Source organism: Bicyclus anynana, chromosome 23 (genome assembly GCF_947172395.1).
Source record: "Bicyclus anynana chromosome 23, ilBicAnyn1.1, whole genome shotgun sequence".
In the NCBI taxonomy this organism is placed as follows: Eukaryota; Metazoa; Arthropoda; class Insecta; order Lepidoptera; family Nymphalidae; genus Bicyclus; species Bicyclus anynana.
Genome location: NC_069105.1, coordinates 3,962,982 through 5,000,481, shown reverse-complemented (window position 1 = coordinate 5,000,481; position 1,037,500 = coordinate 3,962,982). Strand labels below are relative to the sequence as shown.

Genomic DNA, 1,037,500 nt, shown 5'->3' with positions numbered 1-1,037,500 from the left:
TAACCTAACCTAACCTAACCTAACCTAACCTAACCTAACCTAACCTAACCTAACCTAACCTAACCTAACCTAACCTAACCTAACCTAACCTAACCTAACCTAACCTAACCTAACCTAACCTAACCTAACCTAACCTAACCTAACCTAACCTAACCTAACCTAACCTAACCTAACCTAACCTAACCTAACCTAACCTAACCTAACCTAACCTAACCTAACCTAACCTAACCTAACCTAACCTAACCTAACCTAACCTAACCTAACCTAACCTAACCTAACCTAACCTAACCTAACCTAACCTAACCTAACCTAACCTAACCTAACCTAACCTAACCTAACCTAACCTAACCTAACCTAACCTAACCTAACCTAACCTAACCTAACCTAACCTAACCTAACCTAACCTAACCTAACCTAACCTAACCTAACCTAACCTAACCTAACCTAACCTAACCTAACCTAACCTAACCTAACCTAACCTAACCTAACCTAACCTAACCTAACCTAACCTAACCTAACCTAACCTAACCTAACCTAACCTAACCTAACCTAACCTAACCTAACCTAACCTAACCTAACCTAACCTAACCTAACCTAACCTAACCTAACCTAACCTAACCTAACCTAACCTAACCTAACCTAACCTAACCTAACCTAACCTAACCTAACCTAACCTAACCTAACCTAACCTAACCTAACCTAACCTAACCTAACCTAACCTAACCTAACCTAACCTAACCTAACCTAACCTAACCTAACCTAACCTAACCTAACCTAACCTAACCTAACCTAACCTAACCTAACCTAACCTAACCTAACCTAACCTAACCTAACCTAACCTAACCTAACCTAACCTAACCTAACCTAACCTAACCTAACCTAACCTAACCTAACCTAACCTAACCTAACCTAACCTAACCTAACCTAACCTAACCTAACCTAACCTAACCTAACCTAACCTAACCTAACCTAACCTAACCTAACCTAACCTAACCTAACCTAACCTAACCTAACCTAACCTAACCTAACCTAACCTAACCTAACCTAACCTAACCTAACCTAACCTAACCTAACCTAACCTAACCTAACCTAACCTAACCTAACCTAACCTAACCTAACCTAACCTAACCTAACCTAACCTAACCTAACCTAACCTAACCTAACCTAACCTAACCTAACCTAACCTAACCTAACCTAACCTAACCTAACCTAACCTAACCTAACCTAACCTAACCTAACCTAACCTAACCTAACCTAACCTAACCTAACCTAACCTAACCTAACCTAACCTAACCTAACCTAACCTAACCTAACCTAACCTAACCTAACCTAACCTAACCTAACCTAACCTAACCTAACCTAACCTAACCTAACCTAACCTAACCTAACCTAACCTAACCTAACCTAACCTAACCTAACCTAACCTAACCTAACCTAACCTAACCTAACCTAACCTAACCTAACCTAACCTAACCTAACCTAACCTAACCTAACCTAACCTAACCTAACCTAACCTAACCTAACCTAACCTAACCTAACCTAACCTAACCTAACCTAACCTAACCTAACCTAACCTAACCTAACCTAACCTAACCTAACCTAACCTAACCTAACCTAACCTAACCTAACCTAACCTAACCTAACCTAACCTAACCTAACCTAACCTAACCTAACCTAACCTAACCTAACCTAACCTAACCTAACCTAACCTAACCTAACCTAACCTAACCTAACCTAACCTAACCTAACCTAACCTAACCTAACCTAACCTAACCTAACCTAACCTAACCTAACCTAACCTAACCTAACCTAACCTAACCTAACCTAACCTAACCTAACCTAACCTAACCTAACCTAACCTAACCTAACCTAACCTAACCTAACCTAACCTAACCTAACCTAACCTAACCTAACCTAACCTAACCTAACCTAACCTAACCTAACCTAACCTAACCTAACCTAACCTAACCTAACCTAACCTAACCTAACCTAACCTAACCTAACCTAACCTAACCTAACCTAACCTAACCTAACCTAACCTAACCTAACCTAACCTAACCTAACCTAACCTAACCTAACCTAACCTAACCTAACCTAACCTAACCTAACCTAACCTAACCTAACCTAACCTAACCTAACCTAACCTAACCTAACCTAACCTAACCTAACCTAACCTAACCTAACCTAACCTAACCTAACCTAACCTAACCTAACCTAACCTAACCTAACCTAACCTAACCTAACCTAACCTAACCTAACCTAACCTAACCATTGGTTTCTGTACCTTTCAGGTTCCGGGTTTTTCGCTTTTATCGTACCGATTTCGTCTCAAGTAGCTACGCCGCGCCGTTTGCGCGATCGTTCCTTGGTCTTTTCACGGTTTGCGAGCGTTTTGACGGCTAACCCAGATCGAAGAGTCGGCCTTTCTTGTGATATTTCATCACATTTAAGTCCGATCGTTTTGATCTTGGTGTTGGGCTGTGGCGCTCGTCGGCCCGCGTCTAACGCGCCCCCAAACTCGGCAATCGCTCCGGTGGTTCCCGAGATATTCGGCAAAAACTCGATTTTTCATATTGAAAAAGTGCACCTAAGCCCTCGAAAACCGTAATATACCATTGGTTTCTGTACCTTTCAGGTTCCGGGTTTTTCGCTTTTATCGTACCGATTTCGTCTCAAGTAGCTACGCCGCGCCGTTTGCGCGATCGTTCCTTGGTCTTTTCACGGTTTGCGAGCGTTTTGACGGCTAACCCAGATCGAAGAGTCGGCCTTTCTTGTGATATTTCATCACATTTAAGTCCGATCGTTTTGATCTTGGTGTTGGGCTGTGGCGCTCGTCGGCCCGCGTCTAACGCGCCCCCAAACTCGGCAATCGCTCCGGTGGTTCCCGAGATATTCGGCAAAAACTCGATTTTTCATATTGAAAAAGTGCACCTAAGCCCTCGAAAACCGTAATATACCATTGGTTTCTGTACCTTTCAGGTTCCGGGTTTTTCGCTTTTATCGTACCGATTTCGTCTCAAGTAGCTACGCCGCGCCGTTTGCGCGATCGTTCCTTGGTCTTTTCACGGTTTGCGAGCGTTTTGACGGCTAACCCAGATCGAAGAGTCGGCCTTTCTTGTGATATTTCATCACATTTAAGTCCGATCGTTTTGATCTTGGTGTTGGGCTGTGGCGCTCGTCGGCCCGCGTCTAACGCGCCCCCAAACTCGGCAATCGCTCCGGTGGTTCCCGAGATATTCGGCAAAAACTCGATTTTTCATATTGAAAAAGTGCACCTTAGCCCTCGAAAACCGTAATATACCATTGGTTTCTGTACCTTTCAGGTTCCGGGTTTTTCGCTTTTATCGTACCGATTTCGTCTCAAGTAGCTACGCCGCGCCGTTTGCGCGATCGTTCCTTGGTCTTTTCACGGTTTGCGAGCGTTTTGACGGCTAACCCAGATCGAAGAGTCGGCCTTTCTTGTGATATTTCATCACATTTAAGTCCGATCGTTTTGATCTTGGTGTTGGGCTGTGGCGCTCGTCGGCCCGCGTCTAACGCGCCCCCAAACTCGGCAATCGCTCCGGTGGTTCCCGAGATATTCGGCAAAAACTCGATTTTTCATATTGAAAAAGTGCACCTAAGCCCTCGAAAACCGTAATATACCATTGGTTTCTGTACCTTTCAGGTTCCGGGTTTTTCGCTTTTATCGTACCGATTTCGTCTCAAGTAGCTACGCCGCGCCGTTTGCGCGATCGTTCCTTGGTCTTTTCACGGTTTGCGAGCGTTTTGACGGCTAACCCAGATCGAAGAGTCGGCCTTTCTTGTGATATTTCATCACATTTAAGTCCGATCGTTTTGATCTTGGTGTTGGGCTGTGGCGCTCGTCGGCCCGCGTCTAACGCGCCCCCAAACTCGGCAATCGCTCCGGTGGTTCCCGAGATATTCGGCAAAAACTCGATTTTTCATATTGAAAAAGTGCACCTTAGCCCTCGAAAACCGTAATATACCATTGGTTTCTGTACCTTTCAGGTTCCGGGTTTTTCGCTTTTATCGTACCGATTTCGTCTCAAGTAGCTACGCCGCGCCGTTTGCGCGATCGTTCCTTGGTCTTTTCACGGTTTGCGAGCGTTTTGACGGCTAACCCAGATCGAAGAGTCGGCCTTTCTTGTGATATTTCATCACATTTAAGTCCGATCGTTTTGATCTTGGTGTTGGGCTGTGGCGCTCGTCGGCCCGCGTCTAACGCGCCCCCAAACTCGGCAATCGCTCCGGTGGTTCCCGAGATATTCGGCAAAAACTCGATTTCCGGGCCCTCCCGCCCGCCCTTATCTCTTATATGAGGGTGTAGGACATGAGCAATACCATAAAGAAAACCGTTTTTCTATAACATTTTTATTCCTTTATTATAATAGTATAGTCTTTTAGCTCATAATGTCGTCATCCGATGGCAATACTAATCTACCCCCCACCCCATCACCAGCTGCAGTAGCTGTGACTAATACAGAACTGCCTGCAAATGAAACCAGCACCTCTTCTGTGGCCCCTATATGCGAGACGGGGGTCACCGCTTCCCTGCCATCATCAGGCGCTCCACGTCGTGTGCTACGTGTCCCTCCCACACATCTGCCCCCTGACCTCCCGGCGACGGCGGCTGAGGTGAAAGATCTAGCCTCCTTGTCGAGAGTAGTGACGCTGCTCTCTATGATCACCATAAAAGCGACTCAGGAGGGCAAAAGCGTCACTGCCTCTAACAAGAGATTGATCATTGCGGCAGCTGCGGAGACACAGAAAGCGATGAATGCCTTCGAACGCCTTGCTCCCGCCGTCATGGCAGCAACAGAGACCGCCTCGAGTGATTCCACGTCTGCAGCCTTCGTTGCCGACGTTTCAATGCCGAATGGCACATCCAACTCACCCGAGGAGCTCAGGTCGGAGCTCACTACCTGCATTAGCGAGGTCAGGAAGTTGCGTGCTGAACTTAGTACAGCCGGCTCGATTCTCTCTTCGGGTTCAAAGGTGTCTTATGCACAGATGGCTGGCCGACCTGCGTACAAGAGTGCGGGCATCCGACCTTCACCAAGAGCTACGGTCGCTGCAACGCCTTCGCCGCCACCGCCTCTGATATCTTCGAGACCGGCACTCTTAATAACGACGAAGACTCCTGTTGGTACGCGACAAGAAACTGTAGAGGCCTTCCGAAAAAGTATCAGCTTCCGGGAAGCGAAATATGCTCCTGCTAAAGTGGCTCCTCTGTCTAAAAATAAGCTCAGAGTCGAATTTGACTCCCACCAGGACTGTGAAGATGCCCTTAGACGTCTGCAAAACTCACCTGCAGCACAGGTCACAGCGGAACATGTTAAGAAACTAAAGCCTATGTTCATACTCAAAGGCATTTCCAGCGACATGCCCGCGGAAGACCTGGTGGAAGTCATTTTGGGCCAAAATATGGAATTGGATAAGTTTACCGAACAGGACTTGACATTGAAGTTCAAAAGGAACAACAACAGAAACTCGAAACTGTACAATGCCGTTTTCGTTACCAGTCCGCAGTTGTTCAGAACTGTGGTGCAAATAGGAAGGCTACGTGTCGACCATCAACGCGTGCATGCAGAAGAGTTTTCTCCATTCCTGCAGTGTCACTCTTGTCTTCAATTTGGGCATACCAGCAAGAGGTGTACAGCTGAACTAAAACCCTGCGCTTACTGCGCTTCTGTTTCCCACGGCGATGACAGTCGTTGCCCGGCACAAGAGATCGATGGCCAGGGAGGCAACGCTGTGAAATGCTATAACTGCGAGAAAAACAACTCAAAATTCAATTTGACTAATAGCACCAATCATAAAGCTACATCTTTATCATGTCCCATACTACAAACAATGAAGAAGCGAACAGACAACAGAATCGATTATGGATCAGCGTAACTTAGTTAAATTATTACAGTGCAATATTAATCGGTCAAAAAATAGTCTACTGGAGTTTGTTCGCTACTTTATTTCAGGCGAACATTCAATAGCACTTGTGTCTGAGCCATATGTTGGCTCCATCAATTTAGTCAAAAATATCCCCGGAATCCGCATTTATCAGTTCCCTAGTCCCGCGGGCAGGGTCAAAGCCTGCATCTTTGTCAAAGAGGGAGTAAATTATTTCACAACCTTGGGTTTCTCGCAGTTTTCCTCAACCAACTTAGCCGTGATACAGCTCCGCGTCGGTTTTTCGACAATGTTTTTAGCTTCAGTGTATTTAGAACCTGACAACGACAGCTGCGGAACACTTGATCAGCTTGACGACTTTCTAGGTAGCATCGGGGACTCTCGTTGTGTCGTGGGGGGTGACTTCAATGGTTGGCACCCAATCTGGGGCAGCGAGAGGGCTAATGCTCGCGGAAACGTTGTCACCGACATGGCTTTTGGACGCGACTACTACTTTTGCAACACGGGTCACGTCCCAACTTTCGAAACTGTAACGCATGGTCAGTACTGCTCTACAATCATTGACCTGACAATGGCCTCGGCATCAGCTTTTGATTTGGTCTCTGACTGGAAGGTCAATCTTGAGGCCTGCCAAACTTCACCACACAACGCGATAGATTTTTCTTTAGATATATCTGGCGATAAGCATTGTGGTGTAGCAGATAATACTTCAACTTACAGGTACAAAAGCCGCAAGGCTAACTGGGCTAGCTTCAAGGCTGAACTTCATACTATCATGACAACATCTGATATTCTTGATACTGAGATATCAAACCTTACCGCAGAAGAGTTAGAGCTCTTTATTGGCAGAATAACAGAGACTATCCATGCTGCTTGTCTGGTTTCCATGCCGGTTAAGAGATCAGGCGGCCGTTCAAAACCTCCTTGGTGGACTGACCAGTTAGAATTGCGCAAAACCGAAGTCATTGAACTTCACCACAAACTTCATGCTGCAAAACGTAGAAACTCCGATGAAGTAGGTCAAATCGCCGAAGATCTTTTAAATTTACGTAAACTCTATGCGCAAGAACTGAGGGAAGCTTCAACATCAGACTTTCGTGAATTTTGTAATCTTCAGACAAGAGAAAATGTGTGGACACTTACTAATAGACTTTTGAAAGACACGAATCCACGACGCCCTCCAACTACTTTTAAGGTAGGAAACGACCACACCACTGATGCTTGACAGACCGCCAAAATATTACTGGACAACTTCTATCCCGACGACACTCCCGACAGCTCTACTCAGCACTCGTACTTGAGAAGTCACGAGCATGATAAACCTGACTCTTCTGACGAGCCTCCTTTCGCTGTCCAGGAGGTGTTGGAATTGCTAAAAACAATGAATCCGAAGAAGGCGCCTGGTATGGATGGCCTGACTTCAGATATATGCACACAGTTCTCTCTTGCATACCCCAAAGTCATAACAGATATCGCCAACAGATGCTTACAGTTGCAGCACTTTCCTCGGCAGTGGAAACAGGCTTATGTCAAAATCATTCCCAAGCCTGGCAAAACGGATTACACCGCTCTCGCTTCTCACAGACCGATTGGACTTATACCAGTTTTTGGAAAAATGCTGGAGAAGCTTTTTATTAAGAGGGTGACATTTGTTTCTGCCAGGGACGGTAAACTAAATAACCGACAGTTCGGTTTCAAGGATCAGACTAACACCACAGCAGCAATAACTACAGCTCTTGATGTCATCCGATCAGCTAAGCTGAGGCACGAATATGTGATAGCCGTTTCGCTTGACATCAAAGCGGCATTTGATAACGCTTGGTGGCCCGCTCTGTTTGCTGGACTTAGGCGTATCGGTTGTGCGAAAAACATATTCGGCTTAATAAAGAGCTATGTTCAGGATCGAGAAGTCGTTCTAGACTATGCGAATGAGCGTGTCACCAAGGCACTGTCTAAGGGCTGCATACAGGGCTCTGCCTGTGGTCCCACTATGTGGAATATTGTCTTGGATGAACTTCTTGAGATGTCTCTGCCAGACGGTTGTCACATCCAAGCATTTGCAGACGATGTTTTGCTCGTTACCCACAACAGTAGCGTCTATGACCTTCAGGAGATGACAAATAATGCGCTACAAAAAATTGTTGAATGGGGAGAGAGTGTTAAGTTAACATTTAGCCCCTCCAAGACTCAACTTATAGCATTCACACCTAAAGCCAAGGAGGCTGTCATCAAAATAGAAAGCTTACGTCTACCTTTTGTTAACGAAATCAAGCTCTTGGGGGTCATGGTTGATGAGAAACTACTGTTTAACAGCCACGTTGAATATATCATCAAAAAGGCCACGCGCATATTCAGCAGACTATGTCTCTACTCTAGACCCACTTGGGGTGCACATCCAGAAAACGTGAAGACCATCTACTTACACGTAATAGAGCCTATTGTCACATATGCTGCTGGCGTATGGGGACAGGCAGCTCTGAAGGAGGGAATTCAACGTAGGCTGCTGGGCATGCAGCGTGGCTTTGCCATCAAAATAACTCGAGCATTCAAGACGATTTCCACTACAGCAGCTATTGCATTAGCAGGACTCACCCCTCTCGATCTAAAGGTCAGAGAGGTACATTCTCTAGAACAAATCAGACTCACAGGGATTACACAACTATTACCTGATGATATAATGCTTGAACGACCAACACCATCACATCAGCTTTTACATCCTTCTAGAAGAGTCTCTCTCGCTCATCTGGACCCTTCTGTACTTACTTCGCAACACTCTTTATCAGAACACACACCTGAATCTATTAATATCTAGTTGGAGGACTCGTCGGTTGGAGCTGCTTTTGTCGTCTACAGACTTGACCGACAGGTTGCCACCAAGAAATTCAAACTTCACTCCTCTTGTTCGGTCTTTCAAGCAGAACTATTTGCAATTTATAAATCCTGTTCGTGGGCTCACTCTGAATATCCAAACTCACATCTTTCCATATTCACCGATTCACAAGCCGCTTTAAAAGCATTACAAGATCGCAGTAACACTAATCCGTTAGTTTCCAAAACACACAAGCTCATACAGGCACGCTCAAACCCTACACACATCACCTGGGTCAAGGGCCACGTTGGTATCGAGGGAAATGAGGCGGCCGATTCTGCTGCGAAACATGCGGCTACTCTGCACTCGGCTCCTTCATATAGTCTCTTCCCCATTAGTTATGTAAAACAAAAACTACGCACAGAACATCACAGGATCTGGCAATCACGTTATGAGACCTCTTCACAAGGCAGACATACAATCGCACTATTACCGAAACTGACTGACATCACCAAGCTCCGTAAAATGATAAAGACATCTTTTCATCTTACACAGTTTCTTACTGGTCATAGTTATTGCAAAGATTACTTATACCGTTTTAAAATCACAGAAGATAACCTCTGTCCTTGTGACGGACTTACCGTACAAACATTCCAACATCTACTAGAAGACTGCCCTAGATTCTTTGCAAAACGATTGGATCATATATTTTTGTGCGAAAATGTCAAAGTTTCGCCTTTTAACATTCTTGACTTGACTCGAAAAGTTTCAGCTATTGAATCGTTTGACCAGTTTGTACAACACGTTGTTGCAAATCTCAAATCATTTAATGGTACCTAATGTTTAAATTATATATAAAAATACAAAATTTCTACTTAAACTTAATATTTAGAGTATTTATATGGCTATGTATTTATAAAAATTATTTATTTATTTATATTATATATTCGTAATACGCACTTGTATTAAAAGAAACACTTTTGATCGAACAATGTATCAAATAGCACTGTCCGAATCAAAAGTCAATTCAGCTCTCGACTCTAAAATGCCTTTTGTAAATAAATATTATCACGCAACTGTTAACCAACATATTTTAATAAAAAAAAAAAAAAAAAAAAAAAAAAAAAAAAAAAAAAAAAAAAAAAAAAAAACCTAACCTAACCCAACCCAACCCAACCCAACCCAACCCAACCCAACCCAACCCAACCCAACCCAACCCAACCCAACCCAACCCAACCCAACCCAACCCAACCCAACCCAACCCAACCCAACCCAACCCAACCCAACCCAACCCAACCCAACCCAACCCAACCCAACCCAACCCAACCCAACCCAACCCAACCCAACCCAACCCAACCCAACCCAACCCAACCCAACCCAACCCAACCCAACCCAACCCAACCCAACCCAACCCAACCCAACCCAACCCAACCCAACCCAACCCAACCCAACCCAACCCAACCCAACCCAACCCAACCCAACCCAACCCAACCCAACCCAACCCAACCCAACCCAACCCAACCCAACCCAACCCAACCCAACCCAACCCAACCCAACCCAACCCAACCCAACCCAACCCAACCCAACCCAACCCAACCCAACCCAACCCAACCCAACCCAACCCAACCCAACCCAACCCAACCCAACCCAACCCAACCCAACCCAACCCAACCCAACCCAACCCAACCCAACCCAACCCAACCCAACCCAACCCAACCCAACCCAACCCAACCCAACCCAACCCAACCCAACCCAACCCAACCCAACCCAACCCAACCCAACCCAACCCAACCCAACCCAACCCAACCCAACCCAACCCAACCCAACCCAACCCAACCCAACCCAACCCAACCCAACCCAACCCAACCCAACCCAACCCAACCCAACCCAACCCAACCCAACCCAACCCAACCCAACCCAACCCAACCCAACCCAACCCAACCCAACCCAACCCAACCCAACCCAACCCAACCCAACCCAACCCAACCCAACCCAACCCAACCCAACCCAACCCAACCCAACCCAACCCAACCCAACCCAACCCAACCCAACCCAACCCAACCCAACCCAACCCAACCCAACCCAACCCAACCCAACCCAACCCAACCCAACCCAACCCAACCCAACCCAACCCAACCCAACCCAACCCAACCCAACCCAACCCAACCCAACCCAACCCAACCCAACCCAACCCAACCCAACCCAACCCAACCCAACCCAACCCAACCCAACCCAACCCAACCCAACCCAACCCAACCCAACCCAACCCAACCCAACCCAACCCAACCCAACCCAACCCAACCCAACCCAACCCAACCCAACCCAACCCAACCCAACCCAACCCAACCCAACCCAACCCAACCCAACCCAACCCAACCCAACCCAACCCAACCCAACCCAACCCAACCCAACCCAACCCAACCCAACCCAACCCAACCCAACCCAACCCAACCCAACCCAACCCAACCCAACCCAACCCAACCCAACCCAACCCAACCCAACCCAACCCAACCCAACCCAACCCAACCCAACCCAACCCAACCCAACCCAACCCAACCCAACCCAACCCAACCCAACCCAACCCAACCCAACCCAACCCAACCCAACCCAACCCAACCCAACCCAACCCAACCCAACCCAACCCAACCCAACCCAACCCAACCCAACCCAACCCAACCCAACCCAACCCAACCCAACCCAACCCAACCCAACCCAACCCAACCCAACCCAACCCAACCCAACCCAACCCAACCCAACCCAACCCAACCCAACCCAACCCAACCCAACCCAACCCAACCCAACCCAACCCAACCCAACCCAACCCAACCCAACCCAACCCAACCCAACCCAACCCAACCCAACCCAACCCAACCCAACCCAACCCAACCCAACCCAACCCAACCCAACCCAACCCAACCCAACTTATGAAATTCAAACCAGCGTATTCTGAGAGCGCGGTTGTACGTAACTTTCAATTCTACGCCATATTCAAAGACTCTTTTCGCTTGAGGTGAGTTCGAAATTCTTTCGTTACAAAGTCGAAGAAGCTGAAAAGTCTAAAATTACGAAATTCAAACTAGCGTATTCTGAGAGCGCGGTTGTACGTAACTTTCAATTCTACATCATATTCAAAGACTCTTTTCGCTTGAGGTGAGTTCGAAATTGTTTCGGTACAAAGTCGAAGAAGTTGAAAAGTCTAAAATTATGAAATTCAAACTAGCGTATTCTGAGAGCGCGGTTGTACGTAACTTTCAATTCTACACCATATTCAAAGACTCTTTTCGCTTGAGGTGAGTTCGATATTTTTTCGGTACAAAGTCGAAGAAGTTGAAAAGTCTAAAATTACGAAATTCAAACCAGCGTATTCTGAGAGCGCGGTTGTACGTAACTTTCAATTCTACGCCATATTCAAAGACTCTTTTCGCTTGAGGTGAGTTCGATATTTTTTCGGTACAAAGTCGAAGAAGCTGAAAAGTCTAAAATTTTGAAATTCAAACTAGCGTATTCTGAGAGCGCGGTTGTACGTAACTTTCGATTCTACATCATATTCAAAGACTCTTTTCGCTTGAGGTGAGTTCGAAATTGTTTCGGTACAAAGTCGAAGAAGTTGAAAAGTCTAAAATTATGAAATTCAAACTAGCGTATTCTGAGAGCGCGGTTGTACGTAACTTTCAATTCTACGTTATATTCAAAGACTCTTTTCGCTTGAGGTGAGTTCGATATTTTTTCGGTACAAAGTTGAAGAAGTTGAAAAGTCTAAAATAATAAAATTCAAACTAGCGTATTCTGAGAGCACGGTTGTACGTAACTCTCAATTCTACGCCATATTCAAAGACTCTTTTCGCTTGAGGTGAGTTCGATATTTTTTCGGTACAAAGTCGAAGAAGCTGAAAAGTCTAAAATTTTGAAATTCAAACTAGCGTATTCTGAGAGCGCGGTTGTACGTAACTTTCGATTCTACATCATATTCAAAGACTCTTTTCGCTTGAGGTGAGTTCGAAATTCTTTCGGTACAAAGTCGAAGAAGTTGAAAAGTCTAAAATTATGAAATTCAAACTAGCGTATTCTGAGAGCGCGGTTGTACGTAACTTTCAATTCTACACCATATTCAAAGACTCTTTTCGCTTGAGGTGAGTTCGATATTTTTTCGGTACAAAGTCGAAGAAGTTGAAAAGTCTAAAATTATGAAATTCAAACTAGCGTATTCTGAGAGCGCGGTTGTACGTAACTTTCAATTCTACACCATATTCAAAGACTCTTTTCGCTTGAGGTGAGTTCGATATTTTTTCGGTACAAAGTCGAAGAAGTTGAAAAGTCTAAAATTATGAAATTCAAACCAGCGTATTCTGAGAGCGCGGTTGTACGTAACTTTCAATTCTACGCCATATTCAAAGACTCTTTTCGCTTGAGGTGAGTTCGATATTTTTTCGGTACAAAGTCGAAGAAGTTGAAAAGTCTAAAATTATGAAATTCAAACTAGCGTATTCTGAGAGCGCGGTTGTACGTAACTTTCAATTCTACGCCATATTCAAAGACTCTTTTCGCTTGAGGTGAGTTCGATATTTCTTCGGTACAAAGTCGAAGAAGTTGAAAAGTCTAAAATTATGAAATTCAAACCAGCGTATTCTGAGAGCGCGGTTGTACGTAACTTTCAATTCTACGCCATATTCAAAGACTCTTTTCGCTTGAGGTGAGTTCGATATTTTTTCGGTACAAAGTCGAAGAAGTTGAAAAGTCTAAAATTATGAAATTCAAACCAGCGTATTCTGAGAGCGCGGTTGTACGTAACTTTCAATTCTACGCCATATTCAAAGACTCTTTTCGCTTGAGGTGAGTTCGATATTTTTTCGGTACAAAGTAGAAGAAGTTGAAAAGTCTAAAATTATGAAATTCAAACTAGCGTATTCTGAGAGCGCGGTTGTACGTAACTTTCAATTCTACACCATATTCAAAGACTCTTTTCGCTTGAGGTGAGTTCGATATTTTTTCGGTACAAAGTCGAAGAAGTTGAAAAGTCTAAAATTATGAAATTCAAACCAGCGTATTCTGAGAGCGCGGTTGTACGTAACTTTCAATTCTACACCATATTCAAAGACTTTTTTCGCTTGAGGTGAGTTCGATATTTTTTCGGTACAAAGTCGAAGAAGTTGAAAAGTCTAAAATTATGAAATTCAAACTAGCGTATTCTGAGAGCGCGGTTGTACGTAACTTTCAATTCTACACCATATTCAAAGACTCTTTTCGCTTGAGGTGAGTTCGATATTTTTTCGGTACAAAGTCGAAGAAGCTGAAAAGTCTAAAATTTTGAAATTCAAACTAGCGTATTCTGAGAGCGCGGTTGTACGTAACTTTCAATTCTACGCCATATTCAAAGACTCTTTTCGCTTGAGGTGAGTTCGATATTTTTTCAGTACAAAGTCGAAGAAGCTGAAAAGTCTAAAATTACGAAATTCAAACTAGCGTATTCTGAGAGCGCGGTTGTACGTAACTTTCAATTCTACACCATATTCAAAGACTCTTTTCGCTTGAGGTGAGTTCGAAATTCTTTAGGTACAAAGTCGAAGAAGTTGAAAAGTCTAAAATTATGAAATTCAAACTAGCGTATTCTGAGAGCGCGGTTGTACGTAACTTTCAATTCTACACCATATTCAAAGACTCTTTTCGCTTGAGGTGAGTTCGATATTTTTTCGGTACAAAGTCGAAGAAGCTGAAAAGTCTAAAATTTTGAAATTCAAACTAGCGTATTCTGAGAGCGCGGTTGTACGTAACTTTCAATTCTACGCCATATTCAAAGACTCTTTTCGCTTGAGGTGAGTTCGATATTTTTTCGGTACAAAGTCGAAGAAGCTGAAAAGTCTAAAATTATGAAATTCAATCTAGCGTATTCTGAGAGCGCGGTTGTACGTAACTCTCAATTCTACGCCATATTCAAAGACTCTTTTCGCTTGAGGTGAGTTCGATATTTTTTCGGTACAAAGTCGAAGAAGTTGAAAAGTCTAAAATAATAAAATTCAAACTAGCGTATTGTGAGAGCGCGGTTGTACGTAACTTTCGATTCTACATCATATTCAAAGACTCTTTTCGCTTGAGGTGAGTTCGAAATTCTTTCGGTACAAAGTCGAAGAAGTTGAAAAGTCTAAAATTATGAAATTCAAACTAGCGTATTCTGAGAGCGCGGTTGTACGTAACTTTCAATTCTACACCATATTCAAAGACTCTTTTCGCTTGAGGTGAGTTCGAAATTCTTTCGGTACAAAGTCGAAGAAGTTGAAAAGTCTAAAATTATGAAATTCAAACTAGCGTATTCTGAGAGCGCGGTTGTACGTAACTTTCAATTCTACACCATATTCAAAGACTCTTTTCGCTTGAGGTGAGTTCGATATTTTTTCGGTACAAAGTCGAAGAAGCTGAAAAGTCTAAAATTTTGAAATTCAAACTAGCGTATTTTGAGAGCGCGGTTGTACGTAACTCTCGATTCTACATCATATTCAAAGACTCTTTTCGCTTGAGGTGAGTTCGAAATTCTTTCGGTACAAAGTCGAAGAAGTTGAAAAGTCTAAAATTATGAAATTCAAACTAGCGTATTCTGAGAGCGCGGTTGTACGTAACTTTCAATTCTACACCATATTCAAAGACTCTTTTCGCTTGAGGTGAGTTCGATATTTTTTCGGTACAAAGTCGAAGAAGCTGAAAAGTCTAAAATTACGAAATTCAAACTAGCGTATTCTGAGAGCGCGGTTGTACGTAACTTTCAATTCTACACCATATTCAAAGACTCTTTTCGCTTGAGGTGAGTTCGATATTTTTTCGGTACAAAGTCGAAGAAGTTGAAAAGTCTAAAATTATGAAATTCAAACTAGCGTATTGTGAGAGCGCGGTTGTACGTAACTTTCGATTCTACATCATATTCAAAGACTCTTTTCGCTTGAGGTGAGTTCGAAATTCTTTCGGTACAAAGTCGAAGAAGTTGAAAAGTCTAAAATTATGAAATTCAAACTAGCGTATTCTGAGAGCGCGGTTGTACGTAACTTTCAATTCTACACCATATTCAAAGACTCTTTTCGCTTGAGGTGAGTTCGAAATTCTTTCGGTACAAAGTCGAAGAAGTTGAAAAGTCTAAAATTATGAAATTCAAACTAGCGTATTCTGAGAGCGCGGTTGTACGTAACTTTCAATTCTACACCATATTCAAAGACTCTTTTCGCTTGAGGTGAGTTCGATATTTTTTCGGTACAAAGTCGAAGAAGCTGAAAAGTCTAAAATTTTGAAATTCAAACTAGCGTATTTTGAGAGCGCGGTTGTACGTAACTTTCGATTCTACATCATATTCAAAGACTCTTTTCGCTTGAGGTGAGTTCGAAATTCTTTCGGTACAAAGTCGAAGAAGTTGAAAAGTCTAAAATTATGAAATTCAAACTAGCGTATTCTGAGAGCGCGGTTGTACGTAACTTTCAATTCTACACCATATTCAAAGACTCTTTTCGCTTGAGGTGAGTTCGATATTTTTTCGGTACAAAGTCGAAGAAGCTGAAAAGTCTAAAATTACGAAATTCAAACTAGCGTATTCTGAGAGCGCGGTTGTACGTAACTTTCAATTCTACACCATATTCAAAGACTCTTTTCGCTTGAGGTGAGTTCGATATTTTTTCGGTACAAAGTCGAAGAAGTTGAAAAGTCTAAAATTATGAAATTCAAACTAGCGTATTCTGAGAGCGCGGTTGTACGTAACTTTCAATTCTACACCATATTCAAAGACTCTTTTCGCTTGAGGTGAGTTCGAAATTGTTTCGGTACAAAGTCGAAGAAGTTGAAAAGTCTAAAATTATGAAATTCAAACTAGCGTATTCTGAGAGCGCGGTTGTACGTAACTTTCAATTCTACACCATATTCAAAGACTCTTTTCGCTTGAGGTGAGTTCGATATTTTTTCGGTACAAAGTCGAAGAAGTTGAAAAGTCTAAAATTATGAAATTCAAACCAGCGTATTCTGAGAGCGCGGTTGTACGTAACTTTCGATTTTACATCATATTCAAAGACTCTTTTCGCTTGAGGTGAGTTCGATATTTTTTCGGTACAAAGTCGAAGAAGTTGAAAAGTCTAAATTTACGAAATTCAAACTAGCGTATTCTGAGAGCACGGTTGTACGTAACTTTCAATTCTACGCCATATTCAAAGACTCTTTTCGCTTGAGGTGAGTTCGATATTTTTTCGGCACAAAGTCGAAGAAGATGAAAAGTCTAAAATTATGAAATTCAAACCAGCGTATTCTGAGAGCGCGGTTGTACGTAACTTTCAATTCTACACCATATTCAAAGACTCTTTTCGCTTGAGGTGAGTTCGATATTTTTTCGGTACAAAGTCGAAGAAGCTGAAAAGTCTAAAATTTTGAAATTCAAACTAGCGTATTCTGAGAGCGCGGTTGTACGTAACTTTCGATTCTACACCATATTCAAAGACTCTTTTCGCTTGAGGTGAGTTCGATATTTTTTCGGTACAAAGTCGAAGAAGTTGAAAAGTCTAAAATTATGAAATTCAAACCAGCGTATTCTGAGAGCGCGGTTGTACGTAACTTTCAATTCTACACCATATTCAAAGACTCTTTTCGCTTGAGGTGAGTTCGATATTTTTTCGGTACAAAGTCGAAGAAGCTGAAAAGTCTAAAATTTTGAAATTCAAACTAGCGTATTCTGAGAGCGCGGTTGTACGTAACTTTCGATTCTACACCATATTCAAAGACTCTTTTCGCTTGAGGTGAGTTCGATATTTTTTCAGTACAAAGTCGAAGAAGTTGAAAAGTCTAAAATTTTGAAATTCAAACTAGCGTATTCTGAGAGCGCGGTTGTACGTAACTCTCAATTCTACGCCATATTCAAAGACTCTTTTCGCTTGAGGTGAGTCCGATATTTTTTCGGTACAAAGTCGAAGAAGTTGAAAAGTCTAAAATTATGAAATTCAAACTAGCGTATTCTGAGAGCACGGTTGTACGTAACTTTCAATTCTACGCCATATTCAAAGACTCTTTTCGCTTGAGGTGAGTTCGATATTTTTTCGGTACAAAGTCGAAGAAGTTGAAAAGTCTAAAATTATGAAATTCAAACTAGCGTATTCTGAGAGCGCGGTTGTACGTAACTTTCAATTCTACACCATATTCAAAGACTCTTTTCGCTTGAGGTGAGTTCGATATTTTTTCGGTACAAAGTCGAAGAAGTTGAAAAGTCTAAAATTTTGAAATTCAAACTAGCGTATTCTGAGAGCGCGGTTGTACGTAACTCTCAATTCTACGACATATTCAAAGACTCTTTTCGCTTGAGGTGAGTTCGATATTTTTTCGGTACAAAGTCGAAGAAGTTGAAAAGTCTAAAATTATGAAATTCAAACTAGCGTATTCTGAGAGCGCGGTTGTACGTAACTTTCAATTCTACACCATATTCAAAGACTCTTTTCGCTTGAGGTGAGTTCGATATTTTTTCGGTACAAAGTCGAAGAAGTTGAAAAGTCTAAAATTATGAAATTCAAACTAGCGTATTCTGAGAGCGCGGTTGTACGTAACTTTCAATTCTACACCATATTCAAAGACTCTTTTCGCTTGAGGTGAGTTCGATATTTTTTCGGTACAAAGTCGAAGAAGCTGAAAAGTCTAAAATTATGAAATTCAAACTAGCGTATTCTGAGAGCGCGGTTGTACGTAACTTTCAATTCTACACCATATTCAAAGACTCTTTTCGCTTGAGGTGAGTTCGATATTTTTTCGGTACAAAGTCGAAGAAGTTGAAAAGTCTAAAATTATGAAATTCAAACTAGCGTATTCTGAGAGCGCGGTTGTACGTAACTTTCAATTCTACACCATATTCAAAGACTCTTTTCGCTTGAGGTGAGTTCGATATTTTTTCGGTACAAAGTCGAAGAAGTTGAAAAGTCTAAAATTATGAAATTCAAACCAGCGTATTCTGAGAGCGCGGTTGTACGTAACTTTCAATTCTACGCCATATTCAAAGACTCTTTTCGCTTGAGGTGAGTTCGATATTTTTTCGGTACAAAGTCGAAGAAGTTGAAAAGTCTAAAATTATGAAATTCAAACTAGCGTATTCTGAGAGCGCGGTTGTACGTAACTTTCAATTCTACGCCATATTCAAAGACTCTTTTCGCTTGAGGTGAGTTCGATATTTCTTCGGTACAAAGTCGAAGAAGTTGAAAAGTCTAAAATTATGAAATTCAAACCAGCGTATTCTGAGAGCGCGGTTGTACGTAACTTTCAATTCTACGCCATATTCAAAGACTCTTTTCGCTTGAGGTGAGTTCGATATTTTTTCGGTACAAAGTCGAAGAAGTTGAAAAGTCTAAAATTATGAAATTCAAACCAGCGTATTCTGAGAGCGCGGTTGTACGTAACTTTCAATTCTACGCCATATTCAAAGACTCTTTTCGCTTGAGGTGAGTTCGATATTTTTTCGGTACAAAGTAGAAGAAGTTGAAAAGTCTAAAATTATGAAATTCAAACTAGCGTATTCTGAGAGCGCGGTTGTACGTAACTTTCAATTCTACACCATATTCAAAGACTCTTTTCGCTTGAGGTGAGTTCGATATTTTTTCGGTACAAAGTCGAAGAAGTTGAAAAGTCTAAAATTATGAAATTCAAACCAGCGTATTCTGAGAGCGTGGTTGTACGTAACTTTCAATTCTACACCATATTCAAAGACTTTTTTCGCTTGAGGTGAGTTCGATATTTTTTCGGTACAAAGTCGAAGAAGTTGAAAAGTCTAAAATTATGAAATTCAAACTAGCGTATTCTGAGAGCGCGGTTGTACGTAACTTTCAATTCTACACCATATTCAAAGACTCTTTTCGCTTGAGGTGAGTTCGATATTTTTTCGGTACAAAGTCGAAGAAGCTGAAAAGTCTAAAATTTTGAAATTCAAACTAGCGTATTCTGAGAGCGCGGTTGTACGTAACTTTCAATTCTACGCCATATTCAAAGACTCTTTTCGCTTGAGGTGAGTTCGATATTTTTTCGGTACAAAGTCGAAGAAGCTGAAAAGTCTAAAATTACGAAATTCAAACTAGCGTATTCTGAGAGCGCGGTTGTACGTAACTTTCAATTCTACACCATATTCAAAGACTCTTTTCGCTTGAGGTGAGTTCGAAATTCTTTCGGTACAAAGTCGAAGAAGTTGAAAAGTCTAAAATTATGAAATTCAAACTAGCGTATTCTGAGAGCGCGGTTGTACGTAACTTTCAATTCTACACCATATTCAAAGACTCTTTTCGCTTGAGGTGAGTTCGATATTTTTTCGGTACAAAGTCGAAGAAGCTGAAAAGTCTAAAATTATGAAATTCAAACTAGCGTATTCTGAGAGCGCGGTTGTACGTAACTTTCAATTCTACGCCATATTCAAAGACTCTTTTCGCTTGAGGTGAGTTCGATATTTTTTCGGTACAAAGTCGAAGAAGCTGAAAAGTCTAAAATTATGAAATTCAATCTAGCGTATTCTGAGAGCGCGGTTGTACGTAACTCTCAATTCTACGCCATATTCAAAGACTCTTTTCGCTTGAGGTGAGTTCGATATTTTTTCGGTACAAAGTCGAAGAAGTTGAAAAGTCTAAAATTTTGAAATTCAAACTAGCGTATTTTGAGAGCGCGGTTGTACGTAACTTTCGATTCTACATCATATTCAAAGACTCTTTTCGCTTGAGGTGAGTTCGAAATTCTTTCGGTACAAAGTCGAAGAAGTTGAAAAGTCTAAAATTATGAAATTCAAACTAGCGTATTCTGAGAGCGCGGTTGTACGTAACTTTCAATTCTACACCATATTCAAAGACTCTTTTCGCTTGAGGTGAGTTCGAAATTCTTTCGGTACAAAGTCGAAGAAGTTGAAAAGTCTAAAATTATGAAATTCAAACTAGCGTATTCTGAGAGCGCGGTTGTACGTAACTTTCAATTCTACACCATATTCAAAGACTCTTTTCGCTTGAGGTGAGTTCGATATTTTTTCGGTACAAAGTCGAAGAAGCTGAAAAGTCTAAAATTTTGAAATTCAAACTAGCGTATTTTGAGAGCGCGGTTGTACGTAACTTTCGATTCTACATCATATTCAAAGACTCTTTTCGCTTGAGGTGAGTTCGAAATTCTTTCGGTACAAAGTCGAAGAAGTTGAAAAGTCTAAAATTATGAAATTCAAACTAGCGTATTCTGAGAGCGCGGTTGTACGTAACTTTCAATTCTACACCATATTCAAAGACTCTTTTCGCTTGAGGTGAGTTCGAAATTCTTTCGGTACAAAGTCGAAGAAGTTGAAAAGTCTAAAATTATGAAATTCAAACTAGCGTATTCTGAGAGCGCGGTTGTACGTAACTTTCAATTCTACACCATATTCAAAGACTCTTTTCGCTTGAGGTGAGTTCGATATTTTTTCGGTACAAAGTCGAAGAAGTTGAAAAGTCTAAAATTATGAAATTCAAACCAGCGTATTCTGAGAGCGCGGTTGTACGTAACTTTCGATTTTACATCATATTCAAAGACTCTTTTCGCTTGAGGTGAGTTCGATATTTTTTCGGTACAAAGTCGAAGAAGTTGAAAAGTCTAAATTTACGAAATTCAAACTAGCGTATTCTGAGAGCACGGTTGTACGTAACTTTCAATTCTACGCCATATTCAAAGACTCTTTTCGCTTGAGGTGAGTTCGATATTTTTTCGGCACAAAGTCGAAGAAGATGAAAAGTCTAAAATTACGAAATTCAAACTAGCGTATTCTGAGAGCACGGTTGTACGTAACTTTCAATTCTACACCATATTCAAAGACTCTTTTCGCTTGAGGTGAGTTCGATATTTTTTCGGTACAAAGTCGAAGAAGCTGAAAAGTCTAAAATTTTGAAATTCAAACTAGCGTATTCTGAGAGCGCGGTTGTACGTAACTCTCAATTCTACGCCATATTCAAAGACTCTTTTCGCTTGAGGTGAGTTCGATATTTTTTCGGTACAAAGTCGAAGAAGTTGAAAAGTCTAAAATTATGAAATTCAAACTAGCGTATTCTGAGAGCGCGGTTGTACGTAACTTTCAATTCTACACCATATTCAAAGACTCTTTTCGCTTGAGGTGAGTTCGATATTTTTTCGGTACAAAGTCGAAGAAGCTGAAAAGTCTAAAATTTTGAAATTCAAACTAGCGTATTCTGAGAGCGCGGTTGTACGTAACTTTCGATTTTACATCATATTCAAAGACTCTTTTCGCTTGAGGTGAGTTCGAAATTCTTTCGGTACAAAGTCGAAGAAGTTGAAAAGTCTAAAATTATGAAATTCAAACTAGCGTATTCTGAGAGCGCGGTTGTACGTAACTTTCAATTCTACACCATATTCAAAGACTCTTTTCGCTTGAGGTGAGTTCGATATTTTTTCGGTACAAAGTCGAAGAAGTTGAAAGTTACGTACAACCGCGCTCTCAGAATACGCTAGTTTGAATTTCATAATTTTAGACTTTTCAACTTCTTCGACTTTGTACCGAAAGAATTTCGAACTCACCTCAAGCGAAAAGAGTCTTTGAATATGATGTAGAATCGAAAGTTACGTACAACCGCGCTCTCAGAATACCCTAGTTTGAATTTCAAAATTTTAGACTTTTCAGCTTCTTCGACTTTGTACCGAAAAAATATCGAACTCACCTCAAGCGAAAAGAGTCTTTGAATATGGTGTAGAATCGAAAGTTACGTACAACCGCGCTCTCAGAATACGCTAGTTTGAATTTCATAATTTTAGACTTTTCAACTTCTTCGACTTTGTACCGAAAAAATATCGAACTCACCTCAAGCGAAAAGAGTCTTTGAATATGGCGTAGAATTGAGAGTTACGTACAACCGCGCTCTCAGAATACGCTAGTTTGAATTTCAAAATTTTAGACTTTTCAGCTTCTTCGACTTTGTACCGAAAAAATATCGAACTCACCTCAAGCGAAAAGAGTCTTTGAATATGGTGTAGAATTGAAAGTTACGTACAACCGTGCTCTCAGAATACGCTAGTTTGAATTTCGTAATTTTAGACTTTTCATCTTCTTCGACTTTGTGCCGAAAAAATATCGAACTCACCTCAAGCGAAAAGAGTCTTTGAATATGGCGTAGAATTGAAAGTTACGTACAACCGTGCTCTCAGAATACGCTAGTTTGAATTTCGTAATTTTAGACTTTTCAACTTCTTCGACTTTGTACCGAAAAAATATCGAACTCACCTCAAGCGAAAAGAGTCTTTGAATATGGTGTAGAATTGAAAGTTACGTACAACCGCGCTCTCAGAATACGCTAGTTTGAATTTCATAATTTTAGACTTTTCAACTTCTTCGACTTTGTACCGAAAGAATTTCGAACTCACCTCAAGCGAAAAGAGTCTTTGAATATGATGTAGAATCGAAAGTTACGTACAACCGCGCTCTCAGAATACGCTAGTTTGAATTTCAAAATTTTAGACTTTTCAACTTCTTCGACTTTGTACCGAAAAAATATCGAACTCACCTCAAGCGAAAAGAGTCTTTGAATATGGTGTAGAGTTGAAAGTTACGTACAACCGCGCTCTCAGAATACGCTAGTTTGAATTTCATAATTTTAGACTTTTCAACTTCTTCGACTTTGTACCGAAAAAATATCGAACTCACCTCAAGCGAAAAGAGTCTTTGAATATGGCGTAGAATTGAGAGTTACGTACAACCGCGCTCTCAGAATACGCTAGTTTGAATTTCAAAATTTTAGACTTTTCAACTTCTTCGACTTTGTACCGAAAAAATATCGAACTCACCTCAAGCGAAAAGAGTCTTTGAATATGGTGTAGAATTGAAAGTTACGTACAACCGCGCTCTCAGAATACGCTGGTTTGAATTTCAAAATTTTAGACTTTTCAACTTCTTCGACTTTGTACCGAAAGAATTTCGAACTCACCTCAAGCGAAAAGTGTCTTTGAATATGATGTAGAATCGAAAGTTACGTACAACCGCGCTCTCAGAATACGCTAGTTTGAATTTCAAAATTTTAGACTTTTCAGCTTCTTCGACTTTGTACCGAAAAAATATCGAACTCACCTCAAGCGAAAAGAGTCTTTGAATATGGTGTAGAATTGAAAGTTACGTACAACCGCGCTCTCAAAATACGCTAGTTTGAATTTCGTAATTTTAGACTTTTCAGCTTCTTCGACTTTGTACCGAAAAAATATCGAACTCACCTCAAGCGAAAAGAGTCTTTGAATATGGCGTAGAATTGAAAGTTACGTACAACCGCGCTCTCAGAATACGCTAGTTTGAATTTCAAAATTTTAGACTTTTCAACTTCTTCGACTTTGTACCGAAAAAATATCGAACTCACCTCAAGCGAAAAGAGTCTTTGAATATGGCGTAGAATTGAAAGTTACGTACAACCGCGCTCTCAGAATACGCTGGTTTGAATTTCATAATTTTAGACTTTTCAACTTCTTCGACTTTGTACCGAAAAAATATCGAACTCACCTCAAGCGAAAAGAGTCTTTGAATATGGCGTAGAATTGAAAGTTACGTACAACCGCGCTCTCAGAATACACTAGTTTGAATTTCATAATTTTAGACTTTTCAACTTCTTCGACTTTGTACCGAAAAAATATCGAACTCACCTCAAGCGAAAAGAGTCTTTGAATATGGCGTAGAATTAAAAGTTACGTACAACCGTGCTCTCAGAATACGCTAGTTTGAATTTCGTAATTTTAGACTTTTCAACTTCTTCGACTTTGTACCGAAAAAATATCGAACTCACCTCAAGCGAAAAGAGTCTTTGAATATAACGTAGAATTGAAAGTTACGTACAACCGCGCTCTCAGAATACGCTAGTTTGAATTTCGTAATTTTAGACTTTTCAGCTTCTTCGACTTTGTACCGAAAAAATATCGAACTCACCTCAAGCGAAAAGAGTCTTTGAATATGGCGTAGAATTGAAAGTTACGTACAACCGCGCTCTCAGAATACGCTAGTTTGAATTTCAAAATTTTAGACTTTTCAGCTTCTTCGACTTTGTACCGAAAAAATATCGAACTCACCTCAAGCGAAAAGAGTCTTTGAATATGGTGTAGAATTGAAAGTTACGTACAACCGCGCTCTCAGAATACGCTAGTTTGAATTTCATAATTTTAGACTTTTCAACTTCTTCGACTTTGTACCGAAAAAATATCGAACTCACCTCAAGCGAAAAGAGTCTTTGAATATAACGTAGAATTGAAAGTTACGTACAACCGCGCTCTCAGAATACGCTAGTTTGAATTTCGTAATTTTAGACTTTTCAACTTCTTCGACTTTGTACCGAAAAAATATCGAACTCACCTCAAGCGAAAAGAGTCTTTGAATATGGTGTAGAATTGAAAGTTACGTACAACCGCGCTCTCAGAATACGCTGGTTTGAATTTCAAAATTTTAGACTTTTCAACTTCTTCGACTTTGTACCGAAAAAATATCGAACTCACCTCAAGCGAAAAGAGTCTTTGAATATGGTGTAGAATTGAAAGTTACGTACAACCGCGCTCTCAGAATACGCTAGTTTGAATTTCATAATTTTAGACTTTTCAACTTCTTCGACTTTGTACCGAAAGAATATACACCATATTCAAAGACTCTTTTCGCTTGAGGTGAGTTCGATATTTTTTCGGTACAAAGTCGAAGAAGTTGAAAAGTCTAAAATTATGAAATTCAAACTAGCGTATTCTGAGAGCGCGGTTGTACGTAACTTTCAATTCTACACCATATTCAAAGACTCTTTTCGCTTGAGGTGAGTTCGATATTTTTTCGGTACAAAGTCGAAGAAGTTGAAAAGTCTAAAATTTTGAAATTCAAACTAGCGTATTCTGAGAGCGCGGTTGTACGTAACTTTCAATTCTACGTTATGTTCAAAGTTTCTTTTCGCTTGAGGTGAGTTCGATATTTTTTCGGTACAAAGTCGAAGAAGTTGAAAAGTCTAAAATTACGAAATTCAAACTAGCGTATTCTGAGAGCACGGTTGTACGTAACTTTCAATTCTACGCCATATTCAAAGACTCTTTTCGCTTGAGGTGAGTTCGATATTTTTTCGGTACAAAGTCGAAGAAGTTGAAAAGTCTAAAATTATGAAATTCAAACCAGCGTATTCTGAGAGCGCGGTTGTACGTAACTTTCAATTCTACACCATATTCAAAGACTCTTTTCGCTTGAGGTGAGTTCGATATTTTTTCGGTACAAAGTCGAAGAAGTTGAAAAGTCCAAAATTACGAAATTCAAACTAGCGTATTCTGAGAGCACGGTTGTACGTAACTTTCAATTCTACACCATATTCAAAGACTCTTTTCGCTTGAGGTGAGTTCGATATTTTTTCGGTACAAAGTCGAAGAAGCTGAAAAGTCTAAAATTTTGAAATTCAAACTAGCGTATTCTGAGAGCGCGGTTGTACGTAACTTTCGATTCTACACCATATTCAAAGACTCTTTTCGCTTGAGGTGAGTTCGATATTTTTTCGGTACAAAGTCGAAGAAGTTGAAAAGTCTAAAATTACGAAATTCAAACTAGCGTATTCTGAGAGCACGGTTGTACGTAACTTTCAATTCTACGCCATATTCAAAGACTCTTTTCGCTTGAGGTGAGTTCGATATTTTTTCGGTACAAAGTCGAAGAAGTTGAAAAGTCTAAAATTATGAAATTCAAACTAGCGTATTCTGAGAGCGCGGTTGTACGTAACTTTCAATTCTACACCATATTCAAAGACTCTTTTCGCTTGAGGTGAGTTCGATATTTTTTCGGTACAAAGTCGAAGAAGTTGAAAAGTCTAAAATTATGAAATTCAAACTAGCGTATTCTGAGAGCGCGGTTGTACGTAACTTTCAATTCTACACCATATTCAAAGACTCTTTTCGCTTGAGGTGAGTTCGATATTTTTTCGGTACAAAGTCGAAGAAGTTGAAAAGTCTAAAATAATGAAATTCAAACCAGCGTATTCTGAGAGCGCGGTTGTACGTAACTTTCAATTCTACGCCATATTCAAAGACTCTTTTCGCTTGAGGTGAGTTCGATATTTTTTCGGTACAAAGTCGAAGAAGTTGAAAAGTCTAAAATTATGAAATTCAAACTATCGTATTCTGAGAGCGCGGTTGTACGTAACTTTCGATTCTACACCATATTCAAAGACTCTTTTCGCTTGAGGTGAGTTCGATATTTTTTCGGTACAAAGTCGAAGAAGCTGAAAAGTCTAAAATTTTGAAATTCAAACTAGCGTATTCTGAGAGCGCGGTTGTACGTAACTTTCGATTCTACACCATATTCAAAGACTCTTTTCGCTTGAGGTGAGTTCGATATTTTTTCAGTACAAAGTCGAAGAAGTTGAAAAGTCTAAAATTTTGAAATTCAAACTAGCGTATTCTGAGAGCGCGGTTGTACGTAACTCTCAATTCTACGCCATATTCAAAGACTCTTTTCGCTTGAGGTGAGTTCGATATTTTTTCGGTACAAAGTCGAAGAATATTGGATAGAAGCAGGCGTTACTTTGCGGAAGTTCATCATGATTATATAATGATTTATTTATTTTGCTATCATCCGCGAAAATTCGGCGAACCCATGCGACAACGTCACCCAGGTCCGACAAAATACTCTCTACGTACGTTTCACCCCGAAACCGGAGCATCCTCAGGAGATGTTGACTCTACAACGTGCAATCAAAGACTCTTTTCGCTTGAGGTGAGTTCGATATTTTTTCGGTACAAAGTCGAAGAAGCTGAAAAGTCTAAAATTTTGAAATTCAAACTAGCGTATTCTGAGAGCGCGGTTATACGTAACTTTCGATTCTACATCGTATTCAAAGACTCTTTTCGCTTGAGGTGAGTTCGAAATTCTTTCGGTACAAAGTCGAAGAAGTTGAAAAGTCTAAAATTATGAAATTAAAACTAGCGTATTCTGAGAGCGCGGTTGTACGTAACTTTCGATTCTACACCATATTCAAAGACTCTTTTCGCTTGAGGTGAGTTCGAAATTCTTTCGGTACAAAGTCGAAGAAGTTGAAAAGTCTAAAATTATGAAATTCAAACTAGCGTATTCTGAGAGCGCGGTTGTACGTAACTTTCAATTCTACACCATATTCAAAGACTCTTTTCGCTTGAGGTGAGTTCGATATTTTTTCGGTACAAAGTCGAAGAAGTTGAAAAGTCTAAAATTTTGAAATTCAAACTAGCGTATTCTGAGAGCGCGGTTGTACGTAACTCTCAATTCTACGCCATATTCAAAGACTCTTTTCGCTTGAGGTGAGTTCGATATTTTTTCGGTACAAAGTCGAAGAAGTTGAAAAGTCTAAAATTATGAAATTCAAACTAGCGTATTCTGAGAGCGCGGTTGTACGTAACTTTCAATTCTACACCATATTCAAAGACTCTTTTCGCTTGAGGTGAGTTCGATATTTTTTCGGTACAAAGTCGAAGAAGCTGAAAAGTCTAAAATTTTGAAATTCAAACTAGCGTATTCTGAGAGCGCGGTTGTACGTAACTTTCAATTCTACGTTATATTCAAAGACTCTTTTCGCTTGAGGTGAGTTCGATATTTTTTCGGTACAAAGTCGAAGAAGTTGAAAAGTCTAAAATTACGAAATTCAAACTAGCGTATTCTGAGAGCACGGTTGTACGTAACTTTCAATTCTACGCCATATTCAAAGACTCTTTTCGCTTGAGGTGAGTTCGATATTTTTTCGGTACAAAGTCGAAGAAGTTGAAAAGTCTAAAATTATGAAATTCAAACCAGCGTATTCTGAGAGCGCGGTTGTACGTAACTTTCAATTCTACGCCATATTCAAAGACTCTTTTCGCTTGAGGTGAGTTCGATATTTTTTCGGTACAAAGTCGAAGAAGTTGAAAAGTCTAAAATTATGAAATTCAAACTAGCGTATTCTGAGAGCGCGGTTGTACGTAACTTTCAATTCTACGCCATATTCAAAGACTCTTTTCGCTTGAGGTGAGTTCGATATTTTTTCGGTACAAAGTCGAAGAAGTTGAAAAGTCTAAAATTTTGAAATTAAAACTAGCATATTCTGAGAGCGCGGTTGTACGTAACTTTCAATTCTACACCATATTCAAAGACTCTTTTCGCTTGAGGTGAGTTCGATATTTTTTCGGTACAAAGTCGAAGAAGCTGAAAAGTCTAAAATTTTGAAATTCAAACTAGCGTATTCTGAGAGCGCGGTTGTACGTAACTTTCAATTCTACGCCATATTCAAAGACTCTTTTCGCTTGAGGTGAGTTCGATATTTTTTCGGTACAAAGTCGAAGAAGCTGAAAAGTCTAAAAATACGAAATTCAAACTAGCGTATTCTGAGAGCGCGGTTGTACGTAACTTTCAATTCTACACCATATTCAAAGACTCTTTTCGCTTGAGGTGAGTTCGATATTTTTTCAGTACAAAGTCGAAGAAGTTGAAAAGTCTAAAATTTTGAAATTCAAACTAGCGTATTCTGAGAGCGTGGTTGTACGTAACTCTCAATTCTACGCCATATTCAAAGACTCTTTTCGCTTGAGGTGAGTTCGATATTTTTTCGGTACAAAGTCGAAGAAGTTGAAAAGTCTAAAATTATGAAATTCAAACTAGCGTATTCTGAGAGCACGGTTGTACGTAACTTTCGATTCTACACCATATTCAAAGACTCTTTTCGCTTGAGGTGAGTTCGATATTTTTTCGGTACAAAGTCGAAGAAGCTGAAAAGTCTAAAATTTTGAAATTCAAACTAGCGTATTCTGAGAGCGCGGTTGTACGTAACTTTCAATTCTACGCCATATTCAAAGACTCTTTTCGCTTGAGGTGAGTTCGATATTTTTTCGGTACAAAGTCGAAGAAGCTGAAAAGTCTAAAATTATGTAATTCAAACTAGCGTATTCTGAGAGCGCAGTTGTACGTAACTTTCAATTCTACAGCATATTCAAAGACTCTTTTCGCTTGAGGTGAGTTCGATATTTTTTCGGTACAAAGTCGAAGAAGTTGAAAAGTCTAAAATAATGAAATTCAAACTAGCGTATTCTGAGAGCGCGGTTGTACGTAACTCTCAATTCTACGCCATATTCAAAGACTCTTTTCGCTTGAGGTGAGTTCGATATTTTTTCGGTACAAAGTGGAAGAAGTTGAAAAGTCTAAAATTATGAAATTCAAACTAGCGTATTCTGAGAGCGCGGTTGTACGTAACTTTCAATTCTACACCATATTCAAAGACTCTTTTCGCTTGAGGTGAGTTCGATATTTTTTCGGTACAAAGTCGAAGAAGTTGAAAAGTCTAAAATTATGAAATTCAAACTAGCGTATTCTGAGAGCGCGGTTGTACGTAACTTTCAATTCTACACCATATTCAAAGACTCTTTTCGCTTGAGGTGAGTTCGAAATTGTTTCGGTACAAAGTCGAAGAAGCTGAAAAGTCTAAAATTTTGAAATTCAAACTAGCGTATTCTGAGAGCGCGGTTGTACGTAACTTTCGATTCTACATCATATTCAAAGACTCTTTTCGCTTGAGGTGAGTTCGAAATTGTTTCGGTACAAAGTCGAAGAAGTTGAAAAGTCTAAAATTATGAAATTCAAACTAGCGTATTCTGAGAGCGCGGTTGTACGTAACTCTCAATTCTACGCCATATTCAAAGACTCTTTTCGCTTGAGGTGAGTTCGATATTTTTTCGGTACAAAGTCGAAGAAGCTGAAAAGTCTTAAATTATGAAATTCAAACTAGCGTATTCTGAGAGCGCGGTTGTACGTAACTTTCAATTCTACACCATATTCAAAGACTGTTTTCGCTTGAGGTGAGTTCGAAATTATTTCGGTACAACCCAACCCAACCCAACCCAACCCAACCCAACCAACCCAACCATCAATTTTTTTCGGTACAAATTCGAAGTAGTAGAAAAGTCTTAAATTATGAAATTCAAACTAGCGTATTCTGAGAGCGCGGTTGTACGTAACTTTCAATTCTACATCATATTCAAAGATTCTTTTCGCTTGAGGTGAGTTCGAAATTTTTTCGGTACAAAGTCAAAGAAGTATCGCCGTGGAGGTTTGATATTTGGTATATTGATATAAGGCGATGTTGATTAGTATGTATATTTATTATTTCACTGATAATAATAATTGTAAAAGGATATAAAATAAAAGCTTAACAAATAGATGATGCGATGTGGAATGGAGAACTGGTAAAGGTGTAATGAATAGGTGAAACAATATATCCACGCATGCGCGTGCGAGGGAATTCTAAATATGAAATGAATCTGGAATGTGAATGTAGATGAAGATGTAGATGGCCTGACCTAAAGTGGGCGAACGAAAGAGTTCGTTCGCCACACCACCGCCCTACGGAGAAAAAAAAAAAATAATAATAAATATAAAAGAAATAGTAGAGCAGGACTCGTCCAGCCACGGCTTTAAAGGCGTGGAGTCGACGAGCAGCGTAGAGCGCGCCGGGCGGCGTGATGAGCGCACCGGGCGGCATGATGTCAGCGTGGCGGCGCGGAGAGTGCCCCGGGCAGCGATGAGCGCGAGCCAGGCGGCGCACCCTGCGCGCAGGGCCATGACATCAGATGTGCAGTTGGGCGTCGCGCGTGAGCAAGCGACGCGGAGACAGCGCGCCTGGCAGCGGTATGCGCGAGCCAGTGGCGCGGATAGTGCGCAGTGCGCCAAGACACCAGTGCTGCAGTGCCGCGCATAATGAGCAGACGGCAAGGGGGCAGCAGGCGCGGCGGCGCGTGGTCGGCGCCGAACCGCGCCGTGTGCCAAAAAAAATCAGCACTGGGGCGCTGCACAAGTTGAGAAGAGGCGGCGAGGCAGGCCGGGCGCCATGTCACCAGCGCTGGGTTGCCGCGCAAGAAAGGCAAACGGCGAGTGAGGGCGGCGCAGCGACGTGTGGACGGCGTCGAAGTGCACCGGATCCTGAATCAGCGCTGGGGCGCAACATTTATGGACGATTTTTCTTGATTGAATTTGAACATTTCTTGTGTTTTCAGCATTATTTTTTTCACTGTTTTGAAATCTTGAATATATTTTTTCTGACCAAACGGTTGCTATGTTACGATTTTTCTTTTGTTGCGTGGCGTGTTCCATTTTCGGTGGTCACCAATATCGCCGTTGAGGTTTTATGTTAGTATATAGATATTAAGATGACGATTTTATTGCTATGTATATTTATTCACTGAACTTATTATAACAATATTATAACGATAGAAAATAAAAGGTTAGCAAATAGATGAAGTGGTGTTGAATGGAGGACTGGTAAAGATGTAATGAATGGGCGAAACAATATATCCACGCATGCGCGGTCGAGGGAATTCTAAATATGAAATGAATTTGGAATGTGAATGTAAATGGAGATGTAGATGGCCTAACCTAAAGTGGGCGAACGAAAGAGTTCGTTCGCCACACCACCGCCCTACGGAGAAAAAAAAAATAAACATAAAAGAAATAGTAAATGCACTAGAAGAGCAGGACTCGTCCAGCCACGGCTTTAAAGGCGTGGAGTCGACGAGCAGCGTAGAGCGCGCCGGGCGGCGTGATGAGCGCACCGGGCGGCATGATGTCAGCGTGGCGGCGCGGAGAGTGCCCCGGGCAGTGATGTGCGCCAGCCAGGCGGCGCAGCGACGCGTGGACGGCGTCGAAGTGCACCGGATCCTGAATCAGCGCTGGGGCGCAACATTTATGGACGATTTTTCTTGATTGAATTTGAACATTTTTTGTGTTTTCAGCATTATTTTTTCACTGTATTGAAGTCTTGAATATATTTTTTCTGACACAAACGGTTGCTATGTTACGATTTTTCTTTTGATGCGTTGCGTGTTCAGATCACGTCGGGGTCACCAATATCGCCATTGAGGTTTTATGTTAGTATATTGATATAAGGCGATGTTGATTAGTATGTATATTTATTATTTCACTGATAATAATAATTGTAAAAGGATATAAAATAAAAGCTTAACAAATAGATGATGCGATGTGGAATGGAGAACTGGTAAAGGTGTAATGAATAGGTGAAACAATATATCCACGCATGCGCGTGCGAGGGAATTCTAAATATGAAATGAATCTGGAATGTGAATGTAGATGAAGATGTAGATGGCCTGACCTAAAGTGGGCGAACGAAAGAGTTCGTTCGCCACAGAAGTAGAAAAGTCTTAAATTATGAAATTCAAACTAGCGTATTCTGAGAGCGCGGTTGTACGTAACTTTCAATTCTACACCATATTCAAAGACTGTTTTCGCTTGAGGTGAGTTCGAAATTATTTCGGTACAACCCAACCCAACCCAACCCAACCCAACCCAACCAACCCAACCATCAATTTTTTTCGGTACAAATTCGAAGTAGTAGAAAAGTCTTAAATTATGAAATTCAAACTAGCGTATTCTGAGAGCGCGGTTGTACGTAACTTTCAATTCTACACCATATTCAAAGACTGTTTTCGCTTGAGGTGAGTTCGAAATTATTTCGGTACAAATTCGAAGTAGTAGAAAAGTCTTAAATTATGAAATTCAAACTAGCGTATTCTGAGAGCGCGGTTGTACGTAACTTTCAATTCTACACCATATTCAAAGATTCTTTTCGCTTGAGGTGAGTTCGAAATTTTTTCGGTACAAAGTCAAAGAAGTAGAAAAGTCTTAAATTATGAAATTCAAACTAGCGTATTCTGAGAGCGCGGTTGTACGTAACTTTCAATTCTACACCATATTCAAAGACTGTTTTCGCTTGAGGTGAGTTCGAAATTATTTCGGTACAACCCAACCCAACCCAACCCAACCCAACCCAACCCAACCCAACCCAACCCAACCAACCCAACCATCAATTTTTTTCGGTACAAATTCGAAGTAGTAGAAAAGTCTTAAATTATGAAATTCAAGCTAGCGTATTCTGAGAGCGCGGTTGTACGTAACTTTCAATTCTACATCATATTCAAAGATTCTTTTCGCTTGAGGTGAGTTCGAAATTTTTTCGGTACAAAGTCAAAGAAGTAGAAAAGTCTTAAATTATGAAATTCAAACTAGCGTATTCTGAGAGCGCGGTTGTACGTAACTTTCAATTCTACATCATATTCAAAGACTCTTTTCGCTTGAGGTGAGTTCGATATTTTTTCGGTACAAATTCGAAGTGGTAGAAAAGTCTTAAATTATGAAATTCAAACTAGCGTATTCTGAGAGCGCGGTTGTACGTTACTTTCAATTCCACATCATAATCAAAGACTCTTTTCGCTTGAGGTAAGTTCGAAATTTTTCCGGTACAAAGTCGAAGTAGAAGAGAAGTCTTAAATTATGAAATTCAAACTAGCGTATTCTGAGAGCGCGGTTGTACGTAACATTCAATTCTACACCATATTCAAAGACTGTTTTCGCTTGAGGTGAGCACTGTGCAACGGTGGCTTAGACAAGAAGTTATGCAAAGATTTTAAATTAATATTTTGGAACAGAACGCCAGGGCAAGTAACATTGAAATACAATGTCTCCCTGAGAGCAAAAACGAAAATCTTATGGATATAGTTAAAAACCTAAATGTTGCAGTTGGAGTTGATGTTAAGGAAGAACAAGTTTTACACTTTACACGTATCGCAAAGAAAAACAAAGATAGTTCCAGGCCTAGATCTATAATTGTTCAATACAACTCTCAATTAACACGTGACAAAGTTTTAGCTGCGGTACCTAAATTTAATAAAAAAGCATCTGAGAAACTGAACTCATCTCACCTTGGCCTTTCCGGTGAGAATAGGCCAGTTTTCATAACGGAACACCTGTCTGGCTTTAACAAAGAGCTTCATGCAGCTACACGTGTTAAAGCTAAGGAAAAGGGTTACAATTTTACATGGATTAGAAATGGGAGAATTTTTGTAAGAAAAAATTTTAACTCTGAATATCGCATAATACGTGATTTTGAATCGCTTTCTAATATTGTATAACTTAGTTACCTAATAGTTAGGATTTTTTGCATGTATTGGTTGTTAAACTTTGAAATACGATTCGTTGCATGTGTATTATCAAAATGTTCGGGGATTGCGCACTAAAACTGCTAGTTTTTATAGGGCAATAATGAGTTCTAATTATGATATAATAGTACTGTCAGAAACCTGGCTTAAAGACTACATTTTAAGCTCTGAATTGTTTGATAAGCGTTACTCGATTTATCGTAGAGATAGAAGTGATACAGTGAACTGTAAAAAAGAAGGAGGTGGAGTACTTATAGCTGTTAATAATACCATTAAATCTAAAAGGCTTAATCATTTTGAAAGTAATAATGAAGATCTCTGGGTATCAGTAGAACTACAAGGTAAAATAATTATTAATTTATGTGCTATATATATATAATTAAGAACGTTCTGGAAGCATTTATAGATTCCTATAACATCATTAAGGATAGATTAGAAGGTTACACTTGTATTGTTGGTGATTTTAATATGAGTTTTCTCGACTGGAATTTACAAAATAGCTCTTTCAAAAACTACAGTTCTCTACCCGCGCAAATACTCAATGACTTTATCGCAGTCAATAATCTTCGCCAAGCCAATATGGTGACAAATCATAAGGGTAAAATTCTTGATCTCGTCCTCACTGATATACTAGATTGCTCGGTGATAGAATCTGACTCTCCACTATGTAAAATCGATGAATACCTCCACTGGAAATAAGTTTGGCGTTTCCGGCTATCGAAATGCTAAAAAGTAATCCTAGTATACAAAAATAGGTAGAGTAGGTAGTTCATATCCAGCGACTATGTCTTACGGAGATATCACAACATCCGACGGAAAAGAATTCTGTAGAATGTTTGCTTCATACTTTGCATCTGCATATAAAGAGGATTTACAATATGAACCGTTTAAGGGTTATAACATTAGTAAAGATTATTTTGAGTGTGTTTCTAGGTACAGTGATTCCTTTTCATTGGTAGCTTTTACACAAAAAGACGTGTTGGAAAAGCTTCAGAATATTAATACCTCAAAAGGGACTGGGCCAGACATTGTTTCACCACATTTTGTTTTTAAATGTGCGCAAAGTCTATCAAAGCCTCTTACATTAATATATAATGCTTCACTTGCGACTGGGGAATTTCCTACACTGTGGAAAATTGCAAAAGTTGTCCCAGTATACAAGAATGACAGTAATGCAAATGTTTCTAACTATAGACCCATATCGTTGCTTTCCATCTTTGCAAAAGTTTTCGAAGCCTTACTGTGTCCATATATTAGGAGCCATTTCCAAAAATATCTCAGTGAGTATCAGCATGGATTTGTTAAAGCAAGGTCAACTACTACAAATCTAGTAGGGTTTATTGAGACTTTGACAGCTGCAATTGATAAACATAAACAGATTGACGCTGTGTATGTGGACTGTGTTAAAAAACATTTACTTAGTCGAGGTTACTACACTATTGATGAGTTCCTTAACGACAAAGGTGCTTGGAGGCCATTGGATCAGCTTCCACCTTCACACAGGAAATAAAACTATAAGAAATCGTAATTTAATTGTTATCAAATGTAAATTGTAATACTGTATGACTTTTTCAAAAGAGCAACTGTTGAGTTTCTTGCCGGTATCTTCTCAGCAGAACCTGCCTTCCGAACCGGTGGTAGAATCTTTACAAATAGTCAACTAACGTGTCAAAAGTGCTTGTAAACTGAGCCTACTTGAAATAAATGAATTTTGAATTTTGACTTCAGTAAGGCCTTTGATTCTGTGTCTCATAATGTTTTGTTGTACAAATTAGCTGTATATGGCATCTCAGGTCCATTGCTGCAATGGTTTAAATCATACCTCTCTAATCGTACATTTTTTGTAGTCGTTGGTGGCTATCAGTCTACTAGGGAATTAATAAAATCCGGAGTACCTCAAGGGTCACACTTGGGCCCTATTCTTTTTAATATTTTTATCAATGACATTACAAATTGTTTTATACATTCAACGCCGTTTATGTATGCTGATGACCTAAAAATGATTCGTATTAAATATAATAATTAATAACATGGAAGATACTAAATTCTTGCAAAGCGATATAAATAGAATGCTTCAATGGTGTTTTGAAAACAATTTAGATTTAAATATAAAAAAATGTTCACATATTAAATTCTCAAGAAAAACCAATGTCATACCTTCGAAGTATTCTTTAGGTAAAAACTACCTTACTGAAGTGAGTATGGTCAGAGACCTGGGCGTGCTTATAGACCAAAAGTTAACTTTTATTCCCCATATTGACAACATTATTAATAGAGCATCAAGAGTTTTGGGATTTGTGATACGGAATGGAAAAGAATTTTCGAAAAGCAAAACAAAAGTACTTTTATATAAATCATTAGTCCTAAGTATTTTGGAGTATTGCAGTACTGTTTGGCGTCCACATTATTCTACACATATGCTTAGGATTGAGCGGGTACAAAAGCGATTCCTTGGACATCTTTCGTTTTCAGTCGGTAAAGCTAAAATGTTAAGAAGCTATGATGACCGTCTCAACCTTTTTAACATGGATTCTTTAGAAACTCGAAGGAAAAAGCTTGACCTTGTATTTCTGTATAAAATATTAAATCATAAAATAGACTGTTCCTCTCTCTTAAATTTTTTAACTTAAAAATTCCTAAAAAACGAAGACGAAATGCTTTTCTGGCTTTTCCACATCGATCTACAGTTATTGGGGCTAACTCACCAATCCCAAGGTTGTGCAAATTATACAATCAGCTGAGTGTCACTGATATTTATATTGGCTCTTTAGCCAAATTCCGTAAATCGGTAAATTTAGAATTAAGTAATAAGTAATCTGATTTCTGTTGTATAGTTCAAATAATTTATATATATATATTGTTTTTTTAACCATTCTGTATTTTAGATTAAGTATCCTAATAGTTTAGAATAGTTGTTTTAGGTATAGAAATTAAATTGTATTAAATTAGTAAATTGTGTATTTCCGCACCAGTCATGATTTAAAATATTAATATTGTAAATAAATTTTAGCCTTTGGTTTATACAGTTGCATGGGGTGTTTACCTATAAATAGATTTGCATTTTATCTTTCTGCTCCTTGCATTTATGTTTAATAATTGTATTATTTGTATGTCTGTTGGTAGACCAAATAAAGAGAAAAAAAAAAAAAAGAAAAATACTCCTTTACGAACGCTCCTGATGGATGCGGTTCGCATAATATGTGACTGTCAACATGCTGATTCGATAACCAGGAGAAATTTTCTCTAGTTCGGTAAAAAAAAAAAAAAAAGGATGTTGTAGAAACAGTTGCAAAACATCAAAGTTGTCAGTTGTATAAGTTACTTTTTGGATAGTTTAATTTACCTGAAACCCTGAAATCCGCTAAGCTAAAATCAGGAGCCAAATTAATACAAATCACGCTATCGCGGGTCCAATTCTTCAAAAAACTGGAAGAATCCGGGACCGAATCGCAGGCAGCTGGTACCTCAGACTCCGAAGACGAAGAAGCCTGCAACCACCTCGTTGCGCAGTCGGTCAAGTACCTCGTCAAAGCAGTCACAGCATCAGCAGCGGAGATCATGCCACACTCGTCGCTAGATACGTAGGGTAAAGCTGGCTGGTCGTCTTTCCTCATTTTACAATGAGTGGTCCATGATCGCCAATGATTCATTGGTACTGTCTTACATTAAGGGTTATAAAAATCCTTTTACAAGTCCTGTTACCCAATCAATGTTACCTGCGGTTCGTAAATATTCAAAAACCAAAAAAAAAAAAAAAAAACTTACTTCCAGGAATCTATTCATTGTAGTAAATCATTATATTATCTCTAGGAGCTATTTCGGCGTGTAAACATAAATTTTAATCGCCGATTTTTCTGATACCCAACGAGAAGATGTGTTTTATCACAGTAGATATATTACAAGCAGTAGTTGGACTTCATACTAAAGGTGGAAACGCGAGCTATACCTACGCAGCTCGTACGTGGGGTGATCGTGGGGTGAAGACCGTTGCGACTGTGCCGCGGTGACGAACGCTGTGTATTGGATTTTTTGATTATGACGACTAGGAAAAAAGTTATTATTTTTATAAAGTTTGATTAATATTTTGTATTCTAAAGGCATAATTTAATAAATATATATATATATATATATATATATAAATAAATGCTTAAATGATAAAATTGTGTAAATAGGTAAATGACGTAAACGTTAATATAATATTATTAAATAATTATTTTATACTTTTTCATTTAGGTTGTTTTCTTTGGTTATTATGTAATACATAGATTTAAATCTTATGACATGTATGTTTTGTATACCTTTTTTTAAGGTAATAAAGAAGTTACGTAAAGAAGTTGTTTGAATTTAACAACATTATTGTGTTGCTCATACTTTAATGTATTTGAATAAAAAAAGTAAAGAGCCAGCTGATATCAATATACCTATCCAGATTTTTTTATTAAACTACTAGCGAACCCGGTCAATCTCAATTTGTTTTTTGTAGTTCCTTCCCTACATGCCAAGTCAGGGTCAATTTTTTATCGTCTATTCTATAGTGTGGGGGTATCGTTATCGGTATTTTTGTACATTACATAAGGGGTTAAAGTGCTAACATAATCTACGGAACCCTACACTGCGCGTGGCCCGACACGCACTTGACCGATTTTTTATTATTTGGTCACCTAGTGTGGTGGTAATTGATAGATGGCATCACCAAAATAAATATATGAAGGTCCTTCAAGATCATTGATTAGTATCAGCCTTATTTAAATCTACCAATAAAAAAACAACACGCATTTTATTGATCACTTCCTATTTTACTACAATTTACAAAGTATTTTATTTGTTTATTTAAAAAAAAGTATATTTACAATCACATAACTAAATGGAAACACAAAGTTGGCAAATGTAATTAAAATGCTGGAGGCAGGCAGCCCTATCACATGTTTACGGAGCGCGCGGCTGTAGGTATTTATTTCAAAAATATGGCCGAGTTATTATACTGCTTGTAATATATCTACTGTGGTTTTATACTTATCTTATAATCATTAAAACTTCACACTTTAAGTTGGAAGATTTAAGAACTGCACTTCAAAGGACTGCTACTTGAGTTTGGACTTAAAAGACTCATACTTTTTAATTAATGTTCATTGTTCATACAGATGATAGAAAATGATCTAAGATGACATATTAGATTTTAATTTGAGGACCACGATACTTATGAATATAATGTTTACCTTTTGGGTTAAACGCAGCTCCTTTCGTGTTCACGAAAGTCATGAAGCCTGTTGTAAAATTATTTCCAATGTGTGGTTATTTATGAACTATTTATTTGGACGATATGATGCTTATTGGCCAGAATCATTACGAATGTGACAAGAACTTTAATATAACTTTAATAAATAATTAAAAAAAAAAAAAAACCACTATACTTCTTGAAGCTTTGGGGTTTTTTATAAACATATAAACAAGGAGAAAACTAATCCTAATCTTTCAAACAAAATGCAAGTTTTTAGGATACATCTTAGACTCGAAAAAATTTCAGGTTTCTTTACAAGAACACAAAATCATTTTGTCCTTGAAGCGTTGTAAAATCAGAGATTTTGCCAGTTTTAAGGGTCTTTTAGTATCAACTTCTCCAGTAGTTGAATGTGGCTGGTTTTATATACCAAGCTTTTCTAACGATGCAAGTACTTCAATTTGGAAGATACACAAAATTATGAACATTTCATGAACGTTCCAGATAACTTAAAATCAGATTTAGAATGGTGGTCTTGAAAAATCAAAGTTCAGACTGGAATTTTTTTCTGATGACTCAACAACGGGGTGGGGAAGAACATGTGGGGACCAAAAGGCTAGTGGCCCATGGAGTGCAGATGAACGCAGCCGCCATACTAACTTTATAAAACTTATCGCGGCATTCATAGGACTAAACATGTTTGCCAATATCTATCGGATTGCCAAATCTTACTTCGCATTGAGAATACCCCAGCTATTTCCTACGTTAACCGTATGGGAGGAATTCAGTTTCCCCATTTAACAGAAACTGCTAAACAGCTTTGGCAATGATGCGAACATCGCACCCTGTTTGTTTTCGCTAGGTATATTTGTTTCTCGCAAAATGGTTTCGCAGATCCAGGAGTCCACAGCTTCTGATTACGTATTTACGTTCATATCTAGAGTTCTATGGACCCAGATGCGTATGAAATTAACGCATTTACAGTTTCTTGGTCATTTGTTTTACTTTTATGCGTTTACCAGGGATTGCCATGATATTAAAATCACTGCGAAAAATTATTTCAGATAAGGCTGGTTGATATAATGGTTGTACAAAGGTGGCCCACACAACCCCCCTTAAAAAAAAAATAAAATAAAATAAAAAAAAAAACAATCCAATCCCTTACTATTATATTTTAGAATTTAAACTATCGTGAGTGTTATTCATATTAATTGATTATGAAACACGGCTAAAACTCACGTTACTATTAAAGGCAAATGAAAACTTAATTTTATCTAATAACACATGCGCTCGCATATTACCCTGGTGACAGGAGTATTATCTGGGCGGCGATGCTGATGAAAGAATTTCCTTTATTATTTTTGGACATCATACTTGGTTCGCTCTCGGAAAACTCATAGTAAACAGTATGAAGGGTGCTACAAAAATCGGTTCAGTTATTGAAAAAAGAATAACTTGAAGTTATGCGAACCATCAATACCATATATTATTAGTTTTTTAACGCAATTGTTCAATGAGGGTGCACAATATGGTACTTTGGCTTCTTAGCTTAAAATTCAAAAATAAAATGTCTAATAACGATCTACTGAAACGTTTCTTCAAGGTTGTGTTTCAAGACCTTCTCTACCAATATGTAATCAAACTTGGGACCCCTCTGTGGTTTTGAATTATTTGGCAAAATGGTATCCCAATAAAAATTTATCCCTAGAAAAAATAGAGTACAAATTTTATCTATGTTATATTGAGAACATTGAATATAATAATTAAATGAATTGAATAGAATAATTAAAATAACCGATTTATTAAAAATATCAAAGTTTGGAACAACACAGCCCTTATTGATTTTATAATGAGCGTCCAGAAATTTGTGCTGGAAAAGCTCTCCTCGCATAATATCTCAAAATAAAAAAAATGCAATAAGAACGTTTTCTCAAAATAAGAAAATCGCTAAATATAATTAAAATAGCCTACGTGTAAATTAAAAAAAAAAAAAAAAAACAATTAAGCTTGTCGGAACTTAGACTTTGTGTAGAAGGATTAAAAATACTTAAGCGGAAAAGGCTTAAGCGGAACTGATATTTCATCGGTCACTGCGCATAGCATCAGGCATGCTGCCACATTTGCTGCTTACAGGCTGGAGGAATATAGACCTTATTAGAAAGACTGCAGGTTGGAGCTCTAGCTCTCAAATTTTTGCTAAGTTTTATAATAGGCCGATCATTCCGGAAACAAACAGTAAAGCAATTATGTATAATTCCACGACAAAGTACGCTGCTTTAAGTTTATTATATAAAACTAATACATAATCATAGGCCAAAAGAAAGTAATATAAAACTTATTGTGGTGCGTCCACTAAAATATGCTGTTAAATCACTTAAGAAATGTGATTAAAATCCTATATGAATCTACACTATTGTGTCCATGGTTTTACTGGTTCATATTTTACGAGTGATATCTCTAAAAGTCTACATGTGTCTCTTTGCTAATCTCGAGGAAGAAGCCTGAGTATAATTAGAGATTAAACGAACTTACCTGTAAGTGAAGTTCTATCCTAATTATGCGAAGGCTTCTTCCGAAGAGATTAGCAACCCACCCACCCTTTCCTTTCAAGTCTATAACCCTATTAATCGTAAAATATGGAAGGTTAACGGGAACATCTCTAAACTAAATGACAAACCTTTCGAGCGCGGGACTGAGATAAACAAAAGTACCCTTTAAAAAAAATTAAAAATAAAAACCAACGATTACTCTCAAAATAGTGTGAAATGGCTTGCGCTGCGCGTTACTACATGTGTCTCTTTGCTAATCTCTTCGGAAGAAGCCTTCGCATAATTAGGGTAGAACTTCACTTACAGGTAAGTTCGTTTAATCTCTAATTATGAAATTCAAACTAGCGTATTCTGAGAGCGCGGTTGTATGTAACTTTCAATTCTACGCCGTATTCAAAGACTCTTTTCGCTTGAGGTAAGTTCGAAATTTTTTCGGTACAAAGTCGAAGTAGTAGAAAAGTCTTAAATTATGAACGATGAACGAATTATGAAACGACGAACGAAAGATTTTAAGAACTGACGCTGGATCGTACCTATAGTAAGGCATCTCAAAATCGATAAGGCCATACTGGAAAGCAAGCTGTTGGTAGATTATGTTGGCTACTTGATTGTGTCTATGCAAGTATTCGCAGTTAGCAAGGTGAGGACACCCGGACACAATATGCCTGAGGGACTCCCTAGGACGATGACACGCTCGACAGATGTCTAGAGTGCCATCTTTCATAATATGACTTCGGTAGTTTCTCGTCTTTATAACTTCGTCCATAATTGTACAGACAAACCCCTCGGTTGCCCCAAAGAGGTCACCGAATTTCAATCAAGATACAGATGTAATTTGATCTATATCCGGCCCAGTAAGGGCCTTGTCCATGCAACTCCTTGCTCTTCAATATTGCTACACGATCTTACTCATTACTATAGGCTTCTTGGCCAAGGAATAGCGGGGTAAGGCCCGTGAGTATACATCAGGATACTGGAGGACATCCCGATACATACTCACATTCAACTTGAGAAAATGATCTCTGAGATTGCACACCTCACGATTGTGGAGGTTCTTGGCGTTCAAGAAACCACACACACACCTTTCGTGGGCGGTACAACCTCATTACTGATAAACGGTGGTGATGCATCCGGTATGACGTCAGCAGTTTGCGGACTTTACAGTCCAGGGAATCCAGTTCTGCTTGAGTTCACTTTATAATGCCAAAAATGTTTTTATGAGTAAAGGTATGACCCAGCTGTTGAAGGCACGCATCTTGTTACCGCGCGATAGAAGACTTTTTAGAACTTTTATCAGACGGCCAAAGAAGCGTTATATAGCTAGCTGTTTCATACTCCCTGCCTCAATACCAAGTGCTTCTGTCATTCCAAGGTACTTATAGTTCTCGCCTTCACGGAGTAATTTGAGAAAAACAGTTACGTAATTGTTGTTAATGTTAAATCTATACTTATAATAAATCTGTAGAGAGGTCAATTCTGTACATGAAATATATTTCCAAAATAACTATCAGGGGGTGATTAGTGATCGATACTGATGCCAAAAATGCAATCAGTAAAATTTTTGTCTGTCTGTCTGTCTGTCTGTCTGTCTGTCTGTCTGTCTGTCTGTATGTTCTTTATAGAAACAAAAACTACTGGACAGATTTTAACGAAACTTGGTATAATTCTACATACTCCTGGGCAGGTTATAGTATACTTTTCATTACGCTACGATCAATAGGAGCAGAGCAGTGAAGAGAAATGTTGAGAAAACGGGAGAAGTTACTCAATTTTTTAAGCTTCCGTCGCGTGTACAGCCTTAATGGTTAAAGCTACATAGAAATCATGTATGACGGAAATGTTCTCCTTAAAATTATCTATAAAAACACAACTGCATATATATGTCTATCTTTTATGGTTGACTCACAATAACACGTGTAACTCCCAATAGCTTAGCAGTTCGGAGCTTTCTAATTATATTTGTCTATTCTTATGTTTATAACACTCATCACTCATCCCTAACTAAAAAAGTTAACATTATTACCTATTCAATAAAAAAAAATCATAAAAATCGGTAAAGAAACACCAAAGTTATAAAAGAAATACGCTAAGCCATCGCGCGTGAATACTAATTCATGCTCGACGCGACTCGCGGGGGGGGGGGGGGGGGGGGAGAATAAATAAAGAAGTGCAGCCTTAATGAGTAGGGTAGGGGTAGTGTAGGGGTAGGGTAGGGGTAGTGTAGGGTAGGGGTAGGGCAGGGGTAGGGTAGGGTAGGGGTAGGGTAGGAGTAGGGTAGAGGTAGGTTAGGGTAGGGTAGAATAGGGGTAGTTGAAAGTTTACAACGACTTTCACGCGGACGAAGTCGCGGGCGTCCGCTAGTTTTGAAATATAAATGATGAATAAAGTTCCTTATACTTTTGTATATGGATGTCAAGGAGACGCGTGAAGCTTATTAAGATATTTTTTATGGTTTTCACCGGTTTCACTACGCTGCTTGTAAATATTCATTCTGGGTCATTATTTATTTTGTGGGTAGAATATCAATTATTATCCAGTAAATAAAATATCAAAGAATTATCAAAATCGGATCACTCGGTAAAAGTTATGCGCGGTACGTATAAATAAAATATATACGCGTCTAATGGAGAACCTACGAGAGATGCGTCCGTCCCTGCGCCCGCCGCCGCCGCCCGCCAGTCTGCGCCGGGCCGCCGCCGCGTGTTGTCGTGCGTCTGTGTCGTGTGTCGTGCGTCGTGTGTCGTGCGTCGTGCGTCGTGCGTCGTGCGTCGTGTGCGTCACGTTCGTCACATACGCGAGTGGTCGTCGCGCCGCGCTCGCACAGTGGACGGTTCAGTGCGCGCGAGCGATGCGGGCGCTGCGGCGGCGCGCGTGAGGCATGGCGGCGGCGCTGTTGGCGCTGCTGGTGCCGCTGCTGGCGCTGCTGGCACCGGGCGCGCTGGCGTGCGCGGAGGCGGGCGCGCGCCTGCCGTGCCGCGCCGCGCGCCTGCAGCTCCTGCCGCCGCTGCACGAGCGCCTGCTGGCCGTGTGAGTACTGCACGCACTTTACATCATTGTTATTGTTATACAATATTCATAATTAATATAGGAGAGGGAATCTGGAGCTTAGACCCACCACGCTGCTCCAATGTCAACGACAATAGCCGGTAGCCATGGCTCAGCGTGTTCTATGAGGGACGGGAACCCTGACATAACCCGGCTGGGAAATTTACTTCTGAAAACATTCTAAGAAAGAAAAGTATCTCATTATATCTCCAATATTCCAATTTGAATGATTAAAAAAAATAACCCGACTGCCTAATTTGCTCTGTATTTTATATAGCGAGAAATAAATAACTTTTTACTAACTGTAGGTTTTTTTTAATATGGCCATGATTTTGAAATCCGATTGACGAGCCCTTGAATTTGATATTTATTTGATATGGCAATATTCGAAAAAAGGTTTTTTTTTACCTTGAGTCTATAGCGTCTCACAGTGGTCGTGTGTGTTAAGACGAATCTAATGATATCTTAATTATGTAAATCCGTTTAGCGGTTTGGAAGACGTCAGGTAATAAAGAATATTGCACACTGGTACATACAATACATACAAGATACGCGCGAAAGACATTACCCCTCTTGCATTCGGGTAATAATATGAAAAGATGTGCGACAAAAGTCCAGCGGACGGGGATCGATCCCGCGACCTCTCGGCGCAGAGTCCTCCCTGGACTTGCACTCGCGGCTACCCTAGCCGACGCCCGCGGCTCCGCCCGCAACTAATTCTGACTTTGGGTGAGATTTTCTCGACAAACACGTTTACGTACCAAATTTAATATACCCTTATCTTTGTACCAAAATTAATCTAAATCGGTTTAGTAACGGTTTACTTTAGTTTTAAACAAAAAAATGTTTATTACCTACTACGAGTACCCCTAAATTAACCGTGAAAGTGAAAAACTGTCCGTTAAATACTTCCTCTCCGTTGGTAGTGAGATACCCGCATTACCCCGTTAAATACAAAATTACAATTAAATGTAATTAATATTCATAAATACTATTTTTCATGAATAGGTATTATTAATAAGGAATAGATCACACTACTAGTAAACACGTTCATAAGTTAATAATTATATTAGGCCAATTACCACCCAATTATACTATCCGTCTAGCCACAGAGTAAGTAACGATTAACTTTGATGCTTGTATAAACGAGCCAGACAGGCTAAAGATCCATACATATCACAACTGTGTGTCAGTTGTCGGGATCGAACCCACGGCCTCGGGTGCAGCAGGGTACTCGCACTGCGCCGCTGCGCCTGACGCGCACTGACTGGTGCTGACACGCGGGAGCGCGTTGAACTCTTCTCTATCGACATTATCGATGCGATCCAAATGATAATAATTGTAATTACAATTATATAATTTGTGTAATATATAAGTTGCTGTATATTATATTACAGAGTAGGTATTATTGTCCTGAATTTTATAACTTAAAACAATACTTGAATAGATTGTTTTCCAAAAAAAATATTATAATTTATAATCATATTAAATAATTAAATATAATTAATTTACTTATTAATTTTATTACTTATCTCCCGCTGCGGGACATTTGAGTGCCCAAGCAACCGGTGGTCAGGGCTCCAGAGTGAAGAGTGCCTCCTCACAATACGCGTCGTCTCAAGAATCACTGATAAAGGCTATTATTATTATTATCTATGAAATTTCCCGGTACAAAATAATTGTCTCTTCAACAACAACCGAGCCTCGAGCCGTCGGCTTCCGGCACTGGGCCTCGGCCGACAGCTCGACTCGGTAGCAGGCGGACCGAGGGAGCATCGCCACCAATTCCTCTACGGCCGTTTGTTACTGACAATTTTTCAAAAATAACTTAGTAGCTTGACCCAGGATTCGAATCGGGGAAAAAACGTTATATAAGCTAGTGGACCAACGAGTCAGTGAATGATAAATATTGTTTATTTGCTTTGTCATATAAAAAGAAAATCTGAATGAGATGTATTGAATAGCGCACGTCATTGAGCGCACATTACCATTCACTGAACACGAAGGGGAGCCGTCCGCTGCTAGTCACATCGTCCTATCCATTGCGTGGTATACTATTCCTTGTTCCTACGCTCTGAAGTTTTCATAACCTGGTATCCCTGTTAGCTACCAGAATCAAGAATTTTCGTAAATAAAAAAGTTGAGCGAAGTTATCTTCGCTCAACTTCGCTACTCACGGAAAACTAAACCATCATCATCATTCAACCCATATTCGGCTCACTGCTGAACTCGAGTCTCCTCTCAGAACGAGAGGCGTTAGGCCAGTAGTGCATCACGCTGGCCCTATGCGGATTGGCAAACTTTACACACGCAAACAATTGAGAAAATTCTCTGGTATGCAGGTTTCCTCACTTTGTTTTTATTCACCGTATGAGACACGTGATATTTAATTTCTTAAAATGATCAAAGTTGGACGTGCATGCCCCGCATTCGAACCCACACCCTCTGGAATCGGAGGCAGAGGTCATATTGGTGATTAGTGATCGATACTGATGCCAAAAATTAGCCAATCAGTAAATTTTTTGTCTATCTGTCTATCTGTCTGTATGTTCGTTATAGAAACAAAGACTACACTACGGATTTTAACGATACTTGGCACAATTACTCTTCACACTCCTGGGCAGGTTATAGTATACTTTTCATCACTCTACGATGAAAAGGAGCAGAGCAGTGAAGGGAAATGTTGGGAAAACAGGAGAAGTTCTTCCATTTTTACAGCGATATTAAGTGTAAGGGCTGGATTAAAGAGGTCTAAAGGCAGACGAAGTCACGGGCGTGCGCTGGTATCTTCAGTAAAATGTTATGTACTTCTGCGCTGCGGAACCCTGCGGGCGTTAAACACCCACGGCGAAGTGGCCGTGACGCGCCGATGATGGATGACGGCAATAACGCGCCGCGCTCGTTATCTCACCCTCACCCTCCAGCACCCGCGCACCCACACCCTCGCACCCTGGCACCCACACCGCGCACACACCCCGCGCCGCCCGCGAGCGACGACCTGTGCCGTCTGCGGACGAGCGGACGCGGCGCCGGGCGGATACTCCGCGTCCATAATACTCTAATTGAAAAACGCATTGCTTTTTCCCGAATAGGCGCCACACAGTATTTATTTTCGAGCATTTCAACTTCAAGCCTGTTAGTTTATAGCACCTTTGAAAAGTTACTTTAGTAAGGTTCCACTGTTTCGAGAATACGGAGTTTCTAATCATGAAGGCAATTTTGTTTTTGCCGCGTCGCATGAAGAAACATGTGACTGAGAGCCCCGTATGGGGAACACACTTACGATACAGAGACGAATATGTTATCACTAGCGAACGCTAGCGACTTCGTCCGCGTGGAATTTGGTTTTTCACAAATCCCTCGGGAACCATGGATTTTTCCGGGATGACAAGCCTATGTATTAATCCACAGTAAAATCTATTTCCATTCCAAATTTCAGCCAAATTAATTCAGAAGTTGCGGCGCAAGAAATACCAAACAAACATCCATAGTCATTCGAAATTCCATCTAAATGAAAACACCATTCTCACGGGTATGTCGACCATTCATAAAGTGCAAGCTATACACAAAATATACCTACTGACTTTGTAGAACTGAGATACCGATATACATGACCTTACAGGACCTTTGAAACAGTTTACCCTACGATCCACTATTGCTCTCGCATCTCTCAAACTGACTATTATCATTTGTTCCGAGCATTGGACAATTTGCGCAACAAAGTCAGTGATCTCCCTGCATGCGCTAGATAACGCCTGTTGAAATTGTATCTTGTGCTGCTCTCCAGATATTTTTGCATGGGGTACTAATATACTATTGTCCTAATGGGAACCTTGCGTAGATTAAGGCCTTTTTAAAGTACACGTTTCAAAGGTCCAGACTTACGATCGTCTAAGTAAGCGTATTTTATGTATTCTGGGGAATATACTCGTATTAGAAATCATATTCCCGTCGCCAAATGAGTAGTTTTTTAAAGGTTTGTCACGATTCCAGGTGTTTGGTTTAAGGGGACATAGTTTTTCAAATTTTACCCAAGTCTAATAACCATATTTTAGTCAAAAATATTCATAGACTATTGGGGGTCTTGACCTGCTACCTCCCAAAGTAAACGCAATCTAAACTTCATAGTCGCACACCGTACCCATGATAGGAGCAGGGGGAAAACTATTAGTTTTTAACAAATGTCGAATGTTTTGCCATCACAGGATATGAATCAATCTTATCCTGTATTGTTCTGAGAGCCAGGAGTGACTCGGTGTGTTGTTGCAGCGACGTGTCGCACAACAACATCAGCGCGCTGCCGCCCGACGCGCTGCTGGGCGCCGCCGCGCTGCGCGACCTCAACCTGTCCGCCAACCGCCTGCAGGCCGTGCCGCCCGGCGCGCTGAGCAGCGCGTCCCTCGCGCGGCTCTGGCTGGACGGCTGCGCGCTCGCCCGCCTGCCGGCGCTGCGCCTGCCGCGCCTGCACTACCTGTGAGTACTGCTCTACTGTACTGTACTGTACTGTGTGCTGTACAATGTTGGAAGGGATCGTCAGAGAAGAGGCGGGACCGGTGTACTACCAGGATCTCGTTAGCTCGGCGGTCAACTTCGGCAAGCTACGGGAGTTCGCGCATCGGTGGCACGCGAGGCGGAGCGCTCTGGACCGTTGACCACCGGTCGAAGGTGATGCATGGACCGCGGCGGGCAAGCGGATCTCAACGTCGTGTGTCGTCCAGCCCCAGAAGGGGGAGAGTGAGTATCAAGGGACAAGGAGCGAAAAGAGAAAATAACTTGTAGGGAGTCAAGAAGGCGTCCCGGGAACACGCAAAGAGCAAGTACCGGGCTCGCCCTCCCTCGATTCGGCCCAAATTACCGAGAGGTTGAAAGGGCCATGGGAGGTGGTGGGTTGCCCCTTTGGTTGTACTGTACTGTACTGTGCCGACCGCCTGCAGGCCGTGCCGCCTGGCGCGCTGAGCAGCGCGTCCCTCGCGCGGCTGTAACTGACCCTACTTAAAAGCCCTAAGACGCACTGTTTGTGAAATTTCTTCTAGGCAGGCACTGAAAAGATGTCGCAAAGCTTCTCGAACACTGCCCAGTCGTTGCATTTGATGGTACACTGATTTTCGGAGCTGCTTGTGCTTTAAGTTAGCATGACCTAGATATTCGAGTAACGTCTACAATTTCGAGTGCAAAGTTTACAACTATAACAGGGTGGAGCGTTACATGAGCATTACACGAAAGTTTGATTTAAGTTTATTTTAAGGCCCACATGGTGATAAACTCTGCCAAGGTCATCGAGGTACTAATGTCATCCAGAGTATCTGGCTCTGCTTTGACGACCACATCGTCAGCGAATCGCATTTGAGTGATGTATTCGCTATAGATGTTAATGCCAAATCCGTTCCAATCCAGAAGCTCAAAGACGTCTTCCGATGCGGCAGTAAGTAGCTCCATAGCTTCATAGAAATCATATCTCACTGTCGCACTCCTCACTGCATCGGAATCTGCCCCGTAACATGTTTCTGTATACGATTCGATATCTCTACCGTGTACTACCCATATAATGGTTTCTAAAGTACCTGGATCCTGTCAGTGAGTGAGCGGCCCTGCGGGTGCGTGGCGTGTGCCGTGGGTCGTGGCGAAGCCCCGTCCTGCGCGCGACGCTAACCGTGATGAATGAGCGCACCCGCCCTCCCCTCCCGCCCGCACGCTCCGCGGGAGACTTCACAAATTGAATTACTTCGCGTGGAAAAAAATACAATTAATCAGAGCTTAAAGTGATGCCGCACAGAACCGCGCGCCCCGTCGACACATCGCAGCTCCAGAAGTACGCTTCATCATTAACAACTCATATTCGACTCATTGTTGAGCACGAGACTCCTCTCAAAATGAAAGGAATTAGGCTAATAGTCCATCAAGCTGGCCCAATGCGGATTGGCAGACTTCACACACGTAGAGGTGTGCATTATACTCGTAATGAGTACGTTCGTTACTGCTGCGGCCATGCTCACAGCGGCTCACAGCATTGCTATGCTTATAGCGACCGACGCACCGTTGCTGTGTCGGCCTCGACAACACAGTCTCCGCTGCAATACCAAGCGACACCCTGCGGTGTGTTGCTCTGTACATAAGCGATGAATTTCCATTTGCCACCAGGTGAATTATCTTTTAATTCAGACTCCTTGAACTATTGAATCCTTTATTTAGTTTTCGATAGATATATTTTGTAAGACTATTTTACTATATTTTATTTATTTTATCTAAGTATACTAATATTATAAAGCTGAAGAGTTTGTTGCTTTGTTTAAACGAGCCAATCTCATAGTCCGATTTGAAAAATTCTTTTAGTGTTAGATAGCCCATTTATCGAGGAAGGCTATAGGCCTTATATTATCCTCGTTTTCCACGGGAACGGGAACCACGCGGGTGAGACTGCACGGCGTCAGCTAGCATTCATAATAATTTTCCATTAGGATTGCCTACAGCAGCAATGGCAACAACTAACAATAAAAGTGATCAAAAATAAAATAATTGAAAGGAGTGGTTCTTTTGAAGCGATCACACGTACTCAGTACAAAAGAAGCTACTTACAGCCGACGCTTGGGATACAGTGACGACTTGACAAAGTGAAAATGTATACAAAAGTATTAAGGGCCTCCCAGACATACCCGACTTAGTTTTTTTTTCATGCGGCGTCCGCGACTTCATCTGCTTGAACTTTAGTTTTTCACAAATCCCTCAGGAACCATGGATTTTTCCGGGATGAAAAGTCCGTGTTAATCAAGAGTAAAATTTATTTCCATTCCAAATTTCAGCCAAACCGATTCAGTAGTTGTGGCGTTAAAGAGTAACAAACATCCAAACAAACATTCATACAAACTTTTGCGTTTATAATATTAGTAGTATAGGCTTGCTAGTTAGAGTGCGCTTACCTAGAAGACGTTCACTCTTGCTTTGAAGGTGTTAAGTATCAGGAAACAAACGTCGGAACGGCATTCTAAATTTTTGGTGTACGAATCAGAACTGTAGAGGCTGTCGTTTCGTTGTTGTTGCCTGGACATCCAATGTATGCCACCGGTGGCGACGTCTTGCTGTTCTGTGGAAAGAAGAAGGAGGAACTAGATGGCGGATTTAGTCGGCCAACTTATAATTATTGTATATCTGCGGGAGCTCGTTGTGGAGCGGCGCCGCGACGGCTGCGACGCGACTTGTTTTCCTCCGCGCTACAGCTTCCGGTACACATCTGACACTTCCCACGTAATGAGTCGCTGGGACCATGCAATATCGCGACTACGGCAGTGCGTACATATGTGCCGGACTCCACAGGGGTGTGCTCTGACTTTAGATCGAATACAAGGTCAGGCTATGAAATATTGACTTTTTTTTACCGAAAAATTCGAGGGTGAGTTTCTCTCGGGTCAGAAGTTATTTGCCAGCATCAGAGCTGGCATCACTTCTTGTTTGGATTTGGAATCGCTTCGCGACTCGGCCGATTTGCTCTGTAATAAGCCAGTAGAAGATTTTCATTGATGCTATATAAGTAGTGACAAACGGTCGTCGTGCGCAGGTCGGCGGAGCGCAACTCGCTGTCGGAGCTGGCGGCGGGCGCGCTGGCGGACGTGCGCGCGCTGCGTGACCTGCGCCTGGCGCACAACGCGCTGGCGCAGGTGCCGGCCGCGCTGCGCGACACGCCGCGCCTCCGGACGCTGTGAGTACGCGGCCGCGGCCGAACACACCCAGCAGCACACGACACACTGGCCACTCGACTCGCACTTAGTAGTAGTGGTGGTAGTAAGTCAAAGTTTCAGTTAAAGTAGTCAGTGTAAAACTTATTTTTTGGCAAATTTGTATACAAATTATAAATACAATTTGTTTGCAAATACATTTTCCGCGTCTCTCACCACTCTCTGCTCCACTTCGCTCGCACTCCACAACTCTCAACACTGTAACAAAACTCAAACGATTGAACCGAGCCGCCCCGAGCGGGTGTGTGTACATGAGCTCAGGGCGCGGACAGGGTCTGCAGCCGGAACCAGTCCGTGAACTTGTCGTGCAGTTCGCGCGCGTGTCATACTAAATGATACAATCAGTAGATTGATACATACTTCACGAGTACCTCTACTACACTATTTATTCAACACTCCTATATATGTATTGTACAATTTGGTTTTTTATAATATCAATTTTTTATCGTACAATTGAGACATAATTTATATTTTATGATTATTTTATTTACGGATAAAATATTTTTGGTTTTATAGTGGACTCGTAATACCTTTTTCCAAACCAAATAAAAATTAAAAAAATACTTCTTATATCAGTCTAAAGGATGGCGTTTTTGAAATCTTTTTCACTTTATTTGCTTGGAAAAATTGCTTATATTCATCGTTATAGCAAGCTAAAGTTACTTTTACCACAGATAGCATTGCTTTTACTACCTAGACAGCCAAAGTAACTTTTTAAAATGTAAATTACTCACTCGTAATATTATGTTGCAAGCTCAATTGCAGGTGGTATTAACATCAATTATTTGTGTTATTGTAGTGGGGAGGTATCAGTGTTACTTTAAACAACAGGGTATTTGATGACTTGAGCTCAGTTGTTTGTTAGGCAGCGTAGACATCGTCACGCTGTCAAGGTCACAAGTCCTAGGACCTGTCACGTCACAGTTATTCACGGGATTCACTGGTAACATTGTTAATTGGTTAAGATCTTATTAAATAAGAGACAAATGTCGGTGGTCGTTGCAGGTTTTGAGTCTTTTTGTTAGGTAGCACAATCAGGAGTTCCTCAGGTTACGTTCGTCGGACCTATACTTTTCAATATTTTTATTAATTTTTATTACTGTTCATTGCTTTTCTAACCGTGAATTGCTACTTTAGGCAGATGATTTAAAAACATTTAAAACGATAAATTTGGAAAGCGTACAATTCTTCAGCAGGAACACTTGGATAGGTTGACTAAATGGTGTCTTACAAACAATAGGATTTGAATGATGAGAAATGTGACTGTGTTTCCGTTGATAGTAGACTTCTGTTGCAGCAACCTGTCGGGCAACCAGCTGACGGCGCTGGCGAGCTCGTCGCTGCCGCCGCTGCCGGCGCTGCACACGCTGTGAGTACCGGCTGCTCACGCCTACTGCTCTGTCCAACGTCTATGTGCTGTTGCAGCAACCTGTCGGGCAACCAGCTGACGGCGCTGGCGAGCTCGTCGCTGCCGCCGCTGCCGGCGCTGCACACGCTGTGAGTACCGGCTGCTCACGCCTACTGCTCTGTCCAACGTCTATGTGCTGTTGCAGCAACCTGTCGGGCAACCAGCTGACGGCGCTGGCGAGCTCGTCGCTGCCGCCGCTGCCGGCGCTGCACACGCTGTGAGTACCGGCTGCTCACGCCTACTGCTCTGTCCAACGTCTATGTGCTGTTGCAGCAACCTGTCGGGCAACCAGCTGACGGCGCTGGCGAGCTCGTCGCTGCCGCCGCTGCCGGCGCTGCACACGCTGTGAGTACCGGCTGCTCACGCCTACTGCTCTGTCCAACGTCTATGTGCTGTTGCAGCAACCTGTCGGGCAACCAGCTGACGGCGCTGGCGAGCTCGTCGCTGCCGCCGCTGCCGGCGCTGCACACGCTGTGAGTACCGGCTGCTCACGCCTACTGCTCTGTCCAACGTCTATGTGCTGTTGCTACAGACTACAGAATCCGTCTATTGTGACTCCGCTTATACTGACTGACCTTATGACGTAATTACACAATTAAGTTTGGTTTCATATAAAAATATTTGAATCAATCAATCAATTAATCAAAAATCATTTATTTCAAGTAGGCTCAGTTTACAAGCACTTTTGACACGTCAGTTGACTATTTGTAAAGACTCTACCACCGGTTCGGAAGGCAGGTTCTGCTGAGAAGATACCGGCAAGAAACTCAACAGTTGCTCTTTTGAAAAAGTCATACAGTATTATAATTTACATTTGATAACAATTAAAATTTCTTATAGTTTTATTTCCTGTGTGAAGGTGGAAGCTGATCCAATGGCCTCCAAGCGCTTTTATCTTTAAGGAACTCATCAATGTTGTAGTAACCTCGACTAAGTAAATGTTTTTTAACACATTGCTTAAAGCTATGCATTGGCAGGTCCATCACAGTCTTGGGGATCTTGTTATAGAAGAGTACACCCAAACCTACAAAAGATTTTTTTACTCTTTGGAGACGATATGCAGAAATAACTAACTTATACATGCCCGTGTCTAGTACGACGTGGGTTTAAATCTCCTTTTCGTTTGTACAAATTAATATTTTGTCTTACATAGACTATACTGTTATATATATATTGACAGGCTACTGTTAGTATACCTATTTGTTTAAACTTTTGACGAAGGGACTCGCGTGATTTTAACTGATATATTGCTCGAATTGCTCTTTTTTGAAGTACAAATATAGATTGTATATCGGCAGCCTTGCCCCACAATAAAATACCGTAAGACATTACGCTGTGAAAGTACGCAAAATAAACAAGTCTAGCTGTATCAACATCAGTGAACTGTCTTATTTTTCTCACTGCAAATGCCGCTGAGCTAAGTTTACCAGACAGTTTTTCTATATGAGCACCCCACTGAAGTTTACAATCCAAGGTCACTCCCAGGAAAACTGTGGAACTCTCCATTTCCAGTGTTTCACCATCGATCATTATAGACTTATCTAATTTTATTACATTTGGCAATGAAAACTCAATACATTTAGTTTTCTTGGCATTTAAAAGTAGATTATTTGCAGTGAACCAATGCGACACATGCGACATGGCACGGTTTACGTCGTCAGAGTTGTCTTTATTTCTGTCGGACTTAAAAATTAAGAATGTGTCATCAGCAAACAGTACAATCTCACATATGCCGCTGACATGGAATGGTAAATCGTTTATGTACACTAAGAATAAAAAAGGACCCAGAATTGAACCCTGTGGGACGCCCATTTTGGTAGTGGAACCGTGCGACTTTATATCATTTATGCATACCTTTTGTGTTCTATCACTGAGATAAAAGGCAATGAGATCGAGCGCAAAACTTTTGATGCCATAGTGGCTTAACTTGAGTAAAAGAGTGTTATGGTCAACACAATCGAACGACTTGGACAGATCACAGAACACACCAATAGCATTCTTAGAACTTTCCCATGCTTCATAAATATGTTTTAAGAGTTTAGCCCCTGCATCAGTTGTATTGCGACCTTTTGTAAAACTATACTGTTCAGGATGAAAAAAGTTATTGAAATTAAAATGACATAAAAGTTGATTTTATATGAGTTTTTCAAAGATCTTGCTAAGTGTTGGCAATATTGTAATCGGTCTACAATTATTAAGATCTGATTTGTCTCCTGATTTAAAAAGTGGTATCAATTTGCCATGCTTCATTAGGTTCGGAAAAATACCTAAGTCCACACATTCATTAAAAATAATGGCTAAGTGGGGAGCAATGACATCAATTATATTAGATATTACTTTCACTGACATGCCCCACAGATCTCCGGTTCTTTTTAATTCTAACAAATTGAAAGATTTTTTAATGTCTGATACAGTTATATGGTGAAATTCAAAAAGATCGTTGCACTCTTTAACATTGCCTCTTAATAGTCTCTGGGCTTCCGTAGCAGACGAATCCAGTGAATCAGTTAACAAGATAGGAACATTCTGGAAAAAATCTTCAAAGGCATTAACAACCTCGTTATCAGTGTTTACCTTTTTGTCATTGACAATTAATTCAAAACTCGTATCACGCGGTTTGATTTTTCCTGATTCTCTATTAATTATATGAAACAAAACATAATATATTTTGTCCGTTATGTTTATAGTGGCCGACGTGATTCTTTACACCTTTAGCAATGATCGTTGATGCGGCACGTGACTTGTTTAGTATTGAGTAAGTGACAGGTGAACGTCACACTTCTCAACGTTGTAAAGCATTTACGATTGAGAGAGATGTAACAATATGCACTTTACGAAATGAAGAATCAAACTTATTTAATATGGGATGTTTCTCTATTAATATTAACATTTACCTAAAAAACGAAGTTTGTTTAATTAATTTGTATGACGTGTGATTAGCGTGATGTATTTGTCAGTTTCCTTCATTGTCATTATAAACGTATTCCACTGCATTCCTGATCCATGCGTGATCAATCGCCATGCGTATGTAGTGTATACCCTAACCGCGGTGAAATTGAACGCGGTGGCTCTATCGGAGGCATTCATTGTAATGGCAACTATCGGTCGGTGCCGCCCGACCTCGGCGGGCGGGGTGGGCGGGGGCGGGCGGCGCCGGCTGCTGCGGAGGCTCCCACGCGGGAGGATTTACTGCCTCTCGGCCTCTCGGAGTGGAGGATTACGACGTAACCAGCATTTACTGCTCGGTGCCGGTGCGTCGTACGTGGGACCATGGCCTCGTCTGATGTTATGGTGGCCGTGCACACTCGACGAGAGCCTCTCGCCGAGAGTCTCGACCGAAGGATTCTCGGCGACAGCACGCCCTGCACACACTCGTCTTAGCCAACTGTACTGCAAATATCCAAAACAATGGACGTAGACTGAATAGAGGCAATATATAAAATATAGATAAATAGTCACAACTGAATCCCGCTTCTTTTTTAACTCAGCTACAGGAATGTCAATTTGTTCGCTTATTCGCTCCCGAGCGTCATGTACAGTTTGCTTATCCTTGTGTTAGTTTTAAAACAGCTTCCCCTTGGTGACACTCCAAAAATTCTAATTCGCGTTCATCAGACCACATAGCGAAACACGTTTACTCATAACGAACGAGTGTGCACATGCTCGTTTCTCGTTTTCCTCGCGAGACCTAACGAGACGCTTTGGCTCTGGTGCTAAAAACCGAGACGCGGCCGAGACAGACCCAGGCGAGAACAACAATAAGAGCGTGAGACCAGACGAGATCACCACGCACATACTAGCTCTCGGCCCGTCTCGGGCTGTCTCGTCGAGTGTGTACAGCCGCCATAACGATATGCGGCTGGCTGACACGAATACGAATTACTTTGTTCTAATTGATCTAAAACAGTGTAGGTAGATGTGTAGCTAATGGGTATTTATTTTATTAATGAAGATAATACTTAAATAGGCTAAACTTATTATAAAAATAAAATATAAGGAAATATCATTATAACTACAACTACAAAATTAAAATAAATTACAATTAAAACTAATACCTAAAAATACAAAATTTGCCGCCCTTGGTAAATTTTGGCCAAAATTTGCGTGATGGGAATGGTGCCCATCACGCAGGCAGCATTCCCGCGTTGAATTGCGAAAAATTGTAGCTAATTATTTATTATATTAAAGTGCAATAACTAATTTTAGTAACGTTACACGATACTCTACACGATACTCTACACGATACTCTACACGATACTCCTCCACGCATGAGTCCAACATTTCAGCATTGCGCTAATAACGACAAAGATGCTTAGAGGCAGTCGGATATGCTTTCATTCATACATAGGAAATTAAAAATTAAATATACCCATAAATTATAATAATAACTTATTATTTTACACATTTTAGAATACATCAACTACCAAGTTTGATCCCGACTCCATTTAGCTTTCAAAGCGACATTAGAATTAACAAACAAACTTGATGTCTCAAGAGTGCTCGTATACTAAGCGTACTCGAAATATGACAAATTCGGAACAATAGTGCACATAATCCTCCTGCGACCACAACATGTGCGAGGGGCGCTGCGGCCCGCGAGGCTGGCGCGGCGAAGGTGAGCGGGCGCCGACGCTATATCGGGCGACGCCGCGGCGACCGGCTCCGACCTTCGCTGCGCTGGAATTATTTATTTAGTTTGTCGAACTATTCTATTACAATATTGATTATGAGCATTGCCTATTCATACTCGTACGAGTGTGTAGAGCGTGCGCTTGTGTGACGTGTCCGTGCGCGTGGGTACTAACGCACGTTGAAACGAGCTGTAGCGTTATTTTATAACGATGTTCTTATAACTCGACAGTTTCTTAAATTTGTCCCCATCACTGTCGTGTTAGAGAGAGATATAGAGACGAAATAGAGATACACCGTCGAGGTTTAAAAACACTGTCGTTACAGAACAGCGGCACAGGAACGGGCCGCCTGCTCTGCGATTTCAGGCGGCCCGTTATATTTCTATCAATGTCCACACAGTATCGGCGCTGTGTCGACGTAGTATCGGCTTAATGTCAGCACAGTGTAAGCATAGTATCGGCATAATATCGGCACAGTGTCGACGTGGTGTCGGCGTAATGTCGGCACAGTGTCGACGCCTTCGCCGACAGCCGTGTCGCGGGTTGTTTATCTTACTGATAGTGATAGCTCTTCGCGCCGGCCGCGGAGTGACTTGTTCAATTACAACCATGTAATTAACCAGACTCGTTCATAATCTGTGAAATTAGACTAGATGGAAATCCACTTCTCTCCGCAGACACTATACAGATTGTTCCTACAGTGCCGCAACTTTGTTTGTGTGTAGTCACCGTGTTTATTCGCGAATATTCTTCAGGTTTTATGTTACAACTTTCATCATAATAAATTTTTTTTTTAAAAAAAGACAACCGACTTCAAAACCTAAAAACGTACCCACTAAACTAAAAAGCGAAAAATAACATCATAATATGTTCTACCTGCTGATCAGTGTGAAGGCGGTGCTAAGCCGGTGATGTATTAATTCAAGCCATGTTATAGATTTAGATTTTGCAGACAATGTTGTTTCATGTGGTCCTGTCAGAAATGGCTTAAATTAAGACAACACCGGCTAAGCACCGACTTCACACTGATCAACAGGTAGAACATATTATGATGTTATTTTCCGCTTTTTAGTTTAGTGGGTACGTTTTTAGGTTTTAAAGTCGGTTAGCTTTTTTTTTTAAAATTTTATTATTTTTCCATTTTTAGTGTCGAATTTCATCTCAAACGAATACATCAGACCCCTAGTGACAGTCACAACCCATCTTGGTACAAAATTCTCAGCAATACAAATTAATCAAGCCCAAGCACAAGGTAGCTACCGTAAACCGTTAAGGGGTTCCCTTAATTGACCTTGGTCTTCATCATCAGACCCCTAATAACAGACACAACTCGTCTAGGTAGAAAGTTCTCAGCAATACGAATTAATCAAGGCCAAACACAAGGTAGTTTCTGTAAACTGTTAAGGAGTTCCCTTAATTGTCCTTGGTCTTCATCACCAAACCCCTAAATGACAGTCACAACCTATCTATGTGGAAAGTTCTCATTAATACAAATTAATCAAGCCCAAACACAAGGTAACTAAAGCTGTAAATCGCCGAGGAGTTCCCTCGTCAGTTTTATGGCTCCATCATCAGATCGATTTTAAACCTTCATGAAATTGTAGTGCTTAAAAGTACTTAATGGAAAAGTTTACGAACACACTAGACATCCATATAATTTTCGAAAGTTCCCCTCAATTTCTCCAGGATTCCATCATCAGATCTTCACATGATGGCAATGGGACCAAATGGGGACTATACCGTTTCAAACAAAAAAAGAATTTTTGAAATCGGTCCAGGCGTCTTTGAGTAATCGGTGTACATACATAAAAAAAAAAAAATACCGACTGAATTGAGAACCTCCTCCTTTTTGAAGTCGGTTAAAAATCCATCCATAAACTCTAATATATAAATAAGATATTGTTGATGTCATTGTCGGCGAATCTAATAAATATTAATAAGTATCAACAAAATATAACACCTCTGTGCAACTATCTACTTGATAGAGTTCCGTGCAGTTTGCAGTCTCTCAGAGCTGACGTCACTACGTACTAGTCGTACTGGACTCTGGTAGTCTCCTGCGAGTCTCGCCGCGACACAACAACAGCACAGACACAGCACACAGTGTACATGTTACCGTTAAATTGTAAAATACGTTAGCTTATAATCTCACTCGCGATATTGTAATCTGTCGATATGTTGTGAACTGAACATACTGATTACAATTTAACGTGTTATTTTTCGGTATATTATAATCTATTGAAGTGAAACCGTTACACACACTATCGTAATCCTATCGCTAACTTCCTGCGCTATACAGATATTCTAAACGCGCCAGCGAGCGGAGATAGATAAATCTTTCCATTAGTAGTACATTCAAATGACGAGTACCTACTGTTGTAGGGGATCCGAACACAAGACCTTTACCGACCTGATAACCACTGACCTGAAAAGTTTTTTTTATTTCAAATTGAAAGAATCAATTAATATATTGCCATTGTCTACACGTAGTGTTCAGTAGGTAGTGCTCAGTGTTAGCATCTCAAGATTGGCCTACTTCATGTTTATAAAAACGCTTACAAACCGAAAGAAATTAAATTTATTTTAATAAATATAATAAAACGTGCGTTGGAAGTAGTATATTTCTCACTCACATCAAAGTCTGCGATGGCATATCTTATGGATTATTTACGTAGAAGATACCCGTTTTATCTTCTGAACAATAATAGTCATATTCAATTGTACATTGAAAATTAGTTAGCACCACTGCTAACTTTCATTGTACAATTAATAATAATGAAATATGTGCTAGTTGTAAAGAATAAAGATCCTTTTAGTAGTTCTCGCGCTCACGGACGAAGTCGCGGGCATGCGTTAGTGAAGGTTATTATAATAATATTTGTTGACAAATCTTAACCCAAACGTCGAATTCAATAACATCTCAAGATAGTTTACAGAAAAATATCTCTCCAGAGGAGAACAAACAAAGAAACTTGTCGAACTATCCAATAAAGCTTTCAGCAGTCGCTGAAAAATATACGCCCCCCCCCCCCCCCACACATGCCCGGTGACGTCACGCCCGACACTCGCGCCGCGCCGCGTCTACGCCCGCCTTTTTTGACGTGATTGCTAAATGATATTGTGAATATAATTTCACTTGAAAAAGCGTAGACTGATCCTTTGAATTTGATTTGATTTATTTGATTTTCTTCAATTCTTTAAATAAAAGAAGTCGTGTCGTCCGGAGACCCTCGTCACCAACTAGTTCGTAGTGACATCTAATTCGTTCGCTCTCTGTGAGCGTCACATTACACTCATCATCTCGGAAACAGTAGTACCCATCACATCGAGCCGTGCTGTATGTAGTTTTAACCGACTTCCAAAGAATGTATGAAATTCATTACTCAATTGCAACGCACAGTAATCGTAATCGCCTCGGGACAAACTCTCCATTGAGACGATACGGAGACAACTCGCAATCCCTTTCCGAGTCGATACTGAGCCATGTCCCTCAGCCGGAAAGTGCTCAGATCTCGGGCTCTCTGCGCGGTGCTGCGTCTGCTGTTAGCTGGCTGTGAATAATTAGTTTGATGATGTTATTCTCTGAGACACGCCAAGTTCAGCTGATCCTTTTAGACAGCACCGTTATAATATAAACGATCTTCACTCGTCCGTTTATTGGATGAAAAGTGATATGTATCAGTGTGTTGCCTAAAAACTCCTGACCAACTATTTATATATTTTTTTATTTATATCTGAGTAATACTTTGGCCTACAGCTTTTTAGATAACCTACTTTACGTAACTTTTATATATTTAGCGTATCCAGAAAGAAAAATAAAATTAAAGAGTTTCAATAATAATGTAAGTGCTTCTATATATTCCAAAAGCTGACGGATATAAAAACGTTATCGGCGGCGCGACTTTAAATGTCTCAGATTTAATTTTGGCTTTTTATTGCCCTCTCCCGCGGTGTGACGGCGGGACACTCTCATATAGCGCTAAGTATACGGTTATGAGCGCGCCGTATATTGAACACGTGCCCACGTGGGTCGGCTTCACGCACTGATCGCTACCGTGAACATTCCACCGGTCACTGGTCATCGGGCCAATCGCTGACTCGGTGGTTTTCAATAGTTGCAGGTTTCAAAGACACTAACACCAGAATGTTTGGTCGTACTATACTTACAGTGTGATGTCAGTGTCAGTGTGTGCATACATTTACAAATGACACATTAGTTTAATTTTTAAGGTTTCGTAGCCAAAGGGTAAAACGCAACTCTATTGCAATGACTCTGCGTCCGTCGGTCACCAGGCTGTATTCTCATTAAGCGTCATAGTTAGACATTTGAAATTTAGATTTCACAGGTAATATAGTTTCGTTGCCGCTATAACAACAAATACTAAAAAACAGAATACAATGAAAATTTAAGGGGTTCCCATACAACAAACGTATTTGCCATATTTATAGATAAACGTACGGAACCCTCTGAGCTCGAGTCCGACTCGCTTTTGATAGGATTTATTGCTGACGCAGCCGTGCGACGGCACACCGCGCGTGACGTCAGCACGCATCCAGCCGCGAACAAAACATCCCTCGTGACTTTTCCTTATCTTCCCCTCAGTGGGCTTTCCAATTAAATTGATACGGTAATTTGTATCGCCGCAGACGGCCCGCCGCCCCCGCCCCCGCACGCATCTCCACAACAAACACAAGGTCGTTGACCCGCGTCTAGTGGAGCCTTCTTTGTTTACTCGTCGATACTCCTTTCGTGGAATATGATATTCGTAGTTTTTCGTCAGGCGAATTGAAGGCAAACAATTAACGAACAAGTTGATAGCAAATATTGGCGCGAGCGAAGCGCTCTACAAACAAAAGTTAGGAGTCGCAAACGAACGCAGGTATACGGAGATTGCTCATCTCAAGCAATGTATCCTGCGCCACTAGTGTGTGACAGGAGACTTCCACGCGGAGGATGGCATACATTTGGAATACAACACAATTTTACCTTTGCGAGGCTCCGAGAGAGGACAAAGTTGTATATATCTTATGTGAGGTTAAACCGCTTCGTAACGTAACGCGTTATGGCAACACTCTGTCTGGCTGCCCTTACTCTCACGAAGACGACAGCGTTTTTGACGTTTGGAAAAATTTGAAAAAATACATGATTTTTAAATTAACTTTTAATAATTAATATTGATGTATGTACATAACTCGGACCCTTATGCCATGTGCTACACGAAATTAATATTGTTTACATTAAATTTGAGCCGTGATAGCCCAGTGGATATGACCTCTGCCTTCGATTCCGGAGGGTGTGGGTTCGAATCCGGTCAGGGGCGTGCACCTCCAACTTTTCAGTTGTGTGCATTTTAAGGAAATAAATATCACGTGTCTCTAACGGTGAAGGAAAACATCGTGAGGAAACCGGCATACCAGAGAATTTTCTTAATTCTCCGCGTGTGTACAGTCTGCCAATCCGCATTGGGCCAGCGTGGTGGACTATTGGCCTAACCCCTCTCATTCTGAGAGGAGACTCGAGCTCAGCAGTGAGCCGAATATGGGTTGATAACGACGACATTAAATTTGATATGAGTCAACCACCCTATCGTACCCCAGAGCTCTCTGTAGATTGCCATAGCACTAATCGTACCAACTGCGCTGCGGTAGAGATGAACGAATGAAATGTGTCCAACAAATGTTGAATCTTTCAAAACAAATATGCCTATTTAACTTTGACTGCGGAAATAAGCGGATTTCTTTGATACAAACATCAACATCAATAACTATTTATTTTGTGTTTAGACACTTACATCATCATTATCAGCCGACAGACGTCCACAGCTGGACATAGGCCTCTTGCATGCATCCAGCGGCTACCTGCAACGCAACCCGCTTGACGTCTTTTTTTGAATTGCCAATTGAAAAATTTTCTTTGGCAATTCTATGATATTGCTAATTATCTGATAACCAGTGAAAGGCCTCTCTTCTCGTGGGAACGGCTATCGGCCGTGATATACAAACGAGCACCCACGCGACGACGTTGTGGTAATACTCGTGCATACTAGTACAACCATCACTAATTACTAACATAGGTACAATATAACTATTTATGTTAACAACTTATACGCTTGCTTGATGTGCGCACCTATGGAACAATGTGATAGTCAGATCGCCATATTGTATAAAAGCTGAGAATGTGTGAGCTCACACTCCTACCCTCAGAATACAGTGGTTTTCTGTATTCTGAGCTCCTACCACACGTAAGTACGGTGCAAGTGTGGAATAGGACCGTGATGAGTTTCAGTCAGATCCTCAAATCGTTATTGTTTCGGACATGTTCTATATGATATCTTGAAATATTATTTTCTCAGTCGTCAGACGCATGGCTTCTTGGTTACCTTTCGCTAAATATCCTTGAAAATCGTACGTTACTGGTGTATGGATTTTTATTATTGTATGTCGAGGAAAATATAACAAAAATACGCTTTATTCTGAGAGTCTGGAGCCGTTCCCCACAACAACCACGGTTTGAACTCCACACCTGCCTACAGTATTTAAATAAAGAAAGAGCATGCTAGTATCTGACTATTATAGACCCTCGTTCTACTATTTGGTCTCGTCCTCGTACTTAGTTCTATTGAGTGAAAAGAAAGAAAGTGTACAGTTGTCGGGCGTCGCTATCTGTTGTCCGATGAGTCCCGGCCGGTGTCCCGAGCTCCCAATCTTACATCTGACGCAACCCTTCTCAGGCGTCGCGCCGGCTGTGATATATGACCGCCGCCCCCGCGACCGCACGTAGGGTTGCCAACCTGAAAGATTCAATAAAAATTAATTGATCAAAAATGAGTTTTTTAACCGACTTCAAAAAAAAGAGAAGGCCCTAAATTCGACGCGTATGTTTTTTTTTAATGTTTGTTACCTGATAACTTCTTCACTTATTAATAAATGTTTAAAGCCTTTTCTTGTGTGAAAAACATTCGTACAGATCGGTCTTCTTTAATTTTCATGAAAATCGGTTCAGTAATATCGTGTTAAAATAAAAATAACTGAAATAAGTCAACGAAATTGCCCATACTGGGGCGCTTTCGGCACGCACTACAAACGTACAAATAAAATCAGATTTTATTTGTACTCGTAACAAACTAGTTGACACCGCGCGGTTTCGCCCGCATGGTTCCCGGTTCAGTAGGAATATGAGGATAAAATATAGCTTATAGCCTTCCTCAATCAATGGGCACACACACATCACACTGAAAGAATTTTTCAAATAGGACCAGTAATTCTTTAGATTGTACGCGTTCAAGCAAACAAACAAACTCTTCAGCTTTATAATATTAGCATAGATAAATGTTTTTTTGCTTATTCCATAAAATACTATATTTTTTCAAGTTTACATCATTTATAACTATATTCTCTGTAGCTTAATCTGAAATCTTTCTGCAACTAATGTTGGCAACCCTAACCGTACGTCAACCCCGGCCCCTGGGTTAATAAGACAAGTCCTTCATCCCGGCGTGCCGCACAGCGTGCCGCGTGCAGCGTGCAGCGTGCCGCGTGCAACGTGCCGCGCGCCGCGTACAGCGTGCCGCGTGCCGCGTGCACTGAGTGCAAGTGGCGACCTTCAGCGACTATTAGAAGTGCGTGCGAATGTAGGACGCGGCTTTGATACACATTTTATCATTGCAATGATATGATCAGCGCGCCCGGAGACTGCGCGCCCGGAGACTGCGCGCCCGGAGACTGCGCGCCCGGAGACTGCGCGACATACCTACGCGAGCGTCCAGTCACCGGTCAGATGTTGTACTGTTGGCTCTTCTACTGTAACCGCGACCAGAAAGACTAATCTAATGACTCTACATTTTTACTTTAAACTCGCCTCATCATCATCATCAACTTTTGAACAGGAGAGGGAACTGGAGCTTGGTCCCATATTGCGGGTTGTGTTGTGTTGTTGTGGTTTTTACTAACAACAATGTAATTAATGATAGCCAATCCGCATTGATTCAGCGTGGTGGACTAACCCCTCTCATTCTGAGAGGAGACTCATGCTCAACAGTGAGCCGAATATGGGTTGTTGATGATGATGATGAATTAATGACAGAAATGAAACCTCAGTAGCTCCACGGGCAATGGACTGAACTCACTGGTTCCAAATGAATCCACCCGTCGGAAACGATTCACAGAAGCCATCGGCTCTGTTGTCTTCTGCACTTATGATATGAGAAAATGAACTGTACCATTAGTACCATTTATTTTAAAAGAACAACTGCTGAGTTTGTCGGTAGAATCTGCTTTTTGTGCCGGCAGTCGATCACTAACTCACTAATCACTGACATACGACTTTTAAAAAGTGCTTTAAAATTACGTGCTTGAAATAAATTAATTTAAATTTATTTATTTATCATTCTCAAGTAGTCCAACCTCGTAATGTGGGTGACTACTCCATTAGATAGTCCCAAAGAATCAGGTACCATACATACATACATTCATTCAACAAAACATAATTTTAGAAACCAGATAAAAATAGTTTGCACCATGTGGAGCCCAGTGGGGGGTGTGAGAGGCTTGCGCCCGCACGAGCCCCTCGTCTACAGCGCGAGTGACCCCTCGACTCATAAAATCAATTCCCAATCGTCTCCGCACGGAAAGTATTTGTTTTTCCTTTTATTAAAGTTGGTGACGGTTTGCGAAGTTTCTTCCCACGAGAAACACAAATCTTACTCTATCACAGTCATAACAGGGTCGTGGCCACACGGCGCTCCGAATTACTTCAAGCTCGATTCTGAAATCACGAGATTACTTATAGACAAAGTTGCCATTCGTCTGGGGATCCCCTGATTTGGTAATAGTTTAAAGACAACATCTCTACTGAAAAGTTTTTCAATACAAATCATATTGTGATCACCAAAATGTGCTCATGCCACCGAATAACATAGAAAAAAGAAAAGTTTTTTTTTTATTGAGAAAGAATACAATAGGAAACTTAAGCTAACGTATCCTAATAACTATACAAATTATGGCCACGTGGAATGGTGGCAAAAATACTGACTGCATTTCCGCGCTGGACAGCCAGGCTGATCCTTTGCACAAAATGAGCCAGCCCTTATCACCAGTCGAGGCAACTAGCCGCGGTGAAATGATTCGGTGAATTTTGTTTTAATTATTATTAAAATGTAGAGGTGAGCAACAATACAATTAAATTGTTCAATATACAGTAATTATTTAGCGGCAACCCAGACGAGTACTAAGTACAGTTTGCCTCCGACCGCTGACTAGTCGTTGTGTGGAAAACCTCAAGTGCCTGTAACCTCGCTGGCAAATTATCGAATTCGTGATATTATTAGACGGCAGAAGAATAGTCGTTTAAAAGTAACTACGTATTAAATCCCAAGACAAGACGTAGCAAACTTTGTGCTTGACATTCGTTTCATGACATTATAAATGTAATAAAATGAGGCTGCATGTAAAATGTAAAGGCTCGGCCACACTGGCGCGTGCTAATTAGTTGTCTGCACACAGCGATGTGGCGGCGCCTCTGTCGCCTGCTCACAACTGAACTGCTGCAACTTTGCGCTGCGTCGCGAACTATACTTCTCAAAGCTGCGATTGTATAAACACTCCCTTGTATAAACCGTGAGTGCTGGTGACCACTTGTGACCTTGTGTGTTTGTTGTGCAGGATCCTGAAGCGGAACCGCATCACGCACATCGAGGAGCGCGCATTCCTGCACACACCCGCGCTGCGCGTCCTGTGAGTACACACACAGTCGTTTCACGATCGTTTTGGAGATTAGTGTAAACAGAACGACAGACGAAATTAAAAAAAAATACAAGTAAAATAGTAACTTATAGTAATAAGGCTATTGTTTCATTTTATATGTGTATTTTTCTTAAATAAAGATTATTATTATTATTACTTTTAAGTGTATACAGTGTGCAAATAATCTTTCAGTTTAATGATATAATAATTTGTCAACTCGAATTATGAGTTTGTCAAATGCGGGATTTGTTTTAAGTGCGACTAATTTCTGTATATTAGCACATTCAAACAAACAGATATATTAACAGTTTTATTCTAGAGAATAGCTGACGCCGCACGGTGTTACCCACGTGGTTCCCGTTCCCGTAATAACCTTCCTTGATAAATGGGCTATCTAACACTGAAACGATTTCTAAAATCGGACCAGTAGTTCCTGAGAGCGCGTTCAAGCAAACTAACAAACAAACTCGTCAGCTTTATAATATTATTATAGATGAGAACATTTAAATAAACTAACCAACTCTTCAGTTTTATTATATTGGAAAGGATTATATCGCAGCGAATGTAGTAGAGGAGCGGCTGCGGACTCCTCGCCGCACAGATCGTTAGGTCACGTGGTCGTCGACACGCGTGACCTGGCCGACCTAGGCCCGCGGGCGGCCGAGGCCCGAGGCCCGGCGGCGAGGCCCGAGGCCGCGGCCCCACGCCGGCCTCGCGCGGAGAGCTCTCCGTTCTATTTCTGTCGGCCGATGCAAACAGCCCGGGAGCGTTGAACTGCAGATAGCGCGCGGAATGCTAACGTTAGCATTTCAGAAATAACTACTTTGATGTATTTATATTGAGATTACATTTATTTTAATAGTTCGCAGCTCTATCGCCGCCCCGCCGCCCCGCCGACAGCGAGCTGTTCAACACTAGCTTTTTATGCGTTTCTTAGCGCCGCACTCATGTTGGCCAAATGCTACATTTATTCTGCCTTTTTGACAACCATGGCTACATGTATAAAGGAGTAACGCACCGATTGGGATAAGTCGTAATTCAAACTTCATATTGTAATTCAAGTGTAGGACTAGCGGTAACTTATTGCGAAAGCTAGCTTTACCAAAATATTTAGTAACTGCTGTCCGAAATCTTTATCATCAGCCTATTAAGAAGAAGATTTGGAACCTAAACTTACCACGCGGGTCCAAAGTGGGTTAGCGCAATTACAATGATAATGTTTGCCGCTGTAGCGATCATGACGATGCAGTTGGCCCGTTCACTATTTGGTCTTTATCATCAATTTATTAAAATAAACACCAAGTCAATTGACAAGTGCTAGTGAAAGAGAAAATTATATAGAGTCGTAATTCGAACAAAATTAAAGAAAAATTTAATTACCCAATGCTCTAGTCTCTGAGAGTACACCGCTGCTTCTGATTTGAAAGTTTAGAATAACTAAATTAATAATAAAATATTTATCCTATGTTTAAAATATATCCATACTAATGCGAGAGTAAATTTGTCTGTCTGTCTTTTTGTCACCATTTCACGGCCACGTCGATTATTAGTATTTAGATGAATTTTATTTAGTATAGAGATAACTATTTCGGATTCATATCTAGTGTTAACTTAGTAGATCGATGATGCTAGTTGACAAATTGAGATTGTATGTAAAAATGTCATCCGGCTGGTGGATAGCTTATCGTAGGATGACATTTTGTCAATTGATTTGTTGTTTATTTTAAGAGGTTGATAATAAACACGTGTAGCATCACCCGCCCACCTCCGGACTGCTGCTGGGAAGTAGCAGAAATAAAAGCTGAACAAATGCTCAATAGATGCAAACGGTCCGAAGACTAGAATTTGGGATCTTAAGATGCGAAGCAAACAATCCCAAGATTAATTGATTAAATCGAATGACCGCGTCGTGAACATTAATCATGTCAAGTGTCAACGCACAGACACCGCCCGCCGCTGTAGACATACATGTGAAAGTTGAAGCTGTCGGTAGTCCGGTTGTATCTCAATGAATTATTTGGAAACAGGACATAACAATTACTCGTTTTCACAGTCAGGTACACACATAAACATCGGCGCCAAGCGCCAAGTGCCGATATTTCGTTGCAAAAAGTCCGTCGGAATGTAACTTTTAATTAGTTATATATCGGAGCCGATAACGAGATGAAGCAAACTTTCTACTCGATAAAAACTTGTGCCGTGACTTACGAGTGTGTGTGTGTATGTGCGCTGCAATGTACGCACTCGCCTCCATGAAGGCTGATAGTACAGGAAATCTAGAAAAAATCGTATAAGATTTGTAAAAGAATCACATGACGCGAGATTTTTTTACCATCGGTAGGGAGCAACCCAACAAGCTTAACTTGAGTAGGTACATCGACCAGTTTGTCGATGATCTTCGGAATGTGGATGCGTCTAATATTCCCTCCACCTACCTTCCGTATTTAAAGTCGTACGATAGTACTTCAATAACATTAATTGTAGATGAGAATGTCTTCTACATTTTTTGTCAAATGAACTTTAATGTAAAACTCATAGTTTAGGAGAAAAACGCAATCCAAAAACTTTTTGAGTTTCTGAGCTACTCCAAGGTCGACGTACTCAAGTTAAGCTTGTTGGGTTGCTCCCTACGGATAGTTTAAAAATATCGAGTCATGTAATTCTTTTAGTCATATTTTCTGGATTTTCTGTACTATGAAAGCTTGTCAGATGTTCCTACTAAAGATTAGAGTGATTAGTAAGTAATCTATACTGAAGAGTATGTTTGTTTGTTTGTTTGGTTGAACGCGCTAATAACAGGAACTACTGGTCCGATTGGAAAAATTCTTTCAGTGTGATATAGCTAATTTATCGAGGAAGGTTATAGACTATAAATTATCCCCGTATCCTTACGAGAACGGGAACTACGCAAGTGGAACCGCGCGGCGTCAGCTAGTTAGACATAAACTTATAAAATAGGCAGACACAACAACAAAATCAGCCGGCGTAGTCTGTTAAAGTGGCTGCACTGAGTTACAGTTTAGAAGTGACGTGTCTGACTACCCGCGCCCTCGACATGTCGTGTGGACACTTTCAGTCTCCTTCAACTACCACACGTTCATTTCTTAACGTTCATTACACATTACATTGCATTAATCATTATTAAAATATCATCAAGAAATCTACCAATAATACAAGCTGTATTAAACATCAGTTGTGACATGTTACGAAATTCACCGCAGCGGCTGGAAACTGCATCAGAATGCACGGCCGCACCACATCCGTCCGTCTAGAACAGAGCTCCGAACATGATTGATCGCTTGCAATCGAGCGCCGCGCTCGCTCCGCCGCGATCGTGGCACCGCCCTCACAGCGAGCAATGAACACACAACATCATCCATCTCAATGTGCTCGTGTATCCGCTGCACGACGCTATCTCGTGTAATACATCGCGTTTATTGCGAGTGTAGCAAGTGCTCAGAAGTAAACATTCAGAAATGAAGCGAGGACAGGACAATAGAGACGCTTCCACTGATGACGTAGTGCACACACACACACTCAGTGGTGAACATTACTGACGCGCCACAATGGAAGGATTTAATGAATAAACTCGTTAACTTCAACAAAGCAAAGTACGGCTATTGCACGCCATTGCATACATATGAATGGTTTGTGTTCGACGATGTAGCTGAGTATTTCTGTTATCACATGTTTTAAAATCTGCACACCACGCTAGTACATATTTTTACTGTGTCCACTAGATTACAAAATTTAGTAATTCTTTTATAATAAACTGCCACGTGAAACCACAGGCATGTCCCTCAATAAGTCTAAAAGTATTTATTTAATGCAAGGTTATAGAAAAGTGGTGTTATCGTGTAAATGACTATAAAAGACAAAATGGCTTGGAAATGAAATGTATTACACGACTGGCTATTTATAATAACTTTTGTTAAATGGTGATAAACTGAAAAAGAAAAAACCTGGCTTAGTTCGTTTTAGGCTCTTCTCGAACAAGGTTACAAGGGTACCAAATGTACCCTTGTAACTTTAATTTTGAGTTTTCGACTAATTATTATCACTATTGTAATTTTGTTACCTTACGTTTCGAAAGTGCTTGTAAATTATTAAGCCTAATTGAAACAAATTAATTTCGAGTATTGATCTTTGAGGCCTGTAGTAGGTACAGATGAGCGCTTCTGATCAATCAATGTATCCCGGCTGAAGCTTCTGACAATCTGAGGGTATTGTCGTTATTGTGGGATGCGTCTCGGTAATATCAGCAAATAAAGGAATCGCACTAATTTTATAAAGGCGAAATTTGTGGGTGTGTGTAACGTGTAAGTATGTTTGTTCCTCCTTCACGCTGCGGCTTGCAAACCGATTTGACTGAAATAGGGAATGGAAATAGATTTTACTCTGGATTAACACATAAGCTACTTTTTATCCTGGAAAAAACACGGTTCCCATGATATACAGGACATTTATGATATACAGGATTTCATGCGAACGTAGTCGCGGACGTGTGTAATGTATGCAAAATATGTACCTGAGTAGGTACGAGAGAGTCGGCTAACAATAGGCATAGAAGCTTTATTTGCACAATATATTGCAGGCAAAATATTTTACGTATGTAACATAACATTTTTCAATTAAACGTCTTCAGAAGAATGGATGTTGACAGATTCACAGACCGACGGACATCTGACCCTATTTCCGATTGTACCTTTTGTGGCACGGATACTACGACAGTAGGTATTTGTTGGAGTCGCACAGTTTATCCATACTAATATTATAAAGCTGAAGAGTTTGTTTGATGGAACGCGTTAATCTCAGGAACTACTGGTCTGATTTGAAAAATTCTTTCAGTGTTAGATAGCCCATTTATCGAGGAAGGCAATAGGCTTTAGACTATCCCCGTATTCCAACGGGAACGGGAACCACGCGGGTGAAACCGCGCGGCGTCAGCTGGTATCTTATAACTGCGCTACTAAGCACAGTTCGAACAACTTCAACAAGTAACCGCCTCAAAAGGGTATCAAAAGCTCCTCGGTGCCCATGCTAATGTACCCACGCACACACACACCGTGCGGAGCACTCGGCGCTAATCGCTGACACAGACAGCCCCCTCCCCCCTCCCCCCGTCGCCCGACGGAAGCTGTCACCTGCGGGGGCACGCGTGTGTCCCCACACTATCGGCACACTTGACCCTTGCAAAGCAAACGATAATCGATACGTTGAGATTTAGATTAACTAAAATTACCATTATTAAGTCACTAACTTTTTTAATCAAAGAATACTTAGATAAAGTTGGAATAAGCTCACACGATGTCTCCAATGGTACACGTATCTACCTGATACAAGTTCGGATGTCTCAACTGTAACACTTTCATTATGGAAACAAAAAGTGAGGCCAAGTGTGAGATAAACTCATGCACGAAGCGCTTGCCATTATCTACAGGTACAACATAAAATTGAAAATTTTGAAAAACCCCTGAATGCCTTGAAATTATTAATTACTCTCTCGATTAAGTCATTAATATTCTTTTTCAGTGCGCTTTCATTTGAAACCCCACTCGAGTATATTTGCAGACATTCGGTGGTCCTTCCCCACTTTCAACCATCAGAACTTTTAAGCACCTCCCGATTTTTATCAGACATGCCTAAAACACTCGCCTGTAAGTCACCTTTAATACAAAATAAAACTAATTTGAAATCGCTTCATCCGTTCGGGAGCTGTGGTGTCAGACAGACTGACAGACAGACAGACATGTCAAACTTTTAACACCCCTCTTCTTCGTCAGCCTGAATCATTGAAACGATTTCAGTACACAACATTAACGAACAATATAAATACACACAAACATTTCCTTCTATCGACCTTACCGACCCGGACAATTAAGTGCGCCCTAGTGACTTCGAATGGAGACGTCGGCTAAGGTTTAGGAGCCCCTCAACTGGCGGCTCGCAGTAATCTGCAAACGTCGCGTGTCCGCCGCGCATTCCGACCCTCGCCCTCCGCATTATCGCCGTGACGGAAGACTCGTACAGAGTCGAGCTCCATTACTGTAACTGCTCAACTGTCCTCACTATCTTCATCGCCATCAGCCCTTATGTAACGCCCCCCTACGAACCTCCCTCCTTTTACGAGTAGAGAAGGGTATAGCTTACATATTACTCTGCTCCAATACAAGTCGGCGAACTTAGGATGACAATGATGACTCTACAGATCCCTGATACAGGACTTCGTGATCCCCGAGCTTAATAACGAGGCAGCTGAGTAGTAATCTTCGCCTTAATAGTAGGTAATCATTCTATTCCATGAATTTTTATTAATCAGGGCCAAATCGCGAAATGAACCCTATGGCTTTTTAGCCAATCGTACGAATACCGATAGGGGGCATCACCGATCATAGACAATTATATGCTCTATGAGATCATTGGTATTCAGGCGTCGCAGCCGATGTTGTAGAGGAGTCATTACTGGCGAGAGCTCTCGGTTGACTGGAGCCCGCGCCGGGAGCTCACAGCCGAGGCGGGATTAGACAACGGCACGCTCATTTGTACGCCTTTAATTACGTCTGACGAGGGTGAAGGGTCCGCCGCCGACCAGTGAAGGAGTGCACGCATTCATTCGTGTCCGCGCAGGCCTTTAATCCTTTAATTAAAACGCAGAACGCACTCGGTTTATTTGTCGCACTTTGTCTGCGTGGAATAAAGGTTTCGTCTTGTTTACACTCTAGCTATTTAAATACATGTAAAAGATCAGCATACGCAATAAACGTCAAGTTTTCGTTAAATTCAAAAAACTGATATAGGCACCTAAGTAGTTCCGTGAATATCGTTAACTAATCCACAAATCCCATTTCACCAAAAATCAATCAATATTGAATTACTAAAATAAAGTATAAATTGACTACATTGACCTTACGTTTGAGTAGAATACTAAGCATTTTTGAGATAGATACTACGAGTATGCGATTTCCAAACTAAATTTAAGACTAACCATTGCTAAAATTATAACTATCTATTAAGTGGCGAATGTATATAAAATTGATGGTCCGTAATGACAAATATTTATGGATCCAATGAGCTTTGTTTTTTCGGCATTGGAGAGAAAAATTATAAAAAGTGCTACCGAGTTTACCCAAAATAAATTAAAAATCTTAATTAAAAATAGTTATTAAAATCACGCAAATATTGTACGGATCCGGTCGAAGCTAAACTGCTAAACGGTTTTTCTTCTTTACATATTCGCTTAAAATATATTTACGCGTACGTAGCGAAGAACCTTGGACCGATCTTGAAGTCGATTACAACCAGGACGCAGTAGTTGACGAAATCTTTACATCGAAAGCGATCCATTGACCTTCCATGTTTTAGAATTTCGCAAATTTTGGCGCTTTATCCTCCTCGCGTCCTCTCTCACACGCCGGCGGCGACCTCGCCGCGAGCGCTGGCGCTCGGCCGCAGCTCACACGATGTTCTGTTGCAGACGGCTCGAAGACAACCTGCTCGGCGAGTTGCCGCCCGCCATTCATCTGCTGCCGATGCTCGAAGACTTGTAAGTGCCGAACGAGTGCTGTGAAACTGCAGCCTTGAACTCGATTGTGAAACATGACCGACCTTTTCGCATTCAATAACTGCCCGATGTATCGCGAGCTACATGTCCTCTTACTCGAACACTTCCCGCGATTTGTCATTGCAACGCCAACTCGCAACTGTAATATGTGACGTCACGAACGTAGCAGTTGTACTGTGTGCCACTTCATGTCAACCTTTGAGAACATGGTGAAAATCCATTCAATGGTTTTGTATTTAGATGCGATGACGAGCAGAGCGATAAAAGAAAATCTATTACGTATTCAAGTAAACCAGTATTTTCTTTTACAGTAATGTAAATTCATGCTGTTGAGTTTTCTTAAATTTGAAATGACTTCTATGGACTATGATGGTTGAAAAACGCACCATAGCTAACAAAAAATCTGTCTCGTCATCGTCTCGTGGTTTTTTTTTTATTATTCTTTACAAGTCAGCCCTTGACTACAATCACACCTGATGGTAAGTGATGATACAGTCTAAAGATGGAAGCGGGCTAACTTGTTAGGAGGAGGATGAAAATCCAATCGGTTACTCTAAGGACGAGGCCAATCATAAAGGTCATAAATATGACTGACCAATTAAAAGGGCCCTAAAACATTACCCCGAGGGACTCCTTCTTCACCAACTGTTTAACGGACGACCATTCACGACTTTTGTATTATAATTTTTAATGGAACTCAGTATTTTGCGTGCTTCATTCTGAATTCTATCCTGACAGAGTAGTGATTGTCTGATCAACTTCTCACGTTCCAACGCACAATAATCGGAAGCCTCCAACAAGCCACAATGAACGCCAAGCACGTTCTTCTCCTCTCTAACTGACCGGATGTCGTTTTATCGCCGAACATCAGGTCGCTTCCAGAGAGTGAAGATGTCGCTTGTCGCCGTCTGTCGCGCAATAAGTTGTCTTGGCTACATCGCGTGTGTCGCAGGTCGCTGGCGAACAACCGAGTGGAGCGCGTGGAGCCCGGCCTGCAGGCGTGCGCGCGCCTCACGCGCCTGGAGCTGCGCGCCAACCCGCTGTCGCAGCTGCACCCCGCCGCGCTCACGCAGCTGCCCCGCCTCGCCACGCTGTGAGTGTCTCTCACCGTCGGCCGAGCGCCGCACGCCAACCCGCTGTCGCAGCTGCACCCCGCCGCGCTCACGCAGCTGCCCCGCCTCGCCACGCTGTGAGTGTCTCTCACCGTCGGCCGAGCGCCGCACGCCAACCCGCTGTCGCAGCTGCACCCCGCCGCGCTCACGCAGCTGCCCCGCCTCGCCACGCTGTGAGTGTCTCTCACCGTCGGCCGAGCGCCGCACGCCAACCCGCTGTCGCAGCTGCACCCCGCCGCGCTCACGCAGCTGCCCCGCCTCGCCACGCTGTGAGTGTCTCTCACCGTCGGCCGAGCGCCGCACGCCAACCCCCTGTCGCAGCTGCACCCCGCCGCGCTCACGCAGCTGCCCCGCCTCGCCACGCTGTGAGTGTCTCTCACCGTCGGCCGAGCGCCGCACGCCAACCCGCTGTCGCAGCTGCACCCCGCCGCGCTCACGCAGCTGCCCCGCCTCGCCACGCTGTGAGTGTCTCTCACCGTCGGCCGAGCGCCGCACGCCAACCCGCTGTCGCAGCTGCACCGTGATCAACAATGCTAAGCAGTATTCAGAGTCTTGTCGCTTGCGGTGCAAAAACTGCACAGTTAGATTTCTGAACTATTGACAGTGATCCTACGTACGGAGCCCTCGTTGGGCAAGTCCGAGTAGCGCTTGTCCGGTCTTTTCCTCGGTATTGCCAAATATAGAAGTCCATATGTCGCATAATGATTGAATGCACCGCAAGCCACGCGCGCGTACGTAGCTTGCGCAAGGCGCCGACCGGTCGCGCGGGTGCTGCTGCGGGAGCGAGTGCAGTGACGCAACGCGTGCGTGCGGTTCGATCGCTCGCTGCAGCGGCCGCTGACTCAGCGGAACGAGGTCAGCACGGGGGGGGACACACACAGACACCGCCGGCTCTCAACAAGGATACTTGCGAGCAGCCACAGCTATCTTCAAACGAGAAATATTTTACTCTAAACGGAAAACTTTATTAGGTCATTCTTCGTATTTGTGCTTCGACCTCACGACACTGGGACACTCGGTGCACGTCGTATGCGGAACACTACACGCTAACACACACACACGGACGCCCGCGACTCTGGTCGCGTGTCATTTTGTGTTATACAAATGCCACAGGAATTGCACTACTCCAGGATCAAAACTAGCCTATGTTCTGCTTCAGTACAATTCAACTCTGTACGAAACTACATCCTTGGTTTGTGCTTCGGTTCATTATTTAGCCCTGAAAAGCTGACTGATTGACAGACTTACTTTTGCTGTTTTAATATTAGCACCTATTGTATATACATGTTCGAATTCAACGGTGCTGCTTATGTATTTCCAAACAATCCTGAAATGTATTTAAAGCGCGCGCCGCGTGTACGCCGCCGCGTGCGTGACGTCCGGCATACGATGACAGCTACTCGTAAGTATTGATTAAGTGTTTTCACTGAATCGTTTATTTTCAATTACCAGAATTCGTCGTTTAGTTTAAATAAACTAGATCACTTAAAGTTTATAACGATTATCTGTAACAATAATCTCAAAAAAGTTTAAAGAAAAGTTTTTGACGCAACTGTATCTCTGTCTGTCTGTTCGTAATAAATTCGAAAACTACTGAACATATTTTCATGTAGTTTTCACTAATACCGTGTAATGTTTCATGACGAAGGTGCATGTTATAATAATGAATAAGTCAACGTTTTGTGTATCTGCATTGTTTCAAATATGATTAGTTGTCGGAAGAATCTGCCTAGAATTTTTCATTAAAAAACTACCTAACCCCTCGATAATAAAACAATACATTCCGCTTTTAAACAAAGATACCGCGCGAGTATCGGTGCGAGCGTCCTACTAGTTATTTTTTTTTCTGATTGTGTAAGTGCCGACCTCAGCGGCGTCACCGGCGACCCATCCTGATGGGGCCCGAAGGCAGAAGCAGAGTAGATGGGCGGAACGACTCTCTAAGGGCGCTTATAGGGCCGCTCGGGAAGGGTGTTTTGGCCTGAGTGTATCAGTCCGAGATTTTGAGTTAAAAAGCCCACGTCTGGGTGACGTCAGATATCAGGGACCTCGTCTTCGCCGGCGAAGACGCTGTGTAGCTCGTGTTTGTGTTGCCTGGGAAGCATTGTCGTTCGTTATGTCATCGTCAGGATCGTAAAGGACGTTAACGTTACTTTTTCTGTGGGCATACGAAAGTGGAAGGCACGATTTGTTGCTAAAAATGGAAAATTGAATAATTTAATAAAAACATAAAACCTAGTAGTTACTAGAGTACCTACAATTGTACGCAAGCAGACGTGCTTGTGCACTTGTTGAACGCCTGTGCTGTGTTCCCGCAGCGTGCTGTCGGAGTGCCGCGAGCTGGGCGGCGTGCCGGCGCTGAACGGCTCGCTGCGTCTGCGCACGCTGCGCCTGGACCGAGCGCGCCTCACGCACGCGCCGCCCGACCTGTGCACGCACGCGCCGCAGCTGCGCGCGCTGTGAGTACCGCACGCACACACGCACGCGCCGCCGGACCGAGCGCGCCTCACGCACGCGCCGCCCGACCTGTGCACGCACGCGCCGCAGCTGCGCGCGCTGTGAGTACCGCACGCACACACGCACGCGCCGCCCGAACCGAGCGCGCCTCACGCACGCGCCGCCCGACCTGTGCACGCGCCGCAGCTGCGCGCGCTGTGAGTACCGCACGCACACACGCACGCGCCGCCGGACCTGTGCACGCACGCGCCGCAGCTGCGCGCGCTGTGAGTACCGCACGCACACACGCACGCGCCGCCGGACCGAGCGCGCCTCACGCACGCGCCGCCCGACCTGTGCGCGCGCTGTGAGTACCGCACGCACACACGCACGCGCCGCCGGACCGAGCGCGCCTCACGCACGCGCCGCCCGACCTGTGCGCGCGCTGTGAGTACCGCACGCACACACGCACGCGCCGCCGGACCGAGCGCGCCTCACGCACGCGCCGCCCGACCTGTGCACGCACGCGCCGCAGCTGCGCGCGCTGTGAGTACCGCACGCACACACGCACGCGCCGCCAGACCGAGCGCGCCTCACGCACGCGCCGCCCGACCTGTGCACGCACGCGCCGCAGCTGCGCGCGCTGTGTTCGTCCGCATTCACCAGAACCCCAGGTGAGTGCCATATAAGGATCGTTCTCTTTTATGCTATCCGCTTCTCTTTTAATCTTGCCAGTGTTTTGCCGGAGCGCCCGGGGGGAGTGACTTGGATGATAGTTTCAGATACGGATAGGTGTAAGGGTAAGCCTCTCTCTATTCTAGTAAGTACAATACTCGTCAGTATAAAGTAGATGTAGGTGGTTTAGCCTGTTCGTTGTCTAACAGTTAACTTGGCTTTTGCAGAAGATATTCTTTAACTGTGAAACAGGATTTAAAACCGACGCATTCTCCAAGACTTAAGTTATACAGATTTCTGTTTTAAACCAGTCTTTCTGATATCTGACCATTTATAGGATGTGTGCCAACATTTCAACTGTACGTATGTCCCGCAGCGACCTGCGCTCCAACCAGCTGCGCAGCGTGCCCGAGTTGCGCAACTGCTCCGAGCTGCGCGTGCTGTGAGTATGAGCCGTGGTGGTGGGGGGGGGGGGAGTGAGCGCAGGCGCAGCAGTAACCGCGTGGCTGTTGCAGCGAGCTGTCGGACAACCAGCTGGAGGCGCTGGACGCGGGCGCGCTGCGCGGGCTGCGACGCCTGCACGACCTGCTGCTGGCGCGCAACCGCCTGCGCCGCCTGCCCGCCGACGCCTTCCGCCACACGCCGCAGCTGCAGCTGCTGTGAGTGTCATCACGCTGATCACTGTGCACGAGTCTTCTCTCAAAATGGTTAGGCTAATATAGTCCACCACGCTGCCCCGATGCGGATTGGCAGACTTCTCACACACAGATTATTATAAAGGAAATTCGATGTTTAATTACTTTAAACGCCACCAGTATCGTACCAATATTACTCTGGTATGAGCTGCTGACGAAATTTCAGATATCTTTTAATTATTGACACATTCATGCCTGAGAATTCCCAAGGAGGGGTTACGTCGTTTAAAATCACAAGCAAATAAATAATTCAAGAGTAAAATTAAAAGTTCATTATTTTTAGGTTATGAGATAAGGCAAAGGGGATGATGATGAAATCCTCGTACTTTACTGTACTTTTTGTAAAACCGTCGAATAGTCGTTTTTGTAGGGGGAAAATCCTGGATGCACACACCATCCACCATCAGAGGGATCCATGGACATCCGTTTGGGTAGTGCCGGACTCCTACCGGCTAAAAATCCCTCCTACCTCCAAAAAATGCTTTATTTTTCCTGTGTAGCTTTTGTCCAAATAGCGAATAGCTTGTCACTAGTACTCTTCTTCAGGGCCTCCTCTGGGTGAACGCGTCTCGTCACCGTTACTCGTCGCCAAACATTATTGCGCAAATACCGGTGCATACGGAATGCCTACTGGTTTCACATAGGTAAATGCAAACTTGTATTGAAAGTATTTAAAAAAATTACGTTACAGAGATCTCGAGGACAACCAGATTGAGCACATCGACATGGAAACCTTCGTGCCAATCTCCAAGCTGGAGGATCTGTGAGTCTCATGTCAATTTATTTTACTATCCTTTTTTTTGTTATACCAGTATTTTGAAAATTCTTTTATCACTAGAAAGCTATGTTATTTGTGATTGTCATAGACTTTATTTTATCCTCATATTCTTGCGGGAACGGGCACCACGGGGCTTCAGCTAGCTGTACAATATAATCTTAGTGAAACATACAATATATGCAATGAGTTATCGCAGTAACGTGGGCAACAACCGCTTCCCCGTGCTCCCTGCCGCCGGCCTGCAGCGCCTGCTGCACCTCAAGGCGCACAACAACCCCGCGCTGCGCCGCTTCCACCCGCCGGAGCTGTTCCCCAGGATACAGGTACAGCCGCCCGCTGCGCCCGACATCCTGCGGCCCATACAACAGGGCTCTACACAGTTCGGATGCCGTCGTCGATACAGGATCAGCTGTATATACTCGTGAATTTACAAAAGGCCTATGTCCTGCAGTGGGCATCCATCGGCTTATATGATGATGATGACTGATGAGGACGAAAAAGTATCTCTTCAGACGAGAAGGTGAGTTTTATGAATGGTTTGCGTAGGTGCATGAGTGCATACAATGTAACTCTTGTCTTAAAAGGTCTCCGGTGACCCGGGCTCCGAGGACACACAAACCAAAAGTCGCGTCAGCTCCAAACATATGTACATCACAAATTACCAAGTTCTGTACGAAAACCACGCGGTTAATGCAAGTGTCACCGATATGCGGTTCTCCAATATCGCGTTTTCCATTGAATTCTTTGCGTGCGCCAACACCGACCTCGAGATTATAGTATACTAAATATCTTTTATTAAAAATTTTAATAAAAAAAATTCAACCGACTTCCAATTCAAAAATTAACCTAAACTAAAAAGCAAAAAATAACATCTTACCTATGTGCTACCTTCTGATCAGTTTGAAGGCGGTGCCAAGCCAGTGATGTTTTAATTTAAGCCGTTTAAATTACAAAATTTCTGTGGTTCTTTCAGAAACGGCTTTAATTAAAACATGACACTGATTGGCACCGCCTTCAAACTGATCAGAAGGTAGCACATAGGTAATATGTTATTTTTTGCTTTTTAGTTTAGGTTAATTTTTGAATTGGAAGTCGGTTGAATTTTTTTTATTAAAATTTTTATTTTTTAATTTTTAGTGTTAGCACACCTACAGAGTGTGAACAAAAATTAATAAGCAATTAGTTGAAACGTTATTTTTTTATAATAAGTATCTAAGTCCTACAATCCCAATTTTAAAAATACTACCTTAACTCGTGTACAAAATTTTACTCCCCCTTTATCCACACGTAATATGAATATTCAGAAAAACATGAAAGGTGACTGTCCTCCGTTTTCATCACCAGACCCCTTATGCAGTCACAATCCACATGGTTGGAAAGTTCTCATCAATATAAAATTTATCAAGTCCAAACACAAGGTAGCTACTGTGAACCGTCGAGGAGTTCCCTTAACTCTCCTTCATCTTCGTCACCAGACCCCTAATACAGTCACAACCTATCCAGGTGGAAAGTTCTCATCAATACAAAATTATCAAGTCAAAACACAAGGTAGCTACTGTGAACCGTCGAGGAGTTCCCTTAACTATCCTTCGTCTTCATCACCAGACCCCTAATACAGTCACAACCCACCTAGGTGGAAAGTTCTCATCAATACAAATTTATCAAGTCCAAACACAAGGTAGCTACTGTGAACCGTAGAGGAGTTGTCTTAACTGTCCTTCGTCTTCATCATCAGACCCTTAATACAGTCACAACCCTAGGTGGAAAGTTCTCATCAATACAAATAAATCAAGCCCAAACAAAGGGTACCTGCTGTAAATCGTTGACGAGTTCCATCGTCTGTGTTTTGGCTCCATCATCAGACCAACTCCAGACCTTCATAAAATTGTAGTGGTTTAAAATACCTTATGGAAACACTAACAAACGCACTAGCCGTCCCTACAATTTTCAAAAGATCCCCTCGATTTCTCCAGGATGCCATCATCAGATCCTGACATGAAAAAAATGGGACCACCCTGGAATCAAACCCTTCAAAACAAAAAAAGAATTTTCAAAATCGGTCCACAAATGACGGAATTATCGCTGGACATACATAAAAAAAAAAAAAAAAAAAAAAACATACATACAGTCGAACGTAGAACCTCCTCCTTTTTGGAAGTCGGTTAAAAATATAGTACAGTGTAGTCTTTCTACAAAGTCCTGTTGTCAGTAGTCTCTTTTTCGGGCTCACCCTATTCTGAGAACACTCCTACGTTACTTGCCGTTACCAACGATCGCTCCACCGTCGCCGTTCACGAGTGTGGTCCTCGTCCCAGGGTACACAATCACAGATACAAGTTGACAGGACACCGATAACAGCGCGTATCATCGTAGAAATGGATTGCGTGCGATATGAGCGAACGATGCCCGCGATAGCAGACCCCGTGAGGGGGAAGGTCGAGCGGCGAGCGGTGGGGTCGCATCCGCGAAGGGTCATTTTTTTCAATCAATATCTTCGGTCGCAGATCGAGATTATGATAAAACGCGCCGCGTGCCTCGGGTTTGTTTAACCTTTCTGAATCCTCAATGTATTTCCAGTTTCATCTAAATATTCAATGCATTCATTCATTGTATGTTTAGTGTTTCATTGCATTGTCCTCTTAGACTGTATTGTCGTACAGTAACGTTTTGATTTTGGTTTTGAAATTATAACCATAATAATAATGGTACTCAGTGAAAAAGTTAGAAGGTTAACTTACAAAAATTGCGCCTGTTTATGCCACACAAAACGTATATTTCGATACAAGCCTTGGGCTTGACAATGTTGGTTCCAATTTGTAGGGGTTCGTTTATGCTGACGTAGGTAACCATTGTATAGCGGAAAGCGCGCACACGTCAGACTTGCCGCGGCTCGCGCTGTTTACTACATCGCGCTAGTCACTGACTGCTGGCCCTCCGCAGACGTTGGTGCTGTCGTACGCGTACCACTGCTGCGAGTTCCTGCCGCTGATGGAGGGCGCGGCGGAGGCGGGCGCGGAGGCGGGCGCGGGCGCGGACGACGAGCACTTCAGCGACCTGGTGCTGCTGCCGCCCGCGCACGTGGACCTGGCGGCCTGGGCCAACGCCACCGACGTGTGGCCGCACTACCTGAACGCCACGGGCGCGTGGGGCGCGGCCGAGCTGCGGGCGGGCGGGAGGGGCCGCGTGCGCTGCGCGCCGCTGCCGGGCCCCTTCCTGCCGTGCGAGGACCTGTTCGACTGGTGGACGCTGCGCTGCGGCGTGTGGGCCGTGTTCCTGCTGGCGCTGCTGGGCAACGGCACCGTGGTGTTCGTGCTGCTGTTCAGCCGCTCGCGCATCGACGTGCCGCGCTTCCTCGTCACCAACCTGGCGGCCGCCGACTTCTGCATGGGCGCGTACCTGGGGCTGCTGGCCGTGGTGGACGCCGGCACGCTGGGCGAGTTCCGCGCGCACGCCGTGGCGTGGCAGATGTCGGGCGGCTGCCGCCTGGCCGGCTTCCTGGGCGTGCTGTCCAGCGAGCTGAGCGTGTTCACGCTGGCCGTCATCACGCTGGAGCGCAACTACGCCATCACGCACGCCATGCACCTCAACAAGCGCCTGTCGCTGCGCCGCGCCGCCGCCGTCATGGCGGCCGGCTGGGCCTTCGCGCTGACGGCGGCGGCGCTGCCGCTGCTAGGCGTGTCGGACTACCGCAAGTTCGCCGTGTGCCTGCCCTTCGAGACGGGCTCGCCCGCGGCGCTCGGCTACGTGGCGGCGCTGCTGGCGGCCAACGGGCTGGCCTTCCTCGTGCTGCTGGGCTGCTACCTCAAGATGTACTGCGCCATCCGCGGCTCGCAGGCCTGGAACACCAACGACTCGCGCATCGCCAAGCGCATGGCGCTGCTGGTGTTCACCGACTTCCTGTGCTGGTCGCCCGTGGCCTTCTGCGCGCTGACGGCGGCGCTGGGCGCGCGCCTGGTGTCGCTGGAGCAGGCCAAGGTGTTCACGGTGTTCGTGCTGCCGCTCAACTCGTGCTGCAACCCCTTCCTCTACGCCATCCTCACCAAGCAGTTCAAGAAGGACTGCGCGCTCGTGTGCAAGGCCATCGAGGAGTCGCGCGTCACGCGCGGCATCGGCCGCTGCCGCCACTCGTCCAACTTCAGCAACCGCCAGACGCCCGCCAACACCAGCAGCCTCGCCGAGCGCTCCGAGCGCGCGCCCTGCGCCTGCCGCCGCCTGCTGCCCGCGCCCGCGCCCGCGCCCGGCGGCGAGCGCCTGCTGCGCTGGCTGCGCGCCGTGGGCCGCCGCCCGCCCGCGCCGCCCGCGCCGCCCGCGCCGCCCGCGCCGCGCCGCGCCGGCTCCGTCAGCTCGTCCGTGGAGTTTTCGTCGTCGCGCTCCGACTCGTGGCGCGCCGGCCGCCCGGCGCCGCGCCGCGCCGCGTCGTGGCTGGTGGCGCGCAAGACGTCGCAGGACTCCAACCTGTCGTCGTCGCGCAACGACTCGTCGGGCTCCAACGCCACGGCGTCCACCGGCACGTGGCGCACGTCGCGCTCGGCCGGCGGCGCGCGCCCGCGCCTCACGCGCCAGCCCGCCGTGCAGGCCGAGGAGCCGCCGCCGTCGCCGGGCGCGCGCCTGCTGCACACCATCCCGTCGGCCGCCGAGCCCGACGCGCCCGACGCGCCCCCCGCGCCCCACGCGCCGCACGCGCCCCCCGTCCACTAGTTCCGCACAGTATTACGCGCCGCAGGAGGACTCGATGTACTTATTTATTTAGACAAATTTACAGGCTACCGTGTCGCCGCCGGCGCTGAAGCAGTATTCGATTGTAGATATATATACTCGTTAAATAATATTACTGTATCGCTAAGACTCCCGATACGATAGATCACCTTTAGTCTGTAAGCTAGATTTTATATGAAAGAGTTTATACCGCAGCCGCCCGCCGCCGCCGGCCGAGACCGGCCGAGGCTCATCAAATAAATCGATAATATAATCTTATGACAATAAAAGTAGGTGTTGAAGTTAACGGTTTTTACTGAATGTAGTTGTCTGTCGGGAAACGTGTTCAGGGGCCCGCCGCCGGCGCTCCGTCAGTGTTTGCTCAGTTTATCTTTCCTGCCTCTTTACCCGACTGAGGATGTTGTTTTAGACATTCGTTAACAATTCGTAAGAAATTTACGAATTGTTACAAACAATTCCCTTGCTGACATCTCAGACAAAGTGAACTACTAAAACGATAATTCTGTCTCCGTGACCGAAGGTAGCTCGTCAGTGGTGAAGCGTTGGGTAATCTCATATTTTTTTATTTTTAACTAAAACAAATCAGCGCCGGACTATCGCACCTAGTGTTCCTAAAGACTCGAACCCTTTAGCCCTGAAGAGAGAACTCGGAGTCTTTTTTAGGGCTCGCCGAATGGAGAGAGAGATTATTAAAAAAAAGACACCATTTTGAAATTTCGTATTCATGCAGTATATATAGCATATTGAAGGGGTGCATAGAAAGCTTAGTCCGCCATATTGAATTTAGAGTGACGTCACATTACTTTTCGAGTTACTCTCAGCAAGCCTTTTCAAAAAGCTAGTCCTAGATTAGGGCTCCAAGTTCTAAGAACGAAGACTCGTTGATAGAATTACTCGAAGACTCGAAGCTAAAGAGCTATTTGGTCTTTTAGCTCTCAAGGGGCCTAAAAACAAGCAGAGGTTTAAAAAAGAGCTAAAGGACTCGAGGTTTTTGGATCACTAATCGAACCTTATGCTAAATCATTTAGCATACGGTGTAATCGAAAATGGTACTATCTTGAACATCCGTGAACGGGATGGAGTCTCTGAGACGTTGACCGCCGGATAGGCAGTAACATGTATATCCGCCGGATAGGCAGTAACATGTATATAGCGACAGACTGAAACCGATTCAGAATTCACTTGAGCTAAGAATCCAACCCAGGACCTCTAAGCTTTTGAGTACATTCCTAACTGCGAGAAGTCGTCGAGATCAAACATATCTATGTATGATCGATTGTTTACACTGCCATGACCAAACTCCCGCCCCCCCCCCCCACCCCCTGCTCGCCGGGTCTGAAGTGGGGATTATGGAGCCTGATGCGGCTTCAGTCCTGGGCCTGGTTGTAGTGACGATGAAACAGATTAAAAATACAGTAACGATTTTATAAAAATATAATCGATATAATAACAAACATCGATTTTAAAATTTATCATGCAGGTAGGCATATTTTAATACAATATAAAATATATTGATAATGATTTTATTTAATTGAATACAACATCCGATGCACGACTTTTGAAAACGTACTTTGAACTCTGTCGCATTAATTTAATTCAGTATTGAACTGATTCTGTGATGTTTTTAATTTGGAAATTTAAAAAAATAACTTTTTATATAGTTTAAAAAAATAACTATATATATATATAATATTATCGTTACAATCAGGCCCAGAAATCCCAGTCTTCTTTAAGTACCTACATGTAAAGCTCATTTGATAGATAAGTAGGTATCTATGTTTAAGTTTTAGATGATTTATAGATATATATTATATAAATAATTTATTGATAGAGCAAAAATAAGTATTTTTGCATTAAATAAGAAGAATACAAGGTTTCATTAAGGAATATGCATGTGGCTATGACCAGTATACTCATGGTTACGGCCATACACGTAACAAGTAGGCAGACACGGTCTCCGGACCGAGCGCCTTGCGCCTATAGTCTTGATATCTCGCAGCAAGATACCGTCTGCCTATTTACTGCGTCTATGATTACAGCCATAAAACAATATATTTTTAAATCTTGGGTACTTGGTTTAAATTACGAAACCTACTAAAAATGTGTCAAATGTTTTTGTGAGCAAATAATAATACTCGGTTTTTAACTTTTATCAACTTAGCAAAGTTTGTAATGTTACAAATTGATAAAAAAAATAATAAACTACGTGCATATTCCTTAGTTATTTTGATAATTTAATGGCCTAAATATGTATATAGGTAAATATGATGTACCTAAATATTGTGTAATTAAGTACTGAACAACAAAATGATTTTGTATATTATGATGTTATGTAATGTTGCGCTGCGGTGACTATTTATTGATGAATGAAGTGTGATTTATTTATTTTAATAAATTAAACAAGTTTATAATAACATATCTGTTTATTTACATCACATCTTATACAACAAGTAAGTACCAAACAACAGAGAATGTGCGAGCGTTTGACACTAACTACTCGCAGTAACAACACAACAACACAACAACGACAACAACAACAACAGATTATAATATTACACATCATTATCCATTATCAACCCATATTCGGCTCACTGCTGAGCTCGACTCTCCTCTCAGAATGAGAGTGGTTAGGTCCACAACGCTGGCCCAATGCGCATTGGTAGACTTCACACACGCAGAGAATTAAGAAAATTCTTAACTAAAATTTTCTGGTTTTCTTACGATGTTTTCCTTCACCGTTTGAGACACGTGATATTTAATTTCTTAAAATGTACACAACTGCAAAGTTGGAGGTGCATGCCCCGGAACGTTCGAATCCGCTGCCTCCGATTCCGGAGGTTAGTTGATAGCCTTACCATCAACAATCCGGGCTTTTCATATTAGCATGTTTCAAACAAAGGTATTTATTGCAGTTTTGCGATTTTTTTATAATAAATAATAGCGCTAGCGACCAGATATTTTACTATTGTTCTATTTTGCTAAAGACTTGGGCCCATCTAACTAACATATTTTGGCGGGCCTTAGTTTTATGATTTTGGATTAAGATGTACTTTACTTTGAACTTGTCGTCGGAGTTGCGAATTCATAATATTAGGTAAAAACCTGGAGCTAATTTTCGTGTTCGGATTGATTTTAAGGCACATACTATTTATATGTTAAACTTGTTACTCTATAAAAAACATTGCAGGCCACTGAAACACATTGTAGGTATTTATGCTTCACACATCTCGCACATTTTGTCTAGTAACATCTCCTCCTTTATACATATAAATTCAGTTAATTATTTTTTCAGGGTTTCTATTAGTCACCTACCTCTTCGTCATTTTCTTCCTCAGTATTTTATATTTTCTGCCGTGAATTTACGAAATGATCTTCCTAACTTTAATTGTTGTCTCGATAAACGGAATCAGAACTTTCTTCTTCCCAGACTGCTCTGATTAGCTTTTTATTAAAACTTAGGTATATCAAATATTACCAATAACATGACAAAACTTGTCAAAATACACAATAAAAATAACGCAAACACTAAAAAAATATGAAAATCATTTTCTGATACAAAAAGTTGCACCTATACCCGGTCTCACGGACCGGTATGTACCAATTGCACCCACACGTGGAGCTAGCACAAACGCGCGGTGTGCACTAAAACGAAGTACTTAAGCAATACATCCAGCAGCTAGCAATAATCTAGACTCGCCAGTGTTTCTAGGAGAAAAAATGTGAATAAAAATGTGTTTTGTCGGTCTCACAGACCAACGCGCGGAAGAAAGGAAGGTTAATACAAAAAAAAAAGAGACTCAGTTGTCGAAAAAACAAGCTTCTCCAGAACTTTAGATAGGAATGGCAAAATTGAAATAGGCTGGAAGTCACACTCCATGATGTGCAGGACTCGTTTATTTAGGATTAATTTTTAGATAGGAATATAATAGGATTTAGATAGGAATAATTTGTGCGCTCTTCCATGCTACAAGGAATTCGCTAGTAGAAATGGAGTAGTTGAAGATATGGGTCAAGACAAGGCCAGTAATGTCAAGGACGGGAATGATCATGTTACAATTTCTATAATATTAGTAGTATGATACGAATATGGGGATCTCTAATATAATTTTTATAAAAATAATGCGAAAAAAAAGATGTCAATAAATAGGTGAAAGCTAGCTACAGCCTTAGCACAGGAACAGATCGCCTGTGGCACCTGGCTTGTGGCGTTCAGTGCGTGCGGTCTCACACGCGAGCGGACGGACGCCAGCTCTGAGCGTCCGACACCTACACAATAAAATCAACGACAATCAAGTTAAGACAAACACCGCTGCTCAGCTTCGAGACGACTACGCTCCGCCGGCGGGCGCGATGCAGCCGGTCGCTGGCGCGCTCAGGAGGGGCCGGCGGCCGGGCGCGGCGCCGCCTCGTCCGGCTCGCGCAGCAGCGCGCGGCGCGCCCGGCGCCGGCGGCTCTCGGCGAACTGCGCGCCGAGCCGCTCGTCGAGCACGTCGGGCCGGCGCCGGCGCTCGTCGGGCGCGGCGACGCTGGGCGCGCTCGCAGCGCACTCCTCGCCCGCCGCCTCCTCGTCCACCTCCTGCAACGAGACTCATTGAGTCCGTTGAGAACAACCGTCTCCCGTCCCCGGCTGCGCCCGCACGCTCGTACCTTGATCTCGGCGAAGGTGACGGGCGCGGTGCGGTGGCGCAGGCGCAGGCCCGTGCGCCGCCGCCGGCCGCGCTCCAGCGCCGACGCCGCCGCCGGGTACACGGCGTCCCTGCCGCCCGCCTCGCTGCCGACAGCCACGACATTATACATTGATGCGTTTGTGTATGTGACCTAGACATGTTCTGTTGTGTGACGTAGATATCTGCGTACATTATTATATATCGATGTTTACGCACCTATACAATCAATAAATTCGGAGTGTCGGTCGGTTATTTCGAGACGATGAGTGTAAAATGTTTACATGAGCCTGAACAGAGCAAGAACTGCAGTTGCAGCAGCTGCATGAGACGTTCGTCACGCAGTTAGATCGAGCTCCCAAACACCAGGTACAGCCGACTGCAGTCGCCCGACTTGCTCGTGAGGAATCAACCGACACTGCGTAGAGCACCTTGATACATCAGTACGGACCGTGTACGTGTGCCCCGCCCATTGTAGTCCATAAGACTATATTTCGACTCCGTCAACAGATTTGCGTCGGTCACTTTGCTCTGCAGATCTCGTCATTTCTGATTCCCTCACGTAGAGAGAGCATCATCAGGTTGATTTGGCTATGTTGAGTGATAGTAGTTCAATTCACTCTCAGGCTACACATTCACATGGAGAAATTTACGTTTCAGGAAGTGCAGTCTGAACTGAGACAGTGTCGATTACTAACTCTATGTTTACCCGTGCATAAGACGAAATTTTATAAACATTCTTTCGTTGTGCAAGCCGTTAAGTTATGGAATGCTCTCCCTTTAAACATACGGCAATCAAAGACACTGGACATTTTTAAAAATGCCGTAAAGACTCATTATCTGGTGCAGTAAAGAAATTGAACTATATGCTATGCACTGCTGTGATAAATTAAATTCATTATGTTTGAATGAATCTAGTCATTGTGATAATTGTTTAGTGTATAACTGTAAACAACATTTATATTTTATTGACGACTTTTACAGTAATATTGTAAATATTTTACAAACTAGCGCTAAGAAGAGCGCCGCTACTCCGAAAGGTGCACTGAAGAAGCCCAAAAAAGTATTTGGTTGGAACTATCACGTGAGGGACAGTTATGAGACAGCTAAATTCTATTACGGGTGGTGGAGTTCATATGGCAAGCCAAGTTCAGGTGAACTTCATGACAATATGTTAGAAAGTCGTAAGATATTTAAAAATAAATTGAAGTGGTGTCAAAATAACGAAGAGAAAATAAAACTAGATGCGATGGCAATGCACAGGTCCGATAAAAACTTTGTAAAATTTTGGCGAACTACAAAATCTTTAAACCATAAAACGAGTGTTCCTCTTAGTGTGGAAGGTGTTAATGATAGAATAAAAATTGCAGAGTTATTTTCACACCACTTCAAGGTCAACCCCTTACCAGCTCGTACTACATGTATGCCTACTACAAAACCTATAGATAATACTGACAAGGTTTGTTATACTGCTGATGACGTGGCTACTGTGGTTCATCAAATGAAAAAAGGCAAATCTCCAGGATTTGACGGATTAAGTTTAGAGCATATAATTTATGCTGGATATCCTATATTTCAGACTCTGGCTACTTTTTTTAATGCCTGCTTAAATTTTGGTTATTTGCCTAAAGAGCTTATGAATACCGTGGTAGTTCCAATATCAAAAATAAAAACAGGTGATCTTTCCAGTCTTAAAAACTATAGACCGAGTTCTTTAGGGACTGTTTTAGGAAAAATACTGGAAAGGTTGTTACATCCAACCCTAAAACGTAGCATTAAAATAAGTGATGCACAGTTTGGTTTCCGTCCTGGTCTCTCGACGGATTCAGCGATTTTCAGCTTAAAAGCAACCGTAGACTACTATGTGAGACGAGATACATCGGTTTACGCGTGTTTCCTCGATTTGAGTCGTGCCTTCGATCTCGTAAATTATAATTTACTGTGGGAGAAATTACACGATTCGAACGTTCCTGTGAAAACGGTGAATCTGTTGAGATATTGGTATGGAAACCAAACAAACAGTGTGAGATGGGGCGACGCGACATCTAGCGAATACAAGCTAAAATGCGGTGTACGCCAAGGAGGGCTGACCTCTCCTGACCTCTTCAGCCTGTATGTGAATGATCTGATCGAGGAACTGAGAAGAGCCAAGGTGGGTTGTCATATCGGGCCCACCTGCATGAATAATTTTAGCTATGCGGACGATATGGTTCTTCTCAGTCCCTCAATCAGTGGACTTCGTAAACTAGTTGCAATCTGCGAACGTTACGCCTTAGATCATGGCTTAAAATATAACGTCAAGAAAACAGTTACGATGGTGTTCCGTGCAGGCAGAGGTCCAGAGAGGATCCCTGGGGTGTTCCTTGAAGGAAATTTACTTGAAAGGGTTGAGCGGTTCAGATATCTCGGACACGTTGTGACTGAGGATCTCAATGACAATGAAGATATAGAGAGGGAGCGACGTGCTCTGTCTGTCAGATGCAACATGCTCGCACGTCGGTTTGCAAAGTGCAGCGAACAGGTCAAAGTGACATTGTTTAGAGCATACTGTCTATGCTTCTACTCATGTCAACTTTGGACCAAGTACACCAGACGCGCAATCAACAACATCAGGGTACAATACAATGATGCGTATCGTATCCTGATGAAGTTGCCGCGGTACTGCAGCGCGTCGGGCATGTTCGCGATGGCCAGAGTACCGGACTTCTTCGCGATCATCCGATCGCGAATCGCAAATTTTTGGTACCGTTTGCGATCCTCAAAAAATGAGATTCTCACCACGCTGGCTGAGTGTCTGGACTGCTCAATCTATAAACATTGGCTTTCAGTGCACCAAGAGCCTAATAGAAAGTAGCAGAACATACGAATATGTACCTATACTAGTTAGACAATTAAATTAGTGTAATGTCAATTTTAATTACTATTTTTGCTATTTTTGTATTGTTAATATTATTGTTTGTTTTACACTGGGTTTTTACCTTTAAATAAACTATTATTATTATTATTATTATTATTATTATTAAAGACCATCGGTATATATTATTTCTTTTCAATATAAGGTATTTATTAGTATATTTTGATATGTATTTTATTCATTATTGTAGGTATTTGTGTAATATTGTTTATGTATTAGGATGTAAATTATTTGTATGTATGTGTATTACTAATACTATGGTTATTTTTGTTTTACGCCACCTGCTGATGTCCTTAAGTTTTCCTAAACCGAAGGTTGCCTGGAAGAAATCGCTACTTAGCGATAAGGCCGACTTTTGTATGCTGATCTCTTCCTAATTTGTTTTTTATTTCACTTGTTTTTGTCTTTGTGGTGTGCAAATAAAGTATATTTATCTTTATCTTTACACATTTCATTGCATGCCGGGGTTTAATGACCGGTCTAGACCGCCTCTTGGATGGCATATCAACCCGATGGTTGCACATAGCATGGCTCTGTCCAATTGGCTCAACACATAACCAAATATGTGTGTTTGCCATTAAATATGTGTAGATCGCTTACCTCATGTTGTAGAGCAGCTACAAGCCGCAGCACCCGCCGCCAGCGCCCCTCAGTTCCGTAGCGCGGCTGACGCACCGCCGCCGGGGCCACTTCTGGTGTTCAAATATTCGTGCGATAAATTAATAAAATGTTTGACGAGAAGTTTGTTTACTTTACAAGTACGTAGGCGCGGTTGCGAAGTCGGCGATGAACTCTAATTTTTCATGAGAAATCTGCACGTTTCGGTGTGTGACCGCGCTCGTGGCGCGCTGCCAGCGCCGCCCGCCCGCGCCCCGCGCCGCGCCCCGCCGCGGAGTGCGAATCGACGATAAACATAAACAAACGCGGCCGCGGCCTATTGTTGCGCGGTGGCCTTCGGGAGCTGTATCGAGCCACCTCGCGCCGTCACTTGCAAGGTTTACCGTTGTTTCGACTTACTGCAACCGGAAACCTGTTTTAATCCTATCCCTAAATAAGTAGGTACCTATGCAGGCACTCCTGTATTCATTGATATCCTCGGAAACAGTACTTAAAATAGAAGTTCAACCGTCTTCAACAAAGTAAAAGTTTAAGGTACAAAGTAGAGCAATGTAACAAGCGTAATTCTTTAATATGTAGTAGGGGAGCCCGGGACGCAAAATTTGCAGTTACTACAGCGTCATTGAATCGATTAGATTTGATAGACTAGATGACAGAAAGAATAAACGGTTATATACTTTTTTCGGTTTCAGCGGTGGGGAAAAAACAGACTTTAAACACAATTTTTATTACTTTGGCTTACTGAAATCAATTTTTTAACTTTGGAACCCTCCCATTTCATTACGTTACGCTCAAATCGTCAGATTTTCGAAATGCACACCTTTTAAATTAATGGTCTAAGCCTTTTAACTATCAACTCACCTACCTTATCTTAATCTGACGTGCTAGTTAAGTATTTCTGAAGTTAGTTTTTTTGTTTGGTTGCCGTAAACGTACCTACCCACCAACATTAAGGGCTCATACTTGGTGGAGGTACTCAACAACGTGCAAGGTATACTCCCATATGTTCATCTGACGCCCTCGAGTAACTGCAAAAATCCCCTCTTCGGCTTCTCTACTATAAGTAGCAGTGGCGAAGCTTGGAATTTTGACAGAGGTAAGCCGTCCCAAAAAATATATGCTCCGGTTCCTCATACATCCATATTCCATACATAGTCATCAAACATTTTTCAAGATTTTACTTTACGATTTTGTTCATGCTAACCAGGGAATTAGTAAACCACGGATGCTGAGTGTGGTGGTGTCACACAGCATCCGTGGTCTATTAATTCTGGTTCCGCAAATCCGCAGTCCACAAGGAACCCTTAGAGTTTCGTCATGTCCGTCTGTCCGCGGCTTAGCGCATCTGTGGTGCTTGTAGACGTGGACGGAGTTTACTCTCTGTCTACGTATTAATTCTGTTTGTCAGTTGTCACTGTCAGTGTCAAATTGTCAATGTCAATTGTCAAGTAATTGATGACTGATTGACGTGTGTACTGTAAAGTGTAAACTGTGAAGAAATTAGAAAATAAAAATAAATAAACTATTTCTCCTAATATCATTACACTTTAAAAATTTAATTACTTGTAAACCGTCATATTATAGAAACGAAATGAGTTATATGCTGGGACATTTACACAATGGCTGGCAAGTGGATCAGGCCATACTCTCCGAAGAAGACAGAGTTGTGGTACGTATACTTCTTTTTCTCCTATCTCAAATAAGCAGATTCTTCGACGTTTAGGTGGTCGCAAGACGATCTGAATTCTTCAAACCTTTTTAACAGGCCAGAGTTTGGCTGCAATCACGCCAGAGGGTTAGCAAAGATGCAGCCTGCGGCGGGACGCCCTTGCATTTATTTATTTACTGTTTATGATAATCAAACAATAGAATATAAAAGTAGATCAAAAAGTATTTAACCCACATAAATATCATTATAGGTCATAAGATTTGGCCACGACTGGGACCCTACCTGTATGAAGATGGACGAAGTATTGTACAGTATTGCTGAGAAAGTTAAGAATTTTGCAGTCATATATTTGGTGGATATCACAGAAGTTCCTGATTTCAATAAAATGTAAGTTAAACTCTTTTGTTAGCAAAGTAAAAGGTACAGCTGCACAGGGGCCGATCCAGCAATTTTGCCACTCTGGACAAAGATAAATTTTGCTGCCCTTTTACATACATCAAAAATACTTTTTTGAGCCTAGTTTGTTATGTAAAAATACTAAACTAGTTGAAAAAAATAAAATAAGTCTGCTAGGGAATAAGTCAATTTTGCAATTCTGCTCGGGGCAAATGCTCAGCATGTCCCCCCAGGATTGGGCCTGCATCTGCACCACATCTGACCAGCACAGTTCTGGTTTTAATGGAAATACTAAATAGGTAAAAGAATGGTTATAAGATATAGCCTATGTTACTTACAGATAAGTTTTTATGGAGCTGATGCTGAGCTGCTTGCAATAGCTTAAAGTGGAACGTTCATTTATTTACTCATTTAGATCTGAATGAATATAATTATTTTGATTGTTAAAATCACTAGCTTCTAACTAATTGGCAAACTTTGACATCACAGAATGGTATAATTCAAATTCTTGTTTCCACCATGAGCTGAGTGGCCTGTCCTGTTGCAGGTACGAGCTGTACGATCCGTGCACCGTCATGTTCTTCTTCCGCAACAAGCACATCATGATTGACCTCGGCACCGGCAACAACAACAAGATCAACTGGCCGCTGGAGGACAAGCAGGAGATGATCGACATCATTGAGACGGTGTACCGCGGCGCGCGCAAGGGCCGCGGTCTGGTCGTGTCGCCTAAAGACTACTCCACCAAATACAGATATTGAGTCTGTTCTGCCAGCTCACTTGCATTGTTGATGGGTAAACTGGAAATGCTGCCCAAGACAAATCTGCTCAGTGTTCTGTGTGGAAAAGAACTCAAACTCATATACAAATACTTGTAACACAGAGGGAAGTGTCTAAGGAGATGTCATTGATTTATATTTATCCTGGTATAAGTCTCAAGTTCCTTTGTTGATAGAAATAACATTATTATACAAGAAGTGAATTTTCTTAACTAGAATGAACTGTTTTAGTTATCTGCATAAGCTACAGCGCATCAGTTGATCTCTTTGACTGACAGACAAAACTTTCAATATCTATAAATAAAATTGTAAAATACTATGTATTATAGAATTAAGAATAGGCCTTATGATTATTATAAATAAGTCTCAATGTACTGTAAATATTTCTGTATTAAGTTTTATGTTTCATGAATAAATGTGATTGACATTACAATAAGTTTATATTAGTTACTAGCCGGCGCCCACAACTTGCTTGGAAAACAATCTTTTTTCTCAATTCCTGTGAAAACCGTTTCTGGGATAAAATCCTTCAGTGAAAGTCCTATTGAAATTGAGAGATTATCTTGTTAACCAAAAATCGTACAGGTTTGTTTTTGTTTTAAGTATATCATCCAAATAACTAAGCACAAGAGAAAACATGGTGTATTTGGATATTACAATCATTTAGTCTTTAGTGCTAGAGATGCAGAACTAACCTACAGTATTGCTAAGATTTCATTGAATTCCATGATGTTGAGTTTTCTATAGCCTATCAATGTGTCGACCTCTCGGTACTTGGTAGTCGTGTTCTATCTCAACACAGATACTGACTACTGACCACTCACCTCCCTACTGGCAAACAATTTGGTGTTCCAGTACAATACTGTCCAATTGTCAGAGGTATGGGTAACATAAAATTGTACCTATTTCAAGTAAACCTTCTTCAGACTTCTAGACTGCATTGTTACTTGTCATCAGATGAGACCGCAGTCAAGATCTAACTTGTCATTGAAAAAAATATTATCAATTCTCACAATAAATGACACACAATCCGATCTCACATAATATATCACATAATAACACACAATCCAATCTCACTATATACACGGTGGTCGGGAGTATTTCTCATAACTCATGGGTTGTATCAAAGTGGGTTATATTCTTTACCGAAAATTAATAAAATGTTCAAGGAATATGTATTCTATAATTAATATTTTCGGGGTAAAATTATAATGCTTATACCCATCCTTATAATTATGATGTAGCCAAGTTTTATTTTTACGTAAGATAGTAGCACCGAAAGATCAACGGACCCTAAGAGATGAACGTTTTTGATAAAATCCCGAAAATAAAATAAATTACGTTACTTACGCGTGTGCATAAAAATAAAGATATGTTTTCTCGCAACACAAAGCAATATTTCACTATACGTGTGCATAAAAACATCGCCAGTTGTGAGTCGCCCGCGCTCGTGGACGACTCACAACGGGCGGAACGTGATCGCTTCCCGGAAAAAATTTACGTTGGAAACCTACTTAAGGTAAGCGTCTTTAAATTTTAGATTAGATACCCTATTCTGAACCACGAAATATCCACAGATTTTATTCGTTCAAGTAATGGTACTTATGGTTTATGTTTAATTATCTTGGAATAAACTAGCTGATGACTGCTACTTCGTCTGCGTGAATTTTGTTTTCACGGGTTTCAGTTGACCAAAACGCTTAAACATTCATATTTTGGTGCCACTATCCTATAAAATGCAAGGATAAAGGCGTGTGTTACATGAATAGTCGGAATTATTTGAATTACTTTGCATGAAAAAATGAAAGTTAAAAAAAATTAGTTATGCAGTTTGGCTCCTATAAGTGGACTCGTCAACTCCTGGAAGTTATGGGGAATACCCTGACACCGAGCACCCTGTATAACATAATCCGATCATAATAATGACTTGTCAATTTGAACACGGATAAACGTGTTTTTATAGGGATTTTTTTTGGCATAGAAATAAAAATCGTTCAAGTCATTCATCACTTTACTTCAGATCTCGTACAACTAAACAGGCTCCAGTGCCGCCGTTGGTTCAAAAGTAATAATTTGTTACAAAAAAGATTTCACTGTAAGACTAACTGCAGAGTACTTGCACTCGACTCAGCGACACCGTCGGGTTCCTGCAGGAGCTCCTCGCTATACCGACCTTCAAATGGACTAGACTGCACTCTTAATATTAAAATGCGACTCTTACACTATAACCTCGTTATATTCAACATGTACCGCGGGCGGCGCCGGGACATTCGCGGCGCCGTGACATATTACTGACTTCTTTCGGTCAAATATTTTATCGCACTTTTGTTCTTCAATCTTTCTATACTGTTGTTCTTTAAGTTTACATTCATGTGTGAGTCGCGCATCGACGTGTAGCAGCACGTGCACGCCGCCGCGTCGTGTGACGCATCAGTCGCGGCGCTCGTCGGGCGCGGGCGCGGACGCGGAGGCGGGGGCGGGCGCGGCGCGCCAGTCGTTGGGCGCGGGCGCCCAGATGGAGGCGAGCGAGCGGAAGGGGTCGTAGGCGCGCGGCTCGAGCGGTGGCGGCGGCGGCGCGGGCGCGGGCGCGGGCGCCGCGAAGCCGGGCGGCGGGCGCAGGGGCGCGGCGGGCCAGGCGCCCCACGCGCCCCACACGTCGGCGCGCGCCGGCAGCCACGCCAGCTTGTCGGCCGCCGAGCCGTTGAAGTAGAAGAGCGAGTTGTCGGGCGCGCGCTCGGGCTCGCGGCGCCGCACGTCGGAGCCGATGGGCGCCAGCGGCGCGGGCGCGCGCGCCGCCACCACCGAGCTCCACGAGGCCCAGGGCCGCACGGCGCCGCGCTCGCCCGGCGGCGGCGCGCTGGGCGCGGGCGAGCGCGGCGGCGGCGTGGGCGGCGGCCGCCGCTTGCCCGGCCGCTCCTGCACACGACAACTCACTTTACTGCGGCTGGCGGGCGGCTCCAGTGACAACATGTCACTGCTATCAAATGTACAATTTTCTGCCGATTTCAAATGTTAATGTTAATTCAATCCAAAACACTGGACGAACTGTTTCAGATGTTTCGTCATATCAACGTGTGACGAGTCGGAGGCGCGAGCTCGTAGCGAACTTTTGCAAATGCAAAAACAGTCGCTGAAGTACTCGAACACGTCAAATTGTAATCTGATGACAATTATCATACTGATAATTCTACTCGATGTCCCAATCATAGCAACTGAATTATAAATATTATTTGAAGGAATTTTCTTACACCAAAGAAGCGTTCTTTCACTAGCTGTTTCATATTCGCTGCCTCAATACCGAGTGCTTTTTTCATTCCAAGGTATTTATAAGTCTCACCTTCACTGAGAATGTCAGTTTCGGTAGGAACTATTCTATCTTGTCATTGCTAAAGGTTTGAGTAATCTTCAGCAATGACACCAGGTCTGAACGCTTTGATGCATACAGTTTAAGTTCATCCATGTAAGTGAGATATGAGCTCACCATCCCTGTAAGTACTGAGAGAATTAAGAGCTAGGCAAAATCATAGAGTGCTCAAACTATCACCCTGAAAAATACCTCGCTTAATCCCCATCAATTCAGTCAATTCAGAACAGAACAGTGCCCGGGTGATGAAGGACTGTCATCCACTGTCTCACACATGACTCAAGAATAGAGCATAGTGTTGTATCAATCTTGTACAATCGTATGAGCTCCATGAGATATGAGTGAGGCACTGAATCATAGGCCTTCATATAGTCTATCCACTAATGCTCAGTATGCTCATTTTAAGAGTATGACCATCATATTCTTAAAATAAAAATTAAGCCGGTAAACCATCGCATGACATCAAATGTTATCGGCCCATAAGAAAGAAAGAAAGAGTAATATTTTTATCTCGCTTCTGGAAAGATTAACTTCAATTCTGAATGAAAATAATCTGATTCTTATTTTGTGCAAACTCAAATCTGTGCCACTCAGTTACATACCACTTCTCTCTTCCTCTCCGTCTGATGGAATTTTTCAAGTGAAAGAAAAAGACACAACATCTTTGTTCTTCAATATTAGCGCTGGTGTGCCGCAGGGATCCCTCGTTGGGCCTGCTGCGCACGTGTGTACCTTGCGCACGTGGTGGCGGGCGGGCGCGCTGCGGCGGCCCGAGTCGCTGCGCGTGCGCTCGGCGCGGCGCGGCGCGTCGGCGGCCGGCCGCGGCTCGGGCGGCGGCGTGGCGGCCGGCGGCGGCGCGGCGGCCGGCGGCGCGGCGCGGCGCGTCTGCTCCGCCGGCGCCTCGTCGTCGGGCGGGTCGGGCTCCACGTCGCCGCCGTACGGCTCGTCGTCGCGCTCGTCGGCCGGCGTCGACGCGTCGGAGGCGGACGACGCCGCGTCGGAGGCGGCGGGCGCGGCGAGCGGCGCGCGCTCCTCGTCCTCGTCGCTGGAGCGGGACGAGTCGCCGCCGTCGCCGCCGCGCCGCAGCACCTCGGCGCGCCAGCGCTCGAAGGCGCGGCGCTCGGCGCGCGGGTCGAGCGCGGGCAGCGCGGGCAGCGCGCGGCGCGGCGCGCGGCGGCGGCGGGCGGCGGCGCGCGCGGGCGGCGGCGCGGGCGCGGCGGGTTCGGCGAGCGCGCGCAGGTCGAGCGGCGCGCGCGGCGCGGCGGGCGGGCGGGCGGCGCGCGCGCGCCGCAGCAGGCGCTCGGCGTCCAGCGCGGCGGCGGCCAGCGCGCAGGCGAGCGCGGCGCAGGCGACGGCGACGCCGAGGCCGCGCAGCAGCCCGTCCCAGGGCGGGCGCGGCGCGGCGGCGGCGCACTGCGCCAGCACGCGCGCGGGCACGGTGGCCAGCAGGCGGAAGTGCGCGGGGCCCGCGTCGCCGAGCAGCGCGAGCGTGGCGGTGGCGCGCGCCAGCGTGTAGTCGGGCGCGAAGGAGACGTGCAGCGGCAGCGAGGCGTTGGGCGCCAGACGCAGCGGCTCGCAGGGGCGCAGCGCGAAGCCGCGCGCGGCGCAGGCGGCGCCCGCCACGCGCCAGTGCGCCAGCGTGACGGGCACGCGGCCGGTGTTGCGCGCCAGCAGCCGGCGCACGGCTGCGCCCGCGCCGCCCCACAGGCACTCCTTCACCTGCAGCGTCAGGGGCGCGTGTGACTGAACCAGTGGTACGGTACTAGTGTACAGTACAGTATAGTATAATCATTAATCGTGCGAATTTTCTGACAGATGCTTAATGTCACTTTGTTTATGTAAAAAATAGTGCCTCAGATCATTCACTCTCAAAGAAGAATTTTGAACAGAAATTTCTATCATAACGCTTAGTGAAAGACGGTTGAAAGAAAAATTTTGTAAATGATGTAATTGACCAATTCTTTACCTATTTGCCCTGGTGCCCTAGTGCCCTAGTGGTCTCTGAGAGTACCACTACTTCCGATTTGAAAATTTAGAGTATCTAATGAAATTTATAATAAAATTCTAAGAATAAAATATTTATTGGACAAAAAAAGTCTTACAGTTGTAATTTAGTTACAAAATCCTCATCCATCCTCATAAACTTGGCGTTTTTGGGAGGATGGCGGGTTCACTAGTGTGCTAATTATTACCTAGCAGCGGACCCTGTCAAGCTTCGCTTTGACTCATTCCCTACCCCTATCTTATTCTAATACCACCCTACACCTCCCCTACTCTTACCCTACCCCTATTTTATTTGTCTCAGTTATTAGTCAAATTAAATAAGGTCTTAGAATAATTTTATTTTCATCACTGTGACTCAAAATAGGTTTTACGTTTATTATTAAACCATAAACTGAGAAATTTCTTATTCTTCTTTATTAAAATTATTTACTAATTTGGTTCATTCATTGAGTGAATCATGATCGTTCACTTTGTCACATCACTATTTTTGATTCAATAAAAAATTGTATCACAGGAAACTTCAAAAGAGATCGCAGAATTCATTATTCGACTAGGTATAGTACATTAGTACGGTAGGCGCTACATGTTTACGGTAGGCGCTACATGTTTACGGTAGGCGCTACATGTTTACGGTAGGCGCTACATGTTTACGGTAGGCGCTACATGTTTACGGTAGGCGCTACATGTTTACGGTAGGCGCTTTACCACAGAGCGTGCAGTGGCGTTGACGAATTATTATCGATTGCTTTGCTTTAGATAAATAATAGTAAAATAACAAATCTTATACGAGTATAATAATAGTGTTTTTTAGTTTTTTAAACTATTTTAACATTTAGACTCGAGTCTTATTTTAGGGCTTAATGTTTTGTAGTCATAATGTAGACCATCCATTTCGTTTCAAAATTGATGTTTGTGCAAAGCATGAATGGCGAAAACAGATTTTGAAGGAAAAATTTAAATAGGCCACAATTTTGAAATTTCTTATATTTGCACTTGTTTGTTTCAACATCCATATATAGGCATTGCATGAATGGCGAAAATAGATTCTGAACTCAAAATTTAAAAAAAAGGCCGCCATTTTGTAATTTCTTAACTGCATCGATTTCGTTCAAAATTGACATTTGAGCATTGCATGAATGGCAAAAAATGCCACCATTTTGTAATTTCTTATTACTGCATCTGTTACGTATATACAACGTGTAAGGTAAATAGTAGAACATCAATCAATCAATCAATCTATTTATTTCTTTGCAGATACATGCATTACTTATACAGGTGGTCGGTAGATGTAGATGGTAAATGTATCTTGCCAATTAGGCTTGTAAATTATTTATTAAGTATTTAATGATTCAAAAGACAATTTCACCATTTAAAATTTACAATTAAAATATGTACGAAAATAACAATAATATCAACTTAAATACTCATTTACACTGTGAATGCCTGTTGAGTTAGGTATTTATACAGTGTGTTATAGGAAATACTGTCCGGCCCTTAAGGGTGGACTTAGGTATCGTGTATACATTATTTTGCAAAAAATGCAAAATTATAAAAACTTACATGGCAACACAAAACTTGAGATAGGTTAATTATTAGTAGGCATTACTACAGAATAAAAACGCCGCCATCAATGTTTTGTGCTGCGATTACACGTTTCTATTCAAAGCGGTATTGAATGGGCAAGTAAACACACAAGTACACACAACAAGGTGATGGGTTTGTCAAGGTGCTTTATCATCTTGTGCTATGTACAAGCATGCATGCGTGCTTGCATAACTGGCGTGTTGTGATGTGTGTAAACACGAAAAGTTAATTTACGCAGATGGACGATGGCAGATGAATTAATGGTTAGTGGATCATTTTCCACATTCTCCACTCCTTGAACATACATTACACCAGAAACTATCCCTTTTACTCTGGAACACAGTAATAGCTCTGTCGTAAATAGATCTACTACTACTAATTTAAGTCTGCATTTTGGGCGAGTGGCGCAAGCAAACTAAACACAGCATTACAGACATCGCAATTGTCGGCGGCGGCGCGGCGTTTCAAAGACAGTGGGCGCCGAAAACGATGGTACCTACTACCTACCCTTTACGATATGCGGCGCGGCATTGTCAAAAGGCTTTAAATTTTGCCGACTTTTGTGACACAGGTGTGTAGGTAGGAGGTAATAATCTAGATATACGTACCATAATTGATAGTACAGTGTTGTCACTTTTTAAATTTTCCAAGTTTTGGGACAATTTATGTTTAAAATTAGAAACTTCATTATCACGATAAAAATGCTTAATTATTGAATAATATTTTTTTAAATATTTTTTCTGTTTATAATATTATAATGCTTACACGCACATTTTAGATCGGACGGTATTTTTAAAACACACTGTATAAATTATTTTTAAAGCAATTTATATTCTTTTCTTTCCTAATTTCTTTTGGTAACTTATTATAAATTCTTACTGCCGCAATGAATAAACTATTATGGTACAGAGTAGTTTTATGTTGTTCGCATCTAAATTTATCATTGTCGCGTTTATTTTCATAAGGTATAAATATTTTTTTGTTATTAACTACAAACATGACTACTTCATAAATATATAATGATGGTACCGTTAATATTTTTAATTTTATGAAGAACGGTTTACAACTGTCTTGTTGACATAATTTACAAATTGCTCTGATGCATCATTTTTGCGCTATCAATAAACTATTGTTATTAACATTATTTCCCCAGTACATGATACCGTACCGTAGTATAGACACTACACAACCATGGTATGCAGTCATTAGAACATCATGGTTTACCTTTTTTGATAACATGTATAAACTATACGACGCCTGATTAGCTCGTTTAGAAACATACTCAATGTGATCTTTCCATGTCAAATTTTTATCTATTTGTAGACCAAGAAATTTTGTTACATTGGTATTGTCAATTTTATTATTTATGTAATTAATATCTATGTCCACTTTATTTTTATTGCTTCTTATATTTTCAAATGTCATTAATTTAGTTTTATTAAAATTTAATGTTAGATTATTTGATGTCAGCCATTGTTTTATATCAAATAAACTATTATTTATTTTATGTTCATGATTTTATCTTTATTTGTATATATTACTGTAAAGTCATCAGCAAACAAAATCATAGGGTTATTGGTTGATTTTGGCATATCATTAATATAAACTAAGAAGAGTAGGGGGCCTAGTATGCTACCTTGGGGAATTCCGTGCGTAGGTGACTTGACTCAGATTGGTATTTCTTTTCAATTTTGGTTTTTATACAAATTCTATCTATTTGCGTTATCTGATTTCTGCCGATAAGATAGCTTTTTATCAGATTCAGGACTATGCCCCTAATACCAAGGTTATTAAGTTTACAAAGTAATACATTGTGATCTACAAAGTCTAATGCTTTTGTAAGATCCATGTATAATGCCGATACTATTAGTTTATTGTCCATAGCTTTCATAACTTTCTGAAGTAGATTAAAAATGGCTAAGTTAATACTTTTTTTCTTCCTGAAACCAAACTGTACTTCTGATAACTTATTGTATTATTCATATATCATATATAATTTTCTCAATTATCTTTGAAAAAATAGGTATTAAAGCTATGGGTCTATAAAATGTCATGTTTTCTTTATCCTCTTTTTTGAATAATGGTTTGATGACTGATATCTTTAATTTTTGAGGGAACACACCTTTTTCAAAACAAAAATTAATTAAATATGATAGCACAGGGGAAATTAACTTGGTACAGCCAAAATCAAATTTAAAGATGCACAGTACTGGCCCGCACAAAATGTGCATAAAAATATATATAAAAAAAAAATATATATATATAATAAATTACCGCAAAACATTAAGAAAAAGGAAAACATTAATGAGTTTTTATTAACATTAAAAAACTTTTTGCTTGAAAAAGTATATTATAAAATTAATGATTTTTTGACCGAAAAACGATAAATCCGCCTCTCTACTTATCTTATCTTATGTTATGTTAAGTTAAGTTAAGTTTTACTTTGTAGTTACAACACCCTCACAGGGTTCCATTTGTAATAATTATGAAATTTTATTTATGACATGTGGAAATGTAACTTAAATGAATAAATAAATAAATAAATAAATAAATAAATAAATTATTGTTGCAGTGTTTTTTATTACTTTTGTGCATATATCGTCATAGCCTGTGCTATTAGTGTTCTTTAATCGTTTTATAATTTTTATAATATCTTCTGGAATTATAGGCCTCAGGAATAAAGATTGAACACTATTAGCTTGTAACGTATGGTTGTATTTACAACTAGAGGACTTTGATTGGCTTACGTAATGGTCATTAAATGCTTCGGCTATCTCAGTTGGATCAGTAATTGTTTTACCGTTTGTTCTAATTTGTCTAATATTTTCTTTAGGAAAGTTAATTTTATTGTTATTTATTAGATTCCATATTGTTGTGTCAGATTCTTTTGTCACCATTTAAATGAACCTTTCTGATCATCTAAAATTCCCTATGTAGAATTGTCATTATCAATGTCAGAATGAAAGTTGTCCATTGTGTTGGGAATTGAGAAATATTCGTTGTTTACATTTAATTTAATTTGCGTACAGGTCCAAATTCAACTGAGGTGTATTTAGTACGGAACTGACCTCGAGCGTGAAGGGCGCCTCGGAGCCGGGCCGGCGCCCCGACAGCTCGAAGCTGGGGTGCTCGCCCTCGCCCAGCAGCGGCACCGCCTCCAGCACCGTGAGGTTGTTGCGCAGGTACAGCGCGGCGGCGAACGCGCCCGCGGCCGGCGGCGCGAACTCCACGCTCAGCTCCAGCTCCGCGCGCGGCGCCAGCAGCAGCGTCAGCGCGTCCGCCGCCGACTCGTTCCACGGCGCCGCCGCGCCGCGCGTCACGCGCCAGCCCGCCAGCCGGAACGCGTCGGGCGCGTCCGCCGCGTCCGCCGGCGCCGCCTCGCCGCCCGCGCGCTCCGGCAGCTCGGCGCGCGGCGCCAGCAGCGCCTGCAGCAGCACGGGCGCGTGCGCGGCGCTGCGCAGCGCCAGGCGCAGCGTGGCGGCGCGCCCCACGGCGGCCAGCGGCGCGCGGCCCGCGCCCGGCGCCGCCAGCCGCGGCCACGCCAGCGCCAGCTCGACGGGCGCCGGCACGTGCAGCGCCTCGCTGGTGTGCAGCAGCAGCGACACGTTGCGCGCGAGCGCGGCGCGCTGGCGCTCGAACAGCTGCAGGCGCGCGCGCAGCAGCTGCAGGTCGGCGGGCAGCGCGTCGCGCGGGCGGGCGGCGCGCCGCAGCCAGGCCGCGCCGTCGGCGCTGTGCAGCGGCAGACCGCAGTAGCAGGCGGGCTCGCAGCGCCGCTCGGGCGCGTGCCGCACGCGCGCCACTCGCGAGCGCCCGCCGCGCACCCAGCCGTACTCGGCGCCGTCCCAGCTGCCACAGAGCAGATGGCGTGTGATTGGTCAATTTACAAAATAAAAAGAATTTTGGCCAATAGAGAGTTTGTGAAAAATTATTGATTTTTGTCATGGCATGTTCCCACGTTTCTGAGGCTATTTTTTGAAAGCTAAGTATTTTATACTTAATATATTTGTTGTAATGTATTTTATTATGTGTGGTGTGCCCCAGGGAAGCTGCTTGTCACCCGTCTGCTACAGCAGATACACGGACGACATCCCAGTTGCGAACGGCGCCATGTTCGCGCTGTACGCCGACGACGCTGCAATTATCACCACATCGCTGTCGGGCCCACACGCGGCGGTTAAAATGCAGCGCGCACTGGACGCACTTCCCCATTGGCTGGAGACTTGGAGACTCAAGGTCAACGTGGTGAAGAAGCCGTGCGAAACTGGGCGTCTACAAGGCGTACATCCGCACGCGCCTCACTTACGCAGCCCCGGCGTGGTACGCTTTGGTTAGGGAGTCACAATTATCTCTGCCCCACGTTTCGTACGGAACGTGGTGATCTCCAGGGACCTACAAATGGAAAGCCTAGCTGACCATGTTCGCCGCCTGAGTATCTCAATGTTCGCTCGCGCTGACGGAGCGCGATCCCAGCACCTACGAGCATCGCGCCATACCATCGGCGACCGCCGGACTCACGAGGATTGCCACGAGACCTGATCTCCTGAACACACCGGACACGACCACTTCCTCACTGCTGGCTGATGGGCGCTAGCCGGATCTGACGAACCCGGATCAGACACCACGGACCTAAATAGGCCCCACCCAGCGCCCCGCCTGTCGTTGCAGGCGGCGTTGAAGTCCACAGAGAGGGGCCAACGCCCCGATCACTGTTACCCCGTGACCCGTGAGGGTTACCGAGGAAGACCCGGTCGTGGTTCATGCTATTTTGATTAGTCTTGAAGTTGCGTGCCACGATTCTTTGGCCTATATTTAGACCAAAGAATTAGTATTACCATACAACTGCCAGCCTTCTGGACACTTTACCAATGATCGTCGATTCGGACGAATTCTACGACCCCTGAGTCTTTAGATATAATTTAAATTTAGCATATTTTCTTTTTAATTTTTATAATACGTAGTTATAGATAGGTACGTTGTTTTAATATTATTGTAAAATTTTATAAAATTTAAATACACTAAAAGTTACAATAATTAAATATAAGTCTTGAAGTTAAAACTTTAATGAACTATCCATTTCAAGGTATTAATTATCATTTATATTGTATTTGTAATTAATCTATATTTTAAAAGAACAATTGTTGAGTTTTTTTGCTGTTCTTCTCAACAAGAGACTGCACTTTCCGAACTGGTGGTAGTCACTAAAATTAAAAGTAATATTTTTCAAATAAAGTAATAAATGATTTAATTTGATTACGATTCTATTTTATTTTTAAAATACCTTGATAACAAGTAAAACTTAAATAATCTATACTAATATTATAAAGCTGAAGAGTTTGTTTGTTTGATAACGCGCTAATCTCAGGAATTATTGGTCCGATTTGAAAAACTTTCAGTGATAGATAGCCCATTTATCATGGAAGGCTATAGGCTATATGATATTTTTAAAAAAATTAGGGATCCTTCCTGAAACTCCAATAAAGTAACCCAAGAATTGATTACATGTCGTGCGCTGCAAAAGCTATTGATGTTAGAATAACGTAATGTACTACAACTTTGCAGAACACATTATTTTCTACAAAAAAATGTCGCGACAGCATATCTCTATCTTCTATATTTTAGCAGATAGAGTGCCTTTTGTACTTTAACAAATTAATTATATCATATACTAGTCATTATTTACACAACTGAACTTATATCCTTATCAAAATGAATTACTTAATAATCAAGAGAATATTATAGAGAAAAAATTTGCAGTAAACAATATGTTAATTAGTCATATAGTTTTGGAGATAATACAAAATTTGTAAAAGACGAAAAATTGCCGCTATAAGACGCCCCGCGGTTTCACCCACATAGCTCCTGTTCCCGTAAGAACACGGAGTAAAAAAAGTCGGTTGTGTCGATCCAGAGATAGCCCCCTACAACTACAGACTTTAAATCTTACAATCACACTAATATTATAAAGTTTTTCAATATTTTAAAAACTGCTCACAAAAACTAAAGAAATAAAAAAGAGTATTTTTTATTGGTCGAGTACAGCGGTGTGCACTCACGCGAAGCTGAGCGCGGGGTCGGCGTGCGGCGGCGCCAGCTCCAGGCTCGTCACGCGCATCGGCACGTCCATGGTGCTGTCGGCCAGCAGGTCGGCGGCGGCGGCGGCGTACGGCGCGGCGGGCGGCAGCCGCAGCGGCAGCAGGCGCACGCCGCCCGGCCGCACGCGCAGCAGCAGCTCGGCGCGCCCGCGCGCCAGCGGCGTGTCCAGCCGCAGCTCGCCGCGCAGCTCGCCCGCGCGCGCCGGCGCCACCACCGTCAGCACGGCCTGCGCCGCGCCGCCCGGCGGCACGCACTCGGCGTCCGCGCGCGCGAAGCTGGCCGCGCCGGCCGGCAGGCGCGCCTCCAGCGCCGCCACGCACAGCGGCACGGGCGCCGGGTTGCGCAGGCGCACGCGCACGCGCCGCGTGGCCGACGCGCCCAGCGCGCCCAGCTGCAGGCGCGCCGCCGACGCGTGCGCCCACTCCCACTCGAACAGCAGGCGCCCGCTGAAGGCGCGCAGCGGCACGCGGTAGTGGGCGCGCTCCGTGAGCACCTCCAGCGCCGCGTCCAGCGCCAGCTCGGGCGCCGCCGGCCCGCGCAGGCGCACGCGCGCCAGCGCCGCCGCCTCGCCCGCGCGCAGCGTGAGCGGCGCCAGCGCCTCCAGCGCCACGAGCGGCTCGGCGGCGGGCGGCAGGCGCACGGCCAGCACGCGCAGCGGCGCCGCGAACTCGTTGTGCGCGCGCAGCTCGAGCGGCGGCGCGCGCTCGCTGAGCAGGTGCAGCTGCGGCGGCTCGAAGCGCAGCGCGCCGGGCAGCAGGCGCACGCTGAAGGGCACGAGCGCGCGCCCGAGCTGCACGCAGCCGGCGCACCACGCCTCGGCCGCGCCCGCGCCCACGCCCGCGCCCGCCCACAGCTCGGCGACTGCACACGGCGGCATTTCATGTATCACACGATGCAGTTTAAAAAGTCAAACGAGGTTTTTCATTTGATGTGTCGCATGACGCAGTTTGAAATTTTTTGAAGTGAAACTGCGCTTGAGGGTAAAATTTTTACAGATGTAACGTCACGCTGGTATGCATCGGAAGTGTCAAAAATGAAAGAGAGAGCGATCGAAACCGATTGAGAGAGAGTAAGACAGGGCGAACGTAGCATGAAGCAACTAGCCGTGGAGTGAGAGTAGGGAGCGAGCGAGTGAGAACGATTGAGAGAATGATTAAAGAAATAAATTGAAAAAATTATATTTATAATTTACACTAGCGGACGCCCGCGACTTCGTCGGCGTAAATTTGGATGTCAACTTTACTACTACCTCTACTCTACCCTACCCTACCCTACCACTACCCCAACCCTACCCAACCCCTACATCTACCCTACCCCTACCCTACCCTACCCCTACCCCTACCCTACCCCTACCCTACCCCAAACCTAATCCTACCCTACCCCTACCATACCTACACCCTACCCCCATCCTACCCCTACCCCCATCCTACCCTCCCCGTACCCTATCCCTTTCCTACCCCTATTCCACCCGTACCCCTATCTCACGCCTATCCTACCCCTACCCTACCACTTCTCTATCCTACCCGTACCTCTACTCTACCACTACCCTACCTCTACCCCTACCTTACCACTACCCTAAACCCGGCCCTAAACCTACCCTACCCCTACACTACCCCTACCCTTCCCTACCCGTACCCTACCCTACCCTGTAACTTCTCTATCTTATTCCTACCCTTAGCAAAATCGGTCCAGTCCTTCGAGAGTGGTGGTATGACCAAGAAAAATAGAGACTTCTATGCTAATAATATAAAGAGATAAAGTTCGTGTGGTTGTAGGAGGTAATCTCTGGATCTACTGGATCGATTTGGAAAATTGTTTTACCAATAGAAAGCTACGTTATTTTCGAGTGTCATAGGCTATGTTTGATCCCCATATTCACACGGGAACGGGAACTACGTAAATTAAAGCGCCGGGCGTCATATAGCGGAATTTCTGCGTCTTTTAGAAATTTTGTATTATCTCCGAAACTATTTAAGTAATTAACATACTGTGAAGGGCAAATCTTATCTCCATAATATCCTTGTGATTATTAAATAATTTATTTTAATAAGGATTAAAGTTTAGTTGTATAAATAATGACGTAAACCTAAGTATATAAAATTAATAATTTTTAAAACACAAAAGGTACTATATCTGCTAATATATAGAAGATAGATATATGGTGTCGCGGACTTTTTTGTAGAACTTTTAAAGATACATAAAGTCTCCATACATTAATTTAAATTTTACACAATAGTTAAGGCAGCGCATGCTGCAGTCTGTTTAAGAGGATTTACGGTCCGACCTGTATGACAAAAACTGTGATAACTCGGCTAATATATATGATACCAATATAAAATATAGCCTATAACACTCCCCGATAATATAGCATTCTACTGGTGAAAGAATTTTTAAAATCGGACCAGTAGTTCCGAAGATTACCCCATTTAAAAAATGTGACAAACTTACAAACTTACAAACTTTACCTCTTTATAATATTAGTATAGATTATGTTTTAACACTTTTTATATTTTAATGACAATGGGGATGATGACTAAATTCAAAATTCAAAATTCATTTATTTCAAGTAGGCTCAGTTTACAAGCACTTTTGACACGTCAGTTGACTATTTGTAAAGATTCTACCACCGGTTCGGAAGGCAGGTTCTGCTGAGAAGATACCGGCAAGAAACTCAACAGTTGCTCTTTTGAAAAAGTCATACAGTATTATAATTTACATTTGATAACAATTAAATTACAATTTCTTATAGTTTTATTTCCTGTGTGAAGGTGGAAGCTAATCCAATGGCCTCCAAGCACCTTTGTCGTTAAGGAACTCATCGATAGTGTAGTAACCTCGACTAAGTAAATGTTTTTTAACACATTGCTTAAAGTTGTGCATTGGCAAGTCCATCACAGTCTTGGGGATCTTGTTATAGAAGAGTACACCCAAACCAACAAAAGATTTTTTAACTCTTTGGAGACAATATGCAGAAATAACTAACTTATGCCCGTGTCTAGTAAGACGTGGGTTTAGATCTCCTTTTCGTTTGTACAAATTAATATTTTGTCTCACATAAACTATACTGTTATATATATACTGACAGGCTACTGTTAAAATGCCTATTGCTTTAAACTTTTGACGAAGGGACTCGCGTGATTTTGGTTGATATATTGCTCGATTGCTCTTTTTTGAAGTACAAATATAGAATGTATATCAGCAGCCTTGCCCCACAACAAAATACCGTAAGACATTACGCTGTGAAAGTACGCAAAATAAACAAGTCTAGCTGTATCAACATCAGTAAACTGTCTTATTTTTCTCACTGCAAAAGCAGCTGAGCTGAGTTTACCTGACAGTTTTTCTATATGAGCACCCCACTGAAGTTTAGAATCCAAGGTCACTCCCAGGAAAACTGTAGAATTCTCTATTTCTAGTGTTTCACCATTGATCATTACAGACTTATCTAATTTTATAACATTTGGTAATGAAAACTCAATACATTTAGTTTTCTTTGCATTTAAAAGTAAGTTGTTAACAGTGAACCAATGCGACACATGCGATATGGCACGGTTTACATCGTCGGAATTATCTTTACTTCTGTCACTCTTAAAAATTAGGGATGTGTCGTCAGCAAACAGTACTATCTCACAGATATATATGGTGTGGTAAATCGTTTATGTACACTAGGAATAGGAAAGGACCCAGAATTGAACCCTGTGGGACACCCATTGTGTTAGAAAAACGCGAGACTTTGAATCATTTATGCATGCATACCTTTTGTGTTCTATCACTAAGACAAGAGGCGATGAGGACTAGGTTTGAATATATTGATTTTTACAGATGTAACGTCACACCGGTATGCAACGGAAGTGTCGAAAAAGAGAGAGAGAGCGATTGAGAGAGAGTAAGACAGGGCGAACGTAGCATGAAGCAACTAGCCGTAGAGTGAGAGTAGGGAGCGAGCGAGTGAGAAAGATTGAAACAATAATTAAAGAAATAAATTGAAAAAATAAAATTTATAATTTACATTAATTTTCAACACTTTTTATATTTTAATGACAATTAAATTCCTAACCTATCTTCCTTTTTCCCTTCCTCTTAGTCTCGGAAATCTAAAGTTTGGATTTATATAAACAAGATTTATAAATTAGTTCGCCAAAGAAGTTTCACCTCTGACATGTGTGCACAGTACGTACGCATTTATTTTCATATATTAAAATTTTACCTATTCGCGTATAGTGAGATTATTTGGGCTCCGTTTTTGTACTACGTACGTTTGAAACCCTAAAAACGACGAAAATTGACCATTCCTCTCTTTTCTCCGAAACTACTGAATCTAAATTATCTTTAACTGATGTGGTAAATCATTCAATATTGTGCCGACCAACTTGCATATTATTACGAGTATAAAAAATATTCATCAAAACTAATGTTAAGTTTTGTTAAATACTGTACTGTAAAAATAATTTTAGGTTTAGCTTTAGATAATATTTAACGAAAAAAACGAAACTATAAATATGATATCCACCGTAAGCACCGGACATTTGTAATTTGTATCATATTATGTGGCTGACATTTTGTCAATTGATTTGTTTTTTTTTAATTTGATGGGTTGATAATAAATACCAAAATAGGAAATAGGTCCACAGTAGCTGAAAGTACATGAAGAAGCTACGAGTAGTGAGCGTGACTCACAATCAAGCGTGAGCTCCGCCGCCGGCACGAAGTCCTGGTGCGGCGCCAGCGCCGACCGCAGCAGCGCCAGCCGCGCGCCCGCCGCGCCGCCGCCTGCACACACAGCGCTGTAGCGCACACTCTCATCGACACGTTCGCACACTGCACACAGCTGCACCGTACGCACCGTTGGCGCGCGCGGCCGGCGGCGCCGCGCACGGGGCAGGCGGCGCGTCGCGCCAGCAGCCCGCGTCGCTCACGCCGCCCTCCAGCGGCACCTCGGCGCCGCCGCTGTTGGCCAGCTCCAGCCGCACGCTGAGCGCCGCGTCGCGCGAGCCGTGCGCGCGCAGGCGCACGTGCGGCGGGCGCGCGTGCTCGCCGGCGGGCACGGCGCGCGCCTCCACCGCCAGCAGCAGCCCGCCGCCGGGCACGTCGGCGCGCACGCGCACGTAGGCGGTGAGCGGCTGCGCGTGCGGCGGCGGCGCCACGCGCAGGTGCACCAGCGTGCGCGTCTCGTGCGGCGGCACGCGCCAGGCGTCGGCGGCGGCGGCGGCGGCGGGCAGGCGCAGCTGCAGCCAGGCGGCGGACGAGTACACCTCGCGCACCTGCAGCGGCGCCGCGGCCGGGTTGTGCAGCGCCAGCGCGGGCTCGGCGCGCGCGCCCAGCGGCACGCGCAGGCCCAGCAGCGGCCACACGCCGTAGGCGCTGGCCACGCCCACGGCCGACACGCGGTACTCGGCCACGCCCAGCGACGTGTGCACGTAGAGCAGGGCGCGCACGGGCCCCTCGCGCCGCCCCAGGTACACCACGGTGAACGACGTGTTGCCGCCGGGCGCCAGCGTCTGCGCACGACCACGTCATCGTATCGGATCATCGCAAAAACAAAATACCACAGCCACTTGATATAATAAATGGCGAAGTCACGATCGTTTTGTTAAAATAATTGTTCGATAATTCCAACAACGAAAATACATTATTTAATTCCAAAACGATTTGTATTTCCGTTAAAGCCGTGTAACGAAACAGGAATACAAAACGTACATGAAAACATTTATTTATTTATATAGCATTCATACAACCTTTCTTGATGACCACGTGTACTTGTTTACCAACACACAAATTAAAAAAAAAAAAACATACATACAGCCGAACGTAGAACCTCCTCCTTTTTGGAAGTCGGTTAAAAATGAGGGTATAAATCACTAGTCATACCTAATAATAATTATAATTAATTCATTCTTAAATTACTGAAAATAATTTGATTTCTAACATTTTATAAACAAACCATACATAATTTAAATTAAATAAGTTATGACATTTGTTTTCTACTTTCATTTCTAATTTGTTTGTTGGTAAACAGTACTCATCAAGAAAGGCTGTAGTATACACCTACTAATACATTGGTTGTCTAAATTTTAAAAGTGAAACCCTGTCAGGAGGGGACATTTCTATTATTTGATATACCTACCTATTACATTTCAGGTAAAATTTAAATTATATTGATTTAAAGAGTAGACATATCTAGAATTACATGAAATGTTTTGAATATTTTAAATTTACATGTCAAGAACAATAATAATATGAATAAAATAAAAATTTAATTTAATGTTAATAATGAATTTCAGGAATTGAAGAACGTCGGCTTATTGAAGTCTATTAAGTGTAGCCTAAGAAGTCGTGTCAAAGTTCTTCTTCTTTTAGGATTCCTTTCGGATTTTTTTTGTAAATAATTAATGACCTAAGGGCTATTAATTACATTGAAGTAGCAAGAGCACCAGCTGAGAAGCGTCGATGCGGCGACGATGCGGCGGCGATGCGGCGCAGGGCGGCTGCGGCGAGGACGAGCGGCGCCGACGCAGGAAAAGTTCGAGCTTGTCTGCGCGACAGACAAAATGCGAACGTTTCCCGCGCCCGCGCGCTCTGGCGCTTCTCTCTTCTTATGCTTCCGACGACTGGCGACTTTTTACAATCTTCCTTTGACGCTACTTATAGAAAATGCATGCATAGGCGTATACAGGGGGGCGTAGTATATAGATCTGTGCCCACCAGGATTTTTGGCTAGCGATATGAAATTATATTATGATACTTTTAACAGACTTGATGTCGGGGGCCAGGCCCAGCCTAGGAAATAATCCTAGATACGTCAATGCATGCATGCATATTTAACAATAATTAAACACTTCTATGCTTATTGCTTACTGACATCTGCTGAAATATACGTGCGAAAGTACATGTTTGAAATAAGTACGATAAACGAAAGAAAAATCCAACATTGGAGTAAACTCCTTTTTTCGATTGTATATGTTACCGTTAAATTGTAAAATACGTTAGTTTATAATCTCACTCGTGATAATATTATAATCTGCCGTCATATTGTAAACTGAAAATACTGATTACAATTAAACGTGTTATTTTTCGGTATATTATAATCGGAAGTGAAACCGTTGAATCGGTCAATCAGAATAAATTTACCATAGAATTACAAAAATATTACATCGGGCATAATAAAAATAGTAAAAAAATACAATGGACATGGACAAATCAAATAAAAAAGAAAAAAGAAAGAAAATGCGTTTTCTAATTTTTTTGAACACTTAATTTTAAACACTGTTCTTCCATTAGTAAAATGTTATTATTGTTAATTATAAGTATAATTTAGTCAAATATAAAGTTGGGTTAGAACATGACAATTCGGGTCATGTTCTAACGTCTGAATATGACGGCAGATATATAATATCAAGAGTGAGATTATAAACTAAAGTATTTTACAATCTAACGGTGACATAATATTTAGGTATCTGTGGACTCCTCGGTGGAACCTTAGCAGTGACACAGGAGTTTCAGCGAGCTCTACTCTCTGGCTCTGTTGAGAGCCCAGAGCTAACGGCCCGACGGCAAGGTATCTCTAGCGAAACCGGATGGCGGTGTCGTGGGAACTCATGGCCAGTATATAAATGACAAGTGCAACTGTCACTGAAATGTTAATTTACTAGTAAAATGATGAAATGAAACTTTCGCTTTTATAGTATTAGTATTAATAGTATTCAGTATGTGTTTGTAGTATTTTGACAGTGTAGAAGCCGTGCGAGCGAGTCAACACACGTATCATTGTTATCGTGGTCAGTGGTCAGTGGTCAGTGGTCAGTGACGCCGAGCGCCGTGACGCGCCGATTACGATAACGACTTAACGTAATCGCACAAGCTGTTGACTAACGATTTACATCATAACGATAACTCTGAACTATGAACAGTTCAAATCTACATACTTCAAATACTTACGAAATATATATTAATAAACCATTGTTTTTACAATATTGCAATGCAGAATAATAAACATTAAACATAGTTTGGCACAACGTAAATGCAATAAGATGCGGCTCTCACAAAGATTACCAATACCATATGTTTACTGTGCCAATACAGTAAAACCTCGATTTTCCGGATTGCCAACGCAACTTAGTAATGTAATAGTAAAAAAATTACACATTCGGATTACGTGAAGCGTCTAATGTGTTATGTATAACGCAGACAGAGAATCAAACCGAATATATAGCACCCATAGCATTTTCTCTAAAAAGAAAACAATGTATGTGTGGACTCTGTACCAGAAACAATACGGACCGATTCGATTTGTCAGATTCGCCAAAGGGTCAACTGGCTCCCTAATATTCCTGGTTTACATCTGATAGTATCAGCGCTGTACTTGATCAATATTGTAGTTAGAGGGTAGAACTGTCTTGATTGATAGAGTGGATGATGAGTTGACGAGTAATACAGACGAATGGAAAAGATTGACATATTTTTCCGACCCCACTTAAGTGGGATAAAGGTAAGGAGATGATGATGATAATGAAGGTAGAACTGTATTAGCAAGTTAAGCGGTCGTTCCGGTAATGATCAATAGTGTTACTTTGTGTATCTGCCATCCTTGACAAGTAAAGCTTAGAACCTGCTCTGAGGCTACGGCTTCTCCGTTATCAGAAGTAACATTTAGTCTGCTCCGCCGACATGTACAAAATAAACGGTATATTGGTTAATAAAACTTACAACGGCACTCCAATAATTTGTCTAATTGTTGCTCTGTCCTAATTACTATAATTATTTCAATTAGTTTCATTTTGACAGGTATCCTCAGGGTAAACGTCTAAAAAGGTAGAAAGTGAAAAAAAAATTACAGAAAAGGGAGGATCCCTTTTTTACTAAATGGTAATAATATACGAGTAGAGCAGGGTTGTCCAAACCAAATACAATCTAGGAAAATAAATCCTGAAGGAAAAACGGTGATGAGTGATGAATCTAAAATTCGTCACTCATCACCATTTTTCGACTTATTACTTTTAAATTACAATTGTACAATTTGGTCGGCTCTCATACAGACTTGTCAACCTACAACAATTGTAAGCTGACCATGATTATACCATATTAAAACAATTACGAAAATATTTAAAAATTAAAGAAAGAAAGCTTATATAAAATTTAAAACTCGTAAACCTAAACAAAATCACTACAGCAACATTCTCGCCCTAACATAAATAAGTCACAGATCATAATAAATATTGTTTTTTTAGAGAGATAAAATGCAATACAGCAATACAACTTACAGTAGGTACTTGTACAATTTCATGTTAATGATGCAATCTAGAATGGAAGTGGGATAACTTGTTATAGGAGTAGGATGAAAAACCACACCCCTTTCGACTTCTACACATCGTACCGGAACGCTAAATCGCTTGGCGGTACATCTGTGTCGGTAGGGTTTTAACAAGCCAGACTTGAACCAATTAAAAAACCTCAATCGGCCCAGCCAGGAATCGAACCCAGGATCTCCGTACAGTAAATGCAGCGCGCACAAAAAAGTGGAAGTCGGCAAGGATCAAAGCAATGTGCTAGGAATGTGCAAACCAATAGTCCAGCGGGCGGGGACCGAACCCACGACCTCTCAGCTCCAGTCTGGCTCCTCTACCACTGAGTTATTGAGGCATTGTAGTGAGCCTCAGCGCCGCCGCGACAGAGGCGTCTGCGACCGTCTCGCCTTAAGGAGGCCGCACAAACTTGTAATTTGTGTTATATTTGCAATTCTTGTCAATAACTTACAGCCCACGCTCGTGACATTACACAGTGCCCGCTCGCGCTCAGCGACACTTATCCTATCCTATTGTGAGCAACAATGTGTGGCGCTGCCAGTCGCCAGTGGCGTACCTTGGAGTCAAAGAAGGAGGCGTGGAAGTCGGGCGTGGTGCCCGCCACGGAGGCGAGGTGCAGCGTGGCGTTGGCGCGGTTGGTGACGGTGACGACGCGCGCGTGCGCCTGCCCCAGCGCCGCGCGCCCGAAGCGCAGCGCCCGCGGCCAGGCGCGCACGCCCTCGCCCTCGTCCTCCGCCTCCTCGCCCGCCTCCTCGTCCGCCTCCTCGCCCTCCGCCTCCAGCCCGGACTCCCATTCCTGCGACACAAGGCGATCGTGTACCAAGCAAGCCCGCTACTATAAGGTGAGATAGCAGTAAAAGGCCAAGTTGTCATTCAATATATTTTTTTTTAAATTGCTTACATTTTATAGATTTAATATATATAAATGTGTAGAGACACGTACATAATACAATACTCGTATTCTGTGACATAACATGCATTGTTACTGTTACAGTTCCAAAATCATAAATCCTTGGTTATTCAAGGACTCAGTAAAATTGAATATTTTTTTACAATGTTACTCTCCTGGATCGAGGAAGCAGCTGAAAATCCGCATGGTCCAGCACTTTGCATTGCTACCTTGTCAAGGTCGTGCCAAACATGACAGAGTGGTGTTTGATGCTTCTACTACTTTAGTTTGATGTTCAATTGTCCAGCTGGTTGAAGCATCAGACCCTACAACATTGCTTACTTAGGCCTTGTGGTGGTGTGGTACAGATAGAGATCCACCATGTGTAGAAAATATCATCCCTTGCATGTAGGGAAGGAACCCCAAAAAAGAAAATATTTTTAAAATTTTCTAGGGCTATAGAACCCCAAAAAAGGCCCTAAATCAGCAAATATCTACATACTCCAAATAAAAGAGTGTGCAGCACTAATTGTCAGTTGTGACCTAAATCCCGGTGGATCCTTCTCGTACCCAGCTCAACAACCAAGATAATCTAAATAAAAAATAAAATACAATTATATAATATCTTTACAGTGTTTGTATTAATCAAAATTGCATGTAAAGAAAAATTTAACCGTTTCTGAAAATAGCTGAATTGTAACAGGGTCACAGGCTAGTTAATAAGACATCCTTAGCTGAGAGAGTGTGTAGGTATAAAATTATTGAAATACCTGGAATGTGATGCCTTCTACCAGGGAATCATGGATTGACACACCTGTGGGCAAAACATTTATAACATTAGTTCCTTTATCAATACACAAACATTTAGACTTTAAACAGACATTTATTTGGCCAGGACATGGAGACCTTCGTGACTATATCTGAGTGATACATACTGCTGAATAATTAAAGAGTGAGCCCGACTCACTCATTGAGGTATCTTTACAAAGGGCATTGAATACTATTGTATGGGACCCTTTGATTAAACTTTTTAGTGGCCACTCATGGCCAAACCATTGCTGATCAAAGTACAACATTGAATAATCAATCATAAACATTTCACCCTAAAGTTTTAAACATTAGCACAAAATGATCACCCAAAGTAATATTGGGGCTGAGATGTATGACCTCAAAGTCATAGTGAAAGTACTGATTGTTACATTTTTCAACTTGAGATATTGTAGCCCTGATACACTGCAGTGTTACAGTTCATAAGTGGCTGAAGATTTTTACCCAATGCTGTTTGAAGGTACTTCATTACATACTTGTATTATGTACTTCATTAAATATGAAATAAAGAATATATTTTAATGAAGAAGTTACAAATGTCTATACTAAAGCCACACTGTGCACCGTTTACCAACAAACAAATTCAAAATGAGGGTAGAAATTGCTAATCACTTAACACCTAATAATAAAATTATAATTAACTTGCTTAATGAAAATAAATTTGATTAATAAACTTAAGATAATTAGATATAGTTAATATATATTGAATAAAATTTTATGAAAAATCAAAACATAATTTAATATGAATAAGTTATAAAATAACATGCATTTTCTACCTTCATTTCTAATTTGTTTGTTGATAAACAGTGCACATTGAGTTTGGCTTTATTAATATAGTTTTAGATTTTTCCCTATACTTGTAGTTTTACACTATATTATTTGCCAAATTTTGTAATTCTGGATCAACGAAAAGTTTCCTTTGAATTTTGATCCCCTAAAGTGAAAAATGGAAATTAATGTTTTTTCAACCATAACGGCCATGTCTTTTTTCAGTTAATAGAGAAGTTTATTTTTTAACAAATTACTGTAGACCTGAGTAAACTTTCCCAAGATAAGGGTATTGACAGACAACAAGGGTTCAGATTTTATATTTGAAGTACCTTCAAAAAAGTGAAAAAGATTCAATTAGCTGAGAAATTAATATCAAGATAATATTTTGTTTTCCATATTTTGGTGCGACCAAGAGAGCAATAGACAAAATGTGCAATGACAACAGAGTTGTCCCACTCACTTGTCCAAACCCAATGACTTTTTTGTCACAATGCAATTAAAGAGATAGTGGTATTGTCAGTGCCATTGGCTTAAATGTATCTATTTATCTGCACATGAGATGTTGTTGGCCACATGTCTGAACTACAGACCAGAATAGTATACAACTAGACAACAAATTTTGATCCTACAAATTAGCTGGTGTTTTCCAGTGTCCCCATTGGCACTCTGTGTTAACAATAAATTAAACTTCCTTAACTTAACATAAAAAAATGTCCTTAGTCTATCTATTTATGTATCTAGATAAGAGTATAGGCGTGCTGTCTTGGTAAAATCTCTTACCAGCAATATTGTATAATTTTTGGCGTAGGTACCTAATACTGAATACTGATAATGTGTAAACTGTTTCTCATATAACATTATAGTGTACCAAAATGTTGCAAACAACACTTGAGAAGTCGATACCAATAAATGCTTCAAAATATCCCAAATATGCGCAGTTTCGCTACAGCCGCGTCCTATGACATCTCTCGGCGACCCGGCGGCCGGCGCCGCGTGCGGGTGCCCGTCGACCGGTGCCGCCCCGCGCCTGCCCTCGCACGGACCGCCACCAACACCCGCGACGGAAATATCCGCACTTCCAACGGAAAAATAAAAACGACAAATAAGTCCGGCCCCGAACAAAAATAACACACTGCCGAGAGACATGCCAAATATTTGTATTCCCCCATTACGATGCACGATATAAATAGTAAATATATTATATTTTTTACACATTTGTCACACCAGAAACGAACACAACAGCAGGAAATAAATTATACAAAAATCGATTTTACCATGGCTCTCTCCCCGAGCTGTCAGCTTAGTTTTCAGAGATAAATCCAACAAAGTCAGTAGAAAAACGTAACACCTTAATATATTTCGATACATTTTTCACGGAATATTTCCAAACTGGTTAATCACATTTCAATGAAAATATTATTAAACTATCGTAACACTCAACACTACTTTCCATTCACTAATCCTGAAAATCAGTAATCACAATTCACGATTCACGAATAGTGCCAAAGAGTAAAAAGATCACTACGTTTGCCTTTGCTTGGCAAATACCAGTGTTACCAACTCTCCAAAATATTTATCCCTAAAGTGTGTGTCAAAACCCCTTAATTATTGAGTTGTCCCCCTAAAAATAAAAATTCATAATAATTTAGAAATAATATGCTGAAATATGTTTAAAAACTCTATATTTAATACAGACGAAATATTACGTCTTTATCTGAAGATTCAACTTACTGAATAAATTTAACAATTTTTTTATTCGATGAAAATTGCCGCCAGTTGCCTCAGAGTGCTTGTAGAATAACGTATTATATGTCGTTATAAGTCGCTAGGTCAAGAAAGAAATATTAAAATTATCATTAATTTAAAAATATTAAAGAGTCAAAAAATCCCTGAAAATACCCCTAAAAATTTCAGACCCCTAGAAAAATCCCATTTCACTTATTTGCCCCCTAAATCTGGGGGGAAAACCCCTAAGTTGGGAACCCTGGCAAATACCTAGCTTTGCTTTGCTTTGCTTTGCAACTTGCGCATAGATTATACTGGGAACTTGCGTGCACGAGACGAAACATATATCCAGACACAGAATCCAGCCACCATAGAATCGTAGATAGACAGCTGCACAGACGACAAATGACCGATAACACCAAGGAACATATTTATTACACTGCACCATTGACTGTCTAAGCGATGTGCGAATCGATTCTTTTTAGTAATCGTTTTTATTACAAATTTGATATAATTATGGTTGAAATACTTACAAATGGAACGTTACTTCATCTTTTACTAAATTACAAGTTTTTGGCCGTTTTTATGCCATTCAACTACACAAATCGGCATTTTTAGGAAGCTCTTTACACGACAAACTTTTTACAACAATGAAACATCGATTCTATAGCAACGGTTTTTAACGCGTTAGATCATTGATTCTTGATCTTTGACAGAGGGGTAACGGTTTACGAGGCAGGTCCTTTCTTTTCAATGGTCTAAGTTTGGCGTTGACTTGATGTAATAAATATCGGATTGAAATCGGCATTATAATATACCTAATGAGCTGCTGAATAATCTGTGATTAGTGATTACTGTCATAGAGCTTCATTTGACGTTTGTGGTCATAAAGTACACCACTCTGATTGTATTTTATGGACTATGAAGTTCAGACGAATTATAGAAGGACCAGCTGTACCGCACTCATAGTCACAAACAAAATTGTATGTCAATTTCTGAGGAAAATGAGCTTAGATTTTATATACAGTGTGTTTTAAAAATACCGTCCGATCCAAAATGTGCGTGTAAGCATTATAATATTATAAACAGAAAAAATATTTAAAAAAATATTATTCAATAATTAAGCATTTTTATCGTGATAATAAAGTTTCTAATTTTAAACATAAATTGTCCCAAAACTTGGAAAATTTAAAAAGTGACAACACTGTACTATCAATTATGGTACGTATATCTAGATTATTACCTCCTACCTACACACCTGTGGCACAAAAGTCGGCAAAATTTAAAGCCTTTTGACAATACCGCGTCGCATATCGTAAAGGGTAGGTAGTAGGTACCAACGTTTTTGGCGCCCACTGTCTTTGAAACGCCGCGCCGCCGCTGACAATTGCGATGTCTGTAATGCTGTGTTTAGTTTGCTTGCGCCACTCGCCCAAAATGCAGACTTAAATTAGTAGTAGTAGATCTATTTGCGACAGAGCTATTACTGTGTTCCAGAGTAAAAGGGATAGTTTCTGGTGTAATGTATGTTCAAGGAGTGGAAAATGTGGAAAATGATCCACTAACCATTAATTTATCTGCCATCGTCCATCTGCGTAAATTAACTTTTCGTGTTTACACACATCATAATACGCCAGTTATGCAAGCAAGCATGCATGCTGCTTGTACATAGCACAAGATGATAAAGCACCTTGACAAACCCATCACCTTGTTGTGTGTACTTGTGTGTTTACTTGCCCATTCAATACCGCTTTGAATAGAAACGTGTAAACGCAGCACAAAACATAGATTGCGGCGTTTTTATTTTGTAGTAATGCCTACTAATAATTAACCTATCTCAACTTTTGTGTTGCCATGTAAGTTTTTATAATTTTGCATTTTTTTATGTTAATTTCGTGCAGGGAAAAAAATGTTTTTCTTTAAAAATAAGGACTGCATAAAAATAATGTATACACGATAACTAAGTACACCCTTAAGGGCCGGACGGTATTTCCTATAACACACTGTATATCTTTTACTAAACTAGAAATTTTTGCCCGTTTTTTACACAATTCAATTACACAAAAAGCTATTTTTGCGGAGCTCTTTAACCGACGAACACGATTACAACTATTTAACATCGATTCTATAGAGACAGTTTTTATAATCGCATTAGATCATTGATCATATACTTTGACAAAAAAGTAACGTCTAGCGAAGCAGGTCCTGTACAATAATTGGTCTGAGACTATGAAGTACACTGTGCTGCGCTGCGGTAATATCCATAGACAATATACTATATCTGGTAATCTATAAATATCTAAATTTTAATCTGTGACAAATATGTTCCTTCCTTGTCTGTGACTGTGGTTTTTGTTATGATTGAAAGCAATATTTTCATGAAAAAATAAAATTAGTTTACAGCTTCAATTCAAATAGCTACGAACTGTACCGAATTAATCAGCAGTGTTTATAGTTTATTCAAATCAAAGGTCTTAACTTCTCTCTTGCGGCCTGCAAGGAAAGGACTAGCGACGAGCAATGGAGGGTAGTGGTAAGTTCTGACGAACCATTAGTGGAGATTTCTGTCACTGATGATTATGAGTCGTGTATGTTGAGCATTCTGCTTTGAAATATAACATGGTTCCTACATTTTAATAATAGAATAAATATCCCTCGTCTGATGAGGTCCATTATAGTGCCAGGCCTACCTCCTACCTACTTCTAGGAGATGGGTCAGGTGATTTGGAGTTAGAACCCTCAATTGGATGGAAAAGGATAGCGGATGCTATTACCCGAAAGATTAATGGCATAACTTATAAGTATCTTACTTCTACACATTTTAATTAATAATTATTATTTAAAATGTGTAGACGTAGCATCCGCCATCCTTTTCCATTCATCTCTCTCCTCCGTCAGGCTCATTACCTACTGGCCAACCTGGCTCATCAATTTCCTGGTAACTCATGTTTTTATAGGTCTCCCTACTTTTCTTTTACTTAGTGGTTGTTTCTAAAATGTAGTTTATTTGGTCTGTTTATGTTTGCCTACAAAGGTGGCCTGCCCATCTCCACTTTGTGCATGAACTTATGAGATTGGTTTTCTTCTATATATTTATACTATTACTTTATTTGCTTTTTTTAGTTTCAAGATGCTCCTTTTCTTTACACATTTTGTGGTGATCAGTTTGTGTCTTGAGCTTGTGTTGTAAACCCATGTTTGGCAGACTAAGGTTAAGCAAAGCGGAATACTAGTCCCCTTTACAACCATTTTGAAGTTGTTAGTGTAATTGCCCTTGAGGAGTTCTTTGTGCCCAAAACTTTTTCCATGAAATATTAGATCTTCTATCCACCTCTGCCTCATTGTTATCCTTATTAGGAGAAATTTGCTTTCCCAAATAAATGTAGTTCTTGACATAATCTTTTACCTTATTTTCTATTTCTATTGGTTTTGAGTGGTGGTTGGTCATTATTGGTCACACTCAGCATCTTTGTCATTTCTTAAAGTTCTGAATGCGAATCTTTGGTGACTAAAGAATTGGTCTGTGATCCAGATTCACTCCTTTTTTTCAGATTAATGTTTGGAATACATTTTATAGTATTGCAATAAATAGTTTTGGTATTAGTGGGCCACCTTGTCTGACACCTATACCTAACCTTGTATTGCTATTTTTTCGCCCTTGATTCTAGTTTGCTTCTACTAGTTGTATTTGAGTAAATATTTTTAATGATGTTGATATATAGTATTATTTATATCACATGTTTATAATGCTTTCCAAATCAAGCTGTGGTAGATGTTGTCAAAGGCTTTGAAGTAGTCAATAAAGCTAATACATATAGTGATAATAAAGTGTTTGTTATAATTTATCAGTTAGGGATATATGCATAACTGTAGGAGTAAATATATTTGTGGCAGGAAAAGGTTAAATAACTTAACACACACGACACAATGTTTCTTCAAGACACTGTATTAATTAAAAAAAACAAAATCACACTTAGTCAAGAACAGACTCACTCGCTCGCGCGTGCCTACTGAGCAGCACGTTTTTACGCGGCGCTCAACGTACTGCGCGCCAACAGTGGCGCCCTCAACTAAACTTATTTATGACACGAAGTTCGCGCCAATAGTGGCGCCTTCAACAAAGCTTATTCACGACACTCCCTCCCTTTGTTGATTTACTTTATCTAAACAAGTTTAATATTAATTTTTCCAACAATCACTTAAACTAATTTTGATTTTAATCAACTTAAAATGAACTTTGTATTTGACTTAACTTAAATTGTAATCACTTTTGAATTTGACTTGATTATTGATTCTTAGTTTGTAATTTGTGTTGATTTACTTTATCTAAACAAGTTTAATATTAATTTTTCCAACAATCACTTAAACTAATTTTGATTTTAATCAACTTAAAATGAACTTTGTATTTGACTTAACTTAAATTGTAATCACATTTGAATTTGACTTGATTATTGATTCTTAGTTTGTAATTTGAGTTTGAAACTTCGATTCTGTCTGTAATTATCGTTTACATGTTGTTAAGTTACAGCTGTCCTGAAATCAAAAATCGGCATTGGTTTTCCTCTGAAATTTGTCTTGTTAAATTTATATTTAAGTGCAAACATAAATAAGTGCTTTAACAATTTTCTAAATCTGTTTTCTTTACATAAAGTTCATTCTTTATTTTAGAAGTGCCTTATTAATTAGTCCATGGCTGAGATCTTGTTTCTCAAGTATGTGTGCGACTTTTGAGGCAAGGGTTTAGTCATTATATCTGCCAGATTTTCTTCTGTTGAAATCCAGAGTACTTTGACCTTTTTCTCATCCACACATTGCTTCACAAAGTCGCCATGAGTATCTGCCATGTGTTTTCTGTTCCCTGTTTTCTCTCTGAGTTCCAACTCTTTTTGAATGTCCCTAATTTTCTGATCGAATGTCTTGAGTTTGTGACTTCCATCCATCTCTGTGCAGTCTCTGGCTGACCTGTTATCACACCAGATCGTTGCTGGATACAATGTTTTTCCTATTATGTATCTCACAGATTTATCCAGTGATATGAGCTCTTGGCTAGCATCACTCATTGCTAAATATTCTGCCTGGCAAGTGGATAGTGTGACATACGATTGCTTATGACTTCTCCAAGCAATTACATCTCCGAATAGCTTTATCACATATCCACCAGTGGATGTTGAATCTTGGCAGTCTCTGAATGAAGCGTCTGTAAATGCTTCTAGGTTTTCTGATGTGGATTTGTATTTCAATCCCAGGCTGGTTGTTCCTCTCAGGTATCTAAAAATTCTTTTGACATCATTCCAGTCATCCTCTGTTGGGTTCAGTTGTTTTCTTGCAAGATAATTCACTGCGTATGCTATGTCAGGTCTTGTAGCATTTGCTAGGTACATCAAGCTACCAATCGCTTCTCTATAAGGTACTCTTTTTGTTTCAGTGCTTTCTTGTAAACTTTCCGAGTCTGGTTTTTGTCTCTTGTTTCTGTTATCCACCTGGCGAGTTACCATTGGTGTACTTTGTGGTTTGCAATCTTTCATGTTGAAATTTTCTAGCACTTTCTCCGTGTATGCAGCTTGATGGATTATTATGTGCTTTTCTTCTCTGTTTCTCTGAATTGTCATTCCTAGGAAATTTTTCGGTTCACCTAGATCTTTCATCTGGAAAGCTTTACTCAGGTGAGTTTTGATTTGTTGCATTTTCTCTGGACAGTTGCTTATTATCAACATGTCATCTACATATAAGACAACTGTTGCTACTTTACCATTTTGTCTCCATGTAAATAGACATGGATCATGTAAATCGTTTTCCAGACCCAATGATCTCATTTCTTCTGAGAATCTTATGTTCCACTTCTTTGGACTTATCTTCAGACCATACAAAGATCTTTTCAATTTGCATACTTTGTATTTTCTAGTTTTCTCTGAATTTTCTAAGCCAAGTGGAATTTCCATATGAACTTCTTCTTCTAATTCTCCATACAGAAATGCAGTCTTCACATCCATTTGGCACATATCCAAATCTTCTTTGTTAACAACAGATATTACTGCTCTGATTAAAGATAATCTAGAGACTGGTGCATATGTTTCTTTCAATCCGTATACATTTTTGTCTTTGAATCCTCTGATCACCAGTCTGGCTTTGAATTTAGATTTTCCATCTTCCTCTACTTTTCGTTTGAATACCCACTTTGAATCGATTATGTTTGGCTTCTTTCCATCTTGAGTCTCTTTTGGTCTATCGACTATATTCCACACCTGGTTTTCTCTCATCGATTCTAGTTCCTCGTTTATTGCTTGTATCCATGATTCTTTGTCTTCTGAATTCATTGCCTCTTCATATGTAGTTGGATCTTTATGTATGTTTGCGAGTAGAATATGACCAAACTCATCTTTTTGTTCTTCTTGTGATCCCAGGACACTTGTGTATCTTGCAAAACTTGTGTCTGTAACTTTCTTTGATCTACTTCTTGTCATTGGTCCTTCATTTAGTTGCTCTTTTTTGTTTGTTTGTTTCTCTGGAGATTTCACTTCTGTTTTTCTTTCATGTAGATTTTGAGATGTTTTTGGTCTAATAGGTTTTATGGGTTCACCCAATTTCTTCTCTGATTTTTCGGTGACTTCTGAGTTATTTTGTTTTGCAAGTTCGTTGTGCTTCTGTTTTTCTGAATCAGATTTCTTAGGCCTTCCTCGCCTTCGAGGTTTGTCTCTTTGATCTCTGAAGTATCTTCTTCTTTGGAATGGAATTCTATCATCGCATACTTCGTGTTTTTCTCATCTGGCTTGTTTTTGTACACATCCTTGTACACCAACTTCTCTATGAATTTTACGTGTCTAGATTCCAGGAATTTTCTAGAACTCGGGTGCCATAGAATGTAACCAGTTGATGTATGTCCTACCAAAACTGTTTTCAAAGCTGTGTTGCTGAATTTCGTTTCTGCTTTTGGCAGTTTCATGTATGCAATGCATCCAAACCTCCTTAACTCTTCTAGGTGACATCTGCTATTCGGTGAAAGTTTCAACAGTGGAACCTCATAATCGATTGATTTGTGTGGTGTGATATTGTAAGAATGAACTGCTGCTTCGACTGCGAACTCCCACATTGTGTTTGACAGTCCAGAATCACACATCATTGCTCTGGTTTTTTGCTCGATTGTTTTGTTGAATCTTTCAGCTACTCCGTTAAGTTCTGGTGTGTATGGTGGTCCATAATTTGGTTCTATATTTTCCTTTTTCATAACCTCTGCAAATTTTCCACCCGTGTACTCGGTACCACGATCTGATCTGATGTAACATACTTTCTCATTTGAACCTAGATGATTCCTTGTAGTTGTCAGATATTTCTCTAATGCTTCACCTGATTCGTTTTTTGTTTTTAAGCAGTATATTTTTGCATATCGAGAATAATCATCGACGAATGTTATGATATACCTTTTTTGTCCTGGCCACGAGTTTGGTTTTATCACACCCATTATATCTGTATGTATAATTTCCATTGGCCTCTGTGCTCTTCTTCTATATTCTTTGAAAGGTAACTTTTCCATTTTTGACAAAATACATTGTTCACACTCTTTAATTGAGTCGTCGAATTTGACATGTTTTAATCTTTCCTCTTTCTTTTGCAGCATTCTGAGGTAATTTAAAGACGCATGACCTAATCTTTTGTGCCACAACATACCGTCACTCAGAGACTCATTAGATTGTGGGTTCGTTGGTGCAAATTCCGTTGCCATTTGCAAAAGGTTTTTTATATCTTCAGGATCTTCTCCATTCAGTACTTTTCGTGGTAAATTACCTGCCTCTTTTACTGTATACGTTTTCTCTAAATCAATCGTCTCCGAATTAACCTTCTCTGAATTGATATCCTCTGAGTTTGAATCAATGAGCTTTTCTGGTTTCTCCCTCCCAATCATAGGCACAAATGTCTCGTCTTGTCCGGAATTTTCCTTAACTCCCTCCGAATTGTTTGAATTCAAGCTTTCATTGTTTGCCTGTGATTGTTCGAGTGGCTCATTGAATTCAGCAATGCAAGCTGTACAACTATACTCGTTGTACTCATTTGATTCTGAACTTGAATTTTCAAAACCGTTTTCGACTTCAAATTTTACAACCCAATTTGGTTTTTGATATTGTCCGCTGAATATTGTTTTCTTATTATCTTTGTCGTACACTCTGAATATTTTGTCATTTAAAAATATACAAAACCCTGCATCTACAAGTTTGCGTAAAGATAACAAATTCTCTGAAACATTCTTTGCAGCAATAACATTGACTAGTTTAATAACTTTATTTTGTGCTACATTGCTTTTGAAAGTCAGATTGCCAGTACCATCTATCGCAATGTCAGCCCATTTATTTTTGTTTGCACTTTTGATAATTCCATTTTTCGAGACTTTAAAATCAGTTAAAATAAAGCTCTTGTTTACTATGTGCTCTGTAGCACCAGAGTCTGCAATAAATTCAACTTGTAATTTCTTACCTTGTTGTTTATCATAGACTGAATCGTTCTCTGTATATTCTTCTTCTTGGTGGGTAGTGTCTCCCTCTTCATATTCAGCTCTCCGTGCCGCATATTGATGTCTTGAACCTCTTCCTGTACCTCTATCTCTTGGCTGACCTCTGCCTCTGAAATTTTGGCCCCTGAATTGGTACGAGCCACTGCCACTTTGTATCAACCTTGGCCTCTTGACGTGAGGTGCACTGGGTTCATCTTCTCTGTCGAATCTTCTTTTGAAATTGTTCCACTGTGGATGCTCAACCTTGGAGGGACACTGATCTCCTCTATGATCAGTCACTCTGTTGCAATAATAGCAAAACCATTGGTTTGTCCTTATCAAAGGACATTGCTGTTTCCAGTGCCCAGGGCTGTTGCACCTGTGACACTTGTTTTGTTTTGGTATTTTGACACGAGATACTGATGGAGTCGACTCTGAATTATCATGACTTTCTTCATCTTCCTGAATTCTTTGTATACTTTTCCTCAGTTGTTCCATAGTCATCTCCTTTCCTGTGGTTGCTATGACCGCTGAGTCAGTGCGCCTCACTTCTGGCATTTCTACATTGTAAAGTTTGGTTCTTATGGAAGTTGGGGTCGACATCACCTCACCCTTTCTGCTGTCTCTTAGTTTGCGTAAAATCTCTGTGGGTTCTGTCATTCCAAGAATCTTTTTGTGGTATTCTTCATCAATATGGCTTATTATAATATCTTTAACAAAGTTCTTTTGCAAGGCTAATTCAACCCCTGTCAATCCTACTGGCCCTGGCAGGCTGGAATCAATCAGATACATCAGCTGATAACTCGTTAGTTCAGTCCTGAGACAGTCCAACCAAACCTCATAACTTGATTTGGAAGTTAGTTTATATGTCCTCTGAATTTTGGGTATCAACTGCATGGTGGTGTTTGCAAAGGTTTGACCGGCTGGCATCTCTTTGATTTGTCCAGCTTTTTGTACTTCAATATTCTTCAGTTTCTGTCGTTCTGCTTCCAGAACTCTCTTGTGTGCCAAGTTGATATTATCAACTGCACTTTTTATAAGACGTTCTGTTTCCTTGTCGACATGACTGAGAGACAAAACTTCATTGGCTGACTTCTGAGCTGAAACCAATGATCTCTGAAGATCCATTGTGTTGTTCGCATCGTTGCTCTGAATCTCGTTATCATTGACCCCACTCTGAATTATTTCTGATGGTGTTATGGCAGGTTCTGTGAAAATTTTCTCTGTATTAGTACCTGGGTTTATCTCTGAAAATTGTCAGATCTGACCATTCACTCTTAAATATCAAAAGTTTGTTATTGAATTCCAACTGATTCAATCATTCAAATATTCGACCTCTGAATTGTTTTCACAGTGCTCTGATTTTAATTAATAAACAAATTTATAATGGCAAACATGATTTTAATTTAAAGATTAAAAGTCTCACCTTCACCAGATGAATTCTTTTCTATCTCAGTTCTAGTCCTTATGTACTCTTCATATTCCAAAACTTGTGCGTCAAGCTCTCCAAAGACCTCTGAATTGTTCGCCATCTGATCCAGGTTTGGAAAACAGGCTTAATTAATTTTTTTTTTTTTTTAATGATTAATCTCTGAATTTTTCTAACTCTCTAAAACTTAGTTGTACCAGGTAAATTTCTCCATTTGCAACTCATTAAGCAATGTTTATTGCTACTGAACCATAAAAAATCAATTAGTTATAATTCGGAACAGGAAATTAAAATCACTCGATTTGCTATCTACACATGCACACCACTCACTTAGAATTGATTTTGGGAGTTACCCACAAGAATCAGTCAGTTGCGCACGCACATGTGTAGGGCAGAATGTAAGATCCTTCAAATTTCCCTAGTCAATTAACTAGACTCCACTTAACTTAAGTTTCATCCAGTCACTGACCCCAGAACAAAATTTGTTTATTTAAATATTTTTGTTTAAACAATCATTTAAATCACATTTAATTAAACTCTGAATTTCATTTTATGAAAAAGAAATATTTCTTTGGCCAGCAACCGAAGTCTATCTACAAGGTAGATTAGAGTAAGGTACCAAACTTCAGAAAATAATTCTACTAATATTTTGAATTTAAGTTTCACTTCAAGTTGAAAAGTAAAAAAAATATAGTCGGTCATAAATTTTAAAGTTAATTAGAATTTATCCACTTAAACATTGAAATCAAAGTTAAAAATTAAGAACTTTTAATTACTACTGTAATAATAATTGTTAATCAAAAGAATTTTAAACTCTGAAAAATATCAAGTCAAAAAAAATTAAACAATAGAAAATATTTAATCTTCACTCTGAAATCTACCAAACACTTTATTGTACAAACATCTTCTCTGAATTGTCTCTGAATTTTTGTTTAATAAAAACATATGATTGCTTATTTACAAGTATGCCGGAGATTGATCATCAACTTGTAATGGGATCAAAAGCGCATCACATACTAGAACATTCAAACCAAACAAACAAAACAAAATTCATCATATTAGAACAAACTCCCTCCGTCTTTTTCAAAAATTATTTACAACAATGTAAAATTTTTTTTTTTTTTTTTATAATTCATTACTATTGTGCAATCAGCTGCAACAGCTTTAAGCAAATTGCTTGTGGGTACTACATGGCATGTGTAGCTGACCTTCCATTGAAGGCCATGCTAATTTATTTTATTTGTTAATTTTTTGTATTTCATTTGTACATTTGTACATTCTTATTATTTTGATTTTTTTTTTTTTTTTACAGGAGATCCCATATGTAGGCGCGCTTTAGCCTTCTAACATCTATTGGATGACCGAGGGCAGTAGCAAGTTTATTTTCATGGGTGTTTATGCGATTTTTATAGCACATTGATCTGAGTTCAACCTCTTCTTTTACTGTTTTTATGTCAAGATACTCATGTAGTTCCGATATCTTAGTGAACCATGGAGCATTTGTGATGGTTTTTAAAACTTTATTCTGAAATCTTTGTAATATTTCCAAGTTTGAGTTTTTGGCTGTGCCCCACAGTTCAATGCCGTAGGTCCACACTGGTTTTATTACTGTTTTATAAATGAGCAATTTATTACTGAGTGAGACATGCGAATGCCTTCCCATAAGCCAGTTAAGTTTTCTGAAGGTTTGATTTAGTTCATCGCGTTTTTTTACTATATGCGTTCTCCATGTTTGTTTTTTGTCTAGGTGTATCCCAAGATATTTTGCGGTGTCACTATGGGGGATAATATCAAGTCCCAGTTTAACAGGAGTACATTCGTCCATTCGCAAGGTAAATGTCACATGTGTTGACTTCGTGGAACTAGCTTTGATACGCCATTTAATCATCCATGAATTTATCTTGTTCAGGTGTACTTGTAGAATATTTGAAGCCATATTTGCGTCTTTGTTATTACACAATACAGCTGTATCATCAGCAAAGGTATTTTTTCAAATACCTTGGACAATGTTGGTAGTAGGCTTATTGGTCTATAAGATGTGACTAGATGCGGTGGCTTCCCAGGTTTCGGTATCATAATAATTTCCGAAATTTTCCAAATAGACGGGTAGTGGGATGTTCTCAAGATGCCATTAAAAAGCTGAGTCACAAAGACAATCGCTTTTCTTGGAAGTTGTAGTAAGACCTCTGCCGTTATTAAACAGAATCCTGGAGCTTTGTGAAGTTCAAGTTCTTTTATTACTCTCCAGACCTCTCTGGGGGTGCAGCTTTTTATTGGTAAGCTTAGTTGAAGGTCGCTATCCAGAAAGTCTGCGACTTCTCTATCAGTGTCTGGGTCGCCGTTATTTGAAGTAAAAACTTCACTTAGAAACTTGGCAAAGGCTTCCGCACGTTCATTATCTTTCCTGGCCCATGTACCATTATCTAGTTTTAGTGGGTGTTTTATGATTACAGGCGAAGCTTTGTTAGTCTTTACGGCTCTATACAATGAATATTCATTGTTTTTCGAAGCAGACAGATTAATCAGTTTATGTTTCAATGTGTCATTTTCTACGTCTTTTAAATATGATGTAAGTTCCGCTGCTGCCAGGTTTAGCGCCTTTTTGTCCAACGGATGACGACTAGTATGCCAAACTCTTCTGAGCCTCCTTTTCTCTAGTACCTTATTTTTGATATCCATGGGTAAGTTGTTACTACCTGGCGTGTATCTTATATCCGGTGTAGAAATCCATGCTGCAGTTTGTATCATGTTTGTTATGGTTTCTGCTGCTTCATCAATGTCGTCATTCGTTTTGAGTGGAACTTTTAGCGATAGATTAGTATCAATATATTTTCTGAATGCTGACCAATCAGTTTGTTTGTTGTATAGACATTCTTTGGCGGGTCTTGAAATTATTGATGTACTAACCGTACTTAGTACTGGTGTATGGTCTGAGCAACTATCATAGAAACTATCTATACTTATATACAAGTTTGATAGCCCTTTATATATATAGAAGTCTAAGAGGTCCGGTAATTTGTTGGGATCTGTAGGCCAGTAAGTTGGTTCACCTGTACTTAAAATACTGAGGTTATTTTTGATTATACTTGAATTAAGTTCTCTGCCTCGAGGTAGAGTTAGTCGTGATCCCCATTGCACGTTTTTGGCATTCCAGTCACCACCACAGATGTATCTATTTCCAAGCGTTTTAAAATATTCTGTGAAGTGAGTTTCCTTTGGGTTTGGTTTTGGGGGGCAGTAAACAGCTGAGAGAGTAAGTGACCCATGATTATCGTACAATACAATGGTTGTAGCTTGTAAGTGAGGTGTTTTGTAGTCTTCAAGGATATCATGTTTCAAAGCTTTCCTTACAATTACTGCTGTTCCAGCATGGGCAGTTCCATCAGGATGGGGTGTTGTGTATGTTATATAGTCTTTTATAGCAAAATTGTGGTTGGTAGTAAGATGAGATTCTGACACCAGTAGTACGTCTATTTTGTGGATTTTCAATAGTAGTTCGACGTCACTCTTATGTCCAATCAGACCATTAACATTCCATGTTGCCAATCTTAGAGTAGCCATTAGATTATCTTTTGTATTACTATGGTCAATAAGTTCATCATTATTGACATTTGGTCTATCAATTTATCTAGCTTTTCAGCTTGTTTTGTGAGTAGTATTTCTAGCTTAGATTCTGTTGTAGTTTCATCTTTGTTCTGAATTTTAGCGACTTCTGCATATGTCCTAGTATTAAACTGGCTTGAGGAGTGTTGTCTAGTATATGCGTGTTCCTTCTCCTTTGATGCGAAGGGTCTATCTAATTTTTGTATATTTTCTTGTTTTCCAGTGCTTTGTTGTTGGTCTTTATCCTCTGTTTGTTTTCTTGGTTTTATATAGTCTTTTCGTGAAGTATTTCTTTTTCTTTTGTTGATTTCTACATAAACTTCACAGCCTTTGTAGTTTGCTGGGTGATTACTAAAATGTAAAATTTAAATTTTAAAAAGTCAAATCAAATTTAAACTAAAACGTGATAAAGTTCTCTGCGCGCCAAGACGCAAGGCTTCCCGGCACAGCAGTGAACAACAACAAAGAACGTGCGCGGAGGGAAAATTTGTATGACACCGCAAGTGCGAGCGTGCTACGTCATCGACGAACAGTTGACTCATTTCAGATCGTTTTAAATTTTGAACAAATTTTTTAACGACTTACCACTTGTTCTCCTCTGAATCCTGGTGAAAAGATTCTAATATCCAGTACTCGGAAAAGCCGGTTCGAAAACACACTCACAGGTTCAACTTAACCTCTTTGAACACCATGTCCTTTCCGTACCACTTCAACCACGGACTGCTACCATGTAGGAGTAAATATATTTGTGGCAGGAAAAGGTTAAATAACTTAACACACACGACACAATGTTTCTTCAAGACACTGTATTAATTAAAAAAAACAAAATCACACTTAGTCAAGAACAGACTCACTCGCTCGCGCGTGCCTACTGAGCAGCACGTTTTTACGCGGCGCTCAACGAACTGCGCGCCAACAGTGGCGCCCTCAACTAAACTTATTTATGACACGAAGTTCGCGCCAATAGTGGCGCCTTCAACAAAGCTTATTCACGACAATAACTTCAAAAAATGCTGTTGTTTGATATGGTAAGGTCGCATTGTCGAGGTGAGAATGAGAACTAAGCAAATTGTTGGTATGTTGGTAAATGGTATGGTATTTATGTTAAATATTAAGAATATTTTCAATTCAAACGTTTATTTTTATTTCTCAAAGTAAAACAAAACATTACAATCAGTTTTTTGGAGTACATAAGAATAATCTTGAATTTTTATGGCTGTTTTGTAAAATACTGATAGTTTGTTATATAAATGATAGTGATGTTATAGATAGTGTACCATTAATTTTAAAATTAAATATTACCTATACAACTTATGATACAGTTAAAATATATAAATGAATAAAATAGTTTATTTCAGGAACATCAATCGGTAAGAAATAATTAAATGCTAGTGAAACAGTGTTCCAAAGTTTTGGTCTGTGATAGCGTGCTGCCGTGCACGGTATAGGTGTTACAAACGTACGGTTGACGCGGGTATAAGAAGGTTAAAAAGGGCCATCACAATTTTTTTATTGATTGTATGCCAAAGTATTGTGTTGCTGTCATAATTTAACATGTTCTCATGTTAGTAGATTCTGCGGAAGAAGAAGCGCTGCGGGCCGATGTGATGGTGGAGGCCAACAATGATGCAGAGGAGCAGCAGTTTGACATTGCCTTGGCTGCTTCACATTCTGTTAGTATCGTTCTGCTGACTGACTGAGTATATTGTAATAGCTCTTTACATGCTGTGTTCCGCGCGTGCAGTACATGGGACCCTCGCTGGAGACGGGCAGCGGGCGCGGGCGCGCGCGCGTGGAGGCGGGCTGGGAGGGCCGCGTGCCGGTCATGGCGCACCACGGCATCGTGTTCCCCGGCGAGACCGTGCCCATGCTGTTCACGGAGGACGTCGACATCCTGTCGGAGGCCATCCAGCAGGACAAGCTGTTCGGGCTGCTGTGCCCCGACGAGGGCGGCGCGGCGCTGTCGGGCTACGGCGTGCTGTGCGAGGTGTACGAGGTGCTGGCGGCGCCCGCGGGCGTGCAGCGGCGCTCGCCGTCGCCGCCACTCGTGTCGTTCAAGGCGCGCGCCACGCACCGCTTCCGCTGCCGCCAGCTGCCGCGCCGCGCGCTCACCGCGCACGCCTTCGACCGCCTGCGCTTCATGGACGTGCGCGTGCTGCCCGACGTGCGCCTGGCCGACCCGCTGCGCGCCGCGCGCCTCGCCGCGCTCGACCCGCTGCGCGCCGAGGACGAGCGGTGAGTGGCGTCTGTACACATATATGTATATGCAGAGGTTTGGCGATACCTTTGCGACTGCCTGACGAGAGCCAAGTGACATGAACTTTGACTTGTCAGCATTTAGCACTAACTGATTATTAATCTCTCAGTTTGCTATATTTTCCAAGTCATCGTTAAGTCTACTAACGGCACCACTATAATCATCAGGTTTATAAGAAATATACAGTTGAGTGTTGTCTGCAAACATATGATAATTTGAGTTATTAATACTGTCTATTATGTCTGCAGTATATATAAAGAAAAGTAAGGGACCTAAGATAGAGCCTCGTGGGACTCCTCGAGACAAAAGTTTAGGTTCTGAGGTAGCTATCCATCCCGTGGAATCACGCAATCCAACGTATTGAGTACGCTGAGACAGATAGCTTGCAAACCGACTGATGGATATTGAGAACCCGTAAAATGAAAGTTTTGCTAATAATAAGGAAATATTAATTGTATCGAATGCTCGAGAAAAATCTAACAAAATTAACACCGTTATTTCACCTTTGTCTTGTGATGAATATCTTCGGTATAGTGTCGGGTCAACTCGGCTCTAGGGTCTTTGGCCAAATTGTCAACAAGCTGTTGAGTAGTCGTGTATAACCGTCCGCAGAATTTCTAGACCTTACTTAAAATCTCGGGCCTTGAAGAAATCAGATTACCGTGTTCGTCAGCTGCCTCTGTCCAATAGACAGATCTCTGGCGAAAACTTTTGAGCCTCGATTGTTTTCGATCGCATTTTTAATACGCTCGTTATTGAAGTTTCGCAAGTCACTAGTTTGTGACTTAGAGATCTGTCTATTGATTCCTCGGTATTTTGACGCATCTGCTGACCAAGGGATATATGGATTCATTTTTATAATATATAGATTATAGATTAATAAAGTAATTGTCAGGGCGGTACGGCTGCGCAGAATGGACGCGGCGCTGACGCCGTGGCCGCTCTTCGTGTACGAGATCTTCGACTTCCGCCGCATGCGCCGCACCATCCGCGACTACTTCAAGACCCTGGGGATAGGTATGATCCCATTCAAGTGTTGGGACGTCTCGGAACATCGGGTTAAGATGCGCAATGCGAAATTGTAGTCGCGGACCCGCAGTCGCTTCGCGCGTTTTGTATTCACACTCACACCTTCACAATTGTCACAATTGTATGTACCTAAGACAATAATGGCCTAAGGGCTGAAACCTGCTACTTTCGAAAGCTACTATTGTCCAAACTCCATCATCGGGCACCGCACTTACCTATGATAAGCTCAGCTGACCGTCAGCTAGTCTATTCTCCTGCCGTATGAGCAGTAGGCTAACTTTCAGTCACAGAGACCGACAGGCTCTATAACTACGAGAATGTGGACGGCGATCGCGCGACCGTGATGTTTGAAGGTGCACTCTCAGCCCGTCGGCGGCGCGCGGCGCTGGGACGCGAACACTCTCCAAACACAGAAGAACTTTCAGGAGTTACCTTGTCGAAAGCAGTTGCGACGATTTCAGCACATTCGACATTTGCCCAGTGCACTTTGAAGCCATCTTCGATTTTTTTTGTAATTGCCTTTGTAGCCACATGTATACCGTGCCATTGTACTTTCTGAAAACGTTAAATAAATAGTAAGGCGGAGGACCGATCGCTACGTAACGTTCCGCAGACGACGTCCCCGAGGACGCCGTGACGCTGTCGCACTGGACCGCGTCCAACCTGGCGCTGACGCCGCGCGACCGCCTGGCGCTGTTCGTGGTGGACGACGCGCTGCTGCGCCTGCACATGGAAGTGGGGTTCATCATGGAGGTATGTTCCTCTGAAGTCACTCTGCGACCGCACGTCCAACCCTTTTCTTCCCCACCACAGACAATTCACGTGCAAATGTCAAACAAACCTTAATCAATCGAAAGTAATTAGCATATCAATTGAGCAAAACGTTTTTGTGCAGAAAAGCGTGTTGTGCTGCGCGGCGTGCGAGGTGGAGATCGCGCGCCGCGAGCAGATCTTCGCCATGTCCACCGAGGGCGTGCACTCCAACTACATCAACTTGGGTACGACACGACACCACACGACACGATACGATACACAAATATTCGCGTTACTCAAATACTCGTATAGTTCCTTCCTAAATCCGCAGTATTAGTTTCGGTGTTATGCCTTTCGGGGATTCGAATGAAACATCGAGAACATACGATACTCTGTTTTAGAATTTAAACTATCGTGAGTGTTATTCATATTCATTGATTATGAAACACGGCTAAAACTCACGTGATATTATTTTGGAATATGTCCGACTAGTTTCGAACCCATACGGGGCCCTTAGTCATGAGCTGGTTCTTGCAACGCGGTACGATCCAAACTGCGAAGATGCGCGCACGTTTGAGAGGCTGAGTGGTGGGGAGTGAAGGTTCCGTTACACTCTCTGAAGGTTTATTAATGTCATCTTCATTAGACTCGTCTTCTTGTAAGCAAACCGAACTAACGCTATCTTGTTCCAAGTTTGTTGTATGTGACAATGAAAGAAAAAGCGGTTTCCACGCTGTGGGCAGCAATCATCCAAGATCCCGATTAAAGTTCGGGTGACAACTAATTTATATTCCACGTATCTTACGAGGTACTAGAAACTCTTCCCTTGACAATACAGAAGCCTTATCAAAACGGATATAATGAGTCGTACCCGAAGCTTGAACATGCTCGGCTATTGCTGAATCATCCGTGTCCACATTCTTCATACTACGTATATGTTCTTTCACTCTTGTCGTCAGTTTTGGCTGTGTTTCATAATCAATTAATATACAATATTCCGTATTGATTAATATTGAACACAACTATATACAATCACTTATTGTAATTCGCGTACGCGTTCATGGCATGTGCTTCCTTCCTGGACGCAGGAGATCATCACCGAGGTGGAGAACCTCTCCCCGTGACCTATTGCTGTGGGCACGAAAAAGCGACTTCTAGTGAAGTAATCGTTCAACAGTCATTGGACGATAACAATCAGTTTACCCACGGAATGCCAGGCGCGTTCCTCTTATTATAAATCATACTATCTAGAGTAAAATGTCATTTTACTTCCGATCTACATTGTGCTTATCTTGTGTGACGACAACCTGAATGATAAACAATAAATCAGCGACCGACTCACACCGAGTCAGAGCTGGTTCGCAGTTCTTTCGGAAGACAATGACTTATCTGTCCGACGTAGTCTGCGCCGACAGCTGGTGACGTAACGAATGTTCGCTGGTCTCGGGAGTGGCGGATTCATCGCTGAGTGAGTGCTGAGTGCGCCAGGCCCGCCGCTACATAACATCTGCTACCCTGGTAACCCGCGCCCAAAGATGACGGGGCTCAGTTTATATACGGTGCGATGACTCATCCGTCCGTGTCGGTAGTGTGTGTCGGTAGCTGAGTCTGCAATGGAATGATGGCGGAGTCTTTGTTGAGCTTACGGATTCTATCGTACACTCGATTACAGGCTGTTGCGTTACGCAATTACGCAACGATTTCTGTCAGCTCACTATGGTAAGCCGGATAAAAAAACTTCATTTTCGTAACGTGTGTTATTGTCACTGTAATACATACGTCACGTGTTCCATTTGTTGTGATCTACGAGTACATACACAGCCGTGACTGATTGACACGTGTCACGCTTTGCGCAGGCGGGTTCGTGCACGACGTGGTCACGGTGTCGTCCGTCCGCAACACGCGCCTGAGCGGTGCGCCGTCGGCCGAGTACTCGTGGTTCCCCGGCTACGAGTGGACCGTCGCCGTGTGCGCCATGTGCCACGCGCACGTCGGCTGGAGGTACGTGTGGACCGGCGCCCGAGCGGTGCGCCGTCGGCCGAGTACTCGTGGTTCCCCGGCTACGAGTGGACCGTCGCCGTGTGCGCCATGTGCCACGCGCACGTCGGCTGGAGGTACGTGTGGACCGGCGCCCGAGCGGTGCGCCGTCGGCCGAGTACTCGTGGTTCCCCGGCTACGAGTGGACCGTCGCCGTGTGCGCCATGTGCCACGCGCACGTCGGCTGGAGGTACGTGTGGACCGGCGCCCGAGCGGTGCGCCGTCGGCCGAGTACTCGTGGTTCCCCGGCTACGAGTGGACCGTCGCCGTGTGCGCCATGTGCCACGCGCACGTCGGCTGGAGGTACGTGTGGACCGGCGCCCGAGCGGTGCGCCGTCGGCCGAGTACTCGTGGTTCCCCGGCTACGAGTGGACCGTCGCCGTGTGCGCCATGTGCCACGCGCACGTCGGCTGGAGGTACGTGTGGACCGGCGCCCGAGCGGTGCGCCGTCGGCCGAGTACTCGTGGTTCCCCGGCTACGAGTGGACCGTCGCCGTGTGCGCCATGTGCCACGCGCACGTCGGCTGGAGGTACGTGTGGACCGGCGCCCGAGCGGTGCGCCGTCGGCCGAGTACTCGTGGTTCCCCGGCTACGAGTGGACCGTCGCCGTGTGCGCCATGTGCCACGCGCACGTCGGCTGGAGGTACGTGTGGACCGGCGCCCGAGCGGTGCGCCGTCGGCCGAGTACTCGTGGTTCCCCGGCTACGAGTGGACCGCGAGTACCTACTCGGCAATAATATCTGTCTGCGCCCACTGGGCTCCGACTCTTCACGCTGCGGTGACGGTGATTCTCCAACAAGACTCTGTCAGTCCAACCGCCTCACTGTCCCCTCCCGCGCAGGTTCGAGGCGTGCAGACGCAACCTGCGGCCGCAGCAGTTCTACGGGCTGTGCCGCAACGCCGTGCACCCGCGCTTCTCGCCCGCGCGCGCCGCGCCCCCCGGCGCCCAGCGCCCCCCGCGCCCCCCGCGCCACCACTTGGACCCGGACCTGCTCATCGTGGAGTACTTCGTCTCGGAGCTTGGGCGGTACGCAGCGCGCCACGCACCGGACCGCGCACCGGACGGCGCACCGAACCTCGCACCGGACCTCGCATCGGACCACGCACCAGATGACGCACCAGACGACTCATCAGACCACTCGCCGCCAGACTCCCCGCCAGCACAGTAGCCGTTGCTTCGAACAACGCGCGGCGGAAACGTGACGTAATAGGTGATCTTGCATTGATTGTGAAATGAATGATGTTCTAACTTATCTGCCGACGTCCTCGTCGTAGCAGTTTGCGTGCGAGCGCGACTCCACCGGAGCCGCATGCGGTGCCGCTTCGTGCCGCTCGCTGCAGCAGCAGACGAGTGGTCGGAAGCGTCGGCACGCATGCCGCGACCCGGTTGTGAGTGACGTAACCAACACTGTGCACAGAGAAAAGACTGGTTGTTACGTTTCAAGGATATTTGATATAAATTTTGGAAATATAAGATGGTAATCTTGAACCCACCAGCGACCCTCAGTGGGTCGGTAAAGTCGAATGTTGAGAGATATGGTCCATTTCGGACCAGGTTTTTAATTTTATATGTTTATTAAGATAAAAAAGTACGGATTCTTTTTTGAACAAAATAAGTTAATACGCACTAAATAATATGTAAGAGATAATGCATTGCATGCAGCCCCGAGTTTTTGAAGTGTTATAAAAAGGCAAGTGCAGGAATCCTTCCAATGTGCAGTTCTACGCTTGTAACACAACGTATGAATTCTGAAAGAAATCTTCGACGTCATATTGCTAGAATGTAATAAAAAGTGAATTCGTATATTTGAATAATCCAAAATAGTTTCAATATTTATGGTATATTAGTTCAATGGATGTACAAAGATCAAGGCTACACACAATTTTGGACCATCTGCCTTAACATTAAAAAATGTGCTGGGAGTGTGGTCTCTTCTATTCTATAGTTATAATAAAAACCGTAACAGGTCAAAATAAAAATAAAATTTTGTTGACCGGGCGTCACCAATATATATGTATACCCAAATTTAACAATTTTTGTAATTAAAACCCTCTCGCCTCTCCTTCCGATGAGCGGAAACTATGCCAAAACAGACAGACCGACAACAACTTTAACACATGTTACTACTTGTGTAGTGTGTTTTCCTTCGTTGTTGCCTTTGCACTACGTTTACTATGTTTTCTACTACTTTCATTGTTATTGTTTTTTGTCCAATAAAGTATAAATAAATAAAATAAATCTTCTATTAGGTATGTTGTCCCAAGTAAATTTTGTCAATTTTATTCAGTGTAGTTTATCGATTTGATCGATATCGATGTACGCTCCTGTTACATCAGTATGTGCTCTGATGTGCCTCTACTGGAGAAGCGGTAGGTATTTGAGAGGTATACTTCTGAAGATACAATGACTATACGAGTGATTGATTATTATATTACAATGCGCACCACTCATTGTAATCTATGACATGAACTTAGCGAGTGTTTGACTTTAGAGAAGTGTAACATTCTATGCGCGACATACGACAAGTATCGCAATAAAAAATATTACTTATTTTATAAATAAATTTCTATTACATATATTATTGTTTTGTTTCAATAATAATACATTTTGCAAAGCAAGAGCTTGTGTAGACCTTTTTCATAATATACCCAAAGCCGAGCGTTTGCCAGTCCATGCTCTGTAGGTAGGACGACTTCCGTGGCGCAGTGGTATGCGCGGTGGATTTACAAGACGGAGGTCCTGTGTTCGATCTCCGGCTAGGCCGATTGAGGTTTTCTTAATTGGTCCAGGTCTAACTGGTGGGAGGCTTCGGCGGCAACGACGTACCGCTAAGCAATTTTAGCGTTCCGGTACGATGCCGTGTAGAAACCGAAAGGGGTGTGGATTTTCATCCTCCTCTTTAACAAGTCCATATTTGATTGCAACATCACTTACCATCAGATGAAAGTGTAGTCAAGGGGTAACCGGCTAACTTGTAAAAAATAAAAAAAAAGAATAGTCTGTGAAGTTTTGGACCATGGTGACTTTAGGAGGTATGACCATCACATACTCTTATACCATTTAACCTTTACCTTGTTATGCCTTGACAAGTGTTTGGATAATTGGTTAGTCAGAGAGATAGTCAATGATGAATGAATTAATGAACCGATTTTAATGATATTTAGCACGTGATAAGTCAAGGTGTGATTGAATGTGTAAGTTTTATGAAAATGGTACCTATACAGACACAAAGTAAAACAATCACACAATTCTTAAAATTTGAAAAATTTGAAATTAATAGGGTTTGTAAATAAAGATCAAAACCTAACAACGCTGATTTTTCTGCTGTTATTAAAAAACAAAATTGTTATGTAAATATTTTATTGCCTGTACAGTATATTGCCTTAAATAAACAGCCACATGCCGAGGTACAGTGCAGCAGTGCCAGCTACCTGCTCCGCAGCAGTAGGATGGGGAAGTTCTCTGTCACCAAGTAGTCGTCTTCAAACACTACCGCAATATTCAGTTCGAACTCTGAAAATAATTTTTAAGGGCATAACTGGGTAGAAGAGGAAATCAAAGATAGCATTTACTTTATAATAAACTTACAATATAATATTCGAAAAGACATTACACAACACATAGCAACCATATAGAATAGACTTCAAAATTTAAATAGGTTCGAACATTACAATACTTAGACACATTAAAAATAAAAGGTTGTAATGAAACCTCCTTTAACAATAATATAAATAAATATTTTCAATACTAGTAATATAAAAGCGAAAATATGTGTCTATTACAACTATTATAGATTGGCAAGTTCGTTGATATTCCCGTGATATGCGGGCGACATGGGGAGAAAGACTGCGAGGGTGTGAAGTCGTGCGCGCGGGGCAGATGGTAGGACTGCGCGGGTCATCGCTACCCCCTTCCCGACCCGCACGGACCATCAGGAGTGTTACGTACGAATTTGCGAAGCTATAGCTATAGCTTGTAAAATTAGAACTAATTCATTTTTATCTTCCTACCCTCACTTTACTTTATCTCATACAAAGTGAAAAACTGTAACTAAGCTTAACTAATTTAACTACAATGATAAACGGGAGCTAGCAGAGAAACGCTAGGACTACTGTAGGCACTCTCCGCTCACTCACCGATCTTGAAGTGCGGCGTGGCGGTGGTGGGGCAGGTGAAGAGGCGCGGCAGCACCATGTGCAGCGGGATGTCTCGCCCGCGGCACACGTCGCCCTCGCCCACCTGGATGTTCTGGATCTCCGTGGCTGCGGACGGGGCACACGGTCACTCGGGGCCCTACTGTAGTCAACATATGGGACCCGTGAACTCCGCGAAGGTACGCGGAGTGAGCGGTGAAACTTTCCCTCCCTCGAAGGAAAGTTTCTGACGATCTTCCGCAAAAGGAGCGGATGACTAATGCGTCCGACGTAGTCTGCGCCGAAAGCTGGCTTCTGGAACTTTCGCTGAGTTCAGGTGTGGCGGAGTCTTTGCTTAGCTTAGCTTACTTTCCGTTAAAAACAATTTATTTTACCATCTTTGGAGTAACCTTCAGCGCAGCCGCACGTCTCCAGCCGCACCAGCTGCAGCTCGATGGACTTGATCGGTGCCGCGCACTCGTCCACGCGGATCTACGCACAAAAACAGATAATTCATTCATTTTATTAATAAATGGAGTACAGCCGGAACTTGGTCAGAGGTAGTGCGAGCTCACCTTGCCCGTGAGCGGCGCGTCCAGTGCGCACACGGTGGAGTCCAGCTCGGCGTACAGCTGGAACTTCGGCATGTTGGCGCGCGCGCCGGAGCCGCCGCCCGCCGCGCGCAGTGTCGCGGGGGTGATCTCGCAGCGGACGGGCTTGGCGGGCGCGCGCTCTTGCTGCACACATACACATCGGTCACATGCTGGACATAAATAAGCCTCTTATATGGACCTCCTATGAACATGACCGGCCCTGAGCTGCTTGTGACTAACTCTTTACAAAAATTATTCATCGGCCCACCTAGTGGGTAGCCAACCTATACTACAGCCTTTCTTGATGAGTACTGTTTACCAACAAACAAATTAAAAATGAGGGTATGAATCACTAGTCATTTCACACCTAATAATAATTATAATTAACTTGTCCTTACATTAATGAAAATAAATTTGATTAATAAGCTTATAACAATTAGATGTGGTTAATATATTTTATATAACATTTTATAAACAAACCATGATTAATTTTAAATAAATGAAATGTGTTTCCTACCTTCATTTCTAATTTATTTGTTGGTAAACTGTACTGTTTTTTACAAATCCAGCGAGAATTATGGATTTTTTGGAGATAAAGAGTAGCTTGTATTCTGCTCCAAGGCTCCATATTGATAAACTTAAGGAGGCCCAGCATGTAATATTTTACAGAAAAAAATGATAACAAAATCCTATATCAAAATCCATAGATATAATTAGATTCCAGTTGTATATTTTTTGAGGTTTGTGTTTATTGCTGGAATCCTGCATTTTATAGATTAAGTATAATGATGATGCAAATGTCAATGAAACTGAAATCAAACAAGTCCAAAACTGATATTATTATTTCATAAATGACATTAATTAGGGCATTGTATCGGTTTATTAATCAAATATGGGCTCAGCAATATATGAGAAATGGTCGGCCTCCTTTCATCTAAAACTGTTTAGCTGTGAAAAGATAACAGACAGATTTACTTCTGCATTTATAATATAAGTGTGGAAAAGGAGTGGCAGACAGTAACTCACAGGCCTGTACTGCACGAAGAACTGGCAGCTGGTGTGGAGCGGCTTGTTGAGGAAGGATCTCTTCATGCCGCACTTGAGTGTGTAGAGCACGTTCACGAACACGCCGTGGTATGTCTCCAGCAGTGCGGGGCCGTGCGGGCGCGGCGTGAGAGGCAGCTCAAAGGGAATCTCTGTGACTCCCACCGGGATCTTCCCAGCTGCTGCTAACTCTATTGTTGTGTTTATTAGGTTTATGGGCTGAAAGTAACAAAATTATTTATAGTCAAAATTGGTTATAACAACATTGAAGGGACCATTTACTACAAATGCTTGATTTTGAGTTAGAAAACAATTTTAAAAGAAATTGTGGTCAAAACATTTATGGTTCATATTTTATAAAATAGGTTGAAAATATTTCAAATCCTTTTGCTATACAGCAATAAGTTTACAGTGGTAGCGATCAGCAAACACAACAGTGAGCGTCTCACCCGAATGTTGTTGGAGAAAGCGTCGAAGATGCCAGTGTTCTTTGTGCTGAGCTGCAGGTTGACAGAGCCCTCCATACTGAGCGTGAGGCCTTCGTGCCGCAGGTCTGCCGTCGTGTCCACCACCACCACACCAGCAATAGTTTCCTTTCAACACAGATTTAATGTGACGAATACTGACAAAATGTGAATACTAGCTTGGTGTTTTGGTACAGGTACAACATTGTACAGGGATTAAAACAAAATTCATACTTACTCCTTCATGGTAAACTTTGCTTGCCCTTTTAAGAGTTATGGTAAGACTAGCCGACATCTCTATCTTTTCGTTCTTCTAGACACTCTTAACTTATTTTTAATAATACTTCATATTAATTCTCTAAACTCCAAAGTTATTTCGAAAACTATTAAAAACTTGATACTGGATATTGGCATTGATAATAAATAAATGATATTACGAGAATAATTAGCTCTTTTCCATCTTAAAAACGCTAATAATATTAAAATGAGGCTTTATTGCACAGCAATAGCATTATTATTTTCAATTATTTATTTGATTTATATACAATGTTTTGACAAATAATTTTGACACATCTTTTCTTTTTGATTTAATTAAACTGCTTTTAGGCCCGGCCAAGGAACATATTTACTCAGGAGCCCGGCTATGAGATCTAGCCCAATCTAGCCCTTTCAATTTTCAAATATTTTTTTTATAGCATCACAGATTATGGTTAATTTTAGCCAGTATCAGCCACAGAATAACGGCAGCACTTAGATACATAGATAATAGCGACAGCATGATTGTGTCGGAAAATTTCACTTGCTTGCAGGTTGGAGCGTGTGAAGAGTTTTAAATTCGATGTTAATGCGATGTTAATGTTGGTATGACTGACAGTTAACAAATTTTTTCAAAATTAAAATTTGACAGTTGTTTAACAATGCCCGCTTGTGGCGGTTGTATGTAAATTGCATTGTATCACATTTTATGATTTTTATTTATTTTGTAACGACTATAAATATTCAATCGTGCGAAACTATTTTTATACGATTTCTTTTTTATTTTGCACTGGTGTGATTTCTAGTGTAGTGAAATATAAGTTGAGATCGGTTCGTTGAGGTGATGTCGACGATAGGTTTACCCCGAATGGATCGATATCGGTGACTCGGAGTTCGCTTTTTATTTGCGTCACCGAAGGGTGGTCGAAGATGGAGAAGTCGGCACGACCACGGACGGCTCTGAACGAGTGTGTCAAGGTGGTGGTGCGATGCAGGCCGCTCTCGAGCAGGGAGAAAAACGAGGGCTTCGACGAGGTGAGCGCTTGTTTTGACTCTGTTGCTATCGGGTCCAGCCTTCAGCGCACCGGGCTGCGCAGAGCTGGTGCGTCGACTGGTGCTCCTTCCGTCGCTGGAGCCCGGTCCACTGGCAACGTACTAGTAATTTTTACTTTAATCTAATTCCGTTCAAGTTTATTTTTATCGCACCGCGCTCCCGCGAATTATTCGCCACTTTATAACGAGTTTCCTGTAAAACATTGTTTCGCAATTAAGTGCAAGGAAGGATAAAATTAGGTGAAGTTCTGAATTACTATTAAATTACTGACTAAGTAAAGCATTCGCTTTTCGGTCGTGATTCACGCGAGTGGGAGCTGTGGCGGCGAGTAATACTTCGTGAATTATTTGAAACGCCCTTGCGCTTCCAGTGCGTGTGCATTATTAATTACTGTAGCCTCTTTTGTGTACAAACAGTGATTGATTGATTTTTCAATTAATCAAGCTTGTATTTAGTTATCATACACTGAACTATACTGAGCGGTAGGTATGAAGGAAATACTCATACATAAAAATAAATTTTGTTGAATTGCTGTTTTTCAGAATGAAACATAAAATAATGTCAACCAACCTGGCTTTAAAGCAGCAGTAAAAAGATATTTTCTTGACAAGATTTTTTAAACAAAATGTTGAATTGCAGTCACAAAAAAATGTAGACAGTAGAATTTTTAATAAAAACAATAAATATTTTTTAAAATTGCAAACTTAAGTGCAAGTCCTTGAAATACCAGATTATAATTCAGTTACTCAATTAAGCAGAACTGTACTTGAATATATTACATACAAATCAGGTATAGTATGCAGCATACATCTGCTTTCCAAAATCATTTCTGAATTAGGTATATGGTATTTGTTTTCCATACTACATATTGATGGTATAGAAAACAAATCCCACAAGGGTTATCATAAGAGTTTAGTATGTTGCGATATCAGAGTTAGAAGTTACAACATATCGTATAGGTCTGTTGATATTGCACTATATGTAAAGTTTGAATCACAGTAAAGCTGAAAGTGAAACAGTGAGGAGTTTGACAACAGCTTGACTGTGTTGCTTCAGTGAATCATGAATACATGATACACTAAGATAGGCGCTATGCTATGCACTTGTGAGATAAGAATGTACCATAAAATGTGCCTACTTTAAATGAAACTTGTGGTTTAATTATTATAAATGAACAGAAACTGATTGTCTGTATGCATTAAATAAAGTTAGCAAAAAATGTGGGTAATACTTGTAAGAACAGTATTATAAAATTGTTGTCTGTCTGTATGAACATTTTTTTATATAAGTATAACAGGCAGGTTGACTTTAGACTAAGCATTATGGTACAAATTTCGTAAATATATTAATTAACTATATACATATATTCAATTATTTATTATGATATGTGTGCCTGTTTTGTTTTCATGTATGAACTATTTTACTCTAATGCTCTATTCAAATCGTTCAGTATGAAAATTTAATTCATAAATCTTACACACAAACTTTCACATATACTTAAAGTAGGCACATAATAAAAAAGTGGGTATAACATCATAAAGTAAGATATTATCTGAAGTACTGATAAAAGTATAGATTAGTGTAAATTGCATCATCGAAAGTGTCACATTATAATCTTTAAAGCAAACAATATAAACAAATTAATTCATGGATATATGGATACATACATTTTCATAGCTATCATTTATTTGCCCAATGTTTAAAATTTTAAACTAACTGTCCTGTACCATTCCTCAATTTGTTTGAAACTGGCGGACGCACGCGACTTCGTGCGCGTGAAACTAGATGTAAACTTTAAACCCCTATTTCACCACCTTCTATTCATATTTTTGCATATGAATTAAATTCAATTATTTTGCTGGTGGCACACATACCAATATTTACAAATGTAACTCGAAAAATGAAGGAGTTTCCATACAAACTTTCAATCCCTATTTCACCCCCTTCTGATTTAATTTTCGCGACAAAAAGAATCCTGTAACATTCTTCGTATTATGGTCTCTAATAGTGCCAACATTGATTTAAAATCATTATCAGTCATCTTTGCCTGTGTACACAGGAGTACAGGGATACAATATAGCTTATATGGTCATAAAAGATAACATAGGCTTATATATTTTTCGACGGCCTATGTGGCGCAGTGGTATGCGCGGTGGATTTACAAGACTGAGGTCCCGCTCCTGGGTTCGATCCCCGGTGTCCCCCCGAATCCCCCAGAATCCCCTGGGCCGATTGAGGTTTTCTGGTGGTGGGAGGCTTCGGCAGTGGCTGGTTACCACCCTACCGACAAAGACGTACCGCCGAGCGATTTAGCGTTCCGGTACGATGTCGTGTAGAAACCGAAAGGGGGTGTGGATTTTCATCCTCCTCCTAACAAGTTAGTCCGCTTCCATCTTAGAGTGCATCACCACTTATTGTAATCAAGGGCTAACTTGTAAAGAATAAAAAAAAATAATAATGGTATGAATGTTTCATATCGCTCCATTACTTTCAAAGCCTATTTATTTAATGCAATCGAACTAACAATTAGTACTTAATATAGATAAAATTATAATGTAGGTAAATAAATCAAAAACATTAATAGAAATGTGTAATCTACCCACTTTGCTACCCTACAAATAAAATTTCGTTGATGCAATAAAAGATTTTGCTTGATGCTGCATAATACATGCATGCATGATGCTATTATCAACGCAGACTTTGTAGTTTTCACAGCGTTTATGCGCTGCAATCAATCTCATTTTGACACATTTTTTTTTCCTTTTTTCTAAATATCATCCACATCCCGTTACTGTAGGAATATGAGGATAAAATTTAACCTGTGTTACACGCTGATAATGAAGCTTAACATTGTTTCCGGTCCGCGGCATCACGCGTCTCAAGCGCTGAAGGAAAAACATCGTGAGGAAACCTGTATAGGTGCATTTTCTTAATTCTCTATGTGTGTGAAGTCTGCCAATCCGCATTGTATACCAGCGTGGTGAACTAAGGCCTGATGGCTCTTATTCTGACAGGAGACTTGTGATCAACAGTGAGTCGAATATAGATTGTTAATGGTGAATAATACTAGACAATGCCTGCGATAATATTAATCCAGAGTACCTATGATCTAACTCTAATATTCCAAATTTCAGGGAAATAGGTTCTGTAGTCGCGGCGGTAGTAACAAACATACTTACACGAAACCTTTCGCCTTTATAATATTAGTAGGATAATACGTATGACTGGATATTTATGTAGTGTTCATTTGTGTATTTTCCTGTGCAATAATATAAGCCAATTTGTGGAAGTCGGTCAAGAAGTGATCTCGGCGCGCGCAAGTAGCCCCGAGAGTACGAGTACCCGTATTGTCCATACCGGGCCGGCCCGTATTTAGGCATACTGCCATAGATCCTCGCCCGCCGCACGCACTGCACAACGCACAACGCATTGCTGCGTGCTTGTGTCCACATACATTACTATCAATTCATGCCGACGTATTTTATCCATTTCTGTATTATGTGAGAGCAAACGACTACCTCGTGGAAAAGCAATAGTCAATTATCAACCAAGATCAGCGAGACCGCTCCCTTTCGTTGAGTTGGGATGAAGGAGATTAAGGCTCTACTCCGCCGCTATTGGTTGACATTTTGTCCATTTCTCTTCACGTGCAATGTGTCGTTGCTGCATAGCTACTGATCTACCGGTCATGTGGTCGCCAGATGGTGCAAAAACTTATCCTATCTTTTATTTATAACTAGCGGGCGCTGTCGAATTCAGTTTTTCACAAATCCCGCGGTAACCATCGATTTTTCCGGGATGAAAAGTAGCCTACGTGTTAATCCAGAGTAAAATCATTCCAAATTTCAGTAGCCGCAGCGCTTATGAGGAACAAACATACTTACACACTTACACAAACACAAACATTCGCCTTTAATGTATTAGTGTGATTATTATAATTATCACCCTATTTAACGCCTACTACTCCCTGAAAGTACTGGGCCAAGCCTCCTTATAGGAGATATGTGGAGCTTAGACCTGTCACGCCAGGCGAAAAAATCAGTTTCTCTTCCCACCTCCAAGCTGAGAATTTACACTGAAACTTAAAAGAAAGAAAAATCAATGTCTCACAGCCCAATCCAAGATTCGAACCTTGGACCTCGTGATCCGCGCGCCACTTTATCACACATACATTGCTATCATTGCTATCAAAGAATGCCGTGAGATTTGTCCATTTGTGATCGACCGCTCATGTGGGTGACAGATGGTGCAAAAACTGCAGACCTTTTATACCTATTGGCTCGATTTCAAACGATAAAATTGTAATTGATTTCAAACTCCACAATAGCTAATACGTGTTAAAGCGCCGTTTAAACGCAGATGGTCACGGGTTCGATCCCCGTCAATTGGAATAATCCTTAGTAAACTTGTTGTTTACGACTTATTTGAGGGCAAGAGGAATTTAGGCTATTTTAATTTTTTAACGTTGTTTATTTCTGTGAAAAACATGAAACAACCATTCATGAGTTTTCAAAAAATGTCCTAAAACTCAGGCTTTGTTAGATATAAATAAATTACCGGGTGGTTAGGGTAGGCTAGGACCGGAAATGGGCATTCCCTTTTAAAAAGATAGATATAAGTAAACGTTTTGGCAGACTTAGCCCAGGCCACAGCAGATGAAATACTCGAACGTCAGTCGAAAGCGAAGGCCGCGCGACCTTGTAGCGTCGTAACTCGTAGATTTAGCGGTGAAACTCGGAGGCTGATCATCGCGCAATCATATAGCATTACCCGATTCGCAACACTACACCGCGCCGCGTGCTGCAATCCTCGCGCTCGCCGCTGACTCAGCTATTGTCTCCCTTGTATTGCTGTTGGCCGAATTCTGGCAGCATTGTCAGCCTGTTATAACGCCCCCCCCCCCACTACAGAGCTAGAGGGGATATGGAGCTGGAGACACCACGCTGCTTCAATGCGGGTTGGGTTGGCGGACTTAGGGTGTTAAATTCATTAACTACTATCGGATGTTAGTAGAATAATTACAGGGTGTGCAGCACCACCAATTTAACTGCAATTTCGACGGAATCCGTGGCGCAGTGGTATATGTGCAGTGGATTTACGAGACGGAGGGCCTGGGTTCGATTCCTGGCTGAGCCGATTGAGGCTTTTTTCTTAATTGGTCTTACCGCCCTATCGGCAAAGACGTACCGCCAAGCGATTTAGCGATATGGTACGATGTCCTGTGGAAACCGTAAAAAAGATGCGTTCTTTCTTGAAGTCAAACATTTCACAGTAGAGTCCTTTTCATGAAAGAAGACCCGCGGCTAAAACCTGAACTAAAATTGACAGCATAACACAAGCGCCGGGTCTGGGGAACTTCTTTCATGAAAAGGACTTTACAAAAGCGAGTCAAATGAGTATAACGACTGACTCATTACACACAAAAAACAGATAAACACATCCCGCCCCGACTCCGCTCGCGTGATGGGGTCAACGACCCCTCAATTGGTTCGACCGACACTCATTGCCGTTCATCTGCTCTGTATCATATCGAGGGGGTCCGAAAATCGTTTTGTTGACGCCGAGATTCCGACTGTAGTTCTTGTTCATCACTATCAACCCACAAAATTTCGGCTCATTGTTTAGCACGAGTCTCCTCATAAGACGGGTTAGGCCAATAGTCCAATAAGAAAATTCTCTGGTATCCAGATTTCTTCCGATGTTTTTCCTTCACCGTTTGATTATCAACCCATATTCAGCTCACTGCTGAGCTTGAGTCTCCTCTCAGAATGAGAGGGGTTAGACCAATAGTCCACCACGCTGGCCCAATGCGGATTGGCAGACTTCACACACGCAGAGAATTAAGAATATTATCTGATGTGCAGGTTTCCTCACGATGTTTTCCTTCACCGTTTGAGACACGTGATATTTAATTTCTTAAAACGCACACAGCTGAAAAGTTGGAGGTGCATGCCCAGGACCGGATTCGAACCTATGCCCTCCGGAATCGGAGGCAGAGGTCATATACACTGGGCTAGAACGTCTCGGCTATTCTCATACCTACATTATATTAGCTGTTTGTTTGTTTGAACGCGATAATCTCAGGAACTTCTGATTCTAATAGAATTATTTTTCGTGTTGGATCGTCCATTTATCGAAGGAAGCTAATACGGGTTTGAGTCCTTACTATAATAAATCATGTACAAATTAGTCAGTTGATCTATTTAATTTGGCTTTAAGTCACTCACAGAAACATGTACACACGTGGACACCTATTTGGTGAAACAGACAAAAACTTTGAAAAATTCATAATAAATAATAAGTAAATAAATGAAATAAAATATTTTAAGTAAGGATTTTAGTTATATTGTTCCTTCTTTTAAAATGTTGATATTTACATTTCAATGCACATACACTTGGTTTCATGTTTTGTTTTTTTTTATTCTTGTTAAGTCAACCCTTGACTACAATCCTGCAGGAGGATGAAAATCCACACCCCTTTCGGTTTCTACTCGACTTCGTACCGGAACGCTAAATCTCTTGGCGTAACGCCATTGCCGATAAGCACTGGTGGTAACCAACTAGCCACGGCCAAAGCCTCCCACCAGTCGGTCCTGGACCAATTAAGAAAACCTCAATCGGCCCAGCCGGGGATCAAACCCAGGACCTCCGTCATGTAAATCCACCGCGCATGCGACTGGGCCACGGAGGCCGTCATAATAATGTTAACATCTACATTAATGTAATATACAGGGTGCTCGGGAGCGTTCCCCATAACTTCACGAGTCCACATACAGGAGCCGAACTGCATAACTAATATTTTTTTAACTGAAAAAATTGAAACTTTTTATGTTTTCATACAAAGTAATTCAAATAATCCCGACTATCCATGCAACACACGCCTTTATCCATCCTTGCATTTTAAAATACGTAAAACTTGGCTACGTCATAATTATAAGGATGCGTAAAAGGGACACATTTTAAGATTTATTAACAAAAGAAATTAATCCCGAAAATATTGATTTTAGAACAAATGTTCCTTGAACATTTTTAATTAATTTTTGGTAAAGAATATAAATAACCCCAGAGTTATGTGAAATACTTCCGAGCATCCTGTATATATGGCTGAACTAGCTCTTACAATTATTGTTTAACCTTTTGTTTAAAAAGCACCTTTAACTATTGAGTATGTAGTCATATCACGTGACACAATCGGTGAACGAAAACATCGTGAGGAAACCTGCATACCAGAGAATTTTCTTAATTCTGTGCGTATGTAAAGTCTGCTGATCCGCATTGGGCCAGCGTGGTGGACTATTGGTCTAACCCCTCTCATTTTGAGAGGAGACTCGAGCTCAGCAGTTAGCCGAATATGGGTTGATAACGAACGATGTAGTTATATCGTGCTCGTGCCCATATAGAAAATCCTGCCGTGGGTAAGATGACGCACGTTCTGTTGATGTACGTAAATTGTATAATGAGCGTAACATTTGCATACACGGCGCCGCGCTATCGCTGCACGCTGCACGCATGGTGCGATGTGTTGATAGTGGGCACGCGCCGCCAGCCCGCTCTATGGACGCTCTAATTGTTGGCCGTTATGCCAGCTACACACGATCAAGTTTACTGTCAAATCTGCAGGACGCTTAGGGATGGTGGAAGTGGAATAAGTGTCTAAATTGTACGCGTATTTTGATAGTTTTTTCACTGACCTCAAACTTGATTATGTATATTCATATTATATATAATTTATTTTATACGCTCGAGATAGGTTTTACTCTTATAATATTAACTTAGCATTTTTACAATCTTTACAATAAACGCCTGCGCGCATTACTAAAAAACACATGATCGTTACCTATTACAAAATTTCAGCCTTCGCTACTGGATACAACTGTAATCGTAGTGTGTTGGTCGCGATGTGCATGTCATGCATATCTGAGTGTCTAGGCATAAGATTTGTACAAATGCCAGCTGTGTGCTTTGGATACCTCATATCTGTGTAAATGTATTAATGTTTTGGGTATTTCTATTGTGTGCAATAGGGGAAGAAGCGAGAGAAGTCGCGGCCGGAGCAGAAGTGGTACGAGCGACTGTCGGCCAAGTCGTCGGACAGTAAGAGTGGGGACGCCCCCCTACAGGTGTGGTGTACACGACACGGTCGGCTGCACTAACGGCGGGCGCGGGACGGACACCTAACCCCACATTTCGATGTGTATTACTCGAACGACATTCAGTAGTATGACAGATTCTTGGCTTTTCACAGGACACCAATTTTGTATAAATGTGCATGTAGTATACCTAATAGTTACCTGTCCAAAAACAATGGCTTAAACAAAATAATTAAACTATGATATCTGGTCGTATCACTATTTTTTGATCATAGCTAAGCAAAATGCTAAGTGCTATAAAATACGTAATTTTTTCAAAAAACCCGGTCGAGTAATATACACAGAAATGTCTACCATTTAAAATTTTAATATCTGCCTAATTAGTAGTAAGAGCCACTAAACTTTAGAAAATAACAGTTGTATATAAAAACATTTTGGAAGGAGTATTTTTTTGCATAAACGGTAAATGTTGTATCATTGACGAGGGGATCTACACATCTCGGAATTCTCCCGGTATGATTACACCATAATTATGTACAATAAATTTTGTTGTCATCGAAATAATCATGTTAGATGCAGGTGAATTAAAATAAATAATAGAAGTCTATTGAAAAATTTATGTTAGTTAGTTGTACATACTAAAAACTGCAGTCGCTATTCTAAATTGGCGCCATTTTTAATGCATTTCCTAGTTAAATGTCGCCATTCGCACGCTTCGTTACAAATAAGTAAATGCGAAATTTTTACATAATACACAGTACCGGCCACTATGTGTGTTTGTTTTATGTTCACAGCTAAATAAACTATTTAAATTTGCACAAATTGAACAGAGTTAAAATAATACTTGGAATAATTATTAAGGTCGGTAATTTGGTGCGAGGGATTTATACTCGTAAAAGACCGGAATAATGGGTTCCGTAAACCGCAGTTACTTTTAGGATATTTGTAAACATGTGAAGCGAAGGTCAAGCGAAAAGCGCAGCGGTCAAATGGTGCGCAAATTCGTGCAAATTATTTATGTTTTTACGTTTCTTATTGATTGGACACGGACAACGAATTTGTACGTCATTCGCGGACGTAGGGAAACTTAGAGGTACTCGTCAATTAACCTTGGATATACGACTAATATACTGAAATAGAAAAACGAATTTTTAAAAGATTAAGCCTCAGTAGCCACGGCTAAGGGGCCGGACTCAATGAGAGAAGTCATGGAATCGATCCCCGTCTCCCCCGGACATACATAAAAAAAACATATATATAGCCGAACGTAGAACTTTCTGCTTTTTGAAAGTCGGTTAAAAAGATACGGCAAACAACAATTAAAAAAAAAATACGTAGGAACTATGAACCCCGTAGATTCGAAAATATTCGGGCACACCCTGATAACTTGAATGTAGCCGTTTTTCTATTTTAGTATATTATACGAACACGCACGATAGTTTAAGTTGTAAACTAACCTTACGAGTAATTATTTCTAACGAGTAGGTAACATGGTGTTGGATAACAAAATGTTTTCTGTAAGTACTCATAAAAATATCACTTGGTTTTTTTAGTATTTTAATGATGTCATTTAAGTATATTATATTATTAGAAATTGTTAATTCAAAATTGTATACATATATTTGTAATTAACTGTAACATAATGGTGTTTTGTTTGTAGGTAACAGTGACAAAATAGAGATTTTATAAATTAGTCTGTTTATACAAACGAAGCGTTTCACTAATTACCGTTCGTCATAGATCCGAGCGGGCGCTTAATCGATGTTTATTCACGCTCCGTGGAGATGTCGATCATGCGACAAATCGATTATACCTAGGGTTGTCATCGGTCCAGCTTTTGCCGAATGGCTTAGTTTAGAAGGCGCCCGGGTAGCGTCCAGGTGGGCTTTCATTTGAATCGAAAATTACAGGTATATATTGGGGTATTGAAACGATGCAGTTTGTGCACAATCTATATTTAAACTAAACTTTATGCTCCTACTGTGCAAACTGTATAGTTTGTTTACTCCTCGAGACTTCAATATTGTAAAGAATAATTACTTATCTGGTGTTAGATATTAAACGCACTAGCTATGTGTAGAGAATAAATAGATTTTCATGAAATAATAGACCAGGCAGTGCGCCTCGCGCACCGCACCGCGATCGTCTGGCTCTCTGTGTTTTAGGGGTAAATAAAATAGAAATTTAAAATATTCTAAAACTATGTAACTATAGAGATGACGAAAAAATTATAGCTTTATCCTGCATCGGTCAGTTTAAATAAAATATGTCCAGCAATAAGAAAGAACGATTTGAGAGATGACAACCCTACATGTTGTATACCTCGCCGCATCACACTGCGCGCGAACCGGCTGCTACCGTGTACGAGTAGGTATAGTACCTACCGCGCGGTGTTATCACAATTGCCATTTAATATCGATGTATTGTAATCGATAGTCGTGCAGATAATCTGTTATGTTTCAATGCAGAACTGATTAAACAATACCTTTTATAAGACGCTGTACAGACAAAACAATTTTGGTTTTGTAATATTTTTTCGAATGTGACTGTACCTTTTGCCTGTAAGAATGCCTATGCTATAGGCAAATACCAAACATGATCTCTCGCAAAGAGACGCAAGAACTGTTCTGATCAACTCTACTTTAAATCGGTAAGAGGACTCTTCTTCTACCGATTTAAAGCCCGTTGAGACCGTTCATTAATAAGCGCAGTCAACCTCATCAAGAATTTGTGATATGGAAGTCTACATAGTACAGCCCTCTATTATTCCATCTTTGCAAAGTTCTTTGTTTTCCTAACTTGTCTCTGGTGATGGCAGAAAATGTATATGTATAACATATTTAAATAATTTCCATACTAACATAATTTTAATTTATCGTCTGTAAATAGCTCAGACCTATACCTAATTCCTCTATGGTAAATAGTCTAACTCGGTGATGGGGTTTTAATATAAGTCTGAATGTTTAGTGTATTTTTTATAATTTTTGTATTTTATTTCAGAAAATAATAAATTTAGGTACTTAATAAATGCATCCATGACTTTGCAATTTTTTTTCACAATTTTACCAATGTCGTTCAACAATATCGCAACAAGTTTTCGAACAAAATGTCACATAATATGTTGTAAATTGTCTCGTTATCACAAGAATCTGGGTTCGAATCCTGGTGTTGGCTAAGAAACACTGAGTTTTTCTTGCTTCCAAGAAATTTTCATTGCAAACTATCAGCCAAGAGCCGGAGAGCACCTTGAAGCTTCACCGTCGGTCCAGGTCGTTGTCAGAAATATCTGACCATGATCGCTAACGCATTAGAGAAGCGTGGTGGTTCCATATCCCTCTCTTATAAGGAGGGAGGTCTAGAATAGGATGATAATGGCGGTGTGGTGTGCACAGGTGGTGAAGGTGTGGGCGGAGCGCGGCGCGGTGCAGGTGCACAACCCCAAGGGGCAGGACAAGCTGTTCACGTACGACGCCGCCTACGACTGCACGGCCGACACGCAGACCATCTACGATGAGATGGTGAGTATGAGTTATGTCGAGTGAAGGTTTGGCCGTCGGCGTGCAGGTGCACAATCCGTATGGTAACCCACAATAACAGTAATGTCCAAACGGCGTACCTGTACATAATTTAATTCGATTGAGTATGAGTACTCAGAAACTTAGTTTAACTGAGTAACGGTTCTCAATCTAGCGAGTTGCTGTTTACAATAATTATTAAGCGTGTGATGTCGTCAATATTTATCCATAAAGTTAGAACGAACATGTAGTATATCATCGTCATCAGTATGAGACGATGGACTGCTACATATAGGCCTCCTTTAAGGACTTCCACACGACACGGTTTTGAGCCGCTTGATATTTCCCTTCATCGAGCAGGTGCGCGAGTACTACGAGTGGGTGTGTCATGCGGGCGATGATAAGAAACTTTCATTACACGTTGGCAAACCTCGGACAGTTGCAATACTAACTAGCAAAACTGCAGATTGGTATCCCAGTACGTCAATTATGCACTCATGAGCATAATTATTTAATTAAAATACAAAATTTAAATATAAAACACTGACCAAAAATAACCATTAACAATGTTCTAATAAATGTAGGTGGTAATAACCAGCGGTCAGGCGTGACGCTCTCGCGGCGTAAGGGTTCCGTATCGCAGTTTTCACAATCAACCTTCAGAAAAAATACATTCTGATGAACTCTGATCTACAATTTCGTAACCTAGTGAAGTGATTTATGAAGAATAAATTATTTGAATAAAAGTATAAATCATTTGAATCATTCACGTAAATGTCCGAGATTTGGTTGGTATGATTTCAACTTTTCTTAATATTCGGATAAAAATCCTAATGGACTCAGAGTAGAGCTATAGGAGTCGACTCATCATCAACGCAAGTGATGCGTTGCGTACAATCAAATATATACGTGATGTGACGTCACCGCGACACAATCTGCGGTGCTACGCATGTGTCTATGATGCTCACTTCTTTGATTTTTTTAAGCCATATTATTACCAATATCCCCGATCCCTGAAAGACTGTATTACTCGTACGGTAGGACTAGGAGTGAGTAAAGACAATTGTTTATAATCGGGCGGAGATCGAACCCATGACCTCTCGAGTGTTTATGCTAAACATAACAACATACAGATACAATAATGTAATAGATGAAAATGCAGGTCCCAAGGAACTGTCTAACGGAACCTTAAAAACATGAATCGGCCCATGAAGATCAAGGTCGTTAGTCTTACACAAATGATTCGTTTAGCGGTCATTGCATGTGTACACACTACATCATACATTAACTACGAGTATAATAAATCGAGCCGGGCTTCACTGAAACTTTGACAACGACTTAGCGGCACACGGTCACAAGTACAACGTCATTCAAAGTTTCAGTGTGTCAATGAATACTTGTTCATTGTAGGCTCAAAATATCTAGAACAATGGTCGCTCGGTGCTTATTGTTCTGTGGGTGCAATAGGATGTCCAGTTCGTAACTAAAGGCACTGAATAGTAGATACAAGCTACGGGGAACAATTTTTTGTATTTGCAATAGTTGACAGTCCTAACATACACCTGTAGGCCTGTGATGCCCACTCCGTCATATCTCGAGACGAGAGAAAGAGAAATGTCGACCAATAACGGCGCAATCGAATATATCAGCCTCTTTCGTCGCGTTGGGACGTCCTTCTTGCGTTTTGGGATATGCTTGGTGCGCATCATAACCTTGATGTTAAGTGAGAATCCAACGCCGACAACCAGAACATTCGTAGGGTGCACTCGTTAGGAACAGATCCTACTATGTGAACTGCTCTGCAGAGCATAGGATGTGATCTCAGTGGCGTCACCCTCGCTAAGGTCACTTTAAGGAGCCTACGGCACTTACACATTGAGAAAAAAACTGCATAGATGTCAAGCTTCAGGTGCCCGTAATTACATCGGCAAATAAATAAACTTTGTAATAAGTTCAAAACCTTTATGTATGTCGATTTATTTCTCATCTAATTCTATTTAGTGGAATCGAATATTTGAAGAATATTGTGAAGTCTCCAGCAACAACAAGCGAGGCTGTTTAACAACAAGGAATATAATTTTATGCCGTGACATATTATAACCATCAGCAGTAATGCGTATCTCTAGTTGAGCAAAAATATTGGTAAAAAATAATTTGTAAACAATGTACCGCTGGTGGGTTAGGTTAGTTTTGGGTGACTCGGCGCGATAGGTACCACATTGAAAACAAAATATAAAAGTAATCGTAGATATGAAATATGCTTTCAAATAGACCAGATGCCATCAGTCCAACGGACACACAATAATTTTAGAACCAATGAGACCATTCGAAAGGCTAAAAGTCACTCAGCGGGCGATGGAGTGAGTTATGCTTGTAGTTTCTGTGTCTGATTGAATCAGAAATGAGGAGATACGCAGAAAAGCAAAAGACGCTCACATAGCTCAGTGAGCCGCGAACGGTGGCAACGGGCAGAGTACCTAGTTCGAAGAGCCGATGGATCCCAAAGTGCTGGAATGGAATTTGGCATACCAAGGTGCTAGAATAGCGACCTGCAGTGTTCGCACAACAAAAGTGTAGAATGCCCTACAATTTAAATACCTTCAAGGCAAAAGTGAATAGGCAACTTGTAGACAAGCACAACTTAGACCCCATTACTGCTTTCCATTAGGCGTGATTATAGTTGTAGGCGTGAAAAATATTCTTAAACTCATGCATAATGATGTAATTGTAACTTGAGAAAAAAAGGTTCAATTTGGCAATGATCGTGACACAGCAGGTGGCAGTAAGGCAGCCTACACAGGAACACCAAAACGAAACATCCGCGTCGCGGCTTCGGGCGGGCCTTGACGCCGGCGAAGGTTCCTCGCCGAGCCGCGTGACTCAGCGCGGGGGCGGGGGTGTCAGAACACGGCCTTACTCTGTGCCTTCCGACTCTACACTCATTGTTCTTTTCAAAACAATCATGGTTCTGTTTTGTGTGAGCGATTAACTCGTGTTAGCTGTAAGTGATGATGTAGATAGTCTTTATTGCACACAAAATTAGAAGTAATTGCTTGTTAACATAAACAGATATCAACTCGTTTATTAGAAGTAAAGCTACGAGTTCTGCCGCCATGCAGCATTGCTGAGCTCCGGTCTGAAGGGTGACCGATTGACAGGCACATGAGGTTAACGTTTAGACTCAGATTGATGGGTACAAGGCAGCCCTTTGTAGCATGCCGTTGAGAAATCCCACATTGTTTTCACAGATTCCTTATGCAAGTCAACAAATCGACAATATCTCTTATTCTCAACTAGTGGACGCCTGCAACTTCGTCCGCAGGAAATACAATTTTTCACAAATTCCTCGGGAACCATTTTCCGGGATAACGAGTGGCCTATATATTGGTCAATAATCTGCGGTATATTCCAGTAAAAGTCCCATTAAACCAGTTTAGCCGTTCAGAGTTTAGCTCGATTAAACCAGTCCCATTTAACAGAGTTTAGCTCGACCAAACAGACAAAAATTTAAAAGTCCCTGTTTTAGTATCCTAAGCTTTTTAGGAAACGCAGTTATTTTGAAAGCATGGACAGACGATTCGATTTTATTTATATATATATAATTATGCAAATGTATGTATGTATTGTGTATTGATAACAATAACTCAATACTCCTAACTGCTACAAAAAGGGAGAAGAATATTCACATGCGTAACTACACGAGCCCACGTGGGCTTGTGGGAAAAAACCAGGTAGTTCCAGCCCACGTGGCAGTCACTGGACTGTGAACGTGTTAAAACTGCCGCGCACGAGGCAATGCTGTAAAGCTCGGAACATGGAAAATGTTTGTTTGTAGAGTTTAATTGCCTTTTGTTCTATAACAAAAGGTTGGCACTCGCCGCGCCGGCACGCGCCGCCGCGCTCCGTCATCGTCAATGAATGGGAATAAACACACACACGGCTTAACATAGAACCTTCTTTTTGTATGTCGGTTAAAAACTGAAAACCATTTGACTGGTGAGCCCTTGACGAGTAATGCAAAAAACGTCCTAAACAACATGAAACAAGAAAATAAAAAAACATACATACCAGCCGAACTTAAAACCTCCTCCTTTTTGGAAGTCGGTTAAAAATGCTTTCATCTTAAAGATCGACCGATCTTAAAGATTTCTGTGTCTATAAATATAAAAGTAGCTTATGTGCTACACGAGACTATAACAATTTATCGCATATATCTTATTGCATTTATATTAGATCTGTTTATCATTTAGCCGTAATCGAATACAACAAAAATCCTGGCTAAAACAACAGTCAATGATAATGTTTTCCATGGGGAAAAGAATTTTTGAAATCAGACATACAGACTTTCGCAATTTGTAATATTAGTATGGATATTGCATGACTGCAACGTCTCTAACTTCCACTAACACAACATCAGGGGACATCGCAGTCAAGCGTGAACTTGTTGAATAAATAAACAAAAACAATTGCGTGTTCTTCCGTACTCGTTTAGTTGTGTCAATTGCAACAATCGCGCAAATTTGTGCAGCTTGGCTGTTCCGCCGCGTACAAGGCTGCGCGTGACGTCACAGTGTACACAGCGGCGCTGTGGGAGCCTCGTAGTAGGGGAGACAAGAGATTCACTCGAGGATACCTTGAACCAAAGGATACCTTGCGTGTTGTTGACAACCTCTACCGAGTATGAGCCCTTACGTACACGTACCTAAACGTACCCACCAATATGGTACATTTAGGGCAACTCGGCAATCAAACAAAAAACTTCGAAAACACAAAACCCGTCAGATACACAACATATAAAATAGTTAATAAAATAGTTAATTAAAAAATGTGTATTTCGACAATCTGACGATTGAAACGTAACTTAAGAGAATTAGGGTTACAAAGTCTTCCTTTCTTTAAATATTTCATTTAAGGTGGTCTGGAGGAGATCGCTTTTAGCGATAAGACCGCCTTTGCGCATCTTACTTTTCTATTTTTTTTTTCTTCTCTTATTTTTATTGTATGTTATTTGTGTGCAATAAAGAATTAAAATAAAATAATAATAAATAAAGTATTACAAAATTTTGTACATATTGATTTTAAAATCTGTTGTTTTTAGTAAGCGGAAATAGTAGTAACCATTTATTTTTCCAATTAAATCAAAGAAGGTGCTCACGACGCTCAAGTAACTCCACATTTGTCATCACGTCCCCGTCCACCGGCCCATCAGCACGCTCCACTGCACTTGCTCTACATTCGGTCAGCTCACACTCGCGAAGGTCGCGCGGTCGCAGGCCCGGAGGTCGGCGGTGACAAGTGCATTCTCCAAAATATATTTTTTTTGATTATTATTTTATTTATTTACAAGGGTTTTTTTTAAATAATATATCTGCTATCTACCTATCTGCCTACTTACATGGACTACCTAAAGCTACCTTATATTAACTATTATTTTTTTTTATTAATTAACTCGTGTGATTATTAAACTTATTGTACTCTCAAGAGTATTGTCAGTACGAAACTTGTTTATTTTTACGGTATTGTTTTGTACGATTACGTTACGTTTGGGTACGGTTCTTTAAATATGGTATTGGTCACTACTTCCCTCTTCGAGGCTGAACTATTAACAAGTTTGTGATATTTAACAAAACAAAAGACGCCTCACTGGACTATTCGGGGCATGTTCTAAACAAGAATAAATCAATAAAAAGAATGTAAGTTTTCCTAGTTCCCATAAATTTTGTAATCTCCTAGAACAACTGCTTTTCGGGGAACGAAGTATGTGGCGATTGCGCCAGTGATAGCTATAAACTGGTCGTAAAGTTGTCCAGCTGGCGCGCGCGCAGCCGTGCGACTGTTTGCAGCCGCTGCTTGCACACAAGTGAAGTGATGAAGTGAACGTGAAGTGCTCCACGTGCAGTAAAGTGCGAGATATTTCAGGCCAATGTTGTTGCGTTGCGTTGCTCTTCATGTTGTCTGTACGCGCGCTCTTGAACCAGTGCCGCTGTTGTTAGTAAACGTACGCGGAGCTCGACAGTCCACTCGTGGACAGTTGTCATTTATGGTCGCTCCACACTTAAACGCGCGGCATAAACGCAGCGTGATGTGCAGAATGCTCCACATTTGCAGTCTTAGTAAAGTTTCACAGTAACGGCCACAGGTTTTGAAGCATTGGAGTTGATGTACCTATCTATCGTCGGTGAAATAAAAAAAATACGTTAAAAAAGCTTGCCTGTCAATCTCGGTGTACGACTCCAAAACATGAGTCGCTACAGTTTTTCGTCGTATGTGACGCTCTAGTATGGAGACTAAAACATTTTCATGTTCAATCCGCTTCACGGTCCCATAATCCGGTCATCAAAAACCTACAAAAGTCGTTGAACAATGAAATCGCGGAAAATATGATCATGTCATTAAATAATTACAACACATGAAGTAGATAAACCGTTAAGGACTTCCCTTGACTTTCCGTCGTTTTCATCACCAGACGCCTAATGACAGTCCCAACTCATCTAGGTGGACAGTTGTCATCAATACAAATATTAGTCAAGCCCAAACACAAGATAACTGCTGTAAATCGTTGAGGAGTTCCCTCGTCTGTGTATTGACCCTTCGTATTTATTATTATTAGAGCGATTTCAGACTTTCATGGAATTGTAGTTCTATAAAACGAAAAAAGTAACCAACACATTAGTCACTTCTATAATTTTTTAAAGTTCCTCTCAATTTCTCCAGGGCCCCATCAGATTCTGGCATGATGACTTTGAAACCACATGGACAGTACACCTTTTAAATAACAAAAAAAAATCCAAATCGCTTTAGGCGTCTTCAAGTAATCGGTGTACACTGTGCATACATAAAAACATACCAATTAACTTTCTTCTTAATTCATTCTTTTTGAAATCTGATAATAACAACTCTCAATGTACTGACTTTTGTCCGTCCAGAAATCCATGATATCCGATGATATGGTGCTGCAGGCAGGCTTACCTTATCTTTGGGACAACGGGTAGTCCAGACAGGCATGTGATATTATAAGACGGTGTCGTCGGCAGGTGCGGCCGCTGGTGGCGTCGGTGCTGGACGGCTTCAACGGCTGCGTGTTCGCGTACGGGCAGACGGGCACGGGCAAGACGCACACCATGCAGGGCACGCCGGAGCACGAGGGCGTCGTGCCGCGCGCCTTCCGCCACATCTGGGCGCACATCGAGAACACGGCCTCGCCCGACGTCACGCACCTCGTGTCGTGCTCCTACGTGGAGCTGTACCTGGAGGAGGTGCGCGACCTGCTCTCCAAGGACTCCAAGAAGCTCACCATCAGGGGGCAGGTGAGCCGGCTTCTGTCTCCGTCAGTGTTACCACAAGACGCACACGATCGAAACTAATTGTATCGTTACGGGTAGTTAACTAGTGACTGTCAACATAGCTTATCATTATTTTTCAGCTGTGATTTTTTATTTACTGTAGGGTTTTTAAGGCAAACTGTGCAGCAACGACGACCATAGAAGTTCTAACCGAGCCCGAGCTTTTTGAGAATGTCATCTGTGAGAACCGGGTCTTGACTCAGAAGACTTAGGTAACTCTCAGATGGATATCTCATATTCGACAGCAAAGAGCTTGCATTAAATTGCACTGAAAGTTTAGGCAGCGTAAACAGCTTCGCTTGCTCACAAAATATTTGGGCACTTGGAAATGTAACCGCAAAAGTAAATCTCACACATAAGGTTCAGCAAACATGCGGGCGTTATCCACTTCCTCGTCCTCGTCAGACGCAAACAGTGACACAGCGTCCCCCGCCCCGCGCCCCGCGCCCCGTGTCCTCGTCCGCGTAAGCCGAGGATGCTGTTTGCTGAGGCTGCACCGAGCTGCGACTGATTGTGCTCTAGTAACCACGTACTGATGTCGCGTGAGACACTCCTGATACGTTTACTCGTTTTCCTACAAATTGTTTTATCAGATACATTTTTCATGGCACATTACGTTGCCAAGCTTCTCCTATAGCAAAGGGGATTTGGAGCTTGGACTAATTACACTTCTCCAACGAGAATTGGCATACTTAAGGTGCTAATGTTTTGATTGGTGATCACTAACACGTTAATGATGACTGGGCTTAATACTTTTACTGAGATGTTACTGACAATTTCTCAACTGTAGGAAAATTTAAGACCAACCTCAATAGTTTAAGACCAACCCAAGACTAGTACTGGTAATTGCGTAAGCGTACCACTGGACCAATGAGCAGCTGCCAATAAAGTCGTTAAAAAAAACAAGTGTTCTTTAAAGTTTATCAGTAGCTCCACAACTAGCCTTACTACTGACTATTAAAAAATTTGTTTGACATAATTACATACTTCGAAGAACATCTTCAGGTTATTTATTTGAATTGATCGCCTGACAACATAGAGCAAACATTAATCTGAATTAATGTTTTCAAAGCTTGGTTACGTTGGTTACGTTGGTTACGTTGGTTACGTGAGCCGAGTGTGACATAATGTTTGCGCGCGAAAAACATAAACACACCATTGTCACACTCAGCAGTGGAGGACGCGACGAGTTTGTAAATACTAGCTCAACTACCTTGCTAAATAGACAATTCAATATTAAACCTCGCATATACTATAAAATGAACCGAATAACGTTTTACGTTTCTATAAATCCGTATAGTCATCGTCACCACCATCTTTATTTAATGACCCATGTTTCTCTTATTATAGGAAAGGGTTATACGAGTATAAGATTAATTACCATCCTTTATAGCTAGATATAATAAATACACATTTATAAGGTTTCTTAACATCTTTAATATAGGAGTGAATTCTGAATTGGCATCTTTTAGGCAAGCGCGCTCCAACTTAGGCCGCATTACTACTTTCCATCAGTCAAGCGGGAGTTAATTATAGGAAATGCTAAGGAACTTGGCATCCTTACATTGTTTGTGCCTCGGACTATCCCGAACGTCAATCTTACCCTCAGACCAACTACTTTCTACAGGATCTGCCTCGCTAGAGGTTACCCCTCTGTCAAAACTATATGATCATGATTTAACGTGTTCATACAAAATATATCTATAGAATCGATGTTGCATTTTGTTAAAATTACACATATTACGATTTAAAATTCGAGTTTACCTTGCCCTCTCAAAAAACGATTGACTATTTTGTTGGTGAATTTGAGTGCGATACAAGAATAGAAGATAATTGGTTTGAGATCTTACCGTAGGTTATGGGACTCTAGAGTATACTGCATAAACTAATACGTAAAGGGAAACCTTGCCTTTATTAATCAACACCAATTTTCTTAAACTCGTATTTTTTACCAAAAGCTTATTATACACTGTTTACTTAGATGTATAATATGAAGCTATTCCTGGCAACAATTCATGTTTCACGTGATTTCTAGCAATTGGTGATTTGCCAATTCCACTCAAAATTAAGAATATGATCTGACGAGCTGGAGTGACGCTATCAACGGTTATAGATCGTGGGCTTCCAATTGCGTCAATGATGACCATAATGATATACTTAATCATGATTTTTACAATTTCATCTTAGGCTGCAAGTAGGCTTTCTCCGGGGATGCAGACATCCACGTCACTTCTGCCCACGCATCTCTGATCTGTAAGAAAAGATCTGTAGTTCATTTATTCATCATCAGCCTAATGTACTAATGGCCGCCTAGAAATCGTCTTGAGTTTTAAGACCGAGTAGAATTATATGCTTCCGTCTTATTTTTCCATTGGAAAAATCTCGTTTAACTATCTTTAGCGCCAAATTCTATATCTATTCTATATGCAAAGCTTCAAACAAGTATCAGATATGAGTCAGAAAAGCTGGAACAGCAATCCAGTATTTAGCAATGCATAAAAGACATTTACGAGACAATGACGAAAAATAGTTAATGTATGTACAGGTTTCACCATCTGCTGGTTTTTTCAAATAAAAGTTTTGATAAATGGAGTATAAGTTTAGTTTAAAAGGGATTAGTTAGCTAGAGTTCGTTCCCCCTTATATGTCATTACAAGGAAATTTTCCATTTATCGATCTAATAAAACACGTATTCTTAACAACGCTTATCGCGGCTTATTTGGTAAATGTACTGTCGGGTGCTAATATGGATTGTAGCACTGTAGCACTGTAATATCATATTCATAACAATCGATTTTACTATATTGTTGAAGGTTCATAGTTGAATGGTTAAGGAGTTGAATGAAAAGAAACGACTATTCCCATAGTTGTTGAAATAAATGTTTAATTCAGTAAAAGAATTTTTGTTATAACTTAATTCAGCATTTTTTGATGCAATTCATGATAGTACAAAGGTAGGTAGGTACTTCAACATATTATTTACTTTTAATTGATAATTTATTGTTAAAATCTTGCATGTCAGAAATAGTCGGATATGCGAAAATTATTTTTCCTTAAGCTAAATATTGGAAAAGTCTGAAGTTTTAGTGAGTTATTGTAGAAACGAGGAAATTGTGTATGAATAAGCAATACTAATACAATTCATACGGGGGACTATTACCTACTAAAGCTAAAATTATAACTTCGTGGCAACGAAAATTTGTAATGTACAATCAAAACAGACTATTTAAATACGGTATAGATGTATGATACGACACGATATTAGAGATTAAAATATATTTAGTAGGGATTATGTTGTTCGCGCTATATCTTAATATTATTTTACTACGCTTTGATAAATAAATCCATATCAAGGATAAAGGCGACATTGCTCAATAAGACAATTATACAATTTATTTTTTGTATTGACATCTTTCATCATCATCATCAATATCAGCCGATGGCCTACGACCTACGTCCACTGCTGGACATAGGCCTCTTGCATGGACTTCCAAACAAAACGGTCTCGAGCCGCCAGCATCCAGCCGCTGGACGCTGGATTGATATCTTTACATATTTAAAATTTTAATGGTTTATCGTGTAGAGCTCTCCCTTGTTGTAGTTGGTTATGGAGCTTTGACCCACCACCCAGTTATAATTTCGGTTGGCGGGTTTAGGGTGATAAATTAGAAATCTGTAACGATCTCTTATAAATGTCAATTATAAATGATCGAGACTGACAGCTCAACGTGTTCTCCGAGGGTACTGGGCAGAGAGGTTGCTGGTCCAACAAAAATCTAAACCCAAATTGATTTATTTCAAGTAGACTTAGTTTATAATCACTTTTGAAACGTCAAGTTTGACTATTTGTATAGGAAGGCAGGTTCTGCTGCGAAGAGCTTGTAAGAAACTAAAGAGTTGTTCTCTCGCAAGAAACTCTCACGGATACCATCCACTTCCCAAATTCGAGCTGAAAATTTCTTGAAAGACAGAAACGCTCAATATTTCATAGCCCAGGACTCATATCCTAGATCTCGTGATCCGATGTCACAGGCTAACCACTGTACCAGCGAGGCAGATACAATATAATCCACCAAATAGAATAATCTGGCGATCCAATGTTACACTGCTCGTAGGCAGTCGGTTTCATTAGTGTAAATTCCTAATGATTGCATTATACATTGGTTTGATTCCACCAATTGTGCCGCCGAGCCGCAGTACTGGCGCGCGGCCAACTCACTCGATTGTTAATCGAATTTGGCATTGCATTTTTTATTCTTTTAGTAATGGAGGTACGGATAGTAGTTTCATTCATAATGTTTATCATCGTTATCAGTGTTTATTAATGTTCCACTGTTGGGAGGGATTGAAACTTAGAACCATCAGCGTGGGCTGTAATGCGTGTTGGTGGGTTAAGGTTGAAGACGTTGATGGTGTATCCATGATGATGGGGTTGAATGGTGTTACATACGCCCCTATTCCTTGGTGAACACACTTTAACAAAGCAAAGCAGAGTATAAGTACCATATTATATCAGCTTCCCTTAACATACTAGTAGTTGTTACGGTATTAAAGATGTTACGCGTAGTTTATCAGATTTTGACGGCCTCCGTGGCGCAGTGGTATGCGCGGTGGATTTACAAAACGGAGGTCCTGGGTTCGATCCCCGGCTGGGCACATTGAGATTTTCTTAATTTGTCCAGGTCTGGCTGGTGGGCCAAGCGATTTAGCGTTCCGGTACGATGCCGTGTAGAAACCGAAAGGGGTGTGGATTTTCATCCTCCTCCTAACAAGTTAGCCCGCTTCCATCTTAGACTGCATCATCACTTACCATCAGGTGAGATTGTAGTCAAGGGCTAACTTGTAAAGAATAAAAAAAAAAAAAAAAGATTAATCGAATCCGAAGCTATTGATCCGCAGCTGAACAATGAATACATTATTAAATTGAAAAAAAATATTAAAAAGTATTAATGTGAACAAACGTGACTATTCAAGCAATATTTTATATTGGTTGTTAATATTTAATGTTAGGTTTTAAAGTTAGGTCAACGCCAAGCATTTAACATCCTATTATGGGCTTTAGTTTTCCTGCCACGTGTTAACAGTGCGAACAAACTGATTTCAAACACAATGTTAGTACATGTTGTAGTCACTTTTCGCAGTCAGTGGTCATTATATTATTGAATTTATGACCTGTCGAAGCGCGGCTAAAACTGCGTCAACGCACATCTAGGGTTGTCAGGCGTTTACGTAAAAATGGACGTGGATTTTTGGATGCGTGTTCAGGGAAATAAGACTATACGCGGTCTTTCCGGCTATTAATAGATTTTGATTGAAATGGAAAAATGTATAAATCATAATAATGAAAACTTAGACTAAAATAACTTATGAATGAAAATAACGATACGATTTTCGCTCTCGGGTTCAAAAGCATCCAAATAGAGTAGGGTTGAACTTTTGAGGTTATTCGCTACTAATGTATACTAATATTATAAAGAGGTAAAATTTGTGGTATTGTAGGTACATCTCTGGATCTACTAAACCGATTTTGGAAATTCTTGAATTTCTAGAAAGCCACGTAATTTGTGAGTGTCATAGGCTATATTTTAGCCTATGACACTCACAAATTCCCGTTTTCTTACGATAACAGGAATTACGCGGGCTAAACCGCAGAGAGTCGCGGTCGACTAGTTAAAAATACATTACAGTTTGATTAATTTATTTATTACAGAGTGATTAACTTACGTATGTTATATTTGGCATTTGATGTTAAACGTCTACTTTCCTGTTGTGACTGCATACCTTAGATACATAGATGTCAAAGCTGCATACGATATATCGGTTTGTGTGTTTGTAGGCGCGCTTAACGCTCTTCGTTGTGTCTCTGTATTGGACTTCGATCGCCCTCAAAACTCCATAGTCCAACCCTGTTGCAAAATATTCATGGTGAAATAGTTTTAGCGGACGTCTACTAACTATAAACTACCTCCCTGCCAAATTTCTTATTTGTACGTCAGACGTAAGACGAGAGAATCATCTCCAATATCAGATTATCAGATTATTATCCAAGGATAATAATAGATAATCTGATACTTACGGATATTTCTTTGTACCGAGCTGGCAAGTGGCAACCCTGACAATAATTGTTTGGTAAACACACAACCGCGAACAGCTCACAATGTCACACGTTTACTCATTATATTGGTTTTAAATACGTACAATTCTTGTTCCTATATCTTGTAATGACTATGTGTTATTTATAACAGGGAGGTGTTAGTTTAGATTTCCTAGACAGCTCAATTTAGGAGTTTATTTTTCTTATGGCTAAAATTTGTATTGTATCTAATATAAACAAATTAACAATAAATCTTAAAAACAAAAATTACGCATTTTTATCGACTTATGCAATTATAATTATTTATTTATTTTATTTGTGCAGTATTATAAATAAATCTGCTGAATCCCTTAGTTTCACACCACTTGTCCAGTTGAGTCGATATGATAACGTCGAAATGTGTTTTGATGCACTGGTTGGGTGTTAGGTTTATTTTCGTTACGTAATTTCTTGATTCGGTTTCCACAATTAAAGCCCGCGATAAAAGCTATGCAATAGCTTAAAAAAATACATAATTGCAAAATAGATAAAGAAAGATTTAAAATCTATCCTTGTGGTACAATTTCCAGAAGTCATGTCAGTTTTCAAAAGCTTTAAAGTTTAGAAGGATGGTGATGATATGTCTTATTTACACTCGCCATGAATATTATAATAAATAATTCCGGCCGAATACAATTATTGAAATTACAAGAAAATCTTGTTAAATAAATAAAATTAAGTACTCATTATCAAGAGCCATTGTTGTTAAGACTATTGTTGTCTGAACTTACAGTTTTAATCTATTTTTGTTCCTTTCAACGGAATCAGTTTCACTTTTTATAGTGGAAATAAACCAAATCGATTTCTAGAAAATGTAAGGTCATTTCAGATTATTTCACTGAATCCGAACAATTTCGGTCGCCATGTTGCCTGAAACGAACATTCTACACTAAAGAGCTTGCTCACTTTGTCATGGACCGATGAGACTATAGTCTTGCATATGTTTTTTGTGTTTTAGTCTGTAACAATTCCCATTACAACGGCTACTCGTCGTCACTTCTATCGATATTTTGTAGTAGTAGTAGTAGTAGAGAGTCGCTGTAAACGAATTTGCCGTCACGATTAATCGTGACGATTCACAAGTCGCTCTTACCTTGTGAATCGTTCCACTTGTTAATTGTTAAAATCGGATGAAATGTTACCTGCGTCACCCGGACCACAATAGCAAACAAATGTGCAATAAATACATACATACATACATTGCTAAATTCATCCTTCTGGCTTCATCTTGGTTGTGTAAAAATACGCTTCTATAGCTTGGCAAATTCGTTGACGACACTCCCATGATATGCGGGCGACGGGGAGGGAAGAAATACGTGGGGTAGAGGCTGGAAGTGGGATATATTAGTTGTGAGTTTATCTGTCATCGCTAACCGCCTCCCGGCCCTCGCGGACCATCGCGAGTGTTATGAACGAATTTGCCAAGCTATAAACAGAAAATTCTTTTTTTATTTGATCGCAAAGCTATGTATTTCATAACAGCATTAGATGATTTTAGTTTAAAACAATATTTCGTGGCTGTTTAGTGTTCACCCACACACACACATGCAAATCTCGCAATAACAATAATAGTTATACAATCGCAATGCTCTTTGTAGTGGTACTTACATAATTACCTTAAACCAAACAGCGGCACATATTTGCGAGTGCAATTATCTTACATGTGAAGGATCTCCATGCATGCCGGTTGAGTGCGGACTGTCCTAATTAATAATAATTATATTAATGTCGGTTGTATTTTAATAATGTTTGTCTATTTGTCAGGAATATTTCTTTTTATAGAACTAGCGGGGACCTCGGAGAAAAATCGGTTTTAACTTTGTACTACTAAAGGCAGCCGTCGGATTGATAATTATATATCGGTAAATTCGTGCGATCCGTATGCTGTTGATCAGTGGACGCACTTGCATGACTTTCTATACAAAAAATACTACAATCCGCTTTATGCGATGCGTCCGATACGTACGATGCAGGTCTGTGGACGCTTACCATAACACGTACTTTTAATGAAGCGGTAGCTAAGTAGCTTTTAAGTATGTCTAAAATACGTGTTGTGTACGTATGTGTTAATATCAAAACAAACTTACAAGCAGAATATGCTTTTATCTTTGAAATGCTTTTGTTTTGTATTTTATATAAAAATCATTCGTCCGGAATAACATCAAACACTAAATGGCGTTTCGCCTTTCAGGTTACAGTTATTCTAAAAAGAAATACGAGTTTTTATTGAAATTGTGCACAAAGTTGTAAGTGAACGATCTCGGAGTACGTGACTACATTATATTGTTGGTCATTTCCATGTCACCAGAGCGCCTTCTCTTCGCGTTTGTGAGGAAAAAGGGAAGCTCTTCAAATTATAAAAGGTTTTTTTGATGACCCACTGACAATGAGCATTTCTTATGAATGCAAGATATGATAGCTAACTCGAAGCTCAAGGTTTGCTTTATCTCTTCGTTGGTAGGCGTACTTATGAACCGAAATATATGAATGCGGTGACAGATGTACTTGTATATATGTACGTATGTATCTGCTAATAAATACATTGATTGGTTGACGTTTGGGATTCTGGACAGTGTAGATTGTCCTGTTCTGAAAGAACACTTGCAAAAGCGCTTACAGAAAGGAAACTGTAGATTGTGCTTGTTCTGAAGGATGTATCAATCGCATTTAATTAAAATTGGAAAAATATTTTTTGTCACCAGGCTTTATCTCATGAACCTTGATATTTTAAACAGTTAATATTTTCACAGATGATGTATTTCTGACAAAAACAAACAAATAGATACTTAAAACAGAATAAAATACATATTTAATTCCATTTAATTCGAGCTTCCAATTCGCACTTGGCCGGTTATTCCTTTCTTCCGTCCATAAGTTTGCAATCTAAATAAGTCGAAAGGAATTATCCTTAGTTTAACTAAACGATGGCTAACTCGATAATAAGCGAAACGCAGCGTGCGGCGGCTGCGAAAGCGTAGTTTAACTATGAGTAACATTTATTTATAATTAACCGCCAATGTTTTTCATTAAGTAGTTGCACTTAAGATCACTTCTCCTGATCCGATTGCGGCTGTATCTTTGCTATACACTTTAATAAGAGTTGTAGCCACTTTTATGGGAAGAAAAGAAGCTTTAACCATGAACACTATTTATTGAAAGTAGGCTGATCAGGACTCTGAAAAGCATTAATTTAAATAACGCGTACTATTTTCAGGAAATTAAATTCCATAAGTTTTCAGTTGAAGGAAATACGGTGAAGGAAAAAGATCGTGAGGAAACCTGCATACCTGAGAGTTTTCTTAATTCTCTGCGTGTGTGAAGTTTGCCAATCTGCATTAGGCCAGCGTGCTGGTGCTGCTATTGGACTTATTCTGAGAGGAGTCGCGATCAGTAGTGAGCCGAATATGGGTTGATAATGATGATGATGAATATAATTTATGCAGACTACAGATCCCGTACAAAAATTATACAAATGATACAGAGCTGAAAATTGGTCATAAATAAGGACAACTAAGAAGAATTCATGAGGCCAATTTTTCAAAAAAAACCTAATCAGTTACATTATTAGTACAGGTAGGTAATTCGTATTCCTTTGACATAAAATTCACACATTAACTGACAGACGACAGTTTTAAATATGGATTTGATACTGACTTGACGCATCTCATCAAATTATGATAATAATAATGATATTTGACAATGACATCTCATTCATTGATTGACATTGACAGTACGCGTTTGCAAAGACAACTGATTATCAGTGAAATACGCATCAAAGAGGATATATAAATAACGACGATCGATGTGAAAATAATGAAATCAGCTTATTATCCCTGTTGCAGAATATTATTTCGGCTAAGATTCTAATGGAGTAATCTAGTAAAATATACAAGATTTTTAGTACATTTTTCATTTCTGTATCACAAAAATGTGGGCCCAATTTTGGACATATCCATTTAGTACAAAAAACTGTACACTGTACAGTCCTCAGTTTTGCCTACACAGGAACGTTTTAACTAAACAGTTCAATTGTACAGTTAAACTGCAGGTCTGTAGCCTGCATCGGTATGTAGCGTGTACGAAATTCAACGCAAAAAATGTAAAATGTAAAACCGCAGAAATCGTCATGTTTTGAGGTCGATTAAATAAGTGTTGGCAATGTGACGCAATAATCTAAGTGCCTATGATGGTAATGTTTAGTGCGCGGTGACAACACATTCGCGACGTCTTTTGTATCGGGCAATAGCGAGAAAATCTAGAGAATTAGATGGATATTGGTAATTTTGTGCTAATTATCTAGCGCTATGAGATGAGATGATGATATTACATTGTCCCGTCCGCTAGTTTATTTTCTCTTTTTTCTTATGTCACCCAGACGTGGATCACAAGCATCAAGGCGTCAAACTGATCTCAGCCGACAGACAAACCGACGGTCACAAAGTCTAAAATCTTAACAATAGACATCCTTAGTGATAAGTTCATTCTTCCTACGTTCTATTTCTCAAGAACGACTCTGCATAGCGTCTGCGCTCGATATACTGCCGGTGACACTGCTGCGAATACTGCCCATTAGAGACCCTACAGCAAATACATAATCAAGAATAATATTGTTCAGTTTTTGATGAGTAACGTCAAGAAGCTGAGCTTCAGAAGCACTACGCGCAGCGTGTGGTAACTTGGTGCCCCTCGTAAGATTGTGCAACGTTGATGCAGCGCTGCGTCGGTACCAGTACGTCAATGTTACGGTTGCGAACTCATGTAATTCCGCCCCACATTATTGGTGTGATGTGGAAATGTCTCTGCTCTAGTGGTTAGCTTGGTCAGCTACACGCTGTAAGGTTGAGGGTTCGATTTTTAAATTACACCAATGAAAAAGAAGCTATTATTGAGTTTTGTGTATTTCAAGAAATTTTCAGTAGCAACTTAGAGTTATTAAGACTACGAATTACGATGTGCTAATATTAATTCGAGTAGGGATTTCATTAGATACTACTAGCAGACGCCCTCGGCGTGGCGTATAACTCCGTTTTCTTTAAAAGATCAGGATTTTCAAACAAATTTCGTATGTTTAATTCAAGTGCCAATTATTATTACCGCGTTGAGAAGGCTGTTATCATTCAATTGATATCAAGTTCTATCATAATTCAATTGAAAACTTACTTTCTCAAGAAATGAGGCATGGAAGTTTCACTTACTGGTAATTCTACTTGAGTTTTTTAGCCGATTTCCCGCAACCGAAGCTCGATGTGCAACTATAGTTGTAAGTGGTACTGGCGCTTACAACTACTTTTACTGACTGGTGCTACTTTGTTCCGAGTTTCCTGCTGCCAAGTGCCAGTGTAACAAGTATGCGACTCGTTGTCGACGACATTCGATGAATGTTTAATAGAATACTTAGTATTTCTAAGGTCTAATTACGCATTTATTTATATAGGAAGTTGTATTTTTTATCAGGAATAAATAATTAATCAAGTACGTCTGTATCGTTCCCCTTGAGGCTCATGTTTGAGGCAAGCGCAACCTGAATGATATTCGCCATTTGCGTCATTTACATCATTTGCGTTGATTCGTGTACTATTAAAAGATAGAATAAGTATACGCGAATGGCGAATAAAAAACAAATAAACAATAATAAATGGGATCTTTCTAACTCTACATTGATCTGGTAAAACTCTACAAACGCTCGTGGTAATCAATCTATTGACTCCGGGAGAGCCCAGAAAGTCAGAGATAATTTAAAGAAATAAAATCTATAAAGATTATTTCGCCACTAAGTATTTTTTACATGACCTCTAGTCGACCAGCTTCTTAAATAGAAACGCTGGTTGTCCAGTTGCGATCGGGTTTGTCCATATTTTTTTCTATTTAAAATAAAAAAAAAACAAGATGACAGATCAGTAGGTACTCACTCGTTTAAAAAAATGTTTTATCGTCTAATTAATTGTGCTGATTATCTGTTAATGATTTCTGTTACTACTTATCTCACAAGCCATGCCGATTGCGACACACAATCAGTTTTATCGGACGTCAAGCCGTTTAGCGCTGCAGGCAATTAACCTCACAAGATTACTTGATCGTAAGTAGCTGACATTATGTAAACCACATGTAGGTAAACTTAACTCAATTTACACTAGATGTTTATTCATTCGTCATTAACCTAACAAGGTAAAATGTAAAGTTGATTCCTTATTTAGTACGTAAATATAAACCAATGAGGAGCGCGAGGCCGAGATCAGCTCGCGTCAGAACGGATGTGGTGTGCAACTACTAAACTGAATGTATAAAAGCTTAAACTATGTCAGCCTCTGCTCAAAGGTTGGTATGAATTTGGGACCATGGTGACTCCAGGTAGTTGGGTAGATTTTAAAGGTCTCTCAATTGTCCAAGTGTAAAGTTCTTTTTTTATATTTTCTTCAGAAAAATAAGGATGATTTCGCAAATTATCCCGAAAAAATATAATCTTGAAAGATCATAATTCTGGAACTTGGAAACCAAACACATCGCGGTCCATAGTTCTTAACTGCATAGTATGGGAACGTAGTAAAGTAGCAGCGTTGGCATTGGCTGAAGAATTTGCAGCATTGATAAAATGGCGCAGGCGTTACGTTATGCTAATATCCAATATATAAATTCGTGTACATGATCTTTTACAGCAAAATCTTGTTTAAGGATAGAAAGTTGAAATCTGTTTACTTCAAATAACAACAAGTGCGATGAAATTTGAGTTATATTTTATTGAAAAGAACAGTCTAGAACAGTTTTTGAAGGTTGATTTTCGCATGTGTGTTACCTCAAACACGATAGGCCCTTAGCCAGGATCAGTGTAACGAATGTCCTTTCAAATAATGAAAGTGAAAGCTTAGGAAAAGGTAGTATGTATATGTCGGTCAAGGAAACTTTTCTCTGATGCAGGAGTTGAACGGCTTCTACATCCCCGAGATGACGTCGGTGGTGTGCAAGTCTGCGGCGGAGATGGTGCGGGCCATGCGCGCCGGCAACCGCAACCGCGCGGCCGGCCGCACCGACATGAACGAGCACTCGTCGCGCAGCCACGCCGTGTTCCTCGTCACCGTGGAGACGGCGCACCGCGACACCAACCGCATCCGGTGAGTGTCCGCAACCGCGCGGCCGGCCGCACCGACATGAACGAGCACTCGTCGCGCAGCCACGCCGTGTTCCTCGTCACCGTGGAGACGGCGCACCGCGACACCAACCGCATCCGGTGAGTGTCCGCAACCGCGCGGCCGGCCGCACCGACATGAACGAGCACTCGTCGCGCAGCCACGCCGTGTTCCTCGTCACCGTGGAGACGGCGCACCGCGACACCAACCGCATCCGGTGAGTGACTGGCGATAGCAACCGCGCGGCCGGCCGCACCACTCACCTTGGTGAGTGCGGCTTACACTGACTGCTGTACCCGAAGCTAAAACCAAAATGGTTCGTGCGCCGCAGTTATAAATTAAATATAGAATAAGTATAACTTCACTACAGTTCGCAATGCATTTGATGCAAGTGCAAAACTTCATAAATATGTTGATCCCAAAGAAAGAGTGGAAACCCCTTCCGACCTTTCTGTTTGCTGCCATCTACAGTGGCAAAAGTCATGAGTAAATAGACTTACTTTAGAATAGCTTTCTAGGTAAGCGCGTCCCATTTTAGACTGATCATTATTTTTCATCCGCCATGATTGTAATCAAACGAAACTATGGGGTTGAAGGTCGTTGGATAAGAAATAATAGTCAAGTTACAGTTTATCAGGTATATTGAAAGTCCCAATGATTATAAGTATAAAAAACATTAGCAAGCTATTGGTGTTTTCTGTAATTTGTCCAAAGCATTCGATTGTGTTGACTATAAAATTATTACTTAACTTAAGGCATCAAAAAGGTTTCAGTAAGTGATGAGACTCAAAATGTATGCATTCAAGTCATAATATGCAAAATTGGTGTGCCACAGGGTTCAATGCCCAAATAGTCTTTTTGAAAAGAAATTAGCTACCGTGAGTACATTTCAATCACGAGAGCATTATCCGATGATACACTCCACAAAGTAATTAACGCTGAATCGTTCATTAGAGGCGTGCTCGTTGGAGCGTTGTCCGCAGTGAGCGAGCCTATGTCGCACGCAATATTACTCATCTTTTGTCCTACGTGCATTGTCCTACCGGCCAGTCTAGTACTATAGCTGGTCTAAAGGTTGGAGTTGTGACCTAAATCTTTGTTTAAACAACATGGATATTCTTGTGACTCATTGACAATCTTCATCTAGCTACAATATCTACCATTTCTTAGAAACAATTAATCATTCAAGATGAGAGATTAGAACTATCAAGTAATAGCAATCTCTAAGTTGCTGTAGTTAACGTTCATCAAAGTTTAATTGGCAAAAATCATTCATTAGTTTAAGGAATGATACAACGTTTCCGAGTAAGACCTATTCATTTATCTTGTAAGATGTTTATTTAGTGAAAACCTATAACCTTTCATTAGTTCACTATAGTCCATCCATGGATTTTTGTCAACCTTCCATTAGTTGTCTAATGTTTTTAAATAAATCTATAATTTTCAAAGATTTTTATTAAAAAAGTATCTAATGTCCCTACTCGTAGTAAACATGAATCCATTAGTGGTGCAAGATGTTCTAGTAAATCCACTATTCATGCGAATACAAAGTATCGCAGTATCGACTCCGCTATCGACAGTCGGTTGTCACGTTCATTTATACACATTTCAAATCGAACTGCATCAATCGTGCAAACCATTTGTGAACCCTTTTGTTCATCGGATTCCCGTAAAGATAACCGCTTGTCATGTTTGAACTGTGACCCAGTTTACGGTGAACGAGAAATAATTGAGACACGCGCGACCTATACCGGGCACGTTCCGATCAAAAATTAGCTAAATCGATTGAAATTATATTGAATTTATTTACGTTGTTTTCATAAAAATGTAGATAAACAAACAATTATTATGGAACGCGCATCCTTTGCTTTATAACTTATATATTTAATATAAGTTTGTAATTCAATAACGAATCTATATTTGATATCCTGATATTATACTCGTAATTAAAAAGATTATAATATAACAAGAGAAATTCATAAGACTGTCTACCAGATACACAGTCTGTCAGCGGCTAGTATATTTGTCTGGTTACTCAAGGGACTTCTTGACCAAGAAACTGCCAGCTTTGTTAAAAAGATCTTATACATATATCAGTTGTAGAATTGTAGGTAGAACCAGCCGTCGGAACCAGTAGTAGACACAGCAACACAAAACAAACTTGATGTTTTACATGTCCTTAAAAACTAAGACTTACTAGAAATAAATGAATGTCAATTTGAATTTGAAAGGGCCGCAAAGTCAGCAACCTCGTACGTTATCATTCAAATGAACACCATTTCATTTTCTACGGGCCCTCTTTCAACTATTCATCTGTATTGAACGGGGTACGTTCCACAAAGCGCCGGAACGCAAACAGAGCGGCTGTGCTGTCATTAATAACAAAGGCTTCTACAAAGTTTATGTAATCTTTTGTTCTTAATGCGGAAAACTGAAAATAATAATCCTTTGCACGTGATTTGCTTACGTTTCCTTCGTTGGTGTATTTTACTCAGCCATTTAGATAATGAGCCGTTACTCAGCCATTTAGATACTACACCTCGCGTTATGATAACCTAAAATATTACTACGAGTTTACTGATTACTGTTACATAAAATCGTTCAATATGTAAACTGAAGAATGCGAAATACTATGCAATTAATTATTTAAATTTTAAAATATCATACAATTTTTTCATTTATCGTTGTTGTTTAAGTTGTTTAAGTAACTCGTATTCAAAAAGACAATTTAGAACACTGAAAGCATTACCGTTCCGTATTCTATATCGGAAGATTTTCTGTCAATCCGCCAAAAAAATTACCTGATTATAATTATTGTATCAACCGTTCTGGTTCCGATAATAATCATTTCAGTTAATAGTCTTATAGCAAAGCCTTCGACCAACACCATAAGAAGCTTTTGCTTGATTGTCGGATCGAGATTTGAGGATCGGATACAGAATGCAGTGATTCTTGATGGCGCCTATTGTAAGGAAGTTTCTTATTCTAGAGCCCTGACCAATGACCACCGCCGGAAGTCTCGAAAAGGGATGGTTTGATATTTTTCATAATAATGAGTTAGTATGTGTTAAAAATGTGTAAATAAATAAACGAGAGAAAAAAAATACTCCGAAATTGGTTTATAACTTTCCAAAAAAATTACTTGTTTAGAATCAAATACTTGGCAGACTTTACCCAACATTAAGGCAGTGCTTAGTTAGCGCCGCTCCGGCAGTGTAACCCGCGGGACGAGACACGAAAGTCGATAGGAACTCTTGCTGAAGGCGAAGGCGCATGTGTGGGAATTATTTTATAGTAACATTCTCAGTTCGGGAATCAGATCACCTTGATCAGACTTAGACAACTCATTCAAGTAATTAAGACAGTGATCGAATTGTAGGCAGTTGACGTTGCGTGACACCAAATATTCATAACTTAAAAAGTTAAAGACGATCAATCTCGCAGCTAATAAACTCTGTCCGAAATTTGTTATCATGAATATTGTTGTTGTTGTTTTCAGTTGTTAGCAAATCAATGAGCTGTTTGTTTAGCTGGAGTTAGTGTTTGACTACAACACCAAAGGAATGCCAACAACATTCCAAAGATCCGTGCCTTGGAATCTTTCGTAAAAAGGATGTTACTTAATAATACTAAAAAAAACGCGTTTTTAAATCTGTGAAATCAATTGAAAAAGTTCCTTCTAACCGAATGTAAAATTATGATTGATGAACAGTGAATGACACGGCATAGAGTCATTGCGTTGAATCTTAATGAACTATTAGGGTTATAACTCATTATCCTTGGGATCCTAGTGGAGTGTGCGGTGCGAGTGGGCGGCAGGCGGCGGCCAGTCCCGCGGTCGCCACACGCTGTTGAGTGGTGACTCACCGCAGCCTCCTCGCTCGGCGGCGCCAGCGGGACTCGCAAATCGCAATGTTTCCGCGACCTTCGAGTTATTTGTACGTGCTTTTGACGCAGTACGCACTCTTTAATGTCCTTGAGTTGTTCCAAATCTTCAGAGAATATAGCAGATAACAACTGAGAAGTACCAAACTGTTCATTTCTGAAAAAGCTATAGTTAAAGTTTAAAGTGTAAACAATTAAACATGTACTGGACGGATTGGCAGACGGATCCACATTCCTGGACGAGGTAAACTTTTGTTTATAAAATGTCAAAGATTTACCTATGTGTATGCTTTACTTAATAAATGACATGTATATGTGATAGCAGATATCCTATTGGTTTAGAATAATTGTTTGACCAAAGTTTCGTTGATTTTTTTACGAAAGACCACCTCAATTCATATAGGCTTTGGGAAGAGTAACAACTATTTAAGACATTTAACAATTTCCGATGGCCTGATAGCATAATATCGACGTTTCCACCATTGTGAAAAGTGTGCCACCCTCGGCCTTGCCCTTGGTCAGCCCATGCTTGACCCAGCTCGCCCCCTGGCGCGCCGCCGTGACGTCACCGCCGGCGCGGTCAGCCAATCGCTCGCAGGACGTGCTCACAGCTAAACACATTAATGTAATGAGGTTTCAGTGTCAGATGCTCGAAAGATCTGAATGTTGAGGTTAACTCACTAATTATCTCACAAGGTTTCAAACTATGATGATTCAGAGTTATCTGATGATTTTTAACATAATTCATATTCTATTCAGTTAATTATATCACACATTTGGTGTTTAATGTTTTTGATGCGCGAAAAGAATAACATTTAAGACTTTGTTCAATATCAAAAGTAATGAGGTGATTAGAGTTTCAAACGGGCATAGTTAGTTAGTGGTACCTACTCGCAAAATTGTTCTATTTACGGCCCATCTATATAATTGAAGCTCACTCAATATTGGCATATTTCCTGGGTTGATGAGGTAATGATTCCATATAGAGCAGGTAGAGAGTTGCATTTTCCCCGATCCAGATAATAATTATTGGATGTGACAGTTGACTTGCTCTTTCCACACACGTTGGCCAAATGTTGTCGAATATGTTGGCTGCCATGTAGTGCGTGTGTTTAACAACCACAATGTCCGCCGCAATGTTGGCCAGCATTGGCAGACTCCAACACAATACAGCCAACGTGAACAACCGACACCAACATTAGTTTTAATAAAAACTCTAAATGATGGAATGACGCCGGTCATAAAGTGCATCCGACAATAACTATATCCTCAAAAGCTGTTACTGTCGGTCTGAATTTGAGGATCCGTGTACGTGCTTTGATAGTAGCTGCAATAAGTAACCTAGTTTCCTAGGCCTAGTAGCTAGGCCAAAGAAACCAATAATAATTTAGCAGAAAGAGAAGCAGTTACCTTTTTTGAAATCAAACACCAATCTTCTTTTTAATTTTGTTCGAACAATACCTTGTGTACTCTTATCTGCAATGGACACCGTTTGTCCGTCCCGTTTTTGTGATAATAATAGAGGTTAGAGTAGTTTACTAAAAGTAGGTTAATTGTGGTTGGGTGACCTTACGAGTTAGGTACTAGTTACCATTGGCATTGCAGATGTTGGAGATAAGGTTTAAGGATAAAAAAATACTTGGTGCATAAATAGAAATCTTGAAAACAATATGGATGTATTCTCATTCGTTCAAAATAAAATTATAATATTATCGACACTTGAGTTTCTGTCTGCGTTTCTGTCGTGTCGTGTCGTTTGTTTCTGTCGTGCGTAAGGACTAATTTCATAACCCGCAATTTAAAAATGTCATCCTACTCATTTCATCCGTATGCAAAAAATTATGGAAGTTGATGTGTTATGTAAAATATGTCTATGTATGTAGTCAGTATATTTATAGTTTTATGTATGTAGTAGGTTAGGTATAATTTCGTTCACTGTTAATTATTTAAATATTACATTATATATATTATATTTACTCTAATATTATAAAGAAGAAAGATTTACATTTTTGTAATTTTTTAAATTTTTTCACTAATAGAGTTTAAAGCTACTGTATCAGGGAGTACCATAAGCTATAATCTGGTAAGTTCGTTGATGACACTCCCATGATATGCGGGCGACGGGGGGAAAGACTGTGCGGATGTGAAATCGTGCGAGCGGGGAAGTGAGGTGCATCAGTCGTGGGTTATTCATTCATCGCTACACGCCCCTTGGACCGTGTCGCGCGGACCATCGGGAGTGTTACGAACGAACTTGCCAAGCTATAGATTTTAATTTTTCAAATCAATCGCGGTAATCGTTTCAAGGGTGGCGTGCGCCGCTTGCGGTCGGAGGCTGCGCGAACTTGTAAGGCGTTCGCGGCTTGCGGCGGGGCCGGAGGCCGCGCATCTGTGTCACTGTGTCAGTCTGTTGCGTCGTTACGTCGTTACGCCGTTACGCGTAACTCCACAGTATGGGCCTGTTTCGATGCGGAACACTACACTTACAATCATAACATGTCTATAGCTATTTTCTAATACTAAATACTTTTTTAAAATGAAAATTTGTTTCTTAGTGACTATGTATGTCACAAAAAGCAAAGTAATTTTATAATTTCCTAACTTCACTGAGTATTCCTAACTGCCCAAACTCGTGTGACATTTCTGTTCGTCACCGGCTTTATTGCTAAGTCTATAAATACAAAATCAGATGTTTATATTATTATTTATATTAATATTTAGTAGATATCTTTAAAGTGGTGATTCAGGCCCTTAGGCAGCCAATGAGGCGTGCTCCAGCGAGCAAGTGTTCAGTACCGGTGGAAAGTGTTTGCCCGAGCGTGAAGGCTGCAGTTTTTCGTGAAGCCCGCAGAGCTGCGGCGACACGTCGTTTTGTTGTCTTACGTTTATTTCGACGCTGCGGTATCGAGAACTTTCTGTATATTTGCTATTTTGTGTACGAATACAAATGATGGAACCGAAGGGATTTGAATCTTCGTATTTTTGGGGATCTTTTCGAGTGGAGCCACTTACTGGCTCCACTCGAAAGATCGAAGATCCCAGCCAGGTACTCCTCAACAGTCACAGTCTTGTGAAATGTACTCGTAGACTTGACACGATTCATTTCAAAAAATTATTATTACAAGCACTTTTGAAATGAATATTGTAATAATAATTTATTACATTAAATAATTATTTATTTGCCCCTTTGTCCTTCTGGATGGGGAGGCTTATCCTTTGAGCTAAATAAGGTTTAATATAATTTGCTTAAATCAGTCGTCTACATTTTGTCGACACGAACCATTGAAATCAATGTTATGGAGAGTATACGATTTTATAACTAAAATAAATGCCTGAAAATCTTCAAAGACCAATTCATAAATTAATTAAGTAGATATAATTAAAAAAAAAAAAAAAAAAAACATACATACAGCCGAACGTAGAACCTCCTCCTTTTTGGAAGTCGGTTAAAAATAATAACGTAATAGTGTAACGAGGCGAGCGCTGCGCGGCGCGACTATAATGGTCTCGCGTGCAAGTCATTTCTTTGATCGTAAACTTATAAACAAGTTAAAGCAATAAATCCACTGACTCACCTGTAGAGTGTAGACAGTGTAGAGCTGTAGGGTGCTTTTCCACAAGAGATATATATGCTGCGAAGATATGAAATCTACGCTACGAACATATGTGACCGTTTCCACCAATGCTAAGCTATGTAGCTGTGCGAGAAAGATACGCAGCTCGAGCTACGAGTATACGAGTAGAGCGGCATAACGCATGCTATATCTACAGCCGTGCGGCATACCACGCATCCATACCACGCATCCATACCACGCATCCATACCACGCATCCATACCACGCATCCATACCACGCATCCTTTCATATAAAAAGCACATCTTAGTTGAATTAGTTTCCACCAGTGCTAAACTATGTCCAACGAATGTGATTGATGGCGTAGCATATCTCTGGTGGAAAAGCACCCTTACAGTTGCTACAGCGACCGAACGACGCGGCGCAAAAATCTCTGCATACATAAGTTACAAAAGTAGAATGATCTGCAATTTATTCCTTATCTAAACCTATCTTAATTTTATTAAACCTTGCAGAAATACGAATACAAAAAAATATTTATTAAAAATTACTCAGTTGATTTTAAAATGCTATGAATTGTGATTAAAAAATAAACGAATATTTTTAAACGTGACAAATTATCCGTTTCCCCTGCAAATAGTACCTACGCGTTAGGAGTGGGTACGAAAATAGCCGAAAATCGAACCCAATGACCTTGCAGCTATTGAGGCTAATGCAGGTAGAAACCTACACATGGCAAGAAGGTAGTATAAAGTTCTGATTTAACATTTAGCCGCGTCACGTGTCAGTGGCTCGATTTCTTTGCCCCCAAGTGTATAAAAACAACAAAGGTAGCGACGTCCATAACAGTGCCGTAAACATTTGGACCTTAACGTAGTACGTCGCTGAAGCTCTTTATCATGCACGTTACGGCGCCCGGTACTCCGTCACAGATACTTTGTTTTGTAATCTTTATTAGCTCTCTGCTACTGAACATTACACTGAGGGTGTACACTTTCCACTAGGTGTGTGCTACCTGTGTGAGAATCATATTAAATTCGTTTAATTCAAGTAGGTTTCCTAGTAGGATGCATTGCCTACATCATTATGTTGCTTTAATGACCCACTTAAGGCCAGGGTGGTCAGGCTTCCTTACAGGAAAGTTCATATGGGCGTTATATTATATTTATACCCTTTTTGCTTACCTGAACGTGCTCTCCCGAGGTAGGGGTAGGGTAGGGTAGGGGTAGTTAAAAGTTTACATCGAGTTTCACGCGGAGGAAGTCTCGGGCGTCCGCTAGTTGATAGTAAAATAAACAACATAATATGACAATAGAGTTTTTATCGAAATAATAATAATAATACACTATCTACGTTATCATGACCTTAAGATAATTGCCCGTTCGTCCGTCCGCGTCGCCAAATCGCCGCAACCGATAGCTGTCGCACGCTGTTCTAACACAATTATCATAATTAGATAATACAATCAAATGATATTATGTTTATCAGAATAGATACGTACCTAAATGGAAAAAAATATGCTAATTTTTTTCTAAAATCTTAAAAAAAAATAAATTTGTTTTAGTTCAGTATTTAGTTCAACATGTCGTGAAGACAAAATAAATAATAAGCGGCCAAACCGGAGACATCACTCTCTCATTCGTCTCAGATAGAACAATATTCCCAGTTATTGGTCGGCCATTGGTCGACAATGTCATTTGCTTTCACGAGATGCGAGCTAAAAGCTCAATGTTTCACAGTTTGACCCAGATTGCCAAATCAAATCAAAATTCATTTATTACAAGTAGGTTTAGTTTACAACTTTTGAAACGTCAGTTAACTATTTGTAAAGACTACTACCACCGGTTCGGAAGATGGGTTCTGCTGAGAAGAAACGGCAAGAAATTCAATAGTTGCTCTTATAAGATCGTCATTCTTTACTATGTTTGTTATAATTACTATAATATTTATACCATTTTTCCAACCTAGGTTTTCTTATTTGGAAGTCATATATTTTGTTAACAACTGCCACCTATGAGGCAGCTATAAATCTGAAAAGGTCAGATATATTACTGTCAATAGCGTGGGGAGAAAATGACCGCTGGTGCGGCCGCTACGCGCTGGGCGTCCCGTGGGCGCGCCCTAGCGTTAGCGTAGTGCCCACGTCACACTACGGCGCCCACGATACCGTCACGCTGCACATGAGATGACGTAACAATAACACTTCTTAACAAAATTGTTAATACATATCTAATTGTATTCAATTAATTTGACTTGCTTCTTAATGATGGTAATTCTGAATGTTTTTTTTTAATTGGTCGTGTAGTTTTTCAGTTAAGTCCAAACGACCATCAAATAAATTTTTACCTCTATAAAATATATTTTATAGAGGTAAAAATTTACACGCGCCGGCGACCTTAATCGTCAATACAAAGTTCAATTAAATATTAACAGTCGATATTCGCAAAGCAGTAGACCCTGATACCTTTGTTAAATAATCGTTTTATTGGGTAACGGATATAAAATTACTTATTATTTTTATTCGAATGTATTTACTTTAAAATCCGATAATAACGACATTGATATACATATGACCTTCGTTACCTCCAGCCTCAATACACGGACCACCAGATTGTAAGTAGCCGTACCGCGCAGGCCAATCGCTCGGGTGATTCTACAAAACGCTGTCCTGTGCCGACTGACCACAGACCCTTTACAACGAAATATGAAAAGCTGTTTGTCACCCCAATCAGCGTTTGAATCTGGGTGTGGAGAGAGATTTGGGTCAGGACCACAACACGTATCGTTACTCAGTCTATGAAAAGATATTTTATTGTAAAAATAGGTCTTTACAATAAGTACTGGGACTTGGGAGCTAGGACATAACCATAACTCGCGCCTTTTTGGACATCACAGTTGTAGACAGCGTAAGTTGCAAAAAGTGTAACTTAACAAAAATTATAAGCGAAAATTGATAACCTTTATAGCAATTTACTCGGAAAATCTTGACAGGAAACAGCACCTCAAAATCTATGATTCACAAGTAAGTTTAGTTTCGCTAGTCACACTCACACGTTCAAGTAAAAGTGTCGCCTTTAACGGGTGCCTTAAGGAGGATCTCGTCATCAGCTGCTGTGCGTTTTCGCCGGTGAAGCCCAGGGTATCGATTACTGATTGTAGTACTGAAATGTATGCGCTAGTAATGATAACAAATATCTAAACAATGATACTAAAGTGAAACAGCATTCCGGATGTTCACCGGAACGCGCGCGGTGCACGCGGCGGCGAGTGATTCAACAAGTGCGTTCTGCTCTGAATGTGGCCCGAACACCAATGTCAGTGATTTCCTTCGACCTCGGCCCCACGGCTCCACGCAGAGGGGTGGGACCCTATACATGGATATGCTCCTGTACTGTATCTCGCATTAGCTAATAGCCATAACTATTTAATTTCATTGCTCTAATATCGAGTATATTTAGGACATTTATTGAAAGAACATATCGAGCCTCTACACGCAACCACTGCTTGATCATTTCTTCTCAGAACCTAATGTGTGGACTGTGGTTGTGGCGCACGTTGGGATTTTTCTTTATTTACTCGGTAGACGTAACACTATTATTGACGAGTTATAGTTTATCATCATCGCCGTCAGATCATCCGACAGACGTTTTCTGCTTGAGATTGTACCTTTTGTAGGTGCTTCCTAACATTACCATTGTACGTACTCGCTAGATACGTATCTACCAGTTTACTGATGCGATGTATTTGGTTTCCAGCGTGGGCAAGCTGAACCTGGTGGACCTGGCGGGCAGCGAGCGGCAGCGCAAGACGGGCGCAGGCGGCGAGCGCCTGCGCGAGGCGGCGCGCATCAACCAGGCGCTCTCCTCGCTCGGCAACGTCATCTCCGCGCTCGCCGAGAACAGCCCGCACGTGCCCTACAGGTGCCCGCCTCCCCCCTCCCGCCGTCCGGCGCCTCCCGCTCCCACTCACTGACGCGCCGCGTGTTGCAGAGACTCGAAGCTGACGCGCATCCTGCAGGACTCGCTGGGCGGCAACAGCAAGACCATCATGATCGCCAACATCGGGCCCGCCTGCTACAACTACGACGAGACCATCACCACGCTGCGGTACGCGCACCGCGCCAAGGGTGCGTCGCCCGCCTACTGTACACTATGCTGCACACATGACGCGAGTGATGACGAGTGTCGTTCGTGTTGCAGCGATCAAGAACAAGCCGGTGCGCAACGAGGATCCCAAGGACGCCAAGCTGCGCGAGTACCAGGCGGAGATCGAGCGCCTGCGCACGCTCATCGAGGCGCGCCGCGCGCACGAGCGCCGCAAGCGAGCGCCGCGCGCGCGCCCGCAGCCGCACGAGCGTACGTACCAATCACGCGCGCACTCTTCCTCCAGGAGTGTATTCAGAAACGATGTTTCAGTCTCTCTAACACGTTACTACAGATGTGATGATGACATGTGCAGTGTGCAGTGTCTGCCATCGACATTGCGCATGTGCAGTTCGCCGTAGTAAAGGTGACCCGTAGATATGTATGATCATTATTAGTACCAAACGACCTGTCCCTCAATATCATTGTCAGTCATTGTGTTACGGTTTAGATTTTGTGTATTGAGTCAATGACGGAATGTGTAAAGAAACTTCGTTGCACTGACTGCCTGAGCTCGTGGTCACAACCGTAGTGCCGGCTTGAGTGCTGTGTGCCTCGTGGGAGTTTTCAATGTTTCATATTGTTACTATCGCGTTAACGTAAACTCGAATTTATATGAAATTGTTCCTTATAAATTCGCGTTTACGATAACGATCGTCACAATATCAAACTGCCACTAGGCCCTCTGCTCGCTTTCACTCAGTAGTACTACCGTTATTTATTAAAAATACTGATTAAATTTATAATTAAAAAATATTTCATGTGTCTATCATGATAAATAAAGGAATATTCTCGTCGACAATTGTTTGCGTAACGCTTCCTTTGTACTGTAACCTGATACAATATCGCGGATCGAGTTATTTCCCTACCGATCCACATTACGAGTAATGTCTCAGTGCCAACACGACTGTACGACTTTAAGACAAGTAATTGGAATTTTTTAAATGTTTTTAAAATAACCAACTATTATTTCCACAGCCGAGGAAGAAACCGAGAGCTTAGAAAGCGAACACATACTCGCCGAATCCACGATAGAACAAGAGAAAACCAAGACTGAAGTACTGGAGCATCAAATCAAATCTCTGGAGGAGAGGCTGGTGCAGGGCGGCGGGGGGAAAGACCTCATCAACGACCTGAACGAGAGCCAGATCATCCTGGAGCAGAGGAACATGGAGATCGCGGAGAGGAAGAAGCGGGAGGTGGAGATGCAGCAGAAGATCGACCTGGAGGAGGAGACCACCACCATCGTCACCAACACGTTCGCGACGCTGCAGCAGGAGGTGGACCACAAGACGGCCAGGTCACTTGAGAACTGCTTTTTTTTGTTCTGTTTAAGTCTGTTATGCCGTTGGACTAACATGATTTTGTAACAACTGAGAGTTTGTCAGTCAGTCCACGCTCCAACCGTGAGTAATGTTTACAGCTGATTGTGGTGACTTTTTAGGAAGGTGCTCGCAAAAGTGGTTCTGATTTTCAAACGTTTAAGATTGTTAACCTAATGTTTTTGTATGTTTTTTGAGATAATATGAAAAAAAGATGAGCTTTAGGGACATGATTTCTCATTATTTAGTATTTCGAGTCCAAGAGAAAGTTTATTAAAGTTAAGCTTTATATTTTGGTATTAGATAAATCTGATAAAATTGATACTGTTTTTAAGGTTTGCTTTCACTAATGGGTTCTCGTTGAACTCGATGTACATATATGTTGTGGTGTTGTGGTGGTGTGTGTCACTGTACCCGTGCGTGTGCGTGCGCAGGCTCAAGAAGTGCCTGTCGAAGTACGCGTGCCTGCGCGAGGAGGCGGTGGAGCAGCGCGAGGCGCACGACGCGGAGCGGCGCGAGCACGAGGCGCTGCAGGCGGCGCTCATCGGCGAGCTGCGGCGCCGCCTGCTGCTGGCCGACAGCTTCGTGCCCGAGGCGGGCCGCGCCACCGTGCTGCGCCTGCGCTACAACGACGACTGCGACGCGTGGGAGCTGCCCGAGCACGCCGCCGAGCCGCTGCGCGCGCGCCCGCTGGCGCACCCCGCCGCGCGCCGCCCCGCCGCCGCCTGCGCGCTGCCCGCCGCCGCCGCGCCGCGCCGCCGCGCGCACGCGCTGCTGGACCTGCGCCCGCTGCCGCTGCCGCCCACCGCGCGCCGCCACGTGCCGCCCGCGCCGCCGCCGCCCGCGCGCGCCAAGGTGCCTGCCCTCAGTGTCTTTGAAGTAAAACCTCATCACGCACGCTCGACTTGAGGAGGATCTTGGTGAAACTTGGGAAAATTGTAATCGGGCGATACGTGCTGCCATCTACGCTACGGGCGTAGTGAAATAATGTTTGATAAGTTAAACTACCAGTAGATGGCGTTCTTAGACAACTTTGAAACTATCCCTTTTTATACAAGAACCTGTTGCGATGCAGTTATGACTGAGGCTCATAGATGGCGCTTTGTTATTTGTCCTGACTGGGAAGGTATAATGAATAAACGATTAAAACACACATCCCGATGTTTCCAGGCGGTGGAGCCGGCGCCAGTGGCGGTGAAGAAGGAGCTCCCCGCCGAGCGCCGCGTGAGCGCGCGCCCCCGCGCCCCCTCCGCGCACCACCGCCTCGGCACCGCCGGCGTGCGGTAGGCCTGCGCCCCCACTCACTCACTCACTGAGCCGTGCCAGGAGTCGCTCACGTGCAGTCAGTGGAGAGCTCACGCCGAGTGCACACCGAAGGGCGCATTCGCTGACGCGTGAGAGCAGTCGAAACAATTTAACCGCGAAAATTGAGAAACACATTGTATCTGTTCGATTGGATCATATTAAATTCGAACAAATAACAAATGAAATACCAACTCAACGTTTTGCATCTGCAAAAATTATAATGATACAATAATGTCGCCATCATTCCGATCTTGCAGTTCATATAAGTATGACCCTCGGCATGACATTGACAACAACATATTCCAAGTATAACGTTAAAGTAAAATCGACCGCGTGTCTTGAGTTTTAAAGTCGGTACTTTATGTACTACTGTTTTTTCATTTTACCAGCGCTCCCTATGAGAGTGTGAACAAACCTAAAAGCTTGAAGGTTGATTTTACTCTTAATTTTAATGATTCGTTAATTGGCTACAGACTACAGTAACAGTATCCGGTCAATTTCTATAGCTTCTTCGGAACATTCAATCAAAAAGTTTTAAACATTCTATAAATAAACTTAATGTAGATAATTTTACTTGAGAGGCGTCTGTTTGCGTCCCAAAACGACTGTCATGTGAGAAGGGGCGGCGCACACGGCGCGAGTCGTCGCTTCAGTACATTTTGTATGAACAATCTAGAGTTACTATGAAGTACCGTCCCCGTGTGCGCTTACCTCACTGCACCTTAATAGTACCTAATAAATATAACTATACTATATAATAACTAATACAATCGTTGTCCATAGAAGAAATAATGTTATAAAGTTGTGAATTACCAGCGAAGTGACGCTTTGTTACTGCATAGCCCAATATCAGTTAACAAGTCTTAGGGTCATAGCACATATTGACTGGGAAATGTTAGGGAGGGGTGAGAGGGGTGAATCCGCTCGAAGAGACGAGCCATAAGCTTATCCCGAGGCGAGGCGATTACGTTACGATTGCCATTATAGCTTATCAAGTTGATGACACTCCCATGATATGCGGGCGACGGGGAGAGGATTGCGCTGGTGTGAAGTCGTGCGCGCGGGGCATCGCTACCCCCTCCCGGCCCGCGCGGACCATCGGGAGTGTTACGAACGAATTTGCCAAGCTATAGTGTGCGTTAAGTAAGGAGTTTCAAACAAAGAATACTGGATGGGTGGATCTGATCCCTTTCCGAACTTATGTGTGCTGTGACTTTTATTTTGCAGCGTACATTAAAGCGTTGTCCAAAGCACGGATGTATGGACAGTTACCTTTACGTGCGCTGTAAATGACCTGTCTGGTGTATTGTCAGACATGTCAAGTTACAATTTCATTTGGCAAGTTGCATATTAGCGACTAAATGCAAGTTGTAGTGCTAAACTGTGTCTGAAGACCGACAGTCTTCGTGTTCATTTACTACCGCCGAGAGTCGTCTGCAGTCGGCGACGCCGTCGCCTGCCGCCGAGACGTCGCCGACTGCAGTCGCCGGTAGCAGCTGCCGCTCGTGTAAATGAACCTTTAGTTTTCGGCGCATTGAATGTGTATTATGATATTTTTATACGCCTGGAGGTATTCTATAAGTGCGATCGCTTGATTCGCTTCCGCACGCTGCGCCGGCCCTTGATGTTTGTGACGTCAGGTTGATTGTATCAATATGACGTCACAATGTAATGTTTTATACAAATTCGTGTTCAGGCAGACACGAAATTCCCGGCTCAGCATTGCTGCGCTGTATATAGACGATGTTATATTTATTGTACACGAATGTGTAAATAGTACCTCTATAATAATATGTTTCTCGGTCGAAATATCGTCGACAGCTACATACGACTAATGTTATAGTAATTATGAAGAATAATGCGAAAACTTTTATACTTATATAAAAAAGAAATCTGGTATTCCGCATTTGTTTGGAGAAACCATAAAGAAAGATACGCATATTGTCGTGGTGCGACGTGCGCTGGCGACAGGCGCATGATCTCAGTATTAAAATTAATTAAATAAATAAAAAAAAATTAATGCGCAGATGTGAAAACGTATGAACAGGTCGCGCGACGATTTATGAGCGCTCGCCCTATGTGCGTAGAAAGTAATTTTGCTTTGCTTAATAACTTAGATTCAAATATATTTGTTACAAGTTTCAAAAGCTCTTAACTAAACTAAACTAGTTTGCAAGGGTTTTTGATAAGTCTGCCTTTAATGCCTCTAGTACAGATTTGGAAGGCAGATCCTACTGGAAAAAGTCGGCTATAAAATCAGTAATTTGCTTTTCCGAATCATCACCATCAAGACTTAGATTAGTACTTCTTTTTCCTATGTGAAGATGGAAGCCACTCTAATTCCCTCCAAGCATCTTTTTATTGAGAAATTCATCAATCGTATAGTATGGATGTGATAAATATGGATTATTTTTATACTTGTGCGTTCATAAATCGTCTCACGAACCTTTGTTACGAGTATGTTACGCACGGTAAAGTTTAGTAGCAGTATTCGTTTTTAATTATAATTTTACAATCGACAGTTACACATGTACGAATCGGTACTCAAATGTGTGAATCGGTTTGTGAATTAAAAACACCATCAGTCGCGGCGACACGACAGTCGCGTCGCGTTGTATAAATATACGATAAAATCGCATGAATCTATCGTGTAATTTAGATACAGATTTATTTATTAATAATTACAATAAACGACAACAGATGGGCTTAATAATATTTCTAGGGTTATTTGTTGTTTTTACATGTGGCTTTTACGTATTAATGTAACGACATTATTTACGCAATGATATCGTTTTATTTCTTTCGGCAGACAGTTTGACAATAGTTTTGAGTGCTTTTGTTTGTATAAATTTAAGGAACAGCAGAGCAATAACGCACTGTTAAATTATTCTGAGTGATACGAGGTGGCCTTAGAAATTTACAGAAAAATCATTGTTTAGCAGGCACTTAAAGACAAATCATGATTTATAAGAACAAACACAATATATTAACACAAATAATTATACACTTCTTACTAACACTAGACCCCACGTCAAACTGTTTTCCAAAAGTATAATATCTATACAGCGCGGACGCGACAGTCGCGTCGGTCGCGGCTGATGAAACACTACTTATTTGAATTTCTATATTACACTTGTGTTGGCAATGTTTTTTATTCGAATTTTCATTTGGTTTTAGTCAATTTAGGTTGTCATTTGTTTTTGTATGATTATTATATTTTTACCGTTGTTGTTTGTAGTAAATTTTATTTTGGCTTCATTCGCCGTCCGGCTGAAGCTCGTGATATTATGTTAGATAGTGTGAGAGTGTGTGGGAGGCGCTGCTTGTGTGCCGCTCGAGGGGAACTGTTGACAGTTGATGCTGTCTTAGGGTCGCCGTCCACCTAACGATTTACTTATTTGTATGGTCTGTAGGTTTGCACTCGACTATTCACGTCAGTTGAGGTTTAAGATGTGACGCGCTTCATTATAATTCTATTCACTCCTGCTAGGAAACACATATGCTGACGAGCAGCTCTTCAGTTGTTCAGATATGTAACGTTTTATTCCATGATATTTTCGTTATTTCTTTTAAAAGACAAAGTAAATATTTTAAAGTTAGGATCGCTATCTGTCGAGTTGCCCCTCGGCGGCGGCGCAGCGCCCACGTGCGACTGTCGCAGCGCCCACGTGCGACTGTCGCGAGTGTGTGTCGAGTCCAAATCGTGATGAAGTGTTCAAATGTGTTACCAAAGATGGAAACTGTCCATTCCACGCCGCAGTGTTAAAGTTAGCGCCCATGTTCCTGTACCCGTACTCGTAACTCCATTATTGGTACTTGTTGTTATGTTTTTATTTCCAAGACACGGTTTCTAGTCAATGATTCTTTACAAATAAATATGTAAATAAATATTTTATCGTAGGTATTTAAAAGTAAATAGACATAGTGTATAAGTAGGGCTTACGTTCGCACAACGCCGCTCGAGATACGAGACTACTGTGCCGATTGTGCTGTGCACTCTCGCTGACAAGTGACCACCGCACGCTGACACTTGCAGTGGTTGCATGGTTCATTCAGGAGTCGTTCACAACACAATTGGCACTACATTGGCCCCGACTATACGTAAAGTTACAAAAAATTCCAGATTTATTTATTTTATTCGATCAAATGGCGAAGCCTTATGTTTGTATGTAAATTATAAATGAAATAAACACAAGTATTGTACTGTAACTAAGTGTTGATGTTTATGAATCGATCGGCTTCACACGCAGACAGTGCAGACAGTGCCGACAGTGCCGACAGTGCCGACAGTGCCGACGGTGCCGACGGTGTCATGTGATATGTATTTTGGAATCCGCTAGTCAGCTGTGCCGCGTACACGCTTATACTCACTAAATAAACATTTTTAATTTTTTACTTTTGTTTTATTTTGTTCCTAAACATTCCGCAGGTTATTAAATGCAGGGGCTAGCTAACACCGTATCAGCTGTATTAATGATACGGGGCCCTCGGACTACAGAGGCCCCTTACGTGTGATAGCAAAAAATAGTAGAATGTACTCCATAATCTCACTTAATCTGATATCTCCCGGGGAAAAGAACTGCAGTTTTCACTTTAAAAAATAAAAAAGCAAAAAAACATTTTTTTCCCAGGTTAAGCGTGCGCCAATATTTCCAAGGGTAATAAACGCCGTAAAAGTTGGAAACATTCTACATAATATGAAGTCACTGTCATATTATTATAACCGAGCATTTTTGTTTCTTATGAGAGAAATCTTTAACCTTCATTTGGGCGCCGCAACAAATTTTGATATAAGGCCCAGCGGGACACGCTACGCCACTGATTAAATGTGTCACTACAATGAAAGTTGCTGAAGAATAGAATATAACTAAAATTCAATACAATACAATGTATATTTACACAGGCAACAAGCGAACGAAAGCGTGGCGTGTCTGAATAAAATGATATGCTTAAAAAGCTACTGAAATTATTATGTCAAAGCAATTTGGTTGAAACCATTAATAGAAGTGTAGTTTCTTTGAATACTGATGAAATTTCTCTTAAATTTCTAGTATCTTAGTAGGTAGTTTTTTGTTTTTCATTATGGCTTTGCAGTTAGTTTAATTAGCTAGTCCACAAGTAATATTTTTTTATTATATAATTGCCCTATTAGCCCGAATTAGACAAGTCCATCGTCAGGTCCTGGTCAAGTCATGAAGACGTAGGCAGCTTACCAGAACTTTTTTTCATCGAGAAAGACTAATTAGTATCACTTAAAACTCTTTTTTAACCTCCGCTTAACTTGTGCGGCTTTACAGAACAAAATGCATTGTACTTTAATTCAATAAAACTCTAAAATGCAGCAAATCAATGAAAATAGTGATGATACATGTGATTCAAAATCCTACAATTTTCTCGCCAAAACACCGTACATCTAGTTAGTTATTTACCAAGTAATACGTATTAAATATTATTCTGTGCCAAATACGCTTCGTATGTAATTTGAAGTTCCCTCCAACAGCTGGAATTAATTTTTATGGTGGTATCACTGTATGTCAAACGAAATCTATAAAGGTGCGTGTAAACATCCGAATCATAATTAAGTCCAATTCATTATACATCAGTTTCCAAAACATTGTTTTTAAATTACTGCTATTATTCAAAACATATTCATACTTATTTTTTATTATGACACGAATATTTTGCATTCGTACACAGACATAATATTCAGATAATATCATCACCCTTTATCACGTCTGTGCACGGCTTAAATAAGATGCGTTCAGAAATGCCAGATTTAAAATTCAAACTGGTAATCGTTCAAAACTCTAATTTAAACGCTTTTCTTTATTTAAATAATATTATTCTTACCTTTGTATAAACATTTTAACAACGGACTTGATTTTAACAACAAATTAACAATTTTAGTTTTGGTGTTAATAAAGTTTAGTGTAAGGTTTATATTTACTATTTTTGAACGAATAGTCGTAGTAGTGTAGCACCGGTTATCGATATTATTACTAAACTAGTAAACAACCGCTACTTTTAACTACTAGATTATTTTATTTTTAATTCAGATTTTACTGATAGTATCCTGCCTTAGGAAATGGTCACTAGTCAACAGACAAACCTTTAAAAGTGCTTGTAAAATAAGCCTACTTAAAATAAATTTATTATTTTTATCCTATTTATTTTATTATGTTTCTCAAAATAAAATATAATTCTTTGAATTTGTCATGTACCAATACCAACAATAATATATTTCATTAAACGCAATGCTAATACACAATCAAGTAAATGATTTACTATTACTAACTATTTACTATTCTTTAATATTATTTTTTTATCGTATTTTTAAATTAATTAAAAATAAAATAAAAAGAATAAATTATTTATTCAATTTACTAATATATGTTATTTTATTACAAATTAAAAGACCATCGACTTAAAACATAGATAATAATACATACAACAAAAACGTGATACACATCACTAGACGTGTAACGGCCGTTCATTTCAAAAGTTTGGGCGCTTTGTTTCGGTTTGCAAAATGTAAAGTTCACGAAAGAAAATCATTAAAACGTCGTAATGTCGGAAAAATTAAAGGATTATCAAGTTCTCGACGTGTTTTGCGGCGGCACGCTGTACAAAGTGCGGCACAAGGTCACGAACAGCATTTTCGCGTGGAAGGCGTACGATTGCTCCGCGTTCTCCGATGAACAAATACAAAACGTCGACAATGAAGTGAAAACATTGAGCGAGGCGTTATCTGGCAACTTCCTGCGGTACTACGACACGATACTGCACGGCCCGACCAAAACGCTTTACTTTGTTCTCGAATACATTTCTTGGCAGAGCGTACAGGAATTAATCGCACTATGCAAGGCCACCGACAAGCATTTCACAGAGGAATTTATATGGTACGCGTTGCTGGAGCTCGCGCGCGCCTTTAAGGCCGCAGAAGAGTTTAACTTCGTCACCCTGAAGAAATGCGTCGCTCCGCAGGCGATCTTCGTGGGGCCGAGCGGCGAACTGCGCGTCAACTGCTTCGAGCTCTCCGCGGAGGCGGAGGACGCGGCCGGGCCGATGCAGCAAGTCGGGGAGCTGATCCGCACCCTCTGCTACCTGCCCGGCGCGACTGACGACAAGATCCGGGAGTTCCAGTACAGCGACGACCTCCACGACGTGATAGACTTCCTCACCGATGCCAAGAGCGACTATTTGCGGGCCGACGTCGTGATCTACCACCCCACAGTGCTGGCCAACACAGGCGCCCTGTCCAAGTCTTGTCGCTTCTCCAATGTACTCGCCTCCAGGGAAACTACGATTTTAACTTCTGAAGCTAACAAGTGTGATTCAGAGAAAGCTGTCGAGCGGCGGAGGACCATAGAGCCCCCACCGAGGTCTCGCGCTCCCCTGGACAGTCCCATCTACTGCAACATCTCCCCTAAACAGAAAATCAACAATTACATAGAGGAGAGTGACTCTCCGTGGCAGCCTGTGTCTCCCACAGTGGCAGCTTTAGCCCTGGAGCTGCCTGGCTATGTGCCTCGCAGCAGAAGACCTTACAGCGAGGCACTAGAGAGATACAATGGGCCACAGAAGGTGTCCGAGGAGACTCTCAGCCATCAGTGGATGTCTCGCCTCATAGCTCTCAGAGAAAGGGAGGAATCTCTAAACAGAAGGGAAAGAAACTTGATCGCTAAAGAGATAATGAACAGTCCAAGTGTAGATATAGTATCTCTAGAAGATTCTTCTGTAGAGGACGGCAGCTTGAAAACCAATGGGATCACTCTTCCTGAAGTGCTCGGGCAAGCGGGTGAGCAGATACACCCCTGGGTGTCGCGGCGGCGCCACAGACGGACCAGCTCCGTGCGCATGAGGGCACGGAGGAAGAGCTACGCCTACGAGGACCTGGACAGCTCCCTGTCAGCAGACAACGGGGACGGCAGCTTGATTATAACTGCTGCCAAAATTACCACTGAGAACATGCCACGCAGAAACATCTTTCCTCAAGTGGCTGCTAAGAAAGTGCATTTTACTTCCAACAACCCATTTGTGGAGAGTGATGACAGTGTGACATTAACTTTTTATGAGTTGGAGAAAGTTCACAGTGACAGCAAAGTGACCAACAGTGAGGACAAGCCAGTGAGAGACATCAGCAAGTTCAAATACTTGAACTTGGAGAAGCCAACCTCGGAGAAGAGATCTGCTCTGCAGTGCAGTCAGTCCTCACCTTCTAAACAAGCCAAAATAACAGGTAAAGTGTTCACTGATATCACAAATAAGAACTCGAGGCAGACTCCTTCCAAAGCCAAGTCTTCCAACAGCTTGAGAAAATCTATGATATGCACACGGAGCCAATGGAGTGATGATCCTCAAGTCAGCAAGAGTCACTGTGCTGCACCAGCCAGTGCCATTGGTAATTCCCTTCACCACCAAACTCCTAAAGCTCCACCAGAAGTTAAAAAATCTAAAAGAATGTCTCTCTTGCCCTTTAAAACTCCATTCAAGTTCAAAACTTCTACAAAAGTTTAATTACTGTTGCTATATAACTATTATTGTATTTACTTGTATACAATGAATGTGGTTCTTATGAAGATTTAATTGTAGTTTATTTTTTAATAATATTAATGAAAATTGTGTCATATTTCAAATAAGTTTTAAATGGTTGTGGATTTTTGTGCTTCATTATTTTTATTCTAGAGACTAGTTATAATGTTTTGCAGTTCCGGCATATTGTGGAACAAACAAATTATTATATTATGATTTTAAGTTTATTTTCTGTACATAAGACAAGAAATACGGACAAAACCCACCCAAACTGTAGTGATTAGTAAATATTGAATATTGTTTCAGCAATATTATATTTGTATATTATATGACTTACAAAATCAAAATGTTTGAGATTGATATATGTGCTATAGTAGATATTGTATTTTATTATTGTTTAGGTGAAAAAAGAAATGTCTTTCATATGAATTAACAATTTAGTCGTTAGTCTTCCAAGCTTCTTTTATTATTTTTACAAACTTAAATATAAATTGATGTCAAAATCAAATACTTGATTATATAGATATAAGTTTAAATAATTAAGAATTCTTTATTATATTTTTAATATCAACCTATGTTTAATGTAAATTTGAAGAATGTATCTTTATAAATTTATATTATAAAAAAAAATTATAAAATGTCAAGGGTTTTAATAAAAACAATAGTAAATGGTTAAGGTAAACAGCAGTTTTATTTCAACATAACACAAGGTATATTTTATGGTTGGCAGTTGTTTTAAACATTCATTTCTTCTTGTTGAGAGCCTTGTCAGCTCCGTCTACAAACTTCTTGGGCAATCCATACTTTTCTATGAGCAGTTTGGCCACAAGATGTGTCTGGAAGAAATAAACGGCATGTTTAAAAACTTAAATTGAGTAGATTATGAGACAGAAAAGCATGAGTACAATTTTTTTTAGGTTGTTAGCAAAGTTTAAAGTTGCTGTAAAATTTTTGTTAATAAGGCTATGAAAGTGGCAATTGCCAATAGTTCTAATGCACAGAGTAAGCCATATGAAGTTATGACCTAACAAATAAAGTAACTATAATTGGCCCTGTGTTAAGTTTATATGCTGTAGAAGTGGGTGTGAGACCTGTATACCCAAGATTTCTAACCTGCTTGAAGACCTTGACTTAAGCTGAGTGTGGAGTTTGGAGTAAGTACTGTAGGAAATAATAGTCTGCGACGGATATGACGTCACACGATCTCGTGTTGGCTCGTGCCGACGCTAAGTGGCGTGACTTGTTTCCGTAAAGATTAGGGAGTTAGAGAGGGGTAGCAATCGGTTGGCGGGAACAACTTGCGATATAAGGCGCTCGTTGTAAGGTCGGCTTCAGTATGATCGTGGCGTTCATGCCGTCCACATTTCTTCTTGTGTAATTCTTTATCTGTTACTTGGGATAGGCGGGAGAGTGACTTGAGTGGAAAAGGGGAGTGTTAGTCAATTATCAAAGACGTCTTTAACCCTACACACAACAATTACAAGTTCGTGACTCCACTCCAGGTCATTCTCTGCCATTCTAGGGTCTTATTTTGGTTACAGTTTGATTTGTTAATTTAGTTGTCTTGACAAATGTTGTGAATCATAACCTTTGCTCGACACTGGTTTTCTTATTTTTGTAATCCACTTTCGAGTCTGCTAAAAGTACTGTATTAGAGCAGGCACTCAAAGCTGCTCTAGTACAATCCTACCAAGTTTGGCTGGGTGGGGAAAACAATTCATGGTTTCTTCATGAGTGTTGACGAATGATTTCCTGAACTGTACACCTGGATTATAACTACAGAGTTCTGCTCCTATTGTTTCTCTCTGCCACACGATAGAGTGGTCTTTTCCATAGGCCAGAGCTTGGCTACAATCAAGCCTAATGGTAAACAATGATGCTGCCTATGGTGGAATGTGCTTGCCTCGAATATACCTATTAAATCCATAGCTTGCAGTGTGGCACAAAAATAATCAAACACTTCATACAAGGGACATCAATTAAAGTATAAATGCACATTGCGGAACCTTCTAATACAGGTCTACTACTTATAAGAAGGTTCTAGCTCTTTATTAATGTAATTGATAACTGAATAAAATATTGGATTTAGATTACTGCGATGCCTGGCAGTTCAAATAAAAAAGTGAAGGAGGAACTTAATGTTTGTTCCAAGGAGTGTCACCTGGTCCCCCTGCAGCATGAGCTGGTCGGCGCGCGCCGCCGCGCTGCGCGTGACGCCGCACGCCGCGCCCGCCAGCAGCTGGCACGCGTGCGCCAGCGGCCGCAGGCTGAACCCGAACGCCTCCAAGTTCGACACCAGCGTCACCTGCGGGGCGTGGGGCATTATACTTTACTTTATATACTTTGCGACTTGTAGTGGTAGTATTTTATGACGTCTTGGATGTTAAGGAGTTGCTAAGAATTACCAATGGGTCAGGCTGAAGTCCGAAAAGGTGGTGGAATGACGACCCTACACTTTTGGGCAACCTTTCCACAACACACACTAAAAAAACAATATTACTGGTGCCGCAGGTAGTCATTTATCCTCACAGCCGCCGTCAGCTTCTCCAACTTCATCATTTATTTATTTATTTATTTATTCGGAAGCCAACGTTGTATACAAAAAACTTATGACTAATTCAACATAACATGCATTAAAAAGTAATATGCAACATTGTACACCCCACTTACAGGCTAACTCAACATGAGTTTATTATAATACAATTCTTAATTTACCATCAAAAAAAAAAGAAACAAAAACTAAATCTACCTACCACTAAAAATAAAAAAAAGAAACTAAAAGAAAGAAAGAAAAAAAAAAGTAACTACAACAATAATAATGGGAATTAACAATAAGAAATTACATTTAAAACAAAAACAGAATGCATTTAAAGTACATTATTCTTCGACATATGTTTTTTAACTTTACTTTTAAAAGAATTAGAACCGCTATTGAAAATATCCAGATTTGCCATTTTAAAAATATATACATACGATATATATACGATCTCACTATTCTTTCAATAGGAGCATTTCTCCCCAGATTAGTTTTTGTGATTCTTGGCCTAAAAGTTAGTTTATTTTTAATGTGAGATCTAGCATTTTTGTTCGGCACAGCAAGTTTTACCCTATTCAGCAACTCTGAGTTGTCTATTTTAAAATTAACAATTTTGTGCAAAAAACAATGGTCTATCAAATCTCTACGGTTAGATAGTGAAGCCGTTTTATAAAATTTTAAGAGATCATTATACTTGGTTCTTTCCTTCAATATTTTATCTTTAAATGCTAAATGTCGAAAAACTTTTTTTGTACTCTTTCAATTCTATCCTTATGTACCTACTTGATAATACGGATTCCATGCTACTGAACAGTATTTAAGTCTACTTCTGATCATTGTATTAAATAAGGCTAATTTTGTTGATGAATTTTTAAATTCTTTTGTATTTCTAATAATAAAACCTAATAACTTGAGAGATTTCTCTACCAAACTATCTATGTGTGGTATGAAGCTCAATTTATTATCTAATGTAATCCCAAGATCTTTTATAATTTTAACATCTTCCAATATATTTCCATTTATACTGTAATTGAACTTGAAATTCTTAACCTTACGACTGAAAGTAATACTGAAACATTTTAAATGATTTAATTTTATATTATTATTATAACACCAATTAGAAAGTCTATCTAAATCTTTTTGCATGTTTTTAGAATCATTCATGTCTTTTATTTTCGTATAAATTTTGAGGTCATCAGCGTACAGCTGAAATTGGCAATATTGAAAACAAGTTATAATATCATTGATAAATATTCCAAATAATGTAGGCCCAAGGTTAGAACCCTGTGGCACTCCAGAAGTAGCAATAAATGTTTTTGATTGATAGCCTCCAATAACAACATTTTTTTCACGATTCATTAGATATGATTCCATCCAATTGATAACATTTCCACAAACACCATAACCGATGAGCTTTTTTATCAATATACAGTGATCAACAACGTCAAACTCTTTAGAAAAATCTGTATAAACACAATCAAGTTGATCAGTATTATCTAGTGCTTCAGTAATGTCATCTATAAATAATGTTAAATTTGATATAGTCAAATCATCGCCTGGTACCCTCGACATAATCTCCTGGTATACAATGAAGCACACCTTCTTGTTCCCGCTGCGCGTGACCACCTGCATGGTGACGGGCTCGAGCCGGCTCTTGCTGAGCCGCACGCTGCCGTCGCTGAAGCGCATCTCGGTGCTGGGCGTCATGCGCGCCAGCACGTACGCCGTCAGCTCCTCCCACCTCATCGTCTCCTGGTAACGGGGATTGATGTTGTTATCAATTTAGATTTAACTAGATTTAATTAAACAATCATTTTACTAATTTAATAATAATAGAGGTTCCATGAGCGAGCGAGCTTTGCTTGGGGTTTCTTTGCGAGATCGAATCAGGAATGAGGAGATCTGTAGACGAACCAAAGTCACTAACATAGCTCAGCTTCAGCACGAAGCCGAAGTGGCAATGGGCAGGCCACATAGTTCGAAAAGCCGATAGTCGTTGGGGCCCCAAGCTGCTGGAATGGCGACCCAGCAATGGAAAGCGCAATGTTGGTCGACCCTCCCACTAGATGGACATACATCAAAGGGATTGCAGGGATTCGCTTGATGCTGGCGGTTCGAGCCCGTTGTGTTTAAAAGTTAAGAGGCCTATGTCCAGCAGTGGACGTCCATATGCTGTAAATGAAGAGGTTCGATAAATTAGGGTTTACCTATACTTTGTGTACCATACAGAACTGGTACATGTTTGTGTTGCGGTAGTTGCTTAGAGATTAGAATGCAAAGTCGTAGTGTGCATAGCGAAGTGTAGATTTTGTTAATTGGCCATATGGCTCTGAGTTCTAGCCCTTTAAGTCAGTCTTTAATGCACGAAAGCTGCCTTCGCCTGGTTACCTGCGGCTGCCTGCCCACGGCGCCGGCCAGCAGCGCGTCGAGCGTGACCGCACCGCGCGCCGCCAGCCCGCGCGCCGACACGTGCGCGACTAGTGCTTGCCGCACGTCCGCAGCCGACAGCGCCGTGCCCTTCCTGACAGACCATAGACACATCATACATTACATCAGGTTTTCTTTTAGTTTATGCACGAGGGACAGGCAAAGGTTTAACCATACAGCCTGTTCATCTGAGCTCACTGAACTACACAGCGCTCACATTATGGCTTTAGAGCAACGTGACCAGCTTCAGGGCTCAGACAGTTTATACTTTCAACCAGTGCATACATACTATTAAGCTCTGGTCATCATTTGATAAGTTTCAATTCACAGTGTTGTATGCATTGCATCCTATAGTTTACGAAAGTCTCTATGAAAATGTCTGTAATCTATTATATTTCTGTGCTATGTTACAGTCACGTCAAAATCGAATATCGTTCGAAATGCCAATTTTAGTAGTCCAGCCATAGGCAAGGAAAAAGACAAGTTATTGGCACGTACAGTTTGACAAGTCGTGACTCACTTGTTGGGCGCCAGCAGCGGGAGCACGGCGGCGGTGACGCAGTACAGCTCGCGCACCTGCGGGGGCACGTACTCGCGCTCGTCCGCGTGCTCGGCGCGCGCACGGGCCACGGGCCGGTGCGCGCGCAGCAGCGGGTGCGCCGCGTTCACGGCCACGAGCGCGTCCACGCCCTTGTCCAGCTCGCGCACCTCGAGCAGGCCTTCCTTGAACAACACGTGCCGTGAGACACGGTGCACCTGGCCATTCTACAATCGTGACCACTTCGACAATTTAAAAATACAAGGGAATGACATTCACTAGCGACAGATCACGTAATCGAGATGTCCATCGGATCTGTCATTCCCATACATTTTGTTAGTTTTGAAGCGTCAGCGTTTGTCGAAAGAGAATCGACGTGCCATATAGCTGAGGCCCCTGATTAGGTAAAGGACTTCCACTTTTTATATATTTTGTCAAATGCTTAGTTTAATGTAAGCTGTACACATTAAGGGGGTAATCTCATCATATCAAACTCTTTTGTGTTCTAAACAGACAGCAGGTTGATTTCTTTAGAGGAAAAATCAAGATAAACATTACCCTCTGCATGGCTTCTAGGAACTTCCCCATCTTCTTATAACTAGACTTCTTCACTTCTAGAGTCCTGTCGTCTGGACAGAAGGGCATCAGGTGGTTTCTGAAATGTGACATCACTTCTGTGGAAAAGTTGAGAATTTCTAACACATTTACTTCATACCTAGTAAATTCAATTTTAAGTTTTCGGTTTTACTTATCACCACAACAACATAGCCTGACGTTTTGAAAGAAATCATCAACTATAAATGAATTTTGAATTTCATTTTCAATTCAAATTATTTAACTTACTTGTACAATAAATTAGTTTTAAGCGGCAGCTCGATTTGCTTGCCCTGCGTCTTGAGGAAGGACAGCAGGCACCACCGAAGCAGCCCGTCCATGTCACTCGGCACCTGCTCCTCTGACTCCGAACAATCTAGAAAACAAATAATGTAGATACACCATGTTACACCGTACAGCTTGTTCAATCAATGTAGTTATTGTACTTTTTAACTGACAAACCAAGGGAGGGTTTATCAGTTTATGACATTTATTGACGCGTCGGCCGATTTGCTCAATTTTTTTTTTCTTTACAAGTTAGCCCTTGAATACACCTTATGGTAAGTGATGATATAGTCTAAGATGCAAGCGGGCGGGCGGGCTAACTTGTTAGGAGGAGGATGAATAATCCACACCCCTTTCAGTTTCTACACGGCATCATACTAGAATGCCAAATCGCTTAACGGTATATCTTTGCCAGTATGGTGGTAACTAGCCATGGCTGAAGCCTCCCACCAGCCAAAAACATTTGTCTGAGTCACATTTGTTTGCAAGATTTATCTTTGATGATAAGTCTGCAGACAAATCTGACTGTGAATGCTACGGCTTGTAGTTTAGTATGTAACAAGGCTGTGCGTGTATGTGTCTGTCAATTTGCCGACGAGGTTCAGCACTGAAAATTTGGCACTCATGTAATGACCGATTTGTGGGGCACAAGGCTCATGTTGAGTGGCAGGCCTTAACTACTGTAATAAAAGCACTATACCTGTGGCACCAGATTCATTTAACTGTTCCACAATATCCTCATCAATGAGTGTCTCTGCTGTGGGGTTGGGTGCGTCTGCCCCCAGAGACTCGTCAGCGATGACGGCGGGCTCGTTGGCTGCAGGCGCAGGGGGCTCCTTCACCAGGCTCGGCCACTCTTCTTTGATTGGTTGGATGTTGAGCTGCGAGAGAAGAGTATGCCATGACAGGACATGTACTCCTACGAATATCAGCAGTATTATACTATTTATATACTCCTAGCCAAAGCTTGTCAGTTGCGACTTAGTTCGAGTTAATTAATGTTTTTATAAATCCCATGAACCATGAATTTTTACAGGATAACTAATTGTAGGTATGTGGAACTACCTATACATGGAAGATGTTTCTACAAAATGTGTGGCAGTAAAAGCTATGATTAAACAATTTGTGGAGCAATACATATCAGATTCAGACATCCAAGCTCTTACAAGCTAAATCATGCTCCTTTCAATCTTATGTAAACTGAATTTTGTGATGAAAATAATAAATTCATTTGGAAAATACACATCACATAGTAATAAATAATTAAATAATTCAGTTTACTAAGTGCAATTCTAAAAGTATCTTTACGCTGACTGTAAAACCTAATATAAGCATGTTGTTTTTAATAAGACACATCATTGATTATCAGTCCAATAATTTCATATTTCATAAAATCAGGTAAGGTTTTGTATGGTATCAAATATTTTTTTTTTGTTCCATGTATGGTACAATCAGTCAAAAAGACTATCAGCAGATGGGTTTCAGGTTTGATGTTGGTATGTGATATGAGTATCCCCCACTAGAGACATTTGTATTGTTGTTAAAACTGGACTATTACACATCCAGGTCCAAGATTCTTTTTCTTGTCAGGCGTTTAAGAAGTCTGGTATAGTGAGCTGAGCTGCCAGTGGATTGGTATGGTGTTAAAATCAGTGTTTATAAGTCCTGCTACACTGTTGCTACACTTTCACTGTTTTGATACACAGATACTCATGGATCTCGCTATTTTTAATGAAGCGTGGTGCATTGCACATTTGCTTGAGTATGTTGTCCTCAGCTCCTTCAATTAATGAGATGCTGTAACAAGTCACAAGCGGAACCCCAGAGCTGTATTCCATATGGTTTCAATGGGATTTTGTAGATTAGAAGTTTGTTGTCCAGTGATAGTTATGAGTTTCTCGAAAGCAACCAGTGCAATCCCTTGTACTTCAGTTTTAATTCCTCCTTTTTCACTTCAATATGTTGTCTCCAGGTCATCTTTCAATCTAGGTGCATACCCAGATATCTAACACAATTAGTGTGGGGTAGTTGTTTGTTACCAAGCACAACTGGAGGACAATCACCAGTTCTCAATGTGATGTGGTGTGATTTTGAGGCACTAGCTTGAATTTTCCATCTGTCCAACCATCTCTGGGTTTTTTGTAGACTTTTTTGTAAGATCTCTGATGCTTCTATAGGATTTTCGTGAGGGGCTAGTAATGCTGTGTTGTCAGCAAAAGTTGCTGATACTCCAGGGGTTTGTGGTAGATCAGAAGTAATGGTATGGTATCAAATATAACTAACAAATAAATTGTACCTGATTAAGGTCCACCGCCAAGGTATCAGCCAAGTCACTGTATGACGCAGGAGCTAGCTTGGGTCGGTCAATCTTGGAGAACTTCTCCTCTTTACACAGTTGGTCACCATACACATGCAGGGTCTCTAGGCACACTCCCCTGTAAATGTTGGCACAATTATTAATAAAAGAGTGATATTAACCTAATACTTAGTAATTTATTGCATAATAGTGAAGTCTATTCATTGCAGAGTTTGCTTCACTTACATGTAACTGCAAAATAAGTTGAGTAGTTTTCAAGATTATCCAACCAGAGAGTAAAATAAACTAATATAAACTATAAATAAAAAGGTTTTTATATACTGTTGCCCTAAATTTTTGGTTATATTTTTTATTTATAGTACAAATACTAGATTTTTTTTGCAATTTTCCCAAGAGAGGATGTCAAAATTTATCTTAAAAACTGATGATGCAAAAACTAAATATTCAATTTTAATAACCTTTATGAATGAGTTTTTAAACTAAAGGCTAGTTTAGGTTCTGAAACATGATTCATCAACATCTTAAATTTCTGTTGTTTCATATATTGATTATATTTAATAAAGATACTCACATAGGAGCCCTGACAAGATCAGCAGAAGACATCATGGCGCGGCCGATGACTCCTGCCGCAGCATTATCACTTGTACATGCAGCCACCACTGCGCCGCGTCGGAACTGGGGGAAGCTTCCCTCTGTCACCACTCCAGGTGCATATAGAGGTGCTCCACCTTGTATCTGTAACATTTACAGCAGTGCTCAACATTTATACAAGTGAAAGGCTCTTAGCCTGCCTGCCACTGAGTCCTCTTTGCAGAGCTTGCTTGGAGAATGTGATACAGACACATGTCCGTATTAGATGCAAGAGAATGTTTATGAGGGAGATGAGAGTCAAGAGCATAAACCATGTCACATGATACATGTACATGTCGATTTCTTTGAATATTTAACAAGAAATAGAAAGTATATCAGCTACAAAACCCAAATGTATGTGAATGATAATCACATATATTTGGTTTTTGTTTACATCACATACATCACTAGATATAAACCATTAAAAATTCTTGAAGGTTTTGACAGCCTCCATGGTGCTGCACCGTGCGTGGTATGCATGGTGGATTAATAAGACGGAGGTCCTGGGTTTGATCGTCGGCTGGGCCAATTGAAGTTTTCTCAATTGGTCCAGGTCTAACTGGTGGGAGGCTTTGGCCTTGGCTAGTTACCACCCTACCCACAAAGACATACCACCAAGCAATTTAGCTTTCCGATATGATGTAGTGTAGAAACCGAAAGGGGTGCAGATTTTCATCCTCCTCCAAAGTTACAAACAAGTTAGCCGCTTCCATCTTATCATCACTTACCATCAGGTGAGATTTTAGTCAAAGGACAAGTTAGTTAAAAAAAAAAGGTTTGTATTGAGAGTCTCAATTACCTTGCTCAGGACCAAAGTGTGTATCATAATAGTGGGCACTAGATCGGGCACTCGCCACAGCGCGCACACGGTGGGCACGAGCCTGTCGCACACTTCGACCATCATGGGCACTCCGTCGACCACGTAAACGCTCACTGTGTCTCCGGAGTGAAGCACCACTTTCATGCAACTAGTGGCCGACTTCGTGGGCACCAACTCCTTCACTTTCTCGTCCGTGGCCACTGGAAACTCGCTCTGTATCCGTTGGCTCAGACATTTCCTACGAACAATATTAATAACAACTTGATTTAGTGCGAAAATCCTGTAAATATCTTATTGATAATACGTCACGTCAGTAACTCACTTTTCTGTATTTTTCAAAGTTTTGTTAGATTTTAACTTGTATGGTTTGGCGAACATAATTACTAGATAATTTTATCTTAAGTTTTAAACTAAAACTAATAGCTTTTACACTGATTGTAATCATTAAAATCTAAAGGGTAATAATAATCTGCACGGCGTTATGACAAACTGCATCAAAACAAACAGCTGTGTATTGTCATTGTCAATGTCAAAGTTTCAGTAATGTCAACATCAAAACCACAGGTAATAGAAAAAATTGCAATCAAAGGTGCATCCAAAGAAAAATTTATTGTTTTTTGTTGTAATCAAACAGCTTTAGTTGGAAAAGAGCTAGCAAGAATAATAGCCTGAGCGGCCAGACCTAGGTTGCAAGAGTCAGACCCTCAATATACCAAGTAATTTTTAATTTATATGAAAAATCAATGCATGTCCGAAGGTGATAGTCTTGATTTGATTTTATTTAAAAAAAAGGGAGGTCAAACTATTAAACTCAGAACATACAAGAAGACTCCCGTACGACGTACAGTATACCTTACGATTGTATACTTAGGTACGTCAGACCAAAGATTACAGTGTTGCGCCAGACCCCAGAGGCTATGTTATGGACTTCCATAGGCATGTGCCTCAGTAATAGTTAGTGGTTAACTGGCAATCTTTTAGACGTTTGTTGTAACTGATTATCGCATAGCTGAAAAGTTGAAAACAGCATTTTGTAATCTACCATCTTCTCCCGTAGGTTAAACCTCAGAATTTGTGTCATTAACAACCCATATTCTGATTACTGTTGAGCACGAGTCTCCTCTCAGAGTAAGTAGGGTTAAGCTAATAGTCCACCACGCTGGTCCAATGTGGATTGGCAGACATCGCACACGTAGAGAATTAAGAAAATTCTCAGGTGGGCAGGTTTCCTCACGATAGTTTTCCTTCACCGTTTGAGACACAAACGTTTATTATATAAAAATCACTTGAAACCCTGAGAAGTCTGGACTAAGTATTTATTACCTACCTAACTTGGCTCAGTAGACTAATTTGGATTCTAGGTAGTACATGAGTAAAATAAAACTGCGTACAAATCTAGAAATTAAAATGCAATGAGTGATTAAGGATCTAGGTACACCTGTCCTAGACGTACCTAACTGCGACGTTACCACCCACATTATCGGACGATAGCCAGTGAGATGATATTTATTCTAGAGTTCGAACTAATAAAATACACTTGCCTACTATAACTTAAATAAAAACTGACACTCGCAAGAAAGACAGTAATTTTTTATGTTGTTTTATTTTATATACCAAGTAAAGTTACTTTTTGTCCACACAGTCTCTATTTATTCTTATTGTAAATGCGAAACTCGAAATTATCACACATCAGGCTTTTTTCATGGTTTTCACGTCTGAGCCGATTTTGATGAATTTTAGTAGAAAGAAAGAGTATCCCTGGCAAAGAGCAGAGGCTTCTTTGCGTCTGTTAGTACGTAATATCTTCTCAATGTCTAAAATAATAAGTAGTAAAGTAAACAAACCCACGCCTCCCCCGCGCACAGCTCGGAACGCATCACCGCATCAAGTATGTAATCATGTGACAAGCGTTTAATGCGTTTTACTTTAATATTTTTCCGACATATTTTACATAAGTAGATTGTATATATCTATTACTTAGACTCCACTAAAAGTTGGCGCTATTCGCGAATAAATAACAGAATTATGCAGAACTGTATTAGGTAGCAGCAAATGACTAGAATGATGCGACGGTTGGCATAGTTGGTATAGCGTTAAAACCATGAAATCATTTTCTTTCTTTTCACAAATGGCCCACATGATAGTAATATTATTTAATTAATAGGTTTTATTATTTGATTATAGGTTAGGTAATATTATTTAATTATAGGTCTGTCTACTCGGGGCTTAGATGTTCCGTATATTCCTGTTATAATCAGCAATCCTTCGGATCGGACCACGACAACCCTAGTAGCCGACAATAACAAGCATATAGATACCTACAGTCGGAATAGTTCAAGAAGTCAATTGGTAGTACCTTGTGCCATACTCGTACCTGTCGACTTCTTTGATGTAGTAATACGAGGAATAAACGATCGAAATTTTTGGTCTGATATAAGGTTCTAAACATAGCTTTATAATTTAAAAGAAAAATACGTATTTGTATATGTACGTACGTGTAGCTCTGTCCTACTGCCCTCTTCACATGCGGAGCGATGTAAAGACAAGTAAGGCAGCAGGTAATAAGAAATTCTCAAGCGTTCGCGAGGGTCAAGTGGCCCCAGCACACCCCCGGGCGACGCGGAGGTTTCTCTCTAAACTTTTCAGCCTTTGAGGGATTGAAAGGTGTGAAAATGGAAAATGTTTTGTAATATTTTAAACATTGCTTTATGAATGTTTGCTATAACTTTCAGTGTTTGCTTCACAGAACATACGAGAGTAGGTTTAAAAGAAGCACAATATTAAATTAAACTTACACTTTAAAAACGAAGTTTTCATGAACTCATTTTTCTTATAGTTTTTTTATTGATTGCAGTTATACATATAAAAGAACTTTCTTAGATTAAGGGACTTCGTTAAATTCCACAGGAAAAATGGATTATTTCAGATTAAAAAGTAGTAAGTATAGGTAATTTGTACAATAATCTTTGTCTTCTAGCTCCGAGTGAAAGTCGCATTTAAATCGATTACGCTGTTTCAAAGATTATAGCCCGGAAAAACGGAGAGACAGACAGAAATAAAAAAATGTTCGTTTTTTGTTTTGTAGTGAATGACTATACTAACTTTAGAAAACACGTCTTTGACATTAACAACACACAATATTATTTGCCCTTAGAGAGTCGTTCTGTCCTTCTACTCTGCTTCTGCCTTCGGGCCCCATCAGGCGATGCTTCTGCGCTCGCCCAAACCCCCCGGTGACGCCGCTGAGGTCCCATATGGACCTACGGCACTATCATAAAAAAGAAAAAAACACAATATTATGTTTATTTTACATTAGATGTCATGATCCAGGTTAACCACTAAAACGACAAGGCAGACACATTCTAATATAATACCACTTGTGATTACCTACGTAAAAAATAGTAGATTGTTATACAAGGGGCTAAAAAGACCCATTATATACGAGGTATTTTTAGAAACCGAGTTTATAATGGGTTTAGCCCCACGTGTTACACTCTGCTTTTCACTACGATTGCGAGAAAATAAAATAGTTTAGTACAATATTCAATGATTTATTTTAATTGAATATTAAATGTACAAAGTCTACAATTTTGGATATTAAGGGAGATGCTTTTACCCGGTAACATAATTTCCGACTACTTTGAAGATGAATAATGAATATGTGAGGTAAACGTGGGAGATAATAGTTTAAAAAACTCTTTCGTAAGTGAATCCATTCGTTGTTGTTTTCTTCACTTATTAAATTTTTCGTAGGTATCGTAGGTAAGTATTTAAGTAAATGCGTCTCGACTTTGATGGTAACAGATTGAAAATTTCATCCATCTCCAAATTAGGATCACCATTCTTACTAGACGTGTCTTCGTCTTCGACAATAACAATTATTGTTGAAAAATATGTAAGTTACGGTCACAAATTTACAAAAAAATCAAGTGTGTATTAACTATTATTCACGCCAATTGTTTTTTAAATTCTCGCTTTTTAATTTTATTTTTTTCACATGAGAAAAAGGCAAAGGTATTACACCGTAAAGGATGTCCCATGTCTTCAAATCTCGCTCTATTCGCAACTCAATAAAAATTAAATAAAAAAATAAACGCATTTCACAGACAAGAACGCTGTATTTCATTCCAATTTAAAGTTTTTTATTTATTTTTCAAAACAATCAGGGCCTTACCTATAATGATTCTATTTTCGAATAAAACCTCCTCCGTTTTATAGTAGGCTAGTACTTGGCTAGTACTCGTAAGTAACAGACAAGAATTAAAAAAACAAAATTACTTTAGCCCCTAGAGGCTAATATGCTTGTTTAGCCCCGCTGTGGAGTGGTAATATGACAGTGTTTTTGAGCAAGAGTAGTGAAAAAATATTTTTGCTGTTAATACTTTCTCAAAATGTCGACTTTAAAACCAAAAACAAAATCCACGCCTGTAAAAGTTTTAAGTAAATGTTTCAACTTCACATAAAAGCTATCGCGGTATTTATTTCTGCCGGCGTTGCAGAGTCATGAGAAATTTCGCATTTATTTTGTTTTCGCACAAACAACGAACGGAGTCCAACTTCCATTACTTTTTGTTCTTTTTGTGAGACTTCAGAGAGCAATATGACTGAAGAGCCCCTTACTATATCGCAGTAAAATGTTGCTAAAACACCAACGAACCTACACTGACTTTAGAATTCAACTTTTGAGTATGAATAAAGCTGAAACTTCTTACTTTTTAGATACAATACAAAAGTACCAAGTACTTTAGATACGAAAGAGGTTATTGGTCTTTAATTTTATTTAGGTTCTAGCGAAGGATTGACATTAACCTAGTGTCGGACTACTGGGTACTAGATATTTTTGTAATTTTGATGAAATATTAAAATATTACTTTTATATTTGGACACTAGAAACTCCTTTAAAACCTCCTATCTTCCAAATCCTGACAAACAACATACTTTCTGCTTTTATAAAGAGATATCGCAGGCTCTTAGACCGTTTATGTAAATCTCACCATTTATTGCAATAAATTATTATTTTACATTATCGTAATGGAGTTTGACTCGTATATGGGCTGAACAAAGCACATGTAGTCATGTGAATTAACTATTGACAGCGCGGGTAGACTGCAATGCGGGACTCCGAGAGGCTGCGTCACGCGTAGGGTTGTCGACTGCAAATCCATGCCACCGCCGTGTCATATCAATCAATCAATCAATCTTTAATTTGCTTACGACATATGGACAAGATTATCTGTCAATCAAATTAATCACTCATTTATTTATTGATGACAACAATTAAAATGTAGATGCAATGTTTTGCCTTTAAACGACAAAATGGCATATTAATTAAACGTTCCTACTGTTGTAGTGGTGAAGTTTAAATGTAGTATAACTTAATATAACAGTGTCCATCCGGGGAAGTATTATTTGTGCTAAAAATCAGCACCTCTGTCTTTCGATCTGGAAGTCTAAAAGCTCAGTCCGGAGGCCCGTATTGATACGGTATTATTGATACAGCGGTAGCTACGCCCCTGTATGTGAGTCTGGTTATAATCGATGGTTTTCCACCATCAGCTAGAACATCTACTTGATCCGTCAATTATAATAACAAAAACTTGGCAGTGACAACCCTAGCCGACTTTCGCAGTCAATTCCGTGCGCGGGAATATTGCTCGTGCGGGATTAGCTCGCTCGCGAGATGGAGTGGCTCTTGATGTCTGATGGACATGCTCACATGCCCTACTGGACATGTCTATCTTGATTTAGGGATAGACATGTCCAGATGAACATGTCAATCCAGACATTAAAGACTCATTTGATATTTAATTGTTAGTGTGGTCAACATCTTGAAAAACTTAAATATCTATACAATTCATAAAAGCGAAAGGTCTCACTCATTAAGAAATATTGAAAATGTTTCAAATAGAAAGTTAAAATTATTAAGGGATAGTCAGTTCATAGTTAGTAAGTGATCTGCTGAGAACGGATTTTGCGACAGGACTTGATATGAATGTCAAAGGGCGGAAGAAGTAGCGGGCGTCCGTTAATTAATCATATAGGATAGGTTTTATTAATATAGGTAACGAATGAACTATTGCCTAAAATATTTTGAGGAGTTTTAGCAGTTTTTTATGTGATCGGGGGGCTAATTACCTACACCTGTTGTGTGTGTAGGGTGCAGCAGGGTGCAGGCGGGGGTGTGTCGGTTCTGGCCACACTTCCGGTGCGCCCTCGTGGCGGCCACACCTGTTGGTGTAATGGTAGGGCCACATCAGCAGACACGTCGATTGACACGACATTCATTTACCTTGGAATTGGAATAGGCGTCAAATTATCTTAATATTACTGTGGGAAAATTATATTGATAAAATGACAATTGATTAAATATATTTAACCTAACATTTTTACGTACCTATTGTAGGACCGTGGAAATCCCTTCAAAGGCCTATGTCCTTGACCAGTACCGTAATTTATTTAGCTGATAAAATCAACGCGTAATTTTTCAGCACATGATAATTTGCACTGAAAGTAGGGATTTTTATAATTTGTACAAAAATCAATATTAAAAACCGTAAAATTTCGGCTCACATACATATATTGCGTTATTTTAGTACGCCTTGATGTCAGCTATAACCCTGTAGAATATGTACTACCTAATATTTAGAGGACACCTTAGATAAACACAAACAGTGAATTAAAATTAATTAGGTATAGCAGCGCTAGTCTGGCCGCAGCACTATCGGGCCAGTCTGCAGGTTATGCAAGCCATTATAACGATTGCTACAAAAAGTCGTTCATACCAACACTCGTATGTACCTACACTACACGATAATTACAGCTATTTCGTCATTCATTGTCGCAATTTAACACAGGATAGCTTTATACTAACTGGTTTATTCGAGTGCAATCCATTCCGGATAGATATCCTTAATCCGACATTGTTACGACTAGGCAATAAGTAGGCTATAATTATTATCTAAGTAAAAAAGTAGAGAGCCGTGATAGCCCATTGGAAATATGACCTCTGCCTTCGATTCCGGAGGGTGAGGGTTCGAATCCGGCCCAGTGCTTGCACGTCCAACTTTTCAGTTGTGTGCATTTTAAGAAATTAAATATCACGTGTCTCAAACGGTGAAGGAAAACATCGTGAGGAAACCTGCATACCAGAGAATTTTCTTAATTCTCTGCGTGTGTGAAGTCTGCCAATCCGCATTGGGCCAGCGTGGTAGTCTATTGGCCTAACCCTTCTCATTCTGAGAGGAGACTCGAGCTCAGCAGTGAGCCGAATATGGGTTGATAACGATGTAAAAAAATCGAAAACTTTATGTAGGGGTGTAAGGGTGCGGCTAGCACTAGTCAGCCTACTCAATTGCCAACGTCACCTGTTCGAGGTTTAACACCTTGTAGACTGACCAAAGAAGCTCTGGCGCCTGACAAATGGCAGAGAATACAAAAAAGATTTTGTAAATGGCACGGACACAACAACGCGAAAAATCTAGCCCTGCAATGTGTCTGCGTGACCAAAACCTCCTGCGCTGCAGTTGTTATGGATCATGCGTTTGTTTTTGATTATAGAGATTAGAGACACTCAGCGCGCGATGGAGTAAGGCCCAAGCTGTACTCGGAATATCTCGATGAGAAAAAAGAATGTTTTCTTCGTAACATTGTAATAATGAAATAATAAAATATGTGAAACAAGCAACAGTTATGAAATAAAGAAATGAAAAAACACTTCATACGTCAGAGTCGAGCGAAAGTAACGTTGAACAAAAGAGATAAAACAATAACTGCGTCGCACATTTGGATAATTACTATGTGAACATGCGCATGCTGCATGCACGCCTCAATACGCGAACATTTGGTTGTATCGAGTTGACCGACTGCGAGAGCAGAGGTTTTGTTTTGCGCAGCTTCCGCTCCCACGCCGCCACTGTTACTGGAATTGAAGACGCAGTTATAACTGAACTAATAAATAATTTAAATGTGGTCGGTCTACATGGCTTCACTAATTAGATTAGATTTAGATTATGAGGGCTTAAGTTCGATGCTATCTTTGAAATATCATAAGATTTTCTTATTTCTAAGAAAATAAACGTGTCTCGGAGAAAAATTTAAGCCATCTCAGCATTAATCATTGATTCTGTGAATCAATCATTATTTCCCTAAGCCCACCAACTTACATTGGAGTGTGGTGTATCTAAGCTGCATATACCTACCTTCTTCTATAGCAAAAGGAAGCAGGCCTGTAGGGGGCACAGAGAACAGAACAGGCTCATAATGATCTATATTTCTACAATAAAAACTAACTAACTAAAAGAGTATAAATCGATCTATCTGTCTGTAATTTTTATAAAATTTTGTAGATGTTTTTCAATTAGCCTGATCCGTTCGCGTTAATCTTTTGTTCGAAGACCGAATATTTATAAATATGGCATAACTGGATTAAGCAAAATTAACATAATAAATGTTCCTTCAAGACACGCCGTAAGGAAAAGTAATTTAAAAATAGGGTACCTCGAATGATAGTCGCGATAAAGCCTCCCATTGGCAGTAATCTGACAAATCAGAAAAGAGTGCGTAATTTGTAAATAAGTATAGAACCTCTTCTTAATTAATCTCCACTCATACAGATATAACATCATTGTGACACCAAATTTTATGCTCCAGACAATAGCGGCTAAAGACTAAAGTATCAAATAGTTGAAGACAAAAACAACTCACGTTAAGGAGCTCACACACGACGTTTTGCGTGTGGTGCGGTGTAGTGTTACACGGTCGGACGCAATGTGCCCAATCTTGCTCTAATCTGCCGACAATGTCTCTTCAGTTGATTAGGTGCTTCCTCTTTGATGCTTTCACAGTTCACCAGTGATGAATGCCGTAGAAATATTATGGGAACTTATAAAGATACTTTATTAATTCAATCGGTCAAGCGGTTCTTCATTATCATTTTTTGTAACAAATGAATTCAGGGGTAGGGTAGGGGTAGAGTAGGGGAAGGGTAGAGATAAAGAAGAAGTGTACAAAAGTCAAAGCGAAGCTTGACCGGGTCCGCTAGTATTATTAAAAGTTTTATTTTTTTACATTAGCAATCATCATACAACACACGATCAGTCTTATCGGACGTCATGCCGTTAGCGCTACGCTACAGGTATGTGGGCTTATTGGATAGTGGGTGGCTAGCATTAGGGTGATACTGTTTCTCTATCAGATGATCATGATCGGGACCGACGGCTTAACGTGCTCTCCGAGGCACGGGGATGTAACGCTACCAACTTCCTAACTCTGGACAGAGAATGTAACTTAACTCTGGACTCGACTCTGGATCCGAAGACAGATATCGAATTGTGATAAAGCTAAGTTATGTAGTTCTGTATGGATCAAAATATCAAAAATAAGAAATGGAAGTCATAATTTTTGGAAGTCGATTAAAAAAGTTACGCAACTTCATATACAATGGGCGCAAAAGCGAAAAGCGAATCTTACTGTTTTAACTTTTTAATGTTCTTAGCGAATGCGTCTTGCGGGTAATTAATTATGTCATATTTTGATAAACGTTCCGTTTCTCTTTCCGTTTCACACGAGCGTCCTGTCTCATGTCTGCCGCGGCGGGGCGGCAAGAGGAAATAACCTAACACATACTGCAAACAGTTAAAAAGTGAACGTTATAAGGGTCAAATAACTTATTCACATGTCTTGTGTAATTAAATGCGTGATAACTAAAGTAAGTCATTTACAGAGGCGTGCACTTAATAGATGCTAAAACACATTGCATACCCTGACAATTCATAACGAACCTGTATTGGAAGAATTATCTATTTTGTACCTGCGGAGAAAGGTGTATTATATGATAGGAGATGGAGCTTAAGCATAACACAAAGCTCCAATACGGGATGGCGTGAAGGTGATTTTGTTAAATGTTAGTGATTTTGTTAAATTCTTTAACGACCGTTGTTGTTAATCTATGACCGGGACTGGTGACATAACGTAACTCCTAGGCTCGGGCGCCTTCTCAACTCCGAGCTGACAATTTTATTGAAATTTAGAAGATAGAATAGCTCAGTAAGTATTACAAAACTCGACTCAAGATCTCGTAATCCATATCATATAGATAAAGGCTAATCAATGAATCAACGACAGCTATAATCAAACATAGACCAATTAAAATAAAAGTAAATATTGGGCGCCGAGAACAATAAAAATGCAGCAATCAGCAATGCGGATCGGATTTCAACGATCGTAGCGACAAACGCCATAAACTGCGTTACTTACGGTAATGGCGAGCGATCCGAGCATTTGCTGCATTTGCATCCAATTGCTTTTTTCGATTTGCAAAAGCGAATGCCTCGGTATTTTTCAATTGTCGTACTTGTGTGGGTAATGCTGACCCTGGGTTTGTTGTAGAAAAGTGCATGATTCCGAGAAAGGGTTAGTAATTTCCTTACTGGAGTAGATACTTGGTTAAAATTAATTGAAATGTAGCAGCCGAAGTTTGTGGGGAGAACTATATGTTCTCAACAACTCTATGCAATGGGTCTTTGCGGTGCGGCGGCAATTCACATAGCCAAATTCTCTGATGGGCCGAACTTTGCTCTAGCCGATATCCACACGTTTTAGTTTAAGGACACCCAAAAACTGATGACAACATCACCCCACATGACGTATGTCATCAAAGACCCCACCATTTGTTCATCTCCTACGCTAGTCCAAGTCCCCCTAGTGACGCAAGCCTCCGTAAATAAACAATCAGTAAAAAGCTTACCCCAATTTTTTTACCAGGCTTGCATGAGATTTAATCAAAATATTGACCATAGCTGGAGTAAATGTTCATCACTCACAGTGGAATTCATAGACGTTGTAGGGGCACCCCCAGAGGATCTTTCAGCCGCTGAGTGTCGAAACTCTATTTGTTTGAGACTTTGACACTCTGCGGATGAATGATCCCCTATAACGTCTATGAATTCCATTGTTAAATATTTTAAGACATCGAATGCCAGGAGCATTGGCGTGGGGTATAGGTGCTCTGCAGTCTGCACTCTGCAGTGTGTTACCCCGCGGCGCGCCTTCATATTGCACGCAGACGCGGTGCTGTGCAGACGTGTCGTATTGTTTCGTCGCCGGTGGAATAATAACCGTATCGTAATAATTTACGCTAATCTCAAAGTTTCAAATTAATTAGTGGGTGAGAGTTTGTGTGACGCTAAGGCGCTGGTGTGGAACAGCAGTTATGAGACGTGAGTGGAAAGAATACTAAAACTGTTGATATTATTTTGGTGAGTGTTTTTATGGACTTTTTAGTTTTATCTGCGGCGGTACTCGTATTTACTTTATTATTCTGCAACTATTGTTTTTTTTTTTTTTTCACTTTAACTGTTTTGTTTAACGACCGCTTTTGTTTATGCCACTTGAATTTCGTTACTTTCAATAAGTACCGAATGATATTGTATATAGAACTGCACTCGACGTTATTTTTGAGGTTTGTATACTTATTGTGGGTACTGGGTACGTATTTAAAAACGCTCAATTACATACCTACCACTTAATTGCAAAGATATTCTATTAATATAATAATAATCGTTGCCTACTCGCTTTAAATGATAGACCACTAATTACTGTTAATTATAGTTTTTATACTAAATATAATTATAGTAGGTAACACTAATAGCCGCCACGCGGTTTCTCCCGCATACCTAGTTCCGTTCCCGTAGGAATACGGGGATAAAATATAGCCTATAGCCCATAGCCAAAGTAGAAGTACTCGGGGAACAGTAAAATAATTTTATTCTTCAAATAGGTTGAGTTTCAGAGCTTAGCAATGCAACAAAAAACAGTCAAATCTTTCATCTTTATAATATTAGTAGGTTACAGATGTGTAAGTAGACTGTGCTAAGAGACTCACCAAAATGTAGGTAGGTATGTAGGTCTCAGAGACTCACCAAAATGCACGTAAAAGTAAAATCCATAGAAAAGGAAATACAAAATATCATAAGCACATTGTCCTAGACTAGACAATTGCTGATAACATTGTTAATAGCTTTTGTTTTGTTTTTTGTGTTCCTATTGGTTCAGTGCAAATACTCGTACCTGTCTGTTTGTACAGTGTGCAAGTATAATGCAGTACCTACCTATTTTACTTACTTATCGGCTAATTTATAGGTAGGTACAATAATAATAATATTAGGTAAAACTGAAACTCGAAATTAATTTAATTCTTGCAGCTTATTTTACAAGCACTTTTGAAGCGTCAAGTTATGTCATGACTTAATGATGATAATAAGGTCGAAAATTCTTACTATTTTGATATTTTTTATTACCTCATTGGTCCAGTGGTGGTGGTAAAGTTAGTCTATGCGGCTTCGGATGGCAAGGTCATGGGTTCCAGTTTGGACGGTCAAATGGAAATTCTGAGCTTTTCTTTCTTTTATAAAAATTACAAATTATATAGGTACGTAAGTAACAGTAAAATTTCCATAGGTATACCACCTTAATAGGTACCTCGTGCTTTGGAGAGCTCGTAAAGCTCTCGAACTCGGCCATTATTATTATTAACATCTTAGTTAGTTACTTAGGGGACGTTAATGAATTTAACAATATTACCCTAAACCCGCCAACAAGCACTTGTGCAGAGTGGTGGGTCTAAGTTTCATATCCCTTCCAGAGAGGCGCCCTGAAAAGAGCTGATAATGATGAATATTTTAACTGATAACAAGGAGAACATGCTGTGACTCTTGATTAATGTTTAACTATTAACTGCCTCTTTGGTCCCGTGGTTCACTGGTTCAACTACTGACAACGAGGTCCAGGGTTCAAATCCCGGGTCAGGCCAACCAGAAAAAACAATGTTAAGTATTGCGATTTTTCTAACAAGAAAAATCATATTGCCTGGACCACAGCAGAGAATACATATACGCTGGAGTTGGGAAGTTGGTGGTGCCTCGGAGAGCAGAGCATGCAAGTATGGCGTCGGTCTTCCGCCTGATCTTTCACCGGTCGTGATAGTCTGCCGTGTCATCGGACTACGAGATTGAGGGAACAGCGAGTGCACCTGTGCTTGTGCACTCACTTATGCACTATAATATTTCCTGCATAGGCACATGGTTAATCTCACCATGAGATTGGCAAACATAAACTTCTAGTCCGCTCTGAAGTAGGAACACGACGAACTGCGGAGCAATACCTGCCTCATAAGTAGAAATTTGTCGAGATTTTTACTATTTCAGACCGCATCGTCACTTACCATCAAGTGATATCGTACTGCAGCGGTAACTTGTACAGTTTCCGTTATTCGTAATAATTTAAATATTACAAAGCATTTCTTTTGTTCTACCCATGAACAAACTCGTACTATGGGGTCTCAAAAACCAACAAAACAAATTTTAAAATTGTCTCACCGAATACAAAGTGTATCGAAGGCTCTCAATCAATGTCGCGGCCGCTAAATTTTTTATTAACATTTTGATATCCAATAAATTAAAAAACGATCATCTCTAATCTTTAGCTGTGGCTCTTAATTAGCGTTTCTTTGCTGAAGGAACTAATTCATTAGGAACTTGAGTGTGTAATTAACACAGCTAGGCCGAGTTTTATTAATTTTATACGACTCATCATGTATCCTTCAAAGACTGTTGCGATTAACTGTTTACTATACGGTTAATTAACGTTTAATTAGGAGATATTCTCAACAAATTGTGAACCTTTAAATATAAATCTTTTATGTACGAAAAATGGTTCTTACTTCATGGGAATACAGGTCGTATTGCAAGAAGGCACTTCCCGATCTAATACCGGAATCCATACACGGAGCGAAGTTTTTACCGCCCGAATGCCATCTCCATATGTGGCTGTGAGCCTGGTACTCGCTAGCAAAAACTTGACAAAATAAATGGCCTCCTCGTTGTTATAGCATCCTCGTGTTCTGAACCCGGAACCTTTGGGTACATTCCGAAGGCGGGACGATAAGAAAGATAAATCCATGATAAATCAGGTTGCGATAAGAGGCGCCTATACTTCTACAGCTCTTCAAGATTTCTCTCGAGGATTATGCACGTACTGACTACGCACAGGAATTCTGTGCTAGTGTTAATTGACGTTGAATTATGATCTTTATTTATGACGCGCGACGAGATTATTGCTTTTGTTTATTTCATTTCAACAGACATTAACTGCATTTTATCTCTATCAAGATTATATTGCTTTATTATCTCTTCTATCATCTGTAGGAACTCTGTAGGACTTCGTCTGTAGGAAATTCCAACCATTTGAATCTAACTTTATTAAAAATGACGAATTGACCCTCACATCAAGTTTTTCTGTCATTGCACACATTCTAAGTTTAATACGTAAGTCAGGTGTAACCTTCATTTATTGTTGTTGCGAAATTTTTATCGAAAAATAACTAGGTCCAGTCCATTCGTTCAATCGCATGTATTAATCAGAGCCAGACTTTACAGTTATTGCAAAAACACTCATATGTCCATGAAACGCTTAAATTGAAACTTAATTTCATATTTGTAAGTCACTCCTATACGTGCTGCAATTTTATGTATTCTGAATCAAATGCGACCGTTTTCATGATCACTGGCACCTCCATATATCTCGTCATTGATTCATTGATCATTATCAGCGCTGCATTCCTCATTTACTGATGCCGCCTTACTATTTTTGATTAATAGTATTATTACATTAGTAGTAGAGCTGTTTGTGACAGAACTCAACCGGGAAGTAACACCGCCATGCTTTTTTGTCGCTAAGTTTGATTGACAAGTAATTAAAGGCATTAGGCACATTAGGCTTAACACTTTATAGGACTAGGGAAAAGTTTCTACTTACCATCTGCTTGGTCTGTCGTTGAAAGTTGTATACACAAGTTTCTTTTAACCTCACTAACTTCTTTTTCTTTTCTGTTTGGAAATCTTTCCTTGTGCCCTTTCAAATCATAAACGTATCTGTATTTTAATACGTCCAGCCTGTTTATTTAACATTTAGTTTTTTTTTGTCAAATAACTACTGCTACATATTCTGCCAGCAAAAACTGCACGCTGCTTGATTTATAAATCTCGTTATGAATTTTGCAGGTCACTCGCGAAACCTGTTTAAATTCAAGGCGTCTGAGTTGGGAATTACTTTGCAGTTCCTATTTAGGTATATCTATGAAGAAATCATAAATAAATTCTGTCCATTAAGAAAACTGCATCCTCTTACTAATTTACTTTATCATGAAATACCTCTAACATAACATCTACGATTGAATAGTACCATATTGCGTAGTGCTATACGAAAAGATGGGTCACCAAATACTGCATATTGTAGAATATGTCTAATATTGAAAAATAATTCAATGGATTAGTGAGTAAGGTATACTTTCTTCAGATTTCCGTCGAAGGTGTTATTTATAATACCTTTCATTCAATGTTAAACAACATATTTATCGTTATAAACTCCTATTAGGTTTGTTTATAAAATATTTTTAAGAGCGCAAATATAAAAAGCAACTTGAGATTTTATAGAAAGTGATCGACTTCATTTGAATAAATGTTTTTAATTTAAATTTAAATAAGGATCTTTACAAGATCTCAATTAAATACGTGCTATAATCGTTTTAATGGTGGATGATGTTGCCACATTATTTTACACAAAACTGAAGTTATAGGATGAAGGAAGAAATCATTATTGGAATTGTATGCCTTGGGTGATTTGGGTAGGTACTTAGTGGATGAACGAAATAAGATTTAAAGAGATTTATTTATAAGACGAGGGTGAATGGAAATTATGGTAGAAGACTAAGGTGAATGTTTCTGAACCAAATCCAGGACATTCTCAGTAAACGCCAGGTCAAGAGTACTCTAAACTGACGAACTTCTATGAAAGGGTTGATGAGAATGGAAGAAACAAGGGAAATCGCTTGTAGCAATATGCATCGATTGTAGTAATTAGAAAAACGTAATGTCTGGCTACTACAGGAATAGGTATATTGTTTGTAAGAAAAAACCTTAGTCATTTACTGCTTTCATTTTCTACTTTTCCACTTAATAAAATTAAAATGCAATTTATAATAGCCTTTACATTTCCTATAACAAATAAATATTTTATTATATTAAACTTAAAATTCACTGGAATTTAAATCTCGTAAAAGGACAAGGTTTTAAAACAAGGATAAATAAAATGTACCTTTTAGAGGTTGCTTTAAATGACACGTTTTTTTGTATACCTTTTAAGATTGTAGCTAGATACCGCGACCTACGCCAACGTTGTTTTGTGGATGTTTTTCTTCGTTCATTGTGAACCAGTCGTTGGTTATATTAAGCTATATTAAGAGCACTTGTCAACACTTTAAGCCCAGCGGGAGATACGGCAGCTTTGTTTATGTTTCACGTCGAACAGTAATCCTGGGGGTGGCAGAGATTTTGTTATTCACGTCAAAGTTATCCTAATTTAGGCATCTTTGTGATTATTTTTATTAGTATTTTATCTTTTTACTTTGCTTATTAATAATAATTATGATTGAAAACTTATATCTTGGCAATTACTTGCGAAGTCCCGAAATTTCTCATATTCACTTTATATCGATTCTGATATTTGAATTATACGAGTAAATTTAATTTAATTTAATTTCCAAGAGTTTGATAATATGTGAGTGATCATAGTAATAATTGAAAGTCACAGATCAACAACGGCTGCAAACAACAGGGTCGTACTCGTAGTTTTTACTGTGGTTTTGATTTCTTAAAATTTAATGACATGATATTTATTCGTAGAGCTCTGTGGTGGAGCTTTACCGGGAAAGTAGTATCTCCATACTCATGTCTGCCACCAAACAGCATTGCTGTTTGAAGGGTAAATTGACATTGGGCACGCTAGAAACTACTCCTACATCAATTTGATGTAGGAGCATTTTCTAGCGTGCCCTGCGAAGTAGGTATTTCTTTGTTATTGGCGATGGTACCATTTAACATTAGGTGGCCATTTGGTTTTTCTGACAACTAAAAATCATGTCACAGTCGAGTGCGCCTATTTCCTATAACTCTGCTAATGACATATATAATTATAATACTGGTATTATGTGTGGTTATGTAACAACGAACATCACCGAACGACCTTGTCTCGTGGGAATCTCGCTTTATCTGTAATCGTTTTGTGAATTGTTATCGGTATTTATCTGTTTATGTCTAAAACGGTAGGTGTTCGTCATGGGCATGACGTTATCATATATTACAATGATTTCATTGCTTAATTCCTTCCTCTCTTTAAGTTACTTCGTATTTTCAAGGTGGTTTCTTGGCTACAATCATGCCTATTGGGAAGCAATCGAGAGGTAGCTGTATGAGCCGGATCATGCAATCTAACCGCAGGTCGCAGGACGTTAGAAAACGATGTACGTAAACAATTTACTGTTTAGAAATTTATTTTTATATTCACCGAAAAACTGACGACTCTGACAATCGAATCCAGCAAAAAACTTATAACATTTTGAAGAAGAGACTTTGATACAAGATTTTCCGACCTATTCCTATATATCGACCTATACCTATTTTAAGTATGGCTATCATATACAAAAAGCTGTCTTACAATCCGATTGGTAACTCTAGCGATTACCCCAATCATGCAAACAAACTCTTCCGCTTTATTATATTAGTATCGATCTATCAGAGGTTAATTTACAAAGCAGTCAGAAAGCCCAAAGCACCGCAGCAACGATTAATGTATGCAGGGAGCGTCTGTCGCAGGAAGTCATTACTAAGCCCGGTTCCGCGCCACCTGTCACCATCGATGTTTCGGCTCCATGCCAAACTACTACCAGCTCGATGGCCATGTTATCTTATGGGCTGAGACACGAATGGTCAGACCTTCGTATATTATTATAAAAGTTTGTTCCAGGGAGAGAACAATATGACATAACGTAGGAAATGTAAAAAAAGAAAGGAAAAATAGGATGTTAAAAACATTGTATACTGTGTACTTACAACAACTACAATTCTACAATACAAATTTCTACAGTACAACTTCTACAATTGAGTCTAGATCTTTGTTATTTGCTCAAAACCAGACCAAAGGTTGCCTACCTTAGTAACTGGTGCTGGTAGTTACCTGTGGTAGAAGCATCATCTGAAAAGATTTTAGTTGTTATAAGAATGACGAAAGTGTGGTCATCACAGGCCCCCACACCACTACCAGCTATCAGAATGATTTATCCAATGTTATCTCACTCGTTTGATGAAAGCACTCGCGGCTCAGTCGGTGCCGCTCGCAGATATCCAACTGTAATTAAGATTAATGTGTTTTGCTAAACTGAGAAAAAAGTAAATAATGATTTGTCTCCTGTTAATTAATATCTTAGTATAAAAAAGTTATTTTTGCAATAAATGATCAATCTGTTAAAACACTGTTAGAGTTTCTAATTGCTCTCATAATTACTTTCTTAACTATCGTAATCGAAAATTGCTAAACAAAAGGTAACAGAAGATATACGAGTAAGTGAAGAAATAAACCATCGTAATAAACGTAGATAATCTCTGAAAACTAAAGAGATGGAATCTTTAAATAGGGCTGAAGTGACAGTAAAAGTTACTAGCAAAGATTCGTTTACGATACTGATGGTTTAGTGTAACTCCAACACTATCACTGGTGTGGTGATGTATACAGACATGCCAACTGTCTATTATAACTCCAACATATGATTACAAAGATCATCATCACGATTCATTCCCCTTAAAGTAGGCGGAGACAACCTTCCACTAGACGGCGATCCTTGCATATTTCCCTTGCTTCTTCTTTTCTCATCAGTCCTTTGTTTTCATTTGCAATTTCAAAGCATGTTTGTTTCCATGAATCTTTCTCATTATTTAAAATTAAATTCATTCAATTAAAAGCGGTTAAACAAAATATTTTCAAGTATAATTTACATTTTCTGTTTTGGATTTACTCCATTGACGAAACAAGTTGGCATTGATCTCTGTGCGAATTTTTTTTATATTACTTCTGCGGTTTTGTCGTGAAAACATATCAAACAGATACGCTTTCGTATTCTAATGTTACTGTGGTAATGTGGGCTGGCTGGATCGAGTTGGCATGTCTATTGAGATATTTCTCCTGTCACTTCTCTGAAAAAAAGGTTGCAGCAACTTGCCCCACTAGAGCATATTTGGGTCAGCACTCTTCCGTCCGTCAGAAAATGCAGCTGGAATAGAAAAATTGACGCATCAGTGACAGTTTTAGTTATACTTCCTGACTTGTCACTCATCTCCCTGAGTCGCAACTATCCGCATATCGGCCGCCGAAGACAACTCGTAAATATAATAAGTTTATTATTATCCACAACATAGATGCTGACTTCAAAAATAAGCTTCCTGTGATTTTGTGGCTGTAATTAACTTAAGTAACTTTGTAAGCTCATGCAGAAGTTTAAATAGCTTTGAAATTTCGCTAAAATTCCATCATTATCTGGTCCCTTTTTCAAATTAAAGTTCGATGATTTTGTGGAGAAACTTGTGCTATGATTTTATGTTGAATTTATTATAACCATGCTTGGTCCACTCCTTGCTATATTGCTAATCATACAAAATACAATATATGTAAATGTCTTCAATATTTGGCGTAGACTAAAAAGTGTCTACGTAAGACTTTCTAGTAATAAATTTTGCAATTGTTAGTTGAACATTGACAACAAAGGAGCTTTATGTCACATTACACTTACCTAAAAACACAATTATAGTCCTGCAATCTTGTTTGAAGATTGTCGTTTTGTAATATTTGTATAAGAATGAGCATACATCCTTTATGTCCTGTGTAATAAGTGTCACAATTTGAATGAGAACTACCTTCGCTCGCTGAAGTAGGTAGAGCAATGTGTACTCAGTGCTCGGAGCATGAATATTTCAAAGATGCCAGTCGCGTTCCATTGTTTTGTACGAACTCTCAGACTCACAGTTCAGTTTGCTGCCTGTATTACGAGTATGTATCTACAATTCTACATGCTCCGTGCTCCGTGCTTTATAGTTGATTAAAACATTGAATTGCTCTTAAACAAACTTTTAGCCCTAAAACACAATAATTCTGTAAGTTAATAATGCGTTCGTTAGAATTTTTAAAAGTTCCAAGTTTTACAAAACCAGTAAAATTTTTGTTTGTTTAACTGAAATTAAAACGACTATTTATGGTTAATTCTAAAGGCAAAGGATGATTCAGAGTGTGGAAAAATGTACTCTGTAGAAAAATTCAGTTCAGACGCCTTCAGACCTTTTTCATGTGCGAGTAACTCTGTGTATAATCTGTATATCTTAATATCGAGATTTTCTTCATATCCTCAGCGCAGTCACGTTATTTATTTTGATTGAAACTTTTTGTTCTTATAAATTAATAAATAATAATCTAAAAACCTTGTTGATAAGTAATTATTGGCTAAACACAAACTAAACTTGTTTGTTTAAAGCATATTAAGGAATTACTTTCCTTTCTCTTTAAGTGTGGGCTCAAATATTTGGGTTTTGTGATAACCCGCTGCGACCTTGTTAAGAAGTTTTTTTTTCGCTTTTACGATATGATAGCGTTTTTATCTTCAGTTTCAATTTTACTCCGTTACTTGTTTTTATAACTGTTAAATAAAATCAACTTTATCATTTTTATTTAAAAATTGTGTTATTTTACCAGACTACGTGTATAACAAATTAAACATGTTTAGTAAACGTTACATGGTTGATATCAAAAGAGTTATTTATTGAAATTATTCATTTCAAGACAAGCATTGAATGCGGCTCGCCGGTACAAGCAGTAGGCATGTTTTGTTTAGGTTACTAGGCTCTTGCGGCATACTTGCGGCTGCTCAATCTCTCCGGCCGCAAACACAATATCCGTGTAATCCATATGTCCCATGTCTGCGCTCTCGGTGCTCTCGGTGCTCTCGGCTTACCGGCTAGTTGCGCCTCTTGTATGTTTAGCTATTGACGACAAACAAACAAGACCTTAAAAACGATTTTTTATAAAATAAGAACTTCATTATTATTTTCAAATGAATCGAATCGAAATCGAAAAAAAAAACAATACTGATATGGTTGAACGAGTCTCAGAACTAAAGAGACATTAACGAGGCCGTTAATTCGAGTAACGAATGGACGTTGTTGCCCCAAGCTGCTTGGCGATCCCGCATCGGATTTGGCAGTATTAGTCGGCCTATAAGTGGACCGATGACAACAAATGGATTGCAGGGAGCCGCTGGATGCAGACACCTCGAGATTGTGGTGCTTGGAAATAGTTCAGGAGGTATATTCGGTAGTAGATGTCATTAGGCTGACGAGGATGTCTGTGATAGTTAAATAAATATAATATTAGATACCTACCTATTAAATATTCTGTGCTATTAATAAGTATTATTTACTATGCGAGTAATCACAGTAATGTCATAATTACAAACGCTAGAATAATATACACAGTAACAGGTCTCAGATGGATAAACGATAGAGGGAAAAAAAAATCCGTGTCCACCATCAGACAGTAATCGCTTTTTCTCTGCTAGTAGTTAGCTATTTAATTTACTTGTCCATTTAATATTGCAGTTTACAACGCGACGTCGCGCGTCGTGGTTTATATCTGTGGTTTATACGCTCGTAAAACCTTTCTAGGGAATCTCAGTATCGGGTTTACGAGTACGAGGAGCATAGAAGGATAATGACCCAGCGGCGACCGCCGACATCTTTATGCGCTCCTAGTAAACTGTTGGTTAAGTTTAACTGTTTCAATGCTAGTTTATCTTAGTTAATCTGTAGAACTCTTTGCCCCAGACCTCTTCCGGTTTAGTACTACAGCCGTCATTATTTCTCTTCTGCGTCCATTTCTAATAGTGTCTCATTCTGAAATAAATAAAATATGGTTATTTGTGTTAGTTTTAAAATGCATTAGAATCAGCAATAAAACCTGGGTCTCCTAATTGATAACACATCACTACAGAGAACACCACTTTGCCAGAAAGTTTGTTCTGTTTTAGGGATAATTACTACTTACTAGCCTACCAGTTATGTATAGGCTTATTATATCTACCGTGGTATAGGCTTACAGTCATTCAGTCAACTTATCTCTGTGGTCAAAGCACGGTTTTTATTCCAGAACTTATGCATCCTAACTCCAACTTCCCTCTCTTTACCAGTCTCCTCTTTCTTGTGGTAGAGGTGCTCTGAAGTCTCGACTCAGAACAAAACAGTTTCAATCGCTCGCTGAAAACATAAATGTATTTATGAAAACAAGAAAAACATGTGAAGCCAAGCAAAACCGCAATTCACAAGTCAATTTAAAATCTACTTTTAGTTACACACATGGAATGACATATTGGGTAGGTTACTCGTACTTAAACTTGAAGCAAGCAGTATAAAATCCTGACAGGCCATCAGTGCGCCACAAAGCACTTTAAACTTCGCAACTTCCCAGCCACCCACGCTCCTCTACCCACTTGATATACCCTATTGTCTCCTTTTACAAAGAAAATTAACTATAAAACTCAATATATCGTAACCCGTATTACAGCTGCACAAGGTTCACAGTACTCCTTTTTTCTTTAGCAATATATTAAAGTTGATCGCACACTCTCCAGTATGCGTTGCTAAAATCACATTTCATAGAATCCCATAAAATACTTTTCGTAAGTATAATTCTGAAATGCAAGTTTGCTTTTTGATTTGCCACTCACCAGTTTTAACTATAGACAGTGTAATCGCTACACAGAACTGCCGCAACACACGAATGAATATTATGATATTTTTGTTCGAATTTAGCTTTTATTATGTATCGTAGAAAATTAAAAAAAAAACTAAGGTTTGATTTTTGAAATATCTATAATACGTTCTTGAAAATGCATATGTCCAGCCTATGCCTATATGCAACGCTTAGTAAAATCACGTAGATCGTTTCAATAGTTATGAATAAGAATCATTAGCTGTTTCGGTGCGTGCAGCTGGATGTGCGAACACCTTTACGAAGACATGCATTGTAATTTGTAACTATTTGGTGGTCGATCAATAGCAAACTGCGATTTGTTTATTGTCTATGTAATGTCGAAATGCAGTTGAAGTAATGAACTACCATTTTTGCTTACACGGTACTTGATAGGTACGAGTAGATGAAGCAATTTGGTTAAAGAACTGTTTAGTTAGCCGTTTAGCAATACTCTCAAGTATTAACTAGGTACTTATCATGGTTATTATTGAGTATAAGTTACTTAATTAACCGTAGTAGTAGTTAGAAGTAATGGATCGTTATAACCTCAAAATTGGAAATGCTTAGTGTCTGTTGGTGTTGGTTCATGTTATTAATTATTATTCTATTCGTTTATTGAAAACTTAAATTCTTAACTGATTCCTGGGTCGGGTTTTAAATATTACTTATGCTTTCCTTCTTTTCTTTTGGTGGGGTTGAGCTCCAGCCTTCTTCTATATGGAGACGTGAAGTAGTGGGCCATTCAAATAGTTAATAAATAGGCTGATAACAGTGATTTGGAGAACTTAAACCTACATTAGGATCCTGGACATTTTTTCATTAAGTGATGGTTCCTTGAATCAGTCGAACTGTTCACTGATTAAATTTTCTATTTATGCAGACTCTTTAAATAAGAAGTCAGCAGTTCGTTTTTGTAAAAGCTACGCTACCACCATGACTTTTGCCAATTTGAAAATAAATTGACTTGAGCTAAAAATCGAACTCTGGACCTTGTGTTTGTTCTGAGGCATTCACCAACGCTCAAGCGGGGACGTCACACACACCGTATTCAACAGTAAGATAAACAGCGTTAAGCACACAGATATAAGATCTTAAAAGCCTTTACTTAAACTACTTATTGCACTCGTTTGAACTAAAACAAATTAAGTGTTTACATACGCCTTTACTTTCACTGATAATATTATTATTTGTGTTAAGATCACAAGGTATTTTTACTCAAGGCTGAGCATAAAACATCAATTTTTATTTTCACATCTACAATGTAAAGTACAAGAATAGGTTTTAAAGTATAATATTCTTAATTCTGTTGTAAAGTTTGGATTCGTACGTAAGATAATATAAGCTCAATCAAAATTAATTTAGCCAAGTCAAGATTTCAGTTAACCTCGAAAGTTCAACGGTTACATTATAATGAACTTAATGAATTACATATTTATTTAATTAGTATGGCATGGCTACATCGTTTGACATAATGAACTTTAATTAATGGATATTTTATCACTGATCAAAAAATAATAATTAATGATGATTAGCATAGTTATTAATTTATTTCGTCGTGGTATTTGCTATACTTCTGGTTAATCTGCATTCCATAGACTTTTGTATGTAATTACCTCGTCGATCAGAGGTTATGGACCATATGGTTCTGGGTTCGAATCTGAGGCCGATAATTTATTTTCCATCCTTTTAAAAGTTTATCAGGTTTGAAGGCGTTAGAATCCCGTGTGAAAACCAACAGACTTAAGGCCAGTCATTACTATCTTAAGCCCGCATTGGAACGTGGTGGGTCTTAACACCAAGTACTCTTGAAAGAAATATGGATGCTTCTGTGGGCTAGTAAATAGATTGATAATAATAATTATAATACTTTGCAACAACAATTTTAGCAACTATTTTGCGCTTAACTTAACTTTCTGGATTTCGGAGTGCCACGTACACAAAAGAGTTGTTAGTCAAATATTTGGTTACTTTTACGCTCGAATTCGTTAGTTTTCAATCAAATATCAAATAGTCATTATTTGTTAATAATAATTTTTAATCATGACTTAATGATTTTTCGCATTAAAATTCCTGTTTCTATTCAATACTAGCGGACGCCCGCAACTTCCTCCGCGTGAAACCCTGCCCCTACCCTAAGTAACCTATGTCCGTCTTCTGGTTCTAAGCTACCTCACCACATGTTTTCAGCCAAATCAGTCCAGCCGTTATTGAGTTATAAATAGTGTAACTAACACGAATTTCTTTTAAATACATGTTTAATAACGCTCTTCTTTAATCCGTGGATAAATAAATTTACTTATTTTTTTAAAAGTATCAACATACGCACATTGTACATACGTTCGATAATTTTTCGTTCTACATGTCACAGGGTTAATGGGGACAAAAAAAATGTGCCAATTAGAAGTAGAGCGCTTTTAGGGTGCGCCGGGTTCATTACTACGGCACATAATGACTAGTACATACATCCTACGTACATCCTACAGCAGTGCATCCTTTGTTCGTACGCCGGCGCAGGGGTGCATCGAGTGCACTCGACGAAGCCCGCATCCGCCAATTAGCATCAATACCGACGACAATTACACAGTAAATCTTTTGATTGTTTTCATGACATGCTGATTGATTTTTCGGAATTAGGTTTGGATGTCTGCTTCGGTGTTTCAATGGTTAGTGTCGCTTTGGATCACGAGGTCCTGGATTTTGGTCCTAGTCGGACTGTGACATACCTACCGAGTTTTTTTCCCTTCTAGAGCATACCTCTCCTGTAAGAAGGATCTAACCACGATTTCACTTGATGCTAAGTGTAGATGTAGCCCAAGGTGGAAGGCACTTGCCTAGAAGATACACACTCATCTTAAAGATGCCCAGGTTGTAAGAACTAGGAAACACAGACTTCGAGAGAGAGTATTCCATACCGTAGCCATGCGTATAAGTAATGAAGAAGCAAATCGCTTCGTACGAATTCAAGAGATGTCAATGACATAGGGATGGAAACCTACCGTGTTGCAGAGTGATGATCCCTCCTTACAAGAAAGAGTATCCGGATACCTTAGACCGCGCGGTGATAATATTTGATTCTGTAACGATCACAATCAGATATTAATTGTTTATGATAACGACGGGACCGACGGTTTAACGTGCTCGCAAGAACAGGGCTGTAACACCACCTACCTTCCCATGCTTCTACGGGGTATTAATACTGAGAATTTTTTGGAAGTAATAAAATCACAATATTTCAGCCAAACCCCAGACCTCGTGTTCTGAAGTCACAGACTAACCATTGTACCATCGAGACAGTTGTAGCAAGCCCTTGTGTAGCGTAGCTTTAATAGTTGAGTAAGGAGCTACTGTACTCGTATAACAAGGATTTAGGCGCTCCTGGAGTGCCGCCCTCACTCGCCGAGTGCAAATTGTCTGCCGACATGAGTCGCAATTTGTGATGACGCTGTCTCTTGACGCGGGGAGTCATTTAAACTAGGATTTTATTTGAATTTCAGTTTAGAAACGCGTGTAAAACGAAGAAATATTTTCATGTCTGTTGTTTTTAAAAGATATGGATATGGGAAACCATGCTTTACTTCTAATGATTATTGTAACTCAAAACGAACCCTAGGTAGTCCGTGCTCAAACCTAACATTTATGTTACCTATTAAGTTTAGTAGAATCAGATAAATATTTTGTAACAAGTTTTTAGATAAATTGGCGAAGTATGACTAATAAACTGATAATGGTATAATCCTGAATATATCGAGTTAAAGGTATTAGTAAAATTAATTGAGTTAAATTATTTTTTCAAAAACACCGACTTATTTGTATTCACTGACTAACATATATTTTCTACAGTCTAAAGTTTTTATTATTCATGTTTTATTTAATTTGATCTTATCTATCAAAAGAACAACAAAAGTAACACAAAAGGGCCTCCACTCAACATTATGCCGAGCCTGTCGACACAGCGCTAGTGGTCTCCAAAGCCCATTAAATCACGTTGAAAAACTGTGCATGCAGTCTAAAATAATAATGCTTTGAAAATTGCTCTATCGACCTGTATTAAGCGAAAAATAAATATTTTATTGAAAATAATAAATATAAATTGTATAGCTATAAACTACGTTGCAGTTTTTGTTGACACAGTTGAAATAGGACAAGTAGACAAAACAAACGAGCGATTGTCGTCATATAACTTGTTGATGCAGAGCTAGCAGTAGTATGTGTTACGCTGGCCACACACTGTCATGTATGTACTCAAGTCTGCAGCACGCTTATGGGCCATACAGAGAACTTCAGTATTTTAGTCGTGTACGAACAATTTTTGGATTTACCGCCCAAAAATCGTTCGTACCTACTCGTCTAAAATACTAATGTAGTAGAACTAGGCCTTAGGGATGTGGGCACTGGACAGTGAAAACATTTCTAAATATGGTTATGGATAGTAACTAGTGGGGTGCACTTTATAGATACAAAAATAAACTGCCTAACCTGAGCACTCTACATGTATCTACCTACCTATTGAAGAAGGAATTTACCATTTTGTACAATTTGTAAGTATAGTACTTACACTAGTCAAAAACTTAGTGCAACTGCTGGCTATGGGTATGGTCGACTTTACTTTCGCTTGATTGTGTGTAGCTGATGTTACACAGATGTGTGTACTGTGTACACAATTATACATTTTCAGTGAAATAAACGATTATACCCATATACCTATATTGTTTTAAATATTTACCCGGTTCGATACGGTATTGTGTCAAGAGCGAGCGGACCAATTGTATAAATAATTACCAGGGCTACATGACACTGCAGGACTATATTTATGGTCGCCGCGTCATTGTAGAGGCTATTTCGCGACATAAACCTTGATCTTTGGTCCCATCTTTAACATTAAGGTCAGGTGTAATATTATTACGATAATTACGATAAACATTTAAGGGTCACTACGTAGGGAAGTCAACATAGCGTTTTAGTAAGAACGCGTGAAGTTGCAAATTCAAACCCTGTTTCTATAAACAATTTATATACTGAACTGTAAATGTGAATAAAATATGATGTACGACCACAGAATACATAATAGCACAAGGTGAGACTAGCGGACCCGACAATAGATAACAACTAGACTAGTCCTACAAAAAACACTCGCTTCTGCAAAGTAAGACTTACTTTTGCACTTCCAGTAATATTCAGAACTCATCATGCTCCTCGGCTGTAGACGTTTGCAAAATTTCGGATTGGTCACGTTTATTAACATAGGCAAGTACTGTAGCCAGATATAAAGTTTGGGTTTGGACTGTGGTGGCTTTGAAAGATAGCAAGTTTCAAGGGTCGAGACCCTGAACCGTATGACCACGGCTCTTCTGTGACTATTTTTTTACCCATGCAATTCTATTTCGATCTGAAATATTTTCTCGTTTCTTTCTTTTTAGACCCACTTTCTTGGTAGTTGGGTTATAATTTTTATTATATTGCGTGTTATTGTGTAGCCAGCGACTATGTAGGTATGTATTTAAATAGTTTCGGTAATGAGTGCGCAGCGAACTGGTTCCACAGTGAACTGGTGTTGCGCGTATCAGCAGTTTTTGTGCGGAAGTGTGGATTATACCCGTTCGGCTTACGGTGATAAAAACTGTGATAAATTCTATTACAGTTTTATATAAACATGTACAAAAATTAATACTACTAAAATTAGAATTTAATTATAGGTTAAATTCATGTGGATTTACTTGCATTGAATGATGAGTATTTGCTGCAGGCTTTCACAGACATTGTGACGAGGCAGTCTAAGGCCCTTATTAACAAAAAGTTCCTCAATATCGAACTTGAAAATTAAGACTTCAGATCATAATGTAAAGTTTGTTTATATAAGGAACCCAAAACTGAATACATACACGTGTTGTACTAACAGCTTAGACCGATATTAATGGTCTAAGACTAACAGGCGTTACTCTTGAGTAGAGTACTTATGAGCACGTGGCGGGTGGAGGACCTTAGGTGGAAGCAGACTTACTTGGAGGTGGACAAGTTTATGCTATCCATACTTCTGGCGGTTCCAAAAATTTTTCAAAATACATAATTCATTTATTTCAGATAGGCTAAGTTTACAAGCACTTTTGAAAGATCATCATGATTTAATTAAGTGGTAAGTAAAGTCGAAAACTAATTTAAAAAAAAAATTAAAGTTACGAGGGTTCCAAACGCGCCTTAATCCGAGAAAAGTCCACAACTAACTCAGCAAGGTGTATTTTCTTTTTGTTTAGCACCGTTTTCCAAACTTGTCTAGAACTAAGTACGAGTACACAATCTCCGTACAAAGCGAAACGTTTTATTAATCGCTTGGCGGTACGGCTCAGCTGGTAGTTGGTAACGGGCTACTGACGTTGTCCACTGCCATACTGTACTATAATGGTAGGACTTTTCAAAAATATAATAAAAAACGTTTTTCAAAAGTATCCGTAAACAATCGGTTCTACCACTTCTACCACAGTAATCACACCATAGAAACAAACATTTCAGTGCATTCCTGCCCTCTTTGCGCTGCTCCGTGGATGAGGCAATATTTTGTAATTTAAAAATAGTTTGAACATCATGTTCATAAAAAGGGCCGGCTCGTGCAGACGTAAGACGAATAAACAACTTCCGTTTGCGGTCCGTTGCGTGAGAGCTTTATGGAGCGGATTTGTAAACGGGAACTTAAGGCGGGCCACGGAACTTTTGCCGCTGCTGTCTTTACTAAGGGCAATAAGACTTGCCCCGGACGTGTGGCTTTACTGAGCCCAAAAATTATATTCTTTTCTGCATAATTAACAGCGTATTTTAACGACGTATAACATGGTCAGGCCTCTCTCATTAAGTAGTAGCAAAGAAAAAAAAAACTTTAATATACATATATTTTGTTTCATATATTACAATGCATGACTTTTCACTGCTGTTATCTTTACAATAAGAGCCCAAGGGTTACGTGCCTATTTCACTGGACATAAATAACTGCGGTGATATATTGAACTTTTCTTTCTTTCAAGAAATTATATATTTTTTCTTTCTCTCAATTAGCTAGGAAGTTAGTGGTGTAACTCTACTCACTCTTGTGCCTCGGAAAGCATACTAAGCTGCCAGTCCCGGTCACTATTAAGCATCTGTTAATGTTAAACATTATCTTTGGTTCCATTATCCTTATTGTCGCAGTCAGCAGGTATATCCTCTGACGGCCTGAATGCAAACGTGGAATACAAAGTTCTGCGTAAGGAGGGAGGCCGGGTCCTGTAGTGGGTTGGAATGACGATATTTCTCATTCTAACCCACTACAGGACCCGGGGTCAGTAGACCCTGGTGAGCGCTTATGGTAAAGACAGCAGCGGCAAGTTTCAGGGAATTAAAGCACAACTTTTTAATTTTTGTCTGGCTGTTAATCGTCGTTTTTAATGGGTCTTTCACTGGAACATAGAGGAAATTATTGAGCAACAGATAATTACTTTTTATCCCTGAAAAAATCCATGGTTTCCAAGGGATTTGTGAATAACTGAACGCGAATTGTGATAAACGGGAATCATGGATTTTCCGCGATGAAAAGCAACCTATGTGTTAATCCACAATAAAATATATTTATATTCCAAATTTCAGCCAAATCGGTTCAGAAGTAGCGGCGTTAAAGAGTAACAAATATCCAAAAAACATTCAAACAAACATCCATACAAACTTTCGCGTTTATAACATTAATAGGACAGACGGGCGCGTAAATGCGCAAATGTGGTCGGCGCCTAACCCCCCAACACCGCGGCATCAATCACCGGGAGGAGCGTCAGATCAAAGTGACCGGGATGTCGGAACTCGCGCCTTTTTAATGAATCCCGGAGAAAGCGAGATCGTAAACACGGATGCTGCGCTGACGAGTGCATGCCGCGGGTGGTCCGACTTGATCCACGCGATACATTCGCTTATATCGTCGAGCACCATCGTTATATTACGTGTTTCACTAATTTCTTAGTCATTTAGAACCATTTAGAGCGGACATTTTCAGTTCATCATATGACGTAGTGACGTTCTTATGCTTACATTGCTTTTGCCCAAGTGGTCATGGTATCAGGCACGATACAACAGTGTTTGGTATTCCGGTTCAATGAAATAAAGCCTATAGGCCAATAGGTTTGCTACCTACCTAAATTATTTACATAATATAGTTTGGATTCGACAAGTTCTATAAAGTTACATTAGTTTGTAATTAAATAGAATTCATTGTCAAGCGAGTTACAAGGATTCGCTGGATGCAAGAGGCTCAGGATCTTGATCTTTCTCTACAAAAACCTGTAATGGACATCCATCAACTGACATGAACACACATTTCTTTTTTCCAAAAATCTTCAGAATAACGCATTTTAGTCGTACATTTTTGTTAGTTACTCTGCTGCTGCTGTATCAGTATGTAGAATATAATTAGTAGTATTTAGCGCAATGCGGATGCATGAGAACAGATCACAGACATACCCCCCCCCCCCCAATCCCCGTCCCCGGCGCAGCGAGCACAAGCTGCAGTTACGCGTGTCTAGACAATGCGCCCGCTGCGGCGTGCCTCGGGGATACGGAACCACCGGTGTATGTTATACAAAACAATGCAAAATTTGTTGAACTCCTTGAAAAGATTTGAATCTGAGCTCCATCTGTAGGTACCTTAATAGTACAAAAAGAAAGTTATAGCGTTATCTTGTTATGCAAAGTATTTAAACACTGTTTAATTTTCTTTCTGTCTGTTATAAACCCGTTCAAATGAACAACTTCCGAATTTAAAGTTTTGACACATCATATCGTAGGATTTATAGCAATCATTGGTTTATAGTCTATGGCTTTCCACTAGCCATCAGGTTTGCCATTTGATTGTTTCGTCAATTATTACAAATTATGAAAAAGAGAGCGATGGATCGAAATGACGACGAAAGTCTAATCTGAGAATTTTCTTAGTTCTCTACGTGTGAACTGTGAAGCCAGTCAATCCTCATTGGGCCAGCAAGCGTGGTGATCATTCTCAGAAACTCGTGCCCAACAGTGAGCCGAATAGGGTTGATTATGGTGATGAATCCCGAGAGAACTATATTTTAAATAAAAAAGGGAATATATTTTTTCGGGATATAAGCTTATTACCTGCTCCAATTCAATGTCCGTTAATTTCTCTGTACATCAAAACAGTGGTTTAGCCGTGTAAAGGTAACAGACAGTTTGACGTTCGATTTATAATATTAATACAGTACATAGATAAAATTTAATTTATTTTAAGTAGGCAAGCACTAATAAAAAGTCAGTCAGTGAGTAGTAATTCTACCACAGGTAGGAAAGCAGATTACTATAAGGATACATCTACTTGAGTACCGAGAAACTAGTTCGGAAATAGCCGCAAGAAGTTGGAGCTAAAATATCAACTCCTTTGTGCATCAGGTGGGTTGTGAGCTGGACGCGACGCGATCAATAAAGCTTATTGAACTTATTAAGCCACATGTACTCTGATCCTGTTGCTATTTTAGCTTTTTAGCTTTTACTGTTGCGTTAAAAGCGATTTTCATTTTCCATGTCATGTGCTTACGACCGTAGAAATATTAATAACATGGTAATAGAAATGACGTAACTAAATCGTTGGCTCCATGATTAACCTGTGTCACGCGTGGCTTAGGATTGAGAGGTCCTGAGTCGGGCTATGAAATATTAGGTTTTCTTTCTTTCAAGAATTTATCTTTAAAAAATCTCAGCCCGGTGTTGGAAAGCTGACGGTGCCTCGGATAGCACGTTCAAGTCCCGGTCACTATCATTAACTGTGTGATGTGTAACTATCCAAGTATACAAAATAGGTGTTACCAGATTTTGGGAATTGGATAAGTGTCAAATACAACATACATTTATTTTTATACAACGGCAAACATATTTGCTATCGAACGGAAGTCGCAATGTAGTTGAAAGTTCAAAACAGCCGGTTAGAGGGATTACGTTTTTCGTTGAATTTTGGAGATGTACACGTCACTTGCGCGGCGACAGATTAACGCCATTTCTATTGGCTTGTTATTATGAACTCTATGGTTGCGTCGTACAGCTGTTAAACTAATTCAGGATCAATTTAGTGAAGTTTTAATGAATTCACTGCACCGTGCGCCAGCTCGCCGGAAGGCGCGTATAAATACTGCGCAAAATGGAAAATTCATTACCCATTTAGTGAATTAAAATCACTCATATCTGGGCTACGAGTTTGTCACAGACGGCGGCACGTTAAGCGGGAAATGTATAAGGCGTCGTATACCACACAATATTATTAAGAGCTTTAGAGATTAAAACAGTACAAACAAACAGTAAAGTGCAATATTGTTGTTGTTTGTTTTATATTAACACCAGAGATTTAAAAACATTAGGCCTCAAGACCACTATAGTATGCACTACTCTATACCTAGACAGCCTCTTTCAATATAGTTTGTCAAACCACACCCATAGCTATAGCGAAGGGAACATCTCCCTGCGTTTTTCAGTCGGACTGCTAAAGCTCGTTGTAAGCTCTTGCTGTCTTGGCCTATATCTAAGAGCAAATCTTCTCTCCTTTATGGAGGTCTTGGTTATGTAGTGGGCCGTTAGAGTAGGCTGATAATGATAAAGTTTTTATTAAATTTGAGATAAGAATATTTTCTTTGATTTATACTTTTTAGTGATTTTTTACTTGTTAATGTTTTGTGGTTAATACGATAAGTAGTACGACTACTACTGTGCAACTGTTCAAATAAAAATCGTTTTTCATTATTAAGTTTCCCCGTGTCGTGGCCGGGCGGTAACGTACTCGAATAAACTGAAAAGCAAACAGGAACAGTGAGCACGCTTTCAGAAATCTCTTTAATTTTAAACGCTCCACTATTTTCCACAAAAAGCATCCGATTCTTTGACGGAGTCTTTTCAGATGAAGCTTCCGTAGAACCTGAGAAGAGCTTTTCATGGAAATCCAATTCCTAATGGCGTTCTAATGAGCCGGAACTCAGATTGTAAGAAAAGCATAGACGTATATTTTTAATTTCGTGTAAAGAATTTAAAATTTTAAAAGCTGTTGTAGCCTAGTGGATATGACCTCTACCCCTATTCCGGATGGTGTGGATTCGAATCCGGTCCGGGGCATGCATCTCCAACTTTGCAGTTGTGTGCATTTTAAGAAATTAAATATCATGTGTCTCAACCGGTAAAGGAAAACGTCTCAAAGAATTTCTCATTAGAGAATTTTCTTAATTCTCTGCATGTGTGAAGTCTGCCAATCCGCTTTGGGCCAGCGTGGTGGACTATTCTCCTAACCCCTCTCATTCTGAGAGGAGACTCGAGCTCAGCAGTGAGCCGAATATGGGGTTGATAATGAAGGAATTTAAAACATACTCGTACATAAGTCATGTTTTTGTTAAAATAAAATATTATATATACATATATAAATTTTCAAATCTGTGTAAGTGCATCTCAGCAGCCAAGTTGCTGAAGGTCTAGACTTTAAGTATGACTTTGGTCGCGTACTAGGTTTTTGTGAGGTCTATCTTTCCTATAGTCTAGTGCCGAGGTGAGAGAATGACTGTGTTATCTAAAGATAGCCAGCTGACAGGCGGGGTGGAGGGAGCCTGTCCGATCGAATCATCTTTGTTAACATGTATATTAAGTATCTGTAATCATTAATGAAGCCTTAGTTTCTATTTTTCTAGACAAACTTAACCTCAGTCTCTATAGAAAAAAGAAGTGAATATACTCAACGCAGGAAAAGTTGTAGATCCACAACTTGTAGTGGCGCTGAAGGAAAACGTAAAATATTGAAAGCCTCAATAATTCCGTGATCAATTAAAGTTTAGACAGACTAAACCCTCGGTTTCTTGAGTTCAACCTCTGTTTCGTTTTTCATTTTATTTTAATAGTCAAACGAGTGGAAATCCATTCCTAGATCTCTAGGATTGCTGTTCTTAGATGTTTTTGGAGAGTGAGCAAGTTGACAGGCGATGATGTTGATAAATGTTGATTGTAATGATCTCTCGCAATGATGTATGATATATGATGATACCACGAGGCTGTTGAGTTAATTGCTGCAACTGTAAATGATCTGAATTGCTCGTGACAGACGGTATTGTGGAAAGTGTGATAGATTGTATCGCAAATATAGACCACGTCTCATTGCGTAAATAACTAATACGCATTGACTTACATGTGCTGTAAGATGATAAGGAATATAACAGTTAAGTAAATCAAATCGATGATCGTATTTCATGTAAATACAATAATTAAGAAACACATATCATTGAGAGACACCATAAATATAGCCTCAATAGCTCAACGGTAAGAGTTGTTGGACTCATCACCGAGGGGTGGTGGTTCAATCCCCGCCCCGTTGGTCTATTGTCGTACCCACTCCTAACACAGTCTTTCAAATATTCTTTAAAAAAAATTTGAACGGAAATACTTTTGACCATCGTTACTTGAGTAAGGTGCTGGCTCAATGCAGATTAGCAGACTTCACACACGCAGAGAACCAAGAAAATTCTCTGGTATGCAGGTTTCCTCACGATGTTTTACCTTCACCGTTTGAGACACGTGATATTTAATTTCTTAAACTGAAAAGTTGGAGGGGCATGCCCCGGACCGGATTCGATGCCTAGTGAAAAACTTCGTGCACAAGACTGTCTAAAAGTGTATGCCTTCCAGTCTGCGCTTGACGTTTAGAGGCGGGCAAAAAAAGAAAAGTTAATCTTGACCCGAGTCAAGTTCAATAAAGCCTTCCAATCAGTTCACCTATGAAACGAGTCCAATAGCCGACAGGATATACGGCGCATGTGTGAGTCACCGTTTCCTAAGTGCTCTCAAGTTACAGCGATACAAGTCACAGCTCAGAGTCACAGCAGTCTGCGGGCGTGGGAACGCGCCCTAACTGCACGCGGTCGGGGGCTTAACAAATATGACTTATTGCCCTTCCCACGGACTTGCCGAGAATGTGCAAGCTATTTTCATGTTTAACTTTTGATTTTTGACGACTTTGGCCGTTGATAATTGCTATGTAAACAGCCTATTGGCATCGGATTTAAGGTCCTACTCGTATGAAGGTGCTCACTTCCAAGATATTCTTAGCTAGGCTTAGATACGGGCATATGAGGCTTTGCTCTTATTTCTCAGGTTGCACATGAACAGCCTTAAATCCACAAAATAAACTAGATTGTGCAAATAGAACTAGAACTCTGTAATTATCAGTAATTATGAACAAGCTTACAACAATAGGCCCCATTAACACGATAAATAATATACTTAATATTATAAAGCTGAAGAGTTTGTTTGTTTGAAAGCGCTAATCTCAAGAACTACTGGTCTGATTTGAAACAATCTTCCAGTGTTAGTTAGCCACCTTATCGAGAAAATTAGCCTCGTAATCCTATGAACCACGCGGAACCACGCGGGTGAAACCGCGCGGCATCAGCTAGTCATGAAATAGATAAAGAAAATGTATTTACTTGTAGAAGAGTAATTACAAGTATGTAAGATGGGTTTTGTAACTTTTACAACTGACACTCCTTAGTAATAGAAAGTCATTAACGGTCTTTTCGTTTTATTTATCGACATTAGATAAAAGCCATCGTTAATTCGCCCCTAAACATAAAAGAGTCTGTCACACCACTAATAACATAATCTCCCAACTACTAAAATTGTCGATTTGCCGTCATATAAATTTCAATTAAATTAAGGCGCTTTCACACGCACGCAAGTGATATTGATTGTAATGGCGATCGTGTCGTCTGTGCCGGGCCCCCTGTTATATTCAGCTTAGGGAGGCTTGCGCGATGCGGAGTTCTCCCCTCCCTTTCTGGCGCTTAGAAAGTTTTTAGGGGGTGAGCGGGAGGGTGGAACGCAATTGATTCATTTGCTGCGGATGCTGGGTGGGGTTTATGCAGCTATGAGTTTATTTATTGAATGGTATGTATTTTTAGTTCTTGATTACATTTTCATTATTCTGTGGCATGATATTAATACTGAACCATTTGGATATTTAAAAAGGAAAAACGTTTAATTAACCGACTTCTTCATGACTTTACCATTGTAAAATTTAGACATTTTACAATACCTATTCTTAAATCTTACTTTATAAATATTTCTAAATTCACTCGTGATGTGAACCCATTCACGAGTATCTAGAACAAATGCAGCTGTATAATTTGTTAACCGACTTCCAAAAAGGAGGAGGTTCTACGTTCGGCTGTATGTATGTTTTTTTTATGTATGTCCAGCGATATTTCCGTCATTTATGGACCGATTTTGAAAATTCTTTTATTGTTTAGAAGAGTTTACTTCCAGAGTGGTCCCATTTTTTTTTTGAGTTTTGGTGTTTAGTAACAAGATAGAAGTAGTATAGCATAATAGTATATAATCGTTAAGTATTTAATATCGTTTGTAGTGCAACAAACTTACCCCAGTTTGTTAAGTACACTTGAATTTGTTTTTGACTTTTCAAGTTCATTCGTATTGTGTAACTACCGATACTGAGTTCAACCAAAACTTAGTTAAGTACAGTTGAAGTTGTTTTTGAGTTTTCAATTTCGTTCGTATTGTGCAACGAACGAGAGTGAGTGCACCTTCAGTTCAGTGAACTTGACCTTCGCATGGCTCCGTCTCGCATGAAGCCGGCCACTTTCCCGTGCGCTACTCCACCGCCTGCAGCGGCGAGTACGCGCCGCGGCGTCGTGCGCGACGCCTGTCTTACGTCCCGGTGACGACACGACCACGATACGATCTCGTGACAATATTTACAGACAGTAAGATGCTTGTGTTTATTCTTATATTATGTGGACTTATATTTCTTTGTATTTGACGGGTGTTATCTGTTAACCCTTTGAATAGGTCCTGTCAAGCGTTTGCGATTATAAGCCGGGTCATGCTTGGACAAAGAAAAAAATCGGAATTGGGTATGTAGTTTTAATATTTCTATCATTTTATAGATGAAGTTGATTAGAGAATCTAATAAGAATAATATAAGAACGCAGATACAAGCTTGTCATCAGTTTTGCTCGCACTAATTTCGGGTTACTCTCCGCCTCTACTTATGTGAAATAGTTTTTACATTCGTGACTATATTTGTTATATAATATAGTATTTAAAATACGAAAAAAACACATTAAAAAGTATCAAACTAAAAAATCTCGTTAAAATCCCTCAAGCGCATAAGTATAGCTCCGTACATAGATTGCTTTCACGATTTGCAGTACTCGTAGATAAGAAATGTTAGAAAAACTTAGCCTTGTTCGTTTTTTGTTTTGTTTTTATAATTTGTGTTAATTTCAGTAACTATTAGGAGTCTAATTTGAAAACTTAGCAGATATGGGTATTTTGTAACAATTAATGTATTTAAAATATTTGAAGTTTTATTTTAAAACTATCTAAAGCCTTTCACGGTAAAGGGGCCGGACTCAAGACCGAGGTCTAGAGTTCAATCCCATCAGTACAAATATTGTTTCTACTGCAAAAAGCTGCAAATATACACAAAGCATACTAGCAGAACCTCGCGGTTTTACCCGCGTAGTTCCCATTCCCATGGGAATACTGGGAGAAAATATGGCCTGTGTTACTAGCTGATAATGTAGCTTTCTATTGGTGAAAGAATTTTCAAATCAATTCAGTATATTTTGAGTTTCGTTACATACAAAAATACAAATCTTTCCTTTTTATAATATTAGTGTCATCATCATCATCATTAACAAACCATACACTGTTGAGCACGAGTCTCCTCTCAGAATGGCTTTGGCTAATTGTCAACGCTGGCACAAAACAGATTGACAGACTTCATAGTACCCAATATTAGTGTACCTAGATTAAATTAAAAAAAAAAGTGAAATGTATAATTTACAACCATACAGTACGTAATAACTGAAACCAAACCCAAAGTTCTATATACAGTGAGTATCAGGTGTATTTCTGTGTATCAATACCGGTGTGAGGGCGGAAGGGGAAGGCGGCATTTACTTTTTATTTTACTTGCTCGGTTCGGGTCACCACAAATAGACTGATTGGAGTATACTTCGGGAGAGCTAATCGTTACGATGTGTGAGCGATGATACACTCACTCGAGAGCTCGGACATTTCAGTTACGATATATAAACGTCAAGTCGTTAATAAAACCCATAAATCGTTAGAAACAACTTAGATTTATTTTTATTCTTAACAAGTTAGTCCTTGCCTACAATCTCACCTGCTGGTAAGTGATACAATCTAAGTTGGAAGCGGACTAACTTGTTAGGAGGATGAAAATCCGCAACCCTTTCGGTTTCTACACGACATCGTACTGGAACGCTAAATCATTTGGCAGTACGTCTTTGCCGGTACTAGTTACGGCTTAAGCCTCCCACCAGCCAGACCTGGACCAATTAAGAAAACCTCAATTGGCCCAGCTGGGGATCGAATCCAGGACTTCCGTCTTGTAAATCCATCGTGTATTCCACTGCGCCATAGTGGCCTACTACAAATGATTGAATTCCTAATTTAGAAAATCTTAGTAGTTTTATATAAAATACCAGCAGATTTATTCACTATCTTTGAGATTCTATGTAAAAATATCGTAAGATGCTTACTGGTGGATATCTCACAATAGGTAAATGACATTTGGTCAATATCTTTGATGTATATTTGAATAGATTGATAATAAAGACCAAAATAGTGAATAAGCCAGCTGATGTGATTTATATTTTTAATACAATAGTCAATACTTAACAGAACAAACAGCTGTTGTCGGTGTTAGACCCTAACTACAGTTCTATAAGATTTTTAAGTTGGAAATTGTTAAAAATTGGTAAATTAGCATAATAGAAAACAAACTATAACAATAAACTACATTTACACAACAATAAAGACAGTGGTCTTATTAATTTATTATCATAATGTTAAAGTTACATCAAAATAAACATGACGTCAACAAAACCAAACACGTCGCGCGAGATTAATCTCTCGTCCGCAAACGGAAGAAAACTTATTTTCCCGATAACGCGTTATCAGCGGACTGGTCCACTTGTACAGTGCAGCGCTTCAAGCGCTGACGAACTTTGACATGATAACCTACTGTAAGTATTGCAGCGCTGAAGAGATAAAAGTACCCGTATGTAGGTACATTTATACTAATACTAGCGGATGCCCGCGACTTCGTCCGCGTAAATTTCGATGTCAACTTTACTACTACTCCTACCCTACCCTACCACTACCCTACCACTACCCAAACCCTACCCAACCCATACATCTACCCTACCCCTACCCTACCCTACCCTACCCCTACGCCCACCCTAACCCTACCCTACCCCAAACCTACTCCTACCCTACCCCTACCTTACCTACACCCTATCCCCATCCTACCCCTACCACCATCCTACCTCCCCGTACCCTATCCCTTTCCTACCCCTATCCCACCCGTACCCCTATCTCACGCCAATCCTACCCCTACCCTACCACTTCCATATCCTACCCGTACCTCTACTCTACCACTACCCTACCTCTACCCCTACCCTACCACTACCCTAAACCCGGCCCTAAACCTACCCTACCCCTACACTACCCCTACGCTTCCCTACCCGTACCCTACCCTACCCTGTAACTTCTCTATCTTACTCCTACCCTTAGCAAAATCGGTCCAGTCCTTCGAGAGTGGTGGTATGACCAAGAGAAATAGAGACTTCTATGCTAATAATATAGAGGTAAAGTTCGTGTGGTTGTAGGAGGTAATCTCTGGATCTACTGGACCGATTTGGAATATTGTTTTACCAACAGAAAGCTACGTTATTTGCGAGTGTCATAAGCTATGTTTGATCCCCATATTCACACGAGAACGGGAACTACGTAAATGAAAGCGCCGGGCGTCATGTAGCGGAATTTCTGCGTCTTTTAGAAATTTTGTATTATTTCCGAAACTATTTAACTAATTAACATACCGTAAAGGGCAAATCTTATCTCCATAATATTCTTGTGATTATTAAACAATTTATTTTAATAAGGATTAAAGTTTAGTTGTATAAATAATGACGTAAACCTAAGTATATAAAATTAATAATTTTTAAAACACAAAAGGTACTATATCTGCTAATATATAGAAGATAGATGGTGTCGCGAACTTTTTTGTAGAACTTTTAAAGATACATAAAGTTTCCATACATTAATTTCAATTTTACACAATAGTTAAGGCAGCGCATGCGAATAAGTCTGTTTAAGAGGATTTTCAGTCCGACCTGTATGACAAAAACTGTGATAACTCGGCTAATATACATGATACCAATATAAAATATAGCCTATGGCATTTCCCGATAATGTAGCATTCTACTGGTGAAAGAATTTTTAAAATCGGACCAGTAGTTCCGAAGATTACCCCATTTAAAAAATGTGACAAACTTACAAACTTACAAACTTTACCTCTTTATAATATTAGTATAGATATAGATATAGATTATAAGGAGGTAAAACTTGTGGTGTTGTAGGGGGTAATTTCTGGATCTACTGAACCGATTTTGAAAATTCTTTTATCACTTAAAAGCCACGTTATTTGTGAGTGTCATATGTTTTATGCCCGTATTCTTACATGAACGTAAACTACGCAGGTTAAATCGCGGAGTGTCGTCTAGTTTAAAGTATATTTAATAATCTATTCTGACGGCTCATTACAGCGCCCAGGTTTCATTACTTACAGAAACTTGGAACTTAGACCCACCACGCTGCTTTGATACGGGTTGGCAGGCTAACAATAACATTTTAGACATCTATAATTACTGCATCTTTGGCTTGCCTAAGGAGTATCATGAGGTCCTAGTCTTAGGGCTGTCAACTACTGAGATTTCCTTTGCGGAGAAGTCGTCAAAATCCCTACACCCGCCAACCCACATTGGTACAGCATGATGTGTCTAAGCTCTTAATTCCCTTTTAAATGGATTGTGGCGTATATGAATACCCATTGTACGTTTATTAGCCGTCGGCCGGTGGATGAAATGTGAGGACATTATTTATTATACATCAGTTAAACGCCTCCAGTGTGAAGGTACCTTTATACTCGTTATATTATTTACATAACCGTAGTGCGCATAAACCTCAAGGCTGCGCTGTTGACAGCACGAGCACGTACGCAGCAATGCTGAAACTGAAACCACTCGTATAAAGCTGAAGGCTGTGAAACAATGCCGCCATTGACGGCTGTGATTAATGGGCATGTTTGACAAAATATCGAATACAGGACGACGTAACTCCAAAAATATGAAAATATTTACTTAAGTAATCAATGGATGGAAGAAATGGAATGCTTTATGCCTTCTGATCTGGCAAAAAAAACTATGTTTTTACGCATAACTACATTACACATAGTTATAATCCTTACTGCTGCGACTACAGTGCTATAAAATAGTTATTCTGCGTATGATTTAACTAGTCCAGTAATAAAATGCACATGGTATGTATCTGCTAGACTAATCTGTTGAGTAAGTCATTACTTAGCGCAAGTATTTGAAAGCGGGCGCGCGCACGCGACCATACTCATTAACATATGACTGTGCCGACTGCCGGCGCATGCGCATATAAATGTGTAAAGTATAAATATTATGTACGTATGTAATTAAAAGCTTTTTAAAGAAAGAAAAAAGAAAGAAAAGTTTATTCAGAATACACATCATACAAAGAAAAGAGAGAAAAAAAAAAGAATAAATTAAATACATTGCAACTTGCATGATGTGATCCTAAAAGGGTCACCACTCAGCATATTGCAGTGTCCTTAAGGATACCGCGCTGATATTTCGATTAAAGCTCATTCCTTATTCCAGCTAAATCAAGCTACAAAATAAACTCAATTATTATATTCAGTAGCTTAAAAAGCTTTTCTTGTACATGTATTCTTTGCTTTTGTTAAAGTTATGCGACTTGTGTAATTTATGTTACTACATAAGTATTACAGAAACTAAATTGAAATCGCTTCATCCGTTCGGAAGCTATGATTCCACAGACAGACTGACAAACAGACAGACAGACAGACAGACACGTCAAACTAATAACACCCCTCTTTTTGCGTCGCGGGTTAAAAATCAATCACTAGTCAAATGAACAAAATAAAAAGGGCCTTTTACTGTTTCTAAGAACTTCATAATTTTTATCTCGATCAGTCACCAATTGTACTAATTTTGTTACAGTTATTTTAAATGATCTTTGGTTTTTTATTATTTAAAAGAAGAACAATTTGCGGCGAAGGTCTCCTTCAAGTTCTGCCAGTCGGTCGGTCTGTCGGTCTTTTGCCTTCAGTAATAAATTTTGGTCGGTCTTTTGCCGTCTGTAACCAATTTTTGCCAGCAAAGTTAATAATGTTGTTGATGTCGTCGATAACCGAGTCTGCCTCTAATAGCAAAGGGATACGATAACATAAAAGTCCTACTAATAATTATTAAAACTTACATTTTAACAATATCTCTGACTGTTCCAAGGGATGTTGTTGATTTTAACATAGCGTCTATTGAAACTGTAGTGTATCTTGAGTGTCTCAACTAATAACATCGTAAACGTTAAATGTTTGGACGTTTGTTCCGAGAGAACATTATTTCCCAACTTCCGATACTCTTGCTTTCAACATCCATTGCAGGATTTTTGTTTTCATTTGTTAACATTCTCGATGTCCAAACCGATCGGTTTTGCTCACAATGGTTAAGTCGTAACACCAAGTTACGTGTTGAACTGCATTGGTACTTGCTAGTTCATACAGTCAGCCCTACTTATGTCATTATTTAATTTCAATTTGTCACAATGATTAAATTTGGACGTTTTATGATTTTCAACTATAATTAGTTCAAGTGAGCTTACTTACAAGTACTCGGGCACTTTTAGAAACTGTAGTTTGTCTTGCTGGTCTGCACTGGTTCAAAAGGCAAAATCTACCAAAGAAGAGCTGGCACTAAACAGATTTATTTATATTATATATTATTGTCCTCATTTACATCATCTTGATCGATTTTTGTTTGCAATTAAAATAATATAGTGAGTGATCATCAGTTAATTAAACTTAGCAATTAGTAAATTCATGATCTAGAAATTATATTGTAGGTTCGTAGCTGTAGAAATAACATTTTTATTTATTTTTTCCTGGAAGTTCTATTTGGGGATATATTTGGACAGCTTATTAAGAATAATACATACTAACTTTGCAATAATTAAGTTTACATATTTAAAAGAATTAAGGAGGAGTTTAAAATCCGAAATCCAGTTAGCACGCCAGTTTCCAGTAAGTCACAGCTATGAATATGACTGTTATTACTGTAAAGGTAGAAAGTGAAGTATTTGACCTTGCCTTTCAAATAATTCCGATATCAGCGACTCGATCACACGTCACGCACGCGTTGTGTGTGACTCACAGGAGCAGTGTCATAATCGTGATGTAGCAGATCACGTAGCAAATGCACTATTAAATTGATACAACAAAGGCGTGTCTAATAGATACATATCAAAGAAGTTTGTTATTAAACGTTTGATTAGGATACAAGTGAATTAGTAAACTGCTAAGCTGTGTAGAATAACATTTATCAGTAAGTCATTGATGTAGATCTTTGGTTCCCAGTATTCCAGGTGGACCCCCAAGGGTCCATGGGACACTCAACCGGTTGTCGTAACAAATAAATGTGGGTTCACGATTCGTGAGCGGGGGTCAATGAAATTTCATCTAGTTTCATACTGAACGGAGAGCTATCTAAATTAAAACAATTTTTCGAGTCCTTGTGTTGTAGATAAGTACCAAGATATTAAAAAGTGAACTTTTGCTTTTTTACATCCTCACTTAAAATAAATTAATTAATTCAACAATCAATTCTCACTTTTTTTCATCACTTTCTCACTCACTCACAAACGAAAACTGATAATTTTGCTGTTAAGAAATATGGTTTCCCAAAACACGATTTATAATGACGGATCGAAATAGAAATAGGTAACTATTTTAAACCAACACAAAATATTGAACACTTGCTTGTTCCTGCGACTTCGTCTGCAGTCTGCAGTAATGCAGATTTTGTCACTCAATTTTATGCCTGACGACAACGAGATAAATAATTATATCTGCTCTACATTTTGAAAGTAATTTTTGTTAATCTTTTGATGCGTACATTTTTCTGGATGAAATATACCCTTATGTTCTTTTCTGTACCGCTATGGAAGTGTTATTACGCAAAATTATAACTTGATGATCGTACACTGTGAGAAGCGTGAAAACAAACAAACAAGCAACTTACATTCATACGACTGTAACAACTATAAAACAATATGACCTAAATGTTAAAAGCATAATTAAAGTAACTCTTTAAATAAACATAATGTACTATCCACAAAATATGAAGTAATAGTTTAGTAATGAACACGTAATAGAACCAAAGCCTGCAATGGCCGGACATACCTCATGGTATGAAGGCTGATTTTTTTTTTAATTTTGCCATATCTTCTAAATATGACTAATATTCCCATCCCCCTCCAACTAGTCGAAAAAGGCCATGTTAGGTTAGGTTAGGTTATCGAACCGTGACCCGGTAATTACTTAGTTCGGCATCTTTACCATTGAGAGTTGAGAGTCAGACCAAGTTGTTATAGGTAGTATAGACCATGGTGGATTTGGAAGGTAGCAGATTTCAAGGGTAGAAATCCTTAGTTGTCCTAGTATAAAACTTGATCATTTTCATAACGAAGATATTACGAAGAATCTTGCTTCTAGTCGACACAATTATCTTCGTAGCAGCTCGTTACAGATCTTTAAAGTTTGATTTTTAATCGTTTTTTAAAACGATTGTATTGAAGCTGACATAAAATATTTTTTTTTTGTTAATTTCAGTTGAAGTAGACCAGCGACATAATATAGACTGCATTTACGTTTCATAAAAATGGCGCATGAAAGTTAAGAGCTGTTTCCGTGTTCAGTGCCGTGAGCCGAACGAATGAGTGGTGATTTAATATAAAACGGTGCAGTGCAGCTTATTTCGTTGAAATAACTGTTTTAAATGATCACTTAAACGAAAATACAAAGTAGTGACACATTAATTGAATGGTACACCGAGATACATAATTAGGGCCCTTAAAACTTACTATTTTTCAAAGCCACCAAAGTCCAAGCTCCACAACTAGCTACCGTACTTACGTAATGGTGGAAACCTAGACTGACAAGCCTTTATAAAGTAAAGGAATGTGTGGCTCTCGCAGGTCTCAGTCCACACAGCGCTGCGGCAGAATGCTAATATTTGGCGCAGTTTGCTGCAAGTGGAGCGAACAATCACAGTATTTGCGAAACATCTCCTCGCAACTCGGAACTCGTTGTCATAACATCGCACTTAGTGCCATGAGATCGCCATTTCAATTAACTTGTACCACGGAATACATAATACTACAAGTACTTTACTTTTAAACATATGAGTAGAGATGTAAGTAGCGGAGGTCAACAACACGGAGTTTAACACCTAGAGAGAATCCAAATCATCCAAATTACCTAAAAAGAAAAAGTACGATTGTAATGTTTGGAGGAAAGATTTGAGTTTTTGTTTGTTTGTTATGATAAGTTTCGAAACCACTAAAAATTATTTTCAAAATTATTTCACCACTATTTTATTCCCGTGTTCCTACAGGGGCTGCACTAATCCGTAACAGTTTGGTCTCTTGTATGTGCCTTGATAATAATATGTTAACTAGATTCTAAGAATAACAATCTATATTATACTCGTAGGTACAGATTATGATTTTTTCTAAATTACCAACCTGCCTGTAGGTGTCTGCCCTAGTTAAAGACCTTCTGCACGTCACGGACCATATCGGATTGTGCAGTTGACACCCGGCCCCTGCACACTGATGAAATTGTCAATGGCTTGAATGAATTGATTCATTAGTCGGTCGAAACCTCTTTTCCATTACCCAAGTGAGGTAAAGGCGAATTAATTTAAGGACGAGCGATGAAGTTCGTCCATAATTCGCGAGTGACAGGTTTACGAGCCTGACGTAGAGCCTTAGAAGGCGTGCGGCGTGCAGTCGCGCTAAAACTGCAAGTGTCACCATGTTTTATTCATACACGAGTAAATAGTGGCTTGCCTGGATATAGACATTTTTACGACTATTGCTACAACCTAGCAGATTGTGAATTGCCTAGCTCTATGGTTATTGAAGAGTTTTATAATTTCCAAGTCCCGTACTGATTTGGTAAGCTCGACAGGAAAGTTAAAAAACTCATTTAGTCAAGCGGGGAATTTGCCCCGCTGAAAAAAAAAATAAGTTGGACAAAATTCAGTTATTCTCCAGCAGACTTATTTTATTTCTTTCAACGTTAGTATTTCTAAATAACAAACTAGGTACCAAAAACTATACTATTCTAATAATATACTAAAATTATAATAAAAAAAGTATTTTTAGTGTATGTAAAGGGCGGCATAATTTATCTTTGCCCGGAGCGGCAAAGTAGCTGCATCGTTCCCTGCGTGGGTTAATGTTAACCTGCAAATTCCCTCTAAACAGGTAGACATGCCGATAATGACTAGATTACGAAGTTCATCATTGAAACAGATGTAATAATTAGATAGAGAATTGTACTCAGAAAAAATGTACTTTTTAGCCAGGTCAACAACATAGTTTGAAGATCGCTTCTTAATTTGTTGATGTAACACTTCTCATGATTACGTTCAACAACCGATCTGAAGCGGAGTGCAAACCATGAAATTTATTTTCGATGAAAGTAATACCGTAGTCGTCGAACCGAAAATAATTAAGCATAACATTCAGATTCTGTAATCAGTGCAAACAATTGAGTCAGCCACACAGTACTTGCGCATCACGCGGTTGAGTTTGTATTATTATCCACGTAAAAGTGTTAGAATAACATTTGAGTTTTAACTATTAACCAACGTGGCAATTATATCACTTCAATGAACGTTTATGTTAGGGATATTTGGCAAATCAGTGTCAACTAGTTTATCTTTAACTGCTTGCATACATATTCTATTCACGGAAGAAGGTTTGACTTGATAATTAATTGCTCAACTAACTGTAACACTCTGGAGGGTTTATATGTATTAATTTCTTACGGAGTTATGCAAGGTAAGTGATGCGTGTCTTCGCAAGTGTTGAGTATTGTTAGTTCCTAAAGTTATAAGTATGAAACGTTAAATAATTTAATTTATTATATTTGCGATTGTTCACTGTTAATCATCATTATCACTACGATCATCATCATTACTTTAACTGTCACAAAAGAGGCATTATGCATCTGCAGGACGCTCGTGTCCGCGGTGGATTTAGCGCGCCGCCAAGCGATTTAGCGTTCCGGTACGATGTCGTGTAGAAACCGAAAGGGGTGTGGATTATCATCCTCCTCCTAATAAGTTAGTCCGCTTCCATCTTAGCATCGCATCATCACTTATGTAACATTAGGTAAGATTATAGTCAAGGGCTAACTTGTAAAGAATAAAAAAAACTATGGTAAGGCCGCCAACTTCCCTACTCCGAGCTGAGAATGTCAAGAAAGAAACGACGATTAGCTTATCACTGACCCGACTTCAAACTGTGGACGTCGTGACCCGACGGTTACTTATTAACAATATTTACTATTGTCAATAAATAACCCTCGTTATTAGTAAAAGAAATAAAAACTAAAAACCAAATAAATCTAACAAGATATTGCATAAATGCATAGCTGTACTTCAATATTCAACAAATGAATTCAAAACTCAAGGTTGCTATCTTATATTTCGGAGTGGTTTCATTGCGCGTAAGAGTAATCCATCTATAAGTAGTAGAGATTGTAGAGTAGGTACCCTGAGGGCCTAGCTTTTGTCTTACCCTGATGTGTAGGGAGAAGGTTCTCCCTCGCCTCGTCTATGTTTATTTTCGGTTTTACACTTGTAAGAGTGCTACTTGTCTCTGATTACACCGCTAACAATCGCCGCACCCTTCACGCCGGTCTTGAGTGTTCGAGGGCTAGCCTTTGAAGGGAAATATGAGAAGGATTTTTCACCGACTCCTAAATACGTAAAGGTAGGGTGGTGAGATATCAATTCGACTTTAATATTTTATGGTAATGTTACTCCTGGCAAGTGCACCATACCATCGAACGATAACCGATTTGTAGTAGTTTTTTACTATCTTTCAATCACCTTGTGTTGTTTAACTATTTCTCCCCATAATTATTGTACAGCCCATAATTTTATTATTGCCTAAAGGCTTTAGAATTATTTCTGTTCCTTTTCCCAACTGCCCTATATTTGTTGTTGTGTTGAGAAACGGTTGTCAGGTAATTAAGTATTGCACTGCGTGTAGTGCAGACAGTGAAACAGTTTACATAAAGCAGCATCGATGGCTAATTATCCGCGCAGTGTCGGCATCCACACTAATTATTTAATTACATGTAATCGTGGAGAGTGAACGTCAGCAGTTATTACTTAAATAACATTTAGTTATTTTGTTCAAAACTGAAAAAGCTCCTGTATTTGTTTGCTCGCGGAGAGCAAGAGCCGGTGTGGCCAGGATTTTATTTTATAAAAACGTAAAGTTCGTCAGATGCTTCTACAATACAAGTACGTTTTGCAATTATAGACTTTGGAGAATGGTGACTTTTGGAAAAACAGGTTTCAAGGCGTTTTGGTAAAATCACCTTAGGTTTCTAAATCTATATTGTCGCCATGTAATGTCTAGATCTGTATTTTCTAATAATTACTATGGGTTAGGTGATAAACTAAAGCCACTAAATGCTGGCGGCTCGAGACGGTTGTATTTGGAGGTCCATGCAAGAGAACTATGTCCAGCAGTGGACGTCTATCGGCTGATAATGATTATGATGAATATACTAAAGGATATGCCTAACAATCTCTTGACTAATTAGTATTAGTAAATAGTGACTGTCAGTCTTAATAGATATATAAAATGAGATATTTCATTAATCATACGGAAATTGGCTCAAAAATAAACTTAGTAGATACCTATCTAATAGTAGTGACACAGTGGGCAATAATGCTAAAAAATAATGGTTAACCGTACATTACCTAATACAGGTACAGCTAGATAATTTGATGACCTGAACTCATGCAAGACAAGGTTGCGTGGAAATTCGAAATTGCTTTCCATCAAAGAAAATGGGAAAACTTGGCGCGCCGACCGCACGTCACTCCATGTGCAATTTCGTTCATGTCAACAGCCGCTTAGCGTGTTACGTGTTACTGATACCCAAGGCCGCTCATATTAACCTATAACTGGTAGACATCACCTACATTACAGATATAACCAGCTTAAAATTTAGCATGCTTAAGTATACCTTGAACCTATTGAGTCTCACATCATCGTGTAACATCTAATGTGGTTAATTCAACGAATTAATGACGACACTCTACTGTACTCCTCTACTGTACTAACGCCACTTGATGTAAGAATCAAGTGGCGTTAGTACAGTAGAGGACGTGGGAAGTGGTAAGGTTTTTTCGACGTTAATTAACGTCATTTCATTGAAATTACCGATTAGGACGATCGCAAAAGCGAAAAATCATTGCCATTCTTAATGTTTTGAATCGTTCACTGAGATACATAATATAATAACTCTCGTTATATAAGGGCATCGTAATTAACTCAACAATGTTTAATTGTAAAACATGAATTTCCGCAAAGCAACGATTGCTTCTACGAGTATCCGAAATAATGCTAAATCATCAAACTAAAGTATGCAAACTCGTCACGCTTAAACATGCAAAAACATCAAGCTGAAATATGCACAGTCATCAAGCTAAAATGAATCCTTACGACCTATTGTAAGTTATGTCTACTGGTATTATATTGATAGCATCACATACATACATACATTACATAGGTAGTATGTAAGTTTTTTGTTTTGATTCGTGCTTTGAATAATTCAGGAGCAGTGGTCTGTGCTCAGGTGCATTCCACATAATTTATGGCATAGGGAAATTGCCGGGTCATTTCCAATGTCAGTATGGTAAACAGTTTTCACTCTCGCCGGGTTCACGTGCAGACCAGTGTTATAACTACTTTGGTAAGTTGGTGGTATAAAACTATGAAGCTTCGATTCATGAGGTCACAGGAGTGTTCGAGTTATAATTTATTTGAATTCTTAGCAGTTCGGAGTTGGAAACTTGGTTGTCTACACCTCTGTCTCGAAGAATACGTCGAGACGTCATTATTCAGACATTATTGTTCTGTCATATAATAAAAAAATACAAAATTTAATACAAGCACTATTAAAAAATTTGTAAAAAAAAATCAACCTTCCCGCTGCGAAATCAGCCGCGAAGCGAGTCATTTGAGTGCCTAAGCAACCGGTAGTTAAGGCTGCAGAGTGAGCAACCTCCTCACAATACGCGCCGTCTCAAGGATAACAGAACTTCTTTCTGTATCCGACCCTTGACCGAAAGCTTCCTAAGGTGTTAGTCGAAGCTTTTCGCTATAAGACCATTGACTGAATTCTCCTGACAAAAAACTATTATAATCAACAAATTCGTTGATTATTTATTGAAATTTTGTCGTAAGTTTTGTTCTTGGTAAAAATACTAGTATAATTTGGTATAGTCCAAATTATACTAGTATATGAGATTTAAAAAAAACATATTTTTAAATAAAGTAGAAAACCTAGTGCATAGTTTATTAGGTTACATGATCAAACTAAACCAGATTAGGTTCATAGAGGAGATAACAGAGAAAGCGGTAGACCTATCTGCCGCGGTATCGAGCGGGCGGCGGTCAGATCGGGTCAAGATGTTAGCTTATTTAGATAAGCCTGTCTTTACCTACCGCCAGTAGAACGTTTGTTTCGTAACCCTAAAGACACGACATTTGTTAACTGTTGCATTTATTCGTTAATTCTTAGTAAACAACCACGTAAAATGTATAGAAATTGTTCTGTAGTTCCCATAATCATAGCATCACAATGTACGATTTAAGAAGGATTTAACTGATTTCATTTACCTTTTTTATGTTTTCTAATACTTTGTAGATAGTTTTTATCAAAACAGCAAGGGAATTGCGTAGATACTTAGAATATTTTAGTCTTTTCAATGATATAAATATTTAAAAAGTATTCCGTTTTCCTAAGCTTGGCATTAAGTACAAAATTATAACAATGACGGAGCATCTCATTTAGAACATTCCTAAATTGACCTAATTAGAAATCGGTCTCCAGACTGTCATAAACATATAAAGCAACTAGCTGACGCCGCGCAATTTCAACCGCGTGGTTACCGTTCCCGTAGGAATACGGGGATAATATATAGCCTTCCTCGATAAATCGGCTATCTAACACTGAAATAATAATTTTTCGAATCGGACCAGTAGTTTCTGAGATTAGCGCGATCAACCAAACAACTTCTCTCTTCTCTCTTCAGCTTTATAATATTAAGTATAGATTTAAAATTTTTAATATTTTTATTTTTTGTTACAGTTTCGCGTTGCTCGCGGAGAATGAACCAACCCAAGTTTTGACCAGTGGTGAGTAGAGAATTACTTATACTTAATAATAATACCCAAATAAATTAACTCTTAACTTGGCTAAAATTGTATTAAATATCTAGTTACTATATTTTTACGTCTCCAATCAGATAAAAAGTATAAGTACTGTAAAAAGCGAGAGCATATCAGGGCGTGTAAATAGAAGAAGTTTGCAGCTCAACAGCACGCAACTACCACTTAGATAAAAGGTATTTGTAGCGCAGTCACTCTGTCAAGTTAAGGGTTAAAAAAACTGCGATCACTGATCATTTGGTGGTGACACGTTCCCAGCGCTGCGGAGTGTGGAGTCAGTAGGTTGCGTGCGCTGGGAACCGATCACAATACGTCACACGAGGGAGCACCGTCTGTATGCAGATGCGCTGCTGACGTCACGTGTACACGAGCGCTCCACTGAACCACATGCGTGCGCGCAACTCAGCGCTGGCTGGCGCTTTTTTGTTCTGTGTGCTATTTGCTGTACTTCTTTGCCGATCAAGAGACACTCGGTAGGACACTTGTTCTGTGCCAAACCACAGCAATGCTGTACTTCTCCGGTATTGTTAAGTAATGTACTTAGTATAAACGATATCTGTCGAACACAATTCACTAACATTTTTAATAAGATATCGAAATAGGAAATTATAAAATGTTTGACAACCCGAGGACCAACATTACCTATTCTTAATTAGTAACATCCACAGTTTTGCAGTCGAATTATAAAACAAAAGTTTCCGCTACATGTTGACATAATATCATTGACCTCTTTAATATCCGCTTTTTGATGCACTTTTGACTATGTTAGTTGAAATATACGAAACTGAGATTATTATGTAACATAAAAGTCATCCAGTGCCTACAGAATACCCTTCGTGGATATCACAGTATTACATATAGATGATATTTCCCAGTTGATTTGATGTTTATTTTAATAGATTGTTAATAAACAACAAATGAGTGAATAGTCCACACATGCTAAAGCTAACCGTGTAAACACGCAGTAATTTTGCCAACATATTACTAAGCACAGATTCTTAATCCTAATAATAATATGTTACATGGCCAGACCCTATTCAATAGTATAAAAGAACTGAAAGTTTGGCAGAATATGCTCCTCCAATGGTATACGGTAGGCAACCATAGATTTTGAACCCTGGTGCCTTTGGTAGGTAGCAGGTTTATATAGCCTCAATTGTCAAGGTACCCAACGTTATTTGATAATTTCTACGGGATACCATGAGAAACCCAGCTGACAGAAACTTAAAACAGTAGACAGTTGACATATAATTAGGCAGAACTTACAGATTCTGCTCGAAACGCTTCGAGAAACACCGTTAAAACAACTTTAACAGTGTTTCTCGAAGGGTTGCCACGAACTGAATGATAAAAATAATTATAATGTCATTATACATCCATATGTTATATCATATATCCATCTATTAGTCGTTATTTTATCACATTAGCATATTGAATTAATTATAAATTACTGATTTACATGTATTTCGTACTGACAAAGTTGCGATAGTCAATTACAAGACTTTATTATGACATTCAATTCTAGTGTATTTAACATAAATATATTACAAATAGGTACATATTAATTGCATATGTAAGTAGAGCAGGTTACTAGATTAACACCTAATGTTTTACTAAACACACGTACGTTATCAAAATGGCTTATGCAAATTCGCATGCTATAAGCAGTTTGCGAGTACCTACGTAATTCACTACTATTTGGCCCGTTACTTAGTCTATTTTTATGGTTCTCTATAGAGAGGATTTGTAGCTTTAAACTGCTAAATTGCATCGGGTTGACAGGCTTAAGGAAGTTTTATACTTTTATCATTAATGACGTTAATGACCAAGATCCTTATCTAGATCCTTAACGTGCTCTTCGAGTCACCAAGGTATGGGATACTATATAATTTTTCAAGAGATTTTAATGTGTTTCAAAATCAACCTCTCAGTAGTACGACCTTATAATGTGAAGACGCAGATTAACTTCTAAATAAACTAGGCAGTTACTGTGCCTATTTTACGAATAATTTTTGGATTTACCGCCCAAAAATCGTTCGTACTCGACTAAAATACTAAAGTAGTCCGAACTCCGAACTAGGCCTTTGACCAAGTTTTTTTCATGAGATTCCCACGAAAAACATTAATAAAATGGTACCATGTTTAAAAATCAATCCCAAATCATCTCACACAGAAAACTCTGTGCGAGATGATTTTTAAACATGGTGCCATTTTATTATTGTTTTTCGTGGGATTCATTACGATTAAACATAAACTTTAATTAAGTTTGCTGTTGTCGAGTGAATCTTTTACGTCTACAACACGTCGTGGGTCAGAAATAGCAACAGTCTACTGGGACACTTCATAGCCGCGCAACTCATAAACCACGTTCTGTTTCGTATAAGGGTACTTTTATGTAATCGACCTCACATAATCTCTCACTGAAATGGAGCGTTGAACAACAAGACGATCGACCTTAAGCCAAGGGAATAGGGCACAGAATAGTGTTGCTCTGACCATAAGAGACTTTCTACACGCAGTCTGAATGTGTTATCAGATAATCTGGCGCGTCCGAGTGAGTCGCACTCCGCTTTTGGTGTAGGAGGCTCTGTCGGCAGTACAGCGCCATTTTTTATTACTACGATCTAAAAATAAATAGTTGTGACTCAATGTAACGATTGTTATTTTTGATGAGGTGTTTTTGTAAGGGAGCAAGACCTACCATTGTTAGGTGACCTACTACTGTTTGCTCATCTCTAGGGAATGGAACTAAAGGATCAACTTGGAATTTTATTATTTACAAACTGTATAAGGTCGTTCTTGTCCAACTTTATAATACCTATATCCCTCCTCGCAAACATACATGTAATTGTAATAAAAAAAAACATTTGGCAATACGAAATAAGACTATGAGACAAGTTCGTTGTTATAACTTGGGCTCAGTTGTTTGTTAGACAACGTAGACACCGTCACTCTGCCAGTCGCGATTTTTTTTGCGATAATGTTTTATGTTGTAATTATTAGTAATCTTTTTTGTTAAAATTATTGATTATTATAGTAGATGTTTATGTCGTAATTGATTTGATAGATTGATGGGCTAAAGAAGGTTATTGCGTGCCTCTGTCAGGAATCCAATAATAAACCAAGTAGACGAACTAATTAACGTTTATTGATACACACGAATAATATAAATTTAAAGTATATAAAATGTCTTACTTAAGCGGACTGGTTAATGAATACTAGAACACGAGCGTTGATATAGACGAGTTAGGAACGACTGCCTTAACTTCACATCGAAGCGAACGTTCTTACAGAAAATGTTTACCTAGCAGTTTGCCTGCTTAGGGTTCACTGCAAACGGTATTTGTGATTGAATATAAGGCACGCTACATCACACCGCCCCAAATTTTTAAGTTAGTAAAAATTGATACGAAATTACGTTACAATACAAACATACAATGTCAAAGTTAAATATCTTTTGTTAAGTTAAGTCATAAATTATTTAACAAATCGGGAAGGGATGTGAGTGTTGATGCATTCTAAAGGGATCTCTTAAACCTACTCCCAAAGACACAAGTCCTGGGACCTGCTCGAGGTGTTTTCTCTACCACAAAATAAATGATACATACACAGTCGCTGCTACCCTCCACGTCACATCATGTCTCGTGAGGTTATTCATGTCTGCTAATTCCATTTTTCACATATCCCAAAATCACAATATCGCAAAGTTTATTTAAAGTTCTCATAATCGTTACAGAGCACCATTCTAATTGGATTTTGAATTTATTATTAATCCATACATGAGACGGGTCCACTACACTATAGTCTATACGCTTTGTTGTCTGTCATGACAATCGTCGACAGTGACCCAGTAACAGTGACGGCACCTGACCGTTAGCTTCCATCCACTTCTTTCATAATGAAGTCTAACAACTGGAAAGGTATCTCTTCATTGAAGCTCGGCGCGATATGCAAATGTTTTGATCTGACACAATTAATAAATTATTATTAAAATTAATGCCTTAATTAAATTGTCTGTGATGTACTCAGATCGAAGTAGTAAACAAGTAAGGTACTTATAGTTTTTTATTTAAGTATAAATGACCATGTAGCACTCAATTAAAATTACGATCTAGCCATTCTGACTTATTAGTGTAATCATATGCTACATAATCTCTATTTAAATTTAAAAATTAAGTGTACGTATCTATAGACTATACATTGATTGTGATAGTAAATATTTTATAAATCGCCGTTATTTATTAAAATCATTATAAAATTAATACATTTTAATATACTCATAGGCTTTAATATTTATAATTGGTTTAATTTAGAACATTTAGGTTGATGCACTAGTGACATACCATAACATCAACAGTTAAGGTGCTTTATGTTCTGTGAATCAATCAAACAAAAATACATAGTCATTAATTTGATAACCAATGTGAGTCAGCAACAGGTGAACTATTGTAATATTGCAAAAGATGCTACCGTTACCATTGACTTTGGACTCTCACGCTATGGTAGAAACGCCATCTACCAGGGCCTTAATTGTAGACCACACACGAGCATCGTACGAGTAAGCAGCATCTTCAGCAGATGGTCAGTGGCCAGTGGCCAGTGACGCAACGTTCCGCTTTCCGGCCGGCGGCGGCTAATGTGATTGCGCACACTTTCCCGTGCTCGGCACGTGCGCCGGCAAGTGATTACCATGGCTAGTATATGGACAACATGTTAATCACAAGTAAAACCTACATGGTTGAAACTATGGTTTAGGAAAACGAAAGAGTCTTCTAAGAAATTAATGATTTTCCTTCGATGTTATGATGGTCATCAATATTTAGTTAATACTTGTAATATATTTATATCATCACTGTCATTATCATCCATCATCATCAAATAATGGCCCACAGAGGAGCTAGGCCTTTCAGTTTATTACACGAGAAGGATTTTGGAGCTCATATCTATCTACGACGAAGCTGCCAAAGAAAGCGGTCTGCTGAGGATATTGTTATTTTCATAATTTTAGTTATCAAGCTTGCTTTGAATTGCAGCTAGTAGATACAGGATGCACTAATATCTACTATACTATATATAGTATCTACTATAGCTGTATGCAACAGATTTTCAAATTTCAAAGAAATAAAAAAAGTAGCTAAGGACAAAAATTTTCACAAAATTGATCATCAAAGTTCTCTACGAAGATGGCGCACGATGGTACAGCAATATTACATCATACAATGATATCTGTGATCGATTTCATTAATAATCATATAATGTACGAGTAAGTGACGTATGCCCAAATACGGAGTTTTTAATGAACCGAAGGACGGTGGAGTGACGTGAAATGTTCTGGTAATGCGTAAAAAAGTGCATCATAGCTGGAAGTGGCGGCGAAAGCGGCGCTAACTGCGTAACGAGTGAGAAGCGGTCGAGAGTGCGCCGGAATAGGAAAAGGAATCTTCTAAACTCGCAGATAATGCCGAGGAGGTATGCAAGGCGGCACTGTGCTCAGGGTTAGTGCACGAAACCTTGTATGGTTACCAACTTTTGATTTTACTGAAAGATAGTTTTTGTTTATTTTCGAGTTAACATTACATAATATGGCAGTTAACAATAGCAAATAACTAATACGAAGATATTGTTTTTTTCCTATTGACTACTAATTTTCTTGAAAGTCTGTTCTTTGATAGTTATCATTGAAAAACCTAGCCTGAGATTTCGTGAAAAAGAAAACACACAATGAGTTTATTTAAATCATAAATTGCAGTTGCAGCACAACCTAAATTACTACAATATAGGTATATATTTAAAATTTTGCTTTCCTTGCAATAAAATTATATAATAAAATTTTTCCGTCAGTAAGTTAACCAATATTACCTAAGACGTTTTTTTCAGTAATTTCTTTTATTTAATGAAAAATACAAAATCTTTGGATTGGCTTATCTGATCTGATTTAAACTGCCTTTACCTTATTCCTGAAACCACATACAATTAATTCTGTTCATCCATTTTTCACAAAATATACCTACTTATAGACCCTTCTTTGCGTTATGGGGTAAAAACAAAAACAGACCTATGATTAAAGCTAAGAAGGTTTATTAAATGTTAGATGATAACCCTATCTTATGTTTTGTAAGTACAAATAGTGCCGATGCTCTACTTCAGCAATTCTCTCCGCCTGCGTCATTCACGCCTGAAATCACCTGTATAAGCTGTTAAAAGAAATGCAAATACATTGAAGGTAAACTGTAGGTAAGTATTACAACTAAACAGTTTACAAACCGAATCATATTAGTTGTATAGTGACTAATTGATTTATTTTGTTATTATCCGACGAATCGACAACGTCACCTAGATGCGACTGAAAATTCTCTACGAATGTACGAGCGTATCTCGAACGGTGAATTTAAAACATCGTGACGAAAACTGCATTCATAACCTACCTAACAATTTTCTTAACTCTCTACGTCTGTGAAGTCTGTGAATCCGCATTAGGCCAGCGTGGACTATTGGCCTAATCCCTCACAATCTGAGAGGCGACTCGTGCTCAACAGTGAGGCTGTTTCGCATCGGAACGTTGTAAAGTTCCATGAGGATAGTCCGGCTTCGGGGGTGAAACGATTTTCAGTCCGATGTTGTCGCTTGGATTCCTCTGTTTTTCGCGGATAATACGAGTAGCGAAGTAAATCAATTAATTATTATTTATAGTTGACTGTCTCGTTGGTCTAGTGGTTAGTCTTTGTGGCTTCGGATCATGACCTCATAGAATAGTTACAGAGCTTGAACTTTTACTGAAAATATCTTAGAAGTAGTAAATTTCAAAACAAAGAAGTAATATTTTTAGTAAAAATTATCAGTTTAATGAAAATATTTTAGAAGAGTTTGTAAAACATGTTATGTACAACTACAGGTTTGTAGAGTTACACCCCCATGCCTCAGAGAGCACGTCAAGCCGTCTAGTGTACGTTGAATCCGCTAGCCCGCATTGGAGCAGCGTGGTGGCTGTAAGCTCCATATCCCCTCTCCTATAAGGAGGGAGCGACTCCTGTAGTGGGCCGTTAAAATATGCTGATGATGATGAATATTTTTATAAACATTCACAAAGTAACGCCTGCTTCTATTCAATATTCGAATTATCTTAATATATAAATGCGAAAGGCCATTCATCACGAAATTTCTAAAAATCACTTGATGTACAAAGATGAATTTTTGCAGGGAGGTAGTAGGTATCCGCTAAGAAGGGATTTTGCGATAGGGCCGGATTAAGGAGGTCTACGGGCGAACGAAGTCGCGGGCGTCCGCTAGTTTAAATACTATAAAATAAGATTAAGGCCGCGCCTATCGCCGAGCAAGTACAATAAAAAGCAATTACTAAATGAAAGCGATATGGTAGGTAATTTACAATTAAAATAATTAAACAATGAGTGTTATTAATGATGACCTTGTAGATATTAGGTCTGTCTTAGCTCGTACTGTGTTGTGTGACAAATAACTTTGTTTTGGTCTTTTAGACCGAAAGACTTCACACAGCGATATGTTCAAGGATTTTTAGTTATGCAATGATTGAACTAATACAAAGAAAAAACCTAAAGTTATTTAATTACAATTACAATTTTATTACATTATTGTGAAGTATTTGGATAGCTAAATAACTTAATATTAAGGGTTGAGGGTTGTATGCGCCCCAGTTTATGTGAAGTTTCATAACAAACTATATAAATTAGGATATTTACATCCTTTAAAATTATCATTACCATTACAGGATTCTTTACATCCAAGTAGAGTTATCAAGTTTAGGGTTATCCAAACTTTGAGTTACAAATGTCGAACAACCACGTATCAAAGATATTGAAAATAGATTTGTCTCTAAATTAAGTGAGAATTACGATCATTTAGACCATAACGATACTTTGAGACGGTTAAGCTCACTAAGTAGCAAAAATATATCTAAAATACCACTTAGCATAAGTACGTGTCAATTAATAAAAGTCTCAAATGGTGGCACTTAAAAGTTGCCTTTAATGAATTAGTTTTAATATAAGAGTCGGGCGAGGTCGGACAGGCTGTCTGCCTGTGTTTAATCATTTGGGTAGGGCTGATAGATCTTTTATATTTATATAATTTAATAAAAAATGCATTTAATCGTGTCCGTTTGAACTTCTGTTTTGTTTACAATTTGTCTGAAAGAGATTGCTTTACGTGAAGTGTACAATTAGATTTTCTTTATTTTGTATATTTACATGTTTATCTGTTTGTATCGATAAAAAGTAACAACGCGGCATCAGCTAGTCAAGAATAAAAAGTAGAAGATGTTGTACCGACTGACAATGTTCAACGCATTGCACTCTTTGTTTGGTTGCCGTTCTCGTGCTAAGTTTTTCTTTTTGTTTTTCATGGAAACGCTTTTTGTGTTTACTAAACGTTACTTGCTTTGATCAGTAATGGATTCAGCTGAGTGGTTGATTCTGTGCACATGTCTCTATTGTAACATTTAATGCATAAACTCGTATTTACCACTGTTCAGATCAAAATACATTGTTTATTAAGTAACAATTAATTGCAAATTTAGATCATCATTACTATCAGCCGATGGACGTCCACTGTTGGATATAGATAGGCCTCTTGTACTAGAGCTTACCTTACAAGGCTCAACATGATTTTGAACCTCCAGCATCCAACGACTTCCTGTTATTTAATGTCATCCGACTCACACCGGAAAGCCTGCCAAAGATGGCCAACCATCGCCGCGTTGGCATAAGTTGTGGCAATTCAAAAAATTTACTAAAATTATTTATTACTTACAGTATAATTTCAACAAAACAGTATATTTCGTACTTAATACAAAGAGTACCTTACCTTTAATTGTAATTCCGATGATTGTATTCAAGAAAGTTGGGAACCATGTGTGCTGCGGGTTGCGGACTACAGTTGTCAGCGAGTCGAGTCACGAGTCGATTGGGTGACAATCGTAATCGGCCGATTTACATACATTGAGTTAGTGGCTCACGGAGAGCACGCCGCCGCCATTGGTATGGGCACCGGCGGCTTATTGCGTATTGTTGTCGGGTACTCGGCTATTGAGGTTTTAGGTCGGACGAGTATGAAGTGATGAAAGTTAAATGGTTTAATATACTTAAGAAAGTTTTGAAGCGTAGTGTCTAGTAGAGCTCTTTCTGACTAGGTTCATCTTAAAGGGGCCGGACTCATCACCGAGAGGTCGTGGTTCGATCTCCGCCCGATGGGTTATTGTCGTACCCACTCATAATACAGTCTTTTCTGTCCCGTTGGAGGAATATTGATCATATTTAAAAAGGTATGGCAAATATTCTTTAAAAAAAAAAAGAATAAAAAATTGGCTTATCTCAATAGAATACAAATTCGTAATGCGGCCACAGAGTCGCCAGTGCATCTATACAGTGCACACCACTGCTACCGCCAGTAATTTTCCCGCCGATTTGCTGTGTTTTGAATTTTATTACATTTTTTTACAAAAATATACGCTATTTTATTGTTTACCCAGCAGATATCATCATTAATTGTAGAGCACGAGTCTCAGAATGAAAGGGGCTAGGCCGTACACCACGCTAACCCAATGCTGATTGGCAGACTTCACACACGCAGAAAATTGGGAAAATTCTCCTGTGTGCAGGTTCCTTCACGATGTTATTCTTTGATCCTTTGACAGACAGATACGTGATATTCAGTAGCATTTTAAAATTTACATAACTGAAAAGGTGCATGCCCCAGATCGGATTCGAACTTACGCCCTCAAACCGAAGGCAGAGGTCATATCCACTACCACCGTCCTCCAAGTCTCTTTTGGGACTCAAAATAAGAATACTCAAACTAAATAAATAAGGTTTCAGCAATAAAACGCTAATTCATTAAATAGACACTGACTTCAGCTAGAAATAGCAGTCGTAGATGTAAGGCTTTGATGACGCGATAGTGCGGGAGATTTCTGTTTTTAATTGGCTCGAAGCGTGTCAGCTTCCGACGAAGATGCCGGCGCCGCTCAGCGCGGAACGCGGCTTAACGATCTTACTAATTACATCACTTTTTAGGATAAGGACAGATAACAAATACTTAAATGTACGAGTTTACGTTTGTGTGACTCAAATAAAGTAACTGACTTCCGTGTTATATTAGCTTTGCATGCTTGTTTTATCAATTAATTCAGGATCTAGTTGAGAATTGACTTCTATTTTATTTCTTGGTAGAACGTACTCTATGCTCACACACAGTATTAATTTAACTTTACAATCAAATTGTTCAGTTAAATCGTCCGGGTATAAAGTTCTGCCCCACGATGATCGGTTGTGTAAAAGTTGAGTACTTTAATTATGATATCAACGTTTAACAAACAATCAAACTTATATTGCCATTTACTAAAACATATTGGGGTTGTAAAGCTCACACAGAACTGATGCCTGTTTCTTAAGTTAGTACTAGCGTGAGATGTCAGAAAAACCATACATTAGCGGCCACATATGGCTAGAACAGAATTATGTAATCTTCATACACAAGATACAAAATAAACTAAAGCAAATTGTGCATTACGAAACCTAAAAAAAAATTATCAGTTAAACTGACTTTGATTAGTATGACAATTTTAGACACGGAGACTGACTTCCTGACTATTATTGTGATGTGGAAGATATATAAATGAGAAACAATAATACTCAACGTGTAATATACGAGTTATACATATATATCTACTTCATTAATTACCTATACAATAACTACAACGAAAGTCGTGTCCCCGCCATAACAATAAGTTACACAATCAAATCATAATTTCATTATTTATGATAACGATTATTGTTCACAAATATGTAAAATGTGAAAGATATTTCCTTGTAACGACACAAAATTAATATTTATGACGTACCATCTGCAGTGCAGAACATAACAGGTTTGTCCAAATTACGTAAACTACATCCAAAAGTCTGCATTAAAATACAAAAAGTAAAACCAATTTTTTTTAATCTGATTTCTTTGATGCAATGATGTTAATTGTTGAGTACTTAATATAAAAGGCAGAGCGGTAACTGGGGCGTAATAAAATAAACACGTAATTAGCGGGTAGAAAGAAAATGTTTCCGCGAAGATTGACGCACCGGATAGAAATCACCATTAGCTCGCTCCGTGAATAATCGCTGGCAGGCGTGAAGTGGAAAGGGTTTAGTTATTAAATGACCATATTATACCAATCAATATGGTCTGTGATTTAAATCCAAGAGTTTAAACAAGTTAAGTACAGTTCCTTTCGTATTTTCAATAAACTCGATAAATGGGGTGTTGTTTTTAAATTAGAGGCCATTAGAAATCTCTTTAGAAGAATAACTGTTGACTTTCTTGCTACCATTTACCAAGATAACGTTTTCACAAAAAAGTTACTATAGGTACTTTTACAAGTTCAATAAATCATGTACCTAACTAAAGCAAAGTTCGAAACAGTAATGATAGAATATGAATATATATTAACAGCATTTTCCGGTCCGTCTGTGCAAGTTGCGTGCGCTAAACTTACGCAAGCAGCAGAATAAACATAATAAAACTTATTTTCCTCCTTACCACACGTGCTGAACACTTTTGAGGGAAAGACGCTTTGACTATCACAACCTTATAGACTAGGAGGCTAGCAAAAATATTGAATGTTGATTATAAAATAGAAACTTTGTGGAAGTTCATTAGAGATAGTGATTACTTACTACACAGAAGTAGATACATGTGGGGATTTATTTGCAAAGGAGATGTCCGAAATTGGGCCCACCTTTCAGAACGATACAGAAATGAAAAATATACTAAAAATCTTGTTTATTTTACTAGATTACTCCATTAGAATCTTAAGCGATATAATTTTCGCTAACAGAGAAAATAAGCTGATTGCAATAGGATTAAAACTTTCGCCTGTCAGTTTAACAAGGATACTCGTAATGCAATGAATTTTATATCAAAGGAGTACAAATTATGCCCTGTATTTATAATACCTATAAGAATTAATTTAACTGATTAGGTAAATATAGATTTCTTTTAAAATTGGCTTCATGAGTTCTCCTTAATTATCCTAATTTATGACCAATTTTCAGCTCTGTACCATTCGTATAGTTTGGGCCCGAGTTTGTATGGAGACTGGGACTTTGTTGCATTTGAACACATTAATTAATCATTCAGATATTGTGATTAAATTATATGTTGTCAGAGAATAATTAGAGACTCTCACATTCTCTCTTAATAGAGATATCAGTGTAACACTCTCTATTATGTCAGTGTAGAGATCCTCTCGCCCCCGCGTTGATTGATGGGCAGCAGCACATAAAGTTGGCGTATATTTATTTACGCTCTATTTTTACGAGAAACAGGAACACTGTTTACGGCGGGCGCTATTTTAGGACGACGTACTGCTGCCGGTGCAGTTACGTTGCATTACTTTGTATTGCATCTGCCTTCTACATATAATTTTTCCAACCATGTTCCGAATTTGTCTTTGGAACTTAAAATATTTTTTTTATTTTTGGTAACTGCATTATTGCGTGCGTCATATCAAATGCATATCTTTTACATAATTATATTCTTTTTCATAACGGTCTTCGAGAATTGTCTTCCAAACATCCAAACTTCCTACCCTGCATGTTTGCTTCCTACTAATATTTTAAATGCGAAAATAGGAAACTTTGTTATGAACGGTGTCTATGTTACAGGTGAAATTGTCTAAGCGGAATGTAATAATAGATGAATGTATATTTGTTCTTCTTCACGCAAAAAGTACTTAATGGATTTGGCTAAATAGAGATCAATTAAACTCTAGACACATGTGCTGCATTTTACTCCGTTTAAATCCATTGTTCTCGCGTGAAAATGAAGTCGCGGGCGTCAAAATGTTCTTTGACCAAAAGAAACCTATAATATCAGCGATAAACACAGGGAATATTTTATTCCCGTTTTTCTACGGTCACCGGAGCTACGCGGATAACACCGCGGGGCATCTGTTAGTCATTGACAAAGTAAAATCTTATTTGGTTTATGGTTTAAGGAAAACCGAGTGTCAGACGTACGAAATCGCAGGCATCCGCTATTTGTCAATATCCCTTAGTGCTTCGAAGTGCAGTAAACTGCATCAACTGGTATGATTATAGTGTATCAGCAGAGGTCGGTCACCGGCAGGACGCGGGCCATTGAGCTAACACTAGCTCACACAAAGGACTAAGGACTCGCTCGCTGACTCGATCATCTAGTTAAGCTACGATCGAGTTACTGCCTATTGATCACTCGTGAAGCTACTCCTGCATAAGCATTGCGTGTTGAATTATTTTATTACATACTAGCGGACGCCCGCGACTCGTCTGCGTCTACCTCTACCTTACCCTGCTCGTAAACCTACCCTACCCTACCCTCCCCCCACCTTACCCTTACCCTAACCCTACCCGTACCCTATCCATACCCTACCCTACCCTACCCCTACCCTACCGCTACCTTACTCCTACCCTACCGCTAACCCTAACCCCTCCCTACTCCTACCTTACCCCTACCCTAACCCTACCCTACCCATACCCTACCCCTACCCTACCTTACCCTACCCTACCCCTATCCTACTCCTCCCCTACCCTATAGCTTACATATCCTTCCCCTACCTCTACCTTTCTACTACCCCTACCTTATCCGTACCCTACCCTACCCTACCCTACACTTTCCCTAAATTACCCCTACCCTACCCCTATCTTATCCCTACCCTCAGCAAAATTGGTCCAACCTTTAGAGCGTGGTGCAATGACCAAAAGACTATAATTTCCCAAGCGACTTCTATGCTAATACTATAAAGAGGTAAAGTTTGTGTGGTTGTCGGGGGTAATCTCTGGATCTACTGGACCGATTTGGAAAATTCTTTTACCAACAGAAAGCTACATTATTTGCGAGTGTCATAGGCTATGTTTGGTCCTCATATTCACACGGGAACGGGAACCACGTAATTGAAACCGCGGGGCGTTATATAGCGGCATTTCTGCGACTTTCAGAAATTTTGTATTATCTCCAAAACTATATAACTAATTAACATACTGTAAAGGGCAAATCTTATCTCTATAATATCCTTGTGATTATTTAATAATTTATTTTGATAAGGATTTAAGTTTAGTTGTGTAAATAATGACGTAAACCTTAGTTTAAAATTTAAATAATTTATTAAAGTACTAAAGGTACTATATTTGCTAAAATATAAAAGATAGATATATGGTGTCGCGGACTTTTTTGTAGAACTTTTAAAGGTTCAAAAAGCCTCCATACATTTATTTCAGTAATACGCAATGGTTGAGGCAGCGCATGCGAATAAGTAAGTTTTTCGGTCCGACCTGTGAGAGAAAACCCGCGATAACTCAGTAGTTACATATGACAGAAATATAAAAAATAAAATAGCCTATAGCACTCCCCGATAACGTAGCATTCTACTGGTGAAAGAATTTTTAAAATCGGACCAGTAGTTCCGAAGATTACCCCATTTCAAAGAATTGTTACAAACTTACAAACTTACAAACTTTACCTCTTTATAATATTAGTATAGACTTGCAGACCGCAGCGGATTCACCCGCTTATTTCCCATTCCCGTGGGAATACGGGGATAAATAATTTCGAATTAGTTCAGAAGTTTCGGAGTCTTCAAACAAAAAAACAAACTTTCCTTTTTATAATATTAGAAAAACATAAAAAATACACTTTGTACTTGGACGGTTGATCGTCCTGTGAAACCCGCTGACTTCCAAAACCACCACAAACATGATGATTGACTACCGTAATCTATACTAATATTATAGAGGTAAAATTTGTGATGTTGTAGGGGGTAATCTCTGGATCTACTTTACCGATATTTTTAATTTTTTTTTCCACAAGAAAGTTTATTACGTTTATTTTCGAGTGTCATAGTGTAATACAGACCGTATTCTTACGGGAACGGATTTTAACGCGGGTTGAAACCGCGGTGTTAGGCAGGTTTCCTATATAGGAGTATACTCACTGACGATTTAAAAGTGCTTGTAAACTGAGCTACTTGAAATAAATGAAGTTTGAATTTTTTGAATATAGTCTGTCGAACTTCCGGTATGTCTAGTTATCGCAGGTTTTCGGTCTATAGTCGATAGATAAGTTGTTGTTGATAAGTTTGTTTTAAAACGCAATCTTCTCCGTTTGATCGAGGCGCCATGGATACCGTCGCGTGCCACGGATACCTCCATTCCTCAGCCAACTGATGTTCATCGAACATAATTCTACCGTTCCCCTACCAGCACAAATGTTCGATATTGGCTATTTTGAACCGAAGGTATTTCTATTTTTCAATTCCTATGGTGCTTATACATGTCAATTACACGACTGCTCCGATAAAATAGTGTTATATTTCGATATCCTTACATCCTTACTGGATTTTTTGTTTCAGGGCAGTCGAGATTCTTTAATTATTTAATAACTTATCGTAAAATCTGATCATTAAGCAATAGTTACGTATAAAAGTCATAATTATATCGATGATAAATAATCCAGATTTAGGATTATCATTGAATTGTTTTATCGAGCGATTTTCGTTAGTTAGGTCTACATCTAATGCTACAGGATCGCAATTTGATGCAATTTGAGGCACCAACAACCAACTAGAAGAGAGAAGAGTTCAGTAAATATTTCAGGTTAGCCCGATCCAGGTTCATTATCATCATTATCAACTCATATTCGGCTCACTGCTGAGCTCGAGTCTCCTCTCAGAATTAGAGGCCAAATAGTCCACCACGCTGGCCCAATTGGCAGACTTTACACACGCAGAGAATTAAGAAAATTCTCTGGTATGCAGGTTTCCTCACGATGTTTTTCCTAACACCGTTCACGTAAATATTAAAATCACGTGTCTTACACGTGATTTTTAATTTCTTAAAATGCACCCAACTGAAAAGTTGGAGGTGCATGCTATTTTCGAACCCACACCCTCCTGAAACGAAGGCAAAAGTCATATTTTCCACTGGGCTTATCACGGCTTATCCCATCTATTCAGGTTGAGTCCTTTAATTAGATTTTCTAAGATCTCTACCTAGTGATACTTCATAAGCACTCCAGTACCAGTTGTTAACCGACATAGGATAAGTAGTATACATAACTAGTCCATACGAGGCGACAGATCTGCTGGTCCGGCACGTAAGGGGCTGGCGCAGGAGTGAATCCGATTATCCAATTAAGGCTCGTCGCCACCGCCGCGGGAGCAACGCACTCCTTTTGTCTGCCAGCGCCGCCGGCAACTGCCCTAGCGCGAGAGTTGAGTCTTCGATCGGTAATAAATACCGGATAGATGAGAAAGTTTTGTTTTACGATTTAGTGTATCCGCAGCTAATGAAGCAAACATTCGATAATTTAGAATTTGTCTTTAGAATATTAGTGCGCCGCGGATTACGCATATGCTCATATATACTCAGAACTTACATGTAGGCCGCAATCCCATCTTGCAGCATCAAGCGGTCGTTTGTCCAAAGGATTATACCAATATTCAATGGCGTGCATAAGGTAATAGCGTGTATACAGGAAGAAAATTTTTTTAGTGCGGATATTTTTATATTTTGTACATAAACAAAATTTAATGATCACGTATTTTTTCTTTTTTTTTTAACTCAAAAATAACAAAATTATCGTTAGCTAAAGTTATTTACTTTTGAACAGAATTTTAGGGTCACCCTATTGTGCGTTTATTTTATTTTCGTTTGATACCTAAAGGACGTCACCAGATCACTTTTAAGCTGAATATATCTTGTTTAGTAATAATATGTACATTATTTTGTTATTTTAGAGACATAAATTAAAAAAAAAAATTACATAAAATGTATCGAACTGTTTGTAGATTTATATTCTATTAATGATACAGAGGAGTTCGTCAAGGTTGCATCTTATCACCACTTTTGTTCAACATCTACACGGAACTCATTATGAGAATATCACTCGAAAAGTGGACAGACGGAGTTACTATTGGAGGCTATAAAATATCCAATTTGCGTTATGCAGATGACACCACATTATTTGCAACTAGCATCGAAAATATGGAATGCTTACTGACCAAAATGGAGCAAGTTAGTCTTGATTTCGGTCTAAAGATAAATCGCAGCAAGACAAAGATTATGGTTATCGATCGAGCTAATGGCAATTCGCCCGAAGTTACTAAAATTGCGAATTGCGACGTTGTTCAATCATATATCTACCTCGGGGCACTAATATCAAATAGTGGTGGATGCGCTGATGAGATTAAACGACGGATGGCTATTACACGATCTGCCATGGATCGACTCAAAAGGATATGGAGAAGCAGGAACATCACAAAGGCCACTAAAATGCGATTAGTCCGGGCATTGGTGTTTCCCATCTTTCTTTATGGTGCTGAGACGTGAACTCTGAGAGAAAGCGAGAAACAAAAGATAGACGCTCTAGAAATGTGGTGCTGGAGAAGAATGCTTGGCATATCCTGGACTCAGTTCCGATCCAACATTTCAATCCTCCAAGAACTGAGCATCAAACAACGTCTTTCTTCAATAGTCCAATGTCGCATACTGACTTTCTTTGGTCATATTACAAGAAAAGATGACACGTCCATAGAGAGACTTGTGGTGCAAGGAAAGGTGGAGGGCACAAGAGCACGTGGCAGGTCACCAATGCGCTGGACTGATCAAGTAAAAACCGCTCTCCATGGATCGCTCCACGAATGTTCTAGGAGAGCCACACTGCGGGAGGAATGGCGACGGATAGTGAGGCTTGCCACCGCGCCCAAATGATGACCACGACCACTCTGTCAAGAGTGTGACGACGAAGAAGAAGAATGATACAGAACCACGAAAAAAAATATCCGCACTAAAGACCGAATCACCCTGTATAGTGCATACTCTAGTTAAAAAACTAGAGTATGCACTATATCAACAAATTATACAAAGTGGAAAGTTCTTTCTGCTATTTAGGTTTGTAAGGAGCCCTCAGGGTAAGGCAGGGCATTAATGCATCTATGATATGCACACAACTGCCAATGCTAACGATGTTATTTTTTGTGGAATTTTAGTAAACCTTTCGGTGGTTTGTTTTATTTATCCTTTGTGCGTGTTGTCATGTTTTGATTTTTCCGGCACAATTCGCGATTTTACCAGAGATTCGACATTTCAATCGGCAGTCAACAAGTACGCGTTGCTTTATATTATGATGATTATGAAAAAATATAGTTTTGAAGTTAGTATCTAGGGTTTTTAACAAAAAAAAAGACCTTTCTCTATTTCTACCATCAAACATTCTGTTTTAATCAAAGACGTATAGGTAATCTGCAACAACGTTTTCTCTCTCATACATATAATAGTTATCTGTGATCAATAGTAATTAGATTCATGAAGGCTACGCTAGCGAGGTGTAAGTAATTCGTACTAAGGTCGCGGCTGGACGCACTTATCTTACGAATACGGGTTGCGCACGGAATGAGGAAACGAAGCCTTGCTAATTAGCCGCTTTGGTGCCGTCAAAGGGTTTGAGCGCATTTTTGGAATTATTCTGATTTTAAGCCCGACTGTAATCCTCGTAATAATGTTAAGTAGATAATTGAGGGATTACAACGGATGAAAATGTAAAGATTGTAGGTTGGTATTATATCCGTTGGATTATTGGGCATCAACATTTCCTAACTCAATGCAATGCTGCAGTATGCTTGCCTAGATAATACTGGCAGAGATTTGAGATGTTCCCAAGTTACCAGTTATCTCGATCGGCAGTGATGAACCATTCACAGGATGTGCTGTAGTTCGCAAAGGAGTATCCATCTATTTTATCCTTTCCAAGGAGAAATTATGTTATGATTTTTGGGTGAATATTCGCCACGGAAACTTGTACCTACGGGAAATGATATTGTACCTGATTAGAATACTTGCCAGCAGGGACAATCCTTGTCCCTAGGGACGGTATAATAGTCAATTTCAGTTGCGATTTATTTTGTCTTGAATGAAGAATGACTTTTTAATGTAAATGAGAAGACATACATTTTTGTTTAATTTGAATATCACCAGTAGGGGAACAGAGGGTAATGAGAGCCAGAGGGTAATTGGAGCGGTGCGACTAGAGACAAAACTAGGCTTCGTATTCACTCAGTTGTCACTCGGGCACCTTCGGCATGCTGCGTTCGCGTTTCTCTACTGTTCTAGACTCGCCAGTGCCACGCGTTGTGTAACCACGGACGCTTGTCGATTTTTTGCTCCGCGCTTATAAAAAATACGAAATTTCATCGGCCAGGTAAGTGTGAAGTTATGCACTTGTTATAATCAAATCTATTTTATTTTATAGCTAATGATATTAATTTTGAGTATCTGCGCGTATAATTTAATTACAAGCTAGATCCAATAAATTATTTTATTTTATTTCGAAATGGTGGTAGTCGGGTAATCAGAGCTTATTAGGCTCTGATTACCCTTAGTAGCTCCAATTGCCCCATATACATTATTATATGTTTTTGCAGATGTCAAAAAAACCCTGATATTCACTTTGCTGTAAGTCCATCTATACTAAGTGACCTACAAGTGGAAGCATCTACAACAAATAGTACACAAAATATGTCGCCAAACACAATCCCTTATAAAATCCCGTTTATGTCAAATGATAAAATACTCCTGGAGCCAGCTAATGTCAAATTTTCCATGACCTCTACACAGAACCAATTTTATCAAATGATACACAGCAACCGTCTAAAATTCTACAATCAGTTACTTTAATCTTTAATGTCCAAACATCTGCTTGTTCCAAAACTGCAACTGAAAATTAGATTTTGAGAAAGTTAAGAATACATGTCGCGTCAAAGAAAACATTCAGTAATATTATCTAGCACACCAATGAAAACAGCATTTGAAGAGAAGGAGTAGAAACGTTGAGAGAAAAATGTAAAACTAAAATCTTTGCAAAGGAGAAGGGAGCAACCAGCAACAAAGAAAGAAAATGTCCCGAAGCGAAAGGCGGATGGAGCAAGCATGGCAGCCGACAAGAAAGAAAAAATAAAAAAGAGTAAAAATGAAACTTTTTGCGGATGAAACTGATGCGTCAGATGAAGAAGACTTTGAGAATCTTTGCGACGATGAGTCAGAATATTCAGAAGAAGAGACATTGTGTGCTATTAGCTAGCGACATTGGAAAAAATAACGAAATGTGGTACTGTTGTAGAGGTTGCGGAAAACGGGCTCATAAAGAATGTTCTGGTTGTGACAGTCTGGTTGATTACATTTGCGTTTTTTGTTTACGTTTATATCAAAATGTATATGAATATGTGACATTTCAGAATAACATAAAAATTTATGAGACTGATTTAATAATTAAGTAGCTCCCATTACACTTATGGAAATTTATAGGCTCTTATTTCCCGCTAAGTCGGGTAATGGGAGCGATTCTCTTTTTTTGTTTAAAGTTTATCTGTGGCCAAATGTCTAATAATCTAACGTTAACGCTGTGATTAAAAGATAGCCAAATAAGTAAGGATTTAGTTTCTAATAGAAAAATCCTAAAATATCCATAAATTTGCCTTTTATTCAACTTTTTCCTTAGTAGGCTCCAATTTCCCCCGTCTCCCCTATATCTATCCACGAGATTTTTTGCCTACCGTTATAATGTATGAACATAATTTGATAATGACTTTTTTACAGTGATAATTTAATTAATTTCCATTACGTAATGCGTTGGTACGTGTACCTGACGGGTATGATTATTTATTTAATTAATTTATATAAAATGAATAATTGCGTTATTAGCTGCGATCGATTATCATAACCCACACTCCAATTTGAATTAATTAGTTAATCCTTCCACGTTGACCCTTTATATTGATGGTCGCAAGGACGAGCGCCGCAGTGTCTTAGTGCTAGTATACAGGCCCACACGTTCAACTTGACCTATTCAAAGGGCTGCGTAGGCCGCCCTGACCAACATATCACCAGTGAAAAACTTCCAAGGGAAACCCTCTCTTATTACCATAGCAAGAAAGGAGAAATTTCCGTGGTAAGTGCTATATACTCGTGTTGTTTGATGCTATGTGGTACTCTGCAGTTACGTAGAGTTGATAGTAGTGGAGACATTCGTCAGTCGTTAGCTCCTTCACATGGTGATGGATGGTTATGGTCTAGAGGCCCACGTGGGCGCTGATGTTAAGTGATCATTGTCATTCGATGAATTACAATTGTTTGTTAAGTGCCTATGATATGTTATTGTTTCGGTTACGTATGTGTAGGTATGTATGCACTGTAAATAAAGCCACAAAATCTCCAGGGTAAAAGGGCAAGACTCAGTACTTAGAAGTCATGTGTTTGATCCCGGGCCACGTCACTTACCCACTCCTAACAGTCTGCGACTAATTAGAAATTTGACAAACAAAGTTTGTAAATAAAAATTCACTAATAGACACTTAAAGCTCAAGTCTAGTATGTAATGTGATTTGAATGATTTTTTTGGATTTAATTTAATCCTTGGTCATCCCACATTAGCAAGGTCCCAGAACTATATAGACTACTTATCAAAAATAGTTAATTATAATAGAGTTGATACTCGTTATTATTTTAGTCATTGCAACTAAATTTAAATCAACCTGATTTAGTTTACCTGGAATTATCTAAGTAGGTATCTAATGACTATTAATACAAATTATTGTTATTTATTAGTTATTGTTAAGAAAATATAAAATTACTGATACGGTTAAAGAATTTTACAAAATGTCCCCAACAAATGATCAAATTTCCTTCCAAAGACATTTCAGTGGTACCGGCTGTGGCATCCACTGGGTCGCGTGCCGATATTGCTTAAGCTTTTGGGGAAACGATGGGACGAGTCGACATAACACGAAACTTCCGCCCCGTCAGCATTACTGTCGTCATTTGGGGCGGTAGGGTCGATGGTTATAGACGGAGAGCCAGCGACAGCCTTCGACATTTTATAAAAGTTGAAAGTTTGTCAGCTCATACTCCTACTATAGATGAGTTCCTACTAAACTATGGAGTTTGGAGCGCGGTGGCTTTGGTATTTTTTTTTGTATTCTTTACAAGTTAGCCCTTGACTGCAATCCCACCTGATGGTAAGTGATGATGCAGTCTAAGATGGAAACACGCTAACTTATTAGGATCAGGATGAAAATCCACACTCCTTTCGATTTGTACACGACATCGTACCGGAACGCTAAATCGCTTGGCGGTACGTCTTTGTCGGTAGGGTGGTAACTAGCCACGGCCTAAGCCTCCCACCAGCCAGACCTGGACCAATTAAGAAAACCTCAGTCGGCCCAGCCGGGGATCGAACCCAGAACCTCCGTCTTGTAAATCCACCGCGCATACCACTGCGCCACGGAGGTCGTCACAATAGCGGTAGATAGCAGGTTTCAAGGATTGAGACTCTCAACCATCTATTTAACCTATTTATCGGCTTAATATGACAAATTATTTCCCAATTCGTCAGACACTTGGCTTCTTGGCTTGGCAACCCTTCGCTAGAAACTCTTGAAGTGTTAAATTAAATCGACTTGCGGGTAGTGTTTTTCGAAGTGTTGCCGCGAAGCTAAGTGACTGGCGACTGGGATTATAATTTCTAATATTATGCCGAGGAAAACTCTGAGGGTCTCTACCTCCCAAAGCTACCACGCTTCAAACTCCATAGTTGGCTACTGTACTTTCTTATGGTAGGAGCCTGAGCTGACGAACTTTCAGCTTTAATAAAATGACGAAGGTGTGGGGTACACGGGCTCTTAGACTATAATAACTTGTTGTGTTGTATGCGGTAATATCATTTCGCTGTCCTATTTCTTTCTACGACTGAAGTTTTATCATAACTGCGACTGTCATAAGTAAAAAATAACTCATCATTATCAGCCTATTTTAACGACCCACTTCAAGGCTATACCTCCCTACTTATACTTATATTATGAAGAGGGAAGATTTGATTGTTTGTTTATATGCATTGAATAGGCTCTAAAACTACTGAACCTATTTGCAAATATCTTTCACTGTTGGAAGCTACACTATCCCCGAGTGCTATAGGCTATATTTTATCCTCGTATTCCTACGGGAATGGGAACCACGCGGTTGAAATCTCGCGGCGTCTACTAAGGGTTTATGGTGCTTAGACCCACCACACTGGTCCTGTTAATGGTTGATAATGTGACGACCACTATCAGGTGCTAATGGTAATGGAACAACAGCTTGATATGCACTCTGGTCTTGGACGTACGGGGATGTAACACCACCGGTTTCCCAACCCCGGGCTAAGAATTTTTACTCAGAAAAAAGAAAGCTCTATATTTCATAGGCCGATGTAAGGAATCAGTTATGTTATTATGGACTACTTTGCCCAGTTCTTGTAGTAGGTACAACACATATCTATAAAACACATGTTATATCACTGATGGGTCGCGGAGATGTTCTCACGAGTGGGTCGTACGTATATGGCGCGGGCGCTCTGTGAAGAGACGCGGCACCGCCTGGGTCGCTGCAGGGTTCAAGGCTCCGTGTACCGGCAACCAGTTACCTAGCCACGGGTTATACTATACCTACAGATATCCATGGATACTTTTATTAATAGTTTTATACATCTGTGTACCTACATATTTGAATTAGGGCGATGAGCTTTTCTTATCTACGAGTATCTATACGATTAAGTTTATTTAACGGAACCGAAAGGGGTGTGGATTTTCATCCTCCTCCTAACAAGTTAGTCCGCTTCCATCTTAGACTGCATCATCACTTACCATCAGGTGAGATTGTAGTCAAGGGCTAACTTGTAAAGAATAAAAAAGAAAACATAAACTTAAATGTCAATTTTTGCATTGAAATCATCATTCAAGTCATCAAATTCGTCATTTAAAAACCTTTCTTAAATCATATTTGCATGTTGGGATGGAAATCTATCGTATAATAAACTAGCCGAGACCCCGCGTTTCACCCGCGTAGTTCTCGTTCCCGTGAGAATATGGGGATAAAATTAGTCCTCTTTATAATATTACTATAGATAATAGGTTTTTGTTGCAAGTCTATAATGACTAAATAAAAGACTAAATGCCAGAATAAAATATTTTTCTACTTTTCCCAGAATTCTCACGACAAATTGGCGTTTATTTAAGTTTAATGCGATCGATTATGCAGATACGAAATTGGAGAGATCGAAATTTTAGCGGAACTAACATTTTCAATGCCTACCGAAAAAAATAGATGGCCATTTGTACTGCTTATTAAAATCGTGGTAGCCTCGAGTCGGCAGGTTGGATAAAGGTCTCTGCATACACAGCGGACATGGACGGGGCGACGACGCGAGAGGACTTCGTATTATGTAGCTAAATACCTACGTACCTACTTGTTTTCTGGAGCATACAAGAGGAACTGTGCATACGCAGCGGTAACACCAATGAAACATGGAATACGCGGAACGGAACTTGCAAAACATTATAAAGAACAATATTCTTCCCATCCCGCGCACGCTACGACGTATGTACTCGCAGATATGTATTTTGTATGAAACGATCTATTCAAAACTTGTCGTCCCGTTCCACCCGAGTTAAATCACTACTAACTATAGTCGCAATTTCAAACTCTAGAAACTTCTGTCTGTAGTCATATTTTGAAATTAGTTTCTTTGAAACTACCTAAATGAACAAAATATTTATGTTAATGTTAAAACCTCAAACTAAACACAGTGTAGGTACAGTGGAATATGATCATTGTCATTAGCATTTTAGTTTTTATCGCTCCTCGTTTACCGAATTCAAATTCAAATCCGGTGACTTGTCGCTCGTCTGCTAAATGACGGCCACATTACGGCTTTGTGTTTATAATTACACGCAGCCTTCGGAAGATCATTCGTTTTGGTTTTAAAAAAAGTCTTTATATATGCGATACAGCCTTGGTAAACAATATCTTAATCGTTCAATAGTGTCGACTGCATGATAATTATCGTCTGAGGGAAGAATTCAATAGACCACATAGCACACATCTATTAACTTATTTAAGCAAGACAATTTCATCCACTAGAGAAGACCAGAGAAAATTGAGAAATTAAAACTGTCTACAACATCAAATAGGAATTCAAAACGGCGTCACAAAGATATTAGTGCTAATTTGTAATAAAATTACCGGTTAAATATTCGCATTTAAAATAGTAATTATACCTAAATAGATAGTCGTCTTCACGACAATTTTCTTTGGCTTTAAATGCTTCTATTTACTCTATAGTTTCAGGCCTGGTCTGCATCTAATTACCTTCCGGTCTTTCAATCTGTACGAACCCTTAGTATCTTGTACAAATTCACAAGTCATGCAGGCATCACGGTTCTCTCAAGGCTGTCGCAACCTCTATAACTACTAATAAACTGAACAAAATATCATTAACATTGGCGTCACAGAACCCATAACAGTAATTGCCCGAAGCAGCCGTTTGAATCTTAATGCTGGTACTGATAATACGATTTGAATATTAGGATTTATTACGACTCTACGATAAGAAATAATGATCCTTTTTAGATTGAAAACCGTCATTAATTTTACTATTTTTATGAACAGTGTACTGATAACGATTAGTTATAACTTGAACCTAATTATGATTCGAAACGAAAAGGAAAATAAATTAGACTGTGGTCAGTGAATGAATTCTAAATTATTTAATTGGCCAAAGTTAATGATACGTACACACTTGCTACAATTTTCTAAATCAGAATATAAATGTATCTGATATGGTTTGTATCCAAAATATAAATGTAGACGCATCAAATGTTCGACATAAACATAGTCTTAATTACAAGAAAGGTAAATTAAAGAAGTAGATATGATACTGATGATGTTTTCATCGAAAGAAGTTTTCTTTACTTTAATGAAGTCGTGGTAATAATTACTTCTTTTTAAAGAAATCGCAAAGCGATTATTCGACGCCTCCCGTGACCAGAAGGCTGGCTTATATTTAGGTCAGAGATATAGTATTGCCATAGGTACAACGTGGCAATACTGCCAGTCTTCTGGGCACTTTACCAATGAATATCGGATGAATTCTACGACACCTTCTTTAGTTGTAATTTTATATTTTCTTTTTTCATTTATATTGTTGTTTGTTTGTGTAGTTAATTTAGTTAAATATTTAGTTAATTTAGTTACATATTTAGTTACTTTTAGATAATGTAAATGGTTTTAAATGATGAAAAAAAGTCGTGGTATTAATATATCATTCTCTTTGCTTACAGATTAAGCCAGCATGGCTTACTACCGCTGCGGGCCGACAGCCATCGGCAGCCGGGCGTCCTGGTCGGTGACATCGCCCGTGGAGTCCAAGACCTTCGACCGGCCCCTCAGCGGCAACTATGATAGAATCTTCAACGCTTTCGAACGGACCAACGCGTTTGAATACGTCCGCAGCACGTTCGAAGGAAAACCCGAGGAGGAGAGGCAGATCGGCCACGGGGATATAGTGGTGAACAGGAAGATGTCCAGCAGCTTCGAGCGTGCGGACTGTGCGCTGGCGGCGCAGACGCCGTGCGAGGATGATGAGGACTTCTACCGGGAAAAGATCCTGTACTCGCAGGCGAGACAGCTGTTCCCTTTGCAGGAGGATCTGGCTGATTGGATCAACAAAACCATCGGTAAGTGATTTTTGCTGGCTTCAGAGACGTATGTTCCTTTAATGCTGTGCTGTGCATTACGTATGCTCTTCTATTGTAGATAAAATTCAAGGTACAACAGCTAACTATACTCGTAGTATTATTAATTTCATCTTGCTGGAAATTGCAAACCTCAACTTGTATGTACCATTTAATATAAGTACCAGTTAAATCTTCCGATGTTCAACAGTTCATGAACGATTTACTTTTATATGGAAGATTTGCTTAAATACTTCATGTTCAACCTCGTAGATGTCTTTATCACGACAATGCTTTTATTGTAAACGAACACAACATGTAAACTTGGACTTACTTATCCTAATAGAGGAATCGTTTTATAAACCTAAAATGACTTATTCTTATAGCTAATGTAAGTCATGCTCACGTGAAATAGTTGCAAAGTACTGGCTGCATTTCCGCATTTTACACCCAGGCTGATCCTATGCGCAAAAAATGAACTAAAATAGAATGAATGCGTGTGCGTTACATGAAATAACAAAAAGTCTTGATCGCCATAGTGCAGCGTTTAATAAATTGCTTAATAAACAAGTGTATGTGAGCAACACATTAATAACGGGTAACCGTAGTGTTTGCTGTGGCAGTGTGCTGCGCGGTAATTGATGAGTCGACGTGTGCTTCGGTCTATTAACCTAATTAGTGTGAACAAACTTAGCTAGTGTTATAAACTTTGCAACATCATGAATGGTAGGGCTGCTACGTTCACAGTTTTCCATAGCGTTTTTATCACTTTTCCTTTAATTCAAGACTTTCTTTCATTCAATGACAAAAATACCTTTATTTTGAATACTCAATCCATAATACTTATTATTTTTATCGAATTTCGTTTGCTGTGTCGTCATTAAAAGTTTTTAGAGAAGCTTTTGAACGTTTTTTAAATTAAATCATTCGATATGAAAAGAAAAACATTTTAAAACTAATAGCCGAAAATCTATTTCAAATACTTAAACTTTTTTCATGTTTCCAATTTTAATTATTTCAATATAACCCCATTTCCTCTTAATATAACCCCTTCTATGCTTATCGTCTATTGTTCTATTAACTCAACTAAATTAATTAATAATGATTCTTTCCATCGAAGCTCATCTACAATATTGGTGATGTTATGAAATGCAAGCAGGTAAATAGCCTCGTTACTTCGACACACGGCCCTATCTGAAAGTTCGAACTGGGTAACAAAGAGCTCGATCATGTATCAATGCGGCGTATGAATGTATGTGTGTACGTCTATTAGAAATTACATACGCGTAACGGAGCTTAGCGGCGTCCTTTGTGAGTTCATCGACATCTGATGATTTTGTTATTGTGTTCAACGCGTTATGGTTCTGGTTATGGCTGCAGGCGCTGTTGGATCATCCGTGTAAAGCGTGTGCGTTATTGGGATAACTGGGGATCTGGTGAGATGGATTTTCTTTTCATCGATGTAACTGATTTTTTCTCTGTAACAGGGAAAGGGTTGTCTTGGAAGTACCTATTAAACTTGGCATACAGTGCCTTTTCGATTTGTTTATATGCTGGAGTTTTTGTTAATATATAAAGTTACTTCAAAAAAAATCTCATGTTTAAGTTATCATTATCTGCATCACGTCTTCTACTAATGTCCTTATAGTCTGATACTTTTCTACTATAAGTACTCACGACTAGAATCTGATACTTACTATTAAATCGCCATCATCATTATCATCATCGGCATTTTTATGTTAAGTTTTGCAATTTAAGGATCATTTTTCTATTTGACGAAGCCATTCATTTGGCATTTTGATCTTACTAATTCTAAATAAGTGCCATCATACATTAAGAAAGATTTATGTTGTTTAAACAGTAACTGATACCTGTTTAGTAAAAATATAGCCACAGCAGAACCATGGAAAGCTTAATAGAGACAAAAAAATTCAAGTAGGTTCGTACCTAATAGTTTTCGACATCAATTTTGGAACAGATTGAAGAAGATTCGTCGTAACTAATTTAATAAACTAATCGAGAGAAGAAATAAACAGTAATTCAAAGGAAAAAAACATCTTTATTGGCACAATAATAAATGAGTCTTCCTCCAAGTAGCGTGTGTTATTGCGCGCGCGGTGTGTGGCGACCACGTGGCGTTATGTCACCGCTCCATATCGGCGCAGTCGTGGGAGGCTCGTGAATGAACTAATGGGTACCGCGTACCCACTCGTACATATTGACGATAAATTGTTGACGATTAATCCGCGATTTATCACACTTGAAGTATTCGAATACCTACAGTAGATGCATGATTACTAAAACCGGATTTATGATTGTCTTAAGGCATTCGGATAACAAAAAACTCGGATAATTGGATGTAGGAAGAAAAGCGGTTAAGTGATACACTTATTCCAACCCTAAAACAGCTAACTCTCAAATAGAGCTGTTCCAGGGTATGATATTAGAAAATATGAGTCAAAGTTATTTGACTGAAATACTGAAATCATAATAATTAAAACAGCGTAAGATAGAGAATTTATTCGAAACTAATACATATATAAATGGAACGTCCTTACAGAATAGTTCGCATGTCCATATTTCTCGAAATTAGCTTTTCGCGTCGTTTGATAACGTCATCGACATTTAATTTTTATAGTAGAAAATAAAAATGGACCAGTAGTTATCTACTTAATTTGTCATCGTGTTAAAGTATAAAATGTTCCGTAATATTTAAACGAGTCATAATAATTTTAACATTTAGGAACTGGTAGCGCCTGTTTTGTTTCCAAACGCCACTCACGTCCGGTGCAATTAATCGCTCCACCGACGAGCCGATACTTTCGTCACAGACGAGCTGGAACAATGTGCATTTTGTTATTAATTAATTAACTACCGACATTGACTATAACATAGAAAAACTGATGGAATTGTAGAAAAGAAATGTACATACGAGTACATCGTGGCCATCAATGATGACTGTGTAGATATGTGTTAAAGTCTTAATTTTGCACAAGCTATACGACCAAATAAGTGGCAATAACTATCGTATAGATACGATTATCATTAATCCTTGGAACATCCCTCAAATTTGCTACATCACTTACGATTAGTTTTACTTAAAAAGATAATTAAACATTAGTTAGCTTAAGAGCAAGCCTTTGTTGGGAACGATCAAACATATTTTGGCTGCAAAGCGAAATCCTTTTTAAAACTCTAGACTGTAAGCTACGCTGCTGTTAGTCTAGTCTCAAGTTAGATCTTATCTGACGATCTCAATTAGCTTGCAACAGTAAATTTTATTTTGTAAAAGAGCATCAGCTGATTTTCATGTTGGCGTATTTTCATCCTGAAGCTTGCTTAGCAAACAGTCAGACCAGTTAGTCCAAGTGTTTCTCTAATAGGAGCTAGCTGCTACCTGTACTTTATCAATGATAAAAATAATGATGAAGATGAGACAGTCTTCAACTCAAAAATAGCATGTGATAAAGTTAAAATAATCGAATAATTTAAATTTGAATTTATAGAAACGCCAGGCAGGGGGTATCCCTGTAGGTAATTCCCTGTAGTTCTGCAGATAGGATATCACCATCTGACACATTTAAATAACCACAGATTACGCAATTTATTATAAAATCGGTGTTCAATACTTTGAATTTAAAAAATAATAATTCCAGGATTTGCTTTGATAAAAAACAGTACAATAAAACAAATTGTGGTTAACCAATATTATATGCTAGATTGTTTTGAAATACAGCAGAATCGTTGATCACTGGCCTTAGCATAATTACTAATAGGAAATAAGCTAAGTTATTAACCTTAATTAAATTACCTACTTATTTGAAATAATGATATGATTAAATTGAACTTGACTTTGACTTTGAGCACTAGGAAATACGGATATTTGTAATCGTTAAACGGTATAGATTTAAACGGTAGAGTTTGCCAATGAATGGATGAATCAAATGTATGTACATAATATTATCTAAAATGAAAAGTATGCTCCGATATCACCCATTACAGTAGTCGGGTAAATAGTTTTACCCACGGAACGTAGATAAATTCTTATATCCGTGGTTTTACCGATAGGTTTTACCATTGTAAGTTTTATTATTGAATTATACAGTATTGTTCTGTGGAACAAAGCAGCTACTGTACAATTTACATTTGACTACTGACTACTGACTACTGTATGCAAGGCGACGCCCACTCAAAGCACGACTGTTAGTAAACAGTAAGTAAACACGTTCCACAGATATTAATCAAGTTATACAAGGACTTCATATACGCTCCGCCAAATAATAACCCTGTTTCAAATCTCGGATACCACAGAATACATTTTGCATATTTCGTTATTACAAGGACGAAATCCTGAGATAAACTTATTTATTAGACACTAATGAAGGCCTCACAAGAAGCTCAGTCGCTGCAGGCCGTGGATTTAGCGATGAAGTTGGGATCATAAGGCGTTGGTAGGAGGTCCCGCACAGAGTATCTGCTGTTGTTAGACCTCCACGATGTGGTCTGGCGACATCGACTGGGCTTACAGAGACAATGGATGTCGGCTCAGACCCTAGTGCTTCAAAGTCCCAACAAAACGCCTATAGGTCAAACAGTTGAGTCTATTGGCTCATTTCAATGTTGATGCATCACTGATAGTCTTGACTACATGTCTATAAGCCATCGAATAAGTATTTGTTTTCCCTATGCCTTTATTGATATTAAAAATCTCTACTTTAAGTACCCCATGACATACGAGTATACGAGTATTTCATCCCTAAATTGATTATTGTATTTAGTCACTGTATTAAACTTTAACGATTCTTGTAGATGCTAACTGGACTTGTTTGGAATAATAACATATTACAAAAGTTGCTTTCGTTTGCTGAAACGAGAGCGATCGTTTAGACCAATAGTTGGCTACAGTCACGACGCGCCATTATGCGCCACAGACCGAGTCCTCAATTATGTCTTACAGGGCTACCAGATCGAAATTTTAACAAAATATGATAATCAGATATGATGATAACTATTATTGTTTCATATAATAAACCTATTTCTCTGTGACGTTGCAGTTTTCGAATAAGCTTACGTTAGGAAGTTGTAGCATCTATTTTGTATTAATGACTGTGTTATTTCGCTACCAATATTAGTACGAGTTAATACGTAGAAATGTTCACGCAAATTATTATCTTAACGAGTAGATTCTAGATTCTTTATCAACTCCCATTTCAATTTAAGAAAGTATTATTTATCTACTTTCGTATCGTTTTACTTGCTCTTACTTAGTTAACATGTTAAAAAATCACAATAATATCATTTGCTAACCCTAAATTAAATAATAACCATTTAGCGAGAATCACATTGTCAACCTTATTACAAGAAGCATAATTGTCGCAATCGGATATAGAGCTCAACACGACAATAACCCGCCTGCCGGCAGTTCAGTGCATTGTTGTTCACGCATCACAACGTTCGTGACAATTGCCTAAGATTCTCGGATAAGAAAACGTTAATGCCGACGTATTTGGCAAAGAATGTTCTCAAATATACTCGTAATTAGAGATAATATTCCATTTAGAGAAATGTTAGTAGTTTTTTGCTTTACGTTTAAGCCAATGAATTATTACTTAAATGTAGATCAACTGCCGTAATGGTATTACCGATTTCATATCCTATTTAATGCTATTATAGTTTTTAGTGGATTTCGGAATTTTGTTGCAAAAAAAAGTAAATCGGTTATTGAACCATTTAATGTTCGACTTTTTCTTGAAAACTACATTTAAGCTATGCATATGCATAGCTATGCTATTATATGTATGAAGGCTTTCGGTATTGATTTTTGTTCTGGTAGTGATAATTATAGTCAAACATTATCACCTAAATCGTCCGCGTTATGGCAAAATCCCAAATCTACTTACAATTACGATAATAGCTGACACTCATTAGATAATCATCTAAAAAACCAAGGGTAGCTAGAATAAAACATGCACTCAGCTTTAAATAGATATTATAATAGTCCTTCAATTTAATAGCCATGAGAGAATTCTCTATGGTATGAGTACGCAGCAATAGAAACCCACGGCTTAGGCATAATACTAATAACCGTGTATAATTAATTTCAAACTGTAGACAAAAATGGAGTAGCCGAGAATGCCGTCATCGCTAATTCCACAGAATAGTTAGTTGTAACAAGCGTTACATCGGTATATAGGGCATGAAATTTAGGCCTAAGTGGCTGAGAGGTTAGTGGAACGACTTACAATAAGATAAATGGATAATGTAGCAGTTAGTGTTGACAAAGTAATCGCAGCATCCTTACGTAGTAGAGACAAAAATGAAATTGATAATTTCCTTCTTAATACTCGAGTTGATTAAAGATTTCCCGGTAAAGATATCAAAGATAATCGCCTCATTAGAGAAATAAATTAATTCCTTAATGCACATCTACAATTTTCAAATAACAAGAAATACTATAAAATATAAAAATACAAAAGTGTATAAGTAGCGGACGTTAGGGGTTGAATTTTAAAAATTCTTGAATTACATTATATTTCGTAATATTCGTAGCTTTAAAAATGAAGGGCCCTTCTATTTTTGTTTTAGGGTCATAGTTACCATTTTTTTGCACTAAGGTTCTATTTGCCATTATATCAAAATTCATTTTAATAGGTTTAGCCGTTTAGCCGTGAAAAGGTAACAGACAGACAGACAGACTTACTTTCGCATTTATAATATAAGTATAAATGAGAGTTTCATCCGCCTGCTAAGATCTCTAAAGAGAAGTCTACAAATCACTAAATTATTTTTGATATCACTGTATCAGTATCATTTAAAAACACTTTGGCCTCGTAAGATCAGCTTCAAATAACCCTACTGATGAGTGATCCTCTATAGGTATGGTCAGACGTTCACCACACAATGAGATAACATGAAAGTGCAGGAACTATTCAGCTATATCCTGGTTTGTAGCACCAAATCCAACTACCGCTAGAAACTGCGGAAGGCCGAGCGATGAGTCATTGCGTAACGACACTCAGGTATTGCTATTAATGGTGCGTGTATCGGTGCTGCGGCCATGAATATTCAGCCGATGGCGGTGCAAGGGATGAGAGGACGCTCCCGAGTTTCCGACGGAGTTTAATCAGCTCCGCAGTAAACTGACTGTGGTGACGGCGCTGCCAAAATCATCTCATCCAGGAATTACGCTTCGGACAGTGTTACCAACTCTCAAAAATATTTATCCCTAAAGTTTGTGTCAAAAACCCCTAAAATCGCCTTAATTATTGAGTTGTCCCCCTAAAAAATATAAATTCATAATAATTTAGAAATAATATGCTGTAATATGTTTCAAAAGTCTATATTTAATACAGACAAAATATTACGTCTTTTATCTGAATATTCAGATTTTTTGAAATGTTGACAATGAATAAATTTAACAATTTTTTTTTATTCGACGAAAATTGCTTCCAGTTGCCTCAGAGTGGATGTAGAATAACGTAATATATGTCGTTATAAGTCGCTAGGTCAAGAAAGAAATATTAAAATTATCATCAATTTAAAAATATTAAAGAGTCAAAAAATCCCTGAAAATACCCCTAAAAATTTCAGACCCCTAAAAAATCCCATTTCACTTATTTGCCCCCTAAATCTGGGGGAAAAAAATACGTTGTGATTCATAATTATTTTTGTATTATAAATCACAACGTAGTCGTACTTTACTCGAAAAAATAACGTACATAACTTGAATTATTAAATAATTATATAGTTTGCTTTGATGTTTTGCTATATTTACGATAAAATGCGAAAGTCCGTCCTTCTTTAGCCAGTTTGCATTACATAAATATGGAATGTGATCTAGGAAAAATCCTTTTATTATTACCGTTACTGATAGTTAGAGAACACCTAATGCATTGTGCAAATGGGCAAATCAAACTGATTAGGACATTGACATCTTAACTCAAATAAATGATTATCTTAATTAATCACTCCCCATTTGTTTTGGTGTAATCTGCCTTTTGAACCGGAATAAAAATAATTAAACTAGGCGTTCCAAAAGTGCTAGTAAGCCTACTTGAAATAAACATATGATTTGATTTTTTATCGATCGATTAAAAACTATGCATGCCACCTCTGTTATCAGATAAACCACAACATCTTTGCGTTCCAAACTATAGCGAATGAGCTGTTGCAATCTACGAAGTTAACGACCATCTGAAGCGGAGACGACAAAAGGCCGACAGCTACAATTGCCTTAACTGCGAAAGCTTCAATTAGATTAGATTAAACCGATAGAGTCTGTACCCGCTACGCTTTGTACTTTGCGCGTGGCGGTGTACCAACGACGCGCTCAGGTATCTATTATAATAATTTTCGATACAAGTTCCGTTGCTTCCCGTCTCGGAGTGCGCGCGACACAATTTGCAATCATGCAATACCCGGCACCGTTATTAGATGTTGAATATTATAATTAAGTACCTATCATTGATTGCTGAAGTAGGTATAACTTGACAGGTATGCTTGACATAGAAAATTTTGGCAGGGAGGTGGTTTGTAGTTAGAAGACGTTCGCTAAGGACGGATTTTGCGCGGATGAAGTCGCGGGCGTCTGCTAGTTTATTATCTCAGCATAGTGTTTTCTATATTTGAGTTTATCTTATTTGTATCATAAAACTCTCTAATAGACAATTCAATCAGGCTTCAGCATAAAAGTTATGGAACTGTGTATGAAATCTTCATCCTGAACAAAGGCACTGTATGTACATGTATTACTATTTTTTATTTTTCTGATAATAATCAGATTCATGATTGTGGTTTAAAGAATGCACACAGGCATCGAGTCTCGATAACCGAGTCGCAATTATTTGTAAAAAAATCGACTTCCAGAGACCGGTTATTGTGAATAGCATTGCGTTTGTGACACTTATGGTGCGCACAGAGCGCCTATTGGCAACATTTTCATGATTTATTCCAAAGTTTAATTACTTTACCAATTGACTTTTCTAATTGGATTATGCTTATAACTTAAGACTTCCGTTTCATCTATCGCTACCGCTGTCGATGCTAAGCTTAAGAAGCTTATGTTGTACTGTTGGCTGTCCCCTTTATAAAAGCCTCAGCAAATAACAGTGCAGTTATTTGCTAAAAGGCTCAGGCTATTTAGCACACATAGTGTTGGTATCTTATAAAATATTAGGTTGTTTAAAAAACAGATATGTTTTGCCTTGTTTTAATCTTACGCTCAATGTATCTCTACGCTCCAAATAAGATCTAGAGAAGACAGATATAATGGTCACTGTAACACCTCATAAACAGTGCAATATCTCTTTAAATCTTAATCACGATCACAAGTCACGTGGAATCAACTGTATAACACTTTCAATCTACTTTATATATTATTAATTGCGACTAAAATTTGACTAAGTTTACTGTGAACCACCGGCCTATAGCGGATATTGCATAATATAAATTTTGGACCGTTTAGTCCTATCTGTTACTATAAGAAGTCGAATATGTCTGTGACTACTCGCTAGGAGCAGTTACCCAAAGGCGGCCGCTTTGAGCATAAAGTCAAGGTAAAAAGAAACTGCAGTATGGTAATTACTTTTCATGAGCTGTGACGTGCGCGATGCGAGACTCACTTTCCTCTTACCCCTTAACTTTGTAGGGTAGCACAATAAAGTCCGTGTTATTTGACAAAACACTTTAAATTACTGTACTTAAATGTTTTGACATGATTTTTATCATCTTCCTATCCTTAAACTACGCTATGTAGATTATGAATACCAATACACCTAAACACGCTATTTTCTTTTAGTTACTTATGATGTATTATGTCAATTAATCATCTAAAATCATTTCTTCTATGTGTCGTATGCCATGCCACTCGCAAATTATTATTCAAGTACTGTGATGTGACTTTCATTCTTCCGCAGGCCATAGTAATTTGGCACATCGTTTCCTCTATTTTCTAACAAACAGTATCCATTTTCAACCCCTAAGTATAGTATAACCTTTCATATGTTCAATATATGCGACACTTTCTGTATACACTATTTCGTCCGCGTAGATATCCTTTTAGAACTTTTAAGGGAAACAATTCCGTTATACATACATGATTTTTGCGTGACTTCAACCATTTATGCAGAACACGCAACGGAAGCTCTCAAAGGAATATCTTTTTCTCGTTTTATGCAACGTTTTTCATGGGTGATGTTATTACTTAAGGCCCATTCTTTCCTCGATATATGGGCTATCGATAATATGTTTTCAATTGGAACGAGATCTATAGCACCTTCAACTTAACGAACAAAGAAACTCTTCAGCTTTATACCATTACGAGCAGTATATTGCAATATTAAATGAACTTATTGACTAACTGAATTCCTTGACCTTATACATTTATTTACATTCATAAATAAGGGTTCCATTTTTGTACTACGTACGTTCGGAACCCTAAAAATAGTGATTGTTATACCAATCCTTACCGCACTGTCATGTACCCGTAATAATGACAATGGTGAAGGCGAGGCGCTCGTGGAAATTGCCAATAAATACACCTCAACCGTCACCACGACCCGACGGCGACGTGTTTTATCGAAGGCGCCGATTTATCAATCTTATTAACGCGCATAGAGTTATTATTCATAGAAACGCAAGAAACGCGAAATGAAGCGTAGTATAGACCTTGACGTGTCAATACCAAAGTATTGTCTATACTAACGTATTATAAAATTAAAGATATCCATAATGACAGATTCATGGATGACGGAAACAATTCTCTCTGCTTTGACATATTTCTGCACACGTGGCGAGACAGGGTTTAATTATTTAAAATTTGTAGTTAAATTTTTCACTTGGCTCTTCTCGTAGCGAAGCTATTTTTTATTTTCCGAAGCGATGGTACGGCTAGAGTCAGTACTGCTTAACAAACTTGACTTTATATAAGTTCCTGTATATAATTATATTTATATTAACGACTCTGATTTGATTTCAAAGCTTTTTCGAAATTAGTGGCGTGTGCGTGTCCTTTGCGTTTCTATGCGTATTAATTCTATGGAGACATTTTCTTGATCTCGTTCGGTACACGTTTCTGAGGAATGTTCAATGAATTATTATAGAAGTATGAAATATGAATATTTATTGAGTGCGATATGATCTGCTAGCGGACCACCGACCCGTGTGGAACGATCAATTAGTTTGAATAACATTAAATCTTGATTAAAATGACAATCAAGGTCCCGTTAAAAACATTTCTCAGTGCTTATTTGCTAAGTAATAGGAACATTGACAGCGCTTTACCTATATTTATGCTCTGTGACTGTATTTTTTGTGAAAGAACCTTGAAAGTGAAAAAAAGTTTTATAAATCAAGAAACCTACACCATGTTGGAAAGTCTAACTTCAATAATATGCTGCTCGTTCAAAATTTATGGAACGAAATTCAATCGTGTCATTTTTAGTTTTAGTCACACAAATATTCCAACTTAAAATTGTTTCTTGTGATTTTCCAAGTCCGTGATGGAAAACTTACACCTGCCTGACACCCCATTATATTCGTACCTAAATCTAATTATTATTATTATTTTAACAGTAGTAAAGTTGATAAAGACAGAGCTTGTCCGAGCGAGTCCTATTTCTTTGATTAGTTTATTAGTTGCTGAAGATAATGGTTATCGGTGTAATTACAGGCAGATAGGGCCTTAACACCTTATCTTAAGTTTAGCAAAGCAATAACAACAAAGCAATATGTTGCTCTCATCTGTTATAGCCATTTGCTTCGACAACTCTCATTATAGGTAACAAAGTATTATATCGAGTTACATCACAACTTGTTCTTCACCTTGGGAGTGCAGTTTTTAAGTAGCTCTTGCCGGCGCCCGCGGCACTTTGACTGGATTTCGGAAAAGTGATCGACCTTCCGCTACCGACAGCCGATACTGTTGATACGCTGCTGATGTTTCGCAATGTCGACATTGAAACTTCATCTTAATATGTTTATGAGCTTATTAAACCTGCGTCAATAATATACTTAACTACCTAATTTCTAACCGTGATATGAATTCCATAGTTGAATGAAAGCTGAGAAAACCTGACCCAACTAATATCGATGTATGTTTACCGGGAGATGAGTAGAAATTTGTGATCCTTAACTAACTTCTTTTTGTAATAAAGTTTTGTTTTCTACTGGTATTTATGTACGTCGACAATTATTGTACGTATTTTTTTTAATTACCCGATTTAGATGATATTTCCATTATTGGAATGCATATTTTTGAAATTTGAATAAGCTGTAATAGGATTGTGTCCGTCTTGATTATTTAGGTTATGCAATCTATAGAGTAGGCATGTATTTTGTAAAAAAATGAGACTAAGCTCAAATGAATTGGTTGTGAAAATGGGCATACGTATTCGATCTTGTATTAAAAGATACTTTATAGCAAATCGCACAGCATAATAAAATAATACCACAAGTCACAATTATAAGATGTAGAATAAGGTATTTTAATATTCGTTCTTACTTCTTGCAAGGGTCTATTGAGCATGCTTTTGCTATTATAAACCTATAAGAGCAAATGAAAAAAGAGTGAAGTGGTTTAAATATAGCCGTGTCCTTGCATAGGGAATGCATATTAGCGTCGCGGGAGTGCTGCGGGGCGGGACGACGGGGGGAGGGCGAAAGGGGTGCGATTATATTACCTATCTGCAATAACTATACCCATAATAATATTATTTTAAGAGGTAAAGTTTGTGGGGTTATAGGGGTTATAGGGATACTCTCTGGAGACTATGGATCTCATGAACTTTGAAAATTCTTGACATTGCGTATATAGAGTTAAACATTGCGCGCCATATTTGAATATAGCTCGAAAATCCTAGTTACGTATGTAACAAAAACCTTAGACACCCCCCACGTCGCTGTGACAAACGTAATATTTTGAAAACTATTTAGAGAGGGGGTCCCTGTGAACTGGTCACGTAGGATGGGCACGCTCCTTAGCTAGAGGCATGATGCCGGCCGAGATGTGAGCCGCACGCGGCGCGGTGCCGAGCTATTTGCTATCAATAATTCATGAGCCCCAGACCCTGGCAGCCCGCGAGGCTCTATTTATGCAAGAGTTGAGCGACCCCATATTCTTATGCTGCCTACATACATTATTGTAATATTGAAAATTGCAGGAGAATTTCAACTGACCCTTTATAAAAGCACGGCAGTTTTCAGAATTATTTTTTTATATACCTACTATAAGATGACGGAATAAGTAGTTAGTTCACCTGATGTGAAGTTAAAAATAGCTTCAAATAGAGCAACAGGGAAATAAAACGTCCTTCGTACAAAAGGTATTGAGCCTCCTGTCTCCGCAACTACAGAGGCAACTAACTATACCATCTGTACACTAACAGACAAGTGCTGCTTGGCCGCAAGATAATCAAGGGGTTGTTTCTTCCCCGGATAAGCTTCCTCGAAGAGTTCACCATCTACTACTTAAATTGTTATATTTCCAATAATTCGATGAATCATTACGAGATCTCAGAACCTTCGAATATTTGGATGTTAGCTTCTCACTATGAAAGTCTATTGTTGTTGAGTAAGAAGGGTAAGAACATAACTAGGTAGGTACAATGCTCAATAAAGTTACAATGGTTTCGTGTTTATAAAGGACTAGCCGAGGCTCTGCGGTTTCACCCGCGTAGTTCCTGCTCCCGTGAGAGTATACGAGGATAAAATATAACCTATTAGCTGCCGCCGCGCGGTTTTACCCGCGTGGTTCTCGTTTCCTTAGGAATACGGGGATAATTAGCCTATAGCCTTCCTCGATAAATGGGCTATCTAACACTGAAGGAATTCAAATCGGACGTTCCCAAGATTGAGCGTTCAAGCAAACAAACAAACGAACTCTTCAGCTATAAAATATTAGTAGACACTCACAAATAACGTGGCTTTCTAGTGGTAAAAGAATTTCCTAAATCAGTTCAGTGGGTTCAGAGATTACCCCTACAGACCGCAAAGTTTACCTCTTTATAATATTACTAGCAGACGCCCGCGACTTCGCCCGCGTAAATTTCGATGTCAATTTTACTACTACCCTTACCCTACCCTACCATTATCCTACCACTACCCCAACCCTACCCAACCCCTACAACTACCCTACCCCTACCCTACCATACCCTACCCTACCCTACCCCTACCCCCACCCTACCCCTACCCTACCCCAAACCTACTCCTACCCTACCCCTACCTTACCTACACCCTACTCCCATCCTACCCCTACCCTCCCCGTACCCTATCCCTTTCCTACCCCTATCCCACCCGTACCCCTATCTCACGCCTATCCTACCCATACCCTACCACTTCCCTATCCTACCCGTACCTCTACCCCACCACTACCCTACCTCTACCCCTACCCTACCACTACCCTAAACCCGGCCCTAAACCTACCCTACCCCTACACTACCCCTACGCTTCCCTACCCGTACCCTACCCTACCCTGTAACTTCTCTATCTTACTCCTACCCTTAGCAAAATCGGTCCAGTCCTTCGACAGTGGTGGTATGACCAAGAGAAATAGAGACTTCTATGCTAATAATATAAAGAGGTAAAGTTCGTGTGGTTGTAGGAGGTAATCTCTGGATCTACTGGACCGATTTGGAAAATTGTTTTACCAATAGAAAGCTACGTTATTTGCGAGTGTCATGGGCTATGTTTGATCCCCGTATTCATACGGGAACGGGAACTACGTAAATGAAAGCGCCGGGCGTCATATAGCGGAATTTCTGCGTCTTTTAGAAATTTTGTATTATCTCCGAAACTATTTAAGTAATTAACATACTGTAAAGGGCAAATCTTATCTCCATAATATTTTTGTGATTATTAAATGATTTATTTTAATAAGGATTAAAGTTTAGTTGTATAAATAATGACGTAAACCTAAGCATATAAAATTAATAATTTTTAAAACACAAAAGGTACTATATCTGCTAATATATAGAAGATAGATATATGGTGTCGCGGTCTTTTTTGTAGAACATTTAAAGATACATAAAGTCTTCATACATTAATTTCAATTTTACACAATAGTTAAGGCAGCGCATGCGAATAAGTCTGTTTAAGAGGATTTTCAGTCCGACCTGTATGACAAAAACTGTGATAACTCGGCTAATATATATGATACCAATATAAAATATAGTCTATAGCACTCCCCGATAATGTAGCATTCTACTGGTGAAAGAATTTTTGAAATCGGACCAGTAGTTCCGAAGATTACCCCATTTAAAAATTGTGACAAACTTACAAACTTACAAACTTTACCTCTTTATAATATTAGTATAGATTGGAATTTTATCTCCATTTTTGATCGGATAGAGACAGTAGAAAGTAGATTGTTTTACGATTTTCTGACAAAGTTCACGTTAAAAACTGCAATGTTCATGTTGGTACCAGACAATCACGGACCGGATCGGTAGCGGGCCGTGCGCGTCACGGGAGCGGCAACGCGTGACGTAACGTATCTTTTAACGATGATAAGCGATGCATACGGTTACTTAACGGGCAGAGATCACGTTGCTTTTTTATTGGTCGAAGACTGAACTGTGGTACTACATGGACTCATTATATCTACGTTACAAGTTTTACCGAATGCATGAGGTACATTTGTATGTAACTAGTCCAGTGTTGGCCGTAAACACTGCCTCTTTATGTGCGTTTGTATTTGCAATTCGCAATCATTACCGATAACAAATGTTACTTATTACCTGATGAGTGTACATACGGCCTAATCCATAAATAACGACGTAAATCAAGATTAGATTTAGATTTACCGGCGTATCGACCTATTACACCACTACTATATTAAGGTTAATAGAGCCTTGCATCTGATGAAATAATTATATGCCATAAAAAATAGTCTTTGTTTGCTTCGCTAGGTTGTGTCTCACAAGCTGAGCTCAATCTTTCATAAACGTCATCGTCATCATCATATCGGTCGATGGACGTCCACTGCGGAACATATATCTCTTGTAAGGACTTGCAATTTAAACACCATGGTACTAACTCCCAGTCTACCTGCATCTAGCGTCGTCTAGTGAATGCTTGCCAGTTGACACACAATAAAGATATTGATGTTATATTGATTGTATGAACTTCCTTGTCCACAGGCATCACGTACCTGTCGGGAGAGAACTTCCTCGATGTGCTGGACAACGGCGCAGAGCTGTGCCAGCTGGCGGTGGTCATCCACGAGCGAGCGCGGGAGGCTCTCGACCAGGGGCTCATTGTGGGGGTGAGTGCAACACCCCTGAGTAGTGTACTGGTGACTGTATACTGCACAGATGCCTCATCATCATCATCATCATCATCATCATATCAGCCGATGAACGTCTACTGTAGGACATAGGTTGTTGTAGGAACTTCCAAACATCGCGACCCTGGGCCGCCTGCATCCAGAGAATCCCAGCTATATTACTAGTATACATCCAGATACAATAGCGTCATTAGAGTGAGCCGCGGTGAGCGGTCTGCCGCTTTCCGTTAACGCTATTGCGTTACATTGTGCGTCGTACTCAGGGTCGTAGATACCGTGGTATCATCCGTATCAATGATACGGAGCCCTCGGACTACAGGCCCGACTACAGACTAAAGGGCCCCCCTTTAAGTGTGAAAAACACAAATTAGTAAAATTTAATCTACAATCTCATTTAATCTGGTGCTTCTCGGAGAATAAAAACATAACTGTTAAAGAGATTTTCGGAATTTGCCGCTCGTCTATTAGGCCCCCCGACTAATTTTGATACAGGGCCCCTCCAAGGGGCTCTAACTCCTACAATATGAATACCTAGATGTCCTCGTAACTCAGCCTGTGTCCCCAGCCGGTGCCAGCGATCCGCGGGCGCTGCTGGCAGCGCGCGGCGCGGCGCAGCTTCTTCTCGCGCGACAACGCGGAGAACTTCATCACTTTCTGCCGCGAGCTGGGCGTGCACGAGAACTTGCTGTTTGAAAGCGATGACCTTGGTGAGAACTATCATAAACACATATAAGTAAAATCGAAGTCTGTTATTTCGAAAACAAATTGTGGCTAATTTGTTCGACTCTGAAACGGTTAAACTAATTTAAATGGGACTTTTACTGGTAGTTAGAGGAGGTTTTTGAACACAATATAGGCTACTTTTTATGCCGGAAAAAACCATGCTTTCCACGGGAACCAAGGATTTTAATGGTAAAGGAAGGATTGTGTTAAGGAACATTATGGAGTTCCTCAGCACAATCTCCAAAATATCTATATCTTACCGTATATCCCCCCTCCTATAAAGGAAGGCTTATTTAGTGAGCCGTCACAACGCTTGATACTGATGATGAAACTTATATTAATATTCTCTCTGTCTAGTGTTACACAACCAGCCTCGCCAAGTGATCCTGTGCCTTCTAGAAGTGGCGCGGCTGGCGACCAAGTTCAACGTGGAGCCGCCCGGGCTGGTGCAGCTGGAGAAGGAGATCGCCCTGGAGGAGCGGGACTCGGGGCTGGACTCGGCCATGTCGGGCGCCGCGTGGCAGTTCCGGGACAACTCGCCGTCGCCCGTCAGGGATAAGTGAGCTCAATGTTGATGTTATAATGCTCGACTTCAGGCTGAGTTTGTTGTTGGCTCTTCGCGGACCAAGGCGCTTTGGAACCCTCGTAATTTTTTTTTCTTTTTTGAAGCTATCACTCACAACACTGTCTCGCAGCAAAGAGTTACTGCGGTAAATTCAATTGACTGTTCTACTCGTAAACTGTTTTCGTAGTATCTAAACATGGCTTTCTTTTTCAGGTCAAAGTCTGAAGCGTTACCCTCTTCACCAGATGATCCACATGAAAGTAAGTCTGTGTTCAATTCACTTTTTTGATCGATATTACTTACCTATGATGCTGATTCAATGTAAATAAGTATGTAATTCATACTTCGTGCTATATTACTTTGTATAAGCTGATTAGAGCAGGTAGGTATATTGGTATTGATGTAATCGAAATCTACTACCGATTTGGAAGATTTTGATTATACTGAATTGAGCAAGAATCTCAACTTACTCTTTTTAAATTTCTTACATCCAGTCTTTTCATCTTTTTAAACTTTATCGTTTTTGTGTTATCTCTCGTGTAAATGTGAACCGATTTCCTCCAAACATGTTGTCATTAGGCATGAAATCTTTTCAGGTCAGCACTCAGTGCCGGACAACACGGACGCAGAGAGCACCAAGTCCGGCGGCACGGAGAGCAGCACCGACACGGACGTGCCGCTCAAACCTACCAACGAGCTGGACAAAAGAGTAAGGACTTTTTGATCGATAGCTAAGTCTAACTTTATCATTGCAAAAAGAAAACACATAAATAATTATTTTATTTTATTTTATGTCTGACATTCATAAAACTACCAAAAAAATCAGCATTTCGCTTGTTGTTCCAAACAAATTAATACACCTTCCTCTGAAAACCTCGGTTAGGCCTCTCTCTGCTCTCTCCGCTCTTGAGACATCTGACTAACAGTCGCATTGGCACGTGTATGTTTGATTTTTGTTCCCTCATTCCCGCTCACACTTTTCTCTAATTGTAAAGTTTTTAAATGTAACTCCTCCTTGCCTGTAAGTTATGATGATCGGATACGTGTAGACAGTTCAGTAAGTAGTCGCTAACACAAAATTCCCCTGTTGTCCAGGTTCAGCTGGTGACGCGTCTGATGGAGCGTGGCTGCACCTGCGGCTCGGGCAAGTGCTCCAAGCTGCTCAAGGTCAAGAAGGTCGGCGAGGGCCGCTACAACATCGCCGGCAGAAACGTCTTCATCAGAGTACGTGACTTATTTATTGTAAAATTACCTATTACTAAGGTTTATATTTATTGTATCGACCAAGTCGCTCCCCCAGGAACATCCTTGGGCCCACAGCAAGTTAACAGGGGACGACGAGTTGCTCGAACTAAAAACAGCGCTACGCTGCAGGCCTATGAATGGAACTTACCTGGGTTCCTTTGCGGAATTGGATATGGACGAGACAGCGCGAGTAGTGTATGTGGAGTGTGTGTGTAGGTGTAATGTAACCTCTTGTCTTACAATAGCTCTGGTGACCCGAGGACACTGCCGAGACGGCGCCAGCCAGCTCGAAGATACAAGACGCGTGCGATTTTTAGAGCTGAGCTTACCCTCATTTCACTAGATTCTGCCAGATGGTGTTGTATCTTCTGGAACAAGTCTGCTCAATTTACGTATAAATTGTACAAATTAAATAAATTTCTAGTTTTATAGTAGGTAGGGTTTAGTTGAGTAATATTTTTTTTTTATTAATTTCCAGCTGCTGAAAGGTCGTCACATGATGGTGCGAGTGGGCGGCGGCTGGGACACGCTGGAGCACTTCCTGTCCCGCCACGAGCCGTGCCAGGTGCGCCTCGTCACGCCGGGCCGCCGGGACGTGCTGCCCGTCGCCCTCCCGCCCTCTCCCCGCACCTCGCCCCGCCCGTCACCCTCCCCCGCCAGCAGCAAGAACTCGCTCACCCGAGAGCCGACCGGCAAGTCGCCCTCCCCCGCCGGCAGCAAGACGTCCCTCACCAAAGAGCCTTCAATGACTGGCACCATATCACCGGTAGATAGCAAATCACCTTCGGTGAGCGGCAAAGCTTCCCCGGAGCCAGGAGTCAAATCACGTAAAACAGCTTACTCATCCAAGGAGTCGTCGATGATTCGCACGATATCACCAGTAGACAGCAAAGGTTCATCCGTGAGCGGCAAAACGTCTCCAGATCCTGGAGCGTCTGTGAAACCTCGCAAGGCCAGTGGAAAGAGTTCACCTTTACGCACATCGACACCGATCAAACCATTAAATAAAAATAGATCCGCGTTAACTTTGCCACTCAAAGAGACGGACAGCAAAGCCGCTTTACGTGCCAGGAAGCAATCCGCCCCCGCCAGCTTCAGCACCCCCGGCACGCCCACCGGCCGCTCGGCTCGCACGCCGCCCGTGGAGTTGCGCAAATCACTCACATCCAACACTTTGTTAGCCGCACCTAAGAAATCCAGGAGCATGAGTCTCGCCAACGCTCTGGAGAAGAAACCGTTCTGCGGGACCGACCGGCTGAACCAAAACGCGAGTAAGAAAACCAGAGGCTCAACGCCGACCACTCCCACTGAAACGATGGCGAGGAAAGCTCGCAGCCAGAGCCTCGCGTCCACTCCCACTAACGATCCCAAAAAGTCTCTGACGAACGGCTACGGTAAGAAGACTCGCAGCATGAGCTTGGCCGCGCCGATAGAGTTCGGTAAACCGTTGCACAAGAGCGCTTCTGTCACTACCACAGGGTTAACGCAAGCCGCCATAGAAGACAGCATCCGGCGGTCGCTGGAAGCGAGTATAGAAGACCACACGTCTCCCAAAAAGCCCTTTCTGCACATCAAAGCCAAATACAGGAGTCCCCCGCCGAGGGAGGTCCCGCCCAGATAACTCCACCGCTTCTTCATTCCACTAGTTTTACGCTTGTTGACATTACTGCTAGGATTATGTAAAGCTGATCGCACATGTACGCGGCGCACTCTATGTATTCGCTACACCTCTCGCACAGTAAAAAGTTAACTCAAGTCAGGTCTAAACTTCCATTTCATGAGAAAAATCTTTTGAATGGATGGAAAAATATAAATGATTTCGACACGGAATAATTTTGTGAGAAATACGTAGAAAAAAATTCTCAATATTTTTTTAAATTTTATATTTGATTTTTTTCAATCATATTATTAATAACACTTGTAGATAACCATATACCTACCAATCAACAATCCAACTTAACTTTTGTTTCCGAAGCTTCATATTCACGCTAAATAAGTGCACACAAAACACAATCGAAAGCATTAAAAAGTTAAAACTGTTTTGAACAATCAAAAAACTTGTTGGCTATAAATAATAGGTACCTTACGTGTAATGTCAGTTTCACATTCCTGTTTTAATTTCATTAATTTTATTTTTCTCGACTTAAATATTTAAAAGCGAGTTAGCGCAGGATTTCTGACTACAGTTGCGATCAGCTGAAATGAACGATGACCGTTGTAAGCTGTGAATTATTGTTAGGGGCCGGTGCGAAAGTTCAATTACTAGACACTAACGACACCTACTCGGTAACTATTTAGTTTAACGTTGTGTAGATCTTCGGCTATCTCATGTCTATCATATATTTAGTGTGTATACATCCAACATTCATCAAATACTCCGGTATTCTTTTTTCCAGTGATGTTCCAATCGTAATCCATAAGTGGCATCAGTTTCTATAGAGTTTTGGAGCAACAGCTCGCTCTATAGTCTGCGCGTTATCAAATGAGTCGTCGGGCCATCAATAATTTTTCTTCGTCTATCTATTGACGTTTATGTCCTCATGACTCACTTGATAACGCTACCTACGACAGATTCGATACGATTTCAACGTCACCGTAAATTAGACTCAGCTAAGGGGGACTAGTCATAATGAATTTCGTATGTAAATTGTAATTAAGTATCCTATAATATAATTAATTAATATTGTAATTTAATTCACTTCCAATTTGCAATAATTATATATGTTTGAATAATTTATTTAAGAATTGAATATTATTTTTTTTGTTGTTTTTGTTTGGTTCATGATTTTGTTTAAAATTGAAAATGTGTATCAGTGTATGACTGCTGTTTTTTTCTTTTATATTCCAATTGAATCTACTACAATTATTCTAGAATATCAAGTTATTCAAAGTCATTTAATATCGCTTTCGCTTAAGTATATAATTATATTTGAAGTTGTAGCGTTGCTTAGTTATTATACCGCACAGACTAAACGAAGAAAAATTGTAGATAGAACGCGCACTAAATAGCATTGTTATTTGTCGTTATCCATGAAATAAAAGCAATAATTGTGATATAAATTCACTGCTATCTGTATAGTTAAGAAACCTTTATTGATAAGATAAACTTTGTGATTGAACGATAAAGAATACGTACAAGTATTCTATAAGATCATTCAATGACGAGTAGAACTACATTTATTAACATTACACTAATATTGTTAGTATTTAGTGGACCTTAGCTGCCGTTACATGACAACTTTGGCATGCTTACATTTACACTTACGCACATACCTAGGTGTGTGTGTATATTTGGTAATATTTGGTAGTCCCGAAAGCAGAATGGTTGCGGCGACAGTCTATTGTGTTTATTTTCGTTTAGTCTGTGCCATACCTATTGTAATTCGTAACGAACTGTGGCTTAAGTACACCAGTGACCTCAGCCCGTACAAACTCCAATGTCCATACATCATCTATTTTGGTACAGCATTTGTTGTAAGGATATAAGATATTTTTGCACTTAGATAGACAAGCACTAGCTAGACTCCGGTAAAATAAATTTTACATACATTTAATAGTTTGTAACTTAGACGAAAAAACAGAAAAGCGCACATACAAGTAGTTCGCATAACGAAAGTTGAAATTTATTTTATGGTACCATCCACACCATGGCTACCGATGGTATTAGATCGACCGCCATTTTGACTTTCGTTGTGGTTTAACCCTTTACTGCACTCCTAGTTCAAAATCGTAAAGTTATACCGAAGATCTAATTTAACATCAACCACAGAATAAGGAAAGACCAACCGTAGGTACATTATCACTTGTTGGGAATAACTATAATTTCTATTTTTGTGGAGTCAGTTATCCCTCGTATTGCTTTCTCAGAGTCATTTTTTGGATATACGTACGCACAATTTCAAAATGACCATGAAATGAGAGTTTTTTCTTTCTTTAACTTCCTTGGCTACTTGAAATGTATTGGAATATCATTTACCAATCTTATTATTGAGCATATTTTTGTCAAAATTTGTTTTAAAATTACGTTTGGTACTAGGAGTGTAGTAAACACAAAAATGTAATTTCGGAAATTCAATTGATGGTATAATATTGACGTAGGTCGTCAAGATATCCAAAATCTTCCAACCACAACCAGTGTGACTAGAGCTCGAGTTAGGCTAGCTGATATATGCAGATACTTACCTACTGCTGATATGTCGTGCTACAATATTGTGCCAACAGTTTCTATTATGTATAAGTTATTGAAATAAACTTTTTGATATTGCAAACTGTTGTTTTACTCACGTAAACTACATCTAGTTACGCCTTCATACGTACGAGCAGCACCTACTGCTGCTAGCGCATGCCACTAAGCAACCTCGTTGGAAGATCGAACCAACACTGTAACAAAGTAGATTTTTATTTATGTTATGAGCACTAAACTGGCACGCATTTTCATTATTCGGATGCAGGATACTTACGTTAGTGCTTGGAAGGAATCACAAAGTGGTGTCAAAAGAGTAAACTTTTTAGGTAAAAATTTCTTTACAATAAATAACATGAATGGTTTAAAAAACAAGCTTGATACCCATATCACGGGGGTGCATATCAAATAGCCTGTCCGCTATCTTGGACGTTCGCCATTGGATTTAAGTCACGTGACTATTTTTCCTGATATGCCGTATTCCTGACGGCAAATCCTTTCATTTGATATCCATATCATGGGGGCGGATTTCAAACAACCAGTCCGCCTTCTTGGGGAGGCCGCCATATTGGATTTGTAATGACGTTTCTTAGCTAGTCATGTGTTGTCATCAAAACTCAGAGCGTGTGCAAAATTTCATCCTAATCGAAGACCGGGAAGTGGGTCAAATTAAGATTCCAAGATTTTCTTACATACATAGTTAATTACAAGTGAAGCGTGTTTTAAAAGTAGGTAAGTACCTATATCTATTAACTTTCTCATGTTCATAGTTAAACGACCAGGCTTCAAATTAGCCCTGAATTTCTGATTGGTAATCCAGTGGGTGGAGATTGAACTTAGGACCTTGAACAATCGGCATCTTTATGGCGCCAAAAAGACTAATATATCCCCTCCAAATCTCCGAAAGGCTTGATGACTGAACCCGAGACCTCTCAGCTTTGAGTCCGATTACTTTGGAGCTATGTACTAGTAGATATAATTCAGCTTTTATTTATTCAAAGAAATAGTAAAAATGTTTGGTACTAGGTAGATAAGAAATAGGTTTAGTTCTATCATCAACCGATAAACGTTGCTAAGCATAAGCATCGTGCGAGGACTCTGAATCACCACGGCCTAGAGCCAGCATCCGCTTGATGTTATCGGTTCAGCGCCTTGGGACCCTAACGTCCATTCACTATTGGCACTGAAGCTAGAATTATACAATAATGATACGTTCAAGATCAAAATGTTTCATAGAAAGCATATGTAACTTGTCATCGCCGCGTTGGCCGCTTTTTTTTTACATGTTTTTAATAAATAGTGTAGGAAATAGTAGTCTGTGACTGATATGACGTCGCACGATCTCGTGTGCTCGTGGCCACAGAACACTAATACTTACTTCTAACGGAGGCTCGTGGCGTTCGAGCCGTCCACATCTCTTGTTGTGTAACTCTTTATGGGTTACTTGGGATATGCGGGGAGAGTGACTTGAGTGGAAAAGGGGAGTGTTAGTTATCTGTCAAAGGCGCCTTTAACCCTACACACATCGTTCACAAGTGCGTGACTCCACTCAAGGTCATTCTATATTTGTAATCACCTTTGAGTCCTATAATAAACTTTTGTCCAACAGTGTCGCAGGGTGAGCTTCCAGCCGCGCGCGCCGGTGGCGGTGCCGGTGCGCGCGTCGGTGACGCCGCACAAGCGCCGCTACACCTACTACAACAAGATGTTCCGCCCCATCGCCTACGCGTTGCCTCAACCCTTCACTGTGTCCTTGGTGTAGAGGTCCCACAATTTCAAATCTTGATACTTAAGAGTGAAGCCACACGTAGCAGAAAGTATGCTTGCGGCCCGGCGCGGCTACTCCCTGATACATCGAGACCCTGTAATAATTGTAAATTCCGCGCAGTGTAAGTTTGTACGTATTCAATCGTGTAAACGCTTAGACGAAAACGAAAAGCTATAATTCCTTTGTTATGCCTAAACTAACTTGAATTTTGATCTATTTGAACAGCGCCATCTACAAGACGATTATACTTTTTCTTGTAACTTTTACGCCATCTAGTTAGCGAATTAGTTACTACGCCGCAACGTACGCATGACAGCGCGAGATTTGCGACGTAACATCCTTTTTAAAGAAGTCAACAATTGTGTTATGTTTTTGAGCCCATTACCTATCTCGAATAATTTGATTTTACTATTCTTGGTTCATTATGAAAGTACCTTAAATTATAACTTGATTGACACTTTCAAAGCACATTTATATTTTTTAAGGTTATTCAAATATGGTATAAGTGCCAAACCTCTAGTCCGCTCTGAAGTTGCAACGGACTAAACTGCTGTTATAATATAATAACGCTGGGATATGTTTTGGCACACAGCACAAAGAAGCCTCATGTTCAAAACGGATTTGAAGTTTGGCGCATAATTATAATGATGGGTTGTAAATTAAATAAAACAATTCGTTATTATTTTTAATTTATTTGAATACCTATAAAATTATACAAAATAATTAAAATACTAGAAAGTATAAATGATAGAACCGAAAGGAATGGATTATTAATAAATGCAAGGATACTTTACACGCTTGCACTCTCTGTGTAAATAAATTATTTTCATTGCTACAACTTCGAAATAGAGAGCGCAATTGTTTATAATATACACAACTCTGTATATTTAAAATGTTTCTATTTTTTTCATTATTTTAAATCAAATGATTTGATAAGAATCGTTAAAACGTTAAGTTTTAAGCATTACTAGGCCATAAGGCGGCGCACAAACGTAGATACATTCGACCTACAATAAGAACGCCAACTTTAAAGAATACAGACTCGGAACGCCCTTCTCTTCATAATAACTTTTTTATCTCATTGAAATAAAATGATTTTGGAAATTCCATTTAAAGAAAAAAAAGAATATTTGCCATATCTTCTAAATATAGCCAATATTCCCATTAGTCGAAAAAGACTGTATTAGGAGAGGGTACGACAATATTCCAACGGGGCGGAACCACCAACCCTCGGTGATAGTCCGATGAGATGAGTTGAGCTATTGAGGCTCTATTATTGTTACCTGACATCTCAATACTTTCACACTACAACTAAAATAAGTCATCTTACCACTACATCTATACGAGGATAAAAGGATTCCTCAGAATAGATTGACTTAGCATAAAAGCAATCACTTCTACAACGATTTAAGCACTTCTTCACGTTGCCCAAATAACTATAAACGAAATGTCAACGTTTGTGCGCCGCCTAAATGTTTTAGAATTGCTAAAACGATTTTAGCCTTAAACTGTTAGATAATATTATTAGCTTTTACTTTTATAATTTAGACATTTTTCGCTGTCTGGTAAGCGAGTTTTTACGTTACAAAATATCATACAGTCGAACCTCGATATAAGAGGTATAATAGTTTTCGCGACTGTTTTTATCAAGGTTCGATTGTATTTGAAATGACCGTAGTTTTTGTAAAATCTCTAATGATTACAGAATTAATCTCTATCTAGTCAACACTGACCGCCGACGGCAGGTCGTATGTAAAGCAAAGTGAATGCTCAATAAACTATTCAAACATAACTACCATGTTTCATTTATATGATCCGTTTCAGTGAAAACATTTCATCGTTTTCACATTATTTAATACTTTCGAATCGATTTTTAGTTTAATTTTACATAAAAATATCTATAAAAGGCATTTGTTAAATTACAATTAATCGAGTTGTCTGTAATTCGAGATAGTTTTCTGTTGGCAGGAATCGATATACTTTTGAAAATGGATCAAAGCTAATAAATCTGATAATAATAATTTATTCTTTGGTAATGGAAATGCCGCTGAATTACAGAAATAATTTTTAGCATGAAAAAATCCTTAATCGTGATTTGTTAAACAAGTCTACGGCGTATAGTATTATGTAGCGAATCATCTAATTCGATTTATTGTAATTTTTATTGCCTTAATAGTACTCTTAAGAGGAAATACTTATAAATAAACGATTTATTAATTAAACCTACAGGGTTAATACATAAATAAATTTTGGTATAAAATGTTTTAAATAACTTACGTATGGCTAAGTGCACAACTAGCAACTAAAACGAAGTCTACAGACTCCAGAACCTCTCCTCCGCAAGTTAGAGTACGAGCCGACCTCAACACTCAAACGCAAAAACCATTATCATACCAAATAAACAATTTTTCTTGTTATTATTCTTCTTATTAGATTTTAAATTTTCCTGTTGAATTCCTCATTTCGTTCAGGACGAAGTACATTCTCAGGATCATCCTCTCGTGGGAGGAACTACCTAAAGAGATCCGTATAGCGAAACCTTTTTTTGCCCTTTTTTTCTACCTACCCGAAAAAATATCAACTTATACTTATCCTTAGCACCGAGTTGATGCCTTAAAAGGATAATAAAACAATCAGTCGATCGTTCAGAGAAGTTTCAAGAAGACTATGAATATTGTTGACTTAACCATCAGCCAATCGAGGCTCTAATTTGCGGAGGCGCTACAAAGGTGGTTACAATTTGATTGATTATATTATTATAAAATATTGGTGTTATGGTAAATTGCATTAGTATTTTATTAAACTTTATTAACACAAATATTTAAATCTTTAAAGAGGCCATTCACTTTGTAAGAATTGGTAATGTGAATAATGTTGCCTATGGAATGCTTCGCTTTGGCCGCATGCAACCAGGTATAGTGTCTAAGGTCTGAGACAGATTTTTGTAGAATAAAAATAAATAGTACAAAATGTACAGTATTACTGATTAGTTAAGAACATTGAGTTCCTTATACTTTCATGGCAGTGTATTAATATTCACTTACTTTTAGTGCCTAATAAGGCAAGCATTTTAATACAAAAAAGTGGAATTTCTTACCACAAATATACAAAAACAGAGATAGGAATTATGATATTTCTTCTATGCAATGCATTGTAGATATTTAGAAATTTCCTACAGACATTTTTATTGTATGCCAATTAACTTATGTAAGTCATTTTAATTTTTTCCTACAAAGTGAATGTTCTTTTTAAACACAAGCACATAATAGTATAATTTCAATATAAGCACTACATTTATAGTATGTCTCTCAGTAACAACGCGGTACGGCTTCAGATTCGATCCACTGTCAAACGAATCATCAAGCAAATTCATGAACTCACCCAAACATCCAATTCAATAAATCCTATGAACAAAATCAGACTTTTGGGAAAATATGTTACAGCTGAACAAGTTTTTTTTTATAATAATCAATAATTTCATATTCATTCATTTTATATTTGTTTACAAATATTTTGTTTTTGTATAAAGAGGTATTCTGCAAAATGCAAGTAGACAAACAATAATTTGGTACTGATATGATGTTTTATTTTGTTTTGTTATAATAATTATTTCATAGCTTCGACCTACAGACTCGAACCAACATACTGCGGCAGAAGTTTATGTATCATTTTTATTATATAAAACCACACTTTATTAGAATAATTTTGTAAATTGTAGATTTCCATAGTAAGCGAAGTAACCACTACTTTGACAGGTAAATGTAACACTTTACAGAATACCTCTTTATTAACGCAATGGTATTTGTCATGTCTTAAGCAAACGATGTGACATTGACGACTATTTAAGCTGGAACATCTCTATCACACACAGCACATCACATGTGTTAAATCTAATCAAGCTATAATAGGAAATACATGTCAAGAGATACCATAGTTGAATATCCAACTATATTAAAGTGGGGAACTTCGTCTTCAGGAAATACAATGAAAGTTCTTGAGATATCATTTCAATCCAACCTAACTAACCTGATTTTGTATTGTAAATATAGATTCAATTCATAATAGTAAACATTTTATAGTTAAATTCCTTCTCTTATTTAGAGTCAAACTACGTTGGTGACAAATGGCAAAGTTTCAAAATGAATAGTCCACTTCATAGCTTAATTCAATTTAACACACGCGTCGTGGCCTGCAGTGTGATTTAGCTTAAAATTTTTCGCATACAAAATGGAGTGTAACTACAATTTTTACAGTGTAATCTCCCGCTCAGAGCTGTGTCGGTAGTTCGGTCACCCGTCGGTAGGGCGGTGACCCGTCGGTAGGGCGGTTACTTCTTCTTGCTCTTGCCCAGCGTGAGCGTATGGTGGCCCTGCGCCGTCTGCTGCTTGCGCCGGTTGAACTCTATGGTGTCGTCCTCTATCTTCTTGCGCAGATCTTCTAGACGCTTTTTCTCTTCTGTGTGGTCCTTCTTCAGCTTCTCGAATTTTGCGTGCAACTGGAAGAGAAACAAATTGATGAACTATTAAAAACTAATGTCGTCATAGTAGTACTACTTATTAATTATTCCTGAAGTTATAACTATTATTTAATTATATATTATACTAAATAAATGGCTGTATATTGAATAAAATTAGGAAAATCGAGTTGTCTGTCTGTACCTAATAAAAAATATTCAAACCAGGTTATTTTTTTCATTCGTGGACCATAGTTTAAAGACTTGGCGAAACATCTGACCCATATATTTATAGAATTTTAAAAATTTAAAAAAAAAAATTTCAAAACTCGAAATCTTTTCTAAACTCTAAAGTTCCGAACTCGTATGCTCTAAAATCGGTGCAGGAAGCAAGTAACCAGTAATCCGTCAAGTCAGTCAAAATACGGCTAAAAATCAAAATAAATAGTAATGTAATGGAAAGCATCCAAGTTATTTGTACCAAACATGAGCGTCAACAGCAAGTTTATACCTATTCAATCGCGTAAAAGTAAACTTGGAGTTATATAGAATCGAGAGCTGGCACTGAGGGCCTAGTGGCAGTTTGATACTGTGACGATCGCGTTAACGTAAACGAGAATTTCTAAGGAATTGAAACAGCGCCATCTAGTGGCACCACTGCACAACTGTTTCAATTCCATATAAAGTCGCGTTTACGTTTAAGTGAGTAACTATGAAAATATTGGAAACTCCCACTAGGCACATGATTTCTTTTGATATAAATTCAAGTTTACTTTTACTCAAAACGAGTTGATACAAAACCTCGTACTAGACACACTGTACGAAGCGACTAAAGTAAAACTCAAAGTGGAATGTTTATCTACAAAAAATTTGGGTAGAAATATCAATAATAAAATTTATTAATTAACTTGGTCCTAAATAATGACAATAATTTAATTAAAAAGCTTAGAACAATTAGATATTGTTAATATCCTTTGAAGAACCTTTTATACGAAAGTAATATAAACAAAACGTTATAGAGGAAAGGAATTTGATTGTTTGTTTGTTTGTATTGAACAGAACTACTGAACCAATTTGAAAAAATCTCTTACTGTTGGCAAGCTACACTATCCCCGAGTGTTATAGGCTTATTATCCCCGCATTCCTACGGGAACGGGAACCACGCGGGCGAAACCGAATTTAAGTATGAAATGACATGCGTTTTGTACATTGATTTTTAATTGTTTTTGTTGATGAACATTTCGCTATAATTTGCCGTTGCCGTGTGAGTGAATGTGTAAGTGAGTGTAGTACCTCCTTCTCCGCCTCCTTGAGCTCGGCCTCCTTCTCCTTGACGCGCTGCACGAACATCTGCTTCATCTCGTCCTCCTTCTGCTGCAGCTGCAGCAGGTGCGCGCTGCGCTTCTGCTCGAACGTCTGCTGGAACGACACCTGCGGGACAACCACGGCGTTGCATTTTTTTTTATTTTATTTACAAATTAGTCCTTGACTACAATCTCACCTGATGGTAAGTGATGATGCAGAAGCTAACTAGCTGTTAGGATTAGGATGAAAATCCACACCCCTTTTCGGTTTCTACACGACATCTTACCGGAACGCTAAATCGCTTGTTTAAGTGTTTAAAAGTTTATGAATAAATGTTATTTAAATAGTTGATTAATAGTTGCCAGTGTTCATAAAGATTTCTTCGTAGCTTCTGCTGCTGTGTAATAAAAAAAATATTTTATATATTATACATATCGTTTCCTACATAAGAGCTCCCTAAAACAGCCAATTGTGACGTGACGGGTAGCAGCGACAGTGACTGTACCATCATTTTGTGGTAGAGGAAACACCTCGAGCGTGTCCAAGAACTTGTGACCTTGGGAGTAGGTTTAAGGGATAAACACTCACCTTCCCTATCCGGCATGTTCTGCATTCCCACACTAGACTATTTATGATAAACAATAATTACAACGCAAAAAATTATCAATTACTACAACACAAAACAAAATCGCTAAATCGACTGGCAGCGTGACGGTGTCTACGCGTCTTCTCGCGCATGTCCTCCATGTTGGTGCGGATCAGCATCTCGCGCAGCTTCACGAAGTGGCAGTGGTACAGGTCCATAGGTACATTGTCTGAGCTCACCGGCTTGTTGTCGGCGTCCACGTCGGAGAAGCCCATCTGCGCGAGGCGGCGGCGCCGGTACAGCTCGTAGTGGCGCGCGTGCGTCTTCTCGCGCATGTCCTCCATGTTGGTGCGGATCAGCATCTCGCGCAGCTTCACGAAGTCGCAGTGGGACTCGTTCTCCACTGAAAATTCAATTTACAATGCTTTCAAATTTATGTCCTTCTTTGTCTTAACTAACGGATCATCCAGTAGCTCCCCGCAAGCAACCCTTTGAAGTCATCGGTCGACCTAGAAGAGTTTGAGCAACACTCTGCGAACTCACCCTGCACGGTGCCCCAGGGGTACTGGCGCGCGCGCACCGTCTTGTTGCCGATCTTCACGAAGTCGGTGCTGCCCACCACCGCGAAGGGGATGTGGCTGTTCATGCTGCCGTTCACCTCCGACACCGACTCGTCGTCCACCGGGAACTGATAGATCTCCACGCCGTTCGCTTGCAGCTCGTGCATTATCTTCGACTGAGGGAATCGACACTTTTTAGTGACACACAAAATTAAAGAAGATTTTTCTACATGCCATAACGATTTACAGCAGTTACTTCAATGACCTATGTAACTAAAAGTCCTTCTTTCTAATGCATAAAAAATATGTACTCACAAGGCAGAGTGAAGAGTTAAAACATGGCCAGTTTTTGACATCCTACAACAGTTTTCTTAATTGATACAAGTGGCACTTTTAAAAACTTGAACTATAGCTATAATTAATTTGATGTCGAAAAGTAATTATAAAAATTGAAATCAGAGCTAATATTGTTATAGCATTTTTAGTTTGGCAGCTCACCTTGAACTTCTGCAGCTCGGTCTTGGAGATGGTGTCGGCCTTAGCTATGATGGGGATGATGTTGACCTTCGTGTCCAGCTTCTTCATGCACACCAGGTCGATGGACTTCAGCCCGTGCCCTGGAACAAATACACTTTCCTGTTATGTACGGAACTTTTAGGTTGTACAATTTTAGGATAGCAAGGCATTTATTCAAGGAGTTTTTCAGAATATTGACGTCAGACAAATTTTTTAGAGGCGAAAATCTTAGCATTCCATGGATTCGACAGGATCTCTAGCCATGGTGCGAAAACTGGTCAATAACGAAAAGTCTGATTTTTTATTTGATTAAACAGAATTTATGTAAAATTAATCTTTGGTAAATTAATCACGTAGTATCATTTGTTACGTACGAAAGATTATCAGGGACGTGCTCACCTATAAATTAAGAGTAGAATTGTAAAGTATAGAGTAATGAATAACATTTCTGTTTCATGTACATTAGTAGATGTTCATCATTAGTTGAATGAATGTTCTATAAACAAATCAGTAAATAATGCGTGTTTAATGAAGTACTGCACTCTGTTGTTGCCCATTGAAGCATACATCCGTATCAAATATCAAAACAGTAAACATTAATCTATCATTTTCAATACTTTACAGGACATGCAAGTCCTACAATGTCCATTCAACCTATACGCGATTGAGCCTGTAATTTCCTAAGAACCCATAACCTAGTAATTTTGCTTCAAGAGACTTGCTGAATAGTGAGCCAAATATCGGTAGGTACATTTGGTTCACTTTGGATTGGTGGACTGTGAAGTCTGCCATACAGAATTAAGAATATTCTCAGGTATGCAGGTTTCCAGCTAGAACATCGAGAATAGGCAAACTCAATCTTATATTTAAAATTAATTTAATTAGTGTACAAGTAAACAGGCAGTCCATATCGCGCAAGTAGCGTCACAAATGTAAAGTAAGTCTTATGAACCGTTATTTACACTCTCTAAGGGTGCCTACACACGCATCTGCCCACATGCTGCGATTTATTCTGCATTGATAAAAAGATTTAAATCTACACTAATATTATAAAGTTGAAGAGTTTGTTTTTTTGTTTGTTTGCTTGAACGCGCTAATCTCAGGAACTACTGTACCGAGTTGAAAATTTATTTTAGTGTTAGACAGTCCATTTATCGAGGAGGGCTATAGGCTATATATTATTCCTGTATTCTTACGGGAACGGAAACTACGCGGGTGAAATCGCGCGGCGTTAGATAGTTCATACAGTTTTGAAATTCAGCTAAAGTTGGTTTATTTTATAACATATGCTTGACTGTTCCGCGGCAAAATGTAGATTTAGGATAGTTTTTTTAATATATGACTATATGTAATGTTATATTCTATATTTCCGTGCGAATTAATCAAGCCAATATTTTGCAAGAAATAATAAGAGAGACTATTATAAACTCAAATCCTTGTTTGGATATACATTATAAGCCCTTCTAACATTGTAAAGGTAGCCTTACATATAAAACGTTATGGTCATCGTATGTGGCCCGCGCGCGATCTGAATACGTCACGGTAATCGGGTGTCAAGGACAATCAATGTATTGAAGTACCATGAGACCCCAAGTCACTGACCCACTGCACTAGAAAGTGAACATGGCGCCCTACTGTGTCATAGTGTCATTTTAGCTGTTCCAATTACCTCTACTAGCATTATGGTAGAGATACAGTTGTAACACTGGCAAACACATTTAGTTATAATTATGTATTTTTTATGAAAGAAGAATGCAAATAGCCGATTGTATTTATAATTTTTAATAGTTTTCTATTTGACTCATTTACTTAATGATGATGATGATTCTTTTAATGCAGATTTAATTTTTTTGTATAATTAATAAATTAACACGGCCTTACGCTATACGCTATGTAGCGATTTCTTCCAGGCAACCTTGTTATGCAGCAATAAACACTTGCCCAATTTTATTTAGCATTGCTGATTGCCCAGTGACAGTATACCAATTCTGAAATTCTATATTCAAATAGACTTATAAATCATCAATACATATTTCCAGGCCCCATTTGGAAAACAAAATTTAAATACTTCAAATGCTATAAATCTAACACAAAAACCTTTCATAATGACAAAGACTTATGGAAGCAATCAGCTTTACTTTATTTATTCAGTATTCACGACAGAATGATAATTATGAACTGCAACACTGTAAATTGAGTTCCTTGAGTTTTTCAGTAGGATTTGCTTTCAGATCCGGTGGTAGAGTCACACTCAAAAACAGACTTAATTTTTTGATAACCTACTAGTTATCAATTTGGACTCACTACTCACCAGTGGGACATATGAAGTACAGACACACGTGCAGACGACTATCGTGGTAAGCGGGCAGGGAGCGCTTGATCTTCAGCTCCTCCTGTAGGTACGCCTCAAACTGAGCATCAATGTAGTCCACCACAGCCTTGAAACTGTCCTCCTTGTTCACCTGGTCTCCGTACCCCACAGTGTCACAGATTGTGAGCTACAACAATAGGAAATGTTCACCTACTTTTGACAATACAGATTTTGCAGTAATCTCTGATCTTTTTTTAGTACTTCAACACCACTATCTTGTGAAGAAAAAAGACATTCTGGCTAATAGCACATTGAAAATTTGCTCTCCCAGTCATATTTTTGAGTCCACTGCTATTGGTTGACAATATATTTTTTCCCCTCATGAGATAAAATGTTGTTGATACATCTTAGGCCTACTGGTGACGCTTAGGGTTGTAACAATATTTAAAAAAAAAATATATCCCAGTATTTGTGGTTGAAATATGTATGTCTACTTCACTATTCACATATGAACTAATTAGGAAAAAGTACAAACTTCCTGTATTTGTACCAAAAAATTATTATACAGATTTAGTCTGTATATTAAGTATTGATGCACTCCAGACATTGATCCATAATATAAAATACTAATATTATAAAGTGGTAAAGTTTATGACGTTGAACAGGGTAATCTCTAGATCTACTGAACCAATTTTGAACATTCTTTAACAATGTCAATGCCATGTTTTGTCATAGGCTATCATAGTTGACTATGCTTGGTTAAACTGCATGTTCTTGTGATATATAAAAGCGAATACAGAGTAAAATTACAAAATTACCTTGAGTCTCACATTGCTCTCCTGTAGCTCATAAGTGTGGGCTTTCAACTTGACAGTGGGCAAGTTGTGTGGACTCGGCACCGACTCAAAGTTGGTGTTGAACAGAGAATCCATCAGGGTGGATTTGCCCAAACCAGTCTCTCCTGCACAAATATTAATGATTTGTTAAATAGCAGCAAGCAGACAATACTTTCTGAAAGTGTACAAACAATACACTATCCATATAATATTATAAATGTGAAAGTGTCTGTGTCTGTCTGTTTGTCCATATTTCCTGGCAAAACGGTGCAACATATTGACGTGATTTTTTAAGTGTAGATAGTTAAAAGTATGGAGAGTGACATAGGCTACCTACGGTCCTAAAACAGGGGGTTGAAGTTTGTATGGAGCATTTCTCATTTTTCAAGGTAGAAAGCTAATAAAAATTAGTATGCAGACTATTTGTGACTAAATAAAAACCATGCATCATTTTATTTTTAAACCCACCCCCAAATCCTTAGAGGGGGACTCTTTGCAGTTTTCAAGATAGCCTCTACAGTAGCATATTAAAATAATATTCTGTTAGAGTTTTCTTCTGTTGTCTAAACCATACCTCCAATTTAGCGCAGGCAAAGCCTCAGGCAAAAGCCAGTTCTATGTACAGATTTATGCTGTGTTACATGAATAGGCTCACGACTTGATTGATGACAAGTTATGGAGCTGGGCATACTCTGATTGTAAATTAGCTCAGCGTTTCTATCAAGTTTATTAGATCTAATCAAGTAGTTTATATTATGTAGTATTTACTATTAATGTTAAAAATCAAAAATACCATGTACCTACAATGAGTATTGAATATAATATTTTCCTGAACAGTAAATATTTTTCCTCAACTTTATCAGCTCTACATTATTTGAATTTAATAAGTTGATACATCAATTACAATATTACTGATCAAACTAATGACTATGGTTGAGAATGTACTGTATGTATTATCTTCTATGCAAACTTTCACAAGCAAACAGATGAAGCGATGTAGAGTATAGGTAGCTATACAAGTATGTGAGATGATTAAAACTATGATTCACTCACCAATGCACAGAATGTTGAACACAAATCCATTTTGGACACTTTTGTTCACCAGCTGATCGGGCAGGCTGTCGAAGCCGACATGGCCCGACAGTTTTAACGTACGCATCAGGGTTTCGACCTAAAATTGAGAGAAATTATCAACGAAACCATCCATACACTATGATCATATAAAAATTATTCACAACATCACTCGGTTTGTTTGTTTTTATATCACTAGTATGTTAGTTGTTTGCTTCATAACGCTCCTATTGTTAATTGGAATATCTGTCGTGGAATTTATAAACATTTCGTTTACAGGAGAGAACGCCCAGAGGAACCACTACAATGGTATCTTAAATTATCACAAATCAAAAGCAAAATGGTCGCAAACGATATTTAAATCACAATAGTAAAACAATCAAAGCATGTTATTTCGTTTAACTAATGAAATCATCTAATTATATTCACTATTTTTTATTAAATCTTACTTTAATCGGTTCAGCTTCAATAGCCGCCATGTTTCTTTGACAATCTGACTAAAACTGTGAAGTTTCGACGATTCCAATTGCTCTGTGTGTGTCTGTTCCAAGCGGTTTGATACAAACTTCATATGCCAATGTAGCCAATACTCAGACTATAGACTTATTTAATCTGTTAGGGGTATTTACTTTTTATATAACTCATTAATTATTAATGAAACCTAATCATATTATTATTCAGTAAAAAACAATTTTGTTTTAATAAAATTTTAACATAAATGCTATATAATTATATCAATAAAGTATTTTTAAATATTTTCTGTTTTGTTCTTTTTCTACAGTTGGTAGGTACGGCTTCAGTGTTGCTAACTTTGACGTTTTGCCAATAAATCGGGTTATGATTATTTTTGCATTTATAAGGATTACAATAACATCTTGCAATCGAAATCTTTTTTTAATCCTACTTCCAACAATAATAATAACAATCAGCTGTTTTCGAGTGATTGAGTAACAAACATTAAAATCCACGTTCTTTCACTTTTTAATATTTCATACTTTTTGTTCTGTAGCTTGAATATTATTCACAATGCAAAAAAATATATAAATAATACGGAAGATGTTAGTGTTTTTAATTTTAACTTGTATTACTTATCCCTGAAAGAGCTTGACTGTTAAAAACTGAAGCGGTTTAAGTCTATAAATAAATGAGTAACCATTTTTTTAATTTATTTTATACATTTTATAAGGTAACCCTTGACTACAATTTCACCTATTGGTAAGTGATGATGCAATGTAAGATGGAAGTAAGCTAACTTGTTAAGAGGAGGATGAAAATCCATACCCATTTCGGTTTCTACACGACATCGTACCGCAACGCTAAATCGCTTGGCGGTACATCTTTGCCGGTAGGGTGGTAACTAGCCACGGCCCAAGCCTCCTACCAGCCAGACCTGGATCAAATAAGAAAAACTCAAGCGGTCGACATATTCTTAAATTTATTCTCACTATGCTTGCACAAAAACAACTTGATTACTTTGAAAAACATGACCTTTTTAATTTAATTCTTAAATCATACTATAAACGATTAATTTAAATTCCTATAATAGAGTAATCGGTTGATATTAATTTTATTGATTGAGTGGGCAAAATTCACATCAAAATTCAGTTCTACTGGTAACATTCTCAATATCCAAGATGGCAGAAAGCGACATTGGTGCGTTATCATGTGAACCGATGTAATGATGTTTTCTTGAAATTTTTCGTCGCGAGTGGATATTAAAATTGTGTATCAGTGAATTGTGACCAATTAAACCATGGCGGACTTAAAATCACCGCCGTATAGTGACATTAAAAGACCTGAGGAGGTCGTCAGGATGACGACGAACGACAGCCTGAAATTTGCAGTTCTTATCGGGCTGATTGAAGTCGGACAGGTAACCAACCGAGAGGTGGTCAACACCGTCCTTCACCTGGTAAGTACCATCGGCTTTAAATATTAACGGCAAGCAAGGAAGAGTTCGCCGTAATCTTATTGGATTCGTGTCAGCAAGATAGGTTACTTTCAATCCTATTCATTTCAATGTTTTATTATTTTTCGTGTTTATTAGCAAGTATAAACGGTATGCGGTGGTTCACATAATTAATTATATCATTAGGAGTGTGAAGTGTCGATAGAGTCGCGTCTATTTTCATTGTTTTTATCGATCGCGTTGGTGGTGAATCGTCGGAGTGCGGACTCCTCGCAGGAACCAGTCGGCGGCCGGCGGATCGTGGTTTGTTTTGATGTATGTAATCTGTGTCCGACATTCGAAAGCAAACACTGTGTTCGGAATTAAATAAACACGATTTTATGACATTGGTAGGTATTCACGAATTTATAACTACCTATAGCAATACAAACAATGTTATTATTAATTAATTAAATTTAGATTACATTCTGCAGTCGTAAGTCTGATAGGAAAAGCAATTTACATATCATACGTGTATCACTTATTAAATTAAACAACTGATTTTGATGAATTTTGGTATAGAGATAAAAAGAGCCTTACAGTAGAACATACACTAGGTAGGTACTTTTTATTTCGGAAAAATCCATGTCGCCCGCGTGATAAGTCTGTAAAACAGAATTGGATGCAAAAGGAGTTGCGGCCGACCTTATGTGTACAATGTTATAAATGTAAATATTTAATTAAATAGAAACTTATCTATTTACTGATCGAGACGTCAACCTGCTGTCTGTATGTACGCAATGGCTGTAAGTGTAAAGTATAAACATTGAGACATCCCACAATAGGTAAAATAGTCAGTAGCTACTTCTACCTATGTGTTTGTTTCTATTGAGTGCTAAATGACGTGTCCACATAGCCATTGGCACCTTCGACTACTTTATGTTACTAATTAAAATAAGAACCGCGATAGGTAAAGGTACATAGGTATATGTTAGTATATCGTAATCTATGTTGGTTAGAGAATAATAACTAGCTGACTCGGTTCTGTTTTTACAAATCCCGCAGGACCCCTGGACCATGGATTTACCCAAAAAAGTACCTATGTGTTATTTGAAAGCCAAAGTCGAAGGTTCCACGGTATGAAAATTTACCTATCGGTTTAGCGGTGTATGCGTGAAAGGTAAAACAAACTTTTGTCGAACATGTTTGATCGTTTCTAGTGCCATTGACATACAGATATATTGGAGTGGATTTTGTCTTTGTTGCTATCCAACTGCCGTAAATGTGTAGACGTTGATTGGTTCACCATCATACTCAGCCAGACCTGGCAGCCCTCGTTTCTTCTGAACACTGAACAAGTGCTCCGTGATCAACAACCGTGCGATATTCAATGACTACGCAAATAGAAACGGCATCCGGTGCAGTGGTTTGCGCGGTGGATTTACAACAGGTTCGATCCCCGTCTAGGCTTGAGACGAATTGAGGTTTTCTTTATTGGACCAGGTCTGGCTGGTGGGAGGCTTCGGCCGTGGCTAGTTAACACGCTACCGGCAAAGACGTATCGTCAATCGATTTAGCGTTCCTCCTAACAAATTAGCCTGCTTCCATCCAATAGGTATTGAATCATCACTTCCCATCAGGCGAAATTGAGGTCAAGGGCTAACTTGTAAAATAATAAAAAAAACAGTAATAAATTCGATATACCTTATACTTACCTAATTCATTTTATAAATTAGTTTTTTTTTTTATTTAACCTACCTTAGGTAGGTAAAACGCGACACGCTATGGTGAACTCCAACATTAGGTCATTACGTCAGTCTGCAAGGTGCTAACGACTCTTTTAATGTAGAGTTTAAGTTTAAATATTTAAACACATACTGACTAATTACTATTTAATCTATACCGATCCACTCGTGAGTTTACGCGCGAGTCATTCCAGGTACAGTATGAGCAATCATAATATCACCAGTCGTATAGATCGATAGCAATGGAAGGGTTGCCATTAAACTTAGAATGCACTTCACTGCCACTTCCACACCTCCGTCGAATTAGATCTAGACAACTGAGAGTCTGGACCCTTCAAACCTCTGAGCTCCCACAGGTGCATGAACTTTCAGCTTTTGTAGAATGACGAAGGTCTGGCCATCGTGCGATCAAGTATGACTAGGATTACGAGTAACTGAATGCTCTAATTTTGATAAGGATGTAATTAAGTACTCGTAGCTTAAGTTATGTAACAATAATTCGTAATAACAATTCTTCGTAAATTCTAAATAGGTATATCCCTAAAAACTCTGTTTCGAGATAGTATTTTGAATTTACCGGTTATAATTTCATCAAAATCAGAAAATTCGCGTATTAACTAATTACAACTGCAAATATAACTTTTAATTCACGTTTATTATTTATAACGGTAGCTTAGGATGTATTTTCCCAGTGGAGTGGGACCAGTTAAAACTGGTCAGTAAACTGTATTGTGTCCAAGGCAGTAAGAATTGCGTAACATTGTTCGCGGAGTTAGGAGAATTTTCTCTTAAAATTGTCTCTTTAAAGACATACAAAAGTCCAATAATAATATCGAGAAAACTATATCCTTTCTTATAGCACAAAATGAGGACTATAAAAATAAAATTGAAAAATTGGAATCCCAGGCTAAAGAGGACAGAAAATATATACTTACACTGGAGGAGAAAATGGAAGACTTACAAAGAGTAGGTAGAAAAGCCAATTTTGAAATAAAAAATGCGCCTAAAAAGTCAAACGAGTCGAAAGAAGACTTAATTGAAATGGTGACCTGTTTGTCGAACTCTGTTGGTAGTAGTCTTACAAAATCTGATATAGTAGATATTTATAGAGTTCGAGGGAAGAGAGAAGGAGTCACAAGCCCACCTATTGTTATTGAAACCTCATCTACCATACTAAAAGCTGATATGCTAAAGATGTGTAAAAACTTTAATGTCAAACATAAATCAAAGCTGTGTGCCAAAAATTTGGGTTGCCGCACCTCTGAAGATACTCCGATTTTTGTATCGGACCAACTTACTCCTAAAGGTGCTCGTCTTTACTTTCTTGCGCGTGAACTGGTGAAGGCGAAGACATACAAATTTTGTTGGACATCATATGGAAAAGTGTATGTAAGGAAGAATGAGAACTCTGCTATAATTACTATAAAAAATGAAGCTCAAATCTCACGCCTACTGCAAGAATCATGACTAGATGTAATTGTACTTAAGTTATTTCAATTGCTTATATTTTTTGTATATAGGATTATGTTACTAATTTCATTGCTTAACATATGTTCAACTAACACTCATTTTATGTTTTTGTGTACTATAGCACACACATATGTTCTTAACACACTTACCCGCTTTAACACAAAAATCAATTTACTCTTCATCACAATATTACACACCTACATAGAACCTACTTTCACTACTACACAACGTAGAGATATACTTCCTACTAAACGAATTTCGTATTACTACATACAAATGTATCTTTTCATACAATCCTTTGTAATGGTGATTAAATTCAGTCCTCTTAAACTACATTATGGATAATATGTCACTAACACAAACAAATCTAGACAATGCAGAAATATCTAAAGCAGTGCAATCTGACATCTGTGACCTTCCTAATCACACTAGTATTAAAAATCAGGACATTACTATAATAACGCAAAATATCAGAAGCGTCTACTCTAACTTCGATGACCTACAAGTGGTCATATCACAACTAAATAGTGAGCCTAACGTTTTAATCTTAACAGAATGCTGGCTCAATAAGGATAAACCTTTACCACAACTTACAAATTATTCATCTTTCGTATCAACCTCTCATTTAAATCAATGTGATGGTGTAGTTATGTATATAAAGAATTCACTTAAGTTCAGTGTAACAGAAATCCAGCTTACTCATGCATCCTGCTTACAGTTAACTATAAATAACAACATTCTCATTTTAGGTATTTATCGCTCACCGTCAAATAACAATGCTGACTGCTTCATTCAGTCACTAAACTTACATCTAGAAAAAATTAAATCTTACAAAAATATTACCATAACAGGCGACATAAATATAAATATTATTTCAAAATCCTTAGAAAACACTAACGAACGCAATAACAGGATAAATTACCTGAATATGATTACTCATCATGGTCTGCTTCCTGGCCATTCGTTTCCAACCCGACAAGACAACTGTTTAGACCATATTCTCCTAAAATTAGAAAAATCTAAACGTTCTGCGTTTATTGCCGTATTAAATACTACTATTACCGATCACCTCATGGTATTTTTATGTTTCTCAAATATTGATGACAGACGGTGCCCAAAAACGAAAACTATTACTGACTTTAATGAAGCACTGCATAATCTTGCTAATAAAAATCTATCTATCCTTCTTAGTTACAATAACCCTGAACTAATAATTGAAAAGTTAACAAATGAAATTAAGGATTCACTAGACAAAAACACTAGAACTATAGTACTACCTAAAAATAAACGCGTTATTAAACCATGGATAACTCCAGGAATTTTGCGCTGCATTCGACATAGAAATAAATTACAAAAAAGTGTGCGTCACAACCCAACTGACGAAAATTTAAAAAATGTGTATAAAAGGTATCGTAATTTTTGCAATAACTTAATTAAAAAACTTAAACGGAACTATGAAAAAGAGCAGTTAGCCAAGTCTAAAAATTATAGAGCTCTCTGGAAGAATATTAAAAATTTTACACACTTAAATAGCTCAAACAATAACGCTACCGAACTGTTGAAAACTAAGTCCTCTCCTACCGAATCAGTTAACTGTGTTAATTATTTTCTTGCCAGTATTGGAGAATCCTTGGCTAAAAATATTCTCCAAAATAACACGCAGCAACAATCCTCTACGCTAGTTACAACATCCTACACCCACTGTTCGTCTTTTGGACTGCTTGATACAGATATCGCAGAAGTTAGTGCAGTACTTATGAGCCTGAAGACGAGTAGCGCGTCGGGGTGGGATAACATTTCTACCGAATTCCTAAAACTTGCTAATAACTTAATAACTCCTCTTATTGTGCACTTTGCAAATCTATGTTTTAGTAAAGGTATTTTTCCCGCATACTTAAAAAAATCAGTCATAACACCTGTGCATAAGTGTGGTAATAGAGATGATGTGAGCAACTACAGACCGATTTCAGTACTCCCTGCTACTTCAAAAATTCTAGAAAAATTGATTAACAATCGACTACTAAGCTACCTAGAACAACGCGCTATACTATCAGAATCCCAATTTGGATTTAGGCGAGGAAAATCCACTGAAGATGCTGTAACAAATCTTACTACACTAATAATAAAAAAACTGGATACCAACAAGAAATGTCTTACAGTCTTCCTTGATCTGAAAAAGGCATTTGATACTGTCTCTGTCCCCATACTCTTGCATAAACTAGAATCTATCGGAATGAGAGATAAAACATTATCTTTGTTTCAGAGCTATTTAAGTGGTCGTACACAAATGGTCAAGATTGATAAATACATCAGTAATGAATTAAATATCAATTACGGAGTTCCCCAGGGAAGCGTTCTTGGTCCTACTCTATTCTTGGTGTATATTAACGAACTTTGCAATCTCAAGATAAGAAATGGACATATTTTCTCGTACGCAGATGATACTGCAATTGTATTTACTGGAAACTCTTGGGAAGATGTCCGTTACCACGCTGAAAATGGGCTCAGAATTATTGCAAAGTGGCTTAATTCAAACCTCCTGACACTTAATACTAGTAAAACAAACTATATGTGCTTTTCTATCTGTGAACGTTCCCAACCAACCCCAAAATATGAAATAAAAATACATACATGTATAGGAGACAATCCCAGCTGTCATTGCGCGACTTTACAAAAGGTGTCCACCTTTAAATACCTTGGTGTTATACTAGATTACCGTATGTCTTGGTATTCTCATATTGACCTAGTATCAAACAGAATTCGGAAACTTGGATGGATATTCAAAAACTTAAGGCACATTGCGTCTAAAAAAATTTTAATTACCGTTTATTTAGCATTAGCTCAATCAGTTATGTCCTATTGCATTACTGCCTGGGGTGGCGCATCTAAAACAAGATTTCTGGAACTAGAGCGTGCCCAGCGTTCTCTCCTAAAAGTCATGCTCTTCAAACCGTATATGTTCCCTACTACACAATTATACTCTATTGCGGAATTACTCTCAGTCAGGAAGCTATATGTTTTAAATATGGTTCTTAGAAAGCACATATCCCTAACTTTTAAGCCTACTACGAAAAGAAATAGATATATTGTTGCAAAAACAGAACGCACCAGAACCGCTTTTGCTAGAAAGCAATATTTTTCACAATCAAGTTATTTGTATAACATAATCAACAGAAAACTGAATATATATCCTTTGAATTTATATACTTGCAAAAAAATATTAAAAGAATACTTATTAACACAAAATTATGAAGAAGTTGAATCTCTACTGAAGCCAATTACATAATACGAGTACAAGATTAACCTAACACACACACACACACACACACACACACACACACATACACATGTTTTTATTAGTTTTATTTTTACCCACTATGATTAATTTAAAAAATTGTATTACTGCTTGTTATGGAAGAGCGGAGTCTTCTGTCACAGGAGTTTACAACTCTTAAAAGAAGACTCTAGCCTTTTATTTTTTTGTTACTGATTAATGTTACTGAAATAAACTATTTTTATTTTATTTATTTTTTCTCCGTCTGTTTTTATTATTGTTACATTTCCTTCTTTGGGACGTCCGTGTGACAAACGAGTTAATTTAACTCGAAGGTTTGTCAAATTAAAAAGTAAAAAGTACAAAGATGTCTCTGAAGCTCTAAGACTTGAAGGTAAACGTTAATTATACTATTGTACGTTTTAAATGTGACGAATGTTAAATTGTAAACATAATTTAAATTCAATCTTGACAGAACGAGAGGCTGCTCAAATAAATAGAGACTATATTCGACGCTCGGCGGATAAATGATCCCCTGGAGGTGCCCCTACAATTTCTATGAATTCCACTGTAAGACTGTCAGTTCGTCAGCCCATGCTCCTATCAATGATAGGTTATCATATTTAACTAATTGTAATTATCACCTACTGGAGTCGGTAATTATGACGTCTAAATTGTCTGATACCTCATGTTTCATAAAGCTTTAAGTTTGGCAGCCTATGCATAGTTAACTACGGTAGCCTATAGACTATAGAGTTTCGACCATACTGGCATTGGAAAGTCCAAGTATGCAAGTTAACAAGATTCTCACTAAGTTAATAGACTGATTTTCATGATTGCCTGTAGAAAATATGTAGGTACTCAGAAGCACAAATTATCCACCCTTTTTAATATGACGCGAGTATATTAAAGTGGGCGGATAATTGTGCCTCTGAGTATATTAAAAGATACATGTCACGGAATATACAAAATAACGAAATTGGTCTACTACCTAAAGTTTTTTAATTGCGAAACTCTACAATCAAATAAACAAGATGGTTGATAAGAAATACACGACATACAAATTAGTAATTGAGACTGTTGTACGTACACTACAGCCTCTTATCACTTGATTCATATACTTATCAAACTGTAGGCTTAAAACGATTGCAGATTACAGCAAGAGACGCATAGCAAAAAATAATATAATTCACCGATTTAAACCAAATAGGTTCTTTAGAATAGAAAATGCGATTTTTATGGCTCCCTAAAAGGAAAAAAACGAAAACCTTGTAATATAAGATCACTTTGTTGTCCGTTTGTCTATCAAGACCCTTTATTTCGGGAATGTGTGGAGGTACGAGTATCTAGCAGATGACTAAGCAGATGCCCCACTTGGTGGTAAGTGTAAAGCCTTTAAACAGAGCAGCTTGCAAGGAACACGTCTTACAAAGTGCCGTCATGTGTCCGTTAATCGGAAAAATAGGTAATAGGTATTAAGCCACAGGCATATGAGGCTTAATACCTATAAATATATTCGTAGGACCTCAATGGGCAATTGCGTCACTTGGTCGTATCCTATTGACAGCAAATTCATTCCATCTTAGTCAAACTTACAGTTTTACTAAGGATTTGTTGACATTAATTTGACATTTGAAAACATATTTTTCAATAAATGGATCCACCTGATCAACGTTGTTTGGCGGCAAGAATAATCCTGGCGGTAGACCTTCCCCGGATGACCTTTGTAACAAAAAGCTCTACTATTACTGTGAATGAGATCACGGAGAGTTACGGTATCGTGTGATGTTACATTTGCATCCCTTTGTCCCCTCTAATCAGAGTGAAAAGCGTCTAGTTGCCCTGATTTACACTATAGTAGTACGTATTGTCGAAGCCGGAAAAGTAGGCGATTGCTGGACGAATGTAGTTTTGAGTTCAAAGTTGGTAGGTTCTTTGTTGAAGCCTCTCTCTTTTGTTTTGTTGATTTACGAGTAAATTACACTTTTATTTCGAACGTAACTTGATTTTTTTGTTTTTCCGGAAGAAAAAATCCCTTCGGACTTCTACCGGCAGGCGGGGCATGTTCGACTTGCACGGACTAAAATAAAATCTCCGAACCCCCGAGGAGTTATCGTTTCTCACGCTCTCCATTCTCCTGCCTTTCTTTTATTTCTCCAAATCATTATTGTGCGGAGCATGGACGCGCATTTGTCCCACTCGTCTTCGCTCGCTGACATGCTAGCAACAAGAGTTTGTAGTAGGGGAGACCGTGATGCTAAATTTGCAGTTACTACAACGTCATTGGAATCGACTAGATTTGCTAGATTAGATGATAGAAAGAATAAATGGTTATATACTTTTTTCGCTTTCGGTGGTGGGGAAAAAAACTACAGACAAATTTCATTACTTAGGCTTACTAAAATCATCAGAAAACTGAGCGATTATTCAGGAGATTATTTCACCTGCCTCATCTTTATCTGACGTGCTGGTTGAGTATTTCTGGAGTTAGTTTTTTTTTTTTGGTTGTGCTAATCTCACCCAACAATATTAAGGGCTCATTCTTGGTGGAGGTACTGAACAACATGCAAGGTATACTCTCTTATGTTCATCTGCCGCGCTCGAGTAACTGCAAATATCCTATCTTCGGCTCCCCTACTACTGCGCATTCAACTCTCCCGCTCCCTGCGCCGTTGCTCTGACGTCTGCGCGTCCCAGGCATTCATACATTCATATAGAGCGTACCTCGGACTGTCTTCCTGTCCGCAGAAGTAGAATTTTTTCTTAAAAATTTGAATATATCCAGCGCATATTTTTAAGCGTCAGATATGTTATGGCATAGCAGTTAAAGGGTCAGACTTAAAAACATGATGTCTAGGGTTCGATAAGAACGTTGAACTATTAACGACTTTTGAAGATGACGGACTCCTGGGATTTTCGCGTATTTAGAAGGAAGCACTAAATGTTTTTACTAACAACTTACACCTTACAGATTAGTAACGTTGGTTATTTTGCTGTTTTTGTATAGTCCACTAAATATGTGGCTAGCATTATATAATGTACAAGTATATTGTCGTGGTTGATGTATATTCATTTTCCATTATCACGAACCACATATGAATATTAAATCACTGATCACCATTCAACATACAAAACAAATTGTACGCTTTATGTCATCGAAAAAGGATGCTATATTATTTTGTTTTCGAAAACAATGCACAATGATTTTTAACCGACTTTAAAAGAGGCTTGATGGTTTTGTTCCAATATTGTTTCTTCGTTTTTGTGCGATATCTTAATATAAATGCGATAGGTCATCACAAAAACCGCTTGACGTGCAAAGATGAATTTTGGCAGGGCAGGCAGTCGAAGAACGGATTTTGCGATAGGGCCGGATTAAAGAGGTCTAAGTCTTAAGGGCGGACGAAGTCGCGGACGTCCGCTAGTTAATTATAATTATTAGTTCAAGCGCATCCTGTCGTACTCGTATTAACTATTTTTATAGTACGTAACGGTAATTATTACTATATGTATTACATATTGTTTTTATTATTAGGTTAAGTAAAAATGTAATAATAATATTTAAGGCTTATCAGGATGTCACCAAACTTAAGCGATGATGCTTTAGATATAAATGTTTCCAATTTTTATCCATTGCAAAGATTTTTTCTTAATCTTACACGTGGTTCGTATTATATAAGATTGAACGCGGCCTTCCTTATAAAGTATAATAATTTACATTTTTAAATTGGCGTATTGCCAATATACGAGTGGGATATTAACGCCCCGACTGAGTATTGATGAGTCAACGATGTTGGTCGCATTCGATAACCAAATCGTCAAAAATCGTGGAACTCATGGTTAGCTAGTACGGGTACGGGTTATGAGGTTTAAGATTAGAGTTAAGACAATTTTTTTCGAGAGTAACTTTAATGATAGTCTGGATTTTAATAGCTGTCGTGTTAGTACGAGTACATCGCGGTGCTTTGGGCAGTTTAATAGTAGGTGCCCACTGATCCGTATCGTAATAATCGGACGTATCGTATCAAACGGATTTTAGTATTCTATAGAAAGTCATACAAGTGGGTCCACTGATCCGCGTCGAACGTAAAGTGTGATGTGATGCGATGCGTCCGATATTTATTATAATAATAATAATAATTGTTTATTTGCAAGAATACAACATTCCACTAAATTAATAGTGTGCAAATATAAAAAAATACAAATAGTCACAATTACCAAATAAAAGGAATATGCGGATCTGTGGTCGCCTGCCATAAACCACAGTCTGATCTCTTGCCGATACTGTCGGTTTGTAGTCTTACCGGTCTTACCGGACTACTAGCGGGCGACCGCGACTTTGTCTGCGTGGAATAAACTTTTTCACAAATCTTGCCAAAAGTATCCTATGTGTTAATCCAGAGTAAAATCTATTTCAATTCCAAATTTCAGCCAAATTGTTTTAGTAGCCGCTTCACAAAGAAGATACAACCATACACACTTACACACAAACTTTCGCGTTTATACATATTAGTGTGATGTGATGTGAAGTGTGATAGTGGGATGTGATGTGATGAGAGTACACATGCTTTTGTTCACTATATGTCCTGCGTAGATAGACTAGATATAGTCACACTATGCCATTATTGGTCACAATGGAACCGCGCGATGTCTTTTGTTAGCCAATACCCAAATATTTTAAAAACAAATTGCCAGTCGGGCGGGTTCCGTAGCGATAAGTTCATGCTCCGTTGCCTCCCCAAAGGGTTATCGGTGGCCGGCGCGCGGCGGCGGAGTCACATCACAAGCGACGCGCGGACCCTTTGTGATGCTCCGGTAGCGAAACATTGTTATTTGAGTGCTGGTTTTTTATTAAACGCTAGACTTGAGATCGTGCAAACCGAGGCGTTTATTTGGTTATGTGAATTTGACTTGCTAAAATGAAAATTATCGTTACTGGAATTTAAATAAAATGAAACCTTTTTTGATGTTTTTTTTAGATGAAGATAGCTCGTATTTTTTTAATATTCAAGGTTGTTGCTTGTTGTTGTTTGTGTTTACCTTTCTTAGTTGAACTTCCGAGAATAAAAACGGAACTCATATAGGATCAGGGGCCTTACCACAAACTCGCCGAATCCATTGGACTAATTTGAAATATCAATTTCAGTAAGAATTGCATAAATAGATAAAATCTGAATATGGAAATATCAAATTTTAACACGGTGCGTGTGTGTGACATATCAAATGATACTTAAAGTTTTACAATGAGATCTTTTTTTGAAATTTTTAAATAATGTTTCCAATTTCATGTTATTAAAAAAATAGACCATTCCCTCTCTATCCCCGTTATTATCTACTTTGTGAAAATACGGAAATTAGCTTTCTAAAAACATTTCTGAATATGAAAGTCATCGTCATCGTCAAAATCATATAAATCGCGACAAATTTAATCTAATGACAAAAAATTTATCACACATAGTCACAAAAATTAATAAATTTGCTTTAGCGGTGCCGAGATTCAGTTAACAAAACAAATTAAAATAGCTCAACACATCGTTAAGCCTCTCGGCGAGCTGTCGCCTGCCGCCCACTTGACCGTGATCTTGCGATGCATCGGCGCAGGCTCCGCGCCTCGTGTCTGCCCTTCAACTACACAAAAACAGGCCAAGAGCGAGTCGGAATTGCGCACGAAGGGTTCCATCCATATCATCTACACTAATATTAGGTAGAGGAAAGAAAAAACACAAAAACTTGTATTATTGTATAAACGAATATACTCAAAAACTACTGGACTGATTTAAAAAATTCTTTCATCAATAGAAATCTACATTATCAGATAATTACATAGGCTTTATGTTATCCCTGTATTCCCACTGCAATGGGAACTACGTCGGTTAAACCGCGAGATTATTCTAGTTTTCTATAAAAACGGAAAAAACACGTCTGTTGTATGGGCGTCCCCTGAAATAATTATTTTCTTCTGTTTTTTACAGTGTCAGAAATATATCATATATGAATATTTTAACTGTTCATAAGACTAAGAATCTGGTGACAGACCCTCGGACGGACGGACGGACTACGAAGTTTTAGTTATATAGTCCCATTTTACCCTTTGGGTACAGAACCTTAAACAGGTGTCAATTATTTACGCTATTAATAAAACTGCGCTTCTCCTAACTTCGTAGGTTAGTAAGTACCTACTAAGTAGTTGATGATGTAATATCATGTATACTTGTGTAATAAATTTTATAACACATTTGCTCGTAAAGTATCTCTTATTTCACCAATTTCAGTATTGTAATACGCATATGTGCCGTAAATAAAGTAAAACGCACATGTGCTGTAATGTAATTTAAAACGTTAATCATCCGTCTAAATACGTACGGTACTTCTTAAGTCTTAGCAAAGAGTTTTTATGGCAGATAAGTGCTCAACATTTTATGAATAAAATTAAATTTGTGAGGTAAACTATAATAAAAAACATTTAATTCTTTCATTTTTTTAATTTTGACAACCTGTACCAGAAATACAAAAATATTAATTTTCTTTATTAGTAATACTAACTGTGTATTATGTGCATTTGCTGAAAAAAAAAAACGAACGCACTTCGCTTATATGTCTTCCATAAGACGACATCAAAATGTTATCATATGGAAAACAGAGAAATCAAGTTTCCTCGCAAATGTGTAATAAAACGTCGTATGACATACGTGCGCTTTGATAATTACAAGTTACAACCTCTGCTTCCTTACTATAGCTCTCGCCAAGGCTGTAATTTTCAACTTACCTACCGCACTTATATCATAATGTAATATTATTATATTGACTAACCGACGCCGCGCGGTTTCACCCGCATGGTTCCCGTTCCCGCAGGAATACAGGGATAATATGCCTTCCTCGATAAATGGGCTATCAAACACTGAAAGAATTTTTAAACCACCAGTAGTTCCTGAGATTAGCGCGTTCAATCAAACAAACAAACTCTTCAGCTTTATAATATTAGTAGAAACCCGGACGTGGGTTTTCTAACTCACGATCTTGGGGGCGTCCGGACTGATTCACTCAGGTCACGGTTACCTCCTCCAGAATGGCCTTCTAAGCCGAGGTCCGAGTCTCATAGGAGACGCCCTTAGAGAGCCGTTCCGTCCTCTATCTTTCTTTCAGCCTTCGGGTCACATCAGGCGATGCTTCTGCGCTCGCCCAACCCCCCCGGTGACGCCGTAGTGGTTCCGCAGGGAGCTATCGGCACCTACTCAGACAGGAAAAAAAAGAAATATAATATTAGTTTAGATTTTGTGGCTCAGTCAACTTCGTATTTAATTTTTATTAGTACGTACTTTTTCTTTATAAATAGAAGCAGTGCCTAGCTAAAAACCTTATGCACGCCACTAGTATGTGTACATAGTAAGATAGGTAGCACGTTTTGAGGATAACAGTAGCGGTAACATTTTTTCCTCAGTTACATCGTAGCATGTCTGACCGCGACCTTGCGATGCATCGCTCGCCGCTCGCCAGGACCGGTTCTACGGGCTATCGATCGCGCCGGCTTCCGTGTCGGGGGGGTTTTTGGACACTTATGCAACGAATTAATGAATTGAACACTCTTTATTGCATTCCCACAAGGCTGTGTGTGTGTGTGTGTGTGTGTTTTGTTTATTTGCGTGCGAACTAAATATATTGTGCGTGTGTGGAACACGTCGGCTCTGTGTATTTATTTTTCTTTTAAACGTGATGATGTAATCTTTCTCTCCGAAATAGTAAGTGAAGCGCTTGAGATAGGAGTGGGTATGACAATAGATCGTAGATACTATGGAAGTAGATGGAAAACTGAATATTTTACAATTGAACTATACTACTATAACTAACTTTTCAAATTCAGTCTTTACCGTATTATCGCTGATTATTAGTTTCTCCATGGGTATCTTACTGAAACGCAAATTGATTTGGCGGTACGTCTTTGCCATGGCTTAGCATGCGTCAACGATATATCTCCTAAAGAGGGAAAGATATTGTCGGCCAATAGCGGCAGAATAGAAAATGTTTTCTTTTACGTTGCGTCGTTTACATCTTTTTTCATAATAGTATGGGACTATCATGAAAAAAGCTGCTCTTTAAATTGAATTCTGCTGCTACCATAACATTGGAAACTACACATAATCCATGCATAAATATTACTTGATGAGTCACTGTGATAGTACCAGGTACTACGAGTATAATTAGTTTGTTTAATACAAATATACACATTTGTGTGTATTTGTTAAGATGCAGATGAGTTTTTTCTCTGGTCCGAAGCTAGTCCTCGTGGAGTGTTGTGTAACCGGCTACACGTAACGTGCGGCTATTGATCTCCGCTCCTCTTCACGGCTGTAGTAATGTCTTTTTCTGACTGACTGACACTTGTCAGGCTTGTCTGTGACACACTCGTATAAAATAAAACCTTGATATACTACTACTAGTATAGGAGAGTTATGTAGTACTTGTAGTTGCTACAACTTCCAAATAGGGTAAATTGGTGCGGTTGTGTGTGAAAGCGTGAAGTTGGAACATCCCGTGGGAATTAGGATATAGGGATGGCATTAGTGTGACAAAGTGAGGATCTCCTTGATTTCTCATTGATAATTGTTATTATGCTTAAAAAAAACTATTTCTTTTTTAATCTATACTAATATTATAAAGCTGAAGAATTTCTTTGTTTGGTTGAAAGCGCTTATCTCAGGACCTCTCTGTTGAGATCCTCAGCACTTCCAAATATGAAAAGAAATTCGCATGTGTCAGTAGTTCGATTTTATTTCATTGAACTCTTGGTATTGCCAATTGAAATCCCAAAACCAATTAAATGTGACCCGGCCGGGGGTGGCTCACCCTCGTTACAACAACACACGTCTTAATTGGACATTATCACCTTCGGGGGGTTATTTGTCATTGTTAATTAGCCCGGCAAACAAAAGAGGGTTTATGATTTTAGGATTGTATCCGGCCGCCTGTCGCCAACGATGATAGATATCCATTGTCGCCGCTCAATGCGTTCGAGTCTGTACTTGTATTCAATACGTTTCTCATTTATTAAACCCCCGAGTAATGTTCGGTCATAAGTATTATTCGTATCACTTAGAAACTAGAGCATCTTCAGGATATGTTGACTTGAAAATATTCACTTCATGCGAAGTGTCCCAAGAGTCTAGGCCTAGCCTTTAATCGTTAATACATTCCCCGTACAACCAAATGAGTCGCCCAACTCGGTAACATAGACATAGACGGATCAGATATAAGGACTTTGGATACCTCTGTAGACGACAGTGAATTGTAGAAATTTGTAATACAGACTTTACAGATTCGACAACGGAGAAAGAATGAGAGAAAAGGCCAAAATTTTGAACGAAATAAAAATGCAAGCCGCAGCAATAGAGAATACTGCAACAGGGATCATCCACCTAAATATCACGCCACCTTTACCAATACTGTACAGGTCAGGAATGTTATAAGGTTTTCTATACCTACTCGTATCCATAAAATGTATCATAACGCTACCAAGTTAATGAATACATTAACTTGATGACGTTAAGTCTCGTCTCTCGAATCCTTCACGGCAAACATGCTAAACCAATTCAGTTTACCCTCTCCCAGAGGTTTAAACTCAAATGGTTGGATAGGTAGGTATTACGTATTCCGGACCCGACGGCGGCGCCCGACATTCAATATATCCCCCATCGGGTGGTTTTTCACCCAGCGTCAATATTTCTCTTAGGATTTTTCTCGGAAATCTGTTTCCGTCGGTTTTCGCATAAACGATACCCGGTCACTATGTTGCCGAACTCTTGCAATCGATTATTTGTTTTTCCTATTTCCCAATCTGGGAAAGACTAGTATAGAAAATAAGGTTTCATGACAACAAATCCATCATATCAAACAAAGTTAATCAGTAACATAATTCATAACTCCTCTGGGCCTAGAATGCGCGCCACGAGGTAAAGAAATTTGGTCTCTTAAGCCCCATCGCAACTTTCGCATATACGCAATATCGCAAGCAATTTGCTTGCAGTAAGACGAACGAGAAAGCGATATATAGTCAAACAGAGATAATTAATTTATTCTCTTCATTTGGCTGCAATTCACCACAGAAAAAGACATTAATCTGGTGTATCAGAATATTTTTTATCAATACATTTTTATAAAATCAAACCGCAAGGCTCAGGTAGATCGTAATAAACCCTTTCCTTGAGAACACAGCAGTTTTTCACAGCTGCTAAATACCACAGCCGCACTCATCATCCATAAATAGTACCCATGAGCGAATATATTAACGCGACAAAAGGTAAAGTAAACAGTGTCCGTCCCTTGATGCAAATGTGAGCGGGGTAAGGCAAACGGCAGAGGAAATGTGTTTTCCCGTGAAAATTATACCGGAGCGAGATGAGCGCCCTCTGCCGGACACATGCGCCACTCGTTATTTATTCTGCTGCGGCTTGTGGCGTATGGCGTAACTCGACTAATACTGCTTATTGCAATGAATAAACTAAAAGTTTTTACTTAAGTGTTTTTTTTTACTTTCCATCTTACCCTCATATTCAGATTTCTTTAATTCACGCTACACTATGCGTTTTAGTCACAGGAGTTGATAAAAAAAAAATCAATTTAATTGGTTCAGTCTATTCGGGGAAAATTGACATCGACGAACAGACGAAAATGCTAGTGATCTTATTAGTGTGCTGTTTTTTATAAACGTATTACGTATACACAGAGAGGATTTTCTATCAGTTTGTCGATTTTCTGCGTATAATAGCAAAATAAATAACTACTACTACTAATAATAATTATGAAATAAATTAATTGTTACGCGTAGTTACTTATCTGTATAAACGCGAACCAGCGAGCGAAGTTTCATGCTCGATGTACGCAGACTTCCAAAGCTACGTAGTCCGTTTCTCCCGGAGGGTGTCGGATTTAGGGAAGGCATTTATCTGAAAGGCAACCCTTTTATCATTGTTAGACGATGAATGGTCCATCGCTGATGGCTGCTGTTCGGAGATTAATGTTCCGTTTACCGCTACTCACCTACTTTTCTTGCCATATAAACGTTTAAAAGTATCTACTAGTTTCTATAGCTAACGATCTATATTTTTCATAACCACTTTTTCAAATCTCTATTAAAACAAACTTTTTTAAATAATAAAATAAAATCAAGTCATTTAGTGATTTGGTTGAAAATAGGGATGGAAAAAATATTTTATACTATAGATACTTTGTCACCAGCGAGTCGAAACTGAGGCGGATAAAAGACTACCGTAACGTAGTAAGTACTAGATGATATTACTTGTTTTCCGATCACAACCCCAAACAAGTAAACACGTGAGGGTACAATAATATTTTATTCAGCGGCGCTCGTTTAACTAAACGGTTATGCTGTAAAAGGGAAGCCGTTAAATTGTTAAATCGTTTCGCGAAGAGGAAATTAAAGTTCCTGAAGTATGATTTGTTGGAATATTCCTGTTGGGTACGTTTAATCGAATAAATGATTCTGCCTGTTACGTTGCCTAACTCTTGCGTAAATCTTTGATTCATCATCATCAAAAATGGATATTTGAATGGTTTACTACAGGGACTAAATGAATACGTTATAAACCTAAACCTATATAAAAATCTACATTAGCTTGTCAACCGCATAGAACTAACGTGGTGGGTCTAAGCTCCATTTCCCCTCTCTCATAAGGAGGGAGTCTAGGGGTCTGGCCCTAAAGTGGGCCGCTAAAGTAGCCAATAGGCAGATAATGATGAAATCCACCTTGCTTTATATTTCTAGTCTCCATTAGTTAATATAATGGATCACGATTACGTATTCATTAGTTAATTCACAACCGCTCCTTTGTTTGTATCACTGACAATACGTTTGATACACGAGCCTTTTGTACCAGGAATACTACGATGTTTCATACGATTACGTCGCCCTATATTTCATCTTATAATAAAGTGATGTAATTACTTCGGAGCCTTTCATTCCTTGCGTACATTTTTGCTTGATGTTACTGGAATGGAAATTGTGTTTTGTATATTTTTCTGTACCTTCGTCCGCTTATTACGTAAGATATTAGATAGTAAATTAAACAAGTATTTCTACTATTAAGTAAACGCTGTGAAGGCTGTGTTCTCCAATATTCTTGTTTACCAACCGCAAGGCTTGCTGAATATATTGAACGCAAGATGGAAACCGTTTTTGGTTTCCAATTTCTGTAATATTGCACGCATTTTATACGCTCTTGTTATGTGTGTAGTAATCTTATCTTAGTTTAAAACTAATTAAAAAGCATTAAAAAAACTATGATGATTCTTATCTGCAGTATATTTGCTTTTAATTACATTTTCTGCTGTGTTTTTTTTTTACAGTTGCAAAATAATTTACTATTGGTATTGCGTGTACTTCATTGTTTATTTTTTGTCCCTTCTAGCTACTACCGTAGAATGTTCAATTCAAAGTGACCATTTTTAATAGCGATAAGACAAAACAACGTCTGCCGGATCAGCTAGTTAGTTATACAATTCAGTATTTTCAGGGAATAATTTAATTCGACAAATGTTCATGCCCTACTTACTCAGTGTTACCACTACGGATTCCTCGGACTCAGCTGTTCTCAGTGAGTCAAAGAACCTTTAAGTTAGCTTGTACAGGTTGTTACATCCCTCGGGGTCGCCGCCAAAGAACTGTGGCGAGTGGGATTATTAGTTCGTGTACCGTGTCGGGTCTGACGAGGGTAACTGAAAGTTTCCTTCACCGCGATACCCGGTCTCGAAATACAAACTATGAAAATCCATTGGGATCATTGAAACATTATATCATTATCAGGGGATTGCATATGAAACTTGTTAAGAGAAAATTTTAGAATTTAAACTATCGTGAATGTTGTTCATATTAATTACAAAGTAATACGGGGCCCTTAGTCATGAGTTGGTCGTTGTATCCTTGTAATACTTTGTGATGTGTGACGTCTTTTGAGATTGCGTATAACTTGACAGTGTGAGCCTCAAATTATATTATTTCGATTCGATTTCGATTTTGATTCTCTAGCTAGAATATAACATGAATTTTACTTATATTTAGAACGTTATAACTTCCATTTCAGTTATTTGTACGAACAACTACAAATTAAATTAAATAATTGCATACGTTGCGATGTTTTTTAAGGGAAACAATTACCCGGCGGCATTCATTACTATAGTTACGTGGAATTTAATTGCTTTTTGCCAGTAGGTACCGGCGAGCGAAACTCGGGCCGAGGCAATGGACCTGACAATTAGGCCCGGCGCCAAATATCGGGCGGTTAGTAGACACAAGTACCGACTGTTTACATACTTCTGTTTGCGTCGTTGTGCTACATACCCGTATAGTGCTGTAATCTTTCTTTTGTCCATTTTCCTTTTCTCGTCCGGATGTTGTGTACTTGTCGAACATAATTCGAATTTTCTATACCTAGTGTCGTATTAAACAAATAGAAATACAACTGAATTCGAAACTCTCACTGTAGAACATTTTCCAATCTTCTATAGTTCGTGCGCTATAGCATGGCGCGGGTGACAGTTGCCTTATGAAAGTGCGCATAGTATAGTCTGTGTATTGTTAATAAAAATCATATTTTAAAGTAAACTATTTTCAATACAGCTAAGAATCACATTATTAAAATTATGTGGTTTGATATTAAATTTAAAATACTTCTTTTATACTTAACAAATTCATATGAATAACACTCACAATCGTTTAAATTCTTAAATATTACTAACTATTTATTTTTTTGAAACAAAATATTTATGAGGCAGAAATATGATGTTATTACAGGCCAATAGGGCCTTTATAAATTTTTTGCTATGATATTTCTTCACTTTACATTACTAACGGACGCCTGCGACTCTGTTCGCGTGAAATTCAGTTTTTACGAATGCAGTGAGATTATGCAATTATTTTCGGGATAAAAAGTAGCCTGTGTTCTGCTCGAAGGACCAATTTATCTGTATTATCAAATTTTACCCAAATCAATTCAGCGTTAGCCGTCAAAAGGTAACAGACAGATTTACTTTCACATCTACAATATATATAGATAATATGTTTGCCATGATATTCAGAAAGGTTGTGTGATCCGCTGTCGTGAAGATTGCTCGTCTGGCGTGTCGGCGATCGATGCAACGCGGCTGCTGTGAGCTGCTACCTCTCTAATTATCTCCGTTATTGTAGCAGCTTGCTACTTAGCGACTATACGCCAGGACTACGGTACATCAGCCGGCCTATTCACTATTTTTGGCGTATATTAGCCACCTGATGTAATATACATCAAAGATAACAATAACTGCATTTTTCGTATTCCATAAAGCTTAATACGAAAATCACAGTGTCAACTGAGCAATACCCACTACCTACTCTATGATGTTCACGAAAGATTGTCAATAGCTACCGGATGACATTTTTTTACCTATAATCTCTTAACGATAGGTACACTTAACAATTATACATTTTTCTTTATTGATATTGAATATAGCTTCCATTAAACACTGTTAATTATTAATAATGATTACTCAGTTAGCATTAAATAAATAGTGAATATAAAATCACGTGAATTAAGAATTACTAACAATAGCTTGATAGTTTTCGTCTTTATCCAGTTTAGTTATTCAAAGTTAGTGAATTGGCCCACTGTATGCAGCTATGGTATGCCGTTTTCATCTATTTTAATCTGTTAATAAGTGTGTCAGTAAGGCTGTTGGTCTGTATGTTATGGTTTGATAACGTATAATTAACAATTTTGCGTCAAAACCATGATAAATGTGTGTGCCAACGTCTTACAGGCACGAGAAAATACTTTCGTCATTCTACATACAATAACAAAAGCCATTCTAGTGTTCTACAATAAAAAACGTAATCATTATAAATTTATCATTAAGTTAATTTATTTTTTATGCAAATTAAATGTTTATTTAAATAGTTAAACGTGATGTGATTAAAGGCACTTAATTAATTACTATTGACATTATTCACACGCGATGCCCGATCGCATATCGTTATGTATCGAAACACTTAACTCGAGTAGTGTAATCGATTCGGCATCAGTTTTCAATCGGCCGTCACTTGACATGGCACTGACGGATATGTGTTGATGCCCCGGGCGATACTGTCGGAAATGAAAAACTATGCGTTATTAATCGATTTTTTTCTCTCAATCTGTCAGTATGGATTATCAATTGTATCCCTCCAGAAATTTAATTTTACTTAAATAAACAAAAATGCCGTGATAGTGGATATGGTGACCTCTGCCTTCAAATTTGATTAGATTCCGGTCCGGTATTGTGTGCATTTTAAATTAAATATCACAAGTCTGCCAGTCCGCATTGGGCCAACGTGGTGGATTATTGGCCATTCTGAGAGGAGACTCGAGCTCAGCATTGAGCCGAATATGAGTTGATAATGATAATGATGATGAAACACAAATGTATTTTATAGTTAAAGAAGTTATAAATAAAACATTCATGTCTATAATTTTATGAAGTTAATACTGGAATTTGTGTTGACGTGGTGATTTTAAAGGATTTACTTGGATTATGATAATGTTAGCTTAAACTCCGAAGCTACAGGTGTTGGGCGTTTAGGGTGGTAATATTTAACTCTGAAACGATCACTAGGTATTAGATGTTTATTAGTAGTCACCTGTATAGCGTTGCCTATTTGTGGGAAATTGCTCAAATTGCGGGGAATTTCAACTCGATTTGGACCATTCCCCTATTGTGGGGATTGGTTAGGGGGCGTTCATAAATTACGTGAGGTGTTTTTTCGAAATTTCTGACACCCCCCCCCCCCCCCTTGGTGAGATGTTGTGAGATTTTTTCAACGCCCTCCCCCCATCCCCCAATCTCACGTGAACGAATTAGGAAATGATCTTAATCGTATTACGATTACGCTTAAGATTAAATCTTAAGCATGTACAATCTGGTTTAAATTGACCAAAATAGTATATTTTTTTTTGTTTCATTCAGAAAAAAAATTACGTGATATTTGCCGAGACCCCCCTTCCTCCAACGTAAGATTAGATGAGATTAGACTCGACCCCCTCCCTAGGGGGGGAGGGGGTCGAGTAAAGAAACATCTCACGTAATTTATGAACGCCCCCTTATATGAGAGAATTTCTGCATATTTAGTTGGATAATGTTTTATCTATATAAGATATTAAAAAAAAATTAAAAGAACTAATGTATATAAAAACTGAATTAATATTATTTTGTTTTGCTTTATTTTTACAAGTGAGGAGTTAGTGGATAATCGGAATATTTTGTCTCGAAGATTCTTATTTTCTTTCGGGAAATTTTGCTTCAATTTATGGGGAATTAAGAAAATAGGTATTGGCAACACTGCCTGTACCTATCTACGATGATTCAGAGCGGCCGGAGCTGGTGATGTCGCGCAAATTGATAGATTGCGCGGCGCGGGCGGGTTCGTTAGCTGTAATTAATTTCCACCTGCACGCCGGATTTGTACGCCGGTCGATCTGGAACATACTGTATATGCATACTCAATCACATTCTATGCTGTGGCGTGCATAAGGTTTTTAATTAGGAAATGTATCTAAATTAAAAATTAGGAAATGTATCTACTGTACGTACAAATTGCACAAAATAAAAAAATCGTCCTTTATAATAGATTTATGATGAGTCCTCAATGCACGTAAGTAGCTGTTAAGTGCACGCCACTGATTGTATGTTGTACTAGCGGTAACCCGCGACTTCGTCCGCGTGGATTTCAGTTTTTCACAAATCCCGCGGGAACCATGAACTTTTCCGGGATGAAAAGTAGCCGCCCGTGTGTTAATCCAAAGTAAAATCTATTTCCATTCCAAATTTCAGCCAAATCGCTCCAGTAGCCTTTCGCCTTTATAATATTAGTGTGATAAAAGTTAATTGACAAGAAATATACCTATAAAGTGGTGAGGATCTCGATGTTCCTGTAGAACAAGAGCGATATGACTTTCAACATTTTAATAAAAGCTGCACACTAAAATTTATAAAAGTTTGTACAGTAGGTATATCAAAAAACTTGAAATACGATTAAATTATATTTTTCAATGGTTTTGAAGGATAAACTTGTACAAAAATATAATTGTATAACCTTGGAATAAATACTTTATAGAACATTTGTAAAATGACAATTTTCGATACTATTTTATTTTAAAGCTGTGCTTTTAATCTGCATCTGAATGCTTTAGTTTAAAAAATCTTGCATACTGTATTGTGTTCTACTCGTACCACTCGCCTATTTTAACATAGAGTAAAATGTGATTATTATATTTAATTAAATGAAATAAATTTAAACAAAATATTTCAGTTTAATAAAATGAAAGCGCACTGAAAAAGAATATTGATGACTTGATCGAGAGGTAATTAATAATTTGATGACATTCGGAGGTTTTTCAAAATTTTCAATTTTATATAGAACTCAGCATGTACGAGTATGATGTAGAGAAAGCAGAGTAAGAAGTTCGCTTCGATTCGATGCGATGGAAAGCTGTCCGTCTACTTGTTCCACAAGGATTACCTGTTTTCCAGGGAAAGCTTTAATAAAACCTTCGCTTAATTGAAGGAGAATGGCCGTTATTAATCCTAGTTTAGTAGGTATGGTCGTATTTGACGCGGCAAGGTGCGGCGCGGGCCTTGACGGGTCTAATTGGTTTGTTTGGGGATCGACTTGCGGCCGGCTTAAGCCGAGCCCGACTTAATTAAACTTCGTGCGAAAATAATATAGTTCACAGGCTGAACATAACATAATACCAGATACCTACATTACACAATGTATTGTTTACTCAGTTACGCATAATTAATGGAAATTATGAAGTTAAAAAATTAAGAAGTAAAACATTCTACAAATTAATATACCTATCAAATTGAAATGTATTTAAGGATTTTGACTCTGATCCTTTTGGGGGCACTTAAGGTCCCTAGTATCCGCTAGTACTCAATTTCATGTTTTTTTTTTAAACTTAAGTCAGTTAAATCAGACAAAGCAGATGCTTTTCTAACGAGCTTTATTTCCTTAGAAAACGGACTTCACTGATTGCTTCCTGAATCTAACTCGTAACTTAAACTCCATGCCCCGAGTCAGGGTTCGCAACGGACAAGATAGTTACGTCCGCGAATGCTTCCTGGGAGTGGAGGTCACTAATTAAATTTAGCAGCTCAGGTAACGGGTGTGCAAGCTGTCTTTATTAGATTACAGTTTTAAGACGAAGACATCCAATAATCTATTGACATTAGTCAGTCCCGGCTATGTCGGGTTGAACAATTAATTAGCTGTTTTAAGTATACTTTGATATTGTTTGTTTTAAAACTCAATATCTACCATGCTACCATGTGAACCGTAGAGCAAATTAGATTTCTATATTTGGGTTGTGGATGTTGCTAAAGCTTACAAGCTTAATAGTTGAAAAGTATATAGAGTTAAATAATATTTGCCTCATAAAGGATCACTAGATACATTTTAGTATTTTAAAGGTACTTTAAAATGTTTTTTATAAAATTCCATAATATTCGGTCGAGTTCAAAAATTCAGTCTGACATTTCTAATCCTACTTTAGAATCTAGACAGATCACTGAATCTATTCATATACTTACTTGAAATATATATTTTTTTATAATATTCAAATGGTAACATGCATTACATATCTCATATGAATGACTGTATACAGGATTATACGTATCCGTTATTTTATTTGTATAAGTGGATTCGAAAGACTGCTCGTCCGCGTCAGTCTTTAGACGGCGCAAATCCAATAAGCAGTAAATGATGCGAGTGCATGCGAGTACATTGAGATCGATAGCTTGCAGGGCCGACTGTTGACCGGGACAGTGGCCACGTGGCATGCAATGCAAGGCTATTCGCCAAGGTTAGTTTCTTTTTATATTAAAATCAACATAGCTGGGCACCGTTAATCAAATAGTTAACTTCGTTAATCGTTAGTCCGCTACAAAAAAGGTTAGCTTCGTTAAACGTTAAAGCGTTACATGTCGGAAGAATTAACGCAAGTTAACGTTAATCGTTAATCCGTTAATATGACTGGTTAATATTGCATTTTTATATCATTGTGTGAGATCCCCATTGCAAAAATAAAGGTGAGCACTGGGGAAAAATGCCATAATTTGTTTTTAGTTGATTTTTTCTATAATTTAAACATAAATATAGTAATTTGTTGATTTCTTTGAAAAAAATCTTTCATAATTTCTTACTTGTCTAAACCTGTTAATCACGTCGCGCGGTAAATAGTAAGCATTGGATTAACGATTAACGGACTTCTGCACATTAACGGAAGTTAACGGGTCCGTTAACATTTTTAAAAGTTAACTTAAAAGTTAATCCGTTAATCAAAATGTTAACTTCGTTAATTAACGATTAACGGATTAACGAGTTAATGCCCAGCTATGAAAATCAATATCAAATTCAAAAAAAATGCTCCTCCGCTTGCAGAGCCTCTGGTCAAGCAATCGGCGGTCAGGGCTCTAGAGCGAGGAAACGCCTCACAACATGCGCCGTCTCAAAGATTACTCAGCATGATCCAACAGTCAAGCGAAAGCTTCTCAAGCTGTTAGTTGAAGCTTTTCGCTATGAGACCAGTGACTGAAATGACTATAATTTTTTTGCTTTATAAATGTAAAAGTCAATTTTCAAATTGTTTTACGAGTACAAAAATATACTGAGAACTTCTATTAAACAATATTGGCATTCGCATTGGTCTCACTCGATCTGTCTGAACGGACCCTTATCCTTTCTGTCGGCTAGATCATGTAACAACAAAGTGCTTGGAGACGGATATCAAGTGACGATATATTTCAACTTCCATGCATCGTGTCAACTTACTCATAAGTACCCATAAATGTGAAAGGAAAAACATGATGACTATATTATCCTTTGTTGGCATTTATCCTCCCTACCCTAAACATTTATTACATATTTGTAAAAGTGACTAGTTCAGTGTGTTCTGCTTATACAATTGCTCCTTTTGTGTATGTTATGTAACTATGAGAATTGTGTATATATTTTTTCATTTTGTACTTTTCTGAAACCTAAAAAGTTCGCAAAAGGTAAACAACGGCGTTTACTTTTTGCTGCGTTGTACTCGTATACAAATTTCATTTCACCCATTCACATGACATAAAATATTCACGGTTGAGCTAGTGGTGAGTGGCGGGAGATTATTGGGCAGAGTGCGCAGTTTACAGCACGCTGCGATGAATGCATGAATTGTTCCACATTAGCTGTGTTGTTGACTAAAACGGTATGTTCGCCGCACAACAATGAATGTACGAATAACATAACAGTTAAAAGAGCGAATTTTGCATCGCTTTCAGGAAGCTTTTTCAATTTACATCACAAATGTTTTTTTTTTTTATTCAATGAAGAGTTAGCCCTTGACTGCAGTATTATAGGCGTTTATTTATTTAATTATTTATTATTTGGACCACCAACAAAGTTATATGTATACAGAATTAAAAAACTTCATAACAATTGAAACACATATAACTCTACTTAAAGATAGTCACACCATGCATAAAGTGTAGGTCGTAACAATAAAAAATTAAGTGTTAAAAAAAATTTAAAAAATAAGCAACAATAAATACCAGGAATTATTTATTGTTGCTTTTTTCATCTTGTGTTGCGTTGCGTTTTTTAGCTTACAAGCTATATATGCGATAAGCTAATCCGAGCGTTTTTCTGATAAGACAAAAAGATTTTCTGGTACACAAGTCATTGTTCTAGCTAAATTCATGAGTGTCGGGGGATTTTCAAAATATATTTTAACTTAAGTCTTCTACGTTGGTAGTAGAATGGATGTCTTACAGGCAACTTTGCCAATACATTTTTTCGATTCCGTTTTGCTTCCTGCAGTACAAAAGATCGCTTAACTGGGTCAGTCTTATTTATCGGCTAAGTTCTGGACTGTTGTTCAGTTCTGAAACTAGCTTTTAAGCTTATCGCAGACTTTCCTTGTTCAAGCGGCCTCAAGAGGCGTAAAAAAAATAGTGCGAGTTTACCATGTTAGACGTACCAGGATTACTTGTAGTATATTTTTTATTTGAAGTATATGAAATTGGAGTACACGCAAAATTGGAAAATTGCCATAATAATAATCATATTATTTTAACACCGCATAAGGTAATAAAGTCGGTGGAAAACGTATATCCCTTTTGAGGTTGGATCTTAAAAGTTCCACGATCATCAGAAATGGAGGAACGATCACAAAGAGATTTAAAATTCTATGCGATTCTTGAACACGTCCAATGCGGTTGGTGACGTTCAAATAAATAATATCTTCTAATCACAGTATGACAATAACCTCGAGCGCCTTTTTTGGATTTACATATTTTTTCAAGATAAAATTTATTATAGGTACTTAATTTTATTTTAAAGGACAAGATATAACAAAACAATTTTCTCCGTTCAACATTCGAAAATTGCCCGCTGCCTGCGGCGATTGGTTTCAGACATTTACTGGTACAAGAAATATTCAGAAAGTTGGCGATATATTATTCTTGTTGAAAGTTTCGCCTTCAGGGCGTCGCCGCTCAGAATTTCAGTTAGCAATTTCGTTTTACGCGAGCATATGTAATGGATCCGTTACTTATGCTTTTACCAGCAAATTGTAGCTATGTATGCGAGACGCTTTCTTACTCTAGTTTTTTAGTAAGTAATAATTGATGAACCATACTTATGGCTCACGTGTAGCGCTATTCTGTAACGATGTTTTCATCATATCGACTTCGAAGTCGTATCTATCGCTCTTTGTCTATAGTATAGTGTTTGACACAATGAGAGAGAAATAGAGACATACTCGAAAGTCGTATGTGCGAGTTATATAGGAATTGCAGAATAGTCCTCCTGATCGTAAGTGGAATACCATCCCCCATAAACAGAGCCACAATAACATCGTAGGCCATGTAAGCGACACGTCGTACAAAGTGCCGCTCCGTGTTCCTCAATCTGAGGCGTAGGTGTTGTGCTCTCTCATGGAGTGCACAAGGTTTTTAACTAGGGTAGGCTCTATACGTGCAAATTGTAGATACGAAATATAAACTTGCTCCAATATAGGTTCGTAATGAATCCCCAGGCATCTATGAAGGTATTTATTTATTTATGACGTTATCATATCTTTATTACATTACCCAGCAGTCCAGTTCGAGCGTGTTCTTAACAAACCGAGCGTGTTCTTGTTTTGCCTTTGAGACCGTTGTCACAAACAGCTCGCTTCGTGTGAGGTCAAATGTAATACTGGCTCTTTCCGAGCCGCTCCCAACAAACGCAAGTGTAATGAGGGCGTAAGTCGGGTTGCGGTGGCAGTAATGACGTCACAGACTAGCTAGTGTGAGGTTACGTATACACGTAGCTCGCACCTGTCGCCAACTATCGCCCGGGGAAGTACCCATTGAACTTGCTTGATTGTATTTTAATCGAGTTTAAGTGTGCCTTTACATTATGTCTTCCTAGTAGGTCCAGTGGTTAGCGTATGTGACTCAGAATAGTGAAGTTCTAGGTTTGACTCTTTTTGCTTTTGCTCGGAGATGGGAAGCTGGTTGTATGACACCCATTTGCCTTGGAGAGAATATTGGAGAAACAGTTGCTCCCAATCATTGTCAGTATCATCTATCTGATAGTGATCGTTACAGACTTAAACAGTTTCAACCTAAGCCCGCCAATCCGCTTTAGAGCAGCGTGGTCAGTCTTAAACTCCAATCCTTTCGATTATAAAGAGGAAAAGTAGCATTTAATATCACACAGGGTAGAACCCTCTCTATTAATAAATATACTAACTTAAAGTCTAGCTGTACTACTCGTATTGCTTTTTAACCCGACAGATACGGATTTGAACTCTAATAATGATTAGTTGTTTACAAGCTTGTGCGTTTTAACTATTTTCATTAATTTTCTACATTATATGATTTTCCTAGCCTCTACTATCCAGAATCAGAACGTTTAATTCATCGAGGCTGAAAACTATTGGTTGAGAGAAATGAAAAACCAATAGTTGTGCAGCCGATGGGTTCTTCAATTAATTACGGGTAGATATCGCGCGCTCGTGACCACTACACGTCAGCCGCACCGCGTCGACGACTGCTTCAACTGAACTAACTCACCCTTTGGTCGAAATCAGTGTTTTTGTAAGTTCTCAGTTCGATTCTTGGTTTTGTAAGTTACTCCGACTTTTTGGTGTATCTTCGCATTTGTGTTTAGTAGTAATAAAGAACTTTGGGAAGTACTGCCATGCTTGGTTTCTGCCATTAACCAGCATTGCTGAGTGTGGCTGAAGGATATGATCGCAGCATCTTTGGGCTTAACACTTTTCTCTGGTTGAATGGCGCAAAGCAGTGTGGTAGGACGTGTTAAGGAGTGTGAAAAATGAAGTGTTGATATAGGTCATGGGTTTCCACTTAACAACGAGGGCTATCTGTTTGTTGTCAACTATAACTATAAAAAGCCAAAATCAGGTATCTTCTGTACGTATTTACAAGCGGTTTTCACAGGTGTTTTAAGGCAGAGTTTGGAACAGATTTCGTTTTATAAAATTCGATCGCAAAATAATTAATGACAACTTAATAATAAAGTGACCGGACAGCTCGGCTGACTTTCCTTTTCTTTTAGATTCGAAGACGAAGATTAGATTAGACGAAGTTTAAGCATACATAGGCTATTAAAGATTAGAGTGTAACAGAAGTAGCGGGCGTCTACTAGTATGTGTCTCCGCTACGGCGTAGAAGTCGCCGCTACGTTCGTAGCTGCGCTTTTGTGCCTACTTATCCGTTTGAGTGAGAGGCTGAGAGCTACGCCGCTGTTTGTCAGTGCATAACGAGCCGCCGCCCGCCGCCCGCCGCCCGCCGCGTCTCAATGATGTGTGGAGGAGCCGAGAACAATGCTGCTACCGTGTGTAGCGTAACGCGATGACTAATGACGAGTGGAACTTCGGCGACTTAAAGCACGTCTGTCGCAGGCGTATACGCAAAAGACAATAATAATAATGTCGACCTCTCCAATGTTTTACAGAAATGACGACTAGCTATGTGCAGTGTGCACTATCTTAAGACAAGAGCGAATAAGCATCTTGTAGGCAAGCGCGCTCCAACCTAGACCTCACGATTGAATCAGGCGTTATATATTTAAGCGTAAATGATATTTTGTAATGCAAAAATTATTATTTTGTGTTGAGTTTACTAGTTTGTGCGAAAAAAGATCAGGCAAAAGACCGCGACTATACGTTTCCCTGAGGCACGGGGATGTGCCAACACGACCAAACTCCTAATTCAAGATTGCTATTAAGATTTTGACCGTTAAATAATTAACCATTCATTTCATGCACCGTGTTTCCGAGGCTTGAGATATCGGGATCGTATTCAATTACTTTTATTTTGATTATATCACAAATGTACTTATCTGTGACTAGTTGTACATATTTGTTTGTACGTATACGTATTTGTTTAGTTGATGCTATTGATATTAATTTGATGTGATTGAGATGATAATAATAATTGTTCCATATTAACTGATTAGTGGCTAATTCCTGAACAGCCCCAAATTAATTACATGGACAGCAGTAACAGGCAGTTATTCCGCAGTTTAATCTACGCCGCAGGTAAGTGAGGCGGGTCACGCGAAGTCGCTAGTATATGACTGGGGTCGACGGCCGCCGCGACTCTGACCCCGAGACATTTTGGGAGTGACCGCGCGACATCGCGTTGTTAGGGACGAAGGTACATTAGGTGTGAATACGCTTCTATTAAAACAATCTTTTGTCCTCGGCTTTGTATGCATGTTTGCGGGGTCATGTCCTAACTCGACACAATATATTGTGAGAGAATTTTAAATTTGATGAAGGTTATTTTTTGCTTTTATGGATGACAATTTAAGGATGCCTTATTTATATACTACACTAGCGGACGCCTGCGATTTCGTCTGCCCTTAGACTTTCTGGCACTTTTCGTCTTCTAATAAAGTACATCCCTGCCGAATTTTATCATAATCGATATTTCTTGATGAGTGACCATTCGCTTATACTCGTATATTTAGATGTAATTGTATGTATTGCCTATTGAGATTTCAACCACCTGTATTTTTTTTATATATAAAAAAGTATATTTTCCATATATTTTTTTTTATATTTTTATATGACCAATATTCTCATTTTCCTCCAACTAGTCGGGAAAGATTGTATTAGGAGTGAGTACGACAATAGACCAACGGGGCGGGGATCGAACCATCACCTCTCGATGATGACGCTCTTACCGTTGAGCTATTGAGGCTCATTGAGGCATCATTAAAATATAATGTACAAGATTTTCCAGCTAAATTTGTTTTCAAACGCTCCCTTTATGAATAGAATTATTATTTGCGTTCTCATATTGAAACATGAAACAAGTACTGGGATATCATAAACGCGACAGTGATCGATCATTTGTAGCTTAGCGTAGGAAATAACAGTGTGGTTCCGGCTAATTACGCGCCTGCCGCGGCTCCCCTAATGATGTTTGCCGATAATTGTTACAGAGCTGATTGATTTCATGTACTCCTAGTATTCCACTTTGGTCATGTTACCTTTGTATAATTATGATTCCCGTTTGGTTACTGTAGCAAATAAATCATAGTCAATTCTAGCCAGAATTAATATTTTGTAATGTTGTATCTTTGATGTATGAGCACTAATTATATTAGTTTATGCCAATTACGTTTATTACCATTTATTTTTTTTGTATTTTTGTATAACCTCTTTAGTATAGTTGGTCGCAGTTGGTAGTCCTGTTGTTCACAACAGGAAGTCCTGGGTCCGACTCCTACCACGAATCATTTTAGAATTTTATATTTTCCAAATTGACTCATGTCTGGTGGTAGCCATTAGCTACTTTTCAGTTATGTAAATTTTAAGAAATTAAATATAACGTGTTTCAAACGGTAAAGGAAAACATTCTGAGGAAATCTGCATCAGTTTTTAGGTATGCAGATTTGTACCTCTATAGTACCTCAAGTTCCGCTATAATTTTAGACTGTATTGCCATTTAACCTCAGGTGTGATCGTTTAAACGGCTGAACCGATTTTCATCAAACATGTCTAAGAACACTCACACATAAATGACCTTTCATACAAAACAAACAAATTGAATTCGCTTCATCCGTTCGAGAGCTAAGGTGCCACAGACAGACTGACAGACAGACATACAGATACACGTCAAAGTTATAACACCTCTCTTTTTGTGTCGGGGGTTGAAGAGCAACTTTGTTGTTTTACAACTGAAACTTTTAGAACGAACGCTGCTGTTGGAATGCTTTCAAAAAGCCTTTCCTTAAAAGTTGAAGATAAATGGAAGTAGTCGTCGTTTAGTGAATAGACGTTTGCTTTAGGAATAAGTATTTGTCCTGACTTTTATTAGTTTTCAATTCTTTAGGCACTTGCTGTGTACAAAGGATACTTTAAACTTCAACTTTTAAATTTACTCAGCTGAAGTCAAACTCAAATATTAGTCAATAAATTCGGTAATTAAGCGCTTTATCTATGTTATGTGAAGAAAGATTACTTTAAATCTTCAATAAACAATTTTTAATTACTATATCACAGTATGTATAAAATAATAGTATTTAGGTAGTTCAAGGTAAATGTATGGAAGTTAATATGTCTGGTGTCTTGATATGTGTGTGTGTTTATATATTTTTTTTACTTTCTTTGTTTAGCGAACTACCCATGTGTACTTGCCTATTAAAGTTATAGCTTTGTCCCAATTCTGATAAAGGCCGCGTCGCGCCCGTATTAACATTTCACGTAGCGCCGCTGCCGCTCATAAATTACTTATAAAGGCAATACTAAATGTTACCAGTACATTTATTTTATAAAAAAAAGAATATTTACCATGTCTTTTAAATTTGACTCACTGCGCCCGCAAATAGGTATACGCTCGCGTGGAACTTTTCTGTAAGTAAAGGAAAAATATTCCATCTTGAAATGCAGATTTTTTGATAAAGGCTCATTGATGAGGATTGACTTTTTCTTCTGATTTTTCCAGCGATTATTGTCATATTTCAACCTATTTTCACAAACCTTGACAAATAAGCTAAATCTTCTTCATATCTCTGAACACTCATTCTATCGCACCGCACCGCACTGAAAAATTCAGGACCTCCCATTTATACATACAACGTTGCTTTATCATTTTGCTAACCTCAAATTCACACTTAGTTTATTTCAAGTAATCACTTTTAAAACTCTACTACTCTCGACTGTACCCCCATTCCGAAAGGCAGACTCTGTTGAGAAGACATTCTTAACAATATTAACTGAACTATGCTTGGGTTTTATTCGCACGAGTTTACTTGGCTACTTGTGTCTACCCTCGAGCGACCTTCGGGCAGTTGTGTGATAATAATTATTACACGGCGCACGCCTTGGCTGGCCACGTCTGCCTCCCACGCTGCCTCGCTCCCTGTCGGTCATGTCTCCCTGGTACTTACCAATAGAATTTAGGTCGCTTGTTTACCAATTAGGGTTTATTTTATAAATGTATGTATGTGTTTTGTCTCTAAATCCTCTGGTATGATGGTGTTTAAGATTGACAAAAACGTGTTAGAATAACAAAGATTCATGTAAGCAAAGGGCTCTACTTTCTTCTTCATACAGCATACCTGACACAATGACATGAACTGTAATATTAAAAATTACAAATTGTAATGTCTTTAAAAAAGTCATCTGCTGTTAGTGACTCTGACAGACTTTTCAAAAATGCTTGTATTACCCATAGAAACCTACGCGAAATGAAAGTTGAGATGATTAGAATTTTAGACAGGCGGCAGGTGACCCACCACCCAAGAATTATTTCAAAGTGGTTCATTACCTACAGGTAAAAACAAGGAATCAAGAACTGTTTTATTTACTTTAATGGCGCGACTAAAATAATGTTAAGTTTTTTTTCTTAAGTTTCTAAATAAAATATCTTTAAGAATGCCAAATCCCATCACTTCATCGCGCACGAGATGTAGTTAAAAATGGGTACAATTTTTCCTGCTCGCGTTGTGTCATTTGAAACTGTTTACTTTTCCGTGTAACAAAAACGGGATAGGGGCGGTACACATTGTGCGGCGCCGTCGGCTATAAAGGTGAAACGGGCAATAAGGGCATTGGGTTTACTGTTGCTTGCTGGAAAACAACCACCTCTCTCAATGAACTCTTACACAACGAGACTTTTTTTCTCACATTTTCTATATCTAATTTTGCCTGGAAGTAATCGTTAAGAAGTGATAAGGTTTTTTCCTACTTAACATATATTAGCTACTAAATTCAGTTTTTCACAAATCCCGTGATTTAAAAGTAGGTAGGAAAAGCAGCAGCAGGACAAGGAGTATAATAGTTACAATATTAATATTCGATAAGCAAATAATTGAACTGTTACTTTTCTTTTCAGATCATATCCGGTATTCATATTTCGCGTAGAAAACAGAAAGAAATGGAAAGATATTGAAAGAACACAAGATTAAACATACAAATGTTTCTCATATTTCTGATGAAGAACAATAATACCATGTGTGTGTACCAAAACTACTGCTCTAGGTCTAGAATATCTCGTAGCGCTGTAGTTTCATTACAAACTAACATACGTCCGTGTCGTAGGATACATATTTTCATACCCCTTGTGATTTTACAAAGATCCTTCTTCAATGCTAATGTGTATTTTTCGATATTTAAAAATCACAATATTCTTTTATGGGCATGTAATGGCTCAATATAAAACGCTTAAACAGGTCGTTGATCCGAAGCGTCTTCGCTTATTGGCTGTAATGTCAAATCCATCATAAAATGTTTATCGCGAGCTCCTTGCAAAGCAATAACTTTTGCGAATCTCAATATATCTCGAAGGTACCAAAACGGTAAGAAATACTAAAAATATTTTATTTTGACATGAGAACTCGGATACTTGTTTACACAAGTGTCTGAAAGTACTATTCTTAGGAAAAGCTTTGTGCTGAAGTGTTTGGGGGAGAAGTTATGCTAACAACACTTTATGTAACCGACTTGAAAAAGTGGAGTTTCACACAAAAACGATACAGTGCAATGTAATTATTTGTGCTACTAGTAGGATCTTATTTTTCGCGTTTTAGTTTATTTTTGTTATCATAAAGTCGGTTAAATTTTTTTGTTAAAAAGATTTTTAATATAAGTTTTAAATGTTTTAACGTGAAGGGCAATGCACTGTCTTTCGAAGGGATTTTCCGGGAAAGTTTTACGTATACTTTGTTTGTCCCTAATTTCCATAATGATACCAGATGCATTTGGTCATAGTTTTAATTTGCGTGGAAAACTTTAAGCGTTTTCAACTCGAACATTTGAAATGAAAAAATTGAGTGGGGAGTATATTTGGGAAGTCCTAAAAGGTTTAACTTTTGTGACTACAATTCTTGAATGAGTTTTATTATATTTTAGAGATAGATCTATAATCTAAATCTAGATCTAGATCTCGAATAGGTTCTAAGTGACTGAAAAATAATAATAAATCTACTTATGCTATTGAGGTATAACGTCCAGACAATATTGTAGTTTACTTTATTCGTTATGCACTTGAATGGTTGCAACTACATGGAATTGTATTAGTATTCCTGCAGAGCAAGCAAACTGTCCACCAAATCAATAACAATGTCGCAAGCGGCGCTTGATCCACTCCATAACTTAGTTATGTCGACCGCGCTACAACACAGCTGTAGGTAGACCTGCGGGAGTCGGAACTGGCATTGCAGGTGCATTGTACTTTGATGTCTCATAACCTCGAAGCGACATGACATGTATGATTAAATATGGAATACTAGCATGAGGACCCTTCGTCCGTATGAAATTCTGCTTTTTTCAGATAACTTTTTTCTAGTTATATGTCTGGTCTTAATGAAACAAAGCCTCCGAAATTGGCTTAAATTAATAATCTTATAATTCAGGAAATAGCGTAATCATACCGACAGACAGAATGATAAGAATGTTTTTACATTGGTTTTTTGTGTTCTGTTACTATTTGGTAGTCCCAATTCGTTTTAATACAATTTTAGTCAAAGTATAGACGCTAAACTTCTACTTTCTTTTTTATAAGTCATAAAAAATACTGTCTCTGAGACAATTTTTGTCCCGAATTAATAAAATGTACCCCGTGATCCCGAATGTACCATCGGATAAGACGAGATGAACATCATGGCTGACGGAAATTTCATGCATATTTAATGTGACCTTTATCAGCTGTAAGTGGATCACTTTTTCACTTGCCTGGCTGGTGCTCACAGTTAATGGGAAAATGCAAACTGGCTTCGCTGGGGAAAACTAATATTTACGACTTGTGGACGTCTGCGACTTCGTTCGGAAACCGTTGACGAAAGTAGACATGCTGGTCCGGATGTTTTTTAAGAATTTTTAAAGGAGAACAGTTCCGCCACACATAATTCTGTTACTTAAACTGTTTACGCAACGGAAGCTCCGTTATAGTTTATGCCACATTTTTCATTGATGCTTCGCTCTTATTTTCAAATATTTATTAAAATTCAATTCGAATAAGTGTTTCTGAGATTAGCGCGTTCAACCAAACAAAACAACGAACTCATCAGCTTCATAATGTTATAGCATACATTTATTTTCTGGACTTCAATAAGTAGGTAAGGGTGAAGAGTACTATGATTATTTATTTAGTTTAACAATTCAAGTAAATTGTAATTATCAACAGACTGCCGACGACAACCTCCTCATTAAAGATTTTTATCTTTCTCTTTTTCTCGTTATCTTAATAGATTTTGAGCCGGCCATTATTTTACAGTCTTCTTATCAGCTTTTTTTGTTTTCTATTCCATCGCTTTAGTTTATTTGTGGAATTATCTTTCTCCGTTATTTATCTCATAATCTCTTAAGTATAATGTTAATTATGACTTTCAAATATACGCTTTTACATTATTACTTATAAGCGACGAATAAAGAGTACCCAAATGGGTTTAAAATGAGTAAGATACTCTGCAGCACCTCGTATTTATTTTATTAAAATTACCTACCTATCATATAAGTATAATATTTAAGTTTAAGCTAATAGTAGGTAGTTGAGAGAGTAGAGTGAGTTTAGTTTTTCAAATCTCAATATCATCTGCTAAAACAGTAATTAGAGCGTAGATTCTATATGCGCAAATTAAGAATAAACAGTCCAATTAACTTAAACAAACGAGAGTGTATGGAGTTTGTGGTAAGTGACAATTTTCATCCGGACATTATGAGAAGTGCCCGGGCCCACTTCTCATAATGTCCGGCGTGCTCGGAGCGCATAATTGAGCGGACGCGATATGGTCCGGCTCGCCTGACGCGATGAATATATGGCGGGTCAGGACACGGAATGTTTATGACCTTGTTAGGTAATTTAGGATATGCCCACTTGCTTTAGTAGTATATTTGTTTCGCAGAGACCATCTCAAGTTGTTCGAACAACTGAATTGCTATTACAGATTATTAGGTATACTTATTTCATGGTCAAAATCAAAATTAGTTATCTCATTTAGGCTTAGTTTACAAGCACTTTTAAAACGTCAAGTTATGTCATGTTATAATGGTGATAATTAAAGTCGAAAACTTGTAATTAAAGATACGAGGGCTCCAAATGCGCCTTGGTCTGAGAAGAGCCCACAACTAACTCAGCCAATGTTTTTTTTGTTTACCACCATATTGCAAACAATCTGAGCGATCAAGCTGCTCGCGGTTTGCGTTTCCAACTCCATGATCTTGCTTATAAAATGCTCATTTTAGTTCAATTATTTCCGGGTCACACACAGGGTCTCAAATTTTAAAAATTGCTTAATGCTTAATTATTTTAAAGGTTTATATTTATATTACGTTTTGGTACGTAAGTGATGTAAGATAATAATGTACATTGTAGTTAAAAAACATTGAATTAATCTATTAACTGAATTGTAAATAGCAGATTTTACACTAGTCACCAGTTTCCTCGGGAGCTGTTAATCAAGTTATCCTCCAGTCAGCTCGCGCCGGCTTAATTTCCCAGGCGAGAGAGCATCCGATAGAATAGTTAACCTTAGCGAGTGTATAACTAATGTTGCTGCCGATACGATATGTTCCTCTATATTTACGTGGTCTCCTCGCATGATATTATATATATTAAGTTGTCGTTATCAACCCATATACGGCTTACTGCTGAGCTCATATCACCTCTCAGAATGTTTAAATGGTAGACCAATAGTCCACAATACTGGCCCAATGCGGATTGGCAGACTTCACACACGCTGAGAACTAAGAAACTGGACTATCACGGCTCCTACGGTACATTCAAGCGATATTCTAATAGTTAAGTGTTAAGCTTTATTTTTGACTGGTGGATATTTTATCTCGTCCCCATAGGAGTACGTAGATAAAAGAATACGTTACTCGCAGAAAATGTTATCAAGCTTTCCGTTGGTTGGAATTTTGAACAACGGCTTAGTAGTGTTAAGGCGTAAAAGTGTAACAAGCAAAAAAGTCACTTGTAATATAAATATAGATCTAAGAGCCTCTTAAATAACTTTAATTTCTATTCAAGAATAACGATTTGCAAACATTCAGGCAATTTAAACTAATAATCTTCTAGCCTGCAAATTTCTTGCTTTAGAGGCAAAAAATTTGAAGACAGATGATGAGTACTTCAAATACCATTTTTTCATCGCATTCACGATTTTGTGAGCCCGTGCATTGTCTTCGAGGAATAGCAGTCAGCCATGTTCCGGGTTGATATTTTTGTCACAGTATTTTGTGTAACAATAAATATTATGTTGTTTTGCAATCATAAAATTGAAAATTGGTTTTATCTGACGGACATTTCCCGTTCTCGCTCGCAGGGGAAATTAAGAGCGCGCCCGCCGGACATTGACGGCTGTAAACTGGGTTACCCCGACTGTACAGCTCCATCACAATAATAATGGCCCAAAATAACGCCTACTCGTTCCCATCACTTTGTATCGCCTAGTCAGCGGAACGACTTGTTACCGACTTTGGATCTGATGCCTATTATAAGTAATGAAGGTCGACTTCTTCATTAAAATTATTTTTTTTTAAATTTACGGTTTCACTTTCGATAGATTATAATATACCGTAAAATAACACTTTAAATTGCAATCAGTATTTTCAGTTCACAATATGACGGTAGATTATAATGAGTGAATGTTATTTAAACGGGTACATACCACGATAAAACGACGAGATTTTTATTGTCGATATTTCGATCCAGTTGCATGGATCGTGGTCACGACGGGACTGAAGTTGCGAGATGAGAAGTGAAGTCAGCTGTTAGGGGCAAAATCGATCTACCCTCTTTCTTGTTCTTTTTCTTTTTTCAACGACCTCGCGTTTTTGGCTGTTTAGGCAAACCACACTCACGACATCGCTTTTGTTATTATGCGTGTTGCGGCGCCCTCTTGGTTTGCACAATTCTACCACCGGGTTCCACTCGCTGGCTAGTTTGAAACCATCTTCCCGATTGAAATTTTTGTATTTCCGAATTTCAATGGCTTCTCGAACTACTCGGGGTATATAGTGGCGGTCCGTGGAAATAATGTGTGGATTATGGATCTCAATCCAATGTTTAGTTCCCGGTTGTAGAATGTGATCAGCTATCGCAGACTTTTGCGGGTCGTTGTTTTTTATCGCTCGTATATGTTCTGTTACACGGGTTGCTATGGGCCTCTTCGTTTGTCCAATATAAGAGCTACCACAGCTGCAGTCGATTTTATACACACCCGGACACTGGTATGGCAAACGATCCTTTGGAGAACGCATCATGTGGGCGATCTTTTGTAAAGGAGTAAACACAGTCTTTATGTTGTATTTTTTCCTTAGGAACGATCCAATTTTATCAGTTACCCCTTTAACAAAAGGTAAGTAGGCCATTCTTCTTTCGACTTCCAAAGGTCGTTCTCTCCGTTGATGTGAACTATTTTTTAATACAAGGGGCTTATGACCATTTCGACGTAACACCTTGCTTATATGTTCCAGCTCAGCCTGGATGTGAACGTCATCACACAGGTCCTGAGCGCGATTGAAGAGGGTGGTAGCCACTGACGCAAGGTGTCGTGGATGGTGATGCGAAGAGCCATGTAAATATCTGTCCGTGTGTGTCTGTTTCCGGTAAACAGTGTGACTAAAACTACCATCTAGTCGGACCTTGACTAGGACATCCAAGAATGGAAGCGACCGATCTTTTTCCATTTCGTATGTGAAGGTCATTTTCCGGTGAATACCATTCAAAAGTGCCAGATATTGTTGCACCTCTTTTTCACCGCCCTGCATGACAGCAAAAACGTCATCCACGTACCTTTTCCAAAACCTAACTTGTATGGGTATAGATGACGTGGCGAGCTCTTCAAAATACTCCATCCATAAGTTGGCAACTACTGGGGCAACTGGGCTACCCATTGCCACCCCATCAATCTGAAGGTAGTATTCACCTTTATAAAGGAAAAAGCTAGATTCCAAACAATGCCCTGTTAAGGTGACATACTCCTCCGGGATGTTGTTTTCTTGTAACTTTATTTTAAGTACCTCCATAAAGTCGTGAATTGGTACGTTGGTAAATAGGGATTCGACATCAAAGCTTATCATGCACTCATGCCCTTCAATGTTAGTGTCTTGTAATAAACGTACAAAATGGCGGGAGTCTTTGACGTAAGATGACGTGTGGCCCACTAGTGGTTGTAGAACACTTGAGACATGCTTCGCCAATTCATAAGTAGGTGAATCTATTTGACTCACTATAGGGCGAAGAGGAACATCACACTTATGAATTTTTGGCAGGCCGTATAGTTTAGGTGGTTGTATATTTCGAGGTCTCAAAAGGTTATTACTTACATCATCTCCGATAACATTACGATAATCCCTGATCAGCTTGGTAGAAATATCGACAATAAAAATCTCGTCGTTTTATAGTGGTATGTACCCGTTTAAATAACATTCATAATGAACAACCACGAAATAAGTTTAAAATCATTAGTTTATAATGAGTGAGATTATAAACTAACGTATTTTACAATTTAACGGTAACATAAATATAATTAATCATAGAATTTTTAATAATTTCAATAACATTCAGACTTAAATTGATTGAAGTTGTTAAAGTTATTGTATTTCAATTTGTTTAGCATCCGACTGCTCTCTGAAGTTGGATAGTCATTGGGAATTTGGGAGTCTGGTATATCGTAGTTATGTCTTGCTCTAAGTCTATTCTAAAAAAAAGTCTACTAATTATTAGACTAATTATATCAAAAATTAATCGTATAAAAACGCTAAAAAGAAACCATTTAATCTTATGGTGATTCGCATTCTTTTATTTATTTAAAAAAATAATGTCATTCAGCTCATCTACCTATATCTCAGTATCTAATATCTATCTATCTTTTTGTCACCATTTATTCCTATCGAGTTCAAAGCCTTTTTTTAGATAACTGAGCGAGTTCGTTACAGTTATTAATACGCCTCCGTAATTTATATTCCTTCTTATTAAACTGAAACCCTGCTCGGTAATTCTGAAACGGCGCAAATTTCTTTGGAAAAGAAAAATGGAGTTTTTAATATCTAAGTGTGACCATCGCTGGAGCTCCTTTGAAGTTTGAATGCAAGTGATAAAGAATTCATTATCCGCAAGACCGGCTGCCTGAAAAGATTAACTATAGGGCTACTACTGCGACGGTCGAAGCGATAAACGCTGCGGCTTGGCAGAATAGGCGTGTGGTATCGCTTGTAGCGCTTATTAAAGAAAATAGCTGACGCCGCGCGGTTTCACACGCGTGGTTCACGTTCCCGTAGGAATACGGGGATAATATATTGCCTATAACCTTCCTCAATAAATGGGCTATTTAACACTGAAAGAATTTTTCAAATCGTACTAGTAGTTCCTGAGATTAGCGCGTTTAAACAAACAAACTCTTTAGCTTTATATATTAGTATTAAAGAAATTTGTCGTTCAGCCTGTCAATTGTGTATTTCGGTATACGATTCGAAACAGTTGCGACTATGTAACATGGTTTTATCAAAGAAATGACAATTATCGTCAATTTACGTATATACGGGTATATATCGACAGACAGCTAGTCAACGTAATTTTCTTGAAAAAATCATGTTGAACGATATACAAAAACTCACTGCCACTTGATGTAAAGTAAAGGTAATTTCGTACAAATACTCATGTTAGATGGTCGCAAAAACTAACATACGATGAAAAAAGATGTAGTGCCTCACAAGTAGTGTTAAATCGCACATCGTGATACGTAATTGACAGGCTGACCCATAATTTGTCGCATGAGGTCGTGGCCCCTCGGGTGCGCGTTTTTCTTTGAGCGGTAATATTTCTTGCCGCTTTTTGTGACGTCTAATTCCCGCCATTTCGCTGATAAGGGTCGACGACAATTACAAGGGTGAGAGAACGAACCGGCCTCGGCAATTAAATGTAGATCGGAACCTACTTATACGTAATCGGAACATAATCCATTCATCCGTCATTGTCGGCATTTCAACCGGTAGACGTCCGCGCCGATAGACGCTGGGCGTTAGGTCTTTGTGGGATTTGTGAAAGCTTAATGATGCTTATGACAAGTAAAAACATGGCTTTTTGCATGCTGAAAATTATTATTTGTAATATATTTTTTAATTAATTAATAAAGCCTCAATAGCTCAACGGTAAGAGCGGTTGGACTCATCACCGAGAGGTGGTGGTTCAATACTTACCCCGTTGTCGTACCCACTCCTAGCACAGTCTTTCTTGACTAGTTGGGAGGGAAATGGGAATATTTGTCATATTATAAAAAAGATATGGCAATTATTCTTTAAATAAAAGAAAAAGAAAAAACAAATTTATAACCCAATTTCTATAACAAAAATAGACAACTAGAGTCATGTATGTGTTGCAGAATAGATATATTTAAAATGAAGTAACCTTGTTGGACTATTCTCAGGGGGCACATTTGTTATCGGATGCACTAAAGTGTGGAAGGAGAACGTCTCACTACCATGGTACGCTATGTTTATGATTTTAACTATGAATAATACCAGTATATCGCATACACAATGTAGCAGATGCAGAGCAGAATGATCGTTATTTTTCCCAGGCCTATAGACCTAGATCCTTTGCGCAACATCCAAAATATATTTTAGTTACGTAAATACGTACTTACTCGTAAAATAAATAAAAATATTAGCAAAAACAAAATATATTAAGCAAAAACGCGTCTCGCAAACTTGGCGCAGACCTTTGCTAAAATCAGTCCCCAAATGAATGGCTTTATTACAAGCAGAGAGGCCAAAGCTTCGCAACTTTTGACACTTTCCAACTAAACTTTATACAGTTTATAAATTACAAATATTAATCATTCCAGCTTCATCGTTTTGTTCTCTTTTGGTTATAATTTTAAGAAGTTTCTTAACTTATTAGACTAAAGGATTGACTTTGGCGCGGGATGGCAAAAATTATACTCGTAGTAGCCGATTATTTACAGTTCTAGAATATCTTTTTTTAACATAGAAGAGACAATGTCGTCAATTGTTGTATTCATTTTGTAACTAGCCATGTATTAAATGGGTAAGGAAAACTAAAAAAAAATAATAATAAACGAACTGTGTAATCTAGGTATTAATTACTAAGCTAGATAAAATCAATTATTTTCCACCGATAAATAAGCTAGAAAAATATAATTTTCTTTTTTGTTCTTAACAAGTTAGATCTTGATTGCAATCTCACCTAATGGTAAGTGATGATGCAATCGAAGATGAAAGCGGGCTAAGTTGTTAGGAAGAGGATAAAAATCTACACCCCTTTCGGTTTCAACACGACATGGTACCGGAACGCTAAATCGCTTGTAGGTAGGGTGGTACTACCACGGCCGACCTCCCACCATTACAGAAGACAGTTAAGAAAATCTCAATCGGCCCAGCGGAGGATTGAAACCAACCAAAAATCCACCGCGCATACCACGGAGGCCGTCAGAATAATGTGTTATGAGTATTTTTATACAATCGACAACCTAGAAACAAGTTATCCGTTAGAGGCATTAGTCTATAGTTTGCAGTCAATTACGCCAGTATTATTTAATTGTAATTACGCCAATATTATTAAGTTTTCTATGTCATAGTCTGCCTCGTCCGACGTCCGTCGAATATGTGTATATAGTATATACACATCATCGATGGCAGTCCAATAGTATATACTATATACTATTGGACTACACTAATCAAATTGAGCGTATAAGCATATTCACACAAAATCGCACATATGAAAATAGGATTAGAGAACACAAAACCTTCGTAAGTGCTATAAAAACGTCAAATACCATAAAAATGCTATTTAAATACTTTAAATTATTTTTGTTTATTTCCAGTCAGCTTAGTTTACAAGCACTTTTGAATTTTAAGTTTGACTATTTATGTTTGTCACTCTACCACCGGTTTAGAAGGCAAGTTTTGCTAAGAGCCGACAAGAAATTCAACAGTTGCTCTTTAAAAATAATGAAATTTCAAAATTCATTTATTTAAATTATAGGCTTTGTTTACAATCATTCATTACAATTACTTAAAAATAATAATTCTAATACTTCTGTGAAGGTGAAAGCCAATCCAATGCCTCCAAGCAACCTCCTTTATTAATAAAATTCAACTATCAGCTTGTTACGAGTATAATAAATGTATTCACACATTGATTAAACATTTATGAGTAGGAGCAAAAGTTCAGTTGGCCATGTCGTTAGTCGGGTAGTCGTATGGTATAAACCGATTACAGTGCAAAGTCCGTAGTAAAAGAGCAATATTATGATCGCGCAAGTATAAAGGCTAATATTTACCGATTGATCCCGCGGGCGTAAAACCTATTATGTCGATGGGATCAGTGGCGCTGCGGAAAAATGGCTATTAACTTTGACGTCGCTACTCTAAATGTATTTTTAATAGCTATAGCATGTTTTGCTACATTTTATCACCGCTTGTATGAATCTCGGATTACCGACGTTAATCGATGTATTTATTATTTTCAACTCTTGGAAAACTGATTTTTTTTAACTTGACAATGAGCAATGCACACATCACTTCTTAGCCCAAAGTAAGTTGTATAGCCTTAGTTATGGTTACTAAGATAGCTGATTTTATGTACTACATATAAATGCTTATATAATATACATAAATACATCCAGACACTAATAAAAACACCCACTCTCATCACACAAATATTTTGTAATTGTGGTAATCGTACCCACGGCCGTGGATGCAGAAAGCAGGGTCACTAGCCACTACGCCTGTGAACTCTTTCGGAATAGAGCTTGCGATAGCCTGACATACCTAACTTTTTTTATGAAGACTGAAAGCTCGCCAGCCTCTGCTCCTGCCTTATAAGTACGGTGGCCAATTATGGAGATTGGACTATGATGGCTTTGGGAGTTAGCTACTAACAAAGGTGGGTATATTTGAATTCTTATAGTATGACGTTATTTTATTCAGGACAGTAGGCACTAAAAATCATGTGCCTAGTAACCAGACTATTTACTTTGTGAAAACCAATTTACGGACGTATTTAAGTGTTAAATTGTGACCGTATTTCCCTCATAGTATGAAAGTTGACTTCTAGATATGTTACTCGGATAAACGTTAGATGATTATCTCGATAATCTTTTATATACTCCTTTAAAAACTATATTGGCCTTATTTATAAAAATAGTTAAACATTCAAAGTAAAGTTAGTAAGTAACTAACAGTAGTGATTAGATGTACTTTCCAGTGAAGAAAATTGAGGTTTAAATCTCATTCCATGTTATGAACATGGGATAAATGAGGAACTCGCTCTCAATCTCTCACTGTAAGTATGCAATAACGAAAATAAAAAGAATAGGAGCATCTGTGTGAGATACTGTAGTGCCGCTGCCGTTTTGTTATGTTTCAGGATTGAACACAAAGGATTCAAGCCCCTTTGAATACATCACCGTGTTAGAGGCTTTGTGCATAATCTGTGAGATTAGGTCGGGATTGAATCGCGACTCAATATATTAGCATTTAGCACGTCGGCTCACGGACTGATCCGTTTCTTCGAATGTAATGTTTGAACTTACAATGATATTGTAACTAGCCGACGCATGCGACTTTGTCCGCGTGAAATTTAGTTTTTCACAAATCTCTCGGGAACCATGTATTTTTCCGGGATGAAAAGTAGCCTATGTGTTAATCATGACTATTTCCATAACAAATCGGTTCAGTAGTTGCGGCGTCAAAGAGTAACAAACATCCGTACAAACTTTCGCATTTATAATTTTAGTAGGATTCGAAACTGCGTGATTCTTTTGTTTGAAATAAAACGATTGTACACGTATGTACTCACTTATATTATGTTGTTCCAAGTAAAATTACATGATAATGACACATTGTTGAACTTTTTTGTGACTGCTAAAATAAGTTTACGAAAAAAATCCTAGCCATGACGTCAAAAGGCTATGATTCACACGCATTGTGCTGTACATTTTTTAAAAGGACAAGAACGAGTTCAAATCAAGCGATGATAACCCAGTGGGTACAACCTCTGCCGGAATTCGGAAGGCGTAGGTTCGAATCCGGTCCGGGGCATGCACCTCAGACTTTAGAGTTATGTGAATATTAATATCACGTGCTTCAAATGATGCAGAGAAAATCTTGGGGAAACTTGCATGCCTGATAATTTCCTAAATTCTTTACGTGTGTGAAGTCTGCCAATCTGTTTTGGGCCAGCGTGATGGACTATAATAGCCTAACCCCTCTAATTCTGAGACGAGACTCTTGCTCAACAGTGAGCTGATTATTTGTTGTTAGTGTTGATAATGCTGTCTTAGCGAATGAGTAGTGGCGTAATATAAGTTGATCATAGAACTGAACCAAAACCACGACGTTAATATTGCATAAAATCTTGTAGGTACCGTATATTATTTATATACCTACCAGAATGTGCATACCATGTGAATCTACTTAGCTTGTGTATGTCTATGAAATCATAAAAATTAATTCATCAGTTTCAGTAGATGATTTATTTAGTACCGTGTTATTCATATTAAGTTAAAAATAAATATTTTCCCATTTCGAGACGTTCGCTGCGGGGGCTTCGTTCAGAATATTATTTAGCATAAATTGGAAACTCAATTAGCCTCGCAAACGCGCCGCTGTAATGAATAAAATATGCAAAGCACAAAAACACATCACGCTCAGCGCCGCAGACGAGCTCCTATATGTTTTTTTATTTTAATTAGATTAGCGTTGCGTTGCAATTACATGTATGGCGGTTATGCAGCATAAGGTGAAATGTCGAGTCGAGGTTACCTTTATGAGAGCCGTGATAGCCCAGTAGATATGACCTCTGTGGATTCGAATCCGGTCCGGGGCATGCACCTCCAATTTTTCAGTTGTCTGCATTTTAAGAAATGAAATATCACGTGTCTCAAACGGTGAAGGAAAAAACATCTTGAAAAAACCTGCATACCAGAGAATATTCTTAATTCTCTGCGTGTGTGAAGTTTGCCAGTCCGCATTGGGCTTGCGTGGTGGACTATTGGCCTAACCCCTCTCATTCTGAGAGGAGACACGAGCTCAGCAGTGAGCCGAATATGGGTTGATAATGATGAGCGTCACCTTTGCGTTTGATTGGTGACCTGTCTTATTCATTCTTCCACTGATCGTTGTAATCGTTCTAATGTAAGTTGTGCGCATTAATAAACTTCAAGAACGAAGTTTGTTCTTTCAAAGTAAAATACTTCATAATAACAAAAGTAAACTGTAAGTTAAGTTCGTAAATGTGTGCCAGCCAGGCGGGAGGTGGACTGATGCACACTCTGCATAAATTCATTCCGTATTCATAAATACAGTTCTGGAGTTAGCATTTATAGTAAACATGTAAACTGCAACGGGATAAACTTTATGAAGACATAAAGAGAATTTATTTAAAGCGGATAAATTATGTTACCGCCTGTTTATACTCGTATGTCTGTGTCTATTGCGTTATACCAATTCGACTTATCGTAGTTAAAATTCTAATACTCGTTTACAGTGAACGTAAGAGTATTTCTTTTTAGAGAATTCCACTGTACAGTCGCTCTAGAGAGACTTAGTTAAAAAGCGATAATTGCTGCAGAGTTTGCCCTAAAAACTTAATTGAACTCCTCTGAGAATCCATTAGGTGGGGTCGCAAGGTTTTATGTAAATAGCAGGTTAAAGGCGCCGAGCATCGAGCTTTAACTTAACGGGTATCGATGTAAAGGTGCTTTCAACGTAAAATGCAATCTGGAGGGAATTAAAGCCGTGGAGCGTTCAGGGGCGCGGGATTTAAATTAGCTCGCAGTCGGGTGAGAGCGCCGTGAGGTTTGAAACACTTTATCTTAATGTCTGTTACGATATATCAACGAACATTGCCCCGTTTTAGTGGCATTCCTTTGTTAATCAACGTAGTTATAATTTTTAAAGAGAATTTCATATATTTAATCATCGTCTTGATAAGCTTTTATGGCCCACTACTGGGCCAGGAGAGAATATTCTGAAAGGATGTTTTGCGTCATTCGCAAGTGCGAGTTTCAAATTCCCCTTTATTTTTCTCTTTCTATGGTATCGTTTTAAACAGAGAGAGATAGAGTTGAATTTGAAACTCGAACTTGCGAATTGTACAAAACAACGTTACAGAATAGCCGCCCAGGCCTTCCTGCGTTTACAAGAGGGTATATGGAGATTAGACCACCAAGATTCTCCAGAGGGTGATATTCTTTAATTCTGAAATTCAAACTCTATAACGATCGCTGTCAGATGTTAATGATAATGTCAGCATAACGTGGTCCCAGAAACACCAAGGTGTAATACCACCAATTTCCTAACTCCGGTCAGAGAAATCTTACTTAACATTTCTTAGAAGAAAGAAAAGCTAAGAGCGGTTTCAGACTAGCGTTTTATACGCACGTATGAGTTCGTTTTTGGAAGCGCAAGTAGGCGCGTATAGGCGCGCCTTTTGGCACACGCTCAACTCGTACGAGCGTTGTCGCGCTTCTAAGCTCGTACGAGTATATGTTATGTTGATACTGACACGACACCACCGGTTCGAGCGAACACGCCGAACTATGCCCGTTTATGCGAGTTCGGTTTTTTGAAGCGCACAATGTAGCGCGCGTGTTGAAACGACCTTATACGCGCAAAATATACGCTAGTCTGAAATCTCCCTGAATGTTGCATAACCCAATCCAGGATCTCGTTATCTGAAGCCACACAGGCTGAAGTGAACCAACAAGGCAGTGTGGTGGGTCTAAGCTCTATTTCCCCTGTTGCTGGAAAAAAGTGAGGTCTCACCCTGTAGTTTACCGTTTAAACTTGTAATGATGACGTGTTCAAGTTATCCTTAAACCAGGTATGAAAATAGGACGCTCATTTATTCTTCACACAAAATGTTTTGAGCGATCTTAATTAGTAACCACAAAACTGTTATTATGTGCTGTTATGTGCCTACAGCGAAGGTGTATTGTAAGAGCATAGTGTAGACATTTTCTATTTAATAAAAATCTGTTAGTCCATTATAATAAACATCACTACGATTCCAATTCCATGTTAAGTATCGTTCTTGTTACCAGGCCTTGCTCGTAACATATGGTATAATGTTCAGCTATAATAAACCAGGAAGGTCTGACCATTACAGGCTCTCGTTCAATAAAGCCCTGGATCGAGCGTTTCGCTGAAATATGGAAAGGATTTTCCAAGTCGTAGCTGTCAATATGCTACGACGTCTAATCCCGCTTACGTTTCTACGTGGATGCTACGAACGTAGAGCTCGTAGCGCGCTACGGCTTTAGGATTACTTTGGAGTTGCTGCCTCACCAATACTATTGTTATAATTCGTATTATTTATTATTATCTGATACTGGATTGTATTGGAAACTTCGTCCGTGTAAATTTCAGCTCAATTTCACACTGTTTTGGCTCAAAGTAGCGATTAGTTTGTTCAGTTTCAATATCATGCTGAGCTACCTAGGATTTGAAGTTTTTGTCTTATGGATCTATATAATTGAACTAAATAAGCCATTGTATTATTTTTATAACGTTTTTTCGTTGATTCTGACTATCGCAAACGTTTTTCGTCGACCTGTTTGTTGTTTTGATATATGTATATGTATACAGTTGGTAATTTTGGAATTATTGTGCACGATATTTCTTCACACTTGTGTATTGTAATAGTTTTTTTGTATGTAGTAAGTCTTGCTGTATTGGTTTGATTTCATGATTGTTAATAAGCTTTGCCTTACTTTTACGTAAACAAATATGGAAAGATCAGTTAATAATTGGTTAGGACAAAATAAGATGCAAGAACCCCAAAAAATATCTTTGTGTTGAACAAATTATTATAAATTTTGACTTCGCATTTAAACAGTGTCCAAAGCGTTAGCTTTAGCTTTCTATGTTCTGTGGTACAGTCAATACATTTTCAGGTGTTTAGGTTTTTGAGTAAAATATACGTGTATATTGTCGGGTTTGCCTACGCGGCTTCGTTGTACGGCGGGTCCTCTTTTTTCGCCTACCTATAGAATTGCATAAACCGGGAAGTTGGTAAAAATTTTCAACTGGAAAGAAAATTCAATATCTCATATCCGGACCCAGGAATCGAATCCAGGACTTTGTGATCTGAAACCACACAATCTAACTACTCGACCAACAAGGCATTAGATATACTATTACGTAATGGAACTCGCGTCTGCCTGTGACTTGGACTGCATTAAGTTTGTTTACTGAACATTATGGAAGCTTTGCGCAAACTTTATGCCGACCGCGACGCCGCGTACTGTGGGCAAATCTGTTCTACTTCCTTGGCTTTTAAACCTCTCAGTCGCCCGCCATGTTTCTGGTGTGTGGTGTATTTTACGGAATAAGGTTTTATTATTTTTTCATCTTGTATGTAATAAATTTCGTGTCACCTACTTTCCTTTATACTCGTCAATAAAAGGCAGTCGTCCACAGATTCGCATCGTAGGTATCGCATCGAACGGATTTTATTTAGCGTAAAATTAAAAATCCGTTTGATGCAATGCGTCCGATATGTACGATGCGGATCTGTGGACGCCTACCATAATTAACCGATTTTAATTCTGTAACTCCCGACGTACAAAACGGGTGTAAAAAGTAATTAAAAAATAGCAATTATGTTGCGGTTCTTTTATTTCGAATATGGCTCTGTCTATCTTACTGATCAACGTAACACAAAAAGCTAAAACTAAACGTTAAGATGAACGTCCGATCAGGATCAATCCGAAGATATCAGCGTTTTTCCAGTATGAAGGTTAAAATTTCTGACATAAAACAATGTTTTCTAGTAATATAAAGTTATAAAATAAAATTCAGCGAATTTATAGTTGAATTTAAATTTTTTTATTTTAATGTGTTATTGTTTGTATATTTGTAGCCGTGATTTCGGTAAACGTATATTAAAGCTAAATTGGGATCGGGGATATTGAAAATCTTAAGTCTTAACTTGTTTTAAGTAATTAATTTGTAACGTGATTTAGGTAAAAATATTTTTAGTATGAATATTTGAGGTGGAATCCACTGATTTACTTATAGTATAGGAAATATAAAATGTTATGTGTTAAATTCGTCCCATTTTTGTATGGGATTAGCGAACTCTGGCTGCGACAAATGTTGCCAGATTTTTCGCTGCTAAAAAATTGTAACGTCACATCAAACAGCGGGCGCGGAAAGCGCATCGCTATATTGACTTTTAATGGTTGGCGTTTTTGTAGAGCTTTGGAACATTAACCGAGTTTTGTTCATATTTCCATTTTTTCGTATACTCGTATATATTACGTAACTTATTTTATAAAGGTATATCAATACTGAATTCATATAAATAAAATCGAAGTGTTTGTTTGTTCAGAATTACTATTTTCTCAAGTGCTTACACTTATTTACTGGATACTAAAACAATTAAAAAAAATGACTGTATTAATTATGTTTGTCTGGGCTAATCTCTGTAACGGTTGAAATAGGGAATAATTAGACCATAGACATATCAAATATACGCGCCTCGCATTTTAAGTCTCTCATGACTGGCATTGTATTATTTTAAACATAAAAGAGCAAAACCATATACATATAAATATAGTTTAGTTTATGGCATAGGCTATGGTTGTCAAATTCTATACAAAACGTTTATCCTCATACCTACTCGAGTTTTACTTTTTATGAGATACATATGTCACCTATTCAACGCTCAGACTATCTCAAAGTTTAATTGCTGCTTGCTAATAGCGATTAAGGCGTTACGTCATTATCATTGATATAAAGTTACTTATTCAGTATTAGTGTGTAGTTAATAATTTAAATTAGTTTACTACTCTAAATGTTCACAAACTGCAGCTTAAAGAATAGTTTTCTAGTGTTGCCTTATATGAGTCTCTCGATTCATCCTTTACAATCTCGTCGTGAAAGTGCCTTTTATCGGATAATGCGAAACGTTCAGTGTTACCTTAAATAAAGCAAATGGTAAGCGTTACAGGGCAAATTTGCATAATATCGACGCAGGTCTTCATTAATGTTGTACGTAGATAGGTTGGCTGATAAACTTCAAAGCGCCGCGCCGCCGGGAGCTCTATATAACTTCATCAATATTTCACTGACAGTCAATAACCTGTGCCGATTATGCTCCTGTTTTACCATGTCGCCTTGGTAGGTATATTCCTGTAATTTTCATGTAAGTCTAAATTTGATTTTTCTCTGATTTTGCTCACTAAAATAAAGTCATTTTTTATTTATAAATAGCAAATTTGATGCGGCGCTCCGCATTCGAATAGAATGGTGAGGTGAAGCTCTAAATCTCCTCTCCTATAAGAAGGGGAGTCCTGGTTCTGTGGTGGATGATTAAAAATAGGCTGATGATGATAAATTTTTGAATTTTTTGTAACTACAATATACGATATACTTTATTCACATAATTCTCACATATTCTGTGTTAAATAAGAAGTAAAGAAAAAGATTTAACTAATAAAATTATTTTAAATACTTCACTAAAATAACAGCATCTTTATGAGTGAAGCATAAACTTCTAGATGTAATCCCAAAACTTTGATTTTGCATTTCTTGTATAAGCAAATTAAATTAAAACATGACTTGCACTTGACCAGAACTAATTAAAATGGGTAAGTACCACATATTCGCTTGAATTTAATATGGCGTTGAGAAGGGCGAGAATAACCTTGAAGCGGGTCAGAAAACGGAGAAGACCATTTTTACATTAGATAGCGGCGGTAACTTCATCAATATTTCATCGGGAGCCAATAACCTGAGCCTTATTGCCTCTCTTGTTTCCCCTCTCGCCTTTCCGATGGATAAAATCGACGACTTTAAAGGTCTTCCAAAGCTTAACTTTTGACGCTTTAGGTAAAGTTTTATGCTTCTGAGTAGATTGTAATAAAAAGTTGGAAATGTTCTTGAGGTGCAGGTGTATAATTTGAAATTAAAAACTTTCAAGCATTAAAATAGTATAGAATCTACCTTGTGAATTATATAAGTTTTATTTTTATGGCTGTTTCTGCGGGACGCTTTGTATACATATGAAGTTTATGTTAAGTCGTTTAATGAGGAATCTTAAACGATTTAACATAAGCGTAGATTTCGGCATACAAACATATGGTTAACTATAGCTGCCACTCCGATAGTTTCATGCGTATATTGTTATGTAGTATGTTTCTTATGAAGGCCAAAAAATTAAAGTTTCAATTTTGTACGCAAATAACATTATTACAGGAGTTGTTAAAATAAATGAGCTGGAAGTTTCTGCAGCAAGAATTACTTGTGATAAAGTTAAAATGGTATGAAGCACTTTAATCTGGGCGTTTCTACTGTGTTATTCGTTCGTTTTTATTCTTGAAAATGTATGCCGAATGTTTAAAGAATAATAGGTCTTATTTTTAAAATCCTTAAAGTTCATTTTCCTCAGCACAGTTTATCACTTAACGAGTGATCTTGAGCACAGGGCGATTGCTCTCAGCAACTGCGCCAAACTCAGCATGGGCGATATTTTCATCGAATGAGATATTTTTATAAGACTCTAGAATTTACGTATGCAGTAAATTGCTATGAATAAGTGTCTATTTTTTAATTTAACTTGGTAGAAAAGCAATATTATGTCTACAAACAATGCTTTTCAACCAAGTAAACATATTGGAACCATCTGTGATTTTACTAAGCGTTGCATATTATATTACACTTAGCATGAACGACGTTATATATGAAAGTATAATTTGCTTTTGAGCATTCTGCAAAGAATTGTGGTATTTGTGCGGTGTGAAGTGACATTAATTAGCGCGTAGACGCATACCGACTTGTGTACATAATTACGTATATGTGGTAATGATACACCGGGTTGTAACGTATTGCTATGGAGCTCTCTCGCATAATAGGAATTCCACATTAAACTATCTTTGAACAATCACACGTGAATTATACATTGAGTATACCGGCATATCTGCTGTAATAAATTCGCAACTATACCTATAGTCTATACTAAAATAAATTAAATTTAAAGTAAACTTGTATTGTCTATACTAATTCTATAAAGATGTAAATTATGTGAGTTTGTAGGGGTAATCTCTGGATCTACTGAACCGATTTTGAACATTGTATTGCCAAGACCATGTGAATTTTCTTCGTTAGTTCTATAGCGCGCCCTTTCTTTATAGAAATCGCATTTGCGCTGATATTTTCTACTGCGTTCGTGTATCGTCGATTTAAGTTGCTGTAGACATGATTACTATTCTCGGGGCAAGCGTGGTTTTCTTATAGCATTGTTGCTTGAGGTTAAGATAGCTAATGAGTGTTAGGCCACACGCATTGTAGGGTTCCGCAGTTGTATGTCGCCAATGTCAACGTAGAATAGTCCTTTTTGGTTGGTCGATTGTAACTTCAATATAAGTTGTGATAGTTTACCTTTTGATTTAATTGTTTTGTATACTACTTCTGTACTCGTTTAGCTCGAAAAAAAAATAGCAATTTAAATCATAATGTCTCTACAAAAAGGTCTCTAAATCAAAAAAATGTTATAATTTTAATTTTTTTTATTGACTTTGTTGATTTTATTTAATGACTTTGTAATTACATACTTTAGCTACTTTACTTTACTTTACATACTTTACTTTGTATTTACATAGCATACATACATAACATATCATGTTATGTATGTATGCTTTCTATAAATAGTACCTATTCATAATCACTGACTTGAACAGACGGTCACGGAGAAACTATTTAAGTTATTTATTGACTACGGAACCCTAATTACAATCGATGCGTGTAAATATGATGGAACGAGATTCATTACCGCGTGGGCGGCTGGGCGGCCGGGCGGCTGGGCGCGCACAAAAGGATCGGCTGAATGATACAAAGGCCCGGCCCGAAGTATCCGGCGGCCGGACCGCGCGTATCAAAGGATCATTTGAACGCGTCATAAATTTCCTCCGTCAAATGGACGAGCGTAAATAGGATCGTATAATAAAAGCTCGTGTAGTGGAATTGATTGCGTTTTTATTACTAGTATTATTTTTATAATTAAACTAGCTGACCCGCGAAACTATAAATTACTTACAAAAATATTTTTCGATCGTATTCTAATACATATCAATTCAAAATTCAATAAATTAGGACGAGCTGATTCGGAGGATTGCGACCAGAAATACCTTGATGCCATATTTTATATAGATAATTTTAAATATATTTACTTTGTTACAAAACAAAGGTCAGCTTTCGCGACGCGACTGGTGTGTTTAAAATAATTATATTTATAAGGAATCCGGAATTGTGAGAGTATATATTATGTACAAGTAGGTAAGGTAAAGACTTATTATAATAATATAGTCTTACCAATCAGGATTGGGAGATTTTCTAAATTATGTTTGCTTCTAAATTGTGTTCTTGTATGTAAGACCTTTTTAGAGATGCCATAAACTACTGTACGTACTTACTATTGATATTCAGTTTTGTCGATCATTTTGTTTCAGTTTTAATCGCTCGTGTAAATGAACACTTAGGCCCACTGGACAAACAACCTATATTTTTAGCAATACGTGTTTCACATTATTAATAAATCTTAAGAAATAGAAACTGCGTGTACGAAGTGACACGATTATCTCGTAAGAGGAACAAATACAGTACTTAGATGAGAGAGGTCGCAACTATGCATGCGGCGCCCAATATTTAACGCTTTAGGCAAGAGTGTGACCGGATATTCAGTATTCGGCAAAATCACTGCTCGTAGTATCTTAGTTTACTTATATCTACGGCTCTCGAAAATTAATTTCATAATGTTTCTATATTGCAAACGAAAAACGACGAGATAAAAATGTTGACGGAGGGTATTGACTCCGGCCGAAATATTGATAAAGTTTGGCCGCTTTTCCTTTGTCAATATACTTATAGCTTCTTTGAAGAGCTTTCATACTTCATACTAAGAAAGTAATTGGAAAGTAATTAATTTTTTTTTTATTGAGAAAGAATACAATAAGGAACTTAAGCTAACTTATCCTAATAACTATACAAATCATGCCCACGTGGAATGGTGGCAAGTAATTAATACAAAAATAATAATTTGTTGAATAATAATTTTGAACTGTTGTTGGTAGACTATTGCCGTCTATTATAACCAAATTAATATATTGAGATAGAGGATTGGAGTAATTTCGTAATCACCCTCGTCCTTTTAATGCTGTAAGTTGTTAAGTACGTTAAGAAATATTAATATTTATCAACTGATTTTCCTTTTCCCTAACAAATTATTTTCTACTTACATCTTTAAGTAAGTAGCTCATTTAAGTAGGGTATTTTTCTCACTACTATTAACCCAAAGGGGTCTGAATTTTCATCCTCCTCCTAACAAGTTAGCCCGGTTCCATCTGAGATTGCATCATCACTTACCAATCAGATGAGTAATCAAGGGCTAACTTGTAAAAAATAATAAAAAAAACTTACTACGGGTTCAGCATTCGTAAAATAATTGCTTAGTAATGAATGGTGCAGATTACTATGTCGTTTAGAAGCAACACATACTTATTACATGAGGAGCTTGTATACAAAATGGTGCTGCCTACGTGCGCGATAGTGGTTTGCTATTTTTACTATGGCGGTCCAGGATTACGTTCTGAGTGTGATTCCACGGAACCTATTACGTAAAAGCTTCCGCTCCGCTGCGCCGCCGAGCTCGTCGATGAATAACTGATGACACGCCAGCGCCGCTGCGGGAGCCGTGACCCGTAATTTGTATGGAAAGAAAGAAAAACTGAAAAGTGTGTCGAGTGATCCATTCCGCGTCGTGGAACGCTGAGCAAGTGAATACGCTTTTGTGGCGCGTGCACGCTTAGCGGCGGACCGGATTGCTCTATTTTGTAGCGGCGCTTGGGATTTTAGGTGGGCCGTTTAGAGTTTTGTGATATAAAATACTTGAAGAAGAAGTGACATAGGTACCTACATGTTAGATGTTAATAATATACTTCGTATGTTTATTGCTTTCGCAATGCTCTATTCGATAACTCATCCTATAGTAAATCCAATTTAGTAACTGTATAATAATAACATATTGTCATCATTACTTGAAGTAGGAACTCGTACGAATCCATTTGTACATGCTGTGTACAAACGGATAGAGTTAGTTAGCGTTTATAAATCTCGATTCATTGAGACACACGCGAGGTGTTCTTCCTCGCTCGTGACAGTTCACGCCGAGTGATGGATGCTGGTAGTTAAATCGTTATGGGAGCTATGGGACCCATATGGGACGGACATGGTGAATGTGATATATAACAAACAGTATATGACGGTAGGCTTAAGACACTGTTTCATTATTCCAATATTTTTCAAGTTAACATTTTAAAAGTAGTAACTAGTTCTATCTGTTTATATGAGCTTTGTACAGACGGATAGAACTAGTTACTTTATAAATCTCGTTTCATTGAGTCATACGCGAGGTGTTCCTCTCTGCTCGTGACAGTGCACGCCGAGTGATGGATGCTGGTAGTTAAATCGTTATGGGAGCTATGGGACACATATGAGACGGACATGGTGAATGAAATATATAGGTGTATATGACGTTATTTTTTAGACACGTTCTTTATTTCAATGTTTTTCAGATTAAAATTGCCATTATTGTTCAAAATTGTACCTAACTATTTCTTCTCTTTAACTTCTATCCTAACAAGTTAGTGTAGAGTTTATAAATCTCGTTTTATTGAGACACACGCGAGGTGTTCCTCGCTGCTCGTGACAACACGCGCCGAGTGATGGATGCCCTGGTAGTTAAGTCGTTATGGGACACATGTGGGACAGACATGGTGAATGAGCATTTCTCTATTTGTTTGCTGTACTTCTGGTTGGCAATCGGCATTGGCCGTGTGCATTTTTTAATTACTCTGCGAAATTTTTCTCTGTGGTTTTAATTTTATAGAATTGTGTTTTTTAATTACATTTTCAGTTTTTAATGATAATACCATAGAGCCTCATATAAATAAGATCAAAGTTACTCAGCGCAGTATGAACTTCAAATGTTTCCATGTGGTCTAATTATAAATGAAGATTTAACAACAGAAATAACCGCGTTAGGAGCCTCATAAATGTATGCAAGACATAGCTCAACGAATTTATAAATATTGGATTTTTTGGAATTTGAATTAATTGTGTGAAAATGGTAACTTCAAATCTATCGGCGTAGTGCAATCACTGGTTAGCTACGTTCACGTCAACGAAGGAAAAAGACATATTGTGGAGTAATAGCAGCAGAGTTGATATATTTCTCTCTTTTGTCCCAAAGTAGTGAAAAAGAGAGCGGTATCTTAGATTCCGCCGCTATTGGTCGACATTTGTCTATTTCTTCTTTTGACATGTGTCTTGATGTGCATCTTAGGTCTACATGATTGAATTTTACTGAACCAAGAAGTAAATATGTACAAGTATTTTGTGAAACAAATACCAGTACATATTATTAAACACTAATATACCTTATTCATTTTTGATTCATAAGTAAAATGGATAGTCAAGCGCCCGCACTCTATTAACTCTAAAACACGCAAAGTAAGTCAAACGGAAGAATTAGTCGGAATAGGTAAACACAGGTCGATACGTAGGGCCGAGCCCTCGGGGGACGTGTACTGTACACTGTACACTGTGCCGGTAAACGGTCATCATTAGCGAAGTACTGCGGCTATTGGTACAACGTCAACGTAAATATTATCTGTCTGTATGTAATCGTTTTGGATCTATTTTATGAAACGTTTGTTGCGATAGCCATATCTCACATTAGGAAGACTAAAGGCAGGCGTCCACAGATTCGCGTCGTACGTATCGAACACGTCGCTACCGGATCAGTGGACGCACTTGTGTGACTTTCTATACAAAGAATACTACAATTCGTTTGATGCGATGCGTCTCATTTGACAGCCTCCGTGGCGCAGTTGTAGAATACAAGACGGAGGTCCTCGGTTCGATCCTCGGCTGGGCCTATTTAGGTTACTAGGTATAGAAAGTACTCCTAACATGTTAGCCCGCTTCCATCTTAGATTGCATCATAACGTACCATCAAGTGAGATTGGGCAAACTTGTAAATAATAAAATGAAAAAAAAAAAATACGTACCTACGATGATGATGCACTTGTATGATTTAGAAAGAAAACTACAATCCGTTTGATGTGATGCGATACTTATAATGCGAATCTGTGGACGCCTACCATAAGAGTTTGCCTGCTACCATAGGTATTTAAATACGGTGTCTAATTATGGAGTTTTGACTGTAGTGGCCTTACACGACAAAGATAAAAATATGATACCGAATACCTAAGTCATATTCTCCGTCGCCAGTCATTTAGCTTCGCGGTAACCCTGCGAAAAACACTGTTATTTTTTTAAAGAGAATTTTACAGATTTCTAGCAAGGGGTTGCCACTTGCCACGAAGCAAACGGTCTGGCGATTGGACTAATTCATTATACCTGACAAATTATTTTCAACTTTATTAAAATGAGGTGTGCTGCTATCGCAGGTTCTCGGGTTACAGACATTCAATAACCATGCATGTTATGTATGTGTGTGTGTGTTGTGTATCACACATTCAAGCAAAAATGCTCTATGCACTTCTTCTCCATATTAAATAAACTTTAACTGCACCAAATTTCACGTTCATACGTTCGCGCAATTTTCGTAAAAGTGTACCTTTCGCTTCACGTATTAATATATTGATGCCTAAAGTAATAATACAGGAATGTAAACAAATAATGGCGGGCCGATGTCTCGGGGGCTGAATAAACGGTGGGCTTCATTAGCGAAGAGGCGCGGGGGGCAGGTAGCCCGCCTAATGTGTTCCACCGTCCGAACACGGGGTCAGGGGGATTGCTTTACTAGTTTATTACTCTCGAGTAAATATTTTACTTTTTTTAATTTCGTGGAAGACATTAGGGTATGGAGCTTTAACCCATCATGCTGCTCCAGTGTGGGTTGGCGTGCGTGGGGTTATAATGATAAATTCATTAACATCAAATGTTAATAATAATAACCGAGACCCATTGGCATATCTAGGATTATTTCCTAGGGTGGGCCTGGTCCTCGACATGCCGGTGAGCGAGTCGACACTCAATATAGAAATTTCGTTTACAATGTTTGTGGACGCTGGGCTCTGAAACGGGGCTATTGGTTTTATTGTTTTTTTATGTATATTTTGTATTTTGGCGTCCATCATATAATTTTAAATCGGTAACCCAGAATTCTAGGGTGGGCACTGGACCATTCTAGGGTGACCCCCATTTGTCTATGCCGGGACCGAAAACTTTACGTTCTCTCCGAGGAACGAGGGAGTAACATCACAAATTTCCTAATTCTCTCCTAATTTTACTTCTTAGAAGACAGAAAAACTTGGTATCTCATAGCCCAACCCAGTATTACCCAGTGATCCAAATCGACATCTAGGCTAACCCTCGACCGACGAAGTATTAGTAGTAATTATTCTTTCAAATCAGATTCCTTTAAAAGGTCAGTTACTTGTGCAAACACTCAAAGATGAACAAAATGTACTTTTTCTGTTTCTTCTGTACCTTTCAGAAATGTATTTCAAGCAAACATTTCCAAAAGTTACACAAGAAACAGTGTTTACTTTGCACTTTGCGAACATGCTATCACTGGGTAATTCAAAAGACATCAGCAACTTCCTTGTTCGATATTTATTATTTATATAGATGTTAACTATTTGTGCCACATATCTATAATATAACATGTGTACGTGGGTGTATGTTCGTGTTTGGTGTTGGTCATTGATAACTATTTCCATATTGTATTAATCGTTTTAATGTTTTATTTCCAGGTAAGCCATTTTACTTAAACAAGGGAGGCAGATACGTAAGTCATTTTTATATAAATAATATTAAATAAATATTAGAAAGATAAAATGGATTTTTTATTTAATGTCGTACATACTATGGTGACGCTTCAATTTATTTTTACTAGCGCCATCTCTTAGTGTCGGGCGGAACTGCTTGGAGAACCACCCTACTATTTATTTTCTGACTCGAAGTCTCGTACAACCTCGCCTTTGCATAGTACGTACAGCATCACACAGATGGCGCTGTAAGGAACGCAAAACTAGGATCTGTACTAGTTGCAAAGTAGTCTGAAATATCTTTTGCAGATGTCGTTATATTCTAGGCGCGTTTTACTATTTTGTAACCTAATTATTTTTGTAACCTTTTATTAAAAAGAAGCCTCTTTTTCTTTGAAGTCGGTAGACGAAAAGAATGTAGTAGTAGAAAACTTGAAATATTGGCATACATTTTGCAATTTTGTAGTTTTTGAAATTAGGTAGGTACCTAGTCTGCCGCGTATTAAAAACTAGTATAAATTATCTAGAAAAACATATTATTACTTGTATGTACTAAAAACATTATTTTATTTGCATAGATGTGATATACTTGTATGTCATATGTTTCTTTTAAAAAAAACATTTGCCTTTTTGTTTGAATTAAACTTGTTAATGTTTCACTAATACTCGTATACTCGTATTGCAGATTTGCGATGTAGGTTAAGGACATACAATTTTCTTACAACGCGTAAACCACATTGCTCAAACTATTCAAACCATAAAATGGTCGCGAGAGTTTTGTGAAAGGACTCTAGTGGGACCCATCTCTTTGTCATCTTTGTTGCCTTAGTACTTCTACACATACGTGCTCTATAGTCCTATGCGTTTTGTTTCACTTTTTACTACCCCCTGTCGTTATATTTTGCTTCTTTTATCTTGCTGCTGTTAGGTGTTTCAATGTTAGCAGAAAGAATACTTTATTCTTTTACAATAGATATTAAAAATGAGCAACGTAAACGCAACGTATGAATTTGTTAACAGTATTACAATTTATATAAGTTACTTCATTGGTGATAAGAATAATAATAGCTAGTCATTTGTTGTTTTATTTTAAAAACAGTTCTAGTTACAGTTCCAACTGAAAATAGTAGTAAGATACTAATTATTAAATTTATTAAACAAAATAGCTGACAACAAACTGATATTTTATGTCGATTCGATTTATTCTATTGATACATTAACATGAGTTATAAAAAATCAAGATATTATCTAAATCTTTTTTAAACAAAAGCTTTAAGGTAATAGTGTAAATTATACAAAAGAGCTGTGAAATTATGTTTTCTTTCCTGCTAAAATTAAGCTAGAGATTACTCTAAAATATCATGAATACAGGTACCATAGTTATTAGAGATTGTTCTAGAAGCAGAATTATATAGAGCGTACAGTCACATAGACACAGGTGGTGAATGAGAAAGGAAATTATCAGTACCTAGCAACTTGCAGCGTGCAGCCACTGAATGGCGGATATTATACATATTCAGATGCAAACGCCATTGTGAAGGAATAGTGTTCGCATCTGTACTATGTTGGGAAATTGCACCAAAGTATTACGTACTTACTTAGAAATATTTTATGAAAATAGGTAAAACATTGTTTATTACCAAAGCAACTAAGTTCTTAATGTCTACATTTTGTTGACCTTTTTGGCGCAGTTGTAGTGCTGTGGTTGCCAATAGAGGCCCTGGGTTCGATTTCGGCTTTGACTTCGGAGTTCAGCTCAGGTCTGGTCCGATGGTAGGCATCGGCTGTAGCAAGTTGTCACCACTCTACCGCCAAAGATGTCGTCCAGTTAACCGTCGTCGACGTCGCGTAGGAACCACCAGAGATGTGGGTAAAATAAACCGCTTTCATGTTAGACTACATCGTCACTTAGTATCAGATGAGATTGCAGTCAAGGGTTAATTTGTCATTGAATAAAAAAGTCTACACATCTATCTACGTTAAAAAAAAATGTAGTTTACTCGACAATAACGCGCCTCGCATAATATCCCCAGCGGAAAAATCTCTTATTAAATGGTTACCAGGCCTGTAGGTCGAGCAAACGAGGTTTGAATCGCACTACGATACTCCATGGTTACGGGCGTCCGGCGGCCATTTAAATTAGTTTCCGCGACAGAATTCAATTCCCCCCGATCAGCCGCCGGAGACGCGCCCGTGGACCCTTTTAACCCGTGCGAAACCCCGCGTTACCCCTCTCCGTTCCTCTTTAACCCCCCACTGTTAACATATTCGATTTGCTCCACGCATTTTGCATTTTATTGCCGTTCTAGTCTAATTTTGTGTACCACAGACGTAGTATTCTTTAGAACAGTGTACAATCGGTGATTATGTTGTTATGTTGTATTTGTAGTTTGATGCGGGCTCCGCATTTTGGCCTCAACATTGGTTCCAACGCCACACTTATGCAACAACTGTTCGTTTTAAAATTAACGTAATAAGTAAAATGAAAAATTTAAAAATCCTCTTTTAGTTTTAAGATAAATCGAGTAAGTGTTACCATTGTCAAAGGTGCTACCTACCAACATAGCGAATTGTGTACATTAATTATAGTTTCAAGATTTCATTTAATCACTTCGCATTGAACAGTTGCGTTCAACATTGGATTAATTAAGTTTTGCACTGTCATCTTGTGTTCTAGCTCTAGTTACTCCTTTTTCAACTACCGAGGACATTGAAATAAACTCGGTTGTGAGCTTTATGCACGCCACTGGTACATTATCCGCCCAGCGCTCTGTCACGAGATGCGCCATTTGTAATGTAACCTTGCGATTGGCCCTGAGTACTACACCGCAAGTTAGAATGCAACTGTTAAGTATTCCACAATATCTGTATGTTGATTACAATCGCTTCGTTGTTCCAGTGGTTAGGTGGCGTTGTCTGGAACTTTGGAAAAAATGTTTGTTTAGCCATCGGTTCCCGTAATTATCATTAAAATCTGATAATTGTTATAGAGTCAAACAATCGGTCTTATCATCATCACTCTCAGTAGCTTTAATATAGCGAATATAAGCTCCAAATACTCCTTTAAAGGACGCATTTAAGTCCTGCAGTGAGCTAACAAAAATAAGCTGATGATCGTGTTTATTGAGGAAAGAGTTTAGATACTTTAGATGAAGTTAACCATGTAATAAGAGTATCATGTCATGTTGCGCAGTGCTTCTCAGTATCGCTTCTAAACCAACATTCCTCTGACGCGTTGTCAGAATGTTATCTTTGCTGCATTGCTTTTCTGTGATGAACGGCTAATGCTGAGCTGTAAACCCTTTCTGTTTGGTGTCACAGACAGTCATATAATATCTGAGATAGGATGTACTGTCTGTGACACTAAAATAAATAAACTTATTTTCTTTCTTTCTATATCTGTAACTGAATAAACAAGAAAGGATTATTCTAGTTGTGGCGGTCGCGTAGAATTAGCTTATAACGTAAGCTCGCTGGCAAAGCTGGAAAAGTTTCTTCATTAGCGTAATCTCCTGAGGAATAAACATCCGCGAGGTAAAAGCTGCATCATTTGTTTATTTAAACCCTTTATACATTACGGAGTTGTTTATTAAAACTTCGTAACAATAGAGAAGTAACATTAGCCACGATACCTAAAATTGATGAAAGTTTTGCGCGTGGTATTTATCTTTTTTAGACGATATATGTTTTTAACCTTACTGCGCCTCTCATACCTACTAGATTTTTATATCATGGGAATTAGGCTTCGTGATAGTCGTAGAGCGGTATGTAGAAGGGGAGGGAGGGGAATATAATTTAAAGTTACTCCTAACTGACTTCATGATTATCAACCCGAGTATGGGTTGATAATCATGAAGTTTACTCACTGCTGGGCTCGAGTCTTCTCTCAGAATGCTTATTAGGCCAATAGTCCACCGGCCCAATGCGGATTGGCAGACTCCACACACGCAGAGAATCAAGAAAATTCTCTGGTATGCAGGTTTCCTCACGATGTTTTTCCTTCACCGTGTGAGGAGATATGTGATATTTTTTTTTAAATGCACACAACTGAAAAATTAACTGACTTAAAACAGTTAATATTTAATGATGTTTTCCTTTAATTAAGTTTTAATTCAGTTATATTTTTGTAACCTTTCGATGAATGGTTAAGTATGTAATTACTAAAACTATTATTGTTATAAAAACTTCAAGGTTTCTTGCTACTGGAGTTCATAATGATTTGTGTGTGTGTGAGAGAAAATAACTTCGCGACAGTATCTGAAGTTGGAACAAAGTTCAAAGCTCACGATTCGGTTCACGTAGAGATAGTTTTACTTTTATCCCGAAATTCTTTGCGCAGTTGCTGAGATCCCTTGGAAACAGGCAAATATCTCTGCAAGTATTCAGACCTCAAAGTTTTCGCAGTGTGTTGGTAATTTGCTATTATGTCACTGTGAACGCAAACCTAGCTCATCTATACGATACACTCTCTAAATTCCTACATTTTTAAATATGTGTAGGTGACTTTAGGTATCACATACCTCGGAAAATAGGTGCCCGGAATAGGGAAGTCGATAGTGTTGCGTTACGTTGCCCCTATGCGTTGAAGAATGTATATTGAACTGGCTGTTCCGGTCATCATCAATAACGTTTGAAAGGGATCCTTACATAAACACTACGAGTATCATATTAAGTAAATCCAGCGTTATTACATCTTAATCCCTCGTCTCATGTTATACGCGCTGCACTGCGCAATATAAAAACCAGCTGTGTAGCTTTATATTATATGTTACATAACCGTTTGTTTTTTACAAAAATGTTAACAGTTATGTATGTTTAAGTGACCGCTTATAGTTACTCGCAAGTGATCTAGTTGTTGAAAGCGCTCAGTTGCTTTAACTGCTCTACACTTGGACGTTATACATTCGTCTGCGAGAGCTAACGCGGCTAGCACAAGGAGGTAGAACGCTATTAACGCTGTAGAGCGGCTATTACGCTCTTGAGAAACTCATTGCTGATATGACCGTTGAGTGTACTGTAATAGTTTAACTAAATGCGTTTGAACTCATGTAGTGAAAGAGTTTAAATTAAAATACTCTTTTATTTATCTACCTCAAAGAACAATTTTTCATTTTGACTCAAGTCAGAACACATTTTTACAACTTGGGCCGGGTTCCCACTACACCGGCTAAGGTAATTTGCTGGATTCCAGACACCGGGGTGAGATGTTCATGTTACACCGGATCCTACAAAAACATCGGACAGTCAAGTACTCAGTTCTGTTCAGTGGATCTGTGTGCATATGGGACGATGAGGTTTTCTGTTGTGATGGTATATTCGCGTTGGGTGAGCGCTGTACAGATATCGACGCAAACTAAATAGCTTCGTATGCCACTAGCCATCATCAAATTCTGACAGATTTGTCATGGCATAATGGGAAACTTGCTTGTGCGTCCTGATAACATACGAGCATCAGCTCCGCAAAACGTTTCATACATATTATCGCATTTTATCAAAGTTAAGTTATGGTTTTTTACAGAACACATCGGACTTAACATTGCCTTTGCTTGAGCACTAGACACTGCGTCGTAGAGCGTGTTCTTTGTATGCCTTAAATGCAGTGCGATGTCCGAAGTTCCTGAAAAGCATTGCTCCGTTATTGGCGATAATTTTCCACTATGTATAAAATATTATAGCGAGTTTATTAATTCGAATTCGAAACCTTTTTTGAAAGTTTCGGTAGGTATTTCCGAGAGAATTAAATCATATGAGAGTTTATAATAGAAAAAATCTGTGTTTTCTCTCTTCACTGTGTTTTTGCTTAAAATATTTCAGTTTGAAAATAATATAACTTTCGTGAAACATGCTAATATACATCTGTTAATTCCTTAGAATTCCAAAAATAACTTTGCAAAGTACTCCGGAAGGTAAATTTATTTGAAAAGAATTCTCTGGAGTATGGTAATATTTCTCAATGGTAGTCATTCAATGAAGTTACTACCAAAGTATAAGTTTATTAATGTTTCGTTTTGTTTTTGAATACGTATTAATACAACATTTTTTCTTTTATCGGACGAAACAGGTGGTATTTCTGACGATTTATTTAGCGTGATATTTGATTAATAGTATAGGTACTCTGTGTCAGCTGGCCTATTCACTAATTTAGTCTTTATTAACAACCTATTAAAATAAACATCAAATAAACTGAAAAATGTTATCTACCTACTGCATGATATCCATGAAGGGTAGTCAGTAGGCGCCGGGTGTCATTTGTTACATAGAATCTCAATTTCGTATATGTCAACTAACATGTAACGTAAAAGTTGGTGAATTAGCCTGCTGGACCTTACTAATTAATAGTAGTTAATAAGTGTAAGGCTCAGAGTTACACAGCGGGCGATGGAACGAAAGCTATGCTAGGAGTATCTGCGAGTATCGACGTGTCGCGAAGCTAAAGTGGCAATGGGCGGGGCACATAGTTTCGATCCGAGCCGATGGACGTTTGGGTCCCAAGATGCTAGAATGGCGACCTCTCACTACAAAGCGCAGTGTTGGTCGACTCCCCACTAGGTGATAAGCTCAGGATCGTGATGTTTGGAAGTCCCTACAAAAGGCCTATATCCTGCAGTGGACGTCCGTCGGCTGATATGATGATGATTATGATGATGATGTCAGTTATCACCCTGTAGAGTATGTCGTACTATTTACGGGACACTCTGTATATTACGAGGACCCGTTTCTATTACAGGTACCTACTACTCGTTTTCGTCTATAAATTAGTTGTAATTGCAACTATTTTTATAGCATTAGTAGTATAAAGTTTTAACAGAGGTGCATGTAAGAGCGGGCACATATTCGTAGGTGGTGATTAGCTATGACCACAGGAAGCCGGTGCAGCAATGGCGGATCAAAGGCCGCAGCGCAGCGTCGTAGAGGTGGAAGCCATAACCACAAGACACGTGTTGAAATTCAAATGGCTTGCTGCAATTTGCTCGCCCGCCGTCCTATGTAATCACACATTGAAAGTGACTGCATTCTACGGTTGTTACGTAAGAATGAAATTACTCGAACATGCTTTGTGGTTACGCTGGTGGCTGATGCATCGTGACACAAAGCTGAAAGCGCTTTAGATCTTGAGTGTAGCGAGATGTTTACTTACGAGCAGTTACTTTAGATATAATGTAAGGAGATATATTGTAATATATTGATATTTAAGAATCAAATTTATCGATTTATATTAAAGCAACGGGTATCAGTTTCGCTCGGCGTTTTATACATTATAGTTTTTTTATAGCCGTTAATATGTTGTTGAAAGTCTCAATGCACCATAATTATCAGCCTATTTAAACTAGCAGACGAAGCCTCCTTCTCTTATGCATATTATAAAGCTTAGACGCATCATGCTACTTCAACGCGGGTTAAATCAAGCAATAAAATAAAATAAAATAAAAATAAAAATAAAAATAAAAAAATAAAAAAGCCTTTTATTTCTTGTCTTACAAGTAATATATAATATTATAGACAGATTAATAAAAGTAATAGGTACAAGAACCCCTCTAGGAGAGGGTGAAGGCCTCCTCCAGTTCAGACCATCTCTGCCGATCTTTGGCTAGTTTAGCCCATGTATTGCCAGCGATTTTTGCGATGTCGTCGGACCACCTACCAAGTGGTCGGCCAACTCGCCTGTAACCCGGGGGGCCTGACCACGATGTCAGTCTTGTTGTCCAACGATCGTCACTCATCCTTGCTACATGGCCTGCCCATCGCCATTTTTGTTTTAGAGAGTATTGAAGAGCATCTGTAACCTTGGTTTTTTGACGTATGGTAGAATGTCGTATCTTCTGAATTTTTTTAATTTTCATAATACTTCTCTCCATACTTCTTTGACAAGTTCTAATTTTGTTTTTTGTACGAACATTGTACTTCCATGTTTGGCAAGCATATGTTATTGATGGCAGCACACAAGTGTTTAAGACCTTTGTTTTAATTCTCATCGGCATGTTACTTTTTAGAATTTCCTTAAGTGTCCAAAACTTTTTCCATCCACCCTTAATCCTTCTTTCTACCTCTAGATCATTACTTTGGCTGTGAAAGGAAATTTGTTTGCCTAAGTACATGTACCTGCTTACGTATTCTATAGGCATGTTATCTCGAAATCAAGCAATAAATTAAAGTAAATTTCGCGGCCTAGACATAACTTAATGTGAATTCGGTCTTGTTCAATCTAAACACTGTCGCTCCTAAGCTGGTGTCCTGGTATGTCTCCACAAAGAATACAAAATGTCGCAAATGCAGTTTTATAACTGAAGTAAAATGTTTTGCGTTTAATCAGTGACTTAAAAGAAGGTTGCGACTCTATCAGCGTACTTCGTGCTCTGGGGAATCCGCGCCGATTGTGTGTTATTTACTGACATATTTACACGAAATATAGAGTTAGTTTCTCTATACCAGACTAGAAAGTTGGAACAGTTTTATATGTAACTGTTTCGCTAGAATTCCAAGGGAACCATTGATTTTTTCAAGATAAAAAGTTGGCTATAAGTCTGCTAATAACCTCCTCTATCTTCCTCTGAAAGTCGTATGAAATTCGGTTTTGCCGTTCCAGAGATTAGCCCGGACAAACAGAAACTTAAAATTAAAAAAAAAAGTTTTAGTACTCACTTCAATTGATGACTTTTAATATCATACATACGAGTAAAAAACTATTGTCGCAAAATTAAAAAAAAATAACATCTATTATGTTTATTTGATTTAAAGTGTTCTTCACTTATTTTTGAAGTCAAAATTAATAACTCTTTAAATAAAATAAACATAATATATAGATGTAATTTTTTATCGCAAAATTTGAATACTGGCAAAAGCAAAATTTTAAAAAGTATAGTTGGAGGCGCCGGGTATCGATCCCGGTACCTCTCGCATGCTAAGCGAGCGCTCTACCATCTGAGCTTCGCCCCCGATAGTAAAAGTTGTGTATTACTTGTGGACTACTATAGCCACTTAAAATACAGCTACTGTGGACGAGGACATTTAGTTCACTTTATTGCAATCCTTTCACCAAACACAGTTACACTTAGTATGGTATTGCGTTACATTCTCTGAACGCGGCACCTCGCTTGCGCCGCTGACGCAGCCACGGCATTTTTGTTTAGATTTGCGAGCATTTATTTATTAAAAAAAAAGTGAAAGCGAAAACTAAACCGCTAAATACACCTATTTATCATGACGAAATTTGGCATTTCATCTTGAATACACTTTTTATAACAGAAAGCAATGAGTTCCTGCGGGATCTTTATAAAAAGATAATCCTTAATATGATATTATTCCAGAGTAGTGGGGATTTTACTTAGATACTAAACTAAATTAATATTTATTAAGTGGAACGTCCAACACTTGGGAATGACATTACTTTGATGTACGTATTATGTTTAGTTTCGTGTATTAAGATGTACGAAACTTGTTTGTTGGAACAGGCAGAAGGTTCACCTTCGTACAATGTCACCTTGTAAAACGTAATTTACGTTACAGAATAACAATGAGGAAACGTGCCTTCATTTGCCAAACATTTAGCTTCGTGGCAACTTTTCGAAAAACACCATTAGTCACCATTATAAAACTTGTACAATTGAATCACTAGACTAAGCATTTTTACATTTTTTTTTTATATTCTTTACAAGTTAGCCCTTGACTACAATCTCACCTGATGGTAAGTGATGATGCAGTCTAAGATGGAAGCGGGCTAACTTGTTAGGAGGAGGATGAAAATCCACACCCCTTTCGGTTTCTACACGACATCGTACCGGAATGCTAAATCGCTTGGCGGTACGCCTTTGCCGGTAGGGTGGTAACTAGCCACGGCCGAAGCCTCCCACCAGCCAGACCTGGACAAATTAAGAAAATCTCAATCTGCCCAGCCGGGGATCGAACCCAGGACCTCCGTTTTGTAAATCCACCGCGCATACCACTGCGCCACGGAGGCCGTCAGTATATCTACAAAGAGGTTCCAAATAATCAAGGCGTGTCCGCTTTACACGACTCCATAGATTGTAGCTCGCGTAGTCGTTCGTCTGAACCTCCTCTTAAACGATTTATAAACAACCCAGAGTCTTCGTTTATTACATTTGCTTTTTTTCGTGTCTCCCGAGAGACTATCATAATGAAGTGATACTTTATCTGAGAGGGAGGCGAACAATTTATTGACTAAATGTTTATAAAGAGAACATTGTTTTAAGATTGTAATAAATGGTAATTGTTCAAGTTGTCATTTGTTCATTTAGGTAAAACTAGCGGAGGCCGCCGCGGTTTCACCTGTGTAGTTACTGTTCATTGGTGTTTATAAGGGTAGAGATCCACAATTGATTTTTATGTTTTCGAAATATAAGGAATCCATTCGTCATACTTCAAGTTTCTGGGCAACCCTTTGCTAAAGAGTCTTAAATTGATCTTTAATTGTTTTTTATTTTTCATTTTATTGTAAAGAACAACTATTTATCTTATTATATTCTCTCGCCAAACTGTACAGGCAGTTTGTTGGCGAGTTGACGCTCAATATCCTAATTAGATTTATAAGTAATCTATACTAATATTATAAAGCTGAAGAGTTTGTTTGTTTGCTATACATTATCCCCATATTCCTACGGGAACAGGAACCACGCGGGTGAAACTGCGCGGCGTCGGCTTGTAGCTTATAAAATTTATAAGTAAATCTAAATATAATAAGATATTTAACACTACGATAACAAAATAATTTACTCGTAATATTATAAAAAAAAAATTAACAAAAGGTGCAATTTTAACGAAAGAAATTTAAATTAAAACAGAAAGTCAATTTCTATATCTATTCAGCAATTAAATTCCGTCAGACAGTGATGGGGTCCACAAGGAAAATTTTTTTAATTTTGAATTGTTGGTGTTCCACTGTGTTGGAGTACGGGCGTTTTATGTAAATAAACCCAACCCGCTGAGATCAAGCGTCGGAGTTTCATTTGTTGTGACCCGCAGTCCCAGCTCGATAGTGCACGGTGGGCTTGGGTGCTCCGGCCGGGGATTTTCGAAGCATTGCTTCGACACTCAGCGGCTGAATGATCCCCCGAGGGTGCTCCTACAACGTCTATTAATTCCACTGTTAGTGACTGGGGACACGAATTCTCAAATTATGCAAAGAAAATACGCATACTTCGCTATCGCAGGCTCTTAGTCCATACAATACTATAAAATAAAACCATGCAAGAGATAAACACACAAACACGCAAATAAATAATTTAACTGTCGGTCGGTGCTTTTGAAAACTTTCGTAGAATGTTCTACGGATTCAACGCGATCAAGTTATGGCAGAACGCGTGCCCGGTCGCGTTTGTGTTGCCGCTCCTTTGTACAGATGACGTATTTCGCTATGCAAAGGAAATGAGAACTCACTTTACTGCATAATTGTGCGGGTCTTCGCGAGTTAATGTCGTCTGCAACATTAGTATTTACTAAGAAACATTTCATTCCACCCAGGTACGGGTGAATAGTAATTCTACAATATTGTACCTTTATGAGAGAACCGTGAAAGGTTTCCCATTTGAGTTGATTTTATTTTTATCGCTAAGTATCTTTATATGTTATGATTGTGTGCACATGTTGTGTCTAGTGGATGAAGAATTCTAGCAACAATGTTATTATTTCAGCTTTAATGAAAATTCCTTTTGAAGACAACATTTTCAGTTAGTGTTTCACTATATATTTAAGTTTCTTTTAAAAATGACTATAATATTTTATTAAAAAATAAATAAAACAGGCGATTCCTTTGTGATTCTCTGTTCTTTACTTGTACCTAACGGTTATTATCATCATCATCATATGAGCCGATGGACGTCCACTGCAGGACATAGGCCTTTTGTAGGGACTTCCAAATATCACGATACTGAGCCGCCTGCATCCTGCGAATCCCTGCGACTCGCTTGATGTCGTCAGTCCACCTGGTGTAGGGTCGACGTAAGTTGCGCTTACTAGTGCGGGGTTGCCATTCCAGCACCTTGGGACCCCAACGTCCATCGCCACTTCAGCTTCGCGACTCGTTGAGCTATGTCGGTGACTTTGGTTCTTTTGCGCATCTATATAACAATATAAGTATTGTTATACGAGTATGGACGTTACGGGGTTTATATAGATTACTCATACTCGGACACAATATTGTCAACCTCCAAATTGTTACTTTTTACATTCCAAATCGAAGGTTCTTTTCACTTTTCTTCTTATTTTTATAATATTTTTTTTATGAAGAACTGTAAAATTATTATAATTTTTATATCTGTATTTGATACAGATTCTACTTTTAAACTGAAATCCATATCGTCAGAGCACGAACCTAAAATGTTAATATTGTGTGAGATTTCATATTCCGACGTTCATCCGAGTTTCTTAATGAGCCGTCAAGATCTTGACTGACATTTCAGCAGACGTACAATTTAGATGATATTTGCGTTAAAATTACTTTTGCGATACATTAAAGTACTAATTAGATACATTTCAAAAGTGCGACGTGGTTAAGTATAACAAACTGCTGGGATTGATTTGTTGTAAATAAGTTCTAGAGTGTAGACTTTGAAAATTACCTTAAACGATGTATGTTTATAAATCAATACTGTTATTCTTAATATTAACAAGTCTCTGTTGGTGTCAAGTCTCAATAAGTAGAGTTTGATCTGAATTAACGGTCATTCGGTAGACCTAAAATGCTCATCAAAAGATAACGAGATAATTTTGTCCACATATCGCTCTCTCTTTCCCATCCCAATGAAAGAGAGAACGATATTTATGCTGTCTTTCGTTGCGATGATACGAAAGAGAGAGCGATATATAGACAAAATTATCTCGTTATCTCTTGGCGCTCATCTACTCTCTCTCTCATAATTCTGACTTGTATCTAGATAACTATACGTTTTACGGACAGACATGCAAGGCGTGATGTCGTGCATTCTGCGGACCAGATTCGAACCTACGCCCTCCGAACTGAAGGCAGAGATCATATCCACTGGGCTATCACGTATCTTTACACGCAAAACATTATTGTCATTGTAATCACCATCATTATCAGCCTATTTTAACTGCCCACAGGGCCAGGCCTGCCCTCCTCATAGGAGAGGGCATGTAGAGCTTAGACCTATCACGCTGCTCTAATGCGGGTTGGCGGGCGATGTTGTTGTGTTAAATTCATTAACGACCGCTTCACGTGCTCTCAGAGGCGCGGGTCAATGCACCACGTCACTATACCCTATCTACCTTACCTTATTCCTTCAATTAAAGTGAGTGAAGTCGCGCATATGTACAACAGTTTGTTATATGTATTAGACTACAAGCCCTTAAAAAAAATTACCTGTGAAATGAACCAACGTGAATAACGCTTTGTTTATGTAGGTTTTAGTTAGGGCGTACCTAAATTTTTAAATACTCATTGTTTCGTGGCCGACGCAATCCGACACCGAGTTTTTATGAACGCCGACCCGCTGTTAACGGCGCTCATTAAAAATTTCGGCAAATTTTTATTCATCCACCCGCTACTGTTACACGGTTAAGGTTACTGCGGCCGAGCCACTAGACGGTGTATTGACTCGTTTGGGGGAAGATTGTATTGTTTTATTAACGATAAATCGCTTTTGTTTTACAATGAATATTTTACTTTTTCACATTTCGAATACACTTTTTTTATTTCGAGCGCTGAATATATAGATTGATATATTTATATTTAGAGGCAATTTGACAGTACAATCAGTAAATCCACTTTATAACCTTTTTTTTTTTTTTTTTTTTTTACGTGGGGAAATCCTCATGGATACCTTCTCGCCACGGGGAGGCAAGAAGGTTATGTCGGACTTCAACCGACTAAAACCCCACGGTGTTCCTACTCGCCGCCTGATGACTGAGCCACGGGAACTTTTCGTAAACTACCGCAACCCAGCCAGCGACACTCGTAAATTGAGCTCTCCTGTAGTTTTATTACGATCGCTTAGGAAACACTGAAAGCGTTAACGACTCGAGGACTTATCTCCGGTGGGTGACAGATTCCCCGTATCTATCACCCGGAGGTCCTCGTCAAGGAGGCAAATGACGGTCCTGAACGAGCCGCCTGCGTCCGGCTCTCTTACGGCGGATAGGATGAGAATCCACGTCGACCTCTCTCAACCTTTCCGCTGCCTCTTTCTGTGACATCACAATCTCACAGAAGGAGACAACAGCTTCCCAGGACTTCTCATTTTCCGTCATGGCTTTTATGACGCATGGCAGAGATAGATCTCCTCCGATTACAGCCACCAGTGCCTCGCGTGGCTCCTCCCAACTGGAACATTCAGCCAGAGTATGCTGTGCGGTATCAGAGGCGCAGCCACACTCATGGCAAACCTCTGTAGGCTCTCTACCGGCCACCTTCCACAGGTATCTTCCGAAGCAGCCGTGCCCCGAAATAACCTGTGTAAGGTGAAACGTAATTTCACCGTGCCTCCTTTGTACCCACCGTTGGAGTACAGGTCGAATCGCTTCAATTGTTTGTCGACCTGCACCTGGCAACTCTAGCCTCTCTTGCCACTTCCTAAGAACTTCGCCGTGAGCTTTGCGCTTCCACTTGGTTATTATTCCCCGGGAAATTTGTTCTCCTCGTGATTGGGCTTCCACCCTGAGCAGGTGCATTGACGCCAATACCTCCGCATCCAGATCCCATGGAGGCGTCCCAGCCAAAGCGCAGGCAGCTTCGCAGGAGATGGTTCGATAAGCTCTGACTACCCTGGCAGCCATGACCCGCTGCGGCCTCTGCAACAGTGTTCGGTTTTGAGCAGTCAGAGAGTATACCCATATTGGCGCCCCATACAATGCCATCGATCGCACTACTCCAGTGTAAAGGCGACGGCAGGCGACGTTGGGTCCACCCACGTTTGGGAGAAGCCGGCTCAGCGCCCCGGTGGCACCAATTAACTTTGGGACCAGTCGTCGGAAGTGTTCCGCAAATTTCCATCGACTGTCGAGGACGAGTCCAAGGTACTTCATAGTCGACTCAACAGGGATAGATACTCCACCAACGACGAGGTCAAACTCAACCGAAGGTAACATCCTTGGGCCATGAAAGTATAGAGCCTCAGATTTATTAAGGGCTACCTCCAACCCCAATCGCCGGATCCGTGCCACTACCTGAGCCACACCAGCTGTCGCAAGTATACGCGCCTCTCTGAAGGTTTTGCCACGGGCAGTAACAAGGGTGTCATCTGCATAACACGTGACGTCAACGCCCTGCACGTTAAAGCCCCGTAACACCCAGTCGTATCCGATATTCCACAGAAGTGGACCAAGGACCGAACCCTGTGGAACACCGCATGTCATCTCCCTCCGCGTCCATCCACAGTTAGCTGGGTATGTCACTACTCTTTCAGAAAGGTAATTTTCCACGATTCGCCGTAGGTATCCCGGTATCCCGTGATACCTCAAAGCCTCCCGTATGCAGCTCCATGGGAGACTATTAAATGCGTTTGAAATATCAAGAGATACCGCTAAAACCACTTCGCCTTGGGAAAGTGCGTCTTCCGTCAAAGCCCTCACCCGAGCAATAGCATCGATAGTGGACCTGCCTCGACGGAATCCATACTGGTTTTCGCTCAGGTTTGGCCCCACCTCCTCCAAATGCTTGACAAGCCGATTTGACACTATTCGCTCAAAGAGTTTGTTTACCTCATTCAGCAAGACAATCGGCCTGTATGCTGAAGCTGAGTCAGCAGGACGACCTATCTTTCGGAGTAATACAAGTTTTCCAATTTTCCAAGTACGAGGATACTGTCCCTGCTCTAAACATGCGCTAAAGAGAGCTCTAACTCTAGGTTCCAGAGGGCCAAGGGCAAACACCCACGCCTTCCCAGGGACGCCGTCGGGACCCGGGGCAGTGTTTTTGGATTGAAGCCGTTTCACCGCTGCTTGAAACTCTCCCTCGGAAACTTCCGAAAAGGATGTATCTCCTTCACTGATGTAAGGTGCCATGCTTGGCGGGGTCACATCTTCCCTATTAGGGAATAGCGTGTCCACTACTAATTCCAGGTGCTGGGGCTGGAGAGTTTCCGTTAGTGGTGGCGCCTTTGGACGTAACTTGCGTCTTATTATTTTATAGGGCCTACCCCAGGGATCGGCATCAAGACTGGCTAACATTTCCTCTTTGGCTAAGTTTTTAGCTGTTCTTATAGCCACCTGGAGAGTCACGACAGCCTCCCGATATACCGCGTAAAGTCGCTCTTCTTCTCGCTGATTACGAGTTCGCCGTCGCCTACTCCTCGTGAATTGGCGTCTAGTGGCCACACAGGATCTGCGCAATTGAGCTAGCTCCTCAGACCACCAGTATACAGCATCTCTCGGGGGAATAAAACCGGTCCGTGGCATAGCCACATCGCAAACTTGCGTAATAGCCTGACCGAGCCACTCAGTTTCTTCTTCTACTACTATGGTATCTGCAGGTACCGGAAGCCACGCTTGTACCAGCGCCGCCTCAACTAAAGCATCACGGTCAAGACGCTTAATGGACCAACGAGGGCCAATATTCCGCATGGTTTGGGTTCGAGGTCTTATTGAAATCGAATGGGTAAACACATCATACCTAATATATCGATGATCTGAAAGTGACACCACATTTTTAAAAACCTTCCACCCACTAACACAACGCGCTAGGCAAGCATCGGCGAACGAAACATCTACAATAGAGCCGCCATTTCGCCGCACGCACGTGAATGTTGACCCTCGGTTCAGCACTTCCAAGCCTGTCAAAATTGCCCAGTCTTCAAGAGTCTCGCCAGGTGCATCGGTTGCCGGGGATCCCCACGCTACAGATTTAGCATTGAAATCGCCAGCAACAAGCACGCGACTTGGACGGCTACTGTTGATCGTTGTTCCGATCTCCAACAGCAACTGCTCGAATTCGGCCAGAGTACGGTTCGGAGAGAAATACACCCCAATCACAGACACACCGCCAATTAGCGCTAAGACATATCCTCGACCTCTTACTACTTTTTCAATTGCTGGGGAACCGACAGAAGTCCGACTGACGATGGCCACCAAACCGTCTCTGTCACCTACCCAATCATCACCAGAAGGTACAAAATATGGCTCTGAAACCACAGCAACGTCTATGAACCACTCTGCCATAGTCTGGAACAGTAGATCCTGAGCTGCGGCACAGTGGTTGATATTAGCCTGTAAAAATTTGAGAGCCATATTAACACTATCCTACAGACATCGTAACATCTTCGGCCGCACTTGTGGTCGGACGAGCAGACTGCGAGGAGGCCCGGGGGCCATCGTCAATCTTTCCACTGCTCTTCTTTTTTGTGTAGGTGCTTTGGTTGCAAGCACGACTACCTCCCATATGATTTGCCGGTCTACCAGCATCTTCACATACCCTGCAGTGCGGCGCAGCTGAACACTCCCTCGCTTTATGGCCCGCCTGACCGCAGCGGTAACAAGTATCGCTACGGTCAACCTCAGCTGAGCACTGTGCTATTAGGTGTCCTGACTCTAGACATCGGTAGCAACGGCGGGGTCTTTCATCCAGGATTTTTATTTGGACTGAAACCCAGCCCACTAATAGTCTACCACCTTCTGCCACTTTTTTTGCAGCTGTGACTGGGCAGCGTAACCAAAGCGTCCCTAAGCCCGAAAAGCTCCTTTTTATTTCGCCAAACCGAATCTGATCGGCAGAGCAGCCTCCGCGTGACGCTATTTCAGCTACTACGTCATTGTTGGATACAGAATCATCCAGCCCTGAAACACGCATGTCGACGCATTTTACAGGTCTAGAGACTCGAAGGAATTCCTCGCTGATAACTTCCCTCAGTTTGTGCGCGAGAGAATCTGCCATCTTTTCACTTGTGGCTCCCGGAACCTCTAAAATGCGTCCTCCTGTTGCCGCTCTCCTAAACCGCAAAGCAGTAATTCCAAGATCTGAAAGATCTATTTTTTCTTTCGCTTCCTTAAGCACAGCAGCATATGTGGCGCCTTTCTCCTCAGCACCGGGTTGCAGCGTTAGGACTATGGCTGCTGAACGCGGGGAGCGAAGCTTACGAGATTTGTCAGCAGGCTGCCGCTTGCGTTCTTCATTCGCCAGCGATGAAGGTTCTTCGAGCGAACCACTTTGCTTTTTCTTCTTCTTTGTTTTACGGCGGCTAACTTTCGCCCACTGCTCCCCATCATGCGCAGAAGGTTTAGCTGTCTGTTCTACTTCAGCAGGACGCGTAAGTGGATTCTCATGAGTGGATTGCTGGCTACTACCGGCTGTATGTTCTGTTGTGCCATGGGTCTTCTTTTTATCCCCAGATAATGGCGGACGCAAACGCTTCTCTGGGAGAAGTCTGTCTTCTAATGAAGCAAGGCGGGCATTGACCATGTCTCCGACCTGTAACATCACTTTGTGACAGATCTCCTCCATGGTAGGCTGCGTCGATATTTTTGCAGATCGACGGTCTTTGTCCTTCTTTTTAGAATGAGCTACAGCTTGCGGCTCCTCAGTTACATACATAGGGGAGCACGTAGTCTCCTGATTGCGTACCCTATCCATATCTTCTTTTAGTTGGGTTAGTTCCTTACGGAGTTCAACCATTTCAGCTTGCAGACGAACATTGTCAGCCTGCAGCTGCCGAGTCTCTTCTGCGATGGTGCGCGAGCTTAGGACTTCCACGGCCTCCTGAATAGAGGCGGCAGCGTCCCTAAGGTCGCGCACAAATGTTCCCTTTAGGTGGGAGGACGTTTTAGCGATTCTATTAATCAATTCCACATCCTCCGAAACTTGCTTCTGAATTTGGGCTGCGGTCTTATTTATGGACTGCACTCTTTCCTCGCGCCGAAAATTTTCAACAACTGAAGCCCTCAAGCGCTCATCTTTGACTTTATTTCTTTTCTCCTCTTTCTTTTTCTTGAGGGACTCCTTGGCTTTCATCCAGCCATAATTAGAGATCGTAGGCCTGTTTTCTCTTTCGTTAGGCATGGTTGACCCAAGTCTATCCTCATCGGAAGTACCAGAACTTTCATCATTTTCTCTACGAGGCCGTTTGACACCTTGCCATAAGCGACTAGAGCCTGACGCAGCCGCAGAAGAGTCAGAGCCTGATCTAAGCCTACTATCCTTCCTTCTATTGCTGCAATCTGACTCCATCATAACCTCAGACTCCTCCTTTTCCTCTCTTATTTCTTTTTCTCCTTCTACTGCTTTCACATTCGTTACTTCTAAAACTACATCCATATCCGCCACTCCCTCTCCCCCCTGCGCATTTCCTATTTCAATCCCCTCCCCATTCTCTTCTTCTCTGTTGCGACAGTTGGCCCCCCCGTATACGATAGGGCCGATGCACGGGCTTCCCAGTGCACCAAGGGATTCCCCGCAAGCGGGACCCTCCCGGGTAGAATTTTTGGCTGATCGCAATTCCATATTATGTGTTTTTTTTTTTTGACGCCCTAGCGGCTGAACTCCCAACAGCCATTCATCTCATCGGCGGGCGACGAACCTTAAGATTGGGGTAATTTTTATAGAGGTTGTCTTCCTCGTGACCTCACGCTCCATGCGTGAGGCCTCCGGTTCTGCTCAGTGCAGATTACGGGTTGCCCGACGGTGGCCAAAGCCAGTGCTCACGGACCTTTAAGGCCCGCAAGCCCGCCGCGCAGGGCGTTCCCACCCATACTGGTATTTTTAACGAGGTTTCTTTCCTCGGGACTCTAAAGCCTCCCTCCTTGTGTTGCCGTCTGACGCAGATAAGTACTAGGAGCATCTAGACGGCAACTTACAAGCGCAAAGCGCCGCACCCCCCATGCTAGTTTTGGTTCGCGCCGGGTTTCGCCGGTACCTCCCAGGTGTGGGAGGCGTTCCCCTATCCACCACCCGGGGACGCGCCCGATGGGGGACTAACAACCCCACACGGGATCCACTTTATAACCTAACCTAACCTAACCTTTTTTCTAATTTTTGCTCGTACGTTTCTGATAAAGATTGCAGTTTTGGTGAAAGCTGATTCCATGTTTTAATTATTTAGGTCTTTATACGTTTGAGTGGTTATATATAAAAAATATGATAAAAAATAACGTCCCGTTTCAGGTTGCCTTACTCGTATTTCTTTACTTAATTATATAGTTTAACTCCCAGTAGGGCTTTAGAAAACTTTAAGAACTCTTGTAGTTGATGCTAAGAGCATAAAGAACTTAAGTTTTCTTTGCTTCCACTGGGGGGGCAAGAGAGTGGGTATATAATGGCATAAGTCGTATTTATGACGGCACCGGCCTTCTCTTCAGGTAGGTAATAAACTTCGGCCCTGAAGTGTTTTAGTACGGTACGTACACTACTCGGTTATTCTCCCGTTTAAACTACTCGTAGATACACGAAATGGTGACTGCGGTTAGATATACTCGTATTTTTGGACAAACTTTTGTATGTACCCACTAGTGGGAGATACGAATTAGTTAATTTATTCATTAGCCTATTTTAATGTTTCACTGCAGAGCCAGGCCTCACTCCTATTAGGAGGACATTGATTAATTAATTATTTATTTATTTTTAGTTAGCGTTCCAAAGTGTTGATAGACTTCTAAGTGGTCTAATGACTTCACATTGGTCACAGAAGCTGCTGGATACACGCGGCGTGTGGCTTAGAAATCGCGACTAAAGATCTGCTTTCGAGTCGGCTTAAGTGATGATGACAATTTGAAGTGTTGAAGACGAAATAAAGATAATAAAGATTTTTATCTATTACTAGCGGACGCCCGCGACTTTGTCCGCGTGAAACTCGATGTAAACTTTCACCTACGAACTACGCTACCCTACCCCTACCCTACCACTACCCTACCTCTACCCTACCCTACCATACTCCTACCCTACCCCTACCCTACCCCTAAACCTACCCCTGCCCTACTCCTACCCACCCTACCCTACGTAAATTACGTATAACCGTACGTAAATTATGCCTAAAGTTTACTTTTAATTACCCCACCCCTGCCTTACCCCTACCCCGTTTTCTAATTATTATTAATATGAACTTTATCCAATAACAATAAAGCTCAAATTTACTAAGTTTTAGTTAGAAAACATTTGTATGGGAAAAAGAAAAGGGCTATTTTTATGGTTTTCCGGCAATTATTCGAATTTTTTTTCGCCGTAAAAACCATCCTAGAACTTCAACGAACATTTAAAAAAAATAATTGGCCAAATTGGTCCAGGCGTTCGTTGTTGAGTTATGCGCTTACCAACGTATTTTGCGATTCATTTTTATATTATAGATTGTATAACGGATAAGTAAGTTGTTTAAAAATAAATAAATTATTCATAGTTTACTATAAAATATGTAACGGCTTTTCAAAATTATCATCTTATATGGCTTCCTATCGTACACTGAAATATGTAAATGATGAATAAAACAAAAAAAAAAAACAACATTGAAATCTGTGGTTATTTTACATATACCTACTAGGTATAGTCTCTTAATGAAACCAGTAATTTGTTTACTTGAGTAACATTTTCCATTTCGCTCCACTGGTCATGTATGAGCTTTTGCACAACGCAAGTATAAAACCACGCGGTATTCTATACAAGTACCTCTTCGTGAGTTTTGTAGTTGTGAAAGATATTTCCATTTTTAAATGCGGTTGGATGTATGTTTAATATAATTGAGGTAAGTGAGTAGTTCATTATTGTCATATGTAGAATTAGAATTATACGTCGTCTTGTAAAATCCTATTTTTAGTGGTTAAATAAAAGGTATTAACAAATTCAAAATTTTAAGTAACAAGCTTAGTACAAGCACTTAGGCTTTATAAGGGCTTTGGAGTATACCTACAAATCATGCTTTGATGCAAATGTTTTAGCAGTCACGTCAGTTGTAACCTTTATACTTTAACTAGATTAACTCTAGTGTGCTTTGTTTCAGAATATAAAACGTATATTTTTGCTCTTTGATCTCTAGGAGTCCTCTGTGCCATTGATTTTTATAAGCAGTCTCGGGGCTGAACAAATGGTATTGTATTTTTATTTATTTACGTATATGTTCTCTTTGAAGTCCGCAGTTGTCAAATGTCGCGTGTGTGCCACGGTTGAATGTCTGGAGCGAGTGCGAGCCGCGGGCCAGCGCGTTGTTGTGCCTTTGTTTTGTTCATGTACAAACGGATGCTGCCCTTGAAGCCTTTTTCAGGTCACCTTTATGTAACGACATACAAAGGCTCATTTTTTTAATTAGACGAAAAAATTGTTGGCGAAAATATGCTAAAGTGAAAAATAACTTTCAAGTATTTATGCCGAAATCTTTGTTTTTCGAACGTCGTATTTCTACGTCGTTTGTCTTTTATTTTCATTCAATCAATTGTATGATAAAATAATGTAAACTGATAGTGAGGTAAATAAAAAAATATCCCTATTCAACAAACAGGAAACCCTTAAAATTTGAACAATATATTAACTCAACTGAATAAATGAAGGAAAATACTCACCCAACAAAAATTACGATACCAATACACTTAAGAGCTCTTACGCAATAGATAAGGGACATGAGTGTTTGTCGTGTGTTTACGTCTCTTCAAATAAATAACCATGGGAGTATCAGACAGAATCGGTCGATGACTCTCGGCTCATTAACTTTCCCAATAAAATAATTGAGAGATTCTGTTGCGGGGATGAAGCAGGGCGGGCGGCGGGGCGCCCGGGACGTCAGTGATCGGCCGCCCGCCCTGGCGCCTGCACGGGTCTGCCCGCCGCGCCCTGCGCGCTGCGTTCCGTCGTGTGTGCTACCAGGACCGCATAAGCTCTCGGTGACATACGAGTGCTTCGACCTCTCGTGTGCGTGCGTTATCGCCCAAATGCGATGCGATTGAGCCGTGACATCCGATCGCTTATGATCTCCCAGTGATACGTGTCACCGCTTACCTTCCACACTGACAGATAACATCTACTAAAGCGCTTCTTAGTAAATCAATCCGTCATCCTGTCACTGGAAGACGTCGATGCTCCGTCGACTTCGGTCCGTCTTCTGTTCCTTTTGTGTACCGAAAACTGTTTTAGAAATTTCTCGAATTACATAATGGATAACTTACCTACTGCAGATTCGATTACGGCTAACTTTAAAAAAGAGATTACCTAATATGTGTTCCGTTTGGATTAACTAATATTAAGTTGCGACTATTAGCATGTGATGAAAGGTAACGTAGGATGATTTTCTTCGTGTTTAGTAAAATAAACATGACGTGAGAGTATTAAGTATTCGACGCGTTAAGGTAATCGACGCGGCCGTTTATCAATGGGGTTTGGTAACGGTTGAAAGTCACGTTTTGTATTAGAGCAGAAGAAATGCCGCACGGCAGAAGAGTGATGTGGCAATTTATCTGCCACGTCGTAATCAAGTGCGCCTTTTGCTCATATATTTTTTAGGGTTTCGGCGGCTTACAGTCGTGCCTTTCTATTTCGTTATGACGGTTTGTCTATGAGTGTCGCTACCATTGTATTTGGATTTAAAAATTAAAGGTACCTTGAAAATAACACAGCCTTAGCGATTAACGTCGAATACTTAAAGACTTGTATGCATTACTTTATATATTGGCTAAAGGCTTGAACGTCTAAAAATATCGTTCTATGGGAATGTTTAATAAAACATTGTTTCATGTTTACACATATAAGTATCAATGAAACCTCGATGGTTCTACAATTAAGGGGCCAAACTCACTGAAAGTTCATGGGACCGACCCCCGCCCGTCTTACCCACTCTTGATATTTAAAAGACATGGAAAATATTATAGTTTTTTAAATAATAAAATAAAATGTAGGCATTAGCCGTTGTAGAATTCTCCATAAGAGATTACTTTTAGTATATTTCAAATGATTAAATACAAGCTTATTTAAGTAAAGTCAATTCTGTATGTTTTTCTTGTTGCTAATCCTCGTCTGTTTCAGTAGTAATCGACCGATTTCCTTTGGTTGGAACAAGTGGTGATAGCTGTAGAGTTGTTTGTTGGTTTGTTTACGTAGGCTGAGAGCGAACCGCTCGTCTCTAATGATATTCAATATTTGAGCAGCAAATGAATATTAATCGGCGTCTGGAGTGATTTAAGCGGTTTACGTTTAAAATTTAATAATGGGCCGAAGATTAAAACTTATTGGAGTTGAAATTTCTCGATTGCTTCCAACCGTCTGTAGTTACGTTATTGGGGGGTTTGTATTTGTGTTTACTGTAGAGCTGCGCTCGTTGGTTAGCATTTGTAGCTTTTTATTAATCGGGTTGTTAATCCTCATTCGCACGAGAATCAACCCCCATTCGCACGAGAGTTTTTTAATAAACGTTAAAAAGCCATGAAATATAGTATGAAGTTAAATGAAGGTCTATTTCCAACGCCCAAAACTAAAAATGCAAATCTGCTCGAAAAAAAGAGTCGTGTTTTAAAAACGCGGTCGTGTGAACACATACTTGGGAATGCATTTGTTGTATTTTAACGCTTATTAACGTGCGTTAAAAAAGCTCTCGTGCGAATGAGGGCGAAATATTTCTTCTAATATTGTAGGAGAGGACATGTGGATTTTTAATCTTCCATTGCGGGGTCGCGGGCTCTGGAAGGAAATGTGAAACTTATAAATTGCGATCACTATCAGATATTAGTGATAATTAATGAACGGGACTGAGGGCTTAACGTGCTCTCCGAGCCACCCGTGTGAATCACCACAGCTCGAACCAAGATTCGAACGTAGGACTTCGTTATCCTAAGCGATGTGGCCTAACCACTGGATCAACGAACCTACGCTACAAAACTGCTACGAAACTGCTACGCAAGTTCTACGCAGTCATCGCAAATGAAGTTTGAAAGTTGCGCTGCACAAATTGTTCATGTTTGAACAATTGCTTTTCATTCTTCTTCTTGTACAATATTTAACAATCATGATCTTGAGAAAACTTTCTTCATCTGGTATAATTTTCTTTCATACAAAAATACTAAAATATCAATTAAAAGACGCGTTTTCTCGTTTAAATCTCAGATAAAAAGTATATTGCTCATTATCCTCCTCTATCTTCTTCATTATCTAGTGAAAGTCCCATTAAAACCGGTAATGCAGTTCCAGAGATTAGTCCGGAGAAACAGAGAGGCAGACAAATATTAAAAAAAAAATGTATTTTAGTATTTACCGTGTATATATCTTCTTGGGAAAACATGTAACAACCACAGTATTATTTATACTCGTACTACCGGACGCCCGCGACTTCGTCTGTGTGGAATTTAGTTTTCACAAATTCCTTGGGAACCATGGATTTTTCCGGGATCAAAAGTAGCCTATGTGTTAATTCAGACTATAATATATCTCAATACCAAATTTTAGCTAATTCGGTTCAGTAGTTGAGGTGTGAAAGAGTAACAAACATTCATATCATCAGTTTTCGCAAATATCGGTAAACCATGGATTTTTTCGGGATAAAATGTAGCCTATGTGTTAATCCAGAATCTAAACATACATCCAAAACATCCATACAAACTATCGCGTTTATAATATTAGTAGGATGTATTGATTAAATACATGGCTTATGTTCTTTAAAAAAAATGAACATGTATCTACGATATAGGTACGGACTAGATATTAGCCGAAGCTCGTATCAGAGTCAGTGAGGCGAGAACATTTGTAGGACAGGTCTCGCATCTCGCTTTGACAGACTATTAATAACTTTCTTTTAGAATAAGCCTTAAAATACGGTGGCTTTATGAAAAGAGAAATCTCGAGACTTCTAACTTTTGACATCTTAATTCACCACATGATTATACTGAAAGTGACATTGACTTTTATTAAATGAATAGTGTTGGAATTGTTTGTAGCTCGGTTGATTTAGTCATTTTATTGATATATTTATTTTATAGTAGGATTTGTACGATAATAATTCATTTCAGCATTTAATTAATCGAATATCTCATTTCTTTAAATTTAAATTTAACAGAATTTTAGAACTTACAATTTTTATTAGTTTTTTCACAAAACTGGAACTTAGAGCGTGTAATTCAATAACAACACACTCGTCTTTCTTTTTTTATTTGTCTTTCGAAATACTAAGTGCAATGCTATATTTCGCCTCCACAAAATTTGAATAGAAATCAACGAACATTTTTCCATTTCTGTCGAAAATTTTTAAAAAGGAATGATGGCTGTTTAACGATTCAGTAAACTTATTAATTCTAAACCCCGCGGGGCTGCGAGATGGAAATTATTTTAATGCAAAATATACCCTAAAGGCTGTTACGATGTCTACTTTTTCCCTCTTATTACATTTTAATTCGCGAAAACTTTATATTTTCTTAGCAACACGAAAAGGATAAAAACTTGTTACCTAAAGATATTTCAATTAAAATAAAAAAAGATTTCTTGTAAAATAAACATTCTCTTTACCTTAACGTTATTTCAATGAGCAAATAACATTTTACTTATTTTAAAACTTTATTTTTAAAGACGTACCGCCAAGCGATTTATCGTTCCGGTACGATGTCGTGTAGAAACCGAAAATGGGTGTGGATTTTCATCCTCCTCCTAATAAGTTAGCCCGCTTCTATCTTAGACTGCATTATCACTTACCATCAAGTGAGATTGTAGTCAAGGGCTAACTTGTAAAGAATAAAAAAAATAAACTGTCTGAGTAGAACATTGTTTGAACACTTGTAGCAGAAGTCCAAATGTAATTACGCAACTCCGACTAAAAACAAATGTTGTAAGCAAAACACATATAAACAACTAACAAACGACTGTATCTTTTGTATTTACTTAAAAATTTGATAATGTAGTTACGTTTCTGTTGATATTTTGAATGCCACTCGACCAAGCCAACTAGGCACGTCACGCGGGTTTCTGATAAGGTTGCTCAAAATAAAAAAATAAACAGTAATACAATGTTTATTAAATGTTTAATATTAATAATACACTTTAGTATCGTTTTACTTTTAATTCTAACCTACCTTATCAGAAAGGCTCGTAACGTAATATAGTTGGTTTGTTCGTTACACTGTTATGAAATCGCGAGTTAAATACATTTTAAATTGTGATTTCACTTCATTAGTCATTTCCTAACGAAACGATTTGTGTATTCTACGCTGTGTTCTCAGATGTACTGCGAGGCATTTTCATTAATTTGTTGAACAAAGTTCGAATGGCAAACAAAAAGGGAGAGGAGCAGATTTAATCTGCAGGATCCCGGCTTAATGTTATACAATAAGGTGTGCCTACGAGCGCTCGCCGCTTGTGTGATATTCACGCACTCGAATACGAATTAAGATTTTCGAGTGGAGAGCCAATTTTCTGTGGCGACGTTCTTAATTAAAATTGCACGACTTCTGAGTAGGTTTTTTAATTATTATTATTTGAGTGTGGAAAATTTAGAGCAAGCTTTATTAATTGTATTAATAATTTTATCTGACCAACTTTTTTGTAATTGTTAATATGAGTAACAGCCTGCTTTTGCTTTTATGGTTAAGCTTCCGGTGTAGGCTTTGCCAAAACTGTCGAAAATTTTGGAATTCGGTCTACTTGTACGAGTTATATTAATAAAAGAACATACAATACACCAGAAAGTGTTAAATTAGAAAAGAAGCAGTATCATTTTTTGTGAATTTATGGGTTCTGCCTTTCCGCAAATTGAAGATTACCACTTCCCACTTTTGCACTGTTACAATCGATTTTTAACCGACTTCAAAAAGGAGGAGGTTCTCAATTTGACCAGTGTGTTTTGTTTGACATGATTCATCCGATACCAAAGCGTCTAAAGCATCTTTAGTTCTCGATATTATTATATCAAATGAGTCACGTCATTCGAATATTTCGAAATTTGAAATTTAAATCACGATATTCGTAATTTACCTATACAAATTAACCTAATGCAGATAGCATTAGGTTAATTAGTATTACTGGTAGAACTTTGATATATGAGTAAACGAGTATAACGGAAAGTATTTTTTCAGGTATTTTATGTACGTTTAAAAGTTTCGTTTAAACAGAATAAAATGTCGGCACTCTCCTTTGTTGGCGATATTTTAATTCCGCGAATACCGCTAATGAAATAGGTATGTCGAGGGTTTAACTACCGGGCAAAAGGCTGGGTATTTTTATAAAATCACATGGGAAAATGCTAACAAAATGTAATTATTAAATAGCTTCTTGTCTAGGGATACATTCTGGGGTCAGTATGGTGATAATTTTTTTTTAAATGGTTGTCCACCTCTAGAAACAGGGATGAGCGTTGTTTTGAAATGAAATGAAATGAAATGAAATGAATTTTCGGTGTGTTTGTTCGTGTGGCGTTTTCACTTTTCTTTCTTTTTTTTTTCTTAGGAAAAATAAACTTAGTTTGAAGGATAAAAAATGTCTTGCTTTATTTAGAAGCGATGTAGAGATTTAAATGAAATTCATTTATTTCAAGTAGGCTTTCTTGGAATTTGGCTTGGTAGTATAAAGTTTGGAATATCAATGGAAGCAACAACTAGATCATTTTGGAAAACTGAATTTTACCGAGAAGTGCCGGCAAGAAACTTAGCAAAGTTGCTCTTGTAAAATACAGTTAATAATGTAATTTATAACAAAAATATATTCAATGCAGACCAAGTAACCGTGGGGTATTAAGTAATATACCTATGACTAGACCCAGATGATGAAAGACGCGTTGCTATAAATACAGTTCGTTTCATCATTTTCAAATTAGTCATTAAACTATGAGCTTCCAAAGTAAACCATCATTTTCCTAGCAAACTTTCTTCAAGATAATGCTGTGTCATCAAACTGCCATTTATGGTTTGTCTATAAAGAGAAAGAAACAAGAAAGTTAAACGTCCCCTGCAAAACTTTGTGAAACGTTGTCTTAAATATCATAACGTGACGTGTAAGGGAAAAGCAGGCGGGAAAATGATGGAACACTTAATATGACAAGACAATGTTATTAAAAACATTATTATTGAGGGGTAACAGTAAACGTGGAGGGATAAGATAAGGATGAGTTATGGGGATCATATTAAGTAAAATATTAATACCTACCTACTAGGGCCGTAGGAAGTGGGAGGGATAACTGTCGGAATATTATACTTTTTATATTGTACTTATTAGTATCCGACAGCGATATAATGGTACTATTTTTACACGATTTAACGAGACAACCTATGTGCAATGAGTCAATGTAAACATTATCTATCATATATTTCTAATCACAATTAAATAACAGATGAGGACACCTTTAAATTACGAGATTTAAATGAAATATGAGATTTACGTATATATTTCTAATAACGGATCTTAGACCATAACGTAAAAATGTTTGATGATGATGATGATGATGATGATTGTCGTTAGAAATAAATAAATTAAGCTTTGTGTTTTACCTACTAGAAAGCAGATGTTTCAACAGTATAACTGCTAAATAAATCATTACCTTTTCTATTATATAGAAAACTAGCAGGTTTCACTCGCATAGTAGTTATCAATCGTAGATAAAATATAGCCTATGTTTTTCGTCGATCACGTAGATTGTTCCATTGTTAAAAGAATATTTAAATTTGGTAGGTTCATAGCCTTTATTCTCAACAAAACAAACAAATAAAAAATTTAATCTTAGCTCTTCATAATATATTTTATTAGATGATAATTAATTAATCTTACGGTCACTATTTCTTTAAGAATGTGTTTCTAACCAACGCCCCAAGTAATTTGTTAAAAAACGAAACGTAGAAAATGCTCCAAATGTTTGAATTGTTAAGGTGCGATTTTATTCATCGGACAGTAGCTATAAAATAACGCCCACAAATATCGAGCTAGTAGGTAGTCCATTTCATATGCCAAATCAACTTCAAGTTTTATCCAACTTTCTCAATTTACTGTTAAAACTCTGTCTGACTGCCGTTGGGTCAGAACACGTAATAATAGTTTTGGTTGTGATATAAATAACCTGAATCACGTGTGCATGGTATGTATTGAAATATTAACAATTAGCTGAAGCCGCGCAGTTTCACCCCGCGTGTTTCCCGTTCCCGTAGGAATACGGGAATAATATACAGCCTTTCTCGATAAATGGGTTACCTAACACTGAAACAATTTTCCAAATCGAACCAGTAGTTCCTGATATTAACGCGATCAAAAAACAAACAAACTCTTCAGCTGTATAATATTAGTTTAGATTTTAAGGAAAATAATACCGACTCCATCACTGTGACTTGTCACACCTCGTTGCTCGTGAGTGTAATGGATGGCAGCGCATGGCGTCAAATACACTCACGCGTGCATGCATGCTGTACCTATGCACTAAGTTATAACACATCACGCGCTCTGTAAAGCGAGATGTACGAAAACGCCTTGCATTTCTTAAAAGACTCTTCAGGGGCTATTCACACTTAATAGTGCTTTGTTGCGGGCGGGCATATGTTTTGTTAAAAATTATGATTTTTGAGCTTTGCTTACATTTGAGTACTTTTATATTCAAAATTTCGATGTCCTTTATATAAAAAAATAACAGTATTAAATATAAATTAAGTATTTTTATTCATACATCCGATGATAAACTACGCCATAGAGTATTTGTAAGTATAATTGTTAAAATGGAAAAATTGGTATTATTTGATTTAAACTAAATTGGTGTGGAAGCTAAAAAACCGTTACCCTCAAAAATCAGACGTTGCTATTATTAAACTTAATAAAAACTTTATTTGCTCTTAATTTAAAGGTGTCTAAATAGAAAACTAAATGCCGGACGCACACTTTTGCTACCCGAATCAAAAACCTACTCGTGGATAAAAAAAATCGTGCAGGTCGTCGGAATGTCAACGTGGGCATACCATTTTGCACGCGTCTTGCTGTTTTGTGATACTGGTTGAACCCAATGACCAATTCTTATGGACACGTTAGAATTGACCTTATTCTCTGTATAAGGTCAATTCGAATAAATGCGAGTAAATGCATTTAAAAGCGGTTCGAGTCGTTTCCTAGGTCGGACGATTGTAGTCAGTCCCTAAGACTTGTATTATAAGAAGCCCGTCGGGAAGAGACATGTAGGGATTACTCCGAAACCCCTTTTGTTCTCGCGGGCTTTGTTTCTGCGCTCCTAATGAACATTACTATTTATTGTTTTGCTTTTATTGAGATTGTTTCACTTGGATCCGGGCTTAGAGTGTCTCCGCCGACCGATTGAGTGGAAACACTACAGGACTAAATTAACTAACGGCTTTTTATAGTATTAATTAACATTTAGAACCTGGAATTAAATTTACATACTTTTAACTTAATAATGTGATTAAAGTTGTTAAACATTTAAAACGTCTGTTGAGGCTTTTTATTTGAAAATACGGTTACATTCTTTGTTTTTCTATTCACAAATTCGTAGCATGTTGTTTTGGAGTCATCGGTGTCTTTACATTGATTTTTCCTCGGGTGGTATACCGTCCCATCAGTCTAGAAAAGTGAAGGACTAGTGCGTGCTTAAACCATAGGTGTACTCTACCTGGGTTTCGATTCACAGCACGAGACATTGTTCCTCATGATATCCTGTTGAAAATATGAAAAAATATCGTTTTAAATTTGAACAATTGATTGAAACGATCTTCAGCTTTGAAACCTGCTATCCTCCAAACTCACCGCTCCATAATTGGCTACCGTACTTACCTATTCTAAGAGTATGGGATGACAAACTTTAACTTTATTTCCTAATAGATTTGTGTGTATTGCAGATTCTCGGACTATAAACGCCACAACCGAACCGCAAGTTGATATGTACAGACAGCTACTCCAGTGTATGTATCAAAACGTGCGATGTTATTGAAAGGCTAAAAATGTTCAGGACGCCGCTTCGTTAGCTGCGTTGATGAACCGCAGGGGATCCTGTTTGACAGCCGATGTTCAGTTTAATTGCTCGCTGCTGATGAGTCGGCAACTCTCAGCTTTCAACGTCGCATTGGAGTAACCACGGAATTGTGAATATAGTATAAATAGTCTAAAATTCGCTTCTGACTTTTTTAGTTTTAAACACTTCGTACCCTGGGGCGCGTGTTAAAATATAATGCACTAACAAACTTCTTATACAGGGTGATTCGGTCTTTAGTGCGGATATTGTTTTTCGTGGTTCTGTATCATTAATAGAACATAAATCTACAAACAATTCGGTACATTTTATGTAATATTTTTTCAATTAATGACTAAAAAATAACAAAATAATGGACACATTATAGAGTTGAAAATTGTTTATTCTTTACAACTACTTATTATTTTTATTGACATAAAGCAAAATTCTTTCAATAAATTCCCATTTGTCATCTGTGATCCTTTGTTTTTCTAGAAAATTTAATTTAAATAAAAAAAAAACAAAGAAAATAGACGTCATACAGAGTAAACTTTAGTTAGTACTTGTTTAGTCCAAGGCAACAGTGCTATAGTACAAAAGTTCAGTCTATGTAACATATTTAAGTCTATTTTTTATAACATTTCAATCCTTTTAGCTTTTAAAGGAGAGATAAACACATTTACTCATTTACCGCATGAAAATGGAGAGAAATTTGCACTTGCAGTATATCAAAAGTTATTTATATTAAATTGTTTTGTAACTTATTTAATATTTATTAAATTTAATTCATATGTGTACCTACCTATCAAATATGTTAATTACAGTTCTTCAATTTTTACGCTGCTCATTGCCACCGTATATGATGTAAATACAATTAACTACATTATATAATACAGTTAAAGTATAGAAAATTACCCGTTTTTTTAATTATCGGGTAAAGCACAACTTCAAACGCTTAGCTTGGTGAGGCGAGCAATATAATTAATAAATGAATTCCTAATCATTAAAGCTTGCAGCGCATCGACATTTGATATCATTAGCGAGCACTCGCCGGTGTGTGCCGGTATGTGCCGGTATGGATAACGAACCGACACTGATTGACAGTGCGTACCGTCGCGCCACGACATGAAACCTGCTCATTTTATAAACGTCCGGTTGACGTCCGGCTGTATCCGGGCGTGTCCGGGTCGATTCGATTTTCGCCGTGGACACAGTTTAATTTGCGTGAAATTGTGAAATTTACACGTGCGGATTTATTTCCATACGGGTGGGTATTTAAAATGTGCCTTTTGTGTGTATGACATCGCCAAAGCTTTGTTACTGGACAATGTGGAGTGACGTTCTTAATTGGAGTTTATTAGTACGCGGAGAGTTGCTGTGTTTGCTTGTCAATATTCATTCATCACTTGTTTTTGAACGATGCGACGCCAGTCAGTATTCGAATGCATTGATTACGCAACGCTGACTCAAATCCGTAACTGGATGGGTGAACAACTTTCCATAGCACTTTCCCATTGTACATTTGATTCGGATGTTTTTTTAAATATTTAAGCTGTATAACTGAATGACTGAATGACTGAGACTGAGACTGGTCGCTAACTATGAACCTCATAAAAAGGCTCAGAGTCACTCAGTGGACGATGAAGTGAGCTATGATAGACGCAGAGGTGCCTGATTGAATAAGAAATGAGGTGATCCACAAAAGAACCCAAGATACCGACGTTGCTTACGAGTCACAAAGCTCTAGGTGGCAAATATAGTTTGCAGAGCCGGATTTTGATGTTCCAAGTTGCTAGAATGGCCACCCTGCACCAGAAAGTATAGTGTTGGTCGACGCTCTCGTAGGTGGACCGAGGACATTAAGCGGGTAACTTGGAGCCGCTGGATGTTTGGGAGTCCTTTCAAGAGGCCTACATCCTGTACTGGACATCCATCGGCTGAAAATTATGAAGATGACGATAATAGCTAAATCGATTAAAAAGAAACAGAAAAACAGAGAGTTGTCGAACTAAATAACTGAGAAATTTCTCAAAACTCCCATATAAATCTTGCACAGCGAGTATAGAGAGGGTAGTATTGAAAACATCGATGTTAGACGCGCTTGCATGAATACCTCTTTCGTCCATTGTCTAAATTCCCATTATGCCGCAGTCAGTCTTCACTCGCGGTCCTCATTCATACGTCGCCGTCGGCTGGCGTATTGTTAGACATTAGCTCGGCCGTGCGCAGCGCCCGGTGTATGCTGTTGAAACGATGAGTGTTCTAATAGAAAGTCATATTTTACTAAAGATCACATCTTTTTTTTGATAATTTAAATTAAGTAAACGTATCGTCCATTTTGGTTAGCAGGTAAGTCTTTGTGATTTAGTACTTCTGTGAAAATAGGTACTACTCGTATTTGTGGCACTGAGCAACTTGCTTATCATCATCATCAACATCATCAACCCATATTCGACTCACGGCTGAGCTCGAGTCTCCTTTCAGAATGAGAGTTGGTTAGGCCAATAGTCCACCACGCTGGCCCAATGCGGATTGGCAGACTTCACACACGCAGAGAATGAAGAAAATTCTCTGGTATGCAGGTTTCTACACGATGTTTTCCTTCACCGTTTGAGACACGTGATATTTAATTTATTAAAATGCACACAATTGAAAAGTTAGAGGTACATGCCCCATATATATTAAATTAAAAATATTTAAAGTTATAGCTGGCAATATTTTGCAAATTTCTTATTGAATTTGTTGTTTATAAAATAACGCAAAGCCATTTTGCTATACGAATATTTTATACATATATTTTGTCAAATACAAGTTGCAAGGGAAGTGGAGTTGAAAAGTTTAATCGAAGAATTTCCCTTTTGGTAGGGCGACCTTTTTCTTTTGGACTTTTGAGTTTCGAGTGTAGTCGAAAGGTTTCAGAAATTCCGCATCAATTTTCCCTGTGCTTGTAACTTTATTTTTCCGACTACCTTTTGGCCCACGAATTCGCCTGAAGCGCATACAAAGGGCCAGTTTCACAGATTTCTAAAAAGTGTCATATATACCGTAAATGTCACTGTCTTACTTTATGTAAAATGAAAAAGACTAAGCTATCAGACACTTACCAAAAGGTAGTGAAACTGGCTCTAAGTCTTTGTCTCGGTTGTTACAGTTATAAATAATAATAAAACGTCATTACGTTTAAAGTAATTTTGACAGCCTCTGTGGCGCAGTGGTTTGCGTGGTCCTAGTTTCAATCAATGGCAGGATTGATTAAGAATTTCTTAATTGGTCCCGGTCTGACTGGTGGGAGGCTTCGCCGTGGCTAATTACCCTATCGGCAAAGACGTACCGCCAAGCGATTTAGCGTTACGATACGATGTCGTGTAAAAAACCGAAAGAGATGTGGATTTTCATCCTACTCGTACTCCAACAAGTTAGCCCGTTTCAATCTTAGATTGCATCATTACTTACCATCAGGTGATATTGTAGTTAAGGGTTAACCTGTAAATAATATAAAAGCAGTCATATCTATCTATGTCTATGCAATAAATCTCTGCTAGTCAGTAGCTGTGCCAGTTGCGAGACATTAATCAGGCTTTGGACGATATCGCTGGTGAAGTTTTATCGTTCACTGTTACATACGTTAATTGAGATTTAAGGTTTATTTCAGTTATAAAGTGGAGTATAAAGAAAACACTTCAAATTATTTTTATTACAGAAAAACTTTTTTAACTTAATAATTAATCAGCTGGTTAGTAACAATATTTGATGACCTCTCCTGCACCCAACTTGTATCAATAACGAGATCATCAAAATTGTTAAAAACAAAGCTTTTTTCCTGTTGCTTAAATAATAGTTGTATTTAATTTGTTGCAATTTAACAGCTACATTGTCCTACAAATATGGTGGTTCGTTATACTGGTTTTACACTCGGAAATTCTTATTCCCTAGTAACCCTGCTAGCTACCAACATTAAGAAATTTCGTAAATATAAAAAAACGTCTCATCAAGATAAAGCTACTCACGGGAAATTTGCTTTGCTTTCTTGGATTCTGGACTACTACCTGTGTACTTATACGATCCCTTTATTTAAAATTTTACTTGTGAAACTTTAAACTGTGGGTTTAGAAACTGCGCTCTCTTAATGAGTGCTGTCAATTGCAGAACACAGAAGTGTACTCAGCTAAAGTGCTAATCGTTTCTGATGAGTAAACTGCACCTGTAAGATTAATCGGAGCGTAAACTAAACTGCATCCAACTATCAAACACAGCGCTCGGCTGACAGATGCGGCGTCTAGTTGAACGTAAGCCGCCAGAACTTTGTTCTCCAACTCCAATTAGCTCGTCCTGGGAATTGATGCAGCGTTCATATGCCAACTTTGATATGATAACTCTTATCAACATCTAAATGATCTAGGACTTTATAATGGTCGCAGTTGTAGATCTTTAGGGAAAATTCAATGGAGATAGTTTTAATTTCATGGTTAGAACTCAATACGGCCGCTAAAACAAATCTATGGTTGCTATAGGTTCCGTATTTTTTGTATAGTTTGATCTTGGACTCTGTGAAATCTAACCGATTTATTATTTCCAACTTCACCGAAATCTGTAATTCGACTTCTGTTCCAATGGCTTTTAGAATAACGTTCTTCACAAATTCTTTAAACTCTACGATGTGAATTCTTCTAGAATAGCTCAGTCTCCAATATATTGCTTTTTTGAATTAGTGTTGGCACCAAGCTGTCGCCAGCATGACGCGGCTTGTGGCCCCGCGTTTTAACTACAAAGTTCAACTAATAGATATCGCATTTACGTAAGCCAATACGGCGTGAACTTTGATCCCAACTCCGACAAGGTTCTGCTGAGATTTGATAAACTTTGCGCGTTTCTAATTACGCCTCTTGTTTCAGGGTCTGGAAGCACTTTTTGATTTGTTTATTTTGCGAAACGATTTTATTAAAACTTGCACACTAATGGATCAATCGGGCTAAAGAGTTCAACTTCTCATTCAAAAGTGAAGAGGAAATTTCCCAATTTGTAAGAAAAAATAATGACTTTTGTTTTTTGTTTGCGTCTACTCGTACATACTTTGCGAGGCTTCTGTTTGTGACGGTCATTAGCCTTCCGCTGGCGCTTTTTGTTTACTTTGCAAAGATGAAATATCTTTTGTTGCTTTGTCTTAGAATTCTGATTTTGTATTTTAAGATTGTCGCTGTTAAATATCATGTTACGCAGACTAGTTTTCACAGATCGTACAATTTGCGGTTATTCTTGAAAATCGATTTTATTTAACAACCAAAATTTGCTAAATTAGTCAATCTTGAAAATTGTTAAAATAAATCTCTATAATAGTGCTGAGGACCCTGATTTAAGTTTGAAAACCCTGTATTCCAGAATTTTCGCTCCGCCTACTTAGGAAAAGACTGCAATTTTAACAATCATATAGAATATAGAATTCGTAGAATTTACAGTTAGTTGTAACAGTTTAAAAACATCATAATTCATAGTAAATTAACTTTGCAAAATAAAACTTGACTGTAAAACATTTGGAACGATGTATTGTACTCGTTTTCCAGCTGAAACTAAAACGGTTGCATCGCTTACAAGTGTTTCAGTGTTGTTAAAAGTTTGATGGAGCGGCCCACTTGCAGTGTTTATTGGCTCATATACAACCGTCGTGGCGTCGAGCGAGTGCGATCCTTTCTTGAGCTTCCTCGAGCGTCGGCTGCCGGCGACCGCGGTAAATCATCTGCCGCCGACGTTACATTGTGGCTTTCGCATGCAGCGCGCCGTTAATAACGCAGTCAGGCACTGTTGCGGCGATCGCACGTCGTACTCGTAAATACCTATTGTTTGTTACTGGCGAGATTGAAACCAACTTTGCAGAATGTTTGTCTTTCGCAAATGCATTACTTTTGAAGCCAAAGATATCGACTATAGTCTCGGTCAACAAATATTTACAAGACATCCGTCGAGTATCTACGAAGTTATTTTAAAATTACTTTTTTATTATATCTTTGGATGCTTTTTTTTATAAGAATTAGTGCGGTAGTCTTCTTCCAGTTCATCTATAAGGAAACTATAAAACAATTTACCGAAGCGTCGAAACTAGTTTGTTAGACTGTCAGTTTATTAGATTTCAACGAAACTTTAGAAGTTAGGTGTAATATTAAAAATCGTGTATTAAAGGAACTTAAATAAAAAGCTATTTCCGAGCAAGTAAATGAAAAAATCTGTGTTTCAATGCGCAAACTTTATAGATTCCTTTGAAGCGTCATGTCTTTATGTCGGAGCTGTCTTTGGATCATGATGTAGTTTTTACTGAGAAAGAGGCGTTATATTACATTTCGGTACGTAAATTTTGGTTATGAAATGTTTCTTAGCTGCTTATTTTGCCTGTTTTAATGTCAAAAGCAGTTTGGAGGTCGCTGTTAATATGTTATTATTATGTTGGTATGAAAGTGATGCACCGTTGTAATTTATTTATTTATTTATTTATTTATTTTTATAGGGTACCAACAGGTTATGACAATTAAAATTGAGTTTTACAAAAACGTAGATTAGTGAAGTTGTTGTGTCATAGACCCACTTATAGGTTACCTCAACATGCGTAATTTAGTACTCGAATAGATACATAAAAAGAATTAAAGAATAATAAATAGGTTAATGTTTATATTTGACCGGTATGAGATGAACTTGGGGATCTCAGCTGAAAATCAGCGCTCTATGCTCTTTGTTTATGGGGACTATATAGCAATATGCTGAGCTGGAACCTTTGTCTAGTGTATGTCACATATCGCAGGGTATTATTCTGGTGTAACGAGAAATAATTGGCGTAATGTCTTAAATATATTTTATTTTTTTCATGTGTAGCTTAATTAAATTTTCATTTCGATAAGTGATAGAATCAAAGCAAAGTAACAGTAATTGTTGTATTTATTCGAATTAACCAGACATAAAGTTTATCTAGAAGTTGTCGAATTTTAATGAGTTTAAAATATAACTTAGTAGATTATTGGAAGAGGTACAGTATTTAGAGGCGGAAGTGTAACTCCACCGTAACTCGTAACTGGTCGGTCGGCAAACTTAATAAATCTCGGAAACTCGAAAGATTTGAATAGTCAATTTGAACGTCCAACAGATTCGACTAAGTTTTTCCCGAGGCTCTCGTTAGGACGGACGTCTGCGCCTGGCGAGGGTTGACGCACATGCTGTGACATCACCTTTTTATTTTTTGAACTTTTAATTTTAGTTTTTTTTGGTAAACAAAAAGTTTTTAAATACTTAACAACAAGGAACACATTATTACGGTGTTTTGATAGCATTATTTTTCATGTGTGTTCAAAATTTTTCATCATCATTATCAACCCATATTCGATTCACTGCTGAGCTCGATTCTCCTCTCAGAATGAGAGGGGTGAGGCCAATAGTCCACCACGCTGGACCAATTCGGATTGGCAGACTTCACACACGTAGAGAATTGAGAAAATTCTCATGTAAGCAAGTTTCCTCACGATGTTTTTCCTTAACCGTTTGAGACACGTGATATTTAATTTCTTAAAATGCACAACAGTTGGAATGCCTCTGACCGGATTAGAACCTACGCCCTACGGAATCGGAGGCAGAGGTCATATCCACTGGGCTATCTATCACGGCTCTATCTACGAATATTACAAAAATATGTTAGTCATCATCCATCTATCATTACATCAGCTAAGGGCGTCCTCATGCTTTTTAAGGGTTTTCTAAATTACCAGAGCCTTAAGTTTCTTGTTGCCGATTTCGTTATCTTTCAATCATCAGCGATCCTTATGGCTTGCTCGATGTTGTCATGCGACGAACTCTAGGCTTTCCGGTACCTGGTCGTCATTCCAATAGGGACCTTAAAGCACATAGGCTTTACATTATATTTGCCTTTTGCAACTCCAGCTTGGCCACTCGTTAATCTTGTCAGTATTTTTTTATTTTGCCATGACGTAAAGCTACTACGAGCTTAGTTCTGTCCATTACGTACTCTGAGCTTTATTGTGAGATAGTACTTGTTCTATTTTGCACCAACATTACGTATAGATACATCAATATTATTTTCTGAAAAAATGTCACAGCCCTGGGCCCGTCCTAATTGAGAAAGTTTAGTCGAGCGGGAAAATTTCTTTAAAGGCCGCCCTAACTGATGTCCTCCCCCGAGATTAGCGCGCGATGAATCCAGCGTTCGACGGGTACATCGCTTCGTGTCTATGAGATTTACTTGATACTCGTGCGTATAGCTTTGGCAAACGATTAACGTAATAATGCAATAAAAACAGAAAAAATGTAAATCATTTCAAAATGTTATTATTTATTTATTTATTTAATATAAACATAAAAGGACATAATTATATTGCCCGTCGTCGTAATAGTTACTTATTAATCTAATAATTATAATGTATAAAGTTAAGTCATATCTTGCGTGGTGTTACATTGCTTTTCTATATGTGTTTTACTCTACTAGACTACTAGATGTTGCATTTGTCTTATCTTCAAAAAATGTGACCAAGTAGCTAAACGACACAATACTGTCGCCTGCCCCATCTGTCTGTAATAAACCTAGGTTCGAGTTCATCGACTATCGTTTTAACATAATCAACTTTTTAAATAGGTTAAACGCCGTTTAGTCCCAATTTCCTGTTCACCTCAGTCCTTAAGCCGGTTATGGACGTAAATCGGGCGTTTATGTTAACCGAGGTTGCATACCCCGGTTATTCTTAACCGGGGTCTTCGGTTAAGATGTCTTTGACAGATATATTTGTAGGCTATGTTTTTGTAACGTTCGCAAGTTTCGTGAAGCTACTCTCTCAACTACTAAAATGCAAAGGACCCGTGAAATTATAAAAGAGTTGGTACATTTTTCATCTCAAAAATAATTCATTGTCTCCCATAAATCAATCACATCCTAGCTTTGAGGTTTTATGTTACTGGATTCTGCTAGATTCGATTTCCAAAAAAAAAATATACAACAAAATGACAAATAAGTAATTAAATAATAAATCGGTGTTGCCAACACGTGTTTTTCTAAACCCTACTAGATCTATCAAAAAAATGTACCTATTTAAATTTTTCTTTTTTGTGTTTTCTTTGACGTAACAGATTTCTAAGGTGGTGGTAGTTGATATCTACTAATTATTTTTTTAACTTTTTTTTACACTGAGATATTTTTACATTAAATACGCCTACGTTTGACTACAATTTCACCTGATGGTTTTCTCGTACCTAATCTAAGGACCTGTGGGTCTAAAATGTTATGCATATATTTAGAACAAGAGTAGGTACTTAGTTTATCGGTGATTATTCGTAATAGGCCCAGACATCTGTTACTTACCAAAATATGTTAATGTTAACACACCCATTTAGAATCAGACTGATGTCTATCACAATTTGTAGTTGCGTCTTACGAGTGTGACACGATTTGAAAGTCAGAGAAGCTGACCCCAGTTGGCAAAGGAGCTATTCGCAAAGCAATATCGGGATGGAGCCGAGCAAAACGGCTGAGGGGATTAATTGAGGGATGGCCGGAAGTTGGGGTCGGATTGTCGTGATCGATACCGGCTTGCTTTGAGTTTGTTTTTACCCATTGCTTGTCGTCGGAGGGCAGCCGCCTGTCGCTACTCGACGATTGAGCGGTATTCCGCTAATTGACCTGTGCTGACTACATTACTAATGGATTTCACTTAATAGAGTTCAGTTTCTAACGTTTGAAGTGTTGTGATTAAACTCCGTAAAAATAAATATTAACGTCACTCCGAAATCATCTACACTATATTTTATACTAGCAGACGCCCGCGACTTCTTCCGCGTGGAATTCAGTTTTTCACAAATCCCGTGGGAACCATTGATTTTTTCCGGGATGAAAAGTATCCTACGTGTTAATCCAGGGTATTATCTATCTTCGTTTCAAATTTCAGCCAAATCAGTTTAGCAGTAAAGAGTAACAAACATCTAAACATACATCCAACCCAATCAACCATTCATACAAACTTTCGCGTTTATAATATTAGTAGGATGCGTGACAAAAAAAAACAGAGGGCCTAGTGGCAGTTTGATACTGTTACTATCGTTAACGTAAACGCGAATTTCTAAGGAATTGAAACAGCGCCATCTAGTGGCACTACTTGTTTCAATTTAATACAAAAAAATATTTATTGCATTAGGTAGTATAATACGTATTAAATAAATAAATAATAATATCTGTAGTTAACTATTAAAAGCGGAAATTACTGGACGTAGCGAGCGGTCGGAATGAACCTCAGAATGAACGTACTCGTATTCGAGTATATTTGAGTGTTCAGTAGGATCCGTCCGTGCCGGGTGAAACCCATTAAGTAATTAATCATTTAGGTCATTGGTGTCGGGTGCTGAAAACAAAGGTTCGCAATAATGGATTGCGAGCTTCATTGCGGTCTAAAAATACTGAGAATTGTATTGCAGTTGAATAATCTATGAATTATAAAAGCCAAACAATTTTTAAATGTCAGATTTGCTAAGTGTAATTTAACTTTGTTGGTTAAAAAAGCTTATGTATCCAAACTAGTGCTTATTAGGGTACTTGAAAGCACTTGAAACAAACTCAATTATTACTAAATAGGTAGAAGCAAGCATTACTTTGCGGAAGTTTATTATTAATAGTAAATATAATTATTATTTAGGTATGCTATTCACTGTGAAAAACTGCCAAATCTAAGCAACAACGTCACCCAATACCGACAAATTACCTACGTGCATTTTATTCGGAAACAGCATTCTGAAGAGATGTGGACTGTACAATGATTGATTGTAAAGTACAATTCTGTTATGGATCATGATAGAGTCAACAATTCGTGAAATGTACGTAAAGTGTTTTTATGCTGACAGTGTGACGTTGTCGTTTGGATTCGTCAAATTTCTCGCAGAATACCTAAAATCAGTTATTCACTAAACTCTATTCTATTGTATCAGCTCGTATAATTTTCGTCGTATAATGTATTCCCCTCGTCGTGCTTGCAGCGTGTAACAAGTGGCATCACTCGATCGAGCGACACGAATGCTGCATCAGCGCCAAAATGTCAGCACTTTCAGTTTTCACTTTGAAGCGCATAATTAAAGGCAGCTAGAAATCACTCACAAAGGACTAAAGCGCGCCGCTCTGCGCGCCGCTCAGCCGTCAAATAGCGTATGACATAAGCTGCTGCAGCGATTTATTGCTGGAAATGTTTTCAATACATTTTATTTCAACATTTTCAGTTTTTAATGTTTATCTTTTTTTGTTTAAAGCCGCGACTCCTAAGTTAGTGCGTTCTAATCTCCAGACTATCATAGCAAAATTATCGTCAAAATGAATAATAATAGATTTTACCTAATACTTGTACCTGTGTTACTTTGTTTTTTTTTAAAGAAACGACAGGCCTTGATGTTGCCATATCCTTTCATATCATATCATATCACCATGATTTAGCAACAGGAAGCCTTCCGTAAATATATGCATCTTTTTTAACTTTTTCGTCGTTTATGTAGATACGTATTTATAAGCTTGTTCGTAGTAACTCATTTGTTAAGGGCGTGTCCTTTTAGTAAATGTTTTAGTAGTATCTAATACAAATAATACAAGTAATTATACGAGTAATTCTGTATTAATTAGCACAACATTTACAATTACGAGTATATGCTAATGTATTGAATGAAATTCAGGCATACATTATTTACAAGTCTAAATTTGCACGCGCAGAGTTCTAGGTTATTAGTTAGGCACGGGAATTCAGTTTATTAGTCGATTACTTTCGGGTAATTTATTTTATGATTTAGCTATTTATCACTTCAAAGTATACTTAAAAATAATACCTACTCGTATTATTAAGTAAGTGATAAAAATGTGCCACGTAACTCTAGTATTTTCTTACCTTTTTAGCATACGTCGGTTGCTCACTGCTAATTCATAATATACCCAAGATTTGTAATGTACTTCTAGTTTCATCGATCACATATTGAACTATCAATGAATACTTGCACTACCGCAAATCACTGGTAAACCAAAAAATCATGTTTCTTAACTGTAATGACCTCGTTACTTTATGACTTTAATGCATATTTTAGATATTTAATTAACTGAATGGTAAACTTGTATATAACTTGTATATAATAAGTCGAAGTCTGTATTCTAACGAGCATCAAATTTCAAAGTTGTGAATAGAGAATGTCTCGAGACGAAGTGTAGCATTTCCCCGTTCCCGGCAACCTTACATCTAAACCCGGCGCGTACGTAATGCGAAATCAATAACATAAACATGAGCACAGATAACGATGTTTATTGTGGATAATGAGATAATGCCGAAATCACGTTCCCCGCTGGATGAAGGATTTTGTCAGTACAAAGATACCCGTATACAATTACAGGAGGCGCATGTGTTCGCTCCTCTAATACGTATACGCTGTGTACATCTACTGGTGTACGAACGTAATCTAAGTACTTGTAGATATATTATTCCAACGCTGCAACTGTTAAATTTTTATTCTTAGTTTGATTTACTTGATATACTATACTGATTTATATGATAACAATGTTGTTCATAAAAATATATTATTTTTGCGAAAACTATATATTGACAAAAATCTGAGGCGACGCCGATAATTTATTATCGACTAAACATTTCCTTGGAAGAGGTACGAGTATATTCTACCCTCTACACGGTATTTTTTTTTATTATTATTGGAAAGAATAATCTCTAGCGGTACGCCTTTGCCGGTAAAGTGTAACTAACCACGGCCGGTGCCTACTTCCAGAGCAGACCTCAGCCAATTTAGACAATATAAAATCCTATACTTACACGAGCTGGGAATCGAACCCAAGTTCTCTCTGTTGAGAACCAGCAATACTAAATGCGCCAAAAAGACAGTAAAAGAAAACGTTCATTGTAATATCATGAATCACCGCAAACAACGCCCACTTCTATCCGATATGTCGAATAGTATTAAGCTACGAGTTACGACCCACACAACACATGACTTCATTTGTCATGTTGCGATCAAGTCGCTGGCGTATATTAATTAATTTATTTACAATTCATGACGTCGGAATCTTCCACGTCGCTGATGATTAATTGTGTAATATGTCAGACAGTGTTATGTCCTGCCGGGTGTGATATTAGGTTATGTTTATTTATGTCGTTCTTACTATGTCGTCATGAATAAGTTTTCATTCTTAGTCATGACGACACAGTAAGAACTAATTAAATACACACCGATATGTAATTTTTGTAAATTAAATTAATTTGAGTTTAATTTTCAATAATTTAATGTAATCATGTAGGTAAACTTGTTAACAGTTTTTCCTATTACTATAATATTGTACAAATAATTTATTCGCATTTAAAATATGTATTTGTTGTAATTAATAATATTAATGCCAATGCCATTTATAATAGCTATTCGTGGGTGTATAACCAATGCGAAACAATTTTTATTATGTAGACTAATGTTATAAATTTGTGAGTTAGTGAGGTTGTAAGGCTTAACCGATTTGGAAAATTATTTTATCGATAGAAAGTCATGTTATTAGTGAGTGTGAGGGAACTATGCGAGTGAAACGTTATACACTTAAAATATAGGACAATAAATAAAATTTGAATATAAAGCTTCTGTATTGTCCATAGCGGACTACATGCAAATGAGTTTTAAAAACAGTTTTCCAGGTAAATTTTTGTAGTTTTATAATAAGAGTATCTTGAAATTTTGCAAAAACAAACGGACTTCGCGCCGCTGCAGAGTTTTTTTAATCATTTCACACGAAACTCCGTGACAATGTTGAGTAAGTGGAACAAAACATTTGGGCGAGCTGGTTTTAATTTAAAGTACGTAAAGCTTAATACACAGCAAATATGTATACACTGCAAATATGTTAACTTTTTTAAATAACGATCATTTTATATTTTTTCTACTATCGTTTGTAGTCTTCTTATATTAGCCGAGGCTATTCTTAATACGCAACTGTATAAATTTGACGCCTCATTAGTTTAAAACAAGAAGTCATTGGTTCGATTCTCGCCCGCTAGACTATTGTCGTTATACTAAAACGGTATTTCCGATGAACATAAGATGGGGATCAGTGGACGCTCACCATAATTGGGAGGGGGTGGGAATCTATACGAGAGAGGTAGCTTTGTCTTGCTATATGAGACTTTTTATTCTGTACAAGTTAGCCCTTGACTACACTGTCTATGATGGTAAGTGATGATGCAATCTAAGATGGAAGCGGTCTAACTTGTTATGAGGAGGATGAAAATCCACACGCCTTTCGATTTTTACACATCTTACCGGAACGCTAAATCGCTTGGTACGTCTTTGCCGGAAGGGTGGAAACTAGCCTCGGCCGAAGACTTTCACCAGCCAAAAAACCACATGGGGTTGGGATGTTGATTTAACACCTCCAACATCTCAACCCCTAATAAAAACCCAATATATTAAGCTCGACCCAGTACCTAATAATCCTTAGCTGTACGTGTTACCTACTGGACCATCGGCAACAAGGCATTCATATTGAAATAAATATTATTGAAACAACTGTTACTAGGTATTGATCGATCGCCGCAATGTTAATACCATATGAGATCCGTACTTACTGTAAATACGTTTCGTAACAGAGATTAATTTGTGTTTCCTGCAATTTCATGTATCCCGATTTATTTATTCCATCGTCCATTAGCTTAATCCATCGGAAAATGCATGTAATCGCGCACGTAACAATTAGTACAGATTGGCTATTCGGAAAAGTATTGGAATAACAGTAGGAATACTTATTGATTATAATATTTTGTACTCAGTATTTTACTTTTATTTACTCTATATTTTGTTGCAGTACCGAACTTTATCATTAAAAGCGATTTTAAGAAATATTTCAGTACTAAAAGTTCGATATCTCGATGGTTACAAAAAAATCTGACTGAGATCCGAGCTTCTAATAAATGAATGTTTGTTACAGTTCCAAATAATATAGATTTTTATTTTTAAACTAGCGTTATGCAGCTATAATTATAGGTACTAAATTATTGATTCTTTGATACGATTTGGATAATATCTAATTATTACGAGGTAAAAGTGTCCAAAATTATAACATTTTTGTACGGAACCCCGGCAATTAGTAAACGCAAAATAGAAACGTGGCTAGCCATCGGTAATTCGGTAGGGGCTGATTTATCGGTAACGCGCGGGACAGCTATAAATCTCGGAAAAGGATGAAAGGTTTTTGTATGCAAAGCAGCTGTCAAATGGGCGGGATTGATGCGAGATGCGAGATCGGGCGCGACACGTGGAAATCATCCTGTGAGTTCGTGCGCACACTTGTTTACAGTAGCGCTATTCTGGAACGATGTTTTGTATTGTATAACTCGCAAGTGCGAATACACGATGGAACAGCTCGACAAATTGCAGACAGTCGAAAAGGTTCCTGAAGTCATACGACAAGAAGAATACAAAACAACTCCTGTTACATAGCAGACCCCACATTTCACTGGTAGCAGGCATGATAACTGGCCATTGTCTGCTCAGTAGACAAGATAAATGAAAATCATAGAAAATTCATCATGTACAGGTTGTGGTGAGGAGGAGACATATAGACATAGGATACATTAAATGAAGTAGACCTGAGGAATCTCACTATAGGATATATTGTTAGGTTCACGAAGGCTACAGGAAGATTTGAGGGGCGGGGGACACTGTGAACCTGTGTCCTTTTACCACGGGAGTTGGGTGGAATGGTCCCAAATTAGGATTCACCTCTATCTTTCTCTTTCTGTAGTATCGTGTCAGGCAGAGAGAGAGAGAGAGAGAGAGAGGTGAATTCAAATCAACTCGAGTTATACAAAACATCGTTACTGAATAGTCCTCCTGATGGGACGTGCTGTGACGTACTGTACGCGTGTGTTCATTGGTCGCTTGGTTTGTCTGACTGTATGTCTATTGTTGGAACTATCTAAAGTAATGTTCAAATTTTATCGTCTTTGCAAAAAAAAAAACGAACTGTAAAACTAGTCTTGCTGCTTTGCGGTTTCAGTCGCTTAGATCCGATTGTCGTAAGAATATCGGTATTAAATATTAGCTATTTCCGTTGTTAGATATTTTATATCTGTGATATCATCATATCAGCCGATGGACGTCCTTTTGGAGGACATAGGCCTTTTGTAGGAACTTTTAAACATCACGATCCTGAGCCGCCTGCATCCAGCGAATCCCTGCGACTCGCTTGATGTCGTCAGTCTGTCTGGTGGGGGGTCGGCCAACACTGCTTGTGCTTCATTTCAATTTCATCCAAAGTCGATCAACCGCTTTGTAGGCCGGGGATACGCGCCGTGAGATATGTGACGAGACAAAGAAAATACCATTCTTTGGTTGCATTGAGACAAAAGAGAGAGCAATATTTTCCATTCCACCGCTATTGGTCGGTCGTCGTTAAATTCATATTTGAACAAAGGTATTTAGGTGGCCACATACTGAGGTTAAAGTCTGTTTAACAAGTTACTATATTAGCTAGTAAACTTCGTGGTATTGTAACGTTAGGTACTTGATGCTCTTCGATCGGTAATCAAATCTGTCTTTGTAACCATAGCTTAAAGGCCCTTCTGACGTATAACGAACTACTCCTTAGAGTTACTACATGAAGCATTATGTTACATGATACGCCGTAAATGTAATTTGCCGAGCTACCAAAGTTGGATTTGAAATCGATAGCTTACTTTGTGTCAAACAAGGACAATAATTAAGCAACTTTTTCAGGAGGTATTAAAAATATAATGACGTATTTATCTTTGTAGTAAGTATTAAATTAAGCCTTCTTTGCTCAGGTTGGTATCACCTTAAGTTCACCTTAAGTTCACGATGGTATCACCTTTTGGTCTAATTAGATAAAAAAAAATCACTGTGAAATTCATAAATGTTGAGCTTAGTGCTAAAAAGAGATAAAGGACTTGTTTAGTGTTGAGTACGCAATTTCGCATAGAAATCAGGCAAGAGTATAAAGTTTAGAATAAGCTGTATCTCTACATCGCAATCAAGCTATTTGAAGCATCAACAACTCAATAGTTAAAGAGTAGTTCCCAACTCATGAAAGGTCATGTCAAGCCGCACCCGTTGGACTATTGTCGTATCCAATCCCAAGAGTTTTTACGAATAGTCGGAAGGGAATAAGAATGTTAGTCACATTATATTGTTAAATAACGAAAAAAAAAAATGTTTCGAAAGGCGGAATAAACAACTGACTCTTGATTATAATTAACTGATTACCAAGTATAAGTAATGTATTTCGAATGTAGCTTTATTTCGTGTATTTTTCGACAAGGCGTCAGCCGGCGATATTTGGCTTTGGGTTGCTTGTGATTTCTGATTCATGTAGTATCGTGCGGGTATGTAAATCAGAGGCCGAACAATTGAACACGCCGCGCTGTTACTGATGAACGTCTGTTTGCGCCAGGCTTATCGGTCCGCTTTGCTATACGCGGCTTACATTTGTAGTACTCGTACTCTTGAGTATCAATAACAGTATACCTAATATATGCCTAAGTATGAGTAGGTATTACATAGCTAAATACTCGACAGAAATTCTTCAGTGTCTGAAAACTAGAGTCTTCCAATAGAGTATTTTGTTAGTGATGACATACATCCTTGACTTGGTTGCTAACTACGAGCGCGTAATGAACCTCATAAGGCTCAGAGTCACTCAGCGTGCGATGGAGGGAGCTACGCTGATAATGTCAAAAATGAGGAGTTTCGCAGACGAACCAAAGTGACCGACATAGCATAGCGAGTTACAAAGCTGAAGTGAAGTGAAAGAGTACCAAGCCTCCCACTTGATATACCGACGACAACTACCAACAAGCGACGGGACCCGCTGGATGCGGGCGGCTCAAGACCATCGTGTTTTGATGTTCATACAAAAGGCCTATGTCCAACAGTAGTCGTCTATCGGTTAATAATGATGATTATACCTAATTAGACTCGTTAACACGTATGATGCGTTCATATTTTTATATACCATTGAGATAATATTCGGCGTCTATTAATTATTTATATAACACATTTTGTGGTGCGATCTGTAGTAGGTAACATTGTATCCATTATGTAACTCGGACATCACCTACTCACCAGCTATTTATACATATAATATTTGAATTGTCACTAGTATAGGTACTTAAATATGATATAATTATAATCGTTCATATGATTTTTATCGTCTTTAATTTATATTTTATGTAATTAGAAAGCTGTACCGGGATCTCTCTTTGCACTTTTATCATCAATTAAAGTTTGACTATTCTAAATAAAAGTTTTTAGAAGCAGAAAAAGGGCTTTTTCATCTTTCGGAAATGAGTGCCAAATAGACTGTGTCATGCCAAATGAACTAAGTGCCAAGTGTAGTAGTGCAGGATGGAGATATACCTGGTGTTGGGCATGGCGATTATCATCTACTTGCTGCTGACGCTTCTGGTCAACAGTGACTGCTGGCGGCAGAGCGACAGGTGTACGTGTGAAGAGTGCCAGAACCTCTGTCAGAAGGACCAAACCTCTGTCGCGTCTGTCTCCTCTCGCATCGACATTTATGACCAGTAGTAGAAACTCAAGCGTCACTGGTCTGATAATAAGTGCCAACACTTTGAACTAGTTAGCTCCGTCTGAAAGCTGTGTTTTTAACGCTAGTTTAATAAATACATTTTTATTTAAGCAGCAGTGGGTGTCGGTGCCAAAATATACATACAATCTAGTATTTTCAGTTTTCTGATTGTGCCAAAATAGATTTCATTTTGGTGTAGTGTAGTGCGAGTGCGTGTAGTGGCCGGGAGTCAGTGCGTGTAAGGGGTGATGCGTGGGCAGCCGGCGTAGCGGGCGATGGACCCGCTCGCTCGTCTGATGGAGGGCGCCCCCATCCCCGGCGTGCTCGGCGCCACGAGAGACGCCCGCCCGCGCGGCGCCCTGGTGCACGCCAGCCTGGCCGCGGCCCCGCACCTGGGGGACAAGAAGGGGAGGCACCTCACCGGCACCTTCTGCCTCACTGGGGACACGATGGAGGGCATTATTCAGTGCCTGGTCTTCCTCAAGGCTTTTTCGGTGAGTACATATAAATGTAAGGGTTTTTTTAATGAAATAAGCTTATCTCACCTGATGGTAAGTGTAGACAGTGGTTTGGTTTACGATGGGCGCTTGCTCAGAAAATGTTTACTCACCCTTGTTATCAAAATATTTAAGTTGCAAGAATCAGGAAAAACAAATCTGGGGAAAGATTATTTTAGACCTTTACGACATCAACCACATAGTGAAGAAATCCCACCCGATGTCTTGCAGTGGTGGCAGTTAAGGCGTTTGTTTAATGATTGAACAGTCGACATTTCACAGATTTAATTGTAATTTTAAGTGATTGTAATTTTATGCAGGTCACAATTTTCCGTGCCGCGATTTTTTTCTTATTGCCGTTAGACCTCATTAATCCGGCGCTGACGCAAAATCTGTTCAAATCGGACGTCTGCTAACTATAAACTACATCTCTTCGATTCGAACTACATGTTTTCGATATTTTATGATAGATATTGCGTGATAATTAACCTTTCGCTATTGTATTTAGATAATAATTTTCATAGACTGTAAAATGCTGCTAATGTAATGATGTCAACAAAGCGAGATGTGCCTGGGTAATGTTAATACTGTCGTTGCTACCCTCTGCGGCAGGTACGAAGAGGTAGTTAGGTACCGTTTACCGCCCTATTACCGTTTACCCCTCGCAAAAAGTCGTGCGGGCGACTATCAAATATCCTGTTATCTCCTATATGAAATGGAGCTTTTATGATTTGAATATTTAATGATCGTTTTATACTGGGATCATTCACAGCTAAGGAGAGCTTTTTTGCAAAACGAAGTCTCAATTCATGGCAAACTCTATTATTCAGTTGTATACCTGTATCTGTATTTAGACTACCACTGTTAGGTCCTGTACTAGAATATTTTCTTCAGGCCTAACTTGGGCCAATTTAAGATTTTATTAGTAGTAAAGTTGGTTTCTCAAACGGTGAAGGAAAACATTGTGACGAAACCTGCATACCTGAGACTTAATTCCCTGCGTGTGTGAAGTCTGCCAATCTGCATACGCCACCGTGGTGGACTAAGGCCTATCTCCTCTTATTCTGAGAGAAGATTTGTGCTCAACAGTGAGCTGAATGTGGATTGTTATTGATGATGAGTTTGTTTGCCAGAGCTTCTCCGGGGAAGTTCTGCTGCCAAGCGGCATTGCTATGCGCCAGGTAAATGGATACAGGGGGACACTTTGAAGTGTTCATTTCTTCCTTTCCGAATGTTGCTCTGTTGGCTCGACTAGACCAAAAGTAGAAGTAGTATGAAACACCACTTTGAAAGTATTTCCCCACATTAAAGCTAATCCCCTAATATGCTCAGCTAAGCTTATATCCGAAGCGGTTGCGAGCTAAACATTCAACAGGAAGTAATTAAGCTCATCGGCCCAGACGCGAGACTGAGCGCCGAGCGCTCGGTTCACGCGCTGTTCCGATAATTTGCCGAGCTCTCTGAAGCGTGCTTGAACTGATTAAGATACTTGTGCATATTACTCTACCACCGACTGCGCCATCTAAAGCATTCCATGTTTAGCATACCTTTGTTGTAAAGTCCGTATAGCGATGATTGCTATTTTCGAAAACTTATAAATAATAATTTATTCATTTACAAATACCTCTTTAACTACAAGAATTGCATGCTACTAGAACCGTGCTAAGGGTAAGTAAAACTTGGAATTGTCGTATTTTTGAGGAAAATAGCTAAATCTGTTTAAAATATAATTGTCAATCCTCTTGTAAAAATAAAAGTCCAACTCAAACTTCACATCTGGAAGAAGTAGTACTAATTAATATATTGTAACTGATAAGAGTCTCAAAGTTCTTAGAACTAAACGAATCTTGACAACGAAGTAATAGCGTTTGTATATGACTTGACTTAAGAAAACTCATTTCCAGTATTTCGTATCGAATCAGTGCATGCATTACCTTTTGAAAAAAAAATGTATAAAACGAAAGAACGTTAGAAGAGTCGTAAAATGTTTCATCAAATTTTGATTAACATGTGTATTTTGTCCTCGCGGTCAAAAGTCACCTGTTATTTCGAATTCGGCGAATATCAGCATAACGCAAACGGAACTAGTTAATAGTGATTTGAAAAGCATTCGTGATAGAGACCGCATTCACACATACGTGTTGAAGTAGCGTGACATTTGCTGCGGTGGCGAACGGCGGACAAACTTTGAATGGACACATTTTCAATTGTAAACTTTTTGAATATTAAATAATGAGACCTTGTTTTGTGTATTTATTGAGCGTCACCATCGATTTTCTTGAAGAAAAATACATTTAGTTTATCACTGACATTTAAAACTGTATTATTATTTTTCTATTACCAACAAGCTTAGCAAACAAGAAAACGAACAAACAAACCAATCATAAGTTTTAAAAAATATATTTTTTTTATATTCTGTACGTCTGTGTCGCTAGGGTGGTAACTAGCCACAGCCGAAGCATCCCACCAGCTAGACCTGGAACAATTAAGAAAACCTCAATCTGCCCAGCCGGGTATCGAACCCAGGACCTCCGTCATGTTAATCCACCGCGCATGCCACTGCGCCACGGAAGCCGTTAAATAATTTCATAAAACTCAGGCTGTATGGTCAACGATTTTAGCTTGTCCCCGTTGTGAACAAATTACTCGTAAATATAAATTTAAAATGTCATAAAACGTTGTAGCAAACTTTTTTTGATAAATTAATGGTTTCAATATTGAAGTAGAACTGTCAAGAATTATTTAGATATAAGTGAATTGCCGGGTGGTTTGGGTAGGCCTGGGCCGGGGATGGGCCCTGGCCCTTACCGTTTCATTCTCACCAATTTTTGCTCAGTTCTGTGCAGTCACATTTTTTGCCTCATAGATACTACACATGCATAGATATGTGACTGTGTGGGTGCGAGGCAAAAATAATTTACATTATACACACCGCGTTAATTTAATTATAAAACCGAACGTGAGACGCATAGGGTGACCCACGTAAATTAATTTGTGGCCGAAATCAATTTTACATTTATCGGAAATGGGACATGCTCCGAAATTCACGTCGACGATAAAGCGGCTTTCATTCTGGGAAAGCTAGTTTTGCGTGCTGTGTTTTGCTGTTAATTTAAACTATAGCGCAATGCATAGCTTCTTATAACAAGGTTAAATTTTAGGCATACTCGTATTTCTTAAATATTCAACAGTAGGTACTTATGGTTATTTGATCTATTCTGAGAAGTGGCAAGTTAAGGCTTTGGATGTGATCAGATGATATATTAAGTGCGTATAAACTGAAGCGTTCAACTAAAGTTCCGTATAAAGTATACTCCGTAATGTAATTTCACCGGATTTTTAATTAGGCTAAATTTACACGTAGGTACATTGTACAAGCGATCCTTTCGTATCTCAATGGTCTCACCTCAAACCCTCTTAACAGATTTATTAAATTGTTATTAGCGATTCATCGGAGGGACGAATTTCGTTCCCTCACAAGTCGAGCTTGTAATTATTATTATATTATAAATTATGAAACTTTATTGAAGAGAATTTCAACTTGTAACTCTGTAATAATGCTCGAGGGCGATTAAAACCAAAGGCGAGTTTGCTTTTTATAGCTTAACTAGCTTTCGTTCGCCGTATCAGTCGTGTTCTATACATTTTGACAATCAATTTAACTTTAGGCAACAGATTTTTTCTGTATTTTGAACTTTTAAGAACTGACATTTGAAAATTCTACTTGAATCAAATGAATTTTATTGAATGAATACAACTGAAATGAATAAAAGATGCCCTGCCCTGTGCCTACAGCAAAAATATATCTGAATAATATCTTTCTACAAACGCTCTCTTAGCTCTCTTATTCACCTTTTAAATACTTATTTATTCATGTACCTATTTGTATTAGTAATGTTTTTTACTTAAAAAATTTGTCAGTCTTTTGTTACCAGGGAATTTCCTGTAATACAATTAAGCTTCATAAAACCTATTATTAGAACAAATAATGAGCGAGCTATAATAAACACAAACAGATTGGCCTAGTTATCATTAATCAGCGCTTCATCAAAAGCCATGTTGAGTGAAATATCAAAATAATTTTCAATTTAATGTATCGACGAAAATCGAAATGGTGTACTTAATTCAATTAAACATCAATATCTGGTTTCTGTATCCAAAATATGAATCATATTTCGTGTGTATTTTGTGATTGGTGTCATAAAGGTGCTTCCACGCAGTTGCTTTCAGAGTCGTTTTAATTTTAGTGAAACACCTCTCTCTGTTCATCTTCTTTCAAGGTGGATTGAATAAATTTTCCCTCCCTTCTAAGCAAATTGAACTTTTGTACACAAATTCTCCTTTAAATTTATAAATAAAAGGAGTATTTGTATATATCGGGGCATTGACTATATTGCACTTCTGATATCGCCGAAGCGGACTAAATACTCTGATAACGGAGAAGCCTCAAGGCAGGTTCTAAGCTTTATGTGTCAAGGATGGCAAGATACACAAAGTAACACTATCGGTCATTATTGGAACGACCATTTAACTTACAACTACAGTTCTACCCTCTATATTGATCAAGTTCAGCGCTTACATACTATCACATGTAAACCAGAGTTATCTATCATATGGCTAGGAGTCAGCCACCGGCTGATGTCAGACTTGTAACTGATCTAGTTGGGTTAAAGGGCCCTTTTACAGTTAACGAATACTCCCCCATTCTCAGCTAGTGTTGGCTCCCAACTAATTAACTAACAATGCAATGGCCTTATTTCTATTAACTCACCCACTGGAGATCGGAAACACGATTTTAACACTGCACCATTACTATTTAACAAATGAAAGACGAGTATCCATTCCAAGAACTTGATTACACTGAACTACTCGACCAACAGGCCACAGAGTGGCAAAGCACCTCTATTCCGTAAAACGTATCGCCTAGGCGCCATTTTAACGCAATACAATTGGACGAGAACTCGCAATCAATCTTTCACAGTCTTATTTATTTAAACAGTAAATAATTAAATCCCAATTCCATGAAACCTGATTCTAATATTATCAAAATAATTAACGAAGATTTTGCTAACTGTTCAAATAACTCACTCGGCGACATATATAATATAATATGGCTAGTTTTTTCCCTTTTTTTTTTAAACATGGCTTAGCAGTTTTGAAAAATATTACTTTAAAATTTTGTTTTAAGCTGGTGGGAGGCCTCGGCCGTGGCTAGTTACCACCCTACTGGCAAAGACACCCTATTGGCAAAATGCGGGCATTATTCTACATTCAGTGGGCCCTACACTCTCTAGGTATAAATGACACAATAGGATAATTGTATATTGAGCAAATCCTTTAATTGTAGTCATCACACTTAACTGCTATAAGGTCCACTCCTCGGGGCCCTGGCTCCTGCGGGACACATTAACAACGTGCTCCGGGAGGTTCTGAGGGACTAATTTATTTTCAATAGAACCAGGGGGAGTTTATTGTCCCTTGACACTTAGCGTTATAGTGTTGTGATACAGTAGTAGGATAATAGTTATAATTTTTCAAATAATACAGAACCAAATGTCTACATAATCACTCATGTTATGGAACAATTAATATTCAGTAGCGAAATTCAGTAATAGTTTCTCTCGGGGTATAATAAAGTACCTAATGGTATTTTTATATTTCACGAAAGCATAATGTTATCAAATTATAACGTGTCTAAACATTAGTAAGACATGGAATAGACAGCAAGAAATGGCAAACTATAGATTACTGAAACTATTGATTATTTTGAGGAAAGCAAGTAAATCTACGCTTAACACTCGACTAAGGAGAAGACTGAATAAATAATCAAAGGAAAAATTGTGATGGTCTTTGAAACGTAAATGGAGGTGGTTGTATCGACGTCGTTACCAGAGACAGAGAAAGCGGAAATTCGAATAAAACACCGCGATTTGGAGATACAGAGGGTCGCCGCGCCCCGATAATGGCACAAAGCTCAAATTTATTCCCTTTTTTTATTTATTTCCATCTGACAACATTTGTAATTGGGTTGATAAGCTGACTCTGAGTCTGACACTCATCGGGTGACGATGGGAGCACGTTGTTGTGACATGAACATATTAGTACCTAATGTTGATGTTCTATACGGGAAAATCATGTTAAATTAGATTAGAGGACATCGTGAAGTCGAAATATGTATGATATGATTATAGTATGTGCGGTATCAATACAGTCGACGAATCAGCGCATTATACATGTGATATAAATGTCAATATATGTGTAGCATATATACGAGTATAGGAAGACAATAATTGATGGCCTGGGTGACTCGGCTGATAACGCGTTTACTATAACAACGGTTTTTTACACTTAAAGGCTTATTATTGATGTCACTATTAATATACAATATCACACATTGTAGTGTGAGTTTTGTTTCAAAAAAAAAACATTTTGTGATTAAAATTAAGGCTACTGTCTTCTTACAGCGTTTTCAAAAAACACCCGAGTATACATAATCGGAAAGGCTATGAAAGGGTTAGTTTTAGTAGTCAATAATTTAAAAGTTATAAATAAAGTACAAAGGGGCTTTACGTTTGCGTGCTCTAGTTTGACGAGGCATAAATCTGAGTGCTAATATTTTAAACACACAACAATGCGTCCAAGTATAGAACAGCGCTGCGACCACACAGCTACGGATGATAATCTTCATTATGACGCTCCGCAGTCCATTGTCCCGCGCCCAGTATGCAAAGCCCGGTATTACGCGGATTGTATCTTTGTACTGACTACAATATAGGCCTAAGCTTTAATCTCTTTCTTTCTACTGTCCTAGTACAGCTTATAGCGGTATAACGTAGAGCCGTCTTGACATTGCTGTAAGTAGGTATTATAAGTCTCGTAAGAAGATTTTAATTTAGAAGCTAATTTTCGAGACCTCGCACTTGAGATATTTTGATACAAAAATATGTAGGTTAGGTAGTCATGTTTCGTTTAAAGTTGTTTAGCTCTGCATTTGTTTGCATATGGAAAATGAAATTGTTGAATGATGAATGCTTTTGCATTCATCATTCAACAATTACTACGCAACTAACAAAAATACAACGCTTTTACAGTTTTACAGATTTCACGAAACTGAATGTTTCAAGTTTCAAAAATAAAACTTACGTTATAAGAGAATACTTGTTTGATAAGAGTGTAGCTATTTTATTCTTCAAGAAAAATCGTCTGACTGGTGAGTATTTACACACAAAAATTTCGAATTCATTTATTCCTTTGTAGAAATTAGCTACATTTTATTCGGAGACGAATGATTAATTCCGCCGGGACGTATTTACATTACGGATTTCTGGAGACGCTCAAACAAGGTCGGCGCCGGGTGATTAAATATGTACAGGGGCCTCGTCGGTACCCCGTAACGAGGTAGGAGGCTGTAATCCCTTCCATTTTTACTTTTGATAGATAAACGCCTACATTTTTTGATAAAACAATTTATTTTTACAATTGATGAGCAGCATTTACCTACAGAACAGTTGTCGAAATAACAAGTAAACGTAATATGTACGTATTTTTATGTTGCCAATATTCATTTAAGTCGATTATTGGGGAATACGAAAAATCGCTTTAATACTATGATTTTTAATCAAAATAGAAGAAGAAGAAATACTTTATTGCACACAATATAAAACATAACCTTATAAGCAATCTCTGACTGTAATAGTAATCCCTAATAAGATTGCGGAAAATAGAAACAGTTTGTTTTATTAGAACAAATGTTACATTAATGGAAAATATTATGAAAATTACAGAATTCCGAAAAAAAGAAGTAAACTCCGCCAGCGACAGTCAATCACTCGCAGTAGTTTAACAAACAACACAATTTCGGGGACAAAAGTGGCTCCTGTATTTTTAATTTCGTCGCAGATGCGAGTACCTAATAAAGTATGTACCGTTATATAAAAGCTTTTCTCGTTCCTATGTTTTGGTTCACCGCCTTGTTCCGTGTAAATCTTTTAGCTAATGAAGCTGTGAAGTATTCAGCGGGCACGAGGCTCGCAGTCGCTCGTTGAGGGATACAACACACCGCTACGAAAGCTGCAGGTAATTGGCGGACGACACGAGTGGGTAATGTGACACGTGCGGACGTATCGTTGCCTCCGCCGTTACACGAGCCTGAGATATTCACACTCACACTTCGTGTTACAATTGTTATTTTTGTTTCATTTGTGTGATTGTACAGTTTACTTTCCTAACCTTTGCCTATCAACTGTTTAATATCTAATCTATCAGTTGAGTTTCTTGACAAAATGATACAAACGTTGAAATTCTTAACAAAATAAATTTCACAACATAGGCAATAGTAGAGTTTATTGATAAATTTTAAAAGACAAAAATTCTGAATATTCTTTGGAAAATTTTATGTGTTTGGAAACTTTTGATAAATAACTCACATATTATTATATGTATATTTACTAAGATTATAGCTAGATAATTTACTTGGCTTAGATAGGGAAAACAGCTTCTATAAACTTTTAGAGCTGCAGTGAAGTAGTATTGAATTGTGTTACAAGCTAGCTTTGTAGTAACAAAGTGAAGAGTATTAACAAGAATCTGATATTTATATTTCTTCCCTAGTTTTACTTAACTTGGGTATCTTTGAGACAAAAGGGAATAATAAGAATCTTCGAGGCAAGTGCAATCGAGAATAGAATACGTCTGTAATTTTCATTCGGGAGATTCTGCTCAAGCGTTGGACACATCAACATATGTACTAGTAGACACTGCGTGGTTTCACCCGCATGGTTTCTGTTCCCGTAGGAATACGGGGATAAAACATATATAGCTTACAGATTTCCTCGATAAATGGGATATCTAACACTGAAATAATTTTTCAAATCGGACCAGTAGTTCCTGAGATTAGCGCGTTCAAGCAAACAAACAAACCCTTGAGCTTTATAATATTAGTATAGATTGAACATCCAGTACCTCGGTCAATGTTCTTACAGCATGATCTATACGGAAGCAACAGACGTGTATCAACAGCGTTTAATTTGTCATGCTTTTTACTGCTTCAACATGAAATATTTTCTACGAGAAAAATGTGTCCAGCAGTCATCGAGGGCAGCGGCGAGTGCTCGTGAAATAGGAAAATTAACTTAATTGTGGTCATTCCACGAGGGGCTCAGCCGCGCGACTGTTTGCTAGAGTGCTCTTTGAGCTTTTTTAATGGCCGGTCTCTCTTGGTTCTTTTACTTGTGCTGCTTGCCTCGGCTTGAGTGTACTATTAGCTACGTTTCACTATTGCTCAATTTTACAGGCACGGTTTTATTCTTTTTTAAACGCTAACCGGTATGTAAAATACCGTTGTGTAGCAATTTTTTAATCATGTGTTTTTTATACTCAGCTTGTAGAATGTATATAATCAAGTCAAATTGCGCTAATTCATGCGTTCTGTGTTCAGCATAAAACGGACTTTTTCAAATGCTAAAAGGTATCTAAGTTTACCTTTATTTAGGTTGTCCTTAGTTTTATTTGCTAACAAACCTTGTTAATTCAACCGAATTTTCTTGTAAAGTAAAATAATGAAAGTATCCAAGATTGACATTTAATTATTGATAAAACTGATTGCGAAACGAAAAACCGAGCGAAAAACATTACATTAATGACATCGATCAGCGTCGTATTCATTCTACGTCTAGCTATCGATAGTATTTATTAAGAAATCTTTATTTTCTTTTAATATGAGTGAGCTTTATTTATTGGTTAAGTAATAAAATGTAATTATGAGCGAATTTATGTTTTAAAGGAGAAATAATGTATTTTTGATTACCAAAAAAAAAACAAATATTGGCTTTTTTGATACACTCTTTTATTACTCCCATGCAAAGTTTCAAATTTAAGGATGGTCCGTAAGTAACAATATAACGACTTAAAAAACATGTACTATAAACTAATAATAAGCAACAAAAAGGTTAAAATGCGACTGTTCGTTTTTGGTTTTAATTAAACAGCAAGAAGATAAATTCAGAAGTACATTGGTGGTGGCATTTTATCAGCTTTTTATGGATTTCAAGTTTAATAATAATATTGGTGGAATCGCGCAGTTCACTTTCGATTGATTTTAATTTGATCGCTAGTGGCGAGATGCCGCAAATTGGGAAAATAATTTGCGCCTCCACTCGAAATGAAATTGATGAAATGACGCTCCTCGCGGGGCGCGGCTCGCGGCGCGGCGCCGGAGCGGCCGTGCGCGTGACAGCTTGATTGCGTATTGATCTCTGGTCCGCTAGCCGAAGCCTATGACATTTTAGGATTCTCGATTTGACGATACTGCGATGGCTTCCAATCACCCATTCAATGCGGCGACAAAATTTATCAATTACCGTCAGATGAGACCCATATGCGGCGACAAAATTTATCAATTATAGTCAGAAACGACCCACTCAATGTGCCGGCATTTATCAATTGCAATCAGTTGTGGGCGTGATTCGCACCTTGTTATGATATACGTACGTACGTTTCACACCGAAAACATTATATTTTAACTCTTTTTAACAAAAAAATTCAACCGACTTCAAAATCACACAAATATACTAAAAAGCGAAAAATAACATCGTATGTGCTATCTTCTGATTTGATTTAAAGGCGTTGCCAAACTAGTGGTGTATTAATTACAGCCGTTTCTGAAAGAACCACGCGAATGAACTGTCTGAAAATACTCATCATCCAAATAATTTTAACAAAAAATTACTGAACCGATTTCATGAAAATTAACCAGGTACCTATTACGTGACCCAGGTAACTTCGTAATAGGTACCTGGTTACGCTGTGAACGTAATAAGCAAATGGTGCGGATGACAGTTTGATTGCGTATTGGTTTTCTCGTCTTGTCTCATCTCATCTCTTCTCTGACCGAACGGCCGCGCAGCCTCGCCTGTCATCGCCACAGCTGAGCAATTTACATCACCGCTGACGAGATTGGGCTACTTAACTGACGGAAAGATACGTTACCCACATGTTACTAACAATTGTCTACGTCATCATCATCATTCATCATTAACAGCCGATGGAAGTCCACTACTGGACATGGCCTCTTGCATGGACTTCCAAACTGTCTTCGGTCCACCTAGTGGGGGGTATCGTCTACGTACGTATAACTAATTCTCTCTGAAACTGGAGCCATAACCTCTACGATTAGGAGATGTTGTTGTTGAGATTAGTGAAATAACGGTATAACTGAAAATGTTTATGATCGTTATCCACCCATATTCGGCTCACTGCTGAGCTGCTCCAGTCTCCTCTCAGAATGAAAGGGGTTAGGCCCAACGCTGGCCCAATTCGGATTGGCAGACTGCACACACGCCGAGAATTAAGAAAATTCTCTGGTATGCAGGTTTCCTCTCGATGTTTTCTTTCACCGTTAGAGACACGTGATATTTAATTTCTTAAAATGCACACAACTGAAAAGCCCCGGACCGGATTCGAACCCACACCCTCCGGAATCGGAGGTAGAGGTCATATCCACTGGGCTGTCACGGCTCTCATTGTTTATGATCAAATTTTTGAAATTAAAGACTGCTTCTATTATGTATTTTCACTGCCTTTGTTAACGATACCTATTATAAATTGAAGTGCGTACTTCTAACGGAAAAGTAATTCCAAGAAGAAATTCATCATATCGAATCCATAAACACGCCGCGAGTTGGAAGGGGTTCATAAAATATTAATGCGACGCGGTCCTGAGTCAAACGCTATAAGAGGTTGTTTGATGAGATTGATACCTTTGCGTGTATACATAAGTTATTTGTTACCACTCAGTTGCTATCAATAATAATTTTCTTGGTTATTATAAGTAAGGCTACAGACGCAATACACAAAATGGTTTTTCTATTTGAACAAAGAAAGTAACAATAATACAATGATAGAAGTAACGAAAATAATATTATTTTGTAAAGATATTTTGAAATTGTTTAGGGTTTTTAAATGTTAATTATGCAAATACCGTAGAATTAAATTAAATTTATATTTAAATTCATAAATCAAAAAATCGTGACGGACTACACTAAAGAGAAATTAACGAACATTTATTCATTTTGTTTCAGGTAAGTTACAGTCGAGCAAAAGCGAACTACGAACAGTTAAAGGTGATGAAGATTAATTGTTACGACATGACAATAGACGCTGCAAAATGGTAAGGTGTACACTAACTGTAGTTATATATCAGTTATTTAATATTTTTTTAATTTACTTTGTGAAGTGAATATAGTTCTAAACGTCTTTGCAGAACGCTCTTAGACACGTAGCTTTTACCATAAAGAATATACGGAGTAAATGAGTTTCTACAATACAATAATGAAAACATTACAGCTAACCAAATTTACTCGTTTTGCATAACACAAGAAAAATATGAAATAGGTAAACCTTCATGTGAAAGCGCAAGTAATATTATGTATGACTGCTATAAAAATCCTCTTATCGAAAACACGTATTACTATGCAAATGTATAAACAAGGTGTAAATTCATTACGGTCGCGTCTCGTCGCGGCGAAAAGCCATTTGTCGCACTCGATTACTGGAGCACGCACCGCACGCGTGTCAGGTGCGCCGGCGGATTTGTGATTTCGCTAATCGGAATCGCGATCAGCACGGCTATTCTATAACCATGTTTTGGATAACTCGCAAGTGCAAGTTTCGAATTTACCGCTATCTTTTTCATTCTATAGTATCGTGTTAAACAGAGAGAGATAGAGGTGAATTCAAAACCCGCACTTGCGAGTTATAAAAATATCGTTACAGAATAGCCTAGCAGCCCAGAACCGGCTAGCTAGCAGCAATATTCGCTAGCTTTTTGGATTTAGATGTTATGAACTAATTGAATATGCGATATAAAACATACTGTTGAATAAGGTAAGTAGATGTAACCAGATACAAGAATTGTCTAACAACCAGAAAACCAGTGAAAACCAGAAAGTAGGTGCTTTAATAAGCACCTACTTTCTGGTTTTCACTAGACAATTCTGCCGCGCAACGCCGAACTGAAATCAATTTCATAGATAAATAGACTATGCAATATTATATGTATCGTACCACACTCGATAACGATAAAGGCAAGGCGAATACCTTAATTTGAAATCTTACTATAATGTAAATTGAGATTTACAACTCTTATGTAATTTCACACTAGCTCAGGTTTAATGATTTTGTTTACAATAGCATCAAAGCACTTTTTTTTTATTTGATTACGGGTAACTATTTTTCTGATCGCTAATATATGGCAAACGATTTCGATTGGTGTTTCGCAATCCCGTTCTGAAAGAGATAAATCGAGTCGAGATGTAAATGAGAGCGATACGTGTAATGACTTACGAATTCGCGTAACAAGACGGCTTCCGCGAGCTTATCGCATCGCCCCGATATCACTGAACGCTGGATTTTGATGGAAGACTATTTACAACATATTACGTTTTTGTGTCTACCCACAGGGATCACTAGGAGCTCTACTATTCGAGCTCTCAGTGATCTTGTGATCACAAATACTATCACAGCACAACTCTTATTTTATAGTCAAGCAAGTCGAACTATTCGGGCGGAGACTCATTACAAAATAACATTTAAATAAGCACGTTACGTGTAATGACTTACGAATACGCACAACCACAGTCTGCTCACGCCATGTGACGCCGTTCACGCTGCCTAACAAAGAACTGAACTCAAGTCATCAAGTTTAATTTATACCATCACTTCTGTAACAACTTCGTACAAATACCTCCTTTTTATGATAATATAAACAATTTTACCTGCATGAATTCACCGCTCCGTATATTTAAAATAAATCATTGGTCGACGTATCTGAAAATATGACAAAGATTTCATTAATATCAATATACAGCAAATATTTTCCATTAACACGTCATTATGATAAAATTATTCCCCTACAGGCGATTCGGTGTTTTAACGACGAACTTCTCAATTAACGCGCAAAGATGGCCGCGCCGGACCGGGCGGCAAATAAACTTTTCATAATTAATTTCGTTTTTCGGCGCTCTGCTTAGTTCATTACCGTAATGAAATCCTACTTGTTATTAATACGTAATATGTTTTTGTACTCTCGGGATACGCACGTAAGGTCCGACCCTTCAAAGCTTGCGTAGGGGCCGGGTCCGCCACGTACTGGTTTCGTGAGAGGATTAACCTTAACAGTGTACTCCTACCTACTGTAGAACATAATTGCCTTGTTGATGTGAGACGAAAGTAGCGTTCTATTGCAGTTATTAGTCTAGTCGATTTAGTGACAATATGGAGATAAAATATAGCCTATGACACTCACAAATATCTTGGCTTTCTGATGGTAAAAGAATTTTCAATATCGGTTCAGTAGATCCCTCTACAATACCACAAATTGTACCCCTTTATAATTTAAAGAGGTTTGATTTGAGATTTTGGAGTATTATTCTATTGTTAAGGAATTTCTTAACCCTACATCCAGTGGACACAAGTCCTGGACTTTGCTCGGAGGTTTTCTCTCTGCCGCACGATTTACCCGGCACCGGTACGGTCAATCTATGGAATGCTAAGATATTCGTCTCAGTATAGAAAAACTGCCCAGTTGGGCCTCTGGTTACTCTACGTGGCTCACGAGGTCTGAGTTAAAGTCCAAGATCAAGCTTTGAAGTATTTATTAATCATTCTTTTTCTTGTTAGCCCCTTACGCTTACGCCTCCGTCCCTCGGAAAACAAGTTAAGTCCCGGCCCCAGTGATTATTACCATTACCATGTGATCTTCATCGTTACAGAATATAATACATTACGTGGTCGAAGCTAAAGCGAAGCGTATCGTCTAAGCCTCTATATGGCTATTACTTGTAATGGGCTGTTAAAAGATTCTATGAATAATAATGACGAAACCTAATTATAAATAATCAAAAATAAAATAGAATCTGGCAACGTTACGTTCAACTGTTACATTGTAGGATCATTTGTTAGACCACATAGTCAATAACATCAGGTATCGCAGTGTAGGGATATGTTATCATATAAATACAATAAAAAAAAACTAATGAGTGAGTATTATTAAAATACACGTGGCACACTAACAAGCGAGCTGTAGTATTGTATGATATAACTAAATTGATCGTTTCTTTTTAATTAATATGAAAAAGCTCCAATGAAATGAGTTCGTTAGCGAGATTCTGTTGATACTGCGTAATTATTTGAGGAAAGAAACGCGGTATTTTCACAGTTATAATGAGGATGAAATTGTAGTTTATTATCTCTTTAATAAATTATTTATTAATAATATGAATTACTGAAATTTTAACGGTGAAGTAGATGTATACTTTACATTATTTATTTTATTCTCAATGTAAAGTTCATGATAGGGCTACTTTTTGTATGACGAAAATTTTGTTCATAAATGTCCATTATGGAAAACTGACCAATTACATAGCATGTTTTGAAAAAATACTAGAGGTCTGTGGATATCCAGGAACGTTTACGCCACGCCACTCACCATCCAATAAGCCTGTAACACTAACGGCAAGACATCCGATAAAACTGATCTCGTGTTGGTCGCGATGTGCATGATATCGCTGCAGACACGTGAACTTATTGAATGGTGAGTGGTGACTTCGCAAACAAACGGTTAAAAGTGGAAGTTTTGGTTTGGTAAGTCATTATGAAAAACAAATGCGTATTGTTCCCCAGTCAGTTGACAGTTTGTTTAAACCCAGTGTCCATACAAACTCGGGCCTAAACTATACGAATGGTATAGAGCTGTACATTGGCCAATATTCAAAGAAATCTATATTTGCCTAATCAGTTAGATAACTTGTTACAGGTGGGCAAATAATTCGTATCCCTTTGACGTAAAATTTATTGCATTTTCAGTGTCAAACTAAGAGGTGTCAGTTTTAATAAGAATTTGACACTAACTTGACACATTTAGTCAAAATACGACAATGTATAATGTCAAACCCCTAGGAAAATGTCAGTTTCGGACATCTCCATTAATATGTATTTTACAATTTAACACCACACAAAAAACATCTCTATAAGGATATCGTGACCATTGTCAAGATACATCTTATCGGTGGTCTTCTTTGGACTAGAAATTCTGCGTGAATATGCGTAATGCCGTGTTATTTTTGGAGTTACTCGTAAACCAGCGAAAACATAATTAAGCTTTGAGAGAACAACTATTATGTAGTCTATTAAAAGTTGTAATAATGAGAGTGGGAGTAAGTGTTACCTGTGCCGGTATTAATATAGCAAATTGATCCACGTGTGACCTTCGTGACCTTCACACAGCTCGCTGGAGCCTGGAGCGTGTATGGAACCGTGTTATTATTGGAATTGGTTATGCCAAAGTTCAGCTCAGCTTATAATTAAAAATTGTTGCAACCGATTGTGTTACTATTTAATTAATTCGTATCAGAAGTTTTTTGCTGAATTTCATTACACGTGTTGATGTTTTTCTATTTTCTAAGAAATATCATCACTTACCATCAGGTGAGATTGTAGTCAAAGGCTCACTTGTAGAGAATAAAAGAAAAAGCGGTGAACCACCAGCGGCAATTCATTTGCAGTCTAAAGTTTTCAACTTAATCCTTTTACTTCCTCATCATCAAAATTTGATGATTAAGCAATTCTAAGGTTAATTGTTGATTCTAGAAACTGTAACAGAAGATGATTGCAGAAAAAATTTGATTACAGATTAAAAAAACACAATGTAATTGTCTGAAACAGCACTCTTAAAAGTTGTAACGATGCCCTTACTTTAAAGTTGCAGTCGGCAAAAGTATATTTTGACGTTTGCAAAGTATCATACGTACTGTTTATAAGTAGGTACACGTATTTGTTCAAAGTATCTTTTGACTTCGAGCACTTAATTATATGATAGTAGCAGTAAGCAATATGGCTTATTCATTTTCTGTCCATGCTTTGATAGGAGGAGTAACTTCTTATTGAAACCGTGAAACGTGAATCGAACGTAATATTCAAAAACAGTTTACTTTGTAATATCTGCATTATTACAAACCTTACAGTTGATAAAACCCGTTAGTAGAAGGTGTTAACAATTCAGAGAATGAGCGTAATGGTATTTGAGAGTACTCGAGAGATGAAATAATATTACTGTTGTATCGACTCGCGGATTGCCCTCTGGTAATAGAAACAAATAAATCCAGTATTTATTAGCTTTTGTTTTGTTTATGGAAAGGTCGAGTGTATTTAACAAAGCAAAAGTTTATTCTATTAGTGAGATGAGAATCAAAATGTTTGCACTTTTGCGGAGCCGGGCCCTTGTTAGGGCGAGAGTAAACAGTCAACGGTTTACGCATTTGGGAGACCCTTTGAATTAGCTTTCAATTGTTGTCTTGGAAATATAGATATACAAGGTACTCGGGAGTATTTCCCTTAACTCTAGAGTTATATTTTTTAAGGAAAATGAATTAAAGATGTCTATGTCACAGGAAAAATGTGTTCTAAAATGAATATGTTCGAAGTAAAAATATTTCTTTTGTATAAATAATTATAAATTAATAAATAAATAATAGATTTTTACAAATTGTGTCCTACATACCTCTTTCGGACTACTTTAGTATTTTAGTAGAGTACGAAAGTACTCCGAATATTATATTGCATGCTTATATTATGACCTAGCCAAACTTATTCATTGATGAATATCATGAAGTAGCTTTCTAGTGAAATGCGGAGTGCCAATTGCAATATCTCGTCGTATTTTAAAATGCAAGGATTGATAAAGGCGTGTGTTACAGATAGTCGGAATTATTTGAATTACTTTGTATTAAAACATATAAAGTTTTTTTTACTTAAAAAAAAGTTATGCAGATCGGCTATAAGTGGACTTGTCAACACCCTCTATATAATCAAATAGTAAGGGCATTAATGTGCGACTCCAACTGGAGAAATACTGTCACAATGCTTCCGTCTGCCAAGATGCTTGAAGGGAGTGGTTGCCTGTGATCATGAAGACACGTGATGTATAACGGCCCTTCGTTTGCAGGCGATTTTTTTATCCTATGACAAGTTGGTCCTTAACTGCGATTTTACCTGACGTTAAGTGACGATGCTTAGATTCTTAGTCTTAGATGGTAGCGGGCTTACTTAGAAGAGATACAAGTTTATTCCACCCTTACCTGAAGGTTTCCACGCAGCATCGTACCGGAACGCTAAATCGTTTAGCGGTACCTAAATCTTTGGCGGACAGGTAAACTAGCCACAGCTACCAGACTAGATTCTCATTATATTTTCCAAAATGGCTTTTAGGCAATTTGGAAAATACAAGTTCCTCGACTGACCTGAGCTGGTATCAAACCCAGGACGTGATGTTGTGAGCTTGTTCTTTGAACGTGGTAAACTATTTCAGTTTATGTTCTAAAGGTAATAATTTAGGAGGCTGCGACAAAAACAACACATGCAAATCGCGGGCTTGATCACTGCCCCGCCCCCGCCGCCCGCCGCATTCGGCTCCGACACGTAATCCTGCAGTGGATTTGGAATGCTGTGCAAATTGAATTGGCGATGGTCGTCTGTTGTTTTGCCTCGGCGCCCGCACCGGGCGACTGTTGGCAGGTAATACGTTATTAGTCCCAAACCTGTCGATAAATCGAAACTAGAACGGAGATTTTTCTAATTTTTAAACTCAATTTTATATATATTGAGGTATTGGGGTTTTAGTGATTATTAATTGTCATTGGACTAAATTTGAAAATAAAATTTATTTTAATTGTTATTACACTTAGTGATTAAAAATTAACAGCTGTGTAATGATAGTTATTTTCTATCAATTTACTGTGGAAATATGTATATAAAAAGTGCTCGCTACTTCTGTGACATATGGTTTAAGGATCATGATTAAGAATCCCTGCGCTTCTGTCGCTTGATGTCGTCAGTCCACCTGGTGAGGGGTCGTCCAACACTGCGGTTTCTAGGTGGGGTCTTCGAACTATATTCGCGCCGCTCGTTGCCACTCGAGCTTCGTGACTCGGTGAGCTATGTCGGTGACTTGGGTCCTTCTGCAGAGCTCCTCATTTCTGATTCGATCACGCAGAGATACTTCGAGCATAGCTCGTTCTATCGCCCGCTGTGTAACTGATCCTTCTTATTAGTACTATAGCTAGTTCGTAACCCATTATGTTATAATAATTAATAACTTTTCTCCGTTCCTGATCCCTAATTACGAAAAAGAAATTCAGATGTGCCAAGAAAATAATGATATAAAAGTGATCGGAATTGATGAAAAAACCGTGTACGATGTAATTTATTATTTGTTTCAATACCATCAAAGTCAATTTGTCGGATGACAATTTGGGGAAATTGTTTTTTGGCAGTCTCTCCCGGAGGAGCGCTTGTTTGAAGTTGAGGCGCGCTAATCAATTATTATGAAAATTTTGTGACTTTAAATAGACTCCCTTGTTTTATTTTGTAATCGAAACCTGTCCTTGTTAGTCGTTCATTATGAATATTTTTATTGATACAACTAGGTCCCTAAGTGACCCTTTTGAAGGGTTTCTATTGTACTGGTACAAGCGGGTAGGTATCTGCAATTTAGTCGAATATAGAATAGAGGAATATACGAATATAGGATTTTTTTTCTCTTTGGGTACCTATACCTACGCTTGATTTGCAAGAAAAGAGTTAGTAGGTATACAGACAATAATTTTCCTTTAGACTCACTCGTTTCTAGTAAAGTATGGTGCATTCTAGTTATGTAGATATGTTACACACGTGGCGTAGTAGCTCGCGTCTAGTAAAATAATTGCAATATATTCTATAAGAAGAAATAATAAAAAGTTGATGTACGAAGATCTGTGTACCAACTTTTTGGTTTTAAAATTCTGTTCTTATAATTTTGCTTAAGATAATTCGCACATGTGGTTTTAGCGACGACTTTATAACTTTTTTGATAGTCTGTTAAAGAAAATTTAAATAAAAGTATAATGTTAGAATATACTACAACGCAAAAACGTGGTCAACGATTTCTCATGTCAGAACCGTTACACTCAGCCCACAAAACCTATCGGCGTCGGAACATATTTCATAACCAAAGTCCAAGTCTCACAAGGGCCTTTGAAAAGACTCTGTTATTCACCTTACCCTCGGACTCCCCTTTGGCAGAGTTTCTTCAGTGGAGCCCGTGCTACAGCCCCCTCTACTATCAAATAGACAAATAAACATAAGTTACGACAAAGAGACACATACGTTGGACGAACGTTAGAGGAACGTTGTCCACGTGAACTTTTGATGAAAAGAGTGGTGGAGCCCCTCCCCACCACTCCTTTCATCACTACTTACACAGTGTCTGTGGGTTTATAATGCCCCTGGTGACGTTGCTGCAGCCCCATCTAGGTACTAATAAAAAATTATACGTCACAACAAACGCGTGTTCTAGATAAATAGTAGTACGAAGGAGCTCGCAGTGTAAGTAGTGATGAAAGGAGTGGTGGAGAGGTGACACAGTGTCTGCGGGCTTGTTATCGCGCCCTAATTACCCAACGGCGGCCGCGGCAGCCGCGCCACAGTTCCTTGTGTCAACTGAGATAATTGCCTCCCCGGGGACCTGCTCCGTGATTGTGTGCCACTTCACGTACGAGAGTGTATTTAAATTATTTATACGCCACACATTTGCACCATTCACTGTTTGTGACATTGCCTCGACCTCACTGGTGCAGTTGGTGATGCTAAATACGAGTATCATCAGAGGGTTCGATTTTCAGCTCGGGTTAATTTAGGATTATATTTTCTAATTTGGCTTGAGTTTGGTCTGGTAAATCGTATCGATGCAACGGCAAACAATTTATCATTCAGATATGCATAAAAACCAGTCAGAGGTATGGGTAGAGACTTCATACTAAGCATGCTATAATCTTAAGAGTGATCTACCACCTACCTAATCTTAGAGTAACTGGCACATTACACCAATCGTTATTGTGACTATTTTCATCAAAGATGTCCTAGTTTTGATTTCCAGTTCGGGTCAATTCAGGATATTATATCGGATCTGGTCAGGTGGTAAGCTTGTTACTCTACCAGCATTAAGGTATCGCCAAGAGATTTAGCGGTTGTTTGCTTGGAAACCGTCATAGGTATCGTCACATGATATCAGTTAAGATCGTTATCAAGGGCTGACTTGCTATTGAGTAAAAAAACTCATTGCTTGTGTGTAGTCAAAAAAGAACGACCGATATTAACTATCACGTCTTTCGCTCTTATTAGTGTCTCTTAGTGATCTTATATCTCTGAAACGGCTGGGCATATGAAATTTTGTTAAAAATATTTGTTGCAAAGTTTATGCTCTGCATTTTTGATGTAAATATAGAAACCGAGAAAATCATGAATTTCTTATGTTTGTGCCCTTAGAATAACTTACACGAGATTTTATGGGACTTTTAGATACATTGTAGAACACCAATGAAGGTATACCTATACGAGTTTATTATAATATGTATATCGTTTCGAGATTTACCTCTTTATTTTACTAAATAGACTGGCCTGCAATTTTTAAGCCTCATCATCTTTAAGCATCATTTTTTATAATATACGTAAAGTATAATATACGTAAAGTACGCTTCACCCTTGATAACGAGTAAATAAACCAGCAATCTGTTATTCCGCTTTCATTTTGCAAAGTCCGTGTTAAATATCTCAGTGTAAATGAAAAGAATAGACGATGCAAAAATGTATAGCTAACGATTGCATAAAGCTTTGAAGGCAATTTGAAAAAAATAGGTAGGTACACTTACTGTAGTATATCAATATAAGAATAATACAGTATAGGAATAATATAATATAGTGTAGGTATATTAAAATAGTAAGTAGGTATGATTGTTAGGTGAATTGCAACTTTCTGTAAAAAACAGTCACAGCTATATACTCGTATAACAAAATGCTTGTGATGAGGAGTTAAAACCATTGGACCTCTACATTTTTTATTTTTTAAATGTTGAGAAGAATACAAGTAGGTTGGCCTTTCCTACGGTGCGATCTTTGATAAAGTTTTTATAAATATACTATGCACAAAAATTAAGGGAGCAGAAAAAAAATCCAAATTTTTGGGGGATTTTCAACAGGCTGTAACTTATACAAAAATGGTCGTACAGCAAAAAAATAAAAAGCAAATTGTAGCTCTAAGTGTTTAGTTTTTGGATCTGAGTTTGAAAATTTTTTTTGAGTAATCATAAGAAAACCACCGAAAAAAAAAAATTCGAAATCTTTTTGGGTTTTTATTTAATTTACGGACGTGGAAAAAATTTTTTCGACTCAACCTCCATATGGACCGGATAGCTTGTTTATTCAGATTTAATTTCGTTTTTTTTTAAATCTCGATACGAGCATTTCTCGCTGAGATATCGATGTTTGAATGGAAAAAGATCTATCTTTTTATTTAGTCTATGGTGACATAAGGAATGAGTGAATTGCAAAACTTCTAAATTTTTCCTTTTTCCCGGCGACGTTAGTCTGTGGGGGGCGCGGCAGGGCTCGAAAGGGGAGGGGGGTGATTGACGACTCGTCTCCTACGCACTTTGTCTTAATTCTATTCCTGCTTAAAGTCCACGTTTATTTTCGCAACCATTTTTATTTGGCAGTTCTGAATCGGAAATGTTTCACGGATCGACTGTTGTTTGGTACACCGAACGTTTTTGTGTATTCTTTTAAGTCTTCCCTTTTTGTTCGGTTGTTATCAAATTTCTTGTGTATTTCCAATTGTGCTCACGTTTCACGTGTTTTCAATACAGAATCGCTGAATTGCGAATCAACGTTAGTAGATTATGTTTGATAACACTTGTAAATAGCCACTGTTTGAGATTGTTCTTACACAGTGGTGGGAGCAGTTTTTTTTTTTATTTACGTGCGGCATTGCACACTAATTTATTTGATACTTTTAATACAAAAAATTTAAGGCAATTACAATACCACATAATCGTAATTATAGCAAATTGAATGGAATTTCACTGTATGAAATTTTATTCAATTTTAAGAAAGGTATTGCTGAAACTCTTGCAATCTATCGAAGGAAAAAAAATACATTGTAATTAAAAAAATATAAAAATAAAATTTCACGGATATTTTATTACTAGCGGACGCCTGAAATATTTTTTTTTATTTTTTTTCAGGCGCGTTTTATCTGGGATAAAAGCGGCTTATGTCTTGCTTCAAATTCCAATTTATCTCTACCAAATTTCATCCAAATCGGTTAATCTAAGAAATGCTAAAAGTTTAAACAGACAGACAGAGTTGCTGAATATTTAACATATAATTTTATACACAAAAGTGTATAAAATTATATGTTAAAATATTTTACATTATGTGTTAATAATTGTGTAGTGGAGAGAGGAAAAACCCGCCTTAAGTGAAGTGGCCGCCAGGTCGACATAGATCCTAATATTTCTGCGCGCGTGTCCTGCTTATATCTCTGCATGACACCTGACGAGGGTTCACAGAGAACCGCCTTGTGACGGTAGTTAAGTTAATTACACGCTCGAATGTCCTTTATTTGGACGTGAGTTTCTGCTGGAGTGGACTCAACTATCCCGTATGACTTACGTTCTAAACTGATTTGAGATGTTAAGCGTTGGGCGTGCATTGATAGAACTCAAGAGCGACCTCAAGTAGGTGCCTACCGTTCGTCGGTACTACGATTTGTACTTCATCGTCTTGGATTTTGCCCTAAATTTGTAATATAGCACAGTAAAAAATACGTTTAAGTTTGAACATACCTTCACTTTAAAAAGTAATATTTAAGTTAGCTAGGAAATGTACGTAATTTTAACTGTAAAGTTTACTTAATAAATTGTAAAACTTGGCGCCATGACTATTTTATGTTTTCTCATAATTTTTCGACAGACGAAACTATAAGGAATACAAGTTTCTGCATATAATTAATATGTACTCATACGAGTGTAGGTACATAAACAATACATAGTTTATTAATGTTGTATAGTAAGAAGTCTCGAGCGAGTGTCAGAAACACAATTGTTTCGAATGATATGAAAACCTTCAATTTACTGCGACAGTCATTACCTTTTATAAGATCTTTAACATCCATATATTTTCAGTAAGCCTTTAAAATGATTTACTTCCAAACACTTTTAAACGAGTAAATTAGCTCGAAAAGCTCTTTCACTTTGACCTAAAATCTGTTTAAGGGCCTATTTCTTAAAGAATTTTAAATAAAACATTAAATCTAAGGCAAAAAATATGTAAAATGCATATGAACACAAATTGCTTAGTTTACAATGAATTAGAGCTACAGAGACTGAAATCTTGATGTGTACCTGATATGGAAACTTAAAACACAGCAGGAAAACTTTAATTATGTAGTATCTGCTGATTCACTGTTAAATAATCATTAATTCTAACGGATAATTTACTTGCATGTACCTACTTAAAAACCATATGTTTCCTTTGTTTGGATGAAAACCTAATATGAGTTATGTTGTTCAAAACAATTATCGAAATAGAAAATAGGTAAAAGCTATATATTTTTATATTTTTAAATAAATAAATAAGTCAATTAACTTTGACCATTGTTTATAAGCCTACTTTTAGCCTATATAGTAAATTGATGTACTCGTACCTACTCGCAGTTTACGTTAAAGGATAAAAAAACATTAAACGGGTGCTGGACTGTTAGAAAAGCAATTATTGAGGGCGCCGCCTTAACAGTCTCTCATTCAATAAAATTCAGTCCACCGAAGACTTTTGATTCCAGCTAAAGTGAGATTTATTGTTGTCGAAATTACGCTTGAGGGCCGCTTCATAGGATTACTTCTTATAAAGTCTTATTTGTACTTAGCAAAGTATTATTTTCACTTAAGAGACAATAGTGGAAAATTTTCCTAGGCAGTTTGATTTTTTAATAATGATATATTTTGTTAAAAAAATAACCGTTTTAATGCTTCAAATTAGTACTGCGTTTCCTTGTGGAATAGTTTAAAAGGTTTAGGCACTTCCTTGGTACTAATTTAAGCCTTTTAAAATTATTTCTGTGAATATGAAATTTAAAAAAATAACAGATTTTGAATTCAAAAACTTTGTATCCGATTCAGTCCGTTAGGACATACAATTCGTAGATTCGAATTTAGTTTGATATTCTCTTGATTTTACTAACGTGAACCACAGGGGAGGGTGCAGGATTGCTGAAGCCTTTGAAATGTCCCGAGTGACAAAGTAAAGTAACCAAAAGGCTTTAGCGCATATTTACAAAGAGGTCTTATCCCAAATGAAATGGGAAAGGGCTAGAAGAGCCTCGGCCTTATAATATTCCGGCGCTATTTCTACAGTACCGTGTTTTTCTATAATAAGCGTATGCATGGATATTTCGGTGATATTGAAATATTCATGTATGTGTGAGCCTGTCATGTCAGCCCGGCGTAACCTTATTTATTGACACGCCGAAAGCTTTTCGCCTTAATCTAACAGAATTATTATATTTGATTCTGTGTACGTGATGTTACATCGTGTCGGGTGTGCTGGATGCTTATTGTGTTATCGAAAATGGATTTTGGGTTTTAACGGCTTTTGTCGTGCCAAATGGCTCGGCGTTGACTTAGATATATAATATGTATTTCTCGTTGGCGAACCCTTGAAATAACTGGTGTTGTACGTACCTAGGCCACTGCAGTCATATTAAAGTTATAAATTAAATAAAAATAAAAAAGCCTTTATTGAAGTAAGTAAGTTATTATTTTCATATTCGAAATATTGTTTTCATTGTACTACTCGGCTATTGAAGCGCACTTAGCTCAATAGCGTTGAGCTAGCTCTGGAAGCTCTGTCCAATTAAAAGTGCTTCACACAAGCCTGCAGGATTCTTGTGCCACTTACCGACGAGTGGTCACTTGATAGCTACCGCTTGATAGCCCACATACTGTTTTATTTATTATTCTTGGCTTTTCTCTTAGTATTTCAATAATAGCTAAAAGTAAAATAATAACAAGTCTATTAATAAAAACGCAAAAATAATAGCAATACAATTTATGACGAGTATGATTAAATCTCCGTAGCATCCAGTAGATCTGGGGTCTGTGAGACCCTTTGAAAGAATACAGGTAATACAGAGTACACTTTTCGAATCGAAGACTTCAATTCATCGCAGATTAAACTAATCTATACCCAAGTTCATTTTCAAGGGACAAGCAATAGCCGTGAGCGAGCTGTCTCAACTTTCATACACCAAATGTACGATATATTTGAACAATCTAAAAAAAATGATGTAAACTGTTACTTTGTAACACACATCGCAACGAGGTTTGAATGGAAGAAGAGTGTTCTTAAAATATTCAACTTGTATGTACGAGGGACATAGACGTTTGCTCGTTTTGCACGGCAACATACTACAGGCACTTTCTGAAATCTCATCTCTACTGTACTCTCTTATGTAGACGTTTTATGACTCCAGTATCGTTCTTTCAGCACGAGTATGTTATGTATGTATGTATGTAGTATTAGCATATAACGAAACACCGAGTGTAGTCGTTGATGTATTAAGATCTTGAAATTTAGCCTTTACTTTGACTGGGTTTCTAAAATAGGCCACAGAACTTGATTCAAAGAAGAACATTCTTAAATTGTACTTATGGTCCTTCGAGCCGGATTTTATGAAATACTAAACGATATCACTTAAAATACTACTCACTTTAAATACTATTATACTAGTATTTAAAGTGGGTAGTAGTAGAGTGAGAAGTAAGAATCCGTGACTTGGGGATACAATTTTTTTTTTTTTTTTTTTGAAAGTTATATTTATTTTTTAGTGGAGATAACCGTGACAAGTCGTCACTTGTCAGCACAAATGGACGGTTGATGGATGCGACGCGCTAATGCACTGCGCGGTACCACTCGTACATCCCACTAACGGGCCCTTGGGAGTAAAGTGCCGTTTACTATTCGTTACGCAGATGTGCCCATTTTTCAATGTGTCATATTTTGTGAGTATGTACATTATAAATGGTACCATAGGGTTGTGAGCAGGATATAGAGAGTTAGGACTGTTGTGTTTTATAGCTATTACGCTATTTTAATAACTAGGTATCCCTGTCTTGATCACGGCATTGTGTGCCGTTTTAATAAAACAAGAATATTTTCAGTAGATTACATTAACATTGTCTTGTGAGCTTATTTGTATTCGCTACACAGATATAGTGTCAAAATGTGTGCATGTGCTTGGTTAAAGTAATGTGCTTTATCAATCTTCGATTATTTCGTCGCTAAGCATTGGAATTGCAGTTCTAAGGTTAAGGCTAGCTTATTAGATATTAATAATAGTAAAATTTAAAATGAAACATGACATTTATAAAACTCAATTGTGTGTCGTCTCTTCTATAACTACTTTATCTACTTTCACAATATTAAAATTGTTGATCAATAGAAAACAATTTTCCTAGTAATTACAAAAGTATTTAATTTTTATTTAGAAATGAAATAGATTTTTCGAGATACATTCGCTCGTGTGGACGGAGCCCAACAGTGGGATGAGGCTTGCATAGCGCAGATGTGCAATTATACCTTATTATATACTGCTACTTTGCATCGTTACATTTAGAACAAACTATTGATGTAAATGTAACGATGCAAAGTACGTAAAGTGCAGAGAGCTACGAGCTCGCGCCAACACGGCCATCCCGCCGGCGCTGCATCGCTGCACCGCTGAAAATGACTGCGGGCAATTGCATTGCGAATAGTTGACATTTACCGCCCTATATCTGTATTACGCAGGAGCAAGTACATAAAGTTATTATATTTTTATTAACATCGCAACTGCAAAACAAAATAATGTGAAACAAATTCCAGAAAACACTCAAAACAAAGTTAATACATTTCAAGTAGGCTTTTCTGTTCAAACACTTTCGAGAAGTTTAGTCTTTCAGTGAAAGAGTTGTTCTTTTTATTAAAAAAAAATATTGTTTGTATTTAATAATTTTATAGTTCGTGTCATCCTGTGTTATGTACAGAAGAAAACATTATCGATTGCTTCCATGAATTCTTGTTGTAGCTAATAAAAATGAACTGTAATAGTAACACATATGTTTCAAAATAAGGCAACAATAAACCAAGTTTTAATGAAAATCATAACGCATTTGTGACACTGAGACCCTCGATAGGCGAAGAGACCACATCGTTTTGAGCTCCTTCGGTTATGTAATTTGTTTAATCTGCATTCTTTTAAATCGGAAGTAAAGTAGTGTCGGAAACGTAAAAAGGGCTAACAATAAATCGGCGTCGACGTCGACGTACATCCCAAAGGCGGTAACTAAGAGGAGCGATGAGCACATCGGTCTCCGCGGGGCGGGCAATTACGTGCTCGGTGACGGATCGCCCGGACCAGGGACTCCGTGGGTCAGTGCCACATTGCGCGGACACTGAGTCTACATGTCTGTTTGTTGTATTGGGGAGTAAGCTGATGTATGCGTTACGAAAAGTGTAATCGGGCGGCGAACGGACGTTGAAAATGAGATCTAAAGAAGTTCACTACTTCTAAAAATCTTCGTCGTGTGGTTTGAAGCACACTCGTTTTTCGGGTCTCTTTTTGTTTCGTCGTAGATCCTCTTGCTTAGGCTTCTAGGACAAAGGCGCAGTACCTTCGTGTATAGTTTTGTGTCTATTTTTATCTCACAATTTGTATACTATAGAATTACACAGGAGCGCGCGTAATGTGAAATTAAATCCGCACCGGAGATTCTGTACAATGTAGCTTGCTACAAATTTAATGCGGTGCGTAATTTTGTAATGTCACAATATTTTGGATAGAAGCAGGCGTTACTTTGCGGAAGTTCATCATGATTATATAATGATTTATTTATTTTGCTATCATCCGCGAAACAATTGCACGTTGTAGAGTCAACATCTCCTGAGGATGCTCCGGTTTCGGGGTGAAACGTACGTAGAGAGTATTTTGTCGGACCTGGGTGACGTTGTCGCATGGGTTCGCCGAATTTTCGCGGATGATAGCAAAATAAATAAATCATTATATAGTCACAATATTTGTTTGTCTTAACAACGTCAAAAGAATCCATTCCATCAATTTTATCAAAAAAAAAGTTGATAGATTTTGAAAATAGATCGTAGGTACAGAATTTTTCACCTTCCTTGCCTCCCAATTAAATCTTTAAATATAATTATAGAATTTTAGTTTGAAAAATAACGTTTGTAACAAAAAACATTTTTGAGGTCAGCTAGTGAGTATAAAAAGGTCCCGCGCAGTGTGTCCGTGCCCCTACAACACGACGGACGCAGTAGCGACGCACGTGACCGCTCGGAGCCGATATTGATTACGGCGAGAGCCTGAGAGTAATGTGGATACAAAGTCGCATGTCGCACACTTTTTATTGTCGCCCACGAAATGATCCAATTATGGGGAAAACATAAATCCTTGAACTAGTACTGTGCGTGGTTCTTTCTATAAGTATATGTGTAGATGATGTCTGCCTTCGATTTGGAGGGTTTGAATCCGGTCCTGGGCATGCACCTCTAACTTTTCAGTTATGTGCATTTTAAGAAATTAAATGTTACGTGTCTCTAGCGGTGAAGTGACGGAAGAAACCTACATATCTGTGATAGTCTTATGTCCTAATTATCTACGTGTGTGAAGCCTGCCAAACCACATTGTGCCAACGTGGTGAACTATTAGCCAAAGCCCTTCCATTCGGAGACTCGTGCTCAGAAGTGAGCCGATTGTGAAATTTGCACATTTTATTTGGGAAAAGTAAATGCGCATTTGGACATCTGAAGTTGACAGCACTATGTGCAGAGCCAAAAATGTTAAAAAATACGTGTATTTTTTGGTAGAATAAACTTAAAAAATACTCAATTGATAATTGCCGACAGAGACCATCCTACTAGATCCTAAATCGTCAGTGATAATATCTAATATTATAATTTTTGGTTATAATTTGGAGAAGAAACAATATAGAGACCAGGGTAAGATCCACAAAAAGGTGTACCTACTGAACATACACATTGTAGTAGGTAATACAACTGATATTAATAAGTTTAGCTGACGCAGTTATATTAAATGTTATTAACAAGTGAAGTAACTTAACAATTCAGTCTGCGTGTCTGAATTTCGACAAAATCTGTACAAGCGTGGAACAAGTAAAGTTTCCCGAGCCTTCGTAGAAACCACGTCTGTTTTGCATAATGTAAGGAAAACAGTATTAATTTTACCGCACCAGTACAGACAGAACAAACAAATTTATTATATATGGCGGTCGGGTTCCGATTGCCGAAAAGGGTTCAGTGTTGCCGTATACTAGATCATTGGATCAAGCATTATTTAAGTAAATGTTATTAAAATTTAGTTAATGCTTGCCAACGCAGACTACACTAGACTGCTGAGAGCTGAGATAAAACTATCTTATAAATATTTATAAGATGGTCTTTTGTGCTAAAAACATAAAACTGAAACTATCGACTTAACTAAATGCGACAATTTATTTATGTTTTCCGAGAAGATAGACGTCGTTTGAAGAAGAGATAAAAACTTGCTTGCCATTTCATAGCGGGATTTTACTGTTAAATATTAGGTATTGTATGTTTACAATACGAAATAGCTTCAAGTACTTTTAATAAAATGAAAAAGTTCTCTGCAGACTTCAGATCTAATTGTGCGTTCGACGTTGTTACATCTGGCATATATTTTTACACAGATGAGAAGCCCAGTGGCGTGCATAAGGTTTTTAAATAGGGTATGCACTATAAGTAAAAATTGGAAAACTCCCTGTCCAACTATGTATTCTGTGGTTTAACATAGATTAGTATTGAGTCATTAGGGTAGGCAATGCTTTTTTGCACCTATGAAGTGCACGCTCTGGTTCACGCACTGGTGAAGACTGAACAATAATAGAGGATGTCAGAAAACGTTCTTGATGTGGTCATTTAGGCGTATGCTGATCACACTGGACGTATAAAGTCACAGATGTGCATGTTCTGCGACGCGTCTGTCACAGACTGTCAAGAGGAAAAAGTTGCTTAAATGGGGCACGTGCTGAGGCAGGATAAATATCAAACTCTTACAGATAATACAGAACATAAGCAGTGGTTCTTTGTGTTGCAAGGTGGTAATCACTTATCGTCAGGTGACCCGCCTCGTCGTTTTCCCGCTATTATAACTGTAATCTACGTACGTTCGGAACCTTAAAAATGGAACGGAAATGCAATTCGATATGCAACTGTCGTCTTAACTTCACTTGACTGGTTTCTAATTTCAAGGGAATAAAAAAAGATTATATCGTTTCAGAAAGTGATATAAGATAAAGCCTAGCAATTTTATTAACGTCAAAATATAAGAGACGCAATTTAAGTAGGCCCCTAACAACAGTGGCTAGTTAAGAAGGTATAAAAGAGGACCGAGGTAGATCCGCTTATATCTTCGGAACTCTCCCAAGGCTCCCGTTATTTGTTCATTAAAAAGAGCTATTCTCCTGTAATACTTTTTCCTTGAATCTTATAAATAAGATATAAATACTATTCAGACTTTTCAAGAGTTTCTCGGAAATTAACCAACAGTTTTTTTTTCATATTTTTATTCTGCTAAAACAAACGCTATTTTTCCAGGAGATTTTTATAAATTACGAGTTAACTTTAAAAAGATAAAACGTTTGTTTGAACTAACTACTACATATCTATGAAAGTTTACTCTTCCACCATACGGTGCACTGTTATCCTGCGAACCGGAACAATACTACGAAAACTATGGCAATAAAAATAATCTTATATTACTTTTATATTCAACATACTAGTTTTTATTTGCGGAATGTGCGAAAAAGTGGACCATTGACTAGTACAGTTACGCAAGCAACCTATAAGCTACGGCGACGAACATAAACTTTGATATGGCGACGTTGATCTTTATTAAGAGTTAAGAGTTTCTTGGGGTCCAGTGTAATGATTGTAATAAATAGGCTATCTAATGGAAAATTAATACTGAATTTGGTATTTGGTCAGAATTTGGAGTAATTAATGTAGGAATAATAATAAAATTAATTATTATACTGAAATTAAATTTTTGTGTGAAAAATTGTCCTTAATCTCACTGTCTTAATAATTTTTTTTATAAACTCGATGGAAAATTTTGTTTTTACAAAGTGTTCTATGTCGTGGAAAAATCGTAGACTTGACTTCATTGTGAGCAGACAAAAGCCAACGACATTGAATTGAGCTCTGCGCTCAGATAGATAAAATAGCTTGAAAAATAACAGCTAGTTTCCATACAGCTCGATGAATAGCAAGATCACTTCATCGCAGCCGCCCAAGCGGTGCCCACTTATGAAAGGAAATTTTGTTATTGTAAAGATTTATATAAATCTATATGCTAATGTTAAGTTACGAGTGTATGTTTATATGTCTTGTATGATGAAGCAATGCAAGTTTACCAATCTGGCTACCTTCTTTTATACCTAAAGTTTTAGTTAGCTAAACGACGGCGCTATACCTTTATAGCTGTACGCCCGTGAAGTACGGGTTTTTCATAAATCCCGCGAGAACCATGATATTTTCCGTGATAAAAAGTAGTATATGTGTTACTCCAGGGTATAATCTATATCTATTCCATATTTTAGGCAAATCGGTTCATTAGTTGCGGCGTAAAAGAGTGACAAATATAAAAAACCTGCACACACACAAGTGTTCGCCTTTATATCTACGTTGCTATCCATAAGTAATTCCTATATTTTTATTGATTTGTCATTTTACGTGTGTAATTAAGAATATATCTAAGTACCTATCTAATTCCTTTTTAGATGAAGTATGTTGGTGATTGAATTATTACTTTTTTCTAAGTACAAATCCTTTCTAGGCGCAGTCGTATACTCGGATAGTTTTGTAAAACAGAATATTTACGATACTCTCTAAAATATACACGAATACTAATTAATTGTTAGCGAAGGATTAATTATAGTACTAGCGTGGTTTGTAGCTTAATTTATATGTAGTGTACTAGATTGTTCAGTATCTGCTCGTCGTTATTTAATCGTCGTAGAGATCTCCGCTGGCACGAGCAATCCACTGATCGAACACAGATGTAGTCTTGTGGGATTAATTAGTCACCATCACTGTGTCGGCCTGCCGGGGAGTCTCTTGTACTTTGTCTTGTTAAGCTAATCTGTTTTGAAATATTAAGTATCTCGTTCTACCTTTTTTTGATAAATGTTTTATCAAGGCTCTTTCTTTGTGATATAAAGGCTGTCTGGAAAAGACGTGATTACCGCCAAGCGATCTAGTTTTCCAATATGATCACTTGAAAATCGTCGTTAAATAGACGGAATAATTTATTTTATTTACTCTTTTTTTCAAATAATTAAAGTAAAGTTTTTAAAGGTTGGAAAAATACAACTCTAGATTTTGGTTTATAGATGCGTAATACGTTATAACGGACTCATGTCGGGCACCATATTCGCTGACCTCTGTACGCATCATTAAGGAATTATCGAAAAAACTGCAAAACGTCCGTGTAATGTGAAATACTGGCTCGTGTTTCTGACCAAACGTCTACTTAATGGGTCTGCGAGTGTAAGCAATGGGGTCACAATATTTAATACGGCTTTATTTGCTTCGTATACCTTCTACTGTTTGGTCGAATTTAACCATACTTGTTCGTAATCTTTTCGTAGTTTCTTGCATACCTTTGTGCTATTTGCCTCTGAAGTTGTTATACATATATTTAGAGAGCTTATCGACATTATTTAGCAATATATTAACACAAAAATACAACTTAAAGAAAATAAAAAACTTACTAGATGGTTTAAACTTAAAGAAATAATGGAAACATAGGGTTTTATGCTTTTAATTGCTTTATTTGTTCAATATTAGTTACTAAGAGTTTATATTTTAATAGGATTATTACTTAATTTTATAATAATGATTTGAAGCTCCTTGGTAATCCGGGTTACAGGGAAAGATGAGCTTTTGGTATAAAATTTTCTCTTAGCACTTGAACCTCAAACGGAATTACTTGGGCGTGGTACATTAATGCAGTAACTAGGAGTGACGGCTTGACGTCTTCGCTGAGGCGATGAAGGAAGTAAGTCTTGTAATTATTTGCTTTACAAAGCATGACGTCACGAATAAATAACTACACTTTTGAAAAGTATTAATGTTTCTATTTAATTATTACGAAAAATTGTTTTAGTAGTGTATTTATCACCATCAACCTATTTTATAGGGTCACATAGATCAAAGAGCCGATGGACGTTGGACTTCCAAGGTGCTGGAATGTCGACCCCGAACTAGAAAGCGCAGTGTTGGTCATCAGGTGAACTGACGACATATCAAGCGAGTCGCAGAGATAAGCTGGATGCAGGCGGCTCAGGATGGTGATGTTTGGAAGTCACTACAAAAGGCAAATGTGTAATGGATGTTCATCGGGTGATATGATGATGATGAATCTATTTTATTGGCCCTCAATTTGGATCAGGCCTCCTCTTGGAGATACAGAGCTACGACGTACCACGCTTCAATCCGCGTTGGCGGGCAACGAAATAAATGTAATCTTTATAAATATGCACTTTCTGTAACTTTATACCTGGACTGTAGTCGACGGCAGACACTTATTTTGGAAGATATTATGATGAAATACATGGTATTGATAACTCTACGACATTGTTTTTATTTGAAATTACTTGAAAATATCAATCATCAACCTACGCAATATATCTACAGGCAATATTTCCCATAAGCCCTTTCTTTGGTCGGAGAATATGTTTCGAAAAATTATCCAATTATTTAAATCCTATTATATGAACGGAAAATAAGTCGGCGACATGGAGGGTACGAAATTGTTAAATAACACTGAGGGCCCCTCGAGCGGGGCCTATTAATTTCGACAACGGTTGGGGAGCCTATCACAACATCCATATTGAATCCGCATGTCGAACAAATCCATCCGAGCCCAGATTACGCTTATTATTGCGGCCTTGTTACCGAGCCGGATCAAATGATCGAAATAGTTGCGCTGTTTGAGAGGTCGAGAGAACACGGGGTTATGGATAAAAGACCTGCGACAGCCAGACAGACTCATTTAGTGGAGGCTGGAAAGTTTGTAAGCTCATTATTGGTGGTGTGCGCTGTTTTTAACGTAGAACTAAAGAGTAGGCATTACACGTACAAATTGTACAAAATGGATGGAATTGCATCTATGAAGTGCACGCTCCTACGATATACATAGTTAAGTATCATCCTGAGTACTAATATAGGTATGTACGGTAGCCCATTATGGACTTTGGACTCTCAGTCTTTTCAAAAACACAGTTATTGATCAAACTTTAAGGGTCTTTCGGTTGGTTGTCACGGAGCTATGGTTCTGGCGATTGGAAACATGATTCCTCATGATATCCAGAAGAAAATATAAAAAAATACGATCTAGTCCTTTGAAACTTGCTTCGAAACCAATTATCTTGGAACTTGGAAGTCAAGTCCTAGCTCGACAATTGGCCACCGTAGGTACTTAGGTACCTCTTCTAAGAGCGTGGGCTTCTAAACTTTCTATCTTCATAAAATGAGGTGTGTCTGACCATCGCAGGCTTTCGTTCTATTATACTGAGTCCTGAAACACCATTTTCTGATATGGACGTGCTCTAACTAAAATACAATAGAAATGGAGAGGGAAAAACCGTGCTGCGACGTGAACTGTTTTGATAACGTCGACAGGAGAAGTTTTCTGCTGCTTTGTTAAATTGCAGGAAGCTAATACTTTGTATGTACTGACTTTGTACAATTGTTGTCTTTAATCTTATATTATTATCTTAATATACAGGGTGTTCGGGAGTATTTGCCATAACTCTAGGGTTATATTCTTTAAGGAAATGTGTTCAACATGGAAACACGTGTTCTAAAATGAATATTTTTGGGGTAAAAAAAAAATTATTTTAATAAATTTTTTTACTATTTGGATACTTATATATTGGGGTTTGAGTAAGGTATGTCGTGTCCCGGGTAGCGGTTATGGGTGATAAATAATAGTAGGCTCTACTGATAAAACACTTATATTGACTATCAGTTACAACGGTTAGGTAACGACTGGCGACAAACCGCCCGTATTGACTTCGTCATAATTACGAAAATGCTTAAGTAGCATTTTCATTTACAATCTATGTGTGTGTGACCACCACATCATTCCACCCCCTTTTTTTTTTTTTTTTACAGAAAACAATGTATAGGTAGTATAGGGGTGTTTCATTCTTAACACTATAAGCACAATGCTGACAAAACGTTTCACGAGGAGCATACACTTGTTACACTTAAACTAATGAACTCTGTAAAGCTAACAACAAAAAAAAAAAATTTAAACAAAAAAAAATATATAAATGACAATGTAAAATTTGTATAAGTGTAATATTATGTGAACAATTTTGTAGAACACCTTCAAATACAATTACTTTAAACAGAATATGGTTTTTACTTTAACATTGCACACTAATATATATTTACCTAACTTAATATATTACTTTTGATGTGCCCTGACTTGTGTTCCCTGCATTTTGTATTGCCGACATGCTGTCAAGTTTTATCACTGGCACATTGTTGTCGATTTGCCTCTTCATAAAATTTTTCATGTATTTTTGCCATTGGGCACGCACACCATACAATATTATAATTGACAACATTACGATTATTACTATTAACATGACCTCTACGTTATTCTCAGGAATTTGCACTTTGTGTTCGCTATTGGTAGTCTGCGAAATCACTACTTTTTCTTTATTATTTTGGTTGCCCATAATAATATCTTATTCTGCACTACTAAAAATATATGTGTATACTGCCTCGTGAAAACATATTCCTTATTTATATATACTTACTTATTCTAGAAAAAATTTTGGTACTACGTGATAAAATATAAATCATTTCTTAAAATTATAAACATGACGAAACAATTAACAATAATGCAACTAAGCATAACGTGCAGGTACGCGGCTGACGCGACCACTGCTCGTTGTTTTGCATTTTACACCGTTGGTATTATAAGGGATCGTACACACTGTGACTTTCTTTTTTAAAATCGGTTCCGTAGTTTTTGACGACATAGTATTTTGGGGATTATCGTTTTCCTCCAAAATATAAGCTGGTTTCAACCGATCTATAGAAACTATAACCTGACGTGTGGGTAATTGGACCTTAAAAACTTTCTCTGTCCTGCTAATTACTCGGTACGGACCGTCGTAAGGCGCTTGGAGAGGCTTACGCACCGCGTCGTTCCTGATAAATACTTTGTCACAAGTGTGTAAATCCTGGTGAACAAAAATTTTTCTCGAGTCTTTATTGACCCTTTTAACAGGTTTTAAATCATTAATTATACTTTTTAATTTGCTTACATAACTAGAGCTATCTAAAATATTATCCTTACTTATATCATAAAATTCACCTGGCAGCCTAATACTTGTGCCGTATACCATTTCAGCACAACTAACATTAGTGTCTGCCCGTACAGCGGCTCTTAAACCTAGTAAAACGGTTGGTAGTTCTTCTACCCAACTTTTAGTTGACAGTCTAGCCATAAGTGCTGCTTTTAAAGATCTGTGCCACCGTTCTATCATCCCATTACTCTGCGGGTGATAAGCGGTAGTGCGGATCTTTTCAATACCCATAAGATTCATGAGTTGCTTGAAAAGATTACTCTCGAAACAACGACCTTGATCGGAAGTACACTTAAAAAATACTCCGAAACGCGTTATATAGTTTTCATAAAGTGCTTTGGCTACTACTTCAGCTGTGATTTCTTTAATTGGGACAGCTTCTGGCCAACGCGTACCTCTATCTATCATAGTCAAACAGTATCTATATCCCTCGGGTGATGTATTGAGAGGGCCTATTATGTCAATCATTAAGTGACTAAAACGATCTACTTTCTCGAAAGTACCTAAATCGGATACAGTATGCTTTTGAATCTTAGATCGTTGACATGGGATACAGGCCTTAGCCCATCTTCGGATATCTTTATTCATACCTACCCAAAAGTATCTATCTCTAACCATTTTGTTGGTAGCGCGAATACCCGGGTGACTTAAACTATGAATTGCATCGAAAGCGATACGTCTAAAACTTTCCGGTAAGTATGGTCGGGCCTTATTAGTCGATGTTTCGCAAACAACGCAACTATCGGTGCCTGGCATCACGATGTTTTTGTATTGTATTTTTTTCTTTAGTTCGCTTAACTCTTCGTCATCATTTTGTACACGTGCGAGTTCCGTGAAATCAATGACCGTAGGACAAACAATTTCTTCCACGCGGGACAAAGTGTCAGCTACTATGTTATCTAACCCGCTCACGTGGCGTATGTCCGTAGTGAATTCGCTAATGAACATTATCTGTCTAGCTCGCCTAGGTAGCTCTTTCACGCTACCTATCTTTGAAAAAACATAAATTAGAGGTCTATGGTCAGTATACACAATAAAATTACGACCTTCTATCATATATCGAAAGTGAGCTATCGCCGAATAAATGGCTAATAACTCTCGATCATAGGTACTATATTTCCTTTGTGCTTCCGAGAACTTTTTAGAAAAATAAGCAATAGGTTTCCATACGTTACCTTCTCTTTGCTGTAGAACCGCACCCATGCATGACTCTGAAGCATCCGTCATAAGCGCCAAAGGTTTGTCTATCGCAGGATACGTTAACGTCGCGGCGTCACTTAGGCTCTGTTTACACTGCTCAAACTGAGCGTTTGCTGAATCAGTCCAAGCGATTTTTGACTTATCTTTTTTTTTTGTATTCGTTAAATAGCGATCCAACTCAGACTGCTTTTCAGCGGCACCTGGTATGTGTGATCTATAGAAATTTAACATACCTAAAAATCTCCGGAGTTGGTCCACAGTAGCTGGCCTCGGAAACTCGATGATGGCTTTCACCTTCTCGTCGAGTGGACGAATACCTTCCGTTGTTACTTCATGACCTAAAAACTCCAATTTTGTCTGTTCGAAACAACACTTTGATATATTCAGAGTAATACCGAACTTCTCTAAGCGACTAAATACTTCCTCTAAATGTTTTCTATGCTCGTCGACGTTGTTACTTGCAATTATTATATCATCTATATACACGAATAAAAAATCTAAGTCTGGGAGTACGCTATGACACATAAAACGCTGAAAACTTTGGCCAGCATTTCGAAGGCCAAAAGGAAGTCTGATGAACTCGAAAGCCCCGAAAGGGGTTGACACAGACGTCTTTTCAATGTCCATCTCGTTAACTGGTATGCAATTGTAAGCTCTGTTTATATCTAACCGTGAAAAAATTTTCTTACCAGCGAGTAAGTACGTGAAATCGCGTAACCTGGGTATAGGGTAACTATCGGGCTTAGTAATAGCATTTAAGCGCCTATAGTCACCACATGGCCTTATCTGCCCATTTTTTTTAAGCACTATATGCAGAGGGCTTGCCCACGCGCTTTTACTGGGTCTGCATATTCCCATTTCACACATTACCCGAAATTCCTCTTTAGCCTTAGCGTATCGGTCTGGCGGTAACGGTCTTGCTCGACATTGAACAGGCGGACCGTTCGTCTCGATGTGATGACAAACACTATGCTTAGGAACTTCCTTAAAAGATACCGGTTTAGTTAAATCTGGATATTTAGCTAACAAACTATAATGTGGGTGTTGATTATGAATTGTAGTTATTGAACTTTCCATGCACTGTGACATACTAGCAATAACATTAAAATTTGTTACCTGATCCACTAGTTTCCGTTTACTAAAATCTACCACTAACTTATACTTAGTTAAAAAATCGGCTCCTATTATAGGCTGTCTAACGTCAGCAACTATAAATGTCCACCGAAATGCTCTCCTTAACTTTAAATTTAATACTAAACTATGCAACCCAAATGTCTTAATAGGTGTACCGTTCGCGGCATACAGTCTATAGTCCTCGCACGCTCTATTTTTCTCGCGCACTGCCCACCGGGGTAACACCGACACATTAGCACCACTATCTATTAAAAACCGTAATTTACTGTTTTCGTCAGTTATACACAAGCGGTAATTTATCAACGGGTCACAGCCTCCCGCCGCAGACAGGACCGAAGCTAGTTTTCCGCACTGCCAGTAGGCTGGTTCGATGTCTTCCACGTACACGGTTGAACACATTTGTGTGCTCGGGCTCTAAACTTATAGTGGTAGTAGCAAAGCCAGTCTGGATCTGCCGGTGTCCTCTTCCTGCTACCGCTAGTGTTGCGCGTACGTGGCGCGCCGTGTGACCGTGATCGGCTTCTCCCACCGCTACGCTGGGAATTTTCAATTTTTCTTAGTCGTTCGCCCAGCTTGTGGATCTCCGCTATGACATCTGGAGAATCACTCCTTGCACTCCGTACTGCGGCCACCCCCTGTGTAGGCATTGCATTTTCTGTCACCTTGTCTGCCATTCTGGCCAAAGCGTTAATATCGCTTAAACCTGATGCCGTGAGTATTCCTCTCACCCATCCCGGCAAATGGTTTTGCCAAAGGATGGTAAGGGTTTCATCTGTAACTTTGCCACTTGCCAGCTCTTGCATTTTCCTCAGCAACTGCGATGGCTTCTGGTCGCCAAGCTCCATTTCAGATATCAATTTTTGTACCTTTCTATTTTCTGACTCCTCATAAATGTCAAGTAATCTTGTTTTTAATGTATCATATTTACCATTTTCCGGCTGTTTGACTAATATGTCTGTCACTTGTTGTATAACGTCTTTTCCTAATTTCGATATGACAAACTGAAATTTTGCCTCGTCAGACATCTTCTGCGGGTGTAGCACTGCCTCCGCCTGTATGAACCAGTGTCGCGGCAAATCCGTCCAAAATTCAGGAATTCTCGCCGATACAGACACGCCGGAAACTGACACCTCTGGTTGAGCCATTTTAAATTCCAATGTGTGAGTCGTTACGTGTTGCTACCCGTGCAAAATAACCGCTAATAAAACCGAGTCGGGTCACCACTTTTGTACCACTTTAGTACTATTTGGATACTTATATATTGGGGTTTGAGTAAGGTATGTCGTGTCCCGGGTAGCGGTTATGGGTGATAAATAATAGTAGGCTCTACTGATAAAACACTTATATTGACTATCAGTTACAACGGTTAGGTAACGACTGGCGACAAACCGCCCGTATTGACTTCGTCATAATTACGAAAATGCTTAAGTAGCATTTTCATTTACAATCTATGTGTGTGTGACCACCACAAAATCTTAAATTGTGTCCCTTAGACGTATCCTTATAATTATGACGTAACCAAGTTTTACGTATTTTAAAATGCAAGTATAGATAAAGGCGTTGGTTACATGGATAGTCGGAATTATTTGAATTACCTTGTAGGTAAACATAAAAGTTTTTATTTTTTAGTTAATAAATATTAGTTATGCAGTTGGCTCTTATAAGTAGACTCGTCAAATGGGAAATATTGAAAACAGCTTGATATACAAATCTGAAATTTGGCAAGGAGGTAGTTTACAGTTAGTAGGTATCCACTAAGAACCGATTTTGCGATAATGCCGGATTAAAGAGGTCTAAGGGCGGACGACGTCGCGGGCGTCCGCTAGTACTTAATAAATGACACTTTTTGCTTTTAAAAATTAACAAAACCATTGCAATAGAAGTCACCGATGCTGCTGGCTATGCAGAAATATATTATACCCGTCCCTGAAATAACCCCGATTCGGAGCATAGTGGGAATCATAGTTGCTAGTAAAAGTTATACAAAACTTGAAAGTGTTATTTTCTAACCAAACAGCGCATTTTTCCAAGCGATGAAATTTTTAGTAGTGACCGCTGCATCTTAAAACTAATTATGCAGAAACCGAGTTAGCGTTTTCTTTAAAATGTATTTTTCTTTTCCAACTCTGTTTTAATCGAATTAAAATAAGGCAACGTTTACTTAATTTTCTTGCTTTTTAAACGTAACTTACTCAGGACTCGTTGCTCGTTATATTACTAATTGAATATTAAGTTTAAGCGAAACTCGCTAAGTTTAAGGGTCTAAGACTTTGAAATTATTACTCAACGTTTCGTTTAATACACATCGTCTCAATTTCGTGTTAGACTGTTCATGTTACTTTACTTTTGTAGCAAGTTCTACGAACTTCTACGCTTCTATGCTGTAAGATCACTTTATTGTCCGTATGTCTGTCCATAACACCCTTTATTGCATTGCGTTAAATTATCAAATTAAATTAAAAACTATATGTACCTACTAATAATTTATTTTAGTTAGATCGTTATCTATACTGATATTTTTGTTTGGATCGTGCCGCGATGCAAGAACCAGCTCATGACTAAGGGCCCCGTATGGGTTCGAAACTAGTCGGGCATACTCCGACGTAATATCACGTGAGTTTTAGCCGTGTTTCATAATCAATTAGTCGGGCATACTCCGACCTAATATCACGTGAGTTTTAGCCGCCGTTCATAATCAATTAATGTACTGATATTATAAAGAGGTAAAGTTTGTTAGGTTGTAGAGGGTAACATCTGGATACTGAACCAATTTTGAAAATTCTTTTACCAATAGAAAGCCACGTTATTTGTGAGTGTAATATGCTTTGATCCGCATCCCCACAGACAATGTTTCTTACAGCTTTACTGGTGCAGTGGTTAGCCTATGTGGTCCAGGGTTTGAATCCTAAGTCGGGCTATAAGATAAATATTGAGTTTTTCTTTCTAAGAATTTTTCAGTTAAAATTCTTAGCAGAGAGTTAGGAAGTTGGTAATATTACTCTCCCGTTTCTTGGATTCGTCACCGGGTGGTGGTTCCATCCCCGCCCTGTTGGTCTTTCCCGACAGTTTTTCAGTAAGAGGGTAATGGAAATATTGGTCATATTTGAAAAATATTTGCAAATATTTAAAAAAATACTACCATATGATAGTGATCGTTAATAAATTTAACATTAGCTCACTAATCCCGCCAACCCGCATTGGAGCAGCCTTGTAGGTCTTAGCTCCATATTCCCTACTGCAAGGAAGGCCTGGCCAGAGCCAGCCTATTTAATGGACCCACTATCGCCCATTAAATAGGCTGATAATGATGAATTATACTCTACACTAGAACTACGCGGGTGAAACCACGGGCGTCGTCTAGTCTCTAATGAAGTTACAAAATGTTTGATTTCCATTATCGTGTCGCGCGTTATCCGCGGATTATCTGCGGAACGCTCTGCTTTCGCTGAGCCGATTACGTCTGCTCAAGGGTACGTCTGTATTAGTATTATCCCTTGAAATTATGTCGTTTCAAGGTTGCTGCTTTATGTGAAAAGGTTTCATTAAAAAAAAATCATTTATTTTGAAATGTTACAGTTTTATTATCTCTTATCACAAAAGAAAAGAACTAGTTTGTTTTGGTAAGTGGGTAAATATACAATGGGATCATTTAATTGTCAGTCCCATTAGATAAGTTTATTATGATTTAACTCGAAAACTACTCCACCTGTCTTCACTGAGTATAGGCTATATATTATCTCCTATTTTCATAGAAAAGGGAATTACGCGGGGAAACCGCGGGGCGACTGCTAGCTACCTTTAGAGATCACATGAACATAGTGACCCAAAAGTTCTAGAAAATTCAACTGTGTTACGTGTACGTAAACGGTATGTGTAATGAGTCATTCACGGAACTTATACTACGGTATACAACTTATATTTGATTACCTATATGGTGTAATAGGTTTTTGTTGCAATATTTTTTTATTAGCCAGACAATTAGGCTAGATCTTAATCAATTTCGCTGCCTTTATCAGCAGGTAGGTACCTGCTCTGTAGTAGATATAAAAACCTCTAACGCCCGAAATTAATAATCAATCCTAATCCGTTTTTTCCCATCTAAGATGGATATATCAATCCATTTCTTATATAAAGCATGCCAATAAGCTATTCTCGGAAAGAGTTTGCAATCAAACTGTAACCAAAATAAGACCCTAGAATGGCAGAGAATGACCTTGAGTGAAGTCACGTACTTGCGAACGATGTATGTAGGGTTAGGTCTGGCCTACTACAACGTACGCCACCAAAAACGACGACTCATGCGCGAACTAGGACTGATACTGAAACTGAAGACGGAATATCTACCGGAGATGAAGGGACTCGAGTATCTTTCATGAGCCCCCTTACCTTTTTCTCACCAATGGCCAATACACCAAAAAACAGAGGTGACTGGAAACGAAAAAAGTCACCAAACGGCAAGGAAACAGAATCTCTGGAAGAAAAAGAAGATAGGTTATTGAGGGGACTTTACGACAACATAGTAGTTGTCAATTCACTCGTAGAGAGACAGGGGCCTTATAAGAACACCGCCAACGAAGTGAAACAAAAACTGCGAGAATTACAAAAAGTATGTGGTAGAATTATGGACGTTAGAAGGATGAAAGCAGAGAAGGACGACGAGGTAGAACATACTCCTAAAAGAGCTAAAAGAGGTGGGCCTACAGAAGACAAAGGTACCAACACGTCGACCGGAGGCGAAACAGAAGGACTGGAATGGGATGACGACCTAGGTACGGAGACAGAATGGAAGGAAATAAAAAGAAACAAAAAGAGACGACATACAGAGACCAAAAGACCTGATGAAAGAGTAGAAAAGCCAGAGCGAAGACAAGTTCAAAAGAAAACTGGTAAGGTTGCATTGGAGAACCAAACGGCGACAAACACGAACTCCGAAAATGCACAGATACCAACAAATAAAGGTAAAAGGCACAAGGGAGACAAAGAAACAGCTACCAAAATGGAAAGGAAACCATCTAAAGCTAGACCTGAAGCACTATTAGTAGAAGTTAAAGAGAGGGACTACGCCAGTGTATTAAAAGAGGTGAAAGCGGGACTAGGAAAGACGGAAGTCCTCTTCTCTAAAGTGAGGAAGACAAGGAAAGGAGATATTCTTCTTGAGATAGATAAGGGACAAGACAAAGGAGTCTTACAAGTAAAAGAAAGAATGGGCGGACTATGTCCTACCTTAACCATGAGGGCTTTAAAAGAAACAACTGATGTCATCATAAAAGGAATGGATATCACGGTTGAAAGAGAAGAATTAGAAGAAACGCTCAAACAAAAAGTAAGAGAGTCCCGCATAAAGAGATTCTGGGAAAACAGATACGGGGTAAAAACAGCCATAATCGAGCTACCTAGGGAAGAAGCAGAAAAATTAACGCAAGACAATAAAATAACAATAGGATGGATGAGAGTCCCAGTTAGCCTAGTGGTACAAAAGCAGAGATGCTATAGGTGCCTGGAATATGGACATATTTCCAAAGGATGTCCAGGCCAGGACCGGAGCGATAAATGCTATAATTGTGGAACTGTAGGCCATAAAGCAAAAGACTGCTTAAATGAGACATCTTGCGCTATTTGTAAGGATAAAGGTCATAGCAATAGCAATCACCGAATCGGCTCTAAGAACTGTCCATCTTCTAAACAGCTAGTGCCCGGGAAGCGTATACTGCCAAAAAACGGGGTACAAATGCAGGGAGTGGAGTGCCAGACTCAGTCTTGAAGGTACTACAAATAAACCTCGATAGAACGCGATCTGCCCACGACCTGCTCGCAGTGACTGCAAACGATCACAACATAGACATCGTCATAATTGCGGAACCGAACAAAAAGATAGCAGAAGCCCGGGAATGGCAGACGGACTTGAGAGGAGATGCGTCAGTGGTCTCCCTAAACAAAGAAATTTGCTTAAATGTCGTGACCCGAGGAAATGGCTTCATAGCTGTGAAATTACAAGGGCTTACAGTATACAGCTGTTACTTCTCCCCAAATTATGCCTTTGAAGAGTTTGAAAAGGATATAGGTGAACTGTTTGTAAGCATTGAGTCCCAGCGAGGAGACATACTTGTAGCAGGAGATTTCAATGCAGCGTCACATGTTTGGTCAAAAAAATCTGAAGATGCTAGAGGACGGTTAATAATGGAGCTTCTCGCGAGTGCAGACATGATCATTGCCAACGAAGGAGTAGCTCCGACTTTCCGAAGAGGCGCTAAGAAATCAACTCCAGATATCACCATTGTCAACCCCAGCCTAAGACAGAGAGTATCACAATGGCAAGTACTGGATGATGACAGCTTGAGCGGACATCTATACATAAAGTTCCACATACTTCAAATGGAAATAAAACCGGTATCAAGTTTTTCACCAGGCTGGAGGTTAGATAAAATGGACCGAAATGTTCTGGAAAGTTTCCTAAAGGAAGAAAATATTAGTACACCACTTGAACTAATAGACAGCACCACGAAGGCGTGCGAAAAAGCTATGCCCAAGAAAGGAATACGTAAGAAAGCACCGGTATACTGGTGGAATGAGCAAATAAGAGAGAAGAGAGATTTCTGCACCAAATGCCGGAGAAAATACACTCGCCAGAGACGAAAAAAGTACATAAACATCTCCAACAAAGAGGAACAAAACGACGAAGAAATAAGACTTAGAGAGGAATACAAGTCCGCAAAAATAGCTCTACAACTGGCTATATCAAAGTCGAAAGAAAAACAGTGGAAAGAACTTTGCGAAGAAGTAGACAAAGATACTTGGGGCTTGGGTTACAGAATAGTCACCAATAAATTGCGACGACAACCCCCAAGTCTAAATATGGCACTGATTAGATCAGCGGTCGATGTCCTTTTTCCTATCCACGACGACTTCTGCCGGATTGCAGAAGATGCTTCTCAAACAGTTGAAGTGACTACAGAAGAGATCAAGTCAGCTGCAAAAAGCCTGAAATTAAAAAAGGCTCCAGGGCCCGACCTCATTTACCCCGAAGTGGTCAAAATCGCGGTAGAGACAATCCCGGAAAAAATTAAGGGCGTTCTAGACAAGGTCTTTAAATCTGGCATTTTTCCGTCGGCTTGGAAGATAGCCAGTCTGGTGTTGCTCAAAAAAGCAAACAAACCTGCCGACGACCCAACCGGATACAGACCTATCTGCCTACTAGACAGTTACGGAAAATTGACGGAACGAGTACTCCTAAACCGAATTGAAAACCTACTACCCGAACACGGCGGACTTTCTAATAATCAGTACGGTTTCAGGAAAGGTCGCTCAACCCTGATGGCGGTACAGGAAATAGTACGAACTGCTATAAAGGCGAAGAGTGGTACACAAAAAACCCGAAAATTGTGTGCCCTAATATGTCTAGATGTCAGAAACGCTTTTAATTCTGCCTCCTGGAGAGAGATAGTTCTCGAACTTAAAAAGAGAAAATTCCCTGGGTATATACTAAACCTTGTAAGCAGCTATCTTGAAGACAGACGCGTCAAAGTTAAAGATTGTACGGGAAAAGAGGATGTTATTAAAGTCAGCAGTGGGGTGCCCCAAGGATCAATCCTAGGGCCGACTCTCTGGAACATTCTATACGACGGGGTTCTCCACCTTAAACAGGAAGAGGGCATCCAGCTAGTGGGTTTTGCCGACGATCTGGCGCTAGTAGTTGTTGCAAATACAGAGAAATCTCTCATGACTAGGGCAAACACAGCGCTCCGACGAATCAATGCATGGATGAAGGAAAAGAAGCTTGCTTTAGCACCTGAGAAGACTGAGGCTATTGTTTTTAGCGGAAGGCGGAAACTAGACCCAATAAAGTTTGTAGTTGAGGATATGGCAGTTGCTCCTAAAGAGCACGTTAAATACCTCGGGGTGTGGCTCGATAAAAGCCTCAACTACAAAAAACACGTTGAAGAGGTCGCCAAAAAATCCCAAAACTTGGTCGAGGCACTGCACAAACTGATGCCAACAAGAGGGGGACCTAGAGCGAGCAAGAGGAGAGTACTGGCTTCGGTAGCTCACTCCGTTATTCTCTACGGAGCGCCGATTTACGAAAATGCCATGAGAGTCGAACTGTATCGGAAAAAATTAGAGGCAGTACAGAGGCGGATGGCAATAGGCATAACTGGAGCATATAGAACTATCTCCACAGACGCAGTACTTGTTTTAGCCGGTCTTGTCCCTGTAGACAAACTAATTAGAGAACGCGCGCAATCTTTTCTGGATAAAGAATCGAGTTCACATGAACTACGCGAAAAGACCCTGACGGAATGGGGAACAGAATGGTCCGCGGGCGGAAAAGGAACGTGGACGAGGGAGCTAATTAAAGATCTAAAAAGCTGGCATCAGAGGAATCATGGAGAGATGGATCGATGGCTCACGCAGGCTCTGAGCGGTCACGGAGTGTTCAACACCTACCTCTTCGCAATAGGGAAATCTCCCTCCGAAAACTGCTACTTCTGTGGAAAAGAGGACACTCCGCGACATGCCATATTCGAATGCCCTGCCTGTGACGATCTGAGAGGGGCGACACATGGGGTAGATGGCCACGTAGACTCCGGCAGCCTGATTTCGCGTATGCTGTCAAGCGAATGCGAGTGGCAGAAATATGCACAAATGCTCCGGAAAATAATGATAAGAAAGGAAGAAAAGGAAAAAGAGGAGAAAAAGAAATGGGAAATACCCTAGAGGCAGTTAGCACGATGTAATGCCATGCAGTTCCGTGCTAACTCTGACGATAAAAAAAAAAAAAAAAAAAAAAAAAAAAAAAAAAAAAAAAAAAAAAAAAAAAAAATGTAGGGTTAAAGGCGCCTTTTACTGATATCAAACACTCCCCTTTTCCACTCAAGTCACTCTCCCCGCCTATTCCAAGTAACCCATTACACAACAATAGATGTGGACGGTTCGAACGCCACGAGCACACTGAAGCCAACACCCAACACGAGATCGTGCGACGTCATATCCGTCACAGACTACTATTTCCAACACTAAACGGCGATAACAATTTAAATATTAGATTGGAGATACATTATTAATTTCGGGCGTAAATGAAACGCGTACCTACGATTTTAAATTTGATTATATACCTTACATTACATTACCTTAAATCCAGATTAGCGAATAATATCGAGTTCGTTTGTTAACAGTGTATTTAGTAGCAGACCCATATTTTAATCAAATGAAAGCCTATAAAACGATGAACGGTGAAATCTTTTGATGTCGAAATACGAAATATTTAACGCTGTATCTGTGCAAAAAGTATGGACTCCGGTATAAAAATTAAAAAGTTTTCCAGTCGAGTCGTTTTATTAAAGATTCGCTAGATCCCCGAGATATAAAGCCGGAGCTCATTAACCGCGGTCGGCTGGGCGGCCCTTCTCAAACTGTCGCTCCAGTGCCGCCAGAGGGCTTCAAAGGATCTTTTGATTTATATTATCCTAGTTGAAATTATAAACTGTTGTGGAAACGTGCGTGTATGTGATGACATGAAAGTGGGATTATCATACTATATGTCAGTACTGAATTCACAAAGCACCTTTCCGAAATATTTAGATGTTTTATGTAAATTTAACTGCGTGTCGCTGACTGTTTTCTAAATAGTTATCACTAGATTTTAAGTGTTTTAGGTAGGCATTAACTTTACCTTCACATTTTGTTCTTAGCATTTACGAAATACTTTTATTTTCCGAAATAATTTAGTCTATATTTGATTCAGATACTTATCTGTTTACAATTGCGAGAGGTTGGGATGCCAGGTAAAAATTATTCACATATTATTACATATTTTTATCAAGTAGAAGTAAGTAGAAACCGCCATTTTGGAATTCGCAGTGTATTTTTTACCAATTCTAAATTATGACTATTTGAAATATAGGTACTCGCACGCTGGATAAAGTGATCTGGTATAACACAGAGTTAGTCTGTGTTGTGCGATGTGTACACAGACTGGAATTAAATCGAGCAAATTGCGTGCCAGCCCCTGGCGTGTTTGTGTTCCGAGGTTTGAGGACTGCAGTGATCGAAAAATTCATTCGGCCTTTTGCAATTTTCTTCCATTTCGGCAGTGTTCGTAACTACGGAACATCGAAATCCGGCTTCGTTAGCTAGTGCTAGTGCTTTGGCGTACTATTTTTTTTCATGAAGATCGAGTCATGGAATCGTAACGGCTTTGGTACACAGAATAGCCGTTACAAGCCTTAATAATAATAAATACCTTAATTTATTCGTGCGAAATTTAATTTGTAGCTACTAAGTTTAGTTATTTAGTATTTTTTACAAGTACCTACCTATGTAAGTAGGCACTTTAAGTAAAAAGTAAACACTTTTATGTTTTTAAAATTATAATATAAAATAATAATAATAATTAACCTTAAACCATTTTTATTATAATTATTAAGAAAGTATAGTTTCTTGCACCGGTTGAGTAAGAAAACGGAAGAAAAAAAAAAGAAAAGTATTGTATTTTCTAAATTAAATTTATTTTGTTCTTTGTATCTCCTTTTGAACATTTTGCAATATTTTGTTTTTTCTAAAGTTCATAAAAGGCAGTCAAATATTCCGGTCGATATTTGGTTCTTGTTACCCGTTTTTCCGTCGTCCCGGTAACCTCGTAAAGGCAATATGCCCCGGGACAGCCGCCTACGGTGAGGCTGTGTTGCGATCGCTGTCGTTTTGTGACGCCGTCTCTACACTCGTTAGCGATACTCCAGTGGAGTTAAGCTATGTGCATACTTATTATTTTAATTATTTACAAAAATGTATCGATGATAAATGCGTTATTGACTTTATTAACAAAGTTCCGTACGTACTTTCGTTTTAACAGCTTAAAATATGCAAATAGTCAAACCCCATTTTGCAGTTATTTGCTAGCCGGCTAGACTGTACTTACATAAAACATTTGGTCAGTGATTGTAAGCTACTGTCTACAAACAGTGTAATATTCTTTAGGGTATGTAAAGAACGTATTTAATAAAGTGCTGTCTCGCTCAACCTGATATGTTGATTTGTTTGTACACCAGCAACCATACCTTCCAGATCGAAATAAAGCAATGCTGCTTATCAATTATTTTGAAATCTGGAAGAGAAATGGCATTTTATTAATGTCATGTTACAATGTATTTTTTATTATAGTTTATGTCAACTAATCATTGGATTTAGTTGTTAAGTTGAATTCAAGAAGGTTGTACTTGTAAAAATATTGACTTATTCTACTTATTGTATTCGAAATCTACTAAAATGTCGTTATTCACCTGTTCGTTAACTCGCATTGGAGCAGCGTGGTGGGTCTAAACGCAATATTCCTCTTAAGACTTGACCCTGTAGTGTTTCAAAATGGGCTGATAATAATACCTTATCGAGTACATTCAATTTTGAAGCAAAATTTGTAAACTATTCATTCGTTAAAAGGGCTTTTATTCTAGCTATTAAAAACGTGCAATTTTCATTCACTAAAATCCGAGCTTAAAATCATAATCTTTTGTGTACCGGGCTTTATGATCGGTGTAGGCCGGCTATCGATTTTATGCAGGCGTATTAGTCGAGGAGCATGTGCTCCATTATTGTAATGAAATTTTCCCTCTTTTGTTGTGCTTTCGCTCACTTTGCGACTGTGCGTCCTCTTTACAAAAAGATAATCCTATCAAACCTTATACCGCTTGTTTTTCTTTTGATACATCGTGTTTGGTTATAAATGAAGATGTTTTGAAAGAATTCAAGAGAAACACTTATAGTACTTATACTTTTTGACTTATACAAAATGACAAATATAGACTTTTTATTCCCGATATTCTCAAGGGAAGGAGATTAATTTTAACAGTTAACTTTTAAAAAAAGTTTTTTAAGAAAATTTGTTTAAAAAATGTAAATGTTGTGATGGAGCTCATCGGGGAAAGTGCTATTATGTATTGTCGTGCTTATGTCTGCCGCCTGTGTTTTGTCTTGAAGGGTGGTTGTACGCCCAAGATGCTTAGCACTCAGCCTCAAATTGCTGTGAGCAGGTCATGGTGTAGAAGGATGTCTTTCTTGCGTAGGTACCCAGCGACGTTTCGCTTAGCTTTAGGAAGAGTTTCAACAAAACAAATGAAAATCTGGGTTTATTTCTATTTTTTGTTGTAACTTTACTACTAGAACAAAAATAGGCCGTGTACATAAACTTGCACTACGCATCTCACACCTCAATTAAATATTATGGTGATGATTCGATTTAGGTAAGTACCTACCTAAATTATTTGACATACAACATTCCTTTAGTACGAAAATTGTTTGCCTTTCCTTTTAATTGTTTTTATAGACGCTTTTATATAATGTTGTAACGAGTCTGTATTTCTGTTTGAAAAAAAAATGAAGCGAGCGAGTTTTTGTTGAAAATTGGAATATCTCTGTTCGTTAAGCGTTGTTGTCCTCAATAGAAAAGTTTTATCCGAAAACTTTTTCACAAACAAATAGTTCATTACTTGTTTGAATTTTAGAAAAATATTTTATAAACAAACTGAATCTGGACTAAGTTTCATTCTGTTTTCCGTTCCAATGAACTCGGGAAATTCTTTACGACACCGGGTGTTTTTTTTGTGTGAAAATTGGAAAAGTTTTGTCATCGAGGGGAACGGTAAGAGAGGCGGCAAGCGGTGACTTCCGTAAAATGAAATAGTCAAAGAAATAATAAGCTTATACCTAATAATAAATCAATTTAATGGAAGCATAATGACTTTCGGGATACTTAAATAAATTAAAAAAAAAATATTTATTAAAAATTATTAGCTAATATTGTAACGTTATATTTTTCGAAAGTCAAAATTCATTTATTTCAAATAGGCTTACTTTACAAGCTCTTTCGAAACGTCAGTATTAAACTTAAGATAAAGGTGATAATAATCATTCGAATACTTAAAATTAAAGTAACGAGGGTTCCAAACGCGCCTTGGTCCGAGAAGAGCCCACAACAAACTCAACCAAGGTTTATTTTTTTTTTATTTATCACTATTTTACAAACTTATTTAAAACTAAGCACACAGTCGTATAATACAGTTTAACACCAAGCTTTTTTATCATTTAAATACTCATTGACACTATAATAAGACTTTACTAAAAGCTTGCGTTTAATAAACACTTATTTATACACTATTGAATTATGTCAGTAAGGAATTTAAAAAATTATAAATGTGCCTTATTTTTAACGTAAAAATGTTGATACTCGTAGCGTCGCTAAGCAAAAGTTCGCAACAGTAGGGCTCTCTATAAGAGATCTCGCCTGGATAGATAATAGCGCTACCAACATAAAGCAGGTAGATTAATTAATTGAGCCTCCGTTTCCATAAGTTAAGTAAAATGTGTTAAAACTCGAATCAATTGACTTAATAGATATTAAGCTGAGGTTTTACTTTACATACTAAACATATGGTTAGCTTCACATTAACAAGGATATATGGGGAGAATAAGACTGGCTTTGACACGGAAAACAATAACTATAGTGTGTGATGTTCTCTATTACCACTAGAGAGCCACGTTATTTGTGATTGTTAGAGGCTGTATTATTTGTATCCCCGTATTCTCACGAAAACGGGAACTACGCGGGTGAAACCGCGGGGCGTCGACTAGTTTATTAATATTTACGTATGATTATTGTTTTTCAAGGAACAACTATTAAGATTTTAGAAAAGCGTCCGATCTTCAGTATCAGATCAGTATGTACAGGTACCTGCCTCCCGAACCGGTGATAGTCATTGTCAGGGATCCGTAAAACATTTTTTACAACTGATTATTTACAATCAAGTAAATTTTTCGTGACTAGCTTCATCTCTATGAGACGATCAACTTTTTTATTTACGAAATTTCTGGATTCTGGTATCTATTTGAGTTACCAGGAACTAAAAATTGCCGGAACGAGATAATGTACAACGCAATTTGTAGGACATTGTAGCTGTTAAGTTGTATAAAGTAAGTAACCGTAAAAAAACAGCTGGTTAGTAACAACTTTTGGTAAACTACCCTCGCCCCAACTTGTATCAATAGCGAGGTAATTAAAAGTTGATCGTCTCATCGAGATGAAGCTACTCACGAAAAATTTACTTGATAGTAAACACTTTGTGAATAATGTTCTACGGATCCCTGAGTATTACACAATCAACACAAAAAACACAAAAACGTGAAAAGTAAGCCCACTTAAACTACCTCCGCCGATAAGTCGCGAATACGTATATGTATAAAAAGCCAGTCCATTTAATTTTAATCGAGTAGGTAGCACTGATTACCTAACCGGCACCCTTTAGTTAACCGTAGCGCATACGACTGCGCCAGTGCGGCCTCCGTAGTAATGAAGAGTATTGGAAAAATGTAGAACAAAAATCCGCCTAGATGCAAGTGTCCGCATTGCAGCTGCCACTGCAATATCGTTACGGCTACGAGACTATATTATATTTGCGACCCTCCCCGCCCGCCCGCGCGCTATCGAGATCCGATGTAGATTGAAGGCTGTGCCTATTTCTATTTCTTGTCATTGTATGATCACCAAGGTCCCAGTAAGTTAGAGTCACCAATGATAAAATTGGGTCGTCCTTCATCTGATCAATAAAATCAGTTTTAAACATTAAAAATTAATTGTATTTATAAATGTAGTAAATATTGATGATATATTAGCCGGTTCAAAACCTCTTTGATTCATATAGTCTGGTTCATAATAGAGCATTTCCTCGGTTAGGTAAGGAAAAAGTTTCCTATTTTAACAACACTGTTAAATAGTAGGTACTTGTAGTGCAAATTTTTTAATTAATTCTGCACAAACGTAAACTTTAAATAGAAGTACTTACGTGTAGATGTTTCTATGCGGTAATTCATCATGAACAACATAACAGCGGGCGAATCCAAGGCGACAAAAACGCTTTACGCATGGACACTCCGAAACCGGAGTATCTTCCGCAGACGTTGAGAGAAGATTTATCTAAGCTTCGCGGAGGATAGCAAAAAATAATTAACTATTTGCTGAACGTAATGTACGATTTGTAAAACGTTTGAAGTACGCAAAGTGGGTACATCTCGAACATTGATCAGTGGAACCCATTCGGGAATCGGCAACGCCGGTACATTAAGAACATTTTTCAGATCTGTGCGATGTTGTCTCAAGGTGATTGATTTGTGGCGAATCATTATTAGGTATCAACCCATATTCGGCTCATTGCTGAGCTCGAGTTTCCTCTCAGTATGAGAGGGGTTAGACCAGATGCGGATTGGCAGACTTTACACACGCAGAGAATTAATTCTCTGCGTGTGCATGCACCGGACTGGATTCGAACCCACACCCTCTGAAATCGAAGGTAGAGGTCATTTCCACTATGCTCATGACTTAATAGTTTTGTGGCGAATATCATTAGTAAATCTATCATTCGTTGTAAATGAGAAAAAAGTACTTACTTGTCTAAACGTATATCATAAAGCGGTAAGATTTGATTTTTTGTTAGTTTTTTACGAACGGGATCCGAAACTGGACCGACTTTAAAAATTCTTTTACCATACCAATATTATATCCCCGTATTCCCTCGGGAACGGGAACTACACGAGTGAACCACGGGGGAACTCAGATCTGCCAGTTATTCAATAAAATGCATCCGTCACCGGCGTCACACACAGTGGAGCGGTACAACTCAATCACATCCTACATACCGTTTTGTGTAAAAGCAAACGTCGCGCGACGTGTTTCCCTCTGAACACTCTCCGCAGTTACATTCGGGACTGCGCTTCCCGCGCTAAATAAATTTACACTGCGTATTACTACCGCTTTGATTTGTTTCCGGTGGGTCCGTGTATACAACGTTTGTAAGTTCAATGCTACGTAGAAATAAAAGAGTTTGTTCCTTATTTTGAGTTGAAGCGAAACGACCTCTTTTCGAATACCGTATACCTATAATTTTTAGCACTTGCGCTCAGAAACATATCCAATCTATAAGGTTATGTAAAGTAAAAAATATTGCAATCTTAGAGTCGATTTTATTTAAATATCGATACGAATACAATATTTAAAATCGTAACGTTATCGGGCATATATCAGAAGGCATATCTACTTGTATACCAGACGCACCAAAATATGTTATGTATGTAAAGAAGAAGTATGTAAAAAATAATATAGGCTGTTTCTTGATTAAATAAATTAATAATCCATAATGGAGCATCTACCGCTTCGAGATCTTGATTAAAAAGTTTAATAAACGTTACGCATTTATTACGTTATCTTCAAATTATTAAGGGTGAGGGTTTTAGACGTGGGGTTATTTTTTAATTTTCCCACCGCCTCCCAGAGAGCTCTACACGGCTTTATTACTGTTTGGACATAGCTCCCGCAAGCCGTAAAACAATATCGCTTTTCCGCGGGATTAATACTTACATTTCTCAACGAAATGCACCATTTGATGCGTCTTTATATCATTTCATTTACTTTATATCAGGCATACTGTATGAAATGTTCTGAATATAAATATTCATGGTACAGAGAAAATATGCTACAAGGAATGCGCGAAAATTTGAGTAGCGAGAGAATTCAAAGAGGTAGGTAAATCCAAAATAAAAAAGTAGGTTGCATTTTAACTTGGCGCACTGCACATGCGGTCTGCACTGCGGCACTGTTACGTGATGCTGCTACCCTGGTAGCCGCTTGGTAAGATAACCACAAGTTTAACCGACGAATTTGGCCAACTTAACAAAGACGTGCAGCTCGGTTAGCTTTAAACTTTCGTTATGTTGGTTCGCTATACGTATATTATTCCTCAATTCTTTAATATTTGAAATAAAACGCTGTAAATTTATACGGTGGTGGTACTTCCCCGTGCAAGCTCTGTCAACAACATTGCTATTCTTATATCTACGTTTTACTTTGGTACCCACCTATATTAAGAATTAAGGAGATTTATTAATTTAGGCTTATATTATATTTCGTACAAAAAATCTACAATTATGTTTTCATTGGCTTGCACATATTATCTAAACAGGATTGTAGTGATTGTAAACAATATTTAGTAATTTTTCTTTTATAAATAGACTCAGGGTTATGCTGGTAGGTACACAACTAGGTAGGTCGCTGAACAAGATGAAATAAAATGTTTCAAAAGCCTGAAAAAAATGCTAAAAAAGCTAAACAAATATACCAGCTAGGTACATGAAATTTAGGAATAGCTGTGAATGCCGAAAACTCGGTTTGCTGTTAGTTGTGAATAACGAAATACGTCGGTTCTGCAAGCACTTAAAATTTCCAAATAACATATTTTGCTCATAAAACACGAAAAATGCTTTAGTTATTTGTGCAGTATTTTTTAAAAAATTTTTGTTATTTCCAGGTAAGTTGCAACGTCATGTATCCCGAGCACTCGTCACCACAAACAAGATCGACGACTTCAAAATTATGCAATAAAACTACCAGGTTGGCATAGCATTAAACAATTCTCCCTTGGCATTTTTGCAAGGGCGGAAGTGTTTCTAGTGTATTTCTAAACGCTTTGTGAATAATGTGGCACACAAACCGTACACATTAACTATACTAATAGCATTAACAACTGAGTCTTAGGGCCATAAATCATTTCTCTATATCTATCTCGCTTGCACTTATGGGTCTTATGGAGCCGTCTAGTGAAGGGTGTAACAATGAAAGACATATTATCGATAAGTAAAGTTTATTATCGTATCTTGTTCACAAAATTAAAAAAATTAACAATATTTGATTTAATATAATACATATTTCATATTATATAATTATTAACTAAATAAAATTAATCTTCATCTGAGTCTTCATCATCAGAATCTTCGTCTTCTGCCAAATTTATTATATATTAGTATCCATAGTGCGCAACGAGTAACACATGAATGTATTTATTTAATTGCAGTAAACACATTTATAGCAAAAAAAATACGCAATGCAATTACATTAGAAACCGACCAATCAGAATCGTCCAAATCATTATTGACTCATCATTAGCACGTGCGCAGGTAGCCGTTTATCGATAATTAGGGTGCGCAGGTAGGCGCGCTGCACATTCGTATCTTTTTTGACTTTTATGACCGGACGACTCAGATGATAATGCGCATACTATAGTGAAGGGTGTAACAATGAAAGACATATTATCGATAAGTAAAGTTTATTATCGTATCTTGTTCACAAAATTAAAAAAATTAACAATATTTGATTTAATATAATACATATTTCATATTATATAATTATTAACTAAATAAAATTAATCTTCATCTGAGTCTTCATCATCAGAATCTTCGTCTTCTGCCAAATTTATTATATATTAGTATCCATAGTGCGCAACGAGTAACACATGAATGTATTTATTTAATTGCAGTAAACACATTTATAGCAAAAAAAATACGCAATGCAATTACATTAGAAACCGACCAATCAGAATCGTCCAAATCATTATTGACTCATCATTAGCACGTGCGCAGGTAGCCGTTTATCGATAATTAGGGTGCGCAGGTAGGCGCGCTGCACATTCCTATCTTTTTTGACTTTTATGACCGGACGACTCAGATGATAATGCGCATACTATACAAACTCTTTAAACTTATGCTAGTATGGATTTATTTAAAACTTTACTCTTTCTCACTTTCTCTCTTAATATCTCTATTTTTATAATATTCCAAAAGTAATTAAGAAAAATAAAATGTTATGAAGAGGACTGATACAACAATTGAAAGGGTCAAATATTAGTATCAACCCGCAAGTCAATATTACTTCTTAAAATATTATTTCTCATCATTGTCTTTCCGCATTGACATAATAAGGAAGATAAATAGAGAATCGGTCAAGTAAACTGTCACTTACACAAAAACATAATGGAATCCGTCTTTTCGGCATCCCTTTCAAAAATTCCAGCCGCCCTTTGTTTGTCGTCGCCTCAATGTCCGCCGCCTTTGTTGCCGCGTCTTCATTCATTACCCCTGAAAGAGATTGTAATTACCGACTACAATTAAGAAACGGTATTTTGTCATTTTCGGTACAGTGGCGGTGTCGAATTACTTTCTTTTAAGACACGGCCACCGTGATAATGTCACGAGACTCCTTGATGAAGTTTATAAACAAATACCCAGTATATCGTCCGAACCTATTTTCGTAGTTTTACTTAGAAAACTTAGTTTTTAAGGGTATATTGAAATTAGAACAGTACGGTTCGAATGTTCTAAAAAACATATCCAATGTGTTTATTTCATTAAAATTAATATTGAGGAACTCTAACTCTCTCTAGTTTTCAGCGTAAGATGTTTTCTTTTTCGAATGATGTACAGAATTATATACTTTTATGTGAAATCGGTGAATTCTACAGTTAAGAAAATTGATAACTAACTTCTACAGTTAAGAAAATTGGTAACTAAAGTAAAATATTCTATCAAAATAATTAAGATTCTACGGGTTAATATTGTCAAATTGATAAGGTAATGTACTACACGTATATTATGTCCGTGCAGATATTAAGCTTCATAATTACCTAAGCAAGATTATAGAGCAATTAATGGACTTGAAATTGTCGCTTGCGAGCGTATATGTCTCTAACAGTAATTACGTAATCAAAATAATACGTATCCATACTGAAGCGGTTTTATTGTTAGTAGATAATAGCAGTTACTATGTACATTTGAATTAAACAAATAGATATAATATAACTGATAAACATGGCTCCACATGGCAGTCGCACTTTGTAACTGCAACAAAAAATGAGACCGACCTTTTTCAGCGCAGTATGTAAGAGAAAAAAATAAACAACGAAAAATCCTATATAAAATCATGAAAAAAAATAAATCGTGCATTGTATACTTGCCCATATTTTGACTATGTAACTGACAAACTGATTATTAAACTAATCTAAAACTGATATTATTAAATTACTCTAATGTTCCCATTGTAAATGTTAATTCTTCAAAGCTGGGTCCAGCAATATACTATAAAAATTGCCAGTCTACTTTGCTAATAAAATATCCTTTCCTAAAATCAGTTCAAACTACCTAATAAGTGGGACTATTGTATCATAAATATTGTAGAAGTTAACTTTAATAAACCAATGCTTACTATAGGAATCCGTTGTGATTAGAGCGATTTTTTTGCTGATATCGAAAGGGTTCAATGTCTTCTAGTTTTCGCAACAAAAGTACCAGGAGAGCATAGGTACAGAACAGTGAATTCGCATTTCTGCAAGGGCGCACACCCCATGCCAGTCGCCCTGGGGTGCGGTGCATCGAAGTGTACCGTAATAGCCCGCGATTTAATCGTTTCATCTCCACGCCTCGCCGCCCCCGGTATTAAGTTAATTTTCATTTCAGTTGCAATATCACCTCATCGTAATTTTGTTTCCCATATGGAAATACACTCAGAATTAAAATGTGTGAAACGTCCTTTTGTGAATGAACGAAAATATTTTTGATAATTCAATTTTGTACGCAAACATAATATTACGATTTCATTCAATTCGCTTGATGTTGCAGATTTAATTTATCGAGAGGAATGTATAAGTTTTTTATAGATAGAATATGGTATATTTTTCATTCACTACTCAACGGCCTCCGTGGCGCAGTGATATACGCGGTGGATTTACAAGACGGAGATCCTAGGTTCGATCCCTGGCTGGGCCCATTGAGGTTTTCTTAATTGGGCCAGGTCTGGCTGGTAGGGGGCTTCTGCCGTGGCTAGTTACCACCCTACCGACAAAGACGTACCGCCAAGCGATTTAGCGTTCCGGTACGATGTCGTGTAGAAACCGAAAGGAGTGTGGATTTCATCCTACTCCTAACAAGTTAGCCCGTTTCTATCTTAGATTGCTTCATCACTTACCATCAGGTGAGATTGTAATCAAGAGCTAACTTGTAGAGAATAAAAAAAAGGAAAAAAAAACATGAAAAAAAAATTGTAACTATGAGACATTCTGGACATCATATATCACAAGAACAACGAACAAGAGGTTTTGACCTACCACGACACTCCAGTGGCAGCCTTAATTGTAATCGATTAACACGACTAAACTTTATTGTTATCCGACGACTATCAAGACATTTTTTTCTTTTACCTTTTGTTAGCGAGCATTTCAATGGCTTCAAAAGAATGAACGTAAATTTTTCATTCCCCTGTGGCGTCCCGATGTAAAAGCACACATTTATTCGGACATTTATCTCGCTTGTGGGACCTGCGCCGGGATGCTCGTATTTTAATACCGGGGAGAAATGTGGGCGACCGACTGAAGCCTCCGAGGCCTCTCCGTCGGGTAAACGTCTCGTGAATCACGTAATTACCTGTCAGGATGAGGCTCCGTAGAGCTAAATTAGTGACTGCGAAAATGAGGGATTTTTTATCGATGTCAATTTTAGTGTTGACAGTCTTACTATTTTCCACAGGTAGGCCAATACTAATCTAGGTATAGGGTCTAGGTACTATATATTGTAGGAAATAGTTGTCTAAGACGGATACGACGTCAGGTGGCGTGAGTTGTTTCCGTAAAGAGTGGGGAGTTAGAATCCCATTCATCTTATGAAAAATTGACAAAATTATGCAGTAGGTGGAAAACTTAAATCTTTGAAATTTGGCACAGAGATAATAGTTGTGTAACAGAAGTAAGTTTATTGAACGTAGGTTTAGTTACTGGTTTTTTCATTAACATCTTACATTTTATAACTTAATCGGTTAAATTCACTTATTCATTTCACTTCCAAACGCCAGTTCACTTAAGCGCTATTCAGGCGTAATTAAAAATCTGTTTTAGCGTTTTTCGGTGAATGCCTTCGCTCGTAGCACGATGATGACGTAATCGCGGCGGAGAAAAAGTTAATTCAACGTGAAACCTGCACTTCGGAACAATTTAATATTTTCCTCGTAACTCGGCGATGCTTACGAATTGTTTTGTAGTTTTATATGTAGGTACATGGTGCATTATAACCTCTATCTTACAGTCTTACAGAATTGGTTTTTCTTCTTTTCCGTTTATCGTAGTGGTCCTATATTCAAAATACCGCTTCTTATAGGAGGCCTAAACCTTGCCATGCTTGATGATAACGATAAATCACATAAAAAAAAAAAAATATTAAATAAAGAAATTTTTTTTTTAAGTTAAATAAAGAAATTTCAACTTAACGATAATTAACTTTTTATATAAATATAATACGTTTTGATATAAATTCAATTGATAATAATATTAAGTGCTGTGGAAGGATGATATTGGATCCAATAACATTCCGAATTAATCGCTACTCCCTTAGGAATAAGATTAGGACGGCTCCATCTCAATCTGAGCGATCCAGTCGATCGTGTTTAGTGTTATTATCGTCTTCATTCCAAAACCGTTTTGAATTTAACCGGACATGTCAGGGTCAGAGATTGTGAGGCCTTCAGGGTCGCGTCCTCTGTTACCTTTTTTCTCCAGTGGCCTATGTTAGACTGCAGTTACGTTTCATAAAGACGGCGCAATAAAAGTTGTTCCCTAACCGGGGAGCAACTATTTGACAAGTTCTTCATAATCATCAAATCCGTGACCCGAGCGATTGACAGTGATCGAGTCTGTGAACCGATCGTATACCGTGCGCGTTAACTTGCCACCTGCCTACCAAATACAACCAAATAAACAGTAGACAGTGACACATAGAGTTAGTGAAACAGTACAAACATCACTCGAGCCAGATGTCAAGTTAATCCGCTCGAGCTGTACAATGTATTAAGTCGTTGGGTGTTCGCACATATCAGGGAAATTGTTAGTGAATTTTCATGGAAAGTGATTTTATTTAATACAAAATTTTCAAAAAGTAACCATGTTAGATAAACACAATTTAGTTGTTTTAACATTTTGCGGTATATGACATACATAATTTTGCGGGTAGAAACAATAAAACTGATGTAAAATTCAAATTGGCGCCTCGTCGGCATTCAAATTCAGCCGTCTTGCAATCGTAAACAGCAATCCGTTGTAGGGGCTTCGCGTGCCACGCGATTCTGTCTCTTGACGCGCGTACATATACAGTAATATACGTAAGTACTCGTATATCTGCTGGGATATACATGAGCTAAACGCAGTGATTTCAAAAAATGTAGTAGTAGAGCCCAAGAAAGGATTGTGGGATTTACTTAAACGCGACTGATGAATATGAGTGAGGATACTATGTATGTTGTTAAGTATATACCCCTTCAATCACTTACTACTACTTCTTTTTCCGTTAGTGCCATCTCCCATCGGCTAGCAATCATCACTGTTAATTTAACTTTATCATTTCTGCCCGAAACAGTGATCTGGTTACTTATGTTGAACCGCTGGCGTAAGTTCTTGAGCCAAGATGTACGTCTACCTGGTCGTAGACCGTTGTTTCCTTTGCATCTCACTACTGCGATTTTTTTTGTATCATTGGAATCGTGGTAATGTCAAGTGAGGTTGGTAGACTTTTAAAAGACAGTGATTAAGTGAATAACTCAGCTGCTCCGTGTACCTACCTAGATGTAGCCTTAATTAGCTCTCACGTCAGTTCTAGTTCTAGGCTGCTAATTTATTACTGCAATGATTAATTAATCAAGAGCTGTAATCGAGAAAGATGTGACCTATTTCGTCAAGTTAGCCGTGTTAATTAAAATCAGAGCTGCTTTCTACGATTTTAAACTTTTTATGTGGTGCTTTATTAGAGAATAAATAAGATTTACGTTCAATTTAAATTTCGTAAAATGATATTCACGTATAATAATTACGCAAAGGCAAAGAAAGTTCGCCGCCATTACTCGCATCTGTTGTTCGCTGTCGGTTGTTAGAAGTTATAATACATTAATTTGGAGTTATTAATTAACACGAACTTGTTCGCTAAACTTGGGAATATTCAATGACCTCCGACTAAATATTACGGCCGCGTTAGGCTGCTCTTCCACTGGATTGCAGACGGTCGACGTTTGACGCGCTCAGGGTGATACTGTTAGAATCTGTAATAATGATCCTTATCACATATTGATGACAATGACTGTACGCTTAGCGTCAGTGACTGACTGTAGACTGTATCTAACCCAAGATACTATGTTCCAGAGTCACATATGAGGTCCACATAAGTAAATTAAACGAGGGTAACCGAGTAAATTATGAATATACATATGAATGATAAAGACATGAGCACAAAAGAGAAAAGCTTGAAAGCCAGACTCATTTGATGGTTCCGCTCCAGTCGCGTGTTAGCGAGCAGACAAGCGAAAGCATGCGGTGCACACTTGAGAGAGATTTTCGTGACAGAAAATAATTTTCTTTCTCACAATTTAGTCTTGAATGCCGATTACTATGCGCGGCCTATAGGGACGAGCAAGCGTTCGCTATAATAGATTTAGTTTGTGTTTTGCTTAGCGGTATAATAATAGTCCACGCAATAATTTAAATATGTACCTAGCTTAACATTTTAATTTCAATATAGATTTTGTTGTTGTCACAATTAATATTTTTACTAATAATTATAATGATTACACTTTCATGCTTATATATGAGTTAATCGATTTCCGCTAACTCCCAACAAATATCTAAATAATTGTATAACATTATGTAGATATTTAATTTGCCCTGCGTTTGTTTTCCAAATAAATGTAATAAAAGTAGAAAAAGGCCCTTTACTTGACAACTTCTTTTCAGTGGGACCACACCTTTAAGCCAAGGAAGGCACTGAGCTGTAATATTGAATAATATTACAGCTTATCGCACGCCTACAGTTTAGGAACTACATGATAGGGTGTTTGAGGGACAGAGGGTTGTAGGTAATATCGGTCTATCGGTTCGCACTAGTGAAACACCAGTATTGTTCTGTAGAAAGTTCAGGACTGGCGCATGTATTGTAATATTATAACAAAGTTCATCGTTCCCTTGGAGCCTGTATTTTAAACATTTAGCTAGTAATAATTCTGCCTGTAGCCCACTGGTCTGATAGTCCATTTAGCATGACTGAACTATAACTATCCGCACTAGTACTTAATTATAATCTAAAAAGATCGTCGCCACTGTCTGGTTAGTTCATAGTATGGTTATCAGCACATTTACTTACGGCAAGTGGATGACGATTCTATACGAAACTGTATTGCCCCACTTTGACTACCATTATCTATATACTTCATAAATTGTGATTCCCATTTGTGTCATTAAATAAAATTTTGCTATTAAAAACTGTTGATGTTTCGGATAGTCGTGATGAAAGAAACATTCATAAATGCATAATAATGCATTTAAAAATGCTAAAAAAGTCACTTTAATGAATGGCTGAAAAACAAACCCTTAATCTAAATGTACTAATACGGCTCACCCGTTTCCGAGATCACTAAACATACGTTCATATTATGCAAGTATATTTGCTCGATTAATATGATCGCGTGACAAGAAATGAAGCAAATCTTGCAACAGCAAAATGGTCGTTAGAGCGAGTCCCAGCCAAGCAAACGGTTCCAATAAATATAATAGGAAGGTATCGTATCGAATGTTGTCACAATTCACATGAACTACTCGCGACTTCAATATGTCACGAGGCGGCGAGCGGCGGAGCTGAGTCGCCCACGGGCTCCTGGACTAGACTTGCACCTACCTAATTCTCATTGAGCAACACGGCTAAGAATAAATCTTGTATTTTCTGGAGTGATAACTTCTTATGGTAGGGTAAACTGCTTCGTAACGTAACGCGTTACGGCGCAACGATTTACGTTCTATTTATCTCATGCATATATAAGTTATCACAAGAGCCGCGCGCGTTTTTTTTATTAATATTTATTTCTGGGAATTATACCTATGGAAACGTTACAGCTTACAAATTAGTCTTACCTAGTTATAAGAAAAAAATTAAATAGTAATAATACACAGAACTACAAAACATTAAAATGATTTAATAAATTTCTTACAACTTTGTTTACTAAAAACTTATAATGTTGTAAGATGTTTTTATAAAGGTCGTGTTGTTTACAAAATACGAGATGTAGTTGTATGTATAAGTTTGCGGACTTTGTGCCCTACCATTCAATGTAGCTAAAAGACGATTTTCGATGAAATGAATTTATCATGTCGTTCTGTACATAGTAAAATATTTTTATAATTGATAAAACTTGGTTACCTACTATTTCGAACATGACCTAGTGGTCCGGTGTAATGTTATACAAGTAAGATGCGCATTTTTGATCGAGGGTGGCTCTCTCGTGCACGTAGGTACGAGAAGCTAGTTCTAACAAGTAATATCCTCCAAAGAGTTTCCAAGCAACGAGAACTCGTTCAATGCGAAACTCTGCACAAGTCCTGAACTCATGTTACAGCTGAATGAACTCTGACTGTTGCCAACAATAAAATAAGTTTAACAACTTAATAAACTTTTACTTATCGCGTCCTAAGTATATTATTTACGTACAATAAAAATAGTTTTGATAATAATGGATGGCATTATTAGATTTTAAAATTAGACAAATTTCCTTACTTACTACACGTACCTACTACTTAATTACCGTAAAATCTTTAAATGGTAGCTAAGATTGGTAGCTTAGAAATTCAAATTAATACCTAAGCATTTTTTAGCTAATTTTATACGTTAAATAACTTGGTACAGATAAGTTACTTGATTATTTTTTTTTACAGTAACTGTAATCTTTAAACTTTAATAGAAACCTATTAAAGTTAGTTACAATTACACAATTTGCCTGTGAAACGTTTTCAACGTCTTGAAATCCTTTATTAATCAAATCATTGTTTTCGTAAGTCCTGACCCGCTCCCGTCCTAAGTAAACTGGCCCCAGGTACATTACAACGTTACGTTTTGATGTGCTCTTTGTTGTTGTTTAACCAGGAACCGAGATGGCTCTATTATCAAAATGAGATTTTACAAATTAGATACTTAATACGTGATTTTCACGCAGACGAAGTCGCGGGCGTCCGCTAGTGTATTATAAAACCTTTATCATTCGTCTAAAAACGAACGGTACTTTTTTAAATTTTAGCAAAGAGTTTTATGTCAGAAAAGTGCTCAACATTTTATGAATAATATGAACTTTGTGAGATAAACTATAATAAATAAACATTTAATTCTTTCATTTTAACAATTTTGACAATAAACGACAACCAATTTATTTGTAATAGAAACACAAAAATATTAGTTTACTTTATTAGTAATACTGGCTGTATTAACGGTGCATTTGCCTAAAAAAATGCACGCGCTTCGCTTATCTGTGCAAAAATTACAAGCAAATCAAAATGCCATCATATGGAAAACAGGCAAAGTTGCAAATTTATTTTAAGAAAGTGTGTTCAAAGTGTGTTTCCTCGCAAATATGTTATAAAACGTCGTATGACATATGTGCATAAACGCAATAATTAAAGCCTCTGCTTCCTTTCTATAGCTCTCGCCTGCGGTTCGAGCTAGCAATATCGCTTCGGTTGTAATTTTCAGCTTACCGCACTTATATCATAATGTACTATTATAATGATACAAGAAATTGTAAATATTCATACGTTATTTGTATACACTAGTGTCAGAGTCTTAAGCAGAAATCTAATCGCATTGCACTTTAATTTTTGGTTTTAACTTGACACTGTGGATCTTCTACCACCCATTAAAGTGACTACATATTTATTATCCAATTTTAACAAAAAACAGTGATTTCTAAGACGATAGTATAGAAGCTTAGAAGTTCTACATAATACTAACAACAATAACAACTTAATTTATTTTAACGCGACCTAAATTCGATTCCCGCTCCGGTCGAGAGATCTGACCTAAACAAATATCTCTACGCCGGTGTCAGGGCAAACACAACGCTATCTAGTTTAATGCTTTAGTTTTCATATTTTTTGTGTGCAATAATATCAATATCAATCTATCAATGCCAGTAAGGTTCTGAAACAGCGCCTATTCGATAACATTTCAAACAGACGATACGTATGAATCGGTTTGTAAATAGACTAAACTATATCAACATGCGAGTAACTAATCAATCTATCTAAGAGCATCTCCATTTAGTAGGAGCATGTTCACAAGGCAAAAATCAACACTACTCTAGGTAGAATGCAAATGAGATGAGATGGAATTTTTAAACAATGGGAAACCTGATTAGAGCGAGCCGCCCGCCTCTCGTCGGGACGTGCAAGGATAGAATAATGACAATTCATTACGCTCTGTTTATTGCACTGATTTCGCCCGGGACCTACATACGTGCTGCCGAGACGTGAGCAGTGTACCTACATTGTATAGCTATAGTGACGCGTTTGGATGTTCCAGCATACCTACTTCTCGACAGTTTCAAGTAGACTAAGTAATCTACTTGAAACTCTCCAAGAGATAGAAGTATGCTTAGCTGAGAGTTCAGTTCAATTGTTGTCTCTTGGAAAATTTAAGAGTGGAAATGTGAAGTATCTATATTTCATATTGCTGACCAATTAAGCAATGTACAATTTGATATAAATTTTAATCTCGCGATCAGTGACTGTTGTATGTAGGTATATAACTCGTATAGAGTATAGCTTCTTTATGTTAGCCTTATCTAACGTAGGTGTTTAAAAACGTTTATCTCTTATTAGCGGCCGTTTGCGACTTAGTTCGGGTGAATCTTTTAATTAATTCTGCAGCATCAGTAGATTTTTCCGTTATAAAAGTAATCTATGTTCTCCTCCAATGTCTCATTTATGACTGTGTCAAATCTGTATTGATCAATTTAGCGGCTTACAAACAGATTTACTTTGCGTTGGTAATATTATTATGGAATCGTTCAGATTTGAAGGGGCATTTAAAATCGCATTCAGCAAATGACCGTTGACATATTCCCAATACGCCAGGCGGGCGCAGCGTTCGACACAGATTGATTTGTGTCGCCCGTCGCGGCGGGTCGTGGCCCCGCGTAACTCAATCGTCACCAGCGATCGCGCTCAAGAGAGCAAATTTGGGAAAAATATTTCCCGCTACATTTTATTGAATTTGCCCTCACACCGGCGCGGAGAGGTTTCCCTAAGAGGTCGGATCTGTCGCCCGGAGCGGGAATCGAATTTAGGTCCCGTGAGCTAGATAAATTGATTTATACATATATCGCCCTCCGACCCCGCGGGAATGCACGGATTTTGTAAACGCGGCATATCGGCGCCTATCAGCGACTCACATGCAAATTGTGGCACCCGAGGCGTTTGTTGCTTCTCCGCTGTGATTTGGTACCTATTCTGCAGCGGTTATCAGAATACTTCACCGTACCTAATTTTAATACATGGTTGTAAACCTTTGCCTTTAACAGGAAAGCCATTCGTAAGCGTCTCTTTACAACTGACTGGAGATTAATAAAGACATAGATCACAATTTTTAACAATATGCCTAATATTTATTAAAATAAATTTCAAGCAATAATCCAGTAACTACACAATTATCTGTCCTGGCGTCTGTTTATAAAATTTCATCCTGTGCTAAGGCTAACACTGATTAAAAATTTAGTATAAACATTATCTTACTATTCTGACTTCATTTTTGAATGTTTTAGCGGATTAGATGGGCGGTACGTATAATGTAACGAAGTTGTGGCAGTAATAGATTACTGCCACAATCAAGGCTCAGTTACAGCTCCGCCCTAGGCCTATTCTGGTAATGTAATAAAGTCTTCATTAGCGAGGATTAATTCACACGCACAAATCCACACACCTATTAGTCTGAAACTACGAGTAGAATCTAGATTTCTGTGGAATACTGAAATCTGTCTAGACGGAATCGCATGTTTTATTATCGGTTTTAGAAGATCAATAATCACACGAGTTTAGACGTATTTAACGAAATTGTTGTGAAAAAATATCTGTCTGTCTGACAATGATATTTAAAATCAAGTGATATTCTTGTCATGCAATTTTCAGGGGGCTTATTTGTTATCGGACGTACCAAAGTCTGAAAAAAGACTCGGGAGGAAAACGTCGACTCGCCATTAATATCACATACAAAATCTTCCTGAGCCCAAGAAGATGGATAAAGTACTATTAATGAAGTCTACGCTCCGAACATTTCCACAAGAATCAATCGATTGTTCTCACGCTGCTATTTAACCAAATAACAAAGGTATCAGAAGAGAGTCAATTGCAAACGTTTGTGTTGTGTAAATTGAGCACACGTTATTTTGTTATTCGCCGCCGAACATGCATTATTGTTTCGCGGTACGTACTGGTACGTACGTACCGCCCACCGACATGAAAGGCTTGTAAATTTATTCGCGTGTTTGTTATGTGTGCTTATCTGCATAGCGGCCGATGCACAAACAATTTCGATATTTAGCCGTGAATTACGGCGATTGTGCGATTATTGTCCGCGAAATATTTCCCGTAGTGTTTGCATTTGAACAACTCCCGAATAGCAAACAGCACGTATTGATAACTAAACAGAGTAGGTACTTGTTGTCCGTTGATTTTAACATTATGATGAGTATTTTTGGCTATATTATAATTATTGAATTTATTGTATCATTAAGAAATATGTTTAAATTTTTAAAGTTGTGAGTAAGAATTTTACTTTGACGATACTTTCAAGAAGTCATATTTAGTTCCTAGATTTAATACTTGTTAGGGATTTTGTTTTGATGATGTTGTGTCCTAAAGCCCTAGGGCATCACTGTCTAGAATTCAACTTTGTGTACATCGTCTTCCAGCGAGAAGTAAAACAAATCTGTACCTACTAATTTTAATAAAAATAATGCTGCTTTTCAGGTTTTAGAATAGAGTACCAATTCTAAAATCTGAAATATCTAAGATAAAGGTAGTCTGATCAAGTCAAGCGGGTCATCTGCTTGTTTGCTAAAAATATTACAAAAGCACTTTTAAATGTAGAAAGTCGTACGATTCTTCAACTATGTGTGAGTTGTTAAAGGACCATTGTGACCTTTCGTAAATGTAAAACAGATACATCGAATCTTTGTTCAACAGAAATCGGAATAAAATGTTGATAAAACGGACTTAAAAGCTTTCCGCCAAAACATATGCATAATGTTTCTCACTAAAAGCTTTTAGTTTCAAACCCGCTGTGTAAAAATAGTAGGTAAGTTTAAATTACTTTGAAAAAAAGAGAATGTTTTTAATTCGAATAGTATGAATTTTCACTACTACCTACCCTACCTACTTTCCAAAACGTTCTGAATTTTAATCCGACTGCTGAAGTGTGGTTTTACATTTATGTTATGTACGAGTGTAAGTATGTGTTCAAGATTATGTTTTATGATGTATACCTCCTCTACAACCTTCGACTTCGATTTATTTGATTTGACTTACATTTTTACTTTCTCATCTATAATATAAAAATGAATCGCAAAATGTGTTGGTAAGCGCATAACTCAACAACGCCTGGACCAATTTGGCCAAATCTTTTTTTAAAATGTTCGTTGAAGTTCAAGGATGGTTTCTACGGCGAGAAAAATTAGAATGATTGCTGGAAAAACCCTAAAAATAGCCCTTTTCTTTTTCCCATACAAATGATTTGTAACTAAAACGTAGTCAATTTGAGCTTTATTGTTATTGTATAAAGTTCATATTAATAATAATTAGAAAACGGGGTAGGGGTAGGGTAGTGGTAGGGTAGGGGTAGGGTAGGGTAGGGGTAGGGTAGGGTAGAGTTTGCTTAATGCGTAAATTAATACCCTCCTTATACACCTCTTTGCAAATTGTACAGCCGAATGGAATAATCTCACTCTTTGTTATATATCGTCATCAGCTTATTTAAATGACCCACTACACTACAAAGCTCCCTGTTTATAGGAGCGGCGATGTGGAGCGTAGATCCACCACACTGCTCCAATGTAGATTGGTTGGCTTAGGACTGGGAATTTGTCGGAAGAAAGCAAAGCGCAACATTTTATATTCCTACTCAGGGTAATTCAAAGCCACATACGTAGGTTGACCATGGGACCAAGTAGACACTTTGTTTGCCTTTATTATTATGTAGGAGATATATCCGGAGCCTATAGTACTCTATACCACGCTCCATGACATACGAAGCTACGATAGTGCATAAGCGTGAATACTTTGTAGTAGCGGAATACCTTTAGCAGGGCGCAGTAAGCTTTTGCTCTGTATGGAGATATCGTTAATGGCTTACACAAGCCGGGCCGGTGACTGGTTGCTCACGCCGCCTTTGACTCCGAGCCGACATACATCCGTAAGCCCGAACATGTGATAAATAACTATTGCACAAACACGAGTATGTGTGTTCGTACGAACCAAGGCAACCAAGTGTAACTGGACGAATACACAATACGGGTGTCTTTGTGCTAAAAGATTTTTTCAAGTCATGTCTTCTCTATTTTATCTCCAACTAAGTGAGGAATTCGAGATATTAGGAAAGGTTTAATAGTATCTAATAAGGGTTAAAAATAAGTCCTCACTCAGTTGGAGTAACACAGTATATATATTTTGACATATCACTATTAGACGGGGATCGAATCCGCCTTTTAAAACATGAAACTATTAGTATTGATTTTGGATTTTAATTTGATTCTTTTTTACTTTTTATAAAGTTTTGGCAGTACGTGCTTTGGATCCAGAGTCAGATCCTCAATTGCCCCGTAAACTAACATACCCTTCGAAATACAGCAATGCTAGATAGCGCAGGAATAAATTAGCGGAAATGCTTCCCAGTTTAAGCTCGCAAAGATACTAAGCTTGTGTCTTACTGGTTTTGCCGCAGTATTCGATTAAATCTAATCGTGTTGCTGTGATAGGTCCTAAAGCGTCGCGCATACATTTTACGGGAGACGTGCCCAATCTAAACTCCGAATTCATTTCACGCACCCCTGACTGCAGTGCTGGGTAACTCTGTTTCTAACCAGGCTTTCTCGACAATGGTTTGAGGCTTCAGTTAACATCGTCAGAAGCTAATCTCTGAATTTTGGTTAAAGCAGTTTGGTTTGGTTGATTTAAAAAAAAATGCAATGTCTCAGGCATTCTGCATTTAAAACTTAAAGATGTGTCATTAGGAAAACATAAACATAAAAGTTCATGTTCATCACATTCTACCTAATTTAATTAATTTTGAATAATCAAGTTATTAAGACGTTACCTACGACACTTGATTTATATTGTATTTATATTTAAATTGATCTATTTTCGTCAAGTATCAACTGAAAGGAGCAAAATGTGTGATCACGTCTTTGTACGGATGGCGGTCATGCGTGAAAAGATCGCGCCTACCTGCGACAGCAGTGATCGTGACACGTACGAGTTATTTTGACAGCCCACTGCGCAGGCCTTATGCCGCCCTGGTACCCGCTCGCTCCAACGATTTCTTATCAAATAAAATTACATCGACAGCCGTGTCTCATTCCGAAGGTTCAGTGATACAAACGAATCCGTCCCTAGGGATCTTTGGCCGTGATAGTCTGTAGGTACATTATTTTCAACAATTTTCAATATAAAGTCAAGGAAATAGATACGATCCGGTTTGTTACTTCTTTTATTAAGAAACGTCTGTCTGGAAATTAAAAAAGTTCAACTGACGTGTATAATCAGAGGTTGTCTTAAACATCTGATTTTGATGAAGTAGCAAAGTTTTTTTTTTTAATTTTTGTACCTTTTTTCGCGCCCTAATGAGGGAGTAGGATATGGTAAAAGTCGACGAAATACCCCTTATTAAGCTTAAATTTGTGATTAACGCGTTGCGGGGTCGGGGCCGGGTGCGGAACTCGTTTGTCACGCTGCGGCCTCTCAAACCCGACGGCCGGTATAAATCACCCCCTAAACTATTTATGAAGATAACTCACATTTTCCCCGCCGGGGATTTTCATTTCGAAGACGGTGGTTACTGGGTATCTAATATTTTTTATCGCTGGCTTGACTCTAATTCGGTTACCGTAGATCGAGGTTGCGCTTCTTGAAAATTGATGGATTTCGCTTCTCGGTTTACGTACATTATATTGGTTAGAATTAATATTTAATGCTGCTACGTCATATCATACATCAGAACAACACTATTAAAAACAATATTAAATGAAAGGCATTATCTGTTATTGCTTCGTTTCGTCTAACGCCCGCCCTATTTTGCCGGATTATGCTTTCTTGATTCATGTGAAATGCATCGCTAACATTGCAACGTTTAAATAGAAACGGTTGTGAGCTCTACAGCGTTTTCTATTATGGCTGTACGATTTATTCATTAAAGTAATTTGTACATAATTATTAAGTATGTAGAAAAGTTTTCACTGGGAGCGTTGACTGTAGATGTATTCGTATAGTAAGGGGTATTAAGTCTAAGCAGTATTATATGAGATAGCAGTGTGTTGGTAGCAATATGCCCGAAATCCCGCATCGGCTTCAATATTCGACTCAGCATCTATTAGATAAGGGGAACCGACAAATTCGTGCCGCTAAATCATTGCTCTATGAGACGTGGCAAATAGAGGTTCGGAATAGGTGTTTGCTTTGTTTCTTTGTGAGCCAGCGAACTTGGGAAAGAATTCAATTAGGTGGCGTAAAGCGGCGCTTAGTTTATACCTACTCGTACATTAATGTTAAAGAAAAGAGCAGACATTTTAGGTACAAACTGAGAGTTGATTGATGTTTTTTTTTTTAAGAAAGGACAATACACACATCACTATCTACTCGCAAAGTGAACCTAGCTTTTGTTATGGGTGGGTAACACCCAAGTTCACCAGACAAATATTTCCCAGTTGTGGGAATCGAACCCACCGCCGTTGATGCAAAAAGTAGGGTCACTACCCACTGCGTCACGTGGTTCTTAGGTTTATTTCGTTTTTGTAGCAAAACCTTTGGATTGTGTAATTCAAGTGACGTAATGACCGAGTCGCTTCTAAACAATCAGTTTATTGTTGTGATGCCCATAAAAATGTATATTTTTACAATCCATTCGCGGCTCGTAACTCTGCGCCATTCCTTGTTTAATGTCGCGCCCGTTCGCACTTCGAGAGCGGTGTACTCTCATTGTTATACTAGTTTTATTTTACGGACTTATTCCCCATACCTACAGCTTTCATAACACCTCAATCTGTACTAATATTATAAAGCTGAAGAGTTTGTTTGAACGCGCTAATCTCAGGAACTACTGGTCCGATTTGAAAAATTCTTTCAGTGTTAGATAGCCTATTTATCGAGGAAGGCTATTGGCTATATATTATCCTCATATTCCTACGGGAACGGGAACCACGCGTATGAAACCGCGCGGCGTCAGCTAGTTGCAAAATAAAACAAGTGTCATAATAGCGTAGAATATTCACACGAAATTTTAACATTTCTGTTAATAAAACTGTTCTATAAAATAACTTTTTTACTATTATAGTTACAGTTTCATCACTATCATTCATGTCTATATGATAAGAATCACTACGATTGTTTCATAAAAAGTATTCAAATTTTGAAACCCTTATTGCATTTACAAAATTTGCCATTTTTAGGCAACATGAAACATTTTAAAATTCAATATTAACTCGTATTTGTATCGTAAGTGTATTATCATCCACTTGTACTCGACAAGTAGCCAAACGAAACACCTGTTTAAATGCAAGTTAATGACATAAAAATCAGTATTTAAATACTTAGATAGGTATTGATATCATTGTGTCAAAAAAAGCTACAATTTTAGATTCGTTTTAGAAGCAGTCGTGAGATTGTGTAGAAAATATTGGATAAGTCCAATATTCAATTTCAATAGCTCACTGAGAAGTAGTAATAAATCTAACGGCACAGAGGAGGTGGACTCGGGTTGTGAGTAATCGCCGGTGTTGAATCAATTTCAAACTAAATCAGGTGAAATTACCGAAGTTTTGTAAGTAACAGTACCTACCTAGCTTTGTTTTAATATCTATACTAATATTATAAAGCGGTAAAGTTTGTGGTGTTTGTAGGTGCTAATCTACTGAACCGATTTTGAAAATTCTTTTACTACTAGTACGCCACGTTATTTGTGAGTGTCATTTTATACCCGTATTCTCACAGGAATAGGCGTCGCCTAGTAAATAATTAAAGTTTGACATGGGGTTCATGTCTTTTAAACACACTAACATTCCCTCTACAACTAAGAAAGAAGTCTGTTCTAGGGGTGAGTATTATTTCCAGCGGGTGGAAGTAATTACCCTTAATTTGGGGTGAGATTTTTACCTATTTTCTCTTTTCCAACTTTATTTTTTAATTTACCTCTTCAATTTCGAAAAGCTTGTACTAGCAGTACAATAATATTGTCACACAGTAATGTGTAACAGTTGTTGTTTAAATTAACTATTGTAACGGCAGGAGATTGAACCTAGGTTCGTCCCGTCATATATGATCCCCTATACAATGGAACTATTGAGGCACTGCTGAATAATTAATGACTATGATTAATGAACAGATTTACTCAATGAGGATGTAGTACGAGCAGTCGTGTACCTAAGTCGCTGTGTACGATGAATTGCTAACCACTACGTACTAACTACTAAGTAACAGTTGAATAGTCCCATATTACTAATTGCTTTAACACGGCTGTAAGCTAAGTGGCTTATGCGCTTCGGGGATCTAGCTAACTGCCTAGTAACTATAAGACGTATGCCGTATAGCGTAGTACTGCCTTTGCTCCGACTCAATGAGTTACGAGATTTGAGCCCGGTAGATAGCTACTACTAACTGGTGTTCTTCGTCTTCAAATGTACCATCGAGATGTACCGGTATGACAAATCGTTGGTCGGTTTTAAAGTTATGTGTGACCGATGATAAATCAGGTTCCTAAAGCCAATAATCTTTTTAACATAAAAATGGAACCGAATTCAAAGACGTTTTTCAGTTATCTTGATTTTAACACAAAATTACTAAACCGATTATCCTGAAGATTAAATAGGACCAATCTACTAATAAGGAAGTATACTCTTTCAAACAAAAAATTTTCAAAATTGGCTAACAAATGCCGAAGTTATGAGGTAACAAACATAAAAAAAACATATGGGGTGCTTTTTTTCAAGTCGGTTAAAAATTGCCGACTGTAAGCGAATAACGTGACCGTATTTCAAAGTGGGAGTGGTTTAAAATGTAATCTGGTTTTCATTTACACTTTCAGTACATTATAGCAAAATGATTGTGCGTTTCACACGGTATTTTGTTCAACTCACCGTGTCTGATGTCTCCAGGGATCTGGAACTTGAAAGTTAGTCAAGAATTTCTAAAATGCAAACGATGCTCGAACAAACGAAGTGTTGTAAAGTAACTGTGTTAATAAATAAGTTGTTAGAAACAATAAGTCCACTTTCGGCAAGTTCGGAAACTCGGACGTAACGCTACTTGAACAAGAAAAGTTCGTTACGTGCGAAACAAACACTAGGCGCGCAGGAAATAGAGAGAGATACTTCTTAATGAAAATAATGTTGGAAGTTTTTTAATTACGGCGACCGGGTGGGGCGCTCTATAACGTTCTGATGAGCGCTCTCGGCTCCGAAATGATTTACTGCCATTGTTCTCGCTCGCGACCCGATAGTGGAGACGAAATGAACCGTTTCATTAATTGTCGTTTGTTTCTGTGATCCTGGTTCATACTTGGGTCGAATTCGATGCTAGACACGCATTTTTTTCGGTATTTTGATTTCAAATAATTAATTTTTTTTTTAATGCTAAGGACTTCCAAAAACCAATTTTTAATATCAGTAAGAGGGAATCTTTCGTTGTTTATCAGCATCTCAATTCTTTCTTCACTTATACACTTAATAGATTGTTAAGTGCTCCTAATGGATAAAAGTACCTATCGCTACGCTTGTATAAACCACATATAGTTTAGTGATCTGCGAACAAACAAGTCCATTACGCGGGTGTAACATGATACGGCGTCTGTACCGTAATCAACACCTCTCAATAGTGCCAAACAAAACACTGTTATGTGTACACAATGTCCGACACTTTGATGGGGATTATGTTTCTACAGTAGCTAGCCTGTGAAAGGTTATTATGTGCTTATTATAAATATAGCACAGTCGCACTGTCGGATTACTGTTGAATCAATAAGTACATTCTCAATAAAACCTTTATTTGATACAAAGTGTTGATCTAGTAGATAGCCTATTTGGCTTCAGATCATGACGTCTACTGATTAAGTTCTGGATCCGGCTATGAAACATTACTGTACTAGTCGTTATTAGCTTGTTTTGTAATCGGCATTCAAGTCTTAGGTCGCATTTAGTCCATGTAGTAATTATTCTGAGACTACGATGTTATACTGTGAAATGTACTCGTAACTACAGACGTGGGACGACACAGTTTTTTTTATATTCTCCCAAGAAACGAAAACACAGACTCTTGAGACGAGGCACTTGACATGCCGCGCTCTCTGTAGAGGGAAACAAACAGCGTGAGTGCGTTGCACCCGCGCCCGCCGCCCGCCGCCGCCCGCCGCCGCCCGCCGCCGCCGCCCGCCCTAGTGTTGCCACTCTACAATGAAAGAATACTAAATTGAAAATATGCTTATTTACCACCGTCTGTCTATTTGTTTGGCTTTCATTTCTCTTTGATTTCTTCACCGAGTCGCATTATTAGTTTAGTTGTGCGGTGTCTGAGTGAGTGCAATTAATTGGAAGCTTGTTCACATTGCTTGTTTACTTTATATTTTTTTAGTTTGTGTTTTGGTGTTTTTGACAATGTCTATTATTGCAATGGTCGTACTCGTATGTTGTTACATATTATGTGAACAATTAAAATAATTGTAATTAATGTTTCACGTAATGGAACATTCACACACAAAAGCAGTCTTCTCGAATTAACAAATCGCGTGGCTTTGCTTGGGTGTAGTTTTATTTTTATCTCTCAAAAAACATTATCTATCTATACTTTACAGAAGAAAAGTTACCTACCGATGTCCAAAATTTATTTTCACGTATCTTTTTGTTCGTCATCAACCCATATTCGGCTCACTGCTGGGCTCGAGTCTCCTCTCAGAATGAGAGGGGTTAGGCCAATAGTCCACCACGCTGGCCCAATGCGGATTGGCAGACTTCACACACGCAGAGAATTAAGATAATTCTCTCGTATGCAGGTTTCCTCACGATGTTTTCCTTCACCGATTGAGACACGTGATATTTAATTTCTTAAAATGCACACAACTGAAAAGTTGGAGGTGCATGCCCCGGACCGGATTCGAACCCACACCCTCCGGAATCGGAGGCAGAGGTCATATCCACTGGGCTATCACAGCTCTTATAATGATAGTAGGATAATAATTTGATAAAATTGGTTCTGTTTTTTATTAAAATTATGACAAAATTGTAAGATATTAATTAAACATCAAGCAGTAACTTTTAGGTTAACGTTGTAGGTAATATACAATATCATGTAGACGAAAACACGGTGTAGATACAGTTAAGTAAGATTGTAAAATTAATTCATTTAATGATGATACTTGTAAATAACAAATATTCACATGACATTATTTTTAGGTCACAACAAAATTATTTTTAGTCATCGCTAAAACACTGCTGGAAATGTTTGGATTATCTTGTATTTTTCCACATGACAAAAGCTTGAAAATTATTCCTGTCCCGGGCCCAGGTGGTGTTTCTGTATAACTCTGTGAAAAGGCAAACAATATTGGAATATTTCGTGAAATGACCTTCGATGCTAAGCTCGAATGTGTCAGAATTGATTATGAAAGATAAGAAACATGAAACTCAAGGGTAACACACAACCAACAGAGATTACGTATACCATATTCTGGCTCTAGTCTCTGTGACTATCATAATTAATTATTTATCAGTCCATTCTAACTCTAAGGGCCCACTACAAGACCAGGCTTTCATATAGAAGAGGGGGACTTGGTTTTTCGAAATACATATTTTTGGGAATTAATAAACCTGAGTGGCAGAAAATATGAGCAACCGAAAAGTTTCTCCTGCAATGTTGAGTGGAAGTTAACGCTTGAAGTTTTAACGCGTATCGGCAATATGTCAGTCATAATCTAAATATTTATGATTCCCTGAAAAGTTGTAAGTAACGAAGTCAATAAAGTTTTCGGAGCAACAAATTGGTTTTCCTTAATATTAACTTTTCTACAAATATGAACTTTGTATGTAAAAGAGTTATTTTTGATTTTTTTCACTGATTGTGTAAATGTGTAGTCTCCTTAATGGGACCTTAGCGGCGTCACGGGAGGTTTTGAGCAAGCGCAGAAGCATCATCTGACGGGGTTCGAAGGCAGAAGCAGAATAGATGGGCGGAACGACTCTCTAAAGGCGTCTGCCCTGAGACTCGGACCTATGACTCCCTATTTTTTAGTCTGTCTGTTGTGTAATGTAGTTACAAGGAAGGGCCCATAGAGTAGGTAAATAATCTAAGGGTAGGGCTAACAGCACGCCTAACACTGCCCCCGGTATTAGATATTCTATTGCTGTAGGTACATGCTATGACTTTGGTTGTGGTAATGTATACAGATATTCTTTTTTGTGTGATACTGAAGGAGCGTCAGCGAATTAGAACCTAGTATAAAAATTATCATTGTCACATTCCCCCCCCTCGTACCACTCTAGTAGTAAGTAAACATTTGTCTGTGCAGATGTTTCTTTAGTGAACGCGTTTTTGCCGTCACCTTAAAATACTACATAGGTCGTCTTCCGTAAATAGAATATCACATGTATGAGCATGGTACAAAAGGCTGTCCACACCACTGCTTTTAGCAGAAGTTTCAAATGAAACCATAGTTCAGTAGCCCAGAAGGGTTCTATATTGTTGGAGATCACGTCCTGACCGCGACGAAGTTTATTACAGGCACATACATGCTAGGAAGGAGGTGTAGGCACGCAAGTCAGGTACGTTGCGGGGAAACTTTCCACAACACGGATCAAAGTTAAGATTGTGTTGGAGCGAGCGTGTATTCAAATGAGTATAACATTAACGGCATAATATCTTCTCGTGAATTCACCCGAGGTATGTTAAGGTTCGGGGACACCAACTCTACCAATGTGAAAAGGTTACACTACTACAGGGCCACAAGCCCAGGGTTAGAAATGTATAGTCCACATCAGTAAGCGTAGAAGCTATGTGAGCTTGTACTAAAAACATTTTACTATCAAAGTGATACCAATCTTTGGGTTTTCATCCCTATGTCATTGATGTCCTTAAAACTCGTTTTATCCGTTTTGTGCCTTCATTTTTTGTACGTTAGGGTATAGAACTTTCCTTACAAGTCTCATTTCCGGATTCTTACAACCTTTTCTTACATATACTTATTTTAAAATAAAATTTTCAGTCAGCATTTTAAAATGTTATTCTCTCTCATTTATTTATTACTTCTTTTTTTTAAATTTTTAACAATATAAGTAAAAAATACAAAACATTATTAAAAATTTATAAAAAAAATGTTATTATTATTAAAGTATAGCAATACTGTAACAAAATAATAGTTGGTACAATGTTAATTGTCTTTGATCCTCTATGTCTATTGTTAAGTATCATGTATGTTGGCACAATTGATTTCCGTAATTAAAGTGATATACGCAGTGAAAGAACGTTTTATTCTAATAGGTTATGGGCAAAATAATCTGTTTTAATCTAGTTAAATATTTCAGTATTTAGTATAGTACAGTTGAAATATTGTTGTTTTTTCGCGTAATAATTAATCATGGCAGTGAATTACATTCAAAGTATCCCGAAATTGAAGGGAAGAGATAATTACGATGAATGGAGTTTTGCGGCGGAAAATCTGCTGGTGCTTGAGGGCATGGTACAGTACATCAAGCCGACCCCTAGCTTTGAAATTAAACCAGAAGAAGACGCAAGAACAAAGGCGAAGCTAATTTTAACCATCGATCCCGGATTGTACGTGCATGTAAAGGAAACAACCAGTTCAAACGAGTTATGGATGAAGCTGAAAAACATGTTCGATGACTCAGGTTATTCTAGAAAAATAAGCTTATTACGGCATTTAATCTCAATACGGCAAGAAAAATGTAGTTCTATGACATCATACGTCACTGAATTAGTCGATACAGCCCAGAGATTAAAAGGCACAGGTTTTACAATCACGGAGGAATGGATTGGATCATTATTATTAGCAGGTTTGCCGGATCAATTTTCACCTATGATTATGGCCATAGAGCACTCTGGTATGCAAATAACTACAGATGCGATCAAATCGAAATTAATTGATATGGAAGTTACAAAGTTTGCCGATACAGATTCCAGTGGCGCTGCATTCGCTGCGAAGAAAAATAACTTCAAGGCGCGGAACTATAACAAAGATGGCGGAATGAATTTTACTGAAAAAAAGGTCATAAGTTGCTATAAATGTAAAAAGAATCATTACCGTAGTCAGTGTCCGTTGCTAAAGAAAAATGAGTCTACAAATGCATTTAACGTCGTGTTTCTAAACGGAATGTATAATAAAAACGAGCGAACAGAACTATAATTGAAAAAGCAAGATGCTTACTTTTTGACTCAAAACTGGATAAAAAATTTTGGGCTGAAGCAGCAAACACAGCCGTGTATATTAAAAATAGATGTATTTCTTCAAGCTTGGAAAATAAAACACCCTTTGAAATGTGGTATAACAAAAAGCCCGACTTAAGTAATATCCGTTTATTTGGATGTACAGTAATGGTACATATTCCAAAAGAAAGGAGATTAAAATGGGATAGAAAATCAGAACAATATATTTTAGTTGGATTTTCAGAAAACACAAAAGGATATCGTGTGTATGACCCAAGAAAAAATACTATAACGGTGAAGCGAGATGTTATTGTTATGGAAGAAAAAACATACTCACAGGAGCAAGAAAAAGACAGCGCGATATGGTTTCAGGAAGAAAAATTAAATCAGGATATAAGTAATCAAGTTTCAGAAACAAATGATGAAAGCAGAGATTCAGTGGGGGACGAAACTACACTGAATGAATCTCTGAGTAGTTTAAACACATCAGTTTACACGAATGCTACTTCTGAAGTTAGTGATGACACTCTAACAGAAGAACAGATTTGTGAGGTTCCAGAGCTACCTTCAAAAAGAAACAGGAGAAATCCAGAACGTTTCGGTTTAAAAGTCACAACTGATATTAATTATCAAGAAATAGAGAATATTGTTTTCTCTGAGGCGCTCAAAGGGCCTGAGGCTCAACAGTGGAGGCAGGCCGTGCACGAAGAGTTGCAGTCGTTCCACTATAACAAAGCGTGGGATCTGGTGGACATTCCAAGTGATGTGTCAATAGTGCAGTGTAAATGGGTTTTAAACAAAAAATTGGACTTAAATGATAAAGTGCGTTATCGTGCAAGACTTGTGGCAAAAGGTTTTACCCAGCAAAGGGGTATAGACTATATGGACACTTTTTCCCCGGTGGTAAGACATTCCACATTACGATTGTTATTTGCTCTTAGTGTACAATGGGGTATGTCTATTACACACTTAGATGTTACTACAGCTTTTTTAAATGGTCAATTAAAAGAAAATATTTATATGTCTATTCCTGAAGGGTTAGAAAATGAAAATTGTAAAGGTAAAGTGTTAAAATTAAATAAGGCTATTTATGGGCTTAAACAATCTTCCTTAGTTTGGTATGAAAAAGTCAAAGATTGTTTATGTAACTTGGGATTTAAAAATAGTAAATATGAACCATGTTTGTTTCAAAAAATGTTTAATAATGTTAAAATTATTGTTGCAGTCTATGTTGATGACTTCTTAATTTTTTCAAATAGTGTAGAGGAAACAAACAAGTTGAAAAATGTATTAGGTTCAGAATTTAAGCTAAAAGATTTAGGTCCTGTAAAATGTTACTTAGGTATGAGAATAAATGTAGATAACAAGTCAAATACTATATGTGTAGATCAACAGTGATATATAGAGCAATTGTTATATTTATTTGGCATGTCTGACTGTAAGACTACAGAAACTCCAATTGAGTGTAAATTGAATCTTGAAAAGTCTGAGTTTTGTATGACAAATATTCCTTTTCAGAAACTAATTGGTAGTCTTATGTACTTAGCTATTTTAACTAGGCCTGATATAGCATATTCAGTTAGCTATCTCAGCCAATTCAATAATTGTTACAATGAAAGTCATTTTAATCATGCTAAAAGAATTTTGAAATACCTTAAGAGAACCAAAAGTTACTGTTTATTGTATAGTAAAGATAATGCAGATTTAAAAGGTTTTGTTGATGCTGATTGGGCTAGTGACAGTATTGACAGGAAGTCTTATACTGGGTATTGTTTTACCATGTGTGGTTCTTTAGTTTCATGGCAGAGTAGAAAACAGAAAACAGTTTCTCTCTCCAGCACTGAAGCTGAATACATAGCTCTATCAGAGGCAACTAGAGAGGCTATTTATTTAAAAAATTTAATCTATGAGCTTACTCAAAGTCAATGTATTATTGAGATATGTTGCGACAATCAAAGTGCATTGAAATTAGCTATCAATCATCAGTCACATAATAGATCCAAACATATTGATGTTCGTTATCATTATGTCAGAGACGCGGTTAAAAATAAATTAATTAATATTAAATATATTCCTACTAATGAAATGCCCGCTGACATATTAACTAAAGGTCTATTGTCAACAAAACATTATAAATTTCTGCACATGCTAGGTATTGTTCAAAATTAAAATTGTTATGTTTGTTAATTAAAATAAAAGTAGCCATATAGAGATATTGGATTATAATTTTTTTATTTTGTTAAGGCAGGGTATTAAAGTATAGCAATACTGTAACAAAATAATAGTTGGTACAATGTTAATTGTCTTTGATCCTCTATGTCTATTGTTAAGTATCATGTATGTTGGCACAATTGATTTCCGTAATTAAAGTGATATACGCAGTGAAAGAACGTTTTATTCTAATAATTATTATTAAAGCAAATATTCAACGGATACAATTCACGTTCCTATCGCCCCAAGCGTCCGCTGGCAAAAATGTTTTAAATCAAAAGGATTTACGTTCAAACTCGTACGTATTGGGCGCACATCAATGACGTAGAGGTTTATTTTTTCATGGTTTGACAAAGCCTGCTGCGGCCTTTTGACGGATGTTTTTCAATCATCCGCAGGATCAGTCCGGTCATCCGACCACTACACGGCTGCATGCCCCGCTTTTGACATCGATATACGAATACAAGTGTACAAAGCAAACTTGTTTAAACCTCCTCCAAAATTCGGCTAGCCTGGGAACGCGTATGAAAAGTGATAACTAATTATGTACTTGGCTCCCTCCTATCGACAGAATAAAAAGTATTACGCACGTCGATTTTGACAAAAATGTCGTAGGTAATCACTAGAATTTAGGTATTTGCTGGCCGCATGTACTGTATAGCCTCACAACCTCCGTTGCACACCACTGCGATGTGCGGCACGATCGAAAGACCATAGCTGTACCTATATAGAAATATCTGTGGCATGTCACACGAACTTAATACCACCAGAGGTCATGGGTTCCTTCCCCGCCCTCTTGACTATTGACTGACTGTAACCGACTGTAATGTAATTTTATATAAGTTTCATCAGTATCAAGCCTGATTTTAACGGGTCACTAAATGGGCCAAGCCTACCCTAATGCGAGATCTGGCATAAGAAATAAATACCCTACCCTCATTTGTTATTTATTTGGCATAATAAATAAATAGTTTAGTTGCCCTGTAAAATTGCGGCTGGAGAATATTAAACGATTAAATTTTTTGAAATGAAATGAAATGAAATGAAATGAAATGAAATGAAATGAAATGAAATGAAATTTTATTTGCCTAATACACGTATACAAATGGTGTTTTACAAGTATAATTAGTCACAGTGTATTACCATTAACATGGTGTGCAAATTTTACAATTTTATAAAGCACTGTTTAAGTAACATTATTTACTTACAATGTTATAATTGTTACTAATAAAATAAATACAATTAAGATTGACATTTAAATATACCTACATAATGAAAATTAAATTATACGAAAATATGTCCAAATGAAATTACGATCTACCGCAGGAAGACATGTTATTTTAATAGTCAGATATAATAGAAAATTATAAGAGAATCATGCATTAATATTAGATTACACAAAATAAATCAAATTAAAATTTATCTAGCGAAAAATTCGTCTAATGAGTAGAACGATTTATTACACAGCCAACGAAAGAGATTTGTTTTAAAATTTCGAGTAGTTTGGCTCTTTAAATCTGCATCTAATTTATTGTATATTTTGATGCACATAGCGTGTGGTGACTTTAATGTCTGCTTTAATTTGTATTGCATTTGACATAACCGAAATTTATTTCGTTTACGTGGGTTTTCATTTAATTTAAAATATTCCGAGTGTCGGTGTACGAAAACTGAAGTCTCATAGATGTATAGACATGTCAGTGTAAGTAGATTGTGGGCTTGAAAAATGGGTCTACATGAGTCTCTTGGCTCCATAAGAAAAACGGCCCTTATGCACTTTTTTTGTGTAACAAATAATTTCATCATATTTACGGAGTGTCCCCATATTACAATTCCATACCGCAGTAAGGACATAACATACCCATGATATGCTGTCAGTGCTGCATCAAATGAGACTGTCCGTCTGAGACGGCGTAAAGGATATATAAATTTATTAATTTTACGACAAATGTCCTCTATGTGATAATTAAAATCGCAATGCTCGTCAAATTTAATTCCTAAAAAATGTGTATGTTCAACAATGTCAATAGTTTCATTATTAAATTTTATGTCTAATGTCTGAGTTTGTCCTTTTTTTGTTTTAAATTGTATACATTTGTATACATTTTTATCACGAGTAGATCTACTTCCCTCAATGGTGAAATGAAAAAAATCGTACACTTGTCATACTAAGATGTTGCCTGCTTTCACACTGCAACTATGGTGTTGCCAGTTATAAACAGTAGAGTGATGTTATTTCTATACCCTCATCAATTAAGTCATCTAATATTTCAAATGGAAGCTTATTTTATGCAATTTAACTGAATTAAGTTACCTTTGATCAAGTTCATACTTTCCTAGATTTTATTATGAAAAATGTGTCTGGTCGCAATTTAATTAAACCTATTTGCAATGCACTATGAATATTATCTACCATTTATTTCTCATCAGTAATAAATAACAGATGAGGGTATATATTTTTAATGTTAGATCTTAGACCATTACACTACAAAGTTATAGTTGGCCGATCGTAGATCGCTACGCTGTGAGCGGTGATGTGTTCCATATATGCTAATTTCCCGTGTTCTCTGAAACGAGTGTGCGAAACTTTGTAGTTGACGTGTGCTATTTGTCTTTGTAGTTGAACATGCATGTGTGTTTGTGACGTAACTGATGTAACTTCTGAAATGGTAGTTGATAAGTTTTGATCAAAGATACCTTAACAATGAAACAAGTTGCAATTTTTATATTTTAAAATCCGACATTCATGAGTAGCTAATAGTACCTAATAAGTAATACACACCTTTCACGTGCCATAACTTTAGACAATTTTCGACACAATGCACACATTTGATATTCCGTTCTGGTACCTACATATTTGAAAATAGTCTATTTTTTTTTTCTTCTTTTCCCCCCTTATCTTGTAAACGAATGAAACGATTTTGATTGGCAAGCCACTTTCAAATAAAAAACACCGCATCCAAATTGGTTCACACGTTTATGTGGTACGGTGAACGGAATACACAGTGGTCAAACTTATAAAACCCATATTTTTTTAGTTCAGAGGTTAAAATACGCAATTTATATTGTCATTGATTGCATTAGACTAAATTAAGCCAAACATACGGTGAAATATTTCACAACATTTTTTATTTAGGTATATTTTTTTTAAAAGAAAAAAAAAAGGTTATGGACATATATGTGATCAGCCTTACGCTCTGTGGTTGAACAGTGTAATCTAAGATACTCGTACATACATTGTCTAATACAATATTACATTCTCAATACAGAGGCACGTACGTAGATTGGCCGGTTTCCAAACTCATGCTCGAGGTGGAATCGCTCCTACAAGTTTGTTTGAAGTGACATAACTCCGTAACTCGTAGTTGATAGAACACACTCGCCGGTGGAAGTAGAACACTTGATAGTTGATAGTTGGGCGGCCGGAGTTCGCTGTGGACTATGAATATACTAATTCAGTGTGTTCTGTCAAGCGCCTATTTGGAACTTTGTAGTTAGTGTTGTGTTTGGCTTCAGAGTTGGGTGTGGGGATTAGCTGTCTAGTGTAGAGATGGAACTGATATAACAAATCTGAATAAAGTAATTATATGTTGGGGGTGTTTCGACACTCATGAAAATCGAAATTTATTGGGTACTCGTTGACTTAGAATAATTTTCCGATGAATAATTTTTGCCAAGTAATACCGTCTTACTTAATGTACTTAAAGTAAGTAATCAAATAACCTACAATTTTATTCGGAACTCTCGTTGGGCGAGTCCGACTTACATGTCTGATTTTTATAATTTTAAGTATGTGAAAGTACCTACACCTAAAACAATTAATACAGTTTGAGTTGTTTTATTGTATACTTTTATACGTCATTATAAACTTCAAAATACTTTTAGTTCAAAAAGTCGATAGAAAATAATCTAGAAAATTAATTATAATATTAATAAGGTCACACGGTGCCTGTGACAAATTGAATTACGCACCTTGTAAGGGTTGCCTGACGCACTCAGGTTGCTACATAATTCAGAAGCTTTCGTCGCGTTGTCACTCTTTCCCACTTACCCTATTATGTGTTATTTAGGGTTGTCTGGAGGAGATCGCTATTAGCGATAAGGTCTCCTTGTGTACTATTAAATTTTGTTTTGTTTACTGCCATTTTGTCATCGTAACAATAAAACAGGAATTTTAACTCACGAAGATGTGCCATAGAGCATAATAGAGTTAGTCTTTATATAAAAAAAAGTATTAAATAGTCAAACATTCCGATCTTTGCATGTAGTAAAAAAAGCTATTCTTAAAACTGTTTGGCTAAAAAAGTAATAACGTAGGTAATAAATTATTCTAGGCCCATGTGAATAATCATATTTAAGGTTAGTGATATGAACGTATATGTATAAATAAGTTGGGTTCAGTATGACATCACCTTTAGGTTTCCATACGCGTTATTAGTAGATTAAGCCATGAGAATTATGTGTTTGCGTGAACTACTTGGAATTGGTCCAGCGTAAGTGCCGGAGGCTGCATTACTGTTTTCAAATTGGCCGAGTGCCACACCGATTGCAAATTCGACCATGTAAAGTATTTAATTAATGGTCATGTACCAGGAGCCAATAAGCTATTACACTAAAACTATGAATAAAAAGTACACGTGGTCGATGAAGAGAAAAGAAACAGAGTGGTTATTACTTACTACTATCACACCAGAGCCAGGCCTTCCTCCGTAAAGGACAGATGACTTGAAACTTAGCCCAACCACGCTGCTTCGATGGGGTTGGCGACTGACTTAGTGATAATGTTAAATTCTAACTATCGGATATCATAATGAGCAGGACCGACGAGGCACGGGGTTGAAACGCCACCAACTTCCCAACTCCGGGCTAAGAATTTTAACAAATTACCTTAGAAGATAGAAAAACTCAGTATTTAATAGTCCGATCCACGACTCGAACTTAGGAATTCGTGATCTGAAACCACAAGCCTAACGTTCAGGTCTACCGAGTCAGTTATATAATAAATAATACAACAGGTTTATTTAACAGATTCAGATTTTAAAATTAAAATGATCGTATTTGTTTTTCCAGGTACGTAAACAAAATTCTTCAATGCATTGTGAAAAATGACGTAAGTTACCTTTATTCAAATATTCGCATCGCAGCGGTATTTCATTTTCGCAACGGAAAATGTAAGGATGGAGAATCCGATGCAATTTCGCCACTTATCGACGGTGGCGCATCTAATACTGACGTGTTTATGCCGACGCGCGCTCGCAGATGGCGCCGGGAACGAATCTCACTGGAAAAATGGCCATTTTCCAATTCGTGATTTATTAACAGTTGGTTTTTTAGGTATCCTCGCTGCATTTTTGGTTTTGCTCTATTGATTTTGTCAATATCTGAACTCTGCAATTTAGGTCCGCATCGGACGCATCGCATCAAACGGATTTTAGTATTCTTTGTATTTTAAGTTATACAAGTGCGTCCACTGATCCGCAGCATACGGATCGTATCGGACGGATTTTATCTACTGTACAATTAAAAATCCGTTTGATGCGTGAGTCTGGTATGTACGATGCGGGTCAGTAGACGCCTAGTATTGAAGTTTACTTTTATACTTACCATTATTATAGGTACGAGTACATATAAAAAGTAAACTTAAGATTTAACATAACTACGTTAATCCGTGACTTTAAGCAATCTTACATTGCAATATATTGACCTATTGAAGCTAGCTACGATACATTACTTTTGTATCACTAACTAAAACAGCAAAAAGATGTTGTCAGTATTATTGGTGACATTTTAAAAAATGGAATTAGCGAAAAGCCCAGACTGTAGTTACCAAAACAAATTTTTATTAGATCCTTTATCTATTAAAACTTTGTTTTTGTGTGATAATGTTATTTGCGTAACTGAATTTCCAAAGTCGACATCAAATCAGCGGTTGGTAGAGATCATTAAATCCAGCATTGTGTTGATTTACTCGACTCACAGGAACTTTGCGACCTCGCAATTACATTCCAAGTTGAATTTGTACCTACGCAACGGAGGAAATTATTCAAATTTCTTGAAAGCCGACTGTTATTATTAACTTCTCATAAGAGCAATTTGCTATTAGAAAGTCTAGTAAGCCTACGAAGTTAATTTATAGAACAATTTTAAAAATATAGAAAGAAAAAGTGTTGCTTTAAAAATCGCACTAAATTAAATAATACAAAGTAAATGAAAAAATTAAAAATCAACATAAACATCGGATTCGGATGCTAATAAAAATATCCTTAACTATTAATACCTAATAATTACTTATTTGCAAAAGGATACATAAATACACGACAAACTACCAGATGATCATAAACGCGAGAGGGTGTCGCGATGAGCTTACGAAAGGTCGTGAATTATGCAGTAGATTCACCGGCACCCGCGCAGTGCGTGCTACAGGCCTTTATGATAATTTAATTTGACGGCGTACTCGGAAACCCCATTACATCCTTGGAAGCCTAGTATTATTTCCCCGAGGTATGTAGCTTCCTTGTTTTTCAAAATAAGGATGCTTATTCTCTATATTTAAATTTAGCATTGCTTACTGAAGTATATTTAAGTTAGTATTAATGTTTGTTAGCCAGAACGATTCAACGGATATGGATATAATTATGGCACACAGGTAGTTATAGCTTGAAATAAATAGCACATAGACTACTTTTAAAAACGAAATTCCGGAAGGCAGAGGTTGTATGTTCAGCTGTATGTACTTACTTATATTAATTTCCACATCCCAATATCAACCTGTGGGGACAACAGCTAGTTACCTATATTTGAAGCTTTTATGTCCTTGTATTTTTGTGATTTATCCCGAAACCCGGTGCATTAAAAAAAGGTAATTTCTTTTGAAACAACTCCAAAAGAATCTCAATGAGTCTGGGAGTTACTTGAATCAAATTCGCATCTCTAAAATGTGCTTTTGATAATAATATTTTGATAAGGAAGTCACGGGAGATGTCTTCCGGTATGAATTTTAAAGAGAGCATAAAACTTTGTCGGTCAATTTGTGACTAAAAAGGTAGCTATTAAAAAGGATTTCAGTATTAAAAAGGATTTCATCTGTGCTACTCGTAGCTCATCTTTTTATGTAGAGCTTTTTAATAGGATTTTAATCTAATCTATGCTTCCGTCGTTTTCTGTCTGTTGAAATGCTTTTACAATTTTATATTAAATATTTCTCGTCTATGTGGAAGCACTGGTTCTGTTCACGCTCTTTTCTTTTGCGTTAAGTTCTTTTAATGTTATTTGTAGTATTTCGACGTCTATGTATTTGTATTCAACGTTTATTTAGAAATTATTTATGAGTACAACTACTAGTACCTACTTGTAAACTATATTCATACCACTGTATGCACACATAAAATTTTAATATATTTTATGTCGTCTTCATTTCCTACTTTATATCGACACGAAATAAAACAGTCAATCCAAGTTTCACGATTTGAATTTATGTAGGTAGTTTATTAAATATTACGCACTTCGTAAAAAATATAACGCACGAAATAAATATTATGCACTTCGTAAAAAACAAAGTTAGATATTTGATGATTGATTTCTTCAAAATCATATATATTTATTTTTCATATTAAATTCTCAAGTTCTAATATTGATCAAATTCAGCTATTATTGAAGTGGTTTGAACTAAGTAGTTAGACAACTGTATAGAATCTATTTTTACCTAAAATACGAAAGCATGGAGCTGTAGTGACGTCACGGCGCGTGGCGCCGTCGCGGCGCCTCGTCCTGACTACAAAGTGTGGCGCTAAGCGTCCCGACTGCCGACGCGCGTTACCCCCTCCCATCCCTCCCACTAACCTTAAAACTAGTGTGCACATCGCGTGCTTTAATTTTCTTGAGATTCGATAGAAAGATTTTAAACCAAAAATACCTACTCGTAATGCAATTAAGTAACCAAGATCGGTTATGAAAGTTATGCCTATACCTACATTATTTCTGCTTTACCTTAATAATTAAGGTTAAGCGCGTTTTTGACGTGTCTGGTTTAGTGACAACGACAAAAAACCAGACTATATAGAAATTAAAAAATTCTAAATTATTTTTTATACCATTTAAACCAACCCATTCAAAACTCTTCTTGAAAGTTAATCAAAAATGAGTCGTAAGTCGTAACTGTGACGCAAAAAATCCTAATGAAATTCTAAAATCGTTCACAATCGTTGCTTTTAAAAGCTTAACGGTTATGATAGAATATTCAATGAGGTCAAATAACTTTCCCGCTACCTTCTAACCATTTGGCGAATGACGAAAAATTAATATGTCAAATGTAAAATAGTAATGATTATTATAAATGGATTTTTGTTTAACTTGTACATGTTGTTATATTTTATCATTTTGCATAATATTACTGTTAACCTACTGGGGATTATCCGAAAATCCTTTTGTGGAAAATATAAGCTTATACCCCCCATAGACAATATTCCCAATAATATGAACAGATAAGTATACAAAAATATTGCCATATCTACGACATGCTATGAAGACTGTTTTGACATTCGTGACGTATGACGTTATTTTTTGACACCCGATTATTAAGTAACACTAATAAAACACAATTAAACATTGTAGAGATCATGTCATTTCCTGGGGATTATTTTAGGTAAGATACTTGGGTATGTTCAATGGATTTGGTGATGTCTGAGAGATGTCGACGCTTGAGCTTAGGTTTTCCAGTAACTAATGAAAAAAGAATTGTTTTGTAATAATATATTAATGATTGATTATTGTGTTCTTTGTTAACCACTTTGACTTTCGGTTTATACTAGGCTAGATAACTTATTAGGTAAAAATTTTTGTCCTTGTAAAAATGTTTCAATAAATAAGTGTTTGTTTTTTTTCGTTAAAGTTAACAAAAGTTTGAATGAAAGCCAGCGCTTATATTTTTCTGATATGTAGTAGTCCCAAGATAATCTTTTAATTATTATCTAAAATGTCATAACGGCATTCACAGCGTGTCTCTGATATACTTGTACCTAGGTATATAGCTACGTTGCTGCAACCCCATAAAATCGTGCCGAGTAAGCGATTTATTTGCAAAGCGTTCTAATTAGAGCTCTCAGTTGCTCGAATTAAAAATTTATTGCCCCAACTGCAAATTCTGTTCCCCGAAGTAAGCATTAAGCAGGCTTAATCTTATTAGTGGTGTGCGGTCGTTTTATAGCGGCGATGACTCTCTGAAATCTACGCTGTAACCGTTATGGAGACAAGTCTAATTAGCTTCGGCATCAACTTGTGTTTATTAGTAGGCGTAGCTTTGTGTTAGACGAAGGCGTCTGTCGATTCTTTGCCCATCGACGATGCCGGATATATGACTAGTTTTACAGTTTATAGAAATTTACTTGTGTCCGCAAAGCTCATGACTAAAATAAAAACCGCTTAAGTGCGAATTGTGTACGCTTGATTAAAAAAAATTGCAACAATAATATAAGTTATTTGAATGGCTTAATGTTTTTGACACATGGATCGGCCGAAAAATGTCTTGAGTATTTTTGTTACCTTTTTTGGATAATTACTATGATATTTGGAATATTATATATGTGCAACTTAAATAAGGATTAGGTAAAGGAGCAACCGCAGGTACACAGCGGAAACGACGGCGCATCCGGCGGCCTTGCTGGCTTCCGGTCAATAGGGGCACCCTTTAAGGATTTCCGCCCCTTCCGCCATAAGCTGTAATAGCTCCTTTTTCGTATATACTGTACTCGTGTCTACTAAGCATGCATAAGTATTAACCTAATTTTTACGGGCGGCACTGGATTACCAAGTCATAATCACCATCATCATTTTCAACCGATGTCCACTGCGGGGCCTCTTGTAAAGTTTTCGAAACCCTATGGTCTTGAGCCGTATGCATCTGTAAAACCAATTAAGTAGTACTGTAGTAGAAGTAGGCACTGTTGATATAATAATCTTAGAAAAACCTGCACTGAAATGTAAAAACTGAAAAAAAAAACTTCTTGTAAAGGCAAAATTGCGTTCGTCAAATAGATAATAATAAAGGAACAGACTCAGTTCAGTCATTTAAGAGTTACTTTATCACAGTCATAAAGATCCTTAGCTACACGTCCCACAAATTGCCTGTGGATCGCTTTTAATTATGATGAATCTCGGTCAAACTACCCACGAACTACGTTCAAGCACTTTGAGCACCCCGCGCAAACAACATCTCATCAGCATAAAATATGACCACGTGTTATCCTAATTTAGGTTTAAGGGCTTTGTGTTTATATAGCGGGCCCTCTCGAGTCGACCTGGGCCATTTAGGTCGCCTAACTTTGAGTAGGGTCCAACCATTATTCAAAATCGTTCTCATGTTGTTACAACATGAAAATATAAACATCAGAAGTGGGATTTTAACATAACAAATAACTTTTACTATTTAGTGCCATTGTGTATAAATTGATTGTTTCATTCGTGTACATAGTTAATTTTTATCTGTGTATAGATTTTTATTTTTCTTTATACTTCAATCAGATATTACTTTGGAATAAATAAAATGTTCATATTCCTTGGAAAATTCTCATGTAAAGTTTCCAGACAATCCTCGCCCACGTCTTATATTATTCCTGAAAGTTGAATTCGCATTCATATTTCTGTTCCATTGTTGTCTATTCTACAAAAGATGCTAACAATGCACTACTCTACTGCATGTCTATAACATAAAGGGATCGAAGAAATATTGCGATTTATGCGCGTAGGTGTAACAAGTATAACTTTCGATCTCCCTCTACTTTGTATATATTATGTTTTTGTACAATAGGCTGCTTTACTTATGGATACAATTCATTATTTTAACATTTGAAACTTTGAGCTTATTGACAAACATGTTCAATACGCTCAAAGTTCCTATGAAACTCAAGTTTAAACAACTACAAAAAACCCAATAATACCTATTGCGTTCTTTAACTTTGGATTATATATTTAATTTTAGAAGAATAAAAAGGAAGTAGAATTCATGGAGAGCATATGGAACCGTTTTTTAGTTTCAATTTGGAAATTTCCGGTAAAGTAAATGAAAATAAATAAAATTACAATTAAGAAGAAAATTGTCATATGCTAATTATTACAATCTTTTTAAACAAGTAGCTGTAAAAAAACCCTAGAGTCGTGAAAGGAATTTTAATGAAAATTTCTTAGTAAAAAAAAGCTTTCCATTTTTCAGCTCGACAAAGGACTTGCAGATCCGAAACTTACCAATGGACCGATAAGGCATTTCCAGCATTTGTACAAATTATATTTAAAATAAATATTGAGCTGTGTGTGCTGTTTGTTGTATTTGTGTACGGACGTTGTTTACGCAGCGGAGGATATTCGGCGGGCATGTTGTCCCGCCGCCGGTGATCCTCGTTTACCATATCGATATTGTACCTACGTAACCGCAAACTGCCTTTTGAGTTTTGTGCTTACATTTTATTTTGTTTCTAAATTGTAATATTAATCAATTGACCCCGCAGATGTTGTTCTGCCTTATCAATTTCTTATTATGTAAAAAGTGGGGTGTGAGAAATCATAAACGACAAAGGAGCTTATAGTCGTACTTATCAAATATACAATAAATAATTTTCACTAAAATGTGTGGCTTTTTATTAATTATATTAAACTTTAAAAAAAATACGAGTTTAATTTATTTACTTTAATCGATTTGCATTTTTTATGTTCCTATATTAATTTGAAAATATAGGTGAGCCTTGACGCTAAAACAGAAGCAAAAAAAAAAAATACCGACCGAATTGAGAACCTCCTCCTTTTTGAAGTCGGTTAAAAATATATCACAATTTTCGAGACTCTCGTTCTATCTGACTTGTCGATTAGAAATCCCAAATACAACTATATCATATTAATTACGAAGCTCGAATTCCAATATAAATTTTCTCAAAACTCTGTTCAGTAGAATCGGCGATAGGTACTAACGACATGAATGTCTATGTAGTAATAATAATAGTTTAAGTAATGCACACAATTATTGTTCATAATAAAATGCAAATGTGACATTCTGGCCGATATTACTTAAACGATTATTATTACCAATTTTGCAAAATATTATATGCATTTATATAATTGTATACACATTGTTAGATGTTTGTAAAACACATAAACATGCACATGCATTTTATGAAAAAAAGTATTGTTCTCTAGAGAGAAAGAAAAAACCTTTAACCGAAAAAGCGAATATACAAGAGATACCTGGAATTTCACCTGAGCGAAACTGATGGGAAAAAGTTATTCCTGGAATGTAACAACAGCTCATTTAGCAAGAATTTTCTTGTTTACGGAAAAGGGTATTTCCGAGAAGTATCCGTCGGTCTCCCGGGAATCGCAATTAAATGATTTTCAGCTCCTTTTTGAGGGAATTTTTCAATGTACAATCGAATTCCTAAAATTGTATCATCTGGAATTCCCATAATAAGACCAAGTACTTTATGAAAATATCTATACATGATTCGATTTTTAATTGCCTATAGGTGTTGGTCGATATTTTATTTTTCTTGTCTCGTTTCCCATTAATATTCGTGTAGTCACAAGGTTCTGTTATTTTTAACTTAAAACTAAACAACACGTACGTTTTAGGTAGGTGCAAAGTCATATAATAAATGTAATTTTACATCTTTTGCAATATTGCAATTTGTTTTCGAGTCAAAGGTGCTCCTCTGAAGAAGAATGTTTCTTGTACTGTCGACTGTCAGAAGGTCAAACATCTCGATCGTGAAGCAGCTTCGCGTTCTTAAGTAGTAGGTCCTCAGCTATCTGTTTCCAAAGAGTTCGTTATATTGGTTATATTGCTTGCTGCTTTCTCGATATCCTACAGTGGAATTTATAGACGTTGCAGGGGCACCCCGAGAGGACCATTCGCCCGCTGAGTGTCGAATTCTCAAACGCATAGAGTTGAAATTCGACACTTAGCGGTTGAACGATTCCCAGGGGGCGCCCCCACAACGTCGATGAATTCCACTGTTAGACGGTGGCGGGAGGCGTCAAGACGAATGAAAAAGACTACGCAGGCGAGCACCTAGGCGCTTCTCCGACCAGGTGAAGCTCGCTTCGGTCGCTTATGGGCCTATCTCTTACAACAGCTATCAGTAAAGTAGAGGACTGGAAGTAAACGCAACATAGCAGTGCGGAACGTTTGTGGCTATTGCTACCGCATCGATTTCCGCATCATTCCTAAGTTTATTAATGAAAGCAAAATCCTTTCAGTAGTTTTTTACGAGAAGGAGTAACAAACGCCCACACCAAACTGGCGAATTTATTTACCAAGTGTCTCTGCCACCTTTATTTTACTTCAAATCCCTTAATACTTGGAGACACGCGTAATTTTGTCGAAATTATTTACTTATCCCAAATTGGGTATACGTAAGCTTTTCCCAGGGGAGCACAGCTCCGGAATAGTGAAGCTAAATTGCGGCAAATTGCAACAAAGTGGCCGGGACGTGCGGCCTCTCGAGCTAATTCTCTCCGCGCGATTCGGCGCCATTGTTGGGAATCGCCTCGTCCCTCACTGCCGACTCTTATTCGTTTATGAACCCCTCTTCTCCGAACTTCGCAAACTGGTTTATTTTTATTTATGTATTTATACGGCCAGTGTGTATAATAACATCATCATGATGAATATAAATAAAATTTAAGTGTCTGTCTGTGGTTACAACTTAATTTTTCTCAAGTACTTAAGTTTTTTGTACGATAGCAGACCACAAACAGGTAACAGTTATTTACACGACATTGAAACACAAACTTTTTATCATTTTTGTCTTACTGCCTGTTTGTCGGTTTGTCCGGACTAATTTCTGTAACGGCTAAATTGATTATAATGGTACTTTCAATGGAAGGTGGAGGAGATTATTGAGCAACATATTTGCTACTTTTTATCCCAAAAAATCCACAGTTCCTGTGGGGTTTAAGAAAAACTTTTTTTGTTGGCGGCCGCAAGTTTTTAAGAATACAACTATTAATTTTATTATGATATTGCCTATTACAATAATTTAAATATTGCCGTATACATGCTTATAGTTTTATATATACATACATATATAACGCCGTTGCAGCAATTACGTTAAATGAGGCCCAATTTATATAATCCCCGGCGAGTATGGCTGCTCTTATTTTTCATTAGGAGGCCCGTATTTTGTATTGCGAAATTGAATTTTCATTTGATCGTATTACAGTCAGGGTTAACGAACTATTGTTAATTAAATTAATGTTCGACGATTTACTGGTAAAATAGTCTATCCTGAAAGATAAGCAGCGTTGCCAAAACTATAAACATTGAACACGAAACATTTTTCTGTTCACGCGAGGATAACACGAGGATCTTCTGTTTATTAGCGCCTTAGCGAATAGTTTTACAGAATAGTTGTGCGAATAATTTATACAGAAAAATCGGTAGAGTAGTTTTTGAGTTAGGTAGGTACATTGTAACAAAGAAACAAACAATGAATCTAATCTTACCCTTAATGTGTATTAGTTTAGATGAGACTAGAGTGGCCGACATTTTGCCCGCCCGACGTCTGACAAGAGGGAACGCGGGCTTGTTACGGCGGCAGGGATTACTTTCAAAATGAAAAACGAGCGAGCGACTTAATCCTAATACCGACTTGATTTTGTTAGGCAATGAAAAAACTCAAGCAAAAAACCCACTCTGAAATGAAAAAACGCAGGCGCCACTTTGCGAGATTTAATTGTGAACAATGAATACTTAATATATTTTGCTATTGCTCTTTAAAAACCGGCGAATCTAAAGCAGCCAAATATAATGTTTAAATGTGTATACTACCTTTTATGTATTCTGTGGTATAAGCACAAAGTTTAGAACGGAATATTGCAAAGTCAACATATGTGTGAATATTTTTTAGGTATCAGAGTGAAAGAGTCAGATGCTTTTGTCGGATTTGTGTGGCGTTTAAACTTCTTTCAAAAAGTATAATACCCTAATTTTTATTTAATTGCGAATATTTCCCTTTGTTCAATCCGCGGATTACTTTTTATATGACAGTATTTAAAATGAACAGGAATAGGAATAGGATAAGGAATAATAGCAAATTCCTTTTAATGCAGCCGTTAACTCTAGCGTTTTGTTTAACTATGAAATGTATGTATGTTGTTGTAATAAAGATAGATTTTAGTATAGTCTTTAGATTGTTATTACAGTACATTTAGTCATTGATATGACGCCATCATGCTCGCTATATGTGGAAGTAATTACACAATCGTGCTACCATTGGCTACTGACAGCAATCGGATATCAACTATTGTGTAATAATTATCTGCAATTAGGTACATAATGTGTTATTGTTCGAGTGATCGAGCTTACGACTCATGTATTATGACCTACCAACAACATTATTTAGTGCAATAAATTGAAATCTTAGGAAAGTTAGATTTGTTGCCTAGTAATAGTGTTTGTAAGTTTCCACTTAATGGCAAAAGAAAGATAATATGAAATCAAAAACTTTTTGGTATTGGGTATTACTACCTACAATAACTAGTAAGTCAATATTACCTACATAAATACACTAATTGTTAAATTAATTTAATTTAATGTACTACAATCAAAAAGTGCAACTGCTGTAAAAAAATTGCGTACATAAAAAAATATTTAAATCACACACAGAGCTAGGAGTAGTTACAAGTTAACCGATAGTTTGAAGAAACTAACCAACCACCCTTAACCATTAGTCAAAATTAAAAAAGTTTACTTGTTGTTACCAGGATAACATAATGATTAGGAGAACAGGAAACCGGTTGTTCGGATGTCGATGCTTAGGGGTGTGTCCGTATTTATCGCCGACCAATAGCTTGCGTAGCATTCCCGGTTTGATCCTATGTGAAAAAAGGTTCAAATAATCTGAGCACTGCAACAGTTTCGTACTATAAACGTCCTCGGGCACGCTGTGGTGTTAGAAAATAACAATTATAATGATACTCGTAGTAAAAGATACGTGAAAATTAATAGCGTGCAAAATCAAATCTTGATCTAAATTGGATTTAGATTAGTCATTATCTTGACTAGTTTTTAATACTTACTCGTACTTAATTTAATTATTATTTTAATTAATTAATTTAATATTTCTGTTGAGAATTTCTCGAGTATTTCATACTACGATACAGGAGCTTAACCCCAGACCTCATGAGCAGAAGCCGCATTGGCTAACATCTGGACCAACAGGGCATTCGATGGAAATATTTTTGGATTATTTATACTAAAAGGAAAATTTCAAACTCGAAATGTTAATACGATTATGAAGTCCTTTCTCGTCCATCTTTCTGTCACGGCTCTATACTTTAAACTTAAATACACATCCGGGCCTCGCAGTGTAAGTTTAAAATCAAAATTATTTCATTATTAAAGTTTGGAAATTCCTGTTTCATAAGTTAGTAGGTAGGTAGGTATGTGCAATTTAAATTTGCAATTTTAATGTGCAAAATGTTTTGTGCAATTTAAATTTGCTTTAACATCGGTATGTTGCAAACTATATATGTATCTATATATGTATATAAAAATGAATTGCTGTTCGTTAGTCTCGCTAAAACTCGAGAACGGCTGAATGGATTTATCTCATCTTGGTCTTGAAATGTTCGTAGAGGTATAGGGAAGGTTTAAAAGGTGAGAAAAACTAGAATAATAGCTAGGAAAACCATAAAATCAACCCTTTTCTATTTCCCATATACACATTTGAGTTTTTATCAAGGGGTAGGAGTAGGGTAGGGGCAGAATAGAGGTAGGGTAGGGGAAGGGTAGGGGTAGGGTATGGGGTAGAGTAATATAGAGTAGGGATAGGGAAGAAGTGCACATAAGTCAAAGCGAAGCTTGACCGGGTCCGCTAGTTCTGTATAAAAAAAAGTTCTGCCTCATACCACCGCTGTTAAAATAGCTTGAAGAATCAATAAGATGATTGGGCTTATCATTGACTTGCTATAAGAAATGCAAAATATATAAACTCCAAAAGTAATACGAGTAAGTTGTGATGTAACAACTAACATCCTCACGAAAACTAGCCAACATATTGTGATAATGATTCAATAATAGCAAAAGCTTTAAAAATGATAGAAGAAGAAAATTGGAGTGGTTATTGCGATTTAACCGAGCTCATTATAAAGGTCGGGACTCGGGGGTAAAGGCGACCCCTCGAGCCGGAGTGCCACTCGGGTCATTGTGGCTCATAAAAGCTCTACGGGTTATACTCGTTAACGTTTTGACGCCGTAATACGCGCCATTGTGTGTAAAAACTGACAGGGGTAGACGGTATTTCGGAATTTAAACGATAACGCGTCTTTAGTGTCTAGCTGCGTTTATGTGAGTGAGGGTGTGGAATTTATGAAAGTGCTGTCTGTTTCTATGAGTTCCTAGTACCCTGTGCCTTCAATCTATTGTTTGCCACGTGGTTTGTGTTTTTTTTTGGATCTTAAAAGATTTTTTTAGATAACGTAATATGTATAACGAAAATTTAACTTACCTTATTCGTTAAAACTGCGAGGGCTGAAAGTAATTAAAGTATGCTCTAATAAATTAAACTGTTAAATTAGTTTTGGACGTGTGTCCTATTTATTTTTATATGTATTTATTTGTATAGTCTGGTCACAGAATATAGACATATTTATATTTCTACTGTGGTCTGGTTGTTTGTACCCTGATTGTAAATGCCACTTTATCATTTGTTAAAAATAATATAATAGAAATCGTACTTATGGCACTTATGGCATGTATTTTGGTACAAAAGTAACACTCCCACATGTGGGAACAGCCAATAAATACGCCATAATGCTGATCGTTCTGACACTATTCGTTGGGGAGACACACCCTTCAAATTCAAAACTGCTTTATACTTGCCAGTTCTCGAAGGTTTATGATCTCCTGGTATGCCGTTCTGTATTCTATTGTTATGTTTCCTTAAATAATCTATAATAACATTCAAAAGTCGTATAATATGAACTGTTAGGCCATTCACCCACTGATATATTTAAATGCAACGCAACTATAATGGAACTTAATCAGTTAATTGAATGTTGTTTAACTCGGGCTAAATTAAAATACCTACCGCTTAAATATAATTTTTGAATTTAGCAATCTGCCCTTTGACAGACAGACGATCTCTTGATCTATAATTTATTCCTTTAGGGATTGTTTGTTATTTATTTCGTTAGGCATTGTAGTTATTTGCGTAATATTTAAAAACTCAGTAGGTAAATTGATAATAATAAAAAAAGAAAACTCACGGTCTTCGTTTCGTTTGTACCTCTGCCACCTATAGGATGCCGGTAATAGCCCCAAGAAGTGCTTCGCAAACATCTGCCGCTCTAAGCAAATCTCGATGCTGATGTCGTCCAGCACTCGCGTAGCGCAGCAATGGCATTAGCTTGGAATTGTCGGCGTAACAAGCTAAATAACGAGTCAGCGGCGGCTAGTAGATGGGCGTACAACTTTATTTTACGAACAATTACCAAAAAGCTAATAAAACTATATTAGTTTACAAGTTGTGCGGGTTAAGAATAACTATTAAAGCTAAATTCAAGTTGTTTACTGAAATTCATTGATTCGAAAAATCGGAAAATTAATGGGACAGTTGACATAGACGCGAGACGTTTGGGACAACTTTTAGGACACCAAAACGGATACATCCAGTGCATGCGAGTAATATTCGACGTGTCGCGTCGATGGTGAAATTGTATGGAAGTGTGACAAGTGACAACATACGCGTATAAACCACGAATCGCTTGCGGGGATAGTCTCGTGGGAGAACGGCCTTACTATGACTTTACAGAACTGTTAGTTGGGTTGTATTGTCTGCATCAACTATGCAGTTATATTGGCAGAAGCGTAATTCGTTTGATGTTTGAATTTCATAAAATTTACGCGATTCATCAAAATATTATTATTATAACTTTTAATTAAAATACTTGGTTTGGATACTTCGTCGATGTGTATTTTCGTTTAAAAATATTAAACAAACAAAGGTTACGGTTACGGTAACGAGTATCATCGCCGTGAACCATTTCCCCCTCGAAGCAGTCAACATAATCAAGTTTTTCGAAGGCGAAAGAGAAAAATAAACGATTTCGGAGGGTCCCGAAGAGCTTTTAAGGTGACTTGTGAGCGCCGCGCCTGAATAAGCGACTGAATAGATTCGCCTTCGGAGAGCACTTATGATCCTCTATTCTAAACAAAACTATTTTCTGTATTAGCTCCACGAGACGTGACTTCTCTTAACGACTGTCGATTTTGTTCTGAAAAGTATCTTTTCAGGGTTGACTCGACTTCAAATCTACTTAGACGGTAGGTTTAATAAGTTGGAAAAATACAGAGAAAACTTTTATTGATCTTCTAAAAGATGTCATATTTAAGGTTAAAGTAGACTAAATATAGAAAATCAAATTAATTATTAATATGTCTCCTTAAAACTTGATTATAATATTTTATATCAAAGAGAATATTCAGATTCACGTTGAAGAGGCATTGAACATTTTATTTATAATAGAAAATAACTTTGAGAGTCGTGAACTTGTTGGAAGTGCTCATTAAACATCTTAATATAAAGCTATAAAGAGGCCACTCCCACAGCTCTTTACAATTAAAATGGGGGTGAATTTTCAATAAGCGCTTTCCTCCCTTCACAGATGATGTTAAGGCGACGCTGTTACATCTAAAACTAAAGTTCAATCATCGTCACTATCATTTCATAAAAAAGAAATACTTGCGCGTCTCGGGACGCTCGACAGAAGTGATAAGTTTTAACCCTGCTGCCGTTTGCGTAAGAGAAAAAAAAACCAGACAGAGTGGCGCGGTAACGCGTTACGTTACGATGCGGCTTACCCTCTCATAAGAAGTTATCACATCCAGACGACCGCAGTTACATCCGTGTGGATTTAAATTTTTTAAAGATAACATGGACTCTTTTAAGGAATTATTGATTTCTGGCATGAAAGCATAGCTCATCCAAGCATTACCGAGGAGAGGTGGACTTTGAATGCCCTGTCAATTGTGACTTTTGAATTACGCGTTAGTTAAACCGCGGGGCATATTTTGTGGCAATGAGACCGGTCGTATTCAATACAATAACGCGTATATTGGTGATATCGCGATGTATGTAGACAAACATTTAGGGAATATTTCGGTGACTTGCGAAGAAGTTGGCACTTTGTTGCGACTTCGCCGCTAAATCTTTTCTGTGTATAATGCTCTAGTGTCATAGTGATGGTGATTTCGTCGAATCTAAACCGTTTTTTCAGCTTCTTGCAAAAATACAATTTCGTTATTCATTGGAACGTCATAAATTACCCTTACAATCCCAGGCGTCAGATTTCAGACCTCAGGGCTTAACCTGAGAGCATTTTTGTCACTGGCATTAAATGTGATCCTTTTCGGTACACGAAGTTAGCATCTGTCGTTTTCATATTTTGTTTTCACGGTGGCCTCTTATTTAAATATAATTTTAGTAGCTAATTTCTGTAAATCCCTCTGCTTAAGGAATATTTTAATGGCTCTTTTTATACCTTACCTTACCTACAAAAGTTAAACATGAAGTGGTTTTAATGTTTAAAAGTCAAAACCCATCAAAAAACATATCATTTTGCAATATGGATATGTTAATTGTGACGTTAATTTAAAGACAACGATCAATTTTAATATTAACCGACACGCAAACATAGCATGCAAAATGTGAAAACAACTACAAACACACGGGAAAAATATGTTCTCTTCAAAGTTAACGGTGCTTTCAATGTTAAGTTTAAGTGTCACCTTGAGCCCACGGCTCGGACTCGAGAGGAACTCTTACCTAGTCGCTGCAGCCCTAGTTGACGGGGTGTGTTGTTACCTCCCCCTTATTTAGTAATGACCCGCCTATAATAAGCCTCTTGAAAACCCTGTTTACTACTTAACCCGCCTGTGACGCAATATGTCTGTGAGACCGGATGATTTTAAAAATTCGAATATTTTTTGCTACCGACAACGATTTTCGTTGTAATTTCGAGTAATTGCCGCATTGCCCTTTCCCCATCGTCCATTCAACTTGCAAAGTCAAAGTAGGCGCACGTTCTGAAGCGATGCGTAGGCCGGGGTCACCGTTGGTGTAAGTTGGCGTAAATTTACGTCATCGTTGACGGAACGGAAAATAATATTTCATATTCTAAACCTTTCGTAAAAGGAAAACACCGACATTAAATTTGAAAATCCATACATAATGTTATTATTATAAAAATACATTTGGTAGTAGGTTGTATAAAACTAGGTTTCAGATAGGGAAAGAAACGAGTTTAATGTGAAACATGTTTTCTTGCAAATTAAAATATAGTCGTAAATTAAAAAGTTTTTGTAGACAGGTTTATCGCAACGATAAATAAAGAACCTTAAACTTAATAACCTGTTTTAAAATATTTACCCAGGTTATCAAAACACTAGTAATTAAAATCATGTTAACCATGTATAAAATAATATAAAGTACAATAAACGTATACAAACTGAAGAAACATACATAAAGGAATTTGTTTACATTCCATAAGCACTTAAAAAGCCTAACAAAAACTGGCATTGCTACGCGTTTAGTGAACGTCATTGGTTAGCAGGGATAAAACAGGGACACACCCTCTCGATACAAGCCTTATAAGTATCCTTCTATGTCATGCTCTCCTGGTATACTGGCGCTAGTACCTGTCCGCCCTTTTTGAAAACAGGGATAGATTACGGATTGGTTACCGGTGATAGGCTGGTAGAGAGAAAGATGAAACTTCTATGCTAAAGTATTGTAAGTTGATAAGCATCCTTGTATGTTATGTTATACTGGTGTCGCGACGCTACTACCTATCCACCCTTTTTGAAAACAGGATTACAGATTACGTATTACCGATGATCGATAGGCGATGGGTAGGCTGAGAGAGAAAGATGAAGAAACTTATGCCAAAGTATTGTAAATTGATAAGCATCCTTGTATGGTATGTTGTCCTGGTATCGTGGTTCTACTGCCTATCCGCCCTTTTTGAAAACAGGATTACAGATTACGGATTGGTTACCGATGGTGGATAGGCTAGTAGAGAGAAAGATTAAACTTATGTTAAAGTGTTGTAAGTTGATAAGCATCCTTGTATCTCATGTTAACCTAGTATCGCGGCGCTACAACCTATCCGCCCTTTTTGAAAACAGGATTACGGATTGGGTTGGCTGGTGAAAAGAAACATGTAACATTAAGGGATGTTCTTAAACTTGAATGTGTTTTTTTAATGTGAACAAAATCTGATGGTTCGTATACTTCATTAACGAACGCTTTTCCCCCGGTCTTGTCTGGATCTGAATCTGTATTTTGTTATTAGTCTCAGAGTTTGTCTGGGGAAGAAGAACACATTCCTAGTCCTAGAGTTTACGCAGGGCGTAATGTTTCCTTCAACAAAATGTAGGTTTCCGCTAGAAAAGACACATAATTTTTTATTTGGAGTATTTCTAAGCTATATTTAAAAAACAAGTTCTGACATGTTTAGCGGTGCCAGTGTACAGCAGGGTCGGTGCGTCGTTATTTATGCCGCTCTTGAAATATCTCATGAATAAGGATATTGCATTTATTTACTTACAATGTCGTGTTGTGTGTTCAGGAAGTGTAAAAAATATATATACATAAATAAATAATGGAATTAAAGACAAAATTGTGCAGGTGTGCGCTCAGTTTTGCAGCCTATTCGGACCACTTTTTGCGGTGATTTTGTAGGGAAGTAACCGTAAGTACGTAACCTAATCTATATATAGTATGAAATTATCATTGATCCATAACCACGAAGGATTGTCAGTAGGCACCGGATTTGTTACATAGAATCTCAATTTCGTGTATCTCAACTAACATACGTCAAAGTTAGTGAATTAGCCTGCTTAGCTTACAAGTGTTGAACATTTTATTATATTTTATCTGTATTAAACTAAAATTTGTTAGAAATACTACTTTGCATACACACGCTAAGAGCTAATTATACTTCGCATCTCTCCCGAAGATGATTAGGTTTACTAAGCAGCATGTGGCAGATTATGCTGTCCTTATCACAGTTTTAAAGATTCCTATTCGATAAAAAGAATCTTTATTTAACACTGGTAACACCTCCCCATTTGCGCTCCCACGCCGACCGGTGACCATTACTGTCATTACGGGATTTTGTGTTGTCCAAGTTACACGTCGTTTTGCTCCGTCTCGTCCAACATCAAAATACATATTAAAATATGGGAAAAAGAAAGCGATCAAGTGATATAGTGAAAAAAGTTCTAAAAACGTAAGTAGAAGGAAAATAATCATCTCCATATCTTTTTCTTCGGAAGGATCATCGAAGGAAGATTATTTGTATTCACCAACACAAGACGCAACTTACCAGGAATGGCAAGGTAAGACCATTTTTCATTTAAGCTTACCCACTAAGTAAAATAAAAAAGTATATGGAGTTTATATCTCGAAATTTATTGTGTGCCTATGGTATAATGAAAATATGGATGTAACATTCCGACGTACCGGCATTTATTGCGTATGCATAAAATAATGTTCTTAGTATTTTAACATACTTATCCCGACGTAAACCGTGTGTGGAAATTATGTACCTACCGGCACATATTGCATAATAAGGATAAAATATTGTTCTTAGTATTTTAACATACTTATCCCGACGTAAACCGTGTGTGGAAATTATGTACCTACCGGCATATATTGCATAATAAGGATGAAATATTGTTCTTAGTATTTTAACATACTTATCCCGACGTAAACCGTGTGTGGAAATTATGTACCTACCGGCATATATTGCATAATAAGGATGAAATATTGTTCTTAGTATTTTAACATACTTTTCCCGACGTAAACCGTATGTGGAAATTATGTACCTACCGGCATATATTGCATAATAAGGATGAAATATTGTTCTTAGTATTTTAACATACTTATCCCGACGTAAACCGTGTGTGGAAATTATGTACCTACCGGCATATATTGCATAATAAGGATGAAATATTGTTCTTAGTATTTTAACATACTTATCCCGACGTATAACGTGTGTGGAAATTTTATCCCGGCATTTATTGCGTGTGGATAATATAGGTATAATTCCGACGCATTGCGTGTGTGAATTATTATATTATTATTATTGCATAGTAAGAATGAAATATTGTTCTTAGTATTTTAACATACTTATCCCGACGTATAACGTGTGTGGAAATTTTATCCCGGCATTTATTGCGTGTGGATAATATAGGTATAATTCCGACGCATTGCGTGTGTGAATTATCATCTTGAACAATATAAACTATTTACCTACCTACACAATTTAAAATTATAAAGGTTAATAGACAATTACCCAATGTAATTGGTTATTATTTCGTCGAAGACAAGACGACATAGAAGAAGATTTAGATCCTGATATTTTACAGCTGGTTGTTGTTGTTGTACAAACCTCATATGAAGAAATTTTGCAAAAGATTTAGCTACATGATGGAAAAATATACTAACTAACGGGTTACCTAAGGACGAATGATTGGACCTATTAAAACATTATTTACCAGCTTAAAACTGCATAATTATACGAAAGCTCCTTTAATAAACCCTGAAATTTAAATCGCCTTTTAAAAAATTCTGAGTGACGCAAATCGATTTCGTTACTTTGTGACTCTCATTATAGAGATTTCATAACAATGAGGTTTGATAAAAATACAAATTACGGCAATTTATTTGGGTCAAATTTTGTCAGAACATCAAAAATCATCTAAGGCCTTGTTAACATCAGCGTCGGAATTGGAACTTGAGATTCTCGCGCATCCAACTAGTTCAGCTCGTAATCCTGGAGCTTTAAACGCACGGGGGTCACCGCAGGCACCAGCCGCCGAGCCGCGAGGGTACCCTACGGTGTACCATGCTCGACGCCCACCTCCGCTGCCGACAAACAAGTCTCGAAGCTTGTGCAAGAAAAAAATACCGTCTGCTGACAGACTTCAGTATTTCTGCAAGGAATGGCATAATACGAATGCTAAAATTATTTTGGATTGGAAATCATTAAAGGTTAAGAAATTCCTATAGCACTCTATATCAAACAAAAACATTCAAAAATAGAGTAAAAGATGCTTAATTTTTACTACCATTTGCAAAGAGTGATAAAATATATTTCCGCCTTATATGGAACAACTATCTATTTGAAATCCATTTTTTACTTGCATTACTAAAACCTAAGATCGTTATTTGTCAGTGAATTATCTACACGATTTTTTATGCATCGGAAAGGCGTTTTATAGTTTGACCTTTTAAAATTTGTTTCTAAAACAATGATATTAAAAGTCAAATGTACCCATAAAACGGGACAAGTGCGAGTTGAAATCGCGTGAAACGCGCGGTTCCAAACTATGTTAATTCATTTATTAATTATCATGTTTTTAATAACTGACTGACTGAAATTGTACCTAATTATATAATTTTCAGGCTCATTTGTTTCGTTAAATATTTATCTACACCTGATTTATTTTTGATTCACGACTCTACCAATAATATATCAACTTTACCCGACAGCAAGAAAAAGCGAAAATTATGTACAAACAACAAAACATTGTATATGTATTTATTTGAGGTTGTAGGAAGTTCATTTACATATAAGGAATATTTCATTTTGGTTTATAGCCATGCATCATTATCAGGTGCATCCTACAAAAAAAAAAAAAAAAAGAGTTCACTAGGTACCACTGTCTACAAATAGTGGTCTACAAAACTATGTTCTCACATAAATACTCTTCAACTCCTTGCAGCTTTTTATAGTCTTTAAATTTATACGTATTTTTACATCTTAGCAATTGCGACATTTTATTAAGAATGGATAATATTACGGCAATTACCTATATAAAAAAAAAAAAAAAAAGTGCGGCATACAGTACTCACATTTAAATAAAATCTTACATGATATAATGGTGCGAAAAACACAACTTACACATATTTGCATCTTATCAATGTAGCCGCAGATTTTGAATCTCATTAATTTTTCAATACAGAGACTTAGTGGAAACTGCTGTCTAAGCTTTTTACCGATTTCCAAAAAGAAAGGAGGTTCTATGTTCGGCTGTATGTATGTTGTTTTGTTAAATTATGGTAATCTTGAATTTAATTTATCAAATTTAAAATTGGTTTAGCGAACAAAACCACAAATATCAAGAGACGCTTCACGAAAACTAGACCTAAATTCAGAAATTATTGTAGCTTTGATATTTCGATGGGAAAAGTCGTCTTTTTTCTACCTTTCCTCCGATCAGTTTAATATCTAAATGAGACGTTCATTGTTGTTTTGCTATACTGGCCCACTCAACCCTTGTTTACCTGGTATAACCTGGTGGTTTTTGAAGTGATTTGAAGTTATTTTCAGCCTAATAAATATCTGTTAAAATACTTAAAATTGTCTTCCTTTCTATTTTTTATACTTATAAAATCATAATGGCTCTTTTGCAAAGACAAACAATATAATTATTGTGACGCTAATACGACACAATTCATCGAATTTTTTACAAATAAATAAATAAATAAAAATTAAAAATAAAAAACAAAATTGTGCGGCAGGTATATATAGTACGTTAAACAGTTTTCCACTCTGCTAAGTCGGAAATCACTCGCCGTGACACAGTTAAATGATATTTTAAAGGCGTTGTTCGTAAAAAAAAAAAAAAAACCTACAAAATAATATTTATTTTATTAACCTAAAATAGCCTTCCAAGAACAACCTAATTCTAGCTTAGCAGTATATTGTAATAATTCTAAAAATTTAATCTATTCTAAAGTCAATATTATAATAGGTACTTGAAATCCTAACTTAGTCTACAAAATTATTACCCTAATGACCTGATTTCACTAAAGGACTTGTCACAAAAAGCAATAACCCTTCTGGCATAAGCATCAGCGCAATAAAAAAAGTCCTTTATAAATACGAATTAGTAAAACCCCGACACCATCGACATCATCCTATGTTTTATCAACCATTGATTATTTTGAAAAACCATTGATTATTTAAAAAAAAAAAAAAAAAAAGCCAAAAGTATGTCCAGGTCTGTGCATTAAAACATACATTGAAAATACTTGGTCCAAGAAGATTTTCTTTTTATTAGTTACCCAAAATCGCATAAAAAGATATACTCCCAGACATTGTCTCATTGGATACAAGATTAGAAAAATTTGGTGTTGGTGTTAATTTATACAAGCGGTCATAGTACGCGACATGCACCAACATTAGCCGCGCACAGAGCAGGTGTTCATTTAGTAATTATTAGAAAAACTAATAATTTCGGTTCGGTTGGTCAAAATCGTCAAATGTTTTTCTTAAATATTATAATAAAGTCAAACTGATAATCAAATCAAACTAATTTTGTTAACATAATTTTTAAAAGTTAAGCATAAAAAAAAAAAAAAAAAAAAAAAAAAAAAAAATGTTTTGTTTTTTAATAATCCTTGGTTAAACCTTTGAAGTGTTGATTTTTATTCAATTACTTATTTTAATATCAATTAATATTAATATTGTAATTATAGTAGTACCTATTACAATTGTTGTTGATCGCTATGATATTTGCATTTTTTCGATACTCTAAACATCTGCTTAGTAAACCTAATCATCTTCGGGAGAGATGCGAAGTATAATTAAGAATCAAACGAACTTACCTTGTGAAGTTTGATATCTAATTATACGAGCGTCTTGACCGAAGATGATTATACTCCCACCCTGTCCCTTCTTCTAAGCCCTAAAATCTATCGAAAAAATAAAACCTCTGAAAAATGACAGTAATGGTCACCGGTCGGCGTGGGAGCGCAAATGGGGAGGTGTTACCAGTGTTAAATAAAGATTCTTTTTATCGAATAGGAATCTTTAAAACTGTGATAAGGACAGCATAATCTGCCACATGCTGCTTAGTAAACCTAATCATCTTCGGTCAAGACGCTCGTATAATTAGATATCAAACTTCACAAGGTAAGTTCGTTTGATTCTTAATTAATCCTTTTAAGATAAAGGGATCCCTCGTTATTAATTAAGGCTAAAATCTTTATAAATTACCAAAATTATGTAGCCCAGACAAGCGCTCAATCGCCTGACAGACTTATGGCCTAAGCAAATATTTAACGAGAAGGTCCGACGTTTAAGCGGGCAGAGAGTAATGCGCACCCTCTTTGTGCCAATGGCACCCTAACCGCAGGGAGCCAGCATCCACCTTGCGAACTGACATCCTTTCTGTTCTATGCTGACCTGGTATGTTTATTGCATATTCATGGCAATTTTAATTTCGCAAAACTTATCAAAAGCTCCCCTACCCGCTTTGTGTGTTGTTTGCGATGTATCAAGTTTTGCCTTGGTAACCTGCCTTGGTAACTAAGTATGTGCGTTTAGGAAATGAAGTCTATCTTGCAATATACAAAGTACTTAAAGTTTGTAGTCTATTTGTACTTGGACTTGATCAATAATACCTATCTGATAAATTTAGTTTATTTTGCAAGCGTTTTTCTTTCGTTCTGTGGAACAAATGGCAAATTCCTTCTAAAAACTAGCTCGTGTTACTTTCTGCTTCCCTAGTACGAACTCACGAGCTTTAACCCTTTTCAATATATTGCGTGTTTAATTTACGCGTCTTGTTTCAAAAAAGTTGGTCTCAATTTTTATCGACATCTAAGCGGATTTTTGTTTTTTTAATGGTCTTATATAAAAATAAAATTGATTACATGAAAATTTTAGTTTTTAAATATGTTTTTGACAATACGAGCCAAAACCCTGTCGGCCATGATGGTCTATATTTCAAATTTTTTATGACGTCAATATAACAAATCCCTTACAAACGGAGTGTTTGTCAAAAATATTATTTAACAATTAGTTTAAAGTTTAGTACAACAAGTAACATTGTGACGTCACAAAATAAATGATAGCGTTTTTTGACGTTTGGAAATTAAAAAAAAATACATGATTTTATAAAATTAAGTTTTATAAAAGTCCTTAACTTTTATTAATTAATATTGATATATTTTGGACCCTTATTCCACGTACGTAATTAATTTTGTTTATATTGAATTTGGTATGATTCAACTACCCTATTACAGCTATAATTTTAAAATTCCTACTCCTGTTGGAAAAAAGTACCCAATTATGGAGATGAGATGATTATAGGAACCAAAGGCCATAGCTTCTGACAACAACGAATATAGAGAGATTTATTTTTTGATATACTCTTAATATATTTTGTTGGTTTGTTCACTTTTGAAGTGATGTGCCGAAAGTCCAGCTTTAATGGCGACACCGGATAAACTTTGTGCTTAGAAAATGAGTGAACAAAGAAAACATCTAATCGCGCTACCAGGGTTTCATGACTGGGCAAGAATTAAAAGGTAGATGTATTATTTAACCGAGGGATATAAAAAGGGTCGGGGCACAATAGACACCCTTAGCTCGCCCTTGTTTAATAATGTATACTCGTGCCAAGAGTGGTGCTGGTGATTTATTTACACAAACAGTGAAATGTTATATGCGTAATTTATTTAACGTTTTATTTAAGCCATTTTTTTCTATACCATGATATAGCATGTTTTTTTGAATTATTTGTCTTGATACATGTTGTCTTAACAAAAGTAAACATGAATTACATAGGTAAATATCTTTCAAAAAAAAAGTAAAAAGGCTTTCAAAAAGTAAAAAGTTCAATAAATTTTATGGCCTATTCACTATTCTAGTTTATTATCAACCAGCGGTATCAACCAGCGGCGGAGAGTCTATACTGGCTGATTCCTGTCGGGTTACCTTTTAAAAATCCATACATACAAATTCATTATTGTAATGAATATGTATATGTATACACGGTACGTATGAGAAACCGGAGTTCCCAGTTCCCAGCTTCCCTTTAAAATTCCATCCTTCGCAACTGTTATCAACCTCTTAAAATAAACATTAAATCAATTAACAAAATGACATTTACCTAACTGTGTGATATCCACCAGTAAGCACCGTATGACATTTAACATAACATACGAATGACAGAATCTCAGTTTCGTACAAGCCAACTAGCATACGTCAAAGATAGTGAATAAGCCTGCAGGTCTCAGCTTGTATGGAAGTGGCCGACCTCCATTTTGTAAACAATCTTTGTTCTTCAAATGAAAAATCGTGGCACGGTGATAAGTTGGGCTCCGATGTACAAGATTTGTAGGGAGACGGCCGTTTGACCGATTTTACGAGCACTTTGTCTCGCCTGCCAAAACTAATGCTCCCTTTCCGCGCTCAAATGGTGCCTTCGATGTCGATTTGTGATATTTTTCTACTTATCTATTGCTTGTTGCCTGTATCTTGGGCGTTGTTGGTTACGTCTGATATAGAGCTTTTTTTCTAGTTATTTTATTTACACTAACACAATATTTCAATTATATTCAAACCTTAATACCTAAGGCAAAATATTATATTATTTGCAGACTAATATAATAAAATAAAACTAAACCACCGCACCGAAAACGCAGTGTGGGTCGACCAGGTGGACTGACCACAAACGGATCGCATGGATTCGCTTGATGCAGGCGGCTCAAGATCATGATGATGGTTGAGTCCAGTCAAGTTCCTACAAAAGACCTGTGGATGACGTCCATCGGCTGATATAATGATGATGATGTTATTATTAAAATATATCTTAAATGATCTTAACTTTGATGAAAACTTACATTAGGTATTGTTTTGTTAATAGCATGAAGTTATTGTCGAAAGTATGACTAGGCAATTTTTTTTTTAATTTTACTGCATTAAAGTATATTAATTATTATTTACTATTCTTTTAAACGAATTAATAAATTAATTTAAATTTGGCTATTCTATTTTACTGTTAATTTATTTTGGAATAAAACGTACCTTAAGGATTTTTTCAGGATTTTTGTCGAGTGTTAGTGATGTTGTCACTTGGGTTGCGAAGAATAGGTACTAATGATTACTCTGTAATACACTATTCATCAACTTCAGCAAACTAACTCCTGTGTCTAATTAATTGATTTAATAATAAAGATATATTCTGAAATGAACATGTAATAAAAAGAGCATGTAAATAAAAATAAGGTTTCTTTGAATGCGGAACCCCAAAACCGCGGCCAAGTTCGCCGAGCTTTTGACATTATTTTCTAGGAGAGGTCACGTCTTGAGTCATTACTCCCGTTGCATAGAAAATGAGGCACCCAGCCACCATAAACCGGTGGAGATACGTGACATCGTAGCATTTTAATACGATCTCGGAGCATATCCCGAGTGGGTAGACCTCTGGCCGTAATGACTGAATTCAGATGAGAAACGATTTCCACGGTAGTCATGTACGCCTGGTGTTTTTCACTCGGATAAATGAAATTAGCGCCTGGTAATTTGTGAAAATGTGATTAACAAAATTTGCTTTTGGGCTTCTTAAACTTGAATAAGGAAGTAAGTAATTTTATACAAGAAATCGAAAAAAAAATATTTATGGATTCAGTATCGATTGTATAATGCCCTCCAATAAAAAAAAATCCAGTTTTATTATAAGTATTGAATATTGATATCTCACGAAATTGTTTAAAACTTCGTTATTCATTCTTTCATACATAAAATTGTTTATTTATTTATTTTCTCCTACAAAGTAACATAAAAAAAAACCATAATTAAAAGTGCCGTGATAAAATCAAGCCCTGCTCTTTCTTTGTAAACGTAAGTAAGTTAGACGCTGTATAGACTGGCAAATGTCAACATCTCTTACACTTAATAATATTCCATTTATTAATTTTTTTTAATAGGCTAAGTAGCGACAAGGCTGCCAATTTGATCTTCAAAAACAGCAAAAAAATCACGTTTGTTGTAGCGGCAACAGAAATATCCGTGAAAATGTTATGTCTACTCCCAACTATCATGGTTCAAGAAATACAGCCTGGGAGTGGTGACTACAGACTACAGTCATAGTATTATCGTCCTGTTTTTTATTCTTTGGTTAGGTACAGACGGCCTAAAAAACAGCGTATTATAAGGCACAGATAAACCAACAATAATGGCATTTGCGTCGCCAACAATCGAAATAAATGTGGTAAAACTGCTCAGAGCTCAAGAATTAAGGCACAATAGTGGATAAAACCTACTGTCGCCTATTACACATTTTTAGGTGAGTTGTTAAATTAAGGACACAATACAAACTGTGGACTTTACTAGTAACTAGCACAACAAGTATAAAATTAATGAAAAATGGTTTGTTGCTAAAAAAAGAAGTTACGGCAAACGGTTACGAAAACAAGCATTTAAAGTTCTTGAGGGATATTATTCCGATCAATCAACTAATCAAAATTGTATAGCCATCGACGTACCTATTTGTCACAGTATTATGTAACCGGATGCAATATAGTGCAAAACGGATAAAAACATCAAATTACTAGGCGCCATACTTAGCATACTGAAAATACTAGGCTTGCATGACTGGTCATGAAAGTCGTAATGTACGGTGTAATTACGGGAAGAGGTCCGCCGCGCCGCTTGGGATGTGTCCCGGAATTGCATTAAAATGCGACGTCGTCGCATACCTCCGCTGGGTGTATGATGGCTTGGTGCTTCGTTTTCTATGCAATGGGAGCAATGAGCGTGCAAAAATTGTACATTTTCAGGTTAATGTATGTATTTGAATTGCTACCGTTGCAGTGGTATGAATAGAAGTCATTACAAAATTATTATTTTACCGTTCCAAGTTGGAAAGTAGTTTGATAATAAATCCGACGTGTTTCATTATTTATACGAATATACTCATCTATCACGATACTAGAGACGAAGATTGGAGAAAAAAAGAATTGTAAATTGTTTTAACCGTGCTTAACTTTAATTTTGTTTACTGTAAGACCTTCTGTGGTTTTTACGTAATACACATTAAATTATTGCGCGAGTGAACATACCAATTGATGAAATTTAACCTATCGATTTAACATCGAAGCATCGATGGCTGGAGTACGTGAGACGTGTAAATCATTTTAAACAGCTTATCTAACGAAATAAAAGCCGAAATTCAGGTACCCATGTTGATAACGTAGGTCGGCAAAACGATGTATGTTTTAACGTGTGACCTTTGTGCTGATCATCCGGAAAATTAGGCTTTCGAAACCCTCTGGTCACCAACCGTCTGAAGCCTTAACGCTCAAAAATAGCGGAAATACATGTTTTTCGTCAAAAACCGCTGAAACCAGACCAAAAGGTTGACAAAGTTTAAACAATACCTGAAGCATATAGCTATCACCTTATATTGGTACGACACTAAAAGAGAACCTTTAAGACCAATATTGTATTGTGTTTAACAAGCGATATCACGAGATTTTCGAGTTTTCGTTGAGAAAAATATAGAGAATCAAAAGGCGAAGGCCTTTTGTAGGAACTTCCAAACATCACGATTCTGAGCCACCTGCATCCAGCGAATCCCTGCGACTCGCTTGATGTGGTTTGCCCATCTGATGGAGGGTAGACCAACACTGCGTTTTCTAGTGCGGTGTCGCCATTACAGCACCTTTGGACCCCAACATCGGCTCTTCGAATAATGCGCCCCGCCCATTCATTGCCTTCAATTCAGCTTCGCGACTCGTTAAACTATGTCAGTGACTTTGGTTCTTCTGCGGATCTCCTCATTTCTGATTCGACCACGCAGAGATACCCCGAGCACATCTCGTTCCATCGCCCGCTGTGTGACTCTGAGCCTTCTTGTGGGGCCCATAGTTAAATTAATCCTATAAAAAAATTAATGGTTCGTGTAATAATACCTTGTAGCTTTGTTGTCAGTCGTTCTCTGAAAAAAAAAATCTTATGATTAATGATTATAAAAATAATGTTTATTTTAAATTCTAAAATAAACAACGAAGCTTTGTTTTTGTGCCCTAGGTACTAGGAGCGCAGAACTGATGGATAATAATGAAAGAGATCTCCTAACCGCAAATCGTGGAACGTACGAGTAAGCTTGTGGTCACCACCGCATTAGAATCTCTGGCATTATTCCGACTCATGAAACGATAGGTATCCGATGAACACTATTGGAATCTAGTTGCAATCTTTTCTAATTGAAATGCCTTTTTTTTTTCTTTTATGTCGCCTGAGTTTTTAATCTCTTAGCAGTCTGGTCCCAGGATCAATCAAATAAAGCCTTGTATTAAACTACAACATTCGAATTCATAAAGATGCCAATTTTTTTTCTCACGAACACAGAGCAAGGGAGAAGTGAGCTGTTCGCACTTTACTCTCACAGTAAAAAATAATATCTATGGCCACATGGCGTAGGATAGTAGCTGAAGACTTATTTTAGGTTAGGTTAGGTCTCTGCGTCGGCAGTTTAACGCGATGCTTTCGAAACTCAAGTATTATAATGCACACATTGAATAAGCAATAAATATAACAACGTCCACACTGTAAAGTCCCGGCTGATCCTGTTTTGTGACTCCGCCCACCGCATTGTAGTTCAACCACCAACCACGACCAGGGTTGAGCCCCATTTTTATTGACTCAGTAAACTCTTCGTTTATTTTGTTCTCCTGGTAAAATTAACCGAAGCATGCAAATTTTTAATCTACCTTTTTGATGACACCAAAAAGCACATACAACAAAGCGCATATTTTTGTTTATTTTTTGTTACTCATATTTTCTTGATAATACTGCCAGCACCATTGTACCTTATACATACATATTATGTGTCTGTTAAACTAAACAAGAAACCTTTTGTTACATAGTTAGTTTGTATTTTATGGTGGATTTATGGGGTTAGTCTGTGGGCGTTTGAATAATAGGACTTTTCCTACTATAATAAAGGTTAAAAGTTCCTTTCAATGTTTTGTGCCATTTAATTTTAGCTTGGAAATTTTAGTAATTCGAGTGCTCGACTTTCTCTGTAGGCCTTGTTTATTTTTCGTGTTCTCTGCCAATGCCATTGTTGACGAACACAAAGGGTCGGCTCACCAGGCGCGCAGGAGCTATGTAGAGATTGACCGATCGTGCAAATTGAATATCCGTCGAACACGGCGGGGACTATAGTATGCGCATTATCATCTGAGTCGTCCGGTCATAAAAGTCAAAAAAGATAGGAATGTGCAGCGCGCCTACCTGCGCACCCTAATTATCGATAAACGGCTACCTGCGCACGTGCTAATGATGAGTCAATAATGATTTGGACGATTCTGATTGGTCGGTTTCTAATGTAATTGCATTGCGTATTTTTTTTGCTATAAATGTGTTTACTGCAATTAAATAAATACATTCATGTGTTACTCGTTGCGCACTATGGATACTAATATATAATAAATTTGGCAGAAGACGAAGATTCTGATGATGAAGACTCAGATGAAGATTAATTTTATTTAGTTAATAATTATATAATATGAAATATGTATTATATTAAATCAAATATTGTTAATTTTTTTAATTTTGTGAACAAGATACGATAATAAACTTTACTTATCGATAATATGTCTTTCATTGTTACACCCTTCACTAGACGGCTCCATAAGACCCATAAGTGCAAGCGAGATAGATATAGAGAAATGATTTATGGCCCTAAGACTCAGTTGTTAATGCTATTAGTATAGTCTCTATTGTGTCGCCAGATTTACAAGATACAGCCAATATTTCACTAGAGTAGGCCAAAAAAATAATCTTTTTCCAAATAACAGAAGTGCGTTTGTTACTATTTCATGGCGATATGGAGTGGTAATTTTGGGTATAATAGCGTAAAATGCTACTGTTATAATAAAATATTCCTTTTTGTTGTTTTTTTTTTCTAATTTTTCTAACGTATCCTTGCCATTATCTCTTATCTAACAGGAACTGTTTCCTAAACAAACACAACAATAAAGAAGGGGCTCGAACTTGGGTATCCCTATTGTGCCGGGATCAGAATCCCGTGATACGAGTATCTTTAGTACCAAGACATTATAAAATACAGGGATGTATCGTATTCTTTTAAATTCTTTCGTCTTGGAGGTGTTGCTTAGCCTGGCCAGTAATATAAAATACCTGGATGTGGAACGTCACAAGTATTGTTTTAGTTATTTTAGCTGTCTTTTTGGCTTTGTACGCTTCTGGGAGTAACTTATTTTATCCAGAAGAGTACAAAGTTCATTTTTTCCACAATATGGTGAGTTTTTTAGTCAGGTATTTTGATATAAAAGGAATTTTTTTTTGCAATACAATCCATTTGAGGCTACTTTTGTATACTTAAATGCCTATCTAGAATACCAAATTACATAACTACAGCTCAAATAGTTGATGAGATATTATATAAAATTCGTAAAATTTAAAATGTTTAATGGATGACTAGTAGACTAGACTAGCAGATGACTTAAAGAGTTGAAATCTGGTATCCGGCTTGGTAATTGTGTTCCTAGACAAGAAAAAAACCGAAAACAATTAATTTCAACGAGTTTTTTTAGTATGGGGCGGATTTGTATGGGTCGCACTGGCTAAACAGAAAATAAGTATAGTAATAAGTAATTTGAGTACTTTCAAATTTTGACCAATATTCATTGGAAATACATATTATTTTAAGCGCATAAATAATATTAAATACAAATAGTAATAATATCCTTTTAAAACATAAAAGCCAAATTTATTTCGTTATCGGTTATGCCAACAAAATAAATAATTTTTTTATATCCGTTGATTTCGTAGATAACGGAAGCTGTAGTTTTAGGCAATGAGGTTGAGTTGAGACAAAAACTGCATTGTGGCATGAGGCGGCAGTCCAGAAGATTTTTTTTTTGTTATTTTTCAAATACAGGTTTCACTGCACGTCCTACAAAATAAATCTGATTTGTTTTGCATTCGAGCACACTGCAAAATTCATTGTTTTTGAATTGCACTACTGTCTACTGTTGATTTTAAAAATTCTTTCACTAGTGGGAAGCTTTCTTTGGGTGCTATAGGCACTATCCCTTTCCTTGCATATTTCCGACCAGTGACTGGCTCCCAAGCGCTCGCTGCATTTTGGCTCCCCAGGGGTTTTCCGTGGGCTTATTTTCGTCATAACTTCCCAGATTTCCTCAGTAGTGATAGCGGTGAAAGTACTATCTGTATTCATACCTGTTAGAGTCGTTGTAACTGTTTCACGAACCATTTTTGATCATAATCGTCCTCTTCCGGTTTGTCCTCAGGAAATAATGTCCGTTAACAAACTAGCCGAATCCACATTGGACTTAGACTTTACCCATTGATTTTCAACAGTACCTCCTCCTGGCTTTTATTAGAATGTCTCATTATCCTGTACATACGGTCCCAGACAGATTCAAGCTCTTGGCCGCTGCAGAAGATTTTCCAGCTCTGTGTTCTTGCTGACAGAATAGCGGATTTGTACTCTTCTAGGCTATCTTGGTATACTTTTATAACAAAAGGTCTCCATCTGAAATTAGCTTTTTTAATCTTGTTGCAATGTCTTATCACCTGCTTTTTCAGAGACGTCAGCTCTTCATTCCACCACGTGAGTTCTTTTGTAATAAAAGTGGACACCCTAGATATAGAAGCATCACAGGCCTCTTTTACACAGTTAACATATTTATCACACATAACTTTTATTTCTGCCGGCGTAGAACATTTTTCAACTTCTTCCTCCAACACAACTGCTATATGAAGAGCTTCTTCGAGATTTTCTCTAAATCTAGTCCAGTCCGTTTTTTTCGTATTGTATCTTCGTGTCGAGTTCCTAGTCACTTGGTCTTTATGTTTCCCATCTGATGTTATGCGAAAAGTAACAGTTCTATGATCTGAGATAGTAACCAGGTCGAAATCAACCCTCCAGTCCTTCACCCGGTTTAGAAGGGGTTGTGAGCAGGTCGTAATGTGCACTCTACTTGTATATTCTATTCCCCTTCGGATGACATAGAATGTTGGAACAGAATGTCGTATTTATTTTGGATACGGTTAGGCCCGGTGCATTGTCTTTGATTGTCTGCTGGAGCTTGTTTCTTTGTCTTTCCGAGTCACAGTTGATTATGACTCGTTGACGGCTAATCTTTGCGACCTTATTTACTCCTATGCCTATATCGATGACATCCACTCCCTCTTTGACTTTTTTGAGAATGTCTTCTCCAGTGTGCCGCGGCTCGATAGACTAGCACAACTCCGTGCTCTGGAGTTGCAAGCACACCTGCGTAATTACGCGTACCACGAGTAGGGATAGTGGGCTTAGTATGTATTTGGGTTTTTTGTTGTAAAAACTATCTCTGCGTATCTCCCAGATTTCTCGCAGGATCTTTTCTCCATGTCCATTGGTAATATGCGTAGCTTCCGTTTCCAACGGATGTTGTGCCCTTTGTGAGTTTTCCATTGTGGTCATGTTCAGCGTCCCGAGTTCTAGTCGCATCAGCGCAATATCTTGTTGGATGTGCTGAACTCTTTCTGTATCCAAGTGAACAGGCACACCCTCATTCTTTTTAGCTAACACTGTAAGATGTGCGGAGTTCTCTTTAAGCTTTGCCTCCATCTCGTAGGTGAGATATCGTGCAGCTTCAGCCTCCTTAAAGGTGGCTCCTACTGGCTCTAGCAAGCTTTTCTGTGCTTCATGTTGATTTCTTGTTAGCGTCTCCAGTGTAGCAGCATGCTTTGCTTCAAGCCGTACTCGCTGATGCTCGAAGCTTGCCCTCTGCTTTTCCTTTTCATCTATTTTATCGAGTCGGCGAGCCTCAGTACCATCTCGTACAGGCCATGCAATTCGCTGCAGACGGCCTCTCTTCTTTTTCTATTAAGATTCCTGCTAGTTTCTGGCTTTGTTTTTCTATCTAGCAGTACTTTGATTGCCAATCTTGGCATGTCATGTAGAGCGCCACCTCCGACTGCAGATATGTCCGATATGACCGAGTAGTCGCTCGTCTCATCGTCATCTGGTTCTGCCGCAAGTCTGACGCTATTCTCCTTTTCGGCCACTGATGCTGCACGTATCTGAGCCTTTATTCTAAGTAGCGAAGACTCCGATCTTGCTTTAGGGCAAGCTGGTTTTTGCTCCTCCGGCTGTGGCGTGGATGTGGTAGGACGGGCGTCGCTCTCACTTCCGCATCTCTTCCTTAGCGATGTGTCACTATTTTGTTCCTCTGCCACACTTTTGGCATTTTTGTAGCTGTCGGAATTAGTGCATTTTGATTGTGGGGTGCTATTAATCGCTTCAGTAGCGTCACTATAAGTTGCCAGTAGGTCTTCTTGAGCTGTAGCATCCAGTTTCGGAAAGGTTGAGCCGGACATTTTCTGAAAAGAGTGGTAGGCGGTGGCCTCCTTTCTGCTTGTCCCCACCAAAGTTGTGTTGTTACCAAAATCACCGGTCTCCAGAGGTTGCCTCGAAGTTGCCCAGCAGTGACTCCTGGTCACTCGATGTCACCAATTTTTCGGCTTTTGTATCACTAATTTAGAATCAAACAGTCTAAAACACTTTGCAATCTATTGCGAAGAGGCCCACAGCTAGTACCGGCACATAAACTCGCAACAAAAGCAACACCGTCAATTTTAGTTTAAATGTCACTCACGTCTGACAGGTGGTCACCCCAGGACCACTGTAAGTCACTCGCGGTTGACATGCGGTCACCAAAAAGTCACCCGAATTTCGCGGCCGATTTAATCGAAAATGGTCTCGGACGCGTCCTCACTCTTCTGCAGTTGGCGCGCGACTGGTGAGGGTATACTAATATAAAATATTATAAAGAGAAAACATTTCATTATTTGTTTGCATTAAATAGGCTCTGTATCTACTGAACTAATTTTAAAAATGATTTCACTGTTGGGAAGCTATCTTTGAGTGCTATAGGCTATATTTTATTCCTGTATTCCTACGGAAAATACGCGGGTGAAACCGCGTAGCGTCTGCTAGTACTTTATATATGATGAAATTCAACTCACGTGCCTCTCAAAAAAACGTTTGTTTGCTAAGATATAACACAAAAACTTTACCTATGACTATATAAATAATGACTTTAACACAAAAACTTTCACCGTGTAATTTTTTACTGTGGGAGCAAAATCTACTATAAAAAAGCTGTTGCCATAATTAACCCTCATTAGCAATGCGGGATATAGCAAAAACAGCTTTAATTGTATGATATTGAATCATAACGGCTACTATTATTATCTAAATGATGACAACTTTTATTTACTACTTGATGCAATGGAAAGTGACCTTACAGAGACTGAATGAGCATCCAAGGTCGTGCGGAATATGATACTCAATATAATTCGACACTTATTATCGTAAACTAGAGTCCTTTGACGGCCTCCGTGGCGCAATGGTATGCGCGGTGGATTTATACAAGACGGAGGTCCTGGGTTCCTTTGCTTTGGCCGTGGCTGATTATTACCCTATCGGCAATGCCGTATCGCCAAGCGATTTAGCGTTCCGGTACCTACCATGTCGTGTTGAAACCGTAGGGGGTGTGGATTTTCGTCCTCCTTCTAACAAGTTAGCCCGCTTCTATCTTAGATTGCATCATCACATACCTTGAGGTGAGATTGTAGTCAAGGGCTAATTTTACCTTAAAACCTTGGTGGCAACTGTATAAGTATATTACTATATAGTAATGTATGTATGTAGACTGTATAGTAATGGCGAAGAATAGAATTTTGACGAAGGCAGGTAAGCCTTCCCAAAGAAAAGGAAAGTCATACCGCTTGTTACAAACTCCGGTTTCTCATCATCATATCAGCCGATGGACGTCCACTGCAGGACATAGGCCTTTTGTAGGGACTTCCAAACATCACGATACTGAGCCGCCTGCATCCAGCGAATCCCTGCGACTCGCTTGATGTCGTCAGTCCACCTGGTGGGGGGTCGGCCAACACTGCGCTTACTAGTGCGGGGTCGCCATTCCAGCACTTTGGGACCCCAACGTCCATCGGCTCTTCGAACTATGTGCCCCGCCCATTGCCACTTCAGCTTCGCAACTCGTTGAGCTATGTCGGTGACTTTGGTTCTTCTGCGGATCTCCTCATTTCTGATTCGATCACGCAGAGATACTCCTAACATAGCTCGTTCCATCGCCCGCTGTGTGACTCTAAGCCTTCTTATGAGGCCCATAGTTAGCGACCAAGTCTCGGAACCATAGGTCATCACTGGCAACACGCACTGTTCGAAGACTTTTGTCTTCAGGCACTGAGGAATTTCGGACGAAAAGATGTCGCGAAGCTTCCCGAATGCAGCCCAGCCGAGTTGGATTCGACGGTTCACCTCTTTCTCGAAATTGGACCTACCTAACTGGATCATATGTCCTAGGTATATGTATTCGTCTACAATTTCGAGTGCAGCGTTCTCAACTATAACTGGGTGGAGCGATACATGAGCATTACACATTATTTTTGTTTTGCCCATGTTCATTTTCAGGCCCACCTGTTGAGAAACGCTGCTGAGGTCATTGAGCATGGTACTAAGGTCATCCAGAGTCTGTGCCATGATGACTACATCATCCGCGAACCGCAGTTGAGTGATGTACTCGCCATTGATGTTGATGCCAAGTCCGCTCCAGTCCAGAAGCTTAAAGACGTCTTCCAGTGCGGCGGTAAATAGCTTCGGAGAGATCACATCTCCCTGACGCACTCCTCGCTGCAACTGGATTGGCCTCGTAGTCTGATCCTGAATACGGACTGACATAGTGGCGTTTTCGTACAAGCACTTCAACGCTTGGATATACCTGTAATCAATTCGGCATCTCTGCAATGACCTTAGCACAGCCCAGGTTTCCACCGAATCGAAGGCTTTCTCATAGTCCACAAACGCTAAGCAAAGTGGCTGGTTATACTCGTGAGTCTTCTGTATAACCTGCCGCAGCGTATGGATGTGGTCTATGGTACTAAAGCCTTTTCGGAAACCGGCTTGTTCGGGAGGCTGGAAGTCGTCAAACCTATTAGCGAGACGATTCGTAATGACTCTCGAGAACAATTTGTAAACATGGCTTAGCAGCGAGATGGGTCTGTAATTCTTCAGCAAGGTGTTGTCACCTTTTTTGAAGAACAGAACCACCACGCTCCTATGCCACGCCTCAGGCGTCGTGCCCTCGTGAATGACGGAATTGAACAATCGCTGAAGGACTTTAAGTATCGGTTTTCCACCCGCTTTCAGGAGTTCTGCTGTGATTCCGTCCTCACCTGGCGCCTTATTGTTCTTCAGGTGTTTGAGAGCCACACTAATCTCGTATAAGCTGACGTCCGGGATATCTTCGGTATAGTGTCGGGTCAACTTGGCTCTGGGGTCTTTAGCCAAATTGGCAACAGGCTGCTGAGTAGTCGTGTATAGCTGTCCATAGAACTTCTCGACCTCACTTAATAACTCGGGCTTGGAAGAAATTAGATTACCGTGTTCGGTCTTCAAACGCGTCAGCTGCCTCTGTCCAATAGACAGATCTCTGGCGAAAACTTTCGAGCCTCGATTATTTTCAATCGCATTTTTAATACGCTCGGTATTGAAATTTCGCAAATCGCTGGTTTGCGACTTAGAGATCTGTCTACTGATTTGTCGGTATTTTGACGCATCTGCTGAAGACTGTAATCTCATTTCTTGCCTCTCTTCCATGAGTTTAAGTGTTTGGTCCGAGAACTTTTTGGTTCTTTTCGCACGGTGGGTCTTATAGAACTTAGACCCAACGGAATGGACAGTTTCCACGAACCTGTTGTTCAGATCGTCCACAGTTTCGCAATTTGCTAGGCAATCAAAGCGGTTCTGCAGTTCTAATTGAAAGGACTCGGGGTTTTGAATATGGGCACGAGTAGGTCGGAGCGTAGACTTCACCAGTCGATACCGTTCCAGCTGAATGTTGATATTCAACGTGCCTCTAACCATTCGGTGATCGCTACCGGTTTTCACCCTATGGATCACAGAAACATCGTTGAATATTTGCCGTCTGGTAGACAAGATGAAGTCGATCTCGTTTTTCGTGGAACCATCGGGGCTCATCCAGGTCCATTTCCTGTGTGGTGGCTTCTTGAAGAAGGAGTTCATCATAAAGAGGCCCTCCTTCTCCATGAAGTCAGCCAACATTTGGCCCCTATCGTTCCGTTGCCCATATCCAAATCGTCCCACTTTCAACTCTGAACCGCTACGTTCGCCCAGCTTTGCGTTAAAATCCCCCATCACAACATTGTAATAAGAGTTTGAGGCATGTATGGCTTTAGAAATATCCTCATACAATACCTCTACCTCCTCGTCGGGATGTGTCGAGGTCGGTGCGTAAACCTGTATAACCTTCAACGAATACCGTTTGGTAATTCGGAGGACCAGGAACGCTACCCTGCTCGACACACTCTCGACTTTTACAACATTGTTCACGAGGGACTTGTGAACGATAAATCCGACACCACCCTGGGACTGTTGGTCGCCCTCCCGGTAGTAAAGCATGTTGCCGGATTCAAGGATTATCGAGCCCTCCCCCTCTCTTCGGACTTCAGACAATCCTATGATATCCCAGTGCAACTTGCTCATAACTTCTTCCAGCTCGATGACCTTTTCGTCGGACCTCAAAGTGCGTGCGTTGTATGTTGCCAGGTCTAGTCGTCGGGGTTGGCAGCGGAATCTCTGCCGGAGATTCTTAACACCCCTTGCCCCGCCGTTACCATAACCGCTGCCAGAGCCAGGAATAGCGGGGCTGCCGGGGACTAGGGGCTGTGTTTTGTTTTTGCCGTCCATACAAAGTTTTGCCCAGTACTGACCACGCTGGGCATGCGGGTTGGTCAGCGCAGTGCTAGATTACTCGCGCCGGTGTCGCTGCTGCCCGACACCGGCCTGAGGCATTTCGTAATCTAGCCTGTGGGAATGGATATACCGCCATTCGTCGGTCGCCAGAGCCTCGTCGGTCCATCTGCAGGGTGCACCACGAGCAGGTGAGGTTGGCAGTTGGGGAGACTGACTGGTACTAGCCTCCCCCTTACACCCCCGGTTTCTCATACATACATATATTTTATCATTACAATAATAATATACATGTACAATAAATACATGTATAGATTTTTAAAAGATAACCCGGCTGGAATCGACCTGTAGGGACTGTTCGCTGCTGCTGTATAGTAATGATTATGTTTTGTTCAACAGCTGGTGGGTGGCGAGTTCGACATGGAGCTGAACTTCGTGATCCAGGACGCGCAGAACATCCAGCACATGCTGGAACTGCTGGACCACTGCCCGCCCAGCCTGCAGGTGAGCACTTCATCATTAGCGGCATATTGTAATGACCCACTGGAGAAAATTGACTAGTAATTCTTATTGGAAACGATGTACCTATATTATTTTCCAAACCTACACATACAATCTCATTAATAATTTCAAAATTGTAAAATACCTAATATGAATTTATATGATTTTTTTTTCATTTAAAGAGAACATTGATGTGTAACATCTTGCATAAAGTTGTAAGCATCGTTATTAAAACACAAATACTGTAAGTTGTACAGGTGCTGTATACAGTATCAGTATCGGAGAGACAGCTGTTTTCGTCCCACCGCACCGCCATACCATCCGTTAACGGTCCCCTCTCTAGTCAACGGTTGTGCATACTCTATTTGCAACCCCATTTGTTAACTTTACTCTTTTATTTTTATGATCGCCTGGTACTGTTACACCATAGGGGTAGAAGTTCCATTGTTATTCGGGTTGGCTTAGAATAAATTATCCATCCCCTTGTCCATAAATTATGGTGTGTTAAGTGATAAGACATAAACACAAAAGATTCTCTGGTTATGCTTAGTACCGTTTACCGAGTTATATTATAGTAATTTATGGTAAAAAAACTCGATGTGCTTAATTTTGAATTTAACATTTACCTATTTATCAAATCCATGAACGTTGCAGTACAGAATTTTTCAAATTGTGTTGGGCTGACTAAAAATCTATTGGCCAAAACACTCTTTATCTATAGTCACATAAGTAACACATAACCCCTAAAATATTATTATTATCTAACAAAATACATAAAAGATTCCTTAACCTATTGTCCTGTTTCTTCTCATATATTTCTACGCGCATGAAAGAGAAGGGCTGATGAATGCACCTTTCATTATGCTCGTTTTTTTCTGAAGGCGTGCCGCTCGTACTCTTGTTTGTGGTTGTTTTTGAGACATATTCAAAAGATTGTACTGCCTCGGGCTCTATGACGCCCTAGTATCGAAGTGGAGCAAGTTAACCCCTTAGATGTTTCGCAAAGCATTTTTGCAGTAAAGAGAGAGACAGTCAGTCAGTCCCATTGAGAAAGTTGTATGGTAATTAAAGAACAATCTATGAGTAAAAATATCCTGCGGTATCCTTACAACCCTCTGCCATAGGTATGTGGTCCTAGTAACTCCAGGATTACAAGTAGATGGGTTAAGTTTCACATTTAAAATGGCGTATTGATTCGAGATCTAATAAAAACGGTAAAACAAAATGTGAAGGCGGTGCCCTATTGAAGGTGAACGTGGTATTATCCTTGGGGATCAATACCTTTTTAAGTCTATGCAGTCCTAGTACCTCCTGGATAGCAGAGGAAGGGTTAAGGGAGTATAGTTTTAATAAAAAACAATATCACTAATAAATGGCAATGATGGCTCTGTTATATTTGTGTAAATTTTGTTGTTTGATAATTTGGAAATGTGTAACATTAGCATAATCGAGTATGAATTTAATTTCCATCGTGTCAGTAATTTTCTATTTAATTACGTAATACAGACATTAAAGGTACTAAAGAGTCTTCTTAATCTGTTCATAATTAAGTTTCAAACATTTTAAGGATTCCAAGTAAGATAATCGGCTTTTATTAAGTAGAAGCTTAAAGGGGGGAATCTCGCTGAAGGGAAATAACCAATCGACGGCGCGGCAAATATATCCAAACAAGCTTAGCCTCAAAAGTTGTTCAATGAGCCGTTTTTGCCCGCGTTCTGCAAACGCGGAAATGAAGCCTAGCGGATTTTGACTTGTTGACTGGTTTTTCAGTAAATTGCTCAGAAATTTTGCACTTTTACTACGTTTTCTTTATATAATAAAAAAAACAGGGCACGTGCTTGTCGGGCCCCGTAGGGTATAGGTACGTACTTAGGCTGTGATAGTTATGATTTGAGTTCCGGCATTAGATATAAAAATACACCCTCATTTGTTATTTTCATTTGGGCTAATAGATAATAGTCACAGTGACACATTGCAAATATATTGCAATTACGTCAGCATATCGTATGTGAATGTTATTGATTGTAGAGTTCGGATTTTCGTCTAGCGTACAACCATTTTGTAGGAGGACCGAAAAGTGATATAATTACATAGGCGCTGCTATTTATCACGGCGCGTATTAAGATGACGCATTCCTGTCACGTCATTGTCGTCAATCATCGCGCGCGCCAGGCTCATATAGAGCCACTTTCAACCCCTAACTGCGTGTAGTTAGGGGGTGAAATGTATGTATTAATTCTTACAACTTTTATTAATTATAATACCTCTGTGACGAAGAGTTGAATGAACTTTGCTTGCATGCTAGATCATTTTGTTCGGGTGTTATTAACCTTTTTTATGTACCCACTATGAAAATAGGTGATGAGAGTAAGAATGAAAAGAAAGAATTAATAGATATATTTTTCAATATTTTGTTATAAAACTCTTTAAAGACTTTAACTTAGACAATATAACTTTCTCGCAGCGCAATTTGCATGCTTGCATTTACAGTTCGATTCCGTTGGGTAGGTTTTTAATAATATTTACAGTTTATAAAATTCATCATTATCAACCCATATTCGGTTCGGCATGCCCTGGACCGGATTCGAACCTACACCCTCCGGAATCGGAGGCAGAGGTCATGTCCGCTGGGATATCAGGGCTCTTTTATAAATAAAGAAGACAGTAGAGCCGATTGCTTCCATGAACATGGCTCTATATACTCTCGGGAGCAGCTAAAGCTTCATATGAAAGCCCTTGTTCGCTCGTGTGTGACTAACACGTGGTTATGTAGAGATTATGTGGGTGGAGTGGGCCTTATTGAAAAAGCTACAAGGTGACTGGCCGTCTCCCAGTCACGTCACCATCGTCGATCATTTTTCCTTGCTATTTGTTCAGTGACAGTTAAGAAAATTGCCTTATTTTTTGCGCATGCGATATTTTATCGTGGTGCGTTATATGCCACAATAATAACTACCCGTGTTTTTATTTATGAACTGTCACAAAATCAATAACGCATTGTGTGGCAATATTATCACATATTATCCTTACAGAGGTTCATATTTCTCCAAATGTAATAGCTAATATTAGTAACACAATTTAAGAAAACAACTAACAATGTAAATAATTTAAAAACAATGAATAAATGGCTTATTTGTTAACACGCATAGATTAGCTTCACTTGTAACTAACTATGTATGTAAGGAAATTTTGGAATTCGAATTTGACCTGCCTCCCGGTCTTCGATTAGGATGAAATTTTGCACACGCTCTGAGTTTTGATGACAATACACGACTACAGTTCATTTCATGTAGTGCGGGTGATAGTTCGTTTCACTCTTGGAAGTTTGCCATGTTCATGGACAAAATCGAATTTCGTTTATTCAGTGACTCGCCCTGTACTTCCGCGTCATGTTTATTACGGACTTATTTTTTTTTTTAATAAATTATAACCTTTGTTAATAATTTAATACAAGCAGAAGGTAGACACACGCCACACGCATTCCGACGAAAACCGAAAATTCGACGCATCAAGAAATGTCGAACATTCCCGATCGGCGTGGATTGCGGAGGGCGGTATTCGGAGTGGCATTCCTGCCTGCAATTACACGCGCCTCGGCGTATTTAACACGGTAGCCATCGATAATGTTTGTCCAGACTAGTGGGGATGGTATTCAGTGTGATTGCTACTGTCCCTCGCACGTTTTTACTTTGGTGATTTTTTCTTGTACCTGTGAGAAGAGGAAATAAATAGGTTGCTTTTGTACTCTATGAAACGTCTTTTGGTCTTTTGGTAATAAGTCTTGAATTTTTTTTACTGTAGTTTAAACTATGAATTGCTTGGTACTAGTTAGGTGTTTTGTCTAAAACGATGATTGCCTATATTTTGCGCTGAAGTTGTTCATAATATACTTCAATATCTGAAATGTAGAGCGAAAGTTACAGGGGTTGTTTTGCTCGAAAAATAGATGGACGTGGCAAGCGTTCTAAGCAATGTTATTGAATATAATATGTATTAGTTATAACATATGAGTATATTGTTTATTCATGCGATGGCCAAGTCAATCTATTTATTTAAAATATAAAAGATTTTTAATATTGATATGATCACTATAAGATGTTGTTGGGTTAGCTAATTGCGTAATAAGTTGAAACAGAAGATCCCTTAATTACGGACAGAATAAAGTAATCGACTTGGTATTACATGGATCTCACAACTATTTACTGTAGAATACGCAATCGCAATCGCAATCTCGCAATTCTACAATTGCGAGAGTTGCTACATTTAACAAATGTTGTTTTTATGGCATAAACTTTTAACTATAAATAATTGACTCCTTTGCTACTTTTCGCGAATAACAAACAAATCCAAGCGAAAACGTTAACCAGACCCGACAAAAAATGCCCAACGTAGGTTTCATTGCGAACTATCACTATTCATGATAAACTTCCTTGAAGTAATACCTGCATTTATTCAACACACGTTCAAATTTAAATCTGCCTCTTAAAACCTCCATCAGCTGGACGCTGAATGTATTTAGACAGGAGATACTATGTCAAATAAGATCAAATTAAAATAGAGAAAGATTTTCTATTTCTACTTTCAAGTTCTGGGTAACTTTGAAACTGCGTATTTCACAAAGTTTTCTTATTTTCTGCGCTTTATGTACCAGGATAGCATAATATCCCAACAACAACATTCACGCCGTCAGTCGAGCCATTGCGAATTTCAACCGTAATGAACTTGAATAGAAACATCCATCTTTATCTTTATTAAAATTCCACGTATAAAGTTTGCTAAGTAAAAAGTTGTCCAACGCGGTTCATTATTTTGTACCTACATGTTATGTTAGCACGTAGAACGTTATACTCTAATGTACTTGCGTCTGACATTATTTACCTGAATATGTTTTCAAAGTTTTGTTCTCGACAGAATTTTCCTGAGAAGTTATAATATAGTCTCACTATAAGATGCTCCGAAAACACCGAGTTTCTTAGAAACTTTCGTGGAAGAAAACGTTCAGTGTTTTGGTTGTTTGTGATTTGCATTAACATCTTTTTTATTCTCTAATAAATCTTTAGGCTAACAACGATAATTTTCTTTAATGCTGCCGTATGCGTTAGAGAAAGGGAAGCCAGACAGAATGGCGCCGTAACGCGTTACGTTACGAAGCGGTTTACCCGCCCATAAGAAGTTATCACTTCAAAAATATGGGACGTGCTTTACAGTGTAAACTGCCTCACATTGTGTTTAGTAACATTAAATATGAAAAACGATTTCCCTATTTCAGCAGTGAATTCTTAAAAATTCTAATTTCGAAAAACTGCGAAGCAATCTGCGTTACGTTGGCGAAACGAGAGGTGCTCCGAAGCGCTCGAAATAAAAATTCTTATTCGCTATTCCTAGGCGGTAAGTAAATCCGCCTAACGCGCGTAATTTCCCCGAGATTGTTCCACTAACTGCTCGAGAATGTAATGTAATTACAACCGGCCTCCTCACGCCTACTCTTTGTTCCACACGGTATTCTTGTACGTTGTTTCTGCTGCCTTGGTGTTTCATTGTTCGCGGCTTTTGAACCTGTGCTGCCTATGGGGAATTGGGAGGAGAGAAAATAAATTTCTCTGAATTCAATTCATACGAACACGATTTCAAACACTCATTGTGTTTTTTTTTAATGAAATCTCAAGATGGTTTATGTATGTATGTGAGATACTGAGTTTTTCTATCTTCTAAAAAATATCGGTTAAAATTCTGAGCCTGGAGTTGAAAATGGACCGCCGGTCTCGGTTATTAACATCAATATCCGATAATGATCGTTAATGAAATTAACATTGTCGCCATAAGCGCATTGAAACAGCGTGTGTGGGTTTCAGCTTCATCCTCTCCTATGAGGGAGGCTTGGCTCACTACATAGTGGGTCGTTAAAATATAGGTAATTATGATGATGATGAAATCCTAAAAGACTAGTCTAGTATTCCAGGACTAAATCTTTTGTACTGCTTGTTTTCACTTGCGTATACAAATAATCATTATGTTAGATAGCCCATAAGGCTAACACTCCTCATGAGGCTTATCATTATTACAAAAATAATATTTTCTATTTATTTTTGTATACGACAATATTCCTTCTTGTTCGTCTTTCTGAACTAATGACATGATACTCACACACACAACATTGCAATGTAAATTATACCTATAGGTGTAATTTCAGCAAAATCCCAACCAAAGTTTGAATTTTCTATAAAAATATTATATCTTCCTCCTTTTCGTTCCTCTAAAATGTGTAATAAAGTAACAAAGGATGTTTGCACAAAAGATGTTCAGTACAAACGAATTGTTTTGTTTTCCGATAGCCTAACACGAGAGTTTGCCGACCGAAACTTACAGTGCAAATCCTTTGAAACTGCGGGCTTATTAAAACATAATCCACTGGCCCCGTTAGTTGGGCCGGCAAGCATCCACGCAGATATTTTCAATTTCGGAGCTTTGCCATTTAACGGAGACTGCAGTGCGCGCTGCTTGCTGGCGCTTGCGAAATATTTTCAATATTAAATACTCTACTCTTGGCGCGGATGAATTTTAAACGTTTCATGTTTTGCAATTTGAACAGTGTGGTGTCTTAAATTATGCTTTTCTAAGTTTTGACATAACGCACCAAAATACACGTAGCTACATTAGTTTAACGCATGTCTAATTATCTGCTAAATTGAATTTGGTTCAAGCGGTGATTATATCATTTTCATTTGATACTCCACTCGAACCCTGATTTGAAAATATTTAATTGTTCTTCCCTATTTCACCCTTCATATCTTGTAAACGGCTGAACGTAAAGGTAAAGGATTGCATATACGACAGAAAAGCGTTAGAGTTCTAAATTCCTAAATAATACTTTGATATGATGAAAATAAAAATATAAGTATATAAGTGGTTTTTTTCTTGTATTTTACTTTTGTATTACATGACTAAATCTGTTGTACCTACTGCGCGTTTTTTTGAGTTATTAAATAAAATGTTTATTTTGAATAATGTTTTCTCAGGCGGAGATATGGTCGGTGTTCATCGCGATCCTGCGCAAGAGCGTACGCAACCTGCAGGCTTGCACGGACGTGGGCCTCATCCACCACGTGCTGCAGCGGCTGCCGCGGGCGGAGACCGTCGTAGCGGGTGAGTCACCTATCTCGCAGATTACTTTTACGTCTGACTGATATCCTAGTGCTACAGCACCCTATTTTAACGTTACAAAAAGATCAGACCCTCGCTAGGAGAGGGGTATGGTAAAATTTTCTGGAAAGTATAATGAAATAAAGGAGAATGATAAAAAGGAACTCGGAAAGTGTGATCGGGTGTTTTGGCCGGTAGGAGTCCGGCACTACCCAAACGGATGTTCATGACGAGTTTTTTACCCTACAGAAAAACGGGAGACGGGATATCCACCACGCTGTGCTGTAATGTGGTTGACGGGTTTAAGGTGAAGTAATGTTTGACTTTTAATCCGTTAAAAATGCTGATAATGATGATGTGACGAATCACTATCATGATTCGTCACATCATCGTTATCAGCATTTTTAACGACCTACTACAGAGTCAGGCCTGCCTTCTTGTAGGAGAAGAGATATGTATCTTAGATCCACCATGCTGCTCCAATACGAGTTGGCGGGTTCGTCACAAGATCATTGTAATAATAATATACTATGCACAAAAATTAAGGGAGCAGAAAAATAATCCAAATTTTTGGGGGATTTTCAACAGGCTGTAACTTATACAAAAATGGTCGTACAGCAAAAAAATAAAAAGCAAATTGTAGTTCTAAGTGTTTAGTTTTTGGATCTGAGTTTGAAAATTTTTTTTTGAAAATATTTTTCGAGTAATCATAAGAAAACCACCGAAAAAGAAATTTGCGAAATTTTTTTGGGTTTTTTTTTTAATCTACGGACGTGGAAAAAATTTTTTCGACTCAACCTCCATATGGACCGGATAGCTTGTTTATTCAGATTTAATTTCGTTTTTTTTAAATCTCGATACGAGCATTTCTCGCTGAGATATCGATGTTTGAATGGAAAAAGATCATTTTGTCTTTGATTACCAATATCTCAGCAACCAATAATTGCACAGAAATTTTGAGGTTGGTTTTAAAAACTTGAATACATTTTCTACAAGAATTGGCAATTGAATTTAAAAAAAAAAATTTTTTTTCAATCATTACATGAATTTGAAAAAGCATCCAAAAAAGGGCTTTTTAACTTTTTTTGGAAAATCAAGCGCCCAATCAAAAATATTGCGGAAACCACTGACGTTAAGTGTGCCTTTTATTGTTCAATATACCCACAAAAACCCTACAAAGTTTCAATTCAATCCAGCCAACCGTTTTTTTTTCCCACTTGATCGATTTTTTTAAAAAATTAAAGGAGCAAGAATTTCGCTCTGAAAATGTCATAATTTTTTTTTTCTTTAATTTTTCAAGTCACTAATACAGAATTGAGAGAAAAATTAAAAAAAAAATTTTTTTTCATTTTTGACAAAAATTATGACATTTTCAGAGCGAAATTCTTAATTTTCGTAATCAAAGACAAAATGATCTTTTTCCATTCAAACATCGATATCTCAGCGAAAAATGCTCGTATCGAGATTTAAAAAAAACGAAATTAAATCTGAATAAACAAGCTATCCGGTCCATATAGAGGTTGAGTCGAAAAAATTTTTTCCACGTCCGTAGATTAAAAAAAAACCCAAAAAAAATTCGCAAATTTCTTTTTCGGTGGTTTTCTTATGATTACTCGAAAAATATTTTCAAAAAAAAATTTTCAAACTCAGATCCAAAAACTAAACACTTAGAGCTACAATTTGCTTTTTATTTTTTTGCTGTACGACCATTTTTGTATAAGTAGCCTGTTGAAAATCCCCCAAAAATTTGGATTTTTTTTCTGCTCCCTTAATTTTTGTGCATAGTATATAATATAATTGAGGCAAGGAGTTGTAACACCACCAACTATTAACTATTATAACGGACGGACGGACGCACGGACAGACAGATAGTTGGACATGTCGAAACTATGAAGGGTTCCTTGTAGACTATGGAACCCTAAATAGGACAAATATATGGATGAGAGTGAATAGTATAGTATCTCTCTTCAAAGTAAATGTTTATGTTTATACTGGTCTACTTATATAATACTCCTTGCAGTCATGACTGCCTAGTATAAATGTCTGATATTGACACGCCCTTGTTTGTAAGGTTTGCCGACCCTTGCGTTCCCTTCGACAATAATTAAGGCAGCAACAAAATAACGGTGCATTTTAAAATCCTTGAGTTAAGTTTATAATGAGATATGTTTCTATGTTCTTATGTCCTAGTACATTTGTAAGGATTAAGAAAATGGCAGGAGGTAACTAACGTCTTGGAACAAACTGACTTGAAACTTCAGAATATTTGAAATGGAACTTTTAGTGTCACTACTGAAAACTTGACATCATGATACATCCCCGATAAAGTTTATGCTACACAAAAAATAATGTGTGTTTTTAATTCAAAGTCCAATTCAGTTTTACAATCAAAAACACCATTTTTAAATTTTTTATGTCTTCTTACACCCTTTCACAAAACCTAAGCACAGTGACCTGGTTTCCTTGGAAAAAGGTGTCGTGGCAAAATAAAAGATGCCACAATCATGACAGAGACAAATAACACAAAGTACAATGGATTCGCAACGTAGGAGTACTCGTCTAAACATACCTAGGACTATGTTTTTTGAATACTCAAATGATTCAAAGTAAAAAAAAGGGTAGGGGTAGGGAAGAAGCGCATATAAGTCAAAGCGAAGCTTGACCGGGTCCGCTACTTATAATTAAAACTGTCATAGAAATTTTCTATTGTGTTGAAAATAATTTTATAAATCAAATTAATGTTCGAATAATAAAATCATCGTTTTATATTTCGTTTGTTTTGAATAACAGCTTTTTCAATTACTAGTAATTGGATGATGCCAGGTTTTCTCTATTAAATTTTTTATTTTATTAAAAATTAACAAATTTTACGCCCTCCTCGCGTGTTTGCGTCCAAAATTTTCGTTCTACGAAAATTTACGATTTATTATAGAAAATAGTGTCTCTGGTCCATCCTTTCAACCCTTTTTGCCCAACATCTTACAAATTTCTGTCATCCTAGTTTATGTGAGAAATATTATAACCCTTCTGCCGGATGTTGATCCTTTTTGATTTTATTTTATCCGTCTTCAAAACTTACTTGATATTTCATCTCTTTTGTGTATCTCCTTTGGAACTTTGTATAAACCCATGCGTGTGTGCTTACTTATCTATCTATGTATAATAGCAGGGTTCACACCCCACGCCTTTTATTCCCAAGGATACAAGGAGAACAGAAAAATAAAGGGTATATTGTGAGAGTATTAACTTAACCATGACACAGAACAGCTGTTCTTTTCTTACAAACAAAACGTATAAATAGGCCACCGTTTTACCATAGATCGCCTTATATCTTATAATGTCTGTCACCCTAGTTCATGTGAGAAATATTTTAACCCTTCTTGCCTTTTATTGCCTTCCAAAAGTGATCATGCAGCCATCGCAAATTTTATTAGGGATACCAGATGTACAGAAAGATAGTGTTGAGAGTGTGACGTTATCAACAAACACGAAACGAGGCGTCGTCGTAGACCAGGCGCTGTGAGTATTAAGTGTGCATAATTCGAGGACTGCATTTTGTTTATAGTTTTGAACTCAAAAAGGCATACGATTTTGCGTGTTGCCACGAGGTTTATGGTTCATTCTTTTGTTTTTTTTTTTATTTTATTTATTACAAGTCAGTCCTTGACATCAATCTCACCTATACCTGTATAGTATATTCTTATACCCTACCTCCTTTGATGTCGAAGAAATAAGTTTTATTGCTTATTAGCGGACGCCCGCGATTCGTTCGCGTGGAATTCAGTTTTTCACAATTTTTAGGATCGTAAAGTATATGTGTGATAAGCCTATGTGTTAATCCAGAGTAAAATCTATTTCAATTCCAAATTTCAGCCAAATCGCTTCTGTAGCCGCAGCGTAAAGGAGGAACAAACGTACACACTTACACACACACCTACACACCAACTTTCGCCTATAACATACTTATGCTATTTTATTAAAAACTAGCGGACACCCGCGACTACCCTACCCTACCTTACCTTACGCTACCCTATTCCTACCCCCACCCTTTTTTAATTTTTGTCTGACAATAACAAACACTTAAAAAAAAATAGTGAAATCGGTCCAGCCGTTCACGCGTGATGGCGTGACCAAGGGATATATATGGATTAAATTTTATATCATGGTATTATCACACTAATAGCTAATCTTTTAAAAAAACACAAGTAAGTTAAAAACAATCATTTCTAAATATGTAGCACTGCGAAACTACTAGATGTCTATCACTTAACAAACTAAGATCAAAATATAAATCTGGCTTTAGGTTTTAACTCTTTACAATTTTATGTCATCCTAGTTAATATGAGAAATGATAAAACCTTACCGTCCTTGTGCCGAACGTTGGCGGCACAATCCTCTCGATTCTTCAATGCTAAGCTAGACACCACACCATCTCGATTACGTCAACTTTCAAAGAAAAAGGAACCACATTATAATCGGTTCATTCGATTAAAATGCTACATTAATGAATACTTCACTTTGTACCCATACTTTGACTTGGGGCACCTTGGGGTATTGAAAGTATAAAGCAGAACAATCTCATTCATGTTTAATCCACAATTGATTTAAACTACATTGAGGTTAAAACGTCAAAACGAATGTAAACTAGAATAACGAAGTAACTGTGCCCGTTCACATTCTACGCAATTTATTCTCAGGGGTATAAGGAGAACATAAATGCATAGGATGATATAGCGCTTAACCAAATCCCGTTTAAATCGCACCTCTTGTATCTTATTCTCAGGACTACCAGGGGTTAACTTTTTGAGATGGTGTTGTTACATACTGTTAATAGATATCTTTATTGTATTACCAAAAATCTTATTGGAATTTTGAAAAAGTATATTGGAGGCGCCGGGTATCGATCCCGGTACCTCTCGCATGCTAAGCGAGCGCTCTACCATCTGAGCTAGGCCCCTTTGCTTCGAGACTCGAATATTATAACAACATTACGCGCTAAAGCCTTTGCCAGTACAGCTGCGGGGCGACATAGCAATAATATAATTTCACAATTACTCCAACTACTAACAGAACTGGCATTTCTTGTATAATTGCGTTCACTATATAAATTCATTTGAAGATTCTACTATGTTTTGGAATAGTGGTGAAATCTTTGAATTTGAGACATTTTTAAAGAGGGTTTGAAGCTCATAAAGGTGCCCGTTATACCACGATATAGTTTATTACAACTGGAAAGCAATGGAGAGAATAAAACCATGTACTGTATGTGATAAAAATTGGTGTAAATAAACGTATATGATCATCATCGTCATCGATTACAAATTTTCTGTTTAGTAGTTGTAAATATCACAATTTAAATTTTATATTAAACCTACTCGTATTAATAGTCACCTACTCGTATGAACGTTATTCACTAATCTCATAAATAAAACGGTGCCATTTTATGGCTCTAAATTCAGATATGAGTAATTGTAATAAGATATTATTTATAAGTAGGTAGATAGATTTGCTTTATGATAAAAATAGTGGTAATCCAAACAAAATCCATATTGGAGGCGCCGGGTATCGATCCCGGTACCTCTCGCATGCTAAGCGAGCGCTCTACCATCTGAGCTACGCCCCCGTTGTTCACTTAGTCGAAACTTTTGTACGTACTTTGTAAATCTCATAAATACATTACACAGGGTCGCAGTCAAAGATATCTACTGTAACAGCAGATAGGATAACAAAATACGTTATTTCAACAGATATATCTTTTACAAACCTTACGTGCAGGTCACGTGAATCTGTGTTACTCATTCACGATTAAATTAACATGTTGAATCATAAAGTTCTATACTTCTAATGTACTAATTAATTCTGATAAAGTAATACATAGTAATTTACAAAAATAGATATAAAATGTGTAAATAAACATACCGAAGCCGAACATAGAACCTACTTCTTTTTGAAAAATCGGTCGGTTAAAAATTTTAGTAAAGTGTCAGATTTACACCATAATTTTTTAAAGGTGTCTGAATTTATATTATAGCTACTTTCTAAATATGTATAAAGAAACTGTAACTTATGAAATCTTGGCGTTTATTTTAAAATTTATAGTAATAATTCATTTCATGCCTCAATTTAAGGGAACAAGCAGATATCAGATTAATGTGGAAAACCGTCGCATACAAAAAGAGCACAATAAGCACATGCCAGAAATTATGCATGTAACATGTACAATACACAACCTGGGCTGTAAATGTTACGCATCATTTACTGGCGGCCTTCAGACCGGACCACGGAAAAGCTGTATTGCGTTCGAAATAAACTCATCAAGTAGTACTTGGCCGAAAAAAGCAACTCTGGATACAATTAGCTCTACTGAATTAAAAAAAATTACATCATTAGCCTCTCTGACTCTCGGATATGTGTCTACGGCACTGCCTCAGGCGAGGACAACAAGGCTGATATTAAAACTGCCTGTGTACATACTCCTTTCACTTTGATCAATACATCAATCGGTTATTGTGCTACATAATGCTTTATTGTGTAGAAAACAGGAAATATTGATTCCTTTGATAAAAAGGAAATATATATGTTTGAAGCTACATATAAATTGAATAAAATTATACTGAATTAAAAACATCTATAGTATAATATGTATAGTATTATATATAGTAAAGTATTTCTGTTTTTGGTATCATCATCATCATCATCATATCAGCCGATAGACGTCCACTGCAGGACATATGCCTTTTGTAGGGACTTCCAAACATCACGATACTGAGCCACCTGCATCCAGCGAATCCCTGCGACTCGCTTGATGTCGTCAGTCCACCTGGTGGGGGGTCGGCCAACACTACGCTTACTAGTGCGGGGTCGCCATTCCAGCACTTTGGGACCCCAACGTCCTTCGGCTCTTCGCACTATGTGCCCCGCCCATTGCCACTTCAGCTTCGCAACTCGTTGAGCTATGTCGGTGACTTTGGTTCTTCTGCGGATCTCCTCATTTCTGATTCGATCACGCAGAGATACTCCTAACATAGCTCGTTCCATCGCCCGCTGTGTAACTCTGAGCCTTCTTATGAGGCCCATAGTTAGCGACCAAGTCTCGGAACCATAGGTCATCACTGGCAACACGCACTGTTCGAAGACTTTTGTCTTCAGGCACTGAAGAATTTCGGACGATAAGATGTCGCGAAGTTTCCCGAATGCAGCCCAGCCGAGTTGGATTCGACGGTTCACCTCTTTCTCCTACCTAACTGGATCATATGTCCTAGGTATATGTATTCGTCTACAATTTCGAATGCAGCGTTCTCAACTATAACTGGGTGGAGCGATACATGAGCATTACACATTATTTTTGTTTTGCCCATGTTCATTTTCAGGCCCACCTGTTGAGAAACGCTGCTGAGGTCATTGAGCATGATACTAAGGTCATCCAGAGTCTATGCCATGATGACTACATCGTCCTCGAACCGCAGTTGAGTGATGTACTCGCCATTGATGTTGATGCCAAGTCCGCCCCAGTCCAGAAGCTTAAAGACCACCCAGGTTTCCACCGAATCGAAGGCTTTCTCATAGTCCACAAACGCTAAGCAAAGTGGCTGGTTATACTCGTGAGTCTTCTGTATAACCTGCCGCAGCGTATGGATGTGGTCTATGGTACTAAAGCCTTTTCGGAAACCGGCTTGTTTGGGAGGCTGGAAGTCGTCAAACCTATTAGCGAGACGATTCGTAATGACTCTCGAGAACAATTTGCAAACATGGCTTAGCAGCGAGATGGGTCTGTAATTCTTCAGCAAGGTGTTGTCACCTTCTTTGAAGAACAGAACCACCACGCTCCTATGCCACGCCTCAGGCGTCGTGCCCTCGTGAATGACGGAATTGAACAATCGCTGAAGGAGTTTAAGTATCGGTTTTCCACCCGCTTTCAGGAGTTCTGCTGTGATTCCGTCCTTATTGTTCTTCAGTTGTTTGAGAGCCACACTAATCTCGTATAGGCTGACGTCCGGGATATCTTCGGTATAGTGTCGGGTCAACTTGGCTCTGGGGTCTTTAGCCAAGTTGTCAACAGGCTGTCGTGAGTAGTCGTGTATAGCTGTCCATAGAACTTCTCGACCTCACGTAATAACTCGGGCTTGGAAGAAATCAGATTACCGTGCTCGGTCTTCAAACGCGTCAGCTGCCTCTGTCCAATAGACAGATCTCTGGCGAAAACTTTTAAGCCGCGATTGTTTTCAATCGCATTTTTAATACGCTCGGTATTGAAGTTTCGCAAGTCGCTGGTTTGCGACTTAGAGATCTGTCTACTGATTTGTCGGTATTTTGACGCATCTGCTGAAGACTGCAATCTCATTTCTTGCCTTTCTTCCATGAGTTTAAGTGTATGGTCTGAGAACTTTTTGGTTCTTTTCGTAAGGTGGGTCTTATAGAACTTAGACACAACGGAATGGACAGTTTCCACGAACCTGTTGTTCAGATCGTCCACAGTTTCGCAATTTGCTAGGCAATCAAAGCGGTTCTGCAGTTCTAGTTGAAAGGACTCGGGGTTTTGGATATGGGCACGAGTAGGTCGGAGCGTAGACTTCACCAGTCGATACCGTTCCAGCTGAACGTTGATATTCAACGTGCCTCTAACCATTCGGTGATCGCTACCGGTTTTCACCCTATGGATCACAGAAACATCGTTGAATATTTGCCGTTTGGTAGACAAGATGAATATATAATGATTTATTTATTTTGCTATAATCCGCGAAAAGTCGACGAACCCATGCGACAACGTCACCCAGGTCCGACAAAATACTCTCTAACGTGTTGACTCTACAACGTGCACTTGAATTGCACGTTGTAGAGTCAACATCTCCTGAGGATGCTCCGGTTTCGGGGTGAAACGTACGTAGAGAGTATTTTGTCGGACCTGGGTGACGTTGTCGCATGGGTTCGTCGACTTTTCGCGGATGATAGCAAAATAAATAAATCATTATATAATCATGATGAACTTCCGCAAAGTAACGCCTGCTTCTATCCAATAGACAAGATGAAATCAATCTCATTTTTCGTGGAACCATCGGGGCTCATCCAGGTCCATTTCCTGTGTGGTGGCTTCTTGAAGAAGGAGTTCATCATAAAGAGGCCCTCCTTCTCCATGAAGTCAGCCAACATTTGGCCCCTATCGTTCCGTTGCCCATACCCAAATCGTCCCACTTTCAACTCTGAACCGCTACGTTCGCCTAGCTTTGCGTTAAAATCCCCCATCACAACATTGTAATAAGAGTTTGAGGCATGTATGGCTTTAGAAATATCCTCATACAATACCTCTACCTCCTCGTCGGGATGTGTCGAGGTCGGTGCGTAAACCTGTATAACCTTCAACGAATACTGTTTCGTAATTCGGAGGACCAGGAACGCTACCCTGCTCGACACACTCTCGACTTTTACAACATTGTTCACGAGGGACTTGTGAACGATAAATCCGACACCACCCTGGGACTGTTGGTCGCCCTCCCGGTAGTAGAGCATGTTGCCGGATTCAAGGATTATCGAGCCCTCCCCCTCTCTTCGGACTTCAGACAATCCTATGACATCCCAGTGCAACTTGCTCATAACTTCTTCCAGCTCGATGACCTTTTCGTCGTACTTCAAAGTGCGTGCGTTGTATGTTGCCAGGTCTAGTCGTCGGGGTTGGCAGCGGAATCTCTTCCGGAGATTCTTAACACCCCTTGCCCCGCCGTTACCGTAACCGCTGCCAGAGCCAGGAATAGCGGGGCTGCCGGGGACTAGGGGCTGTGTTATATTTGTTCGGTCCATACAAAGTTTTGCCCAGTACTGACCACGCTGGGCATGCGGGTTGGTCAGCGCAGTGCTAGATTATTCGCGCCGATGTCGCTGCTGCCCGACACCGGCCTGAGGCATTTCATAATCTAGCCTTTGGGAATAGATATACCGCCATTCGTCGGTCGCCAGAGCCTCGTCGGTCCATCTGCAGGGTGCACCACGAGCAAGTGAGGTTGGCAATTGGGGGGACGGACTGGTGCTGGCCTCCCCCTTACACCCCCGGGGGTGCACCCTGTTTCACCCTCTTGTAATTTAATTTTGGCGAAAACCTCTTTCATATTATGGTCTCAAATTGTGACAAGTTTTGAATTTAACAACGATTTTTGGAATTTTTTACCAAAAAAAATTGTAAATTTTTGAATTTGTTCAGTAATTTCAGCAAGATGCCAGTCAACAATAAAATCGTTTACCAAAAATTTTATTCTTAAAATTTTTTAAAGATTTTATTTTCTGTTTTTAGTGTGTACTAGCATAGTGACCATAAACACCACAGTATGGGCAATTTTGATAATAAGTTATTTTGATTTTAACACAAAATTACTGAACCGATTTTCGCGAAAATTAAATGGGGCTACTCTGGAAATATACTCTTATATAAAAAAAATAATCTTATGTAACAAACATTTAAAAAAACATACAAAAAACCCAAAAAATTAAAAAACTAAAAAAAAATTACTTCAGTAATTTAGTAAGTTAATATTCTTCTATTTGAGGAGCTTGAAAAAAAATGCAACCTTGAAGCTATTTATTCTTCTTGCACCTGAACAGCAGTATGTGCGGCTCTGGGCGGTGTATCATATAATGCTCCCATCCAGCAGGCAGCATCACGCCCAAGAACCGCCACTCCCTCTCCGTCATCAGTCGGTCCTTTGGGATCTTTCTCCTCAATGGCAAAGACACCCACACGTGCATGTATTTATACTCGTTATCTTCGTAGGTATACGAGTGGATAATATCACTTGCCATTATTTGACTTTTAAGTTAATATTCTTCTATTTGAGGAGCTTGAAAAAAAGTGCAACCTTGAAGCTATTTATTCTTCTTGCACCTGAACAGCAGTATGTGCGGCTCTGGGCGGTGTATCATATAATGCTCCCATCCAGCAGGCAGCATCACGCCCAAGAACCGCCACTCCCTCTCCGTCATCAGTCGGTCCTTTGGGATCTTTCTCCTCAATGGCAAAGACACCCACACGTGCATGTATTTATACTCGTTATCTTCGTAGGTATACGAGTGGATAATATCACTTGCCATTATTTGACTTATTATCTCGTTATATTTTGAAACAGATCAACGCCTGCGCCGGATACCTCGAGCAAAAAGTAAAGTAGTTTTTGGTATGCCATTCTTTAATTAAAAAAATAAATTTTAACGCTACCGATCGTTGTGAAGTTTTGCAAGCATAGAAACCTCATCTACATGAGAGCTTAGCGATGGGCAAGCAAGTAAGTTATATAAATGGGAAAATAATTATGTTTGTCCTTTTGTACAAGTATGTTTGTCTTTATTTACGGATCAGGTGTTTGACTATTATGTACCTAATAATTGTTGAATGTATCGTAATAGATTAACTAACGTCAAGGTAATCTATTCAATCTAAATCTTCATCACATTGGTGAGGTTTTAAACTAAGCCTATATTAACTAGGATAAGCCTTATTATAAAAACATTTGTTACTTATAAAGATTGCTGATAATAGCTTAGTCTAGTTTGATTTCAATCGATATTGCCTCAATGTTTTGTTTCGATAGTCGTAAAAGTGAAAGGTACATGACTTAAATAAGTTATGAGTTAATAAATATATCACGTAGCTTGATTACTAATTCGATTACGTTAAGGTTCTTTTGTATAATAGATTTAATTTTTTCAAGTGTTTTAACATCGGGGGCGTAGCTCAGATGGTAGAGCGCTCGCTTAGCATGCGAGAGGTACCGGGATCGATACCCGGCGCCTCCAATTTTTTTTTGTTTCAAAGCTATACAGTATACACATTCCAATTCAAGCCGACGCCAATACTATTTTTGGTACCACCTTACCACCTCCCTTGGTTATATGAAGTCCTGGTATCCTTGCACTGAAAATACAACCCTTTGGAAAGTAAAGAAATTTTTTTCATTATAACTCATCTTTCATTTTTATGTGTGTTTGGGTTTGGTAACATAAAAATTCCATTGGTACCTACTGATATTATGAAGTTCTAGTAACCTTGGGAGAAAAATACAACCCTTTGCCAACCTCGCAGCTTCCGTTACCAAAGCAGGCGAAGTTTAAAATCTTGACGAATCCTGTCTGTATAACAGCTAGCGTGTGTTGTCACCCTGGTAATCCTGGGAATTTTCGTCTTAGTTGTAAGACTTAGAAATATTTGGTTTTAGGGATGTATTCTCGTAACAGTTAGGTCACGCAAGCTATTTTATATTATTATTTTTATACCTCTGGGGAATTTAATCACGTTTTAAGAAAATACGATTCAAAACAAAGTTGAAATCTAAATATGTATTCGTTAGCCAAATAAGGTATTCTGGTACCCTTTTAGTACGTAGGTACTTATAATATAACTTAATACTTTCAGTTAATTCTATAGGATGGCAATAATAACATTTTTAAACAGAATTAACTAAGACTGCAATGGGTACTTTAAGATTCGTAGTAACTTAACTACTTTCGCGTTAAAAATTTTCTGTAACCGTAAGTAAAACGTAAACAGCTATTTTGATTAAAAAAATACTCGGCGGGTTAGTTTTTTCCATAGGGGGTATCAGGTATAAAAAATGGGTAGGAGCAAGAAGTATTTCATGTAAATCCTCTAGTGAATGTTGTTTGCCTGGTAATCGTGGGATACTCTAAACGTTTTCTTTCTAAAACTATACGTGTATGGATCCTGACACGACATTGGACATTTTGTGCACAGGATAGATACTTGCTAGATATGTAATTTTATGAGTAAAATTTATTGATTTTCTCATTTCATTTACTAGTAAGTAGCATGAACTGTATGTATATTATTATTAATACTTTATTGGTATACACTGACTGATTGTCACGTTTTATAATAATTAAGAAACGTGACATTGCTTTAATATGTAAGAAATGTATCTTGTTACAGCAGGTTAAGATATTCAATTCAACTGTTATCGGGGGCGTAGCTCAGATGGTAGAGCGCTCGCTTAGCATGCGAGAGGTACCGGGATCGATACCCGGCGCCTCCAGTTACAATTTTGCTATTTCATATAATATTTCTTTAAGATACTTTTTGACTATAACCAATGGAATTTGCGTAAGTCATCTCTAAAATAAGCAACTAACTGCTTTGAGAAAAGGATGGTACGGCGGTGCCGCTTTTTTGCTTGACTTGGCGAGGTCACTGCCATGCCCCCAGATTATCTAACTAAATATCTTGAACGTTTCTGTTTTCCTTGTAATCCTGGGAATAAGATGCGAGGGGTGAGACTATCCGTTATAGGACAGCCGTTCGTTCAATTGCTACACGTTTCTGTTCTCCTTGTATCCATGAGAATATATTGGGTGAGATGTGAACCGTAATGCCATGGCAAAATTTATATCTAAGTGTTTTGCTGGCCAAGTAAATGAAATTATTATCAACAATTTTAATAGATATAATGAATAGCCGAGAGAAGCATTTATTTTAATTAAAAGTTTAAATTTCACGCGCGCACTCTGATGTTTAATTTAAGCTGGGTAAGCAAAATTAGTTAAAATGATGACTATTATTTACCTCATTAAAATATGCACACACATATACAAAAACTGTACTTACGTAACTAATACAATTAATGCGTCGATGTAATTAATTCATATACGCTATTTTATTCTCGTGGCATACGTAAAAAAACTCACGTGATTTTCTGATATGGTCATTATTTATTCATCACTACCATTTTAACGGTTCACAACTGGGCCAGGCCTCCCTCCTTATAGGAGAAGGGATATGGAGCTTAGCTTCACCACGCTACTACAAGCTGCCAGGACCTCATGATCTGAAATCACATAGGCTAACCACAAGTGGTTTACATTACCAACGTAAATGAGACCTTGGAACAAAACAGAAGGTACTTTTTGACCCTATATTAAAAAAGGTGGTGCAATAGAGGTTGAAGATTTGTATGGAAAGTCCTTCATTTTTAAAAGGTTATCAATGAATTAAAATTGAAAAAATTTCGCAATAGATTGTGATTCAAGAATTTTTAAAATTCAGCCTTTAAAGTGATGAAATTTCCACACGGATGAAGTAGTAGGCGTCGGCTATTATGAAATTGGAGCAAACATTATAATAATGGTAGGCGCCCACACATTCACACCGTACGCATCGGACGCATCACATCAAACGGATTTTAATATTATTTTTGTAGAAAGTCATACAAGTGTGTCCACTGATCCACATCGTACGGAAAGGATTTTATCTACCGTAAAATAAAATTAAAAATCCATTTGCTGCGATTCGTCCGATATATACAATGCGGATGCCTACATTTAAACGTCACTATGGGCGTATGTTTGTTAATTTGAAACAATGGCAAAGTGACGCGGGCTGTCCCAATTGAGGAGCTCATTTGCGCCTATTGTGTGCCGCTGCGGCGCAAGTGACGGGGCCACATTGTTCCAGTGGCAGCTCTATATACATCATTGATTGACTTACAATGTTATTTTGTGTATGTATAATTGTATAGTCTAGGATATGATTATGATGATGTTCGGAATCCCGGACTAATCTTTCACAGAACCCTATATCACCGTGTTCGTGATGAAATTTTCAAGTTAACTTTAATTTAAAAGTTAAGTTAACACTAACCAGATCGCTAGACTAGTATCGATTTATATCTGCTTATACCTGTTTATATCTGCCTACCCAAGAGTTTTGAAAATTTAGTCAACCTAACCTTTGCATATTCTATTGGTGTTCTGTTTTGAAAATTTAGTCAACCTAACCTTTGCATATACTTTCGTGTTCGATTGGTATGGCCTTTGTCGGTTGACCAAACCAGTGGAAATTTTGAATTAAATTGTTAAATAATCATATTCTGGACTGTTTTTTTAGGCAAACCATTAGCAATATATTTATTGGCATATTTACACTTTTAATTTGGTATAAAAATCTTTTCATCCAGTGAACAGATGGATGAAGGTCCTCTTTTATTGGGATCCTCCTCTACTATTGTTAATCTTTACCTGACTGCATCAGAAGGAGAATTATTTTACTCATAATAACAAAAACACTTTTAAATAGAATTGGCATACAACACGAACACTGTTTATCGGTAAAATAGCCTAACAATGATGACGGTGATGATGCAATAAGTCTGTTAAAAAATTCTTCCTTAAATTTGATGCCATAGAAAGGTAACATTTCAACAATGGATATGTAAAACAATCGTAACTAAACTAAATCACTCCATCCATACAGTCATCGCTGGATGAATGTGAGCGGGCCTTAATATGGCATCGGAAATGGCATAAAAAATACCTGTCGTAATCGTTACTTTGATAATGTTTTAAAACATTTTCTGCGAATTTGAATATTATTCTTTCATGTTTCCTGTTCAGGATAATTTCGTAAAGGAAAGATAAAATGTTCAAACTGAAAAGCATATTTTGTGATAATGTAGATATTGTTAATGAAGTTGTAAAGAGACATTTCCCGCTGGGATATTGTGTCCTTTTTTATAATTGAGGCTCTCGCTTCGAAAATTACTTGAACATGAACCAACGCAGCGATTTAAGTTTTTCATGAAAACGTATGAAAAATGTAATTCGGTTATATTTTAACAAGAAGGAAATGAGTATATTTCTTTGGTATTATTTATTGTCGGAACAGGTAAATGTCCCACGGCACCAAATAGACTCACCAAACTAGTGATTATATGAATTGAATCACGAGAGGATGCCTGTTCTAGCTCTCTATGCTCGTATGTTCCTAGTGGCGCTAACATGCGACCAACGAAATAATCTCGTGTAGAGAAAAAGACAAAATTAAACCAAATGCGTCGCAGCCGGAATTACCGCATTCATTGCGTTGGTACGAAAGAGATCAGACTGGGCCAATTACGACGCCATTGGATGAAATTTTGTCTATATTTCTCTTCACTGGTCGCATGTTAGCACGCACTGTACCGTACCTTATTGACTGTACTGTACCTCAAAGAGCCTTATTTAAACTAAGTGTAGATATACTCGTATATTTTATCTAAGTACTGGTATTCATTGCTGTCAAAATATAAGCCTTTGAGCTTAATTAAGTTAAAGAAGAATCATTACACATTTATTAATTCAGTGAAATTAATCTGCTTGCATGTGATTGTGTGTTGCAATATTGCGTTAAATTTAATGGTAATAAATATTTCTCATTCTTTGCACGTATTTGTAAATAAACCTCACTAATTTGGTATGAACGTGATTCAGTAAACTGAGTGAATACATTGGCTCGAATTCGAACCCGGCGTAATAGCACGAACATCAAATATGAGCCATTGTTGTCTTATAATACCTCATCATTGGCTATGATTGCCTGGTACTGTATGCGGTAGATCGTGGGCGTTGTCTGGATCTTAAATACCATCTTTATTATTTGTGTGCGTACCAAGTGTGAGTAGTAATGACTTGAAAGAAACACAGCCTATAGATTTCATATACTACATATAAAGGTCAAGCAAGCATTTTTGTATTGTCTGGAGTTAAAAGTAGGCGATATTATTTATGTAATTTAAAGATTAACACGCAAATTACAATATTAAGTTAATTAAGCAGTCTTATTACTTCCCTGAAATCGGAAAATAAAATATAGTTTAGTTGTTCTAAGCAACAATGGTCAGGTATGATACAAGAAAATGAAACATTTCAGAAATATAAATATAAAACGTAAGGTATTACAACCGTCTCTACATTGTATATTCGTATCTATTATGTATTTTCGGGAATAATCAGATGTACCTAAATGAAGTTCAATAATACGTGGTTTGGTTAAGTTTCAGTAAACTCTATTTAGGTTGTGGCAAGTTATATGATCTTACACCTCGTTAGCCAGCGGCGCATCAGTACTCAATTTGGTATTCTGATGTATGTTTTCATATGAATATAAATCAGAAGCGAATGCTTAAAGGAAATTAACCAGCACAGTGTTCAAAGCTTTTCGTTAATTTCAACTTTACAGTACTTTATCACTATTTCTTATCCTTAGTTTTACCAGCGATTGAATTGTAAATGAATACTTAAAATGATATACATATTTTAAATGTATTTATTTTATTTATATTGGGCACACTCATTTACAATAGCAAACTTATTTGATAGTACTTGTAAATGTGGTATCCAGATAGATGTGACCTAATATGAAACGCACCAGCTTAGATAATGCATATTTGCTCTTGTTAAGTTGTAAGACTCACGAAAAACAGACAAAGGGTATTCCAGACGTCAATCATGCCCATGATGATGAAAATGTAACGGAAAATACCCAAGAACTTCAACAACATAGGGTTGAAATCACATCCGATGTCTTACAGTGCGATAAAATTGTGAATAATCGTGTACATTAAAATGGTACTAATATTAGAGCAATTTTGCAGAAGTATATGCAATTATTACATTCGAAGATACATCTTTGCTCAAAAACGCCCCATAATAAGAGTCTGTCTAGATAAGGCGTTTGACGCGCAAGTGGACTCGCGCTCTCACGATACTCGTGCGTTACGATTACGTAAAATCGTCTGATTTGTATGGACGTTGAAACAAAATTACAAATATCTTATTTGAATTTTAGTTGACTTGCTTTTTCCGGACGTTTGTTGAATGTTACAAATATTCAAAATAACTTAAATACCCTATTAACTAAATGTGATTCACTTGAGATGAACCGTCAGAACTCCGCGCATGAACACACCCCACATACCATTAGCCACCTCGCCGCATCAGTTACTGTTTGGATACTCCGATGAATGTTTCACTTGAATTGTTAATTCGATGCGAATACCTAATTTTGCGGCGCGATGATCGTTTAGTGTCGGGAATTTACACTATGCTGCCAGATGTGGTGGTGTAAGTTTTGCGATAAACGGAATGAATGAATGAATTGTTTTAAGGAATTGTGACGACTTGACGACTCGTCGTGTAGTTCGTCATAATGTGTCTTTAATATTGAGGTCCTCAGTTTGAGCCTTATCTTAGGTCCATTTACAATTTTAGTGAAATAAAAAATACAAAGCATTGCCCGGTATTTTTTTGTCCGTTTTCTAAAAGTGAAATCTATGTAGATCGCTTTATTGCATTATCGATACCCCTGCATACTAAATTTTATGAAAATCGTTGGAGCCGGTTGCGAGACTCAAATTACATACAAGAATTTGTATCGATATTCTATCATACAAATAATAATCGATATTAGATGTTATCAAAATTAGTTCAGGTCTGGTATCGACTGTGGCTAGATTTGGTTAGCCGTGATTGTTTTTATGATGCCGCGTAGAAAACGTCAAGAGTTATGGGTAAAATAAAATTGTACTTACCTCTTTCAAGTTAGTTCACTTACTATTCCTTTCAAACATTAACATTCACGTGAATTTTTGCAAATTAAAATATCTCATAATAAACATGGGCACTTGTTGACATAATCCCATGATCCACTGTCGGCAATGCTAGCAGTTGGCACGTCTGTCGACGCTTATCAGTTAAGGTCCCCGCAAATCGGGACGTCGCGCGATAATCTCCATCCCTGGCAACTCCGATACAGGTTAACGTAACGCGATATGTATGGAACGAGGCCGATTCTATTATGCAAATGATCCAGTTCACATCGCCGGAGCGTCTATTGTGTTAGTCGTAATGGGAGTGCTTGTTTTCATATAATATGCTGGTTCTATTGATTATTATTATGATTGTGGTGGGTAAGGGAGGGGGATTGTTTGTCGAACTACGTATTAACTGTCGTTGTTTGTCCTGGAATAATTTATGGAATAAAAGTTTGATCATTTTGCGTGCGTTGTAATAAAATCTATGATTTATTAAAATTTTGAAATCCTAGTACCTAATATTATAAACACGAAAGTTTGTATGGATGCTTGTTTGGATGTGTGTTACTCTGTAACGCCGTTACTACTGATGTGATTTGGCTGAAATTTGGAATGGAAATAGATTTTTCTCTAGATTGACACTTAGGTTACTTTTTATCCCGAAAAATCCACGGATTTCCGAGATTTGCGAAAACCTGATGATTTTGATGGTACATTAATTTTTGTTACTCTTTCACGCCTCGGCTACTTTTTATTTCGGAAAAATCCATGGTTCCCAAGGGATTTGTGGAAAAACTATATTCCACGCGGACGCAGTCGCGGACGTCGCTAGTATTAAAATATGTATATGAATAATTGATAATGTCAGCTGTCATGGTGTTCCGATTCACTCTATTACTGGTTTATATTGCACATTTATTTATTTGCATAGATTTGTATTTCCGAGTTAAAGGTTTTACTTGTTCGCAGATCTGCTGATAGAGATGCTGGGAGTGCTCGCGAGCTACAGCGTCACAGTCAAAGAGCTCAAGCAGCTGTTCAACGCCATGAAAGCTGTCAACGGTAAATGGGTGAGTGACGTCACTGATTGAACCCACAGGAAGAATCTGAAACAGAGATATTTGCTAACTCGATGGCTTAGTATAGAGTCATTGGTGGTATGGCATTTGTTTGTCTTAAGTTACAGTTTGTCGCCGATAGCTTATTGGTTGTGTGCTTTACTGTGCTAGCCAATGGGGTGAAGTCAAAGCAAAGCTTGTATTTAAGTTTGTTGAATGATTCGAAATACATATATTAGTATGTCTTTCATAGAAAACCATGTAAGCGACAAATAAATTGAGTGGCTGTTCATTTACTAAAAGCGACCGAGTTTTTTTTTAATACATACTTAGACTTACATAATATTTATCCACTCATATTGCACTCACTCAATAATATTGTCAATATTATACTTGAGTCCGATATAAATTTTTTAAACTAGAAGATACGACAACGGAGATGCACTGTAACATTAACCTTGTACACCAAAACATACAGAGCATCAACGGCAAGGAATTAGAAGTTGAACTATTTGTAGAAAAATTCAATATACACATTTTATGTATTACGGAGCATTGGCTCACTAACTCACAGCTGTCAGTTCTTAATATTAATAATTATTCATTGTCAAGTGTGTTCTTCAGAAGGGCTGGTCATGGTGGCTCCTTAATTTTCTTACATAATAACTTAAAATGTAAGGATAGAAAAGATATAGTTAGTCTTTCTGTGGAATGCATTGTTGAACTTTCTTGTGTGGAGTTGGAACAAATTATTATAGTATGCGTGTACCGACCCCCTCCTGCTGACTTTGATCAATTTGAAGAGGTAATGGAAGATGTAATGAGGCGATTGTGCACATCTTCCAAACAAATACTGATTTGCGGCGATTTTAATGTTGATATTCTAACAGAAAACACAAAATCTATTAGATTTCTTAACTTATTCAAATGTTTTGATATGACGCATGCTTTTAACGAACCTACTAGGATAACCGCAACTTCAGGTACCTGTCTAGATAATATATTTTATAATTGTGTGCTTGAGAAAAAGAAGATAATAAATAAATTAAGCTCTGATCATAGTGGTCAAATAATTACTATCTTAAATAATAAACCCAATAGCAATCAATGGGTAAAGTGTAGGCCAATATCTGAAAGTAAATTAAAGCGATTTAAAAACACAATTATTTCTAAAATTCCAAGTCTTGCATTTGAAAATAATCATCCAGACATGCTCTTTGGTACACTTTTCAAGTCAATAGACAGAGAGTTTAGTAAAATTTTTAACTTTAAACGCATAAATGCTAGCCAAAAATTAAAGTTTAGCGAATGGGCTACTGTAGGCATCTATAAAAGTAGAGATAAATTGTACGAGTTGTACGAGGAAAAACAATATAATCAAACGCGAACTTATTTAGATTACGTAAAAAGTTACTCAAAAATTTTTAAACGTGTTTGTATTCTTGCGAAATCGTTACACATCAAACAGAAAATAATTGAGTCTGAGAACAAGATACAAACCACCTGGAACATAATTAATAGAGAATCAGGAAAAATCAAACCGCGGGATATGAGTTTTGAATTAATTGTCAATGACAAAAAGGTAAACACTGATATCGAGGTTGTTAATGCCTTTGAAGATTTTTTCCAGAATGTTCCTATCTTGTTAACTGATTCACTAGATTCGTCTGCTACGGAAGCCCAGAGACTATTAAGAGGCAATGTTAAAGAGTGCAACGTTCTTTTTGAATTTCACCACATAACTGTATCAGACATTAAAAAATCTTTCAATTTGTTAAAATTAAAAAGAACCGGAGATCTGTGGGGCATGTCAGTGAAAGTAATATCTAATATAATTGATGTCATTGCTCCCCACTTAGCCATTATTTTTAATGAATGTGTGGACTTAGGTATTTTTCCGAACCTAATGAAGCATGGCAAATTGATACCACTTTTTAAATCAGGAGACAAGTCAGATCTTAATAATTATAGACCGATTACAATATTGCCAACACTTAGCAAGGTCTTTGAAAAAATCATATTAAATCAACTTTTATGTCATTTTAATTTAAATAACTTGTTTCATCCTGAACAGTATGGTTTTACAAAAGGTCGCAATACAACTGATGCAGGGGCTAAACTTTTAAAACATATTTATGAAGCATGGGAAGGTTCTAAGAATGCTATTGGTGTGTTCTGTGATCTGTCCAAGGCGTTCGATTGTGTTGACCATAACACCCTTCTACTCAAGTTAAGCCACTATGGCATCAAAAGTGTTGCACTCGATCTCATTGCCTCTTATCTCAGTGATAGAACACAAAAGGTATGCATAAATGATATAAAGTCGCACGGTTCCACTACCATAATGGGCGTCCCACAGGGTTCAATTCTGGGTCCTTTTCTATTTTTAGTGTACATAAACGATTTACCATACCATGTCAGCGGCATATGTGAGATTGTACTGTTTGCTGATGATACATCCTTAATTTTTAAGTCCGACAGAAATAAAGATAACTCTGACGACGTAAACCGTGCCATATCGCATGTGTCGCATTGGTTCACTGCAAATAATCTACTTTTGAATGCTAAGAAAACAAAATGTATTGAGTTTTCATTGCCAAATGTTATAAAACTAGATAAGTCTATAATGATCGATGGTGAAACACTAGAAATGGAGAGTTCCACAGTTTTCCTGGGAGTGACCTTGGATTGTAAACTTCAGTGGGGTGCTCATATAGAAAAACTGTCTGGTAAACTTAGCTCAGCGGCATTTGCCGTGAGAAAAATAAGACAGTTTACTGATGTCGATACAGCTAGGCTTGTTTATTTTGCGTACTTTCACAGCGTAATGTCTTACGGTATTTTATTGTGGGGCAAGGCTGCCGATATACAATCTATATTTGTACTTCAAAAAAGAGCAATTCGAGCAATATATCAATTAAAATCACGCGAGTCCCTTCGTCAAAAGTTTAAAGAAATAGGTATACTAACAGTAGCCTGTCAATATATATATAACTGTATAATATATGTAAGACAAAATATTAATTTGTACAAACGAAAAGGAGATCTAAACCCACGTCTTACTAGACACGGGCATAAGTTAGTTATTTCTGCATATCGTCTCCAAAGAGTAAAAAAATCTTTTGTAGGTTTGGGTGTACTCTTCTCCCTCAGATCCCCAAGACTGTGATGGACCTGCCAATGCATAGCTTTAAGCAATGTGTTAAAAAACATTTACTTAGTCGAGGGTACTACAACATGGATGAGTTCCTTAATGATAAAAATGCTTGGAGGCCGTTGGATCAGCTTCCACCTTCACACAGGAAGTAAAACTATAACAAATGTAAACAGTAATTGTTATCAATTGTAAATTATAATACTGTATGACTTTTTCAAAAGAGCAACTGTTGAGTTTCTTGCCGGTATCTTCTCAGCAGGACCTGCCTTCCGAACCGGTGGTAGAATCTTTACAAATAGTCAACTGACGTGTCAAAAGTGCTTGTAAACTGAGCCTACTTGAAATAAATGATTTTTGATTTTGATTTGATTTGATATGTTATTTTTGTAGGGTGTCATTTTCTAAAGAAAACAAAACATACGAGTATAATGAGTATCCTGCATCAGTTTTCTTCATACCGAGTGGACAAGCTAGTTTGGGCATAGCGCAAAATAGCAAACAAACGAAAACCGACCCTCTCGTGCCATTACAGTCACACAGACAGTACTGCCGACAGTAATGGCGTGAAAGGGAATACAACATTACATTTGCATAGCTATAAGGTAATTAGCCATCACCATATCATAGCTATGCAGATGTAATGTTGCATTTGTTTGTACTAATTGAACTCATAATTGCATGTGATGGTGGAAATTGAGACACTCGCTCTCGATTTTTACAGATATCAATTTAGCTAGTACAAACACATTGTTTTTAACTTTTAATAATGCTTCTTCGTTTTTTGTACTAATCTAAAATGTAAAATCTCACACTGTCACATCAAAAACATAAAATATTTATGCACTACACAAAGTTTGAGTAAATAACACAAAAAGTCTATACCAAAGCAATCCTTAGGAAATGTTGTCGTCTTAGGGGCTAACTTCAACTCGTTTCTGTTACCCTGGTACACGAGGCGACAATGCGGGGGTGGCGGAATTTATCTAAGGCTTGGCTATGAAAGCAGGATTACGAATGTTTTGTATTTGTTGTTGAGGGCATCTGCAGTTAACAATTTTTCAACGGTTCTATTTTTCGTATATTTCTTTTTCCTTTTTGTTACTTTTGTATATGCCATCATGCGACCAAGCTACGAATACGTTATTTTCGCAAAATGCTAAATATAAATTTTAGTAAAGTACCTACCTAGATATCTAGAGCGTGAGATTGTGAGGATCAGACTTACGTCATAATCTAAACTAATATTATAAAGAGGTAATAATTGATTTTTATTTGTTTGTAACGGATAGGCTCCAAAACTAATGGACCGATTTTAATGATAATTTAACTGATGGACAGCGACATTCCCAGCGAGTAACATAAGCTAAATTTTATTACCGTTTTCTCACGGAAATGGGAACTATGCGGGTGAAACCTACTTGTTAATTTGTAAAAGCTGAAGCTATGTCAATTCATACTCCTACCTTAAGTAAATACGATTAATAATAAGAATTACATCATTATGGCTTTGTTATGTAAATAAAAATAATCTAATTCTTATCTCAAGCATAAAACGTAATTGGAGACAGAGTTTCAGATTTCATAAATTCTAAGAAGGTATTACAAATTCTTAGACCGAAAGCTCTATATTTCTTAGTTTCTGTGAATTTAAGCTGGTTATGTTAGCTATAGGTATTGCAGCATACTACAACGAATTATTAGTTCACTGCACAATACATAATCTGCCAACAATCAGAATTGCCGCAACATAATGGGCTATGTGCACAAGCGGCTAGACGCAACCTCTGCAATATCCCATCGTTAATGAATAGAGGCTCGTTACGCCCGTATAATTTCCCCTTAAGTAGGGCCCAGCAAGAAGCATAATAGCCAACAACCAATTGTCTTAATTGCCACTGGAATACTAGAACATTGATTGGTGGGGAAAATAAAATGTTGCTACAATTTTTCGTGACGTTTTTATTAACAGGGATTTTTTGTGAATGGCCATAACATGTCCTCTTATGAAGATGAAGTGGGTATTTAAATAATTTAAGAATTGTAAAATTGATTATGTTTTTCCACTATTAAAACTTTTTAAATCTGAGATATCTTCGAGTAAACATCATTCTGTGCCATTTTTTGGCAGTTTGGTTAATGAAAAGCTTTTTGAAATGGTTTATCAATGTTACCGGCAATCTGCATAATCGGGTATTCTATACAATGCCTAGGCAAATTGTGTAAAATAAAGCTAGCTAAGTCACATACATCACAAACACATTATATAGATGTCCATCATACCTACCTCCGGTAGACGCATAGTCTGGGAGACATGCTGCTTTTATAAAATGATGTAGGTCTGGCCACAGCAAGCTCTTACAGCATCATCATTGAATCTTAGAATGGAATACTGAACATGATGTTGTCAACAATATGAAATTGTTTCAGCCGCGGCACTCCGCGAAGCTGCTCAACGTTCTCCGACAGATGCCGCATCGGAACGGGCCCGATGTTTTCTTCAGCTTCCCCGGCAGAAAAGGATCGGTGAGTTTTGATCTTATTTTATATTTTAAACTCATTTATTTTTAGTAGACTATTCAGTTCCATAGGTATTTCTATGCAAGTCAGATCTGTCAGTGAGTGCCCGTTAATGCATTCCGAACCGGTGGTACTGCTACCACAGAAAACATATGTACAAGGTGTTACTAATTTTGTGTCTTTATTTTTAAACTTGTCAATATTCCAATATTTTTTGGAACTAAAAGCAAGAAATAGTCTAACGGGTGAGAATCTAAGCTAGTTTATGATCGTACCTTAAGTTGCGTGAGCTCAGTGCCTCAATTTGTTGAATCGTATATCTACATTCAGAGATCCGTAGAATATTTTTTACAATTGATTAGTATCTACTCGTTAATTTTTCGTGAGTAACTTCATCTCAATGAGACGATCAACTTTTTTATTTACGAAAATTCTTGATTTTGATAGTTAAGAAGCACCAGGTAGTAAGTAGTACCAGGAAATAAAAAAATCTGAACGTCGGAACGAGACCACGCAATTTGTAGGACAATGTGGCTGTTAAGTTGTAAGGCTATTAATACAATAACAGTAAAAAAAATTTGGTTAGTAACAAAATTTTGTTAAACTACCCTCCCAACTTGTATCAATAACGAAGTTAAAAGTAAGTTCAGTAATCTTGAACTTTAAAACTCTCAATAAACCAATTTATTGTAATTATCATTAATTCACTCTGGGAAAAAATAGAGCTTTCCGTAATATGAAACTTGTCTGCCCGTGATTCTCAATAGAAGGTAACCTGAAATAAACAAACGGGCAATTAAACAATGATCGCTGTAGCCTGTAACCGAACTAATTGGAGAGGCGACTAATGAGCAATGAAACCGTGCGCCGTATTACTGACTACTGTGTGCGCCCCATCACGTGGCGCTATCGATTAGCTACAATGCTGTAATTACTGCTGTTTTGTCGATGTTATGTACTGTACCCACTGTACTTACCAATTAATGATAGGCGTCCACATATCCGCATCGCAGATACGTATCGGACGGATCGCATCGAACGGATTTTTACTATGATCCCTTTGATGCAATGCGTCCGATACGTACGATGCGGATATGTGGACGACGCCTACCATTAATTGGTGCTCCAATGAGAGTTGTGGCCGACTCTGCAATCTGTAACGATCACTATAGTGCGTGCTATAGACCTTAAGTTTAACTACGTAGTTTTAGCTGAACTGTCGAACTGTCAGTTATAACGTCGGTGTGTAGGCAAACCTGAGAATTGAACAGTTTCAATTTCGATCGGATAAAACTGTACAGTTTAAACTGATGGTATGTAGCAGATAAACTGCGTAGTTGACATGTTGTCTAAAGAAGGACGGGCTGGGAAATGATTGTCACATTGTCATTTATTACGAAGGCGAAGTTTCCTGTTTCTAAAACTTACTATTTGAGATTTTTTATGTTTAGAAATTAAAAACGACAGACATAATTTATATTTCACTTATGAACTTAATTAAAAAATATAGTAACTCTGAACTCTAGTTTTAGACTTGTGATGAAATATTTGACTTGATCATTAAAAAGTTTGCACTGGAGGCGCCGGGTATCGATCCCGGTACCTCTCGCATGCTAAGCGAGCGCTCTACCATCTGAGCTACGCCCCCGATGACCGTTGAAGTCAAAATCTTAAACAGCTGTCAAAATAAAGATAATATCAATGTCTTACATATTAAAACAATGTCACGTTTATTAATACGAAACGTGCCAAGTGAAAGTAATTCAATCATTGATGACAATCTATCTACGATATAATATAAAAGATGTTCTGTAGGAAATTAATTCCTAATCCCGAATACCAAATATAGGATACAATAGGTTCGACGATTGTGCTACTTCAAATCCATGAGAAAATGTTATGAGCTCCAATTAAATATTAGTATTTTCAGATTATATGGACAACTTTCTAACAGAACAAAAAGCAACGTGATTTTAGGCAAAAATGATTTTACGAGTAGATTCCCATGTTTACCAGGACATCACCATTCACTAGAGGGTGTATAAGATATACCTAATGCTCATAAACATTTATTCTACCTGAAAACTAACCCGCCGCGCGCCGTGAACAATTATTTTCGAAGATCAATGACCGTAACAAATCCAAAAGGTAAATATCCCTTGGAACAGTTTTAGCCCTTAGTTTTAACTGATTGTAACTTACTGTTCAAGAAATTATAGCATTATCTCGAATTCACGGAAATAATTCAGATCCAATTGGCTAAATAATATTTTAATACACACTTTGGCAACACCCGTGACTTACTTCTCAAATAGTGTACGTAAGATTCGGCAAATAAATCTCCCATACTCGTAAAGGGGAATGCCCATCGGCCCATACAAAGTCGGCCCAGGAAAGCAATGATGCCATAGGCACCCGTTTTATTCGCCGGAAGTTAAAAATTATTTTGAATCGGGTGTCGAAACCAATCTTTTTTTATACATAAAATCTTCTCAGCTAAGACGAATATTCCCAGGAATACCAGGGATTCAACACACAGCAGCAGTCTTATAGACAGTGTTATTTTAAACGTAACGTGTGGTATTTTATAAAAGCGAAAGTAAAATAGACGTAATTGACGAAGGGTTGTTGCTTCTCCCATTCACAAGATCTTTAGTTACGAATTTTTAAAATTAAAAGGGTTGTATTTTTAGCGCAAGGATACCAGGACATCATATCCATGAGGGAGGTACTATCAAAATAGTTTTGACGTCTTGAGCTCGACTACTTTGAAAAAAAAAAGATTGGAGGCGCCGGGTATCGATCCCGGTACCTCTCGCATGCTAAGCGAGCGCTCTACCATCTGAGCTACGCCCCCGTTATGCGGAGTGATAAAATTATTGACCGCTTTGCGAAATCAGTGCCTTAATTTAATCTGCTCTGTATTTAAATTATTTTTAACTCTCAGGCACAAAATAAAGATCATGCAGAATGAATCTTTAGCAGCGTGGTGATGCCGGTGAAACCCATAAAAAACACAAAATGTCACGCGTCTCCTTGACATCCGCATATACAAACTTTTTCAAATACATCCACACAAACTTCCACGTTCATAATATTAGTAGTATATAGTAAAATGTTTATCTAGAAATCTATTAATAAATTCTAATTTAAATTCAAAACTGTACCTCAAAAGAGTCTATTGCAATCAGACATCTAAATGAACATTATTTTATTTCTAAGGTTCTATCTAAATCGCAGTTATTTTAATAACAATAAGTTCACTGAAATCAATTCCTCGGAGATAATTACAGGGTAGAAAGCATCGGTATAGAATAAGTCTCGCCGCCGTCAAAGGATTTTTTTTAAATATATATGTTGTAGAATGTTTGTAAAAAAGAACATTAACATTCAATTTATAGAACGTTTAATGGATTACAATTTGTACATTTATATTAGAGGTGCAAATCGCAATCCATCCAGTACCTATTTTACATATGTAAATAGGTACTTTTATACAGTTTACAGTATCCCAAACCCCTAACGACGAGTAGGTATCGGGGCAATTTCAGAGCGCTTCCACTGAAACTGAAAAGTACTTGTAACTATTTCATAAAAGAGCTATTACCGAAGATATATTAGGAAATTCCACCGATCGGAATGGCGGGCGAAATTAAATTCGATTCGGATCCCTGCAAAACTTGGCGATCGAGGTTTTGTATCAAAATTTCAATCTACCCGCTATCGTTTCACTTCTAGGGGATAACTTTGCACATTTCGTTTTATTTGGTTCAGATTTTATCTTAAGTATAATGCGTTTTGTTTCCCCTAGCGCAAATGATACTACATCTTGGCTAATGTCAAAATGTTTCTTGCAAATATTGTTTTTCGTACATACTTGCTTTGTACATTAAATTATAATTATAGTCAGAGGATTAATTCCAGTCAATAAAATGACAAGTGCAACTGTCACTGAAATGTTATTGTAATAGTAAAATGATATTTCAGTGACAGTTGCACTTGTCATTTTACCGACTGGAATTAATAATCGTACTATAATATCAATTGAAGAGCCTTAGGATATAAATACTCGTGTAGCTACTGACCTTATTAGTGAAATCTTGAGAAAAAGCGAAATCTCATTAAACTTTAAATCTTAATAAATTTTTCGATCTCTTAATTATTTTCATATTGTATATTTAAACTTTTACGCTATTATAGTTTTTTTATTATTGTAGATTGCTCTACAAACTGAACTTTACGAATATAAGCCCAATAACACCTGAGCTCTCGAAAATGTTGTTCACAACGAAAAATATTTCACATCATGGATGTATTCGCCCGTGGGCTTCATTCCACAATAACTGGAGTATTAGAACGAACACCAACAGTTATTAAATACCTACCAGTTATTCGGAAACTGTAACAATGTTGTATTCGTGCTCGCGAAATAAAAGGTAAACTTGTTCCTCTATTGCTCGGATATCGAGTTTGTAATGTAGCGCAGCCTACAAATAGGAAAACAAGCCAAACCTACCAGCAACATAGCAACGAGGTGGAGTTTTGTTCCAATTGTGAAGGAATTTGGTAAATCCAATTTTCCTGGAACCGCTCGCAACATGTTACCTTATACAAACAATAAATGGAAAAATTACTTTGTGAATTCCGTACGTGTGTTTACGAAAAGCATGGCACAAGGCCCGGGTGTATGTGATAGTGAAATTGGAATTCCATACTATGTATAATACGTACTTTGTTTTAAGCATAAATGCAAGCCTGTCAGGGACGGTTTTAAGATGTTTTGTTCCGAAACCTGGTTGAGAGTTCAGATCTTCAATTCCCAAACTACAAAACGTAATTTTTTTATATTTTTTGAGCGACATTATGAGGAATCGTGCTACTTGTCTCAAGGCCCTTATCTTCGTGACAACGCTTAGCTAGATTGTATATTTTTAAGGGTCTCCCGTTTAAATTTTTAAAGTGGTAATAACTTCTTATGGGAGAATAACGCGTTACGACACCACTCTATCTGGCTTCTCTTTTTCTCACGCATACATCAACAGGTTTAATTTATCACTTCTGTCCAGCGTCCCGAGATGCACACGTTTTTTATGACAACTTTATTTCTCTTAAAAAAATCTACAGTAAACTACTTAGCTATGGTAGAAGCGTTCAGGTACTGACAAACTTTACTTCTTGCTATCGCATCGTAGGTTCTCAGTCCATAAAGTAAAATACAATAAGACATTATGGTATTTTTAGCGCACGTCAAGCTACCATAACTTATTTCCACTTAAGTGTTGGCAAAGAAACTACACTATTTAATAACGCACGCTTAAAATCCTTACATTTTAATATGAACGTCTGTGAGATTGAGTCAGTAATAAACTGTCGGCGCCTAAGGAGCGAGGCGCAACTTTGTAACGAGGCGAGTTTGATTCGCATTGTGTTAGAATTTAATAAGTTGCCGGGAGAGAAGCCACCTGCGAGCTTACTGATATAATATAATAATATGCATTTTATTTATTGAACAGTAGCTTTGTAGAAATTGGTGAGGTACAAGTCTTTATATATATATATATATATATATTAGATATATTTCTTCTGCGATGCAATTCTTTTTGGATCTTGGCTTCCTCTATCAACTTTTTCCATTCAGTTCTATTTCTCATTTCTTTGTTCTCAATTTTTTTTGTCTTGTCTTTTTCTACACAATCTTTCCAATAAGGACTGTTTTTTTACTTTGAATACTAACAGCTTTAACATTTTATATTTTTTTGTAGCACTTGCAATTTTCGCTATGCAAATTTAGGATTTTAAAAATGTTAAATATTAAACTTTTATGCAAAATTCTTGTGCATTTTATGAGCAGACAAATGTTATTTCGACGTTAAACCAAACAGAATTTTTGCATATTTATACAACGCTGAGTAAACTGTTAGTTTAATTGAAACAATATTTTATGGTAGCCGTGAAATTCCTGGCGTTATAGTCAAAAAAAGATTTCCTCTTCACCGCCGAGGCGAGAACTAATTAAAACTCGCCCTTAGCGCAATATAGGGGTTGATTTATAGTACAACAGGGATCTGCCGCGGCCTAAATGGTACTAATTAAAACATTTCGATAATGGATTCCGAGGAAGGCCTTTCAAATTCACCTCGAGTTTACCGAAATCTGCCATTGAATATTTCATTTATTTTCTGTGGAACTTTTGTTATTTGCTATACCGCGAATGGCACAGAGAAATAATGTATTTATAGGTCGTATTTTCGAATGGCTTTGGTGATTTTCAAACATCGTACCTTAATTCAAAACTGTTCGTGACATTAAATATAAGTAAGTATACATCATTTTAGCAACCTATTTGAATGGCGCACTACAGGGCAAAGCCACCCTCTTTATACGAGAGGGTATTTGAAGCGTATACCTACCACACCGCTCTAATGCGAGTTGGTGGGTTTTAACATTAGTATAGCCATGTAAATTGGTACAAAGTGGGCAGACTTTGACTAATTAAATGTACCCAATAAAAAGCGACTAAAATAAAACCAAACAATTAGTCTCTACGACTCTACCGGTTCTCAGAGGTGTTCCACAAGGCTCAATACTCAGCCCAATCCTCTTTGCTCTATTCTCAGCAGATATGGTCAGATGTATTAATAACTGCAATTACCACTGTTATGCCGATGATGTTCAGCTATATTACTCATTTCGGCCTCAAAATACACCTGAGGCGATAGCTAACATCCGTCAGGACCTAGAGAACATAGCTAATTGGTCAGATATAAATTCCCTAAATCTAAATCCTAATAAATCCAAATTTATAATTTTAGGCACCAACCACAAACTTAGGCAAGTTGAAATGTTTAAGCCCAGTATTGACATTAGAGGTGACATGGTGGAAAGAGTACGTGAGGTAAGAAATCTCGGTGTAATATTTGACGAAAATTTACGCTTTGAAAGCCATATTAGAAATGTAGTAAAAAATTGTTTTTACAGGCTAAAACTATTATATAAAATGCGTAGCTACCTCAGCGTTGAAGTGCGAATTCGTTTATGTGAGACCTTAGTGCTTTCAAATCTAAATTATGCAGACGCTGCCTACGGATCATGTTTACTTGCTAGATCAGCCAAGCTTATTCAAAGAGTCCAAAATGCTTGTGCACGATTCTGCTTTCCAGTGCCTCCCCGTTCCCATGTTAGTCCATTTTTAAATAGCGCTAACATACTTAAGATGGAGGCGCGGAGGAAACTACATTTAGCCACTCTAATTTTCGGTTTCATCTCCACTGGTAAACCATCTTATTTGTGTTCACGTATAAAATGGGCCAGTCAAGGTAGTACATGCAGGCCAAGAGGAGCTCCACGTATTTCTTGCCCGTTTCATAGGTCTGCCTCGTTTAAGGGGACTTTTAAGTACTCAGCCTGCAAAATTTGGAACGACCTACCACCACCAATTAGACTAGCTAAATCTCTTACTGTTTACAAAAAACTAATTAAAGAACATCTCTTAGTTCTACAGAAACAATAACCAAATATTTTGCAGGACAGTTGTTTTTCTTTTTTTTTTCTTTTTTTTTGTCTTTAATATAGTTGTTTAGTAATCTTATTTTATTTTTTATTTATTTTTTGCATATAATATTAATGTTTGTCCTTCGCTCCAATCTAATTTTTAACTGACTTCCAAAAAGGAGGAGGTTCTACGTTCGTCTGTATGTACTTATGTTTTTTACTTACTATAGATATGTGGATACATAGTAGTATATTATTTTATCTATTTTAAATTTGGAATCAATAAATGACGCAACGCTCTCCCGATCAGTCCGTGAGCTCACCCTGGGGTCATGCCTGAAAATCAGCGCTACAGTTAGCGTCTTAGCTGTAGCATAGAGCTGAGGCAGCGCCCCATTCAGCCGAAGCCTTAGTATTAAGTTAGTATTAATTCTCATGTATTTTTTTCTTATTTATGTTATGTTGTTTTGGCTGAATAAATGTTTTTATTATTATTATTATTATTATTATTAAACAAACAAACTGAAAAAATACCTAGAGCTATCTTATGGATCAATACTAGGGGAGCAGGACATTTGGGAGACATCGTTTAAGCGGCTTCCGGCTCCTTATTGGCAATTCTTATTCAAATACGGCCGGCCGAAGTAATCCGTGACACACTGGGCTCTTTTCATGTTCTCTCTTTTATTCAGGGATCCGTAAAATAACACCTTTCTACATACAAAATGTCATTTTCTTTTATAACATAGGTTTTATGAATCTTATTAATGGATATAGGTTCTCTTATATGATGATTGCCGACAGATTTAAGATTAAACAATAACAAACGTGTGTATATAATAAGCATTTTGCCCAGGCTTAAAATATATAGAACCGATCACTCTTTTTTAACTTGGTGTATGTGACACATTCATAACACAATGTACACAATACAAATTTCACGGGCACCACCAGCTTCCTAACTCTGGCGTGAAAATTTTACTGACAGTTTCTTGAAAGAAAAAAAAGCCGAATATTATGTTACTCAACCTCGTGATGCGAAGCCACATTGGCTAACAAAGGCTAACTACTGGACAAACGGGTGATTTTCTTTGTTTAGGTTCGCTTTTTCCACGACAATAACAATATTTTATCGCATGTATCATAAATCTAGTGCACCATGCTGAACCCCTGCTACGCAATAATATAATACCGTACACGTGTCGGATTTTTCCGTTATTTATTGTATACTCGGGCTGCCTCCGTTTTTCTCTGTCCAACGAATCTTACTGCTGTCGCATCAGAATCTTACAGGCAAGTGACGCATCATCTCCCTAAGCAATAAGTAACATAACTAATTTATTTATTAGGTATACTTGTTTTAGCAGACTCAGAAGTGGTTTCCAAACAATAAGTAAACTAATGTCTAACAAAGGTTATGCTTCACAATAATTGTCAGGACAACTTGATTAACAAATCAAACTGTAACCAAAACAAGCCCTAGAATGGCAGAGAATGACCTTGAATGGAGTCACGCACTTGTGAACGCTGTGTGTAGGGTTAAAGACGTCTTTGATAGTTAACCAACACTCTCTTTTTCCACTCAAGTCACTCTTCCCGCCTAACCCAAGTAACCCATAAAGAATTACACAACAAGTAATGTGGATGGCTCGAACGCCACGAGCATACTGAAGTCGACCGGAGCGCCTTATATCGCAAGTCGTTCCCGCCAACTGATCGCTACCCCTGTCTAAATCCCTACTCTTTACGTATCAAGTCACGCGACCTAGCGTCGACACGAGCCAACTCGAGATCGAGCGACATCATATCCGTCCCAGACTATTAATTCCAACACTTGTTTAATTAGTTGAAAAAAATCACGTTTTGGGGTAGGTGATCTCTACTTTTCTATTTATCTCTCTTCATTACGACTCGAGGTTTTAGATACCGCAGTCCGCAGGCGTAGGCGGTGGAAACACGAGAAAGAACGGCCATGATTCTTCTTAAATGGCGTTTTCGATGTAATGACTGCTTATTTATCGAGGTTTTTTCGATTATACTTCGCACACTTGTCCTAAGAGGTACATTAATAAGGATTTGTGGAGAAATCTAATGAGGTATTTTATTTGGACGTTTGGATTCTCATAGGTACCTATGAATATAATATAAATATAATATAATATATTCATATGAATATTTTATTTAAATCTTCTTGGCTCTAATGAATTAATTCCATGCGTTAGTTTCGCCTAAACTCTTTTTGAACTGAACTTTGTTTTTGATATTTAAAACTTATAGTCTTGGATTCGATTTCTCTTGAGTTCGGAATAATTTTGGTATTGATAATTATTACTTAGTTAAACGACTTAGTTCTAATATGCCGGCTGTGGCTAGTAGTTACCTCATGATTAGAAAGTTATACGCAGAGCGATTTAGTATTATCCTTCGATGACCTGTAGAAACTTTCTACGGGGAGATAAATAAATACTTAACTAGTTCATTTACCATTACCAATACCATTCATCCAATGTTAGAAACATAATATTCGATCTAATTGAAAGATCCTTTAAATGAACCTAACTCGTCGTCAGCTTGCTAACATTTGTAATAAACAAACGCTATTCGTAATAACGCTTTAAACTTCTGACATGCATGTTTTTTACCGGATTATTATAAAATCTATGCTTTTCTATTTACAGGGTTACCGACGTAGCCTTTTTCCTTAAATCAAAGCAAATGTCCACCTCATGAGATAAAGAGGCAATAAGAATTGAGATAAAGTACATATTCTGCCGCTGGAGGAAGCCCGTCCCGTATTTATTCCTATAGTGAGGGATAATGTATCGAGTGGCATTTAATCTTCCCCGGGGAGCCTCTTATCGAAGATACATAGCATCTTTCAGATAGAAGATATTGTAGGCGTCGCCGTGTCATTGAGCGTTGAGCTTTTTTTTTTGACCAAGTTTGAAAAGTAAAGATTTTTTCGACACTTCATCTTCGCCTACTGTTAACCTTCCTGGCGCAGTTGCCTTTGACAGACCTGGATTAGCCTGTAAGCTATTGAAGCAATTCCTTAGGGGATCTCGTCTAGGTGAACACCAGAAACGCCCGAGAAAAGAAACAACCACAATTTTAAAATTTAAAGAAAAAAATAATAAATTAATCAAACAATAATATGAAAATGATCTAAACACAGACTTGGAAATAAAAATTAAACTGTTTCATTCTTAATAAAAAATGTTCAGAAAAAACTCATGCCGAATTATATCTTAAAAATATTATAGCAACTTGTGAAATAACTAGTGGGGGTCTTGGTCAAAAAAATGGGTTCCGCACAACATACACGAGTAGTGTTGTGCGGAACCCATTTTTTATTTAAATTAATCCTTTGTAGTCCACAGGAAAAGATTCCTTAGGGCATCAATCTACCCTAATCCGGCATTGGTCCTTAGTACACAAAAGATAAGTCCTGGATTCGATTCCTTGCTAGGAAGGGTGTGCTGCCACGGGTAGTTAGTTACCTTCCTAAAAACGTACAGCGAAAAGATTTACCGTTCCGGTAAGATGGCGTGTGGGAACCAGTAGGTAAAGAGTAGGACACGGAAAATAATCTTCATTAAAATTGCTACTTCATTGAGTGAAAAAATATTACATTCTATAAAAACCCATTAAAAGCCAAGGAGTCGCTCTCTATTTAATAGAGACTCTGTGGGTTTCTTTTTCCAAAAGCAACCGCTTTAGTGAATACATCGGACAGGGGTGTAGTAATTAGTTGAATGAGATTTTATTTTTAAACCTAAATATAAAACTGAAAGAAACCATAATAATATATTCGCTTTTGTGTCGGTACACCGCAAGCTTTCTTTGTGCACTCGGACAGAAAAATGCATTAAAATGGTTTTTCATTACTTTACTTTATTTTATTAGAATCCGGTGAACAAAGTTCTATCTAATGAGTAATTCTTTTATTAAATATACATTTATTATGCAAATCTAGTCACGACTTGTGCTTTTAAATGGCCAGCGAAACTATTAATTATATTTGTTTTAAATATTTTTTTTTTAAGAAATCAATTTCTGAATCTGTCAAAATAATAAAAGTAGAAACACATTGTTAGACTACTTGTAAATAGTAAAAAAAAGTGCTCTACCGAAGATAAGAATGATGAAAAATGTTGGATCATTGAATTGTGAAAGCATCATTTAATAATTTCAGTTGATTGAGGTGATACCGTCAAAACATACAATTAATTATTTTACTGAGCCTTTGAAATGGAACTCCAAATAATAAAAAATGTGGCCTTATCAAACGTGCTTGTTGATTAATATTTACATCTTTCAATGTTTTTAATATTTAATATAATAATAATTAAAATGAGAGATATACGTACTCGTATAGTATTAAACATATCATTTATAAACGATTACATTTTAGCGTGATGTAAATATGAACATCAAAATTTGTGGTCTCATATTTCACCCACGGGACTAGCCACATTTCCCTTACCACCGATAAGGCCGTGTAAATATCCTTTTAACATAAATTTTCGTCAAACGTAAAAAATGGTCTTCACGTGCCGGTTTCGGCCAAGACCATATTTCACAACAGAAGAGTTATGTTAGCACCCACTTGTCGGAAATGGTAACCTTCCCTACTACGTTCTGTTTATGTATTCCTAGTACGTTTCTTGCATATTTTGTGGTTACCTACGTGCGGAATTTAATAAAAAAAATTCCTTATAAATTAATTTTACTGAAATACATCATACTACCTACATAACTAATATTATTAAGAGGGAAGATTTGATTGTTTGTTTGTTTGCATTGAATGGGCTCTGAAACTACTGAACCGATTTGAAACATTCTTTTGCTGTTAGGTAGCTACACTATCCCCGAGTGCTACAGACTATATTTTATCCCTGTATTCTCCGGGAACGGGAACCACGCGGGCGAAACCGCGTCTGCCAGTAATAAATAAGAAAACTTTTTAAAAATAGGTATCGGTACATAGTCCTTAGCAAATTATGTTCAAGAAAAATTTTGACTGAAATTCTTCTGGATATTTTAGGATCGACATAAATTTTGTAATAATATGCAATTTCGATATTCATACCTTAATATTTCCATATTCCTTACACCAAGCGATGTCAAATAAATCGGACAACTAAAGAAAATCTAACTTTCGGAATCGCAAAAGGGAAACGTATGCAGATTTATTGATACGATAGAAGGATTCTTTACAAGAGATTCCCGAGGCTTTAGGATCCCTTTCTGTGGTGAAATAAGTTTTCTTTTGCAGCGTTATTTGGGATTTGGAGGTTATCGATGTGTTATATCAACGTAATATTATGTTCCGCGGTTTTTATATTAGGTCCTTACGATTAGATATTACTCTCAATTTCGTATAAACTCTAAAGATGGTACTATATTTTCACTCTTTCAGTAGCTCGAATTATAAGCTGAAAATGGAAGGAATATTAATCTAGTTAGGTATCGACGTTCTACATAATATATTGCAATGATAATCAGGTGATTCATTCAGGACTGTTAAATAATTTCTTCATATTATGAAGATTAGAGATTTCATAATCAATAATATTTTACCGATGATGAATTTGTATTTAACAAATAAACTAAAAAACTACTGAACAGATTAAAAAAATATTTCACCAATATAAAAGAGGCACAGGAATAAAATATAGGCTATATTTTATTCCTGTCTTCTTACGGACATGCGAACTTTGCGGTAGATGACTGTAAAACACATATTTCTAATATCGAATATATTCGTCAACTCATATTATGGTACCACACCTATTACTGGATATTAGTTAAATATTAGTTTATGAGAAAGAAAATATTATGAATATTAGTTTCGTATCATAATAATGAAGCAGTGACTAAACTTGACTTCATACTTTAACAGGTTTTTATAGGTATTACGACTCTACTTGTCAGACAGACTCTTGCGAGTGAGCGTGATAACTATATTTTAGTGACGATTGTCTAGGATATATAATTAGGTCGCCAAGATCGGAATACTACCTTTACCCACTAATCAAGTAGATGCAACGGCGAAATGGTTTAGATTTATTCTATTTTTAGCACGCAAGTAAATTTTATTACTGTATAATGTTTTTTGTTAATTTGTCAAACATTGTTGCAGGCGATAGTGCTGCCGCCCCTGGCTAGGTGGCCGTACGAGAGCGGGTTCACATTCACCACGTGGTTTCGGCTCGACCCCATCAACTCTGTCAACATTGAGCGGGAGAAGCCATACTTGTATTGGTAAGTATCACTGTTAATTATTTTTTAATTATGATACACTGGCCGTCGATAGCTAGCTCAGATTTTTATCCCTCGGGATCATTGCTTTTCACTGGATTAAAGTTGTCCACCTACATATTAGCCAACGCCTGAGATTTCGTCCGAGGAAGTCTCAGTCGAGGCATGGTACGACTAGTACATATTTAGGCATTCATTTATTCCGGAGTTATTTTTAAACAGTCATATCTTATAAAATATTCGTTATAGTATCTATTTCCTTGTTATTGGTTAAATAAAACGCCAGTGTTATGTTCCCACGACAATGCCAATTGTTTTACAGTATAACTTAACTTAAACTTAACAAATAAATAGTAGCGTATAGGTACGTTGAACATAGAAGCGTTCACACGTGTAATACAGCAAACGTACACCGCTCATACTTTTAAGCGAATATTCATCGATAATCATAAATCTTGCACAATAATGATGTTTAAATAAAACAAAAATGCTAAGTAAATTGTATTTTTTTTTCCCTGATGGCTTAGAGTTCCAGTATCACATTTCTAGTTTCCGAACTGGGAACTATCTCAGGCGATATTAGTTACTGCCAGGACAATTGCCTATTGATAGAATTATTGAGAAATGCTGCCTGCCTGCTTGAAACCATCGATCGATGGAATCCTATGATTGGAAGGATGTAGTACGTAGAACTAAACGCCGCTGTGAACTCATTCATTTCGATTCGCTTTCCAAGAATTCTATTTAGATTCGTAATATGTTAAGCTTACTCTTAGTTATGTTTTCATCAACATTAAAATATTATTAAAACAAGTACTGCATTTAAATTTTAATGCTACTATTACTTTACAATTTTGTTGTATTCTGAAATGAACCTTATTTTCAACGATATATAGTTTAAAGTGGCATGAACAGTTAAATATCAGACGGTTAACGAAGATGAACGTTAACTTGAGAGAGCTTTTAGGCTAAAAGTATTGTTGGTAATGTTGAGGAACAGTTAGTTATACTAGACAACTCACTTTGCATAACAAAGATACTCGTAACATGAAGTAAATAAGAACTCGACATAATCGTCACATTTTTCAATTTCACACTGTATGTGGGCTTAGGACTGTTTTGTGTTATATATGATAGTTTTTGATTTGAAATTAAACCCGCGACTTTGTCCACGTGGAAATCAATGTAAACTTTTTAACCCCTCCTACCCTATGTTTTGCTCCAAGATCCCATTTACCATTATACCAGAATTGATCTTGATCGGTTCAGCCGTTAACAGACGAGACTTATTTTCGCATTTATAATATTAGTATAGATATTACTGTCTGCACGTGTTTGCACTTATCTACTTAATAACTGTTATTTAAGTTCCCAAACATGTTTTTTGAACCGTGGTACTTAATACTCTCACATACGTTCGATCGATCTATCAGCAAAATTTGTCGTGCCTCTGCAACTTAAAAAATATACACTTATAACTGAAGGACATCCACTAAATTATATTTCCCTGAAAATATTTCGAAATATATTCTAGAACAAAAAGGTCAGCATAGAAACTAGCTTTCATTAACTGTTACTTATCGTATCGGTCAGTAAGTAAACACAAACAGTGGGTATACTAAAACATATATAACATTTCGATTAGTCGTACCACGGCAGCAGCAGATAAAAGCTTATCTGGCTTAGTGCCGACGGACAGAAGTGTGCTTTGGCATTAATTAACTAAATGCATCCAAAGCTACGGACCGTTACGATTCACTTTGCAGGGGATTTTCCAATAGGGGATGATTTGCAAATCTCTTGACGCTTGAAATGTTACACAGTATCGGAATTAATGGTTTATTCCCAATGTTTCACGTTTATGATCACTTTGTAGTCACATATATATTTTTTTTATTTATGGGGTATTTCACGAAGTTTCCATTTTATCTCTACAATTATTAATAGATATAATGTAGCTTTCTGCACAAATAAAAGCAACTTGCACAAATAAAATACTTTTAAACAACTATATAAAACCATGAATACCGCGCAAATTCTATCACTAATTAATTGGAAATAGGTTTTCCAAATTTCTCACTCAATAAATTACTATTTCACGATCAGTGACGGTGCTCAATTGAGTGTGTAGTTTTAATGATTCGCTCGATTTTCCCTTTCGTGGATTTCAATTCCGAATTTTCAATTAACAAAAGCAATGCTTTTGTGTTTTATTTGCAGCTAGCGGATGCCCGCGACTTCGTCCGCAAATTCAGGTTTTCACAAAACCCCTGGGGAAATATGGATTTTATTTAATTAGAATTAAGTAACTTTCTCTATCTACTAGTGAAAGTCCTAAAATCGGGTCAGCCGGACAAACAGACAGACAAAGATTTTCGTGTATATAATTATATGCACTTGAGAAAACAGTTATTTCCAAATCACAGACGGATACTTCAATTTTTTTAATACCTACTCATAATATGTATAGACGTATTGACAATAAGGACAATTAGTGCTATTGTGATATGTTTTAATAGCTCGAAAGAATTTCAAATCTGTCGCGATACTATAGAGAGAGAGAGATAGTAGCTCACGCTGTTGAGTTACAAAAACATCGTTACAGAATAGCGCTATAGTTCCCACAAACATAAATAGCTGTAAGTGTTTGACGTTTAACATTGTGTATGAGCAAGTTTTCTCTAAAAGTTTCTTGTACTCAGAAAATAAATATTTTAACACGTATAAATTTTAAAGCTGCCAATTTTTCCTTCAACATTTTAAGCAAAAGCAATACGTTTCCTCTAAAAGAGATCGAGGCACTCAAGTAGTCGAGTAGCCGGTGGGATCGCACTAAACTTACACTGTACTTCTGTACATGCAATAACGTAGCTACGTGATTCAACTGCAAAGGGGTCTTAAGAAACTCATGTAGCGAAATGTAGGGGGATTTTTCATCAAGACGTTGGTACTTGGAACTTGTTCACAAAAAGCTTTAAGAGTTTTTATAAAAAAGTCAATTTCAAAGTGCACGAGTGAGTCTTGTACAACGGGAAGCGGGGATTAAGTTCTAACAAAACGTAAATGTAAAACGAGTTTTGTACATACTTAAGAATCATTGTACTATTGAAATGATAGTTTTCATAATATTCGTACTTGAGCTCTTTGTGACATGTGATGGGTAGTGCTGTGGTTCTCAACAGAGAGGTCCTGGGTTCTATTCCTAGCACGTATCAGTTTAGGATAGTATTTTCTAAATTGGCTCATATCTGTTCTGGCGGTCGGCTTCGGCCGTAGCTACCACTCTACTGTAAAGCAAAGACGTACCGCCAAGCGATTTAGCATTCTGGTACGATGCAGCGTAGACGTAGATATCGTTATAGGTAAAGGGTAGAATAGACTTCCAACTTAGCTTGCTTCCATCTTAGACTGCATCACCATCGAATATAGATATCGACATATAGACGTATTCTGCTAAGGGTTACTGTGTTCTGTTGACTATTTGGTATAATAAAAAACCTCCATATTGAGTGGCTTAAATATTGGTTTTCCATAGTTAAAAACGATTTCAAAAATTGGTTTGCCAATAGAAAGCTACAATGTCAGGGAGAAATATATTTTATATTTTATCCCGTTGTTCTCATGGAAACTGAAACTACGCGGGTGAAACCGTGATGTCCTGCTAGTGTATTTATTAACTGTCGGCAGCTTCAAGACGAGCAAAGGCGTGGGCTACACGGCGCACTTCGTGGGCAACTGTCTGGTGCTGACGTCCATGAAGGTGCGGGGGAAGGGGTTCCAGCACTGCGTCAAATACGAGTTCCAGCCCAGGCGGTGAGTAACGTTATTATATAGTAATTTAACGCAGTAGTCGAGTCATTCAAGTGAACGACTACATGTTACAAGTTCCTCGATTGTTTATTTATATCAGTAATCTACATGTGGTACCTACAAATAATACAATTAAATTTCAATAGTAATTATCATAAGCAAGTCTTCTTTTAAGACTAGAGTGTTTTCTGTGTCGCCAACATTGACACTCTACCTGACCGCTATCACAACCAGCTCCTCGCACCTAGAAAATGCCTATTCACCCTTGATTTAAGGGTAGGTAAATAATAGAATCATACTAAGGTAACAAGAACGTTCTGTGAAATACTTTTATCCAATTTTGAACTATTTACTTTTGTATGAAACAGTGACGTCTCCTAGAGCTATGGGAGTGTGTGTTATGTTTTCGATTGATCGTCACTAGGCATGTTATAAATCAGTTTATCTCATACAGATGGTACGCGATAGCGGTGGTGTACATCTACAACAGGTGGACGAAGAGCGAGATCAAGTGTCTGGTGAACGGGCAGCTCGCATCCAGCACTGAAATGGCGTGGTTCGTCTCCACTAACGATGTAAGAAACAACTTCTCAATGTTGACTTTTGAGTCGTCTCGTTTCGGCAAGTGGTTGTTCTTTCGTAGTGTACGCCGACTGTTACTAAACTTTTAATTCAAGTAACTTACAAAACTTAAGTTAACTGTGTAAAAGCTGGCGCATATCTTGCGAGACGAGACTTTGAAATAAAGACGAAAACTAATTAACACGAGAAAGAATTGCCGAGAGACTTGTATTGGTCTTAATTAATCGACTTTACTTGTTTCTAATACAATTAGTTGTAATGCTTGTTTTATTAAATATCGCTGGTATAATCGAGAATCGCTCAATATGTTATTAAATATGGCAGATTATAAATAATTCATGAGGCGTACGCAACTAAAACACCATTAAAACTTTACTTTTCTCGCAAGACGCGGTGAGTCCGTGTACCCTCGCACCGTATCTTCAACTTTCTTGGAATACCAGGCGATTATAAGTTGTGAAGAGTTCGACTTTCAATGTATACTAACTATGGCGAGGGTGCAACCCCAATAGCAAAAAAAACGTTCCGTTCATTCAATATTTCAATCCGGTTTTATAAATTTACGGACTAGGAATAGATTGTACGAGTTAATTATTATATTCTGTTTTGCTTCTTATTAATGTAAGGAGTTTCCCCACTTCATTATTATTACTTTTGTGGAAAAAATTACTGTAAAAGAGGATATCAAACGCGCTTTTTTTTATTGCAGTTTGATTAATACTAGATACGCTACTTTTGATGTTGCTCGTATCTACATATTTACTTTTTGTTTTACTCAAATATGTTCTAGTACAAACAAAAGTCTTGGAAATATTATGAGACAGATATTTCGTCTTTTGTTACTGTGCGTGTCGTTTGAAGTTCAAAAGGTTATTTATCCCTTTAAGTGAACTAAGTTCGTTAACACTCTTTGAGCAAGATTGGTTTGTTATTATTTCATGAGTTTTATTAGACAGTAAAATCACTGGTATTTATTGATGGGTAAAAGTCAATATTAAAAAAAATGGTTTAAAAAGAAATTTCAAAATTCTTATTAGACAATATCACAGGGTTCAACGATGATATTGAGATTTTATGATATTATAGGACAAATTAGCCATCACACCGATATTTACCAAACGATAAATCATTTTTTACGTTACGTCTAGGGCGGTAACTAGCCACGGCCGTTGCCTGTTTCGATTCTCAACTGGGAACATTCTGGAATTTTATAATTTCTAAATTGACTTAGGTCTGGCCTGGTGTTGTAGGGAACGGGGAGTGTTGATCGTCAAGGAATTCCTTAACCCTACGTCCTGTAGTCACAAGTCCAGGACTCTGCTCGGAGTTTTTCTCTCTACCACGCGATGGACCCGCACGGTGAATCCATGGAATGCTAAGATATTCGTCTCATGATTTAGCGTACCGGTGCAATAACGCTTAGAATTAGAAACAAACCGTCAGAGGAATTAATAGCATAAACATGTACTTCTTCCAAGTAAGCCCACTTTCATCTGCTACGTAATTTAACATCAAGTGAGATTACAGTCAAGGGCTGACTTGTCAATGATTAAAAAACAACCTTTCGCAGCCTTTCGACAAATGCTACATCGGTGCCACCGCGGAGCTGGACGAGGAGCGAGTGTTCTGCGGTCAGATGGCAGCAATCTATTTATTCGGGGAAGCGCTCACGACGCACCAGATCTGCGCCATGCACCGATTGGGACCTGGTTATAAGGTATGGAGCATGCTAACATCGTCATCAGCCTATTTTAAGCCAGATATATAAGCTTAGACCCACCACGCTGCTCGAATGCGGGTTGGCGGGCTTAGGGTGATAATGTATTTTAATAAATCTATTAACTACCACTATCAGAAATCAATTATAATGACCGGGACCACATAGACCAACGAGGCAGTTGTTATCATAATAGTCCTAAAATATCAATTTATTTTTGTTTTCCACAAAAGAATAAGCGAAATCAATGTTGTAGATTAAAATTACTTTAGACCACTGTTTTGATATTTAGATGTGTAATAAAGTATAAATGATGAAAATGTCTATATTGACGCTGTTTCAAGGTATAAAGAGTATTTACAAAGTACAAGCTAAAATTACAATAAATTAAATAGATTTCTTGATTCTTTATTTTGTAAAATATGTTATGCTTAAGTTATTGTAATCCATGTCTTGATCCTTTGAATGTGTTTTGTTTCCCGCTAACATTTGGAATACAGAGTCAGTTCCGATTCGACAACGAATGCAACATCAGTTTGCCGGAGAATCACAAAAGGGTGAGCGAGACGAACGCTCCCAAGCTTGATGCAGAAATACCTTCCCTTACCTTACCAGACGTCCACGAAATAACCGAGAACCGAGATCCAGAAACCCATGATCCCGAATCCCAGTCTCCCGAACCCGCTTCGCAAGATGAAGATACTAAGGCGACAGAAACGGAAGAAGCTTCAGTAGTTTTTAAAGAAGATTCTACGCCTCGAGGGCGCCGAATGGCCGACGAGGCGCGCGAAGTCGCCGCAGCGCATGCTACCCTGCTCGTAGATATTGAAGCATGCAAGCGTGTAAGCATGTCGCGCCGCTCGCTCTTATTCAGTTTTTATATGTTTATCTCGCTTATGGTACAATGGTAAAGCATTTTAGTCCTTCAAAGGCAGGTTCACTTTTTGTATTTTTACCTGCATAAATGATGCGAACAATTTTAAAAATACTCAGATAATCGTATTTGGACCTACGGAATACTATTGTCTTGAAATTGAATTTATCGTTTTTGAAAATGGACTAGGATGTTTTTTTTCGCACATATCACACGCATTGTGTTAATATCACTATTATAGCTTTCGTTATTGTTTTATATGTGGTGCCAGGGTCAATTTCGATTCGATGCCGAGGCGCGAATCCCTCTGCCGACGACTGAGGTGCGCGTCGACCGGTACGGCGATCTCGTCCACGATCCCACACAAAACGTCCACGACGTAAGATTATATTGTTTAACGAGAACAAGGATCTTAACAAAGGTTGAAAGCGGACAATAGCTTTCCGTTAACACTCTTAATAATTTATGGTGCCTTGGTACATTTGTATTTCAAGTTATAATTTCGCATGCCTTAGTTACTACTTACTTACTTAGTTGAAGATTTGCGCGGTGATTTTCTACAGAAAGTACTCTTATAATTAACTCCCGAGATAAATAAGTCACCATTCTGAGGCACATTAAAAACAACAAAGGACTGGCAAACGAACAAAAGAGGTCTTTGAAGTTAATCCAACCAAAGCGCGACGTTTCCACGATAATTGTTTCGGATCTCTTGCGTTATAGCCAAGATAACGTTTTGTTTTGGACATATAAATATAACATTATATAGGTTTTAATGTTATTCATAAAGTATTTGATTAAAGATAAATTATAAGAAAAATTAAAAAAATTACTAAAAAAGTAAATAAATTACTTACAACATGTGACTGTAAAGTATTCAGACACTTTACAGTCACATGTGTAACTTGGATGTAAAACACAATTTAAATAAATTTTTCTCTTTAAGAGGCGACTACGAAAATAAAATAGGGAAAGTATCGATTTATTTCACATACCAAGATATAGAAAGAAATTGCTTGCAATTCATTCAAAATGATTTCATTCAAAAACCCAAAAATTATTTATAGATATTATTATTTAAAGTGTTCTGGTCACTTCGCTCACGTCAGAAATATTTCACTTCAATTATATCTTAGTAACAGTTCCACAACGAAATCGTGCAACTGTTTGTAAATTTATAAATCAATGTGGCGACAAACTTTAAATGCTTTTAAATTAATTAAATGATTTCAATTAAATTAAAAGGTTAAATGTCGTGCACTGTAGTTTCAGATATACTATGATTCATGGGGTAGCGCCGCCTTGAAAGCGAGTTTCCAAGACTCCCATTTGTAATGAAACACTTACAAGTGTCTTTTGAGCGAGCTTTTAACAGAAGTTATTTATTACCCCTGAATTGTGCAACTTTGAGGTGTCGAGGGGGATCCTTAAGATTTAGAGCTGTAATTAATAAGTCTAAAGAGTAGACGAATATGTTAACTCTTGTTTTGAATTATGTTCAATTAGTAACGCCTGAAGGTTTGGGAACTTCGAGCGTTCAAAGGCTGCCTCTCTCTGGGACATTGAGCGAAGTCACACCTGTAGTATTGAGAACACCTGACTTTTAACAGAAGACCTCCAAAAGCAAAAGTGTCAAGTCTTATGAACATACTATATGGATACATCTCTGGTACACAGTTTTTCTGAGTCATCATATACTCTTAATAGCCGACGTACGTCCTTTTCTGGACTTTGGCTTTTGGTAGAGACACCAAAACATAACTCACATGAGTCGCCTTTATATTCCTGGGTAATAGGATATCTACTAAATATCAATTCATATAAAATACAAAAGAAAAAAAAGAGCAACAGTCGTACTCCGCAAACTTGTTTCAAGCGACGACTTCCTGAAGCAGAAAACATCCTACTTTTATGCACTTCATATTTCTAAACGCCATTTTACGGGCCATTTAATGTGCTCGTTGTACGTTCAACCACACCGTCTGGTTAGCACTGACAATGCAATTTTCAACTTTATACTGAACATTTTAAGGGATAATTTATGTAAATTTATAGAAAGCGTTGCCATGTGTAAGGTGAGTAGAGGTTATATCCCACAAAGAGGCAGCGAGGGAAGGAAGCTGTCGTCGGAAGTGACTTCCTGAGGAATACAGTAATTATGCGTTGAAACGAGCGCTGACGTGCGGCGGAGCTTGTATAGGTAGGGGGGTTATAAATGACTTACATCCACCGCTGTGCATGGTTATTTGTGATAATATGCTGTAGGGCGAGGGTCGGCGTCCTATAACCTAATTCTGCTAAGCAAGTTAATAGATTCTAAAGCCAACTTTAGAATTTTGGCAATTAACTTTAGTTTTTATTTATTTCGTAATATTGCTTTCGAGAACAAGTAGATAAATACTACATTCTATTATTTTCTTAACAAAGTGTATTCTAACGGCAAATCGAGAATAAAGTATAAATAAAGTAACCGATTTTGTTTTTGTTTCTGAAAATACGCGTTGACGGTTTACGTTAGCGATGTAAAAAAGAAAGGCTTCCATTTTCTTTTGATAATACATCTAAAGTATTAGAACACTGCGGGGGATGTTGATTGACGTTTGAAATATTCAGAGTGGGAAACTCGCGGTGCACTCAGCGGTGACACACCCTTCTTACACATTCATGATGTCTTGGTAACACATTTGTATTATTGGACCTTTACCTATTTACCCTCGTTTTTGTACGACACGAACTTGGTGTTTTATTAATGTTCACGCAAATAAATTTTCATTTTTCTCAAAAATTATTTTTATTTTTTGCAAGAAAATATGTCAATTTATTTTTTCTTATTCTACTAGTACTGTTTGCGTACAGATAGACATTTTAACATTTCCAAATCAGTGATATAGTATTTTGCACATCTACATTTACATGGTATTCAATTTAAATAAGATCCGCATTCCCGTCGGACAGGAAATCACGAAGATTAGTTTAGTTTTACACAACCAAATCTCTTTGAATCCCTCTGCGATTTCCAGCAAAAGTCTAGACCTAGATACCCTTAATCGAGGTAATGGTTGGTTGAAGAAACTTGGCGGGAACTTTCAAACTTCACGTTATGAAAGAAAAGTTTTGAAGAAATTAATGATAGTAGTTTAGATTTCTACAGAATGTCGCAATCTACAGTTCGAAACGAAATCAGCGCTCTCTGTTGCTGACATCCCCTTATAAAATTCACTAAACTGTCCTTCATTTTTATAATCGTATTTATAACGTAGAATATGGTATATTTTGTATTTTACAATCGACGCTATAGTTTTAACATGGTAGATTGTTTTAGCACAGCAGGAAATGCGCTCGCGGCGCTCGAGTGTGCGCAAGATAAGTCACCACGAGACTGGCGGTGCAATTATATGTTGTCAGCTTTAGTGATCTCTTTTACCCCCCAAGAGATAGATATAGATAAGAGATGCAATTTTAATTAGTTTAGATTTTGGGCATGCGCAAAATTACTGAGCGCTTACTCTAGCGCGAGCCACGGGCATAGTGGATATGGAGATCTAAAAATACCAACTTGAACACTAATATGGTCATCGCTCTGACCCTCGACCGTCTGGTCTCCCTGCCTATAATTAATTTTATATATTTTTTTTATTTTAAATAAGTTTATTGAAATTGTTTAGACCTTTGATGTTTAATATTTATTTAAATCCGACTACCGAATATCGACCGAATTGAGAACCTCCTCCTTTTTTCCTCCTCCTCTTTTTTTCGGTTAAAAAGGAATTGTAATGAAGAGTCATGTCCCATCGGAGATATTCAAGAAATATTAATCTTCTGGTATCGTAGTGCGTCATATAGATAGGAATAATCCCGAGTGTAATATAATGCATGAACGTCGCTGTAATACCGGCAATGGTATACGGTGAACGTAATTTCATTTCAAAATTAAGGGGAGCGCTGGGAAATTCGATACACTAAGATGTAAGTCATTTTCTTTATAATATATGTACTCGTATACCTATTCCATGAAAATTTAAATTCTTTAACTATGAAAACTTTTTTCCCAGAATTAATGAAAAATTTTGCTGTCGAAGAAATTGAATATACCCTAGAGAAATATTCTCTCACACTTTACGTCGTATGAAAATAAATATACACACTCGTATTTCATTAACCAACTTCAAGAAAATTATGGAAATGCGTATTTTGCTTAAAATAAAAAATAATGAGGAACCGAGAGGTAATTAGAATTAGCTCCGAAAATTAAATTTTAACGAAATAAGTTTTCGCGTTATTCATGAGATCATCGAGGTTGCCAGTACCAGGGGCACATGTTCGGCGGGCGGTGAGTTCCCGAAACCTCGGAATATATTAACGCCATATAATTAATTTTAAAATTCAATTAGCAAGTTTTAATGATAATCCCGTTTGCGGAAAGCACCTATCAAAAAATTACTACTTCACAAGTTTATCAATCTCATACTCGTAACTTATTCTTTATTAGGGATTTCAATTGATTCTTTTTTATAGCACTAAATGAAAATAAACAACTGTACAAAATATGTAGGTATATTATAAATACAACAAGCTTATTTACCTGTGAAAACCGCAAGGGAATCCTTAAAAAACTAATAATTTAGGAGATTAGTGTGACGGGACAAAATCGGTATAAAATATGTGTTCATACAGGTAGGTTATAATGAAATACCTAGTTCGAGGTGCCGATGGACGTTGGGGTCCCTAGGTGCTGGAAGGCGACCCCGCACCAGAAAGCGCAGTGTCGGTCGACCTCCCATCAGATGAACTGACGACATCAAGCGAGTCGCAGGGATTCGCTGGATGCAGGCGGCTCAGTATTGTGATGTTTGGAAGTCTCTACAAAAGGCCTATTTCTTGCAGTGGACGTCCATCGTCTGTTATGATGATGATGATGATGACGGGTTATAAATAATAAATGTGCCGAGTCACGCAGAGTCTCCGTTAACCGTTTTTGCAATAAGGGGCAAACATCAAGACGACATAATTATTCATTCAATATTTCTTACTCGGCAAGTTCGATATATGGCTACATGAGTACAGAAACCACTTGGCGGTTTCTGTATTCATGTAGTACTATGCTTAAATCTAAGTTAACCCGGCAAGTATAACGGGCAACTGTAGATATGAAATGAAAATAGATTCATTGAAAAACAAAATAAGACACCTGCTGCGACCTTTCGCGTAGGTCGTAGTGAAAGTTCATCCGTCCAAAGGGAGTTTAAAAATAGATGGGGATGTCTATTTTTAACATAGCACTGTTTCAAAAGGTGTTGCAACGTAGCTTTGTTTATTTTTACTTTGCAAACAAAAGGCATTTGTTTTCAAAGTTTTGAACACATAAATATAAATGAAAATAAATCATTCATATGAAAATGATGATTTTACGAGTTTACTTCTGAACTTTTTGCCATCTGCTTTCTTTTAAATATTGGATAGAAGCAGGCGTTACTTTGCGGAAGTTCATCATGATTATATAATGATTTATTTATTTTGCTATCATCCGCGAAAAGTCGACGAACCCATGCGACAACGTCACCCAGGTCCGGCAAAATACTCTCTACGTACGTTTCACCCCGAAACCGGAGCATCCTCAGGAGATGTTGACTCTACAACGTGCAATTGCACGTTGTAGAGTCAACATCGACTTTTCGCGGATGATAGCAAAATAAATAAATCATTATATAATCTGCTTTCTTAGTAAAACGTTCCGAACCGTTAGTAGAATGACTAAAAATAAACAGACTTGTAAAGCATAGAAAATAACGATCAACATAGAAATTTTCGATATTGTCGATACCGGAGAGTCTTTTATAATTTCTTATTTCTGATATCTAAAACAGTTTATAAAATTCGTATTAAAAGTAAAACTAAACAATATATATTGTTATAATGGAAACCCGATCCAAATCAAATCAACAGTTATTATTTAGATCGCGTACATTTTATTTCGGTCGAAAACGGAACCTTTCGTGTTTTGAAATCGGTTAAAATAGAGGACTCGTAAAATACAAATTTCATTATGTACTTGGTCGTTAGTTGTAAAAAAAGTTATATCTCACGTAATAAAAATAAATCTCGTCCTATGGGCGATAATTTTTACGAATTCCTATATCCGAGAAGATAATGACTATAACTTTTACCATAAAGACGTAAGTAAACCTCGAGCGTCGCCGGCTCTCGTGCCGATAACTTTGCAGTTCTCGACTCCAAGTTGGCATTTTAAAAGCGAGTTCAGAACTTTTGTAGTTATGAAAACGTTGTTCAGAATTATTTTTTTTCGCCTTCGTAGTATAATTTCATTTGCTTTTAATACACGGGAATTCGTTTAGGACGTTTTGCGTTTTAATTTAAATAGAAAATCTTTTTGTTGTTTTTTTTTTTTAAATAAAGCTTATTAACTCAAAAAAAAGCGTTTCAACTCTACTATTGATACAATTTGGTATCGACTATTGCGGGTCTTGGCAATCTGCGGCTAGAGGGTCTGCGTTACCTACTTCTTCCCATTTCCATAACAGCTATGAGTTATGACCCCATCTGCATATATAGTTGCTATGGCGTTTATCTATGACCCACGCTGTTCCATTGCGGGTTAGTGGGCATTGGATGGAAATGTTAAAGTGTTTAATGACCATCAGCAGGGTTATTATGTAACTCGGTGTACCATTTAAACAATCAGTCACTACATCGTTTTCGATCGTTTTTACAATCATGTAATATTGTTTTTCAACGAAATGTCATAATTATTGTCATTTTACGTAAAGTGAAATTAGTATTCTCGTGGTAGTGGCTGACAGTAATGTTAGTTTAGCTAAAAAGTAGTATTTACGCAATTTCTGTTGAAATAATCATGTTAGATGATCGTTAAAACAAAAAAAGCATTACGATTTGATGTTAAATGGTGCAGTCGAGGTTATTTCGTTGAAAAAACTATTTTAGATGATTACTAAAACGAAAGTACGATGAAAAACGATTCAGAGGACTCATTGATTGAATGGTACACCGAGATACATACGCCCGCAGTTCAATAACAACTGGACCAACGGGGCATTTCGCTGTATTTAGTGAAACGAAGTTTTTATCACCATTTGGTTGTAATTAATGTGCGAAGTTTACACCAATTAATATTGTAAACCAAACGTGATCTTTTTCGCCCACGCAGTTTCAATTTCCATATTTCTCTAGCGGTTGCGTGCTCGTGTGAGTACGTACGCAGCTACGCACGTACTCGGTCATAAATTATTTATTTATTTCAGTCTGCAATAACCGAAATTAATGTCCGCTCCCGTTTCGCCGTTTACCGCATTACTTTGTCGCAATAAATTTCGGGCTTTTCATCATTTTAAATTTGTTGTTTTTCATTTTGTTTCGTTGCCTCATAAAATTAAAATCACTTTTTTTTCATTTGTTTATGGAAGAAAACACTCGCTAGTTTTTGGTGTTGGATTTATTTGCACGTTTTTTTTGTGTTGTTTTAGTAATTTGGTTGTATGTGCGGCATTATAAACATTTTTAATGTGTTATTGGTTTTTGCACATTATTTTATGTTTTAATTTATTCAAGTAACATTGCATGCCGTGTTTTGTCTTCATTGGCTCAATACTGAAAAGCTATCATTATTAATAGTTAAATATTTCATAAAAACTTGAATTCATTGTAAATCTATGATATTTTTTCTAATTTAAATAATTATGCTTTTCATTATTTGGGGCCGTATTTCTATGTGACGGGGTTTTAACGTTATTTGAAACTAATATATCAAATAGTATTAATCCATAAATATTCATTACATTAAAGCTAAACTTATCTAAGTGTCATTATAATAAAAGTTGTTGATGTTTTTTTTTTACATTTTAGCTAACCTTATGCTGAGCTTACCGCGCTTCAAAGCTATATCAGATTTTATCTAAGTGTAAAGTTTTGCATACTTAGAGATATTAAAAAATTTCAATATTTCTCCAAAAGTTCATTAGTTTTTCATCTATTTTTTAAAATTGCTATATACTGGTTTAATAAACCCGAGAATTTTGTATTTTACGAGTATTATACTAGATTATGAACTGATTAAAATTGTCAATTTGTTAATGTTAACTCATTTATTTCACATAGGGGTGTGGGAATTTAGATTTTGAATGTGTCTGTCTTGTTTATCTTATTAATTTGAATGTCATATAGGTACTCTACGACGGCAAGTTGTCGTCTGGAATAGTGTTTATGTACAACCCAGTGGCGACCGACGGCCAGCTGTGTCTACAGTCTGCACCCAAAGGCAACGTGTCATATTTCGTGCACACGCCGCATGCACTGATGCTACAGGTAAACAATATCTTTGAATTTGTGGACTCCTGGTACTAAATGCCCCAACCATAAGAAAGTTGACAACTAGTTTGGATAGTTGGTAGGGAGGTAGCTAGGTAAGGCGTGGCTATTATTGATGATAATACGCTTTATACTTAGCCAATTGAGGGTCTGAACCATTTAAACCTGCTCCCATAAGCCACCGTGATCGAATCTCTATAGATGCCTGGCATATTTACTAACCTATGGAACAAGGCTGATAAACTTCCAGCGCATATGGAATAAGCGCTGACGAAGTCCAGCTTTCATAAAATAATGAAGGTCACGGAAATAAAAGCACTACTTGTAACTGGATTTGATTACAAATTAGGTACCTAAGTTGTTAAAATTCTATTTCTATAAATTGTGTTTTAAAACAATTATTATCATCGAAATAGAGTGAAGCAAGGCTGTGAAGAGTAAACTCAAGAGTGATGTTAGTTTAGTAACCTGAAATACAAGCTTATGTGGTGAACGCTGCACAACAACCGGTAAGCCTTGTTTACAAGCAAAAACAACGTTTATATATCGTGCATACTCAGCGTACGTACCTACACTAATGCTTGTGGTAAACATTTACCAGTACATTGTGTATGCACTCCTGGTACCGAGGGTGTAATGTTATAGTGACGTAAACTTTTAGAAAATAGAAAAAAAATCGTGTTTACTCCTTATCTTTAATTAATCATACTGGTTAATCTTGAGTTAGTTAAAGCACAGTAATTGATCTTGAATACAATTTTAAAATTAGTAGGCTTACACGCTTTTTGACGGCCTCCTTGGCTCAGTGGTATGCGCTGTGGATTTACAAGACGGAGATCCTGGGTTCGATTCTCGGAAACACGTACCTACCGTCAAGCGATTTAGCGTTCCGGTACGATGTTGTGTAAGAAAGGTGTGTGGATTTTCGTCCTCCTCCTAACAAGTTAGCCCGCTTCCATCTGAGATTGCGTCATCACTTACCATCAGTTGTGATTGTATTCAAGGGGTTAACTTGTAAATAAAAAAAGTAATACGAAATATAGGTAGATAATGCATAATTATCTGATAATTAGGTAAGATCATGGTCAATCGCAAGCATTAGACGCAAAAATAAAACAATGTTTTTCACAGTAGGTAACGGTTTATTCAACTATTTCGTATGTGTCCAATCTTTGATTCAATAAATTCCTCTTTTTTGTTTGCGTGAGAGCACATTTTTTGAGACGTGGTATTTACAGACTGCGTTACTATTTACTTTAACAAGAACCGAAACGTGTTTAGTGGATAAACCGAACGTACCCACTACCCACTGTAAACAGTGAACGGTAAACATTTGCTGACCCAGTTTTAGCTCTAGGCGGGGCGGTTGGGTTTTGGGCGAAGATATCCAGGGAGCAAAAAAGGAACTCTTAAAACTTACCACGAGATTATCAGCTAAATTACGCTTGATATATATTTTTTAAATTTTATCTTTACTGACCGTCTAAGCGAAATGCATTTGTGTGAATTAGGTGTACTTACTCGTAGATGCGATAATAGTGTGATGGTTAGGAAATGTACTAGGAACCTTGGGTCATACCCGTGACTTTAGTTGGGCATCTTTATGGTCAATTTTATATCTTGACTAGCGGACGCCCGCGACTTCGTCCGCGTAAATTTCGATGTCAACTTTACTACTACCCCTACCCTACCCTACCCCTACCTTACCAATACCCCAACCCTACCTAACCCCTACATCTACCCTACCCCTACCCTACCCTACCCTACCCCTACCCCAAACCTACTCCTACTCTACCCCTACCTTACCTACACCCTACCCCCATCCTACCCCTACCCCTATCCCACCCGTACCCCTATCTCACGCCTATCCTACCGCTACCCTACCACTTCCCTATCCTACCCGTACCTCTACCCTACCACTACCCTACCTCTACCCCTACCCTACCACTACCCTAAACCCGGCCTTAAACCTACCCTACCCCTACACTACCCCTACACTTCCCTACCCGTACCCTACCCTACCCTGTAACTTCTCTATCTTACTCCTACCCTTAGCAAAATCGGTCCAGTCCTTCGAGAGTGGTGGTATGACCAAGAGAAATAGAGACTTCTATGCTAATAATATAAAGAGGTAAAGTTCTTGTGGTTGTAGGAGGTAATCTCTGGATCTACTGGACCGATTTGGAAAATTGTTTTACCAATAGAAAGCTACGTTATTTGCGAGTGTCATAGGCTATGTTTGATCCCCATATTCACACGGGAACGGGAACTACGTAAATGAAAGTGCCGGGCGTCATATAGCGGAATTTCTGCGTCTTTCAGAAATTTTGTATTATCTCCGAAACTATTTAAGTAATTAACATACTGTAGAGGGCAAATCTTATCTCCATAATATCCTTGTGATTATTAAATAATTTATTTTAATAAGGATTAAAGTTTAGTTGTATAAATAATGACGTAAACCTAAGTATATAAAATTAATAATTTTTAAAACACAAAAGGTACTATATCTGCTAATATATAGAAGATAGATATATGGTGTCGCGGACTTTTTTGTAGAACTTTTAAAGACACATAAAATCTCTATACATTAATTTCAATTTTACACAATAGTTAAGGCAGCGCATGCGAATAAGTCTGTTTAAGAGGATTTTCAGTCCGACCTGTATGATAAAAACTGTGATAACTCGGCTAATATATACGATACCAATATAAAATATAGCCTATAGCACTCGCCCGATAATGTAGCATTCTACTGGTGAAAGAATTTTTAAAATCGGACCAGTAGTTCCGAAGATTACCCCATTTAAAAAATGTGACAAACTTACAAACTTACAAACTTTACCTCTTTATAATATTAGTATAGATTAGGATTAGTTTTTAATTAGGGACCTCATGTTATATTCACTTCTCATGTTTATGTCATGAATGCAATTAATATAAAATAGATAAAATATAAAAAAACAAAATTGTTTTTTACCTCACCTCCACGACCGCTAGTGACCACGACTGACACGATTTAGATCCTAAACCCACCTCACTACTCCAATGCGGCTGGCGAATGTAGGATAATTTTGAGTTTGTAACGTTCACAATCAGAATAAATATTGTTATTAGCCAAGCATAGCAGACATGCTCTCCCAGGCACGGCGTGTAACACCAATAACTTTCTTCCTTCGGACAATAGGGAATTTCTTGGGAGGAAGAAAAGCTCTATGCTTAGACCCTGTACGAACAGCAAAGAGAATAAAACTCTTGTGTCCGAGCTTTTAGATTGATGAAATGGCGTCTTTTATATCAGTTCTTTTATATCCCTGTGTGTATTTTCATTATTAAATATATGTATTTATGAGTGTTTAATTAATGATTCCTTTGGTTACAGGAAGTAAAAGCGGTAGTGACACATTCAATACACAGCGCGCTCAACTCTATAGGCGGCGTGCAGGTGCTGTTCCCCTTGTTCGCGCAACTCGACTTACCGCATGATGCTCCAGCGACCGACCCCAAACGAGACCCCATGCTTTGGTATGATATCCTGGTACTTTGGCGTTAAATAAGTTTTAAGAAATATTATTATAAGCTCTTTTATAAGCTTGTGTAGAGCTTTTGCAAGACTAACAAAAGAAAAATTTCAAATAATATTTTGGTCTGCTTACTTTAATGAAATATTCATATAAATTAAAAATAATAAAATAAGGCTATCAAACAGAAATGTTCTATTGAAACTGGCATGTTCGTCTGGTATTGTCACTTCAGATAGGGATTGATGGAAAAATCGATTATAAAGTTTTACAACGAAATTAATATTTATTGTGTGAAAAGTATCACTTGTATGTAACCAATGTTCAAGAAGTAGGTACTAAATGTTTACCAACTGCTAAAATTCTTCTTGGTACTTTCTAAAATATAGTTTTTTTTTTCCAATTTGAACTTTATAAAACATTTACTTGGTATTGAAGAGCCATCCGCTTTAAAAATACTTTGTTTGTTAGAGAACAGCCGTTGAAAACTTGCTGGATTCAGCCATTATTCTATTTGTTGATCTTTCCATTTAGTTTTGTCACCGAACAAAGCAAACTAATTAATTAAATAGCAATACGAAATGAATGAGCTTGGAAACTTTTAGTATGACAAAAGAAAACTTTAATATCGTTAAATCCACACTGGTCGTGTAAAGTTTTAGCCGACTGTAGCAATAGTACTGCCCGCAGTTAGTTCTATAGACTAAACTAACTAGCTCTTAAATTTCCTGACTAAATCATAGCAGCCAAGTTTAGATACGAGTTCTGGGGGTATTCATTACTATTCAAGATAGGGTTGTCACAAACTGAGCAGATAGCTTTTAATATAAAATATTATTTAACTTACGCGAAGATGGTCAATTTCGTTTTTGTAAAAAATTCCTGGTGCTAGTAGTGAAATGCAATTTTTCATTGATCCAACGATGGCCCGATTAAGACTACTTGACCGACCATCGTTGTCTTAAACCTTTAAGGATGTCTGTGAAATCTCTTACTTGTTGAATTGCTATTTTCTCAGTCTCGCCGAAAATCAAAAATGGCTTGAGCGATTTGAATAATTCTTTAATTGTTTTGTAAGCTCTAATCTAATCTAATTCTAATCAAGAAATATATATATATATAAATACGAAAAAGCTTTATTAGGTAATTTTATGGGATCCTTAATTCTAACGCAGTACACCGAGCCAACCAGTCTGTAATATTTTTTAAATTTAGTTTTCACTTAATTTTTTAGAGGGAGGGATTAGCAAAAAGCTAATGACGGAAATATTATTCACGCCACGTATTAATTTAATTTTGACACTTAAAAGTTTGAAATTATGCTGAAGGCCGCCAACCCTTGCTCTAAATGAGTGGAAGCGTAACCCGGGTAAATGCGTTTTCTATGTCGTAGCCTAATCACCTTCCGAGTTAGCCAACCATCTAGAGACGGTCGGGTAATAGCTAACTCCTCAGAACTCCTAATTGCCTTGTGTTCGACCTCGGCTAGCTGGTTAGATATACGACAATTTGAGGGGATTTAAATACGGATGGATATGTCTTCAGGTTAATCGCACATTGCAGCTGGAATCAGGCAAGACGTATATCAAATAAGTACTTCAAGAATCTTTACGAGTAGGAATTATGATAATAACTCTACATTTAGGATTTTGCCTATTTTTTAACTTGTTTCATTTTGTCGTGAAACTAGTTAAATTTTAATGGATAGACTAATAGATACTTTGCCACCCCTACCTACCTATCCTTATAGTTTTACGTAACAACAAAACTCAGACGTCAGCTGAGACTATAATGTGCCATAAATTACTAGTTTATGTTCACTCTACATTTAGGATTTATCTACTATTTGAAACAAAATGAAACAAGTTTTACATTAGTTAACACTAAATATTATAAAATTTCATCTATCTTGCTGAAAATACCTATATATGAATAAATTTATACACTTCTACATGCTTATGTCGCCCCAGTACAAATTGTAATTTGAATATGGCTCACAAGGAGCATAATTTTTAATGAGGCCCGTTTATCTTCCACAGCTCAAAACTCCTCGGCTTCGTGTGCTCCCTGGTAGAATCCTGCAGCACGGTACAACAGCACATGCTGCAATGTCGAGGCTTCCTAGTAATATCGCACATGCTACAACGATGCGGCAGGGACCACCTTACGCCGGACACGCTCGCTTCGTTCTTACATTTGACTAAACACCTTGTGACTTGCTGCTCTCCTAATTCTGATCTGCTATTGAAACAGGTAATTGCATAAACCGTCTAGAATGCTTTCAAAAAATCTTTGTTAAATAACAAGAGTAGAAATTAAAATTACTTAAATGATCGAGAACATTCAAGGCTTTATGACCAAGGAACAGTTTAGATGTTAGTTATGACATTCAGGTTACTATTGCAAGTAGGTATGTATTTTTGTAGGCAATTCAATGAAAACCACCTCTTGATGCTGAGGAAGTAAGAAAGTAGCCATAAAAACCACCACCTTACCACATAATTAAAAGTTACAAGTAATATCCAAACTTGGAAACATTAGAAAACAAAGTTTGCGCGTGTAAATTCAAATTAACTCTGCAAACTCAGAAATATTAATTTGCGATCAAATCGCGGCCTTCCCGTAATTCCGGCGCCGCGCGCGGCATAGAATGGGCTGCTATGGTATATTGCCTCGTAAATAACATGAAATTGCGCGCAAGAATTTGTAACTGCCCAGATTTTTGCCATTAGGTATAGGTACCGACATTTTAACTTTGTTATTGGTAGAAATGTTGTACGGTTAAGTATTTCTTTCATCATTATCAACCCCTATTCGGCTCACTGCTGAGCTCCAACCACGCTGGCCCAATGCGGATTGGCAGACTTCACACAGAGAGTTAAGAAAGTTCTCTGGTATGCAGATATCCTCACGATGTTTTACCTTCACCGTTTGAGATGCGTGATATTTAATTTCATAAAATGCACACAACTGAAAAGTTGGAGGTGCATGCCCCGTACCGGATTCAAGCCCACACTCTCCGAAATCGGAGGCAGAGGTCATATTCACGGGGCTATCATATCTTTCATGGTTTTTACAATTGTAGAGCTTTGCACATGCATTTGAATGCTACACATTTGTTTATAAATTATGGTGTATATATGATTTTCTGTAAATAGGGGGTATAGTGAACTATGATCAAAAGGTAATGACGCGTTAGGATGTATGGCCGCTTACGGATGCCAACTGCGCAAGTTCGCTTGACATGTGCTTGTTCATTGAAATTATGCTATGACATATTACTCTTGTATCACTCATTAATGCAGAAATGTAGAACGCACTCATGTCAAATAAATCAATCGAGTTAGCGAGCAATTCAATTCACAATGTACATACTGTATAGCTGGTGTAAGCTATTTAGAGTTCGATATACAGGTCAAATTTTAATTATTTCACATTTAGTAAAGTTTACATTTATAGAAATACCTAGGGTTTCGCACTAAGCCTACAACTGAAGACATAATGTTCTTGAATCAAAACGATACCTTTTACTTTTTAGTTGATAATACTGTTTATTTGTCATATATCAATATTTTCTTAAAACAATTTTAACGGCGGCCTCTGCTGTTATAAGATATTTTGTACTTCTATAATTTTTAATATTTTTGCTGTATATTACACGCCCTGGCATTGTGAGTACACTCGTATTCACAAACAAAAACTATCAAGTGTCAGAGTATCCGAACGTTGTTGGTGAACCAAGGCTGCGTCACAGCTTTATTGTGTCCAATCAGCTTATAATTCGGATACTTTGACTGTCATACTATTGTAGTATCGTTAGTCCAGTCATTGTTAGATCTCGGAATGAAATGGAATAAGCTGATAATAATTTATGAATATTGTGACTCTGTGGAAAAAAATGGAAATTCTTAAAAATAAGAAAAAATTGGGAAACACTATCAGAATATCCGAAGATTTTCCTAAAGAGGTACTGATTAAGCGACAGGAACTACAGGAAGATCTAAAGAAAGAGAGGGAAAAGGGTAATATAGCTTTTTTAAAGTATGATAAACTAATTATAAAATCAAAGATATTAAAAGACACTCCGGAAAATAAAAAAAGACCTTTTACAACCTCTCCAATACAAGAAAAAACTAGCTTAAACCCAGGTCCTTCAAAAATCAACAAGATAGATGCTTTTACAATTATGAGAGAAAGGTCGATATCTCAGTCGCTTCCATCATCTCCACAGACAAAAAGAAATTAGCAATTACTGAACAAAAATAGCCTCCGGAAAAGTAATGAAAATAAAAATGAAACATTAAATACGTATGCAAACAATTCAAACAACTCTCCCAAGACGGCTGGTCCCCGTGGGAGGAGTAGACCAAAACCCTCCAGAGAGGATAAAAATCAAAAATTACAATTGAATACTAATAACAAAAATAGTTCAAAATGTAACAAAAGTATAGCAATATACAACCCATCATGCATCAAAACGCATTCGAATAGTAGAAAATTATCGAAAACTCTATATGTAGCAACACTCAATACAAGAACGTTAAGAACAGAAGAAAGCCTGCAAGAACTTATTCTAGCAGTAAAAACCCTCAACTGGGACATTTTAGGGATAAGTGAAATGAGAAGACTAGGAGAGGCAATAGAAGAACGAAATGAATTCATACTATACTACAAAGGAGAAACCCAAGGCCACAAAGGGGTTGGCTTTCTATTAAAAAAACACCTAAAACCAAATATTAAAGAATTTACAGGAATATCAGAAAGAATAGCTACAGTACTTGTGGATATACCAAGCTACAAGAAGGAATGGATGTTTATACAGATTTACGCTCCAACAGAACAATCAAATCTATCGGAAATTAACAAATTTTATGACGACTTATTTGAAACCATAAAGAATCACCAAAACAAATATCTTGTGATAATGGGTGATTTTAACGCCCAAGTAGGGAAAAGGTTAAATGTGGAGGAATTTGTTTTAGGGGAATATGGCTTTGGGAAAAGAAGTAAAAACGGCAAAAAGCTTGTCCAATTTCTACAAGAAAACAACTTATCACTATTAAATAGTATGTTCAAAAAAAAGGTAAGGAATAAATGGACGTGGATCTCACCAGATGGGAGATATAAAAATGAAATCGATTATATTACAACCAATTATCATAAAGCCTTCAAAAATACAAGTGTCATACAGAATCTAAATTTTAATACAAATCATCGGATGGTTAGAGGAGAAATAATGCTACAGCCCCCAAAAATATCGAGGACACACATTGCTGGTAAGAACTCAAATCAAATAGATGAAGAATCCACAAAGCATGTTGCAATATCTCTACAAGACTCAATAAATTATTCCTCTTATCAACATCTTAACGCAACAGCAAAATACAAAGTTATTGAAAAAGTGCTTAAACAGGCACCAACAGCATCGAACTCGAGAAGCTTGAAAACTAAATACTCATATATAAGAGAAACAACTAAGACATTGATCGAAGAAAGAAAATGTCTTATATCAAAACGACCTAAAAAAGAGCACCTCCCTATGATTACTGAAATAAGCAAAAAAATTAGAGAAAGATTAAGGTACGACAGGAAAATAAAGAGACTAGAAAGATTAGAATACCATATAAAAAAGACAGGTGGAATTAGAAAAGCTCTAAAAGAAATAAGAGAAACTGGAAAGGAGTGGATAGCAAACCTAAAGAAAAATAACAAGAATATAACCCAAAGGAGGGAAATTTATAAGGTGGCTACAAACTTTTATAGTGAGCTTTACTCCTCGAGCTCAAATTCAAGTAGCAAAGTTGAAAAAGCAGTGCATGATAATGAAACGGAGCCAGAGTTCTTAGTTAACGAAATTGAGGCGGCAATAAAAAGCCATAAAAATGATAAGGCAGCAGGACCTGACAAGATTTGCAATGAACTTTTAAAGGGTACAATAGAAGAAGTAGCACCAGCGTTAACATCAGTGTTTAATGAAATTCTGACAACAGGCTGTATACCTGAGCAATGGGGTAAATCACACATTATTCTAATTCATAAAAAAGGATCAAAAGATAATATAGACAACTATAGGCCAATAAGCCTAATCTCCTGTGTATATAAAGTTTTTGCAAAAGTCATTCTTGGAAGAATAGAAACCAAGCTGGATGAAAACCAACCAACCGAGCAAGCTGGCTTTCGTAAAAACTTCTCGACAATTGACCATATACATACAGTTAAACAGTTGTTAGAAAAATACAATGAGTATAATAAATCTCTTTACCTAGCTTTTATTGATTTTGCTAAAGCTTTCGATAGCCTGTATCACTGTTACATATGGAAAAGCCTAGAAGAACAAGGAATAAGTGCTACCTACATAAACATAATAAGAAACATATATACAAATAGCAAAGCAAGGATACAAATGGAGAAGCTAGGAAATGAGTTCCCTATAAAGAGAGGTCTTCGACAAGGAGATCCATTGTCACCCAAATTGTTCTCGGCGGTGCTCGAAAGCATCTTTAGGAAGCTAAACTGGGATAATATAGGTTTGAATATAAATGGCCGAAGACTTCATCATCTGAGATTTGCTGATGACATAATACTAATGGAAGAATCCCCAGCAATATTGGAATCGATGTTGAATGACCTGGCTACAGAAAGCAGCTACTATGGCTTGAAAATAAATGAAAGTAAAACTAAAGTTATGACAAATGTCAGTGAAGGTAAAAGACCAATTACAGTAGGAGGTGTAAAATTAGAACATGTAACAGAATACATTTATTTGGGACAAATAATTTCTCCTGAGGACCAAACAGCGAAAGAAATAAACAAGAGAATAAATTTGGGGTGGAAAAAGTACTGGGGACTTAAAGAAATTATGAAAAATAAGAGGACAACCATAAGTATAAAGCAAAAAGTTTTTGATACATGTGTTTTACCCAGCATAACATATGGTTGCGAAACCTGGGCGCTAAACAGGGCCCACAGGGATAGCCTTCAGAAATGCCAGAGGGCAATGGAGCATAGCATGGTGGGAGTAAAGAAGAGAGACAGGATAAGAAGCCTTGATATAAGGAAAAGGACCAGAGTTACCGACATTTTAACCAGGATGGACCAGCTTAAGTGGAGATGGACAGGTCATATGCTTCGGGATCCTCAAGAAAAGTGGAGTACCCTTGTCACACAATGGTGCCCTCGCAATGGGAGACGGAAAAAGGGACGGCAGCATAGACGGTGGGAAGACGAGCTGAAGCTTACAGCTGGCCCATTCTGGAGGAGAGTAGCTCTGGACAGGAAACACTGGCGGGAGCTGGAGGAGGCCTTTGCCATGAGGCACAATGAGATTAGGGACATAATTTAAATGTACAAAATCTTCATTAATAAAGGCTATTTTATTTTTATTTTATTTTATTTAATTTATGAATAAACCTAGTTATATTTTTTTACTTCAAATATTCTTTATAGATACTTTATCTATAAAAAATTGAGTTAAAAAAGATATTTCCAATGAAAAAATTACTTATTGCGATAATTTTTATTGCCTAATGAAAAAAAATAATGTACTTGTATGAAATGTATTGCTAAGCGCAAATCTCGGGAACGGCTGAACCGATTTGGCTAATTATTTTTTTAAGAATATTCCTTGAATTACGACGATGGATTTTTAGGAAGAAGCGCACATAATTTTACAATTGTGTAATATGTACAAAAATACGACTTATTCCGTTTTATACCGAAGCAGACCATTTTTTGAGTTAGGTGACTGGACCGAGTTTATAGATTGTGTTTATGACGACGGGTGTATATACCCAATTGGTTGAAATGGTTTATTTCTGATGACTGTTAGCGCACGCTCTACTTGCTTAACCATGTGAACACCTCCCCCACCTCTTACGTTTAATTATTATTATTTAGACTGTACCAAAAAATCCATAATTTTTTTTCGTTCCAAACGTTGCACAATTACAATACACAATCGATGGGCAACTTCAAATATCTAAAATAAAAATAAAATAAAATAAAAAAATAAAAATAGCTTTATTTCCTTACAATTACAGACATTTTTTTGAAAATTATTATTAAGGTTTACAAGTTTTATAGATTGTTAGTAGGTTAGTTGATATTATCTAATTTTTATATATTATGTTAGTAATGTTAATTTTTCATTTCATTATTCTTTTTTGTAAGGACTGCATAAAGCAGTGAAAGCCTCCTCCAATTGTAGCCATTGTATTCTGTCTCTGGCTGTTCGTTGCCATGTTTTACCTGCAACCCTGACTATATCGTCACTCCACCTTCTTAATGGTCTACCCCGTTTGCGTTTTGAGTCTCGTGGGTACCAGTTTGTAACAATTTGGGACCATCTATCGTCTGATGTTCTTTGTATGTGGCCTGCCCATTTCCATTTAAGGCGGAGAACATGTCGAGCAGCATCTTTAGCTTGGGTTCTTTTCCTGATGACTTCGTTTTTAACTCTGTCCTTTAATTTTAGTTTCAAAAAACTACGCTCCATGCCCCTTTGGCATTTGCTCACTTTGTCCAGGGTGTTTTTATTTATTGGCCAGGTTTGGGCTGCGTATGTCAAACAAGGTGTAAGGCAAATGTCCATTGCTTTTGTTTTTAATTTTGTGTGTAAGTTTCCCTTGAAAACTTCCTTCATGGCCCAGTATTTATTCCATGTGTTTTTTATTCTTCTATCTATTTCTTTTTCTGTGCCAGACTTGAAGGAAATTAAATGACCGAGGTATACATAGTCTTCGACATATTCTAATCTAGAGGATGTGATATAGATAGGTACTTCAACTTTGTTTGTCATAACCTTTGTTTTGTTTTCATTTACTTCCAGACCCCTAGCCGTACTTTCTTGATTGAGAGACTGTAGCATGCTTTCTAGTTCATTTGGGTCTTCAGAGAGTATAACTAAATCATCAGCAAAACGTAAGTTCGACAGATATTTGCCATTTATCATTATTCCCTTGTTTTCCCATTGTAGATTTCTGAAAACGCTCTCTAGAACAGTGATAAATAATTTGGGTGATAACGGGTCGCCTTGTTTTACACCACGTGCTATTTTGAAGTATGGTCCTGGCTCTTCTAGCTTCACTCGAGCTTTGCTAGTTCTGTAAATTTCTTTTAAAAGCTCTATATACTCTTCATTCAAGCCCTGCTCGTTGAGTGATTGCCATATAGAACTATGATACAGGGAATCGAAGGCTTTTGAATAGTCTATAAAAGCTATATATAATGGTTTGTTATATTCCGTGTATTTTTCTATAATAGTTTTTAAAGTGTGGATGTGGTCGATCGTTGAGTAGTTCTTCATAAAACCTGCTTGCTCAACTGGTTGGTTTTCGTCAATAATCTTAGTTATACGTCGTAGTAGAGTTGTTGCGAAGATTTTATAAACACACGATATAAGGCTGATGGGTCTGTAATTTGATATTTGTTTTGGGTCTCCTTTCTTGTAGAGTAATATTATTTCTGAAGTTGTCCACTGATCAGGAATCGATTTCTGTCTTAAAATTAGGTTGAATAATGTAGTAAGTGGATCAACTAAAATATTAAAACCGGCTTTCAACATATCATTTGTAACCCCATCAGGCCCTGGACATTTTTCCACTTTTAGGTTCTTTACTGACAGTTCTATTTCGTCTTTTATAAATGGTAGAACTGGGTCGCTATTGTTTAATCGGGTAGATTCAGAAATATCATCATGTTCAGTACTTTTGTATAGATCTTCATAAAATTGGGTAGCTATTCTCATTATGTCTTTTCTATTTGTAACAACAGAACCAGAAGTGTTTTGCAGTTGCGTCATTCTTTGTCTAAAGTTGCTATTTAAATGTTTGTAGGCCTTTTTTGTGCCTCCTGTTTTTACAATAAATTGCTCTAGGGTATTTTGTCTATAGTCTTTAATGTTTTGTTTAATTTTGTTGTTTATTTCTTTATAGGTATAACTTAGTTTTCTCTTATCTTCTTTCGTTCTATTTTTTTTATTTTTAAGGAGAATGATTTTGCGTTTCAGGTTAAGTATGTCTTCGGTAATGATGTGATTTCTCTTTATATCCTTCTTTGATAAAGAGCATTGTTTTAAGCTTTTTAAAAATGCCTTTTCAAATAAATTATAGTATGTCTCCACAGGTATGTTTAGATCGTTCGGTAAATTAGAGATCTCTTTTTCAAGAGTCGTGTGATCTAGATGTTTATTTGATTGTTTTGTTCTACAGAGTGCCCGAGATCGTTTTACACTATTTGTTTTTAATGTTAATCTTATCAACCTGTGGTCGCTTGGATGTAATAATTTGCTAATTGTGGAATAGTTTCCTACATATTTCGGAGCATTTGTGGTCAAGTAGTCAATCTCATTTTTGGTCTTGCCGTCTGGCGAAAGCCATGTCCACCTTAGCTTATTAGGTTTTATGAATAATGTATTTGTTATTTTTAGTTTGTGCTGCAAACAAAAATTTAGGAACATTTGACCTCTTCTATTTCTTTTACCATATCCATATTGACCCATAATTATATGCTCATCCGGTTTAGGTTGACCTATTTTTGCATTCATGTCCCCCATGAAAATTATTGTGCCCGTGCATTTCTCCATAGCTATTTGTAGGTCGTCATAAAACTCTGTGATTTCAGCTTCGTTACAGCTTTCCGTAGGTGCGTAAACTTGTATTAAATAGTACAGTTTATTGTGAATCTCAACTTGCAATAGACAAACTCTTTCGGATATTGCGACAAAGTCATGTATTACAGTATTCTTTTGTTTTTTCACTAAGAATCCAACTCCTTTCTCACCTTGTATTTTACCATAATGATAGAGTACATGGTTGCCCCTGTCAATAATTTTAAATCCTTCTCTTCTTACTTCGGAAATACCTATTATATCCCAGTTAATAAATGAGATAGCGTATTCTAATTCTATTAATCTTGCTTCGTTTGCTACTGATCTTGCGTTAAAAGTGGCAATGTAGTATTTTTTGCAACTTGGAGGGTTATAGTCTACTATCCCCGCGGTGACTAGCCGTACTGGGGAAGGTTTATTGAAATTTTTAATGGCAGTTTTGCTTTGCTGTGCGGTGACAGTGGAGCTATTTTCGGTATATTGGGGAGGCGATGCTAGCTGCTAGTCTTCGTTATCGCTCAAGAGAGCAGCGGAAGTAGAGTGTTTTTGAAAAGTATCGCTATTTTTCTGTAGATAGCAATTCATGGAGCTTTGGCCTTTTTTATGTGGTTTGTTTTTCTTCGCCAAGTGGTAATTTGGAGCAGGTACAGTTTGGTGCTGATAAGGGCTGCTCATTTTGCTTGGAGGGGTAGATTCTAATTCCCTTTTTCTCAAATTTTGGCTGTTTCTGGCTTCATCTACCGTATAGTTATCGCCTTTTTTAGGTTCATATACCACCAATCGATCCTGACGAAGATATGCTATCTTACCATCGCTACGGGCTTGTTTCAATTGATCTTGGAGTAACTTTCTTTTTTCTAAAACCTGCTGTGGATAGTCTTCCTTAAAATAGATGTTTTTGTTTTTGAGGTTTCTTTTGTTTCTCATGACAGAAAGTTTCTTTCCATATGTAGTAAATGTTATCACAATAGGTCTTATTTTATTTTCCGTTCGTTTGCCCATTCTCATTACTAATTCAATTTCATTTCTATAACAGTCTACTTTCATTTCTTTTGTAATAATGTCTAAGATTTTATTTTCCAAATCTTCATACGATTTCTCGCCTTCTGAGACTCCGAAAAATACTAAATTTTTGCTTCTAATCTTTTTTTCTAATGTGAGAATTCTTTCATTTTGCTCATCATTACTCTTCTTTATTAAATCAATCTGCGACTGAATATTTTGGAATTTCTTATCTATATTTTCATTGATTGATTTTGTGATGCGCTCTTCGACTATTTTTAACGAGTTCTCTGAGTCTTTCCTGATATCGCATCTAAGTTCGCGAAGTAGCTGTTCTAAATTGTTCATTTTTTTTTTTTTTTTTTTCAGTTGTAGATGTTGTTTTTAAGCGAAGTTTGTTTCTCTAGTGTAACTTTTACTTTTTTTTACTTAAATAACTATAAAAACAAGATTTCTTTTTTATGACCAGGATTCGATCCAGCGACCTAGCTGTATGTAATTCAACGTAGGTAGCCGCTGCGCCACAGATCCAGTTACATATTATGTCGAAAATAATCTTCCAATTGAACGATGTTGTATATAGGTATATTGTTGTGAAATATAATTTGTTTGTATCAATTTCAAACGGTTTACTTTCCAAAATATTCAATATTGGCAGAGTTATATTTCGCTGTTAATAATTTTATGGTGCTTGGTGAGTTCTAAATATACAAGTAGCGACATCTGTTCACAAGTTCTTGTAATACTTGATTGACGTCTTTGATTGCGTCCTCGTAGTTATAAGGCATTCCAGTAGGTGTCGCAACTAGTAAATTTTTATTTTCGTACCGTTTTAACAAATAGTGACTTTTTCATTAATTTGTTTAAAAACTTTATTATAAATAACGATTTTATTCACTGTCCTTCCTTTTTTAAGTTTATAACACGGGAAACTCACATAGTCCAGCTTTAGTCTTCAAAGTCTATTGATTTGTACACTAATTGTTAACGGTTAAGCTTGAAAATGTTTTACTGTTTATTTTCACTGAACACAATAACTAAGTTTAGATAACGTTCACACATGGGTAAGACTCACTTCTACACACAATACACTTATTTTTATGCGAAAAGTAATCAATATTCTATTTTTAAGTTAGTTTTTATACGGAGCTTAGTGTTGATACCGACAGCGCCATCTGTCATCCATTCAAATATCTACATATTTTATATTTTGAAATATTTCCATTCTGCATAAATTTTAGTTTCAGACACAATGCTTTTGAACACGACGTTATAATATTATCATATGCCAGCAATGTAAAGGGAATATTTATATTAGAGAACATCACTTACAGCACAAATTGTAGTTTGATGCGTGCACGAAACTTCCAAGTGCAATGGTGTATTTTAATTCAAATTAGTAGTATAAATCAATAAAACATTGTTAATTGTACATTTATGTAAAGGGACTTTTTTATTAGGTACCTAAAAGCTTTATTCTGATCAAAAAGTTTAGCTTAACTTCGATGTTAAAAAAGCAATATTTTAACATAAGTGTACGATAGTTAGATTGCTAACATAATTTCATCAGGCGTATTGCACCAAAGTATTCAAACTAAACAACAAACACTTTTGTACCTGATACATTATAGAATTGAACTATTTATTTAAGTCCAGGACCAATTATGTTTGCCTAGAAGGTACATACGTTAAAAGTGCATAAGATTATAGTGAATTTTGAAAGCACATTGTAAAATTTTAAAATTAATACTGTATATGAGATACATTTTTTAAGACCAAAGGATAAATCTTTTATTTTAATCTTTTATATTATATCAGACCCTTAGCAAGAGAGCCAACGCTACCAGTCATCGGACAGTTAGTAGTCTATGCTAATCCAGTCTTTTTGCGAATCCTTCCTCACATGGCAGCTCTTGGACCACATACTCTTCAACCCTGCGCTATGGATCCACACACCTGCCGCTGTTCAGGCGAGGCTATACTGCTACTTGGCGACGGATTTCCTTGCCGATGCACACATATACGGCAGTGTCAGACGAGTCAGCACGGTGCTGCAGACAGTACACACATTGAAGTATTACTATTGGGTTGTGAATCCGAGGACGAAGAGTGGGATTATTCCTAAAGGAATGGGTATGTTTGATTTTTATTCTAACGCTTTATCTGCCAGTAAGATCTATCAATAATCTATAATATGTAGAAATGGCTAGATAACTGCAACTATTATTAGTCAGGTTCTATTTAAAATCTAAACCAGTTTTCAACTGATGTTTTATTTTTCTTCCAAGTCGTGCATTCTTGACATAGTGGTTGTGTTTATACGATGCGCCATGCGATGGTCCTTTATTTTTGGCAGTTGGTTGTATTGTGTGAAAACTCGGACATTGTATTTTGGGTTGCCGCATTCACTAAGTCCATCATCGAGTACCTCTGGATCTTGTCCTAAACACTCAACGTAGTCTTCATTCTAAACTAAAGAATTTCAAAATTCGTAATAGAACAGTTGACAAAAGCCTTTTGCTTTAAGCATTAAATCTTGTAAGATGAAGTTATTGGTTTGGAAAGTCGTTCAAGACATTTTGATAAACGCCTCCATCTCTAGAGCGTCGATCGTACGATGGTCCTGTAGTCGCAGACCAAGTTTCAATACCATTGAGAAAGTTATGAAAGACAAGATACATCATGAGTTGAACCTTAGTCGTTCTAGTGATTCTCTTATCTTTGAATATCTTGTTTAACTTATCCAACGCCGATGTTTTATGCAAAATATTTCTTATTTACTTAACAGTTGTTAAATTTTTTTTTATTGGTAAAAATTGCAGAAGGACCGCGACCGGCCCACAAAGACATTTTGACGATCAGGGCGTACATCTTGCTGTTCTTGAAACAACTCATCATGATTGGCAACGGTGTGAAGGAGGACGAGTTACAGTCGATACTCAACTATTTGACCACTATGCACGAGGTATGGACATCTTTTTTAACTTGCCAATACTTGTAACCACCACAATTTTGTCCCAGAGTCACGGGAATTTGATGTGATTGTATTATTGACTAAATAAACCTAACACTATTTCTAAAAACTAACTAACTACAACTTATGACTCAAAAAAAAACATTTCAATGAGGATCTACTAGAACCGATTTACGCAATATATTCGTATCCTTTAAAACTAATGGTTAAGTTCCTGTAAATCTTAACCATATCACAATTTGTTATTTTATTGTATATCTTACTAATAAAACGTAAGATTAATCAAGTTAGGCGCTAAAAATTCGAAATAAACGAGGTTCAAGAAGCTTGGTACTTTTAATAGTTCTTAGAAAATCTTTGTAATTCGTAAGTTGCGAGTTTTAAAAAGACCATTTTGATGATTCATACTGTTAACACTTTGTTGTTTCAGGATGAAAACCTACACGACGTGTTGCAAATGTTGATCTCCCTGATGTCGGAACACCCCAGCTCTATGGTACCGGCGTTTGATGGAAAAGTAATCTATTTCGTCTTTACCTGCTTATGCCATTTATATTTACTGCGATACGTAAATCTTACCAAACATTTTCAACATTCAACAAGAAGTGCTTATTGAGCTTCAAAATACATAGCTTACAAAAATCATAACATAGTGATAAAAACGTTTGATGTATTTCGGTCTCTGGTGAAATTAGTATTAACTGGCTTTGGTTCGATTTTCGGTCTAAATTGGTCCCGGTCTTGCTTTCGGTAAGGTTTTCATTATCTATTATCTCTATTAGCCTATTTCAGCGTTATACTACAGGACATGGCCAGGCCTCCTGATATAGAGGGGATATTAGAGATTTCACCAGAGATTATTGAATAGAATTAGCTTTAATTTGATAGCTAACTGTTCATTTTGATGTTGCTTTTAGGGTGGTGTGCGGACTATCTTCAAACTCCTCGCTTCAGAGAGCCAGTTGATAAGATTGCAGGCGTTGAAACTTCTGGGTTTCTTTCTAAGCAGAAGTACACACAAGTGAGTATTTTACAAATTTGCTATCAATCATAAAACATTTCTTGTTTAAAACTGGGATTAAATTTAAGAGAAAAATAAACGAACAATAGCCGACTAAGTAATAAAGATCACAAGTTGTTAAATTCTTTAATTGAGAAATTCGTTTAAGTTGAGAAATTTTGTTTAATAAATAATTTGAAATTTATTTTGAACTAATCTAATGATTTTATGATATCGTGTCGTATTAGCATTGGACGTTTTCCACGGCAGCGCCGCAAAAATATAACTGTATTTTCTAAAATAATAATCACAGATAGCCAGGCTGATGCTTTGCACAGAACATGAGCTAATCAATCTGTCATCAGTCGAGGCAAAGAATGATGATTGAATGAAGATGTATCAAACAATGTATTTCAGAAGAAAATACGACGTGATGTCGCCCCACAACCTGTACACGCTGCTGGCGACGCGGCTGAGCGCGAGCGGCGAGGCGCTGGCGCTGCCGGTGTACAACGCGCTGTACGAGCTGCTCACCGAGCACGTGGGCCAGCAGATCCTGTACACCAGCCACCCGGAGCCGCAGCCGCACTTTCGCCTGGAGAACCCGAGTAAGACTGCACTAGTACGATTTGCTCACACGACACGCTACAATTTCAACAGCCCCCCCCCCCCCGCAATCATACGCCCCCCGTCGCCCACATACAATAGCAGTGTCATTTTTTTTATTTTTTACTTAAAACTAGCCTTACAGGTATGACCTAATTCGCTAGCTTAGCACTATATTATAAACCTAAAACTTAATTCTATTTACCTAAATTTATACATCAAAGAATTAAGACTACAAACCACTCAGCAATTCTTGTGAGTTCACTCAGAGTACGAGTAAAAGAGAATATGTCGATGTTCTAAGCTACGACGTTCAGAGTGCGAAGTGCGCACGTCAACGGAGCTTTTTTTTGCTAAAATTGTACATCCGCTCGGTACCACCAGCAACTGAGGCTTGCGTCTCCGCGACACGTAACGGTCCGGGACGTTAAGGTTCACATGTACCTCCGCATTATACACCTTTCCTCATAGGAGTTTAAAGATATATAACACGAGTGCCAGTTCCCGTCTAACCCGCAGTGCATTATATCCGACCATGCCTAGTATAAATAACGTTGGATACATTAATGGATATAATGGATAGTATGGGTATACCCCTTATAGCTTCATGTACAAATACCTAATGAATTTATTCTGCACGCGCTCCAACATTAGGCTATATTTAACCTCATGTGGAGCCCAGTTACTTTCTAACTGGCTTCTCACCAAAGCATTATAAAGCACTATTACCGTTTTTATGTTGCTGACCCCTAACAGTACGCAGCAGGAAACAACGAACTTAACAAGCTATAGTTATTATTAGTCGTATGTCTGTTGAGCCTCATTTATAAACATCCGATAAACTTTAGCTTAAAGTATTTGTACTCGTAGTGCAATAAAAATATAATATAATAATTTTAACACTTCTGTATTCCCACAGTGATTCTGAAAGTCGTCGCCACTTTGATCCGCCAGTCAAAACAAACAGAGCAACTGTTAGAAGTCAAGAAGCTTTTTTTATCCGACATGACGCTACTGTGCAGCAATAATCGAGAAAATCGACGGACTGTCCTACAAATGTCCGTGTGGCAAGAGTGGCTTATAGCCATGGCGTATATACATCCAAAGAACGCAGAGGAACAGAAGATATCCGATATGGTGTATTCGTTATTCAGAATGTTACTACACCATGCCATTAAACACGAGTATGGTGGGTGGCGCGTCTGGGTCGACACCTTGGCGATTGTGCATTCAAAGGTAGGGATAACTTTTTTTTAATTTATTAAATAAATTCAATAATTAGATTATTTTTAAATTTTATGAAATCTTAATTCTGCTAAGTTCTACCTACCTACGATACCTTTTTGGAAAGCAAGGTTTTATTATCTACAGAATATATAACATTGTCAATATATTACAGGTCTCGTACGAAGAATTCAAACTACAGTTTGCTCAAATGTATGAACATTATGAGCAAAGGCGAGCTGATAACATCACGGACCCAGCGGAAAGACAACAGCGTCCCATTTCCACCATATCCGGTTGGGACAGACATACGGACGGACAAGTCAAGTCCAGAGTTCTACCAGACACTGACGATAGTGTCGACAGTACCCCCGTATCTATTAGAAAGTCTAACGTACTTAACCACGGAGCTCAAACTGAAATAGGTAAAGGGTTATCTCTTAGAGAAGTTGAGTCGTGTCGATGTAAAAAGTCTAGTGAAAGTACAGAAGATAGTCGGACTACAGTAGTGTATAGTGAAGTGTGTAAAGTGCATAGTCCCGCCAAAACTGTTACAGTTAATACCGAAGTGCCCTGCGATGAAGGTTGTGATAGTAGTAATACTGAAGTCGAACACGCCATCGACGAAGAAGCTATCGAGCAAAATATGCTCAATGCGAATACCGAGTTAATCCAATCAATTATTGAAACTAAACTTCTAGAAAGTACTGAATCTGGAACTGGAACGATTGAACTTGATTCTGTGAAACTTGACAAACCCTTGTCGCGACAAGGTAGCTTAGATTACATTCCTGTTAGAGATGTGGGTGATAATTTATTAAAAGACGATAATACTGATAGAAGCGAAGGCCTCCCTTCTAGTCTATCTGTAAGTGAAACAGCTAGTCCAGAAAGAATCGCTGATGCATTAAATATAGTCACTGAAAGAGAATCTGAACTATCAGATCCGTCCGAATTATATTTGACTCCGAGTGAAGCGACTAGTCCCAAAAAAATACAAGATAAGACAGATTCTAGCATACCAGATGATTTCGCGGATGGCATTCCAGACGAATCAACGGATGACCCGAAACATATTGCTATTAATATAGTTAATGACGTACTGACAGTTGCTTTAGAGACTGTTAGATTAAAAACAGACGATGACACAGATTCAGGTGCCATTTCGGGAGGTATTCCTTCAGAAGGAAATACGCCTAATGGAAGAGAGGATCTTGAACAAGATATTGAAGATATTTTAGACCAAAAACAAGCTGCAGAGAATATTGCTAATGAGATAGTTATGGATATTTTAGCTTCAGTCGTCTGTAGAACTGAAGAAGTTATAGAACCAGATAGTTTACATAGTCCAGAACGAGTAATTCCTTCAGCTCATCCTCATGAAGGTAACGTATTACCTCTTGATGGTGAATTTATAGTTCCTTCAAAAGAAGAATCGAATAACGAATTTGCAGCTATAGAAGTTTTAAATGACGAAAATGCCAAAAATGAAAGCCAAAGAATAGAAACGAATACACCGGAGGAGCCTAAAACGCCAGAAATCCCTCCGATATCGACGATTAGTGAAAATATTTCCTTAGGAAATAAAAAGCAACAAGAACGCGACGAGGAAAGGGTTGGTGAGAGTGATAGAGACAAAAGAAGAGTAAGTTTACCGGGCGGTAGTGAGATGAAACAGGACAGCAGCAGAGAAGGTGTGTCCTCACAAGGAACGAACACGTCGAAGTCGCCAAAGCGACCTCGCAGTGCCTCCACAAGCACGCAAGTGGATTCTAATCATTTCGGTAAGTTTTCCTCCTCTAATTTGGCTGTTTGACTTGATAGTGGAAGCTATAACCTTTTGACTAATCTCTTTACCAAACTTTTGACCCTATGTTCTTAACTCAGACCAATTACTATAGGACCTGCCTCGCTAGAAGTTGCTCCTCTATCAAAAATGTATGATCACGATCTAACGAGTTCATACAAACTGCGTCTCTAGGATCGCTGTTTCGTCGTGTTAAAATTAATTACACATGTGTGTATTACGATTTAAATTTATAGTTGTGTGTAGTGTAAAGTTAGACACATAAGGTTTTGGTAGGCTTCGATTTCAATATGATCGAACTTTAATGTTAATTTGCACTCATCATACGAGTCTTTACTTTGTTGACTATCTAACTTTACAGAAACGAAGCGTCCGTCTAAATGCAGTCGGCCGATGTTCTCGCCGGGACCGACGCGCCCTCCGTTCCGCATACCGGAGTTCCGCTGGTCGTACATACACCAGCGGCTGCTGTCTGATGTGCTGTTCTCATTAGAGACAGACATACAGGTATTATATTATTGTCTACATATTTTATTCATTTCATTTTATTAGGAATCCTTGACAATGTGTTTTTCTTATAATAATACAGTCACAGATTTAGGCCCTTAAGACAGAGAATATATCTAACAAGATATTGAAGATATCAAGCGAGTTTTTCAAGAACTTTGTTGTGTTGCAAGAAGCAAAGTTCTTACTAAGATATCAAAATTATTTTGTTAATATTATTGTATATGTAATTTTCAAGTGAACGCACTTATGTAATATATTACAGGTGTGGCGGAGCCATTCGACCAAGTCCGTGATAGACTTCGTGAACAGCAGCGAGAATGCGATATTTGTTGTAAACACGGTTCATTTGATAAGTCAACTTGCTGACAACTTGATCATCGCCTGCGGTGGATTGTTGCCCTTGCTTGCTTCTGCCACATCGCCTAATGTAAGTTATTTGATTTCTCTTTGAAGATCAATACTGCATCTTCAATTCACGATTCAATATTAAAATAATAAAGCACAATCCCCTTTATTAATTGTTGGCTCCGTACTACTTCTTAAGGAAATATAAATATAAATTTTTATTGTTTACCATAAAATACGAAAATCTGCTGTTAAAGTAAGACAGTTATTTTTAAATGGTGCTATAATTTTTCGATTTCAGAACGAATTGGACGTGATCGAACCTACTCAAGGCATGCCGGTAGAAGTGGCAGTTACATTCCTACAGAGGCTAGTGTCTATGGCCGATGTTCTGATCTTCGCGAGCGCTTTGAATTTTGCCGAATTGGAGGCGGAGAAGAATATGTCTAGCGGAGGGATTCTGAGACAGTGCTTACGATTGGTGGGTGGAAATTTCTAGATTTTCTAGGGGACAAGAGCGCCAAAATTTTAGATCGCTCTGAACAAGTCGTAAATGGCTACAAGATTACATGGTGGATGGAATCAAGCCGATTTCAAGCCAAAAAATCCGAATAATTTAAATTATCTAAATATATGTTGTCACAATCGTGCTAATAACAGATCGATGCAAAATGATGATGATTTTGTGTAACTCGGGTAAACTGATTCGGAACGAACTTGCATTTTGGCGTGTAGAGTTTTACTTTATTTATTTTAGACATAGCCTTAATTGGGACAGATTATTTGTAGGTACGTTTTAAATGTAGCTGTAATTGTAATCAATTAATGAAAAACCAGTATGTTCATACCATAATACAATACACCTTCGTAGTACTTAGAAGGATCGTTGATTTGGATGACAAAGTGTTGCGTACATTCATAGATACGAGTATTTCACTTATATGTTTAGTTATTTGTTTCTGTTTCTCTTACGTGACATGTGTTTTTCTACATCTTGTTTAATATTTTTAGATGTCGAGATATGCTCTGAGAATATGTTTAGTTTGAGTGTCTCTTTTTTGAAAAACCTTAGATAGGTATTAGGAGTATCCAAAATACTATGAATTAGTTATTTTTTTTCTTAAATCTATCATATCTCTCAACAGCAAATAGTAGGAACTCTTTCTTCTTTTGGACGTGTGCTTTATATTTGGCAGTACTTCTCTACAAAATCTTTTGAATGGTTAATGTTAAAAAATAAGTCAGACAAGTAATGCCATATCAGGAGTACAAATAGCAGGTTATTTATGTCATTGGAATTAGAGACTAGCTCCCATTATAACATTGTTTTTACATGAAAATAATTACTTCCTTTTACCAATTAGCTGGTTACTAAAGTTGGATGGGTTCAGTCTCATATTGTTTGGCATGTTGGTGAATATGTAGCATTAGTATAGATCAGGGTTTCTCAAAGTAACCCGAATCCCTATGGCTTCGCTATATGACGGGGGTTTTGCGCCATGATATATAATGAAGGCTTGATGACTGCCAGAAAATAATTTCTTTTGATTGTATTTGTTTATTGTAATTAAGAGTTTGTGATGGGCTCGCTGCCATCTAAAATCTTTAATGGTGTATGTGAAGCCATAAGTTTGAGAAACCCTGGTATAGATGATAGTAGAGAGTGTAGCTGTAGTTGTAGCGACATTTGTCAACAGGTGTGCACGTGCGCCGTGCGAAATTGTCTCGAGTGTAAAGAGCGACAACGATGCGCCGCCGCGAGAAACAACCGGAACGATTCACCTTCGCCCAAGGTATGCTTCCATGTATGTTCTAGGACCCTCTTTGTTCTAATATTGTACGTTATATGTGAAAAAGAAGCAAAATATTCGATTTTACGTCATGAAGACAATCTTACTTTTTTATATTCAGTCTAAACTTATCAATAAGTAATATTTTTTCAGTTACTTTTATGAAATATTTTTTCAGTTACTTTTATGTCAACGACTATATTCGACTATCACGGAAAATCTGTGGTATGTATAAAATGGAATAGGTACTAATAGCTACAACATCTTGCATACATGCAACAAGTCATAGCGAAGTTTTAGATTACTTATACTTTAGTTTTAGTTGTTTTTAATTTGAGGTCTTACGTCAGTTAACTTTTCACAACTGTTCAAATACATTTAATGCATACCTACTGCAGAGCGTGGTGGCCAGTCTAGCAGATGCTTCGAGTCCAGTAAAAGACCCGGAGAGACTTCTTCAAGACATGGACGTGAATAGGCTCCGCGCTGTCATTTACAGAGATGTTGTAAGTATTCAATATTTTTATCTAGTAATCGTCATATCTGTTGTCAACTCATTACTTGCATGCAATGCGTTACGGTGTCAGTTATCTTTAAATTCGGTCATGGTCCTGCTACCCACTGTACCTTCCGGTATTGTCATCATCATCATCATCATCATCACCACCAACAATTATGCATTTAGGCTGGACATATGCATCTTTTAAGCAGCGCCAGCCCGCTCTATCTTTGGTTTTTTACATCCAATCTATGCCAGCCACCTTCTGGAGGTCGTCGCTCTGCCTAGCGGGGGGGCGCCCACACTCTGCTTACCGAGACGCGGTCTCCACTCAAGGATCGTACGACTCCAACGACCATCGGTCATCCGACAGACATGATCAGCCCTGCCACTTCAATGTACTGCCCTGAGAGCTACTTTCGTTCTTTGTCGAATCTCTTCATTCCAGATTTTATCCCTGAAAGAGATTCCAAGCACAGCTCTCTCCAGAGCATGCTGAGCGACTTGGAGTTTGTGGACTAGCTTTGCTGTCAGTGTCCACGTTTTGGCACCGTAAGTTATGACTGGTAGAATGCACTGGTCTGGACTTTCGTCTTGAAATATTGTGGTGTTGGTGACGAGAAGACTAGGCGAAGCTTACTCACCCCAACTGTATTCTCCGATCAGTCTCCTACTTGAAGCTGTTTCTATCCAAATGTTAAATATTAACGAACAGCTTCGAAGGAAGAGCCATCAACAGTAATAGGTCCCGGAGCGACTAGATCATTTAACATGACCTTGGTCTTGTCCAGGTTCATTCGGAGACCAACAAGTTGGGAAGCATCATGAAGGCTATCCAGCATGTCTTGATGTTCCTGCAACGAACTTGCAATGATGACAATATCATCGGCAAAGTGAAGGTGCGAAATTTGCTCGCCATTTACGTTGATGCCATGTTCTTCCCAATCTAGCGTTTTAAAGACAACTTCCACAGCATTCGAAAACAGTTTGGAGATAATACATCCCTCTGTCATTCTAAGATACGATTGGATCGGTCTTACAAATACACCTTGTACTTGAACTGACACAAACGCAGCGCTGTAAAGATATTTTAACACTTCAATCTATCGCCAATCTACTTGGGATTTCTGCAGGGACTCCATAACAGCCCAGATTCAGTAATATCCAAAGCTTTCTTATAGTCCACGAATGCTAGACTCTGAGGCTGATTGTACTCGAGAGGCTTTTGTATATCCTGCCTCAATGTCTGAACTCCATCTGCCACTCTGAAACCCGGCTTGCTCTGGTGGCTGAAAATCGTCTAGTCTTCGAGATAATTGGTTCGTACTGACCCTTCAAAACAACTTGTAAATGTGACTTAGGAGCGAAATGGGGCTGTACTTTTTTAGAAATGTGTTATCACCTTTTTCACTATTATGCTCTTGTTCCACGCCTTTCGGAATTCTCCCACTCTGGATAACAGAACCAAAAAATCTCTTTTCTCTTTAGGTGATTCCGTCTTCTCCTGGGGCTTTCCTTTCCCCAGATTCCATTTGTCACCTTCCAAAACTTTGTGCAAATAGTTTAAACCTTCGGTTTGCTTCTATAGCACTTTGTATATTCTGGGTACTTAAGCACTGAAGATCCCAACGTATTGATGCTATGACTTTTGTGTAGATAGAGCATGTTGTCCTGTCGGTGAAGACTGTCCGTTCTCGCGCCTTTCTCTCATAAGGTCTAACGTCTCATCTGCGGGTTATGCTTTTCTGCCCTGAGACCTTGTCCCACAGAGCTTGTAGCCCTTGTTCTAAATGATATTTGATAATTTTGGAAATCTTCCTCAATATCCACTGTGGATCCTAAACCTTCAAATCTATTTTGAAGCTTTAGGTGAAACTGTTCGGCACAAGCTTGAGTTTGAAGCTTCATCAAACGACGTTCTAATTTCTAATTTACATTTTATATTTAGAGTGCCTCGAACCAGGCGGTGATCTCTTCCTGTGTTGAACCTGCTAATCACTGTCACATTCCTAAATATGTAGCGTTTGTCTGTTATTTATATATTGATGAAGTCTATCTCATTTTTGTAACATTATCGGGGATTTTCTAAGTCCACTTCCTATGAGGTGGTTTCTTAAAGAACGAATTCATCATTAGGGACTTAGTTTAAGACTTAACCATTCTAAGTGCATGTCCACTTTCGTGTTAATTACCAATATTAAGGTTGAAATGGGATTTGATGGTATTGTTCAAGGCTCTGTTATCGTCGTACATTATTTCGACGTCAGTATCTAAGTGCGTTGAAGTTGGCGCATATACCTGAAACATAAAAAAGTTTCTTTTTGTTGGTTTTGTTATGAAATGAGCGACTCGAGAAGAGACACTGGATAATTTTATGACGCTATCAATGAGAGCTCTTTTGACAAGAAATCCGACGCTGCCCTGTGATGGCCTGCCTATGTAGAAAAGTTATCCTGATTCTAGGCCAGTTGTTTTTGGTAGCCCGTTGTCACTCGGAGATTCTTAGCAACCCCTTGACTTCTACCGTTGTCAGGAGAAGTGGAGCCGCCGGGAACTAAAGGCCTTCTTTTTCATGTGCCACCCTTTGGGTTGATGATGACAGAGCCATACTTGATCGTACCGTGTGTCATTGCTGCCCGACACCGATAGATAAATGGTTATACCGCCATTTCTAGTCTTTTTTACGATTACCTGATCTTAAATATTTCTGTTAGACTTTAATCTTATCTAGTAAGTCCGTATTATTACAATCTGTGCTACCTATGTGACTACTAAGTAGTTTGTTTCATTCTAAACGTATAAATGAATATTATTAAGGCTAAGATATTATCGTCCAATAACGTTAATTAGCGTAATTTATCTAACTATGAGTTCTCTCTGCCTCTCTCTCTCTCTCTTTATTCGTATATCTTTAATAGAATAATCAGCTTTGTCGATGTTGTATTCAATTCTTGCTTCCAATATTTGATTTTCGTCTGATTTGTAATGCAATATAACCGGATATAATTACAGGAGGAGACGAAGCAAGCACAGTTCCTATCGCTCGCGATAGTATACTTCATATCGGTGCTGATGGTGTCAAAGTACCGCGACATATTAGAGCCGCCCGCGCACACGCAACAAGAGTGCGCGCGGAGAGTCCACCATTCTCATGAACACCACGGTATGTTTACTTTATAAATGATTGTCAGAGGAAATCATTTACGAGTAGATTTAATTTGAGATTCATTTTTAGTTTGTCTTGATAAGTAAAAATAGCTTGTCCAGAATTTATGTTCTCCTGTTTGAGGTAATAATTTTTAAATAACAATCTTCGAGCCAGTATTGTCATCGCTGCTTTAATTGTAAAACACGTGATTTGCAAAGCAATGGTACTACTTGTTTCTGGATGAGCAATATTGATTGTTGAAGCTTTACTTTTTGTAATTAAACAATGTCATGTTGTTTACGGTTTTGTATTCGTAAAATTTTCAAAGAATGTTGAAGACGTTTGTGCCTGTTTGTTGCTATAGTGAAATATCGTTATAATTTCATCATTTTTTTTGAAATTTTTAACTCCTTTCAGCAGTAAGTAGTGATGGTTTTTAATGATCAAATTAAAGGAATCTAAGTCTTAGGTGTAGTGTACGATTATATTGTTATTTTGTAGATTTTTATGTAGGTATATTTGTAAATATTTCATCATTTCATCCTAGGACAAACGATATATTGTTTTGTTCACTTTTTTGACCAATTATTATTTATTATTTTACGAAAATCATATTCCATCAAATTAAATTTTTATAATTTCATAATTCCGCTTCTTCAATATAACGCTTAGTCGCACTATTCAATTTATATGACAATATTATCACTATTATTATATTAAATTTCTTAAAGGAAGCTAATTCACCAAAATATAAAATAATGGTCACGTGATATACGGTCAAAAGTAGAAATTGTTACAAAATATAAATGTTATTCTTCATAGGGATTTAAATCAGTAAACACAACAATATTGCTATCGTCGCATCTTTGTTATTGCTATGATGATGGTATTTTACTCTTGCTGGGTAATATTTATTCTGTTGGTGGATAGCCTAGTGATCTAAATCTCTCTAGAGATGTTCGATAAATCCAGGACGACTTTCTCTTCTTTTGACCGTTATAAGGAACACGAAGATATACTAATTTAATTGTATATTATCTGAAGTGGTGTTTTTCCCCTTTTTTCACGCCGCTTGAAAAACGCGTCACGATTTGGGACACTGGTAAAATCTACGATACTTTCACTGCCTACACTGCGTATATGAACGCAACATGCTACATGCGTACACGCAATATGCAATAACCTCGACACACTGAATTCATGCAAACGATTTGTATATATGCCAAACATCAACAACTTTTACATATTCTGTGTCGTTTATATGTCAAATTATACCTTGTATTCCTCCTTTGTCTCCTTCAACTGATCCTTTTGCGCTATCTAATTTTGTTTCTTGAAAAAAAATCTTAATTATATTATTTCTTCCTTCCTTCCTCGGGCGATTTATCATTTTTGATATCTAATTTGCCACTTCACATTTGTATATTTGTTGTATATATTTTAATTTTAACGCATTACAATCATTCATGTTGTTTCTTTATTTGCGCATTTGATTACGTGCCCGTCCTTCTTTCTTATTATATGTACCATTTTTTTTCTTGTCCTGTATTTCAACTATTTTTGTGTATTATTTACTGATGTTTATTTTACTTTGAACGGTACTCTTGGTTGATACAATTTCTTCTGTAATCCTTAAATTTATATCTCGTTATTCTAATTTGTAATTCATCCCCTTCGGTTCTTTGGTTTCATTCCGTTTAACATAATGGTTGTGTTCTTCTTCTGTTTTGTCCTTCCACACTTAATCCTCTGTCTGTCTCTCTGTCGCCTTTTTTTTCCTGTTTTATCTTTTACTTAATAATCGGAATTCGCCCAAATTCTGCCCTTTTTTCTTTCCTGTCCCATCTTTTCCTTGATAATCCTGATCGGCCCTGATTCCGCTCCCTCGGTAACCTCGTGGGGCCGGCGCGGGGGCGACAGGGTCGCGGCCGCTGTTCCCGCAATGGTCGCACCACGTGTACCCGCAGTTCCTGCCTGGTGGGCACCCCGCTCACCGCCACTCGCACTGCAAGCTCGATTGCGGCCAACACGTTAACAATAATACGCACGCGCACGCTCGCATCGCTAATTTCCACCGCGCGCACGCAGGTAAACGCGGCCCAGACAAACATCCGTATTACAAAATGTATTAAATTATAAACGTCAAAATATAAAAAGTCTGGAATCACAAAAGGCATTCAGTATTTTGGTTACGTAAAAGGTTTTTGTCGACCGTATTCACAGAACCTGCGTCTACCATTTTGATTTACTGTCACGATTATGAGATGCTAAGGATAGTTAAAAATGTCATCATCATTATCATCCCATTTCATAAAAAGAGAAGAGAGCTTAGTATACCTTTGATGAACGTTACGAAACATTCTACAAATAAAAAAAATACTTACAATACTCTTATAAACCGTATAATAATTATCAAATTCGTTATCCGCATTCCAAAGAATGAAAGACAATTTGTGCGATGACATTGTGGTTCACTTGCCACTTTTTTAATTTAATTTTTATCGTTCTGTAATGAAAGTAATTTTTTTTATTTTCTTTCTCTTGAAGAACTCGTATAATAAAGGTTTTACAAATGAGTAATCGCTCAATATAGCATCAGTGGCGCTTTGCTTAAAAATATTGGGCTACTCATTTGTAACAATCCAGTTACAAGAATAATTATTCAGGGGTTGTAATGCGGACGTTTTAAATATTGTGTTGTGGTCGATGTTTGCATACATTGTTTTGTCTATAGAAACGGATTTTGTTGAAACAATAAAATGCACAACAATTAGACGATTTTATAGAGATATGAAAGAGAATATTTTCAAACTTTATATACAATTATAATTAAAGTTTTACTTTGAAATTATTCGCAATTTCGCAGACAAAACAGTGTTAATAGCACCGCTTAGGCTTCGCTGACATGATTATTTTGTTAATATTCTTTGCGTCATCATTCAATTTAGTGTCATCATCAACCATTGATAATTGCATGCGTTTTAATTTGTTATTATTATAGTGTTTTTTAAATCAGTACGTTTTGGTTTGTCGTTTTTGTCAATTAACGTGCACATTTTGATTTGACAATAATTTTGTTAAAGTGTATCTTTGTTCCGAACCGTGAAAGTAGACATTTTTAGTTCATAAAATAATAGATTTGATTATTTATTTTCTAAATTGAATAAAAAGCTTTCTCTTCAGCACATTTACTTACAAATTAAGTAGTAAGGTCTATAGTAGATCGTCCTTCACGAAACTTGAAATGCATAAAGGCTGGAGTTTAGGTTTCATCTTTCGTGACGAAAAAATAGATTAGACATCAATCAAAATATCTCTGGTACTGGCTTAGTTCGTTAGTATTGATATACATTTTAGAAACAAAAGTATTTACTGATATAGGAAATCAACTGCTTTGTTCGAGCTTCATCAATGTTGTGTGAAGACATTTTATGCGCGCACATATGTCCACATCAAAATCGTCGCAATTTTTCAAATTATGCAATCTGTATTTGGATAACACATAGTAATAAATCGCGTTCAAGAATATATTTAAAAATGGTTACTTGCGGCGTATTTGGTGTGGTACAATGTGATTATTTATATGTTAATTTTGTATTTAATATTTTAATTTGATATTTATTCCTCTAGAACACAACGGTGATGACGTGGAGTATGCCATGATCGTAGTGGACGAAAATAACTCTACGATAAATGAGCTTGACTCCCCTTCTATGAAGGTAAGGCTTTCAGTTCGTCTTTTGTTTGCCGTTTAGATTTTAATGTGGTTTACGTCAACATAAATATGGCATGTACTAATTTGCTAATAGATATCCTCCCTTTTTCCTCCATTATGTTATTCTAATAGATGACATTGTCTATAATTTTTAAATAGTAAGTTCCCAAAGTATTTGATTATGGAAAAATTATTTCAGTAGATATAATAATGATCGACTTTATTGCTTCAATACAATTAAGGTTGATATTTATATTATGATATTTATTATGTTTTAGAACGCTTTGAGTGTATTCGTATTTTGAAATGTTAACAAATTTTGCTTAAATGTATTCGAATATCAACCTTACGATTGCAGTATACAGAAATTCTTAAGGGTAATGTATTGCTGTTGAAGGTACTAAGCATGCAGTTTAAACTTTACGATAAAATATGACAATCTAGTAGTTTAGAGGTCACAAAATCTTTTAAAACTATTATTAGAAATAGGATATTCCTTCGATGTTGTTGATGCATGCCCCCTTCAGAAGTACATTAAACAGACATCATAAATTATTTTTCGCGAATTTGATTTGCTCAGTACATTGGCCATCATTGGTTTTTGTTTGGATACGTGAATGTGATTCGTTTGTTACATTGGACGCTTCATACATTGGTTCTTATTTTGCCGGCGCGTGTAATTAATGAAGGATGGGACGGAAGAGGGCGTCGCTAAGATTGAGACCACGACTGACGAGGTGAAACCCAATGCCGGGGACAAGCCGAAGGTGGCGGAACTGGCCCTCACGCCGTGCTCTGAGAAAGAGGAGCCGCTGTTCAAATCGAGTCTTCGAGTGAAGACTCAGCCCAAACAGAAGGTCAGTTGAGGGTTATAGGTTGGTTCGATCTGTCCTTCTATTAGTTGATACGATTTTCTTTCCGAGTTTGTGGTGGCCTTACGGGAACTTTGGTGTTGGGTGCTCCCTAGAACTCACCGCTACGGGGTCTATCACTCTCATCTACTTTAATATTCAGTTTTTTAGCTGTTTACTTCGTTAGTGACGTCAATAGATCCCTTAAGTAATTCAGTGTGTTGTTTCTTTAGAACTATTTTTATTGTATAATTTTGTTATTTAGATTATTATGAAAAAAAAAACAGCAGCGATCTCATCTAGTGCGAATATCGCAGTTAAAATGTCTTTTAAGAACCAAAACTGCTATAAAATATTCCCTAATATTAATTGAATAAATTATTAAATAAACTTTATGTCCTGTTGTAAGCCTCCCAGCGCAAGGTCCAAAACACTGTCGGGGATAACGGTCTCTGTCGTGAACCTGGTTTGTACACGTTGGATTAAACACCGCCACTTAGTGTGAACACCTACTGATGATTTATGGAAGCCTGGTAATACGGCGAACAACGAAATAAAATTTTCATAACATAGGGTAGTTGACTCATCAATCAAATTTAATATAAACAATATTAAATTAGTGAAATAACGGATATTAATTAATAAAAGTTAAGAATTTTTTAGATTTTAATTAAATTTTCAAAACGTCAAAAACGCTGTCGTCCATTTTGTGACGTCAATATGTTACTTGATATTATTAAAGGAATGTCTAAACGTCAAACTGTCAAACACTCCGTTTGGTTAACAGTTAAAATGTAGACCGTCCTGGTTTTGGCTTCCAATGTAAAAAAAAATATTTTAAATTTGAAATTTTTATTTATTCATGTTTAAAAAAATATAATATTTTATTTCTTCAATTTAGCAGAACGCTAATGAGCAATTTAAGACCCTTTTATAAAAGTGTCAACTAGCCTATTGTGTTGTTTAGTTTTTACGTCTTTGTCTTTTTTGTATAAAAAGAAAGAGATAAAGAAGTGCTCGAAAAAACTATACATAAGAGTTTAATCAACATATTGAACCTAAAATCATGTTTAAAGATAGAGTATTATGGGTTTCCACAATGCACAGAAATTCCACAAGCTTGTGATTCAAAGTATAACTTGAACAAATGACACGGCGCGCAATTTATATAGGTCTACACACTGTACGCTAACGCTGTCCCACTGACACTATATTATGGATATAGGTATAAATGTATGTAAATAAAAATAACCACACCTTTACGCTAAGTAGCTTAAGTATCAAAAACTATTAATAATAAGGCTAGAAAAAAAATATATTATCGATATTTTAAAGCAAGTAACGGGATTTAATTTTTACTATTCTAATGTCTATAAAATGTTTATATATGAAAGGAAGGTAGGACTTTTTACCATCATAAATTAATAGCCTAAAACCGTGAAGCACCAATATAATTATTGTACCGAATTTCATAATTACATCAGCGTTGAACCCTCAAGAAAAACGCACATACCCAATTTACTGACACATCAGTACTAAATTATGGTTCACATCAAGACTTTGCTAAAGTCATAGAATACTATCCAATTTACTCGTATTTATTACCTACTATTTCTTTTCTCAGTGCCATAGAGAATGAAAAATCTTCTGTGCATCTTATAGCATTCATAGTTCTGCATGGGTAGTTTATATTATGTATTGTGTGATATTGCATGATTTTAGCTTCGCTTCTCCACCTTTATTTAGTTTACATGATCACTTTTGGAACTTGGGCAGGAAAACTATTACAAGTTACTTGAAAAAAAAGTCATACAGATGTGTCTATTTTATGGTTTTAAATCAAATAGGTATTTCAAAAAACTAATTAGTAATTTGTTTCCTGATCAAGTTCTGTGCTTTTCGTTACCCATTTCTGAGAGTTGTAGTTCTAATGCATTACTCACTAAAGTGTTTTTGCACTTATATAGTTCAAGATGTTGTGAAAGACTGTGTAATCAAAAATGTATACGTATTACGTGCCTAATCACTATAAATTTTACTATATATATTATATAAAATAAATTTCTATAATAATTATTATTATTAGAGAAAAGTTAATTATAGTTAATTTTTGAACACATATTTTAATGTATTCAAACATTTTATTTATCTACATAATTGACTCTTCAGGTAAGGAAATGACTACACTTACCAATTCAGCTTCATTTGCTTTTCGCTGAAAGTTTTTTGGTTACATTTATGCTAGTGGTGAAGCAGACTTGTTTCCATTTACGTCGCGAAGGATAGACTAAGGACTGGACTAAAAGAAAACGCAACTGTAAATGCTCTATATTTAATGCTTATCTCATGAATAAAATATTATAATATTGTCTTACTGAATGGAACTAAATAAACTTTGGCATAACTAAGATGAAACCTAAACTAGTAATAAAACTAACCGATCGTCTTGTTACTGAGATTTCAATAAAAAAATTATAAATACATAGACATAGGTTACCTATACGAAAGTACAAAATAAACGTTGACTAATACAAGTTTATCTTATTAATTAGTTCATATTCGGGATTTCTCTATAACAAAGGAGAGAAAAAAAGCTTTGACAATGCTTAATTGAATGTAAAACTAACTGTATGTGTAATCAAAAATCACCAGAGCGTGGACTCGATAGAAGACGCGGGCTCCTTCCACCTCAACTCCACGGAAACTACAAACAATGACCCCGAGACGTCTAGCGAGATTGCTCTAGATGACAATAAACATCCTGTAAGTTGAAAGTTTAATATTTACCTAGATTCTTATCCTTTCCCTATACCCGATACTATAGAACGAAGTAAATAATGTTTGTTGATTCCAATAGCGGAGGATTGAAAATCTCAGAATTTATTCTTTGAATTAATTTTCTAATGTAATAATCTTAATTTAAATATTATGTCTTGATTCTTATTATCTAAATGTTTTCATAGTTGGTGTATTCTACTAAAAAAGTACAAATAATTTGGTTATTATTACGTAAAGTACTGGAATTGTAATCCCGCAAAAAAGACCGCCCAGAACAAAGACTGATGACTTTAAAGGTGTCGTAGATAGCCGATGATTGGATGCAGCGCAGGGCCGCTGTGTTTGAAAAAACCTTTAAAAAGTCTATATCCTGAGTGGACCTCCTTTGGCGGCCATGCTGATGATGAAATCCTTTTATCCATGAATAGCCGACGTCTTTATTTTAGAAATTAGCATTAAATGACTGGTTTCCAATATTCCAGGTAAGCAATGATGAATCATGGACGGACGTGAACCTAAACGAGGACGGCGAACGAGGGCCCGCCACAATCACGGGTCGGACGAGAGATCACGAAGGTAATACACATAGTACATTTGCCCTTGTAGAGTACCGTCTTCTTCGTTTTCTTTGTTCTCTTGTCTTCTCCTAGCATGTTTCCGTTTCAAGGGCTCTTCTTTCGCAATCAATAGACGCCAACTAAATTATTTTCATGAGTCAGAGAGTCCCAATTTCTTCAAGACTTTTTGGACCATCGTCAGTCAAGTAAACCGAGCTATATGTCCCTTTTACACTTGGCAAAGGAAGGATAATTTTTCACCACTTGCTCGTCGGCTCAGTACGCTCATAGTGCGTTAATGCCTACTATATCTTGTGATGAGAGAGGGATATATAATGTCTACCAATAGCGGAAAAAATATTGCTCTATCTAGCGATATGTAAGACAACACAGACAATTATATCGTGACTGGCGTCCGCAGGCGCAATGCTTGCTATTAGCTTCCCTACTATGAGTAATGCTGTCAAGGAACATTAGACTTCATTTGATCTTAGGTTTCAGGTTATCAGAATAATTATTTTTTTTCAGATATAGACAAACAAATTCACATGAGAAATACAGAACATCACCACATATCTCAGCGTCACCAGAACAGAAGTTTACAAACTGCACAACGACATTTACATCCGGTGAGTTGGTTTCAATAAAATTAAAAGTCAATTATTTCACAGCAATTTTTTGCTGCTTGGTGATGAATTGATAGATCTAAAAATAATAATCGAATGAAATTATTTATTTTGGGTTTAGGGAAAAGCGTTAGCATTATTTTGATAGATTCTGCTATTTGTCCTCCAAAAATTTTGTTATATAGAGTTCGTTTGGAAAAGTTCGTTCGTCAAGCAGTATTGCATGTTTTAGTCTAAAGCGCATTGTTGTCTGTACAGGTACATGAGGCTTACTTAGATTATGGCTCTGGTAGAAAGAAGAAGAAAAATATTTTGATTCGGTTAGTAAAACTAAAAACAAAGTTGTGCAAAAAAAAAACAAATACAGACAATAATAAAAGCCCACTGACCAAATAAAGGTCAGCATAAAACTGCATCTAGCTGCTGTGCTTATTTTTAGTGGGAGCCTTTAAAAGGGTAGATGGACACATGCCATTTTGTAGGTCGTGTTCTTCGCAATTCCTGTAAAGTCTTCTGTTTATAGCCGATGGTGTTCCGCTTACCATCAGAAAAGGAAAATAACCAACATAATGTAAGCAAATCATAGCAGTGAAAGGCTTATGTTTGATTGTTCAAAGGACAATGAAACCCTCGCCGGGCTCACCATGAACGCATCAATGTCCGCGGAGGGCGTGTCCCGGGAAGCGTCCCTCACGCACAAGCTGGAGACGGCGCTGGGTCCGGTCTGTCCGCTGCTGAGGGAGATCATGCTGGACTTCGCGCCTTTCCTTTCCAAAACTCTTGTCGGAAGCCATGGACAGGAATTACTGATGGAGGGTAACTATATGAAAAATAATTTAAAATAATAGCTGGTTAGCAACAATTTTTGATTAACTCCTCTCCTCCCAATTTCTATCAATAACGAGGTCATCTCCCCGAATCCTGGACTATAATGTGTACTTTCTATTCTTCAATGGTAATAAGTTTTAGTCCCTATAGAAAAGCATGTGTAAATACTACCCAAATATCTCGTTCCAGGTCTCCAAACCTTCAAATCCAGCACCTCAGTGGTGGAGCTGGTCATGCTGCTCTGCTCCCAGGAGTGGCAGAACTCTCTCCAGAAGCACGCGGGGCTGGCCTTCATTGAGCTCATCAACGAAGGCCGGTTGCTATCGCACGCCATGAGAGACCACATCGTGAGGGTGGCCAATGAGGCGGAGTTCATACTGAACAGGATGAGGGCGGATGATGTGCTGAAACATGCTGACTTTGAGGTAATATATTGAATTAATTTATTGATTAGTATGATGGTAAGCTTCTATGGTCATGCTATATCATGCTTTCCCGAAGCATGTATTTGTATTGTGTTATCGTCTAATAGTTCTTATTGCCGGAAGACTAACGTCTTCGAACATTGCGTATTGACAGACTTACGAGTTATGAATCTAAGACTTTGTAATCAAATCTAATAAAAAAGGCTCAGAATCACTTATCGGGCGATGGGTATCTCTGATCGACACACACGAAGCTCAACAAATCGCAAACCTGAATGTATGGCAATGGGCGGGGCACATTGTTCAAAAAGCCAATATAAGTTGGGGATTCTGAGATGCAGGACTGGTTGTCAAGTATGAAATTCGTCGCAAATTTTATGCTATATTAGGATTTATTTTATGGAATAAGCTAGCCCTTGACTACAATCGCATCTGATGTTATGTGACGATGTAAACGTGACGGATAGCAGCGACAATGATTGTACCATCATTTTGTGTTAGAGGAAACATCTCGAGCAGGTCCCATTGCTTGTGATCTTGGGTGTAAATTTAAAGGATCTTTTCAGAATGCGTTAACACTCACCTTCCTTTACCGGATATGTTCCATGCCCACACTAAACAGTTTACGATCCATAATTACAAGACAAAACATTATTGCACAAAATACTAACGCGACTTGCAGCGTGACGGCATTCACGCTACCTGACAAAGAGCTGAACTCAAGTCATCACATACTCTCTTATACAAACTATCAACGCTGTAATAATTTCGTACAAATATCTCCTTTTTTAATATAATTAATAATAAATGTTATTAGAGTAGACGTGTTTTTTTTTATTTCAAAGTACAATATTCAGATGTATTCCTTCATAAAATTAGTGGAAATCTCAGTAAACCATGCAGATTTTATTTTTCCAGTGTCTGTGTGCAACGACGAATCAAGAGCGTGGCGAGGAGGAGCGCACGTGCGAGCGGCTCATAGCGGCGGCGCGGCGCCGGGATCAGGCGTCCGCCGCGCGCCTGCTCGACAAGCTGCAGCACGCCGCCGCCGCGCGCGCCGGGTGAGTGTGGAGCACCGCTGTTCACTAGCGGGGCAGCGGCTCGAGTGTGTGACAGACTATACAAGAGACCCCTGTCGATGATGTTATGTTGACGTGACTGTTTCTCTGCAGAGTGAGCGAAGGCGAGTCCATCGACGGCGGGTTCTGGAAGCTGGACTCGTGGGAGGACGACGCGCGGCGCCGGCGCCGGCTGGTGCCCGACGCGCGCGGCCGCCGCCACGCCGCGCGCTCGCACCACGCGCCCGCGCCGCCGCCCACCGACGCCATACTGCAGGTAGTATTCATAATCAAAAAATATTGTATATTGGAAATCTTTTTTTATTGCCTTCATCGCAAGACGGGAGCCTTATATCGCAAGTCGTTCCCGCCAACCGATCGCTACCCCTCTCCAACTCCCCACTTTTTACGGAAACAAATCGCGCCACCTAGCGTCGGCATGAGCCATATCCGTCTCATACTACTATTTCCTACACTATAATATTATCTGTCAACACACAGATAAAACCACTGATTGGATTGCGCTAACACTTGACATGCAAATAGTTAGGTATAGGTCGGAGGCGACCGCTTTGCAAGGCTTTTTTTAAAATTCACGTCCCAAGAGGAGTTCCCGCGGGATGTCATAAACCTATATTTAACCGAATGAATTGCGAGCGTCACTCAAATAAGTATAAAGGAACTAACGAGTAGATGCCAACATTTATAAGTTCGTATATACATATACGCTGTGTGTGTCGGGCAGGCTACCGAGGAGCTGCACGCGCGCATCGCGCAGGCGGCGGGCGGCGCGTCGCTGCCGGCGCCGCCCGCCGCCGAGCTGCTGGACGACGCCGAGCTGCTGCTGGACGAGCGGGACGCGGAGCAGGACCTTACTGGTGAGTGCCTTCTGTGTGTGGTACACCTGGATAGGTCATTGGCAAAAACGCTTTTGGAAAAGGCACACCAACATATCAACCCGTTGAGACTATGGATACAGCGCGCAAATGTGCCAGAAGCTATCGACATATTTTCCTTACTAAATGATGTCGCTCCAAGGGCTTCAAAGCTATGCAACGAATGTTCCGCTTCACACGACAGCCAAGTGCCAGGTCCTCCGAGACCGCTGGCAGAGAACCTGGGCCCCGCTGATTCGCACTCACCAGTAGAAAGTTGATTTTTTTTTATTTTAGATAATAATTACAAATTTTTGCTGAAATTTTTGTTTTGATGTACCTATATACTTACTTAATTAGTGTAACTAGATTTGTCCGTTTTAATAAATAATAAATAAATAAGCGTTCCGGTATAATCATCATTACTATTAACAACCCATTTCTGCTCACTGTTGAGCGCGTATATCCTCTCCGAATGAGAAGTGACATGTGCAATCTAGGACAGGATCCCTTAGACCTACATCCAAGGTCACAAGTCCTGGGACCTGCTCGAGGTGTTTCCTCCCTCACGCACAGCAGTAGTGTCGCTAATGCGCAGTGTGCGCAGGGCCGGTGAACATCAGCACGCGCGCGCGGCTGGTGGCGCCGGGGCTGGTGGCGCCGGGCACGCTGTCGCTCACCGCCACCGAGCTGTACTTCGAGGTGGACGAGGACGACGCCGAGTACAAGAAGATCGACCCCGAGGTGAGTACTAAGCCTTGGAATACAAGTTCTGCCATTTAACTGTACCTATTTACCAACAGTATGCCAACCGAATATGAGTGCTCAAAATGTTTGTGCACTCACCCAAAGAATTATTATTATAGATGGTGTTTGCGCGTAAATTTTTCGCCGTGCAAATCTAGTTATTGAGTAAAGGACATGTAATGCTTAGGAAAAATCTTCATACGTGAAACAACTCTTGGAAACTTACTTTGAGCCGCCAACTATTGGTTGAGGTTTGCAGCTACGAATACCCAAACCCAACGCTGATTGTAGATCGCCCGAAAAACGTCCGATCGTACGTCGACATAACGACTGACAACGCTTCCAAGGCAACACGACGTCACCGATTTCTAACGTCATGCGGACGTGGGCTACTTCTACGTACTTCTACGTCTGACGCCCCCGTGACCTACATCACGGGGGCGTCAGAACTGATACACTTGGACTAACAGTGGAATTCATTGATCTTGTGGGGGCGCCCCCAGGGGATCGTTCGCTCACTGAGTATTGAATTTAAACTATGCGTTTGAGAATTCGACACTCAGCGGGCAAATGGTCCACTGGGGGTGCCCCTGCAACGTCTATGAATTCCACTGTAAAACACTCTTTCCGAACAGCCCTCTAAGCCAAAGTCCGATCAGAAGAAAAAACTGTGCAAATTCATTATTATTAGCAGGGAAACAATTAATTTAATTTTCACTCTTGAGAGCGAAGCAGTGCTATCCTGAGAATCAATTGCAAAGATATTGAATGTATTTTACTTAACACATAACAATTTATAATGAACTTAAGACTGAAAAAGCACCTTCTTGGCAAGCGAGTTTCAGCGTAGGCTGCATTTTCGCAATCAAGCGTAACCTATATAGCATAAAAAAGCTAACCATTCTCATGTTTGACAGGCGCATAATATATAAACCCTAAACTTGATATTATTCGAGATCAATAAATGGCGTGTTATAAAGTCCGAATACGGTTTATAACAAGTCGTAAAAATCTTTTTCCAACGTCTACATTCAATAAAATAAAATGATCTCAAATTACGCGAAACACAGATCTCCGGGCGGCTAATAACGACTTGTGCATAGTTAATAAGTTCCAAACATTAATATAACAACACATTAATGAAAACCGTGTAATAAATTTTCTTTTTATCGCTTTATAAATAAAAGGCTTTTTTTCCCATGGCTTTTTGTTTCATAAAAAAAAAATTGAAACAGTGACTCTTATGACAAAGGCGAATTCAAATAAGGTGTGACGTTAGATCTTTGTACGATTATTTATTTAAAGGTCTGTGTTTGTTCAAGAAGTAGTAAAATGAAAATTATGTCGTTTCTCTTCGCGGTCCAAATGATGGTATGCCTCGGAACAGTGTAAAAGTAATTTGAACTTTATTTCGTGTGACATAAACCTCATACTTAATTGTTATGCGAGTGATTTAGTGATGTTTGTAAATGGAGCAGAGTATGATATCGATAGCGTGTATAGGCGTGTAATATAGGCGGGTAACCGAATATGAGGCACTTTTAACTGTTCGAACAATGAAGCCCCGCGGCGCGGTGGCCCGCGAGGCGCCACGGTAGGGATGTGCTATGTATGTTAAGTGTGCGATAAAAATGTGATTTATATCTTAAAAAAGCTTTAATTTTTTCTCAATACAGTGAGCTAGCAAGGTAGAGTACGTACATTTGTATTGCAATTAAATGTCTTCTATTAAACGAGAAAAGTGGTAAATAATAATTAGGGGTCAGTGTTGCGACACTTAATACTAACAGAAAATTTGAATGATACCAAGTTATTACTTTTTATCAATCTAAATCTAATGCAATGTTTAATAGTTGATATAAATGGACATCTATATCAAAAAGCAAATTGAGAGGCCGAGTGTAAGCCTATTTAACTGCTACTCAAATTATTTTAATTTATTTGATGTTTTAGAAACTTCATTAAATTTGTTATTTTTCTACGTTATAGTAAAATATTAATTATTAATGATGATAGGTGTTTTTTTTATATCGGTGTACCGATGTCAGAAATATCGATATCGTGCTTTAGAAGCGGGATTATCGATACAATAGCGCGTGTCTATCGGGCAGCGGTGTGTGGCTCTCGCTCGGCGGACAATGGCGTCCCGCCGCGCGACGCGAGCGGGCCCGGGCGCTGTGACGTACGCACACGAGGGATCGTTCCTAGAACCGCCGGTAAAGGGTTTCACGTTACACACATCACTAGTGTAAAGTATACTGCAACCCTTTCACTGTCGTTTGCCATGACTTGAGGTGGGAAAGTCGTATACTTAAACATAACGCTGCTTCCTTACAAAAGTAACTTTACTTTTCAGATTAATTCTGAAAATTTTGCATCTCTGCATAGACATACTGTTTTTACGCAAATATCGCTTTCTCTTTTGTTGGGATATGTTAAAAGGGAGAGCGATAAGTAGATAAACATAGACAATTAATATCTCTTGGGGCGCAGCGTATTAGGCTCATAAGTTAGCCTACTACCATCTTAGGCTTACTTTATGTCAAATGACAAGAATTTTGTGAACAAGCTTACAAGTATCAGAAGGTGCGGTGAAAATTTGGTGATGAATAAAACAACCAAGTTTGAGTTGGACTCCGTACACTAAGCGGCAAAACATCACACTTGTTGTTGTTATCAAGGAGCCTCCTTAAATATTTTTATTAATATTAATTGTTATAGCGGAAATAGAAATACATAATCTGTGAAAATATTAACTATCTAACTATCACTGTTCATAAGATAACCTATAACAGACAGACAAACAGCGGAGTCTTAGTAATAGTCCGTCTTACCCTTTGGACACAAAACCCTAAAAAGATTTATCCTCGGAAGTATAACGCGACTTTCTCACCGCAAGTGATGCCAAGTTAAAACTGACGATAGTTAGTTTAGTATTTGTGTACATTTTCATTCCAGTTATGGGTCTAGGGCCCGCATGTGGTCCTCAGGACTACGGCACGATACGTCAGTGATGTTACGATTAGTGCGGCTAAAGGCAATATTTGCTTAGCTGTCTCACTGTAATGAATTCATCGCAGGCCTCTGTGAATTATTGATCGCTCTAAGTTACGACAGTTAGCGGATTTGTCGCTAATTTAATGGTTTTTGTACGCGAATTGAAACGATTAACTGTGTTTTAGCTTTGAACTTCATTTTAGTATCTTCCTAACTTAACTTGATTTTTATTAATATTATATTACACTAATTAGAAATTAGTCTAATTAGACATTTCAATTTCTACTTCGAAAGGTTACTACATCAGTTTTTATCAACGCTGATGCAATATTACAAAACTGTAGTCTAAGTACTTTACTTAGATTATTTGTAAAATTAGGTTTTCTTGTCTAATTGGACTTTGGGAAAGAAGATTTTCTTTATGTAAGAAAATGTACAACAAAACTTAACAAAGCCCCATTCGAATATAATTGTCTAGGACACAGAAAGATACGTCTATCTGTACTGCTAAGTAGGTACCTATTGTGTCAAATGGCAACTCGGATTGATTAGGCCATTCGCAATAATATTGTGTCAAGCTGTATAGAGCGTGATTGCCAATGTTACAAATCTCGAAATAAAAATTAAGATAGCTCTACTGTAGGCTGTTTCAAATAGGCTGATGATGAAAAAGCAGTGTGTATACATATTTATATTTTATTCTCTACAAGTTAGCCTTTGACTACAATCTCACCTGATAGTAAGTGATGATGCAATATAAGATGGAAGCGGGCTAACTTGTTAGGAGTAGGATGAAATCCACACTCCTTTCGGTTTCTACACGACATTAATGTAATTCGTTACCAACATTGTAACGAATTACATTGATTGCACACGATCTCTCGTGTCTCGCACCACGAGGTTATTATCCAACTGTTTCCGAGATATTATTTACTGCGACTAATTCAAACGACTTCAGAGATTGTAAATTGAATTCCTAATGGGGCATTTTATTTGTTTATGCTAATACACGGTTTTAATTAACCGTGGCGTGGTGAGCGCGGGTGGCGGGACAGAGACAAAAACTATTGGAATTCGGACTATGCGCATAATAAAAACGATTTGATTTATTCGACTGTGTGTCGTTATTGAAATGTAGATAAATTAATAATAATAGTTTTCTTGTTAACTTTATGGGATTTTTGACTTGACTTGGCCGTGTTTGTTTTGTTTTTGTAGTCTGGTATTTTATAGAAACAACCCTTGAAGTGTAATGTTAAATAATTGTTTAATTTTTTTCACAACTTAATTCCGATTCCCTGACTTTCGATTTTTTTATAAGGAGAATGAAATCCTTTTATAAACCATTGATTTATACCAACAAATATTTATATTGGTACATCGAATAAAAAAGTGAAATCTAATAAGTTTAGAGCCAATTAAAGTTAAGATAAATCATTTTCGTCAATCATCATTAGAAGTTGCAGGAGTACCTAATAATCTTTAAAATGAGTAGGTACAGACAGAACCCTTGCTTATTAATAACCCGACTCGTACTTGACCTGTTTTTTGCTGAATAATAACTACATATTAATTAATCAACCTCTTGGTTTTGTAGAATTAATAAAAAAAAACATTAATGTTTGTTGTTCGGAAGGATTGCAAATGTATCTCGCATAATTTATCTTCTGTGGCACAGGCAGGTGAGATATTATTTATTACCTACATAATAAGTAGGCGATTATTTTGTAATAGAAGGCATTTATTTATTATTCTACAAAATAAATATTGAAATCAAGCATAACCATAATGCAACATAAACTACAGTAACTTTTACTGTGCACTGGTTATTTAAATTCGTTTTTTTCAAGGGTATATATATCTTTATACTTTTATGGAGAATCATGAGGAATCACAACTCCAGTCGCCAGACCCTTAGCTTCGTGGAATACTTCCTATATAGTAACTACTATAGTAGGAGATTAAAGTGCGCAAGATAAAGTATGCCCGCGACTGGTGGCGCTCTTTACCGCGATCTCTTTTACTACTCTTTTACTACTTTTACGCCTAGAGATAGATAGAGATAGACGACAAGATGGCGGCATTTGATTAGTTCTTGATTTTGGCCACGCGCAAACTTATCGTGTGCGCACTTTAGAACTTGTTGAACTTTTACTTATAATTAAAGTATCAAAAGTGAGTTCGGGTTATAAACGTAGAGCAACAGAGCGCAATAAAAGTTTTGAGAAGATTTGAGAAGTCTAAAGCATTGTGTAAGTACAAAATACCTATTTATCAAAAACAAAAAAAATTATAGAAAAATACACATTCGATTAATTTTAAACGTATGTTTGACCGATTAATATTTTTTATTACTTATTAATAAAATAATTTGTAATATTTATGAAGCTAGTATTCTTTATTGCGGTGCCCTGCGATTACAATTTAAAACACATAAAATACGTGCAACTTTTAAAGACGAAGTAAAGTACATAAACAGAGTTGAACTGCAAGTGAGGCTATCATAGATCAGTGTTGTCCGGCCTGGACATTCCCACGTCATCGATGACGCCGGCCGCATGTCATAAATAAACACATTACGTCACTCTGACAGCTCCCGGAATACCTGACACGTGTCATCGTACTACAAGATTTATTATTACCATACTCTTAACTGATTTGAACCATAAAATATAGGGCGTTTGGTTGATTATTGTGTGATTAGTTTGAAGAGAAAAGTTTCGTTTTGTTTTTTATATTCTGTGTGCACGGCATACGGTGCCTACCTGTCGTTTCTGCATTATATTTAATGTTTGATTTCGAAATACGATAGTGTTTGTACTCTGGAGGCTAAAGAGGATATGGATACGCTACATACATTTTGAAAACTCTTTAATAACTCTACTGTTAAGAAACCGTAACTGCGAGATGTAAACCTAAACGATTGTAGTAAACACTCCTACCTTAGCTTAATTTAGAAACTGGGACTGTTAGACTACTCTTTTTAATGTTTTATTGACCACTTTAGGTACTGTAAATATTATCAACAAAAAATTAGCTATAGTGGCTATTTTTTTAATATCTAATTAGCTATAGTAGTTAGATATAAAAACTATTTAAATAAAATTAAATTTAAGTACCGATAATTTATACTTTTAATTATTTTATTTTGAAGTTAACTTATATACTTGTACTATTAGGTCTCTTTGCTTATTCGAGGGAATATGCGACTGCTTATTTCTTAATCATCCTGAGCTTCTTATTTTTTGAATTCGTCGTAGACAATACCAAATTAAAACAGTTCGTATCCATACAAGTCGTACGCAGGTTAACGAGCCTACCGTCCGTCAGTGGTATCCTGCGAGCGGTGCGTTGCGCGCAGGAATTTAGGCGCCAGATGTGCTGCGGCGATAAGAGCCACCCGCGGAGCGTCTATCCGAGCCTTATCGGATCTATCGATAATGTTTGTTTCCCATCACTATAGCCTATTCCCACTGAGATAACTTGATCGGCTGCGCTTTTTTTATGCTACAACAAATCCTGAATATTTTTTTGCAAAATATTATTAGTAACTACCACTATCTACATAAGGATAGTTACCAGTACCAATATTATACCTTTCCGCGTGGAGGCAAAACCGGGAACTGTACAGTTTTTTCTTATAAGTTTGATTGAAATTTCGATTTGTTAAAACTATAGTCATAACTGCGTAGTTTGTTTTTACAAGAACGCAAATTAGTAAATTTTTAGGAGGTTCATAAATATTTTTTCTGCTTGTATAGACTCTGTGTTTTGTACCACGCACCGGTAAATTAAATTCTATTAAAACAAGGGTTCAGTAACATATTCGAATACTTTTTAAATTTCTCTTGAAAAAATAATTGATAATGATCATAGAATAGGAATTATAGTACCTACGTGTGTACTTTTGAAAGAAAATCATGGCGTATAAGTATCATAAATTATTGTATTTGTCTGCATTGCTTGCCGTGCGCATATATTACTCGATCCTAATTACCAGGACTGCATACCGTTGTGGGAGATTTCCAAATATGCCGCCGAGCATCCGGGCGAAACCCCGGGGGCGCCGTATAGGCACAGGCGATATGCATTTGTTTCCATTATACAGATCCATTTTTAGATGTACTTACGTATTTATGACGAATCCATTGACAGCTAAAACTTAAAAAATAAATGCATGGTGCGAATTTTTTTTGTGACTTAGGTAGGCTAGTGGTTGAGTGGCAATCACACCTGATGGTAACCGATGATGCCTATGGTAAGGCGCGCTTGCCTGGAAGATATCTATTAACTCTTGATTTGCCCCATATTGCTGGGTTATGGTTGAGAAACCGGAAGCTAGAAAGGTGTCATTAATATAAAAACAAAACAAGAAATAATAATACTTGCAATAAAAAAACATTGTATAATGGTTATTAGTTGTAACGGTTTATGAGTCTAAATGATAAATAATACAAAAATAGTTGAAATAAATGTATGTTAAATTAAACTTTGATTAATCTAAAACACTTCCAAACTTTACACTTAACATACCGGTATAATCGATCACCAATCGTTTCGATTAATTCTTTGTAGATATTTCAAAATCTAGCGATTTGTTAATTTATAGCAAAAGTTCATGGTCTGAATAATTGATTTGGTTATATTATCATTATTTTTTATAGATTTCCTATCAATGACCAATGCTATTCATGAACCAAAAATAAAAAAAAAATCTATTTTTGTTGCTGTTGTCTCATTTGAACACGTTTTTAATGAAAAGGTTGAATTTACTGCCGGTTTACTCTTAGCAGAATCTGCGTTCCGAACTGTTAGTAGAGTCTCTACAGAATAAAGTGGGGGCACTCCTCCGAAATGGTCTGAAGATTTTTATGATAGTGTGTATATTTGATAGTTACTAACGACTATACTAACGAACGCCTGCGATTTCGTACGCGTGTAATTTTGTTTTTCACAAACCCCTTTTGAACCGTTTTTGGGATGAAACTAAGCGTATATATTATGTTGCTCAATAACCTCCTCTATATTCCAGTGAAAGTCCTGTTTAAATCGGATCAATTATTTAAAAGATTTCAAACAAACAGTCTTACAAACAATATTTTTATAAAAGCATGTTTGTGGTTTTAGTATTATGTAAATAGCTATATAAGCACTTGAGAAAACACATGTATTTTTAGTTCAGTGCAATTTTGTTTTGTGTATTTATATACCTAATTACGACCGTGTGACAATGGATACGTGCAACAACTAGTGAAGCGCTAACGGGAGGGCGGAACCGCGGAATGTTGCCTAATTGAAACAAAAGAAAAAAAATGTGGAAAAAATGCAGATTTGTCGTTCACGTGTAACTGATTAGAGGAAGTAGTTCTGAAGCGATCGGCCTCCCGGGACTCGGCGTTTAATCAGTCATCTTTATTTTTGGGTAAATTGAATGATAGATGGGAGTTTTGGGGAGGAAACGGTTGAGACTCCCGCAGATAAGATTCGTATCTTCGATTTTACGTTGGTTTTGAATCAAATCGTATTTATAAAGTCACTGAAGCAGATCATTAGAGATAGTTTTTTATGAACACGAGCACACACAAGCTCTGGGTTTTACTTAGCATCAATAAGAGAAGGATTTGTGTAAGTGTAATATTATTAATATTATTAATACAATATTTAGCCATTTTGTTAATAGTTTGTGAATGTTGCATCAAATGTCGAACTTAAAAATCATGGCTGTAACCAATGAGAAGGCGCGTATTGTGAGAAAGGCTGTGCTATAGAACCTTGACCATTGGTCGCTAAGGGACTTGCGACCGTAGGACCGAATTTATGATACATAATATTAAATATTCTTATTATATATCATCATTGTTAAAAATTAAAACCAAATAATAGCAGATACGAAAATGAGTTTTTTGTTGAGAGAATTGGTAGCTAGTAATTTGGCATTTAATATACTTTGGTCTACATTTGTTTTGGTGAAATAACTCATATACACCGAACTGGTTAATTAGTTAAGTAAAACTAAAAGGAACTTTTCCATATCAAACAATGATTGGCCACCTTGCCTGAAAAATGATTTGTGTTTATTTTTCACCATTATTACAGTAATTAAGTGTAGATACTAGGACAAAATAAATGTTCAGGAGATTTATGTTTATTGAAAACGGTATGTGTCGTGCTTGGGAGTTATAAAGTCCCTTGTTTGGGGCATATAAAACTTCACATAGTCGCCGCGTGCTATTTTTGTGGTTGGCACTGTGACACAATACCCTAGTTCTGTTTCATAATTTGTCCTAAATAAAGTTTTGTTATCATTTTCGGAAGGATATCATTAACTCTGCAATTTTTAAATTGTTTAAGCTCATAAATAAGTGAGATATGTTTTTAGCCTCATGCACCTGTATGTATTCCATATTCAATGACGAGGGATGCGTAAACGAACGGCTAGCCATTTATGTGAAAATTTCTTAAATTTGCTCTAATTTCAAAGTTCTAAGTTTCTAATTTCAAAGTTTGTCTTCGTTTTATTGTAAAAATCGTATTCTTCAAAACTAATCCAGCTGTCACAAATCCTTAGTTTTAACCACTGAACACTCACGGCCCGTTATGTAATATAACAAATATAAATATTAATAGTCAATTAACTCACGTTCGTACTCTCTATATTGAAATGTGGACAAGCGACAGGCGCCAGCGTCGATGCGAGTGGAATATGAAAAAATATATAACAATGGTCGATAAAAAACAGGCGTGCAATATTAAAATGAAGTCATCTCCGTACGTGAGGCGCAAACCAAGCCGGGTCATCAGTCGAATTAATGTTTTCTTTCCTGGAAATCATATCGGTAATTATGGGAATCTGTTTTCGAATTTGCCGTCACTTGCATACCTGGGTGTACGTATCGAAATGCACTGTTTTGAATATAACCATTATAGACATTCATTAAATCAAGGCACATAATTATGTACATCAAGTTGAGTCAACCGTTATTGTTTCAATAGTTGTTTCAGCAAATGGTTTTATGGTAAAAAGCTTCGACTTCTAAAAGTAAATGTCTTGAATACAGGGTAGGCCGCTTAGTACGAAATCTTTTAAGATACTGTTAAAGTTTAATTTTTACATAAAAACAATAATAATAGTTTGCTACAATCAATTTAAAGTAAATTTTCACAGTTAAACTATAATTTCTCAAGAAGCTTCAAGACGAGATATCCAGTGCTGCCAAAGTGCCAACATCCGTTAGATAAGTACAATCAAATATGCCAAGCCCGTGGAATTACCAGGCGATCATAGCTTAGCAGGTACCGTTCGTAGGGCAATTTACTCGGTGGAAACAAATTTGCGAAGCGCGTGCTCGCCTTGGGGGTCGTACGGGTGGGCTGTCCGTCTGGCGCGCTAAAGACCTCCTGTCGACCCATGGCAGCCCGGTGTGATTGAATCTAGATTATTTGTTTGACATTCTGTCCGCCGAATACAATATAAAATGAAAAATCATTATGGAAGCGAATATTTTTTTCGTTGTATGTCCGCTTGAAAACCATAAACAAGGTTTTATGTTAGTCAAATCAAAGGCTAGACACATATTGTCGCATTTTTTAAAGGATTTTTTTTATTGGTATAATAATTTCGTCATACCATATAATTATCACTCAGACTAAATACATAAGGACTAGTATCGCACCCAAATTCACAAACAAAATTTTCTGCCATTTTCTAAGGAAAACGAGCTTAGATTTCATACATATTTTATACTAAACTAGCAGTTTTTGTTAGTTTTTTACACCATTTAACTACACAAAAAGGTATTTTCACGGAGGTTTTTAACCGACGGACACGATTGTAAACTATGAAACATCGATTCTATAGAAACAGTGTTTATAATCGCATAAGATCGTTGATCATATACCTTGACAGAAAAATAATGTCTTGCGAGGTAGGTCTTTATCTAATTAGTCTGAGAATTATCATTTTTGCGTAATTTTAACCGTTTACGTAACGCAGGTATATACATGCTCTGCTCCTATTGGGCGTAGCCTGCTGTTAAATAGCCGTCATCTATAAACGGAATATTTAAATCAATAATATTTTTTTAATCCGAACCGTAGTTACTAAAAAATCGCAGTTCAACAAACAAACTTTTACCTTTATAATAAACATGTATACTAAAATGTATTTGCTTACTTTATTTATTTTACGTAAAATGTTTTTTTTATTAAGAAATAAAATATTTTTTTCTTAGCTTAGGATCTTTAATTCTATAGCCAACACCTTCAAATCGGTATCATTAAATAAATTAAAATAAATGCAATCCATTAAGTAGTTTATAATTCAACATCGATAAAGATTTGTAAATATGCATTTTTTCCGTAACGAGGTCATTGATCCATGTAATGATATGCATTGAAAGCTAATAACAATTAACTAGAAACATACCAGTAGTAGCTTCTGTATCGGTTGCGAGCACAAAATCAATCACATCCTAATTAGGCGCGTCTGTCTATTTAATGTTCAAAGTATAAGCGCTTTTAATTGTTTGACGCAGACTATGAAATAGATAGAAGGAGCTCCATAATAAATGTATGTGCATATTGATGTTTATTATTATTTTTCATCTTATATCAATTTTGGTTAGATAACACTCCAGATACGAGTTATTTTTTAAATATTTGATTGATTGTCATTTTTGCATAAAATGTCGCTCATTTTTAATAGATAATGCTATCACTAAGACAAATGCTGTAACACTTAAATTTTACACACTGAAAATAGCACATTTATCGGAACTGCACGAGCACAATGCATAATTTATTGCCAGATTTATACAATGTACATACATATATTTTGATTTACTTTTCTTCTATTATTTAACTAGTCTGTGTGAAGAGTACTTTCTGTTCATCTGTTACACGCATTTATCCCGCATTCTCTGTATCCCATTACTCAATATTAGAAGCTACCGTTATGGTCTTTAGAAGGAGATAGATACGAACGACTAAATCCGTTTTAATAAATATCTTCCTACTTGCTAAGCTCTTGGCATGTATTGCATATTCATACTAATATTAAAGTCTGACAGTATGTCTGAATGTTTGACATAAAATAACCTGCTGCAAAAGATGCATTTAATCTTAATTCAGTAGGTATACCAATAAACTTAAGTTTCTCTTTAATTGATCAATGTAATGTAATATGTTTTGCATGTGTGTATATCACAAAGTATTTTAAACAATTAAATAATGAGATTTTTATCATTGATTAACTTGATTTTTTTAAACATGTGCATCACTTTGTTTATTTTTGTAAACGCTGAAAAAGCTTTGCGGTTTGGGAAAACTTATTACGCTGAGATTTATTTTTGTAGTAAATACAAATGATTTTTATTTATTAAATTCCATCGAATGAAGTCGCAGGTAATATTTAGTCGCCCTTACTTATTGCTTGTGGAGATTAATGTGGGATTTCGCCACAAGTTGACTCTAAGCCAAGTTTAAGCCGTTTATTGATTGAATAATCGACGTTTTGGCGTCTGTTTACAAATGTCGTTATTCCTTAGGAACAGTTATTTACGAGTAAGTAGTTTTACTACTTAGGTAATAAGTGATTTAATGTTTGGCTTTGATAATAATCTGCCAGCCAAAACATTCACTAATATTTTACGCTTTTTAGTGTAAATCACTTAACCCGATTTTTAAAATGCCTTCACTAATGGAAGGCTATATTATCAGCAAGTACTATTGGTTATATTTTATCCCCGTATTCCCACGGCAACGATAACTACGAGGATGAAACCGCCGCGGCGTCCGTCAGTCACTGAAAACGAATTGCTCGCACGCAATCCATTTTTAGTATAGGTAACTATAGCCAGAGGAAAAAAAACTATAGCGATGCCGCTTCTTTTATATTACCAACTCTATAACTTTGTTAAGTAATTTATATGTAAAACGGTTGCGCGGGCGAACGCTGAGCGTCACTCATAATAACTACTAAATGTGTAACTAAAATACAAAAGTAAAAGGTACCGTACCATATTTTTCATAACAAGTCTAAAGCCTTTCTACCACCGAATTTTTATTATCACCTGGATCACTCTTATCGGTAAATTAGTAACGATATTTTGTAACTACGAGTATGCTCTTATAACGCGATGTTAGCTCCGAATTTGCTTGTAGAGATTGTAGTCTGTGTGTCTAATACGATAATATGAACAGAAAGATGATTTACATACTCACTTGTCTTTTATATATTATATTAATAGTCAATTACTACATAGGTAAAGATTATAGAAACGTCAGATATGCAAGCTTTAGTAGGCCTAACGTCACTACGACACGAAATTATCTGAAGACATTATCTCGTGAAGACAAAACTTACCAATTGCAGCCGAACCTGCTGAAAATCACTCTTTTTTTCATCCCAATGCAACGAAATAGATAGATATATTTCCGGTTCGACGCTTTTGGTCCATTTATCTTCACAAGATAATGTCATGGGTCGCATGTTAGGCCTACAGGAAGCTTAAGGCACGCGCCACGCGGTAATTGTCTACGTTTGTCTTACATATCTCTATCTCTTTCGATGGCATCAAAAAGAGAGCGATATTTTTTATTTTGCCGATATTGGTCGACAGTATCTCTTTTGTCATGAGATGCCTCATTGACGTATGCTAGACATACAGGACAGGGCCCAGTACAATACCATCTCTATATTTTCTCTACACGTTTAGTATCGCGTGTTACGGGTAATCTCTAAACGTTACCGACTGTACCGACCGATCGCCACTCATGTACTCGCTAATTGAAACTTAATTTATCGATTATGAAACAAGAAACGCTAATTGATATTCGGTAATTGGTTGTGGGGCGTGTAAAGTCCACCGCATACTATACCTACAAGTCGAACGTAAAACCGATAGGTGGGTGGATTAAAGTATTAGAAGATTAAAAAAAAACGTGTGCGTTTCGGGATCTCGAAAGACTCGACAGGCTCGACAGAAGTGAAAACATAGACGAATTGCTTTCATTGAATCTTATAATTTAATTAATTTAATTATCGGAGAGGTGTGAATAACATTTTGATAGCAACAACATAGAAACTTTTAAAATAGTCTTTGGTCGTAAAATCATTCCGAAGTTCGCTCTGTCAAATGCAAATGTTGAACGTACCAACTTCAGCTGTACAACTACGCGATAAGATTGTTTTGTGAGGGCGACTCCAACGAGCGGATATCGAACCTTAGACCTTGCTAGATTTGAGCCCGGGTTCTTAACCGTGAAGCTATTGACACTCTCGTTTCCCTTCTCTGAAACAATAGAAAATCTGTATTTTGTAGGACACCAAAGTTACACTTTAGATTTAACAAAATATGTAAATTAGGTATTCCAATGATAACTATAAAGAAAACGCAGTACAACTATTTATGCAATATACTGAAATGAAATATTTGTCCATTTAACTTAATTACGGTCGTAAATTATTAACATATTATATTATTAATAATAAAAAGCATGCTGGGTTAATTAATTGTAATTGTTGGCACCGGAGATAATAATGTATGAAATATAATGACAACGGTTAATTTAAATTAAACGTGAACATTTTTTAATATAAATTGCCCAATTATTTCCTAAATAGATAGTAGCTTTTAAACAAACATATAAAAGTTAATTTTTCGCGGCAGGTGTCCAGCGAGATGTCACCACTTGTTGTTGTTACCACCGACTTATATTTAACTAGATACCGTAAATGTTCCATCGAAGCCTGCCCAAAATATTTTTTCCAAGTGCCTGTTTTCTGGGATTATTCTTTAAATTGCCGCCCAATTTAGTTTTTGTATTCAAATTAGCTTGTTTTAAGTAGGTATAGTAACTATACCTATTTATTAGCATTTTTGATAAGTAAATGTTATCAGTTCCTTGGGACTTCAATACCGGTAATACATAATATGGCAATAGATATTAGTTTGTTCACAAACTGACAGATATCTCTAAACGACATCTGATTCATGTGATTGACGAAAAAATCAGTGTCTAGCTTATAATGTAAGTCCGCGTTAATTTCATCGCAAGGTCGATGCAGACTAGAGGCACTAAATGAATGACAAGCGATATTAACAAAAATAATAAGAAATAAGGGAGCGCGGTAGCTGTATAATGTGAAGAGTCCCTAATTAACCCCAAAAAGTGTCACAGCTTTTAGCTGATTGCAAACACATGTCATGTGGCAAACGGACCGATCGTTATTGTTAAATGGATTGGTTTTTTGACCCGACAACCGTATTTGTTTCTTTTATCGAAAGGGTTAATTTGGTTGTTTTTAGGTTAATAAAACGATCCGCAAAGTGGTGCTAGGTGTTTTATAGTCGTCCGTTCCGATAAACGAACTCGGAGCGAAATTTTTATTGGAGGTTTTTATATATCGGCCGATAAGATTGCGTACGTATTTTGAGTAGCGTACTTTTAATACGAATGTGCGGGCAATTTTTCCTATCGTATGGGGAAATACAATATAAGTCACTAAAAAAAATGAGAAACTTCAAAAAATTGTTAGGTTTGTGAAAATTTACCGTTTAAATGTTTAAAATTTTTAAAAATCATTATTGACGAATTCACAATATTTGACGAAGTCGTTAAATGACTTGACTCGTCTAGTGCCAAAAACTATTTTACGTAGGTGCAGATATCAAACAGCCCTTATTTTATATACCGGTTAGGTTTTGTAAACTTTTATAATTAAATGACAATAATTGGTAGTAAAAATTATATGGGTATTGCAAGACGCATTACATTTAATCTCTTTTCCCTTCTTTATTATGTGCAAGGAACGCAATTAATTATCTCCATTCAATAAATACAATCGTCACTATATTTTTTGTGTGTTCGCCAGCTGTCTAGTTAACATAAACTGGTCAGTTATAAATTCTCCAACTTGAGAGCAACACTTAAAATAATACAACATAATGGCCTTTGCTGAGCAATGAAGCATAAAACAAACAAAAAAGGCATCCCTAAACCGCCTACGCCCATTTGAAATACAATGTCTCATTAGCCGACACGAATTAACATAAACTACGCTCGTAAATTGACGGCGGCCGAATAAATAGTGGTGACAACAGCTGTACGGTGTGCTGGGACCGATGGACGCGATAACTTGCCGATGTGTAGGGACCTACGAGTAGATAGCATCGCAGGCTGTATTTCAAGTGACGTTTAATGTGCGGAATAAAATAAAAATTACAGATAGGCGACCGGCAAAAATGTAGATTAGACTTTTTGTTTGTGCCCAGTTATTATGAATTGGTCTTCACAGTTTTTCCATGAGAAAGGTAGCTACTTGAAAATAATCGTACTCTTCTACTACACTTCTAACGTGCCTTACATAAACCGTCGATACGTACGTAATTAAATGGTGTCGTCGTAATATGACCCCGAATCATTGACACGGTTATATTTTGACGCTCTTGTCAGACACCGAGACTTTAGTTGGTATATTGGTTTAAACGCCTGCTATGGTCAGACCTTCGTCATTTAACTTGACTCCATATTTACATTTGCTTGTAAGCACTGTCAGCTATTATAAAATCAAGATTCTTTTTATTATCACAGGCTCTCAATCTATATTACTTAATCATTTTTCCCTGGTAACATATTCACATTGTCTTTCTAGTATATATAAATAATGGTTGTTTTACTTCATAACACCATCGAAAAATTTTAATAATTACTTTCGTAGATCAGCGTGCAGGGGCTGATAAATTTTTATAACCACCATCGTGTGACAACGAGTAAACTCTGAATTTAACCCTACCACCCCTGCGTAGAGTCGAGGAGTTCATTTATGATATGGGAAGCCTATAATACCCGGCCGAATAAATACCCTGTATAATTTGCTTTATAACTTGCTGCAGTTCTAGTGATACCGCGGTCTGTAAGTAGCATAAAAAGAGATTATGTTGGTGCCCACTTCTACGGAATGTAAACCACATAAACATTTCTAGTTAATTCAATTGTTCGGCAATAAACAATAATTAACGAAAAGTAATTTGGAAAGCACTTAGGTATTTCGTTTCACAGTGCCTTAATTATGCCATTAAGTTTGAATTACATTTATCGCAATTGAAATTCATGACATACGAATTGTCAATTCCTATTTCCGGCAAGGTCTAAAATTTATAGGGACTGTTTAATTTATATTTTAAAGTAAAGATAACTTTGTAATTAGGTCTTATTTTGCAAACATTAATTTCAAGTTTGCGACTATACCTACTCATCACCATTCCTACACAAAAATATAATAATCGGGTCATACCTACTTACTGAAGATGCTACAGTATTACAGCCAGATCCACAGAAAGTCTTGTCCAACTTATAATACCGCTCTTTTTTACGTTGGTGTTTAAAAAAATGGGAGTGTTGGAAAGTAATATTTTTTTAGATATCTGTGAAGATTTTGTTTTATTTCATATCAACACGGATGATATTAATTTAAATGTGCTTTTAAGAACTTTCTAAGGAATGCCCGAATCGCCGCGGGGAATTCGGAACGAGAGGCAACGTTTATTTTTTTTTTATTTGAACACACGTCCGAGAAAAAACATCCGCTGGTCAAGTTGGTATGATGGATGACGGAGGCGAGGTGGGGGGCGGGGCGGCCATTAAAAAACAATAACCCACAGGCGGCTTGTCCGCCGCAATTTGTGTGCGCTTGTGCGCAGGTCTTCATACGATCGGCAAACCGGTCGATCTAACATGTTGGGGACGTTTTTACCCCAGTGGCCGATAAAGGGTTTTAAAGCGTATGTACTATGCATGTACGAATGTAAAAGGTTGTTTGATTGTTTGTATGTATGAAAACCGTTTCAATTCGGATTTTAAAGAATAGATTTTCTAACAAAGCTTCTTTCATATAGGTACTACCTACCATCACTTTTTTTTTTAAATTATTTTAATACTATATCGTAAAAATAATATGGTTTTCTTTTCTTTTCAGGTAAGTTCCTTATATATCTACTGCTTGTGAAGATGCGATGCTTGTAGACTCTCACAGAAAACAAAATCCTATAGAAAAATTTGTTACGCTGATACATAAGGTAAGTCTGATTTTTATAGTACAAATACTTAAAGAAAAAGAATAACCCACTTTATGGTAAGTGGAATACTATCACCTTTATAAATACATAGTAACACATGCAATGTGCTATTCTGTCTCCATCAACCTAAGGCATAGGTTTTAGACCTCATATGCTTGTAATTACACCGGCAACCATACCTTTCAGGCCGAAATACAAAATTTCTGCTTAAGAAATGAAATAAAATAAATAGATATATTTACACAATATTCACATCACTATTTGTTGTATTGTTATTGAAAATATGTAATAACTTAACTTACTTACTTACTAAAAAATATTTCAGAGGACGGTAGGGGCGGCAAAATTTTAATAGCCTACTGGCGGTATATTTGGAAATTCGCCACTGGTACTAAGATAGTGAATTTTATCGTATAGATATATTAATTATAAACTACATATAAATATCTATATTGTCTCTATAGCTTGGTGGTAAAGGGGCTGGTCTCATCGCCGAGGGGTGATCCCAGCCCGCTGGTCTACTGTTGTACCTAACATAGTCTTTTCCGACTAGTTGGAGGGGAACCGGAATTGGTCATATTTAAAAGATATGGCAGGTATTCTTTAAAGAAATCAAAATACTCATACAGTGTTTAATTACACACAGACACTGGAAAACACCCACGCTCATCATACAAATATTTTCCAGTTGTGGTAATCGAACCCACAACCGTGGATGCAGAAAGCAGGGTGACCCACTGCGCCACGCGGCCGTCAGTTGATTCAATCGGTGGTAGTACTAGTGGATACCCCGGACCAGCCTTGTCTCTAAGATCTACTACTTAAATATGTATCTATGAAATATTTCGACTTAATTCTACATTATATTAATTTCTGATTGCCTCCGAACATTTATGTTTGACACGCATAAAATTCCACATGCCTACACAAAACTAGATATATAAATTTTAGTAAATCACATTTCTGCGTTATCTCACTTCTGAGATCTAAAAACTTGTACGTTTTCACGATAGACTTGAGCGTGGCTTCCTATTCAAATTTCGTTGTTCGATTTACATATTACGTATGTGGAAACATTTTATGCGTCTACAGTTTGAGAGCCTGTGAATGCTAGATCTTCGTTATATAAGCTTGAAATTTCAGCTTCAGACCATGCTTGTAACATACTCGTATCTAACAGTGGATTTCATAGACGAAGTAGAGGCACAACCAGCTCAGCTATAAATTTGTTTTATGACTGGGCATCTGATTTTTCATGATACCTCACAGCAAATTTAAAATCATTATATTCTTAGACAACTGAGAAAAACCCTTGAAATCTACTTCCCAAAATATCTATAGTCTAAATTCCATAATTGCCCGCCGTTATTCAATTATGAGCCGTGATAGCCCAGTGGATATGACCTTTGCCTCCGATTTCGGAGGGTGTGGGTTCGAATCCGGTCCGGGGCATGCACCTCCAACTTTTCAGTTGTGTGCATTTTAAGAAATTAAATATCACGTGTCTCAATCGGTGAAGGAAAACATCGTGAGGAAACCTGCACACCAGAGATTTTTTTAATTCTCTGCGTGTGTGAAGTCTGCCAATCCGCATTGGGCCAACGTGGTGGACTATTGGCCTAACCCCTCTCATTCTGAGAGGAGACTCGAGCTCAGCAGTGAGCTCGAGTCGAGTCGAGCTCAGCTGAGCGTATATGGGTGGATAACGATACGATACAAATCAATTATGCTTAATAAGAGCATGAGCTGAAAAACTTTCAGTTATATAATGAGGTAGATCTGGACATTACAGGTTGTATGACCACTAGGTAGATATCATTGAGACGTTATTTCGAATGATACCTACTTGGTCTATTTGCATTAACATGATATTATAATTATTAGGTCATTTCCTTTTAGGTTTTTTATGATTAGCAAAATATCGTAAGTGGATCCAAAAGAACACAAGTCAGCAAACTTAGCTAGATATTTTTAACACTATCTTACAACATAACGTAGAACTAAACTGCTGTATATGTATACGAGTAAGTGATAACAACAATTGACTCGCAGGCATCTTTATCGTTTATACAATCTTCTTTATTACATTACCTTGCGTTTTATTGAAAAAAAAAATTACTTATTGGGAATAAATTTATATGACTTATTAGTTTTCCGTTGTTTCTTTATGATGCTTGGAATCATAATGATTGGCATCGATTGAAACATAATAGGCTTTAAATAAACCCCATCGCTACTATAATGATGCAGTAAATAGGTAACCCATTATTTTCAACACATGGAGATGTATTGGAAGTGATAAAAAGTCAATATTACGATAACATTTACCTATACAATTTTATTAGCTTGTTAGCAATATAACGCAAAGGTTAAGATGTGCTGTTTCGTAAGCACCTGCCCCGGTCGAGGTAAGATGCTTAAAGTAGACAAGTGAAATGTCAAAGGATTCGCATTATTGCTGACGACGAAATAAAAATAAACAATTAAACTTTATATAACGGCGGGGTATTATATTTTAATATATTTAGACTATAAACTTTGTTTACCATGTGTAAGGTCCCTTGTCCTTACCGTAATAGCAGTAAGTCACCGTCTCACCACTACACTATAATGGCCAGCTGCACACGTCCGCCTCCTCTCGATGCCAGCCATAGACTGGCCGCTCTCGCCCACTACCGGTGTATATATACACGAACACTACCCCACTACCGGTGTATATATACACGAACACTACATCCCTTCCTATTTAACAAATTTAATTATTGTTATATTTCCTTTACTCCTACCATACTCTCCACCTATTGATTTCCAACCACATGTGGTTCAGGACTAAAGTAGTCGAAAGTATCTTCCACTTTCTTCCAATACTCTCCCTCTTTTTTTTCTTTCCGAAGTTTTTAACTCGATTTCCATATAATGAAATTCTGAAGCTTTTAACCTATTCCCAATCTAATGGAATTCCAAAGCCAATTCCAATCTAATGGAATTCCGAAGCCAATTCCAATTTATTGGAATTCTAAAGCTAATTCCAATCTAATGGAATTCCGAAGTTTTATTAACCCAATTTCAATTTAATGGAATTCCGAAGCCAATTCCAATTTAATGGAATTCTAAAGCTAATTCCAATCTAATGGAATTCCGAAGTTTTATTAACCCATTTTCAATTTAATGGAATTCCGAAACTAATTCCAATGTAATGTAATTCCAAAGTTGTATTAACCCAATTTCAATTAAATTTAATTCCGAAGCCTTTAACCTAATACCAATCTAATGGAATTCCGAAGTTTTATTAACCCAATTTCAATTTAATGGAATTCCGAAGCTAATTCCAATCTAATGGGATTCCGAAGTTTTGTTAACCCAATTTTAATTTAATGGAATTTCGAAGCTAATTCTAATCTAATGTAATTCCAAAGTTGTATTAATCCAATTTCAATTAAATTAAATTCCGAAGCCTTTAACCTAATCCCAATCTAATGGAATTCCGAAGCCAATTCCAATTTAATGGAATTCCAAAGCTAATTCCAATCTAATGGGATTCCGAAGTTTTATTTACCCAATTTCAATTAAACGAAATTCCGAAGTCTTTAACCTAATCCCAATCTAATGGAATTCCGAAGCCAATCCCCATTTAAAGGAATTCCGAAGCAAATTCCAATCTAATGGAATTCCAAAGCAAATTTCAATTTAATGGAGTTCCGAAGGTTTTAATCCAATTCCAATTTAATGGAATTCCGAAGCTTTTAACCCAATTTCAATTTAATGAAATTCCGAAGTTCCAAATACATTTTTCTTCTTCCGATTCCTTCTTCTTTTGGCCCGACTTGACTTTTGGACTGAACTGGCAAATCAGTTAACTGTGTGATCATTGGGCAGAGAACTGCCTACTGCAAAAATAGATAAATCGCATACGTCTGGAGTTCATCACGCCCATTGTAATCCAGTGCCACAGCATGCACCAGAGCCACTGCGGACAACACGGTCCTCCGCGCTCTGCATAAACTTCTGCAGCATTGCCTTCATGAGCACTCGCCTGCACGAGCATGCGTCTGCATGAGCACGCACCATCACACATGTTTATCTGCAACTTAATAAAATTAATTACGCCATCACCGCCTCAAATAGTCTGTTGAGCATTATGAGACATCGCTAAGATAGCGATTTTCGCATAACGGAACGTAACTATCAACCAGGCATAAGTTACAATTTCAGTATGTTTACTAACATCACAAAATAAGAACATCCTTTTGTTTGGTTTTAGAGATGTCCGTACCACATAGTTCCAGTTAAGGCAAAAGCTGTGTAGGAACTCAACTTTTTTAAACCAGATGACAGTTTTATACTTTAAGAGTTCCTTATTCAAATTCAATATACTTTTGTTGCAAACGTGTGTGGTAGACTGTTGAAAGTTACTTTATTTGTATTGCTGACGTTTCCAAGTTCACCGAGAGTTCACACAGCTTATTATGCTAAAATAAATTGTACACTGGTATAATCTGTATTTGTGCAATCGCTATTTTATAGCTTTATTAGTAAGTCACTCTCAAACATTGTAAGAACCTTTTGTTTTTACTAATTTCCGTATTACAGATGACACTCGTAAGAAAGTCTGTAAGCATCGTAGGATCGACCACTAATTGAACCCCCTGCTCCACAAGTGACACTAATGCAGTCAGATTTATCAATACACTGGACGGCATTTCTAATACTATTACTTTGGAAGCAATGATGACTGAGAACTCAACAGTTCCTCTCTCTTTCTTTTTTTTTTTTTTTTACATAGCGGTGCAAAATCTTACATTTTGACTATCTTTCTGTAATTTTTTGGTGCAGAAGACAACATAAAGCAAAGCTGATGATATTTCGAACATTCGTTTGGTTGAACCTGTCACAAATGTCAGTTTTCATTAATCAAGTATTATTAAGTACCCGTCAAAAGCTGTCACAATAATTGACAGATAATTCTAACTTTGCCGCAATGCTCTTACTTTGTTATAATATTTAATTGTAACAAATAGTTTTGTAAAATTGAAACTTACGCTGACCCGCTCATTCGTTGTTAGCCTCAATGTTGTTTGACTTCAAACCAATGGCTATTGTTTCTCATTCTAATATATATATAGGACTGTTCTCCCTGCCATTCACAGTCCACTGCTAACACCTGCTAAACTCAATCATGCACCTATACATAGTTAAATTGCGTCAAAACTTAAACTTAACTGCGCTAGGTCTTGATGAAAGTATTTCCACCAACCTACATTGCAAAATGACTAATCAATAATTATAGCTTGTAATCCGACCAAATGATGATCCTGTGCAATTTCACTTCACAACGCATTGCGAGCACCATCATAAAAACCCTTTGAAAATAAGAAAACTAAATTTCATCAAGTTGTACAAACTTGCAGGTTAAACAATGGCATCTGCTTGATCAATTAAGAAGTCTATCAAATACACCATAACACACACATAAGGGTGAAACGACAACAAATCTCAATTCAACGTTCAACAACAAATCTTTAATCGAATGATACTAAATAACTCAATGTAAAACAACTACAACTTTTAGCGACTCCCTCAATGTTGCTCACATAACACGCCGCCTGACTTCGGATGTTCCTTGGCTATTTATAACTTCAAACTAACACAGTGATTTAGTATTAATACCCTAATACGATGACAAATAATTATTATTTGAGTGTCACCTGCACGATGACAGAACAATTCTGCACCACCTCACCATCGAACCATCTCCATGTCCACATTCGTTCAGAATGGTCTCTTACTATGAGATCCTTTACACAACACTTAACATTGCATTTCCTCCTTCCTTTGCATTCACAACACTTAACCACCTTAACCACAAGTTGAACATCCCCTTCTATCACAGCATAGCCCATGTCATGCTCAGGACCAACACCCACGACGCAGTGGATTGACCCCTTTGACCACGACACAACTACAACAACCTCACAACACTCCCCATACCAACATTTTATTTAATTACTAGCTTTGCTCAACCTAAATCCCAATTAAATCTCTCGATTATTCTTATCTTTCACTAGTAAAACTTACACAACCTTTTGTCATCAAATCTCCTTCTTATCTCAAAGATCGATGTACGAGTAGGTTATATACATTATTTATTTATTTTATTTATTTATAATATTATTATTATTTGAAATATTTAATTTAATATTTTCCACACCATCGTCACACTTACATACATACTTACATACCAACACTACATATCCATTTACACACCACACCCACAATATTTTGTTATCACACTTCACACGATAGATTCAATTCACGCACAAACCCGTGCGCAAATTGCAGTATGCCAATGTTTATCGACGCGGGCGACTTATGCGCTTGACACAGAACACCAAGGTTTGATAAACATCAAAATTATGTAAACATCGTAAAAGTTACATTTGACCATTTAACGTTTATCACTTCTATCCCTTTTCAAATTATACAAACCATCAACCATGGTTTTAGATTTAGATCACGTTTGTAATGTATTAGCTGAAATATTATGAGGACAACCATAAAACATTAATAAATCAGTCCGAGATTGACCGCCGTTAAATGGCACAACAGACTCCTTATTTTATTAATTTTACTACTTTTCAGTATTTCTTTTTTTTTTTTTTTTAGAGTTTAGCTTAATCAGTAAAAGCCAGACCAGCAAGCAGAAATCGGCTATGTCAATGTAATGTACACGCACACACTAGCGATTTACCTAATCATTAATTTGTTCCTCAATTAATTACTTTCACTTAATTGTGTACTGTAGCACCGTATTGCTATCGCTGTAATACTGGACTCTTAACACCACCATTAAATAACGTTGAAGCTCACGAATACCGCCTTCCTCATCATAAAACGTTGAGACAAGGCTATCGCTTATTCAAACGCTTATTCACACTACAACTACTATGGCCATACCCGACGTTTATCATAAAGTTTGTACAATGTGATACCTGCAACGAATATCGATACCCATTAAACTTTGATTTTGAGGGTAATACTTGATGTGACGATAAATAAATTTAAATTCCTGTATACGTCATTTAGTAAATACGTAATGTATGTAAGACCGTCACTCCAACTGGCAAACAACACAACAACTCTTAGGTATAGTGAACTTGACAGTCTAGCTGGCAAATCGGCAAGGCGTACTCCACAAAACGGAATATGTCTATTCCAGCTAATCGCTGCGGGATACTGTCCCGGCTTACGGATCGCTCGACTCAACGAAGGCAACTAATTTAGCTATTTGGCTTATCACTTGCCCACTTAACGAAATTGCCACGCTACGACATGTCTATCACTTGTACACTCATAAAATGCCATGCCATTTGATTATCTATCATCACACAATGTCTTGATTGTCATGAAATAAACAACATTAAATTTATTCAACAGTATTAAAAGAATAATTATTACTTCGACCTTCTGTCCTTTTCAAAAATAAAGCTGACTAACCGCATTGCTGTATTCATTTTACTTTTTTTTACGTATTCTCTTTCTTTTTTTATTTTTTTATTTTTAGTCGCTGTAACCTAGACCATAGTCTACACAGCGACTTAGTTTAAGCTCAATCGCTGCAAACCAGACCGGCAGGCAAGAACCGGGTCCGTAGTCTGGGCAAGCGATTTTGCCAATTACCAAGTAACAGAACACAACAATTTACGGATAATAATTATAAATACTTTTTTTTTTTTTTTCACCTCGTCGCCACTTGTAAGGTCCCTTGTCCTTACCGTAATAGCAGTAAGTCACCGTCTCACCACTACACTATAATGGCCAGCTGCACACGTCCGCCTCCTCTCGATGCCAGCCATAGACTGGCCGCTCTCGCCCACTACCGGTGTATATATACACGAACACTACCCCACTACCGGTGTATATATACACGAACACTACACCATGTCTTGAAAATAATTCTACATAATTTTACTTAATTGCTGATAAATATAGAATTTTTGTTTAAATTTAATTTTTGAAGTCTAGCTTCGCTTTGCCAGTTATGAAACCACCCAATCGCAAGAAAGCAATCGGCGATAAATAGAGTTTTTTTTTTGTAACTTGCCATATTTGTATAAGCTGACCTCTTTTGACTGCACTGAAAAGTATTAAAAAAGATTACGGTATAACATAGACTCCTTTATTCGAAAGCCTGGTTAGTTGCAAGTGCCGTATGCTATGTTTAGTCCACGTATTCCCTCGGGAACGGGAACAACGCGGGTGAAACCGCGGGGCGTCTGCTAGTATCAATATAAAGGTAGGTATAGATGCAACATTCCGCGGCACGTATCGCAAACCCTCATTAGCGACATTATCGCCGACGGCGACGCGCGATATACTCGCACCGAATCGATGCATTAGTGCAATAAGCTGGGATTACATGGCGCGAAGCATGATCTGAAGATTGATGCATGATGAGGAAATATTAATTTCTGTGTGCCGTGATAGATAAATAATAGGTTACATTTGGTGAAAGTTTGTATAAAAATTATCTTTGGAAAGCGTAGAAATTCAATTCATTAATAAACTTTCAAAATATTACTTTGATTTTAAAATCTCAATAAAGTAGGCGTGTTAACATTCCGTAGAATGTGGTGGTGTACATCTGTACACCATGCCCCAAAATTAAAATCATTTAATCATTTAGAGTAAGTTAAGATATTACTTAAAAAACAATGGTTATTCAATCTTGCTGATTCCAATATCTATTTCCGTATCATAAAATACCGGGCCACGGACTTGGTCTCCGGAAACATTTTAGTGACAGCGAGAGCTACTTTACAGTAGGTACATTATTTGGAAGTAGAGAGGAGAGTAGTATTCTGGAGGACATCTAAAAGTGTATTAATGAATATCACAGGCATATCAAAAATTAAAACTATCCGATTCGCTACCTAACCGCCAGCTTAACATCAAGTAAAAATTGAAAATTTTGTAAAACAGTCAGTTTATGTCCATAATACAAAAACGCTGGTACACATTAGTTTAGAAGATACGATGCTACATACAGATACACAGACAGACAGCTAAGACAACACCTATTTTTAAGTCGGGAATGAATAAAACGGCGTCATGTAAGCCTCGATAAAATGAACCACAATCGCAACTTTTGAGGCGAGCGATGTGAGCTCGTGTTCACCACATCACACAAGCGCCGCTTATGCCTGAATTAACAACCCAATACAACTACAAGTATCGACAACAGACACTAACATCTCTTCAACTAATAGACATTGCATGCACGCTAGTCAACCCACAGGGTCAGGCTTCCCTTCTTATGGAAGATGCCGAATATCGAGGAATGCCGCGGGAACCATGAATTTTCCGGGATGAAAAGTAGCCTTTATTCTGCTTCAACGCCCAGTTTATCTCTATACAAAATTGTATCCAAATTCAGCTAAAACACTGAACACGGTTTGGTGGTTCAACCGTGATAAGGTAACAGACAGACAGACAGACTTACTTAATCATTTGTAATATTAGTATGGTTAGTATGGATTATAGTTAAACGATTTTGGCAGAGTTTTTACGCGTAACCAATTCGTCTGAGTATACTAAGTTAAATTGGCAGTTTTGTTGTTAATTTTTCATCATCGTAAACGTAAATTTAGAGCAGTGAGGTGTCCAAACGAATCTAATCGTAGGTATAGTCCTTTTCATAAAATAAGTCCGTCAGATGCGGCGCTATTATCTTAATGGCGCTCATTGTAATTTGGTAATGTCGGTCTTAATGTCATTTGTGTAAGGCGCTGCAATTTTAGCTCAGGTTTTAGCCGCTGGACTTCTTTTATGAATAGGACTCTACCTACTGTTCCCTTCTAGTTCTACTTTTAATTGCACTAATAAAGTGATGTTGGTGTAGACGCGGAGGATATGATTCGAAGCAAACTTGCGGATATGAAGTGAAACACATTTCTTACGCGCCCGATAACAGCACGCCGTATACATCTCACAGTACTTAACGCGCGCCGGCCGCCGAGGGCGATAAGTAAATACGTGGTGTAATTGAATATTTCCCTCGCATTTATCAACGTTGTCGTGTAGATAATATTGCTTTTAAGCACAAATTCCTTACAAAGGAGATATCTTGTACGAAAATAGCTGTTACTGTTTTATTTTTTTGCGGCTCTCGGGACCAGGCAAAGGGTCTCGGCTTTCTGTGCATTTAAATGCGCTATAAAATTTTTGCATAATTTTTTTTGTTTGTAATAAGTCGAAGCCAGAATTATTTTATTTTATTTCAGACCTACTGTTAGAAATGGCTCTTAAAATACCTTATTCATTCAAACATTATAATATTATGTACGTACCTAATCGTATTTCAAACATTGTTTTAAGGAGATTTAGCTTTTTTTCATCCATTGCAGGTAAATTAAAAATTTTGTTTCGTTATAGTAATAAAAAATCTTATATCTTAAAATTTGTTTACCGCATATTGTGCACTGTATAACTAAATAATTCTCCCTGAAAATGGTTTTTTACTGAAAATACTGCATCTATTTTGAAGTAAAATACTATACTTAGACGAACATAAAACCCTTCCTTTCCGTCGGGGGTATAAAGTGCCATTTACATATTGAAATTTTCACAAAATGTATTTACTTTAAATCTCATCGGCATATTACGGATGGAGGTTATTGAAAAAATGTTGTGTTGTGAGTTTTTTAATTTGAATCCTGAGCTAACAATCCATGCTCACTGCTTTTGTTTAATACTCAATGATAAAGCATGTTTTTTTGTTCGTTCAGCTAATCAGTGCGTCTACTCAACGCGTAAGCAAAACAAAGCTAAACGCACACTCACGCGCGGCGCCGCGGGCGAATCATATTTGCGAGAGATTTATGCGCGCTCGGCTTTGTTTACACACGGCGGGCCGCGGCCACGCTATCGGCAACGTGTAATTAATTCACATGTGTGGCCGGCCGAGCCTTTATTGTACGCGTTGGCTGGTTAGAAAGATTCACCAAGTTTAGTTTTGTGTGGTATTCTTTCTCGTTTGGAAACATATAGAGTTCATTAATTAACTAAAATACTGCAGGTGAAAAATTTAGCATAATTATTGTTATTAAACTTTGGAGGACAAAAACTAAAGATTGAAATTGTTTTTTTTTTATTAAGAGAAACCATTAATTTGACTCTATAGACAATTAAACAATCAAATAAAATGATATTGTTTTATAAACAGAAGAAAACTCTAGTGTTCTACTAGATTTGATCTAAACGTTGCTGAGTCGCCATTCATTGGTTTCACACAGAGCTGCGGATATGTTGGTAACTTTAATTATTTCATGAATCTCCTAATGTCTGACTCTGTCAGTTATATCTACTAATAACTTTAATAATTTTCTTTTATCCGCCTTATTTCGGTACAATCTGCTTTCGACACTGCAGGTAGAGTCTCATCGTTATCATCATCATCATTATAAGCCGATAGACGTCCACAGCTGGACATAGGCCTCTTGCATGGTCTAGAGCCGCCAGCATCCAGTGGCTCCCTGCAACCCGCTTGATATCCTAGGTTCACCTAGTAGGGGGTCGACCAACACTACGCTTTCCGGTGCGGGATCTTCATTCCAGCACATTGGGACCCCAACGTCCATCGGCTCTTCGAACCTTAGAGAGGTAGAGTCTACTCACTAGTAAAGTTGACTTTTCATAGGTGCTTGTCTGTCTGTCTGTATAGAAATACTTGAAATAATTTAATGTGAGATTAAGTTACTAGAAACACCACTATTGTATGATTTACGTTAATAAAATTGCCACCTGTGGCCACATTTATGTCTTTGAAGTTTATTTTTCAATACAACACAATCGTACCTAATCCCTGACGTGTTGTTGATGTATAGAGTAGTGTAACACGTGTCTGGCAACTCGCTCTGATGTACGACATGTCGCAAATAGCCTATTAGCGGCGCCTTGAAGTGTCGCCAAACGAACTTGTTGTGTCGTGTCCGCTGCTGCCGACACTTCTGTTTGTTAAACGTTCTCTCTGAATCTATCTATCAATCTACACCGCTATCGCTTGAGAGATTGATACATATACAAGATTGGTAAACGTATATGTTGACGGTGAAAAGGAGATCACTAAGCTGATCTAATTTTAACAGAATGGCCGTTCCTCACTCTTATTTTCATACAAGGTATAGAATTTTTTGAGATACGTGATATTAAATTTCTTAAAATGCACACAACAGAAAAGTTGGAAGTGCATGCCCCGGACCGGATTCGAACCCACACCCGAAATCGGAGGCAGAGGTCATATCCACTGTTCTATCACGGCTAAGAAATTAAATATCACGTGTCTCAAACGATGAAGGAAAACATCGAGAGGAAACCTGCTTCCCAGAGAATTTTCTTAATTCTCTGCGTGAGTGAAGTCTGCCAATCCGCATTGGGCCAGCATGGTGGACTATTGGCCTAACCCCTCTCATTCTGAGAGGAAACTCGAGCTCAGCAGTGAGCCGAATATGAGTTGAAAATGACGATACAATTTTTTACTTACTTGATGATTGTATGCCGTTGAAACTATGGTTTTTTTTTTAGTAAAACGAATTGATGTAGTTTTATTTTAATTTAATATTGTTGAATTTTATTAATGAATGACGTATGAAAAAATCATGCAAAATTTAAGAAAAAAAAAACAAGAATGGCGGAGGCCGAGTCAACAACCTGCGCGCGCCCATCATTCACAGTGTTTATTTTTCAATTTAACCCGTCAGCGGCGCTCGGGCCGTGACTTAGGGCCGCCACACACCGCGCCGACAGATTACACACGCCCCTACGCGCCACAACACTTGTTAGGGATCAACCCTTACAGTTATTAAAGCTTTTATAATTGACCGGTGTGTTACGTTTGGCTATCTGATAGGTCTTTGATAGCGATTAATTTACGACTTTACAAAATAATAGTGAGAGACATGTAATTTAATAGTCGCCTATCTACGCCCATTGGTGAAACCTTTTATTTAAAACTTTGGTAACGACAAACTCTCGTATTTTGTTTCTTATTTGGGTTTTTTACGGCTTTGTAGAGAACTAAGAGTATTTGATTTCTGTCATAGAAAATCATAAAATAATATTAACTTTCGTTGATAAACATGTCAAGTAATAATGTGTGTAAGAAGTTATGTACCTTATTTGTATATCTTAGTATAGTTAAAATAATATACACTATACTTAAAATATTGTTTGGTTAAGTTAGTTTTTTCTATTTCTATGAACACTTTTCCTCAATAACATGCACTAGCAAATAAATCTAATTTTAAAATACGCTATACTTTTTAATGTCTCTTAGTAGGAAAATACTAAGCGTTTTTTTCATAAGCTAGTGTTTTAGATGGATTTTATTTAACAGGTACATAATGATAACAGTACCTACAGGTGTTTGTGTTGCAAACAAGTTTAAGGTTCAGATATGAGAATTTTGAAGTCGTACTGTAAGTGAAACTTCTGCCAACCCTACAAACGACGACGTTTATGCGAGGCGTTGAGAACCTACAATTAGGCTCAGGCCAAAAAGGCCTTTACGAGGCACTGCTAATACACACTTCCCTAACTAGTTATACGCCTCAGCAATGCGTATTCCTTGTCAAAACAAAGGAATTACGTCTCTATAAAGACGCATCTCGATGCTTTCGATATGCAAACAAAACTTTGGGGTAGTAAGTACCACCGGAGACGTTCACACGGTTAACTGTGTACTCACGCACGTTTAAACTCACTTTTATGCGTATATAAATAAGGGTTTTATAAATGATGTTACTGAGTTTGTATGGAAAGTATAATAAATGTTCCATAATTAGTTGTTGGTAAAATGATCATCTCGTAGTTATTACATCAAAATTTGCGGTAAAAAATTGCCGTTTTTTTTCATTGGAGTGAAAATTGATTTTTTGTCCACTTATCATAACGGTAACGCTTATTTTCAAATTGCTATTTAATGTATGTAATTGAAGTACTGAACTCGACGAAGATAGTTGACGATTTTCTCTTTTAGAATACTTAACTATCAAATTCATTTTGAAGTCTTTTTAGAGCCGAGAGCTTTAAATCTTCTCTCTTAAGTTGTCATATTAAGGCTGTGTCGGAAATCAAACCGTGGACCACACAAGTGGCCGGTAGCACGGCCGTTAAGGCAAGCGCTTCGGGCAGAGGATATTCTATAAACAACCTTGTTACTCGGACGGTTCCCTGTTCGGCACTGTGTTGTTTAGTAACGTTCTATTACCTATTAATTACACTATGTGCGATGTAGCATGGTGCGGGTGACAGTTGCTTTATGACGTTCATATGACGTACTTACAATAATCGCTCTTTCACAATCGCGGCAAACATTTATTTATTTATTTATTTTACCGCACCATGCTGCAGCGCACGAGCTGTAATTGTCTATATTCTACGCACTGATTTGCACATTTTTTGATTATATAGACGTCCGTCTACAATTAAAAAAAATATTGAAATAGTAAGTTGATGTAAGTATTTTTAGTTATTTAATTGTATGTAGTACTAGTAAGTATGTATCGATGACTTCTACTATTAACATACTTCAGATATAGGTACTATGTTTTGTAAAAAAATTAGCCGCGGGAGCCCTGGTAAAAGACCAGGGCTCCCGCGGCTAATTTTTTTCAAGTTATGCTCAAGGGCAATTAAAAACTTTCCCAAACTAATAATACCGAACTGGGATCAGACCGTTCAACAGTTACCACGCAGAGCTGGTACTGATGACGGTTATTACAATCATGATCAATGTTCGGGATAAACCCCTCCACCTCACCTCACCTCTCTGCGCCGCCGGCCGCTAACACGACAACCCACTATTAACTTGGCTTGGTTAAATACACGAATTTTTGTTTTATAGTAACTAATAGTTGACGAAATAAGCAAATTATGGCCTATCTGATGTTAGGTGGAAAATCAACCTCAACTAGTTTTGTTTCCTTTCAGCGGCTTTATGGGAGAATATGGAACTTATGCCCACCATACTGATCCAATGCGGGTATACGGTCATGCAAATAACAAATGCTACAATGCGCTGCCTCGTGACCTGTTAATAAAAGTTCAAGTCATACTTACTAAGTCTAAAGTTTTGTGTTATCGCGGCTATAACCTTACCTATTCATAAAAAAAAACACAAAAAAGCTGTGGAAAAGAGAAATAAATGTCACAGTTCCCTCCTCAACTAACGATTTCTATCAGAAAGAGATAGTTCTACTATTTTAAAAAACCACATGAATCTAATGAATTAATAAAATAAACTTTTGTATATTTATTTCTTAACAATTGGGCCACTATATTGATATTATTTCCCACCCGTTACAGAAAATTGCACAATTATTTTTGACAGACCTTTGCCTTAACTAGCATGGATGCACGCAACTATTTATGCATTCAAAGCAGTTTTGCAAGTCTAGAAATTATAATAGTTAAATATGACTTTAATAAATTAACACATTAATCGTAGACACGGGGTCATTCATTCTCATATGAAAGATAAAGAATATCATTCCCATTATAATTGCATTTAAATAGTAAAATCTAAGAGATACACTTGAAAGATAGAGAGGCTATGATAGTTTTCTTTGTAAATAAAAGATCAACATGTGGATTTATCTTTTTCTTGACTATTAGTCAAACACCTAATTCCGCGACTCAATTAGCTAGATATAAGTTATTTAACCGGCATTTCCAATTCCAATTTAAAGCTTCTATATTTTATTGTGAAGTAAAGTGAAAGATCTTGGCATCTTTGACTTGTTTTGTCCTGCTGTCCATTATAACATTACATTTAAATATCTACGGTAAAAACTTAATGGTCATATAAAATTTTGAACACTTGAACGCTGATTTGCACACAATAAAGCCAAGAAATATGAACCCACGGTTAGGTAATGCGAGCGGGCGCTTAAAATTAATATTAATAAAATATTCACATAAATAACGCCAGTTATCGTCCGTTAGTCGTGTTTGTTTATTCATTAACTTCATTATAATAGATTTAGTGCCGCGGTCTGTGCCGTGGCGTGGTTTTTAATAAAGGCTTTTTTTATTTATTTTTTTCGTTGTTTTGAAATGACGATTGCAGCGGGTTGTGTGGTCATTGAACCGGCGGATGGGTCAGCTTGCCGACGGTGAAGTGCAGACGGTCAATAAATATTGCCACGATTAATACACTCGAGATCGATTAAAAGGAATCGGCTTAATTATGTCTCACAGCTTGATATTGAAATACCTGTAGGACGGTATTATAGGAGTAAACTACTTCTTATTATTAATTATTTGGTATTATAAGATTATACTCGTTCATGCTATTATCAGGAAAAAATTATGACTGGACTGGTATTGAGGTTTTATTTGATTGTTTACTTGTTTTGTAACTCTAAGGCCCCACGCAAACAAAAGGAGTTTCGAAGCAGCAGCGCTTACCGATCATTAACATTATGAAATGTTTAGTTTAACTATTTGTAAAAAACGGTTTAGGCGCGACAAAAGAAACAGTCTGATGACTTGAGTCATCACTCACTCCAAATAAATAAGTAAAACTATTGACTGTTTGTTCGTAGCATGAATTAAGTTGAAATGTCAACCTTAACCTTTAATCATTTAATCAAAGATCAACGCCCTCGCCTACATGAAATAAATGTGAAGTTATACAAATTAATTAAAAGTATAAAGTATCTCTTTTTTTTCTCGTGCAAAATCAGGTTTTACAATATTGATTTATTTTGAAGTTTTTTGGACACTAAGACAACATCAATTTGAATTAAATGTTTATGTGTAGCGAGAAAAATATTTATAAACATAAATACCCCCATTTTTTAATTTTACCTACTGACACACGATTTCAGCTCAGGAGGCCTATTCTGTAATATTATTTTGTATAACTCGCAAGTACGAGTTTCGAATTCACCTCTACCTCTCTCTGTCTAACATGATACTATAGACAGAGAGCGATGTGAGTATGCGATGTGTGACTTCGACAGTGTGAACTTCGAACTCGCATCGAGTTCGAAGTTCACACTGTCGAAGTGATAAAAACATCGTTACAGAATAGCCACCCAGGTCAAGCTCATCGGCCAGGTCTGTTTCCTTTTTTATTCAAAAAAGTCTCACATTTTATATTTCTCATAAAAGTGACACTTTTGTACTAACCTACGTATTATTACTGATATTATATAACTATAAGTAGTGTATATGACTAAATAAGTTGCAGTTTGTTTGTGGGAAACGAAGTAGGACGCAGACTGTACTGTGTTGTTAGTGTACTAACATTACGAGTATTTAACGTTGGGTTGACAACTAAGCGGCGATCGTTAGTTTCGTGGCCAAACAGCGCTATTATGTAATTATAAACTATTTACAAAATAACAGTGTTTGAGCCTCGAATTTGTCTCTATTTGTAATACTATAGAGAGAGATAGAGACGAATTCGAAACTCGCACTGTCAAGTTAGTAAAAACATCGTGAAAAGAATAGAACAGAACAGTGCTAAAAATTAGTAATCTATGCTTTCGTCGCATCTCGAGGATCAAATGTCGCATTAATTTATTCCTAATTTTTTAAATTTCAACGCCAGCCAAGTCAGTAATAATTTTATAGAAATAAATGCGTTACGCTTCGTGTTGCCAGATATAGGTCGGCCTTTACACAAAACTAAACCAAATTTTAGAGCTCTAAACTCAAATATCATTATTTTTATTAGGTCAACATCTTTTTACTTAACAAAAATAAAAGTTGCCTTTAAGTTTTATTTTTGTAAGTTACATTATCAAACAAAAGATTTTAAGTATTTGGTAAGTAATAAAAAGAGATTAATGACCAATAAAAGACCCAGTTATAAGTTTAAAGACGAATATAATTAAATACAAATAAAATGGCTCTATGCGTGGTTTATCTTTACATTAAGTCATAAATCGTAATGTTCTTGTAGATATTTAGCCATGATAGATAGGATATAATGAGAATGTTATTAACGCGAGGGCTATTTGGCTACATTTTGCTGTGGTGATAGAACTATGATTAACTTTAACTATAGAACGTCACAGTTTATTTATATCTTAGGTTCTTCGTTTATTTTCACTACATGCACGAGAATGTAGAAGGTAGGTAAACATGTAAAGAATATTTTCGATACAATTTATCATTTTGTCAGTTCATACTAAGTGCTTTGTAAGTAGTAAAGGTTAGATTAATATCTGATAAGTAGTACCTATTAGAAACAATTATGATTATCCAGCCTTTTCTTTTGCAACCGCTCTACTACACAGTGAATCTCCAAGTTCTTAGGTACTTAGAGTTAGTATTTATGAAATGCTTACTTAATATTTTACTTAATACTACTATTAATATAATATTAAGGTTTTAAACAAAATCGCTAAAGACGTATTCTTTACGACGTTATAAATTGTTACTAGTGAAGACACACGACTTTGTTTCCGATGTACCTACCTATAAATTAGAGCCTTTTAAAAACCCGACGTAAAAAAGGGTAATTATATGATTAAAGTGTGTATTTATGTCTGATCATACGTTCCAAATGGATGGACTGATTTGGATAGGAGGTTTTTTTTAAATATTAAAGAGTTAGGAGAGATACGATGATTTTTCGAACTTACCGGTATTAAACATTTATCTTTATCTATCTCTATCGTTATCTTTCTTTATCTCTTTTTTTCTCTATCTTTATTCAAAGAAATTAATCAATCTAATTTAAATTTTTAATAAAGTCTTGACAATATCTGATTACATCAACAGTAAAGATCAGCTTGCGTCTTCGCGGTGGGTCAGTTCGATGATTATGTAGAATTGAAAATTATTAAGAACGATGTAAAATGAAACGTTTAATAAATGGAGTTATAATTGTATAACTAACATCTGTCCGCGAGCGGCAAAAAAGTATGATTGATGCATTCCTGTTAATTGGAGTGGAATTTTTATTTTTAATGCTGCCCTTGTAAGTTGAAGGGAATGCGTTTTTACTTTTTATATTGTTATATCTTTATTAAAAGACAAGGTGCACTTGGTGCCTGGCCTGAATAGCTGTAGTATTCTAACTAATGTTTTAAATTGTAACTGTGAGATTGTTTGTTTGAAAAGCGTATGCCTAAACCTCATTAATTATCTCCTTTCCCTTATACTACTTAAAAGGGGTCGATAAAATATGTCAATCCTCTCTATTAACAGTAGGTATTAGCTTCACTTGTAACTAACTGTGTGTGTAAGAAAATCTTGGAATCTTAATTTGACCCACTTCCCCGGTCTTCGATTGGGATGAAAGTTTGCACACGCTCTTGAGTTCTGATGACAGTACATGACTAGCTAAGAAACGTCATTACAAATCCAATATGGCGGACTCCCTAAGATGGCGGACTGGCTGTTTGAAATCCACCCCATGATATGGATATCAAATGAAGGGGTTTGCTGTCAGGAATACAGAACAAATAGTCACGTGACTTTAATCCAATATGGCGAACGTCCAAGATGGCGGACAGGCCATTATTTATTTGAAATCAACCTAGTTATTACTCGTCATCTCATCATCCACTTAACTTACACACATGTTAACTTTTACACACTCCAGCCACCTCTTCTTTGGCCTTCCTCTCATCTAAGCCTAAACTAAACCTCGTTACCGAATTCTTACACCAATAGAAAGCTACATTATCATCGAGCAACGTAGGCTATATTTCATTTCCCGTATTCCCATGAGAATGGGAACGACGCGAGTGGGAATACGGGGCGTCCGCTAGTTCGAATCAAACGAATATGTAAGTTGTATAGATACATGTTCGAACAAACTAATACACTTCGATTGTTAGTAACTGAATGTTCTTATCAATTGAATTAATGAGGAAACCTGCATGCCGTGGCATATGTATAAACTAACAACTTAACTGAAAAACAAGTGTATTCAACTGTAACAACAGAGTACCCACTAGAGCACATAAATTGCTTGGCGGTACATTTATGCTTGGGCGACAGTAGCGAGCCACGGCCGAAACCGCTACCTTGCTACTCGTAGCTATGACTAACCTTTGATAGGTACACATGTTAAACTAACAAGCAAAAAAACATAATAATAATAATAAAAGACTATATACTGTTTACTGTTTTTTTTACATATTATTATTATTGTAATATTATAATTGAGAGTCGTGATAGCCTAGTGGATATGACTTCTGCCTCCGATTCCGGGGGTATGAGTTCGAATCCGGTTTGTGGCATGCACCTCCAACTTTTCAGTTGTGTGCATTTTAAGAAATTAAATATCACGTGTCTCAAACGGTGAAGGAAAACATCGTAAGGAAACTTCCATACCAGAGAATTTTCATAATTCTCTGCGTGTGTGAAGTCTGCCAATCCGCATTGGGCCAACGAGGTGGACTATTGGCCTAACCCCTCTCATTCTGAGAGAAGACTCGAGCTCAGCAGTGTCAGTGTCAAGTGTCAAAAATATAATTTGACACTGATTATCCTTTCTTCAGCTTGACCTCGGGCATAGGCCTTCTCCAGACACTTCCATAGTTCTCTATCTCTTACTTTCCTTCTCCATGTGTCTCCTGCTGTCTGTCTGAGGTCATCCTCCCTCAAAAAATAAAAAAAAACTAAAAATAAATTCAATCCTAATTTTGGGTTAAATTTTGAAGCCAAGATCACCAAGTTAACATAATATAATTTCGAGTGATTTTATAATCAGTGATTATAAAATCACTCGAACTGGTGCAATTATTAACTTTCAAATAATTATTACAAGTTTATTAAAAAGAAACATTCCATAATACACAGTGTTCCACTAAAGCAGCATTATAGAATTCATGTTCTTCATTCTCAATGTCTTTTGTTATAATTATTTTCTTTTGTTGTACTTTTTGTGTAAATTGTTGTAATCAAATTAACTTATAGTAATAATTACTTACTATTACAATTAGTTGTGTTTAATTAACTGGTCCCGAGCCGTCAATATCGTCCGTATACCTAATTATTGTTCTGTTTATACTTTCCTTTAAGGTTGTCAGACGCTCGCGTTCATGCACGTATATTTATAAGCGCATCACGTTTTCGTAGGGTTGTCACTCACTGGGACTTATTTTTTTAATTCCCTTCCGTTTCAACCGACTTCAATAAAATCTTTTTAACAAAAAATTAAAGCGACTTTGAAGTCATGATAATGAAAATTAAAAATCGGTTAAGAAAAGACGAAGTTATCAGATAACAAACATCAAAACCATAATAATAAAAAAATATACGCGTCGAATTGCGAACCTTCTCCTTTTTTTTGAAGTTGGTTAAAAAGGAGTGGAGATTTTCAATTAGGTTATGGTATTTATTTTCGATTACCGATTACTTTCTTCAATAATACTACTACACCTAGTACCTATTTGCGAGTTTAAGTTTGTGTTTTAAAGATACTAAGCTGCAGCAAGAGCAACTCTATGATTTTTGTCACAAACAGTATCTGATTTGTCTGTGGCTAATTTTGTCAAAAGAAGAGTCAAAAAATACTGCTTCGTACGCCTTGTGATAAGTCTATTGCTATTTGCGAGGGATCATACAGGTCCTGGGTTTGAATTCTGGTTTGGAGTATGAAATATTGAACTTTTTTCTCTGTAGCAGTTGGAAAATCGGAAGTGCTACACCCACAAGCCTCGGAGACCATTTAGTCAATCGTATACGACATTAAATTCTTAATTACACAGTTTTACAAAAAATATGCATTAAAAATAAATTTCGTTGGTATATTATGACTCAATTATTTTTCTCTGTACCTACTACAATAGCAACAGCTACATCCCTTCTCTTTCAGCTTTAAGTGAAGTTGACCGAATAGACTGACATAAAAAAAGTACAGATGGATTGGCATTTGTTTGTTGTGACAACCTTAATGACGTCAGATATTATTGATTGTAATGATCATGGCGCCCTCAGTTAAATACCGTCCGATCACGCGATGCTGTTCGTTTCGTAGCGAAGCGATTTATGTCGGCGCTTTGTTGCCCGCCGCTCGTGTAGCGCTTTTCGCGAATGTTGTGTGTTTATTGCTATATTTTGACGAACTTTCTGGTGCAGTCGGTAGTGTTGTGGTTCGCAACCGAGAGGTCTTGGGTTCGATTCCCAGGTCGGCTCAGTTTAGGATTTTATATTTTCTAAATTGGCTCAAGTCTTGTCTGGTCGTAGGCATAGGCCGTGGCTAGATGTAGCGTTCCGGTACGATGGTTTAGTAAGAGGAATGGGTAGAATAACCTAGTATCTGCCTCTTCCAAGTAAGCTCGCCTCCATCATATAACTGCATCGTCACTTAACATCAGGCGAGATCGCAGTCAAGTGCTATCTTGTCATTGAGAAAAAAAAATATTTACGCTGTGTTCGGATGAGATTTCGTAGAGATAAATTAGATCTTGGAGCAAAACATAGGCTACTGTTTTGTTTATCCCGAAAAGTTGATGTTTCCCACTGTATTTGTAAAAAGCATAATTTCATGCGAACGAAGTCTCGGGCGTCCGCTAGTGGGCGTATATTTAAACGCGTGTCGTTATCGTCTGCCTAGTTTTTGTCTCTCTATTGAGTGAATGATCCTAGGAGATAATTAAATTTTATCTACTTATAGTACTCTCTAAGCCGCTTTGGAGTAGCCTGGTGGTTCTCAACTCCATATCCCCTCGCACGACTAAGGTCTGGTCCTATACAAAGCATAGAGCTTTAAACTCATCATGCTCTGCGGTATCATTGGTAGGCGGGTTTAAACTAAACTAATTAGATTATAAGTGAAGCTGAACAATTAATACATAATTTATTGTTTGTCTTTTACGGTAACAACATTAAACTGCGAGATAAAATCCGATGAAATAATTGATCGGAACAAATTTTAATGTGTCTCATTACATACAATTACATACAATGGCGCGCCCGAAACGATATGTGATTTACAATTCATTTTGTCTGTTTGTTGTTCCATATTTATGTCACATGGCAAAGGATACAATGAAAGATGTACTTTTAAAATCGATAATGAAACTTAAACAAGTCTTATTTATGCAATAGAAACAAGTGTTACTTTACAGATGAATAAATTAATGTGTTATTCATATTTAGTAACTATACGAGTAGGCAAATCAAGTATCAATAATACATATTTAGTTAGTTCACGTATATTTTCAAGCATAAAAAATTACATCATGGAAGAATATCGTCGTCGTCATCAACCCATATTCGGCTCACTGCTGAGCTCGAGTCTCCTCTCAGAATGAGAGGGGTTTGGCCAATAGTCCACCACGCTGGCCCAATGCGGATTGGCAGACTTCACACACGCAGAGAATTAAGATAATACTCTCATAATGCAGGTTTCCTCACGATGTTTTCCTTCACCGATGGAGGACTATCGGTGAAGGAAAACATCGTGAGGAAGAATATAATATAATATAAATTTTATGATAGATCAGTTATGTACCTACACTAAGCCTAAGATAAAAATAATTGTTATTTCAATAAAGGTTTTACCACAGAACACTTATGCTTATGCTTGTGCTGCGCAGGTTTTACAAATATCATAGCATTATATACGTAAATATATTGTTTCGTACATAATGTTTTATTTAGATTAGGAAATACCTATACATTACTGTTTACAATAAGTATAATTTGAATATGTATTTTTCAAGGACTTCTTCGGATCTATAAAAATTTGATTTTGAATTCAAAAGATTTGACATCCAAACATCGATGGGTGCCTTCTAAACCACTGATATTTCGTTAGCGATCATTTTGTTACATATTTATGTACGTTTTTGTGCGTCGCCCTGTCCGTCCGTCTGTTCTAAACGACGCGAACAGCGTGAGGCTTTGCGCTTAAAGGCAATGGGGCAAAAATCGCAGGAATAACTTATATCTGTCGTTTTGTTGTGACGAACATTTCTATGTTAATTCTTACGTTTCTCATACTTGCTGACTGATTATTTTCGGATTGATGTTTTGTATGATGATATTTATATAATATTTTATCTTACTAGCAGATCGCTATTCATATGGAATAGCGATATTAAGAAATCTCGTGTTTTCTATCAGTGATAATTGGACAAATTAATTTGGCATAATGTTAGTTACAACTATTTTTCGTACGTAATAGTAGGTAGGTATACTTATCAAATAGGTTCCGGCTTTTTATCGTGGTATGGTTAGCATTAATAACATCAAAAGCCCGCACACTTATAACGTTTACCGTCCCTCGAAACTATGATAGAGACATAATTTCCATTTTATTGTTGCATCAAAATGTAAGTAGTAGGTGGTACAAGTAAGTAAAACTTTTCTCTTTTTAACACGATTATATTAGCTTCATTTGTAACTTTGTATGTAAGAAAATCTTGCAATCTTCATTTGACCCACTTCCGGTCTTCGATTAGAATGAAATTTTGCACACGCTCTGAGTTCTGATGACGATACATGACTAGCTAAGAAACGTCATTACATATCCAATATGGCGGCCTCCCCAATATGGCAGACAGGCTGTTTGAAATCCACCCCCATGACATACCATGGGGGTGCTACGAAGGAACTATAGCTAATAATGCGGTAGGTATAAAAATTAAATATCACGTGTCTCAAACGGAGAAGGAAAAACATCGTGAAGAAACCTGCATATCTGAGAATTTTCGTAATTATCTGCGTGTGTATAGTCTGCCAATCCGCATTGGAGCGTGGTGTACCTACTGTTAGACTAACCTCTCTCATTGTGAGAGGAGTATCTTGCTCAACAGTGAGCCAAATATGGTTATTGTTGATAATGATGATGATGTCCTGAGGTATGGCGTCCACGAGCTATCCACCAGATTTCATACCCCTGACAGGTAAAACATCACATTTAAGCACGTATCAAGTATCAGTACATGGGCACGGAGCGCAGAGCCGCACAACAAAAACACAGACGGCTTGACGCGCTCACCGCGGGCCCAATCACCGAAACACATGTCGGTCATGTATTAAACATGGCCGCGCGCAAAAACACACAGATCCCGATCGCATAGTGCATTCTTATCATATATGACATCGGCCTGTTGCAATTAGCCGACGCACGAAACCGTAGCGCGGCCAGTTTGAACAATATCTCATTTTGTATCAAATTAATTGTTCTTTTACATAGTTTAATAAGTCATTCAATATTTTGATGAAAGATTTTGGTTTTGAATTTTCAAAACGGAACCAAAACCTTTGCTAATACAATATTACAAAATCCACCGTGTGCAATGCAACGATTTTGACTCTGCCTTTTTTTATTACTCTCATTTATTTATTGGTCCTTTTTTTAAAATTTTAACAATGTTGATATAAAAATAAAGTACACTATTGAAAATTTATAAAAAAAAATCAACCCTCCCGCTGCGGGACATTAGAGTGCCCAAACAACAGGTTGTCAGGGTTCCAGAGTGAGGAACCTCCTCACAATGCGCGCAGTCTCAAGAATCAATGCCTTCTGTATCCGACTCTTCATCCAACAGTTAAGTGAAAACTTCTTAAGGTGTTGGTCGAAGCTTTTCGCTATAAGACCATTGACTGAAACAACTATCGGAACAATAATAGTTGATTCAACATTCCATATGACGGTAATCTCGTGAGCTAGGTCCAAGTGATACCTACTATTAGTAATAATTCTATTAATCGACATTATAATAAGTTTGTAGTATTGTAGAGGATAATCTCTGTTTCTACTGAACCAATTTAGAAAATTCTTTTATTGTTACAAAACCACGTTATTTGTGAGTGTCACAGGCTATATTTTATCTCCGCATTCTCACGGAAACGGGAACTATGCGGGTGAAACCGCAAAGCGTCGACTGGTTGTATAATATAAACAAGCAAGTTCGCATGGATATATTTGCTTTGCCCATAAAATTTTTTGCTTCTAAAAGAAGCATTTGCTTTCTATTAGGCATACAGTCAAGTAAGTAGTGATATCTCGTATTAGCGGTATTAACTATTAATATTTATCAGACAGCCCCTCTTAGCGCGTGATGGATGAGTGCACGCTACAGACATACCGACGTTTAACTGTAACTAACATTAGTAAATAGTTTCATTTGATCGGAACGTTTTGAATTATTGACATTTACCTATTCCGAGACGGACTATTGCCTGCAACTTTGGTTGCGTCCTGAGTCACTATGGGAGTACCATCTGATGCTATTCTAACTCAAAACCTACTAAACCGATTACATAGGCTATATTAAACAGGTAACAGGCTATATTTTTTTAAGTAGGTAACAGGCTATATTTTTTTCTCTGTATTCCCATGGGAATGGGCCTATAAACAGGGCTTCACAAGAAATTCAAGGAAAAATTTCCAAAGTGTTTATAAATTATCCTACTAGAAAAAAATACATTTTGAATTTTGAAAATGCAAATTTTTGCGATAAAAAGTCGCAGCTTCATATTCCTGAAATTACGTCGACAACACAGTCCCTCAGACCGAAACACTACGTAGGTAGGTACTTGATTGTCTCGTAACTTCATTAATTATGTCACACTACCTTGAATTTATGATAGGTACTGAAAAAGAAATAGAGGGCACATTAAGCACCTTGAAAGTTTCCTGCAAAAATTTTATGAAGGTTCGTTCAGTAGTTTTTTTGGGATTCCGGCAAACACATCTGGGGTCTGGTATTTATTTTTTTAATTGGAATGTAGGTACCTACCTACTTGTGCCGTTACCGTCCTTGTTATAACTGTTTAAGATAATGTTCAAAAAAATATTATTTTAGATTTTTGCAATCCAAAAAAACACAAGATTATAAATTCAAAGGTCCCTTCTACATATTTGTTATCTTTGACCGTTGTAATAGGTATCTGCTATCTACCTACACCTACTTGGCTTACAGATTGCCGCGAGACTGGCAGTTTCATTTCTTTTTTTTTAATTAATTAGAAGTTGCTCGACCACAAAAACAAGAGCAGCTGAAAATTTTATTGCCCTAACAATAATTTAAATTACAAGAAATGTCGATATAAAAACACCTCAGTTGCTTCATTTAACGATTAAGCCGAGAATCCTCGGCATCCAGTCGACGGCCGCATAGCTTCACGACGAAAAAATGTTAAAAAAGAAAACAATTATAGTCAAACAAGATTTAAGATTAAAGAACATAAACTCGATTCAAATGAAAAATGTCCTTGAGAGAGTTTACGAATTAAATTCCGTTTAAACAATTCAAATGCGCTTTTTTTGTATCGTTCCAAGTTATTTTAAATATTAGTAGGACTTTGTTAACTAGCTCAAACTTCGTTAGATTGGTCAAAACTTCAATTCCTCGAAAAAATCATTCTTTCTCTACTTTTTAGATCTAGGAACACTGGACCGTTTTCCTATCTATAGTATAGAGACAAGACGCCATGTCTATTGCCTTTGCTATTAAGATTTCTATGGTTAGATGTCGTCAAGTTTTATAACATCTTATCTCTATGAATGATCTCGAGATTCCCGGGACTTGGGAATTAAAACATTGCATTTTTGCCGCATCCTACGGGGCGCGCTCAGATAAGGATCTTGTGGTGCACGATTTATTTAACGAGTCGCCTCTGCGACGGTATTTGCTTGACTTTGGGAACGATTTTGAGAGCTCGACTAATTTTATTTATTTTGAAAAACCTTTTGGAGGCCTTAACAGGTTTTTGAACTAGATATAGTACTAAAAGTTAGGCTGTGTTAGGTGCCTATATGTGTACCAACTGACTCAAAACAGTTTTGATAAGAAATGTTAATTGAACAAATCACTTGTATCTTTGTGATACTTAGGCTAGATTCACACGCATTTTCCTGTACTTTTTTACATTACAAACACAGAAAACATAATATGTACAAAATACAAGTCAAATCAATCAAAACGATCAAGAAAATTATAGTACCTATGTAGGTCAATGATCCTGACATACCTATGAGGAGAGGAGCATTGACATAAAATCAATCAAACCATCATCAAACTACTGTGGCTAATATCATGAAAATTTTAAAGATACCTAGAATAAACTTGCGGAACAGACGATGTCGGCGACGTATAATAACAATATATTGTAAAAAAACAAAAAATCTTTGACATAAATAATTAATTATATAAATTTATCGCTTTGTCGCGTTCGCGATCAACCAGGCGGTGCACAATAATATCTTTATATAGATTGTCGGTATAGAGACTCGGAGAAGGTACATTAAGATGCTCAACGCGCTGCGCAGGCGCCGAATTTCATCTCCAGCGAGCCTTAATAGGAAAGTTGTTTGGCGTTTTGTCTTAACTCTGTATAAAGATTACGAACTTTTAATCAAAGTTAGTTTGAGGGTGATTTAGTTGTGTAAGTTGTACTTACAGGCGTATTGCAGTGTCTTTGTGTGAGAAACATAATTTAAACAATTGAGTTAAATTTTATCATAACAATTTCCTCTGTCGGTTTATACTCTAGCGAGCCATTTGTATGACTATCTGTAAAGAATACTAAAATCCGTTTGATGCAATGCGTCCGTTGCGTACGATGCGGATCAGTGGACGCCTATCATAAACGGATCGATTAACCAACTTCAAACTTTGTAACTGCCTAGTTTATGTAGAGGAGATATTTAGGATTACATTTCATAAGGTTGCTCATCGATTTATATATTGTAACAATAAATCATGGCCGCGATCATTATATTGATAATAATTTATAGTGAGCGGTCGCTCTGCGCACGCGCAACGGTTTCGATAAATCAATTTCGTCGTACCGAGAGCGGTACGAGTGAGCAGTACGTACCCAGTGGTACGCCGTACATGATGGAGTAGTAATAAATCTTTGTAGTATCGTGAAATTATGCATAATTACACACATGCTGCTACCAGTGCGCTGGGTTCTTGTTGTCTATGATTTTTTAAATCATTCGTGGAGTGGAGCCATTAGACGTAGAATGGAATGTTTGACTAAGGGCAGAAACCTCTACCTATGTAGATAGATCCTACAATCCAAACAGGTGGTACTACCTGAGTAGATAGATCCTACCTTCTGAACTGGTGGTAGCGTCGCTACAAACGAATACACCTGACGTTTCAAAAGTGCTTGTAAACTAAGCCTACTTGTAATACCTATACCTATATGAAATTTGAGCTTTCGATTTTTTTTTATATAGAGCTGACATTAAATAATTCAGCTAGGAATCTTAATTATTAAACTATTATTCCAATTAGATAGTTCCTTATTTGGTGAAATTATGCTTAAATAATAAATTGCTACATTTATAGCGTTTACTCAGTTTCTTTTTAACTGAATCTCCTTGCCGAACCGGTGGTAGAGTCACCATTTAGTCACATTGTTTAGTTTTTCAGAGACCTCTCTTCAACAGTTATAGTGTAAACTTTAAAAGTATTATTAAACTTTTTTATTTCAATGTCCTTTCGTCTAACGTCGCCATTCGTATATAAATATTAAACGTGTAAATAGAATAAAAATAACCAATAATGACGTAATTAAATCTATAATCTACACTAATTACACTAATTCTTTCACCAATAGAAAGCGATATTATTAATCAGGGAGTGACATGGGCTACATTTTATCTATGTATTCGCACGAGAATGGAAACTACGCGGGTGAAACCGCGAGGCTCTGCTAGTATTTTATATGTTGAAAAACCCCGATTTAAAAGTGTCCGCAAAGAGATTTCAATAACGAAAAAGCGATTTAGAGTGCTGGCTCCGTTTATTAACATAAACAAATAAATCAAAACGCAACAATAGCGTCTGCCTTTATTTTATATTGTGCCGCCAAAGCGCACGCAAAAAGTCGCGAACGTCTCTGATTTATCAATCAATAAACTCCGCCGCGTTGCCTTTCGTCGGCGGAGGGCGAGTACGGCCCGGTTCCCACTACCGGACCCGGTCCCGGACTGACTAGCCGGACCGAGAGATTTGCCGGACCGGTAGAACTGCTGAAAAGGCTAGGTGGTAATATATAAGATTTTTAGTTTTTTTCATTTCTGTATCGGTCTGAAAAGTGGGCCCAATTTCAGACTCCTTTGGTATTTCGACGGCCTCCGTGGCGCAGTGGTATGCGCAGTGGATTTACAAGAAGGTCCTGAGGATTGAGGTTTTCATAATCAATCCAGGTCTGGCTAGTACGAGGCTTTCGACCGTGGCTAGTTAACACCCTACCGACAAAGACATACCGCCAAGTGATTTAGCGTTCCGGAACGATGGGAAACCGAAAGGTGTGTGGATTTTCATCCTTCTCTTAACAAGTTAGCCCGCTTCCATCTTAGATTGCATCATCACTTACCATCAGGTAAGAATGTAGTCAAGGGCTTACTTGTAAAGAATAAAAAGAAGTATAGATATAAATTGAATCATGGAGTAGTACATGTGTTTTTTTACTTAGGTAGGTACACCTGTACATTATGTATTATGTGCTAGTGGTTGTACAATTTAGGTATATGAAGAATTCCAGGTTCGAATTTGGAATCGAACTGGCATGAAGGACTTGACTATCCGAATTTCTTGTAGGATTCGGTGTAATGCGAACACCTCTGTCCGATGTCCGGTATCCGGCAAATCTGCCGGACCGGAGTAGTGGGAACTCGGCCTACGAGTATATATCAAACATTTCTTCAGCTTTAAAAGCTCGCCGACTATTTATCGAAGCTCTTTAACGTAGTTAATGAGTTGCAGATAAATGTAAGACTATGCTGGGAAATTTATTAATTACTTGATAAGTAGCCCTCTTCAACAATTTGCAAAAAACCAAACCTTTTCTCATTATAGGTATGTCCTTGTTAATCCCTTAGCGATTCTAGTGAGCGGAACTTGTGTATTTTTAAGTATCTGTAACTTTAAACCAAAAAGCACCTGTAGACTACACGTTTTTTTATTATTTTTTTTTTCTTTCCATATTATTATATTAGGTAAATGTATGCCACTTGATGTCTACAGTTTTTTATTTATATGAAAATAAAAGTAAATTTTGTCTACATTGATTCAACTACCTTATGAACCGGTGGTAGATAGAGTCATTACAAATAGTGAAACTTGACTTTGAAGGCACCTAAGCCTACTTGCAATAAATTAACTTTGATTTTGCAAAGCTGGAAGAATTTGAAAACATTGCATTTTTCTAGAACTTGAAGTTTCCCCGAATATGCACTTGAAAGAATCCATCATATAAGTTAATAACTAATAATACTCTGTTTACTGTTATAATTGATAAAAGTATAACAGTAAACAGAGCACACAGTAGACGAGGGGTCGCCGGTAATGAAATCGGAATTAGATTACAGCGGCTAATGAGCCGGGGGTCCGTAACGAGATTACTGCTCTTAAACTGATTACACACTGACTCGCAGCATCCCGCGCTGGAGATCACTGTGATGATTTGTGACTCTCCCTTGCACCAGAGTTGTAAGGAATATTGTGACTCAATCCCAGTGTATCCCAGTGGATATGACCTCTACCTTTGATTCGGATGGCGTATGTTCGAATCCGGTCCGGGGCATGAACCTTATACTTTTCAGTCACATAAGTGAATTTTAAGAAATTAATTATCACGTGTCTCAAACGGAGAAGTAGAAAACATCATAAGCAAAAATGCATAGATTAGGTAGGTCCTTATATATTTTTTTAAATTCCCTGGCAGCATTGTAGATTCACAGGTATTTTTATAATACAATGCTTTATTATGTTATCAGTATTTCGATCTGTCACTAAGGGCTTTTATTAGTCCTATAAAACATGGTATTGTTTTGGATTAGACGCACATTTTTGTGAGTGATATTCTGTTATTAGTTAACAAAATCACAAAAATCGGATGCTCAAAACCGGCAAAATTAGTCGGAAAGCAATCCCATCCCATTCCCATCTTGGGAAGGGACATTGGGACAACGCTAAGAAAAAAAAGAAGAATATTCTGTAGTTTGTTATAGGCGATTCTTTCTCCATTATTATCACTATCACGGGTGCTCTGATTGTTCCGTTATCTATTAGTATAAAAAATATATTAGTGTGGAAAATTCGTAGATGCAGACATAATTGCTTTTATCCACGCATCCAGTAGGCGACATGTGTATAATCGCGGAGGGTGTATCCAATTCGATTACATTCGGAATTATTTCCGGCTCATAGCCTCCGCCTGTCCCTCTCCTCCCTCCCTCCCATTGCAACGACATTAGTTTTCATTTGCGTCCCTCCGTTCTCTTGATCGCGTTAGAGCGTCCTTATGTGGGAGATGATTCAATTGTGATCCTGATGGAATGTTTGTTTGCCGAATTAAAAAATATACTTTATACGTTGTCATATCAGCTTTCATGTTTATAAAGTTAGGACTATTAGGCATTTTAGGTAAGTTATAAAAAACCGTTTTAAAATTACGCTTTAACGAATTATTGAACACCGAATATTTGGATATTTAAGGTCTGAAACCTTGCAAAGACATCACGGTGCAAACACATCGCAGTCGCTTGCCGTTTAACCTATCATGTCACTAACCAGTGGTGTGCACTTCATACATGCATTAAAGCACTGCATACCCTAACAAATGATTAGGTAATGCTTATCCAATGCACATTTTCCCAGTTTGGTTACATTGTCTTACTAGTGCATACCCTGATCTACAACCTTATGCACGCCCCTGTTACTAACGTATCCAAAGTAGAGTTAACCTTAAGCTACAGCTTACGTTATTTACGTTATTACCATCACTAAAAATCGCTATTTCAATAAAATTTCTCTCAACCAAGATTCATAATATCATTTTTAAAAATGCCGTAAAGACTCATTATCTGGTGCAGTAAAGACGATCTGTATATATTATTTCTCTTCAATATAATGTATTGATTAGTATATTTTGATATATATTTTATTCATTATTGTAGGTATTTGTGTAATATTGTTTATGTATTAGGATGTAAATTATTTGTATGTATGTGTATTACTAATACTATGGTTATTTTTGTTTTACGCCACCTGCTGATATCCTTAAGTTTTCCTAAATCGAAGGTTGCCTGGAGGAAATCACTACTTAGCGATAAGGCCGCCTTTTGTATGCTGATCTCTTCCTAATTTGTTTTTATTTCACTTGTTTTTGTCTTTGTGGTGTGCAAATAAAGTATATCTATCGATCTATTTATAATAATAACCCCGCCCTGCTTGTTCTAAAGTCGCAATCAAAATATATCACCACCTTCCTGCACCGCTTAGTTAATAGTTACAACCTCTTAGGAGCTGTCATTATGTGTTTTTGTGTCGTAACCGCAAGTGTCGCTGTAAGCCGCGCTAATCCCGGGATTTGCTGCGCTGTGATGATGTACAGCCAGCAGCTGTCAGCGGCTGAGCCGCAGACGCCGCGGCGACACACGAGACAGCTGCAAGACATTCTACACTGTGATTTGTTCACTGAGAATTGAAAACGATCATCATATTAAGTCGCAAAAGCTCATCGTTTACGGGGTTGAGTGATAAGTACAACGAGTACGGATTTGTATTTAGCTAGATCCCGTGCGCTGTCCATTCAACTATTTTTTTTTGTTATGTAGCAACTGCAATCTCATCTGATGGTAAGCAATGATGCATTCTTTACGCGCTTACATAGAAGATGACCACTAGCTCTAAAATAAATAAAATGAAATTTGTTGAAATAAGTATCTTTACAATAGTGCTAATAATGACCCTGAAGTTTAAAACATAAGCTGGCATAAGGTTCCATATGCTCAAAATGTTTGCCTTTTTCGTGCAATACGTGGCGCCAGTGACGGAAAAATTGAAGAGTAAAAGGTTATAGGTTGGCGACTTCGTTCGTAACACTCCCGATGGTCCGCGCGGGCCGGGGGGCGTATAGCAATGAATAAAAAACCCACGACTGATGCACCTCACTTCCTCCCGTCGCCTGCATATCATGGGAGTGTCATCAGCGAACTTGCCAGACTATAGCTTGGTAAGGCCATATTGTGAAGCGTAGGAATAAAAATCATATTACAAGAAGAATATCGAAATTACAAGTGAAAAGACTCGAGAGGAAAGGAAGGCCAAATAAGAAATGATTAAAGTCTGAAACTAAACGTGTGATAGAATGATGAGTTGACATAATTTTGATAAAATCAAATAGAAGAAAACATGATACATACATGATTTTACATACATGATTTTACCGATCTACCTTCCTTAAATGGATGAAGGTAAGGGCAAGATGATGACGATAACATGGTGGAGAGGAATATTTGTATCATTAGGACGGCGAACGTGTGAAAGGGACGCAGATTAATTACTCAAGCTCGTCTGCGATGGGCGTGGCGCTTGATGTGGAGAGTAGACGGAGACCATAGATTTGCTAATCCTACGTGTCGTATCTTGCTTTGCTTTGCTGCTACTGTTTGCTCTTGGCAGTCAGCTCGGCAGGCTCGCTTGGATATCGTGAAGTTTCTCTATTCTGTATTACTATAGTTTGATAACTCGACAGTGAGATTCGAATTCGACTTTTTACAGTAAAGTTTTAAACAAAGGGAGATAGAAAGGAATTTGGAACACGGACATTAAAAACATAATGCTGATTAACGCTACTGTATGTACTGACAGCATTATAATTATGTACATCTTATTCATGTAATCCGAATTTTAAAAAAATCTGCACTCTTGAACGATTTGAAGAAACGAAAAACTAATAGGTAATTGACGAAAAAGTTTCTGAAAAAAAAAATTCCTAGTATGTAGTAGGTAATAATAAATAAATACCTAATGTAGCTTATTTCTTTAAAAATTACATAATGTGATGTTTTCGACTACAAATTATGGACAAGAGTTGGGCTATTAAACATTGACATCTTTAGCTATAGGTACTACATAACATGACCATTCATTTTTATTAAAACAGGACATCTGCAGAATTGAAGGATAAAAGTTTTTGGTTCTTTAGCAGTTAATACAAAAAAAATACCTACCTAACAGATTAAATGAATTACAAAGTCGCATTACAGTGGAGTGACTTCTAAATAACTAGTATTTGAGTGTGTCGGCTGGACAAATTAGTTTGGAAGTAATCAGATCTTGTTTTTTGCGAACGGAACTATAATGAAATGACTATTTGCGAAAACTAATTTGTCCTGGCTTGGGGGCAGCGGAATAGACAGCCTGAAAGTCCCGCCGCTGTCAGTCTACCTTAATGCGGGACTGTCCTGCCTAAAGTAGGACGTATGGACATGTCACCTATACATGATGTAGTTAACGCGGGTAGGTAGGTAGGTACTAGGTAGGTATGCGCGCGTCGCCTAGGATAATTGACTCATAAACAAGCAAAAACCTTCTTGCGCTGCCCACGGGTTCAATACCAGCGCATAAAACCACCGCGGGGGGGCGCCTACCAGAAAATTACTCCCGGCTACTTTATAGAGGAAGGGATTTAATTAATCCGCATAGAAATATTTATGCCTTCGAGCGAAATTTATGTCGCGATCGGCGGGTAATTAAAAACGATGCCTAAATTATATCTTTACCTACGGATAATCATTGAAATTCCTCACAGAGTATCTCGATGTCAAAAAAGAAAACCAGTCTGGATATGATGAAGTTGAAAAACATAAGATATACTTTCGAAATGAAGTAAAACATTTTTTTTTTAAAAAGATACAGATCCTCAAAATGCAAATCCTTCCCGCGTGGAATAGTGGCAAGGCCCTTTTTCTGAAATAGTCTACCTACACTCCTTTGGGGACTCCCGTGAATTCCAAATTTATTTACCTTATATCCATAAGTAGGTACATCTGTGCTTATTAGCACAGTGTCTCCCCAATCTGAAGTCCACGCGAAAACTTTGTTATCTAAATCGTACCTTTTGTTGTTGTAAATACTGACAACATCAATTGTCTGTTTAAAGAAGGGTCGTTTTTGGATCTATAATTTTTTCCTACAAACGTAAGAGGTAACAACATCTCTGTACTATTCCTTGAGGCTTACATATTAAAAATATCCCAAAGTGGTATATATACATATCGAATTTATCGAGGACATTTATTTTTAACTGGATTTCAAAGTAATTCCAATGTACAGTTGCAGTATATTACGGCATATAAATAGTAATTTAGATGAGTAGATCAGATATTGTAAGATATAAGATAAGATAACAAAATTGCACGGCCAATATTGTTTCAATGAAGTCTATTGCTTTATTGTTATGTTGATCTCTCACAGTGCGCGCTCGCGCGATCTTGTTTTGCTCAATGTGTAGGTACTACAGCCCCAGCATTCTGTAAAGTTACAGTGCTATTAGTACATTGTTCGTTTCCGTGGCAACATCGTTGTTAGTGACATTTTAATATTGGCATAAAAAAATCAAAAATTCAAAATTCATTTATTTCAATTAGGTTTAGTTTAAAAGCACTTTTAAAAAGTCAGGATTATGTTTAATTTAATCTAATGGTGGTAATATTAGTCGAAAACTTAAAATTAAAGTTACGAGGGTTCCAAAGGCGCCTTGGTCCGAGAAGAGCCCACAACAAACTCAGCCAAGGTTTTTTTTTTGTTTACCACCATTTTACAAACTTATTTAAAACTAAGCGCACAGTCGTATAATACAGTTTAACACCAAACTTTTTTATCATAAAGTCCAAATTACTTTTACTTTACTGTAAAGTGAAGTTATGTGAGTATCAATGGCAACATTAATTTGAGTAGAATATAACAAACAAATTAGCTTTTCCTTTTTTCGCAAACTCACATTTTTTTACAAATAAATATCCTCTCTAATAGTCTTTTCATATTTACTTGAAAGTACCTTCTTTGATCCATAAATTACACGCAAAACAATATAGATTTGGATGTTTACCAAGTTTTAATTTTTTTTGGGGTCGTCATTCCAGCGCCTTGGGACTCCAACATCTATCCGCTCATCGAACTTTATGTCCAGCCCATTCAGCTTCGCGACTCTCTGAGCTATGCCAGTAACTTTAGTTCTTCTGAGAATATCCTCATTTCTGATACATACAGTTCGTTCTATTAGGAACAGTGAGCGAACACCTCAAACATCCTTAAATGCATTTAAATATCAATTTGAGCATACCCGCCGCGCTGCCACATAATGAAACGCATGGTTTACGTCCACTGGCCACAGTTTGCGGACCTCGACGCAATTTATGCGGCGTGTGTTTGTTTTAACCGACGCGCTACCTACGGCGAGCGGGCGCGCCGCCTACTATTGCTCTGTTTATAGAATAGAAATGTTATTCAGTGTTTACTCCGCGCTCGCTGATATGAATATTCAACTCGCAGTCAATCGCCTGGCGCGCTCTTGCAGCTGGAGTTTCTTTTCCTGTGTCATATTTTAATTGTAACTGGCTCGTTGGTCTGATGTTTAGTCTGTGTGGGGACTGATCATTGGGTCCTGGGTTCTTTCCTTGGCTGTGAAATGTTGAGTTTTCTTCTTCTTAGAAGTACCAAATAGCAGCCTGGATTTGGGATGTGGTGTATTACTCCTGTGATTTGTAGAGCACGATAATGACAAGCGTCAACTGATCCATCACGTATCGGATGCATCGCGATCTTCTACGATCAACGGTGCTAAGCCGGGGTTGTGTTGATTTAAACCGTTTCTGAAAGAACTACAAGAAAGAACACTGGCTGAAAAACCTAAATCTTTATGATGTTCTTACATGGCTTGAATAAATACATCATCGGGCTATCACCGCCTTCAAACTGATCATCAGTTAGTACATAATGTGATATATGGAACTTAGAATAATATTATTTTTCGCTTTTCAGTTAAGTTACGTTTATGTTTTTGAAGTCGATTGAATTTTTTCATTAAATTTTATTATATTAGTTTATATAGCGTTAGCGCAAAACAACGTTTTCCGTGTCAACAAGTATTAGTATAGATTTATCAACCACGTATGAAATCCAATAAGCGGGAATCCTTCGTTCACTAATCCTTTCACAATTCTGCTTCAGCCCAATAACTGGGTTAGGTAACCCTAGCACCACAGCCGTAACCCGATGCCGGTGGTTTCGTGTAACCCGATCGCTCGGAACGGGAACCCTTCGAGTATGATGTTGCTCATTTGGCTGGAAGTGAGTGTGCTTGATGGGGACCGTGATAAGCGAGGAGACAAAGGTCGGCGCGGACAAAGAGTTTAATCATGATATCAGCTGATCGGTTCCGAGTTGTAGGATTACAGCGGAATATGATTGCGATGAAACCTATACGGGTATTCGTTTTATTGTCTTGTTCTAAACGCAACCATAAACAATGTAAAATATATACCATTAAAAAATAAAAACAAAAGTTGCAAAAAATACCGTAATCGTAACTCAGTTCTTCTACCGTCAAAAGTTGTGAGATCCATGTAATACCAAGTTGGTTAATTTATTCAGTCACTACTTAAGGGGCCTTCTGAGTTTTTACTGTCTCGCAGGCAGATGGCGCGACTGAGGAAATTCCGCTTGTAATAAAGGCGTATATTCTTTAAGAGCTATAAAATATTGTTTGTTTTCTAATCGATATGAATGTTGGGCGGTGTGTGCGTGAGTTATTATGTAATTCGTTGATCTAACAACATCTTATAGTAACCCAACACAATAATAAATAAAAGCCCCAATACCTACTGATTCAAAACGTCACAGATTGAAGTCTTTTTGGAAGGGAATCAACAGCAAAGCCAAGCAGTGTTTAAAAATAAAATTCAATTTGTCGAATTTGTTTTTTTTTGATTCGTTTAATTACAACTAAATAAGTTTAAGAGAAAGCGCAGTATTGGATCCCCACGAGGTCGGAGGACAGAAACGGGTTACAAGGAACCACTAAATGCTGGCGATTCAAGATTGTGGTGTTTGGCAGTCAATGGAAGAGGTATATGTCCAGCATTGGACATCCATTGGCTGTTAGGTGATGATGATAAAAAGATGCAATTAAAAAAAATGCTTGTAATCTTTCGATTTTGTCTCCCGCTATGCGCTTATAACTTGCGCGGACGGCGGTCGGCGCGCAGGGATCGTGCAGAGAGCAGCGAAGCGCACTTGTGCACTAGAGCCGATGTAATGCCGTCGGCGCCGTACCTGCGCGCTGCCCGACTGAGCCTTATGGTGCCGTTTGCAGTTTACAGTTTACGATAATGAAGCTCCTCAAACTATTAACTAAGTGACTCAAACTATTAACTAACTAACTTATAAACATAGAACTCGAAAAAAATTTTAATAAAAAAAAATCAACCGACTTCCAACTCAAAAATTAACCTAAACTAAAAAGCAAAAAATAACATCTTACCTATGTGCTACCTTCTGATCAGTTTGAAGGCGGTGCCAAGCCAGTGATGTTTTAATTCAAGCCGTTTAAATTACAACATTTCTAGGGTTCTTTCAGAAACGGCCTTTATTAAAAGATGACACTGGATTGGCATCAGAAAAAAATGGGACCACCCTGGAATCAAACCCTTCAAACCAAAAAAAGAATTTTCAAAATCGGTCCATAAATGACGGAATTATTGCTGGACATACATAAAAAAATAAACTTAAAACCTCCTCCTTTTTGGAAGTCAGTTAAAAAATCTACTTTAACAGATATCCGTGTGAAAAAGTTGGCTTGTGCATATAGCATGTATTGTCACTGCTTGTGCGAGTCCTTGGTCGAACATAGATAGATAAGGTTTTCTTTCTGTCAAGTTTTTTTAAATGTATATTCGCCCTAAATGGGACGATAATATTAGGCCGCCGCTGGATGGATGGGCGTTATGTTCCACATCCATCCATCCAGTAGCGGAGTAGCGTAGTGAGGCTAACTTCCAAGCAAAGTTAAATTCAAAATTCATCAACTTTAAACGTTAAATTCAAAATTCAACAACAAACTCAGCCTCAACAATAATTTCTGCTCTCCTAACTTAAATGAGAAAAGCCTGGCCATCGAGCGCTGGAAGAGCTGGAAGAAGGAAATTGCTGCCAAACAATGGCGTCAATATACCTTCTTAGCTGATTACTTAATATTAATGAGTTGAATTTCATATTAAATTACATCCAACACCAGCTATGGTAATTACAATTATGTATTGAGCAACTAATAAAAACTTGTTCAAAAGTGCCGATGGTTGGATGTGTTATCTCATTTATGGCTGGACGGTGGACATATTATTTTACGCTTTGATTTTCTTCAAATGAGTTCAATTTAATGATATTTCACCGTCATTATATCAGTAACAGACGAGACAAATAGACAAACTTTACATATATACTTATCCAAAAAACCTAACAGACTACTGATGCGAAAGCTTTACTAAATATACTGATTTTAAAAATTTTTACAGCTCGACCTAGGACTGAAGGTCAGGACATCGCCACCCAAAGCTACATAGGCTACTCACTGAGCCAATGAGGCAATTAAATTTTATAAAACAGCTTAGGCATTGCTTTCCTTGAATTTTCTTTTCATACACCTTCACAATAGCCGCTCTACGTTTTCAGTAAATTTCTTCGATTCAATTTGCGCGTGCAAAAAATCCCCATTACCTTTCACCAAAGAATACCACAATCTTTCAGCAGCAGACGCCTTACAGCGCTTCACAAAGCAAACGAACCTAAATTCCTTCAAGCTTGGTAAAGGTCCGGCTTTGTATACAGCGGGAACAGACTTCCCAGACTCAGAATCAATCTCATAAACTCCAGTAGCTATCAAAGTCAAACAAAGACTAACAATATTCTACAAAAACAAGGTTTAATAAGATATATGTTTTATTACTAGTGAAAGAAAATTATTATTATACCTCTCCTTTAAAAACAATGTTTACTGAAGCTGACTACTGATCATTCATCATCATTATTATGAACGTACCTACACTGCTGAAAACAGGTGTGCACTTCCGAACATCAGTCCAAGCAGCTATCGTCCAGTTTGTTATTTATAAGCTTTTCTTAAGCTTTTTCCATCTGTTACTTGTAATTAGATAAATAGATATTACGTAAATTACGTGTCTCTTACAGACTTACTTATTTAAGTAAAGAAAACAAAGATAAATTAAACAGAGAACTAAAGATTCTAGAATAACGTTCACTTTGACCACACACTTTCTCATCCAGTTAGCTCAATATTTGGAATTGTATAAAAGGCGTGCAGAAACAAAGGCGCTGGATGGCCCTTTGAATCCAAATCCCGGCTTAAATGTCTATTGACTATTGTTCGCGGAGCGAGCGCCGTTTTTGGGTCCTTTCGGTTCAGGATTGAGTGCGTGTTACAGCGAGTGTGTAGATCGGTAGTTTTTCATATTGCCTTGAAAAGTATTAGGTACAAAGATGAAGTTGTGCATGGAACTTACTTTGCTCTTGCTAGCGTATTTTATCCCGGACGAGCGCTATAAGTTATAGCACCAGTAGGTATTTACTTCAGGATTTAGGATTATTTAGGATGAAAGTATCCTTATCAATAGCTACCACTGATAACTTGTATGCAAAATCACGTGGAAGACATGGAAACGCAATAAAGAATTAAGAAGCAAACTCACATTCGCATTTATAATTTTAGGACAAGCTGTGATGAAAGACCTCGTTCATAAGTATAAACCGCAGTTTAGTAAAATTTTATTAAATTTTTTCTAATCTTGATAATCATAACACATAAAAAAATAACATTGTTTGTAGGTTCTGTATGCTTACAGAGTACGCCACTCGTACTTTAAAATGTACTACGTATCCGTATCCCTTCCCAGACATTATACACAATGTCGCACTTATACACCACGCCAGTAACATAAAGTATAAAAGGTAATGCAATATCGTATTGTATAACCAGAATGGAATTTTCGGTATCGGATGATCTGTTTTGTGTTTAGGATATGGTCGGCCTATGGATCTTCTCGCTGTTTACTGATCGAGCCGAACATTCTTATCACCTGGTACGTGAAGAACTTAAAGCTTGCTGACAAGACTATTAAAGCTAATGGGTTAGCATTCTGATAGAACGCCGCAATGATTTGGTCTGGTAGGCTTTGGCGTTGTTGCCCTATTTTATGCGATAGTATAATCTGTACCAAGTTTCAAAGATTGGCAAGACATGAACAGCTCACACACTAAAGCTCCCCTTAAGTCTTGATGTGGACCAAGCGTAACTACATTCAGCTGGAAAATATTTCGCGAGTTCGGAAAAGTCTTCTCCACGTGACCGCTATATTTCAATTTGTTGAGGTACCTACCCGATGATGATGAAAGTGCCATTACTCTCTCTCTTTTCATTGTTGCTCTGAGCTTAAATGGACAATGGGCATACAATTGCCACTCATCTTAACATGTGTTAATGCCCTGTTTACATAGATCTATCACTAAGGAAGTTAACTTTCTTAACGATGTATTTCAAATAATACATTTAAAATTAACAATAGCAGTTTAAAGTAAGTGTGCTATTATTTTAGTCTGTACCCTCATTTAAAGCTAAGTAAGATCACAGTACAAATTCGTCGTTAAATAAAAAAAAATAATAAAAGCTTTCATAACATGTCTATTACTACTCCCCGGTTCGGCTAAACGTGTTCTTTGTACCTTTTATGCGTTTGTATGTTCGTCTGTCACCCCCGCTTTGATGGTGTGTTGACAACCATTGTCGGCATTGTTGCGTGCGCCGGCGCAGCGGGCTTTTTATCGCCGCCATTGTAATGGTATGTAATCCTTTTTATTGATGTAACTCTGGTTACCGTCGCTTTGTTGGTGCGAGTGGGGCTTTATGTTCGCTTCTATCACATCTGTTATTATTATTTATTCTATGACAAGTTAGCCCTTGACTACATTCTCACCTGATTGTAAGTGATGATGCAATCTAAGATGGAAGCGGGGTGACTTGTTAGGAGGAGGATTTCTACACGACATCGTAGGTACCTACCGGGACGCTAAATCGTCTGGCGGTACGTCTTTGTCGGTAGGGTGGTAACTAGCCATGGCTAAAGCCTCCCATCAGCCAGACCAGGGGATCGAACCCAGGATATCCGTCATGTAAGTCCACCGCGTATACCAATGCGACACGGAGGCTGTAAATTTGTTCTATGACAAGTTAGCCCTTGGCTGCGATCTCACCTGATGTTAAGTGACGATGCAATCTGAGATGGAAGTGGGGTCTCTTGGCGGGCCAAGTATATTCTACCCATACCGAGGGTTTCTACGTGGTGTCGTACCGAAACGCAAAATCACTTGACGGCACGTCTTTTCCGGTGGCTAACTAGCCAGAATCAATGCATAATACCACCAGAGCAGACGTGAGATAAAATTGTATCGTTTAAATAACTATAAACACTTGAAAAACAGACTCTTCAATTTTATTTATGTGGTCTGTAGTTCTATTAGGTATACTTTGTGTAGATAATTATATATTTTTCTTAAATCATTCCTACAGCGAGAGTAACAAAACTATTCAAAGTTATTGACCGGAGTTTATTTTTTTAAATGCATATTTAATTTTATTTTAAAGCCGTACGAAATCCTACGTCTTACATGTCAGTATCCCTCAAAGTTGCTTGATTTGAATAAACACGATTAGGTATACAAAATATAAATCACATAACCAATACGTCGTCTGTTTTTTTTTTATAACAAATGAACAAAAATATTGGTGAATAATGAATTTAGTCAGAGCTCAATTTATACGCGAAGTGCGCCTAAACCTTGTTCCAACCAGACGACGTATTCATCATGGACTTGGAGCTTGCGACTGCCTGACTCACCTCATTTTATGATTACTTATCTGTTGTACGAACATTCATAAAATGAGGTATGGAATTTTTATGGGTAATTATTATGATTCAGCCAGTTATTATGGACTTTTTTTGCCATATTTGCGATATTTTTTTTATAATATGGCAAATATTCCAATTCTCCTCCAACTAGTCGGGAAAAACTGTGCTAGGAGTGGGTACGACAATAGCCCAACGGAGCGGGGATCGAACCATCACCCCTCGGTGATGAGTCCGACCGCTCTTACCGTTATATTTTTTACCGGAGCTATTGAGGCTTTTTTAGGATATTATTCCGTAAAAGATATCAAAAAACGTTTTTGTATTGGACAATAGAGGAAAGTAGACCCTTGAAACTAGCTACCTTCCAAAGCCACTACGATCCAAACTCCATAATTGGCTATCGTACTTACTCGTATATACGAGTATAATGGGAGCAAGGGCTAATTAGTGCCAGCCTTCATATATACAACTAGTAAACGCCCGCAACTTCGTCCGCATTTCGACCTCCTTAATCCAGCCCTATCGCAAAATCCGTTTTTAGAAGACATCTACAAACTATGAACTACCTTCCTGCCAAATTTAATCTTTTTACATCAAGCGGTGTTCCAGATTTCGTGATGTGTAAGTGACCTTTCGCTTTTATATATGTATTTAGAAGATTAGGTATGTCTGGCTATCGCAGGCTGTAGTTCTACCACTTGTGAGCGACGATTCAAATTCGTGAATAGACCCGTTAATGGTGTGGTATGCGTTTGATAGATTCCACTAATTTAATAACCTTCGTCCGAGTCGACGACACTCGAGATCGTGCCCATAAAAACGTCGAGCGGTGTCCAATCAATCTTGGTCCCTACCTGGGCCCAGATCGGATCCGCAAGATAACCCTTCCTCGATACGTAATACCATTAAAACAACGGTGACAAACAAACCAAAAAATGGTCTTTAACAGCTCACACCGAAACGAGAAAATCATACTCTGGACCCTAAGGAAAACATCCCAAGGTCGAATTTCGAACGGCGGCCACATTTTTTATGTTCGATGATTAAAAATGTGAGATGATGATCATTGCGGGGGCTCCCACTGTGAAGGTTTGTTTAACTTCTTTGTTTTTCTGGAATCCTGGTCGTGGGTCCGTTTTAATTAATGCCCATCACGTATTTTTTTCGACGTTCGCTTTATCGTGATTTTCTTTTTTTAGGATTTTGTATTTTTTTTCTTTTTCTTGGTTATTCGTAAGTATTTTTTGTGTCCATTTTTGAAATATGTCGGCGTGATGCGATATCTCGATGTCTCCTATTGTTTTCGATTTGATATATTTATGTGTTGCCTTCTTGGGAGTGTTTGTGGGTTTGTGTTGTTGTTGTTTTTTTTCGTTGATGCGGACCGGTGAGTTGGTGACGCGGTATCGAGGATCATCTGTTCGGAAACGCCGACTGTTGAAGTTATTTATGCGTTCTAAGTTTGAAATATTGGGTCGTATGACAATTGTTATCTCTGGGACATTTGAATTGATAAAGCGGGGCATATTTGTATGTAAATGTTCTCGTGCCTTCTTTGTATACGTACGTTTACAGGTTTTATGCTATATTAAAGCTATTTGATAGATCTGTTTGGTTATCACTGAAATACTTGGAACGTTGAATTTGGATTCTATTTCTTGTTTTAAGCACATTTAAACTTGCTTTGATGATGATTCTGTTGTATCTATCTTAATGCAAATTCAAACTAGATTTTACGTTTAACTGCCTTCATGTAAAATGTGATCTGTATGCTAGGATGGATAATGAATTTATTGTGAAAATATGGGAAGTAATGTCTAATATGAATTTTTAAAACTTGGAAAAACGGCACATTTACTAAGTAGGTATGTGTTTTCCCTGATACTTGTAACTGCATACTCAGAAGAACCGATTTAGATTTGTTTATACCTTATTCATGTCTTATTACACGTTGTGATGATCATTAAGTGATCTAACATCGACCCACGGCCGCCTCTCGCTCCTATTAATTGATAGTTTATTTTTTCAAACAGCCTGATTATTTGATTAACGAAGTGAAAGTCTAAAACAGTGAAGATACGCGGTTAATTGGCGGCGATGAATCAACGTCGACATAAAACTCACCATAAACATTCCGCTTTAGAGCCGTGTAACTGATAAATAAAGCAGTTATTGTAATTAAAGTTCTGATTAAGTTTTTTTTTTTAACACTAACAGGGCTATCATCGTCGATACGGTAATACGAGACGTGTTTCAATAAAATTATGTTGCACTTCGTGAAAATAAAGAGACAAACAATTGGGCGGATAGTCTTTTCTTTACTTTGCATTTTCTATTGAAATGTTTTGTTAAAAATGTTTTTTTACTGATGGACGACTGACGGATATGTAACCTACACTTGATCCGAAGACACGGACTGACCTAGTTTAAGGACCAGGATGCCATTGTAATTCTATACTGAGTATTTTCCAATAAACATTTCTTATTCTTGTTATGCATGGAAACTCACTGGATATCTTCAAAAAGCCATATTTACATTAATCGTAAGCAAAGTGCACTATTTCACTGAAATGTTCTATTTTTAAATTGTATTTTTGGTATCTACAGTAAATTTTCAAGTATTAATTGTTTCCACTTATACAGAGTGCTGGGGACTATTTCCCATAATTCTGGGATTATATTCTTTACCGAAAATTAAATGTGTTCTAAAATTAATATTTTCGGAGTAAATAAAATTTATTTTGTAAATGGATCTTAAAATGTGTCCCTTATAATTATGACGTAGCCAAACTATAAAATTTTAAAATGGATTTTTTTAAATTACGAAAAAATTAATGATAAAAACATAAAAGTTTTTTTTAGGTAAAAAAATATTAGTTATGCAGTTTGGCTCCAATAGGTGCACACGTTGAAGTTATGGTAAATACTCCCTGGCACCCTGTATATGGCTATACGGTATACGTATACGTAATATTAATGAATGTCGCCAAATAAAAAAACACCATATATAGTCGATACGATAGGTAGTGCTAACCCTACATACACAGTAATGATGTTGTAGAGCGGGCTGCGACGCGTGTCTCTCAGATAATATTATCACTTTCATATAACAAGTTTTAAAAAAATACTTCCTAATTTTCAGGCAAATCACAAGTCACTAAGAAATTTTGTCTTTTTCAAGCTCGTAGGTATGAGATTGCTGAAAATCATTTATTCTATAGAATGCACAGCTAGACAATATTAAACTCGATGAAGTTCAAGCAACCTGATGAAACGATACGATTTTCCGGCTGTTCATCTGAGATTTTCCATTTCTTTTGTGTCTTTCTAACTCTGTGTTAGATAGAGCTAACAAAACAAAAATGTTCAAATCGTTGAATTTAGTTAGTATCAAGATAGCTCGCGTTTAATTTTTTTTACACTAATTTTCTAAATCGCACGTCACGAATATTTTCACTTTTTATTTTTACTTTCTTTCTTTTATTCTTGTCACACTATCAACTTTTAAGCTATTTTGCTTAGCTTTTATCGCGGGCTTTGAGCGCGGCGACCGAATCAAGAAACTCTGTAACGAAAATAAACCTAACACTTAAGCCGTGCATCAAGTTATCACATTTCGATGTTAGGTATCTTATCGACTCAATTGGACAAGTAGTGTGAAACTAGGGGCAAAACTTATTAAACCGGAGTTCGATTCCAGCTCAACGTTAAGACATTTTTTTTTAATTTTTATTCTTTTGTAAAGAAAAAAAATACTACATTAATAAAATAAATAAATAATTATAATTGCATAAGTTGATAAAAAAGGTTATGCTTTAGCTTTACCGCGGCAGTCTCCGAGTGTCACGAATTTTTTTTTAATTGTACAGTCATTGTTGGTGAAAATACAACTTGCACGGTGTATTCATGGAATGCTAAGATATTCGTCTCATACGTTTGGTTACTACTTAAATAAAATTATTATTTGCATAACAGTGTTTATGTATTTGTTTATATCAATCGACAACGCATCTGTATTAATGTATTCAGTAGTAACACAAGCCCGCGCATATGTTACAACATTTTGCTGTTAATTTGTAGCGAGTGCGTCGCACTAAACTGTGTTTTTATTTGTTCCAGGTAAGTTGACGAAATTCAAGCTGCACCGTGCGTGTAACTAATACCGTATGGAGCTGCATTTGCGGTAGGCTCACCATGCGACGGGAAAAAGGTCGGACAATCTCGATAAATAAAAGACCTTCGCAGAAGTGGGATGTAATGTACCTACATCTGACATTACATCTTGATAAGAAAGGTGTAATGACAGCATATCCTGAAAAAATATTCAGTTTTCATTTTTTTTTTAATCATTTCTTCAACAAAACATCTTACACAACATTGTAAGATATGAATAGTTGATGAATAAAAGTACTAATCTCTCGGAAAATGGGTCATAATATGGTATGGTATCACCGCGCATTCCTTATTCATAATCTAGGCGTTTTTCGACGTCTATTACCTGCATATAAAATATGTGTAGGTATGTCTGTGATAAAATGAAGAGACTCATAAATATACACATATGTAACTAACGTCTTGCCAGCTTTGAATATCATTGAATACAATAATATGTAAATGTAGCAATACTTATTTGAAGAATGTCAGGAATTTGAACATATTAGCTTATTTTACCCCGTAACTTTTTATATGTAGGGATGAATCGTTATGTAAATGAGATACACAATGTCCGTACAGGAATCATGGCGAACCCACAAGATCGTCGATAACATTTAGACGTACGGCTATTCCTGTATTAACTTATTTACATACGAGTACCCGCCAAGGCCCGAGATCCGCCGATAAGCGCGGGCTAAGGAAATATTTAGTCGTTAATGGATAATTGATGACGTACCTCCACTGTACGCCTGGATGTTGGAGTGACATTTACTTGAGACCCAGTCCCGTGCTCGTCTTGAAGTGTATTTATGTTTACTGCACGGTAAATTACCTAGCAGTCATTTTACATGTTTACTCTATGAGACGAAGCTATACGTCGTGAATGCAAAAGTAAGTCTGTATGTCTGTTATATTTTGACGGCTAAGCCGCTGAATTGATTTTGATGAATTAAAATTCATTCATATAAAAATAAATAGGTTCTTGGAACTGATGATTTACTTGGAAACTGATTGATTACTATTTGTCACAAAAATGTATGTAGGTAAAAGGGTATAAATGAGGTCTGTAATTTTCCAAGTTTTTACGGAAATATAATAAAAATGTAAAATATAATGGAGGTAAAACGGGGTAAAATACATGGATTTTCTGGTAAACAAAGTTGTGGGTAACAGCACAACACTTTTGTTGTTTTCAGGAAAAAAAATATTCGCATGGGAAACGCGATACTATTACACAGAGCGCAGTAATCTTTATTTTTTTGCGAGAATATGGTGACTGTGATCTGTCCAAATTTTGAAATGCGTGAGTGGTGATTTACGACGTAAATAAAACACTAACAAAATTCGACATTTCTTGACTCAGGAACCTAAAATTAATGTGTTCAATTTCAAAAATCATTTTGTTACACCATTCCATCATACTATTAGCTACCTATGTATATCGGTTGTACTAGATAAAGGGTACTCGTTTCATGGCCTATGTCTTGTGTAGTCTAAGCGACACTTGACAATTTAAAAACATAGTGCAGGAGTACACATAAATATCGCATCGCTGAAAGTCTAAGCGCAGGTCGGACGTCGCGTGACTCGACGCTCACACGCGATGTCGAGTTTATGGTCGGAGTGTGATCTGAGAGATAGCTGCATACCTAGCTTCGATGTCGGATAATCTGTGTGAAGCTACAATTATTGAATAATAAAACTTTTTTTTTTTCTTGAATAAAAATGGCAATTATTGCAAAATCCTACTAATATTATAAACGCGAAAGTTTGTGTGATGTCTTTTACTATTTAACGCCACAACTACTGAACCGATTTGGCTGAAACTTGGTATGGAAATAGATTTTACTATTGATTAACACATAGGCTACTATTTGTCCTGAATAAATCTATGGTTTCCCGAGATTTGCAAAATAATGATGATTTTAATGGTATGAATCGAACCACCTGAAATTTGAAGTAAAGATAGATTATAGTCTGTATTAACACATAGGCTACTTTTTATTCCGGAAAAATTCATGGTTCCCGAGGGACTTGTAAAACTAAATTCTACGCGAACGAAGTCGCGGGCGTCCGATAGTGTATAAATAAAAATGTATGGCAATGACATTCGTTTTCGATAGGTCACGTGATCAAGCAATCAATCGGATGGCGTTCGCGTATGTAGTATGTAGTATTACCTATGTAACATGACTAAAGGCGCAGGTATTGATAAATGCGTAATGCGCAGATACTTCTAAATTGGTAGTAGAGAGTCGCAATACTCGTTGGTAGGTACAACAGGTAAATTTGACTTTTCAAAAGTGCTTGTAAACTTGAAATAAACCAATTTGAATTCCCAGCGGCTTGGGAATTAGTTGGAGAACACTGGCGGGGAACACGTGACATAGTGTAATGTGTGTACAAATTTATCTGTCTGTCTCTCCGCGCTCGGGTTACGAGTCCTGAGGGAGCGGCTCAGAGCCCCAGCCGGTGCACTGCATAATTTAGTTCTAATTCCAACTTATTTGGAATATTTTTGGAAGAACTAAACAATTTTATTTCACTATAAGCAGCGATTCCATGAGTAGATAGAGGGCGGTTATAAAATCATCATTATCATCACCACTATATCGCTGGACATATATATCGCCTTAAGACGTCCAGTTTTAGACATGGATCTCTACTAAGGATTTCCATATGCCATGGTCTTGATAAGATAAGAGCCGTGATATGACCTCTGCCTCCGATTCCGGAGAGTGTAGGTTCGAATCCGGTTCGGGGCATGCACTTGCAACTTTTGAATTGTGAATTTGAAACTCAAACGGTGAAGGAAAACATCGTGAGGAATCCTGCATTAACTTAATTCTCTGCGTGCGTGAAGTCTACCAAACCGCATTGGGTCAGCGTCGAGGATTATTGGCCTAAGCCTCTCATTCTGAGAGGAGATTCGAGCTCAGCAGTAAGCCGAATATGGGTTGATAATGACGAATGATAATGATAAATGATGATGATGGTCTTGAGCCAACCTGCAATCAGCGGCTCCCTGCTAAGGTCCACTAAGGTCAACCAACACTGCGATATGCAAATATCACTTAGAATAATTTTGACCCAATATATACCATACTTACTTTGATGTATATATACCATGCTTCATTCTTGTAGACGTTACTATGTAGCACTAGGCACTTCTACTTTCTGCATCCCTTGTATATTTTTCTAGCTTCCTCCACTCTCTCATTAATCGATTCGTCGATTTATGGCATAATGACCTGCCATTAAAGATATCCTGCCGTTTTTTTTTTAATTAAGCCCTAAATTACCTACTAATAATATATTAGTGTAATATAATGTAAAAAAAATTGGTAGGTATTGAAAAACTTTTTTGCAATGAACGGCTAACGCTAAGCTGTAAACCCTTTCTGTTTGGTGTCACAAACAGTTATATAATATATACTGTTTGTTACACTAAAAACGAATAAACTTATTTTCCTTTCTTTCTTTCAAAACTATACATACCTATCATTATTATTTTAGACACGAAGGGTTCGAAAGTAGTCCAATGGTTGTAGAATCTTAGATCACTCGGTTTAATTCCGATCCTGTGACCGCGAATCTATTGAGATTCAAGAAAGTGTGATTACTTGGGAGCGATCTCAATTATAATTCTGCCAACATCTGCAATGTATCTATTATTGCCCTTTGCTTCAATCCCGCCGCGTCAGGGCTCGCTGGTCTGGAAAATTGAAACCAGGGACGACACGCTCCTTGTTACATTTTACCTATCTCTAAATACAGTTAGCTACACTCTTATTGTGTACCATTTAAAAATCATTTTTGCTTGTCCCTGTGTTCGTGTTATCTTTTTTCTGTAAAATTATTGCAATTTTTATAATGCAGTTGCGGATATCCTTATGTTTATGGTGTTAAGAGTCATTCTAGATAAATTTGGGTGCTTGTGGTTGAAAATGTGCACATCCCATGCGATTTCAGGGATTCAGTAGAAGTTGCGATGGGTATTGAGAAATAAATCAGTGTTTTGTTTTCAGATTGTTATTTTCATATCGTAGGATAGCTATTTTGAAGAAGAAGAAGAAGTTAAGAATAACTTACTAATGTTCATGGATGAAAATAATGTAGGAAAAAGATTTAAAAATATAATATGTTGAATGTAGAAATTATACGTAAAGTCGGCCGAAAGTACTAAGCCGACTAGTAACGAACTGACTTTTACAATCTTTGATTTGTTAGATTTGTATTTTATGTTATAAAGTCGGGTTAGTAACTGAGCTGACTAGTAGCGAACTCACTTTTATAATTTTTGATTTGTTAGATTTGTCTTAAAAGCAAGTGTGAGTTAAATATCTTCAAGCCCATTCCAATTACATTTATTTTCGTTTTTGAAACTTTATATATTTATCACTTGTTTAATTAAATTCGGCTATATCGTCACTTACCGTCATGTGAAGCCGCTGCTTACCAACCACCAGCGGACCAGTTATCAACCAAAAAGAGTCTTCTAAATAACCGAAAGAATACTTACTAGTCGTTTATTTTACCAAATCGTTCCCGAACAATAAATCACAGAGTGAAATGACAAATGGACGTGCAAAAAAATAAATAATTTTCCGAACCCCCGACCCTCGAGAGCGCGAAGAATCGCTACACGATAGTCATTTGAAAAATAATGATGTCATCAAACACTAATCCGAAAGCTTTCATGTGGATTACACTTTACAAACTTAAGAACAACACTCTATAAAACATTAATCAGGCTATTTTCAATCTTATTCTGTAGTAATACAGGTGAAACACATGCTATTGATACTGTATTAACAAAATTGCACTAAAATTCTCTACTTGGGTACTCTATCGAATTGCAAATCCTAAACAATTTGAACAAAATGTAACTCTAACGTCTCTACATTTAAAATACATTTTTGTTTGTTTAAACTTTGTAGTATGATCCATCGCTAATCCTATTTATATTGAAAGTAGAGCTATTTTGAACTGTATGTTTCTTGAGATTAGGTTGGTATTTGTTTGCACAGTCCCTTTAAGGTGGTTACACACTAGTCGCGCTCGTTTCGATACATTAGACGCGTGATTTAGAGGCGGGAAGCGGCACAATCAAAACATGTAGGGTGCGCGATGTTTGCTGTTGTGTTACTATCTCTAGTAGGGGCTATCTACTATACGCCGTTTAGTAGGGTTGCCAATATCAATATTTTTATAATTTTTTGTCATGACCATTTTTTACTTACTTCATTACTCGTATTTCTACTACTAAGAGGACTACTACTAAAAAGTTAAGTAAAAAAGTAAATGGTTACAGGTGGTCAGGATTGTGGTGTTTGGAAGTCTCTTAAAGGACTTTTATGTCTGAATGATCAAGTCAACTACATTATTTTTCAAATAAGTAAGTATACATCGTGCACTGTTAATATAAATGCTGATTGTACATTCAATAGCACTTTGCGATTAACGATGTAACTTGAATTTTCAAGTAGGCCTATGGAAACTTAATTGTCAGTTTTTTTGCGTAAGGGTCTCACTGATCGAGTAACTAACAAATATCTTATGTTCAAAGCTCTTTAATTGGTAATTGGTTAATTATTGATTATTCTTTCATAAATATGTATAATATTAAACATCGTCAGTAATTTGCATATTTACAACATTGTATTTAGATTCTAAGGTTGTGGCAACCCTGGAAAGCTCTTTGCAAATTGTCGAGGAGTACTAATCCCGCGAGAGCGCGCCGCTATCTCAAGGGCCCTTCCGAATTAGGCACTTGAGAGTTAACTCGTATTACAGTGAATTTGAACCTTTTTACCCACGAAATACGATTGCAAATTCCACGGCTTAGTGTAGGGAGTGGGCCATTTTGAGCGGATTTCGTGTTTTTGTCCCTAACGCTGGGAGATTAAAGTGGTTTCCTTTTCACTTACAGGTGAAGCGCTGCTCTTTTTATAGTTTGAAGTTGAATTTAAATTTGAATTTATTTGTAGCAATTTTTTGTTTAGAAAAGTCGTCGTTATCAACCCATATACGGCTCACTGCTGAGCTCGAGTCTCCTCTCAGAATGAGAGGGGTTAGGCCAATAGTCCACCACGCTGGCCCAATGCGGATTGGCAGACTTCACATACGCAGATAATTGAGAAGTTCTCTGGTGTGCAGGTTTCCTCGATGTTTTCCTTCACCGTTTGAGACACGTGATATTTAATTTCTTAAAATGCACACAACTGAAAAGTTGGAGGTGCATGCCTCAGACCGGATTCGAACCTACACCCTCCGGAATCGGAGGCAAAGGTCATATTCACTGGGCTATCACGGCTATGTTTAGAAAAGTAGTAGTATGTATTTGAATGATTTGTGGGAATTATCCTATAATGGTATTGTAAGTGTTGACTATATTCACTCTTATTAAGCTAATACTAGCCCGCCAATCTGCGTTCGATAAGCGTGGTAGGCTTAACCTCCATATCTCCTCTTCTATAAGGAGGGAGTTGTGGACCTATAGTGGGATGCTTAAATAGGCTGATAATGAATCAAAACTAATCTAATGATCCCTATAAATATATGACTATCGAATTTTCCTCTTATCCCCTTATACTGTTGAATAAATTGAGCTTATAATTCACTAGCCGCATCGCGGTTTTACCCGCATAGTTCCCGTTCCCGTAAAAATACGGGGTCAAAATATAGCCTATAACTTCACGAATAACGTGGCTTTCTAGTGGTAAAAGAACTTTCAAAATCGGTTCAGTAGATCCACAGATTACCTACTACAACACCACAAACTTTACTTCGTTATAGTATTAGTAAAGATTTTTATCCTTTATTCCTCTCGGAGTAAGAACCAAGGTACCTACCTACTTCTTTTATTCACCAAGTAAGCACCAGAAGCAGGCTTTAGTTTCTTTTCAGCAATTTCTTTTTAGCAAAATGAAGAATCGATTGACCTTTTTTAACACTTCCATGAAAGTGCAAACATTTAACAATTTTTTAATTCATACCTTCTCTTGCCCCGAAAATTCATCAGTACGCCATAATACAAAGTACAAATAATATAATCAAAATGAACCAGCAAAGTACAAATCACATTAGTCAGCTAAAAGCAATGTATCATCATTCAGAAGCGCAGGGGTCTGTCTCTATGGGACGTACACAGCAAGGGTTAGGGGGTAAATTGCGGAGTAATTTTATTTGAAGCAGCGAAGGGTTAACTATGGGTTCCAAATTGTGTTTTATGCGTTTTAATTTGTTTTTGGAAAGCGATTTCTGTAAAAATTGATGGAGCTTTTTGTTTGGAAGCACTTTGTCGTTTTTGAAACATTATTAGATTAGAAACTAAAAGGATCTTTAGTCTGTTTCATTTTCTAACATAATAATGTTTTGAATAGGTAATAGGAATATATAAAAGGTAGTTTTGACATCCTCTGGGGCAAGTGTGTAGGCATTGCTTTTTAATTAGGAGGTTCCAAGTTCGATTCCCAGCCTACAATTATTCAAGCAGGCCTATTAAAAATTATAGTTGTTAGCAATAAAGTTATGTTATGTGTGTACTTTGTTTAAGATATCCTTTTTGGTCGCAGGCAGAGTCGCTTATTTTACGATGTACTAAAAATTATACTAACTTTGCGTCGTTTACCTACTGGGTTCTTTAAAAATGTTTGCTAAAAATGGCCGAAAAGTGATAATAAAAACGACCCCTTCAATTTCGTAAAGTGTTTTGGGCTATTAAGACCTACCTCTTATACCCGAAACACCTGGCCACTGTGTATAATGTCGCCATATTCTATTAATACATTATAAACGCTTTAGGGCGCATTTAATGCTTTCCTTCCATTAACAAACGTAGTAAATTATAACCTACTTAGGCTCTATGGCCGCCTGGTACTCAGCCACCGTTGTCCGTGAGTGACAGTGTTGATGTAATTTGTGGACGTTGATAGATGGTGGAATAGGAACGGGAATGATTAATTTGATTTTAGTTTTGAGTTCGGCTACGCTCAGTTTGATTATTTTATCTTGATTTTTTTATATATCAATACATTTCAGTGATATTTTAAATGTTTTACTGATTAGGTATGAGTATAAAATACAGTCGCTCAATTTTAATTTGATGTCTCCTGCCAGTCACTTATCTACTAAATACTATGAAATTCGTGGCTGTTATAGACCATAATAACTGAGATTTCACGAGGTTTTTCGATTGTCATAATATGAACATGAAATCCCGTAGAAAAAATCTACATAGACCCTTGAAACCGTGGCTAGTTACCACCCTACCGGCAAAGACGTACCGCCAAGCGATTTAGCGTTCCGGTACGATGCTGTGTAGAAACCTAAAGGGGTGTGGATTTTCATCCTCCTCCTAACAAGTTAGCCCGCTTCCATCTTAGACTGCATCATCACTTACCATCAGGTGAGATTGTAGTCAAGGGCTAACTTGTAAAGAATAAAAAAAAAAAAAAAAAAAAAAAAAAAACCACTCCCGAAGGCACACCATTGCCCAAACCATGAATGCATATCGAACTTATTTATGGTAGAAGTATAGGTAGACAAACTCATCTTTTATTATAAATTACAGTTCTATTAGTCCAAGTCGTGGCAATATTTTTGTATTAAATTTACAACAATCAACAAATATTGTAAACAAAATCAGCTGACGCCGTCGTCAATATTTCACTTGCCACGAAGTTTTATATTTTCGCGTTGAAATATTGTTATAGCTAACTTTTATATTCCAAAAACTCGATGCTGCCTATTCCTGCCGGCCATCAATTCAATTTTTTATGAGACGCGAGTGTCTCGGTGTCATTTGTTTTCATTACGCGCGCACCCTTAAGAAAAATGTTCGTAGCCGCATACACTACTCTTCTTATGGGGCCGAACGCTTAAATTATTTCATAGAAAAGTGACTAACATTTATGAGAATAGAAGAAAAATATCTTTATTTATATATTATGCGACACAGCGCAAGTTTTCGTATTTACCCAGGACCTGGCGACATAGTAGCATAATCTAGATAATATGTTTTTAATTGGTAAACACGTTCTAATTGTTTCAGTGTGTGTAAGTATACCACGTTTATAGGTTAGCTACTGATAATGTAACTTTCCAATGGTGTAAGAATATTTTAAATTAATTCAGTTGGTACCTACATAGGAATAGCTTGTTTCTCGTTCCCAGGAGCTTATTTGTAAAACAAACAAACGAAAATATAAATCTTGCCTTTTTAATAAATTAGTACAATTATAGAGATATCGAATACACCTTGAAAAATTGTTTCAAGTAACTCCTTGTTAGTTATACAAGTATGTCGCTATTTCTGGATGTTCCAGCTTTTAATAAATAAAGACCACTTTATTACATTGTACTCTTTTCGAATATAAAGCACATGATTGCGGACGATTTATTTAATATTATTGTAATAAAATAATGTAATGTGTTTGGAAAAGTTTTCTTAAATGTTTTACGTAAATTTTTTATTGCGTGTGAAATAACATATCTTTTTGAGGTGGCATTTAGCAATATCTATTTGTTTTATGCTGTTTAAAATTGTTGTGTTTTTCAATAGCTTCAGAAATCGCTTGACCGATTTCGGTAAAAGCTTTGCGTATTCATTTAGAGCTCAGACTAATTATAGAAGGACCTGTACCGCACACAGAGTCACCAACAAAATTGTCTGTCATTTTCTGAAGAAAATGAGCTTAGATTTGGTATATATCTTATACTAAACTAGCAGATTTTGTCCGTTTTTTACACAATTCAATTACACAAAAAGGTATTTTTACGGAGCTCTATAACCGAGTAACACGATAACAACTATTCAACATCGATGCTATAGAGACAGTTTCTATAATCGCATTAGATCGTTGATCATATACTTTGACAGAAAAGTAACGTCTAGCGAGGCAGGTCTATACAATAATTGGTCTGAGATTTAGAGATATATGTGGCTACCGGATGATTTTTGAAGGTTGATCTACTGTATCTTCTAACTACTAAATACGTCTAACGCTGTAGAATTATGTGCCCTCATTTATTGGCCCTGGGGTCCAGGAACAAAATATATGCTCAAACTTTGTTTATATGGGATATTCACAGAGATAGATTTAGACAGTCAAAATTATGAGCGTTGCGTTGAACTTGATTTCAAATATCTTGCTTTGTCTATACTCTTCATAAATCGGCTCTGCGGTTGTATTTTTTTTTGTTAAAATTACCTAAGGGCCGATTTATTTTGTGCTGGTTTCTGGGCTCGAAGACTAGGTACCTTCAATCAAAAGTTATACCTATATCTAGGTAATTCAAATTATAAAGTGAACATATTACGAGGATAGTAAGTAGGTATCTACGAGTAAGTAGTAAGTAAGAGTAAGATTACACGAGTTCAGTTATTATTCTTCAACCCAATAGCGTGAGCAAACTCGTAACTTTAATTTTAAGTTTTCGACTATTATTACCACCATTAGATTATATTAAATTATGACATAATCTTGACCTTTCAATAGTGCTTGTAAACTAAGCCTAATTGAAATAAATGAATTTTGAATTTGAATTTTGAAGCAAAGATGATCACTGAAAAAGAAGTTTTTAAAAATCGCATAATCTAACAGCACTTCTGCACTATGCCCTAGTGTGAAGAGGCTCTAGTAGTACAAAGAGCACGCGCCACACACCCACTTAACCATTCAGTAGCCCAACGCAGTAATAATATTGTTTGGAGTCGAGAGTACTTACTTCAAGTGCCTACTTGAGTACCTACTCGAGCGCCGCTTTATTATGCGAACAAACCAAGGAATATCACACTAATATTATAAAGGCGAAAGTGTGTGTGTAAGTTAATATGTTTGTGCCTCATTTGCGCTGCGGCTACTGAAACGATTTGACTGAAATTTAGAATGGAAATAGATTATACTCTGGATTAACACATAGGCTACTTTTCATTCCGGAAAATTTGTTGCAAGGTTTGTGAAAACTGAATTTTACGCGAACGAATGCGCGAGCGTCCGCTGGTTAAGAAATAAATAAGAATATAAATAGGGTATCTACGTGATTTTTATCATCACCCTAGTGACTTTGAGGAAATGAAATGATATATTTATTAGTGAATTAATTGTAATATATTAAGCAATTATTACAATTAATTAAGCTTGATATATTACAACGCGCACAAGGTTGGGGACAAAGAGAAAGAGACATAGACTACACAACCAACCATAGATAGCGATTACTTATTTATTTTTTTTTTTATGATGTTTTTTTTTAATTTTGAGTCTTTTATATTATAATATAATATATTTAAGTTACAACATTTTAAGCCAACAGAAAATTTACCAAAAATTAAAATAATAACGTAACCGTTTTGTTACGTTATTATTTTATTCTGTCCAGATTGTAATTTATAAAAGCCTCAATATCTTCACGGTTAAGGTATCAGAATCGACAACAAGAGTGTCATAGGTTCGACCCCCGTCCATTTCTGCTCGTATTGTCGTACCCAATACTAACATATTCATCATTATGAACCTATTTTAACCCTAGGCCTTTAACTAAAAGCTTACGAGCCACGAGGTTCTATATGGCTCTGGGTTCTAACCGTTTTGAGCCTCCTTCTTATTAAGACTTCATGCCTTTTACAGATAATTCGATGCACAGAGAGATCTTATTGATATTTTTGTCACAAGGCTTTTTACCAATCGTTTGCAATACTATTTATTTGGATGGCATAAAGACAGTAAGTTATTGCTGCATCGCAAACGTTTTCTAAGGTTTTTACGATGTGATGAGATTTATTGTTTGCTGATTGTGGACGTGACTTACTGTAACCGAAGATGGATGAGTATTGAGTATGTACCTACTCGTAAGACTCCTGTGCTGAGTTAGGGCCATGGCACATGTTAACACAGAAAGGGAACTGCAATTCTTGAGTCTATACGGATTAACTCGAGAATTCATGAATTGTAGAATCATGATTTTAAAGGGGAATGCCCATCGGCCTCGAGAACCAAGGTATACCCCGTATAAAAGTATATGGAGATGGTAATATGATGTATAAATAATAATAAATACAACAAATATTTCGTGAACTCGTATTCTGAATGGTATTTTTGGATATTAGAGATGTCTTGACATTGGATGGGCCATTTGCTTGTTGCTCAAATTCTAACTTTAAGTTTACTCATACCTACTCAACTTTCCAGTTTCCACTCAAATACTCAAAAATATATCCGTCAAAAATGGAAATCGTTAATGATTTATGCGTGAGATTAGATTAGATAAACAAATACTTTGAACGAGTCAGTTCTAGCGGTCATTGAGCAAGTCCCCTGTAGTGAGAGGTAGCTTTGTGCTTAACGTTTTTAACCAAAACACCTGATCACTTGGGCACATAAATGCACAATACTGTACTATTTAAAATTGTATCACTATACATTTAATTGAGCCGTGATAGCCCAGTGGATATGACCTCTGTCTCCGATTCCGGAGGGTGTGGGTTCGAATCCGGTGCGGGCATGCACCTCCAACTTTTCAGTTGTGTGCATTTTAAAAAATTAAATATCACGTGCCTCAAACGGTGAAGGGAAACATCGTGAGGAAACCTGCATACCAGAGAATTATCTTAATTCTCTGCGTGTGTGAAGTCTGCCAATCCGCATTGGGCCAGCGTGGTGGACTATTGGCCTAACCCCTCTCATTCTGAGAGGAGACTCGAGCTCAGCAGTGAGCCGAATATGGGTTGATGACGAATACATTTAATAAGGTAGATTTTAGACTTTGAGCTTATCAAAGTTCAGGAATATTTAAAAAAGCTTAGTTGCAATTAAGCCTGAGGTAAGCGAAGTTACAGCCTAGCCGAAAATGATTGCCTCTAGGTGTCTGTTCATTCTTGAGTTGAAGGTGAGCTTCGCAGTGCGAATCAGGAAGAAGACCCCTATGATTAAGAGTTTGTCACCTCCATTGATCTCTTTAATTATGCGGAAGTAACTAAAATATAGCGTGCTTCGCATGCCGCCATTCACAAATAGTTATTAACACTTACATACTTATTACTGAAAACATTTTTTTACTATCCAAGCGCTGTTTAATTGACTTTAGTTTGTTTCCCAGTTACTAGTTTCAATGAATCCTATCCACTCGAAGATATTTTCTTTGTTTGGTAAGCGTCAGCTGTCCAGTTAGTATAAAGAACAGTGGTCTCCTCTCGCCGCCGTCGCTCGTGGTGCTCGCTCGGTGCCGGCGCCTACCGCCCGCCGCGGCCGCGCACGGACCGTAAAATATTCAATATCATCGGACCGTACCCCCCCGGAGATGGGAGAGCATTAAAGCTCTGTTTGAACAACGAGAATTAATGTAATTATTGTTTTTTTTTTCGTAAAGATAGCAGCGGTACAGTGAACTGGGGATAACTTGCGTCGTCTAATTGTTTGTCTTTCAAAGCCTTGGGATTTGATGCTAGGTTTATTTGCGTAACTAGCAGATGCCCTAGGGTAGTTGTTATTGCCGTTTCGTTAAATACGGAAATGGTTAGAGTACTCGTTCTTTTGACGGCATCCGTAGCGCAGTGGTATGCGCAGTGGACTTACAAAACGGAGGTTAGGTTACGGGTTAGGCCGATTGAGGTTTTTTATAATTGGTTGGTGAGAGGCTTCGGCTGTGGCTAGTTACCACCCTACCGTGAAGACGTACCACCAAGCGATTTAGCGTTCCGGTACGATGTCGTGGATTTTCGTCTTCCTCCTAACAAGTCAGCACGCTTCCATCATCAATTACCATTAGGTGAGATTGTAGTTAAGGGCTAACTTGTAAAGAATAAAAAAAACAAAGAAAGTGGACCGAACTCAACCATCCAATAAAGAAGAGAGCTCCCAAGACAGCTTCATATCAATACATCTATATGAATAAAACACTATCTAGAATATCAAATAAACCCTAGTACCTAAATAAGGATTCCTATGACAAAGTTTACTAATTAATGAAATAACTCAATCTATTTAATGAATCGAACGACTTCTAAATTTTAATTACTAAAATTATAATGATCGTAAATTAATCGTCATTAAAGTGCCTGTAACACCTGTCTATCCTACTTGTGAATGTAATATTTGTATGTTTGGATATAGAGCTTTCGGTTTAGGCACTTGGTGCTCTTCAAAAATGTGGTCAAATGAATTTCAATGGCATAAATAAATTAGGGCAATACACATGTCGCTATCTAGCCCCAAAGTACATAAGCCTTAAGGGGATCTTGTAGGTATTATGAATAACTGAAGAATAATCATATAATTATAATACAAATAAATAATATTAAATAGGAAGTGGAAAACTCCCACGTTATTCGAGTCGCGAAGCTAAAGTGGTAATGGGCATGCCACATAGTTCGAAGAGGCGGTGGGCGTTGGGTTCCCAAGGTGCTGGAATGGCGACCCCGCACCGGAAAGTGCAGGTTGGTCGACCCCCTACTAGTTAAACCGAGATTATCATCGTCGGGAGCCGCTGAATGCTGACGTTTTGAGACCGTTGTCTTTGGTAGTCCACGCAAGAGTCCTTGTCCAGCAGTAGACGTCCATCCGCTGATAATGATATACAAATATTTTCTATTAGAAATCGAACTCACGGGCTAGAATGCAGAAAGTTACTAAGCACTGCGCTACACGACCGTCAGATGAAAGCTATATCAAAGTGTTATTGTGATAGCGCAGGTTTTTATCCAAAAATACCGAATTCTACATAAAAACGCGAGCGATGATACAGCAATAATATACAAAAATTCGCGTTAGCTAGGTACATTATAGGATCGTACGTTTTTCACGGATTTTTCGCAAAAACTGAATACCACGCGATGTCGCGGGCGGCCAGAAGTATAGCAATAAAGTTGTGTCGTTAGCTAGACGACGCGAGGGAAGCGAGGCGATACGGGCCGGTAGCGTAGACTCCTATAGATTAGAGGTGTGGATGATATCGCTGGTGACACTTCACCTGCCTAATTAATGCCCGTCGTAAATCTTACGAGCGAATGTCTCACTTTCGATTTTCTTTACGATACTTTTGTTATCTTAATGCCTGGTTGGTGTTGTTAACTTATGTGGTATCGAATCATGAAGACTTGAGTTCGAGTCCTGGATTGAGCTGTGGTTTAATGGGCTTGCTACCTAAGAAATTACTACCTCCACCTATAAAGAAACCATACTTTTCAGATTTGAATACAGCGATATCCTTGAAGGCAGTAAATATACTCAGAGGCACAATTATCCGCTCACTTTAATATGACGCGAGTATATTTGAGTGGGCGGATAATTGTGCCTCTGAGTATATTTACTGCCTTCAAGGATATCGCTGTATTCAAATCTGAAAAGTATGGTTAACCACAGTTCTTCTATCTATTTTATTATATTATCTTTCGCGTAACAAAACTATGCAAGCACTTAGCTAATTTATCTATTTTATTTAATTTTCTTAATGATCCAACAAACCGCCAGTTATCAAATTTGCCTGTTTCATACAATTTCATATTTGCTTTTATTTTGTTTATCGAAAAGACAAAAAAATTTGATTAAAACTATGCAATGAGTTAGTAAGCCGTACTACCTACATTAAATGAAAACAAAACTTACTTCAACTCAGCAAAAACTGTGCCTGTAATTATGATAAATGCATATAAAGTGAACACTTTGACACCTGTTTTTACTGTCAAGTAAAAAGGTGTCATGCAAGCACCACGGGTAATGGTGTCACTTTATGACGTTACGTGAGAGTTTTCATCAATGCAACCGGTAGCTGCATTGTTGCCGACAAAGTTGAAAACGTTCTCTGTACCTACGTGTCTACATACAGACCCAACTTGTGTAGGCAGGCGTGTCGGACCAACTTGAGTTGTTGAAGTTTCAGCTATTATGCTGTTACTGTAATCTGAAACTGAGTTGCTAAGCCTCCTTGTAATTTCTTTATCTTGTATTTTATGATCTTATCTGAGTCTTGTATGACAAATAACAATGTACCTACCTACTTGAGACGAAAAGTTAGTAATATCTAGTAGAGCTTTATTATATAGCTTGTTCTTGGAAGTACTTGCTATATGTGAATTTCTGCAGCCAAGCAGCTGTAGGGTGGATTTGCGAATATAATATAATTACACTTGCAAATTATTGGCAAATACTTAATACAATGATGGGCAGAGCATTGCAGGACGTATTACCAGCATGTCCTGAGAGTGAGCGGTGTTGCTCTACTAATATAATAAAGGGGTCAATAAAACACGAGTGGGTCAGATTGCTTGCCTCGTTAACTATTACTATAAAAAAATTAACAATAATTACTTGCTTTGGTATCTCTATGATTGTCACAACATTGTAAAAATTGGTCCCGTGTGTAGTGAATATAAAGCGCGATGAATTATTCCAAAAGGGTAACCCACCGTCACGGACGCTAAAGAAGTTCGTAGTTTTCGGGGCCATTTTCGAAGTTAATAATTACTCCGGAAGCCCGTAATGCGTCGCACTTAATATAAATCATCCACTTAACACTTTTTTTTGAACATCTAAAAACCACGACAATGTCGTCTAAATATACCAGGCGGGCATAAAAACTGAATGGTAGTTTATTTTTGTATGGGGATGAGAAAGTATGTGCCGCGTCGTGAGCTACGAGCGACGTCTCGAACTGGACGCGCACCGTCCATCATACATATTCGCGTCCTCTTCCGACGCAGCAGCCGAAATATTCACGTTCTCACTCTAACGATTCATCCGTGAACCGCTTAAAACAATAACGATGAAAGGAAACGGTTCAAGAAATGTATGGGCCCTTTGTCCGAATATTTCTTGTTTAATTCTAATAAAAATTATAAAAGTTAGCCATTGCTAACATGTTGGCTCTGACGGAGTGGGCTTCTAGTGTGTCGGTAATCGTAATCTTAATATATAAATGCGAAAGCCGCCCGCATGACGTACAAAGATGAAATTTGGCAGAGAGGTAGTTTATAGAGAGTAGACGTCTACTAAGAACGGATTTTGCGACAGGGCTGGATTAAGGAGGTCTAAAGGTGGACGAAGTCGCGGGGGTCTACTAGTGCGTTATATGCATGTCTCGAGTAGCCAGACCATTGGTTTCAGGGTTAGATTTCGCTATTAGCCCAAGATCCATGGAACATTTTTACAATTGATTACTATCAAGTTAATTTTCCGTGAGAAGCTTCATCTTGATGAGACGCTCATCTTTTATATTTACGAAAATTCTTGAGTCTGGTATCTAACAGGGTTACGGGGTAATAAAAAATTCTGAGCGTAGGAACAAGATAACGTACCACGCAATTTGTAGGACAATGTGGCTGTTATATTCTGTAGTATTAATTATGCAACATTAAAAAAAAACAACTGTATCAGTAACGAGGTCAAAATTAATATTTTTATAATTATAAAAGTTGACCGTCCGATCATCGAGATGAAGCTACTCACGGGAAATTAACTTGATAGTAATAAATTGTAAAAATGTTCCACGGATCCTGGACTATACGAGTAATAGAGACTTATGTTTTTCGAAGGGTTGTGTTTGCGAAACTAAGTGACTGGCGGCAGAAGACAAGATTTTTTATATTATATGCTTATATTATAACTTGGATCTTTGAGAAAACTTCGAGACAAGCTAATACATACATACCTTTGGAAGGCCAAAGCCACTAACAATCCAAATTCCTGGCTATTGTAGGTGGCTACTCGTACTTACCAATGGTAGAAGTTTGATTTGACAAATATTATGGTACTAGCCGACACCCGCGACTTCGTCCGCGTGAAACTCGATGTTAACTTTCAACTACCCCTATCCTACCCCTACTCTACCCCTAGCCTACCCCTACCCCTAACCTACTCCTACCTACCCCTACCTTACTTTTCTGGTTGATTTTTTACACCTTGTGTCCGAAAAACTCAAATATCTTACGGAACCCTATTTTTTTCCAAAATAAAATTTAGCCTATGTTACTTGTGGATAATGTAGCTTTCGAATGGTGAAAGAATTTTTAAAATCGGTCCAGTAGTTTTTTAGCCTATTCATTACAATCAAACAAACAAACATACAAACAAAGTTTTCCTCTTTATAATATTAGTATAGATATAGTACATGAAATGAGGTATTTCTGGCTCTTAATCCATAACTAAAAAAAAATCTCAGTAAGTTATGTCGTGCAAAAACTCAAAACCGCTTGGACCTGGACCATGATTTTAAATTTTTCTTCTGTTTAATTTCTCCAATACTAAAATGTTTTAATAAAAAAAACGCAAAAAACTGCCTAAATTCGAAAGACTCGTTAAGCGGTAATTCTGAATGGGAATTGCAATTTGACAATTTTGGTTGTGCATCGAATACGTATTGGTCTGCTAAATGCTCAATAATATAAAACTTTTTAGTGTAATTTTATTTCACTATATTTTTCTGTCCAATTTATTATTGCCGTTTTATTATAATATTTTTTTAATTTTGGTACCGCTCTTATTCTTAACCAAAATAATGAAGCTATTTCTGAGCGAGTGGGAAAAGTCGTATTTTTTGAAACTTCATGCTTTTAGCGACGACGGTTGTCGTTCCTTTTTGTGTGCACTTGAAAAATCGTTCTTCCGATAAAGAGCCGTAGCATCGACGATAGCAACTTTATTTTTAACTTGCATATACTAGCGTTTGTCTCCCGGTTTGTCAGAACTCAACACATTATCTTTGCTTGGTTTTAGTTAGATTAAGATATAGCCCAAGTCAGAGCGACAGCCTAGTGATATTGCAAAAGGAGAAAACCTTAAAATACGAGTATACCAGCCTACACTCGTCAGCTAAAACTTAGTGAAAATTTTTCGAAAAACACTTATGGCGAAACTAAAACTAAACCTGTATGGCGAAGTCCATAAGTGTCTAGCAACATGGTCGTATCATCTCGAAGAAAAAAATATGCTTTATTTATGCTTGGACGTTTAAGGGTGAACCTTTAAAACATAGTACCTTCCAAAGCCATCCTGGTCCAAACACCATGGCAGTGCCGTTCTTAGTACAGTATAGTAGGAGCATGAGGTTTCACATTTTGAGTTTTTTCAGACATTCACCGTCTAGTTACTAGACTCAATTACAACCGATATTATTTAACAGGCATATTTATTTTTAGACTGCAAACCACGTCTTGAAGTCTTGACGACCTCTCTAACGCAATTCCCAGCTCGGGTCATTTAGGAATTTATATTTCTCTAAATTGACTCAAGTTTGGTTTGGTTCGGTTCGATTTGAAGCAATACCAAGCAATTTAGCGTTCTGTATCAATATGTCGCGCAGAATCCGTCAGAAGTATGGGTGGTACGGGTAGAATAATTTTGTGCCTCTTCCATATAACATCAGGTGTGATAGCAGTTAAGGGTTATATTGTCAAAGAATGAAAAAGAAACAAGCAGATGGCTCATATTCATACTGCTTGTACCTATTTAGGTTATTCTTTCATTCGTACAGACAACTTCGTTTTAGTTCATATTAGTAGACATTCGCATAATTCGTTTTTTTGTGTCGATATTGAAAAATGTCGTCGGTTGCGTCACGCTCGATCCGCGTTTTGTTTCCTCTGTCTTTTTTTTTCGTTTTCGAAATAAAAATACACCGAAATGCTTTTTAGCCGTCGCCGGCTATCGCGCGGGAAACAGTAAAAAAGTTTGCGAACCGTCCGACGATGTGTTATCTACTGACTGGGACTGTATTCAAATTCTTTTGATGGAAATTAAAGTTAAGTTTTTTTTTAGGTTTATGTTTGTCGATTGCACATAGCGTGGCGACGTGAAACGATTTTTTTGTAATGTACAAATATGTAATCGATTAAAACTGTTGATGTTTTAAAAGTTGCTAGCCTACTTAAAATAAACAAATTTTGAATTTTGAACTGTGTGTAAAGAGACTGACACTTCGTTCTGATAAATGATATTTGTATCTAGGACCCGTTTCACAACCTTAAAAGTGTCGTATAGCTTATTCACAATTTTTGTCTTTGCATTAAATTAAGAAAGTGACTAAATTTACGGTTATACTATCCACCGCTTAACGAAAGGTGGTGAAACTGGTCCCTAATCATCCGTTTAATCCTTTAGTTGTTAAACCAAATGTTGTGCTTTGCTATACCCTTGATTGCTCAAGAATTTTATACCAGGCCGTGATAAATCACTATATTGTGGTGCCAATAAGCATTCCACAGGCAAAGTCACGGACAAGATCAACAACAGAACAACATCCTGTCCAAGTCTACATAATCTTCGATAGTAACGGACTACAGAATGAAATTTATGAAACCCCCCCTAAACCGTTGCGCTCTTACTGCCGTACATTACGGACCGATAACAATAACATTATTTTTAAAAATCGTTATATATTTTCCATGTAACAATAGTAATATAATCCCCCGTCACATTATGTTATTATATCAATAACATAATCTCTCTTTTGTAGTAACACAATATTCGGTGTTATTCTTTATCACGATCATACGCGAACTGATCCGTTTTTACTAAAAATTCAATGCTTTGTACCCGACGAGGTAAAGGTGCAGTCTGACTGTTGGCGAATTGGTAACTTAGCAAAGTAACGTTGTAAAATTGCAATGTTCACTTGCTTTCTGTCCTTAAATATACAACTGACGAATTTGAAAAGCTACATACATCATAATTGATACATCAAAATTTAATATAAATTAATATTATTCTTTTATTTTAGAAATTAATTTAAACAAAGGTATGGCAATCCTTTGTTTAGCTTTATAAACTGTGTAACAATGTGTAATCCGTGTACAAGTTTAAAATATTAAAGTAGTTATACAAGTATAAAAGTAGTTCCTTTTTTTCCGCAACATAGTATTTTTTTTGATTTTTCTGGTCAGATTATAAATTTGTTTGCAATTGTTTACCTTTATAATTGTAATACTACAATCGTACATGATAATCAAGTTAATATTGAACACATATCTATGATCGTGTGTCGTCTCGTCGCACCTATTAGTATTTTCGGCTTTGTGACGCGTCTCCTTTGATGTGAAATAGTTCTTATTATCTTCGGACCGATAATCCATCGTACACGTCGGTTCGGATTATCCGCTCGGATGAACGCACGTTGCGCTCGAGTTATCAGCGTTGAATATTATTAATGAAATAACGAACTATAAAGCACGGTGTTTTGACTCCGCCCTAGTAGGTAGGTTCATATTATTCTGCTGTTCATGTACGTGTTACTGGATTTTTCTTTTGGATTTTTAAAGTTGTTTATCGCTTCCTCTTTTCAAGTGGTTTTAGGTTTGTATTTTTTATTTATGTAACTTTAGAGCAAACAAAAGAAAAATATTATTTAAATCTTTCTTTTGTTTGCTCTTTTTCGTTTGCGACGAGATTTATTAGCGTGGTATGTACCCGTTTTAATGATATTCGTAATGAACAACCACGAAATAAGTTTAAAATCATAAGAAAAATAATATGATTTAAATCGTTTCAGCCGTTTTTGATCACTGATGTGTTTTAATAATGTTGATTTACATTGTTGATATTTACTAGTGTAATGGAAATAATTTCTGACACAAAAGTCGTTATTCTAACTAAATTCATGACTCGATAATATTGATTTTTTTTATTTTTATCTTGTTTGTTCCCTCTAATACCGACGCCGCACCCTAGCGCCGTCGGTTGGCATTACCCGCTCGGGCGGAGCGCTTTTCGCTCGAGTTATTAATAATGAAACACAACCGCTGTTGTTCCGCTGGTGGCTTTCCGCTGAATTTTACCTTTGAACGTTTGCGTTTTGTGCGCGCCGTTGGCTTGAGGTGAAATATTACATATCATTGTCATTATTTCAATTATCGAATTTCCCATTTTCAAATACAGCTCTTTTGTAGGAAACTCCCAAAGTCCAATATCATGTTTGAACCATGTCAGTTTTGGACCATGTGTTTTACCATTTAAGTATCTGCATAGGACAAGAGAGACGTGATAGCCCAGTGGATATGACCTCTGCCTCCGATTCCGGAGGGCGTGGATTCTAATCCGGTCCGGGCTTGCACCTCCAACTTTTCAGTTTCAGTGCATTTTAAGAAATTAAATATCACATGTTTCAGACGGTGAAGGAAAAACATCGTGAGGAAACCTGCATACCAGAAAATTTTCTTAATTCTATTTATTTATTATTTTATTTATTTATTTATTTACGTACACTTACAATATACATATAGAGAAATAATATATAACTAGCTCACATTGACTTATACGTACATCTATGACAAGTGCACACAACATTCACTAAAAACTAAAAAACATGTAATTCAATTAATTAAATTAATTCTCTGCGTGTGTGAAGTCTGCCAATCCGCATTGGGCCGGCGTGGTGGACTATTGGCCTAACCCCTCTCATTCTGAGAGGAGACTCGAGCTTAGCAATGAGTTGATAATGATGATGAATGATGATAGGACAGGTATTACTTTCGTTCCTTCCATTTGTACCTCTTAGGTTACATCAGTAGTTAAAGCGTGCAAGTGGAACAAACAGACAAATAAACTCACACTCACTCACATTTAATATTTGTTAGTAAGGACTGAAATCCAAACGCAGATTTAATGCTCTCCTGTTGTACATATATCTACATATGCGTTTTTATTTTTTGCAAGTGAATACATCAATACCATCTTAACATGAGTGACTTATTGTTATTGTTACCAACAATAAGTATCTATCTATAAGTAAGTTATAATTATATTTTATGGGTTTTTCGTTTAACAACTTATTATTATGCTTAACTGTAGCTGTATCTAGTTATTCAATAGTAAACGTCGAGTAGAGTTAACCGCTCGGCTGAACCTTGTGTTCGCGAGAGCGTTTATAATTTAACAATAACATGGTTATATTTTGTCTAACAGTAATCTATGCAGTCACTGAGGTAAGGTAAAAGTAAAATTACACAATAGTATAAGTACCAGAGTTCGTCTGGGAAAGTCCTACCGCCATGGATATTTCTGCCGATAAGTATTTATATGTATAATAATAATAATATCAACCCATATTCGACTCACTGTTGAGCACGAGTTTTCTCTCTGAATGAGGGGTTAGGCTTAGACCACCATGTAGTCCACCATGCTGGCCCAATGTGGATTGGCAGACTTCACACACGCAAATTACAAAAATTTTCAGGTATGGAGGTTTCCTCACGAGGTTTTTCCTTCACCGTTTTAGATACGTGATATTTAATTTCCGAAAATGCACGTAACTAAAAGTTGGAGGTGCATGTCCCGGACCGGATTCGAACCTACGCCCTCTGAAATCGGAGGCAGTGGTCATATCCACTGGGCTATCACGGATTTATATGTGTGCCGGCCTGAAAATAAGGTGATTTACAGGCAAAACTCAAAACTCAAATTCGAAATTCATTTATTTCAATTAGGCTCAGTTCACAAGCACTTTTGAAACGTCAAATGATTTAATGGTGATAATTAAAGGGTTCCAAAGCGCCTTGGTCCTAAGTTTACCTACGCCTCAAGTTGAAAGACACAGGGTTGCACTATAGAGGATCCCACTTACTAAAGTCATCTTCTTAGCTCGTCAATCGAACTATCGAGTAAGAAACAGTAAAATTTACTAATTTATTAGTAATCAGGTGATATTTAACAAAATTTTTCTTTTACATCACAATTTTCTCTTGCTCATTCATGTAATTAGTTTTTCTCGTTACCAATTTTGGGTAGGTACGATGGACTAGGTATTTTGAAATTGATTACATAAACTCTAAAAATAGTAAATATATTAAACATTAGGCCCTGAAAACACGCTAGCTAGCTCCAGAATAATTCAAATGTCTAGACAGACTAATGTATTCTAGTATTTGGAATACAACGACTGAGCTAAAGCAGGTCGCCGCTCGCTTCCTAGGTTCTCTAGACTTTTTGTGATGCGTGACAATGACGCCTGATGATGAAATTTTACTTACATACTATAACTGTATACTATAGGTACCTTACTAAAACTGAGTCGTGATAGTCCAGTGGATATTATTTCTGCCTCCGATTCCGGAGGTATTGGTTTGAATCCGGCCCGGGACATGCACCTAAAACTTTTCAGTTGCGTGCATTATAATATCACATGTCTCAAACGGTTAAGGAAAAACATCGTGAGGAAACCTGTATACCAGAGAATTTTCTTTAATTCTTTGCGTGTGTGAAGTCTGCCAATCCGCATTGGGCCAGTGTGGTGGACTATTGGCCTAACCTCTCTCGTTCTGAGAGGAGTCTCGAGCTTAGCAGTGAGCCGAATATGGGTTGATAATGATGACTATAACCGTCCCGATCGTCCAGTGGCTAGCCTATATGGTTTTGAATTACAAGGTTCTGAGTTTTCAGTTTCATTTCTCAGCCCGGAGTCAGGAAGTTAGTGGTGTAACACCCCCGTGCTTTGGAGAATACATTAAGCTGTCATATTGAGTAGGTAGATGGCTAGTTTTAACCTGAGATTGGCTGTTGTGGCTGAAGTTCTCTTAGGAAGACGTGTTTATAGTGCACAAGTGAGTGCTGTGGCTGAAAATTGGTTACGAGGACGTGTTTATAGTGCACAAGTAGACTCTATTACTCACTCCAATAGATAAACAGTACCAATACGAGTATGATCTCCTGATAGTGTACTAACAAAGAAACTTTCTTGTAATAAAAGCCAATATTTTTATTGTTGTTTGATATGTAGGCGAGCAACCATTGAATTAACACACACCAACAATTAACACAATTAAACACAATTAACACCAAACGAGCTGATTAAATATACTGCTAAAAGAAACATAAGAATGTTTTATATGGTTTCCACGATTCAGAATGCCTAGTGTGGAGTCCCCACAGGCAAGGTATTGTAACCATTTTTTGAAGATAAAGATTATATTTTTCATTATGCATACGGAATCTTGTTATTATATTTTTTTAATAGGCCGACAAAGTCAATCAGGCCTAGTTTATTCGCCAACACTCAATGCAGGTAGCAGGTTCGCATCCGATCGTATGCAAATCGCAATAATCGAATAAAGATCGCTCCTCGACCACCATATTGAATAATTCATACAGCAAATTGTAATATTATACAAATTACATTGGATTTGTCGCTTCGAGGACGCAGCTTCTTATAGCTTATGCAATGCATGGTGTGTGAAAATTGTTGTCCTATGAATATAGATTCGACATCGGTGCTAATTCGGTGTGTAGAGAAATCTTAATTGACGTTTGACAGGTTTGATGTTTTACAGAAAATCGACGATATGTAAAACTACCGGTTGAAAGTAAAAGCGAACTCTTGATGATTTCCTAAGCAGGAGGTAATTGGAGAACAGTAATGTAATCCTACTAGAGAACTAAAATTTGACGGCCTCCGAGGCGCAGTGGTATGCGCGGTGGATTTACAAAACGGAGGTCCTGGGTTCGATCCCCGGCTGGGCCTATTGAGATTTTGTTAATTGGTCCAGTTACCACCCTACTGACAAAGACGTACCGCCAAGTGATTTAGCGTTCCGCTACGATGTCGTGTAGAAACCGAAAAGGGGTGTGGATTTTCATCCTCCTCCTAACAAGTTAGCCCGCTTACATCTTAGACTGCATCATCACTTACCATCAGGTGAGATTGTAGTCAAGGCTAACTTGTGAAGAATAAACAAAAAGAATCATAGAACAACTACATCCCACTAATTTTAAGCTCATACTGGAACTAAAGGTCCCCGTAATCTGACATCACTCGGGCGTAGGTTTTTACTCATTCAGACCAAAATAGAATTCTAGAACGGTCCTTTATGCAGAGGTTCGGACTCCGACCACCACCACCACCCTATGAGAGTCGTGGTTCTCCTTCCCCATCTTGCTTCTGTCTTCGGACCGCATTAGGCGATACTTCTGCGCTCGCCCAAAACTTTAAAGCAACTACAACTTTTTGAAGGTCTGGAATCGATATGATGATAGAGTCGCATCACACACGAGGGAACTCTTTAACGGTTTACAACAGTTACCTTGTGTTTGGGCTTGATGAATTTGTATTGATGAGAACTTTACATCTAGATGTGTTGTGACTATCATTAGGGGTCTAATGATGGTCACAACACATCTAGATGTGACCTATTCCATCTATCCTATATACTTACCGTAAAAGCTTGATCTGACCAACTTAAAGCTGTTATAAATAAACAAAAATCTGTATTTCCTTTCATATTGCTCATAGTATCCACATTCCTACTGTACTCAATGTTTATATACCAAGCCAGATAGATTCACGTTACTTTACTGTCACGTACTGTAACGGTATGTTTTGGAAAAAGCTTTCAAATATAACTGCAATGGCGCCAGCGGCGCACCGACGGCGCATACTAATGTCACTACAGTTATGGACATAATAGACGATATTGTTTGAATATTTGATTACACGCTTCAGCTACTGACTGCTACTGGATTACGGAATAAAAAAAAATACTAGCAATCACTATTTAAGAAAAAGAAAACTGCGCAACATGTTTTTAAATAGGAAGTAGTAGTTACATCTTCATTGAGTAACATAGGCTGTATTTTATCTCCGTATTCCCATGGGAACGAGGACTACGCGGGTGAAACCGCGGGGCGTGTGTAATAATATAACTAGTCAAAATTCAAAAATTCAAAATTCTTTTATTTCAATTAGGCTTAGTTTACAAGCACTTTTGAAAGGTCAGGTAGGTATATGTCAAAATTTAATTTAATCTAATGGTGGTAATAATAGACGAAAACTTAAAATTAAAGTTACGAGGGTTCCAAACGCGCCTTGGTCCGAGAAGATCCCACAACAAACTCAGCTTAGTAGATGAATAAACATGTGACAACTATTACTTAGGTAGGTACCTACTTGATCAATTGTGATAATCTCTTTACTTACTCGTAGATAGTTTATAAATGAACAAATACGGAGTCCACGCAACAGTGTTTTTTCGAACGGTCCCATTTTGTGAACGTGTTATGACGGGCCCCACGCCCCGTCTCGCCTCCTCATTATGAGGATAATTTGTGTACTATTCAATCCTTCAGCCGGCCGTCCGCCCATCGCATTATATTTGTTATTTATAAGCGGTTTAGTGGCCACAAAAAGCCTCCACAGATGAAATATCGATTGCTGTTTTAGTGTTAGATTTTAATGTTTAATTACCGCTTCTGTCGGGTTTGTTTTCTTTTTTCTTTTTGATGAATCACATCATAGGTATGAGGAATGACATGTTAAATGTTTTTTGTTTGCATAAAGATAAATAAAGTGATTTCTTATTAAAATTTTGTTTGAAATAACGAAAGCGACTTCTTTCTTTTTTTACTAGTAAATATGTTAGCAATCACTTTAGCATTACTAATAAATTAAATGCTAGTTTCAAGTTCTTACTTAAACGTATAATTGTGATTTTTTGTCAAAGCTTAAATTATTTCCAAACACTGTTAACGACTAACTTTAAGTGTTCCAAGCGAAGGGTTGCTCTGAAGCTAAATTCTGACGACGGGGAAAATATATAGGAAAAAAAATATCGCTTTATGCGTGTACTTGCACCTACTTAGTAGGTACGGTTGAGGATCTTGTACCCTTGTGACCTGCTACCGATTAAAGCCAGACTCCAATGTTGCCTACGATAGGTACTTACCTATGTAGTAACCTTAATATAGACTCACACCTTCAGCGTTTATAAAATCACTAAGGTCTGACAACCACAGGTTTTCAATCCAAGTCAAAATCAACATTCATTTATTTAAATTGAGCTTAGTTTTTTATCCTCTAAATAATCCTTAACGCTTAAAATTTTTCTATAAGCTTTCGTTTAATAAAACTTTGAACTTATTGAGAGACATGCATGCAACTTATTGGTACGACAGTCTGTACTACAAGTGGAACATAAAAACACAAAAACGGACAAAAATAATTAGGCATATTGCTAAATGAAGAAGTTCTTCTGTAGATAATTGAATAGTCAGTATCTTATCAAATAGAGAATCGACTTACTGTTATATCTCACTTAACCAGTTCAAGTTCCATCAAACCCTATCTTAACAGCGCCAGCGATCGGCTCCTTATCTGAATGAACCTAATTTTCGACTAAGTGGCCTCATTCAGATTAAACTCAAGAAAAGCATAAAATTACATTGTAGAGGCCTATTAACTTCAAGCAATGCTGTTTGAGGACGCGTTTTGAGATAACGCATTTCCAACGTGTCCACATGTGAGGGTATTTTATGGGCTACCTACTTTTATTGCTAGTTCGAATGTTGATAATATTTACATGATTGTACTATAGAATTGTACATTTATAATACCAAGCTTATACATTTGATAAAATTATTAATGAGTATCAAACGCCCCGCGGTTTGACTCGTGTAATTCCCGTACTGGTGGGAATATGAGGCTTAAACATCTCATAATTGACACTCGCAAATAACGTGGCTAAATTGGTAAAAGTTTTTTTTTTGTTTGATCAGTAGATCCAGAGATTATCCCTTACAACACCACAAACTTAACCGCTTTATAATATATTAGTACCTACTTATATAATTGCAGACGCAAAAGGTTTCACTCGCGTAGTGAAATGGCGTATGTTAATCGTGTCTCAAACGGTAAAGGAAAAACATCGAGAGGAAACCTGCATACCTGAAAATTTTCTTGATTCTCTCAGTGTGTGAAGTCTGTCAATCCGCATTGGGCCAGTGCCAGCGTGGTGGACTATTTGGCCTAACTCCTCTCATTTTAAGCGGAGAATCAAGCTCAGCAGTGAGCCGAATATGGGTTGATGATGATGATCATGAATCAATGAAAATGTAGCTTTTTAATGATGAAACAGTAAAATGTGTTTACAAGTTGAGTAATTTTAGGACAATAATACAGTTTTTGGTAAAATTTCATTTTCCATAGGTTTAAAATTTCATTTTAAAACATAACTTTAAATTTCTATGAATGAGTACATAGGATGCAATAGTTCTTAAAGTTCGACTTTCTGTAGTCAGAGCGCTGGATTACATGATGTAAAAACCATTTAAAGATTAAAAGTATTACACAGTAAAACCCATCCAAAATCAACACAAGTATTAAGTAAGTATTATAAACTCTCGTATTATATTCATACCATAACAATGTGTACAGTAGGTATACTTATACACTCGATCTATAAATTATTATATATACTCAATTTATAAAGGAAATGTCGAAGTAAGAATTGCCGATTCATGTATCCATACACAAAGTAACTGTCCCCTACATTGATATTATTGCATTTGTTTAAAGTTTAAACGTAATGAAAATATCTTGGTCCTATAACGATTTTACGCAAATTGCCCATAAATTTTAGGACAAAAGCTAAAAACAAGGCGTGTAGGCGGCGTCGCCCGACGGAAAGATCGCTGCAGTACGCTGGGCGACACAGGTTTTGCATTTTGAAATTTTGAATCTCCTCTTAGCGTATCACATTATAAATCACTTGATATTAATAGATTTAAGTAAGCTTTTACACAAGCAATTTTGAAAAGTCAAGTCCATCGATTCAAGCAGATTCTACCGAGACTTGTTTGCCGAAAGCTATCGGCTGATTGGTATATTCATAGAACTAATCCTTATGATTAAATCTACCACACAGGTTTTGCTTTTTGAAATTTTGAATCACCTTTTTTTTATTTCAAATTCTAATTAATAGAACAAGTAGGCTTTTATACAAGGAATCTTGTATAGTCTAGTCTGTCAACGAGTAGTGAGTAGTGACCATCGCTTTGGAAGACAGATTCTACCGAGGCCTGTGATCGTAGAAAGCAAGTCTGGCAGGCGATATGTATTATGTTCCATTAACCTTTGTCATTAAATCTATCTAAGCACGAAAACCTTTTAACACAAACGTCTAGGCACATTTTTATGGATATTTTTAGCATAAAGATCGTTGGTTACAATAAACTTTTCAGAACTAGCTTGGTATTTTACGAAGAACTCAACCAGCAAGAAACTCTACGGGTTTTATATCCAAAGGTTATTCACTTTATTTTAATGAAATTGAATATTAAGCTTTCGTTGCATACTCATAGGCATTTACATAGTGAGATTTGACTTGTTTATTGACTTATTTATTTGTTAATATTTTATTTTTATTAACACTACGTATTTCCTTTGATTGCGTCGCGTCATTAACTCTTGAATAAAAATCATGGATGAGTTCGAATATGGCTTTATTCTCGAAAGTTTTATGACGTATTTTCAAGCAACAATGCTTGCGGTACTTAAAACTGCACATTGAAATGTACCTATATATATGTTTATCAGAGTCTAACTATTTTGTTTGTTAGAATCAGAAGTAAGAACTCACTAAACCCTTTCAGTATGGAATCGGAGCAACCTCTTGCGCCGAGCGTACAGTTTATGCGGACACATTTAATTGTATCGCGTATTTGGTGCGCTTGCTTCATTTAAATGTCCTTTTATTTTTCGTTTATTTTCGAAAAATCGTTCCGAGTCCTTGAGTCAGGTCGCCGTTGCTCCTATGTGGGTTTAGATGCAGTTCATCTGTTTTATACTCGACTGCATTGGGATGGTATAAAACACAGGGAAAGCGTTGACACTGTAGGGGCAAAACAGGGATTTTGTTTGAAACCCTAACTCTATATTTGTAGAATATCGATTTTTTAATTAGAATAACGACCGTGCTCGATTTCGGGTTATATTGTATAAACTATACAATTGTAGTTACTCTCATGAAATTTATGATTTTGTTTTTTTTTGTTTATAATAACTACCTATTTAGTGTTTTGCCAATTCTTCTTAGCAGATTCTGTCCTCTGAAGCGATAGTAGAGTCACTACGAAAAACAAAATTGACGTTTCGAAAAGTGCTTTTGAAATAAATATAAGTTTAATTATGAATTTTAATTATTATTAAGTACTAACCTTTCATTTATTTATGTTATTTTTTTTATTAGTCATTACGAAAACTATTAGAAACTGTTTTTAAAAATTTACGCTCCTCTATAGGCTTTTGAGTGCCCAGGCTACCGGAGCTCAGGGCTCCAGAGTGAGGAAACTCCTCACAATACGCGCTGTTACAAGAACTTCTGCCTTCTGTATCTAACACTCAAGCGAAAACATCTTAAGTTGTTGGATCAAGCTTTTTATTAAAACACGATTGAGTGTAACGACTATGAAAACGATAACGGTTGAAATTATTAATATATAAAAAAAATTTAAATCAGAATATTACTGAATATTCACTTATATTGTGACAAGCAAAGCTTAGTAAAAGAGCTAGTGGAATAATAATCACACAGTATTATAATGAGCGAGGTGATTAATTCAAAATGTATTTTATAGCCCGTAGAGCCGAGTGGGCCCACGGGACTGAGGGCCTTATGAAATACGATCCGGTAATGTGATACATACTCTCGCGAGTACGTGCTACGTGCGTCTGCACCAACAGACGGACCTGCCTACGCACTGCGCTTATTTTGTTCTTGATGACCACTGGTGCAGTTGGTTAAACTTTGTGACCGGGTATTAGGTTCGATTGCCACTTTTAGATACTACCTATTACCCATGGCTTTTTAAAAAAAACTACTGATATTCTACTTCAAATAAGCGGAAATTTTGTGTTAGAAGTAAGTAAATACATACCATGGCATTTATTTAAAAAAAATACTGAGACTCCTACAACTAAGCGGAAATTTTGTACTAGGAGTAGGTACATAAGTGCCTACGACAGTTGTCTTAACGGGGAAGATTTTAACCTAACACCTCTCGGATTTGTAGCCGGCTTCTAATAGTCAATACGTGGATTGTGGATACTTATACGCGTCGTAACGTATACCTAAGTAGTATGTCCACGAGTAGGTGCGAGTTGTAGGTCCGAGTACGTACGTTAGTTAGTTAGAGTATCAGGATTCGCATTAGATATACCTAATAATAATGGATATTAATTGCATGTATTGCTGAACCGACTATGTACCTACAAAATAAATTGTATTTTAATTTTCAGTAGGTAGGTAAAATGAAAAATATTCGTTTTTCCAGTCATTTCCAGTTTGATCGTCAAACAGGATTTACAATTTTACTTTAGAGAGCATTGGTGCTTCTTAGAAGACACATACGTAGGTATGTCTATCTAAGTATGTCTCAGTGGATTTTCAATATTTGATTATGATTATATAAATTTATCCGACATAAAGATATTGAACTCATTCTTTCACCATTGTTATCTTTACCAGCCGATGGACGTCCACTGCTGGACATTAGGAACTTTAAGAATTTCCTACCATCTTGAAGTCGTTCTGTGGATAATCTTAAAGATTCGTGTTCCACGCTGTGCTTTTGAAATTGCACAAAATACCCTTAAAACGTTGTAGGTTCTATGACAGCGTATAAGGAAAGTAAAAAGCCTTTATATGAGATGACTGTAATTGGATACCGCATTGGATAAACTACGTAGGCCGAAATGCCTTGGCGTTCGTTTTTGTTCTGCCAGTCTGTGCGACATTTACCTACCTTACCTGATCTCTTTAATATTTTATTTGTGAGAGTGTAACGTAGAACAACTAACTGTATCAACTATTATAGAGCGTGCCAAGCAATGAGACATACTTACATACCCACGTATTATAAATAAATATTATTAAAATAAATTGTCCTCTAATCATTTTACAAGATTTGGCATAAAACATAAACGTTTTATATAAAAAACTTCAACCCCTTTTTAATCCTTTTGGGGTAGAATTTTGAAAAACCTTGAATTACATTATTTTGAGTATTTTTCTAGTAGAACAGACCAAATTTTTTTAAATGTAAACAATTTTTTGTTTCAAGTTACATACCTACTTGAAAAATGAAGGACTTTCCATACGAACTTTCAACCCCCACTTTGCCCCCTTTTAATTTTATTTTCGCGACAAAAAGTATCCTATAACCTTTTTTGCCAAGCTTCATTTAAATTCATTCAGTAGTTCCAGCGTGATGTCACGGAAAGACAGACGGACTTTTGACTTCAGTATCGATTAGGTATATCATAATGCCCTCCCATTAAAATATTCAAAATATATTCAATGTACAAAATTACACTGGTACGAACTGTTACAGTTGTGTTAGAAGTAGTTATAGATTGGCCGTGATAGCCCAGTGAATATGACCTCTGTCTTGGATTAGATGGGCGTAGGTTCGATCCGGTCCGTGTCAAGGCACCTCCAACTTTTCAGTTGTGTGCATTTTAAGAAATTAAATATCACGTGTCTCAAACGGTGAAGGAAAAACATCGTGAGGAAACCTGCATACCTGCCAGAGATTTTTCTCTGCGTTTGTGAAGTCTGCCAATCCGCATTGGGCCAGCGTGGCCCGTATTGACCTAACCCTCTCATTCTGAGACGAGACTCGTTCTCAACAGTGAGCCGAAAATGGGTTGCTAATGAATAAATGACGAGATTTAGATTATGGCTTCGTAGTTTGTGCATATAGATAGTCCTCACGTAATAAAAAATAATATTATTATAAGCAGGTTTAACGCTCGCAAAACATAGCTAGATCTTTGTAAGTAAATTCTAAGTTTATTTATTTTGGAAATACCTATAGTCCAGTTAAATTAATCCTTAAAATAGAAGTAAGGTTACAATAATTCCCATAGTGCTAAAATTTGGTATAAATGTTGAACATCCAATTTTCCGCTCTATGGGAATTGTAACCTTCGAAGTCTTATTTGACTGGATTTCTATTAGTCTAGCGGAAATGAGAATAAAAAGAATAGGATAGTTTTTAAATTGTATTTTTTTATTGTAATAATATGTTTTAGATTATACACCTACTTTAAAAGTTTCAGTCAAATAAATACACGAACTTTCGCTTTTTTTTTTCAAAAATAAATATCACTAAAATTGTACAACAATAATTATTATTATTAATAAGTAAGCTATTTACATTATATCACAAATAATATTTGAAAGGACCTAGTGTATATTATGTATCATAGTATTTTTATAATACAAAGTTTCTTTTACTCTTTTAATACTTAGTATTTGAACTAAATCTATAGTGTTTGTTGCGTTTCATCATAATTGATATTATAAAAATTGCGTATTTTTTGACAATATTTTTTGACAGCATTTACAATTTTTTATTCAATCAAGTTTACAGAAAATTAATAATCTTGTCAGGCATTCCATTTGAGTGTTAATAAAGACGATATTGTTTAGAAATAGCTCCACCTGTACTAACGCAAAACACGTTTCAGAGTCAAAGACACTTCGTATAATAAAATTACTATAGTAGATAGTATCACGTCTACTTACAGTCTGTCCGATCCACATGGAATATTCGACAACACGAATTAGGCTTAAATTGGGAACATGGTCACTTTTAAAAGACCTACCGCGCGCACGCTGTCGTCAGGAACTAACGCACTATCTAATCCGATTAATTACTAAAATGACTCGACATCAACTCGATACATCACTAGTTCACTCACTTCACAGGCTACTCCTAAGTTCACAGCTTTTCGAAAGCTCGCGAATTCGTCAGCATCTCCCGCGTGAGTCGCCACACTTGTTTGGCGGCGTTCTCCATCGCCGTCGGCGACTTCCCTTTGAAGAGGTCGACGTGCGGGAGGAAGTAGTGCGGGCACCTGCGGCACTGGAGAGAAGAGATCAGCTGGAGGAATATGCCGTTGATCCTGTCGCCTATGGCGCCCTCGTCCCACTCGTGCTCCCGCGGATGTTTCTCACATTCGTACAGCAACAGCGTCTTCATGTGATAGCACGTCACTGGATTCCCGGGAAGGTCCAAATGTCTGTCCCTGATCGTCTTGAGTATGCTCAAACACTTTTTTCTGCAACCGCCTTGAAGCAAGCGGTTTTCTGCCTCGAAAAAACTCAACACCCACGCGTCTCCTTCCATGGCGGAGTTCTTCCCTTGCAACGTCAAACACTCCTTCGACAACAAGTCGAACCCTTCGGTCTTCACCTCGGCGACGATGTTCGGATGCGGCCAAGGAATCGTCGGCAGCGGCCAGTGCGCCGCCGACCGCGGCCACAGCCCGGCACATTTGAACGCTGGCGTTATTTGCACGATGTAACGTTCCCGAATACGTAACTTCACTTCCGTAGTCTCAGCGATCATCTTCACGCAATCACGGTACGAGCACTTGTCGCAGGCCTGCGCCACCAGCGTCTGGAAGCGCGACCTTATCTTCCTCGCCGACAGGTATCCTGACGCCGTGATGAACTCCACCCACAGCGACATGGATCGCTTCCTGCCGTCGCTCAGCTTGAGCACAGCGCAGCCCGGCAGAGATCCGTCGTCGACGAAGTTTAAAACCCCCATCTGGTTCAAATAGATGATGATTTCGAACTCATGGGGGGAGACGACTTCCAACCCGTCGAACCGACCATTGTAATCCGTCAGGGAGGATATAAACCGCGGTTCTTGAAGTTCCACTTCTTTCAAGACATCCTGAACTATTCTGCACACTTCGTGTATCGTTTTGGCGATCTGCGCCTTGCGGTTGGCGACCCGCTCGTTGTAGTACTTGTTCATCTGGTACACCAGCTTGGATTGCGCAGCCATCATCTCGGGTGGCACGAGCATGGTGGCGGTGCCTTCACCTTCGCATGGTCCGGCGGCGCAGCACGCACGCGCACAGACGCTGACGCTTGCGGACTGAGCCTCGGAGCTACCGTGCGCCGGGGAGCACGCCCCCGGAGGGGTGGGCTGAGCGATCGGAGCTGGGCGTCGCCTCTCGCTCGCGCGTGCGTGGCCCCTCCGAGTGGAAAGGAGGCAGCGCTATGGCGGTCCGCCGGTGTCGGTATTGATCGTGGCCTGGCTCCGCCTCGTACGCTCGTAGGTATTGCGCGGACGGAGACGAGGCGAAGTAATTACATGATCGGTTTAGAACGATCCTCGTTAATTCGGTAGCCCAACGAACTTGACGCTATTAATTGCAACATCTTGGGCGTGCTTTTTTTTTTCGTTCTCATATTTTTTTAATTATGACGGTTAATTTAATTTGATGGCGCCGCAGTGAGTTTTGATATCTATGGGATGTTTTTTTTTGTGGATAATTTGTTGTATAGTTGTGCATGTTTAGACGCGGCCGACACGCCGACTGGAGCACATCTCTATTTTTACACGTTGCTATTATAATAACATCAGTTGTGTAGGTAGGTAAATTCATTTTCATGTTTTGATATGAAAATAATATGAATTTGATATGCCCGATTATTTTATTTTATAAAACCTTGTATTTGACTCATGATTTCTTATATAGATCTATGTATCTCCGTAAATAGGTAAACTCTATCGAATTCTCATTACCAGAGCTACCAACTCTACCAAAGCTGCCGATGTATTTGCATAGAGCACCGTCGGTCCTCCGCCTGATCAAAAACCAATTAAGTTATTACCTATAGATATTATAGTATGAACATTAAGAAAAGCTTCAGTGCAATGGTAGGTAACCTACCTATTAACTGTATTTCTTACTAAACTACCGTAGCAATTAAGCTTGGCAATGTTTTAAGTTCTTAATATAACTTATGGTATCTAAAAATTAGATATTAGGGAGAAAGCATGCCCAGTAATTAGTTTTTTAGTTATTGTTAAAAAGTGTACGTGTGTCAGTTTTTTGACATGTGATCTAATCTGTGACGGTCACGGCGCGCAGACACGCTGCGAGCGTGACGTCAACTGATAAGTGCGACTTAAAATATTACTTACTTAGTCGCTGATAGTGTAGCTTTGTTAACACAATTTTGACTGGTAGTTCGGTCTCATACACACTATTTAATGCGCCTGGGCGAGCTTGAGCGAGCATCAAAAAGGACCCGAAGCTAAAGACATAAGAACGAACGGAACGACTTTCTAATAATGGTTTAAGATACCTTAGACCTTTACTGAGCTGGTTATTGAATGAAATTTATTTTATGTCAAATTAAATATGTCAATTAATATATTTATTGCAAATAGGTTGACTAAAAAAATTCAGTCCAGAATATGATTATGATGATGTCCGGATTTCAGGATTGACAACCCTGTATAGGTTTTTTAAACTTAACTTTTATTCATTAACCAGACACGTGCTAGTTACTAGTAGGTACTATCAATTTACCTGTTTATTACCCAAGAGTTGTGACGGAAATAAAATTAATAAACGTTTGCATATTATAGCTTAGCAAAGGCTTCATTCTCACATTCGCTCGATTGATATGGAATATGTTTAGTACCAAACCAGTGAAATGGTAAAAGAAAAGAAAATTTGTCAATTCTGGACTGATTTTTTTAATCCGTCCATGCGCAATGGATTTATTGACATATTTAATTTGATATAAAAAAAATCATCCAATAACCAGCTTGGTGGAGGTCGTTTTATACCTATTGGAATCCTCTAATAAAAGGTCGTCTCCTGGCCGTTAAGGAAGGGTGGTTGGCCTGAACAACCTACCTGCTTGAGACGAAATCCATTCCATGGATTCACCCACCGTGCGGGTGCCGAGTCGATCTTGTGGCAGACAGAAAAACCCCGAGCAGAGTCCTGGACTTGTGATCGATGGTGTAGGGTTAAGGACTTCCTCGACAGTTAACTAACACTCCCCTTCTCCGCTCGTGTTGTTCTCCCTGCCTAGCCAAATTTTGATAAGATCCTACTAAAGCAGCTTTGGATACCATTTCTAATATAAGTAGGTACAACTTGCTGAAGTTCTAGTGAGGCCAAGGTCTTTAAGCGAGTCATAGACAGATTTTGATGGTAATCCTCTCGCACCTACTTCTACGGCGTACAAACTAACCACATGATCATTTGTTAGATCATATTATTTATTCACTTTTATACTTCGGTCCTTCGGAATGTTAGTCTCCCACGGCACAGTAAGCTCTAAGTCTTGTTTCCAAAAAAAACTAAACGTATAGTTTGTTTGAAAAAAAATAAAGAAATTATCAAAACGAAAATGTCTGGTCTTGAAATCCCTAAATAGCGATATTCTCTGGGATTTTTAAATACTTACTAAAACCTTTTCTGAATATATTCATTTCCATAAATTGAAACTCAATCCAAATAGGATCAGTAGTTTTTAGGAAAATCACGAACTTAAATAAATACATGTTACTCGTAGGTATATGAAACCTCCATAATTCGAAGTCAGTATAAAATAAACTGATGATTCTATTTGGCGCTTATAACTACTCACCAGACAGACCGAAATAACTAACCGAAATAATAATAATAATTGGAACCGAAGACTCAACGTACTTAGCAAGGCACGGAAATCTAACGCCAACTTCCCAACTCGGGCTGCTAAAAATTTCTTCGAAGAAACACGAACTCAATTATCCTATACCCATCAGGACTTGAATCCAGGATTTCATTATCCCAAGCCACATGAGTTAACCACTGGACCAAGGAGACATAAGTAAAACGTAAGCAAACCAAATAAGAAATTCATTCCATCTATCGACACAAACAGCTAGGCGCGGACAAAGTTAGGCGGCTCCCGGTATAGGAATGCCTATTTCGGTCTAAATTGATGGCGGGTCGCGCCGTGATGGATGGTCGCACGCCGCTTGATTTACGCGCCGTCTCCGCGCGATTCATGGGACCCTGGTACCTGGAGATGGGGGACATGCCACCGAATTTAGACTCGTTCTTTTACCCCTATTTTGTTTACGTTTTAGCCAAACGCATTTAGTTACAGAGAGAGATGTGGTACCCACCAAAGAAGGTAAAAATGAACCCTAATACAAAATTTGGGATACAATGGAATAACTCGCTACGTTCTTTTTACATATTTTTGTCTTTGGTTTATAGTTATTTTTACATTGACGTTGTCTATGGATACGTTTTTCAGGGATCCGTGGCAATGAAGCAAATCTGACCCTAAATCCCTGTAGCTCTGAAATTAATGATCGCAGGTATCCTGTTACTTTTACAAAATTGCTTTACTATTAGCGTTCTCCTATTTTAGATATTAGGTAGGTACAATTTAAAAAACTGTCATCATCCCTATTATTGATAGGTAGGTACCTACTTGCCTACGCCAAAAAAGATTGATATAGGTAGACCTACCTCTACACTTTCAGAAACTTTGAAATTGAAGCTGCGAATATCCAAGGAAAAGACATTTAAGTATTTACTTAAAGCCGTGATAGCCCAGTGGATATGACCTCTGCCTTTGATTCGGAGGGCGTAGGTCCGAATCCGGTCCGGGGAAAGCACCTCCGACTTTTCAGTTATGTGAATTTTAAGAAATTGTATAGGTATGCCTCAAATGGAGAATGAAAAACATCGTAAAGAAACCTGCATACCTAACTGAGAATTATCTTAATTCTTTACATTTGGCAGACTTCACACAGTCTGCCTGCCAATCCGCATTGTCACGTTTTGCGTCAACGTTCCTAATAAGAGAACAGCCAAAATGTGGAATGCCCTTCCGGGTCTGTGTTTCCTGACACGTATAATTTGTGCATCTTCTAGGCAAGCGCGCTTCATCTTAGACCTCATCATTGCTTTCCATCAGGCTTGATTGTGGTCAAGCGTAAGCCTATACTACATAAAAAAATAGAAGGTTCAAGAGGAAGGTTTAAGTACCTATACCTACATAATTTGTCAATGTTTTCTTTAAACTGATTGAAATATGGTGACAAATGTTGAAATAATCAGAAAGGGGTGGAATTTTGTATGAAAGTCTGTTCTTCGAAGTCAGAAGGACGAAGTAGCAGTTTGTAGTTTAAAGATAAATTTAGTAAACTATGAGTTAGTCGAGAATTTATAAATAAATCTATACTTAATAATCATTATTAATTGCTTTCCCCCATATTGACTTGTAATGTTTTTCGTAACCACTTACCAATTTGCTTACAATTTTGAGAACCTCATTCAATATTATGATAATCGTGAAGGTGAAAAAGAGTCCATATTTTTTCTCACAACGCTACCCGGCGGCGCAGGCGCGACAGGTTCAAAATGGCGGCCGCGAGACTCCGCCCACTTCCGCCGGATGTCCGCACCCGCCCGCGAAGCCTACCTACCCTTTGACAGCAATGCCAAGAGGGAATAACTTAGTGCTATGAGTACTTATGAGTAGTTATAGGTACTGGGATGGGAACTGATAACAAATGGATTGGATGATATGGTCTTTGGTGCATACTTAAATCATAACTAACAGGCAGGTATCTACCTATTCAATTGCAAATTCGAGTTTGTCTGTTTGTTGTGCTTTGACCCCTCATTTAGGTAGGTACCTACTTAACGAGCATTATAAAATGTTTTATAGGATCTACTTGTTGTTGTTGAATAAGTAGTATCTCTACCTATAGAAAAACAAAATCATTTTTTTTTATTTTGATTTTGAATATACCGTAAACTTAAGTGTTTTAAATCTTACTCTGTAGCTGGTGGGTAGATAGGTAGATATCTAATAGGTATACTTACATAATATTTTTTTTAATTTTATCAAATATGAGTTATCCCAGAAATAGTAGCCAGCCTTGGTATAGGACATATATTTAGGTGTGTAACCGTAGATACTACCCGGGAGATACCTACCTACACAATAAAAGATACTACTAGAAAAGCTGGCAAGACGTTCAGCAGGTTGCTTTGCTCGTTTGAAATTATCTATCATCATTTACAAAGTTAATTATGTTTATACATGGTATTACTTCTCAGTTAAGAATATCAGATCCAAACGCATCTTTATCATAAAGAAATTCAACAATATTAGTTTTAATAAGCATCAGTTAGTAAATGTCGAATACAACCCTAAGAGCTCGTAGGTACTAACCTCGCCTGTGTGACTTACCTAACCATTCATAGCACAATAATGAATTAGAGGGGAAGGAAGATAGTACCCATATGGTAAAAATGTATGTCAAATATTATAAAAACGGGCCTCATTATTCTTAAGTAAACTTCCTTTATTGCGCCTTCTTTGATTATGAATTAAATAATTGCCAATTAGTGTTAATATTTAAATTGTTAATTTCAAATAATTGAGAATATTTTCAGAATAAGTGTTAAAATCTCAACCGCAAAGTTAACTATAACCTTGTTTGGTTTTAGGTATAGGCCATTAGCATGAATTTGAAAATTTGTTTGGTTTCAAAAGGTAGAGTTACACATGGTAAGTAATATATCTACCATTCGGTTTTAAGTTAAATTGTAGGGAGGTACCTACCTACTCTAAAAGATTTAAAAATCAAACGTTTATAATTCACCTCAGTCCTCTATATTTTGTTTCCACACATAAAGTTCCAACACATCTTAATACACAGTGTATCTAATAATGTATACCGGCCATTTATTTATACATTTACATATTTACATAAATAACATCCAATAGAATTAGATAACAAAATGTGAAGGAGCCGAACGATAATCTTTTAGCGCCTCGTTCATTCCAACATGTTCATTCACACTCCATTCAAAATGTTCAAACAAATTCATTTAACTGACGCATCCATACAATTGTATGAATAAGTAGTTCCATACACATCACACACACACATATCTAGACGGTCATTAAATTCGACGCGACTAAACTATTAAAATCACGTCTCTTTAACATGTGGCTGTTAAATTTTAAGAGCTCACTAATTTACGACCAATATTAATAGTAAACTACTAAACTGTTTTGTAATGTCACTTACGATATTACGACACTAGTGCAGTAATAAGATGAAAAGTGAAAATTTAACGCAACGCCTCGTTTGTTGATACAGGGATGACAGCGAGTTGTAAAAGGAGTACGCGGTATATTTATGGTGTATTGAATTCGCTATCGTGTTGTATGAAAGATGGGTCCGGACGAACATCTGTCTTCCCCCACCGCAAGCGGACGACTGACATCGTTGCCACCCTTTTTGACATAAGTGGGGATAAGCCCCGCCCACTTGGCCATTCACTCGCAACTCCCATTGGACTCAACTTGAGATTTTCCCCTCAAGAAAATTTCGACCTAATTGTAAAGTAGTAGAGTAAATTTTCGCTTTGCTGTGATTCGTTACTGCATTTATTAGGGTTGGTGCGACACGTAAATTTTTTTACAATAATTATTTTCTTGCAATGCAAAGATATTTCGGTGTGCCGTACGATAATTGGATTCAGGCGTACAATGGTCGATGGCGAGTATCCGTGAGAGATCGTGAGCTGCGATTTTGCTCCATAAAGCTATTGTTTTAGGTGCGAAAATTGTGTCCTTTAATTTGGGATGATGCATTTTTAAGGGGGATAGGTGGATTGAGTTGTCCTGTCTCGTGTAATTATTATAAAGATTCGAGATAAGAGATACACGTCTTTGTTTGAGCGTCTTTTTGTTCGCATTGTACGAGCGGCTTCTTTGTGAGCTTTTACGAAACATTGAAACCGAATATGCGTCGATATAGTTATAAAGGAGTAAGTATGAACGGGAAGTGTCCACTTATTTTCGATTTAATTCACCACCTTGTATAGTATGTAGTATGTAAGTATTGCCATAACTTCTGTCAATTAATTTTTGTAAGTCGAAGTGGTTTGTTGGGCTTTGTGTCTCGTCTGTGTTGTCATTTACTCTTTGATATTGCGATAGATCATGTAAATTAATTTCGTATGTGAAATTCGGGATTTTAAAAAGGTCCCTTTATCAGAAATCTCCTTAATGTCTCCTAATCTCCGGGAAAGAAGGGCAGATTGTAACACTATATACCTAGGTACAAACGACCAAACTTTTTATACCTAATAATTTTACAATAATTAATTATTTATGGCATTTACGTTTAAACCGTATAAAGGTATGAGCCGAGATAACCCAGTGGATATGACCTCTGCCTCCGATTCCGGAGAGTGTGGGTTTGAATCCGGTCGGCGGCATGCACCTCTCAACTTTTCAGTTGTGTGCATTTTAAGAAATTAAATATCACGCGTCTCAAACGGTGAAGGAAAAACATCGTGAGGAAACCTGCCAAACCAGAGAATTTTCTTAATTCTATGCGTATGTGAAGTCTGCCAATCCTCATTGGGCCAGCGTGGTGGACTGTTGGCCTAACCCCTCCCATTCTGAGAGGAGACTCGAGCTCAGCAGTGAGCCGAATATGGGTTGATAATGTAAAGTATAAACATTTAAGTATTTCTACCTATACAAACCTACCTACGTTATTTTCCGAACTATTTCGCTCCAGATAATTGCCTCGAATGGTGACAGAAAGGCTGGCTTATTTTTTGTGCAACCCTTTAGCCTGGCTGTCCAACGCCGAAATGCATCCAGTATTCTCACCACCATTCTTCATGATTTGTTTAGCTGTTAGGATAACTTATAAGTTTCTTAATGTATTTTCTCAGTTTTTCGCTTTGTTCCATAGTCTGATGCTGAGAACCTGACACCTCTCGTTAGGTCATGGAGCGTTGAGCTATAAGTACAATTTCGTGTGCGGAAGCTGCGTCTCCTGGCGCCGAGCGCAGTAATGCGGTGCACATGGGCGAAGCGCGCACGTGGCTCCAGTTAACTCAGATCAGTCACAACCGAGACGATGCTTTGACTAAATCCGACATATTTAATTCTGTCTGTCAAAGAGCACAAAAACTAACGTGAAGTTGGGCTGGCTATGCAATCGATGGACTCACTCCACAACCGTGTAGCCAGGTCCAGGAGGAAAACAAAGTGTAGGCCGTCCAAAATCCCATTGGTGTGACGACCTTATATACCTATAGCTGAGAGACAGTGGAGGTTAATGGCAAAGTATACAAAAAAAAGTAGAAGGAATTGGGGGAGGCCTATACAGTATGATAGATCCTATAATTTTAATATTTTTAAACTAACACTACCTAAGTAGGTACAAAAAAAATAAACAATGGTTTTTTTTAAATTAACAAAGTAAATAATATAAACATAAAATATTTTAACACTAGATGTAAAAAACTAAACCCTAAAGAACAAGGACAAATAAAAGCTATTATTATTATTCTTTTCTGACTTAATTTTTACCAAAAAATCCATTTTATAAAAACTAAATCTCTGTTTTTTAGGACAACCTTACACGTAATCAACAAGGAACTCTTATAATTGTGTACTTACTTGGTATTGGGCAATTGGGCATGCGTGTTTTTGCATTACCACGACGTTGGTACTACTATACAATACTAATATACTACTATACTATGCTAAACTGAGTTGATTATGATACTCCACTTGTCTTTTGATTTTACTGCGCAGTTTCATTCTAATATTTTTGTGATTTTATGAGCCAATCTACAACAAATTTAAAGGTTACTTCTGGTACCCCATAAACTAGCACTAACAGTGGAATTCATAGACGTTCCAAGGGCACCCTCAGGGGACCATTCACCCGCTGAGTGTCAAATTCTCATACGCATAGAACTTAAATTCGACACTCAGTGGATGAACGATCCTCTGGGGGCGCCCCCACAACGTCTATGAATTCCACTGTAAAACAACTAGCCAGTAAATCAAACGAGCCAGTCAAACAGCCATAAAATGTTACTACATCCTGGTTCTGTACAGAATCAGTAGCGTTCCCTTATCTACGAACAGCGCTGTCTAATCTGTATGTAATCTCTGAGAGCGTGGACACCGCAGTTATCGGTGACGCGTAGGCGGGAGATGTCGGGGCCCGTGACAATTGCTTATTTATTTATTACCGGCCCTTACCCAATACCCACTCGGTATGTTGTGATGATAAGATTACAGCCACCGATTACGATAAATTAACTGTTTGGGCAGTTTAGTCTTTATTTTTTGTCTACTCATTTACACACAGCAGTAGGTATATTTAATTAATTGTAAATGAAGAGTCATACTGGACCTCGGTCATTAATTTGAATGCCTTCTTTAAAGTTTGAAGTTTGTCAGACGCGTGGAGAAAACTGTCTTTCTTGTGCAATATTTTAAGCAATTAAGTGCTATAGTCTGTAGTTATTCGTAGAACATTTTGCACAACTGATTACTGTCAAGTTAATTTTTCGTGAGTTAATTTTTCGTTTAAAACTTCATCTCGATGAGACGATCAATTTTTTTCAATTCAATTCAATTCAATATATTTATTTGCAATTGTACAGTTACATAAGCTGGTATAGATACAATAAATGTTGAAGTAGGTACATTATACAATTCGCCATAGGTATACTGGCATGCAAAATTCTTAAAACACTATCTAAAAATCACTAGTCAATAATAGTTTATTTTCTAAAATTCTTGATTTTGTAACTAAGTTACCAGGAAATGAAAATTTCTGAGCGTCGGAATGGGATAAAGTACCACGTAATTTGTAGGACATTGTGGTTGATCGTCTCATCGAGATGAAGCTACTCATCAAAAGTTAACTTGATAGTAAGCAGTTGTAAAAAATGTTCTATAGATCCCGGATTACTAGTACTTAAAGAAATTAAATATCACGTATCTCAAACTATGAAGGAAAAACATCGTGAGGAAACCTGCATACCTGAGAAATTTCTTAATTATCTACGTGTGTGAAGTCTGTCAATCCGCATTGAGCTAGCGTGGTGGACTATTAATTTTAACTCTTCTCATTCTGAAAGGAGACTTGTGCTCAACAGTGAGTCGAATATGGGTTGTTAATGGTGATGAATTTAGGCTTGCGGTACTTCTTTTTATATCTACGAGTTGGTACATAGTCAAACCATTTTCTTCATTGTCCCCATGGTGAACTTACTATACTTTTTAAAATCAACCTAGGAAATTCCTTGAACGATCCTCTTTCCAGAATTCAGTCAACCCATGATCTTTTAAAATAAACTGAAATAACATTTCTTCGATTTGACTCGTTTGTTCGTTTGTCGAAGTTTGACGATTTATATTGCTTTGTCTAATGTGGATAATCGAGACAGTCCCGTTGTTTTACATTGCCAACTATTTGCCATATTAGAGACCAGGTGTTCCAATTTTCGATGAAACCCGGGGATTCTTTCCAAACATCAATATGTTTAAAAACAATTAAGCTTTGCCTTCAGCCACAACTTTACTCAGTAGGGATATTCAAAACCATTAATGGTTTGCGTTAAATTTATGGGGCAGTATTTCTCATGTCCCGTCGTCACATCGGAAGCGGTTGATCCGCGCTAATCCCGACGCGACGGGCGCCTGCTTCATCCTCCGTGTAAATCTCTGCGGTGTCGACTTGTTCGCACTGCATCATTCTGTTATTGGAAAAAAGAAAAGTTCGCTTCATATCACTTTTAAGCTTCGTAATCTCGGCTTTGGAGGCGGATTATGAAGTATGAGTTGAAATCATGTCGATTGGTTTTATCTACTCCTAGAGTACCTACATTTTGAAGGACTCCGTGGCGCAGCGGTGTGCGCGGTGGATATACAAGTCGGAGGTTCTGGATTCGATCCACGGCTCGGCCGATTGAGGTTTCCTTATTTGGTCCAGGTCTGGCTGGACAGTTTGACTGTACAGTTAAAACTGCACAGTCTAGTGAATCTGGCATTTTCGTACCTACCGAATATTTTGAAGAAGTTTTTCTTGAAGGATTGCTTGAAGCATAATCATCACCTATTCGTCTCCACTACCATCAACCATTTTCCATGTATTTTCAGTGGGGCTCAAGCGCTGGCACAAGCCCTATGTTTCCCTAGGTACCAATTCCCAATGTGTACCTAGAGACAATTTGAGCTTTGTGAACTGTGGTCTAAGCTCAGACGCACGTGTGAATCTAATTTTACTTAGTGTTGCATTGGCGTTCTTTTTATATGCCGCCACTCACACCTAATACATTTCGATTAGCCTAAAAATTCCACCGCAACAATATAGCTAAGCGTACAAGGATTCGTCAGTCCTCTGCCCCGTACTAATAAAAATAAAGATTTCATACGCGTGTCGGACGAAACAAAACAAGCTATAATTAAATGCGTTTAAACTAATTCCAGTAAACTGGCGAGACGCGGCTCAAAGGAAGTCCTAATTAAATACTCGTACATCACGGCCGGGGGACGAGAGAGGTGGGGGGCTTGAACCCACCAACCCATACGTGGAAGCTACTACCACTTGTTCTCACCGAAATATCGATTGTAAATCGATTGATACCTACTGCAACCAACTTGCATCTAATCTCTTATGTCTTGTTAAACGGACATAGTAATCTCATTTGCGTAGTTTAGACTAGATGGATCATATTAATATATTAAGCTGGTGGCGGTGGTAGAGACATTAATAGTCATTTTAAAGAGAAAAGTCTTGCGTTTCAAAAGTGCTTGTAAACTACGAGTACAGTCTACTTGAAATAGACCAATTTTGATTCCCTCTAGAATAGCCTAGTGTCATTGTAACTCCATTTATATTGATCAGACAGATAATTATTAGTTATTGACGTTGTACTGTATGGAGTTCCTTTTTTAACCTTGACTATTAAAAGTTTTGTTATGAGTTTACTGTGTAAATCTTATTTATTTCCGTTTGTCTGTGCTAGCTACTTCACAAAAGGAGAGGGACATTTTAAAAATTAATTTTACTTTAAAAAAATTTAAGGTATAATATTGCTATTTTGCAAGACTAGTGGGCGTATCGTAAATCCATGTATGTTTTTCACTTATACATGATGAATCTAAACTAAATATAGGTACATACAATACATAACATACCCATGAATGTAAATATATTCCTTCATTGATCCTTTCTAACGTGTCGCAATCGATTTAGAATCGAGTCTAAATGTCTCGTAGTAGGGGCCCGCGGTGAGCGCAGTTTGTCACGCGGAATGGTTCATAAATTGCCTGTCATCGCATCTCTGCGTATTTCTGGAGAAGAGATTTTTTCCCTAGTCCCGCGCCGCCGCCACCGAGACGCACAATTTCCATAAAACTTTCGTAATTAATATTTTGGTGTTCAATTATAGATCCCTGTTTGTATTAAGTTTATATTGCAATTGTAAGTTTATATATATTGTAATTGTGGTAGTGGAAAAGGGAGACGTCCTGTTTAAAATATTTTTATTAGAATATACCTTTCAATAAAAAAAATATAGGAGCCTCAATGACGCAATAAAGGAACCTGACTCAAGACGTTCAACTCTAGGTACTTACTCCAGAGATACCTACCTAGGTACTAAAGATTATAAGACCTTTAAAGTAACTGTCTCATTGATCCAGTGATTAGCCTATGGAGCTTCGAACCACGAAGTCTTAGGTTCGACCCTGGGTAGGGCGATAAGATACTGATACTTTTCTTTCAAAAAAATATTAAATAATATTTTTTTATTATTATTAAAATAGACTGATAAAACTGAATAAATAGACAATTTGGATTTGAATTTGAACCTATTTGACTCCACCAGCAACCAGTTAATGCAAATGGCGTCCGTGTTCCCACAAACGTCGCGATGTCTGCGATTTCCTAGAGCCTGTCGGCGTGTATGTACTCGCCAGAGAACAGGACACGACACGGACTTGGATTTGTCTAGATAGCGCAAGGATCCAAGCGTAACGAAATATTACTAAGCGCCGATTTGTGGAGTGTATTGCACATCGTAATTTTAAATCTATATAGACTATCAAAGTCGACCTTAATATAGATTTAAGATAGTGTAACATTTTATTTCTACTTACTGTATGCAATTTGTGTTTAATAATCTTATAACAGTTAGTATTGTTCTCCATATATGTAGGTATGAAAAGCAGGAAATCGCGCGATATTTGGTTCAACTTTTACGCGCAGTGCTAGAATTGTAGTGGTCAGATGAATACCAACCCAAATTCCAAGAGGCTGGTAATGCTAACGCTGATTGATATCAAGGTGAGATGTGCTGTGATCATATAACAATACTGAGGCTCGATAATTATTTCTGTAATGTATAACGATTATCTCTACTGCACCGGGACCGGGTAAGAGCTAAACGGAGATGTCTTTAAATAAAATCCGTTGATATAAAAAATAATTTGTATTCATCAATTTAAAATAACCAAAGTAGCGGTAGGGTTTATAGGGTCGTGGTAGTACCATTTCGGTACACTACTTGATGCGATCGCTTAAAACGATTTCATGTAGTTATATCCACAAGTAGATTTCATCTACTTATATCTGGTAACGTAATAGTAGTTAGCATTAGCAAGAATTGACAAATAATTGAACTTAATTTAATAGAGCAGTCGGTGTCTAGCTAAATATGACTCCGTGAGTCACTCTCACATCACAGAGCGACCCGCGGGCTTCGCGGAAAGCGGCCCTGTGTCATTCTCACAAGACCCGCTTGGCGTGAGAGAAATTATAAAATACCTTTCTCATTTTATATTCATAATTTTATTTAATATTATCCTTTATAGTTTCATCAATATCCTTTTAGCAATTTTTGAGTGATAATTATTATTACTCCGTCTGTTAAGAATACCATCGACACATACTCATAAACTTTCTTGTTAATAGAGAAATATTTAGTAGTTTGTTGTAATGAAGTCGATTAATTGAAATTCTTATACCCAGTAACCCCATAAAAATACTTAACAAACACCAAAGAATAAATTGCCAATTATATTAATAAAAACTGTATCAACTAATGATTATAAAGATTCTACAAAAACTTTAATTGGCTGTTAGGGAAGGAACGGGTGTATTATAATAGAACAAGAGACGGCTACCATATGTGTACCACGAAAGCTTTCTAGAACTAGAAAAATAAATGAATAAGTAAGCCATTGCTATTGATATCCAATTTTTATTATTCGGAATAGTCTATCCTGTTTAATTTTTGCAAAAAATTCTATTTTAAATGCAATCAAAACTAAAAAAAATATTGCAGTGATTCATTTCTATACTTGTAGTTTTCTACTGCAATAATTGTGTGAAGATAAAATCCAGTCGAATTGCTTCCATGTAACTTGGTCATTTAAAATTCATCAGCCATGTTTTAGGTACATCTAACATCAACTTGAAAAATATAGTTTTTTATTTAACTTCAAGATTGTCTAGTGATTTTTTATTGTTTTGAAACAATAGGTATTATATTTTTAAATAGTACGCTATTCAAAAATTAACATAACCTATCTTTCTTTAATTCATATTTAAGTACATCAATGTACCTATGTATTAATAAAAATATCCAAAGTCTGCAGTGTTCTTCTTCTTACTCTTCTTGAAGGCTTTGCAAGTCTACTAACAGTCCCTGTATCGCCAACCGTTATATTGATCGATCTGTTGTGATTGCTACTTACTATATTATCTATCTTTCAATACGCAAGCTAGTAGCCTATCCTAAATTGAAAACTTACCTGGCAACCGTTAGGTTAATCATCAGGTATAGTACAAAGTTTGTTGCGGCCGGCTCTCGGACTATAAGGCAGATGCGATTAAGGTCGCGGCATTCAACGCCGATACACTATTACTATCTGTAACAGTCATTGACGACGGAACAACTCGGAGCAGCTCCACTGGTGACGATTCCGGCTCATTTACATTTCCTTTGACGATTATTTTGTAGTACTGTCTGCAAAACATTTTATTTTCTGTCCTAAAGTACCAATTTGGTACTTCATAAAATTACGATCTAGCCTACTTATGTCACTAATTAGTAATTTAACTTTAACCTAGAGTTATATTATTATTAACTTATATTATTATTATACTAAGATAATGTCCAATAACTTAATCTTAGTCTTTCACTATTACTTTAGGTCACTTTGTCCACGTGATGTTCCTTGAAGCACTTATCGCTACACTATCACTAGTCACTAAACAGTAAACACTAACTCAGATCGTTTGGTCCGTTTAAGTCTTCTCACTGTATTCGTACGAGTATTTGGATTGCCTCAATGTTTACGTGATGGTGAAGTCTTTGTTCATGAGCTTGAAACATTTTTTTAATTATTTTATCGATGTTTTCAATTTTAAGGTCCTGGTAAATAATGCCATTTCGAATGTACCAAGGTGCATTTACAATGTTTCTGAGTACCTTCTTCTGGAATCTTTGTATAATTTGTATATTGCTCTTTTTGATACAGCCCCACAGTCCAAACGGGCATACGGACTGATCTTGCTGTGTATAGAAAACGAGGTATTTCTACCAAGCAGACATGACATAATTCTTTTCTTCTTGACATGAGCTTTCCATCGAAGCCTTACATCAAGGGTAATTCCGAGATATTTAGCTGTTTCAAAGTACGGGACTTGTTGGCCATTGATGTAGACAGCATTGTATTTTTCTGATTCTCTATTTGTAATGTAGGACTTTAATATATCAGCATATTTTTATGCTAGCTTATCTGATTTACCAATTAAACCTTCATGCCAGACTTTGTCTAGTCTATTGGTTTAGTAGTTGGTACGTTAAAATGTAACAAACAAACCAATGAATTTGCATTTATATTTAGTATTAGTTAGCATGTATAATTGCCCACTCTGCCTGCTGTACCTACCGTCATTTCACCTATTTCATTGATACGAATTTCAAATATACCATGAATTTTACGCGTTTTGGATAAACCGTTTATTTATTATTGAACTTTTTCTGTCAACCGTACCAAGGTAGCGCGTTTTTCGCCGTGCGCCTTAATGGGGGCACTTGTCATGGGCGTCTTATTTACGGTGCGCGATACCCATCGGCGTCTCCTCATACACGCTGCGCGCCTGGTACCCGCGGACGCGACATATTGATAACTTTTGCTCATCTTATCTTATCTTTTGAATACTTGTAGGATGTGCAGAGTAGAACTTTTTTTTGAAACTAGATCACAAGAATTTTGACATTTAATGTCAAAATTATAAATGGAGAAGTAAATAGTTACCTTGTTAATGACTTGGTATTTTGAAAGGTTGAAAAAGAAGTTAAGATTTCTTGAAAAACTCCGACAATTGTATCCACTGTAAAACCGGCAGTTGATATTTTTGTTAAAAAGCCTACATACTACATGCAAAGTCACAATTACCTAATGGATTTTGAGGAATTTTAGCTATGTAGGTACTATCAAGATTTACATACATACATAAGTGTCGATAGGCATACTATATATGTAATCAATGATCTCCGATAGAATGTCTCTAGATCGTCACGATTCCTTAGCATGCGGAGAACAGAATGTTCGTGCGAAAATCAAGATTAAATAAATCTGCACGTAACTTCTGCGTTCCTGGTATGCTTCACACGGTGAAGAGATAATTCACACTAATCTAGTTGTGGATCTTTCGAGAAAACTGAGATTATGTGACAATTTATGTGAACTCGGCATCGTTCCTTTCTGCGCATACAAAGTAGCCTCTACTTGGAATAGAAAACTTTCTCACATAATTTATAATTGTTTGCTACAAGTTAGTTATTAAATTTATAATGATATTCTCTCGCAAGCCCGCGTTAAATTGTATTTTTCACAAATCCCGCGCGAACCATGGATTTTTTTCGCTAAATAAGTAGCCCATGATATCCATTCCAAATTTCAGCCAAATTGCTTTTGTAGCCGCAGCGTAAAACAACAAACATACTTACACACTTACACACAAACTTTCGCCTTTATAATATTAGTGTGATGTGATATGTCCGTATTTAAAAAGTTTATCGATTTTTTAATATTTTACGCGCAGGTGTAACCTCTGTCTGTAGTTAACCTACTCGATTTTTAACATAGATTGAACATAAGTACTATGAATTTTTTTTAATTCTTTAAACATATGAATGAAGGTCGTCTCGAATTCAGACTTCAGAATACGAGTAGCTAGTATCTGCCGCCGACACATCGTTTTGAATAGAATAATCATCATCATTTCCTTTCCCTTATCCCACTTAAGTGGGGTCGGAAAAATATGCCATCTCTTCTTTGGCCTTCCTCTCCTCTTATGTCCTTCCACTGGTACATTCAATATTATTCTAGTAATATGACTTTCCTCCCTACGCATTACATGTCCATACCAAGCTAACCGTCTACTCCTCAATTTTTCTGTCACTGGCGGCGCTTTCAGACTTCCTCTTATATACTCATTCCTTAATTTATTTACAACCGTTTTGTAAATTTGTCTAAGAAGCATTCGAGGGGCATTTGTGGCTTTGAATAGAATAATGCTATTGTTTATTGCGTTGCTATTAAGATTTCTATGGGATGAACATTACATTAACACGTGCTAATCTCCCACAATCACGCGGCAGAGTTTGCGTGTCGGAGGCATATTAGCGATGATTGACCAACTGTGTCTAATGTGCCCAACAATAGTGGAGGCGTACAATTCATCATACATGGGTGTGATCATTACGATTATTACGTTACACTGTAATGGGATTGTTGTGATGAACATTTCTTAGAAGAAAGAAAAGTTTAATACTTAGCTTTATCTTAGAACTCGAACTTATAACGTTTTGATTCGAAGCCGCATAGTTTAACTACTGGGTCAATAAGACAATTTCAATTCACATAAATTGTATGCTATTACACTAGTATTTTTAAGTGACAAAAAATGGTTGTAAATTTTTTATGAGTTACTAGGATAACCCTGCGGTTTCACACTCGTAGTTCCCTTTCCCGTAGGACAACGTTGATGAATTATATGTCTAGGTTACTCAGCAAAGATGTAGCTTTTTATTGGTAAAAGAAATTTAAAAATCGGTGTAGATTACCGCCTGCAACCACACACAATCACAATTGTATACCTCTTTATAATATTAGTATAGATGAAACGCAAATAAAACACTCGTGTGGTAAACATTTGTTTTGACAAACACCATCGTCAGACACCTGTTATGGTGGTCCTAGGGGGTGGGTGAACGAGGGGTGCCTTCGAAGGGTGCTTGTTGACAAATTGCGCAACAATTGAATCGGACGTTTGTGCGTATCACCGCCCCTCGGCTTGAGAGTGGAGTCCCAACAGTACCGCGTTGTGTGCACTTTGCTACGTGAAAAATGCACACACAAGGTACAATGCACTTATTGTAAAGGAGATGATGCGTAGTAATGCTATGTCCAGCTTCTCTGTCTTACTCTTATCGGCCATTGTTTGACTGCTATTTTGTCTGATGATAAACGAATATGAGTCCAGCGATCAACCTACAATCGAATCGAACCTACGACTTCACGGTGCGATTTGTATTACTTTATGTAGGTATTTACTTTGATGTGTAATAAAGATGCAAACAAATATAGTAGTTTAGACTACTTTAGTATTTTAGTCGAGTACGAACAATTTTTGGATTTATCGCTCAAAAATCGTTCGTAATTGACTAAAATACTAAAGTAGTCCGAACTAGGCCTAATACTCATCGCGCACTTTAGTGCAACACATTTTAAGAAGCTAAACACTAAATCTCACCCTTTTCCAGAAGCGAAATCATGCCACGAAAACAGACCTTAGCCAATTTAGGAAATATAAAATCCAAAAAAGATCCGAGCTAGGAATCTACCACAGGTTATAAAGCAAGGGTTGCCAAAGACAATATTAGTTCATAATAAAAAGTATAGATACTTAATCAATATGTAATGTTATTTTAACAGGAAGAACAATAAGTTTTCTCTGTAGCTAAATATCAAATAGCACACTAATTAGTATCATTATTTAAAGGAAAGGTATAATATTTCATACAGCATCCCTGACCCTACTTTGTACGTTGGATTCCCAAAGGGGCCAAACAAACAGAAGAGCAATCCACCCTCATGTAGAGGCTATTAATGCTTTGTATTTGTTATTAAACCATGATTGATGGTGTTCTGCTAACTAGGGGTTCAATGTGATTTGGATTTACCAATCTTTAATTCACACCAGCAGTGCAAAATTCTCATCGCGACTAAAAATTTTATTAACGAAATATTTGCCATATATTTTTTTAATATGACCAAATATTCCCGTCAAATTAGTGGGAGGATACTGTTTTAGTAGGGAGTTGATACAACTATAGTTCAGTGGGTGGGGATCGCACCCACGACCCATCCATGATGACTCCGACCTCTGCCGTTGAGCTAATGAAGTTTCAAATTTTTTTTTTTATTTTTTCACGAAATTCTATAAAAATTAGCAATAATAGACATTTACTAGGTAAGCGCGGTTCATAGACTCCATCATTGCTTACTTTCAGGCATGATTGCAGTCAATCGGTTGCTTATGTAGGAACAAAAAACTGATGTAAAAAACAACCTAAGTTGATCAGTTGACAATATTACACTTCCTTGCCTCGGAAAACTGTTGGGGTCATCGATTTCAGTCATTGCTATCAACATGGGGTCTTCACGCCAACCATCAATTCGCCAGCTCCTAGGAGCAGTTAGGTAGTGTAATCCAAATCTTCTTTCCTTTGATAAAAGAAAACTGACCCTGCAGAGGGTCATAAAAATTGGCTAACGATGATGACTCAAAAACTCAAATGACCAGCTCAATTACGATAAACGCTGTGAAATACATTAAATGTTAATAAAAAAATCAAAAATGTCATGTTATACAGCGGTGGATGTTTATAAATACCGTCCATATAAAAGTTGTATAGCGATCGGATCATCCCGAGGAGATTATTTTATTGCCGCCATATATAAATAAATTAAGAGCTAACGAACAGTTTACGACGTCCTCGCGTTTACGACGCTGCAAGTGTTACTCGAGAAGTGGACTTATTTTAGTGTTTATACCACTTGCTCGCTATAGTAAGGTTGTAAACCGACTTCCTATAAGTTAATTGCGTACCTTTAAAACTGTCCCGTGGCATATATTTTTTTTGTAATAGGCATATTTTGAAAACGTTTGCAGTATTCAACGTCTACCAATATCACCAAACCATAATAAGTATGAAAATGTAAATAAATTGCAGGTTTTTCAATTTATTTTCTCCCATGCTTATTCTTCATACTAATATTACAGACGTAAATCTGTCTGTCAGTTTGTTGGAGCAGAACAAAGGCTAGTTTTAATTCCAAAAAAATCCATGGTTACCGCGGAATTTGTGAAAAACAGAATTTCACGCGAACGGAGCACATGTATATTTTGCATATTTATACCAAAAAATACATACATACAGAATGATGATGATGATTTATTATAGGTATATATTGTGTCTAAAGTATTTGTATTTCTTCTTTCCAGGTGTTGAAGTACTGCGAGCACCTGCACGGGAAATGGTACTTCAGCGAGATCCGCGCGATCTTCTCGCGCCGCTACCTGCTGCAGAGCATCGCCATCGAGATGTTCCTCGCCAGCAGAAGTTAGTAGCTTTTTATCAGTGACCAGCGTTGGTGACCAGTTTATATTTCTACCCTCCAATTAGTTTGAGCAGAAAGTTTCTTTTTTAAAATTTTCTATAACCTATGACGAATATTCCCGTTCACCTTTAATTGTTAGTGGTTACGACAATAGTGTAGTAGCCAGGGATCGAACCCCTGACCTCTCGGTGTGGACTGTGCTGCTAAATCGTACTGTGAGTGGACGCGACAGTAGTCCAGCGAATGGGGAACGACCCTTATATTATAATATGACTAAGCACTATGAACACACCTAACGTTATGTGACGATGCAGTCTAAAAAAAAGCGGTCTTTCTTGAAAAAGGTATAAATTTATCGACCTCTGACGATTACCATGCGGCATCGTACCAGAAACACTACCTCTTCGTGGTAGGTGTTTGTCGGTCGATTCTTACCACTAGATTTAGATTAGAAAATATAAAATCCTTAACAACCCGAGCTGTGAATATAACCTAGGACCCCTCTGTTGAAAACCACACCATTACCAACTGCGTTAGAAAAGTTGTCAGAAGGCAACTATAAATAGGCTCCATAAGTAAGTTTCTAGACAAATGTATTCCTTAAGCAGTTATGGAATACGTTTGCGTAGAAACCTACTTACCTACTTTAGGCAACCTAATAGGCCTTCTTACTCCTGTGATACCAAACCTCAATTATAAACACAACGTGTATGGTTTCCAGCGTCCATCCTGTTCGCGTTCCCCGACCAGACGACGGTGAAGAAGGTGATCAAGGCGTTGCCGCGCGTCGGCGTCGGCATCAAGTACGGCATCCCGCAGACCAGGTCAGTGACCCCTTCTGTGACGTCACCAAACACTCCAATTTCTCTTTGACTAGTGAAGAGAAGCGATTAGCTTTGTGCATTTTTCCCAGGACTGCATTTATAGTATGGCGAGTCCACTATCGAGTGTATCGTACTTCTTCCTGCAATCAACGCTTAAACATTGCACTAGTCATAAAAATACAATATAGGAATCATAGATGTATAACTCTATAGTTTAAGAAGATAATGAAAAAAAAATTGCGTATTGTACAAAAAAGGCAGCTGAACACCATAAAGCAAAGTATGCAACAGCACATAGATTTTAACTTACCACGAGTAAGAAAAATAGTTATTCATGCAATTTTCGTAAATTGATTATTATAATTTTAATTTAAATAATTACTTCTCGTATTTCTTTTCTAATTATTATCATGAAAAAATTCTAATCAGTAAATTTTTGCCTTCCATATTGGTATGCAAAGGAAAGTTTTTCTTTTCGCGTTTCTAACTTATAAATTTCTTTATTTTGAAAATCCATATTTTCGCTAAAACAAACAGACAAAAGTATACATATTTACAGTCTGCATTATATCGATCGAATAATACTTGTCTGCCAGACAGTGTCGCCATCTGTGAGCGTCACGTTGAACTGGAAGGCTTTCATGCCAAGTTGAATCACGTGGTCGTTTACATTTGCGATATTGATCCTATCGACTTTATGCTTCATGACATAGATGGCGTAACAATTTTTTTTGTTATTTGGGTACCTAGATTCTAGAAGAAGAGCTTTTATACCTAGTTAGCTTAGGTGGCTACAGATCACCTGACATGGTCCTGGGTGATGTCACCTCTGTGAATCGGAAAGTACTTTAAATCGTCAGTCTCGGTCTTTACCATTGTTAGTTGTTGCTCGCCAACCCACACTAGAGCAGCTTGGTGGGCCTAAGCTATCCCTCCCTCCCTCGTATAGGGCCTGGGCCGTTAAAAATATATACGAGTGTCAATCGCTTGACTACAATCACGCCTGACGGAAAGCAATGATGAGGTTTGTGATGGGACGCGTTTGCCTAGAAAGTGTCTATTCAATTTTGTATTGCAGGTGTTAAGGTTGGTGGCAACAAATACAGTCACCGAAAATATTTGGGCTAACACCAGAAATTAACTTTAAAACTATAAATAAAATAACTCGTATGAAAAAAACAACACTTTAATATCACACAAAACGCTCACTGATCTTATTATTATAATAGTTGTTATAAATATTATAACGTATAAATAATTTATTTAAATAAGAATTTTTAAATAAAAAATATAATTTATATAAAAATCTATATAATTATTTACTTACATACTATTAATTAATATGTGTAAATCAGAATTTTATAACTTCACATCAATTTTTTACATCAATAATAATTAACATATTGAAGGCTGAGTATAAAATGTATAATATTGTCTAGTTAGAAAAGTAAAAACTATTAATACTAAATACTACATATTATGTAGTTTTTACTTTTGTGCTAGAAACAAAATGGTTAATAAAATATTACATTTGAAATTAAGACGAAAGGTGAAATAGTGTTTAATGCAATGGTAATGTACAAATGCTTATTCGCTGGAGCTGCGTGGTGGAATTAAGCTCTATATTATGCGAGAGGAGGCGTGTGCCCAGTGGAACACTAATCACTAGTGATGATGATGACTTATGACTAATCTCGTATACACGCTACAACTATCACAATGGAATGTATCACTCACTTAATCATAAGAGCCCCTGCACACCTCAGACTTGTGTTAGTCCACATTACAGTCGAAGTTAATATAGAGATGCATGATTACATACATTATACGTAATTGGCACAGTATTCCATTTTTGTAATTATTAATTATTTTTTAAAAATTAACAATAATAACAATGTTTTTGTATTTTACTAAGTTAGAAGTTTCTTGGCAGGTTCCTAAAAATTTAACAAGCGTACTCGTTAGCAGACCAATTTAACCTATCAGCTATAAAAAGTCTGTTGTCTGCAGAGGCTCTAACTCGGTAGTCACTCAATACCTATAATACTGATCACATTAAATAACTGCATAAATTAAAAAAATACTTAATTCTAAGACTTAATTTAAAAAAAACACGATTAAAGCCCCTTCACACCAGTGTAGTACAAACACATAGACAATGCGCACAAACACATATACGTGGTCGTCGTGTACACACATAAATAAGCTTCTACGCTAATACAGCGATGAAGAAACGCTAATGTGAAGAAATTATTAAACGTTACTAATAGGAAACAAACGTCAGTATCTAAATTCGAACCTTCTTAATATAATAAAAAATTAAGACCGAAGCATACGTGTAACACAACGTGGTTAACGCTCACGTGGCGTGTTACAAGTGTCGCAGCGTCTTTATAAGTTGAGCAAAAAGACCTGCAAGTGATTCGGATGAATATAACAGTCCATGGTTAAAATTCATCATTTTCTGTATGTACTCCGTGTATAAAACACGGAGTTTGTTTTACTAATAACACACTTAATGTTAAATGATGATGCAGATGATTTGTGAAGACCACTTGCCTTGAAGTTCTCTTTTATGAAAATTCATTATTTAATTGCTACACTGTATGATGACTTAAGGACGGCATAATTGTCTTCATGTTTTAAAGTTTGCTAGATTATCATCATAACATAAAAATCGCGTTTGTTAATTTGAAAACTCACGATCAAAGCTCAGTCAATCAGTCAGTCAGTTATATTTTCTACTCCTTAAGCTTATTACTATATTTCTCGGAAGTATTTTGCATCCAGTCTTTGTCACACTCCTTACTTTTTTCCAAAGATATCGAAGCTCCCGCACTGTGCCTCCTTTGCACCGGTTTCCCTTCGATAATGTTTTTAATGTAACCCACTTCAGGGTCGCCATCTTTCTTTTCCTCGTCGAACTGTCTCATAATCTCATTCAGAGTCTTCCCTTTAGTCTCCGGTAGAAACAAATAACAATACGCCGCTCCTATGATCGCGCAGATAGCAAAAAGGTATAGAGTTCCGTTGCTCGTAAGTAAGTTCTCCAATTGAGGGTATGTTTTTATGTTGAAGAATATTAGAACGTAAGCGCAACAAGATGTCGCGCCAGACATGACGCCTCTAATATCTTGAGGGTATAGCTCCCCAGACATAATCCAAGGCAACTGTAAGAACCCAACCATACTGAAGGAAACGTGGAGTAAAACGCATGCTAATTTCATTAACGGGGGACCGTTTACACTGTCACATACTGCAGCACCTAACATTGCAAATCCTAACAGCAAACCTGAAGTTGCAGCCAAAGTCTTTCGTCTAAAACTGTTTATGAGACAAGCTCCCACCGCACCCATGAAGACTCTCACCCCGCCAACTATTATAGAAGCTGTAAACTCATTGACACTCGTTCCCACCGATTTGAAGAAGTCAACAGCGTAGTACAGTATTATGTATATCCCTGACATCTCTTGGAACATGAAGAAGACTATCAGCAATGCGAACGGCTTCAAGACGTTCCTCCGTTTGAACAGTCCCATTTTTTGTCTGAACGTCATAGATTCGTCGGTTTTTCGATCTTTCGTGAACTCCATCAACTCTTGTTGCGCGGTGTTGTTGTTCTGTCTCAGCCAAAACATGGAGTTGTACGCTTCCTTCATTTGACCTTTGGACGCGAGCCACAGAGGAGACTCCGGCACGAAGTACATCAAGAAGGGTGTGAGGAGAGACACGCCCGCGCAAATGGCGGCCACTTTGCGCCAATGCACGAACGCTCCGAGTGAATACACGATGAATATTCCCGTGGAGACCAGCCCTGGACCCAGGGCGCTTAGAACTCCACGTTTTTCTGGCGTCGTTATCTCGGCGACGTATATGTATGACACCGTTGACATACCTGGAAACAAAAGATTTTGTTATTATTTTTTTATAATTAAAGCGCTTAATGATGATACTTATTTTTTGATTTAAGACTCATCTTAGACATATCTCTCTCACCACTGAATGGTTTCGTTGATCCAGTACTTATAAAATATTGAATTGTTTTTTTTTCCAAGAAATTTTCAGTGGGAATTGTTGGTGTTACAACTCCTTGCCTTAAGATGATATCATCATTATTAGATTGACTTAATCATTATCTACCCCACCCTACCTGATAAGACCCTCTACAAAACTAGGCCTCCCAATGCGTAGCCCGAACACCAGGACATGAACCCAGACATGTATAAGTACCAAGGTATTTACCAATAGTAAATCCAGTGATGAACCTGCCGACGCAGAGGAACACGTAGGTCTCGGAGAAGGCGATGACCAGCCAGCCGACGAGGTTGGGCAGCACTATCGACTGCAGCAGCAGGCGACGCCCCACCGCGTCCACCATCATGCCGCCCAGCAGAGCGCCGATGGGGTTGGATATCACGCCGAGACTGGCTGGAATTGTGGACGGAGTGTTATAGTTAATTTATCTCTGGAAGACCGCAAAAATGCTTTTGTGTGTGTAAACTAAAGGAAATTTTGCACAGAAGAAGAGCGCATTGTTAAGTTGTGGTTTTTACCACATCACGATAAGTGTTGTATAACGTTCTTACTTTACGTCAAATGACCCAGACTGTGAATACTTTTAGAAGGCAATGAAACCAGTCCCAAGTATTATAGTATGTAAATTATTATACGCATAGAAATCTCTTACCTACTAACAAATGGTTGTATGCAACCTCTCACAGACAGATGTTAATTTATAAACATGTTTTTGCTTAGTGCCTGAAGTTCCTTTTTCAGTTTCACAGTTCACACACAAATGCATCTGTTTAATAACAAATGTGTTGACGATTCAAATTGAACGTATTGTTCACGTTGAATAAACAAAATGTGACTTTGACTGTAACATTGACTTAGCATTGGAGACATTACTTGAGTAGCAACAGGGATATCTGTTATGGACTAGTTTGTGGATGTCTCTATGCGTGGTTTTTCAACTTAAAATTATATAGACTATTTGTTCGTTCGGCCTACTTATTAATATGAATACATGGAATTCCTTAACCCCACGCCCATTGTTCACAAGTCTAGGGTCAAGTCAAGTCTTTCTCTCTGCCATACGATGGACCCGGCACCCGCACGGTGACTCTTCTATCTATCTTAGCATTCGATGTTAAGATATTCGTCTCTCTCTAGTAGAGACTAGACTAGTCTTTGTAATTCGGCTGTTTTATGACATAGCCTCATAGACACCCTGATGACTAGTGCTAGATTATTTTCGACTCAAATCAGAAAGGGTTTTATCATCTTGTTAACCTTATTTTATCTGAATTTGACTGAAGATACAGAAGTACGAGACTAGTAGGCCATTCATACATTTTTTTCTGTACTGTCTTGTTAAAACTAACTAATAGAAGCAATTTTGCCATGTACTATTATGTGTTGTCTAATATAGCACAAACGCTGTAGGATTATTCGAATTCCAAGCCAAGTTTTGGGTTACATTTTCATACATTTACTTCATTTTTCAGCGCACTTACTCAGAAATCGATCATACGAGAGTGACGTCATCGATCTTCTATAACTTTACCCCGAATAAGTCTACAAAGTTTGTACCATATTATTCTTGTATCTATTGTTCTAAAAAGCTCAGGTCTAACTATACGTAATTACCAAAATAGGCCCAAAATTGATGATCTATTCAAAATTAGCTCTAATTTTGCCCTATTTAAGCTCGAATAAAGCACTTACATGTGATATAATTAATTACAGTAATCCCCCAAGCCCTTTTCGTTAATGAAACGTGCCTACAAATAAATGTAGGCGATTTTGTTCGCTATCGAAGCAAAGTGCTCTCTCGTTCAGTAAACAATATTATCAGGCGTTTGCACACCCGCCGCCGCTGGAGTGTTGACTTTTCCACTTTCTTTGTGTGTTCATGTTATTTGTAAATGTGTTGATAATCATAATAGGGAGATTTATAATGCGTTTGATATCTACACGTCTGAATAATAAATGCTGCGAGTTCTCATTATATTGCATTGAGAAATATTAACTTAATGTTGAGAAATACTTGAAATAATATGTGAGTTTAAATTTATTCTGTTCTGTCTCTAATTATAGAAATATACTAATCGGTCAAGCCGTTTTCGAGTTAAGCTCTTAGCAACATATTCATAGATTTATAAAATCATATCATTTGAATATAGCACAGAGACAAGTTGGACCTTAAATATAAATAGAGACTTAGCCTCTTGAAAACCCTTGACGAAGTTGAAAATTGAAATAGTGAAATGTACATGTTAAATCCATAAATAACCAAATAATACGAGTATATTCTTCGAATTGCGACTATGACTGAGCAAAGATACCTAGTCCTCTAGGTTATTTACAACAATATTTCTCCCAAACAAATAAACCTTGCTTTTCTTCTTAAACAATAGATACACCTACTACGCTATGAATAGACATCATCCACGTATTTACCTACGCCTTACGTTTAGGAGAAATGATAAACGGACAATACGTGTAAACTAATAAAGGCACTTTGTTTAACACAGATTTGTATGACATTCAATACAAATACTATTTACACTTATGTAACATTATTATGACATTCATTACAAAGAAATGTACATATACTTATAAGGTTTACATAATTTTGTTATAGTATGTCTTAGGTTCACTTGTTCTTGTGAGGTGGCGAATATTACATCAACTTTTTTTAATTAGCCTCAGTCAATTACCAACATAGACGTTAGCTTAAATACGGTTAAAGGAACGGTCCTGTCTCATGGTAATAAAGCATGGTTATACCAGGTAAAAAATATAGATTCTACTTACCAATCCATGAACTCTGATCATGCGAGATGGCCGGATATTCGTGCGTGTACTGGGGCAACAGAACTGCGGAGAAGCCTTGGCAGAATCCCACCGAGATGTTGATAGACTGCGCGGCGAGGGCCGCCAGCACCTGTAAATTTATGAACTCCTGGTAAATTGAAACCCAATTAAGCACTCCTTAGCATTATGTTTATTTCCATAGTTATTATTAAAAATAACACAGGTTATCCGTATGTTTGTTTGCGGCCTTCTAATCCTATCCTACTAATATTATAAACGCGAAAGTTTGTATGGATGTATGTTTGTTTGGATGTTTGTTACTCTTTAACGCCGCTACTACTGAATCGGCTGAAATTTGGAATGGAAACGCATTTTACTCTGGATTAACATAACATAGGCTATTCATCCCGTTCCACGCGGAAGAAGTCGCGGGCGTCCGCTAGTGTAATAAAAGATCTATCTTGTCTATAGCTATTTTGTCCAGAGACTAGACTATTCATGTGTTTGGTGTATGTGTTTGTCACGTAATTCCGAGTTTCGTTAAAAAAAAGTAGCACACACAACTAAATTTTCACACAATGTACAGTTGTACATTGTACATGCAGTATATTATATTGGTGGCATTATTACGTTGGTTGTGTATTTAATTTATAAGGTATTATACTTCATAGTCGATTTATCGTATATCAGTTATAGTGTGTAATCAATTTGTAATAGTTTACGGCTGCACGCTTTATACTCTGCCTCGTTACCTGATACGTTTATAGAACTAGAGCGAGAGAAACTAACAGTCATTAAAACAAAGCCTGTATCAATTATTAAGGTTATCTTGTATCTACTAACATAGACAAAGACGACAGAACAAAATATGTCAATAATAAAAAATGCTAAAACAACTGCGTAAAGAAACAATCGGCGCGTTGACCTGAGAGATCTATTTCTGAAAATACTCGTCTTGCCAACTTTATTTTTCTGAATTTTATCACAGATTCTCAATACGAATTTCATTTTAGTTAGATCAAAGATATGTAAACAGGACTTCAAATTAAATCTTTAATACAGTTTTGATATCATGCTTCAATAATATATGAAAGGGACTAAACCTCATAGCTTCTTTTGTAAAGTTTACAGTTTCCATATTCAAACTAATATTAAAACTACAAGTATAACTGGGACTGTGACAACTCCGCCGCCATTGGGCAACATTTTATTTATTTATATGTCGTTGGTTGCATGCTAGGCCTACTGGAAGATTATTGGCCGACCATTGATTAGCCTATATATATGGCTTTGGGTCAGAGTTTGATCCGAAGATCCTGAATCAGGCATTTTTTTTATACAAGCTAGCACTTTGCTATAATCACGCCTGATGCAGCCTATAATGAAATGCGCTTGGCTAACGGCCTAACCTGCCTGGACAGTCTGTGAAATATTGAGCTTTTCTTTTTTCCAAGAAATTCGCTAACAAATTATCAAACTAAAATTGGTGCTATTACAACGTTGCTTCGGAGAGCAAATTAAGCAAAACAATATTATCCTAAAGCCGCTAACCTAAAAGTTCAGTAGCCCCTCTCCTATAAGAAGAAAGGCTTGACTCTTTAGTGAACCGTTAAAATTCTTGCTAAAGATGAATATAATTCTTATTTACAATAAGCAGAATATATAAACGTGACACATGTCCATCTCCTGGAGCACGTGGCAGCAGATCGTCTAATAAGTGTCATACGAGCTAATCGCATTGCATTAGGAACACATGAGTGCGCCGCCAGATTGCTATCTACAATTGCACGGCTATTTAAACTATCTGATTACAGGATACTGGTACGTAGGAGCTCAGGTACTAGACACTTGGTTCTGGAAAGTCCCATCTATATTATTTTATCTCTATCTGTCGTAGAAAACCGTGGCTTATAACAGAGCAACACGATGCAATGCACGCATTGCATCCCTCCAGGGCCCTCCCCTATATACGTCTACGTCCCCTGGTGGGCTGTGGCCATCCTAGAATGGATCTGTGCCCACCCTAGGATTCTTGGCTGCCGATAATGGAATTCTATTATGATACTAATAATAGACTTGATGTCGAGAGCCAGACTAAGAAATAATCCTAGATATGCCAATGAATGCTAGGAACACTTCATAAAAATGCACAGTCTTGCGTCTCAGATGCCTTTAGTTAATCAGCAACCATACCCTTACGATTGAACTAGCGACGCTGTTCTGGGTAGATATACTGTCGGTACTTCCAAGTTGTTTTTTTTAAATCATAAGTAAGGTAGTTCTATTTTTCGAACATGACTAATATTTCCGTTTACGCCATATTACTTCCGCGCCTGTGCTAGAAATTGATACAAAAATAGTCCATTCCAAGTGGTGATATAACCCTCCAACTCGCGGATTTGTAACCGATCCTTTGGACTGTAAAATTAATAAGGCTGTTTTATAATGGTGTTTATATTAATATGATTAATTGGCGACAAGTTTGCAGATGATTCGTTCGTATCTGATCATATCGTCTCACGGAGCGAGAAAATTTTCCTCGCAACGTGAAATGTCTCCCCAGTCGTGCAAACTGACGCGCGGGCCATTAATGCACAATAATCGCGCGCAACCACCGGAACCGGCGCGATTGTGAGGATAAACAACTATTACACGCAGGGCTGTCACTTGGCACTTTGTTGATGTAAACATTACGTAACCGTTGTTTTGTGTAAGCATGTGATTTCAGGACATGTACTCTGTCCTTTAAAGAAAAGGCATACCATCATACTTTTTTCAGTTAATATTAAAATTTAAAGTCGTCGTTTAAAATAATCATACAAACAAATGAAATTTCTTAACGATCGATTAACTAGCGAAAATCAGAGCGTGTCAAATAAACATATTTACATGTATAACATTATCGTACGTTTATCCTGGAAATGGAAGAAGATATTTTAAAAGTAAAATCAATATTAGATTAAACCTTTTTGTTACGTCGTACATTCCGATAAAGTTTAATTTTAAAAAATGTGTTATTCAGAAAGTGACAACCCTAGTAGTACAACGTGTAATATAACGTGGTAACTGCTCGGACAAGTGTTTAACTTTTATTTCACAGGAACTTGGCAAAAACTAATACCAATTTCATTGTTACATGAAACAGAAAAAACAACATGTTTGACATTTTTTACCGTAAGACCAGTTAAATTAGTAAAAAAGATGTTACTGTGTTAAATTGGCCGTGCATAAACGGATTATTATTGGCAATTTTCTCTTTAAAAACACATTATATTTAAAATGGAACCCCAAAAAAATTTACTCTAAAATAATATGGTCACAATTTACTTTATAATAATACCTACTTTACACAGAGAAACAAAACAATTGTATGTATGTATTTGAAAAAAATAAAAGTAAATGTAGTTTCCTTTTTTTGTTTAAATGGAACAGATTACGTACGAGGCTTCGGCCGTGGCTAGTTACCACCCTACCGGCAAAGACGTACCGCCAAGCGATTTAGCGTTCCGGTACGATGCCGTGTAGTAACCGAAAGGAGTGTGGATTTTCATCCTCCTCCTAACAAGTTAGCCCGCTTCCATCTTAGACTGCATCATCACTTACCATCAGTTGAGATTGTAGTCAAGGGCTAACTTGTAAAGAATAAAAAAAAAGGAATTATTAAGAAAATTAGCTAAACGCGAAAGGCACTAAATTTAATCAATTATTAATTGTTCATAACGAATTTTCGCAAAGTATCATCCGCTTCTATATATTTGAACACTATCTATAGTCGGAGGGTTAATTCCAGTCAGTAAAATGACAAGTGCTGAAATGTTATTTTACTAGTAAAATGACATTTCAGTGACAGTTGCACTTGTCATCTTACTGATCGGAATAAACAATCATGGTACTGTAACAAAATGAGTACTTACGGTGAGATCGACCCCGACTCTATCGAAATAAATCTCAACGTTTCTAGAAGTTCTCATTCAAACTTGGACCCTTATTGACTGGCGGGCGGCCCGTGATTCAGTATTTAATGGCGAGGCCAAGGTGCTATGCTAAGGTCATAGGTTCGATCGTTGATCTACAGCTACTAAATGTGTCACCTAACTAATTCATTAAACATTGTAAAAAATATAACTATTTTAAAACCTATCTTATCGTATATAAGTTAAAAAAAATTAGACGAATTAAATATCATTTAATGAATAAAAACGATCACAATTCTTAGTAGTGAAATATATACTCGTAGATTAGAGTTTTAAATCCAAATTTTATGTGTGGTTTCATAATACACTTTATCCAATTAATTAAAGCAATCGGTGAAATTCGATATAAAAAAAAAGAAAAAGTAGAGTTTTTTGGAGTTTCTATTGTAGGTGCTGCACTTTTATGTGTATTTTCCTTATCCAGTTTATTTAGTTCTGCATTTAACAAGTGAATGTAAGGTCGCATGTGTTAATAATCGTGTCATTTCTATAACATTATCACATTAGACTAACTATGATATCGCAGTGATCTGCTAATAGGTAGGTATAGTCTATTTTTTATTTTTCTATAAAAACTTATACTTACCGCTGAGTAGATACTAAGCGGTCTAGTTCTACGAATCCATGAGTATTGAGGAACTAGACCGCTTAAAAGATTTGCATTGCCCTTACATTTTCTGGTTTACCTACTACAAAGTATAGAGAAAGTAATATTGAAAATATTGAAGTAATATTGGTAATATTGAAACTGATGATGATTTGGCGAATATCAATCCGAATAGTGGCAAAGCTCACAGCTACTTTGAATATAATTGTGTAGGTTGTTATAGTACCTACTCTCTTTTACTTTTACTTGGAAACAGTAACTGCATATTCAAAATTTTAATTTGTTTTTTTATTTGCATCGATGTCACCTTGGTTTAAATACACATAAAGCTTAAACAGGGTCCAACATTCGATGTATTATAACAATAGAATCAGGAAATCTAATACTAACAGCAGATATCTTGTCGGTAGAACAGACACCGGGCGAGCATGTATCGGAAGGATATTGAATTACAATTTTGGCCTTGATATAATGCGTCGAACTCTACAAACTTTATGATCGCCTGGTATCTTTTGGATAAATGTCAATTATGTTTAGATGGTTGTTTATCGATTTAGAAAGAAGGAAGTTATTACAGTTCCTATCTTATTTGTTTTGATTCCGGAGTAGAAAAAATTGTTTAAAAACAATCATAATAACAAAAGTTACTCGGTAAGTTTCACTAGTGTAGAAGGGTCTTGTCGTCGTCTTGTGGGATACGCTACCACTTAAGATTTAGGTAGGCCCTCTGTTTGTTAATCAACTATATTAGTATTAATAAAAATATTGAAATTATCTTGTTTCATTTGAAAAAAGAGTTTTACATAAATTGCAGTTTTGTTGATCTGATAGTCTTAATGTGATTTTATAAATACAATATTAGTATCGATACAATCGAACCGTACAATGTAAATATAATTAGTATGGATGACACGCTTAATATCGTAACACGTTCCTAATATAGAGCCTAAGGTTTTGATCTATATTATATTGGATAGGCCAGGGCGACTTGGCCAAGTTGCATTGGGAATTAAATGAATCGATCGATAGTAGGATTAATTAATGTTACTTTATCTAATAAGATGGATGATCGACTAAATACTCCATACTCCATAGTACCTATAGACTTAATTAACTATGCATGTTATTTAGTTAATCTGCTTTCTTGTGAATACTGACTAATGGTAGACCTCCACAGATCTGCACCGTATGCATTCGCATCGCATCAATCGGATTTTTAATTTTACGATATATACAATCTGTTCGATGCGGATCGGTGGACCCACTTGTATAATTTTCTATACAAATAATACTTAAATCCGTTTGTTTCGATGCGTCCGAACTTAGATTGCATATCAGTGGCCGCCTACGTTTATGCCAAAAATAAAAAAGATAACATTATTAAAAAAATATATTTTGTTGAAATTTTATTGTATATTGTATTATGTTATTGATGTATTACTACTTACAATTTTTTGTGTTGGCTTTAGTCTGTCGCAGTTCATCTTAACCTAATGATGTTTGTGGTAGAAGTACTTATATCCAAAATTCTAGTTTCCGTCTATTCGAGTATTGAATACACTCATTTACTATGAAGGCAATTTTCAATTGCATTTTCACGAATAAAGAAAATTCATCAAGTACGAGTAAGTGCACAACGAACCTAACATATTATTCTTGTTGTCGCTTGTTATAGGCATTGTGACCTACACAAAACACAGTATTTTGTTTTCACTGATTTACGAGTATTGTTCTAGAACATAGAACGCACAATGTGGTCTGTATGAGTAGGTAGTACGACACTTAAAAGTTAATTGTTTAATCTTTTGTTATTATCATTTACGTATAACAGTTGGAATTATGGTAAGTGTCTACGATGACTGGCCAATGTGATGGTAATTTATTATTATTTAAAGATTTTTACTTGTCTTGATTATCATCATTAACAAACAGCAGATGGACGTCCACTGCTGAATATAGGCCTCTTGCAATGACTTCCAAACAAAACGGTTTCGAGACGACAGCATCCATCATCATCATCATCATCATCATCAGCAATCTTTCAGTTATTTTTTAATTTTTATTGTTTTACCGAATATTTTTTTTGATATTAGTATATTATTATCTACGTCATAATACCGCTATACTAAAAATAATTATGTACTTTTTACTCATATTATTAGTTCAAGTAAGTAAATAATTAGTATGAGTAAGTCTCGTGAGTGAAATACTATTGCATAACATAAAAATTTTGTTATTTTCATTAACCGGTCTTCATTTACGAGTGTTTTAGAGTCGCACACGTTTTTGCTCTTATTTCTTTATCTCCGCTAACATAACTGTCCGGTGCACCAAGTGTGACATGATACCTGTACTACAACGAGAGTCAGAGATAGTCTGCATTTTATGAAAACTGAAAGTTAGATAGCCCATGGGTTAGATAGCCAATTATGGGGCTTTGGTTGGTGACTTTAGAAGCAAGCAGCAATAGTCAGTGTTATTGAATTTGTGTTTTTGTATATACAGGATGCTGTGGAGTATTTTCTATAACTCTTATATTTTTTACCGAAATTTAAATTAAAATGTTCATAGAACATGTTCTAAAAATATTTTCGGAGTAAATAATATTTCTTTTGTAAATAGATCATAAAATGTGTCCCTTATACGCATCCTTATAATTACGACGCAGCCAAACTTTAAATAAAATGCAAGGGTAATAGATGAAGGCGCGTGTTACATCGATAACCGGAATTATTAGAATTAAAACTTTTTATTTTTTAATTAACAAAATATTAGTTACGCAATTCAACTCTTATAAGTGGACACTTTCAACACCTTGAAGTTATGGGGAATACTCCCTAGCACTCTGTATATAAATGTTTTTTTTTAATTACCAATCGCAGTGACATGTAGTGGTGACTCTACACCGTACGTGAGTCGATCACATACCTAACCTTGCCTATCATTTAATTTTTTCTGGACATATTTGGACAATTAAATCTATGATACAGAAGTAGTACTGGTTTATTTAGTTACTATGCATCTCTCAAAATTGCTGCAGCATGTTGGGTGTAAACTCTAAATTCAGAGGGATACTAAATTTAGGCTGATGATCATGATGATGAAGTCATCAAGTGAAACGTCACTTTTATTTTACAAAAAAAGTATGAAAATATTCGTTTCTATTTCTAATACTTTAAGTTTGTTTTTATTGATGTAAAAAACGTTGCAAATAATACCAAATTAATGTAGTACATTGTGTTTAGTTTTATGAATGACCAATTCTTGTCAGACAGACAGCAGAGCGTGACCATTTATTGTCATATAAAAAGTAGTAGTACAATACTTTCTATTCAATTCATCGATGAAGAAATAAACAGCATTGTCTGTGATAAACTCTTGCTTCTAATAAACACTTAAATGAGTTTCAGCTGTAAGCTGATTTTTAAGTAGAGCTCTTTGTACAGAGCTCATCCGGGGATGTACTAGACTCTGCCTACTGAAATAAAAAAAAATATTTCAAATGTTTGTCAAAACGCGTATGAATGGAAACATTACAAAATTAACTAGTATTAAAAAAGAGTTAAGCCTAAGAGCCTAATTGAAATAAATGAATTTATTTCAATTAGGCTTAGTTGTAATATCCGTTTTAATACCTATTTATTTTATTATTTTTATTTAAATTACTTCGTTATATTTATATTTATTTATATCTATTCCTTCTTGTAATTTTTATTTGTGTATGTATACTGCATGATGACGCTCTATTATGAGTATAACGATAGATAGATGAAAGTAGCCTATGTGTTAATTCAGAGTAAAACTTATTCCCATTTCCAAATTGCAGCCAAATCGCTTCAGTAGCCGCAGCGTAAAGGACGAACAAACATACTTACACACTTACACACACACACAAACTTTCGCCTTTATAATATTTGACGGCCTCCGTGGCGCAGTGGTATGCGCGGTGGATTTACAAGACGGAGGTCCTGGGTTCGATCCCCGGCTGGGCAGATTGAGATTTTCTTAATTTGTCCAGGTCTGGCTGGTGGGAGGGAGGCTTCGGCCGTGGCTAGTTACCACCCTACCGGCAAAGACGTACCGCCAAGCGATTTAGCGTTCCGGTACGATGCCGTGTAGAAACCGGAAGGGGTGTGGATTTTCATCCTCCTCCTAACAAGTTAGCCCGCTTCCATCTTAGACTGCATCATCACTTACCATCAGGTGAGATTGTAGTCAAGGGCTAACTTGTAAAGAATAAAAAAAAAAATGTGTGACAGTGTAATTTGATGGGTCAGCTTTGTTATTTCTATCGACTGGGAAAATATTACCATTGAACTGCTACATTGAATACAGCTTCAAGTATTTAAGACACAGAATAATAATGTCGGATTCCTATGAATTATTTATTTACCAGCTCTGGATTTTTTTTTATATAGTAGCAGAAACTCTTTTACGTCGGAGTATTCTCTCAGTGTTTCCTCCTATCGATGTAAATAAACGTCGGCGCGTGGATTAGATAACAATGAGCCGTACTCTATACATAATTGTCGACGCGTAATAGAGACATTTAATGATTCGTCTGGTAATTATCTACCTAATAGGTTATAATGTACAATTGTACACTTTCTTGTAGAGGTTTTTTTTCTGTCATGAAGTATCAATTAATTTTATACTACATAAACTAAAATTACCTAAAATTAAGATATCGTTTTTTCCAACATTATTCTTTTAAAAACTGTGTCAACAATAGAATTTTTATACCTACCTATATGATTTAAAATTCTATTTTTTTCTGTGATGATGAAAGTCGTTTCAATTGCCTTCAATCATCTTTGTCATTAATTAATTCATAGATTGTGCGAGCTTCATGTAATGTATTGTATGTTTTGACACATTATTTTACAAGTATAATTTATAATTATATACGCTTGGTGTAATAAGTATTTGTACATTGGCAAGGCCAAAACATTTTTTTTAATTTTCTCTTGTTCCTACTTACCCTACTAAGGATTTCTAGATCTATCTTGTCACCAAGAACTCGAAGCGAATATCGAGAAAATATAACACGATGACAGGACGAATATCGGCTATAATTTGCACACATACAGCGTTCCGCTCGGCGGCTCGACGTAATGCTACAATGACGCGACATTGACAGTTGTCGTCGCGCTTGTTCGAGTCAAGTTCAAGAACGGTACTGTTGTTTAGAAAATCGTTCGTGGCTAATTAGGTATCTATATACATAATTGTGAGAGAAATGCTAATCTAGAGCACGAAAATTATTAAGTAATTATATATGTAATACAAATTATGAATTATTGAAAATTTTATAATCATAAATGAATTGAAATAAAACAGTAGGTACAGCCAGAGAATATAGTTTACTGTGGTACAGCATAAAAAATTTAATGATGATTAAAATTTTGGATATTTAATATCAGAAAAACAATAACTTTTCTTCATTAGATATACCTTCAACTAGGGTCTGGCCTCTCTTTATATAGAAAAGCGGATATGGAGCTAAGAACTACCACTCTACTATAATACAGACTGGCGAGTTAAGGGTGATGTCATACTAAGGTTACTGTGAGATGTTAATGATAATGACAGTCAGCATTACATCCTCCGAGATATTGACTTCCCAACTCCTGGCCACTACTGAGAATTTCTTGAAAGTTCACAGCTTGACCACAGAACCCAAGCTGGAACTCGAACCCGGTACCTCAAAATCCGAAGCCACATTACGAACCCCAACCTTTAACCATTTAAAGTTACCCCAAAATGTCAACTAAAATACTACCTATAAACTTCATAGATCACGGCGTTTTACGGTCATTCGCTTCTACGGGCACAACCAGTCACTGTCCACTCAGTTCAAGTTCAAGAACTAGCAGGCCGCTTTGCCCATGACCATACATTATGCCTCTTCAGACGTGCTGACAATAATCGCAGCGGTCGACACACGCAGAAATAAAATTAAGTTACAATTTACTAGTCGACGTCCGCGATTTCAAACGCGTAGTCCCCGTTCCTGTGAGAACACGGGGATAAAATATAGCCTTTGCCACTCACAGATAACGTGGCTTTCTAGGCATTTCTTCCTTTAATCAGACTTTCAATTTTCTATTGAACACCACAAACTTTACCTGGATGTTGAGCTACCCGCAATAATTGGGAACTTAAGTGTCCCTTTAAAAAACTGTAGCGTTATCCTTTATCGATGTTTTAGTAATTTTACAGTGTGAGTTTCGAATTAATCTCTATCTGTCTATATTATCGTGTTAGATAGAGATGACAGTGAGAGACTCGAATTTGAGTCTCTCACTGTCTTGTTGTAAAAACAATATTACAGAATAGCGCTACACTTTCTTAAAAGGTACCTCAGCTTCCTGTCAGCTCGTTTTGGTAAAATCTGCTTTCCCAATCGGAGATAGAGATACAGGCAGACAGATAGAGTGCTGGTATGGAAGCTTACTTAAATATATTGAAACTAGCGGACGCCCGCGACTTCGTCCGCGTAAAAATTGATGTAAACACTAAACTTCTCTACCTCTACCTTACCCTGCTCGTAAACCTACCCAACCCTACCCTACCCTACCCTACCCCTACCTTACTCCTACCCTACCGCTAACGCTAACCCTTCCCTCCCCCCACCTTACCCTACCCTAACCCTACCCGTAACCTATCCATACCCTATCCTACCCTACCCCTAATCTACCCCTACCCTACCCCTACCTTACTTCTACCCTACCGCTAACCCTAACCCTTCCCTACCCCTACCTTATCCCTACCCTAACCCTACCCTACCCGTACCCTACCCCTACCCTACCCCTATCCTACTCCTCCCCTACCCTATACGTTCCATATCCTTCCCCTACCTCTACCTTGCCCTTACCCTACACTACCCCTACCTTATCCGTACCCTACCCTACCCTACCCTACACTTTCCCTAAATTACCCCTACCCTACCTCTATCCTACCTCTTCCCTACCTCTATACTATCCCTACCCTCAGCAAAATTGGTCCAGCCTTTTGTGCGTGGTGCAATGACCAAAAGACTATAATTTCCCAAGCGACTTCTATGCTAATACTATAAAGAGGTATAGTTTGTGTGGTTGTCGGGGGTAATCTCTGGATCTACTGGACCGATTTGGAAAATTCTTTTACCAATAGAAAGCTACATTAATTGCGAGTGTCATAGGCTATGTTTGGTCCTCATATTCATACGGGAACGGGAACCACGTAATTGAAACCGCGGGGCGTCATATAGCGGCATTTCTGCGACTTTCAGAAATTTTGTATTATCTCCGAAACTATATAACTAATTAACATACTGTAAAGGGCAAATCTTATCTCTATAATATCCTTGTGATTATTAAATCATTTATTTTGATAAGGATTTAAGTTTAGTTGTGTAAATAATGACGTAAACCTTAGTTTAAAATTTAAATAATTTATTAAAGTACTAAAGGTACTATATCTGCTAAAATATAAAAGATAGATATATGGTGTCGCGGACTTTTTTGTAGAACTTTTAAAGGTTCAAAAAGTCTCCATACATTTATTTCAGTTATACGCAATGGTTGAGGCAGCGCATGCGAATAAGTAAGTTTTTCGGTCTGACCTGTAAGAGAAAACCCGCGATATCTCAGTAGTTATATATGATAGAAATATAAAATATAGCCTATAGCACTCCCCGATAACGAAGCATTCTACTGGTGAAAGAATTTTTAAAATCGGACCAGTAGTTCCGAAGATTACCCCATTTCAAAAAATTGTTACAAACTTACAAACTTACAAACTTACAAACTTACAAACTTTACCTCTTTATAATATTAGTATAGATTTATTTCGTTTAACTATTTGATATGATGTATGTGTTTGTATTTTCGTAGGTAAAATATTTATGCTGCGTAAGCTTTACTACTATCACGCTTGATTGAAAGCAATGAATTTATGTTTATTCGAGCTTATCTAGAAGATCAGTTATGTTTTGTATATGCTTAAAAATCATACGTGACATTGACTGCGTAAATGTAAATTAGTGTGGAATTTTTTGGACAGATTTCGATGCCAAACCTTCGCAACATCGATTATTATTATAGATATTAGTATATTATAAATTTCCATTTCTATTGAAATGTTATATTACCATTTTAATATAGTTTTGATAAACATGTTTTAGATATAACTTTACTTCGTCAGGAAGGGTCGAGCGGTCTATAGATTACGAATATGAATGCACCTTTATATTTTTTCAAGGATTACAATCATTTTTCTGTTGAATGTTTTCGTCGTCGTTATTATCACCGGAAGTGATAATGGTTATGTACTCGCATTTACCAACATGTCATTACAATTGTTTTACTTATTTACCTTCATTATTTTTTTTTCTTAAGATTTACTAAAGAGTATTTGTAGATTTTGATTTTTATGTGTTAGGAATAATTGTTTTAGGGATAGGTACCTACAGAACGGGCGGCTATCGAACCCGTGATATCTCGGTATTAAATCTAGGCTTCTTAACCGTGAAACTATAAGGTTTTATAATTATCACATTAACAATAGTACACACACATTACAGAAATAGAGAGATAGTAGATACACAATACAAAATAAAGCCATATAGTGAGACTTATTAAGGGCCCCGCATACTCACGATGATATTGACACTTTGTGTCTGTGTAAGACGTACCACGGCGTAACACATACCCCTGCAATATGTTATTATTATTTTCCTCAGGCACAACCTTTCTCTCGTACGTAACGTATATTTGACAGTATTAAGGTTTTGCTGAATCGTTTCTCAATTTATAAAAAACTGAATTACACGCGAACAACATAGCGGGAATCCGCTAGTTTGATAAAAAAAATTGACGGCATCCGTGGCGCAGTAGTGATTTACAAGATGGATTTTCACCCTACTCCTAACAAGTTAGCCCGCTTCCATCTTAGATTTCCATCAGGTGAGATTGTAGTCAAAACTTGTAGAGAACAAAAAATAAACCCTTAAGGAAATAGTATTGCTGGCGTACGATAACGCCATGGTACGCGTTTAGGCAATCTTACCTGACTTTGTTGACAATATTATTGGCATGTGTGGGACCTTAACAATGTTGTAGTCAAGTTTCTGTATCACTCGCCGATACGATTTTATTGCATCACTTTAATGATCATATTATAATATAATGATCGTTTGATGTAAACACAGCATATAATATTATACTTTATTTAATATACCGGGTATTGAAACTATAATTAAGCTGTGATTTCCTTATCAATATGATTGAAACTGCAATATTGTATATTAAATTATGGAAGTTACTGTGGTAACAATACTAAGTACTTTTCTTTTTTTTCTTAGAGTCTGCATATAATACGTCATAATAGTACTTAGTACAAATTATTTTGTGAAAATTTAAAAATAATAATTTAAAAATCAAACTCAGTACCTTAAGCAAGGCATCCACTGCACTTGTGAGGTCAAGATTACTAGCACAATGTTCCGTTACTCCAATTTTTTTTTTTAAATCGGTTGTCTTTTTTGTATTGTTTAGATATTTTTCCTTATACTTATATATTAGGTATTATTTGCTAGATATTACTCAATACATAGAAATTCGTACGTGCCTACATCCAGTTTGGTGTAGTAGGTATACGTATATCGCGTGATTCGTATTTTGTTATTTTCCTATGCACCACAAAGAAAAGAATAACAATTGAAGTTCTCGCGAACAGTCAGGAATTGTCAGGTATGCAGGGAAACCTGCATACCTCACGATGTTTTTCCTTCACCGTTTGAGACTCGTGATATTTAATTTCTTGAAATGAACTGAACTGAAAAGTTGGAGGTGCAGGTCCCGGACCGGATTCGAACCCACAACCCCCGGAATTGGAGGCAGAGGTCATATCCACTGGGTTATTACGGCTCTGAATGTTTTTAAAATATATAAAATAATAAAAATTAATTAAAAATCTTTTACCCCTAAAATGCATGCAATTAGTTGAAAAATCATACATTTTTAGCTTCGTTACATTCAATATAAAATTTTTCAGTATTTGAAGTATAAACTCAAACGCACAAATACCAAATATATTTGTAATTTTTTATATATTTTTAATTGTTTGAACGCCCATACCGATCTCTCTCAGCGACGATGTCATTCTTTCTTGCATTTAGTATAGAGTGTTTTTAAGCGATCCGTATGACAGAGCCGTAAAATTGACCCTTTTTAAATCCCTGTAGCTCCGAAATTAATGATCGCAGATATGATGTTATTTCAACGTATTTGCTTTACTTCTAGCATAGTCTTAATTATTTTTATATACATAAAAAAACTGTCATCATTCCTGTTGTATATGTCACCTTTAAATTATAAAATACGTTAGTTTATAATCCCACTCGCGATATTGTAATCTGTCGATATATTGTGAACTGAACATACTGATTACAATTTAACGTGTTATTTTTCGGTATATTATAATCTATCGAAGTGAAATCGAAGTTAAACGTGATATTGTAATCTGTCGATATATTGTGAACTGGACGACGTGAACCTTATATTGCAAGACGTATTTACCATGTAGAGGTCTCCATACCGGCACACCTTCCAGAATCCTTTGATGCTGGCGAGCATGGTGCGAGCGCGCCTGTCACTCAGCCGCGCCGCCGCTACCTTCCTGGATAAATAACAATTACATTCATTAATAAATAATTTAATTAATTTTACAAAGGGGAAAACTGTAATTATTTTTGGTCTGAAATTTCTAGTGATTTGATTTTTTTATTTGATTGAAACAGAGAGGTTGTGCTGAATATAGTCTATGTTTAAGATACATTTTATGATAGACAAGCCGACCCACCGCGGATTTACCAGCGCGGTCCTCTGACGGCCTATGACACTCACAAATAACGTGACTTTCTAGTGGTACCTACTAGAATTTTCAAAGAGGGTTGGATCCAGTGATTAGCCCGTATACTTTAACTTGTTTATAATATTAGTATAGATACATTTTTCTAATGCGCTCCGTTCACTTCCTCAAGTCGGATCACAGTAGTTTGTTTCCTACTAAGTGAGTAGGTACAGTACAGGGAGGAAGTAGTGTAATTATTCTACTGATCTAGTTGTAGCTACTTACTAAGGTGGACCTATAAATAGATTTAACCGCATTTCCTTACCTATTTATACTAGAAGATCCGAATTAGAAACGACTTTCACCCATCTGTTTATTAGATGGAAGATGTATCATATCAAATTCATTAGTACGTTTCAAAAATAATTTCCGCGTAGGTTGCCTAAAAATCTCCGGCCAATAATAGTAAAAGCAGCTGGCCTATTCATTAACTTTGATCTATTAGCCACCTAATATAATTAACAACATCAAATCAATAACAAACGTATATTTCGTATTCCGTAAAGCATATTGTCAATGAAAATTGCAATATCAAACACAGTGATTAGTGATTTGTATTGTGATGTGATTATTAGTTCGTAATAAGTTAATAGAATAGGAAATCACGTGAATTAAGAGTCATTAACAAATAGCTAGTTGGTCAATTTCGTGTATATCCACTAAAATAATATTCAAAGTTTTTAAATAGAACGGCAGGAGTTTTATGCATCCTACTCGCAATACATTTTTTGACTAAATTTGATGTAAAACACTTTCATCCATTAAATAGATGGGTGAAGGTCGTCCTTAATTATGTCAGATGTAAGAAAAGATCTATTCTAAAATATTAAATTTAATTGGTATTTTTTTGTACGGCGAAACCGCTGAAAATATTATACGCTGAGAATTCATGCATTTTGACGCAACAAAGGATTCTGAATAGAGTTTTTCTGCCATTGTTTGGTTTTGGGCATGTTTATTTATTTGTATTCAGTACAAGAGAAGACTGAATCATCTACGTAGGTAATACAACTATAAGTTACTTAGACATTATTCAATCAAATATTTTCAATCAAATTTTGTCGTTATCAACCCATATTCGGGCTCACTGATTGGCAGACTACACACAAGCAGAGAATTAAGAAAAAATCTCTGGTATGCAGATTTCCTCACGATGTTTTCCTTCACCGTTTGAGACACGTGATATTTAATTAAAATGCACACAACTGAAAAGTTGGAGGTGCATGCCCCGGATCAGATTCTAACCCACACCTTCCGGAATCGGTGGCAGAGATCATATCCACTGGGCTATCACGGATACAATCAAATTTAGCATACGATAAATTTATTTTAAGCACACACAGTTTTTTTTCTTGTCACCAATAAAATAATCAATTTACCGCATAGCAAGATTTTGAAAATACTTAAATCCATACAGAAAAAAGTCGTTAATATAGGATTAAATAACTCTAGTATGTTAAAATTAACTTAGATGAATCAATTGCGGTTAGACTGGCCTAGGTCAGTAACGTAGAAAATTATTTTTCCGACATAAGAATAAGATAATTACGTTCTACCGATCTCCTTAAAATGATTTATTTTTCCTGTAGTTACATGTACATGCGAAAAAATTTTATTTATTTAATGATTTTAAATTGACGGAACGTTAAATTCAATGAATGAATAACACTTACTTAATAATGAAGTTAATGTCACGTTCGTTTCTAACTCATTAATCACATAACGACACTTATTAATTACTTATCAGTGCATACGTAGGCACATTATCACGGAGGGCACCATATTAACCTGATCTGTGTGCCTTTGTGTCAATTGCGCACTTTTATCAGTCGGTTGAGGTCAGAGCAGCAATAATAGAAATATTTACCGCCCTTTATATGTTTACGAAGACCTTCGTTAATGCACGAGTACCTAAACATCTGCGGAACCTTATTATTTACTAGCTGACTTCGCGCGGTTTCACCCGCGTGGTTCCCGTTTCCGTGGGAATACGGGGATAATATATAGCCTATAGCCTTCCTCGATAAATGGGCTATCTAATATTGAAAGAATTTTTCAAATCGGATAAGTAGTTCCTGAGATTAGCGCGTTCAATCAAACAAACAAACAAACTCTTCAGCTTTATAATATTAGTATAGATATAGATTATCTATGTATTTTCACGACACACTAGAGCAGACATCAATTGACATCATCATCTCCTTACCCGTATCCCACTTAAGTGGGGTCGGAAAAATCCGTCAACTCATCATCCTCTCCTCCTCCTTTTACACATATGTCCTCTTTCACACAATCCAACCATCTCTTCTTTGGATTTCCTCTCGTCTTATGTCCTTCCACTTGCACATTCAACATTTTTGTAGTAATATGACTTTCCTCCCTATGCATTACATGTCCATACCAAGCTAACCGTCTACTCCTCAACTTTTCTGTCACTGGCGGAACCTCTTATTTACTCATTCCTTATTTTATCTATTCTTGTCACACCATCCATCTCAACATACGCATTTCGTTCCCATGCATTCATTTACTATCCATCCCTTTCACCGCCCAACATTCTGATCCGTACAGCACGACAGGTCTTACAACCGTTTTGTATATTTTAATAAGTTATTAATAAAGATCAAATTAGTGAATAGGCTCGCAGGACCAGACCTCCTTCTTTATAGGAGAGAGAACATACAAATTAGACAAACCACGTTTCCCCAATTGGCGACTTGTATTGGAGTGTTTTTTTTTTGTAAGAATCAGTGTCAAATGTTAACGATAGTAACTGGGACCTCGTAACAAGCTCTGAGGAACGAACTTCCTAACTCCGGGCTGACAATGTTTACTGTTCGCCAAGAACGGATTTGGTGACAGGGCCGGATTAAGGAGGCATAGAGGGTGGGCAAAGTCACGGGCGACCGGTAGTTTCTTATAAGAAAGAAATCTCAGTCTATCACAGGATGGTTCAGGACTCGTACACAAAGCCTCATATGTTATGATACCTTACGTATTTATATATTTACCTACTATGCAATAAAAGATAAATATCTGTCTAATATTTATTTTTGTCATATAAATATAACATAAATTCCTCTTCTAAACAGACGTAAAGTCTGTATTAGGAGTGGGTACAACAGTCCATCTGCCGAGGATCGAACCTTAGACCTCATGCATTTAACCGTGTGAGCTATCACTTTAGAGAACTAGTAGACGCCCGCTACTTCGTCGGCGCATAAATATTAGCTTATCTTATGCCATTGACGTATCTATGATAGTGGTACAATATCTATGAACAAATGTCAAATCTTGTGTTTGTTTACTCCTACGGTTCAATGACCTCATTCCGTTGATACTTACAATGATGAAATGTATTACAATGTTTCACATACGTAACATACCGGTGCTTACCTACACGTTAGTCTATCTAATTCTCTAATTACTTCTAGTGCAATCGAAAATCACAAGGCGATTTTACCTGGTCCTGGTACCATTTTGAAAAAGGGTTGAATATAGTTTTTTTTTCGATTACTCGGTTCTCCGTTGAGTTACGAAAATTGACACTCGATACTATTTGTTGCTATTTGTACGCTCTACAATTAATTTTTTTTTTTCATTTATTACCTATCTATTCAACCATTTTTTCAAGATGGCGGAAAATGCACATAGGAAATCTCGATCGAGAATTTGAAGTTAAGGTTTTCCCTACGTCATCTCTAAAATTCATCTTTCTTGGTTAATTTGCATTACTATGCTGAATTTTCCAACATTATGACAGTAATACTTGCTAAGTATACTGACAAGTTGTATCGCACGCAAATAGTAATTGATAGATAAGAGAAGGGCCGTTTTTTACAAAGTGTTTAACTTGTTTGATTTGATTTGCATTTACAAATCAGGCAACAATAGCTCCACTAAAAAATGGGACCACCCTGGAAACAAACCCTTCAAAACAAAAAAAAGAATTTTCAAAATCGGTCCACAAATGATGGAATTATCGCTGGACATACATAAAAAAAAAAAAAAACATACATACAGCCGAACGTAGAACCTCCTCCTTTATGGAAGTCGGTTAAAAAGAAGGACTCAATTCCGAAATGACCTGACTTAGATCCCTGAATGGGAATATTGGTCATAATTAAAAATCATCAATATTAATTTAGACGATATTTATTTATTATTTTTATGAACCTAATTGGTAGACGTATGCCTATAGGCTATAGGCAAGCGCTTTCTTGATGAGATGATGCGAATTGTGGAGGAGCATCGTTACAGAATAGCTGCCCAGGTTAGTACGGAACCCTGGGTGCACGAGTGCGATTCGCACTTGGCCAGTTTTAATGAGACATTACGAAACAAACCCTAGAATGCACAACGACAAAGTTTTACGAATGTTTATCATGTTTAATGTTTACAAACATTTTTTTGGCAATGCGTAATAAACAGTAACATACGTCTCCAATGACGTGGCTACGAAAATATTATCTGATTGTGGAAAAACTAATGCGTAGGTCTGCAAAGGTTACCCCTGAGCAAATGTGCCATGCGCTTAAGATTTTTTGTTTTTGCATCAGATATACATTTACACAGGGCGTTAAGGAAATATTAAATCACTTTAACCAGAGAAAATATTTTTTTTATTGGATTTTTAAGCAAGCAACTTGAGAACCTCCTCCTTTTTGAAGTCGGTTTAAAAGCACCCATATTACATTTCAAAAGGTACGATGTAAATCAATAATACTAATTTCAAAGTTAAAGTAAAAAAAAATATTTATCCAGTGCGAACTTTTGTTCATTTTCAACAACATGAATGAAAACATGAAATTTATTGTTTTATTGAATTTTATGTATATTATTGAATCAGTACCTACTTGGGGCTTACGTGAACATACACGTCATAATATGCTTTGATAAGAATAACATGGTGCTGAATAAACACGTGTGAAAAATTATATCAATAAGTGTTGGAAAAATGTTATTTGTTCAGCTATCCAGATGTCGTTATCTGTAATGTACTTTACAGGAGCTAGCAAACTGTTGAGAATGCAATATGATTTTGATAAATAAAATCAAAAACATTATTTTTTTTTTATTTTGATTCTTCATCAAATTAATTTTTACACTATAAAGTAATAGTGATAATTAAAGTTGTAAATTGAAAATTTAAGCTACTCGTATGAGGGTTTCAAACACGACGTGTGTGAGAAGATCCAAATAAACTTTACCCAGATTACATTGGAATTAAAGCAAAACATTAGCTAATATGCACAATGAACTTTTTTATTAACATTTAGAATTGTTTTTTCTTCTTTCATCCCCTATTTTTACGGCATAACGTTTATTTAAAAAAAACAATTCAATTAAATTCATTCACTTTGAGTAAGCTTCTAAGTCAGAACTTTTACTATAGAACAACACTGTTGTGACGTAAACCGCAGAATACCTAAGATCATTCTTCAATCTTCATATACAAATTTTAATTTACATGAAATTACTTAAAGATTTGTGTTTAACCTTGTTAGACAAACAGACATAAATATATTTTAATCAATTATTTTATCTGGATAACAAAATGTTACCATATAACAATTATGGAAAAATAATGATCCGATGACAATTTTTACTATGAGTACAAGAGTCATAGTTGCATTAATTAAAGAAAAATATCCCTTTTATCGAAGCTTTTGAATTTAAAAAATATAAAAGAGTATGAAGTGCCTACTAATCATTAATTAACACAGTTATCAAACGTTAATTAACTCAATGTTCTTAAAATTCCGATGTTATTTTTTTTAAACTGTTTTTTTCGACAAATTTCAACTTGCCTGACTGAATGAATTTTTATGAAATATTCAATATTTTTTTTTTTAAAATACTTAATACTTACTCTGAAATATCTGAAGCGGACCCCAACTTGGGGGGGCGGGTGCCAAATATTTTTTTTCAAAACACAAACTCTTGAACTCTTAGGCAGTCCACAAAAATTATTCCCGATTTTCCGAACACAACGTTACGCGGGAATACAAGAAGCGCGCGAAGTTTTAATTTTAGAACACGCACGTGTACACTATATTTTTAAAATGAGAACGAATTGATGTCTTGCTTTTTCGAGCATGCAATTCAATTATTATTTTTTTATTATTATTATTTTTTTATTTGGTGCCTGTCACATCACAGCAAAGGAACTGGCGATCGACTGTTTTCGAAAGAGGTTGTATGCTCTTGACCTTGCGCTGCTCTCGGTCGCACTGAAGCGGCTTTTCGTTGCCGCCACTAGTTTTATAACGCATTATTGTTGTTGTAACTTTTACTCACGACTGATAATATGGTTTGTTTGTTTGCGGAACGGCGCATCTGTTTCCGAACGTCGGTATCTGTAAGCATCCGCCTCCGATTTAGCGCGGATCCGAAATCCTTTTTTGGATGATGTCTCTCCATAAACAGAAGTTATTATTTATGATCTTTTTTTTTTTTAGTTTATGAGGTGACTCCCGCAATATCTTTATATTATTGAAAAGTATTTAAATTTTATGAACTACAAAATAACTGAACACTTATGATTGGTCGTAAAATATTAAATGTTAGGTTTCACCCGCGTAGTCGTAGAATAGGGAAATAAAATATCGGTACCCTATGAATAACGTGGCTTTCTAGTGGTAAAATAATTTTCAAAATCGGTTTGGTAGATCCAGAGATTCCCCCCATTATACCACAAACTATACCCCTTTAAATTATTAGTATAGATAAATATGTATAGGTACATAACTACATATACATGTTTTTTATTTATGTATTAAAAATTGTTATTAATTGAGATTCTTAATTGTGTTTACTATAGTACAATTAATAATCAAATCACTCAAATAATACCTACATATGTATAATTTATACCGAGAAATAAAAAAGATAAAGTAGGTAAACAAATAAATAAATTTGACTTTACTTTTTATCGAAATTTAAATTAGTGAACAATTAACTGTGTAGGTAAATATTAAGTTGTGACAATTTGTTCTAATTACAGTAGGTCTATTAGATCTGTTAGACCTTAACATAATAACTTACATTAATTACCCTCAAATAATTTTGTTTTTACCTAAAATCATAGTGTTTGTATTTCAATTGTCACCACGTTGATCTAGTAGTATACCTATTGCCTTCCGAACCGAAGGTAGAATCGTTACAAATAGTCATATTTGTTTTAAAAGTGCTTGTAAACTAACCTGTAGGTTGATTTCTTTCTTTTAATAAATATTCAGTATTAAAAAGTAGGTGTTACACTCCCGTGTCTCGGATAGCACGTTGAGCTTCTGTCCTGGCTTCGATCATTAATAAAAGGACCTGTCTCGCTTACCTTTACCCTTCTGGCAAAGATCAAAAATGATCTAACGCGTTTATAAAAACTATTGCTACAGAATCGATGTTTCATTGTTGTAATCGTTTTCGTCGTGTAAAGAACTCCCTAAAAATGTGTAGAAGTAATCCGATTTGTGTAGTTGAATGGCATAAAAAACGGCCAAAAACCTGTAGTTTAGTAAAAGATGTTGTAACTTTTCATTTCTAAGTATTTCTACCTTAATTTTATCAAATTTGTAATAAAAACAATTTCTAATAATAATCTATTCTTTTGACGGAACAGCAAAAAATCGATCAAATAATCGAATATTCTATGTATATATTCTGTGGATAGTCTAAGCGACGTTTGTTAGTTTATGTAAAAGTTACACGTTGTGTGTTGGGAGCCAATTTCATAGTTGTGTGTAGTAGTGTATGAATATAATTAATCGTGTTAAATATTTTCGATATGTGAGTTTACCACGTCCCCCTCAAAAACGACAGACTTTTTTGTTGGTGAGTTTGGGTGCGAAACAGGTTCGTATTATAAATAGTCAAAAAGTTCCGGCCATCATAAACATACGAAAATTATTGTTAAAGTGTCAAGCACTATTTTCAAAATTCAATTGCCAACCCTTGTAGAGAGTTTATTCAAATTTTTGAAACCAACCTCAAAATTTCTGTGCGATCATTGGTTGCTGAGATATTGGTAATCAAAGACAAAATGATCTTTTTCCATTCAAACATCGATATCTCAGCGAGAAATGCTCGTATCGAGATTTAAAAAAAACGAAATTAAATCTGAATAAACAAGCTATTCGGTCCATATGGAGGTTGAGTCGAAAAAATTTTTTCCACGTCCGTAGATTAAAAAAAAAAACCAAAAAAATTTCGAAAATTTTTTTTTCAGTGGTTTTCTTATGATTACTCGAAAAATATTTTCAAAAAAAAATTTTCAAACTCAGATCCAAAAACTAAACACTTAGAGCTACAATTTGCTTTTTATTTTTTTGCTGTACGACCATTTTTGTATAAGTTACAGCCTGTTGAAAATCCCCCAAAAATTTGGATTTTTTTTCTGCTCCCTTAATTTTTGTGCATAGTATATGTTCTCTATAGAGAGGGGCCTGACCCTGTAAATCGGTAAATACCCGAAAGATTCGAATTGTACCATTATGAGAGTAATTGTTAAAAATGAAACAGTTTTGTTTGTTTTGTTTGTTTAATGAACAAATGATGACGAGTATTATCTCGCATTTCCAACACAATTCATTCTTAACGATCGTCAGTATGTGTGTTCAGTAAACATTTTGTGTAATAATTTTCCATCTGTGTAACTTGAGACTAAGATATAATTAAAATATAGGTAGTTTTCTTAAGCTTCGTAAGGTCCTTCATAGTTTTCTGACGTCACCGTTCTTCGTGCCATATTAAAAAAAAAGAATATTCGCATTTTTTTAAATATAACCAATATTCCCGTTTGTCCCTGCTTGTTTTTTTTTAAAAGAATATTTGCCATATTTTTCGTAATATGAGCAATATTCCCATTCCCCTCCAACTAGTCGGGAAAGACTGCTAGGAGTGGGTACGGCAATAGACCAACGGGGCGGGGATCGAACCACCACCCCTCGGTGATGAGTGCGTTCGCTCTTACCGTTGAACTATTGAGGCTGAATTGATTTCTATTGCCTTACGGATAATTCGTAAAAAGTCGTAAAAGACTGTGTTAGGTACTTTGCCGAAGTTCATTATGAATAGTGTAAGAATCTTTGCATCAGAACGTTGTAGAGTCAATATTTGAGGATGCTCTGGTTTCGGGGTAAATGTGCGTGATTTATTTTTTAATCTGGGTGACTTTGTCGCTTGGATTCGTCGGTTTTTCGTGGATAATAAAAAAATACTGATTATTGGCTTCCTCACTCTAGTTTTCTGACCTCCGTTTGCTTGGGCACTCAACCTCATCTACTCTAGGATAATTATTTTTTTTGTTTTTATAAGAACATTTAAAAAAACATATAAATGAATGTCTTGATTTTTATAGATAGTAGACTTATTACAGATCAGTCTGATAAGAACAAATTCGGCAGTATTTGACTGAATATGACGTAGCGCTTTGCTACGTGCATGAGCTACGAGCGAATGTAGAGTAGAGATATTTGACGCAACTACAGGGAAGAAGGGATAAAGGGAACATGGTTACTGTTTTAGTCGTTGTCATCAACCCATATTCGCCTCACTGCTGAGCTCAAGTCTCCTCTCAGAATGAGAGAGGTAAGGCCAATAGTCCACCACGCTGGCCCAATGCGGATTGGCAGACTTCACACACGCAGAGAATGAAGATAATTCTCTGGTATGCAGGTTTCCTCACGATGTTTTCCTTCACCGATTGAGACACGTGATATTTAATTTCTTAAAATGCACACAACTGAAAAGTTGGAGGTGCCTGCCCCGAACCGGATTCGAACCCACACCCTCCGAAATCGGAGGCAGAGGTCATATCCACTGGGCTATCACTGCACTGTTTTAGTATAATTTATTATTCCTGAATCTTAAATTAGTCTAGTGTAAACTGTTTCATTATGCTTCAATTTGATTGAATAAAAAAAAATATTCTAGTTTTTATCTCTGCGCTTAAACTGTGCTGCTTTCAATATGTTGCTGGATATTATGGTTTTCATAAGATTATATTATAAGTTGGTAATTTCCAAAACTACGTTACGATGCTATGTTACGATACAATGTTGGAATTTGGCAGGGAGGTAGTAGGTGTCCGCTAAGAACGGATTTTGCGAGAGGGCCAGATTAAGGAAGTCGTGGGTGTCCGTTAGTTAGTTCTAGTTAACAGAAGGGAAAATAAAGGATTCATTATAGCAAATAGATCCTACATATATATACTCGTACAACCATTATGCGCTACTGTAATCGCGAAACCGCGATACCCATGTTACATACATCCATTACAATCACGATACTTCACGGCGTTTTTTCCGGGAAATTCTGCTGGGAAATTGCTCAAAATAGAAACGAGTTAGTAAATGACATCAATTACCTACACGACATACCGCTCTAGCTAACTTGCCTTTAAGTTTATCTAAATATTAGCTGACCCGCTATCGCGGTTAAAGAAAGCAAGAACAAAAAAAATATTTATATTCAGGATCCTCGGGAGTATTCCCCAAGGAGGTTATATTCTTTACCGAAAATTAATTAAAAATGTTCAAAGAATACGTGTTCTAAAATTAATATTTTCGGGGTAAATAGTATTTCTTTTGTAAATAGATCTTAAAATGTACCAAAGTTTGACGTATTTTAAAATGCAAGGATAGATAAAGACGTGTGTTACGTGGATAATCGGAATTATTATTAAATAATTCCAATTTAAAAGTTTTTATTTTTTAGTTAAAAAAATATTTGTTAAGCAGTTCGGCTTCTATAACCGGACTCGTCAACACCTTTAAGTAAGTTTGGGAAATACTCCACCCTATATATATACAACTTAAAATAAAGAAAACTAAAAACGCTGGTGATGAATGCACCAGCGCTCGCTGGTCTTCCGTGGAGTCATGTGGTGACGCGGGAATTAGTGGGTGGGGGTAACCTCTTAAAACATGAAAAATACTTCACGACTTATTCTCATACCTAAGTACCGCATATACAAAAAAAAAAAAATTGGTCGAGCCGTTTCAGAGAAATGCGACCATAAATATTGTGACAGGAGATTTAATATATTACGGCAGCCACAGATGCCAGAGATTTTTTTCAATGATCAGATCGCGTTGCAAATTGTGTCTATGTACTTGACCGTCTGTGGCCGACGTTAGATATTCCGCCTTACGTATGTATGACTCGAGGGCATATGACATATTTGTGTTGTTTTCTCGATGCAATTTTTTTCTAATAGTTATCGGAACTAGCAGGTGGTCATGACCTGAGAACTGCTGGGTTTTTCTCTAGCACGGGGTCTGTCAGAGGATAAAGTTAATCGAGCTTATTCATCATTAGAAGGTCTCACATGAAACTTATTGAGTGGTGCAAATAACTATTTGTACCTCTCGGGTTGTCGGGTTGCATTCTTTAAATTCAGATGAGCCCTTCAAATTCAGATTGAAACGGTGATGGCACTTGGAGGTGGCAAAAAGCATGGCATAACTGTTACAAAGATTATTATAATGTCATAACAATGTTACAATTTTACCATGACCGAAGGTTGAATATACGAGTAAGTGTGTTAAACATCAACTTCTTTATTCTACTGCTACCGAATTTTTCTCGAGATCAGAGCCCGACTCAGCATTCAAGGTGAAGGATTCACTTTAGGACAGAATTCACTGTTACAATTAAATTTACAGTTTCTTTTATGATAGAAAAGCTGAATATGACCCAGAATTAGGACCTATAAGGGCCCAGGAAACCGCAAATGGCCCTGCATTTAAATGAATGAAATTGGTTCAGATCTGGTTTGATCCTAGTCGACGGCCGTGGCTTTTTCCTAGAACACGGAAAATTATATGCCGAGATTAGCCGCTAACTGTCATAGGTACAGTCGGCGCGACAAGTGCTGGCGTCACGCGGAAATCGGAAGTCACTCGCCACCGCGTGTGCCGGGAGAATGGCGATTATTTACGGCGATCGCTATTGGTTTTATTTCTCCGCAGTATCACGCCGATCTGAGAATAGTTTCAAGGATTGTTTTGTCGTGTTTCGCGTTTTATATAGACTGAAGAGCTTCACACGGGATTGAGACTTTGGAGTGTGTCAATTCTAATTATAATATTATCAATATATTTCTCTTAAACGTAAAGGGCTCTACTTGACTCTTAAGAGAGACTACTACTAGATAGCCTTTTACTAGACTGCTACTAAGCTAAGTACTACTACTACTACTACTGTGCTTAGTACTTAGTATTCTTGTCTAATATGAATTTGACGCGTAGAGTATTTCTTACTCTTCACTTCAAATTCAAATTTAGAATTTAAGTAGACTAAGTACCTACTCTACCACTGGTTTGGAAGATAAATTCTGCTGATTTGAGGCTCATGGTAAAATAATAATTTTTTGCAACATTTTTTTTATATCATTAATTCTACTTCTTGTGAGAAGATGACAGCTGATCCAACCGTCTTTATCGTCAATAAATTCATCATCTTCGATTTATCGCTTGACACATGACATTTCAACGCACTCCAATTTAACAATTCTCATTATTATAACTACATTTAATTTATGTTCAAATCCGACTTCCTATAAAATATTACAATAGAATGCAATGTAAGTGAATGGATTGGGTTAGGCTATCTGCGGCTATATGAAATGTGGCTAAAGATGGGATTTTCTCGTAATAATCACGAAAAACGTAATAAAAAGAATAGCACACGATTATGATTATATGTTTATGACAATCTATTTGTATGTTTATTCGTTGCGTCTCGTTGCGTTTCGTGTGAATGTGTTAAGTCTAAATCTAGATTATACTCATAGCGACGACGGTGTCAATTACACCGACAGAGTGACTATTATCTTAGTTGTTGTTGTTATTACATAACGCAGTAAACAATATCGGTAACGCGAGCCGAGCGCGTAAACCGATCGTGTGTAACTGTACGCCCTCTGTTATGTAACGTGCCTGTGTGTGCACGGAGTACTTGCACAATGTTTAGTTGAAGTTCCGAATTAGAAACGATCTTCATCCATCTGATTGTGATTATTGGATGTAATTCGATTTTTTTTTATTTACAAATTAGCCCGTACAATCTTACTTGGTGGTAAGTAATGATGCCCCGCCCCTTTTGGCTTCGTACCTCTAACATCATTTTGACATCGTACCGTAACGCGAAATCGCTTGGCGGTACGTCTTTGAACGGCCAAAGTCTCCCACCAGCCAGACTTGGACCAATTAAGAAAACCTCATTCCGCCCAGCCGGGGATCGAACCCAGGACCTCCAATTTGTAACGTGGTGTTGTTTGTCCACCGCGCATACCACTGCGCCATGGAGGCCGTTTAGTGGCGGACTCCCGCTGCTTTGTCCGCCTGAAGTTTTTCATAAATCCCACGAAAGCTATGGATCAGAAGTAGCCGTGATATTTAATTTCTTAAAATGCACACTACTGAAAAGTTGGAGGTGCATGCCCCGGACCGGATTCGAATCCACACCCTCCGGAATCTGAGGCAGGTAGGAGTACGGGCATGAAATGTAATCTATGAATTACGTGGCTTTCTGAAGAACCAGAGATTACCCCTATAATGTCATAAACTACCTCTCTAGAATATTAATATGCTAGTGTTAGTAAATCTACTATCAGACTCGACATTTTTATGCACAGAGTTCTGACTTGATGGTTCCCAATGAAACTTATCGTCAACAAAGCCAAAAATTCATAAAAGTGTTTGAGGAAATTAATTTTCACCTCTTGAATTTTACGATGTTTTAATAGTTATTTTGCCGATCGGGAAAAACCAACTTCAATAAATCAAATATCGTAATTAACTCTGTTAATCCATTCTCGAAGTGTAAATGGTATAATTAACCCGACTGTGTTTCGCATACCTATACTTAGTCTGGTCGGGTAGTGCCAAACCCGCCAATAATCGTTAGTATGAAAGGAAAAATATACGCGATAGTTGGTTTAAGTTTATTTCATAATAGCTGACACCGCAAGGTTTCACTTGTAATATATAGCCTACAGCTTTCCTCGATAAATGTGCTATCTAACACTGAAATAATTTTTCAAATCGGGCCAGTAGTTCCTTTATTAGCGCGTTAAACTAAACAAACTTTTCAGCTTTATAATAGTAGTATAGATTTTATACAGAATTTTCAAATAAATTTTTATTTTTTAAAAATAATAAATTATCCGAGTCGTACTCTTCCAAGCGACGCCATGCCCTTGTTTCAGCGGTTGGACGAAACGCCGTTTTCAGCGCAATATTTATATCAATAATTGCGTAGCCAAACTTCTAAATGTTAAAGTTTTTTTTAGTAAATTTTCTCTTCTATAAGAAGATTTTTTAAGATTTACAGTATCGCTGATGGTTTTTGAGTTACAGTTATAAAACTGAGAGCCTATTTCAGGTTTCCGTATAAAAACTGCAAGCCTTATCCTGCAAATAAAAAATACGCCTTTCACAGAATTTTATTCCGCGTCGGGTGAGGTAGGTATCGCTTGAACTTTTTTCCATTGTAACGATTATTGGAAGTTTAATAATATAAATACGAGAGATTTGATTGCTCGCTACAATAATTCTTTAATTATTCTAGGGTGTTTAAATTATTGTATCCTTTTTCAATTACTGTTTAATCGTCGTGGGTTTTATCAAAATGTTTAATTTGGCTTCTAATAAAGACGTTAATTACTCTTCAAAACTCCTCGATTTTTAAGTAACACGGTTATGGATTGGTTGTATTCACGGGGGGGCGTCAGGGCTTACTTTACCTACTAATATTTGCGCAAATTTAGGTATATCCTTATTTTCATTCGCGGATTAGATCATATTTATTTTTTCTATCAGCACTGAGTATCAACAACATGCTAACTGTTTCAGCAACCTGCGGCTATCGAATAAAAGATTCACGTATTTTTTTAATAAAAACCAAAAGATTCTTCGAATTCTATCGAAACTTATAGGTTTATTATAATATACACATTGGGTTTTTTGTCATATTATGTGGTGGTTAAATATTCACAACACGTCGTGCGAAGTCATACGACGACAAAGAAATTATACTGAACTCTACAGCTGGGTCAATATGTACCCGCAGTGTACACACATACGTATTGTCCTTATATTGCCATTCATGAGGTACGCAGAAACATGTCGAGTCATGTGACCGACTCTATTGTTCCTGATAGTAAGAAAATATCGAGACACTCATTCCGTAACTAATTGTTGAATATTCAAAGCTCTGTTTGCACGAACGAAGTGGTCCAAAATATTTTTTACTTTCATCATCATCTCTTGATGTCATCTCCACAATGAAGTTTGGGGGTCAGTGTGCGAAAAGCTAGAAAAGTTTTCCACAACGTGCTACAATCGCATCTATTACTTTACTGTTAATTGTGTATTTCATATTATATCCATCTAATACACTAAATGCAAACTGATTGTGGTTGAGTCGATAGTTATATTTTTTTTTATCAAAGTAAAACTTTCTTCAGTAAGAAAATTGGTAATTTTGAAAGGTCATAATGCATTTATATTAATAAAATATAGTATGTAAATTGCCAAAACTTGAAAATTCACTTTCGAGGGTTCCAAACTCGCAATGTTCCGTGAAGAGACACAACAAAAACCTGTGCCTGTTTCACCGACAACCCGGAACCCTATTCCGCTCGGAATCCAGCAATACTAGTTGCTGTCAAAAATAAGCTTAGACTTCGCTTGACTAGTCCTGAAACTTAGAATTTTCTGTAAAGGCGATTTGCAATAATAAGCCCTGAATACATTTTAGCTACTACAAGTACGAGAACAATTAACAGGCTGATAGTCACGTCTTAATTATATCGAAGACAATGAGGCGTTGAACAAACATGTTCCAATAAATTAAATAATGTTATATGTTGATATTTTCGTGATGGCAGCCATTGTTTTAATTGTTGTAAATCGTTTATAACTCTGTGCGTATACCTGCTCGTCTACATTGTCGGGATCAGTATCTACATTCTGACAAACAGTTAATGTCTAGTACAGTCCAACGCATAAGTGTTGAATAATGAACTACTTAACTAAAAATGTCTTTGTGGAATAGCAACAAAATATCTGTAACTTGCTTAAAGACCAGCATATTCTATATTAGTACGGGTAGCCAAAGCTGCTAAAGTAGATCTTACCAAATTTTTCTGGACGGAACTACACGAGCGGAGAAAGGGAGTGTTCATCGATTTTAAAGGAGCTCCATAACCCTACATCCATTGGTGGCAAGTCCGGGGTTCTTCTCGGAGTATTTCTTTCTACCACATAATGGACCGGCGCCAATGGAATGCTAAGACATTCGTCTCTCTCTTCGAAGCTTCTACGAGTATAACTCTACGGTAAAGGACCCGGACTTAACACTAAAAGGTCATTGGATCGATTCCCGTCCACTGTTTTTATTATTATTCAATGATTAGTCATCACCTGATTTTAAGTGACAATGCAGGCTTAAATGATAGCGGTAGGGTGGTAACTAACCACGACCGATGCCTGATGATAGGCATCTTATTATATTATCAGACTTATGCCAATTTTGAAAAAATAATATATACTTAGCAATAGCAATTGGACCCATTCATATATTTTCTATGTAAAAATTCGTTGACGTTTTCCCATCGAACATAGCCATAAATACTCGTATATCAGCAATTTTCCTTGTTTTCCTTATATACTGAGAATCTGCAACAGCTAGACATACCTAATTTTATAAAAATCGAAAGTTTGTCAGTCTGTGCTCCTACCATAGGTAAGTACGATAGCCAATTATGTAGTTTGGACTGTAATGGTTTAGAAAGATAGTTGGTTTCATGTGTCCAGTCACCAATCGTCCTAGAATAATAAGTATTTTTTTTTTATATTTTTATATGTGTTAAAGGAAAAATCATATCCTCAGCCAACTTTGCCGAAAAAATCTGTTGATGATTTTTTAAGAGAACTCTTAGGGTATCTGGTTGCTAAGGGTCTAGCGACTAAAGACGTGATTCCTCACGATGTCCCGTAGAAAATGTCAAAAATTGCGTTTTATACTTGGACATTTGAGGAGCATCACGGTCCAAATTCCATAAAAGACTACCAAACTTACCTATAGGAAGGAACAAGGGCTAACAAAATATCAGCAATTATAAAATCAGGTATGTGTGGCTATTGCAGGCTATAGTTCTATTGATCATTATGATCGGCACGTCCCGCTCATTGTTACAGTATTACAATTTTGCGCGTCACTCTGATAGCGACGGTTTCCTTAGAATAAGATGCTAAAGATCTATGCGTATGTGCGAAATAAATCGCCTTATATACATACAATGGCAGTTTGTTGCTTATTTATCGGGTGAATACTAAATGCTTAGATATATCTAATACATTACAGAACGATCGTGACATTGACTGCGCGAAAATTATTGTAAACTGACATTCTCTTCCTTAACCCCATAACATTTGACATTTTAACGACTGTCATTGTACCAATTTACGTGAAGTAGAAATATTACAGACTTGTGAGAAATTTCAATCACTATTTAACCCCGTAGAACAGAAATAGAAATCGATAGATGTATTTAAAAAAACTATAAATTCAATTTTTAAATTCATTTATTTCAATTAGGCTTAGTTTACAAGCACTTTATAAACGTCAAGTATGTCATAATTTAATTTATATTAATGGGGTTAAGTCGAAAATATAAATTAAAATTATGAGGGTTCCAAACGCGCCTTGGTCCGAGAAAATCGTGAGGAATCTTGTATAGAAAACTTAGGCTTCTATTTAACAGATTAAATTACAAATTTCTTATGCGAATTTTAAGTTAACCGTCACAGAACTCAATGCCAAAGTTAGCCGGACACAAATAATAGATAGTAGGAATAGACTAGGTACTATCTTAGCTATCTGAAGTAAAAATTAGGCTCCCTATTAATAATAGACTTCTTGATAAAACAAAAATTCTATCGGACACATACCGGTTAAATCAAAATTCAAAATGGTGTGATAATCTCATTAGCAAAGTAATTAGTTCGACTTTAATGGTGATACCATTAATTCATGACATAACTTGACGTTTCAAAAGTGCTTGTAAACTAAGCCTAATTGAAATAAATTTATTATTACGAGTACTTCGCGGAATGTATGAAAACGTGGCTACTTTCATGAAAATCAATCCACTTCGATTCTGCAAACTGGATGGAAAATGTGAACACGAACTTTTCAATTGTTTCTACTTGAAAATTAATTGTTGTAAAACTTTACTTAACAACTGTTCATGATTCATATTGATTGTAGGTGCTAGGCATGATAGAAAAAAGGTCAAATGCGTGTCTTTTAAAAGGGCTCCTTATCTACACTTATTTCTCATGTATGCATGGTCATGGCTCTTATTGTAATGTTTTACATTATTTTATTCCTGTACAATAAATTACAACTTGCAAGACTAAAATAATGTAATTTAGATTGAAACATTTAACAATCAATATTATCGATTCAGCCCGATGAAAAATTATTGGTACTTATTGATACTTTGTACTAAAAGGCGTTAAATATATTACATACTATTGTTTTATTCTTTACTTCTTTTATTCTGTCCCCGAGTAAAAGTTAATTTTACAAATTACCAAAATATTTCGAATTTATAAATTAATGTGCGTACATAATACAGATGTGAATATTGATAAGAGTTAAAATATTTATCTCCATTAAAGGTAAACAGTGAATGAGTAAACATCATATTAAAAATCGTTATGTTGTTTCGTTTTGTCTGAAGCGTGCGCGCGGCCTTACCAGCAGGTTTCCGCATGAAAGACAAATTGCACAATTCAATAGGAAGTGTCACTTCCGAGTCCGACTGACAGATTGTAGTGCTTTATTCATATATATTTGCTAAATACAAAATTATTTGCTTACTTTGGTTCATTCTTCATATAAGTCTGAGTGCATTCTCCTTTATTGTGTTTGAAGGCTTTTATCTCTAATTTACTAGAGATTATATAAATCTAATTTACCTATATATTGCACCTTCCCGCTGTTTCTTCGCAAGTCCTTTCGTCAGAAGTTACCTGGTAGAGACGGTAGAGACTGGAAGGCCGCCTTTGCATTTCTAGAAAGTATTTCTTCTTCTAATTTAATTAACGCAATAAAAAATAATAAGTTTAAAAAATATTATGAATTTAAGTAGAAAAATACATTTTTCTTTTTTTTACAATACAGAAAGACGACGAAGACGCCTACAAAAGCGATAGTTTAAAATAATCCAAATGAACTCTCATTTTTCGATTACCATTGAACCGCGACATAAAAAGTTGAACTCATAAAATAAAGTTTAATGAAGCAAATAAAAGTCGACATTTTGAAATACTGCGCAGTAAAAAATCGGAACTTTTTTGGTTTATGTGTTAAAGGTTGCGACCGCTCGACCTAGACAATTTACGAAACTGCGTGAATTTCCTTTAACGTTTTCTATTTTGTTTATTTAAGATCAGAATCAGATTATCTTTTTACGTACAGATAGAATTGTTTTACGAAGTAAATTATTTCAGCCTATTTTGAATGCTGGTCGACACTGGAAACGCATTGTCTTTGTCGAGTTGTATAATATAAGGTTCGTGATAATTAATTAGTTAAGTTATTTTCAGAATAGGTTAAAATAAAGTTTTTGAATTTACAAAATAGCTTACATTCATAATCATCTTTAACAGCCGATAGACGTCCACTGCTGGACATAGGCCTCTTGCATAGACTACATAGGCCTCTTGGCTCTTGACTCTTATAATATCTTTAGTTTACAGTAATAAACACTTGTATGCTTTATTTTCAATGACCCAGTGATGGGTGCACTTTAGATCGTGTAGTGTCCAAAGATGCATTTTTGGACAGTAATTTTTATAGTAACGCAAACAATTCTTCAATTAAACCTTAGCTTCAGGGGAAAAATCATTGCTTACATTATTTTGTTTGTAAAAGAGAACGTCCTTCAACCTGAAGTATAATGTTACTCTCTATTCATCAATCAAAAGACTCATTTGCTTGAAATGTTATTTGCATTTAGACTGAAACACTGCGATGGTAGGTACTCTGCAGCAGTAACAAGCACTCCTTCATATGAACAATTGAACAGTAGGTATCACAAGGGCTTTAAACTTTACCTATTACTATTGGTAGACCATTGATAACAATGTCCCAGAACCATAGACTCCTGTAGTGTCTAGAGATGGCACAAACATTTTTCCAACACAATTATATTATAAATAATACGTTGACATAAAAACTGAATCCCTAAAAAAAGATTATGAGAATATATTCTGTAGGAAACCAGATACGAGTCTCATTAAGACAAAACCTTGAACGGTTATTAATTACGCCTCAATTCTGCGACAAAAAGTTATTTATTGTTTGTATATTAAAACACTATTAAAATTATAAATAACAAAATATGAAACCAAAAGTAGACAATACCATATGTTTATTAATAACCGAGATAAAGTTGTTTTCCGGAGATTCCCTCGCCTTGAGTGCCCTTTTTTAGGTCGTGTATAATTCTGCTGTTGTATAGAGATGTCACGCGACAGGTAACATCGATATCGAGTATCCAGTCATGTGCCGATAAACAGATAGCTATATTTATTGTATTGCTACTAGTTTATATATTTTATCAATTAGTACTTAACTAAACTTAACACAGTAGTAGGTATGTAAATTAGAGAAAGATATGTCGATTACTAAACGAATTCCCGAATGGTAACACACGAACATTCAACTGTATTGAAAACAATGATTGTTATGTCTTTGACTTTGTTTTCATACACTCTTTGAAACACAAAGAATTGGCGTCAATATGTCCAGGTCACGGCTGTTAAATTCTTTATATTTTTTTTTTTGCCTTCAATTGAATACTAAAATAAAAGGCAAAAACTAAAATAAAAGTGTTAAAAGTATAGAAATTATGTCTATTTTTATTATTCTTGTTAATTACTGGAGATTTTGTTTCATGTTCGCTAAGGATTAACAATCGTCGATAACATTCAACACTATTTTATTCTATAGTCTCTAGTGATATCTAGAAAGATATCCGGCAAGCGTTAAATTCTCATGGGCGTAAATCAACTTTTGCAATTTTCATTAGCGTTAAAAGGTTTAAAGCCGTCGATATCAACTGTCTTATCGATATCACAACTGATCTAACTCGGCAACACTAATTGCATTAGTGATGTGGCTAAAATTATACTAACAGATTAGGATCACAGTTCCTTATTCGATACACAATAAATTCTATGATGAAATATCGATGTTTCCTGTTTCCTGATCCATTAAATTTATGTGTGTTCTATTTTTGGGCGCGTGTTTTTAGGTTTTTGACACCGACTCGTAATTATTTCATTTTATAGGTAACTTGATGTTCCTTCCTTGTTTCTTTATAAGAGTTACTAATTAACGTGGAAATTAAATAAGGTATGAACAAACTGAACTTTTACTTAAAGATAACTTTTCTTAAATACGGACGCAATTATTTTAAATAATACACACACGCACACACACTCACACACACACACACACACACACACACACACACACAAACACACACACACACACGCACATACGCACACACTAAATATATTATAATTTATAATTCTGTTATTTGTTAACTACGGTTGTTCTGTGTGGTGAATGAGCGGCGCACCCAGTAATACGGGTTTTCCACCTAGTACAGGGGCCCTTGCTACTTGTTTGTAAGACTTAGTTGACGAATAAAGATTTTTTCATTTTTTTCATTTCATAGTGTATTTGCCAGACAAACTACTGATATATGAGGATGTCATCTTTCTCTGTCGGGTTTTCTACTCAGACTTGATACGTTTGTAATCTGAGTGACATAATTCTGTTGTGCTGACGTTAATTTTATATTTCACAATTACTTTACAATAATTTAGTGAATTTACAAATTGTATCTACTCTTCCTTGTTAGTGCAATGGGTCTCTACTATGGAACGTCAGGTTCCTTCATTTTACACACAAAAACGCACTTGGTCTGTCATCTTACTACCACAACCTAAACAATACCTTTTTAGCCTCCAGCCCTAGCTACCTGGCTCCATGGTTAAGGAGCCGGACTCAATACCGAGAGATCACGGGTCCGATCCCCGCCCGCTGGACTATTGTCTTACACACACACACACACACACACACACACACACACACACACAGTCTTAAATGGAATAGTGATCAATTTGAGACATTGCAAATATTCTTTTAACACGTTCGCTGTGGTACGAGGTCAATTGACCTCGTACACCTAGCGTCTTCTAGAGTTACGAGGTCGATGGATGTCAACTAACATACTTACTTTAAAGTTAGTGAATCGGCCTGCTGATATATTACTTAATTTCTACTATAGTTAAATTCATAATATAGGTAATTATCCTACAGTTCTTAATGAGCCTTGACATTATAATTATAACTGAAAGTTATCGACATCTTAATATGGGGTAATTTAAATACCTTCAGGCACCAACGTGTTGTAAGAATTACCTATATTTTAAAATGTCAGTGAATTTGTAAATTTCTTAATTTGTGGTTAAATAAAAGATCATTTTTTCCCTAAAAGTCGGTGTTGCATTGTTTTCAATAACATACTCGTGTCACATATTTTTCCATTAATACATTCTTTAAAATAAACTATTCACCGATATCGAATAACAAACTTTTTTTAAGAATTTTGTTTGTCTGTCTGTTTGTCCAGCCTAATCTCTGGAAAGGCTGAAAAAAATAGACTTTCACCGGATTATAGAGAATGTTATTAAACAACATATAATATGTATATAGCCTACTTTTATCCCGGGATTAAAAAACCGAGTTTCATGCTAACGAAGTCACTGACGTCCGATTTACTAAATAAAAGAAAGAGTAAGTATGGACCCCGGCAGTAAGTAAAAGATGGCGGCCATCTGCGCAGGAACAATTATAAAACGTAGTGTTAAGCTAGCCACAAACGGTCAATTATTTTCACGTTTCTGAAAAGCAAACGGCAGTACCCACGCGGCATACTATACAGGTCATTACGCAGTGACCAACACACGATCAATATATAGTTGTGGGTGCTACAGAAACGTGAGAATAATTGACCGTTTGTGGCTAACATTAGACGGCGTGCTCCGTGGTTTCGCAGTAGGTATATTGAAAGAAAATTTTGTACACGATTTCAATCGCGTCAATGTGTTGCTATGGTTAATCGCCGTACGTCGCTATCAGCCGAAAATGTATTTCTGCGCATGGTTCAACTTATAGGCTGCGTAGTATACCCAGTGGCGTGCTTAAAGTAGTTGATCAGGGTATGCACTAATAAGACAATTTAACCAAACTGGAGAAATGTTCATTGCATAAGCATTAACAAATCATTTGTTAGAGTATGCAGTGCTTTAATGTATGTATGAAGTGCTCTCCACATACCTACTTGAACCAACGCAGCCAGATGTAAGGACTCGTTGTTAATAATTTTCCGATCAAAACCAATAATGTATAATATTAAGGTAAATCGTAATAAAAAAGTCCCATTAGCCGAATGTGACAGACAGCGCGACGCGGGTCGTCGACCCCGCGACCGTGACCTACTGGCGACTGACTCGCGCTAGCTACTTGCGCGAACAACTTGCGCCAGTGCAATGCATTCTCGGAAACGACCGCGTGGTTTAATCCATATTCTTACTAATATTATAAATTCAAAAGTACGTCTGTCTGTCTGTTACCTTTTCACAGCTAAACCACTGAAACGATTTGAATGAAATTTGGTATAGTTTTAGTTGGAGGGCATTATATAATCGATACTAAAGCCAAAAATATTTTTTTAATATTTTTGTCTGTCTGTCTGTATGTATTCAATGTTGACCGGGCATCAGACATCACGCTGAAACTACTGAATGAATCTTCGCACTATTTGAGACCATAAAAAGGTTAAGGATAATTTTAGTCTCCAAAATTCAATCAGAAGGGGTGAAACAGGGGTTGAAAGTATGTATGGAAACTCCTTCATTTTTACTAGTTGCATTTGTAAAAATTTTCATAATTATACCCCTAAAAAGAGGTGAAGTTTTTTAAATATAATAATAACTAGCGGACGCCCGCGACTTCGTTCGCGTGAAAGTCGTTGTAAACTTGCAACTACCCCTACCCTACCACTACCCTACCCCTACCCTACCCTACCCCTGCCCTACCCTACCCTACACTACCCCTACCCTATCCTACCCTACTCATTAAGGCTGCACTTCTTTATCCCCCCCCCCCCCCCCGCGAGTCGCGCCGAGCGCGGCAACCGTTACACAAAATTAATCCATATAGTATGAATTAGTATGCACGCGCGATGGCTTAGCGTATTTCTTGTATAACTTTGGTGTTTCTTTACCGATTTTTATGATTCTTTTTTTATTGAATAGGTAATAATGTTAACTTTTTTAGTTAGGGACGGGTGATGAGTGTTATAAACATAAGAGTAGACAAATTTAATTAGAAAGCTCCGAACTGCTAAGCTATCGGGAGTTACACGTGCTATTGTGAGTAAACCATAAAAGATAGACATATATATGCTGTTGTGTTTTTATAGATAATTTTAAGGAGAACATTTCCGTGATACATGATTTCTATGTAGCTTTAACCATTAAGGCTGTACACGCGACGGAAGCTTATAAAATTGAGTAACTTCTCCCGTTTTCTCAACATTTCTCTTCACTGCTCTGCTCCTACTGATCGTAACGTAATGAAAAGTATACTATAACCTGCCCAGGAGTATGTAGAATAATTGTACCAAGTTTCGTTAAAATCCGTCCAGTAGTTTTTGTTTCTATAAAGAACATACAGACAGACAGACAGACAGACAGACAGACAGACAGACAGACAGACAGACAGACAAAAATTTTACTGATTGCATTTTTGGCATCAGTATCGATCACTAATCACCCCCTGATAGTTATTTTGGAAATATATTTCATGTACAGAATTGACCTCTTTACAGATTTATTATAAGTATAGATTTAAGTTAAATAGATTTGTAAAATGACTAGTGGACTATTCATTGCATATAACACATGCGAAAATATAAATAGATGGGGGTGAAATGGGGGTAGAAAGCTTACATCGATTTCCACGCGGACGAAGTCGCGGGCTTCCGCTAGTAACGAATACGAAAATTTAATCAACGCGAGCGAAGCCGTGTATCGTGTCGCTAGTTTTTCACTTCGCTACAAGAAATCTCCTCTTTAAACTCAATCAACTATGTATTTTATTTCCAAATTCATATTTTAGTGTCGCCAAGGTGAATTACACAATATATTTTGTAAACACGGTTATGATATCAATTTTGAGTTCATCGCACTTCCGCATAGTGGATACAATGTCAGTGGATCAAGAACGGTCGAGTGGAGTCTATAAGCTCTGGAATAATCGATGTGGAGGAAAAAGTTAAGCTGTTTTGTTGGCCCTACAAAGACAAAGGGAAAAACAAAATAATAAGTAGTAACAAGAATAAGCCTTTTTCATCATCAGCCTGCTGGACATGGGCCTTTCCGACTGCGCACCACCACACACGATCTTCCACTTTCCTCATCGAGCCAGCACTACCGTCTTAATATCATCGCACCATCTAGCACTACCCGGAGGGTGTCCTACACTGCGCTTGCTGGCACGTGGTCTCCATTCCAGAACACGTCTCCAGAATATGTCCCGCCCACTGCCACTTCAGTTTGCTAATCCTTCACGCTACGTCGATTAATTTCGTTGTTCTACGGATTTCGTCCTTCCGGATATTGTCCTTCAGAGAGACTCCTAACACAGCCCTCTCCATAACTCGCAGAGCGACACTAAATTTTTGGATAAGGCCAACCATCAGTGTTCACGTTTCCGCTCCATACGTTTGTTACGAATATGCTCCGAAACTATTCGACTAAGAACGGGATGGCCAAGGCAACTTTCGTTGGCTTTACTTGCGTATTCTGTACCGCGGCTGCAATCAACCGATCAATGTTATGTAGTACCCCATAATACTCATTTATCTATATACTAAACAGGACAAAAGTATAAGTTATTTTGCGTAGTTACATCTCATCAGCATGACTGACACAAATAGCCAGCGAACAGAGGAAATCACGCTATTCGCTCGCGAATTAGAGAACTGCTAATTATTCAACTAAATGTTTGCAAATTGCACTTTATTAAAGTATTTTATTAGCGTATCTAATAAGTATAAGCGATTAACATTGAGTTTCGTACCTACTAGAGAAGACACCTAGTATGATCTCCTGTGTTCCGTCCAACTGTGGTGATATCGCCGCACAGTTGCAGTTTAATTGGTTGATATCTTCTTTCTATCGAGAATAATTGGCGTACCATAAGTATTATCCTTACATAGGTTTTGGCTTATTTAAAAGGAGGCAGATTCGCCATGTTAATTAGTTAAAATTATATGTTTAATATTTTCAACCTGAATTTAACCTCTCGTGAGTTAGTTTCACTCGGTCAAGGTCAAGCCAGCACCAATACGTGGGCCAATGTGAGAGAACTCCTACTCTGAAAAATCGCCATCTTAATTTGGAAATCAGTTAAAAATAGTAAACAACCATTTATTTTGAGGAAAGCCATACAAAAGTGCGCCAAAAAACCAAGAAAATGTCCTCGATTTCCGCGTTTAAAGTAACTGTTTAAACACGGACGTTCGATAGACGAAAACCGCAGTGAAATCTATTAAGGTTGGATAGTTTTTGTAGCGACACTTAAAGAGTTCACAATCGATATAATTAAGTTCACTCGTGCGTCGTTCAGCTATTATTTAACATTGTATCGTTTGAACGGTTACAAGTATTGGAGATTTAACTGATGTTTCGGAAATGAATCGATTACTCGCTTTACTTTTTCTAATACTCCGTGTAGTTTTTGTATGTGACGCTATTGTTAACCCTTAAATTGTTTTTGTCCGTTTCATGTGACATGTAATAAAAACGCACACAAGTATGATTTGAGTTTACGCCCGCCGCATGTCACGTGATATACCTACGCGTCATATAGGCTATCCTTGTCACACTCGCGCATTTGAATCGCTGTTTCGCTCGATGGATGAGTCGCGTCGATCATTTAGAAAATTTGCAACGGCAGACTACATTTGCAGGGGTGAAATTTTTTTTTATTATGTAAGTATTTCCTTTTTTTATATTATTTTTATATTTATTTTAGATAGAATAATGATAAAACAATAGAGTTTCATAGTTTTTATTACAGAATTATTCGTAGTTTTTTTTCAATAACAAAAAAATCTTATTGTCATTTATAACGGACATTGCCATTTACTCTCATAAGGAGTAACTTTTTTATTAGTCAATTATAACGGACAATGCCAGTTAGTACTAGTAGAATAAAAATTCGTATTGTTCTTGATTTTACCGTCACTTGTCCATATAGTCAATTTTAAAACTTATAGTACTATAGTACTATAAGTTTTAAAATTGACTATATTCATTTCAGCAATATGGCGAGGAGAGGTTGGCGGTCTAAGCAAATTCTTGCACTTTTACCTCCACCCGATTCTGAAGATTCAGAGGTTGAATCAGATGCTGATGAAGAGGGAAGAATACTAGCGCGTGAGTACTTCAGAAATAATTACGCTGATTCTCACACTTCTTCGCCGGTGAGAAGCATTTCACCTGATCTGTATAATCTCATGCAAGATCTCAGCGATGGTGAAGAACAAAAGGCAAATTCTAGGGATCTTATATCAGATAACCACGTAAACCAGCATGGAAATCCAACGCCTATGCCATCAGCATCATCTTCGGTAGTAGCTCCAGTCTTACCACCTTGCATTATACCGGAAACACCATCCACATCTTCAGTAAGATCTCCGCTCACGCCAAGTACAGTTACAACACGTCGCCGTACTAGACAAGTTGCCAATATTGAGTCGTCCCCTTTGCCACCTTTACCTGCAGAACCTGTTGCGAAAAAGCGCAAACTACAACAATTAGTATTTACATTTAAGAAAACTAAATATACAGGAGGCGTGGAAGTAGATACAAATGTTAGTTTTGCAGAACAGTATCAAATGCAATCTCCCCTGCAATATTTCAAAAAATTTTTTAGTGACGATCTGTTGGATTTTATTGTAGACATGACGAACTTATATTCAGTACAACAACAAGGTAAATCTATTTGTGTAACAAGAAAGGAAATAGAAATAGTATTAGGGATCGAAATTATTATGGGGATTGTAAAGATGCCAGCTATTGAAGATTATTGGAGTAATGATCTTAGGTTTGAGCCAATTGCGTCTGCTATGGGAATAAAAAGGTACAGATCCATCAAACGTTTTTTACATTTTTGTGATAACACAAATGTAGACAAGAACGACAGCTATTACAAAGTGTCTACCGTGATGAGACATATCCGGCAGGGGTGCCTCAAAGTGAAAGAAGAGAGATCATTTGCTGTTGACGAAATGATTATACCATACAAAGGTAAAAAAGCTGGCAATCGCAAGCAATATAATCCCAAAAAACCGCATAAATGGGGTTTTAAGTTTTTAGTTCGAGCTGGCACTTCAGGGATGGTGTATGATTTTTTTGCTTATGATGGGGCAAACACTTTTCAAGGTGTCCTATTTACAGAATGGGAACAAAATTATCTCGGGGTTGGAGGTAAAACAGTTGTCAGACTTTGCAAAACCATATCCAACCCGGTTCTTGCTACGGTTTACTTCGACAACTGGTTCACATCTTTGGAGCTGCTTTATTATTTACGTAACGAGATGGGGTTACTGTCATTGGGTACAATCCGAAAGGACAGACTGCGCAATTGTCGGCTGACTAATGACAAAGATATGAAGAAGAAAGGCCGTGGAGCATTCGAAGTTGTTTGCGATAATACGAAGAGATTGGCGGTAACAAAGTGGGTAGATTCGCAATGTATACACATTGCGAGTTCTTTCTGTGCCCAAGATCCGGTCGGAACAATAGAGAGATACGACAAGAAAGACAGAAAAAGAGTTTCTGTGCCATGTCCACATGTGATCAAAATATATAATACGCACATGGGCGGTGTCGACATTGCTGACATGTTGACTGCATTGTACAGAATACGCATGAAGACGAGGCGGTGGTATATGTCAATATTTGCCCAGCTTATGGATATTGCTCTCAATAATAGTTGGCTGTTGCACCGCCGTGATTGTGCACAGCTTGGAAATGAGAACAAATTGGCGCTGAAAAAGTTTCGCATTCAGGCTGCTCTTGCGCTTATAAAAACCAACACCAAATCTCATTTGCAAAGAGGGAGCCTTGAACCTGCATCTGCTACCATCACGAAGCCTTTCATACCCCGTCCCGTCGACGAATCACGTCTTGATTGTTTCGATCATTTTCCCCTTTTTACAGCTCAGGGACGATGCCGTTTGTGTAAAAACGGAAAGACGATGGTGACATGTTCAAAGTGTGAACAAAGACTGTGTTTTACTGTCAAAAAAAATTGTTTTCTGTTATTTCACAAGAATAAGTAATTTGTTTTGTTTAATTTTTTTTTAAGTTTATTTTTATGACCAAAAAGGTACAAAAGTTAGTTTTGTTAAAAAGTTTTATTTGTTGAGAGTAGTATTTGTTATATTCCAAAAGTTCCTATGTTCTGATCTCATGATTAGTTATAAGCCTAAGGTTTTTCTATTTACTTTTATATCTCTTTGTATTTTTTCATATATACCCAAACTGGCAATGTCCGTTTCATGTGACATACATACTGTGCTCAGTTTTATAGACTAGTTGGCAATGTCACTTATAAATGACATATAAAAAACCTGTGAAGATAAAATAAATTTATTTCTTTTTCATACATTTTGTCTTTATTTATCCCTAAATAGATACATAATTAAGAAAAACTCTCAAAAATTCTAATGTAAAAGGTTCTGCCAATTTAAGGGTTAAACAGTCGACAAATCTAAAAAAGTGAAGTTTTTAGGAATATTAACATTTTGGATAATTTGGGTTCGAATTGTGGTAGACGTTTGGGTGGTGGGAGGCTTCGGCCGCGGTTAGTTACCACCCTACCGACAAAGACGTACCGCCAAGCGATTTAGCATTCCGATACGATGTCGTGTAGAACCCAAAACGGGTGTGGATTCTCATCCTCCTCCTACAAGTTAGCCCGCTTCCATCTTACACTGCATCATCACTTACCATCTGGTGAGATTGTAGTCAAGGGCTAATTTGTAAAGTATAATAAAAAAAAAAGTTGTCTACTGATCCGCTTCTATTGTAGAAAAGCTTATACTCGATGACACGGACCCGCCATTTCTGTTGCCTTGATAAATGTCTGTGCTAAAAGTGATAATTTAACAGCCGTGATGGTCCAGTAGATATGACCTCTGTCTTCGATTGCGAGGGCCTATGTTCGAATCCAGCCCGCGGCATGCACCTTCAACTGATCAGTTATGTGCATTTTAAAAAACTGCACACCTGAGAAGTGTCTTAATTCTCTACGTGTGTGATGTCTTCCAATCCATTGGACCAGCGTGATGGTGTTATTAGCCTAGCCCCTTTCATTCTGAGAGGAGACTCATGCTCAATAGTGAGCGGAATATTATAGGTTGTTACTGACGATGATGATGATGCTTAAGGTATACCGTTTGTCAGCAGACGCGCCTCCATGATGTCACCGCGCCAGCTGATGAGGAACTCCAACATGACGCAGAAGTGGCAGCGCCGGGAGATCTCCAACTTCGAGTACCTCATGTTCCTGAACACTATCGCCGGTGAGTTGCAACAATACTAGTAGACAATATTCGACAACTACTAGGCTAGTACACAGCACAGTTTACGCAGGTAAACAATGAGCTATCGAAGACAAACAGAAACTTTAGCAGCTTAAAATAAGATCTACCGACAAGACAATATAGTGGTGTGAATATTATTTAAACGGGTACATACCACGATAAAACGACGAGATTTTTAATGTCGATATTTCGACCCAGTTGCGTGAAGTCCCGTCGTGACCACGATCCATGCAACTGGGTCGAAATATCGACATTAAGAATCTCGAATCTCGTTCAAAAAAAGCCAAATCGCTTCAGTAGCCGCAGCGTAGAAGAGGAACAAACATACGTACACACTTACATACAAATCGCCTTTATAATATTAGTGTGATTGCTATACAAGATTCTAAAAGGACCAAAAATTGCAATGCAACCTCGAGTCACGTATAATAATTTTGTGCGCGAGTCGTCAGCGGCTCGGGTGGAGTAAAGAGAAACATCAATTGGATTAACTCCAATGCAATTGATCAGCTTATTTTCTAATAAACCGCGCGACGGTCTCGAGTGAGGACTTAGTGCTTGTAACTAAGCTTGTCGGTTCTTGGTTCCTATCACTTTATGATCAATGTATTTGCTTCACGAATACGAAAATGAATAAATAAAGCGGGAAGTTTTGAGACGAAATTACTTATTTTCATCATGGTTTCTCTCATTTATTTGTCCCTATTTTTTTTAATTTTAACAATGTTTATTAAAAAGGCTTAATGTAAAACACTATTAAAAATTTTAAACCGTCCTGCTGCGGGACATTTGAGTGCCCAAGCAACCGGTGGTCAGGGCTCCAGAGTGAGGAACTTCCTCACAATACGCGCCGTCTCATTTCATTGTGATTATTATTAGCCTATTTAATGACCGACTCCACTCAGTGGCATGCACTTCATACATGCATTAAAGTACTGCATACCCTAAGAGTAAGTTTCTTAAAATATATTAAATGAAGATTTTCCAAGTTTAGTAACATTTCTTACTAGTGCATACCCTGATCGAGAAGCGTATGCACGCCACTAACTACATTAGGATCAGGCCTCCCATTCTCATGGAAGAAAGTCCAAATTCCCTTAGACCCACTACGCTGAGCCAATGCTGATTGACAGACTTGGGTTATGTTTCGATTTTTCCATAAATTAGGTACTATTAGAGAATTTCTTCTTGAAAACGCGGAGAAACAATATAGCCTAGGATACTCACAAATAACGTGGCTTTCAAGTGGTAAAAGAATTTTTAAAATCTGTTTAGTAAACCAGAGATTACCCCCTACAATACCGCAAAGTTTACCTCTTTATAATTATTCAACTCCATTATCAAACCCAAAACCTCACGAGCCAAAGCCACATAGGTTAACCACTAAAACAACGAGTCAGGTAACAATAGGTAATTTTAATAAACATAATAGTTAGAATCTTATCTAGAAGTCTGTTCACCACCCCGTATATTATTATCTGTAATCTCTGTAAGGCTAATAACGAAGTGTGAACCTTTTTATCCATTTCCTCATGTTTTCCCGCATCTAGGTAAACTGACACTAATTGGTACTTGTATCAAAGGTCCGAGCCTTGGCGAAAAAATGTGAACCATTCAATAGAGACGTTTCACTGTCATCTAGTTAATATCACTGTTTGATGAATGACAAACATCAATAAGTATCAAACGAGATCATGCAGTCGCCAGACATACCTTGTTTTATAAAGTCAGATCATGCGTCTACCATAGTACGGTAGTTGACTCATATCATATTTAGTATAAACAATATTAATTTCGTATAGTACATTAAATAAAGGGTTCGAAATACATCGATAATAGTTATTAAAAAAATAAGGATTTCTTCTCGCTTAATTTAAAAATCATGTATTTTAAAATTTTCCATAGGTCAAAAACGCTGTCGTCCATTTTGTGACGTCATAATGTTACTTGATGTACTAAACGTCAAACTAATAATTATTAACTAACATTTTTGTCAAACGCTCGGTTTTGTAACGAATTAGTTAATATAATGTCATGAAACAGTTGAAATATAGACCATAATGGCCGGCATTCTGGCTCGTACTTTCAAACAAATTTTTAAAAATTAAAATTTTCATGTTATCGTCTCAAAAAATGTTGTTAATTTTCTACAATCTAGTAGAACGATAATGACCAATTTAAGACTATTTAAAAAGTGTCAACTAGCCTATTGTTTTCAGTTTATAATAAGGAATCATTTCTCTCGTCCACAGATCGTTAGCTTGGTGGCAACTCTTGAAGTTTTATTTTTAACGGTGTTTTTCAAAGGGTTTCCGCACCGCTGGCACTTTAAGACATGATTCTTCATTATAACCTGCAGAAAACAATAAAAATACACTTTTGAGTGTCTGGTCCCTTAACACCTCCTACCTTCCAAAGCCACAGTCCAAACTCCATAATATGACTTTCAACCTTCATAAAATGAAGTATGTCTGACTACCGCATGCTCTCGTTCTATTCCTACTATTACTGTCTGTATAAAAAACATCGACAGATATTTAAAATATCGATTGTTATTTTATGAATCGTTTATTATTGATTTTTTACTCACTCGTTTGGCCTCCGATTCTATGTAATAAATTACTCTAATTACTTAGTAAGTGAAAAACTAAGGTTGATCCAGTTTATAAAACAAGTGGTCCGTTTTGTAACAATGTTATATCTATAAAAAATAAAACATTGACAACGAGTAATTTGTTGATTAATTAGATTTCTGCAAAAAGATAATAGATACTTATTTGTTTTCTATTATCAATATCAACATCAAACTTATAATATAAGATTGTTTCTGAGTTATAAAGGAATCATTTATTCACAACCAGCGGACGCCCGCGACTTCGTCCGCGTGGAATTCAGTTTTTTTCACAAATCCCGCGGGAATCATTGATTTTTTCCTAGATGAAAAGTAGCCTATGTGCTAATCCAGAGTAAAATATATTCCATTCCATTCCATTCCATTTCCATTCTAAATTTCAGCCAAATCGCTTCAATAGCCGCAGCGTAAAGGAGGAACTAACATACACACTTTCACATACACAAACTTTCGCCTTAATTATATTAGTGTGATCTGATCGTATATTAAGTACCTATAGAGTTTTTTGCCACCCCAAACAGAGAAAACACATCAACAGATCTTATTGTATTTGTAGTTAAGGTAATCTCTGGATCTACTGAACCGATTTTAAAAATTATTTAACCACTAGAAAACCACGTTATTTGCAAGTGTCATAGGTTTTATTTTATCCCCCTGACCTCACGGGAACGGGAATTGCGCGGATGCAACCGCGGGACGTTGGCTAGTATAGAATAAGTTACTCGTTGCTTTAGTTTCTCATTGTATTCTATCTCAATTATTTATGAAAAATCTTTATTTCTAGCTTACTTTCCAAGCAATTAAATTAATTCGTACAAGTAGTAGAGTCTCTACAAATAGGAAAACTTTTTCTCAATTAAAATAAAGAAGGAAAAAATAATTAAATATTATCATATGAACATACTTCTAAATTTTAGAAGTCGATAGGACGAATTGTGCGATACGAGTAGGTAGGTATACGTACATACAGTCATACATGTATAATCTTACTTTATCGAGGAAAAAATTGGTAATCACCCATTAGTGGTAAGAAGCAATTTGTGATAACAACTAATGAGGAAGGAAATCGTCGTTTTGTCTGTACGTAACATTCGCTAATAATAATGGCAGTGTGTTGCTTCACGACGTCATGCTAGTTGCACGATGTTGTTATGTAATGCCGCTAGCTTATGCCGCCGGTTTTGTCCGTGTGTAATTGATATTAAAGTATAGGAAAAGAAAGATAAATAAAATGAATAATCTCCTTATTGTATTGAATAGATGAAGGCGTTACTTAACGGTGATTATTCGAAAGTAATGAAGCATTTATCCGTGAGCTGTGACAGCCCAATGGTTATGACTTCTGCCTTCGATTATGGGGGCATAAGTTCGAATCCGGTCCGAGGCATGCACTCCAACATTTCAGTTATGTGCATTATAAGCAATTAAATACCATGTGTCTTGAACGGTGAAGGAAAAACATCGCGAGGAAACCTGCAACCAAGTGCCTATTTCTCAAATTGACATGGAATATGAGAGCTCATAGTACCTACCTAAGGAGTTTTTATGTCCTATTGATGCTCGGGTATAGGCGATGATTTCCCATCTGTGCCATCAACTATTGCCAATAGTCCACCATGCTGGCCCAATGCGGATTGGCAGACTTCACACGCGTAGAGAATTAAGAATATTCTCTGGTGTGCAGGTTGCCTCACGATGTTTTTCCTTCACCGTTTGAGACACGTGACATTTAATTTCTCAAAGTGCACATAACTGAAAAGTTGGAGATGTCTGTCTGGGTCTGTATTTGAACCCACGCCCTCCGAAAAACTTAAAGCGTTCCAGCTTAGAGCATATTTTTTTGCCTTTAGTTTATAATCTCGGTTATTAAACTACACCTCTTGTACAGTACGTAAATGAAAGTATGTAATTTGCACAACAATACAGATGTACCTACTTTACACAGCTGGTGACAGTTGCCTAATCAGCATTACTGAGCATTTCTTCACCAGTTTGCTAACGTTCTGGTCTATATATTCAGTTGTCGCAGTCTTTGCGAAGTAAATATCTAACATTAATAGACTCGGATAAGCCGCAACTGTCGATGAGTTAATAAAGATCGAAAGGTTAGATAGATTAGATTTAATCTTCTCAGCAGAACCTGCCTTCTGAACCTTTTTTTCTATTCTTTACAAGTTAGTTAGCAATCTCACCTGATGGTAATGATGAAGTCTAAGATGGTAGCGGGCTAACTTGTTAGGAGGAGGATGAAAATCCACACCTCTTTCGATTTCTACACGACATCGTACCGGAACGCTAAATCACTTGGCGGTACGTCTTTGCCGGTATGGTGGTCACTAGCCACGGCCGAAGCCTCCCACCAGCCAGACCTAGACCAATTAAGAAAACCTCAATCGGCCCAGCCGGGGATCGAACCCAGGACCTCCGTCTTGTATATCCACATACCATTGCGCCACGGATGCCGTCAAATGCCTGTGGTAGAGATCTACAAATAATCAAACTTGATGTTTAAAAAGTGCGTATAAAACTATTTTGTTAATTAATCTGATATGATATAATTTTGAATATTATTTTTTCCTACTTTTTTTCATACAAGATACAAACGTTGTTTAGAAAATATTGGAATAAAAAACATACTGAACTGAGATCTACTACGTTTTTGGGAGTAGTTTAACCAGGGCTAGACCACTTTAGCTAGAAAATGTATAATTCCTATAAACCCCAGTTAGACTACGTACGTACCTACATAGGTACCCTTGACCTCCCGGATATAAAGACGCGTATATACAACTGTACGCCAAGAAAACCGTCATTTTCTTTAGAATTACTATACTCATGAAGTTTATACTTTTGAATTTGCTAAGAATGTCTAGCAAGGAACTCGCTCCTTTGATATTCCTGTAGTTCTATATCTAGCAGGGTTATCTTTGGGCTATCTACTATAGCAAAAGGTCAGTGACATCGCACATTGCGTGCACCAATCGATTACTACCTACTAACGTCAAACTACGAGTAATTACGAAAAGCGTAGTCTTTTGTTTGTTTATTTCCCAAGATCATCCTGTCATTAAAATACACAGTTTTTACGGAAGAAATTGTTATTGAATAGAGTATATTATTATATTAATAAGGTAAAGAAATTGTAATTGACTAGTATATTTGTCACCAAGCTCAAAAGGTTAAGAACCTAGTACCGGCGGAGTGATTAAAAAAAAACTCACCTTTTTATCATTCTCAAAATACGCGTACGCAGTCTGCGCATATCACTTGACACTTCACATGCACAGATAATACATGAGTTTTCCCGCGCGACACCGACGTCATTCCAATTACGAAATCGTTCGTTTAGAAACACTGACACTTTATGTTTTACTTTTTTTTTTTTTAATTTTATTTTTAATTCATAAAGTGGTGATCATTAGGCGTGGTCGCGACTGCGAAAGTAGGCACTCGTTTGACGAATGGTCGGCTATCAGAGATGGGGTATAGGAAGGCGCGTCACGTGAAAACTACAATAGCCCCGCTGAGACTGTCAGTGGGCCATCGCACGATAAGCGCTCTTGACTCTGTGTGACAAGCAAACACAAACACAAACACCTCGTGTCGGCGGTCAAAGTGCATGCCGGTTGCAATCCAGTTGATAATTTGAACTGTCGATAGATACACGCGATACAAACGGTTTTATGATGTCTTTCAATGTTTTTTTGTACATCTACAAGTTTGATACTTGATTGCAATCTCACCTGATGTTATGCGATGAAGTTTGAGATGGTAGTATTGCTGACTTGATTTAGGTTTTATAAACCATATTATCTACATGGCATCTTACACCAGGCCGTATTGGGCTTATTTTGAAAATATAATTTAGAACGCTGCGTGGTTCCCTTTCCTTTAGGAATAATGTACATTGTAGCTTCCCAATAGTAAAAGAATTTTTCAAATCGGTTCAATAGTTTTAGAGCTATTATTAAATGCAAACAAACAAACTATATAAACAACTTAGTATAGATTTTCTGTTTTCCACTCTCCCCTCAAATAAAGTTTTCGAACTCATGATCGTGAACTTGATCCCTACCCGCTGGGTTTTTGTCGTACGTTAACCAAACCTATTGGTAATATTGATTGACATATTTAAGATAAGGTACGGAAAATATTCTTTATCTAAAAAAACTAATGTGCAAATGTTTACAACAATGCAACCTCTTTTAATTATAATGATATTATTAATTAATTTTTATCGTCTTTTTATTTGAGCTAATTTAATGCTGCGTAATTACTAAGTAGTAAGTACTGTAAACATCTATTTACCAACAACAATTTAGGTCAAATTTCTCTCGACGACAGCGACCACAATGATCAAACTCGACCTCGCCATGGTGGTGGTTTGCGCAACCTATTGCCAATTCATCCTTCGTCAACCGTTGCTTTCCACTAATTCTTTGTTATTCCGTGCCACAAAAAGCAAAAAATGGAACTGATTACCTCAAAGTCATCATTATCATCATATCAGCTGATGGACGTCCACCGCAGGACATAGGCCTTTTGTAGGGACTTCCAAACATCATAATCCTGAGCCGCCTGCATCAAAATTTTATCCAAAAAGATCTTCTAGTTCATATAGTCGTTTACACACATTACTCAACGAACACACTACTAAATCTGTCTTCTACTATGTTAAGAATTAAGATTGCACCTACCTTACGTAGCACATCAAATAACTGTAACAACATTGTCGACAGGCCGCACATACAACGACCTGAACCAGTACCCCGTGTTTCCGTGGGTGCTCACCAACTACGAGAGTGAGGAGCTGGACCTCAGCCAGCCCTCCAACTACCGGGACCTGTCGAAGGTACTACTTTCTTTACATATATGCGACAATTTATGTTAATTAAATGCTATGGGAAAGAGAAAAATGCTGTCAAAAAAAACATAAATATTCCCACTGCAAACATTTGAAAAGTCCTTACTTTCATAATTATTAACCTCCATCTACATTACATAATATGAATCATAGAAGAATGCCATGTTTACAGGAAACAATAATTATTGTCAATTCCTACATCTTCCCTTATCTATACCTACAGTTGCTTAATTGAGATCGCAACTATAACTACCTACATATAGCCGCCTTTTGTATCTATCCTACTTATATCATATGTTTTTGTTACACTTATGTAGAAATAAAGATATGTAGAGTAAACAAATAATCTCAGGCTGTAGCATCAATATATTGTATAGTTTAAATATATTGTCTCCTAAAGTTCTAGTTATGCAAAATTTCACAATGTAGGTATACTTAGGTAAATCGTCTAAATTTGACATAAATATGTAATTGCTAACAAGGTAAGTAAAGGTTTGTAAGGAAGTGCAGACGCATTGGCTAATATTTGCTTATGTATCGCTGCAGCCGATCGGAGCGCTGAACCCGAGCCGGCGCGCGTACTTCGAGGAGCGCTACAACACGTGGGAGCACGAGTCCACGCCGCCCTTCCACTACGGCACACACTACTCCACCGCCGCCTTCGTGCTCAACTGGCTCATACGCATCGTGAGTAATATCCACCCCCCACATTACACGAGTGACGAGGGAAGTAAGCCAAGACATATTTTGGCCACGTCAATTTTGCGCGAGCAAAAGAGAGAAAATTGACGACCCGTACTAGCCGTTAGACTCACTAAGAGCCGTACTAGACTTTAGACTCACTAAGGGCTAGTACGGGTACGTACGACGAATTTTTGCAAGTAAGCAGCAACGCGAGTGGTATTGTGTAGTTGCGACATTAGACCCTGGCTTTGACCATTGCAGCGGTACCTCTGAGAATATTCAAAACACAACAAGAGGATACCAAGTCAAATACAAAGGTGGATAGGCATCTCCTATAGATAAATTGAGGTTTTGATAACCTCTTTGGCACAGTTGGTAATGCTGTGTTTCTCAAAAGAGATCAAGGATTTGATTCTCAACTCAACTCTGTTCAGGATGCTTCATTTTCAAAATTGGTACCACTGTAGGCAAAGACATACTGCCAAGCGATTTATAGTTCCGGCACGATGCTGTTAGATGTATTGGTAGAATAAATTTGTTATTACCTTTTTCTAATAAACCCGCTTCTTCGACTGCATTATTACTTAACATCAGGTGAGCTATCAGCTAGTAATAAAGGACTAATTCGTCATTGTTTCGAAAAGAAGGTTACTTGAAATACATACTACCTACTTCATGCCTAGAACCCAAATCCTACAATAAAATATGGCATATGCAATATGCAGCTTCACAAAAGCGAAGCCGCAAACAAAACCTACAGAGTAAGTATGAAAATACCTTCACTCGTGGAAACAATGTGTGCAGATAATGTGTTAATTATTTTCATTTCAATTGTACTCCATTTCAAAGTTGTTTTTGTTTTTGTCGCGCTAATGATTTCAGGGCTACTCGGACAGATTTAGAAACGGGATTGTCTTAATAAAGCTCTCAAGTGGCGCCGTTTACACGACTGGTGAACGCGTGGTCGCACTGCTAGAGGGGATATTATTATATTAGGACCTTCAATTGTTCTTTAAATCGAAAAGACGAAGAATGTTATTGGTGCTTCAGTAATTATCTAAATGTGAAAAACAAACTCGTTTTGTGTGTCTATGCAGTCATTTAGTCATCCACAGGAAAAGTTTTATAATGTATTGCAAAATTTTAGAAATAGATTCAACAATACTAACTATTACCTACGATACTACATAACATCATATAACATTATTATCACTAAATAATTTCTGATAATAGAAACTGCAAACAAACGTAAGTAAAGCAAACAAAACTGAAGTAATACTAAGATCTACGTAAGACAAATAGCGTGATACTCATGTTAAGACGGGTACAGCCTACTGTGCCGCCTTCACCGTTATATAACACAGAACACTTATGTATACAACACATTTACCTGTTTTCAATATATTTTTGATCGTTTCTAAAAATTACTTTCTATATGCGACCTTCATAAATAATCCTTTAAAATATATACCATTTTATTTTTCAAATTATATACTTTATGACATACATATTTTTTGAGGCTTTTTTTTTCTTAAAAATATAAAATTAATTATGGGGAAGAGTTGCCGCGAAGCTAAGTGACTGGCGATTGGAAACATACTTTATTATATTAAGCAGAAAAAATATTAAAAAGAATACACCTTATACTTGAAAAGTTGAGGGGCTAGGCCCATGAAACCTGCTACCATCCAAAGCCACCACAGTCCAAACTGGACTAGGAGCATTGGAGATATGATTTGATCACGAAAATTCACCTTCTATGTTAGCGCTCCACCTTATACTTCATAATTGCTTTCCATCAGCCATTATTGAAGTTAAGCACAAGCCTATATAAAACAAAAATACATAGGCTGACAAACTTTCGACCTTCTTATAATGAGGTGAGTCGTGCTATCGCAGGCTCTCATCCCATAATATTAAATCTCTGACACTGTGGCCACACATTATTATAGTGCGTGCATCGTAAAATTAAAAGCGTAATGAAGTGTGTCCCTCGCACGCATGATTTACGCGGAGAGGACGCGCAGCATTCGTTCATTTTCACACCAAGGGCACAAAAAACGTGATTTATGCGCCCTTCCCGACAGCTCTTAAATATGATACAATTAAGTTTAATGGAGTTTGTACGAGGGAGGTACTTTATATTAGCTGGACTGATACTGTAATTGAAACAAAGGTATTGGGGTGTTTTTAACGCACTCTTATTTTTCCGTGAAAGAAAACGATTGTTGAAATACAAGTGCGGTATGGAAAATGTAAACCAATATAGGATGAATTCAAGTTTTTTCATGATATGCTTTGACAATAATTTCTGATGGAATGCAATGGTAACCTAAAATACAGGATGGGTAATTAGATATGCATCAAAATCATTATCAAATACTGACGTCCGTTTTATCTTCCCTAAGCGATGTAGAATTTAGAAAAGAAGAAAAACTTGGTATTGGGAATTCACCACAAAAGCCTTCTTGGCTTAAACCCTAAGTTCTTTATATGATTACTAGCGGGCGCCCGCGACTTCGTCCGCGTAAATTTTGATGTCAACTTTACTACTACCCCTACCCTACCCTACCCCTACCCCTACCCTATCCACCCTACCCCTACCCCTACCCTACCCTACCCCTACCCTACCACTACCCCAACCCTACCCTACCCTACCCCTACATCTACCCTACCCCTACCTTACCCTACCCTACCCCTATCCTACCCCAAACCTACCCCTACCTTACCTACACCCTACCCCCATCCTACCCCTACCCTCCCCGTACCCTATCCCTTTCCTACCCCTATCCCACCCGTACCCCTACCTCACGCCTATCCTACTCCTACCCTACCATTTCCCTATCCTACCCGTACCTCTACTCTACCACTACCCTACCCCTACCCCTACACTACCCCTACGCTTCCCTACCCGTACCCTACCCTACCCTGTAATTTCTCTATCTTACTCCTACCCTTAGCAAAATCGGTCCAGTCCTTCGAGAGTGGTGGTATGACCAAGAGAAATAGAGACTTCTATGCTAATAATATAAAGAGGTAAAGTTCGTGTGGTTGTAGGAGGTAATCTCTGGATCTACTGGACCGATTTGGAAAATTGTTTTACCAATAGAAAGCTACGTTATTTGCGAGTGTCATAGGCTATGTTTGATCCGCATATTCACACGGGAACGGGAACTACATAAATGAAAGCGCCGGGCGTCATATAGCGGAATTTCTGCGTCTTTTAGAAATTTTGTATTATCTCCGAAACTATTTAAGTAATTAACATACTGTAAAGGGCAAATCTTATCTCCATAATATCCTTGTGATTGTTAAATAATTTATTTTAATAAGGATTAAAGTTTAGTTGTATAAATAATGACGTAAACCTACGTATATAAAATTAATAATTTTTAAAACACAAAAGGTACTATATCTGCTAATATATAGAAGATAGATATGTGGTGTCGCGGACTTTTTTGTAGAACTTTTAAAGATACATAAAGTCTCCATACATTAATTTCAATTTTACACAATAGTTAAGGCAGCGCATGCGAATAAGTCTGTTTAAGAGGATTTTCAGTCCGACCTGTATGACAAAAACTGTGATAATTCGGCTAATATATATGATACCAATATAAAATATAGCCTATAGCACTCCCCGATAATGTAGCATTCTACTGGTGAAAGAATTTTTAAAATCGGACCAGTAGTTCCGAAGATTACCCCATTTAAAAAATGTGACAAACTTACAAACTTACAAACTTTACCTCTTTATAATATTAGTATAGATATATTAAATACAATTTATCGCATCTGGAGTAAGTATCCCTCAATCACATCTCAATCACGTTTCAATTTTACTTGTGCCCCGGCAAGCTATATACCTACGACTCGGGTTCGGAAATCTGAGAAATTATCATACAAAGTTATTGCATGTCACTTCATAAGTAACGCACACCTAAAACGTACTTCAAATCAAATATTATTTTCATAATAGGTAACATCGGCCACATTTAGACTAAACAGTATGCATCATCAAAGCGTGGCCGCGCTCTCTGGTGCAGCGGTCACAGTAAATTACGTGTAACATTAACTAGATGCGAACGACGCCAAAACAATTGCGCCGCGAGTGCTTACGTACGTCGGCAGATGCGCACGCAGTCGACGGCCACTGGAAAAGTGTATACTTTTTTGGATGTTATGAAAATAGAATGCTTGTTACTCAAACTCGATTATGATGATGGGAGTACCTACGTTTGCCTTGTTTGTATATAACAAAGTCCTGCTCAGCTACTTTTTTTGTCTCTCTGATTGTGAATTTGCTGTGAGCACAGAAGCTATGCCAAAATGCAACCTGAGCGCTAGATAATCGTGGGAGCACGGAACTACTTCTAAATATCCTGTAACTGCTGTTACAGGATATTTAGAAGTAGTCCACCAAAGGAATCCACGTTTAAATGAGATAAATAATTGGAAAACGATGGAGAGTAATATAAGCTATTAAAACTCGTTGGTCTATAATATGTTTTTTCCATAAACATTCAACATAACATGAAATTCTGACAAAAAATATTCCGATTTTCAAAAATAATCCAATTGAAATTGCATGTATTTCGCGATTAGGTATGTCATAAATAGGACATCCAAAAATACTGCTGATCCAGCCTTAAATAACCATAATTACGTATTAAAAAGTTAAATAACAAAAGTATGTGTTCCACAGGAGCCAATGACGACGATGTTCCTGGCACTGCACGGTGGCAAGTTTGATCATCCCAACAGATTGTTTTCCTCCATCGCGCTCTCGTGGAAGAACTGTCAGAGAGACACTTCCGATGTTAAGGTACGCAGAAAACAAATATTACAGGATCATCATCATCATTCATCATTAACAGCTGATAGACGTCCACAACTGGATATAGACCTTTCTTGATGGACTTCCAAACACAACGGTCTCGAACCGCCAGCGAGGTCGACCAACACTGCGCTAATTCAACACTTGGTCGCAACTGTCATAAACCCTCTTAAGAAGGCTCAATGTCACTCAGCGGGCGATGGAGCGAGCTATGCGTGAACGAATCAGAAATGAGGAGATCCGCAGGAGAACCAAAGTCATCGACATAGCTCAGCAAGTTGTGAAGCTGAAGTGACAATGGGCAAGGTATTTCGAAGAGCCGATGGACGTTGGGGTCTCAAAGTGCTGAAATGGCGATCCCGCATCGAAAAAATACAGGAAATAAATATGTCCTTATTAAATAAACAGCGTCGCTATAGAACTTCTTGTTCCTTCTTCGCCTTTTTACCACACAATAGCAAGACGCCAAGACCGATGACATCGAGGCATCTCGCACATTACATTTTGCATCTATATTTCTAATTCGTTTAGCTAAAATGTGGAATGCCCTTCCGGCTTGTTTGTGTTATGCCCGCCAAGAGATTTTCAGTGATAAGTGAACTAACGGACTGTAATTCAGTACAGACTCGAACTCAATATGAAGTTATCCAGGGTTAAAAATATATGTGTGATGGTTAAAATTATATTTTAGATTGGAACTTCTTTCAATATACCTGAAGTAAGAGTTTCTGACTTCAATAATTCAATATCCGACCATCTCTTTTCAGGAGTTGATACCAGAACTGTTCTTCCTGCCCGAGATGTTGGTGAACAGTTCAGGCTACAAGCTGGGCATCCCGGACTCTCCGTCGGGCGACGTGGTGCTGCCGCCCTGGGCCTCCTCCGCCGAGGAGTTCGTGCGCATCAACCGCATGGCGCTGGAGTCCGAGTTCGTCAGCTGCCAACTGCACCAGTGGATCGATTTGATCTTTGGCTACAAACAGAGAGGTTAGATATTTAGAAGATTAATGGCCATATAGGATTGATTAGGACTTAACCTCAATTTTCTTCAAAGTAAAGACGCATGCTGCATGGTTGACCCCAAATAATTATAATTGAAAATTTCTTACGCGATTTTAACGTCAACGTATTGCTAAAGTGACTTGTGCCATTGCTTACCGTATGTCTCTAATACCCGGAAATGTGTTACTGTTCTTAGGTCAACTTTCAGGCTGCTTACTGAGGCTGAGTTTGTTGAGGGCTCTCCTCAGACCAAGGCGCTTGAGAACCCTCGTAACTAACTTTAATTTTTCGACCAATTAATTATTATCACCTGACGTTTCGAAAGTTCTTATAAATTACTTTGACTTTGACTTTTGAGCCCGGACTCATCACCGGGAGGTTGATTCGATCCTCGCCCGGTGGACTATCGTCGCACCCAGTCCTAACACGGTCTTTTGCGACTAAAAAGAAAAAAAAAACACGTTTGACATCCTACAACTGACATGCTTTTCGGCACGCAGGTCCTGAAGCAGTTCGCGCGACGAACGTGTTCTACTACCTGACATACGAGGGCGGGGTCCGCTTGGACCAGATCACGGACCCCATCACGCGAGCGGCGGTGGAGGACCAGATCAGAAGCTTCGGCCAGACGCCCGCGCAGCTGCTGAGCGAGCCGCACCCGCCGCGCGCCTCCACCATGCACCTGGCGCCGCTCATGTTCGCCGCGGCGCCCGACGACGTGTGCCTGCGGCTGAAGCTGCCGTCCAACGCGGCGGTGGTGCACGTGTCCGCCAACACCTACCCGCAGCTGGCCATGCCCGCCGCTGTCACCGTGAGTGTTCTCATATTTGGAGCCATTGAATATATCATCATCATTTTCTATCCATATTCTCCTCTTAAATGAGAGTAAAAAGGGTAAGGCCAGTAGTCCGACACGCTGGCCCAATGCGGATTGGCAGACTTCACAAACGCAGAGAATTAAGGAAATTCAAATTGAGACACGTGATATTTTTTACGTGATTTATTTAATTTCTTAAAATGTATGCTGGAGGTGCATGCACTGGACCGGATTCAAATGATCATATCCACTGGGCTATCACAGTACTCTATTGAGTATGTACTAAAGCCGAACTCGATGTGGAATGTTCATCAACAAACAAATTGAAAATAAGGTTATAAATCGCTCGTCAAACAGTCGTCATCGTCTACATCCACACCGATCGGATGTGAGCAGATCCACACAAACTGGCATTCTATAGATTTAGGACATGCTTTTAAAAATACTTTTTACTAGTTTAATATTTAAATTTTTAACGAGTTAAAAGTAGAAGAATCTTTGAGGGCAATTATTATTATTTTTTATGAATATGACCCGATTAAAAAAAAATGCTGTATAAAAGTTTATGAAATTAAAGTATACCACCGTTTAAAAAAGTTGTACACTTATTGAGGTTCTTAAATTAGTATAAAACTTGTGTCTACTCTTTGTAGTTACAAAGTTGCAGCTGGTAAAAATGTATGGGAGGTGCATCTATCCATTAAATATGGAACAATCTGTATATTATTTTGTTTATTTTTTTATTTCTTTTATCATGGTCATAGATAAAGTATTAAGTGTATGCCTTTGCACGTAATTAGCCATTGTAGAACTCGCGCTGCACATTGCACAAAAATCACTCGTGCTACAATGGCCCTCATTACATTACAAGGTAAGGGGGAGCACCAATACCTTCCTGAAGGTGGTTGTTGACAATTTCAACTGCCCCATACTGAGGCACTGGGTACACACTCATATTTGTGTACCCGGTGCATCAGTAAGGCGGGGCAGATATTTAAATTAATTTTAGCTGGTATTAGTATTTTGTATTTCGTACTAACATAGATAATAAGCTAATAACTACTAACACTATATGGGTCAATGGCCTGAAATAAACAGATTTTTTATTTTTTTATTACATGACGGTGGCATAAATAATTATTTTCCCGCAGGTGAGTGCGGCGCGCGCGTTCGCGGCGCACCGCTGGGTGGGCGGCGGCTGCGCGCACTCGGCGCCCGCGCGCCACGCCGACCACCCGCCGCCGCACCACCCGTTGCTCATGGACCCCGTGTGGGGTAAGTGTACTACCACTACTTGATACTATTGGTAAGGGAATTTTCAATACGGTTTAGTCCAATAATAGGCTACTTGCCTCTTTTGTAAACAGTGCTTAAACTGAATTATGGAAGTATTATAAGATATATTTTATTTTGTCCCGTCAATAATAACCAGTAAAAAATTTATATAAATGAAAAAATGTCTAGGTATCATTTTTGCCCCCGAAACACAACACATTAACAAGTGACGTCATTCATAGAAGTAATAACATTGGCGTTTGCAGTGATGTGATATATCACGCGCCAATCACAAACCGATACGTTGTAGCGAATGACGTCACAGTTTATGATTGGCGTTTGCGGTGACGTGATAAAAATACAATTTTGTTTTATAAAAATACGATACAATTACGAGATTATTTTCACAAATAAAAATGTGATTAGAGTTTCTAGGCATCTAAACTGCCTATATGCGTGTAGCCTATTACCCTTCAGAACTTGCGTTTTTACGTGTTTGCAGCGGCGGGCGGCGCGCAGGCGCTGTCGCGGCGGCAGCTGGGCGACAACTTCTCGCAGCGCGTGCGCGCGCGCAGCAACTGCTTCGTCACCACCGTCGACTCGCGCTTCCTCATCGCCGCCGGCTTCTGGGACAACAGCTTCCGAGTGTTCTCCACCGAGACTGGTAACATGCCCTTATTGTCATGTCAATTAAGCGATATTTCCGACGCGCGTTGGCAAATACGTTTTAATGTTAGTCATTAGCTGGCATCTTAACGCAACGGTTCGGTTCCACAGTCCGCTTAGCTCGTAGTAATATTATTTTGTTATTTGTATTTTGTGGTAACTAATAAAGAGTAACTTCAAGAATTTATTTTATGCAAATCCGTGGTACGCATATTCGGCCTCAACTTACCGAGCCGAAATATCTGTAGTTAACCTTCCTACAGTATTTATATTATCAACTTATACTAAGCAACTCTCTACTTAATATCATATTACCACTCAGATCCATATCTGCTAAAGTAACTGACACGATATACAGGGAGACACTTTTTGTAGTGCGCAAATTTCTCTCGGTGCTTCTGTATCGTTAATAGAATATATTTTCATGTTCACTAAGATCCGAGACTATTTTTTATGGTCCCACACTCTCCACCCTTGCATACTCGTCCGAAAGATTTGTCGTCCTAATAAATTTAACGGAGTAAAAATTATTCTCAACGACTCTAGGTACTCTACTCTATTACCCGTACTCTGTTGCCACAATAGTTTCCATGATTACAATGTAGTTATTGTTTGTTTTGCAGCAAAAATAGTACAAATAATATTCGGCCACTACGGCGTGGTGACGTGCGTGTCGCGCTCCGAGTGCAACATCACGTCCGACTGCTACATCGCGTCCGGCTCCGAGGACTGCACCGTGCTGCTGTGGCACTGGTCAGTGCAGCGCAGAGTGTAGAGTATGAGGGAATAGCCAGTGGCGGAATTACCCTGGGGCCCAGTGGGCCCCGGGCCTAGGGTGGCCAGATGTTAGGGGCGGCCATTCGTGGCAAAAAATGTAGGAATAAACAATGAATATACCCTTATACTCCTCGTAATGAAAATAGTACTAATATAAATGTAAATAGCCTTTATTGCTGACAAGTATTTCGCAGTTTACAATTTAACTTATATACTACTACCGGAAGCTTGCAACTTCGTCCACCCTTAGACCTTCTCAGTCTGGCTCTGTCGGAAACTCCGTACATAGCTGACGTTTACTAACTATAAACTGCCAAATTTCTGTGTACGTCATGCCGTTTTCGACCTTTCGCATGTATATATATTCAGTTTACCAATTATGTTTCAGTTAAATATTATCAGCGTGTCCTCCTCACACAACATTTTCTATTTTGTTCTGTCCTGAGTGGTTCGTCCTATTACTTATTTCTTAATCTTATGTTACCTTCTTATTTTCTTTACCGCTTTCCTGTTTTTTTTTCTTTGTTCATCTCAAGGAAGCTACTCTGTTATCTTTTGTATCCATTTCCCGCAACTGTCCATTGTCTTATGTCTATTTAACTTTTCAAGTATTGCAAGTAAATCTTGATTTTTTTTTTGTTTTTCTTATTTCTTCCGCTCTCTTCCGATCCCTCGAAATAAAACATGCCATATACCATCCATCTTTGTCAGGCTCGAAAATCTTCAGAAGCTTCAAAAGATATTTCTATGACATAGCCCACGTCTGACAACAATATGTTAGACACGGATGAATGCAAATATTGAAGACATTATTGCCATTCTGTCAATTATTGCTTTATTAAGAATAATATTCTCTTCTTCCAGGTCAGCTCGTCACGGCGGCATAGTGGGCGAGGGCGAGACGCCGGCGCCGCGCGTCACGCTGACGGGACACGACGCGCCCCTCAACGGCGTGCTCGTCTCCGCTGAACTCGGACTAGTCATTTCCTCGTCTGTCAGTAAGTGGCCTACCTTCTGTTTCGACAATGGCAAGAAGCTTTAAATGCGGAATACTTATACTTATTATAAGACACTCTGTAACAAATAATTCTATTAAGTACTCACAATGTCACATTTTGGGACATGTCTTGTAAGTAGTTTTGGGCTATGACGATTTGGTTTTTTGGTCAACACATTCTGTTCAAAGATTCGTCTTCAGGCACTGCAAAATTTTGGACTAAAAGATATTTATACCCTATATTGACTACAAACAACGACTGACGACATCAGGGCGTGATGTTTGGAAGTCCCTACAAAAGACCTATGTTCTGCATTGCATCGACTGATATGATGATGATAATGATGAAAGGACTAATTCCAGACGGCCCAGTGCTGATCCACACGACGTTCGGCGAGCTGCTGCGCTCGCTGGTGGCGGCGGAGGGCGTGACGAGCCCGCAGCAGCTGGCGCTGTCGCGCGAGGGCGTGGTCGTGGTGGCCTACGCCAAGGGGCACCTGGCCGCCTTCACGCTCAACGGCCGGAGGCTGAGGCATGAGACGCACAACGATAACTTCCAGGTACTGAATCTGCTGTCTAGGATGTCCTTTAGTCTGTCAACTGTCGGGAGCTCACGAGCGGATCGCCATAGAATTACGTCAGTTTGCCAGAAAGGTTGAGTGCCAAGGAACTTGAAGATTTAAGAAAGCTTAATAATCCCAACGGTGAGGATTTCTTAGGGCAGATCTCTTAATTATTTGTTTGCACAACGATAGCTTCCAGGTAACATCTGAATCTAAGATATATCTCAAGAAAGCCTTAGTAAGACCCCAGGCGTTTTGCACAGGAAGCACCGGTGAGGATTTCATAGGCAAAACCTCCTAATAGTCTTTGCTTTGAGGTGTTTTAACGATTGAATAAGAGTCCCGACTTGCCTATCAGACAGAACTGTTTCCGTTATTGCGTCACACGTCAATTCCCCGAGTTAGGTTATGTTAATACCCGGCTCCGTCAGGTCAGCCCTATGAATTCTCAAGCGAGAGTATTCAGTGCGGCAGAGATCGCCTGGAGATGATGCCGTATACAAACTCTTAGAAACTTTTGAATACATATTTCCTGCAGGGAGATTCTCACAATCTTCTGGTTTGTGGCATGTGGATATTTTCTTTTTTTCCTTCAATCTTTCAAACTGTAAACGTGTGTTATCCAGTGCCTGGTGCTGTCTCGCTGCGGCGAATACCTGGTGTGCGGCGGCGACGCGGGCGTGGTGGAGGTGTGGCGCGCCTTCACGCTGGCGCCGCTCTACGCCTTTCCGCCCGCAGGCGCGCCCGTCACCAGTCTGGCGCTGTCGCACGACCAGCGGTACGTGTGTGTGTTGTGTCAGCGCCTGCTGCTGCGAGTGGCCGGTGTGCGCGCGTGTGCAGGTGTGGCGCGCCTTCACGCTGGCGCCGCTCTACGCCTTCCCGCCCGCAGGCGCGCCCGTCACCAGTCTGGCGCTGTCGCACGACCAGCGGTACGTGTGTGTGTTGTGTCAGCGCCTGCTGCTGCGAGTGGCCGGTGTGCGCGCGTGTGCAGGTGTGGCGCGCCTTCACGCTGGCGCCGCTCTACGCCTTCCCGCCCGCAGGCGCGCCCGTCACCAGTCTGGCGCTGTCGCACGACCAGCGGTACGTGTGTGTGTTGTGTCAGCGCCTGCTGCTGCGAGTGGCCGGTGTGCGCGCGTGTGCAGGTGTGGCGCGCCTTCACGCTGGCGCCGCTCTACGCCTTCCCGCCCGCAGGCGCGCCCGTCACCAGTCTGGCGCTGTCGCACGACCAGCGGTACGTGTGTGTGTTGTGTCAGCGCCTGCTGCTGTGCCGTCACGCTGGCGCCGCTCTACGCCCTTTTGTCATTAAGCTGGCAACACTGGCAAGTTTAGGCGCAAAGTTTGAGCACCATCTGTCATTTACGTCGAGAACAGTGCTCGAAAACCGCAAAAGCCCACTATCTCGGTGTTGTATACACGGAATTATAGTCTTGAATACCTACAGAGTTTACGTATTACTTATTATATTTATCTATTATTTTTAGATTCCTGCTGGCGGGTCTGGAGAACGGCTCCCTCGTTGTGTTCCACATAGACTTCAACAGGTGGCACCACGAGTACCAACAACGTTACTGAGGCTTTCGCTACATTAGCTTTAGCGTATAGACGGGACAACTTATGTAACACAAACGAATTTAGTATGTATTCCATAGGCAGTAAGGTTTATAATCGAGAGTCCGGTGACGCACACGTTTATTATCTATTACCGTCATAATCTGTTCTCTGTAACGTCTTATTCTTCTGCTATTTATCTCTTCTCTTAGACACAGTAAATGTCAGAAATGATACCTCTTTTGGCTAGCTAAACTGTGTGAAGTTAAAGTGAAGAAAAAAAAAACTCTTATGCCATTCATTGTTATGTTATGTGTGCACTGTATCATCATTGAATTTGTTATTATTTACATTATAACTTGTTATTCTGCGTTTGTAGCACTGAATACTTTAACCAATTGCCCAAAACATTTGTCAAAACAAAACAATTTAAAAACCGAACTATTGCTCATGGCATACAAACTAAAATCGTTTGTATGACTTTTGTAAACCTTAAAATGATATTGTTGTCTATGGTAGGCTATATTGGCGCGAACTTTTTTAAATGTCAAAATAATTTGATCATTCTTATTGTTTCGAAATGATATTTTAATAAAAAAAAAGAAGGGATTTAAAAGATTTCGTGCCATAATTTTAGGGTTCAGAATAATTGCTAAAGAGTTTGTTTATTAAGCTGTAGTTTGCATAAATAAGTGGAATGTCATATTATATATTACATAATGTTATATGTAATCTATATTTATGTGTTTCTTCGCTATTGATACGACGATGCTATATTTAAAAATATTCTGTTAAGTAAATCATTTTTTAACTAAATGTCTCAATAGTCGCTTCATATTTTTATTAGCTTACATTTATACGAAACGAAAGAACACACGAAATAAAAGTATTGTTATTTTTATCAATAGCGAAGAAATTGAGAATAATAATAATTATTATTATTAATAGTGTAATAATTTATAGAATTAAATAAATGTTGAGAATGTATAGCATTCATTTCAATTAAAATGTATTGATGTAAGAGTCAGCTATACGCTGTTGGTATGTAGATAATAAAGTTATTAATTATTATTATATTTATACCTAAGTTAAATTTTATATTTTGACATTCCAATTTCATATTTATAAAATGTTTCTTTTATTTGTATAAATTGTATTTTATATTGCGTGACTTAATTTTTTCCATGTTATATTTTAGTGCCATAGATAATATTGTTTTTTTTTTCTATATTAGATCTCGTCTTGGCGTCCATTATTACAATATGAGTGTACTTAATGTAGTGCAATATTATTTTTATTATTTTTTAATATTATGATGATTTGCAAATCGGCATATATTTTATGTGATTTTTGTCAGTTTTGGAAACATTCCAATAGTTTTAATGAATTCCAATTCATTGGTGAAGGGTAGCTTTAGTATGTACTTAATGAAATTGATTTATATTGTTATATTATTATTTTTTTGGTTTTAATTAAAAGGTCATATTGACTTATGTTGATTTTTATTTATTTTCCTTATTTTTTCCTTTTGTCGTATAGTTATTTTTCTGCTTTTGGATTTGACAATCTTATTTTTTTAAACAAAAGTAATGTAGTTAACCTATTCTAATACGTTTTTACAATGATCTTTTATATGAAACGATTGAGTAGCTATATTGCCGCCACTTCAACTGCTAAATTAAATTTTTTATTCAAAAAATTATAAATATTTTTTTAATTAAATGTATCTTATTTTAAAAAATGCACTCCAAAATTTATATTGTCTATGATTGATATGATTTACCTTGATTATTTTGGTTACACTTTTAGTATGAGAGTCTGTGATACCCTGTACCTTTATATTTTTATAAAAGCTAAAATTATCTCAGCCTTTAAAAGCGTATATAAGATAGGTTAGGTTAAGGTAAATCTAACCTAACTCAGATACGACTATGTAGGAGCGTGAGCATACTTTGAGCTTTTTTAAAATTAGGAAACAATAATCGTTATAGGCTCTTGGACTATTTGGATTATTGATAAATACTTAGTGCTTTTTTGGTTGTTTCCCATAATATGCAGCATTTTTTTTTGTTTGAACTAAATAGTGGTTAATTTGCATATAAAAATAATAAGTAAGTCAGTTTAAGAAGACGCATCTAGAGGATATTTGTAATGTTAATGCTAATTATTATTATTATGTTATGGCTGGAACTCCATACCAGAATAGTTTATTACGCGATTGTACTTATTGTAAAAAAAAACTATTGAAAACTATATTTTTGCATCACCACACCGGCACCGCTCCTTCCGTTCTGTGATTTAGGCTTTAAACTGCACACTAGGGATAAAAATGTATCTTCTAATACCTTCTGTGCCAAAACTATTGTAAAAAAAAACAAATATAAAGGAGTAGCTGCGTAATGTGCTCGCGCCATATCGACATTGAAAGTTCGCGGGTTCAATTGTTTTTTAAATCTATGGATTTATTCTTTTTAATCTATGATGAAATAAAGCTCACAAATGTTGCTAGCGCATTACGTGATTACTCCCTTAATCATCGAGAGAAAACAGTAATTATCGTATGAAATTAAAAATATGTTATTGCTCTGCCTTCATTGCCATTCCTATGTCTACGCGTCTTGTTTAGGCTAAGAATGTTGAAATCTTTAAAGATATTCTAGACAATTCTAGTTACAAAGTCTTGTAGTACCTTCTAGAAAATTGTACAAACTTCCCTTGAACCCTTGTCTCACGTCCTACTGTAGTTTCTATTCTAGTAGAGCCTAATGTTAATCGTTAGCGCTATTTCTAGCTAAAATATTCTTATGATAGATATATTGGAAAATATTCATTTTACTGTTCAAAAGTTTACAACTACTTGCATAACTGCACACTGCTTAAGCGTCATCTGAATAGATCGCGTTAATATTTCGTAAGTAAAATATTATTTTAACTAAACATTTTTATGAATCTAATCATTCCTTATTTCTTAATTATGTTTGTCTATCAGCTATAACTACCCTAATTTCTGTGAATTTTCTTTTCGACTTTATTTATGAATAGATTTTTAATTACTTTCTAACACAGAAAATTACACACGAAACACTCCAGTGATTTGAACTCTACCACGATAAGCGTAATGTTCTTTGTTTCTATGAACACTTGATTCATGAGCTAGTTATTTTGTTACTATTCGTACCTACTTATTTGATAAAATCGTAAAATTTTAATATTACGATTTTATATTATAGGTATCGCGTTCCAAAAGGATGTCACTCTGTAATGAACACGTATTATTAACTATAGCCACCACAACAATAGCGCCGCTTATCTTGATTAAAAAATAGAGCGGAAACAATGAACATTGTATCTACGTTGCCAAAGACAACATCAAAACGAAACATTTTCATACCAATTCTATCAAGAATTCGAAAATTAATAATCTTGAAATATAATTATTCTCTCATTCATCCGCAAGCACGCAATAAAAAACACGCTACACGCAAATCTGTCCATTAAGGTAAGATAACTATAAGATGCGAAAGTAGGATTAGTTTAATGTAAGACTTATTATTTTTAGCATTTAAGATCACCTGTAAGTATGATTCGATACCACAGTCCTGTCCATTTAGTTTTAAGCAAATTCAATACCAGCGGATTTCCCATTTATGCGCAAGAAATAATATCTACTTAGTAGTAAAAATAAGTAAATTACATAATTTTTTACTAAGCTTTTTTGAAATGGCACCCGCGTTATACGCTAAAGCTAAAGTTCGCTTTTCACGCGTACTATCGTATTTTATGCTTCAGTAATTTTAAAACTAGATATTCACGTAAAAGTAAGATTTTTGTATGGATTGCCTTCGCTACCGTTTTGCGTATGGGTGCATTTATTTTGATCAAGCACAAGATAGAAGTTTCCCATAGCCTTTAATATACAAGTAGGTATTAGTCCAAGCCAAGTCAAGTGAAGTCAAGCCAAGCCAAGCAACCTATTTGAACCATACAAAGAAACTGCCATGCCATACATTATATGCCATTGAAACATTTTTACGCATAATCAGCTATGCAGTCGCTTGCTAATGCACACATACCATAACGGAATGTCTAGTTTAGGTAATTTCTATTTACTAATAAAATGTTGTTATGAGTATGATAGTCAATGATACATAGCCTAGTATAATTTGTAGAATCGTAGTTGCTATTAATACATTACTGAATGAAATAATGCAAAGGTTGTTGAAATGTTTGATTTCTTTTTTATATTCGTCATTTATTGTTATTTGTATATTAATTTTATAGTTAATTTACTTTCCGATGTTATCGGATAGCTTAGAAATATATTTCATTAGTTTTTCAATTATTGACTTATTCTAGAGTTTGTCGAATTTTATTGATACGTGTAATTTGTAAAATATTTTCACATACTTGTAACTATCTGTTATGTCAAAGATTGTCTGTAGTGATAGAATGCTAAATCAATTATTACTTCATTAATTGTAAGTATGCATAATTCCTATAATTTTCGAAACAATTCCTGCTCCTACTAGCACGTTTATGAAACTCAGAACTTCATAAAATCCGTCAGAAAGACATTTAAGTACGACATACTTTCTGTACTTGTTCTAGATTTTTAAATTCATAGTTTGTTCCATATTTTGTACTGTTCTAAAATTATCTGGACTAAATTCATAGATATACTTACAGATTGGTTTGCATATGAAATCCGTTAATATAAAAAAAACCATCAAAACCTTATTATTGTCCACAGTAAATTGTTATGCTAAGTATATGGTGCGTTTGTATGTGACGGGAAGAACTTACTTAATAAACATTGCATTGAGTAAACAATGTTCTTTTATTATCAGCTTTACTTTACCGTTTTTATACTATATAATTATCTCAAAAAATCCCATCCCGGCCGTATGGACATGTGTATTTTATTAATAAATAAAATACACAATACAAATATCACTACTCAGGTTCAAAGTAAGAGTAGGTATAGCCTGTTTTATTAGATTATGGTTGTGGATACTTAGATAGTGGATTTCTAATATTCTAAAGAGGAAATATTTGATTGTTTGTTTGTATGTTTGTTTGTATGTTTGTTTGCATTTAATAGGTTCTGGAACTACTAAACCAATTTGAAATAATCAATGAGCTATCTGAGGAACTAAAATAATATCTTAAAAAAGGCATCAAAAGTCTGCTTGCTGTTCATAGTCAAATACATCTGAGTACAAACTATACAAAAGTTAATTGTATACAATATTGAGTATAAATACGCGGGGGCGAAGTCGTGCGGTTCAGTTATATGACATGAACTGCTATAGGTATTCTTTTATAATCTAATTTATTTTGCAAACATCCAGTCAATCTTAGTTTTTTACATATTAATTAGTTAATATTGTCTTTTTACCCGAATGTTTCATAAAAATCAATGTATTCAAACCTAGTCATCATTCCCATTGTACATAGTCATACAGAAAGTAGAGACAGAAATCACCCGTCAAATTAAAAAAAAATCTACCCATACTATAAGTATTCAATTTTAAAGTTTTTTCATTTGTGTAAATTATTTTTAAAATTTGGCGGGCGATCTTAATCTCTCCTTTCATTAGCCAAACTCTAGCATTTGGTAATTTCTCAAATGACTGGGAATATTTTTAAAACTGACAACACTGCCCTATGGAATTTATGATAGCACAAAAAGGTTAGATCCCCGAGCTTTGTCAAAGATTATCTATGTCCCCGAGTTCTAAAACTGACAATTGGACAGTGCTGCCATACTTTTTGGTAGATCGGCCAATTTTGTTCGTAGTCTCCATAAATGTAGGCAATATTTAATTAAATACTAGATGGAAAACCAGCTTCGATCGGGTGAAATGTGACTGATAATAAAATGACTGTCATGTAGGTATTCTAGTATAGATATCAGTCCTCAAGGAAGATTAAAGGCAAAGCAAGGCATTGATTCTTAAAGCGCTTTAGTTGTGTTATAACAAACTGCAAAGTCCTATGATAAATAATTTTAACATTAAATCAACTTTAAAAAATTAAGGTTGTTTATGTTCTTTATATCATTGTTTTTTAGCCATAGCCTAGGATTAGTTTAGGACTCAATTATTAAACTAAGCTTGTACCTAAATGCATTAGATAATGTTAAGTATGTAATTGCCATTGGGAGATAAAAACTAAATTAGATTTTAACATAGCCTGGTTAAAATCTACCAATTTCTTTACTGAAATATAGTTTATAGTACTTTTCTAAAGCAAGATTGACAACACTGGTGCTAAAATTGACAATTGACGTTGACGTTTATCTTTCAATAAATTGTCTTTTGAGTTTTCCGCTCCCTTTGCAATCATGGCGGTGACCAACATTTCTAAAAAGCGAAAAGTATGTTCAAACTATCTGCCTAAAACTATGAAATACACTTTGTTTTGTGTAATTTTATATCATACCAATGTGTACTTGACCCCATTTGCTAAATAACAAAAGTGTATTTGGTGATGATAGTGGATTTGTGAGACGGTGGTGTTTTACTTATTTATTCGTTTCGAACAGTTTTCTATGATACTCATGATGTTTACATGTTTTATAACATGTGTAGCACCCAAGATTGTCCCTATTCAATTTACAAAGTGTTTAAATGTAGTAAATATGTAAAAAATATCGCTACCAAAACATAACCTATCGTGGTTTTGCAGTTCGTCGGTGACGGAGTTTTCAAGGCGGAATTAAACGAATTCCTTACTCGGGAACTGGCTGAAGATGGGTACTCCGGCGTGGAGGTCCGCGTCACACCGACCCGGTCAGAAATTATCATCATGGCGACTAGGACACAGAGCGTGCTCGGTGAAAAGGGACGAAGGATTCGCGAGTTGACCTCGGTCGTACAAAAGAGGTTTAACATTCCCGAGCAGTCTGTGGAGCTGTACGCTGAGAAAGTCGCCACCAGGGGACTGTGCGCCATCGCTCAGGCCGAGTCTCTCCGATACAAGCTTATTGGAGGTTAGTACTAAGACGATATCTCTACAAATGTGCCTATTAATTTCACAAACAGAACTAAAATATCATGAATCAATAAATACTTTTACTTTAACAGCTTGTTAATATTGTTTTTGAATACCAGAAATAATCAATTCACAACTTTAGGACAACAACAAGTTTTGAAATTATTTGATGAATACCATGAGAAATATACACAATTAACTGTACATCAGTTACAGATTGGTCTGTATTGTACAGTCATTTTCTATTAAAAAAAGTATTCTTAATCTATATTCTATACTAACATGCTAAAGAGTTTGTTTATTTGAACATGCTAATCAAAAAGCTGTTGGTTTTATAAAATTACTATACAGCCAATTGATGTGGAGCTCCAATGAAAAGTGTGTGTTGCTCCTACAACTCCTAAAGGTTACTAACTTACACTAGAAAAATGCACCTCTAACTTTTCAGTTGTGTGCATTATAAGAAGTTAAATATCATGTGTCTCAAACGGTGAAGGAGAAACATTGTGAAGAAACCTGCATCCCAGGGAATTTTCTTAATTCTCTGTATGTGTGAAGTCAATCTGCATTAGGTCAGCGTGGTGGACTATTGGCCTAACCCCTCTCATTCTGAGAGGAGGCTCGAGCTTAGTAGTGAGCCGAATTAATAAAATAATAATAAAATTTATATATTGATAATATTGCTGCAGCAATTAGGTTTTAATTTTTTAACAAGGTTTTTTTTCTTTTTTGAGTGCTTTTAAATAATTTTTACAACCAACTGTGATGTCACCTGGGTATCAGCTGAAAATCAAATCAATGTATTTTTTGTGATTCAGTGCATAATTGCTGAGCTGTAAGCCCATTCTGTTAGGTGTCACAGGCAGTCATATAATCTATACTAATATTATAAAGCGTGTTTGAAAAAGAGTGTTTGTTTGATAACGCGCTAACCTCAGGAACTACTGGTCCGATTTGAAAAATTCTTTCAGTGTTAGATAGTCTATTTATCGAGGAAGGCTATAGGCTATATACTATCCCCATATTCCTACGGAAACTGGAACAGCGCGCCGTCACCTAGTTTGTAAAATATGGATGTACTGTTTGTGACACTAAAGTGAATAAATGTATTTTCTTTCTTTCTTAGTCAGGCATATAAAACAAAACATATTATTTACACTATATTTCCTGTCCCAATTCCAGGTTTGGCTGTCAGGCGTGCATGCTACGGAGTGCTCAGATTCATCATGGAATCTGGTGCAAGAGGCTGCGAAGTGGTAGTGTCAGGCAAGCTGCGAGGTCAGCGAGCCAAGTCCATGAAGTTTGTGGATGGCCTCATGATCCACTCGGGAGACCCGTGCAACGACTATGTGAACACAGCCACACGACATGTGCTCCTCAGACAGGGGGTGCTTGGAATCAAAGTTGGTTTCTTTGTTATTTTTTTTTTATGAAAAACTCTGCTGGTTGTTGTGACCTTTGTAGAAATTGTTTGAAAATACTCATAAGATCAAAAAAATATAAAGAGTCATAGTGTGTTTTTAGCGTCTAGTTAAGATCTTATGAAGAGGAAAATTTTGATTGTTTGAAAAATTTTTCACTGTTCGGAAGCTACGCTATCTGGGTCTGAGCTATATTATATCCCCATGTTCCTACAAGAATGAGAATTATGCAGGTGAAACTATGTGGTGTCGGCTAGTACTTTACATAGTTTGATTTGAAAGAGTCAGAGCTTAGGTCTTATGTAGATGGACATGATTAGAATGATATTCTCTATCAGATGATTATGACTGGGGTGACAGCTTAACATGCTCTCTGCTGGCACATGGGTGTAACATCACCCATCTTGAGGTTATTTAATTCACAATCTTGAAAATTCCCAGTAAAGAAAGTAGTTGTTATTTTGATTTTCTATATTTCATACTAGCAGCACTTTAATACTTGCATAATTGTGTGTGGGCATGGAGAACATAGCCCATTTTACTCCCTGATAATGTAGCTTTCTATTAGTGAAAGAATTTTCAAATTGGTCCAGTAGTTTTTAACCGACTTCCAAAAAGGAGGAGGTTCTACGTTCGACTGTATGTATGTTTTTTTTTTTTTTTTTTTTTTTTTTTTATGTATGTCCAGCGATAATTCCGTCATTTGTGGACCGATTTTGAAAATTCTTTTTTTGTTTTGAAGGGTTTGATTCCAGGGTGGTCCCATTTTTTTCATGTCAGGATCTGATGATGGCATCCTGGAGAAATCGAGGGGATCTTTTGAAAATTGTAGGGACGGCTAGTGCGTTTGTTAGTGTTTCCATAAGGTATTTTAAACCACTACAATTTTATGAAGGTCTGGAGTTGGTCTGATGATGGAGCCAAAACACAGACGATGGAACTCGTCAACGATTTACAGCAGGTACCTTTTGTTTGGGCTTGATTTATTTGTATTGATGAGAACTTTCCACCTAGATGGGTTGTGACTGTATTAAGGGTCTGATGATGAAGACGAAGGACAGTTAAGAGAACTCCTCAACGGTTCACAGTAGCTACCTTGTGTTTGGACTTGATAAATTTGTATTGATGAGAACTTTCCACCTAGGTGGGTTGTGACTGTATTAGGGGTCTGGTGATGAAGACGAAGGATAGTTAAGGGAACTCCTCGACGGTTCACAGTAGCTACCTTGTGTTTTGACTTGATAATTTTGTATTGCTGAGAACTTTCCACCTGGATAGGTTGTGACTGTATTAGGGGTCTAGTGACGAAGATGAAGGAGAGTTAAGGGAACTCCTCGACGGTTCACAGTAGCTACCTTGTGTTTGGACTTGATAAATTTTATATTGATGAGAACTTTCCAACAATGCGGATTGTGACTGCATAGGAGGTCTGGTGATGAAAACGGAGGACAGTCACCTTTCATGTTTTTCTGAATATTCATATTACGTGAGGATAAAGGGGGAGTAAAATTTTGTATATGAGTTAAGGTAGTGTTTTTAAAATTGGGATTGTAGGACTTAGATACTTATTATAAAAAAATAACGTTTCAACTAATTGCTTATTAATTTTTGTTCACACTCTGTAGGTGTGCTAACACTAAAAATTAAAAAATAAAAATTTTAATAAAAAAAATTCAACCGACTTCCAATTCAAAAATTAACCTAAACTAAAAAGCAAAAAATAACATCTTACCTATGTGCTACCTTCTGATCAGTTTGAAGGCGGTGCCAATCTAGTGTCATGTTTTAATTAAAGCCGTTTCTGAAAGAACCACAGAAATTTTGTAATTTAAACGGCTTAAATTAAAACATCACTGGCTTGGCACCGCCTTCAAACTGATCAGAAGGTAGCACATAGGTAAGATGTTATTTTTTGCTTTTTAGTTTAGGTTAATTTTTGAATTGGAAGTCGGTTGAATTTTTTTTATTAAAATTTTTGAGTTTATTCAAAAATACAAACCTTTACTCTAGATATTAAAGTATAGAAAGTAAGTTTTATGAATGTGGTGCAAGTGGAAATAATTGTGATAGGGTAGTTAATAGTTACTTGTTTAGGGAATATTGTAGTTCATTGTAGGTATAGAGGTTTACTATATTAAGTAAAACCTCTTGTTTTTAAATTAGACTGCTTGTTTGCAGTGAAGTTAAGATTCACATTTAGTCTGAAGTACCCACAATATCAGGGGTTGTTAGCCCTCATGGCTGGTGACCTAATATTTAGTGGGAGAGTGACCAACTTGTTTATTGGTGGAGTTTGTCTGTACAAGCTCTGGCACGGTACAGGTTGAACACTTATTTATAAACTTTGATCTTCACTGTGATTATACTACAGCTTTTCTTGATGTTTACCAACAAAGAAATTAGAAATGAAGGTAGAAAATGCATGTCATTTCATAACTTATTTGTTTTAAATTATGTATGGTTTGCTTATAAAATGTTATTTATAATATTAACCTTGTCTAATTGTTCTAAGCTTATTAATCAAATTTATTTTCATTAATTTAAGAACAAGTTAATTATACCTAATTTTTATTAGGTGTGAAATGACTAGTGATTTATACCCTCATATTTGTTTGTTGGTAAACAGTACACATCAAGAAAGGCTGTAGTATGGATTAAGTCTTTGTATTATGTATATCCGTGATATCACATTATTGAATACAATCACCAACACCGCCTCAGACAAAAGATTTTGATATTCCAAGTTCTGCATTCTGCACTGCACCATCTTACAACTTCACTAACTGCAAACTGTTATAATCCACAGTTTACAGCTTGTGGGTGTGTAGTAGTCAGAATATCTATCTGTAAAGTTACAAACATAAAAGTCAAAAAAAAATATCCTAAATTGGCTCTGCACAGGTTGTAAGCAATGGCTAAGCCGCGTAGAAACCGAAGTGGGTAGAATAAACTTGTACCTCTTTGTTTACTTAAACTTTGTTGTCTATTTCATGTATTTCTCCTTTTCTCTCATGACCAAAAAGTCAATGATAGTTGTCCAGGTGTTTTGCCATTTCCAACATTTTGGGTAAGAGGTTTTCTTCTGAAATAATCTCCTTATTCCAAAATGTTCCTTTTGTAACTTCTTCTACTTCTTGATGTCGCGGCTCTGCAGGTCTTTTCAAGGTCCATGTATCACCAGCTTGCTCCCCAAGTCAAGCTTACATAAAGAATAAAAAAATATCCCAAAGAGGCTGTATCTGTAATTTTAACTATGTCTTGTGCAGGTAAAGATCATGTTGCCGTGGGACCAGCAGGGCAAGAACGGCCCCAAGAAGCCGCAGCCCGACCACATCCTGGTGACAGAGCCCAAGGACGAGCCCGTGCCGCTGGAGCCCACGTCCGACGTGCGGCCCGTCGCGCCCACGCCGCTCGCCGCGCAACCCGTGCCGCCGGTCGCTTAGTTATTTAAGCTAACAAATAAAAACTGAAAACCTTTGACTTTACTTTTATTTGTTAAAATATGGATGGAACGAGCTATGCTCGGAGTATTTCTGCGTGATCGAATCAGAAATGAGGAAATACGCAGAAGCTGAATTGGTAATGAGCGGGGTGCATAGTTCAAAGAGCCGATGGACATTGGGGTCCCAAGGTGCTAGAATAGCGACCCCGCACCAGGTGAACTGACTGCATCAAGCGGCTCAGGCTCGTGATGTTTGATAGTTACTACAAAAAGCCTATATCCTATAGTGGACGTCCATCGTGATGATGATTCCTTGTAGGCATGACGACATCTCTGGGGCTGTTAGTAGTGCTGTGGTACTCAACAGAATGGTCTTTAGATTCGATTCCTTGCTTTATTTCGTAAATTGGCTGAGGTCTGGTCTGGTGGTACTGGCCGGTCGGCCGCTGCTGGTTACCAGCAAAAACGTAGCATCAAACGATTTAGCGTTCCGGTATGATGCGTGCCAAACGTCGGGTATTGGACTATTGGGTAGAATAAACTTGTAAATCCAAGTAACCCTGATTCCATCTTAACTGCATTGTCACTTGATAAACATTTTTTTTTTTTTTTTATTGGTTTGCTAAACTGGCACAAATACTTAATCTAACATATATTAAAAAATAGCTTCTTCTCATCCTCACGTAATTGTGCCTACTTGAAGCAAACACAACATGCTTACATAGGGTACAACGCAAATTATTTACTTACTGTAATCAAAAAGAAAAAAGACAAAGAAAAAAAAAAAGACAAACAACAAAAAATAAATGCGAAGAAGAAATCCATTTAAGGAAACCTAGTCTTAATACTGCTAATTGAGTCACTGAAGATATCTATACGGTCTCGGACACTGTTTGCAAAAGATTGCATGCGGTATATTGGACTATGCTGACCAAGATTGGTCTTAGTACATGGCAAACAAAACGTTTTACGGTTATGTAGGCGGCTTCCTCTGCGAGGTACTGTAAACTTTAAGCGTTCAAGCAACTCTGGTGCATCAATGAGACCTCTCAAAATCTTGGCCAAAAAAATTACGTCTGTAATTTTTCTGCGCTCCATGAGTGATCTCATTTTGTAATGCTTAAGGCGAGAGTTGTAAGAGAATAGTTGCCTACATTTCAGGTCCGCGTATGACAAGTGATAAAGAAAACGTTTTTGGATGCGTTCTAGTTTGTCACTGTGCACTTGATACCCTGGACTCCATACCGTACTACAGTATTCCAGAATACTGCGAACAATACTGTTGATGACGAGTATTGACAAATTAGAATCATTGAATATTTTCATTTGTCTATATACCAATCCCGATATCTTAGATGCCTTTGATGTTATGTGTTCAACATGTTCACGAAAATTTAACTTAGAATCTACAATGACCCCCAAATCCCTAATACTAAAAACTTCTTTAAGAGCAAAATTATTAATTTTATAAACATAATTAGTTGTTGTTTTCTTTCTGGTAAATTTAATGTGGTAACATTTATCTATGTTCAAAAACATGCCATTTCTAGTGCACCAGGAATAAATCATATCGATATCGCCATATGGGAGCGCGCGTGTGGTGTATGAATTAAACTCCCATAATTAATATAAAAAGGTATATTTAATATTTGTACACGGAATAGAACTAAAAATAGAATGTACAAACTAAATAACAAAGATGAATCGAATGCGTATGTGACGCATTTATGACGTTGAAATGAGAGACGCGATTTAGCCGTAAGCGTGGTAGCCGGTTAAGCCGTTTAACGTACTCTGGCCTAGTGGGGCCAAGATTAAGTATTTATAATACTTTACAAACAAAGGATTATTGTATCCCGAAATATAACGGCTGTCATTGGAGAATCGAACTGGCGCCTATGCGTCGAAACTCCTGTCGAATTGTTATTGGCTAAGTGTGAGCACTTAACAAGGGTTGACATTCCATCGGCGTTACGTAATTCTAACACAAAGGAATGTTGCGTGGTTTTTGTACAATGCAGCTTAAAGAGTTATAAATAACTTACAATTATTATATAACCTAAATATTAATGCATCGCCACATCAGCCCCCCGGGAGACCGTTAGGTCGTAAGCTTCGCTGGAAATTTTACGCGTCTGCCAGAGCGAGTAGTTATTGCCGTTGGCTTAGTGACAGGCGATGTAGGAACTGCGGGCACGAGAGATTCGTTAATGACGTTATGCCGGTTTTAAACGATCGATTGAAACCGTAACAATTTTACCAGCGATATCGATTTTAAAAGTTTTCTCTGACCTTTCAACGATTTTATATGGGCCAGAGTATGGATGTTGGAGCGGTTTACGTACTGCATCTTGCCTTAGAAAAACAGCAACGGCGGACGATAGATCCTTACTAACGAATGTTTTCGAATCTCCGTGTCGAACGACCGGTGTAGGTTTTAAAGCGCGTATATGTTTGCGAAGCCGAGATAGAAAATCGTTGTAATCCGTGACTTCCGACGTGGAAGGTAGAAACAGATCACCAGGCAAACGTAAGCTTTCACCATACAATAACTCAGCGGAGGTTGATGCTATATCTTCCTTCCAGGCGCAACGAATACCGAGTAAAACAAGAGGCAAAACTTCATACCAATTTTCATTGTTTTGGCACATGATAGCGGCCTTCAATTGTCGATGGAATCGTTCGACTAAACCATTTGCAGCGGGATGATATGCGGTGGTAGTAAGGTGCTGTGCTCCCGTGAGCGTAGCAAGCTCTTTAAACAAATGCGACTCGAATTGACGACCACGATCGGTCGTAATCCGTTGCGGGCATCCAAAACGTGCGATCCATCCACTAATGAAAGCGCGCGCTACTCTTTCGGCGGTGATATCTTCGAGCGGTATCACTTCGGGCCAACGCGAAAAACGGTCCAATAGCGATAACCGTGTGATATCACTAGTGGTCCGATTATATCAACGTGAATATAAGAGAAACGTGCAGATGGAGGAGTAAAACTATGAATTGGAGCTCTAGTGTGTCGTGAAACTTTCGATCTTTGACAAGCAAGACAGGCTTTAGTCCAGGCTCTGCAATTTTTACGTATATTAGGCCAGACGTATCTCTCTGTCATCAGTCGAATGGTGGGCGTAGCACCAGGATGACTTAACCCATGGACTAAATCGAAAGCCTGTTTACGGAATTCAGGTGTGAGATAAATGTGCGGTCTTGGTCCTGAAATATCGCAAAAAACTTTACATTCGCTCGAATCAGAAATTTTAATTTTCTGTAAGTCTAACGAAGTAGGGTTGTGCAATAGATGTCGAAGTTCGGAATCTGTCTCTTGGGCTATAGCGAGTTGTTGCAAATTAATGTCGTTAGAAATCGTATCTATTCTTGACAGTGCATCAGCTACGATATTGTCGTCTCCGGATATGTGTCGTACGTCGGTCGTAAATTGCGAAACGAAATCGAAATACCGGAATTGACGTGGAGAACAGTTTTCCGATGCCTTGCGAAAAGCGGCGACAATTGGTTTGTGATCGGTCCAAATCGAAAACGTTTTAATTTCAATCATGAAGCGAAAGTATTTCACAGCTTCGTAAATTGCTAATAGCTCGCGGTCGAAAGGGCTGTACTTGCGTTGGGCAGTATTGAGTTTTTTGGAGAAGAAAGCAAGGGGTTGAATATTACCTTCAACTTTCTGTTGCAAAACGCTGCCTATCGCGACGTCGGAAGCATCACAAACTAACATTAGCTCTGCAGTCGGGTCGGGGTGAGCTAGCATGGTAGCGTCTACAAGACTCTGTTTACTTATATTGAACGCCTGCTCTAATTCATCGGTCCAGATTACGGGTGTGTTTGCCTTAACGTTTTGACCACTAAGGAGTCGATTCAATGGTGTTTGAGTTTTTGCAGCGTTAGGTAGGTACCTTCTGTAGAAGTTAATCATACCTAAAAATCTCCGAAGTTCTTTTAGAGTTTTAGGCTGCGTGAAGTTTTGGATAGCACTGACTTTGTTAGGCGTAGGTCTCGTGCCATTCGCTGTAACCTGGTAACCCAAAAATTCTACTTCTGAAGCACCGAATACGCTTTTTGCAGAATTTATAACGGCGCCGTGTTCACGTAAGCGTTCTAATACAAGCGCGAGGTGACGTTCGTGTTCGTCGTGGTCCCGTGACGCGATCAAAATGTCGTCTATGTACGGAAAAGCAAAGTCGAGGTCTCTTAACATTTCGTCCATAAACCTTTGAAACGTTTGTGCGGCGTTTCGGAGGCCAAAAGATAAAAAAGGGAACTCGAATAAGCCAAAAACACTTGTAATCGCTGTTTTAGGTATATCAGCGGGGTTCACAGGAATTAAATGATAAGCACGCACTAAATCGATTTTGCTGAAAACAGTACACCCATGCAGGTTATGCGAGAAGTCCGCGATATGACGCACTGGATAACGGTCCGGTATTGTACGCGCATTCAAACCTCTATAATCTCCGCAAGGACGGTCCGTACCGTCTTTTTTCGGTACGAGATGCAGCGGAGCAGCCCACGGACTGTCAGATCTACGTGCGATTCCGGCTCTAACCATGACTTCGAACTCGCGTTTAGCGCGAAGCAAGCGGTCCGGTGCTAATCTGCGTGGTCGGCTGTATACGGGAGGACCGGGCGTAGTACGAATATAGTGTACCGTTTTATGTTTAACCTCTCGTATCGTAGGCTCGCCAGAAGGTCGCGTGACCTCAGGATACCGTTTTAATAACGTGTGGTAACGCGAGGTACCTGTAACCGTTTTAATTTCGCAAACGGGGTGGTTGACGGGCTGTGCATTTACAATTAAAGATGTATGCTTATCAACTAAACAGCGGTTTCTTACATCTACAAGCAAATTATAAAAACACAAAAAATCGATTCCTATAATAGGTTTGGTTACGTCGGCTATCACAAAACGCCAGTGAAAATCCCGACGCAACCCTAAATTAAGTGTTAAACTAATCGTACCGTACGTATTTATTTCGGTACCATTAGCGGCAAACAGTTTATAATCGCATTTCTTAACTAAAGACTTATTGTTATAACTTATTCTACTTAGCGGATAAACACATAAATCAGCACCAGTGTCTATTAAAAATTGAGCCTTAGTGTTCTTATCTGTAACAATAACGCGACTGGGTGAAACGGGACAGCCATTGTCAGTCGCATTCATTGACTGCCCGATTCGTTTCCCGTAACACTATTACGCGAGAAGAAACACGGTTCGCGGCACTTAGTAGATTTTTCTCGAAACTTTCTATGGTACCAACACAGTGTATCAGCTGCAGGGTTGTAGGCGGGGCTTCGGGAACGGTGGCGCCAGCCGTGTCGCTCGTTCGGGCGAGTACGGGCACGCGATAGCTGCGCGTGCGGAGGTGACGACATGGCAGCCACTTGACGTGTCAACTCGTCGATAGCTCGCTTGAGTTCGCATACCTCATCGTTTGCGGTAGGTGCGGCCAACTCGTGCACTTGCTGTGTTCCGATGACGTCACTTACGGTGTCCGCTAGCTTTGCGAGTTCCTCTAACGTGCTCTTTTGCTGCGAAGCGAGGATCACTTGAATGTGAGTCGGTAGGCGACTCGACCACAGGGAACGGACAAAGTCATCGGGAACGTTAGGGCCTGCGAGATTTTGTAAATGTCTCAAAAATTGAGACGGTTTACGATCCCCGATGTCTTCGTGGGTCAGAAGTTGACGAACCCTTAGCTCTTGACTCACAGATAACCGAGCAATTAACTCCGCCTTCACTTTTTCGTACTTGTCAGCGGCCGGCGGATTTTTTATAATGCCCTTTATTTCAGTGATATATTTTATGTCCAAGTTCGCGATAACATAATTATATTTGGTCGCGTCGACGGTTATGTTCGCGAGCGCAAATTGACCCTCGAGTTGTGCGAACCATAACGCCGGTTCGTCGGGCCAAAAGGGTGGCACTTTAACGCGCACAGCTTGAACCGATTGTTCATCGTGTTTGGACATTGTCTATTTATTAATTACTGACTATTTGAAACCACTTTATGACTATGTTTGGGGTCACTACTTTATGACTATGTTTGTTGTCGGGATCATCACGTCGGGGTCACCACAAGGTTGCGTGTTCATATCACGTCGGGGTCACCACTTTATGGGAGCGCGCGTGTGGTGTATGAATTAAACTCCCATAATTAATATAAAAAGGTATATTTAATATTTGTACACGGAATAGAACTAAAAATAGAATGTACAAACTAAATAACAAAGATGAATCGAATGCGTATGTGACGCATTTATGACGTTGAAATGAGAGCCGCGATTTAGCCGTAAGCGTAGTAGCCGGTTAAGCCGTTTAACGTACTCTGGCCTAGTGGGGCCAAGATTAAGTATTTATAATACTTTACAAACAAAGGATTATTGTATCCCGAAATATAACGGCTGTCATTGGAGAATCGAACTGGCGCCTATGCGTCGAAACTCCTGTCGAATTGTTATTGGCTAAGTGTGAGCACTTAACAAGGGTTGACATTCCATCGGCGTTACGTAATTCTAACACAAAGGAATGTTGCGTGGTTTTTGTACAATGCAGCTTAAAGAGTTATAAATAACTTACAATTATTATATAACCTAAATATTAATGCATCGCCACAGCCTTGTAACTTATCTGCATCGTCTTGGCTATCAATAGTTTTGTATATTTTTATATCATCTGCAAACATTTTGAATTTTGAGTTTAAGTTTAAGGCCAAATCATTTATAAATATTAAAAAAAAGGTAGGACCGAGATGTGAACCTTGAGGAACACCTGATGGAATATTACTTTTGTAGGATTTATAACCATTGACAGCAACAAGTTGCGATCGATTTTCTAGATAAGACTCGCACCTCCGTAATAATGAACCATGTATACCCAAGTACTCAATTTTTTTAATTAAAACACTGTGGTTAACCATATCAAAAGCTTTGCGAAAGTCAGTGTAAATTGCATGTACTTCTCCAGCAGCGTCAACAGTTTCAGCAACATCGGATATATAGCTAACTAGGTTAGAAGCTGTAGATTTATGAGGACGGAAACCATGCTGATGTGTATTTAAGCAAGGAGCGATATGGTAATAAATCTTTTTTTGGACAATACTTTCTAAAATTTTTCCACAAATAGATAATATTGATATGGGCCTGTAATTTTTAATATCTTTGGGATTACCAGACTTAAAGATCGGTGTGATATACGCAATTTTCCATTTGGTTGGGAATATACCGGATTGTAACGAACAGTTATATATATGGCTCAGTGGCTTAGCTAGCAGAGAAGCGCATCTTTTAAGAAAAAATGGAGCAAGAAGGTCTGGACCAGGTCCTCTATTTGAATCTAGAGTAGATAACTGCTTTAACACTTCATTTTCAGTGACTCGACAATCACTAAGTGGTGTACCGGAAACAGTGTTAACTAAAAGTGGCATAGAGTAATTAACAAGTTGAGAGGTGCATGATTCCAGATATACTGATGCAAAATGCTTAGCAAAAGCGTCGCATATAGCTTGGCCTCCTTTAGCTATATTACCACTTTGCATCATTTCATTTGGAAGACTATTAGAACCATTTCTTTTATGTTGTTTGAAGTACCTCCAAAAGTAGTCTGGATCTTTACCTATATTTTCTGCAATGCGTTTTTTAAAATTATCATAACATACTTTAATCATAACTGAACAACGTTCTCGCAGTAGCTCGTAGGTAGGTGTAGGACTTGCTTTACTACTCGGATTCGGCACTTGGCTTGATGGTGTGTGGGTCTTCCCCCGTGGTACGGACCTCGAGGCTTCGCCTCTTTGGCCCTGGTACGTCGCGAGGGATCTTGCTTCCAACCTTCAGACCAATTATTGTATAGGACCTGCCTCGCTAGACGTTACTTTTCTGTCAAAATATGATCAAAGATCTAATGCGATTATAAAAACTGTCTCTATAGAATCGATGTTAAATAGTTGTTATCGTGTTCATCGGTTAAAGAGCTCCGTAAAAATACCTTTATGTGTAATTGAATTGTGTAAAAAACGGGCAAAAACTTCTAGTTTAGTATAAGATATACACAAAATTTAAGCTCGTTTTCCACAGAAAATGACAGACAATTTTGTTCGTGACTATGAGTGCGATACAGGTCCTTCTATAATTGGTCTGAGTTCCAACTCCTTTCAGTCTAAGGGTCTTTCCGTGTGTCAAATCCGGGGGGACTGCGATTGCTCGCTATCCTGCGTCGGGGCGATGTCAGATTCGATGGGTCGCCCCGCGCCGACTCCGATTTATATCCGGCAGGATATATAGGATAGCTATATATCCTGCCCAGGGGGCAGGGGCCGTGTCATGTCCGGTGGTTACGTCGCTATCCATGTCGCCGTGAGTGCCTTCGCCTGCGGGTTCGGCCACTTGGAGGACCCCCGAGGTAAAGGACGCCCTTTCGGTGGTCTGTCGCGATTATGTGGAGGTGTAACGACGTTTTCGGTCCGAGGTACGCGCGCGCGAACATTCGGCACGTCTAGCGTACGGATGAATTCCTCCACGGTAGGCGTCCATGTGTCGCGAGCACTGGGCTTAGAGCCCTCGCTCACTTACAACTTTTAGTCGGCTGATTATAGAACAGCGCACATCTGTCCAACTAAATCACGTCATCCAACTATCGGCCAACTAAAAATTGTCAGTGTTTGGCCACCCTTACGTGCGTTGTGTTGTTTAGCAGTGTTACTACAGATGGCGCTATTTATGTCATTTAGATTACAATTTTTCGTAGCACTTTCACACCAGCTCACTCCCCAAGTAAAGAAGTTTCACTTCATAAATATCAAACATTTCATATTTAATAATTAAGGAGGACAATTAAAATACAAATAATTACCACAACATTTATTTAAAAAATCCAAGTTACATTCATCCCCAAACCACGTGCATTAATACTTAATACAAAAACATCGCTCCTTTATTATATTAGTTCATTCTTAAAATTTCCTAATGGAAATAATTGAAATATTCCAAAAAAAAGTAAATGCGCCAGGCACACCATATTTCAGTGACATTGAAATTAATTTGTATTGTTTCAATGTAAAGTTCTGTGACGTCACTAAATAGACACCGTTACGAAAATTATTGATAAAAATATTCATCTTAAACGTACAAGTTATTTTAATGTCACCAGAAAAATATGAGTCACAGAGGAAAACATAACAGAATAAAAATAATGTTCATAATAATATATTATGCTCCATATAACTATAAATATATTTTTATCAATTACACTAGTATCTTCTAATTTCTAACTTAAATTGGACCGAAATTGTTCGCTTCTCGCACTTAAATTAATAAAAAAACTAACATAATACAACTTTAAGTTTGTCCCGTAAGCAATTAAAAAAATACCAAAGAAAAAAAGAGGTATCGACGATAGCTTAGTTATTATACAAAATAAACGTTACATGCGTTACAAAATCGGCTCCAGCACATAGAATATAAATACATAGTTGAAACATCACATAAATATTGCTAGAACACAAACAAAATGTTTATATACTTTTTATTAAAATAAAGGAGATGGTCCATTTCAGGTCCATTTTTGTACCCAGTATCATTAAAATTTAAAAAATACAAGGATTTATTTAAAATTTAATAAAGTGAATAATCAAACTCAATAAAAAGAAATAAATAAAATAAAAACCCAAGTTTTTGGTTTTTATCAAGGTGGCGCCCATAGAGAGAGCAACTATGACATGACAATTGACAGCAAACGTCAAATCGATTACTGCATTGAAAACGTCATTTAACCGCCATTATTACCCACAATGTTGCATTTCTTGGGAGTTAATTCTGGGCTCCTTACAATTTTGGACCATCTCCTTTAGCAGACATTGTGACCTGTGACGTTCTACATTGACGTTCAAACTATGTATAATAAGCATACATTCATAAATTTATCTGTACATAAAAACTATGCTATATTTCATCAAATAGGCAATAACAACAATAACAAAAAAAAATACTGCAATAAAAAATGTTTTGCTTGGCATTGATGTTTCATCTAGTATTTAAATATCGATAAAGCTGCGCCCGCTTGTGTTGAGCAAAGTGTCTTGTGTTGAAGAAAGTCTATAGCGAATTATTTGATGTAAAAAAAATACTTGAGCCTTCACAAAAAACATTGGTAAAGTACCATAGCCCTAAGATATGTTAATCTGTATCTTTGAATAGTTTAATAAGGCCGTTTTTACAAATAACCGTTGACAGAGAAATATATAGACAGATAGAAAGCATCCTCAAAGATAAACAAAAATAAACATATTGTGAGCAACAAATTAAAGCGTCTACTTGATTGAAAATAATTGAGCAGCTATCTTTATATTAGTATGGGTGAAAAAATAGTTAAATGTAGTGTTTTGAGATTTAAATATGTATATCTTCCAGGTCAATAAGTTGTCTATTGACTTCTCTGTCTACGCAAATAACCAAGACTACCAAGAGTTCGTTTGTCATCTTCACTTTATTGTCTATTGTTAAAGTTACAGTTCACAAAATGTCAGAAGCGAAAACTTAAATACTATTGCAGTCTTAAAAATTAAAGACCCTTACAAATATGCAAAATGGACTCGGTGTTGTAGGTAGAACGGTCACACCACCAATACATTTTCATTAAGAAATTACCTGCAAATAACAGAAATAAATATATGTAAATGGTGGTTCGTTTAATTTATATAAAATGAAAGTTAGAAGTTCAACCTTGGGGCTTGCAGCATAATGGGGATGATGACTAGGGTTGAATATATAGATTTTTATGATACATTCGGGTAAATAAGGTCAATGTTAACTAATTCAAATTAACTAATTTATATTTATATTATAAAAGCAAAGATTAAAAAATGTCACACTTAATGTAAGAAAGCTAAAACTGTATGAATTTTCATCTAATTATGATAAAAGATTTTTAATAGATTTTGAAATTTTATAATCTCATTTATTTTGCAAATATCCAGACAATCTTTGCTCTTTATGTATAAATGAGTTAACATTGACCTTTATTACTCGAATGTATCATAAGAATCAATATATTCAAACCTAGTCATCATCCCCATTCAACCGGCAGCGCCATAATGCACACCAGCTGCACTTCAGTTAGTCACTTCGTAGTTACACCACATCACGAAGTTGGAAATAAAACATACGCGTCGCATTGAGAACCTGCTTCTTTTTTTAAGTCCGTTAAAAAAAAACTATGGTAGCTACTCAGCTGCACTCCAACCGGTGGCGATATAATGCACACCAGTCGCACTCCAGTCAGCCACGTCGTAGTACATCATAAGAACCTGCTCTTTTTATTAAGTCGGTTAAAAAATACTCACTGCTGCACTTCGACCGGCGGCGCCATGGAGCACACCAGTCACACTCCAGTCAGCCACAATATCACGAAGTTGGAAAAGAAAACATGCGCGTAGCATTGAGAACCTGCACCTTTTTATTAAGTCCATTAAAAAAAAAACTATGATAGCCACTCACTGCTGCACTTCAACCGGCGACGCCATAATGCATACCAGTCGCACTCTAGTCAGCCACGTCGTAGTACACCACATCACGAAGTTGAAAAAAAAAACATGCGCGTAGCATTGAGAACCTGCCCCTTTTTTTGAAGTTGGTTAAAAATAATACTCACTGCTGCATTTCAACCGGCGGCGACATAGAGCACACCAGCCAGCCACTTCGTGGTACACCACATCACGAGATTCTGCTCCTATTTTTGAAATCGGTTAAAAAAAGAAATCTCTACTCACTGCTGCACTTCGACCGGCGGCGCCATGGAGCACACCAGTCGCACGCCGGCCAGCAGCGCCGAGCGCAGCGGCGCGGGCAGCGCGGGGCGCGCCGCCGCGCTCTCGGCCAGCACGCGCAGCTCGCGGAAGGTGTTGCGCGTGTAGGGGTTGCGGCGCGACGCGTAGCGCCACATCACGAAGTAGTAGTACACGAAGGGCGTGAGGTAGCCGCAGCCGCCCGCCACCGCCAGCAGCGCCACCACGGGGAACAGCACGATCTCGGCCAGCGCCGCCGCGCGTAGGATGTTCCGCGACTGGAACTCCACCAGCGAGATGAGCAGGCGCGCCACCCACATCGAGTTCTGGCCCAGCGTCTGTCGGACAGATAACTCATGTTCATGTTTTTCTTTTGAAGTGAAACTTCTTTACAGATGTAACGTCACGCCGGTATGCAACGGAAGTGTCGAAAAAGAGAGAGAGCGATCGAGACCTCAGACCAATTATAGAAGGACCTGTATCGCAGTCATAGTCTCGAACAAAATTGTCTGTCATTTTCTAAGGAAAACGAGCTTAGATTTGGTATATATCTTATACTAAACTAGAAGTTTTTGCCCGTTTTTACACAATTCAATTACACAAAAAGGTATTTTTACGGAGCTCTTTAACCGAGGAACACGATTACAACTATTTAACATCGATTCTATAGAGGCAGTTTTTATAATCGCATTAGATCGTTGATCATATACTTTGACAGAAAAGTAACGTCTAGCGAGGCAGGTCCTATACAATAATTGGTCTGAGATCGAGACCGATTGAGAGAGTAAGACAGCGCGAACGTAGCATGAAGCAGCTAGCCGTGGAGTGAGAGTACGGAGCAAGCAAGAGAGAAAGATTGAGAGAAAAAGTGAGACAGAGCGAACGTCGTATCACGCACAGTGCTATGGAGTGAGAGGTGGGAGAGAGCTATAGTGAGAAAGATTGAACGAGAGAGAGAAATCGCGCAATGTAAATATTAAAGAAATAAATTGAAAAAAAAAAAAATTATAATTTACATTAATCTTCAACACTTTTTATATTTTAATGACAATTAAATTCCTAACCTATCCTCCTTTTTCCCTTCCTCTTAAGTCTTGAAAATCTAGTTTTAGAATTGTATAAATATAAACAAGATTTATAAATTGGTTCGCCAAAGAAGTTTCACTTCTGACATATGTACTTTGTACGCACGTATTTTTTGTATTACAACTAAAGGACGCTCGCGTAAAACCCTACCCCTACCCAACTCCCACCCTACACTCTATCGTACCCCTACCCAACTCCCACCCTACACTCTATCGTACCCCTACTCAAAACCCTACCTCCAGGGCCCTGTATCAAAATAAGGTTGGGTGGCTATACCCTGTATCAATATAAAATATTGCTTTTTTTAATTTTGTCATTTTTGAAGTGATTTCATAAAGGCAATTTTTTTATATGATTTTTTTCCGGGATGCACCAGATTAAGTGATTGTGGATTACACTTAAAGTACCAATTTATGCTAACACACGTAAGAGGGCCCTATAGTCCGGGGAGCCATATCCCTATCCAACCCCACTAACCTAACACAGTCTATTCTGACTAATTGGAGGGGAATATTATTTATTATTAATAGGGGAGTATTAGTCAAGTGGAAGGTCATAAGAGGAGATTAAGGCCAAAGAAGAGATGGTTGGATTGTGTGAAAGGAGTGGATGATGAGTTGACGAGTAATAGAGACGAATGGTAAAGATTGACATATTTTTCCGACCCCACTTAAGTGAGATAAGGGTAAGGAGATGATGATAATGATGAGGAGAGTATTAGTCATATTATACTAATATAGCTATAATAACATATAGCAAAAATCTTTTTTTTATATTCCTTTTTTTGTTTTGTTCAATCAATGTCAACAAGGTATAAAAAGGTAGGTACTTATAAAGTTATATGCATGATAATTTACTCAAACTTAACTTGTGTGTAATATATGGAAATCACTAAAAAAATCCGATTATTTGTTTAGTTTTACCAAAACAGACAAACAATTAAAGATAAACAGATTACTGCGTTAATCCAGTCTGGATAAAGATTGGGTATTAAATCGTAGTTTATACGAATACATATAATGTGTGTGAGATTTGGTTAAATAATAATTGGCTTAATAAAAGTATTCACTTTTATTACTATAACAACTACAATCTATACTAATATTATAAAGCTGAAGAGTTTGTTTGTTTGTTTGATTGAACGCGCTAATCTCAGGAACTACTGGTCCAATTTGAAAAATTCTTTCAGTGTTAGATAGCCCATTTATCGAGGAAGGCTATATATTATCCCCGTATTCCTACGGGAACGGGAACCACGGGAACCGCGGGTGAAACCGCGCGGCGTCAGCTAGTACTTTATACTTACATCAAGTATGGTGAGCGAATATGACGCAGCGTGCAGCAGAGCGAACAAAAATATTGGTATCAGAATCACTGCTACGGAGTTAAGGAACAATGGCTGTGAAATAACACAAATTATTGCAATAAAACATTTTTTAACAATATAATAGTATTTAAATAAAAAAATAAAAGGTACTTAAAATAGTAATAGACACAAATATTTTAAAGAGGTAAATTTTGAGATTGTAGTCGTGGCACTGAACCGATTTTGAAAATTCTTTTACAAATAGAAAACTACATTTTTACTGAGTAACATTTTATACCCGTATTCCCACTTGTAAATAAGTTATAATTAATTATTTCAATAATTATTATCCGTTGCAATCCTACTAATATTATAAACGCGAAAGTTTGTATGTATGATTATTTGGATGTTTTAACGCCGCTACTACTGAAGCGATTTGGCTGAAATTTGTAATAGAAATAGATTTTACTCTGGATTAATACATAGGTCACTTTTCATCTCGGATAAATCCATGGCTCCCGCGGGATTTGTAAATAACTGAATTCCACGCGGACGAAGTCGAGGTCGTTCGCTAGTTATAATATAATTAATGAAGGGCCAGATATAAATATAGAATAATAACGCGGAAGAATCCGACGCGGAGGGCAAAAACTATTTAGCATTCAACAATAAAAGTGTAATTAAGACGCAACCAGCGCGTCCACCGGTTCTCCTTGACACGATATGGACACAGACTACTGAAACAACATAGACGGAGCTCTTACAAACAATACGCTCGTAAATATAACGATCACGGCCCTTGCGTTTAAAGATCCTTGAACTTAAGGTAAGGTCACTCGCAAACGTAAGGGCAATCTCAATAATGATTAAATTGAGACCGTTTAAGTCAGATCCTTTATGGAAATAAAATTATAACATACGCGTGGTATGACTAGGCAACCTTACCCTATTTTACTGTCAATCTATACTAATATTAAAAAGCTAAAGAGTTTGTTTGATTGAATGCGCTAGCCTCAGGAACTACTGGTCCGATTTGAAATTTCTTTCAGTGTTAGATAGCAAATTTATAGAGGAAGTCTATATGCTATATATTATCCCATATTTCTACAGGAACGGGAACCACGCGGGTAAAACCGCGCGGCGTCAGCTAGTAATAAAATAAATATAACTGAGAGAAAATAAACACTACATATATACAATAAACACAAGCGTACTATAATGTTTCAATTGCACTCCTGTATAAATGCCATACTGTTATGATAATATTATGACTTTATCTACCGTTTACAACTACCGAATCCAATGTACGTACTTCTTGCATCGTTCTTTGTTAAGACATCTAAGTTTTATTTTCCGTCTATTTTTTTCATCGCTCTGTGAACATGCATTTCATGTACGTTCAACTATCTGTATGAAATCAATACAATGTAAATAACATTTCAAGTGTCTTTCCTGTGATTTAAAAATTATTGCGTTTGTTTAATTCTTACACAAATTTACATGATACCATTTTTTTTTAATTTTTGTTTGTCTGTCTTTATCCAGGCTAATTTTTTGAAATAGCTTAACCAATACTAGGACTTTCACTGGAAGATATAGGTGGTTATTTGAGCAACATTTTATCCCAAAACAATTCATGGTTCCCACGGGATTAAGAGAAAAACGAAGAAACGTGAATGAAGAATCGATCATCTACTAGTAAATACATAAAGGACGCTCAGCTTTCCATAAGGTCGTAGGTATGTCCACTATTAAACCTTATAACATGAAAATCCAGTTTTATTGAGGTCAAGGAGTTAAAGATATTTTGGAGAATAAATTAACGTAATACCTTTTTAATAAAGTATAAATGATTCAATTTAGCTTGTATCTATATCTTGCAGATAATAAAGTTCAATTTTTATCGGTTTTTCATTTTTAATTATTTTATTTTTAATTATTTAGTAATAGTAGTTTATTTATTTAGTAGTAGTAGTAGTAGTAGTAGTATGAAGTGTTTTGCAACTTGGGTTTAAAAAATATTTATTACTTGCTATGCGATTCTTTATTTTATTAAAAATTAAGTAGATTTTTTTTTATTAATTAGACCGTTTTACACTTGAGCAATCGAGAAAGGGCTTTTGAAACCTGGACCTATCCTTTACCTTTAACCATGTCACATATCGATTCGGACTCCACAAACGCTAACGCTTTGAAATCTAAAAATGTACGGGAATGATATATCTGATCGATAGGTTGATGTACATAATCAACCTATCGTTTTAATTTTCGAAGCGTTTGTAGAAACCGAAACGATCTCTAACATGGCTAGAGGCCCTGGGAGGGGGGAGGGGGGTCAAAGCCACCAATGATCCATTCCATAGTTGCCTGGGTAAGTTAACTGACAAACTTTAAGTTTTTAGCAAAGCACTGGAGTTCAAAGGATATTGGATCACAAGACTGCATTACAAGTTTTTTAAATATTTCTGTTTTCATTTAATTTCAAAACATTATTCAATGTAGGAACATAGTCAATAAACATATATGCACGTTGTTTTTGAATGAGATTTACGTGAAGTAACTTGAAGTTGCCTACCTAATTACAACTTACAAAGTTTGCGGTTGAGTTAATTACAGATAAGAAGGCAAGTTATATTATTATTATATTCAGAATATATTAACATAAATAACCTTGGATTTTGATCTTAGTCGGCACATTATTCTTTTAAAATTCATGTACAATTTTACTTATTAACTGTACTTTTTTAATAATATATTTAATAGCTGTAAAGTACAAATTTTATTAGACACTATGCCCTGCGGTTTCACTCGCGTAGTTCTCGTTCCCGTAGAAATACGGGCATAAAATTTAGTCTATGTTACTCTTCTACAATGCCTATGTTACTGTTACTTATTAAATTCTCAGGTATGCAGGCTTGATATTTAATTTCTTAAAATACACACAACTGAAAAGTGGAGGTGTATGCCCCGGGCAGGATTCGAACCTACGCGCTTCGAACCGAAGGCAGAGGTCATATCCACTGGGCTATTACGTCTCAATTGCGTTTTAATATCGTGTAAATAACTATAAGCACTTGATTTGAGAAAAAGCATTTTTTTTAATTCATCATCATCATTATCAACCCATATTCTGCTCACTGCTGAGCTCGAGTCTCCTCTCCGAATGAGAGGGGTTAGGCCAATAGTCCACCACGCTGGCCCAATGCGGATTGGCAGACTTCACACACGCAGAGAATTAAGAAAATTCTCTGGTACTCAGATTTCCTCACGATGTTTTCCTTTACCGTTTGAAATGCGTTATATTTAATTTCTTAAAATGCACCCTCCGGAATCGGAGGCAGAGGTAGTATCCACTGGGCTATCACGGCTTCATATATTCACGGCTTTTTTTAATTACACACAAACAATTCAATTTTATTTTCATGTATAGCTTCAATTATAGCACACATAACAAGAAAATCAGATGACAATTGGAGTAGTATAACAACATTGTGGTACCCAAGGGATGAAAAAAGAAAAAGAGGCAGACCAATTAGTAGATGGAAAGACAATTTTTTTGAAGGAACACACTGGACCCGATCAGCTATGGAAAGGACACAATGGAAGAGGAAGGGGGAGGCCTTTGCCCAGCAGTGGGATGAAATTCAACTATAAAGCATGTAATAAATATTATGTAATTTAGATTGTAAAGGCTTAAATTAATAAATAAAAAATAGCTTCAATTAGCAAAGGATACGTATGTGGGGCGTGACGTTCATGAAGACGAGCGAGTAGAAGAGGTAGTGCGCGCTGTCCTCTAGGAACAGCCTGCTGGCGAACTCGCGCGACACGGCGATCTCTCGCGCCGGGATGCGCTGGTGCAGCCGCAGCGCCGACGTCGCCGCGTTCGCCAGCAGAGCCTTGTAGAACGCCGCGGACGCGCTGCCAGCACACAGAGCTTTAAGACTCAAGGCTGAGGGGTGCTAGATTCGATGCCTGCCATTTTTTTGTTTCTTTACAAGTTAGCCCTTAACTACAATCTCACCTGGTGAGTGATGATGCAGTCTAAGATGGAAGTGGGCTAACTTGTTATGAGGAGGATGAAAATCCACACCCCTTTCTACACGGTATCTTTCTTTACCACGGTAGGGTGGTAACTAGCCACGGTCGAAGCCCCCCACCAGCCAGACCTGGACCAATTAAGAAAATCTCAATCGGCCCAACCGGGGATCCAACCCAGGACCTCCGTTTTGTAAATCCACCGCGCATACCACTGCGCCACGGAGGCCGTCATTTATCATCATATCAACCAATGGACGTCCACTGCAGGACATAGGCTTTTTGTAGGGACTTCCAAACATCACAATCCTGAACCGCCAGCATCCACTGAATCCCTACAACTTGCGTTATGTCATTAGTCCACCTGGTAAGGGGTCGACCAATTCTGTGCTATCTTGCGTGGGGTCCAGCACCTTGGGACCCTTACATCCATCGGCTCTTTCTCACCACAAACCGTTGAGTTTTGTCTGTGACTTTGGTTGTTCTGCGGATCTCCACATTTCTGATTTGATCATGCAGAGATACTACGAGCTTAGCTCCTAAACAATGATGCTAGACATTAGAAAAAGTACAACAATAGACAATATAGTAGGCTCTAGTATATACTTAAATTGCTGTCAGCACTGAAAATGGACACTTACTTGTTGAAAATGGGTAAAACATATCCAATAGTGCAGAGCACGGTGAGCAGCCTGATGCCCCACAGGGCTACGTCTATCTTGTTGGCAATAACGTGTGCCTTCAGAGCTGGCATGCCCTTGGGCGGGCCCGTGTCTCCAGCTTGGGGGTTAGGGTCGGCCATTTTCTGTAATAAAGTAATACATTATTGTTGAAGTCTGCAATGAAACACTTTTTGACAAGCTGTGCCTGGCAGTCTTATGTATATCATATTCTATGTTCTATTCCATACTATACCTAATAAATATTTGTGCCAAATGAATTCAAGAACTCACTGAATTTTTCAGGATGAAGTTAAAAACACCCATTTTAAATTTCACATTTCTAATCAATAACAATATTTATGTTATTATGTATGTTTGTTACTCCTTTATTATATACATCTTAATAATCACGAAATCTCAAAAATTACTTGACATACAAAGATGAAATTTGGCAGGGAGGTAGCTTATACAATGACGTCGGCTTCTTAGCAGATTTTGCAAGACGCCCATATTAAGGAGGTCTAAGGGCGGACGAAGTCGCAGCCGTCCACTAGTTATAACATATAGGCTATTTTTTATTCTAGAATTATCCATGATTCCAGCTGGATTTGATAAAAACAGATGTTTACATTAATAGTTACAGGTGCCTGTAAATTTTTTATTCCTGACATGCAACCAGAGTTAATTGCTGTTCATGCTTAAATATAATCACAGTGCATGCATGATAGTAAATAATAATATTACTTCTGAAACAAGTGTGTCAGGGAAAGGCAGAAATTTCACTTTCATTTAGAAACTCACTTGTGAAAATGGCTTGGTCATTAATTCTACCAAAAACAGTAAGTTTATGGTAGTAATGGGCCAAGTATTGTACCAAAACCATTTTGAACAGATTTAGATTTGCTAATTTAACTAATGCTAATTTATTTAATAATAGCATTGACTCATGAAGGAACGATTTTCTAGAGTAGTAGGTCTAGTAGTTGAAACTTTTATATCTTAAATTAAACTTCTGTATTCTTAATTGCTTTTACCTAAATAACAAAATTGTTAAAATAGTCAATAGTTGAAGATTCTAGATTTTTTATTAACTTCATCATAAATGTGTAATAATAGCTTATCTTGGGTACTAAGATACGTTATGAATATACATTACATACTAGAAAACACCTGTGCTTGTCACTCAAATATGTTTTGTAATGGGAAACAAATCTACAGCAGAAGACAGGATCACTAGCCACTGTGCCATGCACCTATCAAATAAATAATAAAATCTATAGTAATACTAAAAAGAGGAAAGATTTGATTGTTTGTTTGTTTGCATTGAAGGTTCTGAAAATACTGGGCTAATTTGAAAAATCAATGGAAAGCCACATTATCAGAGAGCAACATAGGCTATAATTTATTCCTGTATTCCCATGGTAATAGGAACTATGCAAGTAAGTCAGCTAATAACATTAACAATAACACTATGTATCCATGCTGCTCTTCATTAATTATTGTTAAGTTGTTTTTCACCTTGTGATAATTTTGGTATCAGCAGATAACAGTAGTACAATAGGTCAGGCCCATTTCAGGTTATTTATCATTAAGCATTTTGTTTTTGCTTTAAAAGCAAACATAATGTATTTACGTCTAAGAAAGTAATAATATTAATCAACCTTTTGTGTGTTAAGTTGACACTGAGATGATTAAGATGCTATTAATTCTTTATTGCTTTTCAAATTTGTTTTAATTAAGTAATAAATTTCCTATTTAGTAGATATTTTATATTCTATGCAATAGTTTTGTAGTAGATTAGTTTTTAATTGTACATAAAATAATAGACAAAATTGTTAAAAAACAAATGGATTTGTAAATACAAATTTTTAGTTTTTTATATAATATATATTTTTGAATTATTATTTAAGTATGCATAGCAATGCTCATCTACTAAATTTTTTTATTCCTGGAGAAAGTATATTTACCAAGTTTTGAATAGTGTAAACTAAATTTTTTAATGTGCTTCAAACTTTTCGTTTTCAATTTGGCCCCATGGGAGAGGCTCAAAATCACTAGTTGACCACAGTTAATACTCTCTACCGCCGCTTAATCTCAATTTAATCTATTGACTGCATCATCACTTTCTATGTGCTTTCAAATTTTGGTTTCTCTATATAAATATGTAAAGTAGCTTCTAAAGTAAAAATAGACATTAAGCAATAAGGAAATTTATACATCTTTATATAATGACGTAGAAAAACCTGTTTCTAAGGATAATTAGGTAAAAATTAATGATGGTGAACAAAGATTATTGTATAGTAAAAAGTATGTATTATAATAGATTGAAATACTCACAATTTATTTAATTAGCCCAATAAAAGTAGATTATTAGTAGGAAAATTTGTTTTATTCTTTATCAGACGAATAATTAATATCTTGTAATCATGAACATGATTTTATAAAAATTTGACAACAGTATTAAATTGACAGCACACGTCACACGTAATCACAGATCACTATAGACTAGAAACACGTAATGCAGAGTGCTTTTGGCTTTGACCTTTCATTTATTGTCTATGAACACCGTAGAATACAACTTAAATAGATGTAGGCAAGAAACATATTTACATACATAAAAAAATGTAAAAATGACCTCCACTTTTCAGTTGTGTGCATTTTATGATTTTAACATTTTTGTAATTTGGATAATTTAAAAGCAATTAAGAATAAAAAAGTTTAAGTTAAGATATGAAGGTTTCAACTACTAGACCTACTACTTTAGAAAATCGTTCCTGAATGAGTCATTGCTAATATTAAATAAATTAGCGTTAGTTAAATTAGCAATTCAATCCGCATACGGCCAGAGTGCTGGACTATTGGCCTAACCCCTCTCATTCTGAGAGGAGACCCGAACTCAGCAGTGAGCTGAATATGTGTTAATAATGATGATGGGCGATTTCATTCAGTTATTTTAGTTAACTAAACGGATTTTCATGAAAATTAAATGGGACCAATCTAGAAGTATACTCTATCAAACAAAAAAAAAATTCAAAATTGGTTATGAAATGACGAAGTGAGATGACAAACATAAAAAAAAATACATACGCGTCGAATTGAGAACCTCCTCCTTTTTTTTGAAGTCGGTTAATGAGTAAAGAGATTTCATTGAACAATATCAACAATGGCCTTTTATTAAGGATGATGACAGTTTTTAAATTGTAAAAACAGGATATCTGCGATCATTACTTTTGGAGCTACAAGGATTTAAAGGGTCATGTTTGCGGCACTGTCACGGATCCTTGAAAAACGCCTCATACAAAATGGCACGAATTAATGACGTCGTTGATTCGCTGATCGTTAGATTGGTATGGGCGTTCAAACAAAATTACAAATATCTTTGTTATTTGTGCGTTTATATTTATAGTTCATTTATTGAAAAATATCACGTTTAATGTAAGCAAGCTAAAAATGTATTAATTTTTATATAATTAAATAAAATAAAATAAAAAAGCCTTTTATTTCTTGCATAAATTTACAGAGTTTTATAATAACTTAATTATATGTTAAAACGTTAGTAATTCTTTTATTTTACACAAGAACCCCAGAATGGGTGAAGGCCTCCTCCAAAGATGTCCAATTGTCTCTGTCCTGTGCTATTTGGTACCAATATGGGCCAGCTGCTTTTTTAATTTCATCTTCCCACCTCGCCAATGGTCTTCCTCTGCCTCTTTTGCCTTGTGGGCCTCTCCACAAAGTGACCTTATAAGTCCATCTTTGATCCTTCAGTCTAGCCACGTGCCCTGCCCACTTCCATTTTAGTTTTAGTGCATAGCTCAAGGCGTCGGTGGCTTTTGTAATAGACCTTATTTTTGTGTGTCTTATTTTATCCAATCTTTTTATTTTTAGCATGCTACGTTCAAGGCCACGTTGGCAGGTTTTTATTTTGTTTTTTGCTTTGGCCGTGTATTTCCAAGTTTGGCATCCGTATGTCAACACTGGCAGGAGGTTAGAATTCAAAATTTTGGTTTTAACGGGTATCGCCATGTTACTTTTAAAAATTTTATATAATTACGATAAAAGAATTATAGTAGATTACGAAATTTTATAATCTTATTTTTTTTTTGCAAACATCCAGTCATTCTTTGTTTTTACATTTTTTTTTTATTCTTTACAAGTTAGCCCTTGGCTACAATATCACCTGATGGTAAGTGATGATGCAGTCTAAGATGGAAGCGGGCTAACTTGGTAGGAGGAGGATTAAAATCCACACCCCTTTCAGTTTCTACACGGCATTGTACCGGAACGCTAAATCGCTTGGCGGTACGTCTTTGCCGGTAGGGTGGTAACTAGCCACGGCCAAAGGCCAAAGCCTCCCACCAGCTAGACCTGGACAAATTAAGAAAATCTTAATCTGCCCAGCCGGGGATCGAACCCAGGACCTCCGTCTCGTAATATTAATTGTTTGCCATCGGGGTTATCACTTTGCCGGTTATAATTTATGTTGTTACGGTTAGATGGCATTTAAATAAAAGGTGTGTTCACGTTAGGAGCTCTAATTAATTAGGAGTTTAATTAATTATTGTAGTCTACACGATACAACTGTAATATTGACCTTATTTACCTGAATGTCTCATAAAAATCAATATATTCAAACCTAGTCATCATCCCCATTTAAAAATAAGCCGATTTAATGATAAAAAATATTTGTTCAGAACAAGCTTTACGAATGACATACGATTTATAATACCACTGTAATGTATCCATAGTAATGTCTAGTTTGTAGCTTATCTTATTCAATATGTTGATAACGCTGTTTTATGTTCCATGCACATGTCAACGCTAATCAGTTTTGCCATGTGTAGAAGAAGGCGAGGGTAAAAGAAATACGTGTTTATCGATTTTCTTTGTTCAACTGATTTTACAACAGTTTACAAAATGCATCGGGATGATAGAGCCAAAAGTATATTCAAGTCAAGTGATTAGCGTCGACATGTGCATGGGACTTGTGCAAATACGAACTTTTAACTTCTTGATAAGCTACAAATTAAATATTACTATGGATACGCAATACCACATTACCTCTCTAATTGGTCTCTGTTTATTTTATCACAAGTAGTTCCTGAGATTAGCACGTTCAATCAAACAAACAAACAAACTTCTTCAGCTTTATAATATTAGTATAGATATATCACCCCAAGAGCTCTTCTTATTACTTTTTAGCATCTTAAGTAGCATTTGGCAAGCAAAATGCAACGGTTTCACGCCCATCTGTCTATATATACTTCTCTGTCTACGCTGTTTACATGTTTCTTTCATGCTGCATGTTTTCACTGTAATAAAATGATTGTCAGCTGGGAACTTGAATGAATAGTACATAGTCTGTGGCTGGCAGTGTTGCCAGAAGGTTACTTTTGTAACCTTTTAGGTGATTTTTTGACTGCATTGGTAACTTTTAGATTACATTAATAAAAAGGTTACTTTTACGTGATATTTAGGAATTTTTAAAATTTACTTACAATTTCGTATATCTAAAACAGAACGGTCGTTAAATCAAGAAATGCGGACAAATGCTCAAGAAATCATCGATGTTTTTGTGTCAATCTCACTATAAATGAAGACGTTACAATTGACGTTGCGAAATAAGTAAGTTGCAATTTGCAGTCACATTGAATTTCTTAAAAAAATCAAGTATGAATTTAAGAAATAAACGTCAATTTTTTTTAATGCTTGCTCTTTATTTGTATTTTTCTTATCCCATGAGGAATTACTTAAGATGATTCTATTTACGAGTAAAATGTCCTTCAGTTTATAGTAATTTAGTACTTGGCTAATATTCGTAACAGACAGTTAATAAACAAAAAAACAAAATTATTTTAGCCCCCAGAGGCTGAAATGGTGGTTTAGCCATGCTGTGGAACGCAAAAAGCAAGAGTAGTTAGTGAAAAGGTTACTTTTTACACAAAAAGGTTACTTTTTTAATATTTCGGGTAACTTTTCACAAGACCCAACTGGCAACACTGGTGGCTGGTTGTTAATGTTATTTAAAAAAAAACAAGTAAACACTAAACTAAACATAACCTTAATTACTTGGAAAAATATAATTGTATTTTAATTAATATTTTAACGCAATGTTATGTAGAAGAGTGTGTATCAAATTAAAAAAATACTTCATTTCTGGTCAAAATCACTCAAAATATAGTGTAATATCTTCTGTACTGGAAAAAGCTAAAATCGGTGAAGTTGCTGAAATTAAGGTTAACATTAAAATTAAGTATACCTATTTAATTAGATAAAATACAGAAATCTACTATTTAAATGCAATATTTACATTTTGCTTTTGTTGATTCAGGGTTGGGTAAAAAGTCTTCGGATACAGAAAGATCACATTTTCGCGGACGTAAACGACGGCTCTTGTGCTCAAAAGTTGCAAATTCTCATTCCCAAGCATCTTAAAACCGACGCGTTGACGTACGGTAGCTCCGTGCACATAGCTGGAAAACTTTCGAAAAGTCCTCGCGGTCAACTGGAGTTGCTAGCAGAAAATGTTACTGTACTTGGCAAATGCGTAGTCTTGGACGGTTACCCTTTTAATCCGCGTACTGCGCACCCTCCCGAGTACGTAAGACAATACCTACATTTACGATCACGCACTAATTACTTTTCCGCTATATTAAGAGTGAGGAATGCACTTACCAGGCACATCCATGAATATTTCGCATCTAAGAACTACTTGCATATCAACACTCCTATTTTAACGTCTAACGATTGTGAAGGCGCAGGAGAAGTCTTTAAAGTGCAGCCTGAAAACGATGAAACTATTAAGGTGATGATGCAAGAAGGATGTAATAGAGATACAGTATATTTCGGCACCAAGACATACTTGACTGTATCAGGCCAGTTGCATTTAGAATCTATTTGTAGAGGAATGGGCAATGTCTACACTCTGGGTCCAACTTTTAGAGCTGAAAATTCCAGGTCAAGGCTACATCTATCAGAATTTTACATGTTGGAAGCAGAAATAGCCTTCTGTGAAAGCATATTAAAACTACAGGATGTTATAGAGGATTTATTGAAATATTTATTTGTCGAGACATGGAATACCAATGAGTCAGACATGTTTTTAATTGATAAGAATAACAGAGCACCTAAGTGGACAAATAAAGATTTCATTACATTAACATATGATGAGGCAAGGAATATTTTAGACAAGAAAGGTTTAATATCAACTGAGGAAGGCATTAATAAGGAGCAAGAATTAGCCCTAGTGGATTATTGTAAAGTACCAGTTTTTGTAACACAATGGCCCAAAGATTTGAAGTCATTTTATATGAAGGAATCTCCTTTAGACAGTACAAAGGTTAGTTGATACAGATTACACACACACACAAATTTACAAACAAAACAGTCTTTCTACTTTATGTATGCCTGAGACTAGCGACACTGCAACTGAATTCCAAGATGTCATAAAGATTTCATCTGACTATAACTTTGTGTCTAGTTTGAAATATTTGCTCTAATTATCTTATTTCGTTGTTTACACTTCAATAAATGAACTATTATTACATGCATTTTTATGAATTGTTTGAAAATTGAAAGTGAAGTTGAAATTGAATAAAATTATCTTGGAACAATTATTTCAGTGTAAATTAATTTTGTCCTTCATTTTAGGTGGACGCTTTAGACTTGCTAGCACCAATAACTGGTGAGATTGTCGGTGGGAGTCTCAGAGAAGATAACTATGATAAACTAAAGAGAAAACTGCCATCTGAACAGTTGAACTGGTATTTAGAACTGAGGAAATTTGGTAACATACCCACTGGTGGCTTTGGTTTAGGACTTGAGAGAATAATGCAGGTTTTATGTAATATATCTAATATCAAAGACACCTTGCCATTTCCAAGATGGCCACACAATTGTGATATGTAATTTTATTTATTGTTGAAAATAATTGTTAATTTAAAATATTGTGTTATGAAGAAATAAACTGTTGATAGACTGCTTGCTCTTTTTTTCTTTCCTAATTGAGTAATGAGGCATTTATAACCATAGCAAAAATATTGAGTTTAGTAAATTGCTGAATTGATTTTGATAAATTTCTTTTATGTGTTATGCTGAAACAATCATTCTTTAAATTATATAAGAATATGTTTATGTGTTCTGAGCTCACAACAAACATTTAGATTTGAGATCATAACTTTATTTCCTTAGGGTTGACATGGTAGTAATTAATTAAAAACAAAATTACTTTGACAAATTCCCTTTATTAAAGAAACTAAACTAAACAAATATGTGGCACCTTAGGAATACCTATACGAGTAGAGGTATGCAAACAAAACAATATTATGATTAAAACAATAACTTTTTATTGATTTTTGATACATTTTTTTAGTTTATTCACACATGTTTTTATAAATAAATCATTAAAACATTTAAATAAGGAAGTAACAAGAGATTCCTCTACCTAAATTTGTATTTACCATTGTAAATTAAAATACCACTTAAAAACTTTAAACTGATATTATTCATTATACATTAACAGAGTTTTTAAGTGTTAATCATCACTATAATACAAAAATTAAAACACATTTCAAACAGACAAAGATTAGACAAAACATTTATATACATATTTGCTATTTACAAATTCTTAATAACATACAAAATATAAAATAATGGTAAGAGCCTCTGCTAGTGACGACATTTTTAAATTTAGATATTGAGTGTCCCATAGTTAACAGCCTCAATAGCTCAACGGTAAGAGCGGTCAAACTCATCACCAAGGTGGTGGTTCGATCCCCGCCCTGTTAGTCTATTGTCGTACCCACTCCTAATACAGTCTTGCCTGACTTATTGGAGGGGTCACATTAAAAAAAAATAGTAGGGCCTCCCAATATTCCAAACTGGGGCTTCCCAGTAAATTTCATCTGCCAGCAAAAATATAGTCCCCTAGTAAGTTTTAAATTTGCAATATTAATGAACATGGCTTAATTTAATATCACAATTTAATTTAAAGAATAGTTATATTTATCATTATTACATAATATTATCTTAATTAAATTAAAAAATCCACACCTACTATAAAAGTATACAATTTTGTGTTTTATTTTATACAAAACATGCATGTTTGACACAACATTCTATTCTATGACGTAAAGGATTATACTAAGTAGCTGATACTTAAATACCTATTATACTTGTAGATCTTCTATTTTTGAAATCTGTTTGGGTTTGGTTGTAATATTAATGTGTACAGACAGGCGTTATAAAAGGAGCATTTGTGTGAAAATGAAGGGACGGAGAGTAGAAATATATTGTAATAATATTAAAGAAGTAGTTTGTGAAGTTGTAGGGGAGGAGAGGGAAAAAATTTATTCACTCATAAAAGTATGGTCCGCCTGTATTGATTTTTTTGATGAAGTATATTTTATAAAATTACCATATTTATCTGGGAGTGGTTAAAAATCTAGGTACTTTTGAATAATGATAATAATATTTGTCACTATACAACTTTCAAAATAAAAATGTTCATGTAAGTAATAAAAAAAAATGTTATTTCATGGACAAGATCACCCAGATCCGACAAGTTCTCTACATAAAGGGATTTAAAAATTGAACATTTCAGAGTTTTGAGTTATGAGGATGCTCCAGTTTCAGAGTGAAACATACATAGAGGATTTCTTATGTTCAGTATAGAATGAGAAAATAAAAGTTCCACTTTAAAAAGATTGCTATACAAGGAATAAAAAAAACTCATAATATTTGCTAAATAATAGGCATATATGTTTATATACTGAGGAATACTCTAGCAGGTAAACTATATATATTTTTTTTTTAAGTTTGAGCACTTATTCTATCATTGTTACATGATTATTGGTTATTACTGATCTGGGATATCCAGAATTAATATGTACAAAAATTACCAATTACATATTTACTATAAATTAACAATATAATGAAAGATAACAATAGTCAACAGTCACACAGCGGGCGATGGAAAGAGCTATGCTCCGAGTATCTCTGCGTGATCAAATCAGAAATTAGGAGATCCGCAGAACCAAAGTCACATAAATAGCTCATTGATTCGCGAAGCTGTAGTGGCAATGGGCGGGGCACACAGTTTGAAGAGCCGATGGACGTAATAAGAGTAAAATATATACAGTTCACAGCAAATAAGTTAGTCGCATCTAAGTTTATAGTGATATAGGAAAAGTTAACCCCGTAAAAGCGAAAAGTAAAAGTACTTAATTTTGCCATAAGATGTACAATATAGTTAGTCAATTGTCATACCCCTGCTTATAATTGCTTCAGCCAACCTTACCCTACTGGACCAAGAGAACACTAAATCTCTTGGTGGTACTTTTAGTTTAGACTACCCACAATTGTGAGTTTTCCAGCTATCAGTGACTAACCTCAAGTGGAAATCGAATCCAGAACCACACTACTAAGACATCATCAATCATTATTACACTTCACATTATAGAACACAATCCAGAGAGTTCACTGCCCTTCTGCACTGGCGGTTGCCTACTAAACTGCACTCCTTCTAACGTCGGCTTCAACTTATACACCAACTCTGGCTCTTCACCAGGTGGCAAAGGCTCTTCATCAATGCTTATGTCTTCCAGCTTATCATCCACGGGGGTGATGAAGGAGGGGATGCTCTTGGAGATGTTGATGCGGATCCCTCCGAGGGGGAAGGCGGAGGCGGGGGTCGCGTCGTCGAGCTGCACGTTGCCGTCGATGGATGACGTCACTGTTGTGTGCGTCGTGTCTATGGTCGGCGGTATGCTTTCGACTTCCGCTGTTATTATTGGCTCGTCATCTGCAAAGTTTGTGAAATACAAAGGTCAATGACAGCTTGGAAAGTTTGTTGATGACACTCCCATGATATGCGGACGACGGGGGAAAGGATCGCTACCCCTCTCCCGGCCCGCGCGGACCATCGAGTGTGTTACGAACGAATTTGCCAAGCTATAATGTCTCAAAAGCGCTACAACTTAGTGCCGTAACGCCAGTTTAACAAAAAAAACAAGGGTCAATATTCAATAGCTCAAAACACAAAGTAAACTTTTTATTTCGTTACTATCTCTTATTATATCAACCTATTAATGACCGACTGCCAGGGTCAAGCCTCTTTTATACAAGCGGGAATATGGAGCTTAGCCCACCATGCTGCTTTAATGACAGACTGACTTTGTTGACATGATGTGTCTGCAGCATGACGTCACAATTTTTACCCAACTGCAGGGTTATGTATGTATGTAATATTCTTTATAACCTCATATCTTCCAAACCGCTGAACGGATTTACGTAATTAAGATATTGGTATTAAGATATCCTATATAACTAGGGTAGGCATTATATGTACTAATTGTACAACATGGTAAATTACAGGTACATGAGTCCTCAGGGTATGCAGTGCATTTTGCATCTATGAGAAGCTTGACTTGCCACAGCTCCGTATAACAATAATTAATTTCAGGGAAATTTTATATCACGTACCTGGATCAATCGGCTCTTGCTTGACCTTCACTTTAGCGAACTCCTCCTGGTGGTTTCGGTCGCGCGTGGCGCGTTCGGCCATGGTCTCGTCGTCCGTGTCAGCGTCCTCCACTAACAACTCTTCCACGGGTTCCGCTTTCAATATGACGTCATCCTCGTCGCCCTCTTCATCCACCTGAGTATAAAAAGAGAATATATTAAAAAACAAATATATAATATAGCATTGATAATTCATAGCAGCGCTATTCTATACCGCCGTTTTTATAGTGTAATATTCAAATTTATATCCAGTGAGTTTCGAATTCATCTATATCTCTCTTTGTCTAACATAATACCATAGATAGAGATATAATGAATTTGAAAATCACATTGTAAATTTTTAATAAGACTAACTTTGTAGCGGTGTGCTAGTGATATTGGTCAGTCAAAAAAATCAACATCAGTGCCCTAAGCTGCATACTCACATAGGATCAATGTCAACATTGATCCTATGTGAGTGGGTATCAACCTCCATATTAACTCTCCTTTAAAACCAAACATTCAGAAAACTTTCTCAAAAAGTTCATTAAAATCCATTCACTTTATCTCAGTGTATACATTAATTATTGCAATGTTTCATTTGACTCGAATAAAAACCTACTTGAAATATTTTTTTTTTACCTCTAGAGGTGGCACCGGCTCGGGTTCAACGACCTCAACCACGGACTCGTCGTCCGACACGTCTCCCTCGTCCACGTCTTTGATCTCGATAGGTTCTGTCGACTTCTCCTCGTCCACCTCCAGGATGGATTCTTCCTCTTCCTTTGGAGGCTCTTCTTTGGCGAGAGACGCCTAAATCATAAAATATAGACTGAAACATTATTTATTGGGTAGACAGACTTAATTTTTTAATTTTTTGGCCAAGTCAAGTTGGCCCTTGACTGCAATCTCACCTGATATTAAGTGATGATGCAAATCTAAGATGGACACGGGCTAACTTGTTGGGATGAAATCCTTTTCGGTTTCTACACGACATCGTACCGGACGCGAACGCTAAATCGCTTGGCGATATGTCTTTGTCACCAGCCAGACTTGGACGAATTAAGAATACCTCAATCGGCCAACCCGGTGATCGAACCCAGGACCTCCGTCTTCTAAATCCACCGCGCATACCACTGCGCCACAGAGGCCGTCAAAATTGAATAGGAGAATGAGTAGAGACGTCTGTGGTAAAATACCTTCAAACGTAGCGAGATGGACTATTTCTGCCTAGTCAAATCAGAAATTGAAGAAATGGGTTTATGTTTATGCTGTAACTTTACAGAATGCAGTGGTAGGTCGTTCCCTCATTTGATGTATGGATTACATTAAACAGGTTGCAGGAAGTCACTGGCTATAGTGTGTGGTATCCCTTACAGGAGGCCTATATGTATATCCAGTAGTAAAAGTCCATCGGCATCAATTGATGCAATCTAAGATGGAAGCAGGATAACTCATTAAGAGTAGGATGAAAATCCACCTCTTTCGATTTCTACACGACATCGTACCGGGACGTTAAAGGAGATGGTCCATTTCAGGTCCACTCTTGTACCCCGTATCATTAAAATTTAAAAAATACAAGGATTTTGTTAAAGTGAATAAAACTAAGTAAATAAAAAGAAATAAATAAAATAAAAACCCAAGTTTATGAGTTATATCAAGATGGCGCCCACAGAGCAGCTATGACATGACAATTGACAGTAAACGTCAAATCGATTACTGCATCTGTCCGCCATTATTACCCTTAATAGTGTTGCATTTCTTGGGAGATAATGAATATTATTTTGAAAGAATTAAAGTAAATTTGTAGACTTGTATATAATCAAATTTTGGACCATTACCTTTCTTGGTGGTATCTTTGCCGGTAGGGTGGTAACTAGCCACGGCTGAAGCCACCCACCAGTAAGACCTGCTGGCCTATTTCCTATTTTGATTTTTATTACCAACCCATAAAAATAAAAAACAAATCAATTGACAAAATGTCATCTACATACTACATATGATACAAATTATTACAAATGTCTTCTGGTACTTACGGAGTATATTATATAGTATGTAGATGACACTTTGTTGGCCACTTCAATCAGTTGATAATAGAGACCAAATTAGTAAATTAGGCCACTGGACCTATAAAGAAAATGTACTCTACCTTGTAGTCCTGGTAGCAGAGCGGGTGGTAGTAGTGCGCGTCGTGGCGCACGGAGTTGCGCAAGTGCCACTCCTCGCGGTCCTCGTTGTAGAACTGCTGGAAGCGGTCGCCGCACAGCGCGCAGTGGTGCTGCGGCGCGCCCGCCGCCGCGCTGGGGCTCTCCTCCGCCTCGGCCGCGGGCGGCTCCTCCGCGCCGCCCGTCTCGAACCAGTTCTTCTCTGTCGGGACCACAATAGTTACATTAGCAAAACACCAAGACTATACATGACATGTCCCAAAATGGGCCTTTATTATTTATAATTTATAAGCAAGACGATAGTATTTTTTACGAATAGAAGATACAAATTGCTGTTGAGAATTTTTTTTTTAGAATTCTTGGAACCCGAAATAAAATACGGAAATCGCGGCAGGATCCCAACTGCGGCGCAGAGGTGCGTGTAGGTTCCATTTCACTCTCAGACGCTTCATGAACGTCCGACACAAACCGAACTAACACTGTCTTGGTCCAAGACAGTGTTAGTTCGGTTTGTGTCGGACAGTCCAATTCGAGCCGCGTTGCAAGAACCATGACTTGAACATGACATGAGGTCCCGGGGTTTGAAACTAGCCGGGCATACTCCGACGTTATACCACACGAGTTATAGCCGTGTTTCATAATTAATTGATATAACATTCAGACACTAAGACTATTTTCAGATGGGCAAACAAAGTGTTTGTCTCTAGTCTGATCGTTGTGCCAGTGAATAAAGTGCGCTATCCTGGCAGAGTCCCGCTCGCATCTGTTCTGACGGAAGTACCAGTTGAGAGGTTGTGACAAGCCCAGAGTATACTATACCGTATACGTCTTTATTCACTAACCTCGTTCCTCCAGATCTTCGAGCTCTTCATACTGCAGCCAGTCAGACAGATCGTAGTGCCAGTGTCTAGAGTGCGCCCGCCTGGCAGAGTCCCGCTCGCGTCTGTTTTGGCGGAAGTGCCAGTCGAGATGCTGCGAGTAGCGAACAGTGTGCTCGGGCGGGAAACGCGCGCCGCATCCACTGCACTGCATACCGCCGTATAACTTGGCCACGATAGCTGGTTGTTTACTGTAGACATGAAAACTATTTATATCCTCTTTTCCAATACTTTAATTTTATTTTATTTTATTTACACCTTGACATTATCTAAAAACTAAAATCGCACTGTAATCCCAAAGAATGAATGTAACATTTTAATGGACTACTGGCATAATAATCAGACTTAATAATAAAATAATATATTTACTAAATTATTCATACTTACACTTTCAAAGTTTGTGATTTAAGCAAGTCAACTTTGTGCACCACATTCTTATCTTCCTTCGGACTTTCTTCAATACCGTTATTTTTAATTTCTGGCTTAGTGTCGTTGACTTGCGGCACAATGCCAGTGGCAACCAGCTTAGCGTATAGATCGCTCACGTTTATATTGCCAAGGATTGGCAAACTCAAGGCTGGCTTTTCTTCCGAAGGTGTTTCCAAGCCAGGGATGTTATCTGGCTTGGCAAATAGAGGCTCCGCCGAACTGTATACAGAGCTGGATGCGGGTGCCATACTTGTTGGCATGAGACTTGCTAACATGTCCAGACCTGGGAACACAAATATTTTTCAAAGCTTTTTTATAGTAACAATCGACGGACCACGCAGAATACCCAATGGAAAAAACCCTTCGCAAGCTTACAGGGTGCTGCTCTGTGTTTATCAACCTGATGCATAGATTTTCAGCCTCATGTGCCTGTAATTTGACTGGCAACCATATTCTTCAGACAGAACTTTCGATGGAAAAGTAAAAAGGGTTGACTCTCCTTTTTCCTCTTCGAGAAATAAATAAAAAAGTGAATTGTCTTACCTTTCATTTCACCTTCAGGGCTCGGTGGTTTCGGTGGCATCTCAAGTGAAGGCATATCATCCGTTTCCATCGGAGCACTTACATCATTCGTTTCAGGTTCCGGCACTTCGATCGGTTTATCAGGTATCGATGGCTGAGGAGAGCCTATACTGCCTTCCATTTCTGCGATCTCGACTTGACCAGGTTTGATGTTCTTAGGCAAAGCCGAAAAACGTATAAAGAGCTTTTCGCCGCCGACAAATATCGGCTTCGGAAGGTCACCGTACTCTACTTTAAACGGCTGCTCATTGATGAGTACAGTCCGCAACGAGTCCACGAAACGAATCGTAAAGAAATTGCCGTTTACGTGGAATTTTTGCACCTTGGCGTCCAAATACACGGGACAAATGTTCGTCGCGTTGACTATAAGGTTTATCTTGCCAGCAACTAGATCGGTCCGTTTCACTTTGCCGATGTCCACTTGTGGCAGAGGCCCTTCCAAATGAACTAGATGAGGCTGGCCGTCGATCAACACCCCCAATGGTTGTCCGCCGAAGAAACACTCATACCATCTACCGTTAATGTACAACTCTCTGGTGGGTGCACCAAATCTGATGTTGAAAACTTGATCGTCTATCTCGACTTGCTTGTAGCCTTCGTTGAAAGAAATAACTACAGAGTCCTTGTTGTCAAACGTGACTCTCCGGCAGCCCGGCCAGAATTTTATCTCGCGAGGGTCGTCCCAATCCAACATAATAATTGCAGTCTCCCCGTAAAATCTTATTTCTCTGGGTATACTGTCGATTTGTATAGTTTTTACGGGATCCATGTCAATGTATTCTAGGATTTTGAAATCGGTGGGCGGGACGTTGTAGCCGGGAGTGCCGAGTGGAGGCGGCGTGTGCGAACGTTCGTAACGTTTTAAGGGTGATTCTCCTTGGCACATACCAATAGTAGGAGCCGGTAGCAGCGGCATTCTCGGATCGAACGCAGGTCTCGGTATTCTTTTGTCGAACTTTACTCTAAAATACGGTGGCATGGGGCCTCTGAAACGCCTAGGTCCAAATTCTTCCATTCGCGGCCGTTGCCCTCTCCACATTGGGGGAAACGGACCTGGTCCCATGAACATTGGGGGCATCATCGGTGGACCTGGGAACGGTGCTTGCGCCCCGATCTCCATGTTTTCTACGAAAGGATGCATCCTCATATCCGAGTCTTGGAAGTGATTCTGGCTATTTTCAGTCACAGGCTCCACAAACGCAGCTGGCGTTATTCTCTCATCGATGTCACCGAAATTGTTCATTTCTGATGGCGAAGATTTTGGAGATGGCACCTTGTTATCTTCGTGTATGTGTGCTTTGAGTTTTCTTTTGGATATTTCTAGGGATTCTCTTTGTTTGGCTTCCTTCAACTTTAGCTTCTCATTTAGTTGCAAGACTTGGTACATCAAAGTATTGTACTGATTCTTATCCAGCTGTCCGTCTGTAAACTGTTCCTTAGCCTGATTCATGATTATCGATATAGTTTTTTTATGATCTTCTGCATCGAAAGGTTCTGCGTTTTCTGTTCTCACTTCCGTTTCTTCTACACTGAGTGTACGACGTCGTTCCCTTTCAATACCTATAAAATATTTCAATTGAGTATAGCTCTTTAATATAATATAATCAATAAATTATTTTATCAATACTAAGTACTTACTTGGTGATTTGCTAAATAGTAGAGGTCGCCCTAGTCCGTCTTTTACTTTAGTTGCCTCAGCTAATTTTGCTCTAACAAGATCTAGTTTTGAGGGTGTTTTCTTTGTAGATTCTTCCTTTTCTTTTACTTCGTTCCAGTCTTTTCTTGGAGATCTAACTGGAGATACGGTTGTATCGTCAATATCTTCTTCTTTGGCTTTAACTTTTATATTATTTTCAGTGATGGAGGGCGGCGGTGGAGCATTTACTTCTTCAACTTGAGGTAATTTGCGAAGGTCGACATCTTCGTTTCCAAAAAGACTAAAACCCAGTAAAATACATTAAAACGTTAATCAAAAAACTCTAAACATAGTTAGAATTAATGTCAAACAAACTGAACTTAATAAAAGTATAAATGATTAATTTTATGATAATGATTGGCTTTAGTTCTAATATTAAGGGACAGGATTTGTGAGTACAAACTAAACGCTGGTCAGCACAACTGAAACGCATTATCAAACTATTAATATGTAGTGATACAGAGGGACATGACATTGAAACCCAAACAAGACATTGTTACTTATCAATCACAAGCAGATTGTAAATAAATGTTTCTTAAATGCTGACGCTTCAGTTTCACACACCAGCGTCTGTCTGTACACCTTACTACAACTAAAGCAAAACGCTCATCATAAAAGAGACCATTATAACAAATTTACAAACAATATTTACTTTAAATCTAACGTTACTTAGAAGAAACTTACATATCAAACTTATCAATCTTGTTTTTCTTAACTTTCCCTTCGAGTGTTTCTGTCGAAGGTCGCTTTTGTGCAACGGGAGCAGCTGTTTCTGTAATAACAGGCAATACCCGAAGATCGACATCTTTTGTTTCCGCTACAATCTCTGGTGGATCTGAAAACACGACTCTATTTATTGTAGTCTAAAGTCCAAGTTTGCATGCTTCACACCTTTTACCTGATCCTTTTATACTGCAGCATTGGATTATATGTTTTAGTTCAACAATGAGTTCCGAATCACTTTATTGTTGAGTGTAAAGTAATCGACGATTCTTCTTTGCCACTGGATCTTGAATATCGCCTTCATGTGATATTAATTCTAATTGTGCCTTATTCTGTATACCTAAGCCTATCTATTTTATCCAGTGAGCTGATTATGCTACTAGCCCGATTTAGTATATGATAGTAATCTATTTTAGGTGTCTTCTGTAATCTATTATCAACCAATTTACCTGTTGAAGATCCAGTAAGCCTTATGATATGTCACGATATCACGAGACGAGGAAAAGACAAAAGTCGACAAATAGCGACGCAATCGAAAATACCGCTCTCTTTTTAGCTGCCTTGAGACGAAAGAGACAGCGATATTTCAACTCCGACATTTTGTTCGTCAATGTCTTTTCTCTTCACGATATGGGGTTGACGCATGCTAGGCCCTAATGATGTATGTTTGGATGCTTAACAGACTTAAAAATGAAAATATATAAATAATAAATCTCATCGATCAATATGTTGAAAAGACAAGAGAGGTCCAGACCATTTGTATACCTTTAAAGTTACGTAATCACTAAGGAAGGTAAGAATTTCAAGGTCAAGATCTGAAATCGGATAGTGTGAAACTCTTTATACCCTTGATTGTATTGAGATTTAACCCCTTTTCTCAGAGGAGACTCCCTTAAGAGTTGTTCCACCCAGCTCTTCTGCTTCTGCCTTCGGGCCCCATCAGGCGATGCTTCTGTGTTCGCCCCAAACCCCCCCCGGTGACGCTATCCCATAAAAACCCTACGGCTCTTACACAATCAGAAAAAAAAACACATTTTCTCTTATTTACAGAAACGTGTGTGTTTGTGAATTTCGTGCGTCTCTCTTAAATGGACAAAAATCCAGTTGACATTCACGGGCTGTACGGCATATTTCCAAAAATTTAAAGAATAAGAAAAGATAGACGATTCATGCCGACTTTTCACTTGCTTAAGCACCAAAAATGAACTTAGGTAGATTGGTCATAAAGATAAAACTAGAGTTAAGATTTATGAGCTCATTTCAGTATCAAATGTTGTCACTAGTGATGAAAAAAAAATCAACCGATTCCCATTAACTGAAAATAACTTCTAAAGTGATTTTCAGATAGCATGTGTACGGTGACAGTCGTCTGTATGACGTTCATTATACGTAGGTACTATTATCGTGAATCGCGGCAATCTTTCAAGAGTGAAACTGTCATCTGCACCATCCTACATGAAACGAACCGTAGGCAGATTAGAACATATACAGATTACAAGGTAGAACAGATGTGTAATAGAAATTGATTTTTCAAACTAAATTGAGCTATTTTCATCACTATACAAACCTTTACGAGTATTTGTTTTATTTTTAACCATATTCCCATTGAAGACATGATGTTAGGCTTAGGACTAAATAAGAACTTCACTTTTTTCAAACCTCGTGTCCAAAGAGTTATGTTGGCCTAAAAATCCCTTTAGTTTTTGAAGTATAAGGAAATATAACTTTATATTTTGGTGAAATATGAGAAATTTTTCGACTCTTCTATTAGTTAGTTTCATTTAATATTGGCATAATTTTTTGTCAGAATCTTTCTATTGCTTACTGCAGGCCAGAAAAAATTCGTTCCAAAGATTGAATATGTTCCAAAAGGTCTTGACAGACTTATAAAGACGTTTGCCATTCTTCCTTAGTAGAAAAACAATTATAGAATCATCTTATATTTCCGTTTAATTTTTATTTACAATAAAAAATAAAAAAAGAAAATATAAGTAATAATATAAGTTAAAAGGCAAAACCATTTTATACTTCGGTTCTAGTCTTACTAAACATGATGTAGAATTATTGCTTCTGTGAAGTTTGTTCTGCTTTCTGGATATTGATTTGCTTTACTGATGTCACAATACTTTAGCATTCTTTTAAGCTATTGCACTTGCATTGATAATATGTGATATTCAACACTAACATGAAACTAACAAGTAATGTTTTATTTTGTTGATATTTCCATCTTTTGTACACTAAACTGAATATGAAGTGTGTGAAGTTGTGAAAATACATTGCTTCCTATCATAAAATTTCAGTGTTTTCAGCTCACTGGATACTATACAATATGAGTGATGTACGAACTGTATGTGCAGCATTTGACACTTTTGACTGTGATTATAGATAGTATGGTTGTTGCCCAAGAATGGTTTTTCTTCGAAATATGTGTTTGATATTCACAAAGTAATCTGTCTGATTATGAAGTGCAATCATCGTGCTTTGATTTGTAAGATAAGTCTAAAAAGGGGTTTCTATAACTGTTAACATTAAAGGTTAGGTTTAAATACTCCAAGAGTTGCTAAATATTTTATTTTTCACAGATATATTTGTTCTTACATCCTAATATCACAGACGATATGACTCGACATCCGCGTAATCTAACCTCGCATTCTAAAGAGAGATATCTTACTTGTCGACTCTTCGGCGGGCTTGGCTTCTTCTTTCTCCGTTCTCTCCGGGCTCTCCGACTTCTCCTTGTTTCTCCTCATGTAGTGTTCCTTGTGATAATTCTTGAGCTCCTTGAACGCTACGACTTCTGGTTCTGCGATATTTTCTTCCACCTCCATGCGTTCTTTCGCTTTGATCTTCTTTTCTTTATCTTTCTTCTGCCTTTTTTCAGGAGAGGAACTCGAGCTGTCCTTACCCTCTCGTCTCTTCTTTCTGTCGCGGGGGAGATCTTTCTTTTTCTTGATCGGGGGATCTTCTTTTTCGCGTTGTATTTTGGGGATGGGTGGCAATTTATTGATCCTTTTGGGGTCGGGAATCTGAAGGCGGTCCATGTAGTCGCCGACAACTTTCTCATCGTCAATTTTCTCTTTCTTCAATTTTTGCTTTTCCTTGTCATGTCTGCGTTCTTCGCGCTTTCTATTTCTCGGGCGGTCGAGGCGCGGGTCGCGGTTTGTTTCAGGCCGGACGTCGATTGTTATGACGTTCTTTCTTTTGGTAACTCGGTCTAGGGGTTTGATGTCAAATACGTTGGGTGCGATAGGGGGCACGATGTTGAGGGCCGGCGAGGGTAGCGGGGGTTGCGTGGAGCGCGCGGGCGGGGGTCGCCGAGAGAGACGAGGGTCGCGCCGTGCGCTGGCGAGCACGCCGCTGACGGGCGCGATGCGATTGGAACTCGTCGATTTGTTGACCGGCTGCGGAAACAATTGTACAGCTATATGAAACTGTCATTAGCTTGGTGCTTCTGCTTCTTGTGAAGTTAAATTATACAAATAGCAGAACCACCAAGGTAATGGTGGTAAAGGCAGCGGAGTATACCCAGTCTACTAGGAATATTGTGTTGTCTGACAAAGTTTACTAAACAAAGTTGGGTTAGTTACACCATTTACAACAATAATGGCTACAGAGTGACTGAAAAGATCTAGAAAGTTTTTAAAAGCAAAATGTAAATAATTATCTAGTTTCGGTGATAATACAATATTACAAAAACGATCACTAGAGACCTCGGACCGATTACCTATGGACTAGTAACACACTCAAATTCACCAACAAAATTGTCATTATTTGAAGGGGACAAGGTTAACTCACACATCGAAATACACACACGTATAATTTTTGGCAAACTAACAAACACATCTCTTAGAGTTGTTACATAGAATATTCAATTACTTGATAATGTTTCGCAGTTCCGAATGAAGAATTTATACTTTTTAGATATTGTTTTTATTACAAATTTGATATAATTAAGTAAGGAATACTTATTTATATTTAATTAGAAACTTTTAGAAACTAGACTGAAACATCCATTCTATAGAAACAGTTTTTATAAAGCTTTAGATCATTGATCTTATACTTTGACAGAGGGGTTACGATTAGCAAGGCAGGTCCTTATATAATTGGTCTAAGTCAAAGACACACAGTCAAGTAAGGAAAAGTAATTGAAATTATGAAAGATTTTTACATTTTTTCCTCTTGCCTTGTTGGCCCTGCTACTTACTCATACAAACGTGCTGGACATCATTACAAAATATCGATAATCACTTTACTACAAAGATGAAATTTGCCAGGGAGTGTATAGTTAGTACACGTCCGCTAAGAACATATTAAGTAACAGGCTTGACTTAAGAAGATATAAGAGCGGACAAGTCGCGGGCATCCGTTAGAACTTTAAGCTTTAGGACTTTAGTGGATTTAACCGGTTCAGAGTTAAACTCTGAAACAGTTTAAATCTGAGTGGTGACTTGACGTATTGGCAAAAGTCTTATTCGAGTCAAAAGTTTTTATTTTACGTGACTCATAATCATCAACAGCCGGTGGAAGTTCACTTCTGCATATACACCTGAGGACTTCCAAACACCAGTCTTGAACGTGTCAGTGACATTGTCAGTCCCTATATTAGGGGTCATCGTACTCTCCGACTTCTGCTACAGGCGTATAGACCCCGGCAAGTACGTCTTGATTGCTTAAGAGTAACCATAGTAACGTTGACGTCATTATAATCGAGTATGCGATATCATTTTGGTACAACGTACTTGCCGGGTATGTTCGCTAGGCCCCGAAAATGCGATAGTTCAATTTACAGGCTACATAAGTAGTTGGCTATACTTCGTCAGTTCAAGTGTTTTAATAGTATTTCTGTTTATGAGTCTTTATGAGTCGTACAATGACTGGGTGAAATAAGCTTCTGAAGCAAGATCTGCTGGCTTGAGTGACTCCAGCGGGGACTAGTTAAAACATCGTTGCCAATTCTGGGACAATCACGGAGTGTTACACCATCAATTTACTATTTGCGAAGTTGATCGACGTTAATCAAATACGATAGTGTTGGTATAAACTACACTTTGCTTTGTGAAAACTTGCCGTTTTTGTGTGCCGTGTGATCGTTGTCGTTTTTAGCGCTGGGTCAAAAGAGACTCCAAGTGATCCTAGGTAGAACACCAAGTATTCATTCATTACATGAACTTTATATTTAGAAGATGCTACAATTAAAATGTCACCAACAACAAAGTTGCTATGAAACCGAACAATGTCAGTGCTGTAACTTTCAGATTTTTTTTATTCTTTACAAGTTAGCCCTCGTCTACAATCTCACCTGATGGTTAGTGATGATTTAATCTAAGATGGAAGCAGGCTAACTTGTTGAGGATGAAAATCCACACCCTGTCCAGTTTCAACACAATGTCGCAACACAACCGGAAAGCTAAATCGCTTGGCATCTTTGACAATAGGGTGACAACCAGCCAGAATTGAACCAATAAATAAAAGCTCAATCAGCCTAGCCGGGGATCAAACCCAGGACTGAAGCATCAAAATAACTAGTATATTTGAAGAGTAAAACTCACCGGTCCCAATCGCTGTTTAGCCGAGAGCACGGGCGGAGGCTGCGGCGGCTCCACGCTGGGCACCACGGGGCTGACCATGGCTACCGGCATGCTGGGAGCGGCTGTCACTGGAGCCACCGGGGCCACTACCACCGGTGTGACCGGGGGCTGAAAAATTACGAGTATTACATACAAACAAAATTATACGTGAAGCTATAGGCCTTTCAGTAGCTAGAGCTCAAAAAGGATTGACTACAAATAAAAAAGACAAATTAACTTCGTCAAAGCAGGTTCAATAACATAATCATCTACTAAGCCTTACTCAATCCGAGGTTTTGCACCTAGGACTTTATTAAATCCCATCTATCCCAATAAATCTAGACCAGATATTTTCCTTTTGTCCAAACAAACAAAGCGAATAGTACTTGTCGAGCTTACTGTGCCGTAGGAGACTAACATTTCGAAGGACCACAGTATAAAAGTGAATAAATATTATGTACTAACAAATGAACTAACTAAAAATGGTTATGTAGAGTCTGTACGCCGTAGAAGTAGGTGTGAGAGGATTACTAGCAAAATCTCTCTATAACTTGCTTGAAGACCTTGGCCTCTCTAGAAGTGCAGGTAGTTCTATATTAGAACGAGTATATATAGGGATAGGTAGGAAGAACAACACGAGCCTTAACCCTAAACCCTACATCCTGTAGTCACAAGTCCTGGACTTTGCTTGGAGTTTTTCTGTCTACCATGCGATGGACCCGGCACCCGCACGGTGAATCCATGGAATGCTAAGATATTCGTCTCTCTCAATAAGATTATAATCGCATTAGATCGTTGATCTTATACTTTGACAGAAAAGTAACGTCTAGTGAGGCAGGTCCTATACAATAATTAATCTGAGGCAAGCAGTAACATGTACAGGCTGAAGGTATGGTAGCTCACCGGGTCCACTAGTACATTATATAAATAAGTATTTATATGTCACTAATATTATAAAAAGGAAATATTTGTATTTTTCTGAAAAACTACAGGATAAATTTGGAAAATTCTTCCACCATTAGAATTATATGTTATCCTTTATGAACAAAGGTTTTATGTTAAATATTGCTAAGTATATACCTGTGAATTAATAAACGATATTGTTTGTTGTAAAACAAGCTATCACAGTACCCATAACACAGGCTATTTGGGGCTATATAGTGATGTGTGTATTATTTTACGATTAAGTTTAATCGGACTTAATATCCTAGTAGGTATGACAATTGATTCGGAGGGCCTAGGTTTGAATCCAGTTCGGAGCATGAATTAACTTTTTAGTTTATATTTTATAAATTATTAGTATAGATTATTATTGTTTATTGTAATTATTTAACAATTTATTCAATAGGACACTTGACGTAAATGTAATTTGTAGTTTTAAGTGTAGTTTAATCTTTAAATTTAACCGGACAACAATGCTGTATATCCTTTAAGAGATGGCACTCGTTCTTCTTCTTTCCTGGGCCTTTTCCGCACTTGGCCATTAGCACTAGTACTTATAAGTTTAGCTATGTACAGATTATATGTTTCTTGTTATCATTGTTGGTTTAGCGTCATAAAGATTGCATACAACCATAAGTTTAGTATATTCACCTTTTTAGTAGACTTCTCTGCCAGCTGCAGCTGCCGCTTTGTCTGCTCTAGTTCCATCTCCACCTTCTTCCGCTGCAGCATGAGCAACTCCTGCTCTTTCTTGGCGAGGATGGAGCGCATCCTCTCCTCTTCTTCAGTCAGCGCGGCGCTGGTGGTTGGAGCGGGCGCCAGGGAGGCCACTGGAGCCGGCTGGTGGAAGAACAAACATTGTTAAATTGAAACAGAATACCGCTTAATTATATATAATGAGCAGGCTTATGAAAGAAGATGTGTTATTTCGAAACTTTTTCGACTATATAGACTAACTCTGTAATAATTGAAGTAATCTTTAGTAGTGGATAATGCAGCTATGGTAGAAGGCACTTGACAAAACAAATACCTACTTATGTGGGACCATTTACATTCATTATTTCTTTTTTTATCATATTCAGCAAACTGATTGAACTGTGCCTTGGACACAATCAAATTTTTGGTAAAATTTTATATTAATAAGATATATAAGATAATTTGTCAATTAACTTGCAGTTTTGTTTGGAGCATGTAAACATTGTTTGAGTCTTGAGAAGCTATTTTATAGGTAAACATTGTTTTAGAAGATTGTCTACAATGCTCTTTACGAAAATGGATTATTTTTATATCTATCTGCTATACTAGGTGAATATTTTTATAAACCCTAAATATATAAATATAAATAAATCCTATAGCCTATAAATCTACTGAACTGTATAAAAATGTATAGGAAATAGTCAAAAATAGAAAAACTAATCTGCCAGTCAATGTCAAATTATATACATCATTTGATTTGATTTGAGATTTCAGATAACAAGTCCTAAGACAGGCTATACTTTCTTCCAAGAAATTCTCAGCAGGGAAGTTGGTAACGATGTGCTTTAGACAGCATGATAAGCTTCATTCTGGTCATTATTGTTCCTCAACATTATTTCATGATTGTTATGGTGTCAGACATTATTGGCATCCTAAGCATGTAACTTCAAAAGTATAAAGTCTGTAAATAATTTTTCATATAGAATAGGAGGCTAAGCCCTGTCGTAGGCCATTAAAATAATGGACAGTACAAGTACCAGAATACAAATCAGTTTCAGTATCCCTTAGAGTATTCAATTTAGCCCTAGTTAGCTATACTAAAAAAGTTCACTTTGTATGGTAAAAAGTGTGCTAAAATCAAACCTAGCAAGCAATTACAAATTGAGGAAATATATAAGAACTAATTTATATGAGCGCTATATATAGCATATATACATATATATGTGATATACACCAAAACATAATCAACTAAAAAACACCTTTTTCAGAAAATTTGGATTTACATGGATGTTAGACTGCTGGGGCTGGACTTGGATCGGCCAAGCTGGATCTATGAGGTTCACTTTGACGTCAAGTTGGTACAACTTGGTCGATGGGAACACATCATGCCAAGTCTCTCGGAGCTTGAACATTTGTGAACGTATTTTCTCATCCACCTGTAAAAACAACACATTGTTAATCTAACTGTATATTGCATAAATTATATTTGACAATATAAAAATTATATTTGTATATTTACCTGCTTGAATGTCTTTGTGAACATGTTAACAATGCTCTGTGAGAACTTCTGAGTGTATGCACCTCCGACATTCTTGATAATTGAATCGACTAAATACAGAACTGGCAGCTTGATGTCTGCAGGAACCTGTGAGGAAATAGAAAGTCTAATCCCAAGCCTAGCGGCCAACCCAGTGGTACTGGCCTGCCCCTTTAAGACTCTTGAGCCGTAGTTGATTTTGTTAACTGTTTTGGTGCAAGGAAATAATACAAACTTCATTTTAATATCCCTTTAATTTTATTGGCACGAGAAAATAAATAAGAAGTCAGTTTGGTAAATCCTTTATTATTACATTTTTTGTACACATGAGTTATGTGTTTTAGTTATTACATACCAATACATAACAGGTATCTCCTATTATTTGTTGACTAAAAAAAAATATTTGCAAATGTAACATAAATAAAAAAAAACTGATTAACAAGATACAATCTGTAATATTAGGGAATATGAAATGTATTGAGTTTCAACAAAAGAACTTGATTAATTAAATAATAATTAAGTTAAAAGTGGGGTTTAAGATTAATTAGTAAATAAGACACACCCTTATAATTATAATCTTCTTTAAGTCATAATTTTAAATATAATATGTAAGTGGAAATCAAAATTTCTTCTAAACAGTAAGAACTTTTGTTCCCATTGAATCATCAATCATCATAATATTTTTTTTAACAATATTATAATAAAACAAAATGGAGGTAAGCAAAGTCTTGAAATAAAAATTGTTATAAAGGTTCTGAGCTTGCCTCTGCCTGGGTCTGCCTACAACATCATAATTTTTGTAAGTGTAACTTTTCACAACATTTTCTAAATTTTATAGTAACACATATAGTGCAATTTATTCCAAAGCTTTTTATTGTTAATAATATTTTAGAGAGGAAAGAGTTGATTGTTTGTTTTTGGTATTGAATAGGCTCTGAAACTACTGAACCAATTTTGAACCAAAAAAATTGAAAAATTCTTTAATGTTGGGAAGCTACACTAATCCCAAGTGCTATAGGCTATATTTTCCCTGTGGGAACAAATTATACAATCATTTACATCATAATGAGATTTTTCTTAACCATATTGTGAGACATGCCATTGATTTTGTGGGATTGTGATTAATAATATTAAAAATAACCATTAAGAAAACAAAATATATTATTCAGTAGAGTTAATCGAGTCTATGGGGCTGTTTACAGAGTATATACCTTGTAGGTAAAATAAGTTTATACCTTGAAATTAAATTTAATCTAAAAAAACTCAAGGTAAAATTACTGTGATGTTGTGCAATGCAAAATTTAATGTTTCAAATATCTCTAAAAACTTGGACATATATTGCATAGCAATGTTACCATGCGAAATGGCAATACTCATTCTCAGACCGAATTATATGCCGGCATTCTGGTCACGGAAAATGAAATTATAGTTGAAATGGAATAGTTATTATCTGTTCCGTTTTTAATTATTACATAGTGAATCATTGACATAAAGGAAATATACAATCTTGATCTTTAACCAATACACAGAACAGATTGTGATCATTGCAAAGAATAGGAACACGAATCTAGGAGATACCTGTTTGGTGCCAACTGGTTACAATGATCTTATTGTTATCAGCAGTGCACAACCGCGCCAAGCGGACAAATGCGTCACACACTGACACTTTCCCTTCCTCACGTCATAGCGTATCCCAACGCCTTCGAAATTTTAAAAATGCAAATTCACCTTCTCCAAATGCTTCTCCACTGTTTCAACGATTACACCAGCGTGCTCGATGTTCTCTTCCGCGAGAATCGTAAGCATATTTATCAGAGGCTTGCTGTTCACAGTCAGATCCGATAAACTCGACGCGTACTCTTCGGCAATTTCTTTCGCCATGGTGTTCGCCTGCTTCCGTCGCAGTGAATACCATTCCCGGGACTGATTTCAAGCGCACATCGCTGTAATTAAAACAATCCATGTTACGTGGCTCCTCTTTTCAACATGGCGTAACGTTTAGGTGATATCGAGAATAAACTTACGTTATCGCTGATAACGACGTGCGGACACAGTTAATTGCACAACTTGATGACTCCAACTCACGTACGAGACTATAGGAACATTTTTATTGTCTCTTGAACTCACGTATGTTTAGATTATTTGTTAAAATTAAATGTAATTGTTAAGAATCATGCCTGCATGCAAGAAGTTATTTAACAAACTAAGATGGCGGACGGCCAACGAGAAAAGAGAACGATAAAAGCATAGACAAGTGACAGTTCTATTTCCGCTTTTTTTCTTCTAGTGCTACGTGTGTAACAATTTTATTATATGAATTTGACACTGTGAATTGTGAAAAAGTAGAAAATAAATAAGAGCGCAGGCTGTAGTCACATAATATCGTTCATAGGGTAACTATTAGTTCTGTCGTCCACTTGGAATAAAGTATTCTTAATCTCTAGGTAGATAAATGTATATAAATCTCTATATCTTTATTCCATTCTTTGCGGTCTAATTCTCTAAATAACTAGAATCCATAGCTGAGCCAGATAATAAATCAGTGGTTAACTTGTGTCATTGTCAATGTCAACTGTCAACAATTTGACATAATGACGTTTGCTCATTGCTGCGGTAAAAAGTAGGTGTGGGTAATATCGGATTCTCTGTGTATCAAATCGAAACTATATATTGATATTGAATATCGGATTCTGAAACTATATATTTTTGAAACTATATATTTTCTAAGACTATATGTTTTCTGAAACATACATTAGTTTGAATCTATCTTGTATTACTGGATTCATGTCACTTCCTTATCGCTCTGGTGAGATTATGGCAATACATTTATAATTTACTTGAGGCACAGATTATGTACTTGAGGTTAAGTTTTTTAAGGGTTTATATATTTCCCCTTTATTATAATAGGTTATTTAATGATTATTTAATTAATTTGTTATATATTTATTTATTTAGTTAACCGACTTCTTTATTTACGAATTAAAGTTTTTTTTGTTTGCGCCATCTATGTTTGCGCCAAGGAACAAATTGGTTCGCGCCATTAACGCCATCTATTAATAACATGTTAACATTGTAATTTATATTTACAAGAATACTTAATTGATAATATAATTCCTTTATTTTCTTCGTTGCGCCATCTGTTTAAAGAAACATAAACAACAATGAATGATATTTACCTGTGATGCCATCTTTTAGGGTATTAAAACAATAGTTCGTAAATATAATGGTGATAAATTGAAAATATCTCATAAATGTTGACCCTGCATTAATTCGACGTACCTCTTTTTTTGATGACATTACCTTTGCATATATTTTGTTGTATTACAATTTAAATCTTATTTCTCTGTTATAAGTACCATATTGACTTGTATTGAAAAAAATATAGTGTTTTGCTGAATCGCGTTTTGGAATAAATTAATTAGTGCTCTATGTTATGAGATTTAAGTTTCATATTGACTTGTAATATAGGGTTTGGCCGAAAATACATAGTTTGAGAGCGAATCCGATTCAAGTACGATTTGCTCGATTCAGTTACATCGGAGGATTTTATTTTTCTCTACAGGCCCTTGACTACAATCTCACCAGTAATGATGCAATCTTAGATGGAAGCGGGTTAACTTCTTAGGAGCTGGATGAAAATCCGACATCGTACCGGAACGCTAATTCGCTTGGCGGTAGGGTGGTAACTAGCCACGGCCGAAGTCTCACATCAGCCAGACCTGGACCAAGACCAAGAAAAATCTTGTCTTGTAAATCCACCACGCCTACCACTGCGCCACGGAGGCCGTCAAAAAAATGGAATACAATACGGTTGTCTTCGAATTCACGGAAGACTGAAAATAATTAACAAGCCGCGAAGCCTGCGAACGGGCTCTACAGTCGCAGTTCATTCATAGCGCTATCGCCTCGAGTGTAGAGTGCGCACAATTATTTTTATTGTTTTTTTGATGCGATGGTTACACAACATTAAGTACTATAAAATTTACTTGATTTTACTTGTTGTTTGTTTAATATAAAAAACATTATTTTATAGAATTAATTTCCTTTTAAAATAATTGTAATTTTAAACAAATTACAATCGGTTGTTCTAACTCTACTTCTTTTTTTTGGTATACCTGTCTACTTATCAATCAAAAGATAATAAGCAATTTACAGGTGTTTGTAATAAGAACCAAATTAACTTGTAATCTAGTGTTTTGCCGAATAGATAGTACGAGAGCGAATCGAATTCACGTAGCATGTGCTCGATTGAATTGATTCGGAGGCAATACAATAACAATTTACTTGAGGTTACATTTTTCAAGTTTTATGGCGATTGTGAATTTTTTTAAAGGTTTATATTTCCCCTTTTTATTTTAATTTTGTTTTTTTTTCTTGGCGCCATCTGTGTTTGCGCCAAAGGAACCTATTGTTTTTCGCCATCCTGTGAATAACATGTTCATTTGTTTTGGTTTGCAAAAAAAATGCATTACGTTATAGGTTTTTTTCCTTTTGTATGTAGGTAATTTATTATTACAAATTAATACAACACAACAATACCTATATAATTATTTAACTTCCTTCGTTCGGATATCTGCTTACAACAACATAAACTATAATGAAGATACATGCGATGCCATCTATTTGAGTATTTGGGTAATCTAACTCTTAGTTAAATAAAACGATGGTTTAAGAAAATAATCGACATACTTCTTTTTTAATGTTTTATTTAAACTTTGCATACATTTTGTTGTATTGGATGAATATAATATACAATTTAAATCATATTAGTTTTTATTTTTATAAATTAATAAAAGATTATTAATTTATTAGATAATTCTTTTATTTTCTTCGTTCCGCCATCTGTTTAAAGAAACATAAACTACAATGAATGATATTTACATGTGAATTGTGATGCCATCTATTTAGGTATTAAAACAATAGTTCGTAAATATAATGGTAGAAAATTGAAAATACCTGCTATAAGTAGACCCTGCATTATTTTGACGTACTTCTTTTTTCGATGTCATAATATGTCATTCATTTTGTTGTACTACAATTGAAACCTTATGTATTTATGATAAGTACTATATTGACTTGTATTTAAAAAAATATAGTGTTTTTCGGAATCGCGTTTTGGAATGATTGAATTAGTACCTTATGTAGTGACTCATAAGTTTCATATTGACTTGTATTAAAAAAATATAGTGTTTTGCTGAATCGCGTTTTGCTTTTGGAATGAATTAATTAGTGCCTTAAGATTTGAGACATAAGTTTCATTTTGACTTGTAATATAGGGTTTGGCCGAATACATGGTTTGAATCCGATTCATGTACGATTTGCCCGATTCAGTCACATCGGCAATATAGTGTTTCAGAAAATATATAGATGCCGAATGTTTTGATATATAGATTTTGATATTACTGCAATATATAGATTTAATATCTATATATGTTTTGTATCGTCCATACCTAGTAAAAAGTTTTTGTATGGTCTGAAATTGAAAATTGCTATTTAATTCACTATATAAATATTTAAGTGTACTGATAAAACCTAATCAAACACTATGACGCATGTGAACACTGGAGACCTGCTTAACTTTCAAGATTATTCGCCCGAACACAACGAGCGCAGTGCTAGAATCGATGTCGAGGCTGTGCATACGAATCAATTCAATACCATGTCCACATCTAACTATAATTATGAAGAACCGAAGCCCGTCGAGGAAGAGGAAACTACACCTAAAAGTAAGCCAATAATGTTTGTGGCAAAATATCAGTCCTGTTAAAAAAAACATTTGTTCAGTACTTGTTGGTGTTTACAATTACATGTATAAAATATACTTACGAAGACAATATTGCGCAAATTGCTTCATCAATTTATAATTATGTATATTAAAGTGGATCATAGATGTTAACCATAAGTAAATCCCTTACAAAAACTACAAAAACCATTAGCTGTGATTTGTGTGATTGTGATTGTGATGTGTAAGTGTTTTTATAACAAGATCCTCACAAGATCATCCAAGAATTTTAAATCTATCTTATAATCTTCTTGATCTAACTTGGCTCAGTAGGAATAGCTTTCTGATTCTGAACCATCAGTCACCACCATCATCATTACTACTACTTGTTTGGACTCAAAAAGACAATTGTGAGAATACATAGGTGTAATTTATACTGTGCTAGTTTCAGGACTAATTTAGGTTGATGTCACAGTCTAGCTGTGGCAGTCACTGGACTATGAAAAAGTCTGTGATTTTTGTTGCTTATCAATGTTTTATTAAAAGTTTTGTAGAAAGATATGATAGAGTGATTATTATCAGTACCATATTGTGCATCATGTTATAAATGTATCCCATGTTTTGTTATCCATATCAAATATTGCTATTACATATTATTATCAGTGGTGTGCACAAAGTTTGTACTGGTGGTATGCACTATATGTATAAATTGTATTAAATGGAAAATGGCAGCAAACATTCAATTAAGAACTGGTGATTGTCCTCCAGTTAGGCTTGTTAACAAACAACTACCCCACATTAATTGTGTTAGATATCTGGGTATGCACCTAGATCGAAAGATGACCTGGAGACAACATATTGAAGCGAAAAAGGAGGAATTGCAACTGAAGTATAAGGGATTGCACTGGTTGCTTTCTAGAAACTTGAAACTATCACTGGACAACAAACTTCTGATCTACAAAGCTGCATTGAAACCAATATAGCAATATGGAATACAGCTTTGGGGTTCCACTTGTGACTCCAGCATCTCAATATTTCAGAGCTGAGGACTACATACTCAAGCAAATGTGCAATGCACTACGGTTCATTAAAAATAGCGAGATCCATGAGTATCTGTGTATCAAAACAGTGAAAGTGTAGCAACAGTGTAGCAGGACTTATAAACGCCTGAAAAGAAAAAGAATCCTAAAGTTGGATGTGTAATAGTTCAGTTTTAACAACAATATGAATGTCTCTAGTGGAGGATACTCATGTCACATACTAACATCCAACCTAAAACCCATCTGCTCATAGTCTTTTTGACTGATTGCATGATATCACATGGAACAACAAAAAAAAATGGAAAATGGTTTGTTATAAGTTCTAGGGTAGGCAGTGTGTTTTTGCATTCATGCATCTCACTGCTTATATATCTTGTTTTTTTTACTAATATTTTAAAAGCTAAATGGTTCTGAACAAATAAAATTGTCAACTAATTTTTGTTTTCATATGAATAAAAAAATAGCTGAACTCATGTGATTACGTATGCCTAACTAGTTTTAGACAAATGAGGATTTTATCAAGAGTTTTTTGTAATCTAAACTAAACAATTACTAAAGAAAATGCTTATTTGCTTGGTGATTTCAAAAACAGAAATGTGCAGCTGTTGTCTGTCACTTTACTACTGTTAAAGGTTTTTGTGTCACATATTATGATCAACATCATAAAACCTTGAGTTGAAATTAATGCAAAGATTTTCCTCCACTTCCAGAGAGTTTATATCATACATAAGTTTCACGGCTACATGGCGCAGTGGTATGCATGGTGGATTTACAAGACAGAATTCTGGGTTCAATCCCCGGCTGAGCTGATTAAGGTATTCTCAATTAGTTCAGGTCTGGCTGGTGTGAGGCTTCAGCCGTTGTTAGTTACCACTCTACCTGCAAAGACATACTGCCAAGCAATTTTGTGTTCCGATATGATGTTGTGTAGAAACCAAAAGGGGTGTGGTTTTTCATGCTCCTAACAAGTTAGCCTATTTCCATCTTAGATTACATCATCACTTGCTTGTAAAGAATAAAAAAAAGCAAAGCAAATAAAAAAATATCGTTTTTTTTAGCAAATCACAACTTCTGGACCATAGAGTACTATCAGAAATACTTTGATGTGCAGTCCAGTGAGGTGGTGGAGAGGATCATATCTTCTGTGCTGCCTCAGAAGGTCTCCCGTAATTATTTTGATGAACGGATCAAGGGGAAGCCAGATCTGTACGGACCCATTTGGATATCTGTGACATTGGTAATTTATTTACATTTAAACTAATATTAGTATACTGTCAAATTGTATAAACTTTTTAAGTTTGTTAAAAAAGAAAGATTTGATTTTTTGTTAATTGCAAAAAGGCTCAGGAACTACTGAATTGTTTTTTTTTGCCTATGGAAAGCTATATTTTTCGCAAATAACATAGGTATATTATCCCAATATTATTGAAATGGGAATTTTGTGGGTGAACCTGGGAGTATGTTTTCATGAATTTTAAAAAATAAGTCATATTTATTTCTTCTACAACCTACACCTAAATGGCTACCGATCGACGATCGACCGAGTAATAATCGTTGCTAGCTCCTAACTTTAGAGCAAACCGCGCTTGACGTCAGTCAATGTAGGCTGAAGCTGATCTTCCGCCTCGTGCAGATGGTATCATGTGCGAGGTTTATAGGCCAACTCTTACACGGCAGCTTCTGAGTTATGACTGGACGTAACAGGCGTGGTCAAGCGCGAGCTTATCTATACTAATATTATAAAGCTTAAGAGATTATTTGTTTGGTTGAACGCGCTAATCTCAGGTGGTCCGATTTGAAAATTTTTTTCAGTGTTACAGTGCCCGCCACAAGATACCTATTGTGTTTGTGAAGTTAGCAACAAATGATTGCGCAATGAATCAATAACGGTACAATTGGCACGGACGAGGAGCTGGCTAGACGCGACTGCGCATCTATATCATTCCGTAGCTAACTTCACAAACAAAGTTCCGTGGCGAGCACTATAGATAGCCCATTTAAAGGCTATATTTTATCCGCGTATTCTTACGGGAACATGAAACATGCGGGTAAAACCGTGCGACGTCAGTTAGTTCCATATATAAATAAAAAACCTCGAGTTAAAATTAGCTTAAACCGTTTTCAGATATTCACAATAGCGGTGAGCGGCAACATATCGAACTACCTGCAGAGCGCCAACAAGGCGGTGCGCTGGCGCTACAACTACCACCTGGTGTCGTACGCGGCCAGCGCCATCCTCTGCTACGTGTGGCTCGTGCCGCTGGCGCTGTGGGCCGCGCTCAAGTGGACCAGCACCGCCGACTCGCAGGATGAGATCGAGACACAGGTATGACTTGAGACTAGCTTAGTGTGGGCACTTACTGGACACTGTGGACTCAATATACACATGTTTAATCTTAAACTCCGGGACACAGATCTGTGCAGACTCTGCCTAGAGGCAGAGGAAACACCTCTTCTTCTTCTTCTTTCCTGGGCCTTTTCCGCACTTGGCCATTTGTGGTTGGCCGTTGTACGTTGGTCCCTTTGGTGCTGGTCCCTGCCGGAGTTACTCCAGCCAGCCGAGCTCGCTCCAGAAGAGGAAACACCTATGCACATCTTATGCAATTGCCCAGCTCTGATACATAAATGCAACCTCCACATAGGGCATTACACAGTGGACCCAGAGAAACACATCCTAGCCAAGAAACTGCTGCTGTACCTGGCAGCAACCAGTATTTATTTATTTATTATTGGAGGGGATATCTAGTCAGTGGCGATCACAATGGATCGGTAACGATCAACGTGATACAGGGACCTCAAGAAGACCTGCAGAGCCGCAACATCAAGAAGAAGATGACTTGAGACTTCACATCTCTTATAAACAGATGCCAAAGAAATGCCTTTTGCAATCCAGATAGGCACAACCATCAACCTTAGTACCATCTTCGCCCCCACAAACTAGGACCTGCATAGGGCCCCATGATTGAGCTTGGAGATCAGATTAGGGTAATGTTACCTTGTTGACTAAGAACTGATACCATGAGTCCACAAACCCCATCATAATATGTTACCAGAATCTGAGCTCTAACCCGTCATGGAGACCTCAGCAGTCAGGTCACCCTAAGTCCACAAACCGAGAGTCGAATGTCTCAGAAAGTCTCCTATTAAGGCCGGCTTAAACCAAACAAACTTAAGAGCTAAAACAGCATTCTTTTTTTATCTTAATGTAAACGAAACTTCGTTCTTAACATTCAGGGCGCATTTAAACGAACATGTTAGAGCTAGAGCTACAATATCGCTAGGATACTAGAACACTTTAAAGAGACAGCTCCTGGGAGTGAGCGCCTAAATCAGCCCTAAGGGGAGTTACACACCTGTAGTTTTAACTGTGCAGTTTGGTGTGGAAGTAAGTGAGTTTATAATTTGGGAGAAGAGATTATAGAAATGATCTCTAATAGACTGACATGAAACTTCACATGTGGCAGCAAATCTTCACAGGTCTGGTGGGCGCCTTTGACAGTTAAAATTCACTTGATTTCACAACAACACGTACAATAATCAATAATTTAACTTCTGGCTCGATCACTCGATTTAGTGTTTCAGCTTTGATTGTCTCTTTCTCCCACGAGAATAGGTTGTGGATAGGAAAGAAGACAAGTATACTTCTGTTATTGTGTTTAATGTTTGAAGTATTGCCGTCAAACTGTACAGTTAAAACATAAGGTCTGTAGTCCTCATACGACTTGTGTTGTGCAGAACCATGTTGTACTTTTAAACCTAATTCCATTTATCTTCTTTCACAGGCGTCGAGTTCACCATCAATGATATCTCTCTTCTGTCTCTACGGTTACTCCCTCTCCATATACATCCCCGTTGCAGTTCTGTGGACTATCCAAGTGTCTTGGCTGCAGTGGCTCTTCGTGCTCATGGCAGCATTCGTCTCCGGGGCGGTGCTCATCTTTTGGCTCTTGCCTGCGTTGAAGAAGTCTAGATATTACTTAATATTGATAGCATCTATTCTAGCGTTCCACTTCTTGTTGGCGACAGGTTTTATGTTGTATTTCTTTCATGTGCCTGATACTGCAACTGTACCGAGTGTTAAAGATTTGAGCACAGTGGCGAGTCATGTATAGATTATTAAAAATATTGTAATTTAGTCAACTTTGCATTATCTTGCAATATAATTGACGTACATTAATTTGTCAAAGTATGAAGATGTTAAATACAGATTTATCTTTAATTTGATGGCTAGCTAAATGGAATTGGAATTTAGAATTTAAAAAATACAACAAAACAGAAAAAATATTTAAAAACAGTAATACTGGTGTCTGTATTATGCATGTAAAGAATAATAAAAAAATGTACCTTTATGTATATGCCATTTTTCATAAAATTTAAAAAAAAGGTGATAAAAAGAGACAAAATTCTCAGGTTCTACTGTCATTGCTATATCTATTAAATCTTTCTAACCCATGAAGCTATATCTATTAAATCTTCTTAACCCATGAATGTCGCCAACTAGCTAAGGGCCTCATAGAAAGGCTCAGAGTCACACAGCAGGCGATAGAACGCCTATACTTGAATATGTTTTCGTGATCGAATCAGAAGTAAGGAGAGGTACGGCGGAGGGGTACCCGTCGATCGGTACCCCTCTCTAACTCCCCACTCTTTACGGAAACAGTCGCGACCTGGCGTTATATCCGTCTCAGACTACTATTTCATACAATAGATTATAGGGTCGTCGTGGAGTCATCGATAAAGATAAATCTGTAAAAACGTGCTTTGACATTAATTTATTTGTAATAATTTGTTAAATGTATAAAACTTGTAGGTAAGATAGAATAATTTGTATTTTACGAGTAAATATAATAAAATTATTTCTAATTTGAATTGAAATAGTTCTTTTTATCATTTTTACATACATTGCGGCTCTTATTTTATAAAAGTTAGTTTCTGCAAACAAACTAAACCACAGCCAGTGGTGTGCATAACATTTATTAACAAGGGCAAGCACTATACATACAACTTTTACTACTATACATACAAATTGAAAATTTCCTTCTCCAATACAGAATTATAATGAGCCTCCATTTTTGCACACCACTGCCTACAGTTACATAATTATTTTGGCTAAGAACGTTTAGTGATGAAGTTATTTATTTAAAAACTTACTTTTTACATTCCTAAAGACATTTTAGATGACTTGGTTCCTATTTTTTGAGTGTATTTTTGTTAAGTCTATTTTAATGGCCCACTACTGGGCTAGGCTTCCCTACTTGAAGGATATGAAGCTTGGACCCACCAAGCAGCTCCAATGCGGTTTGGTGGAGTAAGGGTGATAATGTTTTGAACATTTAACGATCACTATCAGATATAACATGATCATCGAGGGACGGGGGTATAACATTCTTCCTAACTCTGTAGTAAGCCGTTAAAACAGATTTAATGATAATAATAATCGAAAACAACAAAATTAGCCTAAAACTATCAAAGTAGTAGAGATCATACAATAATGATTATAATTAATTTTAACATGACTTAACTGTATTTATTATTTATTCACCAATAAATAAAATAATATATAAAATTTTACTTTGTTTTATTTCTTAAAAATTACTATTTACAAGTAAAATCACATATTTTCGACACAGTTTAACGAAAGTACAGTTCGGTAACGAGCATAATTAGTTAAATAATTTACAATTAACGGTATTAACTGAGTTTTGTCTTAATGACGTTTCACTGTAATACCTGAGCACGCTCTGTAATATGCTAAGTTTACAAGCACTTATAATTAAGGTTATTTTGTATAACGCTGCCAGTCCACCGAAGCGGAGCGAGGCAGCGGAGCCGAGAATCGGAGAAATATTAACCAATAGTCAATAGGATTGCACAAAATCTCCGCTCCTTTTAAGTGGACAGGGACTTGTTAGCTAGTTTAAAAATTCATATAAAAGCGGAGCAGTGAAGTTTCTTCAGGAAGTCACTTCGCTCCGCAGCCGCTCCGGTGGACAGACACAGTACGCGACTCCGCTCCGCATTAGTCCGTTTCTCCGCTACGCTCCCTCGCTCTGCTTTGGTAGTCAGGCAGCCTAACACTGGTACTTAATATTCAATAATTGGTCTTCGCTTTAGTTTATTGCTATTTGTAAAATTGTTACTGGGCAAATAAACGTTCACTCATTAATTCATTATTGTTACAATTCATCCTTATCTTCGACAATATAACTCTTCTAATTCTAGTGTCAAAGTCAGCAATTAAACACAACTTTTGCCTACACGTCGTTATCAACCCATATTCGGCTCACTGCTGAGCTCGAGTCTCCTCTCCTTTCAGAATGAGAGGGGTTAGGCCAATAGTCCACCACGCTCACCCAATGCGGATTGGCAGACTTCACAACGCAGAGAATTAAGAAAATTCTCTGGTATGCAGGTTTCCTCACGATGTTTTCCTTCACCGTTTGAGACACGTGATATCTAATTTCTTAACAACTGAAAAGTTGGAGGTGCATGCCCCAGATCGGATTCGAAAGCACACCCTCCGGAATCGGAAGCAGGGGTCATATCCACAGGGCTATCACGGCCGTTTGCCTACATAAATGTATCTATCTACACAATTTTGCCATACAACAGTAAGTAGCGGTGGAAAACCACTAGAGGCTGACTCTTAATTTATCGACACTGTGAGTGCGCTCAGGAACTAATTGATTTTATTCTTCCTTCACTGGTCTATAATAGAACTGCCAGACATCGCAGAATCTACAGCTATGTTGTATTGTAGATATTGCTTGGACTAAGCAGTTTGGTACCTCATTTCTTATACACTTTCAGCTTCCGTCTTCCCTATCATCAAAAACCTGGGGTATCTTTAAGTAAAAAGTGAATAGGCAATTTCTAGGCTTACCATGGCGTGATTGCAGTCGAACGCTTGCCTATGTCATTATAAAAAATAACTACCACTTTGGCTATGCCTCAATTATGCCTTGTCTATAGAACGTTTCAGAACTGTACGTATAGTCAAACTGTGTAAAATTACATCTAATCAGTTAAGCTAAACTTGTGGAAGCTGTCCAGCCACGCCTTCTGGTGGTAAGTGGCGGGCGACTCTTCGCAAGATGACTGGAACACGCTGGCTATCTCCGATAACATGCTGCCTGAAACAAAGCACAGTTTCAATATAGCCTGACCCATAGGCCTAACATGCGACCCATGACATTATCTCCTGAAGACAAATCGATCAAAAGCGGCCGCACTGAAAATATAGCTCTCCTATACGGCGCTATTGGTTGAAATGTCGTGGCGCGCATTTTAGGCCTAAAATACAAACTACGAGTCACGACGTCACGAGAGAAAAATAAGTGTCGACGAATAACGGACTTGAAAATATGACTCTTTTTGGGACAAACGAGAGTGCGATATTTTTAAATCGGCCACTATTGGTCGACTAGGTAGGTCTGTTTCTCTTTATGAGATTTATCGTTGACGCAAAATATCGACCAATGGCATCCGTTTCTTTCGTACAAACGCGATGAAAGACATAGCGGTATTTCCGGTGGCGCCGCTATTGGTTGAAATTAATTTATTTTTTACACAGCAACAGTATGTCTGTTTGTGTGACTCACTATACACTTCCGTATGGTCGAAGCCCCTCAGTATGTCGCAGTACTCCAATAGATGTCCCTCGTTGTGCCCCAGCCGGGAAGCGAACTCCACGTCCCGCAGCGCGCAGCGGTACAGCACCTGTGTGCCGCTGCGGCACAGCGACAGTATGTCTGTTTGTGTCACACTTTGGGGGGCTGTACCTGAAAATATTATACGTGTTTATCATCATTATCAACCCATATTCGGCTCACTGCTGAGCTCGAGTCTCCTCTCAGAAAGAGAGGGGTAAGGTCAATAGTCCACCACGCTGGCCCAATGTGGATTAGCAGACTTCACACACGCAGATAATTAAGAAAATTCTCTGGTATGCAGGTTTCCGCACGATGTTTTTCCTTCACCGTTTGAGACACGAGATATTTAATTCCTTAAAATGCCCACAACTGAAAAATTGGAGGTGCATGCCCCGGACCGGATTCGAACCCACACCCTCCGGAATCGGAGGCAGAGGTCATATCCCCACTGGGCTATCACTGTACCATAAAGGTCTGAAAGATGCCAAAAAATATGAGAGATAGATTACGGTCTTCTGGCTAGACCTAGAGGACGCATTTGACTCTGTACAGCATGATCGCATGATTTTCGCCTTGAAATGGTACAACTTCCACAGTATTGTTATTGATATAATTACATATTATTCTCAGTTAAAATTTGCTTAGCAGTAAACAAGGAATACACAAAACCCTTGCATAACGTGGGCGTGTTCAGAGGTTGCTATTTATCCCCAATAGTTTTTAATATAGTTATTATTAGACATTAGTAGTTTACGGTTTCATCCACGTGGTTCCCATTCCTGTCAGAATAAGGGGATGAAATATATGATGATAGCTTATGTTACTCGCAGATAATGTAGTTTTCCATTGGTAAAAGGTTTTGTTAAATAACAAACAAAAATCCAACACCAATTCAACCAACAATTAGTTTAGAATCAAAGTAACTCTACCTTTCCAGGGTTCAGCATTCAGCATGTTAGCGCATATATTGAGTCCATACACCATCACTTGCATCAGGACCAGCTGACACTCGCAACTGTGGACAAATTCATACATGTACATGTATTAGACTGAGAGCCTGTAATAACTAGACGAAGTTTGTTTTTTTTTCGGTTTCTATACTACATCATACTAGAACACTAAATATATAAAATATAAAATAATTGTGTACACCTATCTAACGTTTCTGCTTACTGTTTTACTTTACTTTTCTTTTTTGTAATGTATTTCTTTTTGTAATGTATTTCTTTTTGTAATGTAGTCCTATTTATTGTAATTTTTGTAATTAGTCCTAGTCCAACGGAAAGCATTAGAAAATCCTACCTGGTCTCCACGATACAGATCAATCTAGTGTGGAGACCACAGGCAATGTTATGGTTTTTTTGTATCTATTTTTGGTCAATATAGTTTTTATTTATTTAATAAAAAAAAAAATTGTATTCTTCAGATTTTTATCCTCTTCCTAACAAATTCGTCGATTTCATCTTAGATTGCATCATCACTTACCATCAGGTAAGATATTAGTCAAGGACTAACTAGTAAAGAATAAAAAAGAACCACATTGGAGCAGCATGGTCTTCTAAAAGTGGGTGCCTGGCCCTGGCCTGACTATTGAAACAGGGTAAAAATGATGATGATATAAATTTAAAAAAAAAACTTACCTTAATTTTTCATTCTGAATATCTGCTTTACTATTTATACTACTGTACAATAAAATGAGATTTCTAGTATTATACACAGCATGTTCCACATTTCCATCATTTTGTACACACTTGAGAACACCCTCTATATGTTTCAACATAACTTGTAATACACAAGAATCCTTTTTATACAACAACACACCTTGATCGTAATCCATTTTCAAGTTAACACCTTTAGAACACACCTCTTTTACCGACTTTACGGATAATATTTCACTGAATAAATGTAAAATTTCACAAGTCACAAATGGCTGCGGTCTTGAAAGTATAATTGTTTTAAATATTTCTATTAGAGGTTTTTGATTTGATATTAAAGTTATTATTCTTTTTAATAATAATGTTATTGATAAAAGAAGTCCACTGTATAGAAGCGCGCATGCCTGAAAAGCAATCACATAATATATAGTTCCTTTTTAAAATTATTAACTAACTTCAAAAAGGGAGAAATTAAATTGATTTAATTTGTTAAAAAAACATATATACAGGGTGATTCGGACTTTAGTGCGGACATTTTTTTTCGTGGTTCTGTATCATTAATAGAACATAAATCTACAAACAGTTCGATACATTTTATGTAATTTTTTTTTTCAATTTATGTCTCAGAAATAACAAAATAATGGACACATTCCCAAACAAACTGCGCAACTGCTGGCGGCACTTTGTAAGACGCCGACAAAGAAATACCGGCAGTAGTCATATCGCTTCGGCTTCGGCTGACGGGGGTGGCAGGGGTGAGGGGATCGAAAAATCCCTGAGGACGCCTGCCGAATTGCCGATGGGCGATTAGTGACAGACAATCTGCCGTCGCTTGCGCATTTAAGTCGAATCATCCTTTAATGCAAAAGTTTGCGTAATAATAATCATCATTTGTATTTCATTATTCCAATCGAAAGTTTATAATTTTTATTATTACTACGCATTATTGATGGTCCTAAGCCCAATAAAGTATGAAGGGAAAATCGATACTCAACTCAAAAGTGACGACCTTTAATTATTATAAAAAATAATAGGTACAAAAATAAACGTAGAAAGGTCAACGGCCCTCGGCGCGGGCGCTCGCTAACCTAGTACCTACCAGCTGATTTTGTAGTTGCCTATTACTGTGCTATTACTTAGTACAGCGATAGGGTGACCCTCAAATTCTGTTTAAATGTTTAAACTTTAGCTAACGATAACTTTGTTATTGTTGAGTTAAAAAAAAAAAGAAAAAATACGTGTTCATTAAATTTTGTTTATGTACAAAATATAAAAATATCCGTACTTGAAAAAATTTCTTCCTGTATAGCCGAACGTAGAACCTCCTCCTTTTTGGAAGTCGGTTAAAAATCTCAATTACAAGTACATACTGATTTTTGGGGTTAAGATTTTTTTTTATATTGCTTTACGAAAAATTCTTAATTGGATAAATAAAATATATTTTTTTAAATTAATTAATTTAAAAGCTTTCCACTAAATGGATATGACAGAACAATGTCTGTTTGATCCAGATAATCTCTGAAATAAGTGGACAAATTTTGTATTTCCACGGGAATGGGTAAGTACTAAGCTGGTGCTACAGTGGGGTCTCTTTAATAGTTTTTAGTTTACATCTTAGATTGCATCATCACTTACCATCAGGTGAGATTGTAGTCAAGGGCTAATTTCTAAGACTAAAAAAAAAAATAGGAGACATTGTCACTTGTCACTTAAGTAGATTCAGCGGGTCATCGACATAGCTCAACGAGTCGCAAAACTGAAGGGGCGGAGCACATAGTTCATAGAGCCAATGGACGTTGGGGTTCCAAGGCGCAGGAATGGCGACCCCGCACTTGAAAACGCATTGTTACGCACGCACGCAGGTGGACTGGTATTCTTTGACCAGATGGACTAACAACATCAAGCGAGTCACAGGGATTCGCTGGATGCAGGTGGCTCAGTATCGTGATGTTTGGAAGTGTCTACAAAAGGCCTATGTCCTGCAGTGGACGTCCATCGGCTGATATGATGATGATGATGATGATGATGATGATGATGATGACGAAGATGATGAAGATGATGGTGATGATGATGATGATGATGATGATGATGATGATGATGACGAAGATGATGAAGATGATGGTGATGATGATGATGATGATGATGATGATGATGATGATGATGATGACGAAGATGATGAAGATGATGGTGATGATGATGATGATGATGATGATAATGACGATGACGATGACGATGATGATGATGATGATGATGACGACGATGATGATGATGATGATACTTACAGTATTATCCAATAAAGTACATATTCTACTAATTATATTTACAACATCAGTCTCTTCCTTGGAATGTTCTCGAAGCAAACTATGAACAATATGTTCACATCTAGAATCTTCTAGAATGTACACTAGAACTGCCGTCATTCTTCGCGCTAGCATTGCCTGCTCTTCTTTGTAGAGTGCACTGAAATTATATGGAAATGTATAACTATCAGGAATAATCAAAGACGTACCGCCAAGCGATTTAGCGTTCCGGTACGATGTCGTGTAGAAACCGAAAGGATTGTGGATTTCATCCTCCTCCTAAAAAGCTAGCCCGCTTCAGTCTTATATTGCATCATCTCTTACAATTAGGTGAAATTGTTTTCGAGGGCTAACTTGTAGAGAAAAAAAAAATACCTTCTATTGGATTTGAATCACACTCAAATTGACCAACAAACGACAGACAATTGTCTGTCGTTTTTTGAGGGGGACGAGGTAAACTCACACATTGAAAATATTTAACACCAATAAATATTTCCTGTGTCTTTACACACAAGTATAAATTTTAAATGTATACTAATAGTATAGAGAGCAAATATTTGATTCTTTGTTTGTATGTAACCAATTTGAAAAATTATTTCACTGTTGAGAAGCTACACTATACCCGAGTATAGTGGCTATATTTTATCCCTATATTCTTATGGCAACGGGAACCACAGGGGCGAAACCGCGCGGCGTCTGCTAGTCTTCTACATATATAAAAATGAATTGCTGTTCGTTAGTCTCGCTAAAACTCGTCTGAACTGATTTATCTTACCTTGGTCTTGAAATTTAAAAGTTTCAAAGGTGAGAAAAATTGGAATAATTGCCGGGAATACCATTAAAACAACCCTTTTCTTTTTGCCATACAAACGTTTAAGAGTCAAGGGGTAGTGTAGAGGGTAGTTCAATATAAAAATGTCACTTACCAGCCACTCAACAAATCTATTTTGTTGATGGTTAATAGTTTAGAAGTGATGTCAATGTACTTCTCGTCCATTTCCTTCTGGAAAGCTGTGGTCACCCTCTGGCTGACCGTCGCCAGTTCACACTGGACGTCTAGTAGGCATTCTTTGATTGATTTATATACCTGGGACAAAATTTGATATAAGTTATTGAATCAGAAATATTTTCACCATTATCTTGCATGTATAAATGTCTCAGACCAATTACCATAGGAGCTGCCTCGCTAGACATTACCCCTCTGTCAAATGTATATAGATCACGATCTAACGTGCTTATACAAACGGCGTCTATAGAACACAATATAGTTTAGTCAATATAGTTTTGACAGCCTCCGTGGCGCAGTGGTATGCGCGGTGGATTTACAAGACGGAGGTCCTGGGTTCGATCCCCGGCTGGGCAGATTGAGATTTTCTTAATTTGTCCAGGTCTGGCTGGTGGGAGGCTTCGGCCGTAGCTAGTTACCACCCTACCGGCAAAGACGTACCGCCAAGCGATTTAGCGTTCCGGTACGATGCCGTGTAGAAACCGAAAGGGGTGTGGATTTTCATCCTCCTCCTAAAAAGTTAGCCCGCTTCCATCTTAGACTGCATCATTACTCACCATCAGGTGAGATTGTATTCAAGGGCTAACTTGTAAAGAATAAAAAAAAAAAAACAAAAAAAAAAAAAGAATCCATGTTACATTGTGTCACAATTGCACGTGTGTGTATTACGATTTATATTTTTATTTGTGTGTATGTGTAATTACACAAAATATATTTATTGGTATTGAATATTTTCGATGTGTGAGTTTACCTCATACCCTCAATAGAGTAAAAAAAGATAAAAGGGATTTTATCTACGAAAATTCTCGATTCTGGTAGCTAACAGGGTAACTAGGTAATAAAACTTCTGAGCGTAGGACCGAGATAATGTACCATCTCAACTTATATAACAAGGTCATTTAAAAATTGTCATTGATTTGTCCGTCATCGATTACTATAGGAAAACTTGATTTAACTTACATTCAGAAATTCTTCTCCAGTCCATTCTCTACAAGCGGTCATATTCGACAATGTCTCATGAACACTGTTTAAGTTTACAATTTTCCTCTTTTCCTTACAAACTTTAGGAGTGGAGGGTAGTCTGTGGAAAGTACTGTACACGCGACACCTTGAAAAAAAGAAAATCTTCATTACTATTATACAAGCGGACACCCATGACTTCGTGCGCCATTTTGCTTAATCCGACCCTATCGCAAAATGCCTTCTACCTACTATCAACTACCTCCCTGTCAAATTTCATCTTTGTATGTCCAGCGAGATATGCGATATTGTGTCTCGACGGGTAGCAGCGACAATGATTGTGCCATTATTTTGTGGTAGAGGAAACAGCTCGAGTAGGTCTCAGGACTTGTGACCTTGAGAGTAGGTTCAAGGGATCCCTTCCGACTAGACAACACTCAACTTCCCTTCTCGACATGTTCCCCGTGCCCACACTAAACAATTTATGATTAGCAATATTTAAAACATTACACAAAATCACTAAAACGACTGGCAGCGTGACGGCGTCTACGCTGCCTAACAAACAACTAAGCTTAAGTCATTAAATACCCTCTTATTTATACCAACACTGACACTTTCCCGCTACAATAGTGAAAACTTGATTACATAAATAATGAATGTTAATACCACCTGTAATCGAGGAACAATATTTCCGAGATTTTGTGATGAAACTTTTCGTATTTATAAATTAAGATTGATACTATTAGACACCAGTAAGCCTAATATGCGACCCACGACGTTATTTCGTGAAGAAAAATAGGCAAAAATATCAACCAATAGCAGCGCAACTGGGAAATATCGCTATCTCTTTCGTTTCGTTGGAACGAAAGTACTCAAGTACTGAGAGCACTCAACCATTGGTCAACATTTCTCTTCATGAGATAAATCGATGGTTGCATGTTAGGCCACCGAGATCCCTTGCAAAACTCCAAGACAATACCTTGCAGTATCGGCAGACTGTCGCAACTTCTCATTGTAGTCCAACAAGGACCATTGCTTGTCTAGTGGTGTTATGACGAGTGGCAGGATCTGCGGTAGTGTTGATACACCTGAAATTGATGGAACAAATTATTAGAATAAACCAGTGTTTAGGTGGTGAATTTATATCTTGTTTAAAAAAGAAAGCATAAACAATAGGCTAGTTGACACTTTTTTAAAATAGTTCATTATTGTTTTACAAGACTGAAATCTATTTTTTATATTTTTTGAGATGTGATTACATGATAATTTTAATTTTTAAATATGTTTTTGACAATACGAGCCAAACCGCCTGTCGGCCATGACAGTCTATATTTTGACTGTTTCATGGCGTCGTCGTCGTCATCAACCCATATTTGGCTCACTGCTGAGCTCGAGTCTCCTCTCAGAATGAGAGGGGTTAGGCCAATAGTCCACCACGCTGGCCCAATGCGGATTGGCAGACTTCACACACGCAGAGAATTAAGGAAATTCTCTGGTATGCAGGTTTCCTCACGATGTTTTCCTTCACCGTTTGAGACACGTGATATTTAATTTCTTAAAATGCACACAACTGAAAAGTTGGAGGTGCATGCCCCGGATCGGATTCGAACCCACACCCACCGGAATCTGAGGCAGAGGTCATATCCAATGGGCTATCACGGCTTATATTAAATTTAAAAGATTATAATAAATCTCATAGAAAAGGGGCGTCTGACAGAAATCATCATCATCATCATCATATCAGCCGATGGACGACCAAGAAAGGGGTGTCGATTTTCATCCTCTTCAAGTTAGCCCGCTTCCATCTTAGATTGCATCATCACTTACAATCAGATGAGATTGTAGTCAAGGGCTAACTTGTACAGAATTATAAAAAATATATCTATCTATCTATCATAGATCTATCATAGATAGATATATTTTTATAATTCTGTACAAGTTCTTCTATACAATATCATACCGGAATGCTAAATCGTTAAATATATGAAGCAATGAGAAGGACAATGATATAGACGTATCATCGAAAGCTGCTTAGCTTAGCTTATTACCATCTCTCATAGGAACATTGATTTGTAGTAAATGTGACGTGTCTTCTGTTTGAACTGCGCTAGATGAAGTTTTGTGTTTCTTGACGTATGGAGTTGAGTCATGTGCACCATAGCCATTGTTTCTTTGACTGTAATGAGAGTATGATAATCAATTAGCAAAACATTAAGAGTCTCTTAATGGTTAAATAAAACTTTAAAACATCCTGATACCAAAAAATCATTATAAAGTTGTGTTGAACAATGATACAGAAAAAAAGAATCTTATATTTTTAAATAGGCAATTGTTATACTATGTATACATATAAATAACAATTTGCATATCTGAAATAGCTTTGACAATTTTCATGAAATCTACACTAATATTATAAAGCTGAGGAGTTTGTTTGTTTGATTGATTTGCTCTGATTTGAAAAATTCCTTCAGTGTTAGGCTATCTAACACTAAAGGAATTTTTCAAATTGGAGCATTTATCAAGGAAGGCTATACATTATCCCTATATTCCTACGGGAACGGGAACCACGCAGGTGAAACTGCGCGGCGTAGCTAGTTAAGTATACAAGTGGTATTGGGTTTTTAGGAGGCTTATGTCCACCTGTAGACAACAACCAAATAAAATAAGGATGATTAATGTATTTATTTTGTCTTTCCATTAGGATTATGAAGCTAACGAGATAATCTTGTGAAAAGAAATGGAAAATATTCAACCAACAGAGGTGAAACCTGAAATAGAGTGATAATCTCTTTCATAATGTTAATACAAAAGAAATGGGAATGGGCCACTCTGCTGCCTTTGGAAATCACTTGGTTGCATGATAGCTTAACAAGACATATCTCGAGAAAGACAAATGGCAATTAATAGCTGTACAATGGAAAATGTTGCTTTCTCTTTCATCACTAATTAATTATACGATTAAAAGAGAAAACAATAATATTTGAACTCCACCAACTGTCAAAGTTAGACAATAATCTCTTTTTTTCCTAAGATATGTTGTTGACCTCAGACTAATAACATAAGGACTAGTATCTCAAGTAATATGACAAACAAAATTGTCTGTCATTTTGTGAGGAAAATGAGCCAAGATTAGGTATATATCTTATACTAAACTAGAAGTCCTTGACCATTTTTTTACACCATTTAATTACTCAAAAAGGTATTTTTACAAAGTTCTTACACCGATGAACACAATTAAAATTACTATGAAACATAGATTCTATAAAGACAGTTTTTATAATCACATTAGATCATTCATCATATACTTTGTCAGAAAAGTAGCGTCTAGCAAGGCAGGTCCTTATGTAATTAGTCTGAATCATAGAATCATGCTAGGCCTACATTGCTTAGCTAAATTTTACATTCAGATTTAATTGTTAAAAGTTGTGTTAAGATAAAAAAGGCTCACCTCATAGTGATGTCATGCCCAGCAAGAGTTATTTGTGTTAGCTTCACTTTATTTGACTCCAACACTTTACATTTCTCTTTCATGCTTATTATTTCCAAGTTCTGAAATTAGGTGGAATTAAATTAGGAATTAGGCTTAAGAGAGTGGTTGTTATATGGAAAGGATGATTTCCTTTTACTAGCCTACTACAACTGAGTTTTTAAAGTTTTTTTTTTGCAAGTTGTGAGTTTATAACGGACTAGAATAATTAAGCGACAAAAGAATGTAGAAATTTTGGTAAAACACACAAGGTACTTTTTATTACTTAATCGTTATAGAGAGTGGGCATAACGCTATATAGAGTGTATCATTGTATAGAAAGCAAGTTAAACCAATCAAAGCCATGTGATTTTGATGCTTTAGCGACTTTGACGTTAAATCGAGTGATGTTACATGGAGTTTACACTGTAATTGAAAAAATCAGGGATGCAATCCATAAATTCCACTTCTAACCTTGAAATCCAATTGAGTCCTTAAATCATGCATCTGATTAGTAACAGCAGTCCATTTGCTTGACCACTCCATCTGCATCCTCTCCTGGACTTTCACTTTCTCCAATCTAGCATGATCCACGGAGACCTGGGAAGCTTTCAGCTGAGTCCTGAGTATGGACGCCTCGCCTTCTTTAGTTACACATTTCTCTAACAGTTTCCCATTTTCTACTTTCAATTTACTATTTTCCTCTTGCAATTTCAGTAACTGAGTGTAAATGTCATTGGAGTCTTGTTTATTTGTATTATTATTTACTATTATATCTCCGCTTATGTTGATTTTGTTTGTAGTACAAACTTTTGACATTCCCGGTAGAGGGGAGGATATTCGTTCGCATTTGTCTTTCAACTTTGTTGTGACTACATTGACAGGGCTAGAAGTGGGTTTTTTGAATTGAAATGTGCTTGTCGAGGTGCTCGGTACTGGTTCATATAATTGGGTGCTGGTTGTGGTAGGCAGCATGCACATACTGTAATTAGGTAAGTCACTGACGTTGTGCTCATTGAAAGCATCTTCACACGCTTGGCTGGCGAGGAGGAGGATCTCATCGTCATTGTCATCACCCCAGTCGTTAAGTTGATCACCATCTGGAAGCAATTCAATAGCACTATTTGGTAATATATATCTGGTGTCTGTTGGTGTGTTGTTAAACAATGATGTTCTCATTCAATACCCAATAATAATAAGTGCAATAGTATTCAAAAGGGGAATGCCCATTGGCCCATACAATGCCGGCCCAGGGAAGTAATTTTTTTTTTGATAAAGTAATAATTTCATTATAAAAGTAGAATTATTAAGATCATTTTAAATATAAGTAAACTGTCGGGTGGTAAAGGCCTGGGCCGTAGATCGGCATTTCCTTTCACTAAATGGACCGAAAATGATGATGAACTTTGTTATAGGGAGCCGCTTGATGCTGACGGCACAAGACTTTAGAAGTAAATACAAGAGCCATGTGTCCAGCAGTGGACGTCCATTAGCGGATACTGATGATGACGACACAAAATTGTTATTTGTTATTGCCATCTTCTGATTCTGATTACAGATAGGTTAGCGAAAACGACCGTAAATTTACACAGATATACATGACTTTAAGGCCTTATTTACCAAATGAATACCTTCATGAAATTAGAGAATTATTAGCGAGACGATCATAGTTGATAAAAATAACAATAACGTTTACCTTTGCCTGGACCAAAATTTTGACTCAGTGGAAAATTGTGATCAGATACTGTTACATCTAGTTTTGCCTTTTTCCTATCGCCGCACTGTTGTGGAAATATGTATCGTTTCGACATTATTATGATTATTTTTCAATTAACATTTATTATTTAAATTTACTTTGGCGCCTCCAAAAAATTACCACAAGCAGAAAAAAACAATAAACACAGACGACAAATGACATCACAGATCACTATAGACTAGAAAATGACATTGACAGTAACCTAAGAAAAGATCACAGATTATATAAAATACGGAATAAGATCACAGACAAAAACTCAAGTAGAAGAATAATAGTATCGACCATTGACCAAATTAACCGCAGAAACTACTTTTTTTTGTATGTTTTGCTGGGTCGTATTTTGTATAAAAATGGTACTTGGCAGTGTGTGTGACATAAAATCTTATCAAAATTAAATATGCAGTTTGACAGACAATGGTATGCCAATCAGTCGTCTATTTCCTACCTGTCTACGAATCCAATAACACTGGAATCCAGTACCATAGAACAAATTATAAAAAAAAGCAAACAGATTAAAAATTGAAAAAGGATTTATTTTTTAAATTCATTAGAGGTACATTTTCATATCAAAAAATTACACAGAAATTCAGGGTAACAAATCTATTTAGAATTTAAAGTTATTGTTTGGTTTTGTTTTCGTTTTGTAGTACCATAGACTCTAAGAACTGACGCTGTTTGCATAGAGTACATTGAATATAGGGTATAGAGTCCTCAGATGCCATCTCCGCTTAGCGCCATCATGTGAGCAGATAGAGAACTACACCAATTATAATATATACCCATAAGTATAAAATGAGCGTCGAATTACGTATATAAACCTATATCCATAGAGACATAAACATAATGTTTACCTACTAGTATTAACTGTTCTTTAATTCTATTATTTGATTTAGGAATTCGGATACAAATAATAAAAACACAAATGGGATACATATAATTATTTATTGTTTCTCCTTTTGTGAACATAAACAACTCCGTCTCTTTGAATAGAGTCATCTTCGTCAAAACCTCTAGTGGTACCCCTTAACAATATATTTGTTGACTTACACCAATTAACAATATACAATAAATACTAAATCTCAAGACAAGACATGTATAACAGAGTTCTCGGAATCCAAAGTAAAGCACAGGTCAAAACGGTTTATAACAGTCACCAAAATCCATAAAAAAAGCCAGGTCGTCGGGAAAGATCAACGCAAAAAAAACACCATGAAGAAAGCAGCAGAAATAAAACCGTTTCGTCTACAAAATTAAACAAAATGTCACAAGCCGCACAAGGTTATAATTTTTTTTTTAATACCTGGCTTAAGATTACCTCAGAGTCCTGCTGGTCTTGTCTTAAAGCGCCATCTATTGAGCAAATAGGGAATTAAGGAGGCATATGCAATTTGTACTGAGGTCGTAATGTACAGACTGATTACACCCTGGCTGTTTGTTTCATCCGCGGAAAAGTTTACGTTGGTCTAGATTGTTTTTGATTCAGTTCGTCGTGGAAATCGGAAAGAAGTGGACGTACGTCATGTCTGTCGCATACAAACTTGGTGATTTAGTTTGGTATGTTGCTAAAACTAGTTACAGAAAGCTATAAATGTGTATTAAATAAGATCTAAAGAAATTTGAGTTATATTTATTCTTGTTTCAGGGCGAAAATGAAGGGGTTCAGCCCTTGGCCTGGCCGGGTGAGTTTCTCGATATGCTATTTTGTCGTTAAAAATGCTTACTCAAGATTGTTAATACCGCTAAAGAGGTTCATCTTAAGCACCAAATGTGATCTTTATCCATTTAAAGTAATTTAGAATACAAATTTTAGTAGTAGCTGCAATGAGCGGGAAATTTTCTTACAATCAAAATTGGACGCTATGTGTGTCTAACGTCGATGAACTCTACAAGCATCACGTATCTAACTAATTGAGAATTATTTGGAACTGTTTGAAGTTGGACAATAATATTATTGCATGTAAACAATCTTTAGAACCTAATTCCTATTAGTTGTCACTGTCGCTCAATATGAGAGTTATGGGTATTAAAGAGAGATAGCGCACGTCTATTTTGGTGTCAAAAGATGCTATAATGTAACCCATGTCCGTTTTCCAGGTTGCAGTGCCGACTCCCGAGTTGAAGCCCCTGAAGAAGGCTACAAATATCCAGTGCATTTATTTCTTCGGGACTAATAACTAGTAAGTATTGAAAAAAATATATCTTTTAAGAAAACTTAATATATTGCAAAAAATTCAACCAACCTCATGAAACTTAATGATGGGACCACTATAAGAGTTACCAAGCAAATATGAAAGCACAATAAATTATGAACATTTATAAAAAAATATATACATTACTTGCAGAAGAACCTTCTTGTCCTCCTTTTTTAAAGTTGGTTAAAAACATGCAACATCAATTTTACGGGTCATCGCAATCTTGTACAGTGAACAGCATACTAAAGAGTTGTTAGTTAAAAAGTAGATATAGTAAGATTCATATGACATCTCCGAAATAAGGTGTGGGTACCCCTGTGGATAGGTCATGCACAAATCAATGTATCAGCATGATTAACACAAGATATTTGGAATAATGTATTTTAGTAACTTGAGTAAGTTGACAAAAAACATTGGTACGCGAAAGAGGGATGGAATCTGAGCATTCCATGGATTTCCATGTGGGTATTTTCACACTTTGCCACTATGTTGGATGTTGTGCGTAGGCCCTCCTATGGTGGTCCCTGCAGAACTCATTAGAGCTAACAAACCTCAGAAGCTTAGCAAGCATCCCAGGTCATCAAACACCTCATGGATTATTGCAGAAGAGTCTAGGCTGGGCTATGTTCTGATACTCCACCAGATCTAAGCATAGTATCTTCTTACAAGTAGTGTTTTTTTTTTCATTTAAAGAATATTTGCCATATTTTTTTTTTAAACATAACCAATATTCCTATTCCCCTCCAATTAGTCGGGAAAGACTGTGTTCATAGTGAGTATGACAATTGACCAACGGGGGGGGAATCGAACCACCACCCCTCGGTAATGAGTCTGACCGCTCTTAACACTGAGCTATTAAGGCTATAAATCAGTGTATCAGTGTATTTTCCTACATGCATACTCTGTACAGAGGTTTGTCAGCATTTGTTTAATAAGTTCTGTCATTAGATAACTGTTTTACGTTTAATATGATCTAGCATAAGGTTAAACATCATTTGTGTTAGCCCATGACTTTGCATGTGACAGCATTGTCTCTCTGTGAAGCTATGTTTTGTATTCACTGTAAACCACTTATAGACTAAGAGCCTGTGTACCCCAGACCTTTGTCATTTTATAAAAGCTGAAAGTTTGTCAGCTTATGCTCTTACTATAAGTATGGTAGAAATTATATTCCTAGTCGCCAGTCACTTAGCTTCTCGGCAACCCTATTTCATTTGAAACTTCGTAGGAAGGATTCGTTAAACTTTGAAGGATCTCTAGCGATAGGTTGCCATGAAGCCAAGTGTCTGGCAAATGGGGATATTATTTCTCATATTATGTCAATAAAAATATAAACAAAATTATACTTTATACTTAGATGTTTGAGGGTCTGGTACCTTAAAACCTGCTACCTCACAAAGCCACCACTGTCCAAACTCCATAATTGGCTACCATACTTATGATAGAAGCATGAGCTTTTATAAAAGGATGAATGGCTGGGATTCACAAGCTCTTCTATTGGGTATCTGTCTATACTTATAATAAAACTGTAACTGTAAAATGGCTAATTCTGTACGTCAAAGATATTAAAAAAATTTAAATGGTAGTAATAATCAATACTGTAGCCAAAAATATATATTTTTTATTTTTAGTCTGTCTGTCTGTCCATCTTCTTATTGACCAGGCATCACGCTGAAACTACTGGATTAATTCAAATGAAGCTTCGCATAATTTGAGACTATAATACAAAGGAGGTTATAGAATACTTTTTGCTTGCATATTAAGAGGTTATAGTATACTTCTTGCTTTGAAAATATAATCAGAAGGAGGTGAAATAGGGGTTGAATGTTTGTGTGGAAAGTCCTTTATTTTTCAATTACCAGAAAAATACTAAAAATAATGTAATTCAATATTTTTCAAAACTTCACCCATATAGAAGTTTTTTTTTAATACAAATTGTTCATATATATTTAAAATTTTCAAAATAATATCTATAATACGAGTATCTACAGATTTTGAACTGTTCCAGTAAGATTTTTCAATTTTTTTTTTGTTCATCAAAGATCATAGTATAAAGTGGAATTTTTTTATATTTTTTATCTATGAAAAATGTTATCTCCATTCGCTAGGCCAATTTAAAATTATATAGTGTTTTTTGAAGGGTTTCCACAAAGCTAAGTGACTGGCGACTGATAATGTAATTTCTCATAATATGCAGAGGAAAACATAAAAAATTATACTTTAAACAGTTGAGGGTCTGGATCCTTAAAACCTGCTACCTTCCAAAGCCAATACAATCCAAACTCAATAATTGGCTACTTTTATTACTTATGGTAGGAGCATGAGTTGACAGACTTTCAGCTTTTATAAAATGACGAAGGTCTGGGGTATATGGGCTCTTTGACTATTGCGGTTTCTACACGGCATCGTACCGGAACGTTAAATCGCTTGGCAGTACGTCTTTGCAGCTAGACCTGGACCACTTAAGAAAACCTCAATCAGCCCAGCCGGGGATCGAACCTAGGACCTCTGTCTTGTAAATCCACTAAATCCACCGCGTATACCACTGCGCCACGGAGGTCGCCAAGTATAGATAAAATTATTAGTGGACTATTTATTATATGTAAAACTCGCGATAATATAAATAGAAGAGGGTGAAATAGGGGTTGTAATTTTACATCGATCGTCCGCTAGTTTTAGAAAGGTAGTCAAATTCTGACATGATGACTGGGCCCACCTTGAACCCTTTAATTAAATAAATTTATTATTCAAATTTGTTTAAAAAAAATTAAGTACCATTGACTTCATAACATAAAGTACCCACAGTTTCTTACATGTGGTTTTTGAGTAATGGCTAAAATCAACACCGCACGGGCTTTGCACCGACTTCAAAGTAATCAGTAGGTAGAAATAGAAAACACTTTAAAATCTTATTCTTTTTCGCTTTTTAGTTTCGTGGGTACGTTTAAATTATTTTAGATATTTTAGTGTTTATAAGAAATTTAATTCATATTAAATTTACCCTATCATCCCCCTCCGAAAGTGGAAATTATTAACACGCTTATATTAGCTTTACTTGTAACTATGTATGTAAGAAAATCTTGGAATCTTAATTTGACCCACTTCCCGGTCTTCGATTAAGATGAAATTTTGCACACGCTCTGATTTCTGATGCCAATACATGACTAGCTAAGAAACGTCATTACAAATCCAATATGGCGGCCTCCCCAAGATGGCGGACTGGCTGTTTGGAATCCAGCGGTTTGCTGTCAGGTATACGAAAAAAATATTCAAGTTACTTAAACCCAATATGGCGGACGTCCAAGATGGCAGACAGGCTATTTTAAATGCACCACTGTGATATGGGTTTCAGGCGTGTTTTTTTAGTTTTTTTAAACTATTTATTTATTGTTAATGCTTTCTTGTTGGTTGGATTCTTGAATCTATACTCCTATACATACTAATAAAATGGTGGTAAAGTTCGTGGTATTGTGGGGGTAATCTATGAACTTAGCCATGTTATTTGGGTGTAACCGCGGGGTGTCAGCTAGTCTTTAATCATATTTGTGAGGTTGTAGGGGCTAATCTCTGGATCTACTTAACTGATTTTAAATATTTTTTACCAATAGAAAGCCACGTTATTTGTGAGTATCATAGGCTATATTTCATCCCCGTATTCTTATGGGAATGAGAACTACGCGGGTGAAACCGCGGGGCGTCAGCAATAGCTTGGCAAGTTTTTTGATGACACTCCCGTGATATGCGGGCGACGGGGAGGGAAGGACTGCGCGGGTGTGAAGTCGTGCGCTCGGGGCCGAGGCTGCAATTGGGGTGCATCAGTTGTGGGTTTATCTGTCATCGCTACCCGCTTCCCGACCCTCGCAGACCATCGGGAGTGTTACAAACGAATTGGCCAAGCTATAATAATGAATATCTAGATTAGATAAGATTCAGGATATGGCCAGTTTTAGACTCTACTCACAGAACTGCTGATAAACTGCCGATTACAATACAAACGCGATAGGCACGACATCGTATCGCGTCGTGTAAATTGTATTAGTTTCATGCATTATCGTACCTTGTAAACGTAGGCGCCCACAGATCCGCATCGTACGTTACAGACGCATCGTACCTGAGGCCTAGTTCGGACTACTTTAGTATTTTAGTCGAGTACGAACAATTTTTGGATTTACCGCCCAAAAATTGTTCGTACTCGACTAAAATAGTAAACTAGTCCGAACTAGGCATAACGGATTGTATTATTCTTTGTATAGAATGTCATACAAGTGCGTCTACTGATCCGCATGGTACGGATCTCACGAATCTACGATGCGTCCGATACTCAGACCAATTATAGAAGGACCTGTATCGCACTCGTGGTCTGAGGTCCGATACGTATGAGTACAATGCGAATCTGTGGACACCTACCATACAACTATGGTTAGATGTCGTAGAAATCCACGACTCGATATCTCTATGTGTATCACATAGCGATACAGTGTGTCACATAGCGATACAGTGTGTTACATAGCGATACAGTGTATCTCATAGCGATACAGTGTGTCACATAGCGATACAGTGTGTCACATAGCGATACAGTGTGTCACATAGCGATAGTGTATCACATAGCGATACAATGTATCACAATGTAAAGGGCCCGCCACTTTTTTTTTTTCTGATTGTGTAAGTGCAGTAGGCTCCTTATGGGACCTCAGTGACGCCACCGGGGGGTTCGGGCGAGCGCAGAAGCATGCCTGATGAGGCCCGAAGGCAGAAGCAGAGTAGATGGGCGGAACGACTCTCTAAGCGCGTCTCCTCTGAGACTCTGACCTCGACTTAGAGGGCCGTTCGGGAAGGGTGTTTTGGCCTGAGTGTATCAGTCCGGGCGCCCCCGAGATTTTGAGTTAAAAAGCCCACGTCTGGGTGACGTCAGATATCGGGGACCTCGTCTTCGCCGGCGAAGACGCTGTGTAGCTCGTGTTTGTGTTGCCTGGGAAGCATTGTCGTTCGTTATGTCATCGTCAGGATCGTAAAGGACGAAAGGGCCCGCCACGCACTGCTCGAGTGGTGTGTGAAGTAGGCAGAGACGTCGTGTGGCCACGTTACTCCTGCTGCAGCGTTTCATGCCGCTCGTCCTGCCCACCGCTCCCTGTAGTCGGTTTTTCGGACTAACTAGTACGGGGCGTAGCGATTATTTGCGTGAGTAGAGCATTGTGTGGATAAGACAGACATGCAAACAAACACAAACACACGGTTTGTTTGTTCGCATTGAATAGGCTGAAACTACTGAACCGATGTTTGGAAACTACTATCCCCGAATCTCAGAGGAGACGCCCTTAGAGAGTCGTTCCGCCCATCTACTCTGCTTCTGCCTTCAGGCCCCATCAGGCGATGCTTCTGCGCTCGCCCAAACCCCCCGGTGACGCCGCTGAGGTCCCATAAGGAACCTACGGCACTTACACAATCAGAAAAAAAAACTATCCCCGAGTGCTGTGGACTATATTTTATCCCCGTATTCCTACTGCAACGGGAACGCGGGTGAAACCGCGCGGCGTCTGCTAGTACGTAAATAAAATTGACTTGTATAATTTTGAAATTAACAGCTTTTCATTAAATGCATAGGTATAAACATATGGACGGTAATTATTTAAAAAAAAGCAATTTTTCATCTGCATGTCTGTCTGTTAGTTCCGCGTAATCTCTAAAATAACATGATCCATTTTGACGAAACTTTCACAGGCTGATAGCTAATCCGGACCCGGTCAAGCTTTTACTCATTCCCTACCACTATCCTATCCCTACTTACCAAGTAATTGACGTTATCGAGCGCCGAGCGGGTAAAAATGATAAAACTATTAAAATGACTATTAAAAAGCATTTTTGTATGTATTTATAATGCCACATAATAAAAAAATAAAATGAATTTTTTTTTTTTGGGACATCCCTTATCACTTAGGGGTTTGAAAAAGAGATAGTAGACGATTCTCAGACTTGCTGAATATGCTGAAAACAATTTCATAAGAATCGGTAAAGCCGTTTCTGAGGAGTATGGGAACGAAGGAAGGGGTTGCAGCCAAGCGCTCGTATAACACACTAATCACACTAATATTTTAGTATAATAGGCGAAAGTTTGTGTGTATGTTTGTACCTCCTTTACGCTGTAGCTACTCAATCGATTTGGCTGAAATTTGGAATGAAAATATATTTTAGCTTGGTTTGACACATAGGCTAGTTTTTATCCTAGATAAATCCATGATTAACGAAGTCGCGAACGTCCTGAAGTATAATATAAAAAATATACAGGGTGTCCCGTAATTAATTGATAATACACAAATGATAGATACATCAAGAAGGTAGTGGGAAGTGGCTGGATGAGGAAGGCGGAGGATCGTGTGTGGTGGCGCGCTCTCGGAAAGGCCTATGTTCAGCAGTAGACGAATACAGGCTGTTGATGGTAGATACACAAATACTGCATATATATTTATGTATATACATACATAAATACAGCAGCGCCTTGACAGAACACAAATACAAATCATGATTTCATCCCTGTCATTGACGTTCCTAGAACTCGTATTCTCCCGAAGTATGTTTCCTGATTCTTAGAACCTGGCCATTTTTAAGAAAAGAGTCATCATCATCATCCTCAACCCATATTCGGCTCACTGCCGAGCTCAAGTCTCCTCTCCGAATGAGAGGGGTTATGGTCGATATTTTCTTAGAAGTCTTATGAACAAAACAAACCCGTCTTGTCACTAAAATCACACATTTCACTTACGTTATACGTAATTTCTAAAGAACAAAGTGTCTAAATCCTTTATTATACGCGTACAGTACGAATTACACCAAAAACTACACCGAATTTACGATTTATTCACATTTATTTTCTGAAAAACAAAATCACAACGAGATTAATTTGCACAGCTTAACTACGATTACGGCAATTTGACATTTCGTTACGCTAGATTGTCTATGAAAAGCAAGGATGGGTAAATAACATCGAGCGTTAACTTATCGATAAATGATAATGAATGATTCTTTAATAATTGATATGTTGTTAGTTTAAAGATGGAAAATTGATATTTTATAATCATTTTATTTTAAAAAATAGTTTTTTAATGAAAATGTTATACAATAAATATGCTCACGTTATTCTATAGCGTAAAAGATATCTTACGAATAGTAGCATTATTCAAACACTGGCATGGATAACATTAAGTTGTAGCTGTAGAGTAATAATTATGAAGAAGGGTAAATGAGTTTTTTTTTCATGGAAACGCCGTGCTCTATAAGACTTTTCGTAATAATTAACTTTTTTTCTGACTATTTTACATATTTCAAAAATATACATGCAGGGCAGAGTCTACAGTTTTAGTTTATTCAAATACGGTTACCTATACTGGGTGTAAGGGGCATGCTAACGAAAACTTAATCCAGTGGTTCAGTACATGATTTTGAGTCTCTCAGCGTTGAAATTTTTTGTCGGTCTTTTCACGATATTGAAATTTTTTTTACAGTTTTTTTTAACTAATTACAGCTTAGAAGTACTTATTTCATCTATCTCAATACGATTTTTAATAAAAATCGTCAAATCAAGATTTTTAACAAAAACTAGCAATGTAAATTTTATTTGCGCGCGATCAGCTGTTTTGCAAGAGGTCAAATAGGCAGGTCACGACTAATAGGTATATATACAAAGTCACAAACAAACTGCGCGACGTTGTATTGCCGACCGCCGCCGGTGCCAAGGAAAATAATTGCTATCTCTCTCTAACCTAAGCCACGCGGCGCGGTTAATAGGTATTTTCAAAATATTGAAACTATTATAGGTCCTTTCGCTAGACGCTACGCTATTTTTTCTTTAGTTCGTGTTCGGCGGTCTGTTGACAAACAAACCAAAATTCAAAAACTTTTGTGTATGTTTTATGTTCTGTTAGTAGTGATTTTCTGTAACGAATACTCATACAATTGTGTCGTTTGTATTGTGTGTGTTTGTGTGTGTTGACTGAGAAGTCTTGAAATGCTTAGATCAAATCAATTTAGTACTCATGAATATCGTACCTACTACGACGACATAACGTCTCGTAAACGAGAAACAACCTGAAGTAAGTTAACTACCTGTACCTAGTTAAAAACTTGTAAAGTATAAAAAATAGGTATTAGATAGGTAAGTGTAGCCAGCCGATTTGCTGTCGATGCGTACGTACCTACGTGTACGTACGCAGTAGATTGCGGAGCGTTGTTATCGCATTATTCGCTGTACATTGCGTGCTCAAAATAAAAACGTAATTGGTATTTAAAATATCGTTGTGGAAACTAAACTTCATGCAGTTTTCGGTATCATGTCCCTTACACCCAGTATGTACGTGGATACGTGCACACTTTTTTGAAGTATAAGCAAATCTTGGACGTTAGTACGTCCCCAAAAGATTAAAGAAAGAGACGGCCGCGTGGCGCAGTGGGTAGTGACCCTGCTTTCTGCATCCACGGCTGTGGGTTCGATTCCCACAACTGGAAAATATTTGTGTGATGAGATTGAGATTTTTGAAGTGTCTGTGTGTATTTATACATTATATAAGTGTATATGTAGCGTATTTATACATTATATATTTATATGTAGTATATAATTGTATATTAATATTATAATATCAATTATCTTAGCACCCATAACACAAGCTACTCTGTATGCTTACTTTGAGGCTAGATAGTGATGTGTATTGTTTAAGTATATTTATAATAATAATAAAAAAAAGATTACCCCATTTCTTAACCACGCGTACCCATAGGCATAAACCGTGCACCGTTCACCGTTTGTGACACGTGATATTTAATTTCTTAAAATGCACACAAGCGAAAAACGTTACTATACGTTCCCTTTTAAGATAACGTAGTATAGTAACGGATATTTTAGTTTAGGTATTTCAGTTATAACGATACCTACTTGATATCGTTCCGATGCCCGCCGTTAACTTCTCAACCCTACTGATTGTCTTTGATTCATAGTCGGCCATTATTGTTGTGTAAAAAAGTCATCTAAGAAAATTTCGACCATAGGTTAGGAAATAGATCTTAAATTGTGTTCCTTATATCGCATCCTTATATTATGACCTAGCCAAACTTATTCATTGATAAATATAATGAAGTAGCTTACTAGTGAAGTGCCGAGTGCCAGTTGCAATATCTCGTAAATATCAACATACATACCACTACGATTAAGTATTTTAAAATGCAAGGCGTAAAGGAAAATATAAAAAGTTTTTTTTTTAGTTGAAAAAATTTAGTTATGCAGTATGGCTCCTATAAGTGGACTTCTCAACACCTTGAAGTTATGGGAAATCCGCAACAACCTGTATATATACAAAAAAAAACACTGTTCATAATGAACTTCCGAATAGTAACGCCTGCCAGTATTCAATAGGTCAAGCGAGTCAATTTCATATAATTAAAAAATTAAAAATAACTATTCATTGTTCATAATAAACTTCCGGATAGTAACACCTGCTTGTATTCAACAGTGCCTGGATCGAGGAGCACAACATCAAGCCGTACCACGAGCACAAAGAGCAGTTGATCAAGTCCAGCAAGACCGCCGCTTTTAAAGAGGCTGTGGCCCAGATCGAGGAATACATCGAGCACCCGGAGGTGGGTTTCACTGTTTGTATTCAATAGCGAGTATTTTCTGGATCAAACTACGTACCTATCATCATTCATCATCATTAACAAACTATATTCTTTAATTTGTTATTTTTGAATTAAGATAATTCTTTGGTATGCAGGTTTCCTCAGGATGTTTTCCTTCACCGATTGAGACACATGATATTTAATTACTTAAAGGCACACAACTGAAAAAGTTGGAGGTGCATGCCGGATTCGAACCCAGACCCTCCGGAATTGGAGGCAGAGGTCATATCCACTGGGCTATCATGGCTCAAACAATGTACCTATCATCATTCATCATCATTAAAAACCTATAATGTTACATTAATAATCGGCTCATTGTTGAGCACTAGTCTCAACAGGTTAGGCTAATAACCATCACGCTGGCCCGTACATGGCCGTGGCCCATAACAATTATATAATTAGAAATGAAGGTAGAAAACTTATGTCATTTCAAACCTAATTTATTTAAAAAAAAATAAGTCGGGTTTTCCTTCCTGACGCTATAACTCCAGAAAGCACGAACCGATTTCCACGGTTTTGCATTCGTTGGAAAGGTCTCGGGCTCCGTGAGGTTTATAGCAAAGAAAATTCAGGAAAAGGTAGGGGTAGGGTAGGGGTAGGGTAGGGTAGGGGTAGAGTTGGGTAGGAGTAGTTGAAAGTTTACATCCGCTAGTTTATTTTAAATTACGATTTTTTTTCTTATAAAAGGTTATTCCAAAGATATAAATGACATCTAATTATTCTAAGTTTATTAATCAAATTCATTTTCTTTAATTATTTATTATATTTTTCTTTCATTAATATGACTCGATTTAAAAAAAAAATATCCTGTAAAAAAACCGAAGTGTTCCATCCATCTTCCAAGGTACTTTCTACTCTTTGTAGTTACAAAGTTGCTGGTATAAATGTATGGGAGATGCTGAATTTTCAATACAAGAAAGAAGTGTGCACATTCCCACTTTTTTCTTCAAAATGTTTTACAATATCTACTTACTTGCGTATATTAGCCTCAATTATAATTTGTTTGTTGATAAACATTGCACATCGAGTTTGGCTTTATTGTAAGTGTAAGTACACACGGGCGCACGCGACAGCCATCCCCGCCGCCACCTGAAGCTAAAACCATAAAAAGAACTTGTACTCTGTAAAACTAAAAAAAAACTGTGTCTGGCAAGTTCGTTGATAACACTCTCATGATATGTGGGCGACACACTGTGGGAGAAACACTCGTGCTGTCTACTCGTGCCACGTTTTTTTTTCGTGTTGAGTAAGTGCCGATGGCTGCATGTGGGACCACTACGACGTCACCGGGGGGTTGGGCGAGCGCAGAAGCATCGCCTGATGAGACCCGAAGGCTGAAATAAAGAAAGAGGAAGGAACGACTCTAAGGGTGTCTCCTATGAGACTCGGACCTCGGCTTAGAGAGCCATTCGGGAAGGTGTAACCGTGGCCTGAGTGAATCAGTCCGGACCCCCCCGAGATCGTGAGTTAGAAAACCCACGTCCGGGTAACGGGTTATCGGGGACCTCGTCTTCGCCGGCGAAGACGCTGTGTAGCTTGTGATTGTGTTGCGGGAAGCATTGTCGGTCGTCATGTCATCGTCTGGATCGTAAAGGACGTTTTTGGGACGCAACTGCTTGAAGTTAGCGTTAAGGTTGGGAGTGTAGTTGCAGGCCTCAACCACTAGTTGGTTGGGATGGATGGCAGCTCTGTCGACATAGTTTCGAGAGAGCTGTTTCATGTAACTAGCTATTGAAGGTAAATCTAAGTCTCTATGGAGGTCGTTATTGCGTACAAACCACGGTGCGCCCGTGATTTGTCGCAGAAACCGGGTTTGCAATGTTTGGAGCGGCTTAAGAGTCTTTATGGGTCGGCGGGCAAACACTATACTAGGGTAGGTTAAGATCGGACGGATCGTGGTTTTATAAAGCGTTAGCTTTGAACGGAGGGACTCGTGCCACGTGCTACAGTGGCTAATTACGTCAAGTGGCATACAATACTTTTCCTACGACCATGATAAAAGAAACAAAAGAATTAATAAAACTTGGTAAATAATATATACTCGTAATTATTGACGTTGGACAAGGCCTCCTAGATTTAGTTTCATGTAAGGAATTTTTGTAATCAATGCCATGGAACTACATATTTATTTATATAAAATATAGAAAAAAAAAAAGTCATTGTAGCACGGTTTACCCGTGTGGTAATGAACGACCTGTAGGAATGAATAGCTTTGTGATATGGTTTGAGATTTTATATTGAGTACATTACGAAATGGGAGTAGAATAATAAAAATTTTAATAAAAAAAATACAACCGACTTCAAAACCTAGAAATGGCTTAAATTAAGACAACACCGGCTAAGCACCGCCTTCATACTGATCAGCAGGTAGCACATATTATGATGTTATTTTTCGCTTTTTAGTTTAGTGGGTACGTTTTTAGGTTTTGAAGTCGGTTGTATTTTTTTTATTAAAATTTTTATTATTTTTCCATTTTTAGTGTAAAATTTCATCTGAAACGAATACATCAGACCCCTAATGACAGTCACAACCCATCTAAGTAGAAAGTTCTCAGCAATACGAATTAATCAAGTCCATACACAAGGTAGTTACTGTAAACTGTTAAGGAGTTCCTTTAATTGACCTTGATCTTCATCATCAGACCCCTAAATGACAGTCACAACCTATCTATGTGGAAAGTTCTCATTAATACAAATGAATCAAGCCCAAACACAAGGTAACTGCTGCAAATCGCCGAGGAGTTCCCTCGTCTGTTTTATGGCTCCATCATTAGATCGATTTTAAACCTTCATGAAATTGTAGTGCTTAAAAGTACTAAATGGAAAAGTTTACGAACACAGTAGACACCCATATAATTTTCGAAAGTTCCCCTCAATTTCTCCAGGATTCCATCATCAGATCTTGACATGATGGCAATGGGACCAAATGGGGACTATACCGTTTCAAACAAAAAAAGAATTTTTGAAATCGGTCCAGGCGTCTTTGAGTAATCGGTGTACATACATAAAAAAAAAAAAAAATACCGACCGAATTGAGAACCTCCTCCTTTTTGAAGTCGGTTAAAAACGGTATTTTTAATGCATTTCTTACAGTGTTATCAAATTATAAACTCTTAGGTAGAATCGTAAGGATGTTTAATAACGCTGGTGCTAACGTCGCAAAGACGACTAAGCTGCCATTTTTGGATACGCCACATTTTGATAAACTGCTTCGTTGTACCTGGGTAATAACAACATTATTTTATCTTTTCCCTAAAGAAATGTAGTGAATTGAACAAATGCCTGAATTGGTTCAGTGAAATAACAGTTTATAACGTAACACTGAACTAAGCAGCACCTGGATTGTTTGCCGGGCACCTAACCTATACTAAAGCCATATTATACCCTCATTTTTAATTTGTTGGTAAACAGTACTCCTCAAGTATGGCTTTAGTATAACTCTAGATTTTTACAAAATTTATTTACGGTGACTAGTGCAGTATATGTTTCGCTTAAAATGCAAGCGCGCGTAACTGGAAAATATATGCGATAAAAGTGTATAGTTTCAAAAATAATTTTGCTTTTTGTAATTTGAAAGTATACGCCACTATTGTGCGACACGCAGTCCTTCCCCTCCCGTCGCCCGCATATCATGGGAGTGTCATCTACGCACTTGCCAAGCTATAGCTATATATTTTTATTTAGATGATTTTTTTTCTAAACTAGAAAGACACGTTATTTATGAGTGTCATCTGGTACATTTTATCCCTGTACTAGCTGACCCCGCTCTGTTTCACCCGCGTGGTTTTCGTTCCCATAGGAGTATGGAGATAATAGCCTGTAGCCTTCCTCGATAAATAGGCTTATCTAACACTAAAACAATTTTTCAAATCGGACCAGTAGTTCCTGAGATTAGCGCGTTTAATCAAACAAACAAACTCTTCAGCTTTATAATATTAGTATAGATTCTCACGGGAACGGTACCTAAGCGTGTGAAACCGTGGGGCGTCAGCTAGTTTAGGTATAATTTTAATCGCCGTAATATTTGTCGTAGAAATTCGGAGACTTGGACGAACATGTCCGCAACCCTGAGGAGGACTTCGACAAGTTGAAGAGCGAGGGCACCGAAGAGGAGAATACCTCCGATGAGAAGCCGGCGGAGGAGGAGGCCGCCACGCCCGAGGTGAAGAAAAAGAGCTCCACGCCCAAGGTAATAGAGTCGAGAGTTGATTGCATGACTCCGTGTGTATTGGTTGATTGCATGAGTCTAACACAGGTAATATAAGTTACATTACTAACAATGACATTTTTTATGAAATTAAAAAAAAAAATTTAATAAACTTTAGTAAATTATTAAAACTCCATCCATCCTTCATTAATATTTGACTCTAAACATCAGTCTGTCTGTATTTGTTTAACTAACAGTTTTTTATTCTCAATGACAAGTTAGCCCTTGACAAAAAAATAAGTAATTTTTAACAAATATAGTCTCCGAGCCAGTAACAAATTTTATTAGCACAGGCTCATAACATGTACAGTACTTTATAGTGTTGTTATAAGCAGCCTAAAAATACCTGTGGGTTGAGGAGGATTGATTCCTCCTCAACCCATAGGTACATGTTAAAAAAAATCTTTTCAGTCATATTGTCCTGATTAAAACAATATTTTAACGATTTACCGCCAAGCGATTTAGTGTTTCAGTACGATGGTAGAAACCGTCAGGGGTATAGCTAAAATAAATGTCAAGGGCTGACCTGTCATAAATGAAATAGGTACAACAGCATCGGGTGTGCTTTAGATACGAATGAAGTTGGTTCGCCCGATCACACTTTTCGTAAAGATCGCGTTACACATTCACCAACTGACTTCTCTCAAGCATGCATAAAAAAGTTTTACTAAAAAAAAGAAAATAAAATCTTTTTAACATATTTCAACTTTAAGAGCCTATTTTAGCATAGCATCGCCGCTTTTTAGAGTAATGCATTTTTGAAGTGTGTTAAATTTTCATGTTAATTAGATTTTATTTTTCTGTTTTTAGTGTGCATAGTGACCGTAAACGCAGTATACAGGATGTCCCGTAATTTATGATGTAGCTGCTGTAATAAAGATTTTAAAGATCTGATTAAAAAAATAAAAAAAAAGATTTTTGTTAAAAATAACGAATTAAATTACTAATGTACTTTAATGCTACTTATAGAAATAATGTGTGTAATAATGATTTTTCTTACGTTAAGATGACCTTATTAAAAAAAATGTATGAAATTGATTGTACCATTATTTTAAAAACTTGCACAGTTACCGAGGCTTGTAAATGAATATAGAACTTATCTCTACTCTTTGTAGTTACAAAGTGGCTGGTAAAAAATATACGGGAGGTGCTGAATTTTCAATACAAGATTTTTTTATTAAAGTGAACACATTCCAACTTTTTCTTCAAAAAGTTTTACAATATCTGCCTACTATCTTAAATTTATCTATTAGTGTAACTAACACGATTTTCTTTTATATTTATATTTATATAGATGTTAGCATTAGCAATATGGGTACTGATGCATTTTGATATTTATAGATTCGTTTGGGCATTTCAAAGGTGAAGTCGGCGAAGCGCTCGTCGTCCGCCAGCATCAAGGCGACGCCGCGCAAGAAGGCCAAGCCGCTGTCGCGCTCCTTCACCGACTGCGACCTGGCCAACGAGAAGCCGTCCATGCTGAACCACTCCTTCTCCAAGAAGTCCAGCCTTCTGCATCGCCCCTCCAACATACTGAGGCCTGTGAGTGCATTACGTATTGCTATCCCTTGGATTTACACACGGGTGTGCAAAAATCTGTTGTTTCGAGCATAAAAATCTCATCAATCAATCTCTCTTCAATAAAAACCTCAATATCCTATAATACGATAACATAAAATTTAAAATTATGAAAAACCCCTGAAGGTCATGAAATTATTAATTATACTCTTGATCAAGTCTTCAATATTCTCTTTCAGTGCAGTTTCATTTGAGACCCCACTCGAGTATATTTGCAGACATTCGGTTGTTCTTCCCCACTTTCGAACCCCAACTTTTAAACAGCTCAAACATGTCTAAGAAACATGTCTAATGGTTTTCATCAAACATTAGCATGTTTCTTAGACATGTTTGAGCATGGTTTTGGTGGAACATGGTTTTCATCAAACATGTCTAAGAACACTCGCCCGTAAGTCACCTTTCATACAAAAAAAACTAAATTGTAATCGCTTCACACGTTCGGGAGCTATGGTGCCACAGACAGACAGACACGTCAAACTTATAACACCCCTTTTTTTTGCGTCGGGGGTTAAAAAGAAGTTCCATACTCTCATGTATATATGTCATTTTAGAAACTGAAATTAACGTTTTTTTAATAGAATGGGAGGTTTTAGAGGGTCGCATTTTCATAGCCCAACTTAAATCATTATTTGAAACTACCGGATCAACGAGGCAGTTAAAAAAATTGTAAAACGGTTGACTCTCTAGCTAGACCTGCAACTTCCTAAAAAGTTTTTCTACCAATAAACAAATTTAAATTGACTTGATACAATTTGAGATTTCTCGAAATCTGAAAGTTTGAATGGTTCAAATCGTATAGTAAATCTAAATATGATCAAATTTGGTAGTTATACTGAAAAATAATTTATAATATTCAATTTTTCAAAAATATGGTATAAGTCAAGGAATAATAAATTCACAAGAAATCAAGATTCGCACTAATCTGACGAAGGATTTGGGAGTTTAAAAAACCCTTTTTCTAACATTTTCCTTAACGTATCGTAAAAACAAATGGCCGATTTTGACAAAATTGGCGATTTTTTAGGTTTTTTTTTTTAGAACAGCAACTGGCTGACTGATCTAGGATTTGGGAATAAAAAAACCCTCTTTAAAAAAAATTTTTAGAACTGGAATGGCTGTTTCCAAGTTTACAAATAAATTAATTTACTGTAGAGATTTCTCAAAAGTCTACTGTTCTACTTTATTTAATTAAAACTGACCATGTCCGGTGTGACCAGGAAACCCCACCGCTGGACCTGGAGAACGTGTCGGAGACGCTGCTGGAGAAGAACATCAAGGCCAGCCAGATGAAGTTCGGCTTCCTCGGGCTCGGCATCATGGGCGGCGGCATCGTGAAGAACCTGCTCAACTCCGGACACAAGGTGCTCGTGTGGAACCGCACCGGCGCCAAGGTTAGTGCTACTTTAGTATACTGATTCTTCTTATACAGGGTGCTCGGGAGTATTTCCCATAACTCCGGACCGGATATAGGAGCCGAACTGCATAACTAATATTTTTTAACTAAAAAAAAACATTTGTAGAATAATTTATCTATCTTTATATTAGAGTGTATTGGTTATCAATCCACTCTTGTTCTTTATAAGCGAAAACCTTTAATTTCTAATGAAAAAAGTTCAGGTAATTAACTCCCAGAACGGCTAGAGACAAAAATATATGGAATCTTTTTGGGTTCTGGATGTACGTACGTACAAAAACAGAACCGTTTTATAATCACATAGCTTTTACCCGCAACTACTTTTATAAAAAAAATACTATTAGATACGTAGTTTTTGTTTTACTAATAATGATAAAATTGAAAATTTTTAAACCCCCGAATGTCATTAAATTATTAATTCAATTATCGGTCAAGTCGTCAAAATCCTCTTTCAGTGGGCTTTCATTTGAGACCCCACTTGAGTATATTTGCAGACATTCGGTTGTTCTTCCCCACTTTCAACCCCCACAACTAAACGGCTCAACAGATTTTTATCAAATCAAGAACAGTCGCCAGTAAGTCACCTTTGATAAAAAGAAATCGCTTCATCCGTTCGGGAGCTATGCCACATACAGACAGACAGACATGTCAAACTTATAACACCCCTCTTTTTGCGTCGGGGGTTAATAATAAACAAAATATTAAAAAAATAAAGGTCATTTCTAGTGTCACCATAGCAGTTTGTTTTATTCCAGCCATATTATTAAGACAAACTAAGAGAAATTACCATGTAATTATTCAGAATATTACTATTTACGTGTTAGGATAACTGATAACGTTTAAAACACTTGAAGCATTTGAATGCATTATTATTTATCTCGTGTTAGTACATAGATTTGCGTTTGACTGCGATCTTGTTGGGTGCTAAATGATACAGCGCTATGTACAATGTGAGAGCGCGTGGGGAATTTAGGATGTGTGCTTAATACCAAAAAATATGGATTATATTTTTAACTGCCATATTTTAATTAACATGTTATTTATACATTTTCTTCTAACGTTGACGTTGAATTCTTAATTTACTGGTGATTTACGATTTAAGTTTTTAATTTTTTTTTAAAGATTTTTATTAAAAGAAAATTTTAATTTAAATTCGTATCACGCCAGATTGAGTTACAAACGATCATCTCTCTCATCTATACTGCTATATTATTTTATAAAGAGGTAGTTTGGAGTGTTGTAGGAGGTAATCTCTGGATCTACAGAACCGATTTAGAAAATTCTTTTGAGCCACTAGAAAGCCACGTCACTTGTGATAGCCATATGCTATTTTTCATCCATTTTTTCTCACAGTACTTATTATCGTTATAGCTAAATAAAGATTTTGTTGTTATTTTAAACTGTTTGCTAAAAAGACGATTCTTAATTCGAATATAGGTATAATATACAGAATATGAAGAAATTTTATATTTTTTATAATATTGAAAACCTCCATAGGTGTTCCCCTATAATCATTTACGGCCAACATCTGATTATGGAAACCAAGACAATGCCCGATTTAACTTTTCAAACTATTCTCAATATTCAACTTCAAGCTATAATAAGTTTCCTAAACTTTTTATCAAGCACCTGCCTGTAGTTGTCTACAGTCTCTTGGACCACAATGGAAGGTGCTATTTCTAAAGTGTAAATATATATTTAAAACGATTTGTATTAAATATTACGATATGCTTGGACTGAATAAAACGACGATTTCAAATCTTTTCCTCCCGAATTCGATTAATATACCGAATTGGGTACTATTATTTTAACTTCTTATATGTATATGTTTAATCTTGGAATTTAAACTACAGAGCCGATTTTTATAAATAAGATTATTCGATTCTTTATTGCAATCCGGGTTATAGCAACAAAATTACATTCAAAAATATTACTTGACAACTTTTTTATAATTTCCTCCTGATTTACAACTCTTCTGTTTGTTAACGTTTTCTATGGGCAATGTTAATTTAATATTCACACAGTTAAAAATAATTATACATGTATTTATATATTGGTCGGTTACTTATAGATGTCGTCCCTGCCTTTTATAATGTTGCTATGTGTTGGAAGTTGAACTAATAAAATATTAGCAATAGAATGGGTGTTTCATTTATAGAATAATCACTGACCATCAGCAGGCTAATTCACTAACTTTGACGTATGTTAGTTGACTTATAGAATTGAGATTCTAAGTAACTATACTATACTAACAAATAACCAACCTAGTGAATACGTCAGCTGGTGTTTTGTGATCTTTGTGAAACGCATAACCATTACAACCAATATAATTTGATTATTTTTTTAATACTTATTTTTTGCATTAGCAGTGGTGTGCACCAGGTTTTTTAACTAGGGTAGGCACTATACATACAGTTTATACGAAATAAAGAAATCCTCCGATTTAGGTTCATAATGAGTCCTCAGGGTAGACAGTACATTTTTGTGTCTATGAAGTGCACGCCACAGTATTAGTATGATTTAATTTAAACAGAAGGCATGTAGTTTTCCTATAAAATTAATACATACATTAAAGACAATTAACACAACATTTTATTAACACATAATTAAATTATTAGAAGTTTGGAAACTTTAAATTTATGCCAGAGTTGCTGATTAATGGTATTAATCATTAAACTGATATTAATCATTAAAGAGGTTTCGACAATGCTTACATCTAATAAGATTAAGGGCTGATTTCACTACTTTCTGATTAGTGTCTGATAGCTTATTCCCAAGTTTTGTCCTTGTCATTCGAAATATAATAAGAAAGTGACAAAAGTTGAGTTTAACTAACCGACACTTAACATAGGGTGGCGAAGCCGACCCCAAGTTTGTTACTATAGATTTTCAAAGAAATTAAAACAAAAGTATACATTGAAAAATAATTTATTCCTCATGATTTGCTTATTCTCCTTTATAATAATTATTTAGAAAATTTTCAACAATAATTGTATAATTTTATATTTTAAGAAACATTATACAATACAATATAATATTATAATCATTGTTGTATGGTTAGCATTTTGGCATAACACTGCAAGACTTTGCACAAAATATATGTGTACAGTATAAATATATATTATATACGGTGTTTACTGCAAAATTGTCTTAATCAACGTTTGTGGCATACATTATAAAAGTAAAAAGCTACACACATATTATTTTCATTCATTTATAATTTGCCCAAATAGTTTGAGTTCCATATTGGATCTTATTCATTGATTACTCATAATTATCTTTTACTGATTTCCATCATTATTCACCCTTTACCTTTCATCGGTCACTTATTTCAACTATTTTTCTAGCACTTCTAAAAAAAAAAGAAAACTAAAGTCATATTTTTTTAAAATGTGCCCAAATCGTTTAAACGTGTCATATTGGATCTTATATATATAATATTTTTATAGTTATACCACTAACAAGTGGGTTTGGCCCTACATGTTTCCACTTTTTCTTCTCTTTTATCATATTTCTACTTATCCTTCACATTTTGTCTTAGATTGTTTTTGATTTTTATTTTTATTTGAATTTATGAATAACAACAATGCATTGAAACTATTTGGGCATACTCCACCAATTGAGTTTTGTTTAACTTGTCTTTTCCGTCTGATTGACAAATTATCAGCCCAAACCGGAAAAAATGTAAAAAAAATTGTATTAAGGAATTTCCAAAAATCACGTTTCAAAGAATATTTAAAAAAAAAATTTTATTTAAATTTGAAGAAATATATCAAGGGGTTGGGTTAGAATGAATTTAACAAATATATTTTCTGTTACCATGGACACTGATATATATTTTATACATAAATCCACCAAGTCCTGAGCCCATAGTTTCTCTAAACCATTAACATAACTAACCATTAACTGTTGCTGTCACCTTTTACATTATGATGGGGAGGAAGACAACAACACATTTTGAACACTTAACACAATTATGCAGTAAAACCGATAGAATATATTCGATTATATAAATATAGTACATCTGTTACGGTTCATAGTTTATTATTGGCGTAGCTAGATTTATAGCCTGTCATATGATTTGTTAATGGAGGGTGAGATGTTTTATTGATAGTATATTTTACAAAAATAAAATTAAAAAAGTATATTGATATGACAAACGCAGTGAAAAAAGGACGGAAACATTTTCGTTTATAATTTAAAGTGCTTTGCAAAGTGGAGAAAAGCCTTAAATAGCAAATGTGTACAGTAGTCAAAAGTTAGCGAGAGTATACCACTAAAAATTTTTTGATATTATTTTTTTTTTTTACTTTGAATGGATAAAAATCCTTCAATACAAAAAAACAAGCATATATAAAGCTTGAGTTTTTTAAATATATATTTGTGTAAGAATAGTTTGTTTAAAATTTAAAAAAATATTGAAGATAAGTCCAAAATAAGGCGCCAGCGGATCAATCTAATTATTTTATTTCAACAAGATTTTACAATTATAATTTCATTATTATAATTTGTTTAAATTTTACAAAAATAAAAGCGGGAAGATTTATTAGGCTAATAGCCGTACTTCTAGCTACGCCAATTTTTTTTTTATTTTCATTGAATTATATTTAAAAGCCTTTGCACAATGCGAAATATTCCCGCGTCAGAGGCAAAGAACAATTAACTATCGTAGATATGCCCTCGCCATGATTTCGTGATGGAAAAATCTTATAATTCATTGATTTATATTAAATCTTATCAATTACAACATATATCATTAATTGATTTGTATTATAATTCATATTAATGAGACCTACATTTATATTCTATTAATTTAGTCGACGCATTAATGGAATGAGGTCAACGATCTAATACAAAAATACATATATAGAAATTTTCAGTATTCGGGTATATTTACGATAAAAGTATTCGACGCGATTGTACATTGTCAAAGGCCCTACATAGATGGTCATGGTCATTAGGTGTATGAATATGAATGATGTAGATGTTCTAGGCTGGTACGTTAGCAGTGGCTAGTTGGATACACTAGTTTACAACAACCTGATAAATTACAACAATTATAGTAACAACTTCCTTACACCTCGCATATTAAACTACACATTTTTTTATTACTTTATTTTCAAGACGAACAAATATAAAATGCATAACGCTCTAAGAGATTTTCTTTAACCCTAAAAAATACATCAAAATGGAAAAAAATAATAAATGATTGAGAAACAATAGGTAGACGATATTTACAAGATCAAAACCTACATAAACTCTTAATTGAATCGGATTTACAATAGTACAAAGTAGCACACCTGTAAATTATATTTTTTTTTTCAAGACTTTGGTCTATTGAATCGGAATAACGTACTACTAAAATAGACCTTATGCCTTTTATTTTAAAGTTTAAGTCTAACGCAATGTAAAATAAAGTTATACTTCAAAATTCTACTTATAGTCACACGAAGAATTAGCTTGTTAGTAATTTGGTGTACAAAATGTTCTAGGGATCCCTGAGTATTAGTTTTAGATAATGTTTCGTTAATCAAAATCTATCAACGTTTGCCAAGTGTGCCGCCTTTGCACTAAGGGATGGTACAGATCGCATCAATTCTCCTTAACCTACCGCTAGGAGAAACGAAAAAAAAAATTGTCACTAATACACATACACGGTTTATTATTTATTCCAATCTAGACTATCACAGCTTACTTAAAAGTACAAGCGGTTCCGACACTCGACCGTAATGTTAGTTTAGTTACTCCGATACCAGGCAAGATGAGTTTAGTTACACGTAAGACGGAGACTCCTTGAAGTCGCACAGGCGAATGTCATCGGACCTGCCGGGCGCGGGCCCGAGCGCGTAGATCTTGAACACGCGCGTCAGAAGCCTGTACTACAAGGGCGTGTTCTCGCACAGCCGCGCGCACTCGCCGCACACCAACTGTCCCGCCGTGTGCCGCATCTGGCACTCCGGCTGCGCCAACTCCACCGCGATCAACACCCTAGACTTATCCCTGTCCTCCGCCATAGCCTCCTCCTTCTCCACATCCCGACACAGTTCGGGGGAACTGACGCTAGCGGCCAGCCTCAGCTTGCGCCGCGCGCGGTCTTCCCTGTGCCCCAACAGAGGTTCGCTGGAAGGTTTGGCGTCTTCTCTGTACTTTTGTTTGGATCTGGACGGCGACTGAGATCCGGAGACCGGCGTGTGAAGCTCCACAGTGGGCGGCGGCGCGGGCAAGGGTTTGATCATCGCCAGCAACTTCGGCGGCCCGCTTCTCTCTATGATGTTTATGTGGATCCCGTCGGGTATAGTCACTGGTGAATTCCGTCGAGAGTTGACTGACCTTTCTGTGGGCGTGTAGTATATCGATATCTTGCTCTCTTCGTCGGGATTGGGAAGCTTGGCCAACTTTTCGATCTTGGTCTTGAGGTACATGTCTATGACTTCGACGTCAGGGTCGAAGGGCATCGAGTCGCTCCGCCCGCACGAGCCGTTGCGACAGTTCTCGAAGTACAGACTGGGCAGGTTCTCCAAAACCTTGTTCAGCGTCTGCTGTTGGTATTTGTAGGATTCGCGCAGTCTCAGTATCTGGTGGGCGCTGAACTTTCTTATTTTGTTCCGTTGGAACACGTAGTTCTCTCTCACCCAATTCAGCTGCGATGTGGAATATTCGCGAACGCGTTTCACCTGCACAAACAAATGAGGAAATATTATAAATTTATTTTTACATTTATTTTTTTGTATCACGCTTGGAAGTAATAGAAAAACTTTGCAAGAAACGTGTTTTTGTGATTCTTGGAAGGTCATTTCATTTATTGCTATAAATAAAACTCCGCGCAATCACGTGTGTCATAATAACATTCTATAAAATATTAATCATGTTCTCATAGTACATACCTGATCATAATATTGATCTTTCATTGCAGTCAAATGGTTTGTGCCAATGTCTCTGATATTGCGTAAGTGAGCTGCCTGAGTGGTGTAACTGCCTTGTATCCAATCCATTTGTTGTGTGCAGTTTTCTTTAATCCGATGCACCTAGGAATAGAACAATCGATAAAACATACAAACATTAAATAGGAGTATATTATAGTTATGAAAAAGGTTTACCTGAACTGCGTAGTTTTCCCTTAACTTTTCCAACTGCTGCCTTTTGTACTGTTCGATATTGTCGAGCATGTGGTAGATTTGTCGAGAGCGCGGAGCATCTCTTTGGACGCACGTGCAACAACTGCAGCACGTCTCCAAAAGGCGAAATCTAAAATATCAAACATTTAACATTTAAATTTTTTAATAATCTTTACGTATACACGATTTAATAATTACTATGATAGTAACTAACCTGTGGAATATGTATCTCAGAGCTTGCACTAGTAACGTGAGGCCAAGAAACGCTGCTGCGCAAATAGCTCCACATAGCAAACTGTAGATTTTTATTTCAAACATAGTTATCGGATCTATGTTCAGGACAACTTCTGCGGTCACGTTGCCCGAAGGATTTGATGCTAAACACAAATAAATCCCGCTGTCCTGCCTGTGAATGTCGGTTACGAATAGAGATCCGTCTTCGTGTATTTTCACTCTCGACTTACTGTAATCTATGGGGCGATAGTACTGATCGTGTGCTATCCCGTGCTTATGGAATATGTCCGGCAGCGATGGCTCCGGGTTCCAATGGTACACGTCTCTCGTCGGAGTGATCCAGGTTATCGATGGCAACGGATTCCCATCGAATATACACCGGAGCCGTGCGTCGGTTTGCAGTCTGTGCAAACTCAGAGGACTGCGATTTATTAAAACTGGAGGCTTGCAATTTGTGTTGTTCAAAATCGTCAACATGTCATTTGGATAAGTTAAGCGGCAACTCAAATCTGATTTCACTATTTCCTTTCGCTTCTCTATCCAGCTGACGAACCATGCCATTCTGCAGTCGCAAGCCCACGGGTTATCTCCTATTCTTAATTCTTCTAAATTATCTAGACTCATCAAAGACTGAGGGAGATAAGTCAAGCCGTTCGCACTTATATCCAAATGTGTCAGAGCAGGCGTGTCCAGGAACACGTAAGGCTCTATTTCACGCAGCATGGCGTTATTTCTAATGTAAAGTCGCTGCAGATTGTGTAATCTTTTAAAATTTGTATTCTGTAAAACGGCTATTTCTGTGTGGTCGAGGTAGATCGTTATCAAGTTTTCGTTATGTTGGAAGAGCATCGAGGGCACCGCTTTCAGTCTGTTGCCGCCTATATTCAGCGTTTTTAAATTATTGAGATTTTTAAAAGCATCTTGTGATATGTTTTGTAAATTATTGTTGCTCAGGTCTAGTTCTCTCAGCTGTTCTAAGTTATCTAATAGAGATTTATGTATATGATCTAATTTGTTGCTAGATATATCGAGCGTCTCCAATTCCTCGAGGTTGACTAGAGCGTTTGAAGTAATTTTGACTAGGCTATTATTGTTTAGGAACAGTGTTTTCAGTTGGCGATTAGGTTTAAAATAGTAATCTAAGAAAGTAGCGAGTTTATTATAAGATATATCCAAATACTGTAATCTAATCATCTGCCCGAACACCTGGAACGGTAGCACTTGCAGATTGTTGTGAGACACGTCCAGAAACTCCAAGTTCTCCAGATAGGCGAACGTGTATCTCGGTATGTCGTCTATTTGATTCCTGGATAGATTCAAATGCTTTAGTCGAGTCAGACTCGTGAACAGGCCGTTTTCGGTTCTCTTGATTTCGTTTCTGCTTAAATCGATGTATACGGTGTTGTATAGCCCGTCGAACGCTTTAGTGTCTACGGAGGTCATGTTGGAGTTGGTCCACGTGATCTCCTGGAGGGAAGGGCCATAGTTGGCTAAGACGGCTCTGCTGAGTCTGGCGTGGGGCAGGGCGGCGCCGGCGCAGGCCAGGCGCTCGCGCGCGCACTCGCACGCCGCGGGGCACACGCTGGCCTCCACAGCTGCGCAAATTATTGCCAGCGTCAATATTTTGTGCAGCCACTGCATTATTTTACAACCCTCATAGTCTTATTGACTGAAAAGAGAAAAACAACAACCGTTACTACATACAGCACGCACACAAGTACGCTACATAAGTAATGCCAGCTCTGCCAATTATTATTTTGTTTTTTAAATTAGTAAATTCAAATTTTGTTGCTATATTTTTTTCAAATATGACAAATATTCCTTCTCCCCTTTAACTAATTTTATTAAGTTTTCCTCTAAATGCTTAATTATTAAGCTTATGGCCTAACTAGATAATTTTAACTTGGCATATAAACATATTCACATGCGTGTTTTGCGTATAAATTAGGTATTGGTGAGATTGTGACGTCATATTTTACGTTTTATAGACAACAACCACAACAACAAGCAGAATGCAAAGTGTGCCTAATTTGTGTGTGCAATAAATGTGTGAATTTGAATCAACGACTTCAGGTTTATACTTCCTTTTAACATAGACTTGTCTATTATTTATAAACTAGCTGATGCCGCGCGGTTTGACCCGCGTCGTTCTCGTTCCCGTGGGATTAATCGTGGGGGATAATATATAGCCTATAGCCTTCTCAGATAAATGGGCTATCTAACACTGAATGAATTTTTCAAATCGGACCAGTCCTGAGATTAGCGCGTTCAATCAAACAAACAAACAAACTCTTCAGCTTTATTATATTAGTATAGATATGTATTTGACATTTAAATACCGTAAAAACAATGTCACTATTATTAATATTTCTTAGGCTTTGATACTAGACAATGACTATTAATTTTATAGATACTTATTAGAATAATAATTATATTTTACCATAATATTTCTTAGGCTTTGATACTAGACAATGACTATTAATTTTATAGATACTTATTAGAATAATAATTATATTTTACCATAATATTTCTTAGGCTTTGATACTAGACAATGACTATTAATTTTATAGATACTTATTAGAATAATAATTATATTTTACCATAATATTTCTTAGGCTTTGATACTAGACAATGACTATTAATTTTATAGATACTTATTAGAATAATAATTATATTTTACCATAATATTTCTTAGGCTTTGATACTAGACAATGACTATTAATTTTATAGATACTTATTAGAATAATAATTATATTTTACCATAATATTTCTTAGGCTTTGATACTAGACAATGACTATTAATTTTATAGATACTTATTAGAATAATAATTATATTTTACCATAATATTTCTTAGGCTTTGATACTAGACAATGACTATTAATTTTATAGATACTTATTAGAATAATAATTATATTTTACCATAATATTTCTTAGGCTTTGATACTAGACAATGACTATTAATTTTATAGATACTTATTAGAATAATAATTATATTTTACCATAATATTTCTTAGGCTTTGATACTAGACAATGACTATTAATTTTATAGATACTTATTAGAATAATAATTATATTTTACCATAATATTTCTTAGGCTTTGATACTAGACAATGACTATTAATTTTATAGATACTTATTAGAATAATAATTATATTTTACCATAATATTTCTTAGGCTTTGATACTAGACAATGACTATTAATTTTATAGATACTTATTAGAATAATAATTATATTTTACCATAATATTTCTTAGGCTTTGATACTAGACAATGACTATTTATTTTATAGATACTTTAACAGTAATATTAGAATAATAATTATACTTTATCACAAAGCGAACATCAAGTTTTTTATTTGCATTATTGTTTCATTCATAACTATTTCTGCTAGGTTTTGTCTCTGACTATAGTATATTTATCTTTTTTAAAATATTATATTATTTATGCTCAGTTAATTAATAAGTATTGTTAACCTTGACATTTTCTAAAGTTTTCATTAGTTTAAACTAAACAATAATTTTTCATTGCAACAGTAACTCATTTAAATAGTGTAAAGAACTGGTGCGAGTCCATTGTTTTAAAAACGTAAATTGTTTTAAAATGAATTCCAATTTCAGTAACCTTGGCTCGTACGCATAATCCACTACAAATTACAATGTTGAGTTTTGTAGGTCGTTGTGTTGTTTCACCTATATTATAGACAACTTATCCAACATTGACAGAACATCAACAATCGAGACGAGCAGAGAGCGTCTGCCAAATTTGAGAGATTACTTTTAACTTTTAACAAGATAAAAGGCCTTCTAATAAGTGTATGTGGTTAATGGGGTGGATTAAACACTTAGGGTCGTGGGTTCGATTTCCGCTAATTGGACTATTGTAGTTCCTTTTCTTTGTTATTACGGTATAATTGGAGGGTTAGGGGAATATTGTTCATTTATTGTGTAGTGGTTCATTTATATTTCCCATACAATCAATAGTTTTGTGTAAATCAATTTTTAATTTACAAATGCAGAGGTTAATCCAATTCAAAGTTTTCCTTAATATAGTGCTCATGAATCATTCATTTATATTTTGGTTACATTTGCATACATGAACTGTTTGTTACTTTGAAGTAATTATTTTTTTATATTTAATACAAGTTTTTAGAAAGAAGATCTAAACTTCTAACTTTCTAACTTTAAAGAGGTAACCATTGGTATTTTGTTTGTTTACAATTTAAGAATCTTATAAATTTTGTCATCATTAAAAAGCTTTAACTTTTATTGGAAGGTTAAAGAAGAATTTAAATAATTTAAACTACTAAAGTATTAAAAAATTTAATCTCCCTACTCCTACCCTACCCCTGAATTCATTTATTACAAAAAAATGGGATAAATGAAAAACCGCTTGCACGATTTTGTGCAAACTTCACATAAACCATCTACTAAATAGAACACAGCCCATAAACATTTGGTTTGGTTACGTGAGCCAGTTCTTGAGTTATAAAATTACAATGAAAAGTGACATTGAATTTTATTAATATAGATCTGTCTGTCAATAAATATATTATCAGGATCTGATTTATAATGAATTTATTTTATTCTACCTTCAACTAATGCTAATTAAGTCAGTCAGTCTCAGTTGGAACTGGTTATAATGCTATTTGATTATTTTGTGGCTCTACTAGAGTGCACAGCTGTGTTTATTTTTTTTTAATTATCGAACTTCTATATTAGATTCAAGTTATTCTGATTCAATTATTAATTGTCTGTATGATTGCTAATTCTTGTGTATATTGCATTAAAATTAGAGGGAAATTTATTCATGTACATTGGAATGTGTAAATAAATCAATACTTGTAAGTGATGTTACCAGGACACAATATTAAATACAGTATGTTTTATCTAGTTGAAACTATTTTTATTTATTAATAAATTGGTTCTAAACTTAAAGTTAGGTCTGGGTTGTCAGCTAATTCAGTGTCTTTTGGATGATAGTCAGCTGAGCATATGAGCCTTTTATGAAATTCTCTTTAGAAACTTTTAAAGTTTTGTTACAATTTTATTATGTTTACTTTGCAAACAACGTTATTGTAAACGTTATTTTATACAATGTTTTTTTAAAAAGGATTTTTTAAATACTCAATAGATTTTGATGTATTAGTAGTATATCTATGTATTGGATTAACAAAAGTATTATAACGCTATTTAGAGTTATTTTTCAAAATTATTTTCAGATGTCTATATAATTTTAAATCATTTCCCAAGCTTAGCTTCAACAGCCTATATGATAAACAAAAAAATATTTATTTATTTAATAGTTTATGAGTGATATGTGACTAAATAAACAAACATACAGACAAAAATAAAAAAACAGCTGTTTTGGTGTTGTATAATGTGCATGTCTACCACTTTTTTCAATAAATATTTACTTATTATGTACAGATTTGGCTTCCTTGCAATATTGATAGAGTTGTGATATTGTCTAGTATGTATTATTTAATTTTTTTAAATTGTTTTTAATATGTAGATTTAGCTTCCTTGCAATGTAGGTCATATAGAGTTGAGATAACAATTTGTGTTTGAACAACAAAGTGTGTACACAAAATAGGTGGTGTAATGCCTAACTCGTGTTTCCTTAATGGAAATAATTGATTCAATCAATTTGTGCTTCAACATCGGTAGATACCTACCTACCCTGCCTACTGTATGCCTACCCTGAGTGTTGGAACCAGTATTGGAAAAGTAATTTTCCATCTCAGTAATATTAGTTTGTGTGTATGTTTATTTTGTGTTGCAGTTACATATGCGATTTGGCTGAAATTTGTAATTAAAATAGATTTTGCTCTGGATTAACACATAAGGTACTTTTCATCCCGAAAAAAAAAACATGGTTCCCGCGGGATTCCTGAAAAACTGAATTCCACGCGGATGATGTCGCGGGCGTCCGCTAGTATTGTATAAATTGTATGTATACAGCATACCCTAGTTAAAATCATTGTGCATGCCATTACATGGCAGCTACAAAGTGCTATGTTTATGGGCATCACCAGCCAAGTACTCTTTTTAATTAAAACACATGTTCCATTGTTACTTTATTAATTAGAATGTAGTTGGTGTGTGACACCATTTAACCCAAGTGAGGAAAATTTATTTGATGAAGAAAAAACAAATTCATTTTTATGGCACTTCAAATATTTGTTTGCTGGACCTATTTATATTTAATTCAGGATTTAATAGATTTATTAGTAATGTGTTTTGTAGAATATATCAGTAAATAACTCATTTTCTCTTTTAATTAAAGCAAAAGTTTTGGGTATGTTATTAACATACTTTGATAAAATCCTATTTTTAGATTTGTTTTGAATCATCATGTTTTTTTTCAAATGTTTTTGTGGGAAATAATAAATTAATCATAGGTAATTATTTGTGAATTTAGTTTCTATTTATTTTACAAAATCTTTTTGTTTTAATCATGCCTACCGATTTTTTTCTATACTAATATTATAATGATGTAAAGTTTGTGAAGTTGTAGGGGTAATCTCTGGATCTACCAAACCAATTTTAAAAATTCTTTTACCATTAAATAGCCACTATTTGTGTGTCTATAGGCTATATTTTATTCCCGTATTCTTACGACAATGGGAACTACGCGGGTGAAACCGTAGGGCGTCTGCTAGCTTACAAATAGAGTACTGTGCTAGTATGAGAGATTCAAAAGTTTTTTTTCACTATCCTGTGTACCTTCTATTGTTGTGCCATCACCTGTGGTCACGACAGATGCGAACTACAAGCATGCTACGAAAAACTTCACAATACACTGTTTTATACACGAAATTTACCTAACACTCGTCCACATCTCATTCCAACTTGCATAATCCACGATTATTTCTCGTTGACACCAGCAGATGGATATAAAGACATCGCTGCGGTATCACACGTCACGTATTAGACATTTTTTACATTGCACACACATATTTCAACATTTGTCGGCATCCACGAACGCGTCGCACGTACACAATAATATATATATGTAACTTAATATACAATTTTCACATATAAAACGATTACGCTCACGCGAAAATACAAAACGCTGTCACTACGACGGAGTCGAGCACTAGAAAGAAATAAATGGCGGCGGTGGCGGGATGCGCGCGTCGCTGTCCCTGTCGCGCGCGTTGCGTTTCGCGTATGCCTGTCCCGCTCGGGCGCGGAGGCAGTCAGCTGGGGAGCGAGCGCCGCCGAGGGCTACCGAGCGCCGGCGAAAGTGCTTCGTTCGGAAACGCGTTGTACGGGCGGCGCTCGTTCTGAATTTTGTCGGATTTCCTTGCTTTGCTATGCTTCACAGTTCACATGGGAAACCAAGTAACTGTTCGCGGAATTGGGTATTTTGGTGGTTTGTATGAATTTACTTTCGGCTTTATTTTGAAATTGATAAATTGTAATATGATAGATTTTTTAGACACTACATTATTAATATACTTAGGTATATTAGGTATTCCACTAATGAATAATCACAGCGAAAGAATTAACCAAGTATTCTTAATTTTAGAAACCTGTCTAAATTAACATTTTATAGATATTTTAGTTTGTTTTTGTGTTACTACGCTCCGTAACAACTTGACCTACTTTAAAAGTTCTCTCACCTATGAAGAGCTGTATTATCAGCGAGTAGCACATGTTTTTGGTGAAGATGTAGTTTTCTATAAATGAATTTTCAAAATAAATATTTCGTAGATCCAGAGATTACCTATGCAGTAATCTCCACCAACACACTTTCTCTCATTATAATATTAGCATAGAGTTTATAATTAATACATAATACCATAATATGCACTAATATAACCTTATCTTATCAATATTTATATGGTACAAGCAGGATTAGAGGAATGACGTAATAATGAGGAACCCCAATAACTAAAAAAGGTATTTAGTAAAATGCATCAGCGTTTGTTAATGAGAGGTTTAAATGCTTGTCATTGGCGTACACAAGGTTTTTAACTAGGGTAGGCATTATACGTACAAAAATGGAAAGTTCCACCTCTAATACAGATTCGTAATGAATCCTCATGGTATGCATTGCATTTATGCTTCTATTTAGTGCACGCCACTGATGCTTGTGTAAATATTTATGCTAGCTGTGACTGTCACTCAGCGGATGATTGAGCGATCTATGGTCGGAGAATCTGCGTGATCGAATCAGAAATGAAAAGAATATCTCACCATGTCAACGATATTTTATACTATAGATATCTTACAACCTACAAAATCACCGCAAATAGTGATCCGAATTTACTCACTCCACTGAGCGCACACACATGTACAATTTTGTGTTTAATTCCATTATATGTATGTGTATACAGTTCCTGAACACAGTTCGACATTATTTAGGTATTATTTGTTTAAAAACCTTTCGTTGTTTACTATGGGACTCTAATGAAATTAAGACAATTAGCCGCCTTTGTTCGCCTCAGTTTTATCGCACTAGTGACATTTTATCTCTATTATAAATCTTCGCACCATGTATTGTTTTATCTGCTATATCTCGAAAGGATTAGCAGTGTTTTCTATGAAAGTTTCAAGCAGATTGACTTCTTCCAACTGTTATAGTTATAGTTCAACCAATATACACAAAATCGTGACAAATTATACATACAGGATTCTTCATCACATATCACCATCTATTAGTGAAATCCGCATGAAAATCCCTTCAGTAGTCGTTGAGTTTATCGCGGACAAACAGACTAATCATCACCATCATCATTATTATCAGCCGATGGACATCCACTGTTGGACATAGGCCTCTTGTATAGACTTCCAAACATCACGGTCTCGAGCCGCCAGCATCCAGCGGCTCTCTGCAACCCGTTTGATGTCAAAATCAAAAATCAAAATCAAAAATCATTTATTTCAAGTAGGCTCATTTTACAAGCACTTTTGACACGTCAGTTGACTATTTGTAAAGATTCTACCACCGGTTCGGAAGGCAGGTCCTGCTGAGAAGATACCGGCAAGAAACTCAACAGTTGCTCTTTTGAAAAAGTCATACAGTATTATAATTTACAATTGATAACAATTACTGTTTACATTTGTTATAGTTTTACTTCCTGTGTGAAGGTGGAAGCTGATCCAACGGCCTCCAAGCATTTTTATCATTAAGGAACTCATCAATGTTGTAGTACCCTCGACTAAGTAAATGTTTTTTAACACATTGCTTAAAGCTATGCATTGGCAGGTCCATCACAGTCTTGGGGATCTTATTATAGAAGAGTACACCCAAACCTACAAAAGATTTTTTACTCTTTGGAGACGATATGCAGAAATAACTAACTTATGCCCGTGTCTAGTAAGACGTGGGTTTAGATCTCCTTTTCGTTTGTACAAATTAATATTTTGTCTTACATATATTATACAGTTATATATATATTGACAGGCTACTGTTAGTATACCTATTTCTTTAAACTTTTGACGAAGGGACTCGCGTGATTTTAATTGATATATTGCTCGAATTGCTCTTTTTTGAAGTACAAATATAGATTGTATATCGGCAGCCTTGCCCCACAATAAAATACCGTAAGACATTACGCTGTGAAAGTACGCAAAATAAACAAGCCTAGCTGTATCGACATCAGTAAACTGTTTTATTTTTCTCACGGCAAATGCCGCTGAGCTAAGTTTACCAGACAGTTTTTCTATATGAGCACCCCACTGAAGTTTACAATCCAAGGTCACTCCCAGGAAAACTGTGGAACTCTCCATTTCTAGTGTTTCACCATCGATCATTATAGACTTATCTAGTTTTATAACATTTGGCAATGAAAACTCAATACATTTTGTTTTCTTAGCATTCAAAAGTAGATTATTTGCAGTGAACCAATGCGACACATGCGATATGGCACGGTTTACGTCGTCAGAGTTATCTTTATTTCTGTCGGACTTAAAAATTAAGGATGTATCATCAGCAAACAGTACAATCTCACATATGCCGCTGACCTCGGTCCTTCTAGTGCGGGGTCGACCTACACTGCGTTTTCGGTGCAGGGTCGCCATTCCAGCACCTTGGGACCCTAACGTCCATTGAATCTTCGAACTATGTGCCCTGCCCATTGCCACTTCAACTTAGCGATTCGCTGAGCTATGTCGGTGACTTTGGTTTATCTGTGGATCTCCTCATTTCTGATTCGATCATGCAGAGAAACTCCAAGCATAGCTCGCTCCATCGCCCGCTGTGTGACTGAGCCTTCTTATGAGGCCCGTAGTTAGCAACCAAGTCTCAAGTCGTCGTCATCAACCCATATCTCACTGCTGAGCTCGAGTCTCCTCTCAGAATGAGAGGGGTAAGGCCAATAGTCCACCACGCTGACCCAATGCGGATTGGCAGACTTCACACACGAATTGAGATAATTCTTTGGTATGCAGGTTTCCTCACGATGTTTTCCTTCACCGATTGAGACACGTGATATTTAATTTCTGACAATGCACACAACTGAAAAGTTGGAGGTGCATGCCCCGGACCGGATTCGAACCACACCCCCCGGAATCGGAGGCAAAGGTCATATCCACTGGGCTATCACGGTAATTTTCAAGGAAAGTCTCAAGTGAGGAAAGCTTATTATACTCGTAATAAATCAGTGTGCTATTGTTTACTTTACGCCGTAGATCGTTGTTTACTGTTTAGATCGTATCCAAGAGCTGTCTCGAGTTTGTTGGATCGTGCGCTTCGTTTATTGGGCACTTGAGACTGACGCCCGCAATATTATATCCACTCGTGCCGACTTTGTCGACGAGCTTGCAATGGCCAGACTTGCCTCATTTTAGATTTGCTTTATGTTTGTCAATCGATTGACAAACATAAAGCAAATCTAAAATGTACCGTACTTACTTACTTACCGATAATGTAATTTGGGTCGTGGTAGCCTGGAAGGGAGCAAGTCCCAAGTACCACTACTACTAAAGTTCTACTACGCCTCTGCATGCTAATTTTTAGATTAAATTATAATTTTTTTTTATTTGTTTTTGTGTGCAATAAATTATTTCATCGTCAACTTCATCTTCTTCTATTTATGTATAATGATTTTTTGTATAACTCGCAAGCGCTAGTTTCGAATTCATTGAAACTATCTCTCTCTTTCTACATAGTGCTACACAGAGAGATAGAAGTGAATTAAAATGCCTAATCGTAATAATAAACTTTTGTATCAAATACGAGAGTATTTTTTGATATTTTCCCCGCTTTATCGTGAGGAATCATTCATCTAGTCGCCAGATCCTTAGCTTCGTGGGAACTCTTCGCTAGAGAAGAGATTTAGTATTTTTTTTTATATACTTCTCATCAAAAACAGTCCGCAAGTTCGAGTACGTACTGTTCTGGCGGACTGTCTTGGTTTTTTTTGATGAGTTTAGTATGTTAGGTTTCCATAGAATTATATGTCTACTAATTAACTGTTATATGTACTTTCAATTTTAAAAGTGTTCTTTTTGATTCTTATTTAATAAAAAGATGGTCAATTGATGTCGACCAATCAGGGAGCTCGAGCAATCGCAGACGTCGACCAATCACGGCCGACCAACTGGGGGAAAAGGTCGGTAGGGGGGGTACGACGACTGCGGTCGAGCCGGGCATTCAGTCTTGAGATTTTGGAGTGATTACTAAAAAGTGTTATTAAGTTAAGAAAAGTGAATAAATAGTGAATTTGTTATTGTGCACTACGACGTTTTACTTCCACACTGGCCTGAACCTTACAGTTCATAAGTGGGATAATCAAGGAAATTTACATTTTCTTGCTACGTCCACACGCTCGGAAAAACGTAAGTACTTACATTCTAAACTAAAACTTAAAAATAAAAGGATTGTCTACCTAAGCAAAATAATAAACTAAGTGTAACTCGAAGGTAATGAATCCAATGCAATAGTATGAAAAATAAGGCTTTCAAAAGAGGAAATTTATAGTCAATTCAATGTTAGTTGTGGTCAACAATGAACGTTATTTAAACAAATAATTTATAAATACCGTGTAAATACGTACAATGTCAAGTTGTGTATTCAAAAAGTGAGATATACATAAGTGTATAATGGAATTAAAAACAAGATTGTGCATGTGTTCACTCAGTGTCGTAGTATTAATCGGATCACTTTTTGCGGTAATTTTGAAGGGTCTATAGTATAAAATTATCATTGACTGAATCACAAAAATAAATTAAACTCGATTTGGTGTTAATGAGATCCTTTTTTTTTTTTATTTATTTATTTATATATTTTTCTTTCTTTTGTGGATACTTTAGTATTTTTTTTTTTTTTTTTTTTATATTATTTTTTTATTTTTTATTTATGGGATATTTCCTTTTCTGTTAACACTTTTAACATATCTAAGAAAGATTACCACGTGTTAAAATAAAAATAATGATTACTAACCGTATTTATTGAAACTTATAGATAATCGAAAATAGGTGTCAGAACTTTTAAAATATTACGAATTTTATATTAAATATAAAATTCTAAGCTGTGTTCTTGAAAGTTTCAGATAATGAAAAATGATGAAAATGATACCGAGTATACCCAAGGTAAAGGGTCTAAAAGGAAAAAAACTCCAGGTGGGGAGTTAAGGCAAAGGACAGAATCCCTAGGTGGAGGGATGATGTCAAGGAAGGATACCCTAGGTGATGGGTCATATATGCAAGTAAGGGGTGAGGCCCCAGGTGGGGGGTCTCACCTAAGGAGGGGTGAGGCTCCAGGTGGGGGGTCTCATCTAAGGAGGGGTGAGGCTCCAGGTGGGGAGTCTCATCTAAGGAGGGGTGAGGCTCCAGGTGGGGAGTCTCACCTAAGGAGGGGTGAGGCCCCAGGTGGGGGGTCTCATCTAAGGAGGGGTGAGGCTCCAGGTGGGGAGTCTCACCTAAGGAGGGGTGAGGCCCCAGGTGGGGGGTCTCATCTAAGGAACTCAATCCCAGGTGGGGGGTTGAGGTTACAGCTTAGAAAAGAACCGGAACGTGTAAGTGGAGGAGGAAATATGGCTGATTCGGATACGGATAGTTGTGCAGGAGAGTCAAGGAAAGAATCTAGTAGAAGGTTAACTGATCAACCGCAACGTTTATATAAACGAAGCCGAACATTGCGGTCACAAGGACGGAAGAAGCACCATTCTGTGTCCTCCGATACTGACGAGGAATTACATACGAACAGGAATAGAAAATCACGGTCAAAGCGACGTCACGCCGAAACTAAAAACAATGAAACAAGCGATTCTTTGAGTTCAGTCGGCGAGTCGCCGCCCCAAAAAGGTCAAAAACGTCGAAACGTAAAGATGAAGATATGATGGATAAATTTTTAGCTATTTTAGAAAAAGTTAAGAGTTCGGATAAACCTAAAATAACGTTTAACACGAATGTGGTACCGGAGTTCGACCCTTTGTCGAAAGACCAATCTATTTTAACATGGATCAATAAAGTGGAGGAGTGTGCCGAAATATATGGTTGGGAAGAAAGGGAAATCATACACTACTCATTGCCTAAATTAACCGGCGTAGCCAGAACATGGTATCAGGGTTTAAGTTCGATACTACATACGTGGCCGGAATGGAAAAAGAAATTAATAGAATCTTTCCCATGTAAAGAGGATTATGCCGAGCTCTTAACCGAAATGTTGTCTAAAAGGGTAAAATATGGTGCACGACGTGCAATCGATTTGGTCACCTTACTTCGAACTGTTACAAGAACGTGGGAAGATCGACAATCGAGACTAAGACTACGGCTACTTCGGGTAACGATCTTAATCACAAGCAGATCTCAGAAGTGATGACTGAAGATGTTGGAATTAATAAATACGTCATGGACATCACTATCAACGGATCTACGGTGAGTAGCCATATAGACATGGGTAGTCAGTGTTCACTTATTAGGGAAAGTGAGGTCAAATGCTTAAATCTCCAAATGACACCGCGGGATAAATTACCCACCCTTAGGGGTATAGGAGGCAACCTAGTTAGCCCTCTTGGAGCAGTGGTCGCCACGGTTGAAGTTCAAGGCGTAGCCGCGACAATAGATCTTTATGTTGTAGAGAATTATGTACTAATGCACCCTGTTCTTTTAGGCCATTCCTTCACTGAAAGACCAGACATCTTGATAATTAAGACCCCAGAGGAAATTAAATTTCAAAGGATCGTCCCAAATAAAAATTCGTTAGTGGCTAATCATGATTGTGAAATCCCTAGCAATACAATGCGCGCAGTGCAAATTTCCACTGGTTGTCCTATGCTAGATTGTGTAGTATATGTAAAAGGTACGTTATGCGGCCCAGACGGTAAAGAGTATTTACTAAGAGAGTTATTTACTCCCGGGACAGTACGAAATCAAGCTTGTTCGTGGGGCTATTCTTATTCATAATATTACACCACCTAAACCCTTAAGTATCGTTGCAGGCACGCTTTTGACTAGATCTGTAGAACAAAACAAGGTTTCAGCAGATAATATTAAAAATTCATTCAGTGTTGTTTTCGATAAAACAACAATGGATACCTCTGTGACTTATAATCCAAAGTTAGATTTAAACAGCGGCAAGCTTTGAAAGAGTTATTGGCGAGATTTAGTGACTGTTTTTCTAGTGGATTACATGATTTGGGTTTTACAAAGGTACATGAAATGACCATAGAAGTAACTGATGGCGATCCCATCGTATATCGCCCTTATCGCATGTCGCAGGCTGAAAGACTAATGGTAAGTAATATGATTAAGGAAATGTTAGACAACCAAATAGTAAGAGAGTCGTCATCGCCGTATGCAAGCCCTATCATCATAGTACAGAAGAAAACAGGTGATAAACGTTTATGCGTTGACTATAGGGCTTTGAATAGAAAAACAAAAAAAGATCACTATCCGATGCCTCGAGTAGAAGACCAGCTGGACCTATTGGCAGAGGACCATAAATTAGATACTGTTGGAAGCCAAAATTAAGTATGCCATTGTTTACATGGACGATATATTGATTCCATCAAAGAACTTCGAGGAAGGTTTATAGAGACTGGAAGAAGTATTACAGCTGTTAAAACAAGATAGGGGAACGAGCTTTACCAGCAAAACATTCCAGGACTTCGTTAAATCATACGGCATTAATCATATTAAAAATGCTGTTGCGACTCTTAGAGCAAACGGTCAAGTCGAAAGGTTCAACAGAACAATTTTAGACGCGCTAGCTACATGCAGTCATGTCGAAGACGAGAAGTGCTGGGATGATCATGTTGAAGATATACAGGTCGGTATAAACACAACTAAAAACAAAACCACACATAAGAGCCCCTCTGAATTATTATTCGGCTTTAATGTAACCAGCAAGACAGAAGGTAAGTTAAGTGATATAATTAGCGATACAATTAATAGGATTCCGGTAGAAGAATTAGATGTGCTTAGGAAAGAGACAGGAGAGAAAATAAAAGAGCAACAGGTAAGAGACGCAGTTAACTACAATAAACATAGAAAGGCGGCAACACAATATAAAGAAGGTAATTTAGTTAGAGTCGAAAGGCAAGTACCTCACAATGATAACTCACAAAAACTTGTATCAAAATATCAAGGTCCCTACCGCATCATGGTAAAAATGCTCAATAACGACAGATTTCTGATTGAAGACACACCTTTGACACGAAAACATGGCCGGAAATACGAACTCGTCGTGTCTGTTGATAAAATCCAGCCATGGATGAATTACTGTAGACATTATGAATCTGAATCTGAATCTAATACTGAAAAAGAAGATTAATGTAAATGTCTGGTTGTGTCTTCGAACAGAAATTACTTAATATTATAAACCATTATACATTATGTTAAACTTAACAAGCGTAATTATAAGTATTTATGTTTCTCATTAATTTTATTTGCTTATTCATTTTTGATACTAATAAAAGATTGATTAAAAAAATGTATTTATTCACTTAATTATTTTTTTTAGCTATAATATTTATTAATTAGGACTTACAAGATGATGAATGTAATTTCAAAACTTTATTCGATGAATGATTATTGTTAAAAATCACCTATGAATTAAATAAAAAAAAAATTATAAAAGAAAAAAAAAAATGTTATATATATATTTATATATATACACACTTTATTTTGTAACTTAAGTGTAACTTACAAATAAGTATTAGTGATTATATTGAAATTAAGGTATTAAAACAAAGCGAAGGGACTCGCTTAAGGTAGGATGGCCGAGCTGTTAGGTTTCCATAGAATTATATGTCTACTAATTAACTGTTATATGTACTTTCAATTTTAAAAGTGTTCTTTTTGATTCTTATTTAATAAAAAGATGGTCAATTGATGTCGACCAATCAGGGAGCTCGAGCAATCGCAGACGTCGACCAATCACGGCCGACCAACTGGGGGAAAAGGTCGGTAGGGGGGGTACGACGACTGCGGTCGAGCCGGGCATTCAGTCTTGAGATTTTGGAGTGATTACTAAAAAGTGTTATTAAGTTAAGAAAAGTGAATAAATAGTGAATTTGTTATTGTGCACTACGACGTTTTACTTCCACACTGGCCTGAACCTTACAAGTAGTAGTAGTAGTAGTAGTAGTAGTACTTTTTTGAAGCACAGAAGCATCGCCTGATGGGGCCCGTAGAATGCGCAGTTCTATCTGTGCTACGGTCGGGATGGATAAAAGCCAAGCCAAATCCCAGTGGCAAGAAAAGAAGGTCTGGCCATCGCAAGTTGTCGGTCTATTATGTTGTATATATGAACCGTCGCGGTACTCTGAATACTAATTTGATGGTTAACTAATTGCTCGCAACCAGTAAATTTAATGGCATTCCTTACAGCATGATGGAGTGGAACAATTCTTTTCCATTGTACCTATTTAGATATTGTTCACAATTTCAGAATTTAAAATAATGCCAATGGTTTTGTATACTATAGTATCATGGTACCCAAAAAAAAAACTTATACTTAGATACGCGTCCGACTAAGCAGATGGCCCACTTGTAGGCCTAAAATGGATACCACAACATAAATTTCGAGACGGAAAAAAAAGATGTCGGCAAATAACCGCGGACTCCAAAATATCGCTCTCTCTCTTTCGTAGAGTGGTGGGGGTGAAAGAGCGAGATTCCGCCGCTATTGGTCTACAATATGTCTTTCTTTTCACGAGACATGCCGTCGACGGATGCTAGGCGTACTGTAGGCCTAAGATGCGCACTTCGACATACGTTGAGATGAGATAAAGACAAATTTCGACCAATAGCCGCGAACTCGAAAATAGCGTTCTCTTTTAATCCCGTCACATTTATAGGGATAGAGCTATAATTTTAATATTTTCGGTTGTGCCGCTATTGGTAAATATCTCTTTTCGAGATATGACGTGGTGGGCACATCTTACGCTTGCCACTCATTATCCAATAAGTTCACGTGCCTGCAGCACATATGGCTTGACATATGATAAAACTGATCGTGTGTTGGTCGCAATGTGCATGTCACATCATGCAGACACACGAACTTAGACAGAGTAATAAACTAGTCGCCATTTTTATATCTATGCCGTATTATGACTGTCAGAGAGAAAAACTTCGTGACGATACGAATTAATTTCACAAAGTGCTTAATTTATTATTACTCTTAATTCTGTGTACTTGTCCGACTGCTCTGTGGTGAAGTATTCGGTGCAAGCCGTACCACTGCGGTATTTTTGTACTTGGCAAATATTTAAACAGCCAATTTATCATTTAATCGCTATAGAGTATCTTTAGCACGAATTCTAGGAGGTAAGTGTGAGTGTCATGGGCTATTTTTTAATCCCGTATTCTCATGGAACGGTTTTTACACGGGTGAAACCGCGGGGCGTCGGATATAGTTAATAAATTAATAATATAATTGACTTAATGTTTTGACGTAATGACGATGACATAACGAACGACAATGCTTCCCAGGCAACACAAACACAAGCTACACAGTGTCTTCGCCGGCGAAGACGAGGTCCCGATATCTGACGTCACCCAGACGTGAGCTTTTTAAGTCACGATCTCGGGAGCACACAGACATACACTCAGGCCAAAACACTCTTCCCGAACGGTCCTCTAAGCAGAGGTCCGAGTCTCAGAGTAGACGCCCTTAGAGAGTTGTTCCGTCCATCTACTCTGCTTCTGCCTTCGGGCCCCATCAGGCGATACGCTTGCCCAAACCCCCCGGTGACGCCGCTAAGGTCCCATTAAATATTAAAAAAAAATGAAACTCTAGACCTAGCCCTGGCCACCAGTTGCTTGGGCACTTAAAATGTCCCGCAACGGGAAGGCTGGTTTTATTCTATAAAATTGTTAATAATAGGTATATAAACATTATTCGAAATTAAAAAAAATGGTATTGAATACGATGATAATGACAGAGCCCCTAATTAATAAAGCTAGCGGATGATGATCCACTCATTTCTGTTAATTAATTAATAAATTAATAATTACATTTATACATATTGTAACCTCGTAATTAGTGCAATGTTGTAACGTCAAAAAAATCGTGGAAATATGCTATTAATTTTAAATTTATTAGTTAATAACAGGTAACGTTTTGTTAGGAATAACCTAATCGGTAATTTAGTTGATTAGTGCTGTTATCGATATTAGTTTTGCGCCTACGTTTCTTTGGGCCTCGTGTCAGTATTTGATTTGCGAGTACAGTGGAAAAGTTCTAACCAATTTAACGTCAAATAGATTATGGACCTTGTTCTTTGGACCATAAAGCTTAAATTTGTCTACTTTGAGTTCTGTAAGCGCATTTGTGGTAGAAAATGATTTAAAAAATGTAATACAAAAAAAAGCCTTTTATTTCTTGTTTTACAGGTAATATATACAACTAATAAGACAATTTAAACAAATTATACTGAATTACTACAAAATATTTTTTTTTTATAAACAGATTTGTAAAAGTAATACAAGAACCTCTCTTGGAGAGGGTGAAGGCCTCCTCCAGTTAGACCATCTCTGCCGATCTTTGGCTAGTTTAGTTGTATTGTCAGCGATTTTTACGATGTCATCGGACCACCTACCAAGTGGTCGGCCAACTCGCCTGTAACATTAAAAAATATAATACAAACAGAAATACTAAGTTCGTTGTTATAATGGGGATGATGACTAGGTTTGAATATATTGATTTTTATGATACATTCGGGTAAATAGGGTCAATGTTAACTAATTTATACATAAAAAGCAAAGATTGTCTGGATATTTGCAAAATAAATGAGATTATAAAATTTCAAAAACTACTAAAATTTTTTTATCGTAATTAGATGAAAATTCATACAGTTTTAGCTTCCTTACATTAAATGTGACATTTTTTATTATATGAACTATAAAGATAAACGCACAAATAACAAAGATATTAGTAATTTTGTTTGAACGCGCATACAAATTTAACGATCATTACATTGCCTATGACGTCATTTTTTCGAGCCATTTTGTATGGGGCGTTTTTCAGGGATCCGCGGCAGCGCCGCAAATCTGACTCTTTAAATCCCTGTAGCTCCGAAAGTAATGATCGCAGATATCCTGTTACTTTTACAAAATTGCTTTACTATTAGTATACTCTTAATTTATAGACAATTTAAAAAACTGTCATCATCCCTATTGGTCCACAAATAATAGTGTATACGTTTGAATGTCAAAAATGGATGTTACTCTGTTACACACACTAAACACAAATTATTAAAAAAAATCATACAGCCGAACGTAGAACTTCCTCCTTTTTGGAAGTCGGTTAAAAATGAAAAAAAAATTGTGTACTTTAGACACGACTAAAGTAAAACTCTTTTTTCGTAAAGCATTCATCAGCGTAGGTCCCTAAGCGTAAAGTTTACTTCAAAAGTTATGTTTTATATACTTGGACAATTGTAGGTATGGACCCTGAAAACTCAAATTTCAAAAAGTCACCACGGTCCAAAATATTCTCTACCAAAGGTAGGAGCATGTGCTGACAAACTTTTAGTCTGTCTATAATGTGGAAGGTCTGACAACCACAGGATCTTACTCCACACTTTCACTAACTGTGTCTTGTAATGTCTATGAAGACGTGACGTCATACTCAAATATACCACCTACACCTCATTCATAGAAACTACCCAAGCGCACTGTTTGGACGCGTTGAAAAAGAAACAATTGAGTATTGATTGTCCGGTTTATTTTCCGCTATAGGGGATGTCACGCTTTCGGCGAGTTGCCGACCTGGCTGACAGCTGCCGGTCTATAAATAAATATATAAATTATATGTATTTATAGTGAGGCGAATATAAACACATTTCGCGTACGTTCACCATAAGTTTAGATTTATACAGACTAGTCCTGACCGCGTCCTGTTCCAAATGATCGAACGATCTCTGTTATGAGCGGAACATGAATGAACGAAACCTAAAGATCAAACTCTCGATCTTAACTCCTGTCCCTTGACCGTGGAATTTACGCTTAAATTATACCGATTTGACAGTTTTAAACTTCGAATGCTTCGGAGTGTGATTTCACAAAATAGCGCCTGACATATTTGAGACATCATCATCATATCAGCTGATGGACGTCCACTGCAGGACATAGGTCTTTTGTAGGGACTTTCAAACTGATGTTTAAAACGACGACGAGACACAAAAAAAAACAGACGAGCCGCCTGCATTCAGTGAATCCCTGCGACTCGCTTGATGTCGTCAGTCCACCTCGGGTGTCGACCAATACTGCGATTTCTGCCGGGTCGTTAAAATGCTTATTTTAGATGTATTTTGATTTAATTTGAAATACTTAGTTAGTAATTTGGAAACAAGTTAACGTTTGTATAAGACTGTCCTCCAAATTTGTTCGCCGTGGTCAACTTACTTACACGTGAATTATTTTATAGCGTTCTCTCTCAGAAGGTAGTAGAATATTTAGCAAGAATGTTTAATATTGTTTCCCCAACAATGCTTTAATTTATTAAACTGTAACGAGGCTAGAGAACTATTTTAGATTTAGAAAAAAGAGCATAAAGTATACATATTTTAAATTGATTTTTTTAATGAAAAAAAAAACCTATGTAAACCATATTTTGTGGTGGTTTTTTTGTATCGCTTGCAAAATTTCGTCACGATGGGTGGGCTTAGCTTAGAAGCGTAAGAAACAAATATTTGGACTGAAAGAATGTCAGGAGTAAAGCAATAATCCATCGGGCAGGGGTTGAAGTATAATATTACTTAGGATTATACATTAGTGATTAGCGCAACTTTGAATAAGGCAACTATGAGTTTCCGTCTGACCACGTAACTTTGAATGAAGCACTATGAGTTTTCCTGTGACCATATTATACAACGATACTTACTATGGGTAAATATTCGCTGAGTCATCGTCGCAGACGCATTGCGTAGACATGACGCTGGCAATGTTCAAGTGTGTGTTATACTAGCCGACGTCCCGCGGTTTCACCCGCGTAGTTTTCGTTCCCGTGGGATAAAATGTAATCTATAACATTCACAAATAACGTGGCTTTCTATTGGTAAAAGAATTATCAAAGTCTGTCCAGTAGTTTAGGAGATTACCCCCTACAACACCACAAACTTTACTTCTTTATAATATTAGTATTATGTGGGTTTTTTCTTTACAAGTTAGCCCTTGATTACAATCTCACCTGATGGTAAGTGGTGATGCAATCTAAGATGGGACGGTACGTCTTTGTCGGAAGGGTGGTAACTAGCCACGGCCGAAGCCTCCCACCAGCCCGACCTGGACCAATTAAGAAAGCCTCAATCGGCCCAGCCGGGAATCGAACCTAGGACCTCCGTCTTGTAAATCCACCGCGCATACCACTGCGCCACAGAGGCCGTCTAAAAATAGATAATTAATATTATACGCAAACAAATTGCCAGACCCTGACAACAACTTAAAATAGTCCGGAGTGGCTCTAACCACAGCTTCTAACTTTGTAATTTGTTTAAAATGTCGCTAGTGTATTCAATCTTAACTGAAAACTGAATTACAATCCGCGGTATGGGTTCTATGAAACTCTGTCGTTTACTCGGAAATCCCTACAAACCAGAAGCCATAGAGTCAACCAAGCTCAAGGCCAAGATCATTTCAACCTCACAGACTTATGACGTCTACAAATGACGACAATGGATTCTCCGTTTCGCTCCCACACCCTAATAAATAGTGCGCGAGAGTAGGAAAGAAGATCGCACGTATTTTATAAGTCTGTAGTAAGACACAAAGCTGGTTTGTAAAGCGTAGGAGTGTTGGCAATTCACTTAAGAAAATCGATTGCTTGTTCACTTTTACATTGTAACGGTATTTTGTTATAGAGGTTTATTGCAACTACGAACTAACGTTTTAAACGAGGAAGCCCTTTGAGTTTCTGACTATGATTTTTGCTTTTTTTTTTGTTTATAACGACGGCCACAGACGGTCAAGTATACAGCACTGTTGGTACCTTTGTTGTACGTAGCAATGTGGGCAGTTATCTGCAGTAGGCAGCAAATATTTTTTATTAATAATAATTGGTCTGCGTTGCCAGACGTTTTTTTTAAAATCAAAATTAAATATCTCGCGCAGGACAGACTCAGTCCCGCTTTTCGGAGACCGTGCGTGCTTTTTTTCTACTGAATTACATAACGATAGGATAAATGTAATTTTTAAATATAATATTTTTACTCAATAAAATACATTTTCTATGGCTATTTTTGCTAATATTGCCACGTAAAATCTCTAATGAAAAGATAAATATTTTAAAAACTTCTGTTTATTATATGCGTAAAAAAAATCTGGTAAAGTTGTTGTTGGTTTCACATCCCTACGCGCGATGCAGACAGCTGTATAACTTGAACGTCTGTAGCCGGCGTAAGCAGACGGTAAATGGATTTCATCACCTATAAACAGCAACACGTTCCAGATTTTCCTTGATATTTTCCTTGGAACTGTGGTTTTGGCTTTTCCCATACAGTTCACAGTAGAAATATTAAAGTCAGTGCACCAGAATAATCGGACATTAATGAAAATGCCGACGAAATCAATTTCGTTGCGCTGAGATAGATATCATAAGACGATCTGCCCGGGGGACTTGGAGTATGATTGAAATATTTTCTTCGATTTTCCGTGAAAAATGGAAAAAAATAGTAAGAAATATTACTGTCGTTGCCTTGGAGGAATTGTTTTTTGATGATGTCATAAAGTAATGGCGCTGATTAGCTACTAGCTATTATGTCGTTTCAGGCAATATTCATTATCAACTAGTGGCGAAGGATGCAATTTTGATGAAAGTAAGCCGTCCCAAAGGAAATCATACCACTTGATACAAACTCCGGTTTCTCATATATTAATATAATATATTAATTAAAATTATGAATATGTATGTATGGATTTTTAAAAGGTAGGTAACCCGCCGGGAATCGGCCTGTATGAACTCTTCGCCGCTGCTACCAACAGTAGTTCGATGACTATTGACACTTGGCACTATGAACATCTACATCATCTTAATTTTTAGTTTTAATGAAAATTTAACATTTCATGCAAATGCCAGATGTCCTCAACTTTATCGTCCCTTATTTTTAGTACTCTGGATATTTTCCGGGTTTGCTCACTCTCAGATGTCTTTAAAATGTTGAAGTCAATGAAGAAATAGAGCATCTGTGACGAACATACTTGTGAAGTATTTTCTAGCGACTAATCTCCAATGAGATTAGTAATCTTGGCTGAAATTCGGTTAGGAGTATACGACAAGGTCGTTTGCTTTTTTGCGCACTCGGCCCGTTAGTTCGATACCCGCTGTCTGAACAATGCGCTGGCTTTGTTCGCGATAATGACTAATGTTTTTACTATCTTACACAAAGATATAGGGCCTTACTAACATATTTAATACAGACAGACATTGTAGAAATAGAGAATGCATGTGTGTTGACGAACACAACTGTGCAGTATCTTATGCGACTAATCTACAATGAGATTGGTAATCGAGGCAGAGATTCGGTTAGGAGAATACGCACTTGTATGACAAGGTCGCTTAGTTTTTTGCACTCTCGGCCCATTAGAATGTTTCTACTATTTTACTTGAAAGATTTAGGGCCTTACTAATATATTTAATACACCAGACAGACACTAGAAATAGATAATGCATTTGTGTTGACGAACGCAACTGTGCAGTATCTTCTGCGATTAATCTCCAATGAGATTAGTAATCGAGCAGAAATTCGGTTAGGAGTATATACACTTGTACTGTACGACAAGGTCGCTTACTTTTTGCACACTCGGCCCGTTAGCCAAATGTTTCTACTGTCTTACTCAAAGATATAAGGCCTGACTATCATATACTCAGAGGCACAATTATCCGCCCACTTTATATGACGCGAGTATATTAAAGTGGGCAGATCATTGTGACTCTGAGTATATTTAAGACACCAAACAGATACTAGAAATAAATAATGCAAGTGTTTTGACGAACACACTTGTACAGTATCTTCTGTGAGATTAGTCCAATCTCCAGTGAGATTAGCTATAATGACAGAAATTCGGTCAGGAAAATTTTATATTCTTGTACGAGTTCGACAAGGTCATTTGCTTTTTTGCGCGCTACGCCCGTTAGCTCGATAACAACTGTCTAAACAATGCACTAGTTTTATGACTCTCGATAATGTTACTATTATCTTCCAATACAGAGTATCGAGTTAAAAAATCATAATTATGACGATGAGAATGTTGCATTACGGCAGGCGTACAGATTCGTATCGAACGGTTTTCAGCTATCGTAAAATTAAAAATCCGTTTGATGCGATGTGTCCAATACGTACCATGCGGATCAGTGGACGCCTATCATTAGAGATGTTCTTAGAAACACAGGGTCTAAAATATCTACTGAGAATGTAAATTAGTCTTAATCTCCATTGAGATAAGCCTAGAGTAACAGTGTTTACGGACACACTTTTGCTGTACAATATCTTCTCCAACTAATCTCCAATGAGATTACCTATCGTGGCAGAAATTCGGCCAGGATAATATTATATACTTAATTCAATTTCATTTATTTCAAGTAGACTTAATTTTCAAGCAATAAATCGCCAGTCCGTTTTTAGTAATTGACACCGTAAAATTGTAAATATCCTTAGATTATAAATTATCTCGCGAGATTGTGAACTGTCGAAATATTGTGAATCGCAACATACTCCTAAGAACCGGAACTTGAGTGGCTCAGAAACCAAAGGTTAGGTTAGGTCATAGACTAATAACCTATAGACCCACACCACCTAACAAGTTTTCACTCCAAACGTAAGCCACTTTTGTGGCTATGTGAGCGTAAGAGCCAAGCTAATTAATTACACTCGCCTACACGCACAAGAGTACTTATAGTAGCGTAGCGATGCGTCAAGGGCTCCCATTTCGGGGCACATAAAACGGCTTACGAATCCTGCGACTACACGCTATCTATGTGTTATAAATCAATGGGTTAGGTATTTTTTTATTTGTACAGTCTACCGAATAATGAGCAGTATGTTTTGCGTACAATCGATCGACAGATCAATATCTCGCGAGATAGATTATAATTTAACGGTATTTACAATTTTATGGTGACATAGTGACTAGTTTGGGCCAGCGTGGTGTACTATTGACCTGACCCCTCTCATGCTGAGAGGAGACTCGAGCTCAGCAGTGAGCCGAATGTGGGTTGATAATGATGATAGTGAATAGTGAGTCTACTATATGGTTTCGGAAGGCAGTAGCAGTAGGGTAAATACTCTTGTATGGCAAGGTCGTTTGCTTTTTTGCGCGCTCCGGCCGTTAGCTCGATACCCGCTGTCTGTGTGTACATTGAGCTGGCGTTGTTCACGATAATGTTACTGCTATCTTGTACAAACGCGAGTGGGTACATACAAATACATTGTTATGTACCAATTGTCAGTAAGATACGTGAATAAGTGCATATTTATGTACCAAAATGCAGGAGTTTTAGTATCACCGCATGGTGCCTCATCATCACATCAGCCGATGGACGTCCATTGCAGGACATCGGCCTTTTGTAGGGACTTCCAAACATCAAGATCCTGAGCCGCCTGCATCCAGCGAATAGAATAGAATAGAATAGAAATCATTTATTTGTTAACACAACACATAACTACATAATAATAACTTAAAACTAATACATATACATATATATATATATATATATATAGAAAATATGTTGTGCCAAAAAAATGGACCTGACTCAGCTAAAAATTGTTGTGAGTACCCACAACGCTGGTATTCTGTCAGACCCTTAGGAAGGAAGAACAGAACACATAAAATAATTATAGCACTAATAAAATAAAATAAAGAATCCCGAATCCCTGCGACTCGCTTGGTGCCTACTCATCATCATCATCATCATTATTAGCCTATTTTAATTTTATTTGCCAAGTGTAGAGAAAATAGACAAATTTATGTCCAATGGCGGAGGAGCTGTTGCAGTCCTATCTCTTTCGTACCTAGGCAATGAATGAAGTAGCTTTATTTCCGGTTGCACCGCCATTGGTTAAATTTTGTCTATTTTTCTTCACAAGATTGTCACGTTGGTGGCAACGCCACTGGAGAGAGGATATGGAGATCCAATGCAGGTTGGGCGGGGTTAGGGTGATAATGTTAAATTCATTAACGAGCACTATCAGATGTTAATAATAATGACAGAATAATGAATGAATGTTTCTAATTCTGTACTGAGAATTTTTAACTGACATTTTTTAGAAAAAAGAAAAACTCAGTATTTCATATAGCCCGACCCAGGACTCGAACCTAAGACCTCGATCCGAGACCACATGGGCTAACCACTGGAGTAACGAGGCAGTTCTATTAATGTGCATTGTACCTACATAATTAATAATTATATGTATCATCATTATTAACAACCTATAATATTCGGCTCACTGTAGAGCTCGAGTCTCCTCTCATAATTAATTTTTCATGTATGTATTTACAAATTTTTTTTTTGGATTTTTCCAAAAACCGCTCGTCAACCCGATCATAGCTCTACAGTTCGTTTCATGTAAGATGGTGCGGGTGAAACTCTTGAAAGTTTGCCGCGATTCACGATAATAGTACGTATTATGAACGTCACACAGGCGACTGTCACCGTACCCATGCTACGAGTATATGAAACACACTTTAACTTCCGCTACAGCGATCACGATCGGTGTTCCATTCAAACTAAGTTGTTCTTGTTTTTTTGCGATACTCTCTTGGTGGCCAGTTACGAGATGCCAGTTTTTTTACAGGCGAGCGGATTCTATTCATCTTTTTGTTAACTGCTTAGCGTTATCAACAAAGAAAGTATAGACATTGAAATTCGGAGTTATCGCAATTGCATTAAATTGCGTCCGGAATTGTACAGGAAATACTTATTATGAGAAGAAAAAACTTAAGTGGAATAAAAAAATTCAACCGACCTAAAAAAACACATATCGGTATGTGCTGTGCTAAAAAGCGAACAATAACATCGTTGCACTGCACTATTGATCGTTTTGAAAGCGGTGCTGGTTGTTGTGTATTATCAGTTTTCAATGCATTTATCCAAAACTAGCTTTTGGGACAAAGATACATCATATCCTACTAATATTATAAACGCGAAATTTTGTATGGATGTTTGTTTGGATGTTTGTCTGGATGTTTGTTACTCTGTAACGCCGCAACTACTGAACCGATTTTACTGAAATTTGGAATGAAAATAGATTTTACTCTGGATTAACACATACGCTACTATTCATCCCGGAAAAATCCATGGTTCCCGAGGGATTTGTGAAAAACTAAATTCCACGCGGACGAAGTCGCGGGCATCCGCTAGTATCATCATGTAATTTTATTCAAAAAAAAGGCTACCAATAACGATGCTTTTTAAAATGTACAAAATGCTACTTAATATTATCGTGGAACTTTGTAATGATCTAGAATCTAGACAAGATAATCCCAAGCTGCTTAAGTCTAACTCAAGTCAGAAATATCCAAGAAATGGGAAAAAACTGCACGTGATAGAAAAACATTCTCAGTTTTTGAACTCAATAAATAAGTAAATGTTTATATTAGCCGCGTGCTGCCAATTGTTTTCGAAATAAGCAAAATGTGTTAATAATATGTAAGCAAGTGCTGATTCAGTTCAAACGATATGGCGCAAACTGTAACTGGGGCTCGACACGCTCTCATATAACCGTTGCGATACGTGTACGTACCAGCGGCGATGGCACCTAATAACACGATTTCTATTGGGTTACCTTTTAAAAATCATACAATATTAATTCATGTAATGTACTTAATATGTAGAGCCGTGATAGCCTAGTGGATATGAACTTTGCCTCCGATTCCGGAGGGTGTGGGTTCGAATCCGGTCCGGGGCATGCATCTCTTAACTTTTCAGTTGTGTGCATTTTAGGAAATTAAACATCACGAGTCTTAAACTGTGAAGGAAAACATCGTGAGGAAACCTGCATACCAGAGAATTTTCTTAGTTCTATGCGTGTGTGAAGTCTGCCAATCCGCATTGGACCAGCGTGGTGGACTATTGGCCTAACCTCTCTGTTTCTAAGGGAAGACTCGAGCTTAGCAGTGAGCCAAATATTGGTTGATAACGAACGAACGATTTAATATTCTCGAAATAGGTATTTAATATTACAACAGCATTTCTACTATATGTACAATAAATTCCTCCGCGCAACTTAAAAAGCTGTACATAATTATACTATCGATAAAACGTAGACGTACTTATATGAAACTCGCTTGGTCTTTCAGACTAAAAAACAACGACCGGAATCAACTAAAAAATTTCAGCCTTCGCTACTGGTACCAATCTAAAGATTTTTCTTACTCGTTCGGAAATAGCTTCATTAAAAAAACTTACCTTAAATTTATCCTTATGTTTATCAGGGATAACGTAGGATTCTAATGGAAAGATAATTTTTCACAGTTTTAGAGCCTATTCATTGCAAAACAAACAATCAGATCTTTGCTTTTTTATAATATTACTATAGATTAGGAAAATTCCAATATGTACATATTTATTCAAGTCCATTGATAGATAGAATAAATACAAGTAGATTACCTACGTAGGGAAAAAAACCTTAGTCATGAGCAATAATAAATGATTGATTATAAACATATCGCGCGGACCGGGCAGATATGAGTGTGTGTTGAAACTGCCTAATCAGGGAATTATAAATATTAAGTATTGATTGTAGGATTTATAAGGAAAAACAACTTTGATGCACAAACATTACCCCGATAAAGGATGATAAGACTTTATTAATTGTATTTTGTGTATTCATAGCAGTCCGTAACAGTTCCACGTGATTTAGACTCATCTATATCTATATGCTCATATATACCTACATATGATAGTGGATATGACCTGGGTTGGAATCCGGTTCGGGACCTTCAAATAACAATTTATAATAAACAATAATTAAAACACAAAACATTATTGCACAAAATAACTAACGCGACTGGCAGCGTGACGGCCTCTACGCTGCCTAACAAACAACTGAGCTCAAGTCATCAAATAACCCCTTATTTATACCAACATTGATACCTCCCCTTACAATAACCTAAATAATGAATTAGTTAATACCACCTATAATTGAGGAACTTGTAACATACTCTTTGAAAACGCTTTCTACAATATTCTGCTCTAACTTAGGGCTTAAGGAGAGTAGAGAAATAAAGATTACCCTGCAATTTGACAAGTGTTCATTCCTTTTCCTTTTTTGACTTAAAATTTTTCTCGATTTTCGTTGAAAATACACATTGTAAACGATTTACTCTGCCAAGTGTGCCACAACTGCGGAGGTATTTAGGCGTTATCTAAAAGAGATTAGATAAGGAATATCCGCCGTAATTGGTTTTGTCATTACGAGATAGATCTACTAATGCTCCACATAAACGTATAATCTTGGAGGTAATTCATATAATTCATATGATCTTTGACGATCTTTTTTATCTTTGAAGTTATAAAATGCAATTAAAATGTAATGTGATTCTTACAGTATTGCTTTGTAACTATAGCGGTGTCCTTGCCTTAAGCCCGTGACCCTTGACCTATCCTCGGACCAGATAAGAGGTTATTTCAAGAATATATCGAAGTAGTCGATGGCCCGCGGTTTCACCCGCGTAGATCCCGTTCTCGTGAGAATATGGGGATAAAATATAGCCTATGACGCTCATAAATGGCGTGGCTTTCTAGTGGTAAAAGATTTTTTAAAATCAGTTCAGTAGATCCAGAGATTATCCTCTACAACACCATAAACTTTACCTCTATGATATTAGTATTATCGAATAAATAAATTGATCATAGCAAGCATTTGCCTGGTGTAAGACATGGAGCGTGGCTTGTTACCACCCTTCTGGCAAAGACGTACTGCAAAACGACACGATGCCGCGTAGTAAATTAATTTATACCTCTAGAGGGGTATGGGTAAAATAAACTTGTACCTCTAGAGGTATGGGTAAAATAAACTTGTACATCTAGAGGTATGGGTAAAATAAACTTGTACATCTAGAGGTATGGGTAAAATAAACGTGTATCTCTAGAGGTATGGGTAAAATAAAGTTGTACCTCTAGAGGTATGGGTAGAATAAACTTGTACCTCTAGAGGTATGGGTAAAATAAACTTGTATCTCTTCCAAGTAAACTCGCTGCATCGTTATTTTCCAGTAAGATACTTGTTATTTTTTATGTTTGCGAAAAACATACTTTATTATTATTATTGAAAGGTAATTAGGTGTAGGTAGTAAAAAAAAATAAACAAGCGACGATCTTGTAAAGGTTCCAGTTTCACTGGTTTCGTTATCAATGACTCCTTCTGGCGGCAATCTACCGGAGTGTGATGCAGCGATTTAAAAAAAAGAATCGTGGGAATAAAATCCCCCCAGGATGGCATTAATTCAAAGCGTCTGGAAGCAACCGCTGGCTAGAAATAGCCGCTGTGAAAATAGATCCGGTTCTTACTAGAAGTACAGTCGCGGGCAAACGTGGCACTTGATGCGTGGGCTTGTCAGACAGTATATCACAGGTGCAAGTCTTATATCTGATGTAATATACATAATTAATATATAATCTCGTATCACAGTGTTTTTGGTCAATAGTAAATAGTCAGTATTCATTTATTACAATTAGGCTTAGTTTACAAGTACTTTCGAAACGTTAGGTATTAATATTGTAAGATAATGGTGATACGAGAGAGAGCCTTGGTTTGGGAAGAGCCCACAACAAACTCAGCCAGGTTTTTCGACGGTGGTCGACTCCGCTGAAAAAGTTTTAATGAAACAATTTTAATGAAGTTATTTCTATGCCAAACGGCCGTAAAGTATTTTTCAACTTAATTACTCTGATTCCGACTACTGACAAGTGAAAACTCGAACTTACCCCCACCTCCCCACTATTTAATTTTCTCCTCCACCAAAATTTAATTGCCATAATGTAACTATATCAGTTTTTTGACTCTTGCAAAGTAGCTTAGTTCCACATACGCGGTTTTGTATGTCGAAGTACAGAGTGGTTGCCATCATAACAATGGCCCACTTCACAGTTATTTAATCACGCATCCATTTTTTTTTATTATTATTCTTTATAAGTTAGCCCTTGACTACAATCTCACCTGATGGTAAGTGATGATGCAGTCTAAGATGGAAGCGGGTTAACTTGTTAGGAGGAGGATGAAAATCCACACCCCCTTCGGTTTGTACACGGCATCGTACCGGAACGCTAAATCGCTTGGCGGTACGTCTTTGCCGGTAGGGTGGTAACTAGCCATGCGGCGAGTGTCTGTGTGCTTTTGTTATTTACTGTCAGGGATTATTGACAATAGGTGAAAGGAACCCATATATCCATTAAGGACCGTAAAGTTAACAGTTTTTGTCACTTTTGCAAAATACCTGAATTCCAAATACACGGTTTTGAATGTCGTTCTTCACTTCAGAAACACTCAGATGCCGATTATCACTCAGCGTCTAAGCGCTATTGTTATTTACTTTCAGCCATTCATGCCATTACCTGAAAGGGACTCACATTATCCATTATAGTTTATCTACTTTTGGAAGTCTGCTTAACTTTGTACGTAGTGGTAAGGTGAACAGAAAAGCGTTTCCTATTTGACAGACAGCGCATTGGTATATGAAACTGAAGTATAAACCGTCTGCAATAACTTGACACCTGGCTACCAAACTCTTCTTCTTCTTTGTCGTTACACTCTTGACAGAGTGGTCGTGGTCGTCATTTGGGTGCGGTGGCAAGCCTCACTATCCGTCGCCATTCCTCCCGTATTGTGGCTCTCCTAGAACATTCGTGGAGCGATCCATGGAGAGCGGTTTTAACTTGGCCAGTCCAGCGCATTGGTGACCTGCCACGTGCTCTACCAAACACATCCATACAAACACAGTACAAACATTCGAGTCAGGTGTCCAGTTAATACGCACGAGCTGTACCGTTCTTTCTTCTGTTACACTCAAACGCGCTTGTCTTTTACGACATTACTATTCAAACGATAGTTTGAGTGTAGATTAAAGTAAGTAGATAAATTTCACATACGCGGTTTTGGTCACAACAATTGGGCCACTTCAGAAAGTCATTTAATCACGCAGCGGCGGTTCTGTGTCGGAGCGCTATTGTTATTTACTGGCAGCGATAGTTGCTATGTCACGTGACAGGGGGCCATATTTCGTGGAGCCGTCGGACATTTGTTTGGACGAATCGCCAGATGGTATTTGCACAAGCAAAAATCACACTAATATTATAAAGGCGAAAGTTTGTGGGTGTGTGTTTGTATGTTTGTTTCTCCTTTGCACTGCGGTTACTGAAGTGATTTCGCTGTTTGGAATGCTAATAGATATTTCTCTGGATAAACATATAGGCTACTTTACCGCCTGGAAAGATCCATTTGTTAAAAACTAAATTCCACCCAGATGAAGTCGCAGGCGTCCGGAAGTATAATACAAAAGTTTTGATTTAACGGACACATGTAGGAAAATCCCGTTTTCTTGGGATATACTATTAAATCCCATTTATGTTGGTATCTTCATTGTATTTAGGTGCCTTGCATACCATATTAGGTTTTTCAAAGGCAGTCTAAAATGGTATAAAGATATTCTAAATTATTTATTTTAAAGAAAGGAAGAAGTTTATAATATGTGTGACATATTTTTTTGTAAAATATACGATTTTGAGCTGATAAAAGAGTGACTGGGGAGGTTAACTAAGTCCAGGCGAGTCGGGTATGACAAAAAAAGAATAAAAAAAATATGTTCTGGTCCCCTCGTATGTATAAAGCGGCAGGTGGTAGATGCGAGTGCAAGACGTTCACTCGTATGGTTCGCTGAACACGACCTCAGGTGGACTACAATCTACAAAACCGTTAACAGTTGCACAGAACTGTACCTCCTGTGTACATTGTGCTTTATTTGGTGTCTTGATTTTGGCTACAGCTCGCCTGACTGGCTGGATTCACTAATTTGCTCTTTATTAACAACCTATTGAAATAAACATCAACTAAGCTGACAATTGCCATCTACTGTATATCAACAAAGAGTTGTCAGTAAGCACCGGATGACATTTATCACATAGAAGCTTACGTTAAAGCTACCTATTGTATGATATCAACAAAGGGTTGTCAGTAAGCACCGGATGACATTTGTCACATAGAAGCTTAACAAGTTAGTGAAATATGGTTTAATTATTCATAGAAACATAGATTTAAATTTTTACTTAATTAGCAAGTTATCAATTAATTGTAAAGTTAGACCAATATAAAGAGAAGATATTTTCTAACTTACCTATTTATCTTAACCAAAAGCAATAAAAAGTTTAAAACTACTCGATGATTCGATAAGCCAAACTTCTTGTCGCTCTGAACACGAGGTGTATGGCTGTGTGGCATACAAAAACATCCTATGCGGGGCCAGCGCCGGCCCGAAGTAAATTTTAAAATGGAGCGAGATCCAATTATAGCGCCTCTCCTGTTTGTTCCTAATAATATGTAGGTAACCTATACCAAATTATGAGTGTAAAGTAAGAATGGAACGCGAAGATCTCCACCATACTCTGGGGTGACCAATTGAATATCAGGCGCAGTACCTACGGTTGAGAAGGATTATCATTTCGGCGCTCTCTATGATTTGGCGCCTGGAGCGACTGCTCCGTTCGCCGTATGGACGGGTCTGCCGTGTGCAGGGCTATGATATTTGCCCAGTTCGGCGTGTTGCAACTTCAGAGCGGACAACAAGTATGCTCATACTCTAATTCCCATATGTTTGCGAGAAACCACATAGAAACATAACACATATTGTATGGCCATACGGATATACAACCATATTCCAGAGAGTTTGAAAAGGTTAGATGCTATGCAATTCAAAGGAAGAATGGTTAAAATACTCTTAAATAAGGGATATTACACAGTAGCAGAGTTCCTTAATGACAAATTATTTTATATTAATAACATGTAAATTTATACTTAATGTTTTGACAATATTATTTTCGTTTAATTTTATTTTATTATGTTTGTTATATGACTTTAATTTATGAAATGACATTATAAATGATTGACAGTTCTAATATTAGTAAATAAAATTATAATAATGTACTCGGCTTGCACGCCTATGAGGCAGATTGTGTAGGAACATTAAAATGTAACAATATCTGTATATGACCACATTCTGGCAATAAATGATTTATGATTTATGATTTATGAAACCAAGCTTCTCTCCCAAGATTATTACTAGAGCGGCAGCGAGACTTGTTCTATATTGGTGCTTATTTCTTCTATTTTATTTTTACGTAATGTAAATATACCATGCTCCAAAGGCGTTTTGTTTAAAAACAGCCCGCAGTAATCCTGTAACGGCTATTATTTAATTAGCGCTGTGGTGGCGACAATATCGCGCAAGGACGTAGGACGCGAACGCTAATCGGATCTGTTTTCACCGTCACTGTAACTGCGTTGTTTAATATTCATATATTCTGCGCGTCTTTGATGGACTTAATCATTATCAAATCATATTCGGCTCACTGCTGACCTTGATTCTCCGCTCAGATTGAGAGTTAGGCCATATAGTCCACCACGCTGGCCCAATTCGAATTGGCAGACTTCACACATGCAGAAAATTCGATAGATTATGATATACCGAAAAATAACACAGTACACAATATATCGACAGATCACAGACACAAGATATCGCGAGTGAGATTACAAACTAACATATTTTACAATTTAACGGCGACATATACATTTTAAGAAATTAAATATCAAGTGTCTCAAACGGTGACGGAGAAACATCGTGAGTATTCCTGTATATCTGAGAATTTTCTTAATTTTCTACGTGTGTGAAGTATGCCAATCCGCATTTGGCCAGCGTGGTGGACTAAGGCCTAATCCCTCCCCTTCTGTGAGGAAACTCGTGCTCTACAGTGATTGGCGAATATGGGTTGTTAATGATGATGATGATGTTTCATCAATGTCATTGTACTCGTACAGCGTATTGTAAGGTACGTTAACCTTAGGTATGCCTTTAATCTCTTAAATGCATAGGTGAAGGGCTTTACCCCTGTTTATGCGATTTGGCTTCACTTATATCAGAAGTCAATGTTCAATGTTCTGTCACCTCTTAGTATAAAAAAGACAAAAACGCCGGAAGCTACAATTCCGAAATGGAAATGGTGCTTCGCTCTCAAAAAGCGTTTAAATCGGCAACTGGAGCGGCGGAAATAAGCATAGTAGATATACTGGCGCCGTAGTATAAACTTGTGAAACTCAGTAGTTACACGCAGTATGTTGGTAGTTTTAGTACAGCTTCTTGTGGTAGAACTTTCCTGGGATGTACTGCCATGCCATCCACATTTATGTCACCAAAATAGCATGAATGTGTTTGTGATGTTTGTGGCTTAGACTCATCATCATCATATCAACTGATGGACGGCCAATGCAGGACGTAGGCCTTTTGTAGGGACTTCCAAACATCACTCTCCTGAGACGCCTGCATACAGTGAATCAAAACGACTCGTATGATCTCGTCAGTCCACCTGGTGAGGGGTCGAGGTGCAAGGTCATTCCAGCACCTTGGGACCCCAACGTCCATCGCCTCTTCGAACTATGTGCGGGGGCCACATAGCTACTTTAGCTTCGCGACTTGTTGAACTATGTGACTTTGGTTCTTCTGCGGACCTCCTCATTTCTGATTCGATGATGCAGAGATACTGCAAGCGTAACTCATTCCATCGCCCTGTGTGTGATTCTGAGCCTTCTTATGAGGCCCATAGTTGGCGATCAAGTGACTTAAACTAGAGGCACTATTTGTCAACTAATTCATGTTGTTTCGAGCTTCGTAAACAAAGTAATGACACATTACTTGTCGAACCAATTGACTTATCGTCACATCGTGAATTCGTGACTCGTTAACCAGTTGCGCTGTTCAGTTTTTGCGACGACAATACATATCAATTACTATTCAATGCCTCAGAATACAGAAATACTATAGTACGTACACGAGCACACAAATTCCAAATGTTGCATGTAGGTACAAGTATTTTTGGGCGATTTTAGGCACAAGGCGTTTCGAAGTTGGAACACCGTCGACTTTCCAACTCCGGGAATTAGTGGAAAAGACCTAAAGAACAGGTCTGCCTGATATGATGACTGTCAGGTTATAAAAACATCGTTATGAGAATAGCGTTAAGCCGGGTCCACACGTGTGTAACGCGTAATGTAAGATTACGTGTAATGTAGTGCCAACAGTGTGGACGGCACATGGATTAGCTCTAAAGCCGGCGCGAGCGTTACATGTAATGCTCGTAGTGCCGTCCACACGTAGAATTCGCATTGCATTACACGTTCCATTACATTACGCGTTACACACGTCTGGACCCGGTCTTACATTATTTATTTCGGTATTTAATGTTTGCGGCGTGGAGTTATGACATGCGACTATCAATGGATGACGCAAGCTGCTACGTACTGGCGATGGCGGGCGGCACGCACGGGAAGTCAAATGGCAATGGCTTCCACTGTCCCATATACAATGAGTGCAAATTACTTGAGGACAATTAAGTGTTATCGACGTACGATGTACGAGTCATATAGTTATTTACGAGTTTAATACTAGTAGACGCCTCGCGGTTTCACACCCCTTGTCGTGGAAATGCAGGGATAAAATATATTGGTGAGGATGTACGAGTAGCTAGTTAATGAGGAAAAGAGTTTTTAAAATCGATTGGAACAAACAAACAAACAATCTTATCTTATAATCTCTGTATAATGTTAGTTTAGACTACTGTTAGATTTTGATTAGTTTACCTAACCTAAATGTATTTATATAAGTATAAATTTTAGGGTTCTATACCTCAAAATCATCATCATTTTTCTTAACAGCCGATGGACGTCCACTGCTGGACATAGGCCTCTTGCATGAACTTTCAATTCACAACGGTCCCGAGCGGCCGCATTCCAGCGGCTCTCTGCAACCCTTGATGTCCTCGGTCCTAGGAGACCTAGGACCTCGACCAACACTGCACTTGCCGGTGCGGGGTCGCCATTCCAGTGCCTTGGACTCCCAGGCTCTTCGAACAATGTGGCCTGCCCATTGCCACTATAGCAACGCGACTCGCTGAGCTGTGTCAGTGATTTTGGTTCATCTGCGGCTCTCCTCATTTCTGATTTGAGAAACGGAACCCTAATAGGATCAACTTGTTGTCCATTTGTCGATCGGTAACAGACAGGCAGACAAACGAGGCGGATGGTTTTGTTATAAGTATAATATGGTGTAAATAGTGGAAATGGGCAGGCCACATTGTTCAAAAAGCCAATGGACGTTGGGGTCCCAAGGTGCTGGAATGGCGACCCCGCACCGGAAAGCGCAGTGTTGGTCGATCCCTGACTAGATAGACCGAGGATATGAAGCGGGTTGCAGGGAGCCGCTGGATGCTGGCGTCTCGAGACCGCTGTGCTTGGAGGTCCATGCAACAGGCCTATGTCCAGCAGTGGACGTCTATCAACTGATGATGATGATAATATAATGTTATTAGATATAATATTCTTAGCATTTTTTCCCTCTCTATGCATTTACGTAATTACCAACGTGTCAGTTGTTTTTCCTTCGAGTTTCTTTTAGCCTTTGTACTTTGCTCTCAGCATCATAATGAAATAACTTGTAATAGCTTTAAGACTAAGTACATTTAAAGATCAGCATTTGTAATTATGAAGATAAGTATAATGCAACTTAATACCAGCTATGACGTTCGTGATAACGGTTTTTTTTGGTTTATGAACGTTTCATTCAATTCACATTTTGCAACTGAATTTCATTAGAAACTGTAGTGGATTAATCGATGGATTTTTTGATTTTTCGTGATAATAAGTAGCCATGTGTTTATCCAAGGTATAGTCTATTTCCATTTCTAATTTCAACCAAATCCCAGCAGTAACTTGGGCGTGAAAGAGTAACAAACATTTATAAATCCACACCTCTTAAAATATTCGTAGGATATATTTTTACTTCTCTCATATATCTCATATTTTAGATGAGAAAGATGGTCTGGTTTAAAAATAAATGATTTGTCATCAAAACCGTTCGTGACATCTTCGTATTCCAAGTATTTCCAAATACCAAACATCCCGCAATGCAGAAATGTGGGAGAGATACCTACAGTCTGTCTTGGCACTACATCTTGTGGCTATTCAATGCATCTCTACTTTAATATTTTAGTTGAAATTTATCTAACTGCCGTGCGAAGCTTTGAAATCGTGGGAACAATTTCCAACGGATTGAAAGTGAAATTGTCATTTTGTTAATTGTTTTAGTTAATTATGGATTGTTATGACGTAATTAATGTAATTAAGTTTTTAAATGCGTTGTATCATAATAGAGACTTTTGGGGTTAAAAAATTTTAGACATGTCTAATTTAGAAATTGATTTTGGTTTGGTTGCTACTTGACGAGGCGTGGGTTTGGCTCTTTGGTAATTGTCGGGCAGGAATTGATAAGGATATTTGCAGGTACTGCCCGTGCGGATAAAGAATGGGATTATAAAGTTCATCTATTTACTATTCGATCTCATTATTTACGTCTATACCAAAAGATCTCCAAGTGTGGGTCGCGAGAGAATATTGAGAAGGTCCGGAAAACATAAGATAACCCGACCGATCGGGGTGACAGACGGACGGTCGCCGGCCACTGATAATAAAATTCACATACAATCGCAAGCAGTTATTAAAATTCTGGCTCTCAGTTGCTGAGAACCATCCTTGCCTGTCCGTCCACGTCGTAAGACTTCTGCGGCGATTTTTCCCTCAGACCGCAAAGACTAGAGAAATTTGAGCGTTACTAGTATTTTATGCCTCCTTTTTTAGATGACCAAGAGGTGGGTTCCGACATAAGTAGTTTTGTTTGTTGCGTCGAAGCCCAATTAAGTTTAGGGACTGCTTTATACTAAATTCAGTCATCAGTACTAATTGTCAAAAAATTAACTTGACAAATTAATAAATTGATGAGCCGCCCTTTCTAATCCCATTCTTTATCCGCACGGGTAGTAATTACGTAGGCGGAAGGCTGGTTAGTCCGATATAAACCTCCGCGCCTCCCTCCCATGTTGCATTGATATCGTAGGAAATCAATATACAGTAAGTATACTGATTTCCTACAATAATGGTTTAGGCTTCGGTCGTGGCTAGAGGCCGTACTAGCCTACTGGTAAAACTTATCGCTATAAAAGATTAGCGCTCCGGTGCTACGCCTTGTTTTTGATTAACCGCCCTGTTTTAGTCCGTATCGCCACAGAATTACTTGGGGTTTTAGTCACCAGCCTCTGCCTTATCTATACTAATATTCTAGAGAGAAAATATTTGATTGTTTGTTTGTTTGCTTTAAATAGGCTCTGAAACTACTTAACCGATTTGAATTTTTTTTCACTGTTGGGAAGCTACACCATCTCCGGGTGCTAAAGGCTATATTTTATCCCCAAATTCCTACAAGAAAGGGAACCACGCGGGTGAAACCGCACGGTGTCAGCTAGGTGTTGTAATAAAAAAAAAATAACGATATTTATATATAGCGATTACGACATCAAATTCGATTGGTCGAGATTATCATTCATGATACATTTGAATTCAATAAACATATTGCATGTAGGATCAGTCGAGCCGTTTCGGTGGAGTGCTAACTGCTACCACAAACACCGTATCATGAGATTATTTACAAGATTATTTCAATAACAATTTGTAGCGTGATAAATGAATAGGGTACTAGTTCACGAAAACCGTGATAGCCCAGTGTATATGACCTCTGGTTTTGATTTTGAGGACGTAGGATCGAATCCGGCCCGGGGTATGCACCTCCAACTTTTCAGCTATGTGCATTTTATTAAATCAAACATGACGTGTTTTGAATGGTGAAGGAAAATCATATGAAGCAATTTGCATACCAACCTGAGAATTTACTGATTTTTCTTCAAATTGGGCCAGCGTGATAAAACTAAGAGGAGACTCATACTCAACAGTGAGCCGTTTATGGGCTGCTAATGACGATGGCGATGATGGTAGTTCACTATAAGTTACCTACATACTCGTAGCAAAGGTAAATTAAAAGTATACTCGTATGTTAAAGAACATAACGAAACAAACATTAAAAGTGAAATAGATGTTTAAAAGTATCTGGAATAGAAAGTGAAGTACAAAAATGCGTCATGAATTCAGCGCCGTAGTTTTACATTTGGAGCAAGTTTTTGTTCGATCGTGAGGTTTCCGGGCCAAGGTGAATCCTCCACGCTTTAGGATACTAAGAACTCTGAATTACTATCTAGAAATGTTTTAAGGCATAATAAATATTCAGCTTGGTGGCTCAATATCGTTGTATTGATCGGGCGCTTTCTGACCTTGGGTGTTGGGCTTTTTCGTTGTTGTTGATAACAAGTTATCACCGGTTATCCTATTCCGGTACTGCATACGTCATAACCGCATCGTACGTTTCGGATGCATCGCATCAAACGGATCGTAGTATTATTTGTATAAAAAGTCATACAAGTGCGTCCACTGATCTGCATCGTACGGATCTTGCGAATTTACCATAAAATTAAAAATCCGTTTGATGATCCAATTACCTTTGGACTTGTACCGCACACAAATTCACCAATAAAATTGTCTGTCGTTCTTAGCGGATGTCTACCAACCTTATATTACCCAATTTCAACTCTGTACGTCAATCGGTTCTTGAAATTTCGTGATGAGTGAGTGACCTTTCGCTTTTATATAAGTATTTAGATTGTGTGTCATGATAAAACGTTTGATACCTTTCTTGAAGTCTGTAAGGTTACGTTTGGATATAACAATATTATTAAGTACATATATACAAATCCGTTAAGTTCCCATCGCGATCAATTTACACCGGCATTGTCCAATTTCCCGCGCGGAAAATTTGCAAATAACAATACACTGTTTGGACGGTCCGCTTCGACCGCATTATGCATATCGTCGATAACGATCTATCGATTTATTGCTTTCTCGACGTCGTAATATTGGTTCGCTTTTAAAAGACCGTAACTATCACAGAATTCATAACGACGAAACAATAGAAATGGCGTTTATAGCTTTAGCGTGTAAGCGTGATCTAGTCGCCGCCTGGGTGTACTGTACACCTGCAAAATTTTCCGAATTTCAATGGCTTAACGGTTAAGTTGGACTCAACACCGAAAATACATGTGTGCCTGCTGGATTGTTGTAGTAGCCAGTAAGTGCCAGTAGTCACTAATACAGTAATGTTTCGACTATTGGGAAGTGAACCGCAATGTTGGTTCACATAAGCAAGCACATAATGACGAAACAATAGAAATGGGATGTAACTTGCGCGCTTAAGCGTGATCTTGTCGCCGCGTATACACTTCCCTCTGTTCTACTGGCTGGCAATGTGATGCTAGTCCTTGTGTCAGCTGGAGCGCCGTGAAGTGGCTGATCGAACCAAAGTTTGATACGGGGTAGTAGCTTTCGTAGCAGCAGACGCTCGAACAACTTGGCGATGTGCGGCAGTAAAGTTTAGGTCTATGTTTCTCGGAGCGTATTCGACAATTGCCAGGTTTGGGTATGGATAATGCCCTTTACCCACGTCGCGCGTCTCTAAAAAAGTGGGCGGGGGGAGTACCTACCCCTAGTTGAAGTTCCTGGTCATTGCCACTAGGGTATTTCTGGGCAATTTCTGAATGGCGACGATCGGGGTCCTGTTGTATCCAGGCGCTTTTCTCTTGGTGAGATGTGAGATGGCTCGTCCTCGTCAGAATTAAGGAGGGTCTCTCCAATGCAGGGTCGTACAGTGTTTCTAAACTCAACATTCTGGCGATACTAGTCTTTATAGTTTAGTGTTACACGCCATTTCTATTGTCTTGTTAGATATATTTCTATGGTAGCAGTTCTCAGTTCCGTTATGTCCAATGTAATGAACATCTACTGTGCGAACCGCAATTGGTTTGCGGTCGACTCTGCGCCACGTTTTATTTTATCTCGGATCCTATAATATGTTATTGTAGTTTGTAACTACTTATCGTTGACCTGTATTTTATCAGCTACGAGTATAACATACGTCCGTATAGTTACAAATATTGTTTAAATGTGGAGAACACCTAATTGTTTGACCCAGAGTTTTTAGTTTCACTCGAAATTGACAAAGAATTTTTCGTAACTTTCAGGCTTCTGTAGCTCACAAGGAAAAAAAAAGACAGAAAATTCATAGGAACATTTATCACTTGTCCGTCAGTCCGTCCGTCTGTCTGTCAAGATTCAAGACAAGACCCTTTTTTAGGGTTCCGTAGTACACACAAGGAACCCTTACAGTTTCGCTATGTCCGCGGATTAGCGCAGAGACCATTACTAGTAGAAATAGAAAGCTGTTATTTATTCAAGATGAGTATGAACATTAAAAATGTCAAAAAAGTCATAAAATCAAATCTGGACAAATATTTTTTTAAGCTACCTCCCTACATGTACAACCCTACAAGTGGGGATGATTTTGTTTTTATATATTTCGAATATTTAAAATTCTTTCCCGAGGATTTTGTTTATTAATTCCACATAAAGAATGAAAAGGAGATAGAGGCTTCTTCATCATTCTAAACAAAAGTAAATTGTTCTCTTGTTGTTGACTCGCGTCATATTAAAGTGGGCGGATAATTGTGCCTCTGAGTATATTATTTATTGTGTGCCATAAGTTGCAAATCCACTATGTAACCTTCGAAATAATTTCGTACATCGACTTTCACTGTACCGGTTTCGCGTCCTTTGTAATAGATTACTCATCTAGGCCATAATATATTATGTTATGTATATTTTGTGTATATTATTATTCTTTATATAACAATTTCTACAGTAGGTTAATTGCGGTTATTTAATTTAATATACATATTACATATATTTGCCGTGAGAGCCGTGATAGCCCAGTGGATATGACCTCAACCTCCGATCCCGGAGGGCGTAGGTTCAAATCCGGTCCGGAGCATACAACTCCAACTTTTCAGTTGCGTGCATTTTAAGAAATTAAATATCACGTGTCTCAAACGGTGAAGGAAAACATCGTGAGGAAACCTGCATATTATAATTATAATAATTTTTAATAATAATTTTAATATAATTTTCTTAATTCTCTGTGTGTGTGAAGTCTGCCAATCCGCATTGGACCAGCGTGGTGGACTATTGGCATAACTCCTCTCAGTCTGAGAGGAGACTCGAGCTCAGTAAAAAGCAAAAGTAATTTGCTTTTTAGGGTAAACATCATTAGGTACTAGGTTCGAGTTACAGATCATGATAGAATTGTGGTTCGTTTTTTAAACGACTTCAAAAAAGGAGGAGCTTCTCAATTCGACGCGTATGTTTTTTTTAATGTTTGTTACCTCATAATTTCATCAATTATTATTAACCAACTTTGTAAATTGTTTTGTTTGAACGAGTATACTTTCAGATTGGTCTCATTTCATTTTCATGAAAATCGATTTAGTAATTTTGTGTTAAAATTAAAATAACTGAAATACGTTTCCATTTTTATGTTAAAAAGATTATTGTAAGTTATACTACGGCTACTATGCGATGGCCGCTATGCGATTCCTGCTGCGTGAAATACCCAAGTTCATACACAAAGTTCAAATATGTCACAAATATAATAATATACATTGTATTTATGACAAAATGTCCCTATCATTAGCATTGAGGTACTCGTATAAGGAAAGACTAGACGCCCGCCGTTGCATTTTAGTAAACAATTGGACATTAGTCATTTCCACTATCAAGATAGCGTAACACCTATCTTGATTGTTTTAGAATTGTGTTTAAATATAAAGTGTGTGTATAACACAGAGTAACCAGAGTGAGTCTTTACAAGCAACGTACTGAAGCCGGTGACACCCATTAAAAAAAGTCACGCGTCTCCTTAACCGCCGCATACAAACTTTTTTCGTAATTTGCATTTCAAAATTTAACACTAACAACTATTACGTAAATTGATATAATAATCAATAATTACAAAAAAAAATATTCCATCTTATTTCTTTACTTTTTGTGAACATTTTTTATAAAATATTTAAAAACATAAGACACCATTTTTCTTGAATAACATTGAAAATTACTGATGCGACTCGAGAATGTATTACTTTTTGAATTTCGTATTTGAAACGGCTACGACACCGTCGTGTGTCCAATGTATATTATTGATTAATCTGTGGTGTATAATTAACAAATTTTATTTCAACAAAATTTTATTGTATGGGGTACATTGTCTATCGAAAAGGAAAAAAAACACAATTCTTTGGATTCCGTTGAACTGGAGTGATTTGAATTGTTAGTTCAAATTGTTTGATAAGTCAGTGTGGACGTAAAAACAACAAACAGTCACGTTCCATAAACAAAAATGTTAGCATCAAAAGATTTCCTCTGTTGCGCGTGTGCGCTGTGCTCATAGAAGGCGATAGAAATGGCATGCGCCATTTTGAATTATCTTTGTACTATTACGTATTATGTGACTATACTTGAGAATAGTATTGCCGACGAAACACAATTTTGATGTTTTCAAAACACAAACTAGCTTTCCAAATTTTTGTCTGTCTTTCTGTCAGTTTGTCCGGGCTACTCTTTGGAAAGACGAGACCGATTTTAATGGGATTTTCACTGAAAGACAGGTGGTTATTGAGCAATATATAGGCTATGTGTTTTTATCCAGGAAAATTTCATGGTTTGTGAAAAACTGAATAGTCCTTTTCATGAAAGAAGTCCCGCGGTTTAAATCTGAACTAAAATTGACAGCGCCTTACACAAATGACAATAAGACCGCCATTACCAAAGGACACTGAGCGCCATTAAGACATTAGCGCCACGTCTGAGGGACTTCTTTCATGAAAAGGACTCTACGCGTGAATTTCAGTTCATAGGACTATACGAAGTGCAGGCGTCCGCTAATGTATTTGCTGATTTGAGAAAGACAATTTACGTGTACAGTGGGACTATTCTGTAACGATGTATTGTATAGCTCGCAATTTCTAAGAACATTTAATAAATTAAACATTCTATAGTATTGTGTTAGACAGAGAGAGATAGAGGTGAATTCGAAACTCGTACTAGCGAGTTATAAAACCATCGTTACAGAATAGCCTAGCAGTCAGTGGTGTGCATAAGGTTGTCGATCAGGGTATGCACTAGTAATACAATTAAGCAAACTGGAAAAATCTGCACTAAGAAGACAACTCTTAGGGTATGCAGTACTTTAATGCATGTATGAAGTGCACACTACTGCTAGCAAACGCCATTTCTATCGCTTTGTTGTGAGTGTTCATAATAATAGTTGAGTGAGTTGAGTGCAAACTTTGCCATTGACCTTCGTCTGCAGTCTGTTTCGAGATTCTTCTCAAACGACTGTAGTCTCTATTGTTTGGAGTGAAGGTAAATATTTAGTGCACGGTGTAAGGACGACTTTACGTACTCGCTGTGATGATTGACGGCCTCCGTGGCGCAGTGGTATGCGCGGTGGATTTACAAGACTTAGGTCCTGGGTTCGATTTTCGGCTGGGCCGATTGAGATTTTCTTAATTGGTTCAGGTCTGGCTGGTGGGAGGCTTCGGCCGTGGCTAGTTACCACCCTACTGACAAAGACGTACCGCCAAGCGATTTAGCGTTTCGGTACGATGTCGTGTAAAATACCGAAAGGGGTGTGGATTTTCATCCTCCTCTTCCTAGATTGCATCGTCACTTACCATCAGGTGAGATTGTAGTCAAGGGCTAACTTGTATAGAATAAAAAAAAAATACGAGTAGATTTAGAACTTAATCTATCTATCTATACTTATAATAAATCTGTAGAGAGGTCAATTCTGTACATGAAATATATTTCCAAAATAACTATCGTGATTAATGATCGATAGTGATGCCAAAAATGCAATCAGTAAAATTTGTCTGTTAGTCGGTATGTTCTTTATAGAAACAAAAACTACTCGACGGATTTTAACGAAACTTGGCACAGTTATTCTTCATACTCCTAGGCAAGTTATAGTATACTTTGATGATGGTTCTAAGCTATATACAGCCCTTAAGCTGTTTTTTTATTCTATCTTGTATCTAAGAGGAATTTCAATCATCATCATAATCATTATCAACCCATATTCGGCTCACTGCTGAGCTCGAGTCTCCTCTCAGAATGAGAGGGGTTAGGCCAATAGTCCACCACGCTGGCCCAATGCGGATTGGCAGACTTCTTCACACACGCAGAGAATTAAGAAAATTATCTGATGTGCAGGTTTCCTCACGATGTTTTCCTTCACCGTTTGAGAAACGTGATATTTAATTTCTTAAAATGCACACAACTGAAAAGTTGGAGGTGCATGCCCCGGGCCGGATTCGAACCTACGCCCTCCGGAGTCGGAGGCAGAGGTCATATCCACTGGGCTATCACGTCTCTAAATTTCAATACTTTTAATTTTAACTTGAAAATTGAATAAAGTGGAACTCCATTAAGATCAGCCCGGTATTATATTGCATTACCATAAATTATCACAAAATGTAACTTTCTGTAAAATATGTATATTAACGGATGTCTGCGTTGAAGAGAATTTACATTAAAAGCGATAATTTTAGCTCATGTTTATTTATTCAGCATACTTGGCCTATATTACTTATCAGAATTAATCTAAAAGTTATATAACTTACGTAGGCACTTGCTGATAGTCGTTATAATAAATAATAGGTATATTCTTTTAATAATAAGTTACGTCATTTTGATATGAGCAGGCGTTAATTTGCGTAAGTTCCTGAGGAACAGAGAATAATTGATTTAATTATTCAGTTAGTAATTGAACAAAGCTACAAAGTGCTCTGGGCTATGGAAAATCAGCCAGCTCAGACCTTGAAAATCTACGATGGTACGAGAATGCTACTGAGATTTTACTGAACCAGTTTTGAAAATATAAATTTTCAAAATTTATCTGACCTGCGAATCGAATCAAGAACCTGCCAGGTAAAAGTGATCCATAAGTAAATGCGCTTTAGAGCTTAAGGTCTTAAAAGTATTGGTTAAAATATTGAAGTTAAATTTACGAAAATTTAGAAGAAGTACGTTAAATTGGCCAAAAAAGCCGAACTGATAAAAATTAAAAACAGCATAGGTACATAATGAATGAAAAGAAATACACAAGAACAAAAACCCAATAAAAACTGGCAGCGGAATTTCCCAATTACCTACCTACACATTAATTATTTAGGATTCACAAGATTGCGCCAGCGGCTTCGTCCGCTATAATTACGTATACATGAACCTCGTAGCTAAGGAAACGCGATGGAGTTACGACTATAGATGTAAGATCGGATGTTAAACCAATTAAACCATTCCATTTAAAAAAAAAAAACCCCGTTTAAAACCCAAAAACAAAACATTTTTTTCAGTTTTAAACCATATGTTTTAATGACTTCGTATTATTTTACTATAATTACATTTTCTTGATTTTATCTAGGTAGGGAGTACCTACCTAAAAAATTGTAAACATTTTTTTATGTATTTTATGTGATTTACCTACCTAATTATTTCATTTACTTACTTAGCTAAAATCTATTGCAAAAACTCTGTGTTGGTAAATAGTAAATGAACTTTTTGGTATATAACGATGCTAATTAAATTGTATCGCAAACCCACACTCTTGCACTCTCGTTTACGTTAGTCTCCTGGACTCGACTGCAGTTTTAAACCGTTTAAAATGGTTTAAAATTGCAGAATTTTATTTAAAACGTTTTAAATAGGATTATTTACATCTATAGTTACGACTACTTACCATCTAAAATTGTCGATTTTCCATAATAAATTGCAAATTTTTGGAGATTTGTGCTTTTCCTATTTCTTTAACTCTATTTAAGGCAAGTTTGCTATCCTTCATTGACTACACGTATGTAGTTCCTATTCTCGTCCACTGTTTGCTTGTCGATAATCTAGTATTTGTTCAGTCCGTATCCTCGACACCAAATGGTAGGGTATAACAAAAGAATGGACTCAGAAACCTTTTGGCAACATGCAGAATCGTAATCTGCATGCTTTTCTGAGTTTAAAACTTAACAGTATGCGGTCCTCGAATTATGCACCCTCAATACCTCACAGCGCCTTGTCTATAAACTAAGATTAAGCATCTGCCATTGCTCAAGGCAGAAAATATTTTTTCGGATTGATAAAAATAACCTTCGCGGTGATCCAGGACATTGAAATCTTTGGCAGTGAATCACCGCGTGTCCTAAATTAATGCCAACTAATGTTAAAGTTGCGCATGTTTGTTTGTTTGTATGTCTTTCACACCTTAGCTACTCAACCGATCAACATAAATCTTTGCATACATGTACACTAATATTATAAAGCTGAAGAGTTTGTTTATTTGAACGCGCTAATCTCAGGAACTACTGGTCCGAGTTGAAAAATTAATTCAGTGTTTGGCAGCTCATTTATCGAGGAAGGCTATAGGCCATATTTTATCCCCGTATTCCAAACGGGAACCACGCGGGTGAAACCGCGGTAAAAAATTAGCATTTTCAAAAACTACAATAAATAATTAAGTAAGTCTAGGTATAACAAAAATGTATTTGTTATACCTAGACTTACTCGAAAAACTTCACAAAAAAAGACATAAGAAAAATTAATTTCCTAAATATTTGTCTGTCTGTCTATTGCAGATAATTTAAAATCCAATGATGGATATTTTCCAATGTTCACAGGGTTTTTTTTGCACAATTTTAGGACGGTTTTATATCTTTAGAAAAACCTTCTACTTGTTATGAAGAGAACCTACGTGTACCTACGTGTTATATCAGCTAATTAGTAATTACTTTTATTATATGTTATTTTAAAAGCATTTGTAATGTAGTTGCTTACCTAAGTACATTACAAAGTACCGACGCAAATGAAAAAATAAATAATGGTTAGTGTGAATAAGAATAAATTAATTTTTTACATTCTTGGTTTTTCCCCAATTTTAATTATGTAGGTATGTATGTACTCGTAAGTAAGTACATAAATTACTTAGGTACTTAAAACATTTCGTACAAAGTCCACAATTTGAAAATGTTATGTTATTCAAGTAGATAACTAAATTCTACTAGTAACTAAGTATATTAGCTATTTAATCGTATAAAATTCTTGCTCAAATTATGCTTTAAAATTGAAAATAAGTTGAAAATTATGCTCGTTAAGCAATTTTCTAAACTAATTATCTCCTACTGCATAAGCATATTGTATCGCCGCGCCGGCTCCGATATGAGATCGTATTCCAACAATGCGTAGACCGATAGTGCCAGTTCGGTTCATACAAATTACAAAATGCGAAATGAACTGGATTGGATAGACACAGTGTGCAATATTGCGTGACCGTGCGTTGGGAATGAGCCGTTATCAAAATGGCGTCGCTCGACGCGGTGGCCGGCCGCCATTGTAGCGTGGGGTCGTTGACGTCGCTGTGCCGGCGATCGTTCGCGTGGCGCGGATATCGATTCGCCACACGCGGCCGCGAGACCGCGCTGCGCCATCTAGCGGCGGTCTTGTGAAACTGAATAGTTTTGTTTGGTTGGTATAGATGGCGTTGTTAATTCAAATAATGCATCCATTTATTTTATTTGATTAAAATTTGTTTTAATTAGTAAATAAATCTAAATGTGTACATACTTTAATTAAAAACCATTTATCTAGCCTATTATAAGATGTTGCTTTCCATGTATGCTTGGAGCTTGCAGCACAATTTTTGGTCTTTCCAGGTTTTACCGTGCATAACAAGAACAGTGGCCTTACCCCTAAAGAAGCCAGGGTAACAATCCACTCCCCCTTACCTTTTTTGTGGTTCAAATCCACAATCACCCTCCGCAGGGCTTCCCACAGGGGTGCCTAACGCGGAAAACATCGGCAATCCGAATTTTCTACTTATTCAGCCATTTGGCACTAATTCTTGGTTATAAGCCAACCCAAGGCTCCTATCCGTCTTCACGGCAGCGAATAGTTCCCACAGTCTTTGAGTCCCCGGAACTGTTTTTTCTACACCCCGACGGGTGTGAGAGTTGAGTCAGTGTCATGGTCTTCAGTTTATTAAAAAAAGGTTATTAGTCCTATCCAACTAAGCGTATGGCTTGTGCTAACAGTGGGTACAACAATAGTCTAGAATATAGACCTGTAATATCAGTTCGGCCCCTGAATCTTGGCAGGATTTTAGGGTTTTTTAAACAATTCTATCTAATTCTCAGCTATATGAGTTTGACCCCCTAAATCTTGAAGCTTAAACAGAGTTTTTCTAATGAGAATGTATTGTTGTTCCAGTGCAAAGACTTCGAGAAGGTGGGCGCCACGATAGCGGTGACGCCGTGCGACGTGGTGGAGGAGGCGGACATCACCTTCTCTTGCGTGGCGGACCCTCAGGCTGCGAAAGAGGTACAACTCTTTGACTTTTCGACCTTAACTATCGCCATTGGCTCATGAGAACTTGATGTTTCAAAAGTGCTTGTAAATTAAGCCGTATTGAAATAAATGAATTTTGAATTTCGGTTTAATGTAATGGTACTGATAAGCAGGTTAATTCACTATCTTTGACGTATGCTAGTTGACATATACGAAATTGAGATTCTATGTAACTAATGTCATCCGGTGCTTGCTGGTGGATATCACACAGAAGGTAAATGACACTGTCAATTGATTTGATGTTTATTTTAATAGGTTGATAATAAAGACCAAAATAGTGAATAGGCCAGTTGATAAATGTTAATCTCCGGTGCGGGGTGTGATATTAGCTGAAACCTGTCAACTGTGACCTTTGTGTGTGACCGATGCCGCGGGCCGATACATACATTGTTCTATACATGTCCGTGCTATGCGTCGCGCTCGACCTTCGCCTTTGTGCGAAGGCGAAGTTATGAAAATTATGTTATTTCTGGGAAAACATGACCAACTTTCGTCGAAACTAATTAGTTGTAGTTTGCAAATTATAATGAGCTTTAGGTTCTGTGATAAATACAAATGAGTTGGATTGTAACGCTTTCACGTCTAAAATTTAAACCCGATATTATTTCACTAATGGAATACTGTTGTAAAGCAAATGATGTAGGTTGTAGGCTATATTTTATCCCTGTATTTTCCCGGAAATGAGAACTATGCGGGTGATTCCGCGATGACGTCCAATAGTGTGATCCGCCTCCATCGGGCTTCCCACAAGCGGTTCTAACTTGGCGGAGGCGATTCGCATCCCATATAAAGAAAGAAAGAAAGAATATTATTCCACACATAAAAATATCTCCAATACATCCAGAACAATACCTTTCGATGTGTGACATAACCCAGAAAATGGTCCCAGCTCAGCATGATGCTACTGCTATGCTACATTTAAAATAGGTCTTCTTCTTTCTTCTTTTTCCTGGGCCTTTTCCGCACTTGGCCACTAAAGTTGACCGTTGTACCTACGTAAAATTAAAATAGGTCTTGTAGCGCTGATTTTCAACTGGAACCATCACAGCCAACAACACAACCTTATATCTTATCACAGCCTATTGGCCTTCGGTGCTCTAGCTAACGCGATGAACCTGACTGTCTTCACAGCAGTCGTCCGAAACTACTGTGGGAAGGGTTAGCCTTGAAACTGTTTTTCCACACCCCAAAGGGTTGTGTGCGAGGGTATAGATATCAAGTAGATCATCATCATTATTATCCGCCGATGGACGTCCACAGCTGGACATAGGCCTCTTGCATGGACTTCCAAGCACAACGGTATTGAACCGCCAGAATCCTGCGCCTACCGACAACCCGCTTGATGTCTTCGGTCCACGGTTCGCTTTTCGGTGCGGGGTCTCCATTCCAACACCTTGGGACCCCAACGTCCATCGGCTCTTCGAACTATGTGGTCTGCCCGTTGCCACTTCAGCTCCGCGACCCGCTGAGCCACGTCAGTGACTCTGGTTCGTCTGCGAATCTCCTCATTCCTGTTTCGAGTAGATCAGTTAGTTCAATGTTATGTTATTACTTATTACTAGCCGTGATAGCCCAGTGGATATCTCTGCCTCCGATTCCGGAGGGTGTGGGTTCGAATCCGGTCCGGGGCGTGCACCTCAACTTTTCAGTTGTGTGCATTTTAAGAAATTAAATATCACGTGTCTCTAACAGTGAAGGATAAACATCGTGAGGAAACCTGCATACCAAAGAATTTTCGTAATTCTTTGCGTATGTGAAGTCCGTCATCCGCATTGGGCCAGCGTGGTGGACTAATGGCTTAACCCCTCTCATTGTGAGAGGAGACTCGAGCTCAGCAGTGAACCGAATATGGGTTGATCAAATCAATGTTATTCCAGATGGTGTTCGGCAATTGCGGCGTGCTGCACTGCCCGTCGCTGGAGGGCAAGGGCTACGTGGAGATGACGTCCATCGACGCCGACACGTCGCACGACATCGTGGAGGCCATCAGCGGCAAGGGCGGCCGCTACCTCGAGGCGCAGGTCAGATATGTTATGTTCTTCTTCTTCGTCTTAGACCTTGTCCAGAATTCGTCGCGAATCGTATCGCGCGAATTCATACGCGCGTTGTCGAAGTACTAGACTTCAATACATTGCGTCCACAAGCATCGCGCGAATTCAAAATACGCGCGTAAATCGCGTGCCAGGCACGCGCTTGATTCGCGCGTAATGCGCGCGAGTCGAGACACTAGGGACGCCTTGTTGCGTCCAGTTAACGCGCAAACTCTAGAGCGAGTGCAAGTTCAACTCCATGTTTCGTACTGAATTCCTCCCCAAATGCACGCGCGTTGGTACGGGTCTTGTAGAATTCGCGCTTTCTGGGCTGAGCCTTAGGGTGCCTCTCCGACTAGTGAAGGTTAGCAGTCAGTTTCTTGAACTCGTCTATCCTTCGCGAGGCGAAATAATTGTACGGCGCTCGCGATCCCGATCCCTGTATGTTATGTTGCATCATCATTATTAACAACCCATATTTGGTTAAATGTTGATCACGAGTCTCCTCTCAGAATGAGAGGGGTTAGGCTAATAGTCTACCACGTTAGCTCAATGCGGATTGGCAGACTTAGACACACGTAGAGAATTAAGAAAACTCTCTGGTATGCAGATTTCCTCACGAGAGAATTTTCAAAATCAGGTTCAGTGCAGTAGATCCACAGATTACCTTCTACAATCTTTTTTTTAATATTAGTACTTATAGATAACATCCTAAACTGACCGGAGGTGGGAATCGAACTTAAGACCTCTCTGTTAAGACCACATCACTACCAACTGCGCTAGAGAGGCAATGGCTAGGCTAGACTGCGCTAGATCGTTCAAAAGGCTACTCGCCTGCTGTACAAAACTAAGAAGAATTTTTGCATATAGGCAGTTTAGATACCTAGAAACTCTAATCACATTTTTATTTGTGAAAATAATCTCGTAATTGTAATATTTTTATAAAACAAAATCGTATTTTTATCACGTCACCGCAAACGCCAATCATAAACTGTAACGTCATTCGCTACAAGGCATCGGTTT

General features: G+C 37.8%; 23 protein-coding genes and 6 non-coding genes across 50 annotated transcripts in view; 13 read left to right on the top strand and 16 right to left on the bottom strand.

Annotated features, from left to right (window-relative positions):
- The first annotated feature begins 45,129 nt into the window (after positions 1-45,129).
- LOC112052382 (lutropin-choriogonadotropic hormone receptor) lies at positions 45,130-89,339 on the top strand. 3 transcript variants are annotated; one of them, XM_024091421.2, is made up of 13 exons: positions 45,130-45,427; positions 49,715-49,918; positions 52,995-53,135; positions 54,470-54,541; positions 68,872-68,943; positions 76,427-76,495; positions 77,466-77,606; positions 79,944-80,084; positions 81,113-81,178; positions 81,252-81,395; positions 82,123-82,194; positions 82,406-82,532; positions 85,150-89,339. In XM_024091421.2, the coding sequence occupies exons 1-13, from the start codon at positions 45,279-45,281 to the stop codon at positions 86,905-86,907; spliced, it is 3,156 nt and encodes a 1,051-aa protein (XP_023947189.2). In that variant the 5' UTR covers positions 45,130-45,278; the 3' UTR covers positions 86,908-89,339. The 3 variants fall into 3 exon arrangements, with proteins under 3 accessions (XP_023947189.2, XP_052744781.1, XP_052744782.1); XM_052888821.1 differs by lacking the exon at positions 79,944-80,084; XM_052888822.1 differs by lacking the exons at positions 45,130-45,427; positions 49,715-49,918; positions 52,995-53,135; positions 54,470-54,541 and adding an exon at positions 54,763-55,053.
- Positions 89,330-95,385, bottom strand: LOC112052381 (uncharacterized). Of its 2 annotated transcripts, XM_052888824.1 has the most exons (3): positions 95,104-95,385; positions 91,573-91,696; positions 89,330-91,501 (listed from the first exon to the last, which is right to left on the bottom strand). In XM_052888824.1, exons 1-3 carry the CDS (start codon positions 95,106-95,108, stop codon positions 91,298-91,300), a joined length of 333 nt encoding a protein of 110 aa, XP_052744784.1. In that variant the 5' UTR covers positions 95,109-95,385; the 3' UTR covers positions 89,330-91,297. The 2 variants fall into 2 exon arrangements, with proteins under 2 accessions (XP_052744784.1, XP_052744783.1); XM_052888823.1 differs by having other exon boundaries at positions 89,330-91,696.
- A 1,183-nt stretch (positions 95,386-96,568) lies between these two features.
- Positions 96,569-98,401, top strand: LOC112052386 (thioredoxin-like protein 4A). Its single transcript, XM_024091424.2, has 3 exons — positions 96,569-96,790; positions 97,041-97,177; positions 97,734-98,401. The coding sequence occupies exons 1-3, from the start codon at positions 96,713-96,715 to the stop codon at positions 97,945-97,947; spliced, it is 429 nt and encodes a 142-aa protein (XP_023947192.1). The 5' UTR covers positions 96,569-96,712; the 3' UTR covers positions 97,948-98,401.
- Positions 98,402-99,962: 1,561 nt separating this feature from the next.
- LOC128199427 (transmembrane protein 131-like) lies at positions 99,963-124,360 on the bottom strand. The gene is made up of 9 exons (XM_052888818.1): positions 124,072-124,360; positions 121,969-122,012; positions 120,866-121,105; positions 115,854-116,508; positions 115,688-115,780; positions 110,971-111,871; positions 107,986-108,763; positions 102,062-103,048; positions 99,963-100,881 (listed from the first exon to the last, which is right to left on the bottom strand). Exons 1-9 carry the CDS (start codon positions 124,163-124,165, stop codon positions 100,396-100,398), a joined length of 4,278 nt encoding a protein of 1,425 aa, XP_052744778.1. The 5' UTR covers positions 124,166-124,360; the 3' UTR covers positions 99,963-100,395.
- A 2,481-nt stretch (positions 124,361-126,841) lies between these two features.
- LOC112046627 (protein cereblon) lies at positions 126,842-146,690 on the top strand. Of its 2 annotated transcripts, none has more exons than XM_052888863.1 (8): positions 126,842-127,055; positions 139,606-139,706; positions 139,778-140,268; positions 141,186-141,307; positions 141,933-142,072; positions 142,215-142,317; positions 143,929-144,751; positions 144,950-146,690. In XM_052888863.1, the coding sequence occupies exons 1-8, from the start codon at positions 127,043-127,045 to the stop codon at positions 145,275-145,277; spliced, it is 2,121 nt and encodes a 706-aa protein (XP_052744823.1). In that variant the 5' UTR covers positions 126,842-127,042; the 3' UTR covers positions 145,278-146,690. The 2 variants fall into 2 exon arrangements, with proteins under 2 accessions (XP_052744823.1, XP_052744822.1); XM_052888862.1 differs by having other exon boundaries at positions 139,603-139,706.
- Positions 146,691-147,452: 762 nt separating this feature from the next.
- Positions 147,453-151,018, bottom strand: LOC112046634 (vacuolar protein sorting-associated protein 26C). Of its 5 annotated transcripts, none has more exons than XM_052888867.1 (7): positions 150,582-151,015; positions 150,329-150,472; positions 149,862-150,098; positions 148,818-149,005; positions 148,638-148,734; positions 148,246-148,371; positions 147,453-147,622 (listed from the first exon to the last, which is right to left on the bottom strand). In XM_052888867.1, the coding sequence occupies exons 1-7, from the start codon at positions 150,636-150,638 to the stop codon at positions 147,611-147,613; spliced, it is 861 nt and encodes a 286-aa protein (XP_052744827.1). In that variant the 5' UTR covers positions 150,639-151,015; the 3' UTR covers positions 147,453-147,610. The 5 variants fall into 5 exon arrangements, with proteins under 5 accessions (XP_052744827.1, XP_052744825.1, XP_052744826.1 ...); XM_052888865.1 differs by having other exon boundaries at positions 148,246-148,405; positions 148,818-148,979; positions 150,582-151,014; XM_052888866.1 differs by having other exon boundaries at positions 148,246-148,402; positions 148,818-148,979; positions 150,582-151,014.
- A 222-nt stretch (positions 151,019-151,240) lies between these two features.
- LOC112046641 (kinesin-like protein Klp68D) lies at positions 151,241-200,639 on the top strand. The gene is made up of 11 exons (XM_052888869.1): positions 151,241-151,633; positions 159,677-159,772; positions 163,135-163,260; positions 170,292-170,564; positions 183,646-183,839; positions 195,067-195,231; positions 195,301-195,437; positions 195,511-195,666; positions 196,432-196,753; positions 197,210-197,630; positions 197,946-200,639. The coding sequence occupies exons 1-11, from the start codon at positions 151,529-151,531 to the stop codon at positions 198,060-198,062; spliced, it is 2,112 nt and encodes a 703-aa protein (XP_052744829.1). The 5' UTR covers positions 151,241-151,528; the 3' UTR covers positions 198,063-200,639.
- Positions 200,640-204,593: 3,954 nt separating this feature from the next.
- LOC112046623 (uncharacterized) lies at positions 204,594-207,294 on the top strand. Its single transcript, XM_024083324.2, has one exon. The coding sequence runs from the start codon at positions 204,648-204,650 to the stop codon at positions 206,595-206,597; it is 1,950 nt and encodes a 649-aa protein (XP_023939092.2). The 5' UTR covers positions 204,594-204,647; the 3' UTR covers positions 206,598-207,294.
- LOC112046624 (eukaryotic translation initiation factor 2D) lies at positions 207,280-217,270 on the bottom strand. Its single transcript, XM_024083325.2, has 12 exons — positions 217,082-217,270; positions 216,739-216,997; positions 215,881-216,044; positions 215,289-215,427; positions 213,693-213,873; positions 212,957-213,083; positions 212,672-212,768; positions 212,096-212,298; positions 211,537-211,669; positions 210,748-210,900; positions 208,774-208,917; positions 207,280-207,448 (listed from the first exon to the last, which is right to left on the bottom strand). The coding sequence occupies exons 1-12, from the start codon at positions 217,135-217,137 to the stop codon at positions 207,356-207,358; spliced, it is 1,749 nt and encodes a 582-aa protein (XP_023939093.2). The 5' UTR covers positions 217,138-217,270; the 3' UTR covers positions 207,280-207,355.
- A 10,530-nt stretch (positions 217,271-227,800) lies between these two features.
- Positions 227,801-318,575, top strand: LOC112053706 (GAS2-like protein 1). 4 transcript variants are annotated; one of them, XM_052888756.1, is made up of 10 exons: positions 227,801-227,975; positions 268,823-268,869; positions 295,103-295,498; positions 311,629-311,753; positions 312,340-312,481; positions 312,855-313,056; positions 313,276-313,322; positions 313,659-313,771; positions 314,158-314,286; positions 314,786-318,575. In XM_052888756.1, the coding sequence occupies exons 3-10, from the start codon at positions 295,114-295,116 to the stop codon at positions 315,926-315,928; spliced, it is 2,286 nt and encodes a 761-aa protein (XP_052744716.1). In that variant the 5' UTR covers positions 227,801-227,975; positions 268,823-268,869; positions 295,103-295,113; the 3' UTR covers positions 315,929-318,575. The 4 variants fall into 4 exon arrangements, with proteins under 4 accessions (XP_052744716.1, XP_052744714.1, XP_023948979.2 ...); XM_052888754.1 differs by having other exon boundaries at positions 227,801-228,014; XM_024093211.2 differs by lacking the exon at positions 227,801-227,975 and adding an exon at positions 254,115-254,345.
- A 2,361-nt stretch (positions 318,576-320,936) lies between these two features.
- LOC112053704 (septin-2) lies at positions 320,937-332,477 on the bottom strand. The gene is made up of 9 exons (XM_024093209.2): positions 332,346-332,477; positions 331,879-331,996; positions 330,808-330,950; positions 329,990-330,176; positions 327,661-327,779; positions 327,146-327,338; positions 326,842-327,005; positions 326,005-326,142; positions 320,937-324,753 (listed from the first exon to the last, which is right to left on the bottom strand). The coding sequence occupies exons 1-9, from the start codon at positions 332,373-332,375 to the stop codon at positions 324,586-324,588; spliced, it is 1,260 nt and encodes a 419-aa protein (XP_023948977.1). The 5' UTR covers positions 332,376-332,477; the 3' UTR covers positions 320,937-324,585.
- A 1,033-nt stretch (positions 332,478-333,510) lies between these two features.
- Positions 333,511-875,662, top strand: LOC112048480 (neurobeachin). Of its 6 annotated transcripts, none has more exons than XM_052888746.1 (53): positions 333,511-333,808; positions 574,717-574,821; positions 581,835-581,961; positions 601,266-601,366; positions 606,939-607,034; positions 620,665-620,786; positions 624,471-624,596; positions 625,048-625,168; positions 626,746-626,892; positions 628,038-628,145; positions 635,963-636,103; positions 639,489-639,631; positions 641,667-641,880; positions 653,146-653,368; positions 654,058-654,200; positions 654,640-654,726; positions 655,127-655,230; positions 655,627-655,817; positions 656,735-657,051; positions 657,215-658,823; positions 659,208-659,353; positions 659,619-659,783; positions 660,003-660,182; positions 661,399-661,494; positions 661,890-661,997; positions 665,003-665,153; positions 668,769-668,857; positions 669,543-669,710; positions 670,114-670,170; positions 672,357-672,467; positions 672,965-673,058; positions 673,568-673,668; positions 674,283-674,481; positions 674,683-674,918; positions 675,837-675,979; positions 676,091-676,253; positions 676,722-676,854; positions 677,459-677,595; positions 799,494-799,611; positions 800,331-800,433; positions 853,371-853,486; positions 860,879-860,991; positions 861,550-861,690; positions 866,393-866,512; positions 867,292-867,511; positions 868,027-868,337; positions 869,495-869,618; positions 870,121-870,282; positions 870,908-871,037; positions 871,926-872,059; positions 872,422-872,618; positions 873,248-873,399; positions 874,103-875,662. In XM_052888746.1, the coding sequence occupies exons 1-53, from the start codon at positions 333,650-333,652 to the stop codon at positions 874,191-874,193; spliced, it is 9,093 nt and encodes a 3,030-aa protein (XP_052744706.1). In that variant the 5' UTR covers positions 333,511-333,649; the 3' UTR covers positions 874,194-875,662. The 6 variants fall into 6 exon arrangements, with proteins under 6 accessions (XP_052744706.1, XP_052744707.1, XP_052744703.1 ...); XM_052888747.1 differs by lacking the exon at positions 628,038-628,145 and adding an exon at positions 627,393-627,449; XM_052888743.1 differs by lacking the exon at positions 628,038-628,145 and adding an exon at positions 627,393-627,734 and having other exon boundaries at positions 653,116-653,368.
- Trnaa-agc (transfer RNA alanine (anticodon AGC)) lies at positions 404,486-404,558 on the bottom strand. The gene has a single exon. It is a non-coding gene; the product is annotated as a tRNA-Ala (tRNA).
- On the bottom strand, positions 587,509-587,581 carry Trnaa-agc (transfer RNA alanine (anticodon AGC)). The gene has a single exon. It is a non-coding gene; the product is annotated as a tRNA-Ala (tRNA).
- Positions 593,661-593,733, top strand: Trnaa-agc (transfer RNA alanine (anticodon AGC)). Its single transcript has one exon. It is a non-coding gene; the product is annotated as a tRNA-Ala (tRNA).
- Positions 594,914-594,986, top strand: Trnaa-agc (transfer RNA alanine (anticodon AGC)). The gene has a single exon. It is a non-coding gene; the product is annotated as a tRNA-Ala (tRNA).
- Trnaa-agc (transfer RNA alanine (anticodon AGC)) lies at positions 608,604-608,676 on the bottom strand. Its single transcript has one exon. It is a non-coding gene; the product is annotated as a tRNA-Ala (tRNA).
- Trnaa-agc (transfer RNA alanine (anticodon AGC)) lies at positions 609,813-609,885 on the bottom strand. Its single transcript has one exon. It is a non-coding gene; the product is annotated as a tRNA-Ala (tRNA).
- LOC112048478 (protein mab-21) lies at positions 777,279-779,199 on the bottom strand. Its single transcript, XM_024086012.2, has one exon. The coding sequence runs from the start codon at positions 779,109-779,111 to the stop codon at positions 778,014-778,016; it is 1,098 nt and encodes a 365-aa protein (XP_023941780.1). The 5' UTR covers positions 779,112-779,199; the 3' UTR covers positions 777,279-778,013.
- On the bottom strand, positions 801,748-859,843 carry LOC128199412 (facilitated trehalose transporter Tret1-2 homolog). 2 transcript variants are annotated; one of them, XM_052888752.1, is made up of 5 exons: positions 859,361-859,843; positions 822,396-822,495; positions 807,253-807,382; positions 804,676-804,861; positions 801,748-804,328 (listed from the first exon to the last, which is right to left on the bottom strand). In XM_052888752.1, exons 1-5 carry the CDS (start codon positions 859,399-859,401, stop codon positions 803,175-803,177), a joined length of 1,611 nt encoding a protein of 536 aa, XP_052744712.1. In that variant the 5' UTR covers positions 859,402-859,843; the 3' UTR covers positions 801,748-803,174. The 2 variants fall into 2 exon arrangements, with proteins under 2 accessions (XP_052744712.1, XP_052744713.1); XM_052888753.1 differs by lacking the exon at positions 859,361-859,843 and adding an exon at positions 828,602-828,987.
- Positions 875,663-880,392: 4,730 nt separating the features above from the next.
- Positions 880,393-886,063, top strand: LOC112048475 (40S ribosomal protein S3). The gene is made up of 4 exons (XM_024086008.2): positions 880,393-880,548; positions 880,860-881,163; positions 882,348-882,568; positions 885,853-886,063. The coding sequence occupies exons 1-4, from the start codon at positions 880,516-880,518 to the stop codon at positions 886,027-886,029; spliced, it is 735 nt and encodes a 244-aa protein (XP_023941776.1). The 5' UTR covers positions 880,393-880,515; the 3' UTR covers positions 886,030-886,063.
- A 5,140-nt stretch (positions 886,064-891,203) lies between these two features.
- LOC128199361 (uncharacterized) lies at positions 891,204-892,016 on the bottom strand. The gene has a single exon (XM_052888554.1). It carries the CDS (start codon positions 892,014-892,016, stop codon positions 891,204-891,206), a length of 813 nt encoding a protein of 270 aa, XP_052744514.1.
- A 2,873-nt stretch (positions 892,017-894,889) lies between these two features.
- LOC112048472 (Krueppel homolog 2) lies at positions 894,890-907,415 on the bottom strand. The gene is made up of 6 exons (XM_024086004.2): positions 907,253-907,415; positions 904,895-905,058; positions 903,952-904,136; positions 900,216-900,283; positions 897,809-898,161; positions 894,890-896,687 (listed from the first exon to the last, which is right to left on the bottom strand). Exons 2-6 carry the CDS (start codon positions 905,053-905,055, stop codon positions 896,684-896,686), a joined length of 771 nt encoding a protein of 256 aa, XP_023941772.1. The 5' UTR covers positions 905,056-905,058; positions 907,253-907,415; the 3' UTR covers positions 894,890-896,683.
- A 3,513-nt stretch (positions 907,416-910,928) lies between these two features.
- On the top strand, positions 910,929-912,895 carry LOC112048471 (probable asparagine--tRNA ligase, mitochondrial). Its single transcript, XM_024086003.2, has 3 exons — positions 910,929-911,151; positions 911,247-912,254; positions 912,566-912,895. Exons 1-3 carry the CDS (start codon positions 911,026-911,028, stop codon positions 912,821-912,823), a joined length of 1,392 nt encoding a protein of 463 aa, XP_023941771.1. The 5' UTR covers positions 910,929-911,025; the 3' UTR covers positions 912,824-912,895.
- A 243-nt stretch (positions 912,896-913,138) lies between these two features.
- On the bottom strand, positions 913,139-933,850 carry LOC112048477 (pre-mRNA cleavage complex 2 protein Pcf11). 2 transcript variants are annotated; one of them, XM_024086010.2, is made up of 16 exons: positions 933,654-933,850; positions 933,358-933,572; positions 931,612-931,737; positions 931,352-931,528; positions 930,048-930,236; positions 928,437-928,583; positions 925,559-926,288; positions 922,849-922,999; positions 922,107-922,405; positions 920,430-922,028; positions 919,845-920,169; positions 919,422-919,648; positions 918,564-918,781; positions 917,057-917,227; positions 916,397-916,571; positions 913,139-915,716 (listed from the first exon to the last, which is right to left on the bottom strand). In XM_024086010.2, exons 2-16 carry the CDS (start codon positions 933,508-933,510, stop codon positions 915,364-915,366), a joined length of 5,040 nt encoding a protein of 1,679 aa, XP_023941778.1. In that variant the 5' UTR covers positions 933,511-933,572; positions 933,654-933,850; the 3' UTR covers positions 913,139-915,363. The 2 variants fall into 2 exon arrangements, with proteins under 2 accessions (XP_023941778.1, XP_023941779.1); XM_024086011.2 differs by having other exon boundaries at positions 931,376-931,528.
- A 2,693-nt stretch (positions 933,851-936,543) lies between these two features.
- On the top strand, positions 936,544-943,959 carry LOC112048473 (protein YIPF1). The gene is made up of 4 exons (XM_024086007.2): positions 936,544-937,355; positions 939,450-939,628; positions 940,517-940,717; positions 942,174-943,959. The coding sequence occupies exons 1-4, from the start codon at positions 937,175-937,177 to the stop codon at positions 942,501-942,503; spliced, it is 891 nt and encodes a 296-aa protein (XP_023941775.1). The 5' UTR covers positions 936,544-937,174; the 3' UTR covers positions 942,504-943,959.
- Positions 943,953-957,344, bottom strand: LOC112048476 (uncharacterized). The gene is made up of 12 exons (XM_024086009.2): positions 957,127-957,344; positions 955,905-956,530; positions 955,413-955,513; positions 954,013-954,140; positions 952,944-953,052; positions 951,965-952,112; positions 950,925-951,085; positions 949,981-950,158; positions 947,684-948,102; positions 946,973-947,058; positions 945,993-946,172; positions 943,953-945,524 (listed from the first exon to the last, which is right to left on the bottom strand). Exons 1-12 carry the CDS (start codon positions 957,239-957,241, stop codon positions 945,409-945,411), a joined length of 2,367 nt encoding a protein of 788 aa, XP_023941777.1. The 5' UTR covers positions 957,242-957,344; the 3' UTR covers positions 943,953-945,408.
- A 1,274-nt stretch (positions 957,345-958,618) lies between these two features.
- LOC112048469 (cytokine-like nuclear factor N-PAC) overlaps positions 958,619-1,037,500 on the top strand; it is an 85,822-nt gene continuing 6,940 nt past the window's right edge. For 2 of the 3 annotated variants that reach the window (XM_024086000.2, XM_024085999.2), the window contains exons 1-9: positions 958,619-958,740; positions 958,829-958,865; positions 959,281-959,363; positions 968,873-968,999; positions 973,072-973,227; positions 974,587-974,787; positions 976,041-976,214; positions 1,034,310-1,034,420; positions 1,036,325-1,036,468. In XM_024086000.2, the coding sequence (XP_023941768.1) occupies positions 958,706-958,740; positions 958,829-958,865; positions 959,281-959,363; positions 968,873-968,999; positions 973,072-973,227; positions 974,587-974,787; positions 976,041-976,214; positions 1,034,310-1,034,420; positions 1,036,325-1,036,468 (1,068 nt within the window). In that variant the 5' untranslated portion in view covers positions 958,619-958,705. The remainder of the gene's footprint in view (positions 958,741-958,828; positions 958,866-959,280; positions 959,364-968,872; positions 969,000-973,071; positions 973,228-974,586; positions 974,788-976,040; positions 976,215-1,034,309; positions 1,034,421-1,036,324; positions 1,036,469-1,037,500) is intronic. The other variant, XM_024086001.2, reaches the window with a different exon arrangement.
- LOC112048468 (leucine-rich repeat and immunoglobulin-like domain-containing nogo receptor-interacting protein 3) lies at positions 979,150-990,703 on the bottom strand. Of its 2 annotated transcripts, none has more exons than XM_024085998.2 (5): positions 990,313-990,703; positions 983,567-985,255; positions 983,335-983,482; positions 983,122-983,262; positions 979,150-982,911 (listed from the first exon to the last, which is right to left on the bottom strand). In XM_024085998.2, exons 2-5 carry the CDS (start codon positions 985,225-985,227, stop codon positions 982,117-982,119), a joined length of 2,745 nt encoding a protein of 914 aa, XP_023941766.1. In that variant the 5' UTR covers positions 985,228-985,255; positions 990,313-990,703; the 3' UTR covers positions 979,150-982,116. The 2 variants fall into 2 exon arrangements, with proteins under 2 accessions (XP_023941766.1, XP_023941765.1); XM_024085997.2 differs by having other exon boundaries at positions 990,411-990,703.

Excerpts from the sequence above, each read along its gene's own strand:
- LOC112052382 (XM_024091421.2), top strand. The coding sequence starts at position 45,279 with ATGGCGGCGGCGCTGTTGGCGCTGCTGGTGCCGCTGCTGGCGCTGCTG. Across the intron at positions 45,428-49,714 it reads CACGAGCGCCTGCTGGCCGT|CGACGTGTCGCACAACAACA; the intron begins GTGAGTACTGCA and ends GTGTTGTTGCAG. Across the intron at positions 80,085-81,112 it reads GCGCCGCAGCTGCGCGCGCT|CGACCTGCGCTCCAACCAGC; the intron begins GTGAGTACCGCA and ends TATGTCCCGCAG.
- LOC112052386 (XM_024091424.2), top strand. The coding sequence starts at position 96,713 with ATGAGTTATATGCTGGGACATTTACACAATGGCTGGCAAGTGGATCAG. Across the intron at positions 96,791-97,040 it reads CCGAAGAAGACAGAGTTGTG|GTCATAAGATTTGGCCACGA; the intron begins GTACGTATACTT and ends ATATCATTATAG. Across the intron at positions 97,178-97,733 it reads GTTCCTGATTTCAATAAAAT|GTACGAGCTGTACGATCCGT; the intron begins GTAAGTTAAACT and ends GTCCTGTTGCAG.
- LOC128199427 (XM_052888818.1), bottom strand. The coding sequence starts at position 124,165 with ATGTATCGAAATATATTAAGGTGTTACGTTTTTCTACTGACTTTGTTG. Across the intron at positions 122,013-124,071 it reads AGCTCGGGGAGAGAGCCATG|GTGTGTCAATCCATGATTCC; the intron begins GTAAAATCGATT and ends TTTTGCCCACAG. Across the intron at positions 100,882-102,061 it reads CCCGCCACCACGTGCGCAAG|GAGCGGCCGGGCAAGCGGCG; the intron begins GTACACACGTGC and ends TGTCGTGTGCAG.
- LOC112046627 (XM_052888862.1), top strand. Across the intron at positions 141,308-141,932 it reads CTTCAAGACCCTGGGGATAG|ACGACGTCCCCGAGGACGCC; the intron begins GTATGATCCCAT and ends AACGTTCCGCAG. Across the intron at positions 144,752-144,949 it reads CACGCGCACGTCGGCTGGAG|GTTCGAGGCGTGCAGACGCA; the intron begins GTACGTGTGGAC and ends CCTCCCGCGCAG.
- LOC112046634 (XM_052888864.1), bottom strand. The coding sequence starts at position 150,638 with ATGTCGGCTAGTCTTACCATAACTCTTAAAAGGGCAAGCAAAGTTTAC. Across the intron at positions 148,372-148,637 it reads TGAAGGTTACTCCAAAGATG|CCACGGAGATCCAGAACATC; the intron begins GTAAAATAAATT and ends CCCCGTCCGCAG. Across the intron at positions 147,623-148,245 it reads CACGCCGCACTTCAAGATCG|AGTTCGAACTGAATATTGCG; the intron begins GTGAGTGAGCGG and ends AATTATTTTCAG.
- LOC112046641 (XM_052888869.1), top strand. The coding sequence starts at position 151,529 with ATGGAGAAGTCGGCACGACCACGGACGGCTCTGAACGAGTGTGTCAAG. Across the intron at positions 195,667-196,431 it reads GCGCCCGCAGCCGCACGAGC|CCGAGGAAGAAACCGAGAGC; the intron begins GTACGTACCAAT and ends TTATTTCCACAG. Across the intron at positions 197,631-197,945 it reads CGCCGCCCGCGCGCGCCAAG|GCGGTGGAGCCGGCGCCAGT; the intron begins GTGCCTGCCCTC and ends CGATGTTTCCAG.
- LOC112046623 (XM_024083324.2), top strand. The coding sequence starts at position 204,648 with ATGTCGGAAAAATTAAAGGATTATCAAGTTCTCGACGTGTTTTGCGGC.
- LOC112046624 (XM_024083325.2), bottom strand. The coding sequence starts at position 217,137 with ATGTTCGCCAAACCATACAAGTTAAAATCTAACAAAACTTTGAAAAAT. Across the intron at positions 216,998-217,081 it reads ACTTTGAAAAATACAGAAAA|GAAATGTCTGAGCCAACGGA; the intron begins GTGAGTTACTGA and ends TATTGTTCGTAG. Across the intron at positions 211,670-212,095 it reads CCGCTGCTGGCGCCCAACAA|GAAGGGCACGGCGCTGTCGG; the intron begins GTGAGTCACGAC and ends ATGGTCTGTCAG.
- LOC112053706 (XM_052888756.1), top strand. The coding sequence starts at position 295,114 with ATGGCTTACTACCGCTGCGGGCCGACAGCCATCGGCAGCCGGGCGTCC. Across the intron at positions 313,323-313,658 it reads ACCAGATGATCCACATGAAA|GTCAGCACTCAGTGCCGGAC; the intron begins GTAAGTCTGTGT and ends AAATCTTTTCAG. Across the intron at positions 313,772-314,157 it reads CCAACGAGCTGGACAAAAGA|GTTCAGCTGGTGACGCGTCT; the intron begins GTAAGGACTTTT and ends CCTGTTGTCCAG.
- LOC112053704 (XM_024093209.2), bottom strand. The coding sequence starts at position 332,375 with ATGGCGGCTATTGAAGCTGAACCGATTAAA. Across the intron at positions 330,951-331,878 it reads GTTCAACATTCTGTGCATTG|GAGAGACTGGTTTGGGCAAA; the intron begins GTGAGTGAATCA and ends ATATTTGTGCAG. Across the intron at positions 330,177-330,807 it reads AGAGCAATGTGAGACTCAAG|CTCACAATCTGTGACACTGT; the intron begins GTAATTTTGTAA and ends CTATTGTTGTAG.
- LOC112048480 (XM_052888743.1), top strand. The coding sequence starts at position 333,650 with ATGGCGGACTTAAAATCACCGCCGTATAGTGACATTAAAAGACCTGAG. Across the intron at positions 625,169-626,745 it reads GGTTCGTCTCCACTAACGAT|CCTTTCGACAAATGCTACAT; the intron begins GTAAGAAACAAC and ends AACCTTTCGCAG. Across the intron at positions 658,824-659,207 it reads AGTGGATTCTAATCATTTCG|AAACGAAGCGTCCGTCTAAA; the intron begins GTAAGTTTTCCT and ends CTAACTTTACAG.
- LOC112048478 (XM_024086012.2), bottom strand. The coding sequence starts at position 779,111 with ATGCTCGTGCCACCCGAGATGATGGCTGCGCAATCCAAGCTGGTGTAC.
- LOC128199412 (XM_052888752.1), bottom strand. The coding sequence starts at position 859,401 with ATGCGCAGACTGCGTACGCGTATTTTGAGAATGATAAAAAG. Across the intron at positions 822,496-859,360 it reads ATTTTGAGAATGATAAAAAG|GAAGGTAGCGGCGGCGCGGC; the intron begins GTGAGTTTTTTT and ends TTATTTATCCAG. Across the intron at positions 804,862-807,252 it reads TGATCAGAGTTCATGGATTG|CCAGTCTCGGCGTGATATCC; the intron begins GTAAGTAGAATC and ends CCACAATTCCAG.
- LOC112048475 (XM_024086008.2), top strand. The coding sequence starts at position 880,516 with ATGGCGGTGACCAACATTTCTAAAAAGCGAAAA. Across the intron at positions 880,549-880,859 it reads ACATTTCTAAAAAGCGAAAA|TTCGTCGGTGACGGAGTTTT; the intron begins GTATGTTCAAAC and ends GTGGTTTTGCAG. Across the intron at positions 881,164-882,347 it reads CCGATACAAGCTTATTGGAG|GTTTGGCTGTCAGGCGTGCA; the intron begins GTTAGTACTAAG and ends TCCCAATTCCAG.
- LOC128199361 (XM_052888554.1), bottom strand. The coding sequence starts at position 892,016 with ATGTCCAAACACGATGAACAATCGGTTCAAGCTGTGCGCGTTAAAGTG.
- LOC112048472 (XM_024086004.2), bottom strand. The coding sequence starts at position 905,055 with ATGGCCGACCCTAACCCCCAAGCTGGAGACACGGGCCCGCCCAAGGGC. Across the intron at positions 904,137-904,894 it reads GTTTTACCCATTTTCAACAA|CGCGTCCGCGGCGTTCTACA; the intron begins GTAAGTGTCCAT and ends GTGTGCTGGCAG. Across the intron at positions 898,162-900,215 it reads ATTCGCTCACCATACTTGAT|ACGCTGGGCCAGAACTCGAT; the intron begins GTAAGTATAAAG and ends TCTGTCCGACAG.
- LOC112048471 (XM_024086003.2), top strand. The coding sequence starts at position 911,026 with ATGTTATGTAGAAGAGTGTGTATCAAATTAAAAAAATACTTCATTTCT. Across the intron at positions 911,152-911,246 it reads GTGAAGTTGCTGAAATTAAG|GGTTGGGTAAAAAGTCTTCG; the intron begins GTTAACATTAAA and ends TTGTTGATTCAG. Across the intron at positions 912,255-912,565 it reads CTCCTTTAGACAGTACAAAG|GTGGACGCTTTAGACTTGCT; the intron begins GTTAGTTGATAC and ends CCTTCATTTTAG.
- LOC112048477 (XM_024086010.2), bottom strand. The coding sequence starts at position 933,510 with ATGGCGAAAGAAATTGCCGAAGAGTACGCGTCGAGTTTATCGGATCTG. Across the intron at positions 931,529-931,611 it reads TCACAAAGACATTCAAGCAG|GTGGATGAGAAAATACGTTC; the intron begins GTAAATATACAA and ends TTGTTTTTACAG. Across the intron at positions 915,717-916,396 it reads GCAAGAGCCGATTGATCCAG|ATGACGAGCCAATAATAACA; the intron begins GTACGTGATATA and ends CAAACTTTGCAG.
- LOC112048473 (XM_024086007.2), top strand. The coding sequence starts at position 937,175 with ATGACGCATGTGAACACTGGAGACCTGCTTAACTTTCAAGATTATTCG. Across the intron at positions 937,356-939,449 it reads AGAGGAAACTACACCTAAAA|CAAATCACAACTTCTGGACC; the intron begins GTAAGCCAATAA and ends CGTTTTTTTTAG. Across the intron at positions 939,629-940,516 it reads TTTGGATATCTGTGACATTG|ATATTCACAATAGCGGTGAG; the intron begins GTAATTTATTTA and ends AACCGTTTTCAG.
- LOC112048476 (XM_024086009.2), bottom strand. The coding sequence starts at position 957,241 with ATGTCGAAACGATACATATTTCCACAACAGTGCGGCGATAGGAAAAAG. Across the intron at positions 950,159-950,924 it reads ATAGATTTGTTGAGTGGCTG|TGCACTCTACAAAGAAGAGC; the intron begins GTAAGTGACATT and ends ATATAATTTCAG. Across the intron at positions 945,525-945,992 it reads CGACCATACGGAAGTGTATA|GCAGCATGTTATCGGAGATA; the intron begins GTGAGTCACACA and ends GCTTTGTTTCAG.
- LOC112048468 (XM_024085998.2), bottom strand. The coding sequence starts at position 985,227 with ATGCAGTGGCTGCACAAAATATTGACGCTGGCAATAATTTGCGCAGCT. Across the intron at positions 983,483-983,566 it reads CTGAGATACATATTCCACAG|ATTTCGCCTTTTGGAGACGT; the intron begins GTTAGTTACTAT and ends TTGATATTTTAG. Across the intron at positions 983,263-983,334 it reads GGGAAAACTACGCAGTTCAG|GTGCATCGGATTAAAGAAAA; the intron begins GTAAACCTTTTT and ends TTCTATTCCTAG.